Source organism: Mobula hypostoma, chromosome 2, assembly GCF_963921235.1.
Source record: "Mobula hypostoma chromosome 2, sMobHyp1.1, whole genome shotgun sequence".
NCBI classification, from domain to species: Eukaryota; Metazoa; Chordata; class Chondrichthyes; order Myliobatiformes; family Myliobatidae; genus Mobula; species Mobula hypostoma.
Genome location: NC_086098.1, coordinates 33,015,135 through 34,168,567, shown reverse-complemented (window position 1 = coordinate 34,168,567; position 1,153,433 = coordinate 33,015,135). Strand labels below are relative to the sequence as shown.

General features: G+C 41.0%; 4 protein-coding genes across 16 annotated transcripts; 2 read left to right on the top strand and 2 right to left on the bottom strand.

Annotated features, from left to right (window-relative positions):
• Positions 1-195,889: 195,889 nt before the first annotated feature.
• supt3h (SPT3 homolog, SAGA and STAGA complex component) lies at positions 195,890-621,729 on the bottom strand. 9 transcript variants are annotated; one of them, XM_063035264.1, is made up of 14 exons: positions 621,566-621,729; positions 621,361-621,454; positions 590,945-591,054; positions 398,177-398,261; positions 392,566-392,616; positions 321,789-321,875; positions 314,281-314,374; positions 309,595-309,728; positions 293,026-293,101; positions 272,309-272,421; positions 271,669-271,779; positions 267,478-267,669; positions 242,914-243,024; positions 195,890-196,828 (listed from the first exon to the last, which is right to left on the bottom strand). In XM_063035264.1, the coding sequence occupies exons 3-14, from the start codon at positions 591,052-591,054 to the stop codon at positions 196,787-196,789; spliced, it is 1,206 nt and encodes a 401-aa protein (XP_062891334.1). In that variant the 5' UTR covers positions 621,361-621,454; positions 621,566-621,729; the 3' UTR covers positions 195,890-196,786. The 9 variants fall into 9 exon arrangements, with proteins under 9 accessions (XP_062891334.1, XP_062891343.1, XP_062891324.1 ...); XM_063035273.1 differs by having other exon boundaries at positions 621,391-621,454; XM_063035254.1 differs by lacking the exon at positions 621,361-621,454.
• On the top strand, positions 535,220-717,692 carry runx2a (RUNX family transcription factor 2a). 3 transcript variants are annotated; one of them, XM_063035231.1, is made up of 7 exons: positions 535,220-535,277; positions 623,609-623,898; positions 624,772-624,928; positions 638,050-638,154; positions 673,422-673,598; positions 681,378-681,542; positions 709,481-717,692. In XM_063035231.1, the coding sequence occupies exons 1-7, from the start codon at positions 535,220-535,222 to the stop codon at positions 709,957-709,959; spliced, it is 1,431 nt and encodes a 476-aa protein (XP_062891301.1). In that variant the 3' UTR covers positions 709,960-717,692. The 3 variants fall into 3 exon arrangements, with proteins under 3 accessions (XP_062891301.1, XP_062891286.1, XP_062891295.1); XM_063035216.1 differs by lacking the exon at positions 535,220-535,277 and having other exon boundaries at positions 623,060-623,898; XM_063035225.1 differs by lacking the exons at positions 535,220-535,277; positions 681,378-681,542 and having other exon boundaries at positions 623,060-623,898.
• A 166,819-nt stretch (positions 717,693-884,511) lies between these two features.
• LOC134338974 (chloride intracellular channel protein 5-like) lies at positions 884,512-1,029,830 on the bottom strand. 2 transcript variants are annotated; one of them, XM_063035198.1, is made up of 7 exons: positions 1,029,680-1,029,830; positions 1,028,908-1,029,533; positions 914,168-914,277; positions 911,318-911,443; positions 904,871-904,977; positions 897,536-897,717; positions 884,512-889,694 (listed from the first exon to the last, which is right to left on the bottom strand). In XM_063035198.1, the coding sequence occupies exons 2-7, from the start codon at positions 1,029,337-1,029,339 to the stop codon at positions 889,527-889,529; spliced, it is 1,125 nt and encodes a 374-aa protein (XP_062891268.1). In that variant the 5' UTR covers positions 1,029,340-1,029,533; positions 1,029,680-1,029,830; the 3' UTR covers positions 884,512-889,526. The 2 variants fall into 2 exon arrangements, with proteins under 2 accessions (XP_062891268.1, XP_062891276.1); XM_063035206.1 differs by lacking the exons at positions 1,028,908-1,029,533; positions 1,029,680-1,029,830 and adding an exon at positions 969,001-969,314.
• A 77,060-nt stretch (positions 1,029,831-1,106,890) lies between these two features.
• On the top strand, positions 1,106,891-1,152,242 carry enpp4 (ectonucleotide pyrophosphatase/phosphodiesterase 4). Of its 2 annotated transcripts, none has more exons than XM_063035181.1 (4): positions 1,106,891-1,107,246; positions 1,129,936-1,130,829; positions 1,137,908-1,138,078; positions 1,149,029-1,152,241. In XM_063035181.1, exons 2-4 carry the CDS (start codon positions 1,130,001-1,130,003, stop codon positions 1,149,394-1,149,396), a joined length of 1,368 nt encoding a protein of 455 aa, XP_062891251.1. In that variant the 5' UTR covers positions 1,106,891-1,107,246; positions 1,129,936-1,130,000; the 3' UTR covers positions 1,149,397-1,152,241. The 2 variants fall into 2 exon arrangements, with proteins under 2 accessions (XP_062891251.1, XP_062891257.1); XM_063035187.1 differs by lacking the exon at positions 1,106,891-1,107,246 and adding an exon at positions 1,116,932-1,116,983 and having other exon boundaries at positions 1,149,029-1,152,242.
• Positions 1,152,243-1,153,433: the final 1,191 nt, after the last annotated feature.

Below are 1,153,433 nucleotides of genomic sequence, written 5' to 3'. Positions count from 1 at the left end.
GATAAAGGGCTGGAGAATGGGGAATCTAATAGGAGAGGACAGAAGACAATGGAAGAAAGGGAAGGGAGAGGAGCACCAGAGGGAAAAGATGGACAGGTAAGGAGATGAGGTGAGAGAGGGAAATGGGAATGGAGAGGGAAAGCAATTACAGGAAGTTCAAGAAATCGATGTTCAATCTTTCTCTCCTATCAGCTACCAGCTTGTACTTCTTCCTCCTCTCCCCCCACCTTCTTACTCTGACTTCTCATCCTTTTTTTCCAATCCTGATGAAAGATCTTGCCCCAGAATATATACATGTATGGTGACTATTGCATAGAATTATATTGCACCGAACTGCTGCAGCAGAAAAAAACAATACCGTGACATATGTGAGTGTTGATAAACCTGATTTTGATATGGGTCGCTATTGTGGTCTGAGAGTGGGAAGGTGGCAGGGAGAGGGGGCATCATTGTTGGGAAAGGCAAAGGGAGCGGGGAGGGAGAGGAAGCAGCAGAGAGACATTCTGCAATGATCAATAAAGTACAGAAGGTCTACACCATCAGCCAGTTGTTCACTGGCGGAGAAGATTAAGGAACTGTGCAACATACTGCTGCCTGAGTCGATGGAGGCTTACAGTTTAATAGCAAGTGGCCATCATGGTTGCTTTTCCTGTGATCACAAGACCCTTTTGGATATTGTTAATCTAGTATGCCACACGTCCGATTCACTGATTTATTGGCTAAGAACAGAGGCGGATGGTGGAGGAGCTGTGTGGACTCAGTCGGAGGGAGGACCAGACCTCAAGCAGCGGGGTCACCCACTTTACAGCCACCCCAAGAGAGGCATCTGGGCCAGCGTGCTCCATGGAAGCAGCATGGCACAGCTTCTGGTCTGGAGTCAGGACTGCCCCCACAGTGTGCACTCAGCTGAAGACAAGCTCTCTGTGGTCAACTGCGGACTTGCGGCGCTCAAAGGGCTCAGGGTCGCCTGATTTACAGCCACCAGGAGAGAGTCGTCCAAGCCGGTGCACTCCACCGGGGGCTGGAATCAGGGCTACACCCCACAGTGTTTGCTTGGCTGAAGACAAGCTCTTCTGTGGTCAACTGGAGATTTCAATGGACTATATCTGTTATTATTTTACTGGTATTCTAAATGGGCTTGTTATCTTGCATATGCGAGTTCTGGGCCCCAAGCGGTAGTATCACCGGGGGAGGGGGGGGATGATATAGGGGCCATTGAGCTCCACTGAGGGGTTGTGGTCGATTGAAGTTTCAGTGGGCGAGTGGGTCCAGACTATATATGAGCACTGTATATTTTGTGTGCTTGTATTTTTTTCAACTACTGTGTATGGGCTTGTAGTCTTGTATGTGAGTGGTCTGGGCCTCAAGCAGTGGTGTCACTTGGGTGTTGCACTGGGAGCGGTGGGGTGTGGCATCCAGGCTGGAAAGAGGTGTGCTCTATCGTAGTCGACTGTGGATTGATGGCATGAGCTTTTGACTCTTTTATTGAGTGATTGTGATCCTATTTGTGCTTGCTAGCTTATGTGTGCTTTGTGTTGTATGTGACTGCTCGTACTGGGATTTGCGCCTTGACCCTGTTCCATTTGGCTGTATTCACAAGTATTCATGTATGGTTGAATGACAAATAAACTTGAATGGAAATGAAAGTTAGTTAGCTATTTGAACTTCTGAGGCAGACGTTGCATTCTGTATCATGATCATAACCTTTGCATATGTGGTTAACTAAATTTGTTTAAGTGTTGTTGTTGAGGTTGGTTAACTGATGAATAGAGTCTACTTTTGTATTGTCTGTATTGTAGTCCTTTGTAAATTTGTGAATTTACACAGATTTGAATTTGATGCTTATAAATTGCAAATCAATGACCATGACAAGTGAACACATTAAATGTTAGCAGTGAGTCTACAGATTACTATCACAAAAATTACTGTATATTCTAATTGATATTCAATGATATAAAACCACAGTAATATAATTGCATTAAACACGGTTGGAAGACTTTGTCAACTCATGCAGAAATTTATATTATGAGTATTAATTTCATCACAACAATGTCTGTGTTCTGAATGGCAGAAGATATTGTTGCTTTCCTATCTTTAAAAACTATGAGTAATTAGTATTCTGTATATATATAATTCTGTTATCCAAGGTCATAATCTTTTGTCACAGATTGTTTACTGGCATAGTTGAGTGTTTCTTTAAGAAAGGTCGTGCCCGAGAACCGATGATAGATGTTTAAAAATCTATGGAGTGATGGTCTCTCACTGAAGCCCGCAGACCACAAGAGGCTTTGCTACAGTATACTTGAGTATTTCTTCACCACTATTCAAATGCATTTAAAAGATGAAAGTTCCCCACTCAAAAGGTTGTGGAGTTGGGAATGCAAAAAAAAAAATGAAAGGCCGTTGGGAGAAATATTAGCATGCAGGGAGCAGAGGTTTTTAGAGCTCTGTAACATAATTCTTTTCTTTCATAAACCACAGATGATGAAATATGCAGTCAGTTGGTACCAAGTTTTGTTTTAAAGAAACTTCACATGGGGACTATTTAAAACTGGTCTGAAGAACTTCCCTTATAGTGTGGGTGCCACACATTGTGACACTAAATCATCCAGACAAGGTGGTCTCATGTTCAATCCATGCTGCCCCAGCAACCCCCAACAAACCCGATTGGCCCTTACTTAATCATGGTGGAATTTACAATGACAGATCAACTTGTCAACTTTGTCAACTTGTGTAGAAATGTATATTATGAGTGTTAGTTTCATCACAACAATGTCTATTTTCTGAATTGCGGAAGATATTGTTGTTTTCCTATCTTTAAAAAACTATGGGTAATTATGGGTATGTCTTTGGACTATGGGAGGACACTGGAGCACCTAAGGAAAACCCTCACATTCCACAATTCCTTATGAACTTCGCTGGAATAGAACTCCAAACTCCGGAATGCCACAAGCTGTAATAGTGTCATGCTACGATGGCGCCCAAAAACAAATAAAACGTGTTTATTTTTGATGCTGTCCAGTTGTAAAAGGACAAGGCCCCATGTTTGCTCAGGGTCCAAAATGCAATAAGACTGGGAGAGTAGAGAGAGATTATTGAATAGGAATCTAGCAATCTGAATTTCCAGGATGACCTGAAGAAATTAATAATAGGTGTTACTAGAAATATGACCCCACTGTGTCATATCCACATTATTCAATTTCAATGAAAGGTCAATCACACTGTGAGTTCAATGAAGAGAGGTTGTTCCTCTGCTTCCACTGTTCCTCCGATACACTAGCACTCTCAGACCCTAACAACTGGGGGTTCACCCTCTACTGAGGAGCTAAACATGTGCTGCATGTCATGCTGCTGCCCACCCAAATGCTCCTAAACATTGCAACATTGGGAAATGCAGCCAATGCAGCACACTGCATCTTGCATAGCATTTTATGCACTGAAACATGTTTGGTTCCCACCAGGATCTGAATGCAGAGCTTGCAGTTTCTGCCTCAGTGCTGCACTGACTGATGGGAAGGAGGTCAGACTATGACAGACCTCTCACCATGGCAGCTACAGAAATGGCTGCTTTGAAGTGAGGGAAACCTGGGGGGCGGGAGGGCAAAGCTAGTCAGTGTAGTCAACCCTGCCACGTGATCTAATGATCTATGATGCCCATGGCACTGTGAGATGTCAGCACAACCTCTTGTCTGAGGGGCATAATTGAAGTGGTGTGATTATTGAGGGAACACACTACAATACTTGTACAAATGCACAGAGCACTGATAGATGAGACTTTATGATTTAAACGCTGATAGCACTTTGGTGATCCTTCAGTTTTTATCTCTTCTCCAATCTGCTGCACAGTTTGCTCCATGTTTTAGGTACATATTTTAAAAATAAAAGATTGTAGGTTGCAACTTCATGCACCAATTTATACTGTTGATTGTGGAAATTGCTGCTGAGCACATAATGGTGTATGTAATGGCTGTACAAACGTTTCTGGGCAAGTGGCAGCTGTGCCAAAGGATTCACACATGGAAGTGCCTGAGCCATTTTCCCAATAAGCACTGAAGTGTTGCAGCAATGACTGGAACAATGGCAAAGCCCTTTTATGTGTGATTTGTACAGAAAATACACAATATTTCGTTATGCTTTGTTACTTCAAAATATTAAACTAATTCCAAGGAAGACCAGAGTGTTGGGAGATACTTCGCGTATTTTTTAAATTTTAAGTGAGGTGCACACAATCACACGATAGCGTCATGACGTATGCATTCACATATGTTTACATATAACCAAAATTAATTACTTACATTTAAAAAATGCTTAATTAATAATATGCTTACAAGATTATTCAAATATTACAGAAATATTAAATGGTTCAATTTCTCACCCAGATTTCAGTGATGAGGTCCAAATTGCAGAATCCATAGTCAGATGTGACTGATATTATTTTGTATCATACATGTCATAGAGCTATATAGCATGGAAAATAGACCCTTTAGCCCAACTCATTCATACTAGTCCCACTTGCCCATGCTTGGCCCATTTACCTCTGAACCTTTCCTGTACATGTCCAAATGTCCATTAAACATTGTAATTGTACCCTCTCCATCTCTTTCTCTGGCAGTTCATTCCTGACACACACTTCCCTATTTGTGGAAAAAGTTGCTCCCAGATCACTTTTAGATCTTTCCCTCTCACTTTAAACCCATGCCCTCTAGATTGGAACTCTTATACTCTGTGGCTATCAAATGCACTTATGATTTTATAAACCTCTGTAAGGTCACCCCTCAGCCTCCTAAACTCCAGAGGAAAATGTCCCAGCTCATCCTGTTTCTCCTATAACTCAAACCCTCCAATCCTGGTAGCATTCTCATAAAGTTTTTTTAGTACCCTATCCACTTCAAAGACATCTGAGGCTTGGGTGGGACAGGCTGAAAACAACCTTTGCAATGCTGTGAAGGCTACTTTGCTGCTTTAGGTTAATCTAAAGGGATTCTGGCAGAGTGGGTCCAAAGCCATGGAGTTCAACACATTCATGACACCTTAAGTAGCTTCTGTAAGTTAATTACTTGTCTTTCTCCACTATTTTACATCCCCCATAGTCCTAAACCTACCCAGCTGCAGTCCTAGATATCATCCAACTCAGTCCCCCTGCCACTAAACTACTGGCTGACCCTTATAAATATTTATTCCGGCCCCCAATATTAATCTCTCTTCTGGCATAATCACCATAATTCCCTAGCAACCATTCTTTCCCCAATGACTTCACCTGACCTTTAGTCCTTGATCACTCCCTCTTACCGACCCTATCTACAGACTAATGTTGTAAATGACCTGTACTAACCCACCTACCATCTGCTCGCCCAGTCCTCTCTGAGCAGAGAATGCTCCAAATGTTTAAAGGTAATTGAAGGGAACAGGCAAGTGACAGCTGCAGCTTTGGCATTTGTTTTGAGAGGGCTGGAGTATAAAAGCAAAGATGTATTGCTTTGGCTTTACAAGGCATTGGTCAGACCATATTCAAAGTATTGTGAGCAGTTTTGAGCCAGATATCAAAGAAATGATGTGCTGGCACTGGAGAGCATCCAAAGAAGGTTTATGAGAATGATCCTGAGATTGAAAGGGCTAACATATGAGTGTTTGATGGCTCTGGGATTTTAATGATGTCTGGAGTATAGAATAATGAGTAATGTTGAATAATGTTGATCTCATTAAAACCTACCAAGTATTGAAAGGACTGGATAGGGTGGAAATTCAGAGGATGTTTCCATAGTGGGAGTGGGGACAGATTCAGAATAGAAGGGCATCACTTTACAACAGAGATGAGGAGGACTTTTTTAGCCAGTTGGTGGTGAATCTATGCAATTCATTACCACAGACTGCTGCGGAGGTAAAGTCATTGGGTATAGTTAAGGCAGAGGTTGATAGGTTCTTGATTGGAAGGGTGTCAGTGGTTAAGGGGAGAAGACAGAAGAATGGGGTTCAGAGCATTAATAAACCAAATATGATCAAATGGCGGAGCAGAGCCAATGAGCCAAATGGCCTAATTCTGTTCCTATGTATTATTTGTCACCTAAAAATAGGCAGGAAGCAGTGCAAAGTCAAGGAGATGAACGATGAGATTGTAACTCTTCTTCTGACCAACATGAAAGAAAAGATATTTTCTCCTACATTGGGCACCTCTTATTCTATCTGGGTAGCTATAACCCAACAACATGAAAATTGAATTATCCAATTTCCTTTCACTCTTCCACCAGCCCAGTCCACCCAAGGCCATTTCTGCTTTGTTCACCTTTCGCATCCCTCCGTCCCTCATTACCTTGACTCATATGGTTCCATCTGTTCATAATCTGCCTGCATTTCTTCCCTGTTGTCGCATCTTCCCTAAATTCCCTGCCACCCCTACCCCAGCTGGTTCCATCTGCTCATCATCATTCTCTTATCTTGTCCCAACTTAGCATCTGCCAGTCTTTTGCCTCACCCTTCTGTCTCGCTTCCATATATTGGGTAACTTCCCTCTGCACTCTCAGTTCTGATGCAGGGTCTCAACCCAAAATGTTGACCATCCCTTTGATTTTTTAGATGCAGATGGAACCATTGTGTTCTTCTGGCAAGTTGCTTTATGCTTTGGATTCCAGCATTCGTGGGTCTATAAGTATCCGTGTTCGGGCCCAGAGCAGCTGCACAGTGCAGAACCTAATGCTACAGAACTTGCACAAGTTCTAAAGCAGTTGAAACTGATTTAGATCTGAAAGTACTAACTGACATAAACATTTGTCCCACATTTAAGGCAGAGGTTGATAGATTCTTGATAGGTCAGGACATCAAGGAATATAGGGAGAAGGCAGGAGATTGGGGTATTGGATCAGCCATGATGAAATGGTGAAGCAGAGTCGATGTGGAAAAATGGCCTGTTTCTGCTCCTATGTCTATTGGTCTTTACCTTGGTATGGAAGCATCATTTGAAATTCAAGTGTTAATTGAAAATTATGGCTAGCCATAATTTTTGAGCTTCTAATTAATTGAAGTTTAAGGACTTGCTGGAAATCCGGGATAATGATTCAAATTAAATAACCCTGTAAAATTAAGGGCAGCCAGCCTTGGCAGTTGGCCATTGACATCTCTGCTCAGCAGAAATCACAATATAGACCCTGTAAAGAAAACCATGGAAGTTATTAATTGGAAATTTATAAAAGCACAGTGTGGTAGCTGAAAGGGAAGGTTAAACGTCCATCCCAGATGGGATCCGTTACCATTACCAAAATTAATAAATATACTATAAATGCCTATAAATAAAATGTCAGGCTCCCAGTCGTGTAGTTATAGATTTGAATCTCAGAACTGAGGCCAGTCTGCCAGCTGATGATCAGTTGATGCCCACCATGGAGATTTTGAACTGCCTTGCCCCACTGGCACATTCAAGGGCACATTATTTTAGAAGTAGCATAGCGGAGAGTACCTGTTCTCTTGTGAAAATGTGCCTCTTAAATGCCAAATGAATGTACCTACTTCCAGGATGTGTGGCGACACTTGTGGGTTACTCCCAGCACATCCCGTGGTTGTGTTGGTTGCTAACATAAACAATGCATTTCACTGTATGTTTAGATATACAAGTGATCAATAAATGAATCTCAATCAGAATAAATGACATAAACAGCTGCAAGATAATTTAGGTGCAAGTGTATAAGATATATGAGGGTAAATGGTTTTAATCCATTCAAAGTAGATTTATTGTCAAAGTATGTATACAATATACAACCTTGAAATCCATTTCCTTGCAGGCAGCCACAAAATAAAGAAACCCAATAGAACCTATTAAAAAGAAGACCGTCACACACCCAATGTGCAGAAAAAAAAACAAATTGTGCAGACAATTGGAACTAACATTCAGGATTAAAATTCAAGTAAGTGAGTCCACAGTCACGAAGCCAGTCATCACTGCAGCCGATCCAGGAGCCCATTAGTTGCAGGGCACAGCCTCAGTTCAGTACGGAGATGAGTAAACCTCGAGGACCAGCGAGCTGAACACCATCTGTCCCTCTCCTCCAGCCCTGACACCTCTGACCTTTTCAATCTGGCCCAGTACTTAAACTGGTCCAAAAAGAGGTAGATCCTTGCTCAGCACTAGATATTCACAATTTATGATTACGAAGGACTTTTTTTCCAATTTTATACAGAAAAGATCATTTATATTTCTATTGACTGTCACAAAAATCGAGCCAATTTGAAATCCTTTCATTCTTAGTACTTTAATATATAACCATTTATTTTAATTTTGGTATTTTATGTTACATATTTTCTTCTCTCAGAATTTGTTCCCCACCCTACCCAGTCTGAGGTATTCCAAATCCGTCCAGAAATCATTCTGTATCGAAGGGCTAGATGAACTACATTTATTTTTTTCTGAAAAATGCTTCATTGCCTCCTGGTTATTTATTATAATTGTATCTGCACAGTTTGTTGTTTTCTGCATCGAGTTGATTGCCCTAGTTAGGTGGTCTTTCATTGATCCTGTTATAATTACTATTCTATGGATTTGTTGAGTAGGCCCACTGTGGTAACTTCTACTTTGGAAAGGACCACTCGACAACTTCATGTCCAAAAGAACGACTTTATACCGAACGGCAAAACCGATATACATATAGAGAGGCTTTCCCTAACTCGTACCGCATGATAGAGAAACTATATACAATGCACACCAGAAGTAAAAAGAACGGAAGTAACCCCCCTCCCATTATCCTAATGTAGTATTAACTTACTTTTAATAATGCTCACATTACAACACTTCTCCCCCTTTAAAATCCAACATTCCCCAAATGTAAAAAACTAGGAAATAAAAACAGTGGTGTTATTAACTTGCGTACCCCTGAAAACTTATACTAGTATCTCAGCAACAGTTTACCAATACAAAACATCTGGAAAACGTGACAAATTCAACATTCAATCAAACAACAACAAAAAAAAACCATCCCATCAAAAATTCAGTCTGTCAGGAGGTTTACGAGTGCGCTGTGATCTGCGCACTACCCCCGGTGACCCAGCAGGCACTGCTGGTGAGGGTGTTTAGAGTGGGTCTGGTGTTGGGGGCATGGGAGCGGTCTGTGTGTCTGCGTGAGAATATCCATCCTCTTCAGGGGACCCCGACCCCTCTGTCAGCGTCTCTCCCTCTGGCAAAGTCACTGGTGGACATGCTTCCACAGTAGTCTGTCTCACAAATGGAAACTCCATGGAACTGTCTGCCTCTGAGCCGGTATCATGACGCAGGCGCACATGGTCCTGATGTCTGCAGAAAACATGCCCATCAGTCAGCTTAACAACACAGGAGACGGGACCACTCTGCTTAAGAATAACCCCAGGTAACCATTGCTGATTGTTTCTCACATAGACATTGTCATCCGGATTTATCTGTCTCTCTCACGCATGTTGATCATGTCCCTCCTTCTGCTTTTCCTGCTTTCTCTCCACTTTCGCCTTCATGTCCGGGCGCAGCAGGTCCAATCTTGACTTGGGCCTACGCCCCATCAGCGTCTCTGCTGGAATGCGGGCAGTCGTAGTCTGTGGCGTGAGGCGGTATTTAAACAGGAAACGTGAAAGCCGAATGCTAAGAGAGTTCCCTGTCATCTGCTTCAGGCCTTCCTTCACTGTCTGAACAGCCCGCTCAGCCAAACCATTGGAGGCTGGGTGGAAAGGGGCCGTCCGAATGTGATGAATGCCATTCTGCTGCATGAACTCACTGAACAGGTCACTGGTGAACGTCAGGCCATTATCAGTGACCAGAGTATCAGACAACCCGTGGACTACAAACACTTGCCTGAGTTTGTCGATGGTTGAGGGGGCTGTGATGTTGCTCATAATAGGAGCTTCAATCCATTTAGAATGCGCATCTACCATTACAAGAAACATCTGCCTCATAAAAGGGCCAGCAAAGTCCAAATGTAGCCCAGACCAGGGGTTGTCTGGCCACTCCCATGGATGCAAAGGAGCTGATGGTGGCATATTCTGATTAGTCTGACGTTGCGTGCATGATTTTATCTTGTTCTCCAGATCCTGATCCATTCTTGGCCACCAAGCGTAGGATATTACAAGGCTTTTCATTTGAGACACCCCTGGATGAGTCTCATGAATTTCCTCCACAATCTGTGAACGGCCAGGGGGAGGCACGATGACCCTCGCCCCCCCCAGAAAATGCAGCCATCCTGCAGTCTGAGTCCTGTCTTGCGTTTGGCATAAGGCCTCAGTTCCTCTCCTTCCACGAATCTGGGCCAACCTTGTAATAGAAAAATGTTGACTTGGGACAGGACTGGGTCACTCTCTGTCCACTGCTTGATCTGGGTCGCCTTTACAGGTGTCTCTGACAGCCTCTCCAATGAAAACACAGTCTCTGGAGGCACATATGTAGTAACAGGTGTCTCAGGTAAAGGTAATTGACTCAGTGCATCAGCATTTGCATTATCCCCACCCGCTCTGTACACTATCATGTACTGGAAGGCTGACAATGTGAGAGCCCAACGTTGTATCCTGGCTGAGGCTAGTGGTGGGATGCATCTAGTCTCACTGAACAGGCTCATCAGTGGTTTATGGTCCGTATAAATTGTAAATACGCGTCCATAAAGGTACTGATGGAAGCATTTGACCGCAAAAACAATGGCTAGACCTTCTTTGTCTAGCTGTGAATATCTCTTCTCAGCAGCTGTCAGGGTACATGAAGCAAAACCAATAGGCTTCTCTGAATGGTCCTCCATTACATGTGAGAGAACTGCCCCGACTCCACAGGGGGAGGCATCGCATGAAAGGGTGATCTCCTTATCTGGGTCATAGTGAACAAGCAGCTTCGCTGATTGGGGGAGTTCTTTCATTTCCTTGAAAGCTTTCTCCAGCTCTTCACCCCACTACCACTGAGTGACATTGTGACGCAGCTTATACGTGGGGTCAAAACCCTTGAGAGGTCAGAAAGAAACTTGCCATAATAATTCACCATGCCCAAAAACGATCTGAGTTCCGTGATGGTCTTGGGGCTTGGGGCTTCCTTAATAGCTCTCACTTTTTCCTCCACAGGGCAAAGCCCCTCAGCTGTGATCTTGTGTCCCAGGTAAGTCACACTCAATGCCAGGAACACACATTTTCCGCAGTTCAACTGCAGCCCTGCGTCTGAGAGCCTCTTCAGCACCTGTTCTAAGTTAGCCAGATGCTCCACCTCCGTAGCCTCCATGATCAAAATATCATCAAGATACACTGTTACGTGCGGAATCCCCTGCAGCAAAGTGTCCATTGTCCTTTGGAAAATGGCAGGGTTGGACGCCACTCCAAACACCAGGCAATTATACTTGAATAATTCCTTGTGCGTACTGATTGTGACGTACTCCTTTGAATCCTCGTCGAGCAGCAGCTGTTGGTAGGCGTGGCTCATGTCCAGCTTTGTGAACAGCTTACCCCCTGACAGGGTCACAAACAGGTCATCCACCTGTGGCAATGGGTACTCCTCCAGCCTAGAGACCTGATTCACTGTAAGCTTACAATCCCCACATATCCTCACTATTTTGTCTGCCTTCAAAAGTGGAACAATGGGAGCTGCCCACCTTGAAAACTGGACGGGCTCAATAATGCCCAGCCTCTGTAAACGTCCCAGCTCCTCCTCGATTTTGCCTTTCATGGCATAGAGCACAGACCTAAGCTTTAAAAAACGTGGTGTGGCCTCAGGGTTGACGTGGTGTTTCACTGTCACACCCTTCAGTGTGCCCAGCTCATCCCTGAAAACGTCACTGTACCACTGCAGAATGTCCTCCGTCATGTGTGCATACTTAATTTCATGCCATTTGAGCCAGATTTTGCGAAGACAATCGCCACCCAAAAGACTGGGCCCACTGCCCTTAGCTGTCACCAGCCTGGCTTCAGCCTTCTGACACCCGGCTGAAATGTCCACATATAACACCCCTAAATGAGGTATGGGCTGCCCTGCATAGGTCCTAAAGGCTGATTTACACTTCTGCGTCAAATCGACGCTGTAGGTACGGCGTCGCTGCAAACCCTACGCAGATCCTACGTAGATCCTTGCGCCGTAGCCTGACACGCACCTCTTCCAAAATGTAACTACGCGTCACGGCAACGCAGACCGCAACAATTGTCATCAGTCCGCTTGGTAGCATCGCATTTCCTCCTACACTGCAATAGCTTCCCATTGGGCTACTGAAGGGCAGGGAAGGAACTCTGGCTGCAATGCTTTCCATAAAGCTTTACAAACCTTCGAAATTATGGAGGACACATTTGGCTTTTACGAAAAAAGACGCTCACTTTAAACTTGTTTACCCCGAGAAAGACTACCATGACCATGCAGCCTTGCACGGGCAGGTGTGTGCGCATGCGTGACGTGCCTGAGTTGCAGAGCGACGCAGACACACCAACGCACAAGTATAAAATAAGGAGAGGAGAAGATGGCGGCGCAACGCAGCTTGCAGCAGCCACTCCGGTGGTGATGTCTGTTATTTGTCAATTAGGATGTCGTGCACAATCTTGATTTGATGGAGACGGACGTGAGAGTACAGAGGAACATCTAGTGAAACTTCTGAAATGCCTGTTTCTCTGCTGCTGCTACTGTGTGGTCCAAAATCTCCAGAGGGGAAGGCCCCGAGTCCTTGGCTTTGCTTGTTGCTTAGCAGCCGGGGTGGGGTCGAAGCGCTCGGCAGAGGATGGTGCTCGGTGCTCAGTGTCGAAGGGCTGGTCGGAGGCTCGAAGTTTTCGGATGAATTCAGAGTCCGCTGCGGTCGGCTGCTTTCAATGCATCAGCAAGCTTGCGGCGCTTGGAGGCTCATTGCAGGGAGAGTTTCTCCCTTCTACCGTCTGCGTGAGATGATGAGGCTATCGGGACTTTGAGACTTTATTTTACCGTGCCCATGGTCTGGTCTTTATCAAATTACAGTATTGCTTTGCACTGTTATAACTATATGTTACAATTATGTGGTTTTGTCAGTTTTAGTCTTGGTTTGTCCTATGTTTCTTGTGATATCATTCTGGATGAACATTGTATCATTTTTTAATGCATGCATTTCTAACTGACAATAAACAAGGACTGAGTGTCCTCATAATCTAAATGCTCACAACACGCATAGGTCACTTGCGTAGGTTACAGCATCCATTTGACGCAGAAGTATAAATCAGCCTTCAGTTTGAGCTTTGATGGTCTGATGGGAGGCAGGTTGGGCCCTCATGTCCTCCTGTAGGTCTCCTCACTAATGACTGATGCAGTAGCCCCTGAATCAATCTCAAACTTAATGTCCTTTCCCCTGACAGTGACTGTGGCATAATATGGTTCAGGTGGTTCCTCATCTGTTTCCACTCCAAACATGTTGTACACACACTCTGCCTCTTCATCTGCTTCTTCTAGATGGTGTGTGGCTGCCTGATCCTGTTGAGCTTTCCCCTGCCCAGGCTTAATCTTACCCTTTGAACTTCTCCACTTTTTAACTAAATGTCCCTTTTTGCTACAAGCATGGCAGAAAATGTCTTTGAATTTGCAATCATTTGCATAGTGCATCCCTCCACACCGGAAACATTCCACTCACTTTGCCTGTTTACCAGTCTCCCTCCTGACTTGGTGCACTGCCGCCGACTGCGACCCCCCATGTCCTTTCTGGATATCCTTGACATTATTAGCAGCCATCTCCATGCCTTGGGCAATCTCTAAGGCCTTCTTGGAAGTCAGCGGTGGGGTTTCCCCTAACAGGCGGCATTGTATGCCGTCATTATTAATGCCACATACAAATCTATCATGCAGCATGTCTTCCAACACCGCTCCGAAATCACAATACTCCGACAGCTGCCGAAGCTCGGCCACAAAATTGGTCACAGACTGACCTGGCTTCCTGAAACAGCTGTGAAACTTACACCATTAGACTATCACAGAAGGTTTCGGATTGTAGTGGTTCCCCACGAGCTTGATCAGTTCGCCATGTGGAATGTCCCCCGGTTTCCGCGGTGTGGCTAAGTTCCTTATTAGCTTCTAAGTCTTTGCCCCACACACACTCAGGAGAATAGAGCACTTCTTAGCACAGGAAAAGTGTCCTAACCTTTCCTCATACTCTGGACAGTCCTTGTTTTCCTCCTCAAATTCACCGATAGTCCCAAACGTAACCATCTGAACATGAGGCTCCTTATCGGTGCTGCTGCTCCCGATCGAAACGTGCCGACACGTCCACAAAACCAGTTCACCTCATCGCCCAAAATATGCGGCAACTTCTACCTTGAAAAAGGCAGACTCGACAACTCCATGCCCAAAAGAACGACTTTATCCAGAACAGCAAAACCGATATACATATACAGAGGCTTTCACTAACTCGTACGGCATGGCAGAGGAACTATAGACAATGCACACCGGAAGTAAAACGAACGGAATTAAAACCCCCTCCCCCCCGTTATCCTAATTTAGTAATAACTTACTTTTAATAATGCTCACATTACAACACCCACAATAAAATGAATCTCGGGGTTGCATATGGTAACATATATGTACTTTGATAATTGGAATTTTGCTGGTATCAAGGCCAGAATGCAAGAGGCATCGTTTAATAGTTGTGATCCCAGTGTCAGTGGTGACAATTTAGATACCCCTGATTAACATTTATGTGTCGTGAATTATGTCAATTCAAGCAGGGCTTTGGGGAGAGGGCAGGGGAATGGGACTAGTTGGATTGCTTTTCCATAGAGCTAGTTAAATGGCCTTCTTCCAAGCTGTAACCATCCTGTGGTTCTCTGTAGTATGTCACAAGAGAAACATTTTCAGCAATATGGGTTTCTAACTGTATTAACATCTGCTAGCGGAAGGAAATTTTGAAATAATAAATCATTTCTTAAAAATTTGTACTTTCAGGATGTTGAGATGCCCTGCAAATTTTTTCACACCTATGAGTATAATACTATTTGGTTCTTTCCCTTGTTGAACGTATTTACTATGTAATCCAAGCAGTGGTGATTTACATTTTTAATTAATGAACCAATTGTAAATGCTGTGGCTGCAAATTCACAAGAGTTTAAAATGTCTCTGTACTGCTCAAGCCAAATCCTAATGGATTCGAGGATTGTGGTTGTTACGTGCTGTGTTAAGTATGTGGTAAATGTGATTGTTGGATATACATATACCTTTCAGGAAGAAACATTAATAGCTAGAAATGAAATTTCAGGCTTACTTGCTACATAAAAGATGTGCTGTGTCAAACACTGTGGCACATTCACATGGCCCGTGAAAAAAATTATGAAATTAGCCAAAAATACATCAGAAACATTATGGGTTATAACAGAGACAGTGGAAATCCCAGTGAAGGTGGCACGAGGAGTTCCATTTCCTTGTTGCCCTGATCACTGGTGCGTGGGACCTTCAAGAATTCTTCCACATGGCAACCAGAACAATTGATGTGGAGATGAGAGAAACCACAAAGACAGAGGACAGGTTAAACTTCTGTTATGTGTAGATACACCACCAGAGATTGTCTGACTAACTATGTCCTTTGCCATGAAGGGCATAGAGTGGTGTAGCTTAATCAGTGAGGCAGGTATCTCCGAGACGCTCAGTGTGCAAAGATGCAATCAGTGATGAGGCTTCAGGTGTCCCGAGATCTAAAAACTGAAGCAGACAGATGCTGTTTGCAAGAGATTAATCAAGCAGGGACAGCCCTGTGGTTGACAACCTTGAGGTAATGTGTGCTTTTCCTTTGTGAGTGTTCAACATTGCCTGTGAGAAATGTAACACATGTGCATTGTGACATAAATGAAGTGCACATTTGACAGAGGGAAATTGTCAATTGTGTTAAGGTGAATTGTGCGTGCAAGTACTCAGAATGAATTTCCTGATGGACATGACTTCACTTCTACAGTCTACCCCAAGTTAAATTGCATTTGTGTGCTCTTTGTGCATACTGACATACTTATTACAACACAGGAGGATATTCGTTACACTGCCTTCACCTGGCTGAACTTTCCGATTTCCCCTTTTCCCTACAACTTATCCTTTCTCACAGAGCCAACAACTACCCTTTGGTTTCAATAAGAGGCAATCCCCAGTAGCTAACTAACGCGTATCTTTGGATGTAAAAGGAAACTGGAGCATGCGGAAGAAATCCTTGCAGTTACAGGGAGAATGTGCACACTCCACAAAGACAGCACCAAAGGCCAGGATCAAACCCACACTCCTGAGGCAATGCTAACTGCTATACCACCATGCTACTGCTGAAAGTGGACACTAATTCATCCAATTTCAATGCTTTAATAGTTTGTTCCTCTAGATTCAGTAACTGGAGAAGATACTTTTTCTGGACAGAAGTAGACCTCTAGAAGAGGCTGTTTATTCACTGAGTGCCTAGAGGCCAGGTTTGTATCAGGTTCTGGCTAAACTGAAGACCACCTAGCTAAAATTAACTAGGCTGGACTTTCTGGACTGATTTTTTGATTACCTAACAATCAAGGAGGTAGTTCAGAGAGAATTTTCACCAGAAATTAGCCTTGGCCTGGTTTCTTGCCTCTCTCAGATTATTGTATGAGTTCAGATTGAGAGGCAATTATATATTTTATGACATATGGATTATCACAATTGTGTGAAAAAGGATCAGTGGACCAGACGATCTTTTCCTGTCCGTAATTGTTCACGTATAACAATATGTTTGTAATATGCATAAGTGCTTTGGATACGGATGTAGGAGGCATGATCAGTAAGTTCACAGATGTGCTGATGAAATGGGTTGAGTAATGGCAGATAGAGTTTAACCCTGATAAATTTTGGCTGTACTAGTAAGGCCAGGGCATATACCATGAAAAGTAGGGTCGGAACAAGTGCTGAGGAACAGAGGGACTTTGGTGAACAAGTCCAAAGACCCTTGAAGGTGTCAGCACAGGTAAATGACGTGGTTAAGACGACTTCATTAGTTGAGGTACTGAGTACATGAGCAGCGGGCTTAGGTACCAACTTTACAAAACTATTGGCTAGACCTCATCAGGAATATTGTCAAAGTCTAGTCACCACAACAGAGGAAGGATGTAATAGTGCCAGAAAGAGTGCAGAGGAAGTTCTCGAAGATGTGGTGGTATCTCCATTATGAAGAAAGACATTCGAGGTTAGGTCTGTTTTCACTGGAGTGTCAGAGGTTAAAAAGGGACATGGTTGTGGCATATAAAATTATCAGCGATGTAGAGATATAGAGAGTAGGAATCTATTCCCCATATCAGAGTCAGATTAAAGTAGGGGACACTGATTTAGGGTAGGGGATAAGAGGTTTAGAAAGGACCTGACGGGGACCTGTTTTACCCAGAGAATGCAGAGTAACCAGAATACCCGGTCTGAGAGATGGTGGAAGTGGAGTCACTGATGGCACTTAAAGGCATCTAGAGAAGTACTTGAACTGGCTATGGAGCAAGTGCAAGAAGACATGATCCGTACAGTTAGGTTTCCACTGGTCAGTGTGGATCTGATGGACTGAATGGCCAATTTCTATGTTGTATGGCACTACCTTGTACTTGTTTGGTATTTTTGAAGCCAAAGGAGATCAATGCAAGTTGTCTGCTACTGTCATTTGACTTGCTGTTGATCTGAGAAGTCACTTTTCAAAGCTTTGTTACCATTTGTTGTGAATTGTGTGTGTGTGTGTGTGTATGTATGTATATATATAAAATGTATGAGTGTTCTGAAGGGTGAAGTATTTCAATTTTCATTACTTCAATATCACTATCAAGTTAATAACTGAAATATTATTAATAAGCAGTGGCAATCTTAAATGAATTGAGTTTTTTAGCTGATGTGTTCTTTTATTAGTTTATAATGTCAAGGTATTCCTTTTTCAGAGATAAATGAATAAGTCTAGTGTCATCAATGGTATACACTACATAATTTGTATTTTATAGGAGACTCTAGCAGAAAAGAAAACATTCACACTTAATGATTCCAGAAAGGAAACCATTTCTATTTTCTATCAGCTTGTCATCTCCTTGTTTTATCACAGTTTTTATGTAAGTGGCCCTTGGAGTCAGGACATCTGAACTGGTAATAACTTTGAGATTACATCACCATCAATTATTCTTTACAGGAAGGAAGCAATTCATTGGCAGACAGTGTTTGCGAACTTATCTGTGAAGCAATCTTTACTGGACTTCCTTGAGTCCCATAACACAAGCATGCATAATAAACAATCGTCAACACAAACAAGAAGCTGACAGCATAAGGGATGTTAGGGGAGCATGTTGGAAGAAAGAGTCTGTAAATTCAAGTCAAGTTCCCAGGACAATGACTCAAAGTATGCTTTCAAATATCTATAAAGTTCCTGTCATTTACTTTAACTGACATAATGGTTCCCAGCTCAGAGCAAATGGATAATGGTGAGTCATAGTAAGTGATCAGATAATCATCAATGAAAGTAATGCTTAGTAGTTGGGCGTTTTGGTATTTGAAGCAATCAGATGTATCTTTGTTAAAAAATTTAGTAAGAAAATCTAACTGAAGTTTGTTTTTGCTGTTTTATGTGCCTACTATTTGTACAAACAACATTTTTTCCTTGTTTATTTATAAAGTTCAAGTTAGCTTCATGCTGGTTGTAAAGCCACAACTTTGACGTAAAAGTGCTGATTCTGTATCAGACTGAACTTTTATTGATCTCTGCAGTATCCTGGATGGCCTTAATGGGAAGCTGGATGGAGTTTCTTGCTCCTCTACAGAGAGGAGTCAAATGGCTTCTTCTTTACCAGCATTTCCCTGAGTTTGTTTAATTCATTCACATCTATTTCCCAATCCTAATTGTCATCCAGCTTGAAAAGTGGCTTTTCAAGTCATTTCAGCCAACATTGTACGTTAACAGATCACATTATCCATGGTAAAATGTATACCCTGTCAATATCCATGCTGTAATTTTACACAGTACCTGTTTTCTTCAGTTGGGATCTGCTTAATTTCAAACAATATTTCTTCATAGATTTGAGCCTTACAGGCACATATGCAATTTTATTGGATAATTATTCTTCCAATGAGACATATGACTAGGTGATTATCTTTAGACTATATGAAAAATTTTTGTAAATTCCTGGATGATTTGTCCTGGCACTGTACTGAGCAGCATCAGATCATAGATTTTTTTTCTTAAGACTTGAAAAGCATACTTTTGAAAACATAGTACTTTTCTTCAGAAGCAGAAGTTGTTTGTTTTATTATAATTCTTTAACGTGGACAGTGAACAAAATCATAACCAAAGCTGCCACCTAAATACTGTGGTTACTAAAGCAAGCCAGCACTAAGTTCAAATTGCGCTAAACTTCTTAGTCACTTCAACGCACAAATTGGGGAAGCGACGGAATAAGTTCTACTTATCTGAGTGAGTGCAGCTTCAGTAAAGCTGAGTTTAACACTTTCTAGCACCAAGCAGTCTCCCTCATTGGCTCCTCACCCAGCACCAGAATATTCAGTTCTTTGCATCTGGGCTGCAATGTATACTGTCTACAAAATGCATCATAGAAGCATACCAATATTGCTATGAAGTACTTCCAAACCAATGACTCTACCACTGCAAAAGGTAAGAAGAGCAGCTTGCTCCAGAGGGCAGAGCCCCAGAATAGAAGGACGTCGGCTTAGAACCGAGACGAGGAGGAATTTCTTCAGCCAGTGGGTGATAAATCTGTGGAATTCATTGCCATAGATAGCTGTGGAGGCCAAGTGATTACATACATGGAATAATGATGTGACCTGGCTGGCAACAGGGCAGGAATGGATTCTCAATATTCCTGGATTTCAGTGCTTTAAAAGGGATAGAGAGGGCGGAAAAAGGGGAGGAGGGGTGGCATTACTGGTCAGGGGATACTATTACAGCTACAGAAAGGGTGGGTAATGTAGCAGGATCCTCTTTTGAGTCAGTATGGGTGGAAGTCAGGAAGAGGAAGGGAGCAGTTACTCTACTGGGGGTATTCTATAGGCCCCCTGGTAGCAGCAGAGATACAGAGGAGCAGATTGGGAGACAGATTTTGGAAAGGTGCAAAAATAGCAGGGTTGTTATCATGGGTGACTTTAACTTCCCCTAATATTGATTGGCACCTAATTAGTTCCAAGGGTATAGATGGGGCAGAGTTTGTTAAGTGTGTCCAGGATGGATTCCTGTCACAGTATGTGGACAGGCCGACTAGGGGGAATGCCATACTAGATCTAGTACTAGGTAATGAACCAGGTCAGGTCACAGATCTCTCAGTGGATGAGCATCTGGGGGACAGTGACCAATGTTCCCTGGCCTTTAGCATTATCATGGAAAAGGTAAGAATCAGAGAGGACAGGAAACTTTTTAATTGGGGAAGGGCAAATTATGAGGCTGTAAGGCTAGAACTTGTAAGTGTGAATTGGGAATGATGTTTTTGCAGGGAAATGTACTATGGACATGTGGTCGATGTTTAGAGATCTCTTGCAGGATGTTGGGGATAAATTTGTCCCAGTGAGGAAGATAAAGAATGGTAGGGTGAAGGAACCATGGGTGACAAGTGAGGTGGAAAATCTAGTCAGGTGGAAGAAGGCTGCATACATGAGGTTTAGGAAGCAGGGATCAGATGGGTCTATTGAGTAATATAGGGAAGCAAGAAAGGAGCTTAAGAAGGGGCTGAGAAGAGCAAGAAGGGGGCATGAGAAGGCCTTGGCAAGTAGGGTAAAGGAAAACCCCAAGACATTCTTCAATTATGTGAAGAAAAAAAGGATGACAGGAGTGAAGGTAGGACTGATTAGAGATAAAGGTGGGAAGATGTGCCTGGAGGCTGTGGAAGTGAGCGAGGTCCTCAATGAATACTTCCCTTCGATATTCACCAATGAGAGGGAACTTGTTGATGGTGAGGACAATATGAGTGAGGTTGATGTTCTGAAGCATGTTGATATTAAGGGAGAGGAGGTGTTGGAGTTGTTAAAATACATTAGGACGGATAAGTCTCCGAGGCTTGATGGAATATTCCCCAGGCTGCTCCACGAGGCGAAGGAAGAGATTGCTGAGCCTCTGGCTAGGATCTTTATGTCCTCGTTGTCCACGGGAATGGTACCGGAGGATTGGAGGGAGGCGAAAGTTGTCCCCTTGTTCAAAAAAGGTAGTAGGGATAGTCCGGGTAATTATAGACCAGTGAGCCTTACGTCTGTGGTGGGAAAGCTGTTGGAAAAGATTCTTAGAGATAGGACCTCTGGGTACTTAGAGAATCATGGTCTGATCAGGGACAGTCAGCATGGCTTGTGAAGGGCAGATCGTGTCTAACAAGCCTGTTAGAGTTCTTTGAGGAGGTGACCAGGCATATAGATGAGGGTAGTGCAGTGGATGTGATCTATATGGATTTTAGTAAGGCATTTGACAAGGTTCCACATAGTAGGCTTATTCAAAAGTCAGAAGGCATGGGATCCAGGGAAGTTTGGCCAGGTGGATTCAGAATTGGCTTTCCTGCAGAAGGCAGAGGGTCATGGTGGAGGGAGTACATTCAGAATGGAGGATTGTGACTAGTGGTGTCCCACAAGGATCTGTTCTGGGACCTCTACTTTTCGTGATTTTTATTAACAACCTGGATGAGGGGGTAGAAGGGTGGGTTGGCAAGTTTGCAGACGACACAAAGGTTGGTGGTATTGTAGATAGTGCAGAGGATTGTCAAAGATTGTAGAGAGACATTGATAAGATGCCGAAGTGGGCTGAGAAGTGGCAGATGGAGTTCAACCTGGAGAAGTGTGAGGTGGTACACTTTGGAATGACAAACTCCAAGGCAGAGTTCAACGTAAATGGCAGGATACTTGGTAGTGTGGAGGAGCAGAGGGATCTAGGGGTGCATGTCCATAGATCCCTGAAAGTTGCCTCACAGGTGGATAGGGTAGTTAAGAAAGCTTATGGGGTGTTAGCTTTCATAAGTCGAGGGATAGAGTTTAAGAGTCGCGATGTAATGATGCAGCTCTATAAAACTCTGGTTAGGCCACACTTGGAGTACTGTGTCCAGTTCTGGTCGCCTCACTATAGGAAGGATGTGGAAGCATTGGAAAGGGTATAGAGGAGATTTACCAGAATGCTGCCTGGTTTAGAGAATATGCATTATAATCAGAGATTAAGGGTCCTAAGGCGTTACTCTTTGGAGAGAAGGAGGGTAAGAGGAGATATGATAGAGGTGTGCAAGATAATAAGAGGAATAGATAGAGTGGATAGCCAGCGTCTCTTCCCCCGGGCACCACTGCTCAATACAAGAGGACATGGCTTTAAGGTAAGGGGTGGGAAGTTCAAGGGGGATATTAGAGGAAGGTTTTTTACTCGGAGAGTGAAGGTTTTTTACTCAGTGCGTGGAATGCACTGCCTGAGTCAGTGGTGGAGGCAGATACACTAGTGAAGTTTAAGAGACTACTAGACAGGTATATGGAGGAATTTAAGGTGGGGACTTATATGGGAGGCAGGGTTTGAGGATCAGCACAAAATTGTGGGCCGAAGGGCCTGTACTGTGCTGTACTATTCTATGTTCTATGTTCTATACCACAGGCTCTCTCTCCCCCTAATAAGGGAGAAGGGAGAAGGAGGTGTCTCTGTTTTCCCAGCGAGCGGGGAGACATAAACAGCTCGCTGGTTTACAATGTTAAAAGTCCGTTATGTCGCTTTTCTCAAGCCCTGTGCCCAGAGATCTCAAAGATCTCGGGTCTCCAGGCACAGAGCCGTAGATATTTCGACTCCCCCAACAGCACATGGGTTTCCTGCCATTACACTGACCCTCGATCCGCCCGTCCCCAGAGCCCCAACATCCTAAGCTTCCAAATCTGAGCCGGACTCTTAGGCTGAGCCCTTGGCGTGCCGAACAACAACGGCCAGTTACGAAACCCTGAGAGCGGGTCCCATTCCCGTAAAGAACTGAAGTCAGCCTCTAACTCCAGGTCAGGGTCTTTAAAAGAACCCTGAAAGGGAAAAATAAATGTAACTCTCGCTTCGGCTAGCAGCTTAATATAGGGGGTGATAGCCCCCGGCCCGGCCAAACTTAAGAAATCTCATCTGGGGGGATGCTGCGCGATGTGTCCCCTGTTACAAATCAGTACACCAAAATAACAAACAGTACACAACATGCGATTAAACGATTAAGCTTTATAAGTCTTACTTTGACTATATGGTTAGTAAAGAAAACGGAAAAAAAGAAAAAAGGTCCAATCTTATTAAACAGTCTGTTGCGCAATGTTGGAGCTCACTGATAAGTCGCTCGTCCACCATCGTCCTCCTCCGATCGTCGCTGCCCTTCGGACCCTCGCTCTAAGTCCACCCCGTCTGGCGGTCTACCAACTCTCTTCATTCGCGCCTTCTCTCTCCATCTCTCCCCAGCAAAAGACTGCAAAAATCTCTCTTCCAGACTCACAAGAAAGAACAATAGCATTCCAAACCCTGTTATCTCTAGTCATAACCCAAACATTGCTGCTACAGAGAAACCATTACATTATCAGTGAAACCTTACAGCACTTTACACAGCAGTGAAACCCTACAGCATTTTACATAAAGATATTAAAGATGGATTTTATCAGTGAAATAAACTAAACTGTTCTGGTAATAAATATAACACAAATAGCCCGATTGGTAGGCTTAGTGGTCCTACTTGTTGCATTATAGGAGTACCATATGTACCATATATGCTTATGCTCAAATAATAAGTAAAATACATTCAAACAGTTCTACCTTATGACAATATAACACTTTGCAGACAACAAAGACTGCATCTCCATTTCTGACAAAATCACAACAGAACAGATAAAAAAATTATTAGGATTAGCTACTGTATCTTTCTCCTCCTGGTAGTTCTTCCACTGTTGTATAACATAACACACAAGATACAGTAAGACAGATGGTTTTAAAGTCAAAGGTGTAAACCACGATAGCATAATGTCATCATTAACAGCAAACAACACATTTACAAAATGCATTATATAAAATCGTAAGGATCTATATATAAAGTTACTCATGTTAAAAATTAAATACACAACATCCAAATAGGTAAGTAAAAACTAGTGCCTGTCAACTCATCTTTCCATGGGATTGTGTTATTAGACCAATTATTTGTGACAGACACATCCCAACCCCCATCAAGATGAGGCTGGAAACATGCTGAAGCTCCTTCAATAACTGCAAAAGACTGAAGTAGGGTAAATACTGAAAGGCTTTTATTTGCAGTAAGATGTGACCTCCATGCTGAGTGTCTGCCCCTGGTCTGAGGGAGAGGAGCAGGGCGAAAACGCCTTTATTCAGGGGTCTGTGGGAGGAGCCACAGGGGCAGTCAGCAGAGGGGTGTGTCCAGACAGTTAACCCAGTTACAACATATATATATATGGTTTACCACACATGCATACCTGTATGTTATGTTAGTGATCAGGACTAGGAAAAGGAGAGGACAAGGATAACATGATCAGGGCAGACCCTGCTCTTCACTCATCCAGGGTCGAGGACGAACCAGAGGAATAGGTAAAGAGGCAAAGTATAGTAAAGCAGTTATACAAGAGATTTCCCATAGCAGTACAAGTTAAGTATTGGAATTAACAAAGTCTTGGTGTGGAGCCGTTCTACAAAAAGCAGAAGTCACCAAAGTTCCATCCTTGCAGGCTTCAATGTCTCATCAAAAAGAGCTCTACAAAAACAATAATTCCAATAGCTAAGGGTATTCTCCATTGGAAAAAAATGCAAAACCCCACTCTCTAACCCAATTTAAAGCAGTGTTAATCCATTTAGCTGTTGTGGAACTAATGAGCAACAGCTGGAAAGGTCTTAGCTATTGTTTCAGCTAGTGCATTAGGCCAATCAGGGGCTTTGTATGGATCTGCAAAGGAAACTTGTGAAAGGAGGTGGGTGCCTTGCCTGTCTGATTATGTCGGTTCAGTTAGTCTCATGATATGTAAGAAATATTCTTTTAATTTAATGGATTTTCTTCTAGCCATTGTTAATCAACATTATGTCATTTTTGAGCATTCGTTGTTTCATCCATAAGGTATTTCTTAAAACTAGACTTGTGTTTCTATCTTGAGATACGCAACATAGATTAAATCATCAAATTACTCCAAGAGTTATTTCCTTTATAAACTTTAAAAAAGTAAGTGATCCTCTGATAACAGTATGTCTGAACAACTTTAATCATCAGAAAGTTCCACCTTCCGAGTGAACCGAGAGATCACATCAATGCTATTATGAGAATGTGCACTGTCAAGGCATAGTTGTACAGGCAGTTTCCCCTAACATTTCTTGTTAAAAATAATGAAAATTGTTTAGAACTGCATTGTTTTTCTTTCTCTCTCTCTGCCTTTTGATGGTAAGACCATGCAACTGAGTACACAGCATTAATTGGAGGTTTGTCTAATTGGAAGGTAATGTCGTCCGTGTAAACCCCAAATTTAACATCATCAAATAGTCTCCAACAGTCTGAAATATAATTGAGCTCGTAAGCACACCAGTAATTCTGACCAAATTTTCATTGTAAGGTATTATTCACATTACAGCACGAGCTACTCACAATTATTTGATTAAGGGCAAAGATGAAATCTGGGCAGATATGATAGTCTATGGGACCACAATCTCTGAAAAGCTTATTAGACTTATCAATTTCAGTTGACCGGGGGGAAAAACATTTCATCTTAGCTTCTGCTTCAGTGCATCTTTCCACACAAAAACCTGGATCAAGGGCGTCGCTGAAGCCTTTTAGAACATAATCCAGAAATGAAATGCAGAAAATTGTCATGTTACCTTGACATGTAACAATGGAACAATAGTAGTCATAATTGGACATGGAAATGTCCAAAATCTTTGTAGCAAATATGTTCTTATACTCGTTTTCTATAAAAAGAAAGAGCAATAAGGTATTTGTCTAGTGCAGAAGTCTTCATTAAAAACAGTGGGTTTTTCATAATGTTCTAGTCTAATGATTTCAATGTCATATTCCCATGAGTGGGAGCATCCAATGACATTAGTGTCTACTTTTCTTTAAGTGCAGAGGGATCCATGTCAAGGGATTCCTCTATTAGTTTACCTTCAATATCTGGGCTGGAATCTTTCAGCTTTGTTCAGATGTTGTTAATCATTTCTACAAGCAATTCTTTCCCTTCCCACGTATCTATGTTTATTCAATCTGTAATGCACTCAGAGTGAATATTTACACGGATGGGAACAATCACCTTACCAGAGGCAAGGATGAAGGGTTCTAGTGTATATAAAGACCATTTAGTGATATTTAAATTAGAATCATCACTGGTCACAGATCCCTTTAAGTAATATTCTTTGAGTCATTAGGTTTTAGGAGTATCTGAGTCAGATGAGACAGTTTCCATAATAAATGTGACTTTGTCTGCGAGAAGGCAAACGGTAAGTAAGGCAACGCAGAACAAATATTATTCTAGGCACAAATATTAAAAAGAAGATACATAACAAAATCAACATTTCTTCCTCGAGTTTGAGTCTGTCTCACTCTGAAAACAACACATTTGGATGTAATATCTCAGGACAATATGTCAATGACATCTTCCTCAGGTGAACAGGAATTTCCCCATTGCTTTTCAGATCTAAACATGTGTTGTATCTTTTCAATACATCTCACCCTCTCCTCCTCTCCACTCATCAGGGTGTAGGAGTTGGATGGTGAACCAATGTACTGGTCTTATATAAGGGTTTCATTCATTCTGGGTGAATAAATCCAGCTGGGGCAGGTTTAATGTTCTCTATGGAGACAGTTTTACATAGTCTTTCCCCTCCTGATCTTAATTATCAAGATCCTATCGTTGATAAACTGGGTAAAGAGACATGGAGGTTTCCATTTAGGACAGGAACTAGGGTCAGAATTATTTTTACGGAATTTCTATTCTTGGACCCATTCCCCTTTTTGTGGTCTCCAAACTGTCTTTTTAGGTTATTTTGCTTTCTCTTGAATTCTCATAAACTCTCTCCATTCTTTGAGGAGAGTTGTATTGGGTGAAGGTGATGGTCAGCCTGTGTTAGTGATTAGGAGTGTATTTAGGTGGACACTGCACGTTTAGAAATAAGTTGTAACATTCTTGTGTATTCCTATTTTCGCAAATAGCACCTTGTGTCAAGACATTTGCATTTCAAGGACAAGAGTAAGCTACTTTGCCTCTAGAGTGGACCTGTTTCACCAGGCCTCTTTTACCTCTCAGTTCCTTTACTCTACCAAGCACACGATTACAGCTAGAAAGTAGTGCTGTACTCCACTTGTATGCCTGGTTGTAAACCCTTTACCACTGAAGGAAAACCCTCGGTCGACATGTATTCAGGTGGGGGTGCAACATATGGCAAGATGGAGTTTTGGAGAGCTGTGATGGTCGCGGTCTCACTCCAAGAAGTTATGGAGACTAACCACGTACATCTCGTAAAATGATCAGTTGTCACAAGTTTATACTTATTAGGTTTCTGATAAGCTGGTTTGCCTTGGAATATCAGAAATAGGCCGATATAATCAATTTGCCACAACTGTATTGCTGCAGTTGGTTTTGTTTGTCATTAAGGATTTGGATGTGCGACTAATTTGTCAAGGCCTTTGACAAGGTTCCACACGGAAGGTTCAATCGTTAGGTATTAATATTGAAGTAGTAAAATGGATTCAGCAGTGGCTAGATGGGAGACGCCAGAGAGTAGTGGTGGATAACTGTGTGTCAGATTGGAGGCTGGTGACCAGTGATGTGCCTCAGGGATCTGTACTGGGTCCAATGTTATTTGTCATATACATTAATGATCTGGATGATGGGTTGGTAAATTGGATGAGTAAGTATGCAGATGATACTAAGATAGGTGGAGTTGTGGATAATGAAGTAGGTTTTTAAAGTTTGCAGAGAGATTTAGGCCAGTTAGAAGAGTGGTCACCGAATTATGGGAAAGATGTCAACAAAATAGAGAGAGTACAGAGAAGATTTACTAGAATGTTACCTGGGTTTCATCACCTAAGTTACAGAGAAAAGTTGAACAAGTTGGGTCTTTATTCTTTGGAACGTAGAAGGTTGAGGGGGGACTTGATAGAGGTATTTAAAATTATGAGGGGGATAGACAGAGTTGACGTGGATAGGCTTTTTCCATTGAGAGTGGGGGAGATTCAAAGAAGAGGACATAAGTTGAGAGTTAAGGGGCAAAAGTTTAGGGGTAACATGAGGAGGAACTTCTTTATTCAGATACTGGTAGCTGTGTGGAACGAGCTTCCAGCAGAAGTGGTTGAGGCAGGTTCAATGTTGTCGTTTAAAGTTAAATTAGACAGCTATATGGACAGGAAAGGAATGGAGGGTTATGGGCTGAGTGCAGGTCAGTGGGACCAGGTGAGAGTAAGAGTTTGGCATGGACTAGAAGGGCCAAGATGGCCTGTTTCCATGCTGTAATTGTTATATTGTTATATGGTTTTACTCCTTTATTTTCAGTCAGACATTCTTTACTATTTGCAATGGATCGCTTACAATCACTCAACATGTAAGGCCACCAGGATAACATGGCTAATTATACTTGAAGTGGCTTTCCTGCCACCAGGATTTTGTCCAAATCCTCAGTGGACTTCTTGAATCAGTTCTTTCTGCTTGTGGGCAGGAGGTATTTACTTCTCATCTCTTTAAGGATGGCATATCCAAACCTTACCTTCACCATCAGATTCATATTTGTACTCTGTTGGAAATCATTTGGAACTGGGTTTACAGTATCCAGGGAAGTTCTTAAAACGATATCCTGTTTTTTTTTGTTACCACCAAAACCATGGCCTCCCTTACCAATGTAAGGTCCATCCAGACAACTTGCTCATTACTAGTTCCTGGGGTAGTTTATTACCATGGTTGTGTAAGAGACCCGCAGTATGTCCTGGGATGTGTATCAGCTGGATTGATAGTTAAGTCAATAATAATTCATAAATATTTATTCTTCCACTTCAACAAATTTGGAAGCAGTTTACTTCTGTGCATTCTCTGTCCGGTAATAGACCTGATGGGAAGATCTCTTTCTACTGTACTCCTAAAATAATTAGGATCAGTAGATATCAAATTTGGTTCTGTTGTTTTCACTTGTTTTAGACATAATTCTGAGGCTTCGACTCTGCAAATTGAGCTGTATGGTTCCCAAAAGGATGCACTTGCAACTCATTAGATTAGATTAGATTAGATTATGAGGACACTCAGTCCTCTTTTATTGTCATTTAGTAATGCATGCATTAAGAAATGATACAATTTGTTCCTCCAGAATGATATCACAGAAACACAAAACAAACCAAGACTAAAAAAAAACTGACAAAAACCACACAATTATAACACATAGTTACAACAGTGCAAGCAATACTGTAATTTGATAGAAGAACAGACCATGGGCACGGTAAAAAAAATCTCAAAGTCTCTCAAAAGTCCCATCATCTCACACAGACGGTAGAAGGAAGAAACTCTCCCTGCCATGAGCTTCCAGCGCCGCAAACTTGCTGATGCAGCATCCTGGAAGCACCCGACCACAGTCCGACTCCGAGTCCGTCCGAAAACTTCGAGTTTCCGACACCGAGCACCTAGCACCATCTCTGCCGAGCGCTTCGACCCCGGCCCTGGCAGCAGGCAATAGGCAAAGCCGAGGATTTGGGGCCTTCCCTTCCGGATATTCTCAATCGCACAGTAGCAGCGGCAGCGAAGCAGGCATTTCAGATGTTTCTCCGGATGTTCCTCCGTGCTTCTCACAGCTGTCTCCATCAAATCAGGATTGTGCACGGCATCCTACTTCACAAATACGATATCAATTCGGGACGGCCACGCACGCTGCGTCACGCCACCATCTTCTCCTCCCCTCCCCTTGCTCATGTGGTTCAAATGCAGTTTTCAATCCTTTTATAATCAAGAGCAAGGATTATAACTGAATGGATCCATCTTTTTGGACTTCCATTGCTGACCCATCACAGTACCATATTTGAGAACAGTACTACAGTGCTCTAAAGGATGTCATGTTATAGTATGTTGTACAAGAAGATGGTTCTACACCTTTGATAAAAGGTAAAGATTGTAAATCATAGCTCTCTGGAACGTATTCCTACTTCAAGGTGCATCTTGTAAAAGTGTGTGCCTTTCCACATGTCCAGTCACGGTAGCTCTCCGTTCATTTGTTCGTAACTTGCTATCATTTCTTAAAGCTGAAAACTCTGTTTGTATAATAATTGGTGTCCCCTTGTAGTGGTCTGCAAATGAACATATAGAATACCGTAGTAAGACATCGTTCTAAGGCAGTAAATTTAAATTCTGTTGGGATGAAGCTATATGAGGTATCAGGTACAGGTGTTTCTTCTCCCTCATTTTTGGAGAAACACAAATTCACGGAACAAGAGATTTTGTTAGGTCCTTTGTCCGAAGCCCTATCGTTTACTGAACTGCATTCATCAATTTCTCTCGTGCTTCCTAATCTTCTGGGGTAATGAGCTGAATGGCCTACTGCTGCTGCTATGTCTTACGGTCTTAATGGCATAGGAAAATTACTCTGATCTTCTCCTTCAGGACACACATCATCCTGGAAATATAATGCTGTTCTGCCATCATCATTGAGTCAAAAGCTAGGAAGGTATTGCCTAACAGCAAGAGTACCTTCAACACATGAACTATTGCATTTTAAGAAGTCTGTTCACCCACTTTATCTTCAGCTTTTCACTCAGCGGTGGTGCAACTGCAGAACAAGTTGCCAGCAGAAGTGGTAGATGTAGGTTCAATTGCAGCGTTTAAGAGAAGTTTAGATAGGTACATGGATGAGAGGGGTTTGGAGGCATATGGTCTGGGTGCATATTGGTGGAATTAGGCAGAAAGTCAGGTCAGCATTGACTAGGTGGGCCAAGTGGCTTGTTTCTGTGCAGCTGTACTCTATGACTCTACTTAAGAGCAGACATCAACTGTTAGCCATGCTCGTGATTCTCCCATCCAATGAATACATAAAACAACACAAGTTGTAATAATATATAATAAAAACAACATGTAACCCATTGAAATATTGTTGGAAGTTGCTCATTGTTGTTAGTACTGTAAACTTTTGCATTGATTCAGCCCAGGTGAAATGCAAGATGTGCTGGGGAAAGATTTATAAATAGGTTCTTCAAGCACAAAGCTTTCCGCAATGGGACAAGCTTTCAATACTAGCTGATCTTGTTCTTAATTGCAATGTTGGATGTTCATCTGGTGCAGTAATTGCATGTAACTTTAGGATTACTAATTCATAGACTGAGCTTCATTGTTTTCACCCACAGAAGCAATTAAATTCACATTAGAATGACAATAAATCAACTTGCCTCTGTCTCTGCCTCTGGAGTGGTGTCACAGCAACAACCTGGCACTCAACGTCAGTAAGACGAAAGAGCTGATTGTGGACTTCAGGAAGGGTAAGATGAAGGAACACATACGAATCCACATAGAGGGATCAGAAGTGAAGAGAGTGAGCCGTTTCAAGTTCCTGGGTGTCAAGATCTCTGAGGATCTAACTTGGTCCCAACATATCGATGTAATTATAAGAAGGCAAGACAGCGACTATACTTCATTAGGAGTTTGAAGAGATTTGGTACGAGGGGTGATTGATAAGTTCGTGGCCTAAGGTAGAAGGAGTCAATTTTAGAAAACCTAGCACATTTATTTTTCAACATAGTCCCCGTCTACATTTACACACTTAGTCCAGTGGTCGTGGAGCATATGGATCCCTTCTTTGTAGAAGTCGGTGTCTTGGACCTCTAGAAAGTGGTCCACAGCAGGGGTGATTGATAGGTTCGTGGCCTACGGTAGAAGGAGATGAGTTATTAACTTCAAACTTTCTGCATAATCAGTCAAAGAGTTGAACTGCATGTGCATGTATCGAGAGCTGTATAACTCATCTCCTTCTACCTGAGGCCACAAACTTATCACCCCTGCTGTGGACCACTTACTAGAGGTCCAAGACGCTGACTTCAACAAAGAAGGGATCCGTATGCTCCACGACCGCTGGACTGAGTGTGTAAATGTAGGAGGAGATTATGTTGAAAAATAAATGTGCTGGGTTTTCTAAAATTGACTCCTTCTCCCTTAGGCCACGAACTTATCAATCACCCCTCGTATGTCAACAAATACACTCAAAAACTTCTGTAGATGTTCCGTGGAGAGCATTCTGACAGGCTGCATCACTGTCTGGCATGGTATGTGGGGGCGGGGGGGGGCGGGGGTTACTGCAAAGGACCGAAAGAAGCTGCAGAGGGTTGTAAATTTAGTTGGCTCCATCTTGGGTACTAGCCTACAAAGTACCCAGGACATCTTCAAGGAGCAGTGTCTCAGAAAGGCAGTGTCCATTATTAAGGATCTCCAGCATACAGGGCATGCCTTTTCTCACAGTTACCATCAGGTAGGAGGTACAGAAGCCTGAAGGCACACACTCAGCAATTCAGGAACAGTTTCCTCCCCTCTGCCATCCGATTCCTAAATGGACATTGAACCCTTAAACACTATCTCACTTTTCTAATATATATTATTTCTATTTATTTGCACAATTTTTAATCTATTCAATATTCATATACTGTAATTGATTTACTTATTTAATTATTATTTTTTCTTTCTTCTCTATTATGTATTGCATTGAACTGCTGCTGCTAAGTTAACAAATTTCATGACACATGCTGGTCATAATAAACCTGATTCTGATTCTGAATTGTTCGGTAGTAGACCTGATGGAAACATCAGAGTTTATTGAAAACTTTAAACATAATGATCTGATTGCTAACTTGGTTTCATAGTAAATTGGTTTGAAAAGTTGAATATTCCTTTCAGGTGGATTTTCTGTTCTGCCATTTTGCAAAGCTATTGTGCAGAATCTGCCTCATTATTTGATGTCAAAATTCATGATGGATTTTCCAAGTTTTTCCATCAGGTTTAGTAATGGAATTGGAAATAAATGGGAGATGGGAGGAAAGCAAGATTAGAAAAAAAAGAAAACTTTAAAATCTCCGATTAATTACAAATTTAGCGACACTGAGTTTGAGAAACTTATCTTTTATCCATTACTTACATCTGCAACAGAGACAGTCGGGTTTATTGTCATGTATGCACAGGTGCAATAGCAAATTTACCTGCAGCTTCATCACTGGCATCTAATGGTCATTGCAGTATAATTAATACTGTCCAAGTCATCAGAATTGAAATGCTGCATTACTGCACCCCACTCTCCCCATTAGGAAATGTTAGAATGTGCAGTGTTATTATCCCGGAATGTTTTAGTAAGGATAGCTAAATATGTTTGTCAATTATATTGGAACTGTTTGCTGCTGTTATTGAATCATTGAGGAGAAGAATAAGTGAAAGAAATTCATTAGGGAAATATCTGAAGAACTTGTTCAGACACTGATGAATGAACAATTACCTAAGAGCATAATTGTATACCCATAAGAAATACTGAGCCATCTTCGCTAACTGAAACAACAGCTGCAATCTACAAACCTTTAACTAGAGATCTCTATGTCTCTGACTTGAATAAATTCAGAGTAACTGCCTCAATGTACACAAGCTACCTCTCACAAACATTGCCCAATTTGGAGATAGAATAGTTGCTTTATTAGGTCATCCTTTTCTTCTCCTTCTTCTTTTAATCATTAGGGATACCTTTCTGTTTTAGCCTTCACCAGAACTTGGCTGAGGGAGAACATGAGGAGCCAGTAAGCACAGGAGTCGAAAATCAATCATCAGAGATCTTTGATGTGTGTTGCTTGAATTTCCAGCATCTGCAGAATTCCTGTTGTTTGCATTTTTAATCATCAGAGATTCATCACAAGAATGTGTTTAGCTCACTCACTGCTCTACTGTCTCTAAGCACAGTTCAAACTCCATCTATATGTTTGTTGATGACACCACTGCAGTTGGTAGAATATCACTTGACAACAAGAAGGCTTACAGCAGCGAGATTGTAACAACGACCTCGCGCTCCACATCTGTAAGATCAAGGAACTGATTGTGGACTTCAGGAAGTGAAATTCAGGAGAACAGCACCAGTCCTTATTAAGGGCAAGCAGCTTCAAGTTCCTGGGTGTCAACATCTCAGGGGACTTATCCTGGTCCCAACACATCAATGCAATCACAAGGAATGCATAGCAGCAGCTATACTTCATTAGGAGTTTGAGGAGAACTGGTATAACACCAAACACTCTTACAAATTTCAGTAGATTTATGGTGGAGAGCATTCTGACTGGCTTCACCACTGTCTGGTATGGAGTCTCCAATGCACAGAACCGCAGGAGTCTGCAGAAGGTTATAGACCCAACCCTCTCCATCATCAAAGACCCTCACCAATACCCATATGCCCACTTCTTTTTGCTGTCATCAGGGAGGTACCGGGGACTGAAGACTTACACTCAATGATTTAGGAACAGATTCTTCCCATCTACCGTCAGATTCCTTGTCACAGTCCAGATTGAAGAGCGGCAATTATTGCCTACCACATTCCTTCATGGCAAGTCTGTATTTGAAGGTCTCGTGCTGAGCACTCAGTGATCAATCATAGGAGTTTCATTTCTAGTACTGTTTGCGATTTTTGCCTTAGGATTTTGTTTGTGTTGTCTAGCTCGTCTGAGTCTCAGCCGTTCTGGACTTTACTCTGCACTTGGGTTCACCACTATCCATAGTTCTCTTGCTGTATTTCTGTATGATCCATGAGCCCATGAACACCGCCTTGTTACTCATTATTTTTTCTGTTTGTTTTTGAAATTTATAGATTTCACATCATGTATCAGTGTTAATAAATCTGATGTGATTCTGTTACTGATATTTAAGCTTGACATCATCTTCTCTCTAATTCTGATTTACCTTAACCTCTACTGTCTTATTCTTGATAACAAACTCATTTCATGTGGTGGGGGGTGGTGGTGGTTTGGGAGCCAATATTCTTGTTGTGTTTTTGTGCAGGAAGGGGTGGGTTTTCTGTTTCTCCTTGAATTTATTTCCAGAGTTTTTCTTTGTTTGATGGCTAGCTGGAGAAGAAGAATCTCAGAGTTATATATTCAAAGGTTCGAAAGTCCAATTTAATGTCAGAGAAATGTATACAATATACATCCTGAAATGCTTTTTCTTCGCAAACATCCATGAAAACAGAGAGTTCCCCAAAGAATGAACAGCAGATAAACGTAAGAACCCCAAAGTACCCCCAGCTTCCCTCCTTCCCGCACATAAGCAGCAGCAAGCAGCGGTTCCCCCCTCCCCCCACCGGCAAAAAAAAAAGCATCAGTACCATCACCAAGCACTCAAACATGAGCAAAGCGATAGCAAAAACACGGACTTGCAGTTACCCCAAAGACTTCGTGTTACACCCAGCATTCAACATACCGCAGATTCTCTTGCTCCCTAATAAGGGAAAAAAAGGGTGTCTCCATTTTCCCAACAAACAACTCACTGGTTTACAATATTAAAAGTCCGTTACAAGGAAGCAAAAATTAGTGGGAAGACAGAGGATTAGGAAGTCTTTAAAACCTTACAAAAGGAAACCAAGAAGGTCATTAAGAGGGAAAAGATTAACTATGAAAGGAAGCTAGCAAATAATATCAAAGAGGATACTAAAACCTTCTTCAAATATATAAAGAGTAAGAGACAGGTGAGAGTAGATATAGAACCGATAGAAAATGATACTGGAGAAATTGTAATGGGAGATGAGGAGATGGCAGAGGAACTGAACAAATATTTTGTATCAGTCTTCACTGAGGAAGACAGCAGGATACCGGACACTCAAGGGTGGCAGGGAAGAGAAGTGTGCACAGTCACAATTACGACAGAGAAAGTGCTCAGGAAGCTGAATAGGCTAAAGGTCAATAAATCTCCTGGACCAGATGGAATGCACCCTCGTGTTCTGAAGGAAGTAGCTGTGGAGATTGCGGAGGCATTAGCGATGATCTTTCAAAAGTCGATAGATTCTGGCATGGTTCCGGAGGACTGGAAGATTGCAAATGTCACTCCGCCATTTAAGAAGGGGGCAAGGAAGCAAAAAGGAAATTATAGACCTGTTAGCTTGACATCAGTGGTGGGAAGTTGTTGGAGTCGATTGTCAAGGATGAGGTTACAGAGTACCTGGAGGCATATGACAAGATAGGCAGAACTCAGCATGGATTCCTTAAAGGAAAATCCTGCCTGACAAACCTATTACAATTTTTTGAGGAAATTACCAGTAGGCTAGACAAGGGAGATGTAGTGGATGTTGTATATTTGGATTTTCAGAAGGCCTTTGACAAGGTGCTACACATGAGGCTACTTAACAAGATAAGAGCCCATGGAATTACGGGAAAGTTACATACGTGGATAGAGCATTGGCTGATTGGCAGGAAACAGAGAGTGGGAATAAAGGGATCTTATTCTGGTTGGCTGCCGGTTACCGGCAGTGTTCCACAGGGGTCCGTGTTGGGGCCGCTTCTTTTTACATTGTACATCAACGATTTGGATTATGGAATAGATGGCTTTGTGGCTAAGTTTGCTGACGATACGAAGATAGGTGGAGGGGCCGGTAGTGCTAAGGAAACAGAGAGTCTGCAGAGAGACTTGGATAGACTGGAAGAATGGGCAGAGAAGTGTTCTAATGAAGTACAATGTTGGAAAGTGTATGGTTATGCACTTTGGCAGAAAAAATAAACGGGCAGACTATTATTTAAATGGGAAAGAATTCAAAGTTCTGAGATGCAACGGGACTTGGGAGTCCTTGTACAGGATACCCTTAAAGTTAACCTCCAGGTTGAGTCAGTAGTGAAGAAGGCGAATGCAATGTTGGCATTCATTTTTAGAGGAATAGAGTATAGGAGCAGGGATGTGATGTTGAGGCTCTATAAGGCGCTGGTGAGACCTCCCTTGGAGAACTGTGGGCAGTTTTGGTCTCCTTATTTAAGAATGGATGTGCTGACGTTGGAGAGGGTACAGAGAAAATTCACCAGAATGATTCCGGGAATGAGAGGGTTAAAATATGAGGCACATTTGTCCGCTCTTGGACTGTATTCCTTGGAGTTTAGAAGAATGAGGGGAGACCTCATAGAAACATTTCGAATGTTGAAAGACATAGACAGAGTGGATGTGGCAAAGTTGTTTCCCATGATGGGGGAGTCTAGTACGAGAGGGCATGACTTAAGGATTGAAGGGCGCCCATTCAGAACAGAAATGCGAAGAAGTTTTTTTAGTCAGAGGGTGGTGAATCTATGGAATTTGTTGCCACGGGCAGCAGGGGAGGCCAAGTCATTGGGCGTACTTAAGGCAGAGATTGATAGGTATCTGAGTAGCCAGGGCATCAAAGGTTATGGTGAGAAGGCGGGGGAGTGGGACTAAATGGGAGAATGGATCAGCTCATGATAAAATGGTGGAGCAGACTCGATGGGCCGAATGGCTGACTTCTGCTCCTTTGTCTTATGGTCTTATGGTCTTACATCACTTTTCTTGAGCTCTGAGCCTGAAGATCGCAAAGGTCCCAGGTCTTCAGGCCCACAGCGGATATCCTGACTCCCCCAACGACATATGGGTCTCCTGCCGTTACACCGACCCTCAACCTACCCATCTCCAGAGCCCTGAGATTTAAGGCTTTCGAATTCGAGTCAGACTCTCAGGCTGAACCCTTAGCATGCCGAACAACAGCCAGTCCTGAAACCCTGAGAACGGGTCCCATTCCCACAAAAAACCAAAGTCAACATGTAACTCCAGGTCAGAGTCTTCAAAAGAACACCGAAAGGGAAAAATAAAGATATTAAAGATGGAAATAGAGCTGTTTCCGAAGATACAAGCAAAGGAGTTGCTGTTCAGCGCTATCTTGACTTCACTCCACCTCCCTAATGCACACATACTTTGATATTAAATGAACTTTTGAAACTCCCCACCACTGTCATTTGAGTTTTATTTTTAGTTTTATAACATCAGTTGAGAACACCTTCAATCAATCGTGTATTACTGGTATAGACTTTTGAAAATAATTACTTCATACTAAAATCAATGCACTTTAGCAGTGAAATTTAACATAACTCAACAGAAATGAATATGTGACACTCTGAGCACCAGATAAATGTTTTGTATTTGACAGACAATTTCTGAGGTAGCACCATGAATATTAAATGTTTTTTGGTGAATGTAGCATGCAATCTTAGTGGAGATGTATGGAACAATTACAAATACATATATATAAGTTTACAAATCTCCCTGTATCCTATATAAATATTTGAGTCGCCTTATCAATAGCCATGAAGTGCTGGCTGATTATTTAATAATAACAAGGTAATTTTCTACAATTTTCAAATTGTAATAAAATTAATGATGCTGCTCAACAGGATAACTAATTGGATGGACCAGCTTCAACCAAAAACCCTTCCAATTTATACTTAGCATTGAATGGCCTAAATTGCAGCTTTAATGAGGCAGATAAAGATTCATGTGACTTCTCGTGAAGACTAAAGCAGAAAGGAAAGGAATGATTAAGGGAATGGAGAGAAAAGGACGAGAAACTATTCTATTGCTGAATTTGATCGTGTCTGTGAAAGGTGGCTGTGGCTTGACAATTACACTAATTCATGACATGCAGGTTGATAAATGAACTCTGATGGGTGGTTTCTATGTTGCAACTGTAACAAAGGCTCAGAATACATTAGTCAGATTTTCCTTCTGGATTATGAATTATATCCTTTGGGAATTGTTCACCAACCATAATTGCCAAAATTCTCCAAGTACCTTTAAAATACATTTCCTTCGTTCACTTACTCCTTGGTTTACAACAGTAATAGAAATCAAATGATGTTAGATTTTTGTACGGCCATGAATAAGGTTAATGAAAAAAATCATTGGCCTGTTTCCAGCACATATTCACACATTTTTTAAAATTGCCATTTCATAACCACCCCACCTTGCACTATATTTACCCCCAAACCTCTCTGCCAACCCAAATTTTACTGTTGAACTTTTGCCGTGGCTCCTTGGAGGCGTCACTAAATTTCCTGTTCCTTCTCCTCTCACTGGTGAGTTGTATGCATATGCTAGCTCACTGCTTGCTGTTCACCAGCTTTGTGCATTATAGGGCCAACCATTAAACAGCTCCCGATTTCCGACACACATCCTGCCTCTTCCTCTATATCCACTTGAGATGAAAATGCCTCCATTAGTTTATTTGGCTTTTCATACTACTTCCAACTAGTATGAAAAGTAGTCTATCATTCAGCATCCTTTACCAGCTTTTACAACAATTACAATGGCCAAATAAGAATATACTTGGATAAAATAGTCATCATTTATCAGGATTACCTCAAAAATTTGTTAAACTATAAAGTACAAATCTTATAAAACTAAGGGCGTAACTTTTCTTTAGAGCCTGCATTCCTGACAGACCACAATACTTCAGCCTCAACGACTACATTAAGATAACTTTTTCAACACTTTCATAAATCTTTAAAGGTTTACACATTCTCAATGTGTGTAGAAATGAAAACAATCAATGTTGTAACAGGGACGCAAAAGAAGTTCAGAACTGCTAACTGTGGCCTTATGAACATTTTACTGCCTGGGTGACCATGCCTGATACATGACATTAGAAATGTCAATGTTTAATCAGGCTTTTGACAGGTAAAAGGCACTGAGAAGAGGACAGTTTGTTCTCATAAGTTGTGCTGTTTCTATGCCATATGTTTGTTTTGGAATCAAATGAATAACATTGTATGCAGAGAGGAAATTAAAAATGCAGGGTTGTAATTTACAGTGGAGCGGGAACCAGATTTACAGACTCTTTCTGCTTAAATTCCAGCTCCAAATGCACCACAGCTGAAGCACAGCTAGGGCTTCAGTACTGGCAATAACACCAGAGTTAAAATTACCACCTCTTAACTGCTGCCAAGCACAGCCCGTTATGCTGTTCAAAGGCAAAAAGCTTATGATAATTATGGAGTGCTTGCTAGTGGTCTTCAGTTAATTAACTTGAGAGACAAAATTTCAGTTCCATGGGGGAGTTCAACACTATGGGAGGCCAAATCTTCCGTTTATAATCCCCGGCACATATGAAAAAGATCTTCTACGATTCCTTAGTATATGCGGTAGGCTACATTGATACTGCTTTCAAGGAGACTTTAATAAAATGAGGCAAATAAACTGTTTACAAACAAAACTGATTTTATCTCTCTATCTCTAGTAAAACAAAATAAGGTTAAATCTTAAAGAATATGAGGGAGACGTAATAGTAAAAATTACTAAGTATTTCTTATGACATTAAATTCTGTAGAGATGGTGAAATATTCATGTATGAACAGATACCCAAAGAAGACCCAAGAAGTATGATGCCACCATTCACCTTTTCTCCTTTTCTGCAATGTTATCCTCTCAATATTTCTTCACAGATATTTAAGTGCATGCTGTCCGTCCAATTTTCAGACAAAAGCAATGAGTAACTTGTCTTCAACTCTGTCAAGTTACGTATTTCTCCAGGGATACCAGGAGATCCATAGGTACAATTGAACTGTGATGCAGCATTTCTTTGCTAGTAATATCCTGTATGTGCAAGAACCTAAACTTCCACAAAATGAAAATCCTCGGGAGTTGTTTATTTCCAGGTTTACATTATTTTCCCATGTCCAAGTCGTCTCATTTCTTCAAATCTCCACAGGAAATCATTCAGTTACTGTTTTAAAGAACTGGCAAATTTACAATGCACATAATATATGAACATTCATTCATATTCCAATAAGGAGACATCTGAATTTAATTTTTTCCCTGCCTGTTTTATAAAAAAAAGATGGTAAATATAAAATAAGCAATCAAAATCCCACAGAAGTACATATAAACAATGTGGGAATGATATAATGTTCTTGGAGAAGGTGTATTGCACAATCACCAGTATGGTACTGGATTTAAAAAGGTTAAATTTTGTAAGGCTTGTATAAAGCCAGAGGATATAATTAAGAATTATGGAAAAATGGTCATTTGCCATCAAAAAGCTGCTGAGACTAGGTCAATTGAAAATATAAAAACTAAGCTCGATGGATGCTTATTATCAAAGCGTATCAAAGGATGGAGGTGCACATCAGATTGAATAGTCTATTGTCCACTCTATTTTCCTCCTTCCCTCATTATTGGCATCAGGGAAGAGATACAGGAGCCTGAAGACACATATTCAACATTTTAATAATATCTTCTTCCCGCTTGCCTTCGGATTTCTGAACGGTCCATTTTGCTCTATTTTTGCACTGTTTATTTTTTATAAATTTCTTATTGTAACATAGCAATTTTTTTTTTACTGCTGCCACAGAACAACTAATTTTATGACAAGTCAGTGATGATAAACCTGCTTCTGATTCAGACTTGAAGTTGTGCAAAGCAAACGACAGATTTTGTGCTTGGTACAATTATTTTTATTTCCTAGAGCAACATACAATTTCTTCATGTTATGTAATTGTCTGAGGACATTCTGAAGAAGCCCACAGCAGTATATTGTGCATTAATATTCTTGCGTGCACGCTATTCTTCTGTTGTAGTAAAGGAGAGAGCCAGTGTGTGGCAGTATTGTTTAATTGCATCCACTGAGGTCTTCACATGAGTTTTTGGTAATTCTCTAGTCACTTCTATCTTTCCATTAACAATACATTACAAATACTAACCTGAGTCTGAAAGCCAGTTCCCCTTGAAAATAAAGGAATAATAAACAGAAATTAATAAAATGAAAAAATAACTAATAAATATTGCTGCCACAAAGTTTTATCCGAGATTCACCACAGATTTTCAGACTATTTTATTTCCATTTTGAAGAATGCAAAATTTGTAATGAATTGTCATGAACAAGATCTATTAAATATGTCACACTTTTTGAAAAGTCACTTCCTTTTATCAGAGTTTATCTCACTCTAAATTAAAATAGATTTTAGGCTTTATGAAACTTTAATTCCAATATACACCTTTTTACTAGTTTGGAGCTAATGCTGGTTAACTCTGTGGATGTGAAGTTATTTTTCTACTTCGCAGTCTTTATCTCCCTTTCCTGAAGGCCCAAACTCGCATGAGAATATATTTCTAAGCTATCAACACCACTCTGACACTTCATTCAAATAAGCTTACTAGCTACAGTTTTTGGATAATCAGAATACAAAGTTGAAAGTAAATTTATGATCAAAGTGCAGATATGTCTCCACATACAACCCTGATATTCATTTTCTTGTAGGCATACTCAATAAATCCATAGTAGAATCAATGAAAGACCACAGCAACTTGGGCATTCAACCAGTGTGCAAAATACATCAAACTCTGCAAATATAAAAATAAGTAATAATGTTAAATAAATAAGCAATAAATATCGAGAACATGAGAAGAAGAGTCCTTGAAAGTGAGTCTGTAGGCTGTGGGAACAGTTCAGTGATGGGGGTGATTGAAGTTATCCCCACTGGTTCAAGAGCCTGATGGCTGAGGGGTAATGACTTCACTATATCCTACTGCACCCATATTCAGAATGTCTCTCGGTTGCTAGTGGAGTTCTGCAGAGGTCGGTGTTAGGACCATAACATTTCACTTAATACATTAGTTATTTGAATGATGGTACTGGTGACATCAGGACCAAGTTTGCAGACAATATCGAGAGAAGTGGAGGAGCAAGTAGTATCAGGAAGGCATTTGGGAGAGTGTGCAAAGCATAGGGAAGTGTGGAGTTATGCACTTTGGTAAGAAGAAGAAAGCTGTAAACAACTCACAGAACATCAGGTATTATTAACCCCATGTCCTCCAGATCTCTGCTCCTTCATGGGCCATTATTCAGTATGTATTTTTCGTCATCCTGCAATTTGTGGCCTACCAATGCAAATATGCTTTCAGATGGTTTCCTTGACTGCTTTGCCTGTGAAGGTCAGTGTCATGGCCATGTTCTAGCCTCAGAATAGTTCCTGACTGCTGCTACCAATCTACCAAATCTCAGACCAAAATCTGTCCTCAAGGAGAGGCAAATTCAGCCATTTTTTCTTCATGTAACCAGGAGCTGGGAGAGAGTGAGCACAGGGTATTACCTGCACTCCCAACTTCCCTTTGAATTGCACTGGCCAGCAACCCCCGATTTAACCCTGGCCTAATCACAGGGCAATTTACAATGACAAATTAACCTACTAATCCATATATCCCAGAGCCATCAATAGCTCCTTGTATGTTAACCTGTTCAATCCTGCAATCATTCTCATAAAGCTCCTCTGTAGCTCTAGCACATTCTTTTTTAGATATGGCGCCTATGTCTTCCAGGACTTATAATCAGTAGGGGGTGCTGACAAAGAATATGTGTATGTGCATGGCCAACAACATTGTTTGAATGCCATTTTCATCAAGACGGTCATGTCATTAGTGTGTGCCCTCCAGCGCTGCACTGAACAGTCAAGGTTTCCCACTTAAGGTGTTGCACCAGTTCCAGAGTTGAATTTCCCATTTAAAGCAGCCAGCTGCTTGCTGGCTTGCCAATTACAGTTAAAGGATATTTGGCTATCAAAACAGTTTGGGCCTCCCACTCATAAACCAGTGAATGCCAGTGACCAAATGTGAGGCAGGTGTGTGCTTGCTTGCAGTGGGTGGTTCGGCACTAAGAGCCAATGGAAGCAGACAAGGTGGGTGTGGATTACTTAAGAAATTCAATACTCAGAACTAAAACATACCTACTATTCCTCGGAGAATCTAAATACTAATACCCTAACTGCCTTGGATTTTTGTCAGGGAATATAGAAGTTGATTTTAATAAATAAATACCTCCACGAATGAAAGGTTCCATTGTAACATCCATTTTTAATGATGATAGATGTGAGGGTGTGTCATAATCATGAATTATTTCTGGAATGCTTATCCTCGGTGGAAGTAATTCCTATGCTTATTCTTAATCTTGAAAGTTTTGTTTGGATCAGACATTTGAGATGCAATCCAAAGTGAGTCATTGTAAGGATCGGGCTATATTTATATTTCTGCTGCCATCTTTAATTTTACTGTTCTTTATAGGAAATAATGCTTTTTAAAGATGCTATCATAAATATGCCCAGTAGTGCAACCCTAAACTAGCTCACTCCATGGAGGCATATATTTTTATTCCAATAATACATATTAAACGTCTTAGTATAATGTTGTTTACAGGATGTGGTTTGTAAGGTAACAAATAGCTACAAAAATAATGTCATCTGGGGAATAATGTTCCGCCTGACATATAATAAACATGTGAGGGATTAAATAAAGGCAGGGTTTTCCTGACCATCCATTGGGGAAATGGCACAATACTGAAGCCACAAAAGCCAGGAATGTTTCAAATTTAATCCCTGGTCTTTGCTAAATTAACTGTTCTCAGCTGAGGAAGTAAAATTATCACTGGAGTCCTTCACTAAGGAGAAGGGTAAGCCAACTAATCTTCTGATATTCACCTTATGCAGTGTTCAGTACTGAAAATATGTCAAAATTATCTGGTAACAACAGACCATGCACCCAGATGGTTTATTGTGGTATTTATCCTACACACACACACACCTTTTGCCACCAGGTCATCTAATTCTATCAATCTATCCAACTATCCTTCCAATCTTTTCACCTTCATTCTTATTGATCCTTTTTAGAATGCATTTGGTTTCTTTAATAGCAAACATTGACTACCCTGTATGGAGGGAGATTCCCTTACTATTATCAGCGCATGGTTATTACCCAGTCAAAACTTATTTGAACCACCCTTAGATGATTTGTGTTCCGTTCTGGTCACCTCATTATAGGGTAGCTGTGGTAGCTTCAGAGCGGGTGCAGAGGAAGTTTACCAGGATGCTGCCTGGATTAGAGAGTGTGTCTTGTGAAGATAGGTTGAGCAAGCTAGAGCTTTTCTATTTTGGAGCAGAAGAGGATGAGAAGTCACTTGATAGAGGGATACAAAATGATAAGAGGCAAAGATCGAGTGGATACCCAGACACTTTTTCCCAGGGTGGAAATGGCTAATACAAGGGGACATAATTTTAAGGTGATTGGAGGAAAGCAGTGGGCACAACATCATGGACCAAAATACTTGTACTGTGCTGTAATATTCTATGCTCTTGGTTCTATCTGAGGCATAGATTTTTTGTAAATATCTCATTGGATTCGAGTCAAGTCAAGTGAAGTTTATTGTCATTTAAGTACATACGTATATATATATAATGTATATAACATATATAGAAACGAGATGTTTCTTTGAACCAGGGTGTAAACAACATAACACATGATAACTTTTGAAGATAAGGATAAAATCTACATATGAATTACACATAAATAACAAACTAAAGTGCATTAGTATTAAATATTGTAAGATATGGAACAGATTAACCAGTGTCACTTCAAATATGATGCGGCAGGAAGTTCTGGAGCTTAATGGCCTGGGAGAAGAAATTGTTTCTCATCCTGACCATTCTTGCCTTTATGCATCGGGGTCTCCTGCCTGATGGTAGAAAGTCAGAGAGGATGCTGGATGGATGGGTGGGATCCTTAATAATACTAAGGGCCCTCCACACACAGCGCTCCTGATAAATGTCCCTGATGGATATAGGGACAAGGGAGTTCCCTATGATCTTCTCAGCCATTCTCACAGTTCTTTGTAGGGACTTCTGGTCTGATGCTCGACTGCTCCCAAGCCAGAAGGAGATGCAACTTGTCAGGACGCTCTCAATGGTGCTCCTGTAAAACACAGTTAAGATGGGGGGGGATCTTCTTAGGAAATGGAGGCACTGCTGTGCCTTCTTGTTCATGGAGGTGATTTTAAAAGACCAGGTGAGGTATCCGTGATGTGAACTCGCAGGAACTTTTGAGTAAATAAATTCTTGAGCAAATAAAGTTTCCTTCCAGTTGAATCAACAATCCATTTGTACTTTGTTCAATTAAATACACTAAGATCAGATTTTAAATTAATTAGGAATTGTTTATTTCATAGGTATTTCATGTGTGATTTTAGAACTCTGCATGAACCTGACGTCTTTTCATCATTACTTGGAAGGTCTGATATTTTAATCTTACGTACATTTGAACTTTTGTCTGTCTTTTAGAACAGCAAAACCTTGGCCAAACTGTTGAACACAGTGCGGGAGGGATAATTAATAAAACATTCAGAGGTAAGTAGCAGAAGCAACACCAGAAAGTCATGAATTATTAATCTGCTCGTGTGAGGTAAGACATCTGAAGAGCCAACAGATTAAATATTTGTGTTAAATATGAAAACATCTAAGGTTTTGGCAATCCTAAGATTGCCCCAGTGAACTATTATTACTCAGACTACTGAATACATGAGGTATATATATTCAACACCATATACATCATATACTTCACACGTGGTCTTTTGCTAATTTGATGAAAGAGCCTCTAATTTATTATGAGCTTTGATGTATTCTTAGCCAGTAAAAACTCTCCTTTGAACTACCCTTGGCATGTTCTGTTGATCATGACAGCAGTGCACAAAATATAGTTTCTATTCATAGCTCAGTTTGTCATTTCTATGATGTGCTTATCTGGCAAAATACAAAATTTTCGACTTCTGCATGTGGATCAGTAAAAAGAATATCACGTTACAGGTATGTTCAAACAGATAGAATTCCCCTGGTGCACAAAAGACAAGTGCGGAGGTGAAAACGAGCACCGCAGGCGGTCAGGAAGGTGGATATTGAAATGCGATCAATATTGTTTTTTTAGAACGTCTCCTGGTGTTGAGAATGACTTTTGCAACTACAGTTGTGAAATCCATGATGAGTCCCATATGAGGTCTGCAGTCTCAGGCGCAGAAGGAGCAGGTGAAGTCTGGTGGGTCAGCTGTACTTTAGATTCTTGCAGTCTCCTTCTACTGTTTGCGCCTGAGCTCTCTGTGCTCCTGTTGGAGGGGCGTTGATGCTTGGTGCCTTCACTGGCGGGAAAGACGGCAGAGCAGCATTGGCTGGAGTTTATGCGAGAAATGAGGAATGTGCAAGACAGGTATATTCCAAAAAAGAAGAAATTTTCGAGTGGAAAAAGGATGCAACAGTGGTTGACAAGAGAAGTCAAAGCCAAAGTTAAAGCTAAGGAGAGGGCATACAAGGAAGCAAAAATTAGTGGGAAGACAGAGGATTGGGAAGTCTTTAAAACCTTACAAAAGGAAACCAAGAAGGTCATTAAGAGAGAAAAGATTAACTATGAAAGGAAACTAGCAAATAATATCGAAGAGGATACTAAAAGCTTTTTCAAGTATATAAAGAGTAAAAGACAGGTGAGAGTAGATATAGAACCAATTGAAAATGATACTGGAGAAATTGTAATGGGAGATGAGGAGATGCCAGAGGAACTGAACAAGTATTTTGCATCAGTCTTCACTGAGGAAGACATCAGCAGTATACCGGACACTCAAGGGTGGCAGGGAAGAGAAGTGTGCACAGTCACAATTACGATAGAGGAAGTACTCAGGAAGCCGAATAGGCTAAAGGTCGATAAATCTCCTGGACCAGATGGAATGCACCCTCGTGTTCTGAAGGAAGTAGCTGTGGAGATAGCGGAGGCATTAGCAATGATCTTTCAAAAGTCGATAGATTCTGGCATGGTTCCGGAGGACTGGAAGATTGCAAATGTCACTCCGCTATTTAAGAAGGGGGCAAGGAAGCAAAAAGGAAATTATAGACCTGTTAGCTTGACGTCGGTGGTTGGGAAGTTGTTGGAGTCGATTGTCAAGGATGAGGTTACACAGTACCTGGAGGCATATGACAAGATAGGCAGAGCTCAGCATGGATTCCTTAAAGGAAAATCCTTCCTGACAAACCTATTACAATTTTTTGAGGAAATTACCAGTAGGCTAGACAAGGGAGATGCAGTGGATGTTGTATATTTGGATTTTCATAAGGCCTTTGACAAGGTGCCACATATGAGGCTGTTTAACAAGATAAGAGCCCATGGAATTACAGGAAAGTTACATACGTGGATAGAGCATTGGCTGATTGGCAGGAAACAGAGAGTGCGAATAAAGGGATCCTATTCTGGTTGGCTGCCGGTTACCAGTGGTGCTCCACAGGGATCAGTGTTGGGGCCGCTTCTTTTTACACTGTACATCAACGATTTGGATTATGGAATGGATGGCTTTTTGGCTAAGTTTGCTGATGATACGAAGATAGGTGGAGGTGCCGGTAGTGCTGAGGAAACGGAGAGTCTGCAGAGAGACTTGGATAGATTGGAAGAATGGGCAGAGAAGTGGCAAATGAAGTACAATGTTGGAAAGTGTATGGTTATGCACTTTGGCAGTAAAAATAAACGGGCAGACTATTATTTAAATGGGGAAAGAATTCAAAGTTCTGAGATGCAACGGGACTTGGGAGTCCTCGTACAGGATTCCCTTAAAGTTAACCTCCAGGTTGAGTCGGTAGTGAAGAAGGCGAATGCAATGTTGGCATTCATTTCTAGAGGAATAGAGTATAGGAGCAGGGATGGGATGTTGAGGCTCTGTAAGGCGCTGGTGAGACCTCACTTGGAGAACTGTGGGCAGTTTTGGGCTCCTTATTTAAGAAAGGATGTGCTGACGTTGGAGAGGGTACAGAGAAGATTCACTAGAATGATTCTGGGAATGAGAGGGTTAACATATGAGGAACGTTCGTCCGCTCTTGGACTGTATTCCTTGGAGTTTAGAAGAATGAGGGGAGACCTCATAGAAACATTTCGAATGTTAAAAGGCATGGACAGAGTGGATGTGGCAAAGTTGTTTCCCATGATGGGGGAGTCTAGTACGAGAGGGCATGACTTCAGGATTGAAGGGCGCCCTTTCAGAACAGAAATGCGAAAAAAAGTTTTTTAGTCAGAGGGTGGTGAATCTATGGAATTTGTTGCCACGGGCAGCAGTGGAGGCCAAGTCATTGGGTGTCTTTAAGGCAGAGATTGATAGGTATCTGAGTTGCCAGGGCATCAAAGGTTATGGTGAGAAGGCGGAGCAGTGGGACTAAATAGGATAAAATGGATCAGCTCATGATAAAATGGCGGAGCAGACTCGATGGGCCGAATGGCCTACTTCTGCTCCTTTGTCTTATGGTCTTATGATTCTCTGTAAGAGGTTTTGTATTGGAAATTTCAATGAATCACTGAGAATTTTTTAAAATAAGGTTTTGAGCACTTCCTTTCCATGATGCAGCTTATAGAGTTTCCTTTGGGAGTCTGATTCATAGATTCAAAGTACATTTTATTTCATCAAAGCATGTATGCAGAATGCAATGAGTATGCATCAAGCTCATTGTCATAAGTATCAAGCCTTTTGTCATAACAGTGCATCCGTAAGCCTTCAGCATTAAAATAATTCATTCTGGAACATAAGAGAATAAATAAAACTGAAATAGAAAATTTTAGAAAAAAAAATTGCCTTAGATTTTGCAGTAATAATTACAGCAAAAAATTATTTTCATTCCTTGTATTATTTCATGAAACTGATAGTAATTTGGAATGTTCATGTATTTGTAAATGGCTACAGAACCCCTAGCTCTACTCCTGTTTTAAAACACAGTGAAAAGTTTACACTTAAGAAGTCTAACTAAGATTTCAACAGCATGTAAAGCCATAATTACAGTTCAGCAAATCCTCTGACTTAAAAGTTAATTCATTGCTTGTGTATGGGAATCTCCTTATATGAGTCCTGCCAAAGGAAGGATATAGTTTCTCATACCTGTGGAGAGGGATAACTTAGCTTGAAGTCAGTGTAATACTGATTCACCAGGTTGATAACAGGGATGACAAAAGCATGCAAGCTTGTGGGAAGATTGGCAGGTTAAGTGCTGAATGAAAAATACAGTGGTTTCCTCAGGCTGCCAATTCTGTAACTAGAAGGCAGAGTTTTAAGCAATTTAGCAGTAAGAAATGAAATGAGAAGAAATTATTTTCCTTGGGGAGGGGGGTCATGAGTCTCTGGAATTCTATGCTTCAGTTGATTCGTGTTAATCTACGAAGAGATTACTGCACTTTTCCTGAACTTGATGCACCATAGCGAGTTTGATAACCAATTAAGTACTTCAGAATTCTTCATCTACTGTACTTAAGTGATTCCTCAGGACTGAGGAAGGACTACCTACTCTGTGGGTTTGGAAGTGGTTGGCAAAGTTAGTGAGGAAACCACAACATCTTCCACAGATGGGGAATGAGGACCCTGATGGGCAGGAGGCCAAGTAGTTTATGAAATGGCGTACTACTTTGCTGCTCATGCAGATCCTCTATGTGCTCCTGATGCAGGGCCTCAGGATACTTAATGCCATTTCAATTGGTCCTTCTCCACACTGAGTCATCATTGGTTAGGAATTCCCAAGAGTCAATGGGGCTGTTATATTGCATAGCAACACACACAAAATGCTGGAGGAACTCAGCAGGCCAGGCAGCATCTGTGGAAAAGAGTACAGTTGACGTTTCGACCTGAGACCCTTCATCAGGACTGGAGAAACAAAGTTGAGGAGTCAGAGTTAGAAGGTCTGTTATTCAACATGCCAAGGGCGCAGCCTAAGAGCTCAGCTTGCGTTTAGAGGGCTGAGGTCTCATGGCTCTGGAGACCGGCGGACTGGAGGTCAATGTCCCGGTAGATCAGTGTGTTGTGGGAGTCGGAAGATCTCTGGCTGTGTGCCCAGAGACCCAAAATCTTTGGGCACAGAGCTCGGAGAAAGCAACGCAACGGACTTTTAACATCGTAAACCAGCGAGCTGTTTGCTATGTCTCCTGTCTCGCTGTGAAACGGAGACATCTCTTTCTCCCTTATTAGGGAGAGAGAGAGCCTGTGGTATGTCGAATACTGGGTGAACAAGTAGTCTTTGGGGTACTGCAAGTCTGTGTCTTTACTGTTGCCTTGCTGTATGCTTGAGTGCACAGTGGTGGGTGCCGAGGCTTTTTGCCAGTGGGGGGAGGGGGGATTGTTGCTTGCTGCCGCTCACATACGGGAGACAGGGGGAAATGGGGGAACTCTGGGGTTCTAACATTTAGTTGTCATTCATTCTATGGGGGCACTCCTCAGCTTTCGTGGATAGTTGTGAAGAAAAAGCCTTTCAGGATGCATATTGTATGTATTTCTACGACATTAAATGTACCTTTGAAACCTTTGAATATTGGTGGTGATGATCTTGGGCAGATCAGAAATGGAATTGATCCATTTTTACACTCAGTAGATTTAGAAAGTTTGGTAGAGAGAGCATTGCAGGATTTAGCAATGGCTTTGGATGCCTGCTATGAGTAATTCTAGCTTCAGAAGCTTACAAGGGGGCAGGGATCATTACTGCTCAGTGGATCATGATAAAATTTAAATCATGATCTTCAAACATCCCTTTCTTCAATCAAACTCATTATATTTCATATTTCATCAATATCCTCCTCCCTTGAAAGTTGGCCATCAAGATTGAGGAAGTGGTTCCTATTTTCCTACATCTCATCCTGAACCTTTATTATCAGATAGCAGACAGTTCTTAGGGGAGGTTTGTTTTGCACATGTTGAATATAAGGGTCATCATAACATGGTACAATGAAAATATTGATAACAGTTTGGGGTCCAGCTTCTTGAGTGTGTATAAACTGAACTGTTGATTGTGTACTGCAACGTGACCATGGAGGTTTGGTGTCTTTGCTTTTGGAGTATAATCACAATAGAGTACAAAGGTTACCATAATTCCATTTGGATTTGAGATAAAACATCACAGTGGGAAATATTTCAGAAAAGTTTCGGTACAATGACACAGCTTTGTTTAACACCATCTTCGTTGAGAATACTTCTGTGGCAGGTGATTTGGTTGGTTTCATGGTTTGAATGCCATAGTAGAATAAGTGTAAGATGGAGATGAATTTCAGTGGGAATTTGAATTTGATGAAGGTACTTCAAGGTCCCTCCCAAATGACAGAGCTCTTGGTGATATTGAAAAATAGAAATTTCAGTGTTTGATGTGGTTCTCTGCATTTTTATTAGAATTGTGTTGGAGTTCACGGCATCTTTATCTCTGGATGGAGGGATGGAATCTACAGTGCAACTTGGGGACCAACTGTTTAGCCACCAGGAGGAGGGTGCTGAGGAAGATGACAGTGTTGATTTGCTACATGGCAGACAATCGTAAGAGCCCTCTGTACTAACTAAAGTCAGATTTGTCAACAGCTTTGAAGATGGTCCCAATAATTGTACCTCAGCCTAAAAAGTATATCCTTCTCTTCCCAAATGTGAATGATGAAATTGTAGTTAATTATTGAAGCAATTGATATCAATGTTTTAGGATTTCAGAGGGCATACTGTCCTCTCCCAAAGTTTTCAAAGTTAGTCAGAGTGGGAAACAAATCTGGTCTGAGTAGAAGAGCAAATCATAAACATGAGAAACCCTGCAGATGCTGGAAATCCAAAGCAACATAAACAAAATGCTGGAGGAAGTCAGAAGATCAGGCAGCATCCGTGGAAATGAGCAAACGGTTGACGTTTCAAACCAAGACCCTTCTTCAGGACTGGAAAAGAAGAGGGAAGATGCCAGAATGGAAAAGTGTGGAGAGGGGAAGGAGGATAGCTAGAAGGTGGTAGGTGAAGCCGGGTGAGTAGGAAAGGTAAAAGACTTGAAAGGAAGAAATCTGATAGGAGAGAAGAGTAGACCATAGGAAAAGGGAAGGAAGAGGGGATCCAGGGGGCAGTGATAGGCAGGTGAGAAGAAGTAGGAGGCAAGAGTTGGGAATAGAAGAAAAGGGGAGTAGGGAGGGATTTTTTTTCACTGGAAGGAGAAGTCAGTATTCATACCATCAGGTTGGAAGCTACCCAAATGGAATCTATGATCATAAGATGTAGGAACAGAATTAAGCCATTCAGCCCATTGAGTCTGCTCCACCAATCCATCCTGGCTGATCCCGGATCCCACTCAACCCCAACCTCAACTGCATAAGATGTTGCTTTTCCATCCTAAGGGTGGCCTCATCATGGCACATGTTGTCTCGGGAATGGGAATCAGAATTAGAATGTTTGGCTATTGGGAAGTTCTGCTTTTGGCAGATGGAGCAGAGGTGCTAGATGAAGCGGTCCTCCAATTTACGATGGGTCTCACCATTGTCAAGGAAGCCACGTCAGGAGCACTGGTCCCAATAGATGACCACAGCAGATTTGCAGGTGAAGTGTTGCCTCACCTGGAAGGACTGTTTGGGGGCCCTGAATGGAGATGAGGAAGGATGTGAATAGGTAGGTGTATCACCTCGGCTGTTTGAAGGGAAAAGTACTGGGAGGGATGAATGGACAAGGGAATCACAGAGGTGGCAATCGCTCCAGAAAGCAGAAGGTGGAGGGAAGGTAAAGATTTGTTTGGTGGTAGAATCACTTTGAAGATGGAGGAAGTTTTGGACAATAATTTATTGGATGCAAAGCCTTATGTGATGGTAGATAAGGACAAGAAGAACTCTATCACTTCCTGCCTCTATCACAGGCGGCAGGAAGATGGGGTTCAGGAAATGGAGGAGATGTGGATGAGGGCAGCATCAATGACAGAGGATGAGAAATTCCAATCTTTGAAGAAGGAGGACATCTCTGATGATTTGGAAAGGAAAGCCGCATCCTAGAAACAGAAGAAGTGGAGGTGAAGGAACTGAGAAAAGGGAAAAGCATTTTTACAAGAGGCAGGGTGGGAAGAGGTATAGTCCAGATAGTCCTGGGAATCAGTAGGTTTATAAAAGAGGTCAGTTGACAGTTTGCCTCCAGAGATAGAAACAAATCGAAAAAGGGGAGGTAGGTGTCAGAAAAAGACCGAGTGATTTTAAGGGCAGAGTGGAAGTTGGAGTCAAAGTTTATGAAATTGGTGAGCTCAGCATGCGTGCATGAAGCAGTACCAATGCAGTCTGAGCATTACTGGGGAAGGCTTGAAACATAGACTATTCTACGTAGCCAGCTAGGAAGCTGCCACAGTTAGGACCCACGCAGGTGCCCATGGCTACATCTCAAGTCAGGAGAAAATGGGAGAAGCCAAGGGAAATATTGTTGAGGTGAAGACCAGTTCTGCCAGATGGAGGAGAGTGGTGGTGGTGGAGGGGAGCTTTTTATTGAGAAAGAAGCAAGGAGCTTTAGGGCCTTCTTTATGGGGAAATAGAAGTGTATAGGGGCAGGATAGGACAGAGTCATGATTGAAGAGGTCTTCAACATGATTCTTCTAGCAGGCATTAACCATTCTGTCTTTGATGAGTTTGCCATGTTTTTTGGCTTTCTTTGGAGTGAGGCTTCACTTTTTGGGGCTGGAAATGGCTTTTGTAACGTTGAAGAGCCGGCATATGTAATGACTACCAACAAACTGCTGAACCTCCCATCCCATCTCTAGTCACCATCTGTTCTTTAGGTCCCAGTTTTACTGCTGGAACTCTGCCTTCAGGTACACTGTTATTGTGTTGGAAACATGGCAGCCAATTAGTGCTCAGCCAGATATCATGAACTGCATTTTGATACCTGCTAAACAATCTATTTTAGTGAGTGAAAAATACTGCTAAATGGTACTCATTTAAACATACCATGGGATCTTTTAAATGCAGATGAGAGGATAGATATGGTCTAGTTTATCATTTCATTTATAATGTGCTTGGGAGTATTTTTTTTTTAGCTGGGTGCTGGAGATTGGGTTCAGAAATATGAGAACTTTTACTGAACCACAGCTGATAAATGCAGATCTTTGGGTTATTGCATCATTGTCCAAATTGTTGATGTAATTAACGTACTGTTGGAAACACTGCCTCCTGAACCTAATCCGTTTCGATGTTTGGCAAATCATACAACTTCAGAATTAAAAATAGCAGCTACCATTTAATCAATTAAAGGACACAGTTAAACGGAACACTTACAAATTAGAATCAACCAACATAAATATAACTGTAGTCAAGTAATTAGAAGCTACAATCAGTTTCCCCCCAGTTGCAATTCAATTATTGAGTCAGGAGATCACACTGAGAGTGCTGCACACTTCACTTCAGGAGCTGAGCTCCAAGATTTTGCACTATAAAACAGAGCATTGTTCACTGCAGGACCACCTGCAAGCTGAACACAGAATGCATTTTCGGGTAGCTGGAGCCTGTTTCTCCTCAGCTCCACCAACACCCAGGTGTTTTCACAGCAGCCCTTGTGCAGTGATTTTGGAACCAAGTCCAATTCCTGTTTGCTTCACTCTTGCTTTCCTGAGGTGTCGAATATCGAGAACCTATTCCAAATGCCAAGCTAAGCAAAAAAAAATGACTGCCAGAATAAATGTTTTTTGTTCTATCTTGGCCTTCTTAATAATTAGCAAAGTGGTGTATATAAAAAAAACAGGTAACTCAGTACTCATTGAACAGAGGGGAATTTTGGCAGAGGATGGAAAGCTGGCAGTGTTTCAGGGCGATTACAGAGAAATGAACTGGTATATAGCTCTGTAATACCCACATTACTGGTCAGTAACACAGTGGTGAAATGCTAACCACATAACCTTCAAAACTGCAGAAGTCAACAATATTTTTGCATTAACCCCTTGCAATCAATAGTTTCGTGCAACAAACATTCTGAGCCTATCAAAATAAAACACTTTCAGCACAAAGGGAAATTCAAAATAAAAATAGATTTTACACCTGGACGGTAGCCTTTGGTAACCATGGCTTAGTTAAGAACATCTGGATTCTGAGTCAGATCCCATTAACCAACACACAATCTCATCTCATGCCTTGGTACTGAAAGTGTGCTCTCTCTCGATAGAGTCGGTAAACCAAGACTGTTCAGGTGGACACAAGGGATCCTAAGACAATGTGGGATTGTGGCAGTAAAATACAAATCTTCTGCAGATACTGTTTCCAACATTAGTTTCTTTGTCAACACCATCAGAAATAGATTAACTATGGAATAGTCCTGGAAAACAACACTGGACCTATAGTGCTGCCAGGAAGACATCCCAGCCATTAGCCTGGAAAAAAATTCCAGCCACTGAATTCACTGCCAACTCCACACAAAGCCTTTGGATCCATAGAGTGAATCTGAAGGAGCACAGAGGTTTGGAGATGAATTAATTTTCTATCTCTGATAATAAGACCATAAGACAAAGGAGCAGAAGTCGACCATTCGGCCCATCGAGTCTGCTCCACCATTTTATCATGAGCTGATCCACTCTCCCATTTAGTCCTACTCCCCGCCTTCTCACCATAACCTTTGATGCCCTGGCTACTCAGATACCTATCAATCTCTGCCTTAAATACACCCAATGACTTGCCCTCCACTGCCGCCCGTGGCAACAAATTCCGTAGATTCACCACCCTCTGACTAAAAAAATTTCTTCGCATTTCTGTTCTGAATGGGCGCCCTTCAATCCTTAAGTCATGCCCTCTCGTACTAGCCTCCCCCATCATGGGAAACAACTTTGCCACATCCACTCTGTCCATGCCTTTCAACATTCAAAATGTTTCTATGAGGTCTCCCCTCATTCTTCTAAACTCCAATAAATACAGTTCAAGAGCGGACAAACGTTCCTCATATGTTAACCCTGTCATTCCTGGAATCATTCTAGTGAATCTTCGCTGTACCCTCTCCAATGTCAGCACATCCTTTCTTAAATAAGGAGCCCAAAACTGCCCACAGTACTCCAAGTGAGGTCTCACCAGCGCCTTATAGAGCCTCAACATCCCATCCCTGCTCCTATACTCTATTCCTCCAGAAATGAATGCCAACATTGCATTCGCCTTCTTCACTACTGACTCAACCTGGAGGTTAACCTTAAGGGTATCCTGTACGAGGACTCCCAAGTCCTGTTGCATCTCTGAACTTTGAATTCTTTCCCCACTTAAATAATAGTCTGCCTGTTTATTATTTCTGCCAATGTGCATAACCATACACTTTCCAACATTGTACTTCATTTGCCACTTCTCTGCCCATTCTTCCAATCTATCCAAGTCTCTCTGCAGACTCTCCGTTTCCTCAGCACTACCGGCCCTTCCACCTATCTTCGTATCATCAGCAAACATAGCCACAAAGCCATTAATAACATCCTAAAACCTCAGCCCGGAAATGTTGTCTTAAGACTGCAATTGTAGAATTTGGTTCCAGAGATTATAGTCCAAAAGTTTGTAGGTCCAATATGTGCATGCTAATGTACCATATAAATACAAGCTATACTCTACTACATTTTCCTTTTTGTTGAGCTTATACCCAATGAACATTTTTGAATCTGGAGTGAATTGAAACCGGCTAGAGTCAGCTTTCAGCATTGAACTGATAAACTGCATGTAACAATAATCCATGACACGTGAGTCAATAGGTTTGGTCCTGGAAGAACTTAAAATGAGTATATGGTTTTTGTTAAGTACCCTTTAATAGCATACTCAGGGTCATCTTCCAGCACATCAATAATGATTGAGAGCAGTCAGGTGAGATGGTAACTGGTTAGATTTTTCCTGAATTTGGTGTCTATGATACACCAGAGAGATTTCCATTTTGACTCCTGGAGCTTGATGGGCCATGGCTGGTTTTGAAACCCCACTGAGCCTCAGCTGCCCAGATAAACTGTACACAGCTGACAAAACCTTTGACCCTACTCCATCCAGTGCACTCAAACATTTCTTGGCATCATGTGGGGCGAACTGAAATGGGCTACATTCTGCTTTCAATGATGGTGGGAAACTCAGAAGAAGCTGTGATGGATACATCACTGCTGGCTGAAGGAAGCTGCCAATGCTTCAGCATTGGTTTATACACCTGTGCTGGACCTTGTTATGGAACGTGATCAGATGGTTCAGGGAGTTTCCACCTCCCTTAGTGTGTTTAGTTCAGCTTCATCATTCACAACCACATACACCAACCAACTAGACGTAGCATACCTGCCAAATTTTGGATTGACCCATTTGTTATGGGATCACTTAACTTGCTTGTTAGCATGCTGCTTCTTCTGACTAGAACATCAGCCATACTGTGAATGCAGTCATACTTCCTGCTCTCCCAGTAACCCTCGAACTTTAGGTTGGTGAGGAAGAGAACAATTTGTATTATTTTGGATCTCTCACCATATCATAGCAACTTAAAATGGTAGCTATGTCTTTTAGATCTTTGTTGGCCTTCAACTTTGAGTGTGTTCTGGATTTTTGCTGCTCACAGTGTTTCATCCATGAAGAATGTGAAATGGACTCATCAACTGCAGGAGGTAAGCAGCAGAGGGATTCCGTTCTCCTTAGTTCATTGGCCCCAGGATCAATGCTAAGGGCTCAAAAGCCCTCACCCTCTTTACATCTCACCGTGTCACCAATCTAAGTGGAGCTTCCTGACGGTTGGACAGGAGATGCACTAGGTGGTGAGGAAACAATTTGGAAGGCAGAGAACTTACTCAAATTGAATGGAGTCTGACAAGTTTTAAATGGCTTTCTAAATAACCAGAATGAGAAAACTTTCACCTGTAAACTAAGTTATTAACCTCACTCCTACAATGAATGTTCTTGATCACTGGGTCACTGTGGTAAACCATATATGTATAGGTTGTAACTGGGTTACCTGTCTGGATATGCCTGGACACGCTCCTCTGCTGACTGCTCCTGTGGCTCCTCCCACAGACCCCTGAATAAAGGCGATTGTGTCACTGTTCCTCCCTCAGTCCAGGACAGATATTCAGCATGGACGTTGGTCCATTTACTCTTAATAAAAGCTTTTCAGTATTTACTCTACTTCCAGTCTTTTGGAGTAATTGATAGTGCATCAGTCACATTGTTCTTTTTTACAAAGATCATTTACATAGCAACACACATCAAAGTTGCTGGTGAATGCAGGCCAAGCAGCATCTCTAGGAAGAGATACAGTCCTCGTGTTTTCCTCATGAAAAGGTACAGTTGACGTTTCGGGCCGAGACCCTTCGTCAGGACTAGGAAGAGGTACAGTCAATGTTTTGGGCCGAGACCCCTGCTGCGTTCACCAGCAACTTTGATGTGTGTTGCTTGAATTTCCAGCATCTGCAGATTTCCTCATGTTTGCATCATTTACATAGTTCCGTTTTATGGTTAATGGATTATGCTAGCTACTGACCAAAGCTGTAACAGCTCTAACTTCAGTGCTCTGCTGAAGTAATTGATCTCAGCAGGGATGGAGCATTGTAATTGGTCTGTGTGGTCTCTTGCCCCAAATAATATCATCTATGTTCATCACTCCTGATTCTAACTATGTTGCTCCTGATGCAATGGACAAGTGAGCAACCTAGGGGAGTTCCTGCCTTGGCCACCATGCTATGAAGTTGCTAAACAGAGGCCTAGCACTGTTTGTTCACCTCACAGCAAGCATTGTTACCCAGCCAAAGCCCCAATTTTAGCAAAGTAAGAAACCCAAACGGAATATAAGTTGTTCCTCAACTTAAGTGTAGCCTTATCCCAAAAGTGGAGGAAGCCATGGATGGACATATCGGAATTGGAATAGGAAGTGGAATTAAAATGAGTGGCCATTGGGAGATCCCACTTGTTCTGGCGGACAGAGTGTAGACGTTTGGTGAAGCGGTCTCCCAATCTACGAGGGGTCTCAACGATATACAAGAGGCCACACGGGGAGCACCAAACACCGTATATGGCCCCAACAGAATCACAGGTGAAGTATCGCCTCACCTGGAAGGACTGTTCAGGGCCCTGAATGGTAATGAGGGAGGAGATGTAGGGGCAGGTGTAGTACTTGTTCTGCTTGCAAGGATAAGTGCAAGGAGGGATGAGTTGATACGGAAATCACATACGGAGTAATCCCTGCGGAAAGCAGAAGGTGGGGGGTGGGAAAGAGTGTTTGGTGATGGGATCCAGTTGGAGGTGGTGGAATTTTCAGAGAATTATGTGCTGGATGCAGAGGCTGGTGGGTTGGTAGGTGAGGAGCAAGGGGAACCCTATCCCTGGTAACATGGCGGGAGGATGGGATATGAGTAGGAGTGTGTGAAATGGAAACGATGTGGTTGAGGGCTGCATTGATGGTGTCCTGTTGGGCTGCTGAGAGCTAATTGTCAGCAATTGATGGGGGTGCATTGACTGAGTCAAGGCAGGATTTGGTAGACCTGAGTGCATTGGCAGTGGGGGTAAACATCTAACATGGGCTTTCACCTACAACTGGTTGGTCCACGGTCTGGAAGCTGCTCGGACAGATAGCCTCTGTTGCCAAAGCTGGCCTCATATTTGGAGTGTAAACTTGCTTTAGCTCAATGGCCAGGACTGTCAGATATTGATCCATGTTTGAACATATTTTGTGCAAGTGTTGTAGATCTCAATTACACGCCAATAATGGCTACAGTGCATGTCTGGGTGTCTCCACATGTTAGTGTTTTGCACACAGAGAGGAGAAGCAGCAAGCTTTTGACATATTTCGTACCAACAGCATTCAGTGACTGACTTTATTCAATAACATGGTATGTAAACATCATGCTATGTGATAAAAAAAACTTGGTTATAATTTCTCATGCTGGAGCAGATGTGTGGCACAATGGCATAGTAGATGGTGCTGTTGCCTTCTAGTTCCAATAGCCCTGGGTATTCCCCCCCCCCCCATTTCAGGTGCTATCAGTTTTGCATATTCTCCATGTGACTGGTATTTTTCCCCATCTTCCAGAGATGTGATAGTAAGTTAATTGACACTGGTGAATTCAATTTAGTGCAGATTAATGGCAAAAAGTATTCACGGACACTAATGGTCATGTGTGAGAGAAGATAAATGATGACATACAGAAGAATAACGAAAGGGGTGTGGGACAATGGGATTGCTCCCCAGAAGTCAACATGGATCCTGTGGATTGAATGGCCTCCTTCATTATAAACAATAAGTTCTTAAAATATAGATAAAATTGAAACTGTAATAAGCATAAAGGAAACTTTACATTTGAAACTTAGCAGCCTCCAGAACTGACAACAATCAACAGCAAACAGAAGAGAATCTGCAGATGCTGGAAATCCGAGCAACACACACAAAATGCTGGAGGATCTCAGCAGGCCAGGCAGCATCTATGGAAAAGAGTATAGCCGACGTTCCAGTCTGAAACCCTTCGGCAGGGCAGTTAACAGCATGTTTATTTATTTAGAGACACTTACACCCATGTGACCAACTAACCTGTACGTCTTTGGAATGTGGGAGGAATCCGGAGCACCCGGAAAACCCATGCGGTCACAGGGAAAACCTGCAAACTCCTTAAGACAGTGGCAGGAATTGAACACAGGTCGCTACCGCTGTAATAGCGTTACGCTAACCGCGATGTTACCATGCCACCCCAGTTGCCTCACCTTTTAATGTTTGCTTGCACACTGACGGTTGAGCCAAGGTAATAGGATTGTCACTGTGTGGAATACCCTAACAAATTGCACTATACAGTATCTTTGTTTGATTTCTTTTCTGTCATCTTCAAAACCAAGGAGAAACAAATACAACTTTGCCCATTTTATCACCTTTAACAGGAGCACACCCACATTCTGCAGCTTCAGTTTGGTTAGACCGCATTATTACTGCAAAAAAAAATCAAAGCCAAAAAAGATCTTCACAATTTGTTGGAGGACTGAATACTGTGCAATGCAGATTGAGTTTATGATAGTTTTGAAATACAGCTTTGGCTGTCTAATAAAAAGTGATCCTGTCTCTTTGAGTACATAATCAATAATATAGCCTTCCAGTTGTCTTATCAGTATGAGAATCTCCTTTCCACTAATGGCTACTCTTTTTAGTTTCAGTAAAAAACTATTCTAATATATCACATAAATCAGATAAGATGGCTAAAACTCCTTGACATCAGCAATAATCCACTCAGCACAATGAAATATAGCTGCAGCAGAGAACTTGCTAGATTTGAGAAAATAACTGCATTACAATAAGCTAGGATGTAGCTTGCAATGATTATTTTACCATGTCATGCACTTCTGGGATTAGATTGTGGCCTTTCTTTATAAGCAAGTTTCATAAAGTAATGTTGGTATTGAAATAGTACAATAGGTCCCAAATTTAACCCATCATGTTGCTCAAATGCATTGCCTATATAATGGTGTTTGGGTCAGTTTGAGAATATGAGAATTTTCTCTTTCCTCTTCTTTGAAAGTAGTGAAAAATGGCTAAAAATAGCTACATGGATGTTAAGAACCCTCTTGCTTATCACCTGAGCAGCCTTTTATTTAATTAGAGATATAATGTGGAACAGGCCCTTCTGGCCCTATGAGCTGTGCTGCCTAGCAACCCACTTATTTCACACTAGCTGAATCAGAATCAGGTTTAATATCAACGGCACGGGTCATGAAATTTGTTGTCTTTGTGGTAGCGGTACACTGCAATGTATAATAACAGAAAAAAATGTGAATTACAGTGTGTATATATATTAAATAGTTAAATTAGTGCAAAAAAAAACCAGAGAGGGTTCAATGTCCATTCAGAATATGGATGGCAGAGCGGAAGAAGCTGTTCTTGAACTGTTGATTGTGTGCCTTCAGACTCCTGTACCTCCTTTCGGATTTACAATGACTAATTAACCCACCAGCCGGCACATCCTCAGACTGTGGGAGGAAACCAGAGCACGCAAAGGAAATCCACACGTTCATGAGGTGAACTTATAAACTCCTTACAATGGCACCAGAATTGAACTCTGAAAATCTGGCACCTCAAGCTGTAACAGTGTTGCCCTAACTTCTACTATGCTACTGTGGTGCCTCAGTGTTAAATATACCCCTTTTATACCAGTCTATTGAACATAGAACACAGAACATAGAATACTACAGCACAGTCCAGGCCCTTTGGCCCGCAGTGTTGTGCCGACCCTCAAACCCTAGTCATAGTCATACTTCATTAATCCCGGGGGAAATTGGTTTTCGTTACAGTTGCTCCATAAATAATAACTAGTAATAGAACCATAAATAGTTAAATAGTAATGTGTAATTTATGCCAGTAAATTATGAAATAAGTCCAGGACCAGCCTATTGGCTCAGGATGTCTGACCCTCCAAGGGAGGAGTTGTAAAGTTTGATGGCCACAGGCAGGAATGACTTCCTACGACGCTCTGTGTTGCATCTCGGTGGAATGAGTCTCTGGCTGAATGTACTCCTGTGCCCAACCAGTACATTATGTAGTGGATGGGAGACATTTTCCAAGATGGTATGCAACTTGGACAGCATCCTCTTTTCAGACACCACCATGAGAGAGTCCAGTTCCATCCCCACAACATCACTGGCCATACGAATGAGTTTGTTGATTCTGTTGGTGTCTGCTACCCTCAGCTTGCTGCCCCTGCACACAACAGAAAACATGATAGCACTGGCCACCACAGACTCGTAGAACATCCTCAGCATTGTCTGGCAGATGTTAAAGGACCTCAGTCTCCTCAGGAAATAGAGACGGCTCTGGCCCTTCTTGTAGACAGCCTCAGTGTTCTTTGACCAGTCCAGTTTATTGTCAATTCGTATCCCCAGGTATTTGTAATCCTCCACCATGTCCACACTGACCCCCTGGATGGAAACAGGTGTCACCGGTACCTTAGCTCTCCTCAGGTCTACCACCAGCTCCTTAGTCTTTTTCACATTAAGCTGCAGGTAATTCTGCTCACACCATGTGACAAAGTTTCCTACCGTAGCCCTGTACTCAGCCTCATCTCCCTTGCTGAGGCATCCAACCCTACATCCCATATAACCCCCCCACCTTAAATTCCTCCATATGCCTGTCTAGCAGTCTCTTAAATTTCACGAGTGTATCTGCCTCCACCACTGACTCAGGCAGTGCATTCCACGCACCAACCACTCTCTGAGTAAAAAACCTTCCTCTAATATCCCCCTTGAACTTCCCACCCCTTACCTTAAAACCATGTCCTCTTGTATTGAGCAGTGGTGCCCTGGGGAAGAGGCGCTGGCTGCCCACTCCATCTATTCCTCTTAATATCTTGTACACCTCTATCATGTCTCCTCTTATTCTCCTTCTCTCCAAAGAGTAAAGCCCTAGCTCCCTTAATCTCTGATCATAATGCATACTCTCTAAACCAGGCAGCATCCTGGTAAATCTCCACTGTACCCTTTCCAATGCTTCCACATCCTTCCTATAGTGAAGTGACCAGAACTGGACACAGTACTCCAAGTGTGGCCTTGGTGTTGGGTGAAGAATATAACAGTCAAACCCAAGTCCTTCTGAAAGCAATAGCCGTGAGCTCTGTGGTGAGCATCACCAATGTTCAGAACTCTCTTTTCCTCCTTCGTGCAAATGCAATACTGTAATAATGGTACAAAATATCAATGGGAATTTAGAGCTTAAGGTAACTCTTTTCTGTTCAAACACATCTACGGGATACCTGACAATATTTAAGAATGTCCTCTAATATTTCTTAATCATAAGGTGCACAGAAGAATGTTATTGGGGTTCCCTGTGTAACCCTGTCCTGGCCTAAAAGGCTTGTTACTCTGTGGAACTATTGCCATTGAATGAACGGATGCTGTAATGATGGAAGTGAAGAAAGCAGTTGGGGATGAGGGTTGTAAAGAATGCTCCCAGTGGGCTTGGACGCACCATGACAAGTTGGTGAAGTTCACAGCCTTCAGGGGGCATATATTTATGCCTGGGATGACAGAAACCCTCAAGGGTACAATTAGATATTCCTTGCATAAAGTTGTCAAAGATTTCTCTTTGAGAACATGATGGCATGCTCTGAGTGCCTGCGTTTTGAGGGAGCTTGCGACACAAGCAGATTACTATATTTGCTCTGTCTGCTCACATGGGCTACAGGAAAATTAGATTAAATCTTCTCTTCTTGAGTTTCGGAATGGGTAGAGTTCAGGAATAGTAAAGTTGCAAACAATATGATGGGTTTATACTACAGTCCTCCAAATAGTTGGTGGGAGATAGAACAAAGACAAGTACAGATCATGGAAGATGTAAAAACGTCTGGATTCTTGTAGTGGGTGAATTTAACTTTCCCAATAATGACTGGGTCTCCATAAGTGCTAGTGGCTTAGAAGGGGCAGAATTTGTTGGGTAAATTCTGTAGGATTTCTTGAAACAATAAGCAGACAGCCCAACCAGGAAAAAGGTCATGCTGGGCTTTTTTTACTGTTGAACAATCCTAGTCAGGTGATCGAAGTTTCAGTGGGAAAAATAATCATAATTCAGTCACTTTTAAGACAATACTGTAATGGATAAGCGTTAGACTGGTGCTCAGGTGATAGGGAAAGGCCAATTACAAAAATACCATAAGACCATAAGATGACAACAGTATTAGGCAGATTGGGAGAGGTTGTTTGTGGATAAAACCATACTTGAGTCTTTTAAAGATCAGCAGTTTGCAATCGGCATGTTCATGCAAAGACGACAGATATGTCTTATGGTCTTATAGTCTTATAAGGATGGCAAACTTTGAGAACCTTAGATAACAGGAGATAGCTTAAATCTTGTCAAAAAGTAAAAGGAAGCAATGCCAAGGATTAGGACGCTGCAAATAGACAAGGCCATTGAGGATTAAAAAAAGAAACAGAAATAAAAATTTAAACAAGGAATGAGAAGTGCCAAAAAGACCATGAAATGTCCTTCACAAGTTGGATTAAGGAGAATCACAAAGCAGTTTATATGTATGTTTGGAGTCAGAGATTAGTTAAGGAAAAGGTAGGTCCACACAGGAACGGGAAGGAAATTTATCCATGATGTTAGGGGAAGTGGTTGAGGTCCTAAATGAGTACTTTGGATCAGAAAAGATTAGAGAGGGATATGTTGGTATTCTATTGCAAGATGATATTAAGAAGGAGGAGGATTTGGGACTCCTGAAGAACCAAGGGTAGGGGAGGTTAGATAAATCACCAGGGCCCGATGAGATCTACACCAGGCACTGAGGGAAGCAAGGTAGAGATTGCTAGGCCTTGACAGAGATCTTTATTTAATCTTCACTGGCCACAGGAAAGGTCCCCGAAGATTGAAGAATAGCTAATGTTATTTCTTTGTCAAAGAGGGGCTTTAGGAATCACTTAGAAAATGATAGTCTGGTGAGCCTTATCAGCGATAGGGCAGTTATGCAAGAAGATTCTTACAGACAGGCTTTATTCACCTATAGAACAGCATGGGCTTATTAACGATAGCATAACTTTTCATGGGGAAGATCATTTCTCACAAGTTTGACTGAATTTTTTGCCAAGCTGACAAAAATGATTGATGAGGCCAGTGCATATACATGAGGACATTATAGCAGGCTGGTGGTAGGTTAAGAAGATTAAGTCACATGGGATCCACAGTGAGATCATAGGTTGAATACAAAATTACTTTCTCATTGAAGAAAGAGGCTGATGATAAAGTAAGGCTTGTCTGACTGGTTGTCTGTGCCATTGGAATTCAAAAAATTTCATTGCTAGGACCACTGTTGTTTGTAATCTATATAGATGATTTGGATGAAAAGGTAGGTGAGCTCAATGGTAAGCTTGCAGGTGACACAAAACTGGTGGAGTTATGGACAGTGAGCGGGATATAGACTCATTGGAAATTGGACAAAGAACTGGCAGAAGGAGTTTAATCTGCGCAAGTGTGAGATTGCAGATTTGGAGGACGCATGACCCATAGCAGAACCTTAGGAGCACTGATGTACAGAGGGATCTTGAGATTTAAGTCCATCGATCTCTACAAGAGGCAACCCAAATGGATAGGTTGGTAAAGAAGGCATACGGCCTTCTTGCCTTCAGCAGCTGGGGCATTGAACATAACAGCTGGCAGATCCTGTTGCAACTATAAAACAGGCATTCCCACCTTTTCCATGCCATGAACCAAGGGGTCTACGGACCCCAAGTTTTGGAAACCCTGCCTGGTATAAAATTTTGGCTAGGCTATATCTGGAGTATTGTGTGCAGCTCCATAAAAAGGATATGGAGACTTTGAAGCTGGTTCAGAGGAGTTCATCTGGATTGCAGTATATTAGCTGTAAGGAAGGTTGAACAAATTTGGATTGTTTTCTGTAGAGCATTGGGGGCTGTGGAGCAATCTGATAGAAGTATATCAATTTATGAAATACATGAATAGGGTAAATAATCCTTTTTGCAAGATGGAAATGTCAAATACCAGACAGCATAGGTTTAAAAGAGAAAACTGTTAAGGATATTTACAAGGTATGCTTTTTTACACAGAGAGTGATAGGTGCCCAGAACACACCACCAGAGGAGGTGGTATAAAGAGATACAATAGCATTTACGAGGTATTTGGACAGACACATGAACTAACAGGGAATGGATGGGTACAGATAGGATTATTTGGTTAGGCATCCTGGTCAGCACAGATCTGGTGGGCTGAAGAACCAGCTTCTGTGTGGTACCATTGTATGCTTGAACTTCCACAGGCAAAACAGTGCTGGCTGTGCATGAATTTGTATCTGTGGTCAGAGATCTCAGAGAAGACAAAGAATCCAGTTTGTGTATTGATGCTTTAAATAGCACCATTTTGGGAAAACAGGATTGGTAAAACCTGGTTGTTCCCTGAGTGAATGAGGACTTTTGTTTCTCTGATCATTAAGGTTGAAAATCTAAGTGCGGGCAGATTTTGCACACTATACTACAGTGGCTGTCATGTGCGGACATTCTACATTGGGGGGAAAAGTACTAGGGCAAATGAAGATCAGGAATCAAATTTTACTGAGACTCTCAGAAATGTGTACAAAGTTACTCAATTTTCATCAGCAGATCTATTTTTTTATTCAAACACATTTTTAGGTTCCAGCATTTAAATCAGTGGTAAACGTGTTGAAATGAATATTACTTGATTAATGGATATACATGTTATATACAAAATATATTCATTCACAACTAGAGCATGTTAAGTTCTTATACTTGACTCAAACCAAGTTACTTTACTAAATGCAGAACCATCTTGCAGAAGTCTTGAGGGAAAGTCACATAAAAATATATAGCTCAATCTAGGCATAAATCAATGCACACATTTTGCTTCCTTTTGATCAAATAAAATCAGTTTGATTTGGATTACCTTAATGTCTTGACAAAGAAATACACTTATTTATTAACAGATTAAACTATAACCTTGGAATGCAGAATAACTGGGTGCACTGGTAGATGACCAATCGTCCTTCAGAGATCACGTTACCAATTTCCTTAACTAGTTATTAGCAAAAATAGCATCTCTAAATAAATCACATCCTGCTCTGCGCAGTAAGAAGTTATTGCTAGATATTATGGTTTGTATTTACTTACAAACTATTAAATTGTTGCAAATTACAAATATTGCAAACAAAGAAAGTACGATTACGTTAAGTTATTGGCTCTTTGGATGGCACGCTAGCATGGTGGTTAGCACATTGCTTTACAGTACCAGTGACCCTCGCACAAGTCCTGCCGCTACTTGTATGGAGTTTGTATGTTCTCCCTGTAACCGCATGGGTTTTGTCCGCGTGCTCCAGTCCCACCCCTTGGACTAGGGTCAAACTGGGGGTAGCTAGGTGGTCTGGCTCAAAGAGCCAGAAGGTCCTACTCCTAAAATTAAAATAAAATCATCGTTACCAAGCTCAAGTAACTTCCAATATTAATTAGATGACGTCATTATTTTCACCTTTACATTCAAATTGTTACAAAATTTTAGCTCATGCATGAGGTTTACCATTTATAGTTTGGTCACTCTGTTACAGAAAACATATTCTCAAACTGGAGAGCGTGCAGAAAAGAATTACAAGGATAGAGAGCCTAAGTTATAGGAAGATATTGGCCATGCTGGAACTTCATTCTTTGGAGTGTAGGAAAATAAGGAGAGACCTCAGAGAAGTTTATAAAATCATGAGGAGTATGGCTATGGTGGCCGGTTATTGTCTGGTTTGGGGATTCCAAAATGAGAGGGCACAGATACACGATAAGAGGGGAGAGATTTAAAAGAGGTCTGAGCGGTTCCTTCTTTACTCAGAGCGTAGTGAGCACCTGAAATAAGCCTCCAGATGAAGCTGACAAGGTGGGGACAATTGCAACATTTTAGAGGTATTAGGCTGGAAGGGGAGGGCTTGGAGAGGAAGGGCTTAGTGGGCAATCGGTACTAGCAGTGAGGAAGCTGTGGTCAGCTTGGACCAGCTGCACTGAAGGGCCAGCTTCCATGTGTATTGCTCTGTGACTCTGACTATGGAATTGCTACCAAGATATACACGTGCATACACGCATATACGCACATTCACAATCAGATTTAATATCACTGGCATATGTTGTGAAATTTGTGGAATTATAAATTTCGTGTACTGTATATTGAAGCAAATAAGTGCAAAATCTTCATTCCAAGTCCACCTTGGTGATGCATCTGCAATCAATGCCACAAATGCTAAGCTAGAGATTATTACAGAGTCTCATGCATACTGAGGCACAGAATTAAAAGATTTGGGTGTCACTGTAGCGTAGTAGTTAGTGCGACACTGTTCGAGCTCGGGGTGTCGGAGTTCAATTCCGGCATCCTCTATTACGTGTGTGTTTTCAACAAGAGCTCCTCTCACAGCCCAAAGACATACTGGTTAGTGGGCTAACTGGTCGTTGTAAATTGTCCTGTGTTTAGGTTAGGGTTAAATCAGGGGCTGTAGGGAGGTGCTGGGTAGTCTGGCTCAAAGGGCCAGAAGGGCCTATTCTGCACTGTATCTCTAAATTAAACTAAATAAAATAAAGATTCAAGATTGTTTAAAGCCATTTCCAGTACACAAGTATGAAGGAGAATGAAGTAATTGTTATTTCAGATCTGATGCAGCATGTAAAAAACCACTATGATGAAAAACACAATAAACAATACGTGTAAATACATATCTTATATACATAGTTTGATTTTACATTCCATATTCATAAAATAATTGAAAAACATGCACTTGTATGGCACTTTTCATATTAATTTTGGGACAACACATGGATCCTGCAATCAAGGAAATTCGTTTTTTATTGACGTGTGCCTGCGTGCATGCAAGGCTGTGCATGTGTGTCTGCGTGTCTGTGCGTCTGCGCGTCCGTGATGATGTCTTTTTCATGCCTTTCCAAGGCGTGGAGCGAGAGAGAGACTGCATGACACGCCACTCCTCACACAGACATTTTCACAGTATTTTCCCTTTTATTTTTACGAGGTCGAGTTGCGATCTTGACACTCAACCCAGCACGGATGGAAAGCGTACTCAGGAGCAGATAGACTACTTTCGAACCCGGGAACCTCCGCTCCCGGGTCCGGCGCCGATGTCGTTGCACCACCAGCCGGGCCTCAAGGAAATTCTTTTCAAAGTGCAGTCACTACTGAACTGCAGGAAATGTGACATGTAAATTTTGCACAGTGAACATTCTCAAACAGTAAGATAGTAAGATATGCAATAATACATATGCAAGATGGTACTGGTGAACCATGGTGACATGTTGCGGGCCGCTTACGAAACTTCTAAGTACATTTCTTCTGAACTACTCTCACTGTAATCTGCAGCCTGTAATTTTCCTTTAAATAATGTACTTTTGAATTATCTTAAACTAGTGATTCAACGATTTTCTGAATACTCAGCAGACTTAACTTTCAAGCATACAGGTACGGCACCTTTAAGTGGACAAAGGTACATTGTCACAGCTGAAAGAGAGGGAGGACTGAGCCAGGCTAAAATGCTATGGCATGAAACTCTCTACCCAGCACCTTGCTATCAAATGTACAGTCCCTAGAGAACAAGACCAAGGACCTAAAGGCAAGATTTTTGTGTCTGAGGGACATGAGGAATTGCTGTGTCCTTTGCTTCATGGAGAAGTGGCTCACTCTGGACACACCAGATGTGTCAATAAGATCTAAGGGCTTCTTGATATACAGGATGGATGGACTGCTGATTCAGAAAAGGCAAAAGGTAGGGGTCTGTGTTTCATGATAAACTCTTTGTTGTACTCGGATGCAGCGGTCTTGTTGACCTCTTGCTCCCCCCCCCCCCCCAATCTGGAACATCTAACGATTAGGTGCCGATGGTTCTACTTTCCAAGAACCTTTTCCCCTGTGATACTGACTGCAGCATATATACGCCAAAGGCCAATGTTAAGCAGACACTAGAGGTACTGAATGCCACCATCAGCAAACAAGAAACAGCCTACCCTGACGCATTTCAAATCATTGTTGGGGACTTCAATAAAACATGTTTGAAGAAATATCTGCCCAGTTAACATCAACATATAACCTGCAGCACCAGGGGTTCCAACGCTCTCAATGACTCTGTATTATGGTCATAAATGCCTACCTAGACCATATTGGGAAATCTCTCCTGAAAAAGAGGCTCCGTGGCAAATCATTGACTGGTTGTTTATTTTCATCGATGCTACCTGAGCTGCAGAGTTTCTTCAGCATTTTATGTGTGTCGAATCTGATGATTTGGCTGTCCTCTTCCTACCTGTACACAGGCAGAGGTTAAAGACCAAGGCTCCAGAGATAAGGACAACAAAGAGGTGATCGCAGGAAGAGGAACGGCTACGGGATTGCTTCAAGTCAGTGGACTGGGCCGTGTTCAAGGATTCATTAGAGGATTTGAACAAATCCACCATGGTTGTCGCGGACTTTAAAAACAGTCGATGAGTGTGTTCCCACAAAATCATTCAGAGTCTTCTCCAACCAGGGGCCCCTGATTGAACCGTAATATCCACAACCTGCTGAGATCCAGATTAGCGGCTCTTGGGTCCAACAACCAAATAAAATACAACAGATATTCTCCAGAAGTCCATTTCAGATGCAAAGAGGCAACTCTGCACCAAACTTGAATCACAGAAGGATGCTCAATTGTTGTGGCAGGGCTTGAATGCTATCACCTGACAGAGTGAAACGAAGTGACATACTGTAGGTGAGAACAAGTTGCACTCCCAGATGAGCTCAGTGCATTTTATGCCGACTTTGACTGTCAAAACATGAAGAAGCCTTCATGAAACCCCACAGCTCCTGATGACCCTGTGACTTTAGTCTCAGAAGCCGATGTAAGAGTATTTTTCAGGAGGGTGAACCCACAGAAGGTATTTGGCCCAGACAGGGTAGCTAGCTGAATACTAAAGACTTGTGCTGATCAACTGGCTGGAGTGTTCACTGAGATCTTTAACCTGTCATTTCAGCAGTGTGTGGTACCCACCTGCTTCAAGCAGGCTTCAATTATACAGGTGCTTAAGGAGAACATGTTAACCAGCCGCAATGATTATCATCTAGTAGCACTTACATCCACTGTGAGGAAGTATTTTGGGAGGTTGGTGATGAAACATATCAACTCCTGTCTGAGAAGTGACTTGGATCCGCTCCAATTTGCCTACCATCACAACAGATCAACAGCAGATGCCATTTCATTGGCTTTTCACTCAACCCTGAAACATCAGGCAGAGAAGATGTATACAGCAGGATACTCCTCCTTGACTACAGCTCAACATTCAATGCTATCATCCCCTCTTGTCAGTACCTCCAGTTGAACGTCGTCTTTTTGTGTGTTTTCCCCCAGTCGTCAGTCTGTGGTTTTGTATTGCCACATGGTCTTGTTTGTTTTCATGCCCTATGTGCTCCTGTCCCCACCCCTGCTCTACTCTGGCCCCTGTATCACTGAGTACTCCGTCTCTCACCTGTTTCTCATCATTACCTGTTTTGCTGCCACCTGTGTCTCATTGTTCTCCACCTATCATCTGCCTCTCTGTTTATTGCTCAGTGTATTTCAGTCCTGTGTTTTCACCTGTTTGTTGCCAGATTGTACTAGTGAATTTTCCTGAGCCTTTCCAGCATTTGTATCCTTAACTCTGTTCATCCAAATATTAACTCTGCCTGTTTCCCAATTCTGGTTTTTGGATTTCTCTGGAATTTTTGATCTCCGCCTGAACCTTGACGCCGACTTTGTTGCCCTTCTGGATTTGCTACTCAGTAAATATCACAGTGTGCACAGTACTTGGTCTGCAATTGGGTCCCTACTCCAGCGTCCCGACACCTCTAAGCTAATCAATAAGCTTCAAGACTTGGCCTCGATTACAGCCCCAATCAGTTCAGACTAGTAAAATCTCCACAATCACCATCAGCACAGGTGCACCACAAGATGCCCCCTGATCTACTTGCTTTGTACTTATGACTGTGTGGCTGAGCATAGCTCCAATATTTAACTTTGCTGATGACACCACTGTCATTTGCCAACTCATCAGTGATGATGAATCTATGTAGAGGAAGGGGATTGAAAATCTGTCTGAGTGGTGCCACAAAAACAGCCTCACACTCAATATCAGCAAGACCAAGGAGCTGATTATTGATCTCAGGAGCAGGAAACAGGAGGTCCATAAGCCAGTCCTCTTCAGGGGATTGAAGGTGGAAAGGGTCAGAAACTTCAAATTCCTTGGCATTATCATTTCAGAAGATCTGTCCCTGGTCCAGGATGTAAGTATCATTATGAAGAAAGCAAGGTTCTAATTTCTTAGAAGTTTGCAAAGATTTGGCATGCTATCTGAAGTTTTAACAAACTTCTATAGATGTATAGTAGAGCATATATTGATCGGTGCATCACAGTCTGGTATGGAAACAGGAAACGCCAATGTCGTTGAATGGAAAAGCCTACAAAAGGTAATGGATGCAGCCCAGTCCATCATTGGTGAAGCTTCCTAACCACTGACCACATCTAAGTGGAGCGCTGTTGCAGGAAAACAACATCCCACCATCCAAGGAATGCTGTCATCAGGAAGAAAGTACAGGAACCTCAGGAACGACCACAAGGATCAGGAACTATTATTACCCCTCAACTATCACGCTCATGAACCAGTGGGGATAACTTCACTAAACCTCATTACTGAACTGTTCCCACAACCTATGGACTCGCTTTCAAGGACTTTTCATCTCATGTTCTTGATATATATTGATTATCTGTTTGCTATTTTTATTTTATTTCTTCTATTTGTACAGTTTTTTTTAGCTTTTAAACTTTGACTATTTGTCCATCCCGTGGGGTGTGTCTTTCACTGATTCTATTGTGTTTCTTGTATTTACTGTGTTTACCCACAAGAAAATGAATCTCAGGATTGTATCTGGTGACAAATGTTTACTTTGATAATAAATTTACTTTGAACTGTGAACTAGGTGTAGGGCCAAAACATCAACACTAGAATTCCTTTCCATAGGTGCTGCCTGACTGGCTGAGTTCCTCCAGCATTTTGTATGTGTTATCCAAAAGCCACCAGCTCTGTCAATGCAAAATGTCCTCAGTATAGAATCAGAGAGTCAGTCAAGATGCTTGTGTTTGACATTTCAGTCTGAAGTTCCACATACAGCTAGAGGGCATAGGTTAAAGGTGAACAGGAAAATATTTAAAGGGGACCTGAGGAGTGGTGGGTACATTGAGCCAGGTTTTAGATGTTTCAGAAAGGACAGGAGGGGAGACAAAAGAGGTGGGGGCGTGGCACTATTGACCAGAGATGGTGTCACGACTGCAGAAAAGGAAGAAGTCTTGGAGGGATTGTCTACTGAGTCTCTGTGAGTGGAACTTGGGAACAGGAAGGGGTCAATAAATCTACTGGGTGTTTATTATAGACCAACCAATAGTAACAGGGACATCGAGGAGCAGATAGGGAGACAGATTCTGGAAAGGTGTAATAATAACAGAGTTGTCGTGGTGGGAGATTATAATTTCCCAAATATTGATTGGCATCTCCCTGGAGTGAGGGGTTTAGACGGGGTAGAGTTTGTTAGGTGTGTTCAAGAAGGATTCCTAACACTATGTAGATAAGCCTACAAGAGGAGAGGCTGTACTCGATCTGGTATTGGGAAATGAACTTGGTCGGGTGTCAGGTCTCTCAGTGAGAGAACATTTTGGAGATAGTGATCACTATTCTATCTCTTTTACCATGGCATTGGAGAGGGATAGGAACAGACAAGTTAGGAAAGCGTTTAACTAGAGTAAGGGGAAATATGAAGCTATCAGGCAGGAACATAGAAGCATAAATTGGGAACAGATGTTCTCAGGGAAATGTACAGCAGAAATGTGGCAAATGTTCAGGGGATATTTACATGGCGTTCTGCATAGGTATGTTCAAATCAGACAGGGAAAGTATGGTAGGGTACAGGAACTGTGGTGTACAAAGGCTATTGAAAATCTAGTCAAGAAGAAAAGAAAAGCTTATGTAAGTTTCAAAAAACTAGGCAATGATTGAGATCTAGAAGATTATAAGATTGAGATCTAGAAGATTATAAGGCTAGCAAGAAGGAGCTTTAGAATGAAATTAGGAGAGCCAGAAGGGGCCATGAGAAAACCTTGGCAAGCACGATTAAGGAAAACCCCAAGGTATTCTACAAGTATGTGAAGAGCAAGAGAATAAGATGTGAGAGAATAGGACCAATCAAGTGTGACAGTGGAAAATTGTGTATGGAACCGGAGGAGATAGCTGAGGCACTTAATAAATACTTTACTTTAGTATTCACTATGGAAAAGGAACTTGGTGATTGTAGGGTTGACTTACAGCAGATTGAAAAGCTTGAGCATGTACAGGTAGATATTAAGAAAGAGGATATGCTGGAGCTTTTGGAAAGCATCAAGTTGGATAAGTCACCAGGACCAGACGAGATGTACCCCAGGCTACTGTGGGAGGTGAGGGAGGAGGTTGCTGAGCCTCTGGCGATGATCTTTACATATCACTGGTGATGGGAGAAGTTCCGGGGAATTGGAGGGTTGCAGATGTTGTTCCCTTATTCAAAAAAAGGAGTAGAGATAGCCCAGGAAATTATAGACCAGTGAGTCTTACTTCAGTGGTTGGTAAGCTGATGGAGAAGATCCTGAGAGGCAGGATTTATGAACATTTGGAGAGGCGTAATATGGTTAGGAATAGTCAGCATGCCTTTGTCAAAGGCAGGTTGTGCCTTACAAGCCTGATTGAATTTTTTGAGGATGTGACTAAACACATTAATGAAGGTAGAGCAGTAGATGTAGTATGTATGGGTTTCAGCAAGGTATTTGATAAGGTGCCCCATGCAAAGCTTATTGAGAAAGTAAGGAGGCATGGGATCCAAGGGGACATTGCTTTGTGGATCCAGAACTGGCTTGCCCACAGAAGGCAAAGTGTGGTTGTAGACGGGTCATATTCTGCATGGAGGTTAGTGACCAGTGGTGTGCCTCAGGGATCTGTTCTGGCACCCCTTCTCTTCATGATTTTTATAAGTGACCTGGATGAGGAAGTGAAGGGATGGGTTAGTAAATTTGCTGATGACACAAAGATTGAGGGTGTTGTGGATAGTGTGGAGGGCTGTCAGAGGTTACAGCAGGACATTGATATGGTGAAAAACTGGACTGAGAAGTAGCAGATGGAGTTCAACCCAGATAAGTGCGAGGTGGTTCATTTCGGTAGGTCAAATATGATGGCAGAATATAGCATTAATGGCAAGACTCTTGGCAGCGTGGAGGATCAGAGGGATCTTGAGGTCTGAGTCTATAGGACACTCAAAGCAGCTGCACAGGGTGACTGTGTGGTTAGGAAGGCATATGGTCCATTGGACTGCATCGACCGTGGGATTGAGTTTAAGAGCTGAGAGGTAATGTTGCAGCTATATAGGACCCTGGTCAGACCCCACTTGGAGTACTGTGCTCAGTTCTGGTCATCTTACTACAAGATAGGGTGCAGAGGAGATTTACAAGGATGTTGCCTAGATTGGGGGGCATGCCTTATGAGAATAGCTTGAGTGAATTTGGCCTTTTCTCCTTGGAGCGACAGAGGATGAGAGGTGATGTGATAGAGGTGTATAAGATGATGAGAGGCATTGATCATGTGGATAGTCAGAGGCTTTTTTCCAGGGTGGAAATGACTACTATGAGAGGGCATAGTTTTAAGTGCTTGGAAATAGGTACAAAGGAGACGTCAGGGGTAAGATTTTAACTCAGTGAGTGTGTGGAATGGGCTGCTGGCGACAGTGGTGGAGACGTATAGAATAGGGTCTTTTAAGAGACTCCTGGATAGGTACATGGAGCTTAGAAAAATAGAGGGCTATGGGTAACCCTAGGTAATTTCTAAAATAAGTACATGTTTGACACAGCATTGTGGGCGAAGGGTCTGTATTGTGCTGTAGGTTTTCTATGTTTCAATGTTTCAATGGAATAAATTCTTAAATGATGTCATAGGTATAGGTACAATTACAACACTTAAAAATTACTTGGACAGGTACATAGATAGGAAGGGTTTACAGCATTTGGATGGGTACATGAATCGGAAATGTTTAGAGGGATATGGGCCAAATACAGGAAAATGAAACTGGCTCAGATAGGCGACTTAGTCAGCATCGACAAGTTCGAAAAAAGGACTGTATACGTGCTGTAGAACCCTTGGACTTCATCTGTTATTTATATAATGTTGCTTTTCTTTAAATTATACTCAGATAATGGTGTAATTACAAACAAGCTCCCAGGCTTCTCTGGAATATCCCATGCTAGTAAGGAGTGAGATACACAGTCAATGATCCAGAGGTTTCCTAGAATTAGACCACATATTATGAATACCTTAAGAATGAACTCTGCACTTCCTCAGACTTGTTTAAATATGACTTTCGAACTGTGTGGTGCAGGATCAGATCATCCTGCAATAGAATAAACACACCATCCTAACATTATGAATTGCTTGCAAGGATGATTGAAGGATACAATCTTCCCTTTGTGCATTACAATCTTGTATGTAAGCACAGATGGAAATATTGAATATAGCAATAATAATGATGTAATTTTTGAACCAAACATTTGGACAAGTATGCAAGCATTTCAGTTAATATTGCTTTAGATTATATACGTTATTGTTAACAAAATCATTGGAACAAAATATTATTTTAGATAATCTTAAAACAAGGATTTCACGGTACAGTATAGAGAAGTCATTGTTTTAAAAGTACACATATTTCTATGGTACTGGTTGGAGTGAAGGAGAGGCTGCCAACTTTTAGAACAATACTGCTATTATCAAAAAAACGTGTGATGAGATAAGTGTTAGAAAAAAGGTGTAACGATTACAGGAAGTGATTAAATAAAACAAAAGATCATTTTGTGGTTTTGCTTATGGTGAGTTAAAGAATACATTTTTCTGTCTTAACTCTAACTTGTTGCGTGCTTGTTTCTCACTGCCTCTCTCTGTCTCAAAACAGAGAATTTTCATTTACGTTGTTTGTTTTTTTTTGACTCAAGCTGCTCAAAATCACAATACATCCAATTAAATTGCTCTGAAGCATAGTCACTGTTTAAAGTGGCAGCTAATCTCAGCCAGTAGTATTTCCACAAATCAAAGTTCTAAGTACAAAGTAAATTTATTATCGTAGTACATGTATATCATCATACACAATCCTGAGATTCATTTTCTTGTGGGCATACTCAATAAATCCAATAACCATTGTAGCTTCAATGAAAGGTTGCACCAACAGGGTGGAAAAACAGTGTGCAACAGACAGCAAACTGTGCAAGTACAAAAAGAAAAAAGGAAATAGTAATTAATGAATAAGCAATAAATATCGAGAACATGAGTTGAAGACTCCTTGAAAGTAAGTCCATAGGTTGTGGGTACAGTTCAGTGATGGGGCAAGTGGTGTTATGTCCTCTGGCTCAAGACACTGGTTCCTAGAGTCATAGAAAACTACAGCACAGAAACAGGCCCTTTGGCACATCTAAACCATGCCAAATCATTTAAACTGCCTGCTCTCATTGACCTGCACCCTGACTATACCCCTTCATACTTCTCCCATCCGCGTAGTTATCCAAACTTCTCTTAAACACTGAAATCGAAATCGCATGCACCACTTGTGCTGGCAGCTCGCTCCACGCTCTCAGCACCCTCTGAGTGAAGAAGTTCCTCCTCAAATTTCCCTTGAACATTTCACCTTTCAGTCCTGACCCACGATCTCTTGTTGCAGTCTCACCTAGTGGTGATGGCTTAAAGATGTAAGGTGAAATGACGGTTGATGGGCAATAACTGTTCCTGAATGTGATGGTGAGAGTCCTGGGGCTCCTGTACTCCTGCAATGTACACCATTGATCTGAACCAGAGAGAAAATACCAGATCTGTTTAAGTTTATGTTGATTCAGGTTTGATCATTTTCCAGACCATTGGAAATCTTCTCTGTAATACTTTGAGTAGTGCCATGGAATATTCTGCATTCTACTGAGTGGGTGAGCAGAACCTTTGTTCATTATCACATCTGAAACAAAGGTTCATTTGAGACCATAGCTCTCCTCCACTACAGTCAAACCGGACTATTTGCCTATCTCCTTGGACTGGGGCCTGTACTCTCAGCCATTTGACTAGAGGTAAGAGTGCAGGTTCTCCCAAATTATGAGCAACGGCCTTGTGTAGGGTCCATACATATGAATGAGTATTTGAGAAACTGGACAGATTGATTTGCTGGCTGCTATGGGGCTGAAGACATTCTCTGCTACCAGGGAGCTCAGTTCCTGGCCGCATCTCTGACTTGCTAACTATCTTGGATACAAACATTTCACAGAACAGAACATTACTGTAACCTGGAGAGGACCTATATAATCACTGAGCCAAAACTTACACTTGAATGAATGTACTGCACAGCATCATATAACCAGCAGTAAAGTAGATAAACTTCAGACGCTGTCTTGCACAGAAGAGTAAATTAATAACATAGGTGGGCAGAAATTTTTACTCAACTGCTACTGCTATACGTGCAATATATATATTGTAGAAGCTGTGCATTGTCCTCTGAGATTTAGTTCAATGGAGCTGTTTGGGGTAAGAGATGTAACTGCTTCTATCCTTTGCACATTTAATGTAAATTACTGATAAATTTTACCCCAATAGTTGTAACCAGGTTAATAGATTTATTTCTGTTATTTTTTAATTCTTTACATTTCTTTATTCCATTTGTGTTTATCCTGCTCTCGCTTGTTTTGTGTTATTTTCTCGTGCACATCCTTTCTGGTGTTTCGTCTATGTCTTTGCCATGTCCTTTTCATGGTATCTTTGATACATCTGTCACTTTTTCCCTAATGTGTATCCATTTCTACATGTGTCAGCTTGGCTCAGGGGAAGTATATCTGTGTCTGAAGACTGAAGAATTTGAGCACCTAATCAAGGATGATACTTTAGGACTGTGGTGAGGCAATGCAAGAACACTAGAAATAATAGCAGGAGAGGTCAATCCAGCCCCTCTAGCCTGCTCTCATCATTTAATAAAACTATGGTTGATGCTCTAACTGGAGTCCTCTTTTCCACCTAAACTCAATGTGCCCTAGTCTTCTTTCTAGTTCAGATCTATTAATCACAGCCCCAAATATCAGTTAAGACTGTATAATATTAGGAATAGAGGTTGAAAATATATATTATGCTCTGAGTAAAGATATTACTCTGATCTCCTTACCAGTCTGCTTGTTATTCCTGTATATTACCTTCCTGTATTTTGTGCATCAGCATATATACATAGTCACTCTACTGTACTTTCTTCTTCTTTGCCAGTTAAGATTGGCCTTGAAATGTCACTGTGTTGTAGTAGCCCCACCAATTAGTCATTGTCCAGGGTCAACAAACTGTTTTGGTTATGGGCCACTGCTGTAACTGTGACCCAGAAGGAAGAATGAAAATTCATCACTTGGGATTGGGTCCGAGGGGTTTGAGTCTGACTCGGAAGCTGTGCCAGTTAATTGGGAATGGCAGTGGACAGCAACACTGAGGTCTCGCCAGAGATGCTAGATCAGGTTAAGGGCAGGACTCTGACTGGGCCACTCAAAAACATCAATCCTCTTCAATTGAAGACAGTCCCTGGTTGCTTTAGTGGTGTGTGTTGGGTCATTGTCCTGCTGAAAGATGATCTTTCTCCCCGGTTTAAGCTTTCTGGCAGAGCTAGCAGGTTTTTATCCAGGATCTCTCTGTATTTAGCAGTATTCATCTTCCCATGAATCCTGACTGGATTTTCAGTCCCTGCTACTTTAAAGCTTCCCATAGCATGATGCTTTCTCCACCATACTTTACAGTAGGGATGGTGTTACTTGGCTGATGCGCAGATTTAGATGAGGCCAAAATGTTCCACTTTAGTCTTATCTGACCCCGACCTTTTTCCATATCTTTACAGCATCTTCTAAGTGACACTTTGCAAAGACTTTATGGGCAAGGAGATGCTTTTTTTTTAAGCCAAGGCTTCTTCCTTGCCATTCTTCCATAAATACCCTTTTCATGTAAGGGCTTCGAAATTGCGGAGCCATGAACTTCATCTCCAGAATCAGAATCAGGTTTAATATCACTGGCATATGTCATGAAACTTGTTATGTGGCAGCAGTACTTTGCAATACATAATAAAAACTGTAAATTATAGTAAGAAGTGTACATAGATATATAAAAAGTTAAAGTAAATAAGTTAAATGAAATAAGCATAGAATCATAGAAACATAGAAAACCTACAGCACAATACAGGCCCTTCGGCCCACAATGCTGTGCTGAACATGCATTTACTTTGAAATTACCTTGGGTTACCCATAGCCCTCTATTTTTCTAAGCTGCTATGCAGGAGTCTCTAAGACCCTATTGTATCTGCCTTCACCACTGTCGCCGGCAGCCCATTCCACGGACTCACCACTCTCTGTGTAAAAAACTTACCCCGACATCTCCTCTGTACCTACTTCCAAGTACCTTAAAACTGTGCCCTCTCATGTTAGCCATTTCAGCCCTGGGAAAAAGAGAAAAAACAGTAGTGAGGTAGTGTTCTTGGGTTCAAAGTCCATTCAGAAATGGGATGGCAGTGGAGAAGAAGCTGCTGTTGAATCATTGAGTGTGTGTTTTCAGGCGGCTGCATCTTCATGCTGATGGCAGCAATGAGAAGAGGGCATGTCCTGGGTGACGGGGGTCTTTAATGATGGATGTCGCGTTCTGAGGCATCACTCTTTGAAAATGTGCTGGATGCTGGGCAGGTAAACGCCCATTATGGATCTGACTGAGTTTACAACTTCATGTAGCTTATTTCAATTCTGTGCAGTGGCCTCCACCCCCACCATACCAGACAGTTAGAATTCTCTCCATGGTACCTCTGTAGAAATTCGTGCATGTCTTTGGAGACATACCAAATCTCTGCAAACTCCTAATGAAATATACCTGCCATCGTGCCTTCTTTGTAACTGCGTTGATATGTTGAGCCCAGGATAGGTCTTCAGAGTTGTTGACACCCGGGAACTTGAAATTGCTCACCCTTTCCACTACTGATCCCTCAATGAGAACTGGTGTGTATTCCCTTGTCTTACCCTTTCTGATGTCCACCATCAATTCCTTGGTCTTACTGGCATTGAGTGCAAGGGTTTTGCTGCAATGCCACTCAACCAGCTGATCTATCTCACTCCTGTACGCCTTCTCATCATCATAGTTCCCTCTAAGCTGTGCGTGTGCGCGCGCACACACGTTTTTCAACCAGCACACAAAAGGTTAGTTACCTAAAATAATGTAGTAGTTAATAATTATACTTATTGAAAATAATCTTATAGCTAACTGTTTCTGTTAACTAATTAGTGGTTTTTCAAATACCACAATGCACGTCACTAATTTACGTCACCTCACCTTTCCTGTTCTGGTATGTACAGCTGCATCACGGCAGCAGCCATGTTTGGTGGACAGTGTTCATATCGTAAAGTTTACAAAGATCTGTTTCAAATCCTGTAGATAGCTTACTAAGTTTTTATTGGAAAAAATATTGATTCACTTTGTTGGATTCAAAAGAAGCGAAGGGCGTGAAGCGCAAAAGAACTGCAAATTTGTTTAAAGTTGAATGGCTTAACAAACTAGTAGAAACTGTTACACTGAAAGCTCATGAGGTCATGAACGTTCATCTATGAGAAATATTTATGTATGATTTGGAAACTGGAGTTATCTGTTTGTACTGTCGTGATGCGAAAGTTGCTGGAGAATTTGCTAGTGGAAAGAAGTGGGATGATATTTGGAAACTTGACTTTTTGAAGCATCATTTGGGAAGTAAATCGAATTTGGATGGTGTACAAAAGCTAGGCAACAGAACCCATCATTACCTATTACAGGAGTGCTACGCATGTTACGGTTGAGTGCAGATTAGCAAGAGCAAAAACGATCAAACCCAGAGAAGCTCAAAGTTGAGGTACAAGAATGGTCAGCTTTTGATTTCTCCGCAATTGCAGATTGTGACTTCACATTTGGCAATGAACAAGTTAATGCCTTATGTCTAAAATATCATGATTTTCTAGCTGAAGATATTGTAATAGTTAGACAGTTTAATGATTTCAATTTTTCCATGCAAGAAAAAATTAAATCCAAACCAATTTCAAACTTTGCTCAAATGGTGTCATTTGTACTTCAAAATAAACAGTTTTGCGACCTTGCACAGTTGATGCACATTGGGGGAACCTTTCTTGCGTCTAGTGCGGACTGTGAGTGAGGTTTTAGCCTAATGAATCAACTCAAAAACAAGCTGAGAAACCATTTAGGTGAATGTCATTTGGATATGTTAATGAGAATCAAAAGCTATCAATGGGATGGAAATTCTATTAGTCGAGATAGAGTTTACAAAGAATGGGTAAATGCCAAAGACAGGAGAGAGAAAAAAATAACTGAGTAACTTAAATATGATATAAATTAAATATCTCCAACCTGATGGCATGAACATTGACTTCTCTAACTTCCGTTAATGCCCCTCCTCCCCTTCGTATCCCATCCCTTATTTATTTATTTATTTATTATTATGATAATTTTTTTCTTTCCCCTTTTTTTCTCTCTTTTTTCTCCCTCTGTCCCTCTCACTATAACTCCTTGCCCATCCTCTGGGCTTCCCCCCCTTTATTTCTCCCTAGGCCTCCTGTCCCATGATCCTCTCCCTTCTCCAGCCTCGTATCCCTTTTGCCAATCAACTTTCCAGCTCTTGGCTCCATCCCTCCCCTTCCTGTCTTCTCCTATCATTTCGGATCTCCCCCTCCCCCTCCCCCTTTCAAATCTCTTATTATCTTTTCTTTCATTTAGTCCTGACGAAGGGTCTCAGCCTGAAATGTCGACTGTACCCCTTCCTATAAATGCTGCGTGGCCTGCTGTGTTCACCAGCATTTTTTCTGTGTGTGACTTAAATATGTATGTTATTTTGTTGATATTCTGTGCAGTTTTATGTTAAATATTTTGTAAACCTACATAAACTGTCCCATGTGTGCATTCAGTGCGCACATACTTTTGTCACAGGAAAAAAATTTGCACAATGTAAGATTTTTGCGCACACTGACTATTAAAAATTAGAGGGAACATTGCTCATCACCATCTGAAATTCTGCCAACAATAGTTGTGTCATCAGGATATTTGAACTGTGCCTCGCCACACAGTCATGGGTATAGAAAGAGTAGAGCAGTAGGCAAAGCACACACCCTTGAGTTACTCCAGTGTTGATTATCAGCGAGGTGGAGATGTTACTTTCAATCCACACAGACTGTGGCCTTCCAGTGAGAAAGCCAAGGATCCAGTTGCAGAGGGAGGTACAGAGGCCCAGGTTTTGAAGCTTTTTGATCAGAACTGTAGTAGTGATTGTGTTAAACACTGAGCTGTAGTCAATAAACAGCAGCCTGACGTAAGTATTAGTATTGTCCAGGTAATCCAAGGCCACATGAAAAGCCAATGAGATCATATCCTCCGTAGACCTATAGTGGTGATAGGCGAATTGCAGTGGGTCCAGGTTCTTGCTTAGGCAGAAGTTGATTCCAGCCATAACCATCCTCTCAAGGCACTTCATCATCATAGATGTGAGTGCTACTGGATGATAATTGTTGAGGCAGCTCACCCAGCTCTTCTTGATCACCGGTATAATTGTTACCCTTGTGAAGCAGGTGGGAACTTCTAAATATAGCAATGAGAGATTGAAAATGTCTTTGAACACATCTGCCAGTAGGTTGGCACAATTTTTCAGAGCCCTACCAGGTACACCATTGGGGCCTTCAGGTCCACCCAGAGGGTTCACCCTATTGAAAGATGTTCTGATGTTGGCCTCTGAGACAGAGATCACATGCTGCAGGGATCCTAATAGCTGTAATTTTATTTTCCCTTTCAAACCATGCATAAAAGTCTTGAGCTCATCTGAGATGAAGCATCAGTGCCATTCATGATGTTAGGTTTTGCTTTGTATGAAGTAATGGCCTGCAAACCCTGCTACAGTTGACATGCATCCACTACCACCTCTAACCTCAATCGGAATTGTTCTCTTGCTCTTGAGGTAGCCCTCTGTAAGTCATACCTGGCCGCCTTGTATAGTCCTGGATCAACAGACTTGAACGCCTCAGGTCTAGCCCTCGGCAGACTACAAACCTCCTGATTCATCGATGGCTTTTGATTTGAGCATTTATGGTATGCCCTCAAAGGCACACGCTCATCCACACAGGTTTTAATGAAGTCAGTGAAAACTATTCTCATTCAGACTCAAAGATGAATCCCTGAATACTATCCAGTCCAAGCACTCCTCTGCCTCCCTTGGCCCTACCCTCTTGTTCCTCTCTTCTGGTGCTGCAATCCTCAGTTTCTGCCAATACTCAGGGTGTAGAAGTACAGCCAAGTGATCAGACCTTCCAAAGTGTGGGCATGGGATGGCACAGTAAGCACTCTTCATGGTAGTATAACAGTGGTCCACTGTGTTGGCTCCTCTGGTTTTGTAAGTGAAATGTTGGTGATAATTATTTAGACCAAGCTGGCCTGGTCAAATTCCCTCAAACTGACATGAAATGGATTCAGAGTGCGCTGTTTTGTGCCTGTTGATTATGTCACTCGGTCGTCTAGAGCCTGTTTGACACTGGCCTGACGTGGAATGCACACTACTACCAATATGACAACTGACAACTCCCACAGCAAATAAAATGAGCCATACATAATCGCTAGATGTTCCAGGTCGGCTAAGCAGGACTGGGACAGAACCACCACATTTGTGCACAATGAGAAGTTAATCATAAAACATACTCCACCTCCTCTGCCTTTGAAAGATTCAGCAATCCTATCTTGGTGGTGAATCGTGTAGCCAAGGAGCTATATCACTGCAAATGGAATGGCATGGAGTAGCCGAGACTCTGTGAAAGAAAACACACAACAGCCTGATGTCCCTCTGGTACGGCAATCTTGCTCAGAGGTCTTCGACTTTATTTTCCAGAGACTGCACATTTGCCAGCAAAATAGCTGGTAATGGCAGTCGGAACCCTCTTCTACTTAAATGAACTTTTAATCCAGCATGGCATCCTCTTAAAGGGGAACTGCACTAGCAACTGGAGAATGTCATCTGAGATTCCTCAGCTTTGTGTTGTAATTGATTTCTTCAATGCCTTAAATCAATGTTGCTTACTGTATTGTCCATGGCTGTAGCTGTGGATTTCAGCTGTAGCAATCTAAACTGGGAATATCTGATCATTTCCACTGGAGTTGCTTGCATGAGTCACCTTCTTAATGACACCATTGGAAAGTTCCAGCTACAGGCATGGACTTCTGTAGCTCACTCACAGTGACTGTTGGCATCACAGTAGCCTCTCTCACAAATGTCATTCTTCTCCGGCAACTAAGTTTAGAGGGGCAGCCTGACCCAGGCAGTGTGGCTGTGGTTTCATATACTTTCTATTTTTTTCACGATGGACGGCACTGAGTTCTGAGGTATGTTCAGTGCCTTTGTGATGGACTTGTACCCTTCCCCAGACTTGTGGTTCTCTGTTAACATTTCTCTGACTTGCCTTGAAAGCTCTTTTGTCTTCATTTTGGTTTGGCCTGTTGAAAATCTACCATATTGTTGAACCTTACAGAGGCCGGAGGTATTTATTTAGCAAATCATCCGATTTTCTACATCAACAAATTGTGACGAGAGACCTTAATGAGGATGGTTAGGACCCAAGTGCTGGAGTATCTGAGGCTTGGATCAAGACATGGTACAAGACTGAACCGAGAACTGAGCACTAAACAAGACATGAGATGGTAACTGAAGTTGAGTTTATGATTGAACCCTGAATTTCTGTTCAGGTGCTCCTCAAGTACTGAAATCATGGCGCCAAAACATGGCAGCCAATTAGCGGGACAGTCCTGAATCCTTAAAGGGGCCTCACCAGCTATCCATACTCAGGAGAGTTAGAGCATTGAAATTCCAGAAGCTGGCGTAGTTGGGTGCATATCATAATTGGTGAGTTGGTAAGGTAAGAGAAGAGAAAATCTACAGTTGCTAGAAATCTAAGCAACACACACACAATGCTGGAGGAACCCCGCAGGCCAGGCAGCATCTAGGGAAAAGAGTAAACAGTCGACTGTTTGGGCCGAGACCCTTCATCAGGACTGGTGAAGGTAATAGACAGTACTGCACCTGAGGAAGTTAGCATAGTAATTGCAAAGGGGTTGAATACTTATTCAGCCTCACAATTTTAGTTTTTAGTTTTCAGTAAATTGTTGACAGGCTTGGGAATTTTTCTTTTGATTTGACATGATGCACAATGTTTTGTAGATTAGCTCAAAAATCCTTCTTCAATATATTTTAAATGTAGAAAATGAGACATTTAAAATGTGAAAATAGAGTTGTTGTGGGGGCTGAATACTTCTTCAAGGCTTTGTTTCTCAGTGATAATATCCAGGTCACTTTAAACTTTAATGTTCACTTCCTTTACCCTGTGACCTCTCTCATTCATGAGAGCCAAAATGCGTGTTGCTGATGTTGGGCTACCATATAGAATGTGTATTGAAAGGCTAATGTCTTTCTCAAATATCAGTGCAGCGAATTGTTGGAAGCTGTCAAAAGAGCTAATTTTCTTGAACTTCTGCCCCCTGAAAATGCTGGTGAAAATACATAGTGCTTTAAAATAGAAAATATCTCAAGGCATTTCTTAGTTTGCTGAAGTACAAACCTAGGATAGAGAAACTAGTTCCATTTGGTCTTAACCCATTTTGTATTACATTGGTATTTCTGTAAAGAAGCAAGCACTGGACAGTGGTTGAGAAGGGCACTTGGCACACATCTAATTGTAGTTTCCTTCCAAAATGCCCCACCAAGTCACATATGCCTTCAAATCTAAATCCAACAGGAGATTCAAGCCAGGAAGGTTTTAGTGATTTGCAAACATGAAAAAATCTGCAGGTACTGGAAATCAAAGTAATACACACAAAATGCTAAAGGAACTCAGCACGCCAGGCAGCATCAATGGAAAAGAGTAAACAGTCAAAGTTTCAGGCCGAGATCCATCATCAGCTCTCAGCCTGAAACATCGACTATTTACTCTTTCCCATAGATGCTGACTGACCTGCTGAGTTCCTCCAGCGTTTTGTGTGTACGGCTAAGTTTTAATTGATTTGCATTGGCTACAAAAGACAGTGTAATCAGACCTTTCGTCTACCAGCTACAGAGGCTGACTCAATTAAGATTAGCGATCTGAATAAGAAATACTACTCCTCTTACAATTAACTGGATTGGAGTGCAGTAGCAGGATAAAGATTAGAGGGGCAAGAGACAGGGTGATGTTGAATGGCAGATGAAATGGTGGGCATGTAGCAGGCTGTAAAATTCTCATTTGTATCACATACAGCTTTGGCGAGGTATTGCTATCTTGTGCTGCTCGTGCTTCTGTTCTTGCTCAATTTTTCTTCTTGTGCTGTTGCTGTCAAGTCTCATTAATTCCTGCTGACAATTTCCTGCTTGCACATTACATAGTGTAATTCCTCTGGTTACAGGTTCCTCGGATGTTCCCTCCCATCTGCCATGCCACTTACATTCTTCCTCAGCTGCTTGGGGTCCTGTTGTCGCTTCTTGGCTCATCTCCTCCTGCTAACTGCTTCAAGCATTAACTTATCCCTTCCCATCTAACCCTTGTCTTCAACCTCGTCCCTCTGTCCCATACCAGCACCCCCTTCTTCCTTCTCTTTTTCCTTTTATTACGTCTTGGGTATTTGAATAGTGAGCCAAAAAAGTCAAATTTCTAAACACTAATAATGTGCTTGCTCGTTGTTGGCTGAAATACTGTAGATCATGTTTATTTTTAAGTAGAACACTGTTTTTTCTTGATCACTGCCAGTACTGAAGAAGGGTGTGAATAGTGCAGCTGGACTGGGAGCACCTAAAGCTGAGGAAAAGAACAACCAAGCAGACTGGAAAAAAAAGCAAAAGTATGTTCCAAAAAGCTGAAAAGGCAACAGGAAACAAAATGCAAGCCAGGAAGTGAGGAGGCAAGCTATGGAAAGCGGAGACCAGAGCCAAACGCTCGGCACAAACAGCGGCAGGCTTAAGTGTCTGGCAACAGCCCCAGAAGTTCTGGAGAACAAAGAAATGAAGTGAGAGGCTGAGAAAGCAAATTCTGAAAATGTTCAGCAAGCGAAGCATCATCTTTTGAGGAAGAGAATAATTTAATGTGTTGGGTTAAAGCGGTCCATACTTGCCAGTTCTCTTCATGGTCATTGACTTGCTGGAATTTTCTGAGATTTTCTGGTTTAATTTCACCTTTCCAGCATCTGCATTTCTCTTTGTATTCTTTTTTTGCAGCCAATGTTCTAGACATTTTAACTTTACCCTTAAAAGCTACAGAGGCAATCACCCCCAAATGCCACTCTAAACGCTACAGTGCCATGAGTATGGGAAAAAAGTCTTGCAATTTTTAACATTACTATTTAATCCCCTATAAATCCGCACATGAACAAGGATGGGTCCACAGCCCATGGATGTTCAGAGAGAGATAGCCACACTGTAAGATTACTGTCTTGCTTTTGCCTGGGTTGGATCCAACAACATTTCAATTTTGAGGAAGACCTGCTCCTTTGATGTAGCAAGCCTTGAAGATGAGGGCATCCACAATAGGCCCATTTGGGTTAAATACATGCACCATTATCTCAAGCCCATTGTGGGTGAAGAGTGGCTACACCTTCAACAGTTCCCTTCTTCCGAAGGTCCTCTAGCATCTTCTACTATCCCTCGAAGTACTTGAAGATAACATCAAAGAACCCATAACCTGGGAATTCTTGGAAGCAGTAGATGTCATTCACCTCAAACTTACAGCTCTGCAGCAGAACCTTCTTGATGAAGATGTCCTTGATGAACAGATTCTTCTTGCCCCCTTATTGAGGCCTTTTACTGCCACCCTGACAGTGGTTCAGATCTCTTGCACTCCTCCTGAGGTGCTCGAAGCTGCAGCCATGCTGATGGAGATGTTTGGTTAGAGCAGGAAAGAGGAGTTAGATGGTTTTCACAATTAGAGTTAGGATCCGCCTCTACAGGTTCGGCGCTCATCAGGCAGCCATTTGATTGTGAAGAATCACCGCTTTCTTCCTTCATCGACTTCAAGTTCACCCATTGATCCACTTCATAGATCAGTCTCTGTGATTACCACCCTAGAAGGGGTGCAGCAGTAATCACTGACTCTCTATACTGCCCGGTCAGTGTCTTTCTTGAATCCCTGCCATTGTTCATATACTATATTATTTTGTTTTAATTTCTGAGTTTCCTTGAGCCCAGGAGTAGTTTTAGCAGCTCTAGTCCTGTTTAGGTTGGTGACTATTAAAAGGTTCTGCAGAAGGGTCTCAGCACAAAACGGCGACACTTTTCTGTTTTTCATAGATGCTGCCTGACCTGCTGAGTTCCTTCAGCATTTTGTGTGTATTGCTCTGAATTTCCAGCGTCTGCAGATATTCTCGCGTTTTTAAAAGGATTATTGCCCAAAATGGTCAGGTAGTCTGGCAACCTAACATTAGGCCTTTTTGAACATGGTGGGAGATGAGAGGCACTAGAATAAACAGTGAGTCTACCAAACATGTTCTGAACTCATTATCATTTTATTAACAGCAATTTGGCTAAATTGGAGTCAGCTCCCTGCATTCTTTTTAAAGCTGTTGCTACAGTTATTCCTTTCAGAACTTATCGTGCTTTTTATCTCCTTTGGATTAGTTTTTGATCCTTGTTTCTTTTATGTTTAATGCTTTTGTTCCTTCACTAGATTTAACTCTAATTGTTTTGTTTTGTGTACTACCTCCATCTCTTTCATCTTTTGCTTCTATAATTGTTTCCTTTCATCTTGAATTATCTTAGATTTACAGTTTTACTATCCTTCAAGTGAACTGTTTTTCTCTCCATGTTTTCCTTATATTTGTGACTTTACCCCTCCCCTTACCTTTCCTTGTTATTCTTATTAGAGATACATAAAGAGTAACAAAGAGATAGGTGCACAAATTGCACAAGTACAAAACTTCAGTTTGTGGACAATTCAGGACATCTAATGAGAATGGAAATAAAGCACATGGAAGACATCAAGAGCAGCTAATGTGATTTATATAGAAGTGTTAACTACACAACTTATAATAATTTTGTCACAAAATTCATTCTGAAGCTTTCTTACTTGTCATGATTTTCCCCAGGATCACTCATGTGCATCTAATAGGGTTATCTTGATTTGGCCCTGAAAACAATCACAGGAACGGAGATGGGGAGGAATTTATTTAGCCTGAGAGTGGTGAATGGTGGAATTCTTTGCCACAGGTGGCTGTGGGAGGCCATGTCATTGGGGATATTTACAGCAGAGGTTGATAGATTCTTTATTAGTCTGGACTTGAAGGGATACGGGGAGAAGGCAAGAGATTGGGGCTGAGAGGGAAAACGGATCAACCATGAGCAGACTCGATGGGCTAAGTGGCCTAATTCTGCTCCTATATCTTATGGTCTTATGGAATTGTAACCAGTGCCCACTCTGTGCAGCACAGGAAAGGTCACTTACTTGCTGCTTGCTCATTGTGGTGACATCTGAGATACAGCCAGCTTGTTGGCTGCATGGAAAGCCAATATTTTTTAAATTTGCACGACTGAGAAGTTATCTATATATCTTAAAGGGGAGCAACAGCCACAAACAGGGCATGTCAGGCAGCATCTATGATTTCCTCCAGCACTTTGTGTGTGCTACTCAAGATTTCCAGCATCTGCAGAATCGCTTATGTCTTAAAGTGGAAATGCATTGGCTGCAGCACGTACTGGAGTTCGTTCTGTAGGTGAACCTGACATGGAAAAGGTTGAAGAATGGCACAGCACAAGGGAAGCGGCTTCATGGTATGTAAAGTGGGGAGTGGAATGCTTCGTCCTCAGGGATCTAGACATGTAAAGATGAGCCAGTGGGACGTTAGATGAACGAGAGCTCGAGAAATCTGATAAGGTGTTGGAAGTGGTTTAATGATCTCTTTGCAATGATCAGAGTCAATTGTCACATCTCTTTGACTGCTCAACTAACCACAGCCACATCTCATTCATCACACCCCATTACTCATTCACCTAAAGCCTCAGGACTCATTCCTAACAATCGTATGCTTCCCCAATCATATTCTACATATGCATCATAGAATTAGCTCCACTGCAAGCCCCATACTTGCCCCTTCTCTGTTTGCCCTCATTGTCAGATATTGAACCACATTAACCATGTTAACCCAACATATTTCACAACCTGCCCTCACTAATCACCACAACAGAGTGGTGTTAGCCATTATATAAAAGGTCACTGCTGAAGCTGTGGCCTGCAGCTGCGCTGAAACCATTCATTTAGTGATATCATTCACGTCTCTTCCTCCTCTTTCCGCCCAACGGTCCTCCACATCTAAGTTCCCTTCTGACTGGGAAGCCACAGGGATAGTAATGTGTCACCTTCCTCATTACGTTCAACACAACCCCTGTTCCATTCTCAGATACTCAAGAACTGTCACTTGCTCAGGCTGGGATGAGAAAGCACAGTCACTGCACTTTTTTGCTCCATCATAGGACAATGGGAGCAGAGCAAGGCCATTCTCCTTCACTGGCCTTGCTCTGCCTTCAATATCCAGATCTGCTCCAGATCTCATATCCTTTTCTATGCTAGTTTTCCAAAGCTCTCAATGCCCTGATCTTCCTAAAAAATCTACTACCTCTTTAAATACCCCCTATGATCTGGTTCCAATACCACCTGGGGGAAGAACACTCCAGAGATTCAACACTCTGTGATAAATTTCTGTGGACCTGAGTTTTAAGTGATCACCCCTCCCACCCCCCATCCCCCTCCCCCCCCACAGCCAAGGAACTATATTTACTTGCTTAAGATTCTCTCATTCATGGAAATATCTTGACATCTGCCCTGCCAAGTTCCCTAAGGATTTCCCCTCCTCCTTCTAAACTCCAAACATTTCTTTAGCTACATGAAAGGTAACCCTCTCATCCCAGAATTACCATCATGAATCTTTTTTGAACTACCTCCAAGGTCATTCTACCTTTTCTTTAATAGGGGCTTGAAAGTTGTGCAGTACTCTGGGTATGGGCTCAGCCGTGACCTGTACAACTGGAACAAGACTTTCCTAATCTCTAAACTCCAACCCCTTTGCAATAAAGTTCTAGCCACTTGCTGTACTTGTTTGCTGTCATTTTAGTATTTCAGCAAAATAATGCTGGAATTCCTCCGCACTTTATTCCTCTGCAATCTTCTCCAACTAGTGAACAGTCTATGTTTAGATTCCTATTAACAAGTTGCACAACCTCACACTTTCCCACATTTAATCCCATTTGCTAACTTTTCCCCACTCACTCTATTAGTACCCTTTTGTAGAGTCCTAATATCCTCATCACAAAATGCTCTTCCACCTATTTTCATGTCATGGGAAAATTTGGATAACTCACACTCTGCTCCCTCTATTTTAAAAAAATAAATAATCGAGGGCCAAGATCTGATCACTGGGGCTAAGTACTTCCCATCTGAGAATGACTCACTTATAGTGACTCTCTGTCTTCTGTACAGTCTATCTTTAATCCATGCTCACACACTTCTCCCAATGGCAAGTGCTCTTATTTTGTTTATAAATAGCACCTTATGAAAAGCCTTGTGAACATCCAAATATATCACATCTACAGGTTCTCTTTACCAACTCTGCTTGTTACATCCCCAATTCCAGAAAAACTGTTGAACAGATCTTTTATAAAATCAATGACTAGGTATCATTTCCTTAGAATCAGAATCAGGTTTAATATCACTGACATATGTTGTGAAATTTGTTGCTTTATTGGTTCTTTATTATAGACACCAGCATCTTGTCACCAACAGTTATGTAGTAGGCCTCTAGTTATCCACTTTCTGTTCTCCTTCCTTCTTAAGTAATGGTACCATTTCTGTATCTTTTAAAAAATTATTTGGTATCTTCTTAAAGCACTGTGAGTGTCGTAAAATGTCAGTCAACAACTCCTCATCAGTGCCTGCCCAGGTATTAACTCTGAGTGTGATGAAGAATAGCAGAAATGAGACCTGCTTCTTGTGAGATGCTGAGCACGCATTCTACAGCCTGGGGTGGTGTAACAATGACTCAGGCTGTATTCTAGTTTCATTGGACAAAGCCTGGATGAGCTTTGTAATGAACCAGGCTGAAGAAGAATATTGATAGGTAACTGCAGTGAAATGCTTGGTGCATTCATAGACCTGTCAAAAAAGCCTGGACACAAACAGTATGGTGGAGTCCAACATCAACTTGACGCAGGGACTTACAACAGAATTTGGAACCTACTGCCTTCAGCAAGGAGCCAATGTCCAACTATGTCCCAGTGCCTGAGTAACTGCCGCTGCAGCACCTGATCCACCACATAAAAAGCAGACACCCAGAGTGCGGAGGTAGGAAGCTCAAGACTGCTCAAGGACTTCCAGTCGGATTAACAACCTGATCTGCACCATTTCAGGGACTGCGGGGGCACTGACTCAAAAGGATGGCACTAGTTCTATAGAATGTGAAAGTAGCATGTTATTCATTTATGGAATGAAATTGTTGTTCTCATTGAGTGCCCTTGAGAAAACAGCTCTGAGGTACCTTCATATCACTACAGTTCTTCTGGTGTACTCTCTGTGTGGTACTAGAAAGGGAGTTCCATGATTTCATTCCAGTGACAATGAAGGAATGGTAATATATTTTAAAAGCTGACAGCTGGTGGCATTCCTCCCCCCTTGAAATCCTTAATCTTCTCAGTGATACTGCTTATAAATTTGACAGATGTTGTTCGAAAAGTCTAGATGACTAATTGCTGTGCATTTTTTTAGGCAGGTAGAGTTCAACACATCAAGAGGGTTGAGAATATTCTACTACACTCTTTACTTGTATTTTGTAGCTTTTGGAAGCACTTTGGAGTGTCATGAAATGAGGCACTTGCTACAGGGTACCCTGCCTCCAATTGCTCTTGCAATCACTTTATTTACATGGTTGATCTAATTGAATTCCTCATCCTAGGTAACTTTCAAAGGATATTGATGGTAGTTACTTGGCAATGAGAGAAATGTTGAGGATTGATGCTTAAATTCTCTCTTCTTGGAGGTGGTCATGGCCTGGTAGTTGTGTGGTACAAATGTTCCTGCTTCAGTTGCTGCGGGATTGTAAGTTCAAATTCAGTTTATTGTCATTCGACTGTACACATGTATACCAACAAATGAAATCAAGTTCCTCTGGACCAAGGTGCACAACACAGTACATATAGCTCACACTCAACACATAAAGTAATATTGCCACAAATAAATTAATGAATAATAAAATATGTTCCAGAAGATTGACATTTAGCATAAAGTGTATTTATAACGCAAGTTGAAAAGTGAACAATATTCTGGGGTTTCATAAGTGATGAGACTTGGGTGGTGGCAGGGAGTTCAGTATTTCACTGCCTGGGGGAAGAAGCTGTTTCCCATCCTAAAAGTCCTTGTCCTAATGCTACAGTACCTACATCCTAATGGTAGAAGGTCAAAGAGTTTATGGGATGGATGGGATACTTGACAATACTAAGGGCCCTTACGGATTTAAATAATGTGCTTTCTTCAGCTAATCAGAATCAAATTTATTATCACTGGCAAATGCCATGAAATTTGTTGATTTTGTGCCAGCAATACAATGCAATACATAATAAAAACTGTGAATTACAGTAAGTATATGTACTGTATATTATTTTAAAATTAGTTAAATTAAATAAGTAGTGCTAAAAAGTAGTGAGGCAGTGTTCGTGGATTCAACGTCCACCCAGAAATGGATGGCAGAGGGGAAGAAGCTGTTCCTGAATCGTTGAGTGTGTGCCTTCAGGCTCCTGTATCTCCTTCCTGAGAATAAGGCATGACCTGGGTGATGGGGCTCCTTAATGATGGATGCCGTCTTTTTCAGGAATCACTCCTTGGAGATGTCCTGGATGCTATGGAATCTAGTGCCCATGATGGAGCTGACTGTATGCACTGTTCACCCCCAACCCCCACCCCATACCAGATGGTAACGCCGCCGGTTAGAATGCTCTCCACAATACATCTGCAGAAATTTGTGTGAAAAATTCTACAGATGTCTGCCGACTGTTGACATTATGAAGAAAGTTTGTCATTGAACAGACTTCGAGAGAGGACTTCCTGTGGCCACGTCCCTCTTCTGCTGTGCAATATACGATTTCAGCATTTAATGTTTTCCTTTAACTTCAATTTTTACCAGGTGCCTTGTTGCAGGAGGCTGTGATGAAAGGTATGTTTAAATTCTGTTTCTCTTTTCACAGATGGTACCTGACCTGCTGTGTGTTTCCAGCATTTTCAGCTTTTGCTATTGGTGAGTAAGTGCCCAATTTCTAACCAGGGGTTCCCAACCTTTTTTATGCTATGGAGCCTTACCATTAGCTGAGGGGGTCTGTGCAGGTTGCGAACCCCTATCTAACACCATTGATGACTCCTGCGTCACTTTTCTGATTATCTGAGAATAGACTAATTATGTTGTAAAAGGCTATATTGGTTTGATGCTGCTTTTTATGGACACAACACAATGCTCCATTTTGCCAGATAGATGCCACTATTGTGCCATTACTTTGCTGGAGGATGCAGCTCATTCCACAAAGTCCCGTACTGTTTCCCATAGTTAATGTTCTCAGCATTTTTGTGCATAAGGAGTTTGCAAAATGGAAGCCAAACTGGACCATTTTCAAAGTCAATGATTCATTGTCTCTCAGTTATATCAAACAATTGAACCCTAGGCAATTGCAGCATGTGTTCTGGGACATGTATAATTCATGCAAACCCTTCTACTGACTGTGACTTCTCTCTGATGTGGGATTGAGATAAATCTTTCCTTCCCCAATGTACTGGTGTCATGTCATGACTTTTACATTGCCAAACACCAGCAAGAAAGCTGCAGATAATTAAAACCTTTGACCATATGTAAAACCACCAAAAATGACTAGAAGTTCAGCAATGCACAGAGCGGAAATATTTCTGCATTTATCCTGCAGGTAGCTGGTGACCTCATTAAGTAGTGCTGGTGAGGGAGAGTGGAACTTTCCAGCTAGTGACCTGGCATTCAGCTGCATAAATTTGAGGGTAAACACTGAAGCTTCAGGAGGTCTAAAGTGACAGAGAAAATTCATGCTGATTGACACCATGATGTGGCAGCTCTACGAGCTTCTAATGTAACTGGATGAATGCACAAATTCTTTAATAATTTATTTAATTTTTAATTTATATTAACAATAATTACTGTACTCAATTCTGGTCGCCTCACTACAGGAAGGATGTGGAAACCATAGAAAGGGTGCAGAGGAGATTTACAAGGATGTTGCCTGGATTGGGGAGCATGCATTATGAGAATTTGGCCTTTTCTCCTTGGAGCGATGGAGGGTCAGAGGTGACCTGATAGAGGTGTATAAGATAATGAGAGGCATTGATCGTGTGGATAATCAGAGGCTTTTCCCCAGGGCCGAAGTGGCAAGCATGAGAGGGCATAGTTTTAAGGTGCTTGGAAGTAGGTACAGAGGAGACGTCAGGGGTAGGTTTTTTACACAGAGAGTGGTGAGTGCGTGGAATGGGCTGCCAGTGTTGGTGGTGGAGGCGGAAACGATAGGGTCTTTTAAGAGACTCCTGGATGGCTACATGGAGCTCAGAAAAATAGAGGGCTATGGGTAAAGCCTAGCTAGTTCTAAGGTAGGGACATGTTTGGCACAGCTTTGTGGGCCGAAGGGCCTGTATTGTGCTGTATGTTTTCTATGTTTCTATCATATTAATGCCACTGGAGCTGTCTGGTAGTGTGGCAGTCAGCATAATGTCATTACAGCACCAACAACCTGGGTTCGGCTCTGTCACTGTCTGTGAGGTGTTTGCACGCTCTTCCCATGACCATGTGGGTTTCCACTGTGTGCTCCGGTTTCCTCCCACGTTCCAAAGACATACGGGTTGGCAGGTTAATTATTCACATGGGTTTAATTGGCCAGCGTGAGCTCATTGGGTCAAAATGGCCGGTTACCATGCTGTAACTATAAATAAAGAAAAAAATATTTTGGTGCCCAAGATTGTAAATTTATTATCAAAGTACATATACGTCACTGTAGACTCAATTTCTTGCAGGCGTTTATAAGAAAATGAAGAAATACTATAGAATTGATGAAAAACTATACACAAACAAAGACTGACAAACAGCCAGTGTAAAAATGAAGACAAATTGTGCACATAGGAGAAATAAACAATACTCAGAACATGAGTAGTAGAGCCCTTGAAATTGAGTCCATAGGTTGTGAAATCAGTTCAAAGTTGAGGTGAGTGAAGTTTGGATACACTTCACTGAAACTGGCCTTGCAAGTGGGGAAGGCGTTTGGCAAGCTTGCTCTCACTGATCGGGGTATTGAGTCTAAGAGTAAGGATGTCAGGCTGCAGCTATATGCATCATTTTTCAGACTGCACTTGGAGTATTTTGCACAGTTCTGGTTGCTCCGTTATAGGAAGGATGTGGAGACTGTGGAAAGAGTTGGGGGGAGGAGAAGATGGCAGCGCAACGCAGTGCGCGCAGCCACTCCGGTGAATGATATCTGTAATCTGTCAAGTAGGGTACCGTACACAATTCTGATTTGATGGAGACAGACGTGAGAGTACAGAGGAACATCTGCAGAAATTTCTGAAATGCCCGCTTCACTGCTGCTGTTACTGTGTGGTAACCGGAATCTCCGGAGCAGAAGGCCCCGAATCCTCGGCTTTGCGTGTTTCAGTGGCCGCGGCGAGGTCGAAGGCGCTCGGCAGAGGATGGCGCTCGGGAGGCTGTATTGGAGAGGCTGATCGGAGGCTCGAAGTTTTCAGATGGATGGACTCGGTGTCGGCTGTGGTCGGCTGCTTCCAATGCATCGGCAGTTGTTGGTGCATGGAGGTTTATGGCAGGGAGTTTCTCCCTTTTGCCACCTGCTATCGGGGACTCAGGAGTCGATCGGGACTTGAGAGACTTTTTTTTTTACCATGCCCATGGTCTGTTCTTTATCAAATTATGGTATTGCTTTGCACTGCTGTAACTATATGTTTGGTATAATTACGTGGTTCTGTCAGTGTTAGTCTTTGGTTTGTCCTGTTTTCTGTGATATCACTCTGGAGGAACATTGTATCATTTCTTAATGCACGTATGCATTTCTAAATGACAATAAAAGAGGACTGAGTGTTCTCATAATATAAGAGTGGAAAAGAAGCTTACCTGGTTGCTGCCTTCAATTAGAGGGTACAAACTGTAAGGAAAGATTAGATTTATTGGGTTGTTCTCCACAGAGGATCAGAGGTTTCACTTACCCTGCCCGTCACAAATAACTTGACCATCAGAGTTTCTAATGTCATCAGACTCATCTCTATTAAACCTGCACCTCTTTCTGGAGAAGATAGTCTCAACTAACTCAGCCTATCATGATAACTAAAGGGTGAGCATTATTTTTCCTCACTATCCACTGTGTCTTATCTGAAGTTTTTTTTATATCCACTACCATATCTTAACTTCTGTTTTTCTATATTCTGTTCTCCTTTCTACCTCGATGTAATAAAGTACGGCATAATCTGTCTGAATGGCACAGAAAACAAAAGCTTTTTGATGTATCTTGCTACAATCGACAACGATCTACCAATCCAATCAATCTACCTACTGCCTGTTACACTGCTGCTGCTTAGGGCAGCGATGAAGGTCTCCATCTCTGGCGGTGTTCAAGGCTTCCTTCGTCGTGTCAATAGTCCAGCTTTCGCTACTGTCAGTCATGTAAGTCCCAGGTGGATACTCAAGCATACTGTCGCATGCAGATGTAGAAGGAACCTCCATTGCTGTTTCTTAACAGTTTTGTTTTACTAGTAAGGGTTATTATCCCTGTGCTGAACCCCTGAACTTGGAGGATCGGTGGACCACTCTTAGTCTGGCCTCTACCCTTTGACCTGTTTGGCATGAGTGACCATATCAAGAGCCAAAACATAAAGCCCTGACTCCAACCAACATAGCTCTCTGGGTCGTTGAGGCATGCAAGCCTCCAAACCCTACAACAAGACTATGGTCCTCTTGGAGGAATCCAGTCAACACTTGGAATAGGAATAAATATTTCCACATTCCTGTACTGCTCTAAGGATATCATTCCTATTGAGTGTAACCCTAGTAACACAACCTGTTGTAAAATCCCATCTACTTTCTGAGTGTTCTTTGTAAACTTCCTGAGGGGTCTTCACAACTTATCTGCTATGACTCCCAGTCATGTCCCTGGGTCTATCTTTAATAGATACATTAAATCATGTTGCATCTAGTGTCTCCACACTTTACACAGTAATTTTTTTGTCAGGCAGATCAGGGCTTTTGAACGATACTTATTTTATCAGTTTTTTTAAAGAGCACACCTTTTAAAATATTTTTTGCTTCCTCAGTTGTTATGTTATCCAGCAGTTTCCCCTTATAATAATTTTAAACATAGGAAAAAGTCTAAATTACTTAAAATTAAATCTGGTAGTTTTGTGGAAGCTAACAAACCTATGGTAGCATTTCCTTGACGGCAGTTGTGGAAGGAGTTAAAGTGAATAGGGACTCGCGTGTTCTATGATTCATAAACAGTTATTTTAACACTGTTCATTGGCCAATGGGGACCGTCCCTGAGACCAAATAACAACCTTACTGGGAGCAAGAGTGAGAACAGACTGGAACATGTCATTACCCAAATGTTAGAAAATACATGGTTTGACCCTGAATCTTACTTCAGTGTCCAATTAGTTATCCTTTGCACGTTTTAGGGAGTCCAAATAAATAACATCACATAGTTTAATATCAGGATCAAAGAACTTTCCTTATCCGGTGGTCTGACCATCTCTACAATTCTGATCTCTGTTAATTAATTTCTCAAAAGTTGGCCAGAAGTTTGTTTTTACTTCACATTCCTAAATATACTTTACTTTTAATATATTTATGATGGAAAACTATCAAAGTTGCTCCAGCCACCAGCTTAAATAAGGAGAGAAGTCACTAGTCAATATTATTATCAAGGTGAGCTCTAAAAGTAATTTAGAAGTATCACGTTAAGTTAACCAATATACTTTTATACTTCTAATACTTTCTACTTTATTGTCGCCAAACAATTGATACTAGAACGTACAGTCATCACAGCGATATTTGATTCTGCGCTTCCCTCTCCCTGGATTACAAATATTAAATATTAAAAATAGTAAAAATTAGTAAATATTAAAAATTTAAATTATAAATCATAAATAGAAAATAGAAAAATGGAAAGTAAGGTAGTGCAAAAAAACCGAGAGGCAGGTCCAGATATTTGGAGAGTACGGCCCAGATCCGGGACCAGGATCCATACAGCAGTCTTATCACAGTTGGAAGGAAGCTGTTCCCAAATCTGGCCGTACGACTCTTCAGGTTCCTGAGTCTTCTCCCGGAGGGAAGAGGGGCGAAAAGTGTGTTGGCTGGGTGAGTCGTGTCCTTGATTATCCTGGCAGCTGTGCTCCAACAGCGTGTGGTGTAAAGTGAGTCCAATAAATGCTAATGCATTAAGAAAGAATGATGTAAAATGTCTAGATGTATGATTCATGTGAGATTTCAATTTTGGATGGACAATAACAAATTGGATTTTTTTCCATTCCGTATCATTGCTGCTTATGTGAATTTTATCAAAAGTTCAAATATTTCTCTGCAAGACATAGATAAATCTATTTTCCATCGGAGGGAATTTGTGCAGATTTTTCCAATGATTGCTGATTGTTACTTTGCAAACAATTTAAGTTACCGATATTCAAGCAGTAGCTTCCTGTTATGGATCCATTTGGATTCTGTTCATTTCTCCTTTTAATGATTTGTCCCTTAAAGAGGTTATTGATTATTTACATCAAGCAAGACTACATCAAATGTGTGCACTCCTATTGCATTTGATCAGTAGATAAGGCCCTGTCTGCACAGTCAAGCATTCTAACCACTATCAGTAGTTTGAGCTCTACACCCACAAGTAACCAATAATAACACACTCACAATGCTGGAGGAACTCAGCAGATCAGGTAACATCTATGGAAATGAATAATAGTTGATGTTTCAGGCTGAGACCCTTCTTCAGAGCTGAAATGGAAAGGAGGAAATGCCAGAATTTAAGGTGGGGGGAGGGGAAGGAGGTTAGTTGGAAGATTTTAGTGAAGTCAGGTAGCTGGCAACGGTAAAGGGCCGGGAAGGAAGGAACCTGATAGGAAAGGAGAGTGGACCATAGGAGAAAGGGAAAAAGGAGGGCTAAGATTCTATTTCTTGGCTAACTTTACCCATTCTTATGGAACTGCCTAACTTTTGTTACAGGAAAATTTGGACCACTGTTTGCAATCTACAAGAAATCAACAGAACTATTGAAAACAACTTCAAACTGGAAAAATACTAGAACCATTTCATAGAAACATAGAAACATAGAAAATAGGTGCAGGAGTAGGCCATTCGGCCCTTCGAGCCTGCACCTCCATTTATTATGATCATGGCTGATCATCCAACTCAGAACCCCGCTCCAGCCTTCCCTCCATACCCCCGATCCCCGTAGCCACAAGGGCCATATCTAACTCCCTCTTAAATATAGCCAATGAACTGGCCTCAACTGTTTCCTGTGGCAGAGAATTCCACAGATTCACCACTCTCTGTGTGAAGAAGTTTTTCCTAATCTCAGTCCTAAAAGGCTTCCCCTTTATCCTCAAACTGTGATCCCTTGTTCTGGACTTCCCCAACATCGGGAACAATCTTCCTGCATCTAGCCTGTCCAATCCCTTTAGGATTTTATACGTTTCAATCAGATCCCCCCTCAATCTTCTAAATTCCAACGAGTACAAGCCTAGTTCATCCAGTCTTTCTTCATATGAAAGTCCTGCCAACCCAGGAATCAATCTGGTGAACCTTCTTTGTACTCCCTCAATGGCAAGGATGTCTTTCCTCAGATTAGGGGACCAAAACTGCACACAATACTCCAGGTGTGGTCTCACCAAGGGCTTGTACAACTGCAGTAGTACCTCCCTGCTCCTGTACTCGAATCCTCTCGCTATAAATGCCAGCTTACCATTCGCCTTTTTCACCGCCTGCTGTACCTGCATGCCCACTTTCAATGACTGATGTATAATGACACCCAGGTCTCGTTGCACCTCCCCTTTTCCTAATCGGCCACCATTCAGATAATAATCTGTTTTCCTATTTTTGCCACCAAAGTGGATAACTTCACATTTATCCACATTAAATTGCATCTGCCATGAATTTGCCCACTCACCCAACCTATCCAAGTCACTCTGCATCCTCTTAGCATCCTCCTCACAGCTAACACTGCCACCCAGCTTCGTGTCATCCGCAAACTTGGAGATGCTGCATTTAATTCCCTCATCCAAGTCATTAATATATATTGTAAACAACTGGGGTCCCAGCACTGAGCCTTGCGGTACCCCACTAGTCACCGCCTGCCATTCTGAAAAGGTCCCGTTTATTCCCACTCTTTGCTTCCTGTCTGCTAACCAATTCTCCATCCACATCAATACCTTACCCCCAATACCGTGTGCTTTAAGTTTGCACACTAATCTCCTGTGTGGGACCTTGTCAAAAGCCTTTTGAAAATCCAAATATACCACATCCACTGGTTCTCCCCTATCCACTCTACTGGTTACATCCTCAAAATATTCTATGAGATTCGTCAGACATGATTTTCCTTTCACAAATCTATGCTGACTTTGTCCGATGATTTCACCGCTTTCCAAATGTGCTGTTATCACATCTTTGATAACTGACTCCAGCAGTTTCCCCACCACCGACGTTAGGCTAACCGGTCTATAATTCCCCGGTTTCTCTCTCCCTCCTTTTTTAAAAAGTGGGGTTACATTAGCCACCCTCCAATCCTCAGGAACTAGTCCAGAATCTAACCAGTTTTGAAAAATTATCGCTAATGCATCCACTATTTCCTGGGCTACCTCCCTAAGCACTCTAGGATGCAGACCATCTGGCCCTGGGGATTTATCTGCCTTCAATCCCTTCAATTTACCTAACACCACTTCCCTACTAACAAGTATTTCGCTCAGTTCCTCCATCTCACTGGACCCTCTGTCCCCTACTATTTCTGGAAGATTATTTATGTCCTCGTTAGTGAAGACAGAACCAAAGTAACTATTCAATTGGTCTGCCATGTCCTTGCTCCCCATAATCAATTCACCTGTTTCTGTCTGCAGGGGACCTACATTTGTCTTTACCAGTCTTTTCCTTTTTACATATCTATAAAAGCTTTTACAGTCAGTTTTTATGTTCCCTGCCAGTTTTCTCTCATAATCTTTTTTCCCTTTCCTAATTAAGCCCTTTGTCCTCCTCTGCTGAACTCTGAATTTCTCCCAGTCCTCAGGTGAGCCACTTTCTCTGGCTAATTTGTATGCTTCTTCTTTGGAATTGATACTATCCCTAATTTCTCATGTCAGCCACGGGTGCACTACCTTCCTTGATTTATTCTTTTGCCAAACTGGGATGAACAATTGTTGTAGTTCATCCATGCAACCTTTAAATGCTTGCCATTGCATATCCACAGTCAATCTTTTAAGTGTCATTTGCCAGTCTATCTTAGCTAATTCACGTCTCATACCTTCAAAGTTACCCCTCTTTAAGTTCAGAACCTTTGTTTCTGAATTAACTATGTCACTCTCCATCTTAATGAAGAATTCCACCATATTATGGTCACTCTTACCCAAGGGGCCTCTCACGACAAGATTGCTAATTAACCCTTCCTCATTGCTCAAAACCCAGTCCAGAATAGCCTGCTCTCTAGTTGGTTCCTCGACATGTTGGTTCAAAAAACCATCCCGCATACATTCCAAGAAATCCTCTTCCTCAGCACCTTTACCAATTTGGTTCACCCAATCTACATGTAGATTGAAGTCACCCATTATAACTGCTGTTCCTTTATGCACACATTTCTAATTTCCTGTTTAATACCATCTCCGACCTCACTACTACTGTTAGGTGGCCTGTACACAACTCCCACCAGCGTCTTCTGCCCCTTAGTGTTACGCAGCTCTACCCATATCGATTCCACATCTTCCCGGCTTATGTCCTTCCTTTCTATTGCGTTAATCTCTTCTTTAACCAGCAACGCCACCCCACCTCCCCTTCCTTCATGTCTATCCCTCCTGAATATTGAATATCCCCGAACGTTGAGCTCCCATCCTTGGTCACCCTGGAGCCATGTCTCTGTGATCCCAACTATATCATAATCATTAATAACAATCTGCACTTTCAATTCATCCACCTTATTACGAATGCTCCTTGCATTGACACACAAAGCCTTCAGGCACTCTTTTACAACTCTCTTAGCCCTTATACAATTATGTTGAAAAGTGGCCCTTTTTAATGCTTGCCCTGGATTTGTCGGCCTGCCACTTTTACTCTTCTCCTTTGTACTTTTTGCTTCTACCCTCACTTTACACCCCTCTGTCTCTCTGCACTGGTTCCCATCCCCCTGTTGTGAACTAACCTCCTCACGCCTAGCCTCTTTAATTTGATTCCCAGCCCCCAACCATTCTAGTTTAAAGTCACCTCAGTAGCCCTCGCTAATCTCCCTGCCAGGATATTGGTCCCCCTAGGATTCAAATGTAACCCGCCCTTTTTGTACAGGTCACGCCTGCGCCAAAAGAGGTCCCAATGATCCAAAAACTTGAATCCCTGCCCCCTGCTCCAATCCCTCAGCCACGCATTTATCCTCCACCTCATCGCATTCCTACTCTCACTGTCGCGTGGCACAGGCAGTAATCCCGAGATTACTACCTTTGCGGTCCTTTTTCTCAACTCCCTTCCTAGCTCCCTATATTCTCCTTTCAGGACCTCATCCCTTTTCCTACCTATGTCATTGGTACCTATATGTACCACGACCTCTGGCTCCTCACCCTCCCACTTCAGGATATCTTGGACACGATCAGAAATATCCCGGACCCTGGCACCAGGGAGGCAAACTACCATCCGGGTCTCTGGACTGGGTCCACAGAATCGCCTATCTGACCCCCTTACTATCGAGTCCCCTATCACAACTGCCCTCCTCTTCCTTGCCCTACCCTTCTGAGCTACAGGGCCAGACTCTGTGCTGGAGGCACGGCCACTGTCACTTCCCCCGGGTAAGCTGTTCCCCCCAACAGTACTCAAACAGGAGTACCTATTGTTAAGGGGCACAGCCACCGGGGTACTCCCTATTACCTGACTCTTCCCCTTCCCCCTCCTAACCGTGACGCACTTCTCTGCCTCCCGTGGCCCCGGCGTGACCACCTGCCTGCAACTCCTCTCTATCAACTCCTCACTCTCCCTGACCAGACGGAGGTCATCGAGCTGCAGCTCCAGTTCCGTAACGCGGTCCCTTAGGAGCTGCATGTCGATGCACTTGGCGCAGATGTAGACGTCCGGGAGGCTTGGAGACTCCAGGGCCTCCCACATCCGACACCATTTCAATAGATAGTAGAACACATCAAGCTACACAATATTTGTGGGTAGTTTATTTTAACGTAAAGTAATACATGATTGTCAATAGAGTGTGGAAGATAAAACATGTGGTTTCAAAATTTGAGCACGACAAATGGACCGGGTATTTTAGGTTGTATATTCAGCAGTGCCAGAATGTAGATTGATCTCCTAAGCAAAGCAACTAAACTTAGTAAGACCTATTTTGATTGCTTTGAGGTCCCTTAAGATTATGAGATGGCATCCATGTTTTGCATATTGATGAGGAACACACTCGTTGTACGGGATCCCAACTATACTTCAGTGCTGTTAAGGGACCTACCATCAACTGTATCTTCTTTCCTTTCATCTGACCTCCCAAAGTGTAATGCTCCAAACTTACTTGGATTAAACTCTATCTGCCACATCTCTGCCCATGTCTATAACTGATCAATGTCCTGCTGTATTCTTTGATAATCATTTACAATGCCCACCATCAATCTTTGTATCATCTGCAAACTCACTAACCCACCCATCTACATTTTGATCCAAATTATTGATGCATATCACAAACAGCAGAGATCCCAGCACTGACCCTGCAGAACATCTCTGGTCATGGACTTCCAGTCAGGATAACACCCCTCTACCCCCACTCTCTGACTTCTATGGACAAGCCAATTCTGAATCCAAACTTTCAAGGGAAGGCTTAAAAAAGGAAAAGAGAGACAATGAGGCAGAGAAGTTTAAGGAGAAAATTCCAACTTTCAGAGCCTTTGCAGCTGCAGGCACAGCTGTCAATGGTGGACTGATAAAATTCAGAACTAATCAGGAGATCAGAAATGGAATAGCACAGAGAAGTCAACAGAGTTATAGGGCTGGACAAGGTTAGAGATTTAGGCGGCGATGAGGCCATGAAATGATTTGATAGCAAGAATAAGATTTTAAAATCAGAGCAGTGGTTAATCCCCAGGAACCGGTGTCATTCAGCAAGCACAGGGGGTGATGAGTGCCTGCAATTCTGAATTACATCAGAGCTTGGAGGATCTCAGTGTTATGAAGAGTAGACTGAAGGACGGAACTTGGAAATTCAGTGGAATAGTAGAGTAGATTTTTTTTCCTGTTATAAGGGGAAAACTTTTTATGCCTTTTTACCAGTCAAGTAATACAGATAGATTATGTAGCCTTTATTGTTTTGATCTTTAATTTACAATTTCCATTTGAATTTTGTAGCCTTCAATCTTTGTCATTTAGAAAATAAAAGCACAATTTTTGAATGTTTGCATATTTTACTACCCAAGTTCCCTTAAGCAGTTTGAGCAAATTTTCAAACCATTAAGTTTTCCTGCTGAATATGCACATTGGTTTTAATTCTGTAATTGTTCCAAATTAATCCTTTATTATAAAGATGAATAAAGGACTGATTGCATTTTAAATCATTCAGGGAACAATAGGAACTGATAAGTTATCTGTACTTCACTACAGTTTTATTACAGCATTTAAAATTCTCTGACATTAACTTTCCAGAAATATAAGAGAAAATATTTATATTCAAAAGATGGAAAGAGCTTTCAGAAATAAGTCTTAAAGGTTGTTCTAAATATTGGAAACTGATTTATTATGATGCATACTTGATCATGGCACTTTCTCTGTGTTAATCAAAAGAGTTACTTGACTATTGGTGTTAAAAAGTCCACATCCAGGTAAATATAAAAATGATATTTTCATTATATTTGTGCTAAAGAGACAAATTAAAATACAGAATAACCTGTGGCTAGGTGGTGTTCCGGGTGCCTAAAGTGCCTCCATATATCTGTTTGAGTTCACAAAATATGTCCTTCCCCATTGGATACACACACAGAATTTTGCTTTATATAAGGTTAAACTTTTGTATTGCTATGTAACAGGGGTTTCTACATCTTGCCTGTATTTCTGAGTGGATTCAAGACAATTTTCATTTATGTGGTTTTTTTTATTCCAATGAAGTTAACTTTGCACTTAGTGATGAAGGGACAGCGATAGCTATTCTCTAGTCCGACAGTAGTCTACAAAGGCTTTGCAGATTTTTGAGTAGAGACTTGCACTAATCCTCCTCCTGGTATACCTCATTACCTCATGTTCTTGCTGCCCATTATGCCACTGGCTTTAGGGCAGCATTGAAGACCCCCCCCTCTGGCAGGATTTAGGGCTTCCTTCATCATATCAGTAGCTTTCTTGGTTTTTGCTTCTGTCAGTCATGCAAGTCCCAGAATACTGTCACACACAGATGGAAGGATTCTTCATTGGTGTTTCCGTAGCAACTTTGTTCGACCAGTCAGGATTGTTAGTCCTGAGCTGAAACCTGAACCTGGAGGACCGGTGGACCACTCTTAGTCTGTCCTCTATTCTTTGACCTGTTTGGCATGGGTGACCCTACCAAGAGCCAAAGCATGAAACCCTGATGGCAGCCTACATAGCACTCCAGGTCACTGAGGTACGCCAGCCTCCAAACAACGACAATGTTGTGGTCCTCTTGGAGGACAAGCATGTTAGGACATTACCATTGGTGAAATACACTTTATGTAAGGAAGCGGGATTAGACTTGGCAACTTCAGGTTATGGTGATGCAGGCTGAAGGATAGACAGCCGATTACTGTAGATCATGAACAGACATCTTATCGTTTTGCTAATAAGACTGGAAGCCTTTAAAATTATTTTCTGTCTGTGTTTCCCTGACCTTGGGAAACCATGCTAAACCTTTCAACTAAACTTCCTAGTGGGGAGCCTGCCAGGTCCAACAGACACACAGAATGTGGGGAAATCTATTATTCTGGGCTTCCTGCCCAACACACTCATTTTTGTAATCTCCTCAAATGACAATCCAAATGGTTGAGTCTAAATTAGGGACTATGAATCACACAGCGAAAGCAAAATAATTATTACAGTTGGGGGAGGTGGGGGGGGGGAACAAGGAAATGGTCTGAAGAGAGAAAAGCAAGAGATTAAAATTGCTCAAACATTTGGTGAAATTTTGCTAAAACTTACATAATCAATTTTAAAGTACGCATATTTGTGAAGTTAAATATTCATTGCTTAATAGTAATGTTAAATATTCACATGCACTGACATGCCAACAATAATGTTTTAATGCCAACGATCAATTTCTCTTTTAAATCTATCAATAGGATTTTCTATAAAGTATCCTTTAGAGGAACAACGTAATTTAGATAATAACTTCCTGATTGCTATGTTTGACCCAATTGTGTATTCCGTAATTCACAATCCAATCTATTTCAAATGGTGAATATTTTAGTCTGACCAACATTATTAATACAAATTACTGGCCAATTCTCACCAAAATAGTGCAAGCTAACTAATTATTGCTGTTGACATTCTTCAGAGTCATGCAATGTACTGTACACTATGTCAGTACTGTATTTTCTACATTGCTACTCAGTAAAGTGTGTAACAAGGATGTAGATTCCAACCAAACATACTTTATTAAGGCAGGAAAACTCAACTGGCAGCAGTGGTTGATTCCACCTGATTATCTCCCAATAATCTATGTGTGATATCTTGTTTTTGACCTCTGACTAAATTGCCAAAGCTTCCAATTCAAGCTCCACTGATAGCAACATTTGAGGGATTTTCAGCATCTGGGAATAGTTACTTACATACAAAAAGTGCTGGAGGAACTCAGCAGGCCAGGCAACATCTATGGAAAAGAGTACAGTTGACGTTTTGGCCCGCATTCCTCCAGCATTTTGTATGTGTTGCTTGGATTTTGAACATCTGCAGATTTTCTCTTGTTTATAGTTACTTACATATTCCAGTTCAAAGGAACCCACTTGCCCAGCAAAGCAATTGTATCAGCAACTCTGCCCACCTAACCCCCCAACCCCCACCATGCAACTTATTCTGTTTTACATATCAAGAGGGATCTCCCTTTTTTACCCACTTAACTATATCAAAGGATGAATCACAATTGTGATTTAATCTGCCTGCATGTCTTTGGAGGAGGAGGTTGGAGTACCAGAGGAAACCCAGAGACTCACAGGGAGAACATTAAAATGACACACAAACATCACTGGACGTCTGGTGCTGTAGTATTGCTGACAGTTGCACCAGCATGACATCCCTATAACATAGATTTAGCATTTAAAGACTTAGAACATAGAACATAGAATAGTACAGCACAGTACAGGCCCTTCGGCCCACAACGTTGTACCAACCCTCAAACCCTGCCTCCCATATAAGCCCCCACCTTAAATTCCTCCATATATCTGTCTAGTAGTCTCTTAAACTTCACTAGTGTATCTGCCTCCACCACTGACTCAGGCAGGGCATTCCACGCACCAACCACTCTCTGAGTAAAAAACCTTCCTCTAATATCCCCCTTGAATTTCCCACCCCTTATCTTAAAGCCATGTCCTCTTGTATTGAGCAGTGGTGCCCTGAGGAAGAGGCGCTGGCTATCCACTCTATCTATTCCTCTTATTATCTTGTACACCTCTATCATGTCTCCTTTCATCCTCCTTACCGTAATCTCTCTTCTAATGTGATATATGAGCATCTGTGGCAACTCTGAGTAGAAAATGAAACATGGAGATTGATGAAACTATACTGAAGCATGCAAAGAGAAAAGTTCCAAGTAACTTTATTATCTGTATTTAACTGTTAACATCCTGTAAGAATACTACTTTAGGGGAAAACGTGCAGTGCTTATAAAAGGTCATTGACCCAATGTTATCTATTTTGAATCATTATCAATGTTAAAGTGACTCTTCTGGTAGTCAACAACAGGAATTCTGCAGATGCTGGAAATTCAAGCAACATACATCAAAGTTTCTGGTGAACGCAGCAGGCCAAGCAGCATCTGTAGGAAGAGGTGCAGTCGACGTTTCGGGCCGAGACCCTTCGTCAGGACTATGTCTTTGGTCACATACTGGATCCTATGTGGTACTAGTTTAGCATTTTAAGTAATATCACTACATTTAAATCTCATGGACTTGTAAAGGAAAGAGTGCCTTACAATTCTTTTGGTAGAGACATATCTCCACCCCACCACCAAAGGTTTGTTCATAGTGTTCTATTTGGTAGTGCTAACTAACAGGTTACTAACTTGACTTCTTTCAATTATCTTTTACAGACCATGAACTTGTACTAAGTCATAGACACTCGGTGACAAAATCGAGGATGATAATTTGTGAAAATTGTTACATTAAACATGAAGTTCTGTAGTTAGGAAAGATGGATAGATAGATACTTTATTGATCCCAAAGGAAATTACTGTGTCACAGTGGCATTATAAGTGCACAGACATACAAATATTAGAAGAAAAGTAGGAAGAATAAAAACTAAGTTACCTTCAAACCATCTAACAGGAGGGGAGCCCCAGCCCAGGTTGACTCATTATAGAGCCTATTCACCAAGGAAAGGGTAAGAATGATTTCATATAGCACTTTTTGGAGCAGAGCAGTTGTCTTTGTCTCTACTAAAAGTGCTCCTCTTTCTAGCCAAGGCGGCTTGCAGAGAGTGAGAAACGTTGTCCAGAATTGCCAGGGTTTTCCATAAGGTCCTTTATTCATTCACAGACTCCAGTGTGCCCAATTTGACTCCTATAACAGAGCCAGCCTTTCTAATCAGTTTATTGAGCCTGTTGGCAACACCCGTGTTGATGCCATTGCCCCAGCACACCACCGCATAGAAGATTTTACTGGCAACAACAGACTGGTAGAATGTGAAGGAGAGGCCTGCAAAGGACCTCAGTCTCCTCAGGAAGTAGAGGTGACTCTGCCCCTTCTTGTACACAGCCTCTGGTTTGATGCTCCACTCAACACTATCACCCAGGTGCACTCCCAGGTACTTGTAGGTCCTCACCACATCCACGTCCTTACCACCAATAGTAACAGGGAGCAGTACCAGCTTAGTCTTCCTAAAGTCCATCACCATCTCCTTTGTCTTACTGATGTTGAGATGCAGTTGATTCAGCTTGCACCATTTGATGAAGTCCTCCACCAGGGCCCTGTATTCATTCTGCTGTCTTCCCTTTATACACCAACTATTGCTGAGTCATCAGAGAATTTCCGCAGATGGCATGACTCAGTGTTGTGTCTAAAATCTGAGATATACAGAGTAAAGCAGGAAGGGAGCCAATCCAGTCCCCTGTGGGGCCACAGTCCTGCTTACAGCCATGTCTGACACACAGCTCTGAAGCTGCACAAACTGTGATCTGCCAGTCAGATAGTCCATTACCCAGGATACAACTGAAGTGCCAACCTGCGTGTTAATGTTAATTAACATTAACGTTAATGTTATATCTCAAAGAAATGTGTGTGTCTCTTGCACTGAAGCATAAGTCTTGTGCGAATTGAGTGAGTCACAGAAGGATTACTTCTGAAGATAAGGAAATCAGCACCTCCTGACTTCCACTAAATCTCTCTACACTTCTCTTTATATCCTTAAGCCCTTCAAAACATACTTCTTTGACCAAGCTTTGAGCACCTTGTCTTGTAACTACTCTAGGGTTCAGGGTCCATTTTATTTGATATTGCCCCTTTAAAGTACTATGGAATGCTTTGCAACATTTAATGCACTATTTAAATTGAATTTGTTTTTGTTTATACTGGATTGGAAATTATCTTAAGTAAGATGTGATCTTAATTAAGAGTGTGTTGCTGTAATATACATAAGCCTCTTTATCTTAAACCCAAACTGACGTGGAGTGGATTTTCAATGATTGAAATTCTGGCCAAAGTTCTGCCTTGTTTGAAAACAAAAAAGTTCATAGTAATATTTTTAAAAGCTGCAAGATTATCACTCATCTCTTTAAGAACTAACATACAAAAATTCTAGGCAACACACACAAAATGCTGGAGGAACTCAGCATTCTATTAGCATCTTGTGTGTGCTGCCCAAGATTTCCAGCCTCTGAAAGAATTGTAAGTACAATAAGTATAAGATACTACACATTAATAAATCTATTTTCATTATTTATTTTCCATAATGCTAAGTGGCAATATTTCTTTCTCTCAATCAGAAGCCATTGACTTTACCAGAAATGGATTTTGCTTTTGGAAGAAGCAAAGACTTTTACCTCAGTTTTTCTGTATTCTTGTATGAAACTGATATAGCCATGATTTGCGATAGGAATCCAACATGCTTTGACTTTATTCAGTGGATGATTGCCATGTCATTTAATGATTTACTTTAATTATAATAGGATAATTTGTGGTTGATACCTAAAATAATGCAATCTGAAGCCAATTATCCAGGTATTTAGTCTTTATTGTTAAAATTATGGTAAAAATGCTTATGGTGCATTTTCCTATTTATAATTGAGCTTGTGATTGACCAGATTTGTGTTAATTGATTTCTCTTTCGAATACAATATGAAATGTATCAGTTCTGGGAATACTCTTCTAAGAGCTCACAAGCAAGGTCACAAGCAATTGTATAACTGCTATATTCAAGAAACATGCTGGCCAACGATCTATAAGAATAAAACATTTAGTAGTATGTTAGGTGGTATCAGTTGTCATTTAAACTGATGTTGATTAAAGATTTATTTACAGATCAATTGCAGACAAATATCTGAATGACCTCAGACTATTGTGCATAGAACATATGCCTATCTTTATGAATTGATCCAGTGAGACAAATCTTGACCTACTTTTGCACGTTTTTTAGGTAGGTCGTTCAATTTATTAGCTAAAGTCTGAACACATTCATCTGAGGTATACGGATTAATCTTTCTTGTAACCAAAACAAGTGCAAAACTTCAAAATATGTCAGGCCCACAAACACTATTTCCTTTTAGACAATCAGAATATTTAAACTCAATATGTTTATTTAAAAAAAAACAGAACATTTACAGTATGTTGGAAATTGAGTTCCACTGGGAACATTATCATATTTTTGGCAGCAAACCAGCTCCACTTACTTATCATCTGCAAGACACGGCCTGGAGCAAGAATGACCATGGTGGTCATAATAGGTCAAGTGCTGTAAGGCTACGGAGCAAGTGTTGAACTTTTTTTTGCACCCAGGTCCAAGCTGTTGGAAGGGACCAGGAGCCATTAGATAGAAATTTAACTGAGCTGGGAGACACGTGACAGAACAGATCAGCCATTTGGTAAATGGCCAGCAGTCAGTAATTAGAATTTGGCCTAGTGGAGCAGATTGGTGATTGGGAATGGGACCATTAAGAGTGGGAGCCAATTTAACATAGAATAGTACAGCCCTTCGGCCCACATTGTTGTACCGACCCTCAAACCCTGCCTCCCATATTAGCCCCCACCTTAAATTCCTCCAAATACCTGTCTAGTAGTCTCTTAAATTTCACTAGTGTATCTACCTCCACCACTGACTCAGGCAGTGCATTCCACACACCAACCACTCTCTGAGTAAAAAGCCTTCCTCTAATATCCCCTTTGAACTTCCCACCCCTTACTTTAAAGCCATGTCCCCTTGTACTGAGCAGTGCCCTGCTTTAATACCCTCTTGCAAGGTCCATACCTATCCTTATCTATAGCTATGTTAAAACTTTAAGAGTTGTGGTCGCTGTTCCATAGCTGCTCACTCACTGAAGTTTCAGTCACCAGGCCAGGCTCATTACCCAACACCCAGCCCAGAACAACCCCTCATCTTGTTGGACTATCCGCATTTTGATTTAAAAAACCCTCCTGTGTGCACCTAAAAAAATTCTGTCTTATCTAAACTTCTAAGGACCGAGTTTTTATCAGGGAAGTTGAAGTCTCCTGTGACAACCCCACTGTCTTTACACCTTTCCTTAATCTGCCTGCACATCTGTTCCTTTATGTCCCAATATCTACTGGGCAGTCTGTAGTACAATCCCATCAGACTGATTGCAGCCTTCCTATTTTTGAGTTCTATGAATATAGACTCAGTGGATGAGCCCTCCATTATTCCCCCTCTGGGTGCAGGTGTGATATTGTCCATGATTAATAGGGCAACTTTCTCACCTCTTTTACCAATCTCTCTATCTTTTCCAAGAGATCAATACTGTGGGATATTAAGCACACTTTCCTGTCCCTCTCTGTAATGGCCACAATATCCTAGTTCCCTGTACTGATCCATGCTTTAATTTCATCACCTTTACCCATAATACTCCTAGTATTAAAATACTCACACATCAAACTATCCACCCCATTGTATCTATACTTTTCTTCTGTCTGTTTTTACAGGCCCTGAAGTCTACCATCCTCTCTATCCCTCCACTTTTTGACCTACTGCCCTGGTTCCCTAACAAACTAGTTTAAACCCTCCCGAGTAGCACTGGCGATCCTCCCAGCCCAGATATTGGTTGTCTTCCAACTTAGGTACAACCTGTCCCTCTTATACAGGTCACCCCTGCCCCAGGGGAGATTCCAGTGATCCAAGAAACTGAAACTCTGCCTCCGGCACTAATTCCTCAGCCACTCATTCATTTGTATCATCACCCTATTCGTTTAAAGATCTTGGGCTAATCAGATGGTTGTGACACACTTACATATTGTACATTATGGAGTTCTGTTTGAGTCCTATTTTATCAGATATGTAAGTTAGTTCTCTAGTGATCAGTAAATTAATATTTTTTTGGGCAGGTTGGGAGGTACAATTCTTTGTGGTTCAAGAGGCAAAGCTTACTCGCTTCTTGTTCTCATCTTTGTGAAACTTTCTGAAATTGACCCTAAATTTGCTGACCGTTTGGTTCATGGTTCCCTGATATTACACATTTGGGGTCTGGTTAATAGAAGTTTTGATCACTTTGTTGTGAAACATTTTACAACAGAGATTGCTGATACACTTCCTTCTGTCCTACATCCGCTAAATCTGCCAACAAATGTTTTGATTTATCTAATAATATACAGTATATTAATAAATATTATCAATTCGAGAGCATTTATTGGAACTTCTATGTGTGGAAAAAAATAATCTCACCACATTATTTAATGTTTGTATATATGTAATTCTGTTGCAATTCTGTGATGTGATGATCACTTTTCCTCCTGCTTACTATCCCACAGAATCAATGCTGCTACTTTATTTCAATGTGGTCAGCGTCAACAAATGCAGGTACCACTCTTATCTGGTAAGGCAAGCTTGAATAGACTACCTAGGATTTTTTGGTGACACCAGTCTTAAATCACACCAAACCACCACCCCCCCCCCCCCCCACTTTCAGCCAGTTGGCTATTGCTGTATTGACGGTTAAAATTCAATCTACGTTGTATCACGTCTTTTCATCTATAGTTTTGGATCATGAGAGTCCTTTCTACAGTGGAAAATATTATACTTTACCATCCATTAGTTCAAAGAGAGAAGAAAAATCTTACATTTACATTCACCATTCATGACAGTAGAACAATGTAAGCACTTTATAGTCAATACAGTACTTTCTTGCAAAGTAGGAGACACAACTGACAATTTGTGTACGCATCAAGTTTTCATTGTAGTTGAAACAAATAAATGTTATTGATGAACTGCCTCAGAGCAGAAGTCCAATAGGTAATATCATTAAGATGCTTGGTGCATTAGCAGTATGCCTGAAAGCATGTGTGAAGAGCAAATTCTAACTTTGCAAATGATTTTATCCAGAGTCTGGAGCCTTAGCTTTCAGTTGTAATTGGTTGTCAGCTTCATATTAAGACCTGCTGACTGAAACAGGTTGTGGCATCTGCTAGCTGCTGTCTCAGCTTCTCATTTGGTACACCATCAAGAACTGCCCATCCAACATCTGCAGTGGGAGCCTTATTGTCTGTCTTAGAAACTCGGGGTGCTTTTGTCATGGATACTAGTTTACAAATACTGAATTCCTCCAGCGATTGGCTTTGCAGAATACTTACTGAAGTGTTCCCATGGGAGATTAATAGTCCTCCCATAGAAGAAGTGTTGTTTGTCCTCAGTGAAGATGGCAGCTCTCACCACTCATCCAACAAAACATGCCTGTCAGTCAGCTAGCGCAAGATCCCTCTGTGCAAAGGGAATGCATAATTCTGATGACTTTGGATTCAGATTCAATTGATCACATCCGCATTAAAACATACAGTGAAACATACAGTTCTGATGAAAGGCCTCGGCCCCAAACGTCGACTGTACTCTTTTCCATAGATGCTGCCTGGCCTGCTGAGCTCCTCCAGCATTTTGTATGCATTGTTTGGATTTCCAGCATCTGCAGATTCTCTCGTGTTAGTGAAATGTGTCATTAGCATTAACGATCAATACACCCAAGGATAGCTCACGAGTGCAGCCACACATTCTGAAGCTAACATAGCATGCCCACAATGCTCAGCAGAACAATACAGAACACAACAAGACAGAATATATGAAGCATCAACAGTGAAACAAGCCCTGCTACACCCTCCTTCCATCCTAAACACCCACCCACCTGCACGCATACATCGTTCTTCTCACCCTAGGACAGGCCATCTTCAGCCTCCAGCAGACTCGTGGATTTTCAGATATTGGGCCCTAATTTCTCCAGTGGACTTGCACAGATTAGCAGACTTAGGGCTCTAGCCACTAGGCCTCGACTTCCAGACTTCCAATGTTAATGTGATATTTGGCTTGATTGGATTTATAATTATACTTACTTTGATTTAGCCTAGTGTTCATTCTTTGCAGATAAGTAATCAGCAAAGGAACAGAGATGATGGAAAGTGTGGACACACTGTAATGTCAACATTTAATGACCAGCTTGGTTGTACTTAAGAAAGTAGTGGAAACCTGCCTTATTAACTTGTAGTAGTAGAAGTATTTCCACAGTGTTGTTTCAAAGTTCCAGCATTTTCTCAAGGAAAGATGAGGATACATTTTCAAGTTGGCGTAGTAAGTGACTTTGCACTTTTATTGTTGCTGGTGCTGTCACTGCTCTTGTCCTTCCAGTCAGAAGAGTTTTCACGTTGGACAGAGAAAGATTTGGCAGTCATTGTGGTGCAGTCTCTGCATGGTACACTCTGCAGGTGCGAGGTTGGTGAACAAAGAGAGAGAATGGGGTACCAACCATGTAGGCTGCTTTGTTTCTTGGTAATGTCAAATTTATTCAAAGTAAAATTATTATTTAAGTTCAAAGTAAGTTTATTATCTAAGTACGTATATACTACCTTGAGATTCATTTTCTTGCAGGCATTTGCAAGAAAAATAAAGGAATACAATCCAATGTAAGTTTACAGGTTCAAAGATTGACAAGCAACCTGTGTGAAAAAGAAGAATAAATAAATAATACTGAGAATCTGAGTTGTAGATGTCCTGGAAGGGAGTCTGTAGGTTGTGGAATCAGTTCAGAATTGAGGTGAGGGAAGTTATCCACACTGATGGTTGTGGGGTAATAGGTGCTCCTGAATCTGGTGGTGCGGGTCCTAATGCTCCCATAGCTCCTGCTCGATGGTAGTAGTGAGAAGTGTGCATGGCCTGGATGATGCTGCTTTTACGTGTCAGAGCTCCTTGTAAATGTACTCAACAGTTGGGAACCTTGGGCACATGCGGTGTTACGTAACCGGCAACAATGAATATTAATCGAGACAGGTTTTCTAAAAACAACCGAACATTTATTAAACACATATAAACGATAAGAAAAAAAAACAAAGGAAAACTTTAACCGGAGGTTAACAGGTACGCAGTTGTTCACCAGTTCGCCACTCGGCTCTGGTTCTTAAAGTGTTAAATGCTTAAACAGTTCTTAAAGCGATACAGTCAGATACAGTTCTTAAAGCGATAACTTCGAAAGTCCAACAGTTTTACACATTCAATTGGGAGAGACTTCTCTGGAGAACGATTTCTTCACCGACGCACCTTTACTGCCGGTTCTGTCCACAGGATTCCCGATGCCGAAAATAAACAGTTTAAATCAACTGACCTTAAATTCCTTTTAGAGAAGAGAGAGCACCTTTTTGCATGAACTCATTGCACTATTGCAAGAGTTATCTCAATGCAGGTTCTCTCTAACGAAGACTCAATAAGGTCGATCCTTTATTAAACTGCCAACCGATGTTGACTTCTCTCGATCCTTCACTTCAATGAATTCTTCACTCTCCCTTCAAAACTGTCGGAATTGAGTAAATTGGCACTTCCAGCCACAAATTCCCAGTCCAAATACAATATCTTGTAAGAGAACACACCTTCCATTTTAAAAATGAAACTGTGTCACAAAAACAAACACGCAACAGAAACGGAGGCACAACACGTTCTACCTGGAAATCTACAAAGTCAAAAACCCACTGCGTCACCTGAGTCGACCCTTATATAGTCACAGGGCACATGTCATCACGTGACCTCACATCGGCGGGAAAATCACATCAGGTGACCTCCAAAAGACCATTACATCATTCTCACAAAAAAAACAGATCTCCTTGAGCATGTAACTGCAGAAAGCACCCCATTGCACCTAGGATTTGTGCCTTGTATGTGGCGAAAAGGCTTTGGGGTATCAGAAGTTAAGACACTTTGCTATTTGGCATTCAGCCTCCGAGCTGCTCTATTCTCCCCAGTAGTTAAGTGGCTGATCCAGTTAAACTTCTGTCCAGAATATTGAGAAAAAGGGTTGCATTGGAGTTTGTCAGACTCATGGGTTATTGATCCTTCCCATTTATCAGCCCAAGGCTGAACATTATCCAGAGCATGCTATGTTGGCAGCAGAAGTGTGGAGACACTTGCTCTACCCAGCACAATCCTCGGACTGTGTTGGTCGTTGATGCAAACAATGCACTTCCCTGTATACGTTTCAATGGATGTGTGACAAAAGTAGCTAATCTATCCTGCTGTATCTGGTTGAGGCTGTTTCATGCTGATGGCTGAGAGCTATGGGCACTGAAGTCCCATTCTGGTTGGAGCTGGTGCAGACTTAAGTACACAAAACTCAACCTTAAATATAATCTTTCCCTTGTGGATTCCTGAAACTGCAGTGGTGTTCAGAAAGGAAACTGCAGCAAATGTGCATACTGTAGCTGACTCTCTGTCCAATGAAGCATCAAAATCACAAGTCACCGACAACGCTTATTTAGTATTGCGTATAGTTGTCACTGCTAAACACCAGTTAAGCTCCCAGCGCCTTTACTTCCTGAGAAAGCTAAAGAAATTTGGCCTGTCCCCTAAAACCCTCACTAATTTTTATAGATGCACCGTAGAAAGCATTCTTCTAGGGTGCATCACAACCTGGTATGGAAGTTGTCCTGTCCAAGACTGGAAGAAGCTGCAGAAGATCGTGAACACGGCCCAGCACATCACACAAACCAATCTTCCATCCTTGGACTCACTTTACACCGCACGCTGTCGAAGCAGTGCTGCCAGGATAATCAAGGACACGACCCACCCAGCCAACACACTTTTCGTCCCTCTTCCCTCTGGGAGAAGGCTCAGGAGCTTGAAGACTCGTACGGCCAGATTTGGGAACAGCTTCTTTCCAACTGTGATAAGACTGCTGAATGGATCCTGATCCGGATCTGGGCTGTACCAAATATCTGGACCTGCCTCTCGGATTTTGTGCACTACCTTACTTTCCCTTTTCTATTTTCCATTTATGATTTATAATTTAAATTTTTAACATTTACTATCAATTTGTACTCCAGGGAGCGCGAAGCGCAGAATCAAATATCACTGTGATGATTTTACGCTCTAGTATCAATTGTTTGGTGACAATGAAGTAAAGTAAAGTAAAGCAAGCCATGCACAATTAACATTGGTGTTAGCTGGTTTGTCGCAGACCCATTCAGCATTACTGGCACCAAATCAGTGTGGCATGAGGACTGACGTCAATATCTGTTTACTTTGCCTGTGTTGGCGTGCATGGACAACGTAACGGCTGTTGGTCTGGCCAATTCGTTTAATAGCAGAAATTGTATTGAAAATGCACAGACTCATTGATTGTAAGCAATTGGAAGTAAATTGGCACCATCGCCACTTTACAAGTCTAGTGCTGCAGCTATTGATTTTAAAATTCTATCTTATTTCCTTTGAAAATGCTCATCTGACATTGAAGTTTTAAAAAGATGATGTACAGAATGCTGTCATTTACCTTTACAGTACACAGAGCCAGAAAATGTGTCATATCAAGAAATGGGTGAAAAAATTGGGATATATTACTGTAAATGTTACGTCCCTAGCTGGGAAAGTATGCATATTCATAACCAAAGAATAAAATTGCTGAGAGCAGTGGAGTGTAAAGTGCAGGAAGATAATTTCCAATATTTGAGTTTTAAAAGTGCATGTTAAAGAAATATCTTACAGGAAGCTTCATCCTGGCAATTATTTATCACCATTGAAGAATAAGGGAAAAGCTGTTGGGTCCAAACATTCCCTGGGAGCCTAAAGACAATTAGAAGGCTTTTAAATAAATCTACTGGATGTACTTAATAATGTTAATCGATAACAATTTATATCAGAGGACTCTGCAGGAAATTATATAACTCAATCTTAAGAAGCAGTTTCTGATATCTCTTCATTGGTCAATAGACCCAAAGCCTTATGGCATTCCGGCCTTTGTCCATTAGTTTTTCATGTATTAATTAGTAATGAATGTTTCATTTTCCATTGTATGCTTCATTTTCTTTATCATAAACATATTTCTCTTCAATAAACTGCCAACTATAGGAGGTTTTTAAAAAAAAATAATCCTGCATAATACCTTCTTTTCAGTGCTATCCACTGGAAAGTTTGTGCTTTCAAGAGTGCAAGCAATGTGGTGAATCTGTAAAGCATGCAGTTCGGGTCACCTTTGTAAGAGAAGGATCTGATAGTGCTGGAGACAGTGCAGAGGAGATTCATCAGCTTTTCCCTGGGTTGGAGCAGTTCCGTGTATGAGGACAGACTGGAGAAGTTACGCCTGCTTTTCCTAGACTGGAGGAGAATGGGGACGTGTCTGAAGTATAAAAAAAATTATAAGTGGTACAGAAATATTTTCTTAGATTGGAGGTAGATAAAACTGGAGGTCAGTAGGTTTAGGATAAAAGGGGGAACCTCCATCCCAAAAAAATGGTGCATACATGGAATGTAATGGTTTCAGATTTGGTCACCTACAGTATTTAAGAAGTATCTAGATTGAATTGTTTAGGCATAGAGGACTATGACCAAGTGATGGGTGATGGGATTAATATGAAAGGGTGTCTGCTGGTCAACATAGATGGATCGAGACAAATGTCTGCTTTCTAAGCTGCCTGATTCTATAATTTTACATTCTGAAATATCCCACTCAGGAAATTGCATCAAGCACTTCCTTATCAGGACTTACACCAATGACCTACTATCTGTAAAGGTTGCAGGTATAATTTGATTTTTTTTTTGTTCAATGATGTTAAAAACAGATGATACCCACTTTATGGAGAAGTTGTGTTCCTAGAAAACTGTCCATACCGCAATTTTCCATTACGTGATCACTTATTACCCATTGAATCCCGTGTTTTAAGCAGAGATGTTTTTCTCTCAACGGTTATGATACCGACACTCCTTGTTCGCACAAGGCATTGGGAAGGTGGCACTTTAGAGATTGCCTTGTCAGTTTCCAAAGCAAATCTCTCAAGTAACCATTACTGTGTTTAGAAACACAAATGACGATTGGAGTTATTACCTTCCAGTCTTCAGTTTAAATAGAAACATATACTTTTAAACAGTTTGAATGGAGATGTATACTTTCAAACATATACTGTATAAGAGTTTAATGATATACTGTAATTCACAAGTAACAGTGGTCATTTAGGTTTACAAGCTGCAATTAAACTTATCGGTCCTGTTTCAGATGTCTCGAGGGTAAATAGCATGGAAAACACTCAAATAAAAAAAGTCAGATAGCAAAAAGAACCTATGATGCTAAAAATAACACCACGTTATCTGTGCATGCATCAAATACAAGTTGACAAAATGCTACTATTTTTGCCCTTTGTGTTTAATATTTTTCTCTCTACAAATTCCTTAAGAGCAATATTTTTCATTTCATATCTTGATTTTTGGGTGGTGATCTGTGAATTCCATAAGATGAATTTCTGTAACCTGAATGGCTTGAATAGAGGGATCATCTCTACTGATTTATTGTCTCTACGTTTGACAGATCAGACTTCAGAGCTCTGTTGAATGCCAGGGGCCACCATTTGCTAAATGCACAGTCAAGGTGCTTGCACGACTCTCTTATTTTTAGGCATTCCACATTGTCTCTCACATTTCAAGTCATGGCGTCTGGAGAGCTGGATGTCTGGGCATAAGGGATATCCTATTCTTCCTTGTTGTTAACTCCCATTCACACTACAGCAATTTCAGTCACCACATGAAAGTTATAAAACTATTAGGCACTTCGTGTAGAATGCAACTGCATACAACATTACATTATCTGAGTCATAACTGCAAACATCTTGCGCGGTCACGGTATTTCTTGTAGCACTGTCTTTCAAGTTTATTATTGTATATGGAGAGTTGAATGGTTAAATTCTGCCAGATTCTTTTTTCAGTGGCCCTGGATGACTTTCTGGATCAATTAGTGCAAAATGCATTCATCCAGTATTAGAAACTGATGATCAGCAAAATAGGGAGCATGATATCTTCCCATTACTCCTTCTCCCCATCCCATAAGACATAGGAACAGAATTAGCCTAATCATCCCATCGAGTCTGCTCTGCCATTTCATCATGGCTGATCCATTTCCTTCTCAACCCCTTCTCCTGCCTTCTCCCCAGCACCTTTCACCACCCTGACTAATCAGGAACCTATTAACCTCCGCCTTAAATACACCCAGAAACTTGGCCTCCACAATTGCCTGTGGCAAAGAATTCCACAGATTCACCACCCTCTGGCTAAAGAAATTACTCCTCACCTCTGTTCTAAATGTATGCCCTTCTATTTTGAGGCTGTGTCTTCTGGGGCCCATACTCCCCCACCAAAGGAATTATCCTCTTCACATCCACTCTATCTAGGCATTTCAACATTCAATAAGTTTCAATGAGATCCCCCTTCATCCTTCTAAATTCCCGTGAGTACAGACCCAAAGCCTTCAATTGCTGCATATATGATTCCAGAATCATTGTCTTGGACCTCTTCTGAACCCTCTCCAATTTCAGCACATCCTTTCTTAAATAAGGGTTCCAAAACCGCTTACAGTACTCTGTGAGGCCTCACCAGTAAGCCTCAGTATTACCTCCTTGCTTTCATATTGTAGTCCTCTTGAAATGAGTGCTAACATCGCGTTCATCTTCCTCACCTCACCCTGCAAATTAACCTTTAGGGAATCCAGTATGAAGATTCCTAATTCCCTATGTACCTTGGATTTTTGAATATTCTCCCTGTTTAGAAAATACTCTATGCTTTTATTCCTTCTACCAAAGTGCATGACCATACGCTTCCCAGCATTGTATTCCATCTGCCACCTCTTTGCCCAATCTCCTAATCTGTCAAAGTCCTTCTGCAGCATCTCTGCTTCCTCAACACTACCTGGCCCTCCACCTATCTTCATATCATCCACAAATGTGGCCACAAAGCCATCAATTTCATCATTCAAATCGTTGACATAAAATGTATAAAGAAGTGGCCCCAACACAGACCCCTGTGGAACACCACTAATCAGTCTTTGCCTCCTGCCAGTCAGCCAATGCTCTATCCATGCTAGTATCTTTCCTGTAATACCATGGGCTCTTATCTTGTTTAGCAGCCTCATATGTGGCACCCTGTCAAAAGCCTTCTGAAAACCCAAGTACATAACATCCATTGATTCTTCTTTGTCTATCCTGCTTGTTATTTCTTCAAAGAATTCCAACAGATCTGTCATGCAAAAATTTCCTGTGAGGAAATCATGCTGACTACAGCTTATTTTATCATGTGCCTCTAAGTTCTTGAGACCTCATCCTTAACAATTGACTTCAACATCTTCCCAACCACTGAGGTTAGGCTAATTGGCTTGCAATTTCCTTTCTTCTGCCTCCGTCTCTTCTTGAAGAATGGAGTGGCATTTGCTATTTTCCAGTACTCTGTAACCATGCCAGAATCCATGCCAAACCATGCCAAAATCAACTTGATTTTCCCAATCTATCTGCATATTGAAATTCCTCGTGACTAACGTAACACTACTATTTTGACATGTTTTTTCTATTTTGTGCTATAATATCTGAACCCCATCCTGGCTACTGTTCAGAGGCCTATAAATATTTCCCATTGGGGTCTTCATATGCTTAACTCTAACCACAAGGATTCCACATCTTCCAATCCTATGGCACCTCTTCCTCAAGATTTGATTTCATTTTTTATCAGCAGAGCCAATTTTCCTCCTCTGCCTACTGCCTGTCCTTTCAATAGATTGTATATCCTTGGATATTAAGCTCCCAATTACAATCTTCTTTCAGCCATGACTCTATGATACCTATAACATCGTACCTACCAATTTCTCACTGTGTTACACTGTGTCATCTACCCTACTTTGTATACCGTGTGCATTTAAATGTAACACCTTCAGGCCTGTATTAATCACCCTGATCAATTTTGCCCCCTTGTACACTGCAGCTCCTCCCACTGATGGCAATTTTTCCCTATCATCCTGTTCTCCTAGACAGTCTCACTACACACTACCTCTGTTCGTAAACCAACATCCCTATCCTCAGCCCTATCACTGCCAAACCCTCCTCAACAGCTCTAGCAACACTCCACACAAGAATACTGGTCTCCCTCGGGTTCAGGTGTAACCCATCCCTTTTGTAAAGATCAAACCTTCCCCAGAAGAGATCCAAATGATCCATAACTCTGAAACCCTGGCCCCTGCACCAGATCCTCGGCCATGCATGTATCTGCCAAATCATTCTATTCTTGCTCTCACTGGTGAGTGGCACAGGCAGCAATCCAGAACTTAATACCCTGAAGGTCCTTTATTTCAGCTTTCTACATCTCTAAATTCTCTGTTTAGGACCTCCTCTCTTTTCCTTCCTATGTCATTGGTACTAATATGTACCAATATCCCTCTTTCCCCTCTCCCTCCTTTTCCCCTCCCCCTCTCTCTCCACCTCCTTCTCCCCCCTCACTTTCTCACCCTCTTCCTTTGTCTCTCCCCTTCCCCTTCACCCCTCACTCGCTTACCCCCCCGCCCCTCCATCCTCCTTCAGCCCCAAACTACAGTGAATCAAAGTTCTAGATATAAAATGGCTGTGTTCCAGCAATTGCAGCCAGAGTAAGGCTACAGAAGCATTTGATGATCATCATAGCTTGTCACACCAGACAGCCAGCCACTCTAGTGTTGTTTGGTTGATGTTGAGCAGGTCAGTGTCAGCTAAATCAGGTGAGAGTGGGCAGTTGCGCAGAACGTGTTCAATGTTCTGCACCTTTTTGCCACACTCACAGGATTCGCTGGTCTTTAAACCCTACTTCACCATGTTGTCTCCCGTCCTACAAACTCCCGCTCTCGCTCTGTTGAGAGTGCACCACTTCCGTCCGTCAAGCAGTGCCCCGTCTGGCAACATTTCTGTGGGGCCTTGCACTGTATTGTTTGGTGGGGTTCTGGCTTCTGTTTGTGCCAGAGGTCAATCCTGTATGTTTGGGGGGATGTTCCATGCGGTAGTTCCTTCACTGTAGCAAAGCCTTTAGGCAGTTGGAAACTGGCACATAATGATGTGGTGGGTGCCGTGGATCTGAGTTCTGTTTACCTTTTCAATTTTTGTTGTGGTATGTCTTCGGATCTCTGGGGGATCAATGCCTGCAAGTCTGTAAATGATGTTAGTGGGCATGGGGCGCAGTGTGCCAGTGATTATTCGGCAGGCTTCGTTAAGCGACGGGTCTATTTTCTTTGCATGGGCTGATCTGCCCCACACAGGTGACAGTATTCTGCAGGTGCATAGCAGAGTGCTAGGGTAGTTGATCTAAGTGTTTGAGCATTAGCTCCCCATTTTGTGCCTGCTAATATTTTCAAGAGAGAATTGCGAGAGCAACCTTTCCCTTGGAGCTTTTGGATGTGGGTGGCAAATGAGAGCGTCCTATCCAGTGTCACGCCCAGGTAAATTGGGGTTGGATGGTATTCGAGCTCCTTCCCACTCCCAAACATCTTAAGTTTCCGAGCTGCTTCTCGATTCCTCAGGTGGAATGCACACACTTGAGTTTTTGATGGATTTGGGTTCAGAGACCATTTTTCATAATACTGCTTCATTGCTTTGAGGACTGCTGTCAGTCGTACTTCAACTTCTTGGAAGGAGTTAGCTTGTGTTGCTATGCATAGGTCGTCTGCATAGATAAACCTGCGTGTGTTAGGAAAGGCTGGTTGGTCATTTATGTAAGCATTAAATAGTAGAGGTGCCAGGACTGATCCCTGTGGTAGTCCGTTCTTTTGAGGATGCCATCTACTCTTAATTCCATTCATTTCTACATAAAATCTATGATATTCTAGAAGGCTTCTCATTACTTTGACTGTGGTTTTGTTCTTTAATATTTTAGATAATTTCAGTAGAAGACCTCTGTGTTTCACAGTGTCGTATGCTGCTGTTAAGTCAGCAAATACTGCCCCTGTAATTTGTCGCATTTCAAAGCCATCCTCAATATACTGGGTTAAGTTCAGGACTTGAGCGCAGCAAGAGTGGCCTGGCCTGAACCTGGCTTGGTCTGGTGTTAGAAGATCTTCGACTAAGGGGGATATACTTTTCAGTATGAGTCTCTCGTAGAGTTTATAGAGGGTGCAGAGCAAGGAAATCGGTCTGTAATTTTTAGGCACTTGATTACTTTGTCCTTCCTCCTGTTCCAAGTACAAAAAGCAGTGGGTGGACTCTGTTCATATTTATTTAGTGACCACTGAGAAACCAGGTTCCATGCGGGAGCATAGTGGTGAGTGAAACATAGTTCCTGGCATGTCGTGACCACTGAACCGGCCAAGTAGGAAATGCAGTGCTCAGTCCAAACTATTATCAAAACTACCAATTTACAGCAATTAAGCTAAATACTGCTGTTAGTTATAAGGTATTATGGAATTTTAGTAGCTATTTCATGAATGCCCATAACTTTATTGATACTTTTAACTGCAGGTTTAATATGTTGACTCATTATTACAGATAACCCCTGTGTTACAAAGGACTTGTGTTCCAGAAAACTATCCATTTTGTGATTTTCTGTAGCACAGACCCACTTTTCCCGTAGAGTACCATGTTATAAACAGAGATGTGTTCCTACAGGATGTTTTTCTTTCATTTTAAGCTATTCTAATGACAAAATGACCTATTGTGATCATTTAATAGTGAAGCTAACATTAGATGTGGAGGAAGGACAAAGTTCTTGAATTAGGAAAGGATCTAGGAAGTTCAAAGTTCAGGATAAATTTTATTATCAAAGTACATATATGTCACTATACACAACCGTAAGATTCATTTTCCTGTGGGCATACTCAGCAAATCTATAGAATAGAAACTGTAAACAGGATCAATGAAAGATCAGCCAGAGTGCAGAAGACAACAAAGTGTACAAATGCAATATAAATAAATAGCAATAAACAGCAAGAACATGAGATAATAAGATAAAGAGCCTTTAAAGTGAGATCATTAGTTGTAGGAACAATTCAATTATTCAAGAACCTAATGGTTGAGGGGTAGTAACTGTTCCTGAACCTGATATTGCAAATCCTGATGGTCTTGTACCTTCTACCTGATGGCAGCAGTGAGAAGAGAGGGTGATTTGGGTGGTGGGGATCTCTGATGACGGATGCTGCTTTCCTACGACAACATTTCATATGCTTGTGCTCAGTGGTTGGCAGGGCTTTACCAGTGATGTACTGAGTCAAATCCATTACATTTTGTAGGATTTTCTGTTCAAAGACATTGGTGTTTCCATACCTGGCTGCAATGCAGCCAGTCAATATAATATCTGCTCCACTACACATCTATAGAATTTTTTCAAAGTTTTAGATGTCATGTGAAATCTCCACGGACTCCTAAGAAAGTGGAGGTGCTGCTGTGTTTTCTTCACAAACACAAAACAATGTGTTTGTACTCAATACATTGAATCATGAAGGCCAATGAGCCAAAAGATTTCTTTAGATATGGAGGTGACACCTCTTTCAATGAATTATGGACCTGTATTCCCAGATCAGTTTGTTCTACCACACTCCTCAGTGCCCTACCATTCACTGGTGTAAGACCTACCGTGGTTGGCCCTACTGAAGTGCAAAACCTTGCATTTGTCTGCATTAAATCCCATCTGCCATTTGTCAGCCATTTTTCCAGCTGAGACGGGTCCCTCTGCAAACCATGATCGCCTTCCCCACTGTCCACTACACTGCCCAGACGCAGCAGTGACTTGGTTGTGACTGTCAGCCCAATCAACATGCTGATATTATATCCAAATCTTATTGGCTCATCATGTTGAGTAACTAAAATAAAAATACTGACAAAAATCGTCTTTCTTTCACAGTTTTTGTTTGCTTATTTAAGTTTCTCCCCACATAAATTCTGTAAGAAAATAATTTTATTCTGTATTTCAAATTTTTGGTCGGTGTTTTGTGAACTCAGTAAGGCTGAGCTTCCATCACCCGGATGGCTGTAACGCGTGTATGCCTGGGTCAGTTCTTAGTTTGGAAGCGGCAAATCCAGATGGTGCATGGCCTCTGATATATAATTAGATGTAGCTATCAGACACTCTGCAGGACTGCTTATGCGGTCGTTGGGTTCCCTCAGCACTAGAGAAAATCTGCTGATGTTTGACATATGTGAGTGAAAGGGAAAATGGGCGAGGCATTCTTCAGTCCAGAGGATCCCAAGGTCTGTCAGTATTGGCAGTTAATGGTTAGTGGTGTTGATAAGGAGTCCTAACTTTAGCAGCAGTCCTTTACGAGAGATCTCTGCAGAAGTAATGAAACTGGATCAACTTCTGGAAATAATACGATACTGGCCTGGAATTTCCTCACCGTTCCACAACTGCTACCTTGTTTCTATCACATTTCAATGAAGTTATGGCAGAGAAATTGGCATAAGGCCAAGGAAATACTGGACCACGATTTCTCTACAAAATGCAGCTATATAAATAAAAGTAAAGATTTCAAGCTGGAAGGTTTTTATAATCATTACTGGGGCTACTGTTTAAGATAGAGGGTGGGGTCTTGGGCAAAATGAAGGGAGTATGTGCAAGGTGTACATGCCTCCATGGAATATGGCATAATTGTGATACTGTGCGTCAGAATTCCCCGTGTGTGGCTCATTGCAACCTGTCATCGTGTAGAAGTTTACTGGCACAGAAAACAAAATCAAAAGACTATCAGAACATTGAAAAGCAAAACCTGCAGATGTTGGGTGCCTGAAGAAGATGCAGAAAATACAGGAAGTACTCAGCTAGTCAGAACACTTCTCTTGGTGATATCAAAGTATGTTGTCAACAATTTCTTTTCTATCAGTCCTATTGAAGGGTCTCAGCCTGAAACATCGTTTGTTACTCTTCCATAGATGCTGCCTGACCTGCTAAATTCATCCAGAAGGTATTTCTTTCAGATAGTCAAAAACATTATTTTCTCCATAAAATTCCCCTGAATAGCAAAAGGAAGGCTCCACCTTTTAGGTGTGTCCTGTGCTCAGGATTGAGCTAGTTGAGTTAGCAACTTTCTGCAGCTTTTCCTGATCCTGTGCAGTGGCTCCTCCATATCAGGTGCAACCTATTAAAATGCAGTCAGTAGAAATCTGTGAGTGTTTTTAGTGACATACCAATCCTCCTCAAACTCCTAATGAAATATAGCTGCTGTCATGCATTCTTTGTAATTGCACCAATATGTTGGGCCCAGAATAGATCCTCAGAGATGTTGACACCAGGGACTTGAAACTGCTCACCCTGTTCACTCCTGATCCCTCGATGAGGATTGGTGTGTGTTCCCTCGTCTTACCCTTTCTGATGTCCACAATCAATTGCTAGGTCTTACTGGCATTGAGTGCAAGGATTTTGCAGCAACACCACTCAACCAGCTGATCTATCTCACTCCTGTACGTCCTCCTGTCACTATCTGGAACTTTGCCAACAATTGTTGTGTCATGGGCAAACTTGTAAATGCCACTTGAGCTGTGCCCAGCCACACAATCGTAGGTGTAGAGACAGTAGAACAGTGGGTTAAACATGCATCCCTGAGGTGGCCAGTGTTGATTGTCAATGAGGAGGGGATATTTTTTCCAGTCAGCATTGACTGCGGTCTCTTGGAGAGAAAGTCAAGGATCCAGTCGCAGAGGTGGTTACAGAGGACCAAGTTTTTAAGCTTGTTGATTTGAACTGAGGTTATGATTGAACACTGAGCTGTAGTCAATAAACAGCAACCTGACGTAGGTTTTACTTTTGTCCAGGAGATCCAAGGCCAAGTGGAGAGCCAGTGAGATTGCATCCTGTGTAGCGTGAGGAAAATTGCAGCGGGTGCAGGCCCTTGCTTAGGCAGAAGCTGACAGCTATCACCAGATGCTGCAGGGTTTCACACAAGTGTAGTTTTCATCTCCCTTTCAAAGTCTGCGTAAAAGGTGTTGAGCTCATCTGTGAGTGAAGCATCACAGATGAGATTAATCCAAAAAATGTTAAGGTGCTTAGAGAAGGAAAACAGCCCCAAACTATTTTGTCTAAACTGGCAGGATCATAAAAGTTTGTTTTTAGTAAGCCCACTAACCTGTTTATTAGCTTTGCTGCGGAGTGAGCAACATGACAAAGTGGTTAGTGCTGTGGAGCATTGCTCAGTGCACACCCAAGGCGTGCATTCAGTCAGCTGCTGATCAGGGCCCAAACGCTAAACGTCAATGGACTAAGGCCATCGTGTATTTAGTTTGTAAAGGGGTGTCAGATGGGTGGTTGTCACGTAGATTCTTTGTCTGTCTCTTCATCAGGCCTGAGTAACACACACAAAATACTGGCGGAACTCGACAGGTCAAGCGGCATCTATGAAAATGAATAAATAGCCAACATTTTGGACCAAGACCCTTCATCAATCATGCCTGTTTTCAGATCTACCTACAAAACAAAATCAAAATATGTACATGGAGTTCTTTTTGGAACTGGAACAAGGGAGAAAAGAGCTGAAAATAAGATATTCAAACAATTGTCAGTAATGATAAACAAATTAAAATTGAAATAAGCCATGCTGCCTAACTCTTACAAACATTAAGGTTTCAGCCTTGGCTTAATCATAACTCTCTTGCTTCATGATCAGTAGTTGCCTGTTTAAGCTCTACTCTGGATATTAGACATTGTAACTGAGAGAGTGTCTCGCTGCATTTAATTCACTAATGTGTTCATACAGCTAGTGGCCATTTTATCAGGTACACCTACTCATTGATGCAATATCTATTTAACCAATCACATGTCAGCACCTCCATGCATTGAAGCAAGCAGATATGGTCAAGAGATTCAATTGTTGTTCAGACCAAACATCAGAACAGGGAAGAAATGTGATTTAATTGAGTGACCATGGAATAATTGTTGGTGCCAGTTGGGGAGGTTTGAGTATCTCAGAAACCGCTGATCTCTCGGGATTTTCACACACAATGGGCTCTAGAGTTTATGGAAAAGCTAAGTGAAAAACGAGAAAAAGGCAGTTCTCTCACACTTTGTTAATGAGAGAGGTCAAAGGGGAATGGACAGACTGGTGCAAGCTGACAGGAAAGCAACAGTAACTCCAATAGATATGTGTTATAAAAGTGGTGTGCAGAAGAGCATGTCCGAATGAACATGTCGAATCTTGAAGTGGATAGGCTATTGCTGCAGAAGAACCATAAACGTGCACTCAGCGGCCACTTTACGAGTAACAGGGAGTGCCTAATAAAGAGGCCACTGGACGGTTTGCTGATGTTTCCCTAAAATGCACCTATGAATGACCACAGCAAAAATATTTAATTGGCCGTGAATTACTTTGAGAGATGTCTTGAGAGTACTAAGCAAGTTCTTCCTGACATATTGATAGATGTGGTTTAGGAAGAGACAAACTTGAGATTTTAACAATCTTTCAGTCCTCCACATAATTAAAAGTGGATTGTTTCCTGGCCATAAAAAATACACTGCAGTAACCTATGCTCCAAAGTTATCTTCTCAGATTATTTTCTGAGATATTGCCTCGGATTAACGAACCTTGTAAAAGGCAACAGAAATGTGAAGTTACCGAAGCTGCGTGATAATTCAGAATGCCAATTATCTAGCTAATTATATTATTTAATATAATTGTATTATATTATTTCTGTTTGGCTTTAGCTACTGAATTCAAACCAGATTCTTTAATATTCGCCTGAGAGAGCTGGAAGGGGCCTAGTTTAAACTTTTCATTAAAAAAGAACCGTCTACCTCCGATCCTCTGATAAGCACTGGCTCATGATTTCCTTCTCCTGAAGGTTAGTAACCAGCTACTTGGTCTTGCAGTGAGAGGTTGTTGTTGTGGCATCACTCAGTCAGACTTTCAATCTCTCTCCTATTTGATGATTTGTCACCATCTTTGATTCAGCCAATGACAGTTGTGGCATCAGCAAACGTAAATCCGGCATTGGAGCTGTGCTTAGCCTCACAGTCATAAGTACAAAGAGAACAGAACAGGGGGATAAGCACACAGCCTTCAGGTGTACCTGTGCTGATGGTGATTGTGGGAGAGAGAGAGTCATAGAAAGTTACGCACAGGAACAAGCCTTTTGGCCCATCCAGTCCATGCTGAACTAGTTAAACAGCCTACTCCCATCGACCTGCACTGGGACCACAGCCCTCCCTAGCCCTACCATCCATGCATCTATCCAAACTTCTCTTAAAAGTGGTGCTCGCATGCACCACCTGCGCTGGCAGCCAGTTCCAGATTCTCATGACCTTCTGAGTGTAGACGTTTCCCCTCATGTACCTCTTAAACTTTTCACCTTTCACCCTTAACCCACAACCTCTGGTAATAGGCCCACCCAACCTCAGTGAAAAAGCCTGCTTTCATTTACCCTATCCATACCCTCATAATTTTATATTCTTCCATCAAATCTCCTTTCAATCTTTTACATTCCAAAGAATAAAGTCCTAACCTGTTCAATCATTCCTTACAACCTGGGTCCTCCAGACCCAACAACATCCTTATAAATTTTCTCTATACTCTTTCAATCTTATTTACACCTTTCCTGTAGGTAGGTGACCAAAACTCCAAATTAGGCTTCAGCAATGTCTTATACGACTTTAACATAACCTCCCATCTCCTGTACTCAATACTTTGATTTCTGAAGGCCAATGTACCAAAAGCTTTCCTTACGACCCTATCTACCTGTGACGCCACTTTAAATAAATTATGGACCTGTAATCCCAGATCCTTTTGTTCTACCACACTCTTCAGCGCCATTCCATTCGTTGTGTTAGATCTACCCTTATTGGTCCCACTAAAGTGGAACACCTTGCGCTTGTCCTTCCAGTTGAGGCAACACTTCACCTGTGAGTCTGTTGGCATCTTCTACTGTTCACAGTGCTCCCAGTTGGTCTCCTGTTTATCGGTAAGACCCAACATATTTTGGAAGACCATTTCATGGAGCATCTGCGCTCTATCCAGCAGACTTCAAAGAAAGGGGCTTTCATTCCTCCACCATCAATGCAGCCCTCACATGCATCACTTTCGTTTTGTGCACGACTGCCCTCACCCCATCATCCTGTCAACCCACCAGAGATAGGGTTCCTCTTGTCCTTACCTACCACCCCAGTAGCCTCCGTGTCCAGCACATAATTCTCTGTAACTTCCACCATCTCCAGCAGGAATCCCATCACCAAGCACATCTTTCCCTCCCCCCATTTTCTGCTTTCCGCAGGAATCGCTCCCTACGCGACTCCCTTGTCCTTTCATCCTGCCCCACTGATCTCCCTCCTGGCACTTATCCTTGCAAGCAGAACAAGTGCTACACTTGCCCCTACACCTTCTTCCTCACTACCATTCAGGGCCCTAAACAGTCCTTCCAGATGAGGCAACACTTCACCTGTGAGTCTGTTGGAGTCATGTACTGTAGCCAGTACTCCAAGTATGGCCTCCTGTATATCGATGAGACCCGACATAGATTAGGAGACCGCGTCACCAAGCACCTGTGCTCCATCAATCAGAAAAAGTGGGATCTCCCAGTGGCCACCCATTTTAATTCCACTTCCTATTCCCATTCAAACATGTCAGTCCATGGCCTCCTCTACTACTGCAATGAGACCACACTGAGGTTGGGGGAGCAACACCTTATATTCTGACTGGGTAGCCTCCAACCTGATGGCATGAACGTCAACTTCTCGAATTTCCTGTCATTGTCCTCTTCCTTCACCATTCTCCATTCCCCTTCCCCTCTCTCACCATATCTCCTTACTTGCCCATTACCTCTCTGTGCTGCCCCTTCCCCTTCCATGGTCTTTTATCAGATTCCCCTTTCTCCAGCCCTTATCTATTTCACCTATCAGCTTCTCAGCTCTTTTCTTCACCCCTCCCGGAGCCCTCTCCCAGTTCCACCTATCACCTACCACCTTGTACTGCTTCCTCCCCTCCCCCCACCTTCTCGCTCTAATTTCTCATCTTTTATTCCCATCCTGATGAAGGGTGTCAGCCCGAACCGTCGACTGTACTTTTTTCCATAGATGCTGCCTGGTCTGCTGAGTTCCTCCAGCATTTTGTGTGTGTTGCTAAGATTGGTTAGACATGACCTAACATGCATGAAGACATGCTGACTATCCTTAATCAGCCTTGACTATCTAAACACTTATATATCTGGTCCCTTAGAATACCCATAATTTTACCACTACTGATGTCAGGCTCAGCGGCCTATAATGTCCTGGTTTATTTTTAGAGCCCTTCTTAAATAGCAGGACAACTTTGTCTATCCTCAATCCTACTCTACCTCTCCTTTCGCTAAGGATAAGGATTGACAATTTTTGCACTTGTCTCCTGCAAGGTCTGAGGGAAGACTTTGTCAGGGCCTGGGGATTTATCTTCTCTAATTTACCTCTGGACAGCAAACACTTCCTCTTCTTAATCTCTACAGGGTCCATGAAGTTGATGCCATTTTGTCTCACATCTACACACTCTATGTCCATCAACTGAGTAAATAGAGATACAAAAAATCATTTAAGATCTCCCCCACACTTTTGTCTCCACATGTGGATTAACATTCTGAACTTCCAGAGGACCATTTTTGTCCCTTGCAATTCTTTTGCTGTCAACATACTTGTTGAATCCCTTAGGATTCTCCTTCACTTTGTCTGTTTGGGCAACTTCATGCCTTCTTTTAGTCCTCCTGATTTTTCCTTAAGTGTTCTCTTGCATTTCTTATACTCCATACGCACCTCATTTGTTCCTACCTGCCTACACCTGCTATGCATCCCCATTTTATTCTTAACCAGGGCTTCAATATCTTACAAAACCCCAGGTTCCCTTCACCTGTTATCTTTTTATTGTTGAAATGTTTAATGTTGAAAAGCATGGACAGAGTGGATCTGGCAAAGTTGTTTCCCATGATGGGGGAGTCTAGTACCAGAGGGCATGACTTAAGGATTGAAGGGCGCCCATTCAGAACAGAGATGCGAAGAAATTTTTTTAGCCAGAGGGTGATGAATCTATGGAATTTGTTGCCACGGGTGGCAGTGGAGGCCAAGCCATTGGGTGTATTTAAGGCAGAAATTGATAGGTATCTGAGTAGCCAGGGCATCAAAGGTTATGGTGAGAAGGTGGGGGTATGGGACTAAATGGGAGAATGGATCAGCTCATGATAAAATGGTGGAGGAGACTCGATGGGCCAAATGGCCAACTTCTGCTCCTTTGTCTTATGGTCTTATGGTCTTATTTTGACAGGCATGTACAAGCTTTGTACTCTCAAAATTGCACTTTTGAAGTCCTCCCACTTACCAAATACACTTTTGTCAGAAAACAGCCTGTTCCAATCCACATTTGTCAGATCTCTTCTGAAACCGTCAAAAGTGGCTGCTCTCCAATTTAGTATGTCAACCCACGGATCAGACCTATCTTTTTGCATATTTACTTTGAGACGAATGTCATTGTGATCATGAGATGCAAAACGTGTCCCTACGCAAACTTATCACCTTGCAAAGTGTTTCCCTGCATAAACTTCTGTCATAGAAGATGTTGCTGCCAATCTGAATGGACTGAGGTTCGGATTGTGGTTGAAGAGTGAGGAAATCAAGGATCCAGTTGAATAAGGAGGTATTGAGGCCGAGGTTTTTAAGCTTATCGAAGCTCACTAAGGTTGCCAGTCTAAACTAAAGAGGGGTTAGAATCTTCCAACTCAGAAGTAACAATGAGTCACATCGGACATGTACAGTTTATCTTACTATAAGCATTTATTGCTTTTAAGGACAATTTTGCCCCCTCCAGGTAATGGGAAACATGGTAGTGACGTCTGTGTTATCAGTGGAAGAATGCAAAAACAGAACAAAATGCCATATGTTAACAGCAAAAAGCCTTTGAATTGATGTCACAAAATAAGGAAGAAGGAACAAAAACACATGCTGAACAACCTACAGTTCAAGACCTAGAGATCCTGCAATCCTATACGTCACCATTGCTATATAACTATTAACATTTTGGTTATCTCTCTTTTGTTAACTCTTAGGGAGACTTGAATATTCACCTGTTATGTGAGCTGCAGTTCCCTGGTAAGCCTGGGGCAGATGACAAGAAAAAGAAATTCTAAACATCGGTGTAACTAAAAGTAAAGGAGTGGTTGCAACCTAGGTACACACTGAGCACCGACTGCAGACACCATTGTTGGCTGTCTGATGGATAATGATCTCAGTCCGAATGTCACTAAACAATATCCCAATATCTAAATGTATATAAGACCATAAGACATAGGAGCTGAATTAGGCCATTCGGCCCATTGAGTCTGTTCTGCCATTCAATCATGGCTGATCCTTTTTTTTCCCCTCCTCAGCCCCACTCCCTGGCTTTCTCCCTGTAACCTTTGATGCCATGGCCAGTCAAGAACGTATCAAGCTCTGCCTTAAATACAGCCAATGACCTGGCCTCCACAGCTGCCTGTGGTAATAAATTCTACAAGTTCACCAGCTTTTGTCTAAAGAAATTTCTCCGCATCTCTATTTTAAATGGACCCCCCTCTTTCCTGAGGCTGTGCCCATTTGTCCTAGACTCCCCCCACCATGGGAAACATCCTTTCTACATCTACTCTGTCTAGGCCTTTAAACATTCGAAAAGTTTCCATGAGATCCCTGCCCCCATCCTCCTAAATTCCAGCAAGTACAGACTTGGAGCTATCAAACATTCCTTGTATGATAACCCTTTCATTCCCGGGGTCATCCTTGTGAATATATGTAACTAGTAACAAACAAACTAAATGATATAACAATCTCTGTCTGAGGCAGAGACACCCAACAAACATGCTGAATTGCTATTAGTAAACTTGTTAGAAAGACACAGTTAAAAGTACCTTGGGCAATCCTAGTTTGCAGAGACTGGAAACCAGCTTGCAATCCCCGCAATTCTCTCTGAACCATGAGCGCAGAACCAAGCATCAAATTGCTGTCTACTAGACTGAGGTTGATTTCATGTTTTCTGAACAGCTTGTCCCTGTACATGTTTCACATGTACTCTGTAGCCTCATTTATCAACTGCTGAGGAATGATTCTGTTCCAATTTGCATGTATTTTATTGATCTAATTTTTCCTCATCCTGGTGGTCTTCCTTCTCATCCAGCTTCCACCCCTCTCTTATATTATCAAGTGCTGTGTTAACAATTGTCACGTTATTTAGCGTTAATCACATGCTTTTCACCATGAGGTTTTGCTCTCCCTGGACCTCTAAGCAGGTCTCCGCATTACACTTAACTGATGCTCCAATCAGTCTGTATCTGTCACCTCATTTGTTACCTTACTGAACTTGAGAACAGCTGGAAAAATAATTCCACTCATTCCTTCATATAAAAAAACTTACTGCGGTGTAAACCCATGTAGGCCAGTCACAACCGTATCTTTGTTCAGTTTTTGCTTGGGTCACCTCCTGAAACCCCTCTTCCACAATAACGAGAGAGTAGAGTTTCCATTTCCTGTGCAGATCTTGAGAAACTGTTTCTTGCTTATTTTCTGACCCAAGATTCTCCTCATTTGCTTTAACCAATCTACTAACTGCATTTATGACTCCACGTACTCTCTAGTCAAGACAGATCACACAATGTTTGAAGTTCAAATTAAATTTATTATCAAAGTCCACACATGTCACCGTATGCAAGCCTGAAATTCATTTTCTTGTGGGCATACATGGTAAATCCAAGAAACACAATGGAATCAATGTAAAACCTTACCCAACAGGACGGACAAACAACCAATGTGCAAGAGACAACAAATTATGCAAATACAGAAAAGAAAAAATAAATAAGCAATAAATATCAAGGACATAAGATGAAGAGTCCTTGAAAATCAGTCCATTGGTTGTGGGAACAGTTACGTAATGGGGTAAGTGAAGTTGAGTGAAGTTATCCCTTCTGGTTCAAAGAGCCTGATGGTTAAGAAGTAATAACAGTTCCTGAACTTGGTGGTACGGAGCCTGAGGCTTCTGTACCTTTTTCCTGATGGCAGCAGTGAGACGAGAGGATGGCCTGGGTTAGTAGGGGTCGTTGATGACGGATCCTGCTTTCCTGCAACAGTGCTCCATGTCTTTGTGCTCAATGGTGGGGAGGTCTTTACATATGATGACTGGGCCGTATCCATTACGTTTTGCAGGATTTTCCGTTCAAGGGCATAGGTGTTTCTGTACTAGGCAACCAGTTAATACACTTTGCACCAGACATTTATACAAGTTTGTCAAAGTTTTAAATGTCATGCTGCAGCTTCACAAACTTCCAAGGAAGTAGAGGCACTGGAGTGGTTCCTTCATAATTGCACATGTCCTGCAACCTTTCGGATCTCTTACCTTTTTGATTTCCCCAAACTTCCTGATTCCTTAGCTATTCATGTAGTATAAATCTTGTTGTCTTGACTTTCTGTGTTTTACTTGACTGTTAATTGTTAACACACGGATGATTTGTGGCTGCATTACTTTTTTTTTGGGAAAATATGTCTGTATACCAGTTTATTCACAGTTGTGAAGTGTGGCCCATGCCTGAATTGTTAATAGTTTAACACAAATGCTGTTTTTACTCTATTTTAGTGACAATAGAATGGCACCGTCTTCACCCTAATGCTGTTGGTGAAAGCACCATGAAGACTGTGATCTTCATTTGTGAGGTTCCTTCAATAATAGTACTGTTTGGTTGCCTTATGTACCGGAATGCTTCACTGCCCCACTTTGCACATGGCACCAACGTTCCCTCTAATTTCATTGACAGCTGCATAGACCAACCGTTGGAAATTTTACATGGCCTGAAAACTGCGCAGCACATTATAGTCTAGCTGCCGGGCAACGAAGGCGATGTGCGCGGGAGCATTTCAGATACTGTGTGGCCGCACACCTGCATAGCCTAGAGCGAACAGTGCATGGCACCATTGCAAATTCACCCATCTGCGCACTTAGCTTTGATACTGCAGCCTTAGCTGCCAACCCTTAAAGAAACACTCGGACGATGAAAGCAACACCTCCCCAATAGTGGGGACTGCTATAGGTTAAAGAATGGTTGCTATCACAGTCAGAGGGTGGGATTAGTTGGGGTGAATTTGCAGGCGATTGGAAGCCCTGAACATTCTATGTGCAGAGATGCTGTTTATGCAAGAGGATGATGGAGATCCTCTAGATCAACTACAAGTTACCCTTGGCGGGATGTTACAGGAAAGTACACACAAAATGGCGGAGGAAATCAGCAAGTTTGGCAGTATGTGTGGAGGGGAATAAACAGTCAAAAATTCAGGTCCAGTCAGGGATAAACGCTTCATGGATTACACCTATTTTAATAATTATAGGTGGGAAAAAAAGCCTCCTTTGCTGCCTTGCCAGGTCCTGTGAGCAAAAGGATAGCACATGCGTAACTTGCTTCACCTCCATAATGCAAGGGTGAGTTGCTGTGGCAAAGTTCATGAAGAATAATACTAATGCTAGGAAGCTGTTTGTGATAATGAACTTGACCTCTGTGGGTGAAACTATCAAGATTACAGAAGGCCACAGATTTCTGTAAGAATAAAGAATGCAATCTGAGTGTTGGCCCTTCAAATAGTTCCGGGGGGTGGAAGGGCGGGAGGGCGGGCTGGGAGTAAGAAGATTAATGAAAGTCTGTTGTTCTGTGTGTAAACATGAACTGCTGTTTCTCAGGCCAGTGATGTTGAAAATCTCACTGCAAATGAAGTTGCATATTGATATAATTTTTAGGGATTTGATTCTAGGAAATGAAAAGGATAAGGGAGTACAAAAATCACATTCCAAAATGAGGAGGTGGAATTACCAATGGGCGCCAAGACACCCAACATATGTGTGCAATTGCTCAACTCTGATTTTCAACACCACAAAACTGCTTTTCTCAGAATGGTTAGCAAACCCTTGGCATCTACCTCAATAGCATTAGAAATATATTGGTATATATATTAATAAAAAAAGAAAATATGGAAACACTCAGCAGGCAGCATCTGTAATTCAAAGTTCAAAATAAATTCATTATCAAAGTACATATATGTCACCATAGACAACCCTGAGATTTATTTTCTTGTGGATGTACTCAGTTAATCCATAACAGAATCAATGAAAGAACAGACCAACTGGGTGTTCAACCAGTGTGCAAAAGACAACAAATTGTGCAAATCCATAAAGAAAGAAATCAATAACAATAATACATCTGCAGAAAGAAAACAAAGTAAACATTTAATATTTGAGATTCTGCTCTGTCATTGAACACAATCATGGTTCATCGTCAAAATTAATGCTATATTCCTGCTTTCAGCTAGTACCGCTTTACAACCCTCCACTGCCCTGATGTCTTTTGAGTCTAGAAATCTATTTATCTCAAATATATTCAGTGACTGAGCCTCCACTATGTTCTGTGGTAAGAAAAATCTCCGACAGATTCATCACATTGTGAATGAAGAGGTTTCTCCTCATCTCAGTGCTCAATCCAAAAAGGCTGGAGGAAAAGATAGCAGCGTGCCATGCGCATGCAGCCCTCCGGTGAAAATGATATCGTATTTGTTAAATAGCGGTTCTGATTTGATGGAGACAGACGTGAAAGCACAGAGGAACATCTGGAGAAATTTCTGAAACGCAGGTTCGTTGCCACTGTTCCAGAGGGAAGGCCCCAAAATCCCCGGCTTTGCTTGCTGCTGGCGACCAAGATTGAGGTCAAATCGTTCGGATAGAGCTGGTGCTCGGTACTCGGTGTCGGAGGGCTGATCGGAGGCTCGAAGTTTTCAGACGACTCAGAGTCAGACTGTGGTCGGGCATGGCAGGGAGAGTTTTCTTCCTTGTCCCGTCTGCGTGAGATGTGGGACATTTGAGAGACTATAAAACCATAGAAAACCATAGAAACTACAGCACAGAAACAGGCCTTTTGGCCCTTCTTGGCTGTGCCGAACCATTTTCTGCCTAGTCCCACTGACCTGCACACGGACCATATCCCTCCATACACCTCCCATCCATGTATCTGTCCAATTTATTCTTAAATGTTAAAAAAGAACCCGCATTTACCACCTCGTCTGGCAGCTCATTCCATACTCCCACCACTCTCTGTGTGAAGAAGCTCCCCCTAATGTTCCCTTTAAACTTTTCCCCCCTCACCCTTAACCCATGTCCTCTGGTTTTTTTCTCCCCTTGCCTCAGTGGAAAAAGCCTGCTTGCATTCACTCTATCCATACCCATCATAATTTTATATACCTCTATCAAATCTCCCCTCATTCTTCTACACTCCAGGGAATAAAGTCCTAACCTATTCAACCTTTCTCTGTAACTGAGTTTCTCAAGTCCCGGCAACATCCTTGTAAACCTTCTCTGCACTCTTTCAACCTTATTTATATCCTTCCTGTAATTTGGTGACCGAAACTGAACACAATACTCCAGATTCGGCCTCACCAATGCCTTATACAACCTCATCATAACATTCCAGCTCTTATACTCAATACTTTGATTAATAAAGGCCGATGTACCGAAAGCTCTCTTTACGACCCTATCTACCTGTGACGCTACTTTTAGGGAATTTTGTATCTGTATTCCCAGATCCCTCTGTTCCACTGCACTCTTCAGTGCCTTACCTTTAACCCTGTATGTTCTACCTTGGTTTGACCTTCCAACGTGCAATACCTCACACTTGTCTGTATTAAACTCCATCTGCCATTTTTCAGCCCATTTTTCCAGCTGGTCCAAGTCCCTCTGCAGGCTCTGAAAACCTTCCTCACTATCTACTACACCTCCAATCTTTGTATCATCAGCAAATTTGCTGATCCAATTTACCACATTGTCATCTAGATCATTGATATAGATGACAAATAACAATGGACCCAGCACTGATCCCTGTGGCACACCACTAGTCACAGGCCTCCACTCAGAGAAGCAATTCTCCACTACCACTCTTTGGCTTCTTCCATTGAGTCAATGTCTAATCCAATTTACTACCTCTCCATGTATACCTAGCGACTGAATTTTCCTAACTAACCTCCCATGCGGAACCTTGTCAAAGGCCTTACTGAAGTCCATGTAGACAATATCCACTGCCTTCCCTTCATCCACTTTCCTGGTAACCTCCTTGGAAAAACTCCAATAGATTGGTCAAACATGACCTACCACGCACCCATGTTGACTCTCCCTAATAAGTCCCTGTCTATCCAAATGCTTGTAGATTCTGTCTCTTAGTACTCCCTCCAATAACTTACCTACTACCGACGTTAAACTTACTGGCCTGTAATTTCCCGGATTACTTTTCGATCCTTTTTTAAACAACGGAACAACATGAGCCACTCTCCAATCCTCCTGCACCTCACCTGTAGACAGCGACATTTTAAATATTTCTGCCAGGGCCCCTGCAATTTCAACACTAGTCTCTTTCAAGGTCCGAGGGAACACCCTGTCAGGTCCCGGGGATTTATCCACTTTAATTTTCCTCAGGACAGCAAGCACCTCCTCCTTTTTGATCTGTACAGTTTCCATGGTCTCACTACTTGTTTCCCTTAATTCCATAGACTTCATGCCAGTTTCCTTAGTAAATACAGACGCAAAAAACTTATTTAAGATCTCCCCCATTTCCTTTGGTTCCGCACATAGCCAACCACTCTGATCTTCAAGAGGACCAATTTTATCCCTTACAATCCTTTTGCTCTTAATATACCTGTAAAATCTCTTTGGATTATCCTTCACTTTGACTGCCAAGGCTTTGAACTTTTTACTGTGCCATGGACTGCTCTTCATCAATTTATGGTATTGTTACACTGTTGTAACTATATGTTACAATTATGTGGTTTTGTTCATTTTTTCAATCTTGGTCTGTCCTGTCTTTTGTGATATCACACCGGAGGAAATACTGTATCATTTCTTAATGCACGCATTACTAAATGACAATAAAAGAGGACTGCGTGTCTTCGTAATCTAATCTCTTGCCTTATATCCAGAGACCTCTTGTTCTATGTCCTCCCTTATTGGGGAAACATCCTCCCTGTATCCAGTTTATCTAGCCCTGTCAGAATTCTGTATGCTTCCATTAGATAGTCTTCCATTCTTCAATTCTCCAGTGAACACAGGCCTAGGCAGCACATTTTCTTCCTGCTTTTTCCTGTCTTGCTAATCCGGAAAAGCAGTCTGGGGAACCACCGGTTCACTCCATCAACGTATGTACCAGTGTTCTAGGAACAGGAGAGCAAATCTGCACACAGGACTCCAAGAGTGGTTTTATTGAGGATCAGTATCAAATAAAGACATCCTTGCTTTTCTACTCAAGGCCTATTGAACAGAGGTCAACTTGCCTAGATTCCTTTCAGCACCCAAAGTACACAGCACCAAGACCCTTTGTATATTAACATTTCCCACATCTTCACCAGTAAAATGGTACTGTTCCTGTTTGGATTTTCCTGTAAAGTGGATAGTTTGATTTAGCTAGGTTACACTACATCTGCCATGCCTTTGCTTATCCCCTCAACTTGTGTAAATCACCTTTAAAATTCTTTGTGTCATCCTGTTTGAGGTGATGCTTCAGAAAGGCACTTTCCGTCATTAAGGTCTCCCATCACCCAGGGCATGCCTTTTTCTCATTGTTGCCATTGAGGAGGTACTCAGCACACTCAACATTTTAGGAACAGCTTCTTCCCGTCCACCACCAGATTTCTGAATGGACAGCAAATGCATGTACTTTAACTCACTATTTTTTTTTCTTTTATTGCTCTCTTTTTGCACTACCTTATTTATTTATATTTTTCTAATGTATAGATTTTCTTCTTATTATGCACTGTGGTATACTGCTGCCGCATAATAACAAATTTCGCGACATATGCCGGCGATACTAAACCTGATTCTGATTCTGTTAACTGATGATACAACGAGCTTTTCATTACAAGAAACTAAGATATGTTACTTTTGCTTTCATTATCCACATCTCTGTGAATAGCTGGGGACAAAGCGTTGATCTGTACAACATCCCTCTAGTCACTGCCTACTACCAGGAAAGAAACCAGAATTATCGCTGATATGCTGCATCAAATCAAGTTTAATTATCATTCAAGCCATACATAGGTACAGCTGAACGAGACAGCATCCCTCTGGGGCCAAGGTGCACAACATTCAAAATAGCAAGCAAACATTCAAAACAAGTGAGTAACAAGTTCAAAGAAGCATATTCACTCGGGAAAAAAACTGTATGGCATGAAATTTGTTGTTTACTGTCAGCAGTACAATGCAAAACATTAAAAACTATAAATTACAGCAAGAATAAATAAATAGTACAAAAAGAGAGCAAAATAGAGTAGATTGAAATGCAGGCGCAACATTGTGAGCCAAAAGGCCTATACTGTTCTGTGCTGTTCAATGTTCCATGATCTACGGTCTAAAATAGTGATCGTGGGCTCATGAACCAATCAGAAATACGATGGTGAAGGAAAAGAAGCTGTTCCTAAAGCCCTGAGTGGCACCTTCAGGCTCCCGTACCTCTTTCCTAATGGTAGTATCTATTCCTGCACCCTGCTTCTTGTCTGTCAACCAACTTTCAATCCATGTCAGTACATTACTCAGATTGAGGAAAGTTGAAATACTGGGGATCTAAGTGAAAAATCATCCAAGAGAGAAAACAATAAGTAAAACTGATGGAAGTTAGTTTCTGTAAGCCTGTGTGCAGTAGTGTTCTACAGGGTTCATTGGTAGTATATTTTGCTTTCTGTTATGCATTCTTGATCTGGATTTGCTTATAGGAACCACGATGGTTTGTAATGGTTTGGATCGTAGGTTTCCTCCCACATTCCAAAAGGATGTATGGGTTAGGGTTTGTAAGTTATAGGCATGATATGTTGGTCCGTGCATGGTGACACCTGCAGGCAGCCCTCCAAAACATCACAAACAATGACAAAAATGATGCATTTCACTGTATACTTCAATGTTTTGATAAACATGTGACAAATAAAGTTTATCTTTATCTTTCCAATGTAGAGTTTTGCCTAGACACAAAATTCAGTTGTGATGGATGCGATTGGATGAATGGCTCCTGCTGGGCCTATTTTTTTTTGCCAATGATTGTAATTCAGTGAATCAGGACCATTAATTAATTTTGCTATTTACTAAGTAGCTTTTTATCAGTGAAACAGCATTGTTGATGTGCATAAAATTTGATGTTATCCAATAAACACTGAAGCGGTACTTTGGTGATGCTTTGGAAAGCAGTGAAGGAGTGGAGTTTGATGTGTGGAGATTAAGGGGTGGAATTTGAGGTGTGAAGGTTGAGAGGTGGTGTTTGAAGAGTAGAGTTTGAGGTATGGAGATTGAGGGGTGGAATTTGATGGGTGGAATTGAGGGGTGGAGATTGAGGGTTGGAGTTTGAAGGGCAGAGTTTGAGGGGTGGAGTTTGAGGTTTGGAGGTTGAGGTGTGATAATCTCACCCAGCAGACAAATGGAAAATCTGCATGGATTTGAAAGAGTACACTGTTGGGACCAGAATCTGATAATAGGGACAATATTGCACTTTCTTTCACTTGCACAGAACCTTACATCAGAATTCATGCTGATGCTGATAGTGTACCGATTTTTACTGTCAGCAATACAAATTGGAAGTCTATTTGTGATTATGGTAGGATTTCCCAATTTAATAATTTAAAAGCAAAGAAAGGATTCAAGTTGTATCAATTTAATCTTGCACTTCATTTGAGAGCACTTAAAAGTCCAAGTTGCATTAGAAGGTACTCATGATGCAGCAGTTTTTCATTTATCAGTAATGGAAACATTACTGTTAAAATAGAGCACATCAGTTATTTATCTCTGGTGTGGGATGGTACATCCTGCTATCACTATTCTGCACATGCTACAGATCTCAATCAAGTAAGACAAACCCGATCAATATAAATTATCTTTTATAAATGTCGTATATCAAACTGCCATTTGTCAATTAAAGAACTATATTTCAATGAATAAGCAAATACAATAGAAGGAAATTACTTACTGTTGTAAATTTTGGGTATTGTTTTATGCTTTAAGACTACTAGCTGGAGACAAAGTTCAAAGTAAGTTTACTATCAAAGCACATATGTCACCATATACATAAGGAAGAGAAGTGGGTGCAGTTACTATTACAAGGGAGAAGGTGCTCAAGAAGCTGATAGACCTAAAGGTACATAAGTCATCCAGACCAGATGAACTGCATCCTAGCGTTCTGAAAGAGATAGTGTTAGAGATTGTGATGGCATTAGAAATGATCTTTCAGAATTCATTGGACTCTGGCATGGTGCCAGAGGACTGGAAAATTGCTAATGTCACTCCACTCTTTCAGAAAGGAGGAAGGCAGCAGAAAGGAAATTATAGACCTGTTAGCCTGACCTCAGTGGTTGGGAAGATGTTAAAGTCAATTGTTGAAGATGAGGTGATGGAGTACCTGGTGACACAGGACAAGACAGGACAAAGTCAGCAATGGTTTCCTTCAGTTTCTTGTTTGGACATGGCATCAAAGCTTATGGGGAGAAGGCCGGGAACTGGGGTTAAGGAGGAGAAGAAAAGAAGGATCAGCCATGATTGAATGGCGGAGCAGACTCGATGGGCCAGAAGGCCTAATTCTGCTCCTATGTCTTATGATCAATATATCATAAGAATAATAATTAATAAATATATATATATATATATATAAAGAACATGAGATGAAGAGTCCTTAAAAGTGAGTCCATAATTTATGTGAACAGTTCAGTGATGGGGCAAGTAAAGATGAATGAAGTTGTATTCTGCATACGTACTTTGATAATAAAATGACCTTTGAACCTTTGAGCCTGAGGGAGTAAAAAACACACAAGTACCTGATCTCTGAAACAAAACAATAAATAATAGATGTTGGAATTGACCTAAATATGATGATATTGCCCCATTTCCAAAAGTGTAATGTGACAGAAGGCAGAGTTTTATACAAAGTAAAGCACTTTTCCATTTTTGAAAGGGAAGATTACATAAAATCATAAGAGGTTTGGTTAAGGCAGGGAAAGGTTGTTCCCTTTAGCTGATGGTGCTCAGGGAACTCAGAATAAAGAATCTGGGGACGAGCTACAAGATGATAGGGTTGATAGGTTGTAAAGAAAGCTTTTGGCACAATGGCCTTCATAAATCGAGTATTGAGCATATGTTGAAGTTATATAAGATGCTTGTGAGCCCTAATTTAGGGTATTGTGTGCAGTTTTGTTCACCTATCTACAGGAAAGATGTAAATAAGATTGAAAGGTAACAGAGAATATTTAGAAGGATATTGCTGGGACTGGAGGATCTGAGTTATGTGGAAAGATTGAATAGGATAGGACTTTATTCCTTGGAATGTAGAATATTGAAAGGATATTTGATAGAGCTTTACAAATTATGAGAGGTATAGATAGGCTAAGTGCAGAGGATAGGGTAATTGCAAGCAGGCTTTTTCTATCAAGTTGGGTGGAGCTCATGGGTTAAGGGTGCAAAGTGAAAAATTAAGTGGAACATGGAGGGGAACTACTTCTCTCAGATGGTCGGGATGAGGGTGTGGAAGGAGCTGCCAGTACAAGTGGAGCATGTGAGCTTGATTTCAACGTTGAGAAGTTTGGATAGGTACATGGATGGTAGGAGTATGAAGGGCTATGGTCGGTAAGAGTAGGCAGTTTAAATGGCTTAGTATGGACTAGATGGGCCAAAGGGCCTGTTTTTGTGCTCTACTTCTCTATGACTCTATCATGCAATGAAGACTTCTGTATGCTGTAAGTGGCAACTTGCTGAGTATGAGAGTGTACAGGAAGAAGGTACAAGAGCCCCAGGACTCATCTTCAGGTTCAGGAACAGTTACTACCCCTCAACCATCAGGATCTTGAAAACAAGGGGATAATTTCACTTGCTCCATCATTAAAATGTTCCCACAACCAATGGACCTACTTTCGAAGATTCTTCGCCTCATGTTCTTGATATTTATCGCTTATTTATTATTATTATTTCTGTCTTTTTGTATTTGCACGGTTTTTTCTCTTTTGCACGCTGGTTGAAAGCCGAAGTTGGTGCGGTCTTATATTGATTCTGTAATGGTTATTTTTCTATAGATTTTATTGAGCATGCCTGCAAGAAAATCAATCTCGGGGTTTATATGGTGACATATAAGTACTTTGATAATGAATTTTCATTGAACTTTGAACTTTGTTGGAAACAGGCAATCAATGACATCAAATGGAAATTAGATTGGCATGAGGGAAATAAATATACAGGGTAATAAATAGATGCAGTGGAATGGGAATAACATGTCATGGATTGATAAGTTCCTGTGCCTTTATGATTACATGTTAGTGTTGGCATCAGTTTGAACTAGAGAGAGCCAAGTTCACTGGAGTGTGATCAAAATGGTCATACTGTTGCTATATTGAGGTAGAGATTAGGGTTGTGCCAGTTGGTTCAAGGATGGAATGGTTGAAGCGAAGTAACTGCCATTGAACCCGGTGGTATGGGACTTAAGCTTCTGTGCTTCCTGCACAATGGGAGCTGTGAGAAGATTGCATGGCCTGTGTGGTGGGGATCTTTGATGATATACTGCTGATGGTGCGGAGGGATTGGCTGTGTCCACTACACTCTTATATTCCTACGCACTTGAATAGATATACCTGACCATGATACTTTATACTTTATACTCCATACTATATTGTCGCCAAACAATTGGTACTAGAACATACAATCATCACAGCGATATTTGATTCTGTGCTTCACACTCCCTGGATTACAAATATTAAATATTAAAAATATTAAAAATAGTTAAAATTAGTAAATATTAAAAATTTAAATTATAAATCATAAATACAAAATAGAAAAATAGGAAGTAAGGTAGTGCAAAATAACCGAGAGGCAGGTCTGGATATTTGGAGGGTACGGCCCAGATCCGGGTCAGGATCCGTTCAGCAGTCTTATCACAGTTGGAAAGAAGCTGTTCCCAAATCTGGCTGTACGAGTCTTCAAGTTCCTGAGCCTTCTCCCGGAGGGAAGAGGGATGAAAAGTGTGTTGGCTGGGTGGGTCGTGTCCTTGATTATCCTGGCAGCACTGCTCCGACAGCATGCGGTGTAAAGTGAGTCCACGGACGGAAGATTGGTTTGTGTGATGTGCTGCACCATGTTCACGATCTTCTGCAGCTTCTTTCGGTCTTAGACAGGACAACTTCCATACCGGATTGTGATGCACCCTAGAAGAATGCTTTCTACGGTGCATCTATAAAAATTAGTGAGGGTTTTAGGGGACAGGCCAAATTTCTTTAGTTTTCTCAGGAAGTAAAGGCACTGGTGGGCCTTCTTGGCAGTGAACTCTGCTTGGTTGGACAAAGTCAGGTCATTTGTGATATTGACCCCGATGCAACCAGTCAGGATGCATTCAACAGTATATCTGTTGAGGTTTATTAGAGTGTTTGGGGATGGCATGTATGACACTATCGTCACACAGTCAGGTGTGTATACGAGAAGAACAGGGGGCTAAGCACGCAGCCTCGAGATGCCTCAGGTTGATGGTCAGCGAGGAGGAGATGTTGTTACCAGTCCTCACTGATGGAGATGCGAATGACATTAAGAGCAGTGAAAGGCTGTGAAAAAGGAAATAGCTGAGGTGGTGAGCAGCCAAGAGAAACAAACCCAACACACAGAGTCAGATTTGAAGTGAAAGCTGTAAGGATAGAATAAGTGTACAGGGAGATGCATTGGGGATTAAACCAGGATCATAGTCTATTGAATGTTAGAGAGAGAACTCTCGAAGGTGATAGAGGAGGTCTTTTTGTTTGTGGCTGCAGCATGAGAATAGGGGGAATGGACAGGAACTTCCAGCAACATCTCTGTGAAAAAAATACACCCATTTTACAAAGCTCCTTTTATATCCATAGAATTCCTGTAAGGGATTCACTGCCAATTAATTATTTTGAAGGTTGACTACTTTCATTCAAATAGGAGCTTTGACACAATTAATAACCTCAGAGATGGCATAGTGAAATTAAAGAATAATCCAAGGTTACATGAAGGGTGAAACTGAGGGGAGTCTGAGAAGATGGAAGAAGGAAAATAAAGGGAAGTTAAAATCTCTATTAAAATCACAAAGTGTGCAGAGCCATTTTGTTGCTTACCTGCAAAATGAAAGAGGAGGTGAACCAGGTCAGAGTAATGCTTTGGCAGAATGAATGACAAGACGACTGAACCAAAGACAGAAGTAGAAATGCCTGGGGTAAGTTTGAGGGGTATGAGGTAAGCATGTTAGAACTTGTGTAGCGATGCATTCAAGATATATCATTGTTATGGCTTTAAATGACTGACTGCAACATTCTCTAGCATGGCCGTTTATGTAGAACTTTCAGAAGCATGTGCTATGTATCCTGATGTTATATGACAATGTAAAAGTTAGTGATAACAATTTAGTAATACACATTACATCTTTTACAAAAACTGTACTGCCTTGTACAAAATGGTGCTTATAAAATCATACTGTTTTCAATGTTGTCAAACACAATAATCATGAATATCCAGACAATATCTTCACTAATGACCCTAGTGATTGGGTCACAATCCCAAGTAAGCCAGTTAAATGACCAGATTTACCATTAAATTTCAAACATCAAAGTAAATTTATTATTGAAGTACTTACATGTGGCCAAATATACCCTGAGATTAATTTGCTTGTGGACATTCAGAGTAAACAAAGAGCTAAAATACAATCAAGGAAAAGCTGCACACAAACAAAGACTGATAATCAATGTGCAAAAGAGGGCAAACTTCACAAGTACAAAAAAAAATTAAATGAATAAATCACTCCTCACTCCTCTCTCCAGGGCACTGGAGCCTTTCACTGTTCTGTTGTTCGGTCAATTTGTTTGATCTTTTTATTTATTCATTTACAGTATGTGGGCATCGCCAGCTAAGCCAGCATTTATTGCCCATCCCTAGTTGCCCTTGAGAAGGTGGTGATGAGCTGCCTTCTTGAACCGCTGCAGTCCCTGAGGTGTGGGTATACCCACAGTGCTGTTAGGGAGGGAATTCCATGATTTTGACCCAGCAACAATGAAAGAACAGCAATATGTTTCCAAGTTGGGATGGTGAGTGACTTAGAGGAGGATTTCCAAGTGGTGGTGTTCCCAGGTATCTGCTGTTCTCATCCTTCTTGATTGTAGTGTTCTTGGGTCTGGAAGGTGCTGCCTTAGGAACTTTGGTGTATTATTGCAGTGCATCTTGTAGATAGTACACACTGCAGCAACTGTTCATCGATGGTGGAGGGATTGGATGCTTGTGGAAGGGGTATCAATCAAGTGGGCTGCCTTGTAATGAATGACGTCAAACTTCTTGAATGTTGATGGAGCTGCACTCATCCAGGCAAGTGGTGAGTATTCCAGTACACTCCTGACCTGAGCCTTGTAGATGGTGGACTGGCTTTGGGGAGTCAGGAGGTGAGTTACACACTACAGGGCTCCTAGTCTTTGACCTGTTCTGGTAGCCATGGTGTTTATATGGCTAGACCAGTTCAGTTTCCTGTCAATGGTAACCCCCAGGATGTTGATAGTAGGAGATTCAGTGATGGTGATGCCACAGAATGTCAAGGGACGATGGTTAGAGCCTCTCTTGTTGAAGATGGTCACTGCCTGGCACTTGCATGGCTCGAATGTTACTTGCTCCATGTTTTCAGCCCAAGCCTGGAAATTGTCCACTTCCGGCTGCATTTGGGTATAAGAACATACATTAGAAATGGGAGCAACAGTAGCCATCCAGCCCATCGAGCCTGCCCCATCATTCAATAAGATCATGGCTGATCTGTCTGTAAACACAGCTTCATCTACCTGCCTTTTCCTCATAACCCTTAATTCCCTTACTATGTAAAAACCTATCTAACTGTATCTTAAATATATTTAGTGAAGAAGCCTCAACTGCTTCCCTGGGCTGAGAATTCCACAGATTCACCACTCTCTGGGAAAAGCAGTTTCTCCTCATCTTCGTCCTAAATCTTCTCCCCTGAATTTTGAGGCAATGTCCCCTAGCTCCAGTCTCACCTACCAATGGAAACAACTTTCCTACTTCTATCTTATCTATCCCTTTCAAAATTTTGTATGTTTCTACAAGATCCCCTCTCATTCTTCTGAACTCCAGAGAGTATAGTCCCAGGCGACTCAATCTCTCCTCATAGGTTAATCCCTTCAACTCTGGACTCAACCTGGTGAACCTCCTCTGCACTGCCTCACTATCACAGGAGTCACGAATAGTGCAGAACATTGTGCACTCATCTGTGAACATGCTCACTTCTGACATTATGACAGAAGGAATGTCATTGATGAAGCAGCTGAAGATGCTTGGTCCTAGACACCCAAGAACTTGAAATTGCTCACTTTCTCCACTTTAGATCCCTCCATGAGGATTGGTTCGTGTTCCTTTGTCTTACTCTTCCTGAAGTCCATAATCAGCTCTTTCCTCTTACTGACATTAAGTGCAAGGGTATTGCTGCAACATCACTCATTTAGCTGGTATATCTCGGTCTTGTACACCCTCTCATCTCCAACTGAGAGTTTACCAATAATGGTTGTGTCATCCACAAATTTATAAATAACATTTGAGCTTTCCCTAGCCACACAGTCATTGGTGTTGGGAGAGTAGAGAAGTGGGCTAAGCCCTGAGGTGTGCCAGAATTGGTCGTCAGCGAGGAGGATATGTTATCACCAATCCACACAGATTGTGGTCTTCTGGTTAGGAAGTCAAGGATCCAATTGCTGAGGGAGATACAGAGGACCAGGTTCTGTAATTTATCAATAAGGATTGTGGGAATAATGGTGTTAAATGCTGAGCTATAGTCGATGAACAGCATCCTGACATAGATGTTTGTATTGTCCAGGTGGTCTAAGGCTGTGTGAAGAGCCAATGAGATTGCCTCTGCTATAGAGCTATTGTGGCAATAGGCAAACTGCAGTGGATCCTTGCTGAGGAAGGAGTTCATTCTGGCCATGACCAACCTCTCAAAGCATTTCATCTCTGTAGATGTGAGTGCTACTGGGTGATAGTCATTAAGGCAGCTCATACTACTCTCTTAGGCACTGGTATAATTGTTGCCTTTTTGAAACAGGTGGGAACTTTCGACAGTAGCAATGAAAATATCCTTTGAATACTTCTGCCAGTTGATTGGCACATGTTTTATGACCCTTACCAGGTACTCCATTGGGGCTTGCCACCTTGCGAAGGTTTGCCCTCCTTAAAGGTAGTCTGACATCACCCTCTGAGACAGAGATCATGGAGACACTGGGTGTAGCAGGGATCTTCACAGATGTAGCTACATTCTCCCTTTCAAAGACATATATCACCTAACTAGGACATAGAATTAATTTTACCTTCTTGGATTAAATGTGCCAATAATGTGTTGGTCACATCTAATCCAGGCAGTTGGAAAAATGCAGGAGTTCAACGAGGCTTGGAGAAATGTTCAGAAAATCAAAGCTTTGATGCAAGATCAGCAAAGGGAAAAGAGCTAAGAGTAAAACTTAAAAGCTTAGGTCATCCTGCCAGACAGAGGCAGTTATGCAGTATGTGTCAAAGTTTGTTAAAGGGTTGCTTCACTGACCACAGGAATTAGACCTGAGATAACAACTAGTGTTAGGCTCCAGGAACAGTCAGCATAAGGTGGAGATCTGTTCCACTGATATCTCCAGAGGAGGTTAGGCAGTCAACACCACTGAAAACATGGTTACAGGAGTTCAAGGAATGTACTTATTAAAATAGAAGAGGATAGCTGTAATTTAAATTAACGACATGCTTTAATGGACAAAAGAATTTGCAGAGAAACATGGGTTGTTAGCTTTTCTGCACAGCAAGACTTTCTGGAATTCTTTCTCTAAATACACAAAAACCACTTGGCCACATGCTATGGTTCTTAAAGTGGCACACACCTATTATTATATAACCCGCACATTTTGCAACAATAATCTGAATCAGGCTCCAAATGCAGTTGATAAGGTTTGCAAGTGTATAAAGAGTCACTGCATACATTATTTTAATTTTAGAACCATGTCAGTTTTGAATGGTAGATATATGATTTTGTTCTGTACTAAGTGGGGCTGTGTATCTTGGGACCCAGCAAATTCTGATTTCTGTTAATTGAAGCATATGCCAACATACTTGGTTTGTTCTTCATTGTTTACTCATCTTCTTAGGCAGTCCCTCAGGTTTGAGGGCTGATGTTAAGTGGTAAAGGAAGCTGTTGCCTCCTTTTGTCATTTTTTTTTGGTGCTTGTCTGCAATCTTGATGATATTCAAGGTTCTTGGTGCTATCATGGGTGCTCTCTCTCCATGGGTGCTCTCTCTCCAGTCTGATCGGTCATGGACATGGTTTACTCTTCAGCTAGTGACCATAAAGTTTTACTTAACTATGGAGATCTGTTAATTCATGATGCTGGTGTCCGTTTTCTTCATTGATAGTTAAAACATTCACTCAGTCAAGAACGTGGTATATAGAGAGCTAGTCTGAGTAATCATCAACGTGATTTAAATGGATGCATTAATATACAATCAATCAAGCAAGCATGTCAACGTCTGATAGGTCTGATGTAAGGAGACAAGACTACTGATTGCCTTCTTAATGAGCAATTGAGTAAAGAGGTGAAATTTCTATTGGTGCCCTTTAAGTAACATTTCTTACAGACATTTTAGTTTTGCTAATCCACTACTTTCTGTCAATAAATTAAATAGTGTTCCTTCTGTCCACATATTTAAGAAGAAATCTTTACAGAATAAGATATTATTTATTTTTCCAAAATCTGCTGAGATATTAAGAAGATGCTTCAGAAAATTTGTGATCTGTTTTTTTTACACTGTTCATGGCAACATCTCAAGCATCATTCAAGCCCATCACTGCTCATCCCCACCACCACTCGGTGGATTGTTCTAAATCTGACTGTCATTGATAACATCCATGGAAGATCTGAAATAGAAACAGAAAATAGTTCAAAAAGTTCAAATTAAAGTTTTATCAAATTACATATATGTCACCATATAGAACCCTGAGCTTCATTCTTTTGTGGGCATAGTCAAAAATTCATAATAGAATAATAATCATAATAGAATCAACGAAAGACACTGCCAACTTGGGCATTCTGCCAGTGTGCAAAAGATAACAAATTCTGCAAATACAAAACAACACATAATAATAATAAATAAACAAACAATAAATATTGAGAACATGAGGTGAAGAGTCCTTGAAAGTGAGTCCATGGGTTATGGGAGCATTTCAATGATAGGCAAGTGAAGTTGAGTGAAGTTATCCCTTTTGGTTCAGAAGCCTGATGGTTAAGGGGTAATAGCTATTCTTGAACCTGGTGGTCGGAGTACTGAGGCTCCTGTACCTTCTTTCCGATGGCAACAGCCAAAGAGAGAATGACCTGGGTGGTAGGGGTCCTGGATGATGGATGCTGTTTTCCTGCAACAACGCTCCATGTAGATGTGCTCAATCATGGGGAGTGTTATACCCATGATAGACTGGGCCGTACCTACTACTTTTTGTAAGATTTTCTGTTCAAAAGCATTGGTGTTTCCATACCAGGCTGTGATACAGCCCATCAATATACTCTCCAATACACATCTATAGAAGTTGCTCAAAGTTTTAGTTGTCATGGTGAATGTTCGCAAGCGCCTAAGGAAGTAGAGGTGCTGCCGTGCTTTCTTCATAATGGTTCTTACTTGTTGAGCCCAGGACAGATCCTGTGAACTGATAACACCGAGGAATTTAAAGTTGCTGACCCTTTCCGTCTCCGATCCTCTGACGGGGACTAGCTCACAGAGCTCTGGTTTCCTCCTCCTGAAGTCAATAATCAGCTCCTTGGTGTTACTGACATTAAGGAAGAGGTGGGTTGTTGTTATGGCACCACTCCGGTCAGATTTTCACTCTGTCTCCTATATGCTGACTCATCACCATTTTTGATTCAGCCTACAACAATGGTGTCATCAATAAACTTGAATATACAGTTGTGCATTGGAGCTGAGCTTAGTCACACAGTCATAAGTGTAAAGTGAGTAGAACAGGGGGCTAAGCACACAGCCCTGTGGTGCACCTGTGCTGATGGAGATTGTGGAGGAGATGTTGTTGCCAATCCGAACTGACTGGGACCTTCAAGTGAGGAAATCAAGGATCCATTTCCACAAGGATGTATTGAGGCCAAGGTCTTGAAACTTATTTATTAGTTTTGAGGTGATGATGATTCTGAATGCCAGGCTGTAGTTGATAATGAGCATCCTAATGTATGAATCTTAGCTGTCCAGATGTTCCAGGGTTGAGGGAAGAGCCAATGAAATAGCTTCTGCTGTGGACCTGTTGCTTCAGTAGGCAACTTGGAGCAGATCCAAGTCATTTCTCAGATTGGAAACAATTGGAAGGTTAGGAAAAATCTATAGAATGAGAAATATTGTTTTTGACCTGAAACATTAATTCTGTTTCTCTTTCCACAGATACTGTCTGATTCGTTTCCAATATTTTTTGTTTTTATTTCAAATTTCCAGGAACACAGAAGATGCATTTATACAGTGTTGTGCCAAAGTCGTAGGCACATGTAAAACAATTCTGTAAAGCAAAATGCTTTCAAAATTAAACATTTCTAAATATTCAAAACATTTCCTGTAGGAAACAGTAAACAGTAAAAAACCTCCCTTTGCTTTTAAAACTGTATCAATTCTCTTACAGTCACTGTTGTGCAGTTTTAGAAGAAAATCTTCTAGTAGGCTGTTCCAAGCATCTTGGAGAATTTGCCACAGTTCTTGTGCAGACTTTGGCTTCTCCCTTGCTTCTGTCTCTCCAAGTAATCTCAGACAGCATCAATGACGTTGAGATCAGGGCTCTGTGGAGGCCAAATCATAAGACTATAAGATATAGGAGCAGAATTAGGCAATTTGGACCATCGAGTCTGCTCCATTATTTCATCATAGCAGATCCAATTTTCCTCTCATCCTCAATCTCCCGCCTCTTCCCTATATCCCTTCATGCCCTGACTAATCAAGAATCTATTAATCTCTGCCTTAAATACATAAAGACTTGGTCTCCACAGCTGCCTGTGGCAAAGATTTCCACAGATTCACCACTCTCTGGCTAAAGAAATTCTTCCTCGTCTCCGTTATAAAAGAACACCCCTCTATTCTGAGGCTGTGTCCATAGGAAACATTCTCTCCACATCCTTTCTATCAAGGCCTTTCATGATTCAATAGATTTCAATGAGGTCACCCATCATTCTTCTGAATTCTAATGAATACAGGCCCAAAGCCATCAAACGCTCTTCATATGGCCAGCCGTTCAAACCTGGAATAATTTTTGTGAACCTCCTTTGATCCCTTTCCAGTTTCAGCACATCCTCTCCAAGATAAGGAGCCTAAAACTGCTCACAATACTTCACTGATGCTTTATAAAGTCTTAACATTACATCCTTGCTTTTATATTCTTAGTCCTCTTGGAATGAATGCTAACATTGCATTTGCATTCCTCACCACATATTCAGCCTGCAAATTAACCATTAGGGAATCCTGCCCATGGGCTGCCAAGTCCCTTTGCAACTAAGTTTTTTTGTATTTTCTCTCTGTTTAGAAAATTTCTTCCACCAAAGTGCACGATCAAACAATTCCCAACATTGTATTCCATCTGCCACTTCTTTGCCCATTCTCCTAATCTGTCTATGTCCTTCTGCAGCCTCTCTACTTCCTCAAAACTACCTGTCCTTCCACCCGTCTTCATATCATCTGCAAATGTTTCAACAATGCCATCAATTCTATCATCCAAATCAGTGACATATAATGTAAAAAGAATCAGTTCCAACACAGACCGCAGTGAAACACCACTAATCACCGGCAGCAAACCAGAAAAGGCTCCGTTTATTCCCACTCTTTGCCACCTGCAATCAGCCACTGTTTATCTAATATTAAATGCTCAAATCTTTCCAGTAATACCATGGGTTCGTAGCTTGTTAAGCAGCCTCATGTGTGGCACCTTGTCAAAGGCCTTCTGAAAACCCAAGTACACAACATCAACCGATTCTCCTTTGTCTATCCTGCTTGTTATTTCTTCAAAGAATTCTAACAGATTTGTCAGGCAAGACTTTCCCTTGAGGGAACCATGCTGACTATTGTCTATTTGATCATGGCCTCCAAGTACCCTGAGACCTCATCCTTAATAATTGACTCCAATATCTTCCCACCCAATAAAGTCAGACTAATTGGCCTATAGTTTCCTTTCGTCTGCTCTCTCCATTCCTGAAGAGTGCAGTGACACTTGCTATTTTCCTGTCTTGTGTAACCATTCCAGAATCTAGTGATTCTTGAAAGATCATTACTAATGCCTCCACAATCTCTCCAGCCACCTTTTTCAGAACTCTGGGATGTACACCATCTGGTCCAGATGACTTATCTACCTTCAGACCATGCAGTTTCCCAAGGATCTTCTCTAAAGTTATGGTAACTTCACACACTTCATGACTCCCACATCTGCAACTTTCACCATACTGCTAGTGTCTTCCACAGTGAACACTGATGCAAAATACTTATTCAGTTCATCCATTATTTTGCTGTACCCCATTACTACCGCTTCAGCATCGTTTTCCAGTAGTCCAATATCCACTCTCGCCTCTCTTTTAAACTTTATGTATCTGAAGAAACTTCTGGTATCCTCTTTAATATTACTGACTAGCTTACTTTTGTATTCTATCCTTACCTTAATGACTTTTTCAGTTGCCTTCTGTTGGTTTTTAAAAGTTTCCCACTAACTTTTGCTCTATTATATGCCCTCTCTTTAGCTTTTATGTTGGCTTTGACTTCCGTTAGCCATGGTAGTGTCACCTTTCCTTTAGAATACTTCTTTTTCTTTAGGATGTATATATCCTGTGCCTTCAGAATTGCTTCCAGAAATTCCAGACATTACTGCTCAGCTGTCATCCCTGCCAGTGTTCTTTTCCAGTCCATTCTGGCCAACTCCTTTCTTATGCCTCTGTAAGTCCTTTTACTCCACTGTAATACTGAAAATATCTGAATGTAGCTTCTCCTTCTCAATTCCATCTGAAACAATGTAAAAAATCAAGCGTACCTAAGTCTTTTGCACAGTCCTTGCTATCCAAATCTACCCTCAGGAACTGAATTTGAAAATATTTTCTCATTAAAAGAATTTAATATTGTTTATCAAGATAGACAGCAGTATCTTTCCTTCAGCTATGTTGGTGGCCACTTTCATTAAAGGTCTTGATATTCAGAGGGACCTAGGTGTCCTTGTGCACCCTTGAAAGTTGACTGGCAAGTGCAACAATTAGGAAAGCAGTTGGTTTGTTGTCCTAACTGCTAAGTTATTTGAATACAAGCACAGAGGTGCCTTGCTCCACCTGCGACCCAATGAAACTGTATCTGCACCATTGTGTACAAAACCGCCTGCCTAAAGAAGGGGGAGTTCTCCTTCTTCTTCTCTCTCTTCCATGGACCACTTTGTTCTCTCAGATTCCTTCTTCTTCATCCCGTTACCTCTTCCAACTATTATCTCCCAGCTTCCTACTTCATCCCTCTTCCCCCATTCATCAATCTTGCCCCTCACCTATCAACTGCCAGCTTGTACTCCTTCCCCATCATCTTATTCTGCATTCTGCCCCCTTCCTTTCTAGTCCTGTTGAAGGGTCTCAGCCTAAAACGTCGACTGCTCATTTCTCTCCATAGGCCCTGCCTGACCTGCTATATTCCTCCGGCATCTTGTGTGTGTTGCTCAAGATTTCCAGCATCTGTGGAATCTTTTGTGTTCATAATTCCTGGCATGGTGGGATTGCCACATGGATGAGAAATTAAGCATACTGAGCCTATACTCGCTAAAGTTTAGAAAAATAAGATCATCTCTGATTATAATATACAAAATTCTAATGGTGCTTGACAGGGTAGATACAGAGTTGATGTTTCCCCTGGGATGTTTCCTGGCAGGAATATCTGGAACCAGAACTCATAATTTCAAAGCAAGGTTTTGGCCTCTCAGAACAGGAATAAGAAGACATTTCCTCATAAAATTGATCGTGAATCTTTAGAATTCTGTTGCTCAAGAGAATTTTCACAGCTCAGCCTCATTCTCTGAATGCATATTCAATAGGTTTTAAGATATAATAGTAATCAAAGGATATAGAATTCATGCTGTGATGTGCTGAGGTAAAAGAGCAGACTTTTTGAAAAGGCACCAGGAATTACATGGTATCCTCCTGTTTCTATTTCATATGATTTTTTTGTGTGTGTATAATAGTGAATATTGGATATTCACTGAGTAGTCACTTTCTTTGATACAGGAGTGGAACCTGGTATGGTCTGCTGTGTAGCCCATCCACTTCAAGGTTCAATGTGTTGTGCAGTTAAAGATGTTCTTTTGCACAGCACTGTTGTATTGCAAGATTATTTGAGTTACTGTTGCCTTCCTGTAAGCTTGGACCAGTCTGACCATTCCCCTCTGACCTCTCATTACTAAAGTTTTTTTGCCCACAGAACTGCCACTCACTGGTTGTCTCTTCTTCCTCATGCCATTCACTGAAAGCTGTAGAAACTGTTCTGAGTGAAAATCCCCAGAGATCAGCAGTTTCTGAGATACACAAACCACCTCATCCGGCACCAGTCAAAGTCACTTAGATCACATTTATTCCCAATTCTGATGTTTGGTCTGAACACAACTGAACTTTTTGACCATGTTTGCATGCTTCAATGCATTGAGCTGACCACCAGATCACACACCCTGTGGTAGGACTACTCCTGCTGATTGGTTTCAGCACTTTATGTTATAATAATAATAATAATAATAATAAGTACTTTATTGATCCTGAGTGGGAAGTTATTTTGTTACAGAAGCAACATTTAAAAACACACTTAGCAACAGTAAATAATAAAAATAATCATTATGATAAATATAGTAATAATATTAACTAATAATAAAGTACTGAATAATAATATACACAATAACAATTTACTGATGTGCAATATTGTGCAATAATAATGTACGAAATAATAAAACAGATATTTTCTCTTGTTTGCTATTGTTCTATGATGTATGTTCTCCTGTCACACAGAGATGAACTGTTGTATATGCTTATTGCATTTGGTAGGGAAGATTTTCTGTAACGACCCTTGTGACAGCGGAGCAGAATGAGCTTGTTTGAAAGGGTGCTCTGCTGCTTATTCAGTAGGTCATGGAGAGGATGTGCCAGATTGTCCACGACGGATAGCAGTTTGTTTAGTGATCTCCCCTCCGCCACTAACTCAAAAGAGTCCGGGTTGTAGCCAGGGATGGATCCAGCCTTTTTGATGAGTTAAGACCATAAGATATAGATATTGAGAACACTCAGTCCTCTTTTATTGTCATTTAGAAATGCATACAAGCATTAAGAAATGATACAATGTTTCTCTGGAGTGATATCACAGAAAATGGGACAAACCAAAGACTAACACTGACAGAACCACATAATTATAACATATAGTTACAGCAGTGCAAAGCAATACCATAATTTGATGAAGAACAAACCATGGGCACGGTAAATAAAGTCTCAAAAGTCCCCGAGTCGATCGACTCCTGAGTCCCCGATAGCAGGCGGCAAAAGGAAGAAACTCCCTGCCATAAACCTCCAGGCACCGGCAACTGCCGATGCATTGGAAGCAGCCGACCACAACCGACACTGAGTCCATCCATCCGAAAACTTCGAGCCTCCGACCAGCCCCTCCAATACAGCCTCCGGAGCGCCATCCTCTGCTGAGCGCCTTCGACCTCGCCACGGCCACTGAAACACGCAAAACCAAGGATTTCAGGGTCTTCTGCTCTGGAGATTCCGGTTAGTTATAGTCATAGTCATAGTCATACCTTATTGATCCCGGGGGAAATTGGTTTTCGTTACAGTTGCACCACAAGTAATAAATAGTAATAGAAATAGTAATAGTAATACTACTATTAGTAAATAGTAAATAGTCATAGAAATAATAAATAGTAATAGAAAAATAGTAATAGAAAAATAGTAATAAATAGTTAAATAGTAATATGTAAAGTATGCCAGTAAATTATGAAATAAGTCCAGGACCAGCCTATTGGCTCAGGGTGTCTGACCCTCCAAGGGAGGAGTTGTAAAGTTTGATGGCCACAGGCAGGAATGACTTCCTATGACGCTCTGTGCTGCAACTCGGTGGAATAAGTCTCTGGCTGAATGTACTCTTGTGCCCACCCAGTACATTATGTAGTGGATGGGAGACATTGACCAAGATGGCATGCAACTTAGACAGCATCCTCTTTTCAGACACCACCGCGGTAGCAGCGGCAGCGAAGCAGGCATTTCAGAAATTTTCCACATGTTCCTCCATACTCTCAAGTCCGTCTCCATCAAATCAGAATTGTGCACGGTCCCCTACTTGACAGATACCAGATATTCATCACCAGAAAGGCCACGCGTGCTGCCGTCGCGCCGCCATCTTCTCCTCCTCCTAAATATAGGAGCAGAAGTAGGCCATTTGGCCCATTGAGTCTGCTCTGCCATTCAATCATGAGCTGATCCAATTCTTCCAGTCATCCCCACACCCCTGCCTTCTCCCCATACCCTTTGATGCTCTGGTTAATCAAGAACCTATCTATCTCTGCCTTAAATACACCTAATGACTTGGCCTCCACAGCCACTCGTGGCAACAAATTCCACAGATTTACCACTCTCTGACTAAAGTAATTTCTCCACATTTCTGTTCTAAATGGACGCCTTTCAATCCTGAAGTCATGCCCTCTTGCCCTAGACTCCCCTACCATGGGAAATAACTTTGCCATATCTAATCTGTTCAGGCCTTTTAACATTCAGAATGTTTCTATGAGATCCCCCCTCATTCTCCTGAAATCCAGGAAATACAGCCCAAGAGCTGCTAGATGTTCCTCACATAGTATCCCTTTATTTCCTAGAATCATTCTCATCTATTTAGTCTTTTTGCATCACCAGCACCAATTACTTCAGATTTCCAATATCAGCAATTTTCTTTTGATTTCTATTGGAGATATGTTTATATACAAATGATTTCACGGCTTTCACCTGTCAGCACAGACAGGTTATAAAGCCAAGGGTCTGGAGGTAAATTCATCTGACTTTCCCTCCAGCTTGGCACATCTCCACCTCTGGGCTCAGTGTTAAATAAGAAGCAAGCTAACACACAAACAGAAATGACAGCTGTCAGTCAGCTCAGCTAGGCCCATTCAAGTATAAAATTCTCCGATTATACTGGTACATGAATTGAACACAATACAATTTCTTCTTTGTTGTCTTGGGTTTTCAAGACTGTTCGCCAGATGTACCGTAATGTTATACTGAAGATTTGTGAGCAAATATCAATTCTATTTTACTTTCAAATATTAAAAAAACTAATAGTCTCTAGCATTTAAATTCTTGAAATTGTGGAAAATTTCTTTTTAGCTCCGAATATTTTTAATGCATGGCCTACTTTTAAAGCATTTACAGTTTATTTAAAAGAAAGGAGCTACATAACATTCATTTGGTAGCCCTGCTGCAGAGTCCATTTATTCCCTTCCGAGTTAATTGCTTCAAGTCTGTAATACATATCTGAAGGCTACAGTCTCCTGCACTATATGATTTATTTTCTGTAAATCTATTTATAACTGTGAGAAAACAGAGCATTTTGTATCAAGGCCAGAAATAAATGATACTGTAGCTTTTAATAAGTAAAAATTTTTTTAAAAATCCTTGGCAGTTTATATTCTCCTAGGTAACCTGAGGTAGGGAAATGGTGCCAATTTTCTTTGGAATGTTTATGAACTTACTTTTAGTTCCAGTAGTTATAGTTAAATGTTACACGATGCACTACACAGCTCCTGTTGTGCTCTAGGCTGCCAAGTAATATTAACTACTCCACAAACTAATACAAGCAAGTGTAGTGTCGATATTATCATGGTTAATATAGATATATCACAAAAACCACTGTGCAAGAAGGAAGACAGACAACAAAGGAAGCTTTGCTTAAGAAAACATGCAATATAAAGTCACATACTAAACAAAAACTAATTGTACTCAAAACCACAGACTGTACCACATCACTCTGAAATGGCATGCCATGTCACAATGACATTAGGAGCATTAGAAACCACACCGGAATAATAGAACGAGTCAAGGTGTGATTATGTAAAGCTTTTGTTTTAGATTGGAATGAGGTCAAGTACAAAAATAATTCTTGCATGTCTTCCCAGTATCAGAATGCATCAAAGTATTTATGGCAGGCAGTGATGTAAATCACCACAGCAAATCAGGGCACAGACGAAATGCATGATATTTGATGTTTTCTGGTCATGGCACTAGAACCAACTCTGACTCAGAATTATTAGGACTGATGTATCTTGTGAACTTTGGTGTCTCGCAGCAATGCAATATGTAAAAATATTATAGGTTACAATAAGAAATATATTAAAAATAAATAGTGCAAAAAGAAAGTAAAGTTACTGAGGTTGTGTCCATGGATGAGGATGTGGTTCATGAATCATTCAGAAATCTGATGACGGAGGGAACAAAGCTATCTTAAAATGTTGAGTATTGGTCTTAAGGCTCCTGTACCTCCTCCCTGATGCCAGTAATGAGAAGAGGTCATACCCTGGATGGTGAGGGAGCCCAATGATGGATGCCACATTGTTGAGGCACTACCTACTAAAGATGTCGTTGATGGTGGGGTGGCTACTGCTGGCAATGGAGCTGGGGAAGTCTACAGCCACCTGTGGCTTTTTCAGGTGCCGTGCTTTGAAGCCTCCATAGCAGGTGGTAACACAACCAGTGAGAATGAGACACTGTTGAGACAGTGTTGATGTGAGTGTTCCTAGAAATAAATGCCTGACCCTAACTGTACTTGAAAAGGTGGTGGCAAGCTGCCTGTGACTGTGAAGTTACCTGCCCTGGCACTCTTGAGTAGCGAGTTAGCATTAAACCCAGTGGCAATGAAGGGACAGTGACACACTTTCAAATCTGGTTAATGTGGAATGGAGGGAAAACTACAGGTGGCGGCATACCCATGTGACTGCTGCTCTTATCCCTTAAGAAAGCAGAGGTTACAAGTTCCTGTGGTGCTTCTTAAGAGGTATTAATGAGTTGCTGAGATATATTTAAGTGATGGCATGCAGTGTAGTCATGACCTGCCAACAGTGAAGGGAACAAATACTTAGAGTAGAGGACTGAGTTTCAGTCAAGCGTCTGCTTTACATTGGCCTACGGAGAGCTTTATGTCATTCCTCAAAACTGCCACCACCCAGAGAGGAGAAGAATATTGTTTCACATTCCAGTTGTTCCTTTTGGCTTTCAAAAGAAATTAAGGGATCAGGAAGTAAATCATGACACTGTGCCTCTGACCCGCACTCATAGGTACAGCATTGATGATGCTGATGCAGTTGAATTCCTGGACAATGCTGAGATGCAGGACATGGTAGGATTGTCATAAACAGGAGGACTTAAATTTAATGTGAGAGGAAGGAATTTTACAGGGGATACGAGAGGTAATTTTTTTTTTTTAACACAGAGAATGCTGACATCTGGAACTCACTGCCCCAGCAAGTGGTGAAGTTAGATACTATCACTATGTTTTATATAGGCACATAAATAGGAGATGTGTTGAAGATGTTGGCTAATAAGATTAGCGTTGATGAGCAAAAAGGTCACTGTGAACATGGTGAGTATGAGTCTGTGACTCTGAGATACCTCACCCCTGACCTGCTGTTGTACCTATTCCTGTGGATGCTTCAGTTGAGTTTTTGGTCAGTGGTGAGTCCTATGATACTGATGGTGGTGGTGGAGGCACAGAGTGGGAGCTTGGTGATGATAATGCCATTGGATATCAAAAGTATGGTAGTTAGATTCTCTCCTATTGCATTTGGTTGCTGTCTGGTACTTTTGTAATGCATGTTATTAGCCTGAACGTTGAATAGATTTTACAGGACATTGGCATGGATACTTTTGGAAAAGTTGTGAATGAAGTTAAAAACACTGCAATCATTAGTAAACATTCCCACTTCTGATCTTATGATGGAAAGAAAGTCATTGATGACATAGCTGCAGACCCGGAGCAGTTCCTGCAATTATGATCTGGGATTAGGATGATTGACTCCAACAATCACAGCCATTTGCCTTTGTGTGAGATATGACTCCAGCCTTTAGGCAACTCACACAAAGTGTTGAAGGAACTCAGCTTGTCAGGCAGCAACTATGGAGGGGAAAAACAGTTGTTGTTTTGGGCCAAGGCCTTTCATCAGGACTAGAAAGGAAGGGGGCAGAAGCCAGAATAAGGTAGGGGAGGAGGGGAATGAGTACAAGTTGGCAAGTGATTGGTGGGTCCAGGTGAGGGTTTGGGTGGGTGGGTGTGGGAGGTAAGAAGCTGGGGGGGGGGAGGTAGAGGTGGTAAAGGATTGAAGAAGTGGGAATCTTATAGGAAAGGACAGTAGACCATAGAAGAAAGGGAAAGAAGAAGGGAACCAGAGGGAGGTGAGGAGAAGGGATGAGAGGGTAACCAGAGTGGGGAATGGTAAAAGAGAGAATGAGAGAGGGATGGGAAATTACTGGAAGTTGGAAAAATCGATGTTGATGCCATCAGGTTGAAAGCTAAACCAGACGGAACTTCAACCACTGGAATACTTTGCACTTAATGTCCATAGATAGCAGAGTTGCCAGAACTCCTTGATATCGCCATACTTGGTCAAATGTTGCTTTGATGTCAAGGATAGTCACTATCACCTTACCCAAGCATTCCCGCTCTTTGGACCAAGGCCGTGATGAAATCTGAAACCAGCTAGTCCTGATGGAACATTAACTGCACATTGAGTGTGGGTAATTGATGAATAAGTGCTATTTGGTAGCACTTCGATGATATTTTCAATCATTTTGCTGCTGTTTGAGCTGGAAGGAATTTGTCCTTTATTTTCCATCACAGAACATGGGCAATTTTCCACATGTGCCATCGAACTAAGGCAGTTCGGTTAGAAAAGCAGCCATTTCTCGTTTTGGATGCTGTTGAGGGGGATGACCTGACAGGGTACGGCCACGGTGACCGGGTCTCTGGCACTGAGCCTGGCGCTGTGGTGCAGGAGGGAAGGATGGAGAAGAGTAATGCGGTAGTCATAGTGGATTCCATAGTCAGGGGAACAGACAAGAGATTATGTGAGCCTGATAGAGATACCTGCATGGTGTGTTGCCTCCCAGATGACAAGGTATGGGATGTCTCGGATCGGGTCCAGAATATTCTGAAGGGAGAGGGCGAACAGCTAGCTGTCTTGGTACATGTTGGTACCAATGACGTAGATAGGAGAAGGGAGGAGGTCCTGAAGAGAGATTTCCGGGAGTTAGGAAGGAAGCTGAGAAGCAGGACCTCCAGGGTAGTAATCTGCTACCTGTGCCACGTGCTAGCGAGGGCAAGTATAGTAGGATCAGGCAGAAGAATGCGTGGCTGAGAGACTGGTGTAGGGGGCAGGGCTTCAGATTCTTGGATCATTGGGATCTCTTCTAGGGGAAATATGACCTGTTCAAAAAGGGTGGGTTACACCTGAACCCAAAGGGGTCCAATATCCTGGCGGGAAGGTTTAATAGAGCTGTTAGGGAGGGTTTAAACTAATTTGGCAGGGGGATGGGAACCGGAATGATAGAGTGGAGGAGGGAGAAAGCAGAAATAAATCTCAGATAGTGAGCAGTAAAAATGTCAGGAAGGACAGGCAGGGGATGAGGTAAATTTGTAGCCATTGGGAAGACTTGCAGTGCAATAAAGTTGCAGTGCAATCAAAGCAAAAAGTACCCAATACTGGACTTAAGGTGTTATACTTAAATGCACGCAGCATAAGGAATAAGGTGGATGATCTTGTCCTACAGCTACAGATTGGCAGGTATGATATTGTGGCCATCACTGAGATGTGGCTAAAGGATACATGTCTCTGGGAGCCGAACATCTAAGGATACACAGTGTATTGGAAGGATAGGAAGGTAGGCAGAGGGGGAGGCGTGGCTTTATTGGTAAGAAATGATATTAAATCATTAGAAAGAGGTGATATAGGATCGGAAGGTGCAGAATTTTTATGGGTTGAGCTAAGAAATCGCAGGGGTAAAAGGACCCTCATGGCAGATATATACAGGCCTCCTAACAGCTGCCATGATGTGGACTACAAATTACAAAAGGAAACAGAAAAAGCTTGTCAGAAGGGCAGTGTTATGATAATTGTGGAGGATTTTAACATGCGAGTGGATTGGGAAAATCAGTTCGGCACTGGATCTCAAGAGAGAGAATATTGGGTATTGTGTGATGAACCAGAGATGATTAGAGAGATTGAGGTGAAGGAACCATTAGGAGGCAGTGATCATAACACGATTGAGTTCACTGTGAAATTTGAAAATGAGAAGCCGAAATCCGATGTGTCAGTATTTCAGTGGAGCAAAGGAAATTACAGCAAGAGAGAGGAACTGGCCAAAGTTGACTCGAAAGGGACACTAGTGGGAAGGACGGCAGAGCAGCAGTGGCTGGAGTGTATGCGAGAAGTGAGGAAGGTGCAAGACAGATATATTCCAAAAAAGAAGAAATTTTCGAATGGAAAAAGGATGCAACCGTGGCTGACAAGAGAAGTCAAAGCCCAAGTTAAAGCAAAGTAGAGGGCATACAAGGGAGCAAAAATTAGTGAGAAGACAGGATTGGGAAGTTTTTAAAAGCTTGCAAAAGGAAACTAAGAAGGTCATTAAGAGGGAAAAGATTAACTATGAAAGGAAGCTAGCAAATAATATCAAAGACGATACTAAAAACATTTTTAAGTTTATAAAGAGTAAAAAACAGGTGAGAGTAGATATAGGACCAATAGAAAATGATGCTGGAGAAATTGTAATGGGAGATAAGGAGATGACGGAGGAACTGAACGAGTATTTTGCATCAGTCTTCACTGAGGAAGACATCAGCAGTATACTGGACACTCAAGGGTGGCAGGGAAGAGAAGTGTGCACAGTCACAATTACGACAGAGAAAGTACTCAGGAAGCTGAATAGTCTAAAGGTCGATAAATCTCCCAGACCAGATGGAATGCACCCTCGTGTTCTGAAGGAAGTAGCTGTGGAGATTGCGGAGGCATTAGCAATGATCTTTCAAAAGTCAATCGATTCTGGCATGATTCCGGAGGACTGGAAGATTGTAAATGTCACTCCGCTATTTAAGAAGGGAGCAAGGAACCAAAAAGGAAATTATAGACCTGTTAGCTTGACATCGGTGGTTGGGAAGTTGTTGGAGTTGATTGTTAAGGATGAGGTTACGGAGTACCTGGAGGCATATGACAAGATAGGCAGAACTCACCATGGTTTCCTTAAAGGAAAATCCTGCCTGACAAACCTTTTGCAATTTTTTGAGGAAATTACAAGTAGGCTAGACAAGGGAGATGCAATGGATGTTGTATGTCTGGATATTCAGAAGGCCTTTGACAAGGTGCCACACATGAGGCTGCTAAACAAGATAAGAGCCCATGGAATTATGGGAAAGTTACATACGTGGATAGAGCATTGGCTGATTGGCAGGAAACAGAAAGTGGGAATAAAGGGATTCCATTCTGGTTGGCTGCCGGTTACCAGTGGTGTTCCACAGGGGTCCGTGTTGGGGCCACTTCTTTTTATGTTGTGCATCGATGATTTGGATTACAGAATAGATGGCTTTGTGGCCAAGTTTGCTACGATACGAAGATAGGTGGAGGGACTGGTAGTGCTGAGAAAACAGAGAGTCTGCAGAGAGATTTGGCTAGATTGGGAGAATGGGCAAAGAAGTGGCAAATTAAATACAGTGTTGGAAAGTGTATTGTTATGCACTTTGGTAGAAGAAATAAACGGGCAGACTATTATTTAAATGGGGAGAGAATTCAAAGTTCTGAGATGCAACGGGACTTGGGAGTCCTCGTACAGGATACCCTTACGGTTAACCTCCAGGTTGAGTCAGTGGTGAAGAAAGCGAATGCAATGTTGGCATTCATTTCTAGAGGAATAGAGTATAGGAGCAGGGATGTGATGTCGAGGCTCTATAAGGCACTGGTAAGACCTCACTTGGAGTACTGTGTGCAGTTTTGGGCTCCTTATTTAAGAAATGATGTGCTGATGTTGGAGAGGGTTCAAAGAAGATTCGCTAGAATGATTCCAGGAATGAGAGGGTTAACATATGAGGAACATTTGACCGCTCTTGGACTGTACTCCTTGGAGTTTAGAAGAATGAGGGGGGACCTCATAGAAACATTTCGAATGTTGAAAGGCATGGGCAAAGTGGATGTGGCAAAGTTGTTTCTCATGGTTGGGGGAGTCTAGTACGAGAGGGCATGACTTAAGAATTGAAGGACGCCCATTCAGAACAGAAATGCGAAGAAATTTTTTCAGCCAGAGGGTAGTGAATCTGTGGAATTTGTTGCTATGGGCGACAGTGGAGGTCAAGTCATTGGGTGTATTTAAGGCAGAGATTGATAGGTATCTGAGTAGCCAGGGCAACAAAGGTTATGGTGAGAAGGTGGGAGAGTGGGAATAAATGGGAGAATGGATCAGCTCATGATAGAATGGCGGAGCAGACTCGATGGGCCAGATAGCTGACTTCTGCTCCTTTGTCATGGTCTTATGGTTTCTAATACATTTGTCTTCATTACTAGAGCAGGAATATTGCTCAGTCCATCAATTCAGCCATATCCACTGCCCTAGGTCATTTCTGTGATTTTGGGGATCTGAGAAGGAAACTAAGATGGAATTTGGGACTTCTCACTGAACATATCTTATTATTAGCATTCAGATATTGAACCTTCTCTAATGAAGATGGTGATCTTCTTGGTAGCTCCCTCTCTGCATGAGCAGTTTAATTTTATACTGCAGTTCATAACTGGACTGACACGTCAGCATTCTGATCTGTTGTTTCTGATATCACTTCTGTATGCTGTATTTGATGCTTAGCATGCATGTAGCTCTAAGCTACAGCTTCACAGGTTGGCACTTCTTCTTGAGGTACGGCTGGTGACCATGAGCAGAGACTCCAAATGTACTCATACTTCGGGTGACAACCAGTAAAGCTGCTGTCTAAACAGCTCCTGAGACCTGGGTTCAATCCTGATCTTCAGTGCTGTTGGCGAGGAACTTACATGGTTTACATGCCCTTGACCTTGTGAGTTCACCAGTCTCCTCCCAATGAACTTGTAGGTAGGTTAACTGGCCACTGCAAACTGTGCCTAGTGAAGGTAAGTGGTGGAATCTGGGGGGAATTCAAGAGAATTGCGAAGAATAAATGTGGGATTAGAACAAATAGGTGGTTTCTGGTCAGCACAGACTTGATGGGCCAAAGCATCTGTTTTTCTTTCTGTGCTGATCAACTGGCCGGAGTGTTCATTGAGATCTTAAACCTCTTGTTTTGGCAGTCTGAGGAACTCACCTGCTTCATGTAGGTATCAATTATACTGGTGCCTAAAAAGAACATGGTAACCCATTTCAATGACTATTGTCCTGTAGCACTTACATCCATGGTGATGAATTGTTTTGAGAGGTTGGTGATAAAACATATGAAGTCCTGCCTGAAAAGCCACCTGGATCCACTCCAATTTGCCTACTGGAGAAATGATCCACAGTAGATGCTATCTTATTGGCTCTTCGCTCAGCCCTGGAGCATCTGAATGACAAACTCTAACCCTCAAAACTGATCAATAAGCTTCAAGACCTTGGCTTTAATACTTACTGTGCAATTGGACCCTTGATTTCCTCACTCGTAGACTCCAGTCAGTTTAGATTAGCAATAGCATCTCCTCCACAATCTCCATCAGCACACGTGCACCACAGGGCTGTGTGCTTAACCCCCTGTTCTACTCGCTTTACACTTATGTCTGTATGAGTAAGCACAGCTCCAATGCCATATTCAGGTTTGCTGACAACATGACTGCCGTAGGCCAAATCAAAGCAGGTGATGAATCAACATATCTGAAGAAGATTGAAAATCTGGCTAAGTGGTGTCACAACAACAACAATCTCTTACTCAGGGTCAGCAAGACCAAGGAGCTGATTATTGACTTCAGGAGGAAGAAATCAGAGGTCCATAAGCCAGTCCTCATCAAAGGATCAGAGATGGAGAGGCAACTTTACGTTTCTTGGTGTTATTATTTCGGGTGACCTGCTTTGGGCCCAGCACGTAAGTGCAATTACAAAGGAAGCATGTTAGTGCCTCTACTTCCTTAGTAGTTTGTGAAGATTTGGCATGATATCTAAAATCTGACAAACTTCTGTAGATTTACAGAGGAGGGTTGCATCACAGCCTGGTATGGAAGCACCATGCCCCTGAATGACAAGTCCAACAAAAAGTAGTGGATACAGCCCAATCCATCATGGGCAAAGCCCTTCCCACCATTGAGTATACCTACACGAAACATTGTCACAGGAAAGCAGCATCCACCATCCAGGTCATGCTCTCTTCTCTCTGCTGCCATCAGGAAGAAGGTACAGGAGCCTCAGGGCTCACAACACCAGGTTCAGGAACAGTTATTACCCTTCAGTCATCAGGCTCTCGAATCAATAGGAAAAACTTTACTCAACTTCACTTGTCCCATCATTGAAATGTTTGCACAAACTATGGACTCACTTTCAAGAACACTTCATCTCATTTTCTTGATATTATGCAGAGTTTGTTTTCTTTGGCACACTGGCTGATCACCCAAGTTGGTGCGGTCTTGCATTAATTCCATTATGGTTAGTATTCTATTATGGAGTATGCCCACAAGAATATGAATCTCAGCGTTGTACATAGTGACAAATATGTACTTCGAAAATAAATTTACTTTGATCTTTGAACTTTACTTTGTTTCTGCTGTACCTCCCTATGACTCTAAGTGTGATAATGCAGAAGAGTCTGTTTGGTCAGTTTGATACATCAAGGTGTATTTACCAATGAATGATCATGCAATAAACTTTTATATTTTTCTGCAGTCTTCACCATTGTGAGATAAGCGATTCATATATCCTCACCAAAACTTAATGTCATCTACTTTGTGATTATGATTCATCTAAACAAATCACATGCGGGAGAGGATTAGATTCTTGGGACATTTTATAGCAAGTATAGCTCATAAGATTAAAGTCACATCAGTTCTTTTGCTGAATTCAAGTAGAAAAGGGTTCAGCCTATGGTGTCATTCTGAATCATCACTGACTCACTGCATTTCTGAGTCAAAATACATTACACTGAAATCTTAACTTTTCTCTCTGTTTCACCATTTACTAATGTGGGTTGTTCTGCCATTATTCCATCTACAAAATTCAGGCTAGTGTTACCCCTAATTAGATGACAGTGAACTTGTCTTTCAGGGAATATGTTAAACAAAAGAAGATTTAAAATATCATCTTTCTGTGTTAGACACACAATGTGACAATAAGGGAACCCTCATGTTATTACAAAGAACTAATGCTATCTCTCGGTGGCCCGAGTTCATCAGAGGTTGACCAGCTTCACAAAGAGCAATGATAGGGTTTATGTAGAGCGCCTGAAGGCTTTATGTGTCAATGCAAGGAGCATTCGTAATAAGGTGGATGAATTGAAAGTGCAGATTGTTATTAATGATTATGATATAGTTGGGATCACAGAGACATGGCTCCAGGGTGACCAGGGATGGGAGCTCAACGTTCAGGGATATTCAATATTCAGGAGGGATAGACATGAAGGAAGGGGAGGTGGGGTGGCGTTGCTGGTTATAGAGGAGATTAACGCAATAGAAAGGAAGGACATAAGTCGGGAAGATGTGGAATCGATATGGGTAGAGCTGTGTAACACTAAGGGGCAGAAGACGCTGGTGGGAGTTGTGTACAGGCCACCTAACAGTAGTAGTGAGGTCGGAGATGGTATTAAACAGGAAATTAGAAATGTGTGCAATAAAGGAACAGCAGTTATAATGGGTGACTTCAATCTACATGTAGACTGGGTGAACCAAATTGGTAAAGGTGCTGAGGAAGAGGATTTCTTGGAATGTATGCGGGATGGTTTTTTGAACCAACATGTCGAGGAACCAACTAGAGAGCAGGCTATTCTGGACTGGGTTTTGAGCAATGAGGAAGGGTTAATTAGCGATCTTGTTGTGAGAGGCCCCTTGGGTAAGAGTGACCATAATATGGTGGAATTCTTCATTAAGATGGAGAGTGACATAGTTAATTCAGAAACAAAGGTTCTGAATTTAAAGAGGGGTAACTTTGAAGGTATGAGACGTGAATTAGCTAAGATAGACTGGCAAATGACACTTTAAGGATTGACGGTGGATATGCAATGGCAAGCATTTATAGGTTGCATGGATGAACTACAACAATTGTTCATCCCAGTTTGGCAAAAGAATAAATCAAGGAAGGTAGTGCACCCGTGGCTGACAAGAGAAATTAGGGATAGTATCAATTCCAAAGAAGTAGCATACAAATTAGCCAGAGAAAGTGGCTCACCTGAGGACTGGGAGAAATTCAGAGTTCGGCAGAGGAGGACAAAGGGCTTAATTAGGAAGGGGAGAAAAGATTATGAGAGAAAACTGGCAGAGAACATAAAAACGGACTGTAAAAGCTTTTATAGATATGTAAAAAGGAAAAGACTGGTAAAGACAAATGTAGGTCCCCTGCAGACAGAAACAGGTGAATTGATTATGGGGAGCAAGGACATGGCAGACCAATTGAATAATTACTTTGGTTCTGTCTTCACTAAGGAGGACATAAATAATCTTCCAGAAATAGTAAGGGACAGAGGGTCCAGTGAGATGGAGGAACTGAGTGAAATACATGTTAGTAGGGAAGTGGTGTTAGGTAAATTGAAGGGATTGAAGGCAGATAAATCCCCAGGGCCAGATGGTCTGCATCCTAGAGTGCTTAAGGAAGTAGCCCAAGAAATAGTGGATGCATTAGTGATAATTTTTCAAAACTGGTTAGATTCTGGACTAGTTCCTGAGGATTGGAGGGTGGCTAATGTAACCCCAATTTTTAAAAAGGAGGGAGAGAGAAACCGGGGAATTATAGACCGGTTAGCCTAACGTCGGTGGTGGGGAAACTGCTGGAGTCAGTTATCAAGGATGTGATAACAGCACATTTGGAAAGCGGAGAAATGATCGGACAAAGTCAGCATGGATTTGTGAAAGGAAAATCATGTCTGACGAATCTCATAGAATTTTTTGAGGATGTAACTAGTAGAGTGGATAGGGGAGAACCAGTGGATGTGGTATATTTGGATTTTCAAAAGGCTTTTGACAAGGTCCCACACAGGAGATTAGTGTACAGACTTAAAGCACACGGTATTGGGGGTAAGGTATTGGTGTGGGTGGAGAATTGGTTAGCAGACAGGAAGCAAAGTGTGGGAATAAACGGGACCTTTTCAGAATGGCAGGCGGTGACTAGTGGGGTACCGCAAGGCTCAGTGCTGGGACCCCAGTTGTTTACAATATATATTAATGACTTGGATGAGGGAATTAAATGCAGCATCTCCAAGTTTGCAGATGACACGAAGCTGGGCGGTAGTGTTAGTAGTGAGGAGGATGCTAAGAGGATGCAGGGTGACTTGGATAGGTTGGGTGAGTGGGCAAACTCATGGCAGATGCAATTTAATGTGGATAAATGTGAAGTTATCCACTTTGGTGGCAAAAATAGGAAAACAGATTATTATCTGAATGGTGGCCGATTAGGAAAAGGGGAGGTGCAACGAGACCTGGGTGTCATTATACACCAGTCATTGAAAGTGGGCATGCAGGTACAGCAGGCGGTGAAAAAGGCGAATGGTATGCTGGCATTTATAGCGAGAGGATTCGAGTACAGGAGCAGGGAGGTACTACTGCAGTTGTACAAGGCCTTGGTGAGACCACACCTGGAGTATTGTGTGCAGTTTTGGTCCCCTAATCTGAGGAAAGACATCTTTGCCATAGAGGGAGTACAAAGAAGGTTCACCAGATTGATTCCTGGGATGGCAGGACTTTCATATGAAGAAAGACTGGATGAACTGGGCTTGTACTCGTTGGAATTTAGAAGATTGAGGGGGGATCTGATTGAAACGTATAAGATCCTAAAGGGATTGGACAGGCTAGATGCAGGAAGATTGTTCCCGATGTTGGGGAAGTCCAGAACGAGGGGTCACAGTTTGAGGATAGAGGGGAAGCCTTTTAGGACCGAGATTAGGAAATACTTCTTCACACAGAGAGTGGTGAATCTGTGGAATTCTCTGCCACAGCAAACTGTTGAGGCCAGTTCATTGGCTATGTTTAAGAGGGAGTTAGATATGGCCCTTGTGGCTACAGGGGTCAGGGGGTATGGAGGGAAGGCTGGGGCGGGGTTCTGAGTTGGATGATCAGCCATGATCATAATAAATGGCGATGCAGGCTCGAAGGGCCGAATGGCCTACTCCTGCACCTATTTTCTATGTTTCTATGATAGCATTTTGCTTAATCAGAGGTAAAAACATAAGAAAGTTTGGACCAATTCAAAATACGGAACCATTAAGAGCACAGTAAATATTAAGGTCTTTCAAGAGGTGGAGGAAACTAATTATAAACTGCTGAAATACATTTCAGACATAACTTAAGCTGATATCAAAGTGTTTTATTAAGTGGATTATTTTTCAAATATTACTGCTAATGATATTTTCAGCAAAAACTTGGTGATTCACAGATACAATTATAATTTAATGCAGTTTTGTGAAGTAAGATGGTGAGACTCCTTAAAGTATGTAGAAATAATGAGAAAAGAAAAATGACCGAGAACAAGCCAATTGACTGTTCCTGTCATTCGGCCGCTGTGGAGCCTTGTGGAACACTTATAACCTTAACACACTCATTTGCCTGCTGGAAATTGTTCTCACATTGAACAATTTCTCCTTTAACTCCACCTGCATTCTCCGGATCAAAGCTACCACTCTGGACACTTCATGGGCTCAAACTATGCTTGTATTTTTGTTGGATGTGTGAAACATTCTTGTTTTCAGTCCTAGCTAGGCCCGTTCTTCCAACTAATTTACCAGTACACGGTTAACTGCATTAGTGTGGCCTTCTGTGCTCACATAGAACTCGATAATCTTATCGCTGATGTTGCCAATTTGCTCCCTTTTCCCACTTTCACCTCGTTGATCCCTGAGCATTCCCTTTTTATTTTGGATATCTGTGTCTCCATCTCAGGAGATAGACTACTGCTTAAAATCCTGACTTCCACAGCTGTCTCAACTACTCTTTGTTCCACCCTGACTCTGTCTATTCTCTCAGTTCCTCTTTCTCTTTGCAGTGTCTTCTTTCTGAACCATGGCTTCCCCTCTACCATTGTAAACAAAGCCTTTGACCATGTGTCTCTGCTCTCACCTCACAGAACAAGGAAAAGGTTTCCCTGGTCCTCACCTTCCACCCCACCAGCCTCCACGTTCAACAGATCATTCTACACATTTTCAAAGACACACATCTTCTCCTTTCCTCCACTTTCAGCATCTCAAGGGGACAATTCCCTTGTCCTCTCTTCTGTTTCTACTAACCATTCCTCTCATGACTCTTTTCCTTGCAACTGCCAGTGAAGCAACACGTATCTTCATCCTTTCTTTCCATTCAGGACTTAAACAATCTTTCCAGATGAAGCAGTTAACTTGCACTTTTTCCAGAGTGCACTGTATTGTTTCCTCTGCATTGAAGAAACCAAAAGCAGATTGAATGATCACTTTGTAGGACATCACACAGTCCAGGGCTGACTCTTAGCTTTCTGTTGCCTGCTGTGTTAATTCCTCATCCAACACCCCTGGTACAGTTACAGTGAGGCCCAATGCAAGCTTGGGGAACAGCACCACATCATCTCTGGGCACATTGCAACCTTCTGGATTTAATATTCAATTCTATAGTTTCAACTGACTTGATTTCTTGGCCTGCATCAGTCATCCATCCGTGATACTTGCTTTAGCTTTCCCAGCCCCCTTTTCTTCCTCTTTTTTTTCTGAGAGTAGAAAACATGCCCAGTCTGACCTATCAGGTACCTCTTCCTATTGCGCCTTTTGCACCACCCATGTTCTCCCGCTCCAACTGCTCCAATTCACTCACTGACCAGATAACCTTGTTTACAGCTTTTTCCCAGGGTCATTCCAGTTTCACCTAATCGTAGACACATGACAGGTATGTCTGTCCACAAGACACAGCCTGCCCTGCTGAGTATTTCCACAATCTTCTCTTTTGGACCATAAGACCTAGGAGCCATTCAGCCCATCAACTCTGCCCTGCCGTTCCGTTATGGTTGATTTTGTTATTCCTCTTAACCCCATTCTCCTGCCTTCTCCCCAGGCATTTTAGATTTCCTGTATCTGCAGTATTTTTGATTGTTTTTTTTTAAGTTATTGCCTTTGCTGTGTTTGTTGGACAGATCCCAAATTTCTTCCACTCTGTAAATCTTCTAACATATTCATCGATTGGTGGAGGGAAAGCAATGATTGGGTGGGATAAGAAGAGTAGGTGTGACATGTTATGCATATATGTAGTCTTATTCTTGCTGGTCGTTCCAAGGCTTTTCAGAACGTTCCTGTCTCTATCCTCCTCATGGAGCATACTGCCCTATAGCAACATGATCTCTGATTGGACTAACAACAGACAACATTGCATTTTACTGTAGTTCCAGTGGACGTCTGCAGTATGAACTAAACCAGTTATTAATTCAAATACTATATTCAATCAGCTTGGCAGATCTTTGAATATTTTAATTACAATGTAGTTTAAGAGGGTAACAAGAAATTTAAATTTAAGAAATTTACTTGCAACATCCCCATAGTTAACCCATGTTGCCAGTTTTGCAAAATTTTCTCCCATTAACACAGATTTAAAGGAACAGGACATAGCTTTATCTGTTCTGTTCCTTTAAAAGTTGTTTGATAAGGGCTCCCACTCTTTAATCAGCAATGTCATTTTTTTCTCTCTGTTCTAACTACTTTTGCACAGGATTCCTGCTCTTTTTTAAATAATGTTTAAATAATTTGGCCTCCTTTCAAGAACCAAGGACATTCTAAAGTTAATTTATTGTCCTTTGTTTCACAGAATCCTGGTTAACCCCTTCCGAACTGGATGCAGCGATTCAGATCAACGGGTTTACTATACACCATCAGGATAGATCTATAGAGTCTCTCAAAAGCAGAGGTGGAGGAGTATGCTTCATGATCAACACTTGGTGCACAAGATATCAGTGCTGTCCCAATTCTGCTCACCAGACCTGGAATATCTAGAAGTAAAGTGTCGTCCTTTTTCCCTACCACGGGAGTTCTCTGGGGTCATTCTGGGAGCTGTTTACATTCCACCTCAGGCCAACGTCAAGCAGGCTTTAGATGATCTGAGCAATGGGATCAACGTGCATGAAACAGTGCACCCTAACACCTTCACCTTCGTTTTGGGAGATTTTAACAAGGCCAGTCTGAAAAAAATCACTAAGTAATTACAATCGACAGATCACTTGTAACACCAGAGGAAACAACACACTGGACCATTGTTACACCATCATCAAAAATGCCTACCGTGCTATTCCACACCAGTGCCTAAGAAGAATAATGTGGGCTGCCGTAATGACTATTGCCCGGTAGCACTCACATCGATAGTGATGAAATGCTTTGAGAGGTTGGTCATGACTAGACTGAACTTCTCCCTCAGCAAGGACCTGGACCTGTTGCAATTTGCCTATTGCCACAATGGGTCAACGGCAGACATAGTCATAGTCATAGTCATACTTTATTAATCCCGGGAGAAATTGGTTTTCGTTACAGTTGCACCTTAAATAATTAAATAGTAATAAAACCATAAATAATTAAATAGTAATATGTAAATTATGCCAGGAAATAAGTCCAGGACCAGCCTATTGGCTCAGGGTGTCTGACCCTCCAAGGGAGGAGTTGTAAAGTTTGATGGCCACAGGTAGGAATGACTTCCTATGACGCTCTGTGTTGCATCTCGGTGGAATGAGTCTCTGGCTGAATGTACTCCTGTGCCCAACCAGTACATTATGTAGAGGATGGGAGACATTGTCCAAGATGGCATGCAACTTGGACAGCATCCTCTTTTCAGACACCACCGTCAGAGAGTCCAGTTCCATCCCCACAACATCACTGGCCTTACGAATGAGTTTGTTGATTCTGTTGGTGTCTGCTACCCCCAGCCTGCTGCCCCAGCACACAACAGCAAACATGATAGCACTGGCCACCACAGACTCAGAGAACATCGTCTGGCAGATGTTAAAGGACCTCAGTCTCCTCAGGAAATAGAGACGGCTCTGACCCTTCTTGTAGACAGCCTCAGTGTTCTTTGACCAGTCCAGTTTATTGTCAATTCGTATCCCCAGGTATTTGTAATCCTCCACCATGTCCACACTGACCCCCTGGATGGAAACAGGGGTCACCAGTGCCTTAGCTCTCCTCAGGTCTACCACCAGCTCCTTAGTCTTTTTCACATTAAGCTGCAGATAATTCTGCTCACACCATGTGACAAAGTTTCCTACCGTAACCCTGTACTCAGCTTCATCTCCCTTGCTGATGCATCCAACTATGGCAGAGTCATCCGAAAACTTCTGAAGATGACAAGACTCTGTGCAGTAGTTGAAGTCCAAGGTGTAAATGGTGAAGAGGAAGGGAGACAAGACAGTCCCCTGTGGAGCCCCAGTGCTGCTGATCACTCTGTCGGACACACAGTGTTGCAAGCACATGTACTGTGGTCTGCTAGTCAGGTAATCAAGAATCCATGATACCAGGAAAGCATCCACCTGCATCGCTGTCAGCTTCTCCCCCAGCAGAGCAGGGCGGATGGTGTTGAACGCACTGGAGAAGTCAAAAAATATGACCCTCCCAGTGCTCGCTGGCTTGTCCAGGTGGGTGTAGATACGGTTCAGCAGGTAGACGATGGCATCCTCAACTCCTAGTTGGGGCTGGTAGGCGAACTGGAGGGGATCTAAGTGTGGCCTGACCACAGGCCAGAGCAGCTCCGGAACAAGTCTCTCCAGGGTCTTCATGTGGGAGGTCAATGCCACCGATCTGTAGTCATTGAGGTCGCTGGAGTGCGGCGTCTTCGGCACAGGGACAAGGCAGGACGTCTTCCACAGCACAGGAACCCTCTGGAGCCTCAGGCTCAGTTTGAAGACATGGCGAAGTACTCCACATAGCTGAGGGGCACAGGCTTTGAGCACCCTGGTACTGACACCATCCGGTCCTGCAGCCTTGCTTGGGTTGAGACGTTTCAGCTGTCTTCTCACCTGTTCAGCTGTGAAGCCCACCGTGGTGGTTTCGTGTGGGGAAGGGGTATAGTCATGAGAGCAGGGTGGGGGGCTGTGAGGAGGAGTAGGAGGGGAGAGTGGAATATGTGTTGGTTGGGGGCAATCTCAATGGCATCCACACAGCTTTAGACTACCTAGACAACACAAACACCTACGTCAGGATGCTGTTCATTGACTACAGCTCAGCAGTGAATACCATCATTCCCACAAGCCTGATTGAGATGTTGCAGAACCTGGACCTCTGTACCTCCCTCTGAAAGTGGATCCTCAACTTCCAAACCAGAAAACTACAGTCTGTGTGGATTGGTGATAATCCTGGCTGACAATCGACACTGGGGCACCTCATGGGTGTGTGCTTAGCTCACTGCTCTACTCTCTGTATACACATAACTGTGTGGCTAGGCATAGCTCAAATACCATCTACAAATTTGCTGACAATACAAGTATTGTTGGTAGAATCTCAGGTGGTGACAAGAGGGCATTCAGGAGTGAGATATGCCAACTAGTGGAGTGGTGCCGCAGCAACAACCTGGCACTCAACATCAGTAAGATGAAAGAGCTGATTGTGGACTTCAGGAAGGGTAAGATGAAGGAACGCATACCAATCCTCATAGAGGGATCAGAAGTGGAGAGAGTGAGCAGCTTCAAGTTCCTGGGTGTCAAGATCTCTGAAGATCTAACCTGGTCCCAACATATCGATGTAGTTATAAAGAAGGCAAGACAGCAGCTATACTTTATTAGTTGTTTGAAGAGATTTGGCATGTCAACAATTACACTCAAAAACTTCTATAGTTGTACTGTGGAGAGCATTCTGACAGGCTGCATCACTGTGTGGTATGGAAGGGCTACTGCACAGGACCGAAAGAAGCTGCAGAAAGTTGTAAATCTGGTCAGCTCCATCCTGGGCCTAACCTACAAAGTACCCAGGACATCTTTAGGGAGCGGTGTCTCAGAAAGGCAGCATCCATTATGGAGGACCTCCAGCACCCAGGGCATGCCCTTTTCTCACTGTTATCACCAGGTAGGAGATACAGAAGCCTGAAGGCACACACTCAGTGATTCAGGAACAGCTTCTTTCCCTCTGCCGTCCGATTCCTAAATGGACTTTGAAGTTTTGGACACTACCTCACTTTTTTAATATACAGTATTTATGTTTTCCCACATTTAAAAAAAAAATCTATTTAATATACGTAATTGATTTACTTGTTTATTTACTAGCTGATAGTGATGCAGGTGGATGCTTCCCTGGTATCATGGATTCTTGATTACCTGACTGGCAGACCACAGTACGTGTGCTTGCAACACTGTGTGTCCGACAGAGTGATCAGCAGCACTGGGGCTCCACAGGGGACTGTCTTGTCTCCCTTTCTCTTCACTATTTACACCTCAGACTTCAACTACTGCACAGAGTCTTGTCATCTTCAGAAGTTTTCGGATGACTCTGCCATAGTTGGATGCATCAGCAAGGGAGATGAAGCTGAGTACAGGGTTACGATAGGAAACTTTGTCACATGGTGTGAGCAGAATTATCTGCAGCTTAATGTGAAAAAGACTAAGGAGCTGGTGGTAGACCTGAGGAGAGCTAAGGTACCGGTGACCCCTATTTCCATCCAGGGGGTCAGTGTGGACATGGTGGAGGATTACAAATACCTGGGGATACGAATTGACAATAAACTGGACTGGTCAAAGAACACTGAGGCTGTCTACAAGAAGGGTCAGAGCCGTCTCTATTTCCTGAGGAGACTGAGGTCCTTTAACATCTGCTGGATGATGCTGAGGATGTTCTACGAGTCTGTGGTGGCCAGTGCTATCATGTTTGCTGTTGTGTGCTGGGGCAGCAGGCTGAGGGTGGCAGACACCAACAGAATCAACAAACTCATTCGTAAGGCCATTGATGTTGTGGGGATGGAACTCTCTCATGGCGGTGTCTGAAAAGAGGATGCTGTCTAATTTGCATGCCATCTTGGTCAACGTCTCCCATCCACTACATAATGTACTGGGTGGGCGCAGGAGTACATTCAGCCAGAGACCCATTCCACCGAGATGCAGCACTGAGCATCATAGGAAGTCATTCCTGCCTGTGGCCATCAAACTGTACAACTCCTCCCTTGGAGGGTCAGACATCCTGAGCCAATAGGCTGGTCCTGGACTTATTTCATAATTTACTGGCATAATTTACATATTACTATTTAACTATTTATGGTTCTATTACTATTTATTATTTATGGAGCAACTGTAATGAAAACCAATTTCCCCCAGGATTAATAAGTATGACTATGACTATTTATTACGTTTTATTTTATTTATTTTTTTTTCTCTCTCTGCTAGATTATGTATTGCATTGAACTGTTGCTGCTAAGTTAACAAATTTCATGTCACATGCCGGAGATGAGAAACCTGATTCTGATTCTGATGATAGTTTTACAAGTTTGATTCTTGCTAACAGTTCATATATGAGAAAAATGTTGCATTAGCATCCTGCTCAGTACACATGCAGCCAGAATCTATGCCATCAAGGATTTGTTCTCAAAGCTGGAGTCCAAAGTCAGATATGGCAGAGCATGGGGTTGTCAAGAGTTAACTTCAACTATCTAAAAGGCCATCACAGCTCACAGTCTTGAAAAGATTGGGGGACTCCAATTTAGCATTTAGGATTACATCGGGCACAACACTTCATAAAAACAGACCAGTTGAATAACAGACAAAAACTTAATGAAGCATAGAAAAGATACAGTAATGGAGAGAAAACATGTTGATGATGGATAATGATAACTTGAGGAAATGTTTGCCTATAGTCTTCACTCTTTTTGAATTTTAATGTTGGTTTCTAAACTTCTGACTCAGAAGGAATTTGAGGAGTGTTCATATATAACTGTTCTGGATGATTCCAATAGGAAATCATAAAATGTTTATTGGACCTCTGTATGTTTGTGGTACTGAATTAGCAAATACAGTACCATAGTATGAAACAAAAACATTTAAACCGTCAGTGAACAATTTATTTTTTTTCATTAATATTACTTCAGTATTTACGATTTTAATAAAACTTCAGCTTTACCCACAGAGCAATGCAAAACAAAGGTGTTTGTAATCCACAGAATCATCTGATGGGGGAAATAATGACAATTTAGCCTGCTAGAAGCTAGAGAACCAGACAACAAAGTCAATGTAATATAGTGGTGTTCTTCTCTTTTAGATATATTCTATTTATTTTGTATCATAGTAGTATTTTGAAACTGTAGTTTTGTGCTCTCTTTTGCCTACAATTTGGTTAGTGAAAAGCATCGAGCATTGGTATTCTAGAAAGGAAGATACCCATTTTTATCCAGGATTAGAGGATGATTGCTTGGACAGTCCAGCACATCTGTAGATGTGATTGTCCCACTATTCAGGACATTTACAAAGTCAGGTGTGTAAAAAGGGCCTGAATGATCATTGGGGACCTCAGTCACCCCAACCACAAACTGTTCCAGCTGCTACCATCTGGGAAGCGGTACCGCAGCATAAACGTCAGGATCAACAGGCTCCGGGTCAGCCTCTTCCACCAGGCTGTCAGACTGATTAATTCATGCTGATACAATTGTATTTCTATGTTACATTGACTGCCTGTTCTACATACTATTTATTATAAATTACTATAAATTGGCGAATTGGAGCTACCACTTTGGCTTGGGACAAATGGTTGTGGGCTGCTCCTCTTGTTCTGAATCGTCAAACTGATGGGACAAGGCATCTGGTTTCTGGTTCTTTGACCCCAGTTGATAGGTCAGGATGAAATTAAAGCAGCTAAAGAACAAGGACCACCTGGCCTGCCTGGAATTCAGCCTCTTGGCCTCCCGAATATAAGCCAGGATCTTGCGGTCTGTCCAAATGATAAAAGAATTCTTGACCCCCTCTAGCCAGTGACATCACTCCTCCAAAGCTAACTTAACCGTAACTTATCTCTGCCATGGATAGCCGCCCGGAGAAGAATGCACATGGGTGCAGTTTGCTGTCCGAAGGTGATCGTTGAGACACCACTGCACTCACTCTGATGTCTGACACATCCACCTCCATGATGAGGGGAAGGTCCAGGTTAGGAGGAACCAAGATGGGATCTGATAATGAACCGCTATTTAAGCTCTGCAAAAGTGGTCTCCGCTTCAGTAGTCCTGACAAAAGGGCTCATGGATTTCTTAGTTAGCGTCATCAGCAGAGCTGCCACTGAGCTGAAGTTCCTGATGAACTTCTGGGTGGTTTCCAAACCCCAGGAATTGTTGGACTTGTTTGACATTGGATGGTTGTGGCCAATTTCTGACTGCCTGAGTCTTGGTAAGGTCCATCTTGAGATCATGAAACCCAAAAATGAAATGGTCTTGCATGAAATTCGGACTTCTCCAGCTTAACGTAAAGTCCATGGTCTAGAGGCCTGTTAAGGATATCTCTTTCATGGTTGATGTGCTCCTTCATGGACTTCGAGAAGATTAAGATATCATCCAAGTAGACAAAAGCGTACTTATGGAGAGTATCTCTGAGTACATCATTAAGAAAGGTTTGAAAGGCTGCTGGAGCATTCACAATACTAAGGGTATAACCAGATAATCATAGTGCCCTGTTGGTATATTGAATGTAACTTTCCACTCTTTACCCTCCTTTATAAGGACCAAATTGTATGCACTCCGCAGATCTAGTTTTGTGAATACTCTCACTCCTTGGTCCATCTCAAGGCCGTATTCATGAGTGGCTAACGATTCTTGGTTGGTATGCAGTTTAATCCCTATAATGAATGCATGGCCACGGGCTCCCACCTTTCTTTTGTATGATAAAGAAGCCTGCATCTGCTAGTGAGATAGAGGGCCGAATGAAGCCCGTAGCAAAAAACTCCTTTATATACTCTTCCATTGTGTGTCTCTCTGGGACTGATAGTCCATACAATCTTCCCCATGGAGGACAAGTACCAGGCAGCAGGTTATAGCACAGTCCTAGGGTCTGTGCGGTGGAAGAGTCGAGGCCTTTTGCTTGCTGAAGACCTCCTCCAAGTCCTTGTAGACATAAGGGATTCGGACTGGTTTGGGTGTTGCAGTCTCCTCTGGACCTTCCTTTGAGGATGACACCCTCCTTAGGTGTCAGGGGTGATTTGACAGACCTCAGAGTCCTCTCCCTAGGTTCACAGAATTCACGCGCAGAAAGAGTGGCTAAGTCAGAGTCCAAATCCTGGTCTGTGTCTTCAGGCAATGGCAGCAAGGTGTTACAGATGGTCCTTGCCTTCCTGGGTAAAGGCTTCAAGGATCTTCATATAGGAGTCTTCCCTTTAGACGGGACCTGGCGGCTGGAATCCTCAGGCTTCGGGTTACCTCACACTGGTCTGTCCCCTTGCTGGCTGTTGGCCTCAGGAGAGTGTAAGGATCTGAAGACCATGCTGCAAATATCCCTCTTACAATAACTGGGCCAAGCAATGATTCTCCCCTCCCTCCAGACCATGCTGGGTCAGTCAAGGGTACCCGAGGATCAGAGGTATGAGTAGTGAGTTAATGATGTAGAAACTACTATCCTTTACATGATCCTCTCTCCTCAAATGCAAAACCACAACACCACAGTCTGTTGCCGGATCTGCCTAGACCTAGTGGCTGGCCATCCAAGACAGTTGAGGACACGGACTGGCTCAACTCTCCCAGCAGTATGTCATTCCGACGAGCAGTTCCTAAGCCCAGAAAATTACCTGCTGCCCCAGAGTCCACAAAAGCCTTCACCTGACTCAAGTCTTTACCCCAGGTGAACTCCACCTTCAGCACAAAACCAGAATCCTTGGGATTGGGTGTAGTGGCTATTACCATTACAGTCCTCCTGGTACTGGACGGTCCTATCAGTTCTCCAGGCAGCTGCAGCTTCAGACATTTGACCCGCAGGTGACCTGCTTTCCTGAAGTAATAGTAGCAGCCTAGATTCTGACACTGGGACCCCTCACTGGTGGAGAACCTCATGTAACCGATCCACATGGGCTCAGTAGAGTCCCAAGCAGGAGATGGGCTGGGCATGATCCGAGATCGGGGGTGGGGGGGGAGTGGTGGGATGGAACCACAATGGATTGAGGCCAGGCTCGGGCTAGCCCTCTTCGGCCTCTTAATTTAGTCCCTCTTACACTCTGTCAGATGATCGTCAAGGCAGATGGACTGGTTGATCGGAACCTCTAAGTCCCCTGTTGGCTCTCCCAAGGTGAGGGCATCCTTTTGTTCGTTCCGGTGTCCATGGCTAAATAGTGTGACTAAGGCTTCTCCATACCAACCATTCTCTTGTGCCAAAGATGGAAACTCAATAGCACAGTTGGCCACTGACCGACTTCCCTGATTCAGCTTCATCAGAATGTCAGAGCCTCTGTTAGCAATGGCGGGATGATAAAATACCTTTCTCATGGTGGCCATGAATTCCTCTGTATACACACAAATCTCCAATCTTTGGTCCCAATGAGCGGTGGCCCAGGCGAGGGCTCACCCGGTCAGGAGGGAGACCATGAAGGCCACTTTTCCGCGCTCTGAAGTGAACCGGGACAGCAGGAGTTTGAACATCAATGAGCACTGAATGAGGAAGCCACAGCAAGAGCCCGGGTCTCCATCAAATCTCTCTGGAGTTGGAAGATGTGCTGGCTCCACAAAGCGACTGACAGCCTCATCCAAGCGACTCTGGCATCCTCCTTGTGATACACGGCGGCCTGGAGGTCGCATATCTCGAGATTCTATCTGGAAATCCTCTCGCTGTGGCTGACCACAGGAGCTGGTAGACCCTGATACACTGCAGGATCTACTTTGGCTCAATCGTACTGTGAGGAGATACCTTGACGAGGATAATTTGGACCCATGTGCTGGAGTATCCGAGGCTGGAATCGAGACGCGGTATAAAGCTGGAACGAGAACGGAACATAGACAAAATGCTAGACAATATCAAATAACAGGAATTCTGCAGATGCTGGAAATTCAAGCAACACACATCAAAGTTGCTGGTGAACGCAGCAGGCCAGGCAGCATCTCTAGGAAGAGGTACAGTCGACGTTTCAGGCCGAGACCCTTCGTCAGGACTAACTGAAGGAAGAGTTAGTAAGAGATTTGAAAGTGAGAGGGGGAGGGGGAGATCCAAAATGATAGGGGAAGACAGGAGGGGGAGGGATGGAGCCAAGAGCTGGACAGGTGATTGGCAAAGGGGATATGAGAGGATCATGGAACAGGAGGCCCGGGGAGAAAGACAAGTGGGGGGGGGGAACCTAGAGGATGGGCAAGGGGTATAGTCAGAGGGACAGAGGGAGAAAAAGGAGAGTGAGAGAAAGAATGTGTGTATAAAAATAAATAATGGATGGGGTACGAGGGGGAGGTGGGGCATTAGCGGAAGTGAGAGAAGTCAATGTTCATGCCATCAGGTTGGAGGCTACCCAGACGGAATATAAGGTGTTGTTCCTCCAACCTGAGTGTGGCTTCATCTTTACAGTAGAGGAGGCCGTGGATAGACATATCAGAATGGGAATGGGATGTGGAATTAATATGTGTGGCCACTGGGAGATCCTGCTTTCTCTGGCGGACAGAGCGTAGGTGTTCAGCAAAGCGGTCTCCCAGTCTGCGTCGGGTCTCGCCAATATATAGAAGGCCACATCGGGAGCACCGGACGCAGTATATCACCCCAGCCGACTCACAGGTGAAGTGTCGCCTCACCTGGAAGGACTGTCTGGGGCCCTGAATGGTGGTAAGGGAGGAAGTGTAAGGGCATGTGTAGCACTTGTTCCGCTCACAAGGATAAGTGCCAGGAGGGAGATCAGTGGGGAGGGATGGGGGGGACACGAATGGACAAGGGAGTCGCGTAGGGAGCGATCCCTGCGGAAAGTGGGGGGGGGGAAGAGAAAGATGTGCTTAGTGGTGGGATCCCGTTGGAGGTGGCGGAAGTTACAGAGAATAATATGTTGGACCCGGAGGCTGGTGGGGTGGTAGGTGAGGACCAGGGGAACCCTATTCCTAGTGGGGTGGCGGGAGGATGTAGTGAGAGCAGATGTGCATGAAATGTGGGAGATGCGTTTGAGAGCAGAGTTGATGGTGGAGGAAGGGAAGCCCCTTTCTTTAAAAAAGGAGGACATCTCCCTCGTCCCAGAGTGAAAAGCCTCATCCTGAGAGCAGATGCGGCGGAGATGGAGGAATTGCGTGAAGGGGATGGCATTTTTGCAAGAGACAGGGTGAGAAGAGGAATAGTCCAGATAGCTGTGAGAGTCAGTAGGCTTATAGTAGCCTCCGGGTTCAACATATTATTCTCTGTAACTTCCGCCACCTCCAACGGGATCCCACCACTAAGCACATCTTTCCCTCCCCTAACCTCTGCTTTCCGCAGGGATCGCTCCCTACGCGACTCCCTTGTCCATTCATCCCCCCCATTCCTCCCCACTGATCTCCCTCCTGGCACTTATCCTTGTAAGCGGAACAAGTGCTACACATGCCCTTACACTTCCTCCCTTACCACCATTCAGGGCCCCAGACAGTCCTTCCAGGTGAGGCGACACTTCACCTGTGAGTCGGCTGGGGTGATATACTGCATCCGATGCTCCCGATGTGACCTTCTATATATTGGCGAGACCCGACGCAGACTGGGAGACCGCTTTGCTGAACACCTACGCTCTGTCCGCCAGAGAAAGCAGGATCTCCCAGTGGCCACACATTTTAATTCAACGTCCCATTCCCATTCTGATATGTCAATCCATGGCCTCCTCTACTGTCAAGATGAAGCCACACTCAGGTTGGAGGAACAACACCTTATATTCCGTCTGGGTAGCCTCCAACCTGATGGCATGAACATTGACTTCTCTCACTTCCGCTAATGCCCCACCTCCCTCTCGTACCCCATCCGTTATTTATTTTGAGACACACATTCTTTCTCTCACTCTCCTTTTTCTCCCTCTGTCCCTCTGACTATACCCCTTGCCCATCCTCTGGGATCCCCCCCCCCTTGTCTTTCTCCCCGGGCCTCCTGTCCCATGATCCTCTCATATCCCTTTTGCCAATCACCTGTTCAGTTCTTGGCTCCATCCCTCCCCCTCCTGTCTTCTCCTATCATTTTGAATCTCCCCCTCCCCCTCCCACTTCCAAATCTCTTACTAACTCTTCCTTCAGTTAGTCCTGACGAAGGGTCTCGGCCTGAAACGTCGACTGTACCTCTTCCTAGAGATGCTGCCTGGCCTGCTGCGTTCACCAGCAACCTTGATGTGTGTTGCTAGACAATATCTCTAGTTAGGCTTTTAATTGAACACTGAACCTCACTTTAGGTACTCTTTAAATACTCAATTCTTGCTGTCCAAAACATGATTGCCAATTAGTGGGACTGTCCTGAACCCTTAAAGGGGGCCGTGTCAGCTATCCATACTCTGGAGAGTTTGAGCAACTAAATCCTGGAAGCTGGAGCTTCTCGTAACATCAGGAAAAAATTAATATGTCAATTAACTATGTTAAACAATCAGGATATGAGTTATTGAACTAACTTTGTGATGATTGCTTAGGGGTGTCAATAGCTTTGATTGGATGAACTATTTATTTTGAACACAATAGGACTGGGAATTTTTTCAAGAACAGCTAATAGGACCATGTTTACTTCTGGCAAAAATATTGGCTTGGCTTTTGCTGGCAATTCCGTATGGAACTGCAGGCATTTCTCAGTGTAAGTTCTGCCAAGTTTCAGAACTCCCACACAAATGAGGAAGTCTTAAACTCACTGGGCGAGCTCTGTGATTTCCCAGCTACACTGCACTGCCGCTGTGGGACATGCATGGAATCCAAAGGCAAAGCAGGAACTTGCTATGAAACTGCAGTATTTACACTGGGGTCTCTGCTCTTGGATCCGGTTATCAAGTTGGACTGGAGGATGCTAGAGCTGATTGCTTTCAATGGGGATTGTATGGCTGTGGAGAAGAAAGATGGCAATATTTAGTTATTTGTATTTGCCCTAATGTTTTTTGCAATTATTTAGCTATTGTATTTTGTTAGCTTTGAAGAGTTTTTATCTTTTTATTTTATTTCATTTTTCTCATTTCATTTAAGGCCTTGCTGCTGCTGCTGGGGACTGTTTCTCCTTTGATAACCACAACTCAATGTGCCTCCACCATCCTGTTAGGTAAGTCATTCTTAATGGGGACCACTTACTTCTCCACAACTCTGTCTTCTGCGGTTCTGAACCTTCCACAAATGAGAACATGTCCAATCTGTCTTGACCCTTCACCCTTATAAAATACCTACTGTGACTTCTCTTAACTACCTCTTCTCCAAGAACAATCCAGATTCTTCAGATTTATTTGAAACTATTTTAATGAATCATTTCTCAGCCACCTTAAGTCTTCATTTTCTTTCATAAGTGTTGGAACCAGAACTGGCCACAATATCTTATTATATTAACTCTTTTGTTATGCCCTTATCTTTTATTAATAAAGCACATGATCTCACATGCTTTTTCCAATGACTCATACAGCTATACAGTAGTGTAGTAGATAGCAGAATGCGTTAGCGTGCTGGCGACCCGGGTTCAATTCTAGCTGGAGTTTGTACGTTCTCCCCGTAACCATGTGTAGTTCCTCCAATTGCTCCGGTTTCCTCCCACAGCCCAAAGTTGGTGCATTAGTTGATCAGTGTAAATTGTCCCGTGATTAGGCTAGGGTTAAATGGGGGGGGGGGAGGGTAGGTTACTGGGCGGTGCAGCTCGAAGGGCCAGAAGGACCCATTCCACACTGTATCTCAATAAATAAATAAATATATCAAACTATTGAAGAGAATTCTTAGAGACGGGATTTACAGGCATTTGAAGAAGCATGGTCTGATGAGGGATATAAGCGTGACTTTGTGAGGGGCAAGTCAGGCCTCATGAGTCTGATTGACTTCTTGGAGGAAGAGACAAAACAAATTGATGAATATAAAGCAGTACATGTGTTGTAAATGGATTTTAATTAAGGCATTCAACAAGGTTCACTCTGGCAGCCTTGTTCAGAAAGTCAGGAGACATGGGGTCCAGTGAAATTTGGTTGTGTAGATTCAAAATTGGCTTGCCCACAAAAGGCAGAGGCTATTCTGCGTGGATGGCTGTTACGAGAGGTGTTCTGCATGAATCCATTCTGGGACCTCTGCTCTTTGTGATTTTTATAAATGATGAGGAAGTGGAAAGATGAGTTTTTTTATTTGTATGTTTGCAGATAACACAAACGTTGGTGGTGTTGTGGATAGTGTAGAAGGTTGTCATGGGTTACAATAGGCAATTGACAGGATGAAAAGTGGCAAAGGGAGTTCAATCCAATAAAGTGTGAAATGATTCACTTTGGAAGCTCAAACTTGAAGGCAGAGTACAGGGTGAATTTAAAAACCTTTAAAAAGGGGTCATCGGAGGGGGTGGGAAAGTCCTTGCTGAAGAAGTTTTTAAAAAAGGGTCATTGGTGCGGAGTCCTGACGAAGGGTCTCAGCCCGAAACGTCGACTGTACTTCTTCCTATAGATGCGGCCTGGCCTGCTGCGTTCCACCAGCATTTTGTGTGTGTTGGTACAGGGTGAATGACAGGTTTCTTAGCAATGTGGAAGAACAGAGGAATCTTAAGGTCAATGTCCTTGGCTCCCTCGAAATTATTGTACAAGATCATAGGGTCGTTAAGGAGGCATATGGTCTGTTGGCCTTCACTAATTGGGGCATTGGGTTCAAGAGCTGTGAGGTAATGCTGCACCTCTATAAAACTCTGTTCTACATGCTGTGTGTCATATATGTTGCATGGGTGCACCGTGGTCAGAGGAACATTGTTTTGTTTGGTTATTCTATACCACAATAAGCTTGAACTTTAACTTAAGCTTCCCTTGAGAATTGTTACCTTTGTTATATTGTCTCTTCTTTTAAAGTACATGGCTGCATTATTTTTGCATGAAATTTTATTTGTCGCTTTACTTTCTTTGGAACACAAAAATGATAATGCCATTTATCGCTCCATGATTCCAGACCGTGCGTGGCTGATCTATTACTCAAAGTCATGATTTTATGCTGACCCCATTACCCAAAAATTTATCGGTGCTGAGCGCTCTGTTGGTTTCCTCAGTCTATCACTATTCTCCTCTGTTTTATTCCAAATTACGTATGTCAGTTGGACATTTTGACAGTGCTATTTAATTACTTAAATCCATGGTATTAATTTATATCAAGAAAGGCATGCTGTTCAATCAATTAGACATTGTATGAACGTGTGGTTTGGGCAAAAATAGTAGGTTCCAGAGAGTAAGAAACTGTGAGTATCAAGTCATCAACCACAATTGATACAGGTGCCCAAAGCCATTGATAGGATAGGTCAGAGAAGCAATCTTTAACTGTCTTCCCTGCGAAAGCTGTTTGTATGAAACTTCTGTTACTGGCACCACAACGAAGAAAAGGGAATGCCATGTTGGTAATAGGGTTGGACCTGCAATGTCTAATGCCGCTACAGGCAAGACCTTTAGAAATTTAATACTGCTCAGAGGGTTTTCTTTTTTGGTTATCTCATTTCCTTGCATTGGTGATGGCTACCACTTTGGCACCTTGCCACCATCCATATGTCAAGATCAGGCTCCAAAATGTTGACTATCAAAAGTGCCAAGATATGACTTTAATATAGCATTATTTATGTCGTCATAGATTTACACAAAATTCCACATTTTAATGGGTTGCACATTGGTTGTTTATCAATGATTCTATTGTATTTCTTTGTTGTACTGTGAATGCCTGCAAGAAAATGAATAAATTTATTTTTAACTTTTTAAATTTTGATAAGAAATTTTTCATGACTTATTGTTGCCCCCCCCCCCCAATTATATATACCGATGCTGCTGCTGTTTTTGTCAAGGAGTTGGGATAACTATATATCTGAGGTTCTCCACCCCCACCAATACCAACTTAGTCAAATGTGTTCAGATAACGGTGTTGAGAAACTCCTTACAGTATTCTTCCTTTTCTCAATATCTATTATGAAATACTAGTTGTAAATAAATCATTTGCAATTATCAAAAGTTTATTTAAAAAGTTTGAATTCTACACACCGGATTTTAATAGCCATTTGTAGAAACACTATGGAGTCACAAACATGAGAATAAGAAAAACACAACACACATTTGGTGACAATGAGACATTTAATTCCCATCTTCTTCAACGCCCTTCTATAGCAATCCTGACTTTTGTAGACCTTGCACACTGATTTCAAAATTTTCATTGTCTATACATGCAAATATGGAAAACTAAGAGGCTTTCAGATTGTCAGTATTTCTACATACTCTTTAAAATGCCAAAACTTGACAATAATAGTTCCTTGAAATTGACAGATCACTTAACTAAGAGTTAATTTTGCCTTATTACAGAAAATTTCTGTTATCATGCAAAATTATAATTTTTTCAAAAGTTGGTCACTCTTTTTATAAACCTGACAGTTTTTCTTCAGTTGGGTAATTGTAGGGAACTTTGAAATCAAACAGTATCATTCAGAAATAAACATTTTGAATTTAAATTAGAATAAAAGTAATCTACTGGCTTCACAACCCTGTTGGCTGTGTACCCAAATATTCTTGATGTGAATGAGGATTTACAGTGAGTACAAATGCAAAAAATTACTCCTTACAAGTACTTGGGCAACAATGATTTCATTCAGTTTGATCAATATAACACAAATGGACACAACTGGCAGCTAGTAATCTGTGCACCTATCCACCTACATACACACCAAACATCTGGCTTTAATTGACTAAAACATTCAGACAAGTAAACGGGATTGATGGTAATGTGCAGGTCAGTGAATTGTCACAACTGCTCACCCAACGCACACAAACACAGGTATACAGTGTACTGGCAGAGCCTTGTTTCAGTAACAACAAGCTTCTTGTTCCTTCCGTTTTCAGCAGGCCAGAAACGTCATTCCAGTTATGCGGTATGCACTCTATTAGGAGGGGGCAAAAAAAAACAGGCTGTATTCAGAGAGATGACAATAGTTTCATACAGACCAAAAATACTTTGTGATTTTTAAGCAACTGCTAAGAAATGAATAGCTTGCTTATACTGTATATTTCAAAAAAATGGGAAGGGGAGGGTAGAGAGTGTGGGGAGAGGTGGAAATATTAATATAATTTGAAAACTACAGCTTTATGTTAGTGCATAAGGGCAACTTTCATTCACTGGCATCATATTCCGAAAGAATCAATTAACCACATTTTACAGGTATGCATCACACATTTTAATTTAATTCTTACAATACTTACTGAATTTTCACATTCCCTACTAATCTCATTTCTGCATATTCTGTTAATATATTTTCATTTGGCTACAGTAAAGGGGGGCAATATTTGGACTTAGATAATTGAGGCATCATTTACCTGCGAACGATACCTTCTCTACTCAACCATTGTAATCAAGTATTTGGACAAACTCCATTTTAGAAAAAATGCATTTTGAAGCTCTATACCTTTTATCATCAAGAGGATCTGTAATTCATCAGTATTCAAAACATGCTCTGTTGTTAGTTAGGCAGATTGGGCAGTTTGTTTCTTCTGATTAACAGATATGTGGTTGAAATTAATCTGTAATCAGATGAAAGAAACTATTCAGGGTAGATTCAATTGCACCATGTAGGATGGTACTACAGGATTGAGGAGTAGGAGCAGACAACTGATAGAATCTTTATCCAGAATACATGACCAACCAGCTGACCTCTACCCTGAATCCAACAAATACAATTAAGAGAATACAACTCTATGTAATTTGGCATACAAAACTAAAATCTTGCATTCCGCTAAAGCAGAAGTCAATTTGAACATCCTCAGTTAACCTATCTGATGGGAGAACAGCCCAACCATGTAGATGGGCATTCTGTTTGTAAATCTAATATTCTAAATCCATCTAATTGTTTAGAATTACATGAATCAGAATCGGAATCAGGTTTAATATCACTGATGTACAGTATACCATGAAATTTGTTTTACATTGCAATACATATTAATAAACTATAAACTGCAATTTAAAAACATATAAAGTAAATTAAATAAATAGTGCAAAAGGAGAGCAAAAAAAGTAATAATGTAGTATATGTGGGTTCAGTGTCCATTCAGAGATCTGATGGCAGAGTGGAAGAAGCTGTTCCTATTTAATTATAAAATTAGAAATATTTGTTTTAAAATACTTATCAAAGGCATTTACAATTTGCTAGACTGATCTTGTGCTATTTTTCAGACTGCAAGTATTTTGTCAAAAAACAAACTACTGGAGGAACTCGGTAGGTTAGGCAACATCAAAAGGGGAAATTACAGTCGACATTTCAGGCCAAGATCCTTTATCCAAGGTCAAACTGTTTCGTGACCGGCTGTGGGGAAGACAAGTTTCAGCGTTGTATACTGCATACATACTTTGCTAATAAATGTACTTTGAGCTTTGAATTGTCTGATTCTAGAAGGTACGCATTAAGGTGAGAGGGGGAAAGTTCAAAGGAGATGTGCATCAGAAGTTTATTTTCACACAGAGTGGTGGGTGCCTGGAATGGTGGTGAAGGCAGGTATAATAGAGGCATTTATAATGCTTTAAGATAGCTATATTAGTATGCAGAAAAAGGAGGGATATGGACAATGTACAGGTAGGAGGGATTAGGCTTCCTTACTTTAATTAATTACGCACAACATCGTAAGCCAAAATCCTGATGAAGGGTCTTGGCCTGAAACATCAACTGTTGTTGAGTTTCTCCAGCATTTTGTGTGTGCTACTTGGATTTCAGCATCTGCAGCACTTTTTCTTGAGTTTGTGAATAATAAAGTCTTCTATTTTAGGTAAAATGCTCTCCTTCTTGTCCTTTTCTCTTTTCTCCTGATAGAAACATAGAAAACATACAGCACAATATCCCACAGTTCCATATCACCCAGCCTCTTTCTCCTCTTCCACCCACTCCTTTTGCTCATCACACTGACATCCTCCTCCCACCACCCGACCTCCCTTATTTAGTTCCGTGCTCCTTTCTTACCCATTAGATTCCATGGTTAGCAGCACTTTGTTGCCTCCATCTATCACATCCCAGCCTCTGTGGCTATTTCCACTCTTCCCTCCTCTAGCTGCCAATCACCCCTTGTCACCTTGATTCACCTATCACCAGCCAGCTCTAGCTCCATTCCTTCCTCTCATCTCTTTTCACTGGCTATCTTCCCTCTGCACTTCCAGTTGTAATGAAAGGTCTCGACACAAAACATCAACTATTTCCCTGTACAGATGTTGCCTTACCTGCAAAATTCCTCTAACTGATTTCCAGTGTCCACTGTCTCACATGTCTCTATTTTTAAGACCCATCTTGTAACACTAGTGATAGGTATTGTACAATTATTCTAACTGTGTTTTCAGGCATAGCAATTCACCATATTGCTCATTTCACCCTCACCTAAATCTGAAGCTGAGTGATACTAATATCTATAATGACAATAACTGGTGTTCCATGTTTGAGTAATTTTAATAATAGAATAACTATCAGGAAAATGCTTGTCAAGAAGTCAACATTGATAATGACCTGTAGCAGATAAGGATATATTAAGGTAAATAAATGCTCATGGGCAGAATCTCATTAACATTGAAATTATTGTGCCTTCTGACCAACAGATGAGCATTAAATACAAAAATATTGAAATACACAGGTTGAATACATTAAATGAGTTATGAATCACTACATAATTCTGTTATTCTGTTGTCACTAACAAGGTTGTTTTTAAATTTGAAATTCATGTTGTAAATTTGCAAATCAAAGAATGGGCCAGAAATTGTAAGTGTTATTATAATATAGTTATGCTTTGCCTTACATAATTTCATGATGTTACAGAGAACAAGTTACTGCACTAGAAATAAACTGCCATGGTAAAAGGTATTAGAATGTGGAAACAAACAGGTTAAGAGATTTGTGCAAAAATTCCTTAGCTATCTCAGCTGGATCTTCAACATGAAGGTGAGAAAACCACTACTGCTGACAGACACCAATAAACCCTGCATGGATAATTACGATGTATGTTGTATGCTATGTTTCTCTGTCCTTTACAGTTACTTTAAAGAGTTTTCAATTCATAACTAATAAGCTAAGGTATAAACTTCAATGATATCAATATCTAACTGTACTAAACCGAGTACTGGTCTTTTAGAAAGAAAATATGAATGTTGAATGCAGAGAAATACCAAAAACAAACTGAACTGTGTACATGAAGCAAATAATAGCAATTGGCATTAGGACTTGTCAGGGAATAAGGTGGGCTTGATTTGGATGGCTGTTGTAAAAAAAAACATTTGATCTGATAATAAATTACAGATTGTGGATAGCCAGCTGATTACTTCATTCATTAACTCTGGTAACTAGTTAAGAAAATCAGCAAACACACATGAAGAAATAACACCCAAGAAGTAGCTACCTAATTAGTACCTAATTTAAAAGAGCTAGAAATTTGAAATGCAACAAAGTAAATATGTGATGCAATGGCCAGTATTTTATACACACCCCTGTCATACAGGTAAAGAAAAAGTTTTCTGCCAGGGTCTGACAGAAACATCAACCAAGAGGGTCTATGATTACAATAAGGGAACATGATGACATACTAAAGCAGAATTTGGACAAGCCAATTTCTATGCAATAAGAACTCCATATGCACTGAATAATTATACTGAACCTTGTGCTACATGGAACATCCTGAGATTCTCTGCAGCAAAAATTCTGTCTATATTAATGTTTTAAACAATGATATAGCATAGTGGTTGTGGAAATGTTAGCTTTAGTTCACTCATTTTAAAAATTATACCACACTATTTTAAAATGAGTTACAATGAATCATGTGTTCCACATACTGTAGGCAACACCATCAAAAGGATTAAAATTCTCTTTGATCAGAGCTATCTGCAGATGTAGAATCAATTTCCCATCAAGATCTATATTTTGCTTTTGCCTTTGTGGGTAACAGTTCAGCTAACATTGTTGAGCATCTCCACTGAAACGCCCACACGCTGGCAGCACTCGATGATTGCGAGGCATTTGAGATGGGAAAATACAAACTCAGCCAAGGAAGTACTTGGCGAGTACAGGATTTTCCTACAGGGGACTTATAAATTGGCACCCAAGACCAGTTAAGATGTTCATTAACTCTACTTGCCCTAGAATTGACAGCTAATAGTCTCATTGTCTGCTCCAGGTCAGCAGTTTTCATTATTATTGCAAATACCTGAAACATAAGAAAACAAAAGCCACAGTATATAATTGTACAAACTAGCAGTCAGCCTTTCTGCTCTGCCTTTCAAGAAGATGGCTGATCTTGCACCTAAGTTCTATTATCTCAAAACATCTTCATTATCCGATGGGAAAATGCCAACTTTTTTGCAAATGCAAAGTAGGTTTTTTTTTAATGGGAAGAAATCTTGGCATCATTCTAATTTTTGTTCTCTATTGAAAATATTACATTATAAAGAAAATTTTATCTGTGGCATTATTAGCACTCATTGAAACAACCCTGGACATCTGTGCACATGCTGCCAAATGGAAAATTGCAGAAGTAGCAATGAGAGCTATCATGTTCTTACCCAGTTTGCATTATTGCTATTTTTGTCAAGGAATTCTAAATCTAAATCATAGGAGTGACATTCATTTAATTATCCAATGGTTCTGCAATAAAGATGGCTTCTGAACAAAAGAGTGGGTGAGTTTGTAGTGGCATAATGTGATATTTACTGCTGAACAAACTGTGACCCTAAAATCATTAAAACGGCAGAGTCAAATTCCATTGGAAATTAATGTGTAGTTTTGTAAAAAAAAAGATCGTTTTTGTTTCACTTAAGTACTTTTCCTTAATCTCAATTACAAGTCTCAATATCTAATTTTGCCTCATGTAAAATGATACAAACATTATTTATATTTGTTGCTTCACACACAAAATGCTGGAGAAACTCAGCAAGACAGGCAGCGAGTATGGAGGAGAATAAAGAAATTGATGTTTCAGGCCAAGAACCTTCATTATTTATATTTCTTGTTGTTTTACTTCTTAGACTCTTCCTGGTGTAGTGAGAATGTGTCATTGTGACTGAACAGCCTTGGTGCTATGTTATCTGCTCATATAAGGATCAGCACCCCATTAGTGGGCATCCCCATTTTTAAGGCCTGCAAAGGTCTGAGCAGCAACATGGGAAATAAATAGCGGTTACTGTTTCTCTGTTGACTACAACAAAAGTCAGGCCATTTACAGCCTCTGCCTGCCGAGAGCTCCAAACCATTGTCACTGCTTTCACCAAAGCACATCAGAGGATTGGCCTTAAACTAAATATCTGCATGACAAAATCCTTCACCAATCTGCCCTGTGACAATCAAAATTTCATGAAAAGACCTTGGAAAACATTCCGTATTTTAGGAATCTCCTCTCAGCAAAGGAAGGCATCAGAGATGAGACTCACACCACTTGCAGTGCAACAGCATTGCCTTGGGAAAATTGAACAGAAGGATATTTGAAAATTAAGGCTTCTAGCTGGCATAAAACAATGATCCCTGCCATCCTATATACTCCAGAAACCCAGGATATCCCTTGCAGGCATACAAATTCATTGGGAAAATACAACCAATGTTGTTTCCACAAAATCTGCCCAGTTCACTAGGACATATGAACCACTGCCAGTGTTCTCTCCCAGACCAATGTCTCCAGTATCAAGGCTCGAGTACACTCAGTCAGCTCAGTTGTGCATCTCAAGATACTCTATTTTAAGCCCTCAGTATCTGTCTCAGGAATAGATCACTGGACAAACAGAGGAAAGACTCAAGGACTTGCATAGTCTCCTCGAAGTTCAGAGAAATATTAAAGCAATAACACCAAGTCAAAAGGCTATACACACTTACATGCAGATCAATGCACAGTTTGTAAGTACGATTCTTATTTTGAAGTTCTTAGTGGTGACTTACCAATAGAAGTTCAAACATAATAAATTATTAGGCGTCTACACTGGATTATAGAATCCACATTTCATTTGGATAATTAAGAATTAGGCAAGTTAGCACGCCTTGACAAAGCAGACAAAAATGAAGGTTTAGAGCTTTTTTAATATGCAAGAGGAATTTCTGACAGCATACGCATCAAATTCAAAGTCATATTAGTATTTCATTAACACATAATGCTTCTTTAAATGTGGTGGATACTGGGAGGCAAGTGCTTTATGTAGACTTTTAAAATCAGTAGTTCCACATTTACCTCATCTTTATTTACTCATATCAACTACATCAATAATAATTGACGTACTACCATTCATATTTTAAAGTAAAATTATTGGAAAATCACACTTAACTTTCTCCCTAATCAAAACTGAGAGTGACAAAGCTGTACTTCGTCAATTCATTTTCAAATTATGATTCGTATTATTAGAATCAGATTTAGCATCACTGGCATATCTTGTGAAATTTGTTGTTTTACAGCAGCAATACATTGAAATAGTTCATAATAAAATTACAGTGAATAGATATACCAAACATTCACACACACCTAGTACATTTATATATAAAATATATAAAATTAAATGAGTAGCACAGAAAGAGACGCCGCCTTTTTGAGGCATCGCCTTTTGAACGTGTCCTGGATGGGGGAAGGCTAGTGCCCACGATGGCTAAGTTTAAATTCTCTGCAATTTTTTCCAATCCTGTGCAGTGGCATCTCCATGCCAGATGGTGACGCAGTTAAAATGCTCTCTATGGCTGATTTGTAGAAATCTGCATGTCTTTGGGGACACAATTCTCCTCAAACTCCTAATGAAATATCGCAGCTGTTGTGCCTTCTTTGTAATTGCATCAATATGTTGAGCACAGAAACTGACACCCAGGAACTTGAAACTGCTCAGCCTCTCCACTTCTGATCCCTCGACGAGAACTGGTACGTGTACCCTTGACTTACCTTTCCTGAAGTCCACAATCAATTCCTTGGTCTCAATGATGTTGAGTGTAACGTTGTTGCTGTGACATCACTCAACGAACTGATCTATCTCGCTCTTGTATGCCTCGTCACCATCTGAAATTCTGCCAACAATAGTTGGGACGTCAGCAATTTTATAGATGCCATTTCAGCGTACTTAGCCACACAGTCTATAGAGAAAGTAGAGCAGTGTGCTAAGCATACATCCTTGAGGTGCATCAGTGTTGACTGTCGGTGAGGAGGAGACGTTAGTTCCAATCCATAAAGACCACAGTCTGTGAGGAAGTCAACAATCCAGTTGCAGAGGAAGGTACAGAGGCCTAGGTTTTGGAGCTTGTTGATTTGAACCAAGGGTATGACTATGTTGAATGTTGAGCTGTGATCGATATACAGCAGCCTGCAATAGGTATTACTGTTGCCCAGGTGATCCAGGGCTAAGTGGAGAGCCAGCAGTGAGATTGCATCACTGTAAACCTATTGTGGCAATAGGCAAATTGCAGCAGTCTGGGTCTTCTCTTAGGTAGGAGTTGGTTCCAGCCATGAATAACTTCTCAAAGCACTTCATTATAGTAGATTTGAGTCCCACTAGATGATAGTTGTTGAGGCAGCTCACCCTGCTCTGCTTGGGCACTGGTTGATTGTCACCCTTTGAAGCAGATGGGTACCTCTGACTGCAGCAGTGAGAGTTTGAAGATGTCCTTGAACACTCCCACCAGTTGGTTGGCACTGGTTTTTAGATCCCTACCATCAGGGCCTGATACCTGGCAGGGGTTCACCCCCTTGAAAAACTTTAGCCTCTAAGACAGAGATCACAGGGTCACCAGATGCTGCAGGGATTCGCACAGATGTAGTTTTATTCTCCCTTTCAAAACATGTATAAAATTGGAGCAGAACTACTCTTCTTTTGACTTTCCAAAGTGTGGCTGTGGGATGGCAGGATTAGTGTTTTGATGGTGATATAAAATTGGGCAAGTGTATTGGTTCCCTTGGTTCCACAGCAATCTTTCTCTGAGGTGAGCTGATTTCCCATTTGCCAGCAGGTTTGTCGAGAGTGGAAGTCTCAGGGCTCTGCATTTAAATCACATCTGTGGACCTGCACCGCATCCCTGATTCTATTTTCTTAAAGGGGAACTGCACTCATGACCCCAGTCTGCCATTCAACATCTGTCGATTTTCAGTATCAATAAATTTTTTGAACGCTCTAAAATGATGCCGCTTACTGAGGTACCCATGGCTGCGACTATGGATTTCAAATAAAAATATTTGATGATTCCCGTTGGAGCCGCACATAAAGAATCGCCACTTAATGGCACCATCTTCCTGAAAAAGTGCTAACCTTTCATCTAAGAGTGGTCTTTAAAGCCTAATAGAGCAACGCTACCAATAGGTGTGCTCTAACTCACTTCTGCCCTGAGGTTTTAAACAAAGCACTATTGTCCACATGTTTATAAAGTAGCTTTGCTGCTCCAATGTCTTTCCCTAGCCAGCGTAATTTTTCTATTACCACAACAAAATCATCTTCCACAATGAGTTGCGAACTATTGGGATATGTTTCATCATTTACTTTCAATCTCATTTTACTCCTTTTCAGCATATCTCTAACATTGGATCATTGAATCTTAAAAGTTTCTTCCCCAGGATGTTAATACGATCACCCATTTCAGTTAGCCCCAACCCCACTCCCCTCTATCTAGTACAGGTGACCCCGCTTTATGAAAGTTTGCTTTACGCCACTTCGCTTTTATGAAAGACCTACATTAGTACCTGTTTTCACTAACCAAAAGAAATCTGAAGAGGATTTTCACTTTTATGAAAAAAGGCACCGGCTTTAAACTTGTGTTTACCCCAAGAAAGATTACCATGACCGTGAAGCCTTGCGCGGGCAGGTGTGTGTGCATGCGTGTACGTGCCGATTTTTTTCTACAAATTGGCTTTGGCTAAATCTTCCCGATTCTGCTAAGTGAAACTACACTGTACATACATTATTTCTACTTTTGTAGGCTGTGTATTTATCATATCATCCCTGCTTTTACTATATGTCAGTGTTATTTTAGGTGTTATGTGTTATTTGGTATGATTTGGTAGGTTATTTTTTTGGGTCTGGGAACACTCAAAAATTTTTCCCATATAAATTAATGGTAATTGCTTCTTCGCTTCACGCCATTTCGGCTTATGGAAGGTTTCATTGAGATCGTCAAGAGCACCAAATTTCTTGGTGTTCACCTGACGGAGAATCTCACCTGGTCCCTCAACAGCTCCATAGCCAAGAAAGCCCAGCAGTGTCTCTACTTTCTGCGAAGGCTGAGAAAAGTCCATCTCCCACCCCACATCCTCACCACATTCTACGGAGGATGTATCGAGAGCATCCTGAGCAGCTGCATCACTGCCTGGTTCGGGAATTGCACCGTCTCGGATCGCAAGACCCTGCAGCGGATAGTGAGGTCAGCTGAGAAGATCATTGGGGTCTCTCTTCCCGCTATTACAGACATTTACACCACACACCCCTTACACAAACTCTTCTCCCTCCTGCCATCTGGCAAAAGGTACCAAAGCATTCAGGCTCTCACGACCAGACTGTGCAACAGTTTCTTCCCCCAAACCATCAGACTCCTCAATACTCAGCGTTTAGACTGACATCTACATCATTTATTATTATATTGTAATTTGTCTTCTACTGTGCCTATTGTCTTTTTTATTAATTATTGTACTGCCCTGCACTGTTTTGTGCACTTTATGTAGTCCTGTGCAGGTCTGTAGTCTAGTGCAGTTTTTTAATGTTGTTTTACATAGTCTAGTGTAGCCTTCCTTGTGCTGTCTCACATAGTCTAGTGTAGTTTTGTGTTGTTTCATGTAGCACCAAGGTCCTAGAGGAACGTTGTTTTGTTTTTACTGTGTACTGTATCAGCAGCTTATGGTCGAAATGACAATAAAGTTGACTTGACTTCATAGGAACACTCTACTTTCAGATAGCAGAGGAAACCTATACTCCCACCACTGCACTGTAAATACGTATATGGTGAATAAATCTGATCCTCGATTCCCAAATGAACATTCAATTGTTTTTAAGCTACTGTAAATGACTGAAGATTTATTTTCTCCTCTGCTTTATTCCACTATGACTTTATGTAAAGAAGAATCTCCTAATAATGTAAACCAAAATTAGTGCTTATAGTTACGAGTTGTTTTTTCTACTTCCATACTTTCAAGCAAAATTACTGCAGAATTCCTGATTTTCCTCTACTTTGCTTGTGGCCAAGGCAAATGAAGTGGAAATCATTAGGGCACAAAATTTAACACTCAAACTTGGGCTGCAGGAGAAAATGTGGCCATGCATTCAAACATTTCCAATGTCAAAGTTGGATCTCATAAATGACAGCATAATAGAAACACATGTAAATCATGGCAACGAAGGGAAACTTAATGGAAAAAGTTATAAATATGCACAATTCTCATTTTCCTTGAAGACATTGGATATTGCTCTTCTGCTTTCAATTTTGGAATCATTCTTTGTTAGAAACTGTCTTGATATTAAGAATTCAATAATCATTATTTTCTGAAGAATTTGTAAAAGAAAGCAAACTACTGTAACGGATTACACTTCAAGTTAAAATTTTGAACTTTTGTGCATTAGTAATCATATCATTGACTACACGAGTTTTGCTCCAATTCCAGAGCACATAGTGCAGACTTAGCTTAACACAGTTCATGGTAGTAAACAAGTTTCATATCATGATCTTTGTTATTCTTTATTTCTGGACGAATGCTCACTCTCCTTCACCAGGCAATTGCATTTACCTCATTGAAGTGCAAAACAGTGCACTTATTTTGAGCACAATCATTAAATCATATTTCACTTGCCGAAAGAGAGTTGGTGTAGGTAGGCTATTTGACTCAGAATGCATCACTCCACACAGTTTTACCATCCCGACCACGTAACTACACAATCCAGCATATTCCTGGATAGCTAACCAGAGCAGAAACATTGATTAGTTTTCTAAGTGAGGGGGAAAGTTTAAAGGAGGTTTGCGAGGCAACTTTTTTTTACACAGAGAGTAGTAGGTGCTTGAAATGCACTGCAAAGAAAGGTGGTAGAAGCAGATATGATAGTAACATTCAGACGCCACCTTAGACGGGCACATGAATAGACAGGGAATAGACAGAAACAGACCACAAATGGTATTAGGCATCATGGTCAGCGTAGACATGATTGGCCAAAGGCCTGTGGCTCTACTGATCTATGTATGTATGTTCTAATCAAACTTCTATTGGACAGGGCTTAGTGAAATGCAGCCACAGTTGAAAAATGAAGCAGAGAATTGTGCTAAGCTGCATTTTCTAAGGAAAAATAATGAGGTCATAGAAAGTAAATTAAAAATTTTACATGGGGTTTAGGAATAAATAAGTGGTGTGCATATTCAAAGTCCACAAGAAATTGCAAAGAGTTGTAGACACAGCTTAGCACATCAGGGAAACCAGACCCCTCTCCATAGGCTCTGTCCATACTGCTCGCTGCCTTGGTAAAGCAGCCAACATAATTGAAGACCCCACTCACCCCGGACGTTCTCTATCCTCCCTACTCTAATCAGGCATTAGATACAAAAATCTGAAAGCATGCGCCACCAGTTCAGGGACAGCTTCTGTCCTGCTCTTATAAGACTACTGAATGGTTCTCTGGTACAATGTGATCAACTCTTGACCTCACAACCTAGCTCATTAAGACCTTGTATCTTATTGCCTCCCTGCACTGCACTTTCCTTGTCAATGTAACACTTTATTACTCATTCTCTTATCTCAATGATCTGCATGGATGCAAAACAAAGTTTTTCACTGTACCTTGGTACATATACTGTACATAACAACAATAAACAATTTACCAATTTCAAAATAATACACTACTTAAAACAGAAACAGATGGCATTTTTGGCATTTATTGGCAGAGCATAAAGAAACATTGGTTGAGCCTCAGCTATAAGCACTGTGTTAAATTTGGTGTATAGCACTTTAGAAAATGCACAAAGCCTTAGAGAGAATACAAAAGAAATTTTCTAGATTATACTAAGAATGAGCAACTTCAGTTACATGGAAAATTTGGGAAAAGTCCTTTCTCCACAAAGTAGCAAAATTAAGGAAAAATAGAGAACTAATTCAAAGATCACAAATTATTATTTTTTTTTTAAAGTAAATAGGGAAAGCTGTTTCCAGTAGGAGAGGACAAAAATTTAAGGTGAGGCACAAACTAAGCACACCAGTATGAGTGAAAGTAAAAATGGAGTGTTTTTGTGATCTGAAGCAGACTGGCTAAAAGTGTGCTGGAAGCAAGTCTAATGGTAGAGTCATTGAGTCATAGAAAAGTTCAGCACAAAAATAGGCCCTTCAGCCCATATAGTCCATACTGAGCCATTTAAATTGCCTACTCTTATCAACCAAAGCCCTCCATACACCTGCCATCCATGTACCTATCCAAACTTTCCTTAAATGCTGAAATCAAGCTCGCATGCACCAATTGTGCTGGCAGTTCATTCCACACTCTCACGACCTTCTGAGTGAAGAAGTTTCCCCTCACGTTCGTCTTAAACTTTTCAGCTTTTACCCTTAATCCATGACCCCTAGTTGTAATCTCACCCAACTTCAGTGAAAAAAGCCTGCCTGCATTTACCTTATCTATACCTCTATCAAATCTCTTCTCAATCTTCTACATTTCAAGGAATAAGGTCCTAACCTATTCAACCTTTCCTTATAAATCAGGTCCTCCAGACCTGGCAACATCGTTGTAAATTTTCTCTGTACTCTTTCAACCTTATTTATATCTTTCCTGTAGGTAGGTGACCAAAACTGCACACAGTACTCCAAATTAGGTCTCACCAAATCTTATACAACTTCAACATAACATCCCATCTCCTATATTCAACATTTTGATTTATGAAAGTCAATATGCCAAAAGCTTACTTTATGACCCTATGCAGCTGTGACGCCACTTACAATGAATTATGGACCTGTATTCCCAGATCCCTTTGTTCTACACACTCCTCAGTGCCCTACAATTCACTGTCTAAGACCTATCCTGGTTGATCCTACTTTCATTAGAATGAATAAAATCTAGATGAGAAAATTCACTGTGTATTAACGATGAGCATTGTGGTCAGTTAGATTATTCTACAGTTGGCAAAAGCATATTGAGCTAAATGACTTTACTTTGGTTTGTAATATTATATGATCTACTATAAAACTGAAAAAATGGATGCAGTTTAGATTGAACAGTGATTCCTAATAATAATGAAAAGTTCTGTGATCCTATCTTTGTATCATTCATAAACTTGGCCACAAAGCCATCAGTTCCATCATCCTGATCATTAACATGTAACATGAAAAGTTATGGACCCAACACCAACACCTGCGGAACACCACAAGTCACTGGCAGACAAAGGGAAAAGGTCCCCCTTTATTCTTACTCTGCCTTCTGCCAGTCAGCTAATCTTCTATCCATGCAAGTACCTTTCCCGTAAAACCAGGGCTCCTGTAATGCTTTGCAGCCTCCTGTCTCGCACTTTGTTTGAAAATCCACGTAAACTACATCCACTGACTCTTCTTTGTCTATCCTACTTGTTACTTCCTCCAAGAATTCCAATGTACTTGTCAGATAAGATCTCCCATTAAGGAAATCATGCTGACTCTGGCTTATTTTATCATGTTCTTCCAAGTACCCCAAAACCCCATCCTTAATAATGGACTCTTAAAATCTTATCTACTACCTACAGGACTGTATGTGCAATGTACAATGTTTTAACACTAGCTTTAATGATTTGCTATTTTAAGTTTAATCTGAGATCTTCAAAATAATCAATACAGTAAAGCATATAAAGCCTTGCATGTCTGCTTATGAGAAATAATGCATTTTTTAAATCCACATTCAAATAGTCATGGCACAAAGCAGCTCAGATATAATCCCATGACACTTAAGAGTCTTTATTTAAGAACAGTGGAGGGAGCCCTGCCCCTAAGAAGGGAAATTCCTGGCTAAGATGTTTGCTGGCGGAGTACAAAAGAAAAGGCAGGATGTACCATAAGCTTTCATTCTATTCCAAATAACCTGGAACCCATAAACCAGATATTATATGAAAGTGTGTGCTTATATTTATGTGTATCTATTTATGTAAAACACACATACACACACAAGGAAGAGAAGTATCACCAAGAACTTTTTCTCCACTAGACAAAACTCCATAGAACTAACTGCCACATCAGTTTAGTCAAAGAAAATTAACGTCTTGTTTTGGTTTGCTGAGCACTGAGTTTATCTTTGATCTAGCAAATCCAGCAATGAGAGGAAGTTCTATTGAATACTGCAGTGCAAATGAAACTGTTTTTAAAGCATTAAGAGATGACTAATATTTCCTATGGCAGTTTAGGGGCAACATACACACAAGTGAAATGATACTCTACTTAATTAGAAAAGGGTTGGGAGTCCAAAATCTGTCTCGGTAAGTTTATAATATGCGGATGTTGCAGGGGAAGTAATAGAGGCATATCGCAACAAAAATTTCCTTCCTGGTAGAAGAAAGAAAGTACTTTGGTTCAGGCTGTAGTAGCTCCAACAGCTCAAAGACTGTGAAGATTTTAGGCATTAGCACATCTAATTTTCTAGTATTAACTGTTTACTTACGGAAAATGAAAAAAAAATTATAAGCAGATGTGCAAATCAGCTTTAAAAAAAGCACATCCACAATCATATTTTTAAAGTTATTATCTACAGCAGGGTCACAAAGAGCTTCTCTCTGCATCAACATATTTGACATCCATTAATAAACCCTTTATTTTCAAGTACCTGAAATTGAGACTTTAACAAAATGTCCTCCCAAAAAATGTTATTTCAGTTATTAGCAGTAATTTCTTAGCTAAGTCATTAACACAAATAATTCACCTTTTTGTCCAAACACCATTCAAAATACAATTCAACAAGCAGCAGGCAGGATTATATTTGGATTGTAGAAAATGATACACTAATGAGATTGAATATATAATAAAAAAGTTATCTTAAGATCATTATTTAAAAATTGAAGCCTTGCTGTATTGAAGTAGATTTAAAAAACGTTAGGCTGTACTAGAAGTAACAAATGGAAGGAACCCATTTGAGATCATCTGCTAGTTATTTTAAAGGTAAATCTACCCATTTACATGGAATTACATAAAACATTCCTAAACAACTCCAGGTGAACTTATTACAGTATTTATTAAATTAGTATTATTTGCCAATTAGCAAGCACTATTCCCACATGATAGATTTGGAGTATTGAAGATTAATTCTATTTATCTATCTATTTATCGATTGATTGATTGATTGATTGAGATACAGCGTGGAACAGGCTCTTCCGGCCCTTCGAGACACGGGGGCCAGCAGCCCCCAACTTAACCCTAGCCTAAGCATGGGACAATTTACAATGACCAATTAACCTACCAAACAGTACGGACTGTGGGAGGAAACCGGAACACCCGGAGGAAACCCACATGGCGACGGGGAGAACGTACAAACTCCTTACAGACAGCTGTGGGAATTGGACCCGAGTCGCTGGTAAAGTGTGGTGCTATGAATGTAGAATGGAAAAGGCAACTGCTGTCTTTTTCTGTAATACAAAATACATTGATACCAGGCATCAGTGGTTACTTAGTTGATCTCCCTTTTTTCAAAAACAGTGGGCACCAGTTTTTTATTCCTAAACATATACCTGTAAGATCAAGGAAAACAATATTCCATTTACTCAACTTCAGGGCTGAACATTGAATGTCCCAAAGGAAAGCAAGTCCAGTTATATTAGCTGCTTTATTAGTAAGACAGGAAGTACAAATGCCTTTCACTCCTTTTTTAATATTGTTTGAAAGGCCCAGCCATGTCAAAGAAAGTTATTCATGACAGGAAGCTGGGAACTTTTTCCAGATTCGGCAACAAGGAAGGAAGAAAAATGTTTGTCTCAGCTGTCCTCTGTTTTTCAAGTCCTGTTTAGAGCCAACAAAGCAGGAAAGGGGGTGGGAAAGAATAAATGAAAAGGAACAATGTTTATCTTTGAACAGATTTGTGATGTTCTCTGCAGAGTTGCAAGAGCAAGAGTTTCACAATATTGGAAAGATAAATTATCTGTCCGGTTAAGGATGATAGTCCAAGATACTGTTATCTTGCTAAGTGCAACTCATACATTAATTAATCTGTTTTTGGATAGATATAGCCCCTGTTGTGAATGTATTCTACTATTAAATCCTGAACACCATTTTTCAAAATAAAATGTAAAGCTCCCTATTCTTGAATATTAAGTTGGATTTCTGACAAGCAGGTTACTCACCTGGATAACATACATATCATCACAAAAAGCAAAACCTCTGGAAAGTGATGGGTCAAAAGATTCACTTGCAATTACATATGCTCTCTGGTGTTCATCATGTTCTCAGGAAGTTTCAGTTTGCCTCAGAACTCCCACCTAGCCATTTTGCCTGCAATAAAACTTGAGAAATGGGCCCGTAGACTATTCTGTAAGATATGACTGCCAAGTGTCATGTGTTCTCACGTTATCAACCCAGTTCAGGAAGGGCTATTAGTGTCATTTTGAAAAGGAAAACAATGTGCTAGTTTGTTGGAAATATTTTTAAAACACTTTGCAGTTTTGACTTTAGCTTTTTGTTTTGTTAGCTGCGACCTAGTAATAGGTGCATTACAGCTGGTGCTACTAACGGTGCCCTGGAAAGTCCATCTGAGGATATGTGTGAAAACTGAATCACATATCATTCATTTCTGAACCTATAATTTTGGCTAAGGCTTATGTGTGGACACCAAATATTATGAAAGACACTGATACAGAATCTTTGGAAGACCACAGCTCGAGTGCTGCATTTAATCAAATTCTCTCATTATGGGAGGGATGTTGATATAATAAAAGTGATACATCACAGATATGCTGGGACACTGCCTGGTATTAGGAAATATAAATACAAAAAAATGCTGAAAACTTAAATTGGTTTACTTCAGAATAGATAAGAGGGATTTAGTAGAAACATTCAAAATTAAGATGGGATGGAACAACAGTCTAATTAGTTCATGCAAATTGGGGTATTATGAAGTTATTAAGCCTCACACTGATTATTAAAGGAGTTGTTGAAAAGAGAATTAATAGTGTGCCCCCCCCCCCATGATTCCGTCTTTAGCTTAGCTTTTTCTAGCTGGATTAAGCAGAGGAGCACCTTAATTTTCCAGCACACCTATATGCAAAGTGCTTACTGATGGAGTTGAAGTGTGATCCTATTTTTCAGTTCTAACAATAATCCGCCTGCTAGCCAACGAAATAAGAAGTTATTTCAAATGATTAAAATATACTTTATTTGGAAGTTTAGAACATAATCTGGCCTTACACCAGTGAGGTGCTGCCACTTGAATGAGACGATGCCACGAAATCTTCTGCTTATTTATCAGCCTTGTAAAATGTTCTGCACTATTACTGAATGACGAATGACAGCAAATTTTCACAGTGCACTGGAAAGCATTTCTGAATCAACACCATCAAAACCAGACCCATTGGTCATATATCGTAACTGCTATCTATCCAGTATTGATGTGGAGCACAAATTGCTGCCATGTGATGTTTACATAATAATCATGACTACACTTAAAAGTGATGTGTTTGAATGTTCTGTTACAATTCTACAAATATACTTAATTCTCTCCTGTGCTCAGAGCATCAGTGTAAAGTGCCATTTGAGAGGTAAAGCAGATGCTGCAAGTGGTTTCATGCAATGGGGGAAAGATCCCTACTATTTAAATAAGGAGTTCCATTCATTTCAATAAAATCACTCTTTGATTTGATTTTGAGACTACTTTCATCAGAAGATTAAACAAATATTTGAAGCTATGTAACACAACTTTCCATATGTGCCATGCCAGTCAGAAATATGCCACTAGTGGTATGTTATAGACCAAGAATGGGTATCTATAGCTGTGAGCCAAGGAAATCTATCTCCAAGTGCAATGTTTTGAGCCGTTTACGAATGCACGCAAGCTACAAGTCAATGTACACTTATAACAATTCGCAGGTGACACTGGATGCAACTTTTGGTCAGCTTTTACAACCTTGCCAGGGAGTTCAATCCCTCTAGATTGGAAAAAAAGTCCCTGCCCAACTATCATCAATCCATTACCTGCAGCACCAGAGGAGCCAACACACTCGTCCACTGCTACACTATCATCAATAATGCCTACTGTACCATCCCTCCAGCACATTTTGGGAAATCTGACCGTCTGGCTGTTTAGTGTCTGCCTGCGTATAGGCAGACACTAAACAGCAAGGCACCAGGGCTAAGGAGGACAAAGATGTAATCATGGGAGGCAGAGAGCTTCAAGACAGTGGGCTTTGAGTCAGTGGGCTGAGCCACTTTCAAAACCCTACCAAGGGACCTGAATGAATACACCATGGCTGTAATAGACTTTATAAAGGCTTTAGATGATTGTGTGTCCACAAAATCATTCAAAGTCTTCCCCAGCTCAAAGCAAGAGATGAACCAAGTGAAGCAATCTGCTGAGAGCTAGATCAGTGCTCTTTAGGATTGGCAATCCGGAAAAGTAAAAAAAAACCCAAGTATGACCTTCAAAAGACCATCTCACATGCAAAGTGACAATTCTAGACTAAACTTAAATTACAGGGGGAAGTTCAACAAATGTGGCAAGGCTTGAATGCCATCAGTTCCTACAAAGCCAAACCAGGGAACATAAATAGCAAAGAGATTTCATTCCCAGATGAGCTCAAAGTCTTTTATGCTCACTTTGACCAACAGAACCTGGAAGCACCTTCACAAACTCCAAAAGCCCCCAGTAACCCTGTGATCTCAGTCTCTGAAGCTGACATAAGAGTATCTTTCAAGAGGTGGTAAATCCATGGAAAGCATCTGGCCAAGATGGCGTAGCTGGCCGAGCACTGAAGAACTGTGGTAATCAACTGGCTGGAGTGTAAATAGACATCTTCAATCTCTCACTTCGGCAGTTCTGACGAACCCACCTGCTTCAAGCCAGCATCTAGCATACCAGTAGGTGTCTAGAACGTGGTAATGACTATCGCCAAGCAGCACTTACATCCACTATGATGAAATACTTTGAAAGTTGGTCATGAAGCATATCATCTCCTGCCTGAGGAGTAACCTGGGGTCCACTCCAATTTGCCTACCATTACATTGGCTTTTCACTAAATTCTGGAACACTTAGACAGTGAAGATGTATATGTCAGAATGCTCTTCATTGATTACAGCTCAGCATTCAACCTATCATCCCCTTGAATCTCACCACTAAGTTCCAAAACTTGGGCCTCAATAACTCCTTGTGTAATTGGATCCTCAATTTCCTCACTTGCAGACCCCAGTCAGTTTGGATTGTCAAAAACATTACCTCCATAATTTCCATCAGCACAGATGTACCACAAGGCTGTGTGCTTAGTTCCCTGCCCTACTTGTTTTATACTTGATTGTGAAGCCAAGAACAGCCCCAATGCCAGATTTAAGTTTGCTGATGACTCCACTATCACTGGCCAAATCAAAGGTGGTGATGAATCAGCATATAGAAGGGAGACTGAAAATCTGGCAGAGTGGTGCCACGCCAACAACCACTCATTCATTGCAGCAAGATCAAGGAACTGACTATTGACTTCAGGAGGAGACAACTGGAGGTCCATGAGCCAGTCCTCATTGGGGGAATCAGAGGTGGAGAGGGTCAGCAACTTAAAATTCCTCAGTGTTACCATTTCAGAGGATCTGTCCTGGGTCCAGCACGTAAATGCCATTATGAAGAAAGCTCTACAGTGCCTCTACTTCCTTAGAAGTTTAAAAAGATGCGGCATGCCATCCAAAACTTTGACTAACAGGTTGCATCACAGCCTGGTAAGGAAACACCAAAACCCTTAAATGGAAAAGCCTACAGAATGTAGTAGATACAGCCCAGTCCATCACAGGTAACACCCTCCACACCATTTAGCACATCTACACAGAGTGCTTTCCTTGTAAATGCCCGCAATAAAATGAATCTCAAGGTAGTACATGGTAACATATGCGTACTTTGATAACAAATTTACTTTGAAATTCCTTTACAGTGTGGCCAGGCAGCATAAGGCATCAAAAGGTTTGCATCATAAGAATAAAGGGGATCAGGCCTACATTTGGCATCATTGTGAAGTCTGAGGCCTAGATCCTCTTGTAGGCAGGATCCCTTTAAGATTTTAAACTACAGCTGTGCCTACCTTTTCCCTCTTTAGTTGCTAGTCTCCTTTGAGACCCACACCTATTCCTTAACTGCTGCTAGATCCCAACCTGCTCATGGTTCATGTTCCCTCCCAGCAGCTGAATACTACCCTCAGCTCCATCCCACCCTGACACTTTGCCCTCCTGACCTTAAAATCCTGGATCGACATCCCCACAGCAGATGCTCTGACTTTGGGCCTTGTGTGAAATGGAATATTGCATCAGGAGCTTTCATATAAACCTGCATTGGTCCACTGTATCAATGGTTCAAAGGGCATTATGAAATATGGAACCATTTCTCAGTTATGAATTTCCTTCTGTCACTTCTGGAGGATTTGGAACAGCTAATTAAATGTAAAGAGAAACAGTTAACACTAGTGAAGGAATCAGCTTCAGGAGACAGGGTAAACTTCTAATTAATACCAGTGCAGACCTTTACTGCCCATAAAGTGCTAACAATTTGTGAATGGCATGCTCAATGTTCTAATCAGTTAAGCATCACTCAATTTCTGCAATCGTGGTAAAGACCTTTTTCCAAATTTATCATAAGATTTTAACATCTTACCTTTGTCAGGAAATTATCCTACAGATCTATCAATGTTACAGGGAAAAGAACAAATTAACTTTTGAAGTCGAGACCTTTTTTTTAATCAGAACTGGCTAACTGTGATTGGGGGGTGGGTTTGAATTGAAAGATTAACTATTCTCTTCTTAGCAGGCTGACTAAAACTTTAGACTTTACTGTTTACTTTATAAAAACAGTTATAGTTGAGCGTGTCCTCACAACAATTATTCAGACTCTTCCCCAGCTAGAAGCTCTGGATGAACCACGAGATCCCCAATCTGCTGTGGGCCAGATCAGAGCAACTAGGTAAGTTACAAGAAGTCCAGGTATGATCTCCAGAAAGCCATCTCACAGCTGAAGTGGCAACTGTGGACTAAACTTGAACCAATGAAGGAAGCTTGGCAGCTGTAGTAGGGCTTGAATGCTATCACCTCCTACAAAGTGAAATCAAGTGACATAGATGACAAAAGGATTTCACTTCCAGATGACCCCATTGACTTCAATGCTTGCTTTGACCGTCAAAACATGGAGGAACATCATAAACTCCCACAACCCCGATGACACTGTGATCTCAGTCTCTGAGGCTGACGTGAGAGCATCCACAGGTGGAGTACTTGTCTGAGTACTAAAGACCTGTGCTATCAACTGACTGGAATGTCACTGAGATCTTTAACCTCTTGCTTCAGCAGTCCAAAGTACCCATCTGCTTCAAGCAGTTTTTAATTATACTGGTACCTCAGAAGAACTTGGCAACCTGTTTTAAGACTATTGTCCAGTAGCACTTCCATCCATGGTGATGAAGTGCTTTGAGCGGTTGGTGATGAAACATATCAACTCCTGCCTGAGAAGTGACTTGGATCTACTCCAATTTGTCTACAGTCACAACAGATCAACAGCAGATTCCATTTCATTGGTTCTTCACTCAACTCTGGAACATCTAGACAGCAAAAATGCATACATCAGGATGCTGTTTATCGACTGCCGCTCAGCATTCAATACTATCATCCCCTCAAGATTAATCAATAAGCTTCAAGACCTTGGCCTCAATATGTTGTTGTGCAACTGGATCACTTGCAGACCCCAGTCAGTTCAGATTGGAAACGACATCTCCTCCACAGTCTCCATTATGAAGAAAGCATTGTGGCACCTCAACCTCCTTAGGAGTTTGCAAAGATTTAGCATGAGATGACAAGTAGTGGATATGGCTCAGTCCCTCAGGAGTAAAGTCCATCCCTCCATTGAGCACATCTACACGAAGCATTGGCGCAGGAAAGCAGCATCCATCACCAGGGACACCACCACTGAGGTCATGCTCTCTTCTCACTGCTGCCATCAGAAAGAAGGTATAGGCAGGTGCCTCAGGACTTATACCACCTGGCTCAGGAACAGTTATTACCTCTCACCCATCAGGCTCCTCAACCAGAGGGGATAACTTCACTTGCCCCATCTCTGAACTGCTCCCACAACCATTGGACTCACTTTCAAGGACTCTTCACCTCATGGTCTCAATATCTGTTGCTTGTTTGTTTATTTATATTTAGTTATTTATTCTTGTTTTTCTTTCTTTTTTTATTTGCATAGTTTGTTGTTTTTTGGCACACTGGTTGTCCATCCTGCTGCTGTGGTATTTCATTGATTCAGTTATGGTTATTAGGTTTATTGAGTATGCCCAGAACAAAATAAATCTCACAGTTGCATATGGTGACATATACAAATGTAGTTAAATTTGCTTTGAACTTTGAACTACACAATTTCTACAATTTGTCTTCATTTCGGGATTTCAATTTTCACATTTGATTGTGCTCCCTAAATCTAGTTGTATTCTTCTCGTTGTTCTGTTTCTAGTTTCAGTTCAAAATCTTAACCTCATTGAAGATAATACGCCTTAAAAAACAGGGACGACAAGTTCATGAACTTAACAATTGATAACCAGTTTGAAAGGCAGACAAGCTCAGAGCATAGATTGGGTAAAGTAGATGAACTCAGAGCCCGCATTAGCTCTGAGCACTGGGATGTTATAGCCATCACAGAAACATAGCTTAGAGAAAGGCAAGACCGGCAAAACTCACTATTTCAGGAGAATAGTGAGCTATTCCAACAGAATATAGCTATTAAAACATAATATTCCAGCAGAAGTATAGCTAAGTGAGGAGGGGGTGTTGCCTTTTGATCAGGGAGGACTTAAAATAATACTTAGAGATGACATTCTTGGGGAATCAATCAGTGAGGCCATATGGGTAGAACTGAAAAACAAGAAGGGAAGGGTCACTCAAGTGGGATTGTATTATAGACCCTCCCCCCAAGAATCAGCAGGATCTTGAGAATGAGATGTGGAGAGAAATTACTCAGAGTTACGGAATAATAAGTTTGTATCAGTGTGTGATTTTAATTTCCCCAGTACTGATTGGGCCATCCAAAGTGTTAAAAACTTTGAAGGGGTGGAATTTGTGAAACTTGTCCAAGAAAGTTCCCTGAATCAATATATAGAGGGCTCTACTTGGAAGTGTGCAATACTGGACAATCTCCAAGAGAATGAAGTAAGGCAGGTAACTGAAGTGGCAACCAGAGAATACTTTGGCTGTAGTGACCATAATTCCATTAGTTTCAAGAAAAAAATAAAGATGGAAAAGGATAGGACAGTTTCAGAGAATAGTGTCCTAAACTGAAGTAGTGCTAATTATGGGGAATTGAGCAGGTGGATTGGATGAGGCTGTTTAAAGCAAAAGAAACAAATAACAAGTGGGAGGATTTTATGAATGCGATAACGTGTCCTGGAGCAACATGTCCCTGTTAAGGTGAAGGGTAAACCTGGCAAGTTCTGGGAACCTTAGCTAACGAGAAATATCGAGGCTCTGGTCAAGAAAAAGAAGGAAGCATATACAGATTTAGGAAGTCACAGGTGAGATAATCTCTTGATGACTATAAGTTCAACAATACTCTTAAGAGGGAAATCAGAAGGGCAAAGAGAAGGTATGAAATGGATCTGGCAGGTCAGGTTAAGGAAAATACCAAAAGGTTCTATAGCTATATTAAAAGTGTAGCTAGGTTGAGAGTAAGTCCTTTTAGAATCTGCAGGGCCACCTATGTCTTGAGTTGCAGGAGATGGGTAGGAGTTTAGATCACTATTTATCTTCCAAGTTTATGAAGAGAAAGTCAGAGTGGCTGAAGAGAAAAGGGAAACAAGTAGACGTGGTTTGGAGTTTCACATTATCAGGGAGCGGGTATTTGCAGTCTTACAGCGAACTAAGATTGATAGATCCCCAAGGCTGGATGGAATACATCCTCGGGCTTTGCACTTGGTTAAATGAGAAAATGTGGAGATCCTTGCAGTGATACTTGCTTCATCGTTAGCCACTGCTGACATTCCTGAAGACTAGAAGGTCATTAATGTTATGCCATTGAGTAGGAAGAGTAGCAGGGTCAAGCAAGCCAGGGAATTACATTGCAGTCAGTCTAGCATCACTAGTGGCATCACTAGCATATTACTGAAGGGAATTCTGAGGGACAGAATATACCAATATTTAGATAGAAAGAATCTGATTAAGCTTTCCGTGTAGAATATCATACTTATAGGAATATTTAAGAGTCTTTTAGATAGGCACATGAATGAAAGAAAATGCAGGGCTATGTGGGAGGGAAGGGTTAGATCAATCGAAGAGTAGGTTAAAAGTCTGCACAACATTATGGGTTGAAGGATCTGTACTATGCTGTACTGTTCTATGTTTTGCTTCAATTATTGAAGATGGGGATATTTACAAAGCTAACTTCTTCCAACAGCTGCTTATTTACTATCAGCTTTCAGTGTCAGTCCTACAGATTGTTGATTGTGCAATCACACAGCTTTCTCCACGCAAACCCATTTCCACTACTTAGCAAGCACATAGCCCTACTTTCACCAGACCCTGAGGCTGTTTTCAGCATGTTTCTCTACATTTCATAATAAGTAACCTAAAGAAAAAGTATGTTGTATCTGAAATCTCAAAAATGAGTGATTCAGTGGATTAGTGAAAACATAGTTAGGATGTGGTGAGGACCTACAAGTACCTCGGGGTGCACCTGGATGACAGACTTGAGTGGAGTACCAACGCAGGGGCTATGTACAAACAAGAAGGGCCAGAGTCACCTTTACTTCTTGAGGAGACTGAGGTCCTTTGAAGTATGCAGGCCTCTCCTTCTCATGTTTTATCAGTCTGTTGTCACCAGTACATTCTTCTATGTGATGGTGTGTTGGGGCAATGGCATCAACATGGGTGATGCCAACAGGCTCAATAAACTGATTAGAAAAGCTGGCTCTGTTATAGCAGTCAAACTGGACACACTGGAGGTTGTGGTAGAACAAAGGACCCTGTGGAAAATCCTGGCAATTCTGGACGATGTTTCTCACCCTCTCACCTAATGCATGCCACTTTGGCTGAACAGGGGAGCACTTTTAGTAATAGACTAAGACAACTGTGCTGCTCAAAAGAGTGCTATATGAGGTTACTCTTACCCTTGGCCATTAGGCTCTATAATGAGTCAACCTATAGCAGGGGAAGTGATGACCCCTTGCTGTTCGGCTGCTTCAGGCAACTTATTTTTTTATTCTTCACTTCTCTTCTAATATTTATATATCTGTGCATTTGTAATGCTACTGTAACACTGTAATTTCCTTTGGGATCAATAAAATATCTATCTATCTGAACAAAAATATACCTTGGGGTCAGATGATAACTTTGCACGAAACATCTCAGGAGTTAATCTTCTTGGCCTCGTTCTTCCCCTTTAGAATAATAATCTTGCCAAATAAATGTATGTGAGTTTAAAAGGAAAAGAGGAAAGATCAAAATGCATACAGAGGGAAATTGTGGAGTTACAATTTTAGTCCTACCAAATGGTTTTGAGCCCTTCCAGGTGGAGGAAAGGACAGATATATGATCAATTAAGTGGGAATTGAGGATCATTTTTTGTTAGGATGGAGAAAAACATAATATGACCAGGGTAGCTTAATAGCTAAGTTTATACTCCATGAATTTACATTCTGAACTTTTGTGTTTTTTTTCTCTTAAGCTGAAGGTCAGCTGGCAATATTTATAAAGCTGTCCAATGCTTGAGGATTAAGAGATAGTGTAATTTGCCTCAATGCATGCTCTCTAAAGGAGCTGGAGGAAGAAAGGGTCCCAGAACCAAGAGGGCACCTTTGCCCCAATTATTACTGCCTTTTGCAGTGCTACTAGTTTTCACTCTTCCTTCACTAAGACTGAAGCAAATACACTGCAAGTATCAGCTTCAAACTAGAAAAATACATCATTATGGATGTATGCAGTTTGTGGTTGCAACAACATGCAAATAGAGTTGTAAATGTTAGCAAAAGTGATCATGGGCATAGTACAAAACAAATAAGAGAATAAAAAAAACCAGAATCTCCTACTAACACAATGGGAGTGTTTTCCATGGTTTAATAGTTCAAGCACCTGGTTCACAAAAATTAGCTGCTCTTTATTCAAAACAGAATTTTAACCACATTGAAATTACTAGATATCATTCATTTCTCCTTTATAGTTTACAATGCCAAAATTATGCAAAAACTATCTCAAAATAAATGACTAGTGGAACCTGGTGCACACATTAAACAATATCCACAATCCGATTCAGATAATGAATTGTAAACACAGCTCAAAATTTGTGGATCAAGCCTTTCTTGCTGAGTTTTCCTTAAACCAATACCTCCAGAAGGAATTCTAGCCACTGTTAACTAATAAAAAAGTAGCATAACACTTTAAAAGGCCAGATGACTGAAAATATGGAGATTAAATATAGGCATAATTAGAGCTTAATGATTTATTTAAGTCTTTTCTGGCTCAAGTAAAATTAAACTTACTTTCAACTCTTGTAATATATTTTTATGTAGGGTGAAGCAAGTTAAGACACTGGCTGATTGACAAATACAATTTGGCAAAGCTCATTTGTAGTTATGGTTAATTTGCTTTTATGGCCATAAAACATGGAAGAAAACAGCAGCAAATGTGATTTACATTCAACCATGTACTAAACCTGGGCATTAAGCAAAATGAACAAAAGCTAAAAAATGAAACTCCATATTCAGTCCTCCATATAACGTGGTCAGACGCACTCAAACCTCATCTTGGAATAATTAATAAAATATAATGACTTAAAGGACCAGCAGCAAGCTGCAATAGTTCCATTATGAAGTGGGATCCCTGAAGCTACTGTATATCATACGTGAATGGCAGGCAAAGAGCATGGTCAGCAATCAGTCAAACCATGCACCCATGGCAACATTTCAAGTAGGTATGCTTGTAAAATTTAAGGCATGGAATACACAAAAGAATATGCTGCTAACATGGACCTGAAGTAAATATTTCCAGATGGGTCCTGACAATAAATCCTTCTTACAAGAAAATGTCAGCTTCCATAAATCTGCGACAGAAAGAGATCACTTTTTTTCTTTCAATCTGACTTCCCACTGTTTCTTGAACATACTATTCAATTTCTTTTCCATAACATACATTTTTAAGGACTTACAGAAATAAAAAAAATCGATCCATTGTTAAATATAGACCAGTATGATCTATGGAAGGGAAGCTCCACATAAATTAATTTCATGTCTGGTACTGAGCTTCACTGCTTTTATTGTGTAGCTAGTTAAAACAATAATGCTTACAGTGAACACTCTTACAATGGCAGGTTACTGCATGCAAAGGCTTGTGAGAATCCCTCAACATTGCAACCTGGAACTCTAAACATTTCTTTACCCTGAAGCACTTCAAAGTATACCTTGGACCATATCACACAGAGCAACTGATGAATGAAAATCAAACACACCATATGCTGGAAACTGAAATAAAATAAAAAACACTGAAAACATTCAGCATGTCAGCAGAAAAGGAAAAATAATCAGTATTTCAGGTTCATGTCAGGTTATAGCAGCAAAGCTGAAGAATACAGGGAGGTGAATGGTTTGTACAGTTTGCACTGATTTATTCAAATGTTACCAGGACTAGAAAATGGAATATATTGAAACAGTTCAACAACTGCAGTTCTTCTTCTTAGAGAAGTAAATATTACGGGGGCGGGGGGGGGGGGGTACTAGAAAATTAAGGACAATTGGAAGAATAAATAGGGAGAAACTGTGTATTTCCAGTAGAAGGTTCAATAACCAAAGGGCACAGATCTACAATAATTTCAACAATGTGTACTGCAATAAAAAAGAAATGCTGTATACAAGTGTTATGTACTGACTGAGAGTTGTAGCCAATTGCAGAGCTTTTTCTGTAGTGAATTAGATACATATACTCGAAACAACTAATTCTACAGGGTTACTAGCACAGACAAAATTTGCAGAATGTTCTCCTCAGCTGTACATTATCTCCCTTTATGAACTGATAGCTCACAGTCAGTAATGAGATGAGACCAGTTTGGCCTCAGTTGTCCTGGGAGTCCATAAGAATGGCAGATCCCTTCAATTTACTTTCAGTCTGCTTGGATCCTAATGTGCTACATGTCACAGAAGATTGCCCGAAAGAGGGGATAATACTGTGTAAGTTCTGATTAAGAGCTTCCAGCCTGAAACATTAACGCGGTTTCTCTTCCCTCAAGTTAGGGGTACAGAAATGAGGAGAAACTGCTTTTCTCAAGATAGTGAATCTTGGAATTCTCTCCCCAGTGAATCAGTAGAAGTTCTCTCATTAAATACATTTAAGGCAGAGTTAGATTTTTGCATAGCAGAGGAAATTAAGGGTTATGGGTTCTAGGTAGGTGGAGCTAAGTCCACGGCCAGATCAGCAATGATTTTATTGCATGGCAAAGTAGGTTTGACGGCCCAGATGGCCTACTTGTGCTCCTATTGCTTATGCTTTCTCCCCCATACATGCAGCCTGAACTGTCAAGTATAACCAGCATTTGCTGTTTTTAATTTTAGATTTTCAGCATTGGAAGTTTTTTTTTTCATTTTTGAGATGTTATTTTTCCTTCTGTCAGGAATCAGTTTTCAATGAATGGCTGGATATGGGTCAGAAAAAAAAGCCTGCTCAGTTTCAAATCCCAGATGGTCCAGAAGTTCTAACAAGCTACTTGTTCTGCCAACTTTCCAGAGGGCAGTTCAATCAGTCAGGTACAGATACAGAATTCCTATTAGGCTCAGAAAAATCATTGATAAAATACTAGAAGCGGTCAACAACTCAGACAGAACCTTTGGAAAAAAACTTTGACATAAAAAATTCATTGTTGACTGACATTCAGTAAAGACACTACAAGCTTAAGTGAGACAAAATAGTGATCCCTACAGTTAAAGCACGTAGGGAACTGAAATGCACAACCTTCATTTTGGTGATTACTATGAAGTGAAAGACACAGCAAATCTCTACAGGCTTAATTTTGAACTTCCTTGTTCAAGGTGAACTTTACGTTTTTTTTCCTCTGCATCAAGGAGTGATGTCTTTTGTCTTTCACGAGGACATCATAGATAGAAGCAAGATAGATAGAAAGATAGATAGACAAAAAGATACTTCATTGATCACAAACGAAATTGAAGTGTCACAGTAGCATTACAAGTGCACAGATATACAAATATTAGAAGAGAAGTGAGAACATAAGAACATAAGACATAGGAGCAGGAGTAGGCCATCCGGCCCATCGAGCCTGCCGCGCCATTATAGAAAGAATAAAAAAAATAAGTTACCTCAAACAGTCTAACAGGAGGAGGTCATCACCTCCCCAGCTATATACAGCCTAATGGCCGAGGGTAAGAATTACCTCATAGAGCATTCTTTGGAGCAGCACAGCTGTCTTAGTCTATTACTGAAGGTCCTTCTCTGTTCAGCCAAGGTGGCATGCAGAGGGTGAGAAATATTGTCCAAAACTGCCAGTTTTTTCTGTAGGGTCCTTTGTTCTACCACAGCCTCCAGTGTGTCCAGTTTGACTCCTACAGCAGAGCCAGCCTTTTTAATCAGTTTATTGAGCCTGTTGGCATCACCTGTGTTGATACCATTGCCCCAGCACACCACCGCACAGAAGATAGTACTGACGACGACAGACTTGGAGAACATGTGAAGGAGAGGCCTGCATAATCCAAAGGACCTTAGTCTCCTCAGAAAGTAGAGGAGGACCTCAGATTCTTCACAAAGTAAAGGCGACTCTAGCCCTTCTCACACACTGAATGCCATGCCTTAAGAAATTGTGTAAGAAAAGGATCACTCCTGCAAAGAGTGCAGTAATATGGAATTAGAAAATCTTTTTTTTTGACATCCTACTGATTCACCCAAACATTTTCCATTCTAATTTTGCAATAGCTTCTAGCTACCCAAATTGGAGCTGTCCATCCCAAAAGGTAAAAACAAACGATGAAAAGTACTGTGACATTCACGAGAATTTTCTAAACAAATGCCCCACTTGCATTGTTCTTGGGACAGACTGCAGGTCAGATGCTTAAGCAAAAAGCTTGATACTTGGAATTCTTCACCTATTGTATTTGCAAAAGACAATCTTCTCAGAAATGGTGAACAGTTTAGCACCTTGGCCCAATCTTCTATGCTGAAATTCATAGCTGGCTACTACCCTGACAGTTTCAACTGACCTGTGACCTGCACTGGGGGTTCAGCTTCCAGCACAGGCAGCTGGCTGGACTCATGGCCACGTTCACTGCTGATGAGGCCCCGTCCCTCTGTACTGCACTGTCAGTGCAACTGGCTGCCTGGGAACCTTATAATATTCACATAAATGTAAAACACTTGGGGATAAGGTGTAAAGGTATTGTTAAAAATGTTAGCATATTAAAGTCTTCTTTAATATTTAAAATATTTGTGAAAGCATATTCACATTTTAAAAAACAATTTAAAAGATTGAAAGTAGATTCATTAAATCAGGGTCCCCAACCTTTTTGGCAATGCGGACCGGTTTAATATTGACGATATTTTTGCGGACCAGCCGACGGGGGGGGGGGGGTGGCGGGGTGGTGTTAATCATGACCGGAATATAGGTGATAAGTCAACTATAAGTCACTTATATGTGGCTAATACACTCAATTTCGTTTCTAAAGGGGTTTATCTAACGAATTTAATATTAAACACACAGCGCATATTTTCCTCGCATGAATATAGTGATAAGTCAATTATAACAGTGGTCCCAAATCTCCAGGCCGCGGGCTGATACATTGCCATGAAGAATACAGCGGTGGCCGGAACACACCCAGCACATCTTTAAGAAAAAAGCCGAAATAAATAAGCTAATTGATTAGGTGCCGCCCAGCACGTAAATGTCGGTCCAGATCAGAGACGATTGTTTATTCGGCTTTTTTCTTAAAGATGTGCTGGGTGCGTTCCGGCCACCGCTGTACCACTGCACCGCTGCATTCTTCATGGCCCGGAGGTTAGGGACCACGGAATTATAAGTCACTTTTAAGTCAATAGCATCATAACATTTTAAGTAACGTTTGGATATTAAACACACAGCGCATATTTTCCTTGTATGAACATATAAAATCATTGCAACACACCAATATTGCTGAATCAGTGGGAGCCCTGGGCTTGTTTTCCTGCAACAAGACGGTCCTATCGAGGGGTGATGGGAGACAGTGATACTCGAAGGGGGTTCCTGATGTCCAGTCTATTCCGCAATTTAGTTTTCGTTGCATTCATTGCAGAAAACCCCGCTTCGCAGAGATATGTTGGAAATGGAAGCAACGTTTTCAGTGCTTTTGTGGCCATCTCAGGATATTCAGCCTTGACTTTGATCCAGAATGCCGGCAGAGATGTTATGTCAAACATACTTTTCAGCCCGCCGTCATTTGCAAGCTCGAGGAGTTGATCTTCCTGCGCTGACATGGAAGATTCACTGGAAACATTCACAAATGGGTCACGGACCCATTCCTTTGCACGTCTTGGGTCACTGGTGACCTCGCGTGCGTTAAAGTTCAACAGTGGGCGTGACAGGGAACGAGGAGAGGTGCAGCTGACTCATATCGTTTCATATCGCCAAATCATATTGTTTCCTCGCGGCCCATGGCCCGGTAGCACATGCTTTGCGGCCCGGTACCAGTCTGTGGCCCAGTGGTTGGGGACCACTGCATTAAGTAATAAGAACTCCATGCCTCCTCTTGGCATCTAAGTTCACCCATTCATTTGAATGAGGAATGCCTTGCTACAGCAGGTTAAATCTGCGTGCTTGGGGCGCAGTGTAACCCAGTAATAGGGTGCATGTGGCATCAGTGTAGCCCAGTAACACACACAAAATGCTGGAGGAAACCAGCAGGTCAGGCTGTATCTACAAAAAAAGTACAGTCGACATTTCAGGATGAGACCCTTCAAGCAGGACATAGTAGGTCTTTTCCCGAAACATCGACTGTACTCTTTTCCACAAAAGCTGTCTGGCCTGCTGAGTTCCTCCAGCATTTTGTGTGAGTTGCTTAGATTTCCAGCATCTGCAGATGTTTTCTTGTTAGCGTAGCCCAGTAACTGGATGTGTATGGGGGCAATGTAAATCTGTAACTGGGCACATTGGGTGCAAGGCAGCTCAGTAACTGGCCATGAGTGGGTGCAGTGTAGTCCAGTATCAGGGCGCGAGTGGATGCTGTATTGTCCAGTAACTGGGCACGAGTGGGTGCTGTGTTGTCCAGTAACTGGGCACGAGTGGGTGCAGTGTAGTCCAGTATCAAGGCAAGAGTGGGTGCAGTGTTGCCCAGTAACTAGGTGTGTGAGAATGCAGTGTTGCCCAGTATTAGGGCACGAGCGGGTGCCGTGTAGTCCAGTAACTAGGTGCGTGTAGACGCAGTGTTGCCCAGAAATCGGGCATGTTGTAGCTGCAGACTGCTGGGATGAAATGCCATTGATCTGAAACATTTACGCTGTTTCTCTTCCTGACATGCCAAGTGATGTTGTATATTTGGACTTTCAGAAGGCCTTTGACAAGGTGCTACACATGAAGCTGCTTACCAAGTTAAGAGCCTATGGTATTACAGGAAAGTTACTAACATGGTTAGAGTGTTGGCTGATTGGTAGGAGGCAGCGAGTGGGAATAAAAGGATCCTTTTCTGGTTGGCTGCCAGTGATCAGTGGTGTTCCGCAGGGGTCAGTGATGGAACCACTTCTTTTTATGCTGTATATGAATGACTTAGATGATGGAATAGATGGCTTTGTTGCCAAGTTTGCAGATGATATGAAGATTGGTGGAGGGGCAGGTAGTGTTGAGGAAACAGGTAGGATGCAGAAAGACTTAGATTAGGAGAATGGGCAAGAAAGTGGTAAATGAAATACAATGTTGGAAAATGCATGGTTATGCACTTTGAAATAAATGTGCGGACTACTTTCTAAACAGGGAGAAAAATCCAAAAACCTGAGATGCAATGGGACTTGGGAGTCCTTGTGCAGAATACCCTAAAGGTTAACTTGCAGGTCAAGTCGGTAGTGAGTAAGGCAAATGCCATGTTAGAGGTCTAGAATACAAGAGTAAGAATGTGATGCTGAGGCTTTATAAGGCACTGGTGAGGCCTCACCTTGAGTATTGTGAACATTTTGGGCCCCTCATCTTAGAAAAGGTGTGATAGCATTGGAGAGGGTTCAGAGGAGGTTTTCAAGGATGATTCCAGGAATGAAAGTGTTATCATACGAGAAATGCTTGATGGCTCTGGGTCTGTACTTGCTGGAATTCAGAAGGATGGGCGGTGGGGATCTCATTGAAATCTTTCGAGTGTTGAAAGGCCTAGACAGAGTAGATGTGGAAAGGATGTTTCCCATGGTGGGAGAGTCTAGGACAAGAGGGCACAGCCTCAGGATAGAGGGGCACCCTTTCAAAACAGAGATGCGGAGAAGTTTCTTTAGCCAAAGGGTAGTAAATGTGTGGAATTTGTTGCCACATGCACTCTGGAGGCCAGGTCGTTAGGTGTATTTAAGGCAGGGATTGATAGGTTCTTGATTGGACATGGCATCAAAGGTTATGGGGAGAAGGCCGGGAACTGGGGCTGAGAAGGAGAAAAAAAATGGATCAGCCATGATTGAATGGCGGAGCAGAGTCGATGGGCCAGATGGCCTAATTCTGCTCCTATGTCTTATGGTCTTATTGTGGGGAGGGTGCAGTATGGGACAAGAGTGGACAAGTGCAGTATTAATCTAAACGAGCTTTTTATGCTCAGCAAATACCAGATGGGCTGAAGGGCCTGTTTCTGCAGTGTGACTCTCTGTGATTCTGCTCTGCAATGCATCAATGCTCTAGTTCATTGGATTTATGTTTCTGTAATTCACAGTTTATCTGAGCAGAAATTGACCACCTCAAGCATCATTCTGCAATCTTAAAACATCTGTGCTGTCTGAGGGAGGTGAAGAAATGAGGAATGCAGTAACCATCAGCTCCCAGGAATATAGGTTTTACACACTCCTTCTATTTTGGAGCATATTACGCATTTCAGGAAGATTTGGTCAACTATCTCAGTGAGGTTTCATTGTAACAGGGATGGTGATGCCATTAGCAAGGAAACAGAAGAAAAGCTCAAGAGATAATAACTAATTCAGGAAGTGCCACAAGGGAAATTATTACAAAGAATTAAAGCTCATTGAAAAGGAGATAATATACTAGCATTATTTGAGGCAGAAAATTAAGCAGAAATGAAAGTTCATTTTTAAGCTAGCAGCTATAGCCAGTTGGTACCCACATGAATTGTGCAGGCCTGAAACATAAACTGTTTATTCCTCTCCATAGATGCTGCCCGACCAGCTACGCTCCTCCAGCAGTTTTTGTGAATAGTCTAAATTGACGGCTGCATGCGCTGTCTGAGTACAATGTATCCAAAATTTGACGACAATACAAAGCTAGATGGAAAAACAAGCAGTGAGGAGACGAAGAGAAATGTTTGTCGGCAGGTTAAGTGATGGGCTAGGATCACGGGAAATGGAATAAGAGGTGCAAAAATGTTATCCACTCAACAGGAAAAGTTAAAAAAACAGAAAACTTGAAATTGTGAAGACCTGGGAAATGTTGAAAGGAATTTGGGGTATCGTGTACAAGAATCAGAGAAGTTTGATATACAGAATTAAGGACAGCATTTAAAATTATTTGGTAGAAAGACTGAAGGGGAGATGAGAAATGTTTTCATCCATTGGATGAATGAGGTCTGAAAGTCATTCCCTGAAAGGGCCTGAAGGCAGAAACCCTCTCAATACACTTGAAAAGTATTTGGGCTTGTATTTATTTCAAATGCTGTGAACTGCAAGGCTTTGGATCAAGAGCTAGAAAGTGGGATTAGGCCAGATTAATCCCTTCTGGCCATTTCTGGTCATTTTCTCCTATTCTCTAAGATAAAAGATGAGAATAAGGAAAAGGAAGGAAATCCAAGTAAAACCAAGATTACAGCTAATTACTCTTGGAAAACATCAGTGTTAACAGCTGCTACATTTTAGAGTTCCACATTAACGTTCCATACCAAAAGATCTTAAGATATAGGAGCAGAATTAGGCCATTTGGCCCATTGAGTCTGCTCCACTATTTCATCATGGCTGATCCAATTTTCCTCTCAGCCTCAATTTCCTGCCTTCTCCCTGTATCGCGACATGCTCTGACCAATCAAGAATCTATCAACTTCTACCTTAAATGTACATAAAGACTTGGCCTCCCATATAACAGTTTATGAATTCACATACAACTGTTTAAGAATTCACTCTTACCATTCCAAGGTATTGCTGCGTAAATTATTTGACAACAAAGCAAACTGGAATTAGGTATCTCCACAACAACAGTGACATTGCATATATCCTCTCCTACCACCATCCCACTTAAAACATGCTGTTTGCTTACTCATCCAGTTCTGCACTTACTCATCCAGTTCTGATGCAAGATTATCAAAATATTAACTCTGTCTCACTCCCCACAGTTGCTGCATAACTTGCTGACTATTTCCAGCATTTCAGTTTTTTGACATTTCCACACATTGTGGAGGGAGGAGATATAGCCCATATAATCTGTGCTGGCTCATAGGGCAATCACATTTCCTCACTAGTTCTCTGAACATTCCCATCAACTCTACCACCCACATTACACTTGGGGCAACTTTCTTTCATACTAGATATTGACTATTCCAGGATTCCGCTGTTTTAAATGCAACCGAGCATGAGGGATTAGAGGAGGGGTGGCATTACTAGTCAGGGAAAATTTCATGGCAGTGCTCTGTCAGGACAGACTGGAGAACTAATCTAGTGAGGGTTTTTAGGTGGAACTGAGAAATAAGAAAGCAATGACCATGTTAATAGAGATATATTATAGACCACCCAACCATCCGCCCGAGGGATTTAGAGTAATAAACTTGCAGAGAGATCACGGACTTTCGCAAGTAACATTAGGTTGTTATAGCAGGTGATTTTAACTTCCCACATATTGACTATGTCACCCATAATGTAAAAGGATAGATGGGTTAAAGTTTGTCAAATGTGTTCAAGAAAGTTTCCTTAGTCAGTACACAGAAGCCCCAACAAGAGTGTGTGCTATTATGAAATGAGTCAGGGCAGGTGACAGAAGTTTGTGTAGGGGAACACTTTGCATCTAGTGATCACAATGACATTAGTTTCAAAGTAAATATGCAAAAAGATACATCTGAGCCGTGGGTTCTAAATTGGAGGAAGGCCAATTTTGATGGTATCAGGAAGGATCTGGCAAGTATGATTGGGATAGGCTGTTTTCTGGCAAAAGTGTACTTAGTAAGTGGGAAGCCTTCAAAAGTAGAGTTTTGGGAGGTCAAGGCTTGTAAGTGCCTGTCAGAATAAAAGGTAAAGGTAACAGTTGCAGGTAATGCAAACAAGAGAAAATCTGCAGATGCTGGAAATTCAAGCAACACACACAAAATGCTGGTGGAATGTAGCAGGTCAGGCAGCATCTATAGGAAGAAGTACAGTCGACGTTTCGGGCCGAGGCCCTTCGTCAGAATAACTGAAAGAAGAGATAGTAACAGATTTGGAAGTGGGAGGGGAAGGGGAGATCCGAAATGATAGGAGAAGACAGGAGGTGGAGGGATGAAGCTAAGAGTTGGAAAGTTGATTGGCAAAAGGTATACAGAGCTGGAGAAGTGGGAGGATCATGGGACAGGAGGCCCAGGGAGAAAGAAAGGGGGAGGGGCGCCCAGAGGAAGATGGAGAGCAGGCAAGGAGGGAGAGGGAGAGGGAAGGGGTGGGGGGGAGAGAGAGAGAGAGAGAAAGGAAAGGGGGGGATAATAAATAAATAAATGAGGGATGGGGTAAGAAGGGGAGGAGGGGCATTAACAGAAGTTAGAGAAATCACTGTTCATGCCATCAGGTTGGAGGCTACCCACTTATGCCATCAGGTTGTCGGTAACCTTGGCTTTCAAGAGATAATGAGGCCCTAGTTAAGAAAAAAAAGGTGCATAGCAGGTACAACAGTTAAGAACAAATGGGGTGCAAATGGAGTACAAAAATGCAAGAAAACACTTGAGAAAGAAATCAGGAAAACTAAAAAAGGTTGACCTAGCAGACAAGGTGATTGCAAAGGATAAAATTGATCCTCTGGAAGATCAGAATGGTAATCCATGTGTGGAGCCAAGAGATCTTAAATCATTTTTTACATCTATATTTACTCAGGAGATGGACACAGGGTTTACAGAAAGGAGGCAAAGTGGCATCAACTTCATGGACACTATGCAGATTATAGAGGAGGAGGTGTTTCCTATCCGGAGGCAAACCAGGGTGGATAAATCCCCAGTGCCTGACAAAGTGTTCCCTTGGACCCTGTAGGAGGCAAGTGCACAAATTGCTGGGGCCCTAGCAGAGATACTTAAATCATCCTTAACGATAGCTGAGGTACCAGAGGATTGAGCATAGCTTATGTTTTTCCGCTGTTTAAGAAAGGCTCTATAAATAAACCAGGACATTATATGCCTGACATCAGTAGTGGGAAAGTTATTGGAAGGGACCGGATTTACAAGTATTTCAATAGACATGGACTGATTAGGTACAGTCAGCATGGGTTTGTGTATGGTAGGTCATGTCTGTCCAATCTTATACTTTTTTTGAGGAAATTACCAGGAAAATTGATGAAGGCAGGACAACGGATGTTGTCTACAGGGACATTAGCAAGGCATTTGATAAGGTCCCAAATTGGAGGTTGGTTAAGAAGGTTCAGTTGCTCAGCATTCAAAATGAGGTAGTAAATTGTATTAGACATTGGTTTAATCAGGGAAGCCAGAGAGTGGTAGTGGATGGTTGTCTCTCTAACTGGAGGCCTTTGACGAGTAAAATACTGCCGGGATCGATGCTGGGTGTTTTGTTGTTTGTCATCAACGATAAACTGGATCAACAAATTTGGGGTGTAGTGAACAGTGAGGAAGGCCATCCCACTCGCAGTGGGATCTGGACTAGCTGTAAAAAATGGGCAGAGAAATAGTAGATGGAACTTAATGAAGCCAAGTGCAAGGTATTGCACTTCGATTGGATCAACCAGGGTAGGTCTTACATTGTGAATGGTAAGACACTCAAAAGTATGGTAGACCACAGGGATCTGGGAATATAGGTCCTTATTAATTGAAAATGGTGTCACAGATAGATTGTAAATGTAAAGAAGGTTTATAGCACGTTGGTCTTTATAAATCAAAGTACTGAGTGGGTTGTGGGTTGTAAAGAAGGTTTATAGTACATTGGTCTTTATAAATCAAAGTACTGAGTACAGGAGATGGGATGTTATGTTGAAGTTGTGTCAGACATTAGTGAGACCTAATTTGGAGTACACTGTGCAGTTTTGGTCACCTACTTACAGGAAAGATGTAAATAAGGTTGAAAAAGCACAGGGCAAATTTACAAGGATATTGCTGGTCTGGAGGTCCTAAGTTATAAGGAAAGATTGAATCATTTAGGACTTTATTCCTTGGAACACAGAAGATTTGATTGAGGGATTCAGAATTATGAGGGGTATAGATAGGGTAAATGCAAGCAGGCTTTTCCCACTGAGGTTGGGTGAATTTACAACCAGAGGTCATGGTTTAAGGGTGAAAGGTGAAATGTTGAAAGGAAACATCAGGGGAAACTTCTTCACTCAGAGGATCGAGAGAGCGTGGAACAAGCTGCCAGCACAAGTGGTGCATGCGAGCTCAATTTCAGCGCTTAAGGCCAGTTTGAATATGCACATGAATGGTAGGGGGATAAAGGGTTATGGTTCCGGTGCAGGTTGATGGGTGTAGGCAGGTTTTATGGTTCAATGTGGTCTAGACAGGCTGAAGAACCTGTTTCTGTGCTTTACTTTTCTATGACTCTCTGAATCATTGCTTAATTAAAGTAATAGTAACTTGGCTTCATTTCAGAAGATCCAATTGTTTTTTTAAACAGTAATCTACAAACAACATTCCTTTTATTCAGATATTTTAATTCCTTTCATCTCAGTCCTCCCATCTCCCTCCCTCTACGCTCATTGAGTTATCCGTACAGAGGTATGACAGTTTTGGATGCTATGCTCACATTATCATGACTGCAGTCAATGTTTGTCTTTCACTGACCGGGTCAAGATTCTGACAGAAGCTATACTGAGTCAGCAAAGATATGAAACAAAAACAAGGTTTGTAGTATGGACAATGACTTCATCATTAATATAAACTTTAGATGAGCCTTATAAATAGATGACTCATAAATTACTTTTGCACCAACATTCTACTTAAGACCATAAGACAAAGGAGCAGAAGTCGGCCATTCGGTCCATCGATTCTGCTCCACCATTTTATCATGAGCTGATCCATTCTCCCATTTAGTCCCACTCCCCCACCTTCTCACCATCACCTTTGATGCCCTGGCTACTCAGATACTTATCAATCTCTGCCATAAATACACACAATGACTTGGCCTCCACTGCCGCCCGTGGCAACAAATTCCATAGATTCACCACCCTTTGACTAAAAAACTTCTTTTGCATTTCTGTTCTGAATGGGCGCCCTTCAATCCTTAAATCATGCCCTTTCGTACTAGACTCCCCCATCAAACAACTTTGCCACATCCACTCTGTCTATGCCTTTCAACATTCGAAATGTTTCTATGAGGTCTCCCCTCATTCTTCTAAACTCCAAGGAATACAGTCCAAGAGTGGACAAACGTTCCTCATATGTTAACCCTCTCATTCCCAGAATCATTCTAGTGAATCTTCTCTGTACCCTCTCCAATGTCAGCACATCCTTTCTTAAATAAGGAGCCAAAAACTGCCCACAGTACTCCAAGTGAAGTCTCACCAGCACCTTATAGAGCCTCAACATCACATCCCTGCTCCTATACTCTATTCCTCTAGAAATGAATGCCAACATTGCATTCGCCTTCTTCACCACCAACTCAACCTGGTTAACCTTAAGGGTATCCTGTATGAGGACTCCCAAGTCCCGTTGCATCTCAGAACTTTGAATTCTCTCCCCAGTTAAATAATAGTCTGCCTGTTTATTTCTTCTGCCAAAGTGCATAATCATACACTTTCCAACAATGTATTTAATTTGCCACTTCTTTGCCCATTCTTCCAATCTATCCAAGTCTCTCTGCAGACTCTCCGTTTCCTCAGCACTACTGGCCCCTCCACCTATCTTCATATCGTCAGCAAACTTAGCCGCAAAGCCATCTATTCCATAATCCAAATTGTTGATGTACAATGTAAAAAGAAGCGGCCCCAACACGGACCCCTGTGAAACACCACTGGTAACCGGCAGCCGACCAGAATAGGATCCCTTTATTCCCACTCTCTGTTTCTTGCCAATCAGCCAACGCTCTATCCACGTATGTAACTTACCCGTAATTCCATGGGCTCTTATCTTGTTAAGTAGCCTCGTGTGTGGCACCTTGTCAAAGGCCTTCAGAAAATCCAAATATACAACATCCACTGCATCTCCCTTGTCTAGCCTACTGGTAATTCCTCAAAAAATTGTAATAGGTTTGTCAGGCAGGATTTTCCTTTAAGGAATCCATGCTGAGTTCTGCCTATCTTGCCATATGCCTCCAGGTACTTTGTAACCTCATCCTTGACAATCAACTCCAACAACTTCCCAACCACCAATGTCAAGCTAACAGGTCTATAATTTCCTTTTTGCTTCCTTGCCCCCCTTCTTAAATAGTGGAGTGACATTTGCAATCTTCCAGTCCTCCCGAACCATGCCAGAATCTATCAACTTTTGAAAGATCATCGCTAATGCCTCCGCAATCTCCACAGCTACTTCCTTCAGAACACGAGGGTGCATTCCATCTGGTCTGGGAAATTTATCTACCTTTAGACTATTCAGCTTCCTGAGTACTTTCTCTGTCGTAATTGTGACTGCGCACACTTCTCTTCCCTGCCACCCTTGAGTGTCTGGTATACTGCTGATGTCTTCCTCAGTGAAGACTGATGCAAAATACTTGTTCAGTTCCTCCGCCATCTCCTTACCTCCCATTACAATTTCTCCAGCATCATTTTCTATTGGTCCTATATCTACTCTCACCTATCCTTTACTCTTTATATACTTGAAAAAGCTTTTTAGTATCCTCTTTGATATTATTTGCTAGCTTCCTTTCATAGTTAATCTTTTCCCTCTTAATGACCTTCTTCGTTTCCGTTTGTAAGCTTTTAAAAACTTCCCGATCCTCTGTCTTCCCACGAACTTTTGCTTCCTTGTATGCCTTCTCCTTTGCTTTAACTTTGGCTTTGACTTCGCTTGTCAGCCACGGTTGCATCCTTTTTCCATTCGAAAATTTCTTCTTTTTTGGAATATACCTGTCTTGCATGTTCCTCACTTCTCGCATAAACTCCAGCCACTGCTGCTCTGCCGTCTTTCCCGCCAGTGTTACTTTCCAGTCAACTTTGGCAAGTTCCTCTCTCATGCCACTATAATTTCGTTTACTCCACTGAAATACCGACACATCAGATTTCGGCTTCTCTTTTTCAAATTTCACAGTGAACTCAATCATGTTATGATCACTGCCTCCTAAGGGTTCCTTCACCTCAATCTCTCTAATCACCGCTGGTTCATTACACAATACCCAATCCAGTACAGCCGATCCCCTAGTGGGCTCAACAACAAGCTGTTCTAAAAAGCCATCTTGCAGACATTCTACAAATTCTCTCTCTTGAGATCCAGTGCCGACCTGATTTTCCCAATCCACTCGCATGTTAAAATCCCCCACAATTATCATAACACTGCCCTTCTGACAAGCCTTTTCTATTTCCAGTTGTAATTTGTAGTCCATATCACTGCAGCTGTTTGGAGGCCTATAAATAACTGCCATCAGGGTCCTTTTACCCCTGCGATTTCTTGGCTCAAGCCATAAAGATTCTGCACCTTCTGATCCTGTATCACCTCTTTCTAATGATTTAATATCATTGCTGACCAATAAAGCCATGGCTCCCCCTCTGCCTACCTTCCTATCCTTCCGATACACCGTGTATCCTTGGACGTTCAGCTCCCAGAGACACGTATCCTTTAGCCTCGTCTCAGTGATGGCCACAATATCATACCTGCCAATCTGTAGCTGTATGACAAGATCATCCACCTTATTCCTTATGCTGCGTGCAGTTAAGTATAACACCTTAAGACCAGTATTTGGTACTTTTCGCTTTGATTTCACTGCAACTTTATTGCACTGCAACTCATCCCAATGGCTACAAGTTTGCCCCATCACCTGCCTGTCTTTCCTGACATATTTACTGCTCACTAAAGATTTATTTCTGTTTTCCCCTTCCTCCGCTTTATCATTCCTGTTCCCATCCCCCTGCCAAATTAGTAAACCCTCCCTAACAGCTCTATTAAACCTTCCCACCAGGATATTGGTCTCCTTCGGGTTCAGGTGTAACCTGTCCATTCTGAACAGGTCATACTTCCCCCAGAAGAGATCCCAATTATCCAAGAATCTGAAGCCCTGCCCCCTGCACTAGTCTCTCAGCCACGCATTCATCTGCTTGATCCGACTATTCTTGCCCTCGCTAGCACGTGGCACAGGTAGTAATCCCGAGATTACTACCCTGGAGGTCCTGCTTCTCAGCTTCCTTCCTAACTCCCAGAATTCTCTCTTCAGGACCTCTTCCCTTGTCCTATCTATGTCATTGGTACCAACATATATCAAGACAACTGGCTGCTCACCCTCCCCTTTCAGAATATTCTGGACCAGATCCGAGACATCCCGTACCCTGGCACCTGGGAGGCAACACACCATGCGGGTATCTCTATCAGGCTCACAGAATCTCCTGTCCGTTCCCCTGACTATGGAATCCCCTATGACTACCGCATTCCTCTTCTCTCTCCTTCCCTCCTGCACAACAGCGCCAGGCTCAGTGCCAGAGACCCAGTCACCGTGGGCATCCCCTGTCAGGTCATCCCCCTCAACAGCATCCAAAACAAGATATTTATTGCTGAGGGGGACAGCCACAAGTGTGCTCTCCACTATCTGGGCATTTTCCTTCCCTCTCCTGACAGTCACCCAGTTTTCTGACCCCTATAGCCTAGGGATGACTACCTCCCTGTAGCTCCTGTCTATCACCTCTTCACTTTCCCTGATAAGCAGTAGGTCATCAAGCTGCATAACATATTTTGTTTCTGTCACCCTGCATGGGCAGTCAGTTGGAAGATAGAATATAATGTGAGGAAAGATCTATTGGAGGCAAAGGCTCATTAAGTTAAGTCATTGGATAAAAGAGTTGAGGTATGAAGAGAGGATGAGAAGGTTGGCCCTTTACTCATTGGATATTAGAAAAATGCAGAGGAATTTGACAGGGTGGATGGAGAGAGAACATTTCTCTTAGTGGAGATATCCAGAACAAGTGCACAGCAAATGGGGGCTTAGTCATTTAAGATGGTGATGAGGAGAATTTTTTTCTCTTAAGAGTCATGATTGTTTGGAATTCTTTGTGCCATACAGTTATGAAAGTTAATACATCTAAGGTAAGGATATTTGAAACATAATGGAGTCGAGGACCATGGGGAGCGAGTAAGAATGTAGTCTGGAGGCCAGGATGAGTGGTGAATGGTGAATTCTGTTGAAGATGCAGATTGATCTGTTCCTGTTCCCGTACTGGTTGGTCTATATTCTTCGCTCCTCTGCCTTTTTTAGATTTTGAATAGTGAACTCGTCACTCAAAGATAAAATGTCTGTTGAGGTTCTCTGTAGCCACTACATTTGGGAAACTATCTGAGTTTGTAGGGCAGTAAGTTTCTCCAAAACTTTCTAAATGGCAGTTTTCTATTGAAACTGACTCCTTGCCAATTCTCCAGCAGCCAACACTCTAAATAGAATATTAAATTCAAACCTCACAATAAATTATCTATTTCAATATAAATACTCTAACAATTTCAGATAACAAGCCCTTCAGTTGTAGCATCATACCATTTGTCATGCTATCTGTTTGACAACGTAATGGTATAGTAATCCCAGATACAAATACTGGCGGAAATGCAGCCCAACAATTTGTTACAGATCAAGATCCCTGTGGCAATCAATTGTAGAGAGATTGACTGATTGTGGAATATGGGATAATGAAGTTTTGAGCCTTTAGTGCTAGCTTGCAAGGCTGGTTCTATGGTCAGTTCTAATGAAAAATCAATCTTCAATGTTCATTCAGCTTTTCTTTTGGCATAGATGTCATTGGACTCAATAAGATATAGTATTTTGAATCCCACAATGCTCAAGTATTTTCCCCTCTGTTCCCATTAACTGTTTACATTTCTGACAGACAGACCAGCTACACCTAACAAGCTTTCACCACCCTCTCTTAGTGCCATCACTATGCATCTCTTAGTCTCTTTTTGTCTTCAACCTATCATAGAACTCCTTTTGTTCTCTCCGTCCTTTCCATTCACTAGAATATATTTGATTTATAACTTTTTCTTGTTCTGATGAACAATCATTTACCTGAAATGTTAACTTTGCTTCTTCCTTGATAGATGCTGCCTGACTTGTCGAGTATTTTTAGCAGTTTCTATTTTTATTGGAATTGTGGATTGTTGAGATGATGAAATGGCTCACCATCTGTTTGAAAAAACAGTACCATGGTGGTCACCAGATACTAACAAAAATAGGCCCAAGTAATTTGATAATAAATCTATAGTCCTGTGGCAATCAATCACTGATAAATTGACTGATCTTGGAAAGCGGGAACATTAAGCTTGTTCAGCACTGCTGGCACCAGTACACTTGGCTAAGGGTCAAACCCCCTGTTGCTGAACACCTGTTCAATATTTTCATTTTCAAAGGGATTTGCATCAGCAAATACCTTGACCATTAATAAGCACAGACTCTCAAGAAGTTAAGGTATTTATTTACCTATTATAATTTTATTTTTTTTTAATTTACAGATAAACCCCAATTATCAGGAAATAATTGGAAATGCAGCATCAGTTGCTTTAAAGCACGTTGCACATAAGATTTGTTTTTAAATAATGCAATATTTTACAAGCTGTTATATGAACACAAAATTAATAGTTTTGGCATATTTAGACCTATTTTGATATAATTACATATGTAATAAGTACTAATGCTGTCTTTTTAAAGAATTCCTTTCAAAAACCAAAGCAGTACAATTTAAATTCAGCAAATGTAACACAAAATGTAGCCATCATTTGATTCTCCTTAATTTTAAAATATTACTGAACAGGAAAGATATCATTTTTGTTAGAATGACATTTGTGGAATACAAGCTCTGTAATAATAGTCTGTGATCCAACCCATAGGTTTATCTCTCTATATGGTTAATTTGAACTTTATTTAGTACGCTAGCAAACATTCCAATTTTTAAAACTAAACCAGCTAACTGCAACTTGGCACACTACCAAGGTGGTGAGCATCAACATCCTACAACCAAAGTCAGAAGGCAAAAGACAGTTCGGAAAGTTAAAATACACCAAATTCAGTCACTTGGAGTTGACACTTGAACTCTTATAAAGTGAGAGCACCAACCAGTTCTGGCACAAAAACTCGAGTCAAGTTCTCAGAAAAATGTTAAAATGAGTTTACACTAACAGCGCAGAACATTTCTTTGATACATGGTTCCCTCATTAAGTTAATCTGCAATAAATGTCTATGCAATGTATTAAAACTCATCACAGGATTTGTAGCAGCAGCCATATAAGATTCTAAAATAATATGAAACACATGAATATAATGAAAAAGAGTTTTGGTAATGCTTTAACTGCCAAGAAAGAGAGTATTTTATTCTCCTTAGAGAATTTCATAAACATTTTTGTCAAGAAAATTGCAGCTGCCACAAATTGCTCACAACAATTCCAATACTTCGAACTTTGACCACTTAAAACTAAAGACACTCCTACATATAAATATAACTTTTTATAGCACTGTTATTACATACTGTGAATGGAGAAAGAGGGCCAATTTTGCGGCTGTACCGTCGGATCACCTCTCTGATGTGGCTGGGCTGGATGGCATCACTGTGAGTCTCTAAACCACAAGCTGCAGCACTCTGTAACATACAGTCATAAATTCTTAACTAAATCAAAAACACAACAACTTCAGATAAAAGACCTACAGTACAGAAATCTGAACAAGATTGGTTAATTAAATTTAATTTATTTGAGTTTAAATAAATCCCTATAAAGGCAGTGTGGAGGAATGCAGCGAGAGGAAAATAAAAAAAATAAATGAAATAATTCTATTATTTAGTCATTTCATTTGAATATAATGATACAATATCACTTTAATACCTAACCTTGGAGTTAAAATTCAAGAAGAAAATTGTAGTGTTTAGTGTCCTGAAGGAGGGTGTCGGCCTGATACATCAGCTCTTTATTCCTCTCCATAGATGCTGCATGACCTGCTGAATTCCTCCAACATTTTGTGTGTGTTGCTCTGTAATTCCAGACTCCCTCGTCCATTCATTCCCCCCATCCCTTCCCACCGATCTCCCTCCCGGCACTTACCCTTGTAAGTGGAATAAGTGCTACACCTGCCCTTACACTTCCTCCCTCATCGCCATTCAGGGCCCCAGACAGTTCTTCCAGGTGAGGTGACACTTCACCTGTGAGTTGGCTGGTGTGATATACTGCGTCCGGTGCGGCCTCCTATATATTGGTGAGACCCGATGCAGACTGGGAGACCGCTTCGCTGAACACCTACGCTCTGTCCACCAGAGAAAGCAGGATCTCCCAGTGGCCACCCATTTTAATTCAACGTCCCATTCCCATTCTGATGTCAATCCATGGCCTCCTCTACTGTCAAGATGAAGCCACACTCAGGTTGGAGGAACAACACTTTATATTCCGTCTGGGTAGCCTCCAACCTGATGGCATGAACATTGGTTTCTCTAACTTCCATTAATGCCCCTCCTCCCTTTCTTACCCCATCCCTTATTTATTTTTATTTACCCCCTTTTTTTTCTCTTCTCTCTCTGTCCTTCTCACAATCACTCCTGGCCTGCTCTCCATCTTCCTCTGGGCTCCCCTCCCCCTTTCTTTCTCCCTAGTCCCCCTGTCCCATGATTCTCCCCCTTCTCCAACTCTGTATCACTTTTGCCAATCAACTTTCCAGCTCTCAGCTCCTTCTCTCCACCTCCTGTCTTCTCCTATCATTTCAGATCTCCCCCTCCCACTTTCAAATCTCTTACTGTCTCTTTTTTCAGTTAGCCCTGACGAAGGGTCTCGGCCCAAAACGTTGACTGTACTTCTTCCTATAGGTGCTACCTGGCCTGCTGCGTTCACCAGTATTTTGTGTGTGTTGCTTGAATTTCCAGCATCTGCAGATTTTCTCGTATTTGCAGAATTTCTTGTGTTTAACTACTGCATTCCTGGGTACTTTATTTCATTGGGAATGAATGGCAGTTTTTCTGCCCATAAGATTTTCTGTATCGGTGAACACATTCATATGGCAAAGCAAACCATGATCATCAGCAGCTTTGGGAGTGCTCCTCAATTTATGTGAAGTCTTACTTAACGACGCCCACTAAGAAAATAGCATCTTGTTTATCTACAGCTAGTTGAAGCACTGGCAGGCCTGCTACAGTCAGAATGACTGCTTCTAGGTTAGCTATAAAGGTATGCAGTCGGATCCTCAAACCCAACATAAAAGCCCAAAGGATTGGGTATACTGAGTATTCCGGAATAGAGAAACAGAATTATCATTTCAGGTTGATGAACAGGTCCTGATTTCTGGCCACTGATCCTTGCTGGAAAGTACATTTATGTGCTGTATTGAAAATAAATTGGCTTTTGACTGTGATGCCTGCAATGAAGAGTTCCAATCGATACTCAGTGCGTCGGGTTACATACAAAGAATATATTATTTTTGGGAGGACCTTGGGTACCATAACTGTAAATGAGCAAAACCTTTCTGGATCCTGTACTTTGTTAATATGCAATTTTAATGATATTGAAGATTTAAAACAGAGAAACATAGCCCTTTAAGAATATTCTTTACCACTGTAGTCACTACAATTAATTTTCTTTCTGAAATTAATATATTCTATTATTTTTCAGTTTAAAACTATTTTTACAGATAAAGATGTCCAGCTAATTCCTATTATTCAGCTATTACTGTACTGTTTATAATAATAGGTCATATGGAAGTAAAATGGTGGAATAAGCATATTCCAGTCAATAGTACAAGAAATCTTCTGATCAATTTCATAATGTAAATGTGGCCAAGAAATGTACATTGTTCAGTAATTCCTAGTGAGAAGGTATTCTCTGAGAACGGAAGGCATCTTGACAGATACATTTCAAATGTTGCTATATATAACAATAAGCTGACTTCTTCATCATGTAGAATCTTGCATCTATCCTTTTGGGTCAATGTGGGCCGAAGGGCCTGTACTGTACTGTACTATTCTATGTTCTAAAGAAAATGACTGCTCTACACAAATTTTAAAAATAAAAGCAGTTTCCCATCAGAAATGTATGAACTATAAATCAAAAGCATTACTAGCCTTGTTTTACCCGTCTTAGGAATTTAATACATTTTAGATTAAATAACAGAAGATTTTCCATTAAAGATTAACATTCCAAAGTTTCCGAAACCACTATTTAAGAGATGTTACATACACATCACATAATGATGATGACCTAAGCATCCCAAATTATATGCATTTAGGCATAACGTTTTCCTTTCCCATTGACGTGACAAAAAGAATAGACCAATGTATGTTCTGTGACAAGCCCGGCTCACAAAAAAAACTTTTGCCTTGGTATTAACTTGAAATAATTTGACGGTTGATTACTATTTCAAGACTATTTTATTATGCAGTTCTTTGTTATTATTGCTGCTGGATTCTGGTGCAACATGAAATATCCAAAAAAGTCAGACAGATACTTCTCCAACTATGTTGGGCTAGAACAGCACACATAATTACTCCTCCACCATTGCTAAAATTATATTGATCGAGTTTGCTTTCCAGCATTCGGGACCAATGAAAGTAGGTCTGGTTCTTTCCAGTAAACTTTGTACATTCCAAGAATATTACAGTTAAATTTAGGTTTGCAATCATTTCTAAAATGACTCCAAGGGCTCACGCTGAAAATATGAAATTTCAATATCAATTTTAAAAGTAAGTTTCAATTTTCCACAGAAGATATACATATTTAAATTTCATTTAAAGTACCAAATAAGACTAAATAATGTTACAATTATTCTGCAAGATGCTTTTTCAAAAAAATTAGTTTACAAAAAGTCAAAAACATGACTCAATTTCTTTTTTCCCCCACAACCAAATTTAAAAAAAATATGAGCTGTGATATGATGCAATCAGCACATCTGTAACATTCTTATAAAGGATCTGCAGTTTACTTCTGAATAATCAATCACTTCACATTCAGGGGCTTAGCACTGAGATGGTTAAGCTACTGAATTGGCAGCCAGTGTTCAGGTTCCTTAACATTTGGGGTATTTAAATTCAAGTAATTAATTAAATATCTAAATTCCAAATAGTCTCAGAAACAGTGAACATTAAAAATTGATAAGGGTTACAGAGTCTTTCAGAGAAGGAAATCTGTTTTTCTTCCAGAGGATGGCCTACTTTTGACTCCCAGCACACCAAATGAGCAGAGAAACAGGCCATACAGCTCACTGTCCATCCCATACAACATCAAGCACCCATTTTTTACACTAATCCTATCCTAACTCATTTTATTGTCCCCATATTCCTATCAACCCATGCCCAAGTTTTACCACTCATCTGTTCACTAAGGGCAGTTTACAGATTCACATTTCTGGGATGCTGGAGAAATAACACCTCACAGTCACAAGAAAATATATAAACTCCACACAGACAGCACCAGAGATCAGGGTGGAACTTGGGTTGCTGGAGCTATGAGGCAGCAGGTCTACCAGCTACAACACTGTGTTGTCCCTGTGAATAATACTAAACTACCCTTAAAAGGGGCAGAAAGGGATGAACTCGGCCTTTTCTGTTGAGCGAACTCGGCCTTTTCTCCTTGGAGTGATGGAGGATGAGAGGTGACCTGGTAGATGTGTACAAGATGATGAGAGGCATCGATCATGTGGATAATCAGAGGCATTTTCCCCAGGGCTGAAATGGCTAGCACGAGAGGGCACAGTTTTAAGGTACTGGGAAGCAGGTACGGAGGAGATGTCAGGGATAAGTTTTTTTACGCAGAGAGTGGTTAGTGCGTAGAATGGACTGCCGGCGACGGTGGTGGAGGTGGATATGATAGGGTCTTTTAAGAGACTCCTGGATAGGTACATGGAGCTTAGGAAAACCGAGGGCTATGGGTTACCCTAGGTCATCTCTAAGGTAAGGACAGCATGTGGGCCGAAGGGCCTGTATTGTGCTGTAGGTTTTCTATGTTTCTAATAAATCCTGGCATTGCCAGTGATATAAACATCCTATGAACTAATATGTTTTCCATTCATAAAGACATCTGCTGGTCTTTCATCCCTTTCAGCACACAATACACCTCACAGTATTGAGTTAAACAAAATGCAGGGAGGCTGCTACTTAGTCATTATAGCCAGGCAAGAATTGAATGTATTGTGACCACAGCCATGGAATGGAAACTTCACCTACAGTGTTCTCACGCGATACACTCACTAGCAACACACTTACCTTTTGAGTCATAAGGCCATAGGTTCAAGTTCTGCTCCAAGAGACTTAAGCACAAAAGCTGGAACTCCTGTGTTGTATTAAGTTCAAGTTTAATTGTCATTCAACCATACACATGAATACAGCCCAGATGAAACAGTGTTCCTCTGGGGCCAAGATGCAAAACACTGTACCAAGTAGTGTGATCACTCGAGTATGATGTTCTCCTAAGCAGTTGTCTATTGGTGGGTCCTCAGGTGGCTGTATTAGTGAATATTAGCGAATGAGAATTTAAATACATAACCATTTCCAAAATAAAGATTCTACTTAATTATTTTGAAGAATAGTAGAAAAATAAACAGTGTTTCAGTCAATGCTTAACCCTCTACCAACATCACTACAGATAAGTAAACTAGTCAAACTGAATGTTGTTTTTGTGATTCTGTTGTGTGCAATTGTTTGCCTCTTTCCCCACACATTACAGTAACTTTTTTCAGAAGTACTTCAGTGTTATTGGGTAACCCGAGGTTATAATGATATAAAAGCTACACTTACTGCAGAGTAATATTAGCTGAGGGAGACTTATTTGTTCATTTAAACTTAACATACTATTTTCCACATCATTCCAAAAACAGACAGATTTGCCAGAAAATGAATGGTCTGCATGTGCTTTTCTATTTAAATATGATCCATGTATTTAACTCGACAACAAAGTGACAATATTTTGGCCTTGTTGGATTATTTTCAGGTCAGACCAGAAGACGGCAGGCCAACAGTATTGATGGCACATTTGCAGGCTTGATAATACCTTAGGGCTCATACAAGTGGAATATCAGAGACTCTGTTTCAGAAGTATTCCACTTCAGCCAAGATTTGCCATAGGCTAAATTTGTTTGGTTCACAAGCTGTAATTTGGGAGTTCCTGATCATGAGTAATTGCTTCAGACAATGCAAAGAAAATAACCGTTTGAAGTGTTAATGTTCCTCTAAATTTGCAGTTATTTTTTCCCTCTTTAAACTTTTTCATTTTGCGGATCATACGTAAATACAGCCCTAGAACAGTGTACAGTGTTTTTGGCCTATAATGCTTGTGCCGATCAGGATGCTAACTAAAACAAATCCCATCTATGTGAACATAGTACATATCCCTCCACTCCCTGGATATTCATGTGCTTATCCAAATGCCTCTTAAAGATTGCTATTGCATATATTTCCAACTAACTCCCTTGGCTGCACGTCCCAGGCACCTAGCGCTCTCTGTGTGAAAATGACCTAAACTTCAAAATAAACATTCCCCCACTGACATTAAAGTTATATCCACTAGTATTTGACATTTTTATGCTGGGCAAAAGGAATATGATTATTCTATTGATGCCTCTTATAATTTTATATATTAGTACCCCTCAACCTTCGATACTCAAGAGAAAGCAATTCAAGTATGTCCTAACTCTCCTTATAGTAATACTCTCCAATCCAGGTAATACCTTATTCATCAAGAGCATGTCATAACCCTTTTAGCTTTCCTGAATCCCTGTTTTAGTTCTTTCCTGCTTCCTTTATATTTTTCAAGGACCCTGGCTGATTTCAGTTTCCTATCTTTACCAATGATTCCGTTTACTTCTTCATAAAATCTTCATCTCTCTTCATCCAAGGTTCCTGAACCTTGCCATCCTTGCAGTTCACTTCACAAGACTATGGTAGTCCTGAATACTAACCAGTTATCCTTAAAATGACCCCACATGTTAGCTGTGGATTTACCCAATAACAGTCACTCCAAATCTATCTCCCCAGTGTCTAGTAATGTTGTAATTAACCTTCCCCAATTTAGCACTCCTCCCACCACCCACACCAACCCACCCCCAATGGTTTAGTATTATCCTTAACCATAGTCATCTTAAAACTTACAGTAATGTTGCTACAAAGCGCTCCTACTAAAACTTCAATCACTTGGCCAGGCTCACTCCCCAATGGCTGACATGGACTATTTTTATAGTGAATGTGTAAGTTCTGTCCTTTCTAAGTCAGGCCAAGTCAATATTGGAGAAATTAAAGTCACCCACTGCAAAAATCTGTTGCTTTTACAATTTCCAAAATCTGTCTATATAACAGTTCCTCTGTCTTTCACTCACTATTGACAGGTTTTACAGTAACCCTGTCATTGCGAATACTTTTTCTTATTCCTGAGCTATTGCCACCCTTATTGAGCCCTCGCTAAAGGCACCTGTAATATTCTCACCAGTACAGATCCCTGACCTCTTTTATACCCCAATCGCATCTCAGCATTTAAATCATGGACCGTTTAGCCACCAGTCCTTTGCTTCTCTCATCCAAGTCCATATAATGGCCATGCACCAATTCCATGCGCTAATTCAGGTTCTGAAGTCCATCTACCTTACCCATAATACAGTCGGCCCTCCTTATCCATGGGTTCCACATGCGCGAATTCAACCCACCACAAATCGAAAAAATCTCGAAGTGCTCTTCCAGCACTTGTTGTTCGAGCATGTACAGACTTTTTTTTCTTGTCATTATTCCCTAAACAATGCAGTATCACAACTATTTTACATAGTATTTACATTGCATTAGGTATTATAAGTAATCTAGAGATGATTTAAAGTATATGGGAGGACGTGCGTAGGTTATCATGGATTGGGATAAAAAACAAACAAAGTTCTCTTACTAAGTAAGTCGGAACAGGTACATCCGGTATTACTTAGCGTCAGTTAGTCAAACGTTTGTCTTAGTATATAATATATATTTGACCTTTCTATGCATATAAAACATTTAAGAAATGTATGTTTCAGCGCCAGGCATGGGATCGGAAGTTCCCGAGTGCGATCCAGTGACAGACTGCTCCCGAGCGCGCTCTCCATCCTGCCGGGTTGATGTGGGGGATCAAAAACCCCAAACCCCAAAACCCAATAATTAAACCACTGCATTGCTTAGTAATAATTGTAGCTTTCATTAGGGCAGGGCCTTTCTCACTTTATCCTTTAAAATCATTCCGATTGTTGACCGACTGTAGACTAACGCTTTTCCAATGACCGATGGTGTTTCACTTCTTTCCGATCACTTTATTATTTCCACTTTATTTTCAATCGTGATCATGATTATTTTCGTGAACAGAAACACTGCGGATTCAGAGCTGCGCTGCCGGGTCCTACTGTCCACTGCATTGAGACAGGTTAAATAAGGTCCGGGGTTCCGCTAGGTCCTAAGGTCCACGGCATTCAGACAGGTTGAAGGAGGGACTTGAGCATCCGCATTTTTTGGTATCCGCGAGGGGTCCCGGAACCAATCTCTTGCGGATTAGCAGGGCCGACTGTACTTACTGCCACGAAGTAAATACATGACCCACTCAGTTACACTTTGCTCACTAAACTAACCTTGTCAATCTTTCCTTTCAGACCTAACCTCTATCTTCCCTTCAAACTATCCACGAGCTCATCTCCTGCTTGATCTTACCTCCACGCCATGCTGCTTTAAACTAGCATTATCAGACCTCTCTGAGAGGTTAATGGTGCCCTTGCAGTTTAGGTCCAACCTGTTATTCTTGTACAGATCTTGCTTGCCTTGCAAGAGAGCCCAATGATCTATGTATATGAAGCTTTCCCTCCTGTACCACTTCATTAGCCACTCATTCAACCATATTACCTTCTATTTCTTGCCTTACTGGCATATGGCACATTAAGTAATCCTGAAATAGATACCCGAGAATTTTTCTACCCAACTCCTTAAATTCTCCATGTAAGATCTCATCTCTCCTCCTGCCTATGCCATTAGTACCAATATGGACCTCTATCTCTGGCTTTAAAAATGCAAACAACAGGAATTCTGCAGATGCTGGAAATTAAAGCAACACACATCAAAGTTGCTGGTGAACGCAGCAGGCCAGGCAGCATCTCTAGGAAGAGACACAGTCGACGTTTCAAGCCGAGACCCTTTCAGGTCTAGTCCTGACGAAGGGTCTCGGCCTGAAACGGCGACTGTACCTCTTCCTAGAGATGCTGCCTGGCCTGCTGCGTTCACCAGCAACTTTGATGCTTGTTCCTCTATCTCTGGCTGCTCATTCTCCACTTTCAGAATGTCCTACATTTGCTCAGAGACATCCTTAATCCTGGCACCAGGGAGGAACACACTATCCTGGATTCACAGATACATCTCTCTGATCCATTGACTAAAGAGTCACTAGCATTATTGCTTGCTTCGATTTTGCCCTATTCTACTGTACAAGAGATCCAGTCATAGTGTCACTGATCTGGCTGCTGCTGACATTTTGTCCTCAGAGGTATCCAAACAGTACCCAAAGCAGTATACGTGCTTGAGAGTGGGAGAGTCATTAGAGACTCCTGCACTACCAAAGTCTGTCATTGCTGGTCATCAAAAATTGAAACCAAGGCAACTTAAATGTGTTCTTTTGGTTGTTTTTAGTTTGAGTGAAAATGAGTTGTGATGGCTGAGTGGTAAGACGAAAGTTAGTGAAGAAAGCTTACGGATGATTGGTGAAGCCGAGGCAAGATGGCACTCAGCAGGAAAACCTAACAAAGTATAAAACACCATCTGTACCCTGAAAGAATATAATAAGCATACTTTTGGCTTCTGTGAAGTAAAATACTAAACAACACAAGTAGTGATATATAAAACATACAAAAACAAACAAAATGTGGCCAAAGTGCTGAATATTATTCAGATTTATATCCTAATTTAGAAGATTAAAAAGCACAATATTTATTTACAAATTCAAATATGTAAATCACATTGAAACAATTTCATTGCAAGCAAGGTTACTAAAATATGATCTGATTCTTCAGCTCATCAATGGCTTACATGAAGATAGTGTTACATTCATTCTAAATTGTTTTTGACTGATTCTCTGTTCTTTCATATAGAATAACATAAAATTTCCTTGAACAAGGTTAAATCAAGGTACAAGTTCTTGTCTCTGAATGTACGGAATCATATTGTGCATCAGACTGCATGATTCCAGCAGTACAATTAACTGGGCAGATTTGTTGCAGAACCAGCATGGTCAAACAAAATGAGCACACTGCCGAGCTGAACGGAATAACTGCAGAAGTTAATTTCTACACACAAAAGTAAGTTCAACAACACATTGATGAGTACATCAATGAAAAAATGTTAAGAAACAGAACCACTAAGCTTCTCTTACAAGTATGGACCTTTCTAAGCTGAACCCAGATTTGAAATCCACCGAGAGATCAGGCTGTGGTACAGGTAAAATCTTGAGTTGTATCAGTTCTCAGAACAGGCAGTGTTTTGTTTCTATTTCAAGGTCTTGCAAAGTAGCACAGAGGAAAGCTGTCTCTGATGGGGCAAGATTCCTCTCACTCCACAGAATTCTGGGGTACTTCAAGGACTATTCAGAGATGGACTCTGTAGTCATCAAACTGTGATCACAAAGCTACTAAGGCTAAGCTTGGGTGCACAGGTAAAGAAAGCTCTGAGATCTCTGCAGTAAATAATTCTCTGGACTACCTTTTGTGTTCACATTCCTGGGAGCTATGCATAAACTCAAAATATAACTACACAGCCCCTTTATTGGGAAAAAAAATAAGATTCCCTCCAGTTACTTTTGCACATCGGAGTCCAACAAGGAACCAGGCCTTCCAACATGCACAATCAGCAAAACTTTCGCTGATTATCAATGAATTTTCACAGGCCCAACAACAAAAGGGTAAGTCTATTTGGCTCAACAGAACCCTGAAAATTTGGCAAGCCCTTTCCCAAGCATTTTCCATTCTAGTTTACAAAACACGGCAAGGGTACGGTGCAGCCATTGGCTCCATATGGCCGTCTTCTTACAGCATGTCCTAGTCACCATTCTTGTGTATGCTGGTAGTCTATACTATTTTGGTGACTATTCTATGCTTAATGTACAAAAAAATTGTACAAGTGACAAGTTGGAGTGACAACCCCCATCTAAACTATAATATTTATACTGTTGCTGTTACTGTTGTTCGTCCTTCATAGTCAAAGATGACCATGGTTTCAAAGTCAAATGGGAGATTGGTGGCTGTGGGTCCGGAGGTGACTGATGAGGCCAATCCGGGCCCTGAAGGCTCACCCACATGTGGGACACAAGTGGGTGGGTGCTGTCGTGGCAGTGGATGCTGCTTGGGCCTTGCGCACAGCAAGCTTTCGTTGTGCCTCGATGATGCGCCTGGCTTCAGCTGCACGGGCTCCTGTGGTGATCTTGCTGCGCCAAGCTGGATGGTTGAGGGCAAGCGTCTCCCACGTGTTGATGTCGACACCCAGGCCTTTGAGGGACGCTTTCAGGCAGTCTTTGAAACGTTTCTTCTGCCCCCCGACTGAGCGCTTGCCCTGGCACAGTTCTCCGTACAGCAGCTGCTTAGGCAATCGACTGTCTGGCATTCTGACCACATGTCCAGCCCACCTGGCTTGGGCTTTCAGCAGGAGGGTGTAGACGCCGCAGAGCCCAGCTCGTTCCAGGATTTCCGTGTCGGGGACTTTGTCCTGCCACCTGATGTGGAGGAGTCTGCGGAGACAGCTCAGGTGAAAATAGTTGAGCTGTTTGGCGTGTCTGCTGTAGACAGTCCAGGTCTCGCTGGCGTAAAGGAGGGTGGTAAGGACCACTGCACAGTAGACCTTCAGCTTGGTTATAATCTAAATATGACTAACAATATGTTATCTCTCTCTCTCTGGTAATCCAGAAAATATTTCTCCTTTTACAGCTATTTAGCAAAAAAAAACTGCATGCAAATGTCCTATCTTGCCCCAAACAGCTAAATATGTCTTAGCTCAATGCAATTATATACCCAAATATTGATCTCTCACAATTAATCAAGTAAGTTAGTAAAACTCCCATAACCTGGCACCTTAGGGATTTTGGTTGCACAGGACAAGCAGAATTTCTAGACTATTAAATGTTACTCTGATTACACCAACACACATTTATTTCACTCTCTTTATTAGTTGAAATATACAAGCTGAAGCAATACAGCCCTTGGATACTGCCACACATCTTGACCACATCCCGGACGCCGCCTCCAGCTGGAAACCACTTCGTGTTACTACACACCAGTGCTCACAACCCCAACTCTGGCTGCATATGAATCTCACAGTCTCTGTAAGCATGGCTGCTTTTGCTAGTATACTGGAATGCAGGTAACATTTCAGCATATAATGAGGACTTAATGTACTTATGTGTGAGCCAGATACCAAAACTTTGGGCTTTCTGAAGAATCAGAAACCAGATTATTGGATTATGTTCTCTTATATAATGTTTGTGCTGAATCTTTCTTTGGCACTACTAGACTAAAACAAGAGACTCACTATTGCAGACACCATTGCACAAACACTTCTGCAGTCTTTGATGATGATCATCATCTTTTCTCCTAAAACAGAAACTAATTTGAAGTACCTTGACCACTCTAACATATTGCACAATTTCAGTAAACTAATTCTTGATATTTTCATTGAAACTATCATGTAATATTGTAACAGAGTAAGCCCAGGATTTAAACTATGCCTACCTATTTCTATTCTATAGAGTCATAGAGAACCAGAGCACAGAAACTGGCCTTTTGGCCCATCTAGTCCATGCTGAAACTATTTAAACTGCTTACTTCCATCGACCTACACCAGGACCATAGACCTCCATATCCCCACTATCCATGTACCTATCAAAACTTCTCTTAAACATTGAAATCGAGCTTGCATGAACTAATTATGCTAGCAACTCATTCCACACTTTCACGACACTCTAGGTGAAGAGGTTTCCCCTTATGTCCTCTTAAACTTCTCAGCTTTCACCCTTAAGCCATGACCTCTGGTTGTAGTCCAACTCAACATCAGTGAAGAAAGCGTAATTGCATTTAACCTATCTGTACCTCTCATAATTTTGTAAGCCTCAATCAAATCTCTCAATCCTTTACATTCTAAAGAATACAGTCCTAACCTATTCAATTTTTTCTTATAACTCAGGTCTTCCAGACCCGGCAACATCCTTGTAAATATTCTCTGCACTTTTTCAACCTTGTTTACATCTTTCTTGTAGGTAGGTGACCAAAACTGCACACAATACTTCAAATTAGGTCCCGCCAATGTCTTCTAGAACTTCAACATAATATTCCATCTTCTTTACTTAATACATGGATTTATGAAGGCCAATGCCGCAAAAGCATTCTTTACGATCCTATCTACCTGTGACACTACTTTCAATGAATTATGTACCTGTATTCCCAGATCCCTTTATTCTACCGCACTCCTCAATGCCCTACCGTTCACTGTGTAAGCCCTACCCTGCTTGGTCCTACCGAAGTGTAAAACCTCGCACTTTTGCATTAAAGTCCATCTGCAACTTTTCAGTTTATTTTTCCAGCTGATGTAGATCCCTCTGCAAGCCATGACAGCCTTCCTCACTTGTCCACTACACCTACAATCTTGGTGTCATACACAAAATTTGCTGACCTAGTTAACCACATTATCATCCAGATCATTGATATAGATGACAAACAACAAAGGACCCAGCACCGATTCCTGCAGTACTCAACTAGTCGCAGGCCCCCAGTCAGAGAAGCAACTCTCTATCAGCATTCCCTGGCTTCTCCTACAAAGCCAATGTCTAATCCAATTTTCTACCTCATCTTGAATGCCAACCGACTCAACCTTCTTGACCTGCCTCCATCCCATGTAGGATCTTGTCAAATGCCTTACTAATCTCCATGTAGACAACATCCACTGCCTTGCCTTCATTCACTTTCCTGGAAACTTCCTTGAAAAAACAGACCTACACACATGAAGCCATGTTGACCATCCTTAATCAATCCATATCTATCCAGTCCCTCAGAATACCTTTCAATAACTTTCCCACAACTGATGTCAGACTCATCGGCCTGGACTCACAGGCTGCTTAATAAGCTACGAGCTCATGGCATTATAGGGAAAGATTCTAGTATGGATAAAACAGTGGCTGTTTGGCAGGAGGCAAAGAGTGGGAATAAAGGGAGCCTTTTTCTGATTGGCTGCCAGTGACTGGTGGTGTTCTACAGGGGTCTGTGTTGGGACCAATTCTTATTAAGTTATGTGTCAATGATTTGGATGATGGAATTGATGACTTTGTTGCTAAGTTTGCAGACGATATGAAAATAGGTGGAGAGGCAGGTAATTGAGGAAATAGATAAACAGAAGGACTTGGGCAGATTACGAGAATGGGCAAAGAAATTGAAAATGGAATACGGTGTTGGAAAGTGTATGGTCATGCACTTTGGTAGAAGAAATGAAAGGGTTGACTAAAATCAGGGTAGGACCAATCAAGGATAAGAAAGGTAATATACCCTTGGAGCTGGAAGAGGTCCTTAATGAATACTTTGCTTCAGCATTCACCAGGGAGAGGGATCTTGATGAATGTGAGGGAGACATAGAACAAGCTGATATGCTGGAACATGTCAACATTAAGAAAGAGGATGTACTGGAACTTTAGAAAAACATTAGGATAGATAAGTCTTCAGGGCCAGTAACCTCAGGTTACTATGGGAACCGAGAAAAATGATCGCTGTGCCTTTGACAATGATCTCTGCATCCTCACTGGCCACAAGGGTAGTGCCAGAGGATTGGACGTTATTCCCTTGTTCAAGAAAGGTTACTGGGATAACCCTGGGAATAATAGACCAGTGAGTTTTACGTCAGTGGTGGGCAAACTGTTGGCGAGGATTTTTGGAGACAGAACTTATGTGCATTTGGAGAAAACAAGCTAATTAGTGATCGTCAATATGCCTTTGTGAGGGGCTGGCTGTGCCTCATGAACCTGGCTGAATTATTTGATGAAATGACAAAGTGCATTGATGAAGGCAGAGCAGTTGATGTGGTGTGCTTGGATTCTAGAAAGGCACTTGAGGTTTTCCCATTGTAGGCCCTTTTAGAAAGTCAGAAGGCATGGGTTCCAGGGAATGGTGACTCTGCAGATTCAGAATTGGCTTGCCAACAGTAGGTGGGGGTGATAGTAAATGAAGCATATTCTACTTAGAGGTCAGTGACTAGTGGTGTTCCACAGGGATCTGTTCTGGGACCCCTGCTCTTTATGATGACTATAAATGACTTGGCTGAGGAGGTGGAAGGGTAGTTTAGTAAGTTTGCAGATGACATGGATGTTGCTGGTGTTGTGGTTAGTGTAGATGGCTGTTGTACATTACAACAGGATACTGATAGAATGCTGGGCTGAGAAATGACTGATGGAGTTCAATTCAGAAAAATCTGAGGCGATTCACTTTGAAAGATTGAATTTGAAGGCAGAATACAGGACTAATGACTGGATTCAGAACAGAGAGACATTGGAGTTCACGTACATACATACCTCGAAGTTGTAGAGCAAGTTCTTAGCGTGCTTAAGGTGTATGGTGTGTTGGTTTTCCTTAGTCAGAGGAATAGATTCAAGAGCTGTGAGGTAACATCACATGGTATATTGCATTCAGTTCAGGTCGACTCATTATTATGCTTATTCAGAAAGTCAGATGGCATGGGATCCAGGGAAGTTTGGCCAAGTGGATAGGTGGATTCACAATTGGCTTGCCTGCAGAAAGCAGGGGGTTGTGGTGGAGGGAGTACATTCAGATTGGAGGGTTGTGACTAGTGGTGTCCCACAAGGATCGGTTCTGGGACCTCTACTTTTCATGATTTTTATTAACAACCTGGATGTGGGGGTAGAAGGGTAGCAAGTTTGGCAAGTTAGCAGACGACACAAAGGTTGGTGGTGTTGTGGATAGTGTAGAAGATTGTCGAAGATTGCACAGAGACATTGATAGGATGCAGAAGTGGGCTGAGAAGTGGCAGATGGAGTTCAACCCGGAGAAGTGTGAGGTGGTACACTTTGGAAGGACAAACTCCAAGGCAGAGTACAAAGTAAATGGCAGGATACTTGTTAGTATGGAGGAGCAGTGGGATCTGGGAGTACATGTCCATAGATCCCTGAAAGTTGCCTCACAGGTAAATAGGGTAGTTAAGAAAGCTTATAGGGTGTTAGCTTTCGTAAGTTGAGGGACAGAGTTTAAGAGTCGCAGGGTAATGATGCAGCTCTATAAAACTCTGGTTAGGCCACACTTGGAGTACTATGTCCAGTTCTGGTCGCCTCACTATAGGAAGGATGTGGAAATATTGGAAAGGGTACAGAGGAGATTTACCAGGATACTGCCTGGTTTAGAGATTATGGATTATGATCAGAGATTAAGGGAGCTAGGGCTTTACTCTTTGGAGAGAAGGAGGATGAGGGGAGACATGATAGAGGTATACAAGATATTAAGAGGAATAGATAGAGTGGACAGCCAGCACCTCTTCTCCAGGGCACCACTGCTCAGTACAAGAGGACATGGCTTTAAGGTAAGGGGTGGGAAGTTCAAGGGGGATATTAGAGGAAGGTTTTTTTTACTCAGAAAGTGGTTGGAGCGTGGAATGCACTGCCTGAGTCAGTGGTGGAGGTAGATACACTAGTGAAACTTAAGAGACTACTAGACAGGTATATGGAGGAATTTAAGGTGGGGGGTTATATGGGAGGCAGGGTTTAAGGGTCGGCACAACATTGTGAGCCGAAGGGCCTGTACTGTGCTGTACTATTCTATGTTCTATGTTCTATTATAGAAGGATGTGGAAACTTTAGAGAGGGCACAGAGGAGATTTACCAAGATACTGCCTGGATTAGAGAGCATGTCTTGTGTGGATCGGTTGAGCAAGTTTGGGCTTCTCTCTTTGGAGAAAAGGAGGATGAGAGGTGACCTGATAGAGGTGTACAAGGTGATAAGAGATGTACAGTAGATCGTGTGGGTAGGCAGAGACATTTTCCCAGGGCAGAAATGAATAATACAAGGGGGAATAATTTTAAAGTGCTTGAAGCAAAGTATAGATAGCCTGTCAAATCAAAGGTAGGATTTTTGTAGTGGTTGTAGAGGCAGATATATTAGGGATAATTAAGAGACTCTTTATACACAAGTGGTTAAAAAAAATGGGAAGGAAGGGTCAGATTAATTTTGAAACAGATTAAGGGGTCAGCACAACATCATGGGCCAAAGAGCCCGTACTGTGCTGTAGAGTTGTAACAGTACGTTCTATTTGACAGCTCCAATAACAATTAATAACATTCTTAATATAGTTTTTAAAAAGATTTTGCATCGTTTCCACTTAAAGGTTACATTGCATTTGTAATGGATTTAAATTAGAATTAGTTGACTCTGATTGCGCAACAGAAGTTTACAAAATATGCTGTAACCCTGAACTTTAACACAATTTTGATAAGTAAATACTGTGGAGGCAGAAACAGTGATAGTTTGAGAACAGGGAAGAACATTTGTCTGTTGAAAATAATAAAAATATGTTCTCCTTAAACTTAAAATAGATTTGTTTACAAAATAAGGGAGTTATAGTTGAAGTTATAAAGAGATTTACTTGAACATATGAGAGATAAAATAGGCTGTAATTTTCAGTCCGGAGCAAAGTCATAGAATTCACCATTCACCTGGAAGAAAGTTCACTTTAAAGATCAATCAACTAAAGCAAGGAAAAAAGTAATCTGCGATTCTAGTTAGAGTTAGTTATTATTTTAAAAATAGACATTATTCGTGATTAAAAAATATATAAAGAAGCAGTGTAAAAAAATTGTATATTCTTAGTCAGTACATTTCTCTCTAGGCATCCGTTAGTCTCATGAGACCATGGATTTGTGCCTTGGAAGGTTTCCAGGGCGCAGGCCTGGGCAAGGTTGTATGGAAGACCGGCAGCTGCCCATGCTACAAGTCTCTCCTCTACATACCACCGATGTTGTCCAAGGGAAGGGCACTAGGGCTGATACAGCTTGGCACCAGTGTCGTTGCAGAGCAATGTGTGATTAAGTGCCTTGCTCAAGGACACAACATGCTGCCTCTGTTGAGGCTTGAACTAGTGACCTTCAGATCACTAGACCGACGCCTTAACCACTTGGCCACGCGCCAACACTCAGTACATTTCATGGTGTAAACTTTAAAGAGACTGAGAAAATAAAACAAACATAGCGTTATTGCCACACATGAGATGATAACGCTTTAATTGGTCAAGGGGCTTCCCCACCCAACTTCTGCCCCTCCATGTGCAGTAGCACAAGGAGCCTTTACTATGGTTCGAGTTAGCGTTATTAACTGCTGAACAAAGGATTGCAAGGATGCGGTTAGATATGGTTGGCAAGTTTCAAAGAGGGAGTTGTAAAATAGTTTGATAAAGCAACCAAAGCTAACAACATGGTCAAGGTATTTTGAGAGGGAATGGAATCTCCAGACTTACACTATTATTTATAAGGCAAATTAACATGAGCCAAGAAGGTTTAAATGTGAAGATGAAAGATTAGTTTTATTTGTCAGATGCATATGTAAACATACAGCCTACGACCAATACAGCACAAAGATGTGCTGGAAGCAGCCTGCAGATGGTGTCATGCTTCCAGTACCAACACGGTATCCCCATAAGTTGCTAACCCTAACCCATACCTCTTTTGGAATGAGGGAGGGAACTAGAGCATCCAGAGAAAACCCATGCAGTGATGGGGAGAACGTATAAACTCCTTACTGACAATGGCTGGAATTAAACCCCAATCATCCCATCGATGGCACTGTAAACTATCATGCTAACCACTACGTTACTGTGGAGAGTAAGAGGTTTAATGAGATCAGGTTCAAAGGAGCTGTAGGATGTTTTAAGATAAGCAAAATTTGAAGACAGCTTTTAAGGTGATGACAGTGTTTCTAAGAAGAGATTCAGAGACAACCTTAGCTTAAGTGGTATCAGAAAGAGATGCAAAATGGCAGAGACAGATTAATAGGTAGTCTCAACCAGAGTAACAAATAAGACAGGGCAGATGACGGTTGTTATCACACAAAAGCAGTCAGAATATTTTTCTCTCTTCAGGTTATAGTCGGCCTGGTCTGGGAATGAGTGGCAAAACCCAACTGTAGTTCTTGGATTTGACACAACAAGATTGGAAACTCCACAATAATGCTTCTGTCGGAGACAAGTACATTAAGAAATGACCATGACAATATCGTTGGGCAAATTATCAGAAGTTGTGTGTAAAATGGAGGACCAAAACTGAGGCTATTGGAATATATCAAAGTACAATTGCAAGTGTTATGGAGACAATTATTCAATGACATATGGTACAGCAATTAGATGCAGAAAATAGGTTGATGGATTTGAGTGGCAAAGAAAACAAGATCTTATTCCTTTATTATGGTGATGTATACAGTACTGATGTTACATTTAAATGCACACAGTACACAGAATAAGGTAGATGATCTTGTATCACAGATAGAGATTGACTGGTATGATGTTGTGGGCGTCACCGCATCATGGCTGAAAGATGATCACACTTTGGAGCTTAACATCTAAGGATACAGATTGTATCAAAAGAACAGGCAGGTAGGCAGAGAGGGTGGGGTGGCTGTATTGGTAAATAATGAACCAAAAAAGGGTGAGATAGATGTAGAATGATGTAGAATCATTGTTGGTACAGTTAAGAAATTGCAAAGGTAAAAAGACCCGGAAGGAGTTACATACAGGCCTCTGAATAGCAGATAGGATGTGGGCTACAAATTACAATGGGACATAGAAAAGGCATGCAAAAAGGGCAGTGTTATGATAGTCATGAAGGATTTCAATATGCAGGTAGATTAGGAAAATCAGGTTAGTGCTGGATCTCAAGAGAAGAAACTTGTAGAATGCCTATGAGTTGGCTTTCCAGAGCAGCTTGTGGTTGAGTCCATTAGGTGAAAACAAATCTGGATTATTTGTTGAGCAATGAATCAGATTTGATTAGGGAGCTTAAGATAAAGGAAACCCGAAGAGTCCATGATCATAATATGATAGAATTTACCCTTCAGTGTGAGGAGAAGAAGCTGAAATCAGATGTATCAGTATTACAGTGGAGTAAAGGGAGTTACAGAGATATGAGAGAGGACCAATGCTCCCTCTAATTTGTCATGAACAGTGTGCGCAAAAGTCTCGTGCAGGGCAATTTTTTGTCCAGTGACAACAACACGTGCACACTGAATTTTATATATATTCATTTTAACAGCTAGCAAAACACTGTCAAAAAGAACTTTGATCTCTGGGTTTCATCTTTTTTGCTCTCATTCATCTACACTCTCACAAAATATATGTAGCAGGCCTGTAGTGGGTAATATAGGATTTTCTCTCCAGAGCTTTTCCATAACGTCCATATGTGAGTTGCTTACTAAATGACACTTCTTCCCACTTGCAAATTCTTCAGCGACTTTTGCATCGCAACAATACACACAAGTAGCACCAGTTTCTGTATTGTACGTAAATATTTCTCCTAGCTGTATCCTCCTGACCTCATGAGCTGTCGGTGTAGCAGTTTCTACTGTTTCATTAAGCCATTCCGCTTTAAATGAACTAGCAGTTTTCTGGTGCTTCAAGCTCTCTGCTTCTTTGGAATTCAACACAATGGGACAATCATTCCTTCAATAAAAACAATATAAATAAGCCAATTCTGAAATCTGCAGACAAATCATCACAAGGTCCACATTATCAACACCGTCCACATCAGAAACCAGAAAAGGAAATGTGATTGTGTATGATCGTGAAATATAATTAACATGCCAACGAGGTAGAGGGTGACAACGTTCTGTGCTAGTAGCAAAAGATGTGTGTGTCTGTGTGTGTGTACATGTGCACATCTTTGAGGGAACATTGGAGAGGACCTGGTCAAAGTTGATTGGAAGGGGATACTAGCACAACTATGGCTGAAGTTTTTGGAGGCAATTTGGAAGGCACAAGATAGATACACCCCAAAGATGAAGAAGTATTCTAAAGAGAGGATGATGCAACTGTGGCAGACATGAGAAGTCAGAGATGGGATAAAAGGATAAGAGAGGACATATAATATAGTAAAAAAAATAGTGGTAAGTTAGAGCACTCGAAAGCTTTTAAAAACCACCAGAAGGCAACTAAAAAAGCCATAATAGGGAGAAAAGAGGAAATGTGAAGGTAAGCTAGCCAATAATATCAAATAAATGGTGGACTAAATTAATAAGTATTAAGTAACCAGTTTTCACTGTGGAAGACACTCATGCCAGAAGATCAAGTGTCAGGGGCCCGAACTTAGTGTGGTTGCTATTACTAGGGAGAAGGTGCTTGGGAAGCTGAAAGGTCTGAAGGTAGATAAGTCACCTGGATCAGATGGTCTACACCCAGGGATATGAAAGAGGCAACTGAAGAGATGGGGGAGGTATTAGTAATGATCTTTCAGGAATCATTAGATTCTGGAATGGTTTCAGAGGATTGGAAAATTTCAAATGTCATTCCACTCTTTAAGAAGAGAGGGAGGCAGAAGAAAGAAAATTATAGGCCAGTTAGCCTGTCTTCAGTGGTTGGGAAGATGTTGGAGTCCATTATTAAACATGGGGTTTCAGGGTACTTGGAAGCACCTGATAAAATAGCAAAGTCAACATGATTTCCTTAAGGAGAAATCTTGGCTGACAAATCTTTGAGGAAATAACAAGCAGGACAGAGAAAGGAGAGTCCATGGATGTTGTTTACTTGGATTTTATGAAGGCTTTTGATAAGCTGCTGGATATGAGGCTGCCTAACAAGATAAGAGCCTATGGTATTACAGGAAAGATACTAGCATTAATAGAAGCTTGGCCGACTGGCAGGAGACAAAGACTGGGCATAAAGGGGGTATTTTCTGGTTGACTAGTGGTGTTCCATGGGGGTTGGTGTTGAGACCACTTCTTCTCACATTATACTGTTAATGAGCTGGATTACAGATTTAATGGCTTTGTGGCTAAACTTGCAGATGATACAAAGATAGTTGGAGGAACAGGTAGTGTTGAGGAAGCAGGGAGTCTGCAGAAGGACAAGAGAAGGAGAATGGGCAAAAGAGTGGCAAATGGAAATCAGTATAGGTAACTGCATGGTCATGCACTTTGGTAGAAGGAATAAAGGTGGAGACTATTTTCTAAATAGGGAGAAAGTTCAAAAACTAGAAGCATACAGGGACTTCAGAGACATCGTGCAGGATTCCCTAAAGCTTAGCTTCTAGGTTGAGTCAGTGGTAAGGAAAGGAAATGCAATGTTAGCATTCATTCTGAGAAGACCAGAATACAAAAGCAAGAACATAATGCTGAGGTTTTATAAGGCATTGGTTAGACTACACTTTGAGTGTAGTGTGAGCAGTTTTGGGTTCTTTATCTAAGAAAAGATGTGTTGTTATTGGAGAGGGTCCAGAGGAGGTTCACGAGAATTGTTCTGCGAATGAAAGGGTTAACGCTTGAGGTGTGCTTGATGGCTCTGGGCCTGTACTCACTAGTTTAGAAGAATGATGGAGGCCTATTGAAACATATTGAATATTGAAAGGCCTAAATTGTGTGGTTGTGGCGAGGATGGTTCCTATAGTGGATGAGTCTCAGACTAGAGGGCAGTGCCTCAGAATAGAGGAACCTTCATTTAGAACTGAGATGAAGAGGAATTTCTTTAGCCAGAGGGTAGTGAATCTTCGGAATTCATTGCCACAGATGGCAGTGGAGGCCAAGTCATTGGGCATATTTAAAGCGAAGATTGATAGGTTCTTGATTAGTCAGGGCATCAAAGGTTACAGAGAGAAGCTAGGAGAATGGGACTGAGAGGGATAATAAATCAGCCATGAAGGAATGGTGAAGCAGACTCGATGGGCAAAGAGCATTATTCTGTGCCTACGGTTAGGATGGTGGTGAACATCGAACACTGCAACATCAATCTGCTCACATGTCTTATGGCCTCAGCAAAACATTATTCTGTGATATCACCAGAATGGAATTTAGGGGAAAGAGAAGTCACCCACTGTGACAGGCCAAAATTTGTAAAAATAATAGCCATGAATGTGTCAGGTACTATTTTGTGGAAATAATTTTTTATTTATAGAAGACTAAGCAGTAAACATGTTACTATTTACCGGAATCCCGACCAACGTTAACCCTTTACCAAGTTGGGGGATGGGCAAGCCAAAGCATACTCAATTTACTGGTGCAGATTAGAAGGGAAAGTTAGATAGACATGGACAAATATAAGAAAAAAACTACTGTCAAGTTATTGAGTTTTGCTTTATTACAGCAATAGATATTTCTACTTCAATGACTGGGTAAAGCACCATCGCCACAGAGTAAATATTTCATCTTCATTGGTAGAGATAACGATATAACATGAGTTGATGAGTCCAGTTTATATTGGTAGCGATGTTTAGCTTCTTGTCAGAATTGATCTTAGTGTTAGGTTACACTCAGTTTTAAGTAAAAATGCACTGATATTTAAATATTATAAGATACAGAACAGACATGAACACAGTCAGGAGCAGCAGTAGGCCTCAAGCCTGTCTCACCACTCCATATGATCACAGCTGATCTACCTCAGGCGTTAACTACTACTTTGTGCCAGATCCCCATAATCCTCAATTCTACATCCCAGTTACAACTCTCTGGGGTAAAGAATCCCAGAGACTTACTGCTCTCTGTGAGATTCTACACATCTCACTTATAAATGACAATCCCCCTACTTTGCAACTCCATCCCCTCATTCAAAATTCTTTCACTATTACAATCATCTCGACATCTACCTAGTCATGCCTCCTTAAGATCTTAGACGTTTCAATAAGGTTACCCCTCATTCTTCTAAATTCAAAGAATATAGACGCAGACTGTTATCTCTCCTGATTGGGCAATTCTGCCATCCCAGGATTTAGCCTGGAAAGTTTCCACATGCACTACCTCTAGTGTTACTCTTTCATGTTTCTTAAATCAGTAGGTAGATAGTCTAACACTCTTGTTGTTACATCACCAGCCCCATTCTCTAGAGGTGGCACACTTACCTTAGCTGTCCTTTTCTGTTTTATATACCCACAGAAATTTTTACTGTTCATTTTGACATCAGATGTAAATTGTCTCTCAAAATCAATTATCATCTTTTGTTATAAGCTTTTATAGTCTTTCACCTTGGTTCCTGAAAAAATGTGTCCATTTTCTTGTTTGCTACTACCCCTTGCTATTTAGAATGGCCTACTTTCCAATTTGACATTATCCTTGACTTTCTTTATCAAATCTGGATGATTCTCATCTTCCACAGAATCCCTTCTAGTTGGGACATGTTATACTGGGCATTATTAATTATCTGCTCAAATATCTGTTACTGTTCATTTACCAACTTACAGCAAACTGTTAAGAAAGCACAATGTACACTAGCTTTCATAGCAGGAGGATTTGAGTACAAGAGCAATGATGGCTTGCAACACTTGTAAAGATTGTTGGTGAGACTGCACATGGAGTGCTGTATGAAGTTTTTTTTTGATTATACAAAACAAATACAGAATAGAGGAAGCATAGTGAAGATTAATCAGACTGATTCCTACAACAGTGGAACTGCCAAATGACGAGATATTATCTCAACTACAATTGCATTCAATAGAGCTTAGAAGAATGAGAGGTAATTTAACTGAAATTCTCAAAGTTCTGACGAGGCTGGGCAGACTAGCTGTGGAGACCTGTTTCCACTGTTTGGTGCCAAGAACAAGGTATCACTGTCTCAGGTTATAGGGCAAAAAATTTATGACTGAAATAAGGAAAATTTTCCACATCCAGAGGGAGGTGAACCCATGGAAGTTGCTGTTATACAGGGCCAGTTAAAGTCAAGTTGCTGACTATTTTCAGGAGCCAGTTAAGTTTCTAGACAGTAAGGGTATCAAAGGGTAGGGAAAAGAGTGGAAACAGAGTATTGGGAAAGATAACCATCAACGATCTTCTGGAACTGCAGAGCAGATAAAAGAGTTAAATGGTTTACATCTGCTCCTATATTCTATGTTTTTATTTTAGAAAGTCGTTTTATCATACAAAAAAATATACTGACCTTTTTTCGTTTGCGAGTTTTTGCCTTGGAATTGCTGGAATCTTGACCCAAGCTTCCATTGCCCACATTTCCTGAATGTGTTTTAGACACATGTGGCACTGTTGATGCTGGCGTAGTTGGGGTTGATGGAGGTGTATTCTCAGGAGATTCAGGATTGTTCTTTACGTTCACAGGTTGAACATGAAGTTGCATCTAAAAGAATGCAAAATTATTTTGCTGAGCACCTCAAATACAAGTAGATTGTCTACAAACAAGAAATGCAATTAAATATAATCTGGTTTGGTTTTGACTTTGCCCTTGGATTCAATTTCAATGAAATCTTTGTCTTGATGGACATCTCCATCTGTTCTTTATAAGAACTGAATGGTTCATGCACTATATCATAAACACCATGGCCAGCTTGGGTCTTGCGCTATTCTCTCGACAAACCACAGTCACCACCCTTTATGTCTCCCACACTCAATTCTGAAGTCAGGTACTGCTGCTTCATGTCTGCATGTTGAATCTATTGTGACTAATTTCAGACTCACCCTACTACCATGAACTTACAGTAGTCACTGGATGCTTTCAACATGTTCATATTTTTTTTCCCATTCTATTGTCACCAGTTGTGATGTGCAAAGCCCTGTGAGTTGCAATCTATGGTATCACACTGGAAACATGGAGTGCTTTAAGTGCATGGAGAAAAAAAGAATAAACTGCTGGAAAAACTCTGCATGTCAAGCAGCATTTGCAGAGGTAAAACGGATGTGTCAGCTTTCCAAGAATAATGCAAAGTCACAACCAAAAATATCAACACATCCCACTTGCCTCCACAGATACTGCTTGACCCACTAAGTTTTCTCCAAGTCTATTTTTTGCTCCAGATTCCAGCACCTGCAGTGTCGTTTCTCTTCTTTAAAAAGCATGCTGCTTTATTCAATGTTCATCTCAAACAGCATACGTGCACAACCACACACACAGATATGTACAACAATATCACATGTAGTTTTTTTTATATATTATAAATTACATTTGTAAAGAATTGAGATGTAGAACATCCAGGAGCCAGGGTTTCATTAAATGTTGGAACAGACTCAAAGGGCTGAGTGACCAATTATTGTTCCCATGTTCCCTACTTTGTTCCAGTTGCATAAAATAATTTTCATTAAAATCTGATGCTGAATTTGAGTTTGCTACCAGGAGAGAAAAAGATCAGATACTGTCCAACTCCGTTGCTAAAATATCGTTCACCGAGACCATATTGTATTATCCTGGAACCCAAATGGCTCTTATTATGTTTTTCAAGTCTAGTCCAGAGGAAGTTGACAATTAATACAAAGTTGCTGATGATTTATTCTGTTTAAATGGTTCAACATGTAACTATGTCCTTGCAGCATGAACTCCAAATGCTGAGACGCCATTGACACATGGAGAGGAATGTTTTGTCTGAAATGGTAACACATTCAGTGGAGCAACAGAGCCACCCACACAAGCCAATACTATGTGCAGCTTCAGGCTTCATTCACAAGGTGTCCACAGTTATTTGTGCCAAATGGGTGTTAGCTGCACTGCTCTAGTTGTGAGAGAAGAGCACTGCAAATTTCTTGTGCAATTTTCCAAAAAGATTCCAGTGGTGAGTTAAGCCACTCATTGCTTGTGTTGTCCAATATGACTTTTGCCAGAACAGTTGGGCTGCAAACCTCAAAGCCCTAGTCCAACCATGGTTCAAAGAAATAAATCCTGAAGTGAGATTTAAGTGACAGTGACAGCATTTGAACAAGTGTGGCACCTAGACCACCTTAGTAAATGTGAAGTCAATGGTCATCAAAGAGCAAAAATACTTCAGCGATTGGAGACATATCTCGAACAAAAGAAGATAATTGTGTTTACTGAAGACCAATTATCCCCAAGGCATTGCTAGAATTCCCCAGGGCAATGGCCTAGGCACAGCCGTCTTCAGCTGCACATCACGATACTGCTTTCAAGCAAAATCAAAGTGGGAATGTTTGCTGATGATTGACGTACACACAACTCTTCAGCAATAAATTAGCCTATGCCTGCATACAGCAAAACTTAGGCAGTATTCAGACATAGAAACATAGAAAATAGGTGCAGGAGTAGGCCATTTGGCCCTTCGAGCCTGCACCGCCATTCAGTATGATCATGGCTGATCATCCAACTCAGAACCCTGTACCAGCCTTCTCTCCATACCCACTGATCCCTTTAGCCACAAGGGCCATATCTAACTCCCTCTTAAATATAGCCAATGAACTGGCCTCAACTGTTTCCTGTGGCAGAGAATTCCACTGATTCACCACTCTCTGTGTGAAGAAGTTTTTCCTCATCTCGGTCCTAAAAGGCTTCCCCTTTATCCTCAAACTGTGATCCCTCGTTCTGGACTTCGCCAACATCGGGAACAATCTTCCTGCATCTAGCCTGTCCAATCCCTTTAGAATTTTATACGTTTTAATAAGATTCCCCCTCAATCTTCTAAATTCCAGAGAGTATAAGCCTAGTCGATCCAGTCTTTCATCATATGAAAGTCCTGCCATCCCAGGAATCAATCTGGTGAACCTTCTTTGTACTCCCTCTATGGCAAGGCTGTCTTTCCTCAGATTAGGGGACCAAAACTGCACACAATACTCCAGGTGTGGTCTCACCAAGGCCTTGTACAACTGCAGTAGTACCTCCCTGCTCCTGTACGCGAATCCTCTTGCTATGAATGCCAGCATACCATTCGCCTTTTTCACCGCCTGCTGTACCTGCATGCCCACTTTCAATGACTGGCGTACAATGACACCCAAGTCTCGTTGCACCTCCCCTTTTCCTAATTGGCCACCATTCAGATAATAATCTGTTTTCCTATTCTTGCCACCAAAGTGGATAACCTCATATTTATCCACATTAAATTGCATCTGCCATGAATTTGCCCACTACCTAACCTATCCAAGTCACCCTGCATCCTCTTAGCATCCTCCTCACAGCTAACACTGCCACCCAGCTTCGTGTCATCCGCAAACTTGGAGATGCTGCATTCAATTCCCTCGTCTAAGTCATTAATATATATTGTAAACAACTGGGGTCCCAGCACTGAGCATTGCGGTACCCCACTAGTCACTGCCTGCCTTTCTGAAAAGGTCCCATTTATTCCCACTCCTTGCTTCCTGTCTGCCAACTAATTCTCTATCCACATCAATACCATACCCCCAATACTGTGTGCTTTAAGTTTGCACACTAATCTCCTGTGTGGGACCGTGTCAAAAGCCTTTTGAAAATCCAAATATACCACATCCACTGGTTCTCCCCTATCCACTCTACTAGTTACATCCTCAAAAAATTCTATGAGATTCGTCAGACATGATTTTCCTTTCACAAATCCATGCTGACTTTGCCCGATAAGCTAATAGGTGGCAAGTACCAATGGAAATATAAAATACATGGCACATCAGGAGTGTAACTTGTCTGGATTTGTGCAGTTTAGGAGCACTCAACAAACACAAGAACATCCAGGATAAAGCAGCTTGATTTGCATCCTATTTAATAGCCAAAGCTGCAGGTGCACTTTGGCTACCAATGCATACGATCAACAAAGTGCACTGTAGATACCTGCCTGGGCTATTCCTTTAGTACCTCTGAAATAAAAAAACAAGAGTTTTAGGTTTTCAGAAATACTAGTAATTGTAGGTTCCACTCCAAGTCACACAACACTCTGACTTGGAAATAAATATTTAATTGTTTCTTCAGTATAGCTAAATCAACTTTTCCAGCCTTTTTTCTTGATTGAGACTCACAATGTGGTAATTAGCTGGTCTAGATTTACAATGACTCACCTTTCAATTGATTCAGGCTTGTCCATAGTTTATTTCTCACTAATAAACTGATTGACAGTTTAGGTGGAACTCTATGGGCTGATTATTTTACTTTTTGAGCCATTTCAAAGGTATCATAGGACTAACTTTGCATCTTAAACGATTTCTGGCAGATAGCAGCTAAAGGTGAATAACAATTGATATAAATTTTAATGTTCCTTGTGGAATCTGACTCTGCAATGAGGAGTGTGTACTGTTAGGCAATAGTCCAAATTGGAACACACACAATTGCAGCTTAATATTACTAAAAAATAAATGGTAGCATTTGTGTCTCCATGGGAGAAAATCTGGGAGGCAAATTTCCTCCCACTTAGAGACTATGTTAGTTTGAAGTACTTACCTCAGGCAACGCAGTGTTATGATGTGCAAATATTGTAGACTTGGCGTTATTAAATGGATCACTAGTTTTAGCAGTCATATCTTGCTTCACCAAAAGGGCTAGGTCCACCAGCTTAAAATAATATATTGATATATTACAGGATTTAAACAGAAGTGTTAACTTGACATTATGTGAAGAAATTAGCTAATCTCTTATGAGCCTGGCAATAATTTTGATGTGCTTAAGTAATTCAGAATTTTTGTTGTTAACAGCATAATAAGCAAAAACCACAGAAAGGCATTGCCACTAAACCTCCCACCCTTTCTAAAACATGCATTAAAGAGGCTAACGATTACATCCTTGCATGCAAGTACAAACTGACTATTTGGTTATAGTGACAACCGTCTTCTTGCTCTCCCCTCCCCCCCAATTTACGTATGGTTCATCAGTGTTAGTTTGCAATAAAAATGGACCAAGCAAACTCTTTTCACACCTGTCCATTAAAATTCATGACCTCTGAGTTGTTAAATCATCACCAGAGCCACTAGCTATACAATACTTTTTACAGAAACATGCAGTACAGATGATAATACAAAAACCACACCTTAAATGTATTTAACATACTATTATAAATCTCCATTTTATAAAATTAGCACGTTACCTGGGCCACTGTTTCATATGCTAGGTATGCCATGATCTCCAATGCAACTGGATTTGGCTTGACCTCCATGCTACTGCAGTCTAGCCAGTCTTTAAACTTACTTGACTTCTTGGCTGTTAATTATGAGAAAATAAATGAAATATGAAAAAAATGAAAAGCTGTACTCCTATGTATTTTACAGCAGCAGACCTATAAACTAATGTCGAAGACCTTTTCAGCATGTCATCTTGACCTCAAAAACTATAAAGCAATGAAAAATAAGTTTATAAAATTAGCACAACTTCCATTCAATCAGCTTGTGTTCATCAACTCATAGTTTTTAATGGCATTAATTTTACTTTGCATCTTTCTGATAGTTCAACAGTAACATTTGTACTAGGGTTGACCAAATTTTTGGAAGGAAAGAAATAAATTTCAATGGCAGATGTCCACTCATTCCAATAATTATGCTCGTTATTACTATGAATGAACTTTGCAGAGAATCTGAAATCTAGCCGATCATATGATTTTTAACGTTTATTTGTCAACTGTGTAGATATAATCTACACAGCACATTTATTTCTTAAATTTTCATCCTCACTTTCATCCTTCTTTTCAAGACTTCATTCCTCAGATCTTTTTTTTCCATCTAATACATTAATTCTTTCCCCTTCACATATATTCTGTGTAATTTCATTCAATTCTTACTTTTTCAATCACCATTTCATCTCTTCCTTATTAGAATAATGTTTCCAATTTACTTCAAAAATAAAATCTGACCATCAAGAAACAGCCAGCATTAAATTAGATTTTGTGAACAGATAGCTGATGTTTTCATTTATCAAGCTTGGTAAAGAAAATTCAAGAGATTTGGCAAAGTCAGAATAGGTAAGTGGCTAGAGTTAGAGTAAGCAAGCTGACTATTAAAGGTCAGAAAATAGGCTAATTGCTAGGTGTTTGGGATTGTCAAGAGGACTGCCAGGGAAAGGCTGAGAAATAAAACCAGTAAAATTTGGCAAAAAGAGCAGGTACTAATGATGCAGGAACTGGGGGCCAGAACAATTAATTGACACATGGCAGACTACATACAGATAGAGTCACCTATCGTAAGCATCAAGGAGTGCCCCTTTCAATGACTTTGGTGCAACTGCAACCCTAGGTCATTGTCACCTGCCACAATTCCTCACTCATACTTTTGCTTCATCACTGAGTCTGTTTGCTGTGCTGGAGTCCAAGTATTGACTTTGACAATGTTAGACCTTTAGAGCTTCCCCTTTCTCTGTAACAGATCACTCTGTAAATATATATTGACAAGCAGAAACAGGTTATTGCTTTTTATCATTTAAAGGATGGGAGCATCACCTGCGAGGGCAGCAGCAATTGCACATCCTTTACTGTCTTTGAAGTGAGAGGTTTGCAGGTCTTTTTCAGCAGGGAGTTCAGAGTTATTGCTGAGGGTCTGAAGTAACATATACAGCCAGATCAGGTAAGGATGACATTTCCTAAAGCCCATTTGTGAACCAGATGAGCTTTTCAAATAATCTGCTAATTTCAAGTTCGTCAACACTGATATTATATTTTTAATCTCAGTTTACAATAGCTGAACTTAAATTCCTCATGTTGATATTTGAACCTAGTCCAGTTTGTTGGATCTCTAGCTTGATAACTAAGATGAGGTACTATATTCAACATGGTCTCACTGATGTAATTTTAAGCAGTTAACACTCCACCAATTTCTATTTAAGTACTTTATCATATCTCTACATTTTTCTTAATGATTTTCTCTAACAGACTTGGTGAGTATTTCCAATATTTTCTGTTCTTGTTTCAGATTCCTCCTTATGTAGTTTCCTTTGTTCATTTTCTTTTATAATATACTCCTCATTTTAACATGTCATTGCATTTCACATTTCTCATTCTCCCTCTTTCACAAAGAATTGTCAGCTGAATTAATTTCAGAAAACAAACACCAATACGTTTTATCTACTCCTGATTTGTGTTGTTATTCATGTTTCCCTTTTCCATACACAAGCCATATTGACTACTTAGGGCCAGTGTGTGCACAATAACTCCCTTCCCCACAGGACAAGAGGTTGCTTTCATCAAAACTAATGAATTAACACAATGGACTGATTTTACTGCAACTGACAGAATGCAGTTTTGCCTTTCTTCTCACATCTATTGAGGTTAATAAGACAAAGTGTGAAAATTTAAAATATTGGGCATTGCATGGAAATTCTAATTCAATTCAAGATCATTACATAGGACTTCTCTTTCCTTACAAAATGAATTAATACATAATATAATGTGTAGATAGTGTGAAAAATGAACTTTAACAAGAATCTTTTAATGTAATGTGCTAACAATTACGCTATCACAGCTCAGTTAATAGGGCCACCATAACTATGCGTCTTATGATTGGAGCAATTTGTTTGACATGGTCAGCTGTATGATCTTTGTGCAATCTTTTCAATTTGAACTTAAGGAGGGCCAAACAAAGATTAATTGTTTTATGGTCTGCACCCGTTAGATTAATACAAAACTACAGTAATGCAAAATAAATCTCGATTATTTGTCATGTTAGAATCATAAGAGACTTAAACCATTCATCCCACCATTTCCAAACTGACAAAGAAAAAGTGTAACCAGGCATCCACAGCATTACCATCGCCGATCAGCAAGCCGAGCAGCATCACTGAGCAGATACTCAACTGGATCAGCAACATCAATACAACGGCTTTAAGAGCAGGTCAGATGCTGGAAATCCTGAGGCAGGTGCCTCCCTGCCGGGGCCCTCAAAAAGTTCTCTTAATCCACAAGACACATCAAATACTGATGGAATATGCTCCATGTCGCAGCTTCATCACTAGTCAAAAACAAAGCAGCGCTGCATGCAGGACCCTAAACCTTTACCCCCTCTGTCATCAGGGCACTCAATTTGCTTCAAGAAGATGCACTACGTTAGCACCACCCATTCTGCAATTTTTGACACCATTAAATACAAGGGACTTCCATTACCTACAGGTTCTCCATTATAACAAAGCACATCCTGATTTGAAAGTACATCACTATTTCTTCACTGGCATAGGTCTAAATCCAAGATTATCTCTCCTTCAACAGAAATGTGGGGGGTATCTTGATTAGAAGGACTGCAATGGTTTGAGTTGGCAGCTCACTACAGATTTCTCATGGGCAAATTCAGATGAGTAGTGAATACACAACTCACAACTGAACATTTAAAAAAATCATCCATCAAAATTACAAATAATGTTAGTGATTTTAACAAAATCACCACTGAGCTCATAGCACCTCATCATGACTATAGTTGCTATAGTCCTGATATCATCCATGTTGGAAGTACTTTGTATAATCCTTTTGCTTCAATGGCTTTGTATAACCACGTGCCAAAGCCACAGACAGTACTTTAATTGTGCCTTGCTGATCACCGCCTAATTCTCTATTAGACAGAGAGAAACACAGTACATAAACATATCCTTGAGCATACCAAATTCAATCTGACCATCAACCACCAATTATCACTAACCCTACATTAATCCCAGTTTTAAATTCTCCACAAATTCCCCAGATTTTACCTTTCACATATACACTAGGGGAAATTTGCAAGGGTCAATTTTACCTACCAACTCACGACTTTGGAATGTTGGAAAAAACCAGAGTCCCCAGAGAGCACCCATGCAGTCAAAGGGAGAAAATGTGTCCTCCACACGGACAAGGTCAGGACTGAACTTTGGTCCTGGCAATCCCAGCCTGTGGTTCTACTAGCTATACCAATGTACCGTCACTTCCCTTATTCTTTATGGTTCTATTTTTGAACTCAAAATGTGGTATTTTTTTTGTTACAACTAATCTGGCTATGCTGGAAATTTTTTAGGAAATTATATTATAAAAACCCCTAATCAGGGCTACATTTGATAGCAAATTTGAAGGAGAGAGGGGGATTGTGATGTACAATTGATCTACTTAAAAATGCTGGATACAGACCAACATTGTGTTGTTATAATGTGCATTCAGCATCAACCATACTGTTGACTGGCAAAAGTGGAAAGATTAAGATCATAATATTCACCTTTGAACTGGTGAAGTACATTTAAGTTGAAGCAGAGAATGGTATTTGTCCAACCTACAGTGTGTTTGTCCTCTATCATCCAGTAGCACTTACATCCACAGAGAAGTGTTCTGAGAGGTTGTTGATGAAACACATCAACGCCTGCCTGAGAAGCAACTTGGATCAGATTCAAGTTGCCTACTGGCACAACAAGTCCACAACAGATGCCATTTCATTGGCTCTTCACTCAGCTCTGGAACATCTGGACAACAAATATGCATACATCAGGAAGGTCTTAAGTGACTACAGCTCGGCATTCAATACTACCATCTCCTCAAAACTAACCTATAAGCTTCAAGACCTTGGCCTCAATACCTCTTTGTGCAATTGGATCCTTGATTGCCTCACTTGCAGACCCCAGTCTCCTTGGGTTTGAAACAACATCCCCTCTACAATCTTCATCAGCACAGAAGCAGTACAAAGCTGTGTGCTTAGCCCCCTGCTCTACTCGCTTGATACCCATGAGTGTGTGACTAAGCGGTCTGCTCCAACGTTTATTTACGTACCACTGTCATAGGCCGAATCAAAGGTGGCTACAAATCACCATGTAGAAGGTAGATTGCAAATCTGACTGAATTGTGCCATAACAACAACCTCTTACTCAATGTCAGCAAGACCAAGAGGCTGATTATTGATTTCAGGAGGAGGAAACCAGAGGTCCATGAGCCAGTCCTCATCGGGGGATCAGAGATGGAGAGGGTCAGTGACTTTAAATTCTTTGGCATTACCATTTTGAAATACTTGGCCTGCGCCCAGCACGTAAGTGCAATTATGAAGAAAAATGGCAGCAACTCTACTTCATTTGAGGTTTACAAAGATTTGTAATGACATCTAAACTTTGACGAACTTCTATAGATGTGTGGTGGAGAGCATATTGACTGGCTGCATCAAAGCCTAGTATGGAAACACCAATGGCTTTGAACAGAAAATCCTACAAAAGTAGTGGATACGGCTCAGTCCATCACAGTAAAGTCTTCCTCACCATTGAGCATGCCTACACGGAACGGTGTTGCAAAAAAGCAGCATGCATCATCAGGGAAACCTACCATCCAGCACATGCTCTCTTCTCACTGCTGCCATCAGGAAGAAGGTACTGGAGCCTCAGGACTCACACCACAAGATTCAGGAACAGTTTCTATCCCTCAACCATCAGGCTTTTGAATCAGAGAGGATAACTTCACTCAACTTCACTTGTCCCATTATTGAACTGTTCCCACAACCTCTGGATACACTTTCAAGAACTCATCATCTCATTTTCTCAATATCTTTTGTTTGTTTATTTATTTCCTTTTTTCTTTCTTTTTGTATTTGCACAGTTTGTTGTCTTTGGCACACTGGTTGTCCATCCTGTTGGTGCAGTCTTGCTTTGATTGTATTATGGCTATTGGATTTATTGAGCATGCCTACAAGAAAATAAATCTCAGGTTTGTATACGGTGACATATATGCACTTTGATAATAAATTTACTTTGAACTTTGCAGAAAATTATTGTTGTTTGCATGACCTGAATTTCATGGCTTAGGTGGTTCAATAACCTGCCATAAGAGGTGGAAGTCAGTGAATGCATCTTCAAATGTCAGATCCTTACAGTAACACCAAAGGTGTCAAACCTGGCCCCACCTATCACCTTCCAGCTTGTACTCCATCCCCTTACCCCACTTTCTGATTCTAGCTTCTTCCCCTTTCTTTCCAGTCCTGATGAAGGTTCTCAACCTGAAAAGTCAACTGTTTATTCATTTCCATAGATGCTGCCTGACCTGCTGAGCTCCTCAAGCATTTTATGTGTGTGTTACTCATGAATGTTCAATTCATCATATCCATTGCTAACCATAAAGAATACCACCAACCCCTGCCCCCCACCACCACCACCATTAGGAATCTATCAATTTGGCCTCAGACTGATCATTCATGTTCCTCACACACTTAACACCGTCATAAGCATTATAGCTATGCATGTCTCAGAGCTTGCATAGAGTGTCGCAATGACAAGCACTTCATTCCAACAATTTGGATCTTGCTTGCAGAAGCAAGAGCTATACAAGTGGAGAAAGTAGAAGTGAACAACAGGGGACAGGAAACAAAGCGTTAAAAACATGGGAAATAGGAGCAAGGCGAACTTCCAACATGATCTCATTGTTCTGCATGTTTCTTGAATCTGTTATTATCCAGAAATCTATCCATTTCCATTTTAAACTAACTCACTGACTGGGCATCCACAGCCTTCTGCAGTAGAGAATTCCAAGATTCATCATCCCTTATCTGACTAAATTTCTCCTCATCTCGGTGCTCAATATTCTCAGTAGGGACTCTGCAGTGCTCAGCCAGGGGCAATATCCTGATTTGAAAGCTGCAGATTGTGTAAGCAATTAGTTTGTTTACATAATTCTCCACACCAGTCTTCTGTAAGAGCCTTTTTTAAATTCAGATACCTCAGTGTAACCTCAGCAGACAGCAGTAGGCCATTTTTATTTATCTTATTGATTTACTGGCTTATTACAGTCACATGTACTGAGATAGAGTGAAAAACTCTTGTCTGTGTGTCATTTTCAGAATGCTGGAAATAGTGTTGTAACGACTGAGGAGTGGCACTGTAGGTAAATCAAGCGCAAGGGCCACAACACTGTAGTTTGGGAAATCAGTATTCATCTTTAGCATATGAGAGGTCGGTCGATGAGGCTGATAAATACAGGATAGAAGCTGTCCTCAAGTCTGATGGTATGGGCTTCCAAGCTTTTATAGCTACTGCTTGAGCGAAGAAGAGAGAACAACCCAAGTGGTGGGGGGGGGGGTGGTATCCGGTTATATTGGCTGTTCTCTCGAGGCAGCACGAATTGTAGGCAGTGAAGGAGAGGCTGAGGCTCCGTTCACAGCGCTCTGCAAGATCTCGAGGTCTTGGACAAAGCAGTTGCCATACCAAACAGTGATGCATCCAGATAGAATGCTTAGCCAACGGTGACATGTTAAATTTCTTTCACCTTCTGAGAAAGTAAATGCATTTACATGTTTTGTTACCGAGGCCAGGACCAATAGTTGGTGATACTTACACATAGAAGTGAACCTGCAACAGCACACTGCTTCCATTGAAGTAGCTAACCAGTATTATGCATGTTTTAATGGAAGCTTAGACTGCTGTCATCATAAATGTGGATTTGTCTTCAAAACAGGATTGCCAGTTGTCACAGCACTGCTTTCCAATAGATCACCAGGATTACTGAAGTAACTCAGGGGATGTTTCTTACTCATGCAAGTCATACAGGATTCCTACTGTTTTGTTAGGAGCATGCAATAACCAACTGGGCTTCTAAAATTAAAATTCATCTCCTTTCCAATCCATATTAAGTCAAATTACTTATGGATGCCATGGTAGTGTAGTGGTTAGCGCAATATTATAACAGCTTGGGGTGTTATGGAGTTCGGAATTCAACTCCAGACCCGCTCTGTAGGGAGTCTCTGTCCTTCCTGTGGAATGTGTGGTGTACCTGGTAGGTTAAATTGTCATTGTAAATTGTAACGTGATTAGGTTAGCATTAATTAGGCTTGTGGGGTTGTGTAGCTCGAAGGGCCTACTCCATGCTGTATCACTAAATAAATTAATTAATAAATATATATATTTTGAAAAGAAAAGATTTATTGAGATACTGTACAGAATAGGCCCTTCTGGACCTTCAAACCACACCAGCCAGCAACCCCCAATTTACCCCAGCCTAATCACAGGACAATTCACATCGACCAATTAACCTACCAACTGTGGGAGGTAACTGGAGCACGTGGAGGAAACCCACATGGTCATAGGAAATATCTTCTAAAGTCTAGCTGCAGCCCTGGGCAACGGACCTGAAGACAGGCCAAGGCACATGGAAATTGGACATTAAGGGAGTGCACATTTGCCTTTGAACTGTGTGAATGTTCAAAGAGTAATTAACCTCATTAATGGGCATGGAGTCCCATTTACACAGTCTGAGTAGGAATGACAGATTTCTTGCCCTAAAGGCTTTATGTATTTGTTGTGTTTTATAATCATCCGGTATTTACATAGTCACCAATACGGAATCTTGCATTTATTCTGGATTTTATACCACAATGAAAATCAGACTCATTCAGGATTCTGAATTTCTAATATGGATGCAAAACATGCTGCTAAATTAGGAAATCATGCTAAAACAAGTGAAAGGAATTATCAACACTCAATGCTTAACATCACTTTATGGCCATCTTTGAAGACATGGAAAAGAAAAGGCTGAATTTTGGCAGCGGTCTGAGAAGTTATTGCTTCAGAGTTTCCCATCCAAAAATCCTACCACCCCCATCCCTCCCTTTATGGCCTCCAGTAAATACCCGGATCCAGGTTTTTCCAACAGCAATGTTAGTTAAATGGAACTGATAGAGCTGGTAATCGAAATAAACAGTCCAGGAAAGGCCTTTGCTGGAATATATTTGGTGCCAACTAATGTTGTGTCCATACTTTAGGTCACAAAGAGATTTAAGAAATAAAGAAAGTGCCACATCAAGGAGTTTCAATTATGTTTTGCAAATCACCCACTCTTGCTGTTCCTTTTAAAAATAACCCATTACGCTGTTTACAAATCTGAGTAATCTCACATGATGTCAACATGTCTGTTGTGTCACTCTAATTAAATTCAACTTTGGCAAACTTCTTAACTTCAACTAATCATCTATAAATTAGAAGATCACGCAACTATCAGAAATTCATGATTAATGGAGAATAAAATAGTGTTTAATGTAACACATTTGAACCAATTTTTAAAAACTATTTGTCTTTGTTGTATTCTATATTTTTTCCTGATCGGCATCAGACATATATATTTTCTGCTGAGAATGAATCCCAGACCAAGGCTGTGTCAGAGCAGCTGCACTTCAAAGGCAGGAAGGGATAAAGACATTTGGTGGAGTTTTAGTTTAAAACATAGTCAACCAACCATTTCGTTTCCTAAAAAAAGCACTCATTTTAACAGCTCAATATATTATTTCTCAGAATTTACTGGAGAAATGGTACCCTGAGAAAGTAGCAGCAAATTACTTTGCATCAGAACGCCCATGAGTGATTCGGTGTAATTTGATATTTGAAATATTATATGTAATAAATCAGATTTCAGATATTGAAAAAATGCTCTCAAGATAGCTTGAAATGAAATATTGAGAAATTCATTAAACTGACAGAAAGAGGGCCTGTTTAAATGGTGACAATATTCTGCTTTGTATTGAAATCATGTGCCAGTTTGTCATGATTTAATTGCCTACTTCATTGTTTATAACCTTTAACCTGAGCTCTTAGTCATCTATTATCAACAACTCGAGGTAGTGAGCAAGCTTTTTAATTTACAACTTGTTATTGTACTAGTTCACAAACACTTCCAGTAACTAAGTCATAAATGTCGATAAGCATTAATTATGTGAACACTGTATTTAGCCTTGGAATGTGAAGCTTAGGCCAAATTGGCCTGAAATGAATGGACATCACAGCAGGAAGTTTTAAAAGCTAGATGGACTGCTAGTTAAGTAGATTCCTTTGTGCTGAACTTGTCTGTGATCAGCCATTACACACAAGTTGCCAAATATCCAGAGCCTACACAATTTTACTGATTTCAGTGAGCTCTTTCAATCTTGATTTTATATACAGAACCTTCAATGATCTTCTGTAAAATTAAACTGAATTATAAAGATAATTTCTATAAATTATTTTACACAATTTAATGCTCATCCACCACAAGCACAGAAAGCTAATTTATACGTGCATGCCCTAGCTTCACTGAAATGGTTAGAGAACTACAGGAAGAATGCTCTCAAATTCTCAATATACCTCACGGTTTCATTACAAATATCCTTAAATTTGCAGGATGTTTCAAAAATCAATTCTAAGTTCTCCGGAGCTGAATTACAATAATCTGACTTATAGACTGTTGATGCTGTTAGGCTTTGTAGGTACAAACTAAATTTATTTAACATTCATGATGTACTTAAAAATTTCTGTAATTTTTTTTATAACATAGGTACTATGCAGAGCAATGGTGTCATTGACTCCAAAGAAAGGTTCCTCTATGGTGTGAATTTCACTTTTCCCATACTAAGTGCTATTAACATTATTTGAAAAGGATCACTGACATCCAGCAACAGAGATATTATTAAGCAGCTAATCGCATTGAAGAATTCTTACAGACAGTAGTCCAGAAGTAAAAAGTGCAACGTCTTTTTTTTTAATGTTAAGCAGAATATAGCTTTTTTTAAAAGTCACTTTAAGGTATGCAATTTAAAAATATTTACCAGGAGAAATGGCAATTGATACTTATCATAAATTGATATTCTACAGGATCAAAAAATGTGTTAAGCAGTAATTAAGCTTAATATACCTTTAAAAAACTGAAGGCTCTTGTAACAAAGTTTCAAGGTTTTTTTACAAGCAAGAATAAACATTGAAGGTTATTACTGATTACAGAAAATGCAGTTAAAATAATACTGCTTATGGAGGAGACAAAAGTTACTAACAAACTTTCTGTTCCCAGTTCATATGCAAATACTACAGAAGCTGCCATCAGATTTCTCCCAGAACAACAATAAACATTTTTGATCACAACCGTTATTATAGAGTGCAAATACCAGGCTAATATTGCAATAATCTAACTTATTGATTGTTGATGCTGTTAGGCTTTGTAGATAGAAACTACAAAGGACTGTGAGAGTCAAAATTGGTCCTCTGGAAGATCAGAATGGTAATTCATGTGTGGAGCCAAAAGAGATGGGCGAGATTTTAAGATTTTTTTTGCATCTGTGTTTACTCAAGAGACACACTGAGTCAAGACAAGTGAGGCAAAGCAGTGTCAACTTCATGGACCTTATACAGATTACAGAGGAGGCGTTTGCAGTCTTGAAGCAAATTAGAATGGATAAATTCCCAGGGCATGACAAGGTGTTCCCTCGGACCCTGTGTGAGAAAGGTGCAGAAATTACAGGGGCCCTAGCAGAGTTAAATCAACCTTAGGGACAGGTGAAGTATTGGAAGATTGGAAGACACCTGAAGTTGTTCCGCTGTTTAAGGCTCTAAAAATAAACCAGGAAATTATGGGCCAGTAAGCCTGACATCAGTAGTGGAAAAGTTATTGGAAGATATTCTAAGAGACTGGACATATGAGTATTTGGATAGACATGGACTGATTAGGGATAGTCAGCATGAGATTATCCATTGTAGGTCGTGTCTAACCAATCTTACAGATATCTCAATAAATTACCAGGAGAGCCAATAAAGGCAAGGCAGTGGATGTTGTCTACCTGGACTTTAGCAAGGCACTTGACAAGGCCCCACATGGGTTGTTAGTCAAGAAGATACAGTTGCTCAGCATTCAAGATATGGGAGTATATTGGATTAAACAATGGCTTTGTGGGAGAAGCCAGTAAGTGATAGTAGATGGTTGTCTCTCTGACTGAAGGCCTGTGACTAGTACAGTGGCACAGGGATTGGTGCTGTGTCTATTGTTATTTTTCATCTATATCAATAATCTGCATGATAATGTGGTTAACTGAATCAGCAAGTTTGCAGATGACACACAAATTTGAGGGTGTGGTGGACAGCGAGGAAGGACTATCAGAGAGCTGTCAGTGAGATCTGGACCAGATGGAAAAATGGGCTGAAAACTAGTAAGTGGAATTTAATGCAGACGGGTCCGCAGTGAGGCACTCGATAGGACCAACCGAAGTAGGTCTTACACAGTGAAATTTAGGGCCCTGAAGAATGCTATCCAATGCTATCTGATGAATACAGATCCATAATTCATTGAAAGTTGGGTTGCATGGTCATAAACAAAGCTTTTGGCACATTGGCTATCATAAATCAAAGTATTGAGTACAGGAGATGGGATATTATGTTGAAATTGTATAAGACATTGGTGAGACCTAATTTGGAGTATTGTGTGCAGGTTTGTTCACCTGCCAATGGGAAGGATATACATAAGGTTGGAAGAGTACAGATAAAATTTACAAGGATATTGCTGGTTCTGGAGAATCTCAGTTATAAGGAAAAATTGAATAGGTTAGGACTTTATTCCTTGGAACATAGAAGATTGAGGGGAGATTTGATAGTGGTATACAAAATTATGAGGTCATAGTCAGGGTAAATGCAATCAGGCTTTTTGCACTGATGTTGGGTGGGACTACAGCTAGAGGTCATGGGTTAATGGTGAAAGGTGAAAAGTTTAAGGGAAATGTAATGTATGGATCTATTTTTTTTTAGAGCAATGACTCCTCCTTTAGAACCACGTATTGATCTCAAGTGTATTGTTCTCTTGCTTGCTCTTGCCAGGTATGATGTTGTGGCCATCACTGAATCATGGCTGAAGGATGGTTGTAGTTGGGAGCTGAATGTGCAAGTTACACATTATATCGGAGGGATAGGAAGATAGACAGAGGGGGGTGGCGTGGCTCTACTGGTAAAGAATGGCATCAAATCAGTAGAAAGATATGACATAAGAACGGAAGATGTTGAATCCTCGTGAGTTAAGTTAGGAAACTGCAAGGGTAAAAGGATATTGATGGCAGTTTTATACAGGCCTCCCAACAGTGGCTGGGAGGTGGACCACAGGTTACAACAGGAAATAGAAAAGGCGAGTCAAAAGGGCAATGTTATGGTAGTCTTGGGAGATTATAACATTCAGGTCAATTGGGAAAATCAGGCTGGTAATAGATTTCAAGAGAGTGAGTTTGTTGAATGCCTAAGAGATAGCTTTTTTAGAGCAGTTTGCTGTTGAGCCTACTAGGGAATCAGTTAGACTGGACTGGGTGTTATGTAATGAACTAGAGGCGATTAGGGAGCACAAGGTAAAGGAGCCAGGGATCACAATATGATTAAGTTCAACTTGAAATTTGATAGGGAGAAAGTAAAGTCTGATGTAGCAGTATTTCAGTGGAGTAAGGGAAATTACAGTGATATGAGAGAGGAGTTGGCCAAAGTAAATTGGAAGGAGCTGCTTGCAGGGATGTCAGCAGAGCAGCAATGACATGCATTCTGGAGAAAAATGAGCAAGGTGCAGGATGTATGTATTCCAAAAATGAAGAAATATTCAAATTGTAAAACAGTACAACTGTGGGTGACAAGGGAAGTCAAAGCTATTGTAAATGCAAAATAAAGGGCATACAACAAAGCAAAAATTAGTGGGAACATAGAGGATTAGGAGTTTTTAAAAACCCTCAAACAGAAACTAAAAAAATTATTAGAAGGGAAAAGATGAAATATGAAAGCAAGCTAGCAAATAATATCAAAGTGGATAGAAAAAGTTTTTTCAAGTATGTTAAAAAAAGAGAAATGAGAGTGGACAAAGGACCGCTAGAAAATGAGGCACGAGAAATAGTAACGGGGGACAAGGAAATCATTGATGAACTAAATGAGTATTCTGCATCAGTCTTCACTGTGGAAGACACGAACAGTATGCCTGATGCTGTATTGTGTGAAGGAAGAGAAGTGGGTGCAGTTACAAGAAAGAAGGTGCTCAAAAACCTGAAAGACCTAAAGGTACATAAGTCACCTGGACTAGATAAACTGCACCCTAGGGTTCTGAAAGAGGTAGCATTGGAGATTGTGGTGGCATTAGAAATAATCTTTCAAATGTCATTGGACTCTGGCATGGTGCCAGAGGACTGGAAAATTGCAAATGTCACTCCACTCTTTCAGAAAGGAGGAAGGCAGCAGAAAGGAAATTACAGACCACCTAACCTGACCTCAGTGGTTGGGAAGACGTTAGAGTCAATTGTTAAGCATGAGGTGATGGAGTACTTGGTGACAAAGGACAAGGTAGCACCAAGTCAGCATGGTTTCCTACAAGGAAAATCCTGTCTGACGAACCTGTTGGAACACTTTGAGGAGATTACTCGTAGAATAGATAAAGGGGATGCAGTGCCTTGTGCATATTTGGACTTTTAGAAGGCCTTTGACAGGGTGCCACTAATGAGGCTGCTTACCAAGTTAAGAGCTCATGGTATTACAGGAAAGTTACTAATGTAGTTAGAGTATTGGCTGATTAGTAGGAGGCAGTGAGTGGGAATAAATTAATCCTTTTCTGGTTGGCTGCCAGGGACTAGTGGTGTTCCGAAGGGGTTGGTGTTGGGACCGCTTCTTTTTATGCTGTATATAAATGATTTAGATGATGGAATAGATGGCATTGTTGCCAAGTTTGTAGATGATACAAAGATTGGTGGAGGGACAGATAGTGTTGAGGAAACAGGTAGGATGCTGAAAGTCTTAAGACAGATTAGGAGAATGGGCAAGAAAGTGGCAAATAAAATACAATGTTGGAAAATGTATGGTCATGCACGCGGGTAGTAGAAATAAATGAGTGGACTATTTTCTTAATGGAGAGAAAATCCAGGAATCTGAGATGCAGAGGGACTTGGGAGTACTTGTGCAGAGCACACCTTTTTTAACTTGCAGGTTGAGTCGGTGGTGAGGAAGGCAAATGCCATGTTAGCATTAGTTTCAGGAGGTCTAGAATACAAGAGTAAGGATTTGTTGCTGAGACTTTATAAGACACTGGTGAGGCCTCATTTTGAGTGTCGAGAACAGTTTTGGGCCCCTCATCTTAGAAATGACGTGCTGGCATTGGAGAGGCTCCAGAGGAGGTTCACAAGGATGATTTCAGGAATGAAAGGGTAATCATAGAAGGAACATTTGATGGCTCTGGGTCTGTACTAGCTGGAATTCAGAAGGATGAGGGGGGGATCTCATTGAAACCTTTTGTATGTTGAAACGCCTAGACAAAGTAGATGTGGAAAGGATGTTTCCCATGGTGGGAGAGTCTAGGACAAGAAGGTACAGCCTCAGGATAGAGGGAAGCCCTTTCAAAACAGAGATGCGGAGAAATTTCTTTAGCCAAAGAGTGATGAATTCATGTAATTTGTTGCCACATGCAGCTGTGGAGGCCAGGTCCTTGGGTATATTTAAGGCAGGGATTGATAGGTTCTTGATTGTATGTGGCATCAAAGGTTGCGGGAAGAAGGCCAGGAACTGGAGTTGAGGAGGAGAAAAAAAATGGATCAGCCATGATTGAATGGCGGAGCAGAGTCGATGGGCCAGATGGCCTAATTCTGCTCCTATGTCTTATGGTCTCTTGCTACGATGTGAAGACACCAGCTAAAATCATGTCCTGCGTGTGTGCTTTTATTTCATTGATAGGTAGTTGTGGACAGACAAAACAAATGGATTCATGAGTATTAGTGAAATAGACAACACGGCATCAAATATTATGGGGAGAAGGCCGGGGAGTGGGGCTGAGGATGGGGAAAAAAGGATCAGCTAGGATTGAATGACAGAACACACTCAATGGGCCAAATGGCCGAATTCTGCTCCTATGTCTTATGAGCTTAAGCTCAAAAAACGTGCTGAATTTAAACTGAAAATAACATGGCAGTGGTTTCTGTTGGTTAAGTTGATGAATTTGATAATACTAATGAAGGCTGGGAGTCGTAAATCAAGTGGGTTGAACTGTATTGTAACTTGAACAATGTGGAGGAGCTAAAGGAAACCCCTACACTCCTTGCTTAATGGGTACAAGGACGTATAGTCTCTTACACAACCTAGTAACCCCTGAAAAGCCAGCAAGCAAGACATACGACGAAATTGTTACAATTTTACAAAATAACATCAGCCCTAAACCATTGGCAGTAGCTGAGAAATTTAGATTTTACAAAAGGAGTCAAAAGATGGAAGCATTTTTGAAATATTGCAGAACTGCACAAACTTTCCTGGTACTGTGACTTTACAGATGGAGTTTCTGATGCATTAAGGGATAGGCTAGTATGTGGCATGCATCGCCAAAGCACACTAAAGGGGCTACTGTCTGAAAGTGACCTAAGCTTAGAATGGGGATTGACCATTACAATATCATTAGAGACAGTAGCAAAGGACACAGCAGAACTACATCAAAGAATGTGAAATGCACACAATATCCCTGAATGGAGTAAAATGCCAAAAAATGGTATTGATGTGGCAACTCCTCCCATGATGCAAATGACTGTTGGTTCAAAGAAAAGTTTGCAGCAAGTGTCACAGACAAGGTCACATACAGTGTGCAAGGCAGACGAAAAGCACAACCAAGTGAAAAGTCTCAAACACAAAACTAAGCATATGCATAAAGTGACCAAATATGAAACTGAATCAGACAACACAGAGTCTGACAAAAGTGAGCTGCCATGCCTAGAATTGCATAGTGCTACAGAAGCAGATCACAAAATCATATGGATGACAATAGACGTGCCTGGCGTAAAACTGAAAATGGAACAAGGCACAGGATCAGCTTTGTCCATAATTTCAGAGGCTGACTACAACAGACTGTTTTCCAAGACACCATTAGAGAAGACTTCAGTGATGCTAAAGACCTACACAGGCAAAAAAGTGTCTCCCAGAGGCAAACTGAAAGTAAATGTAACATATGGAGGCCAAACACAACAGTTTGAGCTTTATGTATTGAAAAATGGAGGGCCAGCACTTTTTGTACATGAATGGTTGAGAAAAATCCAACTAGACTGGCACTCAATTAAAGTTCTCAATGAGGCATGAATAGGCAACAGCAGCCCAAATTTAATGCAGACAAGTGTGAGGTGTTGCACATTAGTAGGACCAACCAGGGTAGGTTTTACACAGTGGAGCACTGAGGAGTGCAGTAGAACAAAGGGAGATGGGAATACAGGTCCATAATTCATTGAATGTGGTGTCACAAGTAGTTAGGGTCAAAGTATTGAGTACAGGAGATGGGATGTTATGTTGATGTTGTTTAAGATATTAGTGAGGCCTTATTTGGAGTTTTTTGTGCAGGTTTGGTCACCTACCTATGGGAATGATGTAAATCAGGTTGAAAGAGTACAGAGAAAATTTACAAGGATGTTGCCAGGTCTGGAGGACTTGAGCAAGTGAAAAGACTGAATAGGTAAGGACTGTATTCTTTAGAATGTAGAAGATTGAGAGGAGATTTGACAGAGGTTACAAAATTATGAGTGGGAAAGATAGATGGGAGAAATGAAAGTTTTTTCCACTGAGGTTGGGTGGGATTACAACCAGAAATCATGGCTTAAGGGTGAAAGATGGGAAGTTTAAGGGGAACATGAGGGGCAACTTCTTCACAGAAGATCGTGAGAGTGTGGAATGAGCTGCCAGCTCTAGTGGTGCATGCGAGCACAATTTCAAAGTTTAAGAGAAGTTTGAATAGGTATATGGATGGTAATGGGACATTTAATATGAGCAAAAACTAATTGAGAAAATTATCATAATTCCCTTCATTTATTTGGGACACTATGCCACTTAATTAGTGCAGGAGACTGTTGCCGAACAGGTTCTGGGCAGTATCAGTCGGGTACACTTGCTTGGCTGTTACACGCTACACCATGCTTAGAGTGATTTTTTTTTTAAGTGTCAATTGCATGTGTTTGTGTTCAAAGAGCAGTGATCTTTGTCAGTGATAATTGATGAGGAATGAGCAGTAAGACAATTTTGAACTGTGTTCCTCACTGCAGTTTCAAGTATTCAGGCTTGGAGATACCAGAAATGGCCCGGAGTATAAATGAAACTATTTCACTACTTCAACAAGTTAGAAACTACCGAGAATTTGAAGGTATTGAATGTTACAATTAAAATGAAGATTGGGAGGATGCATTCTTTGATAGCATTGTCTGAAGGCAGTCATTATTTGCACTAGATGTCTGCACCGATTTTGTTCATTGCCGCACTGGATGAATTGTTTGATCGATTACTGTTAGGAACTAATACAGTTTTATAGTACTGTAGTACTATTGCTCATGTTCTAACTTGTTCTGTATTTGCATTTAAATACATGCTACTCAGTTTGCCTTTTTATAGAAACATAGAAAATAGGTGCAGGAGTAGGCCATTTGGCCCTTCGAGCCTGCACCGCCATTTATTATGATCATGGCTGATCATTCAAATCAGAACCCCGCCCCAGCCTTCCCTTCATACCCCCTGATCCCCGTAGCCACAAGGGCCATATCTAACTCCCTCTTAAATATAGCCAATGAACTGGCCTCAACTGTTTCCTGTGGCAGAGAATTCCACAGATTCACCACTCTCTGTGTGAAGAAGTTTTTCCTAATATCGGTCCTAAAAGGCTTCCCCTTTATCCTCAAACTGTGACCCCTTGTTCTGGACTTCCCCAACATCGGGAACAATCTTCCTGCATCTAGCCTGTCCAATCCCTTTGGGATTTTACACGTTTCAATCAGATCCCCCCTCAATCTTCTAAATTCCAACGAGTACAAGCCCAGTTCATCCAGTCTTTCTTCATATGAAAGTCCTGCCATCCCAGGAATCAATCTGGTGAACCTTCTTTGTACTCCCTCTATGGCAAGGATGTCTTTCCTCAGATTAAGGGACCAAAACTGCACACAATACTCCAGGTGTGGTCTCACCAAGGCCTTGTACAACTGCAGTAGTACCTCCCTGCTCCTGTACTCGAATCCTCTCGCTATAAATGCCAGCATACCATTCGCCTTTTTCACCGCCTACTGTACCTGCATGCCCACTTTCAATGACCGGTGTATAATGACACCCAGGTCTCGTTGCACCTCCCCTTTTCCTAATCGGCCACCATTCAGATAATAATCTGTTTTTCTATTTTTGCCACCAAAGTGGATAACTTCACATTTATCCACATTAAATTGCATCTGCCATGAATTTGCCCACTCACCCAACCTATCCAAGTCACTCTGCATCCTCTTAACATCCTCCTCACAGCTAACACTGCCACCCAGCTTCATGTCATCCGCAAACTTGGAGATGCTGCATGTAATTCCCTCATCCAAGTCATTAATATATATTGTAAACAACTGGGGTCCCAGCACTGAGCCTTGCGGTACCCCACTAGTCACTGCCTGCCATTCTGAAAAGGTCCTGTTTATTCCCACTCTTTGCTTCCTGTCTGCTAACCAATTCTCCATCCACATCAATACCTTACCCCCAATACCGTGTGCTTTAAGTTTGCACACTAATCTCCTGTGTGGGACTTTGTCAAAAGCCTTTTGAAAATCCAAATATACCACATCCACTGGTTCTCCCCTATCCACTCTACTAGTTACATCCTCAAAAAATTCTGAGATTCGTCAGACATGATTTTCCTTTCACAAATCCATACTGACTTTGTCCGATGATTTCACCGCTTTCCAAATGTGCTGTTATCACATCTTTGATAACTGACTCCAGCAGTTTCCCCACCACCGACGTTAGGCTAACCGGTCTATAATTCCCCTGTTTCTCTCTCCCTCCTTTTTTAAAAAGTGGGGTTACATTAGCCACCCTCCAATCCTCAGGAACTAGTCCAGAATCTAACGAGTTTTGAAAAATTATCACTAATGCATCCACTATTTCTTGGGCTACTTCCTTAAGCACTCTAGGATGCAGACCATCTGGCCCTGGGGATTTATCTGCCTTCAATCCCTTCAATTTACCTAACACCACTTCCCTACTAACATGTATTTCGCTCAGTTCCTCCATCTCACTGGACCCTCTGTCCCCTACTATTTCTGGAAGATTATTTATGTCCTCCTTAGTGAAGACAGAACCAAAGTAATTATTCAATTGGTCTGCCATGTCCTTGCTCCCCATAATCAATTCACCTGTTTCTGTCTGTAGGGGACCTACATTTGTCTTTACCAGTCTTTTCCTTTTTACATATCTATAAAAGCTTTTACAGTCAGTTTTTATGTTCCCTGCCAGTTTTCTCTCATAATCTTTTTTCCCCTTCTTAATTAAGCCCTTTGTCCTCCTCTGCTGAACTCTGAATTTCTCCCAGTCCTCAGGTGAGCCACTTTCTCTGGCTAATTTGTATGCTTCTTCTTTGGAATTGATACTATCCCTAATTTCTCTTGTCAGCCACGGGTGCACTACCTTCCTTGATTTATTCTTTTGCCAAACTGGGATGAACAATTGTTGTAGTTCACCATGCAACCTTTAAATGCTTGCCATTGCATATCCACCGTCAATCCTTTAAGTGTAATTTGCCAGTCTATCTTAGTTAATTCACGTCTCATACCTTCAAAGTTACCCCTCTTTAAGTTCAGAACCTTTGTTTCTGAATTAACTATGTCACTCTCCATCTTAATGAAGAATTCCACCATATTATGGTCACTCTTACCCAAGGGGCCTCTCACGACAAGATTGCTAATTAACCCTTCCTCATTGCTCAAAACCCAGTCCAGAATAGCCTGCTCTCTAGTTGGTTCCTGGACATGTTGGTTCAAAAAACCATCCCGCATACATTCCAAGAAATCCTCTTCCTCAGCACCTTTACCAATTTGGTTCACCCAATCTACATGTAGATTGAAGTCACCCATTATAACTGCTGTTCCTTTATTGCACACATTTCTAATTTCCTGTTTAATACCATCTCCGACCTCACTACTACTGTTAGGTGGCCTGTACACAACTCCCACCAGCGTCTATACTTTTATAGTTTAAAAAAATCTATTTCCATGAAACTTCAGCTAATTGGGGTAGCCGGTTAAATGAGCCAAAATATACTAGTCCTGATGTGTCCCAATTAATAACCAGAATCCACTATATCTGTAATATAATAATCTCCAAATCTGCTTACTAAAATCAGATTGTACTCACCAAAACTGAGCTGGCGGCTCTCACAGTACTCTGCATACTGAGATGAATCCATCGTCCGAGTTTGGCGCTCAGCTCTCTGGGATAGAAGATAAATTGCACTATTATTTTGAAGCTACAAAATTATTGCTGTGGCCTAAACATAGAACAGTCAAGTACAGGAATATACCCCTTGGCCCAACACTTCTGTGCGGACCATGATACCGGTCTAACTAATCCCATCTGCGTTCATTTGGTCTGTATCTCTTGATTCCCTGCATGTTCACGTGACTGTCTAAAAGACTCAGATGTTGCTATTGTATCTGCTACCACCACCTCCTCTGGCAGTGTGTTCCAAGCGCCTAGCACTCAGTGCAAAAAAAAATTGTCGCCCACATCGACAAATTTTCTTCTTCTTACTTTAAACCTATGCTCTCTACTAGTTGACATTTCCACCTAAGGAAGAAGACTCTATCTACTCTATCCATACCTCTAGTAATTTTATATACCTCTATCAGCACACCCCTCAGCTCCTGTCACTACAGTAAAAACAAATGGAGTTTGACTAACCTCTCCTCATAGCTAATAAACTCCAAACCAGTCAACATTCTGGTTGAATCTCTGCTCTTTTGAAAGCCTCCACATCCTTCCTAAATTGTGGCAACCAGAACCATACATAATAGTCCAAATGCCCAATAATCATAGCTAAAGATTTATACACACAGAAATTCTGCAGATGCTGGAAATCCAGAGCAACACACATAAAATGGTTGATGATCATGCTGCCTTTCTTTTCTGTCACAGTTTCATGGCTACCGAGAGAAGAAGGATCTCAGAGTTGCATACCATAATAATAAATGAATAAATGAACCTTGAAATGTTAGAGGAGCTCAGCAGGTCGAGCAGCACCCATGGAAATGAATAAATAGTTGAGATTTCAGGGCATGACCCTTCAAAGTTTTATATAGCTGCAACATAACTTGCAAACTTTTATACTCAATACCCTGAACCATCTCATTTCTCCTCTAATTTCTTATTGATCTACAGTCTACTGTACCCTTTGACAACTTTCCTCCCAATACATCAATATTGGTGTCTCTGCAAACTTAATATCAGACCACCTATATACTATATGTATATCTATTATATATATGAGGTTTAGGCATTGATCTTTGCAGAATACCACTTATGAGAGACCTCCACTCAGAGAAATACCCCTCCAGCCTTACCTTATGTCTTCTATGACCAGGTCAATTTTGTATCCAACTTATCATTGCACTGGAAATCCCATGTGCCTTAATCTTCTGGACCAACCTAGTATGAAGGACCTTATCAAATGCTTTACTAAATTCTACACTGACAGCATCTACTGCACTATCATCATTACTCGTTTTTAACTATCTTAAAAAACCTGTGAGACAGAATCACCCCTGTACAAAGTTGTGCCAACTTGCCCTAATGTTCATGTTTTTCCAGAAGAAAGTACAGTACATCCTATCCCTAAGAATCTTCGCCAATAATCTGCCACAGATCACAGAGTAACTAGGTTACAATTTCCTGATTTTTTTTCTCTGTTACCCTTTCTGAACAATGGAATAACTTTAGTTATTCTCCAGTTTTCTGGGATGTCACCAAATTTAATTACTGAAATAATCTATTTTACAATATTCAAACAAGATTCCCTCCTTCTAGACCATTCCTGATCTTGTTAGTCACATTCTTATTCTGTGAATGAACTGAATCCGCACCATATGTATATGCAAAAACGATAAGCATTGAAGTAATAATGTCGTTTTTGTTTTATCTTAAATACCTGCTTATTTGTAATATTACTTCATAAAATGGTTATTAAATAGGTTTAAAATTTACTTCTGTAAAAGACTGAATTTTTGTACAACTCTATATACAGTGCGAGCAGAGTTGAATTTCTCCCAAGGATTAAGTGTCATTCCAGTGAATGATATCAGTTTCACCTTTTAAGTTTACTGAATAATACATATTTCCTCAATGTGAATTTTCCATTACATCAGTGATGGAAAAACACATTTCCCATAGTGATAAAATCTCAGCATTGTCACTCCTGTTACAGATGTAGGTATCATCTTTATTTTATTTATTCGTTTTCCAAGTTCTGGGCATTGCTGTCCATCATAGTCCCCTGATGCAGATACCACTACAATGCTGTTAGATAGGAAGATTCAGGATTTAGGCCAGCAACAGTAAAAGAACACCAATACTAAACTGCAGATGCTGGAAATCCAAGCAACACACACAAAATGCTGGAGGAACTCAGCAGGTCAGACAGCATCTATGGAAAAGAGTTGACGTCTCAGGCCGAGACCCTTCCTCAGGACGAGAAAAAAAGATGAGAAATTAGAACAAGAAGGTGGGGAGGAGAAGAAGAAATACTAGGTGGTAGGTGATAGGTGAAACCTGTAGAGGGGCTGCGGTGAAGTAAAGAGCTGGGAAGCTGATAGGTGAAAAGAGATAAAGGGCGGGAGAAGGGGGAATCTGATAGGGGAGGACAGAAGGCCATGGATAAAAGAGAAGGGGGAGGAGCACCAGAGGGAGGTGATGGGCAGGTAAGAGATAAGGTGAGAAGAGGAAACTGGAATGGTAATGGCGAAGGGAGTTCCTGAAGTTCGAGAAATCAATGTTCATGCCATTAGGTTGGAGACTACCCAGACGGAATATAACGAGTCGCTCCTACAACCTGAGTGTGGCCTATCGCAACAGTAGTGGAAGCCATGGACTGACATGTCCAAATGTGAATGGGAAATAGAATTGAAATGGGTGGCCACCAGGAGATCCCACTTTTTCTGGTGGATGGAGCATAGTTGCTCAGTGAAGTGGTCTCCCGATCTACATCGGATCTAACAGGAGGCCACACACCAGGAACACCGGATACAGTGTACGACCCCAACAGACTCACAGGTGAAGTGTCGCCTCACCTGGAAGGACTATTTGGGACCGTGAATGGTACTGAGGGAGGAGGTTTAGGGGCAGTTGTGGCACTCAGTGGGGAGTGACAAATTGGTCAAGGGAGGCGTGTAGGGTGTGATCCCTACCCTACACGGTAGGGTGGGGGGGGCGAAGGGTAAGATGTGCTTGGTTGTGGGATCCTGTTAGAGATGAATTCCAAGTGAGGATGGTGGCAATTTGGAAAGGAACCTTCAGAAGGAAGTTTTCCCACCTGTTCTTGGTGGTTGAAACTGCTAACTGGGAGTGTTGTTGGAATGCTGTGTGTTCTGTAGATGGTCCACACTCCACCTCCTGGTGTAACAAGTGCCTAGAGTAGTGAATATAGGTATATGATACAAACCACATTTCCAGAAAAGTAGGGATATTTTCCAAAATGCAATAAAAACAAAAATCTGTGATATGTTAATTCACATGAACCTTTATTTAACTTACAAAAGTACAAAGAAAAATTTTTAATCGTTTTACTGACCAACTTAATTGTATTTTGTAAACATACACAAATTTAGAATTTGATGGCTGCAACACACTCAACAAAAGTTGGGACAGAGGCATGTTTACCATTGTGTTACATCACCTTTCCTTTTAATAACACTTTTTAATCGTTTTGGAGCTGAGGGTACTAATTGTAGTAGATTTGCAATTGGAAATTTTGTCCATTCTTGCTTGATATATGACTTCAGCTGCTCAACAGTCTGTGGTCTTCGTTGTCTGATTCTCCTCTTCATGATGCGCCACACATTTTCAATAGGAGATAGGTCTGGACTGGCAGCAGGCCAGTCAAGCACACGCACTCTATGTCTACAAAGCCACACTGTTGTAGCCCGTGCAGAACGTGGTCTGGCATTGTCCTGCTGAAATAAGCATGGACGTCCCGGGAAGAGACGTTGCCTTGATGGCAACATATGTCTCTCTAAAATCCTAATACACGCCTCAGAGTCAATGGTACCTTCACATACATGCAACTCACCCATGCCGTGGGCACTGATGCAGCCCCATACCATCACAGATGCTGGCTTTTGCAGCTTTCGCTGGTAACAATCTGAATGGTTGTTTTCATCTTTAGCACGGAGAACTCGACGCCAGTTTTTTCCAAAAACTAGCTGTAATGTGGACTCATCTGACCACAGCACATGGTTCCACAGTCTTTTGGTCCATCTGAGATGAGCTTGGGCCCAGAGAACTCGCCAGCGTTTCTGCATAGAGTTGATGTTTGGCTTCCTCCTTGCATAATACAGTTTCAAGTTGCATTTCTCGATGCAGCGACGGACTGTGTTGAGTGACAATGGTTTTCCGAAGTACTCCCGAGCCCAGGTGGCTATAATTGTCACAGTAGAATGACAGTTTCTTAGGCAGTGCTGCCTGAGGGCTCGAAGATCATGCGCATTCAACAGTGGTTTCCGACCTTGCCCTTTATGCACTGAGATGTCTCTGAATTCTCTGAATCTTTTCATAATATTATGTACTGTAGATGTTGAAAGACTTAAATTCTCTGCAATCTTACGTTGAGAAATGTTCCTTTTGAGCTGACTAACAATTCTCTCACAAATTTTGACACAAAAGGGTGAGCAACGACCCATCCTTGCTTGCAAAGACTGAGCCTTTGATGGACGCTACTTTTATCCCAGTCATGATACCTCACCTGCTACCAACTAGCCTGCTTAATGTGGAGTCTTCCAAACTAATGTGGTTAATGTAACCCCACTTTTTAAAAAAGGAGGGAGAGAGAAACCGGGGAATTATAGGCCGGTTAGCCTAACGTCGGTGGTGGGGAAACTGCTGGAGTCAGTTATCAAGGATGTGATAACAGCACATTTGGAAAGCGGTGAAATGATCGGACAAAGTCAGCATGGATTTGTGAAAGGAAAATCATGTCTGACGAATCTCATAGAATTTTTTGAGGATGTAACTAGTAGAGTGGATAGGGGAGAACCAGTGGATGTGGTATATTTGGATTTTCAAAAGGCTTTTGACAAGGTCCCACATAGGAGATTAGTGTGCAAACTTAAAGCACACGGTATTGGGGGTAAGGTATTGGTGTGGGTGGAGAATTGGTTAGCAGACAGGAAGCAAAGAGTGGGAATAAACGGGACCTTTTCAGAATGGCAGGCGGTGACTAGTGGGGTACCGCAAGGCTCAGTGCTGGGACCCCAGTTGTTTACAATATATATTAATGACTTGGATGAGGGAATTAAATGCAGCATCTCCAAGTTTGCGGATGACACGAAGCTGGGTGGCAGTGTTAGCAGTGAGGAGGATGCTAAGAGGATGCAGGGTGACTTAGATAGGTTGGGTGAGTGGGCAAACTCATGGCAGATGCAATTTAATGTGGATAAATGTGAAGTTATCCACTTTGGTGGCAAAAATAGGAAAACAGATTATTATCTGAATGGTGGCCGATTAGGAAAAGGGGAGGTGCAACGAGACCTGGGTGTCATTATACACCAGTCATTGAAAGTGGGCATGCAGGTACAGCAGGCGGTGAAAAAGGCGAACGGTATGCTGGCATTTATAGCGAGAGGATTCGAGTACAGGAGCAGGGAGGTACTACTGCAGTTGTACAAGGCCTTGGTGAGACCACACCTGGAGTATTGTGTGCAGTTTTGGTCCCCTAATCTGAGGAAAGACATCTTTGCCATAGAGGGAGTACAAAGAAGGTTCACCAGATTGATTCCTGGGATGGCAGGTCTTTCATATGAAGAAAGACTGGATGAACTGGGCTTGTACTCGTTGGAATTTAGAAGATTGAGGGGGGATCTGATTGAAACGTATAAGATCCTAAAGGGATTGGACAGGCTAGATGCAGGAAGATTGTTCCCGATGTTGGGGAGGTCTAGAACGAGGGGTCACAGTTTGAGGATAGAGGGGAAGCCTTTTAGGACCGAGGTTAGGAAAAACTTCTTCACACAGAGAGTGGTGAATCTGTGGAATTCTCTGCCACAGCAAACTGTTGAGGTCAGTTCATTAGCTATGTTTAAAAGGAAGTTAGATATGGCCCTTGTGGCTACAGGGGTCAGGGGGTATGGAGGGAAGGCTGGGTTCTGAGTTGGATGATCAGCCATGATCATAATAAATGGCGGTGCAGGCTCGAAGGGCCGAATGGCCTACTCCTGCACCTATTTTCTATGTTTCTATGTTTCTATGTAAACCAGTGTTACTGGAATATTCTGTGCACTTTTCAACCTTATTTTAACTCTGTCCCAACTTTTGTTGAGTGTGTTGCAGCCATCAAATTCTAAATTTGTGCATATTTACGAAATACAATTAAGTTGGTCAGTAAAACTATTGAAAATCTTTTCTTTGTACTTCTGTTAGTTAAATAAAGGTTCACGTGAATTAACGTATCACAGATTTTTGTTTTTATAGCATTTTGGAAAATATCCCAACTTTTCTGGAAATGGGGTTTGTATATGTAGGTGTGCAGAGACTCAGTTAGGCATACAGTACGTACAGGATTTGGCTTTACAGACAGATGGAGCACCAATACATAAGATATCCTTCTGCACTTCTCATTAAACTAGAATTGATATCTAATAATTTGGTAATAACAAAAGAATGAAAGATATACCGGGCCATGAGGTTACAGATTATGGGGATGTATATTCCCACTGCTGGCGTCCACTGTGCCCCATAGATGTTTTGTTTTGAACTGTCAGATTTGTTTTGAATCTATTCAACTTGGCATGACGGTAGTGTCACATTACATGATGGAGTATATCCTTGAAGGACATTGCTACCAATCCAGTCATGGAGAAATGCATCTGCCACAAATTGGATGAGGAGGTCATGATGAAGTTGACTTATCCCCTTGCACGAGTTCCCACCCAGAGAGATTTCTATTCTCTTGCAACAATCAGCATTTCTTCCAAAACACTGTTGAAACTGCTCCCCGCTCTCACCTCAGATTCTCTGACCACTTCTCTGTTATGTTAACTCCTGTATATCAACCATTGATTAAATGAGTCACACCAGTTCAAAGGAAGATAAAGACCTGGCCAGAAAGAGCAACCTCAGCTTCGCGGGATTGTAACCCGTTTAGGGAGGAGGCTACCTATGACCACCACATTAACATGGCTGGACTTGCGAGATCTGTGATTGGCTGCATAGAGAAGTACACTGAGGATGTCACTGTTATTAAACACATCTATGTGAGGGCAGGTGAGACAGCAGAGGTCCATACGGAGCTGAGAAATCCTGATACTGACTTCAGATCAGGGGATAACACTGATCTCAAGTCAGCAAGAGTTGTGTTTTCCTGTGCCATCAGGAAGGCAAAATGGGAATATACAGCCATTTCTGTGACACCAGAGACATGAGTGGCATGTGGCAGAGCATTCAAACTATAACAAATGACAAGTCTATGCTTCACATCAACGGCAGTGATGCTCCTCTTCCTGAAAGGCTGAATGTATGTTACACTTGGTTTGATGCATGGAACAATGTGTCGGTGACGAAGACCATCCCCCTCCCCACCCCGGGGAGAAGGCACTCTGTCAGGCCACAGCTAATGTGAGAAAAACCCTAGCCAGTGTCAACCCATGTCCAGCTGCAAGGCCTGATAATGTACCTGGTTGGGTGACGAGGGACTGTAAAGCCTAGTTAACAGAGGTTCTAAGAGACATCTTCAACAACTGTCTGGATCAGTTCACTGTCTCCTCAGGCTTCAAAGCAGTCACTATCATCCCGGTGCCCAAGAGAGTGACAGTAATTTGCCTCAATGACTGTCATCCAGTGGCAGAGAGCTCAATAATAATCAAGTGCTTTGAGTGGCTGATTATGGAATACATTAAATCCCATTTTCGTACTACATTAGACCTTTTCCAGTTCTTGTATCACTCAAATTCACCCACTGATGTTGCCATACCTTCTGCACCCCACTTTGTTCTGTCCCACCTGGAAAATGGTGCCTTATGTGCCAGGACGCTGGTTATTGTCTTCAGCTCGGCATTTAATACAACTACCCTTCAGAAGCTGGTGGGTAAACTGTCCTCATTGGGTCTCAGCACCTTTCTCTGTAACTGGATTTTGGACTTATTGACAAAAATGCCACAGTTAGGCTGTGTTAGCAGCAACATCTGTAACTCCATCACACTGAGCACCCACGCTCCCCAGAATTGCGTGCTCAGCCCACTGCGGGTCACGCTGCAGAAGTATGACTGCACTGCTAGATCCAGTTCAAACAAATCATCAAGTTCGCTGATGACCCAATGGCTGGCTAATCAACAACAATACAAGACGGCGTACAGAGAGTAGTAGAGTGGTTGGCAGAACGGTGCGAGCACAGCAACTTGAGTCTCAACGTGGACAAGACCAAAGAGATGATTGTAGACTTTAGGAAGGTACAGGCTTACTATCCTCACTGCACATACAGTGCTTCTCCACAGAGAGAATTAGGAGCACCAAGTTTTTGGGAGTGCACATAAGGGACGATCTCACCTGGTCCCTCAACACCACCTCTTTGGTCAAAAAAGCACAGCAACTTCTCCATTTCCTGAGGATACTGAGACTAGTGAGCACCTCACCCCCCCCCCCACCCCACCATTTTAACCAATCTTCATAGGAGCATCACTGAGAGTTGCATTGCAAGGCATTTGACCACAAGTCCCTACAAAGGATTGCAAGAACTTCTGAGAGGATCATGAGGATCTCTCTTCCACCCATCTTTATCAGGATACTTATCAGGAGTGCTGCATATGCAGTGCCTTTAGCATTATCAATGATCCCTCCCATTCAACCAAATTCTCTTTGACCCACTACTATCAGGCAGGCAGTACCATAGCATTAGGATAAGAACTGTTAGGATGGGAAACAGCTTTTTTTCTCCCCCACAAGGCTATAAGACTACTGGACTCCTTGCCACCACCCAGGTCTTATCATGTACGAAGCGCCAGTAGCGTTATACTATTTACTTTTTACCTTGTGTAGTAAATGCACCTTATTATTTGTTAATTTATTTGCAGTAATATTTCTTTATGTGTTATATGTGTGAGTCATATGTACTGGGTTGTACATGTTGTTTTGTTTGGCGGTATACATATGCACAGTTGAGTGACAATAAATTGAACTTGAACTTGAACGTAGATGAGGCTTATTCACCAAGTGACCATGGCAATCAGAGGTAATCAATGGGATGTTTCTTGTCCTTTAAATCTTGTAGTATCATACAATACTACAGCGTTTCTTCTGTAGCTTCCGTCCTGCTAATAGGATAGGATGAACCCAGGTACGATTCTGTGAGTACAGCTATATCGGGCAATTGTGTGACAATGTGGAAGGCAGTTCTCCAGCCCAGAGATATTTAGAAACAGGATGCTGCAAGGTTTCTTGAATATCTTTTTATCTTACCTATATTCAATGCCTAGTTTTCTTCCAATGTTGCATCATGGTACACTTTGCTTACCAGGCCAATAAGAACATAAGAAATAGGAGCAGGAGTAGGCCATCTGGCCTGTCAAGCCCGCTCCACCGTTCAATAAGATCATGGCTGATCTGGCCATGAACTTATCTCCACCTACTTGCCTTTTCCCCATAACCCTTAATTCCCCTACTGTGCAAAAATCTATCCAACCTTGTCTTAAATATACTTACTGCTTCATTGAGCACAGAATTCCACAGATTCATCACTCTCTGGGAAAAGCAGTTCCTCCTCATCTCACCCTAAATCTACTCCCCGAATCTTGAGGCTATGTCCCACAGTTCTAATCTCACCTAACAGTGGAAACAACTTTTCTGCCTCTATCTTAACTATCCCTTTCATAATTTTATATGTTTCTATAAGATCTCTTCTCATCCTTCTGAATTCCAGCGAATACAGTCCCAGGCAACACAATCTCTCCACATAGTCTAACTCCCTCATCTCTAGAATCAACCTGGTGAACCTCCTCTACACCCCTTCCAAAGCTAATATATACTTCCTCAAGTAAGGAGACCAGAACTGCACACAGCACTCCAGGTGTGGCCTCACCAGTACCCTGTATAGTTGCACCACCTCCCTTCTCTTCAATTCAGTCCCTCTAGCAATGAAGGCCAACATCCCATTTGCCTTCTTGATAGGCTGCTGCACCTGCAAACCAACCTTTTGTGATTCATACACTAGCATTCCCAAGTCTCTCTGCACAGCAGCTTGCTGTAATTTTTTACCACTTAAATAATAATCTGCTCTTTCATTTCTCTTTCACATTTACCACCATTGTACTCCACCTGCCAGATCCTTGCTCATTCACTTAACCTATCTATACCTCTGTGACTCCCTGTATCTTCTGCACAATTTGCTTTTCCATTCAATTTAGTGTCATCAGCAAACTTAGATAGACTACACTCGACCCCCTCTTGCAGATCATTAACGTATATCATGAACAGTTGTGGGCCACCATCGACCCCTGCAACACACCATTCACCACTGATTGATAACCAGAGTAACACCCATGTATCCCAACTCTCTGCTTTCTATTAGTTAGTCAATCCTCTATCCCTGCTAATACAGCAGCATCTATGCATCCTTATTTTATGGACAAGTCTTTTATGCGGCACTATGTCGAACACCTTCGTCCATTTCTTCCCCTCTATCCATTACAGTCGTTATATCCTCAAAGAACTCCAGTAAGTTTGTCAAACAGGACCTGCCTTTGCTGAATCCATGCTGCAGCTGCCTGATGGATCCATTTCTTTCCAGATGCCTCACTATTTCTTCTTTAATGATAGCTTCAAGCACTTTCCCAACTACAGATGTTAAACTAACTGGCCTATAGTTACCTACCTTTTGCATACATCCTTTTTTGAACAGTGGCATGACATTCACCATCCTCTAATCCACCGGGACCTGCCCAGAGTCCAGAGAATTTTGGTAAATTATCACCAAAGCCTCTACAATAACTTCTGCCTTTTCTGGGATGCATTCCATCAAGACCAGGAGACTTATCTATCTTAAGGCCCAAAAGTTTGCATTCATTGGGCATTTAAGAGTCAACCACATTGGCTGGCTCCAGCAATCCATTTAGGCTGGGCTGGTCATAGATGATAAATTTCCTCTCCTGAAGGACTTCGGTGAACCAGATGGGTTTATAACAATCCAGCAGTTTTCCAGTCATCATTACTAATGATTATTTTATTAAGTTACATTATTAAACTGGATTTAAAATCCACAGTGGGATTTGAATTTATGTTTCTGAGTTGATAATCCCGGGCACTGGATCAAAGTCGAGTTTACTGCCATATGCATGTATGCACGAATGGATGGAAAAACTCACTTGCAGCAGCATCACAGGCACAGAGCATCATACAAGCAGCATTCACAATAAAAGCATAAATGAAATATAAATTATACACAATTTTTACAAGAAAGAACACAATTAGAAAATGAACATTTGAGTGGGAAGTGTTCACAGTGTTGCTAAACTACAGTAATTAAGATTTTATTTTCTGATTGGTTTAAGAACCACATGGTTGGAGGGTAGTAGCCGGATGGCAGCTGCAAAAAGATGGCATGGCTGGATCTTTAATGACACATGCTGCTTTCTTGAGGCAGTGCCAATGGTGGGGAGGGACGTGCCCATGATGTATAGGGCAATGTATCACTCTCTGCAGCTTGTTACAACTCTATGTATTTAAATTACCCTACCAAACCATGATTCAACCAGTCAATATACTTTCAAGAATGCATCTGTGGAAGAGATTTATATTACACACACACACACACACACACACACAAAGTGTTTGGTAACAAGCCAGTCTTCTTTAGAAAGTAAAGATGCTTTTGTGCTCTTCTTATGATTGTATCTAAGTGCTGGGTCCAGGACAGGACCGATTATTCACTGTGCAAGTAAACTGTTGCTCTGTACTCTAATCATTAAAGCAAGAACCAAGCACGTGTTATTTCTAGCCAACATGAAGTACTAAAGGAACATCTAAGATCACACTTATGAATTCCAGTGGTGCAAATGTTCCAGGTGTCTTTGCAGCTGTACTGCTCCACGCAGCAGTCCCCTTACAGCCAAACTAGTAGTTTGACAGATTACAGATCGTTAAAATGTATGGGCATGTAGGTTAACTGGTGACTGTAAATTACCCCTCATGTAAAAGGGAGTGGAGACAATCTGAGAGAACTGATGAGAATGTGGAAGCACTTAACAAAGTCGATTAATTAGTGTAAATGGTAGCGCGAACTGAATGGGCTGAAGAATCTCTTCAGTGCTGTCCCTGTATCCTTATCAAGCCTTCCTCTGGAGGTTATCTCACTGTGCTCCTTATTCGAGCCGACAGCCAAACTGGTAAATGACTTCAACCTCTGAGAACTGGGATCATGAACTTAATCCTCTCTTCAGCAATCCACTTCTGCCTGGTGAATGCCATGCACAGAAACACCTCTAAATACTCCCCCTCTGCTGTATATAATTACCATTATTGGGATGATGGACGAGGGTGTGAGCTACAGAGACATGGTCACCCTTTTGATTCTACAGGCTCATCAGTTGTGCCCTGGTCAGCTGGTATTCCTGGGTCGTTTGAAATAGGAAAGGCATATGCATGGTCATGGGAAAGGACAGATGAAGAGGCACATTTATATGCAACATGTGCTTGTTGTGTATGTGGAACAGAATCAAACTGAGTGTTTCATTGTCTCCAATTCTCCTGGATCCTCTTGATTGTTACATCCATTATGGCAATCAAGCTCAAGTTTGTTTCAAAACAAGCTGCTTCTTGGCATGGTAGGGTCTTCTACCAGTTTGCTGTATTACATTTTCTTGCAAAGGAAAGGTAAGTGTGTTAACAAGTGATTGGATGTGGTGCACATGAATCCTTCAAGAAGTGCAAGAATAAAATGAACCAAGTCTAAGTTGGTTTCAGTTTGTTCATAAAACTATTTATTCATGGAATGCGAGCATCATAGGCTACCCCGTATGTTCTTGCCCATTCTATTTGTCCTCGAGAAGGAGGTTACATTCTCAAAGAACTTCAGTGTGTTTTGTTACATCCTCAAAGAATTTTGCAACATTTACAACAGCAAAGCGGTAGGCCAGCAGCTGCGCCACGGCGCATAGAAATTACTTCTTCAGAATGAAAATTTCCCAGCAATTTTTTTCTACACCAGTAAAGTTTGTTTGCTCCTAAGCCAGTCAGCGGCACGCAAGGGGATATTGTGGGAGGTAATTCAGGAGGGAGGGGCTCATGTGACAGCCCCAGGTAGGCGAGTTCATTCAATGCTCAGAAAATGCATTTCACGCTCCTCATCAGCCTACTGTCCTCCCCTCCGTGCAATACAGCGCTCACCAATTATTAACTGCCTATCCTATCTCATGTCAAAAGCTGAGAACGAACTCACACAAATAAACATGGTCCTACTACGCACTGCCATACTGGGCTGAAAGACCTCTAAAGAGATTGCTAATGGAGTTGCTCAGTCACTGCCACCACTGCAAACACTAGCATCACACAACGTATGAGGTTTGAAAAACGATATTTATTTTTTAAAATCACCATATCTTGTGGAAACCTAGGGTTCCGCGGAACACCAGTTGAGTAACCCTGTTCTAAGGTGTGGGTATATATCACAATGCTGTTAAGTTTCATCACTTTGACTCAGAGATGGTGAAGGGATGGTAATATTTGTTGCTGTGGTGTTCACCAAGCTTGGCAATTAAGTTGCAGATATTTCATCACCAATTGAGATGACATCTTCAGTGCACAGTTGTTGGTGTTTCTCTCTGGAAGTGCTCACGTTTATATAGTCCCCTGTTTGCTTGCTTCATTGGCTTCCTGATTGGCTACCTCTTCCGTTGACCTTTGAATTCTATTGGTTCGCATTTCTTTGGCTCTTAGCAGTGCAGAGATGGTGTCTACAAACCCCTAAGAGCCAACAGAATTCAACGGTGATATTCTTCCACATCAGGACAGCATGTGGCTAGGAAGGCAACTTCCAGGTGTTGATATTTCTATGCTTTTGCTGCCCTTGACCCTCTTGCTGGTAGATGTCATGTGCTTAGAAGGATTGTTGAGATGCTGCAGTTCATATTGTAGATGGTACAAACTGCTGCCACTGTGTGTCAGTGGTGGAGTGAGAGAATGATTACGGACAGGGTGCCTATCAAGTGGGCTGCTGTGATAGATTGGTGTTAAGGTTCTTGACCTCATCCAGACTTAGGGGCGTTAGGAAGTTGGTTACTCACTGCAGGATTCTTAGCCTTTGACCTGGATAATATGGTTACTTGAGTTCAGTTTCTGGTCGATGGTAACCCCCAGGATATTGATAATGAGGGATTCAGTGATGGTAATGCCATTAAATAACAAGAGATGCTAGCTAGATTTTCTCTGTTGGATCTTGCATTGCCTGACACTGTGGTTTGAATGCTCCTGTTATCTCCAGCCTAGGTCTGGATATCATTCAGATACTGCTGCGTGTGGGTGTGAACTGCTTCATTATCTGAGGAGGCATGAACACTGTTGAACATTGCTATCATCAAGAAATGTTCTTGTTTTGACCCTATGATTGAAGGAAGGTCACTAATGAAGCAACTGAAGAAGGCTCCATCTAGGACACTACCCTGAGGAATTCCTGCAGACATACCCTGATGGTTGACTTCAAAATCATCACAAACATCTTCCTTTATGCTGGGTATGATTTCAACCAGCAGAGGGTTTCCCCAATTCCCATTGACTCAGGTGTAGCCCTTGCTCTTGATGCTATACTTGATCAAATGCTGCCTTGATGTCAAAGAGGGTTACTCCCTTCACCTCTGAGCAGCACATTTGTCCATTTTTGGACTAAGACTGTAATAAGATCCGGTGAGGATGGCAACGCTTTGCAAGCAGCAAACAAAACTACTAACAATTTAATGAAATACACTTTTGTAGGACTACATCCACTACAACCTGCATCTTGTAATTTCCTGCTTGGAGCTGTCCTTTTGAACTGTCGGTATGACCTGGTGTCTTCGTGGTATCCTGAAATATTCGGTGAACTGGACTCCAGAGAGAGCAAATAATGAACAGACGTTTGGCCAATTAACGCGCTGAGCCAGATTAAAAGCATCGAGGCCAAGAACAGATGACAAATCAGTGTTCAGCTCAATACTGTGGGAGGAATTACTTGCCTCCGTGAAAATGGAGGCACCTCTTTCTCCTTTATTAGGGGGAGAGAGAGAGCCTGTGGTATGGCGAATATTGGATGAAATGCAAAGTCTTTGGGGTAACTGCAAGTCTGTGTCTTTGCTGTTGCTTTGCTCACGCTTAAGTGCTCGGTGGCAGGTGCGATGCTTATCTTGCCGGTGGGGGGAGGGGGGTTTGTTGCTTGCTGCCGCTCACGCGTGGGAGGGAGGGAAGCTGGGGGTGACTTTGGGGTTCTAACATTTAACTGTCGTTCATTCTTTGGGGCAATCCTCTGCTTTTGTGGATGGTTGCGAAGAAAAAGCATTTCAGGATGTATATTGTATACATTTCTCTGACATTAAATGTACCTTTGAAACCTTTGTGCTGACTCTGCAGCTGCAGCCTGTGGCCACCAGCACTCACTTCAGCTCTGAACCTGGCTGATATCTCTTAAACACATGGATTCTTACAGACGTGCAAATGTGAATCATTCAGCAATAATAAACTGGCGAAAGTTTTCTGAGAAGTTAATCAATCACCAATTAAATTTCCAAGCCATTATTGTGACTTCATAATTCAGAGAAGATACCCTCCAAGTCAATTCTTGCTCAACTCTTTACCAATGGTAGAAAATATTGTAAGAGAAGCTTTCAAAGAGCAGAATATATTCATTGGCATTGGGGATGAAGGACACATTTGTAGGCGATAGATCTTTAAGGGTATGTAACAAATTAGAATGAATTAAATACATCCAACCGTGCAGATTTTAATCCATTTGACAACTACAGGTCTCTTCATCCGTTCTGACATTGTGCTCTCATACTGATATAAACCTCCACATGAACGTAGTAAGATAATTGTGCACGTGGACAATAAGAACTGAATCGTCTGATGCAGCCTGCAGTATGGGAATGGACAATACACCAACATAATTTATTCACCAAAGAAATCAGAATCCAAGCACATTACAGAGGAGCTTTTGATTCCAGCTAATTGAACAAACTAACATTATTGCAGCCATAGTTGCCAATACTCTCAGGACACATCTACAGACATGAAACTGATTGAAGAGCACTGCTATTGAAAGAACTCCTTTCACTGCAAATCAATGAAATTTTAAATAATGACCAGTAGCTAAGCTGGGAAAATCGCACTTTCAAAGCCATATATATATAAGAAACATATTTGAATATTTATTTTCCCAGCATCCAGGGGTCATCCAGCAGCGTGACCCTTGGATGCCAACGAAACAATTTCTTCTGTGAACATAGCTTTAACTTCAGAAAGCATTCAGTTAAGTACAAATCCACTGGCAAACTCACAGTAAAATATAAAAAACATTATTACATGTTTTTTTAAATGAAGTGTGGAATCAAGACACCAGGGAAAACACATGCTTAGTTCAATTGGTAATGTGCTCATTCCACTCAAATAAAATGTCAGAAAAACAGATGTTGATACATTTCAAAACATCAGAATTTATCAATGTGAACAGACTAACTCTGGCAAGGTTAATCCCTTTGCTCCACCTACCTCCAGTCGCTCCTGTTTGACTTCATCAGCATCATCCTCCTCAAGCAAGCCCAGCAGCTCCCCTGTTTGGTCAATAGAACTGAGGAATTCTTGGTAAAGTTTCTGGCGCTTGTTTATACTGCTGCTGGATTTGTCTATGTGTGGGCGAATAAAAGGAAGGAAGAAAAATTACTAATGTAAATTCCTGAACATCTGCAGCACAGATGAGCCTGAGACTTACTTTCACCTGCTACAGACTTCTGTAAATGAAGAATATATTTTTAATGCATTCCCCCTCATTTTTTAAAACAAAGATCAGTAAAGACAGACTACAGCACAGCAAAATTTTCAATTACCAAAGGGAGGAGAAAGAATTTAAAGCAATACAACTATTCAGTACTATTTGTATCTTTCATCAGCACTGAAAACCAATTCCTCCTAAATTTAAAATAACTTTTATTTTGATTATATTTTATACTCAAGATGATGGATTGAAGGCCCAAAGAGAGGAAGAATTTTTTAAAAACACTTTCAACATACAGTACTGTGGTGGAATAGGGCACTCACAGGTTGGAGTACATTCAGAGAAAAGCTCATATTCATCTACATGCACAATATTTCAGAAACAAACTGTTTTAAATTAAGGGAACTATTTTTATATTTTTAGAAGCAACTATCAACACATAAAATTTGTGCTGATATGGACAATTTTCAAAGACAAAACATACCCACACTCCACCAGGCAGTATGCTTGCTGCTTCCAATGATAGCAAGAAAAGAGGTGTTTGTTGCGTGCACCTCCAAAATTGTTGAGCCTCTTTCAAATGAAGATAAAGACATTACTACCAAATGGAAACCCCTTAATACAAAACTGTCCTGTCCTAAACACAACTGATGCTGAGCAGCTGTGTTCAGCAAAATATGGTGAACACATGGTTTAAAGACAGCCACTGAAGAGTCTGATGGAGGCCACCACTAAAAACGTAAATTACTCAACTAAATATTGAGCCGGAATGAACAAGTGCTCTTCAAATCCTAAAGTATCTCTTGTTGCTGCAATCAGGTAGATGGTACAAGGGCCTCAGGACTCGCACACCAGGTTCAAAAGCAGTTACTACCCCTTAACCATCAGGCTCCTGAACAAAAGGTGATAGCTACACTCAACTGCCCATTCATTGAGATGTTCCCACAACAAATGATCTCATTTTAAGGACTCTTTATCTTGTTATCTCATGTTCTCATTATTTATTGCTATTTATTTATATTTGCATTTACACAGTGCGTTGTCTTTTGCACTCTTGTTGATCTTTTATTAATCCTGTTATAGTTACTATATGTCACAAAAGGGGATAACTACACTCACCTGTCCCTATATATATATTCTGATACTAAAATTTACTTTGAACTTTGACGGTTGCTGTTTGAAGTTTGTTCAATCACAGATTTTCCTTTCTCGCTCCTAATCATTGCTGCCTCTAATTCCTAATCACAGTGAGAAAGGAATCTCGTGTCTCAGTGGGATGGGGAATTAACAAAGTATTAGCAAAATGCAGAGAGGGAGAGAAAGATTGGGAATCAAGATTATCCAAGAGCAATAGTTCATCATTTCACTTAATGAGAATAAAACCAAAATAGAGACAGAACTGAAGAAATACTTAGGCAAATAAAATAGAGATTTCTCAACACCTCAGTAGAAAGCTTTTGAAGCCATATTGTAGGATATGTATTATAAATGTTTTACCAAACATTCTCAGTCAACATCTGATTAAAGTCTGCACATCAAGTCCTGTAGGAAACAAGAGTTTATTAGGATAAATACACAATAAACCCCAAGTATTCCATAAAAAGAGAGGGTGGCAGATCATGGTGGTGAGCCGCTTTGCAGCCGACACAGAACAACAGTGAAATGTGACAACAAATTTTTCATTACCAGAGCAACTAGCAGGTCAGAGTGAAAAAAGAAAGGATATAAACAGCTTGAATCTAAGAATAAGAACGAAACAGTCGCAAATTTGAACTGCTCCTTCCAATTGTTCAGGCCAGATGCATGAATATGACTTTACAAATTAAGATGTGCCAAACTTCTCTAAATTAAGAAGAACAAATGACTTCAGTATAAGAATCCTCATTTGTTTAATAAATACACAAGGAGAGACCTTTTTCCCTAAAATCCTAGAGTACTGAAAAAGACGGTACAAGATATTTACAAAGCACCAGAAGTGATTTTCAAAGATTCACTGGACACAGAACATGGTAAATAGATTCACATTGTGATTCTTTTCATTAAGGATCACAAGACAAGGGTGACAAACAAGGATCTCTAGATCTATACATATAACCATATAACAATTACAGCACGGAAACAGGCCATCTCAGCCCTTCTAGTTTGTGCCAGACGCTTACTCTCACCTAGTCCCATCTACCTGCACTCAGCCCATAACCCTCCATTCCTTTCCTGTCCATGTACCTATCCAATTTTTTTTTAAATGACAAAAATCAAACCTGCCTCTACCACTTCTACTGGAAGCTCGTTCCACACAGCTACCACTCTCTGAGTAAAGAAGTTCCCCCTCGTGTTACCCCTAAACTTTTTCCCCTTAACTCTCAACTCCTGTCCTCTTGTTTGAATCTCCCCTACTCTCAATGGAAAAAGCCTATCCACGTCAACTCTATCTATCCCCCTCATAATTTTAAATACCTCTATCAAGCCCCCCCCTCAACCTTCTACGCTCCAAAGAATAAAGACCTAACCTGTTCAACCTTCCTCTGTAACTTAGGTACTGAAACCCAGGTAACATTCTAGTAAATCTCCTCTGTACTCTCTCTATTTTGTTGACATCTTTCCTATAATTCGGTGATCAAAACTGCACACAATATTCCAAATTTGGCCTCACCAATGCCTTGTACAATTTTAACATTACATCCCAACTCCTATACTCAATGCTCTGATTTATAAAGGCCAGTATAACAAAAGCTTTCTTCACCACCCTATCCACATGAGATTCCACCTTCAGGGAACTATGCACCATTATTCCTAGATCCCTCTGTTCTACAGCATTCTTCAATGCCCTACCATTTACCATGTATGTCCTATTTTCATTAGTCCTAACAAAATGTAGCTCCTCACACTTAACAGCATTAAACTCCATCTGCCATATTTCAGCCCTCTCCTCTAATGGGCCTAAATCTCTCTGCAAGCTTTGAAAACCTACTTCATTATCCACAACGCCACCTATCTTAGTATCATCTGCATACTTACTAATCCAATTTCCCACCCCATTATCCAGATCATTAATGTATATGACAAACAATATTGGACCCAGTACAGATCCCTTAGGCACACCACTAGTCACCGGCCTCCAACCTGACAAACAATTATCCACCACTACTCTCTGGCATCTCCCATCCAGCCACTGTTGAATCCATTTTACTACTTCAATATTAATACCTAACGATTGAACCTTCCTAACTAACCTTCCGTGTGAAACCTTGTCAAAGGTGTTTTTTTCACATTAGATTTCAGTGCTTCAGAACAATTTCACTGTTCACATTAGAGCAAAATAGATATAGAAGAGGATGAATGGAAAACTACAATAGAAAGGCAATGAGGTGGCCACTAATAAAAACTACATTCAGCTGCCAAGAACAGGGGCTTTAGAGCAGTCAAGTAGAGTTAACCATCTACAAATGGGTTAATAAAGGAGTGGGGGTGGAGGAGAAAAGTTGAGGCACTCATAGTATCACTGAAGAATCACTTCAACGGAGCACAAGAGACCCATAAACCCATGTGTGTGGTATAACTGACAATGACTCCTTTGTAAATTCCTGTGGCTCAAGTCTGAAATGTATACTTTTAATTCTGGTTATGATTACCCCAGGTTAATATCAGGCACATAAGTCTAATTGTGTGCAGATCTGAAACAAAAGATATATGATTAATTAGATAAATACCTACACCTTGTAAATAAAAGAATGATATTGAGGTCTACCTTTGGATGGAATCTTCCAGAAAACTTAATTCATTCTCTTTTCTCCATGGTGGATCACGTGAGTAGTTCCTTCAACTGACCAGTGAATCACTTAAGCTCACCAGTTTCTGACCCAGCCATGCTTATTTTCTAGTAGGGTCCTGAGCACTGGAATACTGCCACTGAGCCGATCAATGAGGCTCAGTCCAGTAAAGTATCTCTAAATATGTAGCCAGATTGAACTCCCAAAAAAAGGCTTAAACATCTAGTGACACCAAGACCCAACGTTCACTGGTTATTGTAGATGCCACTGGGATTTAAGTGTCTTTAACATTCAGAAACACTCAAAAACACTCATCTATTAACTAAAGAGTAAAAATATTAAAATAACATTTACAAATTTAAATACATATATAAATACAATTCAACCTGTGCTTAGGAGTCCCAAACTTCGACTCACAAGCTGATAGGTCAGAGCTTATCTGCCAGCTTTACAGCATGGGCTCCTCAGTTAGGTTTCTGCAACTTCTACAGTAGTTTATCAAAGCTAGTCAATAGTTTTATATGCACACTAACTCTACAGGAATGACTGGAAGAACTGGATCGGCCCGTGACTGAATGGCGGAGCACACTTGATGGGCCTAATAGCCTACTCCTATATCTTATGGTCTTATAGAGCCTTCGAAACGTTGAAATGAAGAATGTACTTAATCCACTTATAACTTTTTTTTTTAAATACCTGCTTCAATAATATCTTCATCTTCAACACCCTTAATGATTTTGGATTTGAAATCCCGGAAACTCATATACCTTAGCAATCGTCGTAATTTTTTCTGTAAATAAAGAGAAATAAATGTGAGTGTGTTTCTTCACAATAAAATGTTACATTAAATATCTACTTGTTAACTTTAATTTCCCACTTTCACTGTGTAAACCACAATAATGGCCTGGACCTTGTTTTTTTTCTGCTGAGCAGCCCATGTTGGCAGCTGATATACGAGGGAAAACTCACATTGACTTTGTGAGGACACCTTGGCATCAACTTCTCATTCTCAAGATTGCCTCACTACAGGTCCTTCTATGCTATTATGTGAGAGCTCAGAAAAAGCTTTGTCTACAAAAATGCAGTGGCAGAAAAAATCTTGAGAGCTGGTTAAGGCAAGCACCTGGTTTCATCAACTGTCGAAAAATACAAATGTTTCTTACATTTAGAAAGATTCAAACTTATTTCCAGTCTATTAAAATATCCTACTTAATTGTCCACCCTTTGTCAAGCAAACTAAAATCAGTGTTGTTCCTCCTCCAGGACTGATTGGGTACAGGTGGCTTGCAATGGATAAACTGAACCTCTGGTCAAGATAACGCAAACGAACAACAATTCCTTGGGTGACATCTTTCAGATAGCCAATCATTTTAATTATTTCACCTTTTCTACATCTGCTTTTTTTGTCCTGTTTGTGTTTTGGAAAATATTAGAGACATTGACGCACAGTTTTGCGTATGATCAAATGATCCAGTGCTCTGCTGTCCTCGAGAGGATTCCAGGAGGGGACCACGAACATGAGAAGCCTTGTGGAAAAGACCAGAGACAGGATGCAGGGCCACGATCCGCTCCATTTCGAAGAGTCAAGGAAGATTGAAGCACTGAGGTGAATGCGGAGGAGGTCAGCGTTGTTCTCCATGAAAGACTGAGTTTGAGTGGTAGCTTTCCTCGTTGCTGATGAGAAGGGTCAACAAGGTCTCAGGATCAGCAGTCGTCAAGCCCATGGGATCGCTGGTCACTCTCGACAGAAGGACTGTTTACGAGCAGTAGCTCTCCTCGATGCTGCATGAGAGATGTTTTCAAAATTCTAAGATTTATGTGATGTCGGCCTTTTCTCCTTGGAGCGACGGAGGATGAGAGGTGACCTGGTAGAGGTATATAAGATGATGAGCCCAGGGCTGAAATGGTTGCTACAAGAGGACACAAGTTTAAGGTGCTGGGGAGTAGGTACAGAGGAGATGTCAGGGGTAAGTTTTTGACTCAGAGAGTGGTGAATGTGTGGAATGGGCTGCCGGCAACGGTGGCGGAGGCAGATACGATAGTGTCTTTTTAAGAGACTTTTGGATAGATACATGGAGCTTAGAAAAATAGAGGGCTATTGGTAAGCTTAGTAAATTCTAAGGAAGGGACATGTTCAGCACAACTTTGTGGGCTGAAGGGCCTGTATGGTGCTGAAGGTTTTCTATGTTTCTATTGGACCGTAGTTTATACTGGTCTCCTTCAGTTTTCTGTGTTTTCTTTCTTGTTACCGATTGAAGGTTTGAGGTATGGGGTTCCAAGCAGGTGAGGGATGGGTTGGATATTTGGGGTCTAATGTTTTTGTCGATGTTTTTCTATGTGGGCGATCTGTTAGATTATTGTGTGCGTGAGAGGGGATTGGGGTTTGATGCTATTGTCGCTGTTCTTTATTTGCGGGAGAAGGGTTTGGGAGCTTTGGGGCTTTTGATGGTCTAGCTGCCGCTTTCTGGGTGGGCGAACTGTTATTTCTTGTGCAAGGTAGGGGTTAAGGGGTTCGGGGTTAGCAAGTCTTCGTTTCTTTTTCTGCGGGGGCGGGGAGGGAGCTTGATATCTCTCCTTTCAACTACTCCCATGGTTTTTCTGTATTTCATAGCTAGCTTGAGAAGATGACTATCAGAATTGCATACTTTGACAATAAAATGAACTTTTGAACCTTTGGATTGTGCAGCATTAGAATTGAGAACTGCCACATCTTTGAATTCCCTCAGTGAATTCCAAGAGACTTTCAGCATTAGAAAGGATTTTCAGAAAATACCTCAAACAGGTGATAACAGCTTCATGACTTCCATACTATGTGGAGAAAACATGTTTAAGAGGAGACTACTGAAGTCTGAAATTACTAAAACAGCAGAGAGAAAACAACTCATTGTTGCAAATGTAGGACACAAAACCAGAATGACTGTGATCATATGAATTCATTATTGTTCTTTCTTTTTAAATCTTTTTATTGAGTAAGTATACAAAAAAGGTAAGCCATATAAACATTAATACAATGTTAAAGTATAATAAAATTCCAAAAGATAACAATACCAAAAAGAAAATACTACAAACAATGTAATTTAAGCATAAGAAACCAAGATAACATAATAGTATACTAGATTTTATATATATCTATATATTCATTATTGAATCCTGAAAGTTGTGTTTCTTGAGGTTACATCAAGTTTTGTTGATTTAGTGGGGTTCTGGCAGAAATGAAATAGAAATCTTAAGTGGTGAGCAAAATGTGAAGAAGCTGAGAGCAGAACAGGGTCCAGATAATAAAAGGAGAAATTGTCCCAACTAATGGAAGGATAAAAAACAAGGATATTGAATGAAGCTAAATGAAAAAGGAACCAGAAAGAACTGAAGGAAATATTTGTTTTTATGCAGGGATAGCTACGGTCCGGAAGGCATAGGGAAAAATTAATTATGACTGAACGATCTCTTTTCATGCTACAATCTTTCTGAAGTATGCAAGAGAGGTATTTTGAAAGCAGCCACCCAAACTGTGTGCAGTTTCTCCATGGTAGATGAGACTACATTATTGGAGCTCTGAATGCAACATAATAAATTGGAATAAATTACTGCTTCACCTGGATAGGAGAAGGGGAAGAGATAAAATAGTGAACGTACATCCCTGTGATTGATGCTGTGAGAAGAATCAGGGATGATGGAGATGGAACAGTGGCGATAATAGAACTGTTTCAGACAGAATAGCCCTTTCAGACATCTACATGATAGGATGAGTCACATCTTAACTACACCTCCCCTTTCAGCATTTCAATTTCATCAACCAGATCTTTTGTTATTAACTGGCTTTTCACCACCACCACTCCTATCCTCTGGTACTTCATTCTATCCTTCTTCTGGTCCCCAGCCTATCAGCAGAATTAAAGGTTATGGGGATAAGGCAGGAAATGGATACTGATTGTGGATGATCAGCCACGATCACGGTGAATGGCAGTGCTGGCTCAAAGGGCCGAATGGCCTACTCCTGCACCTATTGTCTATTATCACAGAGCCCCTGTTTATTGTTCTCTTACAGCTCTCACCGCTCTCTCCAACTTGAGACATATTCTTAACCTTTCCTAATATCACTGAAATATTGACTGTGCTTCCCTTTTCAAGTGTAATGCATGATCTGTGGAGTATATCCAACAATTTCTCATACACAATGTACGATAACATGGAATACTGTATTTAAGTGACAAAAGGTTCTAATTTATTAATATCAGACTGGGTTGTCCAAGACGACTAATTCCCTGTTTGCCAATCATTCAGCAGCCCGAGTTCTGAGTAACTCTGATAGGCTGAATCTATAACATGCACCCTACTTGTTATTATCAGCACACAGGAGAAATCAAGTGGCTAGCTCCTGACTGTGCTGAACATGTTAGCTTGCAAATCTCAATGCACAGACAACTGCCTTATGAATTTAGCACAGAAGTGCATGAATTCCCATACAAAGGTATGAGTGAAAGAAAATTTAACAGAGTATATTTTAATGAAACGGCATCTTGCAAACTGAAGTTAAAGTAATATTATACAAGCCAAAAGAGCTGACAAATAAAGTGTTTACTCAAACCTAATCATGAGAAGGGAATCAATGAAATGTTATAAATTTAAATTGAATAAACTTTAGATCCCTAGTTGACTTTTATTAAGTTCTCCAGATATAATTAACATTGTGAAATATTTGAATATATATTTTCTGAATAAAAAATGAGATAACTTATCTTTAGTCATATGGATTCTATGTACCACCTTAAATTGTATGAAGGAGTAGTGAGCACATAGCTATGATGTATTAACCAGTTTAAAAATTTCATCCCAAGTTCCTCAGATATTTACGTCTGTAAGTCTTGTTCCAAGAGATTCTTAATTTTGTCTAAAGGAACATTCCTTGTCTCCAGTACATACCATAAATATTAGATATTGAACCATTATAAAAAGGTGTCAAATTAAAAATTACGTCTAGTAAATTCTTATCTGAGCTTACAGGAAATGTGCATAACTCAGATCTTAGAAAGTCTCTAATTTGTAGATATCCAAAAAAAGTGAGTTTTGGGTAGGCTATATTTAGCTGACAATAGCTCAAATGAAAAAAGATTTCCTCCAACAAACAGATCTCAAAACCATTTAATACCCAACCTGTCTCATTCTTTAAAAATTAAATCAGTCATGGAGGGTTTAAAAAAATCAGAATAAATGGGACTAGAAAGGGAAAATGTCAATAAACCAAACTGTTTTCTAAATTGTATCCAGATCCTCAGAGTGTTTAATGATTAAATTATCAGTTAGTTTACTTACAAATAAAGGAAGTGAGGATATATCTCTCTACTGTGACAGATGCAATAATGGAGAAGCTTCATTAATTCATGTGTTTTGGACTTGTCCATGTCTTGAATAATATTGGAAGGAAGTTTTTCAAACTTTTTCTTTAATTTTCAAAGTTAATTTTAAGCCTAATCCTTTGACAGCCCTATTCGGTATTGTTGCAGGACAAGATATCAAGTTGTAGACATCAGATTTACACATTTTGGCCCTTAGCTCTTTTATAACTAGGAGGGTGCTTTTGCTTAAATGGAAAGATGTTTCTCCTCCTACTCATGCTCAATGGTTATGCGATGTTATGTCATGCTTAGATTTAGAGAAGGTTCGTTGTTCAATTTCTGAATCTCAACAAGACTTTCAAATATTGTGGGGACTCTTTCTGAATTATTTTCAAAACTTTAAAAACCCTCATTTCGTTGTTTAAATTTAGATGTTGGCTATTATTAATTTTTATTACACGAGAAGGTATTCTACCTTTCTTTCTCCTTAATAAACAGCTTCGGTCTTGGTAGGGATTAGATTTTTTTTTGCAGTAAATTAGTATATTTCAATATAACTTTGATTAACCTACATGAATATGGGGTAATGAGATTGTCATTATGAATAGATATAACATAATTGGTAGTTGCTTTTTTTCGACCTTTATGTATACTTTCTTGTACTCTGTATTCTTCTATGTAGAAACTAATAAAAATACTGAAAAGAATGTGTATTTTCTAAACTGCCACTATCTGCTACAAAATAAAGTGAAAATGGAATGTCCATGGACAGGCAGGGTTCATTTGGCTGAGATGCCCCAGCATTTAGTGAGTGTTGTTTTGGATTACCAGCAGCTGCAGATTTTCTTATGTTTGTGATGGAGTGTTCATGTTGTGTTTGGGATGATCACCTAGAACTTGCAGATTAGACAAATTCCAAGCTAAATTTAAATTTTTATTTGTGTTTCATCTCATTGGCACATACACAAACTATGCAGAATGAATTGCTTCAATGCCTTTCAGTTCAATAACATGTTTTGCTTATATTGCACACAAGAGAAGATCTGCAGATGCTGGAAATCCAAGCAACACACACAAAATGCTGGAGGAGCTCAGCAGGCCAAGTAGCATCCATGGAAAAAAGTACAGTCAACGTTTCGGGCTGAGATCCTTTGGCAGCTGAGATTCCCAAATGGCGAACTTCTGAGATATAAGGTGAATTGTACTGTGTAGAGGTACCAATTGGAGATAAGCAAATCCCTCTGAATAGACAGAAGAAAACAATACAAACTACTCAAAGCCAAATCTGTTAATTCTCACACCAGATTCAGTGTAATCATCCGTTCAGAAGGGCAATATTGCATACTGCTGGGGAAGTAAATAATTTACAGGGGAAAAGCATTCAATAAAAATGTCATTTCAATTATATCGTCTGTAACAGTAGAAACATGGGAATGAGCCCAAGACTGAGCCATAGACCCCTATTTCTTCCTGGAGTCTCGATCAGTCTAAGTCTTTTTGTAAAGATCCAAATGAACCAAAAAGAATAGGTGAATCTCTATTGTTGGAAGACAGGCTGCTTGTGGACGTAAACAGGGTGAGTGGGGGTGGGAGGGGGGTAGGCTGGTGTCAGTGATGTATTGGGCAGTTTTGACTGCTTGTTGTACAGCCTTCCTATCCACCATAGTACAGTTTCCGTACCATGCAGTGATGCAGCATATTAGGATGCGCTCTACCGCACATCTCTCGAAGGTTGCGAGTATGCACATGCAGAGTCCAATTCTCTTCAGCCTCCTCAGAAAGTAGAGGTGGTGGCTCTTTCATTTTATCTGGTACCTTTTTTCCCTCTGATCCAACACTTCTGGATGGACTTCTAGACGCTTTAGGAGTCACACAGAAAAGAAGAAAGCCGCTTGAAAACACATTAAGCCACAACCATGCTCATCAGTAATGATATAAGAAGACATCTGGTAGAAGAGAAGACTCTAAATGCACAGTCTCTCAGATGTACAACAAATCTAAGAACTTCTTTTTCCTTAAGGTAGTAAACATATTATTGACAATGCTTTTATCCATAGAGACACTGAAAAAAATCAAAGATAAAATGCTCTGCTCACACTTACCCTCCTCCTTAAATATTTTTGTAGTTGAATTGGAAACACATTAAATTACAAAACAGGGAATCCAATTTAAAACCACTCAGTTCTGAACATGAAAGGATTTATATTTCTCTGATGGCTGGCTTAGTTTCAAATCAAAAGAATTATTACAGCAAATATTTACCAAAGAAATATAGTATGTTTGAATATTTTAATTTTGTATGAGCTTCTTCATTTTTGATGGTGCCAACAAAAGCTGTTGTAGCCTTCTGGATTTCCTCCTCTCAGGTAATTGTAGTGTACCTAAACAGCAATGCTTAAGGAGGCTGCTTGTTTAGGAGAGGTCATCCCAGCTGACCTAATTCCTATTTTGCAATACTCACAGGAGGAATCACTGCATAGCAACAGGGGAAGGTTGGCATTGTTAGATGTTTTACTCCTGTGTGTTCACTGTAACAGGATTCCAATGCTGACATAACTCAAGGCTCTTTGAGCAACAATTTCCCCTTATAATCTACAGTGAAAGAAAGGAAGTAAGCACACATGATTAGCACAAAAATGGGACTCAGAACTGGATAATGTCAGCACAGCTCAGTTGGCTGCCATGATGAGGAACATGTATTCTTGTTGGAAGAATAAACTGAATAACATCATTCACGCACATTTGTGAACAGAACACAGTAGGATACAAACTACTAACCTTCATGATCAAAATCAAGCTTAAAATAAATATTTCAAGGTATTACTACTGATTTGGTTTGAAGGAAGCGATCAGTTAAAATAGTTAACAAACCTTGTCTTTCCGCATTAAAAACAAAATGTCTTCTGCTGCTATGACTCGAGCTCCTCTGACCTGCGAAATTTCAGCAGCCTGGTGCAACTAAAAGAAACAAACAAACGATATACTGATAAGAAGAAACAAACATAATACTTTTCTAGGGACAGATAATCTGAGCATATCACGAGTAATTGAAATGTAATGGTGTACACCTGAAAAATGACATTATTAATTTAACTTCTAGGCTGGCTTTCCCCATACATTGGTTTTTGAATAAAACATTGCATGATACAAAATTATCACTCATAAATGATCAAAATCTAGATTAAGAGAAATATTTCACTGCATTTGAATCCATTCTATAGTAGTGAAAAAGAATCAACAACAAATGCAACGACTTTTTTGAAGTTATGGGAGCAGACCATCTTTCTGTTTTGGCACATACACAATACAGAAGATCTGATTAATGAACCTTAACATTTTTTAAACTGTTTCTAGTTGTAATATTCTCATATAGGACATTAATGCCATACTGTTTGCACTAAACCTTTCCAAGTATTCTATTGTTTGAAGACAGGGCCTGTCATTTAAATCAACAAACGAGATGCACATAACTTTTCAAACGATCTCCAGAACCTTACAATTGAAGCAAAGAGAATCTATATTGAAGATGTCGAGTGTGAAATAAATGGTCTATTTCTTTTTTTAAATATCAAAGCTCGTAGTAGCTCTTGTTGGCCCATCTACAAACCATTTTTAGTATTTTAATGATTAGCTTCAATACATAATTATTCTTCTCTTGAGTAAAAACAGGTGCCTTTTGCTTTAACAAGTTAATCTATTCAACAATGTTTTAAAAACATCAATTCATATAGGCTTAAACTTTTAAAACAGCTATTTATATTAATGTAAACTACTTTTATTTAAATGACATGATAGGTATTTCCCTGTTTGAAAATTAATTTAAAAATACCATGTTATGCATGGTAATATTTAATTTTTTAAAACTTCCTTATGGATAATAAACAAATGAATTTGAATGCTCACTCTTCTGAGAGTATGTAAACTGGCTAGCCCAAAGATCAGCATTGGTGTTCATCTTAGATTCAATATCACGGTCTATGAAATAAAGACTTAATGCCAGATATTTCATAACAATACATGCAATACAGAAGTTTACAGTTCAGTTTTTTTTAATTAATGACGTTTAATTCAGGACCTAAGCTAGCAGAATAAAGAACAGGGCAACACAAAAATCTGAGGTGACAATGGGAAAGAGTCAAATAAAAGAGAAAGTGAGTAATAATTTGAAAATGGAGAATTAAAACTAGGTCACAAGGAAGGCAGTGGCTTAAAGGATTATGCAACAGTTATATTACAGACAGCTAAGAGCAACAGTACTAGGACCAGTCCAAGTAAATCAATACACAAAATGGAGAAACTCAGCAGGCCAATATATAGAAGGCCACATCAGGAGCACCGGATGCAGTATATCACCCCAGCCGACTCACAGGTGAAGTGTGGCCTCACCTGGAAGGACTGTCTGGGGCCCTGAATGGTGGTAAGGGAGGAAATATAAGGGCATGTATAGCACTTGTTCCGCATACAAGGATAAGTGCCAGGAGGGAGATCGGTGGGGAAGGATGGGGGGGGAACGAATGGACAAGGGAGTCACGTAGGGAGCGATCCCTGCGGAAAACGGGGGGGGGGAGGAGAGGGAAAGATGTGCTTAGTGGTGGGATCCCGTTGGAGGTGGCGGAGGTTACGGAGAATAATATGTTGGACCCGGAGACTGGTGGAGTGGTAGGTGAGGACAAGGAGAACCATATTCCTAGTGGGGTGGCAGGAGGATGGAGTGAGAGCAGATGTGCTTGAAATGGGGGAGATGCGTTTGAGAGCAGAGTTGATGGTAGAGGAAGGGAAGCCCCCTTCTTTAAAAAAGGAGGGCATCTCCCTCGTCCTGGAATGAAAAGCCTCATCCTGAGAGCAGATGTGGCGGAGATGGAGGAATTGCGAGATGGGGATGGCATTTATACAAGAGACAGGGTGAGAAGAGGAATAGTCCAGATGGCTGTGAGAGTCAGTAGGCTTATAGTAGACATCAGTAGATAAGCTGTCTCCAGAGATAGAGACAGAAAGATCTAGAAAGGGGAGGGAGGTGTCAGAAATGGACCAGGTAAACTTGAGGGCAGGGTGAAAGCTGGAGGCAAAGTTAATAAAGTCAACGAGTTCTGCATGCGTGCAGGAAGCAGTGCCAATGCAGTCGTCGATGTAGCGAAGGAAAAGTGGGGGACAGATACCAGAATAGGCACGGAACATAGATTGTTCCACAAAGCCAAAAAAAAGGCAGGCATAGCTAGGACCCATACGGGTGCCCATAGCTACACCTTTAGTTTGGAGGAAGTGGGAGGAGACAAAGGAGAAATTATTAAGAGTAACGACTAATTACGCTAGATGGAGCAGAGTGGTGGTAGAGGGGAACTGGTTAGGTCTGGTACTGCATCTGGTGCTCCCGATGTGGCCTTCTATATATTGGTGAGACCCGACACAGACTGGGAGATTGTTTCGCTGAACACCTACGCTCTGTCCACCAGAGAAAGCAGGATCTCCCAGTGGCCACACATTTTAATTCCACGTCCCATTCCCATTCTGATATGTATATCCACGGCCTCCTCTACTGTAAAGATGAAGCCACACTCAGGTTGGAGGAACAACACCTTATATTCCGTCTGGGTAGCCTCCAACCTGGTGGCATGAACACTGACTTCTCAAACTTCCGCTAATGCCCCACCTCCCCCTCGTACCCCATCCGTCATTTATTTATATACACACATTCTTTTTCTCTCTCTCCTTTTGCTCCCTCTGTCCCTGTCACTATACCCCTTGCACATCCTCTGGGTTTTCCCCCCTCACCCTTTTCTTTCTCCCTGGGCCTCCTGTCCCATGATCCTCTCATATCCCTTTTGCCAATCACCTGTCCAGCTCTTGGCTCCATCCCTCCCCCTCCTGTCTTCTCCTATCATTTCAGATCTCCCCCTCCCCCTCCCACTTTCAAATCTCTTACTAGCTCTTCTTTCAGTTAGTCCTGACAAAGGGTCTCGGCCCGAAACGTCAACTGTACCTCTTCCTCGAGATGCTGCCTGGCCTGCTGCATTCACCAGCAACTTTGATGTGTTTTACTTGACCTGCATTTTGTGTGTTGCTCTAGATTTCTCACACCAGCAGAATCTCTTGCATTTCGATTCCAAATAAAAATGCTTCAAGAATTCAGTATTGAAAATTAAGAACAAAAGAACTGTGTGACCTAAATATGCTGCTTGGCCTGCTGCGTTCACCAGCAACTTTGATGTATGCAGCCACTCTAGTGTTGTTTGGTTGACGTTGAGCAGGTCAGTGTCAGCTAAATCAGGTGAGAGTGGGCAGTTATGCAGAACGTGTTCAATGTTCTTCACCTTTTTGCCACACTCACAGGATTCGCTGGTCTTTAAACCCCACTTCACCATGTTGTCTCCCGTCCTACAAACTCCCGCTCTCGCTCTGTTGAGAGTGCACCACTTCCGTCTGTCAAGCAGTGCCCCGTCTGGTAACATTTCTCTGGGGTCTTGCACTGTATTGTTTGGTGGGGTTCTGGCTTCTGTTTGTTGCCAGAGGTCAATCCTGTATGGTGGGGGGATGTTCCATGTGGTAGTTCCTTCACCATAGCAAAGTTTTTCCTCGACTTTAGGCGGTTGGAAACTGGCACATGATGATGTAGTGGGTGCTGTGGATCCGAGTTCTGTTTACCTTTTTCAATTTTTGCTGTAGTGTGTCTTCGGATCTCTGGGGGAGCAATGCCTCAAGTCTGTAAATGATGCTAGTGGGCGTGGGGCACAGTGTGCCCGTGATTATTCGGCAGGCTTCATTAAGCAACGAGTCTATTTTCTTCGCATGGGCTGATCAGCCCCATACAGGTGACAGTATTCTGCAGGTGCATAGCAGAATGCTAGGGCAGTTGATCTCAGTGTGTGAGCACTAGCTCCCCATTTTGTGCCTGCTAATTATGCGCCAGACCAAGTGATCCAGTGGGTGGTAAAAGGGTAAACCCTCAGCCAACTGGAAATCATGAAAATATCTAAGGAAAGAATCAACAGGCAAGAACATAGAAATAAAATGGCAATTACCTCTGCTCAGCTAAAAACAATGTTTGCATGATGAACGATTTGGCATAAGGACTACAACTGGATAAAATAATCTCTTCTTGAAATACAAGTCCATAAAACCATAAGCCACAGGAGCAGAATTAAGCCATTTGGCCCATTGAGTCTAGTCTGCCATTTAATCATGGCTGATCCTTTCTTCCCCTCTTCAATCCCACTCCCTGGCCTTCTCCCCATAACCTTTGATGCCGTGCCCAATCAAGAACCCATCAAGCTCTGAGTTAAATACACCCAACGACCTGGTCTTCACAGTTGCCTGTGGTGCCACAAATTCACCACCCTCTGGCTAAAGAAATTTCTCCGCATCTCTGTTTTGAAAGGGCTCCCCTCTATCCAGAGGTTGTCCTAGACTCCCCTACCATGGGAAACATCCTTTCCATATCTATTCTGTGTAGGCCCTACAACATTTGAAAGGTTTCCATGAGATCCCCCTCATCCTTCTAAATTCCAATGAGTACAGACCCAGAGCCATCAAACGTTCCTCATAAGGTAACCCTTTCATTTCTGAAATCATCCTTATGAACCTCCTCTGAACCCTCTCCAATGCCAGCACTTCTTTTCTGAGATGACGAGGTCAAAACTGTTCACAATACTCAAGGTGAGGCATCACCAGTGCCTTATAAAGTCTCAGCATCACATATAAGAGTAAGTGCAAGTCGCACTTTGCGAGTAATACCACGATACTAGTGTTATGCATATTTCAGGATAGCTCATGTGCATAAAAAGCGTATCTGAAGTGCAAAGATGTCAATTTTCCAATGTTAATCTTTTATCAGTGAAAATAGTGTATGCTTTTCAGGCCAGTATCACTCCAGCAAGCATGTGGGCTTTCACTTTTCATCAAAAACCTGAGAGAGAAATAGAGGTACTTAACAAGGCAAACACGGTTTGGATATTTACTTCATTTGTGTTCTACTGATAGCAGCAATAATTTCTTATTGCATAAAGTACTGAGAACTACAAAGCAAATCAAAATATTCCCCCAAACAACTGTAAGATGTCTATAGGAAAGGAGCTGCAAGAACAAAGTGAAAAATTGGAGCCACCCCCATACCATATCACAAACAAGAGAAAATCTGCAGATGCTGGAAATCCAAGCAACACACACCAAATGCTGGAGGAACTCAGCAGGCCAGACAGCATCAATGGAAAAAGTACAGTTGACGATGTCCATACTATATTGATGGTTTGAACAAAGGCGAGGTAAAGAAAGGAAAGGCGTGATGCAAAACAAAGGGGCACAACTTCAGTGGGAGACAGTGAAAGAGAGGACAACAGGGTGTCGGGGAAAGATTGTGCTGAGAAGAGAATGGTTGGAATAATAAGTGAGAGGACAGAGCAGGAATGAAAGGAGAGTGAGGAGAAAAAAGAGAAAGAGTTGTCTGGAAGAAGAGAGAATATGAGTGTCAATAGTAGAAGCTGAGAGATTAATAGTGAATAGGGAGAAAAAGACATTGAAAGCAGTTCTATAATATATGATGAGAGTATCTAGTTTACATTGCCTGTATGTGTAATTTGACACAACTGTTTGGAAAGGGTTAATTACACACAGAAGAGCCACTAACAAAGGATACTGTTAATTTAAAGTTTCTTTTAAAACACACACCGGTTTTAAATCTGGATGTGTTCCCAGTTTTTCAGGATAGACACTTACAGTGCATATAAAACTGCGTATTCATGCAGAATACAGAGGAGAATTTTCTTTTACACGAGGGGAAAGAGGAGTGAGGGGAAGGTGTAACTGCTCTAAATATGAGAAATGACAGGCTCAAGTCTCAGATAAGAAACATGGCCAAAATTAATCACATAATAGTGCATTCAAGCCAACTATTACAGTAAAGTCAATGAATTGCAAATGAAGACAACTGCAAGACATAATAAATATTGTGATCAATTTCATTTCTACAATATTTTGAAATAACCCAGAGTACATTAACTCACTTGTCACAATTCCTAGCAGGCACCAAGATAAGTGATGGTCTTCTTCACACATGAACAGATGCACTGTGCAAATGTTGAGTTTTTACTTTAAGGAAGGTCAATCCATTAACTGATCTCGTGTTGAATTTTAGAACTCTGTAATCAAATCAATATGGAATTTTGTTCCTTCTTCAACAAGCTGGCGTTCCCATGTTCTTCATCTTTGATATACTTAGTTATAACTATAACTTCTCCAAGTAAAGGCTTACACATGTCATCTTTCATGATGGCCTCTGTATAGTCCTGAAATGTAATACATCTAGTCTGATAATCTCACGTGTAATCACAGGTATAACGTAGGAAACTCCACAGTCAGTCAGCATGCAGTGAGGTCGCACAAACAAGTTTCTTTTAGTGATGTTGATTAACAGATTTTGGGGATAATTTCCATTTTCTTTAAGATAAATGCCAGGGAATATTTCATGGTCACCTGGGGGCAAGCTGTTTTAACTTTGAGCCAAAGGATGACATCTCCAACATTGCATCATCTCTGCTGCTGCATAAGCTATAGATTCATGTTCAAATCTAAAATCAAGAGCTTCCGTCCCAGAGGAACCTGGCTCATGGCTGACACAAACATGATTCAAGTCTATCCACAATTAAGCTGAAAGAAGTTTTTAAAACTCATTATTCCATATCACTATCTATCCTCTATCTTCCACTTGGGATTACCCTTTTGCTAATTTAACCCAATTGGTTCATTCATTTATTCAGTCCAATCTTGAATACTGGCACAATTGTTACCCCATTTACTAATTGTGAATGAACGAAAGCTAATTTCATTTCCTCACAGGTTTTCACATGAACATGTGTTACTTCCACTGTCTTTTATATAAGACATAGGAGCAGAATTAGGGCATTCAGCCCATTGGTTCTGGTCCACCAATCTACCATGCTGATAACATTATCCCTCTCAACCTCAGTCTCCTGCCTTCTCTCCATAACCTTTGACACCCTGATTAATCAAGAACCTACCAACCTCAGTTTTAAATATATGCAATTACTTGGCCTGCACAGCTGTCTGTGGTAATGAATTCCACAGATTCACCACCCTCCGGCTGAAGTATTTTTACTTATCTCTATTCCAAATGGATGTCCTTCTATTCCAAGACAGTTTCCCATAGTCCTAGACTCCTCCATTATAGGAAACATCCTCTTCATATCCACTCTATCTAGGTCCTTCAAAAATTAATAGATTTCAATGACATCCTCTCTCATTCTTCTGAACTCCAGTGAGTACAGGCCCAGAGTGATCAAATGCTCCTCATGTGTTAACCCTTTCACTTCTGGGATCATTTTCGTGAACCTCCTCAGGACCCTCTCCAATGCCAGCACATCTTCCATTAAATACAATACCCATGTTTTTGATCTCCCAATTGGTATAAACAATTTGTTTGGTTCCATATTAACTATTTCTACTTTTTTCACCCATGGTTCTAATGAGATAATAGATCAATTTTTTCCAGACTTTATTCATATTATATGTTCATCTTACATTTTAACAAATAATAATTGTATTGGTAAAGAATTTACATTTATTTGTACATTTAATATCATTTGAACATTTCATAAGTGTGACACTGCAAATTATTTTTCTACTTAAGCCAACCACTTTTAAAAGTAAAGCTTACTAATAGTAATTGCAATAACTTAATCCATTTTTGAACATGCTTGCTAAGAGGCAAATTGATTCACTGGGTGTGATGCATCAACTCCATCACTGACAGATAAAGTTCACAAAGATGTCTTCGGAAATGGCCAGTTGATGAAAAGAAATAAATGTGAGTAAGTCTGTTACCAGGTTATCTTTCTGTTAACATTTTCCAGAAAACACCTCAGTGATTCCTTGAAATCAGATTTAGAAGATACCTCTGGCATCTTCTAAATCTTGTTTTTCTTCAGAGAGTGCCACTGCCATTCCCAGATGAACAAACCATAAGACATTAAGAGATAGGAGCAGAATGAGGCATTCAGCCCATCACATTTCATCATGGCTGATCCATTTTCCCTGTCAGCCCCAATCTCCTGCCTTCTCCCCATATTCTTTCACACCCTGACTAATCTGCCCTAAATACACCCAATGACCTGGCCTCCACAGCCACCAATGACAATGAATTCCAGATTCACCATCCTCTGACTAAAGAAATTCCTTATTTCCATTCTAAATGGATGTCCCTCTACTCTGAGGCTGTGCCCTCTAGTCCTAGCCTCACCCAATATAGGAAATATCCTCTCCTTATCCACTCTATCTATGCCTTTCAACATGTGATAGGTTTCAATGAGATTCCTCTCTCCCTCATGCTTCTAAAATTCAGCGAGTATAGGCCAGAGCCATCAAACGTTCCTCATACGATAACCCTTTCATTTCCGGAATCATTCTCATGAACCTCCTCTGCACCCTCTTCAATGTCAGCACATCCTTTCTTAGATAAGGGGCTCAAAATTACTCACAATATTGGTGAGGCCTCACCAGTGCCTTATAAAGCCTCAACATTACATCCTTGCTTTTGCATACACTAGACCCTTTATAGGTTGGGACTTACTGAAGCATAGGATCTAGGTCACCAGCCTAATTTTTAAGCCTATAGCTCTGTTCAGTCCAAATAGAAAGTATAGCTACAGCCCATCATGATCCCAGTATTTCCATATCACATCTGATTATTAGCACACTCCAGCACTAGTTACAGCCAAAATATTCTGGAAGGTTCTGGATTTCTTTGCCTCTACATATCCAAGATAACTACAGTGCACTTACATCTGAAATCAGATCAAGCTTACTGCTTACTTGCTTCTAAAATCTATGACTAATCGTTATTTAGGTGGATTGAAATAAGTTAATAATTAGATATTAAATAACATTCTAACACTTTCAGTGTAATTTAAACTAGTTTTTATAAACTTGAATGTGCCTTTTCTTAACATCATTATTTGAAAATGCATGCAAATCAGCAGGTAATTTTTTTTAACCACAATTTCCTTTCCTGTGGTTTCCGACATGGATCAAATCAAAAATAGATTATAGAGCAATACAGGACGCGATTTGATTCTGCTGATGAATGTGTGATTGTTTCAATACTAGCTTACAGCACGTTAGATTTGAATTTGAATGTATGCTTCCTTTAAAAAAAGCTAAGCTCCTTTGTAACCTACAACTTAAACAGAAAATGGATCTTGAAAGCAAATACTACGGATGCTGAAAATTTAAATTAAAAGCAGATAATACTTGATACCCTCAGCTAGGCGGGAAACTTCTACACATTGAAAGTAATTTTTCTGGTCATTGACCTTCCATCAAGTTAATAATGAATGTTGAACAGTCCAGTTAAATTTTTCTATTGGACAGAGAGAGACACATTTTGGAAGTTCATTACTTAAAATAATAATTGAAATCACTATAACATGGCTCTATATTGAGGCCTCTAGCATCTGAAACAAGATCCCTTCTAATCGCTTCCTCATTTCTCCTGCCCTTTGGGCGATAGCTTTCATTTCTTTGCACAAAAGAAGGCTATTTGGCCCATTGGGTCCATGCCAGCTCCCAGGGGAAGACTCCCATTTGATCCATTTCCCAATATGCCTGTAATTATTCACTCTCACAAATACCCATCAATTTTGCTAACAACTTCAAATTTCAAAGTAAATTTATTATCAATGTACATTTCTAATGCATGTCACCATAAACAACCCTGATTTTTATTTTCTTGCTGGCACTCTTAGTAAATCTAAGAAACAATGAAAGACAGCAGCAGGATGGACAAACAACTAATGTGCAAAAGACAACAAATTGTGCAAATACAAAAAACAGATACAATAATAATAATAAATATGCAATATATATCGAGAGCATGAGATGAAGAATCCTTGAAAGTGAGTCCATAGATTGGGGGAACAGTACAGTGAAGGGACGAGTGAAGTTGAGTGAAGTTATCCCCACTGGTTCAAGAGTCTGATGATTGAGGGATTATAACCGTTCCTGAACCTGGTGGCATGGGTTCTGAGGCTCCTGTACCTTCTTCCTGATGGCAGAGCGAGAAGAGAGACAATGATCCATACAGGTGTAGTAAATGGAGGGGAGGCTTTACTCATGATGGACTGGGCCATATCCACTACTTTTTGTATGATTTCCTATACAAGGGCACTGGTATTTCCATATAGCCATGGTGCAACCAGTCAGTATACTCTCTATCACATAGCTATAAAAGTTTGTCAAAGTTTCAGATGACATGCCCAATCTTTAGAAACTTTTAAGAAAGTAGAGGCACTGCTGTGCTTTCTTCATAATTGCACTTATGTGCTGGGCCCAGGACAGATCCTCTCAAATGATAAAACTGAGGAATTTTCAATTGCTGGCCCTCTCCATCTCTGATCCCCTGATGAGGACTAGCTCATGGACATCCATTTTCCTCTTCCTGAAGTCAATAATCAGCTCCTTGGCCTTGTGGCACAACAACAACCTCTTATTTCCCTCCTACAAGTTGATTTGTCATCACCTTTGATTTGGCCAATGACATTTGTCAGCAAACTTAAATATGGTATTGGGGTTGTGTATAGCCACTAGATCATAGGTGTAAAGTGAGTAGACCAGGGGGATAAGCACATAGACTTATGGTGCACCTGTGCTGATGGCGATGTTTTTACCAATCCGAACAGACTGGGGTCTGGTACTGAGGAAATCGAGGATTCAATTGAACAAGGCGGTATTGAGGCCAAGGTCTTGAAGCTTATTGATTAGTTTTAAGGGGATGATAGTTTTGAATGCCAAGCTGTAGATGATAAAGAGCATCCTGATGTATGCATCTTTGCTGTGCAGATGTTTCAGGGTTAAGTGAAGAGCTAATGAAATATCATTTGCTGTGGAGCTGTTGAGTTGGTAGGCAAATTGGAGTGGATCCAAGTCGCTTCGTAGTGACTTATACAACTTATAAAAAAGGGATCATTTTTAAAGCCAATTAGAGCATAGCTTTGGGATATGGAAAGCATTGCATCCAAAGGATACCCATGTGTTCATGAAAAGTTAGTGCAAATACTGTATACACAGTACCTGAGATCACAAATACATCTGGGCTCCTGGTGGGAGCTGTGAGGCAACAGAACTAACAGATATGCGATAGTGCAGTCCTTTCATCCTATTAACCCAGGAATCTCTTTGTAAATAAATGAGATCTTGCTGGAGCTGTCAGTGCCATGGGACGGGTGTCTTGAAGAAGCCCATTAAGGGAAGCTTACCAGGTACAAGGAACTGGGTAGCGCTAGTCAGAGGCAGGGATGGAAGCAAGCAGTGCATGCCTGTTGAAGTGGGCTGCTGGGACTTCACTGGATAATCTCTTCATAGAGCCCTCAGCACACTGGGCATCACTGGTACAAGAAGGCAACATTACCGAGGCAGCAGGAGAAAGCTCAAGATAACTCTGGATGAAGAGAGCGAGTCCATGGGAATCTGCAGCACATAAGTCATGGTTTGATCAACCACGGTTGGATTGCCTGTGTGAGGACGTCTGATGTTGAAAGATCAATAACCTCTGGTTACATCACTGACAGAGTGTTCATTGCATCATGAGATGTATTCTTCAAATCAAGTCATGTTTGGTTTTGTGAAACATCTCCATAGGCTTTAGCTTATAATCAATACTGCAGAAAATTAGTTACGTACCAAGTAATCCAAAACAGCATTATTTAAGCATTCAGATAGTAAGGACTGGGAAAGCAAATTTTGGAAGCAAAAGATTTTAACTGCAACATTGTGAAAGACCTGTTAGAGAGAGTAAAGGATGGACAAACAACAAGAACATCTAGAAATGAATCAGCACTGGTAAAAACAATCTCAAAAATAGCAGTGAGCAGGCATAGTGAGTAAAATGACCAAGGTAGAGCTTTAACAAAAATTAGAATAAAGAGCAGGTATGTTGATGGAAATGGTGTAATTTTTCTTTTCTGGTGATTTGATTGATCTTTAATGCCTGAGAAATGGTGGGCCAGTCATTGAACTTGTTTGGTCTGAAACATCATTTATAGAGTATGAAACAAAGCAATCCATGCATAACATTACTAGATTAAGAATGTTTTCCCATTACATTTGCCAATCTCTAACAAGTTTCAACAGCATTTACACAATCAGCCTGCAATATTGCCAATGATTCATTACAACAGCTCTATTAAATTTCATGATACTCAGTCTTCCTTTAATCCTGCTGGCGAAGAATGAAGCAGAAGATAAGCTGAGTACATGGGCATGCCCTCAAGGGAGAGGAGAGCGCAGCTCTTTAAGATGATTTTATTGTTGGCTTTATGGATATCAAATATTTATGGTGATGTCACCCTTATATTTAATACTTCTTCTCAGGTTCACCTTTTCTGCACCCACAACGTTCTGATTTACAAACAACAGGTGGTATAAGTCACATTCTCATGGTCATGTTCTCAATATTATCTATTACTGATTTATCTATTATTATTATTCTGTTTTTCTTTTCATATTGGCAAAATGTGTTGCCTTTTGCACACTGGTTGTTTATCTGTGTCTGTGTGTAGTTTTACATTGACTATTATGTTTCTTTGTATTTACTGTGAATGCCACAAGAAAATGAATCGCAGGGTAGTATACGGTGACATACATGTACCTTGATTATAAATTTACTTTGAACTTTGAAGTATATGCCTTCTAGTTTATTCATCTCCTTGCCCCACAAACTTATGTTGTCCTTTTACCCTTTCAAATACCCGAGTGCTGGAATGATGTCATTCAGCAGAGGAACATCAAGAAGGCTGAATACTCAAGGTCACGTTCATAACTCTTAGTCCACATACTGGCACTGGATGTAGCTTAGAACCTGAGATCATGATACAGAGAACCACAGGGGAACAGAAGGCAAGGATATCACAGATGCCAGTGCATCAGATGCATGTCAAAATCGACCAAAGTGTCTGAAAATCTTAAGGAAAATGGGGAGGGGGAGGGGTAACCAGGATTTGATGGTGACATTTGCAAGTTTTCAGCACAGCACAAGTAGCAGGCTTCCAACACCTGAGTGCTGAAGTGAAAGCCCAGATGCCTGCAAATGCAAGCCCAGAGCTTCCTCCAGCATAAATGTAGACTCCAATATGCAGAGGGGCACGTAGGCTACCACTGCACTCTAAGTACTGCTTCCCAACAACTTTTCCTTGAGTTGGCATCAAGGCAGTGGCAATTAGCTCAAGAATTTGAAACTGTTGTCCTATCAAATGTAAAGTATTTGTGATCCTATCCTACCACTCTGCCAGCACAGTTACTAGTGCCCACAGCCAGCCATCTTGACCACTCCCGAATGATTGAAATAATATAGACCAAAACTCAGGCTTCTATGCTTAGTCATCTTCCATGGTCCTCTGGAGACTGAGGAGTGAGTAGATGAATTGAATTGAAGTTATTTTTACAGTAAGGACTGTAATTGATTTTCAAAATCAATTACAGACCTTCTATCCACAAAAATAACTTTTATGGAGAAGCTATTGTAATTTTTGCTTTAGGTAAACATTATCTTTCTATTCTTAAATTGCTGTAGGCCTCCTTTTAAAGGTAATGCTTCTGTGCAGGATTTCAACCCACTGTAAGTGACGGAACAACATTCTATTTCCTATAAGTGAAGGAACAACAATATATTTTCAAAGTCAAGAAGGTGCATAGATTAGAGGAGAATCTGCAGGTGGTGGCATTCCTATGTTTCTGCTAGCCCTTCTTACTGGTAGAAGTCACAGATATGAGCAGTGCTACTGCGGTAATATCAGCAAGTAACTTCAGTATAGTAGTGGCGGAGGGAATGAACATACAAGGTGGTTGAAGAGTCCCAGTCAGGCTGGCCGTTTTGACCTGGATGAAGTCAAGTGCTGTTGCAGCTGCACTCATTCTGTGAAATGGAGGATATTCCGCCGCACTACTTGATTAGGGCCAGCCGGTGGTGTTATGGCATTAGCACTGGACTTGGAGGTGGATGGTCTTGAGTTTGAATCTGGCCAGATCCCAACCAGAGCAGCAGAAGTATCTGTCCGTAATCTTGCCACGAAAACCCTATGGACAACTACACTCTCCATAAGATTGCCGTGAGTTGACAACCACTTGATTACAAAAGGCTCTGATTAACTAGGAAAATAGTCTCACACTGCAGGATAGCCAGACTTTAATCTGCTCTTGTTGCCACAGCAATAAGGTGGCTGATTCTGTTAAACGATGAAAGACTTCACGAAGGTTTTGAAACTGAATATCATAGGCAAGTGGTTAAATTCTCTCTTTTTGGGGACAGTCACTACCCAGCATCTTCATGCCACAAATGTCACTTACCATGTATGTATTAGTCCTTCTCTTAAATGCCTGCTGTTAGATGACATGGAATGTTTCACTTGCTGAGAAATTATAAATGCAATGAAACATTATGCAATCATTTGCAAACATTCCCGCTTCTGACCTTATGATGAAAGGGAGGTCATTGGTAAAACTGCTGAAGATATTTAAGCCTTGATGCATAACCTGAGGCAGACTCCCTTACAAATCCTTCGTCATTTGCATGTCATCCTGCTCAAACCTACCTTGAGAGCATAATGCCCATTACATAGCAATGGATGAATAAGAGCAAGCCACTTCGTGGCTCAATCTTCTTCAGCCATTCAATAAGATTATTACTGTACAAATACATTCTGTCACTATATATACCTGATCAACATCCCATAATGCCATAGAACAACAAAAATGTAGCTTTCAAGGTAAATTTAATCTGGTGTTCATGTTTTTAAGCAATAGTTCTAAACTTTAGAGGCCATTCTGAAAGATCTGCTTTACAATTTCAGATTATGCCTGCAAATCTTGGTTCCAAAAAGGTAGAAATGGTTTATTTTCACTTTCTCCTTCATTTCTGGAATATTTTGAACATTTTGATGAAATACCCCTTAACTTCTGACTTAGAGACAATGCAATTCAGATTTGTGTTACCAATCTTAGTAACTTAACACTTTGGATATATGTATCATAATGAAAAAAACATATCTTGCATTTACTTTGAGGTCCATAAATACCACAAAATATAGGAGTAGAATCAGACCATTCAGCCCATCGAGTTTGATCTGCCATTTCATCACGCATTTCCCTCCCAACCCCACTCTCCTGCCTCCTCCCCATAACCTATCACATGCCTAAGCAAGAACCTATCAAACTCTGCCTGAAATACACCCAATGACCTGGCCTCCACAGCTACCTGTAGCAAAGAGTTCACAGATTCACCATCGTCTGGCTAAAGAAAACCCTCATCATATCTGTTTAAAATGGACATCCCTGTATTCTGGGGCTGTGCTCTCTGGTCCTAGACTCCCCTACTATAAGAAATATCCTCTCCACTGCCACTGAATCTAGGCCTTTAAACATTCCATGGGTTTCAACGAGATCTCCCCTCATTCTTCTAAATTTCAGTGAGTACAGGCCCAGAGCCATCAAACGCTCTTCATATAATAAACTCTTTCATTCCTGGAATCATTCCTGTGAAGCTCCTCTGAATCTTCTCCAATGTTATCACATCCTTTCTAACGGGACAAAACTCCAATGAGGCCTCACCAGAACCTTATAAAGCCTCAGCATTACATCTTTGCTTTTATATTCTATACCTCTCGAAATTAATGCCAACATTGTATTTGCCTTCCTCACCACCAACTCAACCTGCAAGTTAAGGTCCACATATTTTTCCAAATCTGTAGTGGCCAGAACTTCTAACTGCACTCCAAGTAAGATTCTATATAGAGTTACAGTCTATATAGCTTTAATAAAACTTACGCCTTTCACACACCATTCACCAAAGTTTGCTGACTTCTGGGAAGCAGAAGGGGCAAAGTTCACTCATATGCTTCTCCCAAGTAGATAAGTTAAGAATTGATTTGCATCTAATTTCTGAATCAATTCTTTAAGGAAATGATTATCCATCATCCAAATGATTATCCAAGCAAGGCTGCAGGACCGGATGGTGTCAGTACCAGGGTGCTCAAAGCCTGTGCCCCTCAGCTATGTGGAGTACTTCGCCATGTCTTCAACCTGAGCCTGAGGCTCCGGAGGGTTCCTGTGCTGTGGAAGACGTCTTGCCTCATCCCTGTGCCGAAGACGCCGCACCCCAGCGGTCTCAATGACTACGGACCGGTGGCATTGACCTCCCACATCATGAAGACCCTGGAGAGACTTGTTCTGGAGCTGCTCCGGCCTATGGTCAGGCCACATTTAGATCCCCTCCAGTTCGCCTAGCAGCCCCAACTAGGAGTTGAGGATGCCATCATCTACCTGCTGAACCGTGTCTACGCCCACCTGGACAAGCCAGCGAGCACTGTGAGGGTCATGTTTTTTGACTTCTCCAGTGCGTTCAACACCATCTGCCCCGCTCTGCTGGGGTAGAAGCTGACAGTGATGCAGGTGGATGCTTCCCTGGTATCATGGATTCTTGATTACCTGACTGGCAGACCACAGTACGTGTGCTTGCAACATTGTGTGTCCGACAGAGTGATCAGCAGCACTGGGGCTCCACAGAGGACTGTCTTGTCTCCCTTTCTCTTCAACATTTACACTTCGGACTTCAACTACCGCACAGAGTCTTGTCATCTTCAGAAGTTTTCGGGTGACTCTGCCATAGTTGGATGCATCAGCAAGGGAGATAAGGCTGAGTACAGGGCTACGGTAGGAAACTTTGTCACATGGTGTGAGCAGAATTATCTGCAGCTTAATGTGAAAAAGACTAAGGAACTGGTGGTAGACCTGAGGAGAGCTAAGGTACCGGTGACCCCTGTTTCCATCCAGGGGGTCAGTGTGGACATGGTGGAGGATTACAAATACCTGGGGATACGAACTGACAATAAACTGGATTGGTCAAAGAACACTGAGGCTGTCTACAAGAAGGGTCAGAGCCATCTCTATTTCCTGAGGAGACTGAGGTCCTTTGACATCTGCCGGACAATGCAGAGGATGTTCTACGAGTCTGTGGTGGCCAGTGCGATCATGTTTGCTGTGGTGTGCTGGGGCAGCAGGCTGAGGGTAGCAGACACCAACAGAATCAACAAACTCATTCATAAGGCCAGTGATGTTGTGGGGAGGGAACTGGACTCTCTGACGGTGGTGTCTGAAAAGAAGATGCTGTCCAAGTTGCATGCCATCTTGGACAATGTCTCCCATCCACCACATAATGTACTGGTTGGGCACAGGAGTACATTCAGCCAGAGCCTCATTCCACCGATATGCAACACAGAGCGTCATAGGAAGTCATTCCTGCCTGTGGCCATCAAACTTTACAACTCCTCCCTTGGAGGGTCAGACACCCTGAGCCAATAGGCTGGTCCTGGACTTATTTTCTGGCATAATTTACATATTACTATTTAACTATTTATGGTTTTATTAGAATTTAATTATTTATGGTGCAACTGTAACAAAAACCAATTTCCCCCGGGATCAATAAAGTATGACTATGACTATGACCATCTTCGATCCTGGCTATGTTCTATGTCGCTAGGAATTGTAAAGTGAAAACATTTCAGGTGAGAAACTTTCCTTTGATGCCCAGCACCAAACATGTTAAGATCTTGGTTGTTGACTGTACTTACTTCCACACATTTTGTTCTATTAAGTTTATGGAATCAAATGGGTGGAGGTCGAGTATAACCAGTGACTGACCCTTCAGTACGAATTTTGCACTTGCATGCAAAGACAAACTTCTTCACCTTGGTTTCCAACCCACAGAAGAATTTATCATGTGGGAATATAAAAATTAGCAAATGTTATGAGGAGTGAAATAACAAGTATTAAATGTAAACAAACATTTCCATTTGGTCCCGTTCAATAGAACAGATATTCCAATTGATGCTGTTAATATCACACATTTTACATATTATTACTGTATGTACTAGGCTGGATTATGGAACACTAAATACAATATATTTCCAGGACAATATTCAAGTGTAAATTAACTTTTTAAGTAAATTTGCCAAGTTAACTTGAGAGCAAAACAGGGCATTATATCTCAGAAACTTGGGCCTCTAGGCCATTTGGGCAGTCTCCAGATTTCTCTGCAAAGCTGCATTGAAAAAGGAAGAGCTGCTGAATCTGGAACTCAGCCTAAAGAATCTCATATTCAGCTAACTGCAACCTCTTCCAGGTGTGTTGTTATCTTAGTTATTTACAACTAAAGTACAACACGTGCTGAATAAAGATCCTTTTAGAACATTAGGCATATTACATCAACTGTTCTCTGGCACTTAACTGTTCAGTGTATTCATTACTACCAAGTCATTAATTTGCCTTCATCAACATTAACTTTAACCAAAGGTTCCTTTTGCTGGATCTTATCAATTGATCTCTTGAAGTCATGGCTAGATCTTCCCTGAAAAATCTCTGTCAGTTAACCTACATTTTGAACCCTCCCCGTTCGCAAAGATACACACATCCATGCAGGCAGTATAAACTGCTGAGAATCCCGAGCAACTTCTGTTTTCCTTTAGGACTTCCCGCATCTGCACTTTTTCACATTCTCCCCCATCCTACCCCCAAGGCCTAGCTGGCTACACTGTTTGTTCGATTTCTAATTTTTTCCCGTTCTGGTTACGGGTTTTGTGCAGAACTGTTAACTCTGTTTCTATTACCACACAGATGTGGGGATCTCACCTTCCCCTACCACTCCATTACCTTTCTGTTCATCTCCTTCAAGTGCATATCCCTAGTCCAATTTGCATGAAGTTCAGATTACAGTATAATATAAATGCCATAATTTTCTCAAAATCCTGAGTGATGTCCAAACAGGACATCTTGTCAATTTTTATTCTGTATTGTTGGCTCCAAAACAGACTTCCCTCCTCCAATACCTATGCCTTCATTGCAAAATTCCACTTAGGACTCAGGATACTGCATGATGGAATTTCAAATGACTGCTTTATAAATTTTATTTGCCGTTGCAAACTGTAACATAGTAAGCAGACATTAAAAGCCAAACGTTCAGGTTATACCCATTACATTTTCATATCAACATCCTTGGTGCATAACCAGGTCCAGACAACAACTGGATCCATTAAATTAATTGTTATTGACATCAGGACATTGTTGCTGAAACATATGATCACTCTCGCATGTTCAGAAATCTCACAAAACATTATACTTCTGTTCCAACTGTCAATCCCACTGTTAAAATTACTGCACATGACAGAAGGCTCAGAAAACTGATTTCCTTCTGCTCCAAGGTTTTAACATTTATTTTTCAGAAATCACTTGACAAGAAACAGAAAAAGTACAGTGAAGCAACAGAAGAGAATGTTCCAATACCCTGACAATTGATAACATGACCAGCAAAACATTATGATGACAGGGCTTTTCATTAAATACAGCTGGGGTCTCCAGGCTTGTTTTCTTCTCTGTTTTTTGTCACTCTGACAAGTGCCATCAGTATTAAATAATTAGTCCTAAAGTTTATAAGGAAAAAGTATAACCCATTGAGTATGACAGTCTAGTCATTTGTATTTATGTAGAAACAGTTTTTCCATAGACTTGGAAAGAAGAAATGGATAAATTAATATGGTGCATCATTCTCACTATATAGCACAATTCCAAGAGTTAACCAGCCAAACAGCATTGTAAATGTGTTAACTAATATATATTTAAAAAGATTACAGGTTTTATTACATAAAATATCAGTTTTATTTTCAATACACTACTTCCAAATCCATACTTTCTTATGACGTGGGAGGAGGCCATTTTGGCCCATTTAATCTACGATGGCTCTCAAAGTTATCCCATTCTCCCCATTTACTTCCTCTGCAATGTATTCTCCCCTCATTCTCATTCACTCCCCCAGAATTTACCCACTAACCCATACTATGGGTAATTAATCTACCAATCTTTGGCACGTGGGAGGAAATCCATGCAGTCATGGGAAGGACAGAGACAGAAAGAATGAACCCAAAGCACTGTGGCTGTGAGGCAGCAGTTGTACTAACTGTGTCACTGTGTCCCCTCTTCTATTGACATATTATTCAGTGGAATTACATAGAAGATTTTATTGAAGGGAACATTCTTGCTCATTTGGAATTTATTGTTTTAGAGCAACATTGGAAGCTGAAGGGTCTGTACTGTAATGTTCTGCGTTCTGTTAATATGTTTGTATTCAATGCCTCAAATAATCATTGGTGCCTCTTTTCATCAGTTTCTTATATTGCTACTTGGTTGTTAACTTTACATAAATTTACATTTATACTACTTCATTTACTATCAAATCAGAACTGTAAACTAACTGTGCTCAGATGCTGAACTTTAGGTACTTTCTGTTCACTGAATGGGAACTGCAATAGTCAAATTAGAAATCACTAAAAAGAAAACAAATTTTGTACATTATTGTTGTCAGAAAGCAGATGAATGGCTCACTCCCTTTTAAAAATTTTCAAATTCTACCTGCAGTTTTCATACTCACTGCTGTTTGCTAGGCTCAGGCCGCTGAGCAGAAAGGGTCAAAGTGGGGTTGTGGGAAACGAATGGGGAAATGGAACAGGAACCTAAACTATCAATATGGGAAGTGAAAGGGACCAAAAGGGAGAGGGAGCTCCAACAGGCACAACGGGTCTCTGGTCTCAACAGCAGCTTAATAGGGCCAAGAGACTGCCTTAATGAGACCAGTGGAGGCAAAGTACAACCTAGATGGGGTTGTGACTGCACCCCATCCTGCAGATGGGAGACTTCTTATAATAATAAAATTAACAGAGGGAAAAGTGAGTTATTTAAAAAGTACAGTGCCTATATCTCAGCTATGGCTTTTAATGGTAGAGGATTCAGTACTTTTGGAGTGGTGGGCTTGTTTTATTGTGAGTAAACTACCTCACTACTCTTTTTTGTTTATTTTTGCACTAACTGATGTTTTCTTCCCTATTACTATTACTATGTATTGCATTGTACTGCTGCCACAAAGACAACAAAGTTCACAACATGCCACCAATATTAAACCTAATTCTGATTTTGAGCACAGCCAAAATCACAGGTTGCTTACCATGATCACAGTCTTTGTCCCTGCAAAATTTAGTATTATTTATCAGACAGTACAAACAGCATATCAAAAGAAGGGCAAACTTACAAGGAAATAAGTACGGGGCAAATTAAGATTGCGCTAAACGGCGACTCCTTCGCTTGCATCTTCAGAACCAGCTCTATTTCCATCTTTAATTTTCCCTTTCAGGGTTCTTTTGAAGACCCTGACCTGGAGTTACACGCTGACTTTGATTCTTCGCAGGAATAGGACCCGCTCTCGGGTTTCCATAACTGGCCGTCGTTCAGCATACCAAGGGTTTGGCCTGAGAGTCCGGCTTGACTTCAGAAGTCTAAGATCTTGGGGCTCTGGAGGTGGGCGGATTGAGGGTCGGTGTCATGGCGGGAGACCCTTGTGTCGTTAGGGGAGTCAGGATATCTCGGATCTTCAGGCACAGAGCTCGGAAAAAGCAACGTAATGGACTTTTAACATGGTTAACCAACAAGTTGTTTGTTATGTCTCCCCGCTCGCTAGTGAAAAACGGAGACAGCTTTTTCCTCCCTTATTAGGGAGAGAGAGAATCTGCGGCATATCGTACGCGTCTTTGGGGTAACTGCAAGTCTGTGTCTTTGCTATTGCTTTGCTCACGCTGAGTGTTCGGTGGTGGTACTGATGCTTGCTTTTTTTGCTGGTGGGGGGGAAGGGGGGATTGTTGCTCGCTGCCGCTTACACGTGAGAGGGAGAGAACTTGGGGTGGACTTTAGGGTTCTTACATTTGTCCGTCATTCATTCTTTGGGGCACTTCTCTGTTTTCATGGACGTTTGTGAAGAAAAAGCATTTCAGGATGAATATTGTATACATTTCTCTGACAAATTGGACCTTTGAACCTTTGGAGTTATATTAAAAGACTTTATGCTTCTAAATCATTCTCTAGCTACTCTAAGTTCCATGTAATGCTACCAACTACATGCGAAGCAATACCTTTACCAGTTCTGATTTCCCTCCCACTGTTTTGAGCAACACAGCAAAAATATGATAATCTTGGCCAAGTCACCATAATTGGATTCAGGTCATTTTCTATGCCTTTGGCTTGCCAAAAAGCTACACTTTTGTACTTCAGTACAAATGTTTCAATGAATAACAGCACAATGGTGAATGGGTCGTAGAAGACCTGAGATATATCAATAGACCTGCCATGTTGAATTGGAATGATCTGGCCCTGCAAGACGCTGAGTATAAGAACAGGGACATACAGATACTTTTAAGCAGAAACTCAACTCAACAAGATCTAGAATAACACAAACACGAGGAAATCTGCAGATGCTGGAAATTCAAGCAACATACATAAAAAATGCTGGTGAACGCAGCAGGCCAGGCAGCATCTATAGGAAGAGGTACAGTCGACGTTTTGGGCCGAGACCCTTCGTCAGGGCTAACTGAAAGAAGAGATAGTAAGAGATAGTAAAAATATATTAATAATAAATAAATAAGGGATGGGGTATGAAGAGAAGGTGGGGCATTTACAGAAGTTAGAGAAACAACACCTTATATTCCGTCTGGGTAGCCTCCAACCTGATGGCATGAACATTGATTTCTCTAACTTCCATTAATGCCCCACCTCCCCTTTGTACCCCATCCCTTATTTATTTATTATTAATTTTTTTTTCTTTTCCCTTTTTTCCTCTCTTTTTTCTCCCTCTGTCCCTTTCACTATAACTCCTTACCCATCCTCTGGGTTCCCCCCTCCCCCTTACTTTCTCCCTAGGCCTCCCGTCCCATGATCCTCCCCCTTCTCCAGTCTCGTATCCCTTTTGCCAATCAACTTTCCAGCTCTTAGCTCCATCCCTCCCCCCGCTCCCATTTTCAAATCTCTTACCATCTCTTCTTTCAGTTAGTCCTGACGAAGGGTCTTGGCCCAAAATGTCACCTGTACCTCTTCCTATAGATGCTGCTTGGCCTGCTGCGTTCACCAGCATTTTTTAAGATCTAGAATAAACCTGAAGAAGTGTATTGACCTGGAACGTCAACTCTTCTTTCCATTGATGCTGCCTGACCTTCTGAGTTTCTCCAGAATTCTGTGTGTGTGTGTGTGTGTGTGTGTGTGTGTGTGTGTGTGTGTGTTTTACTCTAGAATAAACCTGTTGCAGTATTAATAAATTCAACCTACTAGATTCTTGTACTATGAATAGTGTGCCACAGGCACTTTAACAGGGGCTCTCAATAAAATCTCTGAAAGGCAAAAGATTAAAACGATGCTGTTTATGTTGCCATGCAACTGGAAGCTGCCAGGGAATTTGAAAGTGACATTTGTAACAAGTGTCACACTGTTCTGTACTCCATTTAATGACCAACACCACAGGTTGATACAAAGAACAGCCAATGTAGACAGTACATAACACTGCTTGAAAGCCTAGTCTTTCTGTGCAAAAGAATCACAAATTTAATGAAATACAGTTAATAAGACTTATCACTAACAAAGCAAAATCGTGGGACAGCTCAGTCAGCAGAGTGAAAACTGCCTTAACCACAAAAGGCCATCTGTCCACTGAATCGCCCACTTATTGTACATTTAACATTCTTCAGAAATGCAGATACCATGCAAGCCACAACGACTGAAACAAACTAAGTAGATTTCTGGAGTCTTTCAACTAGCCATACAATGAAAACACATTAATTAAATGGAAGAAGAAAAATGTCACTGTTTCACAAATTTGCTAAAACCACACATTCATGCTTGCTATTCATGCTAGATCAGCAAGGATAGAAATCGTAGGCACTAAACAAGTTTAGCTAACCTAAAACAAAAACAGCAGTGCTCCTGTTTTCTTGGCAAAAATTTTGCACCTGCTTACAAAAAACAAATTGGAATGCTGAACCGAATGCTTAGAAACAGATGCAGGAAATGGTGGCCAGCTGAGCTTTTGCTTTGCTGTTGTGTTTGCGTAATACTGGTCAGACACAGGAAACAAAAATAAACTGGATGTATTTCAATAATTGTTTCAAATTATGGTTGGGGGAAAAAAGCTGAGTTGACCACACTCAGCTTGAAATACAAAATCTCAACCTGTGGGGAAACATTACTGGTCTCTTTACATTGTATTGGAACACAATAAGAGTAGCTGTGGTGAATCAAGCACAATAACAATGATTACTCCTGGGCAAACATATACAAAATCTGCAGCTCTCTGAATTTTTATTATTCATTTATAGAATGTTGACATCAGTGGCATTTATTGATTATCCTCAATTGAACTGAGTGGTTTCCTGAGCCACTTCAGTCTGCAATTAAGAATCAAACTGATTCCTGTAGAGTGTGTGCTACATACAAACAAACCGGGTAAGGATTACAGATTTCCCTCCGACAGGCATTAACAAAATTTTACAATTACAACAAACTTCATAGTTCTGTGGTATTAACATTAACATGGATTTTTAACTTCACATTATTTTATTAATTTAATACAAATTCCTCCAGCTGCTGTACCACTAGATTAATCCAGTAAATTAACTACAATTATAGTGTCCTCTGTCCTTGCTTTAGTTGAGTTCAAGCCCCTTCCATGAGCTCTTTTGACATTGCCTTGAAGATTGTGTTGGTGCTGCTTCCAGTACTTGAAATGTCATTACCTTTGGTGTCAATTTCTGTCTACCCTGCTCTCAATTTGAAACTGTTTGTCATCTCCATCACCATCTCAGGAAAAAAATTTTATATAGGCATCCGTTAGTCTCATGAGACCATGGATTTGCACCTTGGAAGGTTTCCAGGGCGCAGGCCTGGGCAAGGTTGTATGGAAGACTCCCCTCTCCATTGCTGCAAGTCTCCCCTCGCCACGCCACCGATGTTGTCCAAGAGAAGGGCATTAGGATGCACACAGCTTGGCACCAGTGTTGTCGCAAAGCAATGTGTGGTAAAGTGCCTTGCTCAAGGATACACACACTGCCTCAGCCAAGGCTCAAACTAGCGACCTTCTAGACGAACGCCTTAACCACTTGACCACGTGCCAACACAGGCTCTGATTCAGATTAAGCTCTGAATATCCATTACACAGCCAGCACCACCCACAGCTATCTTGACAACACCTCTTCACACTTTGCTTTTTGTGGGGATGACAATCCAGTATCTCAATTTGTCCATTTCTATCATTTCTACTCTGATGACGAAACTTTTAGTACCAATGATTTTAAGATGAATTCCGTCTTCATTTTCTGTGGCTTTACCTCTAGCATAGTTGAAAAGACTCTGAGCTGCATCTCCTCAATTTCCTGCATTTCACCACACAAGCAATACCAGAGGACATCCTTTTAGTCATAGTCAGTCATACTTTATTGATCCCGGGGGAAATTGGTTTTCATTACAGTTGCACCATAAATAATAAATAGTAATAAAACCATAAATAGTTAAATAGTAATATGTAAATTATGCCAGGGAATAAGTCCAGGACCAGTGGAAAAAGTTTTAAGGGATGTCAGAGGTAGGTTTATTTGCAGAGAGTGTTAGGTGCCTCTAATACACTACTAGGATGATGGTAGAGACTAATACATTAGGGACACTTAAGGGACATTTAAGTAGGTACAGTACATGCAGGAAAACAAAATGGAGGGTTATGAGCAATGTAGGAGGGAAGATTGATTGAGGAATAGGTGAAAACATTGTGGGCTGATGGGCCCTTACTGCGCTGCACTATTCTATGTTCAATGTTTTAAGACTTCACATTCAGCAGTAGTGGTACCAGAGTGTGCTGAGAGTCACACACATAAAAGAATTTAGTTCAACCACAAGGCTAGCAAGGGCATCAGTCACAAGATGTAGGCTGGGATCAGTGTAAACCAGTCTAATGTTTTTGTAAGTGATTAATATTTAGCACTGCTGACCAAAGCTAAATGGATTGCAAGGTATTTCAACTGTACTGAACTCTCTTGTAGTAATCAGATTTATCTAATTTCTACTTTTAATTGAGGGACTATCTCGTACATCCATCTAAATGGTCCTCACTTCAATTAGTTCTTTATGAAAGTGTTGAAGAGTTGATACTATTACAATGAATAATTTGATCATTGATAATGGAAGAAAGGCTACAGGTGCAATAGAAAGGTAAAAGGCCATAGAAGTATATACAGTGGATACAGTTAACTGGGGTAGCTGCTTATTTGGAACTACTTTTAAAGAATAAAAAGCTAATAAAAAAAAACAGCTGGGGTTTCCTTCATTTATTTGGAATAGAAAGCTGATTAATTGGGAAGGAGAATGTTGCCGAACAGTTGTTAACTAGTGTCAGTTGTATGCACTTGTGTGGCCATTAGACACTACACTGTGCTTAGAGCAAACAGTTTTTAACTAGCATCAGTTGCATGTGTTGGTGTTCAAAAAGCAGTGATTTTTGTCACTGATAGTTGGTGAGAAATGAACAGTAAGACAATTCAGAACTCTTTTGCTCGCTGTGGTTTCAAGCATTCAGGTTTGGAGATGCCAGAAATGACCGGGAGTGAAAATGAAACAATTTCACTACTTCAGGAAGTTAGGAACTATGAAGAATTTGAAGATTTGGAGGAGACAACAGTAACTAATGTCGGTCACAAGCACTTGTGTGCCTGTTAGAAACTACACCGTGCTTAGAGTGAACAGCTTTTAAATTGCATCAGTTGCATTACAGTATTAATTTGGGCTGACCGACACCCAATTAAAAAGCAGTGATCTTTGATACTACTTCATGCTGGAAGGCAATGAAGGCAGTCCATTATCTGCACCAGGCGTCTGCACTGATTTTGTTTATTAACAGTCAAAAGAACACAGCAATGTACTCTATTTGATTTCCTCTGTCAATAACGAACAGGAACTAATAGACAGTTTTGTAGCACTATAGAAATATTGGTTGTGTTCTAAGTTGCTCTGTATTTTATTTAAATACTTAATTTGTTACTCAATTAAATGGTAGTTTGTCTTTTTTAAAACTATTCCCTTGAAAGTTCGGCTAATAGGGGCAGCTGCTTAATTGGGCCAAAATGTACTGGTCCCAATGCATCCTAATCAACTAGAATCCACTGTAATCCAATTACCAGAATTACATTCATTATACAGTAATTTACTTCTGACAACTGAAAGAAAGTTCATTACATTTCTCTGTAAATTACATTTTTATTCCACCATTGTGTAAACAAAATATACCACAACTATTTTATTAAAATCATTGGATAGCTCAAATTTTTGTCTTGCAAAACTAGTTGAATTTGTGATGAACTGCATACTTATAACTCTAATTAAAGCCGCTTACAGTACAAAACAACTATTTTAATCTCCAAACAACTTTTGATCTTTCTGTGCCACACTGTAGAACCTTTTGTAATGAAACTGTTTAATTGGTACAAGCACTTACTTTGTTGGTGGTAAAAGTACAAGAAAGAAAAAACATAACTGGAAACAGAAATACCCAAATTGAACCATATGTTCATCCAGCACAATGAGAAAGTAAATGGAAATAATAAACTTAATACACTGCCCCACACTTTCATTCTTTCATCAGTATCCTGCTACCTACCTACCCTTATACATACGTATTAGATTTGAATGATTACAAACAAAAGAAATTGTTATGTTCTTCTCATATCTAACCACATTCCTGGTTAACAACTTCAACTCAAGTAAAGTAACATTATATATAATCAACATACATCAAAGTTGCTGGTGAACACAGCAGGCCAAGCAGCATCTCTAGGAAGAGGTACAGTCGACGTTTCAGGCCGAGACCCTTCGTCAGGACTGACGAAGGGTCTCGGCCTGAAACGTCGACTGTACCTCTTCCTAGAGATGCTGCTTGGCCTGCTGCGTTCACCAGCAACTTTGATGTATGTTGCTTGAATTTCCAGCATCTGCAGAATTCCTGTTGTTTGCATTTAAATTATATATAATCACTATAGTTGTCTTTTTGTCTGTTGTTTTATGGCAAACTTCATGTATTGGATATATAGTTTTCCATGAAATCAGTATTACTTGGCAATTTCTATTAATTCCCCTTCTTCCTGTCACCTTCTCCTAATTCTGCTTTCATTTAGTCCCCTCCCTTAAAAACTACCTTTATCATTAACTCCCTTAATTTCCCATAGCCTGTTGCATGTAATAATGTATTCCAATTCACTATGACATGTATGGGCCACTAGGAAAGCGTTTGGAAGATTCCAAACCATTCCATCAAAAGATGAAAATTACGCACCATGATTAGCCAGAGTACAGTGAACAACATTTGCACGTGCAGGTACTTTGCAAGGCTTCCCCAGGTTACAAATTACCTGACTTATGGGAATCCAAATTTATACACATTCATCCAAATATTTTAAAGTACTCTTTGAGCTAGTATATCTTCCATTGGTAAATTAGGTTATTACCGACACACACTGAGGTATAGCAAAAAAAAATGGTCTTGCATTCCATTCATACAGATCAATTCACTACAACAGTGCATTGAGGTACAGTTTTGTGCAATGGTCTTAAGCACATATATATAGCTAGAGTGCACAGGACTTTTGCAGTGTACTATATTTGTTAACATGGAGCGGAGAGCAAGTCTGTAAATCTAGTGGGAGCAAAGGATGTTGGAAATGGCGAGGGTACGGTGCCATCGGAATAGTGTGGGACAGGTGGCAGAGGATTACCAGGGCTAGCGTTGGCATAGGTGTACACATATATACACACACACACACACACACACACACACACACACACACACACACACACAGCCCTGAGACACCAGGCAAGGTCATTTGATTACAAACTATTGGTTTATTAATCATTACAAAAGGTTTCTCTGGTGCTCCACACTCCCTCCCCCTTTTCCCAACTATGATTCCCCTCTCCCTGCTCCATCCCATTCTCAGTCCACAATAGAGACCCATACCAGAATCATGTTTATCATCCCTCACATGTTTGTGAACCCTGTAGAATTTTCTCTATTTCTGCATAAATATGACCTAAAGTGTGATCAGATCTTCACGCAAATCCTAAAACTAGATAAAGAGAACCCAGTTAAATAAATAACACAAAAAACATTATACTTGTGTTTATTTACTTATTGAGAAAATCTATCTAATACTTCATGTATTTCTTGGAAAAAGTACGTGAACCTTTGCTTTCGGTCACCGGTGTGACCCCCTTGTACAGCAATAACTTCAACCAAGCTGTTGATCAGTCCTGCGCATTGGCTTGGAGGAATTCTAGGTCATTCCTCCTTACAAAACTGCTTTAACTCTGGAATGTTGCTGGGCTTCTTTGCATGAAATACTTGCTTCAGGTCCTTCCACAACATTTCTATAGGATTAAGGTCAGAACTTCCACTTAGCCATTCCAAAATATGAATTTTCTTCTTTTTAAACTATTCTATTGCTGATTTACTCTTGTCTTTCAGATCATTGTCTTGTTGTATTATCCAACTTCTATTAAGCTTCAGGTGACTGACTGCTACCCTGACGTTCTCCTGTCAAATGCCTTGACACAATTTTGAATTCAGTGTTCCCTCAATGATTGCAAGCTGTTCAGCTCCTGAGACAGCAAAGCAACCCAAATCCATGATGCTCCTTCCACCATGCTTCACAGTTGGGATTAGGTTTTGGTATTGGTGTGCCCTTTTTCCTCCAAACAGCAAAGTGAATTTCTGCCAAAAAGTTCAATTTTTGTCTCATTGTCCCAGAAATGCTGTAGAACATCAGTGGTCTTCTGCAAACTTGAGACTTGCAGCAACTGTCTTTTTTGGACAGCAGTGGTTTCCTCCATGGTGTCCTTCCATGAACACTATTCTTGTTGAGTGTTCTTCTTCGAGTGGACACATGAACAAAGATCTTAGTAAGTTCTAGAGAATTCTCTTGCTGCTATCCTTGGGTTCTTTGTCACCTCCTTCAGCAACGCACATTGACCTCTTGGTGTGATCTTTGCAGGATGCCCACTCCTAGGGACAGTAGCAACTGTACTGAATTTCCTCCATTTAAACATCGAAACACAAAAAACCTACAGCACAATACAGGTGCTTTGGCCCACAAAGCTGTGCCGAACATGTCCTTACCTTAGAAATTACCTAGGCTTACCCATAGCCTTCTATTTTTCTCATCTCTATCCCTCATTTATAGATGATTTCTCTTACTGTGGATTGATGAACACTTAGGTCTTCAGAGATGCTTTTGTATCCTTTTCCAGCTTCATGCATCACTACAATTCTTTTTCTAAGGTCCTCTGCATGACGAAACTGCCCCTGAAGTTCCTTTTAAATCTCTCGCTATTGATTTTGAACCTAGGCCCTCTTGTTTTTAACAACCTAACCTGGTTTTTAAAAAATTACATGCTTTCACCTTGTCTTTGCTTCTCATGTATCTCTATCAGGTCACCCCTCAGTCTCCTATCTTCTAGGAAATAAAGACCCAGTTTGCACAACATCTGCTTGTGACTCGGGCCCCCAAATCCAAACAACATCTTGGTAAATCTTTTCTGCACTCTTTCTAGTTTAATAACACCTTTCCTATAACAGAATGATCAAAGTTTTACACAATACTCCAAGTACAGCTGCACCAATTTGTTCATTATAACTTTCCAACATAGTGCACTAACTGATGAAGGCTAGAGATCCAAATATCTTCTTCACCATTACATGTGATGCCGCTTTCAGCAAACTATGCACTCTGAGGTTCTTCAGTTCCATAACTTTCCCATTTACTGTATGTCCTACCCTGGTTTGATCTCCAAAATTGTAATACCTCACATTTACATAGAAACATAGAAAACCTACAGCACAATACAGGCCTTTCCGCCCACAAAGCTGTGCCGAACATGTCCTTACCTGAGAAATCACCGAGGGTTACCCATAGCCCTCTATTTTTCTCAGCTCCATGTACCTATCCAGGAGTCTTTTAAAAGACCCTATCGTATCCACCTCCACCACCGTCGCCGGCAGCACATTCCATGCACTCACCACTCTCTGTGTAAAAAAAACTTACCCCTGACATCTCCTCTGTACCTGCTTCCAAGCACCTTAAAACTGTGCCCTCTTGTGCAGTCATTTCAGCCCTGGGAAAAAGCCTCTGACTATCCACATGATCAATGCCTCTCATCATCTTATACACATCTGGATTTTTATCTGGATTAAAGATCATATGCCAATCATCAGCCCATGTATCCAGCTGGTCAAGATTCCCCATGAAATTTTTCATAACTTTCTGCACTATGTACAAAACCACTTATTTTAGTATCTTCCACAAACTTACTAACCATACCTTCTATATTCATACCCAAAACAGCTATATAAATTGCAACTAACATAGTGTGCATTACCAACTCCTGTGGCTACTAGTCACACGACTCTAATCTGAGAAACAACCTTTAACCATCACCTTCTGGTTTCTTCCCCTGAGCTAATTATGAATCAAATCAACTATCGTTCCTGGATCCAATGTGTCCATTCAAGCCTACCTTGTCAAAGGCCTTGCTAAGTCACTATCACAGACAAAATACAATGCTCTACACTCATCTACCCTCTTGATTACTTCCCCAGAGAAATCCAAGGATTGTCAGACACAACTTCCCAGACACACTGACTGCTCAGGATCAGATTATCTCTCCAAATGCAGGTAGATCCTGTCCCTCAGAATTCCCCCTAGCAATTTACCCTTCACCAATGTCAGACTGGCCTGAAGCTTCCTGATTAGCTACCCTTTTTAAACAATGGTACCACATTAGCACTCTCCAATCCTTTGGAACCTTACCTGTGGTTAATGATAAAATAAAAACCTCTGCAAGGGCTTCTGCATCTTCTTCTCCAGCTTTCCACAAGGGCAGGTCCAGGGTTTTATCTACCTTAATACACCTTAAGGTGTCCAATACCTCCTCACAGCAAACTCATATGGTCCAAGACAGCACCACTCATTTCCGACATTTCCTTAACTTCCATCATTTTCTCTAAAGCAAAAACTGTAGAGAAATACTTATTAAAAATCTCACTGATTTCCTTTGGTTCCACACACAGGCACCTATGCTGATCTTTGAGGAGACTTCTTCCTCTTCCTAGCCACCCTTTTGCTTTTAATACACCTACAGAATCTCTTGGTATTTTGCTTCACCTTGCCTGTCAATTTCTTCTCTTATCCTTTTTTTGTCTCCTAACCGTTTTCTTTAGAGCACTCCTACACTGCTTGTAGTCATCAATAGATTCACTAGTTCCAAATTGCTGATGCATGGTGTATGCCTTCCTCTTTTTCTTTATCTAGAACCTCAATATCTTTTGTTAACCAAAGTTCCCTAAACCTGTACCACATTCGTAATTTATATACACACATTCTTTCTCTCACTTTCCTTTTTCTCCCTCTGACTATACCCCTTGCCCATCCTCTGGGTTCCCCCCCCCCACCTTTTCCTTCTCCCTGGGCCTCCTGTCCCATAATCCTCTCATATCCCTTTTGCCAATCACCTGTTCAGCTCTTGGCTCCATCCCCCCCACCCCTCCCCCATCTTCTCCTATCATTTTGGATCTCCCCTTCCCACCTTTAAATCTCTTACTAGCTCTTTCTTCAGTTAGTCCTGACGAAGGGTCTCGACCTGAAACGTCAACTGTACCTCTTCCTAAAGATGCTGCCTGACCTGTTGCGTTCACCAGCAACTTTGATGAGAAATATCCAAAGATGAATTCAGGTTTTCTTTTTCAATTAAAACAATTGCGCATCAAGATGGGATTTAAAAAATCCTAAATTTTTACCACTGTGAGAGAAGAACTTTTTTTTCCCTCAATACCCACTGTGACACTAATCTTGTTGCAGACACGAAAGGTAAACCTCACCAAAAGCCTTCGAAAGATCCATGTACAGGCCCTTCCCGGTTTATGAACACCTGACTTACAGACACCTTGTACATACTAAAGGGTAGTTAGGAGTCCATGGGAAGGATTGGGGTGGATTTGCTGGTTGCTGTGGGACTGCAGGCATCTTTTGCCACGTGGGATTAGGGCATTTCTACATACCTTCTCTTCCTACCAACACCACTCCCTCAAGCTGCAATATTCGTGACTGGCTTGAGGCAACCGAGGTGGGAGCACTGAGCAGAAGCAATAGCTCAGCTGCTGATGCCCACAGGCAGCTGCTCTTCCCGCAACTGTTCCCCTTTTGTCCGTGAGCCAGTGGGGTTAGTTGGTACCATCTGAGGGGAATAATGTTCATGGCGATTTTTGGCAAGGTATGCAGCTCTAGAGTTAGAAAATATGTGATAGCATTGCACCAGTGGTAGCTTTATGTGTGCTTGGCACTTGTGGGTCCTTCTCCAAACATCTTCTCCATATACCAGCCTGGTAGTTGGCTTGCTGTGCATGTCTTGTTAAGCAGTCCTTGCATGGTGGGAGTTGATGACTTTCAATTTCACCTTTTTTGGCACAGAAAAGGTGATACCTGAGCTCATTGGCCTTGGTGGTCAATGCTTTTGGGGCATACTGGAGACATGTAAATGCCTTCAGTTTGTCCATCAGTTCTGGGGAGAGGTCCCATTCCTGACCGAACTCTAAGAATGTGTCCTGAGTTTCCCTGTTGCTGGTCAGAAGTTTTAGGGCACTTGTCTTCCCTTTGCCTGCAAAAGCGCTTACAGTGTCACATCCTGTATATGCGTGCAACCCGATGAGAGCCCTACAAATCTCTATGCCAACAGTGGCAGCAACCTTCCTGGTGTCTACAAGCCTTGTACGGGATCTAGCGTCACACTTCTGGAACAATGGGGCCTCAATCTTGTCACAAAATGCTAAAGACATGATAAAGACATCTGTGTCTTCTGAACAGATCACTATAGATTGGTATCCCTCTCCTGTGGCATGGGCAGCATGGAGAAATACTGTTGACACTGAAGAGCTGACACCTCCTCACTGTCTTGAGATGTGATTCTGTAACCTTTGTCATTCACAGTTGCATACAGAATCTTCTGTTGCTTTGCTCTGTTCTCCGCCTTCCTCGATTCATCGACTATGAAGCTAAAGAGACTAACTTTGTTACTGACTTTGGTCAGGAAGCTCCTCCACTGTTTCACCATCTGTGTGCTTGTGATACCTTGCAACTCATGACCAGTCTCCTCACCCTGTAGAGATCTTTCACTATTCTTGATAGAGTTCTCCTTGTATGAGTCGAACACAACATCTATTCTGCTACTCTGGCTGCCTTCTTTCAGAACCATACCCGGTATTGTTGTTGCAACATCTCTGAAATTAATTTGATCACCTTTCACCTTTGGACCAAGTTCATTCCATCAACCACTGTAGCAGAGTTTCCTGGGAGTTGTTCTTCTACTGCTACATTTTTCTGCAAGGTTGTGGCTAAAGTAGCTTTATTTGACTTTCTCGGCGAAAGTGTGGACAGGGCCCAGGGCAACGGTCCAAGGGGATGAGAAAGGATATCCTTCAAACGTAGACTGTGCCCTTGTGCCATCTCTATGAGGCGTCCAAATAAAGACCCGTCTGCTTTCAAGATGATCGCCCTCCCATTTGATTTCACTTCTCTCTTCTTACACATATCGCTGAATGTTTTCAGCTCATTGGTTTTCATTGGGTCATGGAATTTCTTTGCTGGTGGGTCTTCATTAGACTTTCATCCTTGAAGGTTGCATAGCATTGCTCACCAATCTCATATGCCTTTATCAGATTGAAGGCAATGTCCTTGGGGGCTGCCCCTGCCGTAGACATGCTAATGAGGTCCCGCTTCTCTGCAAATGGGTTGACCCATTCATGTATGAGGCTAACCACTGCTGAAACTGCTTCCTCATCTTTCTGGATTCTTGGTCGCTGTAGCTCAGCATGACAGAGCTCTGATTTTTTGCCTTGCACCATCTCCCTTAACTGTCCCAGGAATGCACTGTGGTGCTCAGCTGTTATGTAGTAACGCTTGATAGCTCCAGCATTCAGGCTGAACCGTGATGTGCCTCCAGGAGTCTGTGTGTCTTTGTTCACTGTGGCTTCAATAGCCTGGTCCACAGGGATCTGCCCAAAGGGGTTGTTACTTGACAGCTGCACTGAGAATTGGCCTGTCTTGGCCTCATACACAGAAGGATTCTTCTCTGGGAGGTTCATCATCTGAGCAAAGTAAGGGGACAGGTAACCTGGCATAATTCATCTTATCATAGACAAAGCACCATGGGATCACAGAAAGCTACCACCACTGCAATGCTATCACATATTTTCTAGCACTAGGGGTGTATACCTTGCCAAAAATCACTATAAGAATTATTCCCCCCAGATGGTACCAGTGGCCCAAATTTGGGGTCCTGGCTCACATAATGGCTATTCCCGAAACCCTCTCCCACAAGTAAATTTTTCTACATTTTCATCTTACGAGCAGTATCAGGAATGGAATTCTGTCGAAATCTGTGTGATCTATTGGCAATACTATGGGCATATTCTGAGCAGCACACATCCAACTTTTGAAGAACATCACTGCTTCAGTGATGGGAGACAGAATAAGAAAGAAATCTCCATAGCTAATAGGGAACATTTCTCAGAGGAGTTATGTTCTTGTATAAGGAACCATAATAATGGCCCACAACTACAGTCAGGTGCTTACCTAATACACTGCTCGGAGTATTAGTACAAGAACGCTTGCACTTTGAGGACATCTGCAGTGGTAGAAAATACCCTGCCTACATCACCAGCCTGAAAGAGGTTTTCTTTCACTTAACTATGAAGTTTGGGTGAGCAACAAACTGTGAGACATATCACAGGTCAGTGGCAGTGGTCTAGAATTATCCTGAGGCCACAAAGCCAAGAGTGACTTCAGCCTTGACCTCCATGGGCAAAGCAGTCCAGGCACTTGAGTAGGGTTCCCATTAAGTTGCAGAATCTAGAAAGGATTGCCTTAGTGAGACTTAGCCTGCATAAACATTGCTATTCAGAGAAGTCTAACTTTAAAATCTCTTGTGTCCTGAGCCCTTCTATTCCTCCTCCCAGATGAACCCTGAAACTACCTTCAATCCTGCAGTCAATCCCTAACCCAGCAAGCAAGAGGTGTACACAGTTCCCAATGAAATTTAGCTGAATGCAGAAAAATCGTTGAATATGAGAGGAAGGCTCACACTTATGTGTGAACAGCCCATATCGTAAGCAGCGAGACCGCAGATTACAATTAAGCAGACTAGCAAAGAATGCAGTTTTAGTGCTACAGCTTTAAGTTGTGTTAAGTCAGGAAAATCAAAGCTGGCTACTTTGTAATTAAGCACAAAGTTGTTTTTCAAAATCATGAGGCTGAAAATCATGTTGGAATTTTAAAAAATAGGCATTGTGTTATTGTTGATGTCATGTTGGAAAGTTTTCCATTTTATTTACCTTGTTCATTTCTCCCAAAGTCTCGTCATCCTCCTCCTTAATCATAATTTGATATTTGTAGTGTTAATGAAAGGCAGGTATCTAATTTCCACTCAGACACTAAATAGAGAACTTGCAATAGGCATAACTTTGACCTACTGTGAATTAAAGCTTTATTCAACTACACTACATTTTTTCAGAATTATTGGAACAAATACCTAATTTTTGTATCAGCTGTATGATAAGATTTTTTCGTCATATTGTTCAAGAATAAAACACAGTATTACTTAGTTCAGTAAATTATTTTACTGGAGAAAGGGTGTTGGTGCTGTTCTCTGAAATATGAGGAGCAGAAGCCACCCAACTCCTTTTCCATATTTTGCCATTCAGTTAGATCATGTCCAATCTGTAGCACAACTCCATTTACCCATCTTTGCTCCATATCCTCAGACAACTCGCACTTAATAAAAATACATCAATCTCGGTCTTTAAAAATCCATTTGAACCACCATCCATAGTGTTTTTGGAAGGAGTTTACTAGACTTATAGCACACTTTGTGTTGGTTAAATGCTTCTGGATATCATTCCTAAATTACTTTGTGTTAATTTTGAGATTATGCCCTTTAGTTCTGAACTCCCTCTTCAGAGGAAATAGTTCTTTGTATCTATCCTATCAAATCCCTTGATCATTTAAAAAATCTCAATTCGAACACCCATCAAATTTCCAATTTCAAAGTAATACAATCAAAATTTATTTAAAATGCCAGATTTTAACCCTTTGCCTTACATTTTGCAGAATCTGTGATGTTCACTTACCAATGTATCATGCTTTAAATTCAATGCACCAAAACTGAAAACAATTCTTCAGAAATGATCTGAACAAAACTATATACAATTCACCTTCAATCCTCTCCCAACAAATGCCAAAATATTACTGTTTTTACATCAAGATTTAAGTTTTTATTGATGAATAGGAATGGACAAAATCCTCCTTCCTCTCACACATAGCTGACCCTCAACAATTTGAAAATGTTCTTGACGCAAAAAGGACTGCAAATGCTCGAAATTTGGAGCACATACAAAATGCTGGAGGAACTCAGTGGGTCAGGCACCATCTATGGAGGAAAATGGACTTTCAATGATACAGGTCACAACTCTTCTTCAGGGTTTGGACCTGAGATGTTGACTGTCCATTTAGCTTTTTGAACCCTGCTGAATTCCACCAGCATTTTGTGTTTTGCTCTTGAAAATATTCATCCAATGTGGATGGACCCACACTTTAAACACTACCCCAAGTGTTTTCCAATGTAAAATGTGCAATAAAAAGCTAATTTTTTTCAATTTCATTTTATCTTCCTCATCTACCTTGACTCAAATTTTCTGGAAAATAAGAGATCATTTAATATAATTTTTAAAAGATGGTAACCATAACTTGTAAGACAGTAAAAATATTCCCCATCTGTTGTACTTACATATTTTTAGCTACTTCTTGTTTGGGTTATTCAAAATGAAAACAGATGTATATTTTGTATAGGTAATTAGAAACTTAAATACTCTATGGAAGCAGCCTTAGCCCAGTGAAGAAAAAAAAGAGAGCAACATCTAAAGCACCTTTCTTGAGAAAAGGAATTAGCAATATTATAGTAAGCTTATAGTGCTATGATATACATAGGGGTGAAGATTAACCTTTTTGTCAGGTGCCACATACCGCAAAACATTACCTCTGCTCTGTTTAATTCTATGCTGATACTGGATCTATGTAATCTTCTAAATGAAGACAGTGAGCTGATGGGAAAGTATGAAATCGTGCAATAGTGTGCATTTATAATTGTTCCTTCCTCCTCTCTGCGCATTGCTTGGCCAGGTGCAATTCATTGGTACATGAAGCAAAAGCAGTATTAGAGTAAGGTGGAAGTTCCTGCAGCGGGTGTTATGTAAGAGCAGTGTCCCAAAACCATCCACAGCTTGTAAATCAGTAAAATGTGTAGTTTGAGAAGATGTGGAATGCATGGAGGAAGATTGGGTATGAAGATACCATTTGCCTTTCTTTGAAGGTTTCAACTATACCACTGATAACATGCTCAGCAATAGCATTCCAGCGATCACGAACACTAACTCTTCCACAGTGGATTGCCCGTGCTTTCTTGAGAGCCATGACCCAGTCTATTCTTGAAGGAGCCACAATGCAAATTGGTTGCTAGTAGGTTTGGACTTTTGCTGGCTGTAATCCTCAGAAAGCAGGTCTGCCCAAGATCCTACTAGCTAACCAATTGCAAAACCAGCCAAATCTGCTGTTGGAACTAACTCTGGCCAACTTAACCAAAGCCATGTCATACATGTCATCCAGAGGATCACTTTTAACAATTTTTTAAAAAATTATCACCATTTATTTTGAAGGTCACATTTATATATAGGTACTCTACAGAAATTTTGAAGCTTTCCCAAATGCCAGGTACCGCTGGAGAGGGAGAATTAATGTCCTGAATATCTGGGGAAGACAATTTGTTTGCACAATTCACACCGGCGAGGCCTGCCTGTCATCTGCAGCTGTTCAGCAGTTCGGTACTCTCCAAGGTGCCCAGATTTGAATAAATAATTTTTCACTCAGATTTTTTGGGCTGAAGTTTCCTTGAGCTTGATCAAAATCTAGAGGTGTAGCAAACTGGGGGGAAAAAGGGATCTGGTTTGAAAGCGAACAATAAGAGGCAAAGAATAAAGAAATGCAACATACACATTGTAAGATGGCAAATATATTTTATAGTGATGCTAGAAAGTTTGTAAACCCTTTAGAATTTTCTCTTTCTGCATAAATATGACTTAAAATGTGATCAAATTTTTACGCAAGTTCTAAAACAAGATAAGGAGAACCCAATTAAATATCAGAAAACATATTATATGTGTTCATTTATTTATTGAGAAAAATCCAGTAATACATGTATTTGTTGGAAAAAGTATGTGAACCTCTAGGATTATCAGTTCATTTAAAGGGGAAGTTAGTGTCAGGTGTTTCGATCAACGGGATGGCAATCAGGTGTTGAGTGTGGGAGGCCTTGCCCTATTTAAAGAGCATAAACCTGGGTCTTTACTATTCGAAGTCTGATCTTCACCACACAGGTTTTTAGAAGTGTGCCATGTCTCAATCAAAGGAGATTTCTGAGGATCTCAGGAAAAAAGCTGTTGATGCCCACCAGGCTGGAAAAAGATGCAAGACCATTTCTATAGAGTTTGGGCTCCACCAATCCCCAGTCAGGCAGATGGTGTACAAATGGAGGAAACTCAACACTGTTGTTACTCTCCGCAGGAGTGGTCAACCAACAAAAATCACTCCAAGAGCAAGGTGTGTGATATTCCAGAACCCCAAGGTAACATCAAAGGAGCTTCAGGCCTCTCTTGCGTTGGCTAATGTGTCTAATTGGTTCATGAGTCTACCATCAGGCAAATGCAGAACAACAATGGTGTGCATGGCAGTATTGCAAGAAGAAAGCTACTACTCTCCAAGAAAAACATTGCTGCCCATCTAAAGTTAGCCACATGGATAAACCAGAAGGCTATTAAAAGAATGTTCTGTGGACGGATGAGTCTAATGTAGAACTTTTTGGCTTAAATGAGAAACATTATGTTTGGCTAAAAGCAAACACTGCATTTTAGCATAAGAACCTCATCCCATCTGTGAAACACGGTGATGGCAGTGTCATGGTCTGGGCCTGCTTTGCTGCCTCGGGACCAGGACGGCATGCCATTGTTGATGGAACTATTAATTCTGAATCGTATCAGCAAATTCTACAGGAAAATGTCAGGGTGTCGACCCATGAACTGAAGCTCAAGAGAAAGTGGGTCATGCAGCAAGGCAACGACCCTAAACACACAAGTCAGTCTACCAAAGAAATGTTAAACCAGAAGAAATTTCACGTTTTAGAATGGCCGAGTCAAAGTCCTGACTTTAGTCCGATAGAAATATTGTGGAAGGACCTGAAGCAAGCAGTTCATGCAAGGAAGCCCATCAACATCCCAGAGTTGAAGCAGTTTTGTAAGGAGGAATGGTCTAAAATTCCTCCAAGCCTATGTGCAAGACTGATCAACAGTTACTGGAAACGTTTGGTTGAAGTTATTGCTGTACAAGGGGTTATGCCAGTTACTGAAAGCAAACATTCACATACATTTCCAACAAATACATGTAGTATTGGATCATTTCTTCTCAATAAATAAATGAAAAGTATATATTTTTGTTTTATTTATTTAATTGGGTTCACTATTAGTACTTGCATGAAGATCTGATCACATTTTGGGTTATATTTATGCACAACTAGAGAAAATTCTAAAGGGTTCACAAACTTACTAGCACCACTGTATAACTTAAATGCAATAATATTTATGAATTGCAATAACTGGATGTTCAAGTGCTTGATCTGCCATTGCTACTTCCAATGAAAACACTCAATTTTTAAACTTCCCAAATGATCAATTGCTCTCTGGTTTCCACACAATAGTATTAACACAAATCTGCAAGAAATGAATAGCAGTAACTTGCTTTTAGCCTTATGCGAAGCCATAAAATATCTGCTAACATTCCCTGACTGCCAGGACAAGAATCAATATCATAAAGCCTTATGACTGTACATATTTAAAATATCGATATTAATCTATCATTTATTTCCTGTACATAGAGTTCTTGTAGGCACTGAAACATCCTGTTAGCTTATTCTTGGTTAAAATCAGTTAGAAGGCAGTAATATCTTTGAAGAGACACTAATGGATGGCATATTAACCTATAAACTGTATTTGCCAGTTAACTGCAACTGAGCAAAGGACAATTGAGGAGCCTTGATTATTATTTTTTAAAAATAACTTAACTGAATCAATGCCTTCCTTCAGATTAGTTAACTCAATACAATTCAATGCTAATAATCCCACATTCACATCTTCAATATCATTTAGCTACAATTTTTTAACTTAAAAAATACTTGCAAAAGAACACCACAAAACTTTCAGTTTAGTGTTATTCACATTAATGGTTATCAAAATCTACATCTCCAGAAGATAATGACAACTTAGAATCTCCCTGTGAACATTAGTAAAGAATAATGAAGAGTAAACATGCCTTCAACTTGACTCAATGAGAACCTTACACTTAGCCACTGCTTACAGGGCATTACATCTCGAAGCACCACAATGAGAACTTCAGAATGATTATCATTCAATTAAGTAGATCTTTATTGTTGGTACAAAATGATAAGGCCAAGCAGAAGCAAAAGCACTTTGAATTTGGGCTTTTGATCTGTTTAAATGTCAAACGGAAACCCGCCAAGTATACACTAGAGTTGTATTAGCTCTCAAATAAATGAGAAAATTAGGACGTAAAAAGCTAGCGGAGTGGGATGGACTTGGGAAGGTGGGAATGGGGTAGAAAGAAACAGGCAGTGCTTTTAGAAAGGCATGAGCGGTAACCCACAGATTCCTTTGCTCTTCAGCATGGGGTACTCAAATAGCCAGCTGTCTGTGCTAACATGACAGGCAGTTTTATCACAACTGAAGGTGTGTTTCCTAATTGCTGTATTTGAAATGTAGTTATCCCTGAACATGTTATACCTCCACTTCAAAAGCAATGATTTACCCTACACTGTGGGTTTTACCTCTAGTTTTGTACAACTACTTCTGTGGCCCAGGTTTGGAACAAAATAATGATCATTCCAAAAGTTAGCAGTTACATATTTAAAAAAACTCAGAATTACACCCCAACCTATGTTTCATATCATTAAGAATATAGAAAAACACTAAGCAAATTGTAACTAGGTCCAAAAGAAACAATTTTCCAAGATTACTTTGCCACATGCAAGGTGACAGTATAATCCTCCTCTGGTCTTGGGGAGCAGTGGTGTTATCTCCATTTTGTGGTCCACAACCATCAATGAATGGGTGCTGAACACCTTACGGGGGAAACAGTTATAGCAAAAAAAAATGGAAGCCATGACAAAGGAAGGAGGAAGGCAAAAACGAAGAAAAAAGTTGGTTACAGATCATCAGACATAGATTTCTGCCTGTGCTATACACTATATTGTTAAGTACAGGGATAGAAGAATAACACATGCAGACATTATCCTGGAGAAAAGCTCCAGAATCTGGGGCATTGGGACCAGAATTTGGAATAGCGAAGTCATGTATTATTGCTACTTGATCAGCTGGGTGCTTCCAGCATTTTCTATTCATTTCAAATTTTCAACCTTTTTTTTGCTTTTCAATCACTAGTTACAATAAAATTCAGATAATCCATTATCTGACAACTGTAAATCCTAATGGTTCAGCATCGGCTCACTGAATTCTGACTGCCAGACTCCTTTCCCCACACCGGGACCCTGGATACCCCACCTTTTCCCACACCAGGCTCTAGATCCTGCAATTCTTTCCCACTCTGCTGCCAATTTCCGTGCTCCTTTTGGCTCATTCGATCCTGTTCTAGCATTCCATTTAAGATCACTGGATTCATTGAAAAATGTGTTCTACTGTGTGAATCTTTTAAACCAGTGAGATGAAAGGCAGCATCGGAATTGGGGCACATGTATAGTAAATGGATCTTGAGATTACCAGAGTTTTAATATTATTGAATAAAAGCTAAAAAAAAAACGGAAATTTTTTAACATTTCAAATCCAAGACCCTTTGTCAGAACCAAAAATGAAAGAAATCAACTTTCTGGACATGTCCTGGAACTCTGCATTTCGCAGTTTTAATGTTCTGTCTCTCTCTAACCGTTCTCATTAACGTATCAATGATACAACAGTTTATCACTATGTAACCAATCGGAGATATATTCTTTAGACTATCCATTCCTTCCCCTTCCTCTCTACATCTGTGTTTTCTCTTTTTCCCAGTTCTGATGAAAGATTTGTAAACTGAAATGCTAACACTATTTTCCATTCCACAAGTGCTGCCTTCCCTATTTCCAGCTTTTCTGTTTTTATTTCAGATTTCCAATACATGCAGGCTTTGATTAATTTGATTAAGTAGTTTTAATGATTTAGTAAACACAAGAGATTCTGCAGATGCTGGAAATCTAGAATAATACAATTAAGAGTTTTGGGCTGAGATCTAGCATCAGTCCTGATGAAGGGGTGTGGAATGAATAGAAGCTACCTGACTTGCTAAGCTCCTCCAGCATGTGTGTGTGTTTTAATGCTTTAAGTTGGTTTTTGGTCTGTAAATGTTGTTTCAAAATTTCAAATGTGCTCCAAGTCTATTCCAAAGATTGAGTGTCAAAGACTTTGGCATTAAATTGCCCCAATTACATTGGCAGCTTTGACAGCCTATAAGTCTGGACAGAGACTTGCAGGCAATCAAATCTGATTTGGGAGTTAACTAGACTGTCTGCAATGGCATAGCCTCATGTCGCACTCAACCACATCAAAGTGCTGGGATTGAGGTTCCTAGTGGAAGACAGCACCAGGCCACAATACATGTGAGCAGCCAGTGACTTTGGCTCAAAAGAATATCTGCTCCAATTGCAAAAAATCATTTTGCAGTGTCTGAACAAAAAAGTTTTTCTGCTCACTTCTAAAAAAAATTGCTAAATCTTCAAAGTAAACATCACATCCTCTTTCTTAGTGGAAGTGAGCATGTTGTTAATGCCATACTTGTGACAATGATGTCATCATCATAGCTTATGAAATTTAATACAGGAAGCTTCTTCACATTTCAAAATATATAGAGCACAGTTGAATAAAGCAATCCAGTACAAAAGTAATAGTTTAAACCTGTTGTTCAACTTAAGCCCATATTTACAAGATATGTAAAAATCAAACTTCATAATGCATCCTAATAACAAAATTTATGCAAAGTCATATAAAAACAATAACTGATCATTGAAAATCATGCACTAAAACCATTAATGAAAATGTCCCAACATAGGTGGTAAGGTTGAATTTTAGTTTTTAGTTACCAGGGTGCAGGTAGGTGAAAACTCTGCTGCTGAATGTAGTACAAATCCAGTAGAACTGACACAAAGCAGAGTAAATTGAGTACTAAATGACATAAAATAAAATGCAATGTAGTAGAATATCCTGAAGTTAGAGCTCATTGTGGTTCTGAATTCCTTGTGGTGAGGAGAAAACTTTTTTAATAAAAATAACGAAGAAACACTGGAGTTGGTGCACAGAGACAAGATGCTGGCAGTTCAATTTTTGAGTACTGAGGAGGGGAAATGAAGTGTGAACATTTTTCAGCCTTATATTTTGACAGCATTAACAATTCCTTCCTATCATTTTGAATCCCAAACATACAGATCTACATTTTAGATTCCTGGGTTAATACTGGAAGCTATTCTGGACATTTCAGGAAGCTGATTGCCATGTAAGTAATTTAAATAACATCCAGTATGGGCAGAATTACAACTAAAAGTCTTCATAAAGAGTTTTCTTCCTTCTTATTAATGGATAGTCCATTTATATTCATATCTTGAAATCCAATAATGTCTTAAAACAGAAATCAATCATTTTTAATCAGTAGTTTTGCCGTTGGGTTGGATGCATGCAAGAAAAAAAAATCCACCATGCCTGTTTTTTTCACATTTACAAAATAATTTGTGGGCTTGATATTTCTGGAACTCTCAATAATACATACGGATATTTGGCAAAAAATTATATTCAAACTAGAAAATAACCGTAAGACCATAAGACATAGGAGCAGAATTAGGCCATTCAGCCCATTGAGTCTTCTCCAATATTCCACCATGGCTGATCCCAGATCCCACTCAACCCTACACCTGCCTTCTTGCCATATCTATTGATGCCCTGACTGATCAGGAAACAATCAACTTCCACCCTAAATATACCCATGGACTTGGCTTTCTCTGAAATTCCATCATGGCTGGTCCCGGATCCCACTCAACCTCATACACCTGCCTTCTCACCATATCCGTTGATGCCCTGACTGATCAGAAAACTATCAACTTCTGCCTTAAATATACCCACAGACGTGGCCTCCACCGCGGTCTGTGTCAGAGCATTCCACAGATTCACTACTCTCTGGCTAAAAAATTCCTCCTTACCTCTGTTCTAAAGGGTCGACCCCCGATTTTGAGGCTGTGCCCTCTAGTTCTGGATACCCCCATCATAGGAAACACCCTCTCCACATCCACCCTTCCAGTCCTTTCAACATTCAGTAGTTTTAATGAGATCCCCCTGCATTCTTCTAAGTTCCAGTGAGTACAGGCCCAAAGCTGCCAAATGTTCTTCATATGTTAACGCCTTCATTCCCAGAATTATCCTTGTGAATCTCCTCTGGATTCTCTCCAATGACAACAGTTGCTTTTTGAGATGTGGGGCCCAAAACTGATGACAATACTCCAAATGCGGGCTGACCGATTTCTTATAAAGCCTCAGTATTATCCCCTTTTTATATTCTATACCCTTTGAAGTAAATGCCATCATGGCATTTGCCTTCCTTATCACAAACTCAATCTGTAAACTAACCTGGGAGTGTTGCACGAGGACTCCTAAATCCCTCTGCACCTCTGATGTTTGAAACTTCTCCCCATTTAGATAATAAACCGCACTGTTGTTCCTTTTACCAAAATGCATTATTATACATTTCCCAACACTGTATTCCATCTGCCACTTTTTTGCCCATTTCTCCAATTCGTCTAAGTCCTGCTACAATCACATTGCTTCCTCAATACCACCTATCCCTCCATCTATCTTTGTATCACCCACAAACATTGCCACAAAGCCATCAATTCCATTATCCAAATCACTGACAAACTATGTGAAAAAGTAGCCGTCCCACTACTAACCCGAGGAACACCATTAGTCACTGGTGGTTGACCAGAAAAGGGCCGCTTTATTCCCACTGGCTGCCTCCAGCCTGTCAGCCATTCCTCTATCCATGCCAGTATCTTTCCTGTAACACCACAGGACTTTACCTTGTTAAGCAGCCTCATCTGTGGCATCTTATCAAATGCCTTCTGAAAATCCAAGTCATTGACATTCACCACCTCTCCTTTGTCCACCCTGCTTGTTACTTCCTCAAAGAACTCTAACAGATTTGTCAGGCAAGATTTCCCTTACAGAAACCATGCTGACTTTGACTTATTTTGTTATTAGTCTTGAAGTACCCCATCCTTAATAATAGACTTCAACACTTTCACAGCCACTGAGGTTCGGCTAACTGGCTGTAATTTCCTTTCTTTTGCCTTCTTCCCTTCTTAAAGAGTGGCGTGACATTTGCAATTTTCTATTAATCCAGAACCATGCCAGAATCAAGTGATTCTTAAAATATTATGGCAAATGCATCTGTTAGCTCTTTAGCAACCTCACTCAGGACTCTAGGATGTAGTCCATGGTCCAAGTGACTTATCCACCTTAAGACTTTTGAGTCTGCCTGGCACTTTGTAATAGCAATGGCACTCACTCCTGCTCACTGACACTCACAGACTTCTGACACACTGCTGGTGTCTTTCACAGTGAAGACTGAAGCAGAGTACTTGTTAAGTTCATCTGCCATTTCTCTGTCCCCCATTACTACCTCACCAGCAACATTTTCCAGCAGTCCAGTATCAACTCTCACCTTCCTTTTACTCTTTATATAATTGAAAAAACTTTTGGTATCCTGCTTTATATTATTGGCTAGTTTGCTCTCATATGCCACCTTTTTCCTTTCTTACAGCTTTTCAGTTGTCTTTTGTTAGATTTTAAAAGCTTTCCAATCATCCAACTTCCCACTCACTTTTAGTCATAGTCATACTTTATTGATCCCGGGGGAAATTGGTTTTCGTTACAGTTGCACCATAAATAATTAAAAAGTAATAAAACCATAAATAATTAAATAGTAATCTGTAAATTATGCCAGGGAATAATTCCAGGACCAGCCTATAGGCTCAGGGTGTCTGACCCTCCAGGGAAGGAGTTGTAAAGTTTGATGGCCACAGGCAGGAATGACTTCCTATGACGCTCTGCGTTGCATCTCGGTGGAATGAGTCTCTGGCTGAATGTACTCCTGTGCCCACCCAGTACATTATGTAGTGGATGGGAGACATTGTCCAAGATGGCATCCAACTTGGACAGCATCCTCTTTTCAGACACCACCATCAGAGAGTCCAGTTCCATCCCCACAACATCACTGGCCTTACGAATGAGTTTGTTGATTCTGTTGGTCTGCTACCCCCAGCCTGCTGCCCCAGCACACAACAGCAAACATTATCGCACTGCCACCACAGACTCGTAGAACATCCTCAGCATTGTCCAGCAGATGTTAAAGGACCTCAGTCTCCTCAGGAAATAGAGACGGCTCTGACCCTTCTTGTAGACAGCCTCAGTGTTCTTTGACCAGTCCAGTTTATTGTCAATTCGTATCCCCAGGTATTTGAAATCCTCCACCATGTCCACACTGACCCCCTGGATGGAAACAGGGGTCACCAGTACCTTAGCTCTCCTCAGGTCTACCACCAGCTCCTTAGTCTTTTTCACATTAAGCTGCAGATAATTCTGCTCACACCACGTGACAAAGTTTCCTACAGTAGCCCTGTACTCAGCCTCATCTCCCTTGCTGATGCATCCAACTATGGCAGAGTCATCAGAAAAATTCTGAAGATGACAAGAGTCTGTGCAGTAGTTGAAGTCCGAGGTGTAAATGGTGAAGAGAAAGGGAGACAAGACAGTCCCCTGTGGAGCCCCAGTGCTGCTGATCACTCTGTCAGACACACAGTGTTGCAAGCACACGTACTGTGGTCTGCCAGTCAGGTAATCAAGAATCCATGACACCAGGAAAGCATCCACCTGCATCGCTGTCAGCTTCTCCCCCAGCAGAGCAGGGCGGATGGTGTTGAACGCACTGGAGAAGTCAAAAAACATGACCCTCACAGTGCTCGCTGGCTTGTCCAGGTGGGTGTAGACACGGTTCAGCAGGTAGACGATGGCATCCTCAACCCCTAGTCGGGGCTGGTGGGCGAACTGGAGGGGATCTAAGTGTGGCCTGACCATAGGCCAGAGCAGCTCCAGAACAAGTCTCTCCAGGGTCTTCATGATGTGGGTCTGTAGTCACTGAGGCCGCTGGGGCGTGGTGTCTTCGGCACAGGGACGAGGCAGGACGTCTTCCACAGCACAGGAACCCTCCGGAGCCTCAGGCTCAGGTTGAAGACATGGCGAAGTACTCCACATAGCTGAGGGGCACAGGCTTTGAGCACCCTGGTACTGACAACATCCAGTCCTGCAGCCTTGCTTGGGTTGAGACGTTTCAGCTGTCTTCTCACCTGTTCAGCTGTGAAGCCCACCGTGGTAGTTTCGTGTGGGGAAGGGGTATAGTCATGAGAGCAGGGTGGGGGACTGTGAGGAGGGGTAAGAGGGGCGAGTGGAATATGTGTTGGTTGGGGGCTGACAATAGATGACTCATGTGGGGGATGGGCTGGGGCCACAATGTCAAATTTGTTAAAGAACAGGTTAAGTTCATTGGCCCTGTCCTCACTGCCTCCAGCTCCTCTGTTGCTAGTCTGCTGGAACCCAGTGATGGTCCTTATCCCACTCCAGACCTCTCCCATGTTGTTCTGCTGGAGTTTCCACTCAAGCTTCCTCCTGTACCTGTCTTTAGCCTCCCTGATCCTGGCTTTCAGGTCCCTCTGTATTGCCCTCAGCTCCTCCCTATTTCCATTCTAAACTCCCTCTCTTTAGCGTTCAGGATGTCCTTAATGTCCTTTGTCACCCATGGCTTGTTATTTGAATAACAAAGGACAGTTCTTGTCAGAACATTGCAGTCCACACAGAAGTTGATGTAATCAGTGATGCACTCTGTGAGCCCATCAATATCCTCTCCATGTGGCTCACAGAGTGCCTGCCAGTCTGTCACCTCAAAACAACCCTGGAGCGCCTCATAAGCCTCCTCCGACCATTTTCTCACTGACCTCGAGGTTGCAGGTTTACTCTTCACCAGAGTTACCTTATATATCCTTCCCTTGGCTTTTATGCAGTCCTTAACTTCCCTTGTCAGCCATGGTTGCCTACACATTTGAGAACTTCTTCTGTGGAACATATCTATCCTGCACCTTGCGAAATATTCTCAGAAACTTCAGCCATCTCTACTCGCCGTTATCTCTGCCAGTACCCTCCTCCAATCCACCAAGGCAAATTCCTCTCTCGTGCCTCATCCCTCTATTCCATTGTGATGATACATGTGACTTGAGCTACTCAGTGTAAATTCAATCATATTATGATCACTGCCTCCTAAGGGCTCACAGAGCCACACCACCGTCTATGCCTTCCTGCCTGTCCTTTCAATACAAAGTATATTCTTTGATGTTAGGCTCCCAACTATGGCCTTCTTTCAGCCATGACTCAGTGATGCCCACAACGTCATACAGACCAATCTCTAATTGCACCATGAGTTTGTCTACCTTATTCCAAATGCTATGTGCATTTAAATACAGTACCTTCAGTCCTGCATTGTTTGCCCTTTTGAATTTTGCCTCTGTGGTACAATTTAACTCTTTGCTCTATCTACATGTGTACCCAATCATTGGTTTGTCTTTCCTTACATTCATGTTATATCCATCATCTACTTGTAAACCTGCTGACTCATCTTCAGCTCTATCATACTGGTTCCCATCCCCTGGCCTTTTAGTATAAACCACTCCCTGTGAATCTTTCTTATTTTGCTTGTATTTTACTCAAAACAAGGGGGTTACTTTTAAAAAGCATGAAGTTATAAGTAAAAGTATTTTCTGACAAATCAAGATTCAAAGCTAATTTCAGATTAGCCTCAGCTTTCAAGGGATCCCAACCCTTGCTTAATAGTATTGGTCCATGACATAAAAAGGATTGGGAACACCTGCTACTTGGATTTCTATAATTCAAGGTCACTGACTAACATCACCACTAGGTTAAAATGATTTTTATCTTAGTTTCCTAACTATCCTTTGATTCAAAAGGGGAATACAACTATACATTTCATTCAGACACAGAATACTTCTATAGTTTTCAATAATTATTATTTTTTCCAAAATCCCTGGCGTAGTTTTATTTAAAATGCAGTATAATTTGTAAAAATTTTATAAAAGATGTTTACTTTGAGATACAAATGAACTGGAATTAGACTGAACACCAGCACAGGTAATAGCAGAATTTCAGATGGTGACAAGGTGGTGTATAGGAGCAAGATAGGTCAACTGGCTGAGTGGTGTCGCAGCAAAAAACCTTGCACTCTCTAATGTATTAATCCATTTCTTTTAGAGCAATTATTCCCCTTAGCACTACGTATTGATCTGCTGTCTGTGCATGCGCATTGCTCTCCCTCTCTCGCTGCAATATCAATACACCAGTTGAAGCCATCTACCGCGTGCATGCTTTTACTTAATTGATATATAGCTGTGCACAGACACAACACACTCAACTTCAGTAAGACCAAGGAATTGATTGTGGACTTCAGGAAGGGTAAGATGAAGGAAACAGTCCTTATCAAAAGATCAAAAGTGGAAAGGGTGAGCAGTTTCAAGTTCCTGGGTCTTAACATCTCTGAGGATCTATCCTGGGCTGAACATATTGATGCAATTACAAAGAAGGCATGACAGCAGCTATATTTCATTAGGAGTTTGAGGAGAAATGGTATGCCACCAAAGACACTCTCAAGTTTCTACAGATGTACCGTTGAGAGTATTCTAACTGGTTACATCACCATCTGCTATAAAGGGGCCACTGCACAGAATCTGAAAAAGCCAGCGAAAGTTGTAAAATCGGCCAGCTCTATCACAGGCACTAGCCTCCACAGCATCCAAGACACCTTCAAAAGGCAATGCATCAAAAAGGTGCATCGAGTATCAAGTACCTCCATCATGCAGGACATGCCCTCTTCCCATTGCTATCATCAAGCAGCCCAAAGACACACACTCAGCACTTCAAGAACAGCTTCTTTCTCTCTGGCATCAAATTTCTAAATGGACAATGAACCTATGAACACCTGTTCAGTACTTTTTCCCTCTCTTTTTGCGCTACTAATTTAATTTATATTTTATATGTACTTCTTAATGTAATTTACAATTTTTATTACTATGTACTGGAATAAACTTTTGGTGCAAAATAACAAATATCTCGACATATTCCAGTGACACTATACTTTATACTTCATTGTCGCCAAACAATTGGTACTAGAACGTACAATCATCACAGCGATATTTGATTCTGCGCTTCACACTCCCTGGATTACAAATATTAAATATTAAAAATATTTAAAATAGTTAAATTAGTAAATATTAAAAATTTAAATTATAAATCATAAATAGAAAATAGAAAAATGGGAAGTAAGGTAGTGCAAAAAAAACCAAGAGGCAGGTCCGGATATTTGGAGGGTACGGCCCAGATCCGGGTCAGGATCCATTCAGCAGTCTTATCACAGTTGGAAAGAAGCTGTTCCCAGATCTGGCCATACGAGTCTTCAAGCTCCTGAGCCTTCTCCCAGAGGGAAGAGGGACGAAAAGTGTGTTGGCTGGGTGGGTCGTGTCCTTGATTATCCTGGCAGCACTGCTCCAACAGCGTGCGGTGTAAAGTGAGTCCAAGGATGGAAGATTATTAAACCTGATTCTGATTCAGTAACTCAGTATGATTAAGAAGCTACTAATGTAAGATTATGGCAATAGGTTAGCATTAAAAAGAGGAAAGATTGAATTGAATTGACTTTATTACTTACATTCTTCATATACATGAGGAGTAAAAATCTTTATGTTACATCTGTCTAAATATGCTATGTGCAATTTTTCGTAATTTAGAATAAATAGTATGTACAACAGGACAGCCAATATAACACAGAAATACAATTGTGTCAGCATGAATTAATCAGTCTCATGGCCTGGTGGAAGAAGCTGTCCTAGAGCCTGTTGGTCCTGGATAAGTGGCCTTGGACGTGTTCCAATAAGCCCCTCCAAATGTTTTCTCCTAAAAGATTTTATGCTGTACAGTGTATGTCATTTAGCCTCATAGTGTAAACAGGAATTAAACAATTATTCATTCTAATCATGTTTCCAAGGGTTTCACAACATAAATTAACTCTTATCCTCACCCAAAGCTGTTAAAGGAGGGCATTGTTAGTACTTATTATTACTGATTATTTTAAAGTGTAACCAGTTGTTTGTCAATATTTTAGTATTGATGGTATAGTCCTAAACTATGGTGACCATACCAATCCCACCAGAAACAATGGAAATAGAATTATATCGAGATTTTTTTCATTGTCAATTCAATTACACATACAGCTGGCTGTACATTCATGAATGTGGCTATGTAGTCAAATTCCTTCTCACTGGAGCTTCTCTTGTCAATCAGCAGGTTTTGTAAATTCACCTGATTCTTATTTATATTGGAGTTCATTCAGCTGTAAGAACAGATAATCTGAGATATCACAATAATCCTTTTCTAAATCCGTAGATGCTCTATTATACACTCAGTCTGAATGAAAGGTTATTGATTTTGAACATTTATTTTACTTTCTTCTCAGATCCTGCTTGAGTAGATGAATATTCACAGTATTTCTCGCTTTAGGTCAGTTATAATTACTGGCTGCGTATCATGAACTGCTTTCACCCTAACTTCAATATCAAAAGAACCTTTGTTTAAAAACTACACAGTAAAAGACTACAGTTTTTTTTTAAAAAATTGTACTACTGGCGCCTTCACAGTCTTCCTTAGGGTAAACTATCAATAATTGCATCTTCGAGCACAAGCCAGGTATTTTAAAATCACTTGTCCTTACTATAACAGAATTATGGATAAGCATCTGGGAGGAAACAACCCTGCATAAAGTATGAATGCCTTAGCTATTTCCTCCTCAATGCAAAATTTGGAAGCATTTAAAAAGAAAGTAAAATATCCTTGACAAAATGCTAAAAAATTTTCTAAAGTTTAAATAAGAAATAAACTGCTCATAACATACAGTAAAAGAAGCATTGTGCAGATTAATGGTTATGGTAAGTAATCCATCTTCAATTTCCAGCCAATCAGTGCACTTTCTGCTTCAGTGAACGAGAAAGACTACTGTCAAGATCTCAAAAAGAGGACCAGCTACAGATTCTTCACACAAATTGATCTTCACCCGTGCGTTGGAGTGGATGTAGATTTTTAATGTGAAATTTGATAGCTTCATTAATCCAATCTCTGGAATGATTTCTCGGTCTGTAACAAGCCAGAAGGTATTACCATTGTGCCGCTGGGTGTGATGGTATTACATTGTTGTTAATTATCATAACTTGAAAAACAGAGAATGGTATATGAAACTGTAACTTCTAGCTTTTCCAACAGACATCTACTATGAAGAGTAAAATTTGTGAAAAAAGAACAAAATGTTCAGTAAATGGTTTTACTCTAAAGGGAATATTCAAATTATGCATGATAATCAATTCCATTATTTTATGAAATGATAATAGAAATTAATTTGTATGAATTTGATTGTGTTTATATCATCCTTCCTTTCCTTCCCATATAATCCTGCTTTAATCTACTGGCAGCTTGTCAATATTTTATAGAAATTTTCCATACCTCATAAATAAGTGGAAGACCACCTCTACCACATATCAAACTTCCACTTCATCTACTTTCATGTCACTGACTTTCCTTTGGTTATCTGTTTAAAGAAAGCAAGTTGGCCACGTCTTCCCTTGTAAATAGTCATAAGAAAGCACTGGTGGAGGCAAGTTAATTGCAAAAAGTACCCACAAATCTTAACACATTGTAAAATAATGCTAGAATTTTTTTTAAAACATGCTCAATTGACAATCACTGATACCTCTCTTGATGAGGAAAATATTGGTTCTAATGGGATTAAGGGAGGGAGCTTTAGTAAGATTGTTGCATTAACTAGTTCTCTACAGTGATATTATAAGAATTTTTACTGTCAATAATAAAATGTATGTAAAAACCAACACAAAAACATTCATTCTGAAAATTAACACATTTTCCTGCACAAAATCTATAAAATTCATAATATAAACCAGATGATAGTTTATTTTCAAGTCACTGTTACTTAACACAAAATAAGGTAAAGGAAAACATCAAGTAATTTGTGAAATACTTGTTCTTTCGTCTTCAGTTGTTCAGCCCAAAACAGCCAAGGAAAGAATTAAGTCAACACTAGATGTCAGTGTAAGTGGAAAAAGTCTTTTAAGAGTAGTTTTTCTTCTACTCAAATTTTCATTAATAGTAAGAACATTAAAACATAGCAGGGATAAGGCATTCAGGCCCAAGTATCTGCTCTACTATTCAGTAAGATCATAGCTGAGTCATTTATCTCAGGGCCACTCTCCTACACTAGTCCATATATCTCTGATTATTTTAAAACTAAAAAGAGCATCTGTCTCCATTTTGAATGCACTCAGTGACTGAACCTTCACAGCTTTCTTGGGCACAGAATTCTGAAGATACACCACACCTGTGAGAGAAAAAATCCCCACCTCTATTTTAAGACTTTGACCCCTAATTCGAGACATCTTGAACATCCATTCTTCATCTATTCTGTCAAACATTTCCCTCAAAGCTGATATTATCATCAATGAACTTGGATAAGTTACACTTAATCCTCTCATTCATGTGGAGCCCCAGAAATGATCCTTGCAATGCTTGACTGCTCGCAGCTTCCCAAACTGAAAGGACCTGTTTATTCGGTTTTGTTTTAAACAAACCTTAATTAACGCTAGCACACTGACCCTATCCCACATATTCCAATTCTGTTAAATAATCCCATGTGGCATCTTATCAAAAGCCTACAGCAATCCAAATACTGATTATTGACTTCAGGTTCAGGAAACTGGAGGACCATGAGCCAATTCTCTTGTGTGAATCAATGGTAGAGAGGGTCAGCAACTTTAAATTTCTCTGTGTTATCATTTCAGATGATCTGTCCTGGGCCCAGCATACAAATGCAATCATGAAGAAAGCAGGGCAGCGCCTCTACTTCCTTAGAAATTTGCAAAGATTTGGAATAACATCTAATGCTTTGACAAATTTCTAAAGAATCAGAATCAGCTTTATCATCACCGGCATGTGATGTGAAATCTGCTAACTTAGCAGCAGCAGTTCAATGCAATACATAACATAGAAGACAGAAAAAAAAAGATAAAAATAATAAATAAATAATACAGTATGTGTATATTGAATAGATTTTTAAAATGTGCAAAAAACAGATATACTGTATATTAAAAAAGTGAGGTGGTGTCCAAGGGTTCAATGTCCATTTAGGAATCAGATGGCAGAGGGGAAGAAGCTGTTCCTGAATCGCTGAGTGTGTGCCTTCAGTGTACTTGAGTGTAACAGTGAGAAAAGGACATGCCCTGGGTGCTGGAGGTCCTTAATAATGGACACTACCTTTCTGAGACACCGCTCCTTGAAGATGTCCTGGGTACTTTGTAGGCTAGTACCCAAGATGGAGCTGACTAGATTTACAACCCTCTGCAGCTTCTTTCGGTCCTGTGCAGTAGCACCTCTATACCAGACAGTGATGCAGCCTGTCAGAATACTCTCCACGGTACATCTATAGAAGTTTTTGAGTGTACTTGTTGACATGCCTAATCTCTTCAAAATCTTAATGAGGAACAGCCACCGTCTTGCTTTCTTTATAATTAAATCGATATGTTGGGACCAGGTGAGATCCTCAGAGATCTTGACACACAGGAAGTTGAAACTGCTCACTCTCTCCACTTCTGATCCCTCTATGAGGGTTGGTATGTGTTCCTTCATCTTACCTTTCCTGAAGTCCACAATAAGCTCTTCCCTCTATGAGGGTTGGTATGTGTTCCTTCATCTCACCTTTCCTGAAGTCCACAATAAGCTCTTTCATCTTACTGATGTTGAGTGTCAGGCTGTTGCTGCGGCACCGCTCCACTGGTTCGCATATCTCACTCCTGTACGCCCTCTCATCACCACCTGAGATTCTCCCAACAATGGTTGTATTGTCAGCAAATTTATAGATGGTATTTGAGCTATGCCCAGCCAGACAGTCATGTGTCTATTGAGTAGAGCAGTGGGCTAAGCATGCACCCCTGAGGTGTGCCAGTGTTGAGCGTCAGCGAGGAGGATGTGCTATCATCAATCCGCACAGACTGTAGTCTTCCAGTTAGAAAATCAAGGATCCAATTGCAGAGGGAGGTACATAAGCCCAGGTTCTGCAACTTCTCAATCAGGATTGTGAGAAAGGTGGTATTAAATGCTGAGCTATAGTTGATGAACAGCATCCTGACATAGGTGTTTGTGTTAGAGGTGTGGTGTGGTATGGGAAGAATATATTGATTAGTTGCATCACAGCCTTGTATGGAAACGCTAATGCCCTTGAACGGAAAATCTTACAAAAAGTAGTAGATATGGTCCAGTCCATCACGGGTAAAGCCCTCCTTTCCATAAAGAACATCTACACAGAACGCTCTTGCAGGAAAGCAGCATCCATAATCAGGGACCCCCACCACTACATCATGCTTTCTTCTCAATGTTGTCATCAGGAAGGAGGTACAGTACCTTCAGGACTCACACCTCCTCTTTCAGGAAGAGTTATACTCCTCAACCATCATACTCATGAACCAGTGGGGACAACTTCACCCGCCCCATCACTGAACTGTTCCCACAACCTATAGATTCACTTTTAAGAACTCTTCATCTCATGTTCTTGATAGCTATTGATTATTTATATATATTTTTCTCTTTGGTGTTTGCTGCTTATTATCTTTAGTCCACCCTGCTGGGTGCAGTCTTTCACTGATTCTATAATGGTTCTTGGATTTACTGAGTATGCCCACGAGAAAATGAATCTCAGGGTTGTATAGGGTGACTTGTATGTAGCTCGTTAATAAATTTACTTTGAACTTTGAAATACCGCACACTTTTGAAATTCTGCTAGCTCCAGTCTCAAAAGACTACAGGACTTCTCAAACACAATTACCCCATCTTATTGACTCTATTATGGATATTATTATTATTGATTTATTGAGCATGCCTGTAAGAAAATGAATCTCAGGGTTATATATGGTGACATACATGTATTTTGATAATAAATATACTTTAAACTTTATTATTTTCCCAGTGATATGTTACCACTTCCTTAATAATAGATTCTCCCTAATATTGATATCAGTCAAACAGGTCTACTGTTTCTTGCTTCTTCTACTTCCTTATTAAATAATGGGGTTACAATTTGTGGGCTCAGTACCAAAGAATAGTGGAATTTTAGAAGATGAAAGGCAGTGGATCTTCTTCCATCTCCATAGCCTCGACCTTCAAAACCCAGGGATGCAGTTCAGCAGATCCTGAGGAATTTATCACTTTTCTGCACCATTAAATTTTCCATTACTAATTTAATTCCAGGATGTTTTGTGAAAATTGACATGAAATGTTTATTTTCCTCTGCAATTTCCTTACTCCTCCACATAAATTCTACCATTTGTCTAAAAGGGGCTAATCTTTTATTTTTACCTCTCTGTATAAGCTTTTACAGCTTATTTTTGTTTCTTGCTAGCCTACTGTTATATTCTATTTTCCTTTTCCTTATCAACACTATGATTATTCTTTCAAGAATTCTGAAGTTTTCCAAATGTTCAGGTTTACATCATTATTTTAGCAATATTAAACTTATCTTTTGATAATAATATGACCTTCATATGTTAGCCATGGATGAATTGCTGTAAAGGAATATACATTATTGGTAAATGAGATATTTTTAAAAATGTTAGCTGTTGCTTGCTTACTGATAAACCCTTCAATGTAGTTTCTCAATCTATCATAGCCAATTGTTTTTGTTGTTTGCTTCATTTAGATTTAAGATGCAAGTTTTAAAATGAATGAAATCAGTTTCAACTTTTATATAAAATGTGTTCAGATTATAATTACTGTTCCATAAAAGCCCCTTAACTGCCACATCAACCATAGCTTTATCAAAACAGAAAAATATATCTAAGATAGCCTCTTCCCTCATTGGCTCCTGTACATAGAGATCTGGAAAACCATAGGTTTCTGCAATCTAGATAGTACTTCACAACCATTGTATTACCCTTGTTACATGCAGGTCTAATTACTTTGCTATTCTACTTTTGTTTTAAAACCTTATCTCCAGAATAGTTAGGCATTTTACTGGAAATCAGAGTTAGAATCTAGTTTATTATCACTAGCTTATATGTGAAATTTGCTGTTTTGCAGACACTAGTCCCAGAAGAAATCAACTGAAGCCAAACCTAATGGAACAGCACACACGTATCCGCTACTTCTGCTCATGCCCCATGAACTGAGATGCTTTTCTGTCATAGCAATCTTTGAACCACTCATTCAGTTCTGAGATCATATTACCATGTGCCAACTTGCACATGGATCAGGGAAAAAAATCTGGAGATTTACAGATCTTCTTCTCTCCAACTTGGACCCTAGATGCTCATACTGCTCCATTGGAACCTTCACTTTGGTTCTGTCTGGTTTCTGCAAGAGGATTTTTCTCCTCTTAGAGGATTTTGTTCTTCCTGCAGAAGGAAACTTGGTCTGAAATCGCTTTGGTGACACAAAGAATTTTACATGTGCTACTCCACAACAAAGAGATACTGTTCAACAAAAGTCATATTAACCTGATAACCCAAGTTTAAATTTGTGATCTCAACGTGTGTACTTTTTATTTTGACAAAGATGTTTTAAAATTCTTGTTATTTGTACAGCATATTAAATAACTCATTCTTTTGAAGTAAACATGTACTTTTCATCAAACCAAACCAGACTTTCTCCTGTAAATGCAAACCATATAGTCCCATGTTTATTTATTTTGGAGCAAGCTGTTAATATATTTTAATTTCAAGGTACAGTATATTTACTAAAATTCCAGACTGGTAATTATAACATAGTTTATTTAATTAAACATTTCCCTTCCCGTTCCACGCAAACATGTTTTCCTCACAAAACAGCGGTAAATTGTACCATAAAGTATTTTCATTGTTACAATGTTCTTCAGAGCTTTGGAACATTTGATCGTAAAAATTTCTGCAGTAACATTCGCTAATGAAACGGAAACAGTCTGTTGAGCAAAAAATTTAGATATTCTCCGATCTTACAAATTTACTTGCAAACGTTTTGACACCATAAGAGGAGGCAGGATCAGTTTGTTGTGAATTGTGATAGCCTCTGAATCCATGGCCTTCAGATACTTATCAATCTGCTGATTGGTTGCGTGGAGAACTTTGCGCATTGCAGTCTAGAATTCCGCCCGCATTGGCTCAAAAATAGGATCCAGGTCTACATGTCTGTTTACAGAATTGTTTGTGGAAAACCATCCTTCTAGGACAGGGTTCCTCAATTAGTTTTCCACAAGGGCCAAATTATGTCAAGCATGCCAAGCCAAGGGCCAAAACGTCGAGGGTTTTTTTTTCCATTGTGCCAGTAAGTTGTTTTATGGGCAGATGTTGTTGTTGCTGCTATTACCATTATTATTATTATTATTATTATTATTATTAGTAGTAGTAGTAGTAGTAGTAATTTAGGCCTGGGATTCTCAAAGCCTGTGTTGTAGGTCACACAAGAAAAAAAAAAATGCACTCTTGAAACAAAATAAGTCCAAAATCATTTCATTTAATTCTGACTCCAGCTATCACACCTGTCAGCTGTCACACTGCAAACTCATCTGGGACTTAAAATACACACACACACACACACACACACACACACACACACACACACACACACACACACACACACAAAATGTAAACATGGTAGTCTTCACCACTTCTCTCCCACACAAAGAGTTTTAGTAGTACAGGTTTCCCCCGCCATCCGAAGGTACAGCGTTCCTATGAAACAGTTCGTAAGCCGGAATGTCGTAAAGTGAAGAAGCAATTACCATTTATTTATATGGGAAAATTTTGAGCGTTCGCAGACCCAAAAATAACCGACCAAATCATGCCAAATAACACATAAAACCTAATATAACAGTAACATATAGTAAAAGCAGGAATGATATGATAAATACACAGCCTATACAAAGTAGAAATACTTTTCCACAATCATTTAGCGAAAATCTCACGCAAGTGCTCTCGGCAGAAACACTCTCTCCAGTAACCTTTAAGCTATGAAGCTGCCAAATCATACCAAATAACACGTAAAAATACATCGCCTCGGATCTGGGCCGACATTTACATGCCGGGCGGCACCTAATTAATTAGCTTGTTTATTTCGGCTTTTGTCTTAAAGATGTGCTGTGTGTCTCCCGGCTACCGCTGCATTCTCTGCGAATCGGAATCTGTCCGCGGTCCGGGGGTTGGGGTGGTGGGACACAGGGGTGTCATCTCATCGTCGTCTGTTTCCATTAGGGCAGGCAGGTCGTCTTCTCCTATGACTGCCTGTCTCGATGTCGAAGGTCGAGGTTCATCGTCTGCTGTGGCTGATGTGGAAGGCTTCCTTGACTGCTTAGCCTTGCGCATTTTTAGATGATACAGTTCTTTGTAAGCACTCAAACCATCTTGCAAATATGCCCTAAACTGACATACCCTTTCAAAATTAAAGTCATACTTTATCATTGCAGCGAAAATCTCACGCAGTCACTTTCAGTCCGTTCGCTACTGCATTCGGTTTCGATTGTTATCCTTTCCTCTTCCAAATGCATCAGCTCTTCATCTATCAGTTCTTGGTCATGGGATGCCAAAACCTCTTCAACATCATCTTCGTCAACTTCCACAAGCCAAACTCAAGTTGTCCTTACTTCGTTCATCACGATCAAAACCTTTAATTATGTCTAGTTTTACGCTAAGTGTAACACCCTTACGAGCTCTTTCAGGCTTTTCCAATACCTTTGAACGCATCTTGCTAATGGTTGCTCACAGGCACGTGTTTAAGCAACGCCGGCTAGAATGCAGTTCCGAATCCCGGGGAGAGTGGCTGCTTGGGGCGCGCGCTGCTTTTTTTCGTAACAGTAAAAACATTTTCTGTTAGCGAAAACAGGGAACAAATGTAGGTCTTTCGTAACAGTGAGGTTTCGTAAAGCGAACGTTCGAAAAGCGGGGGACACCTGTACTGCCTTTACCACTGTTTCTGTTCTCTCATTCAATCTATTTGTTCTTTTTGATTAAGCTATGTAGCATTTGAAGTATGAAGTGTAGCTATAAATGAAATTATCAGTATTATTGTTGTTGTAATACTATTATACCACAATAAAATTGACAAATGGACAAAAATAAATTGATTCACTCAGCAATCAGTGAGAGAAGTCACAGCAATGCGATGAGGCAATCCTTCTGATGTCGGGTCTGTATTCTGTTGTGGCAATCTTGAGGCACTGGCCAAGATGTGCACTGGAGTCTGTTTCTGTTCTGGTTCTTGATAGAGTCCATTGAAGAAAATGATGACTCACATATGCGCCTGGAGGGGAACAGTGTGGGTAGGAGCATTGTAATAGCTGTCGTGTCTTTGAATTGAGCTTGGGGAACCACGTTGATCCAAAAGTCACCCACCCCAACCTCCTTGTGTTGTGCTTTGAGCAAATCAGATGTTCCCATTTCCAAGACCTCCATCTATGGAAGGTACCAGCCTTTTGGCCTCTGCAGTCTACTAGCCATCAGCCGAAACGGAGAACAGCTGTCTCAGGAAGAGGAGGATGTCACCTAAGAGTTTAGGGGAGCTTTCAAATCATTCCCTGAAGTTTTCTGCCAGACTCGTCATGAAATCCTTCATCACTGGATTCTCCCGCATTTCATTCTTCTCGCAATGCTCCCGCAGATGTGGAAAGTGCAACTTTCTCCCGTGAATGTCTCTCTCCAAAAGGCTCAGCTTTGACCGGAAAGATTCAATCCCCTCGTACCTGTCCGCAACAGTGTGGTTGTTGCCTGGCAATTGCAGATTAAGTTGATTTAGATGAGACATAATGTCACACAAAAAAAAGAACATGTGCCATCACCTTGTTGTCACTTAAAAACCTCTTAAATCCTTGGACTTTTTGGCTCTGCAGGCTGGATAAAAATGACACAAGCTCATCACGCAGGTCGCACACCCTCTCCAACATACAGCCTTTGCTCAGCCAGCGAACATCATTATGCAGCAAAATGTCTTTGTGTTCCGCTGACATTTCCTCCAGCAATGCTCTGAAAATGCGATGTTGCAGAAGAGAACTCTCATGTACGGAATTTACCTGTCTCGTCACAGTATCCATCGCCTCTTTCATTTCCCCACACAGTTTTAGCGCACAACGCTGATTTGTGAATAATGCAATGAAATGCCAGGAGTGCTGGGCTAACAGCGGCAAACCTATTTACCAAGCTCTTGTGTTGTCTTACCATCGACGGAGCCCCATCGGTGACAACGGACACAATTTTGCTCGCATCCAAGCCATTCTTCTCAAAGAACTGCGTCAATTCGTTAAAAATTATTTCCCCAGTTGTGTACCCAGGCAGAGGAAGCAAACAAAGTAGCTCTTCCCAAAAGGTCTTCCACCAAAAAATCTTGCGAACACAGATAGCTCTTCCATATCGGTTTGGTCACAGGAAGAGTCTATGGCGAGTGATATGGCTTCTGCTTTCTCCAAATCAGTGAGTAGATTGGAAAAACACTCCTCCGCCAGAACTTCTACTTTTCTTGTTGCCGTGTTAGCCGACAATGGCACCGTCTTTAATAGCTCCACAACCGTTTTCTTGGTTTTCTCATCATGATTTAAAACTTTGCCAACTATATCAATTGCACAGGTTTTAATCAACTCGGCATTGCGCACTCTACAGGGGCATAGATCAAGTGTATGGTGTGGGATGAGGTTAAAATAAATTAGAGCAGTGCGCGCTTTATTTACATGTTATGACAGGTGCGTTCACGTAAGTGCCAATGGGTCAGCACAGTCCAGACATTTGTTTCTCACGGTCCGGACCTGGCCCGCAGTCCACCTATTGGGGTTGTCTGTTCTAGGAATTCTTTTGCATGCCGCTTGTTTGCTTGTGCCATGACTTTTACTGATGCCCGGTCAAATTTGTGCTGCTCGTTCTTCATGGGTAGCAACTAGGGAGAATTGGTCATGCCACTTGACAGCCAGTTGATTTTCATGGATCCTTGTGGATAGTTTTCTCCCAGTTTGGAGATATTTTAAATCTATAGAGATCAAGAAGGGCACTAATTCGACTGGCATCAGTGAAAGTCACGGCACAAGCAAACACGCGGCAAGCAAAAGAATTTCTAAAAGCATGATTTTCGATAAACAATTCTGTAAACAGAACTGTAGACCTCGATCCTATTTATCAGCCAATGTTTGCGAAATTCTAGACCACAACACATGAAGTTTGCCACACAACCAATCAGCGACGAGACTCGATCCCTACATCGCAATTAATTTCCATAATGACAATCAGCTGATTGGTAAGTATATACAGGCAAAGCGTTTGCAGGACACCACAATTAACAGTGCACCAATGATGTCTCCTGGTATGGTGATGAAACATTTGCAAGTATATTGCCAAGATTGGAGAACAACTCAACCCAAACAACAACCACCTGAGCTACACATTTTTTGAATTATTTTCAAATTTAGACTTTTTTTTAGTTAGTTGGGGTCAATAGAAGTGGCAATGAAATTGGATAATTGATGTCAACTTATGGTTGGATACCACAATCTGAATTCCAAAGCCATCACATGAACATTGACATCATGTGCCAAAAACAACTCCAACATTTGGAGGGTAATATATCTTTTGTTGTATAATTACTCTATTGAAATAGATAATTCACAGACCAAATAAAGTCTCCTTCACATTAATCCACCACTATTATCTTCAATTATCTTCTCAGTACCAAACTTGACTGTAGTCATTGTACTATGCATTGTATTATGAGGAGACTGAGGCATGCGAGGCTCCCCCACCACCACCCTTAACTGAATTTTACAGGAGTACCATCGAGAGTATTCTAACAAGCTGCATCTCCATCTGGTATAGGAGCAGCAGAGCATCAGACTGCAAGTCTCTACAAAGGACAGTGAAAACTGCAGAGTGGACCATTAGGGTCTCTGTGTGCTGCATACACAGGGCCCTTAGTATTATCAAGGAGCCCACCCATCCATCTAGCATCCAATTCGACATTCTACCATAAGGCAGAAGAATCCAATGCATAAAGACTAGAATGGTCAGGATGAAAAACAGTTTCTACCCTCAGGCCATTAGATTTCTGAACTCCCTGCTGCATCACATTCGAAGTGTCACCGGCTAACTTGTACTGTAAATATTTAATTTATGCACTTTATTTTGTTTATCTATGGGTAATTCATTTGTAAATTTAATTTTCACTTTCCCAAGTTATTGTGTGTTATGTGTACTAGTGTGCTTTATCCCCAGGTCCGGAGAAATGTTGCCTCGTTTGACAGTATACATGTATATAGTTAAACGATGATAAACTTGACTTGTCTTGAAAATAATTAATTGTCTATTTATTCTTATTAAACCCATCTTCCACTATTAATTTAGCATACTATCAAAGCAAAACATTTACATATTATCCAGAGAAGGTCTTTGTGGTAACAAACTCATCTCTATTTGATCATACTTAAAGAGTTTTCCTCCTCCTTTGATGATCACAGCTTAACCAAATAATTGGTTTTATGCATTCAATACCTGGATTATTTTCCACCTCAATAATCTCATCTCTGATGGAAATCAGACAAAATTCTATCTACTTCTCCACAATATGAGATCCGACCGGAGGGATTTTCGATCCATTGGATGGACTGCACGGCATCTTCGGGCAAGATGAGGGGAGGTGGTGTTTGCCTACTGATCAACACAGGGTGGTGCTCGGACATAGTGGCATGACAAACTCCTGCAGCCCAGACCTGGAACACCAGTCGGTGAAGTGTTGTCCCTACTACCTGCCACAGGAATTCACCTCGGTCATACTGACAGTGGTCTACATTCCCTCCCAGGCGGACGTGGAGTGTGCTCTGAACATACTGCATGCCAACGTCAGTGAACTTGAGACCAGGTATCCGGAGGCTTTGCTCATTACAGCCGGGGACTTTAACCAGGCCAACCTCAGAACGGCGCTGCCAAAGTTATACCAATATGTCTCCTGCCACACTAGAGGCCCGAATATACTTGACCACTGCCACACAGCAGTCAAGGATGCCTACCGTTCCATCCCACAACCTCACTTCGGAAAATCGGACCATCAGGCCGTACTCCTCCTCCCGGTTTACAAACAGAAACTGAAGCGGGAGGTCACCATGTCAAAAGTAGTGTCGCGTTGGACGGAGGAAACGGATGAGGTCCTCCGTAATGCTTTGAATCGGTGGACCGGTTAGTATTCAAGGACTGGGCAGCTAACCTCGATGAGTATGCCTCAGCTGTCACGGACTTTATTTGGAAATGCACGGAGGACTGTGTGTCTCGCAAGACGATCCGAGTATTCCCTAACTGAAAACCTTGGATGAATTATGAGGTCAAGTCCCTTTTGAAGGCTAGAGCTGAAGCTTTTAGGTCCGGGGATACCAGTCGCTACACGGAATCCAGGCGTGAACACCGGAAAGCCATTAAGGGCGCCAAGAGGCAATATCGAGCCAAGTTGGAAGCCCAGGCTAACCAGAGGGATGCCGGTAGACTATGGCAAGGTCTAAATGAGATCACTGGGTGCAAAGAAAAGGCTGGGAATATCAATAACTGTGGGGCTTCTCTTCCTGACGAACTTAACGTATTCTACGCAAGATTCAAACAGAAGAGGAGCGTCCCGCTCCCTCCGGATGAACCGGACCTGGTGGCATCGAGATTCATCGTCACCGAGGAGGACGTTAGAAGGGCCTTCCTGAAGATAAATCCAAGGAAGATGACAGGCCCAGATGGCGTCCCAGGACTGGTTCTCCGGGCCTGTGCAAGTGAGCTAGCTGGAGTGTTTGCTGACATCTTCAACTGCTCCTTACTTCAGTCTAAGATCCCCACGTGTTTTAAGAAGGCAACAATAATCCCAGTGCCGAAGAAGAGCAAGGTGGCATACCTGAATGACTATCGATCTGTGGCTCTGACATCAATTGCTATGAAGTGCTTCGAGAGATTGGTTATGGAACACATCAACCACAGCCTACCGGTCAACCTCAATGCTTTGCAATTCGCCTACCGGAGCAACAGTTGGTCAACGGCAGATGCCATCTCTCAGGCCCTACATTCCTCCTTAGAACACCTGGAGAATAAAGACGCATACATAAGGCTCCTTTTCATTGACTACAGCTCTGCCTTTAATACCATCATTCCAAATAAATTGATTCCTAAGCTCCGGAACCTAGGCCTGCAGATCTGCAGCTGGATCTTCAACTTTCTCACAGACAGGACCCAGGCTGTAAAAATAGGGGACAGCTCTCCTCTACAATCACTCTGAGCGCCGGTGCCCCACGAGGCTGAGTACTCAGCCCCCTGCTGTACTCACTGTACACCTATGATTGTGTAGCCAAGTTTCCATCAAACTCAATATATAAGTTTGCTGATGGCACAACAATTGTAGGCCGTATCTCGGGTAATGATGAGTTTGAGTACAGAGAGGAAATTAAGAACCTGGTGGCATGGTGCGAAGACAATAACCTATCCCTCAACATCAGCAAGACGAAGGAATTGGTTGTTGACTTCAGAAGGAGTAGCGGACTGAACAACCCAATTTACATCGGTGGTGCGCAAGTGGAACAGGTCAAAAGCTTTAAGTTCCTCGGGGTCAATATCACAAATGACCTGACTTGGTCCAACCAAGCAGAGTTCACTGACAAGGCCCACCAGTGCCTTTACTTCTGGAGAAAGCTAAAAAAATTTGGCCTGTCCCCTAAAACCCTCACTAATTTTTATAGATGCACCGTAGAAAGCATTCTTCTAGGGTGCATCACAACCCGGTATGGAAGTTGTCCTGTCCAAGACCGAAAGAAGCTGCAGAAGATCGTGAACACGGCGCAGCACATCACACAAATCAATCTTCCATCCGTGGACTCACTTTACACCGCACGCTGTCGGAGCAGTGCTGCCAGGATAATCAAGGACACGACCCACCCAGCCAACACACTTTTTGTTCCTCTGCCCTCCGGGAGAAGGCTCAGGAGCTTGAAGACTCGTACGGCCAGATTTGGGAACAGCTTCTTTCCAACTGTGATAAGACTGCTGAACGGATCCTGACCCGGATCCGGGCCGTACCCTCCAAATATCCAGACCTGCCTCTCGGGTTTTTTGCACTACCTTACTTTCCATTTTTCTATTTTCTATATATGATTTATAATTTAAATTTTAATATTTACTAATTTTAACTATTTTTAATATTTTTAATATTTAATATTTGTAATCCAGGGAGTGTGAAGCGCAGAATCAAATATCGCTGTGATGATTGTATGTTCTACTACCAATTGTTTGGCAACAACAAAGTATAAAGTATAAAGTATATTGACACATCCAAGTCACTAAATAATCCTGGATGCAATTCAACAAAGTAAAGCCAACTTAAGTGCCTCAAGTACCTCAATTCTAAATGTGTAAATATTTCAAGCATATACCAAACAGTAGCACAGAATTTGTTACAGGGCAAGAATAGTTTGAGACTGACCTTATTTAATAATAATTTAAATGTCCCCTCTTCAAAACAAAATCGCTCCATCTGATAGATCCTCACGAACATGTTGCTGTTGTTCATCTAATGCTCTTATTCTTACACTTAATTATTGAGGTACTATTGACCATAAAAGGTAAAGTGACATTCTTTCATAAGGGCCCTGTACAAATCAGAGCTAGATTTCATTAGCTGCTCCCTTCAAGCAAATTGAAAGATGTGGACAAGTTAAGCGAAACTTATCCCAATGAAATAAAAAAGTGTCAGTTCATTTATTTGACTAAAATAGTTCATAGTTCAAGTTTAATTGTCATTCAATCAGACATGAATGCCCATAAATATAGCCAAACAAGATAGCATTATTCCGAGCCAAGGTGCAACACACAGTACTCACCGTCACACACAGCACAAGGCATGCATAGCACATACACGATAGCAAGCATATATAAGATATCAGTAAAATACAGTCATTCAAAAATATAGTCCAAGACCCTGAGTACATGAATGTTGCAGAAAATTACAGTCGAACACAATACGGTTGTGTCTTCTGCTGAGCGAATATTGAGGGGAAAGTACCAACTCCAGCTTGGATGCTATGCCACATTGCCTCTGAAACCTCTCTCCCGGGTGGCCGTACACAGGCAAAACCGTGGCTCACCACCATCGCACTTGCAATATTCCACATTAACAATGTCCAACAAGGTCTTGTGATCACAAGAAAAGCGACTAAGATGACTACTCACCGTTAGACCACACACCTTCTTCACACGCCAATCAATACCTGATGCTGACAGCAGCACAATCCACACCAAGTCCAGCTCCTTCAGTTTCTCCAACAACAAGCAGCTCATTGATGAAGTAGACCTGCAGTACTTCAAGTTTTTAAATGTACAGCAGGGTCGGCGTTCATAAAAATACATTTAAAAAGGACAATAGCACATATGGTTGACCCCATAGAAGCTGCTGCAATTGAACGTGCCACCATCTTAAAATAAAAACACTTATTCTTATACAAAATTTTAGTTGGGTTGCAGCTGGAATACTTTGTGCAGTTATGATTGCCATACTGTAAGAAAAAAGTGTTTAAGCAGGAAGAAGTCAGAGGGGTGTTGCCTGGATGTTGTTTAAGCTATGAGGAGAAATAGGCTGTGTCTGCTTTCCCTGAAGCAAAGGATGCTGAGAGGTAACCTGTTAGAGACATTTAAAAATATTAGAGGGTTATAGAGGGCATATAGCCAGAGTTGAAAGAGCTGATGGACAAACCAGGAAATCTAATGAGGATGAACCTGTCGCTACTGCCTGTCCTCCCTATGTTTCCACGATTTCTGGAAGGATTGCTAGGATCCTGAAGAAATACCGGATTAATACCATCGGCAAACCTGTAAGGAAGTTTAAATCACAGCTTATATGGGTCAAAGTTGACTTGGGACTCAGGACGTCTGGCATTTGCAGGATTCCCTGTGAATGCAGAGCAGTGTATATCAGCCAGATGGGACACATGGTGGAATCCTGCAACAAGGAGCACAGAAGGTGTATCTGTTTGGGTTACCCGGAGAAAATGGCAGTAGTAGAACGCTGCATTCTAGAAATGACGCTGACAGCACAAAACTACTGTGTTATGCCAATGTCTTTTGGGACTGCCTGGTGAAGGAAGCCATTGAAATAAAACTAGAGAAAAAGGATTTTAACAAAGACAAAGGTTTCGCTCTATAAGTAAGAACTGAAATTTGATTGTAAACAAGGTGGGAGAGCGGAAATCTGATTGGGTGAGGAGGGACAGATAACAGGGGTATTTATACAACCAGACCAGACATAGTCCCTGGTGAAGATGGCAGAGCTTGTCATCAAAACATTGGTTATAATCTATACCTGTACCCGGCTGGAATCCTGAGAAGAGTTTATTCTTCATATACGCTAGGAAAGCACTAGATCCTGCTTCCCAGGGTGGGTGTATCTAAAACTAAAGGGCATAAATTTACGATGACAAGAAGGTAATCTACAGACGACATGAAGATGATTTCAATGGAAATGTGTCACATGAAGAGCACTTGTTTGGTCTAAAATCAGCTGCCAGAGGAACAACAACATTTAGGAGGCATCTGAAGAGGTACCTAAAAGCATGAGGGATTCATATAGATAGGCATGATAGATACCATAGACATGGTGGGCTGAAGGACCAATTTCTATGCTGTCTGACTCTATGAAATTCATAGTAAATCTACTATGACAGGCACAGAATGATATATACACAGAACACCTGAAGTGTAAAGTAAACCTAATCAGCTTCCATGCCCACTTAATACTCATCCAACTTAATCCTGAAACAGATTACATTGCAGTATTTTCAGCTGAGAATTTGTGGCTGAAGGAAGTGAAAAAAAATGCATTTGGCATCAGTGGTCAGTTTGAGACGTTTTACTTTCTGTGATCCAGAGCCAAGACAAACTGCCAATGAATACATTAAGCAGTGAAAATGCTGTTGGTTTCTTTGCTTTTATTCAGCTTTTTACCTAGTTTTTGCTTTCCAAGATGAATAAAAGCAAAGAAATCAACTTTGCATGAAGGTGAAAAAAAAACAAGGATATAACTGACTGAAGGTGATCACTGTTCAGGATTCAGAACCTGTATCAGTGAACTAAAAAGGTAAACAAGAGTCCAGCTCTTTCATCGATAGCCCATGCTGTCATGGCAGCAAATAAACAGAAGATAGAAGATTAGCTTCATTTGTCACGTGTACATTGAAACATACAGTGAAATAACCACAGCACATCTAACACAGTCCGAGGATCTGCTGGGAGCAGCCATACATGTCACCATGCTTCCAGCACCAATATAGTATGGTCACAACTTACTAACCTTAACTCTAATCCAGATGTCTTTTTGGAATGTGGGAGGAAACTGGAACACCTGGTATGAAGAACAAACTCCTTACAGACAGCAGCAGGAATTGAATTTCAATTGCCGATCACCAGCACTGCAAAGTGCCACGCTACCATTCCACTGTACACAGAGTGGCAGCACATGACATTTCAAAAGAAGTCAAAGCCTAAAATTAATAACACTAATAAATATTAATAATACCAATGTAAACAAATTCAGTTCACTATATCATAGCAAGCTACTCACTTAAGGCAATTTGCCACAATATTAGTAACTACAAAGGCTGAAAATTCGTTAGAGTTTGAGGATGGTGTTGGGAGAGAATATGTGTGTGTGCATATGCAAGTACGTGTGTTAGAAAGGGAGTACACATCAGAAAAAGAGAACGCATTGTGTGCGTAAGAGAGAGAATCCATCTGTATCAGAATGTTTGTGCATGTGTTAGAATGAGAATACGTGCTTGTGTGACTATGCTTTTCATGATTTTTATTAACGACCTGGATGTGGGAGTGGAAGGGTGGGTTGGCAAGTTTGCAGACGACACGAAGGTTGGTGGTGTTGTAGATAGTGTAGAGAATTGTCAAAGATTGCACAGAGACATTGATAGGATGCAGAAGTGGGCTGAGAAGTGGCAGATGAAGTGAGGTGGTACACTTTGGAAGGACAAACTCCAAGGCAGAGTACAAAGTAAATGGCAGGATACTTGGTAGTGTGGAGGAGCAGAAGGATCTGGGGGTACATGTCCACAGATCCCTGAAAGTTGCCTCACAGATGAATAGGGTAGTTAAGAAAGCTTATGGGGTGTTAGTTTTCATAAGTCGAGGGATAGAGTTTAAGAGTCGTGATGTAATGATGCAGCTCTATAAAACTCTGGTTAGGCCACACTTGGAGTACTGTGTCCAGTTCTGGTCACCTCACTATAGGAAGGATGTGGAAGCTTTGGAAAGGGTACAGAGGAGATTTACCAGGATGCTGTCTGGTTTAGAGAATATGCATTATGATCAGAGATTAAGGGAGCTAGGGCTTTACTCTTTGGAGAGAAGGAGGATGAGAGGAGACTTGATAGAGGTGTACAAGATAATAAGAGGAATAGATAGAGTGGATAGCCAGCGCCTCTTCCCCAGGGGACCACTGCTCAATACAAGAGGACATGGCTTTAAGGTAAGGGGTGGGAAGTTCAAAGGGGATATTAGAGGAAGGCTTTTTTTTACTCAGAGAGTGGTTGGTGCGTGGAATGCACTGCCTGAGTCAGTGGTGGAGGGAGATATACTAGTGAAGTTTAAGAGACTACTAGACAGGTATATGGAGGAATTTAAGGTGGGGGCTTATATGGGAGGCAGGGTTTGAGGGTCGGCACAACATTGTGGGCCGAAGGGCCTGTACTGTGCTGTACTATTCTATGCTCTATGCGTGAGACAGCAGGAATGTATATGCAAGTTGGAGGGGGAGAGGGAAGGGTGGAGGTGGAGGAGTGGAGGAGTGAAGGAGAAAGGTGGGAGAGTGGGGAGACAGGGTTGGGGAAGGGGAGGGAGAGAGGAGGATGGGGGGTGCGAGAGGGATAGGAAAAAGGTGGGAGGGTTGAAAGGGTGAGAGAGATCGTAGAGAGGTGGGGAGGGGGGAAGAAGGGGGAGAGTGGGGGAGGGGAATGGCTTGTGAGAGAGGGACAGCGTAACAGGGGGCAGAGTGGAGTCAGGGTGAGCAGAGAGGGTCAGAGGGTAGAAAAAGAGAGAGGGTGGAAAGGGAGAGAGGGGGTAGAGTATGTGAAAGTAAAGGGTGAGTGAGTGTGTGTGTGCGCGCGCACATGACAACATAAACAGAGTTTGCACAAAAGACTTGAGACTGAAAGGTATTTTGTGAGGGGAGGGGAGCATTAAACGATGAAGAGGGAGAGCTACAGAGACACAGGTTGTGTGATGGATAGATGGACTATTCAGATGCACGTGAGAGAAGCAAAAAAGGCATGATGCATGATAGATTGTTTGAAATGCAAAGAATGGAAGGACACACTGGAGAGACGCACATCTCAGGGACGGAGGTATGTGAGAAGGAAACACCGAACAGTAACAACATTGTAGCCTATCCACCCCTTTCTATTCATAGTACCCTTCCGTAAGGGTAATGCAGCTAATTCTAATCTTCTGCTTTTACCATATACTTTTTAAACCACTAGTTTGAAAACCATGACTGAATTTATTTACGCCAGATCAGGCAATGCTTTCCAGATTTGAACCATGCACTGTGTAAACGGAAATTATGCATATCACCTTTAGTTGTTTTGTTAATAACTGTAAATTCATTGTCTCTGGTTCATGATTCTTAAGCAAATGAAAACATTTATTCTCCACAGTGAAGACACATCATGACTCTGTGTGCCTCTATCATGTACCCCTCTCAAACTTTTCTGCCTTAAGCGTTGGGGTCGGTGCGTGCCACCGGAGTGCGGCAGTGTCCAAGATGGAGTTGGTGCTGCCCCCAGCGTTCAGCCGGCAGAAGTCAAGCTGTATTGTGTTCCACTGCAGACTGCTGCAATATTCATGGATAAGGGCTTGGATTTTATTAGTCTTATATGGGCTTGCCATCTTATATGCACTATTTGTTCCTTGTGCTGTCTCTGACTGTTGCTACTGTGTGTTGCGCCTTGTCCCCAGAAAAGCAGTTTCATTTGGTTGTATTCATGTATGGTTGAATGGCAATTAAACTAGACTATTAAAATGACAGCAGAACTGGGTTAAATGCTCCAGTCACGGCTAAACCCTTATTTTACAGACGTTTGTCATAACTTGATTTTGGATTCCTTACTTCTATTTATGCTGCTTAGGACTCTGGTTGCATATTTTAACTGTTTTCTCAATCTGCCCTGCTACCTTCAAATAGTTAAACAGCATTTCCTTTTTGGTTTTCCTTTCTTCATAAAAATAAGAGGAATAAAATATTCATGTTACGTTGTTCAATTAGAACACAAAGCAGAAATGAGTTATCCTTTGTTTTACACCCAGTAAAGGAGTCCACTATATTTTATTGATGATGGAAATTGAAATACAGCATATCTGATTTATGTGCAGTGCAAATGCTGGCACATTTCAGCTAAGCCAAATGGCCCATTTCTACAGTACTTCTTGTTTTAATAAAAGTAGCTAATTTAAATTAACTATTATATTTACAGGCAATAAGAAAATTATTTGTTCTTAAATTTTAATTTTGATCCACATTATGAAGAAATGGACTCAGTGGCCGATTTATATGGTACCTTCTGTACCTCACAAAAAGTGGCTTCTGAGTGTATATTTCTGATCTTCTACCCCATCCACTTCAAGGTTCAACATGCTCTGCATTCAGAGATCCTCTTCCACACACCACTGTTGTACTGCACGGTTATTTGAGTTACTGCCACCTTCCTGTCAGCTTGATCTTGTTTGGCTGTTCTCCTCTGACCTTTCTCATTAACACAGCATTTTTGCCCACAGAACTGCCACTCACTTCGTGACTTTTGTACCAGTCTCTATAAATTCTAAAGACTGCTGTGCGTGAAAATCTCAAGACATCAGCAGTCAGCAGTTTCTGAGAAGCTCAAACCACCCCATCAGGCACCAAACAATCATGGTTAAAGTAATTTAGATCACATTTTTTCTCCATTTTGATGTTTCGTCTGAAAAACAACTGAACATCTTGAACATGTCTGCATACTTTTATGCATTGAGTTGCTGTCATATGGTTGCCTGAGTAGATATTTGCATAAACAGCACATGTATAAAGTATCCCTAATAAAAAGGCCACTGAATATATAAAGATATAATAAAGAACTAAAACAGGGGATCAGGATGACTTAAAAGGACAATAAGCGAATAGGATTAAGGGAATTCCCAATCCTTTAGAAACAAGTGGGTAGCTAAGGAGAAGATAGAACCACCTGAGGACAAAGGAGTGAATTTATGCCCAGAGTTACAGGAAGGGTGAAATACTAAATAAGTACTTCCCATTGGTATTCACCAAGGAGAAAGACATGGAAGATAGTGATATTGGAGAGGGGTATGCTGACATCAGGAAGGAGATGGTGCTGGGTTTCTTTAAAAAATGTTAAGGTGGGTAAGTCTCCAGAATCTGATGGGGATCTATGCCAGGTTATTGAGGAAGGAAAGAGAGGAGACTGCTGGTTGACAGAGATCTTTATATGCTCTTTAGCCCCAGTCAGGTCCCAGAGAACTGGAGAATAGCCAAAGTTGTTCCTTTGCTTAAGAAGGGCACCATGGATAATCCAGCAAATTATAGTCCGGTGAGCCTTTCATAAATGTAGGGAAATTATCCACACATAAATAATGGTAGTTGTCTGAAAAAGACATTCAGGGAAAGTGGTGGAAGTAAATATAGAAAAAGCACTGTGAGGAAACACCTGAACAGGTCCAACCTGTACCTTTGTGTGGCACAAAAAAAAACTTTAAAAAGACATCTGTCAGCAGCCAGCTCAGTTATAAAACTTTAAAAATTTACACTCTTAAATAAACCATATTTATTTACTCAGATTAGTAAAGCATTAGTATAAAGAATTTCATATTATTCAAAAGTTACAAGGCTTTCCATCATCAGCAAATTTCTGTCTTAAAAACACTAACTTGTGTTATCACATCCCATCCCAGCTGGTTTGGAAATACCAACACTCCAGCAACACTTATGCAATAAATTATAATGAAGCTATTTTGGGGTTTGTCTGAAGTAAAAGCGTTGCCAGGACACAGGGAGATCACCAAGTACTGTAGTACCAAGAGATTTTTTTTCTGAATAAATTGATCTACTTCTGCATTAATGGCTTATGTGTGAAGAACTGCGTGTCTAACAATGTCGTGCTTCCCTCATTTCATCATCAAAAATGTCAACCAAGATTCAATCTTGGCACAGGACTTGACTACAGTATTTTCTAACTCAGAGGTTGAAGCATAATCAAATGATCCAGCACTACACGCTAACATCCAAACTGAGTATATGAAGGGAAAGCTCTAAGTGTTATCAGTGAACAATGTCACAGATGGGTTTCTGTTATGACAGCAGTGTATGGTTACTCTTTACTATTGACAGTATTTGGTTAAAATAAAATCCCTTTAACTGTGAAATAGGTTCTATCGGTGGTTAAAAATAATCCTACAAAATAACTTCATAATATTCAAAGGAATGAATTTTAATGCTTCAAAACGCAACATGAATACACTAGTACATTTAAATATTTCCAACCCAAGTTGCATGAATGGTTAAAAAATAATGATCCCAGCATGGATGCTTGCACTGAACAACCTACTGCAAATTTAGCTCGTTAGATGTTTCTTTCTCTATGTGTACCCATATTGCCATCAGTGCCCTTAATACTAATTCAAGTCTCCCAAGAGGCCCTTATTTTTCAAGGATAAATCAAGGTTTCTGAATATCCTATATTACCCAAGATTTTGCTATTTAGATTTTTTCAAATAATTTTTTAAGATTTGTACACTACAACCTCTCACACAAATCTTAAGTATGTTGAAGGGTTTGCTTTATTTCAGTTTAGAAGACATGTGAAGCTCAGGTTACAACTCTCAATATTGTAAAATCTGCTAGGTCTTACCAAGTTAATCAACTGAGAATGTACAACATCTTCAATCAAAACTGCAGTCTCCTGGAGAGGTCGGCGAGCATCCCCCAGAGCATACCTGGAATGCAGAGAACAAGAAATCAGGCTATTGCTTCAAGAAACAAAACAGTGTATTCATCCTTTTTAGGTTCAAAACCATTATTCAGCAAATAGCCAAATACAAAAACTGTTGTACTTGTATGTTTTGACTAATTCCATATTATGGAAGTATACAGAATGATACAATGATGTATCTCAAACAAGAGAAAATCTGCAGATGCTGGAAATCCAAGCAACGTACTCAAGATACTGGAGGAACTTAACAGACCAAGCAACATCTATGGAAAAGAGTAAACAGTCGATGTTTCGGGCCTGAAAAACCAACTGTTTACTCTTTTCCATAGATAATGGCTGGCCAGCTGAGTTCCTCCAGCATTTTCTATGTGTTGCTATGATATATCTGTCTGACTGCCATGGTGTTCAAATCATACTTACTGGAATTATTGAATTAATACTTTGCTTCCTAAAGATTTCCAAACTTTTGTTACTCAAATGAGGGACACTCAAAGACAAGACCACTTTTATCTCTACAAGTTTTACCTGGTGGTAGCAGCTTTGTGAATTAGAATCCTCTCCTACTTCCCAAAGTAATGATCAACTGATTGACAACAGTGCCAATAACTGACAATTGTACACTGGCTTTGAGTTTAGATACTACTGACTGCTATCACTTCGCAACCTAATAAAATAAATTGGAGAATTGTTGACTTCATGAACCAATAACACTAATTTGGCTGAAAGATGAATAGGATGTCAAAAGCTGCAACCTAGTCAATAATCATATCTAATATTCAAAGCAGTTCAATGTTGTTGCATAAGCCTTCAAGCAGTTTATGTATCAACATTTTGCACAATAGCTTCAGCACGGTATTCAGCACATTATTACATTTATATTAATATGCCTCAGCAAATTAATGTCAGGTACAGCGCTGTCGCATCGAAATGGCCACAGGATGATGTAACAGTTGATGGCGCACTTCTACTGTGGCTTTTTGGTTAAATCCTACTTAGATTATGACAGGTTTCTATATTAATATTTCCTTTTCACAGTTTTTCCTTAGGCTGTCTGCTAACTTAATTCCCACGCTAAGCAATGACCATATCATCACAGCAGATGCTGAGAAAGAGGAAGAAACCCAACATGCTCACCAACCACAGCCACTTCCTTTACATCAATGATTATTTTAGGTTAGTGGAAGCACAGACCTAAACTGGAGATGTACACTAGCCAGGACTGGTTTTCTACCAGCATTAGTACATACTCCCCGATTTTTTCAGTACATTTAATGGTATTTTACTTGTCACTTTGAATTTTGTCAACATTTTATAGTAAATGAACTCTTCCTCAACAACTGCAATCTTTCGATGGCAATTTGCAATTAGATATGCAAGCAACTTTCCATTGCATTTTTTATTGTAGCTGCGCAGACCAACCATTGTTCTGAGCAGGAAATTTTTACATGGCCTGAAAACTGCAAGGCATTTTAAATTAACATTATATAAAAGAAAATTCCAGCTGCATAGCAACAAAGGCTATGTGTGCAGAAGCATTTCAGTTACAGCACCACCATGCACCCACACAGTTTAGAAGGAACAGCGTGTGCAAGTCGTTTAGAACTTATAGAATAAGACCATAAGACCATAAAACATGGGAGAAGAATTAGGCCACTCATTCCAACGAGCCTGCACCACCATTTCATTATGGCTGATCCCGGATCTCATTCAACCCTATACACATGCCTTCTCATAATATACTTTGATGCCCTGACCAATCAGGAAACCATCAACTTCTGCCTTAAATATACCCACGGACTTGGCCTCCACTGCAGTCTGTGGCAAAGCATTAAACAGATTCACTACTCTCTGGCTAAAAAAATTCCTCCTTACCTCTGTTCTAAATGGTCGCCCTTCAATTTTGCGGCTGTGTCCTCTAGTTCTGGATACCCCCACCACAGGAAATATTCTCTCCACATTCATCCTATTTAGTCCATTCAAACAGATCTCCTCGCATTCTTCTAAATTCCAGTGAGTTCAGGCCCAAAGTTGCCAAACGCTCCACATATGCTAACCCTTTCATTCCCGGAATCATCCTCGTGAATCTCCTCTGGACTCTCTCCAATGACAACACAACCTTTGTGATATAACTGTTGACAATACTCCAGGTGCAGCCTGACTAGTGTCTTATACCACTATCTCCTTGCTTTTATATTCTATTCCCTTTGAAATAAATTCCAATATTGCATTTCCCTTCTATACACAGACTCAACCTGTAAATTAACTTTTCTGGGAGTCTTGCACAAGGACTCCTGAGTCCCTCCGCACCTCTGATCTTTGAACCTTCTCCACATTTAGATAATAATCTGCACTATTGTTCCTTTTACCAAAATGCATTATTGTACATTTCTCAACACTGTATTCCATCTGTCACTTTTTAGTTCATTCTTCTAATTTGTCTAAGTCCTGCTGCAATCGCATTGCTTTCTCAGCACTACCTACCTCTCCACCTATCTTCCTATCATCCGCAAACTTTGCTACAAAGCCGTCAATTCCATTATCCAAATCATGGACAAACAATATGAAAAGTAGCGGTCCCACTACTGACCGCTGAGGAACACCACTAGTCACTGGCAGGCAACCTGAAAATGCCTCTTTTATTCCCACTCACTATCTCCTGACTGTCAGCCATTCCTCTATCCATGCCAGTATTTTTCCTGTAATGCCAAAGGATTTTATCTTGTTAAACAGCCTCACGTGTGGTACTTTATTAAAATCTTCACCTTCTGAAAATGCAAGTAAATGACATAAACTGCCTCTCCTTTGTCCACCCTGCTTGGTTCTTCCTCGAAGAACTCTAACAGATCTTTCAGTCAAGATTTCCCTTTACGGAAACCATGCTGACCTTGACTTACTTACCGTTAGTCTCCAAGCACCCCAAAACCTCATCCTTAATAAAAGACTCCAACGCTTTCCCAACCATTAAGGTTAGGCTAACTGACCTATAATTTCCTTTCTTTTGTCTTCCTCCCTTCTAAAATAGTGGCATGACATTTGCAATCTTCCAGTCCTCTGGGACCATGCCACAATCAAGAGATTCTTGAAAGATCATGACCAATGCATGCGTTATCTCTTCAGCAAGATCTCTCAGGACTCTAAGATGTAGCCCATCTGGTCCAAGTGACTTATCCACCTTAAGACCTTTGAGTTTGCCTAGCACTTTGTAATAGAAGTGGCACTCACTCCTGCTCACTGACACTCACAGACTTCTGACACACTGCTAGTGTCTTCCACAGAGAAGACTAAAGCAGAGTACTTATTAAGTTCACTGCCATTTCTTTGTCTCCCCTTACTACCTCATCTGCAACATTTTCCAGTGGTCCAGTATCAGCTCTCACCTTCCCTTTACTCTTTATATAATTGAAAAAACTTTTGGTATCCTGCTCTATCTTATTGGCTAGTTTGCCCTTATATGTCATCTTTTCCATTCTTAGTTTCTTAGTTGTCTTTTGTTAAATTTTTAAAGCTTCCCAATCATCCGACTTCCCACTCACTTTTGCTACCTTATATGCCCTTTCCTTGACTTATGCAGTCCTTAACTTCCCTTTTCAGCCACAGTTGCCTACACCCGCCTTTTGAGAATAACAACTTTTGCGGGACATATCTATCCTGTGCCTTGTGAACTATTCCCAGAAACTTCAGCAATCTCTGCTCTGCCATCATCCCTGCCAGTATCCTCCTCCAATCCACCTGGGCAAGCTCCTCTCTCATACCTCTGTAATTCCCTTTATTCCACTGCGATACTGATACAAGTGACTTATGCTTCTCCCTCTCAAATTGCAGTACGAATTCAATCAAATTATGATCACTGCCTCCTAATGGTTCCTTTAAATTAAGCTATCTAATAAGATCTGGGTTATTACACAACACCCAATCTGAGATAGCCTTTCCTTGAGTAGGCTCAAGCACAAGCTGCTCTAAAAAGCCATCTTGTAGGCATTCAACAAATTCCCTCTATTGCAATCCAACACCAATCTGATTTTTCCAATTCCTTTGCGTACTGAAATTCCCCATTACAATTGTGTCATTACCTTTTCCATGTGTACATACCATTTCCAGCTCCCTTTGCAAACTCAACCCCACATCTTGGCTACTATTTGGTGGCCTATATATGATTCCCATAATGGTTTGTTTACCCTTGCAGTTTAACTCCACGCACAAAGATTCAACATTTTCTGACCCTACGTCACCTCTTTCTAATGATGTAATTCTCTTACTAATAGAACCACACCACACCAGTCTTCCTGTCTGTCCTTTTGATACAAAGTATATCCTTTGATGTTAAACTTCCAATTATGGCCTTCTTTCAGCCATGACTCAGTGATGCCCACAACGTCACACTGACCAATCGCTAATTACACAAGTTCATCCACCTTATTCTGAATGCTACGCACATTTAAATACGGCATCTTCAGTCCTGCAGTCTTTGCCTCAGTGGCACAATTTAACTCTTTACTCTGTCTGTATCATAGAACTGTAAGCAGATAATCCACTGGTCTTGAAATTATTGTGAAAGAACTGTTTACTTGGTTCCAGTCCGAATTGTACTTCAGTATCTTGTAACTTTATTTAAATCAATCACGGATTTTGCTTCTGACTTTGCTTTAATAGAGAATTGTATATTCTAACAACTTCTGCATTTCCTTGAATCAAACATGCTAATTATCCATTCTGTTCTTCTTTCTTTAAAATACCTCTTTTAGTATTTGATCTGAAAAGGTTAACTCTATTTCCCTCAGGACGGACACTACATGGGTTGCTAATATTTCAACTACTATCATTTATTTCAAATTTTCTTGTAATTATTTATCCAGCGATGAGCTGGATATTAGAAACACTGATACATCAGGATGTGAGGTTCACTTGTAGCTTCAGATATCATCCTACGGAGCTCACTGTCAATTCATAGAATATGGTTTTACAGAGCTGTACAGTTCTATAGTATAGACACACCACATCCATGCTGATCTCTTTACACATTCCATTTGCCTGCTTTGGATGTGCATCTATCTATGCTATTTAAGTGCCTGTCTAAATCTGTCTTCGATGTAATTATCTGGATCCACATCCTGTGGTAGCTTGCTCCAGATGTCAACCATTTTTGTGTAAAATAATTTTCCTAATAAATCCCCGTTAAAACTCCTTCCACTCACCTTAAATTTATGATTTCCTGTTTTTGACAATACTGCCATGGCAAAAAGAACCTATCTACTTGATCTATACTTCTTTTAATTTTTTTTGACCGCTATGAGATCATCCAGAGCTTCCTCCACTCCAGAGAAACAAATCCAGCCTATCCAATCTCTCCTCATAACTGAGGGCCTCAGATCCGGGGAACATCCTGGTGAATCTCCTCTGCACTCTGTCCAGTGTAATCACGTCCTTCTTAAGATGTAGTAATCTTTGTAAAGTTGTAATATAATGTTCTAACTTATATTTTCTATGTCCCAACTTAAAATGGAAAGCATGTTACACGTGCCTTTTTCACCACACTATCTACCTATGTGAACACTTTCAAGGAACTCAGGCACACATTTGTAATAATTCTGTTGTTTGAGTTAGATACAATTACTCATGGGGTAGAGTTTATTCCATCAATGGCGCATCCTACTTTTCCTGTGCAGTCATGATTCAAGGACATCAAACCTAATCTAGGAAATAAACACCTGGAAACTTTTTAGTTCAATTCTGCAAAAGGTTATTAGTTTACAACCCAGTTGCATATCCATGAGAGCTTCTAACGGATGGCTTCAGATTTATTCTCTGATCATTCAGATTGGTGAGATTCACAAGTTGGACAAGGGGAAAATTGTGCAAAATCGGATAAATTACCATCACAGATTTGGATCATAAACTTTGATGATGCTCAGCTTAGAACAAGGGGAGGGTGTATCAATACAAAGGACAATCGAAACTATGCAAATTTTAAGCCTCCAGTTACTGCTCACATAATTGTTCTTAAATTAGTAAAGATCAATAAGGTAGCTGTCTACCTAATACAGCAGCATTCTGCTGCTGACTTGACAGAGCAAGTACAGTACCATGCAAAAGTCTTAGGCACATTTATATATAGCTAGGGTGCCTGGGGAGAGGGGAGAGGGGAGAACTTTTGCACAGAATTGTATACTTATTTGAAGTTCTTGCTGTAATGTCCCACGTAGTACCAATTAGATTGCATCCTTAGTTCACACAGGATTTAATCTTTTCTTTGGCATTCTAGAGATGGTGAACCAAGATGCTTTGGTAGAATCATTTCATGCTATAGCTCCACATCAGAACCCCACTAAGTTAAACTTCATGTTTGCCATCCAGTCTTCAAACACTCCATCCCACACAATGATCTTTGTTCCCCAAATACACACAACACCTGATTGTCTGATCCCCTTGCAACTGCACCCCAACCTTGAAGTCAGCCCTGGTCACAAGCCTTTGAGGAACACAGTGGGATGTCCTAATCTCCACCTGCCTGAGACCTGACTGCAAAATTGACTGCCTATTCCTTTTTTAGGCCTCTGACTGACTACCATTTCATCTTCACGTATTCCTCCTGAAACTGAAAATCATCCTCAGTTCTGGAGTGAACAAATTGCCACACCAGTTTAGGAGACATGCAAAGCCTGCACCCCATGACCAAAATGATTACCAACATACAGCACAGTGATCATATTGCCCATCTGAACTGGTTGAATACAACATCATACTTATTCCAAAACTCATCTTTTCATGTACAGATTTCTAGAAAATAAATATTCAATTGTTTTAAATCCTATTTTATTACTGGAATTGTTCAAAGTATAGTTTTTAATTAAAATATGAATAAACTATTCAATTTTCCACTATGATCTTGTGACAACTGAATGTGAATTAAGTTCCACACTTCTATTTTGAACTAAAACAAAATACAGCCGATCACCACATCGCATAAATTTGATCGCACACCACACATGCTTCTCACAGAAAATTATTACAGAATATCTGATTGCTAAGAAATTTCTTTAATTCAGATGTGATTAATTAAAATTGCACTGCTTGAGAAACACTTTGATCACCAGAAAGTCATCATCAGTTACAAACCCCAGAATCAAAACTGGACGCTATAAAGTATTTTGGAAAATGACCCTATTCCTCCCCCTTATTTCCCTGCCTGAGTTTGCATGCTCACGTTCAGGTATTTTTAACAATAAGCTTCATGTGTATAGTTGACCAACAGTAATTGACCACTTTGAAAATAGTTTTAGTGTACAAAAGGAGGTGATTTATTTTACCAGTTTCAAGCACCTGCTTTTGACCCTAACCTCAGGTGCTTTCCGTGTGGAATAAACACATTCACATGTGATGCAGTGGATTTCCTCCGGTTCCCACATCATGAACTTGTGCTGGCAGGTTAATTGGTTCACATTAGATACCCCTAAGAATCATATGTCAAAAGAATCAAAGAGGAATCTGATAAGCATATGAGCAAGAATAAGTTGCAGTCATGTAGAGAATAGAAGACAAGCAGAATAACTTCCTATGTGGTAAGTAACAATCTATGCTTTACTTCCACAGCAATAGATGGGTTATTTCAGTCATAAACAATTACGTCCCAGCTCCATTTCTGGTATAGCTTCTAAAACTCTACATGGCTCTTAATCATAACTATCTAAGTTCTGTTTTGAATCCTGAATGTACATGGAATCCCAAGCTTCAGGTTTCTTTTGATAATGTTGGCGTAGGAGCTCGGCGAGGCAGTCTCCCAATCTACGTCGGGTCTCACTGATATACAGGAGGCCACACCTGGAGCACTGAACACAGTACACGACCCCAACAGACTCACAGGTGAAGCACAATTGCCCTCCCCCCCACTTTCTGCTTTCTGCAGGGATCGCTCCCTATGTGACTCCCTTGTCCATTTGTCTCCCCACTGCCACCACTGAACTCCTTCCTGGTACTTATCCTTGCAAGCAGAACAAGTGCTGCACCTCCTCCCTCACTACCATTCAGGGTCCCAACCAGTCCTTCCAGGTGAGGCTGTTGGGGTCATACACTGTGCCCAGGATGTCCCAATGGCTAGCCATTTAAATTTAACTTCCTATTCCCATTCCAGTATGTCCATCCATGGCCTCCTCCACTGTCATGATGAGGCCTGACTTGGGTTGGAGGGACAACACCTTATATTCTGTCTGAGTAGCCTCCAACCTGATGGCATGAACATCAATTTCTCAAACTTCTGATAATGTTCCCCACCACACCTCCTTCACCATTTCCAAGCCCCTTTACCCTTTCTCACTTTATCTCCTTCCCCACACATCACCTCCCTCTGGTGCTCCTCCCCTCCTTTTCTTTCTTCCACGGCTTTCTGTCTCTTTCACCAATCAACTTCCAGCTCTTTACTTCATCCCTCCCCCTCCAGGCTCCACCTATCACCTGGTGTTTCTTTGTCCCCTCCCCCCATCTTTTAAATCTACTCCTCAGATTTTTTTCTCCAGTCCTCCCAAAGGGTTTCGGTCTGGAACGTCAACTGTACTCTTCTCCTAGATGCTGCCTGGCCTGCTGAGTTCCTCCAGCATTTTGTGTGTGTTTGTCATACATACTGTTGTTTTCCACCAACATTTCTTTACCAAAAGCTTTAAAAATGCTGCTTCTTTGTTAAACTAAGTCCATCCTCTGCCCTAAGTACAGTAGTTTGAGTCCTCTTCTGACTCTGTTTACTATCATAGAATGCCAGCATTTCTGAATGGAAAAACAGAAAATACTTTGACCTAACTGATATCTTAAAACTGACATTGTGTCCAAACTCTCATATGCATTGTCTGTCTGCGTACATTCTCCATTTCTTTACCACTCTTTGAGAAACACATTTCTCTAATCCTGGCCCCTTGCACACCTTCAATTTCTTTGGTTTCATCATTAAGTACTGTCTGTTCTGTTATCAAATAGTCAGGTTACATTCAGCATCTGCAGATTTTCTGGCGTTTCTGATTAGGTTACCCTCAGTGCTAAGTTTACACAATCATGCTTCCAGTAAACTCCGAGGTGTGGATTTTCAAGGAGCCCAGGGGAGAGGTACCTGGTTAAGCAATTCCAATGACAGCAGCATAGATATTGGAAAAACTGAGTATCCAAGGTCTATTTAAACTGAAAGTGGCCTAGGAAATATACCATGAGCCACATTACTGTGCCCAGTTAGCCTGTGCATTAGCACATAATACCAATTAACCCATCATATTAGTGTTGATTAACTAACAGTGCTAGCCAGAATTCAGATTCTAACCATTCCTTTTATGTGGTTATCAACTGTACTGGACTTCACAACAATATCCCTTTATCCCTGTACATACCCTGCCATCACCACACCCCTACTAACCACAACATGCAGCATGTAGAATGTTTAGAGATTACTATCTTTGATTGATATTCAATCTACTTAGTAACTCCTCTCTGAGAAGAAAAATACACTATAAACAGGCTGATATATGCAGATGAAAAAGCACACTTCCTCTTGACACAGTGTTTCCTTTCCCACAGGTATAGCTGCATGCCATACTTTTCAATGAAATTTATGTTGCAATACTGAACTCAAACCACAGTTCAGTTACATTTTACCTCAAGTACAGATTGGATGTTGTAAGAACATAAACTTTTCTCATTAGAATAATAATTACAAATTTATTGTCAATAATAATGTGTCCTTCCTTGTTCTTGCTGCCCTTTTCTCACTGTTATTATCAGGTAGGAGGTACAGAAGCCTGAAGGCACACATTCAGCTATTCAGGAACAGCTTCTTCCCCTCTGTCATCTGATTCCTAGATGGACATTGAACCCTTGGACACTAACTCACTTATTTTAATATACAGTATTTTTGATTTTTGCAGCACGTTTTTAATCTATACGATATACATATACTGTAATTAATTTACTTATTTATTATTATTATTTTATTTCTTTTTTTTTCCTCTTCTATATTACTTATTGCATTGAACTGCTGCTGCTGCTAAGTTAACAAATTTCAGTGACGTGCCAGTGATAATAAACCTGATTCTGAGCTGTTCTTGTTTTATCTTATTTTAACTTATGCATCATAATTTTAATCTGTACGAATAGCACACAAGACATATTTTTACAAGACCATAAGATATAGGAGCAGAATTAGGCCATTTGGCCCATCGACTCTTCTCCGCCATTTCATCATGGCTGATCCACTATTCCTCTCAGTCCCAATCTCCTGGCCTTCTACCCATATCCCATCATTCCCTGACCAATCAAGAATCTATCAAACTCCACCTTAAATATAGATAAAGACTTAGCTCCACTGCTGCCAGTGGAAAAGAATTCCACAGATTCACCACTCTGGAAAAAGAAATTCCTCCTCAGCTCTGTTCTAAAAGGACACACTTCCGTTCTGAGGCTAAGTCCTCTGGTTTTAGACTCTCCCACTATAGGAAACATCCTTTACACATTCACTCTATCCAGCCCTTTTACCATTCAATAGGTTTCAATTAGCTTGCCCCTCATTCTTCTGAATTCTAGTGAATACATTAGGCTACTTAACAAGATAAGAGCCCATGGAATTACAGGAAAGTTACATACGTGGATAGAGCATTGGCTGATTGGCAGGAAACAGAGAGTGGGAATAAAGGGATCCCATTCTGGTTGGCTGCCGGTTACCAGTGGTGTTCCACAGGGGTCTGTGTTGGGGCCACTTCTTTTTACATTGTACATCAACGATTTGGATTATGAAATAGATGGCTTTGTGGCTAAGTTTGCTGACGATACGAAGATAGGTGGAGGGGCCGGTAGTGCTGAGGAAACAGTGAGTCTGCAGAGAGACTTGGATAGATTGGAAGAATGGGCAAAGAAATGGCAAATGAAATACAATGTTGGAAAGTGTATGGTTATGCACTTTGGCAAAAGAAATAAAGGGGCAGACTATTATTTAAATGGGGAGAGAATTCAAAGTTCTGAGACGCAACGGGACTTGGGAGTCCTCGTACAGGATACCCTTAAGGTCAACCTCCAGGTTGAGTCAGTAGTGAAGAAGGCGAATGCAATGTTGGCATTCATTTCTAGAGGAATAGAGTATAGGAGCAGGGATGTGATGTTGAGGCTCTATAAGGCGCTGGTGAGACTTCACTTGGAGTACTGTGGGCAGTTTTGGTCTCCTTATTTAAGAAAGGATGTGCTGACTTTGGAGAGGGTACAGAGAAGATTCACTAGAATGATTCCGGGAATGAGAGGGTTAACATATGAGGAACGTGTGTCCGCTCTTGGACTGTATTCCTTGGAGTTTAGAAGAATGAAGGGAGACCTCATAGAAACATTTCGAATGTTGAAAGCCATGGACAGAGTGGATGTGGCAAAGTTGGTTCCCATGATAGGGGAGTCCAGTACAAGAGGGCGTGACATAAGGATTGAAGGGCGCCCATTCAGAACAGAAATGCGAAGAAATTTTTTTAGCCAGAGGGTGGTGAATCTATGGAATTTGTTGCCATGAGCGGCAGTGGAGCGGATTTTCCCTTGTCTACTGTGCTTGTTATTTCTTCAAAGAATTCCAACAATTTGTCAGGCAAGCAGCTTTCCCTTGAGGAATCCATGTGACTATGGCCTATATTACCATGTGCCTCCAAGAACATGGAGACCTCATCCTTAAAATTCTTCCCAACCATTGAGGTCAAATTAACTGGCCTACAGTTTCCCTTCTTCTGCTTCTCTCCCTTCTTGAAGAGTGGAGTGATATTTGCAATTTTCCAGTCTTCTGGAACCATTCCAGAATCTAGTGATTCTTGAAAGATCATTACTAATGCCTCCACAATCTCTTCAGCCACCTCTTTCAGAATCCTGGGGTGTACACCATCTGGTGCAGGTGAGTTATCTACCTTCAGACCTTCCAATTTCCCAAGAACCTTCCCTCTAGTTATGGTAACTTCCCACACTTCATGACCCCTGACTCCTGGAACTTCCATCATACTGCTAGTATCTTCCACTGTGAAGACAGATGCAAAAGGCTGCTCCAGTTTGTCTGCCATTTCCTTGCCCCCATTTCTACCTTTCCAGCATCATTTTCCAGTGGTCCGATATCCACTCTCACCTCTCTTTTACACTTCGTGTATCTGAAAAAACTTTTGGTATCCTCTTTAATATTACTGGCTAATTTACTTTCATATTCCATCTTTACCTTCTTAATGACCTTTTAGTTGCCTGCTGTTGGTTTTTAAAAGCTTCCCACTCCTCCACTGTCATATGCCCTCTCTTTGGCTTTTAAGATGGCTTTGACTTCTTTTGCCCTTAGAATACTTCTTCCTCTTTGGAACGTGCATTTCCTGTGTCTCACGAATTGCTTCCAGAAATTTCAGCCACGGCTGCTCTGTCATCAGTCCTGCTCCTGTTCTTCCAATCAATTCTGGCCAATTCCCCTTTCATGCCTCTGTAATTCCTTCTATTCCACTGTAATACTGATATATCTGACTTCACCTTCTCCTTCTCACTGTATCTTGGTTCATATGACTATAATAAAGTAATTCCAATTCCACGTTCCTCTCGGGTTAAACACTCATCACCCTCTGAGGCAGGGCATGTACTTCTGTTCTTGAGCAGTTTGCCTGAAGAACACTTCTACAATCCCTAGGCCACAAAAATGTTTGTACGTTCAAATCTAGAAGTGTCTTAGTCAAAGCTCCAGAACATTTGTAAAGACATCCTATGTTTAGCTGGCTACGCCATGTCCAGTTGATTGATGCGAGTACTCTGCTACAGGATTCCATGCAATTAACTGCCAATGAAGCCTGATCATTTCCGAATTCCCAACATTACTCATGGGAACCTGCCTTAGCAATTCCAGACCAACAAGAAATGTTGTGGTATCAGAAAGGTCATTCCCAATCAGTAGATTAGATAGAAAAAAAGAATTTAATTTTACTTGCATTTCAAGACAATTGTTTTTAAAAAGCTACTGTTAACTTGTATTATTTAAAGCTACTTCAATCATTTAAAATTATCATATAGCATAGAAATAGGCCCTTTGGCCAACCAAGAGTCTCATGTAAGATAATCCCATCTGCCTATGTTAGGCTCATATCCACCTTAAAACATTCTTGTCCAAGTGTCTTTTAAATGGTGTTAATAAACAGTACCTATCCCAACTATTTTGTCTGAACTCATTTCATATACCGTGCACCCTCTGAATGTAAAGGTTGCCCCTCATATTCCGATTAAATTCCTGCCCTCTCACTCTAGACCTATGTTAACTAGCTTTTGATTTCCCCACCCTTGGAGAAAAAAAAACTGTGTGCACTCATTCAATCTACCCCCCTCGTGATTTTATTTACCCCTAAACGATTGCTCCTCATTTTCCTATGCTTCAATTAATAAAATCTGAACCTGTTCAACTTTTTTTCCATAACTCAGTCCCTTGAATCTTGGCAACTTCCTTGTAAGTCACCTCGGCACTTTTTCTAGCTAAGTGTCATTTTTCCTTTCGCAGTGTGACCAAAGCAGAACACAGTATTCCAAATGCAGCTTCACCAACAGCTTCTACATCTGCAACATAAATATGTTTCTGTACACCAGATATTTAAAAACGCTCAATGAGCATTAAGGCAAGGTTCCACTCTTTGAATTCTCTCAGGACCTCAGCAGTACGGTGGCTGATACCTGGTTGCTGCTGGGGCCCTGTTGTGCTGTACTGCTTGCTCTAGGAGTAAGTCCAGGGTAACTGAACCCACCCATCTGCACATGGTTAGCATGGCTGTGGAGAGAATGTGAGTGTGAAGTCAAGGTAGTGGATGAGTTTGTAGGCCAGCTAGAAATAGGTTCAGTAAACATAGCATATCTACATGAGGCTTGTCAAGGTGTCTGATAAAGTTTATATACCATGAGTGAGATTTCAAAAAGGAGGGTTTGAGGGCTATCAGTGTTTTTCTGGTAGCCAAATAGGGATTCATTAGCAAGGACAAATAAAAATAAGTCAGGGACAAGCGGAGCAGCCGTTGTCTGAATGGACTAGTGTTAGACTGGGGAGCTTTGACTTATCAGGCTTAGGCAAGTTACATATATGGTAAGTTGTTTCTTCTTCATTCTTCGTCTGTGAGTACATGGTTTGTGCAGTGAGAATGGTTCCAGAGGTTGTGTTGTGCTTTTTGTGTGAAATGTGGGAATTCTGGGAGACCTTTAGCCTCCCAGATAACCACATCTGCTCCAGGTGCACTGAGCTGCAGCTCCTCGGAGAACGTGTTAAGGAACTGGAGCTGCAGCTCAATGACCTTCAGCTCATACAGGAATTTGAAGAAGTGATAGCTAGGAGGTCGTCACCCTTAAGTTGTGGAGGCAAGTGCCTGGGTGACTGTCAGGAGAGAGAAAGAAAATGGGCAGCCGGTAGTAGCCTGTGTTTGTTCCCCTCAATAATAAGTATACTGCTGGGGGATTGACCCAGCAGCCGATTTAGATACTATCGGGGGAAGCTGCAATGGGCAGGCCTCTGGCACTGAGTCTGGTGCTGTGGCTCAGAAGGAAAGGAGGGAGGAGGGGACTGCAGTAGAGATAGGGGATTCCATAGTTAGATGAATAGACACAAAATTCTGTGGACACAATAGAGACATTCAGGTATGTTGTTGCCTCCCAGGTGCCAGGGTTGTCTTGGATCGGGTCCACGGCATTCTAAAGGGGGAAGGTGAGCAGCCAGGTCTTGGTACATATTCGCAAAGGTAAGAAAAAAGAGAAATTTGGGGAGCTAGGCATAAAGCTGAAAAGCAGAAACTCTAGGGTAGTAATCTCTGAACTACTGCCTGTACCATGTGCAAGTGAGGATAAGAATAGGATGATTTGGAAGATAAATGCATGGCTGAGGAACTGGTGCAGGGGGCAGGGTTTCAGAATTCTGGATCATTGAGATCTCTTCTGGGGATCTGTTCAAAAGGAACAGGTTACACCTGTACCTGAGGGACAGCAATATCCTTGCAGGCAGGTAGGCTTGAATTGTTCTGGAGGGTTTAAATTAATTTGGCAGGAGGATGCGAAACTGAGTGATAAGGTTAAGGATGGGCAGTTGGTTTACAAAAAGAGGCAGTGTGTAGTGAGACTGCAAAGATAGGCAGATGATGAGGTAAAATTGCAATCAATGGGCTGAGTTGTAGTGCAACGGGGCCAAAATCGAAAAGGGTGATGAATACAAGACTGAAGGTGTTATACTTGCATGCATGCAGTGTTCAGAATAAAGTAGATGATTTTGTAGGGCAGTTAGAGATTGGCAGGTACGACATCATAAGCATCACTGAGTCGTGGCTGAAAGATTATGGTTGGGAGCTTAACATCCAAGGATACATGTTGTATCAAAAGTACAGACAGGTAGGCAGAGGGGATGGCGTGACTCTACTGGTAAAAAATAAAACTAAATCCTTAGAAAGAGGTGACACAGGATAGGAAGATATGATATTTATTAATGAGTTGGATTATATTTAGGGACAATGACTAAGATTTGAAGATGATACCAAAATGGGCAGTGTAAAAATTATCGGCAGTGAAGGAAAAACAATCAAAATAGTAGTTTGGGTGGCCCAAAAGTGGCAAATAGAATTCAGTCCAGTAAGTGTGAGGTAATATATTTGAAGAAAGAAGACATGGAAAGAGAATAGATAATAAAAATGGTAAAACACAGTATTATAGCCAGTGGAACCGCTTCCTCACAGGTGTGTGTGTGTGTGTGTGTGTGTGTGTGTGTGTGTGTGTGTGTGTCCCAATAACAGCCTGGAATTCCTCCAAGTTCTTTGCTTTGCTCCCATGTCCCAAAGATACAAGGGCTGTTGAGTTAATTGCCCACTGTAAATTGTCCCCATTGTGTAGCTGAGAGTTACGGTCTGGGAAGTGTTGAGGGAAATGTGAAGAAAATGAAAGGGGATTAGTGTAGGATTTATGCTGTGGCTAAAGGGCCTGTTTTCATGCTGAATAGCTCTTATATAACACATAAATGAAACCCCAGAATATTGGTATTATATATAGCTCTGGTCACAATACTATAATGCGATGTGTTGGTATTAGAGGGGGTGCAGAGGTGGTATCAGAGGGGGTGCAGAGGTGGTTTACTAGATTGGAAATTTTCAGCTATGAAAATAGAATGGTTTTTGATCTTTAAGATATATATAAAAATTAACTGGTGGGTGAAAGAAACATTATGTGAGGTCTAAAATCAAAGACCCATTTTCCTTAAAAGAGGAATTAATAACTCAAGGACATAGATGTAAAATAGTTGGTAAAAGAATTAGGGAGAAATTGCCTAAAAACATTACCTAAACTGTAGTGGTTTCTGGAAATTACTGCCTGAAAGGATGGTGGAGGCAGAAGCTCTCACCACATTTAAAAAATTTCCGCGAGAGCACCTTTAGAGTTGTAAAGCAGGTGGTTTACAAATCGAGGTCTAAGAAGTGGGATTAGTCCAAAAAAACTCATTATTTTAGACAGAATAGGCCAAATAGTCTCTATTCTGAGTCATAAAAATTCACAAATTACAAACTCTGACTATGCAGGCAACCCCTGTGTTACAGCTGCTCATGTAGTGGAAATTCAGGCTTACAGAATTCAAAAGTTACTACCCAAAAATTAGAATAAAATTAACTTGTATGGAATTTATGTGGGGTAAAAAAGTAAATGAATAAACACATTTTCTCGAACTCGAGTTTCTTGACACATACACAGTTGTTGCTGCCTTGCGTTACATAAAATCATGATACAGACCGTTTTCTAGGAATGCAGCCACCTCCTTCCTACTCTCCCATCCCTTCCTGACAATAATAGAAGCTGCCTATACAAGATTTATACCTAGCAAGATACTATTCAAATAAACAAATTTAGAACATCTTAAGATTAAAATCAAAATAACTGAACCAAACAGTAACACACATAAAAATTGCTGGTGAACGCAGCTGGCCAGGCAGCATCTATAGGAAGAGGTACAGTTGACGTTTCGGGCCGAGACCCTTCGTCAGGACTAGCTGAAAGAAGAGATAGTAAGAGATTTGAAAGTGGGAGGAGGAGGGGAAGATCTGAAATGATAGAAGACAGGAGGGGGAGGGATGAAGCCAAGAGCTGAAAAGTTGATTGGCAAAAGGGATATGAGAGGATCATGGGATGGGAGGCCTAGGGAGAAAGAAAGGGGGAGGGGGGAATCCCAGAGGATGGGCAAGGAGTATAGTGAGAGGGACAGAGGGAGAAAAAATATATAATAATAATAAATAAATAATGGATGGGGTACGAAGGGGAGGTGGGGCATTAACGGAAGGTAATCAAACAGTAACTTGGTTACATCAAATCAAAACAACGTGTCGTCTTCTTTTTTTATACACTCATTCTTCTAGAAACCTTTGCCAAACTTGCTTAAAGCATGAAGGGATTGTGGAAATTCCACAAATGCGGTATCTAAGCATCAACTTTCTACATCAACAGCTCTGAGGTAACGACTGAGAGGTACATTATGCACCAAACTGTCCTTCTTTTCTTCCTCTCCACTTTAAGAAAGCGCAGCACATATTCTGCTTGAAAAAATAAGTAGCTGTTTGCAATTATTTGACTCATGCTGGAATGCAGACAATTCAATCTGAATGAAACAGCATTTTTCTAATGTAATGCAATATTCTAATAAAGGGAATCAGTATTATTCAGATATCCACAGTACTGCTTAACAAGGTAAATAACTTTCAGTCCCCAGTTACATATCAACGATAAGAGCAGATATGGAAAAATAATGAAGGGATTTCAGTCTATTCTTATAATTTGAGGTTAAAATAGTGAACAATAGCTACATTACAGCTAGATATATACTAAAGCCATAATTTTATATAATTTAAACATGTAGATTTAGCAAATGTATTGCACACAACACAAAAATATGTAATACGGTGCAATTATTTCTAAGAACTGGAAAATGTCATTTCATTAAATAAATATGCTAACAGATTGCCCATGCTACTGATCATAATGAACTGGCTATTTTATAAGAACAAGGAGTTATGCCAAGGAGTATTAACAGGGAATTGATTTATCAGCAAGAATGCAGAAGCATAATATTTAGTGGACTATTAGTGAGTTTGTTGAGTATAGAGTCTTAAATAAAAAAAACCACAAAAAACCTTAAGAAATTGTTAGAAGTTTGCTTACTCGGTTTCTAAGTTGTTATTTATTTTTAAATAGTTTGTTCATTTACAAGAATGGTTTGGGAGAGAAATTAACGACTGAACTTTCAACAGCAATAAGCACCAAGCCATTCTCCATAACCAAACCCTTATTTTTCCATCTAACCAATGAACAGCATTATTCTTGGTCATATGCCCTTGTTTCGAGATAGTAGCTGTTAATAGAGCCAAACAAATACCATGCTTATGTTTTGACAACTTAAACCTCTAATTTCCTTGCAAAGGCTTTGAAAATTAAGTAGCCCACATGATGGAGGAGATACACCCTCCTATTCTTCATTCAAAACATTTTGATGTCCAGACTGCTTGTTGAAAGGAAAGCAACAATATTTATTCAATTTTCAAATAACTTTACATTAAACAGCCTTCTAATTATAATCCCCACGTTGCTGGCTGACTACACAGTATTAACGCTGTAGCCTGCACTCCATTATTAGAGGAAGAGTTTTTAATTGCTATACCTAAAGCTCTGGAACTCCTCAACCTCAACGTGTTCCTCCTTCCCATCGTGGATAGGCATTCTTCTTTTTGGCTATGCCTCTGATGGGTTCTGATCTAAATTTCGAGCTGGAGTCCACCTGATAATCCTAAAAAAATATCTTGGATGTTTGGTTGCATGATAAATATACACTGCTTCAACATCATAAGTTGAATGAATTTAGAACTAATTAGCACTGGAAAACCAATTAGTAGTTTTAAATTCTAATATTCAAGTTGTTTATGCTGTTTTTGATGCTGTCTTGTGAGATAAAGCTGAAAATTATCGGTGTTAGCACTTTTTTGATTAAATAATATTGGAATTCAGGAAGGCAATTCAAACTAGTACTTGAATGAAAATGACAGAAAAGGTGCAAGGACAGTTTCAAGTATAAGACAGAAAAATTACCAATGGAATAAAAATGAAATTAATGAAATAAAAACCTTCTCTCGTTTGCATTAGTTACAAATTATCGTACTGCCATTAGAAGGTCAGTAACACTACATTAAGTCAATAATTAAGTTTGGAGGAAAGAAACAGACATGGTCTTGAGCTTACATTTCTTCTTAAAAAAGATTCTAATTTAAACTGGGCAAACTGAGGATGCGTCAAAACCATATTCAACCCATTTTCAAAAGTGGGGATTTAAAAATGTTTGCCAGTTTGGTTATTCGAGATACATTCACATCACAACAAGTATTACAGGGAAGTCTTATGTAGGTCCCTTTCACTGGGGAAAAAAAGCAGGTAACATAGCTAGAAGGGTAAATGAATTGATAAAACGCAGTGAAATGCAATATGAAGTTTAACTTCAGATGCTTCTTCCCTTGTATAAATTATGCTCTGTTACCATAAATACTGAACTACTTGGATTGCATTGGCTGCTGTTTGGAAAGGAAAATGGTATTATTTCTGGGTGGGTAGAAGGCAGACAAGTGATTTACTGTATATCGTTCTGGAACATTCAGTCTGCAAAGCTTTATTTATCAAATGTGGAGCCATGTTGTCTGTTTAATAAAGGCAATAGGCTTTCAGTAAGTGATACTACTGGTTTGGAAGATGGTCTGAAATACTGTACTCATTTGTATTTTACTGATCAGTCTCTTAAAGCAATGTGGGCCAAAATGTTTTTAAAAATGCATTTAGTAATATGATGAAAGTGTAAGTTCTGGGAAATGGTTAAACTCCTTTTTTTTACTTTAAGAGTCATAAAATTATACAGCATGAAAACAGGCCTTTTGGCCCAACTAATCCATGCTGGCCAAGATGTCTATCTGAGATAGTTGTACTTGCCTGCTTCTGGCCTATATCCCTCTAAACATTTACTATCTAATATACCTGCTCAAAAATCTTTTAAACATTTTAATTGTACATGCACAAAGAAAGTTAGGGGCAGCTAATCTTTCCCCTCTCACCTTAAATCTGTGCCCTCTTGTTTTAGATTCCCTACCTTGGAATAAGACTTCAATCATCCATCTTAACCATGCCTCCTCATGATCTTATGCCTCTATAAGTTCACTGCTTAGCTTCCTTTGTGCTGAGGAGAAAATTTGCAGCCTATCCAGCCACTCCATGCAACTCAAGCCCTCCAGTCCCACTGCCTCATGTTTCTTTTCCTGCACTCTTCCTTAAGCTAGGCAACCAGATCTGAACACAGTATTCCAAATGAGGTCTGACAAAAGTCTTGTGTAGTTGCAACATACCATCCAAACGTCTGTAATCAATATCCTGACTACTGGAGACAAGCATGCCAAACACCCTTTTCACCACCGTGTCTACCTATTCAACATAAGCAAGGGACTATGTATGCGTATCCTAAGATCTCGCTGCTTTACAACTTTTCCCTAGGCCCTACCATTTATTGTGTGAATCATACCCTGGTTTAACTGGCCAGAATGCAGCATCTCACACTTGGCCAAGTTAAATTCCATTTACCATTCATTAGTCCACTTCCACAGTTCATCCAGATCCTGTTGTAAATCTCAGATAACCTTCTTCACTGTCCACTGCACCAAGAATTTTGGTGTTATCTACAAATTTACTAGCAACATTGTCATTTCAAACCATCAATATAGATAACATCAACAGTGAACCCAGCAGTGATCCTTGTGGGACATCATATCATAAGACTCCAATCTAAACATTTGACCTCCACTACCACTCTAAGTCTATCCACCAAGTCAATTTTGCATCCAGTTGGCTAGCTCACCCTGGATTCCATGTGATCCATGCAGAACCTTGTTAGGCCTTGCTGAAGTCCTTGTAGACAACATCTATCACCCTACTCCTGCCAGTATTCTTTGTCAACTCTTCAAAACACTCTGGGACAGCTTCTTCCACCAGGCCATCAGACTGATTAGTTCATGCTGACATAGTTGTATTTCTATGTTATATTGTCTGTCCTGTTGTACATACTATTTATTATAAATTACTATAAATTGCACATTTAGAGGGAGATGTAACATAATGATTTTTAATCCTCATGTATATGAAGGACATAAGTAATAATAAAGTCAATTCAATCAAAATTGTGAGATATGATTTACCATTCACAAAGCCACACTAACCACCCCTTATCAGCACTGTTCTCTCTCTCTGCTGTGTTGCGCAGACCCATGATGTGTTGCGCAGTAACTGAAATGCTCCCGCGTGTATGGGCTTTGCTGCTGCGCAGCTGGAAGTTTTTTTTATATAATGTTGATATAAAGCATCTTGCAATTTTAAGGCCAGGTAAAAATTTCCTGCTCGGAACAATAGTTGGTCTGCACAGTTGTAAAAAAAAGTGCTTATCAGCCTTGGCCGTTCCAAATATTGGTGAATCCAATCCCTCAGAATCCTCTCCAGTAACTTTCCAACCACTAGTGTCGCTGTCTGTAGTTCCCTGGCCTGTCCTAGCAGCCCATCTCAAATAAAGGCACAACATTAGTCATTCCCCCAGTCTTTCAGAACCTTACCTGTGGCTAACAGTGATGCAAAGATCTCAGATAGGACACCTGCAATTTCTTCCCTTGCTTCCTACAATGTTTTAGGATCAGGCCCCTCAGATGTGAACACCGTAGTATGACTCAAGACACCAGCACCTCCCTTTTGTAATGTCGAAATGTTCGAATTCACTCATTTCCCCTTCATTCTTTCCCTTGTATGAGCCTCTCCATGGGAAATACAGGTAAGAAATATTCATTTTGCAGCTTCCCCATATCCTGAGGGTCCACAAGTAATCATACTGATCCTAATAAGAACCTTTTCTTTTCCCAGTTACCCTTCTGTCCTTAACAAATTCATAGAATATCTTGGGATTTCCCTTTACGTTATATGCCAAAGCTATCTGATATCTTTTCTTTGTTTTCTTAAGTAAATCCCTTACACACTCGTCAAGGGACTTCCTTGTTTCCAGCTGTCTATACCTGACATATGCCTCCTTTTTCTGGTCCATTGCCTCAGTATCTCTTGCCAATCAGGCTTTCCTAACCTTTCCAGCCTTGCCCTTCACTCCAACAGGGCTTAGCAGTGATGTTTGCAGAAGACCAGCAATATTTAATTCCATACAAGACTCCTGGATAATTAAGGGACTCATACCTGCATACAGCCAGACCCAAACGCTACTCAAGCAAATGGGAAATAATTCTGTGCAACAAAAATGCCAGGCAATTGCCATCTCAGCCAAAAGAAAATCTAACTACTTATCCTCAGTATTGCTACCATTGCCAGGACACCACCATTAACATCAAGAGAGCCACCATTACTTATCTGGATCAGACAGAGAAAAAATGCAGCACAAGAGCAAACCTGTTGCTGGTAAACGTGTGGTTAGTATTCAGTTTCCAACTCCATAAAACCCTCCCACATTCGGTAAAGATATATCACAATTGGGAAGGAATGTGCTCCATATACTTGAAAGAGTACAACTCCAACTAAAGTAAATTGGCGTAATCCAGGAAATGGAAACCTGCTTGATTAACACCCCATTCACCACCTTAATAAAGTAACTCCTTCCATCATAGCACATCCTGACTGTAGTATCTACCAAAACAAACTGCAGTAACCTACCAAAGGATCGATTAGAAAAACCTGCAAACCTTCTACCTTGTCTTGTACTATTACCCAGTAAGATAAGAAGAGGAATTTGAATGCAAGTAACATTCCAAGACGTGCATTATCTTGGTTTGGAAATAGACTACCATTGTTCCTCTTCTAAATCCTTAATAAATACTATGGGGGGCAGATTCACCAGACAAAGAACAGCAGTTTTAAGTGGTTTCCCCACCATCTTTATTAGAGCAAAGAGGGATGGGTGTTAATTGCTGATTTAGCCAGTAAAAAATGTGAACAACGTGATTGGGCCAAAATAAAACTGTAGTTCAACGAAAACATGAGGAAATCTGCAGGTGCTGGAAATTCCTGACGAAGGGTCTCGGCCCAAAACATCGACTGTACCTCTTCCTACAGATGCTGCCTGGCCTGCTGCATTCACCAGCATTTTTTGTGTGTGTTGCTTGTAGCTCAACGAAAGCAGCCTGTCCTTGCCCTGATATTAATGAACTACATATTTCTAACAGCATCTTGCAGGTTGATGCCCTCTTGATCCTGCACAATGCAGTTCTAAGCTGCAACATGGCATCCCATGCTATAATGGATAAAATAAATGGGGGTGAAAGGGTGGAACTTAACAAAACTGCTAAAGGAACAAAAAAACTGTTATGCCATTACACTGGTTCAGTCAGAACTGCAAAACCAGACGTGTTTTAAACAATCAAAAATAATCAATAACAAAAGAAAATCCTAAAGCTATTAAAACTTCCAAAATCCAGTACACGTATAAACATTTAACCTCAATGACCTTTTCTAATTAACTTTCTTTCCTTTAGCTGTTCCCTTATATTGAAGTTAATGGCAACACACACTTTGTGTCAAGTCCAGACGTGCAGAATAGTCATTCTTAATCTCCAATGTAAGAGAAGTGCTATCAGAGAACCACGATAAACTGCGTGAAAATCTCAAAGGCATCAGCAATTATATATAGCACAGAGAAATTGCACCCCATCCCTCTTCTAAATTCAAGGCTTTAAGCAGTATTATGGAAATTAATTACTTCAGAAAAATTCTATGTACTATTTCCTTTTAAAAAAGTAATTAGCTTAGTTTAATGAGAACAGACAAAACAGCATAACCCCGCATTCATAACAGTACAACTTGTAAACACAAGAGATTCTGCAGATACTGGAAATACAGAGCAACACACGAAATGCCGGAGGAATTCAGCAGGCCAGGCAGCATCTATGGAAATGAATAAACAGTTGATGTTTCAGGCCGAGACCCTTCTTCAGGTCTGCAAGTGAAGGGGAAGAAGCCAGAATAAGAAGGTGGAAGAAAGAGAAGGAGTATGAACTAGAAGGGGATGGGTGAAGCCAGATGAGAGGGAAGGTAGATGGATGGTGGAGGGAGAAGTGAAATGAGAAGCTGGGAAGTGATAGGTGAAATATGTAAAGGACTGAAGAAGGAATTGGATAGGAAAGGAGAGTGGATCTTAGGAAAAAGTAAAGGAAAAGAGGGGCACCAGATGAAGGTGATAGGCAAATGAGCAGAAAAGAAGAGATGACCCAGAATGGGGAATGAAAGAAGGGAGAAGGGAAAAGGGTAAATTAGAGAAATAGATGTCCTTGCCATCAGGTTGGAGGATACCCAGACAGAATATGTGGTGTTGCTCCTCAGACCTGAGCGTGGCAGTAGAGGACGCCATGGATCGACACATCAGAATGGGATTGGGGATTCTAATTAAAATGGTTGGTCACCAGGAAATCCCGCTTGTTGCAGATAGAGCGAAAGTGCTTGATAAAGTAGCTCCCCAATCTGCAACAGGTCTCACAGATGCCTAGGCTGCTGCACTGGGAGCACTGGATACGGTAGATGACCCCGATAGACTTTCAGGTGAAGTGTTGCCTCACCTGGAAGGACTGCTTGAAGCCCTGAATAAATGTGAGGGAGGAGGTGAATGGGAAGATGTAGCACATCTTCTGCTAGTAGGGATAAATATCAGGAATGATGAATGGACAAGAGAATCATGGAGAGAGCAATCCCTGCAGGAAGTACAATTTGTAAACTGTTTCCAATTGAACCCTAAATCAAAATGAATCGATGTTCAGCTCGGAGTTTTATCCGTAAGTATATCACTCAAAACTTAATATAACTTGCTAAGGTATTCCTTTGCAGATTACAGCGATTCTTGAAAGTTTCATCTTTTCCTTTTTAACTGCCCCAGTGATACTAAGCAAACCTATTTATTATGAGTTGTTTCAATGTAGAGAAAAACAAAAAGAAGAACAAAGTACAGAAACCTCAAAAATGCAAAGTATTTTTAATATTGGTTCTTAAATTAAACACAGGACGATGTCATAGTCAAGTAGTAAACAACATTTTTGTGGGGGTCTTTTTCAAAATTTTAATGGGTTAAATTTACCAAAACTGTAGAAACCAGCTGTAAAACATTTAAGACTTTTTAAAAAGGGGCTTATTTTACTAAAGCAGTTATTTGACTTGTAAATATGTCATTAACAATTTTAACATATCTATGCATAATTATGTATATAATGATCATCAGAAAGAATTATGATACAAGCTAAACAGTAGCAATTATTCTCTGATCTATTAACTGATATCCAGATTTTACATTCATTAATAGCGTCAACACTGCTAATAGTTCTCTTTGCTTTTCATGTCCAAAATTAGTATGAAATACCACTGAAACAATTGATTAAAATCAAATATCCAAAAGCAAATTACACCTGGGTACTTGGCATTTCAAGTTTTAGGAAAGAATAACAACTTTAGAAGTCTTACTAACAAGTCTTATCCAAGGAAAGATTTTTAAAACTTCATGATTCATACATTTCTTCAAATAATCCTTTTCCCTGAGTACGCATGTACAAAGCTCTTCCATTTAAAACAGCTAATACTTTCTTGTTTCACAGTTTCAAACAAAGTTCTTTTGAAAGTTGGAAGGGATAAGAATCGATAGACAGGGTTGATTACTCCAGGGAACTTGCTGAAGCTGTGGCAGGGTCATATTGAGCATAGAAGCTGGATCAAAGGTAGGATTAGGGTAGTACAGAGAAATATTCAGCAGGCCAGGCAGCATCTCTAGGAAGAGGTACAGTCGACGTTTCAGGCCGAGACCCTTCATCAGGACTAACTGAAGGAACAGCTAGTAAGAGATTTAAAAGTGGGAGGGGGAGGGGGAGATCCAAAATGATAGGAGAAGACAGGAGGGGGAGGGATGGAGCCAAAAGCTGGACAAAAGGGATATGAGAAGACAGGAGGCCCAGGGAGAAGGAAAAGGGGGAGGGGGAGAAAACCCAGAGGATGGGCAAGGGGTATAGTCACCAATTCATCAAGAATGCTCAAGAAACCTCAAGGGAGTGTGTTTGTGTAATGCTCAAGAAAACTCAAGAAAGTGTGCTTAGACCACTGCTCTACTATCTCTACATTCATTGTGGCTAGGCCCAGCTCAAAAGCCATCTATAAATCATCTGATGACACCGCAGTTATTGGCAGAATCTCAGATCGTGATGAGAAGTGATATAGATCAATATTTTGGTAGTATTGCCCCAGCGGCCTCAATGACTACAGACCGGTGGCATTGACATCCCACATCATGAAGACCCTGGAGAGACTTGTTCTGGAGCTGCTCCAGCCTATGGTCAGGCCACACTTAGATCCCCTCCAGTTCGCCCACCAGCCCTGACTAGGAGTTGAAGATGCCATCGTCTACCTGCTGAACCGTGTCTACGCCCACCTGGACAAGCTAGCGAGCACTGTGAGGGTCATGTTTTTTTTACTTCTCCAGTGCGTTCAACACCATCTGCCCTGCTCTGCTGGGGGAGAAGCTGACAGCGATGCAGGTGGATGCTCCCCTGGTGTCATGGATTCTTGATTACCTGACTGGCAGACCACAGTACGTGTGTTTGAAACACTGTGTGGCTGACAGAGTGATCTGCAGCACTGGGGCTCCACAGGGGACTGTCTTGTCTCCCTTTCTCTTTACCATTTACACCTCGGACTTCAACTACTGCACAGAGTCTTGTCATCTTCAGAATTTTTCTGATGACTCTGTCATAGTTGGATGCATCAGCAGGGGAGATGAGGCTGAGTACAGGGCTACTGTAGGAAACTTTGTCACATGGTGTGAGCAGAATTATCTGCAGCTTAATGTGAAAAAGACTAAGGAGCTGGTGGTAGACCTGAGGAGAGCTAAGGTGCTGGTGACCCCTGTTTACATCCAGGGGGTCAGTGTGGACATGGTGGAGGATTACAAATACCTGGGGATACGAATTGACAATAAACTGGACTGGTCAAAGAACACTGAGGCTGTCTACAAGAAGGGTCAGAGCCGTCTCTACTTCCTGAGGAGACTGAGGTCCTTTAACATCTGTCGGACGATGCTGAGGATGTTCTACGAGTCTGTGGTGGCCAGTGCTATCATGTTTGCTGTTGTGTGCTGGGGCAGCAGGCTGAGGGTAGCAGACACCAACAGAATCAACAAACTCATTCGTAAGGCCAGTGATGTTGTGGGGATGGAACTGGACTCTCTCACAGTGGTGTCTGAAAAGAGGATGCTGTCTAAGTTGCATGCCATCTTGGTCAATGTCTCCCATCCACTACATAATGTACTGGGTGGGCACAGGAGTACATTTAACCAGAGACTCATTCCTCCAAGATGCAGCACAGAGTGTCATAGGAAGTCATTCCTGCCTGTGGCCATCAAACTTTAGAACTCCTCCCTTGGAGGGTCAGACACCCTGAGCCGATAGGCTGGTCCTGGACTTATTTCATAATTTACTGGCATAATTTACATGTTACTATCTAACTCTTTATGGTTCTATTACTATTTATTATTTATGGTGCAACTGTAACGAAAACCAATTTCCCCCTGGGATCAATAAAGTATGACTATGACTATGTTTTTGAGTAATATTGTATATGCATTGTTTGATTAAGCATTCATTGTTTACATAATGCATTGCGGGTAATATGTAATAGTATGTGGAAAGCATGTGTCATCACGCCACCACTTCAAAATTGCACGCCTCGCAAAAGTAAAAACGGAACTAAGACATACATCTCCTGGCTCTGTGCTTCTCTTCCAATTAGTTTTATGCTTTGGCGTTAACAAAACATAACAGTACTGTTTGTAACTCCAAAACATAAAACTAATCAAAAGGAAAACACGGAGATTGTAGATTTGTGTGTACTTCACCTCTTACTTTAGTGAGCACGCACTTATGACGTGGTAACATAATGCTGTATGCCTTCCCCATACTTTAAAATAAAAAAAATATACACATACACACACACACACACACACACACACAGAGTATGCTATGTAATACAACTACCACATAGACATCTACAGCATAGTAAATTTTAAATTGTCCCATTCAGACCTAAATATTAAATTGCTGTGGAGGATTTCTTACTCTCGTGGGATAATGTCTTTCCTGACAAGGGGCGGTCACTCCCTGCTCGGCAGGTGAGACTTGTGGCTGTGGAGGAGGTTCTGGAGCCACCTCCACAGTGGTTGTATTAACTGACCCTGTACCTGCAGGAAGTGGTTCTGACAGCTCTGGACACCTTTCTTCTCCAACTATTGACTCTGCTCTCTTCAACTGATCGATGTACTGTCTCCAGATGACATCAGCTACAATCTCTGCATCGAACCTTGTTAAATGGAGCCCTCAGTTTGCCTCAGCTGTTTGTCCTTCATACTCCTTTAGGGAAAGGGAAGGCTGGTGAGTTGCTGGTTGTGAAGTGTGCTGCACTGCCCCATTCAAGCAGGAAGTTGGTGAGCTTCTGATTCTGTCAGTCAGTGTAGTGTGTTCTGCTGGCATTGCTCGCAGTGCATTCTTCAAATCTTTTGACCAAGCCATTTGCAGCTGGGAGGTATAGCACAGATGTGGTATATCTTATTCCATTCTTTTTCAGGAACAACTGAAACTGTTCCACACCAGTCCTTGAGAAGAAGCTTCTCAACACATCAACAGTGTGCGAGGCTGTAGTGAACACTTCTGGCCACTTTGTAGCTGCATCCACTACCACCAAGAAATTTGTGTCCATGAATATTCCTGCAAAATCTATGTGACTCCTCTGCCAGGGCAATGCAGGACATTTCCAGGGATAGGGAGGCAATGCCTTTGGAATCTTCTGGAAGAGTTGGTATCCCACAGTGCATGGCAAGCCGCTCGATTTGCTATATTTTCCAGGCCACCAGACAAAATTTTGAGCCTAGTATGAATGCTTCAATGTGCAGGATTGAGAGGTTGAAGATGTCTGTAAGCACAGTCTGCTCCATCACAGGCACAACACTTCTCACCATCAAGGATATCTTTAAAAGGTGGCTCCTCAAGAAGACGGCATCAGGATACGCATAGCTCTCATTACTACCATCGGAAGGAGGCAATGGAACCTGAAGACCCACACCCAACATCTTAGGAACAGCTTTTTCCCCTCTACTATCAGATTTCTGATCCACAGAACATTACCTTACTATTGTTCTTTTGCACTATTTATTTATAACACAGTGATTTTATGTCTTGCACTTTATTTTTGCAGCAAAACAACAAATTTCAGAACATACACCAGTGATAGTAAACCTGATTCTGATTCTGAAATTAACAAGATGCAAATTGTGAAATTTGGTAGTGTGATTGTAGCTAGTTTTTTTTTTCTCCAGTCCTGCTGAAGGGTCTCGGCCCAAAATACCGACTGTACTCTTTTCCAAAGTTGCTGCCTGGCCTGCTGAGTTCCTGCAGTATTTTGTGTCTGTTGCTTGGATTTCCAACATCTGCAGACTCTCTCGTTTGTGATTGGTTAACAATTCAAGAGAGACTTCTTTATTAACAATGAGTAGTAACTGTGTCATGCTACCACATAGTGACCGGGGTTTCCCTCAAACTGAGGTGACTTTTGGTATTGATGTCAATATTGATATTGATGTGGTTGCCTTAGCTACCATATTTAGTAGAAATATAGAAAACCTGCAGCACACAGGCCCTTCGGTCCACAAAGCTGTGCCGAACATGTCCTTACCTTAGAAATTCTTCCTTAATATTTACATGCTCAAGCTTTTCAGTCTACTGTAAGTCATCCCTACAACCACCAAGATCCTATTCCGTAGTGAATACTGAAGCAAAGTATTCATTAAGTACCTCTGCTATCTCCGCCGGTTCCATACACACTTTTCCACTGTCACACTTGATTGGTCCTATTCTCTCACGTCTTATCCTCTTGCTCTTCACATATTTGTAGAAAGCCTTGGGGTTTTCCTTAATCCTGTCCGCCAGAACCTTCTCTTGGCCTCTTCTAGCTCTCCTGATTTCTTTCTTAAGCTCCTTCCTGCTAGCCTTATAATCTTCTAGATCTCTATCATTACCTAGTTTTTTGAACCTTTTGTAAGCTCTTCTTTTCTTCGTGACTAGATTTACAACAGCCTCTGTATACCACAGTTCCTGTACCTTACTATCCTTTCCCTGTCTCATTAGAACGGACCTATGCAGTTTCCCTGAGAACATCTGTTTCCAATTTATGCTTCCAAGTTCCTGCCTGATAGCCTCATATTTCCCCTTACTCCAATTAAACGCTTTCCTAACTTGTCTGTTCCTATCCCTCTCCAATGCTATGGTAAAGGAGATAGAACTGTGATCACTATCTCCAAGATGCTCTCCCACTGATCGATCTGACACTTGACCAGGTTCATTTCCCAATAACAGATCAATTACAGCCTCTCCCCTTGTAGGCTTATCTAGTAGTTGAGGCAAATTGCACAGACAGAATTAAAGAGAGCCTTGATAAACATAAGTAGTATTAGAAACTTCTGTAACTTATTTATGGATACAATAAGGGATTATTTTTGTATTAATGCAAAGTGTCGCAAGATGGTCAACAAAGTTGAAAACAGGTTTGACAAAAGCAAAATATACAAATCCACTTCTACAGAGTTTAAGAGACTACTAAACAGGTATATGGAGGAATTTAAGGTGGGGGGTTATATGGAAGGCAGGGTTTGAGGGTCGGCACAACATTGTGGGCAAAAGGGCCTGTAATGTGCTGTACTATTCTATGTTCTATGTTCTAATATCATAATCAACAGGAGAGCAGAATAACTCTGAGATTTTAACACTTCAGTGTTTTTATCATAAACCCATGACATTCTACAGATGCTGGAAATCCAGAGCAACACATACAAAATGCTGGAGGAACTCAGCAGGTCAGGCAACATCTATGAAAAGGAATAAAGAGTCGACATTTTGGGCCTAGACCCTTCATCAACACTCAGTCTGAAATGTCGACCCTTTATTCCTTTCTACAGATCCTTCCTGACTACCTGAGTTTACTCAGCAGTTTGAACAAAGAAAAGGTATCTCCTATTTCATCAAGTGTAATGCCTAGAACAATCAAACAATTAGGTATTACAATTGAAAATAATATACAAGCCAATCCTGCTGTGATGATATTCTTTTGAAATAAATACTATATCAGGAAAGTATCAAATCTGGAAAATTCCAAAATTTTCACAGTACAAGATCAGACATATTCAGTAAGAAAGATTATTAGGGTGGTAATTATGGTTTGAAAGGCCCGAAGTGATCACAGAGAGGCGTAAAGATTACACAGGCATTGAGAAAAAAATCCAATCACGGGGTTAGGCCTGGAAAGCAGGTGGAGAGAGTGAGTGGAGGCATGAGTAGGAGATTAGGGAGGGAGAGAGGAACACCTGATGGGGAATTTTGGAGAATGGTTGGGTATTTTCAGGAGAAACTTATTCTTCTGGGCAAAAAGTACTGCTGCTTTCCATTTATGCAATATATCCAGACTTCTCAATTCCTTTTACCCATTTCCAAAGCCAAGTAAACCTAGCCAACTTGGTATTAAATAGAAACAGGGATAATGTAAGGGCATGTGGCCTCTAAAATTAAATTAAACAAATGAAAGGCTCTTTGGAATGATTTGATAGTTCGTCTCAAGTCTAGTCTCCATAGTAGAGATTGGCAGCTTTGACAGAAACTGAGTTAGAGTTACAGGTGTTTAACTTATTAACTTCCCAACAAATCCAAATCCACTTGTTTTTAATGGGCAAAACTAATTACATTTGCTTTGATAATTTCAACAGCCTCAACTTTTCCATACAAATTGCTTAACAAGGAACTGAATGAGCACTCACTGTCCTAGATAGTTTTATTGCCCATCTCATTCTCCTATTCGTCATATTGTAATAATATACACAGTATTAACAGGCTAGATAAGGAGAGAGGGGAAAAACACGCTTTTCTCTTCCCAGCATACTTATCTTTAAACTTGATTCAAAAACATCTTGTATGGTTGCATGAAGAAATAATGATTGGCATTATAGTGTACAAAGAAACCTAATCATGTGTATGATTATAACTCAGAAGCATTTCCAACTGCACACATGGGTAATACCATGCTTTTAGCATTTTCCCCACTTTAATTTCTTTTATTGAATTAATTACACTGCATAATTGTTATTGAAGCCACAAAGTTTGTCTTGTAGGAAGATTAATCAATGGTAATTACTTGGTTCATTTTGGTGTCGATGGTTACTCAACTGATGACTAGAGAAAACATAAACTGTGGGTTCAAGTCTCTGTCGAAGGGCCTTGGGACAAATAAATGTGCGCTGACATGCTGGGAATATGTAGAAGTGTATTTAAGAAAACCTATGGTAATTCTTAAGAAGACCAAGGGTATTAGGCCTCAAGCCCCTGCCAATATCTTTCCCTCTACTCGTATGGATGAACGAATGAAATTTATTTCTGTCAGTACAAACATAACAAAAAGCATAATTTTCAACGATGATTACATAATGATAATTTTATAGGACAAAATTACAACAAAAAAACATAGATAATTCTTTAAAACTGACCGAAAGGGTGTAGGCTGAAGCTACAGCTTATTGCACCTACCCCTCTCACTTATATAACAACATATTTGGCGTCAATCATCACATCAAAACAAAACATTTCATAATCTTTCAACACAAAATCCAATTCCAAGTATCATTTATTTACATTACTCCCATTCATTTTAAATCATGTATTTTATATTTGTTCAATGATTTATTTTTAAATAATTTTTTAAACTTGTTAGGTGTGGTGCATGTTTTTAAATTTTCACTACAACTGTTCCATAGATTCACCCCTCTGACTGAAATACAATGATTTTTTACATTTGTTCTTATCCTTGTTTTTGAAATATACATGTTCCTCTCAAATCATGTTGACTTTCTCTTATTTTAAACAACCTTTGGATACTTTGAGGTAACTGTCCATTTTTGACTTTATACATAATTTGTATTATTTTAAAATCTACGAAATCTCTGAATTTTAAAGTGTTTCGTTGAATAAATAGTGGATTGGTTGGCTCATAATAACTTGTCTTATTTACAATTCGTATGACTTTCTTTTGGAGTAGAAAATTTGTTTTGTATGTATTTCCCCATACCTCTACACCATAAGTCATGTATGGGACTACAAGTGAACAGTATAATGCATACAAAGATTCCTGATTTAAGAAATCTTGCGCTTTGTACAGTATTGCAATAGATTTTGACATTTTGCTTTGACATAATTTATATGTGGTTTCCAACTTAATTTATTATCTATTACCACTCCTAAAAATTTTGTTTCAGATACCTTCTCAATTTCAATATCATTTATTCTGAATTTACTATACGAGTTTGGTACACCGTTTCCAAGTATTATGAATTTAGTTTTACTTAGATTCAGTGATAATTTGTTAGTATCACAACAAACAAATTCTGCGGTGATTTTTACATTGGTTTATGAGAGAACTTTCTGTGCACAAACAGACTGCCACATTACATTCATTACAACTTCAAAGCAACATTATAGACTATAAAGTGTCCAGAGGCTGTGTAAGAAAATTCAAATTTTCTGAAGAATAATCAGTAATTGGTAAAGATGCAGCAATTTGCCATTCAAAGCAGTTGAAATCCGTGCAAAAGATATTATTTAAAAACTTACAAAATAGCACACTGAATATTTTATTCTGAGCAGCTTAAACTATGTACACTACATGAGATGTAATACACATATAAATGTTACAAACGAAACAATATTATTGACTGTTTACTGCAACTTTGTCAAAAATCAACATTTTCATAATCACTTTAAGCTGTGCAGTATGTAACGGTGGTTTCCGTGTGTGGTCTTCCTTTACTGCTTTTAGTCAAAGCTCACAGCAGAACAGTGAATATTTTTGGTTCCATGTAATTTTGCAAAAAAAAACCTGATGGAGTAGAATAAAAGCTCTTCTGTTTAGTACATAGTAATTAATTTTATCCTTTTACTTTCTGGCAGCTTCTCACCCCAGCATCCCTCAATCCATCTTTTAAAAAGTTCACGGAGAATGCTAAATGTCTGTACTGATCTATCCTTCGAGGCATCTTGCATGCTTTTGAAATATAAATTTACTAATAATAGTTGTTAATAATGCTTCATTCATTACAACTTATGTAACTTCTTCCCAGAGAGAATTTTTTTTAAAAAACTTGATAGTTAGGACGCATATGTTAAAAATAATTGTGGCTAACTTTTGAAAATAGAAGTAGAGGTTGTGGACTGTAACCATGATGTAAGATAGTTTAGAAGAAAGCAAAGATGACAAAGTCCCACAGAGCAGAATTGTGAAAAAACGGGAAAATAAAAACAAGCAACAGCATTTTCTAGCGATTATGATGACATAGCACTGGTTAAAAGTTAAAACTTTGTTCATTAGAGTTCAGAAACAAAAATCTTTTGCTGAAACCCAAGAACAAACTGAACATTTAAATGAGACAGTCTGGATAAAGCAATCAATGAGGATAAAACTAATACAATGTCAGAATTGTAAGCAACCACGTGTTTATTCCTGGACAGATGGAAAGACAAGTAGATAACTTCTGCTAACATTTCATCATATATTAACATTTCGCTAGACAGAGTACTGTGGAAAAGTTGTCATATTGAGAAACGAATACAGAGCAATTGGTAGTGGATTCCAGAAATGTAAATTTATAGAAGGATAAACGGGCTGGAAAACAAGACTAAGTGATAACTTATTAAAAATATTTGGATTTGGACAGATCCAGAGGTATATTCTCACTTACAGAGAAAAGCAAATTTGAAGCCGTTAATATAAAAGAGTCACTAAGAAACCAAACACTGAAAATATACTCACCAAAATGCTAGATAAATGGCAGCGAAGTTCATATTGACTTACAAGGTTATGTTAAAAGAATGAAATTAAAAAAATATAGCTGGAAGCTCAACTGGAGCAAAGACATGCTGAACTATCTATATTGCCTACTTATATATTGTGTAGGGTATTTATTATTCAATATAACAAATATAGAAAGTGTACCATGTGAGATACTTAATAGTTTAGAAGAAACTACATTCACCATGTAATTTACATTCACCATGTAATTTGCCAGGCTTCAGAAACCCCGTTTCAAAAATATATTCTACAAAATCCTATCACACAATGTTTTTGGCTTCGATGAGAGCACAATCTCATTGTGTTGACTAAGAAAAATGTAAGATTATAACTTACATTTTAGTGAATGTCAGAGTTTTCAATTTTGGGTAGAATTGTTTGTATTTTATTTTGCTAAACCGAATACTGTATTAGCATCATGACGATTATGAAATTCATGGGCAATCTACTTTACTGTCATCCAATCTCTAATAAAGAGCCCACAGGAGAAATTAGAACATGCTCCTCATTTACACAATTATCAGTTGCCAATTATACTCACATCCACACATTTAGTTCCAATGACATCAACAGAATCACTGACTGATTGATACTCCTGTGGCTTTTACCATGATAACTACTGAAATTTCCCCTCATATTAGGCTCTCATATTAGTGTGCAAAACCTCAGAGAATTTGTTTTAATTTTTATGTTGTTTGGCAAATTTAAGCTAAATATTTTTAAACATACATAGGATAATTTCTGATAATGTTTTAATTTTCTTATATCAGTCACTACTGGTATAATTTTAAATCCTGGATTGAGTAACTGCAATGGAATCATATGCTTTTGGCTGAGCTTCAAAATTCGATGGTAAAGTAAAATTCTGTTGAAAGTGTGCACCAAGCACACTCCACTGATCCCACTTTCCAGGGTGCACCGCATGAATACCATGGCCAACCCCTGTGCTATGTCTCTCTACTCAAATTCCAAGTATTCCTTCCAATGGGCTATTTAGCTCATTTGGTTCAAATGTGGTTATATTTACTGCAATATTTCCTACTCTCATCATTACAGAAATAATTGTTTTCTTCCCTCTCTACAAATCTGCCTGTGCAGTGAATGCATTAATGTTCAGTGCAGAAAGTGGAATCCTTAGGTAGAGTAGAACAGGATCACTGCTTGTAAATGTTGAAATATAATACATGTTTTCAGTGGTACTGTCATGCTAACCTTGTTCTATCCTGAAACATCAGTCTTCTCCTAAAATGCCTTCTCTTCCTATCTCTGCACCAATGCCAAGAACTCCAATTCTTGCCCCATAATTTTCTCATACACATAACATATTCATACTCTGAACAGATGCAAAATTTGATTATTTGTATATTCAAAATACTCACTGAAACGGATGAAGAGTTTCTATGCACTGCCAGATGTCACATACAGGGTGAAAACATTCCTTTAGTATTTTATCTAGTACACATATTACATATTTTCTAAGATTTGGCACAACATAGGAGATTATTTGACTCATAGAAACATAGACAACATACAGCACAATACAGGCCCTTCAGCCCACAAAGCTGTGCCGAACATATCCCATCTTAAAACTACCTAGGCTTTACCCATAGCCCTCTATTTTTCGAAGCTCCATGTAGCCGTCCAGGAGCCTCGCAAAAGACCCCATCATTTCCGCCTCCACCACCGCCGTTGGCAGCCCCTGACGAAGGGTTCCTGTCCGAAATGTTGACTGATCATTTCCACAGATGCTGCCCGATCTGCTGAGTTCTTCCAACTTGCTGTGAGTGTTGCTTTGACCCCAGCATCTGCAGAGTATTTTGTGTTTACCATGCACTCACCACTCCCTGCGTAAAAAACTTACCCCGACATCTCCTCTGAACCTCTTCCAAGCACCTTAAAACTGTGCCCTCTCATGCTAGCCATTTCAGCCCTGGGGAAAAGCCTCTGACTATACACACGATCATTGAGTCTATGTTGGCTCCAGAACAATCTCAATAACCAAGTTATATACTTACTTCCCTGTAACTATTTTCTATCTCATGCCCATAAATTCCAGAGTTTCCCTTACCACCCTCCTAAACTCAGGTTAATTATGGTGCAAATTAACCTAACAACCAACATGTTGATGACAGCTGGGGAAACCCAAGGCTGGTGTTTACACAAACTCCACACATAGAACATCTGAGGTCAGGTCAATCATTTATTGCAGGACCATCATTATTGACTGTCAAAGATCAGTTCTTGTCATCCAATTACATCAGCTCTGGACTAAGGAATTCAGTCGACAGACCCATTCCTATATTTCTAAGATTATTTATAGACCTTGTATTTTCTGCATTAACTGTAATTCTAAATGAAGGACCGGTAGTCAATAAGGATCGTAATGGATGAGTGGAAGGAATTTGATAGCGCAGTAAATACAAGCAAGAAGGCTTTTATATAGCTGAATATCATGGAGCACGTTACATTTGGAGGGAACTAGTACATGAATGGATGCTGCGACTGCAATGAGGCTAAGATAGACTATGCTAAAGAGTTACAGATAGGTCAGACCTTGCTTGGACAGGATATGAACTGGAAACTTAGTCTTGGAATGTTAAGATTACCAACAGTAAGCATTTAAAATGAGTCAGTAGTGGGTCAGAGCGCAACAAAGAGCAGCACATTTATGACATAAGCTGATAATTGTGGCTTGGGGCTTCTCAGTGCTTCATAAGGAAGCTTCAACTCATTCAAATATGAATCACTGAGTGATACAGCAAACAAGGAGAACATCTGGTCTATTTCTCTACCAATTACTTGGTAGAACTTTCCAATTAAACACAACCTCCTGCTCTTGTTGTAATTTATCTGTTTTTCAAGTATTTCTCCAATTCTCTGAACCAGCTTCCATATGTCATGCATTCCATATGTCACACAGTCAGTAAAGGAGTCTAGAGAGATGTTGGAGGAGATGGTTGGTGTGGGTGTCTGGCAGAGGGGTGGGGAGCTTTGGTGGGGGGACGTGGTAGTGGGGTGGCAGAGAAGGGAGGTGAATGAAAGTACACATGGAATATTTTATTTTCTCATTGGGTGGATGATATTACCAAAGGGCAAATTAAAGAAGGGATATCAAAAAGGAAACACAGCTGGAGATTTGCTAAGTTATGAAGTATAATGCAAAAATGAAACCATGAGTGGAAAGTCACACTCAGCCTGGCATAGATGATGTAGTATGAGTGAACATATTAAAATTTGAAAATGAAGGAAGGTAACACACTAGCATCACTTGCACAGCTACTGGAATATGTTTATGGTGATACTGGTTATGACTGCTTTGTTGCATGGATAGGCTCATGAGCCTAGAGTTTCAAAGTTAAAATTCAAGTTCAAAGTAAATTTATTATCAAAGCACATACAAGTCACCACATACAACCCTGAGATTCGTTTTTGTAAGCATACTCAATAAATCCAATAATCATAATACAAAGAATGGAAGAATTAATGCAGATTCAAATATGTTTCTGAGACAAAGACAGATATAAATCTGGAAAGGAACACTAGCAGCATAGCCCAAAATGGTTCCAATGATTAATGTGTTCGAATTCTATTTGAAAGAGAACGAAGCAAAGAATCTTGATGTGGCACATCAATTGCTCTTGAGTTTCCTCGGAACAGCAAACCACTTGTGCTCACAATGCCAACTGCAATGAATGTTCTTGGAGCAATGTTTTGAAAAAAGTCAGTTCTGATCGAATTGGTGGAGCACTGTGAACTCAAGGCCTTCCAACTGCAAGTAACAAACCTCGCCCACACAGATGCTATGCCAATGTCCAAAATCAGGTTACTGGCCTTAGTAGCTGTTAAAACTGATGACATCCAGGGGGAAAGAAAATGATTGTAACTAATGCAAATTAAAATCTCTACGGAAGAGTTAAAATAATTAAATGTACTTGTTAATGCAATTAATTTAAATATGTTTTTACTTTTAACTGATCTCCCACCACTTGCAGCCATTCTTCTCCAATAAAAAAAAACAGGAATCCGGAATCTACTTCAAGTTGGACAGACGACCCAAGGTAATTGCTAGGCAACGGTAGAAAATTGGCACCCCACTATCCGTCTCTCCATGAGTGCAGAGTTAGAGTGCAGGAGGATTGACAGTGCTGAAGATGTCTCAGGAAGTCCTAAAGTTCAGCTTAGGTACACACCTGCACTGGGGCCCTGAACTTTCAGACAGTTCCATGTGGAAATGCTAGCAATTCTGTGGGGTTTACCAAAGTTCCTTGCAAAACACTCAACATTAATTATATTTGATAAAGCCACTCTTATTATATACTGAGCTACTGTTATAATGAGAACAGGAATCTACGTTTTTCCATAACTTAATTTTAATTTCTACACAAGAAAGCAAGCTTGAAATGATTTCAGAAGCTGTACCATATCCAATGGCTTCGATTCAAAGACCGATCTTAAGAACTAAATACTACCACATGCTCTGCTGTAATTATTACCATCAAACCAGAAATGTGCTAGCAAAAAAGTAGAAAACATCATACCTACCCAAGAAGCAATGAAGTTCAAAAACTAGTAACTACCGTGCAGCATTCCTTCTTAGTATTGTTCCAAAATTCATGAAAATTACAACGAATAAGAACCTTTTGCAATTTCTGAATCACAAGTAACCAAAAATTCAAGAATTTAACTCAAGAAATTGATCAACCACATGGTTTTAAGTGGAGAGTCAAGACAAACATCATAGTACCCAATGGTGCAAATTTTGTGTCTAAAATATCTTGAAATGCCATCACCTTTTTTTTTTACATATGATGCTCTCATAAAGTCTAAATGATTACATACATCACATCTTAATATAGTAAAAGTAAAACTACCGGGAAACATCAAATGATGATGAAGCCACTTGACATAACATTCCAACAGGAATACTTGAACTCAGGAAAAATACATTTTCTCTCTAACAGGAAAATAACCCACTGCAAGTGAGGCAACATTATAATAACCAAATAAATTAACGACTAGTTGTGGGAATTGCAAACTTACTTTCTTCCCAGTATCTGTGCCAAGCAACATACAAAGGCCAGTAGAAATCTCTCTATCCAAAGAGTCTAGATCTTACAGCTAGAATGGAACATGGAAACAGTAAGAAAAAGCTGGGTCTTCATTTTGGTTCTACAAGTTTTACTGGTAATTAACCCTCAGCTTATAAAATAGCATTGACTTCTGGAAACAGAAACATTGAAAATCTTTAACAGGTCAGGCCAGAATATACATGGAAAAACTGGTGCTCAGCAAAGTAGTCACCATATGGTTTCCCTAATTTAGTGACGGCTACATCATGAGCATCCAATACAGAAAACTAAAGTGAAAGAAGTGTCGTTAATCTTTCTTCATTGGGTTCCCGGATGTCTTGATGGGAGAAAGTATAATAACAAACACATCAGAGTGTAGATTCTGGAAACTGGAGTAACAAACAATTTGCAGGCAAAACACAGCAGGTCAAGTAGCATCTGTGGGAGGAAAGAAATTGTCAAAAATTTGGGTCAAGAGTCAGGATCAAGACTAAAAGTGGACTGAAGAGGGGAGGTGGCCAATGTAAAGAAAGAGGAGGGTGATGGTGAGATGGGCAAGAGCTGACCGGTGGACTGAGAGGAAGTGAAGAATTAAACAATACATAATCTGCTGGAAGAACTCAACAGCTTGAGCTGCATCATGGAAGGAAATGATTGTTGATGTTTCAGGTCAAAATTCCACACAAGACTGAAAAAGAAAAGCATAGAGAAGGGAAGTAAGTGGCAAGAAAGGAGGAGAATAAGATGACAGGCAGGTAATGCCAGGTAGGGGAAGTGAGCAGAATTGGAAAACTGTGGCAGGTGAATAATGATTGGAGGAAGACACGAGTTGACAAGGACCAACTTGACTGAAGGGACTTTTTCTGTGTTGTGCTATGCCTCTAAAGAAAGAGGAAAAATGAAAAAAAAAGATTAAAGAGTACTACCAGATCTGGATTTAGAATAAGTAAAAGAGGTGAAATTGGAACCATCAGAGGAAATGAAGAAAGATTGGCAAGTTGTGGCAGGTACAGAAAGAGGAGACGTGGAGTTGAGAGACAGAGGCCAGTGAATGACAGGTGGAGGTAGACAGAAAAAAAGAGGCAGATGAAGCCAGAGGTAAGGGAGGGTGAAGTTGGAGATGCTTAAGAGGGACATATAAAGAAACACAAAGGCTAGCAGTGGTGGAATCTGATAATGAAGAATGTGATAGTGAGAACAAGAACATATAACCACATAACAATTACAGCACAGAAGCAGGCCATCTCGGCCAAACGCTTACTCTCACCTAGTCCCACCGACCTGCACTCAGACCATAACCCTCCATTCCTTTCCTGTCCATATACCTATCCAATTTTTTTTTAAATGACAAAATCGAACCTGCCTCTACCACTTCTGCTGGAAGCTCGTTCAACACAGCTACCACTCTCTGAGTAAAGAAGTTCCCCCTCATGTTACCCCTAAACTTTTGCCCCTTAACTCTCAACTCATGTCCTCTTGTTTGAATCTCCCCCACTCTCAATGGAAAAAGCCTATCCACGTCAACTCTACCTATCCCTCTCATAATTTTAAATACCTCTATCAAGTTCCCCCTCAACCTTCTACGCTCCAAAGAATAAAGACCTAACTTGTTCAACCTTTCTCTGTAACTTGGGTGCTGAAACCCAGGTAACATTCTAGTAAATCTCCTCTGTACTCTCTCTATTTTGTTAACATCTTTCCTATAATTCGGTGACCAGAACTGTACACAATACTCCAAGTTTGACCTCATCAATGCCTTGTACAATTTTAACGTTACATCCCAACTTCTATACTCAATGCTCTGATTTATGAAGGCCAGCATACCAAAAGCTTTCTTCACCACCCTATCCACATGAGATTCCACCTTCAGGGAACTAAGCACCATTATTCCAAGATCACTCTGTTCTACTGCATTCCTCAATGCCTTACCATTTACCATGTATGTCCTATTTTGATTAGTCCTACCAAAATGTAGCACCTCACACTTATCAGCATTAAACTCCATCTGCCATCTTTCAGCCTACTCTTCTAACTGGTCCAAGTCTCTCTGCAAGCTTTGAAAACCTGCTTCATTATCCACAACGCCACCTATCTTGGTAACATTACAGCACTGTACAGGCCCTTCAGCTCATGATGCTGTGCCAACCTTTTAATGAACTCTAAAATCAATCTAACCCTTCTCTTCTACATAACCCTCCACTTTTCTATCATCCATGTGCCTATCTAAGAGTTTGTTAAATGCTCCGAATGTATCTGCCTCTGCCACTACCCCTGTCAGAGCATTCCATGCACTCACCACAAGTTATAAAAATCTTACCTCTGACACATCTCCTATACTTTCCCCCAATATTTGTAAAACAGTCATGACAATTAAAGGACTACTATTTAGAAATGTTGTCGGACATTTTGCAGATAGCATCTGTCAGAACAGTCTAATACGCATCTCACAGACCACGTTACACTTCCTGGTGGAAAAAAGTTCTTAACAGTCTAAAAACATGTGATCATCTGAGGGAGATGGAAACTCCCCATGATCTGGCTGGTCCTACACAACAATAACCACAAACCTTCAGCCATCTCTATATCAAAAATAAAACAAATCATTGCCAATGTCCCAATTTCAGCTTGTCTAATTGCTGCTGGTGACCATCATTGATTCATGAACATGTTAAACTCATTGGGGAAGCCAGGGGGTAAAAGCTGAGTATAAACCAGACAAGTGAGTAGGACAAACATGACAACACAGAAACAGGGCTTTCTGTCAATTACAGAACTGTCTGAAGTTTCTTCCTCTCTATTTGCCAAGTCATTTGTCTACACTTTAGTCAGAAATGGCCTATTACCTTTTTTACCCAAGTTATTGTCACGCATATCCAGCTACTTCCTTTTTCAGGGAACAGATTCCCAGAATCAAAGGAATTATTTATCCTAATTGCACAATAAATAGATACAAAATTTTGATATTCAAAATACTACAAATAATTATTCAATTTCTTTTTCTTCTCTTTCAAACTTTAAAGTTTAATCATGTTGCACATTTTTCTATGACCATCAAGCACAAGCACTTGCTAACAAACTAAATTAATTGGGTTTTCTTTCTAATGGGTAGAGGATAAAAAATTAACAAACTATACAGCTATTGCAACATAAAAGTAGACCAGTTACTCAGCCTAATCCACAATTACCAATGCCAGTACAATGTGCAGAGAGTATTTCATTACAAAATTTTAAATATGTTTCATTTATTACCAGATATATTCTATATTGTTTTAAATACCAAAAATAGAAATAGCACCTGAGAAAATAAAATGTATCACCTCTGATCCTAAGAACGCAAAACATTAAGTTATAAAATCACTGTAAATTCACAAAAATATTACAAGAAATGAACTATATTGATATATAAAAACCGTACTTAATCTTTGTAGATCTGTGCTCAAAGACCGAAGGAGAACTTATCCCCAAGGTGCAGTTCATGGTAAATTCCAGCTCCTAATGAGCCTGATTTTGCTTGACACTTTCACTCCTGGTGCTTATCCCCATAGCCACATTAACCTTTCAGAGCCCATAGTTGACAATGCAATGGAGCCCCCCTCCCCTACCTGGGGAGCAAGTGTCAGTCAGGCCTCAGATGACAACCTCAGATTGCACCATCTTCAGTCTGAAGATCTGTAACATTTCACCATTGGCAAAAGCATTCTGAACTGCTTTTAAATTTCTATGAAATCAACAGCTGTTTACAATAACAAGCAACACACATAAAAGTTGCTGGTGAACGCAGCAGGCCAGGCAGCATTTCAAGGAAGAGGTACAGTTGACGTTTCGGGCCGAGATCCTTCATCAGGACAGCTGTTTAAAACGTTTAAATCAACTCTCAAGTTCTTTCAATCAAGGTGGTGCTGAGCTGCAGTCTTCATCAAACCTAATTGCTTTTAAAGTTCATAGGGTTGGTATTGGAGACAGAGAGGAATTGCAGTTTGGTTAGGATATAGGGACAAGGATGCGAAGGAGTAAGAGATTAAATTAGGGTTTAGGGGCAGGGATGTGGAGGATTTAAGGTCAGGCTGGAGTCTAGGCTCTGCTCTGCATGTGAAGGCTAGCAAGGTGGATGGGTGATGAAGGATACCTGGAGTCTAGGCTTCTACTCCACACTTGAAGATCAACGACATGGATAGGTGACGAAGGACATCCATGGATATCAGCCTGTCCCAGGTAAGTGAGCCCAGGATGGGATGTCTTAGCAGGAGGCATGAGGAGCCTGGAGTCAGTGAGCCTGGAGTTAGAACCTAGAGTTAGGGCTCCCATCATTGGCTAGACCGGAGTCAATACCAAAGATCCTACCCAAAGTCCAGAAGTCGAAGCTTGCTGGCTGGAAACCAAAGACTGGAGGCCTGTCTGTGTGGGTGGCAGGGAGGAAAGGGGCTTGTTTTGCAGTTCTTGCTGGTCATGTTCTGTTTTGTTGCTCTGCCAAGCATTGTGAACATGCTACATTGGTGCAGGAGTGTGTGGCAGCACCTGTGGGTTGCTCCCAGCACATCCTTAGGTTGGACTGGTTCCAAGTGAAACATTTCACAGTATGTTTTAACGTACATGGGAAATAAATGAAGCCGAATTCTGTAAAGTAAATAATACATCTAGTTAAGGTCTGTAAACCTATTGCATTTCAGAGTGTTGTAAAGCTGAGGGGCAGTTGGTCCTTCAGCTCAGTAGGATCTAAATTCAGTAGCAAATCCAGCATTAAAGAGACATGTCATATGCACTGACACTTACTTTCCAGCATATTTCTAATTTTGAAGTTTGCAGTTCATTGGGAGAGGGATGGTGCGCTAGGGTAGAGTGGTATCTATTTCAAAAATATTTGAGCAATACTGTATGTAGGTTGATTAAGCAATTTTGTTCATTTAAGCAATTAATTATGGGATATATGTATAAATACCTGAATTGCAAATGTCATCACATTACCACCTCGGTTAAAGCAAACCGGAAGTTTGACCCATATTTCAGATTCCTGTGTCCTCCTGTGAATTAGTTTAACATTTCGAAGTTACAAAACATAACAAAGCATGTTCCCTTGCTAACCACTACCCACATCAGAGCTGTGTTTGGCTTACTGTGTTTCAAAGATGTATGTTTTAGTAGGTTAACTGGTCACAAAGGTGCAATGGGGCGGTACAGTCTCATTGGTCCAGAAGGGCCTGTTACCGTACTGTATCTCTAAGTAATCATAAATAAATAAATAGATAGATAGATAGGAGAAGCACAAATGGAATCACACTCTTTTGTTGGAGAGAGGGCTGATATTCTCAGTGTGGCATGATGAACACTGGTGTGCACACAAATACTCTGCACTTCAGAAAAGATAAGATTAGTTCAGTGTCCTGTAAGATCAACAAAATTATTTACTCTAAAATACAAACGTGACTTTTTCTTCGTAGATCTGAATTTGAGTACAGTCCAACAAGGAAGGACCTAATTTGCAGATACTAGACAAGAGGTGACTCTGACAGGAAATGATCAAGCAGTAGTGGTGGGGTGGGTTACATCAAGAAATGTTTTCTATTCAAACAAAAAAAAGCAATTTCATGCATGTGATTATACTAATGAGTTAGAGCAGAAATCTACATTTCTAGCTGAACCTAAAAGTGAAATTCCGTTATTAATAATAATCCAAACTGTGTTGTAGAACTCAAAAGTTCAAAGGATCAGTTACCTTCCATTCAAAGAGAAGTGATGAAGGAACTAGCAATATCTAATTATCCCAATAATCTGATCACCAAAGATCTGCTTGGGTATTGTCAAAGCCATTCGGCAGATCACACTTCAGTCTTGACCACAAACTGAACCGTAGAGAAGTGGTAAGCTAATGGCAGTCACACTAATCATCAAGGCACTGTTCTCCGCAGTCCCAGCAGAGTCAATGCAGTCAAAATGAAAATATTGTGGTGGCTGGGCTGCACAAACCACAATAAGGGAGATGGGCATTGGAGTGAGACTTCAAATAACTTAGCCCCAACTTTGTTCCTCAGAGGTGTCATTGATCTTTCAGTTAGTTCCAGGATGAATCTGATCACTAATGATTCCAGTGTTCTATTTTTTTTGGGCGGGGGTTTTCTATCCCAAGCTTTTGTGTTCCCTATTTTCATTGTAACCCCACATTTAATGAACCTCTTTTCTTCCTCGCTTCAATTAGACCTCTTTTTCTTTATTCAACTGTGACTAGCTTGTTCTTCATTTTGGTGAGATATATTTCACCAGGATTCTAAAGATTGCCATTATAACTGTCTTGCACTTAAGTTTTCTTAAACAAACTTTCAAATTTGTAACGCTTCTTTGCCTTTTGTTCCACTTCTGTATCTTTATCTTAAACCTTTTTTATGCTCTGATGAGTATTTGCGTAGAAATTACCCTGTTGTTATTTGGTTTTTTGACTCTGTCTCACTCCACATAGCCATATCCAGTGGCAGTGTGCACCATGATAATAATGCCAGCTGAAATGATCTGGAGATTTAGACTGTGGAGCTGAAGGAAATTTAGAAGCAGGAGAAAACAAATTATGTGAAGTCAGTAAATTAAATTAATTGCCTAAGTAATTTGTAATTAACTACTTAGATTTGAACTTTCATTTGCACAATCACCTATTAGGAAGCTAATTTCATTCAAAATACAAAAGGACTTGCAGCATACTTTGTCAATTTTTAACATTTCACAATTAAGGTTCTTTCCTTGAGACACATAATCAGCCAGACATTGAAGCCAGACTTAACATGAAACAAACAAGAAAAATGAATTTCTGCTTTTCTCACGACTAGATCTACAAATTTTGTAAAAAGTGTCCAATGTGCTCACAAAAGAGACCACAAGTCCGGATGAGCCTTGTCACGAAGAGGCATGCCAGCAAGTCATGTGACCAGCAGATATGTGAACTCAGAGGAGAGTTGCTAAGGCCTCAGCAAATCTCCTTCATTGTGTATTTCAAGTTTGCTTCCCCTGTGCCTAGGTCTACTCAAGCTAATGAAAGCCACATCCTAAGCCACAGATGTCAAGCACCTGGAATGCTCACAGAACACAGTGAAACTAACTTACATTTAGTTTATACGTGCAATTAGGAGATCCTGATTATTGTCCAAACTTTTACTAACAACATACTACATTCTCTTCAGTATTATAGAAATAATCTATTGTAAACATTTTCTTTGATAAAAACAAGAATGACCACAATCAAATCCATTAAGAATATTGATCTTTGTAATTATGCATAAACAAGGATAGTTGGTTAAAAATGCTGAAAATTAAAAACATTTAACAAAGTAAATAATAATTTTTGCAAAAATCTGACACAAATGTGTTTTTTTAAAAAGCTGCAACACATAGTTCTTGTTTACAACTTTAAATGTTACTGAAAGAACAAATGTTCACCTTGATGACAATGCAAATTAGTTACTAATACAAACTTTTAGTGAATGCAGAAGTCTTGCTTGGATTACTTTTAGTCGACTTAGCCAGAGATTTAAAAGACAAGTTAAAAAAAAGACCAAGCATAATTTAAAAGCTTGTATTCCTTAGAATTGTGTGAAGACATTTTCTTTTTTGCTCCCCACAGTGACAGCAGGCTTCTGCTGACTGCCACTTGTTCTACCCAATGATTTTCTCCTCTCCATGCAATGTGTTCCTTACAAACAATGTTAAGCAAGGACAACTAACAAGAAATCTGATGTGGTTCAAGGATGAATATACGAAGGGTGATTGATAAGTTCGTAGCCTAAGGTAGGAGTCAATTTTAGGAAACCTAGCACATTTATTTTTCCCACATTTACACACCTAGTCCAGCGGTCGTGGGGCATACGGATCCCTTCTTTGTAGAAGTCGGCGTCTTGGACCTCCAGAAACAATCCACAGCAGGGGTGATTGATAAGTTTGTGGCCTAAAATAGAAGATGAGGAGAAACTGCAAACTTTCTGCATTTTCACTCAAAGAGTTGAACTGCACGTGCATGTAACAAGAGCTGTATAACTCATCTCCTTCCACCTTAGGCCACGAAGTTATCAATCACCCCTGCTGTGGACCACTTCTACAAAGAAGAGATCTGTATGCTCCACGACCACTGGACTAAGTGCGTACATGTAGGAGGGGGCTATGTTGAAAAATAAATGTGCTAGGTTTTCTAAAATTGATTCCTTCTACCTTAGGCCACAAGCTTATCAATCACCTCTCGTAGTTTATTCTATTAGGAATGGGATGGAAGCTAGGAATTTGTGGTAATTTGAAAATAAATCTGGAAAACGACAAACTGATATTCGTAAAGGTGACTGAAGCTGTCAGATTTTTATAAAACTCTATTCACCAGTCAGAGAAGAAAGCCTGACATACCTGTTCCAGCCTAAATGTTAGATCATCTCCATGTGAATGTGGCTGCTTTTGAATTACTTCTCAGCCAAAACAATAAAAGAATTGAAATGGGCAGGCCATTTCATCACATCATGGTTGAATTGAACTACATTTGTTTCCTTGACTGTCTAACCAAAGAGAAAGATATCAAATGTGGACACAACAGTTTCAATTGGCCATACGTCCACTACCTTTGGAAGCTAAGCACATTAAAATCTACTGGAAAACTCTTTGGATGCAAGAAAAATATGGCACAATTTCACTTCTAAGACGTGGCCCTCTCATTCTGATTCCACTACGTGAAAAAAAGTATTTTCAAACAATCTTTTTGAATGTTTTTATCATTCTTCAACCTTCAAAGTGGTGGTCTGAAAAGAAGTGATTATCATAGTACGGCATAAATCAATCAAGTGGGAAATATGGCACTTTTCATTTAACTGTTTGGGGAAAGGATACATCAACAACACTCTAGAGAGTACAAACATAAACGCCAGTTCCAAGATTACTTTCTACTTACAAAAAAAAATACAAACCTAACATTTGCACCTTGAATATATTCAGATAGTCAATGAAACAAGTCCCAAATAACTCAAAATAAAATAAAGCAAATAAACTTGTGATTCGTAGCACAAAGAGAAAATCTGCAGATGCTAGAAATCCTAGCAACACGCATAAAATGCTGAACTCGTTGATTTCATCCACTTTGCCTCCAACTTCCACCCCGCCCTCAAATTCACCTGGTCCATTTCCAATACTTCATTTCCCTTTCTCGATCTCACTGTCTCTATCTCTGGAGACAGGTTATTCATTGATGTCTATTATAAACCAATGGACTCTCACAGCTACCTGGATTATACCACGCCCCACCCTGTTACTTGTAGAAACGCCATCCCCTTCTCTCAATTCCTCCGGCTCCACCGCATCTGCTCTCAGGATGAGGCTTTTCATTCTAGAATGAAGCAGATGTCCTCCTATTTCAAAGAAAGGGGCTTCAATGCTGCCCTCAACTGCATCTCTTCTATTTTGCTCATGTCTGCTGTTACCCCATCCTCCCACTACCCAACCAAGGATAGAGTTCCTCTTGCCCTCACCTACCACCCCACCAGCCTGTGTGTCCAGGACATAATTCTCCAAAATTTCCACCACATCCAACAGGACCCCACCACCAAGCAAATCTTTCCCTCCCCAGCACTTTCTGCTTTCCCTACGCGACTCCCTTATCTATTCGTCCTTCCCCACTGATCTCCCTCCTGGCATTTAACCTCGCAAGCGGAACTAGTGTTACACCTGCCCCTACACCTCCTCCCTCACTACTATTCAGGGCTCCAAACACTCCATCCAGGAAAAGTGACACTTTACATGTGTGTCTGTTAGGGTTATATACAGTGTTTGGTGCTCCCTGTGTGACTTCCTGTGTATCGGTGAGACTCAACATAGATAGGAGGCCGCTTCACCGAGCATCTACACTCCGTCCTCCAAAACAAACGGGATCTCTCAGTGACCACCCATTTTAATTCCATTTCCCATTCCCATTCCAATATGTCCATCCTTGGCCTCCTCTACTGTCATGAAAAGGCCACACTTAGGTGGAGGAACACCACCTTACATTCCCTTTGGGTAGCCTCCACGAACATCGATTCCTCAAACTTCCAGTAATGCCTCCCCCCTCCCCACCATTTCCTATCTCCTTTTCCCTTTCTTATGTTATCTCCTTGCTGACTCATTGCCTGCCTCTGGTGCTCCCCCCCCCACCTTTTTTTCGTTCTTCCATGGCCTTCTGTCTTTTTCACCAATCAACTTCCCAGCTCTTCATTTCGTCCCTCCCTCTCCAAGTTCCACCTTTCACCTGCTGTTTCTCTCTCCACTCCCCCCAACTTTCCTATTTACTCCTCAGCATTTTTTCTCCAGTCCTGCAGAAGGGTTTCAGCCCGAAACGTCGACTGTGCTTTTTTTTTTACATTGATGCTGTCGGGCCTGGTGAGTTCCTCCACCATTTTGTATATGTTGCAATTCATAGTGTTGTCATAGCATTAGATTGCCAAGTGAAACAACCACCAGATATTGTAGAGCTCTGTGCAGTGACATTAATTAGCTGCAACTCAACCAAAACAATGCTAATTGCTATGATAATTTAGAATAATAACAGCTATTTATGCATACCACATTACTTATGATGTAGAGCACCAAGGTATTGTAAAATTTGGCCAGAAAATTGCAAATTTGGATTCTTGGCAACTACAGTAATTTTGCTGTGGTCTTCCATAACGCTCTGCATCAAGTAAAACATGCTCAACATGAAGTGCAAGAAAGAAAGAAAATTGTTCTAACTGTAGAAAATGCTACACTTACTTCTTCAAGAAAATTATGAAGACATTGCAACAGGTCAACTTAAATAAAATTTCTGGTCAGAATAAGAATCTAGTAAAATAGATTTGATCAGCAACTATTAAAAGTGTGGTAACAAAGGTGAAGGCATTATATTTAGCCCTTCAATATTGCTCAAATTTCTTTCACTACCAAATGGGAAAGGCGATGATTGATCTTGGCGTTCTTTGGTGTGATTTTGTTTGCTGTTTGGCTTTTCTATTACTCAAATTGACAAGGAAACAGTCTAAACTCAAAACCAAAAGGTAAAAATAGTACATAGAATTTATTAGAAAGTTATCTGTTAAATAATATTCAGTTTTAATTGTGTTTTGGCTGTTGCTATATTTCGATCAGTATTTGTACATAACACAGAAATGTTTCAATAGCACCTGAATATGCAATTGAATTAACAACATTTTAGGTTTGCTAAGGAATTTCTAAATAAAATAAAGTTTCATAAAGAATTAGGTATTCTAAAGAAAGCTAATGGTATATTATATAATATATAATATATTATATTTTCACCGTATTCCTTAACAACTAAATATCCAAAATCATTTCACAAAGTAAAACTTGTATACAATTATAGAAACATTATTCATGGGAAGTTTGGTTGGAAGATTTTTAAAGATTTCCTATTTAGTTATGAGCGATATGGGGAAAGGCTGAATTCTGTCATTAGCTGTGAACACTGGAAGTCTGCTAATATGAATCCCTGCCTCCCTCCATCCTTCTATCTCTATAGATTCATTAATTTTAACTAATGCATTCAGTCCTCAATAAATATGATCTGCTAGACATCCAAAATAAAAGCAGCAAATGTCAGAAATTCAGATTAGAATAATATATTCAAGAATTCCAGTAGCGTAGTGATTAGTGCGACACTGTTACAGCTCTGAGCGATGGAGATTGGAATTCAATTCTGGCGCTGTCTGTAAGGAGTTTGTATGTTCTCCTTGTGACTATATATGTTTCCTCCGGGTGCTCCAGATTCCTCCCACAGTCCAAAGACATACCAGTTAGTAGGTTAATTGGTCATTATAAGTTGTCCTGCCATTACCTAAAGTTAAATAAGTGAACTGCTGGGTGGCGAGGCTCGTTGGACTGGATCGCTGTATCTCTAAATAAAAAAAATTAATAAATGGAACACAAACACACACACACACACACACACACACACACAAAATGCTGGAGGAACTCCAGGCCAGGTAACATCTATGGAAAAGAGTAAACAGTGGAAGTTTCGGGCTGAGACCTTTCACAAGTCCTTATGAAGGGTCTCAACCCTAACATCAACTGTTTACTCTTTTCCAAAGACGTTGTCTGGTCTGCTGAGTTCCCCCAGCATTTTGTGAGTGTTGCTTGGATTTCCAGCATCTGCAAATTTTCTTTTGTTCATAAGTAAATGGAAATTGTTTGAGATTCTCGCTGTATAATTTTGAGGTTGAGTTACACCCATAATGTTTTTCCTTTGAGCAGATGCTGACTGACCTGTTGAGCATTTCCAGTACTATCTCTAAATACTTTCACGTCAGTAAGTGTACCACTACACAGCTGTTTGATATTAAGCTTTCAAGAATGATGTTTAGCTCTGTCCAAATTCTAAACCACAAATTGTAAAAAGTGTATATTGCAAACACAAATAGCAAACACACGCTTCAGCAGTTTTAAGAGGATATGGAAATTGGGAACAAAAATGCAGCATGAAATGTTTAAGTGAAGTTACAATATTAAGATTAAATCAGGTGATACGAAAACTGATAATTTGTAGCTGTATTTTGCATTTTCTATTATTCTCAGAGCAGAGTTACATAACATCTGGGGAAATCAGCATCACAGTGACACTGAAACCACAACTGGCTACTTCTATTTCAACTTCTTTAGAAGCTCTTACATAAAATGCTCCCACCCAGTCTTCCACATCAGGAATCAGATTCACAGAATTAATTCCACTTACGACATACTTTTGCTGCCAGTCTAGCAAATCAATTTTTAATTCCTTCGACATTTTACCTTAAACAACACATTATTTTATTCAATAGCATTCCCGAACAAAAGCAAACCTTCAAAGACACAATAAAACATTCTCTTGGCTACACTGCAAAAAAATTGAAAATATTTGAATCACACTTTATTAATTTTAATATATTCTTGTAGAAGGTGCCTCCTTAGGCAAGTCTTGCTTGTTTTGTAAATGCATATGACCCCAACCATTGTTTGGAAAATTGGAGTATGGGTCCTGGATTCCAATCCCTCACACAGCAAGTTCCTATTTCATTTTAGGCTATTATCAAGTGGAACCAGGTGCTTCCAATAGTAAAAGGAAAAGTAAAGTTTTGCCTTAATTGCCAAGTAAAATGTTTTACATTTTAACAGGGCCTTTCATCATCCATATGAGACAAGAAATCCCAATGCAAACAAAATAATAATTATCATGAAGCAGCAATCAATAGCCTGTAACTCTCCTTTCAGAGATGAGCTTTTGAACCACCTGCATGACCGGGCATTTCTGTGGTGTGAATTGAAGTCTCAAAGGTGCAGGATGGTTGTGGCGTGGCTGGTATGGGTCAAATTGAGGCAGCAGGGCCCAAGAGCAAGAAACAAGCCAATATTTAGCCATTGCTGGGTCATACTTGAAGGAGACTCAAAGAGGGAGATGTGAGGTGAGGCAGAGATGACGCGGTGGGGCCCAGACCCGAAAGCGAGGAACGACCCGCTGCTTGGTCCAATTAAGCACCAGGCTAATTTGAAAAGGTTGGGTACAGGCCATCGAAGCCCAGGCCTAAGAGTGTTTCCAAGCGGCAGGCCCTAGGTTCCAAAGCGAAGAACAACCTGTGGTTGGCCTACTTAAGCACTGGGACAGATCGAAAAGGTCAGCGTGTCGGGGCCAGAGGAGAGGGACACATGGTTTACTCTGTGCTGAACTGAGGCTGTCGCCTGCAATTAACAGGCTCTTGGGCTGGCTGTAGTGATGAACTGGCTTCGCAGCTGTGAACTCACCTTCGTGAACTTTAACTCTGGATGTAATTTGCTTACTTTTATTGTCTGCGTGATTTGTTTTTTCTCAGCACATTAGATGTTTGATGATCTTCTTTGTTAATGGATTCTGTTGAGTTTATTTGCTTTGTGGCTCCCTGTAAGGAGCCAAAGGATATATATTTTGATAATAAATGTACTTTGAACTTTTGAAACAACTATATATATTAATTTAAAGTATTTTTTTTTCATGGATGGTAAGGGAGAAAAGAGAAGAAATGTCTGTTATGCTTGGATTACAGGTCACTGCGAGAAAATGATCCAACAACCCAAGTCTCCCAGGATTGCAAAGTACCAGTTAACATTTGGCCAATATGCCACCCTAATTGGTAAATTGGTTATTATTTTCACTTGTACCATGGTACAGTGAAAAGCTAATCTTGCATACCGTTTATACAGATCAACCCATTAGAACAGGGCATTGTGGCAGTACAAGGCCAAACAGTAAGAGTGCAGAATAAAGTGTGCATAGAAAGTGCACTTCAGGTAGACAGTAAGGTGCAAGGTCATAGCATGGTCAAGAGTCTAGCTTGGTGTATGAGGGAACAGTGCAATAGCTTTATAACAGCAGGCTGGAAACTGTCCTTGGGGCTGCTGGTACATATTTTCAGGCTTTTGTATCTGCCCAATGAAAGGGGAGAGAAAAGAGAACGACTGGCAGTGGAGGGGTCTTTGATTTGCTGGCTGCTTTACCAAGGCAACAAGAAGCGTAGAGAGTCTGTGGAGAGGAGGGTGGTTTCCCTGATGTGCTGAGCTGCGTCTAAAACTCTCTACAATTTCTTTGAAATCTGGACTGCAATTTTCATTTATGACTAAAGTCCTATGATCTCAGATGAGATTGATGATATAGTACAAATTCCTCTTCCCAGTGTAAAACCATACTACTGTATGTATTACCATTAAGTTCAAAGTAATGCAAAGCCCAAAATAGTAGAGAGAACCCACAGGTCAAGGCCGGTAACTTATTAGTGTTCAAATCTCACCAGTATGAGTGCACACCAAGTGATTTTCAGGCCTTGGGTCTGCACATCTGATCATAAAGACTCAAAGAGGCCATGCCAGACGCCCTTTCTGTTTTAATTCCTGATACGTTCTGAGCACTTGATGTACAAGTGTGAAAGCAAGTTCAATATTAGCCAAACAGAAGTTAGCAGTTCGCAGAAGATTCAAAGATGATAGGTTTCTGAGCAGGTCAAACATCCAGCTGAGGAAATAAAGTGTGCATACCAAGCAAGGGAAACAGTTTACATCTTGATCTTCACAAATGGGTATTTTGGTAAATGGTACTATATTTAAACATAAGACTGCACCCATCTGAAAAACTGTCATCCAGCTGGATGCATGGAAACCTGATGATGGAATGAGTCAAAGAGTCTGGCTTTTAGCATTAAGAGGGAGCATTTAGCCTGGAGCTCTACTGGCAGTGAACTTAGTGCAAGTTGGAAATTTTAAAAACATCCTCTGGCGAAACCAAAACCTTGCTGTGAATAAATGGAGATTTAGCCATATTTCTCTAGTCACTGGATATGGAAGATTTAAAACTCAATTACTGTAGACAAATCAACAGTTACTCAGGAAGCGAAATTAAATTTCCAGATATAGCAAATCAGACTGAACCCAGCAAACTCAATTCTTCAGAGAAAATATCTGAAGTGTGGAGTCTTGAGTGAAGTTATGCCAAGGTTGAAACTCATTGACTTCAACTCAACAGTTAGCATGAAGAACTACTCAACTTTGGCCTTGAAGATGGGCCCCAGGGCAAAATATCTACCATTATTGCAGCACATATTTTATACTTACAGTTTGGTACTGTGCCACTGTTACATAGCATTGTAATAACTGAGGAATCTGCAGAGTAAGTTCTGTTTAAAAATAATTAGTATCTAGTTTCCAGTATTACCATTTAGGCTTTATATTGCAGGATCATTTAAAGCTAAGCTGCAATTGATGTTTTACTAGCTGTACTTCAAAATACTTTTTTCGTACAGAAACAATTTCAACATTAGAAGAACTTAACGACTTCTAACTGATGTCAACAAAATAGATGTGTGCCTGATAGGACAACATAATGTCCAAAAACTTGAAAACTTCTTGAATAGGAGGGACAGGGAAAAAGGGAACCAAAATATTTGCAGTAAACACGGTTACAGTAGGATTCCATCAGGATCACCAGTACTTTAAAGTTCCACTTGGGGAACCAAAGGACATATAGTAGCTTTATGTCAGGGAGTGTTCCCAACTACCCTGGGAAATTTTACCCATTTCACACTTAAAAGGCCTCAGTGGAAATTGCTATGGATAAGAAGAGATCCAAGTATCATAAGGTCCTAAAAAATCCTTGAAGTTCCCAAAAGCAATACTTTACTCAAGGGATCATAGACTACTTTAATAAAGCTACATGATCCCCTGGGTTGGAACAACCATTTTTATATCAGATGGTCATTCAGTTCTCTGTGGGAGAATGGCTTGGATGCCCTTTGTTCAATTAAAAAGGTGCTATGAGAAGTTAACTGCAGGAGGGATGCACCATTCCAGTCAAGAGAGCAGCACTATGCAGCATTAGGAATAGGGTCTCTGTATTGTGTCTGTGCACAACTACATATATATTAAAAACAAGCGCGCAGGAGATGGCTTTAACTGGTGTATCCGCATTGCAGCAAGACAGAGAGAGAGAATAATGTGCATGCGTAGACAACAGATCAATATGTAGTGCTGGGGGGGGGGGGTGGGTCCAAGCTCTAAAAGAAATAGATCCGTACATTACACTTCCTCCCCCTTTAGATTAATGCAACATAAAACTGTGTATGTGGAAAACATTCAATTTCCCTTTCATAAACCCATATTCCAAATAAACATGCTTTCACAATAACAGTCCATAACTAACTTCACAGTTCTAAAGGTTCAGTCATTTGAGTGGCGCCCTGTTTCCTTCAGGATATCGCCTCTGGATCTGTGGAGTGGCATGAGGTTTGGCAAGCGTCTCGTCAACAGTAACGTTCTTGCCGTGCCTCTGGACCTGTGGATTGGCATCAGGCTAGGTAGGTGTCTTGCCTAAGACATCGTTCTTGGTTTCTGGTGTCACGTTGCTGTCAGTGACATCATCACTGAGAAGCAAGTCTGGTGACTGTAATCTGTCTGTCTTGTTGGATACAGTCGACACAGGTATGTTCTTCGGTACAGCATCCAGTATCTGGTCCACATGATGTCTCCATTGTCTGATCTCCAGCACTAACTGTGTACATCAATGGTACAGTTCTTATAGCTATCCTACCAGGTGTACACTTGTCTTCTTGGTAATCACACGCTAGGACTTCCTGTCCAATCTTGACGTTCCTTGCTGCTTCACTTGGCAACTGGTTGAGCTGTTTATTCTGCACTTCCCTCCGTCAGTCTGGTTTTAGGAGGTCTATGCGAGATCTCAGATTCGTGCTCGTGAACAGCATTGTAGGTGTATAATTTGTCATTTCACAAACAGAGTTCCGATACACAAAAAGAAAGTTGCCTGCTGCGTTCACCAGCAACTTTGATGTGTGTTGCTTGTCCACATTGTGCTCCAGAGAAATGTCCTCCTTGCCTATTGCTTTAGAGGACTTCTTGAAGGTTTGGATAAACCTTTCAGCTAACCCGTTCGTTTCTGAGTGCTGAGGAGCTGACTTGAAATGTCTGATGCCATTTTTCTTCATGAACAGTTGGAATTCTTCTGACATATATTGTGTTCCACTGGCACTCACATTTTGTTCTGGTGGAGACAGTCTTTGCTGAGGTGATTGACTTCATTGGTATAACCTCCAGCCACTTCAAATCACCATCCCCAACAATCAGAAACATGGAGTCCATGACTGCCACTCCCATGAGTGTAGCGGTGCCTGTGGAGGTGCATTTAGAACTTTTTGGCAGCTTTCGGCCAAGTCTTCGATCTGTTTATCTATTCCCTTCTCAAACACATTCTGATTAGCATTAAGTAGCTGTGCCAGTCACTGGTTAGTGCTACCATTTAGGCTGCCATTGCCTGTTGATGTCACACTGCCAGCCTCGATTAAGTGCCGGTCTAGTTGGATATATCTCAACCATTCACATCCAAAAAGTGCTGGCGCTCCACTTTTCAATACATAAAGCTCTAACTGTTATGTCTGGCCTTCAGACATCACATTTACTTTCAGTTTGCCTTTGGGAGACACTTTTTTGCCTGTATAAGTCTTTGCCATCATTGAGGTCTTCTCTAATGGTATTTTAGAAAATGTTCTCTTGTAGTCAGTGTGACGAGAATACACATAGATTAAGACGTTAGCCGTCCTGTGCTGGCACCAGTGGGATCAGCAGTTGGTCGGCCACCTGTCTTCAGGAAAGAGAGAGATAAGGAAAACAATGGAGCAGCATTTGGAGATGTTAATGAAGGGACGGGAGAGTCTAACGGAAGGAGAGCTGTCAAGATCGGCTCACCCTTTGAACCCTGAACTGTTTGAAGTGATGGACAGGCAATAACCCAGCAGGGGGATAAAAAGGGACAGCTTCGCTAAGGCAGGACACACACGACACCCCGAGGTAACGAGTCCCGGGAAGCGGTGTGTCTCCCACAAGTCGGTGGTAAGTTTTTGGACGGCTGGTCACGGGATCAAGCCATAGACGCTCAGGGTGAAAAGGCACGATCGACGGGAACCTGGTGTGTGTCCACCCTTGCCTGGGTCCCAGGTTCACCGCAGAGAAACGATCGTATCTGGAAATGGAGGGGTCACGGTCGGTGACCTCAGATGACATCACAAAGGACTCGCACGAAAGCTGACTGCGAAAGTCTGTGTGGAAGCTGTTTGAATATTCATTCGTTTTGCTCTCTCTCTCCTTCTCCCCACTGTCTGCGAACTGAACTGAACTAAATTGAACTGAACTTTGCGTCACTTTGAAACTGGTCATTTACCCCTAGACAACGATAGAGCTTGATTGATCCTGTTATCTTAATTCTGTGTACATGTGTGTTTATCATTGCTGAACTGTTGCATTTATTATCCTTTTGATTAGAGTACTGTGTTATTTGTTTCTTTAATAAAACTTTCTTAGTTCTAGTAATCCAGACTCCAACTGAGTGATCCATTTCTGCTGGTTTGGCAACCCAGTTACGGGGTACGTAACATCAGCCTCTGGAATTATGGACAAAGCTGATCCTGTATCCAGCTCCATCTTCAGTTTTACATCACACACATCTATTGTAATCCTGATTATTTTGTGATCTGCTTCAGTAATACTATGCAATTTTAGGAAAGACAGTTCTCCTTTGCCAGACTCTCTGTTGTCTGATTCTGTTTTACATTCGGTACCTTTATGCATTCACTTAGCTACGTGTTTAAGACTTTTCACTTGGTTGCACTTTTTGTCGCTTTGCAAACTCTCTCTATGTGACCTTGTCTTGACACTTTCTGCAGACTTTTCTTTGAACCAGCAATCATTTGCATTATGGAAAGGCTTGCCATATCGATAACATCATTGGCTTTTTGTAACATTCAGGGATATTTTATGCGTTTCACATTCTAACCTTTTTTGTAGTTCTGCTAAAACATTTGCTGCAGTCTCTAAAGATTTTGCATTGGTCAATGCCCATTGTAAGGTTAGGTCTCTTTCATTTGAGTGCTTTGACTATGCATGCCACATAAAAACCTGTTCCTTAATGCATCAGAAAGTCTAAAGGTTTGCAGAGGTCTGCAATGTATTCAGAAAGACTTTCAGCTTTTGACTGGTTCCTTTTGTAAAATCTAAATTTCCCAGCTATTACCAACGGTTTAGTGCTCAAGTGATTTTGTAGAATTGTAACATTTTCATCAAACGTTGCTGGCTTTTCAGTGGTTAATAAGTTGCATAAGAGACTGTACATTCTTGGTCCCATTAAGCTAAGAAGTGTAAGGGCTTTCTTTTGCTCCCCCACGTAGTTCGATTTAAAATATAGTTCAACCCTCTCGATAAGTGACTCCCAGCCTTCACTAGTGCTATCAAATTCATCAACTTTCCCAACTGAAGCTATCACCAAGTTGTTTGCACTTTAAATTCGCAGGATCTTTCACTATTACTCAGCGGTCCTCTTCCTAGGCGCAACTTGAGTAGCAGCAGTACTCTCAATGGATACGATTAAATATTCCCGTTTCAGCCTGTTACAGCTAAAAAGCACAACTGCTTCCAAGGTCAGTACAGTCAACAAAGAAGTCTTAATGCGTGTAAACGAACTATCACTGCTTAAAACTGACGGAAACAATACAGTCTGTGGTCGGAAGGGCCCACGGAGAAAACCTCGGAGAAAGCCTGGGCGAAGATCAGGATTACAAGGGCGTTTAAGGAAACGGGGTTTTAAACCCCCTATACCGACGATCTTGCTGGCGAACGTGCAGTCTCTGGTGAATAAAATTGATGATCTCAGAGGGACATTAGGACCACGTGTGTCCTTTGTTTCATGGAATCCTGGTTAACTCCTTCCGTACCGGATGCAGCGATTCAGATTGACAGGTTTACTATACACTGTCAGGATAGATCAATAAAGTCTCTCAAAAGCAATGGTGGAGGAGTATGCCTCATGATCAACTCTTCTTGGTACACAAATATATCAATGCTGTCCCAATTCTGCTCACCAGACCTGGAATATCCAGCAGTAAAGTGTCATCCTTTTTACTTACCATGGGAATTCTCCAGGGTCATTCTGGTAGCAGTTTACATTCCACCTCAGGCCAATGTCAAGCAGGCTTTAGATGATCTGAGCAATGGGATCAACATGCACGAAACAGCGCACCCTAACACCTTCACCATCGTTTAGGGAGACTTTAACAAGGTCAGTCTGAAAAAATCACTAAGCAATTACCATCAACAGATCACTTGCAATACCAGAGAGAACAATATACTGGACCATTGTTACACCACCATCAAGAATCCCTACCATGCTATTCCATGTCCTCACTTCGGGAAGTCTGATCACCTAACTGTACTTCTACTCCCTGAGTATAGGCAGAGACTGAAGACTGCAGCACCATCAGTGAGGCCCAAGGAGGTTTGGACAAGAGAAGCACAGCAGTGCCTACAGGACTGCTTTGAGTTGGTGGACTGGACTGTATTCAGGGATTAATCTTTGAATCTGGATGGGCATGCTGCAGTTGTTACCAACTTCATTAAAACCTGTGAGGATGAGTGTGTGCCTACAAAAACTTACTGTACATTCCCAAACCAAAAGCCAAGGATGAACCAGGAAGTACGTCGTCTGCTGAAGGCTAGATCTGTGGCATTCAAGTCTGGCAACCCAAGCCTGTACCAGAAAACCAGGTATGATTTGCAGAGGGCTATTTCAAGGGTTAAGGGACAATTTTGAACGAGGTTGAAGGCGATATCAGATGCACGACAACTCTGGTGGGGACTGCAAGATATTACTTCCTACAAAGCGAAACCCAATAGTATGAATGGCAGCGATGCTTCACTACCAGATGAACTCAATGCCTACGCACGCTTTGGAAGGGAGAACACAACTACAGCTGTGAAGATCCCTGCTGCACCTGATACCCTGTGATCTCTATCTCAGAGGCCAATGTTAGACTGTCTTTAAAGAGAGTGAACCTTTGCTAGGCAGAAGGTCCTGATGGAGTACCTGGTAAGCTCTGAAAACCTGTGCCAACCAACTAGAGGGAGTATTCAAGGCCATTTTCAACCTCTCACTGCTACGGGCAGAAGTTCCCACTTGCCTTAAAAAGGCAACAATTATACCAGTGCCTGAGAATAATAGTGTGGGCTGCCTTAACGACTATCGCCTGGTAGCACTCACATTGACAGTGATGAAATGCTTTGAGAGGTTGGTTATGACTAGACTGAACTCCTGCCTCAGTAAGGACCTGAACACATTGCAATTTGCCGATCGTCACAATGGGTCAACGACAGACGCAATCTCTATGGCTCTTCACACAGCTTTAGACCACCTAGATAACACAAACACCTACATCAGGATGCTGTTCATCGACTATAGCTCAGCATTTAACACCATCATTCCCAAAATCCTGATTGAGAAGTTGCAGAACCTGGGCCTCTGTACCTCCCTCTGTAATTGGATCCTCGACTTCCTAACCGAAGGCCACAGTCTGTGTGGATTGATGATAACATATCCTCTTTGCTGACAATCAATACTGGTGCACCTCAGGGTTGTGTGCTTAGCCCACTGCTCTCCTCTCTATATACACATGACTGTGTGGCTAGGCATAGCTCAAATAACATCTACAAATTTGCTGACAATACAGCCATTGTTGGTAGAATCTCAGATGGTGACAAGAGCGCATACAGGAGTGAGATATGCCAACTAGTGGAATGGTGCCACAGCAAGAAGCTGGCACTCAATGTCAGTAAGACAAAAGAGCTGATTGTGGACTTCAGGAAGGGTAAGACGAAGGAACACATACCAATCCTCATAGAGGGATCAGAAGTGGAGAGAGTGAGCAGCTTCAAGTTCCTAGGTGTCAAGATCTCTGAGGATCTAACCTGGTCCCAACATACTGATGTAGTCATAAAGAAGGCAAGACAGCGACTATACTTTATTAGGAGTTTGAAGCAATTTGGCATGTCAACAAATGCACTCAAAAACTTCTATAGTTGTACTGTGGAGAGCATTCTGACAGGCTGCATCACTTTCTGGTATGGAGGGGCTACTGCACAGGACCGAAAGAAGCTGCAGAAGGTTGTAAATCTAGTCAGCTCCATTTTTGGCACTAGCCTACAAAGGACCCTGGACATCTGTAGGGAGCGGTGTCTCAGAAAGGCAGCGTCCATTATTAAAGACCTCCAGCACCCAGGGCATGCCCTTTTCTCACTGTTACCATCAGGTTGGAGATACAGAAACCTGAAGGCACACAATTAGCAATTCAATAACAGCTTCTTCCCCTCTGCCATCCGATTCCTCAATAGACTTTGAAGCTTTGGACACCACCTCACTTTTTATAATATACAGTATTTCTGTTTTTGCACATTTTAATAATCTATTCAATATAAGTGATTGATTTACTTGTTTATTTATTATGCTTTATCTCTCTGCTAGATTATGTATTGCATTGAACTGCTGCTGCTAAGATAACAAATTTCACGTCACATGCCGGTGATAATAAACCTGATTCTGATTCCTCTGGCATTCTCTGCTGTTTAACTCTCGCTGTTTGTCCCATAACTGTCGGTGCATTCCATGATATTTTCTGACATTCGGGTTCGTACCAATCGCCAATTTGTTGTGTCTGTGCACAGCTACACATCAATTAAAGAAAAGCACACACGTGGGTGATGGCTTTAACTGATGTATTCACATTGCAGCGAGAGAGAGAGAGAGAGAGAGAGAGAGAACAATGTGCATGCACAAACAACAGGTCAATAGGTGGTGCTAAGGTGGGGGGGGGGTGTTATTGCTCTAAAAGTAATAGCTCTGCACATTATGTTTTTCTTCCGAACTACAGGTTGTAGTTTCCATTCTGCCAAGTGCCCTACAGAGCAGCATGAACTTCAACACCAATAGGCTCAGAAATCCATATCATATCCTTTTTCATTTACAGATTTACAGATTAAGAATTAAATTATTTTGGTACATTTTTATTTGAAACACTGGCAACGCCTTTTAGATCCAGAGGTTATTTCATTCCATTTCCACAGCAGGATTCAACTTAATAATGACAGACAGATGGGAGCCTCCCATTCCCACATCAAAAAGGATGCTACCCCCTTCCAAGGGAAGTAACCCTGATTCACAGTTATGTGGGTTGAGGAGTGGGGGAGGGGACTTTCTGAGATAAAAAAGTGTTCCCATAAAATCAAGAAACTTTGTATTTCAAAAACCTACTGTAACATAACTTTGGAACGCTTAGCTTGGCTCTTGTATTTAGATAACCAATAGCTGGAGTATTACTTTTCTAAGCTGAGATGCATCTAGAAATTAATTGCTACTGCAAAAGTATGTATATTTATTGGTGAACTTATGTAGAATAAACTAGCTGATGAGATGAAGTTGTTCAATATTTTGCTAAAGCATTATTTCAATCAATCTTCACTGAAGTAAATTTACACAAGTTTTCAAGTACTGGTATTTGAAATAAGGACTGATTGCTACAAAAGTTGCCTCACAGGTGGATAGGGTAGTTAAGAAAGCCTATGGAGTGTTAGCTTTCATAAATTGAGGGATAGAGTTTAAGAGTCACAATGTAATGATGCAGCTCTATAAAACTCTGGTTAGGCCACACTTGGAGTACTGTGTCCAGTTCTGGTCGCCTCACTATAGGAAGGATGTGGAAGCATTGAAAAGGGTACAGAGGAGATTTACCAGGATGCTGCATGGTTTAGAGAGTATGCATTATGATCAGAGATTAAGGGAGCTAGGGCTTTACTCTTTGGAGAGAAGGAGGATGAGAGGAGACATGACAGAGGTGTACAAGGTAATAAGAGGAATAGATAGAGTGGATAGCCAGCGCCTCTTCCCCAGGCAGGATTTGAGGGTCGGCACAATATTGTGGGCCGAAGGGCCTGTACTGTGCTGTACTGTTCTATGTTCTATGTTCTAAACCCTCGCATGTCTTCAAAAAATCATGGCAAAAGAAAGCTTTAGTCTGTAGTAATGGAGACACAAGGATTTGGAATTCACAAGGCAGGAAGTAATACTCCAGTTGTACAAAACATCAATTAAACTCTTATGAAGTATTCTGTTCTGTTTTGGGCACTGAATCTCTAAAATGCAGCATTCCACAACCAACATACTGGTACAGGAAATCTTCAATAAAGTTAACAAAGGTTGGAAATACCTTAGGGTAAGAAAGCATTCATAAAGACCAATGTTCACTCTTTGGGAGATGGAACAGAGGTGACAAACTCTGTATTTGTATTTAGATCACCCATATTTGACCACAGTTCCCCTACACTTTCATTTATGTTTTATGAGGAGGTGTTCCCAGATAAGGCTGCAAAAGTCATCTCTAATTATCTGTTCTCCCATTAGAATCCTACCCTTAGGGATACAGTACATGCAAAAATGGATTTGGAAATGATCTGTATTTTGGGACATATAGTAACGTGGAGGATGCAGAACTAGGCAAAACACAAAACCAACAATTTGAGGAAGACGAAATTCCTTGCCATGCACAAAGCACTGTGGTTTCCAAATGGCACACTTTAATGCAGTTATTCAAGCCCAGCCCCCAGGGAGGTCAGCAAAACTAAAGGAACCTAATCACCAAATTTAATTAATTCCCAGACTTGCAGCTCTTCCCAACAATGATCTAGCCTTCACTGTGGTTGGAAATGGTCTCTTTCTCCTGTTTCAGATACCTTTTGCTCTGTCAACTGTTAGTACCATCAGGCTGGTTAAATTGCCAATCACATGGAGTAATTTTCACAAACAGAAAACGAGAAACCATGTCTCAGTTGGATTTTAAATATTATGCAGAGTGATCTATGAAGATTAATACCTAAATATGAAAAATATGATTAGGTGTATGGTGAAATATCGTTAACAAAACCTTAAAATACTTCAGATGTTTCAAAATTGCTTATGTTTTGAAATAATCTTGCAAGAACACATAGATTTTCAAGGTGCAAGATTCAAATTTATTTACCACATTTACCTCAAAACATACAGAGAAATGTGCTGTTTGCATTAACAACAAACACGCCCAAGGGCGGAGCATCAATACTAGACTTTGAGGCAAGCGGTCCCGAGTTCGAATCCGCCAGCTCCTTGCACACTTTCCATCCATGCTGAGCCAGATATTGAGTTAGCAATGGAAATGACAAAAACGCCGCCCAAGGCACGAAAATAAAAAGCACACCATTGTGTGTTGAGGGAAGCCCACAAGTGTCGCCACACATACCGGCGCCAACATACCAAGCCCATAATGCTCAGCAGAGCAACGCAGAACACAACAAAAAACAAACAGCAGCAAAATAAGCCCCCTTCCTTTCTCCTACCCTCCCATGCAGATACACAGTCCTCTAACCTCAAGACAGTCCATCTTTTTCGACCTTCAGCCGACACACAGATATTGGGCCTTCAACCACCTCAGGGAATTGCAGAGAATCACAGACCTGTTGCTCCAGTCAACCGGCCTAGACTTCCAGCTTCTGATTCAACCCTCAGCATCAACCACAGGGCCTGCCAATCACCGAACAACAGGCCTTGAACTCCAGTCTTGCCAAAGACAGGACTCTGAACACTGAGCCTCAAACTCTGATCTCACTGATTTGCAAACCCTGGAGGGCATCATTGGACCTTGTTCCTTCTGTATGGGACTCAGACTCCGGAACCAGATTATTGATAAACAATAATTAAGGCTTAATTCATCATTAAAAACATCAGTCAAATAATTTCAGCTTGAATGCACTTACAACGACAATTCCACAAGATCATCCGTCACCCAATGAAACAACTGAAAAATACTTCAATGCTTCTGGATAAACAACCGAGAGTGAACATCTAAGTGTAGTAAAGTGATAACTTGATAATCAACTAAAATATGGAAATATCAGCTCGAAGAATAAACATGGGCAAGATGAGCTTCTTTAATGAATTATAAGAGGTTCTTTCACATTAATGAGGGACAAGAGCTATTTGTGTGCATGACTACTGAAAATATTTCAAACTGCTTTATTTTTAATAAGTATAGTCTCTCTTTATAAATTGTGCATTTTGAAATAAATTGCAACATTATTTTCCCATGTTTCTCAAGTGCAGTAAAAAGGTTTGACACAGTTTTCATAAAAAGCTTTCCATTAATATTTTGTTTCTTCCAGGCACAACATTTTTCTATGTGAATCTGGATGCTTTTTGTTGGATTCCCAAAAGACTGATGCTTCTAATCACATTAACACTTGTTGATATCTGATAATCTCTTGAAAAGGACATGCTACGCTATGGTCTGTAAATGGCTGCGCTTTAAGCATCTCAAAGATCAACCAAAGCTTTAAATGACATATTACTCAAACAGAACAAAAATATAATAATGTAAACAATTACATATAGGAAGCACTCTGAAGAAATGCATTAACTTTTTTTCTGAAAGATAAGTTTAGGTCAATCAGTTGGTCACTGGCCACCCAAGTATTTTCACAGCTATTGACTGACTATAGATCCCACAACAATGGCAATAATTCTTTATCTGACCACACACATAGATCACACAACTCAGAAGGAAAATATACCAATAATTTAATTGACCATGTAGATACTGTATTGTTTTAAAGATACGCTATTTCCTGACCTCCAATGTAGAGCCTGCATGCCCAGTGGGACCCAACTATGTATGGTTACTGGTAGGGCTGTCCTGGCTCTGTTCTATACCTCGGTCACTTGAATTGCGTATCACAAATGTTAGCTGAACATTCAACAAATTAACGGGAAAATGGGCTTAAAGTTACTTTTAGGATACAACTTCATGTACGACTTGATGTAAGTTTTGGGTGTAACATTACACAGGGACACAGGGAAAATTGTACAGGCCCTGGGAACTTGTTCCCAGGTTTTGGCTTCAATTGTGGTATGTTGCCATGGCTAGTGGGTGACATTAGCCATGCAGGTAAGGATCACCAGAGTGCCTTTTGGCATGGATGTTATGTTTCATTCAGCACTACTGTCAGGTCAGATAAAAGGGGGAAAAAAGAAAGTACTCAGACTTGGTTAAGTTAAAATTGGCTGTGGGCAGGTTGGATCTTAACTTTAATATCCAAGAAGGCACTTACTCCTGTATCATTTCAGATATTTAGAAGCTTTAATGTATTTTTTATGAATGCTATATTAAGTGTTGATGCTGCATGAAAACATAAATAATTCAAGACACTTAATAATAGTTACACAGAATGATTTTCCCATTCAAAAACTGGAAACAAGTCTTTTAATCTCTTTCACTCTGAGCAGTGTTAAAAAGGAATTAAATACACGTTTAAATAATGGAATTCCTATTTGATAAGACCACTGGGATTTTTCAGTTTAAAAGATGCCGATGAAATAGTTCAGATGACAATTACATTTTTAAGTTCAAGCTTCTGACAAGGAGACAGATAAGACTTATAGTTGAAGCAACAGCTTTAGAATAACAGACTAGATTGCGATACTTGATGACTGACTACATAAAGACTAATAATACAGGAGAATGTAGGAATTAAAAATAACTAAGACAGTCGTGGTTTAATCATATTTTAATGTGCCAACTGCACATGGACTTCAGACAAGTAGAGCTGGTGAAGTGTGGGTAGCTTGGGCATTCCTTATGATAAATATTGATTGGAGATACAGCTCAGAATCAGATGCTATGAGAACACGAGGTCAAGTTCTTTAAAAGGAATGGGCACAAAATCATGATGTGTGCAATGCTACACATCCTACCCAAGCCTCTATCAAGCACTTCCTTATCTGAACACATCTAAAGACTTTCACCCTACTAAATTCATCTTATTTTCTATTTTTTTTCTATTTTTGATACTTTACACATCTTATTTGTCTGACTGTAAATCCACTGTCTGTCTGGGTTTACTTATGGGAAGTGCTTAAAATGGGTTATTGTAAGGCAAGCACATACTGACTTTATTATATATAATTGCACATCTAAAAAGACTATGTGGGAAAGTATGTAACAGTTTAAATGCAGGATAAGATGAGGAAGAATGTTCAAAAGCATCTCTCACTTCTAGACATGAACCCAATGATTCATCATATGTGTGACCCACAGAAAAAATATTGGCATAATTCCATAATTATGTGCAAAAGTAGTTCATTCTTGGTATCCATAATAGCTTAAGTTAGGAGAGTAAAATAATTAAAAGTTAGAAAAAGACTGCCATAAGCAAATAATATTAGTTAAATAACCCTAATCCTACAAAGGTTTTATCCACATTGTAACTGATAAATACATATCATGCATAAAATTCTGTCATCCCATCAATACATGTCCATACAATCAATAATTTGCCACAGAATTATTTTCAACTATACTAGTTGAATAGAGGATCAAATTAAGCACTTCACAAAAATCTAAGTAGAACATGCTTCCTAAATGCAGATTTTTAAACGTGATGAACAAATAACAAGTGCTAGAGTTGGATGGAAAAGGTTTGTTTTAAGTGATCAATGATATTAAGGCTTATTTTCTACAATAAGAAAGAAAGGAAAGACAATTAGAGCAAAAGAGTGACAATTTATTGCCTAGAATGATAAAATGGGACTATCAGTCTCATAATCTACCACATTATTGTTTACTTGTACTGCACTTTCTCTACAACATTGATACTTCACTCTGCGCTGTTACTGTTTTACCTTGTTCTACCTGAATTTGATCTGTAAGAAGTGTATGCCAGACAAGCTTTTCACTATCTCAGTACATGTAACAATTATAAACCAATTCCAATCTTAGGCTCACAGACAAGACTTCTGAGCACAATTTTACAGACTAAGTTAATATAAAATAGAGGGCTATGCGGTCAGGTAATTCTAGGCCGTTTCCGGAGTAGGTTACGTGGTCAGCACAACTTTGTGTGCCAAAGGGCCTGTAATGTGCAGTAGATTTCTCTGGAAAAAAATCTTCTTGAAAACTAGTTTACAATTAACATACATCTTCAAAACACATGACATGTTATTCTAGAATGACATAGTGTTGTGGATTATTAAATAGCTTGTTCCCATTCTCAATTTGCATTTCAATCCTGAAATTGGCTATAAAGGTGTTCAAGCTTTGAGGTTACTGATAAGGAAGAAAATTACATTAAGGGCTGTAATTTTCATTTGTGAGTAATTCTACACTCTCATAATGCTAACAATGGCTGCAGTTTTAGTGTGGATGCCCTGCTTGCTTTGAGTCAAACACAACAGAATATTTATTGGGAACCATTTCAGTTCACAGAAAATTTATTGGGTACCATTTCAGTTCACAGTAATGCCAGCCCATCAGAATTTAATGGATTAAGCTGTCTGCACAAAAAATAGCTTACAAATTATCAGAGGGGTAAATATTACTACATAAATTATGTTGACACACTTTTAAATGTATCATTGATAGCAAGCCAAGAAAAATGGTCACAAACACACTAAAATCTAAATGTACTCACAAGTTTCCTCATTGCTCTTTCATCACATTTCACCCCCCCTCTCAAAAATGTCCACACACTCATAATCTATTTTTTTCAGGTCCTGGGTGTCTGAGACTGAACATGCTCCAGCCAGAGATCACTGAACCAGCCAACGATAAAACCACATTGGTTTGGTCTGTAAATCTAAATATATCTAACCCTTTAAGCAAATATTTCTTATATTGTTTCAGAATACCACACACTAGCAGATAATTTGTGAATGATTTTTAAAACTATATTCAATTCAAATGTTTTCAGATGAATTCTGGTTTTAGCGCAAACTTCGTTTGTTTCAGGAAATGATGCCTAGTTTTTTTTTCCCCCTGGGCTAAGAACTTGGGTACGAGACATACAAATAGCTTCTGATACACTTAAAGCCATCATTACACAAATTGACAAGAGCTAAATAGTAAAACCTACCAGGAACTTCCAGAGGAAATCAATTTATTGTTTTTATGGTGACTGAAAAATCTATGATTTTTATATGTGGCCAAAATCCTTTTTACACCATTCTTTGAATTAATTTAATTTAAACTGGTTGCAATAATTAGAGACATTTATGCACAGCTATCAAAAATAAGTTGAAAATTCAGACAGAATATTTCACCAATTTGGCCACTACAATATATGTAATTTTATAATTGATCATTAGTTTTACAGAAACCACCAAGTTGGAACTCTGGATTGTTTCACCTTAAAATAATACCAATACTACACTCTATGTCGACCAAAGCCTTGTCTTCTGCTTAGTAACCAATGAAGAACTAGAAAGTTTCTGAAAATACTGATTGTAATCACTCATTATCTGCAGCTCAGTATCAAACCTTTGCATCACAAACCCCTCTTGGAACTTGGAAACCATGACCACTTATGTTTGTTAGACAGATGCAAGAACATGACAAGGACGTTGTGGAAAGTTAGTCAAATTTGCTTCCTTAACATCTCAAATGAACTGCTGACCACCAAGTACATACTTTATATGCTTTATACTTTATTGTCGCCAAACAATTGATACTAGATCGTACAATCATCACAGCGATATTTGATTCTGCGCTTCCCACTCCCTGGATTACAAACATTAAATATTAAAAATAGTAAAAATTAGTAAATATTAAAAATTTAAATTATAAATAATAAATAGAAAAATGGAAAGTAAGGTAGTGCCAAAAAATCCGAGAGGCAGGTCCAGATATTTGGAGGGTATGGCCCAGATCCGGGTCAGGATCCGTTCAGCAGTCTTATCACAGTTGGAAATAAGCTGTTCCCAAATCTGGCCGTACATTATACCCTGACATCCAGAAGTATGTGATATACTTTCACACAAGGATTTGCTATCCATCCTGAAACTTAGTGATAGATAGATAGATAGATAGATAGATAAATAAATAAATAAATAAATAAAAGATGGGTGGGCAGCAAGAGATCTTTTAAGGAAGAATAATTCAGTAGAACATTTGACTTGGTGCTCTGAGAATGTCTCCACCTTCATGATATCTCAGATTACTCTACACAGACTTTAAAATATATCACAATTTCTTCACTGTCATTTAGATTAAATTTTGCAATTCCATATCAAGTAGCATCATAGAAATATCTTTACTAGAACTCACCCAGTTCTGATGGAGGTTCCTCAACTTGAAACATTAACTCTGCTTCTCTATCCCTAACCTGACCTGTTGAGTACTTCCAGCATTTTCTGTTTTTATTTTAAATTTCAAGCATCTGCAATTATTTTTATTTTCAATTACTAGCTCATTTGCTGTGGTTACAAGGAGCAGCTTATGTACATCTGCTCAATGGTAACCTGCGACAGGCATAAATTTTGTCGTTTCTAGTGACACCAATATCACATAAATTAATTTTAAAAACTCATTCAAGGTGATCAATAAATTAAGGTTATTGTGTATAAAAGGTAAAATATTATGACACTGGCACTGTAAAGAGAGAAGAAGAATTAACATTTCAGGCAAATATAGCAACATATACGGCCTTACAGTAGGGGTTCCCAACCTTTTGTTATACTATGGAGCCTTACCATTAACCCAGGGGTCCATGGACCCTAGGTTGGGAACCCTGCCTAGAGACTAAATAATGGGACTGGTAAGAGTAAGTAGAAGCAACTGGGAACTGGCTACATAATGTTATCGTGGAATTTGTTACCTTCTCCTTAAAAAAATGGAAATGGGAAAGAGAAGAATCCTATAATGGAGAGGGAAAGGAAAGAAAAAGTAAATATTAAAAGAATCAAAATAAAATTCAAAAACTAAACAAGGATCACATAAACAAGAGAAAAGGAGTGGTAGAAAGGCAGATTCAAAAAACAGACAGAACTGAAAAAGTTTCAGAGAAGAAATAAAGGACAAAAATAGCCAATGTTACATAGTATGCCAACATAATTGCAGCAAATAATCACATTAAATTACTGGTGAACAAATTAAAACAAGATTTTCAATATAATACGTAGCTATCCTCCAATATATAATGGACTACTCATGGTACTCTTCATTCTGGACCACAATATGGATCTCAATCAGAAATAACTAGATTTTGTCCAGTTACACTGCTGAATCTATTGCGGGCAGCGTTTTCTCTCTCTTACAAGTTTAATTAGTATTATTTCCTCTGGACAAAACATGTTCTTACTGACAAAAAAAATTAACTGTACAAAGACCATATAATTTCACTGCTGTAACATTAATGTAACACTAATGTAAATATTAATTGTTAACAATGGTGTTTATATTATAGTCCAAAAATCATTATGTTAGTTTTGGAATAAAGCACCACTGCTGGTATTCAGTGACTTCTGTGAACTTCCCTGTCAACGGCTCCATGACTGCTCTGTAGACACTGCCTGACCACAGACCAGCCGGCCAGTATAATTATTCATACTAGTGGTAATAATCATGTCTACATATTTTCAAATATACACCAGCAATTAAAAAACAGGATATACCCAGGCTCTGGGAAATAACAAGCAGTCAACATCAGTTTCAATAATCTTTAAACTGACTAAAATTCTTTTGTGAAATATGTTTTATAACATTTACTATTCAAGCAACATACTGAGGATAGCATTAAATATGATTACAGAAACACAAGTACTACTAAACAAGAAATGTGTGCCAATCATATGTTTAAGAATAACCAGTTAATAGATGCATTACAATTTCTATGACAAATGTACAGATTGATTGATTCTATGTCAAATAACTATAAAATTATTAGCTAACAGTTTTTGAGGAAAGAACGAGTAATATGATCACATATATTAAAGCTATTTTGCATGTAAAAATCATGCCTAGCAGAGCTTAACAAGGTTTTCCCAACAGTAGTTAGAAAATAAATCATGATTTCAAAACGTAATTTGACATTGGGGTCAATGGCTAACAGGCAGGAAGGCAGCAAATGGGCATAAAGGGGGCCTGTTCCACTTAGCTGCTAGTGACTAGACAAATTGGAAGAATGGGCAAAAAACAGTGGCAAATGGAATAGTGTTGGGAAATGTATGATAATACATTTTGGTAAAATGAACAATAGTACAGACTATTATCTAAATGGGGAGAAGGTTCCAACATCAGAGGTGCAGAGGGACTTAGGAGTCCTCATGCAATACTCCCAGAAGGTTAATTTAGAGGTTGAGTCTGTGGTAAAGAAGGCAAATGCAATATTGGCATTTATTTCTAGGGGAATAGACTATAAAAGCAAGGAGATAATATTGAGGTGTTATAAAACACTAGTCGAGCTCACTTTGAGTATTGTCAACAGTTTTGGGCACGATATCTCAGAAAGTACATGTTGTCATTGGAGATAGTCCAGAAGAGGTTTACAGGAACGATCCAGGAATGAAGGGGTTTACATATGAGCAACATTTGGCAGCTTTGGGCCTGTACTCAACGGAATGCAGGAGGATCTCATTGAAACCTACCAAATGTTGAAAGGACTTGACACAGTGGATGTGGAGAGCTTGAACCCTATGGTGGGGGTATACAAAACTAGAGAGGACCGCCTCAAAAATGTGGGGTGAGCTTTTAGAACAGAGGTAAGGAGGAATTATTTTAGCCTGAGAATAGTACATCTGTGGAGTACTCTGCCACAGAATGCATTAGAGGCCAAGTCCATGAGTATATTTAAGGCAGAAGTTGATAGTTTCCTGATCAGTCAGGGCATCAAAGGACATGGCAAACAAGAGAAAATCTGCAGATGCTGGAAATCCGAGCAACACACACAAAATACTGGAGGAACCCAGCAAGCCAGGCAGCAATCTATGGAAAAGAGTGCAATCGACATTTCCGTACGAAACCCTTCGGAAGGATGAGAAGGCAGTTATATGGGGTTGAGTGGGATCCGGGATCAGCCTTGACAGAAAGGCGGACCAGACTCAATAGGCTGAACGGCCTAATTCTGCTCCTATGTCTTATGGTCTTCAGACACTCCAAGGTTAAGAGAGAGTAATGCATTGTCAGAGATTAACTTTCAAATGGGTTCTAAATTGTGGCCCCAAAATCCAGCTCATGGAAATACACAAGTTTCATGACAGTACTACAATATCAGCCATTTGAGAGGAGATGCTGTACACAATTAGTAATAATTTCAGTTTCAAAGTATTCTGAGATATTCTAAAAGCATGAAAAAATGTTATTCTCAATCAACTTCATTAATATCTGCTACATGGCAGCGTGTTGAATTGTAAAGAACAGGAAAGAGCCAAGTGTAAACACGAGAAATAATGCAGATGCTGGAAGTCCTGAAGAAGGATCTTGTTCCGAAACATCAACCGTTTGTTCATTTCCAAGGATGCTGCCTGACCTGCTGAATTCATTCACAATATTGCGTGTGTTGCTTAGGAAAGAGTCGAGTCTAGTTCCGGGTCAAATTTCCATTATGGAATAGAGACCTTCAATTGTTTGCACAATGAGCAAAATCAGTTAAACAAAATCAGAATTAAAAATAATTAAAATTGCTTTGTAGTTTTAAGCATGATGCACGGGCATAACTTGACCTCCCTTATGCTGGACTCCAGAATTGAAAAACCTACTATCAAAATATACTGTCATAAATGAAGAATGCCTCTTGTTAGGGCATTACGGGTTTTAATGGTACATCTGAAATCTTACACTTAGATCCTTTATTTCCAGAAGGAAGATGAATGGAAATATTGATCACATATTCTAATATACAAGTTATTTTAAAACTATTATAATGAATTAAACAATAAAATTAGTAATTAACAGTAATTATCAATGATAATCCCAATGCCGAAGAAGAGCAAGGTGGCATGCCTGAATGACTATCAATTGCTATGAAGTGCTTCGAGTGATTGGTTATGGCACACATCAACCTCGATGCTTTGCAATTCACCTACCGGAGCAACAGGTCAACGGCAGATGCCATCTCTCTGGCCCTCCTTAGAACACCTGGAGAATAAAGACGCATACGTAAGGCTCCTTTTCATTGACTACAGCTCTGCCTTTAATACCATCATTCCAAATAAACTGATTCCTAAGCTCCAGAACCTGGGCCTTAGCACTCAGATCTGCAGCTGGATCTTCAACTTCCTCACTGACAGGACCCAGGCTGTAAAAATAGGGGACAAGCTCTCCTCTACAATTACTCTGAGCACCGGTGCCCCACAAGGCTGTGTACTCAGCAGCCTGCTGTACTCACTGTACACCCATGATTGTGTAGCAAAGTTTCCATCAAACTCAGTATATAAGTTTGCTGATGACACAACAATTGTAGGCTGTATCTCGGGTAATGATGAGTTTGAGTACGGAGAGGAAATTAAGAACCCGGTAGCACGGTGCGAAGACAATAACCTATCCCTCAACGTCAGCAAGATGAAGGAATTGGTTGTTGACTTCAGAAGGTGTAGCGGACCGCACGATCCAATTGACATCAGTGGTGCGCAAGTGGAACAGGTCAAAAGCTAAACTAAAGAAATTTGACCTGTCCCCTAAAACCCTCACTAATTTTTATAGATGCACCGTAGAAAGCATTCTTCTAGGGTGCATCACAACCTGGTATGGAAGTTGTCCTGTCCAAGACCGGAAGAAGCTGCAGAAGATCGTGAACATGGTGCAACACATCACACAAACCAACCTTCCGTCCGTGGACTCACTTTACACCGCATGCTGTCGGAGCAGTGCTGCCAGGATAATCAAGGACACGACCCACCCAGCCAACACACTTTTCGTCCCTCTTCCCTCCGGGAGAAGGCTCAGGAGCTTGAAGACTCGTACGGCCAGATTTGGGAACAGCTTCTTTCCAACTGTGATAAGACTGCTGAACGGATCCTGACCCAGATCTGGGCTGTACCCTCCAAATAGCTGGACCTGCATCTTGGATTTTTTGCACTACCTTACTTTCCATTTTTATATTTTCTATTTATGATTTATAATTAAAATTTTTAATATTTTTATCGATTTGTAATCCAGGGAACGGGAAGCGCAGGATGAAATACAGGTATCGCTATGATGATTGTACGTTCTATTATCAATTGTTTGGCTACAATAAAGAATAAAGTATATAAAAGTGTTCCTATTAATAGCCAGTCAATTATTAATTGGTAGAACAATGGGTGAAAAGAGGCACAAATAATTAGAGAGAAAACAAAAAATAAAAAACAAAAAATAGACAATGTGAAATCCTGTTAGGCTCAGAAGGTACATATATATACACTTGGGTCTTAAATGGGCCATTCTGACATGTCATTCCATGACCTCCTCTTCCGCCATGATGAGGACACTCTCAGGTTAGAGGAGCAACAGCTCATATTCTGTAGGATGGTGATAGACAAATTGCACTGGGTCCTGGTCCTTGATAAGGAAGGAGTTGATTCTAGCCATCACCAACCTCTCAAAACACGTCATCAGAGTAGATGTGAGTGCCTCTGATAGTCATTGAGGCAGCTTACCCTGCTCTTCTTGGGCACAGGTATGATTGTGGCCCTTTTGAAACAGGTGGGAACCTCTGACTGCAGCAGTGGCAGATTGAAGATGTCTGCCAATTGGTTGGCACAGGTTTTCAGAGCCCTACAAGGTAGAGCATCAGAGCCTTACACCTTACAACGATTCACCCTCTTGAAAGAGATGTGATGTCGGCCTCTAAGACAAAGATCACATGGTCACTGGTTGCTGCAGGGATTCATATTGGTATAGTTTTATTCTCACTTACTAAGTGAGGAGCTCATCTGGGAGTGAAGTATCACAGCCATTCATGACGTTAGGTTTTGCTTTGTAGGAAATAATGGCCCGCAAATCCTGCCAGAGCAAAAGTACATTCAATTCCAACTCTAACCTCAATCAGTATTGTCTTTTCACCCTTAAAATAGCCTTCCGTAGGTCGTACGTGGACTTCTCGTACAGTTCTGGATCATCAGTCTTGAATGCCACAGATCTGGCCTTCAGCAGACTACAAATCTTTTGGTTCATCCAGGGTTTTTGGTTTGGGTATGTCTGGTATCTTCTCGTAAGCACACACAGGTCTTGATAAAGTCGGCTGCATATTCATTCAGACTTGAAGATGAACTCATGAATATTGAACAGTCCAATGACTCAAATAAATCCTGTAGGTACTTTTCCACCTCTTTTGACCATACCTGCTTACTCCTCATCACTGGTGCTGTGGTCTTTACTCTCTGCCTATACGCTGAGAGTAGAAGTACAGTATGTCCTGACGAAGGGTCTCGGCCTGAAACGTCGACTGCACCTCTTCCTACAGATGCTGCTTGGCCTGCTGCGTTCATCAGCAACTTTGATGTATGTTGCTTGAATTTCCAGCACCTGCAGAATTCCTGTTGTACAGTATGTGAACAGACTTTCCAAAGTGTGGGTGTGAAAAGGCACAGTAAGCATTCTTGGTTTAATGGTGGTCTGGTATTATTTAGAGGCTTCCTTAAGATGGCAGAGTTTATAGGCATCCGTTAGTCTCATGAGACCATAGATTTGCACCTTGGAAGGTTTCCAGGGCACAGGCCTGGGCAAGGTTGTATGGAAGACCAGCAGTTGCCCAAGCTGCAAGTCTCCCCTCTCCATGCCACCGATGTTGTCCAAGGGAAGGGCACTAGGGCCAATACAGCTTGGTACCAGTGTCATCGCAGAGCAATGTGTGGTTAAGTGCCTTCTCAAGGACATAAACTCTGCCTCAGCTGAGACTCGAACTAGCAACCTTCAGATCACTAGACCGACGCCTTAACCACTTGGCCACGCACCAACACAAGTTTAAATTTCCTGCATACTACGGAAGGCATCAGGGTGTACAGTTTCATGCCTGCTGATTACATTGCTCAGCTCCGCCAGAGACTGCTTAACATTTCTGCCCTTGGCAGAAAAAATGGATGACATTTGACTGCTAGATATTCTAGGATGGGTAAGCAGGACTCAGACAATATCATCACTTTGTGCACCATGATAACATAATCATAAAGCATACTCCACCTCCTATCATTGCAGAGAATGGTGAAGTCCCTGATGTCCCTCTGATACAGCAATCTAGCTCTGAAGTCTTCAATTTTATTTTCTAGAGGTAGTACATTTACCAGCAGGATATACAGGAGTGGAAGTCTAAAGCCTCTGTATTTCACTCTCCAGGGCGCAGACCTGGGCAAGGTTGTATGGAAGACCAGCAGTTGCCCATGCTGCAAGTCTCCCCTCTCCACGACACCGATGTTGTCCAAGGGAAGGGCATTAGGACCCATACAGCTTGGCACTGGTGTCGTCGCAGAGCAATGTGTGATTAAGTGCTTTGCTCAAGGACACAACACGTTGCCTCGGCTGGGGCTCAAACTCACGACCTTCAGATCGCTAGTCCAATGCCTTAACCACTTGGCCACGTGCCCACGGAAATATCATGTTAATTTTTACAGTGCAACTCAAATGATATATCAAAATTATTTGTTTTCTGGGGAAAAAAGCCATCACATTTACAGTACATGCTTCAATAACAAAATAACTGCATAATTGCCCAATCTGTTAGAAAAGTAACATGTTGTGTTTTGGAGAGGTAAAGCATAAGTTTACTCTAACTTGAGATGGTACTTGTTCAAATGTGCTCAAGTCCACTTAGTTAAATTAATTTTAGAAGTGATAAAATTAAGAAGGTGTTACCTGGAATCTTGATCTGTAAAACTGCAAATTGGGAATATTTTTCAAAGATGATGTTGAGAATGCAGGTTAGAAACAGGATAGAAAGCAGGATAGTTGTTAAAGGATGTTGATAACAGTAAAGAATTTGCCTTTAACAGATAAATAGCATTAATTTTAATGATAGAACAAGTTTCAGGTTTTGAATGGCCTACCCCTATTGCTACATTACAATTGCCTGAGAACAGTTCAAACTCCCTCAGAAAAGAGGATGTTGATAATTAACCCTATCTTTTTGGAAAATCCTTAGTATGTCCCTGGCTCCCTTGGCTAATATTATTCTAGGCACAACTGAAACTTCCAAGCTTCATACTCAATTGAGACACTTCCAGGTGAAAATGACAGGCCAGCAAGAATGCCTCCCACCTCCTTCACAAGTATGTAATTAGCAAGCATTCACTGCAGGAGTATGGGCAAGTCCATCCCAACAAAGGCCTGGAAATTGCAGGGTAATGTAAAGATAGCAGAGATCCAAAAGACTATTATCTACTGAAAATGATAATTTAGATGTAAAATGTCAGCAAAAATTGAACATCTTTCATTCCTTTTGATACTTAATTCTTCTAAATATTTGAATTAAAAATATAAAGCTAAATGAAAGTTATTAACAACTGTATCATTAAACTTAGGTCATACAAACATTACTTTTTTATCCTTATGAAAATCTAATAAAATAGAAGTCAACTGATAACAATATTGAACTATAAAGCATTTTGATTCCTGGTCTTGGAAGAGTCTAGCATGCCAATTTGCAGTAAATGCAGTTGTGCAATAAAGCACAACAGAAAGAGTAGTATACCAAAACAGATACCACGCCTTATTACAGTATTTGGTGGTGGATAATTAACTCAAGGAAAGAGAAAGCTCTATGAACAATTGGCATTCTCCATGAAGGCAAAACCCAACATGTTGAGTACCAGCTGAAACTTTTGTTGTCTCTGTCAGTAAAACATATCAAGTGCATACAGATGTCAGGCTTCAATAATGACAGCGACCACGAGAGAGAGAGCGCACGCGACAGGGAGAGCAAGCGAGAGCGCAGGAGCGAGAGCAAAAGCAAGCGAGAGCGAGCCATGACAGAGTGTTCCAAAAAAAATATAAAACGTACGTCACCCCAGACTACACTAAAGTGTACCTCTGCCTAATAGGGGTCACGCTCTGACGGTGGTGTCTGAAAAGAGGATGCTGTCCAAGTTGCATGCCATCTTGGACAATGTCTCCCATCCACTACATAATGTACTGGGTGGGCACAGGAGTACATTCAGCCAGAGACTCATTCCACCAAGATACAACACAGAGCGTCATAGGAAGTCATTCCTGCCTGTGGCCATCAAACTTCACAACTCCTCCCTTGGGGGGGTCAGACACCCTGAGCCAATAGGCTGGTCCTGGACTTACTTCCTGGCATAATTTACACATTACTATTTAACTATTTATGGTTTTATTACTATTGAATTATTTATGGTGCAACTGTAACGAAAACCAATTTCCCCCGGGATCAATAAAGTATGACTATAACTATGAAAATAATGACAGTGTTGCTCACTGCACTGTTTGCAACAGTGACTTTTCTATTGCCCATGGTAGGTTAAGACTGTAAAAGACATGTTGAGGTGAGTTTATCAGGTGTCATTCGTTCATTAGCATAGCTAACGTTATTTAAACTAGCTGGCTAGCTGCTAAGGAGCTACTCTATTGCAGACATCCCACCTCTCCTGGAAGTTCTAGGAGTCTCCCGCAAATTGATGGTGCTACCTCCCTGAGATTAGTTTTTGTAGGGTGGGATGTCTGCTATTGTGTGTAGAGGTCCTGTGCTCCATTACAAGCAAAACCTCCCTGACATTTGTCATCATTGTTATTATTAAATCTCCCATTTTCAACATCATTAGTACCAGACCCAAGTCCCTACCTAATGGTCTTATGGAAGTCCCTTCACACAGGCTGCAGCAATTCAACAAAACAAAGTTCACTGCCATCCTTAAAGATGATCAGAAATTAGCAATAAATACTCGCAATGCTCAAAACCCATGAATAAATCGAAGTTAATTAATTTTAAGTTAGCTGGTTTTAAACAGTAATATGCATCTATTACAATCAGTTGCAAAGTGAAAGATCAGCAAGCAAGAAAAAGGAAGAAAACAAATCTAGATTTACCTATTGCCCTTCATGTCTTGAGGATATCTCAATGCCTTTTACACACTTTGCATACTTTAATGAATAGCCACTATTCCAATATACGATTATAATGAGGTTTTACAGACTGTAAAATAATAACAATCAGACCATGTGTATTGTACTGACAATTGTAGCATGGAAGTTTTTTCACAAAAGCTCTATCGGATTCTTTACACTCACTTGAGAATGCATAACTGCCTTTGTTTAATATCTTATCTCTAAAGGCTGATTTATACTTCTGCGTCAACTCAACACCATAGGTACGGCATCACCACAAACCCTACGCAGAGCTTACGCGAATCCCTACGCCGTAGCCTGACTTGCACCTCTCCCGAAATGTAACTACGCGTTGCAGCAACGCAGACCGCAACAACTGTGATTGGTCTGTCTGGTAGCATCGCATTTCCTCCTACACTGCAATAGCTTCCCATTGGGCGACTGAAGGGCAGGGAAGGAACTCTGGCTGCAATGCTTTCCATAAAGCTTTACAGACCTCCGAAATTATGGAGGACACATTTTGCTTTCACAAAAAAAGATGCTCGCTTTAAACTTGTTTACCCCGAGAAAGACTACCATGGCCATGAAGCCTTGCGCGGGCAGGTGTGTCTGCATGCGCAACGTGTGCGAATTGCAGAGCGACCCAGACACACCAACACACAAGTATAAATGCTCACAACGCGCGTAGGCCACTTGCGTAGGTTATGGCGTCGAGTTGACGCACAAGTATAAATCAGCCTCAAGGCTGCATGTTTGACAGTGCAGCACTTACTCAATACAACAAATGAAAGTCTTCCAATCAGAATATGGCTATTAAAACCCTTGAGATACTTCTACTATTCATTTAACTTAAGGGTGATCTGCATATTAACTCCATCCACCTGTCTTCATCTGCAACCTCTGCATACAGACTTGAACCCACAATCATCACACTCAATGAAGGTTAATAAAAAGATTATTTTCTTCCTCTTAGTGGAAGACTTTTAAGCTTGCTCATCTTAAGTCCTGGCAGACTTGTACATGGCTTTCATCCAGCTATGGAAATTTAAGTTTCCTGTACTTGACAACACAAACACAATGCACGAAAATTTCCAAGAAAATGTGTTTAATAGCAGTAAGCAAGTTCAGATTTACATTTCAACAAAATGGGTTCTTTTAAACTACATTTAAAATGTAACATGAAAAGCAATTTCATGTTATATTTTAAATATTTTTACATAATATTATGAAAAATATTGTAAGTCTAAATAATGAAAAATAATTTAGTAAGTTTCTTTCAGTATACAGCACTACAAGTAGAATTGGTCTATGACACTTCGTTGATTTAAAAATTAGATTTTCAATCAAATTTTGAGAATCATCAACGTAGTCTACAATATAAAATTTAACAAATTCTCCTTATCCCAAAACCAATAAGAGAGATTACAATGCAACTGTATGGGGTAAGTTTCAGCATACGTATTGCAACTTTTTCCAGCTTAAGGCAACACATAAAACAGCTAGGCTCACCAATATTTTATTTTTAAAAAAATCAATGTTTTGAAGTCAGCCAAAACACATGGCCAGTGTCTCGCAAGTAGTTTTCAAACAGATATATAGTCTAGAAGAATTAAAAGTACCTGGAAAAAACTAAAGCTTTATCCAGCAGTCTGCATTCAATACTCAGCTTCGATTGCCAAAGCTTAGATTGACCACTGCAAGGAAACATAGAAAATTGTAACATTACCTTATTCTTTACCATTGACTATCTTTGTGTCCAGATTTCTCAGTCTGGTGAGTTTTGCTCTCTGCCTTCATCTTTGAAATCAAGTTACACTTTTCTAGGAAGCCCACTGAAGGCACAAATGAACATAGCTTATGGACACAGAATCCAAATCTTCAGATTGACACTGGCAAAGGTAACACTCAAATGTTATGTTACATTTGTTAGCTTTACGCAAAGTTAAAAAATAGCCATTTAGTCAAGGGAAGAGAAAGTACAGTACATTACTAATAGCAGGAAAGATTAAAATCAAATACAGGCAAACATTGAAAATGTTACAATTTGTTGTATGAAATGGAATTGGGGTTTTAAAGGCGTAGTAAGCTATAATTACAGCTAACAACCAACCACCCTCGCTCTAAAAGACACTAATTTTAGATATGTGAATTGCCATTTCAAAATTCCATATTTTTTTAAATAATAAAGTATGCTTTATAAAACCATATTTCAAGTCCTTCTTTAATCTTATGAGTGCTTCAATTTTTACGGTGGTTGTTACAGAACGATTAAAAAGTCAGGTTAAAGATTATAAAATTTGGATAAAATTGTTCTTTTGGAGGGACAGTGTGGAATGGGGGTGGGGAAGTAAGTGGGCAAATGTGTCTATCTTACAAAACAAGGTTAAGGTCAAGGTTAAACTAATGCAGCAAATTAGGTAATGGCCTAAATTTTGTAGCCAGTGGCAAGGTAGTGAAGCATGAATGCTCGCCACTGATCTCAAAACAATTGGCTTACTGAGGTTTGGTGATCTAGCAATCCCTGTGGTATTAATTTCATTTTCCTCCCAACATCAGATGTCAGATGTCAGCTAAAATGGAGCTGTAACCAACAACTATGGTGTTATTAACTGGCCGAGCAATAATTTGGTTTGCTTTCCATGAGAAACTTAGTAAAATGCATAATGAGAAACTAATTTAAATATTTTATGGAGAGTAAAATAAATATTAGAGCAGGCACAGGGGACTCCAACAGAATTCAGAAAATAATGAAATGTAACTCAAAATGAAATACAACATTTTCCAGAAAATTATTTAAGACAACAAAAATACTTGATTAAAAATGGAACAGGTTTTTCAGTACATTTATTTCTACAAATTATTCTACAGTGCAAACTAATGTAGATGTGACCCTTCAGCACAATCAAGCACCCAGGTGTACTATTCACACTTGATTCACCCCACTTTTAATAATTCTCTCAGATTACACTATTGATTTGTTTTTTGTTTTGTGTTCTTCCTTGTACAAATTGCACATCATTTATGTTTTTTTATATAAGAATGTTGTGTATCTGGCACTACTTCAAGCAAATTTTTCATTGCACCTGCACATACATGCACTTGTTCACATGACAACTTGACTTCAACTTTGAGATTCTATTATTCATGTATACGCTAGAAATATTTTATAACAGCTAAGTGACCTTCCAATCTACGTGTTTGGGGTTTGGGATGTGGGAAGAAACAAGAATACCCTTCAACGATTTTTGAATTAATTAGCAAAGCTGAAGTCTAGGTATTTACCTGAGTGTTCTGTATGGCTTTGAGCTTTGTAGATTTCACTAATAAAAGCAGGTTTTTCAACACGGAGTGATTTAACATTCAAATCAAAGCAAGGGAGAAGATGAAAAGTAAAATTCCCTTGCTGGATGCAACTCTCCAACCAGCTTCTTTAGACACTCTTGGTAACTGGGAAAATTGGTCAATACTGAATGAAAATGACCTGGAGAGGATTCAAATATAATTTGTTGGACAGCAAAATTGTCCAGTGTCATAGCATTGGGAAAGTAATTATTTACTTTCATGATTGCTCATTCAGTATTCACTTTGTCTGTCCCATTCACAACTTACCATCTTTATTAAAACACTATATTTCATTGAAATTTCAGGGTTATGCTTCAATCTTATGTTCACTTTAGCACAGTTTAGCAATATTTATGTTATGTAACATGTTATGTAAATCAATATTTACATCTGGATTTAACACAATGTGACAAAGACAACAAAAAAATTGAATGAAAACTCAAATACAGTGAATTCCAATTAATTGGGATACATCGGGACCAATACATTTCAGCCCAAATTATGCGGCTGCCCCAATTAGCCAAATTTTCATGGAAAGAGTTTAAAAAGTATAAAAAAGTCAAACTACTTTTTTAACTGAGGAACAGATCATGCAATTAAATGAAATACAAAACAATTTAAGACACTACTATAGTACTATAAAACTGTGTAGTAGTTCCTAATAGTTATCGACAAAGGAATTCATCCAGTGTACACTGCTGTGTCCATTTGATTGACTGGAAATAAACAAAATCAGTTCAGGTACCTAGTGCAGATAATAGACTAACTTCCCATAATGTTTTCAACAATTGCATCCTCCAAATCTTCATATTCATTTTAACATTGTCGATATTATTAAATTCTTCATAGATCTTAACTTGCAGATCTTGAAATTGCAGTAAGCAAATCAGTTCTGAATTGCTTATCTGCTTATTTCATGCCAACTATCAGTGACAAAAACTGCTGCTTTTGAACAAAAGCACACACAACTGACGCTATTTCAAAATTACTTGCTCTCAGCACAGTGCAGTGTCTAACAGCCACATAGTGCACGCGACGGACACTAATTAGAAACTGTTCAGCAAAGGCCTCCTACCTCAATTAAGTTACATAACGTCCTAAATAGTTAAAGGGATCCTGGCTATTTTCTAAAATAGTTTTTGTTCTTTAAGGGTTGTCCCAAATAAATAGCTGCCCTGATTAACTGATGGCCCAATTAACCACAATCCACTGTATTTGGATTTAGTATACACCATTTAGTAAGACAAAATTAATCTTTAACTTAGTTAAAGCAATTTGACCCTAAATCCTTAAGAACAATTATTTTCAAACTTTTCAGTAATAAATTTTGGCAAAATTCACTTGTTGGTGAAATTTGGTCAGGCAATTTGCTAAAAATGATGATCACTGATGATATACAGATAATTAACTCAGCTACCAAAGTTAATTCAAGGAACTTCACAATGACTTTCTTGTCTTTCGACCTTCAAGTCGAATCAAACATTGGGAAATTCACTATAGATGATAATGAATAAATGGTAAGAATTTTACCTATATCATATGATTATTCAAGACTAATTAAGGTTGTTGATTGAAATAATTTTAATCTCAAATCTCAGAACATACTTGATATGTTCATTTGCATATTTTTGGGATGTTTCTTCAGGAAAGAGCATCTACGCTAATTTACTCTTTGGAATCATTTTATACCTTAGCCAGGCATTTCCAGATTTTACACCATGAACACTTTCTGGTTCTGAAATTCAACTGATGACAAAGATTTAAGCTTATTAATTGAGTACATTTTGTTATATATATAAAAACAAATGAGTTCACTTGACAATTACTGAGACTAGAATTTCCAAGAGGTGCTAAAGGCAATGCAGTAGCTAAGCATTATGTGACAGCATTTCCTAAATCTGAATCGTTACAGAATGAAAGTTTAATTACTGATTTTTTTTTACTCTACCATTGCTAAAATTACTGACTCACTTATTGTTGCTTTGACTCTGACAAAATGTCCACAAGTTTGGAATCCAAGAAAAGTAATCACACCAGAGTACTTTCAGTACTGTTTTAATATCACAGCCTCACTCTCATGCAAGATATTCAGTAACCACTCTTAAACATGCAGCAATGATGACATTTTACAAAATGAGAGAAGTCCCACGGACATTTGCTGAATTCCAATGTGTTTCACTCAGGATGAGATATTCCGTTTGAAATGCAGTGAATTCTGAGGCAGTATTCCATGGTGAGATTGTCATTAATGCTTCAGAGGACTCTGAGCCACGAACTCTGGGTTGATAAAATGCTTCCCTTTACATTTCTGATCATTACAAGTTCACTTAGCTACTTTATTTCTCTCATCCTGTTTATAGATTTTTTTTAAAAAATTGGACTTCTGTGAAAGCACCTACACAGGAGATAGCTGCAAATATGTTCATATGAACAATACACCCATTCCCAGAAGTTAATCACAGAAGTACTGTCTACTCAGTTAGAGGTCTTCCCCTCTACGTCAGGAGCATCTCTCTTCACTTGATGATTTGATCTTATGTTCACAATACTGGTTACATGCAATATGCATCTAGAATAAGAGAATTTTATTTATCTTCGTAATTTGCAAAAGTCAGCAAGCTTTTTTTTAAATAGACAGGATATTAAAGAAGACAATAATTTGTACTTTTTAAAATAGAGTTATACCACTGATAACTGCCTTGAGGATGAGTTAGATAACAAGTTGGTGATGTTCTGGACCTGAAGAGGGAACTAGCAAGCTAACTTTTTTCTGCTTGTACCAGAAAATCACACTCTGAAACTCAGCCCATTGAGCTTAGGAGCAGGTCCCAATGGCCCAATAACTTGCCCTTACTGGATTCCATGATTTCCACAAAAGTTCATTCAGATATTATCTTCAGCAACCACACAAAATGCCAGATGAATTCAGCAAGTCAGGCAGCATCTATGTAGGGAATAAACAGTCGATGCTTCAGATGCAGATCCTGGACCGGAAATGAAGGTGTAGAAGCCAGAATAAGAAGGTGGGGTAAGGAGAAGGAGTGCAAGCTGGCACGTGATAGGTTAAAAACAAGAGAAAATCTGCAGATGCTGGAAATCCAAGCAACACAAACAAAATGCTGGAGGAAGACAGTGGGCTACTGAACAGAACCGAAAGAAGCTGCAGAGGGTTGTAAATTTAGTCGGCTCCATCTCGGGTACTAGCTTACAAAGTACCCAGGACATCTTCAAGGAACAGTGTCTCAGAAGGGCAGCATCCATTGTTAAGGACGTCCAGCATGCAGTGCATGCCCTTTTCTCATTGTTACCATCAGGTAGGAGGTACAGAAGCCTCCATCTGTACCTCCTGAGGCACACACTCAGCGATTCAGAAACAGTTTCTTCCCCTCTACCATCCGATTCCTAAGTGGACAATGAACCCATGAACACTACCTCACTTTTTAAAATATATTTTATTTCTGTTTTTGCACAATTTTTAATCTATTCAATACATATACTGTAATTGATTTACTTATTTTATTTATGTTTTTTTCTTCTATATTATGTATTGCATGGAACTGCTGCTGATAAAGTTAACAAATTTCACGACACATGCCAGTGATAATAAACCTGATTCTGATTCGATGGAAAAGAGTACAGTCAACGTTTCGGGCTGAGACCCTTCAGTAAGATGTGAGTAAGCTGTCATAGCTTTGGAGCTTACATTCTCTAATGTTGCCATTGCTGCACTAAGTGAGACAAATCAAGCAAGAGGTGGCCAATTTAACTGCATGAGGACACAAGATCTGTTGAGAGCAAAAATGATAATATCATGCTTTATTGACTCCAGCTGGAAAAATGGGCTGAAAAATGGCAGATGGAATTTAATGCGAACAAGTACTAGGTGCTGCCCTTTGGTAGAACCAACCAGGGTAGGTCTTACACTGTGAACGGTAGGGCACTGAAGAGAGTGGCAGAATAAAAAGATCTGGGAATACAGGTCCATAATTCATTGAAAGTGGCATCACAGGTAGATAAGATCATGAAGAAGGCTTTTGGCATATTCCCCTTCATAAATCAAAGCACTGAGTACAGAAGATGGGATGTTATGTTGAAGTTGTTTAAGACATTGCTGAGGCCTAATTTGAAGTAGTGTGCAGTTCTGGTCACCCACCAACAGGAAAGATACAAATAAGGTTTATAGAGTACAGTGAAAATTTACAAGGATGTTGCTGGATCTGGAGAATTTGAGTTATAAGGAAAGATTGAATAGGTTAGTACCTTATTCCATAGAATGTAGATGACTGAGGGGTGATTTGATAGAGCTATACAAAATTATGAATGATATAGATATGGTAATTGAAAGCAGGATTTTTCCATTGGAGTTTGGTGGGACTACAACCAGAGGTTATGGGTTCAGAATCAGAATCAGGTTTATTATCACAGGCATGTGACGTGCAATTTGTTAACTTGGCAGCAGCAGTTCAATGCAATTCATAATCTAGAAGAGAAAATAATAATAATAAATAAAATAAAGATAATAAATAAACAAGTAAATCAATTATGTGTATTGAATAGATTATAAAAACGTGTAAAAACAGAAATACAAATACTGTATATTAAAAAAAAAGTGAGGTAGCATCCAAAGATTCAATGTCTATTTAGGAATCGGATGGCAGAGGGGAAGAAGCTGTTCCTGAATTGCTGAGTGTGTGCTACCTGACGGTAACAGTGAGAAAAGGGTATGCCCTCGGTGCTGGAGGTCCTTAATAATGGACACTGCCTTTCTGAGACACCGCTCCCTAAAGATGTCCTAGGCTAGTACCCAAGATGCAGCCTGTCAGAATACTCTCCATGGTACAATTATAGAAGTTTTTGAGTGTATTTGTTGACATGCCAAATCTCTTCAAACTCCTAATAAAGTATAACCGCTGTCTTGCCTTCTTTATAACTACATCAATATGTTGGGACCAGGTTAAATCCTCAAAGATCTTGACACCCAGGAACTTGAAACTGCTCACTTTCTCCACTTCTGATCCCTCGTATGTGTTCCTTCGTCTTACCCTTCCTGAAGTCCACAATCAGCTCTTTCATCTTACTGACGTTGAGTGCCAAGTTGTTGCTGCAGCACCTATCCACTAGTTGGCATATCTCACTCCTGTACGCCCTCTCATTACCACCTGAGATTCTACCAACACTGGTTGTATCGTCAGCAAATTTACAGATGGTATTTGAGCTATGCCTAGCCACACAGTCATGTGTGTATAGAGAGTAGAGCAGTGGGCTAAGCACACACCCCCTGAGGTGAGCCAGTGTTGATTGTTAGCAAGGAGGATATGTTATCACCAATCCGCACAGATTGTGGTCTTCCAGTTAGGAAGTCAAGGATCTAATTTGCAGAGGGAGGTACAGAGCCCAGGTTCTGCAACTTCTCAATCAGAATTGTGGAAATAATGGTATTGAATGCTAAGCTATAGTCGATGAACAGCATCCTGACGTAGGTGTTTGTGTTGTCTTGTGGTCTGAAGCCGTGTGGAGAGACATTGAGATTGCATCTGCTGTTGACCTATTGTGGCGCTAGGCAAATTGCAATGGGTCCAGGTCCTTGCTGAGGCAGGAGTTCAGTCTAGTCATGACCAACCTCTCAAAGCATTTCATCACTGTCGACGTGAGTGCTACCGGGCAATAGTCATTAAGGCAACTCACATTAGTCTTCTTAGGCACTGGTATAATTGATGCCTTTTAGAAGCAAGTGGGAACTTCTGCCAGTAGCAGTGAGAGGTTGAAAATGTCTTTGAGTACTCCCGCTAGTTGGTTAGCACAGGTTTTCAGAGCCTTACCAGGTACTCCATCAGGACCTTCCGCCTTGCAAGGGTTCACTCTCTTTAAAGACAGCCTAACATTGACCTCTGAGACGGAGATCACAGGGTCATCAGGTGCAGCAGGAATCTTCACAGCTGTAGTTGTGTTCTCCCTTTCAAAGCGGGCATAGAAGGCATTGAGTTCATCTGGTAATAAAGCATCGCTGCCATTCATGCTATTGGGTATTGTAGGAAGTTATGTCTTGCAGACACTGCCAGAGTTGCCGTGCATCCAATGTCGCCTCCAAGCTCATTCAGAATTGTCTTTTCTCCCTTGAAATAGCCCTCCACATATCATAACTGGTTGTCTAGTACAGGCCTAGGTTGTCAGACTTGACATGCAGATGATCAGGAGAGTGTGGAACGAGCTGCCAGCACAAGAAGAGCATACAAGCTTGATTTCAACGTTTAAACGAAGTTTAGATAGATACATGGACAGTAGGGGTATGGAGGTCTATTGTCTGGGTGCAGGTCAATGGGAGTAGGCAGTTTAACTGGTTTCTGCATGGACTAGATGGGCCAAAGGACTTGTTTCTGTGCTATACTTTTTTCTATGACACCATGACTCTAACTTCTTACTTCATCGCCTCTTTCCCCACTCCCACCCATCCACCACCTTCGTTTGGTCTCACCTATCACCTGCCATGCACCTGCAGAATTTTTTTTAGATAAGGTCCTATGTCTTGTTGGGAACATGACTTCAAATGCAAGTAAAATCTATGGATTTGGATTGTACAAGCGAAATAAATGACTAATAATTGTCTACCAATTTCTTGGAAAGTAATGCTAGAGATCATTTTCATTTATCTGTGCACTTAAATCTCTCAAATTTTAATAATATTCTAAAAAATGATCCAAAGTTTCAATTAAAGGTCTAATAAAAAATACCATTTGATTGTTACTTTTGCCAGTGTCAATCTGAAGATATGGGATTCTGTGTTCATAAAATAGTTTTGCCTGTAAATAAGTGCTCACTCAAGGACACCTGTCCAGCACAAAACCCCATGCCTATAAATAACAGTAACAAATGTTTATGTACCAACCTTAAATCCCGCATCTATATATAATAGTGCTTACATTTTATGAAGACACACCTGCCCTGCTTGAAACTCAATTTCCAAAAAGAAAGGGACATTGAATGATTTGGATTATTGGAGTAATTTTAACCTCTAAAATTGTAAATCTTCCACACACTTGTGGTGCCCAATCATCATTTGTTGGCTTGGCTTTGAAAAGTTTTGAATGAAATCCTTGACATACAGTGAAAGTGGCGGGCCGCCCAAAACCTCGCAACAAATATAATCACAAAATAATTAACTCACTCAGCAAATATTTATTTGAACTCTGATACTTAGGTCACGTGTCACCACAAATATCCAGACTGACTGAACTTGCAGTCTGGAAAGAACAATGATTTACAAAATTAAGAATTTCTGCAACTGCAGTTTAAACTCTGGAAAAAGTAATGTGAGTCAGAAATTCTGTACATTCGCAAAATTTTCTCCCTTCCCTCTTTATAATAGACCTTCAAAATGAAATCATGCATAAAAGATGCGCTTGAACCTGAAAGGTTTTATCATTAATTTTGATGAAATTGAATTGAATGAGCAATAATAACAGTTGTGGTGATAATAAAATGTCACATTTTAAGTAGTAATAAACATGAAAAAAGGAACGCTTCATAGGTAACATGGAACCAAAAGCAGAGTATGGTGCACAGCCACGACTTTAAATCATTCTGAACTCACTTCTACCTTACCTTAGAACCCCTCCCCCATATTTAATCGATTGAACCAGATGAAAACTACACTAAAAGTAGTTCAAAGACTGTCTACAAATCTGGCTCTTTTATTTATGTGTCTGAACATAAATCAATAGGTAATGTAATTTCTGTTCCAAAGCACCTAATAGGTGTACATTCATCACTGCTGACATCAGATGTAACTAAACCTTCTCCAATAATAGTTTTACTATCAAAACTTTACACTTCAATCCTAACAATTGGAGAATATTTCTTTATGCTTTAAAACTGAATCAGTTTAAATAGTAATAATAAAACTGGCAGCTAATAAACATATTTATTAATAACTACATCTACATGTTAACAACTACATCTATATGGGCAATTAAGTACAATTATATTTCATGCAATGTAAAAAAAATCAGATCATACCCTTGTAATGCAATAGGCAAATAAAATGAGAACAGCCATTTGAGAGTAAACAAAAATATAATCAGTCTGCGAGAAATGAAACAGAAAATAATTATGAGCCAAATGTTACCAAATATGCAGACTGTAACCAACAATATGTGTATCTAAGATGTGAAAGAACTAAAGAACTTAATGGATAGCACCAAAATTGTGCCTAAACCTACTCCACCATTTGGTAAGAATACAACTAATCCTCAATCTCAATTCCAATGTTCCGGCTGATACCTATATCTCTTTATTCACTCAAGAGTCAAAAAATCTATCACCATCATTTTTGAAAATAGTCAACCACTTACAGCCCAATATCCTTTTATCAAAACAACTCAGAATATTTTGTTTTAATGTGATCGGCTCAGTTCTTCTGAACTCCAAAAAGATGAACCTTGGAATATACGTGTAATGACCTGTTCTGTGGAATGTTAATAACCTTTAACTATAATATGAGGCATGAAATTATATTTTGATAAATTATTTAGCTTACTATTAAATTTTCAGCATAAAATCATGTCTAAAATGTTTCCTCTTTAGTCAATGAAAACAATATCAGCCTAAATTTGTGCCCATCTACCTCACAGTTTCACGCTTAAAATTCAAATCCATTTCTTCCGCTGCTCTGCAATAAATATGATCAAAACAATAAAGAACATCTCCTGTACACCACGTCATGATGTATTCATGCCTCTGTATCATCCAGACTATTTTTGCAATCTTGGAAACAACTGAAGATACCATGTCTCCTCTGACCACTGGCTGAGTGGAACTGCCATCACTTCGTTCCACCCATAACCACTGCTTCTTTTTCTCCTGCAAATACTATACACAAATCTTTCCCTATCAGACCCATTTGTTGCTTTTGCATTTGTATAATTACACTTCCTTTCATCATACTCCCCAATCTCACATCCTATACAAGAAAAGAATAACTCTCAAAGGAGAGATGAATTGGGGCAGCTAGGGAATAAAAATTATCAGAATCAAATACCAACACCAACCCACAACAAACCAGCCTCATTCAGTATTAATTAATTTTCCTCTAGTATCTGCACACAATTATCTACATAGCACATTATAACTTCCAGCTTGGATAACATTCAGCTGAGGAAAAATGATCAAACTGAAACATCTCTTACATCTCTCATTCACAGATCCTGCCTAATTTGTTGTGGTGCTTACAGCACTTTTCCTTTTTTTCAGGTGGTTAGTAGCTACAAAATTTTGCTTTTGTGGAGTCAATAAAGCATGATATTATCATTTTTGCTCTCAACAGATCTTGTGTCCTCATGCAGTTAAATTGGCCACCTCTTGCCTGATTTGTCTCACTTAGTGCAGCAATGGCAACATTAGAGAATGAAAGCTCCCAAGTTATGACAGCAATGCAGAGTTTGGTCTGTAGTTGTTAGGATTTTGTCCACAAGAGTTTAACATTCCAAATCCCAAACTTTGTATTGTTGAGTGGAAGTTGCCCGTGCACGGCTTCTTTAACACAAGGTAGCGGATGCTGATGCAAACCAGTTACCTACCACATAATCAAGATAACTGGAGATCAGACTCTGCTGCATGGGTACTAATACTCACAGTCAGGTTAGTCACAGTTCTGTAAGTATGTGTGTATACACACACACACACACACACACACACACACACGTTCTAGCCCATTGTCTCTCTCCTCATTTGTAAACTGGTCACCAACTTCTCCCACTCTTACCACGGACATTCTTGCCCTCTGCTTCTGGTCCTATCTCCCATGTCTCTCTCACTGGCAGAATGAGCTCACCTGATCTACAATCTGAACTCTTGGCCTAGGCTGTATACCTAGCCCACGTACCAAACTCACATCATTTCACACTACACCAGAGGACCACTGTTGGTTTGAGTCATGGACAGAGTCTGGGTGATGCTTGAATTGTTTACATGGTTCCTGCTCTTCACATTTAAGAAAACTGCTCATATGTGCAATTTTTACAGTAGTAATTTTGTAGTAATGTATATAGTAAAATAGTGATTAGTGGTTAGTTACTAGAATCCAGAGTTCTGGGCCATTGATTCCGGGACACGATTTAAAATTCCACCAGGACAGCTAGGGAATTTAGATTCAATTAACTAATAAATCTGGAATTAAAAGAAAGTATTAGTAACTGTGATTATGAAACCACCAGACTGTTGTTAAAATTCTAGTTCACTGTGTTCGTTAGGAAAGGAAATCTTCCTTCATTTCCCAGTCAAGCCTACACCTCATTTTTGAACCCATAGCATGAAGGTTCTTAAATAACATGGTTCAGGGCTATAGATGCTGGCATCTACATTCTATGATCTAAGTAGTAAATATATAATATATAAAATTAATATATAGAAAACTGGATAATGGCAGATGCTTGCAAATTACTGCAGTCATTAAGCTTTTAGTAAATCTCCAACCCTTCAAGTTAGTAAATCATTACAAGAAATAGGTAAAATCCCTCATCAATTGTCGCTTTTTAAAATTATTTTCTCTACATCTTAACAAATGTATGACAATTTACAAAAACTAAGGATACCAGACCAGAGCCAGCGCAAGAAAATAGGTAACCAAAGTTAGACTTTACTCACTCTCAGTCAGACATATGCTGTTGAAAATGGTGCGTTAAAGTAGGAAGGAATGCACATATCCAGTTAAAGAAATATAGAACAGTAGACCACAGTACAGGCCCTTCAGCCCATGATGTTGTGCCGAATTTTTAACCAACCCTAAGATCAATCTAAACCCCCTCGCTCCCACAGAGCTGTCGATTTTTCTATCATCCATGTGACAATCTAAGAATCTCTTAAATATCCCTAATGTATATACCCCTACCACCACCCCTAGCAGCGCAGTTCCATGCTTCCATGTTCCAGTCTCTTTGAGAAAAAGATACCTCAGATATCCCCCCATACATTCCTCCAATCACCTTAAAATTATTCAAAAATTCAAGTACATTGATTATCAAAGTACGTATACAGAATACAACTCTGAGATTCGCCCTCCGCAGGCAGCTACAGAACAAAGAAACAGCATGGAACCCATTCAAGAAAACACCAGACACCCAACATCTGAAAAAAGAACAAATTGTGCAAACAACAAAGAGCGAGCGAACAACACAGAGAATAGCAAACATTAAACCAGGAGTCCAGAGTATTCAGTTTAGTTCAGTTCAATGTCTGCTCCTTGCAGGCCACACAGCGATTCCTTGCCAAAGCACCCCAATCAGCATCAATTGCGCCAATCAAACTGCTCAATAACAGCAAAAAAAAATGAACCAGAATCCAGGAACACATGCAACATGAGCGTTAAAGTCCCCTAAAATAAGGACACAACCTCACCAATCAATCATTGCGACCTGGATCCCAAAACCCCTGCTCTTTCCTCTGACAGCATCTTGCACCCTGTCACTAGACTTCCAGGCTGCACACTCCACTCCAAACCTCACCAAACTCCCACAGGGACAGCAAAGTGCCAGATCGCTCAATCAACCCAAAAACATACCATCAAAACATAAACCACAGGTTCCAATCACATGTAGCTTAGTAGTAGAATTATATTTCAAAGAAGTAAAGCCGTTTAATGAACTATCTGTAGGATGCTGCCGTTAGTTGCGTTGTTCACTGGCGCCATCTTGAAGTCCCCTCGTATCAGCTATTTCCACCCTGGGAAAATGTCAGGCTATCCACTCACTACCTTATGTTAAAGAAGCCATACACAGGCAACTTTCATTCTTACCAACCACACCAGGATAACCAGGCTCAAAAACAGTTACTTTCCTCAAGCAGTAAAGCCGATCAACACCTCCACCCACTAACCCACCCCTTCACACCCCCAACTACCACTACTTGATCATCTCCTGTCAATCACTTTATGCATACACACTACTGTGCATCACTTTATAGACATACAATCAATCTATGCCTACAGGCTACCTTATGTACAGTACTTCTATATATTGTTTTTTATTATTGCATTCTTTACCTTATCGTATTTTTTGTGCTGCATTGGATTCAGAATAATTATTATTTCGTTCTCCTTTACACATGTACCGGAAATTACATTAAATAATGCTGAATCTTTGCTTCAAAGAGAAAAGTCTGAGCTCATTCAACCTTTCCTCACAATCCATGCTCTCTAATCCAGGCAGCAACTTGGTAAATTTCCTCTGTGCCCTCTCTAAAGATTCCACATCCTTCCTGTAATGTGGCAACCAGAATTGAAGACAATATTCCAGCTGTAGTTTAACCAAGGTTTTACAGAGCTGTAATATTACCTTGTGGCTCTTGAACTCAGTCCCCTAACTAATAAAGACCAGCACACTATACATATTAATTAAGAAACAAGCAAACTGAGACACTTCGTTCGCATTAGAAAGTGTAAACTAAATAGCACAATTGTTAAAGAGGTGGAAAAACTGAGAATTCTGAGAAGTATGCAAATAAATATTTGAATGTGTTTAGGGCAAGTTGAGAAGGGTTGCAAACTACTCATCAAAATATTGCTTTGTGGCATCCTAGGTTTTATTAATATAGGAATGGAAAAAAAAGTAAAACTGCTTGGCTAAACATTCCTAATTTATTGTTAGGCCGACTTTATTTTGTTCATTTATTAGCAGTTCACTTATGGAATTATTGATCCTGATGGAAATTGTGCAGAGGATTTACTTAAAGACTACTAGACTTGGGTTCTTGGGAGAGACTAAAGAAACTGACTGAGAATTTTATGCTTAAAGTCATGAACAGGTGTACAACAATAAACAAAGATAACGCTTTCTTTATATACATGGTCAGAAGCTGAGTATCACAGGTTAAAAGCTGGTTTGAATGATAAGCAACATGAGGAAAACTATTTTTACGTTAAAAGTTGTTAGGAACTGAAATGCATTCTATAAGAGTTTTATGGAAGCAGATTTAGTAACAACTGTAAAATGAATTCATAAATAATTTGAAAAAATGTTGTATAAACATGAGGGAAAAAATCAAGAAAATAGCACTAATTCAAAAGCCCTCCCTAAGAAGTGACAGAGCTTTCATCAACACTGTAATGTTCTGCAAAAAGAAAAACATAAGTGAAGGAGTGTCAAATTTGATGTATGCTATTTATTTAGAGATACAGTGTGGGACATTCTGGCCCAATGAGCTGCATTTGCCCAGCAATCCATCTATTTAACAACAACCTAGTCACAGGACAATTTACAATGACCAACTAACTGGTACGTCTTAGAACTGTGGGAGGAAACCCATGCACTCACGGGAATCAAGTATAAACTCCTTACTAAATGGAGCCAGAATTGAACTCCAAACCCCAGAACACCCTGATCTGTACCTGGAAGGTAATCTGCATAAAGGATAGTCCCACAGAAAGCAACAATATCTATTTGTCTTTTAAATACTTCTCAAGATTCATGTTAAGAACTTTATTGTTCATTCCAAACAGCACCCTATGTGCACTTAAGTGAGTCAAAACTTCCTTGCTTTGATATATCATCCAAAAGATACTATTGGATACCTGTGTGCTCATTTAGCAGCTTTGGAGTTCAGGCATCTTAAAATTGTATGTTTTTGCATGTGAAAGTGGGGCATAAAAAGTCATTGTCTAGGGCTTAACTGACATTGCCACCATGAAAACAAAATGGATAAGGAAGGTGTAGGAGTAGTAATAACGTGGGAGAAGTGTAAAGGAAGGAAAAAGTGGAGGATATTGGGTTCATTGGGTGCAGTAAAGAACAATTTCAATTGATGCTTCAGTTATTCAATTTGTTTTGCAGGACATACAACTAAACCTGAAGAGTTTTAAGTTATTTCACCAGCCAATCACCACTTTGCCAGACATTCATCTATAACTCAAAGAACTGAATACTCAATTATTCATCACATGGTGTTTTAAATAACCAGTTTTATTTATCAAGTAACCTTAAAAATGATGAGGAAGATCCAACACCAAAAGTGCTATCAAATGATAATTGTGGCTTTCAGTTTTAAGTAATTGTAGCTATAGGGTGGAAAAGAAAGGTTCTGGCACATTTGCCTTCATAGATCAAAGTATTGAGTACAGGAGATGGGATGTTATGTTGAAGTTGTACAAGATGTTGGTGAGGCCTATTTGAAGTATTACCTGCAGTTCTGGTCACCTAACTACAGGGAAGATATCAATAAAATTGAAAATGTACAGTGAAACTTGCAAAAGACGTTACTGGGACTTGAAGACCTGAGTTATAAGGAAACGTTGAATAAGTTAGGACTTCGCACCCTAGAGTGTAAGAGAACGAGGGGAGATTTGATAGAGGGTAATAAAATTGAGGAGTATAGAGAGAGTAAGTGCAGGCATGTTTTTTCACTGAAGCGGGGTGACAGTATAATTAGAGGTCATGGATTAAGTGTGAATCGTGAAATGTGTAAAGGGAACAAAAGGGAGAACTTCTTCACTCAGAGGGTGGTGAGAATGTGAAATGAGCAGTCAGTGGAAATGGTGGATGCAGGTTCAACTTCAACATTGAAAAGAAGTTTGGATATGACAATGAATGGAGGGGCATGGAGGGCTATGGTCCAGGTGCAGCTGCACGAGACCAGGAAGAATACTAATTTGGCACAGACTAGATGGGCCAAAGGGATAGTTTCTGTGTTGCAGTGTCTAAGACTCCATGGCAATTAAATTTTATTTCAGGAAGTACAATATAACATAATTGATTTAAAACAATTTCTCAGAATAACAGTCATAGAGTCATAGAAAAGTACAGCACAGAAACAGGCCCTTCAGCCCATCTAATCCGTATCAAACTATTTAAACTGTCTACCCCCATCGACCTTGCCTACCATCCACGTACCTATCCAAAACCTTAGACATTGAAATGGAACTTGCATGCACCACTTGTGCTGGCAGCTCATTCCACACTCTCATGACCATCTGAGTGAAGAAGTTTCCCCTGATGTTCACCTTAAACATTTCACCTTTCATCCTTAACCCATGACCTCTAGTTGTAGTCTCACCAAACCTCAGTGGAAAAGCCTGTTTGCATTTACCCATCTATGCACCCCATAATATTGTATACTTCGATCAAATCTCCCCTCAATCTTCTACAAACGTTTGTACATTCCAAGGTATAAAGTCCTAACCTATTCACCCTTTCCTTATAACTCAGGTCCTCAAGTCCTGACAACATCCTTGTAAATATGGTTGAAAGAGCACAGAGAAATTTTACATCTTTCCTGCAGGTAGGTGACGAAAACTGCACACAATACCCGAAATTAGGCCTCACCAAAGTCTTGTGCAACTTCAACATAGCATTCCATCTCCTGTACTCAACACTTTGATTTATAAGGACCAACGTGCCAAAAACCTTTTTTACAACCCTATCTACTTGGGACACTACATTCAATGAATTGAGTACCTGTATTTCCAGATCCCCTTGTTCTACAGTGTTCACTGTGCAAGACCTACCCTGGTTGGTCCTACCGAAATACACCTTGCACTTGCCTAAATTAAATTCCATCTGCCATTTTTCAGCCCATTTTCCCAGCTGGTCCAGATCCCACTGCAAGCTTTGATAGTCGTCCTTGCCGTCCACTACACCCCCAATCTTGATGTCATCTGCAAATTTCCTGATCCAGTTATCCAGATGTTGATATAGATGACAAACAACAATAGACTCAGCACTGATCTCTGTTGCACTCCACTAGTCACAGGCCTCCAGTCAGAGAGGCAACAATCTACTACCATTCTCTGGCTTCCCTACAAAGCCAATGTCTTATTGAATTTACTACCTCAACTTGAATACTAAGTGATGAACCTTTTTGACCAACCTCCCATGTGGGACTTTGTCAAATGCCTTGCTGAAGTCCATGTTAACAACATCCACTGGTTTGCCTTCATCAATTTTCCTGGTAACTTCCTCAAAAAACTCAGAAGGTTGGTTAGACACTACCAAACATGCAAGTAGCCATCTGCTGAGTAAATACAGATGCAAAGAATTAACTTAAGATCTCCCCCATCTGTTTTGGTTCCACACATGGAATTTAGTCCCTTACAATCCTTTTGCTCAACAAATCTGTACAATTGCTTAGGATTCTCATTCAGTTGTCTGCTAGGGCAACCTCATGTCTTCTTTTAGCTCTCCTGATTTATTTCTTAAGTGTTCTCTTGCATTTCTTAAACTCCATAAGCACTTTAATTGTTCCAACCAGCATATACCTGGTAAGTACCTCCTTTTTCATAACCAAGGCCTCAATATCTCATAAAAAACCAAGGTTCCCTACACCTATTGTCTTTATCTTTTATTCTGACAGGCACATACAAGTTCTGTACTCTCAAAATTTCACATTTTAAAGCCTCCCACTTACCAAGTACACCTTTGCCAGAAAATAGCGTGTTCCAATCCACACTTGCCAGATACTTTCTGATACCATCAAAACTGGCCTTTCTCCAATTTAGAATCTCAACCCACGGACCAGACCTATCATTTCCCATATTTACTTTGAAACTAATGGCACTGTGATCACTAGATCCAAAGTGTTCCCCTACGCAATCTTCTGTCACCTGCCCTGTCTCATTCCCTAACAGCAGATCAAGCATTGCACACTCTCTCATTTGGACATCTATGTACTAATTATGGAAACTTTCCTGAACCAATCTGACAAACTCCATCACATCTAGTCCTTTTAAAGTATGGGAGTCCCAGTCAGTACGTGGAAAGTTAAAATCACCTACTATAACAAACTTATATTTCTTGCAACAGTCTGCGATCTTTCCACAAATCTGTTCCTCTAAATCCCTGGGTGTCTATAGTATAGTAGCATTAATATGGTCATATCTTTCTTATTCCTCAGTTCCACCCATAACACCTCACTAAACGAGTTCTTCAGTCTGTCCTGACAGAGCATTGCCATGACATTTTCCCTGACTAGTAACACCACCCCTTCTCCTGTAATCCCTCCCACTCTGCTGTGTCTAAGACAACTGACCCCAGAATATTAAGCTGTCAGTCCTGCCCCTCCTGCAACCAAGTCTCACTAATGACTACAATATCATAATTCCATGTGGTTGCTCCATGCCCTGAGCTCATCTGCCTTTCCTGTACTTCTTGCATTGAAATATATGTAGCTCAGGACATTAGTCACACCGTGCTCAACCTTTTGATTCCTGACTTTGTCTGAGGTCTTAACAACAACTTTCTCCACAAAAAATATCAACGACATTAATTTCCCACATTATTCAGAGTATACAATGCAGTAAAGCACTTACAAAACAACATCATGAAACAGACTCGACAGAGGACACATTTTCATTCTGTATTATTTTTCTCTTCATACATCAATAATCTAAAATTAGAATACTTAAACAACACGTTATTTGCACAGTGCAAAGTGGTCTCAATTGGCAAGCATTAATTTAAGATTGCTTCATCGAAACTTTTCTCTTTTTGGTTCTCCAAAACAAAGACCTAATGTCTAATTTGACCTTTTACATCTACTGGTAAATGGAAGGACAGTGCCAAGAGGGTAACAAACAAAACTTAAAACCACAAAATAAGGCTTATAAAGTCATGGTAATTATACCACTGTTGACAACAAATGTTGATCTCGGTCTAAAAGACTTGTTTTCTTCAATATGCAAGTATGCAACACAGCTTTGTATTCTTTAAGAATAAACTACATTCAATCTAACACAATGGCAATCTCTTTGTAACCATTTAAAAGCTGTATTTACCGTATTAAACACTAAAAGCAAAGATATTATCAAGCCAGAATATTTCATTTTCATATGGATACTGTAGCAACTACAAACCAGGCTCATAGGTTTGGAATCATTAGCTTAAAATTTGCAGTTTGAAGTACCATGGGTATTTTTTTTTACTATTACTTCGTAAGGCTGGCAGTAACTTTTAATGTCCACAATTGAGCACGGAAATCCAATATAATAACCACTCTGATCCCTCACATTGTTTGCCAAGTCCTTGTAGATGCAATCAGAGATTTACTGTGAATTTCAAACTTTTATAACTTTTCCAGCCATGAATACTACTGAAAATAATACTCCATGAATGTGAGAATATGACATTACCTCCAAGCAGTCAGATCAGCATGAAAAATTAAGTCTGTGGGATGTCATTCCCTCTGTTTCGAATCAGAAATTCCAGCGACATCGAAAACATCTTTTAAAGTTGTATTCTCTCAGTACCGTAATTGCATAATGTTCATTTTTATAAATGTAAAATATGGTAGTATAGAGCACAGAACCTTACAACACAGGAACAGGCCCTTCATCCTACAATGTTGAGCAGAAATGATTAAATTACTAATTAAATGCTGAACGGAACCAATTTCTTCTGCCTACACTATATCCCTCTGATAGACACATGAAATTGCAGAGAGCAAAGAGTCTCTTAAATGCCTCTATCATGTTTCCCTCCACTACCACCCTCCTTGACAGTGCATTCCGGGCACCCACCACTCTGTGTAAAGAAAAACTTGCCCGCCACATCTCCTTCGACCTTAACTGCTTTCACTTATGTGCCTTCGATATTCTAATATTGGGAGATACTGAATTAACACTTAACATTAGAACATCAAGTAACGATTCTTCTGCTGTTTGACTTGAACATGTATGATCAATTTGCAGAACCCTACTGCTACAGATTGTCTTTCAACATTTAACAGTAACAGCATTATTTTCGCACAGATATAGATAGATTACAGCAGTTAACTGTTATATTTTGTATGTTACACAAATGTGTACAGAATGGTGTACATTTCAATATTTTAAAAAAACCTACCTTGCAAAAGACAAGAACATGTTTTTACAAAATGGTTGAGCAATGAACATAATGTACAGTATATCTTCATTTAAATACCATCTAGATCATGGCTTGCAGTTCTGACATTAATTAGATTGTATTCTAACAATAAACAATCAAAGTTCAAACAGTTTTGATTAAATTTCTCTTTCAACTGGCCTATAACTCAGTTTCCATATAGCTTCCTTTTCAAAAACAATGCCTCATATTCTTGAATAACCTAAAACACAATGGACAGAACTCTAAAATTTCCATCACCTCCTATGTTCCTTTCTCTCTCACATCAGTCTAACTATGCTCTTGCTCCTCTCGTTCACCTTTCCCCACTCTCCCTCATTACTAGACATTACCTTCGCCCACTTAGTTCCTCGGCCTTTCATCCATCCTTTATGTTTCACCCATCACTACCAGCCTGTATCATGGCCCTCTCTCATTCATCTCTACTTCTCCAGTGTCTTTCCACTTATAGCCAACCAGCTTCTGTCTCAACACTCCCTTTTTCCTTTCTATACGCTTGCACATGTCCCGCTTTCCTGTATCTGCTGATTACAAATGTGGGGACCGCCTGTATTTAATGTCAGGAAGGTATAATTTTCAGTAAAATTCAAGGAAATGTGCTTGAAATTTCTGCTTTAATCTTATTTTAAATGAAATGGTAGAAATTTATATTTCCAGTAAAACAGAGATGGGAAATTAAAATCAAGGACCACAAAATGAACAGGCCTTTTGGACAAGAGGAGTATTTTTTATTCACTGGACTCTGCAAAGAAATAGGCCAGATTTTGGATTGTATTTTTAGGAGCTCTATACATACGCATGCTCTGTTTCCAAGTTACGGATGATACAAGATTACCTTCAGAGTTACAGATAACATAATATTATGGAGAACAGGAACATTGTGAAGCAAGTCATTTTAAATTAAAATTTTTTAAAGAGCACAACAGCAATAAGAAGTAGTTTAAGATAGGTTGTACAGCACAATTTCATTGCAATTTACTGAAATGGATAAGGGGGTAACAATTCAAAGCTTTTGCAAATGCACAAGACAAAAAAACTCTGTATTTGTAAGTTTAACAGTACAATAAATCATCAAAATCATAGCACATGATAGCAGACTGCCAAAGCATTTAGGATTTTATCAAGATTTACTGCAGTTTGAAGTTGTTTGTTATATACAAGTATTTTTTTCTATTTAACAATTTTCTAATAATACTGAATAAAGAAGTGAGATAAGCGGTGTAGAAAAATCAATAATATTCCAAGGTAAATTAAACTTCCATGAATACTAGTTGGATTTTATAGCACATTCAAAGAATGCATGGATTAGAAGGGCCTAATCCTAATAATGGAGTAAATCCACATTGCAGATGATTCTGAATGATGTAGAGTAACTTAATTAACCACAATATGTTTAGCTTTAACAACTCTAAATTGTATTAGTTCAATGAACCAATCTACTACTTCCTGAGCTACATTACCATGACAGAACGAATACCCACAGCAATAAATACTGTCTTCTGTACTCTTTACCACCTTTTAGTTAAAAGTAATTTTCTTTATTTTATAACATCAATCCTTAATTTTTACTTGAACACATAATATACAGTAGCTCCAACAGTCCAAACCTTTCATATTAAAAACTTCATTTTATTTTCCTTCCTTCACTCATTATCTTAGCTGTAAAAGTTACTCGAGAAGAAATGTTCTCAGAATAACTTCGATGAGTTGTACAATCCATCCAGAGTTGGTGCTGCAACCATTGCATGTTGGTGGTGTTGACTGACTCCACTGGCACAGGCGTTCTTGCAAACTTCTCTGTTCTGCATGATGTCAATCATCATAAGTATTGTGGTTGCACCCAAGCAAATGGTTGGAATTTTATTTTGTTCCCACTTAAATTGCGTAGTTTGTGGATACACTTAGTTTGAGAGAACCACGTCTCAACATTTCTGTTGCAGCTACCCTCCTGAAAAGGCTTATCCAGTTCAAATTCTCAAAGATGACCTCCAATCTTCCGTACTAGTAGACCTTGAAATTGTGTCACTAACTCACAAAGTGTTGAATGCATTTTCTCTGGTTTGAGGTGATTAAATGTCATTTTCCAAACATATTCCAGCTGATGAATGAGGTCTAATTCAGATTGGGAAATCAAACTGTAAATACTAATTAGCAAATGAAAATAAAAATACCGATTTCCCCACAAATCTTCCTATGATGGAATAATATTTTAGTTACATTATAAATAAAAATACCGATTTCCCCATAAATCTTCCTTTCTATGATGGAATAATATTTTAATTACATTAATCTTGTGCATATCTTTGTAATTTAAATGGTTAATGGATTTTAAAAGTTGAACGTTGTAATCTTTCCTATTTTAATTGCTACCTGTGATATTTCATCAAAGTGATTGTATCTCAGCTGTTCTGATAAAATCATAGGCGTTGAAGTTCAAGTTCAGTTTACTGTCACTCAACTGTACACATGTATACCGCCAAACAAAACAATGGGTGTTCTTCCGGACCAAGATGTACAACATAGTACGTATAACTCGCACACAACACATAAAGTAACATTACTGCAAATAAATTAATAATAAGGTGCACTTACTACACAAGTTATAAAGTAAACAGTGTAACACTACTAAAGCTTCACATGTCATGAAACCAGGATGGTGGCAGGGAGTACAGTACTTTTACAGCCCGAGGAAGCTGTTTCCCATCCTAACAGTTTCTGCCTGATGTGAGGGGGGGGGGTCAAAGAGATTATTGGACAGCTGGGAGGGACCATTAACAATGCCCAGAGCCATGCTCCTGATAAATATCTCCAATGGGTGTCCAACATAGCCTCACAAGACAATTCAGCCACACTCATAAATGTTCTGCAAATTGTTTCCAATGGGTTAATATCCTCACCTAAATAGGGAGGCCATAAATATACACGCATTCAGATCACAATTCCAATTCTCCATAGACACATCATGCGTTGCTCAGTTGTGGACAGATTGTGATCAATTTCAGTTTGAATAACACCATTCTGGAAAGTTAACTGGTAAATTGGTCGTAAACTGCCCTGGTATTGATAACAATTTCCACATCATTCAGTATGTCCCTCCCCATTGCTCCATGGAACTTTTACATTTGTTCTTTGTTCACCTTTGAAGAACCAAGCATTCATAACACTGCTGTCTTGGAGCACCTCTATTTTAAAGGCCCTGCTGTAATAATACCCAAACCAATAAAGGAAATGTGACCAAGGTAAATCAGTTCATGTTTTTTAAAAAACAACATTTTTTTGAGGCTCCTCTTCCAAATCTCACTTCTCTGCAACCTCAAGCCAATTTTCAAACTTAATCTCTGGAGCTGGCCCCAATCCCTCCCACAATATTAAACTCAGATTGAATCCACAATGCCAGACCACACACTACTACCCCAGCCTTTGTCCAGGTCCAGCCCCAGTCCTGGGTTTCAGGTGTTTCCTTTGGGCACACTGCATCACACGAAGAGAAGTATTCAGTGAATGATCAGTAGTTCCCTGGGTTCTGCAGCAAGCCCACAATTGGAAGTTATTGTTGTACTAAGGAATGTTCTTCAAGGGCTACTTCCACACCACCACTGAATTACATGACTATTATCTACTATTGTCAGTAGATAATGAATTGCTCCTACTCTTCACCGAGTGTAGCTAGTTCAGAAGCTTCGGGAAATATTAGACAATATTCTCTTCAATTTACCCTGAGGGACTTCTAGCTGGCTGAGAATGCTTTAGACCTAATTAGTGAGGATATGATCAGCACTTAGGATTTTATGCATCATAAACAAAATTTTTTGAACAACTGTGCCACAAAATAGGCAGAAATAACTTTGACAAATAGTATAGTCAGGCCGCTGACATTGCTATCAAGTGTTCTTTGCTATTTCTGAGTTTTCCTGATTCAACATTCAAGAACCATTAAAATTGGAAACAATTAAGAATGTGAGATCATTAAAACTTAAGCACTTCCAAAAAACAAAAGTGTAAGTAAAATATTACTGCAAATGTAATAACTTAAGTAAATCTACTTGTGCTTTGCTTCTAAGCAGACTTAAAATGAGGGAGCCTGTGGACCCTGTGCACTTTCAACCTGGCCCAGACTTGAATAGCAGAAATGTGGGGAATTCCAGCAAGCTTATATTCATGTTCCACTGCTGGAGGTTGACTCGCAAGTTCAAAATTTGTGGGTTTGAGATAGACAAAGTTGCGAAAAACTCCACTAATCCACTCCACTCCCCATACTATTCTGACTTTACATTCTGACTGATTTGCGTTCTCATTCAATTATTATCATTGGAAGAGCCTATCTAACACAAAAGGGAATGGTTAATAAATGAACTTCCGCCACCTTCAACAGGACCCCACCACTAAGCACATCTCCACCCCTCTCCGGTTTCCGCAGGGATCGGTCCCTCTGCGACTCCCTGATCCACATGTCCCTCCCCACGGATCTCCCACCCGGCACTTATCCCTGTAAGCACAAGTGCTACACCTGTCCCTACACCTCCTCTCTTGCCACCATTCAGGGCCCCAAACAGTCCTTCCAAGTGAGGCAACACTTCACTTGTGAGTCTGTTGGGGTCATCTATTGCATCCGGTGCTCCTGGTGTGTCCTCCTCTACATCAGTGAAACCCGACGCAGATTGGGAGACCGCTTTGTCGAGCACCTCCGCTCTGTCTGCCATAACAGACAGGATCTCCCAGTAGCCACTCACTTCAACTCTGCTTCCCATTCCCACTCAGATATGTCCATACATGGCCTCCTCTACTGCCATGATGAGGCTAAACTCAGGTTGGAGGAGCAACACCTCATATACCGTCTAGGTAGTCTCCGCTCCTTGGTATGAACATAGAACTCTCCAACTTCCGGTAATTCCGTCCCCCTCCCTTCCTCTATCCCTATGTCACTCTGCCCCCTCCCCCAGCTGCCTATCACCTCCCTCGTGGTTCCGCCTCCTTCTGCTACCCATTATGTTTTCCCCTATTCCTTCTTCACCTTTCCTGCCTATCACCTCCCTGCTTCTCCTCCCCCACCCCTTTATCTTTCCCCTTACTGGTTTTTCACCTGGAACCTTTCAGCCTTCTCCTTCCCACCCTCCCTCCACCTTCTTTATAGGGCCTCTGCCCCTTCCCTCTTCAGTCCTGATGAGGGGTCCCAGCCTGAAACGTTGACTCATCGTTTCCACGGATGCTGCCTGACCTGCTGAGTTCCTCCAGCGTGTTGTGAGTGTTGCTTTGACCTTTTAAGGAGATTTTTTTTAATCTTAAATTTTTGAAATACTGTAACTACTTTTAATTTTGATGATTATTAAAAACAAACTGGCAAATTGTTCAAATTCATCTGAATAGTAGAGTTACATTTCAAAGCTCAAAAATTTCAAAGTAAATGTATTATCAAAGTGTGTATATGTCATTTTCTTGCAGGCATTCACAGTAAAACCGAGAAGTTTCAACAGATTGTTTAATCACCATTAATTTTTTTCCCAGGACAAACAAAATATTAATAAAAGTGATTCTGTGGTTGAACGATTTTAGTTGCATAGATAGACTGCAAAAGCTGGGTTTGGAGCAGGAAAGTACAAAAAGTGATTTGAAATCCCAAAGGGGTAGAAAGAAAGAAAATGTTCCCACTGAGAAAAAGCTGAAGGATAAAGACAAATAAAATGAAGTTGATGACAAAAAAAGTAAAAACATTGAGATGTTATGAATATGTAAATATGTTCAGTGGTGCAAGGCATTTTCTTACTTAAAAAGACCAATGTGCTTCATGGACCTCCCCACCGATGACCCCTTCTCCCGTCTTCAACCCTCCTCCTCTTCATGGACACCCCGCTCTGGTCTTCTGCCTGCTCTAGATCTCTTTATTGCTAACTGCCGACGGGACATCAACCATCTCGACTTCACCATACCTTGTTCCCATTCCAGCCTCACTCCTTCCGAACGCTCTGCTATCCACTCCCTCTGCACTAATCCTAACCTTACTATAAAACCCGCTGATAAGGGGGGTGCTGTTGTAGTCTGACGTACTGACCTCTACCTTGCCAAGGCACAGTGACAACTCGCGGATATCTCCTATTTATCCCTCAATCATGACCCCACTAAAGAGCACCAGGCCACTGTCTCCCACACTATCACCAGCTTTATCCGTTCAGGGGATCTCCCATCCACTGCTACCAACCTCATAGTTCCCACACCCCACACTTCCCGTTTCCACCTCCTACCCAAGATCCACAGGCCTGCCTGTCCACGTAGACCCATTGTCTCGGCTTGCTCCTACCCCACCAAGCTCATCTCTGCATACCTCGACACTGTTTTATCATCCCTTGTTCAATCCCTTCCTACCTATGTTCATGACTCTTCTCACGCTTTGAAATTTTTCGATGATTTTAAGTTCCCTGGCCCGCACAGCTTTATTTTCACCATGGATGTCCAGTCCCTATATACTTCCATCCCCCACCAGGAAGGTCACAAAGCTCTCCGCTTCTTTTTGGATTCCAGACCTAACCAGTTCCCCTCTATCACCACTCTGCTCTGTCTAGCGGAATTAGTCCTTACTCTTAATAATCTCTCCTTTGGCTCCTCCCACTTCCTCCAAACTAAAGGTGTAGGTATGGGTCCCAGCTATGCCTGCTTTTTTGTTGGTTTTGTGGAACAATCCATGTTCCAAACCTATACTAGTATCTCTCCCTCACTTCTCCTTCGCTACATCGACGACTGCATTGGTGCTGCCTCCTGCACGCATGCTGAGCTCGTTGACTTCATTAACTTTGCCTCCAACTTTCACCCTACCCTCAAGTTTACTTAGTCCATTTCTGACACCTCCCTCCCCCTTCTAGATCTTTCTGTCTCTATCTCTAGAGACAGCTTATCTACTGATGTCTACTATAAGCCTACAGACTCTCACAGCTATCTGGACTATTCCTCTTCTCACCATCTTTTGCAAAAATGCCATCCCCTTCTGGCAATTCCTCCGTCTCCGCCGCATCTGCTCTCAGGATGAGGCTTTTCATTCCAGGACGAAGGAGATGTCCTCTTTTTTAAAGAAAGGGGCTTCCCTTCCTCCACCATCAACTCTGCTCTCAAACGCATCTCTCCCATTTCACGTACATCTGCTCTCACCCCACTAGGAATAGGGTTCCCCTTGTCCTCACCTACCACCCCATCAGCCCCCGGGTCCAAAATATAATTCTCCGTAACTTCCGCCACCTCCAACGGGACACCACCACTAAGCACATCTTTCCCTAGCCCCCCCCCCCTCTGCTTACCGCAGGGATCGCTCCCTACACGACTCCCCTGTCCATTCGTTCCCCCCCCATCCCTCCCCACCGATCTCCCTCCCGGCACTTAAACTTGTAAGCGGAACAAGTGCTACATATGCCCTTACACTTCCTCCCTCACTACCATTCAGGGCCCCAGACAGTCCTTCCAGGTGAGACGACACTTCACCTGTGAGTCGGCTGGGGTGATATACTGCGTACGGTGCTCCCGATGTGGCCTTCTATATATTGGCAAGACCCGACGCAGATTAGGAGACCGTTTCGCTGCACACCTACGCTCTGCCCGCCAGAGAAAGCAGGATCTCCCAGTGGCCACACATTTTAATTCCACGTCCCATTCCCATTCTGATAAGTCTATGCACGGCCTCCTCTACTGTAAAGATGAAGCCACACTCACGTTGGAGGAACAACACCTTATATTCCGTCTGGGTAGCCTCCAACTTGATAGCATGAACATTGACTTCTCTAAGTTTCGTTAATGCCCCACCTCCCCCTCATACCCCATCCGTTATTTATTTATTTCTCTTATATATTTGTGTGTGTGTGTGTGTGTGTGTGTATTCTTTTTCTCTCTCTCCTTTTTCTCCCTCTGTTCCTCTCACTATACTCCTTGCCTATCCTCTGGGCTTCCCCCCTCCCCCTTTCTTTCTCCCTAGGCCTCCCGTCCCATGATCCTCTCATACCCCTTTTGCCAATCAACTGTCCAGCTCTTGGCTCTATCCCTCCCCCTCCTGTCTTCTCCTATCATTTTGGATCTCCCCCTCCCCCTCCCACTTTTAAATCTCTTACTAGCTCTTCCTTCAGTTAGTCCTGTCAAAGGGACTCGGCCCGAAACGTCGACTGTACCTCTTCCTGGAGATGCTGCCTGGCCTGCTGCGTTCACCAGCAACTTTTATGTATGTTACTTAAAATTCCAACATCTGTAGATTTCTTTGTGTTAATGTGATGCAATATTGAGTGACAAGGATAAAACGGCTGTTGAATTTACTGTTGATCCATTTCACAAGTGTTTTATCACTCCTAAAAGATTCTGACCCATTAGAGGTGATAAACATCAACATAAATACAAGTTCTCTGTTTCTTGAATATTGTAGTTCTTGATAAAGAATGACATTCTAATCAGAGCTAATGTTTTCAAATGTTATGAGAAGAATAGGGAAATTCAGTTAGCTGCAGATAAATCATTTCCTCTCTCTCCTCCCACAGTAATCCCTTGGCATGATAGGACTTGCTGTAACTGCTTGTTTGGGAATCTATACAGTAAAAGTCTAGTAATTTGGCATGCTTAGGACTTCAATGGATTGGACAAATTTCTGGACAATTAGATATTATTCATATTAGTATTCCAAACACTTAATTCGTTTTGCTTTAAATGTTACACAGCACACAATAAATTTTCCAGTGAATCAGCAGACCAGGCCACGTCCTAATGAAGGGTATCAGCTCGAAACGTCTTTTCCATGGATGCTGCCTGACTTGCTGATTAGAACAGTACAGCCTTTCCTGTCCATGAGATTGTATTGATGTTTTAACATACTCCAAGATAAATCTAATGCTTCCCTCCCACATAGCCCTCCATTTTTCTTTCATCCTTGTGCCTATTTAACAATCTCTTAAATCTCCCTAATGTATCTGCCTCTACCACCACCACAGGCAGTGTGATCCCTGTGTAAAAGAAAATTATCTCTGACTCCCCCCCCCCCCATTCTGTATTCCAATCGCCTTAAAATTATGTCCTTTCATATTAGCCATTTCCACCTTGGGGAAGAGGCATTGGCTGTCCACTTGACTTATGCTTCTTATCATCTTATACCACTCTGTCAAATCTAAGTGTTTCCTTGAAAGCTAAATAAAATTAACCAGTACAGTATATGTTCTTGCCCTTTTATTTCTTAAATTGTAAAGTAATAAATGCCATAGCCATTGCTCTTCACACAGTTTGTCAATATAATTAATTTGCAAAAACTCTCATTTTCACAACTCAGGATAACCTGATGCATCTTTCAGAAAATTTACATACTTTTGACAGAACCAGTTCAAGACAAACAGTTCCGCTTTGGAAGATTGCACTGTAGACTGCACATGAGTGCTACACAGTAGTACGGGGAAGTAAATTATAGACAGAGGTCAACACTGGTTTACAAAGACCAAACATATAGACAGTCTTACATAAAAACAAATTCTAATAACATTATTACATTCAAAAGCACCTTCACCCACCCCCACCAGACAAGATAGTTTAAGGATGTCTGAAAATACAGAAAAATACAAAATTTGTTTCCCAGGGACAGGCTATATGAATAGGAATTATTTGTTTTAAACTTATCCAGAAAGTAAAAAAGTAGGGAACTTTCTGACATAAACTGAATTGTGAGATTCTCCTCAGTAGAAAGTCAAGTCTGTGCCAGCAAACTTACTCATCAATGAATATTTCATGACACTGGAACAGAATTAACATCTGCATCAAAGTAAAATGAATAACTTACAGAAACAATGCTACAAAAATAACGGAGAGTACATAGGCTTACAAAGCCCATGTCTTCAGTGCCAACAGTTCCAAATGCTGGTCATCGTGACTCACCTGAGGCAGTTAATCAGGATGGGGGAAAGAAGAAACTATGAGAAAGAGATCTGCTTCAGTGAAAGAGAATGATACGTTTTCAACACAACCTCAAACACATATCTAGCGAGTTCTATAAAGGAAGATCGTAATTGCTAGTTGTTAAATATTTTGCAAAAGACTCAAACAAAGATAAAATGAAAAGAAACTTTTCCATTTTACATTGAAATGAAATGGCTTAAAGATACTGTGGTATTCAATACGAAATAAAGTCTATTTCCATTCATTACTCTTCATTTTTATAACCTCACCATCTAATAAAGTTGAACTAAAAATATAATGGTGCCTCATGCCATAGAATTGACAAAAAATGGTAATTCATGTGGTGTACCACAAGTCAGAATCAGCTTTATTATCTGATATATGCCGTGATTTTTTTTTTGTTTTGTGGCAGAAGTACAGTGCAAGATATAAAATTACTATGTTACAAAAAATTAATAAATAAATTGTGCAAACGGGGAACAGCGAGCTACTGGTCATGAGCTCAGAAATCCGATGGTGGAGGGAAGAAGCTGTTCCTATAAAAACATTGAGTGTTCAGGCTTCTAAACCTCCCAAATGGTAGTAATGTCACTGTTACCAATGATAAGGTGCTTGGGAAGGTGAAAGGTAGATGTCAACTGGCCAAGATGGACTACACCCCAAGGTTCTGATAGAGGTAGCTAAAGAGATTGTGGACACATTAGTAGTGAACTTTTAAGAATCACTAGATCCTGCAATGGTTCTGGAGGACTGGAAAATCACAAACGTTAATTCCACTCTTCATGGGAGTGAAGCAAAAAGACACAAAACTATAAGCCAATAAGCCTGACTTCAGTGGTTAGGAAGATGTTAGAATGTATTATTAAGGATGAGATTTTGGGATACTTGGAGGCACCTCATAAAAGTAGGCCAAAATCAGCATGGTTTTCTAAAGGAGAAATCCTGCCCAGCTAATCTATAAGAACATAAGACATAAGACATAGGAGCAGAACTAGGGCATTTGGACCATTGAGTCTGCTCCACCATTCAATCATGGCTGATCCTTTTTCTTTCCCCTCCTCAGCCCCACTCTCCGGCCTTCTCCCCATAACCTTTGATGCCATAGCCAACCAAGAACCTATCAATCTCTGCCTTAAATACACTCAACGAACTGATTTCCACAGCTGCCTGTGATAACAACTTCCACAAATCACCATCATCTTGCTAAAGAAATTTCTTTGCATCTCTGTTTTAAATGGACAACTCTCTATCTTGAGGCTGTGCCCTCTTGTCCACCATGGAAAACATCCTTCCCACATCTACTCTGTCTAGACCTTTCAACATTCGAAAGATTTTAATGAGATCCCCTCTCATCCTTCTATATTCCAGTGAGTACGGGCCTAGAGCCATCAAACATTCCTCATATGATAACCATTTCATTCCCGGAATCATTCGTGTGAACCTCCTCTGAACCCTCTCCAATGCCACCACATCTTTTCCTCGATGAGGAGCCCAAAACTGTTCACAATACTCAAGGTGATGCCTCACCAGTGTCTTATAAAACCTCATCATCACATCCCTGCTCTTATATTCTAGACCTTTTGAAATGAATGCCAACATTACATTTGCCTTCCTCACCACCAAATCAATCTGCAAGTTAACCTTTAGGGTGTTCTGCATAAGGATGCCCAAGTCCCTTTGCATTTCAGATGTTTGGATTTTCTCCCCATCTAGAAAATAGCCTGAACATTTATTTCTTCTACCATTTTCCAACATTGTATCTAATTTGCCACTTTCTTGCCCATTCTCCTAATCTGTCTAAGTCCTTCTGCATCCTACCTGTTTCCTCAACACTACCTGCCCCTCCACCAATCTTTATATAATCTACAAACTTGGCAACAAAGCCAACTATTCCATCAACTAAATCATTAATATACAGCATAAAAAGGAGTGGTCCCTACATCAACTACTGCGGGACACCACTAGTCACTGGCAGCCAACTAGAAAAGGACCTATTGTAATTCTTTGAGGAAGTAATGTGCAGAATAGACAAAGGAGAGGAAGTGAAAGCGACACACATCAAAGTTACTGGTGAACGCAGCAGGCCAGGCAGCATCTCTAGGAAGAGGTACAGTCGACATTTCGGGCCGAGACCCTTCGTCAGGGCTAACTGAAGAAAGAGTTAGTAAGAGATTTGAAAGTGGGAGGGGGAGGGGGAGATCCAAAATGATAGAAGACAGGAGGGGGAGGGATGGAGCCAAGAGCTGGACAGGTGATTGGCAAAGGGGATATGAGAGGATCATGGGACAGGAGGTCCGGGAAGAAAGACAAGGGGGGGGGACCCAGAGGATGGGTAAGGGGTATAGTCAGAGGGACAGGGGGAGAAAAAGGAGAGTGAGAGAAAGAATGTATGTATAAAAATAAATAATGGATGGGGTACAAGAGGGAGGTGGGGCATTAGCGGAAGTTAGAGGTCAATGTTCATGCCATCAGGTTGGAGGCTACCCAGACGGAATATAAGGTGTTGTTCCTCCAACCTGAGTGTGGCTTCATCTTTACAGTAGAGGAGGCCTTGGATAGACATATCAGAATGGGAATGGGATGTGGAATTAAAATGTGTGGCCACTGGGAGATCCTGTTTGCTCTGGCGGACAGAGCGTAGGTGTTCAGCAAAGCGGTCTCCCAGTTTGCGTCGGGTCTCGCCAATATATAGAAGGCCACATCGGGAGCACCGGACGCAGTATATCACCCCAGCCAACTCACAAGTGAAGTGTCGCCTCACCTGGAAGTGAAAGCTGTTTACTTGGATTTTCAAAAGGCTTCTAGCAAGGTGCTGCATTGTGAGGCTGCTAAACAAGATAAGGGCAAATAGTATTACAGAAAAGGTGCTAGGATGGACAGAGGATTGGCTGACTGGCAGAAGTTAGAGTGAGAATAAAGGTGGCCTTTTTTTCCACTCACTGAACCTTCATTTTGTTTCTGTTTAAAACAGTTCAATAGCACCTGACACTGCTTCACTGCCTCAGCCCTGGGCCGGGTCCAGAAACTTCCCAACTTGCTCATGAGGGACAGATCTCCGACAGGACCAGGGGTGAGGGTGGGGGGGATAATGCCAGTGCAGAGCACACTGTCACTTCTATAATCTCATGCACAAAGCACAGATATCACAAGCAACGCAAGGTCGAAGTACCTCACACATAATACACGGGACCATATCACAGACAGGGCGACAAAGACCTCATGATGGTTTTTGAATATATTAAACACTGAACATGAACAGCAACAAGCACTAACTTTGTAAATGCAAACACATCACAGATAATAAAGCTACAGTTCCTGCTATCAGCCTGGCCTCACATCAGCTCTACCTCTCCCACCATGCAACAAGGAGAGGTGGGATTCAACCCACTCTCCCTTCGCTCTCCCGGAACAGAAAGAAGGCAGGCTCACTGCACGCCTGGGCAACTTTTCCGTGAGAGATTAGAGGAGGTTAATCAGTAACAAGGACCACATGATGGCAAGGCTTGGGAATCAGAGAGTCAGAAACTTTGAAAACAGACAGAGATAGACATAGAGATAGAGAGACGGAGATGGAGAGGGAGAGAAAGAGACAGAGGGAGAGAGAGGGCAAGAGACAGGGAGAAGGGCGGGAGAGTGGAGAGTCTGACTGTGACTAGGGACTGCATATCTAAGGAAGAATGTGCTGGCACTGGAGAGGGTCCATGGGTGGTTTGAGAATGATCCCAGTAATGAGAGTCTCTAGATTTCCATAACGGCATAAGATATCGGAACAGAAGTAGACCATTCGGCCAATCAAGTCTGCTCTGCCATTCAGTCATGGGCTGATCCAAATCTCCCAGTCATCCCCACTCCCCTGCCTTCACTCCATATCCTTTGATGCCCTGGCTAATCAAGAACCTATCTATCTCTGCTTTAAATACACTGAATGACTTGGCCTCCACAGCCACTCATGGCAACAAATTCCACCCCCTGACTTAAGTAAGTTCTCCACATCTCAGTTCTAAATGGACGTCCTTCAATCCTGAAGTCGTGCCCTCTTGTCCTAGAATCCCCTACCATGGGAAATAACTTTGCCATATTTAATCTGTTCAGGCCTTTTAACATTCGGAATGTTTCTATGAGATCCCCCTCATTCTCCTGAACTCCAGGGAATACAGCCCAAGAGCTGACATACATTCCTCATATGGTAACCCTTTCATTCCTGGAATCATTCTTGTGCATCTTCTCTGAGCCCTCTCTGATGTCAGTATACCTTTCTAAAATAAGGAGCCTAAAACTGCACACAATACTCCAAATGTGGTCTCATGAGTACCTTATAGAGCCTCAACATCAAATACCCGCTCTTATATTCTCTACCTCGAAAAATGAATGCCAACATTGCATCAGCCTTCTTCACAACCGACTCAACCTGGAGGTTAACCTTTAGGGTACCTTGTACAAGGACTCCCAAGTCCCTTTGCAACTCTGCATTTTGAATTCTTTCCCCATCTAAATAATAGTCTGCACGTTTATTTCTTCCACCAAAGTGTATAACCATGCACTTTCCAACATCGTATTTCATTTGCCACTTCTTTGCCCAATCCCCCAACCTATCTAAGTTTCTCTGCAGGCTCTCTGTTTCCTCAACACTACTCGCTCCTCCACCTATCTTTGTATCGTCAGCAAATTTAGCCACAAATCTATTAATAGCATAGTCCAAATCACTGACATACATCTTAAAAAGCAGCGGTCCCAACACCAACCCCTGTGGAACTCCACTGTGGTAACCGGCAGCCACTCAGAATAAGATCCCTTTATTCCCACTCTCTGTTTTCTGCCGACCAGCCAATGCTCCACCCATGCTAGTAACTTCCCTGTAATTCCATGAGCTCTCATCTTGCTAAGCACCCTCATGTGTGGCACCGTGTCAAAGGCCTTCTCAAAATCCAAGTACACCATGTCTACTGCATCTCCTTTGTCTGCCCTGCTTGCAATTACTTCAAAAAATTGCAATAGTTTAAGTCAAACAGGATTTTCCTTTCAGGAAACCATGTTGGCTTTGGCCTATCTTGTCATTTGCCTCCAGATACACCGTAATCTCGTCCCTAACAATCGATTCCAACAACTTCCCAACCACTGATGTCAGGCTAACAGGTCTATAGTTTCCTTTCTGCTGCCTTGGTGGATTTCAAACTGTATCGTTGGTTCCTTCAGATGACAATGATATGCTGCCACCGAAGGACATTGTAACTAAGAACAGGGTCAATTTACACCTTTATATCAATATCTCATAATGACTAGCTCTGCCTGTATCAGATCCAGGCTGGATTTAATCAACGTTCCTCTTGCATTATGACTAATTGCAAACTTAGCTGGCTTTCTTTTTACATGAAAGCAATTAGTGATGGCAATAGATGCTCCAGCTCCTGTGTTATAATTACTTTTAGTTTAGAACTGGGTTTGATGAGGACAAAGATTTAAGATATTTTGACAACCAAAACAACTGCCTTTGTTCTATCTTTTAAGTTAAACTTAAAAGTGTAACCTACAGCTCTGACAGGTAGAAAAATGAACTTGAACTACGTACACTTCCATGCTCAATCATCAGAATGCTGGTCTTGAATACCAAAAGCACCAAGCTAACAGACTTGACGCATGGAGATAAGTGCCGTGATTAACAGGTGCCTGGAGTCCTAGATGGTGAGTGAAAAGTAGGACTTTCTGACAATCTAGAATTCTGACTGGATTACTTCCTCCAAATAAACTCTATCATTCTACACCAAAAAAACGTAGCTTAGAGGGATAAGCCTGTTGCTTCACTATTGTGTTCTATGTAAAAGCCAAGAAGTACAAAGAGAAGGAAATATTTAAAGTACAAGGGGGAAAAAAAAGCGAAACACATATTGAGTTTTCAATAGTTTCAGTGAAATTGTAGAGATCAATAAGGCCCAACTTTTAAAACAAATAATATAGGGAATATACACTGCTGCAATATCTTAAACTGCAAGACATTCTGTGGACGTGAAAGAGACACCAGGATGGTATATTGCCTCCCAGGTGCCAATATTCCAGAATTCTGAAGGAGAGATTGAGCAGCCTAAAGTCATGGTACATATTGGTACCAATGACATGGGTAGGAAATAGAAGGCTGTCCAGAAGACAGAATATAGGGAGTTAGATAGAAAGCTAAAAAGCAGGACCTCCAAGGTAGTAATCTCTGGATTGCTGCAAGTGCCACATGCCATTGAGGGTAAGAATAGGAAGATTTGACAGGTGAATATGTAGCTTGAGGAATTGGTTCAGAGAGCAGTGTTTCACTGGGATCTTTTCTGGGGTCGGTATGATATGTACAAAAAGGACGGGTACATCTGAACTCGAGGGGTACCAAATATCCTTGAGAGCAGGCTTGTTAGAGCTGCTGGGTAGGGTTTAAGCTTATTTGGCTGTGAGATGGGAACCTGATTGATAGCACTGAGGGTGGGGCAGTTGGTAGACAATCAGGTGCAGTGTGTAGTGAGAGTATGAGGAAGGACAGGCAGGTGAAAGGGCAAAATTGCAATCAGTGGGATGAATTGAAGTGTTATGTGGGGGAAAAATTAAAAAGGGTGATAAAAACAGGACTAAAGGCATTATATATGAATGCATGCTGTATAAGGAAATAAGGTAGATGATCCTGTAGCACAGTTAGAGAGTGGCAGGTATGATGTTGTGGGCATCAGTGAATTATAGTTGAAAGAAGATCAAGTTGGGAGCTTAACATCCAAGGATATACAATGTATCACCAGGACAGGCAGGTGCAGTGGGGGGGGAGGGGCTGTGTTGGTGAAAGATGACATCAAATCCTTCGGTGACACAGGATTGAGAGATGTAGAATCCTTGTGGGTAGAATTAAATAACTGCATGGTTAAAGAGGCCATGATTGGAGTTATATACAGGACTCTGAACGGTAGCCAGGATATGGGATACAAAATACAGGGGTGATAGAAAAGGCGTGTATAAACAGCAAAGTTATGATAGTAATAAGAGATTTCAATATGCAAATAGATTGGAAAAATTGCAAGTACATTGTTCTATTTATTATAATTATAAATTACTATGATTGCACATTGTGCATTTGGATGGAGATGTAACGTAAAGATTTTTTACACCTCATGTACACGACGGGTGTAAAAAATAAAGTCAATTCAATTCAAAAAAACAGATTGGTGCTGGATCCCGAAAAAGGGAATTTGTAGAACGCCAGTGAGATGGCCTTTTAGAGCAGCTTGTGTTTAAGCCCACTACGGGAAAGGCAATTCTAGACTGGTGTTGTGTGATGAACCAGATTTGGTTAGGGAGCTTAAGGTAAAGGAACACTTAGGAGAGAGTGATGATAATACGACAGAATTCACCCTGCAGTTTGAGAGGGAGAAGATGAAGTCATATGATCAGTATTACAGTGGAGTAAAGGGAATTACAGAGGCATAAGAGAGGAGCTGGCCAACATTGACAGTAAGGAGACACAACAGATATGACAGCAGAACAGAAATGGCTGAAGTTTCTGGGAGCAATTTGGAAGGCACAGGATAGATACATACTAAAGATGAAGAAATATTCTAAAGGCAGGATGACACAACTGTGGCTCACTAGGCAAATCAAGGACAGCATAAGAGCAAAATTGAGGGCATATAATATCGCAAGAATTAGTGGGAATTTATAGAGGATTGGAAAGCTTTTATAAAGACCAACAAAAGGCAACTAAAAAGCATAAGGAGATTTTAAAAAATTAACTATTAAGGTAAGTTAGCCAATAATATAAAAGTGGATACCAAAAGATTTTTCAGATATATAAAGAGTAAAAGTGAGGCAAGAGTGGATATCAGACTGCTGGAAAATGACATTGGAGGGGTTATAGAGGGGGACAAAGAAATGGCAATAACTTATTAAGTATTTTGCATCAGTCATCATTCTGGGACCCAGCTGGTGGCGTAGTGGCATCAGCATCGGATTTCGGGACAAAAGATCCCGGGTTCGAATCCAGCTAGCCAGCTCCCCTGCACGCTTTCTATCCGTGCTAGGTTACGAGCTGGTGATCTCTTTAGAATCACCCGGCAGAAGGCAATAGCAAACCACTGCTGTAACCTGCCTCGTATGCGATTCCCCACTACGTCAGAGAGGCATGGAGGGAAATCGTCCACTAACCAGAGAAACTCCGGATGCGACGTACCTTTCCTTTTCATCATTGTGGAAGACACTAGCAGTGTGACAGAAATTCAAGTGTGTCAGAGGGCAGAACTGAATGTGGTCGCTATTATCATGGAGCACATGCTTGGGAAGCTGAAAGCTCTGAAGGTAGATAAATCACTTGGACTATAATCCTGAATTCTAAAAGAGGTAGATGAAGAGATTGTGAAGGCATTAGTAATGTTTTTCAAGAATCAATAGATTTTGGAATGGTTCCTGAGGACTACAAAATTGTAATGTCACCCCAGTCTTTAAGAAAGGAGGGAAGCAGAAGAAAGGAAATTATAGGCCAATTAACCTGACTTCAGCCATTGGGAAGATGTTGGAGTCTATTATTAAGGATGAAGTTTTGGGGTACTTGGAGGGGCATAATATTTCCATTTCCAGAAAAGTTGGGATATTTTCCAAAATGCAATAAAAACAAAAATCTGTGATATGTTAATTCACGTGAACCTTTATTTAACTGACAAAAGTACTAAGAAAAGATTTTCAATAGTTTTACTGACCAACTTAATTCTATTTTGTAAATATACACAAATTTAGAATTTGATGGCTGCAACACACTCAACAAAAGTTGGGACAGAGTTAAAATAAGATTGAAAAGTGCACAGAATATTCAAGTAACACTGGTTTGGAAGACTCCACATTAAGCAGGCTAATTGGTAGCAGGTGAGGTATCATGACTGGTAATAAAAGTAGCGTCCATCAAAAGCTCTGTCTTTGCAAGCAAGGATGGGCCATGGCTCACCCCTTTGTGCTAAAATTCGTGAGAGAATTGTTAGTAGGTTCAAAAGGAACATTTCTCAATGCAAGATTGCAGAGAATTTAGGTCTTTCAACATCTACAGTACAAAATATTGTGAAAAGATTCAGAGATATCTCAGTGCGTAAAGGGCAAGGTCGGAAACCACTGTTGAATGCGCGTGATCTTCGAGCCCTCAGGCAGCACTGCCTAAGAAACAGTCATGCTACTGTGACAATTATAGCCACCTAGGCTCGGGAGTACTTCGGAAAACCATTGTCACTCAAGACAGTCCGTCGCTGCATCCAGAAATGCAACTTGAAACCGTATTACGCAAGGAGGAAGCCATACATCAACTCTATGCAGAAACGCCGGCGAGTTCTCTGGGCCCGAGCTCATTTCAGATGGACCGAAAGACTGTGGAACCGTGTGCTGTGGTCAGATGAGTCCACATTTCAGCTAGTTTTCGGAAAAAACGGGCGTTGAGTTCTCCGTGCCAAAGATGAAAGCGACCATCCAGATTGTTATCAGCAAAAGGTGCAAAAGCCAGCATCTGTGATGGTATGGGGGTGCATCAGTGCCCACGGCATGGGTGAGTTGCATGTATGTGAAGGTACCATTGACTCTGAGGCGTATATTAGGATTTTAGAGAGACATAAGTTGCCATCAAGGCGACGTCTCTTCCCGGGACATCCATGCTTATTTCAGCAGGACAACGCCAGACCACATTCTGCACAGGCTACAACAGTGTGGCTTTGTAGACACAGAGTGCGTGTGCTTGACTGGCCTGCTGCCAGTCCAGACCTACCTCCTATTGAAAATGTATGGCGCATCATGAAGAGGAGAATCAGACAACGAAGACCACAGACTGTTGAGCAGCTGAAGTCGTATATCAAGCAAGAATGGACAAAATTTCCAATTGCAGATCTACTACAATTAGTATCCTCAGTTCCAAAACGATTAAAAAGTGTTATTAAAAGGAAAGGTGATGTAACATAATGGTAAACATGCCTCTGCCCCAACTTTTGTTGAGTGTGTTGCAGCCATCAAATTCTAAATTTGTGTATGTTTACAAAATACAATTAAGTTGGTCAGTAAAACTATTGAAAATCTTTTCTTTGTACTTTTGTCAGTTAAATAAAGGTACACGTGAATTAACATATCACAGATTTTTGCTTTTATTGCATTTTGGAAAATATCCCAACTTTTCTGGAAATGGGGTTTGTAAAATAGGCCAAAGTCAGCATGGTTTTCGTAAGGGAATATCTTGCCTATCATTCCGTAAGGAAATACCTTGCCTATCAAATCTGTAGGAATTCTTTGCGGAAATAACAAGTAGGATAAACAAAGGAGAGTCAGTGGATATTGATTACTTGGATTTTCAGAAGGCCCTTGACAAGGTGCCACACATGACGCTGCTTAACAAGATAACAGCCTATTACAGGAAAGATACTAGCATTGATAGAAGATTGGCTGATTGGCAAGAGGCAAAGAATTAAAATAAAGGAGGCCTTTTCTAGTTGGCTGCCATGACTAGTGGTGTTCTGCAGAAGTTGGTTTTGGGTCGCTTCTTTTCATGTTGTATGTCAATTATTTGGATGATGGAATTGGTTTAGTGGCCAAAGTTGCAGACAATACAAAGATAGGTGAAGGGGCAAGTAATGTTGAGAAACAGGGATTCTGCAAAAGAACTTAGACAGATTGTGAAAATAGGCAAGAAGGGGCAGATAGAATATAGTGTAGGGTCATGCACTTTGGTAGAAGGAACAAAGGTGTACACTATTTTCTAAACGAGAAGAAAATTCAAAAATCGGTGGTGAAGCATGCTTTCGGAGTACTCGTGCATGTTGACTTGCAGGTTGAGTCAGTGGTAAGGAAGGCAAATGCAAGTTGGCATTCACTTCCAGAGGTCAGGAATATAAAAAGTAAAGCTGTAATACTGAGGCTTTATAAGGTATTGATTATATGGCACTTGGAGTATGGTGAGCACTTTTGAGCCCCTTATCCAAGAAAAGATGTGCTGGCATCTGAGAGGGTCCAGAGGAGGCTCACGAGAATGACTCTGGAAATGAAAGGATTAATGTATGAGGGCATTTGAAGGCTCTGAGCCTGAACTCGCTAGAGTTTAAAAGAATGAGGGGAGATCACATTGAAACTTGTCAAATACTGAAAGGCCTAGATAGAGTGGAAATGGAAAGGATGATTTCTATAGTGAGGGATCTAGGACCAAAAGGGCACAGTCTCAGAATAGAGGGATGTCTATTTGTGTCTAGATGTGGAGGAATTTCTTTAACTAAAGGATAGTGAATCTGGTAAATTCATTGCCACAGATGGCTGTGAAGGCCACGTTATTGGGTATATTTGAAATGATAGGCTCTTGATTGGTCATGGCATCAAAGGTTATGAGGAGAAGGCAGTAAAAGATGGTTGAAAGGGATTTGATGTGCTGAATGTCCTAATTCTGCTCCTGTGGTCTTATACTAGTGTAAAGCTACTCATTCTATCCAATACTTATTGCATAAGATCTGAATAACCAAAAGTCAAAGTCCAAGAAAACTTATTATCAAAGAGCTGTGGTCTCTTTGAAAGTGAGTCTGTAGATCATCGAACCAATACACACAAAATGCTGGAGGAACTCAGCAGGCCAGGCAGCATCTATGGAAAAGAGTAAACAGTTGACGTTTCGGTCTCAGACCCTTCGTCAGGACCCTTCATAACCAGTCAAGTGTCCTAACATTTTATATTTAATTGTTAAAAATCTTTGCAGAGACAAAGTTTTTCAATTCCAGACAGAATAAGCACAACTACAATATACTTACATTTTAATGAAAACTTTTTGGCTTTATATCATGCCTTTAGTAGCCTCTGAACATCCAAAAGGGCTTTATAAATCATGAAGTACCTTTAAGGTGTTAACACTATGACAACACTGAAAACATAGCAGCCCAAAGTTCCCCAAGCTTCAACAAAAATAGGTGACCCGGTAATTGTTGACTGAAGGATAAATGTTTTGCTTCACACATTGGCATGTGATCCTCTATATTTCACTCAGGAAGCAAATGGTGTTTAACATTACATTGAAAGATCAACACGCCTAGCAGTGTCATACGCCCTCAGTACTACAAAGTGTCTGTTACTCTAGAAACAGGATCCAACTATTAAGGCACAGTCTTTGTATGTTTGCAAACAGTATCTGATAGTAATTTTTATCCACAATTTCATAGGTTCAAATTAAATGGTGACGCATTGGACATATGTCTTAATCAATATTGAGCTCTTTTTAAATCAGTTATAGCAACACCACCAAGAACAAATTCCTAAGCCTGATGGACCAGCACACCAGCAATGCAGCAACAAGGAGCCACAGAATGCTCCTTCCACTTTCTCCAGACTCAAAGGATAGCCACTGGCACCTGCATGGGCCCCCATCATGTCTGCCTCTGTTGGCTATGTCGAACAAACATGTTCAAAGTCTTCCCGGCAATACTCCCCAATTCTTCCTCCACTACACCGACAACTGCTTTGGTGCTGCTTCATGCACCCATGCTGAGCTCATCAATTTTATCAACTTTGTCTCTAACTTCCAACCTGATCTTAAATTCACTAGGTCCATTTCTGACACCTCCCTCCCCTTTCTCAATCTCTGTCTCCATCTCGGGAGACAAACTGTCAACTGACATCTCTTATAAATCTATCGATTCCCACAGTCATCTTGACTACATCACTTCCCACCCTATCTCCTGTGAAAATGTTATTCCCTTTTCCCAGTTCCTTCACCAATGCATCCATTTCTGGGATGCGGCCTTGCTTCCCAGGACATCAGAGACGTCTTCCTTCTTCAAAGAACACAGTTTCCCTTGCTCCATCATTGATGCTGCCCTCACCCGCATCTCCTCCATTTCCCGAGCACCTGCGCTCACCACATCTTCTCGCCACCTTAACAGTGATAGAGTTCCTCCTGGCCTCATCTACCACCCCATGAGTCTCCATGTCCAACACGTCATCGTTCGCAACTTCCACCATCTCCAAAGGGATCCTACAACTAAACAGATCTTTACCTCCTTCCCCTCCATGATTCCCCTTGTCCATTCGTTCCACCTGGCACATAACCCTGCAAGCAGCCTGAGTACACCTGCCCATTCACTTCCTCCCTCATCTCCATTCATGGCACCAAACAGTCCTTCCAGGTGAGGTAACACTTCACCTGCAAATCTGTTGGGATCGTCTACTGTGTTTGGTGGTCTCCTCTATATTGGTGAGACCAGTAGTAAATTGGGGGACCACTTCATCGAGCATCTCCGCACCATCCACACTAGCAGAACATCCTGGTAGCCAAACATTTTCATTCTGATTCCCAGTCCCATCCCAATATGCCGGTCCATGGCCTCCTAATGGGCCAAAAAGAAGCCATCCTCTGCATGGAGGAGCAACACCCCATATTCCATCAGGGTAGCCTCCAACCTGATGGCATGAATATCGATTCTCCTTACAGGCAGTGGGCAGGAACTGAACCCAGGTCACCTGTACTGTAAAGCATTGTGCTAACCACGCTACCGTGCAACCCTAACTATATTTATCTACCAACTATAACCACAGTTCAAAAAAAAAATTAGTTGTGAACTTCCAGTGAGATTACAATAGTTTCATAGATTTTACCAGAACCACAATCACCAGAACCAGTTGCGTTTTGCTTCAAGGCACAACACAAAGAAGAATGTTAAATTTAGAACAGTGGCAGCAAGGATGGAGTTGGAAGAATTAATTCAACTTTGTCAACTGCTTCCATTTGTGTTTTAAGTGGTACGTCTATAGTACATACTACAAGTTTCTATTTCCCAAATTTTAAAAAAATTGGCAATGATACACTATCATTTAGAACCAGGAGTCCTAAGACCAAATGTATTTCTTCAAGATTTTGAAATAAGGCACTATAGCAATGTGGCATTGGTGGTAGCAGTTTCCTGTCTCTCCTTGGCCACATCCTTTGCAATAATTCAAAACAACTTTTCCAGATTTTCTCATACACAATGTTTCTTCATCCTTCTGAATTAAGTTAAAAGGAACAAAGGAATCAGCAGACCTCCAGAAATAATACAGCATTTTGCACATAGACCTATACTTTACAGCTTAAGAGTTATTTCTACTTATGCGGTGAAGAAAATGCATTATGGAAAGCATTCCTTATTTTCCTTCCCCCAACTTTCACAAACACATGCAGACATAAATCATTGATATATACACCACCACTTTGCAGCTTTGATGTTTAGTTACAATGTGAGTGAGTTAACATACCATACTATATAGAGAGCAACTGTGTCTCATTCAGAAGACTCTGATTCATAAATAAGCTGCTTTGTAAAGTCTAATCAAATTATTGCACAACTAAATCAGTCACTAAAGTAAACTTTGCTGGTACCAATGTGGTTTTTCCTGCAGAGTCCACCTTTGCATGTTACACTGTTAACCATCTTAGATCATCAAAATAAACTGTAACTTATGGTTCACCCAATGATGCCATTGAGCCACCGACTTGCCAACTGTTTCTCACTGTCAAATGCAAAATTCTGAAATATTCAAGTTCCTTTTATGCGTTATACTATTTTGTAAGATGAACTCTCCAAAAACCTGCTATCAGCGATTCTTATAAGTGAAGTAGCCTATCTTCCAATCGGCCATCCATCAGGACAGCAGGAGCCTCAGTATCCTACTGGAATCCACTGACCCTGCACCAGCATTCAGTCTCACTAACAGTAATCCGGACAGCACCGCAGACTGTTGAGGAGACAGAAGGCACATCCATACCTTTTGGCCAGCAGCACAGAGAGGCCAAATGTGCTCTAAGTCATTGCTTACAGCTGCTCCTGGTAGGGCCACGACTCAGCTTTTATTTTGCAGCCACTGCCAAGAAGGGCTGAGAGGAGGGGAATCCTGGTAATGAGAAGTCTGTTTACTGTCCTGATCATGAAAGGCTGGCCTAACCCAAGACACTGCCAAGCAAAGGAGGAAGAACAAGAGAAGGCAGGGAGGTAGCAGTGGACTTAACATCACCTTCTTCCCCATTAATAGGAAGAAGAACCTGCTACAATGCAAAGCCCTACCTCTTAATTTGGAGCTTGTACTTTCCATTAAGTTGCTAGCAGGGGATCCACATATAGTACTTGCCATCTGTTTTTATAGGTGAAGGTGCCCATTTATCCCCACTCACTTCAAATTCTATCATATAATTGAGAAAAATTCAGCAACCTTATGGTAGTTTTAGAAATGAGTAAATTGATTACAATTCTGCAGGAGGATGCGGAGCTTCTGGAACGAAGGACACCTCCACAATATAAAATTTTAGCATATATTTCAAGATTGTGGAGAATCTCTTTTATGCACAATAAATTTTAAAGTGTACATAACCATTTTAAAGATGTTTAATAACATACTTTGCAGTGAAAGTGTGCACTTTCATGTTGAATCTGTTGATTTCAGCATGAAGGTAAATAGTACAGATAAATATTTGTTTGTAGTTTCATTCATGGAATATGGAAAAGCACGACAAAATGCTTCACAGAAACATTATCAAACAGAATTATCACCAATCCACATTACCTGATTTTAGGGAAGACTGTGCACATTTATTAATCTGGAGCATCAAGCTCACACCCTAGGATTGATTCTGACTGCCAATTCTCCTGTCTAGCGCATCCAAGTTCAACAATATAAACAATCTAATATTTCGAAGCATGCACAGAAGCAAAAAGATTGTTGACTGCTTTTAAATACTTCCACTCACAGTAACAATCTACATTTAAATCTGCTTTTACATTAATTTGCTCAAGAACTAAATTCAAATTTTTATGGTGGCCACTTCTCTTTGCACACCCCTGCATTTAACATGTCTAATCAATAAAACACCCATATTGGCTGGACATCAGGTCCCTCCAGCTAAACTACGTTGAAAACTACGTTAAATATACCCACTACATGTTTCAGGCCCATGAACTTTCCTTCCACTCCCTCCGCCCCAAGGTTAATTATATTATATTCAACCATGAAGTCTATACAAGCAAAGTAAACTCCTATAAACATGTCTTCTTCACTATAAAAGCCTTTATCCCCTCCAACAGGGGAAACCCCACCTGCTGGTGAAATTCTTACCTACACTTCTGTAACATTCTTGAATGAAATATTCTAGTGCTCCATGCCAAGCTCCCTTCCTCAGTCTACTCTATGTCTCATAAGAAATTCTGCTGACTGCTACACACATTGATATCAATAACTGTCACTATTTTCCTTCAGGCCGACAATAAATACCGTCAGCAACACCCCCAATTTAAAACTTGCATCTTATGTTTAAATCCTTCCACGGCCTCACCCCTCAACGTTCTCCAGCTCTATTTTCCAGACTCCATGACACAATAGCTATTGCACACCCTGCCAAAATCTTCAGTTGCTATTATTCCAAACAGCAGGATTGTCTTCAAAACTTCAATTTGTTTTTATATTTTAAGATTATTCTATTCGTTTAATTTTGTTTACTAAACTTACACTCAGCCTCCTAATCAAGATTCCCTGTAAATATAAATGTAAATTCCTGCAGCCAGTTTGATTTGTGTGTGTCTATACCGAGAATCTCACTGAATACTTATATTGCCACAATAGTCAGTATCTGTGTCACTTTAGTGTGAGTAAACTATCATGTGGGTATTTTTTTTTAAAACCTATGAAGTCCATTTGTATTTGATTGCAGTAAAGGCAGCATAAATATTCTGTCAGTCACAATAAAGAGATAATTCAAATTATCATGAAATTTTTGAACAAAACCTAATGTTCCCAACAGTTACTTAGTGGATTTTTTTCTTGTTAAGCACTCAGATTTTTGTGGTGGATGACTGGCACAGTGTGATGCCAAACCAATGACAAAATATCCTGTAGGATCTTGTATCACAGTCCCAAAACCCTCAAATAATGGAACAAGGATTATTTGCAGAGCTATTCTTTCACGGTGCTGAAGTGGGAGAAACAAGTCCACTTTAACTGCCATTGTAGCTGTGCAGGACTCTACAGAAAGTTAACAGAAAAATCAAAATGTGAAACCCAGACGAAACAGACAATTAGCAACCAGCAGCACACTTATCAATTCAATCATGTGCTGTACTTAAACCAATGTTAATATACTCCAGCTTTAAATATTTAAAACTCAAAGCAGAGCTGAATTGAATCATCAATACCATCTATTAACAGCAAACAAATTGAACAATTAGCAATACTACTCAACCCATCCTACGATCCACAAACAACCTATTGCGACTAAAAATAAGGCCCAACTGGATGACAGAATAATTCCTATCCTGATAGTAGGTGACTGTATGATATAAAAGATTGCTTTTCTGAACTTAATGTAACAACCTTAAATTCTAAAATTAATTTTTTACAAATTCGTTTCACCCACCCGTAAAACCTATTGGAAACACAAAATTGCCTACCATCTTTCCCACAAAACAAAAGTGACCATTTTTCAGAAGTATCTCACTGACTAGACTATATAAAAAGCATAAAAGCACTACATAAATGCAATATTTCTCTGTCCCGCCCTCTAAAATTTTAGTATTAAAACTGTTTATGTAAACTAAGTTAACAAACTAGAATTTATTTACATCCAGTAAATAAATGCTTAATCTTGTTCTTAGCTTTGTAATCAGGAATTATACAACTCTTCCAAAGACATCTGCAGTGGTAATTCCACTCCAAACCAAATCAATATGGCTGGTGTTTTAAAATTCCTCACAAACATGATATGCATCTGGAAACGGTGAGCTCAGGAAACCATTATGACACAGCGAACATAACTCACAAGGACCATGACCCAACTTACATCTTGTACTCCACCAGTTCTCACATTCAGCTCTCTTTTCCAGGAAAACTGAGGATTTGAATTGAATGCAGAGGATTTTTTAATGCTCCCTGATATATTAGACACATCCAACTCTCTTTTACTTTCTAATTTGACTACTTGTGTCCTTTCTTGCTTGATTCAATAATATTGTCCCTGAAGCTAATTTTAATTTAGTTTTAAACGCACCCACAAACCACTCCTCTACCCCCATGGAGGATTTCAGAAAAGCGGTTTCAACGTGCTTCTGGTTTGCAAGTACAAACCTTGTGAATTGGCTTAAACTCTCAAGTGTGAACAAGTTTTACATAATAATCTTCATTAACTTCAATTTTATAAAGTGTTTGAGGAAAACATCATTTAAAAAGTACAAACAAGGAGTATTTTGTTTTAGACCATAAGACAAAGGAGCAGAATTAGGCCATTTAGCCCATCGAGTCTACTCCATCATACAATCATCACTGATTCTTTTTTCCCCTCCTCAGCCCCACTCCCCGGCCTTCTCCCTGTAACTTTTGATGCCATGTCCAATCAAGAATTTATCAAGCTCTGTCTTAAATACACTCAATGACCTGGTCTCCACAGCTACCTATAGTAATAAATTCCACAAATTCACCACCCTGGTGAAAGAAATTTCTCAGCATCTTTGTTTAAAATGGATGCCCCTCTATAACCTGAGGCTGTGCCCTCTTGTCCTATACTCCTCCACCATAGGAAACATTCTTTCCACATCTACTCTGTCTAAGGCTACATCCACACTAGACCGGATAATTTTGAAAACGCCGGTTTCGTGTAAAAACGATAGGCGTCCACACCAGGTGTTTTTGAAAATACCTCCATCCACATTAAAATGGGTATTTGGGCAAATCTCCTTCCACTGGGCATGCACAGGACACATCTACAGAAAACAAGCAAAGAGGAAACGGTATACTTGGTGCGCGTTTGTCCAGTTACAGACTAGAAAAACTTAAAAGGAAATTGCTAAACCTCAGACAGCTGCCGGCTCTCGCGCAGGAGGACTTAAAACTAAAAAAATACCGGAGCGTATGGAGGCAACTGACAGGGAGTTCACGGACAGTATGACCCAGCTGATGACGAACATTGAAAAACTAACTAACTAACTCTGTTGCAGAGGGATTTGCAATGGTGAGGAATATGATGGCTCCCCCCCCACAGTACTTTTCACCGCCACAATACCAGCTTCACAGCCACTACAATAGCTACACATACGGACACACAGACCCCCGGGTGGCCCCACCTACATCTTCCCCACTCCCACAGAGGGGTCACCCTGGAAACATTCCCTACAGCCATTGTCTCTTCACCGATGAAAGGGACAACAGGTTTTTCAAAACCTCCGGTTACCCTGCACACACTACAATGCTCAACCGGAGTTTTCAGATTTAAACACTCTGGAGAGCGTTTTAGAAAAGCTCCATTTTCGGGGGAGGAAAACACCATTTCAGTGTGGACGGAGGGTCAAAATGAAAAGAAAAAGTTTCAGTTACAGATTTATCCGGTCAAGCGTGGACATTGCCTAAGTCCTTCAACATTCAAAAGGTTTCAACGAGATCCCCCTTCATCAGACGTTCCTCGTACGATAACCCTTTCAGTCCTAGAATCATCCTCAAGAAACTCCTCTGAACCCTCTCTAATGCCAGCATGTCTTTTCTTAGATGAGAAACCCAAAACTGGTCATAATATCAAGGTAATGCCTCACCAGTGCCTTATAAAGCCTCAGCATCACATTCCTGCTCTTGTATTCTAGAATTCTTGAAATGAATGCTAACATTGCATTTGCCTTCCTCACCACTGACTCAACCTGCAAGTTAGCCTTTAGGTTGTTCTGCACAGAGTCCCAAGTCCCTTTGCATCACAGATTTTTGGATTTTCTCCCCATTTAGAAAGTAGCTTATACATTTCTTTTTACCACCAAAGTGCATGACCATGCATTTTCCAACATTGTGTTTCATTTTCCACTTTATTGTCAGTACTCCTAATCTGTCTAAGTCCTTCCGCACCCTACCCACCTAAGAACATAAGAAATAGGAGCAGAAGTAGGTCATTTGCCCCATCAAGCCTGCTCCACCGTTCAATAAGATCATGGTTGATCTGACCATAGACTCAGCTCCACCTACCTGCTTTTTTCCCATTACCCTTAATTTCCCTACTATGCAAAAATCTATCCAACCCTGTCTTAAATATATTTAGTGAGGTAGCCTCCACTGCTTCATTGAGCAGAGAATTCTACAGATTCACTATCCCCTGGGAAAAGCAGTTCCTCCCTAAATCTACTCCCCCAAATCTTGAGGCTATGCCCCCTAGTTCTAGACTCACCTATCAGTGGAAATAAATTTCTTGCCTCTATCTTATCTATCCCTTTCATGGTTTTATGTTTCTATAAGATCTCCTCTCATTCTTCTGAATTCCAGCAAGTACAGTCCCAGGTGATTCAATTTCTTCTCATAGTCCAACCCCCTCATCTCTGGAATCAACCTGGTGAACCTTCTCTGCACCGCCTCCAAAACCAATATATCCTTCCTCAAGTAAAGAGACCAGAACTGCACACAGTACTCCAGGTGCAGCCTCACCAGTACCCTATACAGTTGAGGTATATCCTCCCTGCTCTTAAATCCAATCCCTCCAGCAATAAAGACCAACATCCCATTTGCCATCTTGATAGCCTGCTGCACCGGCAAATCAACCTTTTGTGATTCATGCACAAGCACTCCCAAGTCTCTTTGCACAACAGCAAGCTGCAAATTTTTTACCATTTAAATAATAATCTGCTCTTCCCTTTTGCCTTCCAAAGTAGATAACCTCGCATTTACCGACATTGCATTCCATGTGCCAGACCCGTTTCCACTCACTCAACCTATATTTCTCTGCAGACTCTCCGTATCTTCTGCACAATTTGTTTTTCCACTGAATTTAGTATTATCAGCAAACTTAAGGTACGCTACATTCCATCCCCTCTTCCAGACTGGTAATGTATACTGTGAACAGTTGCTGGCCCACCACTGATCCCTGCAGCACACCACTCACCACTGATTGCCAACCAGAGTAGCACCCATGTATCCCAACTTTCTGCTTTCTATTAGTTAACCACTCCTCTATGCATCACCCCCAACTCTGTGCATCCTTTATCTTATGTGTAAGTCTTTTATGTGGCACCTGATCAAATCCATTTGGAAATCCATGTAAGTCACATCCATCTGTTCCCCTCTATCTACTGCGCTCGTTATATCCTCAAAGATACCTGTTTCCTCAATACTACCTGCCCCTGCACCAATCTTCATTTCATCAGCAAACTTGGTTCAAAAAAATCCATCTATTCCATCATCTAAATCATTGATATACAGCATAGAAAGAAGTGGTCCCAACACCGACCTCTGCGGAACACCACTACTCACTGGCAACAAACCAGAAAAGGATCTATTTATTACCAGTCGCTGCCTCCTACTAATCAGCCAAAGCTCTAACCATGCCAGTAACTTTCCTATAATTCTATGGGCTGTTAACTTGCTAAGCAGCCTCATGTGTGGCACCTTGTCAAAGACTTCTGAAAGTCCAAATATGCAACATACACTGCATCCCCTTCATCTATCCTACATGTAATCTCCTGAAAGAATTCCAACAGGTTCGTCAAGCAAGATTTTCCCTTAGGAAAACCATGCTCTTATTTTTTACTTACTTGAAAAAGCTTTTACTATTTACTTTGATATTGTCTGCTAGCTTGCTTTCAATATTTCATCTTTTCCCTCCTAATAATCTTTTTAGTTGCTTTCCAATCCTCTATCTTTCTGCTAATTTTTGCTTTGTTGTATGCCCTCTCTTTTGCTTTTACGTTAGCTTTGACTTCCCTTGTCAGCCACAGTTGCACTGTTTTGCCATTTGAGTATTTCTTCATTTTTGGAATGCGTCTATCCCATATGTTTCTCATTTTTCCCAGAAACTCAGACCGTTGCTGCTCTGCTGTCATCCCTGCCAGCACCTCCTTCCAATTTACTTTAGCCAGCTCCTTTCTCATACCATTGTAATTTCCTTTACTCCACTGAAATACTGCTACATCAGACTTTACTTTCTCCCTGTCAAATTTCAAATTGAACTTATTGTGCTCATTGTCTCCTAAGGGTTCTTTTACCTTAAGCTCCCTAATGACCTCCAGTTCATTACACAACACCCACTCCAGCCTGGCTCTATTAGGCTCTACAACAAACTGCTCTAAAACGCTATCTTGTAGACATTCAACCAACTCACTCTCTTGCAATTCATTACCAACCTGATTTTGCCAATTGACCTGCATGTTGAAATCTCCCATTACTATCATAATATTGCCCTTTTGACATGCCTTTTCTCTTTCCCATTGTGGTCCACACATCAGCTACTGTTGGGAGGCCTGTATATAATTGCCATCAGAGTCCTTCTACTCTTGTAGCTTCTTAACTCAACCCACAAGGATTCAACATCTTCTGATCCTATTTTACTATTTAAAGTACTTTAATAGTGTGAACTTATTATTCAAGTAAAACACAAATCTAAATTACAAACAATGGTCAATCACAAACTTCTACAATTACTGACATCTGGAATATTTAATAATCATTCATAAAGATGGTACTATTTTAAGCAAAGGAGTCTTACCACTTATATTGAATACAATAACTGTCAAAGTTTAGAGAAGTTGCTAAGATGTGTACTAATGCATTTTATGCAAGGCCTCCATCTCCTGCTGTAAAACTGCAGATGTGGTCTCTGTGATAATTATGGCTCATGCAATAAACAGTAGTACAATTTCTGATCATTAGTTACACAAATGAAATATATCTTTACATTGAACTTAAATAAACTAATCATTCACTATAATTTTCATTAGTCAGAATTCCCACCAAAATCATCATTTACACCAAGTCTTGATGGAAATCCAGAGGCTTGTACTTCCACAGGAGAATGCAAAACAGGCATTTCTCTGCTGATTCAACCAAATTTTAGAAAAATGCCAGCAATGAGACTCTAGAAAATCACATTCAAAGACAGAAATATAAAGCATACAAATTCAAAAGTGACTAAATAAACTATTCAAATTATTGCCAATCTTCAGAATTTCACACAGCACCTTTGTCAGCAAGTTCATTTTACTACCCACATAACAATACACTAGTAAGACTAAACTGAACAGTGCGAGTCATTCCTGCTGCCCATATGCTTCATCTGTACATGAATTCGTTCTTTTTTTTCTTCTCTTCACAGTGTTTGTAATGCTGTCCAAATCCCCATGAGTCATATAAATTAAAGCTGGTCCCTCTTTATGCCAGGAAGAGTCTACCACGAGTCCTTTGTCAAAAACCCACAGGGATAGGCTGTCCCGTCCTACTTGTATGTCATGATGTCACAAGCCATGTGATTCAGATTCTCCAGTAAGAGCACATGAAGAGTTTAAAGCTTATGCTTTTTGGATTGTGTGAATGCTTCATTCGCCTCATAAACAACCACAGAACCACAAGTGCGGTGCAACTTGCTCTCCAGGACGACGAGAGAACCTCTGGTCCTAAATGGTTAATCTCCGCAGGTCACTACCAGCCACCAAGACCAATTCTGTCAGTAAGTGTTTGCTAACCACAGTCTTTACAGTAAATACTTGTCTATCAAATGTTTATTTGTCTTTTTTTGCATGCTGTATGTTATTTTGTGGCCAAAAAAGCTAATGACATCAAGCAGCTCACCTAAGCACTGCTGGCAAGCTCTTAAACTTCCTTTGCAATGGTTATATTTTCAGTTTAAGACTTCGAGGGACACCAAAACCACAGGCATAAAGTATATGTGAAAGGAGGACTATGGCATCTAACAGCCTATTCAGCTCAGTTGCATCATGTCAGCAAAACTTCTTCTGGGGTGAGTCCACATCTTATGTATTCTCTTAGACCAGATACGAAATTTTACTCAAAATATTCTTCTTTGGGACATGTTTCTATAAACTATTAATTTGCTAACTCTGAATACGAAAGAATGTTTCATAAACTTGAAGTCTACAAAATACAAACTTACAAAACTTCTGTCAATAAAATGCAAAGAACACGTTTCTGTTTTCATTTCAAATTGAAATATGCTTTGAAAAGTCAAAGTGTGAAATTTGCTTTATGGAAATAAATTATGTCTATTTTTCAATAGCATATATTATTAAATCCAACATTCCTGTGGTATTTGTTTTTTTTCCCCCTGGAATAAAATAGCATATAACAAATAAAATAGATATAGTCTGTAAAATATGTTATTGATAATTTCTTGGTTTTAACTACTTGATTACTAAATGGAAAGAACACATGAAACAAAAAGATATAAAAACATTCTACTTATAAACCTTATAGGGCAACATATTAAATTGATCATAATTTTATAGGAGAAATATACAAAGACTCTTGATATCTTCATTATTCCGTGGATTTGTGGGTACACGGCAAACCTAGACTAGTCCTATTTAATTGCTTTAAAACTACAATCTCCACCAACCCCAAACAGCTGGGTCACTTTACTTTCTGACCACTAACATGGTTGCTAATATTTGTAAGGAAATAGTTGTATGTTTTTCACACATGTAACTGCATTTAGATTTTATTGAACTTAGTTTTCATTGAAACTGATACGATTAAATTTAGAAACAATGACTCCATTTAAACCTTTTGCACAGCTTCAAGACAGAGCTACAATTTACAGTAGTATTAATAAGACTCATTTTGATTGAAATTAAAGGAAGTGTTTCTAATTTGTCTGTAGTGACTACATCAGAAACTCTGGCAAAAAAAATGCATTGCAGCAAATTAACAAGTTTCCTACTTTAATAAACAAATCTTATGATTGAAAACACTGAACAAGATTTTACTAAAAATACTAACAGGATAAATATACTCATATCTAGGTAATCTACAGAATTTATACAATTTTTAGGGAGATTCTTGTGTTACTTCAAAGATCAATGCTGGGGTGAAGGATGGAAGTGGGGTACGAGCTTTGGTAAAGATTCAAGCAGTAATTAGATTTTTCCAATTAAATCTAATGAGTTCATATGGTCATTTGTCATCACTAAGCACTATAGATTACCAAAAGGAAGAGTTTTTGTTCAGCTGTAACTTTGATCCCTCAAATGGGGCTTTGCATGTAACAGAAATATTAGAATAAAAACAATCTAATCCCAAGCAGAGGATGCCAATAAAACAAAGGCAGGTGCTGGCATGTTGCACACATATTGTTTACTATTATGAAGAAACATCCTAGGAAGTTATACAGACAGTTTAATGATTCATCCAATCGATGATGGCAAACAAAGTCATGCCTTTTTCCAGCATCTGCAGAATTCCTCGTGTTTGCCTTTTTCCTTTGTTGGTTCTCTTTTGACTTCACAATTACACATCCCAACAAGATGTAATTTTATTACTTCTGCATTCCCTACACAATCCGCATGCGTGCAGATAAAGTGTTAATCCTATTTTTTTCTTCAGCATAATGTAAACAGGTACAACACAGGACTGCTATGGCATTTGCTAACAAAGTGATGTTCCAAAAAGATTACAGGAAAAGTAAGGAAATGGTTCCTTTAGAAAACAGGTGCCAAATCAACAGAAAGTTATAAATTGTTTGGTAAATCATGAGGCATAACATCCGCAGAGTAGCTAAACCACATTATTAAAATATTTATAGCAGATAATGCAGGTTTACATCTGTGAAGATTCTATTTAGTTAGTACTTTCAAAGAGCAGTTGTATGCGGTCATACATGTCGGAGCATAGTTTTAAAAATGATGCATATTACTTCTGTTTTCATTATACTACAAAAAAGACTAAAATGCTATAAGCCCATCACTATAATATATATTCTTTTTATATGTATTATCTACTTGGAGCTTAAACTTTACCAATACCCTCAGCAGTCAGTCCTACAATATTTATGCTTACATGGCATTAATCTTTAAAATGATCTGCAACTTCTGTTCATGCATGTAAAATAACAAATACAATTCAATTTGAAACAAATAATCATTTTTCATCAGTTGAGCAAAGGTTATGAAACACTTAGGAGTGGAAATTGCTTTCTTAATTAAAATACAGAAGCATGTCCTTTACTAACAAACTGCTAACAAATGTTTGTAATATGAGATTTTGTTAAAGAATAATATCACTATTTTAATCGCTCATAGGTGCTCATGTAGGTTTTTAATAGTCACATTCCATGTAAAATTCTCCTCAATCGAATAACAGCAAATAAACTGTACTAAATCCATGTACCTACACTTACTGAACCCTAATGTTTTTCATTGTTATTCACAGGTTAAGTTCAACATTTTAAATTTCTTTGGTTCAATTTTAGTAAGCTGCCTATTTAAAAAAAATTCCCACGATGGTATCATTCATTTTAAAGTGGAAAATTTACAAAACTATAACATTAGAAAAACTTTCAAATCTCTGTTTATTTTGTGATCATGAAAAGTAGGCTTTATAAAGTATAAGATACAATTAGTTCTGAAACTTCATAATGAAGGGAAGAGTTAGGAAAATTTTTACCCTTTTAGGGTCATTGATAACAATTGCACAGTATCCATCTGATTTAAACACTTTTAAAACAAATGGGAACATCCAATTTTCATATTCACATTTCTGAAAAGTTCCAGTGTTCCTGTAAATTCTACAGCTAAACCAAGAGTACATAATAGAGCTTATTACATCTATCAACCTATCATGAAAAACACTAATTGAAAACAGATAGTGACCAACTATTTAATTACACTAGTAAATTAATAAAAATTAACAAAATAAGGAAAAAAGGACAAAAAAAGGAACAAATAAGTTTGTACCTTTCACAAACTCAGTAAGTCCCAAAGTACTTAACAACCAGTTATTTTTCTAATGACATTGTTATGCTGTTCAGAAATTTTATCCATAGTATGATTTTAGTGATGTTATTTGAGGCACAAATATTGACCAGAATTACCCTGCTGCTTGTCAAATGCATTATATTTTGTTTACACAACTTATTGGTACTACTATAAAGGTGAAATCTCTGCATTGGTCTAACCTAGGAGATCTACAATTTCAGAAATATTTTCTGGGTTGCAGAGCAATAAAGTGACTTGAGAGCTCATTACATCAGAAATAAACACTTGCAAGGACTTTTTCGATGTTACATCAGAATAGTTCCTCAATAGTAACATTAATTATCAATTTTACTGAGCTAGTCAAGCTGAGCTTCAACTGAATCTCATTAAGTGAGTCAAGCTTCACAATAATTATATGAAACTTACAAGAGCTTCCTTACAAAAGGAGTACAGCCCATGTAGTAGGAAAATTCATAGCTCAAACCATTACTTTTCTGAAACGTACATCTTACTTCTGCATTACCTTCTTTCTGCCTGATGAGCGATGCATTCTGAAAATAATTGTAGATTGATCCTAAAACTGAATTCTACTTAGTTCATTGTTCTATTTGACAGAATAATGCAGGTTTCACTGAACTGCTGGCATTTTCCCATAGAAGTGCCAGCGTGTTTCAGGAATCCCCTGCGAACATGTAACACCTGAGCTAACTGGCCAAGCTTCACCAGTGATTTCTTGGCTACATTCACTATTGAACTCCCCAATGGCATCATGGGAAAACAATCCTTGCATACCTTGCACAAAGGAATAGCATTGCAGTGCAGGTCAATTTCCTAGCAGCAAAATCATGTATATTTGTTACTGACATTGTTGAATCATAAACTGAGCCAATTTTTATTTGCATTACATCTTTATCAACCCATTCCAGCTTACTTCTACTCTGGTTTTAGTTCCTGAAGTTTAATCATCCCAAATTCAAGACACAATAGCAGGAGCTATTGGCAATACCCTAGGTCCAACATCTTCAATTGTTTTTTTTTATGACTTTCCTGGCATTATGAAGTCAAAAGTAGGGGTGTAAATAAATTATATTCACAACAAGCAAAGTCCATACATGCCTGCAGCAAGACCTGAACAACATTCAGACTTAGAGCAAAGAAGCCACAAGATCACAATAATCTCTAACAAGAAAGTTTCTAACCAATTATCCTGGATTTCACCACATCCCAAACCATTAAAAACCTGAGGAAAACCAAAGACTCACATTAATAGTATGGCTATGTAAGCAGGTCAGAGGCTGGGCATTCTGTGGCAAGTGACAACCCAAAACCTAGCCACCATCAAAATGCACAGGATGGAGACATGACCAAATACTTTACCGCTGTCTGGAAGAGTGCAGCTCCAACAATACGCAAATCAACTCAATATCATACAAGAGAAGCAAGCATCCACCCTACCAGAGTACTGAAACTTCAGTGTGTGCCACTGAATAATACACTCCAGCTATATGCTAAACATTCTCCAACAGTTCCTGTCAAACGCATGATCTCAACTACAAAAAAATGTCAAGGTAGTAAAGAAGGATCAGAACACCACCACCTACATGTTTCCCTCCAAGTCACAAACCAACATGACTTGGAACTATATCACTTTTCTTTCATTGTTACATCATGGAAGTCTTTATCCATTGGCACCGTGGCAATACCTTCACCAGAAGGACTGCAAAGGTTCAAGAAGTGGACTCATTGCCATATTTAAATACAATTTTGGATAGGCAATAAATTCTAATTATTAATAACTCTCACAGCCTGAAGAAATTAATGAAGAATGCTTGTGAATGCTTGAAGTGTACCCAGTGCAAGACTTGAAAACCATTGATTTAAATAGGAATCAAAGGAATAAAAAATAAGATACACTATATATTTTTAATTAGATTTCTAATTAGAAATATTTTGAAATTTTTTTTTTAATAGACTTTTAATACCAGAGGCAAGCCCGACAAAGATCAAGGCTAGAGGTGGGGTTCTGAAGACAGTTACAAAATTCCGGAGCTATTTTGAGGGCTTGGCTTGTTCAAGCCCACTTATGCCCCCCAAATTACATGACTTGGGACCCTGCAGACCTTGACTGTTTGGTTGCAGGGCTGCCTGGTCCACTGTGATTTGCCTTCCAGATACAGGGAATTTAAAGGTCTGTGGAAATCCAACAGTAATTTGTGGGCAACAGGATTCACTCAAGCAACCTAGTAAATCTAAAAAATACACATAAACCCTGTAGGAACTCAGCAGGCCAGGCAGCATTTATGGAAAAAGAGTATAGTTGACGTTTCCAGTTGAGACCCTTTGGCAGGACTGGATAAAGAAAAAGATGAGTAGATTTTAAAGGTGGGGGAGGGAAGAGAGAAAAACACAAAGTGATAGGTGAAACTGGAAGGGGGAGGGATTAAGTGAATAGCTAGGAAGTTGTTTGGTGAAAGAAATACAGGGCTGGAGAAGGAAGAGTCTGATAGGTGAGGATAGAAGGCCATGGAAGAATGGAAATGGGAAGGAGCACCAAAGGGAGGCAATGGACAGGCAAGGAGATAAGGTGCGAAGGGGAAAGGGGGATGGGGTTTGGTGAAGGAGAGGGTGCGAGGCCATTACTGGAAGTTTGAGAAATCGATGTTCATGCCATCAGGTTGGAGGCGGAATACAAGCTGATGTTCCTCCAATCATAGTGTGGCATCATCATGACAGTAGAGGAGGCCATGGATTAACATATCTGAATGGCAATGGGAAGTGGAATTAGAATGGGTGGCCGCTGGGAGATCCTGCTTCTTCTGGCAGACAGAGCATAGGTGCTTGGTGAAACAGTCGCACAATCTACGTCGAGCCTCACCGATATCAAATCTAACATTTTTCATTTTTGAAAAACACTCATTTCACATTCTTCAGAATATGTTATCTACTGCCATTTACCAGATTATTCATGACTAATTCTTTAGAATACACTGTAGACTTGACTTAACTAAACAGAATTTTGTTGATTAATTTAATAATAAAAACCTTTGGTTGGCAAGTTGCAGAATGGGATTGTTATTTATTACACCAAAGCCATTATTCTAAATTTACCCCATTTGCTATCTATTCGAGCAGATACATCAAACGTATTTAATAACATTCCTATCAAATAAAAATATAAATAAAATCAATTCTAATCATTTAAAAAGATAAAATATGATGAAGGAACTCGGCATGTCATGCAGCATTGGAGGGAAATAAACAATTAAATAGATTCTCCAGAATTTTGTATGTGTTGCTCAAGAATTCCTGCATCTGCATGATCTCTTGTATTTATCCATTTGAAAAGCTACATTGTTTTCAAATAACTATACATTTTCATACTAAATACCAATTTAAATTTTTAAGACTGAACTCAGCTTAAAAACTCTAGGCCAAAAATAAAATAAATCTAAAGATTCTGTTATGGTTATTATTCTATGGATTTATTGAGTATGCCAATGGTGACATATGTATTTTGATAATCAATTTACTTTGAACTTTGAAATAACTTGTATTAATCCTCTGAATATAGTTATAACAAAGAGAATATCACAGAATCTTAATTCCAACTATATTCATATTAATTTATATAATGTCATTACTCACAGATAAAGTAAAATAGTCTGAAGTAATTCTCTTTAAATAAAAAGCCATTATTATCATCAGTAAATAATCTTCATAATGGAAGTGAAAACATTTGCACAAAATAACAATGGCAACTTATTTGCTGGAAGCTGTTTTTCAAACTTTTAAACAGCATAAATTAAATCCTTCCTTTTTTTGTAAGATATGAGACTATGACTAAAACTTGACCATGGGTTTATATCCATAGACAGTAGACATCCACAAAACCAGCCAGACATCCTCTCCTTACCACACAACCCCAACAATAAACTACTGTAATGACTGGGGTAGAGTAGCGTGCTGATTGGCGAGAAGCGTAGGAGGGGGGAACTTAGAAGCCGGATGGTGACAAAAAGAATACTTGATTATTCACCTTTTCATCTTTATCTACCTAGAATTTATTTTAAAAAACGCATTTAATGCAGTTGAAGAAAAATAACACCAGCTGTTTCAGCCCATAGAAAACATTCAGACAAAAAGCAACCAGATAACTTCTGTGAATAGGCTATTCAAACATAAACTATATTTTAAAAAATAATATGTATTATGGTCAAAGAATACAATAAACTACATTTGATATATGCAATAAATTTTACACCTATAGGCCTGAAACACTGACCATGTGTTTTTAGGCTATAAGGCAGGTTGCAAGTTTTAGTTCATAGTCAAGACATTTCGTGGTGTGTTATTTAATACTACATGACTGTGCTCAGACACTTAAACCCAATTAAATTTTATTTATAACCATTCAGGTTAGAGATTTTTTCCCAAAGCATTCAAAATATTTCAAGTTTATTACAACATTGTCATGGCTATTTTACTGCCTGATTATGAACAGAAAATCTTTTCTATTTCAGTGATTTCCATATGATTACTCAAGTTCCTAACTTTTGGCTTCAATCAGGTTTAAATTTAATTTTATATAAAGTACTTAACTAATTTGAGTACAAATACTTTCAACCAGTTACTTTGAAAAGTTCATATTAAAATAGCAAAAGCAAATCCATTTTTTCATCCTTAGTATTACATACTTTACCCCACTAAATAATGATTGAACAAACTAAGTTATTTTCCTCTCATGTTTGCTTCATTTAACAATTCAGAAAACAGGAAAAACACAATTGATTGCTTAAAGAGGTTCTTGACATTTTTTTCAAAAAATCATTACTGTTCAAGAACAAAGCTTTTTTTATATAAATGGAACCTAAACAACATCTCACAACATTACAAAGTGAATGTATGGTTTCCTTTTTGCTAAATAAATCATAGCAGCAGCATTTCTTCAAAACCTCATTCCATTTAATTTTATGCATAAAGCATCTCCTGTCTACCATCATGTGACGAGAGTTAAATCATAGCGCTCAAGGAGTGTTTCTAAATCACGAAGAGTAATGAAGTTTTTGAACATGAATATGAAGCTTACCATAGTCTGATAGGTGTTAAAGTTTACCAAGCAGCTTTGAAGGCTTAACATCCTTCAGAATACAATTTAAAGCAGCTGTATTCTCTTTCAAAAGAGCCAAACTATTACAGGAAATTACATACTCACTATACATATACCATAATGCTAAGCATAGTCATAATATTCTTTAGTTTCTACCCCCCACTCTCAGAAATTGTAGGGTTGCTTTCAGAGACTTCATCTTCAAATTTCAAACACTTCTATTCAGTTTCATCCTGAGACACTGAATAAATCAAGAAGTGCACTAGTTACAGTTGAGCTAAATACAGGATGCATCACTATAGTTGCTTATAATTACCGATAATTTGTTAATAATATCACAAAACTTGGGAAATGACAAACAGCACATTAACAAAAATCAAGCTGATATCTGAACACTTAAGACTTTCAAATAGCTTTCTTCAAAAGATCAATAGCAATCAAAGTGCACAGTGAATATAATCATCGTCTTTTATCTTAAGTATTAACAACATTGCCACAATTCTCACAATCTTTTTTATTTTAACCAAAACTAATAAGTCTTATAACTGTTGAAGATTTAAATTTGTTAAGTTTATTGTATAAATATACAGGAAATGGCTGTTTAAGAAAAATCAATGGAAAATAATTAACAATTAGTGAAATAAATGGCATAATAAATATTTGTTCAGAATACTACATTGTTCCACATTCAATGATAATTAAGCTGCTAAGAAAATTTTACATTAAAAACTAAATATGAAAACTAACAATATTGGAAGAGCATAAGGGATGTTGTAGTTAATTGTCAAATGAAATAGATATTATGGAACGTGATGCTGGGACCTGAGGTTTTATTCATCAAACCATAACAAACACAAAACATCACTGTATTTAAAAAGAAAAATACAGATGAAGGGTTTTGGCCCAAAATTTCGACTGTACTCTTTTCCATTGATGCTGCTTGGCCTGCTGAGTTTCTCCAGCATTTTGTTTATGTTGTTTGGATTTCCATCATATTCAGATTTTCTCTTGTTTGCGATCATCGCCGTCTTGCCTTCTTTATAGCTGCATCGATATGTTGGGACCAGATTAGACACTCAGAGATCTTGACACCCAGGAACTTAAAATTGCTCACTCTCTCCAGTTCTGATCCCTCTACGGGGATTGGTTCATATTCCCTCGTCTTACCCTTCCTGAAGTCCACAATCACAGAGACAGGCACTCATGCATGTAAATGCCACCATATTGACATGCAACACCCCAAAAAAAATGTTTAGATGACTGATTTAGCCTAGTACTTGCTTCGTGTTCCAAAGACATACCATAAGTATCAAAATGCATTCAAACACACAGGAGATTCTGCAGATGCTAGAAATCCCAAGTAACACACACAAAATGCTGGAGGAACTCAGCAGGTCGGGCAGCATCTGCGGAGGAGAATAAGCAGTTGGTTTGGCTGAGATTCTTCATCAGGGTTGTAAAGGAAGGAGAAGAAGCCAAAATAAGAAGGTGGGGCAGCGGAAGGAGCAGAAGCTGGCAAGTGATAGGTGAAGCCAGTGTGCCAGCCAAATCCATTCAAACAAGTATTGAACTAAATCAGTTAAAAACCATAGGCCAATACAATTCACATGTATGTAAATTAACTAAAATTTGCCCAAGTCCCAAATATCCATTACATTAATTGGTTCCCATTGAATGAATGGAGACACTATTCCTGTACCAGATCTAACTTGATACATGATATTATGGCTGATTTCAAGCCATTTGTGGAGGTGAATTACTAAAATTCGTGCTCTTCCCCGGATACCATGAAGTTAAATTAAACTTCAGAGCAACTTTCTGAAAAATACTGGGAATGGATGATGCCTATGCAGTACACAGTCCTGATGCAATGTCTCAACCCTAATCATCTCTTTGCCTCCACAAATACTGCTTGACCTACTGTGTTCCTCCAGCAGTTTGTTTTTTCTTTGCTCCTGATTCCAACATCTAGTCATAGTCATAGTCATACTTTATTGATCCCGGGGGAAATTGGTTTTCATTACAGTTGCACCATGAATAATAAATAGTAATAGAGATAGTAATAGTAATAGTCATAGAAATAATAAATAGTAATAGACAATAGTAATAAATAGTTAAATAGTAGTATGTAAATTATGCCAGTAAATTATGAAATGTCCAGGACCAGCCTATCGGCTCAGGGTGTCTGACCCTCCAAGGGAGGAATTGTGAAGTTTGATGGCCACAGGCAGGAATGACTTCCTATGACGCTCTGTGTTGCATCTCGGTGGAATGAGTCTCTGGCTGAATGTACTCCTGTGCCTGCGCAGTACATTATGTAGTGGATGGGAGACACTGACCAAGATGGCATGCAACTTAGACAGCATCCCCTTTTCAGACACCACCATGAGAGAGTCCAGTTCCATCCCCACAACATCACTGGCCTTACGAATGAGTTTGTTGATTCTGTTGGTGTCTGCTACCCTCAGCCTGCTGCCCCAGCACACAACAGCAAACATGATAGCACTGGCCACCACAGACTCGTAGAACATCCTCAGCATCGTCCAGCAGATGTTCAAGGACCTCCGTCTCCTCAGGAAATAGAGACGGCTCTGCAGTCTCTTGTGTCTCCAGAAACTTCAAGAAACAATCTTAAAGCTACACTCTATATCATCAATGAAAAAATGTTAATTTACATCATATTTTACAAAGCAGTCTTGCATTGCAAAACACTTCATTTACAGTCAACTGCTTTGAATGATAGCCGACATCCCTATAAAAATACCACCAACAAAATGAATAGTCAATTATTACTCTAACATAAAATGATGAGAGATTACATACATGAATCATTAACAATGCTTCACTTTCCAATTGCTGAGAACTTTAAACAACCTGTTTTTTTTACTTCAGATTTTCATTATTTGCATTATTTTGCCTTGGAATTAATTATTAGTTTGCAGATACTGAGGAAGAGATGTTGACAATCATTATATATAATGCAATACATAGAAGATATTTAATCATACTCTATGGGAACTTTAACTATCTACTAAACCATCAACTTCTTTCCGTTGCTCAAAAGCCTAAGACACAAATGCAGATTTTCTATATTTATATTGCTATAGTAAGACATTTGATTTTGGGTGCTATATTATTGCAATTTCCTTTGCTAAATTTTGTGTATGATGCAATCATATTTCAAATGTTAAATTCTCAAAATCTTGTCACACACTGATCAACTGGTTCTATTTTCTAATACAACAAAATTATATCAAAACACATGCGTACACCACCACAAATTAGAAAAGTATTCATACTTCTTTTTCCAACATAACATTTTATGAATCACCAACAGAATCAGGTTTATTATCACTGACTTGTATCATGAAATTTGTTCTTTTGCGGCAGCAGTACGTAAGAAAATAATAAAATAATAAATAAGTAGTGTAAAAAGTGCAAAACGAAGATTTTTTTTAAGAATATATTTCACGATGCTCTGAACACATCATCAGTGCTATAACCAGGGTCATCGGGTCTTTCAACATCAGGTAATGCTTCTGGGTTCATGAACTGCTCAGATATCTGATGGCATAGGGGAAGAAGCTGTTCCTAAAACATTGAGTATGTGCCTTCATACTCCTGTACCTCTTCCCTGATGGTAGTAATGAGAAGAAGGAATGGCCTGCTCAGTGAGGGTCCTTAATGATGGATGCTGCCTTCTTGAGGCATCACCTTTTGAAGATGTCCTCAGTGGTCGGGGGGCTAGTGCCTATGATGGAGCTGGCTGAGTTTACAACCCTCTGCAACTTTTTTTGATCCTGTGGATTGGCATCTCCACACCAGATAGTGATGCAACCAGTTAGAATCCTCTCTATGGTACATCTTTAGAAATTTGCTACAGTATTTCGTGACAAACCAAATCTCAAACTCCCATTGAAATATAGCCACTGGCATGCCTTTTTCTTCATAACTGCATCAATGTTGGGACCTGGATAGATCTTAGAAGATGTTGGCATCAGAAACTTGAAGCTGCTCATCTTTTCCACTGTTGACCCCTCAAAGTGGACTGGTATGTGTTCTCCCAACTTCTCCTTCCTGAAGCCCACAATCAATTTCTTGGTCTGACTGACTTTGAATACAAGGTTGGTGCTGCGACACCATTCAACCTGCTAATCTAACTTATTCCTGTACACCTCCTCATCACTTTCTGAAGAACTAATAATATCTCATAAACTTATATGAAGTTGCCAGTATTCAGCATTTCAAGCCTCCGGGCAGCAATATCACATTGAGTACAACTGAACATAAAATTAACAAAATGTTGCAATGTCATAAAATTAATAACATTCACACTTTCTCCAATGCACATTAAAGATACAAATTTCACATGTTCCAGATGACTTCAAAGTTTATCAACAATTCTACCTACAGAATTCTCTTACAATTTTTCAAAAATGCTGAAGCATCTTCCAATTTTTAACCACAAATTGGCAAAGGGCATGGAACTTTTGTTCCCACTCAGATATAACACTTGTACTGTGGCATCGCTATCACCAAATCTTAATTAGTGCTGAAGATAACACAGTAGCAAACCAAAAAGCTAAAAGATTCTCAAGGAATGAATAACATTAATAAAGATACAATCGTTCCAGCTGGAGCTGAATTGGTTGTAACAAAGAAATTCACTCCTCACACCACAGGTCCTTGGTAGATGTTAAAGGCAGATTAACATCCAGCATTAGATTGGTAACTTTAAGATAATTTGCACTCCATGCAAGTTTTTAAACATTTCTTTAAATTCACGCATACTTTTCCAATTAAATCGCCACACTTCAGTCTTCTAACTTTTTTTTTGCTTTCTGGCCCACTTCAACTTTATTATTTTATTTTTACATCACTTAATTCTTTTATCAAATGTTAAACCTCTCAAAAAGTTTGTTACACTTTTAAAATTATTTTTGCATTCACTTAGTTCTTCAAATTTATGCCTGAATATGACAAGTCTGATCTACTGATTCTGGCTCAATTTTAAGCATGCTTAGTACTGTTCCTGGTGTGTTTCCCTGCACTTATTTAGCACACTGAATGGGTCCACTATCTTGACATTACTGGTAACTTGAGAGGTATTAAATGTCTTGAGCTTACAGGTAAAGTATAATTCTGTTACTGGCACAGAGCAAGAAAAATGTTTTATTCTTAGCTTCCAGATTAATTGTAGTTCTATTCCATTTACCACAAAAGAAGCATCACACAATATAAGTGAAGAAAGGATTATGGCTCCACAATGTAGTCACACTCTACCCTTATTTTCACATCTACCAAAAGTAGACTAATGAGGATGAATTTGTCAACTTACATCTGTATCTGCTGCAGATGGCTACTGAACTAGTCAGATAGTTATGTGCTTTATGACTAAACAACTCGTCAATGGAAATTATTTGAAATCCAATACCCACAATACGTTTGTGACTTTCAACACTCTTTTTTCCAAACGTTATTGAATGTAGATGGACACAGATTCATCACTTAAGGGGAGAACAGAGTATGTTAATCAGGAGGAGGGTTATTTATCCATTTGTAACTTGATTCCATGAGGCTTCATAGGATAAACAGTCGATGCTGAGAACTCCTAAGCTGAAGAAATCTCAAGTGCATATCTGTGACAGAACATTTATGTTTCTGCCCCTGCCAGTGAACAGTGCATTCCCAGGATATGCAATAAAGCGTCTGAAGTTTGATTCTGAAGTAGCTGTATCATTCCTACTATCTGCTAAACAAGTATGATAATAATGTCTGTTACAACTTAGCCAGTCATACCTTAATCAGTCTGTTAGGCAGTTTTCCATAGTTGGACACAAAACTTCCAGATATCCATAAGAACCACTTTTGGGGAACAAATGGCATGGTTCTGTTACATCCCAATCCAAAGTTAGGTTGGTATCAAGTGCCTAGCTTTATTCTTAATGAGTCAGAGCTTGCTGCCAGCATACCTACCAACTACCAAGTACTGAGTTGATTCAAACAAAGAGATTCTATGCACCAGCAGGATCTTGCATGACATATTAGCAAATGGTAGGCAATAAACAAGTTTCATCCATAAAGCATCTGAAAAATAACTGACGAGCAAAGGCATACATCCCTAAATATGCGTGCCATCTCAGCGGTTAAGGACATTGTTATTACATGTCTCTAATACGCAGCAACTTACAAAGACTGTTAATCCTTTTTAATGCTTATTGTTTAAACTTAAAATTTAATACTCAAATGATTAAACATTAGAAAGAAAACAGAATTCAAAAGATGCAAATTAACACTTACCAGACATTTTTCTCCATTCAAAGGAAAAGGCTCAGTTTCTCTACATTAGGTTAAGTGGGCAGATTGTATACCGTAACTATGAAACGGCAGAAAGTAGGTGTTCCACCACTAGATTCAATGAAAAATGGAACCACATACCCAATGAATTTTGATGTGGAAGCAAACCTACAAATTGTCAAAATGCAGGATACAGATTCCAACTAACATAAACTCAGTGCCCTCAAGGGATGCATTTGCAATGCTTCAGATGTTAGGTGATGACTACCAGTTGCGGCCTGCAGTCTATCAAACAAGCATGTTACTCAAGTGTCTCCATGCAATCCTACTTTTCTGGCAAGTGCACACATACCCAATTTCTAGAATCTTAGAGTTCTCAAGAAAGTCCCAGATCCTGACAGATTTCCACAATTTTCTGGAGACTTCTGGTCAAACCCACAGGTCATGTTTACATTCAGAGCACATTTAAGAGTCAATCATATTGTTGTGAATCTGAAGGGGAGGCCGGAAAAGGACTGGATACTTCTTTCTCTCAAAGATATTTGAGAATAAATTGGATACAATTTCCAAATCTACAGTAGTAGGATTTGATGTGATCAACTGCAAATTATTAGTCCAAACTTAATGATTACTACAGTAACATCTATTTGTTATAGTACGCAGGTAGCTTAAACAACTGAATATTTTGCTCATATATCCCAAGTAATGAACTGATACCTAAACTATTTTAATCACAATGTGTAACATCTCCACCGAGATGCAACACAGAGCGTCAAAGGAAGTCATTCCTGACTGTGGCCATCAAACTTTACAACTCCTCCCTTGGAGGGTCAGACACCCTGAGCCAATAGGCTGGTCCTGGACTTATTTCATAATTCACTGGCATAATTTACATATTACTATTTAACTCTTTATGGTTATATTACTATTTATTATTTATGGTGCAACTGTAACGAAAATGACTATGACTATAACCGATTCACTTAATCCCCCTGTGTACATGAAGTCACACTCATGTACAAACACACACAACTGACAAAAAAGACACAACATGCAAGCACATACAAGATGTACACAATTTCAACCAGAATTGCTGGACGACGATGAAGACTGGGTATCTTGGATAAATGTCTCTTCTAATGATTATAAGGGTACACATTCCAATTAGCAACTATACCATTATCCTTGCTTGGATGTTCTAATTCAAAAGAGGCAAATTAATCCATCAACCTTTATGTTTGTGTGGACCAGCATTCATTGCCTTAAACTGAATAAATACAACAACTTTGTATAATAATGTACAAGGGTATTTTCATTCCATTCGAATTTATTTTTGATGTTAAATGCTTGACTAAAAATGATTCAACAGACTGGTGGGGAAAAACAGATATGAAAATGATTCCACAAGATGAACACAGCCTTATTATCATGAATAACATCAACAAGGGGCTGGCATACTATTTAATGATTTGACATGTATCAATAAACATATTCATTACAGCTGTTTAGCAATTCTTGATAATTCCACAGGATGCTAAAATTAGTAACTAACAGATCATAACTTCTTTTTCTATTCACATGCAACCACAATGATTTGCATTAATTACTCTTAGCAAAATGATGTATACAATGGAAAGTGACCACACAGAAATGGTGCCGTGAGTATTAAAGCTATTCTTGTGGTCCAAAGACATAATGTATGAGGCTAATTTTCTAAAAGTGGAATGTGTGCAAATTCTGTTGCAGACATTACATCACTTATGATGGTCTTTTCTATGTCTGAATTAACACAAAAATCTTTTTTTTAATGCTTGAAGTTGAATTATATGCAGTAACAAAGCATTATTTTATTCCTCCTCTCGTTTATGATGGTTTTCCTCTCTAGCATGACTGAATATATTAATATACTAAGGGCAGTTAACACATAAGCAACAGTCAAATGGCAACAGTCTATTGACATATCTATTTACATTGAAAATTGATTAAGATTATACTCCTCAGCATTAAGGTTCTATAGAAGAAGAACACCGAGATTACAATAGTAACTATGGGACTTTCAAAGATTCTCTGCAATTTGCATAACTGAGCCTTGATTGTACCTGCAGACTTGTAAAAAGGATCTCAATTCAGGTCTTTGCCAAAGAATAACTCATCCTGGTGTGCAATTCAATCAGCAAGTACAAGATCAAAACATTCACTTGTTTCTTCTTCCACCCATGCTCTGATTTAACATTAATTTCAAAAATAGATTAGGTTTCTAATCCTATAAATTGTCTGTACTAAAATTAAGACCAAAACACATTCATTTACTCCAATGATGACAAGATGACAGGCTGACTGACATCATTAGTTACTTAAGTGTCTTAGGAATGTTTTAAAAACAGTTGTTGTTAATGGTTGAAAATTATTTGGAAAATATAAACATCAATCTGGTAATGCAAAGTAAAATAAAGAAATAAGAAACAAAGTGAAGAAAGAATGTTCATGGTTATTTCTTCATATGATCACCTTGATGTAACATTTTAGAAAGAGCTTAGTCAATAAAAAATAGAATTTGATAGATTGAATTGAATTTGCATCACAAGGAACGATATCTGCAAAGCATCAGCTAAGCTTGAGCAAATTTCAATGACTACAGACAGTGGGAGAAAAATAGGTGCCTAATCCTGATCAATATCCAGTAAATAGCTTTGCCAAGTGGAATTGTCCGAATGGCAAGTATGATTTGAGTTAGAATATGATGCCCACCTCAGTCTAGCAACTTATTGATGACAAAAAAAAGGGAGAAAGAGAGAGGGGCCAATTATGAAGGAAAGTGATTCACCCTGAAGTCCAATGCAAATGAACACTTTCAAGTTAAGGAAGAATAATTTGGCAGATTCTGCATGGAAACCACAGCAAAGGAGGGGGCCTTTTGGTCCGTTGAAGCTGTGTCAGTGTGTTCAAAGTTTTCAGAATCAGAATCTGAATCATGTTTATTATCACCGGCATGTGACGTGAAATTTGTTAATTTCCTTGTGTTTCCACAATTTAAAATTTATCCCCAATAACCTTTTCATTTGTAATTTGTAACATTGACAAAACACTTGTTTTTATAAATACATGACATTAGTTCCTTTCTTTCTTTTTAAATCTTTTTATTGAGTAAGTATACAAAAAAGGTAAGCCATATAAACATTAATACAATGTTAAAGTATAATAAAATTCCAAAAGATAACAATACCAAAAAGAAAATACTACAAACAATGTAATTTAAGCATAAGAAACCAAGATAACATAATAGTATACTAGATTTTATATATATCAATGGAAAAAAAGAAAAAAAAAACCCCAAAAAAAAACCCACCGTGCAACTAACTAAAAGCAAAGCAAAGCAATGGGCTAACTTGAAACCAAACAGAGTTAAACTTAAAATCACGTCCTCAATCCCGACCTCCATTAAAACAGTGAAGAGAAAACAAGAAGGGTAAATATTACATTAAATGAAAATATCGAATAAAAGGTCCCCAAATCTGTTCAAATTTAAATGAAGAATCATAAAGGTTACTTCTAATTTTCTCCAGATTCAAACATAAAATCGTCTGAGAAAACCAAAAAAAGGTAGTTGGAGCATTAAGCTCTTTCCAATGTTGTAAAATACATCTTTTCGCCATTAAAGTAAGAAATGCAATCATTCTACGGGCTGAAGGGGAAAGATTACTAGAAATTTTAGGTAGTCCAAAGATAGCAGTAATAGGGTGAGGAGAGATATCTATATTTAATACCTTAGAAATAATATTGAAAATATCTCTCCAAAAAGTTTCCAAAGTAGGGCAAGACCAAAACATATGAGTTAAAGAGGCTATCTGCCCCGAACATCTATCACAGAAAGGATTAATATGCGAGTAAAAACGCGCTAACTTATCTTTGGACATATGTGCTCTATGAACCACTTTAAATTGAATTAGGGAATGTTTAGCACAAATAGAGGAAGTATTAACTAATTGTAAAATCTGCCCCCAATCATCCACAGAAATGGTAAGCCCCAATTCCTGTTCCCAATCTACCCTAATCTTATCAAATGGAGCTTTCCTAAGTTTCATAATAATATTATAAATCATAGCCGATGCACCTTTCTGACATGGATTAAGGTTAATTATCGAATCTAAAATATATATAGGAGGAAGCATTGGAAAGGAAGTAAGTATAGTACTTAGGAAATTTCTAACTTGTAAATATCTAAAAAAAATGTATTCTTGATAAGTTATATTTGTTAGATAATTGTTCAAAAGACATAAGGGAACCATCTAAAAATAAATCCAAAAACCGTAAAATACCCTTAGTCTTCCAAGTTTGAAAAGCGCGATCCGTAAAAGAGGGAGGAAAAAATATGTTACCTAAAATAGGAATCGCTAACCCGAATTGATTAAGATCAAAAAATTTTCTGAATTGAAACCAAATGCGCAAAGCATATTTAACTATCGGGTTAGAGACCTGCTTAAGACGTTTCGAATCAAAAGGAAGAGAGGAACCTAAAATAGAACCAAGTGTATAACCCTGAACAGATTGTAATTCCAATGCTACCCATTTAGGAATAAATAGTATGTCCCGATCAAGTAACCAAAATTTCATATGTCGAATATTAATAGCCCAATAATAAAATCTAAAGTTAGGTAATGCTAAACCTCCATCTCTCTTAGCTTTCTGTAAATGTATTTTACCCAGTCTCGGATTCTTGTTCTGCCAAATAAATGAAGAAATTTTAGAGTCAACTTTATCAAAAAAAGATTTAGGAACGAAAATTGGTAATGCCTGAAACACATATAAAAATTTTGGCAAAAAAAACATCTTAACTGCATTAATACGACCAATCAAAGTTAAATATAAGGGAAACCATTTAGATGAAAGTTGAGTAATATGGTCTATTAATGGTAAAAAGTTAGTCTTAAATAAATCTTTATGTTTACAAGTAATTTTAATCCCAAGATATGAAAAGTAATTATTAATCAATTTAAATGGAAATTTATAATATAAGGGAAGATGTTTATTAATCGGAAAAAGTTCACTCTTACTAAGATTTAATTTATAACCTGAGAAAAGACCAAATTGTGCTAATAACTCTAAAACAGCAGGAATGGATCTCTCAGGATTAGAAATATATAAAAGTAAATCATCAGCATAGAGTGATAATTTATGGGACTTTAATCCCCGAGTTATCCCAGTAATATTTAAAGATTCTCGAATAGCAATTGCAAGAGGTTCTAATGCAATATCATTGACTTAGGATTTATGGAGTCTATTATTAATTTTGTCTCCTGGAATACTAATGGTCTTAATCATCCTATTAAAAGGAAAAAAGTTTTTAAAGTGTTCCGGAGACTTAAAGCACAAATTTTATTTTTACAAGAGACCCATGTACGGAGGGGGGACAGACTACGTTTTTTCAAATTTTGGAAGGGCCAACAATTTCATTCGAACTCCAATGCTAAGATTCGAGGCGTCTCTATCTTTATAGACTCCTCAGTTACTTTTATACAACAGGATATTATCTCTGATCCGAATGGTAGATTTTTATTGGTTAGTGGTTTATTATTTAATAAAAAAGTAGTTTTGGTTAATGTTTATGCTCCTAATATGGATTGTCCGGAATTTTATAAATCATTGTTTGATCAGTTTCCGAATTTGAACGAGTTTTCATTGATTTGGGGCGGAGATCTTAATACCTGTTTATCTCCAGCTTTGGACCGTTCGGCTCCTTTACGGACTTTACCTAATAAATCTGCAAATTTGATTAATTTTTTCCTTTCTGATTCTGGGTCGACGGACATTTGGCGTTTTCTGCATCCTCAGGAAAAAGATTTTTCCTTCTTTTCACATGTTCATCATTCCTATTCAAGAATTGATTATTTTTTCATTGATTCTCGTCTCATTTCTTCAGTGATTAAATGTGATTATGATTCTATAACCATTTCGGATCATGCTCCACTTAAGCTTTCTATTAAAATTATGGCCAATATACCAAACAATAGACAATGGCGTTTTAATTCGCTGTTGCTTCAGGACTCGGACTTTGTTAATTTTATGAATGAACAGATTGAGCTTTTTTTTACAATTAACCATACAGAAGATATTTCGGTTAACACTCTTTGGGACACTTTTAAAGCCTATATTCGGGGTCAGATTATTTCGTATTCCGTTGCTTTGAGGAAGAAACAGAAGCAGGAGGAGATGGTAATTGTGGACAAGATTAAAGAAATTGATAAGAAATATGTTATGGCTCCTTCTGAGGAGCTATACAAACAAAGAACTGAACTTCAAATGGAACACAGTTTACTACTCTCGTCCTCGATTGTAAACCAATTAAAGAAAACAAGAAGTGATTTTTATGTTCACAGTGATAAAATTGGCAAGCTGCTGGCTAATCAATTGAAATCTAATTATGTTAAATCTCAAATCAATCAGATTTATAACCAAAATGATCGATTGATATTGGATCATGTGGGGATTAATCAAACCTTTTGTGATTTTTATTCTTCTTTATACCAATCAGAGTCTCCTCGAGATTCTAAATATATGAATGATTTTTTAGATAAGTTAGACTTCCCTCTGATTTCACAGGATATGTCTTCTTTATTAGATACTTCCATTACAATGGATGAGATTAAGAATGTTATTTTTTCTATGAATCTGGGGAAAGCTCCTGGCCCTGATGGGTTTACCGTTGAATTTTATAAATGTTTTGCTTCTTTATTGATTCCTTGGCTCTATAAGGTTTTTGAGGCTTCTTTGAAACTTGGTAAACTTCCGGAATCTTTTAATAGAGCATCAATTTCTTTAATACTAAAGAAGGATAAAGACCCTGCTCAATGTGCATCTTATAGACCAATATCTTTATTAAATGTTGATTCTAAAGTTTTTTCTAAGTTATTAGCAAATAGACTAGAAAAAGTACTTCCTTCTATTATTTCGGAAGACCAAACGGGTTTTATTAAAGGTCGTTACTCTTTTTATAATATTCGTACATTATTAAATATCGTTTATACTCCCTCACAAAATGTTCCTGAGTGTGTTATTTCTTTAGATGCCGAGAAAGCTTTTGATAGAGTAGAATGGCCTTATTTATTTAAGGTGCTTGAAATGTTTAATTTTAGCTTGAAATTTATATCCTGGATTAAACTGTTATATTATTCCCCTGTAGCCTCGGTTCGTACTAACTCCTTAAACTCACCTTTTTTTCCTCTCTTTCGTGGTACTCGACAAGGCTGTCCTCTTAGTCCCCTATTATTTGATATTGCAATACATGACATTAGTTCCAAGTTCACTAAGAATATTCTATAAATTTAACTCAAATACTCAAATAGTTACAACGAACATGGTAAGTATGTGTAACATTTGGAAGATTTCAAAAAAGTTATAATGACTTGGGGCTAGTTTGACAGACTGAATTTCACTAATGTTATGGATGCATGATAGATATTACTTTGCCAAGATTAGTGGCAACATTACTAAATACCTAAATGCATTTTATTAACTGTTGCATCAATTAAACAAGAATGAAATAACTGCACACAAAAACTGTACTTCATTATCATTCAGAATAACCCAATTAATCTGGCCATCCAATTTTGTTCATGCTTCCAACAGTTCTGCTTTAAAGAGCATAAATGGAAAGTATTTCCCTTTCAAAAATGGTTACCAGCGGACTCACTATTTCCTTTAACCTACTCATTTTCAACAATAAATCATAAACAATTTTTTTAACTTTTCAAAAATTGCAGGTTGGCTGTCAATGTTAAAACAATCTCCTGATCCATATTTGTAAAGTGACAAAGGTGTCATTCAATTAAGTAAACACATTACAATTTTACAGAAAATAACATTTCATTATTCTTTAAAATATCAACAGGTCACATTTCATAATCCTGGTATTATAGCTCCACCTGCAAAACAGCAGGAAAAAATGTTCACAGCCAGCCAAGCCAAATCCCCATGCTTAGCCAGCTGTCAAAATCATGAACAGTTACCATTCAACAAGTATTAAATATACAGACCAAAGGACTAGAAACACACTCCGAAAACTTAGAAATGTAAACTCAATTGAAAATACGAACCAACTAATAGGAATACTTTGGTCCCTCAAAACCAAATTTCTTCTTTCAAATGAAAGACAAACTATTTAAGGGCACGCCTGCTTTGGCATAGATATTTCAGCTGGATATCCCAATATAGGTGATGAGGAACTGCCACCAATTTATGATCACCAACCCATGAAGAGTACAATGCCTGCTTGACAATAGCCAGTAAATTCATCGCTTCAGCATTTGTGGACATATATGCTTGTATCTCAAGTATCTCAAGCAAATAGTTTTTATAGAAGGGGACAACAAATATTCTACAAGAAAGTGTTACCAAAATTTTGGCCCAGATATTAGGATATTTTCCTACCGATGAAAACTAACTGGCTTTCCAAAAAATGTACCTTGTTAATTATGTAGCAAATTCCACAATAATATATATATTATAGTTTGAATCACTTCTACTTGAATATCAACATTTCCTAATTTATAACTCACAAGGTCTCACTTTGTCAGAATCTGAACTACTGCTGTTACATTAATAATTTTTTGAACTTTGCTTTATAATATTTTACAGTCCAGTTTACAATATTGTAAACTGCTGTTTGGTAGTTCTATGTTACTGGTTTTCATCAAATTTTGCAATTTTGGTTCATTGGTTCTTCTTTCTGTTCCCAAAATGTAGTTTTGTGTACACATATTGAAAGTTGAAAAATGGTATTCCAGATTAAAACATTAAATCCTCTTAATACTTTTGTAAATTAAGTTCAGTTTTCATACAAAGTATGATTATTCAATCTACAAGCAGTACAGTGACAGCAATTATTACAGAGGTAGCAAATTTAGGGAAACTAAAGTAAGGCAATACATGCAGGGCCACGATTATTTTGTTCTTTTCCTTCCATATTAGTCAAATGTTATAATGAGCAAATCTTTCTGAAAAGATCAGTGTAACTGATTCCTCTACTTGAAAATATGAACTAAAAAAAATCTTTTGTGGTATGTGAAGTTGCTAATGTTTCGGCTTCCCAGTGTTAAAGACTGCACAATTGACTATGTTATTCAAGGTTTAAAGAAATAATAACCTCTGCAGTGAACGATATTCTCTCAATAAATGAGTCATAAAATGCATAAACTAAGTGTTAGTGATTTCTGATACATTGAAAATAATGAATAATTTGTGGTTCGATGCAGAAGAGAGCTGGGACATTGTTTTAGCTCCATAATGAAATGCTCCAGAAATATGGAGATACTCAAACAAGGCATAACCTGTTCCTGACTGTGGCTAGCAATGCTGCCAAATTATTTTTGGTGGCTCAACTTTATTTTAAGGAACAGAACTTATCCTTCAATTTACAAGTCAGATCTATATGTCTACTCATAACTTAAGAAAGCCCCAGACTTCAGGCAAGATGAAGCTTCATTGGTGCTGACTCAAGCATTATGCATTCTACTTACAAAATGCAAGAGGCTAGTAACATTATCAGCACATTATTTATAGGTTAACCAAAAAGATACGAATCAGAAAATTTCATTAAAATTTTATATTTATATTCATTTCATGTATTCATTTATTAAACTACAAAATTTTACATTTAAAAATCAAGACCAGTATTTTAGATCAAAGCAATCTCTGTGACGATTTTGCTCCACTGTGCGATGAACTGAGACCAAGGCTAGGGGCCTGCTCTGGCTGCTCCGGGCTTCGTGTCTATGGACTCAGTTTCGTTCTGAATGCTGTTTGCTTGCTTTTGTTTGCACAATGTGTGTGTATGTTTTTTTTTCTCTGTGCATTGGGTGTTTGTTGTTTTTTTTTAATGGGCTCTTTTGGGTTTCTTGTTTCGCGGCTGCCTGTAAGCAGACAAATCTCAAGGTTGGATAATTTATACATACTTTGATAAAAAATGTATAGTACTTTGAACTTTTGAACTTTACAAGTCTTACAATTCACACATTCCACATGATAATTTCAGACACTTATATACATAATTAACTTCCATTTATCAGGCATAGCTATGAGTTCTACTTCGATGTCTTAAATTCAACAGAGCAACAATGTTTATATTAACACGACAAATAGATAGCTGATTCAAGGAATTGAACTTGATCTCTGTCAGCATTTTGACAGAACTTTCTCTCCACGCCTACATGACACCTCTTTACCTCAAATAAGACAGCAAAGGGTTTCACACTAGCAATTTGCATTTGTCTAATTCAAGGTATTCAAGATAGCATTACTATTATGAGCAGATACATCATATAAAAATACTGTAACCTGAAACAGTCTACTTATTACAAAGCTGATAAAAACAATCACAATAATTTTACACTTCATAAAGTATATGGGATCTGAGGTTCACTTGAAAGATCACCAATTATAGTCCATCCCTTGAGAAGGTAGTAGTGAATTATGGAAGTATTTCCACAACGTTGTTGAGCAGGGAGTTCCAGAATTTAGGCTCTTCAACAATAAAGGACAATGACATATTTCCAACAATATACTTTTTTATTTAAAGGGGATCTTGGTGATGGGGTTATTGCTAGGAGTGTGGTGTACTTGTTCTTTTTTGTGAAGTGTTTGTAGTTCAGGAAGATGTTATCAATGAAGCCTTGGTGAGTAGTTGGTAATTGATTTATTACTATCATGTTCAGAGATATGGTGAAAAGCTTTGCTTGATCATTCCCTACATATGTTCATCAAGATAGTACAAAAGGAACCACAATAACAGAATGTAGAATATACTGTTAAAGTTACAGAAAAAGCACATTGCAGCTAATCAAATAAGATGCATGCACCATGACAAGGTAGATTGAGAGATTAGGAGTTCTTTATCATACAAGAGATCGATTCAGGAGTTTGATAAATGCAGGATAGAAACTGTCCTTGACCCTGGTGGTATGCGTTCTCAAGCTTTTATACCTTTTGCCCACTAAAATGGGGGACAAGAAAAAATGGCCGGAATGAAGCGGGGGGGGGGGGACAGAGAATGGCCAGTGTGTAAAGGGTCTTTGAAATAACTAGTTGCTTTCCCAAAACAGTGGGAAGTATAGACCAGAGTCAATGCAGGGGAGACTGGCTTTATTGAAAGTCTGGGCTGTGTTTAAAAACTTTTGTAATTTCTTGTTGTCTTGGATAGAATAGTTGCCATAGAAAGGTGCAATTCATCTAGATAGAACGATCGTTATGGTTGGTTTATCTACAAAAACTAGCAAGGTAAAGATTACAGTGCATTTTGCAGATGGTATATACTGAAACTGCAGAATGTTGGTGTCAGGGGCTTGAATGGCTAAGATGATGTATTACATCTCAATCAAGTGGGTTATATTATCATGGATAAGTTTTCTTGAGTGCTGTTGGAATAGCATTCATCCAAGTGAGTGGAGATTATTTCATCATACCCTACAGAAGGGTTTCAGGGAGGCAGTTACACTCTTATTTGCAGATGCCATGAGTTGGCACTTTTGAGGTCTGTTTTTTACTTGAAGGTTGTAAGTTACTGCTTGAATGTTATCCAAATTTTGTTGCATGTCGATACAGGATTGCTAAATTATCTTAAAATTGTAAACTTGCATTTGTGATCTCATTGCTCCCCCCTCCTTAGAATGTATGTGATGAAGAGAAGAATACTGATGAAACAGCTGACATTTGGCCTAGGGCAATGCTTTGAGGAACTCCTGAAAATGAGATGATTAACCTTCCCTAGTGTTCAGTATGATTCCTATCAATAGATATTTTTCCCCTTGTCCCCCTGTTGACTCTAGTTTAACTAGGGCTTTTTGAAGGCATTCAGTCCAATGCTACCTTGATTTTAAGGATAGTCACTCTCTCCTAGTCTCTGGAATTCAAGCCTTAGTCCATGTTTCTAACTAAGGATGTAATAAATCCTGGTAAATCCTGGATTAAGAATTGGTGAACATTGTGTTACTGTCAATAATATCTTGCATTAATTTGTACATGACTAAATTTCTCATGCTTGTCAAAGAAAAGTCTAATGTATCATTCTTAAGTTTGTGACATCATTTTAAATTTCTTCCCATTTGATAAGCCTTTAAGTCAATGCCTACTCCCGCACCATCCCCAACAGTCTCAATCTTCAACCTATTTCCCTGTAACCAATTCAATGACTCTTTCATTCTCTCACATGCCACCACACTTTGAGCAATTTAAAGCAGTCATTAAAGTACCAACACATTTTTACAATGAGAGAGATGAACAGAGTATTCCGTGGAAAACAACACAATCATTGTGATAACTAATGACAGCACACATAAAGGATAATGCCCACTCTCACAGAGAAACTGGTAAAATAACTAATCAAAATGAATTCAAAAAATTTTTTAAATTTTCAATACAAATTAGAAAGCAGACTTAATACCCACAACACACGTAAAAGTTGCTGGTGAACGCAGCAGGCCAGGCAGCATCTCTAGGAAGAGGTACAGTCAATGTTTCGGGAATCAAAGAAATCAAAATTAAGAAAATATTGGCAAACAATACTCCACTGTACACATTCATCTCCACAACAAGGACAGTGTATAAAATGGAAAACATAGAAGTCACCACCCACCTTTAGGTTATCCTCCAAGTTATATATAATCTTGACATACAAGTATATTGTTATTCCTTGTCAGAATTATATAAAGCCCTAAGACACAAGAGCAGAATTAGGCAATTCAGCCCATCGGGTCCACTCCACCATGACTAATTCCAGATCCCATTCAACCCCATACAGCTGCCCTCTCACCAAATCTCTTGATGCCCCAACTAATCAGGAATCTATCAACTTCTGTTTTAAATATACCCATGGATTTGACCTCCACAGCAGTCTGGGGCACAGCATTCCACAGATTCACTACTCTCTGGCTTTAAAAAAAAAGTCCTCCTTACTTCTGTTCTAAATGATTGCCCCTCAATTTTGAGGCTGTGCCCTCTAGTTCTGGATACCCCCACCATAAGAAACATCCACTCTATCTAGTCCTTTCAACATTTGGTAGGTTTCAATGAGCTCCCCACGCATTCTTCAGAATTCCAGTGAGTGCAGGCCCAACGCTGCCAAACGCTCTTCATATATTAATCTCTTCATTCCCAGAATCATCCTCGTGAACCCCCTCTGGACTCTCTCCAAAGACAATACATCCTCTCTGAAATAACAGGCCCAAGCCTATGACAATACTCCACTTTTTCCTTTGTAATACCTCACCTCCTCCTGCTCCCTGACACTCATGGACCTCTGGCGTCTTCCACAGTAAAGACTAAAGCAAATTACTTAAGTTCATCTGCCATTTATTTGTCCCCCAATGCTACCTCACCAGCATCATTTTCCAGTGGTCCAATATCAACTCTCAACTCCTTTTTATTCTTTATATAATGGGAAAAAACTAAGTATATTACCAGTTAGTTTGTCCTCATATTTCATTTTTTCTCTTCTTATGGCTTTTTAATTGCCTTTTGTTGGATTTTAAAAGCTTCCCAATCATCCAACTTCCCACCCACCTTTGCTACATTATATGCTCTTTCCTTGGCAGTCCTTAAATTCCCTTGTCAGCCACGGTTGCTTGGCCCTGCCATTTGAAAACTTTGCTCTCTGTGGAATATATCCATTCTGCACCTTGTGAACTATTCCCAGAAATTTCAGCCACCTCTGTTCTGTCGTCATCTCTGTCAGTATCCCCCTCCAAACTACCTGGGCAAGCTCCCCTATCACGCCTCTGTAATTCCCTTTATTCCATTACAATACTGATACATCTGACTTATGCTTCTCCCTCTCAAATTGCAGTATGAATTCAATCATATTATGATCACTGCCTCCTCAGGGTTCCCTTATGTTAAGCTGACTAATAAAATCTGGGTTACTACACAACAGCCAATCTGAGACAGCCTTTCCCCTAGTTGGCTCGTGCACAAGCTGCTCTAAAAAGCTATCTTGTAGGCATTCAACACATTCCCTCTCTTGCAATCTGACACCAACCTGATCTTCCCAATCTCCTTGCATATAGAAGTTATATACAAACTTTGTAAATATACAAAGTCAAAATATTGGAGTTTACCAGCCAAAAGGGCAACAAAGATCTTTCATAAACACTGCAGAAGTCAGTTCAACTTGATCTTTCCAAGAGCATTTAGGGATGGAAAATGCAGCTACACCTATGTACACAGAGGATTTTTTAAAAATTGATACTGCAATTCTATTCTCTTGTCTGAACAGACTGAATTATCCATTGTAGTCTTAATATATATGCATCAAGAAATTTGAAGCCAAAACTTTTTTTTTAAACTGGAATGAACTGAATATAGTAGTCACATTAATATAGTACTCTATTCCATGCAGAGAGTGAATTAATTTTTTTACACCTAATGGTACATACCAAAACTTATTATGAGTTAATATTGTTAGAGTGCCTTACATGTTTCTGCAATTTAAACCTACAATGACTGCAAGATAGCACAGTCCATTCTGATAAATTATTGACTTGAAAAACTATACTTTATCATAATAACTATGTCATCATTAGTCACAAGAATAGACAACAGCAGGAATCATCATAATCATTTGCAGATAACATGAGTGCAAGATCTTGCATATTACAGGGTGATCTTGATGAATTAAGGAAGTGGGCTGAGGATTTCAATACAGAGAAGTGTGGGGTAATATATTTTGGAAAGTTAAAGCAGAATAATTCAATCAAAATGGCATCACACGTAGCCATATTGGTGAAAATGGTGCTTAGTTCACTGGTCTTCATCAGTCAGGGCACCAAGTATACCAATTGAGACATTTGGTTGCAGTTGTATTTATTGTTGGTGAGGCCACACTGAGAATTCTGTGTACAATTTCAGTCATCCTGCTATATGAAAGCTGGTTAGACTGGAAAGAGTGCAAAAAAGATTTAGGAAGATGTTACCAGGACTAGAGGGCCTGAGTTATATGGAGAGGTTGATCAGGCTTAGTCTTTATTCCTTTGAATGTATTAGAATGACAGCGACCTTATATAAATATTGAAAACTATAAGAGGTAGTTAAGGTGATAAGGTAGATAACAATAAGGTTTAAAAGCAACCTGAGGAACAACTTTTCACACAGAAGGTGGCATATGGAATGAGCTGCCAGAGGAGGTGGTTGAGGCAGGTACAATGGTATTATTTAAGAAACACTTGGATAGATACATGGAGAAGTGGGTCTTGAGAGAGATGGGCAAAATGCTGGGAAATGACTTCACCGACTACCCTATGACACTATGGCTGAGAAGCTGATCATACTGTTGACTAATTCCAGCAGTAATTAGTAAAACATTCCACAAAAAACAAATATTTACTACTTCATGCACATGTCATAAGTATGTAGGGCTGACTCAAATATTTTTCTCCTTTCTGTGCCACTTTAGAGATATGATGAACCGCTGCTTAAACCTTAACTCTCTGTTGATCAAAGTACAACATTCATTGCTGTTAGTTAGCATATACCAACACAATTATCAGTTGATAATGTTCTAAGGAAGCAGAGATTTGATCAGAGGTACTAAATGCTACAGTGCATACTTGTGTGTGGGCGTGCAGCAGCAATACTTTATTTACTCTTTTACAAAATAGAACTGCAAAAATTGCTTAGTTATTTTTTCTTGCTGAACCAGAAGATAGCACGCATTATAAAACTTGAACAAACATTGTTCTTTACCTTTCAGAGCACAAAAGTACACTCACAGGTTTATAATAGAAATACAATCAGCTGTCCTATAGCCCGTCTGTATCTTTGAAGTATGTTAAGGTATTTCTTCCCTTGTTACTTCGTAGGGATGGCTAACAGTGTGCTTCAATGTCCCCAAGGCAATAAATCGGCCTTTTAAAGAAACAGTTTTAAAATGGGCTTTATTTCTGAATTTATAATACAGTGGATTCTAGTTAATTAGGACACATCGGGACCAGTATATCTTAGCCCAATTAAGCAGCTGCCCCAATTACCAAAATTTCATCGAAATTGTTAAAAAGTTATAAACAAAAGACAAGCTACCATTTAACTGAGTAACAAATTATGTATTTAAATGAAATACATATCAAATTAGAACATTACTAAATACTACTACAGTACTATTAAACTGTGTATTGGTTTGCTAATAGTTATGACACAGGAAATCATCTCACATCCACTGCCATTTTCTTTTGATCAACTGCAAATGAACAAAATCTGTGCAGACATCTAGTGCAGATAATGGACTGCGTTCATACAATGCTGTCGTGAATGCATGTTCCAAATCTTCATTTTCATTGTAACATTCAAAATGATTGTCAATAACTTCAAAATCTTGGTTTCATTTTCACTCCTGGCCATCTGACATTACCAAGCTGGAATGTTTGAAACCACAGTGAGCATAACAGTTCTGAATTGTCTTACTGTTTATTTCTCACCAACAATAAGTGGCAGAAGTCACTGCTTTTTGAACATAAACACACGCAACTGATGTTATTTAAAAACTGTTCACTCTAAGCATGGTGTAGCGGCCACACAAGTACATAGGACTGACACTAATTAGAAGCTGTTCAGCAATAGTCTCTTGTCCCAATTAAGTGGCAGTGTGTCTCAAATAAACGAAGGAAATCCCGGCTAAGTACTTGATTAGATTTTGTTTTTTTTTTCAAAAAAGAGTTGTCCCCAATAAACAGCTGCTCCGATTAATCAATGGTTCAATTAACCCAAATCCACTGTATATGCTACATTAACTCTACATTGCTTTTCAAGTTTGACTTTGTATATCAGGAATTCATTCTACCTGTTTTGAAATGGATCATAGAGTCACTATATTAATGGAAACCATTTCTTCAGGATGAGCACTGGAGCCTCCTTATAATGTGATAAACTGGATTAGAGTGCAAGGAGGCATCAACAATCCTAGCAAAGGGAGTTTGTTATTTTCTTCAAACCAATTTAATTCAGTCCATTAAAAGTACTAGCTAACATTAAGAATTGATCATAACAAAAAACATATCCTTAATGAATGTAAAACATGACTTTTATAGGAATAGTACGAGGTAAGGAGTGCCAAATAATTGATTTTCTGATCAAGGTTTCTATATTGCTGTTATTTCCAATGCTAGGCTTTTAATTTACTGCTGACTTGAAAACACTGAGCAACAGAGATTTATTGAAATTTTGAGAATATTCAATTCAGGAGACCTCAACCTACGAGTGTTAATTTTTAAGTGAAATAAGGAAGCTTTTTTCAAACAACTATTTCAGATACAAATCTTTTTGATCTTCACACATTTATACTTTCATTATGTTTCATTAAGGCAAGGACTTAACAAGAAGGTAAACTCTTAGCCCAGCTGCCGTCAAACCCATCAGCTTACGGTTTTCCTCTCAGGTAGAAATCCTGTCATTCTAAATAATAAAAAATATATGTAATCTCTATGACCATCATTGGTTTTCAAGAAAATTCTACATATAACCAACTGTAATAAAACATTGCAATTTTATATAGTATGTCCAATATAACTTATGAATTCAAACATTAATCATAGTGATATCACACATTTCCTTGTATTTTTCATAGTTAAAATTTGATGATCTAATATAAACGTAAAACTGAACTGCTCTAGGGTATTATCCAACAGCATTTCTTCACCTAGTTGTATTCTTAAATTTCTCCTGAAAAATTACACATGCCACGCCAGATGAAAATTTGAAAATTTGAAAATTTGTTTTTGTTAGCCAAAAACTTTAATTGTTGCAAAATCAAAGCAAGCGGATGGAGTTATATATCTGTATCAGGTATGGCCATGCTAAACAACAGCAAAATTATCAAATGAACCTATTAATAATGTATCACGAAGCATAAACCAATGTAACCACGGTAATTTTCTACACTGCTTCTGAAATAATAGCCACAAAAGGCATGAATTTTGTTTCAATTAATTTAGTAAGAAAATAATTATACTTTGATAGCATCTTTCACAACCTTAGGATCTCTCAACAGCAATTCACAGCCCATGAATTACTTTTGAAGTATAGCCATTGCTTTAAGAGATCACAGAAGTTAATTTGTGCACAGTGCAGCCCTACAAATAGCAACAAGATAAATTTGTTTTAGTAATATTGGCTGAAGGATAAATGCTGCCCAGGACATAAAGAAGCCATTTGATTCAATAAATGCTGTAATATCTGGGCACACAGCAAAAACACTTAAGATACTTTGTTTTCTACAAATACATTATTTTATATTTATTCCTCACCAACCGGTATGAAATAATATTATGTGTTCCTAACATTAGATGTTCAAATCAATATTTCAACCATTGAAAATTTAGTCGTGAAATTTCATCACAATTCTTTAATTTAAAATAGAAATGTTATAAATGCATAAAACACAACATTTGGAAGAGAGGAATTCAACACATTCCAAGACACAAATTGTTCTTCTAAAATAGATGCCATGCTTTGAATTTCTTGTTTTTTTTTCTTATTTTATTTTGGAATTATTAGTCATCATCATCATCATCATCAGATGCCATGCCCAGTTTGAGCTTTGACTGCCATGGCCCACATACTCCTGTTTCGGGTCAAGTGGATCAATTCATTGGTATTCATTTCGAGTTCTCTGGCTGCTGTCTCCATCATCATTTGTCTTTGTCTTCCTCTTGCTTTCTTCCCTTCAATCCTTCCCATAATTACCGTGCATTCTAACTCCTCTTTCCTAATCACATGTCCAATGAAGTCACGTTGCCTTTTCATGATCTCATACGTTATTTCTCCTTTTGTGTTTGCTCTGTTCATGACATCCTCGTTAGATATTCGTTTCGTCCATGATATTCTTTGCGTCCTCCTCAAAAACCACACCTCTGCTGCTACAATTCGTTTCCTCATGTTACTAGATATTGTCCAACGTTCTGAGCCATATAACATAAGTGGATAAACGTAACATTTCAGTATTCTGAGGCGGGTTGTCATGCCCAGTTTAGTGTTAGTCAGTATACTCTTCATTCTCGTAAAGGTGTCTTTTGCCATCCCTATTCTTCTTTTGATGCCCATGTCGCACCTGCCATCTGATGTCACTCAGCTTCCTAAGTAGCAAAAGTTCTGTACTTGTTTTATGTTTACCCCATTTATTCTCAGCCTGCAGATAGGATTCTCCTTCTTTTTGGATATCACCATACATTGTCTTTTTGCAACTGATAGATAGACCCATTTTTGCACTTTCTTCAACAATTATATCAATTAAGTTTTGTAGTTCTTCCTCCGTATTTACAATTAACACAGTGTCATCTGCATATCTGAAATTATTGATTATTAATAATTATTAATATTATGGAATTATTAATACATGGTTTCTATTTAGTTTTCAATCCATCTGAATAATACCATCGTACATTGACAAGAGACAGTATTTTAAAGAGCATATACAGTTTAAATAATTTACCATAAGAGAAATATTCTAACTCTGTTCAATTTTCTCAGCATAGCTCTACCTTTCCTCTGACTGAACAACTTTAATACAATGGTCACTTTCTTAACAAATTCCAATTAATGTACAGTGGTTGCCATACATTCACAATCTTTTGTAGGGGGGGAAATCTCCAAATTAATGATTCATTATATTCAATGCTTTTAGCATCTGAAATTTCATGCCCCTTTATTTTAATAAAAAACAGTTTCACAACCTCAAGTTGACTCATCTCCATGCAAGCTCTCTAGTTACCTTCAGTAATCTACACTGTCTCAGTACTTGGCCTTCAAACTAAAGTTGATAGAGAGAGTTACAAATTGTCACCCTCAACTGACTCTGAATCATTATGATGAGACAACAAGGCAGCTGTTTGTTACACAAGGGAAACGGAAAAAGTCCGGGATTATATATTTCATGCATTTAACCAAGCTGTTGTCTCCAGAGACACTGGAGACCATTAGACCTCTTTGTTGTTTTGAGCAGCAGCTTTAATGATTGGTTCTTATTTTGGTCAGGTCCTTTAAAGAAACTAAGCTTTTGTTTGAGGAAGAATTAAGAGATGATTCACTAATCACAGATGCTCCAGCTTTACCAAATTGTTTAAATCATATTACTTACAAGAGCAAAAACTAAATGTAATAAAAAGTATTCTGGACAAAAAATGCACTGAACAATAATGCACTTCTCTGGGATTCTTCTCACAATTCAGTGGCATTGAATGAATGTTCAACAATAAGCCCTTAAAATGCTTTCTGAAAATATAATGGAAAATAATAAATAATAAAAGTTAATGTCATTAATACCATTTTCAATAACAATCCATCAATTATTTTGAAAATCTATAATGACAAACCATTTCCTATACTTCTGTCTGGTCACTCCAGTATCAAGCTATGATGTAAGTGGCTAAAGAACTTGGGAAAAATGTGTCCTACAGTATGATTTGAAAAAAAAACAGTATACAGACACAATTAATAATAAGAAAGCCAATAAGATGTTATCATTTATTTCTGAGGAACTGAATACAATGCCTGGAATATTATGTTCAGTATGGGTCTCCCTGTATAAGAAACGAATTTAATGTCTTGAAAGTAATTCAGAAAAGGGTTTTGAACCAATACCTAGAACGGACCAGTAATATCATGAGATTTCTAGGTCATGTTGGACAGACTGGACATATATTTGATCTAGTTTAGAAGAGCAAGAGGTGATTTCATTGAAACGTAACAGAGTCAAGGGCTTTGACAATCTGGATGTGTAAAACATTCATGGGAGAATGCAGAACTATGACAAGGAGTCATAGATTTTAGGGGGATTTAAGGAAGGCCATTTTCTCCCAAAAAGTGCTGAGTAGCTGGAAGGAGTGCTGGAAACAGATTGTCTAACAGCATATAAGTGCTTAGATGAGCAGTTAAATAGCCTGGCATTGAAGCCTACGGGCCAAGTGTTGACAGACAGGATTCGCATGGATGGGTGTCCACTGATGGGCATGGGTGTAGCAGGCTGGCTGGCCTGCATTCATGCTGTACAACACTATAGCTCTGTAACAACCATATGAATGAGGCAAAATTTCCCTCCCACCCTCAGGTGGTAGTGGTGTTGGGGATGGTAGCTGCCATGATTGTTTGGAAGTCTTTCTATTATTGGGCAGTGGAAGCAAAATCTTTGAATATTTTAAAGTCAGGGAAATATAGATTTTGATGAGCAACTTACCTGATACAAATACCTTTGTAAAAGTGGAATTTATTTATTCATCGAGAGGATGAGTGTGTCACTGGCATGACCAACATTTACATGCATGACTGAAATTCCAAGAGGTTGCAAGTGATATTCCCAATTGAAAAGAGGGATTTCTTTTGATGGTGTTATGCTGCCACCATGCCAAGTAGAATAAATGCATATAGATATAGTTGTGCAAAAATAAATACCTAGTAGGCAACAGTAAAATTGTATTCCACCATAAGCAATTACCTTATTAGTGTATTCAACCAACTGAATCTGAGTGTCAGTATGATCAGAGCTTAGATGAATCAGCTAAATACGTACAGTGGTATAAAGAGCAGGTTAGAAGCTTGGTATCCTATAACAAGTGAGTCACTCCTCAAACGCTTTCAAACTTTTGAAAGATACAAGCTAGGAGTGAGATGAGAAACATTTACTGGCTTGAATGAAGGAAGTCTTAAACCCTCAAGAAACTAAACATCGTCCAGGTTATAATATCCATCCAACACTTTAGACATTCACTCACTCCAACACTAATACATCCCAGTTCAGAGCATTTCATCTAGTTACATTACTACAAATGGTAAGCTCCCCAGTTCTTGACTTCTGCAACCTTGAAGGAAAGGACAGCAAGGGCATGGAAACATCACAACTTCTAACCTACCCTCCAAGTCATACCACATCCTACTTCATTAACATGTCAAAATCGTGAATGTTAGCTTCACCAAAAGCACTGCAGCAAGTCAAGGTGGCGGCTCACCACTTTCTCAGGGAGGGAGCTGTTCTCTGCAAATCCATATTCAGTGAATTTACAAATGAATGAAAAAAAATCCTACAAAGCAACCTATTATAATTTTAGCCCTACCAAATTCAGTCTAAGTTTGGCCTGGAATATCATTCCAGCTTCCTGAATCAAGCCACCTTATCTGGCCATGTTGCAAACAGTAATTGAACGTCAATGGTTTGATACTTTCCACCAGTTAATAGCAGGAAATAATGGCATTTACAAGACTGTGTGTCAGGCAATTAGTCGGCCAACATAGTTGAGTTGACAGAAGAGTTAAATGGGAGCCTTTCATGCAGGCAACCTACAGCCAAAACTCTGAGACTACATAGTCTCTACCACAGTTACACACAACTGTCATCAACCATGCCATTTTGTGAGGCAAATTAAAAAGGATTTGCTGCCTAATTTTGAGAAATGTTATTAAATGAAAATGTATCTTTCCACTGACACATTAAGTACTGTTCTATCAGGAAGCACTCTTTGTTCACCACATTTTCTCTTTATGCTGCATCAGAATTATGAGAACAACTCCAGTTAAGGACAACCAAACACTTTATGGTGCCTTAACATATTGCCTGATGTTTTATAATTGTTCAAAGTGTCCAATTTTTGGCCTGTTTGTTTAAAAACATCTCACAGACAGCATGTTCTTACATCACTTGCACATTAGTGTCCTTCACCTCCCACTTCAAGTTCTCTAATTTTGTCTTTCTTCCCCCTCATCCCATACTTAAGGAAATGACTCAGACTGTGGTGAGATTTCCTCATCAGCAAACTTGCATCTAATGCTTCAGCCAAGTAACTCCTCTGCATGAACATAGCTGCTGAATTGGAATTAGAGTTACAATCATGAACATCAGAGCCAAGATTAAATTTGTCCTCCTTCAACCACAGTTATGATACAACTGACAAAAAAAGTTACTTTGGTAAACTTTGTAACTAATGAAAAAATATAAAGGGGATCTTTCATATCTGTATAGCTCAGTACCAAATTATGCACCTGACTTATCTGGCATTAGCAGATCTCATTGTTTTCACTTTAAGTAATTTGTTTTTCTCTAATGCATTTACTGCACATCACTCTGTCACAAAATCCTTAAACAAAGGAGATTAAAAACCCAGAATGAGAGTGAATATTTTATCACAGGCAGTTGTGAAGACCAGGTTGTTGAGTGTACTTAAGGAGGAGATTGATAGGTTCTTGATTGGCCATGGCCTCAAAGGTTATGGGGAGAAGGCCAGAGAATATGGCTGAGCAGGGGCAAAAAAGGATCAGCCATGATCAAATGGCCTAATTCTGCACCTACGTCTTATGGTCTAACATACTGATGTGGTGAAGTGATCTGTATGGGTGACATGCAAAGCCAAGTTTTTCACTGCACAAACAAGAGTAAATCTGCAGATGCTGGAAATCCAAGCAAAACACACAAAATGCTGAAGGAACTGAGTAGGCCAGGCAGCATCCATGGAAAAGAGTACAGCTGAGACATCCAGGCCTGAAACGTTGACTGTGCTCTTTTTCACTGCACCTTGGTACATATACCAATTACCAACTGCATACTGCAACTGAAGTCTAGTCATAGTCATACTTTATTGATCCCGGGTAAATTTGGTTTTCGTTACAGTTGCACCATAAATAATAAATAGTAATAGAACCATAAATAGTTAAATAGTAATATGTAAATTATGCCAGTAAATTATGAAATAAGTCCAGGACCAGCCTATTGGCTCAGGGTGTCTGACCCTCCAAGGGAGGAGTCGTAAAGTTTGATGGCCACAGGCAGGAATGACTTCCTATGACGCTCTGTGCTGCATCTCAGTGGAATGAGTCTCTGGCTGAATGTACTCCTGTGCCCACCCAGTACATTATGTAGTGGATGGGAGACATTGACCAAGATGGCATGCAACTTAGACAGCATCCTCTTTTCAGACACCACCGTGAGTGAGTTCAGTTCCATCCCCACAACATCACTCGCCTTACGAATGAGTTTGTTGATTCTGTTGGTGTCTGCTACCCTCAGACTGCTGCCCCAGCACACAACAGCAAACATGATAGCACTGGCCACCACAGACTCGTAGAACATCCTCAGCATCATCCGGCAGATGTTAAAGGACCTCAGTCTCCTCAGGAAATAGAGACGGCTCTGACCCTTCTTGTAGACAGCCTCAGTGTTCTTTGACCAGTCCAGTTTATTGTCAATTCATATCCCAGGTATCTGTAATCCTCCACCATGTCCACACTGACCCCCTGGATGGAAACAGGAGTCACCGGTACCTTAGCTCTCCTCAGGTCTACCACCAGCTCCTTAAGTCTTTTTCACATTAAGCTGCAGATAATTCTGCTCACACCATGTGACAAAGTTTCCTACCGTAGCCCTGTACTCAGCCTTATCTCCCTTGCTAATGCATCCAACTATGGCAGAGTCATCAGAAAACTTCTGAAGATGACAAGACTCTGTGCAGTAGTTAAAGTCCGAGGTGTAAATGGTGAAGAGAAAGGGCGACAAGACAGTCCCCTGTGGAGCCCCAGTGCTGCTGATCACTCTGTCGGACACACAGTGTTGCAAGTACACGTACTGTGGTCTGCCAGTCAGGTAATCAAGAATCCATGATACCAGGGAAGCATCCACCTGCATCGCTGTCAGCTTCTCCCCCAGCAGAGCAGGGCGGATGGTGTTGAACGCACTGGAGAAGTCAAAAAACATGACCCTTACAGTGCTCGCTGGCTTGTCCAGGTGGAGGTAGACACGGTTCAGCAGGTAGACGATGGCATCCTCAACTCCTAGTCGGGACTGGTAGGTGAACTGGAGGGGATCTAAGTGTGGCCTGACCATAGGCCGGAGCAGCTTCAGAACAAGTCTCTCCAGGGTCTTCATGATGTTCAGTGAAACCCAGGTCTTGTTCTTCTCTGCATCACCATTCAGATAATTATGTCTTTGTTTTTTTTTTAGAAGTAGTTAATATTACATTTACTTCTATTATACCACTTCTGCTGTTCATCTGCCACTCACACAACCTATCCCAATAACACCCTACATCCATATTACCTGGTCTAGTGTTTGGAAGTTATATTTATATATACTGTGAATAGCTTGGGCCCAAGAACTAATTCCCTAATGGGGTCTCAAGTACTGAATCTGAATTCACCCCAAGAGTCACTGCCTGCCACTCAGAAAAACACCCAATTATTCCTGTTCCCTGTTTCTATCCATGCCAGCGCTGATGCAGGGTGAAACCAAATTAAGAATCACACCATGGAACAGAAATCAACCCATCTCTGACATAGAATTTCATGCTTGAAAACACAAATTCTATTTCTCTTTCCACAAATGTTGTCTGACTTGTGTTTTTACACTTTCCTGTTTTCATTTCCTGACTTACTTTTAAGCCAGACAAGAATGAATAATTGCAGTTCATCAATACCACAGACTTTAATTATTTTTATATCTCATCCATTCCTCAATAGATTGACAGAATAGAGGCAAAGTTCCCTATCTATCATAGCCAACTATTATGTTCATTGGTTCCTTCATACAAATTCAGCACCATAGTTTATGAATCATACTTCTTTCCATCATAATGGAAGAATTGCATCATGTCTTGGACACTCTTTGCAGGAGTGACCATGTTTTCCTTGTTGTCAGCAAAATTGTTAATTACTCCTTTCCCCAGCACAATACTCAATCTCAGATAGCCTATATCCTAGTTCTCCAGTTAGTTCCTCAATGTACTGATCTAAATAAAAGTAAATAAACACTCCATCAATTTATCAACCACACTATGATCACTAATTTGGTTTGACCACTATAGATGCAAGTTTGAGTTTCTCATCACAATCTTAACTTTTCACTCTATTTAACACACACACTGGAATGCAACTAGCCAACTTCATACACTTCTTCAGAATGTCATTTGGGTTTTTAACTCAGATGAGAAATGGGTGGCAATATTTGCTTCCTCCTCCTTCCACATTTGTTGAGATAGATTTATCAAAGAAACAATCAACATATGATAAGTAAATTTAGTGAGGTGCCAACAGAGAAGTACTAGGATACTTTTTGACTAATGAATTCCACCTGGAGTGGGAAAAAAATGGTTTGAATTCAATGGTCTGAATGAAAGCTACAAGAAATTTACTCTATTAAATAAGCAGTTCAAACATAGATCAATGGCAAGGGGTCATAAACCCCAACAGAAAAATTTATACTTTCAACTAACTGTGAAAGACCATCTTTTCACACGTGCAAATGGAAAATGTTATGACTGACTCCAATCAATTATATATTTTGTTTCTCTCTCTCACTCAACATTTAGTAAATGGAAACTTTATTCTCAAAGTGATGCTCAATTAAACATTTAAATTAATTTCTTGCTCAACAGTCTGTAGCAATAGCAGTAATTTAAAATGAACATCACAAAACTGGTGTTATTTATAGTTCTATCATTCTGCTTTTTAGTAAATATGAATAAATGAGAAAAAGGAATAAATGCTGCAATAAGGAACAGAAAGAGAACTGTTGCTCTAAATTACAAAAACAATTTGAAGTTCTGTAAATTTGGAGAAACAAAAGACAAACTTTAGTCACATGTAAAAAAAAGTCACAAAATTGAAATGTTTCATTGCAGTAAACTTATTTTTCAAAGATGGAATCTAAAATAGTAATATGTAAAGAACAATATGGTTAATTAAATGTTAAACTGTCATATATTCAGAGAATGAAGTTGCCATTCTATGACTCAATGGCTACAGAGCTACAAGTCAGAAATTGAATATATGTCCCAATTTAATCTGGTTTATATGGCATATGTTACTTCAAATGCCTGAAAGCAAGTTTTGAAAGCACATCACAATTGTACTTTAGTGTCAAATACCTTCATTTCAATTAAATAATGCAACCATTGTTCAGAGGAATTACTAATAAGAGTATAATTGCTCATAGACAATTGCAAAGACATTAAACAACTAAATTACAGAATTAGTTCAAAATTACAATTAAAATAGAGGCATTTAAAAAACAAGATCTGTGTCATTCATAATGAATATTTGAATACCTATAACTGCTAAATTAAACCATGGTCACAAAGAATAGTGCTTTACATTTAAACATAAAAACACTCCATTAAATTTTTAAAGAATACCTTTAAAATGAAATGAAATTTTAATAAGATTCCTTTGCACCTCACTGTTAATTAATTCATTTTAATTGAGCACAATAATGCTAAACCACTACATTAAGGTTACTAACGCAAGTTGAAATTTTACACCAACTCCATACTTAATAAAAAAATACAATCAAGTACATCTTCAATACAGTATTTTGTTTCAGTTATCATTTGATAGCAGCTTCAGTTTACTTTAGTTCTCAAACCGGTATTATCTTAAATGATAAGACAACTTGTGCATTACATTTTGTTCGAGCATAACATCCAAAAATAGCAGCTTTGGTGATTCACTGGAAGACTAGGATGTAACAACAAATGAATCTTTTTAAAGATAAATGTATCATTATTGCAATTGTACAAGAATATGACAAGAACTTCTTATTCTAAACAACTCCACTCATTCTTCTAGGCAATCATATAACAGTACCCAACAATTTATGCTTCCTTAAGTGCCAATACATTAGATTACATTGTCCAAATACTTGACCTCATTTCTTGCATGTCCCCATTAATATACCTTCCCATCATTCCATATGCAGCCAGAACACAATCTTCTCCAGCCTTTCCAGGAAGACAGCTCCCCCTATGCCCTTCATATATTCATTTTATGTAAATATACCATGCAAATTTCTGTGGCAGACATGTTCAGCAGTTCAAGTCTAATACTAGTCATCTCCCTTGTCTTCTATTTTCAACATGTCAACCATTGCCACCTCTCAAGTATTCACCATCAGAACCCTACAGAAGTCCCTCTATTGCAGAGGTTTGCAACTTTTTTTAAAACATTGGACCCCTACCATTAACCAAGGGGTCCATGGAACCCAAACTGGGAACCGCTGCCCTATCAGATCTTTTCTCTGCATGAATCAATTATCAATTAACCACAATTTAACTTGAAATCCTGTACCATCAGTGATTACTTAAGTTCCCATCAAATTTACCATCACTTTTAATGCTAACCCACATCCATAATCTCTGTAACCTATGATCTGCATTATAAAAACACTTCTCAAGTCACCTTTTAACAGCATTACTCTCTTTTTTTACATGGATGCTGGAGCTAAACAAAAAACTTGACACCACTTTGTGCACAAGAAGTTCCTGCCACAATAATTTTCTTTAAGACTTGGTGATGCTCACGGATAACAGTCAGGGAACCAGAGGCAATCTCCCGATCTTTCTTCTGAAGAACGGCAAAACCAAAACTTACATCCAGCTGGGAGGATACATGAGGCCTTGGTTTAATCTTCTCAGAAAGACAGCATCTCTGACAACATAATCATCAGTCATTGCATATGAATGTCAGCCTATATTCCAGTGCTCACATTTCTGGAGAGAGACTTGAACCCATTTTTGGTTACACACAAACTAGAAGATTCCAAATAGATGACATCTTTCCAAACTGCTATTTGCTGAGTTTCTAATATTTCTGACAACTTTCTCTGGCAATGTATATGACGTTACTTCTATTAATTTTCTTGAAGACCAAATTAACTCTTATTCACAGGATCCATCTTAGATTGGAACTGTGCTTCTTACTCAACACCCTGACTTGAACCAACCTAAATTTGATTGCACATTCCAATAAGTATTCACAAGCTTAATATTACAACAGCATTATTTAAATCTTTCAAGAATTAAAGGTGTGTATCTAGTCGACAAAATCCAAACACTGCAGAAATAGTAATTGGTAGGCCAGTTTGCCATTTAGAAAAACAGTTAAATCCCTTGTTTCCATGTAACTGGAAAGAAACAGTAAGTCTGGAGAAATTTTGAGCATTGGGAAAGCACCCACTTATCGGGGTTAGCACTAAATTCTAGGTTCAGTAGTTTAAAGGAATTTAACCATCTATTTTAGATAGCCTGCCATTCACTGGTAATTTCTGGTATGAATTATTGTGAAGTAGATTGAAACTTGCAAATTCATATGACAAATGACTTTATTAATGCATCCTTCATTTAAGAAATACCAAACAATAAGACTAAAATAGTGACAGGGAACATAGGATCTATGTATTGGAGAGCACAGTGATGCTAAAACTGAAGGAATATCTAATACATGCAAAATTTGCAACAGGACAGTGTGAAAATAGGCATAGACTTTCATCACAAATCTTTCAGAATACTTTCTCATTTACTTATTTTCACGAACATGAGAAAACCTTCAGAGGTTAGAAATCCAAAGCCACACACACACACAATGCTGGAGGAACTCAGCAGGCCAGATAGCATCAATGGAAAAGAATCAGGCCAAGACTCCTCACCCCCACCACACCAGGTTTCCTCTTGTCCTCAGCTACTAGCCCACCAACCTACCACCTTGTACTTCTTTCTCTCCTCCCCCAACTTTCTTACGCTGACTATTCCTTTCTTTCCAGTCCTGGTGAAGGGTCTCGACCCGATACATTGACTGTTTACTCTTTTCCATAGATGCTGCATGACCTGCTAAGTTCCTCTAGAATTTTGTTGTGTGCTCCTTCTTTTCACTCATGTTTCTAACAAGTGAAGATCCTCAACATTTCACTTTTAACCTGGGAAATAATACTTCCTCCCAAATCCAACTCACACTAACACACTCAGACTTTAAACTCTTACCTCTTTTCCACAGTTTTTTGTAACTAATGCTGTTTGTCACTCTTTTCACATCTCTATTACTTATCTCCTCTCATTGCATCCTCACAATCCAGCCACAGGCATGCCCAGAAATCTGATGTTTAATCTTTGGTAAAGCTGCTACCAAAAGAGTTTCTCAATATTGTAAGCAATTTCTTTAATGGTTCAGGTTTCCCTTTCCCCTTTTCTCCCCTTTCTGACTGGCTTGCTGGTAAGGTATTGTTTGATATCAACTCATGCAACAAATCCATAAGCTATTTTGCTGGAGTAGATGGCAGAGAGAGTACAACCAAAGCTGTACTCAACCAAACATTTGAAACAAAAAAAAAGGCATATAGAATTAAACACCCAAATTACAGAACAGACAACATAAACTACCAACGGCACAAATGGAAATGCAAACAATTTTAACGATGCAAAAGTATCTTGTATAAAAACAAAAAAGCTCCACCTTATTTGCTTATTTGGCTGCATAATCTGATTGCATTTCAAAATATTTCATTTGGTTAAAAACACTCCATATCATCCTAAAACAGTCTGTTAATTTTTAAGGTATACTTGAGATCTATAATGTCTCCATAAGAATGCTTGCATATGATGGACAGAATGCAATGTATGGTGCAAAGAGTTGCATAATTAACCACTGTTTTAAAAAGTTAATTACTGTTATTACCTTACTGTTGATTCATAATATGCACATGGCTTAAAGGTTAATTGTACTTGAAATAAATATCCAAACTAAAAGAATAATTGAATCAAAGTTTTAAAATCAAAACAGTCTTATTTCCATGTAAATTTTTGCAAGGTGTGCAGCATTAAAGTAAATTGCAAATTTCCTCTTAGAGTGTCAGTTCAGTATGATATTGATGACCAACACATGTAATCGCAAGAAGTTTCATTTATTTATTAGCAAGTTAGGTGTTCGGATTGTGTTTTTAAAACAATTATGAAGCTACCAAGCAGCAAGGACCTCCAAAAACATAAAACAGCCAGTTTCTATAATAAAATTGGTTAAAAATTTGATTAATATACACTCAGTGGACACTTTATGAAGTATGCCTGCACACCTACTCATTAATACAAATATCTAACCAGCCAATCACATGGCAGCAACTCAATGCATAAAAGCACGCAGTCAAGAGATTCAGTTGTCGTTCAGACCAAACATCAGAATGTGATCTAAGTAACTTTGATTCTGGAATGAGTTCACAGTGAATGGTGAGAGAAATAAAAAAAACATCAAATGAGTGGCAGTTCTGTTGGTAAAAACATCTTGTTAATGAGATAGGTCAACGGAGAATGGCCAGGCTGGTTCAAGCTGACAAGGTGGACAGTAACCATGCGTTCCAACAGTGGTGTATAGAAGTGCATCTCTGAACACGCAACATGTCAAAACTTGAAGTGGCCACAGCAGCAGAAGACGATGAACATACACCAATTAGGCATACAGGGGGTACCTAATGAAGTGGCCACTGAGTGTATAATGCTACGACTGAGGACAGGAAGAAAATTCAGGAAATCAAATAAATGATCGCAATTTGTGAATCCTGAACTCAAAAGTTTTCATTAATGTAAAATTCATCATTGATCATACAGTTGCCAGTGTGGGCACGTGGCCAAGTGGTTAAGGCATTTGACTAGCGATCTGAAGGTCGTGAGTTCGAGCCCCAGCCAAGGCAGCACGTTGTGTCTTTGGGCAAGGCACTTAATCACACATTGCTCTGAGACGACACTGGTGCCAAGCTGTATGGGTCCTAATGCCCTTCCCTTGGACAACATCAGTGTCGTGGAGAGGGGAGACTTGCAGCATGGGCAACTGCCGGTCTTCCACATAACTTTGCCCAGGCCTGCGCCCTGGACAGTGAAGACTTTCCAGGCGCAGATCCATGATCTCGCAAGACTAACGGCTGCCTTAATACAGTTGCCAAATGTTGGTACAGTAATGTATCTACAGAGAGCATGTGGAATTAAATATTGTTAGCATACCTATGAAAACTGTCTATGCATGCAAACTTGCAGAAGATGAATCTTTAGGGACACAGCATAGGATCACATGTGGTAAAATGTTATCAGAAGCAGGAGACCATTCAGTCCCCAGGCATGCTCTGCTATGTATTAAAATTATGGCTGATTTGATTGCAATCTTAGTCCATATTCCTGTCAACCAGCTTTTCATTGCCTTGCTTATCATGTATTTTTCAAGCTGACTTGAAAATATCAAAAACTCCGAATCTGTGTCGCATTGAGGAAGAAATCTCTAAAGATTCACAACCATTTGTGAGAAAAAAATTACCTTATCTCTGCCACAAAAAAATACCATTATTGAACAAATCCCTGGTTCAAGACCACCCACAAGAGCCAATATCCTCTCCACACCCACCATGTCAAGACCTTACTGTATATATTTCAATCATTTCTCCTCACTCCTCTAAACTACAGTAGATATAGTCTCATTTATTTTGTCTTTCCTCATAAAACAACCCAGCCATTACTGGTATTAATCTGGTTATCTTTTCTCAACTTCTTTCAAGGCAAGAGCTCAATATAGTTTGAGGTTTCACTGATACCGCACTACAAATGACACAGAACTTCCCCAACTTAGTTTTGCAATCAGTAACATTTTGTTAGTTTTCCTAAGGACCTGATTTACCTGCATACCAGCCTTTTGTGAACCAAGAACTAGTGCACTCAGATCCTGTGCACATCAAGCATCTGCAACCTCTCAGCATTTAGATGTAATGCTTCTCTTTCCACTATGTCAGCAAAAAAAAGGGAGAATTTCACAGTTTCCCACATGATACTATATTTTCTACAATTTTAACCCTTCTGCATTTAATTATCTGCAATTAAAAGTAAACAATGCTGTAAATATTGTCCATTAGAGTCAATTTAACCTGGTAGATGCATCAGGAATAGAGACTGATTTAGGTCAAAACTTTGATTATTATCAACTGTTGTTAACTTGCAAGTCCCAGGACAAACAAATCATAAATCAAAACTTACATCAAGGAAAAAGCAGTACAAAAGGTTCAAGAGGAAATTCTTAGGATACTGGCAAGTTTAAAGTAACAAGTGACCACCAAAGATGGGCAAAGTTAACAAACAAATTAATATACAAAAACATTTATTTCTCATTGTTGATGATTATGTAACCATTTCTGGTCACATACTTTAGCCCAGGGGTTCCCTACCTTTTTAATGCCCATGAGCCTTACCATTAACTGAGGGATCTACGGACCCCAGACTAGGCACCACTGCTTTAGCCAGATACTTAATTCCGGACTAGATTTTGATATAAAAATAATAAAAAGAAATTGTAATGATTTCTTTTCAAGTTAAAGATAATTTTCAAATAAAATTATTTTCGAAGGCACATTTTTGAAATGACAGTTTCTGCAATACTTTACTCCATTTGTTGAGTGAATATTCATGTGGAATCCAAACAAATGTCAATCCATTTCAGACCTAAATATGTTGGCCCCTGGACCAGAGAATTCAGGACACTTGGTATTTACATTTCATATTCATATGTATCCTGATTAGTATTTTAGAACTGAAGACAATTATTAAATGTTGTTACCCCACTGACAAGTACATAGTAAAACATGATTAATTGATATAAATCAATCTGAAAACTTCTAATTCAAGAAACTTCTGACACTGTATCTGGCTGAGATTCAGAACGGAAGGGGGGAAGAAGAGGTGAGCTGCGCTGATAGACTCGTTAATTAGAGGAACAGAAAGGAGGTTTTGTGAACGAGAACAAGATTCCCAGATGATACGTTGCCTCTCAGGTGCCAGTGTCCAGGACATCACGGATCGGGTCCTCAGCATTCTTAGGTGGAAGGGTGAGCAGCCAAAGGTCTGGTCCATGTAGGTACCAATGACATAGGTAGAAAGAGTGACAAGGTTCTGCAAAGTCAGTTCAGGGAGTTATAGGGAGTTAGGTGCTAAGTTAAAGGACAGGTCCTCCAGGATTGTGACCTCAGGATTGCTACCTGTGCCAAGTGCAAGTGAGGCCAGAAATAGGAAGATCATACAGTTTAACATGTGGTTGGGAATTTAATGTAGAAGAGAGGGAGTCAGATTTTTGGATCATTGGGCTCCCTTCCAGGAAAGATGGTTTGTCCCTGAACTGGAAGAGAACTAATCTCTTAGCAGAAAGGTTTGCTAGTGCTGCAAGGGGAGGTTGGTATCCAAAGACAGTGGAAAGGATGTGGAGACTGATGCTGTTAAGACCTCAGACAAATTCAGGAATCAGAACATTGAGCACTGTGCAACTAATGTCAGAGCTGCGTATATTTCAATGCAAGAAGGAAAGACAGTTGAGCTCAGAGCATTGATCAACACATGGAATTATGATATTGTAGCCATTAGTGAGACTTGGTAGGACTGTCAGCTCAATATTACAAGGTCCTGTTGTTTTAGACGCGACAGAGCAGGAGGGATGGTGTTACTAGTCAGAGAAAATGTCACAGCAGAGCTTAGTCCGGACAGACTGGAGAGCTCATCTAGTAAGGCTTTATGAGTGGAACTGAGGAATTAGAAAGGTATGATCACATTAATGAGGCTACATTATAGACCACCCAATGGTCTGAGGAATTTAGAGGAACAAATTTGTAGAGATCACAGACTGTTGCAAGAAACAAAAGGTGGTAATAGGAGTAATTTTAATTTTTCACATATTCACATATGATGGGAATCAGACACTGTAAAAGGACTTGATGCAATAGAGTTTGTCAAATCTGCTCAGGAAAGTTTCCTTAATCAGTAAATAGAAATCCCAACAAGAGAGTGTGCAATACTTGTTCTGCCATTAGGGCAGCGGTCCCCAACCATCGGGCCGCGGACCGGTACCGGGCTGCAAAGCATGCGCTACCGGGCCGTGAGGAAACGATATGATTTGGCGATATGAGTCAGCTGCACTTTTCCTCATTCCCTGTCACGCCCACTGTTGAGCTTGAACGCGCGCGAGGTCATTATCCGCGCGTCATCCATTTCAGCGCGGGAAGGAGATCAACTCCTCGAGCTTGTAAATGACGGCGGGCTGGAAAGTATGTTTGACGTAACATCTCTGCCGGCATTCTGGATCGAAGTCAAGGGTAAATATCCTGATATAGCCACGAAAGCACTGAAAACGTTGCTTCCATTTCCAACATATCTCTGCAATGAATGCAACGAAAACTAAATTGCGGAATAGACTGGACATAAGGAACCCCCTTCGAGTATCGCTGTCCCCCATCACCCCTCGATGGGACCATCATGTTGCAGGAAAACAAGCCCAGGGCTCCCACTGATTCAGTGATATTGGTGTGTTGCAATGATTTTATATGTTCATACGGGGAAAATATGTACTGTGTGTTTAATATCCAAACGTTACTTAAAATGTTATGATGCTAATGACTTATATAACCATATAACAATTACAGCACGGAAACAGGCGATCTCTCCCCTTCTAGTCCGTGCCAAATGCTACTCTGACCTAGTCCCACCGACCTGCACTCAGCCCACAACCCTCCATTCCTTTCCTGTCTATATACCTATCCAATTTTTCTTTAAATGATAATATCGAACCTGCCTCTACCACTTCTACTGGAATTCGTTCAACACTTACTTCAAGCTCCCCTGATAATTGACTTATCACTATATTCATGCGAGGAAAGTATGCGCGGTGTGTTTAATATTAAATTCGTTAAATAAACCCTTTTAGAAAGGAAATTGAATGTATTAGCCACTTATCACTGATATTCGGGCCGTGATTAACACACCCCCTGCCCCTCCGACCAGAATCGCCAAAAACAATTTATAGAAAAAAGCGTACACGCATGCGCACTGGTGCCCGCAAAAGGCTTCATGGTCATTGTAGTCTTTACGGGGTAAACCCAGCATCTTCGACTGCTACTCTCGTCTGTTGGCAACACTACCACCACTACCCCCCCGACCCCCCGGTCGGCCGGTCCGCAAGAATATTGTCGATATGAAACCGGTCCGCAGTGCAAAGAAGGTTGGGGACCCCTGCATTAGGAAACAAGTCAGGGCAGGTGACAAAACTTTGTGTAGGGGAATACTTTGCATCTAGTGATAATAATGCCATTAGTTTCAAAGTAAATATGGAAAAAGATAGGTCTGGTCCACAGGTTGGGATTTCAAATTGGAGAAAGGCCAATTCTATTGTATCAGAAAGGATCGAGCAAATGTGGATTGGAACAGGCTGTATTTTGGCAAAAGTGTACCTGGTAATATAGGAGGTCTTCAAAAGTGAAATGTTGAGAGTACAAAGCTTACATGTGCCTGTCAGAAGAAAAGGTAAAGATAACAGGATGAGGGACAAATGCCATATTGGTAAAGGTATAACAAGAGAATGGAAATAGCAGTTATAGGGAGGTAGGATCAAATGAGGTGCTTATGGAGTATAAGAAATGCAAGAGAACACTTAAGAAATAAATCACGAGGACTAAAAGAAGGCATGAAGTTGCCCAAGCAGACAAGATGAAAAAGAATCCTAAGGGATTCTACAGATACAGATATGTTAAGAGAAAAAGGGTTAGAAGAGACAAAATTGGAAGATCCTCTGGAAGATCAGAATGGTAATCTATGCACGGAGCCAAAAGAGATGGGGAAGATCTTAAACAGGATTTTTGCATCTGTATTTACTCAGGTGACAGACACAGAGTCTACAGAAGTGTGGCAAAGCAGCAGCAAGGTCATGGACACTATACAGATTACAGAGGGCAGGCCTGAAACATCAGCTGTACCTTTTTCCAAAGATGCTGCCTGGCCTGCTGAGCTCCTCCAGCATTTTGCGTGTGTGTTGTGTTGGAGGAGGTGTTTGCTAGCTGAGATAGATTAGGGTGGATAAATCTCCAGGGCTTGATGACGTGTTCCATTGGATCCTGTGGAATGCAAATGCAGATATTCCAGGGGTGCTTACAGAAATAATTAAACTATCCTTAGCGACTGGCGAGGTACCAGAGGATTTGAATATAGCTAATGTTGTTCCGTTGTTTAAGAAAAGCTGTAAAATTATAAGTCGGTGAGTCTGACACTAGTATTGGGAAAGTTATTGGAAGGTATTCTAAGGGACCGGATATATGAATATTTGCATAGACATGGACTGATTATGGATAGTCAACATGGCTTTGTGCATTGTGTCTAACAAATCTTAAGGGTTTTTCGAGGAAGGTACCAGAAAAGTTGATGACGGCAATGCATCGGCTTTAGCAAGGCTTTTGACAAGGTCCTGCACAGGACAAGGAGATTCAATCGTTTGGCACTCAACATGAAGTAGCAAAGTGGATTAGACACTGGCTTTGTGGGAGAAGCCAGCGAGTGGTAGTACATGGTTACTTCTCTGTTTGGAGGCCAGAGACTAGTAGAGTGTCGCAGCAATTATCTGAATGATAATGTGGTTAATTGAATCAACGAATTTACAGATGACATCAAGATTGGGGGTGTAGTGGACAGCGGGAAGAAGAACAGAGCTTGCAGCGGGATCTGGACCAAATGGAAAAACGGAATGAAAAATAGCAGATGGAATTTAATCCAGATAAGAGTGAGGTGTTGCACTTCGGTTGGACTACCCAGAGTAGGTCTTACACAGTGAATAGCAGGGCACTCGGGAGTGCAGTAGAACAAAGGGATCTGTGAATGCAGGGCCATAATTCATTGAAAGTGGTGGCACAGGTAGATGGGGTCATAAAGAAAAGTTTTAGCCTTTATAAATCAAAGTACTGAGTACAGGAGATGGGATGTTATTTTGAAGTTGTTTAAGACATTGGTGAGGCTTAAATTGGAGTACTGTGTGCAATTTTGGTCATCGACCTATAGGAAACGTATGGAGAAAATTTTACTAGGATGTTGCCGGAATTGGTGGACCTGAGTTATAAGATTCAATAGATTAGAACTTTATTCCTTGAAACCTAGAAGATTGAGAGGAGATTTGATAGAGGTAGACAAAATTATGAGAGGTATAGATAGGGTAAATGCAAGCAGGTTTTTTCCACTGAGGTTTGGTGGGCCTACAACAAGAGGTTAAGGGTGAAAGGTGAAAATTTTAAGGGAAACATGAGGTGAAACTTCTTTACTCAGAGGGTCGTGAGAGTGTTGAATGAGCTGACAGTAAAAATGGTACATGCAAGCACATTTAAGAGACATTTGGATAGGTACGTAGATGGGAGGACTATGGTCCGGGTGCAGGTCGGTGGGAGTATGCAGTTTAAATGGTTTGGTATGGACTAGATGGCTGAAGAGCCTGTTTCTATACAGTACTTTTGAATAACTCTGTGACTCTAATTTAAATCTTACCTGGCACTAATACATTAAAAATTTTGAGCGGAACTTTTTAAGCTTAAGGTATGAGTTCCAATTTTGCTCTTCAGTCCGCAAATTTAAGTTGAACAAGCGAAGACTGAGGTTGATCAACCATCCAGCTTGTTCCAATCTTGTACTTCTTTTGCAAATAACTAGTCACTTCAAGGAATGCCATATTGGTACAGAAATATCCTTTGCCACACTCTTCCATCTTGTAGCAAACAGTAAACCAAAGCAAGATAACAGAGATGTGCTACTTTCTCACATATTATATTAGAGCATTACAGTACAACTTCTGCCAACTTGCTGTTGATTGTTTAGAAACCTAGGTGGACTGTGTATCTTACTCATGGGGTGCTGATTCCCCTGGAAATGCAGTTGTATATATTTTTAATGTTTTAAATTTACAAGCTGCATTATTCAATAAGATGCTAACCTGTTGCTGATAATAACTAATATCTGAGCAGAACCCTCTCACAGTAGACTCGCAATGAAGTAACTGTTACTGTTAATGCAAACTAACAGCAACATTACATACAATACATGGGAATAACAATGAAAAGGCCACTTCCAATAAATAAATGGGTCCAGGGTGGATATGATTCGGATAAACACAAAAAGACATTAAAGTTTTAATGTTTCCACTAAGGGACAATTACCTGTATGAATACCAATAGACACCCACGCAAATTTACTGTTTGCCAGGAAGCAATAATTCAGTTATTCAGTTCACACCCATAGAAACTTAGATTTGAATTGTAATGACAAAACATTTTAAACTATAACTATATTATATATATATATACATACACACACACACACATATATATATATATATATAAAAGCTCCAAACATTGCGTGCACCGTGTGTGTGTGTGTGTGTGTGTGTGTGTGTGTGTGTGTGTGTGTGTGTGTATATATATATATATATATATATATACCGTGCACGCAATGTTTGGCGCAATGTATATATGCAATGTTTGGAGCTCATTCCCATGAAATACAACTAGTTGCAGCACTTCGTTTACTCACATTACTGAAACGGTTCTGCGCTGAAGAACCAGTCCAAGCCCAAAAACATCCACACAACGTCCAAGGAAAAAGGCATCAAACTTCCTCCAATGTCCTGCGCTAGCAGGCTAACTATAAGTTATCTGCACATTCTCTGTGAGACCATAGTCTGCATGAGAATTTTCAGACATCTGTATCTGTCCTTCCAAATTTATTTCTCTGAACATTTCACCATGTTCTTCTGTTATGTTTGTTGTCCATTTCTTTCCTCCATCTTTCTCCTTCTTTCCCAAAGCTTCTTTGATCCCCTCCCCTCTCTAGAAAAATGGCTACCTATTCTATTCCCAGAATTCTATTGCCGAATTACAATAAACCTAACCTAATCAACTAAATTTTTATTTTAAACAGCAAAAATGAAATATTTGATTCTATAATGTAATTAAAGAAACACTTTTTATGTATAGATTTGCATCTTGAGAAGGTCTGTGGAAAATACAATGCCAATAGCATAACTGAATAAAGTAAAGCATGGTCTTAAACCAGGGTATTACATGTGGAATCTTTAATTTGAGATTAAAAAGAAAATGGCAGTAGTCATTAAAAAAAAGTCCAAGTATTTGCTGGTTTTATCCAAATTTACAACAGTTAACATTTTTACCCCATTGCAAGCACTTTTGTTCCATTTCAACTTTCCATGAGCCTTTTTCTTTCCTGTCATGTATGCGTACAAGTGATCTCAATTAAGGACCTCCATGAAGGCAGGAAAAATCAGGCAGACGTTGTAACCAAATAGAACAGGAAACCATTATTTTTGTTAATGCACTGACAAACCTGTCAGCCCAAATACAGTACTGAGCTGCCAAAACTAACTTTGATCTTTCATTTTTTTTTTACAGACTTTTATTTTGGTGGTTTATCCCTCTATGCCTGTTATAAGCCTCTTTATATGTGTAGTATAATATCGGCCTCACTATTATCGGATGTAAAATCAATCAGGTCCAATTCCACCTTCCAGTGTCTATCACACTGACACAATGAAATGATAGAACTATTTCTTTGCTCCCCTTTGTCATGGTCAAACAAAATCAAAATTGCAGAAAAACTTTTAAAAGATTATTTACAAACTTCCTTAAAAATAAATCTTCAACTTAGATCATAATTATCATGAACCAAAGTCAGTGATTCATCAGTGCAAAATACAACTGATTTAACAAAACAAGGGAGCAAAAATTACCTTTGCCTTTCACATGTGTAAAATTACAACACTGCAATATCAAAGGGAAAGTGTCAATATTGACACTGAGAGTATTCTGTGCCAAAAAGAGAACTTTGGCAAATAAGAGCCACAATACAAAACATAGATTCTGGAGGCAATCTAATGTAACGAAAATGGAAGAAAAAGAAAGTCAAAGTGCTGTGCTTCCATCACCATTCAATTTTTTTTCCCATTTCTTACAAGAGTAACTTTCAGCTATATTTCTGGGAAAAAGGATATTAGTCCCTTCTTTAAACTACTGAAACTCTAGTTAAGGATGAGGTGCTCAAGATAGAAATAATTGATTTTTACATTTTTTAATATCCCATTTCAGTCTTCAATTCAAAATATTTATTTTATTGCATTTTACCTCCATTAAACATTCAAATGCAAACGTAAATTTTCAAATTGCCTATCTTGTTTTTGTTTCTCATACATTCACAAAGAAATCATCAGGAGAAAAATCCCCCACCAGAACTCCTTTATGAAAGATTTCCTCAGTCTGTTATGCTCTATCAGTGAGGCTTATTTAAGGATAACCTGACTCATTGGAAAATATTCTGGTCAATATGCTTTCAAATATAAAAATAAAAAACTTGATGACAAATACATGAAGCTGAAATTTACCATTACAGTAAATCACTCCAAATTTTGCGTCCAGATTTAAAACTCCAGTCTACCATATGCCTCTTTCCTCTAAATGGATAAATATCCAAGTTCATCAAATTATGCAACATGCAAAAATTTACATACATAATTTAATTTGTGACCGACAAAAAGAAACAAATATAATTGAATTCAAAAACTAACATTATTTGCTGTACACCAAAACACTAAATTCTATGTGTGGCTGAACATGTCAACTCATAACAAATAAGTTATACTGAGTTAAACTTAGGTTGAATATCATAATAAATGTTTTGCATGGCTTTGCTTACATACATCATTGTCTGAAGTTCTGCAACAAAGCTGGTCGACTTTCCTGATCCTTTCCCACTGCTTGATGCCACATTTCCTCCAGCTGACATGGGACTGGCTGCATTGCTACTCATCTGAAAAACAAAATGGCAATATATGTATATGCAACTAAGAAGGGCTAACTGTGTACATATTGTTGAAAATGGAAGAATGAGCAAAAAGAATCCTGGCATTGAGTACCTGAGGCTTTGTGTACCTGAGCAAAGAAGTCATGATAAACTTTTATAAAATACCAGCTCAGTGGAGTGTTAAGTCCAGCTCTGGGTATCAGGATTTAAAAGAATGCAAAGTGATTTACCAGAATGAGAAACATGGATGGATTGGAATGTAGGAATCTGAGAAGGGATGAGATATTTAAAATCATTAAGCATCTCAAGACAATGGAGAGAGAAATTGTTGCCATTGGGAAAGGCACAAGACCATAGATCAGGATGTACACAACTATTTAAAAATGAATAGCTGGAGTAACAACTGGTCGTTTTGAGGATGAGACCTAAGAATTAATAATGGAAAGCAAAGAAGAAAGCAGTGGAGTTTGAGCAAACAGAGCAAGGACTGTGCTCCAGCAAGAGAGTTTGAACAAACACATCGTGGCTGCCTTCTAACTCTTGAAAAACTGAGGAATAAAACAGAATCAGAAACTTAAAACAGTTACTATCACTATAGAAAAGTACAAGGCAGACATGGGAATAAAGACTGGCAAATCCACGGCCCCCAAAGGCATGCATGCTTGGGTTTTTCAAGTGGCTGCAGAGATAATGAACATATTAGGTACAAAAGTCACACATTCATAAATTCCCTTCATTGTTTTATAGATCTGTATATGGTCATCCCTCTACCTCCTATGCTCCAAAGAAAGCAGCTCCAAACTATCCAATCTCTCCTTGTAATTCAAGCCCTCCAGTCCTAGTAACATGTGTGTGAATCTTTTTTGCATCCTTTCCAGTTTGATGCCATCCTTCATATAGCCAGGCACACTTTCTATCCATACTGTGTTCAGCGTTGAGACAAATGCTAAAGAAACCGCAAGGTTGCCACCCGATGCATCAGGAGACACAGAGAGGAACAATCATATAGGTATGCAACCAAAACTGCACACAGTATTCCATGTGTGGTCTTGCCAGTACCTTGTACAGCTGTAACATGATGACCCAATTCTTAAGGCGGATTTATACTCATGCGTCAAATGTACACCGTAGGTACCGCGTACCCTACACCATAGGGTGACATGCACCTCCCCAAAAATGTAACTCACACGTTACTGCGATGCAGACCGCAACAACTGTGATTGGTCTGCTTGGTAGCATTGCATTTCCGGTTGCTTTTCTCCGCCATGTCTGTACACTGATGCGAAATAAATGGTTGGAGACAATGAACCAAATCGTCAAGTCTACCTGCCAACATTCGAAAATATTTGAAATGCATTTCCTCGTCCATGTCTCTCATGAAGAAACTCAACACAGTGGCATAGAAATCCCACTGCCAACACAACTACGCATGCTCGCTACAGCGTAGGGCTACACAAAAGTATAAACCGGGCCTACGGTGTAGCCCGTACGCACAACTATAAATCAGCCTTTATATTCAACGCTCAAAGCAACGAACACCAGCATACCAAACGTTCTCTTCACCACCTAGTCTCCACTTTCAGAAAACATTATACTTGGATATTTAGGTTTGTTGTAAAGGACAGTACAACTTACCGTGCAAGTTCTACTCTAATTTAACTTGTGAAAGACCAACGCTATGAGGGGTATAGATAGGAAAAAGCCAACAGGCTGGGACTGCAATCAGAGGTCACAGCTTAAGAGTGAAAGGTGAAAAGTTTAAGGGGAACATGAGGGAAATGTCTGCAGTTCCCATTGATACAGCTATTTCAACTGCTCATTTAAACTGTAAGTTGTGCTTCAGTAAGGAACCGTTTTTGAATGCCTTCTTTAAGATTCCACACCTAAATGATTTTTCAGAGCATCATTGAATAGACAATGCTCAGTCAATATCTTCAATTCAACCACGTACGCTGAAATGGACACCACTCCCCCACCTTACTTTGGATTCTGCTTATGAAACCTAAATGGTTTCAGTTCTCAATGTTCCTGCATCACTTTGACAATATCCACAAAGCTCATTTCAGCTAGATTAGTTGGAGCAGTCAAATTTCTAATCAAACTGTATGCCTTTAAACCCAAAAGCACTCAGCAAATTTAGTACTTGTTTCTCATAAGCTATTTCGTTTGCTTTAAAATACTGCTCGATCCATTCAGTATATAAAATCCAGTTATCCATTGTGTAATAAAATGGGTCAATCTTTCCGATGTAGCTAGCTATTTCTGCTTGTTTTTTAAATGGCTATTATCACTCAGTACTCACTGTTTATGAACCTGTAAATTCTTGTTTTCTGCTTTATTTTTTACTTGATCATCTTTCCTTTTGCAAAGAAAATGTGCTGCTCCAAAGAAAAAAAAGTGATGCGCTTCTTTTTACTTGAAGGCTGCCCTGTTTCTTGCTGCACAATTTTCTTTAAAACTCGTACGTCTCACTGTGCTTAATAGGTAGGTAGTTGTCTCAGGTTTGTTTAAAACTTTCTTGTCGCCACTGTTATGTCTCTGACTTTAAAACATTAAAACTAATTGGAAGAAAAACAAGGGAGTCCAAAATGCGAGACTAACTTCATGTTTTTCCTTTAAGTGAGGCAGGCACAAATCACACGATAGCATGATGATATACATTATTTACATACTTTCACAGATTACCTGCAATACATTACGTAAACAACAGAGCATACTTAATCAATGTATTTACAATTTTACTCAAATATTACTGAAACATCAAATACACAACAGCTATCAATGTGCAAATGTCCCACTTGTGTGCTGTAATACTTCTGCAATTTTTTGAACAAAAATGCTATCTTATTTACATATTACAATTCAAATTTGTGAAGAATACGAGCAATAATTGATTAGAAAAGCAAAGTCAATCTGGCACCTCTAATTAAGGCAGATTTAGTGGGCACTCAAATTATAAATTAATAAAAAATTGAAGAACAATAAAAATCGATTATACACCTCAGTTACCCTCACGTGTCGTATTATTTTAGGTTACCAATAAAATACCTTGCAGTCAACCAAATGATCTGGATAATATCTGGTTTCAATAATCATGGAACCCTAGCACAGTAGAACATGAAGTCAGTAGTATCTTCAAAGATGCATTTTTTGAAGAAATAACAAGCAGGATGAACAGAGAAGAATGGTTGATGTTGTGCATTTAGACTTTCAGAAAGCCTTTGACAAGGTGCAACACGTGAGGCTTCTCAACAAGCAATGATCCTATTGTATTACAGCTTTTTCTGGCTGTCTGACGGTGACTAGGGTCTGAGTTGAGACCGATACCTTTTACGTTGTATGTCAATGATTTGGATGATGGAATTGATGGCTTTGTTGAAAAGTTCGCAGACAATATGAAGATAGGTGGAGGGGCAGATAGTTTTGAGGAAATAAAGAGGCTACAGAAGAACTTAGACAGATTAGGAGAACAGGCAAAGAAATGGCAGATGAAATACAGTAACAAAAAGTGTATGGTCATGCACTTTGGTACAAGAAATGAAAGGGTTAACTATCTTTTAAACGGAGAGAAAATTCAAAAAGCTGAGGTGTAAAGGGACTTGGGAGTTCTTGCGCAGGATTCCTTAAAGGTTAATTTGCAGGTTGAGTCTATGATGAGGGAGGTAAATACGATGTTAGTATTAATTTCAAGAAGACTAAAATGTAAAAGCAAGGATGTAATATTGAGATTTTATAAAACACTAGTGATGTCTCAGTTGCAGTATTGTGAGCAGTACTGTGAGCCCCTCATCTCAGAAAGGGTGTTCTGAAACTGGAGGGAGCTCAAAGGTAGTTCACAAAAACGATTCCAGGATTGAATTGCTTGGCATATGAAGAGTGTTTGATGGCTCTGGGCCTGCATTCACTAGAATTCAGAGGAATGAGGGGTGAACTCATTGAAACCTATTGAATGGTAAAAGGACTTGACAGAATGGATGTGGAAAGGATGTTTCCTATGGTAGAAGAGTCTAGGACCAGAGGACACAGCTTCAGAATAGCAGGGCATCCTTTTAGAATGGAAGTGAGGAGGAATTTCTTTAGCCAGAGACTGGTGAATCTATAGAATGCTTTGCAACAGACAGCTGTGGAGGTCAAGTCTTTATGTATATTTAAGGCAGATGTTGATCGATTCTTGATTTGTCAGGGCATGAAGGGATATGGGGAAAAGGCAGGAAAAGGCAGGAGATTACGGCTGATAGGGAAATAGGATCAACAATGATGAAATGGCAGAGAAGACTCAATGGGCCAAATGGCCTAATTCTGCTCCCGTTTCTTATGGCATCAGTATCACAATGGAGTAAAGAGAATTACAGAGGCATAAGAGGGGAGCTGGACAAGGTTGATTGGAGGGGGCATTAGCAGAGTTGATGGCAGAACAGCAGTGGCTGGAGTTTCTGGGCGCAATTCGGAAGGCACAGGATAGATACATCCCAAAGATAAAGAAGTATTCCAAAGGGAGGATGAGTTAAGTGTGGCTAACAAGAGAAGTCAAAGACGGCATAAAAGGAAAAGAGGGAGCATATACAGTGGCATGCAAAAGTTTGGGCACCCCGTTCAAAATTTCTGTTACTGTGAATAGCTAAGCGAGTAAAAGATGATCTGATTTCCAAAAGGCATAAAGTTAAAGATGACACATTTCTTTAATATTTTAAGATTACATCTATATTTCCATCATTTACAGTTTCAAAATAACAAAAAAGGAAAAGGGCCTGAAGCAAAGGTTTGGGCACCCTGCATGGTCACTATTTAGTAACATCCCCTTTGGCAAGTATCACAGCTTGTAAATGCTTTCTGTAGCCAGCTAAGAGTTTTTCAATTCTTGTTTCGGGGATTTTTACCCATTCTTCCTTGCAAAAGGCTTCTAGTTCTGTGAGATTCTTGGGCTGTCTTGTATGCACTGCAATTTTGACATCTATCCACAGATTTTTGATGATGTTTGGGTCAGGGGACTGTGAGGGCCATGGCAAAACCTTCAGCTTGCGCCTCTTGAGGTAGTCCATTGTGGATTTTGAGGTGTGTTTAGGATCATTATCCTGTTGTAGAAGCCATCTTCTTTTCAGCTTCAGCTTTTTTACAGAAGGTGTGATGTTTGCTTCCAGAATTTGCTGGTATTTAATTGAATTCATTCTTCCCTCTACCAGTGAAATGTTCCCCGTGCCACTGGCTGCAACACAAGCCCAAAGCATGATTGATCCACCCCCCTGCTTAACAGTTGGAGAGGTGTTCTTTTCATGAAATTCTGCACCCTTTTTTCTCCAATCATACCTTTGCTCATTGCAGCTAAAAAGTTCTATTTTAACTTCATCAGTCCACAGGACTGGCTTCCAAAATGCATCAGGCTTGTTTACGTGTTCCTTTGCAAGCTTCTGATGCTGAATTTTGTGGTGAGGACGCAGGAAAGGTTTTCTTCTGATGATTCTTCCATGAAGGTCATATTTGTGCAGGTGCCACTGCACAGTAGAACAGTGCACCACCACTCCAGTGTCTGCTAAATTTTCCTGAAGGTCTTTTGCAGTCAAACAGGGTTTTTGATTTGCCTTTCTAGCAATCCTACAAACAGTTCTGTTGGAAAGTTTTCTTGGTCTTCCAGACCTCAACTTGACCTCCACAGTTCCTGTTAACTGCCATTTCTTAATTATATTACGAACTGAAGAAAACAGCTACCTGAAAACACTTTGTGATCTTCTTACAGCCTTCTCCTGCTTTGTGGGCATCATTTATTTCAATTTTCAGAGTGTTAGGCAGCTGCTTATTGCTGCTGATTGTTGGGACAAGGTTTGTAAAGTTTTGAAATTTGCATCACCTGGCCTTTCCTAACGACGATTGTGAACAAGCCATAGCCCTAACAAGCTACTTAAGGTCTGAGACCTTGGTAAAAGTTATCTGAGAGCTCAAGTCTCTTGGGGTGCCCAAACCTTTGCATGGTGCTCCTTTCCTTTTTTTCCACTCTAAAATTGTACAGAACAAAAATAATACACTAATCTTGCTTAAAATGTTGAAAAGAATGTCTCATCTTTAACTTTATGACTTTTGGAGATCAGTTCATCTTCTTCTCACTTAACTCTCACAGTAACAGAAATTTTGACCAGGGTGACCAAACTTCTGCGTGCCACTGTAATATAGCAAAAAATAAGTGGGAAGTTAAGACGATTGGAAAGCTTTTAAAAACCAGCAGAAAAAAAGCCACAAGGAGAGAAAAGATGAAAAAGATGTATGCTAGACAATGATATAAAAAAATGCCAGAAGTTTTACAGATATATATAAAATAAAATAGAGGAGAGCACAGATATTGGACCACCAGAAAATGATACTGGAGAGTTGGTAATGGGAGAGCAAAGAAATTGCAGATGCACTTAATAAGTATTTTGCATTAGTCTTCACTGTGTAAGACACTACCAGTATGGCAGAAATTTGAGTGTGTTAGGGGGCAGAATTGAGTGTAGTTGAGGAGAAGATGCCTTATAAGGTGAAACGTGTGAAGGCAGATATGTCACCCGAACTAGATGGATTAGACCCCAGGGTTCTCAAAGGTAACTGAAGAGATTGTGGAGGCATTACTAATGATCTTTCAAGAATCACTAGATTCTGGAATAGTTCAGAAGGTCTGGAAAAATTGCAAATGTCACTCCACTCTTCAAGAAGGAAGTGGGGGTGGGGGGCAGAAGAAAGTAAATTATAGGTGAGTTAGCCTGACTTCAGTGGTTGGGAAGATGTTGGAGTACATTATTAAGGATGAGGTTTCAGGGTACCTTGAGGTACATGATAAAAGCAGACCAAAATCAGCATGGTTTCCTTGAGTAAAAATCTTGTCTGACAAATCTGTTGAAATTCTTTGAGGAAATAACAGGCAGAATAGACAAAGGAGAGTCAGTGGATGTTGTTTACTTGGATTTTCGGAAAGACTTTGACAAGGTGCCACACATGAGGCTGCTTAACAAGTTAAGAGCCCATGCCATTACAGGAAAATATACTATTATGGATAGAAGATTGGCTGACTGACAGGAGGCAAAAACTGGGAATAAAGGAGACTTCTTCTGATTGTCTTCAGGAGGGGTCTGTATTGCGACCACTTCTTTTAACTTTATACAGTATATCAATGATTTAGATAACTAAATTGATGGCTTTGTGGCCAAGTTTGCAGACAATACAAATTTAGGTAGAGGGGCAGGTAGGGTTGAGGAGGCAGGGAGTATGCAGAAGGACCGAGACAGGTTGGGAAAATGGGCAAAGTGATGTATGGAATATAGTACAGGGAAGCGTATTAAGGGATAGACTATTATCCAATGGGGGAAATTCAAAATTCAGAGGTGCAAAGGGACTTGTGCAGGGTATCCTAAAGGTTAACTTGGAGGTTGAGTCATCGTCAAGGAAGGCAAATGCAATTTCAGCATTCATTTCGAGAGGACTAGAATATAAGACCAAGGATGTAATGCTGAGACTTTATAAGGCACTGGTGAGACTGCACTTGGGGTTTTAGACCCTATCTAAGAAAGGATATCCTGGCATTGGAGAGGATCCAGAGGTGATTCATGAGAATGATTCCAGGAATTGACAGGTTAACATACGAAGAGTGTTTGATGGGACTGGGTCTGTACTCATTGGAGTTCAGAACTACGGGGAAGGATCTCATTGAAACCTAGTGAATATTGAAAGGCCTAGATAGAGTGGATGAGGACAGGATGTTTCCTATAGCGAGGGAGTCTAGGACCAGAGGCCTCGGCTCCAGAATAGAGGAACGTTCATCTAGAACAGAGATGAGGAGGAATTTCTTTAGCCAGAGGGTGGTGAATCTGTAGAATTCATTGACACGGATGGATGTAGAGGCTAAGTCATTAAGTCTACAGGTTTCCCCCGCCATCCGAAGGTATAGCGTTCCTATGAAACGGTTCGTAAGCCGAAATGTCGTAAAGCGAAGAAGCAGTTACCATTTGTTTATATGGGAAAATTTTGTGAGCGTTCGCAGACCCAAAAATAACCTACCAAATCATGCCAAATAACACACAAAACCTAAAATAACAGTAACATATAGTAAAAGCAGGAATGATATGATAAATACACAACCTATATAAAGTAGAACTACTTTTCCACAATCATTACTGCATTGTTCTCCGTAGTGAAAATCTCACGCAAGCGCTGTTGGCAAAAACACGGGGCAAGCGCTCTCCAGTATTCTTAAGCTATGAAGCTGCCAAATCATACCAAATAACACATAAAAATACACAGCCTATATAAAGTAGAAATAATGTATGTACAGTGTAGTATCACTTACCGGAATCGGGAAGACAGCGCAGAGCACACTGATGATGGTGTGTTTGGCTGAGTCGGAGTTTGGGTGGTGCAGTGGCCCCCACCCTCCAGGCCACCGAGCGATACTGAACCGCGAAGCATGCAGAGCTGCAGCGGTAGCCGGGAGGCACACAGCACATCTTTAAGAAAAAAGCCAAAACAAACATGCTAATTAATTAGGTGCCACCCGACACGTAATTGTCGGCCTAGATCAGTGCCGATTGCATCGCCTCTGATCTGGGCCGACATTTATGTGTCGGCAGCACCTAATTAATTAGCATGTTTATTTCGGCTTTTTTCTTAAAGATGTGCTGTGTGCCTCCTGGCTACCGTTGCATTCTCCGCAAATCGGTATCTGTCCGTGGCCTGGGGGCTGGGGTGGTGGGACACTGGGGTGTCATCTCGTCATCGTCTGTTTCCATTAGGGCAGGCAGGTCATCTTCTATCTCTGCCCACCTCGATGTCGAAGGTCGAGGTTCGTCGTCTGATGTGGTTGATGTGGCAGGCTTGCTTGACTGCTGAGCCTCACGCATTTTTCTATCACACAGTTCTTTGTAAGGACTCAAACCATCCTGCAAATATCCCCTAAACCGACGTACCCTTTCAAAATTAGAGTTGTACTTTATCATTACTCATTCGGTTTCGATTGTTATCCCTTCCTCTTCCAATTACATCAGCTCTTCATCTATCAGATCTTGGTCATGGGATGCCAAAACCTCTTCAAAACCATGTTCGTCGGCTTCACAAGCCAAACTCACTTTGTCCTTACTTAGTTCACCACGATCGAAATGCGTAAATTATGTCTAGTTTTATGCTAAGTGTAACACCCTTACGAGCTCTTTTAGGCTTTTCCGATACCATAGAACTCATCTTGCAAACGACTGCTCACAGGCACATGTTTAAGCAATGCCAGCGACATTGCAGTTCCGAATCCGGGGGAGAGCGGCTGCTCGGGGCACACGCTGCCTTTTATGACGCACTGATTTTTTTTTGTAACAGTGAAAACACCTTCTGAAAGTGAAAAAAGGGTACTAATGTAGTCTTTCGTAACACTGAGGTTTCGTAAAGACAACGTTCCAAAAGCAGGGGACACCTGTATTTAAAGCGGAGGTTCATAGGTTGTTGCTTAGTTGGGGCATCAAAGGTTACGGTGAGCAGCTATGAGAATTGGATTGAGAGGGAAAATAAATCAGCCATGATGGAATGGAGCAACAGGCTCAATAGGAAGAATTGCCTAATTCTGCTCCAGTGTCTTATGGTAGCATAGTGGTCAGTGCAGCACCTTTCAGAACCAGCTGATTGATCAGAAGACCATAAGAACAGGATTAGGCTAATTGGCCCATTGAGTCTGCTCTGCCATTTCATAATGGCTGATCCATTTACCTCTTAAGCCCATTCTCCTACCTTCGCCCTGTAACCTTTCATGCCCTAATCAAGAACCTATCAACCTCTATCTTAAATACACCCAATGAACTCGCTTCCACAGCCACCTGTGGCAATGAATTCCATAGACTCACCATCCTCTGGCTAAAGAAATTCCTCCTCATCTCTGTTCTAAATGGATGTTCCTCCAGTCTGAGGTTCCCCCACTCAAAGAAACATCTTCGCCAGATCCATTCTATCTAGGTCTTTCAACATTTGATAAGTTTCAATGAGATTCCCATCATTATTCTAAATCCAGCGAGTACGGGCCCAGAGTCATCAAACGCTCCTTATATGATAAGACTTTCATTCCCGAACCATGTTCCTGATGCTATCTGTGAGGAAGTTTTACGCTTTGTCTGTGACCATGTGGCTTTCCTCTGGGTGGTCCTGTTTCCTCCCACATTACAGAGACGTATGGTTAGGTTTAGTGAGCTGTGGGCATACTAAGCTGCTGCCAGAAGCATGGCAACACTTGCAGGTTGTCCATCAAAAGCCTTGCTGATTTGATTTGATGCAAAAAAAAACACATTTCACTGTATATTTCAATGTACGTGTGACAAATAAAGCTGATCTTTTCTTTTTTTACCTAGAGTTTTCCAGAAACACTAGAGTGAATACTGAATTATGGCATCTAAAAATCATGATGATATTACACTTAAACAGAAACTGAGGTTAAGAACCAAATTCAGGCCACATTGGCCTAATGTTTAATCGACAAACAATGCCACTCCTACCAGTTATTTCGGTAGATTCCTGATCTACGAATAATCCTTTAAACCCACGGTCTAGGACATATCATTCCTGTTATTGCAAGTGAGAATCAGAATTCCTTATTTCTCATCTACGCAGTTAAGTAATATGCTTAAATATTACAGTAGAAAGAAAACATTTCCTAGGTAAGCAAGTTCTCGCACCAAATTTTAACTTACAATCGTTTGCATATACTGCGTAACAATAAAACATTATCAACAAAACAATCAACAATAAATATTAAAACTATGTGACACCATCACTCCTTCAATTGAATAAACTATTATAGAGAAAACATTTCTACAGTTTCAAAACCCAGCATATGTACATGCACAAAAGAGATACTGTCTCTCTCAACATGAAAGGAAATCAGATTTTTTAAAACTATAAAAGTCTGCCTATGATCAGCATGGAATGTCACAAACACATTTTAGACCCATTAGCAAAGCAGCGTAAGAATTTCAAACCATCAAAGATTCATTGGCAAATCTTCATAAGGTTCCTTTATTTATTCCAGCAATTGGAAAAATACAGTCTATAAATGTGTCTCCAAGTACACAGCCAGAGTCTTTAACATTAAGTCCCCTCATCTGTTGTTTATTTGTTGAGTTCTGGAAAACTCTCCACCAAACATTTTCAATTCAAAATTGAGGCATGCAAATGGAAAGCATTTTTGCTTTTCTTTTTTTATTATGAAGATTGTGGATAATTTTCAACATCCTTCTACCTTTCACAAAAACGAAAAATTAATTAAAGGAAAAGGATCTAGTTTTACCAGCTATCCTAAAAATGAACTGAAATGTAACTCTTAAAGCACAGTGGCAACGTCTACGGTACTAACTGCAGCTCTCTTTAGATCTTTCTTTCATTATGTCATAATCTTCTCAAACTAGTTATTTTCTAAACACATGCTTAAATGAGTGCCAGCTTTTTAACTTCAAGAATATTTTTGTACCCATACACCAAACATCATGTACAAACTATTCAACAATCAGTTCCTTCCAAAATGTCCTACCCAAGAGGGTGCCAAATTTTCCATAATTTGTTCTCCTCCCATTAGAGATCTGTTCCCATTTATTTTTTTTTCCATTGGAAGTGAATCTTTCAAACTGGGAAATAAAGTTTCAAGGACATAAACAGATCTCTGGTTTAGTGATCAATTTTAAATCCTCTTCCTTCATCGGTCAGCCAATACCTATTTAAGAAGCAGTTTAATATAGAATGAAGCAGACAACACTTCTTTTGTTCTCATTTTAAGACACCAAAAGCCCCACTCACTACAAATCATCCCACCCAACAAGGCTCTATAGTCAGTATTTTTCCAGTAAGGTGGCAGTGCGCTCAGGTGCAGTAGTTTCTACGGAGCCAATCAGAAGTGTTACTGTCTTTTGTAAACGTATTTTTTTACAATTGCAAGACCCTGCCAGACATGGGGATCTTGGAGTGCTGCAGGTCTACCCCATCAGTGGGTTGCTCGTTGGCAAGGAGCTGGGCTTGGTGCAGATCATACTGCTGCCTGTGTCAAAGAAGCGCCAGAAGTCGGTGTACAAAGGCAGTGTACAGTCTAACAGTAGGTGATTGTCTTAGTCATATTTCTTGTGAACACAAGACCTTGTTGGACATTGCTGATGTGCAAGTCCATTTCACTGATTTATTGGTGGACAGTGGGAAAGGTGCATGGCCTCGGTCGTGTCGAGGGCTGGCCCTTGTGCCGCAGCCGCCTAGGAGAGAGGTGTTGGAGTCGGTGCGCACCACCAGACTGCTGGGGGTGGTGTGGCGTAGGATCCAAGCTGGAATCAGTTCTGTCCTCTAGTGTTTGCTCAGCAGAAGACAAACTGTATGGTAGAGCATTGAAGAACGCAGTAGAACAGAGGGATCTAGGAATAATGGTGCATAGTGCCCTGAAGAGGATGCTGTCCAAGTTGCATGCCATCTTGGACAATGTCTCCCATCCACTACATAATGTACTGGTTGGGCACAGGAGTACATTCAGCCAGAGACTCATTCCACCGAGATGCAACACAGAGCGTCATAGGAAGTCATTCCTGCCTGTGGCCATCAAACTTTACAAATCCTCCCTTGGAGGGTCAGACACCCTGAGCCAATAGGCTGGTCCTGGACTTATTTTCTGGCATAATTTACATATTACTATTTAACTATTTATGGTTTTATTACTATTTAATTATTTATGGTGCAACTGTAACAAAAACCAATTTCCCCTGGGATCAATAAAGTATGACTATGACTATGAAGGTGGAATCTCATGTGGATAGGGTGGTGAAGAAAACTTTTGGTATGCTGCCCTTTATCAATCAGAGCATTGAGTGTAGGAGTTGGGATGTAATGTTGAAATTGTATAAGGCATTGGTGAGGCCAAATTTGGAGTACTGTGTACAGCTCTAGCCACCGAATTATAGGAAAGATGTCAACAAAATAGAGAGAGTACAGAGGAGATTTACTAAAATGTTGCCTGGGTTTCATCTCCTAAGTTACAGAGAAAGGTTGAACAAGTTAGGTCTTTATTCTTTGGAGCGTAGAAGGTTGAGAGGGGACTTGACAGAGGTATTTAAAATTATGAGGGGGTTAGATAGAGTTGACGTGGAAAGGCTTTTTCCATTGAGAGTGGGGGAGATTCAAACAAGAGGACATGAGTTGAGAATTAAAGGGCGAAAGTTTAGGGGTAACACGAGGGGGAACTTCTTTACTCAGAGAGTGGTAGCTGTGTGGAATGAGCTACCAGCAGAAGTGGTTGAGGCAGGTTTGATGTTGTCGTTTAAAGTTAAATTGGATAGATATATGGACAGGAAAGGAATGGAGAGTTATGGGCTGAGTGCAGGTTGGTGGGACTAGGTGAGAGTAAGAGTTCGGCACGGACTAGAAGGGCCGAGATGGCCTGTTTCTGTGCTGTAATAGTTATATGGTTATATGTTATATGGTGTTCGACTGTGGGCTGCTATAACATTGATAGACTCAGGGTCTTTGACTATATTTTTTTATGTGACTGCACTTTACTAATATCTTATGTGTGCCTTGTACCGTGTGTGACTGTTAGTACTGTGTTTTGCATCTTGCCTCCGGAGTAACGCTGTTTTGTTCGGCTGTATCTATGGGTATTTATGTATGGTTGAATGACAATTAAACTTGGATTGAATTGAATTGAGTCAGTCGTCTATACTAAACCAATTGCCTTGGAGGCTAGTTTATGCAGAGATGTGCTCCCCCCCCCCCCCATTCTCACAACTGCTGAATAAAATGCCTCATGAAGTCTACACTGAATCTATTAGGGGCCTTCTTATATTTATTGACTATTGCTTCAGGCTGCTCCAAACAATGGTGTTATTTATGTATTGCATTATATATTGTAATCCCATAGCAGAGAGATGCTACTTGCAAAATAGAAGTTAAAAAATGGGCATCAACATGTGATTTCCATCACCACAATCTCAAGGGAAAAGCATAAATAAAGCTCAAGCCAATAACTAACAGTATATTGAACACTGTTTGGCAAACACTAGTTTTCTCAGTAATCTTAACTCAAGAGTGTTAGCCTTTTTTCTTTAATTTAGAAAGCTGCATACTTCTTCAAGTGACACAGGTGCATCATTTGGTCCAGCAAATGCTCTTGAAGGCTCTTAATAAATTACTTCCCTATTCCACAATAGATTTGGCAGTTGGATAATTGACTTCTTTTCACATCAAAGTCTTCCCATGTGAAATTGCCTGATTTCCTTTCTTCCGGACATTAAAATATAATCTAAAAGCAGAAACACATTGGACAACTTATTCTAAGCAGTAGGCTGAACATGAAATTGAAATCACAGTGTAATCTTTACCCATATGGTAATGTATTAGTTGCTCTGAAGTGAAATACAGCTGTTTACCATACCAAGTAAAATGAATTCAGATGTACAAAGTCTGCAAAGCCTATTTTACAACCAATTCTGCACTATAACTATCAACAATACCACAGACAAATCATCAGTTCTGAAGGTTCTGCATAAAACAAAATTGATTAGGCCTTAGAAGTTATCTCAGTTACTAAAAGTTCCAATTGTCTAAAACACATGTTAAAAAATATCAAACATTTTCAGAATTCAAGAGATTTCTGGCATATGTGTAGATTGTTTTCTAATATAAGACTGCACCAGGAAACATTTACAGAATTTGTACTATGTGGCACCTAAAATTAATCACAATTACATCTTAATGTACTGTACTACATTAATTAGCAAGGCACTTAATCACACATTGCTCTGCGACGACACTGGTGCCAAGCTGTATGGGTCCTAATGCCCTTCCCTTGGACAACATTGGTGTTGTAGAGAGAGGAAGACTTGCAGCATTGGCAACTGCTGGTCTTCCATACAACCTTGCCCAGGCCTGCGCCCTGGAGAGTGAAGACTTTCCAGGCGCAGATCCATGGTCTCGCAAGACTAACGGATGCCTTTACTTTACATTAATTATGTACATTTTTCCTAGTAATTTATTTATTTGGGTAGTGAATAATATTTTGCTCAAAACTAGCAGTCACTCAAATGGCTTACTTACATTTCTGAAACCACTGGTCATTGCTAAAACCCAAAAGTTAGCTCCCCATTGATTCAGGCATTTTATTTACAACATAGTTGATCAATGTAAGTGAGGGTCGTAAGGTTCATACATCCATTTTCTTGATTTAAGTTGAATCTTTAGACATCTGCACTGTACAGCAAGATCACGGGTAGCTGATACAGTCAATAAGCAAAATTTCCAACACTAAGATAATTGAACATCCCAGCAATTCAACCACCAATATTAACAGAAAAAAATTCTAAAATGTTCGGCAAGTGCAACAAGAAGATTTCCAGAAAGCAGTGGCAGGGTGTCATGAGGATAAAAGTTTCACACGTTGAAGACAGGAGTTAAACCAACTGCATCACACAGTAAAGGAAAACGTGAAGAAAAATAAATCGTCAAACATTTATAAGTTGTCTGAATGGTAGAAATGACAAATCTAAGAATCAGATTAGTCACAAGACTTACTCTCCAAAATCAAAGTTGTGAAAGGCAATTTGAAAACTTAAAAACTTGCAATTATAGTCCAAGTTGTAGCTGAGAGACTTAATCAAATCAATCTATAAATGAAACTTCTATCACATATTTATAGTCATTCAGTACTACAGCACAAAAATAGGCCCTTCAACCCATCTAGTCTCTACCAAACTGTTACGTCTAATCCCATTGACCCACACCTGGACCACAGTCCCTTCATGCCTCTCCTATCCATGTACTTATTCAAATGGAACTCGTGTCCACCACTTACTCTAGCAACTGCTTCCACATTCACTCAGGCTCTGCTTAAATGTTCCCCTTAATTATTACAACACAGAAGGAAGTCATTGGTCCATCAAATCCATGCTAGCTCTATGAAAACAATCTCATCAGTCCATTCGTTGACGTATTCCAGAACAGTACAACTTATTCTTTCTCACATGCCTCATCAACTTCCCCTTTCCTAATAAAAATAGAGGATGATAGAAACTCTGCGAAGGTCAGGCAGCATCTGCAGAAAGATAAACAGAACTGACATTTCAGGTCAAAGAACCTTGTCAAACTAGGAGAAAGAAAAAACAAATAAAAGTCTCATTGAGGGTATTGAGAGAATAGATATATCTCTGATGGCGTGAGACCAGGATAGTTGCAGATGAGGTCATATGGTTAATAGATTATTGAGGGCCATTGGTCAAGGAACACAAAGAAATGTAAAAGATGAAAAAGAAAGAGCTGAAGGAAATGTCCAGCAGTCAAACTATACTAATGGAGAAACAAAAGCTGAACCAATATTACAAATTGATGACACACAACAGAGCTATCCAGTTCTGATACAAACAGTAAATAAATCATCAGAAGTTGGAATATTCAATATAGAGACCAGATTGCTGTATTATGACAGATGGAAGATGAAGTGTTATTCCTCAAGCTGACAGGGAGGGGTGTCTTTACAAAAGTGCTGCAGGCAAAAACCACAGGCCAGAGCAGGAAGCGGGGGGTGAAGAACTAATGCAGCAGGAAGATCCAGGTTGGCCCTGCAGCACAGGTACTCCCTACACAGGCACCCAATCTGCAAGTGGGTACTTAGTATCCAGGAAGCGACATCACAAACGCCAAATGCAGTGCTCGAGATTATAAAAAGTGCAAGTGAATTCCTGCTTCACATGGAAGAACCTTAGTGCCATGAGATTATGAAGGTAATGGTCTCTATGAAAGGCGGTAATTTTGCTGAAGTTGGCAGAAGCTAAAGAAGTTCACCAGCTATGTCTAGTGGTAGAACCTGGCTAAAGCTGCAGAAAATCATCAATTGAATTAATAGAGTAGTGTGGTCAAATGCGAAGTCCAGAACTGTATGGGAGGTAATAGGATTAGTGCAGAGGTGCAGAAAATAGATCAGACACAGTCAATTTTGGCAGATGGGAAGCCGTGCTTTAGAAAACAGGCTCTTAGATAGAAAATCTTGTCAATGAAACAAATGTGACAGAAGCGGACAGACTGGAAGAATGGAATAGAGATAGGGTAGGCCGGCCAGTGGTGTAATGGCATTAGCACCAGACTTAGAGGCGAGTGGTCCCACAGTTCGAACCTGGCCTGCTCTTTGCATGCTTTCCATCCGTGTTAGGCTGAGTGACAGGCTAGCAAGTTGGCCTCGTAAAAAACACAAAATGCTAAAGAAATGGCAAGGTTGCCACCTGATGCGCCACAAGGCGTGGAGAGGAATAAAAACGAGACGGTGGGACAGAGAAGTCAAGGTAGCTGTAGGAATCTGTAAACTAGTAACTGATGTTTGTCACTAGACTATTTGCAAGGATTGATCCATAAAGATCTAGAAAGGGAAGGGAAAAGTCAGCATTGGACCATGTAAAACTGAGAACAAAGTGGAAATTTGAAGCTAAAGTATTACATTTCAATGTTGTAATAGTGTAAGAAAGAGCCCCAATGCAGTCATCAATGACGCATAAGAAGAGTTAAAGAAAGAAGCTGAAACAAAGATTGCTCCACGTAGCCCACAAAAAAACAAGCATGCCTTGGACCTATGTGAGTTCTCACTGCTACATTTTTGATCAGGTCAGAGTGAAAAAGAAATCATTCAATGTAAGAAATGGGTTCAACCAGGCAAATAAGAGCATTGGTAGGGGAAACTTCTCCTTCTTGACTTTCTTTGTCACCTATGTATAATAAGAGGTGGAGGAGCAACACCTTATATTCTGTCTGGCAGCCTCCAGCCTGAAAGCATGTATATTGATTTTTCCTACAGTAAACAAATCTCTCTCACCCTTTTTCTATTCCCCAGTCTGAGCTTTTATTTCTTCTCACCTGCCTATTGCTTCCTCCTGGGTCCCCTCCTCCTTCCCTTTCTCATATGGTCAACTCTTCCCAGCTATTAGATTCTTTCTTCTCCAGCCCTTGACCTTTCCCATCCACCTGGCTTCATCTATCAACTTCCCACTGGCCTCCTTCTCCTCCCCCAACCCCCGATCTTTTTTATTCTGTTGTCTACCCCCTTCCTTGTCAGTTCTGAAGGGTGTCGGCTCAAAACATCAGTTATCTATTCATTTCCATAGATGCTGCCTGACCTGCTGAGTTCCTCCAGCATTTTGTGTGTGTTGAGTTGGATTTCCAGCATCTGCAGACTTTCTTATGTCTATAATAAGAGGTAATTTATACAGTAGCCAATTAATCCAGCAGCAGACTTTTGGAAAGTGGGAGGAAAATGGAGTACCTTAAGGAAATCCAAACAGCTGAACAAGGTTCCTGGAACTGTCCCATGCCACCCCCATAATGAACATTCTACTTCATTCATAACATCACTTAAGTTTGCAAAGAAATAAAAAGTATCTCCAGATGCTGGGGTCAAAGCAATACTCACAACACGCTGGAGGAACTCAGCAGGTCGGGCAGCATCCGTGGAAAAGAATTTTCCCCCACCCCTTTATCTTTCCCCTTACTGGTTTTTCACCTGGAACCTACCAACCTTCTCCTTCCCACCCTCTCCCCACCTTCTTTATAGGGCCTCTGCCCCTTCCCTCTACTGTCCTGACGAAGGGTTCCGGCCCAAAACATCGACTCATCGTTTCCACGGATGCTGCCCAACCTGCTGAGTTCCTCCAGCATGTTGTGAATAAAAATTATATCACTTTTGGTAGTACTAAGCTGCATAGTTCACAAATATATTTAAGTTTGGAGAGGGCAAATCTCCTCAAAGTTAATAAATGAATGATTAATATATACATCACCACTGATTTGAAAAAATCTTTGCATGCCAATCCATATGAAGTATATATGGAAAAGGATGGAGAAGGCTGATACATCAACAAGAACTGAAAATAAGTTATGTGGCCATGTTACAATACAAAGTTTCAAATGTTAAACTGCTTACTGAGAATACAAACACTTCCTAACACTGCTTTTCAGTTTATAAAGTACTAAAATACATGCTAAAATAAATGAAAATGGCATTCAATAATTCAGTTATGAAACAAGCACGAATAAACTGGAAGAAATATCTTCTGAAGTTCTTAATACTGGAGATTACTGGAATATTAGACCATGTGGTGGCCACGTGAGTTTCCTCCGGGTATTCCATTTTCCTCCCATATTCCTCCCATATTCCAAAGACTTAGGGGTTAGAGTTATTAAATTGTGGGCAAACTATGTTGGTGCCAGAAGCACGGAGACACTTGCAGCCTAACCCCAGCACATCAGACTATGTTGGTCACTGACTCAAACTATTTATTTCATATATCTTTCGATGTACGTGTGGTAAATAAAGCTGATCTTTTCTTTGATCTTTAGATTACTACTACATTTTACTAGCTTATAGTCTGGCTGAAATGGCATGGCAAGCAATTCTGTATTGCCTCTCTCAGGTGTTGAATGCCTTATCAATTCTAATCACTAGAAAAAAGTCTCTAACAATACTCAACTCATTATAACTGTAGCTCCAAATACGAATTGTCTTTTACTTGGCAACCCATATGGACTGTATATCATGTCATGTGATATCATCGCAATCACGACACTGACAAAATAAAACTGTAATTATAATAACTTGCCCTCAACCATAGAAATAAAGTTGTTACTAAAGGAATTTGCGTGCATTAAAAAAATCTCATCTTTCACTTTCTAAAAAAAATACAACTTGAAAGGAAATACAAATTACAGAAAATAATTGCTGTACAAGCAAGGACCTCATATTTTCCAAATGCATTCCACTGCATGTACATAATTCAACAGTAATGAATTTTAATTTTAAAAGGTTTAGAAATAGCATTAAGTATCACAGGCTAATCTATATTAGCAGAAAAATCCTACGAGACGTTTTTACCATAAAAAAACTTTTTTTTTGTAATGAAGGGTTGAATAAACGGCCCCAATGACTATTTTGCATCGATCTTCACAGTGGAGGACACATCTAACATGCCAAAGAGAAATGGTATGGATGTGATAGGAGGTGAGGACCTCGATACAACAACAGCTATCACTAAAGAGGTAGTGCTGAGCAAACTTGTGGGCTTGAAGACAGACCTGATCCTGATAGAATGTATCCCAGGGTACTGAAAAAAATGGCAGAAGTTATAGTAGAGACTTTGGTAATAATTTACCAAAATTCTCTAGACTCTGGGCAGATCCCTGCAGATTAGAAGATGGTGAATGTTACGCCACTGTTCACGAAAGTAAGTTGCCAAAAGGCGGGTAACTATAAGGCGGGTGTATAAGATGATGAGAGGCATTGATCGTGTAGACAGTCAGAGGCTTTTTTTCAGGACTGAAATGGTTGCCACAAGAGGACACAGCTTTAAGGTGCTGGGGAGTAGGTACAGAGGAGATGTCGGGTTAAGTTTTTTTACTCAGAGAATGGTGAGTGCGTGGACTGGGCTGCTGGCAATGGTGGTGGAGGTGGATACGATAGGGTCTTTTAAGAGACTTTTGGATAGGTACATGGAGCTTAGAAAAATAGAGAGCTATGGGTAAGCCTAGTAATTTCTAAGGTAGGGACATGTTCGGCACAACTCTGTGGGCCAAAGGGCCTGTACTGTGCTGTAGGTTTTCTATGTTTCTATATGCCAGTTAGTTTAACATCTGTCGTTGGGAAAATGCTTGAAGTTACCATTAAAGAAGAAATAGCGAGGCATCTGGAAAGAAATGGATCCATCAGGCAGACGCAGCATAGATTCAGCAAAGGCAGGTCCTGTTTGATGAACTTACTGGGAGTTCTTTGAGGATATAACAAGCGCAGTGGATAGAGGGGATGATGGACATTATTTACTTGGATTTCAAGAAGGTATTCAATAATGTGCCACATAAAAAGATAAGATAAGGATGCTCAGAGTTGGGGGTGATGGATAGAGGATTGGTAAACTAATAGAAAGCAGCAAGTTGGAATACATGGGTGCTACTCTGGTTGGCAATCAGTGGTGAGTGGTGTGCTGCAGGGGTCGGTGCTGGGCCCACAACTTTTCACAGTATACATTAACAATCTGGAAGAGGGGACTGAGCGTAGTGTATCTAATTTTGCTGATGATACTAAATTGAGTGGAAAAGCAAGTTGTGCATCAGATACAGAGAGATATAAATAGGTTAACTGAGTGGACAAGGATCTGGCAGATGGAATACAATGTCGGTAAATGCGAGGGTATCCACTTCGGAAGAAAAAATGAAAGAGCAGATTATTACTTAAATGGTAAAAAATTGCAACATACTGCTATGCAAAGGGACTTGGGAGTGTTTGTGCATGAAACACAGAAGGTTGTTTTGCAGGTGCAGCAGGCTAGTAAGAAGGCAATTGGAATGTTGGCCTTTTTGCTAGCAGGTTAAACTTAAGAGCGGGGAGGTTATGCTGCAACCGTACAGGATACTAGAGAGGCCGCATCTGCGTGCAGTTCTGGTCTCCTGAGGAAGAATATAGTGGTTTTGGGGATGGTGCAGAGGTTCACCAGATTGATTCCAGAGATGAGGAGGTTAGACCATGAGGAACGATTGAGTCACTTGGGACTGTACTCGCTGGAATTCAGAAGAATGAGATGAGACATTACAGAAAAATATAAAATTATGAAAGGGATAGATAAGATAGAAGCAGGAAAGTTTCCACTGATAGGTGAGACTAGAACTAGGAGACATAGCCTCAAGATTCAGAGGAAAACTTTGGACGGAGATGAGGAGGAACTGCTTTTCCCAGAGAGTGGTGAATCTGTGGAATTCTCTGCCCAATGAAGCAGTGGAGGCTACCTCACTAAGTATATTTAAGACAAGGTTGGATAGATTTTTACATAGTAGGGGAATTAAGGGTTATGGGGAAAAGGAAGGTAGGTGGAGATGAGTCCATGGCCATATCAGCCATGATCTTATTGAATGGTGCAGCAGGCTCGATGGGCCAGATGGCCTACTCCTGCTCCTATTTCTTATGTTCAATAATACTAAACTCTGAACAACTACTTGTTCAAGTTCATTGTTATCTAACTGTACATATATACAAACAAATGAGACAACATTCCTCCAGACCATAGAACATTGTCTCATTTGTATCAACTGCTACTAAAATAGCAATAATTTTTTTGTAAATTTTTAAGGCACAGTATAAAAATTGAATATACACCTGAAATTAAGGCTTGAGTAATACATTGAACTTCAAAACATAAAATAATCACACTTTTAAATCTGGACGGGATGCTGAAATATTTTTTTCTTATGTATGACAAGTCACACACACCAGTTTTTCTTTTAGGGTTACAGAGATTATTAAGTAGTAGCTATAATTCAATGTGTGTGCAAGATTCAACAGATGCTGTAATTCTAAAAATACAAAATCCTGGTAAAGTCACAGCATACCAGTCAGTATCTGTGGTGTGTGAAACAAAGATAATATTTCAAGTCGACAGCCCTTCATCAGGACTCATGATGAAATATTTCCTGATGGGAGACCATCAATCTGAAACATTAACTTCTTTTCTCCCTCTTTTTTGATGCTACAATGCTACAGCTTTTATTACAGCTTGGTCCACTATTTAAGATGTCCACTACTCTAAAAGGTGAAAGCTCACTTTTTTTCCATGGGATTTTTTAATATAAACAATCAGACTGTCCTACAAGAATCTAAAGTTATCCTCAAATTGCTGATTTCTGTAGGTATTCCCAGAGAGGATTCTGGAAAGGAACAAAGTATCATATTTGCAACTTCCTGATTTCCGCGTTTTAACGGTACAATATTCAAGATGCTTCAGTTTTACAGTGCATCATCATTGAAACCACAAATCCCAGACTACTAGCACCTATATAAATTATAACTTCCCAGACAATTGTCTGGACATAATCCTTTCATCCCTGTCTGCCCCAACTTCACACTTTAAAGCACCAGGCAGAATACTGCCATTAAAATGTGAGACTGAAATTCAATCTTGCTAATTTCAATTTACGCCTCTTTTTCCTCAGAACCACAAATGTAAAAATTATATTGGAACTCTTGGAGATCAACACACAATCATTGCTCAGGAAAGCACACATTTTTGACCTGAGAAATGCAGGATCTCCCAGTGGCCACACACCAGAGAAAGCAGGATCTCCCAGTGGCCACACATTTTAATTCCACATCCCATTCCCATTCTGACATGTCTATCCACGGCCTCCTCTACTGTAAAGATAAGCCACTCTCAGGTTGGAGGAACAATACCTTATATTCCGTCTGGGTAGCCTCCAACCTGATGGCATGAACATCGACTTCTCTAACTTCCGCTAAGGCCCCACCTCCCCCTCGTACCCCATCTATTACTTATTTTTATGCACACATTCTTTCTCTCACTCTCCTTTTTCTCCCTCTGTCCCTCTGAATATACCTCTTGTCCATCCTCTGGGATCCCCCCCCCCCGTCTTTCTTCCCGGACCTCCCGTCCCATGATCCTCTTGTATCCCCTTTTGCCTATCACCTGTCCAGCTCTTGGTTCTATCCCTCCCCCTCCTGTCTTCTCCTATCATTTTGGATCTCCCCCTCCCCCTCCAACTTTCAAATCCCTTACTCACTCTTCCTTCAGTTAGTCCTGACGAAGGGTCTTGGCCTGAAACGTCGACTGCACCTCTTCCTACAGATGCTGCCTGGCCTGCTGCGTTCACCAGCAACTTTGATGTGTGTTGCTTGAATTTCCAGCATCTGCAGAATTCCTGTTGTTTACATTTTTGACCTGTTTAGCTTGATGAATGTAGAGGATATTCCAAAAAATGCAAGTCTAAAATTACAATGACAGCAGTATAATTGCGAAAATGCAACTAGTGAACTTCTCTTATAAATGCAAAAATTAAGACCATAAAAATACATTCAAAAGATCTAGGAAACAACATTGGGAACAAGAAGGCTCAATAAAAATGTCACTTTAGCTTTATATATAACAAGCTGGCATCAGCAAACATTAATTCAAAAGTAAAGGCATTTACATGCAGCAATATTTCTAAAGAAAAAAGATAAACTAATTAGACACAAGTTTCTTCAGGACAGCAAATAAAATTTGAATGCCACTCTCAGCACTCGAACTTTGGTCTAATATACAACTTATTGCCAGGGATACTTTGTAGATTTGAGAGATCAGGCAGAATTAGGTGTTATCAGCATTTGGAATTTGAATTTGTTCCTGGAAATTAACTAACAGAGAAATAAGGGAGAGTAACCAGACAGTGGATGAGAGAGCGAGAGAGAGAATGTACTAATTAATTAAACTCAGTGGTAAAAGCAAAAGCCCTCCATTGGAAGTGATAATTTTAAGGGGAAAAATAATCCAACAATAATGTTTGTGACAGAGGAACATAGAGACACCGTATTTGTGAAAACTGGAGGCTGAGGTAAAGGTGGAACCAAACAATATCGGAAATATGCTTGCAGGAAGAGACAGAAGAGAAGGCAAGAAAAATAAAGTTATAAAGGAAAATAAAAGTGACTCTGAAAAGCAAATGTATAATTTCCTCAAAATAATTATATTCTTCCTTTATTAAAGCACAGATTTGCTTACATTACTTTCAAAAACTGTTGCTTAAAAGTTTATTTTTTCATGTCACTGCTTAATTCCTGAAGGTACCGAGCACGAATCACTGAAGGTTCTCTTTCAACCCACATCCTAGCTCTCAGGTCATGTGATGTACTCCTCTTTCCAATTTTGGCAAACAGGCTGAGTCTATGAACAGAAAATATTTTCCGTGGAATGGCAAGATTCCATTTAAGAGAAAAGAACAGGAGTTAGTCCTAGAAAACTGTGAAGTGCACAATTAAACCACCTAGCCGAAGCTGCAGAAACTACACTGAACAACAAAAACTGCAAAGAAGAAACATCAAAATTCAAAAGATACATACACATCCCCTCCAACCCAACAAGATCTTTTACTGATTTTTCTAAAACTAATTAGATTGACTTAATGAATGACTGTTTACCATATTTTGCTCTTCCTGGAATTATAACAAACAGAAAATGCCTTTTTCGTTAGGCTTCTCCAGTCAGCTACACAACAAATCCACAACACTCAACACGTGCCAGGAATTTCAAAGGTTTTTGGATGAACGTTTTATGTAAGAATAAGATTGGTTACATTTCTCAGGCTGGTAAAGAAAATAATTAACAAACTTGGCCATAGGCACACTAAACAGTTTTATTTTACGTTCATTTACAGCACTAATTTGTCGAAAGCTGTTCAGCACAAATTCATCTTCCTCATATCCTCAACTATTCCAAGAACTCATTAATCATTCTAAAGTATATAATTAAAGAAAGCTAGGAACAGAGTATAAAAGAAGTCAGACAGTTCCGAATTCACTGGTTCAGGTGAAACCCCACCATCACAGTAAGACCAATAACTGTCAATACTGTCATTCCAGTCAGTTTTAATTCTCACACAACGTTAAGGGATTTTGTTTTAAACATATCAGGTGCAACCACATTCCCATATAACAAAATTTGATTTTCTACTACGCAATTCCACACAAAAACAGTAAACATTTAGTCTTCAATCAACAAATGACAGATTTGAACAAATGTTCTGCTCAAAATCTTCAAACTGTAAAACTGCTTCAGTTTTTTTTTGTTCTGTCTAGATAATAACCTTCTAATAAACAGAGCAAGTTTGCTTAACTAGGATTGTAGCATTTACATATGTAATGAATCTTCCAAACTACAAACTATGTCTGACTGCTTAAATATCCACAGTTCATACAAACCATTGCCTTATAAAAAATTCTCAGTAGGAGGATAACCATTTGATAGCTTTAACCCCCTGCTGCCTGCAAAAAGAAATATGGCATTTTGCTATGCACATTCACTCTCTTGGGTAAAACTGAAACATTTCTTGTTTAAAAAAAAGTACTTCTTTACAATGACAATAAATATCAACAAAATAACTGAGATGAAAGAAAGTTGCAGGAGACTAGATTAAATCTTTGATCAATAATTTGAAAAACTATCATCAAAACATATCATTTCATTCTTAATTTTTATGATGCTACTTTTCAAAAAATGTAGTTAAAAGCATGCTGATGAAAGTGATATGGACTTTCTGTATTTTCATATGATCTCATCTAATACCTTGATCTTGATTGACATAAAGCAAGTTTTTTTTATAAAGTGCCAGAAAATCATGATTCCCTGTAACTGTCTATAAAGGATCAACATAATGGCTGCAAAACAGTTAAGGCACCAGGAATGCATTAATAAAAATCATTGGCATAAAGATTGAAAACTGAAATAACTATTCTGAAAAGGAATGATAATGCTCAGTTATTCCACATCTTCAAGAACTTGAAACCTCCAAAGAACTCATATTTGTTAGATATCTTCAAATTGCTACACTCCAAAGAACTTGTCTATTTCCTTTGTAATCTCAAGACAATAAAACCAGCCTTCAAAAAAAATCACATTTTAATGTAATTTTCAACCCTTTCAGACACAAACATCCAGAGTCTCCTCTCAAAACAGCTGACACACAAAGCTTCCTGCTTGTCTAACTGGAAGGGGCTCACTGATCCATCAGGTCAGTTTTTCTTAAAACAGTCCATCTTTAAAATGCATTTGTCTCAAATAAATCATTATTAGTCTCAAAAATTGATTTGGGTAAAATATTTATCTGTTACTCTGAACATTGTCTATGAATTATAAACTAGCAACTTTTGAATTTGTGAAATACAGGTAATTTTAAAACTGTAAACACGAGGTTATTCCATATGTAAAGCTGTAATGGTCTTAAAATGACATTTTCCTCAGCTAATGGTGAACAATATGTAATTAAAATGAGGAAAATCTAAGAGGAACTGATAGTTTCTATAGAATTAAATACAGCAAGATGAGTTACATAAAATTAAAATCTATTCAAAAAAGAGATTGCAAACTAGACACAGCAGTAAATTAATATTTCATACTTTCTAAACTTGAAGTTGTAGTTAAACCACAATGGGCAGATAATATAAATTGTTTTTGAACTAACGTTAGTCACAAGATCAGAAAATACAAATTAGAAAATAATAAGGCAAGGAAAAAGAAATCCCATTGCCCTTTTAATTCTCGTTTCCAATCCCATTCATGTAGGGAAATGGCCAAGTGAATCTACAGAATTGATATAATGGACAGCTAACTGAAGGCTGAAAATGGTCTGTTGGCCTGTTAACCATAGGAAATAAATGGCCTGCTGCAAAGCCAATACATTATTACACATAAATAGACAAAAAGTGATTTTAATTAAAACAAGATGATATAACTGTCAGGTAGTTTACAAACTTATAAGGTGGCCTTTCAATCTATACATTTAAAACACTGCAATCTCTTTAACCACTCTAATTCCCATTCCCATGCACCCTCCAATGTAAACCACAAATGTTCAATGGAGAAGTGGGATTAGTTACATCATTCAGATTTATTAATGCAAGCCATACTTGGTATCTAACCTCGATAATTAGATGTAGATTGCTTGACTAAATGCTACAGATTGAGTCTTAACCCATGTCTTATTATCCCAAGGTATACATCACCTTCTCTTAATATCCTTAACTTTTTAATTAAGTTCACATTTGAATATTTATTTCTGTTACACGTTCACATTTTTGGTGAACGTTTTCTCTGTAAACACTTTGAAAATTTCATGAAACATTCTCAATAATCCTTCACTCAAACACAAGATCAACATTATCCCTAGTCTTCTCAATGTATGTCAACAATTTAATTCTTACGCTATTTTTAAAAATCTTTATATCCTTTTCCAAGTTTATTTTGCGTATCTTACTGGAATTATTAATTTCATATTTTAGTTATGAAACATAACAAGCATGAATGAATATCATCTAAATAAACAAAGATTGCAATTTCTTTCATAGGCATCCGTTAGTCTTGCTGGAAAGTCTTCACTCTCCAGGGCACAGGCCTGGGCAAGGTTGTATGGAAGAAAGGCAGCTGCCCATGCTGCAAGTCTCCCCTCTCCACGACACCAATGCTGTCCAAGGGAGGGGCATTAGGACCCATACAGCTTGGCACCAGTGTCGTCGCAGAGCAATGTGTGATTAAGTGCCTTGCTCAAGGACACAACACGTTCCCTCGGCTGGGGCTCGAACTCACAACCTTCAGGTAGCTAGTCCAATGCCTTAACCACTTGGCCACGTGACCACTAATTTCTTTCATACCGCAAGACAACCAAAAGTGCTTTACTATCTCATTATTTACTCTTGCAGTACTGTCACCACACAATTTTGCATACAACAAACTCTCATGACAAGATAACCTGTTTTATAGAAATAAATTGAGGGACAGCTATCAACCAAGTTATTGGAACAACTGGTTTGCCTTTCTTCAAAGCAGTCCCACAAGAAGCAAGGCAGAACATCAGTAAAACATCTCAGCCTAAAAAGAGCATTCCAACAACCTAGAACAACTTTGTTACAGTTTATGACTGGAATTTTGTGTCAAAATCTTTGAAATACAACTTCCTAACTCAAAACCATACCAAATGAGTGACAGCTAACACTGCATTCCTATCCATAGGCACCTCAAATTGATTCTCAAATATATCCTGAGCATCCATGCCACCAGCCATCCACACATTGGTGTTCACTCCAGCTATCTATCCCACACTTCAATAAGAGCTTTTCCTCAATAGGAAATTTATCTTTATTGGTTTAACATCATGTTCCACTTCCACAAATTAATCTAAAATAATGTTCTAAACATCTAAAGAGATGAGCTTTATTTGTCACATGTACAGTGAAATGTGTCACTTGCATCAAATCAAATCAGCAATGATTGGGCTGGGATGCCCGCAAGTGTCCACCACACTTCTGGCATCAACATAGCATGCCCACAATACAATAAACCTAAATGTACATCTTTGGAGTATGGGAGGAAACTGGAGCACTCAGAGGAAACCCACACTGATGAACAGTCTCAGCCCAAAACATCAACTGTTTACTCTTTTCCATAGACACTGCCTGGCCTGTTGAGTTCCTCATGCATTTTGTGTGATGGTGGTGTAAAGTGTTGCTTTTAACTTCTTTCATTTAACAGCATTTTTTTAAACTGCCTCTTAGATTTGCAGGCAGTTAAATATCAACCTTCTGGTTGGTCTGGAATTACTTGGAGGCCAGGATGACAAATTTCCCTCCTTGAAGGATCTTGGTGAACCAGATTGGGTTTCACAGCAATCCAGTCATTTGCTATTACCAAGACTGGCATTCATTTAAATTCCAGATATTGTTTTAATACATATTTTACTTAAATTTAAAAATTGCAGATGCTACGGTTCAAATTGAACTCATGTCATTGGTTTAACAATCTGGAACACTGGTCTACTAACTTCAATGTTGTACAATCTATTCCCCTTTAAGTCAGGCCTACTCACTTCATCAATCCACATCCTACTAATAGCTGTAGCATTGTAAACTGCTTGTAATTGGACTATATTTTATCAATAGTAACTAAATCCATCAATGAACAGACTGTTCCAATGCTCAATCCTCCTATAGTATTGAGCAATGTGGCAGAAAAAAAAGACTTGAAAGAAAGAGCAAGAGAAATGATTAACACCAAACGTTTGCAACATCATATATGTGACAGAAAATAAAAGAATGAGTTGCATGTTGGGGTAACTAACTATGGCCAAATAATTCTTTGCAGGCAGCTTAAATAACAAGATGCAGAGTAACAAAATATCTAAAATATTATGAGAATACACTATGCATCATATAAGTACACCCTTAATTAGCAATGAACAAAATAGAAAGGAGAACATTCATTGCACGAGAGGATACATCCACACAAGAACGCAGTTTTTGTAAGGATTGACGGGAGAGGGAGGCGCTCTGTGCACACACACTGACTCACTAAACACACCGTACTGTGTGCGTGCACAGAAACAAGGCTTCCACACACATGTAATATTCTGAACTGGAAAAGTGGGGAGACGGTATGCTTCGCACTAAATTCAGGGAAGTGGTGCTTAATGTATGTGCAGGAACACAGTTGAATAGAATCAAGGATGGAGTGTTTCCTACATTTTCAGGAACAAATTGTTCAGTGGATTCGGGGGTAATAGAGGTCTGCACATGCAGTTTAGGGCAATCAGGGAAGTGGTGACCTGTGCCAGTGCAGAAACATGGGGTTCAGTGGAATAGAAGCAACGATGTCTGTGTATATAGGAACCCGGGATGTAGTGGAATTGTGTGATTCTGTGCTCGACGGGTCACTGGGACGTGGGTCGGTCGGTCCACGTGCAGGGTCGCGGAAACTGTGGCTGTTCTCGGTATGTGTGAGGCAAGAACGGTGGGTGGAAGTTCATTACCGGGCAGTTAGATGAAAGTTTTCAGCTTACTGCGCAACAGAAAACTCAATCGGTCTTGCACACACGGTTGATCAGAAACCTGTTCACGTGTTGTCTATGAGTGAAACAGAGAGACTTGTTTATGGACAGCAGGACAGTGCTGGAGGAACAAGTCAGAATTTAGGCCTGCGGCATAAAACCATGAATGAGTAATGGTTCTACTCACTTTCGTTTTAATGAGGAAACCCCCTGCAAACGCACGCAGTTCGTTACGAAAGGGGCGTAATTCTACCGGGAATGTGCGTACACTTTTAAATCTCAGCTCCGGATTTGACAGATCCTCACGCGCACCCGACCAAACACTTTCAGGTCCTCAGACGCATATGCTGTTCCCAGTGCACCCTGGGAATTGTAGTTTCGTTAACGAGTACCGGCCAGAGCCAGATTTTACCACAATACCCGGCATGCTCTGCTCGCGCACTTACGTTCGGTTGCGTGTTCCCGCAGCACAATTCCCTACTCGGATTGGTTGCCGAGCTGTTACGGTTGTCAAGACCAATTCGACCGGTAAATGGACGATTCGGCCGTCAATCAAAACATGCGCAGGTCCTTCTGACTTCCCTGCGCGAAATGTTCGCTGGTCTGCCAGTTGAATGTTGGCGAGCTAGGAGGATGATTGCTTGTGATCATTACTAAACTGAATTGTATTTTCAGATCTTGTTGCACTGCACTTCAAACCGATTACATGAATTTTCGATTAACGTACATGAACAAGATTACATTGTTTAATCCGCACTCACGTCACTGCAAGGCTCCCTTTCAAAGAAAAAGTTTGGGAAAGTCTGCTTAGTAATATATTCCAATTAACATTAATAGTAAATCGAAACAACAGGGCGCTTTATCCTACCGGCTCTTGCGTCATTTATGGTCCTCCTTGTTATGTAATAAACACGCAAGATAGCCGGCATATGTTGTATTTAACTAAAATTCAAATAAACGGTACTTAACTATAAGGATCAGAATAAAAGTGTAATATCCTACTTAATTAGCCAATCCAAAGCAAATAACTTTATCCAATACAACGTTTTGCCATTACGTTACATGCTATAGATCATGTCCCTTTGATGATTACTTCTGAAAAAAGCATGTCGTTTGAAGTTGGTTTAACAAGAACATTGCCAGTGCCAGATTACTGACTAGCTAAATAATTGCTTCCTCACTCTAATTCAAATAGCGTTTTGTACATTTGAAAGTTATCGTTAGGCTCGCCGCTAATTTACAGCAAGAGACTGGATCTCGGTAGGTTGTGCTCCAAATTCAGTGCATTCAATTCCCCATCCCATTCATGTTTTCTGAATTATTTAAGTAAAATTAACCCGTGGTTACACTGCGCTTGTTTCTATTTCAGCACTTATCAGTGTTGATTGACACTTATTAGAACATTTTAATTCGCATTATCGATGTAAACTTAGTGGCAAGACAGCTGTAGTTTTTAAGTCGCGACAGAAACTGGAAGTCGTCTGCCTCCTAACACTCCTTGAGGAAATAAATTGCGAAGAAAGCATCGGAGAGCTTTGATAGGCTCAGATCACAAGTAGGCGTTTGCACATTTTACGATTGGATATGTAAATTATTTTAATAGTCTTTTTTTTGTGAAGCTTTACTCTGGGGCAAGCTTTATAACTTTCATTCATTCGCGGAAATGTTTTAGTGCTTACTCTCCAGCCGCATTCTGAAAACTTTACTCCAACCCCCGCCTCATCAGCGTGGAAGAGAATACACACTCATGTGGACATTTGGGGCAAGAAAAGGAGCAGGAAAAGTACCAACGTGATCGTCTCGACTTCGCATCTTGCGAGGGAATACAGTATATTTTAAAATCGTTGATGACTCCTACAGCCACCACGTGCTCTTTGATGTCTCATCATCGCTCACTTTTTTCATGACCACAAACTTGCTTTATAATCCCAACCTCCGTGAAACCACCAGTTGGAAACTGTGGCTTTCCCTCCTCTTGATCGTTTTGACCACAACGTGGATTAGAAATTTTCTCCCTAAAGTCAGACATTTGGAATATATTTGTAGTCACAGAAGGAAAATCCGACTTTCCTGAAAAAAAAGCTGCTTTGTACTTTAGAGGAGAAACTTTTAAAAAAAGAAACTGGACTGAATTGAACTGAATGTCAATAACGGATATTAACTGGACAAATTGACTATTTGTGGCTACTGTAAGCCCCTAATCAAAGTGTTGTGATGCGTATTCCCGTAGATCCCACTACGAGCCGGCGCTTTACTCCACCGTCCACCACGTTACCAGCAACGGGGAAAATGAGCGATGTGAGCGGGATGGTGCCTCACCAGGAACCAGGGCCCGGAGTCGGAACAGCCGGGACGGCGGCGCTGAGCAGGTCTATGATCCGACCCCATGAGAACCGAACCATGGTGGATATCATTGCCGATCACCCTGCAGAGCTGGTGCGCACTGACAGCCCCAATTTCCTCTGTTCTATCCTACCGTCGCACTGGCGGTGCAACAAAACCTTACCCGTGGCATTCAAGGTAAGAAGAACAAGCCACATCTTTTAGACTAAGCACAAGAGACGGAAAGAAATATTGTAAGCTATACCGAACGATAAACATGCTATTTCAATAAATGAAAGGTAACAGTCACGGCAGTTGAAAGTGCACTTAAATAAATACTGACAGCTTTTAATGTGCATTGTTACCACTAACTACTGTTAAATATCTACTGTTTTAGTTTGCTGAGAGTATAGTACCAACTTTTTAAACTTCCATATTATATTTTAACACCAATCAAGACTATAAAACTGGCGAGTGTTCAGCATTTTATCCGTTCCGTGTCTTTTTTTCTGATCCTGCACCTATTTCTGAGCACAGAACAGTATGTAGATCTTTATTTCAGGTGAAATCCGTGCACTTATTAATTGTGGTGTGGACGTATTGATTATCGAACAGTACGCATAACTGCGTTAAAAAAAAACTTTTGTTTGATGGTAGCACGGGATCAATTAATTTCCATCGAGAGAGCTCACTGAAAAGTTGCGAATTGATTGTGGAAACGCAATTCCCCGAGTTGCCTGTTGCTATGAAGATGAGGTCACAGGAACTGTGAAATAAATAGTTAGACAATATTGACACATTCTAGCAAACAAAATAACAATCCTTTTTTTTGTACAGCGAACTGTATCATAATTTAAATAGACATTTAACAATTTTACTTTGAAAAGGATAAAGGGGTGAGAAAGAATTCCGCCAGTTATCAAGAGATCAGAAGACAATATCCATCAGTAGCACTTGTTTTAAGAGCCGTAATGTAACCCAGAGCTACCCCGCTGGTGGCTGAAGTTACCCCATCCCGTGCTCCGCGAGCCATCTCCCACGGTAATGAGGGTGTTTGTTGCTCTCTGACAGGTTGTCGCCCTGGGGGATGTTCCTGACGGCACTGTGGTCACGGTCATGGCCGGCAATGATGAGAATTATTCGGCCGAACTCCGCAACGCCTCGGCGGTCATGAAGAACCAAGTGGCTCGTTTCAACGATTTACGGTTCGTCGGCCGAAGTGGACGGGGTACAGTATTTTACCTCATTTAAATTCGTGGTCACTTTAACAATATGCGCCGGTGTGTGAGGTCCTAGTGTAATACCTTCTTTCCAAGGTACGGGAACGTGATAGCATCTAGCATTGATGCAGGTATAGAAATTATCGTTAACTGCATTCGATTTTAAACAATAACAGTCACATCTATGTATCCGCTTTTCTCGCCTACGGATTCATATTCTGACGAAATATTACTTTTGGGTAAGTTATCTATTTATCTGTTCTGTCAATTTCCCAGTAATTTTGACTATTTTATGCTTCCCTTTCCTTTTATTTCCTCATAGGATTAGGTCAGCAATCTTATCGTTCTGCAAATATATTGAAAGATGGGCTGAACGAGCTCTTTCTCAATGCTCATTGCAGCTCATCTCCAGTAATAGTTAAACGTGTCAAAGTTATTGTAGATATACTCAGTTCTAAATGACAAAATTGAAATAAGTGACGCATCTTCTTTCACTTTAATTCTTTGCAGCTAACTTTTAATTTTTGTCTGTTACGGACAAACAGTGAATGAGCAACACTTTTTGAAAAGTGATCCTAAAAGGAGAAAGAAAACGACGGATGTTGCCAAAACATCTTGATATTGACAATTTAATATTGTTTCCATTAAAAAGTATTGAGTTAAAGATTGAAAGCCAGTACAAAATACAGACACATTAGCTGAATGTACCTGAAAAATTGTTCAAACGTTCAAAGAAATCATGAAGGAGTGGTGTACCCAGTTTTACTGTTTTGCTTTTCTCTTGGCTAGTTTCCCAAAAAGCATTTTTTTCTTTTTAAAAAAAGACTAACTGCTTGCAGGCTTTTCACGCATGGGAGATGAAGAAAGCTTCTTTTGATGAAGTGTAATTATGTCCAAACAGACTTGACCCTTTTTTTCTTCTGTTCTTCACAGAACAAACCCCATGCTTTGCTTTGAAGCAGAAGGTTTGTTTCCAGCTCAGACTCTGCCAAAGGCAGGAAGAACTGCAAAAGATTTTTAAGTCAAGACTTGTCTTGTGAGATTTAGTTCAAGAAGAGGGAGATGAAGAGATAAGATCATTAATTGAATCCCATTTCAGCTGAGCATTCAGGGAGCAATCACCAGCAGATTGCAACCTGTGTGAACATAGGGAAGTGAGTGCTCAAACCTATTACTCACTTAGAACTGAGTTGCCGATTTACTGGCCATACACAGCAGGCATAGACAAATTTAGTTGACACAAATTAAAGACAAAGCTATTAAGCACATACATACTAGCCCAAAGAATGGACAAAAGGAGTGAGATCTCATTGGATGGCTACTGATTTTTGAAAATCAAAAATATTGAAAAGCTGATTCATCAAGCCAAATGCTTGAACCTCTACATGAAGACAAATTTAAAATTTTCTATTATAACATACCAGTGAGATGTAGACAATAGGAGCTACCAAGTGCCCAGTCAGTAATTCAACTTGAAACAGTTTGTTCTGATTCATTTGCTGGTTCATACAAAACCCTGTACTGATGCAAAGCGATGACTGTTTTATTGACTCACTTTACAACGCCCACCTTTTCCTGTCCTGAAGCATTACTGCACAAACTGCTATGGAAATGAGTAACAATTGCATATCTAACTTGTTACATATGTGGGAATGCCCACTGAAAAGGTACAGGGTTTTGCTGATACCGACCATTCCTTTCTCTGATATTCCCGCTGCGTTTTACAAATTCTGAGCAACTTTAGGGAATTAAATAAGATACTTTAAAAATTAACATCCATCCATTTACTTATAATGAATAAAACAGACATCCAGAAATTAGTCACTTTTCAAAGTTATGGATACTCTTATTTGGAGAAATGTTAACATCAGGTATTAAATCTGTAGACAGTAATATGATCAATTATTGCCTATCACTGATGTGCACATCAGTGATCAACTCTATCAGTTTAGTGGAACGATAACAACTGATACATATTCTTGACTCAGTCCTTTAGATTCAATTAAACAAATAAAATTTGGTTTTCAATAGCTGGAAACCTAAGGCAGCATTAAAATGATTGGAAACAGTGAATTACTTAGGAATCACAATTACAGTAGACAAATAGACAGCTTACACACACTGAGATCCCAGGAAATAAGTGTAGTTAATCCATTTTGTGCTGGTTGCATTGACTTGAGGAGCAATGTTGACTGCAGGCTTGTTATTGATTAGTCCTAAAAAATTGTCAGCTATCAGATTTTGAGTATTTTCCGCACCACCTGCATTGTGAAGTGTATAGCATTTTTCATCACATTTTTCAGATTAACTAAAAGATTGGTAGGTGCTGACAGAACATCAGCTTTGATGAGTTAACTCTGCACCTGATGTTTAACATGTCTTACTTGTGCTGACTTTTCACACATTGGAAAATAAATATTGCACATATGGGAATTATCTACTACTGTACATAACATTGGAATAATGCCATCACATGGCCAGGTGGAAATCATTTTAATCCATCCTCTAAATGAATTGCAGATATTACATACCTATAGCACTAAACTTTTCAGGGAAGCTTAATAGTTTTGAGACATTGATTGCAAGCATTTACTGTTTTCTTTCACTTAAAAAGTGGATTTAGTTTAAGATAGTACTCTGTATTAAACTTCTGGGCTTTGTATATTAGAACCATAGAACCATAGAAACTACAGCACAGAAACAGGCCCTTTGGCCCTTCTTGGCTGTGCCAAACCATTTTCTGCCTAGTCCCACTGACCTGCACACGGACCATATCCCTCCATAGACCTCCCATCCATGTATCTGTCCAATTTATTCTTAAATGTTAAAAAAGAACCCGCATTTACCACCTTGTCTGGCAGCTCATTCCATACTCCCACCACTCTCTGTGTGAAGAAGCCCCCCCTAATGTTCCCTTTAAACTTTTCCCCCCTCACCCTGAACCCATGTCCTCTGGTTTTTTTCTCCCCTTGCCTCAGTGGAAAAAGCCTGCTTGCATTCACTCTATCAATACCCATCATAATTTTATATACCTCTATCAAATCTCCCCTCATTCTTCTACGCTCCAGGGAATAAAGTCCTAACCTATTCAACCTTTCTCTGTAACTGAGTTTCTCAAGTCCCGGCAACATCCTTGTAAACCTTCTCTGCACTCTTTCAACCTTATTTATATCCTTCCTGTAATTTGGTGACCAAAACTGAACACAATACTCCAGATTCGGCCTCACCAATGCCTTATACAACCTCATCATAACATTCCAGCTCTTATACTCAATACTTCGATGTAAATTGACCATTCAATGACAGCTTGAGTGTTACATGGGAGATTCTGTCTTAATTATCAATTACCAAGCTGATTACTGTCCTGTTAAACTTTGTCTTCCATTCAACAGCAAATAATCTCTTTACTCTTTGCATTATGAATGCCTTTTCCTTTGTAAATGCTGTCCTTTCAGAACCATAACATTTTCAATGGACACACATAAAAGTTGCTGGTGAACGCAGCAGGCCAGGCAGCATCTCTAGGAAGAGGTACAGTCGACGTTTCGGGCCGAGACCCTTCGTCAGGACTAACTGAAAGAAGAGCGAGTAAGAGATTTGAAAGTGGGAGGGGGAGATCCAAAATGATAGGAGAAGACAGGAGGGGGAGGGATGGAGCCAAGAGCTGGACAGGTGATTGGCAAAAGGGATATGAGAGGATCATGGGACAGGAGGCCTAGGGAGAAAGTAAAGGGGGAGGGGGAGAAAAAGCCCAGAGGATGGGCAAGGGGTATAGTGAGAGGGACAGAGGGAGAAAAAGGAGAGAGAGAAAAAGAATGTGTATATATAAACAAATAACGGATGGGGTACGAGGGGGAGGTGGGGCATTAGTGGAAGTTAGAGAAGTCAATGTTCATGCCATCAGGTTGGAGGCTACCCAGACGGAATATAAGGTGTTGTTCCTCCAACGTGAGTGTGGCTTCATCTTTACAGTAGAGGAGGCCGTGGATAGACATGTCAGAATGGGAATGGGACGTGGGACATATCAGAATGGGAATGGGACGTGGATTCAATGGGTTCTTTTTTTATATAATTATTTTATCAGTGTTAAGGCATCTCTCACTCTCTTAATTACTCAACCTTCCTCTTTCACGTTCATTTTGTTCATGATTCCTGCTTTTCTGCCCTAAATTTCCATTGAACAGCTGACCCTTCCGAGCATCAACACGTACTGATATTTGAAATATAGTGGGATTTAAAAGGGACACAAGCAGCAACATTTTCCTGCAGAGGCTGATGAGTATGTGGAATGAGCTGTCAGACGGAGATCATTTAAGAACTAGTTTGGATAGGTATGTGGAGGAACAGGGCTTGGAGGAATATGACCCATTGCAGGAAGTTGGGACTGGCTGGGTAGGTACGACGGGGTCAGCATGTACTCATTATGTGGAAGGGCCTGTATCCGTGCTGTATTTCTTATTCTTTTCTTTTAATCTTTTTATTAATTTTCAAGTTCATAAACATAATAGAAGTGATACAAAGAGATTGGAATTATCTTATAATAAACATATACAAAAAAAGACTACAAATAGTACAAGTGTAATAGACTTCCAAACTCATGATATAGTTAATCATGGAGAAAAAAGAAATAAAAAGAAAAGGATATTGCAAAGAAAAAAAACCCCAAAAAAGAAAAAAAATTTAAAAAAAGAACTAATGACTAAACCCCCAAAAAAAAGCAAACAGAACAAAACAAGGCTGAACCAATATATTAGATCGAATACATTCATTAATGTCATCAACTCCGTTCCTCTGTTCATATATGTATTCTAAGTTAATAAAAAGGATTCGGAAAAGGTCAAACTACATCATATGAAAATGTTGAATAAGTGGCTTCCAAGTCTCTTCAAATTTAATCGAAGGATTAAAAATGACACTTCTCGTTTTTTCTGAATTTAAACATGATATAGTTTGCTGTATTTCTCCATGACCTGATAAATACCCTTCCAATCAAAGCAGATTCAAGATTCAAAGTACATTTATTATCAAAGAATCGATAATTGAACAACATTGAGATTTGCCTGCTTACAGGCAGCCGCAAAGCAAGAAACCCAAAAAGAACCCAATTAAAAAAGATAAAGATCAACCCCCAATACGCAGAGTAAAAGAAAAAAAAACAAATCAAGAGAAGAGAGCAACGACAACAACATTCCAAACCAGATTGAGTCCTTCGATTCAAATCCCCAGAGTAGGCCCAAAGTCTTGGTATTAGGTCACCATATTAGCAGGGCAGATCGCTGCAGAGTTCTCAGACACAAAGCATAGCAGCTGGGGGAAGTCTCACAGCCTCAGCGTCGCGGTGAGAAGAGTGGCAATCGCGGGAGGAGTGAAATCTGCCCGAATCTCGGCAGCCCACCTTTCCAGTCTACCAGTTCCAGTGTTTCTTTGAAAATGGCATTGTTCCCTTCCTCAAACATTGAAATGTAACCCTTCAGGCAACTGCTCACTCCATCTACAATTTCACTTTCTCATCCAGAACGCTTGAACAAACATACATCCTCAGAATTCCAGGCACAATTGTTCACATCCTTAGAACCATCATATCCACACTCTAGAAATGCCTCTTAAAATGGCTGCTTCCTTCACTATTTATAATTTTCGTCAAAACTTTGATCAGTAGATTTGGGGACAGAGAGGAAGGCCATCAAAACTTCCAGTGGGATCTGGATGAGCTGCAAAACCAGACCGAAAAATGGCAGATGGAATTTAATGCAGACAAATGTGAGAGGTTGCAGTTTGGGAGAACAAACCAGACTGAGGTTTACACAGTGAAAGGTATGACACTGAGGAGTGGGGTAGAACAGGAGATGTGGGAATACAGATCGATAATTCCTTGGAAGTGCAGGTTGATGGAATTCAACAGATTAATTATTCAGCATGGACTAGATGGGCCAAAGGGCCTTTTTTATGTGCTGTGGTGTTCTATGATAGTATGACTCTATAAATTTACGCCTTTGTTCTAATACTAAAATAGTCCATATCTTTATCACAGCGGTAATTTTATTCTGATTAAATAGTTTTGAATATTTTTGTTGATCCAATACTTTATTAAATGCAAATTGTAGAATTCTAAGTATATGAAATATACTTCATAAAGAAATATATTGAGGAGGAATTTCTTTAGCCAGAGAGTGGTGAATCTGTGGAATTCGTTGCCACAGGCAGTTGTGGAGATTAAGTCTTTATGTATATTTAAGGCAGAGGTTGATAGATTCTTGATTAGTCAGGGCATGAAGGGATGGGGAAGGCAGGTGATTGGGGCTGAGAGGAAAGATTGATCAGCCGTGATAAAATAGTGCAGCAGACTCAATGGGCCAAATGGCATAATTCTGCTCCTATATCTTATGGTCTTGTTTCCCGACATTGGCAATTTTATGATGTCATTGCCATGTGCTAATTTTTCCAACTCATTTCTTTTGTGTTATTTTGCGTTCATGTAGATTAAATTACTAAATCAATGAATCTGCAATATTTGAAATATTATTTTTAAGATACCTTTTAATTAGTCACACAATTTGGAACATGCTTTGCTGCAAATGTCAAAGTATAATATTTTACTATCTAATCTTTGCAGTCAGTAATTTGCATATGGTTATATAGAAGAACCATACATTTTAAGTTTCTAATTTTACTCCCTATAGATCAGATTGTGAAAACAGCCAAATTAGTTTTTAAGTAAGATAGGGAGTTATGGAATGCTTTTCACACTTTTATAAATCTCCTTTTTATATTTAATGAACTCCATCTTACATTGCAATGACTATTACAACTTCCACAATTAACATAATTACACTGTGAAACAGACAGTAGCCACTAAGGGATACCCTTGTGGATCTAAGATTGGATACTCAGAGATTGCTGCCAGCGAATCTCTGGCCTGTGCAGTACAGTACATCGCTTGCAATTTATTCCAGTATCGGCTTCATAACATTGTCTTCAGGCATTTGAAACTTATTCTTGAAATAAAATGGTATGTGAAATCAAAGTCAGTTTTTATCAAGTCCAAATTGTCACTTTACAATCTAAATGACCCTCAAACATCACTGTGGCTACATGTGCAAAGTATTTTGTTTTATTCTATTTAGAGATACAGTGTGAAATAGGTTCTTCCAGCCCTTCAAGTCACGCTGACAGAATCCCCTCAATCTAACCCTAGGGTAATCACAGGATGTTTTACAGTGGCCAATTCATCTACTAACTGGTACATCTTTGGACTGTGGGAGGACACAGAGGATGCCAGGATAGAACTCCAAACTCTGATGCCCCAAGCTGTAATAGTGTCGGGCTAACTGCTACGCTACTGTCGTGCCTACATTTTAAAATGATTAACTTTATTTTGCAAGCTTCTTTATTGCTTTTGAAGATTACCTTTATTTGTCACTTGTACATCAAAACACTGAAACATGGTGCATTGTTTTCGTTAAATCACATCAGCAAGGATTGTGCTGGGGACAGCCTGCAGCTGTTCCAGAGTCAACACAGAATGCCCACAGTTTAATAACCCCAATCTGCATGTCTTTGGAATGTGGGTGGAAACCAGAGAACCCAGAGGAAATCCACGCAGTCACAGGGAGAATATACAAACTCCTTAGAGACAGCAGCAGGAATCAAGCTCTGATCGACTATCGCTGGTGCCGTAAAGCAGTTGTGCTATCGTGCCCCACTTTCTATTATAATTTCATGTGTGGCTTTATTTTAACCCTTGTGAAATATGCAGAAATAACCAAACACAATTGTTCTCTGAAACAAAACAGGAAATACTGGGAACATGTAGCAGATCAGGCAGCATCTGTGGACAAAGAAACATATTAATTTGAAACATTAGTATAATTTTACCCTCCACACATATTGCCTGACCAGCTGAGTGTTCATGGCATAATTTGCTTTAGATTTTCAGCATCTGCTGTTTTTATCATCTTCCTGGTTTTTTTTACCCATAAGATTTCTTCAAGGTGATTGGCTGTTCAACCTTCTTGATAATATCACTAGATGCCAGGGATTTCCCTTGAGCGAATACCTGATAGCACCCAATATTGGAAAGAGGAAATAAATGCCACAGAAATCATTAGATCTCTGCGGGCAGTTTCCTTTGTGGTTGGCAGAAAATACCATTGCTTTACCATTGACTGAACAATGCAGATCATTATATAGTACTCACTCGGTTTAAAGGAGTTTTATACTAACTCCATTCTAAATTGCATAACTTATATATATAAACAATTAGATGCTATACTACAATATTGGTTGGGTTTGAAATCAAGATCACTTAGGACCTCCTGCACTTCATGCATTCTCAGCATTGATATTATTAATTTTAAAGGTTAACGTCATAACATTTGCGCATTGTTCTCTACTGTAGTTGTGAGTAGCTGGAGAATTTAGTTGAAAATTGGGCTCTTGAACTTGTACCAGAACTTGTGGCATAGTGATGAAAGATCACCGAGTTGAAATGTCGACTCGGTTTCTGTCAAATACTGCTGCCCGCTGCCGAACATTTTCAACATTTACTGCTATTCTCTTCATATTTCCGGCATGCAAAGTATGTTGCTTTTGCTATATAAATATAATGAGTTGGAAATTTCTCCTTGCTGCATGCATGAAATGCACAATATAATGGTGGCAGTGTGCTGTACTCAGCTTCAAAAACGTAGCTGCGCTGCAGGCAATGAAACTGAATATTGGAAGTAGAACTCACTTCACATCTGCTACAATATTGTGCATTTAGCAAAAGGAAATAAGGATGAATTTTTATGCCATCTCTTCAGATCCAAGTATAAAACTTCTTTGCTCAATTTCAATCTGAAAAGAAAATAAAGTATTGATAATGCACATTTCATAGCTTCAAGTTGCTGAAGAGCACTTCAGAGTTAATGAAGTACTTATGAAGTGTACTTATTGTGGTAAAATAGAAAGCATGGCAGCCAGTTTGTCCTTTGTGAGCTCCCGCAAATAGAAACGTTTTCATAACACATCATCAGTTTTAATGCTATTGACTGAGAGATAGATGTTGACTAAAATTAGAAAATGTGCTCTATGAGGAGAAAAAAATTTCTGGTCACCATATGTACTGACATCATAAATCATTTCAAAGAAATAGTTAGGATCTTGCAATGCAAGGCAACTAGAACATTCCTTCTGTCATGATTCCTAATTGATTTTTTTTCTCCTGATGAAAAATGATCTTGCATTGGAGAACCTTGTGGCCTTGTTAGTTGCTTTTTCTCTTTCAAGGCTGACTACAACTTATGTGTGTTCCTACAACTAAATGAGTAGGCTACAGTTGCTTCCTCCTAAACCACAGTAACTAGCAACCTTATGAGATTATCAGGCAAAAAAAAAACTATTAGGGTCTTAGTCACCCCACCATGTGCAGGTAGGCATTCAAGTTCATTACATGACTTCTTTGTACCACACTTGGTCGATAAGGAACCCACTAGTATGATGGCCTGACCCTCCTTTCTCTTATTCAGGGTGCTACAACTTGTGCTACAACTTATGCAAATTATGCATAACCTCCCTGAAATATAATGAGATCATATACAACTGATTGACGTATATCTTCACTATACTTTCAAGGTCATCAACATATTATATATGTTTAGTTAATTAGGAAACATCAGCTGAAATTTAATTGATTTAAATGAATACAAAATATTATTAATCAAGCAATGAAATTAAGACAACTGAATTTCTATTCACCTATCAAGTGAGCATTAAAGTGCATAGTCGTAGAATCATACAGCACGGAAACAGACTATTCATCTGCATTGCTGTGTGGTCACCCTTCCCATATTAATCCCATCTCCCAGCACCTGGTCCACAGCTTTCTGTGCTCAAATTATTCAAGTGCTGGTTCAAGACCACTTCTTAAATGCTGTCAGAACCCAGCTTCAAACTCTTCCCTGGGCAGTACATTCAGATACTTGCCATTCTCTGGGTCTAGAACCTCCCCCTATAGCCCTTCTAAGTCTCTTCTCCCAACTCTAAACTATGCTCTATAATTTTATGTACTTCCAATATGAGGAAAACTTTCCTATTGTCTACTCTATCAGTGTTTTATACCTCCATTACGTTCCTTTGTAATCTCCTGTACTTTGGGGAGAATGGGCCTAGTTTCTCCAGTCTCTGCTCAGAACTGACTTGCTCCAACCTAGACAACATTCTAATAATCTGCTTTGCACTCTGTCCAGCACCATTGTTTTGATCATATACCATGGTGACCAGAACTGTATGCTAAAGTATGACCAAGGTTTTAAGAAGTTGGAGCATAACCCCCCCCCTTCTGTTTTTAATTCCCCAGCTAATAAAGACCAGTAACCAACATGCTTTTGTTATCAGATAATTTGTGTTGCCACATTCAAGGATCATTGAATTTCTAATCCAAGGTCCTTCTGTTCATCAATACTCCTTAAGGCCCAAACATTAAATTGTATGTCCCCGCCTCATTAGTACTCCCAAAGTACATTTGCCTGTACATTTGTCCATCTTCAGCCCACTTCACCAACACATTGATATCTCTTGTAGCCTAAGACTTCCCTACACACTATCAACAACTACATCACTCTTTGTCTCATTCATGAACTTACTGATCAGTCCGTCCGAGTCATTCATGGATATTACCACCAGCGAGGGTTCCAGCATTGACCCTTGTGGGACACTACAACTAGCTTTCTACCATCACCCTCTCTTTTATTGCCAAGCTAATTCTGGATCCAGTTGGCCAACCTGCCCTGGATCCCATGGGCCCGAGCACTTTACACCCGTCTCCCGGATGGGAACTTGTCAAATGTCTTATTAAAGCCCATGAGAAGATACAATTTACTGTTTAAAGAGTTCAATCAAATTGGCCAGGCAGAATCTGACCTTGCAAAAGCCATATTGGCTGCCCTTGCCTTTCCAAGCAATTATTGACTACACCACTCAGATTTTTTTCTAAGATTATGCCTACACTAATCTTTAGTTCACAGGCTCATCATAACCAAGCTTTTCCCTGCTGCCTTTCTCAAAAAATAGGACCACGCTTGCTGACCTTCAGTCCTTCAGTTATCTGCTACCTCACTTGTGTCCACTGGAGATTTCAAAATTACAGCCAGAGGGCAATCAATCTTTGTTCTTGTCTCCTGTAGCAGCAACATCTGTCAAGGGAGAAATGAAGTCATAGCATCCAAATTTTCAAAAAGGCCGAAGGCTTGTCGTAAAATATCTATATTGCAAAGTACTTCATTTTAGGCTAAAACATTATCAACAACAATGGCATGATTACGGTAACTAGAGATGCAATGGCATACTAGGTGAGTGGTAGCATAGCAGTTAAGTTACTTGCTCAGCAGCCAGTATCCAAGACATGAGTTCAAATTCCACCATGGCAGCTGGAAAATTCAAATTTGTGTCATTAAACAGATAATGGAATTAATTACCAGATTATCATAAAAAACAGATGTCCTTCAGGGAGTAAAATCTGCCACCCTTTCTTGATCTGGTCTGCAAGTGATTAATTTCTAACTGCCTCCTTGGTTCAGGGGAAATTTGGGATGGTCAATAAAAGTTACCATTATCATCAACGTACACGTAGTGGCCATTTTATTAGGTACACCTCAGAATGAAAATCAGAATCAGGTTTAATATCACTGGCATGTGTCATGAAATATATTTTGTGGCAGCAGTACATTGCAATACATAATAAAATTTATACATTACTATAGGTGTGTGTGTATATATATATATATATATATATATATATATATATATATATACACACAGACATTTAAATTAAATAGGTAGTGCAGAAAGAGAGGAGAAATAATAGATATTGAGGTAGCATCCATTGGTTCCTTGCCCATTCAGAAATCTGATGGCAGAGGGGAAGAGGTTGTTATTGAAACATTGAGTGTGTGTTTTCAGGCTTCTGTACCTCCTACTTGATGGTAGCAATGAGAAGGGGGCAAGTCCTGTGTGATGGGGGTCCTTAATGATGGATGCCGTCGTTTTCAGGCATCACCTTTTGGAGGTGTCCTTGATGCTGGGGAGGCTAATGACCATGATGGAGCTGGCTGAGTTTACAACTTTCTGCAGCTTTTTCCAACCCTGTGTACTGGCTCTGCCAAACCAGATAGTGAAGCAAACAGTTAGAAAGCTTTGCATGTTATATCTGTAGAAACTTGCGAGTTTTTTGGTGCCATACCAATTTTCCTCAAACACCAAGTTAAGTATAGCCTCTGTTGCCTTTGTTGTAATTACATCAATATGTTGGGCCCTGGATAGATCCTTAGAAATGACGCCCAAGAACTTAAAACTGCTCACCTTTTCTACTTTTGATCCCTTGATGAGGACTGGTGTGTGTTACCTCGACCTTCTCTTCCTGAATTCCATAATCCAGCGGAGGGGTGATAGGTGATAGGCGAATCCAGGTAGGTAGAGAAGATAAAGGGCTGGAGAGGAAGGAATCAGATAGAAGAGGATAGTGGGCCACAGGAGAAAGAGAAGGAGGTGATAGGCAGGATCCTGAATCTGCTCCTACTTCCCTTTCTCCTAAGGTCCACTCTCCTCTCTTATCAGTTTTTTTAAATCTTTTCTACACATTAGCTTCACCTTCTAACAATTCTCCTTTTCCACCCCTCCCCCCTCCCCTCCCCCCCCCCATTTTGAGTCTGGCATATTCCCCCTTCCTTTCCTGTCCTGAGGAAGGTCCTCGGTCCAAGGACCCACGGTATATTCATTTCCAGAGTTGACTTCCCGTGTTCCTCCAGCATTTGGTGTGTGTTGCTTTGGATTTGCAGCATCTGCAGACTTTCTCATGTTTATTGTCTTAACATTTTAACTTTAAGATTTACAAATTGATTGTTGCTTCTTGCTTTATGTGTAAACCAAGTTGCAAGCAAAGCAAATGCTCATCAATGTTAATCCAGAGAACGTTGTTTTAAAGTCTCACATTTTCACGCAGAGATCGCTTTCATAAACACTGACCTCAGGATTGCAATACTGTAACCAGTTTTTCAGTGTTGTTTCATTACAATGTCATAAAATAGCTTGTGCAATTGTGGGGGTTAATAACTAGTTGAGAAGTAAATGTATATTTTACTCTGTTTTTCAGGTAAAAGCTTTACATTGACAATCACAGTATTCACAAACCCACCCCAAGTGGCTACCTATCACAGAGCTATAAAAGTTACAGTGGATGGTCCTCGCGAGCCGAGAAGTAAGTGTCATCGACTGATGTTTATTACTGTTATAATTTAAGCAGACAATTGCTTGACTAGTAGTCAAAAATTTGAAGCCACTTTATCATGTCATATCAATGGCTCAAGATATTTCTGAATTTTCTATAAGATAATGCAGTAAGACTTCTGATATATTTCTTCTGAATAAAAAAAATGCTGTTAAATTAAATCCTGATCACACGCAATGGTTTTTAGAACTAAGCGAACTCTTCCACTGAATAGTTTTAACTATTTAGCTCATGTCCTTTTCTGCCTTAATACTTCAGTTTATACTATAGGTGGATGCTAAATAAAGGGATCAAATACTACCTGACCACAATCTGTTCTGATATAGATATGACTAATGCTAAAATATTCAACAATGTTGGGTTTCATATTTTATAAAAAATAATCAGCAAAATCTTTCTGAAATTATTATATTGACACTTTCAAATGTTGGGTGATAATCTGTCTTTGAACAATACTGATTAATATCACCAATCTACACTCATTGTTGTAACATATCTTGCATGCTAGACATGAGCTCAAATTTCACCATAGCTTCTGCGAAACCTACATTCATATAATTTTAAGCAAAACAAGTTTTAAAAAGAAGCTGATCTTAGCAATGTCAAGACTGTCACAAGTAGATGCAATGAGCTTGGACCAAACCCTAATTATGATTGAGTGTTTATTATTTAGAGTATATAGCTATATGTGAATTCCTCAGGAACAGGACAAGCTTACATACAATACCCTCAACATTGAATCATTTACTGGCATTTCATGTAAAGGTTTGCAAGAAAATAATAGACAGTTGGACATGGTATCATGTTTATAAATGTTTTGAAAATTAATCTTGAATATAGGAACTAACTTATTCAAGCAATTCAACAGGTTACACAAAAAGTCATTACATTCTACCAAAAATTGATTTAATGATGCTCAAATCATTATAATAAATCTGAACACATGAAGTAATTATTAGTTTCCACATCCTCATTAATAGAACATAGAATAGTACAGCACAGTACAGGCCCTTTGGCCCACATTGTTGTGCTGACCCTCAAACCCTGCCTCCCATATAACCCCCCACATTAAATTCCTCCATATACCTGTCTAGTAGTCTCTTAAATTTCACTAGTGTATCTGCCTCCACCACTGACTCAGGCAGTGTATTCCACGCACCAACCACTCTCTGAGTAAAAAACCTTCCTCTAATATCCCCCTTGAACTTCCCACCCCTTAGCTTAAAGCCATGTCCTCTTGTATTGAGCAGTGCTGCCCTGGAGAAGAGGTGCAGGCTATCCACTCTATCTATTCCTCTTAATATCTTGTATACCTCTATCATGTCTCCTCTCATCCTCCTTCTCTCCAAAGAGTAAAGCCCTAGCTCCCTTAATCTCTGATCTCTAAACCAGGCAACATCCTGGTACCCTTTCCAATGCTTCCACATCCTTCCTATAGTGAGATGACCAGAACTGGACTCAATACTCCAAGTGTGGCCTAACCAGAGTTTTATAGAGCTGCATCATTACCTCACGACTCTTAAACTCTATCCCTCGACTTATGAAAGCTAGCACCCCATAAGCTTTCTTAACTACCCTATCTACCTGTGAGGCAACTTTCAGGGATCTGTGGACATGTACCCCCAGATCCCTCTGCTCCTCCACACTACCAAGTATCCTGCCATTTACTTTGTACTCTGCCTTGGAGTTTTTCCTTCCAAAGTGTACCACCTCACACTTCTCTGGGTTGAACTCCATCTGCCACTTCTCAGCCCACTTCTGCAACCTATCAATGTCTCTCTGCAATCTTTGACATTCCCCTACACTATCTACAACACCACCAACCTTTGTGTCGTCTGCAAACTTGCTAACCCACCCTTCTATCCCCACATCCAGGTCGTTAATAAAAATTAATAAAAAATAATTAATATATTTATTTAAGTTAAATTATTTTAAGATTAGCTGTGTTTTAAAAGAGATTTTTGCAGTATACCAATAACGTATGAAATATATTTGAGCACTACTACATCATTAGATAATTGAAAAGGCAATTGAAATGGTGTTTGCAAACTTTGCATAGTGTTTCAAAAAAAGCTCACAATTTGCATATTCACAATTCTGCACGTTCTTTGAAAGGATCGTTTTGCACTACAATTGCAGAATTATGAAATCAATGATGAATAAGTTTTCTTTACAATAGAGAAAACTACAGAGCTATTCTTATTCCACTTGCAAATACAAATAGCCTTCCCTGAAACCTCTGCCTGAATACCTCCCTTTTTTAGGCCAGATACCAGTTGTATTATTAAAGGATCAGGAAATCTATCTAAAACTAAAACATTTGACCAGCACATGTCAGCTGCAGAATCTTTTAAAACACTAGGACATAATAGGTAATATATATTATTAAATATGGAATAACATCAGTTCAGATGTGAATGGACCTGATTAAATAATGTCAAGGTCTTTAAAACTGCCTTGAAAACAAGAATTTCAGTAGTGGAAGGATAAAAGAAGTTAATGATAGCAGCTTCTTATTTCACAGTGGTGTATCAACAGAGTATCATTATCTTTGTATATATATGTTTTGTTCATGAATTGTGATAGGCAATTACAAGTGTATCATTTATTATCTGTTCTCTGTCATCAGAAACCGGGAGTTAGTTTAGAGGCCATAGATCTGCAGGTTTTTGTAGATCTGGTTGGAATGGGAGGAATCAAAGATTGCCTCCATGAAGGATATTAGTGAAACAGATGAGTTTTTAATAACAATAACGATTTCATGATTACCATATCTAATTATAGCTTTAATTCCTGAGTTAAGCCATAAGACATAATAAGACCATAATAATTTAATTAATTATTTTGAACTTAGCCTCCCCAGCTGCCGTGCTGGGATGCAGACTCATCTTCTGGCATTGGATGTTGGGTCAAGAACCTATTCATTGTAGTATGGATGAGAGTGCAGCAATGTTAAATTCCTGAAAGCAATAAGACTGTCAGAGGGAAGTAGTGGGTGACTATACTATACCGTGAATCTGTATCTCAGCTTAAGAGCCAGTATTGAACAGAGCCTGGGAAAGATAACTCGATGATATTTAGCAAGGTGGTGTATTGTTCAATAGAACACATTTAAAAAGAAAGATTTATAATGATGCATAATATAAAAAAATGGCAAAATATCACCTCCACCCCATCAACAATCAAAGGAGAAATGAGGAAATTGGTGACATCCAAAAGACCTGTTGATTGCCAATCAACAATATCAAGTTTGTCATTATAATCTGGAACTCCACTAGAAGGAATTGTGGATGAAAACAAGAATCAGGTCCAAAGCAGCAGTCAACGCATTCACAAGAGATTATTGTTTAGATGTGGCACAGTTCAATGGGGCTGACACATGCTTTTCTGTAAACTGTAATGAAGGGAGTCCTTCCTGCATTAAACAAGTATGTATGTCGGACAAAGCATTCTGAGCTAAATTAAGTGAAGTTTCTTTATAATAATTTCCTTGTGTGTATCGGCTCTGAAATATGTTAGCTCGAGATGATTGTAACTGCAGGGTGCAGTAAGGTTTTGGATTGGCCCAGGGCGTTGGCATGTTTCCTTTTCAATCTACAAAAACATGAAATGCTGGTTTGAAACATGCTCACATGTATTGCAAAACAATGCTTATAAGGTTTCAAATCTTTATCACTACCTGTGCAGGTATAAATAGGTAAACAAGCGATCTTTAGAAAAGATAACCTCAAGCTTGAGGATAGTCACCAGCTTCACCATCTCCTGCTGTATCGGTCCCACTTTGCCATCTCATAGGCAGTCAAGCACCTGTAATTTCTAGGACCTGCCCCCTTTTTATGAGCCCAATATCAAGGAAGGCTGCTACAGATTCAGGAATTACATACAAGACATACAATGATCTAGCTATAATTAGCTCTGTGTGTTTTGGGGGCTTGTCCTTTGCAAAGTAAGGTCTGATTCAGAAATAAGTAATCAATTCACTATAGAAATTGTGTCCCTCTCCTACCTCTGCAGCATGTCTGCCATTTTCTGCATTCATGGCATCATTTGTCTCACTGGAATTTCCTCCCTGACTCATGCCAGTGCTTTCTGTGAAAAGTGGATTTTAGAGTGAAGGAGCATTGCTATCCTGCAATTTAAGCTCCGAAATCAATAACAAGCATGCAGAAGTGCAAAAGCCTTTAGATTCTTTTGATGACATTTTGAAACTGATTGCATGCAAATAGCTACGAAGTGGGAACCTGCAATAATTAGACAAAATATAGAATGCCGGCGTCCTCTATAAGGAGTTTGTACGTCATTCCTGTGAAATGCTTGGATTTAGGGAATAAATGTCACCTGTGAGAACAGCAGCAGAAAACATGTGTGGTGCATTGTTTACCTTTATATGTGAAAGTAAGTTTTTAGTCAAGTTCAACCTGATTGGGATAAAAGGTAAATTGCTCTAGTCTGTACCCCTAAAAATGAAACAAGGTTGATTGCAAGGTGAGGAAGGTGAATAACGTGTTCTTGTGACCTTGACTCCCACTTCATTGTGTGACCTGTTCTCTCTGTGTGAGGTTGAATTTTGGGTTAAAATCAGGGCTAAATCTTACTGAAGAACAGGCATTGGATCCTATATTCCAGTAAAACTGCCTTCCTTTTTCATTAGCAAACGGCAGCCGATGCCACCATATTCTGCTGGTAAGATTTAGGTTAGAATTGGCTGCAGGCTGCCAATATCTGGTAAAACAGGTAACCTAGAGCTTGCTCCCTCTGTCTTTTTATTTGAGTAGAAGGTAGATCCATTTATTCCATTCAGAAATTGTGCACCAAAGATTTCTCTGGCTGATGGACAATACTTTGATGTTAATGTATAGTGTTACCAGATGATTTACATCTCGGATTCCTCTCTGAACGTGTATTTCAGTTTGATTTTCAGCTGATTTCAAACACGGTGTGAAACACACTTAGTGGCCACTTTATTAAGTACATCTGTACACCAGCTCATGAATGCAAATATCTAATCATCCAATCATTAGTCATGATAGTGTAGCAGCTAGCGCAACACTATTACGGTCAAGGCGTCAGAGTTCAGAGCCAATACCGGCATCATCTGTAAGCAGTTTGTACACCATCCGCGTGGAATGGATGGGTTTTCTCCGGGTGCTCAAGTTTCCTCCCAGAGTTCAGATTGTGCAGTGATTAGGTTAGGATTAAATCAGGGGTTGCTGGACGGTATGGCCCAAAGGGCAGAAAGGGCCTAATTTGTGCTGCACCTCTAAATAAATAAAATGAAATCGTGTGGCAGCACTCAATGCATAAATGCATGCAGACATGGTGAAAACATTCAGACCAAACATCAGAATGGGGGAAAAATGTGATCTAAGTGACTTTGACCATGGAATGATTGTTGGTGCCAGATGGGGTGGTTTGAGTATGTCAGGAACTGTTGATCTCTTGAGATTTTTGCGCACATTAATCTCTAGAGTTCACAGAGAATGGTGTGAAGAACACCAAAGTGATGGTGTGCAGAAGAGCACCTCTGAATGCACAACCTGTTGAACCTTGATGTGGATGGGCTGCAGCAGCAGAAGACCACAAACATACTGAAATACATGCAGCAGCCACTTTATTAGGTACCTCCTGTCCCTATAAAAGTAGCCACCGAGTGTATGTAGTTCTTCAATGCTATTGCTTTTCTTTAAGAAGGCAGGAGCTGGGTATTGCAATCACAGTGTCATGGACTTGTAAGGTGCTTTCCTCCAAGTTAGATTTGGAAAATGTGATACTTATAAAATGTCACAATTTCTTGTGTGATTAAAGGATCCATTTTCCATCTGTGCTTAGGTAATCTTTTTAACTTCACATGTCATTAACAGATTTTTTTTACATTATCTCCTTCCAAGTAAGCACCATTAAAGCACAGGTGCTCTTATTTAAAGTGAAAGTGTTTGGCACTCCCTCTTGGAAATACTTCTTAAGAACATGTGACTACTGTGCATTTACAGATTAAACACCCCTCCATCTTATAATTGCTGTATTTAACTTTGAACTTTTTCCCTTGAGCTTTGATTCATCTTTCTTTAAAGAACTGCATTAGTTTGTTAAAAAAACAGCAGATTAATCTCCAGATATCTCAGTTCTCCCCTTTTCTCTGTTACACTTTTATGATTTAAACAGTAGCCAGACAGGAAATGAGTCACTTGTTTATGCAAACTTTGACTTACCTGTGCATTGGGAGGAATGCTTAGAGTAGAATATATCAATAATTTCCGAGACAATTGCTCAGGCAATAGACAAGCTTTAAAATTCCCTCACATGCCGGCCAGCTGCAAAATAACACATTGTTTCAATGGTCATTTATTTTTTCTTCCAGTAAAATGGCCAGAACTTTTTATGTAAACACTAGCTTGTGATTCAAAAGTTTAATTTCAATAGCAAGTAAGCAACATATAAGAAAACTTACAAGGTGTCCATAATCAAACAGTAAAGTCTATCATTCAAATCAAATATTCATGTTTTGTGGGAATGTTCAGTAATATTGCTCTGTTTTGTCAAATGTCCATTTCAAAGACTGATATAGGAATAGACTCCAAAATGGATCGGTCCTTTTGTTGTTTCTTAAACATTTAAAACAGACAATGTGGAAAAAGCAATGTTGTAAGCAAAAATGTTTTCTGCTTATCTCTGCCCTGTTCACAGTGCTAACAAAAGGACCAATTCAATCCATGACACTATTAATCACACCAGCATCACAGGGTGAGCTAATCAACAGACCATGATCTTTGGGTGAATACAAGTCAGTTTTATGCAATAATGTTTTTATTTTATCTTGACCAGCTTAAAGGTGCAACATCTCAAAAAGTGAAGCATTAAAGTATTTTGTGGAAAACCCCTGTCACTCTCCAACAGCTGATATAAACAATGTCAGAAGCCAAGAGCAAGGTGGATGTTAGTATCTCTCCTGGCTTTGAGATCTGATTTGGGTGAAATGACATACAAATCCAGAGATCTGCATAGTGCTGTCACTTCTCTTATCTAATAATATGTGGTATGCATCTACCTTTCATCCTGAGTACACTACGCAAGGAATATGTAGCAAGGACACGAATTTCAGGAATGCAGTCAGTGCAGGGTAACAATCAAGGCAAAGATGCGTTGAAAAGATTATATCCATGCAGACTCACTAAGGAGATGCGAACATAAGACCATAAAAGATAGGACCACTGTTAGGCCATTTGGCCCATCGAGTCTGCTCTGCCGTTTCATCATGGCTGACCCAATTTTCCTCTCAGCTCCAATCTTCTGCCTTCTCCCTGTATCCTTTCATGTCCTGATCAATCAAGAATCTATCAACCTCTGCCTGAAATATACATAAAGACTTGACCTTCACAGCTGCCTGTGGCGAAGAATTCCACAGATTCACCACCCTGTACCTAAATATTCCTGGCCCTCTCTGCCCCTCTGGATCCTGCTATTTGTTGTGCATTTCCATGGTTTATTTGTTCTTCCGAACGGTATTATCTTCACCTTCCACTTGCTGCTTTTCTACCCATCTGAACAAAATGTTTGCTGGAGAGCAACTGTGGGAAAATGTGTGAACAGGACAGAACACAACATCATTAGTAAAGGTTATGGCACTATATAACTGGGGTAATGGTTTCCTTCCTCAAGATAATATTGTTTTGTTTTGCATAGTGCTTCTGTCATTATCTTATCTGATCACTCTTTACCAATTATTCTGTGTCCCAGCAAGGACGTGGAGAAATGTTCTTGTGCTATTGCAAGGTTTTGGTGACTACTTTTATTCCATACATCGTGTCCTTCCAGTGGAATTTTTCTTTAAGTCATGACATCCTTATATTATTTCAGGATCCACCTTGAGACAGAAGAATTGCAGGATTTTTTTTTTAAAAAGCAGCTGCATTTTGATCTCTGGCTTCTAATGGATAAAAAGCAGCAATCACACCTGGTGCTTTTCCAGTTTATGATAATGAGTTGAGGCTTGAAACACCAGCAGGTTTAGTATATACTTGAGACTGTTTTTTTAAAATGCACAGTCTTAGCTAGAAGACTTGGGAAGTATCCCATGGTCACAGTTTTTGAGATATACATTGGGTGAGTAAATCAATGTCATACAATTGTTTCAAAACTAAAGTGTGCTCATGTTATTCTGCCTAAGGACATACAGTATTTGGTATATATTTTCAAACAGATTTTGTTTCTAGCTTTTCTCCTTTTATCTACTTTATGGCTATAACCAAAATAGTTATCAAAGATACTATGTTCCTATTATTAGGATTATTTTTATTTTTATCCGCTCAAGCTGATAAAACCTGAGGTATGGGCACAGCCAAACACACTCACTTCTCAATTGCTAGGAAATTTCGGGCTATTCTAGTGGTGTTTAGAATTGTGGCTTTCTAAAGATTTACATAATATTGCAGTGTAGGCCTAATTACTTAATACTATTGTGCAGTGACTTTCAGATGATACCAGTTTAGATATATTACTATTGGGACAATGTATAACCTGTTTGTGTTCCATAGTCTTTCAATTTCCTCTTTTAATTCAGCATAATTCTGGTGTTTTTTACTATTGAGTTCTGTATGGTATGTGTGTTTGGAATGGCTATTTCTATAAAGTTGCTCTTGCTTGTAATTTATGTCTGGACAGTTATTATGGATTTCCCTATCTGTAATAATGGATTGGTCGTAATATAGTTTGTAGGACTGTGACTAATATTAATAATATTATTATTGACATATTGTCTGAGACAGGGTTGGTGGAACATGAGTCATAAGGAAAATGGCAGGTTTTAACAGCTATGAAATTACTGTGTATCCTTAACTTCCCTCTCAACACAAAAGGATTTTTAATAATCAGGGTTCAGTAAAAAGCAATGAACTCTCTATTTTCTGGAAATTTATAAATTCAGTCAATATTCCAGACTTGTGCACTTTTGAAAACGCCAGATTGTCAGGTTTCCAAATCAGCCACACAGAGAAAAACGTCTGCGATCATTCTCCAATCTGTGCTGATGTCAGCTAAGGTATCCTATCAATTTAAAAAATCTATTATTAATCTTAGTTTTTCTGGGTTAGAGAATAGTAGAATGTAAGAAATTAAGAATGTAAAAATTTCTATTATTAATCTTAGTTTTACAGAGTTAGAGAACATACGAATGTAATAAGTAGCAACCGGAATAGAACATACAGGTCTTTGATCCTGCATTGCTATTCTAGAAGATCATGATTTAGTTTCCATCTCAAATACCACTTTCCGATGCTACTCCCATACCCCTGGATTGATTTGCTGTCCAAAAATGTAAAGATCTCTGTTTAGAATGAAGATTGTAACTTAGCTTCCACAGTCTTCCAAGAAAGTACGATTCTAAAACTTTACCAACCTTTGACTGATAAAAAATTGTCCATATTTATTTCCAACTGGCTGATTACGTCTTTTGAAACTATGAGACATACTTCTGTGATGGTCAGAACTTGTTTAGAGTAGACTGGGTAATCTCAGAGCAGAAGAAATATTGCCCTCTTATCGTGTTTCAAGTTGCCATTCTGAAACCGTCTCTTTGGCAGCAACATTGGCGTGGATTTTATTTTATTTATTGATTGATTGATTGATTGGCATACAGCACGCAATAGGCCCTTGTGGGCAATCCCCCAATTTAGTCCAGGCCTAATCATGGGACAATTTACAATGACCAATTAACCAACCAGCTGGCACATCTTTGGACTGTGGGAGGAAACTGGAGCACCCAGAGGAAACCCACATGTTCATGGGGAGAACGTACAGACTGCTTACAGGCTTCTTACTATAAAGCGTTGCGCTAACCACTACAGTACCATGCCACCCTGGTGAGCATTAATCATGAAAACCTCAGTGCAAGTACCCTGGCAATAGTCATGGACGATAATCACAAAGGAATAACATCCCAATATGTAGGTATGTTGAGTATGACCACTATTCAGTTTAGTTAATTTCTACAGCAGAGGAGAAGGTGAAAAAAATTATGATTTGTATATATAACTGGAATGACAATAGAATCTGCTGTTTGCTCAACTTAAATGCTGGCCCAGATAGACTGAAAAGACAGGATGATATGACCCGAGGCAAGAGCCAATTTTGCGTGTTCTCTGCGATGGTCACTCCTCTCTTCATGGCACTGAGGCTATAAAGACTGCCCTGGCGGCTGTGCTCTGAGCCCATTAAAATGATGAACTGATAAGCAGGGCTTTGGGCCTATACTCTGGGGTTCAGATCTGAGGATTCAATTTGGTTCAGAATGTAGCTGCTTGCCTCAATTGTTTGCATGATTTGTGTTTTCTCCCCCTTTCTCTTGCACATCAGGTATGGGTCTTTTATTTATTTTTTTATCGGGTTCTTTTGGATTTCCTGTTTTGTGGCTACCTGCAAGCAAAAAAATCTCAAGGTTGTATGATTTATACATTCTTTGATAAATGTACTTTGAATCTCTGAGAATATTTAAATCATACTGTCACTGCCAGTAACAGAACATACAGTATATGTGATGTTGATCGTAGCAGAAACATACTGTAGGTTTAGTAGGTGAAACATTATAAAGCAAGCCTTTGTAATTACAATGTCAAAAGCCTTACACTGAGAGCCATAGTTCATTAATACAATTGTATTTATAAAGCTGTCTGAATGAAAAGTTTCCTACAAAGGACTTAATTTACTATACTATTGAAGACATTAAACAAAATTGACAAGATTTCTACCAGTTTAATATTTGTAGCTTATATTGTGGGATCTGTCAGTTACAAAAAGTGAAGGTAGGTGACCAAAACTGCTCACTAGAGAGAATGCTAGTGTTTTTGCCTGAATTTTAATCACACCACTCTTGCTCTTACTTCATTTGTTCTATCAGAAAGCAAGTTGTTCTCTTTTTTAATTACTTTGGTTTCTGAATCTGGATCATAAAGCAATGGAACATTAACTTGAACCATCCTTGAAAAAGACAATCAGTTTTGGTAACTGGATGCTGTGATGGATGCTTGCTTCTAACTTACCCCATTTTTATGGGATCTCACTGAGCATTGGCAATGGGCACCTTGGTTGTTTCCGCTTTAGACAGCACAGACACAGGCCCGTCAGCCCAGCTAGTCCATGCCGAACCATTTAAACGGCCTACTCCCATCGAGCTGCATCGGGAGCTTAACCCTCCATGCCCCTACCATCCCTTTACCTACCCAGATTTCATCTGAACATTGAAATCAAACTTGCATGCACCACTTGTGCTGGCCCCTTGTTCCATGCTCACACATCCTCTGAGAGAAGAAGTTTTCCCTCATGTTCCCCTTAAACTTTTCACCTTTCACTCCTTATCCATGACCTCTAGTTGTAATCCCACCCCTCAGTGGAAAAAGCCTGCTTGCATTTACCCTATCAATACCCCTCATAATTTTGTATACCTCTATTAAATCTTCCCTCAATCTTCTATGTTCAAACAAATTAAGCCCTAATCTATTCAATCTTTCCTTATAACTCAGATTCTCCAGTCCCACCAACATCCTTGTAAATTACCTCTGTACTCTTTCAACCTTATTTACATCTTTCCTGAAGGTAGGTGACCAAAACTGCACCCAATAAGCCAAATTAAGCCTCACCAATGTCTTAAACAACTTCAACAAAACTTCCCATCTCCTGCATGCAATGCTTTGATTTATGAAGTCCAAAAGTTTTCCTTTATGACCCTATCTTCCTGTGACACCACTTTCTATGAATTGTGGACCTGTATTCCCAAAACCTTTTATCCTACAGGCCTACCATTTACTGATTAGGATCTACCCTGTTTGGTCCTACTGAAAGTGCAACACCTTGCTGTTATCTGCAGTAATGTTGCTCACTGACAACAAAATTGCATGCCGGTATTTGACATAATGTGCTTCAAGACTATTTTCTACTATAGGTTAAAACTAAGCATGCAACAAAAATATTTTGGCTTTTGTAAGATTTCTGTTTTTTTAAAAATGTGTACATTAGACTGATCTGAAACCATATTTAGCTGAGCTTGATCATGTAAGTGCCTCATGAAGTTGCCTGAAACTGACCTATGAGGGCGTAATATTAATGACTCTTGATGTTTTGCAAAGGTAAATTTTGAGAAAGAACACTTTACAAAGTGAATGCTGGTTTAACTGGAATACCGCGTTTTGTCAGTTCCAGTGTGGTCAATATTGTGGAAATTCTTCAGCAATGTTTGTGCTTCTCTAACACTAAAAATAAAAATTCTCTCTGAACATTTTTTTTTGAGCAGAGTTATTTTGTAAAGTAATGTACTTCCAAATCTTTTTTTTAAAAAAAAAGTAATTTAGAGAGAGGAAAAAAATGTGACAGGTTTGGTTAACGGTATAACAGTGTGAAGTAGGTTTCTGTTGCATATGTTTCCTGTTACTAGAAATAGTCTAACTGAACTACAGCTTCCTTGAACTTTCAAAATGATTGCTAAAAAATTAGAGAAAAACATCCAAGGAAAATGACTGCAACAGTTTTCTGTTAACAAGGAAGTGTTTGCAACAGAAGCTTCCTGCTTTCAGCCACATCATCAAACTGAAGGACAGCTCAACTTGCAAGACTTTGGATCACCCAGTTTTGCATTGGTTAATCAATGAATCAAAAACTGAACAGAACATCAGTCAGTCTTTCTGCTCCACAGAATTCTGCATTTGGATTATTTTTTTCACAAGAGCAGTACTCCAAATTAAAAAGAAACAATCGTTTACTCACGAAGTGTTCTGCCAAGGCCTTTGAAGGCATACTCAGATTTTATGAAAAAATATTGTGCATTTGGAAAAGTTTCTGTGTTGACCAGCTGTGCCATCAAAAAATAATTGCCTGAGATGTTTGAAAAGAATAACATCATTTTTAAGTAAAAATTCAAACTTTGTGTATTAAAGAGCATTGGTGTACGGTGACTATAGCCAAAAACCTGTCCAAAATGATGTCATGTTTCCCAGAATATATTACTTTACACAATCTATTTCAGAGTACTTGTTTTTTTTGTGCAAGCTTTTGAGACATAGTATTTTTAAGAAGGTGCATTTTCCTTCAACTGTCTTGCTTCATATGGCTCTTACTTTTCTTTGACATAGGACTCTTTCTAAAATGGAACTTGATCAGTTTGACAATAGAACCATCTGAAGTAATAACCCCCACACTGGTCCGTTTTGCAAAAGTTTCATGAATTTATTGCTCAGTATTTAAAAAAAAAATGATTAACAGCATTAGAAAGCTATTCTGGTGTGCATACCATTGTTGCAGTAATGGATTTTCTCTACCACTGTGTATTCAAAATCCACTAGTATGTCCAAAGTAACAGTCTGAGTTTCCTTTCAACTTTAAGTCTAATCTTCTTTGCAGGGTCATATATTTATGAAAATCTCATGTAAATCAAATAAATTTATAATCCTTATTTGGTAGTTGGGATAATTAGTATTTATGCATTTAAGGTGAATCAGGATAAATATATAAGACAGGAATGGTAAGAAGGTTGGTAAATGGTGTAGTAAAGTGGGATGAAAGTTGCATAGCACCATTTATGTGATCTTTGAAGAGACTAAAGTTCTCTGCAGTATTATGATCAATAATTCACATAATCCTTGAATCCATATCCCTAAAACAGATTATATGGTCATTATTATATTGATATTTGTATTAGACTGACATTGCAGAAATTAATAAAGTACAGGGGCTCCCCAAATTATAAAAGGTCAGATTTACAGAAAACCAATTTTATAGAAATCCTCCCATGCACTTAAAAGCATTTTCAAGCTAGTATAATAATGTTTCATAATATTAATTAAAGACTAGATACAGTGCATTCATAATATTAATTAATGACGATACAGTGCATTCCATTAGTTTAATTATGGGTAGAGTTAGGATGATTATTCAATGAAATGAAAGAATTATAGCAAGTGTGCAGTATGTAGAGCGGTACGATATTGGTTACTCCAGAAAATGAAATGTTTCTGAGATGAGGAGAAATCAACTTATGGTCAGTGTCAGGAATGGAACTCCTATGGAACCTGAGAACTGCCTATAACTTAGAAGTTTTTAATTGTCTGTTTATTAGTTTAGGACATCCTAGCATTACGAAATGCACTATTGCAATGCAATTCTTGTTGCTCTTCTGTTGTAATCATTAGGATTAAACTGTATATGATTTTTCAAAGGAAGCAATCATTATGTTGAAGCGCTAGGCATGTAAAACTCTATACCAGGGGTTGCCAACCCTTTTTATGCCCTGGGCCCCAGGGTGAGAACCCCTGCTCTAAACAGAGATAGAGTAGATACTCACACACAACAGCTTATTGGGTAAATAGCTCACATAACTGCTACAATTACAGCACATTACCAATAAATCTCATCTGTCAACAGTGTAGTCAATTATAATCTGTACACATCCGTAATAAATTCATACCTGGTCACATTATTTCAGTGGTGCATTCAAGTACTGAAAAGGTGTTTCATTTGTTGTCACTGTAATTGTCTGTTTCAAAATAGTCAATGCAAGACAGAGAGAGAGAGAGAGAGGGGGAGAGAGAGAGAGAGCTGCTTTGCATTTGATTACTAATGGTGCTGTAGCACAACACGAAGAGAGATAATCCTATTGAGTGGGTTCTATTACATACTAATGCTTTGCATAGAGTCAGATAGGCTGACTATTGAAGTCTCTGAAGACCACATGGCAGTACAAGAACTTCTGAATAATTTATTGCATTGCAGCAGTACTACAATGTGTCATTAAATGCTTGGTATGAGGTTGTTTTCCTGTTGTCCTTTGAGAAACCAAGAAGCTGGTCTGAAGTGATATACAGATACGTGATGAACTGTGTACGCCAGCATTGGAACAGGGCCAGCAAAGTGCACCATGTCCGTGCCACTGGAGAAGTTGCATGAATTAATTTTACATTTTTACCACAAGTATAGCATCAGAAATGAATTTGACTTTGAATGTGAGTATTATTTTCTTCATATCTACAAACTCGGAATTCTGAAATTTGATTTCAATTCCCCCACAGACTTCCCTTGCCCAGTTTCAGTTTTTCTTCTGCTATTTGTTGGTCAAAAAAAAATCTGCTACTCTTATTAAAGAGTCTGGGAAATCAATCCAAGTGCAGATCTGCAGTGATCTCAGCCAAATGATTTATTGTTTTGTAATTTACCAACGAAGGCAGTATATCTGTAACATGAGAAAATCTGCAGATGCTGGAAATCCAAAGCAACACACAGAAAATGCTGGAGGAACTCAGTAGGTCAGGCAGCATCTATGGAAAAGAGTAAAGTCGACGTTTCAGGCCAAAATGTTGACTGTCTACTCTTTTCAATAGATGCGGCCTGGCCTGCTGAGTTCCTCCAGCGTTTTGTGTGTGTTGCAATATTTCTATGAGCAGATTTACAGGGCTCCTTAAACATAACTGGTTCATGCTTTGCATTTTGTCAATCAAGAGGTTTTACTAAAAACACGCTGGGTCAAATTTATAATAAACTCATCCTTGACTATTAGGTTGTTCTGCTCTCCTCTATGCATTTGCTTCATTTGAACTGAATATATGGAGGGGTGTGTGCAGATGGTGGCTGACAAGTATAAATAACATTCAAGCATGTGTTTGATGTTAGTAAGTTTCTCCTTCAGAAAGATTTTATTCTTGGTTTGTATTATCTATTAGACACAGTGATTTTAAAAAAAACCACTATAGGCTAAAAAGTGATTCAGTGTAGTGAAAATCCAAAGAAAGATAAATAATGTTGCAGAGAAGCTATCGGGAAACAGAGCAGTGTTTTCGGTGAAAGCAGGAAGAAGCTACTATTAATTATGAATGAAACACTGTCAATCTGCTGCTTTCATAATGATGCATACCAACTCTTGAGGACATTTCAAGGTGGGGAAACCATGTTGGAATTTTATTAATTTTAATTAATCAAGTCCTCATCCACATACTTTTCAGTAGCCTTATCCAGGTGTTATTAGATAAATCTGCTAATCTGCTTTTAAAAATAACTGAAAGTATTTTCCTCCTTGTGAACAAGACAGAAAACATCTTAAAGTCTGGGATTAAATTTCTCCCCCAAAACACAATATTGGGTAACATACATTTAGTGTGAGCCAACTGAGGGAAAAGAAACTATATCCACATTTGTGTCGTAGTCCCGCCCATTGCTTATTTAGTTCCAAGGTCTCAGAAGGCATCCAAGACTCCAAGAATATTTAATACAGAATTCATGAAGATTTTGGACTATTTTGACCCCTTGCAACACAAGGCAACAACAGTCAGAATCAAAAACGCAAACACAAGGAAATCTGCAGATGCGGGCCGAGACCCTTTGTCAGGACTAACTGAAAGAAAAGACAGTAAAAGATTTTACTGCTGCGTTCACCAGCAATTTTTATACAGTCAGAATCTGTTTTCTTAACACTGACATATGTCTTGAAATTTGTTGCTTTGTGGCAGCAAAACAATGCAATACATAAAAAGTTACTATAGGTTACAAAAAAATAAACAAATAGTTTACTTAATTAACAAAAGCTGAATAAGAAGGTAGCGTTCATGGACATTCAGAAATCTGTTGAACACATTGAGAAAGTTACTGGATGTGAGATTCAAAGCTGGACCAGGGACAGTAATTTTTATTAACAGTCTCTTGTTTATCTTCAAAGTTCAAAGTAAATTTATTTTCAAAGTACATATATGTCAACACATACAACCCTGAGATACAAACCCTCATACAAACATACATACAAACCCTAACATGAGGAAATCTGCAGATGCTGGAAATTCAAGCAACACACATCAAAGTTGCTGGTGAAAGCAGCAGGCCAGGCAGCATCTCTAGGAAGAGGTACAGTTGACGTTTCGGGCCGAGACCCTTCATCAGGACTAACTGAAAGAAGAGCTAGTAAGAGATTTGAAAGTGGGAGGGGGATGGGGGGATCCAAAATGATAGGAGAAGACAGGAGGGGGAGGGATGGAGCCAAGATCTCGTGTTTGTAACCCTGAGATTTATTTTTTTGTGGGCATACTCAATAAATCCATAATAGATTAATAACCATAATTATTAACGAAAGACCACACCAACTTGAGCATTCAACCAGTTTGTAAAAGACAACAAACTGTAAATACAAAAAGAAAGAAATAATAGTGATAATAATTAAGTAAGCAATAAATATCAAGAACATGAAATGAAGGATCCTGGTTGTGGAAACGTTTCAATGATGGGGCAAGTGAAGTTGAGTGAAATTTGTATCTCCTTTGGTTCAAGAATCTGTTAGCTGAGGGGTAATAATTGGTTCTGCACCTGGTGGTGTGAGTCCTGAGGCTCCTGTACCTCCTTACTGATGGCAGCAGCAAGAAGAGAGCATGACATGGGTTGTGGGGGTACCTGATGGTTGGTACTGCTTTCCTACAACAACACTCTATGTAGATATGCTCAATGTTAGGGAGAGCTTTACCCATGATGCACTGGCCCATATCCACTACCTTTTGTAGGATTTTCCATTCAAGGGCATTGGTGTTTCCATACCAGGCTGTGATGCAGCCATTCAATACACTCTCCCCCACAGATCTATAGAAGTTTGTCAAAGTTTTTGATGTCATTCTCTGAATCTTTGGAAACTCCTAATGAAGTAGAGGTGCTACCCATGCTTTCTTCATAACCGTCCTTACGTGCTGAGCCCAGGATAGGTGCTTGGAAATGATAACAGCAAGGAATTTAAAGTTGCTGACCCTCATCACCTCTGATCCTGCGATCAGCACCTCTGGTTTTCCCCCTCTTGATGTCAATAATCAGCTGCTTGATCCCAAAAAGGAGTCTTGTGCTTCCTTGCCCTCAACTTCAATTATCTTCCTGCCCTTCCAAGTCTCAATGGGAAGCTCTTATCAGCTGGAATCCAACCCTGGTCCAGCTTTAACTTTTTTTTCCTGCTTGGTTTGATGATAAGCCATAAAGTTCTTAAAGATGAAAATAAGGCTTTCTGCATAAAATGTAAAATGCAACAGGAAATAACTAACCCAGTCACATTATCACTAGTCCATTCACATCATTACATTTTGCCCCAAGTTGTAACGCTGAAGAGAACAAAATGTAGTTTCATCTGAAGCATTCACTTCTGTTGTGTTCTTATGCAATAACAATGAAGGTCCAAGTTAATCTTCAATGTGTCACACATTTCACTGACCAAGAACAATTTTGACTTTTAAACCAGTTGCCTGCTCAACCACAGTAATGCAACACATTTGTGTCCTTGTGAAAACCGCCTGCATTCGAAATCTCACTGGCCATGGACAAACAGTACACATAATTAAAAGGGTGTATTCACATCTGCTTTGAGAGGCTGGTAATGGCTCGAATCAGTTCCTGCCTATGCAAGGACCTGTTCTTGCTTCAATTTGCCTATTACCACAATAGGTCTAGAGCGGATGCAATCTCACTGGTCCTCCATTCAGCCTTCGATCACTGGGAACATCATAATGCCAATGTCAGGCTGCTGCTTACTGACTACAGCTCAGCATTCAACACAATCATGCCCTCAGGTCTAATCAACAATGCTCTCCACACTACATCTGGAGAAATTTGCGAGTGGCTTTGGTGACATACCAGTTCTTCTCAAACTCCTCATGAAATATAGCTACTGTCATGCCTTCATTATAATTGCATCAGTATGTTGGGCCCAGGATAGATCCTCAGAGATGTTGACTCCCAGGAACTTGAAACCGCTCGCCCTTTCTACTTCTGATCCTTTAAAGAGGACCGGTGTGTGTGCCCTCAAGTTCCTCTTCCACAATCCACAAGTCCATGCTCAATTCCGTGGTCTTCCTGATATTGAGTGGAAGGATGTTGCTGCGACACCACTCAGCTAGCTAATCTACCTCGCTCCTGTACGCCTTCTTATCGGCATTTGATGTTCTGCCAACAATAGTGTCATCGCCAGATTTATCGATGGTACTTGAGCTGTGCCTAGCCACACAATTGTGGGTGAAGAGTGAGTACCGTAGTGGGTTAGCATGCATCATTGAGATACGTTGATTGTCAGTGAGGAGGAGATGTTACTTCCAAACTGCACAGACTGTGGTTTCCCATTGAAGGAGTCAAAGATCCAGTTGCAGATGGAGATACAGAGGCCCACAATTGTGTGGCTAGGCACAGCTCAAGTACCATCGATAAATCTGGCGATGACACTATTGTTGGCAGAACATCAAATGCCGATAAGAAGGCGTACAGGAGCGAGGTAGATTAGCTAGCTGAGTGGTGTCACAGCAACATCCTTCCACTCAATGTCAGGAAGACCACGGAATTGAGCATGGACTTGTGGATTGTGGAAGAGGAACTTGAGGGAACACACACTGGTCCTCTTTAAAGGATCAGAAGTAGAAAGGGCGAGCGGTTTCAAGTTCCTGGGAGTCAACATCTCTGAGGATCTATCCTGGGCCCAACATACTGATGCAATTATAATGAAGGCATGACAGTAGCTATATTTCATGAGGAGTTTGAGAAGAACTGGTACGTCACCAAAGCCACTCGCAAATTTCTCCAGATGTAGTGTGGAGAGCATTCTAATTGGTTGCATCTCTGTCTGGTATGGGGGTGGGGGACTGCTCAGGAGACAGAAAAAGCTACAGAAAGTTGCAAACTCAGCCACATCCATCATGGGCAGTAGCCGTGCCTGCGTCAAAAAAGCCCCATCTATCCTTAAGACCCAGCACCCAGGACATGCCCTCTTTCTCATTGCTATCACCAAGTAGGAGGTACATGAACCTGAGGACCCACTCAAGGTTTTTCCCCTCTGCCATCAGATTTCTGAGTGGACAATGAAACCATGAAAACTAGGTCAGTATATTTTTCCTTTGTTTTTGCACTACTATTTAATATATATTTACTTATTTAATATAAGTAGTGCAAAAAGAAAGGAAAATATACTGACTTATTGTAATTTATAGTTTTTATTATTATATCGTGCTGCCGCAAAGCAACAGATTTCACGGCATACGCCAGTGATGTTAAACCTGATTCTGGTTTATGGTGTAATAAGATTTATTGGAGCAATGTGTAGGCTGTTACATTACAACAAATCAGTGCCTCTTAGAGTGAGGAGTGAAAGCAGTGTGGTTGTTTGTGACTGTTGTACAGGTGGTGACAGAATGCAATATGAAAAGTCTTAACCGATAATCATGGACAGCTGTTTTCCCTTCCTATTGCATGATTCCTACTCGATATTTCCCAACAAACAACAGTTAATTGCTAATAAGAGCAATTGGACTGGGAATTTTTGGGAGCCTGGAAATGGCACAGTAAACAGGCCTGGCACAGTGGACCACTGAGCATAAATATAGAAAGGCCCAACACACAAACAAAATGTCATTGTAGGTGGGCCCACGTGATTATGTACAACAGACCAGGTCTCAGAATGGAGTTGGTGGGCAGATGAGTGGGAATGGGTGAGAAGGAAATAAATGTAGGAATGAGATTGACGGGATAGATTTGACAGGCCAAATGGCCTTGTATGTCATGAGAAATAGGAAAGATAATGCACTTGGAGCTCTCAGGTAGTTTGGGAGCTCTGAGCCAAATGGTAATAAAAGTGGGCTGACAACGTGGTGTGAGCCAGGTTGGGCTTGTGAGTTGGTAGTAAGGGTATCAGTTGGGGATGGCGGGGCAATTGTGACCTTGTGGGTTGAATAAGTCCATCAAGGTATGGTGGGGTGGGGTGGTGATGGAGGTTGTTGCCATGAGCAACTGCTGGGAGGTTGATTGTTACAATCAGTTTTGTGAGGAGTAGGTGGAGAGGAGTATTCAATAGTGGGGGAGGACCTATCTACTTGGAAAGACTGATCTCAAGCTGATCCCCACCATCATATAGGAAAATGAAACGCTCCTTAGATGTGCATTACATCCAAAATGATGGTACCTCACATGTCTGAATGCCTTCAGCATTAGTGAGTCAAATGCACTGAGGAATGGAAGGGATTGTTTACTCGACGTTCGAGCATAGTGATGAATGTAACTGTTAATAAGAGCTCAAATTACGATTTTTAACCTCACAACTGTATGAAAGACCTATCATTCTGATTGGATCTGGAATGCAGTTACAGTAGCTAATGCATCCTCTGCATGGAAATGCCAGCAAAAAATTGGCACACGGTCTTCTGCTCCAGCCTAAGAGTGGCCATCCAACACCAAAAGGGCGGACATCCCTGATGCAGACTACATTACTTTCATTTTATTGTATTCTTTTTGAGAACCTGTGATGTAAATTCAGATTAGTCATATTAATGTTACTGACAAAGGAGATTTGCTCTACTTCATATTTTTTTCTTAATCACAGCAGAGGGTGAAGCATACTGCAAAAGAGGAGCTTTTGGCACTACCTGCCATTCCTCCAGTATAAAATTGTTCAACAACCTTGTAGTTTTCCTGCTTATCGACTCATCCCAAAGAAGCAATTGTTTCTATGTTACTGTCAGATCTGCTCAGTCTGCTCTGTGATGGCTTGGCTAACCATCCATTGTAAAGCCATTTCAAATGCTGCAATATAAACTAACCTTAATTCTATCACGCACACTAATTTATAGTCATATTTAGCAAATACCCACTTTCTAAAAAGAGATTTAAAGATTAGCGTTATTTGTCACATGTAAATTGAAACATACAGTGCAGTCTTGCATGCCACAGTCCAGAGGAGACACTGGATTGCGTGGAAGGAGAGAGAGTTTAAAAGAGGTGAGCTGGGGGAAGTCGGCACATTTTGCATGCCACAGACCTCAGGAGACACCAGATTGTGTAGAGGAGGTGAGAGTTTAAAAGAAACAAGCTGGGACAGTCAGCATTTTTGCTCACCACAGTTCGTGAGGAGACATTGGAGCACTTGGCAAGGACCAATAAAAAGAAGTTAGCTTTAAGCAGAGTGGCCGTTGTGTTAGTGGGCTAGTGCTGGTGTTGGAAGTTGAGGCTTTGGCGAGGCATAGGCCACAGGTAAATTGCTTTTTCCTTCACTATTTTTTCTTTGCTTATTTCCTATGACATGTTTAGAACAGTGGGAATGACAGACAAGATATCAGAATAGTCCTCTTGCGGGATGTGGGAGGAGAGGGAGGCCTCCAGTGTCCCCGGCGAATACACCTTCAAGAAGTGCATCCACCTGCAAATACTAAGCGATGATGTTAAGTAGTTGTAGCTGGAACTAGAGGAACTCCAGATCATCTGGGAGGCTGAGGGGTTGTTAGTCTGAAATATCAGAGAATTAGGTACTCCCAAGGTGTAGGATGATCGCCAGAAGGGGGAAAGGGGTTTTTGGCAGCTATTGCAGAGTACCCCTCAAAAACAGGTTGGATACTGTTTGGGGGAGGAGCGGGAAATGACCTAGCAGAGGAAAATTGCAGCAGCTGGGTCTCTGGCACTGAATCTGGCTCTGTGGCTCTGAAGGCAAGGGGAGAGAAGAGGGGAGCTGTAGTGTTAGGGGATTCATTGGTTATGGGAACAGAAAGGAGGTGCTGTGGATGAGAACGAGATTCCTAGGTGCTGTGTTGCCTCCTGCGTGACAGGGTCTGGGACATCTCAGATTGAGACCTCAGCATTCTTAAGTGGGAGAGCGAGCAGTCATAGGTCGAGGCCTGGTAGCTCAATATTCTGGGGATCCGTGGTTTTTGACATGACAGAGCGGGAAGGGTTAAAGGAGGAGGGAAAATGACTGTTGCAAGTCAGGGAAAATATCACAGTGGTGCTCAGTCAGGACAGACTGCAGAACACGAAAAGTGAGGCTTCATGAGTGGAGCTGCGGAATTCGAAAGTTATGAGCATGCTATTGGGCTATATTATAGAAAATCTAACAGTCGCTGGATTTAGGGGAACAGATTTGTAGAGAGATCACAAAATGTTGTAAGAAACATAAGGTTGTTATAGTAGGTGATTCTAATTTTCCACATATTGACTGGGACTCCCATATTATAAAATGCCTAGATAGGAGCGAGCTTATCAAATGTGCTCAGGCAAGTTTCCTTAATCAGTACTTAGAAGTCCCAATGAAACAGTGCGCGACACTTGAACGCTATTAGGGAATGAGACAGAAGTTTGTGTTCGGGAACACTTTGTGTCTAGATATCATAATACCATTAGTTTCAAAGAAAGTATGGAAAAAGATAGGTCTGGTCCTCAGGTTGAGATTCTAACTTGGAGAAAGGCTAATTTTGATGGTATCAGAAAGGATCTGGCAAGTAGGGATTGGGACAGGCTGTTTTCTGGCAAAGGTGTATTTCATAAGCAGGAGGCCTTCAAAAGTGAAATGTTGAGAGTACAAAGCTTGTTTGTGCCTGTCAGAATAAAAGGTAAAGATAACAGTTTTAGGGAACCTTGGTTTTTAAGACATATTGGAGCCTTGGTTAAGAAAAAAATAGAGGCAGTAGAACAGGTTTTGACAGGTAGGAACAAATGAGGTGCTTATGGAGTACAAGAAATGCAAGAGAACACTTAAGAAATAAATCAGGAGAGCTAAATGAAGGCATGAGGTTGCCCTAACAGACAAGGTGAAGGAGAATCCTAAGGGATTCAAGAGATATGTTAAGAGCAAAAGAGAAAGGGACAAAATTGGTCCTCTGGAAGATCAGAATGGTAATCTAGAGATCGTAAATGGTTTTTTGCGTCTGTATTGACTCAGGTGACGGACACAGAGTCTACAGAAATGAAGCAAAGCAGCAACAGGGTAATGGGCCATATACAAATTACAGAGGAGGAGGTGTTTGCTGCCTTGAGGCAAGTTAGGGTGGATAATCCTCCAGGGTCTGACAAGATGTTTCCTTGGATCCTGTGGAAGTCGTGCAGAAATTGCAGGTGCCGTAGCAGAGATACTTAAACCATCCCTAGAGACAGGTGAGGTACTGGAAGATTGGAGGATAGCTAATGTTGTTCTGCTGTTTAAGAAAGGTTCTAAGACTAAGCCAGGAAATTACATGCCGTTGGGCCTGACATAATGGTAGGAAAGTTGTTGGAAAGTACTCTAAGGGATTAGATATGTAAGTATTTGAATAGACAGGGACTGATTAGGAATAGTCAACATGGCTTTGTGCATTGCAGAGTGTGTCTAGCAAATTTGATAGATTTTTTTTCAAGGAAGTTACCAAGGAAGTGAATGAAGACAAGGCAGTGGATGTTGTTTACATGGACTTTAGCAAGGCTTTTGACAAGATCCCACATAGGAGATTGGTCCAATCCTGTTTGCTGAGCCCTTTGCTTTACACTCTGCTCATACATGACTGCAATCACATCATCAGGTTTGCTGATGGCACGACAGTGGGGGAGCTCATCACCAACAAAGATGAGTTGGCCTACAGAGAGGAGATGGAAGAGCTCAAAGCCTGGTGCCAGGCAAATACCCTCTTCCTTAATGTTAACAAGACAAAGGAGATGGATATCGACTTAAGGAGAACTCACATCACTCACACTCCCTTTACATCAGCAACACAGCAGGGAAAACTACAAGGAATTTCAAAGTCCTAGGAGTGCACATCACACACAACATCTCATGGCCCCAGTACTCATCCTGCGCAGTCAAGTAAGCTCAACAATGCCCCTACTTGCTGAGGATATTGAAGAGAGCTGGACTTTGCACATCCATACTCACATCATTCTACAGATGCGCAGTAGAGAGCATCATTACAAGCGGTTTCACTACTTGGTACAAAAACTGTTCTGTGGCAGACAGGAAGGCTCCACAGTGGTTAGTCAAAACTGCAAAACGCATCACCAGCACCAGCCTACCCCCTCATCAAGGGCATATCTGCAAAATGCTGCCGGAAAAAGGCTGGTAGCATCATAAAGGATCCCACCCACCCTGTTCGTGGACTGTTTGTACCGCTCCCATCAGGGAGGAGGCTACGTAGCATCCATGCCAGCACCACCAGACTCAGAAGAGTTCCTTTCCCCAAGTACACTAGCAAGGCTGGTCAACATCTCCACCCACAAATTCCACCACTACTTTATTATTTCCCGTCAATCTCCTTATGTACAACCTAGCGACACTTTATGGACATACAATCAATCTATGTATTTAAGCTATCTTATCCACTTATATTTATTGTGGGTTTTTTTATTATTACTGGGTTCTTTATCTTTTGTGACTTTTCCTGTGTTGCATTGCATCTGGAGAAACAATTATTTCGTTCTCCTTTACACTTGCATACTGGAAATGACATTAAACAATCTTGAATCATGAAGCAAAATAGAAATAAATCAGTAAAGGCATTTTAATTAAATTGTATATTGTAGAAGAACAGCTGTAGGAAGGGCATAAGAATTTTGTGATAATGAGACACAGTCTTCTTCACTTGTATTGATTTTGTGGACAATTTACAACAAACAATGCAATGACTACATATTAAGAGGAACGTTGATAATTTATGGCAACTGCGTAAAATTAAAGTATCTCCGTTGAGCAACTGAATGAGATGATGAGTAGAAATTACAACTCATTTAGTCAGACTACCCAATGAAACAGTTTGTTAAACATTTGGAAATCTACGGATGATAAAATGTGAAACAACTAACCAAGTGAAAGCACTGAACACATACATCATGTGAATCAGCATCGGAAACAAAATTTAGTGCTGTGCATGTAAACAGTTTGAAACACTTACTTATTTGGCCACAAACTGATATTATGAGTTGCTGGAATGATTTGCTTTTGTCCTAAACATTTAAATCTTACCTTCAGCATTTGAGCAAATGAAGCCAATTAAGAAAGAATTCTGTATGTCATTAGTGGATCAGACTTATCTATCAGTAGAACAAGCATCCTACATCTTGTGGGCAACACACTTCAGTACATAGGAACATACAAAAAGACCATGAATAGACACCTTGGACCCTCGATATGATCATGGCTGATCTTGACTAGTCATTGTCTCCTTTACTATGCCTTAATTCCGTTGATCTTTCAAAAATGTACTCAGTTCCTCTTCAAGTATGCACAATGTCCTTTGGACAAAGAATTCCAGGGAATATCCACAGTCTGCAAGAAAATGTTCCAACCTACCTTATTTTTAAATGTTTACTTGGGTTCTTAAAATTACGTCCCTTCAGCTGAGCTTCTCCCACTAGTGGAAATACCTTAACATCAATCCTCTCACACCCTCTAAAAGTTATATGTTTCAATAATTCAGCTCTCATGTTTTTGAATTCCAAAGAATATATCTAATTAGCTAATTTCTCTAGCCATTTGTGGCAGGATAATCCCTTCATCCTCAGAATTAGCCTATATCTTAGACTCAAATACATATTTTAAATGAAAAAGCTTTGTTGATGGGGGTAAATCTTTTCCAGTAGCTGGATGCGCTTTGAAACATTCTCTTGTTTTTATATGTCAGTACTTTGATGGGTTGGTAAAATGCTGAAATGTCTTTTTGTGTTCAATTAGCAACTCAACCTTGTTTGTGGGAAGCCATAAGGTGAGGTTTGGATACTTTTTTGACAGAAGTAGTGAAAGAAGCTTCAATTCATTCTATCCAAACCATTTCTGGCATTATATGATGCCTAAAATGTTATTAATCTTAACCTTGAATCTACTCAATAATGGAGCTTTTATGCATCAATGACCAGAAGACATACGAGCAGAATTTGGCCATTTGCCCTGTCCACCATTAGATCATGGCTGATTTACTTTTCCTCACAATCCCATTCTCCTGCCTCCACCCTGCAACCTTTGGCACCAGTACTAATCAAAAATCTATCAACCTCCAATTTAAATATACCTAATGATTTGGCCTCCACAGCTGTCTCTGGAAATGAATTCCACAGATTTACCACCCTTTGGCTGAAAAAAAATTCCTCCTTTTCCCTATTCTAAAGAGATGTCCTTTTATCCTGAGGCTGTGTACTCTGGTCCTAGACTCATCTGCTATTGGAAACATCCTCTCTACATCCACTCTCTCTAGGCCTTCCAATGTTCAGTGGCTTTCAATGAGCTTTCCCCTCATTCTGGGCCTGTAAGTGCAGGCCCAGAGCTATTCCGTTCAGTTGTCAATATTCATTGTGCTTAAATGATTTAATTTACCCGAGTAAAGATGCATATATTCTGAAGCTCCATATAATTAAGGATGGGCAGCATGATAGTGGTTAGTGTGATGCTATTACAGATCTGGTCATTCCGGAGTTTGGAGTTCAGTCCCAACATCCTCATCATGGAATGCAAGTCTTTTTCCAAGGCCCTCTGGTCTTTGCCCACAGTCCAGAGACGTACTGGGTAGGTTAATCAGTCATTGTAAATTGTTATGTGATTAGGTTAGGGTTAACCACAGTATCTGGGGGTTGCTGGGGCAGTGTGGCTTGGAGAACCTACCTCGTGAAGTATCACTAAATGAATAAATAATATTGCCAGGTTGTACTCTGTGTGAACTTACAGGACCCTGATATAGAACATAGAACAGCTTCTTCCCCTCTGCCATCCGATCCCTAAATCGACACCAAACCACTACCTCACTTTTTAAAATATTATTTCTATTTTGCATTATTTTTAATCTAACTGCTTAATATACATATATATACTTAATATAATTGATCTACTTATTATTTTTATCTTTCTATATAATCATATATTGCATTGAACTGCTGCTGCTAAGTTAACAAATTTCACGACACATGTCGGTGATAATAATCCTGATTCTGATTCTAGTTCTGAACAGTAGAACACAGTAACAGGCACTTCAGCCCATGTGTTGTTCCAGACTAACTAAATTAATCATGAAATAGCTTACACAGGGTCCATATCCTATATTTTCTACATTTTCATCTGCTTATCTATGAGTTTGTTTTTAAGGCTTTGTTGTTTGTTACAAGAGAAGTTATATTATTTCTACTGAATAAGCCAAGTTTAAAAAATAGAAATGCTCTTGACTTCTTAATTTAGTGAGTTAAACTTTTGTTTCATGAGTAAATCTGACATGCGACCACGGTGCCCTTTGAAATAACTATAGATCCTCATCAACACACAGAAACACGAGGGGTGATTGATAAGTTCATGGACTAAGGTAGAAGGAGCTAATTTTAGAAAACCTAGCACATTTATTTTTCAACATAGTCCCCTCCTACATTTACACACTTAGTCCAGCGGTCGTGGAGCATATGGATCTTGGACCTCCAGAAAATGTCCACAGTGGGGGTGATTGATAAGTTCGTGGCCTTGGGTAGAAGGAGATGAGTTATACAGCTCTCGTTACATGCACGTGCAGTTCAACTTTTTGAGTGATTATGCAGAAAGTTTGAAGTTAATAACTCATCTCCTTCTACCTTGGGCCATGAACTTATCAATCACCCCTGATGAGATTAACTGATGAGTTATTAACTTCAAACTTTCTGCATTTAAGAGTTGAACTGCATGTGCATGTAACGAGACCTGTATAACTCATCTCCTTCTACCCAAGGCCACAAACTTATCAATAACCCCCACTGTGGACACTTTCTGAAGGTCCAAGATCCGTATGCTCCACAACCACTGGACTAAGTGTGTACATGTAGGAGGGGACGATATTGAAAAACGCTAGGTTTTCTAACATTGACTCCTTCTACCTTAGGCCACAAACTTATCAATCACCCCTCATAATCTTTGGCTAGTTTCAGTGATATTTTCCTTCCCCAATTGGTTAATAACAGTTTCTGTGTGAAATATGAAATCACAAAGCTGCATGTGGTCTCTGATGAACCAATTAAGAAGACAAGTTTTTTGTGAAGTAACAAATGACAAACCGGTTGTTGAGAGGAATGCTGAAACACTGGATTGTGGTGCATTGCTTTATCAGGATATTACTTCCATCATTTGCAGTGCTGTATTTCTAATGTCAACAAATTTGATCTGGATAACAGAGAACAGGAATATTTCACTCCTCCTCATCACTTGTTAATCATGGGTTGAGAGAAATTTGAAGGAAAGGAAATACAACCATTCAAGATGCATTAGAAACTTTTTAAAAGGAGTAAAACAAATGAAATTGTAAATAAATATATTAGGTCTGGTTTTAGGAGAAGTGTTTTTTTCAAATGCTTGTTTTGTGTTAGACTTTATCCGAAATGCATATTATATGCAAATATATCGGCAATAACCATTTAATTGCTCAGCTTCATCTTTACTCAAGTGGTTGCTTTGTTTGCAAAGCTGCTCTACACTGTAGTTGACATTAGGTTGTTTGTTTTGACCTCTTACATAAATTTCGACATCATGAAAAACTTCTTGGATTCTCGTGAGAATTGTTAGGGTTTGTTTGCTCTGGGCAGCTGAAGCAACTAGAAAGCCAGATTTTTAAGAGGAGTTTTTATGCCATTTGCAGTTGAGCTTGATTTTACTTTTTCTTAGTTCATTAATGTGTACTTATAAGAATTTATTATAAGAATTGTTTCTCAATTAATTGCATTCTACCATTAATTACCATTAATCTGCTTTTTTTCTGGAAACACATTTATTAACAAGGAGGAGGTTATAGTCTTTGGCAAATGTTTTTTTAGGGGATAAAAAAAGAGGATCAGCCATGATTGAATGGCGGAGCAAACTTGATGGGCCAAATGGCCTATTTCTGCTCCTATGTCTTATGGTCTTGTTGAATACTTGAAGTTGACTGCAATGCACATTGAAATAGTAATGCTTACTCTATGCCAGGGTTCCCAGCCTGGGGTCCATGGACCCCTCGATTAATGGCAAGGCTCCATGGCATAAAAAAGGTTGGGAACTCCTGCTCTCTGCCATTCAGTTACTCATTTGCAAAATTCATTGCAATAACTTCACAGATTTCATTTGCACTGTGAAAGTCAAAGACCGGTTCTGGAAGATAATATTATTTTTAGGGAATATCTTGTTCTGAATTATTTGTATAGAAAAAATAGATATAAGTAATAATGAAATTGTATGATAACCAGAAGAAATCAATTCCTACAACTATTGAGTTCCATGTCAATTCAACAAGGTACCAATGAAAAGTAATTCACTTCTTCAAAACTGTTCAGATTCAAAATAAGAAGTGAGGTCTGAACTTCAGATTAGACCTTAAAAAAAACATGATTTTTGCTGTTCTCAATAATCAGTGAAAGCCAATCACTGCCTGTGCACCATCAGTGTTAGTAAATCTTTTGAATAGGAGTTATCACAGGGGTTACTTTGACAACTAGGAACAAAGAAAATCTTGCATTCCTATAGAACCTAGCCTGTCCTCACAAATTGCAGAAAGGAATCACAGCCAATTAACTACTTTCAGTGTGACAGTCAGTGTAGAGAAGAATTGTAGAAACATCACAACATTTCAAAAGCAGCAAACGAAATAAATTACCGGGAAGCAAGTTTCAGTGGTAATAGATTGAGGTAATAGTGTAGGCTAATATTACGTCGTGGGAGGATGTGGAAGAAATGTGATAGTGAATAAATAAATGAAGTCCTGTTCTGCCTTTGTACTTACACTTGACAAATGGCTACCATGAGCAGCAGCAGAGATAGAAAAAGTAACCATTTGTTAATGATGAGTCTTGTAATACCTCATGACACTTTGAAGAATGGAAGATACAAAATGTAGATTATAAACATGGATAACCAGAGGTGATGGAATTGACGGAAAGGTTTATAGTTTTTAAAGTTCAGAGGTGTATTTAGGAAGTGAACATCAGAGCATCAGAACAAGGTGATTAAAGATTTTGCCACTATTAGATACACAAAGAACCAAATGATTCAGTGGATGGGGAGGGCATCAACAGAGGATGTAAGGCTGGAGATGATTGGAGAAAGGGGTATCATGAGTACATTGAGGCAGCTGAAGACAAGGATGAAGATTTAAATTCAACATTTTGTTGTACTGGAACCAAATATATCCAGTTTGCCGAGAACCAAGGAGAGGATGGAAGCAAATGCTATTTCAAACTAAACAATTTCTGTTTTTCCTAACCTTCATCATAGTTTCAGCTTTCCTCTCCAGGCACCACCCTTTAAGGATATTTGAGCAATGACTCTGCACCCTCTCCATTGCAATCGCATCCCTCTTGTAATGCTGTGGTCAGATTCTATGCAGTAATTAAGCAGTCATTTAACTCATGTTGTATATGGTTTGAGACAGCCTTATTAGTCACATCTTATATGCTGTGGCTAATAAAGGAAACTATCCCAAATTGCTTTTAAACCAGATCATTGATCTGTTCCACTACCTTTTCAAGATACTTGAACAACTCTCCCAGTTTCCTCTTGTCCAATGCACTACTCAATATTCCCCCATGTATTATAAATTCCTTCACCTCACTGACCCACACCAAATACATTAGCTTATATTTCTATTTACCACTTTTCTATACAACTGATTAGACCATTTAAAAAAGGATCTGGTGCTTTCCCAGCGTATATGATGAATAAACTCTTCTCAGGCTTCCAGTCGGGTGCAGGTATCAATTTTAACCGACGTTTCGATGACAAACTCTGCCAACCTCATCAGGGATGATGGGCTGTTCAACATTGATCATAAGTAGAAATGGACGGTTTGTGAATATTTTTAGACTAATCTCAGTTTTTGTTTAGGAAAGCAACACAATTAATATAATTACTGAGTTCTGGTTTCTAGGCCTAGTTTTAAAAAATAATTATAATGTCAATTTTCCCTCATAATTTTTCAAAATATTTATTCCTGGAACTAATTATTTTACTGTATTTATGAACGTGAAGAAACTTCAACAATATGGGGACACAGCAGAACAGCTAATGGAGTGGCTGGCTGACTGGTGGCTCCAGTGAGTCAAATTCAGTCCTGATCTCTGGTGCTGTCTGTCTTTCTCATGTGATCGCATGTTTCCCTGAGTGCTCTCGCTTCAACTGCGTCCCAAAGTTGTGTAGGTTGGTAGGTTAGTTTGCCAATGTAAATTGCCCCTTGTGTGCAGGGGACTGGCAGAATCAGTGGGGGTGGGGTAGTTGAGGGGAATTTGGAGAGGATAAAATGGAATTAGTGTAGGGTTAGTGTAAGTAGAGGCATAAAGCCAGAGAGAGGCTGAAATCAACTGTGCCTTCCAGCCCAATGTGTCCACACTACCCATCAACTGCCCATTTACACAAATCCTACATTAATCCTATTTTTAAATTCTCCCCACATTCTCATAGTTAATTGTTGTTTTCTGTCATTTAGAAATCAACCAGCTTAAGCGTGTTTTGTTTTCTGCAGTTAGTCATTTACTTATCTTCTATTAAAAGCAACCAGTTCAGTCTCGCTTGGCAGGCCCAAACTGCACACAGTGACTGACTTTATTTTGCTTTCATTCTTTCCATTGTATTTATGGTAAAATCAAACAGTTTATGCACCTATAGACTGTTGTTTTTATTGCTTGTGTTTGTGTTTCTTCACAATGTGATGGGATGCTAAAGGAAAGGATTTGCGTGACCAGCCCTGTTTGCATGCAAAACCATTTCGATTGTGACTAATGATAGCCATAGCTGACCCTGTCATTGAAAATGCAGGCAGATGATTCCAAGCTACTTTGTCTTACAGCCATTTGAAGTCTTTCAATTCAAAATATACGGCAGTTTTACTAATATAGCAAAGAGGGATAATTATTTTGATGCAGTAGAGCACTGAAACAATGTTGAGTTCAGTTCTGCCAAGAATTTTTTGAATGTTTTGAAGAGAATATAGTCTATGCTCCCCTCCATAAAATGTCAAGGTTTTATTTTGAAATCAGGACTGTGAAAGTGTTTGTACTTGCAGTGTAATGGGTTGTCTAATTCATTGCATTATTTCAATGCAGTTATCAAGAGCAAGTTTGCCCATTACAGCAGCAATTTTGCTCAGTTTACTGAAAACAGCGTGAACATGTAAAGAAAGCACATAAAGAATTGAACAATGAAAATATATGAACTAACTTGTTTTATGTACTTGGGTGTTAATATAGACTCAATGAAAATTTCACAAACAAAACAATTGAATGAAGTTGATTTGAATTTGGATATTGTAAATTACAATCAGTGGCCACTTTATTAGATACAGGAGTGGCTAATAAAGTGGTTTCTGCTGTAGCCCATCCACTTCAAGGTTCAGCATGTTGTGCATTCAGAGATGCTCTTCTACACACCACTGTTGTAATGCACGACTATCTGAGTTACTGTCACCTTCCTGTCAGCTTGAACCGGTCTGGCGATTCTCCTCTGACCTCCCTCAATAACAAGGTGTTTTTCACCCACAGAATTACCATTCACTGGACTTTTTTTTTGTTTTCTGCACTGTTCTCTGTAAACTCTGTAGAGACTGTTGTGCATGAAAATCCCAGGAGAGCGCTGCCCTCAACCGCATCCCTTCTATTTCACGTACGTCTGCTTTTAGCACATCTTCCCCCTCCCATGGGGGTCACTCCCTATACAACTCCCTTGTCCATTTGTCCCTCCCCATTGATCTCCATCCTGGTACTTAACCTTGCAAGCGGAACAAGTGTTATACCTGCCCCTACACCTCCTCCCTTACTACCATTTGGGGCCCCAAATAGTTCTTCCAGGTGAGGTGACACTTCACCTGTGAGTCTGTTGGGGCCATATATTGTGTCTGGTGCTCCCGGTGTGGCCTCCTGTATATCGGTGAGACCCGAAGTAGATTGGGAGAATGCTTCACCGAGCATCTACGCTCCATCCACCACGAGAAGCAGGATCTCCCAGTAGCTACCCATTCTAATTCCACTTCCCATTCCCATTCTGATATGTCAATCCATGGCCTCCTCTACTGTCGCGATGAGGCCACACTATAGTTGGAGGAACAACAGCTTGTATTCCGTTTGGGTAGCCTCCAACCTGACGGCATGAACATCGATTTCTCAAACCTCAGGTAATGGCCCCCCCTCCCTCTCCTTCAGCATTTCCCATTCTCTTTTCCCTCTCACTTTATCTCCTTGCTTGCCCATTGCCATCCTCTGATGCTCCTCCCCCCCTTTTCTTTCTTCCACGGCCTTCTGTCCTCTCCTATTGGTCTTCCCCTTCTCCAGCCCACTATCTCTTTCACCAATCAACTTCCCAGCTCTTTACTTTATCCCTCCCCCTCCCGGCCACCTATCAGCTTGTGTTTATCTCTCCCCTCCTCCCACCTTTTAAATCTACTCATCCTTTTTTCTCCAGTCCTGCTGAAGGGCATTGGCCCGAAATGTCGACTGTACTCTTTTCCATAGATGCTGCCTGGCTGCAGAGTTCCTCCAGCATTTTGTGTGTGTGTTGCTTGGATTTCCAGCATCTGCAGATTTTCTCTTGTTTGTCCCAGGAGATCGGCAGTTTCTGAGATACTCAAACCGCCCCATTTTGCACCAACAATCGTTCCATGATCAAAGTCACTTAGTGCACCTTTCTTTCCCATTCTGATGTTTGGTCTGAACAACAACTCTTGACCAGGTTTGCATGCTTTTATGCATTGAGTTGCTGTCACATGATTGGCTGATTAAGTATTTGCATTAACTAGCAGGTGTACATGTCTGCCTAACAAAGTGGCCACTGAGTGAACTGTATATGTGTAATATATTTTGCTTTTGCAAGGCCTAGACCATCAGCATTCACACTGATTATTATCACCTTACTCTAAACTTAATTCTTGCATCTTCCATTTTATTCAGTAATTCCTCTTGGGCCATTCTCAGTTGTCAGGTTCTTTTATTGTCCCCTGTACCCCTTCATATAGGAATTGAGAGCTATGGGGAACTGGTACAGAAGATTTGACCTTGGCACCTGCCAAGATCCTATTGAGCGGCAAGGCAGGCAGGCTTGAAGGTCTGTGTTGCCTAGTCTTGCTCCTATTTTCTTGTGTTCCTATCAGTTCTGCTCTCTGAAACTTCCATTATAAGAAGGTTCACCTCCTATTTCGCCCTTTGAGCTCTCCTTCAATCTCAAATTTTGACCCAGCTTTTGCTAACTCACCTAATATCGTCATTTTGTCTTAGCATCTATGTTAATCTGAAAATATTTCTGCAAAGCGTGTGGGGTATACTTTACGTTATTGGACCACCTGATTTTATTCAATGGGAGATGCATGTTTTCTGTTCATCTACAGCTAACAAGGAGTATCAGCTTTGCACAAAATTGAAAACTAACAGATGCATTGTCACGAATTACCACCACTCAGCCTTATGATATGTCTAGAAGACCCCTTTCCAACGCTCACACCAAATACTTTCTTCAGAAAAGAATATACGTTAGCATTTTAATTGCATAAATGGATACAAGTTTTTGTTTGTCAATTGCTATTTTCTTCTGTTTTCCTCAGGACATAGACAGAAACCTGACGAACAGCCCAAAGTTGGATTATTTTCTGAACGTTTGAGTGAATTAGAACGCCTTCGCCAAACTGCGGTGAGAGTGGGCGCTTCAACACAAAGTCCACGGCCTTCTCTCAATCCTACACCTGGTCCTTTCAGCCCTCAAGCTGCATCGCAGATTGCAGGTATATAGATGCAGTGAGCTCATTCTTGTGTAATGATAATAAAACCAATGTCTATGACACCCTTCATAAGCAAGTGGACACTAACCCACTAGTTCTCTGGAGTCAATGCCAAAGAAAGTACGTTTTTTTCCGTCTTCAATATTTCAGAATCTTTGATCACTTATTTAAAATGCATTGGTTTGTAAATCCTATGATACCGTATAGTGGCGTTGTATGTTGTGCCATAGACTTTTATCAAAATCCCGATCACTAAATAGACTTGGATACGGTATAACGAGAAGGCATTCTTGAATTTTGTTATGTATCTTCCATGCTCTGAGTGAGCTCAACACATATTCCTACGTTTCAACGTGACATGTCCATAATTGTCTAATGCGGAAATTCACAAAATCCTTAACTGGACGTTGAAGCCTTCTTCGGGTAAGTTTAAAAAATCTAGACCACTCTTCAGAAAAGGTTTCAATTATGTCCCATTCTCCTTCACTCCTTTATTAGTGATGGCCTCATCCTCCACCACCCCCAGATCGATTTAGTGACCAACATACTCTCGATCTTCTCCTTGACTAAACAGATTTAATGAGTGTTGCCATAAGGAATGCATTCAGAGTGCATTCATTATGTCTGACATGGCATGCCCTATCTTGCTGCACATTTTGCATATATGTTGGTTACAGCTCAGTCAGGAGCATTCTTATGTCTGAGTCATAAGGAACACGCCAAAGACTTGGCACGATGAAGTAGCTCCAGAGCAGAACAGATGGAATGTGACATTCTCAAAGGTGCCACACAGCAAAGAGACAGAGGGAGAACATGACATCATACACAGCACCAACCCAGATGATAAAATTCATTTGGATACAGTTTTTACAATCATCTTGTGATTAATAGAAGTATTCCACTTCCATGTAAATTCAGTTTCTGCAGGGTATATAAGTGCAAAGTTATTGAGCCCTAATGTGTGGCTGCTTATTGAGATAATTGACATTTAAGTTAGGGCTGATAGCCATTTGTTCCTTGCACAATACAATGTAGAGACGCCGACTGCACCAGCTAGTCTGTCTGAGATCTGTCAGGATCAGACATGCCAAGATGTAAATTACATTTTGTTTCCTTCATTACACAATTTACAGAATATAATTTAAATGCAGTTCAGTTCAGTTCAAATAACATTGGGATCCAACTTGGATATTTATACCTTATAGTAGTCAGTAGTGGGTGAGAATCAATACTATTGTGGACATTCTTGAGAGGTGCCTCTAGAAGCTGGTACTGTCACCATCTGGGACATGCACTCTTCTTATTGCCACCAGGGAAGAAGACGAGGAGTCTGAAGACCCACACTCAGTGATTAAGAAGCAGCTTCTTTCCCTCTGCCAACAGCTATCCTGACAGTCCATCAATCCATGAACATTAACTCATTATTCCTTTGTTATATTGTCTACTTATTTTGTAATTTATATCATTGTACTCTATTGCTGTTGCAAAACAACATATTTCACGTCATATAAAATAGTGATTCTGACTCTGACCTGGTTTGAAACCTGAACAATGAAACTCATTAGAGAAAAACATCAGCTCTGGCTTGGGTTACACTTAAATACCTTGAACAAAATGATAATATCAGATTACTCACCTAGTAAAACATTAACATCAGAAATATGTATTTTCTACATTACAGTGCAGCATTAGACAAAAACACATTTTTACTTAGAGTTAGTTAGATAATTATCATCAGAAAGAAAATAGCAACTTTAGCATGTAAGCTGAAAATTTGTAGTTCCTTCTTAACTTTTACTTCCAGATCATACCGCACTTTTTCCACATTGCCATTTCCTGTATTTAACATACAAGACCGTCCTTTAACAGTGTGCTTAAGAGATTTCACTGATCCTTTAAGCACCAAAAAATTATGGCGGTATGGCAATATTCAGTAGCAAATAAACAGGAACAAACTCACTGGTAGTTGATAAGCCCTTAAAAAATAGTGTTGATACAATGTTCTTTCCTACTACTGACTGTGTTCCTTCAGCTGAGCAGGGTTGAGAAAGGTCCCTATCTAGAGCAGAGGCTCTAAAATGGCATAACCTTTGTAAACTGGTGCTCCTCATTGATAGGTGTCATGATATACCACTCACATATTTCAATTCAGTATTAGATTCGAGTGTCTGAATATCTTCATCAACAATCGAGTACTGCACTATAGTCGTCACCTTATCAGTTTAGTATCCTGCAGCAGAAAGTGTTGATCAGATTCAAACACAGTGATCCAGGAATTTAAATGGAAGCTGCAAATTTCTGACGGCTGAAGTTGTTGGTATTAACCTCAATCCTATTTACGAGCTGATGCAGGCAAAATTCCAGACCACAATGCGCGAAGTTCGCCACACAGTCAATCAGCGATCAGTGATATGGGGATTTCTTCCCCGTATCATGATTGCGTTTCCAAAATGACGTCCAGTTAGCTGATTGAAAAGTATATAAAAGCCACGCATTTGGAGGACACATCACAATCAACAGTGTACCGACAATGTCTCCTCACGTGGTGATGAAATGTTTGCAAGTAAATTGCCAAGATCAGAGAACAACTCAACCCAACCATTAAAAGGAAGTATCTAAATAAATCTGCAATAAAAAAAAACGTAATGCTATTTATGGAAATCCTGTAACTACTAATATCCTTAGGAGAATGGCATTTACCATTTGGCCCAAGTATATCTTCAGAACAAAACACTTGAGATTGACTCAACTTCCCAAGAAATGGCCTAGCATTCCATTCAGTCCAATAAGGCTGAGCAATGAAAGTTGGCAACATCTAAAAGGCCAACAAGAAGTTAACAAATAAACAAAACAATACATGAACATGAAGGTGTTGGAATCTGGAGGAAAAAATAAACTGCTGGAAGAACTCAGTGGACCAAACAGTAGATGTGAAGGCAAAAGGATGATTGCCATTTCGAGTTGAGTTCCTGCATCAGGTCTGAGAATGTAGAGGGAAGATAGCCAGTACACAAAATGTGAGAAGAAGGACTGGGACAGGGGTTAGTAAGTGATAGGTGGAACCAGGTGGGAGGGGAGTGGGAACAAGTGGACAGATGAAGTTAAGTGAGAGAAGGAGAAGCAGAGAGACACCACTTACATTAGTGCAACATTACAGGATTAAGTAACACCCTAGTGCCTAGAATTTTACACCCATTGTTTTTGGGGGGTGCATGATTATGCAATGATACAGGGTGTTATTTGTAAACAAGTGTAGGACTGTCCTGTCTGCTTCCTTCAGCTGAAGTGATAAGTAATTGTTTTACCTGTTATGAGATTGTGCACAGTTAAGATCCTGTTTGTTTGGTCTGAATTTTCTCACGCCCACATATCATCCAATAGCTATCTACCTACTGTTTTGCTGCAGGTTTGCAGACTTAATGATAAAATACTACCTTTTCAAAATTAAATATTTTCTGAAGACATGGGCAAATATTCTGACGTTTCTTCCAACAGAACAATTCCAGTGCTTGCTAAGCACGTTGCCTGCTCCAAGGCTCCAGGCTGATATTGACAAATAAGCAAAGTCATTGTCACCGTGCACTGCTGGGTTGTCTATTTCAAAAGCTGAAGAGAATAATAATTACACTGCCTCATACAGCACAACATGACTAGTCTGATAGAATGATGACAACCGATAAACCGTGCTATATTTTCCAAAGTGCCAAGTACATTCAAAAAGTAGTTTTATTCCACATGCCTGTTGCCTTATTTCTCCATCCACTCCCAAAATTATTCGTAGTCTTTGGTTCTTGCCCTGTAGCAGAGAAGCCCAATGTAAACTCTTTGGACATTGTCTCATCTTCTAACTCACCACTGAACTCAACAATTTCAGATATCCAGCTTTTCCAGAGGTATCAGAATTGGTCTGTTCTGATGTAAGACCATCAACCTGTGATATTCACTGGTGTTTTCTCTCTACACAATTGCCTACTCACCTAAAAGGCCTTTTCAGGTTTTTTTCATTTAAGGTTTCCTGCCACTGCAGTGGTTTGTTCCTCACAGTCCCAGCGCTTCATTTTCTCTTTCTTATCTTTATCCTTCGTTTACACTTCCTTCACGCAGAATCAGTTTTAATTAAGTAGTCTTCATTCCTCTCTCACATCTGACAGCACTTGCATTTGTCCTTCCTGGTCTCTACCCCATCACAGACATATCATCTCAAAGTTCAAAGTAAATTTTATTATCAGATGCACCACATACAACCCTGAGATTCATTTTCCTGGGGGCATACTCAGCAAATCTATAGAATAGTAACTATAACAGGACCAATGAAAGATCAACCAGAGTGCAGATGACTACAAACTGTGCAAATGCAAATATAAATAAATAGCAATAAATAACAAGAACATGAAATAACAAGATAAAGAGACCTTAAACTGAGATTTTTGGTTGTGAGAACACCTCAGTGGGTGGGCAAGTGAGTGTAGTTAAGGTCTCGGCCCGAAATGTCGACTATACCTCTATCTATAAATGCTGCCCGGTCTACTGCGTTCACCAGCATTTTTTGTGTGTGTTGCTTGAATTTCCAGCATTTGCAGTTTTCCTCGTGTTTGAGTGTAGTTATCCCCTTTTGTTCAAGAGCCTGATGGCTCAGGGTTAGTAACTGTTCCTGAACCTAGTGGTGTGAGTCTTGAGGCTCTTGTACCTTCTAGCTGATGGCAGCAGTGAGGAAAGAACATGTCCTGTGCGGTGAGAAACTTTGATGATGGGTGCTGCTTTTCTACAGCAATGTTTCATGTACGCCTGCTTTATGTTTGGGAAGGCTTTACCTGTGATGTACTGGACCTAATCCACTCCCATTTCTGCAACCTATAACATCCCTGTTTTCAGACTCTTCCTCGCTCTGATGAAAAGTCATTAGTTCGAAATATTAACACATTTTTCGCATAGGAGCATAAGAAAATAGAAACCGCAATAGGCTACATGGCCTCTCAAACCTGCCCTGCCGTTCAACATTATCATTACTGATCAGCCACAGGCCTCATTGGTTCCCTGCCAGTTCCCAGTAACCCTCAATTCCCTGATCGTTCAATAAAATTGTCTAATTTTTCTGTGAGTTCCTGCAATGGCCCTAGCTTCGACAGTCTCTGGGGTAGAAAATTCCAGAGATTCATCAAATGCCTGACCTCTTGAGTATTTCTAGCACTTTATGTTTCCACTGCAAGTATATTTCATTCACCCTTGAAATGAGTGTGCCAGCCAGAGCATCTCTTCAAAGGTTACAAATCCTTTGCTTCTTGCTTTTGCTCACACACTGCTCTTTCCAAACCTAATCAAATTTTGTTCTGGCATAAGTAATGGGCAATGTATTATAGAGCCATAGAGAGGTACAGCAGAGAAATGGGCCCTTGTCCCATCTAGTCCATGTTGAAACCATTTAGACTGCCTATTCCCATCGATCTGCACTGGGACCATGGCCCTCCATACCCCTACCATCTCTTAAACATTGAATCAAGCTGGCTTGTGCCGGCAGCTCGTTCCACACTCTCTCGGCCCTCTGAGTGAAGAAGTCTCCCCTCGTGTTCCATTGTGTATTGTTTGATGCTTTCGAGCATCTGCATTCCAGTGTGCACCCATCATCACTACAATGGGAAAGTAAGGTAGTTGCATCAGATGGCAAGCTGCCAGCAAAACATTTCTTCTCATAACTTCACCTCCCACACTAGGTGGTGGCGATTCAGTGTAACTGCGGATAAAGATCTGCCCTATGGTTGGAAAGTAAAAAGGGTGCAATAATATTTTTATGTTTCCACGCCTTTAGTTGTGAGAAATAGCTTTTGAGTCCAATCTGTATGCATGGCTCACTTATAAATGAAATAATAATGTCTCAATCACTTCTGTTCGCCATTGATACCAGACTATTGACTGTGGCTACATTAACAACTAAATTGTTATTTCTTAACATTGCAATGTAATTGTACTACGCCAAACCATGTCCTCTATTCAATAGTTGAATTCCAGGGGCATTCTTCTCAGTGTCTCTTTTAACCAGGAGGTATTCTTCATAACAGAAGCTGTAAGCAAAATATGCATTGGAATACTTGGGCACAGTCAGCTGTCAGGGCTCTATGGGTCACTGCAGACTTTTTAGTGGTTCTCTTTCTAAATGTTTGAATTGTATAAGCTCCTGATGAAGCAAGGAAAGGCTTCTGCATATAAACTGGCTGGTGGCATATTGAAGACAGGGCCACACATCGCGCAGTTTTGAATCTACCTACTGAAAGCCATTAGAAATGCAGAACAAAATGAAAGAAATTGGCCTGATATTCTGCCCAATATAGAATTATTCACATTTCAGTTTGAGTTTCATGAGCATTGCCAATTCTAGATGAATGTTGTCTTAAAAGTCTCATCATAATACCTCCCACTTGCAACCTGCCAACCCTGTTAAACAGCTTTTTTTTTCCCCAGATCTTTCTCTAATAATTTGATAATTAGGAAAACAAACTGAAAAGTATATTTTACAATGCTCACTGACATGTGTCATTCACGGCGGTATTCAAATTAACTTCTAACTTCTGAGAACTCTGTGAAACTCTAAAGATGATAACTATCTTTCATTGATATTAAATACTGAGTTAATCAGCAGATGGAGTTATAACTTTCAGTTGAAATTGATGTGATTTATTTGGTGACTGGATGACTTGGCACTGACTACCATTAAGAATATTATTTACAGTTAATAATTCATATTGTTATATGACCCTAATACTCAGAGACTATTGCTATCATAGTTTGGGTCCTCTTTAATATATTAAGTTCCTATCTGTTACATTGTTGAAAGCCCTTTTGTGAATACTTTACGGCAATAAATTAAAAGGGAAAGTGGAAGCTAGATGACAGCATTTATATATTTAGTGATACAGTGATAGAGTAGGCCCTTACAGCTCTTCAAGCCACGTCGCCCCAGCAACTGCCTCAAACCGATTAACCCTAACCAGACAATTTACAATGACCGATTAATCTACCCAGTATGTCTTTGGACTGTGGGAGGAAACCGGAGCACCCGGGGAAAACCCGCGCATTCCATGGGGAGGACGTACAGAGACTCCTTATAGAACAGCGCGGAAATTGAACTCCAAGCTCAGGAACGACCCGAGCTGTGATAGCATCGTGCTAACTGCTACACCGTGAGGATTCAACCACTGGTTTTATAGTCCTCACTCATGAACAAAAACAATTCCCAGCTTCCTTGAACTTGTTTTTCTGAAGTTTATGCACTGTAACAAAACTTCTAAATTTGCTCATTTATTCCCTCATCAAACAAAGATAAAATTAATTCTTATAATCTGAATAAAGCTGAAGAGGCCATTGTTCTTATTATGGAATCAAGAAATTACATGACAAATGCTATTCAACAATTCTCTTTTGGGATATTGTGTTATCTCAGGGTGCAAGTTGCTGTTATAGCTTCAACTTGTAATTAGAGTGTCTGACAATTACAGTCTGATATTTTGCAAAAGTAAAAATTCCACATGTGCAGAATATATCCAATATTTTTTAGTTAATGTTGAGTATCAGCCAAAGAAATGTGCCTGAGCTTTGGGGTATTGAGAGGAACAGATAAAAGTTATTGTTTAATGTCCTGCTTTACCTTTTTTTAATGTATATTCAGGTTCAATTTTTTAAGGATGGCAAGTGGTGTTTGACAGATTTCGATGTGGACAGAAGTAACTAGGCTTTATTTTAGCAAGTTCAAAGAAGCGAAAGGCAATGATTGACTGATTGCTCTGTTTGCAGACCCCAGGCAGGCCCAGTCGTCACCGCCATGGTCATATGATCAGTCCTATCCACCTTATCTGAGTCAGATTACATCACCTTCCATTCATTCCACAACTCCTCTTTCCTCCGCCCGTGCCACAGGGCTTCCTGCAATCACTGCTGATGTGCCAAGACGACTTTCAGGTAGACACAATCTCGGGAGTAAACCTCCTACGTATTTAAACTTCTGAAGGTGGTGGGAGAGGGAGAGGATAAGAATTAATGGGTAAAAGATCTTTGATAAAATTGCTTACAGAAAGAAAGCATTGCTACTTTATTTGAATTTGTGTTTGATAATTGGTATTACTTGTTTTCATTTTCTGTTCTTACTGTCGAATAGAATTTGCTTCTGGAAATAACATTTTTTTGAATTGACGGCTGTAGTATCTCCCTTATCTGAATGGCTACAATTAATCAATATGCAATTTTGGAAACATAGCATCCTACAGCACAGAAACAGGCCAGATAGTCCACTGTGTTCACACTGCCCATCACACATTAAAGGCATTTTTATTCTTTCTATATTCCCCTCATTTTCCACAGATTCTGCAACCTACCTCACGTGAGAGGCTAATTAACCTGCCAGGTTGTAAATTTTTAGGATATAAGAGGAAATCAGAATACCCTAGGAAACCCATGAGGTCGCAAGGAGAACATGCACACCCAACACAGATAACCATACGACATAGGAGCAAAATTAGGCCATTCTGCCATTCCAACATGGCTGATCTTTTATCTCTCTCAAACCAGTTTTCCTGCTGCTTTCTCCCCATAACCTCTGGCACCCTTACTAATCAGGAACCTGCTAATGTCCATTTTAAATACACCCAATGACTTGGCCTCCACAGCTGTCAATGGCAATGAATTCCACAGATTCACCACCCTCTGGCTAAAGAAATTCCTCCTCATCTCTCTTCTAAAAGGATGTCCATCTATTCTGAGGATGTGCCCTCTGGAACTAGTCTCCCCCACTATAGGAAACATCCTCTGCACATCCATCATATCTAGGCCTTACAATATTCAATAGTTTTCAATGAGATCGCCCGTCATTCTTCTAGATTCCATTGCGTATCAGCCCAGAGCCATCAAACGCTCTTTACATGTTAACCCTTTCATTCTCGTTAGCCTTCTCTGGACCCTCTCCAATGCCAGCACATCTTCTCTAGGATAGGATGCCCAAAACTGTTCACACTGAAGGTCAGGAGATTTGGAGCTTAGAAATCCCTGAGAATGATACCTAGTTTGATTCCTTGCAAAGTAGTGAAAGTATTTACTTCCAAAGTGTTTACCAAATAAAACCTGAGAGGATTAATAGAAAACATAAAAGGATATTTTCCATAAAGCTATTTTGTGATTCTGGGTAAACTTGCAGCAGGAATTCTCCTACTGCGTAACAGTATTGAAGACTTATGAAAATACAAAGATACAAGGAGGAACCACACAGGCCAATTATAGCCAAGGGCAATAAGTGTCAAAAGCAGTTGATTATGTGCGAAACATTAACGTTCTCCTTTTTCAAGTTCTCAAGTTAAAAAAATGTGTTTGTTGCTGTATTATTTCATTTCATCTTGCACATTTTTTGTCTCAGTTGTTCTAATGCTTTTCTAACTGGTCTTCCATCTCCCACTTTGCAGTCAAATCTGTACTCACCATTTCCTTACCTGAGCCAAATCTTGAGCACTGCCTACCAATGTTTCAGTTTTCAAAATTATCTCCCTTCATTCTGAAACATTCTGTGGTCTTTTCTCTTCATTAGTTATCAGTTCCTGCAGCCTATCAACCCTCAGAAAGTTTTAATTCCTATTTCCATTCTCATTCCAGCATGTGACACGATGAGTAGCCTCCAACTTGATGGCGTGAATATCGATTTTGTGTTCCAGTTAAAGCAAAATTTCCCTCCCCCTCCTTGCTTCTTCTATTACGCCAATCTGGCTCCTTACTTCTTCTCACCTGCCTATTACCTGCCCCTGGGTCACCTCCTCCTTCCCTTATTCATATCGTCCATTCTTCCCTCCTACCAGATTCCTTCCTCTGAAGCCTTTTGCCTTTCCCACCCACCCAGCATCATCTATAACCTTCCAGCTATCCTGCTTCCCCTTCCCCAATTTTTTATTCTGCTGTCTTCCCTCTTCCTTTCTAGTCCGGAAGAAGGTTCTCAGCCCAAAAGGCAGCATCTATGGAAAATACTTGCTGAGTTCCTCCAGCATTTTGTATGTGTTGCTTTGGATTTCCAGCATCTGCAGAATTTCTCACGTTTTCAATTTTAGCCTTACGTATACTCCCTTTCAATTTCACCCCGCCATTGACATTTGTATGGCAGATGCAGTTTAATGTGGATAAATGTGAGGTTATCCACTTTGGTGGCAAGAACAGGAAGGCAGATTACTATCTGAATGGTGTCATTTAGGAAAAGAGGAAGTACAACGAGATCTTGGTGTCCTTGTTCATCATTCGCTGAAAGTAAGCAAACAGTGTTACGTACCCCGTAACTGGGTTGCCAAACCAGCAGAAATGGATCACTCAGTTGGAGTCTGGATTACTAGATCTAAGAAAGTTTTATTAAAGAAACAAGCAACACAGTAATTGAAAGGATAATAAATGTAACGGTTCAGCAATGATAAACACACATGTGCACAGAATTAAGATAACAGGATCAATCAAGCTCTATCGTTGACTAGGGGTAAATGACCAATTTCAAAGTGACACAAAGTCCAGTTCAATTTAGTTCAGTTCGCAGTAATCGTTGCCATGGCGATGGACAATGTGGGGGGAAGGAGAGAGAGAACGAGAATGAATGATCATTCAAAACGGCTTCCACTCACAGACCAGCGATATTGCTCATAAGCAGCTTTTGGGTGAGTCCTTTGTGATGTCACCTGGGGTCACCGACTGTGACCCCTCCTCCAGATGCGGTCGATCCTCTGCAGTGAACCTGGCACCCAGGCAAGGGCGGACACACACCGGGTTCCCGCTGATCGTACCTTTCCACCCTGTGCGTCTATGGCTTGGTTCCGCAACCAGCCTTCCAAACGACTCCCGCCGACTTGCAGGGGGGCACCGCTTCCAGGGTCTCGTTACCTCGTGGTGTCGTGTGTCCTGCCTTAGCGAACCTGTCCCTTTTTATCCCCCTGCTGGGGTATCGCCTGTCCATCACACTTCAAACAGTTCAGCGTTCAAAGGGGGAGCCGATCTTGACAATACCCAGACTGATGGCTCCTTCATTAACATCTCCAAATGCTGCTTCATTGTTCCTTATCTCTCCCTCTCCTGAGGACAGGTGGCAGACCAACTGCTGATGCCACTGGGGCTAGCCCAGGCCAGCAAACATCTTAATTTATGTGTATTCTTGTCACAACAGGTACAGCAGGCAGTGAAGAAAGCTAATGGCATGTTGGCCTTCATAACAAGGGGAGTTCAGCATAGGAGCAAAGAGGTCCTTCTGCAGCTGTACAGGGCCCTGGTGAGACCACACCTGGAGTATTGTGTACAGTTTTGGTCTCCAAATTTGAGGAAGGACATTCTTGCTATTGAGGAAGTGCAGCGTAGGTTTACGAGGTTAATTCCCGGGATGGCGGGACTGTCATATGTTGAAAGATTGGAGCAACCGGGCTTGTATACACTGGAATTTTGAAGGATGAGAGGGGATCTGATTGAAACATATAAGATTATTAAGGGATTGGACAAATTAGAGGCAGGAAACATGTTCCCGATGTTGGGGGAGTCCAGAACCAGAGGCCACAATTTGAGAATAAAGGGTAGGCCATTTAGAATGGAGTTGAGGAAAAACTTTTTACCCAGAGAGTTGTGGATCTGTGGAATGCTCTGCCTCAGAAGGCAGTGGAGGCCAGTTCGCTGAATTCTTTCAAGAAAGAGTTAGATAGAGCTCTTAAAGATAGTGGTGTCAAGGGATATGCGGAGAAGGCAGGAAAAGGGTACTGATTGTGGATGATCAGCCATGATCACAGTGAATGGTGGAGCTGGCTCGAAGGGCCGAATGGCCTACTCCTGCACCCATTGTCTTGTCTATTGTCTATTGTATTTGTTTAGGCCATCAACTCTAATTCACTCCATGTCCCTTTCCACTGATTTTGTTAAAAATTGTCTTTTTGGCTAAGCTTTACTGTAAAGCAGTATCTTTATAATGGTACCAGTTTAAATCTTTTTGTGGTCCTGCAAAGGACTTTTGATCCTGCCTCCTGCATTGAAACCCCTTCATAAGTGTAAGTTGTTGTTAATAACGGTCAAAACGGGAATTTAAAAATTCAGCAAGTTATTTTGCTTTGGCACAATATTATCAGACTTCATTGCAATGATCAGGGAATGACCCTTGATGACCTTACTGACATTGCCAATGCAGTAGGTGATGACAATGAACAGGATTAAATAGGTCTAAAAACAGGAAGTGCTAGAAATACCGAGGAGGCTAGGCAGTATCTATGGAGAGAAAAAAAATCAGAATAAATGCTTCTGATTGATGATCTTACATAAGAATAGTTTTTTTTTGCTTTTTGATAGCTAACTGGTCTGTTGTTTAAAAAGGTATTTGTATGTAAAGTAATGATGTGCAAGAAAACCCCTTCATATGTTGGCTTGACCTCAGTCCACCTCATTATGATCTTGGACCTTACTGTCTACCAACACAGCATTTCTTCTACAGCAGAAGTACTTTATTCTGTGTTCTGCGGGGACACAGTGGGTCAGGCGGCATGTATGGAGGGCGAGGAAAAAGTCAATGCTTCAGTCCAAGACCCTTCATCAAGATTGGAGAGGGTGTCAGATGCCAGAATAAAAAGGGTAGAGGAGTGTGGGGGAACAGAAGCTGGCAGGTGATAGGTGAAATCAGGTGAGGGGGAAAGGCAGGAGGGCGGAGGAGAGTGGTGGATGAGAATAATGTGAGAAGCTGGGAGCTGATTGGTGGGGAAGGCAAGTGGCTGAAGAAGAAGGAATCTGATAGGAGAGGGCAAATTGCAAATATTTAGTATTGCAGCATTCGCTTAACATATGACTCTTCGATGGAAGAACAGGTGAATAAGAGAAGGAGTAGGTCATCAGCCTCCTTCAACCTGCTCACCATTCAATATGATCGTGGTCAACAGAAATTAGTCTATCCCCATTGTAGGTACTTCAAGTACGTCCACAGCTCTCTGGAGTTGAGAATTGCAAAGATGCACTCCCAAGAAGAAATTTCTGTTTAAAAATTTTAGGGAATCAGGAAATAATTCACTCACTACAGAATACCTGGTCCCTAACCTACTCTAGGAGCAACATTATGGAAGAGATTTGTTCTGTTAACCGTTGTGTGATTTGTACTCTAGCAAAGATAAAGTCATTGATCGTCAGAGGAAAGTGTTTAGATAGTCTGTGGTTGGTGCTGGTCATTATCTGGCACTCATGCAGATAAACTATCACTAGCTTTGCTCCCTTCAGACACAGATTCCTTCATGGTCTGAGAAACAGTGAATTATGCTGAGCACATGCATTCATAAGTGAATTATCTCCATGGTGGAGGGCAGAGCAGTGATGAAGTGGCTGAACTTATGAGGAACTCGTGCAGTAACATCTTGGTGCTGGAATGCTTCATCCCCGATGACCAATCTGTCCTTCTTAGTGTCAGCTATACAAAGGCATAGAATTCACATGTTGTATATGCTGTTTACATTTGCTCAAAGAGTTATTCAGACAAAGTGATCCTTGCACCCACTTTCAGGCAATGATCAATTTAGCCCTTGTTACCTTTTGGGGCTAGTAATTGCTCCACTATTCCTAGAAAGGTATGTGTTGTGCAAAGTTCTTTGAATTAACTGGCACACTTAAAAGTTTTCTAAGATTATGACATCTGCAGAATTTCAGTTGCATGACACTCACAATTATGCAATGTGCTGTTGCATAACGTTGAACACTTTGTTCCATGGTTGACGTTTCAGGCAGAGACGCTTCATCAGTTCTGGAAAGGAACGGGGCAGAAGCCAGGATAAGTAAGTGACAAGGGGGAGGGGAAGGAGTAGGGAGTGAGGGGCAGAAATTACCAGAACTTAGAGAAATCAGTGTTCATGTCGTCAGCTCGCTACCCATTCCAGTTCAGTTTCCCACTCGCATTCTGACATTCCTGTCCAAGGTCTCTGTTGCCAAGGTGAGGCCAAACTCGGGCTGGTATTCCACCTGGGCAGCCACCAACCTGACTGCATGAACATCGATTTCTCCAACTTCCAGTAATTTCTATCCCCCCCCCCCCTTTTGTCCTTCCCCTCCATCAGCTCCTTATTCTAACTTCTGCCTTCTTACTTTCGGTCCTGATGAAAGGTCTCAGCCTGAAACTTCGGCTGTTTATTCCCCTCTGTGTCCTGACATTCTGAGTTCCTCCAGCATTTATATGTGTTTCTCTAAATTCACAGCATCTGCAGAATCTTTTGTCTTTGCAATATTTGCTCACTGCCTGGTGACAAAAGAAAATGCATGACATGTGTGAATTTAGGAGAAGCCAGGGATACAAAAAACTTCAGTGAATCTCTGCCCTTTAGTATAGAAATTCAAGATCATGGTTCAAATAATTTTTAAAGTCACCCAGAGTCGAGAAGCAAAAAGTTACTTCCCGATTATTTTTCAATACTTCAAGCTTAATGTGCACATGGTCTTAGTGAATGAAGACGGGATTGGGTTACCCACAAATGAATCGTCAGGACCAACACAATGTGAAGGTTCTCAAATGAACAAGGACTGTTTGGGTGAAGGGAATTAGACAAGAATTTAACTTTAGGAAAGCAACAAATGTCTTTGTGGGTGGGCTGAGGGTGTGCGTAGGGATTGATGTGTTTGGATTAATCTGATACAAAAGTTCTAAGTTGTAATAAAGCAGTAGGTACTATTTAAGATTTCAAATTTTATCTTAAGTGCCTTTAAGATTCGTAGAGATATACAGCTCAGATATATAGCTTCAGCTCACTTTCTCCGTGCCAACCAACAGGTATTTATCTATAATAAATTAATTTCCCAGCACTCAGCCTGTAGCCTTTAATAGCATGACATCTCACGTGCGCCATTTTATTTATGTTGTGACAGCCTCTACCTCCATCACCACCACTTCCGTCTGAGCAGCAAGATTTCAACCACCCTCTGGGCAGAAAGACAATGCTTCCTCAAATTCCCTCGCAAGCTCCTACCCCAACTTAAACTTATGCCATCTGTTTATAAGTAAAGGGAAATGTTTCCCATTTATTAGCCTATCAGTGTACCTGATAATCTTGTACACCTTAGTCCTGAGCCCCCTCAGCATTCTCTGCTCCAATCAAAAACAAATCTGGCTTATTCAAAGTCTCCTTATCCAATCTCTTTTCATAAATGTAAGAAACTATCCCAGGCAACATCCTATTAAATCTCTTTCTAACACATTGCACATCCTCCCCCCAACTGCAGCTCCATTGCAATCATATCCTTCCTGTAATGCTGTGACCAGAACTGAACACAATATTCCAGCTTTAGGCTAACTAATATGCATCATAAGTTCTCTATTCTCACGTCCTATGCCCCTTGCTAATGGAACAAGTATCCCCCAAGTCTTCTCAACCGTGCTATCTGCCAGCGGTGCTGCTTTCTGAGGTCCCTGGGCATGTACTCCAAAGTCCCTCTGTCCCTCAGAACTTCCTAGAGTTCGGCCATTCATTGTGCGTATCTTATCCTTATTTGTCCTCCCAAAATTCATCACCTCTCATTTCTGATGATTAAATTCCATCTGCATTTCTCTACCCATTTTCCCAACCAATCAATATCATTCTGCAGCCAAAGACTAAACTCTTTACTATCCACAATACCACCAATCTCTATGTAATCTGCAAACTTACAAATGAAATTCACATCAGATTATTAATGTATAGAACCTGTTTGAAAACTAGCTGTTGACCTCTTACCACCATGGCAATTTCACATCCTGAATCCCATGGGATTTTACCATCTCCTATGCAGGGCCTTGCTAAAGAGCCGACTAAAATCCATGTAACAAAAACAACACTATCCCCATTGATACTTAGTAACCTCCATTCCACCTCCTCCCCCCCACCAAAAAAAAGATCTGTAACAAAGTTATGCTGACTGTCCAGGGTTAATCACTGACTCTCCAGTGCAAATTAATTTTGTACCTTACAATTTTTTTTCAAAAAATAATTTCTTTCTTACTATTGTTCGACTCGGTAATTTATCCCTGCTGTCTTTCTTGAATAAAAGTAGCTCACTTGTTGAACTCCATTCATTTATACCTCTTCTGTGGCCAAAGAAGATTTGAAACTTTCTACCAGAGCCCCTGTAATCTCCTTCCTTGCTTTCCATAGCAGCCTGGGATATATCTTAGCAGACTGTGGGGATTCATTCATCTTCCAGCCCACAAGGATAATCCATAATTCCTTTGTTGTTGGTAATTTATTTTAGAGTTCTACCTCCAACCTCCTCCTCAAAGAGCTCTCCAATTACAATTTCCTTCTACTTGGTAGATACAAATAAGAATATTAATTTAAGATCTCATCTACATCCTTTGATTCCAGATTGAAGTTGCCTCTTTGGTCCTTCATTGGATCTTCTTATACCCTGGCTACCCTCTTGCCCTTCATAGAAACATAGAAACATAGAAAACCTACAGCACAATACAGGCCCTTCGGCCCACAATGCTTTGCCAAACATGTCCTTACCTTAGAAATTACTTAGGGTTAGCCATTGCCCTCTATTTTTCTGAGTTCCATGTACCTGTCCAGGGGTCTCTTAAAAGACCCTATCGTGTCCACCTCCACCACCGTCGCCGGCAGCCCATTCCATGCACTCACCACTCTCTGCGTAAAAAACTTACCCTGACATCTCCTCTGTACCTTCTTCCAAGCACCTTAAAACTGTGCCCTCGTGTGCTAGCCATTTCAGCCCTGAGAAAAAACCTCTGACTATCCACACGAGCAATGCCTCTCATCATCTTATACACCTCTATCAGGTCACCTCTCATCCTCCGTTGCTCCAAGGAGAAAAGGCTGAGTTCAAAGTAAATTTATTATTAGAGTACATATATGTCATCATATACAATCCTGATTCATTTTCTTGCAAGCATACTCAATAGATCCAATAACCACAATAAAATCAATGAATGACTGCACCAGCAGTGTGGATAACAAGTGTGCAAAAGACAATAAACTGTGCAAGTACAAATAAATAAATAAATAATCAATAAATATCTAGAATATGAGATGAAGAGTCTTTGAAAGTGAGTCCATAGGTTGTGGGAATAGTTCAGTAATGGGGTGAGTGAAGTTATCCCCTCTGGTTCAAAGGGCCTGATGGTTGAGGGATAATAACTGTTCCTAATCATGGTGGTGTGAGTTCTGAGACTCCTGTACTTTCTTCCAGATGGCAGTAGTGAGAAGAAAGCATGACCTGGGTAGTGGGAGTCCTTGATGATGGTTGCTGCTTTCCTGCGACAACATACACCCCCTTCACGTTACTGCTTGTTTCTTTAATTACCCTCTCATCATTCTATATCTCCCTAGGTCCTCTTTACTGTTTTCCATTTTCTAAGTCAGTAACAGCTGTCTTTTTTAAAATCCAGAAAATACTCAGTTTACTGAGATTAAAGTTCTCCGAGTTGCTGGCAATGTGATGGTTAATATATGATCATGTTGGATTTACTTTTCTCCAAGGGAACAGTTGTTGAAAATCTAAACTATTTTCTGCTTGCAACTGTAGTTTTCCTTGTTTATGAAGTAGTTCCTGCAAAGCAATTATTTTTTCCCCTAGGTAACATATTATACAAATCACCTGCTGTTCAACATATTGAAGGAACTCAGCTGCTTGACGAATATAGTAAGCTTATAGAATAGGACTAAACTAATAACATATTGAACAGCCTTTTTATAATAATCAACATGTAGAAAAGAGCAGAACAATCTCTGCAATTTATGATATATTTACGGCATTTCTCTGCAATTTATGATTCACAAATCTCCCTCAGACAAGTGGCAAACTTCTTACTAAATTAGCCTGTTTCTCAGTAGATTAACTTTAATTTCTTAATTTCCATTCCAATTCTGAAACAATTGCGACTTGTACTCACACTGAGTTGTGTTCCTGTAACTGAAAAAAAGAGACATTTGGGGACTATTTTGTAAGTTTATTTGCAGTATTGAGCTGACTGGAGGTTCTGAGGACTAGGTTGAGTACAAGAATGGGATTAGGCAAGCACTCAAATTCTCTTATTCTACATACCCAGACATATTCTATAACTTTAGCACTAAAAACATACTGGAGGAATTCAGTGGATCGGGCGGCAACAATGGAAGGAGTTGGACAGTCAATGTTTCGATTTGAAGTCCATCATCTGTATTGAAAGATAGAAGGGGGGTAAACCTATACAAAAAGGTGGTGGGAAGTGGCGGGTCAACAGCCAGAAAGTGATAGGTATATCCAGGTGAGGAGGTGTGTTAGATACATGGAGGATGAGAGACTGGAAATAGCGACAGAGGCTGAGAGGCAATAGGTGAAGGCATTAAAGGGCTGCAGATGTTGGAATCTGATAGGAGTGGAAGATGGGGCATTGATTCAAGTAAGTGAGGTTGGGAACAGTCAGGATCGGTGGATATTCCATAACTGGCTGATCTTTCTATCTAAAAAAAAATTATATTGGTTGAATTACTATGGGCATCAACCTCTGAGGTGAAACTTCTTAATAAAATTATAAATCAGAACATATTCTGACAATGAAGAAAAAGTGAGTATTACTGGAACTCAAAGGTCTCTACTAAGGAGTGAGCCCACAGAAAGTGGACTTGAAATCATAATTCAGAACTCGGTGGCATATTTGAGTTATCCATCTCCTGAGATAGGGAGGGACAAAGATGTTTGCCTATACTCAAAGCCCTGCTACAGAGGAGAAAGTCAAGAGGAGAAAGTCAAAAGGAGAAAGTCAACTTTGAGCTCCTCTGAATCATCTGTTCTGGGGTGGCAAAGGCAAACCTATGAGATCAAGTACTTTACTTTTTTAGCCAGACCTGTCTCACACAGTTCACATGCAGAAATCCAGATGACGAACAGATGTGAGCAACTAATTCTTAAATTCTCTAGAGTAGGGCACATGAAAGCTCTTAAGGTGGGTCTTCTGTTCTCAGTTCAGGATGGTGATTGTAGGAGTTGACTCTGTTACATTCATTCCATAAAAAGCATTGAAACAATGTGAGAATTTCTAGGTTAGGCCCCCAAATGAGCCTCACTTTGAAAAGCTTCAAATCAACAAATTAAAAACTAAATATATCTTGGATGTATGTTTAACCAGGTCTCGACTGAGAAATGGTTTCAGAAGCTATTACTATCAACGTGCCATATCAGAAATCACTGCAAAGCACATACTACTGACATCTCTCTCTTTGGATCAACAATTGACAGGTCATATTTTTCCCAAAATTTAAGGTCAATGACCTTTTGTCAGAACTGATTTTGTATATTTAGTTTATTGATTGGACTCGATTGGAAAGGTTCAGCTGACAGGATGCTCTCTACATAAACATGACACACCTTCAAACCAATGAAAATATCTGACAGATTTTTATCACATTTTCTATAAAGATATTGCCCATTGCTATGAAATAACCAAATAAACATTCTTTTAACTGGAGAATATTTTTCATTGCAATGAAATAACAACCTTCACTTTTGCAAAGAGATTAATCCTTTGATTATAGTTCAGTCTATTTCAACACATGGGATAGGACAAAGGGATCCAAATTCAATTTGTTGATAGAATTGATTTGGAGTATGAGATGAAAAGCATTTTTACATATTTTCTACTGAAATTAAAGCAGATGAGAGAGAAATTAATCCACTACGGGTATTGCATGTGAAAGTCATGTTATATTTAGAACAGATTTAATTTGTTTGGCTCAGTAATATCTTAAAATCAGATATGCAGCATTTTTATTTTAATCTTCAATAGGCCTCCTGTTGGGTGTCTCAGATCTCTTCTAGGTTCCATGCAAAAATAAAGTAGATCCACTTGAACATTTATGAAATCCGCTATCTTATCCCAGATAAAATCGTAATAGAACCATAGAACACTACACAGAAAACAGGCCATTTGGGCCTTCTAGTCTGTGCCAAAACATTATTCCGCTAGTCGCATGAACTGCATCCAGTCCATAACCCTCCAGACCTCTCCCATCCATGTACCTATCCAATTTATTCTTAAAACATAAGAGTGAGCCCGCATTTACTACGTCAGATGGCAGCTCGTTCCACGCTCCCACCACTCTTTGAGTGAAGAAGTTCCCCCTAATGTTCCCCCTAAACCTTTCCCCTTTCACCCTAAAGCCATGTCCTCTCGTATTTATCTCTCCTAATCTAAGCCTATTCACATTTATTCTATCTATACCTCTCATAATTTTGTAAACCTCTATCAAATCTCCCCTCATTCTTCTACGCTCCAAGGAATAAAGTCCTAACCTGTTCAATCTTTCCCTGTAACTCAACTCCTGAAGACCCGGCAATGTCCTAGTAAATCTTCTCTGCACTCTTTTAATCTTACTGATATCCTTCCTATAGTTAGGTGACCAGAACTGTACACAATTCTCCAAATTTGGCCTCACCAATGTCATAGACAACCTCCCCATAACATCCCAACTCCTATACTCAATACTTTGATTTATGAATGCCAGGATGCCAAAAGCCTTCTTTACAACCTTGTCTACCTGTGACGCCACTTTCAGAGAATTATCTATCTGAACCCCCAGATCTCTTTGTTCCTCTGCACTCTTCAGTGCCCTTCCATTTAATGCATTTAATGGGAATATTACAGAATATCCTGTCAGTTTACTTGACACTTATTCACAGATTAGTAGGGAAGGAATTAGTTGGGATTAGTTGGACTGGCCAGTGGTGTAGTGGCATCAGCACTGGATTTCGAGGTGGATGGTTCTGAGTTCGAATCCATCTGGGTCCCTACCTCGGCAGCTGCAGTATATGTGCAGAAGGAAGTCCTAGGAATCTACTTCCGTACCTTGCTGCGAAAACCTTACGGACATAGCGTCCGTATCCATGAGTCGATGGTGCTCAACAACAGGGGAGGAATAGTGATCCACAGAAATCCCACATACACAAAGCATCGAGAAACCATGATCTGAAACAATACAGCTAAGAAAAAACTGAAAGAAACAAAGACTAGCGAAATAAGCATAGGCAAAAATATAATCCCTCTCTGTCTGCCAGTTTATTAGGTACACTTGTGCATCTGCTCATTAATGCAAATATCTAATCAACCAATCATGTGGCAGCAACTCAATGTATAAAAGCATGCATATATTCTCAAGCTTTTCAGTTGTTGTTCAGATCAAACATCAGAACGGGGGAAGAAATGTGACTTTGACCGTGGAATAATTGCTAGTTCCAGGTGGGGTGGGTTGAATATCTCAGAAACTGCTGATCTCTTGGGATTTTCACGCACAACAGTCTCTAGAGTGGACAGAGAATTATGCGGGAAACAGAAGAACATCCAGTGAGTGGCAGTTCTTCTGGTGGAAACACTCTGTTTCTGAGAGAAGTCGGAGGAGAATGACCAGACTGGTTCAAGCTGACAGGAAGGTGACAGTAACTCAAATAACCACACGTTACAACAATAGTGTGCAGAAGATCACCTTTCAATGTACATCACATTAAACCTTAAAATTGATGGGCCACAGCAGCAGAAGACCATGAACGTGCACTTGGTGTCCTCTTTATTATGTACATAAGGCACCTCACGAGCAGGCCACTGATTGTATATAGCATAGCAGATTGAAGACAGCAATCTAAGCTTCAGTAAAAAAGAAACAAGAGATCATAATTATCTTTTCATATTTTTAAATTAATTACAGAAATAGCTTGTATATAATAGTTTGATTTAATGTTAGTTTATATTTTCTGGTTTATTCCTGCAGCTCCAGGTAAAATATTTGTTTCTGTGTGGTTCTGTTTAAGTGTGAGTAAATATCACTGGCATAGTGCCAGCTTCATAGAGACATATCATCAGTTAATTATGGGCTGCGTAACTATGTGAGTTATGTTAATAGGTAACAACATACAGGAGACATACATTGTTGCTGCATTTATTGCACCAACATTTAGCTTGCCTTCAGGCGGGTTAAATGTTCTTTATCATAATCCCTGGATATAGCTTCTATATAAAGCAACATCCTCAGCTACAATACGTGTCAACCCAGTTTTATTGCTACAATCTATTTTTCTTCGTAGAGTACCCCTGGACTAAAGGCTTCCAGAAATAACGTTTTTAATGTACCACAAAGCAAAAAGTTTTATTTTGCTTTAACTGGAAAACAGCACACGTGTGATTCAGGATTGCGAGTACAGTATGCCAGCTATATGCATGTGCCTGATTAGAGGTCCAACACACTCAGATGAGACAGTCATTGCCACGTGCTCTGCCATTCACGTATGGAAAGAAACAAAGTGGCAGGAAGTTTATATTACATTTTATTTATTTAATTTCCAGCACAATTTCTATTACTGACAAGACCAGTGCTTATTTCCTATCCCTAACTGCGCCTGAGAAGGTAATAATGAGCTATGTTTCACAAGAACTGTTGTCATACTTCTGAAAGTACAAAGATCTGTTAGGTGGGAAGTTCCAAGATTTAGACACAGTGTCATTGAAGGAACGGTATTATAGAGTAAATTGTCAAGGAAACAGGCCCTTCTGCCCAACAGATTCATGCTAACCGTGATGCCTAACAAGCTAGTTCACTCTTCCTGTATCTTCCTAAGCCCCTTTATCCATGTACTTATTCAAAATGTCTTTTAGAGGAGTATCTCTGAGACAGGATGGTGTGACTTGGAGGGGACTGCAGGTCGCCATGTTCCAATGTGAGAATATTCTACCATGCGCCTAATTCGTGACTTTGCAGAAAGGCTTGGGATTGTCTAGGGTTTGTCAGGAGTTGAGTTACTCACAGCAGGATGACCCAGCCTTTAACCTGCACTGGTAGCCAAAGATTTACATGGCTGGTTCAGTTAAGCTGCAAGTTAATGGTGATCCACCCCCAACCCCCATATTTCCACAGGAAATTGATGATGGGATCGTGGTGATGGCAAACTTATTAAATACCAAGGAAATAGCAAGGAATCTCTGTTGCCTGGTACCTATGTAAAGCAAATGTCACTTACCACATAACGCACACAAAATGCTGGAGGAATTCAGCAGGCCAGGCAGCATCTATGGAAAAAAGTACAGTCCACGTTTCAGGCCGAGACCCTTTAGCAGGACTGGAGAAAAAAAAGATGAGGAGTAGGTTTAAAAGGCAGGGGAGGGGAGAGAGAAACACAAGGTGATAGGTGAAAATGGGAGGGGGAAGGATGCAGTAAAGAGCTGAGGAGTTTATTGGTGAATGAGATACAGGGCTGGAGAAGGGAAGACTGATAGGAGAGGACAGAAGGCCATGGAAGAAAGAAAAAAGGGGAGGAGCACTGGAGGGAAACGATGGGCAGGCAAGGAGATAAGGTGAGAGAGGGAAAAGGGTTTGGGAAATGGTGAAGTAGAGGGCGAGGCCATCACAGGAAGGTCGAGAAATCATGCCATCAGGTTGGAGGCTACCCAGACGGAATATAAGGTGTTGTTCCTCCAACTTGAGTGTAGTCTCATCACGACAGCAGAGGAAGTTCCCACTTCCCATTCCCATTCTAATATGCCAATCCATGGCCTCCTCTACCATCGCGATGAGGACACACTCAGGTTGGAGAAACAACACCTTATATTCCATCTGCGTAGCCTCCAACCTGCCGAAGGGTATTGGCCTGAAACGTTGACTGTCCTTTTTTCCATAGATGCAGCCTAGTTCCTTCAGCATTTTGAGTGTGTTGCTTGGATTTTCAGGTCAAAGATTCTTCATCAGGTCTGAAAAGTGAGGAAAGAAGCAGGAAGTTTCTTCAAGTTGCAGGAAGTGTGGGGAAGGGATGGATGCAACCAAGTATGGGTATCTCTGATAGGATGAGGCTAGGGTTGCTATGGAGGAATGAAGCTATGTGGTTTACGGATAAATAAGAACAGTTAGAGAGAAAACTATAAGGGGACCTGTCAAATCTGTTGCAAGGAACAGGAGAATGTTGGAAACACACAAGACAGCAGGCTAAATCAGTGCAGAGATAAAAGTTGAGCTAGTATTACTGTTGGATAACCTTGCAGCAGGGCAGGCCATTTTTGGTTCAAACAGAGAATGCAAGTTGCCTAAAATTGTTGAATTCAGTATTGAGTTTCAAAGATTGCATCAAGCCAAAATGGAAGATGAGCAGCTGTTCCTCAAACTTACACTGATCATCACTGGAATTCTGTAGGAGGCTACCGACAGAGGTCAGAATGGGAGTGGGATAGAGAATTATAACTGCAGGCAACTGGAAGCAGATTGAATGGAGGAGTCCTGTAAAGCAAACTGTTTGGTTTCCAAGGGTTGAGATCACAACAAAAACATCAAATGCAGCATGTTAAATTGCAAGTTTAATTTTTTATTTGGTCAAAAACATGGTAATATTGGTACTGGGATTTCAGAGGAGTTTCCCCAATCTTATGTTATAATTCAGATTAGAGATCAGAGGAAGATCTAAAGAAGTGATGATTCATGACACTTCTGTTCATACTCCACCAAACTCTCTTCATAGTCCACCAAAAAAACCCTAGGCAAATTCACGGCTTCTTTTTCCATTGGCAAAGTACAAAAATGCACAGCTAAACCTGGTTAAGGCCAAGGCAAAAAGTTTGTTTGCATAAACAAGTGTGTGGTTGAACATAAAAAAGATAAGTAACTATTTTTCATTCATAAAACAGTGAGACATAGGAGCAGAATTAGGCCATTTAATACGTCGGGCCTGCTCTGCCATTCGGTCATAGCTGATTTATTTTCTTTCCCTATCCCTTTCACTGGCTTTCTCCTCATAACCTTTGGCACCCCTACCAATTAAGAATCTATCAACCTCTGCTTTAGATATATCCAATAACTACATATAAACCATATAACAATTACAGCACAGAAACAGGCCATCTCGGCCCTTCTAGTCCGTACAGAACGCTTACTCTCACCTAGTCCCATCTACCTGCACTCAGCCCATAACCCTCCATTCCTTTCCTGATCATATACTTATCCAATTTTTTTTAAATGACAAAATTGAACCTGCCTCCACCACTTCTACTGGAAGCTCGTTCCACACAGCTACCACTCTCTGAGTAAAGAAGTTCCCCCTCGTGTTACCCCTTAACTCTCAACTTTTGTCCTCTTGTTTGAGTCTCCCCCACTCTCAATGGAAAAAGCCTATCCACGTCAACTCTATCTATCCCTCTCAATATTTTAAATACCTCTATCAAGTCCCCCCTCAACCCCCTACGCTGCAAAGAATAAAGACCTAACTTGTTCAACCTTTCTCTGTAACTTAGGTGCTGAAACCCAGGTAACATTCTAGTAAATCTCCTCTATACTCTCTCTATTTTGTTGACATCTTTCCTATAATTCGGTGACCAGAGCTGTACACAATACTCCAAATTTGGCCTCACCAATGCCTTGTACAATTTTAACATTACATCCCAACTCCTATACTCAATGCTCTGATTTATAAAGGCCAGCATACCAAAAGCTTTCTTCACCACCCTATCCACACGACTGTTAGTTTTTATTTATAGTTTATTTTATAAATTCTATTGCATTTCATTATTTTCCTGTCTATTTCTGCAAGAAAACAAATCTTAAAGTAGTATACAGCGACATATACATACTTATATAATAAATTTATTTGGAACTTTTGAATGCTGAAATTCACAGAATTCAGGATCTAACAAAGTAGTCAGAGTTACAATGGAGCATCAGAGGTGTCAGATGTCAAATGCAGGAGAGAAATCTAGGCATCAGGAGCATTAGAGAATCCCCAAATAAAATGTGTACTACACAGCAAGCAGTAAAGGGGCAACACAGGTCGCTTTTTCAGTTGATAGAGGGGAGGAGATCACATGTTCTCTTTTCACAAGGAAAAATTGCTCACTTTTAGTCATACATCTTACATCTGTGTCATAATATTGATAAAAAAATTTCTGTAACTTCCTTGTCCTTTCAAGTTCCCATGTACAGAGTTCACTGGCGAATATTGTCCCGGTAATATCCATGGTAGAGTATTAATTTTAAGACAAAATCCACTGGACCAGCCAGAGCATTACTTCAGCAAACACCAATACTCCAGTTGTCAGAGACAGTGAGCATTTCCTATTTCAACTGGAAATTGGTCAAGATCCCCTTTACAGACAGGAATCCAGCAATGAAACTGCCTGATATCCATAAAGGACATATTTGGCAGAAGTCCCAGTCACCTCCCCACCCCCCGCCTCACCCCAGTAAAAGGAGGATATATCCCAACAATCTAATTGTTATTTTATTTTAAATGGAGAAATAGTTTTAATTCGCAAACACGAGGAATTCTGCAGATGCTGGAAATTTAAGCAACACACATCAAAGTTGCTGGTGAACGCAGCAGGCCAGGCAGCATCTCTAGGAAGAGGTACAGTCGACATTTTGGGCCGAGACCCTTCGTCAAGACTAACTGAAGGAAGAGCAAGTAAGAGATTTGAAAGTGGGAGGGGGAGGGGGAGATCCAAAATGATAGGAGAAGACAGGAGGGGGAGGGATGGAGCCAAGAGCTGGACAGGTGATAGGCAAAAGGGATACGAGAGGATCATGGGACAGGAGGTCCGGGAAGAAAGACGGGGGGGGGGACCCAGAGGATGGGCAAGGGTATAGTCAGAGGGACAGAGGGGATGGGGTACGAGGGGGAGGTGGGGTATTAGCAGAAGTTAGAGAAGTCAATGCTCATGCCATCAGGTTGGAGGCTACCCAGGCGGAATATAAGGTGTTGTTTGTCATGCCATCAGGTTGGATAGTTTTAGTTGTCCGCTTGGCTACATTTTATAAACATTTTTCTTGCCTATAGGTATCCATCAGAGAAAACTGAGGGAAGGGTTAAGAACAATGAGAACCATGTAATATTTGCTCCTCCCATAAAATTTATTTAAGTTCTAACCACGCAGTCTTTATTACGCTTTCTCTTATTATCTGAAATAAAGGCTGAAGGTAATCATTAAACTTGCATCATCTCCTTGCTTTTATTTAATGTCGCCTGTCAAGACCATTATTATGAATTCTAGTAGGTAGCAACTTCTTGAACTAAGTGTCTTCTGAATACTTAAAATACTGAAACTGAACAAGATTAATGTTTGTCCAGATTTCTGAGGGTATTTGTTAAGGAGAGAAAGGCATGGACACACAGATCAAGTAAAAAATTGTTTGCATTAACTACTGAACTGCCAAGAATTCAGCAATTTTGAAAGTTAATTGAAGTATCCATTGGAGCATTACTGTTTGCCAGATAAAAAACTATGATAAGTTTCAAGATTAACAATGATCTGATTTATTCATAGAACTCAATCTTGATATTTTAATCTAATGTTGGTTGTAAAGAATCTATAATGGCATTTACAAACACTCCTTTTAATAAATCCTATTGAAAATGTAATGCAAAGAGGAAATTAAAATACTCAAGGCTGTTGACAGTATTATTGCTTGACATTCTTTTAGTCAACCAATTCTGTATTAGAATCACAAATAAAAATTTCTGGAGTTTATTTTTCTGATGGTGGGTAGTTGTCTTGCTCCCAGTCCTCTGCCAGATTGGGTAATGGCCAGGAAGGGAGTTATTATTGCTGCTCTCCAATCCCTTCTGGCCTAGCCTGGATTTCATTCAGTAACTTAGCAAGCTGGAGGATCTAATCATCGTTGAAGGTTACTGGATGGTTATGGTCCATCTTTTTGGGTCCCACAGTAATAGTATTTGAGCATCTTTGCTCTGTCCAAAAGGCGGACTTTCCCATTGGCTACCCATTTCAATTTGATTTCCCACTCCCATTCTGACATGTCAGTCTACGCCTCCTCTGTTGCCAAGATGAGGCCAAATTCAGGGTGGAGGAGCAACATCTCATATTCCATCAGGGTTGCCTCCAACCAGACAGTATGAACATTGGTTTCTTTAACTTCTGGTAACTCCCCCCACCCCTCTCTGTTTATATTCCCCATTCTGGCACCCCTCTTAACTTTTCTTTTCTCCTTAGCTACTCACCACTCCTCTGGTATCCCTCCTCCTTTCCTTTCTCCCATAGTGTGGTAGACCATATATATATATGTTGTAACTGGGTTAGCTGTCTGGGCATGCCCCTCTGCTGACTGCCCCTGTGGCTCCTCCCACAGAGCCCTGAATAAATGCGTTTTCGCCCTGCTCCTCCCCCTCAGACCAAGGGCAGACACTCAGCATGGAGGTCACGTCTTACTGCGAATAAAAGCCTTTCAGTATTTACCCTACTGAATTATTGGAATTTTGGAATTATTGAAGGAGCTTCACATAGTTCAGTCTTCTCCAATCAGATTCCTTCTTCTTCAGCCCTGTATCGTTTCCACCTATCACCTCCCAGCTTCCCCCTTTATCTCCCCTTCCACACCCATTTACCTTCTTTACCTGGCTTCACCTCTCACCTGCCAGCTTGTAATCCTTCCCCCTCCCAACTTCTTCCCTCTTCCTTTCCAATCCTGATGATGGGTCTCTGCCGAAAACATCGACTGTTTACTCCTCTCCATTGATGCTGCCTGACCTGCTGAATTCCCCCAGCAATACCCTTCATTTCATGCTCACTTCTCCTGAGAAACCTCCCAGAAATTCAGAAGGTAGCCCTTTAATCTGTATCCTGGCTGCTGTACTTACCCCATTTGGGGGATCAGAAGGCCACACACAAATAGGTTTAAATATTTCTTAAAGATAGGAGTGGTGGCAATCAGCATTTGGCTACAAGTGGGAAGTCAAAATCCAGTCAACAGGCAACACACAGTCTGCTGAACAACTATCAACCAAACCCATTTTAGTAGGGCTGATGATTTCCTTCAGCCAAAAAAACCTGTTTATAAGTTTGATAGATAAAATGAATGTTTAACCTGGCGTTTCTCAAAATGTTCCCCCACCGCTTTCATGGATTAATGATTTATTAATGCCTGGTGCCATCTACCCCTGTGAGTTGCTCAGCTTCCTCTCACATACTGTAGAACGATTGCCCTCACTGCTACAGACAAGGAAAGCTGAGGGGTATACTTTGAAGTCAGAAGTGTGTGTATGCTTTTAACTAACTATATAAAGTAATAGGGAAATTATATCAGCACATTTTCCTTTCACATATGGTAACATTATTCTGACTTTAAGATTTCAAAATAATTGTGGTAATCAAGAAGGACAACATTGTAAAATTAGTCAGTCCTTTTAAAGGAACTGATAGAAATTTAGCTGCAATTTGACTTTGCTTTTTCTACAAACAAAACCCGAGATTTTCTGAGGTAATTAGCTCGACTGCTGACAGGGAATGTATTTTATTTCCTCTCAGTCGCTTTTCTCCACCGTCTAAAATCTCGGCCTGCAGATCAGACAAGTGTGAAGTGGGCTTTTTGAACATCTTTCTGTGCCAGTATTACTCCTCAGTTGACCAACGGAAGAAGAATGGGGTGGGGGGACGGGGTAGTCTCATTGAGACTTAACAAATATTGAAAGGCCTAGGTAGAGTGGAATTGGAGAGGATGTTTCCTGTAGTGGGGACCAGAGGGAACAGCCTGAGAATAGAGGGAGGTCCATTTCGAACAGAGATGAAAATGAATTTCTTTAGCCAGAGGGAAGTGCATCCATTGTATTAGTTTCCATGGATGGCATTGGGGATGGATAGGCCATTGGGTATATTTAAAGCAGCATTTGATAGGCCCTTGATTAGTAAGGTGTCAAAAATTATGGGGAGAAGGCAGGAGAATGAGGTTGAGAGGGTAATAGGTCAGCCATGTTGGAATGGTGGAGCAGACTCAATGGACCAAATGACCCAATTCTACTCCTATGTCTTATGGTCTAACAGAAAGGAAAGACAATGAACTTCAAGAAAACTCTCCAACCCCTTGTCATGTTGGAATGTCAAATTGATGAATGCCTGATCACAAGTGTGGGAACTTACAAGTTAGAACAGCTTACTTATCATTTACTAGGAAACCAGCCACTTGCTCCCCTTGAATTTGTTTCTTAAAATTGTCCTACGCTCCTCCAAAATATAAATGCAAATAAATTTGAATAAGCAAATATATTGATCTGAATAGAATCATTCTCTGACAGAATGCATTATTTTAAATTTGGATCATTTGTAATTCCACCTCTGTAGGACATACTCTAACATTGGGTTGTGCTCTGGGGGCATTTTGCTTTAGTTTTGGCAAAATGAATAATTTATAACAGCAGTTTTGATTGACCAGTCATATCATTACGTTTTGAACTCTCTCACCTGCATACAGATAAAAAATTACATTATGTTGCCTCTAGGAGACAATCTGGCTGGGTGAAAGACTATCGATTTGGAATGAAATATGAAGAAAACACTTTTGCTATTTTTAGGAGAAAAGTTCTGTTTTAATGTCTTTCTGTGTATGAAACACAAGCAATTAGACCCTTTTAATTTTTTAAAGCAGAATATGGATTGAAAGGGAAAGAGGATTTGTCATTATTATTTTGCTAATTTAAGGCATTGAACCACATCTAAGGGCTTTGGCTCATTAAAAATTTCATGGAAACAGTTCAATGAAAACGTTTCCATATGCCTTTCCGATTCATTCTATTCCCTCTGAAGGGGTCCCAACTCACGCACTCACTGGAAGCATTTCAGAGAACGTAGCTGAGAAACAGGTCCAGGGCAGTAATGTCCTGATCATGTGAGTGCTTGGTACAACTTGTGTGGGCTTCTTAAACACATGGCTCTTTGAAGAATGAATTTTAAAAAGACTGCAAAAGTATTTTTTTAATATTGATGTATCTGCTAATCATTTTACAGTGTGACATAATAATCTTGATTAAAGTTTTCCTTACATGACTGATTTCATAGCGTTTCAGTAGAAGTACGTCCTGTGAATTTTAAGTCAGCTGTCTGGCCCAGAACAATTTCAATGCTAGTCATACTGTATGCAGACATCCCACCTCTCCTGGAACTTCCGGGAGTCTCCCGCATATTAATAGTGGCTCCCTGATGCCCGCAAATTATATACAATATCACGGAAATCAATTTTTTTGAGAGTGAGCGAGAGAAAAGCAAGAGAGAGCGCGAGAGCGACCACGAGAGAGAGCGCGAGCGAGCGAGAAAGCAAGCGAGAGAGGGAGAGAGAGCGAGCGAGAGAGAAAGCAAGTGCGTGCTTGAGCGCGCACGAGTGACCACGAGAGACAGCAAGAGCGCATCATTGCAGAGTGTTCCAAAAAAATATATAAAACGTACTTCACCCCAGACTACACTGAAGTGTACCCCTGCCTAATAGGGGTCAAAAATAATGACAGTGTTGCTCGCTGCACTGTTTGTAACAGTGACTTTTCTATTGCCCATGGTGGGTTAAGACTGTAAAAGACATGTTGAGGTGAGTTTAACAGGTGTCATTTGTTCATTAGCATAGCTAACGTTATTTAAACTAGCTGGCTAGCTGCTAAGGAGCTACTCTATTGCAGACATCCCACCTCTCCCGGAAGTCTCCCTCAAATTGATGGTGCTACCTCCCTGAAATGGGTTTTTGCAGGGTGGGATGTCTGTGTATGCAAAGTCAGCTACCTTAACAACAATAGTTTCTATGTTTGTAACATCTTCAATGTAATGAGATGTTCCAAGGTAGCTCATGGAAAAATAATCGAGCACGATTTGAAAAAATTACACATATTGGAAGAAGTGACTCAGAGATTGGTCAAGGAGATAGCTTTTAGGGACCATCTTAAATGGGGGGGGGAGATAGTGGGAAGTAGGAGGTAGCATTCATATGGGGAATTGTAACATTATTTTGATGGCAGTTAGTATCACTTGTGGCAGAGTTCAGGGCACGGTTTCCCAACTTTTTCATGCCATGGACCCCGACCGTTAACCGAGAGGTCCGTGAACACCAGGTTGGGAACCCCTGGTTTAGGGAAAGGTGTTAAGAATTCCAGGGCACCTCCCTTGGTCAGCTTTGAAGTTCAATATTTGAGAGGAAATAAATCAATGGAAAGAGTACAGTCGGGAATTTGTTGCCTCTGTTGTTTTTTTTAGTCTGTTGCTGCTTCATTCCCTCTAGACACCAGTCACTCTCTCCAGCCTCAAGTATTCATAAGAACTGAAAGCTTGGTTAAACGTGAAAGGGTTAGTTATTGAAGCTTCTTTGAAATAATGTGGAAACTAGCCATACGGCATATATTTAATGTTAAGTAGTTAGCTAAAACTACATTTTGGATAATTGAGAAGGCTGAGTTAAACCATCCTTGGATGTAAACTTGGACAAAATTCAGAGCTGTAATACATTTTAAAGAGAAATGGCAGTTTTTGTCAATAGTCCTTTTTATCTTTGAAAAGAGAGCAGTCCGTCCTATCAGCTGTGTTAGGGAAAGAACAGGCCAAAATTGATTTGTGCTGTTGGTAGTTTTGGCATGTTTAAAGTTATGGGGTGTGAAAGTTAAAATGAGGTAATAGCCCGATGGGCTGCTAAACACTTAAGTTCTCATATGACTACTTCTGGAGTTAACCCTGTTTGGAGAACTTTGGCGTTCATGCAGCCTTAGTGAATATTAATACTGGTTCATGTTGCCGAGAACATGGTAGAAAAGCTCATATTAAGTGTCAGATAAATTGTGGGGTGGAAGACAACATGCCTGACATGAGCTGTTAACATATTTCTTCTCTCAAACACCCTTCCTACTTCTATTAATACACATACGATACTGAAGTTCATTTCAGTAGTTAGTATGACTCCCTTCTTCGCCTGAAGTTAAAACTGTTGGCACCTAATCTCAGTTTGATTACAGGGCAGTGTGTAGGAGGGATGTTAGTAAGCATGACTGGTCACACCCCATACCCCCTAACTGAAAGAATGCTGAGAATAGGCATACCAGACATACTGAAGGAAGAATTGCATTTCATACCTAAGATATCTGCTGTTGTTTAGGCACAAAATAATACATAGTGATGCATTCCATCCAGTTTTATGTGCAAACTTCCTTTAAAACTGCTTCAGGAATGTGCTTCAGCAAATCACTTATATTAATTACTGTATAAAAAGAACTGTACTCCATCCAGAAAAAATGTAGTTGAAAATAGTTTTAAGATGTTTACCAAACTTCTGTTTAACCAGAACTGTGGGCATCATATACTGTTTATTTTATTCCAGCAGATTCCCCTCAGGAAAGGTTTTGCTATATTGATACCTGATGCATCCTTCCCCTTCTAATGAAGTACACAGACATTAGTACCCTGTATGCTCCTTGTTGTGTCACACTCCCCCCCCCCCGTTGATTAGAGAAAGATTCAGAAGTAGAACTAATATATCTGTGATTTCTACTTGATACTTCACTGGTTGCGAAGAAAGTTTTTTAGTCAGAGGGTGGTGAATCTATGGAATTATCTATGGGCAGCAGTGGAGGCCAAGTCATTGGGTGTATTTAAGGCAGAGATTGATAGGTATCTGAGGAGCCAGGGCATCAAAGGGTATGGTGAGAAGGCGGGGGAGTGGGACTAAATAGGAGAATGGATCAGCTCATGATAAAATGGCGGAGCAGACTCGATGGGCCGAATGGCCTGCTTCTGCTCCTTTGTCTTATGGTCTTATGATTCAGAATCAATGTGCCTGCAATTTAATAAACAAGGGTGTAAATCTTTTACATTTATTTTGCATTTACCATAAAGAACAAAAGGTAGATTTGTATACATATATTGGATTATTTTTAGCAGGGTGCAATGAGGAAGAGACTACTTCTTAAAAAATGGATTTTTGTTGTTTTTTTATTCCAAAGTCCATAGCATTGCATAAATCACGAATGCCCTGGAATTTAATCAGACATATTCTCATTGAATTACATATTACTGCTCAAGAATTTGAGCCTCATTCATGGTCAGTACTCAAAATCAGAGAAATGTGCGCCCAGAATTGCAAATGATAATATTAGCTCCATAAGTGGTAGTGGGCCAACAATAGCTTTGTATGAGAAATACGAAAATGTATAATGATTATAAAATCTGTTACTTCTCCATTACATATGAACTCACAACATTAATATCATTTGATATATTTGCATAATAATTTTAAAAATATGCCGATATAAAGCACACGAAAGATCAATTGAGGAAATTATAAATTCAATACAGGAAATCCAGGTCAGGTGATATCATAATTTGTGAATTTGAAATTTGTACTGTGTATAATCTTGATCTCAACCACAGATTGAGATTAGTACCTTATTAGTTCATTATTTTGTCCATTCTGAGGAACTTGTCACCAGCAATGTCATCCGCCAGATATTATGCAACAGCAGAACCATGCAGTTGTGAGCTTTGCACTGAAGATTAGGAAATTTGATTTAATCGTAAATTTATCAAATGATAATCCTCAGATTTGCGGGTGGTAATGTAAACATTTTAAAAATTCTTAACTTCTGACAAGGAGATTTTATTAGCTAAGTAAGTCCCATGATCAGCACATTGCCACCAGTTCAATAAATTGTACCTTATCCTCAGGGTGATAAGACAGAGTAGAATGTACAAAAATCAACTGCAGGAATACAAACGATGCCAGTGTGACTATGTTAAGTCTGGTAGTTATTAGCGAGAATTGTTCTTTTCTCGCAATGTCAGCAAAGTAAATGATACAATGAATTGAGAGCTAGGGTAGTGTCGCGGTTAGGGCAATGTTACTACTTCCCAGGTTGTCAGAGTTTAGAGTTCAATTCCAACGCTGTCTGTAAGAAGTTTCTATGTTCTCCCTGTGACCACGTGGGTTTTATCCGGGTGCTCTGGTTTCCTCCCACGCTCCAAAGCTGTACCAGTTAATAAGTTAATCGGTCAATGTAAACAGGCCTATAGTTACTGGATAACTGGGTGGTGCAGCTAGTTGGGCTGGAAAGGCCTGTTCTCTGCTGTATCTCTAAATCAATAAATTACAACAACACTGCAACACATGAACACGGTTCGGTAATGTTTCTCATCAAACTCTCTGTTGCCTCTTCGTACGTTTTGTGAGACAATAGACAATAGGTACAGGAGTAGGCCATTCAGCCCTTCGAGCCAGCACCGCCATTCACTGTGATCATGACTGATCATCCACAATCAGTATCCAGTTCCCGCCTTATCCCCATAACCTTTGATTCCGCTATCTTTAAGAGCTCTATCCACCTCTTTTTTGAAAGCATCCAGAGACTTGGCCTTCACAGCCTTCTGGGGCAGAGCATTCCATATATCCACCACTCTCCGGGTGAAAAAGATTTTCCTCAACTCCATTCTAAATGGCCTACCCCTAATTCTTAAACCGTGGCCTCTGGTTCTGGACTCACCCATCAGCGGGAACATGCTTTCTGCCTCCAGCGTGTCCAATCCCTTAATAATCTTATATGTTTCAATGAGATCAACTCTCAGCCTTCTAAATTCCAGAGTATACAAGCCCAGTCGCTCCAATCTTTCGACTTATGACAGTCCCGCCATCCCGGGAATTAACCTATTAATCCCTCAATAGCAAGAATGTCCTTCCTCAAATTTGGAGACCAGAACTGCACACAGTACTCCAGGTGTGGTCTCACCAGGGCCCTGTACAGCTGCAGAAGGACCTCTTTGCTCTTATACTCAATTCCCCTTGTTATGAAGGCCAGCATGCCATTAGCTTTCTTCACTGCCTGCTGTACTTGCATGCTTGCTTTCAGTGGCTGATGTACAAGAGCACCTAGGTCTCGTTCTGCTTCCCCTTTTCCTAACTTGACTCCATTTAGATAATAGTCTGCCTTCCCGTTCTTACCACCAAAGTGGATAACCTCACATTTATCCACATTAAACACAGACCCAGCCTGTCCAAGTCACCCAGCATTCTCATAACATCCTCCTCACATTTCACACTGCCACCCAGCTTTGTGTCATCGGCAAATTTGCTAATGTTACTTTTAATTCCCTCATCTAAATCATTAATATATATTGTAAAGGTATGATATATCTCTTCTCTGTTATTTTTCTTTTACAGGTGCAACAGATCTTGGTCCCTTCTCAGATCCCCGGCAGTTTGGGCTTTCTTCGCTCACGGAAAGCCGTTTCTCCAATCCTCGAATGCACTACCCAGCCACCTTCACCTACACACCAACTCCAGTTACAACTGGCATGTCTCTAGGTATGTCTGCAGCCACACACTATCATACTTACTTGCCACCGCCTTATCCTGGCTCATCCCCAAACCAAAGTGGACACTTCCAAACCAGCAGTGCGCCCTATCTCTACTATGGCACCTCATCTGGATCTTACCAATTCTCCATGGTGGCAGGGGGAGAACGCTCGCCCTCCAGAATGCTGCCACCTTGCACCAGCGCATCAACTGGCAGTACACTTCTCAATCCGAACCTGCCCAACCAGAATGAAGGTGTTGATGCCGACGGTAGTCATAGCAATTCTCCCACTGTGTTGACTTCCACCGGAAGGATTGATGAATCTGTTTGGAGACCATACTGACTCTTTGATTCAACAAGAAAACAGAACAGCAGCTTTGAAAAGAACATAATTATTTAAACAGTGCCTAATGTACAGTTTTTAACTGGAAGAAAACCTTAAGATATGACTGCTTAGTGAAAGAACTAGTACAGAACTCAGGACGTTGCTGTACAGTTCAACATATGCACATGACTTTGGCTATTTTAAGCACCCCCCCCCCCAAACCCCACCCAAACTGAATGAACTTAACATCTTGTCCAAATAGTGTACGTGAAGAAGTCCTGATTGCACAGCAAAGGAAACATTCTTTGATAAAGATGGGCCTTCCAAGAAGTGGCAGAGTGCAAATTGTAGTAATTATTGAAACAATGTTGAAAGTAGCAAAAAAAAAAGTGGCTAAAAAGGACTCTAAGCTTGAAGATGAAAAGTCCTGTAAAATACAACTGCCCACTTTAATGTTTCTTTTTATAAGGAAAATTGGCTCACAATTAGAGTAGAAGTATATGAAAAGTAAATGTATGCATTTAGTTTAACTATGCATAAAGGGGCAGAATTTTTCTTTTCCTAATACATTTCTTGAGGAACACCCGTTAAATGTAAATAGAGAGAAGTTGGTTTTATGATCTTTATGTAAGCATTTCTGTTTACTGAATGTTTACTACAGATTTCAAGATGACTTTCTGTTTTCTTGAAATGGTTTTATACATACCACAAAATTGCTTTTCAATTTCAAAGGAGGGTTCATCCCATCTTACTTGGAGCAATTTTATTCCACTATATTGTTTCATTTGAATATTGTTTACTCATTAATTGAATGATTCCTTGATGTTGACGTACAGACATTAAAATGGTAATGTCTACTTTGGCATCATTATCCTATTGTATCTGTAGTTGTCTGTGTACTTGAGGAAGAATGGCAATAGTTAATAATATCATAACATTCAAGCTCAAATGGGTTACTTTAATTAAATGGTATTTTCCTATGAAATTAGAATCATAAAATATTGTAATAATTAAATACCTGTGCATACTTAACGATGGAAGCTTGGTGGAAGTTGGGACACTCTTGGTAGTTCATGCCTGTAGCTTTGAGAGTACTTACTTATTTGTCACCTATTCCATTTCAATCGATTTCCCTTAAAATCGACATACACTTAGAGGTACAGGAGTGTTCTTCTGCTGATGTAGCCCATCCACTTCAATGTCTGACATATTGTGCGTTCAGAGATACTCTTCTGTGTATCACTGTTGCAATGTGAGGTTATTGGAGTTATTCTCGTCGTCCTGTCAGCTTAAACCAGTCTGGCCATTCTCCTCTGACCTCTCTTATTAACAAAGCATTTTCGTCCACAGAACTGCTGCTCATTGGATGTTTTTTGGTTTTCATACCGATCTCTGTAAAGTCTGGAGACAGTTGTGTGTGAAAATCCCAGGTCAGCAGTTTCTGAGGTACTCAAACCACCCCGTCTGGCACCAACAATCATTTTATGGTCATAATCACTTAGATCACATTTCCTCACCATTTTGATGTTTGGTCTGAACAACAACTGAACTTCTTGACCATGTCTGCTGAAACATGATTGACTGATTAGATAATTGCATTAATGAGCAGGTGTACAGATTTACCTAAAGGTGGCAATTGAGTACAGATATATATATCTTGCTATAGAATGAAAAATTATTTGAGGAGCAAACAGCAATATTACATTGAAAAGTATATATTGGTTGAAATATATGTTTGGAGGGTTTTGTTAAAGGGATATCTACATGTTTCTGTATAACAGCTCTATTCCCAGTTATATATGCCTAGCTCTGCTTATGAATATAAGAATGAAGCCTTCCATTGGTTGAGGTCGACCATGACTGTTGCATCCTAGTTGTCCACAGTCAGCCAATAGAAAGCGACATCCATGGTTGACCCTGACTACTAGCCAGTACATAAGCCAGGACAGTATGATATGGAGAGCAAGCAGCTTCTTAAACAGAAGGCTGACCCTCTCAGAAGAGGCTGATACTGATTGGCACCAGTGGTGTCGCAGGAATTGCCAGTCAGCGTTGAACTCAACGTAGGACTGCCTTAGGTATTCCATCTCTGGATTTTTCCTTGAGGTTTACTACCAATGGATTTCCCCATGAGTGTGTACAGCTGCGAGGCAGTGGAAGTTTGAGATCAGAACTTTCCTTCCCCTAAATAAGCTGCCAGCCATTGCTGACGAGCCCCCTCTGCCCAAAGCAACTGGTTTGAAGGCACCAGTAACCCACCTTTGCCCCTTCCCCTGTCAGCTGAAACAGTTCTGCCAGTCACACTTCGCTAAGTCATGCGTGAAGGCTAGGAGCTGGACATGGTTGTCAGAGGCTATTTGAGAAGCACACCATTTAATTGGCGGTGGGAGCTTATCCCTACAAACCCCCCCCCCTCGGCTATGACAAACTTTCGGAACCATAGAATAAGATCTTACTTTTGGCATTTGCTCTAAATTTAACTCAAATTTTCCAGTATTTTGCTGAAAAATCAATGTGCTAACAATGAGAATTTACAGTATTAATGCAGTTGAAAGTTCACATTGAAATCTTGACATTATTCCCTCTTAAATGCTTCTAAGGAATCATAATTCAAAACACCTTCCATCAGGGAATTAAAACCATATCTCAGTTTAATGCCTACAGCTAAAAATACATGATTTTAGAGTCCTGATGAAGGGTCTCGGCCGGTAACATTGACTGTTGCTTTTCCACAGATGCTACCTGGCACGCTGAGTTCCTCCAGCATTTTGTGTGTGTTGCTTGGATTTCCAGCATCTGCAGATTTTCTCTTATTTGTGATTTTAGAGTCACTGTTTCTTTTAAACACTGAAAACTAAAACAAAAATGCAGAAAATACTCTTTATGTTCTCTTTATCTTCCTCCTTGGTCCATGTTAGCGAAGGTGATTTGATGCTCTTTTTGGAAAGAGTGATAAAACATAGAGAACAATGTTGTTTTATACACGCCACATAAAATTGCATATACTGTACAGTATCTAGGCATAATTTCAATGAATTTTTAAGTTAAATATATGTGGCTCATGGAGACATAGAGACATACAGCACAGAAACAAGCCTTTGAGCCCATCTGGTCCATGTCAACCCATTTAAACTGCCTACGCCCATCGACCTGCACTGGACCAGAGCCCCCCATATAGATAGATAGATATACTATATTGATCCCAAGGGAAATTGGGTTTTGTTACAGCCGCACCAACCAAGAATAGAGCATAAATATAGCAATAAAAAAAACCCACAAACAATTGAACAACAAAATGCAAACTATGCCAGATGGAAAAAAGACCAGGACCAGTCTATTGGCTCAGGGTGTCTGACCCTCCACGGGAGGAGCTGCACGTTCGATGGCCACAGGCAGGAACGACCTCCCGTGCCACCCAGTGTTGAATCTCGGTAGAATGTGGCTGAAGTCCAACAGTAAAAAATTCAATATCCGGTCTACAAACACGTTCCTCGATCGTAATATGACCCGGATTGCACCATCTGTTGTTAACCAGAACAGTAAGCACCCAACTCCTTTACGCTTACCGCTCTCAGTGGAATTCCCGGTCAGCCGGAACGGTCTGGAAGCCATCCATGGAAAAGTTTTGATCGGGTATGTCCACGTGCAGTCCAGTTCCAGTGAAACACATAACACTGCACTCCCAAAATGTTCTCTGACGCCTGGCTAGCGCCGTGAACTTGTCCATTTTATTACCCACCGAACTCCTCTTCTCCATAAGTCTCTGTTGTTTTGACCCGGTCCTCTTTCCTCGACTTTGTGATCCCCCTCTGCATCCTCTGTGTGTTTTCCTCCAGATTTCAGCAGGAGTGTCCGCCGCTCTGCTCGCTAAACTGGCCGGCATTGGCGCAAGCAGCTGGTCCCTGGAATGAACAATGCGACCATGCTTCTGTCCCACGTGTCGGGATGTAAATATTTCCAGCGCTAAAAACCCAAATAAAACTCTCTCTACCAGCATGTTAGAGAGAATACAGCTTGGATGTGTTACCGTGAAAAAAAAACAAAAAATAACCTAAGTTACAAAGTAAGAAGAAAAAAGTAAGAATCCGATCAGAACGGCTGTAACAGGCTACATGCACGACCGGCGCATGCGCACTTATATCCCTACCATTCATGTACCTGTCCAAACTTCTCTTAAATGTTGCAATCAAGCTCACAACCATTGTGTTGGCAGTTCATTCCACACCCTCACGAACTTCTGACTGAAGAAGTTTCCCCTCATGTTCACCTTAAATATGTCACCTTTCACACTTAACCCATGACCTCTGGTTGTAGTCCCACCCAACCTCAATGGAAACAACATGTTTGCATTTACCTTATCTATTCCCCTCAAAATTTTAGAGGCCTCTATCAAATCTCCCCTCCATCTTCTACATTCTAATGAATACAGTCCTAACCTATTCAATCTTTCCTATAACTCAGGTCCCCCAGACTCAGCAACATCCTTGTAAATTTTCTCTGTGCACTTTCAACCTTGTTTACATCTTTCCTGTAGGTAGGTGACCAAAACTGCACACAATACTCCAAATTAAGCCCCACCAATGTCTTATACAACTTCAAAATAACATCCCATCTCCTGTACGCAGTACTTTGATTTATAAAGGTCAAAAGCTTCCTTTACAACCCTATCTACCTGTGATGCCACTTTCAATGAATTATGGACCTGTAATTCTCAGAACCCTTTGCTGTACTACACTTCTCAGTGTCCCACCAGAGCTTACCTTCTCGGGCTCTGGTAACAATGAGAAAGAAAAACCTGCAAATAAAGAAAAATGAATAAATGATTCGAGTTAAAAAATACGGCAGGCCCTAGATATCAGGAGTAATGGAATAGTGGCTAATATTCTAAATAAGAATATCTTGTTATTTGTTACATGGTTATTTTGACAGAGGTGTTACCTTTGAGGTAATTAATCTAGTTTTCAGACTCAGAAGCATTGTCCAGATGCACAGGAACTAACTTCAGACCATCCGTTGTTATTATTAAAGTGTAGTTAACACTTAAATGTCTGCTTTAATTCATATAGTTACAGCTACCTTAAGATGTATTAATGATACAACTTTAAGCAAAATTAAGTTTATTTTCAAGCACTACTAGAAACTACACAACATAGTCATTGTGATTCACTAGCACTTCAGAAGTGCTTCGTTAGCCATAAAGCACAAGGGGTATCCTGAGGCCTGAATGTTATTTCTTTTATTATCATGCTGAGGTGAGACTGAAATTGATTCACTTCTTTTCATGTAACTGCTTTGTGTATGGGGAACCTACCATATATTAAAGTAACCCAGGTACTTGATATATTAAAATTGCCATACCTATAAATCTTAAAAAGATTACACATGGAAATGTGTATTCTGTCTTTGTAACTTATAAAGCACAAAATACAGGAGGTACATTAATGCAATATCTTATCCTAATGCTTCCTTAGTTTCAAATGCTTCGTTCTATTCTGAGACCATTTTATGTATTAAATAAATGTCAAATATTTTTCAATATTTAGAGATAGCAAGCTTTTTTTTTACTGTAACATTTTCTTGTGTGAAGCATGCTTTTGTGGACCCAAAGTTCTATTTACATTAAATCTGGACAACTTTATTGATATTATTTATTGCAAGTGGTAGCTTGAAGCAAACCACCAGTCTACATTTATATATCTGTACAGGTAATGAGTTCGATAGTTTTCAGCAGCATTTCTAAAAGCAGGTGTCAGGTTACACAACTCGAGGTTGAACAATCAAATCCTACTGCCAGTGCAAGCTGTTACCTATTTAATAAAAGGTACTTTATTTGTTTAATGTAATTTTTATTGCCAAGGTGGATTTTCAAAGATTTATATATGTGTTTTTATATAAAGTGATTTTTTTAAATAACATTCTTTGTTAGGATGTGATATTGTAGGGCTGCTGGCAGCAATTTTGAAACAAAATTTAAGGTTTTGTACAGTCAAAAGCACATCCAACTAGATCCAGTATCCACCAGACTTATGCAATAATTACTATACATTTTGGACATCATGCAAAATGTATACATCATTTTTTTCATTAGTAGCAGATTTTCCACTGCAGATGTGAACATTTTTTTGGGGTTTCTGATAAGTTAGTTCTCAATGGTACCAACTTTTAACATGGACTATCAGAGAATCAGGGAAATGTAATAGGCAGAGGGACACACAAATTAGCCTTGTTCTCGAGCCTCAGTCAGTAGTCCTGTAGGCTACAGCATATCAAATGTTCGATGAGAGTTTCTGCCTCTGCGATCCTTTCAGGTACTGTAACCGGGACCTTCATACTAACAATTAAAAGAGCTTTCCTCAAATCCTCTCTTAACTTTTTGTCAATGGCCATATATCTATAACCCAGTTTATCAAGGGGTTATGCGATACCCGAGATGATTTAAAGATACATTTGTTAAATGACATTATCCGATTGCCAAGTACTTGATCTGTTTATGTGGTGGTATTAGATAATTCAAGGTATTAATAAACAAAATGAAGAGAGCTTCAAATCACACCATTTGGAACATGCAATTACAACTAATCTCCAAGTGTTCAAATCTTGAAATGTTACATTTAGATCCAAAATTGCAAAAATGATATATTTTTTACTGAGCATAAGTTTTGGCAATAGTACTGAATATTAGAGTATTAATCTCTCCATTTTTCTTTTTCTGTTGATGATGAGAAATAATTACATAATTTGAAACAATATTTTACCATTTCATTAGTGTTATCAATGAAAGCCTAGCAGGGCAGATCAAACCACCAGATTAAAGTATACCTGGTTGTGTGTTGGTGAACAGCCGAATCCAATTTCCTCTAGATACCAGAATTGGATAGTTGTTGTTATGGAGGCAAAATCATTGATTCTAGCTACAAACTGAAAGATTTACTGAGTATAGCAGTTCACGCCAATAATTGATGAGTATAGCTGTGTCAAAAGAAGTTGAGCTTTTTTTCTATTTGACAATTGCACCATTAATGTAACTGGCCAGAACTGTTGGCAGAAACAGACTCTGTTTAAAAATTGCATGTTTATTTGCTTCCAGTCAAAGCCATCTTAAAATTTGTTAAAATAATTGCCGAATGCTATGAGAACAATACTCTTCAAGTTTCAGCACATTGAAAGGCACGTGGAAGTGATTGAAAAGGGAGCAAGGTGAAGCTTGTCCAACTCTGATATAGTTACGTTATCTCTGACCCTAGAATCTCTGTAGAACACAAAAGGGTTTTTTTTTAAAAAACAGTTTTTCACACAGTTCATATTTAGTATTCTTATAGTTTGTGATGTGAGACACAAAACGGAAATCCGAGCTTTCTAATGCAACTACCAGAGAGATAGTTGAGCTCCACAAAGCTCTATGAGCACACATTTTGATCTGTTCATATTTTTGTTTATGTAAAACAGACAACAATCTGCAATTTTGTTTTCGATGGTATACTTGCACTTCGGCTTTTTAAGTTTTTTTTACTTTTTATATAAATACTAGCTTTTTTTATTGCTGTTAGTTAATAATTGCTTTGCACTGAGTATACTGTACAAATGCATTGTGTTTCCAAGCCATTGCCATCATTGATTATGAATCACTTTGCTACATCTTAAAAGGGAATAATGCTAAGGTAGTGGTTTATGTAACACAAAACCCACAAGATCTTTTACCTGGCATTTTGTCATGATTGTAACATTGATTGAAGTTTGAATTTCATTTTCAATAAAATGGCATTTTCTATTAATTCTGTATTAATGTTTGTGACCACTTGAAGATGATACAAAGGAAATGTGACCATGGTTTAGAGCCTTGAGATTCATACTTGCAGTGGTTCATCTAGATCAGCTGTTCCCAACCTTTTATGCCATGGACCAATGTCATTAAGTAAGAGGTCCACAGACTTCAGGTTGGGAACGCCTGATCTAGATAAGTATCTCTACTGTAACCCCTGAAACTATTATTTGGAATGTTTGAACAGGAAATTCAGCACCATGACATGATTTCTGACAACTATTGGGTGTCATATCTGTTGTACTTGAACTGCCGAACACTTCTAGCATGTGTTTTATTTCATATTTCCAACGTCTACTGTATTTTGCTTTAATGTCATTAGGACTTGAGATGTTGCACTCAGCTTAACACTGCTTTACCATTAAGGACAGTAACTCCTGTCACATCTGCAAGTTAGTTCCCATATTAACATAGAAACAAGGTCCCACACAGGAGATTAGTGTGCAAACTTAAAGCACACGGTATTGGGGGTAAGGTATTGGTGTGGATAGAGAATTGGTTGGCAGACAAGAAGCAAAGAGTGGGAATAAGCGGGACCTTTTCAGAATGGCAGGCGGTGACTAGTGGGGTACTGCAAGGCTCAGTGCTGGGACCCCAGTTGTTTACAATATATATTAATGACTTGGATGAGGGAATTAAATGCAGCATCTCCAAGTTTGCGGATGACACGAAGCTGGGTGGCAGTGTTAGCTGTGAGGAGGATGCTAAGAGGATGCAGGGTGACTTGGATAGGTTGGGTGAGTGGGCAAATTCAAGGCAGATGCAATTTAATGTGGATAAATGTGAAGTTATCCACTTTGGTGGCAAAAATAGGAAAACAGATTATTATCTGAATGGTGGCCGATTAGGAAAAGGGGAGGTGCAACGAGACCTGGGTGTCATTATACACCAGTCATTGAAAGTGGGCATGCAGGTACAGCAGGCGGTGAAAAAGGCGAATGGTATGCTGGCATTTATAGCGAGAGGATTTGAGTACAGGAGCAGGGAGGTACTACTGCAGTTGTACAAGGCCTTGGTGAGACCACACCTGGAGTATTGTGTGCAGTTTTGGTCCCCTAATCTGAGGAAAGACATCCTTGCCATAGAGGGAGTACAAAGAAGGTTCACCAGATTGATTCCTGGGATGGCAGGACTTTCATATGAAGAAAGACTGGATGAACTGGGCTTGTACTCGTTGGAATTTAGAAGATTGAGGGGGGATCTGATTGAAACGTATAAAATCCTAAAGGGATTGGACAGGCTAGATGCAGGAAGATTGTTCCTGATGTTGGGGAAGTCCAGAACGAGGGATAACAGTTTGAGGATAAAGGGGAAGCCTTTTAGGACCGAGATTAGGAAAAACTTCTTCACACAGAGAGTGGTGAATCTGTGGAATTCTCTGCCACAGGAAACAGTTGAGGCCAGTTCATTGGCTATATTTAAGAGGGAGTTAGATATGGCCCATGTGGCTACGGGGATCAGGGGGTATGGAGGGAAGGCTGGGGCAGGGTTCTGAGTTGGATGATCAGCCATGATCATAATAAATGGCGGTGCAGGCTCGAAGGGCCGAATGGCCTACTCCTGCACCTATTTTCTATGTTTCTATGTCCCTAATATCACAAAATGTCATCATCAATATCAATATCTTTATCTGTATGATGTAAGTGATCATGGTCTTTTGACCATGAATGCTCTTGGCAAATTTTTCTACAGAAGTGTTTGCCATTACCATCTTCCGGACAGTGTCTTTACAAGATGGGTGACCCCAATCGTTATCAATACTCTTCAGAGATTGTGTGGCTGGTGTCAATGGTCACATAACCAGTATTTGTGATATGCACCTAGCTGCTCATACGACCCATGTTTTCACATGACCCTGATTGGGCAGCTAAATAAGTGTTACAGCTTGCCCAGGGGCGACCTGCAGGTTAGTGGAGGGAAGGAGCACCTTATACTACCTTTGGTAGAAATGTATCTCCACCCCACCATTCATAAACACAAAGTCTATTTTTGAAATAGACAGTTGAAAGGAAACTCTGAAGAAGCAGTGCTTTCTACCAGTTTCAAGTGGAATGTTACCTTTCTCACATGGCACAAATACTTTCTTTGACTCTTAACTGTTTGGCTTACATGATGAAATAAATTTTTTCATAACTGGTTTGGTTCATTGTATGTAAAACTTGGTGAGAGGTTTCAAATTCTCTACTTGGTAAAACTATTCTATTTAGTGACACTGAGAGACCGCTATCTTGTTCAGTTCAGTACTTTACCCCAATTCACATGTTATCCATGTGATTTACAACTCCTTTTATTCATAGATAGTGGAATAGCTGGATTGTGACCCTGTTTTTAGAAGCGTATCTCAGCCCCTAAAACTTAAACAGCAATTTCTTCCCATTTCCAATACTTCTAATAAATGGACTGCTGCTTTTTACGATGTATGTCAATGATTTGGACTACAGTGTTAATGGATTTGTGGCTACATTTTCCGATGGAGGAGCAGGTAATGTTGAGGAAACAGAGAGCCTGCAGAGAGACTTAGATAGTTTAGGGGATTGGACAAAGAAGTGGCAAATGAAATACAATGTTGGAAAGTGTATGGTCATGCACTTTGGTGGAAGAAGTAAACGTGCAGACTATAAATGGGGAGAGAATTCAAAATGCAGAGATGCAAAGGGATTTGGGAGTCCTTGTGCAGGATACCCTAAAGGTTAAACTCCAGGCTGAGTTGGTTGTGAAGAAGGCAAATGCAATGTTGGCATTCATTTCTAGAGGTATAGAATATAAGAGCAGGGATATGATGTTGAGGCTCTATAAGGCACTCGTGAGACCGCACTTAAGGGTTTTGTGTGCAGTTTTGGGCTCCTTATTTTAGAATGGATGTACTGATATTGGAGAGGGTTCAGAGAAGATTCACGAGAATGATTCCAGGAATGAAAGGGTTACCATATGAGGAACGTCTGGCAGCTCTTGGATTGTATTCCCTGGAGTTCAGGAGAATGAGGGGGGATCTCAGAGAAATATTCCGAATGTTAAAAGGCCTGAACAGATTAGATATGGCAAAGTTATTTCCCATGGTAGGGGATTCTAGGACAAGAGGACACGACTTCAGGATTGAAGGACGTCGATTTAGAACAGAGATGCGGAGAAATTACTTTAGTCAGAGGATGGTAAATCTGTGGAATTTGTTGCCACGAGTGGCTGTGGAGGCCAAGTCATTGGCTTTATTTAAGGCAGAGATAGATAGTTTCTTGGTTAGCCAGGGCATCAAAGGATATGGAATGAAGGCAGGGGAGCAGGGATGACTGGAAGAATTAGATCAACCCATGATTGAATGGTGGAGCAGACTCGATGGGCCAAATGGCCTACTTCTGCTCCTATATCTTATGCTCTTAAAAGGTAGTGTTCAAAGAAAATAAAAAATGCACGTTTTCAAAATGGCCATATGTTCGCACATGGCAGTGCCCAGGGGCACAACTCTTCAACTCATGGAGAGGCCTGAGCAACACACATGGGTCTGCAACCCTAATTCCTCAGAATTTCCTGCAACATAACATTGTGGAAATTTAGGATTTAACCAAGAGGTCCATAGTTCAAAATCTTTTTCAGAAAGTTGAAGAAGCATGTTGCATCTAATTGCTCCAGTCAATCTAACCTGCTGCCAGCACGTATTCCTTTCCCTTCACCTCCTTGCTAGTCACAGCCACACCTGTCTATCCCAACATTCAGTGAGGCCTCTGCACCATGATACTTCCAGATCAATTCATAAACACAAGAGATTCTATAGATGCTGGAAATCCACGCAGCATGCACCAAATATTGGAAGAAATCAGGCAGCATCTATGAAGAGGAATAAACAATCAACATTTTGGGCCAAGAAGGCCCGATGAAGGGTCTCGGTCCAAAACATCGGCCGTTTATTCCTCTCCTGAGGTGAATCCAACTCATTAACAAAATTGGATTTATTTAAGAAATACTTAAACATTAAATCTGAATGAGAGACTTAATCTGAACATAACTTTTTGATAATCGTTTGCAATCCAGATTGAACAAAGGGGTTGTTGTGGGTGCATCAGTATAAAGCATCTAACCCTTCAACCCTTGACCATAAAATTATAAGATATAGGAGCAGAATTAGGCCATTTGGCCTGACGAGTCTGCTCCATCATTTCAATATGGCTGATCCAATTCTCCTCTCAGCTCCAATCTCCCGCCTTCTCCCCATATCCCTTCATGCCCTGACAAATCAAGAATCTATCAACCTTTGCTGTCAATATACATAAAGACTTGGCTTCCACAGCTGCCTGTGCCAAACAATTCCACAGATTCACACTCTGTGGCTAAAGAAATTCTTCCTCATCTGCATTCTAAAAGGACATCCTTTTATTCTAAGACTATGTCCTCTGGTCTTAGACTCTCCCGCCATAGGAAACAACCTCTCCACATCCACTCTATCAAGGCCTTTCACCATTTGATATGTTTCAATGAGGTCACCCCTTATTCTTCTGAATTCTAGTGAATACAGGCTCAGAACCATCAAACGCTTTTCATATGACAAGCCATTCAATCCTGGCATCATATTCGTGAATTTTCTTTGAACCCGCTCCAGTTTCAGCACATCCTTTTGAAGATAAGGGTCCCAAACTTTCTCACAATACTCCAAGTGAGGCCTCACAAGTGCTTTATAAAGTCTCAACGTTGCATCCTAGCTTTTATATTTTAGTCCTCTTGAAATGAATGCTAACATTGCATTTGCCTTCCTCACTACAGACTCAACCTTCAAATTAACCTTCGGGGAATCCCGCACAAGGACTCACAGGTCCCTTACGCATCAGTTTTGTGTATTTTCTCTCCATTAAGAAAACAGTCAACCCTTTCATTTCTTCTACCAACGTACTCGACTATACACTTCCTGACACTGTATTCCATCTCATTTCATTGCCTATTCTCCTAATCTGTCTGTCCTTCTGTAGCCTCTCTACTTCCTTAAAACTACAGTGCCTATAAAAAGTATTCACCCCACCCTTGGAAGTTGCTATGTTTTATTGTTTTACAACATTGAATCACAGATTTAATTTGCCTTTTTTGACACTTGATCAACAGAAAAAAGACTTTTGTATCAAAGTGAAAACAGATTTCTACAAAGTGATCTATGTTAGTTACAAATATAAAACACAAAATAATTGATTGTATCTGTATTCACCCCCTTTAATATGACACACCAAATCATCACTGCTGCGGACAATTGGTTTTAGAAGTCGCATAATTGGTTCAATGGAGATCTGTTTTTGAAGACCTCTATGCAGCCCTGGTGTTTCAATTGATTGTAGTAAAAATACACCAGTACCTAGAAGATCCAACTGCTGGTAAGTCAGTACCCTGGCAAAAATTACATCACAAAGACAAAAGAACACTCCAAACAATTCTGCAAAAAGATTATTGAAAAGCACAAGTCAGGAGATGGATACAAGCAAATTTGCAAGTCACGGAATATCCCTTGAGTACAGTTAAATCAGTCATCAAGAAATTGAAAGAATATGGTACAGCTGTAAATCTGTCTAGTGCAGGCCGCCCTAAAAATCTGAGTGACCGTGCATGAAGGGGACTAGTGCACAAGGCCAACAAGAGACCTAAGGCAACTCTGGAGCAGTTACAAACTTCAGTGGCTGAGATGGGAAGAGACTACATGTTAGCAAATGTTGCCTGGGTGCTTCACCAGTTGCAGCTTTACGGGAGAGTGGCAAAGAGAAAGCCACTGTCGAAAAAACTCACATGAAATCTCAGCAACAGTTTGCAAGAAGGCATGTGGGAGACTCTGAAGTCAGCTGGGAGAAGGTTCTATGGTCTGATGAAACTAAAATTGAGCTTTTTTGGCCATCAGACTAAACACTATGTTCGACGAAAGCCATCAAAATCACACCATGCCTACCATGAAGCATGGTGGTGGCTGAATCATGCTGTGGGGATGTTTCGCTGCAGCACGTCCTGGAGGGCTTGTGAACCTGGTGCAATCTGCAAGAGAACTGCAACTTGGGAGAAGATTTGTTTTCCAGCAAGTCAATGACCCCGAGCACGAAACCAAAGCCACACAGAAATGGCTTAAAAACAACAAAGTTAACATCCTGGAGTGGCCAAGTCACAGTCCAGACCTCAATCCAACTGAGAATTTGTGGCTGGATTTGAAAAGGGCTATTTACATCTATTTGATCTGACAGAGCTGTAGTAGTTTTGTACAGAAGGATGGGGAAAAATTGCAGTGTCCAGATGTGCAAAGCTGGTAGAGACCTATCCACACAGACTCAAGGCTATAATTAGAAACATAGAAAAACTACAGCGTAATACAGGCCCTTTGGCCCAGAATGCTGTACCGAACATGTACTTACTTTAGAAATTACCTTACTTTAGAAGTTACTCATAATCCTCTATTTTTCTAAGCTCCATGTACCTATCCAAGAGTCTCTTAAAAGACCTTATCGTATCCGCTTCCACTACCATTGCTGGCAGCCCATTCCATGCCCTCATCACTCTCTGCATAAAAAACTTACCCCTGACACCTCCTCTGTACCTACTTCCAAGCACCTTAAAACTGTGCCCTCTCATGTGAACCATTTCAGCCCTGGGAAAAGGCCTCTAATTACCCACACGATCGATGCCTCTCACTATCTTGTACACCTCTATCAGATCATCTCTCATCCTTTGTCACTCCAAGGAGAAAAGGTCAAGTTTACTCAACCTATTCTCAAAAGGCATGCTCCCCAATCCAGGCAACATCCTTGTAAATCTCCTCTGCACCCTTTCTATAGTTTCCACATCCTTCCTATAGTGAGGTGACCAGAACTGAGCTCAATACTCCACATGGGGTCTGACCAGGGTCCTATATAGCTGCAACATTACCTCTCAGCTCTTGAACTCAATCCCACGGTTGATGAAGGCCAATACATCATATGCCTTCTTAACAACACAGTCAACCTGCGCAGCAGCTTTGAGTGTCCTATGGACTCGGACCCCAAGATCCCTCTGATCCTCCACATTGCCAAGAGTCTTACCATTAATACTATATTCGGCCTTCATACTTGACCTACCAAAATGAACCATCTCACACTTATCTGGGTTGAGCTCCATCTGCCACTTTTCAGCCAAGTTTTGCATCCTATCAATGTCCCGCTGTATCCTTTGACAGCCCTCCACACTATCCACAACACCTCCAACCTTTGTGTCATCAGCAAATTTACTAACCCATTCCTCAACTTCCTCATCCAGGTCATTTATAAAAAATCATGAAGAGAAGGGGGTCCCAGAACAGATCCCTGAGGCATGCCATTGGTCACTGACCTCCATACAGAACATGACCCGTCTACAACCACTTTTCGCCTTCTGTGAGCAAGCCATTTCTGGATCCACAGAGCAAGGTCCCCTTGGATCCCATGCCTCCTTACTTTCTCAATGGGGTACCTTATCAAATGCCTTGCGGAAATCCATATACACTACATCTACTGCTTTACCTTTATCAATGTGTTTAGTCACATCCTCAAAAAATTCAATCAGGCTCGTAAGGTATGACCTGCCTTTGACAAAGCCACGCTGACTATTGCTAATCATATTATGCCTCTCCAAATGTTCATAAATCGAACCCCTCAGGATCTTCTCCAACTAATTGCTGCCAAAGGTGCATCTACTAAGTACTGACTTGAAGGGGGTGAATACTTATGCAATCAATTATTTGGTGTCTTACATCTGTAGAGATCTGTTTTCACTTTGACATGAAAGAGTCTTTTTCAGGTGATCAGTGTCAAAAAAACCAAATTAAATTTACTGCGATTCAATGTAGTAAAACAATAAAACATGAAAACTTCCAAGGGGAGTGAATACTTTTTAAAGGCACTCTACCTGCCCCTCCACCTATCTTCATATCATATGCAAACTTTGCAACAAAGCCATCAATTCCATGATCTAAATCATTGACATATAATGTAAAAGGAATTGGTCTCAACACTGACCCCCGTGGTACACCAATTGTCACCATCAGCCAACCAGAAAAAGCTCCATTTATTCTCCCTCTTTGCCTCCTGCCAATCTGCCACTGTTTTATCCATGCTGAAATCTTTCCATGTAATACCATGGGCTCATAGCTTGTTAAGCATCCTCTTGCATGGCACCTTGTCAAAGGCCTTCTGAAAATCCAAGTACATATCAACGAATTCTCCTTTGTTATTAACCTGCTTGTTATTTCTTCAAAGAATTCCAACAGATTTGTCAGGCAAGATTTTCCCATAAGGAAACCATGCTGACTACGGCCTATTTTATCATGTTCCACAGGACACTTTGACCTCCAATGTATCCCCAATGTCCATGTTGTAGGGCACAAGTGCAGAAGCCAAAGATGTATTTAACATCTGACAGGTTACTGGAGCAATTCCCTGCATTAATATAATCAGAGCTCAATCCTGTCCCTGTTTTGCTATTTACGTCTTTTGATGATTGAACACCTAGCCGTTCCTTACTGGGCCAGCACCATTTGCTCTTCTTTTGAAATCAGTGGAGGTTTTCTCAGAGATGAGCTCCATCCATTTAGCCCTCAGGCATTGAAGCTGAAGATTATATCCTCACATTTTAGAGGAGGAACATGGCAGCATGATGTCTTGGGTTTATAATTCTGCTTGAACATCTTTCTGGGGAGGTTTCATTACATAAGCACTTGACTCCATTTCAGATAAACAGCCCTTTCTTTCCCATCTCTAATACTCCTATAACTAATAAAAGTAAAATCAAAATTGCACATTTTTTGTAATGTCTCTATTGTATCCAGGGCACAACTGCTCAATTGCCCATAATTACAGTTTCTGTTATACAAAATTGAGTTGAATATGGGAACTCCAGCGTTGGGTGGCCAACGACTTCTATGTTGGCCTCATGTATTCAATCTTGTGGCTTTGAGCAATGTATCTACCTGTAATGTACCTCACCAACTCTGGTTAACATGTATTCTTAAGCTTTTATACAGAGTGTGTTGCAATGTGCAGTAACAGACTTTGTAAGGAAAAAACTGCTTGTATATAAGAAATACACATCAAAAAATCTGTCACTGATTTTCACTGGGAAATAAATTTTGCCAAGGACACAGAGATTATCTCTTTGCTCTTTGAAGTACAGCTATGGGAGATTTAATTGTTTAGGTCTCAATGTAACCTTTCATCCAATATGGATAGAACTGAGAAATTGTAACGGCAAAAAGACCCTAATGGGAGTTATCTACCGGCCCCCAAACAGTAGCCTGGATATAGGGTGCAAGTTGAATCAAGAGTTAAAATTGGCATGTTGCAAAGGTAATGCTACGGTTGTTATGGGGGATTTTAACATGCAGATGGACTGGGAAAATCAGGTTGATACTGGACCCCAAGAAAGGGAGTTTGTGAAGAGCCTCCAAGATGGATTCTTAGAGCAGCTTGTACTGGAGCCTACCAGGGAGAAGGCAATTTTGGATTTAGTGTTGTGTAATGAACTGGATTTGAGAAGGGAACTCGAGGTAAAGGAGCCATTAGGAGGTAGTGACCATGATATGATACGTTTTAAACTACAATTTGAGAGGGAGAAGGGAAAATCGGAAGCGTCAGTATTGCAGTTGAACAAAGGGGACTATGGAGCCATGAGGGAGGAGCTGGCCAAAGTTGATCGGAAAGATACCCTAGCAGGGATGACAGTGGAACAACAATGGCAGGTTTTCTGGGAATAATACAGAAGGTGCAGGATCAGTTCTTTCCAAAGAGGAAGCAAGATTCTAAGGGGAATAAGGGGCAACCGTGGCTGACAAGGGAAGTCAAGGATAGTATAAAAATAAAAGAAGTATAACATAGCAAGGATGAGCGGGAAGCCAGCGGATTGGGAAACTTTTAAAGAGCAACAGAGGATAACTAAAAAAGCAATATGGGGAGAAAAGATGAGATACAAAGGCAAGCTAGCTAAGAATATAAAAGAGGATAGTAAAAGCTTCCTTAGGTATGTGAAGGGGAAAAAATTAATTAAGACCAAAGTTGGGCCCTTGAAGACAGAAACGGGTGAATTTATTATGGGGAACAAGGAAATGGCAGACAAGTTGAACAGGTACTTTGGATCTGTCTTCACTAGAGAAGACACAAACAATCTCCCAGATGTAATAGTGGCCAGAGGACCTAGGGTAATGGAGGAACTGAAGGATATTCGCATTAGGCAGAAAATGGTGTTGGGTAAACTGATGGGACTAAAGGCTGATAAATTCCCAGGGCCTGATGGTCTGCACCCCAGGGTACTTAAGGAGGTGGCTCTAGAAATAGTGGACGCATTGGTAATTATTTTCCAATGTTCTATAGATTCAGGATCAGTTCCTGAGGACTGGAGGGTAGCTAAATGTTATCCCACTTTTTAAGAAAGGGTGGAGAGAGAAAACAGGGAATTATAGACCAGTTAGCCTGACATCAGTGGTGGGGAAGATGCTGGAGTCAATTATAAAGGATAAAATAGTGGCACATTTGGAGAGCAGTAACAGGATCGGTCCGAGTCAGCATGGATTTACGAAGGGGAAATCATGCTTGACTAACCTTCTGGAATTTTTTGAGGATGTAACTATGAAAATGGACAAGGGAGAGCCAGTGGATGTAGTGTACCTGGAGTTTCAGAATGCCTTTGATAAGGGTCCACATAGGAGATTAGTGGGCAAAATTAGAGCACATGGTATTGGGGGTAAGGTACTGACATGGATCGTAAATTGGTTGGCAGACAGGAAACAAAGAGTAGGGATTAACAGGTTCCTTTCAGAATGGCAGGCGGTGACTAGTGGGATACCGCAAGGCTCGGTGCTGGGACTGCAGCTATTTACAATATACATTAATGATTTAGACGAAGGAATTAAAAGTAACATTAGCAAATTTGCAGATTACATGAAGCTGGGTGGCAGTGTGAAATGTGCTGAGGATGTTGAGATAATGCAGGATGACTTGGACAGGTTGGGTGAGTGGGCAGGTGCATGGCAGATGCAGTTTAATGTGGATAAATGTGAGGTTATCCACTTTGGTGGCAAGAATAGGAAGGCAGATTACTATCTGAATGGTGTCAAGTTAGGGAAGGGGGAAGTACAACGAGATCTGGGTGTCCTTGTTCATCAGTCACGTCACTGAAAGTAAGCATGCAGGTACAGCAGACAGTGAAGAAAGCTAATGGCATGTTGGCCTTCATAACAAGGGGAGTTGAGTTTAGGAGCGAAGAGGTCTTTCTGCTGTTGTACAGGGCTGTGGTGAGACCACACCTGGAATATTGTGTACAGTTTTGGTCTCCAAATTTGAGGAAGAACATTCTTGCTATTGAGGGAGTGCAGCGGAAGTTCATGAGGTTAATTCCCGGGATGGCAGGACTGTCATATGTTGAAAGATTGGAGCGACTGGGCTTGTATACACTGGAATTTAGAAGGATGAGAGGGGATCTGATTGAAACATATAAGATTATTAAGGGATTGGACACGCTAGAGGCAGGAAACATGTTCCCAATGTTGGGGGAGTCCAGAACCAGAGGACACAGTTTAAGAATAAGGGGTAGGCCATTTAGAATGCAGTTGAGGAAAAACTTTTTCACCCAGAGAGTTGTGGATCTGTGGAATGCTCTGCCTCAGAAGGCAGTGGAGGCCAATTCTCTGGATGCTTTCAAGAAAGAGTTAGACAGAGCTCTAAATGATAGCGGAGTCAAGGGATATGCGGAGAAGGCAGGAACAGGGTACTGATTGTGGATGATCAGCCATGATTACAGTGAATGGTGGTGCTGGCTTGAAGGGCCAAATGGCCTACTCCTGCACCTATTGTCTATAGGCAAATTAGCGTAATGCTTTGAGAGCGCCACAAACACGGGTTCAATTCCACTGCTATCTGTGAGGCGCTTGCATGACCACACAGATTTCCTCCAGGTGCTCTGGTTTCCTCCCACATCCTAGTACTTTAATTGGTCACACGGGTATAATTTTGTGGTTTGCCATGCTGTACCTCTAAATAAATAAATTCACGAAGACCTTGGGGGCAACTCTAACCAAAACTGATGCACCTGCTGCATCATGTTGTAGCTGGCAACTGTGGGGATTGGCCATGAAGTCCTTATTTTAAGGAATATTTTTCAGGAAGCCAAAGTGGTAGAATGCCTTGTAATCAATTGCACCAAGATTAGCATTTTCAAATTCCCTCTCTTTCCTCTCATTTCAAATTCTTGGCATTGATAGAGCACACTTAATAAAAAACACATGAAATGACATTTGCTTAAATATTACATACGCCTCTGTATTTATAGCTTCGGTCGCAAGTGATGGAGACGTCCCAGATGAGGCAAGGCCTACGAGCAGGCAATTTAATGGCTTTCTGCCTGATTTTCTGCTTCTGCCTGCTGATGTAATGCCACAGTTTGTTTCACAAGGTACAATTTGTTCTCTTTGGTCTTAGTTTTGTCTACAAGATCAAATTTGAATATGGATACAAACGTAGTACTGAATCGGTCTCAATTTCCAAGTTCAGCACCATTATTGATATGATAGGCAAGTGTCAGCCATGAAAAGCATTATCTGCCCATTTGTGGCCTTGGTAACCTCAAGTGACATTGCTTCAGAACTGGCTAAAAGCAGAGAGCATTTGGAATGCTGGACGCCAGCCTGGACAAGGGAAAATTGCAGAAGCAGCAGGATGCCCCGTTTTTCAGAAAGAGCAAAAGCAGAGGGAGCTACGCTTCAGAGGGTCTCCAGCTAATTGTTGGAGAGTAAATAGCAGAAAGTAACTCAGTTATTTGAAAGTTCGCTCCAAACTTATTTTGCTTTTTTTAAGATGGGCAGATATCCTTCTTTAGATGGATATCCAGATGACCCAAGGTTTCAATGTACCTATTCTATGTAGGAGTTTGAGGACCAGGAATTCTTTGCCACCTCGGAGGACACTAGTGGGTTTGCCAAAGTTAACAATGACTCTTTCTAGACAAAAGTATGCAAGCAGGTTACCTCTTGCCAAATATTCACAAAGGCACTCTTCCCCACTATCTCAAGAGTTTCCCTGGAATTAATGGTTAAACTATTGCACCAAAACTGCAGCTTTTCGGAGATTAAATTAATTTATTCCTCAGCTAAATTGCCTTTGCCTCCGAATCAGATCACAGATTCAATCACCACAATTTGAGCCTTAGATGATACTGATACTGAGGGAGTGCTGTACTGTCAGAAATGCTGTCTTTTAGATAGAATGCCATTAAGACTAAGTCTACTGTCTACAGGGGATGTAAAAATCCTATGAGATAATTTTGTAGAACTTATCCCTGGTGTTCTGATTAATATGTATCTCTCCAGAAACAGATTAGCCGCTCTTAATCTTTATTGCTTTGCAGTTTCTAGGAGCCAGCAAGCTGTGAATTTGGCAAGCTTGTTTCCCATAATGTATAGTAAACAAATACCGAATAATTGTCTTCATTTGACAACGTGATTGGAGAACTATAAAGTGTATTGAGCAGAACCTGAAATCACAAAAGGAGCTATACTACTGCAAGGATATTTTCCTTTCCTTCCCTTGGTGTAATAGCTCCATTATTATCTTTCAGAGTTCGAACCACAAAGCTTATCAGTTCTAAATTTGAACTTGACCTTTATCTTAATTTACTTCAAAATTGTTCAGATACTCCAAAAAAAAATCAGAGATTGTTCTATTGCAAAGCCTTGAATGTTTGCATCATAAATGATCATTCTCCTTGTTTACTAATTAACATTCCAAAATGTTACAACATTGTGCCTGGATTCCATGTGGGATGGCTCTACAGTGAATCATAAATGCTCTATGTAACATCCTAGGAAAAATCATAAGCTTCAAAAGATAAATTATAGATGCTGGGGCACATACACTAAATGCTGGAAGCAGCATTTAGGAAGAGGTAAAAATAATCAATGTTTTGGTCTGAGACCCTTAATCAGCCTAGAAAGGAATGGGGAAGAAACCCAAATACCGGCCTCCATCTTCTTATTCCAGCTTTTAATCACTTCCTTTTCAGTCTGATGAAGGGTCTTGGTCCGAAACATCAGCTCTTTATTCTTCTCCATTGATGCTGCCTGACCTGCTGTTTCCATCTAGCACTTTGTATGTGTTGCTGTGGATTTTCAGCATCTGTGGAATATCTTGTGTTCTAGATGCTGGCATAGGCAACATAACGACCTTGAACCTACTTAACTACCCAATAAGATCACAGCTGATCTGATGCTTCAAATCCAGTCTCTGGTCAAATCACCATTTCCCCACAAATTCAATGCCCGGCTTTCAGCACTTGCAGTACACTGCTAAAGGAAATTACAACTCTATGTTCAGAAAGTTATTTTTATTTCAGTCCTGATGGACAATCTGCTCACAAAATTCTAGAATCTCTCTCAAGGTACCTCAACATTTAGTTTTTCAATAGTTATCAACAACTGATATTTTAAGAAAATGCTGGAAAGGCTCAGCAGGTCAGGTTGAATCTGTGAAGAGGGAAGAAGAGTTAATGTTTCAGGGCCAATGACCTTTAATCAAAATTAGAAGAAGCTAGAAATTAAACACATTTTAAGTTGCAGAGAAGGAGAGGAATGGATGAATGTTTATGACTAAGAGAGACAAAATGACATGTGATGGTAGTGTTGGCTGACAGAGGGTGTTAAAGGCTTGTTGATCTGTCTATAGGAGATTTAAATAAGAGGTGGAAGCATGGAAATATAAAAAAAAGAAAGAAACAATGCAGGAGCTGTGGGATAGAAAATGCTAGAAGTGCTAGAAATCTGTTGATGAAACAGAGAATTCTGGAAATTCCACCACCTCAGACAACATTTGGGTAAGAGAAGAACAGAACCAGGAGTCAGTCATCTGGCCCCTCATTTCTGCCCTACCATTCAATACGAAAATAGTTGACCAGTCTTAACTCTTCTTTCTGTGATGGATCCAAATAGCCCATATTTTCCCAATATTTCAAAAATAGTCTAGTCTCTCTTAAAATATCTGCAATGATCCAGCCTCACAAATATCTGGAGGAGAGAAGTCACTGCCCTTTGCAAGAAGAAATTTCAATGAAACCTTGGTTTAATATCACCATTCCCCTATCTTGTAACTCTCCTTTTTGAGAAAACATTTCACCATCTACCCTATTGTGCTCCTTTAAATCTTAGGTGTTTCAATAAGGTCATTCTTTTGAACTCCAAAGAAAATAACTTAGCCTTTTAACTTGCTCATGGTAGGACAAGCTTCTCATCCCTGGAATTAGCTTAGCGAATCTCTTTCGAACTAACCCATTCTTTCTTAAATAAGGAGACCAAAACTCTGCACAGTTCTCACAGATGCAGTCTCCTCAACACTTTGTACAATTGTTACAAAACTCCGTTTTATAAACTCAAACTCCTTTACAATAAAGGGCAGTATGTGATTGTCCTTTAATTGCTGGCTACTCTTGCAGCTAAATTTGTGTTTTATGCACAAGATCCCTCTGTCCTACAACCTCTCTTCATCTAGATCACAATCACCTTTGGATTCCTTCTGTCCAAGGTGTATGAACTCACTCCTTCCCACTCTACACTCCACTTGCCAGGTAAATCTATAATAGCCTCATCAGAGTATCAGAGACCTCTTGTTTTTTTTTTCTTTGCAAATGTAACTCTTGCTTCAGCTAGTGGCTTAATATAGGGGTTGATAGCCCCTGGCCTGGCCAAACTTAAGAAATCTTGTTTGGGTGGATGCTGCGCGATGTGTCCCCTGTTACAAATCACTACCCCGAAGTAACCATCAGTACACAAAATGGGATTAAATGATTAAGCTTTTGAATTCTTACTTTGACTATATGGTTAGTAAAGAAACAACAAAAAGAAAAAAAAAGGCCCAATCCTATGAAACAGTCTGTTGCGCAATGATGGAGCTCACTGGTAACCTGATTGTCCACCATCGACCTCCTCCGATCGCCGCTGCCCTTTGGACCCTCGCTCCAAGTCCACCCCGTCCAGTGGTCTACCAACTCTCTCCATTCGCGTCTTCTCTCCTCATCTCTCCCCAGCAAAAGACCGCGAAAATCTGTCTTCTGGCTCACAAGAAAGAACAACAGCATTTCAAACCCCGTTATCTCTAGTCATAACCCAAACATTGCTGCTACAGAGAAACCATTATATTATCAGTGAAACCTTATAGGATATTACACAGCAGTGAAACCCTACAGCATGTTACACAAATAAAGCTTTAAAGATCATTGATCTTTAATCAGAACTGAACAGTTTCAGTGCAAGCTGGAAAGGCTGATTATTTGACCATGTTGAGTTCACAGTGTAATATACTTAGTCAGAAAATAGGATGAGGTCGAGGCATTGAGCACAGAAATAGGTTCTTCATCTCTCCCAGCCTGCATCAACCACCAGCTACCAATATACACTTACTCCGTCTTTTCTCTCATGTGCACATCAACCACCCACCCACAATTCTCCTGTCACCCTCTACTCCATGCACAATTTGCGGTAAACAACTACACTATCAACCATAAGCACAAAAGATTCTGCAAAAGCTACAAATCCAGAGCAACACACACAAAATGCTGAAGGTAGGTAAGTCTTCTGGACCAGGGTTTTGAAAGAGTTGGCTGAAGGGATCATGGAAGCATTAGTAATGATCTTTCAAGAATCACTAGATTCTAGAATGGTTCTGGAAGACTGAAAAATGTCACTTCACTTTTCAAGAAGGGAGAGAAGATGAAGAAAGGGAACTATAGGCCAGTTTCTGTGAACTCAGTGGTTGGGAAGATGTTGGAGTCAATTTCTAAGGTCTCAGGGTTGTTTGCGGGACATGATAAAATAGGCTGTAGTCAGCATGGGAAAATCTTGCCTGACAAATCTGCTGGAATTTTTGGAAGAAATAACAAGCGGAATAGACAAAGGAGAATCAGTTGATGTTGCGTACTTGGATTTTCAGAAGGCCTTTGACAAGGTGAGGCTGCTTAACAAGCTATGAGCCCATGGTATTACAGGAAAGATTCCAGCATGGACAGAGCAGTGGCTGATTGGCAGGAGGCAAAGAGTGGGAAGAAAGGGATCCTTTTCTGCCTGACAGCCAGTGACTAGTTGTGTTCACAGAGGTCTGTGTTGGGACCAATTCCTTTTACATTATATGTCAATGATTTAGATCATGGAATTGATGGCTTCAATGCAAAGTTTGCAGATGATATGAGGATAGGTAGGGGGCATATAATTTTAAGAAATTAGAGAGGTTACAGAAGGACTTAGACAGACTAGGAGAATGGGAAAAGAAATAGCAGATGGAATACAGTGTCGGGAAGTGTATGGCCTTACACTTTGGTAGAAGATATGAAAGGGTTGACTATTTTCTAAACGGAGAGAAAATACAAAAAGCTAAGATGCAAAGGGACTTGGATGTCCTTGTGCATGATTTTCTAAAGGTTATTTTGTAGGTTGAATCTCTGGTGAGGAAAGCAGATGTGACGTTAGCACTTATTTCAAGAGGACTAAAATATAAAAGCAAGGATGTAATGTTGAGATCTTATAAAGCACTTGTGAGGCCTCACTTGGAGTATTGTGATCAAGTTTGGGACTCTTATCTTCAAAAGGATGTGCTGAAACTGGAGAGGGTTCAAAGGAGATTCATGAATATGATGCCAGGATTGAATGGCTTGTCATATGAAGAGCGTTTGATGGCTCTGAGCCTGTATTCACTGAAATTCAGAAGAATGAGGGGTGACCTCGTTGAACATAACGAATGTTGAAAGGCCTTGATAGAGTGAATGTGGAGAGGATGTTTCCTTTGCTAGGAGAGTCTAAGACCAAAGGACACAGCCTCAGAATAGAGGGGCATGCTTTAGAATGGAGATGAGGAAGAATTTTTATAGCCAGAAAGTGGTGAAGCTGTGGAATTCTTTGTCACAGGCAGCTGTAGAGGCCAAGTACTTATGTATACTTGAGGCAGAGTTTGATAGATCCTTGATTGGTCAGGGCATGAAGGAATATGGGGAGAAGGTGGAAGATTGAGGCTGAGAGGAAAGTTGAATCAGCCATGATGAAATGGTGGAGCAGACTTGATGGGCTAGATAGCTAATTCTGCTCCTATGTCTTATGTTCTTAAGCAGAATGGTCTGTCTCAACAGGGCAGGTGGCATCTATGAAGAGGAATAAACTATTGCCATTTTGTACCTGCTGAGTTCTGCCAGCATTTTGTGTGTGTGTGTGTGAGTCCTGACGAAGGGCTTTGGCCCAAAATCTTGACTGTTTATTCCTCTCTACAAATGCACTCTTACCTGCTAAGTTCCTCCAGCATTGCATATATGTTGCTCTAAACTTTTAACCATTCACCTTTGGCATATAGGAGGATATTGACACATCCAGGAAAAATACATGCAGATGCTGAAAGAGCAAAATAACACCACATAGATTATACCCAGGTTTCTGGATCTGTGGAGGAGGAGTTGCTCTTTGAAGTTACATTGAGCTTTACTGAAAGGCTGTAAGAAGCCACAGAGTTGGAGAGGAATGGGGAATTAAGGTGGGGGCTATTGGATGGGAACTGAAGGAAGAGGTTCTGCAGAGCAGTCATCAATCTGTGTTTGGGTTCTCCCCTATTAAGGAGACCATGCCATGAGTTCTGAACGCATAAGACTAAATTGGAACTACAGGCAAGTTGCTACTTTATTTACAGCAAGTTCTTCAGCCATGCATAATCCACTTTACCTTCTTCCTGAGACGTATAGATATAATTATCCCAGTAGACCTATCATTACAACCTACTTTTGTCCTATTCAAATTATTTCATCCTCCCTTGACTCAATTCTTTCTCTTCCTATCAGGCTGTCGGCCGACCCGTATGCACGTCCAATCCATTAGTACCACCATTCCCACTCTCAAGCCTCAAGGACACTTCCTTCTTTTAACAGGGGGTGAATCAAACCCTGTTCGTGCAGCACCTCTTTACCATCCCTTCAGCCGACTGAACTTGCTCTCATATTGAACAACTCCTCTTTTCATTCCATTCACTTCTTCCAAATCAAAAATGCAGCCCTAAGAATTTTGTGGGTTTAGGTTATGGCTTTCCCTTTGTGGGAGATGAGGGAGATGTGGAAGTGTCCTGCTCGAATCTCATTCAGGTCTCCTCCCTCGTCTCTTTCTTCCAGTATGTTGAGAATTGTGTTATCATTTCTTCCTATCCTTATATAGAGCCCGAAAACAGAATCACCTTTTCTGCCAATTTCCACTCAGCTCTCTCTTTCACATGGTCCACATTTGATTCTTCCTTCCCTTTCTTGACTTCTCTATTTCCACCCCCAGGTCAATTTTGTAGCCAATATTGATCACACACCCAGTGATTGACAACACCTCCCTTTACACAGATTCCTGTGAGGACTCCATTCCACTTCCCCAATTTCTTTGGGTTTAATCTGATGACACACTTTCTACACAAGTTCTTCCAAAAGGGCCTTTTCCCTTAACTGTGATTTCCTTCTCCACCATGGCTGACTGCCATATCCATTACACTATCTGGTCTCCCCTCCTCTCCTCCCACCTTGAACAAGGATAGGATTACCTCCCACCAACCACCACAGTCAATGGATCATTACCAGCACTGCACACGATATTCAATGAAATGCCAGCACCAGAGGCATACTCTCCCCTCTCCTTTCAGGATTCTGAAGATACCGTTCCTTCCTCTCTTCCAGCACCATAACGCCTGCTTGTCATTTTATGCACGATTCGTACCAGCTGCAGGAGATGCTTTCATGGTCCAGTCCGTGAAGTCCATATTCTGGTTCACGGTCCGGTCCATTGACCCTTGCTCCAGGTTTTCCTGTCTACCCTGTTTCTGTTCCTGTTGAGCTCTAATTGAGGCAGCTGATTCTCGTTGGGGCTGGCTGCATAAATACCTTCAGAGATCCAGGCGCGGCTGCTGGATTGTTCTTGTCCTTACTCCTTGTATCCCTTCCTCTGCCTTCTGTTTCCTCGCCTGAAGCCTTGTGTTGTCTTGCTGGTAACTCTTGCCTTGCCTGAAGTTCTTGTTTCGCCTTGCATTGCCTGAAGCCTTGCCTGGTCTTGCTGGTAACTCTCGGCTTATCTCGCCTTCAGTCTTGTCCTGGAGCCACCCCGTGCCTAGCTCCATTCCTGTCCCTTGCCTCCGACAGTTAAGTTAAGCTGTCTTGCCATTACCCTGCGGCTGGTTCTGTCCCTTCCTGTCCCTAGCCTCCATCGGATAAGCCAGGCTGTATTGCCATTACCTACGGTTGGTTCTGTCCCTTCCTGTTCCTTGCCTCCGTCAGGTAAGCCAGGCTGTATTGCCGTTACCTACGGTTGGTTCTGTCCCTTCCTAACCCTTGCCTCTGTTGGGTAAGCCAGGCCGTCTTGCCGTTACCTGTGGTTGGTTCTGTCCCTTCCCGTCCCTTACCTCAGTCGGGTGGTGATCCGCGCCCTGCCCGGGAGAAGACTCCAGCCTCCTGCCTCCTGCCAAGCTTCGCCTCGAGTCTCTAGCCTCCTGCCAAGCCTCGCCTCGAGTCTCTAGCCTCCTGCCAAGCCTCGCCTCGAGTCTCTAGCCTCCTGCCAAGCCTCAAGCCTGAAGACTCCAGCCTCCTGCCTAGCCTCAAGCCTGGACTCCAGCCTCCTGCTTAGCCTCAAGCCTGAAGACTCCAGCCTCCTGCCTCCTGCCAAGCCTCGCCTCAAGTCTCCTGCCTCCTGCCAAGCCTCGCCTCAAGTCTCTAAGACTCCAGCCTCGTCCTTGCCTAGTTCTGGGGTCTGAGCCAGAGACAAGACCCAGGTACTGGGTCCTTGTCCAGTCTTGGCTCGGAGTCCAAGCCCGAGCTCCTAGCTCTCTTGTCCAGTCCTGTTCCGGGTTCCCGGTTTTCGTGTCCATGTCTTTGCCCTCACCCTCTATTCTAGTCCTGTCCCTAGTACTTCAGTGTCTGTGTCTTGCACTTGGGTCCGTTCCCAGACACCGCCCTATGACAGATGCAACATTTGCTCTTTTGCTTCTCCTCTTCTCTTCTTTCAGAGACCCAAACTATCATTCCAAATAGACCAGCAGTTCAGTTATAATTCTTCCAGGATGCTGTGCTTCATACAGTTTTCATAATTTGGCCTTGGCTGCAATGGAGAAGATGAATGCAGCTTGAGGTTCCATTTTACAGGACATCTTCACTGTGTTTGCAAGGGTAACCAGTAAAAGTTTTATTGCCTGTCACTTTAATTCTTCATTTGTCTCTGATCTCTGAATGTTTGGCAATTCACACTTTTCAAATGAAGCCAAATCCAACCTGGAGGAATGAGGTCTCATCTTCTTTCCAGACACATTACCAGTCTCAGAACTTAACACTGAATTCAACAATTTCATATAAGCAGGAGCAAAACTGCTGGATGAAATTAGTTGGTTGAGCAACATCTGTTGGGGGGGTGGTTATCAACATGGCAGGTTAAGACCCTGCATCAGGACTGAGAGTAGAGATTGAAGAAGCTGGCGTAAACAGAAGAGGAGAAGGGATGAGACAAGGACCAAGGGAATAGGTGAACCAAGGATGGGTGAGGGTTGATGGACAGATAGAGTCAGGTGGGAGAGGGAACAAAATGAGTGATGGAGAGCTTGAGATGGTGGGATAGGAGAGGAGGACCAGGGTGGATTGGAAGGAGAGCGAGGGAAAACACAGGGGACAAGGGTAATGTGAAATTGAAGAATTCAATGTTCATATCATTTGGTTGTAGACTATGCAAATGGGATATGAACTGTTGACACACTAGTTTCATTTAGCCTCCCCTTGGCAGTGGAGAAGGCAGAGGACAGACAAGTTGGTGTGGAAGTGGGAAGGGAAGTAGAAATGGAAGCAACTGGGAGCTCAGAATGGATATTGCAGAAAGGGTCATTGCTACCTATGCTTGGTCTCACCAAAATAGGGCAGGACACATCGAGTGCACCTTATGCCTCAGGGTTTAGATGGGAGCGAGGGACTTGTCCAGCAACATGTGTCGCACCACCTGTAGTTGCAGAGAATGTGCCAGGATCATGAGAAGTGGTGGGAACAGGGTATCACAGAGAGAATAGTCACTGTGACAGCAGAAAGGGGTGGTGGGGATGGGGGTGGGGGGTGGTGGAAGATATGTCGTGATTCCATTGCAGCTGATGGAGCTGATGAAGGTCAATCTGCCGATAGTGGATCCTAGTAATGTGAAAGGTGAGGATCAAGGGAAACTTGGTTCTGTTCTACACTAGCCCCAACTCCGCACACCCTTCTGTTTGGGTACGTGGAGTAGGGGAAGAACAGATATAGAACACAGAACAGTACAGCACAGTACAGGTCCTTTGGCCCCCAATGTTGTGCTCGTCCTTTAATCTACTCCAAAATCAATCTATCCCTTCCCTCCCAGGAAACAGGAAATGAGAGAGTGGACATCATCAACAGCAGTAAGGGGGAATGCACACTTTCTGAAACATTTCAAAGGAAGGCCTCATCTTGAGACCAAAGTCGACAGAGACAGAGAGCCTGAGATCAAGGGATGGCAAACTTTCAAGAGGAAGGGTGGGAGGAGGTGTTGTCAAGGTAGCTGTGGAAGTTAGTGTCTATAGTAACTGTCAGTGGATGGTCTGCTGAGTTGGAGACTAGAGAGATCCAAAAAAAGGGAAAGAAGAGTCAAAAATGACTGAAGTGAATTTGTGGGTTGGGTACAAGTTGGAGGCAAAGGTGGCACAATTGATGAGTTCTGCACGGCATCCACAGTCAATTTCAAATAACCAACCTTCACAGTTTACCCACTATAGATTCAAAATAGAATTCAGTCTTGGTTCTAAAATCTTTGTAAATGAAGATAAAAGAATGAATTTATTCCGCAAAAATTATTTTAAGACACAAAATATATCTGTAACTTGGATTCAGTAGTTAATTCAGCTAAGCAGCCAGGATGAATCTACTATTACATTGCTCATTTCAGAGAGGTTTTGTTGTATTTGATTTTCATCCAAATTGATTCCCTTACAACAGCATGGTGTAATTTTCACTCAGTTAAAAAATTACTTCTGTGAAAATCTCTTTATGTAACAGTTTAAATGTTTTCCCTCTCCGTCCAGGAGCTCTTAATGTCACAAAAAGCTGCTAACCCTTCGAAGATCTTTTCACAAACATTCACAGATTTTACACATTGTCTGTTGCCGTCAAATATTACAAACTGGATTCATATAGAATGACAAACTTCTTTCTCTAACCACAATACGTCTGAATAAACCGATAAAAATGCCAGTCTTGCTCTTTAACGTGGTGTAACGAAGTTATGAATAGACTGCAGTTTTCAAGGGGTCAGAAGAATACTGACTCTCCACAGACAATTCATCTGGTCTGAAAACAATCCAAACATTCTGAAGTGTAATCAACTACCATGGCACAATCAGATTATTCTTTGTTGCAAGAGTGTAACAGCTGACCTGATTAACTGCTTGCTGCTGTACTCTGGGATTTGAATGAATGAAGTGTGAATTGTTGGGGGAAGCTCAGAAGCAGATGCCAGTCACTAACACTTTCCGCATGTTGGCAGATATGGAATTGTGGTCTGAAACCTTAACCCTCGGAGGACTTTGGTTGGGTGAGGCGCCAAGCTGTCCATGTGTCTAGTATTTTTTCGCCATGTCAAAATATTTATACTCATTCTTCATTTGTCTTTTTGTAAGGGGACAGTAATCCTATTGTAGTACAACAGAGGCTGCAATTGATAAGAAACAGAACATGACAACCCGCTTTAAAATAAAGAACAAGTCCACCCAATACCGAACAACTATCAGAAAACTAGCACAATATGGAACTTTATATCCCAGATGAAAGTTTGCAAGTTGAAGGAAGTCATGCTGGGTTCTGGTCAGACACTCCCCCTGTGCACAGTGCCCACTCGTTGTCATAAAGTAACAAGAAAATGTTCAAACTTCAGGGAAATGGCTTATCACATGAATCCGGTGGAGTGTGAAAACCTTTTTGCAATCCAGAAACTGGGGCTTGGATAGATGCAGAAAGTGGAAGGCAGGTCAGAAGAGACAAAGGGACCTAGAAAAGCTGGAGGTGGAGACATGTCACCAAATTTAACAGCAATACTCTGGCACTTAACTTCCTCGTTCTTCCTCTTCTTATACAACAGATTGGCACATTAATGGCATAGTCAGCAGAGGTAGGAGCCCATAAACTGAGATATTTCGATGGGAAAGGAGGGAGGTGTCAGACTCAGTTCTGACAGAAGAGGGGAAGGATTTGGGAGCATGGAAATGGTGTAGCTCAGCAATCAGGCAGCAAACAGCATGATAGGGAGGGGTATATGGAGAGAGAAGAAGAAGAGAGGGAGAGAGACAGAAGGAGGGAGGGAAAGAGAGAGACAGACAGAGTGAGAAAGAGGGAGAGAGAGAGAGAGAGAGACATAGACAGAGGGAGAGGGAGAAAAGAGGTAGAGAAGGAGACCAAGGAGACGTTGAAGGAAGGAAATCAGGCTAACAAGTAGCGCTGTGGATCCTCCTGCTCCATTTTACTTCTGCATATCATCCTCCAAAAAAACCGAATAGTGACTATGCAAAAAAAAAGGGTCCCATTTTCATCTAGGTAGCACAGTTTAAGTATGCTATTGAATGTGGACAAGTGGCAAATTTCCCAGTTCTTCATTTGGCCGAACGTTCTGGTGAGCTAACTAAAATCAGACAAACAGACACTTACATTGGTTAATAAAGTGGGTCTATGATCGTGCTCTGAGTTTGTCATAACCTTCAATGAATTAGCTAGATCAATATCTCCATGTTAAAAGGTATTGACTTCATAATCACCATAGCTAGATTTACTACTGTCCCATAAAATCAGAACAAATGTCAGCATTATTACAGAGGAGCACAAAAAAAATCCAATGAGCTGGAATTCCAGTTTTGGACCATTCATTGGTTGTGAGCTCCCTGCCCAGGAATGATATGAAGCTTGAAATGAGATTAAGGGATTTTTCAACTCTGAATCACCTTTGGCCTCTGCATGTGGTTAGCAACATAAGCCAAGATTTCCACGTAATGGTAAAACTATTACCATTAAGTGGATATCTTGGCCAATAGATTTGCCATCTATACCATAAAACGAAGAACAAATTTGGGATTTTTGTGCATGCTCTGATTTAACATGTGAAGTTTCTGTCAGTAATGCGGCCCTCTTCTAAAGGCTTAGCAGGCTCAGCAATCAAGGCATAATTGTTTTAATTTTATGTTGTGCTCTGTAAAATGTTTAAACCATTAACTAAATGTCCTAAATGCTAGACTGTTGTTTGTCAGAATTATTCATTGTACTTAGATGTCATCTGGTTGAGATTCTGATGACATCACATTCTGCGATGTCATCAAACTCTCAACCAGATGACATTTAAGTATACGTAATTAATGTGTGTCAGGAATCCCTCTGAACTGTTGCCAAACACCAATCAATATCAGGGAAAAGCAGATTTTTAGTACCGAGTTCATAAGGCCTTTGTGGCCAACACTAAGCACCATCACTGGCTACGGACAGGAAAATGTGAGCAATGAATTTTCAGGAAAAAGCAAAGAAGAGACTGTTAATCATAATCATATTTTTCCTTGCTTTGGGACTGGTTAGCTCAAATGCAACAGGATGGTGGGATTGTACAAAAAACCCAAGCTGAGGATCAGCTGGAACTGTCCACTTTGAACCAAAGTTTCTTCACTAGGAATGGGCAGAAAGTTTGTGCAGAGATACATGTGATGAGCAGCTGTGGCCTGGAGAACTTTCACAGGCAGGAATGAACATTTAGATTCGATGCTAGAAATTGTTTCTCAGGAAGTCCCTGGGGTAAAGCTTTGTCTTCATTAGTAGATGCAGAAATCATTTGATTTTTATTCCATCAAAAGGTATTGGATAACTGGTTCTAAATTGAGATAGTAATACATTAGATTGTATTATCTATTGGAGAGACAAGATAAGAAGTTACCCTGAGAGCCATGCACATAAAATGCTGAAGGTTCTCAGCAAATTGGGCAGCATCTATGGAAAGGAACACACAGTTGATGTTTTGGGCTGAGACCCTTCATCAGGATTGGAAAAGGAAAGGGCAGAAGTCAGAATAAGAAGGTGAAGGAAGGGAAGGAGTACAAATTGGCAGGTGATGGGTTAGACTAAGTGAGGGGAAACTTGGGAGAGTGGGAAGGAGGGTGAAGTAAGAAGCTGTAAAGGGATAGGTGGAAGAAGTAAAAGGCTGAGGAAGAAGTGAATTAATAGGACAGGACAGTGGAGAATGGAAGAAAGGAATGGAGGAGGGGATCTGGAGAGAAGGATGAAAAGGTAACCAGAATGGGAAATGGAAAAAGAGAGAAGGCGAGGTGGGGTTGGGGGAAGGAAAGAAATTGCTAGAAATTAGAGAAATCGGTTTATGTCATCAGGTTGGAGGCTATCCAGACAGAATATGAGGGGCAGCTCCTCCAGTCTGAGTTTGGTCATATCAAGGTAGTAGAGAAGGCCGTGGAAAGACATGTTGGAATGGGAATGGGAAATTGATTTGAAATGGTTAGCCACCCGGCGATTTTGCCTTTTACACTGGACAAATCGAAGGTGCTGGACAAAGCAATCTCCTCCACAGATGCTGCCTGTCTTGCTGAGCTCCCCCCATCATTTTGTGTGCATTTCTCAAGATTTCCAGCATCTGCAGAATTTCTTGTGTTTAAATAGAGGGCTATAGGTAAGCCTAGTAATTTCTAAGGTAGGGACATGTTCGGCACAACTTTGTGGGCCGAAGGGCCTGTATTGTGCTGTAGGTTTGCTATGCTTTCTAAAAAAATTACCCTTTGCTTTCACAAAAGCTCCAGTTGAAGGCTGTGGATTCACCCGAGCGAGGGCACCTAGTTGTTGATTGTGGACACAATTTGTGAAAAAGTCCAGACCTTTGGAGCTTTGCTAGATTGTTTAGGAAGTGGTAGGAATTAAGGACTTTTCCAAGGGTGGCCAAGACTTCTTCTCTGTTTCTCCTCTGACATCTACTGCATAGAAAAGAGTCCTGAATTTCCTTAATATCTAAAATCTTTCCATCTCTCTACCTCCTCTACAAGAATTTCAGGTTGTATATTACATACATTCTCTGGTATTAAATAAAATGATTAAACTACTGAGCTAATTGTAAGGAGCTTGTAAGTTCTGCCTGTGACCGCTTTGATTTCCTCTGGGTGCTCCAGTTTCCTCCCACATTCCAAAGACGTACAGGTTAGTGGGTTAATAGGTCACATGGGTGTAATTGGGCTGCAACAGTTTGTTGGGCTGGTACTGTGCTGCATCTCTAAATAAATAAAAATAAATAAGCTTTAATTTTTTTCCATTTACCTGTCATTGATGTGTAACTTTTTAAAGAAATGTCAAGAGCAGTTCTCAGTGAGTCAAGTGTTTGAACTTTATATCATTTTTACTGGGACCTAGTGTTAAATTGTTTCTGGAAAAAAAAGGCCATGGTCTCTCACCTGCCTTCTCTAAATGCTTGGTTGTCATTGTCCTTTAATGGGCTTCAGACTAAAAACTCACAGCACCTTTCAAAATTCGACCCAGCTGAAACATGGTAACATGGCAATTATAACTGAATTCCACACTGGAGTCCTGCATCAAATCCACCTTTTCACAACTGGCCTGTTCCTTTGGTGAGTTGGCAAAGATTACCCACTCAGGATCGTAAGATGTTTTAGAGCCTACAATGTGCTGTAATTCTCAGTATAGGTTGGTCCCTCTCTCAAGTACACACAGCAGGATATGTATTTGGGATCACAAGGGACCTGGTTGTTTCTTACTTCCCTAATGGACAAAAACACTTCTCCCTGTTACTCAATTTCCCTCCCGACTTTTCCACCCACAACCCCCAAAACCCCCTCATTATATTTTAACTTCTTTCAGCTGTTTTCCCTTCATTGGTGGTTGATGGCTTCCTGACTCCTTCCTTCCTTGTTTTCAAGTTCAAGTTTATGGTCACCTGACTGTGCATATATACAACCACAATGAAACAATGTTTCCCCGGACCACAGTGCACCCACAAAACATGTATCACGTACAGCACATAAACCGAAATATTATCATAAAGAAGTTAATAAAATATAATTTAAAATGCACGTAGTGCATAGCACAAGTAAACAGTAAAGCAGTGAAGAGTACAGAGATCAGTAAACAGCTCACTCTCCTAGTGATGAGACCTCAGTGGTGCCAGGGTGTTCATTAGTCTCACCGCCTCAGGGAAGAGGCTGTTACCCAGTCTGGCAGTCCTAGTGCTGATGTTTCTGCACCTCCTCCCTGAGGGTAGTGGGTTAAAGAGATCATGGGATGGATGTTAGGGATCCTTAACAATACTTTGAGCCCTTTGTCTGCAACACATCTGGTAAATGTCGCAGAAAGGGGGGGGAAGGGGGACGCCAGAGATCCCCTCAACGGGTTTTACTGTCCTCTGTAGGGTCTTGCGGTCTGATCCCTTGCAGCTTCTGTACCTCACAGCCATGCAGCCAGACAGGACACTCTTGACTGCGCTCCTGTAGAAAGTTGTTAGAGTGAGGGTGAAGAGCTTGGCACGCCTCAGTAAGTGTAGACATTGCTGTGCTTTTTGACTAGTGAGGAGGTGTGGGTCCAGGTTAAATCGTCGATTATGTGCACACCAAGGAACTTTGTGCTCTTCTCTCTCTCCTTGGGGGAGCTGTTGATGTTCAATGGAGAGCGGTTGACCTGTGCCTTCCTGAAGTCCACAATCATTGCTTGTGAGACTCTGGTTGTTGTTCTTGCACCATTTGGTAAGCCTCTCTACTTCCTCTCTGCAGGCCAATTCATCATTGCTGCTGATGAGGCCAACCACTTAGTATCATTAGTCAACTTGATGATGTGGTTTAAGCTGGATCTGGCAATGCACCCATGAGTCATCAGCGGGAACAGCAGTGGGCAACAGCAGCAGCCCTGAGGAACAATGGTGTTTAGCGTGATGGAGCTTGAGATGTTGCTACCAATTCAGACTGACTGGGATCTTTCTATCAAGAAGTCCAAGGTCCAGTTACAGAGGGAAGTGCTGAGACCCAATGAGGACAGTTCGCCCACCAACCTCTGAGGGATGATCATGTTAAGCACTGAACTGAAGTTGATGAATGACATCCTGGCGTATGAGACATTATTTTCTAGGTGGGAAAGGATGGGGTGGAAGGCTGAGACTACGGTATTGTCAGTGGACTGATTTGACCGGTGGGTGAACCGGAAAGGGTCCAATGTAGCTGGAAGGTAGAATTTTATAAAATCCATTACCAGCCGCATGAAGCACTTCATGATTGTTGAAGTCAGTGCCACTGGGCGGTAATAGTTTATGCCACTTACCATTGCACTCTTGGGCTGCTCATTCACCAGAATGATGGTGGCTCCCTTGAAGGCTGAAGGAATGGTGGACTGCTTCAAATAGAAATTAAAGACCTTTACAGGCAGCTGACTCATGGTAAGAAGATGAGGGCTTTGGATTGGTGTGGCTCACTTTCCTTTGAATAAAAAGACTTCAGTCCTTTTGCAGATTTGCCATCAAAGATTATGGCCACATAACATTTGTGTCTGTTTGAGCTGTGAGGAGGGATGTTGATTTGATGAGAAAGTTTATGGGGAGAATATTGGCAAGGGAAGTATCACTTCTGTCGCTTTCGATTATGGCCAAACATTTTTGTTGTAACCAACAAATATCACACCATCTCCTGTTCAACCCCATCTACTCCAGAAATAATTCATACTTAGTAGTGACCTGCTTGAATGGCTTTGGGCCTTCCTTGGACCAAGTTTATTTTAGCTATTCTAAAAGTAACAATACAACAAAAATAATTTATTATGATGGAAATCCACTCAAGACAAGCACTAGATAAAACTATTCACAGCATCGAAGGTTATGGAGGAAAGGCTGGGGAGTGGGGCTGAGGAGGAGAAAAAAGGATCATCCGTGACTGAATGGTGGAGCAGACTCGATGGGCCAAATGGCTTATTCTGTTCCTATGTCTTATTGTCTTATGGTTCTCATGTATTCTGGGGGTGGGGGGGGGGGAGTCTCATTGAAACCTATCAAATATTGAAAGACCTAGGTAGAGTGGATGTGCGAGGATGTTTCCTATAGTGTTGGAGTTTAGGATTGGGGACACAGCCTCAGAATAGAGAGATGTCCATTTAGAAAAGAGATGAGGAGGAATTTCTTTAGCCCCAGGATGTTGAATCTGTTGAATTCATTGCCACAGCTCATTGTGGAAGCCAAGTCATTGGATATACTTAAAGTGGAGGTTGATAGGTTCTTTATTAGTGAGGTGCCAAAGGTTACAGGAGAATGGAGTTGAGATGGATAATAAATCAGCCACGATGGAATAGCAGAACAGAATCAATGGCCGAGTTCTGTACCTATGTCTTGTTGTCTTATCTCAAGATCACAAGACAAAGGAGCAGAAGTAGGCCATTCGGCCCATCGAGTCTGCTCCACCACTCCACCATGAGCTAAACTATTCTCCCATCTAGTTCCAATTGGGCTTTTTTCCCATATCCCTTGATACCCTGACTAATTAGATACCTATCAATCTCCTCCTTAAACACTCTCAATGATTGGGCCTCCATAGCTGTATATGGCAATGAATTCCATAAATCCATGACCCCCTGGCTAAAAAAGTTTCTCCTCATCTCTGTTTTAAATGGGTATCCTCTAATTCTAAGACTGTGGCCTCTTGTCCTGAACTCACCACCAAAGGAAACAGCCTTTCCATATCTACTCTGTCCAACCTTTTCAACATTCAAAATATTTCTATGAGATCCTCTCTCATTCTTCTGTACTCTAATGAATACAGTCCAAGAGCCGACAAACAAATGTTAGCCCCTGCATTCCAAGAATCATCCTCGTAAATCTTCTCTGAACTCTCTCCAACATCAGTATGTCCCTTCTAAGATAGAGGGCCCAAAACTGCACACAGTATTCCAAATGAGGTCTCACCAGTGCCCCATAGAGCCTCATCAACAATTATGGTCTTATAAACTTAATAGGTTATTTTCATTTCTCAGGCACAGTAATGGAAAGAGAGCATGTTTGTTAATTTGACCTTCATGAAAAAATGCACAATCCATTCTTCTGACTGAACTTCAAATTTTACGGAGTAATTCGCTATCCCAAATATAATTAGCAATGTTGAGAATGGCAACAGAATTCAGGAAAACGTTGGCAGACAAAAGAAGTAGGAAATCATCTGGCTGATAAAGGTCAATGCAGCCAGGTATGATCGTATCATATTCCCCCTTCTCCAGCCCTTTATCTCTTCCACCTATCAGCGTCATAGCTTGTTACTTCACTCCTCCCTCTCCCCCATTTTCACCTCTCACCTACCACCTTGTACTTCTTCCTCCCCTCCCCCAGCTTCTTGTTCTAACCTCATCTTTTTTTCCAGTCCCGATGAAGGGTCTTGGCCCGAAACATCAACTGTTTACTCTTCTCAATATATGCTGCCTGGCCTGCTGAGTTCCTTCAGCATTTTGTGTGTATTGCTAGGAATGATGTAACACAGCCTGGAAGAAAAAAAAATGAATTTGCCCTAATTTAATGGGCTTGTTTTGAAGAGGGGTGGCTGGGACATAGAGGCCTGAAGGGTGTATAAAGACAGTTCTTCATTTGTGACAGAGCAACTCAAAGAAACTATTAAAAAGTCATATGGGTTTATAAATATAGGCAGAGAGTACAGAAACAACAAAGTTTTGATGACTCACTAGTTAGACATCAGCTGTTTCATTATTTTTGATTTTGAATGCCATGTTGTGGGATGGATGTCATGGCCCTGGAGAGTGTGCAGAATGGATTTATTGAATGGCATCAGGAGTGAGAGGTTTCATTATGTGGAGAGAACTGGAAGACAGTTTTTGTTCCTCTTTAGAGCAGAGAAAGCAGAAGGAATATTTTCAGACGTGTGTGAAATTAGGGGTGCAGAGATGTTGGAATTTTACCTTTAGATGACATGTTGGAATGCAACCCTGATGCATTGTTCCACTCTGCAATGTCGATATCTCTTTTCCTCATACAGATGCTGTGGACCCACTGAATTCCCCTTGCAGGTTTTTTCTTGCTGCTAGAAACCAGGAACTGTTTGATAGAGGAAGTAAAGAGAAACTGTTTCCAGCAAAGAAGGACAACAGCGCTGAAGGGAATGAATGTTCAGTATAATTGACGTGCTGTTTATCAACCAGCCTGCTTTGTTCTGGGTAGCACTGAGCTTCCTGTGTGTTGCTGGAGCTGCAGTTAAACACTGTAGAGCATTCCATCATACTCCTGACTTTGGGATTGCACTTGCTGCAAAGTCTCCAGGGGGTCAGGAGAGTGGGATACTCAGCATGTGATCCGTTTTTGTAGATCTAGTGATGCTTTTGATATTGATCCCGCCAAGCTTACGAAAATCACTTTCACGGTCAGGTTGATGGGTTATTGATCTGAAACTTCAACTCTGCATCTCTGTCTGCAGGTGCTGCCTGACCTGCTGAATTCATCCAGCAAATTCTCTTTATATTCCTTGATATTTACGTTGGGAATTCCGTACCAATAAAACTAGTGAATGTCAAGGATTAGATTTGTAGAAGGCAGTATTTGCATGACACTTGTACTATTACTATTTGTCTTCTATCTGCCCCTGCTTGCCCCAAGGCAACTACCACTGTGCCGTCTTGGAGTTAATTGCCTCCAATACTTGACACTGTGGTCAGGTCAATAGGATAATATTATACCACTATCTCAAAGGGACAGAACAGGAACATATGGCATTCTGTGTTGTACCCTATTCTGATTCTATCGTGCAACTATAATGTTGCCACAATCATGGCATACCAAAATTATGCTGCCCTTTGAACTCTTTAGTTACAAAGAGGCAATATTTTCCTGCCTTTCCTGAAAGGTAGGTCCATGAGACATTTGGAGTTAATTTCAGAAATGGGTGAATACACACAGTTGTAGCACAGTCAAAATAATTTCATTATACCTGGGCAACCTTGTTCGTAACAGCCTGCTTCACCCTTACCTTCAATAATATTATGCATCAACTTAATGTTTGATGTTATTGCAGTTTTAACACAATTCAAAATCCCATTCTGTCTTGTTAAAATTGAGTGGGACTTCAAAATGAAAATCTGGATCAAAAATGTTGTTCGGCTGGCTTGCTATGCTAAGTTCCTTGCTATGAGGGTTCATATATGTTACTGAAATAGTGTTGTTTTTGGACAATGTGAAAAAGAAGTTAACAATGAACAAGGAAGCGATCAGCTTAAATATGCTTTTAGAGTGAGCTATTCAAAAACAAATTAAAATAAAAGAGCACAAGCAGGTTTTCTTTGGAGCCAATTGAATGAGTAGGAGCAGGAAGTAGGCAAGGAATTACAAAGCTTGTAATTAGAGAATATATTATGGTGTACAGTTGAGTAATTACTTCGACAAATTCTCATGTGCTGTAAATGTAAGAGTCAATTATGGTTCTATCTTTCCCTTTGAATGGCTTTGTGCTCATTGAGAGATGAGAAAGCTATGATGTAACAGCTATGTGGGATAAAACATAGCCAACACATGAATTCATGGTGAGGTGAGCAAGTCCAACAAATAGGACATTCCCTCCAGTGCACTTCCATGGTAGCACACAGCCGCCCCCACACCAACACTTCCTGTCAAGCTCGAAGGATGACAAGTTCCACTTGAGCAAACACTCAGACCAGTCACTGGGAAACACCAGCCAATAAACTACTGAGCTTAGCAGTAATAAGAACTTCTCCTTAACACTCTCTAATTATCATTTACCATGAAGGCTGTTAACTCTCTCATGCTGTTAAACACCACCCTCTACTGGCAGTTATTGTTTGTCATTAGCTCTTGGGGCGGGAAGATAATTAATTTTAAACTTATTATCTGAGGAAATACAGCAAGACGAGTGAACTGTTGCCACTTGAGCCACTCTGTACTGCCTTGGTTTAAGCTTCAATTCTAATCCTGCATCTCCAGGGAACCTGCCTCTGCTTTGACTGGGTGTCAGTGTTCAGTCCTCATCCAGAAGTTATTTCTCACTGGTAGTCAGTGGAGCGGACACCTCCTCCTGGCCAGCGCCCTTTACAGAGACTCATACTCAAACCTACAATAATCACCTGCATTTAATTGTATGCAAGTCCCTACTGAAAGTAGTATACTTTTTTATATCTCTAAGGTAGGATTTTAGAGAAGAGGAAGATAGAATTGATTGCAATTCATAAAACATAATAGACCACAATGAATGATATTTGGCCCAGATCCCACAATATTTGGGCACAAGGTAGACAAGGATAATCATATTAAATCTCTACTCAGAAGGCAAGTGCATGGTCTCCGTATCACATAGATCTCAAGTAGCTCCTGTTGGGGCTCTTTAACCAAAATGCCAACTGCCTTCAACAGAGATAGCACCCCACATTCTGTCAAAGTTGGGAAGCTTCCCTTTAAACCTGTTTCAACCACCTGAGACCAGTCAGCACATCATGTCCAAGCTGATTAATAAAGAGCTTGACCACATTCCCGAGTAGTCCATGAATGACCCCACAGGTCACAGCAATTCAAGAGGGAAAAGTGGTAAAAAGCCAAAATGTAAGGTTCTTTATCCACATGCATAGAGGAAGGATGGAATTATTAATGGCACAACTAGAAATAACTGAGTACAGTGTCATGACAGTTCTCAGACAACACAGACTGGAAAGCTCGTCTACTGAGGTTACATGTATGGATGTGAAGAATAAGAAAGTGATGCAATGGGATAGCAATGGGATTATACTATAGACCACCCAATAGTTCATGGGATCTTGAAGGCATCGTTAGTCTTGCGAGACCATGGATCTGCGCCTGGAAAGTCTTCACTCTCCAGGGCACAGGCCTGGGCAAGGTTGTATGGAAGACCAGCAGTTGCCCATGCTGCAAGTCTCCCCTCTCCACGACACCAATGTTGTCCAAGGGAAGGGCATTAGGACCCATGTAGCTTGGCAGCAGTGTCGTCGCAGAGCAATGTGTGATTAAGTGCCTTGCTCAAGGACACAACATGTTCCCTTGGCGGGGGCTCAAACTCACAACCTTCGGGTAGCTAGTCCAATGCCTTAACCATTTGGCCAAGTGCCCACACACGGGATCTAGAGGAGCAAGTTTTAGAGAGATCACAGACAGTTACAGGAAGCATAAGGTTGTGATTGTATGTGATTTTAGCTTTCCACATATTGATTGGGATTCCAATGGTGTAAAAAAATCTGGGCGGGATAGAGTTAGTCAAGTGTGTTCAGGAAAGTTTGCTTAATCAATACAAAGTGTGCTATAAGATACTAGAAATAGGACAGGTAACAGAAGTTTGTGTTGGGGAACACTTTGTATCCAGTGATCATAATTACATTAGTTTCTATATAGTTATGGAGAGGGATATGTCTGGTCTTTGGATTGAGATTCTAAATTAGAGAAAGGCCAGTTTTGATGGTATCAGAAAGAATCTCACAAGCGTGGATTGAGACCCTGTTTAAGAAGAAGAAGGAGGTACGAACAAATGAGATATGTGAGGAGATTCAGAAATGCGAGAGAACGCTTAAGAAGGAAATCAGAGGGAATTAAAGAAGATAGAAGGTTGCTCTAGCAGACAAGTTGAAGGAGAATTTAGTTTACTCAGAGATAAAGTATGGGACAGGCCCTCCTGGGCCAAATAAGCCAAGCCGCCCAGCAAACCATCTACTTAACCCCCGTGTGATCACAGGACAATTTACAATGACCAATTAATCTACAACTTTGTACTAACTGGTACATCTTTGGTCTGTGGAGGGAAACCAGAATACCCGAAGGAAATTCATATGGACACGGGGGGTATGTATAAGCTCCTTACAAATGATGCAGGAATAGCTTGGCTGTAATAGCATTGCACTAACTGCTATGCTACCTTAGAGCCTAAGGGATCCCTTGGACTTCTTTAACTATATTAAGGGCAAATGGATAGCAAGGGACAAAATTGGATCTCTTGAGGACTAGAGTGGTTATCTATGCATGGGGCTGAAAGAGATAAGGAAAATCTTAAATTAATTCTTTGCATCTATACTTAGGCTATGAGACCATAGGACATAGGAGCAGAAATAGGCCATTCAGCCCATCCAGTCTGCTCTGACATTCCATCACGGCTGATCCTGGATTCCTCTCAACCACATAGACCTGCCTTGTCACCATATCCTTTGATGCCCTGACCAATCAGGAAACCAGCAATTTTCATTTTAAATATACCCAATGGTCTTGGCCTCCACAGCTGTCTGTGGCAGGGTATTCCACAGAGTCCCTACTCTGTGGCTAAAAAAAATTCCTCCTTACCTCTGTTCTAAAAGTTTGCCCCTCAATTTTGAGGCTGTTCCCTCTAGTTCTGGATACACCCACCATAGGAAATATCCTCTCCACATTCACCATATCTAGTCCTTTCAAAATCTGGTAGGTTTCAATGAGATCTCCCCTGTATTCTTCTAAATTCAATTCGATACAGTCCTCCACAACTGCCAAACATTCCTCATACGTTAACTACCTCATTCCCAGAATCATCCTCATGAACCTCCTCTGGACTTTCTCCAATAACAACATATCCTTTCTGAGATATGGAGCCCAAAACTGTTGACAATACTCCAAGCGCGGATTCACTAATGCCTTATAATGTTTTTATATTCTATTCCGCTTGGAATGAATGACAACATTACTTTTGCGTTCTTTACCACAGACTCAACCTGTGAATTAACACTCTGGGAGTCTTGCACTAGACTTCCAAAGTCCCTCTGCACCTCTGATGTTTGAATTTTCTCCCCATTTAGATAATAATCCACACAAAAATGCATTATCATACATTTCCCAACACTGTATTCCATCTGCTACTTTTTTGTCCATTTTTCCAATTTGTCTAAGTCCTTCTGCAATCGTATTGCTTCCTCAGCACTACCTACCCCTCCACCTATCATCCGCAAACTTTGCCACAAAACCATCAATTCCATTATCTAAATCATTGACAAACAATGTGAAAAGTAGAGGGCCCCATACTGACCCTTGAGGAACACTTCTAGTGAGTGCTCTAGGCAGCCAACCAGAAATGGCCCCCTTTATTCCCTCTCGCTGCCAGTATCTTTCCTGTAAGGCAATGGCATTTTATCTTGTTAAGCAGCTTCATGTGTGGCACGTTATCAAATGCCTTCTGAAAATCCAAGTAAATGACATTCACTGCCTCTCCTTTGTCCACCCTGCTTGTTATTTCCTTGAAGAACAGATTTGTCAGGCAAGATTTCCCTTCACAGAAAGCATGCTGACTTTGACTTATTTTATAATTAGTCTCCAAGTACCCTGAAACCTCATCCTTAATAATAGACTCCGGCACTTTCCCAGCCACTGAGGTTAGGCTAAGTGGCCTATAATTTCCTTTATTTTGCCTCCCTCCCTTCTTAAAGAGTGGAGTGACATTTGCAATTTTGCAGTCCTCCAGAATCATGCCAGAATCAACTGATTCCTGAAAGATTGTAACCATTGCATCTGCTATCTCTTTAGCAAGCTCTTTTAGAACTCTGGCAGGTAGTCCATCTGGTCCAGGTGACTTATCCACCTTAAAACCTAGCACTTTTTCTTTTGTAATAACATTGGCACTCACTGACTTCTGGCACACTGCTAGTGTCTTCCACAGAGAAGACTGATGCAACATACTTATCAAGTTCATCTGCCATTTCTTTGTCCCCCCTTACTACCTCACCAGCATCATTTTCCAGTGGTCCAATAGCAACTCTCACTTCCCTTTTACTCTTTATATAACTGAAAAAACTTCTGGCATCCTGCTTTCTATTATTAGCTAGTTTGCCCTTGTATTTCATCTTTTCCCTTCTTATGGCTTTTTAGTAGCCTTTTGTTGGAATTTAAAAAACTTCTAAATCCAACTAACTTCCCACTCATGTTTGCTACATTATATGCCCTTTCTTTGGCTTTTATGCAGTCCTTAACTTCCTTTGTCATCCACTGTAGCATACCCTTGCCATTTGAGAACTTCTTCTGTGGGACCTATCTATCCTGCGCCTTGTGATCTATTCCCAGAAACTTCAGCCACCTCTGTTCTGTTGTCATCCTTGCCAGTATCCTCCACCAATCCACCTGAGAAAGTTGCTCTCTCATGCCTCTGTAATTCCCTTTATTTAATTGCGATACTGATACATCTGACTTGTGTTTCTCCTTCTCAAATTGAATCATGTAATGAACACTGTCTCCTAAGGGTTCCTTTACCTTAAGTTCCCTAATAAAATCTGGGTTATTACACAACACATAATCTAAGATAGCCTTTCCTCGAGTAGGCTTAAGCACAAACTGCTCTAAAAAGCCATCTCGTAGGCATTCAACAAATTCCCTCTCCTGTGATCCGACACCAACCACATTTTCCCAATTCTCTTGCATATCGAATTCCCCCATTATACCTGTGACATTACCCTTGTTACATGCCCTTTCCAAAAATAATGCAAAAAGGGAGCAACAAAAAAGAAAAACAATGGTGAGTTATTGTACATTCAGAAATCTGATAGCAAGACAGGAAGAAGCTGTTCCTGCTGATTTTGAAGATCAATGCATTTTGTAAACATCTTAAAATGTTGCTGCTTAGGAGGAAGAGTTTTCTGTCTCGAGACAAGTTAGGGTGGGTAAATCCCCAAGACCTGATGAAGTGTTCCCTTAGACCCTGTGGGAGACTAGTGCAAAAATTGCAGGGGCCCTTGCAGAGCTATTTAAAACATCTTTAGCCACAGGAGAGGTGTCGGAGGATTGGAAGATAGCTCATGTTGTTCCATTGTTTAAGAAAGGCTCCAAAAATACGCTGGGAACTTATAGGTCTGTGAGCCTGACATCAGTAATTGGTAAGTTACTGGAAGATGTTCTAAAGGCCCAGATCTTGGATAGATAGGGACTGACTAGGGATAGTCAGGGTTGGCTTTGTGCATGGTAAGTCGTGGTAGTTACTAGAAAAGTTGATGAAGGCTGTCTACATGGACTTTAGCAATGCCTTGTGACAAGGTCCCACATGGGTGGTTGGTCACGAAGGTTCAGTTGCTATGCATTCAGGATGAAGTAGTAAACTGGATTAGATGCTGGCTTCGCAGGAGAAGCCAGAGGGTGGTAGTAGATGGTTCCCACTGACTGGAGGCCTGTAGGGAATAGGTGCTGGGTCCATTGTTGTTTTTCACCTATTTCAATGGTCTGGATGATAATGTAATAAACTGAATCAGCAAACTTTGTGGATGACATCAAGATTGGGGGCATAGTGGACAGCAAAGAAAGCTGTCAAAGCTGGAAAATAGGGATGAAAAAATACCCGATATACTTGCAGACAAGTGCGAAGTGTTACACTTTGGGAGGACAAACCAGGACAGGACTTAAACAGTAGGGCTGTGTCAAGTGTGGTAGAACAGTGGGATATGGAAATACAGACAACATTAATTTTGGGGTCTGGGATTTCAGCCCCCAGAAGCTTTTAGACTATTGGTGTGAATTGTCGTCCAGAAGAAACTACAGTCAACAATTAGTGGATTTGACGAATCAAGGACAGGAGAAGCAGACAAACCAGTTATCTTTGTCCCTCTCCCCTCCCCATTTTGTGGACTCTGAACTGATTCTTGCTCTAGGATAATCTCGTCAGAGAAATTGAATGTGGACTCAGGGAACTTCCGGTAATGACCTGCTAAACCTGAGACCGGAGGAGTAGCTACTTATTATGTAAAATGGCAGACCTACCAAAGGAGCAACCTGTAATCTCATTGGACTATGTCCGGGCTGCTGCATTTAACTGGTTTGGACCAGTCTGAATTGAAAGACACAAATACACAGGGCTGGGGTGGGCAGAAACCATAGAACAATGATGGTTGTAGCCCTGGACTAGAACCAGTAAGATGGTGACCTTGAGCCAATGGGATGGAGATCCAACAGTTCAATTGTTGAGGAAAACTAGAAGACTCAGGAGCTCCAAATACATAGGGGTGATAACTCTAGAGACCAATCATCATGTATAAGGAGACCCTACAGACACGTGGAGATCGAGACCATGAGGAACACCTGTCAGCGTCGACTCCTTTCCCAGGTAATACCTTTTCTCTTCATTGACTGTTTATGGAGAGTCAGGGATTCTAGTGGGATGCACACAGGTAGGTAGTTTGTGAACCCATGTGCGTTTTAGTTGAGACAATAAAAGTTACTTGTCCATAAATACAGATTCTCTGTGCCTCTCTGATCATTATTACGAGGGGTGATTCTTGTAACAGGATGGCTTTGAGACAAAGGCGTTTGAACATTCAGAGGCATCTGTCACTATAGATATGCAATTCAAAGGAAGCATTGTCAATCCAAAGTCTGTGAATTAAACAATCTGGATATTTACGTTAAAAAAAAAGATAGGCAGATTGGAAGAACTAAGAATGGTACCACTGGTTTTCAAGAAAGGCATTAGGCAACAAGGGTAAAGATCTTAGCTTAGAAGATCAAGACGTAGAATCAGTTTAGGTGAAGCTTTAAAATAAAAAGAGGCAGACTACACTGATGGGAGTTGTACAGTACGTAGGACTTCAGGTAGTGATGGTGATGCAGGGTTCTGTGTAAATCAGTGCATTGGAATGATCTGTAACAAAGATAATCAGGGGTGGGGGGAACTTTACTCTACAGATAGATGAGTAACCCTAACCAGCACAGAGGATAGTTTACTAGAGTGCATAAACATTTAGATCAGTGTGTGGAGAAACCCACAAGGCAACAAATTATTTCAGACCTAGCTTGCGTAATGAGAAAGGGTTAACTGATGATCTGATAATTTTGATTTCCTTTTAGAAAGAGTGATCAGGAAATTGTAATATTTTATAGAAGGACTAAAAGCAATTTAATTCATTCTGAAGCAAAGTTCTTATATCTGATTAAAGCAAAGTACAAATGGTTCTTGTGTGTTGGGAAACTACATTAAAAGATATCACATCTAATGAGCAAAAAGTAACATACAAAGAATTAATACATAGTTTATAACAAATATGTATTCATTTAAGGAACAAAAACCTGTAGAAAAAGTGAACTTGCCAGGGCAGGAAAGAAAAGTTAAAGATAACATTAGATCAAAAGAAAAGATTTATAATGTTGCCAAGAATAGTTAGCTGAAGGACTGGGTTAATTTCAGAATTCAAGAAAGGAAGACAAAGTAATTGATTAGGAAAGCAAAAGTTAAACCCTAGAAAATTCTAATAAAAAACATCAAAGCAGACTGTAGAAGTTTTGACTGATATGTAAAAAGCAAAAGAATGGTAAAAATTAATGAGGCTGCCTTACAGAGTGAAACTGAGAAATTATCTTGGGGGATAAAGATTAATGAAGTTGAACTGACTAGCCTGTAATTATTTGGTTTATCCCTACCTTCCGTTTAAAATACTGAACCATGTCTTCATATCTTCTGGTACAATTTCTATAGGCAGGGAGGATTCAGTAAATGTGGTTACAACTTCCACAATTTTCTCACTTGCTTCTTTTCCCAGTCTGGAACAAATTTCACATGGAGCTGGTGATTTATCTATTTTTCGAAGATGATAAATGTCTTTATCCTTCCTCTTTTTTCTAATATTATCCAATATTTCACATATTGGCTCAGCAACCCCTTTCTGTTAAGACCATCTGCCACCACCCCCACACAGGTTACCTTGCTCGTCCCTAAAAGGCCCTACTCTTTATTCTTAACCTCTTGCTGTTTACGTACTTATAAACATCTTCAGAATTTTTTTAGATTTGACTTGCTTGTATTTTTTAATGCTCTCTCTCTGCTTTTCTAATTTCTATTTTAATTACATGCCCAAATCTTCTATGTCACTCCAAGCTTTCTTTGATAAGGTTTAGGTTTGATATCAGCTTCCTTTCTTGTCTTATCCTACTATCTGTATATTATGCCACATGGGCAGTCCCACTCTTTTTCTTAGTAGGAACATGTTTACCCTGAAACACTCAAATCTCCTTTTTATATGCCTTCCATTTTTTTCTCCAAAGCTAATTAACTTTCAAATGGCTGTTCCCAGCCACTTTTGATAAATCTCGCACAATTGGCCTTATCCCAATTCGGAACCTTCTATCCTATTTTATCTTTGATGATTCCCTTAACTAAGCCTTTCTGAATTATGTTCACTATCACAAGAATACCCTTCTAACTGATATTCCTTCCCCCGACCAGTTTCATTCACTAAAGTCCAGAAGTGCCCCTGGTCTTGTTGGGCTTGCCAATAACAATCTCCTGAATACAATTTCAGAATTCTGTGCTCTCCATACCTTTTACACTAACTGTACTCCAGTTAAAGTTAGGCTGATTGAAATCTCCCACAGTGACTGTCTAGTGTTTTTGTACTTGTCAAAGATAAGCTTATAGGTTCACTGTTCCAACTCCCTGGGATTGTTCAGAGGTGCATTCCCAACAGAATGACTGACCCTTCTTTCAATCTATATTGTGGTTCAATCCATATCATTTCAATTGATGCAACACACATCAAAGTTGCTGGTGAATGCAGCAGGCCAGGCAGCATCTCTAGGAAGAGGTACAGTCGATGTTTCAGGCCGAGACCCTTCGTCCTGACGGAGGGTCCTTCCTGAAGGACCCTTCGTCCAAGGGAGATGAGGCTGAGTACAGGGCTACGGTAGGAAACTTTGTCACATGGTGTGAGCAGAATTATCTGCAGCTTAATGTGAAAAAGACTAAGGAGCTGTTGGTAGACCTGAGGAGAGCTAAGGTACCGGTGACCCCGGTTTCCATCCAGGGGGTCAGTGTGGACATGGTGGAAGATTACAAATACCTGGGGATACGAATTGACAATAATCTGGACTGGTCTAAGAACACTGAGGCTGTCTACAAGAAGGGTCAGAGCTGTCTCTATTTCCTGAGGAGACAGAGGTCCTTTAACATCTGCCAGACGATGCTGAGGATGTTCTACGAGTCTGTGGTGGCCAGTGCGATCATGTTTGCTGTTGTGTGCTGGGGCAGCAGGCTGTGGGTAGCAGACACCAACAGAATCAACAAACTCATTCGTAAGGCCAGTGATGTTGTGGGGATGGAACTGGACTCTCTCACGGTGGTGTCTGAAAAGAGGATGCTGTCCAAGTTGCAAGCCATCTTGGACAATGTCTCCCATCCACTACATAATGTACTGGGTGGGCACAGGAGTACATTCAGCCAGAGACTCATTCCACCGAGATGCAACACAGAGTGTCATAGGAAGTCATTCCTGCCTGTGGCCATCAAACTTTACAACTCCTCCCTTGGAGGGTCAGACACCCTGAGCCGATAGGCTGGTCCTGGACTTATTTCATAATTTACTGACATAATTTACATATTACTATTTAAATATTTATGGTTCTATTACTATTTATTATTTATGGTGCAACTGTAACGAAAACCAATTTCCCCCGGGATTAATAAAGTATCACTATGACATTTCTTCTCATGGCTGTGACTGTTCCTTTATCCAATATTGTCAACTTCCTTACACCTATTGTATACTCCTCTCTATCTTGTCTGAAAACTCTGTCCACCAGGAACATCACGTTTTGTTAAATTGGGCTGTAGAATAGTTATCTCTCTTGTAGTTTAACTTTGTTATACTTGTTTGTGTTTTATATTGTCACCTATATACATGTCAGTGTTCAGTGAGTTTTTCAGTAGTTAAAGATCCTCTGTATAATTCTGGAAGCTTGGATTCAGTGGCAGTTATCATGTTAATTGAATCTGGTTATCTGACTGGTTAAAGCTATAAATTAAATTTAGTGTTACCGGTGGTCTAGTATAAGAAGTTTGTTTGCTCTCTTTTTCCTTAAACTCTTTATCTCCCTGCTCTTCCCTTGTCTGCTCTTTGCATCTTTGTCTTTCCCCTTGCTTCCCTCTTTGTCTTTGTTGCTCAAATTAATTATACGATCGTAAGTAACATGTTTTATGCCTCATTCTTAATTGCAGAAGCAACAGGATCCAACAGCTTCCAGTCTACCCCTCTTTACACGAGGTTTCCACTCAACATGTGTTTGTCAGTGCCCACAACTCAGCTACATTATTCTCAATTTAGTGCAGTTGCATTCAATGTTAGCCATCTCCCAGCTTTTCTATTTTTTTCCTCCATTTTACAAAATTTCTCATTAATTCTTTACCTGTTTTTCTCCCCATTTGGATCTTTGATCCCATCCAAATACTTTTAGGTTAAACCATCTCACAGCACCGGCAAACATACTAGCAAGAATATTGGTCCCAGTTCTACCTGACGTACAATATGTTCAGATCATACCTTCCCCAGATACTTATTAAAACTTTTAACATTGCTTTAGATAATGAAAAAAAACTTAAAATTAAAAAATGTGAAGCATAAAACCATAGAAAAAAATTAAAAGCAACAGTATAAATGGATGATGACATCAATAGATAAATAAAATATAACAGTTTTGCCTCCTAATATCCAGATCAGGAAAAAAAGCTCTATTTAAAATAATAGATATTCTGGTCCTCTTCCGAGCATGGTATTGAAGAGGAAAATTGTCCAACTTAATGCTGGGAAATCCCGCGTCATTATGGTCTTGCACTTTATTGTTTACCTGCTCTAAACTCTTATGGCAGCTTTTACACAGTATTTTACTTTGTTGTTGTTTTTATCTTATTCTAGCTCAATGCACTGTTTGATGATTTGATGTGTAGGAACAGCATATAAGAATCTCTTCACTGTATCTTGGTACAGGTGATAATGAAAAACTAATAGCAATGTCAGCATGGACACGTTCTTGCTTTGGACTCCATATGATGTCAATCAATGAAGCAGAGCAGAGATGTGGCACATCACAGGCTAACTCTGAACACACACGTCCAGCAAGTGCTTACTTTCTTATGTGGAAGCAGCTAGGCATCTACAGACAGAGAACACTTTAACTATTATCTATGAGACAATGGTAATTATTTTTAACTATTCATTATTAACAGACCAAATTAACTGCGTCAGAATCAGTTATGTTATCTAAATGCAATGTCTCATTGTGTATCTGCGGAGAATACATAGAACAAGAATAGTACAGCACAGTACAGGTCCTTCGGCCCACAATGTTGTGCCGACCCTCAAACCCTGCCTCCCATATAAGCCCCCACCTTAGATTCCTCCATATACCTGTCTAGTAGTCTCTTAAACTTCACTAGTGTATCTGCCTCCACCACTGACTCAGGCAGTGCATTCCACGCACCAACCACTCTCTGAGTAAAAAACCTTCCTCTAATATCCCCCTTGAACTTCCCACCCCTTACCTTAAAGCCATGTCCTCTTGTATTGAGCAGTGGTGCCCGGGGGAAGAGGTGCTGGCTATCCACTCTATATATTCCTCTTATTATCTTGTACACCTCTATCATGTCTCCTCTCATCCTCCTTCTCTCCAAAGAGTAAAGCCCTAGCTCCCTTAATCTCTGATCATAATGCATACTTTCTAAACCAGGCAGCATCCTGGTAATTCTCCTCTGTACCCTTTCCAATGCTTCCATATCCTTCCTATAGTGAGGTGACCAGAACTGGACACAATACTCCAAGTGTGGCCTAACCAGAGTTTTATAGAGCTGCATCATTATATCGCGACTCTTAAACTCTATCCCTCGACTTATGAAAGCTAACACCCCATAAGCTTTCTTAACTACCCTATCCACCTGTGAGGCAACTTTCAGGGATCTGTGGACATGTACCCCCAGATCCCTCCGCTCCTCCACACTACCAAGTATCCTGCCATTTACTTTGTATTCTGCCTTGGAGTTTGTCCTTCCAAAGTGTACCACCTCACACTTCTCCGGGTTGAACTCCATCTGCCACTTCTCAGCCCACTTCTGCATCCTATCAATGTCTCTCTGCAATCTTTGACAATCCTCTACACTATCTACAACACCACCAACCTTTGTGTCGTCTGCAAACTTGCCAACCCACCCTTCTACCCCCACATCCAGGTCGTTAATAAAAAATCACGAAAAGTAGAGGTCCCAGAACAGATCCTTGTGGGACACCACTAGTCACAATCCTCCAATCTGAATGTACTCCCTCCACCACCACCCCCTGCCTTCTGCAGGCAAGCCAATTCTGAATCCACCTGGCCAAACCTCCCTGGATCCCATGCCTTCTAACTTTCTGAATAAGCCTACCGTGTGGAACCTTGTCAAATGGCTTACTATAATCCATATAGATTACATCCACTGCACTACCCTCATCTATATGCCTGGTCACCTCCTCAAAGAACTCTGTCAGGCTTGTTAGACACGATCTGCCCTTCACAAAGCCATGCTGACTGTCCCTGATCAGACCATGATTCTCTAAATGCCTATAGATCATATCTCTAAGAATCTTTTCCAACAGCTTTCCCACCACAGACGTAAGGCTCACTGGTCTATAATTACCCGGACTACCCCTACTACCTTTTTTGAACAAGGGAAAAACATTCACCTCCCTCGAATCCTCCGGTACCATTCCCGTGGACAACGAGGACATAAAGGTCCTAGCCAGAGGCTCAGCAATCTCTTCTCTCGCCTCGTGGAGCAGCCTGGGGAATATTCCGTCAGGCCCCGGGGACTTATCTGTCCTGATGTATTTTAACAACTCCAACACGTCCTCTCCCTTAATATCAGCATGCTCCAGAACATCAACCTCACTCATATTGTCCTCACCATCATCAAGTTTCCTCTCATTGGTGAATACTGAAGAGAAGTATTCATTGAGGACCTCGCTCACTTCCACAGCCTCCAGGCACATCTTCCCACCTTTATCTCTAATCGGTCCTACCTTCACTCCTGTCATTCTTTTTTTCTTCACATAATTGAAGAATGCCTTGGGCTTTTCCTTTACCCTACTCACCAAGGCCTTCTCATGCCCCCTTCTTGCTCTTCTCAGCCCCTTCTTAAGCTCCTTTCTTGCTTCCCTATATTCCTCAATAGACCCATCTGATCCTTGCTTCCTAAACCTCATGTATGCTGCCTTCTTCCTCCTGACTAGATTTTCCACCTCACTTGTCACCCATGGTTCCTTCACCCTACCATTCTTTATCTTCCTCACCGGGACAAATTTATCCCTTACATCCCGCAAGAGATCTCTAAACATCGACCACATGTCCATAGTACATTTCCCTGCAAAAACATCATCCCAATTCACACCCGCAAGTTCTAGCCTTATAGCCTCATAATTTGCCTTTCCCCAATTAAAAATTTTCCTGTCCTCTTTGATTCTATCCTTTTCCATGATAATGCCAACTGAAATCAGAATTAAATATCTACTGTATCTCCACAGTGCCTATCAAAATATTAAAGATTAATATTACAATCTCACTGCTCCCCCTCTGTGATCTCTACTGTCCTATTCTGGCATCTTCCCCCTTTCTTCTCAGTCCTGAAGAAGGGTCTTGGCCGGAAACATCAACTGTTTACCCTTATCCGTGTGCTCTTGGGTTCAACGTCCATTCAGAAATTGGGTGGCAGAGGGGAAGAAGCTGTTCCTGAATCATTGATTGTCTACCTCCTTCCTGATGGTAGCAATGAGAACAAGGCACGATCTGAGTGATGGGGGTCCTTAATGATGGATAACGCCTTTTTGAGGCATTGTTCCTTGAAGATGTTTTGGATACTGTGGAGGCTAGTGTCCATGATGGAGCTGACTAATTTTACAACTCCCTGCAGCTTATTGAAATCCTGTGTAGTAGCCAACTGCTCAGCCATACCAGTTGGTAATGCAGCCAGTTAGAATGTTCTCCATAGTATGTCTGTAGAAATTTGTGAGTGTTTTAGGTGACATACCAAATCCCCTCAGCCTCCTAATGAAATATAGCTGCTGTCTCGCCTTCTTTGTAGCTGCATTGACAAGTTGTGCCCAGGATAGATCCTCAGAAGTACTGATACACAGGAACTTGAAATTCACTTCTGATCCCTCTATGAGGACTGGTGTGTGTTCCCTCATCTTACCCTTTCTCAGATCCACAATCACCTCTTAAGTCTTACTGACATTGAGTGTGAGGTTGTTGCTGTGACACCACTCAACTAGCTGATATATCTCTCTCCTGTGCGCCCTCTCGTCGCCATCTGAAATTCCGCCTACAATAGCTGTGTTGTCAGCAAGTTTATATATTGTTTGAGACGGAAGAGTGAAGATGGGTGGTCCAGACCGAACGGTATCTTCAGTACAGTGAAAGGGAAGAAGTTTGTAAAAATGTATTACATAGAATGCCGTGGAAGATACAATAAAATAAATGGAACAAAAGACCATGGCAAGGGAAACTCTGTCCTTCTTCTCTGTGGGAGGAGACCGAGTGAGAGAAGTGCAGGAATTGGAGAAGGTGCTGCTGAGAACCGAGCCACCCAAGGTGGGAAGAAAGCACAGTTGAGGAAAAATGAATGCATCTTGGAACCATTGGTGCAGAAGGTGTCCTCTTTGGGATATATGAAATAGAGCCAAAGAAACTCAAGGAATTATAGCAAGCAGTAGGGAGAAGGTATGATTGAAATAACCATGGGAGAATGGGCTTGTAACTTATCCTCTGAAGGAGAGATATAGAAGCCTAGAAAGGAAAGAAAAGAGCCAGAAATGGTGAAAGAGAGGGCATTGTAGTAATGTGTTCTTTCTAAGAGCAGTAACCAGCACTAATATGGCCATCAGTGTATTAGATAAGATGTTAGGGAGGATGCCTGAGTATAACAAAAACAAGGCCTATTCAATGCATCTACTGAGCTCTCAAAGAGACAGGTGAAGGTGGTTCCCACATACACATCCTATAATGCAACCTTCCACATTGGTCGAGAAATGCTTTGATCATACACTGAACCTCCAGCCCCTCTTTTTCACTTATACTATTGCAATCCCAGTCTACATTAGATATTTGACAACCCCATCATCACGACTCTATATTTTCTGCACATCTCCACAATTTCCCTACAAAGTTGCTCCTGAATGTTGGCCTACATTTCTGATCTTTCTTATCTTGAAACAGAGATTGCACTCTTCATTGTTCTAGGTCTCCTGTTTCTCCAGCAGGACAATATTCTCCTTAATCAACATAGCTACTTCTGCTCCATTCTTCCTTTCCCAACTTTCCAGAAAACCTTGTATCCAGGAATATTTAGAACCCATTCTTGTCCTTTGTTTAACCAAACTTCTATTATTGGGACAACACTATAATCCCTCAGGGTTTATTGCACCTGCACCGTCCCATCCTTATTTAGTACACTTGTGTTTACATGCAAGCCGTAGAAACTCATTTTAATCCTTCTTCTTCTAGTCCTGGTCTAATCTTCTATAATGCTTCTTGTTCCGGTGTCATGTTTTTTTTCCTTTCTCTCTCTCTCTCCCTCCCACTCCCCTCCCTCTCTCCTTCCCCTCCCCTCTCCCTCCCACTACCCCTCCCTCTCCCTCCCTCTCTCTCTCCCTCCCTCTCCAAGTATCCATAGCTCTGATTCTAGCAGTCTTCCATCCTGGAATCACTTCTATTACCATTGTAATGCCTGCTTATTCTAATATCACTTGTTTTTTTGACCCTTTTCCCTGTCCAGTTGAGCAACCCATTAGATAATAGTGTTAGCACTGACAATCATATTCTGAGGAAACTTCTCCTCCCTCGATACTCAGGACACAGACTGGTTAGAGAATAAGATTCCCTTAGGGATTTCCTAAACAATTATGCCTGGTTTTGGGATCCCACCAGTAAGCACATCTTTCCCTCCCCCACTGTCTGCTTTCCGCAGGGATTGGTCCCTACACGACTCCCTTGTCCATTCGTTCCCCCCCATCCCTCCCCACCGATCTCCCTCCTGGCACTTATCCTTGTAAGCGGAACAAGTGCTACACATGCCCTTACAATTCCTCGCTCACTACCATTCAGGGCCCCAGACAGTCCTTCCAGATGAGGCGACACTTCACCTGTGAGGCGGCTGGGGTGATATACTGCGTCCGGTGCTCCCGATGTGGCCTTCTATATATTGGCGAGACCCGACACAGACCAGGAGATCATTTTGCTGAACACCTATGCTCTGTCTGCCAGAGAAAGCAGGATCTCCCAGTGGCCACACATTTTAATTCCACATTCCATTCTCATTCTGATATGTCTATCCACGGCCTCTTCTACTGTAAAGATGAAGCCACACTCAGGTTGGAGGAACAACACCTTATATTCTGCATGGGTAGCCTCCAACCTGATGGCATGAACATTGACTTCTCAAACTTCCGCTAATGCCCCACCTCCCCCTTGTACCCCATCCGTTATTTATTTATATACACACACTCTTTTTCTCTCTCTCTCCTTTTTCTCCCTCTGTCCCTCTCACTATACCCCTTGCCCATCCTCTGGGTTTTCCCCCCTCCCTCTTTTCCTTCTCCCTGGGCCTCCAGTCCCATGATCCTCTCATATCCCTTTTGCCAATCACCTGTCCAGCTCTCGGCTCTATCCCTCCCCCTCCTGTCTTCTCCTATCATTTTGGATCTCTCCCTCCCCCTCCCACTTTCAAATCTCTTACTAGGTCTTCTTTCAGTTAGTGCTGACGAAGGGCCTCGGCCCGAAATGTCGATTGTACCTCTTCCTAGAGATGCTGCCTGGCCTGCTGCGTTCACCAGCAACTTTTATGTGTGATGCCTGGTTTTGGTTTGTTGTTTGTCTGACTCACTAGCAGTTGGACCTTCTAGATACAGGTGTATTTTTATGACATTCAGTTGAAGCACCTCGATTGTACACTAGTGATCTCCATTTAACTAATATATGACTTCTAAAACTGATTGGCTGCACCAGTGACGATCTGGTGTGTCATAGCAAAGGGGATGAACACATATGCAATCAATTACTTTGTGTTTTATATTTGTAATTAATTTAGACCACTTTGTAGAGATCTGTTTTCACTTTGACATGAAAGAGTCTTTTTCTGTTGATCAGTGTAAAAAAAGAAGTCAAATTCAATCCATTGTGATTCAATGTTGTAAAACGATGATAACATTAAAATTTCCATGGGGTGGTGAATACTTTTTAGAGGCACTGTATCACCCTGAAATTCATTTTCTTGTCGTCATTCACAGTAAATACAAAGAAACACAATAGAATCAGTGGAATCAATGACAGAAAAGCAACGTACGAAAGACAACAAACGGCAAATACAAAAAAGAAAAAAAAACCAAAATAATAATAACAATAAATAAATAAGGAATAAATATTGAGAACATGAGTTGTTGAGTCATTGAAGGTGAGTCCATAGCTTTGGGAATCAGTTGAGTGATGGGGTGAGTGACGTTGAGTGAAGTTATTCCTTCTGGTTCAAGAGCAGATGGTTGAGGGTAGTAACTGTTCCTGACCCTGGTTGGTTATTGTTTGCCTGTACTGCACTTTTTCTATATGTGTTACATTTTAGTCTGCATTCTGTTTTTGTTTTACCTTGTTCTACCTCAATGCAATGTGTAGTGATTTGATCTGTACAAACAGTATGCAGGACAAGTTTTTCACTGTACCTCGGTAGATGTGACAATAATAAACCAATTCGCATTCCAATTAAAGGCTTGGCAACTCTCCGCAAAAAAAGATGTTGACTTTATAATGCACAAGAGGCAGTCCAGGTGTCTGTGGTGAGTCAGAGGGAGAGTCAGGATGTGAGAACAGAGGCAGGATGATAGTGAGCTTCAAGAAGCAATCAAAGGAAACACTGTTGCGATTGAGTTCACAGCACCCAGCAATTTACCAAAAACATTACACGATTGCAGCCACTGTAGCCATTGACAGGGCTAGCGGGACTCTGCGTTAACGTTTATCTCGACTTCTTTTAGTGTATACAGATAACAGGTTCCTTAATGTTGTTATAGCCAGGGGTGGTAATCGGAACAAGCTCCCACTACCTATTAAATGTTCCCAATGGGAAAAAGTCTCTTTTCTGTTTATGAATTGATAAGAGGAGAATTAATTATCTTTTTCCTTATTATACATTCTATATCAGATTAATACTATGCATGATTTTGATAACGTTTATTTCACCTTCTTTGAGATAATTCTCCCCTTGTTTGTATATATGCTCTTCTTAGATCAATAAAGAGATTCAAAAGAAAAGAAAGAAATGTTCTCAATGGCATGCGTTTCAAATAGCCTCTGATAAACAAGTCCAGCTCCTGACGTTCATGTTTGGCTTAGCTACTAAGTCCGGCGGAACCATTTCTGCTGACAGGAGAAGGGACAAAAGCGATTTACTGGTGCCTTAAAACCAGTCGTTTTAGGCAGATGGGGCTGGAGAGCCGTAGTTGACAGCTCATCTAAGAGAAGGAAAACTCTGATTTCAAACCTACACTGGCTCATGGAGTAGGCTTTGGAGGTAAATCCCAGAGCTGGAGACCCTAAGGCTGTCCTACATTGAGTTCAATGAGAAACATAGAAATGTACAGCACATTACAGGCCCTTTGGCCCACAATGTTCTGCTGACCATGTAACCTACTCTAGAAATTGTCTAGAATTTCCCTACTGCATAGCCCTCTATTTTTCTGAGCTCTATGTACGAGTCTCTTAAATCACCCCATTATATCCACCTCCACCACCATCACTGGCAGTGCATTCCATGCATTCAATAGTATCCACATCCTTCCTATAATGAGGTGACCAGAGATGAACACAGTACTCCATGTGGGGTCTGACCAAAGTCTTATATAGCTGTAACATTACCTCATGGCTCTTGAACTCAATCCCATGGTTGATGAAAGCCAACACACCATATGCCTTCTTAACAACACTATCAACCAGCACTGCAGCTTTGAATGTCCTATGGACACTGACCCCAAGATCTCATTGATCCTCCACACTGCCAAGAATCTTACCAATAATACTACATTCTATCTTCAAATTTTACCTACCAAAATGAATCACATCCCATATATCTGGGTAGAACTCCACCTGCCACTCCTCAGCCCAGTTCTGCACCTTATCGGTGTCCCGCTGTAATCTCTGACAATCCTCCAGACTATCCACAACGCCCCCAACCTTTGTGTCATCAGCAAACTTACTAACCCACCCTTCTACATCTTCATCCAGGTCATTTATAAAAATCACAAAGAGGACTGGCAACTCCTGCGACGCCGCTGGTACCAAACTGTATCTGTCTCTGCCATTCCTTTAGGTTATCAGATGTATGGAGAAGGGGAGCTTGCTACATGGGCAACAGCTAGCTCTCCATATCATACTGCCCAGGCTTGGTATCTAGACAGCTAGGAAGAAATATCCATGGTCAACTCTGACGGCAGCCTCAGATCTCAGATCCAGGTAACACCAAGTGGAAGAAGATTTAGAATAAGCAATACAATGTATTCAGCATTATGAAGACAATTATGTTGAGGCAGCAATTGCAAACTAGGAGTTGAGCTCAGCTATGTTGGAAACATGGTCTCTGAGAGGATTCCCGGAGGCAAAGGCAGCGTGCGAGTGCCGACGGTGAGCCAGAGAGAGGAGAGCCTGCTGCTGCAACCGGAGAATTTTGCCCAAGTTTTTTCTGCATTTTGGATGTGGACTTGTACTATAGACTCTCTTTTTCAGTCTTGCAGTTTTTATATTTTGTGGTTTTTTGCCCGATCTTCTTGGTGTTTTTGCCAATTACTTGATCCGTTTTGAGAGGAGGAATTTGGGGGTTGATGTGACAGCTCCTTTTTGCTCAGTTTTTGTGCAAGAGTGAGAATTTGGGGGTTGATGTGACTGCTCCATTTTTGATCTTTCTTTTTGCGGGGAGGTGGGATTTGTGGGGTTGATGATCGCACTGCCTTTTTTTTCTTTCTTGGTTTCATGTCTACCTGGAGAATTGAAGAATTTCAGAGTCGTATACATTGATAATAAATGAACCTTTGAACTTTGAAACGCACATGGAGAAAATTATCCATAAGAGTTACCAGTATCTGAGGTGGATATTTTATGTACAGTTTACAGTAAAGATTCATTGAAAGAAAAGTCCAGTAGATCATAACCATTTATGGGATAGAAATAGATTAGAGCTGTTTGGTTATATGTGTGTAACTAGTTCTTTGATTGAATTGGTTTATTTCCTTTTCAAGGAAGAAATCAGTCAAAAAAATTGTTATGTCATCTAGATGTGATTCATATATTGTTTCACACGTGCTATGACTCTTGAGACATTGTTGTATCCAGACAGTCATTCATTCATTCATTATGTGCCTCACTGTATGACGTGGGTGATCATGGTCCTTGACATGATTGTTCTTGGCAAATTTTTCTGCAGAAGTGGTTTGCCATTGCCTTCCTCTGGGCAGTGTCTTTACAACATGGTCGACCCCAGCCATTATCAATACACTTCAGAGATTGTCTGCCCGGCGCCAGTGGTTGCATAATCAGGACTTCTAACATGCACCAGATGCTCATACGACCATCCATCATCTGCACCCACAGCTTTACATGACCCTGATCGAAGGACTACACCTTGCCCAAGGGTGACCTGCAGGCTAGCAGAGGGAGGGAATGCATTACACCTCCTTTGGCAGAGATGTATCTCCTTCTTGCCGCCCTGCCAGATAGTGGCTCTGCCATTAATAAAGGACATTCTGTCTATTCGCTGGCTCTTCGATCACCATTAAAGAAGCCCATGACCTCTGCAACTATAATTCCAAAGTATAAAACAATATTCAGAGTGGGGAGATTCTTCATTGACAATAAATAAACTCATCTATTTGCTTCATGCCTTCTATTTTGAGCCATAGTTTTACCTTGCTCTGATTACCCTGTAGAGTGTAACTATGTTACAAAAAGATCAGAAATCCAGATGAATACAGTATATTGCTTATTCAACCCAGATAAGTGTGAAGTGGTTCATTTTGGTAGGTCAATTATGATGGCAGAATATAGTATTAATGGTAAAACTCTTGGAAGTGTGGAGGATCAGAGGGATCTTGGGGTCGGAGTCCATTGGACGCTCAAAGCAGCTGCGCAGATTGACTCTGTGGTTAAGAAGGTGTACGGTGTATTGGCCTTAATCAATTGTAGAATTGAGCCAAACGGTAACGTTGCAGCTATATAGGACCCTGGTCAGACCCCACTTGGAGTACTGTGCTCAGTTCTGGTTGCCTCACTACAGGAAGAATGTGGAAGCTATAGAAAGGATGCAGAGGAGATTTACAAGGATGTTGCCTGGATTGGGGAGAATGCCTTATGAAAACAGGTTGAGTAAACTCGGCCTGTTCTCCTTGGAGCAACGGAGGAAGAGAGGTGACCAGATAGAGGTGTATAAGATGATGGGAGGCATTGATCATGTGGATAGTCAGAAGCTTTTTCCCAGGGCTGAAATGGTTGCCACAAGAGGACACAGGTTTAAGGTGCTGGGGAGTAGGTGTGGAGGAGATGTCAGGGGTAAGTTTTTTACTCAGAGAGTGGTGAGAGCATGGAATGGGCTGCCGGCAACGGTGGTGGAGGCGGATACGATAGGGTCTTTTAAGAGCCTTTTGGATAGGTACATGGAGCTTAGAAAAATAGAGGGCTATGGGTAAGTCTAGTAATTTCTAAGGTAGGGACATCTTCGGCACAACTTTGTGGGCCGAAGGGCCTGTATTGTGCTGCAGGTTTTCTATGTTTTTCTATGAAATCATAGCAGACTACATTTGTATGAAATCCTTGTTCTTCTATACACTTCTGAGCCCTGAATGACCTGAGCAGTTCTCAAGGCACTTGAAAAAATATCCCCATCACTGTCTACAAACAAATCCTCCAAGTTCACCAGGTGAACCAATGTCAGACTCCTCTGTCATGTCGAAATCTCCAGAATTGATCTCAGTTACAATCTGTCAGCCATGATGAGCAGGCCACATCAAGAACATGTTCGACACCAAACTCCCAAAACTGCCACTCAATCCTGAAGCCTGCCATGGGAACAGATTGCCAGGTGGGTAGAGAAAAAGTTTCAAGAATGTGCTCAAAGCCTCCTTGAAGAAATGCCACATCCGTTTGTCTTCTGTGAATCCCTGGTTCATGCCAAAATCTCCAGAAATGAGCTTATAGTTACAATCAATCAGCCTTGATGAGCAGGCCCTGTCAAGAACAGGTTTGACACCAAGCTCCCAAAACTGACACTCAATTCCAAGAAAGCAGTGCAGAAGCATTTAGCATGGTACCTTATTTCCCATTTTTCTATTTATGATTTATAATTTAAATTATTAATATTTACTAATTTTAACTATTTTAAATATCTTTAATATTTAATATTTGTAATCCAGGGAGTGTGAAGCACAGAATCAAATATCGCTGTGATGACTGTATGTTCTAGTACCAATTATTTGCCGACAATAAAGTATAAAGGTATGAAGAACCTCGAGGTCACCCACCAGAAGCACACAGAAGTCTGTAGAAGCAACAGAAGGACTGGACTGTAGAAGAGATCTATCCACATTGTCTCCACCAGTCACGCCAATTCCCGAGGGACACACTGAGGAAGAGGAAGATTTACCAGCGGGCTGACACACTACATATCGTTTTTCACTGGTACCATATCAAAACCATGAAGATCTCAATTAACATACAACTTAAATGGCAGATCATACAATGAACAGATATATTAATAAGACCATAGACGTAGGAGCAGAATTAAGCCATCTGGTACATCGAGTCTGTTCTGCCATTCAATCATGGCTGGTCCATTTTTTTCCCCTCCTCAGCCCTGCTCCCCGCCCCACTCCCTGATCCTTGATGCCATGTCCAATCAAGAACCAATCAAACATTGTCTTAAATATACCCAATGACTTGGCCTCCACAGCTGCCTGTGGTAATAAATTCCAAAAATTCACTACCCTCTGGCTAAAGAAACTTCTGCGCATTTCCGTTTTAAATGGATACCCCTCTATCCTGAGGCTGTGCCCTTTTGCCCTAGACTTCCCCACCATGGGAAATATCCTTTCCACATCTATTCTGTCTAGGTCTTTTAACATTTGAAAGGTTTCAATGAGATTCCCCCTCTTCCTTCTGAACTTCGGTGAGTACAGATCCAGAGCTATCAAACATTCCTCGCATAATAACCCTTTCATTCCCAGAATCATCCTTGTATGATAACCTCCTCTGAACCGTCTTTAATTCCAGCACATCTTTTCTTAGATGAGAAGCATAAAACTATTCACAATACTCAAGGTGAGGTCTCACCAGTGCCTTATAAAGCCTCAACATCACATCCCTGCTCTTGTATTCTAGACCTCCTAAAATGAATGTTAACATGGCATTTGCCTTCCTCACCACCAACTCTACCTGCAAGTTAAAAAAGTTGTGTTCTGCCAAGTGCCAAATGCCAAGCCCCTTTGCATTTCAGAATTTTGGATTTTCTCCCTATTTAGAAAGCAGTCTGCACATTTATTTCTTCCACCAAAGTGAATGGCCATGTATTTTCCAATATTGTATTTCATTTGCCACTTTCTTGCCCACTCTCCTAATCTGTCTATGTCCTTCTGTGGCCTTCCTGTTTCCTCAACACTACCTGCCCCTCCACCAATCTTCTATCATCTGTGAACTTGACAATAAAGCCATCTATTTCATCATCTAAATCATTGATAAACAACATAAAAAGAAGCGGTCCCAACACCGACCCCTGCAGAACACCACTCGCCACTGGCAGCCAACCAGGAAAGGATACAGAGTATTACAACATTTTAAAAAATTCCAATGATTGAAAACTTTACATGTGTCACAGACTTTGGCTCTCACTAGAAATAAATCAGCTTCTTAAATTCTGAGCTACTTTATTCCATCTAGAACAAAAATATTCAAGCATCAATAGTGAGGCTAAATTTCAAGAATGCATTGTTTCTGTGTAAACACAGCCAGTCACTGCTCTTTCCCTTGGCTTAGGCCCGGCAATTAACAATAACCCATGGATAAGATCATGGGTCAGTTGGTGTCTTAAAACTGAAATCTACATCCAGAATATTAATAGTTTTAAAATGCATGTCAAATTATGGATAATTTTATTAAATTGACCACCTGCTTGTAAGAACTTAATAAATTATGAGAGTTATGCAATTTTGAAGATTTAGCCTGGGGTTGGTTTGCATTAGGAAGTACAAAATGTATGTGACATTTGATCTTATGTTTGCTAAACCTGTTCAAAAAAACCTGACGTTCTGATTTACCCAATATCTGTGCCAACATCATCATTGACCACACAAGTGGATAATAATAGAACTTAACTTTGGCAGCAATACGAGTCACAAATGTTTACTCATACAAGCTGACTAGTCACTAGGCAAACCTAGTATTTTTATAATATTAATAGAAGCTCTGCTGTTTTTCATTTTGAACAGTGTACAGCTTTTTACTGATGATGCAGCTGAGGTTACTGTTGTGAAAAGCAAGAGAGTATACTGAATGGTTGTGGTTTGATTTATCTACCACAATGAAATATTTACATTCTAAACAAACGACTGCAGCAAGCTCAGGAGGGTGTGTGACCTACTCCTGTTCGTGTAGGAAGAGGTGCAGTCGACGTTTCGGGCCGAGACCCTTCGTCAGGACTAACTGAAGGAAGAGTGAGTAAGGGATTTGAAAGTTGGAGGGGGAGGGGGAGATCCAAAATGATAGGAGAAGACAGGAGGGGGAGGGATAGAGCCGAGAGCTGGACAGGTGATAGGCAAAAGGGATACGAGAGGATCATGGGACAGGAGGTCCGGGAAGAAAGGTGGGGGGGACCCAGAGGATGGGCAAGAGGTATATTCAGAGAGACAGAGGGAGAAAAAGGAGAGTGAGAGAAAGAATGTGTGCATAAAAATAAGTAACAGATGGGGTATGAGGGGGAGGTGGGGCCTTAGCGGAAGTTAGAGAAGTCGATCTTCATGCCATCAGGTTGGAGGCTACCCAGACGGAATATAAGGTGTTGTTCCTCCAACCTGAGTGTGTCTTCATCTTTACAGTAGAGGAGGCCATGGATAGACATCAAATCCCTTACTCACTCTTCCTTCAGTTGGTCCTGACAAAGGGTCTCGGCCTGAAACGTTGACTGCACCTCTTCCTACAGATGCTGCCTGGCCTGCTGCGTTCACCAGCAACTTTGATGTGTGTTGCTTGAATTTCCAGCATCTGCAGAATTCCTGTTGTCTACTCCTGTTCGTACTTCTTTTGGCTTTTTTCGTGTTCTTATATTCAGAGTATATTTGAATGTCATGTGAAAATGGTTACGTAAATTTATTTATTTCTGATGTGGTTGTTGATGAAGTTTATAGTATTTCATGTATCAATGTATTACAATTTACTAAATTAATGATGATCATGCTCTGCAGAATGAAGGCTCAGTTGCTCAGGAGTTTGAGGAGGTTTGGTAAGTGTCGAAGGACTTCAGCAAATTTCTGCAGACGTACCGTGGAGAGTGTTAAGACTGGTTTCATCACAGTATGGCATGGAGCTCCAATGCACAGGATAAAAAAAAAGAAACTGAAGAGGGTTGTTGACTTAGCCAGGTCCATCATGTGGTACTAGCCTCTCCACCATTGTGGCTACCTTCAAAAGACAATGCCTCAAAAAGCCAGCATTCAACATTGAGGACCCTCCACATTCACCACGTGCCCCCTTCTCATTGCTACGACCAGCGAGGAGGTACAGGAGCCTGACGACACACGCTAAATGTATTAGGCTCAGTTTCTCCCCCTCTGCTATGAGACTGAAGAATGACCTATGAACACAACCTCACTATGTTACTCACTTTTTACACTGCTTATTTATTTTCTATATGTTTCTCATTGTAATTTACAGTCATTTTTATGTACTGCTCTGTATTGCTGCTGCCAGTCAACAAATTTCACAACATATGTCAGTGACAATAAACCTGAATCAGATTCTGATTCCATTCAATGTACATTGAAAGGATTATACTCTGGACTTTTTGGGAATGTACTTTGTAACATCGCCTGAATAACAGCAACGCATGGCAAAGAACAATCACGCGATTCGAAACAAAAAGGCGACATCAATGGAAGTAACTCAGGCTGTTCAAATCAGCCAGGTGCTGTAGATTGTTATAAGATAAATTATAACATTTGTCTGAGAATTGAACATAAATCTTCGTGCTTCTCTTAACCACTTCATTATCCATCAAAAATTGGCACAGTGGAATTCTATGCCACCTATATGACTTTGCTTTGTCATTAGGTCTCAGGATAGCTACACTATTCTACAAATGTCCATCCCCTAAATCGACAGCTCATATTGTGTGATTCCTCCAACACTGCAAAAGGTGAGGAAAAAAAAGTCATTGAGCTGCATTTGTAAATTTAAGGTTTAGAAAGTGACTGAAATTTGGTCAAACAGATGGATTTAAGGAGAGTCTTAAAGGAGGGAAGAAAGTTAGAATGGTTTAAGGAGAACATTATAGGTCTTAAGGCATTTAGATCTAAAGGTTAAGCATTTATATTTACATAGAAGAATATAGTGCAGGAACAGGCCATTTGGCCCACAATATTGTGCCGAACCAGCTAAAAAGCAAATCAAAAACACCCAAACACTAATCCCTCCATCTTCCTTACATCTATGTACCTATCAAAACTTCTGATAAAAACCTCTAATGTATTTCCCTCCAACACCATACTAGGCAGCATATTCCGGGCATCCATGACTCTGAGTAAATAACTTAACCCTCACATCCCGCTTGAAACCTACCCCTCTCACCTTCAATGTATGCCCTCGGGGATTAGATATTTCAACCCTGGGAAACAGACACTCTCTGTCCCACTCTATCTGTGCTTCTCATGCCTCAATCAGATCTCCCCATAGCCTCTGACGCTCCAGGGATAGCAACCCAAGTTTATCCAGCCTCTCGTGATATCACATGCCCTCTAAACCAGGCAGCATCCTGGTAAACCTCTTCTGCACCCTCTCCAAATCCCCAACATCCTTCCTAGAGTGGGTCAATCAGAACTGCATGCAACTCTCCTGAACCAGAGTTTTATAAAGTTGCAACATAACTTCTAGACTTTTGAACTCAATGCCTCAACTAATAAAAGCAAACGTTCCATTAGCCTTCTTAACCACCTTATCGCCCTGTGCAGCCACTTTCAAGAAGCTATAAACTTGGATCCCAAGATCTCTCTGCTCAGCAACACTATTAAGGACCTTGCCCTTTACAGTATATTGTCCCCTTGCATTTGCCCTACAAAGGTGAAACACCTCACATTTATCTGGGTTAAACTCCATCTGCCATTGCTCGGCCCATATCTGCAATTGGTCTATATCATGCTGTATTTTTTACACTATCCAAACTCCACCAATCTTGGTATCATCTGCAAATTTACTAACCCACCCATCTATATTTTCATCCAGGTCATTTACATACATTACAAATAGCAGAGTTCAGAGCGCAGATCCTGGCGGATCTCCACCAATTCCAGACCTCCAGCTCGAGTAAGTCCCTTCAACCTCTACCCTCTGCTTTCTACGCCCAAGCTGGGTGAGGATAATCAAGAGGCTGGAATTTGAAAACACATTTAGGTCAGAGAGTTATAGGATTGTAACAAATTATAGAGGTGTAAATTGTTGAGGCTATGGAAGATTCTGGATATAGGAAGGCTCTGTGCCCATGGAAGATTCAGAGGAAATTCAAAGTGTTGATTAAATGGAATCCAAAGAAGGTCAGCAGGTACAGGAGTAATAAGTATACAGGACTTGGCACCAGTTAGGACAGGGGCAACAGAGTTTTGGATGAACTCAAGTTTGAAGAAGGTAGAATACAGATGGCTATCCAGGAGTGTTTCAGAATGATGAGTTGAGCAAGGGCAGAGTTAAGATATCACGAAGGTGGAAATAAGAATCTTACCAGTTCATCTTGTGTCAAAATGATACCAAGATTGCGATTTGTCTGAATTAGCTTTGGATAGTAGCCGAGAACACAAATGGAGTCTGTTGTTTGGGAACAGATTTAGTGATGGGAGTGAAGAGAATGGCTTTGGCCTTCCCAGTGGAAAGGAAGGACTTCAGTGGAGTTTGAATTTAGATGTTAGCAGTAATGTAAACTAGGATAGATAAATCTAATCACCTGCCTTAACAAACAGGTATGCTCAACGTATTGAAAAACCAGTGCAATAAAGTGTGATTTGCATCTCCACGCCTTTCTGACAGCAACTCTTCGAAAGGTATCAAAGTAACCAACTGAACAACCTGCCTTGTAGTTCATATCTAAAAAAAATCTACATTTCTTAAGAGGTAGCTACTGCACTTCCACAGTAGAACTAAACAAGTTCCACATGGAACATATAATTCAAACCAGGAACATGGCTAAAACTCCAAGCCAAGAAAAAGGAAAGTCCAGGAAATGTGCTTATTTTGTTCATCCACCCCAGGCAGTGTAGCGTGTAAAATAATATGTGCTGAACTGTAATCCCTTATCTACAGTCACTCATAGTAAAGCTGAGTGCACATAATGCTTTATTATTACTATTATCCGTTAAAAGTAATTTAGTACCTTCCCCCCCTTTAGTTCTGAAAGTCTTTCATTATTAATTCTTCTGGAGTGAAATTGTTCCTAGCATCTCTTTACCTGGACTTCAGTTCACATTACATAACTTTACAGAAGACAGAAAGTTGCACAGAATATGCAATTATATTCCCTCAATATTTCGTCTCTCTCTTATTGCGTAAAAAAATCCATACCAAAATATTAAATTTTTAAGCTGAAAGTGTAGAATGAAAATAATGAACACAGTATACAGTTGACATATACATACTTAGATTAAGATATATCCCACTGAAACTTCTTTGCTCCCAAAGATCTTCCTTAAAATGAAATTATGTTTAGCGATAGAAATATTACGACTAATATAACTAGCACAGATCTAACATGATACCTCTTTGAAAACTAGAAGGGCCGAGATGGCCTGTTTCCGTGCTGTCATTATTATTTATGGTTATAAATGGTTTTCTTCATTGCTTCAAATACACAAGAAGCAGAGACGGTTCAAAGAAATTTTATCACGTCTTATTTAAAATCAACATGACAGTTTTATTATGTTAAACTGTGAATAAATACACAGTATTGAATACTTGATCAACTGCAAAGTTATAAATTTTCATTGTGGCAATTTAAAACAAACATAAAGTTGACAGCTAAAAATAATTTTCATTGATGCTTTGAATAGGTTTAGTCATTGCAACTTATACAGTATAAGCTTTATCAGATGCAGGTATTTTGGAATACTTTTAGAAACAAAAACAATGTTTCCAATAGTGCAAAGTTAACTTCTGGCGTATTAGCTGGCAGTATCTTTTTCTAACATTTAAATGACATCTTATAGATCATCTTGCTGCAGTTAATGATTGAAATTTGAGGAGAACGCTATAAACTACTGGAATAGGTTTATGTCACTACTTTAGGAATTGATTTGGGATTAATGTGTAAAAAAAAACAACTACTGTATTTGCCACACTGAACAAATAGAGCCATTGCAGAAGGAAAGCAGATGCCATCTGGCTCCCAATGTAACCATCCAACCCACTTCATAGTCAGGTATTATTGTAAGAATTATGGGGACCTTGTTGGTCAGTGTTGACCACAGATGTTGCATCCCAGTTGCCTACTTGATATGCAAGCCAGGGCGGGATGATGCAGACAGCAGCCATTGCCCCTGCAGCAGGCAGGCACGCAGCTCTCCACGCAGCTGATGTCCAAAGGAACAACAGAAACTGACGCAGTTTAGCACCAGTGGCGTTGCAGGAGTTGCCAGTCAGCATTGAAATCAATGTAGAACTCCCTTAGGGACTCCAGCTCCTGATTTTTCCTTGGGGTTTACTCCCGAAGCCTTCCTCAGGAGTGGGTATAGCTGCAAGGCGGCGGAGTTTTTGTTCTCCTAGATGAGCTGCCACCCACAGCTCAAAGGCCCCATCTGCCAGAAGCGACTGGTTTTAAAGCACCAATGATCCACCTTTGCCCCTTCTCCTGTAAGTAGAAACAGTTCAACCAAGCTTAGTAGCTAAGCCCCACGTAAAAGCTGGAAGCTGGACTTGGTTGTCAGAGCCTATTTGAGACACACGCCATTGAGAGTATTTAATTGGTAGTGGGAACTTATCCTCTCTACCACCTGCCCCCTCCCCACAACAACATAATAAACCTTAGAGTCACAAATCACACATTTAAGACTATACTCTAATCTGAAGAAATGACACCGATATTTATTTAAAAATAAATCCAGCTACTGACTGCCATTAGTGATGCATTATTTTGAGAATTAGGCCAAAAAGGAACCTGTACCAGTTAAAGGCCTTTGATATTCATGAATGGTTTGTCGGAAGTGACGTCAGCTCCTGAATTGAACGTTGCCTGTGATATTAAACCTGTGCTGAGAACAGCTGGAGGCACTCACCATCAGTGTGATGGTCTGTACTAAGAAGTAGACCATAAGAAGACATGCCATGAGAACCTGTGACTATGGGAAGATCCAGTGAATTTTAGGAAACTGTCCAAAATAATTAGAAAACAAAAGGGGATGAAAAAAGATTTGAACTAAAAGGGCAACTTTTGAGGAGTCAGTGAACCAGTATTGAGTAGAGTTTTGGCTCTTCCCACTTTCTTCAGACTAAGAGTGTAGCTATGGGAACTCGCATGGGCCCTAGCTATGCCTGCCTCTTCGTTGGTTATGTGGAACAGTCTGTACTCCAAACCTATTCTGGTACTGCTCCCCAACTTTTCCTTCGGTACATTGACGACTACATTGTTGCTGCTTCCTGACCCCATGCTGAGCTTGTCAATTTCGTCGACTTTACTTCTAACTTCCACCCAGCCCTCAAATTCACTTGGTCTATCTCGGACACTTCTCTCCCCTTTCTCGATCTCTCTGTCTCCATCTCTGGAGACAGACTGTCCACTGACATCTTCTACAAGCCCACTGACTCTCGTAACTACCTCAACTATACCTCTTCCCACTCCGCCACATGCAAAAATGCCATTCCCTATTCCCAGTTCCTCCGTCTCTGCCACATCTGCTCCAAGGATGAGGCTTTCCGTTCCAGGACATCTCAAATGTCCTCTTTCTTTAAGGATTGTGGTTTCCCTTCTGCTGTCATCAATGATGCCCTCACCCGCACCTCCTCCATTTCCTGCACTTCGGCTCTCACCCCATCCTCCTGCCACCACAACAGGGACAGAGTTCCCCTTGTCCTCACCTACCACCCCACCAGCCTCCGGATCCAACATATTATCCTCCGCAACTTCCGCCACCTTCAACAGGACCCCACCACTAAGCACATCTTTCCCTCTCCACCCCTCTCCGCTTTCCGCAGGGATCGGTCTCTCCACGACTCCCTGGTCCACACGTCCCTCCCCACTGATCTCCCACCTGGCACTTATCCCTGTAAGCGCAAGTGCTACACCTGTCCCTACACCTCCTCTCTTGCCACCATTCAGGGCCCCAAACAGTCCTTCCAGGTGAGACAACACTTCACTTGTGAGTCTGTTGGGGTCATCTATTGCATCCAGTGCTCCCGGTGCGGCCTCCTCTACATCGGTGAAACCCAACGCAGATTGGGGGACTGCTTCGTCAAGCACCTCTGCTCTGTCCGCCAAAACAGACAGGATCTCCCAGTAGCCATCTACTTCAACTCTGCTTCCCACTCCCATTCAGCTATGTCCATACATGGCCTCCTCTACTGCCATGATGAGGCTAAACTCAGGTTGGAGGAGCAATACCTCATATACCTTCTAGGTAGTCGTCAGCCCCTTGGTATGAACATAGAATTCTCCAACTTCCGGTAATTCCCTCCCCCTCCCTTCCTCTATCCCTATGTCACTCTGCCCCCTCCCCCAGCTGCCTACCACCTCCCTCATGGTTCCGTCTCCTTCTACTACCTATTGTGTTTTCCCCTATTCCTTCTTCACCTTTCCTGCCTATCCCCTCCCTGCTTCCCCTCCCCCACCCCTTTATCATTCCCCTTACTGGTTTTTCACCTGGAACCTACCAGCCTTCTCCTTCCCACCCTCCCCCCACCTTCTTTATAGGGCCTCTGCCCCTTCCCTCTACAGTCCTGACGAAGGGTCTCGGCCTGAAACATCGACTGTACCTCTTCTTAGAGATGCTGCCTGGCCTGCTGCGTTCACCAGCAACTTTGATGTGTGTTGCTTGAATTTCCAGCATCTGCAGAATTCCTGTTGTTTGCGGAATCAGAAACTAGAACACTTTTAAGAAAAGCAGAATAAACTCTCCAAAAAACGATGTGAGTGAAAGATAAGAATTGGAGGCCATGGAAAGCCTTTGGAAAATAAGATTATAGAGAATCCCAAGGTATTCTAGGGAAGGACGTGGAGATAGTGAGATCAGTGCAGAGAGTATTATATGCTGTCTGCATCTTAATATTGAAGTAAAAGGGGAGGTAAAGTTGGTCTCTTAAAAGAGTATTCAGGTAGATAAGTCCCCAGGGCCTGATGGGATATACCAGCAGTTATTGAGAGATGCAAGTGAGGAGATTGCTGGGGCTTTGACCAAGATCTCTGTGTCCTCTCTAGCCACTGGCAACACCCCAGGTGACTGCTGAGGAGCTAATATTGCTGATTATTCAAGAAAGGAACCAGGGATAATCCTGGAAACTACAGACTGGAAAGTCTCACGTCAGTGGTAAGGAAGTTATTGGAGAGAATACTTAAGGGTAGGATTTATGAGCATTTGGAAAATGATGGCCTATTTATGGAGAGCCAGCATGGCTTTGTGTGGGGCAAAGCGTGTCTCACTAACTTGATTGAGTTTTTTGACAAAATGACAATGGCGATTGATAAAGGTAGAGCTATGGATGTTGTCTACATGTATTTTGGTAAGGTTTTTAACAAGGTCGCTCTTGGGAGGCTCATCCAAAAGATTAAGATGCATGAGATCCATGGTGAATTGGAGGTTTGGATTCAGAGGGTAATGGTCAAAGAAAATTATTCCATCTGGAGGTTTGTGATTAGTGGTGTTTCACAAGGATCTGCCCTGGACCTCTGCTGTTTATGATGTATATAAATGACCTGGATGAAATGTAGATGGGTGGGTTAGTAACTTTGGAGATAATACAAAGATTGGTGTGTTGTGGATAGGCAAAGATGTAGCGGATATAGATCTGTTGCAGATATAGGTGGAGAAATGGCAATTGAAGTTTAACCTGGTCGAATGTGAGGTGTTACTGTTAACACCAAGATTCTTAACAGTGTTGATGAGCAGAGGGGTCTTGGGATCCCAGTTCAAAGCTCCCTGAAAGTGGCTTCACATATAATTAGAGTAGTTGAGAAAGCATATGGCATGCCTGCCTTGAGACATTGAGACACTGAGTTCAAAAGTCAGGAAGTTATGATGCACCTTCAAAAAACACTAGTTAGGCCATTATAGGAAGGATAGAGCCCTAGAGTCATAGAAAAGTACAGCACAGAACAGGTATTTTGCCCAATCTAGTCCATGCCGAACCATTTAAACTGCCTACTCCAATTGACCTGCTCCCGAACCATAGCCGTCCATACCCTTGCCATCCATGTACCTATCCAAACTTCTCTAAAATATTGAAAATGAGCTAACATGCACTACTTGTGCTGGCTGTTCATTCCACACTCTCATGACCTAGATAGATAGATAGATAGATAGATATACTTTATTAATCCCGAGGAAAATTGGGTTTCGTTACAGACGCACCAACCAAGAATAGAGAGCAAATATAGCAATACAAAACCCACAAACAATCAAACAACAAAATGCAAACTAAGCCAGATGGAAAATAAGTCCAGGACCAGTCTATTGGCTCAGGGTGTCTGACCCTCCACTGGAGGAGCTGCACGTTCGATGGCCACAGGCAGGAACGACCTCCCGTGCCGCCCAATGTTGTATCTCGGTGGAGTGTGGCCGAAGTCCAACAGTAAAAAGTTCAATATCCAGTCTACAAACACATTCGTCGATCGTAATATGACCTGGATTGCACCATCTGTTGTTAACCAGAACAGTAAGCACCCAACTCCTTGGGAATGACAGGGAATGACCTGTCATTCCCCTTCAATTTTTAACCTTTCACCCTTAACCCATGACCTCTACTTGTGGTCCCACCCAACCTCATTGGAAAAAGCCAGCTTGCTTTCATAATTTTGTATACTCTATCAAATATCCCTTCAATTTTCTACATTCCAAGGAATAAAGTCCTAATTTATTTAATCTTTACTTATAACTCAGGTCCTCCAATGCCAGCAACGTCCTTGTAAAGCAACATACACAAAATGCTGGAGGAACACAGCAGGTCAGGCAGCATCTATGGAAATGAATAAACAGTCGATGTATTGGACCAAGCCCCTTCTTCAGGACTGAGAAGGAAGGAGGAAAATGCCAGAATAAAAAGGTGGGGGGAGGGGAAGGAAGCTAGCTGAAAGGTGATAAGTGAAGCCAGGTGGGTGGGAAAGGTCATGGGCTGGAGAAGAAAGACTCTGATTTGGAGAGGAGTGTGGAGTGTAGGAGGAGAGAAGCCAGAAAGAAGTAATAGGCAGGTGAGAAGAAATGAAAGGTCAGAATGGGCTTTGTACTCTTTCAACCTTGTCTGCGTCTTTCCTGTAGGTAGGTGAACAAAACTGCACACAATACTCCAAATTAGGCCTCACCAATGTTTTATACAATTTCAACCTAGCATCTCTTCCCCTGTACTCAGTACTTTCATTTATGAAGTCCAAAATGCCAAAAGCTTTTTTATAATCCTATCTACCTGTGACACCACTTTCAATGAATTAAAGATCTGTATTTCAAGATCCCTTTGTTCAACCACACTCCTCAGTTCCCAACCTTTCACAGTGTAAGACCTACCCCGGTTGATCCTACTGAAGTGCAAAACCTCACACTTGTCTGCATTAAATCCCATCTGCCATTTTTCAGCCCATTTACCCGGATGGTCCTGATCCCACCATAAACTCTTCCTCGCTGTCCACCACACCCCCAATCTTGGTGTCATTCACGAACTCGCTGATCCAGTTAACAACGTTATCATCCAGATCACTGATATATATGACAAAGGACAAAAGGACCCACCACCGATCCCTAAGGCACACCACAGGCTTCTCCCACAAAGCCAATGTCTAATCCAATTTACTACCTCATCCTGACTGCTGAGCGACTGAACCTTCTTGACCAACCTTCCATGTGGGACCCTGTCAGATGCCTTGCTAAAGTCCATGTAGACAACATCGATGTCAAGGCTTAGGAGAGGGTGCCGATGAGGTTTAGTAGGATGCTCGTTGGTTTAAAATGCATGTGCTACAGTGAGAGCCTGGACAAACTTGGGTTGTTTTCTCTGGAGGGGAGGAGATCCGATAGAGGTTTAAAAGTGTATTAGAGGCATAGAAAGAGTAGACAACAATATTTTTTCCCAGGGTTGAAATGACTACTACCAGAGGTCATGCATTTAATGTGCGGGGGCGGGGGCTAATTCAAAGGAGATGTGAAGGGCAAATTTTATAGACAGAGAGTGATGGCTGCCTGCCATGAGCTGCCTGCGGGAGTAGTAGAGGCAGATACATTAAGGATTTTTAAGAGACATTTAGATTTATGAGGAAAATGGAAGGGTATGGCCAATGAGTAGGCAGAAGGGATTAGTTTAGTTGGCCATTTGAACAGTAATTGTTTCAGCACAACATTATGTGCCGAAGTCTCTAGTGCTGTACATTCCTATGTTCTATCCTCTTTGCCTGACTGTAGTTAACAAATGGAGCACCATACCTTTAGTTAACTGGTTAAGAGCTAACATGATCTAATGGTGTTATACAGCAATATCTGAGATCAGAATTTGCTGCAACAGGCCGATCATGCAATACCTTCTGGGTTGAAGATGGTCACTGTTCACTGTGGGATCGACCTAGCTGGGGACCATTTGCCCTTCCGCAGCTCCATCTCTGACTTTGCTGGGTTATCATGGGGATGGGGAGGGAATGAGTGAAAAGCCTCTCACAATACGAAGACAGCAAAGTAACAATGCTGAAAGGAAACCAAATTAGGCCAAGGGAAGGAACTTTGAAGAACTTAATATAAATAATAAATCTGTTATTGAGAAAATAATTGACTAATCTTCAGGACCTGTTGTTTTAAAGAGAAAGATGAGGAAATTGAAGGTGCATTTATCAGTGTTTCCCCAGCTCTCTCCATTTGGAATTGTGCCATTGGATTGGAATATTGAATATGTGGTGCATTATTTAAGAGGGGAGAGAGGTTACAAGGATGAGAGAAACAAACAGTTCCAGTCCTGGCAGTATAGTATCAATTATGGGGAAGTTGCTGCAATATATCACAAACGTGACAGACAGGTATCACTTAATGAAAGGAAGTCAGCATGGATTGATAAAAAAGAAGAATATGACCAACTAATCCAACTGAAGTACTTGAGAAGGTCACTGGCAATATACTGTAATTAGGTGCCTGCCTAGGAATGCTGCATAATGCACAAAAGACGAGATACTGCACAAGCAATTGTTAGCAAAGTTAAAACTTTCAAAATGGAAGAAAATCGTACTGTAAGTAACTGGGAGGTAGGAGAGGGAATGCAGGAAGAAAGATTTGTTCTCTGATTGAGAAGACATAAGAACTGGTATTTCCCAGGGAGCTGTACTACAGTCTCTGTGTTTTAGCTGCTATTTTGATAATTTTAATGAAAGACCAAAGGATTGTATTTCTGTGTTTACAGGTGACACAATGTTAGAAGCCACAGTTAACAAAATTACAAAGGGAACGGGAATGATAAAAAGAGGAGTATGACCAACCAAGACTGCAAGACTCCCAAATAATTGACTAATCTTCAGGACCTGTTGTTCTAAAGAAAAGGATGAGGAAACTGAAGGTGCAGATGTATGGAGTTGATTGGGATCCAGGATCAGCCATGATGGAATGGCGGAGCAGCTTGAGGGGCCGAATGGCCTAATTCTGCTCCTATGTCTTATGGTCTTATGGAAACATTGAGGTGAGAGGGAAGAGAATTTAGTGGGAACCTAAGGGTCAACTTTTTCACCTAGAGAGTAGTCAGTGGATGGAATGAGCTGTCAGAGGAAGTGGTATCTTATAGACAGAGTAAATGTGAATAAGCTCTTTCCACTTAGATTCGGAGCGATAAATACAAGAGGACGAGGCTTTTGGGTGAAAGGGGAAAGGTTTAGGGGGAACATTAGGGGGAACTTCTTCACTCAGAGAGTGGTGGGACTGTGAAATGAGCTGCCATTTGACGTGGTAAATGCGGACTCACTATTAAGTTTTAAGAATAAGTTGGATAGGTGCATGGATGGGAGAGGTCTGGAGGGTTATGGACTGGATACAGGTCAATGGGACTAGCGGAATAATGTTTCAGCACAGACTAGCAGGGCCGAATGGCCTGTTTTTCTGCGCTGTAGTGTTCTATGGTTCTATGGTTCTAAACGATTAATTCACAGGTTGAGTCTGTGATAAAGAAGGCAAATGCAATGTTGTCATTTATTTCAAGGGGAATAGAATATAAAAGCAGGGAGATAATGCTGAGCCTTTATAAGACACTAGGCAGGCCGCACTTGGAGCATTGTCAACTGTTTTGGGCCCCACACCTCAGAAAGGATGTATTGTCATTGGGGAGAGTCCAGGGGAGTCCATGAGGATGATTCCGGGAATGAAGGGATTAACATATGAGGAGCATTTGGCAGGTTTGGGCCAGTACTCACTGGAATTTAGAGGAATGCGGGGAGATTTCACTGAAACCTACCGATGTTGAAAGGACTAGATAAGGTGGATGTGGAGAGCGTGCTTCCAATGGTGGGGGCACCCAGAACTAGAGGCCAGCCAGAGAGTAGTGAACCTGTGGAATGCTCTGCCACAGAATATGATGGAGGCCAAGTCTGTGGGTATATTTAGAGCAGAAGCTGATAGTTTCCTCATTGATCAGGACATCAAAAGTTATGGCGAGAAGGCAGATGTATGGAGTTGAGTGGGATCCAGGTTCAGCCATGATGGAATGGTGGAGCTGTCTTGAGGGGCTGAATGGCCTAATTCTGCTCCTATGTATTATGGTCTTATGGAAACATTGAGGTGAGAGGGGAGAGAGATTTAGTGGGAACCTGAGGGGCAACTTTTCCACCTAGAGAGTATTCAGTGGATGGAATGAGCTGTCAGAGGAAGTGGTACCTTAACAATATTTTAAAGATACTTGCGTAGATGGATAGGAAGGTTTTGAGGGCTACGGGCCAAAAGAAGGCAAATGTGACTCGCTTAGAAGAGAATTTCAGTCAACACTGAGGGAGTTAGATATGGCCCTTGTGGCTAAAGGGATCAGGGGGTATGGGGGGAAGGCTGGTACAGGGTTCTGAGTTGGATGATCAGCTGTGATCATACTGAATGGCAGTGCAGGCTCGAAGGGCCGAATGGCCTACTGCTGCACCTATGTTTCTATGTTTCTATGTAACACGACCAGTTGGGCCAATTGGCACTTGAAGATATCATGGCCTCGGTTCAGCAATCATCCTATGAGAACAGCAGACCACATGTGACTGGGCTTCTACTTTATGCACCCTGTGGCTTTGATCCTGCACTGCTCGAATAACCTCTGATGTTGTGGCATCCGTTAGTCTCGCGAGACCATGGATCTGTGCCTGGAAAGTCTTGCTTCAGTCTGTGTTGGTAGAGCAGCGTCTGTTGTGACTGTAGAGGCCCAGACAGGAGTGACAGTCTTGGCTGCAGCTACTGCACTTGAAGGCACTGTCCTCCCATGTTGTCTTGGTGCTCTCCCTCCGTTGAAAGTAACCCCTGGTGCCTTGCTCTACGCCAATCGAGCGCAGGCTTATAACCGGTAGACTCTTGCTCTCCCTGTTGTGCTGTCGAGGTGAGGCAACGCTGGAGTGTCCTCTCCAGGGCGCAGGCCTGGGCAAGGTTTTATGGAAGACTGGCAGTTGCCCATACTGCAAGTCTTCCCTCTCCGTGCCACCGATGTTGCCCAAGGGAAGGGCAAGGGCTGATACAGCTTGGCACCAGTGTCGTCGCAGGAGTTGCCAGAACGAGGTTGAAGGCAACGTTGGACTGCCTTAGGAACTCCAGCTCCGAATTTGTCCTCAGGGTTTACTCCCGAAGCCTTTCCCATGAGTGGGTTTGGCCGCAAGGTAGCGGAGGTTTGAAATCAGAGTTTCCCTCTCTTAGATGGACTGCCTTCCCAGGCTGACGAGCTCCATGTACCCAAAGCACTGGTTTTAAGGTGCCACCCCCGCCTTCGCCCCTTCTCATGTCAGTAGAAACAGTTCTGCCAGGCTTAGAGGCTAAGCCACACGAGAAGGCCAGGAGCTGGACTTGGCTGTCAGAGGCTATTTGAGGCGCATGCCGCGAGGAGCACTTTTAGATAGTGGGAGCTTGTCCCCACTACCACTCATCAGCTTGACAACCTTGGAACCAACCACTGATACCTATGTAGTAAATATCTGATATATGTAAAAAGCTTTAAAATGAGCCTAAATAATTGTAAACATTTTAACATTAATTTAAGACATCAAAAATATATTTAAGGACATTTTCAACCACTATTAATTGCGTAAAACAAAATATACACAGAAATAACAACAAAAAATCCATGACTACAGCTGGTGTAAAGATCAGAAGTCAGATATGAATTGAACCCATTTCCTTGGTCAGTAATGTTACAAAACACAACTGGACTCGAAGTTAGATGTGCCTACCTCGCAGCAAGCTGGCAGTTTGCTATTAAGTCATTGGCTGGCTTTCAGTGCAATCTGGCTCAATATATCAATGTGAAAAAAAGCTGCTACACAAGCACAAAAAGGTTAATGGAATGTTTGTCTTTACGTTATGCAGATTGCAGTTTGAAAATGTGGAAATTATTGATTTAGTTTTACATGCTGACAAGCCATTGCAAATCATTTTCCCTCTCCCTACTCCCCACAACTTTCCGTTACCCTGTCACAAATTCGCCGCCTTCCAAAATGGCCCTCACTTTGAGTATATCCGTGGGTTCTTCTCTGTAGTAATAGTAGAGGGTCAGTGAGCCTCATCTGCTGCCACACAGGTACCTTTACAATGATTACATGGGCCTCCTCCACTGAAACAAGATGAAGGAATTATTGGAAGGTAATACTGGACACTCTTATCAGTAAGTCTGCAGATGCTGGAAATCTAAAGCAACACATACAAATGTTGGAGGAACTCAGCAGGTCAGACAGCATCTACGGAAATGAATAAACAGTGGATTTGTTGGGCCAAGACCATTCATCAGGACACTATTTATCAGTTCATGTCTTTCCTGAGAGGATACAAGCAACGCTGAAGCAGCATGGTAAAACGATGAGAAAACTCAAGAGTCAAGTGAGAGAAGGAAAGAGTAGTACATTCAAATTTTAGTCTTAGAAGTGCCAATCTGTATGCAGTACACTGAAGGCCATACCATATGGAAATGGTCTTATTTTTATTGGGCACCCGGTAGCGTGCCATTGTTTGGCGTTCTTCCATCGTCTTGAGAACTTCCTTCTCATTCCTCTCACAAGCAATGCATTGAGGAGCAAATGTTCGCTCGTTGGCCAAGTCCTGCCATGCTTTGGTGATTTTGGAAGATTAATGCATGGAACATTGATGGGGGACTTGGCAGGGTTTCTTCTGCCAGTGAGATTTCCAGAGTTCCTCCACAGAGGACTCAGCTTTCTCGGATCCTCCACGCATATCTCTGCTCAAGTTTAGCTTTTCAAAAATTATTGCTGCCTCCCCTTACATGTGAAATAGCTCTTAAATATTTTGTTTCTATTTCTTACTCCTCCAACTGAATGAACTCTCCCTGAACACATGCAAACCAACCAAGGTTGACGTCTAATGGGCTGGATCATGCTGACATTTGCTAACACCTCTTACAACAAAGCGAAAGATAGTTAAATTAATTAAGTTCACATTTAAGTTTATTTTCATTCAACTGTACATGTGTATACAGCTAAATGAAATAATGTTCCTCAGGGAACAAGGTGCAAAACGGAGCACATATATCAGATACAGCGCATAAAATAACATTAATACAGTAATACTAAATCAGACAAATAAAAGTATTCTTTGAATGTAGAAGTTGACATAAAGTGCATATATGACATGGTGTTAAATATACACCAGTAATACTGCTAGTCGCACTGTCATGAATAATGTGAACTGGTGGTAACAAGGTGTTCAGACGTCTCACAGCCTGGGGGAAGAAGCTGTTACCCAGCCAAATGGTCCTTGTTCTTATGTAGTCCCCTGGCAAGCCTCAGGGTCGCTCAGCTCACTGTCGTCTAGGGAAACAGCCCTCGGCCCCGCCAACTAGGTAATTAAGTTTGTGTGGATGCTGTGTGATGTACCCCACCCCGCCAAATAACAGACAATACACTATATATGATTAAATGAATTACAGTTAATAGATATTACTGGAAATATATAATTAATAGAGATAAAATATAAAAGGAAAATAAAAGGCGCCACACTTATTAAAGTTCAAACTCTTCATGCACAAACGGTTGGAGCTCTAGTAACAATCCTCTCTTCACCATTCGATCCCTTCTGACCACCTCGACCTGCCGCCTGGGACCACCCACGGTGGTCGACCAGCCGCTCCACACGAGTCTGTCTCCATCTCCTCCCCTCGCCGAAGACCCTAGACCTCGGGCTCCTGTTCGGGGTCCGACCCTATTAACCGGTTCACAGCACCTTGTCCATTCTCGCTCCATCTATCGCGCCTTCTGCCCAAAAACCTGCTCATCACAATAGCTTACAGACACACTAGGAAGAATAACATGGACGCCCATTGGTTCATTCATTCTGTTATCAATAATATAACCTAAACAAGCTGCCAATGAGAGAACTTTCTCAGCATTTAACATAACAAAGAAGCCATTTTAATTAGCCTACGCAGTAACAAAAAAAGAAGAAACCCCTTACACTTATACTGTGGTACCTTCTGCCTGATGGTAGGAGGTCAAAGAGATTGTGGATGGGAGGAGCCCTGACAATGCTGAGGGCCCTGTGAATGCAGCACTTCTAGTGTATAGCCTGGATGGGGAGGAGAGAGACCCCAGTGATTCTCTCAGCAGTCCTCTCCATCCATTGCTGTCAGATGCCTTGCAATTCCCATACCAGAGGGTGACTGATGCAGCTTATCAGGACGCTCTCGATGGTGGACTGTTTCAAAGGGATGTTAAAGATGTCCATGAAAACATTTGCTGGCTGGGTCTCAGCACCCGACCAAGTATGTTGTCGGGCCCTGCAACTCTGCGTGGGTTGACCCTGACTAGGTTCTTCCTCACATTAGCCGTGCCAGTTCCTCCCTTTGTCGCCAGCAATTCATTCAGTGCACTAAACTGTATGTAGAAGACATTCAACCTATCAGGAAGAGGGGCATTGCTTTCATCACGCAGTGCGGTCTTACAGATCATTACGGTTGGATGCCGTGCCACAATTGCTGCCTGTCCCTGGTATCACAGAAGTAGCTGCAGATTCTCTGTCTGTGGTCTCTGTTTGCATTCCTGATGGTGCAGGAAAGCACAGCTCTTGCTGATCTGAGAACAATCTTATCCTCTGAAATGAAAACAGCATCCCATTCTTTCAGCAGTGCCTGGACCTCTACTGTCACCCGTGGTTTGTGATTGGCCTGAATGGTGATGGACTTAATGACAGTCCCACCTTCAGTGATCTTTGCCATATGGTCATTCACAGATCCTGCATATTCATTGATAGGGTGCAGAAGTGGGCTGAGAAGTAGCAGATGAAGTTCAACCTGGAGAAGTGTGAGGTGGTACACTTTGGAAGGACAAACTCCAAGGCAGAGTACAAAGTAAATGGCAGGATACTTGGTAGTGTGGAGGAGCAGAGGGATCTGGGGGTACATGTCCACAGATTCCTGAAAGTTGCCTCACAGGTGGATAGGGTAGTTAAGAAAGCTTATGGGGTGTTAGCTTTCATAAGTCGAGGGATAGAGTTTAAGAGTCGCGATGTAATGATGCAGCTCTATAAAACTCTGGTTGGGCCACACTTGGAGTACTGTGTCTGATTGAAACGTATAAGATCCTAAAGGGATTGGACAGGCTAGATGCGGGAAGATTGTTCCCGATGTTGGGGAGGTCCAGAACGAGGGGTCACAGTTTGAGGATAGAGGGGAAGCCTTTTAGGACCGAGATTAGGAAAAACTTCTTCACACAGAGAGTGGTGAATCTGTGGAATTCTCTGCCACAGCAAACTGTTGAGGCCAGTTCATTAGCTATGTTTAAAAGGAAGTTAGATATGGCCCTTGTGGCTACAGGGGTCAGGGGGTATGGAGGGAAGGCTGGGTTCTGAGTTGGATGATCAGCCATGATCATAATAAATGGCGGTGCAGGCTCGAAGGGCCGAATGGCCTACTCCTGCACCTATTTTCTATGTTTCTATGTTTCTATGTGTCCAGTTCTGGTCACCTCACTATAGGAAGGATGTGGAAGCATTGGAAAGGGTACAGAGGAGAATTACCAGGATGCTGTCTGGTTTAGAGAATATGCATTATGATCAGAGATTAAGGGAGATAGGGCTTTACTCTTTGGCGAGAAGGAGAATGAGAGGAGACATCATAGAGGTGTACAAGATAATAAGAGGAATAGATAGAGTGGATAGCCAGCGCCTCTTCCCCAGGGCACCACTGCTCAATACAAGAGGACATGGCTTTAAGGTAAGGGGTGGGAAGTTCAAGGGGGATATTAGAGGAAAGTTTTTCACTCAGAGAGTGGTTGGTGCATGGAATGCACTGCCTGAGTCAGTGGTGGAGGCAGATACACTAGTGAAGTTTAAGAGACTACTAGACAGGTATATGGAGGAATCTAAGGTGGGGTTTATATGGGAGACAGGGTTTGAGGGTCGGCACAACATTGTGGGCCGAAGGGCCTGTACTGTGCTGTACTATTCTATGTTCTATGTTCTATAATGATGATCATATGTAGGTGCCTCCCTGAACATCTTCCAGTCCACGCTTACAAAACAGTCCTGTAATGCTGAGGTTGCTCCTGACGACCAGACCCTGATTTCCTTGTGGACTCTTACTCTTATTCTCTCTAAATATTTTGGCATTAATTTAACATTTTAAATTTATGAATTTCATGTGCTATGTGCTTAGTATAGTTTTATAAATTAATTAAAACATATTACTTACTTTAAGTGTAACACTTTAAAATGCCAGATGTTTAGATGTTAAGGTGTCAGGGACGGGAATGTGGAGGAGTTCAGTGTCTAGTCTCTGCTCCACACTCAAAGGCAAGTGATATGGATGGGTGACAAAGGCATCTGTGGATGTTGGGTTCTCCCAGGTCAGTGGATCCCAGGAGGCACGAGACCAGTGAGTTGGCACACCCAGATGTCAAGCCTGGAGTTCGGGATCCCTTTATCAGCTAGTTCAGGATCAATACCAAATATCAAAAGTCCAGAAGTGGAATCCCAATGGCCGAAGCTGGAGACCAGATACTGCTGCTCTGTCCTGGAGTTGGAGGACTGTCGATGTCTGTGGGTGGGCGGCAGGGAGGTTGGGAGTAAGGAAAGGGGATTGTTTTGCCGTTGTTGTCTTGTTGACTGTTGTGTTATGTGTTGTTCTGCTGAGTATTGTGGCCATGCTGTGTTGGTGCCAGATTGTGTGGTGACATTTGCCGGCCGCCCCCGGCACATCCTTTGGTTTGTTGGTCATTAATGCAAATGATGCATTTCACTGTATCTGTTGATATGCATATGATAAATAATTCTGAAATGAATCAGGATCTGAGATAGGCATTTCAGGACCAGGTCATCTGGCCATGGGGTGATTGTAGGTGAAGAGGTGTTGGGGTGACCAGGCCAGCACAAATGGACCCTTAGGTTAAGAACACACTCCACCCCACCCCATGAATTCTTCACAAGGCAGGGTATATTATTCTAATTTTCTGAAAATCTGGTCACAAAATAATTCAGCTTAGAAGTGAAGTCTGCACAAATTGTAGGAACAGGTAGAACTCTGGGCATGCTTACGCTAATGAGACAATAGTTTTATTTTTTATTATACTGTAACAAACAGTGTACTCAGTGTTTATGCCCAGATTTGTGATGAAGTATTCTTCAAACTGAATTTGACAGGCAGCTACTAAAAAACAAGGCTGAAATAGGAAAACCTGAAATCTGAAGGGAATTGAAATCTAAAACAGATGCTTGATGGTTACCAGGTGATTTTAGTGCTACTATACGTATGTTGTTAGTCTAAGAAAGACTGCTTTTCATGCCACACCATTGAAAGAAAGGTCAGTATCACAGGGTGCAGGATCACCTGTTTACACAGGAGCCCTTTTATCTATCAGAATACAATTCAAATTCATGGACGTGCAATGATATTTCCTTGTCACTAATGGCTTTTAAAAATCAACAGATTCAGCTTATTCCTATATTTAGTTAACATGCTGCACCTGATTAATCTATTTTGGCAAGCCTGGGACTACTTCTAAAAATTTCCCTTGCATTTCTTTTTTGAATGAATGATGTGAAATGAATTCCAGAGACCCAGCTGCCTTATCTGCCATTCATTAAGTTACATCTTGGGACATATAAGTGAAGCAACAGCGAGTTATTCACTCCAGCATTCAATCTTCCCTACTCAGATTAGGAATTTTCTCCTTAAATTACCATTTTACTGGAAAAACACAGTTTTTATAGTAAAAGTCCACCCCCATAGGCATTAACAGGAATTATCATAATTCTTAAGAGTTACTTTGAACATTCTGAAGAGGCAACACCAGGCAAGATCCTGAACGATGGATGTAGAGCCGGAGGGCGACTTCTTTGAGTTCATCTGTAAAACAGTTTAAATTCTTCTCTTTAATGTCTCTTCTTTCCTCTTCAAGGTGGCTGGGGTCCTGTCGGTGTCTGTGATCTACAGCTGCACTGTAACTGTGGTTCTTCATGGGGGTGGTTTCCCGTTCTCAGAGCTCGCCGAGCAGCCTAGTGTTTCCAATACCTCCAAGAGTGGCCTGGAAGACGTGCACCTTAGGCTTGTGGCCTTGTGCAGCCCTGTGGATGACCCAGTTCCTTGCCGGTGTCGCTGACTGAAGCATCGCGAGAGACTGGTACATTAAGACAGTGGGTGTGACCGTCAAAGGCCTCCGCCCTCGAGCCACTGATCACTCCCTCTCACCCTCTCTCTCAATGGTGAGCTGGAGAAGCTTAAAATAAAGCAACACTGCAGATTGTAACATTGAAACAGAGAGCTGTTTGTCTCCCCTCTCACAGTGGAAGGAATGATACCTCTTTCTCCCTCGTTGGTGAGAGAGAGAGTCTGTGGGATGTCGAACTGTTGGGATGAACAGTGGCTTTTGATGGATTCTAGATCATGGTCTCTTTGGGGGCTTTGCTATTGCTTGCATGGGGGGGGTGATGTGGGGGCTGATGCTTTCCACTGAAAGAAGTTTTGCTGCTGCTTGTTGTAGGAAGGGGAGGGGGCTTTGGAGTTCTAACGTTTTCTGTCATTCATTCTTTGGAGTTTTTTCCTTCTCTTTTGTGGATGTCTGTGAAGAGTAAGAATAAGAATTTCAGGTTGTATATTAAATGGAACCATTGAGAGAATGATTCATCTCTTGTCAGTGGGGAAGTGGTGGAATATCTAGAAGAGTGTGTGTGTGTGTGTGTGTGTGTGTGTGTGTGTGTGTGTGTGTGTTCACAGGCACGGGGCACTGTTTAAAACACATAGTGAAATTTCTTATGAACCTATGAAAGAAGAATGGCACTGTAAACAATGGCTTTGAATATATTTAAGGTAGAGGTGAAAGTTTATCAACGATGGCAAAATGTGAGTTGACGTTACTCTTGGATCATCCATGATCTGGGTGGATAGCAGAGCAGATGTAATGGACAATCTGGCCTATTGCTGCTTTAAAATTTTATATTTAATACAATGAAGTCTGGTTAATTGGTGACTGGTACAATTTGGCCCAATTAAACAGCTGTGCTAGTTAGCCGAAGTTTCATGGAGATGGTTTAAAAAGGTATAAATAATACAAGCTGGGTAACAAATTATGTACTTAAATGAAATACAGAACAAACTAGAACACTACCAATACTACTACAGTACTATAAAACTGTGCATTAGTTCGTAATAGTTATCAATGCTGGAATTCATCCAGTGTGTTCTTTTGATTGACTGTAAATGAACAAAATCATAAATAGATAATGGATTGCCTTCATACAATGCTTTCAATGACTGCATTCTCCAAATCGTTATTTTCATTGTAACACTCAAGATGGTTGTCGGTACCTTCAAATTCTTTGTAGTTCCTACCTTGTTGAAGCAGTGAAATCATTTCATTTTCACTCCCAGCTGTTTCTCAGATCTCCAAGCCTGAATGTTTGAAAGCGCAATGATCAAATTAGTTCTGGATTGTCTTATTGCTTATGACAAAAAAAAATCACTGCTTTTTTAACACAAACACATGCAACTAATGCCAGTTTAAAAACTGTTCACTCTAAACATGGTGTAACCTTTAATGGTCTGACAAGTGCAAACAACTGATGCTAGTTAGAAACACTTTGTCAACAGTCTTCTGTCCCAATTAAGAGTCATAGTGTCCCAAATAAACAAAGGGTATCCTGGCTATTTTCTTAATTAGTTTTTGTTCTTTAAGAGTTGTTCCAGATAAGCAGCTGCCCTAATTAACTGATGGCCCAGTTACCTGGAACACTATACTTGAAAGTTCTAGATATAGTTACAATATTTGCCGCAAAGGAAGATGACAAAGTCTCCCATTTGTACCATTAAGAGGATGTATTGGGCATGCTTGAGATGAAATAGTCCACAGTGAATATCACCGGGCAAAAATGTGCATACCAGTAATAATATGGCATAGACAGAATAGTTTAAAAATACGAGTTCTAAAACCTCTATGAAAATAAAGTTTTCCTTGATGGATCAGTTATATCTTTATCAGGATTAATGATGGTATTTAAAGCAAATTAATATCAATATTTTTACTGCTTGAGATCACAGATTAATGACATGCTTCCAATTATGATGTGTAATTTTTCATCTTATTGCAACATGAAAAAATACGGTTTCATTTTCTGTTCTACGTATGTCGTATTTCCTAAAAGCAGTATTCAAGATTTTTAGCTGGGACATACGAGCCCAAATATGCACTTAAGTTAAATTAACTTTTGCAACCATTCCATTTTTACTGAAGACATAAATATCATACAGTCATTTTTAAAATATTTGTGTATGCACACATGCAAAACATGTACATTTGTTTTGTGAACACTACAGTAAGACAAAGGTCTAATTTCTATATCTCTTGAAAAGAGAAATGTAACCGATATCTGTACTGCCCGATGAAGACCAAACAGCAAATTTACGCTACCTGCTCTGTATGATGGGTTCAGGGTCTAGTAACTGAGGTTCAATTTCATAAGTAGCTAGAATAACTAATGCTAGTTTGCACTGGTTAAAGCCAGCCTGAAACAAATAATTAAATCGTGGTCCCAGTAGGTTAATGATGTCAATGGAGAGGACATGACTGTTTGCCAAAGGCACCTGAGATTAATGGACTACTATAGTATAGTTTACTAATACTGCACTGTAAGCAATCATGCAGGAAACAGAGAGAAAATGCTCCATTTCTGCAAAGGAGACCTTCCATTTAGCATCCCATAAGGTCATGGAAGAGGTTAGCACTGGGTGTCAATGCTGGAGGTCAAACCTAAAGGACATGGATCTGACAACACAATGTTCAATGGCACCACATGCTCGGCCAAGATCAGTGAATGTACCTTCAAATGTCATATCATACTAACAGGACCCTGATTTTCAAATATTGTTCATCAGACTTTAGCAACATCACACTTTTATCAACAATATCAAGCAATCAGCACTCATATTCAACATCTATATGCTTTAAGACATCTCACACACATAGTACTACTGCAAGCACTACACTAACATCTCACAGTTCTCACACAATCTGCTGTGCTCACAAATATCCAGACACATTGAATTACACTCATCAACACACTTACTTACACGAGGAGCAGGTAGTGGACAAGCAAAGACAGCAGCGGCTGACTGACAAGAAAAAGGCACAGAAACAGCACCAAGAGCTTAATAAGGAAGTGGTTCCAGCCACTATTGGACTGTCTTTATCAGTAACTTGCCAGGATTGCTATGAAATTTTGTGCATAAACTCAGTTGGGGTCCAATTTCATGAGCAGCTTGAAACAGTTGATGCAAATTTGCACTGGTTAAAAAGTAGCTGGAATAAATAATCAGGAGATGCATTATGTTTCTAGTAAGTGATGGAAGTCGTCAAAGAAATCAGCATTATTTGCCAAATACACCTGAAGGAAGTAATCTCCATGGTTTACTAATGGTACAATGTACGTAATGGTGCAGGCCATTGTTCCGAAACAAGAATACAATGAGGCTTTGAGGGTGTCAGATCTTGAATGTTACTTGCCACTTTTCCTCTCATCCCTCTGTCTGGCTGTATTCAGGCATGCATAGTTTCCTCTGCTGCAGCATTACGGATGGAATTGAATCCATAGCTCCTTCAGTATCCACAGATCACTCAAAGTTGGTGGTAGTTTCTTGAATGTCCCTTATGTATCTGCCTCTACCACCACCCAAGGGATATTTAAGAAACTCTTAGGTGGGCACGTGGATGATAGAAACATAGAGGGCTATGTAGGGAAAGGTTAGATTAATCTTAGAGTAGGTTAGATGGTTGGCCAATATCATGGACCAAAGGGTTATAGTGATCTATGTTCTGGGTATGTTGTAAAATCATATCAGCCATGATGCTCGGAAAGTGCAGCTACATGTTTAAGTGCATGAAGTTAATGATAATGCCCATGCCAGCATAGATTGGAGCTCAGAGTATCACACAACAACTTTTGTGGAACTGCCTCTGTTGAGCTGGGGGAACACATTCTGCAATGATCTTCCTTGACTTACTACACAAAGTGACACACTGCTATCATGAGGATGCTGGAGCACTGGAGCTGCCTGCAGTCTGCTCAGATACATCAAATAAACGTGCCACATTGGCAACAAGACTTTCTCTTGCATTGAACTACTGAGCAATTTGTTCACTGGGTGCTTCAAAATTGATGCTATTCCAATGCTGGGGGCCCTGGAAAAGCCAAGATAGACTAGTGAGGGAGGGCCAAGGATCTGGCCCTCCTGTAAAGACACATCCATCTGCAAAGGATCTTTCCTCACAGAGTCTTCAGATAAACAATATCTTACCTGTGGTCAGTGCATTCTTAGGCTCAGGATCTCAATGTTTATTCCTCTCCCATGGATGCTGCCCGACCTACTAATTTTCTCCAGCATCTTGTATATGTTACACAGGTTTTCCAAAGCTGTCATATTGTGATAAATGACATCTTGTGGGAAAATCTTTGACTCAACCGCTCTCACCATGGACGTGAATATTACATTGCTTACCACTTCTTTTTCACAGACCTTTCCCAAATGACCACAGATGATCTGAGGCACCTTTCCCAATTTGTTGCTCCCAGTTGCCTTCCAAAGGTTACCCGGTCACTGTATTAAGAACAAAATGATTTAATTCACTTTAATTTTGCTGAGGGACAGCTGAAAACTCAGGCATTGGAATTTGCTGATTTTGCTAGCTTCCCATGATTTTCAGCCCCTCTATGTATAGCTGGTTCTCATTTAGGAGCAAAACAAAATCTTGATGGTCATCACAAAATACTCCTTCATCCAGAGGCTGCTTGTTACATTTCTAATAGCCAACAATATCTGGAGGGTGAGATCCTGGGGTACAGGGGGCAGCACATTAGCATAGCACAGCCAGGTTTGGTATCTCACAGGTCCAACGACGCTTGCTCAATCCTGACCTTTGGTGCTGTCTGTAATGGTATGTGTCCCCCTGCACTGATTATAATGAATCTCTGATCCGATTATGTAAATAGCATGCTACAATAGCTCTGTGTCTTGTGACCATTACACAAGATACACTTTGCTCCCAATAGCTGCACGCCATCATTTGAAGCACTGTGCCAGGTCTTGACCCATTAGCACTGCTGCTCAGTGTTAATAGCAGCTCATCAGTGGCGATAAGATACATAGAATCACAATATGTTCATCAGATTAGCATGAAGTGGCTCGGGATATCTGTTCAGGGATTAAACTTTCAAGATGATGAAGTCTACATCCATTCAGCAATGAGAAGTGCCAAATCCAGGCAAGGTTCATTGGAAACCCAACAAGATTAATCACCTGACTATCACCTACTCTTTGGTCCCCTCCTCCTTCCCTTTCTCCTATGGTTCACTCTCCTCTCCTATCAGATTCCTTCCTCTCCAGCCCTTTACCTTTCCTACCCTACCCACCTGGCTTCTCCTATCACCTTCTAACTATCCTCCTTCCCCTCCCTCCACCTTTTTATTCCGTTCTTTCCCCCCTCATTTCCAGTCCTGAAGAAGGGTCTCGGCCCGAGCCATCAGTTGTCTATTCATTTCCTTCAATCTGCCTGATCTGCTGAGTACCTCCAGTATTTTGTGTGTGTGTTGCTTTGGATTTCCAGCATCTACAGAATTTCTCGTGCTTAAGGTTAATCCTAAACCATTATAGTGTTTGACTACTTGAAGGTACAGACTGAGTCTGAACTGGTCAGGAATCAACAGCAGAAGCAGTATGTTTCTTTCTGCTCACAGCAGTTGCATGTTGTCAGTACCTCCAGTTGAACTTTGTCTTTTTGTGTGTTTCCCCCTAGCCGTCAGTCTGTGATTTTGTATTGCCATGTGCTCTTGTTTGTTTTCATGCCCCATGTGCTCCTATCTCTGTTCCTGCTCTACTCCGGCCCCTGTATCACTGAGTACCCCGTCTCTCACCTGTTTCTCATTGTTACCTGTATTGCTGCCACCTGTGTCTCATCGTGCTCCACCTATCATCTGCCTCTCTGTCTATTGCTCAGTGTATTTTAGTCCTGTGTTTTCACCTATGTTTTGCCAGATTGTGCCAGTGAGTTTTCCTGAGCCTCTCCAACATTCATATTTAGACTCTGTCCTTCTGAGTATCAACCCTATCTGTTGACCCTGATTTTGCCTGTTTATCTTGATTGTCCTGTTTCCTGATTCTGATTTTTGGATTTCTCTGGATTTTTTGATCTCCGCCTGAAATTTGACGCTGACTTTGTTTGCCCCTCTGGATTTGTTACTCAATAAATATGACAGTGTGCTCAGTACATGGTCTGCAATTGGGTCCCTGCTCCAGTGCCTGACAGCTTGTGATCAGTGCAGCCTCATATTTTCTTGCATGGACTATCATTTCTGAACAAAAAAAAATCCTCATCTGGAAATGGTAGTGCTGCTGCCCCTCAGTGCTCCAGTGATCCAGGCTTGTTCCTGACCTCCAATGTTATTTGCGTGGAATTCACCTGTTTTCCCTGTGACTGTGCGCAATTCCCCTGCATGATCTGGTTTCTACCCGCACCAGACTGAGACACTGACAAGTCATTTTGCTGATGTGCATTATTCCTACTGAGACACCAGCATTACTTGTGCTAATGTGCTGCCCTTGTCTCTCAAAGAGCATCTCCCAGGGAATGGGGTGTTTCCTCTCAACCTGCATCATTTGGTCATGGCTCTCATGTGCCCTTACAGCTAACTACCTCAAAAAGTCTGCAAGAGCAGAATCGACAGTGGGAGAAAGATCCCATCTAAGTCAACCCTGCATTGGTTTAATTTCTACCATTTTGCTTTTCAGCTTCTTATTCCTTACCACTTCAGCCTAAACAGGGAGGGACACCGTTGTACTTTTGGTTGCTTGACCTCTGTTTGAGTGTAGGCATAGTTGAGCATGGTAAACAGAAGGGAGTGTGTCATTGTGGAGAAGGGTGGACTCCCTTTAGTGGAGGATGCCTGTCTGTGCCTTTGTTTAACGTGGGGAGGCTGATGCACGGGCAGCCACCACACGATCCTTGACAGATTGGGGGCGGGGTGCGGTGGCATGGAGTGCAAAATGTCTGGGGACCCTTCACTGCTGCATCCTTCCTCCACCTTCACTGCCATGGTGACGTTATCATATGCCGCCAGCTCCACTGTTGAGGTCTCAGTTGGATCGCGCTTTGTCTGGAGCCTCACCCTTAACCTTACACCGTGAGTGGCTCTAACTAGAGCTAAATTCCAGACAGTATCACCCTCAGGATTGCAGGAGATCACAAGCTTCTTCATCACTACAAGGTGACAATCCTTGAAGAAGAGTATTTCATTAACTAGGATTCCACCATACGTCTCTATTTCTACTGTCTGGTATCCTTCCCTCTTTGGGCCAGCCATAGGTATTTCTGTTATTTGGTTTCTATGGGAACTCTGCATTAAAAAGCTGATAATGCTCTTTGATTGCTGGGCGGCAAGAAGTCAGCAGTCATGCAAAATTGGCCCTGGCTCATGTGTACGTCATCTTTTCTGGGTGTAAAACACAAAAATGCACTAAGTACTTAAAAGTCCCAACGAGGGAGAGTGTGTGATATTTGATCTCCTATTAGGGAACGAAACAGGGCAAGTGAGAAAAGTTTTTGTAGGGAACACTTTGCATCTAGTGATCACAATGCCATTAGTTTCAAAGACAGGTCTGGTCCACAGGTTGATATTCCAAATTGGAGAAAGGCCAATTTTGATGGTATCTGGCAAGTGTGGATTGGGACAGGCTATTTTCTGGCAAAGGTGTACTTGGTAAGTGGGAGGCCTTCAAAAGTGAAATTTGAGAGTACAAAGCTTGTACATCTAAGGATCTGAGGCTTCCATTGGTCAGAGCTGAACGTGGATATTGCATTCTAGCTGTTTAGATACACAAGCCTGGGCAGTAGAATATGAAGAGCAATCTGTTGCCCATGGAACAAGCTTCCCCTCTCCACACAACTGATGAACCCAAAAGAATGGCAGAGACTGATACCAGAAGCATTGCAGCAGTTGCTAGTCAGCATTGAACTCAATGTAGGACTGCCTTAGGGACTCCAGCTCTGGATTTTTCTCTTGGGGTTTACTCCCAAAGTCTTCCCCAAGAGTGGGCATAGCAGCAAGGCAGCAGAGGTTTGAGATCAAAGTTTTCTTTCTCATAGATGAGCTGCCAACCATGGCCGATGAGCCCCATCTGCCTGAAGTGACTGGTTTTAAGGTGTCAGTAACTCGCCTTTGCCCCTTCTGCTGTCAGTAGAAACAGTTCCGTTGGGTTTAGTAGCTAAGCCACATAGGAAGGCCAGGAGTTGGACTTGATAGTCAGAGGCTATTTGAGGCACACACCATTGGGAGCATTTATTGGGAACATCTGCATTACCATCCCTGGCTATAACAACCTCAAGTATGTGCCTGTCAGAATAAAAGTTAAGATAACAAGTGTAGGGGACCTTGGTTTTTAAGAGATATTGAGGCCCTGGTTAAGAAAAAAAAGGAATAACATAGTAGTTAAGTGCAAGTAGGAACACATGAGATGCTTATGGAATATAAGAAATGCAAGAGAACACTCAAGAAAGAAATCAAGAAGTCTAAAAGAAGGTATGAAGTTGCCCTAACAGAGAAATGTGAAAGGGAATGCTAAGGGATTGTATTTTGCTAATAGATATGTTAAGAGCAAAAGGATTGCAAGGGATAAAATTGGTCCTCTGGAAGATCGGAATGGTAATCCATGTGTGGAGCCAAAAGAGCTGGGGGAGATCTTAAATATTTTTTTTTGCATTTCTACTTACTCAAGAGATGATCACAGAGTCTATAGAAGTGAGGCAAAGCTGCATCAGCTTTATGGATCCTATACAGATTACAGAGGAGGACGTGCTTGCTGTCCTAAAGCAAATCAGGGTGGGTAAATCCCCAGGGCCTGATAAGTTGTTTCCTTGGACCGTACAGGAGGCAAGTGCAAAAATTGCTGGGGCGACTTAAATCATCCTAGTGACAGGAGAGGAACCAAAGGATTGGAGCATAGCCAATGAGGTTCTGCTATTAAAGAAAGGGTCTAAAAATAAACCAGGAAACTTAATAGGAAAGTTATTGAAAGGTATTCTGATGGACCAGATATATAAGTATTTGGATATACATGGAATGATTAATGATAGGCAGCGTTGCTTTGTGCATGCTAGGTCATGTCTAACCAATCTTATAGAGTTCTTCAAGGAAGTTACCAGGAAAATGGATTAAGGCAATGCAGTGCATGTTGCTTACATGGACTTTATCAAGGCATTTGACTAGGATCTGCATGGGAGGTTGGTCAAGAAGGTTCAGTTGCCTGCATTAGTAAGGTAGTAAATTGGACATTGGCTTTGTGGGAGAAGCCAGGAAATGGTCGTACATGACTGGAGGCCAGCGACTAGTGGAGTGCTGTAGGGATCAATGCTGGGTCAGTTGTTGTTTGCCATCTATACCAACAATCTCAATCGTAATGTGGTTAACTGGATCAGCAAATTAGTGAATGACACCAAGACTCGGGGTGTAGTGGACAGCAAGGAAGGCTATCATGGCTTGCAGAGGGATCTGCATCAGCTGAAAAAGTGGGCTGCAAAATGGCAGATGGAATTTAATGCTAAGTGTTACACTTTGGTAGGACCAACCAGATAGGTCTAACACAGTGAACAGTAGAGCTCTGAGGAGTGTGGTAGAATAAAGGGATCTGGGAATACATAATTCATTGAAAGCGGTGTCACAGGTTGATGGGGACGCAAAGAAGACTTTTGGCACATTGGCCTTCATAAATCAATGTATTGAGTACAGGAGATAGGATGTTATGTTGCAGTTGTATAAGACATTGGTGAGGCCTAATTTCGAGAATTGTGTGCTGTTTTCCTACTTACGGGAAAGATGTAAGTAAATTTAAAAGAGTACAGAGAAATTTACAAGGATGTTACTGGGTCTGGAGTTGAAAAGGTTAGGACTTAATCCCTGAGAACGGGAAGATTGAGAGGAGATTTGATAGAGGTATACAAAAGTATGAGGGGTATAGATAGTGTAAATGCAAGCAGGCTTTTTCCACACATTAGGTGGGAATACAACCAGAGATCATATGTTAAGGGTGAAAGGTGAAAAGATTAATGGGAAACTTCTTCACACAGTGGGCCGTGTAAGTGTGGAACAAGCTGCCAGCACAAGTGCTGCATATGAGCTCAATTTCAATCTTTAAGCGAAGTTTGGGTAGGTACACGGATAGTAGGGGTATTGCCCCGGTACAAGTTAATGGGAGAAGCCAATTAATGGCATGGATAAATGGGCCGAAGGACCTGTTTCTGTGTTGTGCTTTTTTAAATGACTATAATGCTGTTTCTAACCTGTTTTTGACCAATTTTGTGAACTTTAAAGGGGAGCTTAATAGTTAATATGTTAATAAACACATTATATTTTAATGCTTGTGATGGTGATGTCACCCTGTTTCATATCAGTTAGGAATTGAGATAATGTCGATACCTAAAGGAAAGAGGTGATTTATTTGATGATATTGTGGAATTACGTAATTTTGAAAATCCATTAGCAGGATGAACTCTTAAAAGCTTTTCCTTTCCTGTTGATTTTACTAGAAGTACGGTGGAAACTAATTCAAATAGAACTGAAAGTTATATGAAGTTGAACACCAAAAATATACACATGTCATTTTGGAAGAACTTATTTTCCACTGAAACAAGTGGAAACAGTTGTGTAATGTGCAGCATACAAGCTGTGTGGTCAGTAGCAGTACCTTCGATGTACTAAAGCCCAGTTTGCTTATTTGTATGAAAGCTTTGAACATATTGGCTTCTGAAGTGTTGCGGTTGCCTGCAGAAGGAAATATTTCTCAACTTGGGGAGGATGACTTTGTTACTCGTTTTAAATAGAAACAGAAAAATACCACAAATAATCAGGTCAGACAGCATCGGTGAAGAGAAAGGTAGAATTAATCTTATTTCAGGGCTGTTGCTGCCTGAATACTTAGAGCAGCTCGGTAGTGTAGCAACTAGCATAACACTTCATAACATCAGCGACTGGGGTTCAATTTCCATCGCTGTCCGTCAGGCGTTTGTACGTTCTCCTCATGATTACATGGATTTCCTCTAGGTGGTTCAGCGTCTTCCCACACTCCAAAGACGTACAGATTAGTTACGGTTAGTAAATTGACTGCATGCTATGTTGGCACCGAAAGCATAACGATGGCCGGAGGCTGCCCCCAGTACCTCCTTGGTCTGTGTTGGACGTTGACACAAATGACACATTTCACCATATGTTATGATGTACATGTGATAAATACACTTAATCCAACCTAAAATTTATATTTTCATTTTATTTCAGAATTCCAGCATTTGCAATTTTGTTTTTTCAATTGGAGATATTTATCAGGGGTGCTGCATGCACCTTGCCTTTAGCATTGTCAGTGATCCCTTCCATCTGTCCAACAATCTCTTTGATCCCCGACTATCAGGCAGGAGGTACTGTAGCATTAGGACAAGAATTGTTAGGATGGGAAACTGCTTCTTCCCCCCACCCCAGGCTATAAGACTACTGAACTGCCTGCCGCCACTAGGTCTCATCAAGTACAAAGTACTGTTTATTTATTTTTAACTTGTATTGTATATGCACCTTATTATGTTAAATATTTGTGGTAGTATTATGTTATGTGTGTGAGTTGTGCTCCTTGGACTGGAGGAGTGTTTTCTCATTTGGTGGTATTGGTGTGTACAGTTGGATGACAATAAACTTGAACTTGAATTTGAATTTATGTTTTCTAGTGTACTAACAAAAATTCAGTCATCCATGGTCACAGGTTAGACACTTTGTCAACGCATGCCGTAGGAGCAACAGTACCAATGAAACAAACAGTCAGTGAAACCATTTTGTTCCATATAATACCCAGCGAGCTGTCAGAGAGGCCATTTGGTTCCTCCAGTGCTTCTTCCAGAAGTATCCAGTAACCTTACCCTTAGGAGAAACATATTCAGAGTGAAAGGGAGTGGCCATACAATGGAAGGTCATTCCCTGCTGGAGTTTACAAGGCTAAGTTCTTCCCACAAAGAGTGCCACTTCTGACCAAAACCAAAATCACCTATATTTTCTACAACAGGGCACTTTCAGGGACTGGGGCATCCTGGAGTAGGTTTTACCCTGGCACCAACTGTAGGGTTAGGAAACTCAGACATACTCAGTTCTGAGTCGGGCTATGGCCAACCCTCTCACTGACAATGGAGACCACACACTCAGAAGGTCTTCAGTGGATCTCATGATCCTGAACAGAAAAGGATGAAAATTAACAGCAGTTCCTTAATTTTTCTCAGCGCCTTCTGGGACCCCAAAAGCTCTCTTTGGTAGCATGGATTTAGGAGTGGGTCAAAGGCACGATTTTTCTTGTGTGGTCCTGTGCTGAAATGGTAAACAAAACCTGCAAACAGAAAATGAAATGGGTGCTTAGGAGCTTCACGTAGGGAATCCAACTGCAAAGTTTTTTTGGCTTTTACATCCAGGACCTCATTGTTCCAAGGGACAAAGGTCAAGGAACTGCACTTACTACCGTGAATGTTTTGTATTGTACTTTAGTAAATGAAATTACAACAACAACCCAAAACCATAACCACTTAAAATTATTTCATTTTACAGTAATCCTTTTGTGAAGTTAACTTATTCATCTTGTGCATGCTTGCAATCCCACAGATTTTGTAAAATGCACCAACTTAGTCGTGATAAATTTCTGCTGTCGTTTCGCCGAGCATTATTGGCTATTTCTTTTTCTGCTGATGGGAACACCTAATGCCTTCAGGGACTCTGTTACTCAGGAGCCTGCTCACTGTGAAATTCAACACTTGGATGATTTACGCAGGCAGAGGTTGAAAAAAAATAACTGTGGTAATATTGACTTCAGAGGTGGAATAAGTGAACTGTCAGTGATGAAGAGAGGAACTTGGCAGCTGCCTGCAACTTGAAGTAAAGCTGCAACTGTTCTCTTTTTTTTTGGTAAAGAATGTAATATTCAGCAATGTACAAAAATCAATAATCTAGCTCTGATGGTTACAGGAGCAAATTCTTCATGTCTGGTGTGCATTCCAAACACGGCCATGACATGCTGGCCATGTCATTATTTCACTGGCGCCTCACAGGCATGTTTCCCATTGGCATTACTAGTAAACTGAGCAGTCAAATCCAAAGCCTGATCTTAAGCAGTTTATAGGGCCTTGAAAATAATGGGTAAATTACTGCTTGGTGTTAAAGCAGTTCTATCAAAGGGCCTATTCTATAGTTCGGGACACACTTAGACCATAAGACCATAAGATATTGGAGCAGAATTAGGCCACTTGGTACATCGAGTCTGCTCCGCCGTTTCATCATGGCTGATCCAATTTTCCTCTCAGTCCCAGTCGCCTGCTTTCTCCCCATATCCCTTCATGCCCTGACCAATCAAGAATCTATCAACTTCTGCCTTTAATCAAACTTGGCCTCCACAGCTGCTCCTGGCAAGGAATTCCACAGATTCACTACTCTCTGGCTAAGGAAATTCCTCCTCATCTCCGTTCTAAAAGGACACACTTCTATTCTGAGGTTGTGTCTTCTGGTCTTAGACTCTCCCACCATAGGAAACAGCCTTTCCACATCCACTCCGTCAAGGCCTTTCACCATTTAATAGGTTCCAAAGACATTACCCCTCATTCTTCTGAATTCTAGTGAACTCAGGTCCAGAGCCATCAGACGCTCTTGATATGACAAGCCATCGAATCCTGGAATCATTTTCGTGAACAAGAGGAATTCTGCAGATGGTGGAAATTCAAGCAACACACATCAAAGTTGCTGGTGAACGCAGCAGGCCAGGTAGCACTTATCCTTGTAAGCGGAACAAGTGCTACACATGCCCTTACACTTCCTCCCTTACCACCATTCAGGGCCCCAGACAGTCCTTCCAGGTGAGGCGACACTTCACCTGTGAGTCGGCTGGGGTAATATACTGCGTCCAGTGCTCCGGTGTGGCCTTCTATATATTGGTGAGACCCGACGCAGACTGGGAGACCGCTTTGCTGAACATGTACGCTCTGTCCGCCAGAGAAAGCAGGATCTCCCAGTGGCCGCACATTTTAATTCCATGTCCCATTCCCATTCTGACATGTCTATCCACGGCCTCCTCTACTGTAAAGATGAAGCCACACTCAGGTTGGAGGAACAACACCTTATATTCCGTCTGGGTAGCCTCCAACCTGATGGCATGAACATTGACTTCTCAAACTTCCGCTAATGCCCCACCTCCCCCTCATACCCCATCCGTTATTTATTTTTATACACACTTTCTTTCTCTCACTCTCCTTTTTCTCCCTCTGTCCCTCTGACTATACCCCTTGTCCATCCTCTGGTTCCCCCCCACGTTTTGCTTCTCCCTGGGCCTCCTGTCCCATGATCCTCTCATATCCCCTTTGCCAATCACCTGTCCAGCTCTTGGCTCCATCCCTCCCCCTCCTGTCTTCTCCTATCATTTTGGATCTCCCCCTCCCCCTCCCACTTTCAAATCTCTCACTAACTCTTCCTTCGGTTACTCCTGACGAAGGGTCTCGGCCTGAAAGGTCGACTGTACCTCTTCCTAGATCATTTTCGTGAACCTTTTTTGAACCCTTTCCAGTTTCAGCACATCCTTTCCGAGGTAATGGGCCTAAACCTGCTCACAAGGGAGGCCTCACCAATGCTTTATAAAGTTTCAATGTTACATCTTTGCCTATTCCAGTCTTCTTGAAATTAATGCTAACATTGCATTTGCCTTCCTCACCACAGCCTCAACCTACAAAATAACCTTTAGGGAATCCTGCACAAGGACTCCCAACATCCTTTGCACCTCAGTTTTTTTTGTATTTTCTCTCCATTTAGAAAATTGTCAACCCTTTCATGTCTGCTACCAAAGTGCATGAAAATACACTTCCCGACACTGTATTCCATCTGACATTTCTTTGCCCATTCTCCTGCTCTAAGTGGTTCTGTAACCTCTCTACTTCCAAAACTACCAACCCCTTCACCTATTTTCATATCGTCTGTAAACTTTGCAACAAGCCATCAATTCCATCATCCAGATCATTGACATGTAAAAAGAATCAGCCCAACGCAGACCCCTGTGGAACACCACTAGTCACTGGTAGCCAGTCAGAAAATGCTTCCTTAATTCCCACTATTTGCCCTCTGCCAATCAGCCACTGCTTTATCCATGCTAGAATCCTTTCTGTAATACCATGGGCTAGTAGCTTGTTAAGCAGCCTCATGTGTGGCACCTTGTCAAAGGCCTTCTGAAAATCAAAGCAGATAACATCAATCAATTTTCCTTTGATTATCCTCGTTGTTATTTCTTCAAAAAATTTCCAACAGATTTGCCAGGCAAGATTTTCCTTTGAGGAATCCATGCTGACTATGGTCGATTTTATCATGTACCTCCAAGTATCCTGAAACTTCATCTTTAATAATCAACTCCAACATCTTCCCAACCACTGAGGTCAGATTAACTGGCCTATAGTTTCCTTTCTTCTGCATCTCTCCCTTCTTGAAGAGTGGAGTGACATTTGCATTTTTCCAGCTTTCTGGACCACTCCAGAAACTAATGATTCTTGAAAGATCATTACTAATGCCTCCACGATCTTTTCAGGCACCTCTTTCAGAACTGTGGGGTGTACACCCTATGGTCCAGGTGACTTATCTACCTGCAGACCTTTCAGCTTCCCAATAACCTTCTCTCTAGTTATGGTAACTTCACACACTTCATGTCCCCTGACACTTGGAACTTCCATCATGCTGTTAGTGTCTTCCACAGTGAAGACTGATGCAAAATACTTATTCAGTTTGCCCGCCATTTCATGGTCCTCCATTACTACCTCTTCAGCATCATTTTCCAGCGATCCGATATCCACTTCACCTCTCTATTACACTTTATGTGTCTGAAGAATCTTTTAGTAACCTCTTTAATAATATTGTCCAGCTTACATTTGTATTCCATCTTTACCTTCTTAATGGCTTTTTTAGTTGTTTTCTGTTGGTTTTTAAAAGCTTCCCAATCCTCTAATTTCCCACAACTTTTTGCTCTATTATATGCCCTCTCTTTGGCATTTTTGTTGCCTTTGACTTCTCTTGATAGCCAAGATTGTGTTATCTTTCCTTTGGAATACTTCTTTCTCTTTGGGATATATATAGCCTGTGCATTGCGGATTGCTTCCAGAAATTCCAGCCATTGCTGCTCTGCTATCATCCCTGCCAGTGTTCTTTTCCAATCAATTCTAGCCAACTCCTCTCTCATGGATCTCTCATTCCATTTACTCCACTATAATACTGTTACATCTGACTATGATCACTTGCCCTGAAGGGTTCTTTTACCTTAAGCTCTCTAATTAATTCTGGTTCATTGTACAATACCCATTCCAGAATAGCTGATCATCTATCAACCACAAGTTGCTCTAAAAAGCCATCTCATAGGCACTCTAGAAATTCTCCCCCCTGTAATCCAGCACCAAGCTGATTTTCCCAAGCTACCTGCATATGGAAGTCCCCCATGACTATTATAACATTGCCCTTTTAGCATGCATTTTCAATCTCCCGTTGTAGTTCGTAGGCCACATCCTTACAACTGTTTGAGGGTCTGTATACAACACCGATCAAGGTCTTTTTACCCTTGCAGTTCCTTAGCTCTATCCACAATGATTCAACACCTTCCAACTCTATGTCACCTCTGTCTAATGATATGATTTCATTTTTTACCAACAGAGCAACACCACCCCCTCTGCTTTTCTGCCTACCCTTTTGATACAATGTGTATCCTTGGACATTAGACTCCTAGCTGTAATCTTTCAGCCATGATTCAGTGATGCCTACAACACCATACCTGTCAAGCTGCAACTGTGCTGCTAGTTCATCTACCTTATTCCATATATTGTATGCATTCAGATACAATACTTTCAGTCCTGTATTCACCCTCTTCGATTTTGTCCTCCTTTTACGTTGCAACTCATCCTGCTGACTGCAATTTTGCCCTATCAACAGCCTCTCCTTACTGCATATTATCTCTGTTTGTAAACCAGCCTTTCCTACAGTACTTCTTCCATTTAAATATAGGCAGCTCAGGACAGTAGTCTCACCATGCTTAACCTTTTGACTCATAAATTTGTCTGATGTCTTACCAACATCTGCCTCCATGACCTCTCCACAAACTATTCTGGTACTCTGGTTCCCATCCCCTTGCAATTCTAGTTTAAACCCCACCGTGCAGCATTAACAAACCTTCCCACTAGGATACTAGTCCCCTCCATTTCAGGTGCAAATTGACACCACAGGTCTCACCTTTCCTGGAAAAGAGCCCAATGATCCAAAAATCCTATGCTCTCCCTCCTACACCAATTCCTCAGCCCTGTATTAAACTGTATAATCTTTCTAGTTCTAGTCTCACTGGCACGTGGTATGGGTAGCAATCCTGAGATCACAACCCTGGAGGTCCTGCCCTTGATCTTAGCACCAAACTCTCTGATCTCCCTATGCAGAACCTTGTTACTGTCCTATCCATGGCATTGCTACCTACATTGACCACAACTTCTGGCTGTTCACCCTCCCACTTAACAATGCTGAAGACTCGATCCGAGATACCCCTGTCACCGGGGAGGCAACATGCCATCTGGGAATCTCATTCTTGCCCACAGAACTTCCTGTCTGTTCCCTTAACTAATGAATCCCCTATCACCACAGTGTGCCTCTTCTCCTCCCACCCCCCTTCCCTCCTGAGTCACAGAGGCAGACTCAGTGCCAGCAATATCACTTGGACAACAATATCCCAGCTTTTTTTTAGGAACTGTTTCCTTTAATTATAGTAAATACTGTTTGAGAAAAATACATTCACTCCCTTACAAGTGGATGTGCCCATTGCTCTGTCAATCTATCTTTGGTATCATTACTGCGAACATACTTTACAGAATTCTTAGCTAACTCCTCTGATTCAGAAATTACAGAAATGGAAAATAACTTACAATGGTTTTCAAAATAATGCTTCTTTTAATTCTGCGTGAAAGAATTTTAGCCTAACATCAGTGGCAAGGAAGCAGCCAGAGTTTAATATAAAGGAGGAGGTACCGGAGCGTTAGGTCCAGCAGTAGCAGGTCCAGAATCAGCAATTACTTTTCAACAATCAGGCTCCTGAACCAGAATGGATAACTTCACTCATCTGAACACTTAATTAATTCCATACACTATGGACTCACTTTCAAGGATTCCACATTTATTATTTGGTATTTTTTTATATTTATACAGTTTGTCTTCTTTTACATAGTGAATATCAGTCTTTGTGTGTCGTTTGTCATTAATTCTGTTGTATTGCTTTGCTCTACTGTGAATGCCTGCAAGAAAATGAATTTCAAAGATTAAAGTTCAAAGATCAAAGTAAATTTATTATCAAACTACATATATGTCACCATTTACAACCCAGAGATTCATTTCCTTGTGGGCATACTCAATAAACCCACAGACTAATTACCAGAAAAGGATCAATGGAAGACTGCACCAACCAGGGTGTTCAACCGGTGTGAAAATACAAAAACAAATAAATAATAATAAGTAAATAAATAAACAATAAATCTTGAGAACCTGAGGTGAAGAGTCCTTGAAAATCAGTCCATTGGTTGTGGGAACATTTCAAAGATGGGATAAGTGAAGTTGAGTGAATCTATTCCACTTGGTTCAAGAGCCTGATGGATGAGGGGTAACAACTGTTCCTGAACCTGATGGCGTGAGTCCCAAGGGTCCTGTACCTTCTTCCTGATGGCAGCAGTGAGAAGAAAGCATGCCCTGGCTGGTAGGGTTCCTGATAATGGATGCTGTTTTTCTTTGACAGTGTTTCACGTAGATATTCTCAGTGGTGGGGAGGGCTTTCCCTGTGATGGACTGGACCATGTCCACTGCTCTTTGTAGGATTTTCCATTCAAGGGCATTGGTGTTTCCATACCTGGTGATAATGCTGCCAGTCCACTACACCTCTATAGAAGCTTGTCAGAGTTTTAGATGTCATGCCAAATCTTTGCAAACTTCTAAGGAATGAGAGGCGCTGCTGTGCTTTCTTCATAATTGCACTTGCTGGCCCAGGACAGGTCTTCCGAAATAATAACACAAAGAAATTTGACGTTGCTGACCCTCTCCATTTCTGATCCTCCGATGAAAACTGGCTCATGGACCTCTGGTTTCCCTTTCCTGAAGTCAATAATCAATTCCTTCGGCTTGCTGACATCGAGTATGAGGATGTTGTTATGGTACCCCTCAGCCAGATTTTCAGTCTCCTTCCTTATGCTGATTCATCACCACCTTTGATTCAACCTACAGTAGTGGTGTCATCAGTAAACTTCAGTATGGCACTGGAGCTGTGCTTAGCCTCACGGTCATAAGTGTAAAGTGAGCAGAGCAGAGAGCTAAGCACGCAGCCTTGCAGTGCACCTGTGCTGATGGAGATCATGGAGGGAATGTTGTTGACACATATATGCACTTTGATAATAAATTTACTTTGAACTTTGAACGTGATATTTAGAAAAGTCTACTAGTTTCAACTTGAATCAATGGAAATTATATAGTGCTCGACAAAACAAATTTTAGTGTAGATATAACTGATAGAATGGATAAGGGAGAACGTGGATGTAGTGCATTTACAAGTAGTGATGATCCAACAATATTGGAGGTTTGATGGTGCCAGACTGGAAGATTTTTTAGACTGTTGAATGTTATACATTAATACTCCAACAGTCACCCATTTGACTCACACTTTTTCACCTCCACATTTATGGGGCTTGACTTACATCACTTCACCATGTATGAATGTGCCCCCTGCTCAGAGTTTCTATAAATGGCTCAATATACTTGCTAAAAATTGTTTTCAAGTACAGGTAATCCTCAGATCATGCCAGTGCTCCATTGCTGAGAAATGTCTGCAAGCTGATTTCTCCGAAATCAGAAACATACATTTTCAGCTGCTCTGCATTTGATATAATTCTTTCATTTCATTGAATAATCACCCAAGCACTACTAAAATTTAAACTAATAGAACATAGGTTGAATCTAGTAGCGGATATCATGACATATTTTATTACTATTGCTAGGATAAACAAAGCTTTCAAAAATGAACTGGAGAACTAGTGTGAAGTTGGATTTCCATATACTGTACCAGGTATTCATAATTTGGGGAGCTACATAATTTTCTTGGTAGCTAGCTTCCTACTTCACATCATCACCATTTAATCAGTTCTGGGGAAAATAGCACATTGTAACAATTTGATTGGATAATGGCAGATTTAAGGCTTTAAAGTGTTAAGCATTAATTATGCCTGTTAATCACAGTCCCAATTTGTGACAGATATAAACAAAAACAAACAGAAGAGTTCAAAAGTATCAGTTTGATGCTCTATGAATAAAGAGAGAACTGCAGTTTCATTTGAGCTATGTGTTCCAAACTGATAACATTTTGAGAACAGATACACAGTTGGCTTATGTTCTCTTGAATAGAACATAAGATCCTGAGACCTAGGAGCAGAATTAGGCCATTCAGCCCATCAAGTCTGCTCTGCCATTCATAGAACATAGAGCATAGAATAGTACAGCACATTACAGGCCCTTTGGCCCACAATGTTGTGCTGGCCCTCAAACCCTGCCTTCCATATAAGCCCCCACCTTAAATTCCTCCATATACCTGTCTAGTAGTCTCTTAAACTTCACTAGTGTATCTGCCTCCACCACTGACTCAGGCAGTGCATTCCACGCACTAACCACTCTCTGAGTAAAGAACCTTCCTATAATATCCCCCTTGAACTTCCCACACCTTACCTTAAAGCCATGTCCTCTTGTATTGAGCAGTGGTGCCCTGGGGAAGAGGCACTGGCTGTCCACTCTATCTATTCCTCTTATTATCTTGTACACCTCTATCATGTCTCCTCTCATCCTCCTTCTCTCCAAAGAGTAAAGCCCTAGTTCCCTTAATCTCTGATCATAATGCATACTCTCTAAACCAGGCAACATCCTGGTAAATCTCCTCTGTACCCTTTCCAATGCTTCCACATCCTTCCTATAGTGAGGCGACCAGAACAGTACTCCAAGTGTGGCCTAACCAGAGTTTTATAGAGCTGCATCATTACATCGTGACTGTTAAACTCTATCTCTTGACTTATGAAAGCTAACACTCCATAAGCTTTCTTAACTACCCTATCTACCTGCGAGGCAACTTTCAGGGATCTGTGGACATGTACCCCCAGATCCCTCTGCTCCTCCACACTACCAAGTATCCTACCATTTACTTTGTACTCTGCCTTGGAGTTTGTCCTTTCAAAGTGTACCACCTCACACTACTCCGGGTTGAACTCTACCTGCCACTTCTCAGCCTACTTCTGTGTCCTGTCAATGTCTCTCTGCAATCTTCCACAATCCTCTACACAATCTACAACACCACCAACCTCTGTGTCATCTGCAAACTTGCCAATCCACCCTTCTACCCTCACATCCAGGTCATTAATAAAAATCACGAAAAGTAGAGGTCCCAGAACAGATCCTTGTGGGACACCACTAGTCACAATCCTCCAATCTGAATGTACTCCCTCCACCACCACCCTCTGCCTTCTGCAGGAAAGCCAATTCTGAATCCACCTGCCCAAACTTCCCTGGATCCCATGCCTTCTGACTTTCTGAATAAGCCTACCATGTGGAACCTTGTCAAATGCCTTACTAAAATCTATATAGATCACATCCACTGCACTACCCTCATCTATATGCCTGGTCACCTCCTCAAAGAACTCTATCAAGCTTGTTAGACATGATCTGCCCTTCACAAAGCCATGCTGACTGTCCCTGATCAGAGCATGATTCTCTAAATGCCCATAGATGCTATCTCTAAGAATCTTTTCCAACAGCTTTCCCACCACAGATGTAAGGCTCAGTGGTCTATAATTACCCGGGCTATCCCTACTACCTTTTTTGAACAAGACAACATTCACCTCCCTCCAATCCTCAGGTACCATTCCCGTGGACAACGAGGACATAAAGATCCTAGCCAGAGGCTCAGCAATCTCTTCCCGCTCGCCTCGTGGAGCAGCCTGGGGAATATTCTGTCAGGCCCCGGTGACTTATCCATCCTAATGTATTTTAACAACTGCAACACCTCCTCTCCCTTAATATCAACATGCTCCAGAACATCAAGCTCACTCATATTGTCCTCACCATCATCAAGTTCCCTCTCATTGGTGAATACTGAAGAGAACTATTCATTGAAGACCTCGCTCACTTCCACAGCCTCCAGGCACATCTTCCCACCTTTATTTCTAATCAGTCCTACCTTCACTCCTGTCATCCTTTTGTTCTTCACATAATTGAAGAATGCCTTGGGGTTTTCCTTTACCTTATTCGCCAAAACCTTCTCATGCTCCCTTCTTGCTCTTCTCAGCCCCTTCTTAAGCTCCTTTCTTGCTTCCCTATATTCCTCAATAGACCCATCTGATCCTTGCTTCCTAAACCTCATGTATGCTGCCTTTTTCCACCTGACTAGATTTTCCATCTCACTTGTCACCCATGGTTCCTTCACCCTACCATTCTTTATCTTCCTCACCGGGACAAATTTATCCCTAACATCCTGCAAGAGATCTCTAAACATGTCCATAGTACATTTCCCTGCAAAAACATCATTCCCAATTCACACCCGCAAGTTCCAGCCTCATAACTTGCCCTTCCACAATTAAAAATTTTCCTGTCCTATCTGATTCTTTCCTTTTCCATGATAAAGGCCAGGGAGCGGTGGTCACTGTCCCCCAGATGCTCACCCACTGAGAGATCTGTGACCTGACCCGGTTCATTACTAGTACTAGATCTAGTATGGCATTCCCCCTAGTCGGCCTGTCCACATGCTGTGACAGGAATCCGTCCTGGACACACTTAACAAACTCTGTCCCCATCTAAACCCTTGGAATTAATCAGGTGCCAATCAATATTAGGGAAGTTAAAGTCACCCATGATAACAACCCTATTATTTCTGCACCTTTCCAAAATCAGCCTCCCAATCTGCTCCTCTGTATCTCTGCTGCCACCAGGGGGCCTATAGAATACCCCCAATAGAGTAACTGCTCCCTTCCTGTTCCCGACTTCCACCCATACTGACTCAAAAGAGGATCCTGCTACATTACCCACCTTTTCTGTAGCTCTAATAGTATCCCTGACCAGTAATGCCACCCCTCCTCCCCTTTCCCCCCTCTTTTAAAGCACTGAAATCCAGGAACATTGAGAATCCATTCCTGCCCTGGTGCCAGCCAAGTCTCTGTAATGGCCACTACATCATAATTCCATGTATGTATCCAAGCTCTCAGTTCATCACCTTTGTTCCTGATGCTTCTTGCATTGAGGTACAACACTTCAGCCCTTCTACCTTACTGTCTTTACACCATTTATTCTGCTTCTCTTTCCTCAAAGCCTCTCTATATGTTAGATCTGGCATTACTCCATGCACTTCTTTCACTGCTCTATCGCTCCGGGTCCCATCCCCCTTGCAAATTAGTTTAAACCCTCCCGAACCACGCTAGCAAACCTGCCTGCAAGGATATTGCTCCCCCTTGAGTTCAGGTGCAACCCATCCAATCTGTACAGGTCCCACCAAGGCTGATTTATCATCCCTCTCAACTCTATTGTCCTGCCTTCTCCCCATAACCTTTGATGCCCTGGCTATTCACGAACCTATCAACCTCCGCATTAAGCATACCCAATGACTTCACATCCATCTGTGGCAACGAATTCCACAGATCTACTACCTTCTGGTGAAAGAAATTCCTCTAATCTCTGTTCTAAATGGATGCCCCTCTAGTCTGAGGCTGTGCTCTCTGGTCCTAGACTCCCCCACTATAGGAAACATCCTCTTCACATCCATTACGTCTAAGTCTTTGAATATTTGATAGCTTTCAATAATACCCCTCCTCATTCTTCTATATTCCAGCAAGTACAGGCCCAGAGCCATCAAATGCTCTGGGCATTTTTAGAATCATTCCTGGAATCATTCTCGTAAACCTCCTCTGGACCCTTTCCAATATCTCTTTTTAGATAAGGGACACAAAGCTGCTCACAATACACTAAGTGTGTTCTGACCAATGCCTTATAAAGACTCAGCATTACTTCCTTGCTCTTATAATCTAGTCCTCTCAAAATCAATGTTAACATTACATTTGCCTTCCTTACCACCAACACAACATACAAGTTAACCTTTAGGGAATCCTGCACAAGGACTCCCAAGTCCCTTTGCAAATCAGATTTTTGAATATTTTCCCCGTCAGAAAATAATCTACGCCTTTATTTCCTCTACCAAAGCACATGTCCAAACATTATATTCCATCTGCCACTCTTTTGCCCATTCTCCCAATCTCTCTAAGTCCTTCTGCCAACTCCCTGCTTCCTCAACACTACCTTCCACTCCACCTGTCTCCATATCGTCCGATAACTTGGCCACAAAGCCACCAATGTCATATAACATGAAAAGAAGTGGACCCAAAACCAACCTCTGTGGAACAGCATTTGTTATTGGCAGCTAATCCCACTCTTTATTCCTACTCTTTGCCTCCTGCCAATCAGCCCATGCTCTATACTGTCATACCATGGGATCTTACCTTGTTTAGCAACCTCACGTGTGGCACTTTGTCAAATGCTTTCTGAAAATCCAAGTAGCAACATACTCTGGTTCTCCTTTGTCAATCCTGCTTGTTATTTTCTCAAAGAATTCCAAACAAGTTTGATAGGCAAGCTTTCTCCTTAAGGAAACCATGCTAACATTGGTCTATTTTATCATGTGCCTCCAAGTACCCCAAAACTTTAACCTTAATAAGACCATAAGATATAAGAGTAGAATTAGGCCATTTGAGACATTGAGTCTGCTCTGCCAGTTCATCATGGCTGATCTATTTTTGCTCTCAGCCCCAATCTCCTGCTTTCCCCCTGTATCCCTTCATGCCCTGACCAATCAAGAATCTATCAAACTTTGCCTTAAATATATATAAAGACTTACCTCCACAGATGTCTATGGCAATGGATTCCAAATTCACCACTCACTGGCTAAAGAAATTACTCCTCATCTTCGTTCTAAAAGGATGCCCTTCTATTTTGAGGTTGTTCCCTCTTGTCTTAAACTCTCCCACTGTAGGAAACATCCTTTCCACATCCACTCTATCAAGGCCTTTCACCATTTGGCAGGTTTCAATTAGGTCACCCCTCATTCTTCTAAATTCCAGTGAATACAGGCCCAGTGAATTTGACAAGCCATTCATTCCTGGAATCATTTTCGTGAACCTCCTTTGAACCCTCTTCAGTTTCAGCACATCATTTCTAAGATAACTGGCCCAAAATTGCACACAATACTCCAAGTGAGGCCTCACCAGTGCTTTATAAAGTCTCATATAACAGACTCAACCATCTTTACAACCACTGAAGTCAGGCTAACAGCCCTATGATTTCCTTTCCTCTGCCCTCTTCCCTTTGTAATGCCCTGGTTCATATTTTTTTTACTGTTATGCTGTTCTGTATTTGATTATGGCGCTGTTCTTTGCAAGGTCGGGCTTGGGGCTTTTTGTGAAAGAGATGAAGAGAGAAGATGCCGGAGAGAAGAGGTCATGGGATTTGACCCGGAGCGGGACCGTGATTCGACAAAGTCCGGGATGAGATCGAAGGAAGATCGGCAAAGGGGAAACCGTGAGCTCCAACTTGTGCACATTAGACAGTTTCATTAAAATGGGCCCTTTTCTTTTTTGTTCTTTCTTTACTAACTCTATAGTCATATTAAGAAATATAAAGCTGAATCTTTTAATTGTATGTAGTGTAGTGTCTGTTATTTCGTGGCACTTTTTTGTAACAGGGTAATGAATCGTGCAGCATCCACACAAACGGGGAATTTTGGGATGGGCTTGTGTCTCAATCTCACACGTTTGTTGGGGCCGGAGATCGTCTTCCCTAGACTTACACAGCTGACAGAGCCAGGGTGTTTCACCTTCTTCAGGAGTGGAGTGACATTTACAAATTTCCAGTTCTCCAGAACCATTACAGAATCTAGTTATTCTTGAATGATCATTACTAATGCCTCCACAATCTCATCAGCTACCATTTTCCGAACCCTGGATTGTAGTCATTCTGGTCCAGGTGACTATCTACATTCCGACCTTCCAGCTTAGCAAGCACCTCCTTAGTAATAGCAACTACACTCACTTCTGCCCTCAAACTTGTGGCTTACTGCTAGCCTGTTACACAGTGAAGATTGATGTAAAATACATATTAAGTTCGTCTGCCATTTCTTTGCCCCCTATTACTACCTCCCCAGTGTCATTTTCCAGCAGTCCAATATTCACACCCGTCTCTCTTTTACTCTTTATATATCTGGAAACACATTTGCTACCCTCTTTTATATTATTGGCTTGCTTACCTTCATATTTCATCTTTTCTCTCCTTATGGCTTTAAAAAAATGTTTTCTGTTGATTTTTAAAAAGTTCCCAATCCTCTAACTTCCTACTATTTTTTGCTATATTATATGCCCTCTCTTTGGCTTTTATGCTAACTTTGACTTCCCTTGCCAGCCACAGTTGCCTTATCATCCCTTGAGAATACTTCTTCATCGGTATCTGGTATTCCGATCCAATCCAAAACACCCAATCCAGACTTACCTTTCCCATATTGGGCACTTGATGCTCTAAAGTGCCATCCCACAGGCATTCTACAAATTCTCTCCCTTGGGATCCAGCACCAACCTGATTTTCTCAATCTACCTCCATATTGAAATTCCCATGAATGTTGTAACACTGCCTTTTTTACATACTTTTTCTATTGCCCATTACAACTTGCACCCTACATCCTGCTATTGTTAATATAAAGGTTTGTTGGTACATAATGATTGATAGATTATGAGTTTACAAAAAGAAGGCCTTTTCTCTGGTTTAGAAATCCTGAGTCGGGGTGTAACCTGAGAATTTATTATTTTATCATGTTATTTTATTTTTATTTAGGATACAGCACAGTAATACACCCTTCCAGCCCATGAGCCTGTACTGCTCAATCACAGCCTAGTGACCAATTAACCTAACCTGTATGTCTTCAGAATTTCGTCTGAGTCAATAGGTAAGCAATTTTTGGAGTAGAGAGAAGTGGTCAAGATTGTGTGATTTTAATGTTTTTTAAACTGAGGGTGACAAGTTTTGTAAAGTTAGGAGTTAAAGAATTACACCATACATGGAAGGTACATGGAGTTAAGATCAGTAATGATTTACTGATTTGTAATGGTTTAACGATTTACTGAAAATAATGTACTGAATATGACATTAAACAATCTTGAATCCCAAAGCTTGAATTGAATATAGAATACATTGCAATAGTAGAATAGCCTAATCCCTTTCTACAACATTGAAACATCTTAATAATTCTCACTATTCAAAAAAACATTTCAAGATGTAACGGACCTTGTCTGCCTTTGTAGTTGGTGCTGTAGAATGAATAGGGTATTCGCATGAATTAATCTCAGGATTCATGTCACAAGGAAGCCAATCATCAAAATTGCTTTATCTTTCATGTTCATAAATCTGTTGTGGCTTTAAGAATCCAGAATTGCCATACAAAGAATGCCAAGTAATCCTTGGATGTCAATGGTATACAGCTTGCTATGAAAATAATATCCCACTTAAGGACATTCAGCATTATGAATGTATAATTATGGCAAATTTGTGAAACCCATGAAATACAAAGATAAATGGCCGACAAAAACTGCCACAAAATTGGTCAGGTACAGCATAAGAACATATAACTAGTATAATGACAGAGTCCTGGGCTCAGAAAGAGAATTATTTTCATTTATATTTAATTTTAAGATTATGAATTTTCTTGACACTTAAAAAGCATGTACTTCCCTACTTTCCTCCTTGTTTCTTTTTCTCCGTCTAACATTTCTAAGTTTTCTTTCTCCTAATGTAATCCCTTATTCTTATTCATAATTCCTGTTCCCTTCCCAGAGGTAAAGAAGAAGATGCATTATCACTCCTGTGGTTTTTAAGACCATTGGGCTATAAGACATAGGAGCTGAATTAGGCCATTCAACCCATCGAGTCTGCTCCAGCATTCCATCGTGGCTGATCCCGGATCCCACTCAACCCCATACACCTGCCTTCTCACCATAACCTTTGATAATAGATGCTCCACTGTGCGAGAAACAGTAATTAGCCTTGATCCTATCACTTATAATTAGCTTCCTAATAGTGATTATGAACTATGAAAAATATAGTGACCCAGATTTTAATAGGTGGGTCAGCCTTCATTCTTACTACTTGAATTCCCCAAGTCCTACATTAATCTGGGTCATATCATCAGGGCCAAACTTGCTGGGTGGGGTCAAGATAGACCTAGTTGGTAAAACCTTTGTAGTACTCAATTCTCAAGCAATATTGAATTGAATTGACTTTATTACTTACATCCTTCATGTACATGAGGAGGAAAAATCTTTATGTTACATGTCAGTCTAAATTTGCAATGTGCAATTATAGTAATTTAAAATAAATATTATGTACAACACTATAGTCAATATAGCATAGAAATACAGTTGCGTCAGCATGAATTAAGCAGTCTGCCGGCCTGGTGGAAGAAGCTGTCCTGGAGCCTGTTGGTCCTGGCTTTTATGCTGCGATACCATTTCCCGGATGTGTTTGTGTTTGGGATGACCCGGGTCCCCTATGATCCTATGAGCCCTTTTCACACACCTGTCTTTGTAAATGTCCTGAATAGTGAATATCCAGAATGTCCTGAATAATCTATAGATGAGCTGGGCTGTCCGGACCACTCTCTGCAGAGTCCTGCGATTAAGGGAAGTACAGTTCCCATACCAGGCAGTGATGCAGCCAGTCAGGATGCTCTCAATTGTGCCCCTATAGAAAGTTCTTAGAATTTGGGAGGGCCATACCAAACTTCTTCAACTGTCTGAGGTAAATATAAATGTGAGCTTGATGAACACACCCTCTTTCATGAAATAGCTGAGAAAACATTTCAAGTACACTTCCTGCTTTGATATCTGTAAATGCAGTTGAATGGAGGGAATAATGCGCAATATCTTTGACAGTGAGAAGCACTGAGAAAGCAATTAATAACACAACTAAAATCATTTAAAAACACACCGGGAATACTAACACCAATGGATGTAATATTTAATTATATTTAAAATAGTTTTGTGTACATATGATATTTGGGTACCTGGAGACAGCCCTGACAACATTAATTTTGGTATCTGGGATTTCTGACCCCAGAAGCTTTTAGAGTAGTTACGTGAATGTCTTTGAGACAAAGGTGTTTGAAAATTCAGAGGCGCCTGTCATTGTATATATACAATTCAAAGGAAGCATTGTCAACCAAAAATACTGAAGGAAATGGTATCATTGTGTTGTATCAGCTACTGTTACCTTTGATCTTAAGGGTATAAAATTGTGATGTGCTTGGGGTTTGTGAGCCTTTACCGAGAGTGTCTCCAGAATGATGCCTGCTTTTTGTGATGAATAAAGATGTCTATGTCAACAGTTTCAGTGTCACCAATTAGTAATAAAGCCAGTGACCTCCTTCACAGTCTCAACAGAGTGCACGGAGAGACTCACTGGCTGAAGTGCATCAGAACTTTTGGCATTTTCACATGTGGAAGCACATGCAGTGAAGTCACAAACACATACCATAAGACCATAAGACATAGGAGCAGAATTAGGTCATCTGGCCCACTGAATCTGCTCCACCATTCAATCATGGCTGATCCTTTTTTTTCTCCTCATCAATCCCAGTTCCCAGCCTTCTCCCCATTACCTTTGATGCCATGTCCAATCAAGGACCTATCAATCTCTGCCTTAAATACACCCAACGACCTGGCCTCCACAGCTGAATGTGGCAACAAATTCCACAAATTCACCACCTCTTGGCTAAAGAAATTTCTCCACATCTCTGTTTTGAAAGGGAGCCCCTCTATCCTGTGGCTGTGCCCTCTTGTCCGAGACTCTCCCACCATGGGAAACATCCTTTCTACATCTACTCTGTCTAGGCCTTTCAACATTCGAAAGGTTTCAATGAGATCCCCCCTCAACCTTCTGAATTCCAGCGAGTACAGACCCAGAGCCATCAAACATTCCTTGTATGGTAACCCTTTCATTCCTGGAATCATTCTTGTGAACCTCCTCTGGATCCTCTCCAATGCCAGCACATCTTTTCTCAGATGAGGGGCCCAAAACTGTTCACAATACTCAAGGTGAGGTCTCACCAGTGCCTTATAAAGCCTCAGCATCACATCCCTGCTCTTGTATTGTAGACCTAAGGGCAAATGCCAGCAGTTTGCAGGAAAACCATTGGCACTTACCAAACAGTTTTAGCCCAGTTTTATTGAAAGATACAAACTTATACCCATCAGGTTAAGTGTTGGAATCCAATGTTACCTGGATGGATCTTAAACTCAATCACCATATTTAAGTTAATTTATGAATTATTGTAGGAGAAATCTGCTCAATGGTTTTTGTTATTTTAAAGGTAAGAAAGGAGAATTATTGATAAAGCCAGTTTTCAACCTTCACTTGTTTTGATTTAAGAGCAGAGGTAGACAATAAGAGTAGAAGAAAGGCCTGTTCTTCTTTGTAGGTCCACTCCTTCTACAGTGTGGCTGCAAGTAGTTCTGAAGTGGAATACAGCCATCTATCAAATTCTCCAGGAATAAAACTACCCACTGGCAATAGAAACCATGGTAATTTTTTATTGAATCTTTGATTAAAATTCCAGGGTACTAATGCATCTCTGCAACCTATGCTATTTATCTCTCGCCTCTGCTTTTTGCAAGATTCCATTCATTATTAACGTAGTGCAAACACTATAATTGGATCATATGTATCTATATGGAAAATGCATTATTAACAGGAATAGTTTAGAAACTACTTTTTGGTTTAATAGCTTTTTCCTGAAGGAAGTCCATAGGAAAAAACTTAACATCAATTTCACAAGCATCATTGGCTTTTATATTGTCTGAGAAACATTTTTTATCAGAATATTGTGGAACTACAAAGCTTGAAATATTATTTGAAAATGCTCCTGTACTGCTTTTACTTGGACTTGGTCCAAAAATCAAAGAGACATTCAAGTTAATACTTACAGCCGAAAATTAGATTTAGTAACTGATAGAAAACAAAGCAGCAGAGGATAAAAGCACAGGCATTCCACAATAGAAAAAGATCTATATCTGCAATTTCCTTTTACTTTGTACAACTTAGGATGACATAGTGTAATAGGAAGAATGTTGTTATGACTGAACATTATATGTTAGGCTTTGGCACTAAAAATCACTAACTAGGTGAACTCCTAAAACAAACACACTAAAACATTTTAGCACACCAATAACGCAGTCATGTGGTGTTAATACTTTCATAACCAATAGGTCTTGGTTTGCACCACATTAAATCACATAACCAATACCATACCAGTTGGGATTTAGTTAGAAAACTGACTTGCTTTTAATGAACTTGAATGGAAAAACTCCTGCAAAGAAATTACCAAACAAAATGTCTATTTTAAAACATATTTTTAAACAGCAACCCTGTTAAAGATTTCTCAACTATATATAAAAATATTTGTTCCTGCCTGTGGCCATTGAACTTTGCAGCTCCTCCCATGGAGGGTCAGACACCCTGAGCCAATAGGCTGGTCCTGGACTTACTTCAATCTGCATAGTTTGCATTTTGTTGTTTGATTGTTTGTGGTTTTTATATTGCTATATTTATGCTCTATTCTTGGTTGGTGCGGCTGTAACAAAACCCAATTTCCCTCGGGATCAATAAAGTATATCTATCTATCTATCTATCTAACAAGCAAAAATAGAATGTGTTGTTGGTGAATATCAAGGGTGGAGAATGCAAATCAACTTGTTGACCCTTAATCTTAAACTCAATCTTCCATCAACATATCAGGACTACCCAGGCCAGGAGCAAGATTTCAACCAGAGCTCCACAGCATTTTTCTAAATATCACAAATGACTATTGTTGGAGTGGACAGTGTCGGAGTGGAGAGGCTTTGGCTCAGCAGGTGAGAGCAGACAAAGGCTAGATCTTAAGAGTAAGAAGTTAAAGGTATAACAAGTGTAGGCAGGACAGTAGGTTCAGGCAGTGGAATGCTCCTCCTATGAGATGTGGGATTTCAGGGTACCTGACTGTCTCAATGATGACGACATCTGCAGGAGGGGCATCCAACTACAGCTCCTGATTAACAAAGTCAAGGAACTGGAGCTGGATCTGGTCCATCCCGGAGGCTGAAAACCTCATAGATGGGACTTTTACTGAGGTGGTCACTCCCAGAGTGCAGGCGTCAGATAGTAGATGGATGACCAGCAGAAGTAATGGGAGCAAGCAGTCTGTGTAGGGTTTCCCTGTGGCCATTCCCCTCAGCAACAATAAATCCTTTTGTATTCTGTTGGGGGGCGGGGGCGGTGACCTATCAGGGGCATGGCGGCAGCAGCCAGGCCAGTGACACTGCGGCCAGCTTTGAGGCTCAGCAGGGAAGGGTAAAGTCAGGCAGAGCAATCATTTAGGAGACTCAATAGCTAGGAGGACAGACAGGAGATGCAAAAATGCATCAGGATGGTACGGTGCCTCCCTGGTGCTAGGGTTCAGGATGACTCAAAGTGACTGCAGAAGATTCTCAAGAGGGAGGGTGAGCAGCCCAGAGGTCAAGGTGCACATTTGTACCAATGACAGAGGTAGAAAGGGGGAAGAGGTCCTGTGCAGTGAGTACAGGAAGTTAGGGAAGAGGCCGAAGCAAAGCACCTCCAAGTAGTAATCTCTGCATTAATCCTAGTACCATGTGCTAGTCCGGACAGGAATCAGGTGATAGCACAACTGAGGAAATGGTGCAGTGGACAGGATTTCAGATTTCTGGATTGCTGGGATCTCCTCTGGGGGAGGTATGACCTATACAAAAAGGATGGGTTACACCTGAATCCAAGGGGAACTAGCATCCTTGCAGGCAGGTTTGTTAGAGCACTTGGCGAGGATTTAAACTAATATGGCAGGATGAAGAACTGGAGTGATAGGGCTGAGGATGGGACAGTTGGTATACAGGCTGATGCATTGTGTAGTAAGATTGTGAGGAAGGACAGACAGATGAATGGGTATAATTGCAGTCAATGGAATGAGTTGAAGTGTAACTTGGAAAAAGGGTGAGATATATAGAACTGAACATACTATATTTGAATGCATGCAGTATGTGGAATAAAGTGGATGATCTTGTAGCTCAGTTAGAGATTAGAAGGTATGATGATGTGAGCATCACCGGGTCATGGTTGAAAGAAGATCATAATTGGAAGAGAAACAATCATGGATACACATTACATCAAAATGACAGGCAGGTTGGCAGAAGGGATGGCTGGCTCTGTTGGTAAAAAATGAAATCAAATCCTCCGCAAGTGGTGACATAAGATTGGAAGATGTAGAATCCTTGTGAATAGAGTTAAGAAAGAGCAAGGGTAGAAAGACGCTGATGGTAGTTATATACAGAACTTCTGAACAGTAGCCAGAATGTGGGATATAAATTACAATGGGAGACAGAAAAGGTAATGTTACAACAGTGATGGGGGATTTCAATACTGAGGTAGTTCGGGAAAATCATGTTGGTGCTGGATCCCAAAAGAAGGAATTTGTTGAATTCCTGTGAGATGGCTTTTTTAGAGCAGCTTGTGCTCGAGCCCACTAGGGGAAAGGCATTTCCACTAGGGGGATCAGTTGCTGTGTAACGAACCAGATTTAGTTAGAGAGCTTAAGGTAAAGGAACCATTTGGAGGTGATGATCATAATATGATAGAATTCACCCTGGGGATTGAAGGGGAGAAGATAAAATCAGATGTATCAAGATTGGAGTATGACACAGATGCAGTAGAAGCGTTCCCGTGCAAGACCAGTGAAGAGCTTTAAAAACCCAGTCTCCATAAAAGAGGGGTACCGTCTGGCAGTGCGGTCATCAAGGAAGCAGTTGTCATTGGAGTGGTCTGAGTCAGAGTGGTAAGACTTTGGTTAAACAATACTTCGACAAGAACAAATAGAGGCAAGGTAAGTAGGGAAGTTCTTTCCTTATTTCTTATTTTTTTTATTATTTAACTCTTGAGAGAATAGTGGGTATGTCTACAGAGCCAGTGTTCTGTTCTGGGTGTCAGATGTGGGATTTCCGGGAGACTACCAGCCTCCCCAATGGCCACGTCTGCACCAGTTGTATCGGGATGCAGCTCTTTAGAGATCGTGTTAAGGAATTGGAGCTGTAACTCAATGACCTTCATCCTGTTAGGGAAAGTGAAGAGGTGATAGACAGGAGCTACAGGGAGGTAGTCACCCCAAGGCTACATGAGACCGATAAATGGGTGACTGTCAAGAGAGGGAAGGGAGAACATCAGATAGTGGAGAGCACCCCTGTGGCCATCCCACTCAACAATAAGTACTCTATTTTGAGTACCTGGGGGAAGTAACAGCAGCTGTGTCTCTGGCACTGCGTCTGGTCCTGTGGCTCAGAAGGGTAGGGAACTAAAGAGGATGGCAACTGTAATAGGGGACTCTATAACTAGAGGGACAGATGGGCAATTCTGTGGATGCAAAAAAGAAACGCAATAGTAGTTTGCCTGCCACGGTGTTTCTGAATGCGTGCACAATATTCTGAAAAGGGAAGGTGAGCAGCCAGAATTCTTGGTACATATTGGTACCAATGACATATAGTCAAAGGGAGGATGTCCTGAAGAAAGAATACAGGGGGGTAGGATGGAAGCTGAGAAGCAAGACATCAAAGGTAGTAACCTCAGGATCGCTGCCTATGCAACACGACAGTGAAGATAGGAATAGAATGAGGTGGTAGATAAATGTGAGGCTGAAGAATTGGAACAGGGGGCAGGGATTCAGATTTCTGGACAATTGGGATCTCTTCTGGGGCCGGTGTGACCTGTACAAAAGGGGCAAGTTGCACTTGAATCCAAGGGGGACCAGTATTCTTGCAAGCAGGTTTACTAGAGCTGTTGGGAGTGGTTTGAACTTATATAGCAGGGGAATGGAACCAGTACGATGGAGCTGAGAATGAGCCAGCAGGTTTACAAGTAGATGATGGGTGTAACATTAATGTAAGGAAGGACAAGCAAATGATTGGGTACAAATGCAGACAGAGCAAAGAGTTAAATTGTATCACAGAGGCAAAATACGAATGGGCAAAGAATGCAGAACTGAAGGTACTGTATTTAAATGTACATAGCATTTCGAATAAGGTGGATGAAAGGTGATATCATGGTGCAATTAGAAATTGGTCGGTATGACATTGCGGGCATCACTGAATCCTGGCTCATAGAAGGCCATAGATGGGAGTTTAACATCAAAGGATATACTTTGCATTGAAAGGACAAACAGGAAGGCATAGGCAGTGGAAAATATTGAATCTCTGAGTGAAGTCAAGCAGCAGCAATGGTGAAAAAAACATTATGGGAATCATATATAAGCCTCCAAATAGTAGCCAAAATGTGGGATTGATATTGTATTGCAAAGGGAGCTGGAAAGGCATGTAATAAGGGTAATGTCACAATTGTAATGGGGTCTTCGATATGCAAGGGGATTGGGAAAATCAGGTTGATGTCAAATCGCAAGAGAGGGAATTTGTTGAATGCCTACAAGATGGCTTTTTAGAGCAGTTTGTGCTTGAGCCTACTCAGGGAAAGGCTTTCTTAGATGGGGTGTTATGTAATAACCCAGATCCTATCAGGGAGCTTAATGTAAAGGAACCCTTAGGAGGTAGTGATCATATGATTAAATTCATACTGCAATTTGAGAGGGAGAAGCACAAGTCACATGTATCAGTATCATCAAGGAATAAAGGGGATTACAGAGGCATGAGAAAGGAGCTTACTCAGGTGGATTGGAGGAGGATACTGGTGGGGATGATGGCAGAGCAGAGGTGGTCAGACTGCACTTGGAGTATTGTGAGCAGGTGTGGGTACCTTATCTAAGATAAGATGTGCTGGCATTGGACAGGGTCCAGAGGAGGTTCACAAGAATGATTCCAGGAATGAAAGAGTTTACTTATGAGTGCTTGATGGCTCTGGGCCTGTACTCGCTGTAGTTTAGAAGAATGAGAGGGGATAGAAAAATAGAAACATAGAAAAACATACAGCATGGTACAGGTCCTTTGGCCCACAAAGCTGTGTCGAACATGTCCCTACCTTAGAAGTACCTAGGCTTTACCCATAGCCCTCTATTTTCCTAAGCTCCATGTAGCCATCCAGGAATCTCTTAAAAGACCCTATCATTTCTGCCTCCACACCACCACCACCACCAGCAGCCCATTCCACACACTCACCACTCTCTGCATAAAAAACTTACCCCTGACATCTCCTCTGTACCTACTTCCAAGCACCTTAAAACTATGCCCTCTCATGCTAGCTATTTCAGCCCTGGGGAGAAGCCTCTGACTATCCACACGATCAATGCCTCTCATTATCTTATACACCTCTATCAGGTCACCTCTCATCCTCCGTCACTCCAAGGAGAAAAGGCTGAGTTCACGCAACCTATTCTCATAAGGCATGCTCCCCAATCCAGGCAACATACTTGTTAATCTCTTCTGCACCCTTCCTATGGTTTCCACGTCCTTCCTATAGAGAAGTGACCTGAATTGAGCACAGTACTCCAACTGGGGTCTGACCAGGGTCCTATACAGCTGTAACATTACCTCTCGGCTCTTAAACTCAATCCCATGATTGATGCAGGCCAAGATGTATTCCTTCTTAACCACAGAGTCAACCTGCATAGCAGCTTTGAGTGTCCTATGGACTCAGACCCCAAGATCCCTCTGATCCTCCACACTGCCAAGAGTCTTACCATTAATACTATATTCTGCCATCATATTTGACCTACCAAAATGAACCACTTCACACTTATCTGGGTTGAACTCCATCTGCCACTTCTCAGCCCAGTTTTGCATCCTATCAATGTCCCGTTGTAACCTCTGACAGCCCTCCACACTATCCACAATACCCCCAACCTTTGTGTCATCAGCAAACTTACTAACACATCCCTCCTCTCAGGATCTTCTCCATCAATTTACCAACCACTGAAGTAAGACTCACTGGCCTATAGTTTCCTGGGCTATCCCTACTCCCTTTCTTGAATAAGGGAACAACATCTGCAACCCTCCAATCCTCCAGAACCTCTCCCGTCCTCATTGGTGATGCAAAGATCATTACCAGAGGCTCAGCAATCTCCTCCTTTGCTTCCCACAGTAGCCTGGGGTACATTCCGTCCGGTCCCAGTGACTTATCCCACTTGATGCTTTCCAAAAGCTCCAGCACATCCTCTTTCTTAATATCATTCTCATTGAAACCTATCAAATATTGAATGACCTCGATAGATTGGACGTGGAGAGAATGTTTCCCTCAGTGGGTGAACTTAAGACCAGAGACTACAGTATCAGAATACAGTGTGACATCCATTGAGAACAGAGATGAGGAGGAATTTCTTTAATCAGAGGGTGGTGAATCTGTGAAATTCATTCCCACAGATGGCTGTGGAAGCTAAGTCATTGAGTATGTTTAAAGCTGAGGTTGATAAGTTCTTGATTAATCAGGGCATCAAAGATTACAGGGAGAAAGCAGGAGAATGATTTTTTTAATTTTTTTATTATATCTATTGTTGAACTATTTTTAATTTAACTATTTAATATACATATATGTATTTCCTGTAACTGATGTACTTATTTATCGTTTTTCAATATTATCATGTATTACATTGTACTGCTGCCACTGTTAATCAAATTTCACAACACATACCAGTGATATTAAACCTGATTCTGATTCTGAAATCAGACTTGATGGATTAGCAGAGCAGACTCAATGGGCCAAATGGCCTTATTCTACTCCTATGTGTTATGGCCTAATCCTGAACCCTCCAAACGAGCATTGTTCCCTCTTCCCTGCTGTTTGTATTTCCAGTTCCAAGGTGGTGTCTTTATTCAGCTGCAATTGTCTGTCACTGCTGCCCTTTCTTGTAGCAATCACATCTGCATTTTCCACCAATCTCATCTCCCTCTTAAGGGGCTGTTCTTCTTATCTCCCGGTAGCTGGTTGTTCGAAAGCTCTTCACTGCCCGCTTACCAATCATCCCCAGCATTTCTCTCCTGCTCTCTCACTTTCTCTCTTTCGTTTCCTTCCACAACCTCCTCCTTTATTCCACTCTCTCCCTGTTGTCTCTCTCCTTGACCTCCACCCTATCACCCATTACCTATTCAATCCCACGTTCTGCTATTTCATTGCTGCCAATAACTGGGTGAACTAATTAGCTGTACATTGCAGATGTAGAATATGCAGGCAAATAAATGAATGCAAAATTAATACATACAAACTATGTCCTGAAAAAAATTGTTAATTTAAGAAAAAAAACACTTAATAAAAAACTTCCTGAGCCATTGTATGTATAACACAGATAGTCCCATTAAAACTTGTCTTCTGATCACTATGGAAACAGTCTCTTGTTTTTAGCAAAGGATAAAATTATAGCCAAATTGCCAGGAAATTTTAGTCCAATTACAAATTTCCATCACAAAACCAAGCCTCCTTCCCTTCTCTGACAGGAATGTTTGTTCTCTATTTGGCCACACAAACAAAAAGCTGAGGTAACCTACTTCGCCTCCCTGTGGCACCAAAAACAACACACAGATGGAAAACAAATAATCCGCCCCTCAACTGAGCAAATATTAACACCAACCATTTCTCTCCGACCACTGCCCTCTCTGCCTCTCCACTCCACTGGGCGGTAAAGCACATCTACAATGAGTGCTGCCACAAGAAAGCAGCATCCATCCATCATCAAAGACCCTACCATCCAGGCCATTCCCTCTTCTTGCTGCTGCCAGGAGACTAGGTCCCACATCACCTTGTTCAACAAGTTATCACCCTTTAACCATTAAGCTCCTGAACCAGAATGGTTAACTTCACACATGTCAATAATGATTCCACAACCTATGGACTCACTTTCAAGGACTTTACAACTCAAGTTCTCAGAAGTATTTATTGTTATTTATTTACTAATATTATTATTTTTTTTTTGTATTTGCACTGTTCGTCTTCTTTTGCACAATGCATGCCAGCCCCACCAAACTCATTTGTGTGGATGCTGTGTCATTTGCTACCCTGTTACAAGCTAATGCTGTGAAATAACGGACAGTACACTGCATAGGATTAGAGGAATTATATTTATGAATCTTAACTAAAGGGTTAGTAAAGAATAACAAAAAGAAAAGGGCCCATTCTAATTAAACAGTCAAATGTGCACAAGTTGGAGCTCATCTTGAACTTCTCTGTTGCTCACGCTCTGGGCCCTCAGTCAACGTGAAGGCACACACCATCCTCTAAACATCGCTCGCAATCCGTCTCGAACAAACGGGACTCCCACTAGACTGTATGCTACGACCGGTTCTCCCCAGCGTCTTCTCTCTTCATCACCTCTCAAACAAAAGCCCAAGACCAACCTTATTGCCCCTCACGAAGAAAACCTTCCGCTAATTGGATGGCCCACATTCCACATCATCCCTCATCTTCAACAATAACCCAAACAGGATGAAAGCAGAACAGCAGGTCTTACAGAGCAGCTAAATAAAATACCTACAGCATCACAGTAAAGATGTAAACCAGGGCTTTACGGTAATAAATTTACTTTGAACTTTGAAGCCATCTACCCATATCATCTTCTCTGAACAGTTCAATGAAAGCAGCTTCTGATAGGTATAGGTTTTTACTGTATTGCTTTATGAATGGGAGCATGTTCAGGGAGGCTGCTACCTATGCCAACCATGTTATCGCTGAGGAATATGTGAGCCTGTGAGCAGCTACACAGGGAAATGTACTGCGGATGTTACCATCACGAAACACGTCCGGGTGATGGCAAATCAGAAGCCATGGCTTACGCTGGAGGTCCATGCATGGCTGATTGATCGTGATGAGGCATTTAGATCAGGAGATGTGGCAGCTCTCAGGGAAGCAAGAACTGTGCTTTACCGCTCCATCAGGAGGGTGAAATGGGAGCATCCTCAGAGAACTTACAGTCACTTCCGCGATACCGGAGACACAAGGCGCATATGGCAGGGAATTCAGAGGGTTACAGACTACAAGTCCGCCCTGCGCGTCAGTGACCTGGGTGCTTCACTCCCTGAGAGACTGAATGTCTTCTAAGCCCGGTTTGATGTGCAGAACAAAGTGCTGGCGAGGAAGGCACCCCTCTCCCCCCAGGGGAGCAGTTATTCCATCTGGCTGAAGCTGAGGTGAGGAAGACCCTGGCCGTAGTCAACCCACACAAAGCTGTGGGGCCTGATAATATATCACGTTGGGTTCTGAAAGAATGCACAGCCCAGCTGATGGATATATTCAGCATTTCTCTGGAACAATCCATTGTCCCCTCGGCAGCAAATATCATTCCAGTGCTTAAGAAGGTGACAGTAGCCTGCCTAATAACTATTGCCCGGTGGCATTAATACCAACCATTACGAAATGCTTTGAGCGGCTGGTCATGGAGCACATTAAAGCCTTTCTCCCGGCTACACGGGACCGTTTCTTGTTTGCTTATCGCTCAGATCGATCCATGGATGATCCAATGTCTCTGCCCTCCACTCCGTCCTGTCCCACCTGGAAAATGGGGACTCATATTCCAGACTGCTGTTTATAGACTTCAGTTCAGCATTCAACACCATCATACCCCAGAAACTGGTGGGGAAACTGTCCTCGCTGGGTCTCAACACCTCCCTCTGCTACTGGATACTGGACTTATTAACAGTAAGGCCACTGTCAGTCTGTGTGGGCAGCACCGTCTCTAGTCCCCTTACGCTGAGCACTGGTCCTCCCCAAGACTGTGTGCTCCACCCACTGCTGATTCATAACTGTGTTGCAGGATCCAGCTCAAACCAGGCCATTAAGTCTGTGAATGACACAAGAGTCATTGGACTCATTAAGAACGATGATGAGACAGAGTATAGACAGGAAGTGGAGCGTCTGGTGGATTGGTGTGAGAAGAACAACCCAAGCCTGAACATGGAGGAAACAAAGGAAATCATTGTGGACTTCAGGAAGGTGCAGACAAACCATCCCCTCTGTGAGTACATGGCTCCTCCGTAGAGAGAATTAAGTGCTCCAAGTCCTGGGAGATCATATCATGATGACCTCACCTGGTGCCTGGACTCACGTCCCTGAACAAGAAGACACATCAGCACCTCCAATTCCTAAGAAGATTGAGTCAAGCAAGAACTCCCCCCACCCCCATCTGGTATGGGAGCAGTCAAGCATTGGACCAGAAGTCCCTACAAAGAACTGCGAGAACAGCTGAGAGGATCGTAGGAATCTCCCTACATTTCATGAGGGACATTTATTAGGAGTGCTGCATATGCAAGACCCGCAGCATTATTAAGGATCCCACCCATCCATCCAGCATTCCCTTTGACTTTCTACCATCAGGCAGGAGACTCTAATGCACAAAAACAAGAACAGTCAGGATGAGAAACAGTTTTATCCCCCAGGCCCTTAGGCTTCTGAACTCCCAGACGCATCGCATTCAAAGTGTCACTGGTTAATCTGTTCCATACCCTACAATATTTAATAATAATGCACTTTAGTTTGTTACTTATGTGTGATTCATCTGTAGATTTTACCCTTATCTTAAGTTAAAGTGTGTTATGTGCTTTACATCCTGGTTTGGAGAAATGTTGTCTTCTTTCTATATACATTATATACTGTGCATGTATGTAGTTAAACTTCGTTTGACTAGATCATTGTGAAAATCCTGCAGCTGCTGAAGTCAACAAATATTATGAGTCATGTCAATCAATCTGAGGGAAGATCAATTGACATATGAAAAGGACTGAAAGTGCCAAATCTCTACATGGATGGTGTCAACCTGTAGAGCATTGACACCATTTAGGGTTCAGGGATCATCTGCACAAAGAGTGAGTGACTAGCCCATACTAATCAATGGAAATGTGGGGAGATTTCTTAGTTATTTGGCTCAGAGACATTTTAACATGGTGATTATCAAACATTTGGCTAGCCAAAGTAAAAACATTACAGCTTTAAAAATTGTATATTGTTAACTGTCTGAGCTAAAGGGCTGAAATCAGGAGAAAAAGAATAATAATTCTGATTTAAAATATATGATAACTGAGTTAAAAGAGAACACTAAATGCTATATTAAGTAAGGAGAAATTCAACAATATTGCACTTCATGAATAATCTTACTGTCAGAATAAATATTGTCCTTTGAGAGATGTTTGCAGGTGGTCCTAATATTTGCAGTTTTTATAAGGTGCTTTGGTATTTAAATCATTCAGCCTAAATCCCCAAAGTAGCATGCTAACCACCTTAGACAAGAGCCAGATTCTAGATCTTAGCTCAGTGAGGAATCTGAGAGGATCTGTAAGTCTGATAGAAGAAAGCTGTGGTTCTGGGCAGCTACGTGATACATAGAAACATAGAAACATAGAAAATAGGTGCAGGAGTAGGCCATTCGGCCCTTCGAGCCTGCACCGCCATTTATTATGATCATGGCTGATCATCCAACTCAGAACCCCGCCATATCCATGTTATTTAAAATGTTAGCTATCTTTTGCATGATTTAAACTTCCAACTTTCTCTTCAAATAGGAAGGACAATGCTTATGGAGCTAACAATTGGTTCTTCAGCGGAATATTGCCGACATAAAGTTCGACAGATAGAGATATCAAGATCTTAACTTTAAAAATCAAATCAAACAAAAGCAACTTTACACACATAAAAGTTGCTGATGAACGCAGCAGGCCAGGCAGCATCTCTAGGAAGAGGTACAGTCGACATTTCGGGCCGAGACCCTTCGTTCTCATTCAAAATATACATAGATACAGCTGAACGAGACAGTGTTCCTCTGAGACAAAGGTGCAAAAAATTTCAAACTAGCAAGCAAACATTCAACAATTCAAAATATTGAGCAAAGAAGCATATTCACTCGGAAAAAAAAACATGTATCGTCCAAGACCCTGAGCAACAATGTCCAGCAATTGATAGAACAGTCTCCCAGCAGTGAACAGATGCACATCAACCAGCCTGTCATTCCACTGCTCAAACATGGGAGAGCAGCACTGACAGGCAAGGCCAGTCCCAGCCAATCTCAACCATGCTGTAGCGTTTAAGGACTAAATGCTCATTACAACTGAGGCTACACAGCTCCCATGTTGACTGTCCCTCCACCAGGCATGGGGAACAAGTCTATGGCAACTTACGTTGTCACTGACCAACAGAGTCTTGCGATCGCAAGTGGAATGTCTGAGACAATCTCTCACGGTTATACTACACCAACCCCAATGCTGCTGGTTCTGTGCTGATAGAATATAAATTCCGAATAGTAGGTCTCAAATCTTTTTTTTAGTATAATTTTTATTGAGTTTTCAAAGTAAATACATGAAAAGATAATGTCTTCCCTCCCCCCTCCCCCCTTAACCCTTCCCCCCGATATATACTCCTACCTAAAAAGAAAAGAAAGAAAGAAAGAAGGAAAAAAAAAGAACTGCCTGGATATTGGAAGGTTTCCACATGCCCCATGGGATTCAAAATAAATTTAGTATATTTATTTATTACTTTTCCCAAGGGACCAACATCTTTATCATCGGAGCAACTAAATATGCCATCCTATCTTTTGTAAATAAGGGCACCAAATATTTAAAAATGTTTCATATTTATCTCTTAAATTATAAGTAATTTTTTCGATTGGAATAGAACTAGCCATTTCATTGTTCCAACGATTCATACTTAAATACGAATCAGATTTCCAAGTAACTGCTATAGCCTTCTTAGCTACTGCCAATGCAATTTTTATGAATTCTTTCTGATATTTATTCAATTTAAGTTTCGGTTTTATCCCTTCAATATCACCTAATAGAAATAATACAGGATTATGTGGAAATTGAGTTCCAGTAATTTGTTCCAATAAGACTCTTAAATTTATCTGAAAAGGTTGAATTTTAGAACAAGACCAAGTAGAATGTAAGAAAGTACCAATTTCTTGATTACACCGAAAGCGTTGATCAGATAAATTTGAATTTAATCTATTTATTTTTTGTGGTGTAATATATAATTGGTGTAAAAAATTATATTGTACTAATCTAAGTCGAACGTTTATTGTATTTGTCATACTGTCAAGACACAGTCTTGACCAATTTGTTTCATCAATATTAATATTCAGATCCATTTCCCATTTTTGTTTTGACTTGTGGATTCCTTGTTTAATTGTCTGTTTTTGAATTAAATTATACATACAAGAAATAAATTTTTTAATTTTTCCTTTTTGAATTAAAATTTCAATTTCGTTGGGTTTTAGCAAAAACATTGTTTGACCCAGTTAGTATTTAAAGTTTTAATCCAGTTTATAAAGGATGTTCCTAACCCATATTCTTCTAATACTTTAGATAAAAAATCCCATTCCAATCTATCAAATGCTTTTTCTGCATCCAAGGCTACTACTATACTCATCTCCTCCCTTTTTTGTGCCAAATGAATTATACTGAGTAGCTGAGTTACATTATCTGTCAATTGTCTATTTTTAATAAATCCTGTTTGATCCATATGTATTAATTTTGGTAAATATTTAGATAATCTATTCAACAAAATTTTTGCTATTATTTTATAATCCGTGTTCAACAAAGAAATAGGCCTGTATGATGCTGGTTTTAAAAGATCTCTGTCTTTTTTTGGCAATTCTATTACAATCACTGTTGAAAAAGATTCTGGGAGTTTATGTATTTTTTCTGCTTGACGTATTAACTCCATAAAGGGAGGAAATAATAAATTCTTAAACTTTTTATAAACTTCAGGTGGAAAACCATCTTCTCCTGGTGATTTATTACCTTGGAGTGATCCTAAAGCTTCTTCAACCTCTTTTAATGTAAAAGGCATATCTAATCCCTTCTGTTCTTCCGAATTCAATTTTGGAAGAGTTACTTGTGATAAGAACCTTTCTATCTCATTAACATCATTTTGTGATTCTGATCGATATAATTCAGAATAGAAACTTTTGAAGGTTTCATTAATTTCTAAAGGTTTATAAGTAATTTTATTTGCACTTGTTCTAATTGCATTTATCATCTTGGAAGCTTGTTCTGTTTACAACTGTCAAGCAAGAATTTTATGTGCTCTCTCACCTAACTCATAATACCTTTGCTTAGTTCTTATGATTGCTTTTTCCATTCTGTATGTCTGAAGTGTATTATATTGTAAGTTCTTATTGACAAGTTGCCTTTGTTTTTCTTCTGTCATATGTCTTTGAGATTCTTTTTCTAATTTTGTAATCTCTTTTTCCAATTGATCTAGTTCTGCCATATATTCTTTCGTAGGTCTCAATCTTAATGCCTTCGAAATCTTCTGATGTAGTTATCTGTCCACTAATTTGCATCATTGGTCAATGGTAATAGGACCATGGCCCTCTTTGTTACCACATCATGGTCTTGTTTCACTAGTTTATCTGGTATTTGATAAAGGGGTTGAAGTTTAAGTACTGGAAGAAATTGTTATAGTTGCACAGGGAAATAGTGAGGCCCCAGCTGGAATATTATACACAGTTTTGGCCCCTATGAAGGATACAGTAGGATTGAAAAAAGTCCAAAGAAGATTTTAAACACAGAAGATCCTACAGTTGCTGGAATTCCAGAGCAACACACGCAAATTGTTGGCAGAACTCAGCAGGTCAGGCAACATCCATGGAAATGAATGAACAGTTGATGTTTCGGGTCGAAACCCTTCATCATCCACCAGCATTTTGTACGTGTTGCCAAAGAAGGTTTGCCAGGCTAAATCCCGTCATAAGAGGGTTGTCCTACTCAGAGAGACTAGACAGTTTGGGTCTGTATTCCTTGAAGTTCAGAAGATTGAGGAATGATCCTATTAAAACATATAATATCTTAATAGGGCTTGACAGGGTAGATATTAGTGAGAGCAGAATGAGCAAGGGGCATAGCTACAAAATAAGAGGTCAGTCATTTAAAATTGAAGTGCATGGGAATTTCAAAGATTAGAGGAACCTGGAGGTCTACTTTTCTTCTGTTTTCTGTTTGTAAGGTCAACAAATTTATGCTGAAGCTTAAATCCCATTTCAACCACATATTCCTCTGAGGCTTTTCCGTCCACGCATGCTGCCCGACCTGCTGCGTTCCTCCAGCATGTCGTGAGTGTTGCCTCGCTCCCCAGATCACAGGGTGTATTCTGTCCATTTTGAAGTACGCTCGGCATCAACGTTCCCTCTAATTTTTTTTGTTACAGCTGCGCAGACCAACCAATGCCCTGAGTAGGAAATTTTTTTACACGGTCTGAAAACTGCGTGGCACTTCAATGAAGCATCACATAAAAGAAAATTTCAGCTGTGTGGCAGCAAAGGCTATGTGCGCGGGAGCATTTCAGTTACACACCCGAGCAATTTAGAGGGATCAGTGCTGGGCATGTTCACTGCACCACAATCCTAAGAGTAACACAGGAAGCAACCCCAGTCACTACACCTAAACTTTAGTCAACCTCATTTTGGAAAGCTGGAGAGGGCACCAAAGAGATCTATGAGGATGATGCCTTGAAGAGGCCCTGAATTACAATAAGAGGTCAGCCATTCTGGATCTTTACTCCCTTGTGCGCAGGATTCATTTAAGTGGTGTTATCTTAGAAATTTATAATGTCAAGAGGGTTATGGATGGATGAGACGAATGGCAATAGTCATTTCTCCAGGGTTGGGGAGTCCAAATCTAGAGGGTGCAGATACAAAGTAAGAGGGGGGAGATTTAAAAGAGTCCTGAGAGGTAGCTTCTTTACACAGAGGGTTGTGAGCTGCCAGAGGAAGTGGTGAATGCAGTCACAATTGCAACATATGAGGCAGTTGGATAGGTACGAGGGAGGAGGAGCCGCGAGGGCTATGGCCTTCATCGGCATAATGAAAAGCTCTAGAAAGCAAACATACTTTCAATCACAAGGAGCTGGTTTATTTTGGCTTGAACCTGGATGCAAACAATCTGCAGCCAGTTAAGGAGAAGTCTGAGGCTATCATGAAAACCTGGAAATGTGCAAATTATTCCTGACCTTCAATCATCTATAGGTGTGGTTTAATATGTTGCTAGGTTTCTGCTAGCCTCTGTAACAACGCTGACACCAGTTCACTCACTATGTGAAAAGGACCGTGTAGGCAGTAAGAATAAGATCTGCTGAAAGAATGTGATCTTTCTAAGTGAGCCCTAAGTTAAAAGAAATGCAAAATACTAGAAATATGTAGCAGCTCAGGCAACGAGGAGTAAAATTAATTTACCTAAAATGTTTCACTGTTTCTCCCTGCACAGATACTGCTCGCTGAAAATTTACAGCACTTTCTGGTTTTATTTCTGATTTCCAACATCGGCATTTTTAAAAAAATCAACAAGAGTCCAAATGCATGCTAACCTTTGCTTGCAATCCTTCCACTTACAGACTTCTGGCAACATTAAATCACATCATGGGCAGTCGCCATGAGAAATATATTACATGCCAACATAAAGTAAGAAATAACCTGTGTCCAATGAGAGATGACGGTATTAATGAACGTATTTGAAGTTATCAGGCTTTGCAAATTCATGCGAGGGCCACCCAGCATAATGGTTACTAACCACAAGACTCTGTTGACCACTCCCACCTTAACGGCTTCATCCTCTTTCAATATAACTCTGGCTATGACTATGACAATGAAGGCTATTTAAACAAAATACCCCTGCAATTCCTTAAGAGATTGTCTTAATAATAGAACTTATAAATTACAATTTACATTCTACATATAGCAGAGAAACTTACCCCATTTTAGCAACAAGGCCAGCTTCCAAACAAGTGTACAAATTTATGTTCGCAGGCATGAGGAAATCTGCAGATGCTGGAAATTCAAGCAACACACACAAAAAATGCTGGTGAACACAGCAGCTCAGCAGCATCTATAGGAAGAGGTACAGTCGACGTTTCGGGCCGAGACCATTTGTCAGGACTAACTGAAAGAAGCAATAGTAAGAGATTTGAAAGTGGGAGGGGGAAGGGGAGATCCGAAATGATAGGAGAAGACAGGAGCGGGAGGGATGGAGCCAAGAGCTGGAGAAGGGAGAGGATCATGGGACAGGAAGCCTGGAGAGAAAAAGAAGGGGAGAGGGGAGCCCGCAGGGTGGAGAGCAGGCAAGGAGTTATAGTGAGAAGGACAGAGGGAGTAAAAAAGAGAGAGAGAAAGAAAGGGGGAAAAAATAAAAAATATATAAAATAAATAAATTAGGGATGTGGTGGTGTGAAGGGGAGGAGGGTTATTAACGAAAGTTAGAGAAATCAGTATTCATACCATCAGGTTGGAGGCTACCCAGACGGAATATAAGGTGTTGTTCCTCCAACCTGAGTTTGGCTTCATCTTGACAGTTCTCCCAGTGATGGCAAGATCTCCCAGTGGCCACACATTTTAATTCCACGTCCCATTCCCATTCTGATATGTCTATCCACGGCCTCCTCTACTGTCTAGCTTAAAGAGTGATTATACAAAACAAGATTATGTTAGAACTCCATGTAGAGCATTTAGGTATAGTGGGTACAAAGGCATTTGCACTTATTTTGACTGAGGGACCGCGCGCACAAGGAGTTGAACGAACAAATTAACCTGTGCACAGCCCATCAGGCCTACAACCAATGGCAACTCTTCAAGTGTGGAAGCAGCTCACCAGACCATTCCAAGTTTTCTGCGTATATTATGGTGGAAAAGGCATAGACAAGTAACTGGTGGTGTTAGTGGACAGTTGAAATAGATTGAAGTAAAGCAATGGACTTGTGCAGCACAATGGATCGCAAAGTTCAAAGTAAATTTATTATCAAAATAGATATATGTCGCCATAAACAACCCTGAGATTCATTTTCTTGCGGGCATTCTGTGCAAAAAACAACTATGCAAATACAAAAAGAAAGAAAAAAGAGAAATAATAATAGTCATTGTAACTCTCACTTTGGCTAGCAGCTTAATATAGGGGGTGGTAGTCCCCGGCCCAGCCAAACTTAAGAAATCTCATTTGGGTGGATGCAGTGCGATGCGTCCCCTGTTACAAATCAGTACCCCCAAGGAACCATCAGTACATAATATGTGATTAAATGATTAAACTTTAGATTTCTTACTTTGACTATATGGTTAGTAAAGAAATGAAACAAAAGAAAAAAGGGTCCAATCTTATTAAACAGTCTGTTGCGCAATGTTGGAGCTCACTGATAAGGCCGGTTGTCCACCATCGACTTCCTCCGATCGTCACTGCCGTTCGGACCCTCGCTCGAAGTCCACCCCGTCCGGCGGTCTACCAACTCTCTCTATTCGCATCTTCTCTCCTCATCTCTCCCTGGCAAAAGACCGCAAAGATCTCTCTTCCAGCTCACAAAAAAGAACAACAGTATTCTAAACCCTGTTATCTCTAGTCATAACCCAAACATTGCTGCTACAGAGAAACCATTACATTATCAGTGAAACCTTACAGCATGTTACACAGCAGTGAAACCCTACAGCATTTTACATAATAATAATAAATGTATAAGCAATAAATATTGAGAACATAAGATGAAGAGTCCTTGAAAGTGAGTCCATAGGTTGTGGGAACAGTTCAGTGATGGAACAAGTGCAGTTATCTCCTCTGGTTGAAGAGCCTGATGATTGAGGGGTAGTAACTTCCTGAACCTTTTGGTAGGGATCCTGATGATGGATGCTGCCTTCCTGCAACAACACTCCGTGTAGATGTGCTCAGTGGTGGCGAGGGCTTTACCCGTGATGGGCAGGGTCATATACAATACTTTTTGTAGGATTTTCCATTCAAGGGCACTGGTGATCCCAGACCAGTCTGTGATGTAGTCGGTCAATATTCTGTCCACCACACACCTATGGAAGTTTGTCAAAGTTTAAAGGTAGAATGTGCAAATGTGCAATATGTGAACTCAGATCCATTCTTATGGTAGCTGACTTTGCTGACAAGAATACGTTAGCCTGTGGCGCAGACAGATTCAGATCATTGCAGTTGGAACAATGCTTGAAACAAAGCACTGTAAAACATCACTTCTGTTTAACACCTCGCTCAAATGGGGAAGCTGAAAGATCAGTGTGTACAGTAGAAATAAAAGAAACAAGTCATGAAAGGTAGGGCAAGTACTACAATGAAATTCTGACTCACAGCACTCCAAACAGGATGCTTCCTGTGAGAATACTGATAACCAGAAGACCGTGGGCACTTCTGAGTCTATTTCAGCTTAACTTGGAAAGATGAGTAACAGATGGGCGGGCAAAGCACATATTTTTTGTAAATTGGTTTCTTGTCTCATATGCTGAGGTACAGTGAAGAGCTCGTCTTGCAAACCATTCATACAGGTTAATTCATTCCAACAGTGCATTGAGATAGTGCAAGGTAAAAACAAAAACAAGGAAAACAAAACAAAGTTTTACAGTTACAGAGACAGTAGAGTGCAGGTTGACAAGGTAGTTTGTGAGGTCAGGAATCCAGCTTTTTGTGCTAGATAGAAGCTGTCCTTAACCCTGCTGGTTCACACTTTCAGGTTTATTCTATCTGCTGCCTGCTGGGAAAGGGAAAGGGGAAAAAAAGGCACATCTGGGGTGGATAGGACCTTTGATTACTCTGGCTGCTTTACAAAGGCAGCGAGGTGTGGATGTGGGGGGAGGCTGGTTTATGTGATGAGCTGAGCTGTGTTCCCTACTCCCTGCAGTTTCTTACAGTGGTGGGCAGATCAGTATCATATCTAAGCCATAAGGCATCTCGATTGGATGCTTTCCATGGTGCAATGATAGAATTTGGTGCCAAATGCTGACTTTCTTTAGCCTCCTGAAGAAGTAGAGGCACTGGTGAGCTTTAAAGTGTCAACCTGTTCCTGGAAACTTGAACCCCTCAACCTCAGCGCTGTTGATATAATTAGGGGTATTTGCATCACCCCCCCTTTCTGAAGTAAATGACCAGCTCTTTTGTTCTGCTGACACTGAGGGTAAGGTTGTTGTCATAACACCATTTCACTGTTCTCTGTCTCCTTCCTTAACAGTTACAGGCTGGAGGAGAAGATGGCGGCGCGACGCAGTTGCAGTGACCACTCCGGTGGTGATATCTGTTATCTGTCAAGTAGAGCGCCGTGCACAATCCTGATTTGTTGGAGGCAGACGTGAGAAGCACAGAAGAACATCTGTGAAACTTCTGAAATGCCTGCTTCGCTGCTGCTGCTACTGTGTGATCCAGAATCTTCGGTGGGGAAGGCCCTGAGTCCTCGGCTTTGCTTGTTGCTCAGCGGCCGGGGCAGGGTCGAAGCGCTCGGCAGAGATGGTGCTCGGTGCTCGGTGTTGGAGGGCTGGTCGGAGGCTCGAAGTTTTCAGACGGCCTCAGAGTTGGCTGCGGTCAGGTGCTTCCAATGCATCGGCAAGTTGACGGTGCTTGGAGTTCATGGCAGGGAGAGTTTCTCCCTTCTACCATCTGCGTGAGACAATGGGACTATCGGGACTTGAGACGTTTTTTTTACTGTGCCCATGGTCTGCCCTTTATCAAATTATGGTATTGATTTGCACTGTTGTAACTATATGTTATAATTATGTGGTCTTTGTCAGTTTTAGTCTTGGTTTGTCCTGTGTTTCTGTGATATCTTTCTGGAGGAACATTGTATCATTTTTTAATGCATGCATTTCTAAATGACAATAAACGAGGACTGAGTGTCCTCATAATCTAATCTAAATCTAACTCTGACTCATAATTTGAGATTCAGCCCACTATGCTGCAAACTCATGGATGGAGTTAGAGCAGAGCCTGGCAATGCAGCTATGGGTGTATCGGGAGTAGAGTAAATTCAGATTGTCTGCTTCGGCATCTGTGCTGAGACCACCAGACGGTTAGAACAAGGAAGTGGGATAGCGGAGAGAATGTGGAGGTACAAAGCTGAGGAACACTAATACATCAACAGCAATGTGAGGACTAGTGACACAGTCAAACCTAAAACATTTGTGAATATACTTAACAAATTAAATGTTCCTTTTAAAATGAAAAGCATTGCAGTGAGTGTATGACATAATTCAAGACATGTTCCATCATTGGTGTGTTGTAGCAATGTTTTCTGCTTGCAAAGAGCCCTTAAAGAGATCAGATATGCTTTTTTGAGAGAACGGGGAAAGAAAAAAATGGGTTTGGGTAGGATTAGTGTAAGAATCTGTGCATGATGGCTGGTGTGGACTTGAAGAGTTGAAGACTACTTCCATGTTGTATCTCTCAATGACACTTGCAGCAAAAAACATGCAACTTTTCCAAATGAAATACTAAACTTGATCAGGCAGTGAAAAGAACTGAGCTGAGGAAACCTATACACTTTCTTCAAGTGTGTTTACTTTTTGACCAAGTTAAAGCAGTAATTTACTGGAGAAGTTTGCTAGAGCTAGGAATTATCTATGGATTTCCTGATACAAGCAATTCAGCATTGAGTGTATGAAGATACAGATTAAAGAAGCATGTTGCATGGTGAATGTGTTTATAATGGGATCTTTTAGCTAATATACAAGATCCAATGAATCAGAACAAATCATGTAGAAAAGGCAATGGACTTTGAGAAGATTTGTTACATAAACTTGGGAAGATGTTCACTTGCACCACATGTACAATCTTGCCAAGTAGCCAATGCGAACAATACTTACTGAAGTTCACAACTTCAGATCCTTATATCTGGTCTCCCTGCCTTTCAGCTAATTTTGGTGGTACAGGACTCCAGGAAGATGATAGATTCAGGTCAGGCTGATATGATGCAGCCAATGAAATAACTGGGGTGGTAGGTCCATCTGTCCCAAGTGCCTCAGAAGTTTCCCTGAAAACTCAGAGCAGACCATCGGTATGGATTTGTACTTTGCTGATTTGCATGGCTAGAAAATGCGATCAGGACTTGAGTTACTGGGAACATTACCACCTTTGAAGAATGCACAATTAGATGCAACATATTAATCTGGATATTAATCTGCAGTCATGAAATATTCAAGTATTCTGTCCATATTTCTCGCTGCCTCATTAAAACAGCAGGATAATCAAAGACCCTATCCACTCTGGACATCCTCTCTTCTCCCCACTTCTATTGGTCAGAAGGTACAAAATCCTGAAAGCATGTACCACTGGACTCAAGAGCAGCTTCTTCCATGCTGGTATAAAACTTTTGGATAGTTTCCTAATATGACAAGATGGACGCTTGACCTCACTATCTTCCTTGTTATTTTCTTGCAGCTTATTGTCTACCTGCACTGCACTCTGTTAGTTGTTTACAATGCACTATGCAAGGCATTGATCTGTATGAACAGTACACAAGACAAGCTTTTAACCGTACCTCAGAATACTTGACAATAATAAACCAATTCCAGTTCCAAGGATTATTCTGAATTTTGTGTGATTCAGAACCATCTTGAGAGAATCCAGTTAGATACTTCTAATGCCATGAACACGATTGCCTGCAGGCCTGCAGACGAACATATCATCAGTAACAACTTTATTATGATGTCCCGTGTTGTGCAAACAATGAACAAATTGGCCTATATGCAAAATCCAGAAGTTTACAATGAACACCAGATGTACTTGTAGCATTCAAATTAGACGTTCAAAGCCAGGGTTATTCTGGTTGTGTTGCAAAGTGTTTATATAGTGCAAAGCTGCACTATAATCGTAAAACATTGACAACATAAAGGCAGCCTCAAGGCCCATCATGTCTGTACTGATTACAAAAGAGCTCTCTTGCCTGATCCTACCTCCCAGCACTTGCTCTGTAACTCTGTACATCATGCACCGTTCAAACAAACATCCAAGTACAGCTCAATACTGCCTAAATGTAGTGAAGATTTCTAGCTTCTCATCTAAACCAGGATCTGGCGAAGTGTCTGTTTGTGTTTTCCAGAATGACAGGGCATGGCTGCAACATAAATTTCAAAATATTATAGTTGCTGGAAATCTGAAGCACTCATTAGACCAGGAAATATGTGCGGAATAAAAATCTGAATTATCATATTCATGTAGATACTCATTTACTTGGGCCCTTAGCGCTAGGTGGAGCGTAGACCATTAACGAGCTGCCATCTCCATCGTCATCTGAAGTCGAAGGTACGATTGGAGTTCATCAATGATTGTACAGTCCACTACATCCACTGTACAGGGGATTGGTTGAGACAGCTTCACCAGAGCCCTGTTCGCTGGCCTTACCCGTTTCCACCTCTCACGACTGGGACGTAGGGTTGGACTTTGAGAGGCGCAAGGTTCATAACTTTTCATCTAAGGAGACCAGTTTTGCAGTCATTAAAATGTACAAAGCATGGTATTTAGGTATTTTCATTTTAAAACAATATTTAATCCTTAAATATTTCAAGGACCGTATTTAATCATTGTTATTATTAATCACTGTACATTTTGCTATAGTTATTGAAGGAAATAAAGCTTAGATGCAGCAAGGTTCAAACATTGTGGAGTAAGCTGATGGAGTCATATCCAGAGTCAAGAATTCAAATCCATATGAAGTATCTGTGGAACAAATCTGAGCAATAAATCTAAAATTAAAGCTAGTAACTGTAATGTGGACTGTATTACCACATCAGGGTCATTAAAATTCCACGCAGCTCATTAATCTCGTCCAGGGAAGGAAATGTATCTTTACCTCATCTGATCTTTCTTCCTCTCCTGATCTAGCAATGTAACTCTTCGTGTTCAGTTTGGAGACAATTGTGGATGGATGAAAAATACTGCCCTAGCCTTCGTATCAATGACCACATTCCCTGAGCAAATAGATTTAAAGAAAATCAAGTCCATCACATAGTATAAAAAGCATTTTTTTTAAAGTAGAGGTTAACCACCTCCCCACCCCCTTCAACCAACATTTTTTTTATCAGTTCCACAAATAAATACTGTCTTGGAGGAGGAGGACGACGATCAGCAATCAAAGCCAGAATCTGAAAGCAGATATCGATCAAGAGGAGTCATCAGAATCTTACACAAAGCTCATTTGTCTAAGCCCTTACCTGCCAACCACACTTCTGAAAAATATGGGCACGTGCTGTGCAAAGAATTTCAACCATTATTTTTAATAACCAAGCATTGTGTGTTGGAATTTCCATTACGTGCTCCTGGTGTGCGTGGCTTCAACCAGAACATAAATGAGGATCCTTATTCATAGCTTCACCCTGGTAGAACATAGACCATAGGACATTGCACAGGAACGGACCCTTCGTCCCACAACATTGTGCCAAACCAAATAAATTAGTGATCATATGGCAAACTAAACTAATCTCTTCTGCCTACACAATGCCCATATCCCTCTATTTTCTTCATGTTCATGTGCCTATCCTAATGTCTCTTAAAAGTCCCTCATGTATCTGCCTCTACCACCACCCCAGGCAGAGCATTCCAGGCACACGCCTCTCGCCGTAAAAAACTTACCTTTCACACCTCATTTAAAATTACCCCCTTTCACCTTAAGTGCATACCCTCTGGTATCAACCCTGGGAAAAATATTCTGTCAGTCTGCTCTATCAGGTCTCCTCTCAGCCTCCACTGCTCCAAAGAAACAACCCAGGTTTGTCCTACCTGTCATTGTAGCACGTGTGCTCTAATCCAGACAGTATCCTGGTAAACCTCTCTGCACTGCACCCTCTGCAAAGCCTCAACAACATTGCTTTAATGGGATGACCAGAGCAGTATGCAATACTCCAGATGTAGCCTAACTACAAACGTAGTTTTATAAAACTGCCACATAACTTCCTGACACTTCAATGATTCAAAATTTAAAAGCAAGCATGCCATATACCTTTTACCCTACATCGCCACTTTCAGCGAGTTATCAACTTGGACCCCACTGTTCATCAACACTGTTAAGGTCAACAGTGTACTGTCTCTTTACATTTGAAATGTAACAGGTAGTAGACAGGAAAACATTCATTCTTTTTGTAAAGAGTATTACACTGTCAAACAGTATGTTTTTCATTGTGGCACTTAAAATTTTGATCAGCGTTTGCAGCAAGTGAAGCATGGCAACCTTATTTTTACCATATAACACTACCCCAATTGAATGTCTATTTCACTAATTTGTTTGCAGAGCGACATTGTTAATGTGATAAATCTTTACAGGAAAGCAGATTTTTATCAACAAGACTGCAGCAGATTACATTCTTGTTCATTGAATGGTCAGAGTTGTCTGTTGCATTTCCTGCCACCAGTCTCCTTATATGAACGGAGGAAATTTAAAATAAAGGATGGTTTTATACGAAGTATTTGAGTTTGCCAGAAAGGAATGTAGCTCAGATATTCCAAAGCTCCATTACAAGATCCTTAAAAATGTATTTATGATACACGTTCTGTAAGTAAACTCTATTTATTGAGAGCATTTGTATTTGAAAAACAGATTTTAAAAAGCAATTATTCACCTTTTAGTCTTGCCAAATGCAGTGTTTTTTTTTTGGGGAGGGAACTAGTTTAAACTCTGGTTTGTGATGTTGCATGAGCACATGGATTTATTCTTTTACACAGAGTGCCTAAGGCTGGCTCTCTCTCTCACACAGTCAACCAACATTGGCAAAGATGACCATACTAAAGAATGGCTAAGTATATTCATATGAGATACACAAACACGAGGAAATCTGCAGATGCTGGAAATTCAAGCAACACCCACAAAATGCTGGTGGAACGCAGCAGGCCAGGGAGCATCTATAGGAAGAGGTACAGTCGACGTACCGGACCGAGACCCTTCGTCAGGACTAACTGAAAGGTAACTGCGTCCAGTGCTCCCAGAGCGGTCTTCCATATATTGGCGAGACCCAACGCAGACTGGGAGAATGTTTCGCTGAACACCTATGCTCTGTCCGCCAGAGAAAGCGGGATCTTCCAGTGGCCACACATTTTAATTCCATGTCCCATTCCCATTCTGATATGTCTATCCACGGCCTCCTCTACTGTCAAGATGAAGCCACACTCAGGCTGGAGGAACAACACCTTCTATTCCGTCTGGGTAGCCTCCAACCTGACGGTATGAACACTGACTTCTCTAACTTCCATTAATGCCCCTCCTCCCCTTCTTACCCCATCCCTTATTTATTTATTTATTATCCCCCCCCCTTCTCTCTCTTTTTTCTCCCTCTGTCCCTCTCACTATATCTTCTTCTGATGCTCCCCTCCCATGATCCGCTCCCTTCTCCAGCCTTGTATCTTCTTGCCAATCAACTTTCCAGCTCTGTGGTAAACCATATATATATGTTGTGACTGGGTTCCTGTCTGGATACGCCTCTCTGCTGACTGCTCCTGTGGCTCCTCCCACAGACCCCTGAATAAAGGCGATTGTGTCACTGCTCCTTCTCTCAGTCCAGGGGCAGATACTCAGCATGGTGGAGGTCACATTTTACCGCTAATAAAAGCCTTTCAGTTATTACTTTACTTCCAGTCTTTTGGAGTTATTGATGGTGCATCAAGCTCTTAGCTCCATCCCTCCCCCTCTTATATTCTCCTATCATTTTGGATCTCCCCCTCACCCTCTCAAATCTCTTACTATCTCTTCTTTCAGTTAGTCCTGACGAAGGGTCTCGGCCCGATATGTCGACTGTACCTCTTTCTATAGATGCTGCCTGGCCTGCTGCGTGCCACCAGCATTTTGTGTGTGTTCCATATGAGATATCTATGCAACAAACAATAATCAAATATTTCACAGTCAATTTTAGAATCATAAAAGTCTAATTACACCCTATATTTCTGTCTTTCAACTAGCATGCCTGAGACACCTAAATGCAAGTATTTTATCCTTCAGTGTCACATCAGACAGAAGTTCAGATCATTTTAATTCACTCAACGTTTTCCAGCAAGCAAGACTAGAACATTGAACATAGAAATCTACAGCACATTACAGGCCCTTCAGCCCACAATGTTGTGCCGACCATGTAACCTACTCTAGAAACTGGCTAGAATTTCCCTACCGCATAGCCCTCTATTTTTTTTTTAGCTCCGTGTACCTACCTAAGAGTCTCGTAAAAGACCTTATTGTATCCGTCTCCATCACCATCACTGGCAGTGCATTCCACGCACCCACCACTCTCTGTGTGAAAAACTTACCCCTGACATCCCCCCTGTACCTACTTCCAAGCACCTTAAAACTATGCCCCCTTATGTTAGCCATTTCAGCCCTGGGAAAAGGCTTCTGGCTATCCACACGATTGACGCCTCTCATCATCTTATACATCTCTATCAGGTCACCTCTCATCCTCCGTCGCTCAAACAAACTAGTGGAAAAGTGTTTAGGAATGGCGAAACAGGTTAGACTTACCCTGCATCTGAGTTTTAGGCTATATAACTTGTTAGCAAGAATTTGTAATTAAAATTCTTATTAACAAATCAGGTGGATAAAATCCAAAATTTAAATATTTAAATATACATATCTAAATATTCTTATACTTAGATATGGTCAGCTGAGGAACCATACTTACCCATGATACATGGACAATGAAACCACTATTTTTGCAATATTTATTTATTTATTATATGTATTTCTCTTGGTAATTTATACATTGCACTGTATTGCTGCCACAAAGCAACAAATTTCAATATGTCAATGATAATAATTCTGATTCTGAATCTGACTTATGATTGGCTAAAAATATAGGCCAAGCCTATTTCCATTTTGTAGTGTTTTATTTACTTAAATGCCACGATTTTGGGGCTGAAATTCTATGTGTATTTGATTTTCAGGATATACTGCTGGGGTAGAAGCGGGTGGGCAGAGGTCCATTGCTTAGAAAAGGCTCTATAATAAGTTAACCTATAGCCGGGGAAGTGAGGACCCCCTCCTGTTAGACTGTTTGTGGTAACTTATTTTTTATTATATCTACTTCTCTTCCAATATTTATATCTGTGCACTTGTAATGCTACTGTGACACTGTAATTTTCCTTGGGATCAATAAAGAATCTATCTCTCAATCTAGAAGGACCCCTACCCGGAGAGTATACAGCTGCTTGGTGTGCCTGTTTTTGCAGGAAAATGCACATGTATAATGAATATATATTAATCATTTGTGTCTGCATATGTTAATAATCTCACCATATTATCAGCTAGTGGGGAGGGGATAGTAAGGGGAGGAGCAATGCCCTGTCTGATGCACACCATATTCATTTGTGTTAACATTATTTTAAAAACTGAAGAGGAAAGGCGAAGACTTGTAGAATGTGGAATTTGAATAATTACAGGGGTTCAAATTCTTAGAAAATATTAAACATTTCTTCAGAAGTACTGAATGTTTACATTGCTAAAATAAAATACGTTTTGTTCAGTCATTTTAAATATATTGCTGCATTCTAATTTACTAACTTTGGTGTACTAAAACTTAAAATGAGACAATGATAAGAAACAGACTGCATTCACTCAGATTTACTCCGCATTTCTAACATTTGCTGTATTCGGTCATTTCAGTTGTTATTATCATACTTATTTTGGTAAAAGAAAATGCTACGTAACCTTTATAATTCTCATTTTAACTAGAAAGAATGATCTGCTTCTTTGACTTGGTCTTTGCTTTTCAGGATGTGGAGTTACTGCAGATCAACACCAGGTGCAGAGAATCATGGTCCTCCGGGACCTGGAACAACATTTTCTGTCATCATTAGGATTTAGTTTATTGAAATTGAGGATAGAATCACGATCATGATTTGCAATTGAGTGGATTTGATTTAAATTTCCAATTGGCTACTGTTAACATACACAGTATAACACCTTGGTTTCACAGCTGACTTCAATACCTTCCGAAATACAGTAGCACTCTAATACAATGATTTGGTGCTCTTTGTGAAAATTTTGCTTTCACTGATTCCCCACTGTTAAATTCCCGATGAACACTCCCAACATGGACGGTCCTTTAGTAGTGGTGCTGACTGGAGAGATTTGTTTTCAAATCTTATTATTCTGTAGTGACATCAAAAGGTCAGAGAAACAGATGGGAATATTGACAAAGCCCAGCAAAAAGATGACAAAATTTTATGGCAGCTTCTGAAGAACTAAAGTGCAATTTTGTGATAACTATCTTCATCCGTTGGTCCAGAATCTTTGTATCCTTTGAAAATAAAGAGCTGTTTCTTATATTTTTGAAAATATAAAAATATTTTATGGAGTCATAGAGCAATACAGCAGGAATACAGGCCCTTCGGCCCAATGAGTCCATACCAGCCACAGAGCTCACACAACTGGTCCCAATTTCCTGCGTTCTGCCCATATTCCTCTAAGTGGTACTACTCAGTGTATCAATCCAAGTGCTTCTTAATTGATATTATTGTATCTGCCTCAACCACTTTCTCTGAAGCGCATTCTATACATTCACATGAAAAACTTGTCCCGCAAGACCCTTTTAAATATTCCCCCGCCCACCCTAATCTTATTTTTGAACTCCCCAAACTTGGGAAAAAACAACTGTTGTCCACTTTATCTCTATCTCTCATTACCTTAAACATTTCTACAAGGTTGCCCCTTATTCTTCTATGTTCCAAGGAAATGAGACATAGCTTTGCTAACTTATTTCTATAACTACTTATAAGTATTTTCTACATTCTTTCCAGTTTAACCACATCGTTCCTGTCACAGAATGACCAGAACTATATACACAGTATTCCAAGTGCAGCCTCACCAGTAACTCATAAAACTGCAACATAATGTCCCAAGTTCAATACACAGCACCCTGACTGATGAATACCAGTGTGCTAAACACACAAAATACTGAAGGAAGTAAGGAGCTGGGAAGTTGATTGGTGAAGGAGATAACAGGGCTGGAGAAGGGGGAATCTAATAGGAGAAGACAGAAGGCCATGGAAGAAAGGGAAGGGGGAGGAGAGGGAGGTGATGGGCAGGCAAGGAGATTAGGTAAGAGAGGAAAAAGGGGATGGGGTATGGTGAAGGAGTAGGGGGGCCATTACCAGAAGTTTGAGAAATCGATGATCATGCCATCAGGATGGAGGCTGCCCAGGTGGAATATAAGTTGTTGTTCTTCCAACCTGAGTGTGGCCTCATCACAGCAGATGGATGGACATATTGGAATGGGAATGGGAAGTGGAATAAAAATGGGTCTTGGGTGGCCACTGGGAGATCCCGCCTTTTCTGGCAGACAGAGCATAGATGCTCAGTGAAATGGTCTCCCAATCTACATCGGGTCTCACCGATATGCAGGAGGTCACATCAGGAGCACCAAACACAGTAGATGACTCCAACAGACTCACAGGTGAAATGTTGCCTCACCTGGAAGGACTGTTTGGGACTCTGAATGGTAGTGAGGGAGGTAGTGTGCTAAACACCATTTTCACCACCCTGTTTTTCTGTGATGTTGCTTTCAACAAACTATGCTCTTGTACTCCTAAGTCACTCAGCCCTACCACTCATTGTATAAGTCCTACACTAGTTTGTTATTCTGAAGGCCACTCCTTGGTGCTTGTGGTTTATGGTAACCTTCTTTACTATCAACAACACCTCATAACATTGTGTCATTCACGGATTTACTGATTAAGCCTTGTGCGCTTGCATCCAAACGCTTTAGATGAATAATGAATAACAAGGGTCTCAACATGAACCCCTGTGGCACACCACTGGTCAATGGCCTCCATTTAGAGATAAAACTTTCAACAACACCCTTTGCTTCCTACGTCAGATTCAATTTCAATCCACCCAACTAGCTCTTCCTGAATTCCGTGGGACCTCACCTTCCAGATCAACCTTCCAGGACCCTGTGGAAGGCCTTGCTAAAGTTCAAATAGATAGCATTCTCTGCCCTACCCTCATTTACCTTTTTTGTTATCTATTCAAAAATCTGTTAACGATTCATCAAGCACAACTTCCCATGCATGGACTCACGCTGATTCCTTCTAGTCAGACCCTGTCTATCCAACTGGTGGTAGATCCTGTCCCATAGAATTTTTTCGAATAATATCCCCATTACTGACGTCAAGGTGAGCAGCCTGTAATTTCTTGCCTTGTCCTTGCTACCCTTTTTAAACATCAGAATATTAGCCAACTTCCTGTCTTTAGGAAATTCACCAGCGATTAATGGTGAAGTTATGAATTGCAAAGATAAGGAAACTGAAAAATCAGCTGTCAAATCTTGGTTCTGTTTAATAACAGAGAAAACAACAGTTGCCAGATTTACATACTTTAATGAAAAAATAGGACCTACCACAACTTTAGAATCTTCCAATGTTCTTCACAGTCAATGAAGTAATTTTAATGTGTGGTCTCTGATGTAATGTAATGAAGTGCAGAAACCTTTTTGCATGTAACAAGGTCTTAAAGCACTAACGGCCAGATATTCCTGAGGTAAATGCTGGAAATATTCAGCATGTCTGGCAGCCAACATAGAGAGAGAACCAAATTGATGTCTGAGGACAATTAATTTTCACCCTTTAATATTGGGTATTCATCATCAGTGATTTTTTCATTTTTTAATAATTCCATTTTTTGAAGTGACCTCGTATGTTTTATTGGCTGAAACAATCAAAGTTCAAAGTAAATTTATTATCAAAGTATACATACACATCAATCTGAGATTCATTTTCTTAGAGGCATTCACAGTAAAAACAGGAAGCACAATAGAATCAATGAAAGACTGCCCCCAACAGGATGGACAAACAATCAATGTACAAAAAGCAACAAACTGTTCAAATACAAAAAGGAAGAAGAAGAAATAATAAGAATAACCAATTAAGTACTGAGAACATGAGATGAAGAGTCCTTGAAGTGAGCCCATAGGTTGTGGGAACAGTTCAGTGATGGGGCAAGAGAAGTTGAGAGAAGTTATCCACTCTAGTTCAGGAGCCTGATGGTTGAGGGGTAATAACTGTTCCTGAACATGATGGTGTGGGACCTGAGGCTCCTGTACATTCTTCCTGATGGCAGCAGCGAGAAGAGAGCATAGTGGGAGGCCTTGATGATAGATACCGCTTTTGTGCAACAGCGCTCCGTCAAGATATGCTCAATGGGGAGAAGAGCTTTACTTGCAATGACTGAGCCATATCTGCTACATTTTGTAGGCTTTTCCATTCAAGGGCATTGGTGTTTCCATACCATGACTTGATGCAACCAGTCGCTATACTCGCTACCACATATCTATAGAAGTTTGTAAAGTTTTAGATGACATGCTGAATCTTCCCAAACTTCTAAAATAGTAGAGGTGCTACCATGCTTTCTTTGTAATTGCATTTATATGCTGGACCCAGGAGAAATGCTCTGAGATGGTAAGACCGAAGAATTTGAAGTTGCTGACCCTCTCCACCTCTGCTCCTTGATGAGGAGTGGCTCATGAATTCCTGTTTTCCTCCTCTGGAAGTCAATAATCAGCTCCTTGGTCCTGCTGACGTTGAGTGAGAGGTTGTTGTGCACCACTCAGCACGATTTTCTATCTCTCTCCTAGATGCTCCAGCCAGTTGATCAGCACGGGTCCCTAGTACTCGGCCAGATACACCACCTGGTCCGCATGCTTTCCAGGGATTCTCCCCCAAGTATGCTGTCACCTTGGCCTCAGAATCATTGGGAGCTGTTGGAGTTGCCTCCATATGCCTCCATATTTTAAGACTATAAGACCATAAGACATAGGAGTAGAATTAGGCCATTTGGCCCGTCAAGTCTGCTTCACCATTCAATCATGGCTGATCCTTTTCTCCCCCCTCCTCAGCCCCACTCCCTGGCCTTCTCCCCATAATCTTTGATGTCGTGTCCAATCAAGAACCTATCAAGCTCAGCATTAAATACACCCAATGACCTGGCCTCCACAGCTGCACGTGGTAACAAATTCCACAAATTCATGACCCTCTGGCTAAAGAAATTTTTTCGGCATTTTATGCCCCTCTATCCTAAGGTTCTGCCCTCTTGTCCTAGACTCCCCCAGCAAGGGAAACATCCTTTCCACATCTACTGTGTCTAAGCCTTTCAACATTTGAAAGGTTTCAATGAGATCCCCTCTCATCCTTCAAAATTCCAACGAGTATAGACCCAGAGCTATCAAACGTTCCTCGTATCTTCATCCTCATGAACCTTCTCTGAAACCTCTCCAATGGCAGCACATCTTTTCTTAGATGAGGAGCCCAAAACTGTTCACAATACTCAAGGTGAGGTCTCACCAATGCCTTACAAAGCCTCAGTATCACGTCCCTGCTCTTGTATTCTAGACCTCATGAAATGAACACTAACATTGCGTTTGCCTTCCTCACCACCAAACCTACCTGCAAGTTAACCTTTCGATTGTTCTACACAAGGATTCCAAATCCCTTTGCACCTCAGATCTTTGGATTTTCTGCCCATTTAGAAAATAGTCTGCACATTTATTTCTATTACCAAAGTGCATGGCCATGCATTTCCAACATTTTATTTCATTTGAAACTCTCTTCCCCATTCTTCTAATCTGTCTACGTCCTTCTGCATCCTACCTGTTTCTTCAACACTACCTGCCCCTCCACCAATCTTCATATCATCTGCAAACTTGGCAACAAAGCCATCTATTCCATTATCTAAATCATTGATATACAGCATAAAAAGCAGTATCAACACTGACCCCTGTAGAACACCGCTAGTCACTGGCAGCCAATGCTCTAACCATGCCAGTAACTTTCCTGTAATACTTGGTAAGCAGCGTCATATGTGGCACCTTGTCAAAGGCCTTCTGAAAGTCCAAATGTACACCATTCACCGCATCCCCTTTATCTCTCCTATATGTAATTTCCTGAAAGAATTCCAACAGGTTCGTCAGGCAAGGTTTTACCTTAAGGAAACCATGCTGACTTTGGCCTATCTTGTCCAGAGTCTCCAAGTACTCCAAAACTCCATCCTTTATAATTGACTCCAACATCTCCCCAACCACTGAGGCCAAACTAACTGGTCTATAATTTCCTTCCTGCTACCTTCCTCCTTTTTTAAAGAGTGGAGTGACATTTGCAATTTTCCATTCCTCTAGCACCATGCCAGAGTCCAATGATTTTTGAATGATCATTACTAATGTCTCCACCATCTTTACCGCTGCCTCCTTCAAAACTCTAGGGTGTAGCTCATCTGGTCTGGGTTACTTACATACCCATAGGTTTTTCAGATTTTTGAACACCTTCTCCCTTGTAATAGTAACTGCATCCACTTCTCTTCCCTCACACTCTTCAACATCAGGCACACTGCTAGTGTCTTCCACAGTGAAGACTGATGTAGAATACTCATTTAGTTCACCTGCTATCTCCTTGGCCCCCGTTATTATTTCTCCAGCCTCATTTTCTTACAGTCCTATAAGCCACTCTCATCTCTTTTATTTTTTACATAATTGAAAAAGCTTTTACTCTCCACTTTGATATTGTTCGTTAGCTTGCTTTCATATTTCATCTTTTCCCTCCTAATGATTCTTTTAGTTGCTTTCTGTAGGTTTTTAAAAGCTTCCCAGTCCTCTATCTTCCTACTAATTTTTGCTTTGTTTTATGCCCTCTCTTTTTCTTTTACATTAGGTTTGACTTCCCTTGTCAGCCACAGTTGTACTGTTTTGCCACTTGAGTATTTCTTTGTTTTTGGAATAGATCTATCCAGCACTTCCCTCATTTTTCCCAGAAACTCAAGCCATTGCTGCCCTGCTGTCATCCCTGCCAGCATCTCCTTCCAATTTACACTGGCCAACCCCTCTCTCATACCACTGTAATTTCCTTTACTCCACTGAAATACTGCTACGTCAGACTTTACTTTCTCCATATCAGATTTCAAGAAGAACTCAATCATACTGTGATCTCTGGTTGCTAAGGGTTCTTTTACCTTGAGCTCCCTAATCAACTCCGGTTCATCACATACACCCAATCCAGTAGAGCTGATCCTCAGCAGGCTCAACGAAAAACTGCTTTAAAAAGCTATCTTGTAGGCATTCAGCAAATTCACTCTCTTGAGATCCATATCCAACTAATCCTCCCAGCCAAATTAGCTTAAACCCTCCCCAACAGCTCTAACCAATCTACCCACAAGAATATTGGTTCTCCTCAGGTTCAGGTGCAACCTGTCACTTTTGAACGGTCATGCCTCCCCCAGAAGAGATCCCAATGATCCAAGAACCTGAAGCCCTGCCCCCTGCACCAGCTTCTCAGCCATGCATTGATTTGCCAAATCAACATGTTTCTACCCTCACTGGCGGATGACATAGGCAACAATCTAGAAATTACTACCTGGGAGGTCCTGCTTCTCAGCTTTCACTTTTCAGGACCTCTTTGATTTTCCTTCCTATGTCATTGGTACCAATTTGTACTGAGACATCTGGCTGCACTCCCTCCTGCTCCAAAGTGTTGTGTTTGCAATCCAATATGTTCCTGATCCTGGCACCTGGGAGGCAACATACCACTTGGGTGTCCCATTCAGAGAATCTCCTGTCTGTTCCCCTGACTATTTAGTCCGCTCCCCCCTTCTCCTTCTTTCCCTTCTGTACCACAGATCTATGCTCAGTGCCAGTAACCCTGTCTGTGGTATTCCCCCGGGAAGCCATCTCCCACAACTGTATCCAAAGCAGATATATTTACTTTTGAGGGAATGGTCACAGGGGTGCTCTGTGCTAACTGCCTATTCACATTTCCATTTCTCCTGACAGTCACCCAGCTACTCGCCTTCCTGCAACTTCAGGGTGACTACCTCCTTACAACTCAAATGGATGATCTTCTCACTCTCCCGTACAAGCCAAAAGTCATCCAGCTGCTGCTCCAGATCCCTAACACGGCCCTCAAGGAGCTGCAGCTGGATGCACTTCACACGGATGTAGTTAGCTGTTTTGACTGTCAAAGTGAACATAGAAAGCATTGGAGACTTGCTGTCACTTCCTATGCTTGGTTTCACTTTGTAGGAGGTGACAGCATTCACGCCCTGCCGCAGTCGACGAGTATCCTTCGGTGATTCAAGTTTGGGCGCGAATTGCCACTTTGTACGTGAGATGACTTTCTGGAGATTGCACTTGGACCTCGTGTATTTTTACATAGTCACCAGACCTGAATGCCACTGATATGGCCCTCAACAGATCCTGGATCTCAATGAAGTTTGTCAGTGATGAGCAAAGAAGATGAATTTCTATTATTTTTCTGCTGAACTATGAATAGAAAAAAATGCAGTAAATTGTTCTGCAGAGGGATGCATATTAAGAAGTGATATGTCGTTACTACACTGCATTCCATCTAATGGCTGCTCAAGGCTCCACTTAGGTTCCCAGCCATTCTCAGACCCCCAAAGAGTGGAAACGTTCAATTGTAAACAAGGCAAAATCTGCAGATGCTGGAAATCCAAGTAACACACACAAAATACTGGAGGAACTCAGCAGGCCAGACAGCTTCAATGGAAAAGAGTACAGTCAACGTTTTGGGCTAAGACCCTTCAGCAGGACTGGAGAAAAAAGGCTGAGGAGTAGATTTAAAAGGTGGGGGAGGGGAGAGAGAAACACCAGGAGATAGGGGGAACCTGAAGGGGGAGGGATGAAGTAAAGAGCTGGGAAGCTGATAGCCGTAAGAGATACAGGGCTGGAGAAGAATTCTAATAGGAAAGGACAGAAGGGCATGGAAGAAAGAAAAGGGGGGAGGAGAGGGAGTTGATGGGCAGGCAAGGAGATAAAGTAAGAGAGGGAAAAGGGGATGGGGAATGATAAAGGAGTGGGGGAAATATTACCAGAAGTTTGAGAAATCTATATTTATGCCATCAGGTTGGAGGCTACCCAGATGGAATACAAGGTGCTGTTCCTCCAACGTAAGTGTGGCCTCATCACGACAGTGGAGGAGGCCATGGAAAGACATATCAGAATGGGAATGGGAGGTGGAATGAAAATGGGTGGCCTCTGGGAGATCCCGCTTTTCAGGCGGATGGATTGTAGGTGCTCGGTAAAGCAGTCTCCCAATTTTGGATTGTATTCCCTTTAGTTACATCACCACCACCCCCGTCATGGAAGAGAGTTGGAAAGCCTAGTGAGTGATCGTGAATCCAGAATGGCTGAGAGAGATGAATGTTGTATTTTTTTATTTCTATTCACTCTGATTATTATTGCATATTCCTATAAACTTAAAAGGTTGAAAGTAGACTTACAGTATGTGCAATTTTATCAGTTGAAGCAATGTTGATCATAAAAATATCAAATCAAATTTCAAGACCAAATTGGTATGAAACTCCAAAGCAGAGGAATACAAGAGGTGCAGAGAGATGTGCCTCAGTCAATTCTATCATAGGTACAGCCCTCCCCACTACTGAGGACATCTACAAGAGCTGGTGTCTCAGGAAGCTGACATCCATCATCAGGAAACACCGCCATCGCGACATACTCTCTTCTCAGTGCTGCTATCAGACAGGAGGTATGGAGTCTGAGGATCCACATCTCAAGGTTTAATATCAACCGCTTCCCCACTGCCAACAGGTTCTTGAATCAACCTGATAAACCTTAAAACAACCTTCAGCTATAATTTATTTATTTCTAAATCTTGTAACCAGTGTTATGTTTGCTTTGTCTTTTCTTTCACCTGGATGTTGTGTATAAATTATGTTACGTTTATGTTAATTATGTTTGCTCTTCTCTAGTAATACACTGCACTACTGCTGCAAAAAGCTAAATTTCCATGTCATTTATGAATGAATTCCTATGATAACAATAAACTTGAACCTGGAATGAAAAATAAAGGTATGTTTCCACTTGTAAACACAAGGAATTTCCACTCACTCATTTGTTTCTCAGATAAAATAAAACTTTCAATAAAATATTAAAATCTGTAATATTGGGATTCTTGTGCCTCATTACCTTCTAATACAAATTATTTATGAACAAATGGAGGATTACTTATATTAACCATTGTAGCTCATTGCAAACAAAAAACAATTGCCCTCTGATTAAAATATTAAGAGTCCAGATACAACCTTTTATTAGCTGGCTCTGGAAGGGGTGCGCTAACCACAAAGTGAAAATTGATAAGATCTTGAGGTTGGTGATGGAATAAAGTTCAAATTGTTAAAAATTCTCAAGGAGCCCTATAAATCACATTGGAATTTTGATCCCAGCTTATCAGTTATTCTTTTTTTTAAATAAGCGACCATGAAGATAGATTTGTGACCTTCCAAACTTTGATATTAAATATGCAGTTTATGCACAGTAAAAAAATCAGAAATATACATGGTTTTCATCATGGTCAAAAACAAAAAAAAATAGAACTCCACAAGAGTATTAACTGTCTGACATTCAGCATATAACATATGTAAGTAATTACTCTTTTATATTATACAACTGCTCATTTGTTTATATCTTGGAGGTAATTAGTAATCTGCCTTGATCTGGCCTCTAGTAAATATGATGTATGTTGCAACAACCAGAAATAGATAAACAGGAAGAACTATACATGATGACATTAAGCTGAAGCTATTTTAAATGTATGGGAATTTCACATTGCAATTTTCCAACAGATATGCTTATGCAAAAAAAAACAGCAGGGCCTCAAGTCTCATCTCAGACCCTTTTATGGGCAGCATCTGTTTATTTTTGTTTCTTTACTAATGTGAGATGCAATACTTAAATTATGACTTTGTATAGATAGATACTTGACACTTGTTATGATCATAATGGGCTAAAAGGTCTAATTTGGTTTTGAGCATGATGAAAACCAGGTACATTTATGATTTCTGTTACTGTGCATAAACTACGTATTTAATATTAAAATCTGAGAGGACTCAAATTTCTCCTTCATGGTCACTTATTTACAATTGAATAAATGATAACTGAATGATATATCATCACATAAGCTATATGACAGGGTTCCCAATGACTCTATACCATGAACCACTACCATTAACTGATTTGGAACCAGATTTGGAGCCCCCGCTGTATGATCATACTCATTCTCAAACTCATTTTCTCAGTTTGTCAATAATGTGCGAGAAGTTATTCAGAATCTAAACTTTTTGATTTAATTGCATCAAAATACATTATCAACTCTATTATGTTTGTTCACAGTATTTAATTCCCATGGTTAAGTTCTGTTAATGATGAGATATTCAAGTACTAGCAACTCCACAGAACATGTTGAAAACAATTCTCCGCACTTGCACCATGGGATCTATTAGTAACCTGGTGTAAAAATAACCTAACAGCAGATTGATGAACTGCTGACTTTAACTGGGAGAGAGGCACATTTAACTAGGAAGATGCCGGAGACATAAAGACATTTCAAACCTCTTTTCAAAGTTCTGGTGCTTAAATTAAATGATCAGCAAAAGAATTGAAAGCACTCCTGAACTGTTCAGATCTGAAGCTCTCCTGGTCCGATTCCCAGTCCGCATTGTTTTGATGGCAGTATATTTTTCACCAATTTACTCAGCAACCCAAGGCCAAAAAGGAGTTGTCCATGAAAGTTTTCAACCTCCGTATCTACCCACTGATACCAGCTGGGTATTGCACCAAGTACAGAGTAACTTCTGTTGTCTACGTGTCCCCATATACAACCCTGAAATTCATTCTCCTCTGGGCATACTCAGCAAATCTATAGAATAGTAACCATAACAGGATCAGTGAAAGATCAATAAGAGTGCAGAAGACATACAAACTGTGCAAATGCAAATATAAATAAATAGCAATAAATAATGAGAACATGAGATAACAAGGTAAAGTGTTCTTAAAGTGAGATCACAATTATACATATGAACAGAAACATTGTCAGGTTCCAAAACAAACCCCAAAAGTATAATACATTACTTGTATTAGGAAAATGTGGAGGGGCCATGAAATTTTAAATTAATCCTAACCTTGTTTTCCTCTAACCTAAAGGCAGGGAAGGTAGCCAATAATATTCAAATAATTGTTTAGCCATTTAGCCACTTTAAATGAAGCAGCCTTCAGGCTTTATAGTGGATAGCTGTTAATCAGGTCACAAGTAATTCAACAAACACTTCAGGTAGAAGGAAAAGTCTTTGGAGTGTGTGGGTTCAGAGCTAGGATTGGTGTGAATGTTCCCGCAGTACCTCAAGCTCATCTCCTTCAAGATGTCCTGCAATTATAAAGGCCTAACATTATGAATGGATACCCCTCCAGACCACAGACTAGATTCTTCTTCTCTTCACCAATCTATCAGAATAACTTTGGGCCGAAGGGTGAAGACAAATGATACACAATGGAGATAAATTCAACACGGAGGAAAATCTAAATATCAACATTTCTAGCTCACTGGCACATCTCACCCAACTTTCCTCTCCTCCATTCAGACCCAATATAGATTGCTCTATTGATGATAAAGCCTCTGTACTTCTCTCTGAAATTGGATTCTTGACTTCCTCATTAGGAGACCACAGTCACTGCAGATTGGTAATATCATCTCCTCCTAATTGACAATAAGCATAAGTACCCATCAAGACCAAGTGCTTAGCCCACTGCTCTAATCTCTCTACACTCATGTCTGCATAGTCAGACACAACTCAAATGCATTCAATGATGACATCACCGTTGGTGCATAATCTTAGATGGTGATGAGGAGGCATACAGGAGTGAAGTAGATTGGCTGCTTGAATGGTGTCACAAAAACCTTGCACTCAACATCAGAAAGACTAATAAATTGATTGTGGGCTTGAGGAAAGGGAAAGGGAAGTAGGGAGAACACACACAAGTCCTCACTGAAAGATCAGCACCGGAAAGGGTGAGCAGTTTCACGTTCTTGGGTGTCAACATCTCAGAGGATCAATCCTGGCCCATCACATTGATGGAATCATGAAGAAGGCACACCATCAGCTAGACTTCATTAGGAGTTTGAGAAAATTTTGTATGTCACCGATGACACTAGCTAATTTCTACAGATCATAAACACAGAGATTCTGCATTCTGGAAAACTGACCCTGATGTCTTGGTCCAAAATAGAATTGTTTATTTCTTTCTACAGACACTGGCTGACCTGTTGACTTTCTCCAGCATTTTGTGTGTGTGATTTCTGCAAAGCACTTCGACTTGCTGCATCACTGCCTGGTATGTAGGCTCCAATACACAGGACACAAAGAGGCCATGGAGAATTGTGGAATCAGACAGTCAGACAGCCCCATCATGGGCACAAACCCTGTGACCCTGTGATTTCTCTAAGACCGATACGATAGCATCCTTCAGAAGGGTGAACCCAGGGAAAACATCCAGCCCAGTCAGGGTACCTGGCTGAATACTAAAGGTGTGTACTGATCAACTGGCTGGAGTGTTCACTAACCTCTCACTTCAGCAGTATGAGGTATCCACCTTCTTCAAGCTGGTTCAATTATACCGGTGCCTAAGAAGAACATGGTAACCTGCCTCAGTGACTATTATCAAGTTACACTTACACCCACTGTGATGAAGAAGTGCTTTGAGAGGTTGGTGATGAAACATACCCTCCTGCCTGAGGAGTGACTTGGCATGCTCCAGTTGACCATCACAACAGGTTAACAGCAGATGCCATATCATTGGCTCTTCACACAACCCTGGAACATCTGGACAGTGAAGATATATACATTAGGATGCTCTTCTTTAACTACAGTTCGGCCTTCATTACCATCATCCTCTCAAAAATAATCAACAAGCTCTAAACCCTATAGGCCTCAAAACCTCCTCGTATAATTGTATCCTCTATTTCCTCACTTGCAGACCCCGGTAGGTTCAGATTAGCAACAACATCTTCTCCACACTCACCAGCGGCACAGGAAGATTGAAGATCTGGCTGAGTGCTGCCACAACAGCAATCTCTCACTCAATATCAGCAAGACCAAGGAACTGATTATTGACTCTAGGAAGAGGAAACCAGAGGTTCACCAACCAGTCCTCATCAGGGATCAGATGTAGAGTGAGTCAGTAACCTTAAATTTCTCGGTCTTATCATTTCAGAGGATCTTTCCTGATTCCAGCATGTAAATTCACCTCTACTTTCTTAGAAATTTATGAAGATTCAACATGTCTTATAAAACTTAGACAAACTTCTACAGATGTACTGTGAAGATTACTGCATCACGGTGGCATCATGGGCTGGTGTGGGAACACCAATGCCCTTGAACTGGAAAACCTGCATAACGTAGTGGATACGATCCAGTCCATCACGGGTAAAACCTGCCCAGTGGTTGAGCATATTCTACATGGAGCGCAGTCGCAGGAAAGCAGCATCAATCATCAAGGACCCCACCATCCAGACCATGCTCTCTTCTTACTGCTGCCATCAGGAAAGTGGTGTTGGAGTGTCAGAATCCACACCACCTGGTCCAGGAACAATTATTACACCCCAACCATCAAGTTTTTGAACTGGAGGGGATAACATCTCTCTGAACCATTCCCACAAACTACGGATTTATTGTCATGGACTCTTCAATCTCATTTTCTTGATATTTGTTGCTTATTTATTAATTACTTATTATTATTTTGTTTTTTTTCTCTTTTTCTATTGGCATAGTTTGCTGTCTTTTGTACATTGGTTGTTTGTCCATTCTGTTATGTGAGATCTTTTGTAGCTTCTTTGTATTTGCTGTGAGAGCCCGCAAGAAAATGAATCTCAGGGTTGTTTACGGTGTCATATGTGTACTTTGATAATAAATTTACTTTGAACTTTGAAACCTCCCACCATCAAGAACATCATCAAAAGAGGTGCCTTTAAAAGGCAACATTCATCATGAAAGACCTTCACCATCTGGGACATGCCTTCTGCTCCTTACTGTCACTGGGCAGCAGGTACAGGAGCCTGAAGATACCCATTCAGTGCTTTAGAATCAGTTTTCTCCCCTCTGCCCTCAAATTTCTGAAAGACCCATAAAAACACGAACACTACATTGGTATTCCTCTTTTGCATTATTTATTGTAATGTGCAGTAATTTTTGCATCTTTGTATTTTATTGCTGCCACAAAACAAGTCTCATGACATGTGTCAATGATTATAAGCCTGGCTCTGCTTCATTTATGATAATTTTTGTGATATGTGAGACTGTTAATATCTGGAACAACTTTCGCTATGGTTTTGGTATAGCTGGACTCTATTGCTCTCAGTACTACCGTCTACTGAGAGTAATAGAGTCCAGCTATACCAAAACCAGAGCGAAAGTTGTATCAATATACATCAAAGTTGCTGGTGAACGCAGCAGGCCAGGCAGCATCTCTAGGAAGAGGTACAGTCGACGTTTCGGGCCGAGACCCTTCGTCAGGACTAACTGAAAGAAGAGATAGTAAGAGGCTTGAATGTTGTATCATCAGATGGAGAAACAGCAGTGTTCGAGCTCCTAGCTGGAGTGCTGTAAGGAGACACTCTGGCACCCTACATCTTTATAATCATCCTTGATTACGCTCTACGTCAAGCTACCAAAGATCATGACAAGCTTGGTTTTACCATAAAACCAGGGCGAACCAAAAGGGTCAGACCAGTTACACTCACAGATCTCGATTTTGCAGATGACACAGTCCTGCTCTCTGACCAGATGGAGGAAGCACAGCAGCTACTGACAAAAGTGGAAGTTGAGTGCAATAAAGTTGGACTTCACGTAGACGCTAAAAAGGCGGAGTACATGGCGTTTAACTGCGACGAAGGTACTCTCAAGACAGTAAAGAATGATACCATTAAGGAAGTCTTTGACTACAAGTACCTCGGGTTGAGAACAATGAGTTTGGATAAGGACATAAAGATACGGAAGGCGCTGGCGGAGAGGGCTATGAATGACATGAAGGAAATCTGGAAGTCGAACCTGACCAGAGGGCTTAAAGAGAGGATTTTCATAGCAGCCATAGAGTCCATTCTCACGTACGGATGTGAGACGTGGACACTCACCAAGACAATGCAAAAGTCTCTGGATGGTTGCTATACATGAATGCTCCGGATGGCTCTTGACCTGAGTTGGCAACAGCACATGACGAACGTCGAGCTCTATGATGCTCACCACTAAAATCGAGGCGGGAAGACTGCAACTAGCGGGGCACTGTCTACGCCCGAGCTACCTGCCAGCCTAGTCATCATATGGGAGCCCAAGCATGAAAGGATGAACCCTGGGCGCCCTCCCAAGACTATGGTCAACATGCTCCTAGAAGACAGCGGCGTGGTTAATGTAGATGAACGGAACACACTGATGAGGGAGAGGGAGAAGTGCAGAGTCCGTCATTGTGCCCGACGCCGGCCCCCTAGGCCTGAGTTGATGTAATATCTGGAATAAGAACAAGTGCATTTTGAAATCATACTAAAAGAAAATCCATTCTCTGACCTCTAAAGACAATACTAACATCATTGTGAAAGGGGGTGAGTTGGGATAAAGTGTGCCTCACTGAAGGATTTTATTTGTACAGTAGGAACCACAAGCTGACCATGATTTTCTCAAGCAAACAGTTCCTCTACACAGTGATTTATTTGGACTAACTTACCCAAACAGTTCATGACCAAAGGATTTTGTACTCATTCTGTAAACCAACACCATATAGTTTATTCCAAAATGATGCTTATGAGTTTCCTCGCTCTCCCCTTTGGAGTAACTTAGGTACCATAATTCTTTGTGATTTGACGGAATACTATGCACCCCAGGGATTCCTTGTCTGTGTTTGCAGTTAATACAGCTGCACCCACGGGTGGTGTAACTCACTCAGCATTTTCTTCCTAGATTCTAAAGAAAAGTAGCTGTTTCCCTTACGTTAATACCAAGACATGGCCATTCCAAATCACCTACTTAATCGTGTTACATAATCCTCACACTAATGCAAAATTATCATTTTGTATCAATAGCACCCAATATCCTTCCCCATAATATTAAACAGCCACACAGATCTCCAGACAGGATTTGGCGGGCACTTACCACAGCTAAGAATTTAACATGCACAGAGGCATGAAATGCAAGAAATCAAATACCAGTGGATTGATGATACTTACAGCCTGTTACGCCACTGGCGTTTAAGGCAGCAGTGAAGGTCCTCCATCTCTGGTGGCGTTCAGGGCTTCCTTCATCGTGTAAGTAGCTTCCTCTCGGTTTTCACTGCTGTCAGACATGCAAGTCCTGGAGGAAGACTCAGAAACACCATCACACTCAGACGTAGAAGGATTCTTCATGACCGGTGGACCACTCTTAGTCTGGCCCCTACCCTTTGACCTGTTTGGCCTGGGTGACCCTACAAAGAGCCAAAGCATGAAGCCCTGACTCCAGCCGACAGAGATCTCCAGGTCACTGATGCATGCAAGCCCCCAAACCTTGACAAGGTTGTGGTCCTCTTGAAGGGATTGATGATAATCAATTATTATTAATTAGTAATCATTGTCTGAACTTAGGGGGTATAATTCCAGATCTTTAGCTACTCTTGCTCCTTGTTGCTTTGCTTTAGCTGGTCATTAGTTAAGCACTTAAATGTAAGCCTGGGCCGAAAGAATCAGGCAACGATTCCCAGATGGACATTCCTACTAATAAGACATAGGAGCAGAATAGGCCATTCAGCCCATCAAGTCTGCTCAACTATTCCATCATGGCTGATTTATTATCCCTCTCACCCCTTCTCCTGACTTCTTGCTGTAGCCATTGACACCCTTACTAATCAAGAACCTATCAATCTCTGCTTTAAGTATAATTAAAGACTTGGCCTCCACAACCATCTGTGGCAATGAATTTCACAGATTCATTATGATCTGCCTAAAGAAATTCTTCAGCAACTCTGTTCGAAAGGGACGGCTTTCTGTTCTGAGGCTGTGTCCTCTTGCCCTGGATTCCCCCACTATAGTAAACATCCTCTCCACACCCACTCTATCTATGCCTTTCAATGTCCAATAGGTTTCAATGAGATACCCCCTCATTCTTCGAAAATCCAGCGTCAAACATTTCTCATACATTAACCCTTTCATTCCCAGGACCATTCTTGTGAACCTCCTCTGGATCCTCTGCTGTAGCAGCACATATTATCTTAGATAAGCGGCCCAGAATTGCTCACAATACTGCGGCCTCAACATTACATTTTTGCTTTCTTATTCTAGTGCACTCAAAATGAATGTTAACGTTGCATTTGCCTTCCTCACCACTGACTCAACCTGCAAGTTAACTTTAGGGAATCCTGCACAATCCATTCCAGGTCATTTGCACCTCTGATTTCTGAATTTTCTCACCGTCTAGTAAATTGTTTATGCCTTTATTCCTTCTACCAAAGTGCATGGCCATACTCTTCCTTGCACTGTATTCCACTTGCCACTTCTCTGTCCATTCTCCTGACCTGTCGGAGTCCTTCAGCAGACTCTCTACTTCTTTAACACTTCCCGCCCCTCCACCTATCTTTGTATCATCTGCAAACTTGGCCACAAAGCCATCAATTCCATCATCCAAATCATCGACATATGACATGAAAAGAAGCACTCTCTACAACAACTTCTGTAGAATACTAGTTACTGGCAGCCAACCAGAAAAGGGCCCCTTTATTCCCACTTTTTGCCTCCCGCCAGTCGGCCAATGGTCTCTGAGATGTGAACAGGCCTCCGAAAGGAACCATTTCTTCATAAACTTAAAGCTTCTCATGATACTACTGTGGCCAGTTGAACAATTTTGGATTTAATATTAAATCCTAGTTTTAACATAATAGTTTGATTTATCGTTTAACATGATACTATGGATGATTAATGGTAAGCTGGCGTGAGCTGGAAGAAGGATGAGGTTCCTTGTGTAGAAAAACAAGAAAATATTCATTACTCAAATGCACTTTGCACAATACTTAGTATTTTTAACCACCTTCTTCATAAACAGTCCTTGGGATTAATGAGGCCTCCACTTTGGTTTTGTGTATGTCCTCAGTGAGATCTTGGGGATCTCATTGAAACCTATCAAATATTGAAAGGATGTGGTGAGGATGCTTCCTATAATGGGGGACTCTAGGACCAGAAGGCTCATCCTCAGAGTACAAGGATGTCCCTTTATAACTGAAATGAGGAGGAATTTGTATAGACAGATCGTTGTGAATCTGTGGAATGTATTGCCACAGACAGCTGTGGAGGCCAAGTTATTGGGTATATTTATGGCAGAGATTGATAGGATTTTAATTAGTAAGAGCATCAAGAGTTATGAGGCAGGAGAATGGGGTTGAAAGGGATAATAAATCAGTCACAATGGAATGGTGGAGCAGACTTGATGGGCCGAATGGCCTAATTATGCCTCTATATCTTTTGGTCTTGTATCCCTGGTGCCCAGTGAGGCCAATATAGAAACTACAGACTCTTCCATAGATGAGGTGAGTAGTTAGTTTCTGGGGTGGCCCATTCTTTCCACAGCTTATATAGCCTATGACTCAATTTCCATTTTCCCTTTATTAGTAGTAACACGTGCTCTTTGAAATTTGAATGGGGGTTAATAATTTTTTAATTATTCAGCTATTTCACTTGCTGAGATTGAACTTCATAATTTCACTGATTTAGAAGTTTATTTTTAAGAAAAACTTCCAGAATTGGAATCAGAATCAGATTTAATATCAATGGCACATTGTAAAATTTATTAACTATATGGCAGCAGTACAATGAAATACATGATAAATAAATATAGAGAACAAAAAAACTCAGTTACATTAAGTATATATGTCTTAAATAGTTAAAGTAAAAATATGCAATGCAAGGTAATAGATATAAGAAAGTAGTGAGGTAGTCTTCATGGGTTGACTGTCCATTTAGAAATCGGATGGCAGAGGGGAAGAGCTGTTTCTGAATTGTTGAGTGTGTGTACCTCCTTGCAAATGGTAACAGTGAAAAGAGTGCATGTCCTAGGCGATGGGGGTCCTTAATGATGGGCGCTGCTTTCCTAAGGCACTGCTTCTTGAAATTGTCTTGAATACTACAGAGGCTGATAACCATGATAGAGCTGAGTAATTTTACAAGTTTCTGCAACTTATTTTGATCTTGTGCAGTAGCACCTCCCCCACCACCACCAGCGCCTTCATTCCAGACGGTGTTGCAGCCAGTTACAATGCTCTCCACGTACATTTGTATAAATTTTCGAGTGTTTTAATTGACTAACCAAATCTTCTCAAACTCCTAATGAAATAGAGTGGCAGTCTTGCCTTCTTTATAGCTGCATCAATATGTTGTGTCCAGGTTAGGTCCTCAGAGATATTGATACCCAGGAACTTGAAATTGCTCACTCTCTCCACTTCTGATCCCTCTATGAAAATTGATTTGTGTTCCCTTGCCTAACCTTCCAGAAGTCCACATTCGATTCTTTGGTCTTGCTGAAATTGAATACAAGGTTGTTGCTGCAACACCAATCAACTAACTGGTATATTTCACTCCTCTATGCCCTTCCATCACTATCTGAAATTCTTCTAACAATGGATGGATCATCAGCAAGTTTATAGATGCTGTTTGAGCTACGCATGGCCACACAGTCATGGGTGTATAGAGAATAGAGCAGTGGGCTAAGCACACATTCCTGTGGAGCGCCGGTGTTAACTGTCAGCGAGGCGGTGATGTTATCACCAATCCGCACAGATTGTGGTCTTCCAGTTAGGAAGTCAAGGATCCAGTCGCAGAGAGAGATACAGAGGCTCAGGTTCTGTAGCTTTGTGATCAGGAGTGTAGGAATGATTGTATTAAATGCTGAGCTATAGTCAATAAACAGCACCTTGATATAGTTATTTGCATTGTCCAGGTGATCTAAGGCCATGTGAAGAGCCATTGAGATTGCATCTGTTGTAGATCTATTGTGGCAATAGGCCAATTGCAGTGGCTCCAGATCCATCCTGAGACAATCGTTGCTTCTGGCTGTGACCAACATCTCAAAGCATTTCATCACCTTAGGTATGAGTGTTACTGGACGATAGTCATTGAGGCAACTTGCGTGGCTCTTCCTCGGTACTGGTATAAATGTCGCCCTTTTGAAGCAGATGGGAACTTCCGACTGTAGCAGTGACCAATTGAAAATGTCTTTGAATACTCCCGCCGGTTGGTTGGCCCAGGTTTTCAGAGCCTTGCCAGGTACTCCACTGTGCCCTGCTGTCCTGGGAGGGTTCACCCTCTTGAAAGACAGCCCGACATCAGTCTGAGACAGAGATCACAGGGTCATTGGACGCTGCAGGGATCCTCACTCCTTTCAAAGTGAGCATAAAAGGCGCTGAGCTAGTTTAGCAGTGAAGTATCATGATGCTGGGTTTTGTTCTGTAGGAAGTGATGGCCTGTAAACCCTGCCAGAGCTGACGTGTCTTTCCCAGAATTGTTCCTTGGCTTTTGGAATAGCCCTCCGCAAGTCATATCTGGTTTTCTTAACAGATCTAGATCGCCGGATTGAATAGCACAGATCTAGCCCTCAGCAGACTACGGATCTCCTGGTTCATTCAATGCTTTTGGTTTAGGAATGTACAGTAAGTTTTCATAGGCCCACACTCATCCACACAGGTTTTAATGAAGTTGGCAACAACTGTGGCACACTCACCCGGGCTCAAAGGTGACTCCTTGAAAACAGTCCAATCCACTGATTCAAAGCAGTCTTGTAAGCACTCCTGTGCCTCCTTGGTCCTCTCTACTGGTGCTGCAGTCTTCAGTCTCTGCCTGTACTCCGGGAGTAGAAGTACAGCCAGGTGATCAGACTTCCCAAAGTATGGGCATGGGATAGCATGGTAAGCACTCATGAACTCAGTGTAACAGTGGTCCAGTCTGTTCCTCCGGTACTACAGGTGATGGGTTGATAATAATTATTTAGTGACTTCTTCAAGCTGGCCTGGATAAAATTCCCCCAAAATAATGAGTAAGGCATCGGCAAGTACTGTGCCATGCCTGTTGATTACATCGCTCAGTTCGTTCAGAGCCTGTCTGACATTGGCCTGAAGTGGAATGTACACCGCTACCAAAATGAACACTGAAATCTCCCACAGCAGGTAAAGTGACCAGCACTTAATTGTGAGGTATTCCAGGTCTGGTAAGTAATATTGGGCCAAATAAGGGTGAAATATTAGCCCAAAATTCTGATGGCTATAGTTTTTATCTTCTTAAAAGAGTCTGAGATAGAAAATTAAAACCACTGGCATAATTTATTTTTATAATAACAGTGAGGCTAATGGTGCTTGTGGTTCCTTAAGATAGTCATAGCCTGTGGGTGGGGGAACAATAGGGACAAGCTCCCACTACCTATCTAATATTCCCAGTGGTGTGCGTCTCAAATAGCCTGTGACAACCAAGTCCAGTTCCTGGCCTTCACACGTGTGTTAATTACTAAACTCAGTGGAACCATTTCTACTGTCAGAGGTGGGTTACTGGCACCTTAAAACCAGTCTCTTTGGGCAGATGGGGCTCATCAGCCATGGTTGGCGGCTGAAGCCCTGATCTCAAATTTCTGCTGCCTTGCGGCTATACCTAGTCATGGGAAAGGTTTCAACAATAAATGTCGAGGAAAAGTCCGGAGCTGGAGTCCCTAAGGCAGTCCTACACTGAGTTCAATGCAGACTGGCAAATCCTGCGACACCACCAGTGCCAAACCACATCAGTCTCTGCCATTCCTTTGGATTCATCGGCTGCGTGGAGGGGGGCAGTCTGCTGCATGGGCAACAGCCTGGCCTCTATATCGTACCGTCCTGGCTTGTGTGTCGACTGATTGTAGACAGCTAGGACGTAAAATCTACAGCCAACTCGACAAATAGTACTTGCAAGATTAAGATATACAGACCTGCCACCTGAGTTGTACCACCCTGCTGTTGACATCTTGCCATCCCATACATCATTAAATGACAGCTGGCGCAGCCGTTATGGCAATGGTTAGCACAATGCTATTAGGGCTCAAGTCATCGGTGTTCAGAGTTCAATTCTGGTGCCATCTGTAAGGAGTTTCTACGTCCACCCTGTGAATGTGTGAATTTCCTCCGGGTGCCCCAGTTTCCTCCCACATTCCAAAGACGTACCAGTTAGTAGGTTAATTGGTCCTTGTAATTTGTTCTATGATTAGGCTAGAGTTAAATTGTTGGGTTGCCGTGTGGTGCAGCTTGTTGGGCTATGCTGCACCTCTAAAACAAAATAAATATACTGACTGGCAGGGAATTGCTGTACACGAGGTAGGGACAAACCAAAGCTGCGAAAGGTAAATCTTAAACAAGAGAGAATCTGCAAGTGCTGGAAATCCAAGCGACACGCACAAAATGCTGGAGGAACTCAGCAGGCCAGGCAGCCTCTATGGGAAAAAGTACAGTCGACATTTCGGGCCGAAACCTTTCAGCAGGACTGGAGAAAAAAAAGCTGAGGAGTCGATTTAAAAGGTGGGGGAGAGGAGAGAAAAACACCAGGTAGTAGGTGAAACCTGGAGGGGGCGGGATGAAATAAAGAGCTGAGAAGTTGATTGGTGAAAGAGATACAAGGCTGGAGAAGGGGGAGTCTGATAGGAAGGAACAGAAGGCCATGGAAGAAAGAAAAGGGGGAGGAGCACCAGAGGGAGGCGATGGGCAGTCAAGGAGATAGGTAAGAGAAGGAAGAGGGGATGGGAATGGTGAAGGACAGGATGGTGGGGGGGAGCATTACCGGAAGTTCGAGGAAGGTAAATCACGTCTGTTCTAGCTAAGCAATTTTCCTAGATTGAAAAACAAGTGTAGAATCTCCCTCCATCTAGTTTTGAATGCTGAAGGTTTAAATCATTGCATTTTTCTGCCTGTCCCTTTTCTTCCATTCTCAAGCTTATCTTTCTCTCTTTCGAATGCTCCTCCTGTCCCTGATTTGACGTCAAACCTGTCTACTCTAGTTGGTCTTTCCTAGCCTTGCAATGTTAAATTTTACTGTCCTTCAGTCCGATACTCGAAGGAGCTGCGTGTGCTGTTCATTTGGGTCCCAGCTGCCTTGTTTCCTTTACTGCTATGTTATCAGCTCGTATTTTCAGCATCTTGCCTTCCAAAATATTAAAACTCTAAACTTTCAAAGGAATCTGATGACAGAAAGCATTAAGTGTCCTACTTAAGGCCCAGTACTATCTTAAAATACTTCAAAAGTTCAATGACTTTTATTAGGAAGCTTTGAGGGCAGGAATTGGTGGCAATTAATACTAAACTGTTCCTGATTACCAGATTGTATAAAGTGATCACATTGTTCCTGTGGATGAACATCAAGAAATACTGCACCGTATGGAGGCAGTTATGTGCAAACCACATGTCTAAAATTAGGCTTTGGTTTCATAAACTTCTTCCAGACCATCTTATTATATTTTTATGCTTTAGAGTCCATTTATGTTCCTACAGCCAGCTAATCAAGGTTAGAACATTTGGAATATACATTTAAACTAACAAAATCTGATTAAACAACTTCAGGAAGAAATATCCTCTGACTATGACTATCTGATACTTAAAAGTATTTGAAACCAAATTGGAATACTACAATCAATCACTTGTGATGCAGACAGAGACACCTTAAGAGTACAAACAAAAGATTAATACCAATTTATGGGGATACAGTTACTTCAAAATTGTAAATGAATGTAGATCTGGAAAATAAAAACAGGATGATAGGAAGAGAAGAGAGGAGGACTAATTGAAGACGTTCTTTCAAGGGAACAGTAGTAGCCCGAGGGGCTGAATAGAAACATAGAAAATAGGTGCAGGAGTAGGCCAATCGGCCCTTCGAGCCTGCACCGCCATTCAGTATGATCATGGCTCATATACTGCTTAATTTATTAAAAGAAACAATGGAACAGCTGAAATCCAATCATTTCTGATGCTAACCATCTATAGAACTCTAAATTTCGGTCAAGAACAACATTTGAATCAGTATAATGGCCCTCTGTCACTTAAAATATACAATATATGCTTTGGCGAAACACAAAATGCCGTTGGAACTCAGCAGGTGGGGCAGATCGAAGGAAGTGAACACACAGTCAACATGTCGGACCGAGACCCTTCTTCAGGACTGAAGAGAAGAGAAATCAGCAAAGCGATAAATGCTTATATTAAGATTCATTGGCTATTCAAAGGTGTGCGAATTAGAATCATAAAGTCATTCCTTTACAGAAAGTGACAATTTGGACCACTGAGTCAGTCCCACTCTTTTGTTCCATTCCTTTGATTCCCTTGGTTCTTAGAAGATGAAGTACAATAGAAAACAAGGCTATCTACCTGAGAATTTACAGACATTTAAAAGTGAGTCTTTTTAACATGTGCTTCAGCTGTGGAGCGTGCACAGGCGTGCAGCAAAAGGTAACTTAACCCCTCAGGATTTTCTTTCCGATGATATCTGTTAACCAGTTCCTGATATCTATTCTCAAAAGACACCATTCTAATCTGTGACTTTAAATGTGTACCAAATGGCTTTTCAAGTCATTGAGATGCAAATTCTCATTCAAAGTGAATACATCCTCAATGAAATAAGATTGTTAACTTTGAAAATTGAATAGAAAAATAGAAACAATTATTGGGGCATTTTAAAGTTGTTAAAATTTTAAAATAATATTTTTGATGATTTTTCTTTGGTTTAAAAGGAACCTGAGGTGTCATTCTCTGTTAAGGAGCAACTCTTGGAAGTTGTTCTCTTGGCTGCTATCCTGCTCACGGGCCCAAGTTACTTAGCAGATGGAGCCATCTACACATGGACTGGGTGAACAGCACTCACCACCACAGTTCAGAAAACATTTATCTGGTAGCATTGTCCCTTTGCTGCACAAGGTGGTAAAATTAACTCAAAATGATAAGAATAAACATTGCTTTAAGATTAAGTCTGTGGTCTTGCACTTGGGGTTTCAATCTAATTTAAGAAATAGTTCTACAAATTTGTGATGTCAATAGATCTACTTACCAGACTGAAATATTGTCAGTAATGAATTGTTCAAAGTAATTTTTTTTAGATATCCATTAGTCTCGTGAAACTATGGATTTGTGCCTTGGAAGGTTTCCAGGGCGCAGGCCTGGGCAAGGTTGTATGAAAGACCAGCAGTTGCCCATGCTGTATGTCTCCCCTCTCCGCGCCAAGGGAAGGGCATTAGGACCCATACAGCTTGGCACCGGTGTCGTTGCACAGCAATGTGTGGTTAAGTGCCTTGCTCAAGGACACAACATGCTGCCTCAGCCAAGGCTCGAACTAGCGACCTTCAGATTACTAGACGAACGCCTTAACCACTTAGCCACGTGCCATCAAAGTAATAAACACAACAGATTCTGCAGATGTTTGAAATCCAGAACAACATGTACAAAATGCGGGAGAAACTCAGCAGGACAGGCAGCATCTATGGAAGTAGATATTTCCATAGAGGAATGAAAAGACAGGATCTTGGCCTGAAACATTGACTGTTCCATATTTCCAATAATACTGCCTAACTTACTGAATTCTTCGAGCATTGTGTGTGTGTATTATTTAAAATAAGGCAGTTTAAATATCATGCTCTAGAGAGACGATTACTATCAAGAGAAGCCATTTCTGCTCTCATTTTAGTTTAGATAGGTAATTGTCATCAAGCGTACTAGGAAAGTTCAGGGTTGGGCAAGGTAAAGAGACTGAACTGGACAGACCATGGCGACTGGTTACTTAGGGAATCGGTGTTCAGCCACAAGCAGGTAAATACAACTCCAGCTGACGTGGGTCTAATACTAGTCCAGGCAATTCTGCAATATTTGTCACTCTGCTGTGATATTGGAGTCTAGCTGCCGAGCCCAATTGCACGGACTAGAAGGGCCAAGATGGCCTGTTTCCGTGCTGTAATTGTTATATGGTTACCACCAGTATTCCACTGCAGACTCAGCCCCTCCCACATTACATCCATCAAACTTGGTGTAGAACCCCATGGATTTGAGTGTGGCCTGCTCTAGGCAGATTTACAGCTGTGCCATATTCTTTCCATTTCTTGACGATTGACTTAACTGTACTCCAAGGGATATTCAGCGACTTGGAAATTTTCTTGTATCCATCTCCTGACTTGTGCTTTTCAATAACCTTTTTGCAGAGTTGCTTGGAGTGTTCTTTTGTCTTCATGGTGTAGTTTTTACCAGGATACTGACTCACTAACAGTTGGACCTCCCAGATACATGTGTATTTTTACTACAATCAATTGAAACACCAGTGATTATTTAGTGTGTCATATTAAAGGGAGTGAATACTTAAACAATCAATTATTTTGTGTTTTATATTCGTAATTAATTTAGATCACTTTGTAAAGATCCATTTTCACTTTGACACAAAAGAGTCTTCTTCTGTTATCAGTGTCAAAAGAAGCCAAATTAAATCCACTGCGATTCATTGTTGTAAAACACTAAAGCATGAAAACTTTCAAGGAAGTGAATACTTTTTATAGACACTGTAAATGTGCACGGCGAATAAAGTTGATCTTCAAGTTGAATAGTTGTGTTTCTATAAATGCTTCTGCCTACCAGAGTGCATATCTCACTGAGGCCTCAATACCTACAAGTGCTGACTGCTGCCCATTCATCCCCCTAAATCAAGGCCACGGGCAGACACCAATTCTGGCCAGTGAGCCAAATGCAGTTAATTAAGCCCCATAAAAACCATTCCCAAGCTCCTGTTTCAAAGCTCAGTGCAAACGAGATTTGATTACAAAGAAAAATCAAATCATTTAAAGAGCTCAAATGGGAAAGGACTGAAGTCACAAACACAAGAGATTCTGCAGATGCTGGAAATCCAGAGCAACACACACAAAATGCCGGAGAAACTGATGAAGGGTCTTGGCCTGAAAGTCCACTGTTTATTCCTCACCATAGATGCTGCCTGACCAGCTGGGTTCCTCCAGCATTTTGTGTGTGAAGGATTGAATTCAAATCATTTGCTGAAGAGAATGATTTGTATTTCTTGATGAACCCTTTGTGATAATTAAAACCTATCAATGCAACATTCCATCAGTTTTACATCAGTGTCTAGAATACCAGACCAGGCCACCAGAGGCTAAAGGTCAAAGGTTAATTTTATTGTCAAAGTATGCATGTAGAATGCAACTTTGATATTTGACTTCTCCAGATAACCATGAAATACAGAAAAAAAAACATAGATGTCATTGAAAGAAAAAGACAACAACCTCTTTTCGGTTCAGATTTGTAAAATCTGAATCTTGTGTTACTAATTACAACTCTGGAGAAACACATCAAGTGACTACCAAATCATTCCAAAGTACACACCATTGCCTCACATTTACTAACTGCAGATGATAGAAAATGCAGAGAATATTCCAGTGATAGACACGCCACTGAGGATAGGCAAAGTGGAATGCAACCACCAGTGCCACACTGTTAAAGAGTACAGCTTTTAACAGTAGACAGTGAAAAAGCTCCCTTACGTTGAGTTCCAATGAGTAAACACAATCCCAACTAATGAGATTGTTACAATATGAGCTAATTTGTTGTTTACAAAGACAAAGATTTCAATTAATGTTGTGAAAATATATGATTTTATTTCTTTAGCAGCTGCTGGTCAAGTCTGGGCACAATTATCTAACCAGTGCAAATAATCAGAGCAAAAAATTAAATCACTTCAGCATCTAGCTTTCTCCAGTGTTTTCTTCATTGTACATTGTGGGTAAGATTCTTAAACAGTCTTACTATAAAGCCATACACTTGTCCATCAAACACAATTACACATCTCAAGCTAGCAACAATGGCAAACTTTTCAATGAAGTCTTCACTATAATCACTTAAAAGTTCCAGTTAAGAAAAATACTAATTATGTAGTCAATAAGAAACAAAAAAAAAGCTTTCATCATAACTATACTTGTTAATATCACTCAATTCAGTGTAAATTAAAATGAGTTATATACTTAGCTCCTAATGCAAAGGATCACATCATCATATTTTAGTTAACTAGGTCTGAAGGGCCTTTTTTAAAAAATTCTAAAACATGAGTTTGTATTTTCCGTTTCAATACACTTTCAAATTTGTGCATCAAATGGGTGTTGTACAGGACACAAGCCAGAGAAGAGCAAGGTACATGTTTTACAACTGATAACTTAAAGAATCATATACATTTATTATACAGATGGCAACCACTGAACTCTTATATTCTTTGCTTGAATAACCCCAAAACTAAACCTGTTCCTCACCCACCCCATTATATCTTACTTAAAACTTTAATCTTCTCTATTTTGGACAGTACAACATCTACAATTGCTTTCTGTGGTAAATATTCACATCCTAAACAATCCCCATTGGAAAGGCATTTCTCCTAAACATTCTGCACATTTTTGTAGTAGCAGGTTTTAAGTTGATGATTTTCTTGACTTTCTCCTCAATCAGAGGAAATTGCTTTTGTTTAATCAAAACCTTTTACAATCTTCAAAGCCTCCAAGTCATTCTTCAGCTTTCAGAGAAAAAGCCTTACAATAGGTTCTCAATCTTACCATCAACCTGCTGAAGTTACATTCATTGTCAAAGAAAAGTGACAATCCGTTAAATAGCATTTAATTGTTACTGGAGTAGTCTCCCTTCCACTTTGTGTTATGAAAGCAGAGGGTTATTATCAGTACTCTTTACAGTACCTGCCCACAGGAGTAGATGCTGCCCCAAGCACACTAAAGTGAGTGAAAGATTTTCTGTGTTGCAGTGTCTACTCTTCAATGTTCAGGTACTGAACAATTACACAATATTATTAGACTTGCATTTACTCCTCTAACAATGTAGCCAGTTCCCATTACCCACTGGTAGTATTCGCTCCCTGTTCAGCTGCTCACAGATTAGAGGCTTGGGTTATGCAAAGTACTAAAATGCTTGCATCAAACACATCTCTTGATGGCATTACTAACCCTACTACATGCCAAGAGAGGAGGGAATTCTGCACCTTCAAAGCTGGAGATTGAGGGTCCCAATCTTTTTTTATGCCACGGACCCTTACCATTGATTGAGGAAACCCTGGCCCAAAGTCATTTTGATGGTATCTATCCCCAAATCCTCTTACTGTTATTCTTCTGTAAGAGAAGAACCCTGGGCTTGCAAACAGGAAAATATCAGTACACAAAAGAGGGCCTTCCAGCTTTCATTTGATGGCAGTTCAACATTACCAGAAGAACGTGTTTTCGTTTAAAAGTGTCCAGAAAAAGTAATGACGCTCAATGATTAATAAAATACAATTAGTTCTCAGAGGAATCTATCCAGCTTAATTAATACAAAAACTATTAAATAGAGAAAAAAACTTGCATATTTGAAAAATTGAACTAACTTTTAACTTGAGCTGATTAAACAATGTCATAGCTATTTATCAAGAAGTAATTAAAGTACTGTAAAAACAAAATGGCAGGTACAATATTTGTATCTCTAACATCTTAAGAGTAAAATTGAATTTAATTTCTGTGCTTATTGGACTAAAAAAAATTCTGTACTCTGCTGATATCAGGAAGAATTTGCAAGGGGCAAAGTATGCTTGTGCCAGCCTGCTAAAGCTGTTATCTACTTCATCTGCCGAACTAACAAATAAATGGGCCAAACAATGGCTCTTGAGATGACCAGTGTTGCTACCTCATCAACCATCAATGTGTGGGGGTAAAGGAAAAATGTGGTGTCTCTGGTAGTCATTGTGACATTGAATTCACTCATATTAATTTACACTTCATCAAGTCAAAAGAGTGTTACTTGGCCCAGCGACCAGTCATTCTATGTTCTTTCTGTTAATCGGAAAGCAAGCTTATTCTTCAACACTGTCTCAATTAAAGTTCAACATTTCAAACAAGTCCAAATAATTATAGACTGTTGATTCAGTTTTGACAATTTTTTAAACAATGTTTCAGAAGCAACACCAGAGGGCGCAATTTACCCATCTACATTTTACTTTTCTAATGATTAAGTTCATTTTTACTCCACCAATTTAGTTTATCCCCAGTATTTCTAGAAAGCTACCTGTATTGTAAATTTTCATCAGGCAAACTATTGATAAAAATTGATTAAAAATTGTAAATACAAGAGATTCTGCAGATGCTGCAAATCTTGAACACACGAAGTGTTGGAACTCAGCAAGTCAAGCAACATTTGTGGAGGGGAATAAGCAGTCAATGTTTATTCCTGTTCTGATGAAGGGTCTCAGCCTGAAACATCGACTTGATAGAATTTATGGGTTCTTTCAAATTTTGTTTAAGTTATTTTTTTCTCACAAAAATTCTGTAAGAGTGAAGTAATATTCCAAATATAATTTTGTAAAAAGTACTTATTCATGAATTCTATAAGGGCGAATTTCCACGAAGCAAACTGCTATAACGCAGGGTACATACTAATACCTACACTGAATTAAAATTTCCCACATCTTAAAATACATTTCAATCAGCCGATTCTATTTCTCCTTCCAAATGAGCTAAGACAACTTGGCCAAAGTTCTGAGATTTCTGTATGCCTCTTTCAGGGTCATAAGGGATCAAAATGTCACTGCCATCAATAAGAAAATCTAATGTGATAACCACTCTCAATGCAGCATTTTCCTACTCTGTTGGTAAAACTACAGAAAAAAATATCCGAAATAAAAATCATGTCATTGAAGATTAATACCATACACATGTCAACCCATACATTTACATTCCTATGTTAAATTCTGCATAATTTTACCTGCAAAACATGTGTGAATTATGTTCACATGATCTAAATTTTTTAGGATAATTATGCAAAATTATGCAAAGTATTTTCACCATCGTTGGGCATTGTCTAAAAATCTTGGTATTTTGTCTACAAAATAAAAAAGGTTCTGTCTGCTATTTTCTAGTTTAAGCACGAATGTAATGTTGAGGCTTTATAAGGCATTGGCCAGACCACATCTGGAGTATTGTGACCAGTTTTGGGCCCCCATATACAAGGATAGATATGCTCGCTGGAGAGTGCCAGCATTGGCTGGAGTTTAGAAGGACTGGGGGTAGGAGGGCAGGAGGAACTTCACTGAGACCTACTGAATATTAAAAGGCCTGGATAGAGTGGATGTGGAGAGCATGTTTCCAGTAGTGGGAGATTCAAGGAGCGGAGGGCAAAGCCCCAGAATAAAAGAACTTCCCTTTAGAAGAGGGATGAGAAGGAATTTCTTGAGCCAGAGGATGGTGAATCTGTTGAATTTATTGCTACAGATGGCTGTAAGGCTAAGTCATTGGATGTACATAAAGTGGAGGTAGATATGTTCGTCATTAGTAACATTGTTGAGGGTTATAGGGTGAAGGCAGAAGAATGGAGTTACAGGGAAAAAATTAATCAGCCACGATCAGATGACCTAATAATACTCCTATGTCTCATGATCTTAAGAACTAGGTGAAGTCCATCCTCAAAGTTGCTTTACCTCAATCCTTAAAAGTCAAATGAACAAAAGAAAATAAAGTAAGTGGGTCACACTTGTATGAGAAGCTAGCCCCCAATAACATTGGCGGCAATGTAAATGAAGTGTAGCATCCCTGTTGTGAAAGAACAATTTTGTACAAAGGCATAACTGAGTTGTTTGGTTTTGTGTGTCCAATAATTTTTCATGTCTGATTTATTTGAGACAGACTGCCTCAGACACAGGCCTCTAGGGTCTCAAAAAAGGAAAGCTACAATCAGTTAGATATAAAGTAATAAAACTTTAACACTGCCTTCTCGAAGTTGAAGTTCTAGTGATTAACGTGGATTAACTGGTTAAGGACATTCTCCTGTGAGTCCTACTTTAGTTCCTTATAATGACTGAGAAATTGAGGTCTCTTCTTCAAACTCAATCATTGCTGTGATTCAATTTCATTCTCCTTTAACAATTTGGCTGGGGACATTGACAGAACCTGCAGCATTTCTGAAATCCCAGGAGGAAGATTAGTGCCATGAGCAAACCCACTCATTTGAAGCTCTTAGAAGGCCACATACAATTCTAATGGCAAGCAATAAGCTGCAAACGAAAGGCATTAGACATTACGATCATGAGTAATTAAGCATGTTTCTTATTTACAAGCAGAACACCAACTAAAATGAATACAGCTGAAATGTAATGGTGCCAATGGATGAATCTAGGTTGAAAAAGGCAAGGCAAATGAAAGAAGTCTTTTATCATTGAAACTGATTTTCAATGAACCCCTTGCTGATTTAGGATCTTGAGAGTCTTCTTGCCACATCTGCATAGGCAGTTTCGATTTCACTGTCTGCAGCACAAGTGTTGGTGAACTCATCCCGAGCGTAGACGTTGTTCAGGTACCGCCAGACTCCAGTCATTTCCCGTGGGATCTCGAAGTTCCGATATTTCTTTGCCACAACCTGCAAAGTAATAGATGCAAAATGATTAAAGTGCATGTGGGGCTAAAACCATCCCCCTTTTCACCCCTGCTTTGAATCTCTCCTCATCTTCTAACCAGCCAGAGTCCCATGTCCTTCATCCACATGAAGCAGTTTTGTAGGTGCGATGAATGATCACGGTCCAGAAGGTTGCAAGGTTCATTAAATTATAAAAGTTATCGCACTTGATATTCAACCGAGAGACACGAACTTCTAAAATTAGAGTCACAGGGTCATAGAAAAGTACAGGCCATTCACCCATCTAGACTGTGCTAAACCATGTAATCTGCCTACTCCCATCAACCTGCACTGGAACCATAGCCCCCCATACCCCAACCATCCATGGACCTATCCAAATTTCCACTGAACGTTGAAATCGAGCTCGCATGCATCACTTGCGCTGCCAGCTCTCTCCACACTCCCACAACGCTCTGCGTGAGGAAGCTCTGCTCCCTCATGTTCCCCTTAAACTTTCACCACGACCTCCAGTTGTAGTCCCACCCAACCTCAGCGGAAAAAGTCTGCTTGCATTTACCCTATTTGTATCTCGTATAATGTTATATACCTCTATCAAATCTCCCCTCATCTTCTATGTTCCAAGGAGTAAAATCCTCACCTGTTCAATCTTTCCTTATAACTCAGGTCCTCCAGTCCCAGCAACATCCTTGTAACCTTTCCCTATACTCTTTAAACTTTACTTACATCGTTCCTGTAGTTAGGTGACCAAAACTGCATACAAATTGGGCCTCACTAATGTCTTACACAACTTCAACATAACATGCCAGCTCCTGTACTCAGTACTTTGATTTATCAAGAACAATGCACCAAAAGCTTTCTTTCAACCCTATCAACCTGTGTCACCACTTCCAGTGAATTATGTACCTGTATTTCCCTTTTTTCTACCACACTCCTCAGTGCTCAACCCGCCACTGGTTGGTCCTAACGAAGTGCAACAGCTCGCACTTGTCTGCATTAAATTTCATCTGCCACTTTTCAAAATTATTGGATTTATACTGCTGTTTATTGTTCAATTAAATCACAAAACTGGTAAAACAAAAATACTGGATCCCTGCAGTCATATCCAGAAGACAAAGGAGCAGAAGTCGGCCATTCGGCCCATCGAGCCTGCTCCGCTATTTTATCATGAGCTGATCCATTCTCCCATTTAGTCCCACTCCCCTGCCTTCTCACCATAACCTTGGATGCCCTGGCTACTCAGATACCTGTCAATCTCTGCCTTAAATACACCCAAAGACCTGGCCTCCACTGCCACCCGTGGCAACAAATTCCACAGATTCACCACCCTCTGGCTAAAAAAATTTCTTCGTATCTCTGTTCTGAAAGGGCGCCCTTCGATCCTCAAGTCATGCCCTCTCATACTAGACTCCCCCATCATGGGAAACAACTTTGCCACATCCACTATGTCCATGCCTTTCAACATTCAAAATGTTTCTATGAGGTCTCCCCTCTTTCTTCTAAACTCCAAGGAATACAGTCCAAGAGCAGACAAACATTCCTCATATGTTAACCCTCTCATTCCTGGAATCATTCTAGTGAATCTTCTCTGTACTCTCTCCAACGTCAGCACATCCTTTCTTAAATAAGGAGACCAAAACTGCCCACAGTACTCCAAGTGAGGTCTCACCAGCACCTTATAGAGCCTCAACATCACATCCCTGCTCCTATACTCTATTCCTCTAGAAATGAATGCCAATATTGCATTTGCCTTCTTCACCACCGACTCAACCTGGAGGTTAACCTTAAGAGTATCCTGTATGAGGACTCCCAAGTCCTGTTGCATCTCAGAACTTTGAATTCTCTCCCCATTTAGATAATTATCTGCCCGTTTATTTCTTCTGCCAAAGTGCACAACCATACACTTTCCAACATTGTATTTCATTTGCCACTTCTTTGCCCATTCTTCCAATCTATCCAACTCTCTCTGCAGACTCTCTGTTTCCTCAGCACTACTGGCCACTCTACCTATCTTCGTATCATCAGCAAACTTAGCCACAAAGCCATCTATTCCATAATCCAAATCATTGATGTACAATGTAAAAAGAAGCGGCCCCAACACGGACCCCTGTGGAACACCACTGGTAGCCGACAGCCAACCAGAATAGGATTCCTTTATTCCCACTCTCTGTTTCCTGCCAATCAGCCAATGCTCAATCCACGTATGTAACTTTCCCGTAATTCCATGGGCTCTTATCTTGTTAAGTAGCCTCATGTGTGGCACCTTGTCAAAGGCCTTCTGAAAATCCAAATATACAACATCCACTGCATCTCCCTTGTCTAGCCTACTTGTAATTTCCTCAACAAATTGTAATAGGTTTGTCAGGCAGGATTTTCCTTTAAGGAATCCATGCTGAGTTTTGCCTATCTTGTCATATGCCTCCAGGTACTCTGTAACCTCATCCTTGACAATCCACTCCAACAACTTCCCAACCACCGATGTCAAGCTAACAGGTCTATAAATCCAGGATAAAGAAAGAGACTGAAAAAGTTGACTTTCTGAACACTGATATCTGATTAGTGAAATGTTATAGTAAGTAATGCTGTTTAGTACCATGCATACATTAGGACTGGACAGTAACTTCATATAATATTAACTGTGTTAGCATTTCCATGCCACTGATAACTTCACAAATTTGAAATACTTTACAGTTTCATACATGAGTTCATCCTGCCTTGTGGCCGTTTCCATCGACAATAAGTATACTGCTTTGGATACTGTTGGTGAGGATGACCTACCAGGGACAAGTTGTAGTGGTCGTGTCTCTAGCACCGAGACTGGACCCTCAGCTCAGAAGGGAAGGAGGGAAAAGAGGTGAGCAGTAGTGATAGGGGATTCGATAGTTAGGGAGACAGATAAGAGGTTCTGTGGGAGAGATCGAGAATCCCGGATGGTCTGTTGCCTCCCTGGTGCCAGGGTCTGTGATAGCTCGGATCATGTTCTCGGTATTCTCAGGAAGGAGGGTGAGCAGCCAGATGTCGTGGTCCATGTAGGGATCAATGATGTGTATAGGAAAAAGGAAGAGGTCTTCCAAAGAGAGTTTAGGGAGTTAGGTGCAAAGTTGAAGGACAGGACCTCCAGGTTTGCAATCTCAAGATTGCTACCTGTGCCATGTGCTAGTGAGGCTAGAAATAGGAAGATAATGCAGCTAAACACGTGGCTAAGGAGTTGATGCAGGAGGGAGGGCTTCATGTTTCTGGACAATTGGGCCTTGTTCCAGGGAAGGTGGGACCTGTTTTGACAGGACAGGTTGCACCTGAACTGGAGGGGGACTAACAACCTTGCGGGAAGGTTTACTAGTGCTACTCTGGGGAGTTTAAACTAGATTTGCAGGGGCAGGGGAACCAGAGTGTTAGAGCAGATAGTGAGGTGGATGAGGATAAATGTCATGAGAGAACTGCAAGTATAGTGCATGGAGTAAAGCCAGATCTAACATATAAAGAGACTTTGAGGAAAGAGAAGCAGAATAAACGGTGTAAAGACAGTAAGGTAGAAGGGCTGAAGTGTGTGTACCTCAATGCAAGAAGCATCAGGAACAAAGGTGATGAACTGAGAGCTTGGATACATACATGGAATTATGATGTAGTGACCATTACAGAGACTTGGCTGGCACCAGGGCAGGAATGGATTCTCAATATTCCTGGATTTCAGTGCTTTAAAAGGGATGGGGGGAGGGGAAAGGAGAAGAGGGGTGGCGTTACTGGTCAGGGATACTATTACAGCTACAGAAAGGGTGGGTAATGAAGCAGGATCCTCTTTTGAGTCAGTATGGGTGGAAGTCAGGAACAGGAAGGGAGCAGTTACTCTATTGGTGCATTCCACGGCCACGGGCCTGAATGACTTCCGCCCACTTGTACTCACCGCCATCATTGCAAAGGGCTTTGGTTCTATCACATCTGAAATCCTGTCTGTCCACTACCCTTGACCCCATCAATTTGCCTATCACACCAACAGGTCAACAGAGAGATGCCATCTCCACGGCACTTCACTCTGCCCTGACCCACCTGGACAGCCCCAAATCTTACGTCAGAATGCTGTTCATTGACTTTAGTTCAGCATTCAATACCGTGGTCCCTCCAAGCTGATCACCAAACTTTGCCAGCTTGGTATCAGCTCATCCCTCTGCAACCGGACCTTGGACTTTCTGATTAACAGATCCCAATCAGTTAAGTTAGACAACCTCTCCTCCTCCACTCTCACCCTGAACACCGGTGTGCCTCAAAGCTGTGTGCTGAGCTCTCTTCTGTACTCCATTTTCACCTATGACTGCATTCCTGTACACGGTTCTAACGCCATAATCAAGTTCACAGACGACACCACGGTGGTTGGCCTCATCAAAGGGGATGACGAGACGGCATACAGGGACGAGGTCCAGCACCTGGCTGCATGGTGTGCCGACAACAACCTGGCCCTCAACACCCAGAAGACCAAGGAGATCATTGTGGACTTCAGGCATGCTAGGAGCCACACTCGCATCCCCATCTACATCAACGGAGCTGTAGTGGACCGTGCATCAAGCTTCAAATTCCTTGGTGTCCACATTTCCGAGAATCTCACCTGATCCCTGAACTCCTCCATCCAGATCAAAAAGGCACAACAGCGCCTTTATTTCCTGTGGAGCATTAAGAAAGCTCACCTCTGTCCCAGGATACTGACGGACTTTTACCGCTGTACCATTGAGAGCATACTCACTAACTGCATCTCAGTGTGGTATGGCAATTGTCCCGTATCAGACCGCAAAGCACTCCAGCATGTGGTGAAAACTGCCCAGTGGATTATTGGTACCCAATTGCCCACCATTGAGAACATCTACCATAAACACTGCCTGAGCAGGGCGAAAAGCATCATCAAGGATCCATGGACTTTTTACTCTCCTCCCGTCCGGTAGGCGCTGCAGGAGTCTCCGCTCCCACACCAGCAGGCACGGGAAGAGCTTCTTCCCTGAGGCTGTGACCCTGCTGAACCTCACATCACAGTGCTAAGCAGTATTACACCCATATTGTACTGTCTCGGTACTTTTATATTTGTGTGCTGCAGCATTTACGTTTCATTCGCAGTTATTTTGTAAATAACACTATTCTTTGCATTTCTGGTCAGATGCTAACTGCATTTCATTGGCTTTGTATCTGTACTTGGCACAATGACAATAAAATTGAATCTAACCTAATCTTGCATCTAATTGGGAGTATTCTATAGGGCCCCTGGTAGCAGCAGAGATACCGAGGAATAGATTGGGAGGCAGATTTTGGAAAGGTGCAAAAATAACAGGGTTGTTATCATGGGTGACTTTAATTTCCCTAATATTGATTGGCACCTGATTAGTTCCAAGTGTGTCCAGGATGGATTCTTGTCACGGTTATGTTGACAGGCCGACTAGGGGGAATGCCATACTAGATCTAGTATTAGGTAATGAACCGGGTCAGGTCACAGTGGGTGAGCATCTGGGGGACAGTGGCAAACCGCTCCCTGGCCTTAAACATTATCATGGAAAAGGACAGAATCAGAGAGGACAGGAAAATTTTTAATTGGGGAAGGGCAAATTATGAGGCTATAAGGCTAGAACTTGTGTGTATGAATTAGGATGATGTTTTTGCAGGGAAATGTACTATGAACATGTGGTTGATGTTTAGGGATCTCTTGCTGGATGTTAGAGATAAATTTGACCCGGTGAGGAAGATAAAGAATGGTAGGGTGAAGGAACCATGGGTGACAAGTGATGTGGAAAATCTAGTCAGGTGGAAGAAGGCAGCAAACATGAGGCTTAGGAAGCAAGGATCAGATGGGTCTATTGAGGAATATAGGGAAGCAAGAAAGGAGCTTAAGAAGGGGCTGAGAAGAGCAAGAAGGGAGCATGAGAAGGTCTTGGTGAATAAGGTAAAGGAAAACCCCAAGGCATTCTTCAATTATGTGAAGAACAAAAGGGTGACAGGAGTGAAGGTAGGACCAATTAGAGATAAAGGTGGGAAGATGTGCCTGGAGGCTGTGGAAGTGAGCGAGGTCCTCAATGAATACTTCTCTTCGGTATTCACCACTGAGAGGGAATTTGATAATGGTGAAGACAATATGAGTGAGGTTGATGTTCTGGAGCATGTTGATATTAAGGGAGAGGAGGTGTTGGAGTTGTTAAAATACACTAGGATGGATAAGTCCCCGGGGCCTGACGGAATATTACCCAGGCTGCTCCAGGAGATGAGGGAAGAGATTGCTGAGCCTCTGGCTAGGATCTTCATGTCGTCATTTTCCATGGGAACGGTACCGGAGGATTGGAGGGAGGCGAATGTTGTCCCCTTGCTCAAAAAAGGTAGTAGGGATAGTCCAGGTAATTATAGACCAGTGAGCCTCACATCTGTGGTGGGAAAGCTGTTGGAAAAGGTTCTTAGACATAGGATCTATGGGCATTTAGAGAATCATAGTCTGATCAGGGACAGTCAGCATGGTTTTGTGAAGGGCAGATGCTGTCTAGCAAGAGTTCTTTGAGGAGGTGACCAGGCATATAGATGAGGGTAGTGTAGTGGATGTGATCTATATGGATTTTAGTAAGGCATTTGACAAGGTTCCACACGGTAGGCTTATTCAGAAAATCAGAAGGCATGGAATCCAGGGAAGTTTGGCCAGGTGGATTCAGAATTGGCTTGCCTGCAGAAGGCAGAGGGTGGTGGTGGAGGGAGTACATTCAGATTGGAGGATTGTGACTAGTGGTGTTCCACAAGGATCGGTTCTGGGACCTCTACTTTTCGTGATTTTTATTAACGATCTGGATGAGGGGGTAGAAGAATGGGTTGGGAAGTTTGCAGACGACACAAAGGTTGGTGGTGTTGTGGATAGCGTAGAAGATTGTCAAAGATTGCAGAGAGACATTGATAGGATGCAGAAGTGGGCTGAGAAGTGGCAGATGGAGTTCAACCCGGAGAAGTGTGAGGTATTACACTTTGGAAGGACAAGCTCTAAGGCAGAGTACAAAGTAAATGGCAGGATACTTGGTAGTGTGGAGGGGCAGAGGGATCTGGGGGTACATGTCCACAGATCCCTGAAAGTTGCCTCACAGGTAGATAGGGTAGTTAAGAAAACTTATGGGGTGTTAGCTTTCATAAGTCGAGAGATAGAGTTTTTAAAGAGTCACGGGGTAATGATGCAGCTCTATAAAACTCTGGTTAGGCCACATTTGGAGTACTGTGTCCAGTTCTGGTCACCTCACTATAGGAAGGATGTGGAAGCATTGGAAAGGGTACCGAAGAGATGTACCAGGATGCTGCCTGGTTTAGAGAGTATGCATTATGATCAGAGATTAAGGGAGCTAGGGCTTTACTCTTTGGAGAGAAGGGGGATGAGAGGAGACATGACAGAGGTATACAAGATATTAAGAGGGATAGATAGAGTGGACAGCCTGCGCCTCTTCCCCAGGGCACCACTGCTCAGTATAAAAGGACATGGCTTTAAGGTAAGGGGTGAGAAGTTCAAGGGGGATATTAGAGGAAGTATTTTTCACTCAGAGAGTGGTTGGTGCATGGAATGCACTGCCTGAGTCAGTGGTGGAGGCAGATAAACGAGTGAAATTTAAGTGTCTGCTAGACAGGTATATGGAGGAATTTAAGGTGGGGGGTTATATGGGATTAGGGTTTAAGAGTTGGCACAACATTGTGGGCCGAAGGGCCTGTACTGTGCTGTACTATTCTATATAATACCCACACTGCCCACCCCACCCGAGATCGTTGCCATGCTGCGGGAGGGGCAGAGCAGCAGGGCAAATGGAAACCTCCCTTCTTAGGCACTCAAAAATATGCACAATAAGAGCCAAGGGATTGGTTACCTTCATGATATGCAGCTTGGGTAGGAGATTGCAATCAGCCAATGTTAACTCATTGCCATCAAGGAACTTGCGATCAGACACAGTTATATTATCAACAATGTCAGCATCTATCTCATCAGGCAATGGAGTATTCAAGTAGTCATCCAACTCCTTCAAGGCTTTGATCAAATTCTTTGCAAGACCTGGAAATTACAAAAAAAAACATTTACTCTTAGGTTATCAGCTCTGAAGAAGAGTTCTGAGTTAAAATATCAATTCTATCTCTCTTTACAGATAACACACATCAAAGTTGCTGGTGAACGCAGCAGGCCAGGCAGCATCTCTAGGAAGAGGTACAGTCGAGAAGATCTCCTATCATTTTGGATCTCCCGTTTCCCCCTCCCACTTTCAAATCTCTTACTAGCTCTTCTTCCAGTTAGTCCTGACGAAGGGCCTCGGCCCAAAACGTCGACTGTACCTCTTCCTAGAGATGCTGCCTGGCCTGCTGCGTTCACCAGCAACCTTGATGTGTGTTGCTTGAATTTCCAGCATCTGCAGAATTCCCTGTGTCTGCGTCACTTTACAGATGCTGCCTAACTCACTGAGTTTCACCAGCATCTTCATCAGTCAGGGAACTGAGTACAGGAATTGCAGCAAATGTAGCAGTGGTGCAAGTCACTGGCAGTGCCACACTTGGGAGTACTGTGTACAGTTTTTTGTCACTCTGCTACAGGAAAGATGTAGTTAAATTGGAAAGAATGCTGAGAAGATTAACGTGTTGCCAAGACTAGGAGGCCTGAGTTAGGCCAGGCTAACCATGGAACTCGGGAGAATGGGGGCCAACCTCATGGAAATGTTTAAAAATTAAGAGGCATATGAAAGGTGAATAGCAACAGTCTTTTACCCCAGGGTAGGCAAGTCCAAAACTGGGGAACATGGGTGTAGGGTGAGAGGGGAAAGACTTAAAAGGAGCCTGAGGGACAGGTTTTTCCACATAGAAGGTGAGTAAATGGAATGAGATTTCAAAGGAAGCAATTGAATTACAATTGTATCATTTGAAAAGAACTTTGATAAGTAGATGGAGGGGTAGGGCTTAGAAATTGGGAATAGTTAGGCTGGCACAGCGGTCAACATGGCCTCGTTGGACTGAAGGGCCTGTATCTATGCTGTATTGCTCTATGAATCTACAGGCACTCAATTCCAATTGTTCCAAGGTCACATTCATAGAGGAGAACCATTTGTAATTTGGCACTGCACCTTCCCCTCCTCTACATCTCCAGGAACTGTTGTAATATAAAAGAGCCAGACTACATTACAAACCTATACTTGGGTCCATCTTTGTTTCACTTTCCTTGGAAAATAAAATTTTCATCAATGGAGACATCTGAACTTGCTTCCTCCAACAATAAAGAAAGATAATTGACAAAGAGATTTGAAGAATGCAACATTAGAGTTCAGCACAGGAGGTACAATGTCCTGTACCAAAGCCAGGTACGGAGATTTTGAAAAGGAAAATGGGTCACTCTATGGACATTCTGTCCATCACCTACTCCCACACCTTACCACCATTTCTGGGGATTGCTAAATTTGAATTTCAACTCCATTGGTAGAAGCAATGATTAAATTCTTAATGTGAGCAGGCTGAATTAATGATATTTTTCTCTGGAACCAACTACTTTTAAGACTATCTGCTCTAAAGCAACTGTGATCAATATACAACTTAATAACTTGTACATAATAATCAAGGCAAACTTGATAAATTGTAGTTGTACATCACCTGTGACCCAAGCTAGCCTGGAAGAACCAGATACTAACACTAAATGAACATTATATTCCACTAAACTGACATCCTTTCCCCTTTGCCTTGATACATGTACAAACAAATAATTAAATGACTGGTATGAAAAAAAATCTTGCTGTGTGTTGCAAAAATGTTCTAATATTCCCCTAACAGACACACCTCTGCATATTTATGATAAAACGACACTGTTAATTTTCTTTGCTTTAAAAAGTGAATTTTATTTTGTCCCACATTGATTGGCAAGTGACTTCCATGCTTTACCGGGGGTGTGGGGCGGGGGGCGTGTAATCAAAGTTATTGACAAGTTTATTTCACAACTACAACTTCCCTATAGTTTTTCCAATCAACAACAAAATTTGATAAAGGGATTGGAGAAAATTGATAAGAAAAGAACAGTGCAATCCAAAGAACAGATTATTTCACAGTTGGTTGAGGAGGGAAAGAATTGTCCCTTCCTTTATGCCTAACATTTTAAGCTCCTGTTAGTTTGTGAGCTCAGTGTTCCCAAATCACACCTCCTCTCCCTACCCAGCAGGAATCTAACATCTCTTCCTTTCTGAGAGCCAAGAAGATGCATTGAGACAGCCGTTGGACATGATACCTTAGGGTTTGAATGTGTAACACAAATACCTCAAAATACCACACACCTGACTGTCACTCATGATGCACATGTTCAGTTAGCATCTGAAATTTAAATTCAACCTTCTGGTTTGACAGATTCTCTATTCTCGCTGATCCATTACAGCATCTAGATCATTTAATGTACTTTTTTTTTACACCCATGTAGGTTTTTCTAGTACTGTGCCCTGGCTGAGTGCAATAAGGGAACGTCTTGGACATGCATGATCATTCACCTAATTTTTCTCTTGAGTATGCCAAGAAAAATCCACATATTCTTGTGTTGTAATTAACTATTTCAGCAATGTAAAATGACAAACATTACACAAGTTACTGATGAACTCTTAGCCAAAACTAGAAATTATTTATGATTATCTTACAAATCCAAATATAGTTCTGTCTGGATCCATACAGCTTAATATGGTAACTGCTCTGCAGTGAGTTGTGGACACAGCTGAGCACATCATGGAAACCAGCCTCCCTTCTTAGGGCAACACACACACACACACACACAAAGTGCTGGAGAAACTCAGAAAATCAGGCAGCATCTGAGGAAGGGAAGAAACAGTTGATGTTTCAAGCAAAAACACTTCATCAGGACTGGAAAGGAGGGAGGCCTCCCCTCGAGGAACTCCATCTATACTTCTCACAGCCTTAGTAAAGCAGTCAGCATAATGTCCACCCACTTGGACATGCCCCCTCTTCCATCAAGTGAAAGATACAAAAGCTGGAAAGCACTTGCCACCAGGCTCAAAGCTTTTGCCCCACTTTTATAAGACCATTAAATGCAGCCATATTACAATAAGCTGGAGACCTAACCTCACAATCTATCCTGTTATGTTCTTGTATCTTATTGTTTGTCTGCAATGCACTTTCGCTGCAGCTGTACATTTCATTCTGCATAATTGTTTTACCTCATTCTACCTCAACGCACTATGTAACGATTTGATCTGTATGAATGGTACACAAGACAAGTTTTGCCACAGCATCTGCCACACACAAGTGACAATAATAAACCAATACCAATTTACAGTATTATTAATCTTATCCTTAGATCATTTATAGCACAGGTTAACACTGAAATATTTTTCCTGCCTTTTTATTCTTTTCCAATTATTTACTTTGCGACTGCAATAGCAAATATATGGAAATACAAGCAACACACATAAAAGTTGCTGGTGAACGCAGCAGGCCACGCAGCATCTCTAGGAAGAGGTACAATCGACGTTTCAGGCCGAGACCCTTCGTCAGGACTAACTGAAGGAAGAGTTAGTAAGAGGTTTGAGAGTGAGAGGGGGAGGGATGGAGCCAAGAGCTGGACAGGTGATTGGCAAAAGGGATATGAGAGGATCATGGGACAGGAAGCCCAGGGAGAAGGAAAAGGGGGAGGGGGGGAAATAACCCAGAGGACGGGCAAGGGGTATAGTCAGAGGGACAGAGGGAGAAAAAGGAGAGTGAGAGAGAAAGAATGTGTGTATATAAACAAAATAACGGATGGGGTACGAGGAGGAGGTGGGGCATTAGCGGAAGTTTGAGAAGTCAATGTTCATGCCATCAGGTTGGAGGCTACCCAAATGGAATACAAGGTGCTGTTCTTCCAACCTGAGTGTGGCTTCACCTTTACAGTAGAGGAGGCTGTGGATAGACATGTCAGAATGGGAATGGGACGTGGAATTAAAATGTGTGGCCACTGGGAGATCCTGCTTTCTCTGCTGGACAGAGCATAGGTGTTCAACAAAGCGGTCTCCTAGTCTGCATTGGGTCTCGCCAATATATAGAAGGCCACATCGGGAGCACCGGACGCAGTATATCACTCCAGCCGACTCACAGTTGAAGTATCGCTTCACCTGGAAGGACTATCTGGGGCCCTGAATGGTGGTAAGGGAGGAAGTGTAAGGGCATGTGTAGCACTTGTTCCGCTTACAAGGATAAGTGCCAGGAGGGAGATCAGTGGGGAGGGATGAGGGGGACGAATGGACAAGGGAGTTGCGTAGGGAGTGATCCCTGCGGAAAGCGGGGGGGGGGGTGTAGGGAAAGATGTGCTTAGTGGTGGAATCCTGTTGAAGGTGGGGAAGTTACGGAGAATATGTTGGACCCGGAGGCTGGTGGGGTGGTAGGTGAGGACAAGGGGAACCCTATTCCTAGTGGGGTGGCGGGAGGCTGGACTGACAGCAGCCATGCGTGAAATGGGGGAGATGCGTTTGAGAGCAGAGTTGATAGTGGAGGAAGGGAAGCCCCTTTCTTTAAAAAAGGAGGACATCTCCCTCGTCCTGGAATGAAAAGCCTTATCCTGAGAGCAGATGCAGCAGAGACGGAGGAATTGTGAGAAGGGGATGGTATTTTTGCAAGAGACAGGGTGAGAAGAGGAATAGTCCAGATAGCTGTGAGAGTCAGTAGGCTTATAATAGACATCAGTGGATAAGCTGTCTCCAGAGACAGAGACAGAAAGATCTAGAAAGGGGAGGGAGGTGTCGGAAATGGACCAGGTAAACTTGAGGGCAGGGTGAAAGTTGCCCCACCTCCCCCTCGTACCCGATCCATTATTTATTTATATACACACATTCATTCTTTCTCTCTCTCTGTCCCTCTGACTGGACCCCTTGCCCATCCTCTGGGTTTTTACCTCCCACTCCCCATTTTCCTTCTCCCTGGGCCTCCTGTCTCATGATCCTCTCATATCCCTTTTGCCAATCACCTGTCCAGCTCTTGGCTCCATCCCTCCCCCTCCTGTCTTCTCCTATCATTTTGGATCTCCCCCTCCCCCTCCCCCTCTCAAATCTCTTACTAGCTCTTCCTTGAGTTAGTCCTGATGAAGGGTCTTGGCCCGAAACGTCGACTGTACCTCTTCCTAGAGATGCTGCCTGGCCTGTTGCGTTCACCAGCAACTTTGATGTGTGTTGCTTGAATTTCCAGCATCTGCAGAATTCCTCGTGTTTGCGTATATGGAAATACAATTTTGTTTCAACTGATATTATACCAATAAAACTGCTTATTCACAGCACATTTCAGCCAATGTCATCTGTGACTGACCTGGTATGCCAATACATTCGTATGTTCATAGTTCAAGTGTTATTAACAAATATACAGCTAGTCTGAATCATGCATCGAACTGTGGAGGCAAGGTCTTTATCTTTGTATTACCATCTGGCATACAAGGGGGCCATTTCAGACTTGCAAGACCAGAGAGCACATGGAACTATCCAACTTCCCATTAATTTGCTTCATAATCTACTCTTCCCATATTCCGCCCCCCCACCCCTACCAGACCGAACCATTTGTCTCCAAACTAATGGTCAATTAATCAGTCAACCCAAAGGTCTACAGGCTGTGGGAGGAAACCAAAATACTGGGGAGAAATCCAGACAGGATGGGTTGCCATTGGAGACTGAAATTATACTGATTTTCACACAGAAAAACAATATAAACCCCATTTATAAAGCAACACACTCACTTGGTAATTCTAGATGAACAAAAATAAAGGAAAACTTATCAGATATTTGTATAACACGTGACTTTGACTCTCTAAATTATTGATTCTGCTGCATGCACTTGGCCCCTTGTCAAGCAGCTCTTAAAAACTCTGTGAAATTTGATAAGCAGAATGTGCCTAAAGAAGAAAAAGTTGCACCAAATAGCTTGGTGTTTCTAAACTAATGGCCTCCTACAGGTCAGACACTAAGCTAACAGTGAAAAAAATCCTGAATTTTGGATGTTAGTGTCACACTCAAATGCTGTTAAACAGCCTACAAGTTTCTCCAAGAATACTCTTGAGGCTGTAAAACCTTTGCTTGAGTTGCTAAGAAACAGATGAGTGAATCCTGTGCCAACAGACAGTTTGTTATTTGAAGTTCCACTGACTTCCCTTTCAGAGGAACTGTTGCAGCAAGTCAATGACAATTAAATGTTAATTGGTTCGTATCCGGCACAGAGAGTTCAAGGCTGCGGCTACACTGAGGATCATAATTACACTGTCCTCTCATCAGCAAAAGGTTGTGAATTATTATGGAAGACAAATCTAACTACATGAAAGGACACAAAAAATAATTAATGAGTTTATTCATTTCTCACATCAAATAAAACAACAAAAAGCATTGTATGTAAATGAGGTCCATGTGAATGCATAGAAAAAAAATATTTATTTTAGGCCTTAACTGTGATTGTATCCCAAGATGTTTTACAGGAAGGTTATCAAACAATATTTGGTATTGAGACATACAAGGAAATATATTTGGGCTTTTGGGAAAATCTAAAATAAAGAAAAAAATAATGAGGCAAATAAAATGAACCACAGATATTTTGAATAATTATGACACAAGAAGATATCAAAAGACAGAGAGAAAGGGGAGGAAATAGGAGTCTCGGAGGGTCAACATCTCTGAGAATCTATCCTGGGCCCAATATATCGATGCGGCTACAAAGAAGTCATAACAATGGCTATATTTCATTAGGAGTTTGAAGAGATTTAGTTTGTCACCAAAGACAATGTTGATGGGCAATTACCACAATCCGAGAAATCTGTTGCAGGAATTCTTCAAGAGATCATCCTAGATCCTTTATTTTCATTCATGAACGGGTTCCAAAAGATCTTTGACCCAGTTTAACAGTTAAGAGGTAGCTAGCCCCACCAAATATTTCACATAAAAGACTGATAAATTCCTCATCTGCATTTAAATTTCTCTTCCTTTCTTCTTCCCCCTTCTTTTATTCTTCTTCCCCCAATCCCCAAGCTAACACATTAATCTGAACTGTTATAACTTCTTCCTTTCAGTCAACAAACACAACTCAATGTTTATTTCTAATGTACAGAGGGCAGGATCTTGAACCTTGGGTAAACCTAACTAATATCCAAAGTTTGATAAGATCATAGAGTTGAAACTGAAACTTTATGCAATGGTACCAATAATCTCCACACCATTAATGTAAGTTGCAGCTCTTACCATCATTAGCATTAATTCTTGTGTTTTTAATGTACGCTGAAAACTTTGCAAAGATGTCAATTCCAGCAGTATTCGAATTATGTTGCTTTGCCGCAAGCCTGGGATACCTGTAAATAAGAATATAACATACATCTTTGATCATCATGTCCCACTATCACTGGATTACATCAAACCTGAAGAAAAAAAATAGATGCACAGCCATCATGTTCATGGAGACACTTAAATATTTTCTCCCTTGAATTGTTGATTATTGGTCAGATACCATTTGGCCTAATGTGCATTATTAACCTAATTCTTCTCTTTTATCTTATGGTCTTATGTTTGCAATGTAACATAATTGTTTAAATGCTGGACTTCAATACTATTAAACCACACACAACATTTCCATTCCATTTAAATCCACTCTGGCCAGGGCAGCAGAAGTGAATTGTAATGTTGCATTCACAAATGCAATACCGGCTTCAGTTGTGTACTTTTCCATGAATAGTCTTTCACAAAAGAGCATCTCAGAAATTAGGCATGCTGTAGTAATAACTTCTGTTTAAGACCCAGTGACAAATTATTCACAGATGCATAAACTTGAATGGCAAGGATCCCCCAAATTAAGACAGAGTGCATGAAAGTATAATTGCATGATAGATTTTCTCAGTATGGGGGGGGGGGGGTTGATGATTGTGCTGCCTTTCTTTTCTTTCTTGGTTTCATGGCTACCTGGAGAAGAATGTCAGAGATGCATACTTTGATAATAAATGAATCCTTATGAAAGGAGCTGTCCAAAGTTGACCAGAAGGGGACACAAGTAGGGATAACAGCAGAACAGCAAATTGAGAAATTTGGAATGATACGTCCCAAAGTAGCAGTATTTCAAAGGCAGAATCATGCAACTGTAGCTGACAAGGGAAGTCAAAAACAACATAAAAGCACAGGAGAGGCATGGGAAATTAGAGGTTTGGGAAGCTAATGGAACTTAGAGCAGCTAAGTGTAAGGTGTTGCACTTCGGAAGGACCAACCAGGGTAGGTCTTACACAGTGAACGGTAGGGCACTGAGGAGTGTAGTGGAACAAAGGGATCTGGGAATACAGGTCCATAATTCATTGAAAGTGGTGGCACAGATAGGTAGTGTTGTAAAGAAAGCTTTTGGCACAGAGGCCTTCATAAATTAAAATATTGAGTTCAGGAGATGGGGTGCTATGTTGAAGTTGTACAAGACATCAGTGAAGCCTAATTTGGAGTATTGTATGCAGTTTTGGCCACCTACCTGCAGGAAAGATGTAAATAAGGTTGAAAGAGTTCAGAGAAAATTTATAAAGATGCTGCAAGGACTGGAGGACTGAATTACAAGGAATGATTGAATAGGTTAGGACTTCATCAAATCTCCCCTCAATCGTCCACATTCCAAAGATTGGAGGTATACAGAATTATGAGGGGTATCATCACTGGTTGGGAAGTTGTTGGAATCGATTGTTAGGGATGAGATTATGGCGTACCTGGAAGTACATGACAAAATAGGCCAAAGCCAGCATGGTTTCCTGAAAAGAAGATCCTGCCTGACAAACCTACTGCAATTCTTTGAGGAAATTACAAGCAGGGTAGACAAAGGAAATGCAGTAGATGTGGTGTGCTTGGATTTTCAGAAGGCCTTTGACAAGGTGCCACACATGAGGCTGCTTAGAGCCCATGGAATTGCAGGTAAGTTACCAGCATGGGTGGAGCATTGGCTGGTTGGCAGAAAACAGAGTGGGAATAAAGGGATCCTATTCTGGCTGGCTGCCAGTTACCAGTGGAGTTCCGTGGGGGGTTGGTGTTGGGACTGTTACTTTTTACGATGTATCTCAATGATTTGGACTATGGTATTAAGGGATTTGTTGCTAATTTTGACAATGATACAAAGATAGGTTGAGGAGCAGGTAGTCTTGAGGAAACAGAGCCTGCAGAGAGACTTAGATAGTTTAGGGGAATGAGCAAAAAAGTGGAAAATGAAATACAATGTTGGAAAGTGTATGTCATGCACTTTGGTGTAAGAAATAAATGGGCAGACTATTATTTAGATGGAAGGGAATTCCAAATGCATTGATGCAAAGGGTCTTGGGAGTCCTCGTACAGGATACCCCAAAGGTTAACCTGCAGGTTGAGTCAGTTGTAAAGCAGGCGAATGGAATGTTGGCATTCATTTCTAGAGGTACAGAATATACGAGCAGAGATGTGATGTTGAAGCTCTATAAGGCACTCGTGAGACCACACTTGCAGTTTTGGGCTCCTTATTTTAGGAATTGAGAGGGTTTAGAGAAGATTCATGAGAATGACTCCAGGAACGAGAGGGTTACTATATGAGGAATGTCTGGCAGTTCTTGGGCTGTATTCCCTGGAGTTCAGGAGAATGGGGGGGATCTCAGAGAAACATTCCGAATGTTAAAAGGCCTGAACAGATTAGATATGGCAAAGTTATTTTCCATGGTAGGGGATTCTAGGACAAGAGAGCACGACTTCAGGATTGAAGGACGTCCTTTTAGAACTGAAGCATGGAGAAATTACTTTAGTCAGAGGGTGGTAAATCTGTGGAATTTGTTGCCACGAGCGGCTATGGAGGCCAAGTCATTGGGTGTGCTTAAGGCAGAGATAGATAGGTTCTTGATTAGCCAGGGCATCAAAAGGTATAGGGTGAAAGCAGGGGAGTGTGGATGACTGGATGAAGTGGATCAGACCATGATTGAATGGCAGAACAGACTCGATGGGCCGAATGGCCTGCTTCTGCTCCTATATCTTATGGTATAGATAAGGAAACTGCAAGCCCCCCCACAGGCTTTCTCCACTAAGGTTTGGTTGGACGACAACTGGATGTCATTGGTTAAGGGTGAAAGGTGAAATGTTTAACGGGAACATGAGGGAAACTAATTCACTCAGACGCGCGCGAGCGAGACTGTAGAATGAGCTGCCAGCACAAATGCTATATGCGAGATCAATTTCAACATTTAATAGAAGTTTGGATAGGTATATGGACGGTGGGGGTGGGGTGTCTGGACGACTATGGTCCAGGTGCAGGTTGATGGGACTAGGCAGTTTAAGAGATTCAGCACAGACTAGACGAGCCCAAAGGCCTGTTTCTGTGCTGCATTTTTATAAATCAACAAAAGGTAAATAAAAAAGTCAAGAGGGAAAAGATGAAATATGAAGGCAAGCAACCCAATAATATCAAAGAGGATACCAAGTTCCTTCAGATACATAATCTATAAAAGAGAAGCAAGAGCAGGTATTCAACCATTTTAAGTGACACTGAACAGGTAGTACTGGGAGAACAAGGAAATAGTGGATGAACTGAATAAGTATTTTGCATCAGTCTTCACTGAGGAAGACACTGGCAGTATACCAAACGTTCTGGACTGTCAGGGGCAGCAGCGAATGCAATTGCTATTACTAGGTAGAAGGTCTTGGGAAGCTGAAAGGTTTGAAAGTGGGTAAGTCACCCCGACAGATGGACTACACCCAGGGGTTCTGAATGAGGTGGCTGGGGAAATTGTGGAGTCATTGGTAATGATCTTTCAACAACGACCAGACTCTGGCATGGTTTTGCTGGACTGGAAAATTGCAAATGTCACTCCACTCTTCAAGAAGGGAGGAAGGGAGAAGAAAGGCCAGGTTAACCTAACCTCAGTGCTTGGGATGATGCTGGAGTTGATTGTTAAGGACAAGGTCTCCGGATATTTGGAGGCACATGATAAAATAGACCAAAGTCAGCATTGTTTCCTTTAGGGAAAATCTTGCCTGACAAATCAGTTGGAATTCATTTGAAAAAATAACAAGCAGGATAGACATTGGAGAGTCAGTGGATGCTGGGTACTTGGACTTTCAGAAGGCCTTTGACAAGTTGCCACACATGAGACTGCTTAGCAAGATAAGACTACATGGTATTACAGGAAAGATACTAGCAGGGATAGAGGATTGGCAGGAGGCAACAAGTGGGAATAAAGGGAGTCTTTTTCTGGTTGGCTGCTGGTGACGAGTGGTGTTCCACAGAGGTCTGTGATGGGACTGATTCTTTTTACATTATATGTCAATGAAATGGGTGACAGAATTGATGGCTTTGTTACCAAGTATATGGGTGATACAAAGATAGATGAGGGACAGGTAGTGTTGAGCAAGCAGGGAAGCTGCAGAAGGACTTACATAGATTAGGATAATGGACAAAGTAGCAGATGGAATATGTGTTGGAACATGTATGATCATATGTCTTGGGAGAAGGGATAAAAGCATAGACTATTTTGTAAATGAGCAGACAATTCAAAAATTACTGGTGCCAAGGCACTTGGGAGTCCTTGTGCAGGATTCCCTGAAGATTAACTTGCAAGTTGAGCTGGTGGTGGTGATGAACACAAATGCAGTTCTTTCAGTTAGTCCTGACGAAGGGTCTCGGCCCGAAACATCGACTGTACCTCTTCCTATAGATGCTGCCTGGCCTGCTGCATTCACCAGCATTTTTTGTATGCGTTGCTGCAATCTTACCATTCACTTTGAGAGGACTAGAATATAAAAGCAAGGATGTAATGCTGAGGTTTAACATGCCACCTGTGAGGCTTCTCTTGGAATATTGAGAGCCGTTTTGAAACCTTTACCTAAGAAAGGATGTGTTGACACTGGCGAGGGTTCAGAGGAGGTTCATGATTCCGGAAATGAAAGGATTATCCTGTCGTATGAGAAGCATTCGATGATTCTGGGCTCGTACTCGCCAGAACTTCTTTAGCCAGAGGGTGTTGAATCTGGAATTGGTTGCCATGGGCAGCTGTGGAGGCTAGGTCATCAGGATGTATTTAAGGCAGAGGTTGATAGATTCTTCATTAGTTGCGATGTGAAAGGTTACAGGGAGAAGGCTGGACAACGTGGTTGAGAGGGAAAATGGATCAGCCATGATGAAATGGTGGAGCAGTCTCGGTACTCCTATCTCTTATGGAGTATAGGTGATTGGTACCACATTGGATTTCCTCCAGTTTAGGTAGTTGAGGGTCAGGGATCCTCAAGTCAATTTCCTGGAAGGAGAATCTCAAAGTTGCTTTGAGGATTTCCCCCCCACTAGACTGTACAGTTTCAAAAATCTATAGTCAGGCACGTTCTCGATGTGTGTCTACTCATTGGCACAGACATAATCAGAGTCTTGATGCCAGAGACATTGGCCATGGGGGGATGGTTTATTTAACCTACCAGTGGATATTGAGGATCTTGCAGAGATGTTATTGATGTCACTTCGTGGTGATTATGAGGGATTATTTAGATTATGAGAACACTCAGTCCTCTTTTATTGTCATTTAGAAATGCATACATGTATTAAGAAATGATACAATGTTCCCCCAGAGTGATATCACAGAAAACAGGACAAACCAAAGACTAACAATGACAGAACCACATAACTATAACATATAGTTACAGCAGTGCAAAACAATACCATATTTTGATAAAGAACAGAACATGGGCACGGTAAAAAAAAGTCTTAAGTCCCGATTGACTCCCGAGTCCCCAACAGTAGGCAGCAAAAGGGAGAAACTTCCTGCCATAAACTTCCAAGGCACCAGCAACTGCCGATGCACTGGAAGCAGCCGACACCAAGTCCGTCCATCTGAAAACTTCGAGCCTCCGACCATCCCCTCTGATACAGCCTCCTGAGCGCTATCCTCTGCTGAGCGCCTTTGACCTAGCCCCGGCCACTGAAACAAGCAAAACCGAGGATTCGGGGCCTTCTGCTCCGGAGATGCCGGTTACCACACAGTAGCAGCGGCAGCGAAGTGGGCATTTCAGAAGTTTCTCCAGATGTTCCTCTGTACTCTCACATCCGTCTCTATCAAATCAGAATTGTGCACGGTCCCCTACGACAAATTACAGATATCATTCTCCAGAGAGGCCGCGCGCACTGCATCGCGCTGCCATCTTCTCCTAGGGTAATCTCTAAACGGATAATTGATTTCCCTAATATGTATCCATCTCCATTCACTGCATTTTTTTCCCTTGGAAAACCATCCCAATTTTATTAAAAAAAAACTGCATATTTTGTATTCCCATCTGCTGAATAAATTAATATTGCTTGGTGTATAACAGCTGCTTCCTGAGAAACATACACTTCACCGCACCAGCAGTTCACTGAGATATTGCCAATAAATATCCATGAAATAAATCTTGAGTGAGTATGCAAGTGACAGACAATGGTGAGATATGCGGGGATGGAAGAGGGGTGTTGCCAAGGGGCCAGAGGTGAACAACCAATGATAAAACTGTAATTACCCTTCTCCCTTCACTTCAACTCTGTGACCCTCCCTCCTCTGCCCCCACTATCACATTGTCAACAATGCCTTCAAGTTCACGAAAGATCACCTGCTTGCAATACTCTGTTGCACCGGAGAATTGCATGTACTTGACCATACCAAGCACCCTTCAAAGATGAAGGGAATTTTTACAATGGAACTTACTTTGGTGGACACAATGTCTCCTCCAGGAATTCCTCAATATGGTTGACATCTGTCTTGACCTCTCCATTAAAGGTCAGGAACGGAGGGTGAGTACCAGGAGCTAGGTTGTGTAAATCTGCTGGTTTTCTAGAAATAGATAATAAAAATGCATTTTCAGGATTAAAGAACATCATTAATAATGTAATAATCACTGTTTTCTATCTCTCAAGTGTTCTATCACTTTCAATATTTCTATTAATTTTCTACATAGGAGAATACAGAGTTCAAGAAAAAAGAAATATCTCAAATATGTTTTCTATCTATCAAGTGTTCTATTAATGGTTTCTAAGTTTACTGAAATGAATCAGACTTCAAGTTCTTATAGGGCCACCATTTCCAGGGTTGAACACTAGAGGGCATGCATTTAAGCTGAAATGGGGCAAGCTCAAAAGGAGATGTGCGGGCCAAGATTTTTGTTGTAAGGAGAGTGTGGAAGCCTGGAATGTGCTGCGCCAGAGCGGTGGTGGAGACAAATACAATCAAAGCACTTGAGAGGCCTTTGGATAAGCACATGAACATATAGAGAATGGAGGGTTATGGACTTTGAGCAAGCAGAACGAATTAGTTTAGAATACAGTACAGCACAACATAAAGGGCCTTTGGCTCACAATGTTTTACCAATCTATATAAACCTACTCCACAATCAATCTAACCCATCCTTTCTACACACTCTATAATCCTCCATTTTTCACTCATTCATATGCCTATCTAAGTCACATCTGCCTCTTGCCACTTTCTATGTTAGAACCTACCTCTGACATTTTCATTAAACCTTCCTCCACTCACCTGAAATGATCATCTTCTCGTATTGGCCATTGGCACCAGTCCACTTTATCTATGCTCTTCTAATCTTATATGCCTCTATCAAGTTGCCTCTCATCCTCCTTCGCTTTAAAGAGAAAAGCCCAAGCTCAACCTTTCCTTGTAAAACATGTTCGGTAATCCAGGCAGAATCTCGGTAAATCGCCTCTGCGACCTCTCTAAAGCCTCCACACCATTCCTATAATAGGACAACCATAACGGAACACAACACTTAATCCAAGTGTTCTACCTAGAGTTTTACAGAGCTACAACAGGACTCTTGAATGCAATCCCCCAACTAATGAAAGCCAGCACAATACAATTTCTTAAAAGTATCAACTTGCATGGCAACCGAAAGGGATCTGTGGACTTGGTCCCCAAGATCTCTCTGTTCCTCCACATTGCTAATAGTCCTGGCATTAACCTTGTATTTCGTCATCAAGTTCGATTTGCCAAAGTGTTTCACTTCAAACCTTTGTGTTGAACTCAATATGCCACTTCTTTCCCCAAATCTGCATCCCCTCCATGTCCTGTTGAAGGTACCACTACCTTCATCATTTTGTTTTGCCATCTTGAAAAACACAATATGGTTCAAGAGGCACTACCTGCCCCTCACAAAGGCATGGTCACTACCAAAGGCAGGGCAAGCCTTCTCCAAGTGCTTGTAAATCCTTGTTGCAAGAATCCTCTCCAATATTTTCCCCACTACTGATGGCAGTGGCTCTCTAGTTGCCTACCATTTCCAGGAGTATCTCTATTAACAAAGGAACAACATTTGACACCCTTCATGCTTCAGGTATGACTTGTGGTGCAGGACGATGCTAAGATCATCATCAATGTTCCAGCAATCCCTTCCCTCACTTCCAATAACGACTTGGGGCCTTTCCCATCCAACTCTGTCAGCACTGCCAGGAGGGCGGTTACAATATGGTCTCATAAGAGACTCTTAGAAAAATAGAGGGGTATGTGGTAGGGAAATTCTAGGTAGTTTCCAGAGTAGGTTATGTGGTTAGCACAACATTGTGGACCAAAGGGCCTGTAATATGCTGTAGATTTCTATGTTTCTTTGTTATATCTCGTGTGTGCAGTGCCCAAAGTATGACAAGACAACTCAGAAGTGTTATAAAATTGAACATTCACAAGAATTGCACCTGTTCTGTACCAAGCTCTGGGCATGGATGCACGTGAGATAATGACGACAAATAATATAAGATTAAAATATTAAACAGAGCAAAAATGAACAGTTCAACTCTTTCTGCTTAAACCTCCAAGCAGTAGCAGTTAGTACTTTCCATTAATTTTTGCAACACTTAATTTGTGAACAAACATAATTATGCAGGATTACTGCTTCTGACAGAAGACAAAGCAAAACCCAGCTGTGAGAAGGAACCGACATCACAGAAGAAATGCTGTATACAAAAACACCTCATGGAAAAGGAGAAATTGAAACTCATGATCAAATGCTTGGTTGTGATGCAGTTCAAGGGCAAACTTGAAGAAAAGTTTCAAAAATTCCAAGATTCGGGGGCGGGGGGGTGGTGGTCACCATAATCAGCAACAAAGAACACAATAAACTCAGGAAAAATTTTAAAAATTTAAGGTGATTTATTTTTAAACCATTTTTTGTTATTGTATTGGTACTTCTGCTCAGTTTTTGTGTTGGTATTTTCAAAGTGATATTATAAAACAAACACCATTAATGTACTTTCAAGTAGGTAATCCCATGATATTTAAAGTGGGCAGGTACAGGAGGAATACAAATATAATGACAATGTGGAGTGTGATTACAGACCACCAAAATAACAATGCAAACTATCACTATATTAACCAAATGTGATATTCTGGACTGATGATATTTCTTGGTGATCAAAGAGTTGATCTATTCTCACTGCAGAGATGCGCTATGACCCAAGGAGTTTTTACTGTTGCACAATATTTCATTGTTGTCTTAGTTTCTGAAACCACATGTTTTACATTATGGTTTACATCTACCAACTTTTAGTCCCTTACCTCTTCAGGTCAACTGTTGTGACATTGAATACAACACCTTTCAGCCATAGAATCATAAAGAGGCGCTGGGAAAAGGGGCAATTACCAATACTCTCTCCATCAATGCCAGCCTGCAGGAGAAAAGAGAAAGACTTCAAACTAGCTGCAAGTCCTACAACACTAACATATTTTACATTTATTTTCACAGCTTTGTAATTCCCAATATTCCGGCTTGCAGGAACTCTGTGCAAGGTCCCTGACAATTAGCATTTTCACTTTCTAGACCACAATAGAAAGAATCCCTATCACTGATCCAAAGAGGTTACATCAACAAATCAAGAATATGACTGGTAAAAAGCTCCTCTGTTCTTCAGGTGGATGTTTGAAAGCAAAGAATGGTACCATTATCAGGGAAAAAAATGAGATTATGAACAGATGGACTGAGTATATTCAGGAATTGTTTGAAGACGATCGAAGTGAAAAAACCAGAAATTAAGAAAAACATTGAAGGTCCAAGTATTTTAAAATCTGAAGTTCGTAATGCAATAAATAAGATGAAGAAAGGAAAGGCAGCAGGTCCTGATGAGTTAGTAATAGAACAAATTATCTCCCTTGAAGATTATGGAATTGAAAAACTTACTGATTTAATCAATGACATTTATGAAACTGGAATAATACCGGAAGAGATGAAAAAAAATCAGTATTTTATCACTCTTCCTAAGAAACCTGGAGCAACAGAATGTGAATTACATAGGACTATAAGTTTAATGAGTCATATCACCAAGATACTTCTAAGAATTTTGATGACAAGAGCTAAAAGTAAGATACAAGCTGAAGTAGGCAAAGAACAATGTGGTTTTGTGAAAGACAAAGGTACAAGAAATGCAATATTGATGTTAAGGATACTATCAGAATGAGCTATTCAAGTGCAAAAAGATTTGTTTGTTTTATCGACTACACAAAAGCATTTGATAAAGTGAAGCACAATAAGTTATTTGAAATATTATAGAAAACTCTAGATCTAGATTCGAAAGACCTCTGCCTAATCAGAAATCTGTACTGGGAACAAACTGCCACAGTAAGAATAGATGGAGAAGTGAGTCAGTTTACAAAAATCAAGAGAGGCGTTAGACAACGGTGTGCTTTCTCCCTGATTTATTTAATGAGTACAGTGAGACAATATTACAAAAAATAAGAGATCTTGGGAATCAAAGTTGGCGGTGAAAACATCAATAATTTCATTTATGCAGATGATACTGTGTTAATTGCAAGTATGGAGGAAGAACTACAAAATTTAATTGATATAATTGTTGAAGAAAGTGCAAAAATGGGTCTATCAATTGCAACAAGACAGAATGTATGGTGATATCCAAAAATGAGAATCCTATCTGCAGGCTGAGAATAAACGGGGAAGACATAAAACAAGTACAGAACTTTTGCTACTTAGGAAGCTGGGTGACATCAGATGGCAGGTGCGACATGGACATCAAAAGAAGAATAGGGATGGCAAAAGACACCTTTACGAGAATGAGGAGTATACTGACCAATACTAAACGAGGCATGACAACCCGCCTCAGAGCACTGAAATGTTACGTTTATCCAGTTATGTTATATGGCTCAGAATGTTGGACAATATCTAGTAACATGAGGAAACAAATTGTAGTAGCAGAGAGATGGTTTTTGAGGAGAACGCAAAGAATATCATGGACGAAACGAATATCTAACGAGGACGTCATGAACAGAGCAAACACAAAAAGAGAAATAATGTATGAGTTCATGAAAAGGCAACATAACTTCATTGGACATGTGATTAGGAAAGAGGAGTTAGAATGCACGGTAATTATGGGAAGATTGAAGGGAAGAAAGCAAGAGGAAGACAAAGACAAATGATGATGGATACAGCAGCTAGAGAACTGGAAGTGAATACCAATGAATTGATCCACTTGACCAGAAACAGGAGTGTGTGGGCCATGGCAGTCAAAGCTCAATCTGGGCATGGCACCTGATGATGATGATGCTGATGATGATGAGACAGTAAATTCAGGAAAATTCATATGATTTACCCAAAAATTTTAGGAGTGATTTATTTCTAAGCCCTTTTCATTATTGCCTTGGTAATTCTGTTGAGTTTTTGTGTTAGTGTTTTCAATGAGGCATCATAAACCAAACAGTATTAATGAAATTTCAAATAGGTAATTCCACTGTGTTATTCAAAGCTGGCAACAAGTTCTTCCTGAGCATAAAATTAATATGAATAAGTACTTTACCTGCACAGCAAGAGATCGCTGAGCAAGTTGGAGACAGTCCCATGTCAAATTTATGCACCAAGTTTAAAAGGAGCTTGGGGTCTTTCAGAACTTATCAGTGGGCTGCAATCATTATGAATTTAGTAAGTATGTTGAGTTGGTCTTCGCTGTGAAAAGCACCAACAGTATGCCAGAAATTCGAGTGTCAGAGGGCAGAACTGAGTGTAGCTGTTAATACCAAGGAGAAGGGGCTTGGGAAGCTGAAAGGTATCAAGGCAAATGAGTCATCTGAGTCAGGTGGAATACACTTCAGCATTCTGAAAGAGGTAGCTGAAGAGATTGTGGAGGCATTAGTAATGATCTTTCAAGAGGGTGAGCAGCCAGTTGTCTTGGTACATGTTGGTACCAATGACATAGATAGGACAAAGCAGGAGGTCCTGAAGAGAGATTTCCAGGAGTTAGGAAGGAAACTGAGAAGCAGGACCTCCAGGGTAGTAATCTCGAGATTGCTACCTGTGCCACGTGCTAGCGAGGGCAAGAGTAGTCGGATCAGGCAGATGAATGCGTGGCTGAGAGACTGGTGTAGGGGGCAGGGCTTCAGATTCTTGGATAATTGGGATCTCTTCTGGGGGAAGTATGACCTGTTCAAAAAGGACAGGTTACACCTGAACCCGAAGGGGACCAATATCCTGGCGGGAAAGTTTAATAGAGCTGTTAGAGAGGGTTTAAACTAATTTGGCAGGGGGATGGGAACCGGAATGATAGAGCGGAGGAAGGGGAAAAGAGAAATAAATCTAAGATAGTGAGCAGTAAAGATGTCAGGAAAGACAGGCAGGTGATGGGGCAAACTTGTAGCCATTGGGATGAGTTGCAGTGCAATAAAGTTGCAGTGAAATCAAAGTGAAAAGTATCAAATACTGGTCTTAAGGTATTGTAATTAAATGCACGCAGCATAAGGAATAAGGTGGATGATCTTGTCGTACAGCTACAGATTGGCAGGTATGATATTGTGGCCATCACTGAGACCTGGCTAAAGGATGCATGTCTCTGGCAGCTGAACGTCCAAGGATACACGGTGTATCGGAAGGATAGGAAGGTAGGCAGAGGGGGAGGTGTGGCTTTATTGGTAAGAAATGATATTAAATCATTAGAGAGAGGTGATATAGGATCAGAAGGTGCAGAATCTTTATGGGTTGAGCTAAGAAATAGCAGGGGTAAAAGGACCCTGATGGCAGTTATTTATAGGCCTCCAAACAGTTGCAGGGATGTGGACTACAAATTACAATTGGAAATAGAAAAGGCTTGTCAGAAGGGCAGTGTTATGATAATTGTGGGGGATTTTAACATGCGAGTAGATTGGGAAAATCAGGTCAGCACTGGAACTCAAGAGAGAGAATTTGTAGAATGTCTGCGAGATGGCTTTTTAGAACAGCTTGTTGTTGAGCCTACTAGGGGATCGGCTGTACTGGATTGGGTATTGTGTAATGAACCGGAGGTGATTGGAGAGATTGAGGTGAAGGAACCCTTAGGAGGCAGTGATCATAACATAATTGAGTTCACTGTGAAATTTGAAAAAGAGAAGCCGAAATCTGATGTGTTGGTATTTCAGTGGAGTAAAGGAAATTACAGTGGCATGAGAGAGGAACTGGCCAAAGTTGACTGGAAAGAGACACTGGCGGGAAAGACAGCAGAGCAGCAGTGGCTGGAGTTTATGCGAGAAATGAGGAGTGTGTAAGACAGGTATATTCCAAAAAAGAAGAAATTTTCGAGTGGAATAAGGATGCAACCGTGGTTGACAAGAGAAGTAAAAGCCAAAGTTAAAGCAAAAGAGAGGGCATACAAGGAAGCAAAAATTACTGGGAAGAGAGTGGATTGGGAAGTTTTTAAAACCTTACAAAAGGAAACCAAGAAGGTCATTAAGAGAGAAAAGATTAGCTATGAAAGGAAGCTAGCAAATAATATCGAAGAGGATACTAAAAGCTTTTTCAAGTATATAAAGAGTAAAAGACAGGTGAGAGTAGATATAGGACCGATAGAAAGTGATGCTGGAGAAATTGTAATGGGAGATGAGGAGATGGCAGAGGAACTGAACAAGTATTTTGCATCAGTCTTCACTGAGGAAGACAGCAGTATACCGGACACTCAAGGGTGGCAGGGAAGAGAAGTGTGCGCAGTCACAATTACGACAGAGAAAGTACTCAGGAAGCTGAATAGGCTAAAGGTAGATAAATCTCCTGGACCAGATGGAATGCACCCTCGTGTTCTGAAGGAAGTAGCTGTGGAGATTGTGGAGGCATTAGCGATGATCTTTCAAAAGTTGATAGATTCTGGCATGGTTCCAGAGGACTGGAAGATTGCAAATGTCACTCTGCTTTTTAAGAAGGGGGAAAGGAAGCAAAAAGGAAATTATAGACCTGTTAGCTTGACATTGGTGGTTGGGAAGTTGTTGGAGTTGATTGTCAAGGATGAGGTTACAGAGTACCTGGAGGCATATGACAAGATAGGCAGAACTCAGCATGGATTCCTTAAAGGAAAATCCTGCCTGACAAACCTATTACAATTTTTTGAGGAAATTACCAGTAGGCTAGACAAGGGAGATGCAGTGGATGTTGTATATTTGGATTTTCAGAAGGCCTTTGACAAGGTGCCACACATGAGGCTACTTAACAAGATAAGAGCCCATGGAATTACGGGAAAGTTACATACGTGGATAGAGCGTTGGCTGATCGGCAGGAAACAGAGAGCGGGAATAAAGGGATCCTATTCTGGTTGGCTACCGGTTACCAGTGGTGTTCTGCAGGGATCAGTGTTGGGGCCGCTTCTTTTTACATTGTACATCAACAATTTAGATTATGGAATAGATGGTTTTGTGGCCAAGTTTGCTGACGATACGAAGATAGGTGGAGGGGCTGGTAGTGCTGAGGAAACGGAGAGTCTGCAGAGAGACTTGGATAGATTGGAAGAATGGGTAGAGAAGTGGCAAATGAAGTACAATGTTGGAAAGTGTATGGTTATGCACTTTGGCAGAAAAAATAAACGGGCAGACTATTATTTAAATGGGGAAAGAATTCAAAGTTCTGAGATGCAACGGGACTTGGGAGACCTCGTACAGGATACCCTTAAAGTTAACCTCCAGGTTGAGTCAGTAGTGAAGAAGGCGAATGCAATGTTGGCATTCATTTCGAGAGGAATAGAGTATAGGAGCAGGGATGTGATGTTGAGGCTCTATAAGGCGCTGGTGAGACCTCACTTGGAGTACTGTGGGCAGTTTTGGTCTGCTTATTTAAGAAAGGATGTGCTGATGTTGAAGAGGGTACAGAGAAGATTCACTAAAATGATTCCGGGAATGAGAGGGTTAACATATGAGGAACGTTTGTCTGCTCTTGGACTGTATTCCTTGGAGTTTAGAAGAATGAGGGGAGACCTCATAGAAACATTTCGAACGTTAAAAGGCATGGACAGAGTGGATGTGGCAAAGTTGTTTCCCATGATGGGGGGAGTCTAGTACGAGAGAGCATGACTTAAAGATTGAAGGGCGCCCTTTCAGAACAGAAATGCGAAGAAATTTTTTTAGTTAGAGGGTGGTGAATCTATGGAATTTGTTGCCACGGGCAGCAATGGAGGCCAAGTCATTGGCTGTATTTAAGGCAGAGATTGATAGGTATCTGAGCAGCCAGGGCATCAAAGGTTATGGTGAGAAGGCAGGGGAGTGGGACTAAATAGGAGAAAATGCATCAGCTCATGATAAAATGGTGGAGCAGAGTCGATGGGCCGAATGGCCTACTTCTGCTCCTTTGTCTTATGGTCTTATGGTCTTAAGAATCATTAGAATCTAGAATGTTTCTGAAGGATAGGAGAATTGCAGAAGTCACTCCACTATTTAGAAAGGAAGGGAAGATTTGGAGTCCATTATTAAGGATAAGGATGAGGATGATAAAGTAGGCCAAAGTCAGCATGCTTTCCTAAAGGGGAAATCTTGCCTGAGAAATCTGTTGGAATTCTTTGAGAAACAACAGGCAGGACAAACAAAGGAGAGGCAGTGGATGTTGCTTACTTGGATTTTCAGAAGGCCTTTGACAAGGTGCCACACATGAGGCTGCTTAACAAACTAAGAGCCCACGGTATGACAGAAAAGATGAGAATGGATAGAAGATTGGCTGACTGCCATGAGGCAAAGAGAAGAAATAAAGGTGGCCTATTCTGGGTGACGGTCAGTAACTAGTGGTGTTCATCAGGGATCGGTATAGGGACAGCTTCTTTTCACAATATATGTCAATGATTTAGATGATGGAATTGATGGCTTTGTGGCCAAGTGTGTGGATAATGTGAAGATAGGTGAAGGGCAGGTAGTTTCGAGCAAGTAGAGAGGCTACAGAAGGATTTAGATTAGGAGAATGGGCAAAGAAGTGGCAGATGCAATACAGTGTAGGGAAATGCATAGTCATGCACTTTGGTAGAAGGAATAAAGGCGTAGACTGTTTCCCAAATGGAGGAAATTCAAAAATCAGAGATGCAAAGGGACTTGGGAGCCCTTGTACAGGATTCCCTGAAGGTTAACTTGCAGACTGAGTCAGTGAGGAGGAGGAAGTTTTTTGGTGGGTGGTGAATGTGTGGAATTCATTGTCTCGGATGGCCAAGTCACTCAATATATTTAAAGCGGAATTCACGATTAGTCAGAATGTCAAAAGCTTCGGGAAAAGACAGGGGAATGGGGTTGAGAAGGGTAATAAATCAGCACTGATGGAATGGCAGAACAGACTTGATGGGCCAAATGGCTTAATTCAGCTGCAATATCTTATGCTCTTATCATCTAATTTAACTGAAAGATTCAGGTCATTTCCATACTGGCTTATGATACCCTTCTGATGGGCAATACAGATTACGGAAATTCTTCTTTACGGAATTAACAGATGACTCCCCAAAAATCTGAGACACAGAATAAAATCCACACTTACGAAATACATGTTAGAAAAATGTTAAATAAATAAACACAAAATGTGAAGGAAGCAATAAACATTATCTTTATTTCCAGTTTGCATTTCTTGACACACAAGTAGATCCTTCAGGATCTTTTCTTTTAAACATGATGGGCTCATTTTGGTTACCCACCATACCCCAACCCATCAAGCAGTTCCAGTTTTTTTTAAACCCTCGGGGTGTGCGAAAGAGAGCTCCAAAGTTTAAGTATAGATTGCAAATCTGAAGGCTGGTAAGTGGAGACTTAAAAGGCTGCAGTTGCTGAAATCTGAGAAGTAAAGGGGATGGCAAGTGGAAATGGTGATGTGAATTCCTTATCTATTCCAACCCATCACTTGCTCACCTTCAGGTTTATCTTGCTTCTGATCACAGCATCTCCAGTCACGTAAGTGGAGCTGCTGGCCATTTACAAAATTTAGTGACAAAGCCATCTCTTCAAAGGCAAACCAGCAGCCAATGTGCTACCATTACTGTTAAGAAAAGCATACCCTGAAGAAACAAATCTCCACTTACAAATTAGGATTTGACCTAGCAGTCATTGTGATATGCAAGCCAGGGCACTATGATATGGAGTGCAAGCTTTTGCCCATGCAGCAAGCTCCCCCTCTCCGTGTCGCTAATGGATTCAAAGGAACAGCACCAGTAAATGTTGTGGGAGTTGCCAGTCAACATTGAACTCAACGTTGGACTATCTGAGCTCTGGATTTTTCACTCGGGGTTTACACCCAAAGCCTTCCCCAAGAATGGGTAAAGCTGCCTTGCGGAGGCTTGTGTTCAGAGTTTTCCTTCTCCTAGATGAGCTGCTCCATTTGCCTGAAGCAACTGGTTTTAAGGCACCATTAACCTACCTTTGCTCCTCCTCCTGTCAGTACAAATGTTTCCTCCTGACTTAGGCTGCGTCTACACTAGACCAGATAACTCCGTAACCGAAGCTTTTTCCTCTTCATTTTGACCCTCCGTCCACACTGAAATGGCGTTTTCCTCCCCCAAAAATAGAGCTTTTCTAAAACACTCTCCAGTGTTTAAATCTGAAAACGCCGGTTGGCCATTGTAGTGTGTACGGTAGGGGTCACCAACCCGTCGATCACGATCGACCGGTCGATCTTTGAGACTTTCCCAGTCGATCCCAAAGAAAAAAATAAATACACAAATACTGTTGTAATGTGAGCATTATAAAAGTAAGTAATACTAATTAGGATAATGGTAACATAGCAATATTTTCACTAAAAAGCTGTTTGTAAAAAGAGATTGTTTCCGGGTTGCGGGGGTTTAGTACGTTCTTTCTGCCCAGTGCGCATTGTGTGTAGCTCCCCCGCCATGCACCGCGTTTTCAGCGTAGCCTGTGCTGCATCAAAGTGACCAATTAGATTAGATAAGAGTACAGACTGTCGCAAACATCAATATACAGCAGTGTCCCCAACCTCCGGGCTGCAGCAATCCATGCCAGGAAAGTTGAGGAGCTGAAATTGGGGTTGAAGGCCCAGCAATCGTTTTTCACAAAACATGCTGCTCAAAATAAGGCTGCTATTGAAGTATCATTTTGTGTAAGTCACCTTTTGGCTAAACACAAGAAGCCTTTTACAGATGGTGATTTATTCAAGGAAGCAATGGCCATTACCATAGAGACTGTTTATAATAACTTTAAAAACAAATATGGCATCACAACCGCAATACATAATATACTGCTCGGCCCTGCAACAGTGACAAGGAGGGTAGAGTCACCGTCAGAGGACGTGAATATTTTTCACTACAGTTCGATGAATCCCTGGATGTAATGCAAACAGCTCAGCTTGTTGTATTTGTCAGAATGGCTTTCTAGGATTTTACAACAAAGGAGGACTTCCTCCCTCTTTTGCAATTAAAGGAGAGAACGAGAGGTGAGGATATTTACAAAGAGTTTAAAAAAATATGTCCATGAAAATGACATCCCCATTCATAAACTGGTAGCAATTACTACTGATGGAGCCGAGCAATGTGCGGTGTGTGCGTTAGTTTTATAGCACTGAAAGTCAGTGCCTACTTCAGGTCAACTTATCTATGTGAACTTGCATTTTCACAGATGAAAATTATTAAATCTAAGTACAGGAGCTGACTTACTGACAGACACCTCACTAGGGTTGCCAACTTTCTCACTCCCAAACAAGGGACAAAAGTAGCAGTCAAATCCCAGGACATTTGTGTTTACTCCGAGAAAGACTACAATGACCATGAAGCCTTGTGCGGGCCAGGTGTGTGCGCATGCGCATATGTGTTGATTTTCTTTTACCCCACGAATCGGTTTTGGCTTACTTTTCATTATTTCTACTTTATATAGGCTGTGTATTTATCATGTCATTCCTGCTTTTACTATATATTAGTGTTATTTTAGGTTTTATGTGTTATTTGGTATGATTTGGTACTCTTTTTTGGGTCTGGGAATGGTCAAAATTTTTTTCCATATAAATTAATGGTAATTGCTTCTTCGGCATAAAGCATTTTGGCACGAACGGTTTCATAGGAACGTTCTACCTTAGCGAGGGGAATGCGGGACAGTTGGCAACCCTACACCTCACAGACTGTCTCAGACTGGCTGTCTGTAGTTATGAGCCAAATTTCAGGGAACTAGCAGAAGTATTCAGCCCCAGTCATCACAGTGAGTGCAACAGTCAATTTTTATTCATTTATTTTTCGTGTTGAAATAAAATTAAATAATGAAACTTAGAATTAAAGGTGTGAAGTATTGTAATATTCTTAAAGAAATACAGCTATGGCCTGTTTGATATGCTAGTTACAGTGTTTTCTTGTTTGAATTAATTTGAAAGTTTGACAAAAGTATTTTGTGTAATTCAAATACAATTCGCCCAAATAAAAGGCCTCAAATTGGAAGTACAATCTGAGCTGTTCTTTCTCTAAACGATTTAGTAGGGAGATCTTGCCTTTCACTAAGGTCGAGGTAGGGGATCTTGGGCTTAAAAAGGTTGGTGACCACTATTGTAATAAATAAAAATCTTCCTTCAAGAACTAAGTAGAATACCTTTTTAAATTCTCATCCAACAAAATCATTGGAACATACAGAATTAAATTCTGTGACAATGACATACTATAATCTCAGCAGAGACAGCACAATGGTTGCTTCTCCACAGTAGCATAGTTGGTAGTGCTGATGCTTCATAGCCCCAGTGACCCTAGTTTGATCCTAACTTCCAGTGTGGTCCATGTGGAGAGTGCACATTCTGCCTGTGATTGCACGGGTTTCCTCTGGGTGCTCCAGTTTATTCCCATGTCACAAAGATAAGAGTGTTGATGGGTTAAGTGATCACTGTATGTGTAGGTGAGTGGTGGTATCTGGGAGAAATTAATAGGAATGTTGTAAGAATAAAATGGGATTGGTGTAAGATTAGTGTACAGTAGGTTATTGGGCTTAAAAAGGTTGGTGACCACTAGTGTACAGGGTAACCGGCTACTTTTATAAACACTGTCATGACGTGCCGGAACAGATGGTGGCAGCAGTGCGGCATTTCATTGAATGCAGCCTCCAACACCACAACAACAATATCTGACAACAGATGTGTAACAGCCTAATGTAAATTGTATGGAAATACAAGATAACACTGATGCAGACATGTTTTATACATTTAACAAGGTGCTTCATTAACGTATTGCTTGTGCAAACATCCAATAGATGCAATTGTCACTTTTGCCCAGCAACTCGTTTTATTGCACATGTTAAATACAGCAAAACAATACAAAGACATGGCAAAAGTAAAGGCAAACAAATGAGGTAACAAGAAATTTCACTTTTGCTCAGTAACAAGCCTTATTGCATTTAGTTGTAGCTGTCTTCCCTTTCATCGGTTAAGAGACTATTGCTGCAGGAAATGTTTCTGGACAAACACGCACCAAGTCTTTCGTTTGGCAATTTCCTTTAAGTTTTTCTAGTCTGTAACTGGACAAACATGCACCAAGTATACTGTTTCCTCTTCGCTTGTTTTCTGTGTGCCCTGTGCATGCCCAGTAGGAGGAGATTCGCCAAAATATCCGTTTTAATGTGGACAGAGGTATTTTCAAAAACGCCTGGTGTAGACGCCTATTGTTTTTACATGAAACCGGCGTTTTCAAAATTATCCAGTCTAGTGTGGACGTAGCCTCAGTAGTCAAGCCATATGTGAAGAGCAGGAGCCAGACTTGGTTGTCAGAGTCCATTTGAGACGTATGCCGTTGGAAAAATTTAATAGGTAGTGTGAGCTTGTCCCCACTACCACTCTCTGCTACAACAACATTAAGGAACCTTGCTGCTACCAAACCTGTTGAATATCGCCATCATTTTCTGCAGTGACTGCAGTGAACCTGCTCCATCTGTCATAATTTGCACCTGAAGGTACAAATAACAAAATGGCCTCGTAAACTGCACTCTTCCATTCAGGGCACTGGAAATTTTAATCATCACTCAGGTGCAAACCAAGTCCATGTTGGAAAATTCAGACCTCACATCTCAGAACTGCAGTACTATGTTATTAATTCCAAGCTGGCTGCATTTAGATTGCAAAGGTATTTTTTCCTCTTGGTGAGAAGAAATGGGCTTGAATTCTTAAAAAGAATTGTGCTTCTGCTTATTCTCATGCCATCACAGTGAGATTGAAACTTGACTCATCAGGTTTGTGTAAAATTCCTTTGTGCACTAGCTTAATTCAGTTGATAACCTGTTTTAAATGACTAATTTCCCTTCATAAAAATCATGCCTTAAACAGTGCACTAAAATAAAGTGGAACTTCAGCCAAATGCACAATCATTGGGCTTTACATTTAAGCAAAACTTTTCAAGCAATTACTGATGAAGGGTCTCGGCCTGAAACATTGCATTTATTCCCCTCCATAGATAATGCTATTCATTTCCATTGATGCTGCCTGATGAGTTCTCCAGCATTTTGCGTGTTACTCAAACAATTCTAATCTTCTTTACCTGTTGCCAGAAATTATTTATATGTGCAATAAATCTCAATGAGAGGAAGGTTGCTTGAAAGTGAGTCCTTGGGTTGTGGGAATATTTCAGTGATAGGGCAAGTGAAGTTGAAAGTTATCCCCTTTGGTTCAACAGCCTGATGGTTGAGGGGTAACAACTGTTCCTAAACCTGGTTTTTGTGGGTCCTAAGGCTCTTGGACCTTCTTCACAATGGCAGCAGCGAAAAGAGAGCATGACCTGGGTGATTTTGATGCCGCTTTCCTGCAACACCCTCCATGTAGATTTATTCAATGGTGGGGAGGGCTTTAGCCGTGATGGTCCAGGCTGTATCAACTACTTTATTAGGATTTTCCATTCAAGAGCATTGGTGTTTTCATACTAGGGTGTGATACAGCCAGTCAATATACTCTCTACCACACATCTATAGAAGTTTGTCAAAGTTTTAAATGGCATGAAACTTCTAAGGATGAAGTGCTTTCTTTGTACTTGCACTTACGTGCTGGGCACAGGACAAGTTCTCTTAAGTTATAGCACCGAGGAATTTAAAGTTGCTGCCTCTCTCCACCTCTGATTGCCCAGTGAGGACTGGCTCATGGACCTCTGGTTTCCTCCTCTTGAAGTCAATAATCATCTCCTTGGTCTTGTTGACAGTGAGTGAGAGGCTGTTACTGTGGCACCACTCAAGCCAGATTTTCAATCTCCCTCCTTAATGCTGATTCACAACCACCTTTGATTCGGCATACAACAGTGGTGGTATCAGCAACCTGAATATGGCACTGGAGCTGTGCTTAGCCACATGGTCATAAGTGTAAAGCGAGCAGAACAGGGGGCTAAGCACACAGCCCTGTGGTGCACCCGTGCTGATGGAGATTGTGGAGGAGATGTTGTTGCCAATCTGAACTGACTGGGGTCATGCAAAATATTCAGACAAAAAAAGTCTGTTTTTCCTTAAAAGAAACAATTATAGGACAAGAAACTCTTTGCTTTCCAAATCAAACCAGTATATTTATCTAAACCTCAGAGTTTTTAAGTTGAAAAATTTTCATCCACAGGTAATTAAATAATTCCTCATGGCTCAGCAGAACTACTGACATAGACCACTTTCAAAAGGAGATGCATGCAACTGGACAGTAAGATCAAAGAGGTTAATTAATCAAAGCACAATGCCAGTTGTTAATTGAATACAGGGCAAACAGTTCTTCAGAAATCACATTATTTCAAATCAACCCTGAGCATCAGTACTTCCTTTTGGTTAAGCTGTTAAAAGCTATAATAATCCTAGGGGAAGAGTGCAAACAAATCCATCTGAATTACATGGCTCTAAATTCCTTGTTGTAATGAATAATCACTGTGCTTTTGTGATTTTACAGATTCTACCTTGACAGGGAATGCTCTAAAACAGAACACAGCTGTGCTTTTGTTAGAACTCCATTCACTGCTTGTCTGAAAACAGCTGACACATTAGTCCCTGTAGATATTACTGCACTGAAGGATGCAAATAACAGGAGGCTTCAGTCACATTATATAAAAAAAGGAATAATTTGTGGATTTGGTAAGAATTCTTTTACAATGGAAAAAAAATGAGTTTAACAGAAAATTGGAAGCAATAAAATTAATCCTAACGTGTTTATTGGGCTCTCCTTTAGTTTTCTGTGTCTTCTTTCTTGTTGCTGATTGGCAGGTTGGAGTTCTGGGTGGGTGATGTTAGTTTTTGTGGGGGGTGGTGGTTGGGGACTTGGGGTCTGATGTTCTTGTTTTTTGTGTGTGGGGTATCTGTTACTTTTTGTGTACAAGAGGGTGTTGGGGGTTTAAAGTTAATGTTGCTCTTCTTTTCCGTAAGAGCCGGCATTGGGGTTTGATGTCATTGTCGCTATTTGTGAGGTGGGGGTGGGGGTTTGTGAGTTTCATTTCTTTTTCCTTTCTGTGAGGGGAGGGGTGGATGTCTTTTCTTTCAACAACTCCCTTGTTTTTCTGTCCTGTATTTCGTGGCTACCTGGAGAAGATGAATATCAGAGTTCTCCACTTCCTAGCCTGGTAGGGTCAGTCAAGGGTGCAGCCCGTGCCTGAAAGCATTCCCAAACTGTAGTGCTCCTACAATACAATTCTTAACAATTGTACCCAACAGCAAGTGGGCAAAAGGACTTTAGCTCAATGAGCTGTGGACGTGGCCAGATAAAGTGAAAGAAGTTTATTTACATTTCAGTGCTCTGGAAGTCTTAGGCTAAGTCCACACTAGACGGGATAATCTTGAAAACGCCGATTTTGCGTAAAAACGATAGGCGTCCACACTAGGCATTTTTGAAAATGCCTCCATCCACAATAAAACGGGCATTTGGGCGAATCTCCTCCTACTGGGCATGTACAGGACACATCTACAGAAAACAAGCGAAGAGTAAATGGTATACTATTTCTGTTTCCCCGGCGGCGTTGTGCTATTTCCATTGGTCAAAAACTAGAGTACTTACAACAACAGCGAAAGAAAGTTTTCAATAATGTCTTCAAGGAATACAAAGAAAACCTCCGCTGGAAAAAGCAGACCGGACTTCTTTGTTTGGACAGATGATGAAGACGAGCTGCTTCTGTGAGTTACAAATGACTACAAGGTCAGCAAAGCAGTGGAGAACATGGGACTGGGAGTCGTGCCAAACCAAATACAACGACATCCTCGACCGCTATAAAGAACGCTATATGCGTTCAAGAAAACAATGAAATACCGTGCTGCCGCCACCACCTGTTCTGGCACGTCACGACAGCGTTTTTAAAAAGCTCCAGTTACTCTGTACACACACCACCCAATCAGCGTCTTTCAGATTTACACACTCTGGACAGCGTTTTAGAAAAGCTCCGTTTTCGGGGGAGGAAAACGCCGTTTCAGTGTGGACGGAGGGTTAAAGTGAAGAGAAAGAGCTTCGGTTACGGATTTATCGGGTCTAGTGTGAACGTAGCCTAAGAAACATATAGCTAAAGGTCAGGAGCTACTGAAGGACAGAGACACAAGGCAGTGTTTATGCAAATGAACAGGATGCATGATGCTCTTACTCAAATACGGAGATAGTCAAGACTTAGCACCCACTAATAAAAAACTTAGAATCAGGCTTAATATCATCGGCGTAAGTTGTGAAATTTGTACTTATCATGTATTGCGTTGCAATTCTAACAGAGAAAAAAACCCAAGTTACACTAAGTGTATGTAAGACTATAAGATCATAAGATATAGGAGCAGAAGTAGGCCATATGGCCCATCAAGTCTGCTCCACCATTCAACCATGGGCTGATCCAATTCTTCCAGTCATCCCCACTCCCCTACCTTCACCCCATACCCTTTGATGCCTGGCTAATCAAGAACATGTCTATTCAACAGTTAAGTTAAAATTAGTGCAAAAAAAAGTAGTGAGTTAGTTTTCATGGGTTCAATGTCCATTTAGGAATTGTATGGGGAAGAAGCTGTTCCTGAATCGCTGAGTGTGTGCCTTCAGGCTTCTGTACCTCCTACCTGATGACCGAAGGGAATTCCCGCTATTTTCTTGATTTTGTTTTTGTTAAGAATTGTCCCAAATAAATTGCTGCCCTGTCCCAATTAACCAGAATCCACTGTATTTACAATTGCTAACCCATGGCAGTCTGATGACAGCCTTAACAGCCATTACATGGGTAGTAAAACAAACCTTCATCTTATATTTGACAGAAACTTTTGTCCCTTCCTACAATGAAGTGCCTGTGCTTAGGAGATCAGTGAGCTGCTTGGTTTATGTTCATAGCTGGACAAATCATTTCTTTGATAATATTAGCATGCTTGCAGAATCAAAAGCCCTCCCACCAAGATAATTTGGACTCTGGACCCGGCTATAGCGCACCAGTCTGGAGCTGGCCTGCTGTAACAGAGAATTAACTTGACATTAAGAGTTCCTATTTTTGGCAGTGCTAAGCAAACAGTTGATATCTGGCAGATACATTTCCTCTACTCAAAAACTGCCCTGTAAGAGAACAACTGTATTACTTTGAAGAAAGTGTTGCAAGATATTTTTCATTCGTCTAGGGCTCTCATATTAATATCAGATATTCTTCCATTCCAGAAAGGCTGTGTTACTGGAAAGAAATTATAACTTTAAAAATTGGATAAAATGCTTTACAAGTTTTTTTTGGTTAAGTGCATTGCTGTAGGTGGAGATTGACATCTTAATGATTATAGCAAAAAACAGATTTGTACATTGAGGACATGCATCCCAAAGCAAGTTAGTTATAGCAGCAATTGATCAACAGAATGTTTGTCAAACAAGAAATAATAGATTTAGAAAGGGATTTGTTTCCATGTTATAGGACTTTGCCAGTCCAATGCTGAGAGTAAATCCAGACTGTGTCCTTCAACACTGGGAATGGGCATTTTGGCATTGCCTTCTACCTCAGTGGGAGGAAGAGTTAACGATTTACAAACTTGCATTAAAGTAATTTAGCTTACAGGCAAAAGGCTTTAATTTGACTGGTGCGTGTTGGATTTGGATTCAGGTTATACTGAGTTAGAAATATGATCTGATAACACACTGCACTATCCAAATTTCAGTTCTGCTACTTATAGCAGACAAAATGAAGGAATCATATTATGGCTTGTCAGACAGCCAATGATGTGCATGAAACTGTGGCAGATGTTGGATTACTGTTAAAAGCATTAATACAAGTAATACTTCTAATATTTCTGAATACAAGGTGAATCGCTGCCAAATTTCCACCTTTTCTCCCGCCTGAACAGGGCATATTCTTTAGAACTTACAAGGCGAGACAGGTGATGAAAGTCTAGATTGAAATTTAAACCAATTCCTATAGCTAAAATATTTATGGAAATTCCACTGGCTGCTTCATTAGATTTAATTGCATTTGAATCAACAGTAAATTAAGAGTCTCAATTTAAGATCCTCATGTAAACAAAAGATAACAATCTTGCATCCTTGCTCTTCTTTAAGCCCTGTCTTTGTAACAGCTATGTTATACTTCTACGTTCTTAGAAAATGGATATCATAAGACCATAAGATATAGGAGCAGAAGTAGGCCATTCAGCCCATCGAGTCTGCTCTGCCATTTAAATCATGGGCTGATCTAATTCTTCTAGCCTTCACCCCATAGCCTTTGATGCCCTGGCTAATCAAGAACCTATCTATCTCTGCCTTAAATACATCCAATGACTTGGCCTCCACAGGCACTTATGGCAACAAAGTCCACAGATTTCCACCCTCTCAGTACTAAAAGGACATCCTTCAATCCTGAAGTCGTGACCCCATGTCCTAGAATCCCCTACCATGGGAAATAACTTTGCCATATCTAACCTGTTTCAGCTTTTTAACATTTTGAGATCCCCCCTCATTCACCTGAACTCCAGGGAATACAACACAAGAGCTGACAGACGTTCCTCAAACAGTAACCTTTTCATTCCTGGAATCATTCTCGTGAATCTTTTCCTAAACATCTCCAATGTCAGTATATCCTTTCTAAAATAAGGAGCCCAAAACTGCACACGATACTCCAAGTGTGGTCTCACGAGTGCCTTATAGAGCCTCAACATCACATCCCTGCTCTTATATTCTATACCTCTAGAAATGAATGCCAACATTGTATTTGTCTTCTTCACAACCGACTCAATCTGGAGGTTAACCTATAGAGTATCTTGCACAAGGACTCCCAAGTCCCTTTGCATCTCTGCATTTTGAATTCTCTCCCCATCTAAATAATAATCTGCCCGTTTATTTCTTCCACCAACGTACATGACAGTCACTTTCCAACTAGATACATCTAGTTTTAAGATGCAGATCTTAAATCTGAACAGAAAAATATTGGTCAAAATGGCAATAAATGGAATACAAAGGGAAATGTGACATTATTTATTTTATTGTCAAATAAGAGCATCAGAATATTTTAAAAAATCCAAAACAAGTTGCTCAGCTGGCTTGTGCATGAGAAGCAGAAAGCCAGTGTGCATTGGGCTGAGCAATCAGAAAAAAGGATGGAGAGTGTGAAATAAGTCGTCATTTTATATTGTCATTTCGACCAGAAGCTGCTGGTACGGTACACAGTAAAAACGAAACAACGTTCCTCCAGGACCATGGTGCTACATGAAACAACACAAAACTACACTAGACTAAGTGAGACAACACAAGGCTATACACTAGACTACGTAAGACAACACAAAAACTACACTAGATTACGGCCCTACACAGGACTACATAAAGTGCACAAAATAGCGCGGAGCAGTACAATAAATAATAAACAAGACAATAGGCACAGTAGAGGACAAATTACAATATAATAATAAATGATGTAGATGTCAGTCTAGTCTCTGGGTATTAAGGAGTCTGATGGCTTGGGGGAAGAAACTGTTGCAATAAGGAAGTTATGTGACAATTACTGTACATACAACTTTGGGACTTCAGTCCTGCAACATTATCAGCAGCTTTGCTCTCCGCTCTCAAGGAGATCGCTCGCATGGAGCACGGGAGAGGGCGCACAGATTATAATACAATGGATTCCATTTCATCTGGGCCGCCGATCAATCGGGGCAGCCACTTATTTGGAACAACTCTTAAAGAACAAAAATTAATTGAGAAAACAGCCTTAGCTTATTTGGGACATTATGCTGCTCAATTGAGTCAGGAAACTGTTGCCAAGCAGTTTCTAACTAGCGCTAGTCGTGTGTGGTTGTGCGGCCATCAGATCCTAGACCGTGCTTAGAGCGACCAGTTTTTAAAATAGCGTCAGTTGCAAGTGTTTGTATTCAAAAAGCAGTAATTTTTGTCACTGATGGTTGGTGAAAAGCAAGCAGTAAGACAATTCAGAACTGTTTTACTCACCGTGGTTTCAAGCATTCAGGCTGGGAATGGCTGGAGTGAAAATGAAATGATTTCACTACTTCAACAAGTTAGGTACTATGAACAATTAAGGTATCGACAATCATCTTGAATGTCACCTTTGATCCCAATCGGGCACTCAGTTCTCATTTGTGGCTCCAAGTGCGACAGTGGCCACACCCCAGTACTCCCCTTCAACAGCAGGCTAAACCAGCTGGCAGGTCTCATACCCTCGTGAGATAGGGACATGCCCATCATAATAGGCAGACTGGGTGGATGAGATCTACAGCGAGATCCAACAGGCAGGAAGGCGGTTCTGCAATGTTCCGTGGAGAGCAAAGGGCTTGGCAAGGCACAGAAGTAGTCATGGTCATTCACTACAAACAAGGAAGACCCCCACCATTTTGATACCTACTCATACCACTGGACCCAGACTTCCGAGGTCTAGAGAGTGTAAATGCCTCAGTACAATGGCTTTTCCACACATATTTCCTTCATCATCAGATACAACAGACAACCACTAATATTGGTAGTATTCTAATTTGTTCTGTATTTCATTTAAATATATAATTTGAAATTCAGTTAAACTGTAGTTTGTTTTTAAAAATATCCTTTTTTTAAAACCATTTCCATGCAACTTTAGCTAACTGGGGCAGCCGGTCAATTGGGCCAAATGAACTGGTCCCAATTAATTGGAATCCACCAAAGTAGACTGGGCTCCACTCACTTGAGATCAGAAGAGGTGAACAGATTGAAATAAGAGTTACTGAGGACTTGACCTTTGCATACATACTGAATAGTTGGATCTCCTGTCTGGAGGGCCAGGATGGAGGTGGTGTCATGTTTCGGGATAAAATATTGCCCATTTAGGACAAAGCAAGCACTGACATTCCAGAAAGTGTTGCTTCTGTCAACATTATTTTCTCTCTCACACAAAACAACGGCAATACATGAACATAGTATAGAAAAATGATCAATTTCACACCAGATTCCCTAGAGTAATCTTCAGATATTTTACTTCAAATTCTTTTTTTTTAATATACTGATGAATTTCTGGAGACTTTTTCGGTGTAGTCTATTTCATCCTAAGCCAGACGCCTTGCAAGACTGGACAAGTAAACAAGCTTTACTGAACAAAATAATCTCCCCTGCCCAACAGAACTGGTATCACTGAAACTGAACTGATATCCCTCTTCTTCTATTCCGCACTGGCCTCTCGCCTCTTCTCACCTGCCCATCACCTCGCCCTAGTACCCTTCCCACTTCCCCTTCTCCCATGATCCACTCTCCTCTCCTATTGGATTCCTTCCTCTCCAGCCCTTACCTTTCCCACCTACCTGGCGCCACTATCACCTTCCAGCTATCCTCCTTCCCCTTTCCACACCTTTTTATTCTACCATCTTCCCTCTTCATTTCTAGACCTGAAGAAAGGGTCTTGGCTTGCTGACCTACCCCTTCTGCTTGATCTGCTAAGCTCCTCCAGCATTTTGAGTGTGTTGCTTTGAATTTCCAGCATCTGGAGAATGTGTGTTTGTAAATCACTGAAACTTCAGTACAGTGGCTGCATTTCACTGTCAGTTCACAACTGCCTGGAAATCACACAGTGACACTGATATTTGTGCAATAGTAACAGGGATGTCAAGGGAGATTTTAATTTCCCCAATATTGATTGGCATCTCCCTAGAGCAAGGGGTTTAGATGGGGTGGAGTTTGCTAGGTGTGTTCAGGAAGGTTTCCTGACACAATATGTAGACAAGCCTACAAGAGGAGAGGCTGAACTTGACCTGGTATTGGGAAATGAACCTGGTCAGGTCTCTCAGTGAGAGAGCATTTTGGAGATAGTGATCACAATTCTATCTCCTTTACCAAAGCATTGGAGAGGGATAGGAGCAGACAAGTTAGAAAAACATTTAATTTGAGTAAGAGGAACTATAAAGCTGTCAGGCAGAAACTTGGAGGTATAAATTAGGAGCAGATGTTCTCAGGGAAATGTACGGCAGAAATGTGGCAAATATTCAGGGGATATTTGTGTGGTGTTCTGCATAGGTACATTATAATGAAACAGGGAAAGGATAATAGGGAACAGAAACCATGGTGCAAAAAGGCTGTTGTAAATCTAGTCAAGAAGAAAAGAAAAGCTTACGAAAAGTTCAAAAAATTAGGTAATGATAGAGATATAGAAAATTGTAAGGCTAGCAAGGAGGAGCTTAAGAATGAAATTAGGAGAGCCAGAAGGGGCCATGAGAAGGCCTTGGCGAGCAGGATTAAGGAAAACCCCAAGGCATTCTACAAGTATGTGAAGAGCAAGAGGATAAGACATGAGAGAATAGGGCCAATCAAGTGTGACAGTGGAAAACTGTGTATGGGACTGGAGAAGATGGCAGAGGTACTTAATGAATACTTTGCTTCAGTATTCACTACAGAAAAGGACCTTGGCGATTGTAGGTATGACTTACAGTGGACTGAAAAGCTTGAGCATATAGACATTAAGAAAGAAGATGTGCTGGAGCTCTTGGAAAGCATCAAGTTGGATAAGTCACTAGGACTGGATGAGATATACCCTAGGCTAGTGTGGGAGGCGAGAGAGGAGATTGCTGAGCCTCTGGCAATGATCTTTGTATTATCAATGGGGACGGGAGAGGTTCTGGAAGATTGGAGGGTTGAAGATATTGTTCCCTTATTCAAGAAAGGGAGTAAAGATAGCCCAGGAAATTATAGACAAGTGAGTCTTACTTCAGTGGTTAGTAAGTTGATGGAAAAGATCCCGAGAGGCAGGATTTATGAACATTTGAAGAGACATAATACGATTAGGAATAGTCAGCATGGCTTTGTCAAAGGCAGGCCGTGCCTTATGAGCCTGATTGAATTTTTTGAGGATGTGACTGAATACATTGATGAAGGTAGAGCAGTAGATGTATATGGATTTCAGCAAGGCATTTGATAAGGTACCACATGCAAGGCTTATTGAGAAAGTAAGGAGGCATGGGATCCAAGGGGACCTTGCTTCTTGGATCCAGAATTGGCTTGCCCACAGAAGGCAAAGAGTGGTTGTGGATAGGTCATATTCTGCATGGAGGTCAGTGACCAGTGGTGTGCCTCAGGGATTTGTTCTGGGACCCCTCCTCTTTGTGATTTTTAATAAATGACCTGGATGAGGAATTGGAGGGATGGTTAGTAAACTTGCTTATGACAGAAAGGTTGAGGGTGTTGTGGATAGTGTGGAGGGCTGTCAGAGATTACAGCGGGACAAAACTGGGCTGAGAAGTGACAGATGAAGTTCTACTCAGGTAAGTGCGAGGTGGTTCATTTTGGTAGGTCAAATATGTCCATTAGACACTCAAAGCTGCTGTGCAGGTTGACTGTGTGGTTAAGAAGGCATAGAGTGTTATTGGCCTTCAACCATGGGATTGAGCTTAGGAGCCGAGAGGTAATGTCGCAGCTATATAGGACCCCGGTCAGACCACACTTGGAGTACTGTGCTCAGTTCTGGTCACCTCACTACAGGAAGGATGTGGAAACCATTGAAAGGGTGCAGAGGAGATTTACAAGGATGTTGCCTGGATTGGGGAGCATGCCTTATGAAAACAGGTTGAGTGAACTTGGCCTTTTCTCCTTGGAGCAACGGAGGATGAGAGGTGACTTGATAGAGGTGTACAAGATGATGACAGCCATTGATCATGTGGATAGTCAGATGCTTTTTCCCAAGGCTGAAATGGCTAACATGAGAGGGCACAATTTTAAGATGCTTTGAGTAGGTACAGAGCAGATGTCAGGTGTAAGTTTTTTAGGCAGAGAGTGGTGTTTGCATGGAATGGGCTGCCGGTGACAGTGGTGGATACCATAGGGTCTTTTAAGAGACTCCTGGATAGGTACATGGAGCTTAGAAAATAGAGGGCTATGGGTAACCCTGGGTTATTTCTAAAGTAAGTGAGTGTTCAGCACAGCATGGTGGGCCGAAGGGCCTGTATTGTGCTGTAGGTTTTCAATGTTTCTATTTTGCAGTTTTCCTCTACCAACTGATTCAGCAGAGACAATGGACAAAATTGTCAGTCATTTTTCTCCCTAAACTACCACCATCTTTGCACTTGTGTGGCTCTATGGGATCAACTAAGCCTGCCCCCCTGCAGTGATATACAGTCAGAGTCACTGACCAGCATGCAGAATGCTGATATAAGCATCATTTCGGCCAACAGTTCATTAAAATCAACTGGTTAATAGTCACGTTGAAGTAGAGGATCCTAAAAAAAATACTGAGTTGAATCAATCTCTATTTAGTTTTCTGCCGAGACTCGGCACCCAACTACAAGTCGCAGCTGCGAACCTGGGCTCTCTCCAGAATACGCTGACACAGCTTTGAAGTTCATTACTTTCAAAGTTTGCTGATTTTTTAAGCTCCCCAATAGTGGTTGTATCACACCCTGGTAGTGAGAGGCTAATGCACATTATCTATTCGGATAACTTTTTAAACACTTTAAAATCTATCCAAATAGATCCAATAAGAATTTAAACAAGGACATCAGCTTTGAGCTTCTTTCAGACTTCCATATCTCACTATAGATGCATTAAAATCCAAAACATAGTTGAAAATTAAAGGTTATGGATCTGGTGATAGGAGGTAACCACAATTCAGCCTGTTGATTACCTGAAGGATCATTTCACCTTCCTCGTCTGGCTCCCTAAAACTTACATTGTTTCAGATGACAAAGGTTCCTGACCATCAACTTATTTCCAATCAGCTTTCATTATTCATTTTCCTCCAACCACATCGTTTGTCCTTGCTGTATTTTCACTATTCCATCAATCTTCTCTCTGTCCCAACCAGCTCCAGTCTACTCAAATAAAACAAACTAGACATGACCTTTCAAGAAATGCCAGTGCAGCATTCTCTTCAACACACTCAAGATGCTGGAGGTATTCAGCAGGCCAGGCAGCATCTATGGAAAAGAGTACAGTCGACATTTTGGTCTGAAGCCCTTCATTAGGACTTCAATCAGCAGCATTCTGTTCTGAATTTCCCTCCACTGACTGTGGATGACTGTTCTCTTGGACCCAATCCACACATCAGTAGCACACGACACTGTGGTTTTAGTGCAGAAATTGGGCATCCACCTTGCCTTGAATTAATTCCAAATACAGCACAATCCTACTCGTGCAGCACTTGAGTAGCTAGCCAGCTGGGGTGTGATGTAGCATCACTAAGGGGCAACCAGACCGGTGAACTGGGCATTGAAATGGAAGGTGGGGGGATTACAGCAAAAAACAGGTTAACAAGCATATCCGATTAACTGACATGTCAAGTACATTGTGTGGGGGATAACTAGGCTTTCACTGTACGTTTCCATACTCCTGTCCCACACAAAAAAATATCTGCAGGATCCCATTCCATCATTCTATAAATATCCTCTAAAAGATGGCAACTGGATTTTACATAGGGCATAGATTTAGGACTTCATCATTCAGCTCAAAGGTACACTTGCATCTTAACATCTACACAGGTATCCATGGCCAGATGTGTGACAGCAAGCTTTCTCTTGTAATATCTGGGATGCAACACCCTGGGCAGCGCATTCAGCGTAAAAGTCTAACACCTCATCTGTACCATCCACCAGTTACACTTGAATGCAATCGTTTTGCTTCAAAGAATTATGTTCCTTTAGAATTGGAAACTTCAAAACATTTTCAAGTGATCACTTCTGTGATTTGGCTCTCTGTGAACGTGTGGAAATTTAAGAGATAATACAAGCGAATGAAATGCTACCTGCACACACAAGTAAAAACACATTTGGTGCAACGCAAATCAAAAGTAAAAATCGGCCCTGAAAATTTACTAAAATATGTAGGTCGCAAACTTCAACTGGAACTTGCAACAATGCAAGATGTAATCACACCCCAGCATTAACAACGAATTAAGAACATCTTCTAAAATGGTCATCTGTAGATTTGGTCGCCACTGTGAAAGACGCACAGTTACCAACAATTTCTTGATACAGAAACTTTACAATATGGAGTTGTACAGATGGAAATTTGATATATGGAAAACTGTTCGGCAATGTTGTTGGAAAAAAATCTGCCATATTGACATCCTGCTGTATATTTGTTGTGCAGATCACTGTAGAAAATTTCCACCTTTGCTCACAGCCTTGTTTGCCAGTCAAACTATTGTGCTAACCTCATTGATAAAGCTTTATTCACAGAACAATGTGGAATGTAGAGCTCATTATATTAAAAAATGTCACTGTCCCTGCCTCAGCTCATCATTGAAAGTGTGAGAGCCATCTATTTTTTTAAAAAAATTGCAATGCAAATAAATACAAACAACTGTTCAACATAAAAATAAGAGAATTGTGGACCTTGCATTAGTCAAATGCAATGTGGAAAGTGATCACTGATATTCTATCTTTGTTACTGTGTTAGCTTTGACATGAGCTTTTCATCAGTTGAATGGAGTAGAAAAAAACATAGTAATTCAATACAGTTACAATAGAATAAATGGAATAAAGATCTAGACAATAATTGACAATAGCCAGAAAACTTCAAATGACCGCACATGTTTGTTAATACAATGTGGGTGCTAACATGCTGGTAATTTCGTGGCAGATGCAAATAATTTGGCTTGCAAGATGTATTCCAAACTGAATTCTCATGTAACCAGAACATAACTGCGGTGTTATGCAATTGTCTTATTTCAGTAAGGTTAAACAGCAACTGAAAGAAATTGGATTCTTCTGCGCACAAACTCTCTGCACACAATTGCCCCCAGTCTGGAGTTGGTATCCTACACCAGGACAATCGGAAGAAATGAAATGAATCTTACATGAGTGAAGGAGAAGCTTTGCAGTCAATTAGGAAATGGAGTCAGATACTTTTTTCTGTAATGATGGACTTGGTAATCATTTTCTCACCTCAACCATTCATCACTTTGATATACATACCAGGAAGAGGTTCACAGTGACTCAGCCAGTGGTGCCTCTAATCACCATGTAAACCAAACAAGCAGGAACACTACTTCCAACCATGAAAATCCCAGTTTTTAACTCCATACAGAGCAAAGTGCTTTCGATCAAGTTATTAGATTGACCACTGTACGTGAACAAATAATGTCACAGATCTGTGAAATGGCATAACTGAGCTCAAGCAGCTGTCTAGAAAATAACGGGAGAAATAAGCAGTGAAGGGATAAATTAGCAAAGATTAGACATGTCCATAGTAAATATTTTCTGGGCAGAGAAATAACAGCATCCTGTTATTTCCGGAGTTAACAACAAGCAAAGTGCTTTCTTGGCTGTTCAGTGCCTGCATTTTTGCTTTACAGTTTTGGAAACCACAAAATTAAAATAGCTATAAAAATCTAATTCCCATGATGCAAGTCAATGTAATTAACACTGCAGACTCATCACTAATCATCAGGAGACAGACTAAAGCCACAAACTCACCACTAACATCAAGATTTAAGAGAATTTCATTTTTATATATATGGAACAGAGATAAGTAACAGAAAAGATGAGGGAGAATTGTTTAAATTCTTTACTGGCCTGTGCTCACAATCTGACAGGTATGGTGGAGGAAGCTTCTGCTGATGACACAGTCTAAACAAACCATTAGATGCTTGAGTATATCTGCCTGTATGACAAATTACTGGTACAAAGATAATCAATAAAACCCTACCAAGAATAAGGCAGCGTTTTGAGGGTGGAGAGAATTGAAAAGGGCAGAACTTTAGTCTACACAACAATGATGACTGTTTCATTCTTGAGAAGAGAGATCTCTACCATCTCACCTGGAGCAAATGGTGCTGATAAGGCAGTAAAGCTTATTTGCTCAAAACATACAACGACCAAAATCTGTTGTACACTTTACCAGATTGCAGTCAGACAATCATTAGGGATGATATTTCAACATCCTGGTATGACAATTGTTTCTTCCTTCGCATATCCCATCCAGTCTGCTGAATGATTTCAGCAGCAGTATTTCACCAGACTATTTGGGAGTGTTTAAACTAGACTGGCAAGGAGGATGGGAGCCAAACTAAAAGAGCATTAGATGAAAAACTTGGAACAAGCAACAAGGTCCAGCAGACAGGGAGCTTGACAGGCTCTGCCCCATTTACTTTAGACCATAAGACCATAAGACAAAGGAGCAGAAGTTGGCCATTCGGCCCATCGAGTCTGTGCCGCCATTTTATCATGAGCTGATCCATTCTCCCATTAGTCCCACTCCCCCGCCTTCTCACCATAACCTTTGACGCCCCGGCTACTCAGATACCTATCAATCTCTGCCTTAAATACACCCAGTGACTTGGTCTCCACTGCCGCCCGTGGCAACAAATTCCACAGATTCACCACCCTCTGGCTAAAAAAATTTCTTCGCATCTCTGTTCTGAATGGGCGCCTTATAATCCTTAAGTCATGCTGTCTCGTACTAGACTCCCCCATCATGGGAAACAATTTTGCCACATCCACTCTGTCCATGCCTTTCAACATTCGAAATGTTCCTATGAGGTCTCCCCTCATTCTTCTAAACTCCAAGGAATACAGTCCAAGAGCGGACAAACGTTCCTCATATGTTAACCCTCTCATTCCCGGAATCATTTTAGTGAATCTTCTCTGTACCCTCTCCAATGTCAGCACATCCATTCTTAAATAAGGAGCCCAAAACTGCCCACAGTAATTCTTTAATGCAAGAATTTTTAGCAGGTAAAGCAGATGAACATATGGGACTGTGACATTATAGCTGTCACAGAAACATGGGAAGGGTAGCTCAATGTTTATTTCCAACGTGGCAGGTGGAAGTAAGTTGCACTGCTAGTTAAAGAGAACATCACAGTAGTACGTAGGATTTGTAGTGATGCCACATTGGTAGAATATTTTTTAAAAAGTGATCATTTTCACGGGATCAGACAATAGGCCAATATTAACTGCCAAAGGAGATGGGGGCAGAATTTGTTGTGTTCAGAAAAGTTTTCAGAAGCAATATGCAGATGGCTGTACTGGTGAAAGGGCTACACTTGACCTGCTCTTCAGAACAGAAGCTGAGAAAATATCTGAAGTGTCAATTGGAGATTACTCTGGGACCAGTGATAACAATTCTATTCGTTTCAATACAACCTTGGACAAAGGTAGGACTGGCTTTCAAGCTAAAGTCCAAAACCAGGGGAAAGCATCTGACGGGAAACGTCCAAAGAAAAGGGACATCTGTCCTTTGCATGAAATTGAAGCTTTTAAAAGTGAGGCAGGAAGAGCTCAGAGCCAGAATTTTTCTGTTAAAACTGAAGGACAACACTGGCAAGATTAAGGAACCTCGGATAACAAAAGATATTGAAGGTTTGGTCAGGGGGGCAAAAAAGGTACGTGTCAGGTAAAGGCAGCTGGAACCAAGTGAGTCCCTTTAGTACAACAGATGTAGGAGAACACTTGAAGGAAACTAGGAGGCATGACATATGCCTGGAAGATTTGGTAAAGGAGAATGCTAAAAAGTTCTTTAAGTATACTGAGAGTAAAATGGTAGCTGGGGAAGAGAATAGGATCCCTTGAAGATCAATATGGTAATCCATTTGTTGAGCCACAGGAAATGAGCAACTCCTAAATAAACAACACACACACAATGCTAGAGAAACTCAGCAAGTCTGGCAGCATCTAGGGAGAGGAATAAACAGCTGACATTTTGGAAAGTTAAACCAGAGTGCTCATATACAGTGAATGGCAGGGCCTGAGGAGCATTGTTGAACAGAGAGACCAAGAGGTAAACATATGTAGTCCGCTGAAAGTATCAACACAGGTGTATAGGTGAAGAACACGTCATTCTTGCAGAGTGCAAAAGTAGAGATTGGCTGTCACATTGGTTGGGATGCACTTGGAGTATTGTGCACTGATCTAGCTGCCAAACTACAGGAGTGATGCAACTAAGCTGTAGAAAGAGCAGAAAAAATTCACAAGGATGTTGCCTAGATTAGAGTCTTCTGATACAAGGAGAGACTGGATAGACAGGGCTTGTTTTGCTTGGAGAGAAGAGTGGTTGAGAGGTGACATGGCAGAGTTATATAAAATTATAAAGGGCATAGAAAAAGGCATAAAAAGCCAGATACCATTTTCTGTGATGGGGGTGACTAAAAGTAGAAGGAATAGATCAAAGTTGTACATTCTTTCGCACGCGCTGAGTAGGTGGCATCTGGAGAGCTGCTGTAAGAGTTGGGTGAGATACAGATACAGTAAAAACATTTAAATAGCATTTGAACAGGTATTCGACTAAAAGGGGCACAGAGGAATAGGGAATTAATGTAGGCAAGTGGGATAGTATAGATAGAGATGATGTTTGGCAGACACAGTGGGCTGAAGGGCCCCTCAAGCTAGCCACCCAGTAAAACGAACTATTCTAAAGACTTGTCACCTGTCACTGGCAGAAGGTGGGTGAGGATGCAGAGTTATGGACATGAGAGACTGAGGACAGAAAAAATATTTTTTCTTTATCTGCATTCTGTAAAATATGACGACTAGCAAGGATTCTATTTATTCTCTATTTAAAATGTAAATTTTACTCATGCTTGAATTAAATCTTTCCATAATATAGGTTATTTTAAATTCCAAGTAACAAGACTGACTGTCAATTCAACCTTCATATTAGCTAAAATGTTGCTTCGTTAATTAGACTGCTTATGTGAAGCAGGGATTTATCTGTGTTTCCATGACTAAGCCTTTGATAAGCTTTCCAACAACAAGACATGCCTGGGCATGCTGATCATTCCTCTTAGCAGAAGACTCTCCATTACTAGAGTTCAGGATGGGCCATTACTTGTGCTGATTAATGTGTGTGAACAGTGGCGATAAGTCAATGTTATTTGAGAGGAAACATGAAGAACACAAGGGAGAAAAGAAACAGCAAATGAGGAACAAGATGGCCAGAAATTTAATGAAGCATAACGAGGACTGTTGAAATACTTCAACCAGATTATATCTGACCAGCTGATAAACAGGCTCCCGAACCTCTGAGATGGAGGACAGACGCATATTACGAGCCTGCACTGCATTGGCTGCTTTTTCATGGAAGAGACTGAAGCGCAGAGCTCAATGAGGGATTAAATTTCTCGCATCCATCGTTGCAAAGTCAGAATTATTATCATTGACTGAAATTTGTTGTCTTATGGCAGCAGTACAATGCAAGACATAAAAAATGAATGCAAGTTAAAATAGAGTACCAAAGACGAATAACGAGGTAGCATTCATGGATCATTCCAAAATCTACTGGCAGAGCAGAAGAAACTGTTCCTAAGATGTTCAGTGTGGGTCTTCAAGCTCCCGTACCACCTCCTCGATGATAGTAAAAGGAAGAAGGCACATAGTAGATTGTGAGGGTCCTTAATAATGAATGCTAACTTCCTGAAGAGCTGCCTCATGAAGACATCCATGATGGCGTGGAGTGTGGTGCCCATGATGGCGTTAAAGTATTTCAGCAGTCCTTGTTATTCTTCATCAAATCTACAGCCTCTTGCGATCCTGCACACTGGAGCCTCCATACCAAGCAGCGATGCAACTAGTCAGAATACTCTCTCCACTGCACATCTGTAGAAATTTCCAAGAGTCTTTGGTGACAATACATCAATGTTAGGTCCAAGATAGATCGTCCAAGGTGTTGACACTTAGAAACTCGATGAGGGCTGATGTGAGCTCTCCCAACTTCACCTTCCTGAAGCCCACAATCAATTCCTTAAGACTTGCTGGCGTCAAATGCGAGGTTGTTGCTGTGACACTAATCAACCAGATAACCTGTCTCAGTCCTGCATGCCTCATCACAGTGATGTCATTGGTTAATTCATTGATGCTGTTTGAGCCGTGTCTAGCCACACAGTCACGAGTGTAGGGAATGAAGTGCACATTTGTGTGTTTTGTTTAAACAGTGCCAATCCCATTGCCCTCTCCTCATATTTTGCCTTTACTGAGTCATTGATACTCATCCTCTCCTGGCCAACAAGACACAACTGCCCTCCTTTTGACCCAGTTACATAATTATCATTAGCACACTGTTGATTTTTCATGCAGAACTTAAAAGAACCAATTTTGTGTTAACAGTGAATGGATTGAAATAATAAAAACACACAAGGTATCACCAATTTATATGCCGAGACAAATGTTCTTACATGACCAGAGACAAGTTTCAAATATTTATCATAACCCTAAATGTAACTGAATGAATTGATAAAATTAAAAAGCTTCATATAGTGGTGGTGTTATTTTTCTCTCAGAGAGAGAATGACGGTATAACTTATCTAACAACCTGCTACAAGTGACTTAGATACTTTTAGCTCCTACCATGCTTTAACTTGGGAAACTAACCCACTTTTGAGAAAAACTGTTGTACCTTCTATTTCCACCTCATTTTGGTACGGTTTTCTGCTGTGGTGGTTCAAAATAAGACCAGTGAAACTCAAAGAACCACTTATAGCATCAGAAGAAATTTAATGCAGTAAAAAAGTACTTATCTGAATAACAGGCAAAATGACCAGATGATTGAAAATTTTTGGTTTGATTAGAAACATATACTGCATTCCTTTATCTACTAAGCAAGCTACAACATTTCAGAAACACACAAAGCACAACACTCAGACTGGCCCAGAGTTTTGCAAACTATAAGCCTTTGGGGACCAGAATATAAAAGGATATAATGTTGAGGCTTTATAAAGAAGTGGTGAGATCTCACTTAGAGTATTATGAATAGTTTTGGACCCCTTATCGAAGAAAGAATGTTCTGACATTGAGAAGGCTCGAAGGAGGTTCATGAAAATGATTGCAGGATTGAAAGGCGTGTCATATGAGGAGCCTTTGATGGCTTTGTGCCTCTACTCAGTGGAATTCAGAAGAATGAGGAGTAACCTCATTCAAACCTATTAAACGTTGAAAGGCCTCGACAGAGTGGATGTGTAGAAGATGTTTCCAGAGGACACAGCCTCAGAATAGAAGGGTGTCCTTTGAGAACAGAGATGAAGAAGGAGATTGGGATTGAAAAGTAAAATGGATCAGCCATGATGAAATAGCAGAGTAGATTCAATTGACCAAATGGCCTAATTCTGATCCTATGTCTTTTGGTCTTTAAGAAGGAATGCAGAGTCTTTCCTGATACAATGACATTAGACCACATTACAGGTGACTGCATTATCCCGGATTACTGAGTCTGCAGGTATCTGAAGTGTGATTCAGTTGCTCTACACATTTATGAGGAGCAAGGAAAATCAGAAGTCAACCTCCATGGATCTTAATTCTAACTAAAGTACTGAAATCCAGTAGATTTCAGTTAGTAGAGAACTCCTATTTGTCACAAGCAAATAATAATAACATACAGACCAATATATGAGGATCACAAAGGGTATAAGGCACAGTAACAAGCTATTCAGCCTAACAAGTTTATGCCAATGCTAATGCTCATTCAAACATCCTCAATTCTATCAGTGTGACCTTCTATTACCTTTACATTCATATGCCTCTCTAGCCTTCCCCTAGAGGGCTACAACTCACCGAATGATTCAGATTATGCAGAACTCATTTCAACACAACGGATATAGTAATATTCTTTCCCAAAAGAAACACTCCTGCATTCATTTTTAATCCGTTTATAAGTTTTAAGACTACTCTTAGTCAACATCAGCATTCTTTCCTCCAGAGAAGTGGGAGATAATCTGTGAATTCTTCCTCCATTCTGAGCATTTACATTCCAAGTATCATCCTAGTATATCATCCCCAAGTGCCTTTATATCCTAGAAGTTCAATATAGTTTTAGCCTAACTTCCCTACTTTTCAATTCTATCCCTGCATTTTGTTTTTAGTTTAAAAGATGGCCTTATTAACTTGTAGTACGACGTTCAGTGATTCGTTTTACAAAATCCTTTTCCTCTCTCACCACCTCTGGACTCAAATTTTTTAAACTAAAAGTAATATCTCTGTCTGCAAAAAAAAAAGTACTGCTATGCAAGTACAGTGGATTCCAGTTAATTGGGACACATCGGGACTGGTACATTTTGGCTCAATTAGGCAGCTCCCCCAATTAGCCAAAGCTTGATGGCAATAGTTTAAGAAGGACAAGCTACCTTTAACTGAGTAACAAATAATGTATTTTTAAATGAAATACAGAGCAAATTGGAACACTATCAATATGACTACAGTACTAAAAAATGATTAGTTCCTAATAGTCATTGGCAGAGGAATTCATCCAGTGCTCTTTTGACTGACTGCAAATGAACAAAATCAATGCAGACACCTTGTGTAGATAATGGATTGCCTTCATTGCCTTCCTGTATGAAGTAGTGACAAAAATCATTGCTTTTTAATTTGGCATTGGTTGGCCCAAATGAATAACATAACACAAGCATAAGCAACTGGTGCTATTTAAAAACTGTAGAGTCTAATGGCCAAACAAGTGCGCATGAATGACACTAGTTAGAAACTGTTGCATCATCCAAATCTTTATTTTCATCGTAACATCCAAGATTGTCAATTCCTTCGAATTCTTCATAGTTCCTAACTGGCAGAAACAATTAAACAATTTCATTTTCACTTCCGGCTATTTCTGGCTCTCCAAGCCTAAATGCTTGAAACTGCAATGAGCAAACGTCCCCTGCACCCCCTCCTCTGTTCCCCAATCTAATATTTCACCTCTTCCTACCTATCACATTCCCCTGAGTCCCCCCCCACCCCCAACTTCTTCCCTTTCTCCTGTGGTCCACTCTCCTCTCCTATCAGATTCCTCCTTCTACTGACTTTGATTTTTCCCACCTGATATTCTAATATTTATAATATGCTGTTGGGAATGAGAACTGATCCTTTAGGTAAAATTAAAAATCTTTGGGAACAAGATTTACAGACTTCTATTTCTGAGGAAACTTGGAATTAGATTTTTAAATTGGTCAACACTTTATCGTTATGTGCCCGTCACTCTCTCCTTCAATTTAAAGTGGTCCATAGGGCCCATATGGCTAAGGATAAGTTGTCTCGTGTTTACTTAGATATATCTCCGTATTGTGATAAATGTAATAGTCAAGAAGCTTCACTCATTTATATTTTTTGGACATGTCCGAGTCTTGGAAAATATTGGAAAGAAGTATTTCAAACCTTTTCGATACTTTTTAAAGTAAATTTCAAGCCTAATCCTTTGACTGCTTTATTTGGTATTGTTGGAGGAAAGGATATTATTTTGGAGTCATCTGATTTGCACATTTTGGCTTTTATGTCTCTTATGGCCAGAAGGACGCTCTTGCTTAAATGCAAAGATGTGGCCGCTCCTATTCACGCCCAATGGTTACGTGATGTGATGTCATGTTTAAATTTAGAGAAGATTCAATGTTCAATTTTTGAATCTAATCAAGACTTTCAAACATTGTGGAGACCTTTTCTGAGTTATTTTAAAAACCTTTGATTTGCTGTTAAAGCACTGATGATGACTAACAATCTTTTTTCTTTTTTTTCTACTAATCAGCTTCGGTTTTGGTAGTGTGTTAGATTTTTTTAATATAATAAAATTATTATTTTTCAATATTACGAACTAATTGACTTGTACGAATATAGGGTAAGGAGTCTTTATACACGATTTAGCTCAATGTATTGACATACATATTTTTTTCCTGTACAGTACTCTATTTTTTTATATATATAATTTATTAAAAATATTTAAAGAGATTTTTCCCACATACCTGGCTTCACCTATCACCTTCCAGCTAACTTCCTTCCCCTCCCTCCACCTTTATTTAGCGTCTTTCCCCTTCCTTCTCAGTCCTGAAGAACGGCCTCAGCCCAAAATTTTGATTGTTTATTTATTTCCATAGATGCTGTCTGATCTGTTGAGTTCCTCCAACATTCTAAGCTGATTTGCAGTATCTGCAGACTTTCTCATATTTAAAAGTTCTGAATTGTCTTACTGCTCCTTTCTTGCCAACTATCAGTGACAAAAAAAACACTGCTTTTTGAACACAACTACACGCACCTGATGCTATTTAAAAACTGTTCACTCTAAGCATGGTGTAGAGTCTAACGGCCACACAAGTGTACGCGACTGGCGCTAGTTAGCAAGTGTTCGGCATCAATCTCTTGTCCCAATAAAGCAGCAAAGTGTCCCAAATAAACAAAGGAAATCCCAGCTATTTTCTTTGTTGGTTTCTGTTCTTTAAGAGTTGTCCCCAATTAACCAGAATATACTATTATGGCTGAACTACATTTATTATCAAAGAATGTACAAATTATACAACCTTGAGATTTGTTTGCTCACAAAAGAACCTGAAAGAACCCAATTAAAGAAAAATAAATAAATAAAAACAAAGACTAACACTTGATGCACAAGAGAGAGGAAAAAAAATACAAATCATGCAAACAATTAAAACGAACCACAACATTCTGAACCAAAATCGAGTCCTTAGATCTGAACCCCGGAGTCGCCCAGAGTAGGCCCAAAGCCTCGCTGATCAACTCAACATATTAGCGGGCACGCAGCACAGCAGCCGGGGCTGCCTTCATAGACTCAGTGCCACGTAGAGAGATGTGACCATCATGGAGAGTGAGCGAAATTGGCTCTCACCTCAGATCCCGACAACCTGTCTTTTCAGTCTGTCTGGGCCTGCATATTAAATTGATTAAACAATGGAACAACAAAAAGCTATGGCGACCCAGAGAGAGGAGTGAACATTGTGGAGAGCAAGCGAAATCAGCTCTTGCTACCAATCTGGGCCAGCATTCAAATCGTCAAACAGCGAATTGTACCTCACACTAGGATTGGGTTGCAGCAAAAAAAACTCCAAGCGTAGGCCACACCACCCAGCGACTTGCTCTGGGCTCAGATTTCGCTGCCTAGCCTAAAGCTGCTCTCCAGCTCTTCAAATCAACTCAGCACTGAGTGATCCAACCTTGCACCTGGGCCGGTTGTACAGGTATTGAATCTCCTCTGCCCGGGCCCCGACTTCTCTCCGCACCCAGAGTGATCCAACCTTGCCCTCAGGCCAGCTGCATGGGCATTAAAACTCCATCTGCAACACACCACCTCCACTCATCCCCTGAACTCGCCTCGCCATCACCCGCCCCTTCACTGTTTGTGGTGATAATTTAACATAACTTACCTCAGAAAAAGGTATTTATAAGTGTTGTTTTTAGTCAGATTTCTTAACTTTTTAAACTACTAGAGAGCTGTCACACACGTTTGGCAACACCAAGTTAACCCAATTATTTTCAAGTTTATTAATATTTTCCTTGTCATTTGCTGCAGTACTCTTCAAAAATAACTGCTGCTTCCATTCTGCTATCAGCCACAAATTAATAATAGCATTTTTGATTACAGGTTTAAGTCACGAATGCAGGTCGTGAACTGCGGCAGTCACAGCACTAGTCTTTACTGCATCCAGCTTCAGATGTGTTAGCAGGGGATGTTGGTTATATTGTTGGCATTGCATGCTAATACTCAAGGCAGTGATAGAACCTGCATCCTGAGAGGATGCAGAGAATTTCCTACTGTAGAAGGTTAACTTTGACAAAATACCGTGAGCAAACCCTTTCTTACTCATAGACAAGTATGCAGCAAGGAGCTTCAAGTAATTATTGCAGCACTTCCCCAAAATGCAACAGAATACTGCATATGCCATTTTGATCTCACTATGTAGTGACTGACAATCAGGAAGCTCACGGATGTAGCAAGTAACATGCATGTATTCCAACCTTGACTTTTGCATTCAGCCCTCTCAAAGTGCCCTCCTCTGCATCTCAGTCAAAGCACAGGCAAGGTGACCACTTTTACCAGCAGCTGCACACCATGCACTAAGTATTATCCTCAAGGACTAGGTACTGAGTAAAGGAGTTGGGAAGTCATGTTGAAGTTGCACAAGAAGTTGGTGTGAGGCCCAACTTGGAGTATTGTGTGCAGTTCTGCTCAATAGGAAAGACAAGATTGAAAGGTACAGAGAAAATTTACAAGGATGTTGCCAAGACTTAAGGACCCGAGTTATAGGGAAAGGTAAACAGGTTAGGACATTATTCTCTGAAGCATAGGCAAATGAGGGGAGATGAGTTATACAGCTCTCGTTACATGCACATGCAGTTCAACCCTTTGAGTGATTATGCAGAAAGTTTGAAGTTGATAACTCATCAGGGGTGATTGATAAGTTCATGGCTTAAGGTAGAAGCAGATGAGTTATTAACTTCAAACTTTCTGCATAATCACTCAAAAAGTTGAACTGCATGTGCATGTAACGAGAGCTGTATAACTCGTCTCCTTCTACCTTAGGCCACGAACTTATCAATAACCCCCACTGTGGACACTTTCTGGAGTTCCAAGATCCGTATGCTCCACAACCGCTGGACTAGGTGTGTAAATGTAGGAGGGGACTATGTTGAAAAATAAATGTGCTAGGTTTTCTAAAATTGACTCCTTCTACCATAGGCCACGAACTTATCAATCACCCCTCATATGTCAGTGATAACAAACCCGATTCTGAAGTAGGGTGGATGATTTGTGTGCAGTACAGTTTCCTACTGCTGTTGTAACTCAAAACAACCTTAATTGAATAAAGTATTTCATAGAATCCCTATAGGTATGCATGAGGAACGATTTAGGTACCCACGTCCCATTTAATATGAGGTATCTACAATAAAAAAATTATGTCATGATTACTGCTGGAGCAATTAGCAGGATTGATAGGTCTGGTGTGAGGTCTCATGCACTCTGACCTATGGTTCAGCTAAATTACCGATTTGCTTCACAAACACCAGAAAACCTGCAGGTACTGGAAATCCAAAGCAACGTACATAAAATCAAGACAGGCAGGGGTTCTCGGCCTGAAAAGACAGCTGGTTACTTTTTTCCTGGTTTGCTGAGTTCCTCCAGCATCTTACGTGTCTTACTGGTTTGCTTATTGTTATTTGCAAAGTTAAGAATGTTCCAGGAAGAGCAATTCAATGTGCAGGCTTGAGCAATAATATCAGTTAGTTACTGAACTGAGGTAAACAAAACCCATTCAATTTTGTCCTCAAACAGCTTCCACAAATGTGTAGCTTCAGGAGGTGTCACAGAATGACAGGAATGAAATGGAACCCTAATTATTGTTCCATCCCAAGCTAGAAACACCACTGTCAAATGTAACAGTTCACAAACTAGTCCTGTCAAAAATCCCCATGGGCTCTTAAACTTGACTTTATTGGCCTGTCTGGTAGAAACCATTAAACATGACTGAACTTTTCAGCAAGTACGCAAGTTGCCAACAGTTTCTCACTTTTGACACTGTGACCATGATATTTTCTCATTGTGATTGTTCCGTACATTTTAATGCAACCAATTATACCTCACTGTATAAATACATCTCAGCCCTTATTTGGTTCAAATCACCTTCCAATGCCGCCAGTGCACCTCCAGCATCACCCCTACATTTTCAGTAGACTCCATGGATCCAACTCGACTCCAATCTGTGTTACTAATCTACAAAGTTCAAACTACATTTGTTATCCAGATACGTATACTATATACAACTTCAAGATTTATTCTCCTTACAGGCGGGCAACCAAACAAAGAACCCCAATAGAACCCATTAAAAAAAAGATGCTCATACTCCCAATGTGTAGAAAAATAACCAAATCATGCAAACAATATAAATAAGCTAACAACATTCAGAACCGAAGTTCACAAAAGTGAATTCACAGCTGATCCAGCAGCCCACTAGCTGCAGGCCACAGCCTCAGTTCAGTGCAGAGATGAGCAGGCTGACATACTCTCTCACTTCATTGCAGGACATAGTTAGTCTTTATATGTACACCAGAACTACCCGTACCTTTACCATTTCAGTACCTCAGCTGTTGAAAACAGTGCAATAAGACAGCGCAGTAGGAAATGACAGGGAAGAAATATCTTCTCATTTGACTTAAATATCCTAAAACTGTGACTCCCTCACCTGAGAGCACCACACAAAGATCTCCTGCAACCAGTCTAGATTTGCAAAATCTCCTATGTTTCAGCAAGATCCATTTTTATTCTTCTAAACTGTTAGTTTTATTTTCAAATATATATACATTTTATTCATAATATATAGCAAATACAATTTTGTGCATTTCTCTTCTATTCATTGTACCACAAATTCCACACATTCTCTTACAATGAATCTACATCACCAGGTGGCACAATGTTCCTTCATACAACAATCCCACTATTGCAGAAATCACACTAGATGGCTTTTACTGTACTCCCCCTATAGTAAACATGTTGTTTCTTAGATAAGGAAACCAAAACTGCGCACAATACTCCAGAGGCAGTTTCATCAAGGTCCTGTAAAACTGTGGCAAGATATCTCGCTCCTGCACTCAAAACCCCTCAAGTAGAAAGAACATTCTGAACAAATACCCACATTTGAAAGAAAATAGAACAGTGTACAGCACAGTTGAATAACCAGGAATCACATAATATGCAGCTGCAGTCTGGTTCTTAAATCAGCTCCTTTTGAGTATAGATAGCGGGATTATAAGGTTAACCATCCCAATCTAATTTAGAGGGTCCTGACGAAGGGTCTCGGCCTGAAACGTCGACTGCGCCTCTTCCTATAGATGCTGCCTGGCCTGCTGCGTTCACCAGCAACTTTGATGTATGTTGTTCTAATTTAGAGGGGAATGGTTTTACGCTGCAAAAATCTCTTCAAACTTCACAGCCCACAGATTTTCCAGGTGCTTGTCCAACAGACTAAGAGCCTAGAATCCAGAAAATAAATATGGATCACATCCATATAATGGAATATTCAGAATATCCGATAATAACAATCCCATGTGATCAGAGATACAGAAAGCGGAACTCTGCATTTTTCCATTACCATAGCTACCAAGGGAACTGATCAGTTCTCTGCAGCAAAGTTAATAAACTGCTCTTGCAATTTAAAAAAAATGAATTTTAATTGCAACACACACAAAATGCTGGAGGAACTCAGCAGGTCAGACAACATCTATGGAAAAGAATATAGTCAATATTTTAGGCCGAGACCCTTCGGGAGGACTTTTAATTGATTGGGTATTAGACATAAGATCACTATATTAATTAACAGATCTAGCATTCAAGTGAAAAGGTCGAGTCAGTGGGAGAGTGATCAATTTGACAACTACCTGCAGCTAACTACCAATTTGATCAGTTCTGATCAAAAAGCTCCAAAACCTGGACCTCTGTACCTCCCTCTGCAAATGGATTTCAACCTCCCAACTGGAAGACCACAACCTGTGCGGATCGGGAATAACATCTCCATCTTGCTGACAACCAACACTGGTGCACCTCAAGGATGTGTGCTTAGCCCACTGCTCTACTCTCTCTGCACCCACGACTGTGGAGCTAGGCACAGCTCAAATGCCATCTGTAAATTTGCTGATGACAACTATTGTAGGCAGAATTTCAGACAACGATAAGAGGGTGTACAGGAGCAAGATATATCAGCTAGTTGGGTAGTGTCGCAGCAACAACCTTGAACTCAACGTCAGTAGGACCAAAGAACAAATTGTGGACTTCAGGAAGGCTAAGAAAAGGGAATACACACCAGTTCTCAGAGGGATCAGAAGTGAAGGGAGTGAGAAATTTTAAGTTTCTGGGTGTCAAACATCTCTGAGGAAATATCCTGGGCCTAACATATTGATGCAGCTACAATGAAGGTATGACAGAGGCTATATGTCATTAGGAGTTTGAGGAGATTTGGCATACACTTTACTTTATACTTTGTCGCCAAACAATTGATACTAGAATGTACAATCATCACAGCGATATTTCATTCTGCGCTTCCCACTCCCTGGATTACAAATATTAAATATTTTAAAAATATTAAAACTTTTAATTATAAATCATAAATAGAAAATAGAAAAATGGAAAGTAAGACAATGCAAAAAACCCAAGAGGCAGTTGCAGATATTTGGAGGGTACGGCCCAGATCCGGGTCAGGATCTGTTCAGCAGTCTTATCACAGTTGGAAAGAAGCTGTTCCCAAATCTGGCTGTACGAGTCTTCAAGCTCCTGAGCCTTCTCCCGGAGGGAAGAGGGACGAAAAGTTTGTTGGCTGGGTGGGTCGTGTCCTTGATTATCCTGACAGCACTGCTCCAACAGCGTGCAGTGTAAAGTGAGTCCAAGGACGGAAGATTGGTTTGCGCAATGTGCTGCGCCGTGTTCACGATCTTCTGCAGCTTCTTTCGGTCTTGGACAGGACAACTTACATACCAGGTTGTGGTGCACCCTAGAAGAATGCCAAAGATACTTGCAAATGCCTACAGATGGACAATGGAGATCAGTGTGTGTGTGTGCGCTCTCTCTCTACTACCCACACAGGATCAAAAAAAAGCTACAGTAAGTTGCAAAATTAGCCAGTTCTATCATGAGAATTAGCCTCTGTAGTATCCAAGACATCTTCAAGGAGTGATGTCTCAGAATAGGTGGCATCCATCATTAAGAACTGCCATCACCCAGGACACGCCCTGTTCGCATTGCTACCATCAGGCAGGAAGTACAGGAGCCTGAAGGCACAAACTCAGCGATTCCGAAACAGCCTTCTCCCCTCTGCCATCCAACTTCTGAATGGACATTGAACCTATGAACCCTACCTCACTACTGTACTATTTTTATTTTTACACTACCTATTTAACTACTGCCGCAAAAACAGCAAATTTCACGACATATGCCAGTGATTTTAAATCTGATTCTGATTACAGGTTGTGCTCACACCTTTAAACTTGACAACCTGAAGACAAGATTACTTTTGAAAACAGGGCAATTATTACTCTGCATAATTAATTCCAGCACCGACCAGTTATCTCTGGGAGGGTCAAAACAGAGCTATCAGACAACATATCCAATTAGTGCACACTGATCTTGATGGACAAACTGAGAGGTCTCAGTATATTTACTAAGAAGCACATGGGTAGCAAAAAGCAGATTTTTTTTTTAAAAAGTACATGTGAACCACATACTTCTGTCAAATAAATATTTCTTGATAACATTGCAAGGGTAGATAATGATAGTGCACAAATTCATACATCATTCAAATTCTAAGAACACTAATATGTTCTTCACATTTCCCAGTATGTTGCTGAAGTATCTGATTAATAAGAAACATTAGACTTCACTAAATGCTGCTGATATTAGCTCCATGACATTATACAAAGAAACATTATAACCATAAATGCTGTAAGCCGCCTTTGATGCTTCAAGTCAGAATACAGTAAAGATCGTTGGCAGAATTCTCAGATGGAGATGAGGGAGCGTCCAGGAGCAAGATATACCAGCTAGTTCAGTGGTGCTGCAGCAACAAACTTGCGTTAAACATCAGTAAGACCAAAGTGGACTTCAGAAAGGGTAGGACTAGGGAACATGAATCAATTCTCAGAGGGATCAGAAGTGGAGAGAATGAGCAAATTTTAAGTTCCTGGGTGTCTAGACCTCTTAGAATCTAACCTGGTCCTAACATAATCAATACAGCTACAAAGAAGGCAAGACAGCGGCTATATTTCATGAGTGGTTTGAGGAGATATACACACATACTTTTTCTCTATATTATCATATATAGCATTGTACAGCTGCTGCTAATTTAACAAATTTAGATCTGGAAAGGATGTTTCCCATGGTGGGAGAGTCTAGGACATGAGGGCACAGCATCAGAGTAGAGGGGCACCCTTTCAAAACAGATGTGGAGAAATTTCTTTAGCCAAAGAGTTGTGAATTTGTGGAATTTGTTGCCACATGCAGCTGTGGAGGCCAGGACATTGGGTGTATTTAAGGCAAAGATTGATAGGTTCTTAATTGGACATGGCATCAAAGGTTACGGGGAGAAGGCCGGGAACTGCAGTTGAGGAGGAAATTTAAAAAAAACAAGGATCAGCCATGATTGAATGGCGGAGCAGACTCAATACCAGATGGCCTAATTCTGCTCCTATGTCTTATGGTCTAAATTCCATTTCACATGCTGGTGATATTAAACCCATTTTTTGATTATGTGCTAAAACTTCTACAGACTATTCTCCTTTTTCTGATATCCGCATGGAATAAAGATTAAAAAAAAACCTTTGTCATTGAACACATTTAAAATGGAAAATAAAGATAACCCTGGAAATGATAAACCAGTGAGTCTCACAATGAAGCTTTTGAAGAGGATTCTATCCCTTTCCAAATTTCAAAAATTTTCTATCCCTTTCCAAATTTTGAGCATTTGGAAGAACTTCGGCTGATCAGGGTCAATTAGTTTGGCTTGTGTGGGCTGGGTACGTCTTATAAACTTGACCAGGTTTAGTGAGCTGACCAAGGGGACTGGTGAGAGTCAGTCAGCGGATGTTCTTCAGTCATACATTTGACAATGTCCCTCATGGCAGCAGAGATCCCACCTCTCCCGGAAGTTCCGGGAGTCTCCCACATAGTAATAGTGGCTCCCTGATGCCCGCAAATTATATGCAATATCACGGAAATCAATTTTTTGAGAGCGAGCAAGTGACAGCAACCGAGGGAGAGAGAGAGAGCGCGCGCAACAGCGTGAGCGAGAGCAAATGAGGGAGACAGAGAAAGCACGAGCGAGAGAGAGTGCGCGCCATGGGAGAGTGTTCCAAAAAAAAAGAAAATATAAAACGTATGTAACCCCAGACTACCCTAAACTGTACCCCTGCCTAATAGGGGTCAAAATAATGACAGTGTTGCTCGCTGCACTGTTTACAACTGTGACTTTTCTATTGCCCATGGTGGGTTAAAATGTAAAAGACATGTTGAGGTGAGGTTAACAGGTGTCATTCGTTCATTAGCATAGCTAACGTTATTTAAACTAGCTGGCTCGCTGCTAAGGAGCCACTCTATTGCAGACATCCCACCTCTCCCAGAAGTTCCGGGAGTCTCCCGCAAATTGGTGGGGCTACCTCCCTGAAATGAGTTTTTGCAGGATGGGATGTCTGTGGCAGGTTGATCAGGAAATTAGATGCAAATAATCCAAAGTGAATTGGTAGTTTGGACAACACACACCAAATGCTGGAGGAACTCAACAAGCCAAGCAGCAACTCTGGAGGAGAGTAAACAGTCGATGTTTCAGGCCAAGACCCTTCATCAGAACTGGAGAAAAAAAAATGAGAAGAAGGGTGGGGGGGTGGTGGGAAGAGGAGAGAGGAGGAAGAAATACAAGGTAGTAATTAATAGGTGAAACCGGAAGGGTGGGAGGGGTGAAGTAAAGAGCTGAGAAGTCGATGCTGAAAGAGATAAAGGCCTCAAAAGGGGAATTCTGAAAGGAGAGGACACTAGGCCTTAGAAGAAAAGGGAAGGGGGGAGGAGCAGCAGAGGGAGGTGACGGGCAGGTAAGAACATAAGGTGAGAGAAGGAAAAGGGGATGGGGAAAAGTGGGTGGGCCATTGCCAGAAGTTGAAGAAATCAATGTTCCTGCCATCAGATTGGAGGCTCGCCAGATGGAATACAAGGTGTTGCTTCTCTAAACTGAGTGTGGCCTCATCACGACTATAGAGGAGACCGTGGACTGACATGTCAAAATGGGTGGCCACCGGGAGATCCCACTTTTTCTTGCAGACGGAGCATAGGTGCTTGGTGACGTTGTCTGCCAACCTTCGTCAGGTCTCACCGATATACAGGAGGCCACACTAGTTATCACCAGACACGGTATATAACCCCAGCAGACTCACAGGTAAAGTGTCACCTCACCTGGAAGGACTGTTTGAGGCCCTGAGTAGCAGTGGGGGAGGTGGTGCGGGGGCAGGTGTAGCATTTGTTCCTCTTGCAAGGGTAAGTGCCAGGAGGGAGATCAGTGGAGAGGGACGAATGGACAAGGGAGTCATGTAGGGAGCAATCCCTGCAAAAAGCAGAAAGTGGGGGGGGGGGGGAAGAGGAGGGAAAGATGTGCTTGGTGGTGGGATCCCGTTGGAAATGGCAGAAATTGCAGAGAATTATGTGCTGAACGCAGAGGCTGGTGGGTGAGGACAAGAGGAACGCTATCCCTGGTGAGATGGTGGGATGATGGGGTGAGGGCAGATGTGTGCAAAGTGGAAGAGATGCAGTTGAGGGCAGCTTTGATGGTGGAGAAAGGATAGCCCCTTTCTTTGAAAAAGGAGGACATCTCCTTAGTTCTAGAATGAAAAGTCTCTTCCTGAGAGCAGATGTAGCAGAGGTGGAGAAATTGAGAGTAGGGGATGGCGTTTTTACAAGTAACAGGGTGGGAAGAGACAAGGTCCCAGTAGCTGTGAGTGTCAGTGGGTTTATAAAAGACATCAGTAAATAAGCTGTCTCCAGAGATAGAGGCAGAGAAAGATTGAGAAAGGGGAGGGAGGTGTTGGAAATGGACCAGGTAAGTTTGAGAGCAAGGTGGAAGTTGGAGACAAAGTTGATGAAGTCTCCCTTCAACATACCCAGAACCCAGTTCCCTCATTTCCTTCAACATCACCCAGCTCTGTTTTGCACTCTCTTGAAATTTACCAGAGTCTTGTTTCCTGTGCTCATCTTACTGGGCTCACTGCAAAATTTATTATCGCGGAATGTTGTGGCATTAATACAAATAATACTCAAAAGTCCAAAAAATCTACTAGTCCAGCACCAAAATTCACAGTGTGCCAAGTGAATGGAGTTTTGCAGAATTTTCATTTAATTCTGAACACCCATAATCACGGGCAGCATTTAAAAACAGACTGATGATTAGAGAACGGTGATATGATATTTACTCATAATGAAAGTGGCAGGACTGATTTTACTGACTTCACTGAAAGGCAGGGTTGTTGCTGAAACATTGGGGTATGGATACCACTATCTCCACATCATACCCTCTGTACCAGTGAGTTTCTTTGCTGGGCTTTCAGTACGAAAGACAAACACACTCTTCTGGAAAGTTCTTTGCTATCAGGTGTCAGCTAAATTAGTCTGTCTAAACATCAGACGCTTGCCTTTGAATGCTGTCAACTCAAACATGCAAGGAAAAGAAAATACATTAGCCACTGTTTTTCAGGAAATCTTCGAATGTCAACATGACATAACCCATGTAATTATATGCATTTCGATTTGGCAATGAAAGTTCAGGAGTCAATCTGCTTTTCGGCGTTTTCCCCCTCCACTGCTGTTATTTGATCCAATCACCATGTTTCAGGTTACCGAGCTGAAGTACTTTGAACCCTCTAGTCAAGTATCATGGATAGCCGTGTTAGAATGAAGAATTGATACTTAACTATGGAAGAACAAACCCTTATACCTTGGGTAGCAGTGCTGATTTAATGTGATGCTGAGTCAGTAGCCCTACAGTCCAACAGGATCACACCCCGTTTAATAACAAACCATTCTATTTTTAATCATATTCATTCAGAATGATGATATGGTATATGGATGACATACAGACTCTCAGGCTGAGAAGGTGTAAATTCATCCAAATGGAGAAATGCTGTTGAAAATTCATGTGCTCATTACATCAATGGGGAATTTTAGCAGTTCAGTGATATTGTTTAGAAAAGCACATGGAAGTATGGATATGATTATAAAAAATACAGGTCCATTTCTTGCCTGTGAAGAAACAGCTGTGGAATATGAGGACTCCCAACAGTGTAAGGAGAATCTCTTTTCTAAAAGATAATTTCAAAGCCCTAATTTTCTGTTTGCACCAGCAGCAAGCTACCCATGACCCAACCAAAGCAGAAAAAGTCACGTGCCAGTGACTTTAATAATTTATTTGTAAGAGTTATTTATAGGGTTCAAAAACTATATTTAGAGGTAGCTGCTGCTGGACAAGGTCAAAATACAGTAACTTTATCAAATTCTATATGAACCAAGCAGCAGACAAATTTCTTTGATTTTTAAAAAAAAAATAAGCTTGTTAGCAATTAGTTCCTAATTTCCTTTTAATTTAGTGCTCTGGATATACGGTTCAACACTCCCTAGTGTCAGCTGAGGTGCAGCCCGTGCCTGAAAGCAATCCCAAACTGCAGTGCTCCTACAATACAATTTGTAACAATTGTACCCAACAGCAAGTGGGCAAAAGGACTTTAGCACAATAAGCTGTGGACAAGGACAGATAAAGTGAAAGCAGTTTATTTACATTTCAGTGCTCTGTAAGCCTTAGAACAATATAGCTAGAGGCCAGGAGCTACTGAAGGACAGAGACACAAGGCAGTGTTTATGCAAATGAACAGGATATATGATGTTCTTATTCAAATACAGAGATAGTCAAGACTTAGCACTTACTTATAAAAAAATTAGAATCAGGCTTAATATCATCGGCATAAGTCGCAAAATTTGTTAAAATTGCAATATATATATATGCATCCGTTAGTCTTGTGAGACCATGGATTTGCGCCTTGGAAGGTTTCAGGGCGCAGGCCTGGGCAAGGTTGTATGGAAGACCGGCAGTTGCCCATGTTGCAAGTCTCCCCTCTCCATGCCACCGATGTTGTCCAAGGGAAGGGCACTAGGACCCATACAGCTTGGCACCGGTATTGTTGCAGAGCAAACTGTGGCTAAGTGCCTTGCTCAAGGACCCAACACGCTGCCTCAGCTGAGACTCGAACTAGCGACCTTCAGATCACTAGACCGACGCCTTAACCACTTGGCCACGCGCCAACACTAAAATTGTAGTAGTGCAATGCAATACATGATAAATACAGAGAAAAAAACCCAAGTTACATTAAGTGTATGTAAAATCATAAGATATAGCAGAAGTAGGCCGTTCAGCCCATCGAGCCTACTCCACCATTCAACCATGGGCTGATCCAATTCTTCCAGTCATCCCCACTCCCATGTCTTCACCCCATACCCTTTGATGCCTGGCTAATCAAGAACATGTCTATTCAATAGTTAAGTTAAAATTAGTGCAAAAATAGTAGTGAGGTAGTTTTCATGGGTTCAATGTCCGTTTAGGAATCGTATGCCACAGGGGAAGAGGCTGTTCCTGAAATGCTGAGTGTGTGCCTTCAGGCTTCTGTACCTCCTTCCCGATGATAACAGTGTGAAGAGGACTTGGATAGGTTAGGTGAGTGGGCAAATTCATGGCAGAGGCAATTTAATGTGGATAAATGTGAGGTTATCCACTTTGGTGGCAAAAACAGGAAAGCAGATTATTATCTGAATGGTGGCCGATTAGGAAAAGGGGAGGTGCAACGAGACCTGGATGTCATTATACACCGGTCATTGAAAGTGGGCATGCAGGTACAGCAGGCAGTGAAAAAGGCGAATGGTATGCTGGCATTCATAGCAAGAGGATTCGAGTACAGAGCAGGGAGGTACTACTGCAGTTGTACAAGGCCTCGGTGAGACCACACCTGGAGTATTGTGTGCAGTTTTGGTCCCCTAATCTGAGGAAAGACATCCTTGCCATACAGGGAGTACAAAGAACATTTACCAGATTGATTCCTGGGATGGCAGGGCTTTCATATGATGAAAGACTCGATCGACTAGGCTTATATTCGTTGGAATTTAGAAGATTGAGGGGGGATCTTATTGAACCATTAAAATCCTAAAGGGATTGGACAGGCTAGGTGCAGGAAGATTGTTCCTGATGTTGGGGAAGTCCAGAACGAGGGGTCATAGTTTGAGGATAAAGGGGAAGCCTTTTAGGACTGAGATTAGGAAAAACTACTTCACACAGAGAGTGGTGAATCTGTGGAATTCTCTGCCACAGGAAACAGTTGAGGCCAGTTCATTGGCTATATTTAAGAGGGAGTTAGATATGGCCCTTGTGGCTAAAGGGATCAGGGGGTATGGAGGGCAGGCTGGTACAGGGTTCTGAGTTGGATGATCAGCCATGATCATACTGAATCGCGGTGCAGGCTCGATGGGCCGAATGGCCTACTTCCGCACCTATTTTCTATGTTTCTATGTTTACCAGCCATCTCAATGATCTAAATTTGAAACTCCAGGGCAAGAACAAATTGTTTCCTAGCTTAGTAAATGATATCAATTCATTCAAGATGAAGTTAAAACTGTTCACCTCTCAGTTAGAAAATGAGGATTTGAGCCAGTTTCCGCACTTAAAAGAGCAGCGTGAATGTGCTGAAGATAATAGCAATTTTACAAAATATACTGAAAAAAAATCAGGTTATTGCAAGAGTCATTTGAAAGTCGTTTTCGTGATTTTGCTAAAAAAGATTGCATACTTGCATTTATAAACCCATTTTTACAGTGAACGAAAAATCATGAAGATGCCGAGTAACATACAAATGGAACTTATTGACTTGAAAACAAATTCATTATTGAACATGAAATTTGATGAGCTTCCCTCAGTCCCAAATGCTTCTGACATGATTAATTTCTGGTGATCATTACCCTGTGAACATTTTCCAGAACTAAGAAAATATGCCCAGAGTTATATCTGTCGTTTCAGAATGGCGTACAGATGTGAACAAGCATTTTCAGCCATGAAATTGGTTAAAAACAAAATGAGGTCGTGATTGATTCAAATTTGAAGAATTCTCTGCTGCTCTCAATAACTAATTTAACTCCAAATATTAAAAGCTTGGCGAAATCAAAATAGACTCAAAAGTCTCATTAAGGTAAGTAATATTTATCTTATTTTTACATTAAATCAATATATTATGTAAATATGCTAAATATGTCTATATTAACATATTTTTACAAGAATTGAATGGGGGTACAAGAGTTGTATGGCGCATCTGAACTCGTGCGTGAGGAAATTGACGCATGGAATGTAAAAGGTTGGCCACCTCTGCGCTAGGCACAATACTGTTTGTACACAAGGTGACTGACAGGAAATGAAATAGTGGTGGTCAGTGAGTGGAGGTGTTAATCAGTCTTACTGCTTGGGGAAAAATAACTTTTTCAGAATCAGGTTTAATATCACGAGCACATCATGAAATTTGTCGGTTTGTGGCAGCAGTACATAAGGAAAACTAAATTACCATATATAAAAATAAATAAGTAGTGCAAAAAGAGAGGGAAAATACTGAGGTAGTGTTTATGAACCCATCGTCCATTCAGAAATCTGATGGCAGAGGGGAAGAAGCTGTACCTGAAACAATGAGTGTGTGTCTTCAGGCTCATGTACCACCTCCTTGATGGCAGCAATGAGAAGAGGGCATGTCCTGGGTGCTGGGGGTCCTTACTGAGCAGATGTTATCTTTTTGAGGCATCTCCTTTTCAAGGTGTCCTGGATGCTGGGTAGGCCCGTGCCCATGATGGAGATGGTAGGGTTTACAACTTTCTGTAAAGTTTTCTGGTCCTGTATATTGGCCCTTCCATAGCAGACAGTGATGCAATCAGTCAGAATGCTCTCTGTAGTACATCCTTAGAAATTTGCAAGTGACTTAGTGACATAACAATTCTCCTTAAACTCATAATGAAATATACCTGCTACTATGCATCAATATGTTGGGTCTTGGATAGACCTTCAGAGATGTTGACACCCAGGTATTTGAAACTGCTCACCCTCTCCACCTCTGGTCCCTAGATGAGAGCTGGTGTGTGTTCCCTCAACATCCCCTTTCTGAAGTCCACAGTCAATTTCTTGGTCTTACTGATGTTGGATGCAAGGTTATTGCTGCGAAACTAACCAGCTGATCTATCTCACTCCTGTATGCCTCTTCATCTGAAATTCTGCCAACAATAGTTGTGTCATCACAAATTTATAGATGGCATTTGAGCTGTGCCTAGCCTCACAAGGTGAAGCATGCAAGGATGCTCTCTACTGTTCATCTGTAGAATGGTGTGAGTATAGATGTGCACAGTCCAGCTCTCTTTGGCCTCCTCAGAAAACAAAGGCCTTGGTGAGCTTTCCCAACCAACTGGGATGTGTTCTGGGACCATGTAAGGCTGTGTGAGATATGCACTCCCAGGAGTTTGAAACTGCTCGCTGTTTCCATTGCTGTGCTGCTGATGTAAAGAGAGGTGTGTGTGGTACAAGTTCTCCTGAAGTCGATAACCACCTCCTGTTTCTTGATGACATTGAGGAAGAGGTGACTTTCCTGGCACCAGTCCTTGAGCTCTTCCACCTCGTCTTTGTAGGCCCTTTATCAGCGCTGGTGTTACACCCCACAACCGCTGTGTCATTGGCGAACTTGACAATGTGACAACTCAGGTGTGAGCCTATGCAGCTGTGTGTGAGCAGAGCATACAGCAGGGGGCTCAGAAACACGAGGCACTCATGTTGAGGATGATAAGGAGGGAGAAGCAGTTGTGCATCCTGACTGTCTGACGTCTGTTGGTTAGCAAGTCCAACACCCAGCTGCTCAGTGATGTATTCAGACTGAGGGGTAGAAGTTTCCAATGCAACTCAATATTCTCTAAAAATATCCAAATAAGATTCCCCATGTAAAAATTATAATGATATACGTTTGTATTTTGCAGTGTTGGCTGACACATTCTTGAAATGGATTGAAAAGAACCTAGAACCTTCTAGGGTCTGACTCCAGATCATTCAAATCCATTGTTATAAATGCTAGTTGGAATTCTTTTCACAGTAAAACTCCTATAATCGGGCACAGTTTGATAGCTTGGTGGTGTGAGACCAATTGAATTTCTAGACTTTTTAAAAACGTCATTTTAAAATGCCACCCTCCCCCCACCCCCACACCAAACGAGGTTTAAATTAATTCTTTTGTGATGCTTTCTAGAGCTATAAAAAATACAAAATAAACAAAGCTGGGATTTTCCTGATACAGATTAATTTGAATATCGTACATTTCAACAACATTACATTAAAAGAAACAGAAAAGCAATTGTTTTCTTCGTGGAAACTTAACTTCCCTCGCAGTGTGTACGTACAAAGCAATGCAGCGAGTTAAACACTTTCTCAAAAATCACCTGAGATGGAAGCTCTCTTCTGGGTTTTTAAATAAGTATTCCTGCTTGTAAAACGAGAGTTTGCTGTTTCAGAGGCAGATAGAGAGAGGATGGAGATGCTGAAGGGTCTCGACCTGAAATGTCAACTGTACTCTTTTCCATAAATTCTGCCTAGCCTGCAAAGTTCCTCCAACATTTTGTGTGTGCTGGTCAGAGGATGGAGATGCATGTCTTTCCATCGTGTACCTCAAATTGAACAAAAAAAAATCCACGCAGGAAATGATATAAAAACAGCTTGCCTACAGGAAGTGATGTTCATACAAACCGAACTGCACTGCACCTCTAGGGGTCCGAACAGAAACAGATCTCAGAATCAAAGTCCCGCTCATCATCACCAGCATAGGTTGTGAAATTTGTTAACTCAGCAACACATTTCAATGCACAATCATACAGAAAGAAAAAAAATAAGCAATTCAATTACACACTTAAATAGATTAAAAATAGTGCAAAAACAGAAATAGTGTATATTAAAATAAAGTGAGGTAGTTTTCATTGGTTCAATGTCCATTTCCGAATTGAATGGCAGAGGGGAAGAGGCTGTTCCTGAATTGCTGAGAGTGCACCTTCAGGCTTCAGTGCCTCCTTCCTGCCAGTATCAAGGAGAAGAGGGCATGAGCTACGCAATGGGGGTCCTTAATAATGGATGCCGTCTTTCTGAGGCATTGCTCTTTGAAGGTGTCTTGGATACGATGGAGCCTAGTACCCAAGATAGAGCTAACTAATTTTACAACTTTCTGTAGCTTCTGTTGAATCTTTCCGTAGCTTCTTTCAGATCTGTTTTTCTCCCCGTAGAAATTTTTACTTCTGGGTGGTGCCTGGTTCCTTGCCAGTTGCCGCCATTGAAGGTCACTTCTATATGAACATGCAAAAGCCAGTAAGCTACCTGTACAAAGAAAGCTTGAGGAAAAAAAATGCAGCTCTACTGTACCCAATTTCTATATCTCTTCCTGTTGTCAACAGATAACCATCAGACCTATAGATCAACAGGATGAAGAAATTCACCTGCAGGGATGAAAGTTTGCTACCAATTCTAATACATCATTCTAAAAACACTCTTATCCTGAATCTCAGTGCAAATTCATTTAGATTGATAACTAGGAATTTCAATAAAATTTCTAATGTCAGATTTGTATTCTTTACTTCTTCTCAGTATTACCCGTGAATACACATTTAATAATTGTTAGTAATCACCATGTATGTCCAGCTTCCCAGGACTTCACCTACCACTGTTCTTTCACTATAGTTGGTCAAGTTTGAAATAATGGCCCATCTTTACAGTTAAATATTCTTCACTATTTTATGCAGGTTTGCAGTTCAATATTTTACATTCCCCGATTCAAAACTCCGTTCTCTGATATAAGCAACAGTCACAGAGCTGTTCTGAACTACTGAAAAATCTATCCAGTCTGATGATTTGATCACTTAAGGAACCATCTAATTACAGTCTTGGGACAATTTGTGGTCTGTGTCACCTATTAGTTCAGCATCAACTGTTTTTCTGCTGCTGTTTCACGGTGAATTGGCGTCGATCACAAAGTATGCCAAAACTCGAAAAACACTTTTACTTAATCTTGACAAAGATCAGCTAAGAACAGGCCAGAAAACATGGGAATTGCCCAGCTGTGTGTGTAGGGTACCAAACCCAAGTTCAACCACAAAGAAATGATTATGAATGCCACTTACTCTGATAAGTAGTTTTAAAATTGTTCACTTTGTAGTTTGATTAGTCAGGATATAATAAAGCTTTTTGCTAAAATGACAATCTGCAAGATTAATCTCATGACTGGTTCTCATGACAACACCAGCAAACAGTTAACTAAGGCAAATTAGAAATAAGAAGTGGAACAATGGAAGAACAGAATAAAATTGTTTTCATTACTTTGAAAAAAGATCTTTGAAGTTCTGACTCATAGCATTTGGTATGCATAATTAATTATCAATGATAGAATTTGAGATCTGAGCGAGAGAAACCACAAAGTTTAAAGTATTCACTAAGGACAACATGACATAGTTGTTTACTTCTCTCGATAACTACTGCCTGAAGTAATTCGGTGCATCTGGATTTGACTCAATTACAATAACTGAACATTGCAAATATTTTTTTGACAGCACTGAAATGTTACAAATATAACTTCAGCCAAACAAGGCTGTACGACTTGTCATTGATTCAATCTATTCTGAAAGGAGTCAGAAATACATAAATTTTCCAGTACCACAGATAACCCAAGGGTTTTTCCACCTATTTGGAGTGATGACATTATGCACTGCCCAGATGATCACATTGCAGTTGAGATGGAATCGATGTTTCTGATACATTTGGTGCCTTTAAACATCATAATAGCACAAACTCACAATTCTTTACCCTCCTCCCCCAAGTAGTCATTCAAAAGCAATTGAACAAAATGCTTTGGTGAACACACCTGCTATACAAACTTCAGTAAACAACCTCACGGTGGCCAAACATTTTAATTCCCATTCCCATTCCAACACGTCGGTCCGTGGCCTCCTCTTGTGCCACGATGAGGCCATCCTTGGGGTGGAGGAGCAACACTTGATATTCCTTCCGAGTAGCCTCCAACCTGATGGCATAAATATTAATTTCCCTTCCCCTCTTCTATTCCCTACTCTGTTCTCTTACCTCTTTTCACCTGCCCATCACCTCCCCCTGGGTCCCCTCCTATGATCCACTCTTCTCTCCTATCAGATTCCTTCATCTCCAGCTCTTTACCTTTCCCACCCACCTGGCTTCACCTATCACCTTCTACCTATCCTCCTTCCCCTTCCCTAACCTTTTTATTCAGGCACCCTCCTCCCCCCCCCCATCTCCCTTTCCAGTCCTGAAGAAGGGTCTTAGCCAGAAACGTCAACTGTTTATTCGTTTCTATAGAAGCTACCTGACCTGCCGAGTTCCAGCAGCATCTTGTGTGGTTAGCTTTAGTCACCATTCATTGCCTCATAACCGAAATAATCACGGGAAGCTTATAAAAACTCTGGTGTATTTAAACTAAGTATAGATCAATCCTTGTTCCTTAAACAAGCTCATAACTACCGGCAAAGTCCCCTTCCCCTTGCTTGCAGAAGGCCTGAATTTTAAAAAGTACCTTACCTTGACAAACAGTTCTATTTCAGGATCTGTGTCTAAACCATTGACAGGAGCCAGAGCTGCCATGTCAAAGTGGTTCTCGGTCCTCTGATCCTCACCTCAGGGCTTCAATAATCCACTTGGAACCATAAATACATTCCCCCTCCGGGACAGTTCCAGCAAGTTCCAAAGACCATTGAGTCACACTCAATGTATCTCTGACACCCAAAGCAAAAACCAGAAGTTTAAAATCAGTTTATATGTGTACTGGTCCTCAGACAGGAACAAGGACAGTCTCTTTTCCTTTCGTGTAGAGCTGTTCTCCAACAACTTCTATTAATTGTATGTGTTGTAAGTGAGATAGCAAAGTAGCTGAAAATAGTACTGAGTGGAAAGAGGCTGGGTTGCACACAGAGGGTGGAGCCAGCCTCCGTCAGCAAACACTGATCTCCTTTTATTTATTTTCTATTAAGCTCAGGCAGAAACCTGCAACGCTTGAATAACGCAACCATAATATCAAACACACAGATTAATTTCTGTAAACAGATGTTTAGCTGTTCGGACTCTTTCACTGACAGGAAAGCTAACATGCAGCCTGAGAGCCAGGCGTCTGACAAAATACATCTATAGGTAGATTAATCATTGTGGAGGAAGGGTGTGTGTGTGTGTGTGTGTGTGTGTGTGTGTGTGTCTGTGTCTGTGTCTGTGTGTCTGTGTGTGTGTGTGTGTGTGTGTGTGTGTGTGTCTGTGTGTCTATCTGTGTCTGTGTCGGATGTAGTGAAATCACCCTGAGGCAATTTCAGTGGTTTTGCTCTCAGTAAATTACACACTAAGTTCTCGGACTGAAACTAGATATGCACTGCGTTTGTTTGCCACCTTAAAAATAACCTGCCTGAATCTTACAAATTCAGCAGTATGTAGGTTGTGTTGATGCTGGTTCTACTTTTAAATTCGTGGGAACCATTGTTTCTTTAGGGCATCCAATTCTTATAATATAGCATCTTCACACCTGAATAAAAAAAACTTAGAAGAGCAGAAATCAGCTCAGGTGTAGATGGTTTGGGTTTAGGCTTGTAACTGGGTTCAATACAGCCACAACCACCTCTCAGTTAACATCAGCAAAACCAAAGGAGCCAAATTTACTACAGGAGGAAGAAACCAGAGATCTACGATCCAGTCCTCACTAGGAGGTTGGGGAGAAGAGGGTCAGTAACTTTAAATTCCTTGGTGTTACCTTATCAGAGGATCCGTCCCAGGACCAGCACACAAGTGCCACAAAGAATACATAACAGCACCTTGACTTTCTTACAAGTTTTCACAGATTCAGCATATCATCCATAACTTTGACAAACTTCTACAGATGCACAGTGGAGAGTATCCTGACTGGTTGCATCACAGCCTGGTATGGAAACAGCAATGTCTAATAATGGAAAAGCCTACAACAGGTAGCAGATACTGGCAAGTCCAGCACAGGAAAGCCACAATTAAATCACATTTCTCACAATGTTTTTTCATACCAGTGGAAGCTCATCATCTCTTTAAAAATTCAGCAGACGGATGTTTATGGTTGAGACTGGCAAGAAAGTATTGGAATAAATAGCTTTAGCATTTAAAATCACTCTCAAAGTTCAAATAAAATGTACAATTCATAAAACTGCCTGGATTTATTTTCTATAAATAATATAGCAATGAAAACTGTTTCACCTGGTAATGTTTATGTCTGTTTTGATCTTGATTGTGCAGCGCTAAGTGAGAAAACAAATGAATATTTCATCGAAACACTGCATTGAATTATTTGCTGAAAGTCTCATCCTCAGCATAGTGACTTACCTTCTCGCTCTACAACACTTACCTAAAGTACTTCATTGTCTGCAATATGCTGTGCAAGATTCAGAGATCATGATGGGCACTACTGAAATGCAAGCTTGTTATAGTAATGGGGGGGTGGTGTGATGGAGAGGGGAGAGGGACAGGGAGGATTCCCCATTTTGGATTAGAGGGTTCTAGGTAGGAGGTAAAGAAGCCTGAAGGCACACACTCAGCGATTCAGTAACAGCTTCTTCCCCTCTGCCATCCGATTTCGTGTTCACATTGAACCCATGAACACTACTTTATTTAAACAATTCTATTTTTTACACTACTTATTTTAATTTTATATTTATATTCAGGTTTTTTTTCCGACATTCATCATGCAGTTCATTGTACTGCTGCCGCAAAGTTCACAAACTGCACAGCACATGCATGTGATATTAAAACAGATTTTGATCCTATTTCATTCAGTTGTACAGCGCTTCAGCTGTTCCAGCTGCATCTTTGAGACAAGGGAACAAACCAGCATCAATCACATCACAAACTATACACTTTATGCTTCACTGGTTCCATCACCCACAACATGTGCACACTAGGGGCATCATAAATGTCAGGAGCACATGCTACTGAAAGGAGCCTTGATACAGGGCCACCATGTCTAATTCTAAGTGCTGGGAGGTCAGCAATGAATATTTGTAATGACTCAGTTTGCTCACACGGCAGTAAAATCTATTTATCAATATCCACAGGAAATCTGACAATTGTTAATTACAATATTGATTTAATGGGTCAACTCCACGTTTGAACTCCATCAGGAAGCAGGCTATAAATACATAAACTGAGCCTGAGAAAATTAATCTGCTTGTGCCGTGAAATACAGTACACATTCTGATGACTATGAGCAGCTGGCACACCGTATACGAGTTACAAGGATAAATGTGGAAGGACATTTCGAGTCATAGAAAAACAGCACAGAAAGACCCTTCGGCCCAGCTAGTTCATGCTGAAACATTTAAATTGCCTGCTCCCATCGACCTGCACCCAGACCATAGTCTTCCATACCCCTACATTCCATGTACCCATCCAAACTCCTCTCAAACATTGAAATGGATCTCGCATGCACCACATGCGCTGGCAGCTCATCCCAAACTCTCACAACCCTCTAAGTGAAGAAGTCCCTCCCCCACCCATGTACCCCTTAAATTCTTAACCCATGACCTCTAGTTTTAGCCCCACCCAACCTCAGGGTAAACGCAAGCAGACTTTTTCTACTATCTATACCACTCAATTTTGTATACATCCTATCAAATCTCCTCACAACCTTCTACATTCCAAGGAATAATGTACTAACCTATTCAATCTTTCCTTATAACTCAAGTCCTCTAGACCCAGAAATACCCTAGTAAATGTTCTCTGTACTTGTTCAACCTCATTTATTTCTTTCTTGTAGGTAGGAGACCAAAACTGCACACAATACTCCAAATTAGGCCTCACCAACGTCTTATACAACTTCAACATAACATCCCATCTCCTGTACTCAGTACTCTAATTTATGAACACCTATGTTTCAAAATCTTTCTTTACGATCCTATCTACCTGTCACATCACTTACAATGATTTATGGATCTGAATTCCCAACTCCATTCACTGTGTAAGACTTAACCCTGGTTGGTCCTACCAAAGTGCAACACCTTACACTTGTCTGCATTAAATTATTCCATCTGCCATTTTTCAGCCCATTTTCACAGCTGGTCCAGATCTTGCTGCAAGCTCTGAGAGCCTTCTTCATTTTCCACTACACCCCCAATCTTGGTGTCATCCACAAATTTGCTGATCCAGTTAACCACATTATCATCCAGATCATTGATATTGTTGACAAACAACAAAGGACCAGCACTGACCTCTGCAGCACGCCACCTCCCTGTGACAGGCCTCAAGTCAAAGAGGAAACCATCTACTATCACCCTCTAGCTCCTCTCACAAAGAGAATGTGCAATCTAATTCAAGAGCTCTAACAAACATTTCACACATTCCACTTCCAGCTTTTCTGCTCTTTTCCAACATTAAGTTATTTCCTAGTACAGTGTATTTTGAAGACTGGGTCCATGAGAAGCTAACCAAAGCACTTTTATTAAAATTAAAATATGGCTTTTAGAATTTCAAATCAGAATTTTACATAACTGGTTAAAAAAATTGATTTTAACATAATTTCAAAGATTTTCCTTTAAGTTCAAAAACTGAGTCTGCCAAGATTTGGAAAAAGTAAATAACAGTTACTGAACAATTGGCCCCGAGATCACAAGTTCAAATTCCACTAGAACATGCAATGAACCTGAACTTTGAGCAAAGTCTCAAGAATATAACAAAGACTTGGCCTGTAATTGTTATAATACAGCTTCCTTAGAAGTGTTGTCTAAGGGAAGAGAGAGAGGGAATAAAGGCAAAGGGTTCTCTTCACATTGCCACTTTACTGAGCCAGATTAAATAGCTGTTTGAGATAGCACAAGATATTACAGAAATGGAAACCTCATTCATTTATATACACCCTGAAAGCCTTCTACAAATACCCAGAAAGAAACCTAATTACACAAACATCACGAGTGGAATTTTCAGCTATGAAAAAAGTGAAATATAGAGCTCCGTTTTATACTAACTCAATATTATAGGTACAGATCCAACAAAGAAACAGATGGTATTTAAAATAGACGGTAACTCTGCTATGGTCATTCTTCTATCAATACAGAAAATGAACACTGCTTCCATTACCTAGTCCAATTTGATGCCATAGTTGTCCAAGACTTTAATACTACTCTCTATATTTGAGTTCACACTGCATTTTGGAGTTGCTTGCACATGATAGACAGGCCCTGAACAAGTTTGAGACTTATGACATGGAGTAGTAAAGGAAGCACAAGAGACTACAGATTCTGAAATCAAGAGCAGTAAATAACCTGCTAAAGAAACTCAGTATCTGTGGGAGGGGTGGACGGAACTGACCATGTTTCAGATTGAAAAACTGCATCAGATTTATAACTGATTAGACAACGGGGTTTTGATGGCATCATTTCTGGTTTATCTGCCACCCTTGTGCCTCTCGTTGTCATTCTGGAGACGTGCAGCCCTTTCATCCCCCATCTCTTCAGCTCTTCTGCTGTTTGTTGTTTGTCTCTGATTCTGGAGACGTGCAGCCCTTGCATCCCCCGTCTCTTCAGCTCTTCTGCTGTTTGTTGTTTGTCTCTGATCCTGGAGACGTGCATGCCTCTCCTCCTCTGTCTCTTCTTCTCTCATCTTTTGTCCTGACTCTTTGATCCTGGAGTCGTGCGGCCCTGGCTTCATCCGTTTCTTGTTCTATCCCTCTCCTTGCTGTTTCCCGATGACGTCTGGCATCATCTCTTGTCCATAATGACCCCATTCCCTTTCCATGCGGCATAATTAGGTTGACCATTTTTTTTTACCATAACGCTGGATAGAAGATACGAAGCATTAACACCAAAGGATGCTGATTATTCTTGATGATGTGGTTGGCGCTCTCCTAAATGGACGTGATATAGTCACCGCTGTCCTTTGACTGCAGCAAAGGGTTTTATGGGTGTCTCAGAGTACGTCATTACAATAAGATTTAATTATCTCTTATTGATGGGTGGCAGTTAGACCTGTCCCAATTCTGCACATGCTGATGGTGATTAGCAGAACATGACCCCTCGAAATCCCTCCCCTCCCTTCCACCATCCAAGTTTCACTCTGCCTCCTCCCCCAGCTGCCTATCACCTCCCTCACGGTTCCGCTTCCTTCTACTACCCATTGTGTTTTCCCCTATTCCTTCTTCACCTTTCCTGCCTATCCCCTCCCTGCTTCCCCTCCCCCACCCCTTGATCTTTCCCCCTACTGTTTTTTAACCTGGCACCTACCAGCCTCACCCCACCTTCTTTATAGGGCCCCTGCCTCCTCCCTCTTCAGTCCTGACGAAGGGTTCCGGCCCGAAACGTTGACTGTTCTTTTCCATGGATGCTGCCTGACCTGCTGAGTCCCTCCAGCGTGTTGTGAGTGTTGCTTTGACTCCAGCATCTGCAAATTATTTTGTGCCCTTGAAATAGAGCTGCCCTGCCTTTTTTCTCTGGTAGGTGTCGCTGCTGAGGCTGGCCGTGCGCATGCGTCGGGCTGTTGCGTCCAGATTTCCATGATGGCCGATCGGCTCTCGGGTGAAAGCCAGCCTTTGATTTTTGGCGAATTTTATACGAATATATAAACCTGAACTTTGCCTGCATTCTGTAAGTTAGCGCATTTTAATTTGATTTAGCCAAAAAAAAGTGCTGCTGTAATGCACCTTTTGCACTAATTGGAGGTCATAAACAGACAGAGCATGAGAGTTTTAGTAGTATATAGATGACCTGTACTGTATCGACACAGTAGAAGCACAGAAAAACAGCAATGTAAGACCATAGCAGCAGGCAAGGCACAAAAATCCAGAAATTCAGAAACATAGTGATATAGGCCATACCTTGGTTACAAATACCAGCACTCCTTTCATATTCTGCAGGAATATGATCAGTATTTTCCACTTCCAACTTTTAAAATGCAATATGCAAGTAGAATTGATCCAAATAATTAATTCAAACTAATTGGGACAAAAAACATGATTTGCATAGTGTAATCTCCTCTGTATGAATCCCATCACCCAGCATTTGATCCATAACACTATGTCTAAGCATTTCAGGTGCTCATCTGGATGCTTTAGTGGTGTCAGAGAACCAGCTTCAACTACTCTCTCAGGCAGTGAATTCCAGGTACTTTCCATTCTCAGGGTGAAGTTCCCCTTTCATATCCACTCTATAAATCTGCTCTCCCTGACCCAAAAACACGTGTTTTCCAGTTGTCATGTACCCCGTGACGGGTTAAAGAACCAGCAGAAATGGAAAACACCTTGGAGTCTGGTATTGCTGTTAACTAATGGTATTTATTAGTAACCACGCAATACAGTAATATAAAATCAGATAAATCAAACAGGTTAGCAAAGATTTAAGTGTGGAAATATAAAAACCAAGCTTCTTCAAGCCTAGGGCTAAATGGATACAGTCTTACGATGATGAGTAAAGTTCAGTTCAATTCGTGGTATTCAGTTGAGTAGTGATGGAGAGAGAGAGGTATTGTGGTTGTTCGAGTAAGCCGATGCCGTCGATTCTTCCCGTTGTCCTCCAAAATCCTTTAGAAGTCACCAAATGTGACCACAACAGGGGGACCGTTTTATGTGGTGGAGTTATCAACCCAGGCGAGGGTTGGACACTAATAACTTCCCACTGGTCACACCTTTTCCCACACTGCGAGAGCCACTGATCGATTCTCCTGATCGAGGCTCCAAAAACCCACCTTTCTGTGGGCACAACAAAGCTCATCCAGTGTCCAGAATCATGTGTCTGTCTGTCTACCAGCTGACCTTCTAGTTATCTTGGAGAAGATGGCGGCGCAACGCAGCGCGCAGCGGACACTCCGGTGATGAATATCTGTTATCTGTCAAGTAGGGAGCTGTGCACAATCCCAATTTGATGGAGGCAGACGTGAGAAGCACGGAGGAACATCTGGTGAAACTTCTGAAATGCCTGTTTCGCTGCTGCTGCTACTGTGTGATCCAGAATCTCCGGAGGGGAATGCCCCGAGTCCTTGGCTTTGCTTGTTGCTCGGTGGCCAGGGCGGGGTCGAAGCGCTTGGCAGAGACGGTGCTCAGTGCTGAAGGGCTGGTCGGAGGCTCGAAGTTTTTGGACGGACTCAGAGTCAGCTGTGGTCGGGTGCTTCCAGGGTGCTGCATCAGCAAGTTTGTGGCGCTGGAGGTTCATGGCAGGGAGAGTTTTTCCCTTCTACCGTCTGCGTGAGATGATGAGGCTATCGGGACTTTGAGACTATTTTTTAACTGTGCCCATGGTCTGCTCTTTATCAAATGATGGTACTGCTTTGCACTGTTCTAACTATATGTTATAATTATGTGGTTTTTGTCAGTTTTAGTCTTGGTCTGTCTTGTGTTTCTGTGATATCATACCGGAGGAACATTGTATCATTTCTTAATGCATGCATTTCTAAATGACAATAAATGAGGACTGAGTGTCCTCATAATCTAATCTATCTCACCAGCTGAATACCAGCTGTCCATCAAGTAGCTCCTCCCTTCTCTCTCTGTAAGAACTCAGAAGCTGGCAGTGTTCGTGCAGAAATTCCAAACAAACTGTGAGCAGTCAGAGTCAGTCTGTCTATCTATCTATCCATATATACACACACACACATATATATATATATATATATATCAAGGTGTTTGTGTTGTACAGCTCTCTCTTTCTTTTTAAAGGCACAGTTCATAAGCGATAATTCAGGATCCGGTCACACAGTTTTATTTACTTCTGATATGAGGAACTGTTTCCTATGCTGTACCCTATCTATATCCCATAAAATTTTATATACCTCACTCATTGCCCTTCTTATTCCTCTCTGTTCCATGGAGAACAGACCTAGCTTTCTCTAGGCCTTCTTCATAATCAAAATGATCCATCCCAGGCAATATCCTGGTAAACCACAAAGACAAAAAAAAAACCTGCAGGTGCTTGACAGACACACAGCCACGGACACCTGGAGAAACTCAGCAGGCCAGGCAGCAGCTATGGGAAAAAGCAAACAGTCGACATTTTGGACCAAGATCCTTAATAAATCCAGATGAAGGGTCTCAGTCAGAGATGTTGAATGTTTACTCTTTTCAATAGAAAAGGCCTGGCCTGCAGGGTTCCTCCAGCATTTTGTGTATGGTGCTAACATCCCGGCAAATCTCCTCCACATCCTTTTAAACATCTTTGGGTTCTTGGTGCACATGTCAAACAGTTTCTGGAGCTTCTGAGGGTCCTGGTGAAGGGTCTCAGCCCAAATCATTGCCTCTTTATTCCTTTCCATAGACACTACCTGACCTGCCAAGTTCCTCCAGCATTTTAGATATTTTCCATGAGTTTCTGTTCTCCTTTACATACAATACTTACCCCTCCCCCTCTCACCGCCCACATCCTCCTGTCCATCCACATCTTGCGCTGTGCAGGTGTATACAGAACACGTGAATCTGACCACTACATACACCAATCAGGAAGGAAGTCAAGGAAGGAAGCAAGATGAACTCAACTGATTGGAAGTAGGTTGTACCAGAACTGACCTCAGTCAACCACAAACCAAGAGACCTGCTTTTTCATGCTATCTGATTGAATCAGGTATAGGAATTAGTCAAACTGATCCAGCGATGGGAAACAAGTAAAATTATACAACTACTATTTAGCAATTACAGCAAGGTTTTACAGCTACTCTATGAAAGCTGAATTAAATCCACCTGTGAAAACTCTCAACAATTCTAATCTTGACATCTTTTCATCATCTACATGCTGCCCTTGCACACTATTGTCACTAATAGTCATACTTTATTGATCCCGGGGGAAATTGGTTTTCGTTACAGTTGCACCATAAATAATTAAATAGTAATAACACCATAAATAGTTAAATAGTAATATGTAAATTATGCCAGGAAATAAGTCCAGGACCAGCCTATTGGCTCAGGGTGTCTGACCCTCCAAGGGAGGAGTTGTAAAGTTTGATGGCCACAGGCAGGAATGAGTTCCTATGACGCTCAGTGTTGCATCTCGTTGGAATGAGTCTCTGGCTGAATGTACTCCTGTGCCCACCCAGTACATTATGTAGTGGATGGGAGACATTGTCCAAGATGGCATGCAACTTGGACAGCATCTTCTTTTCAGACACCACCATCAGAAAGTCCAGTTCCCTCCCCACAACATCACTGGCCTTACCAATCAGTTTGTTGATTCTGTTGGTGTCTGCTACCCTCAGCCTGCTGCCCCAAAGGAATCTGAATTCTTTTGCTTTCTTGGGTGCGCTAGACCATTTTTCAAAATAGTGATACAATTATTAGTTAATGATAAAGGTAATCAACACCCATCTAAAACCTTAATGTTAGTTATCAAAGCTGGTTGAGCACGGTGGTGTGGTGGGGTGGCATGGTAGTGTAGTTAGCACAAAGCTTTACATCAAAGGTGACCTGGGTCTTATCCCTCTGCCTGTAAGGAGGTTGTACGTTCTCCCCATGACTGTGCGGGTTTCCTCCGGGTGCTCCGATTTTCTCCCACAGTCCAAAGAAATACCAGTTGGTAGATGAATTGGTCATTGTAAATTGTTCTGTGATTAGGCTCAGATTAAATTGGGGAGCTGCTGGGCGGCATAGCTTGAAGGGCCAGAAGGGCCTTATCAATAATTTTTTTTAAAAATAGAAAGAAACTGGTGAAGGCAACACGTATTTGTGGTGATAATTTTAACTGAAAGATTGACACTGATTAGGTCTACTCATATTCCTTTCTGTTGACCATAACAGTAAAGATGGCACAAATCACCAAAAAAGCTAAGGTTAAATCTGAATTCATGAATTAAAACTGAGGAACAATGACTTGTAACATCTTTCTCAATGTCTTTCAGAAATGTGCGTTCTAGAATATTTTGCAAAATTGTCAATGCAACTCTAGTAGATGAAAAAGGATCTAGTGCTTTCCCAGCGTATATGACAAATAAAGACTTCGCTGGCTTCCAGCCAGGTACAGGTATCGACTGTAACCGACATTTCAATGACAAACTCTGGGATGGAAGCTCGAGATGAGTTTACTTGAACTCAGGTAGACTTTGAAATGAAACCACCAGAAAACTTTCGTACAAGCAAAAATTTCATTCCTGTTTTAACAGGGATTTGAGCTCACACAAAAGAAAAATAATTAAAGCCCTTACATCAAAATTTCAACCTCATGTTCAGGATTCTTTCACCAAAATAGCAGTCTCTGTGAAGTACAAGGGCGTAATTTTGTTCATCATTCAAGATCTTGTCTTTCACAAATTTAATAGATTCACTGTAGAATTATTCTTCTTTCAGTTTTGAGAACACTGCAATAAATAATGAGCTCATGCTGTCAAAGTTATTTCTTGATCTTTAAACCTGGGAATAAAGTTGAAAACTCCAATTTGACTATCAACTAATTATTATCTCATTCCATGCTGCATCCCTAAATAGATTTCTTCTGGGAAATACAATTGAAAAGTAATGTACTTGATTTTGCTGTTACACGTCATGTACTGGTGCCCTCTAGAGGCACAGTGAAGATACTGAGGTCCCAAAGTAAAATGCTTTACTATGGAAATTAAGGTAAATATATAGAGCAGGGGTGGCCAACCTTTTACATTCCATGCATTAATTTTTTCACTTACGAGTTCAGATGAGTCATACAACTCTTGTACCCCCATCCAATTCTTATAAAAATGTTAATATAGACATATTTAGCATTTTTACATATGTTGATTTAATATAAAAACAAGATAAACATGACTTACCCTAATGAGACTTTCAACAAAAATATTGTTTCCTTTTGATTTCTTCCTTTTTCTTAATCACATATTATTTCCGTAATTCAGACCCAAGCACTAGCTTCAGTCTTCCTTCTATTTCAGTCTGATGTTGTGTTTTTATAGTGTCTATTAAAATCATGTCTTTATTATGTGAGAAAGTGTTTTCACAAACAATGCACAATGGTTTTCCTGATGAACCCACTATAAATAAGAACTCATTTTCCCACTGTTCATTGAATTCACGCTTACTATTACTTTCTGCTTTCCTTTTGCTCATTTTCTTTTGCACTGTGATGGGTAACTGAATGTAAAAACAAGGTTTAGTTTTCAAAAAAGTACAAAACTGCAGATGTTCACAAAGGACGAACAAAGCACAACTCCGTAGCGCAGGAGTGTCAATTGTAAACTGACTGGCAACAACCTGCGACGCACCACTGGTGCAGACGCCTGGCACCTCAGGATCAAAGACGTATCAAACATGTATTGAACAGTTATGGAACAAAAGTCCTTCTTTCCTAGTTTGACTCATTGAACATTTTTTAAAAATTGAAAACAGATTAATGTGAAAGAAGATAACATTCGCCAAAAGATGTGCGAATAATAAAATCACTAAAAATAATTGCTAAGTTTTAGATTTATTTTCAGTAAAACCCATTTCTAGCTCTAAGCTACTTGAATTCCTGTTATAGATTTTTTTTTCTACAAATCGGTTTTTGGTTAATACCTTTTGCATCAGTAGCCTTGCTTTTTTTATTATTATCACTGGGGTGCAATGTGCCACTTCTAATCATCCAATGTCCCATAGGTTGGCATTCCCTGGTATAAAATGACAAGTCAACCAGTAACTCAGAAATGGACTAGCAGAGCCTGCTGCGTTTTCTTCTCTTTTTATACACCAACTATTTTTAGCTCCAGTCAAAGCTCAAGTCTGGACCAATCACAGAGTGAGGAATTATCTGCCAACTCGTATTCTACACGTCCCAGGTCAAATTCCATGTATGAAGCCATTAGGACAAACAAAACATCTTTATCTTTACAAATATTAAACCAATAACTTCCTGAATTACAATTTCTTATGCTTCAATGTAATTTATTTCATGGATTAAGTTTTGAGTATTTAATCGAATTATTCATGGTCATTGCTGAATGATAGGAAGGGCAAGTCTAATGACAAGGTGCAGACTGTAGTCTTCATCAAAGTCATGGCTCAGACTTTCTTTTAGCTTTGGAGAGATGGTGCTGGGGCCAGAAAGGGGAGTTAGGGGTCAGGTTCCGGATCAGGGACAGGAACGTGGGGAGTGAAGAGTTCAGGACTGAGTCTACTTCTCTGCTCTGCTTTCAAAGGCCGGTGTCAACATGGACAAAGAATATTCACGGAAGGATGTAGGGCCAGCAAGGACTGTAGATGAAGACCATCGAGGACCAGGAGCTGCCACCTCTCCCCCACCCTTGGTCAGTGAGTCCCCAGCAGGAACAGAACTCCATGTGGGCAGGAGGTACAAGCACCCCCAGTCGACGAGTCTGGAGCTCAGAATCCCAGAGTGCTGAGGAGTCCAGCGATTGAGGCTCTTGGGTCAATACTGAGACGTGGCTAAAGGATGCGTGTCTCTGGGAGCTGAATGTCCAAGGATACCCGGTGTATCAGAAGGATAGGAAGGTAGGCAGAGGGGGAGGCGTGGCTTTATTGGTAAGAAATGATATTAAATCATTAGAATGAGGTGATATAGGATCGGAAGGTGCAGAATCTTTACAGGTTGAGCTAAGAAATCTCTGGGTAAAAGGACCCTGATGGCAGTTATTTATAGGCCTCCAAACAGCTGCAGTGATGTGGACTACAAATCACAACAGGAAACAGAAAAGGTTTGTCAAAAGGGCAGTGTTATGATAATTGTGGGGGATTTTAAAATGCGAATGGATTGGGAAAATCAGGTCAGCACTGGATCTCAAGAGAGAGAATTTGTAGAATGTCTGCGAGATGGCTTTTTAGAACAGCTTGTTGTTGAGCCCACGAGGGGATCGGCTGTACTGGATTGGGTATTGTGTAATGAACCGGGGGTGATTACAGAGATTGCGGTGAAGGAAGCCTTAGGAGGCAGTGATCATAACATGATTGAGTTCACTGTGAAATTTGAAAAAGATAAGCCGAAATCCGATGTGTCGGTATTCCAGTGGAGTAAAGGAAATTATAGTGGCATGAGAGAGGAACTGGCCAAAGTTGACTCAAAAGGGACACTGGCGGGAAGGACGGCAGAGCAGCAGTGGCTGGAGTTTATGCGAGAAGTGAGGAAGGTGCAAGACAGGTATATTCCAAAAAAGAAGAAATTTTCGAATGGAAAAAGGATGCAACCGTGGCTGACAAGAGAAGTCAAAGCCAAAGCTTACAAAAGGAAACTAAGAAGGTCATTAAGAGGGAAAATATTAACTATGAAAGGAAGCTAGCAAATAATAAAAAAGAGGATACTAAAAGCTTTTACAAGTATATGAAGCGTAAAAGACAGGTGAGAGTAGATATAGGACCGATAGAAAATTATGCTGGAGAAATTGTAATGGGAGATAAGGAGATAAGGAGGAACTGAAGGAGTATCTTGCATCAGTCTTCACTGAGGAAGACATCAGCAGTATACCGGACACTCAAGGGTGGCAGGGAAGAGAAGTGTGTGCTGTCACAATTACGACAGAGAAAGTACTCAGGAAGCTGAATAGTCTAAAGGTGGATAAATCTCCCTGACCAGATGGAATACACTCTCGTGTTCTGAAGGAAGTAGCTGTGGAGATCGCGGAGGCATTAGCGATGATCTTTCAAAAGTCAATAGATTCTGGCGTGGTTCCGGAGGACTGGAAGATTGCAAATGTCACTCCGCTATTTAAGAAGGGGGCAAGGAAGCAAAAAGGAAATTATAGACCTGTTAGCTTGACATCGGTGGTTGGGAAGTTGTTGGAGTCAATTGTCAAGGATGAGGTTACAGAGTACCTGGAGGCATATGACAAGATAGGCAGAACTCAGCATGGATTCCTTAAAGGAAAATCCTACCTGACAAACCTATCACAATTTGTTGAGGAAATTACAAGTAGGCTAGACAAGGGAGATGCAGTGGATGTTGTATATTTGGATTTTCAGAAGGCCTTTGACAAGGTGCCACACATGAAGCTACTTAACAAGATAAGAGCCCATGGAATTACGGGAAAGTTACATACATGGATAAAGCGTTGGCTGATTGGCAGGAAACAGAGAGTGGGAATAAAGGGATCTTATTCTGGTTGGCTGCCGGTTACCAGTGGTGTTCCACAGGGGTCCGTGTTGGGGCCGCTTCTTTTTATATTGTACATCAATGGTTTGGATTATGGTATAGATGGCTTTGTGGCCAAGTTTGCTGATGATACGAAGATAGGTGGAGGGGTCAGTAGTGCTGAGGAAACGGAGAGTCTACGGAGAGTCTTGGATAGAATGGAAGAATGGGCAAAGAAGTGGCAAATGAAATACAATGTTGGAAAGTGTATGGTTATGCACTTTGGCAGAAGTAATAAATGGGCAGACTATTATTTAAATGGGGAGAGAATTTAAAGTTCTGAGATGGAACAGGACTTGGGAGTCCTCGTACAGGATACCCTTAAGGTTAACCTCCAGGTTGAGTCGGTGGTGAAGAAGGCGAATGCAATGTTGGCATTCATTTCTAGAGGAATAGAGTATAGGAGCAGGGATGTGATGTTGAGGCTCTATAAGGCGCTGGTGAGACCTCACGGAGTACTGTGAGCAGTTTTGGTCTGCTTATTTAAGAAAGGATGTGCTGACGTTGGAGAGGGTACAGAGAAGATTCACTAGAATGATTCCAGGAATGAGAGGGTTAACATATGAGGAACGTTTGTCCGCTCTTGGACTGTATTCCTTGGAGTTTAGAAGAATGAGGGGAGACCTCATAGAAACATTTCGAATGCTGAAAGGCATAGACAGAGTGGATGTGGCAAAGTTGTTTCCCATGATGGGGGAGTCTAGTACGAGAGGGCATGACTTAAGGATTGAAGGACGCCCATTCAGAACAGAAATGCGAAGAAATTTACTTAGCCAGAGGGTGGTGAATCTATGGAATTTGCTGCCACTGATGGCAGTGGAGGCCAAGTCATTGGGTGTATTTAAGGCAGAGATTGAGAGGTATCTGAGTAGCCAGGGCATCAAAGGTTATGGTGGGGGAGTGAGACTAAATGGGAGAATGGATCAGCTCATGATAAAATAGCGGAGCAGACTCGATGGGCAGAATGGCCGACTTCTGCTCCTTTGTCTTATGGTCTAATACCAAAGACTTAAGGTCAGTTGGAAGTACAGGAGGTCAAATGGAAGCCCAGGGTCTGCTAGTCTGTGAATCCACTGGGAAAGTTGGATGGCCCAAGATTGTAAGTCTAATGGAGGCTGTTGGGCCTGTCCTAGGTATGGAGGACTGCTTGTCTGTGAGTGGGTGGGTGTGTGAGAGGGGATGTGTGAGTGGGTGGGTGTGAGTGGGGGGATGTGTGAATGGGTGGGTGTGAGTGGGTGGGTGAGAGGGGCTGTGTGAGTGGGTGGGTGTGTGTGGGGGGATGTGTGAGTGGGTGGGTGTGTGAGAGGGGATGTGTGAATGGGTGGGTGTGAGTGGGTGGGTGTGTGAGTGGGTGGGTGAGAGGGGCTGTGTGAGTGGGTGGGTGTGTGAGAGGGGATGTGTGAGTGGGTGGGTGTGTGTGGGGGGATGTGTGAGTGGGTGGGTGTGTGAGAGGGGATGTGTGAGTGGGTGGGTGTGAGTGGGGGGATGTGTGAATGGGTGGGTGTGAGTGGGTGGGTGTGTGAGTGGGTGGGTGAGAGGGGCTGTGTGAGTGGGTGGGTGTGTGTGGGGGGATGTGTGAGTGGGTGGGTGTGTGAGAGGGGATGTGTGAATGGGTGGGTGTGAGTGGGTGGGTGTGTGAGTGGGTGGGTGAGAGGGGCTGTGTGAGTGGGTGGGTGTGTGTGGGGGGATGTGTGAGTGGGTGGGTGTGTGTGGGGGGATGTGTGAGTGGGTGGGTGTGGGTGGTGGGATGTGTGAGTGGGTGGGTGTGGGTGGTGGGATGTGTGAGTGGGTGGGTGTGTGTGGGGGGATGTGTGAGTGGGTGGGTGTGGGTGGTGGGATGTGTGAGTGGGTGGGTGTGTGAGTGGGTGGGTGTGTGAGTGGGTGGGTGAGAGGGGATGTGTGAGTGGGTGGGTGTGGGTGGTGGGATGTGTGAGTGGGTGGGTGTGGGTGGGGGGATGTGTGAGTGGGTGGGTGTGGGTGGTGGGATGTGTGAGTGGGTGGGTGTGTGTGGGGGGATGTGTGAGTGGGTGGGTGTGTGTGGGGGGATGTGTGAGTGGGTGGGTGTGGGTGGTGGGATGTGTGAGTGGGTGGGTGTGTGTGGGGGGATGTGTGAGTGGGTGGGTGTGTGTGGGGGGATGTGTGAGTGGGTGGGTGTATGTGTGGATGGGAGAGAGGAAAGGGGATTGTTTTGATATTGTTCTGCTGAACATTGTGAACATGTATGTTTGCCCCAGAATATGTGGCGGCACTTGTGGGCTGCCCAAGCATTCTTAGATTGTGGTGGTTTTTAATTCAAAACACATTTCACTCTATGTTTCAGATTACATGTGATAAATAAATAAATCTGGATCTGTATTAATCACTGGCACAAAAGAAAAAATCAGATCCTGTTGTCACTATTTCAATCTCATCCTCTTTGGGAGATGGCCAACTACACTGTTCCCAGTAACATTGTGGTCTTTAACTCAGATGAGCTTCTTGCCATATATCCAAACCACCTTCACAAATACTAATCTAAATAGAAACTGCTGCAAATACTCAGCAGGGAAGCAAGGCTTCCAGCATTTTCATTTCAGTTCCCCAGCAAGAGCAGGTTTTGATTTTTCACCACCAGTCACTGATTTCCACCTCCATCTGCCATCCAAGACAAATTAATTTCACATATGAATCTTTATCCGAGCCCTCCTTTAAAAAAAACGATCATCTTTCATTCTCAGGATCTGGGCAACACTGACAGTTCAGAATTTACTGTCAGTTCCTAACTGGATACAAATTGAATTGCTGGGGCATTTTTGACAGTGTTGAAGAGTTGCATTATTGCTGTGCTAGACTAGACAAAGACTGCAGATTTTTTTAAAAATTGTCATTTAATAATCTTTTTGGATTCAACATCAATGATCAAATTTAAATTGCACAGCTGCTCTGGTGGTATTCAAACCTTATCCAGAATGTTATCCAGCTCTGAATTTTTAGTCTGGTAATTTAATAGTGACACAATCACCACACCTTGCTTTGATGTCAGCACAATTTTCTTGCCTTATTGTATTCACGCTATCCATTCTTGCCAAACTAATACTTCCATATTGAGCTGTACCCCATAAATGCAAAGTACACGTTGACTGCTTCTTAACCAGCATTATATTTCTATTCCAAATGTTTTCAAGTTAATTCCCCTTGGAAAAGTTATTTAGTTTGAAGGATAATCAGCTTGCTTCTTTCATACCAAAGTGGCCAGCACATTAAGGTTATCAAATCGTTGCAGAACTACAAAAATCAGTGTCACTAACACAGAAAGATGATACTTCCAAGAACTGCAAATAATCAAAGGTCAAGGTAACTTAAGTCATTTAAAAAGCAAAGGATTATTTAGTTCTATGTGGCTAAAACGATAACTCTCCCCTCTGACCTGCGCAAGACCATAAATCATAGGAGCAGAATTCGGCCACTCAGCCCATCGAGTCTGCTTCACCATTCCATCATGGCTGATTCACTGTCCCTCTCAATTCCATTCTCCCGCCTTCTGCCTGTAACCTTTTACACACTGACTAACCAAGAACCCATCAACCTCTTTAAAAAGTTAATGACTTGGCTTCCACAGCTGTCCGTGGCAATAAATTCCACCGATTCACCCCCTCTGGCTAAAGAAGTTCCTTCTCATCGCTGTTCTAAATGGACCCCCCCCCCCCATTCCGAGGCTGTGCCCTCTGGTCCTAGACTCACTGACTATAGGAAGTATCCCCTCCAAATCCATTCTGTCTAGGCCTTAAAATATTCCATATGTTTCAATCAGATTCCCCCTCATTTTTCCGAATTCCAGCAAGACAGTCCCAGCCATCAAATGCTCATCTATTGCCCCTCTGATTCCAGAATCATTTTTGTGAACCTCCTCTAGACCCTCTCCAATATCATCACCTATTTTCTTAACTAAGGAGCCCAAAACTGCTCACAATACTCCAAGTGTAGTAGTCTGGCCAATGCCTTAAGGCCTCAGCATCTCATCCATCTCATCTCATCCTACACAAGGATTCCTGAGTTCCTTTGCTTCTCTGATTTTTCAGAAAATGGTCTACGCCTTTATTCCACCTACCAAAGTGCATGACCATACAATTCCCGACACTGTATTCCACCTACCACCTCTTTGCCATTTTCCCAATCTGTCCAACTCCTTCTGCAGACTCCCTGCTTCCTCCACGCTACCTGTCCCTCCACCTATCTTTGTATTGTTTGTTAACTTGGCCACAAAGCCATCAATTCTGTCATCCAAATCATTGACATACAATGGAAAATGCAGTCCCAGCACCAGCCCCTAGGGAACACCACTTTACCACTGGAGTTTGCTCACATCCCACACCAAAGGCGAAGACCTTGGCCTGCAATGTACTAGGACCTCTCCTGTAGCTGTCATTGTGAGGAAAATTGCACAAAAGGAGATAGTTACAGTTGCTGGCATGATGCTTCCTAGCAATCTCCTTGAATCCTTGCTCCATCAGGTGTTTATAGCGGTGATATTCCCAGATAGTAAATTTCATTTGCAGCATCATGAAACCCCGCTGGTTTCCTTGGCTGCACAAGTCTAGGGAAGACACTTTCTGGTCCCGCCAAACCCGTGAGATTAAGACGGCTCTCCCACCTCAAACCCCGGTTTGTGTGGATGCTGTGTAATTTGCAACCCTGTTACAGACAAGAAATAACAGACAGCACACTGCATACGATTAAAGGAATTATATTTATGAATCTTAACTTACCTAAAGGGTTAGTAAAGAGAAAGAAAGAAAAAACAAAAAGAGCCCATTATAATTGAACAGTCAAATGTGCTCAACTCTTCCAAAAGTCACACATATTCACCGATCTTCAGTAGACCCCAGCTCCTTGCTCCATCGAATCACAGCCCTCCACCGGGTCAAGTCCTACAATCGGTTCTCTCTTTCTTTCTTTCTTCTTCTCCCACCGAACCAAAAATATCCAAAACCAACCCTAGTGTCCCCACAAAGCCTCCCAGTTCCACCATCCTAACTGGATGACACACATTCCTCAGCATCCCTTATCTTCAACAGCAACCCGAACAGGCTGAAAGCAGAACCGACTGCTCTTACAGAATCAGGAAAATTAAATACCTACAGCATAGCATTAAAAATGTGAACCATGGCGTTGCAGTCATATAATGAAACAGACCATGGCTACATACAGAAAGAGCTGGACAATACTCAGGCATGCATTGATCATGACGAGTTACATCTATGCTTCAAAAGTACAGGGTAAAAACCGTTTCCAGTGTGAGAGGGTTGTACCAACATTAGCTGACATTCTATAACACTGTAAACTTCCTGAAGGGGCACAAATGATAAGCCACTAAAATAATGAGTGTAACCAACTCCTGACATGAATCAGAGTCCTCCACCATCAGTGTCCTGGTGTTTCCACTCAAATTGACCAGCGAATACTGTGAAAATGAAAGTAGCTCAATGAATGGCTAACTTTCTATCACCCAAAAGGCAAAAGTCAGAATTTGTGATGGAATACCTTCCACACACCATTAACCTCAACCACACTGAATGTAGGAGCCACATGTCCATTTTCTGTCTGTCTCGATTGTATTTTGTGTTGCACGTTTATTATGGGTAATTTGTCGTGGGGGTTAGGGCGTGGTAGAAGCAAAGAGTATAGTTGCATATTCATCCATTGAATTAGGTCATTTTTAATCTGGTTTGAGCAGGGGGTAGGCCAGGGGAATGATATTTTTTTGTTGACCGTTTAGTTACATTCAAGGCCATTAAAATATGGGTAATGCTTATTCTCTGAGCAGTTTTGGTTTGTTTCAAAAGTAACTCCCACACAGCTGAAGTTGAACAGCTAGCAGGGCAAAACTGACAACTAGTATTTGATAGGCATTCATTCATCACCTTAAAATTTAAGGCTTAAATATTCCTTCTCTCTACGTCCAGCATACCATGGTTGCAATGTGTGCCATTTTCAAAGATCAACATAGATTCTTAGACTACGTTACATCAACAGCAGCTCTCAAACTCAAGAACACCACAACTTCAAAAAGGTTCTTCTCCAAGTCATAGGCAGTTTTGATTTGGAAATATAATCACAGCTTCTTAATTGTCAGTCAATCCAAACTCTGAACCTCTCTACTCTAGAAGTGAGGTAATACTTTCACCAGAAGGACTTCACACCTAAAAAGGTGGTGACTCAGCATCTCAAGGGGAATTGTAGATGGCCAATAAATGCCAACCTCTTGTGTTAAAGAACTTGTAGAAATTTATTAAAAAGTCTGTTGGTAACCACAATATGCAGGACTTATTTTTCTGAAGTTTATAAGCTGTATTTATACAGCTCAGTAATTTTCAAGATCTGTGTTCATTAGCAAAAATTCTTAGGTACTTACACCACATCCAGTATTGGAACAGAAAAAAAGAAAAAGATGAATGAAATTGAATACAATTATAAATTATGTGATATACTTACTAACCTCTATACCACTATTAAGATTTTGAAAAGTATGAGAGATGAGCTGTATGAATGAGGATTATTTTTGGCCTGTCGGTTCCCTTTGATCATGCTGAATAATCCAAACAAGTTACTGCAGCATGCACAGAAGGAAAACATCACTATTGCCATCAGCAAGCACTCAATATCCCTAGAGATATGTGAATGCTTAACCTGCAGAGCAAGGTATTTAATTTTAAAAGGGAAACAAAAATCAATATTTGCACTGAAAAATTGAAAGCCGTGCATTGCATTTAAAATAAACTATCCTTCTAAGTACATATTATCCACAAACATAGATTGACTTTTCAGTTGCGTTAGCCAAATAACAGGTAGTCCACCTCTTCAACTTCACCATCATCTATCTTCATCTGAAGGGCTAGGCTAGCAAACTTGATCCATTACAAGCGAGCAGTCTCCCACTGCTGCCCGCCCGCATCCTGTTAACAACTTGTTCCAGTTTTTCTATGTTGTATCTGTTCCAATAACAAATCTATGCTGCCTGGCCTGCTGCGTTCACCAGCAACTTTTATGTGTGTTGCTTTCCCTTCACTCGTTGACAGGGCACTCAACCTCCTTTAATTGCTTGACTTCCTTTCTCTTCCACTCTTCTAGCACACATGACAAGGACCAAATTTGTTGACTTCTACTCCACAAGTCTTAACATTCAACAAAATACCCCCTGCCTTAATATCCACTTCTTGACAAATCTTCCATTGCGTTTCAGTTTTCCAAAGGGACCATTCCCTCTCTTAACTTGACGATCCTCTCCTCCATCACGAGTACTAGCCTCCAACACATCCAAGACATCTTCAACGAGTGGTGCCTCTGAAAGGCAGCATACATTATTATGCACCCCCACGACCCAGGATGTGTCCTTTTTTCATTGTTACCATCAGGAAGGAGGTACACAAGCCTGAAGGCACACACTCAGTGATTCAGGAAAAGCTTCTTCCCCTCTGCTATCTGATCTCTAAATGGACACTGAACCCATGAACAGTACCTCACTACTTTTTTTTATTCCTGTTTTTGCATTACTTATTTAACTATTTAATATACACATATATACTTTCTGTAATTCACTTTTTTTCTTCTCTATATTTCTCATGTATTGTACTGCTGCCACAAATTTAACAAATTTCACAACATATGGTGGTAATATTAAACCTGATTCCCACTAACATACACTCCTCTTCTCTTGGCACTTTCCCACGCAACTAAAGGAGATCCAACAACTGCCCTTTTACTTATTCCTTTCCCACCATCCAAGACAGTATGCAGGACCATACTGTACTTTGACAACAACCATTCAGTTCCAATTTTCTAGGTAAAACTGATTCACTTGCATTTATTTTCAATTGTCATTTATACCAAAGAAACCAAATAGAGATCGGGTATTCATTCTGAGAACAACCGTTCGAACTACTTATAGTTGCCCCACTTCTCATCCCGCATTCCCACCATGCTCTCTCTGTCTGTTTACACTTTTCTATAGCAGTCTGTGCAAGGAGTGGCGCCTCACACAGCCTTCCGATCCGTGCCTTGTAAAGCATGAAAATGCCCCACACTGGCCTCTCAAGCCTGAGTCAACGTCATCATCATCATCATAGCAGTTCAACATAAGCTCAATGAGTGGTATCTTTCTAATCTCTGGGCTATTACACTTAAATATTTCAGGGAACCAGCTTTTCCAGTTGGTGCAAGAACTCTCCAGTTTGACACAAGATCATTAATTAGCTCCATGGTGTGGCTGTCCATAGATACAAAAACCGATGGGTGTTTCTAGCATTATTTTATTTCAGATTCGCAGCAACTACTGTGTCTAGTAAAACAGTTACAAAACATTCCTTCACCACTCTCCAAACACCTCATTCATCTCCCTCCTTTTATACCTTCTCCAAGCAGATTAAATGGAATTAATAAACCTTTAGTTGCTTTTCTCTCAGTCTTTCACTGATTATATTGCGTTTCTTGTATTTACTGTGATTGCCCAGAAGAAAATGAATCTCAGGGTTGTATATGGTGACATACATGTAATAAATTTACTTTGAACTGTTATTCAATCTTGCTTAAGTCTTCACATTTGTTTTCAAAGTTTTTGTAGTTCTAATGAAATGCCATTGACCTGAACTGCCAAGTTAATGCTTCTCTCCACAGGTAATGCTGCCTCATGGACCAACACATGGCATGTATGGACAAGATGGCCTACTCATGCATCACAGGTCTTCATGACTGAACACTTCCAGTGCTTCTGTCATTTTCAGAAAATGCTACAAGCTGCTTGGGTCAGACAGCCTTCGTGGCCAGAGAAATATAGCGAGCATTTCAAGCCACCGACATGTCACGAGAACTAAAAGTTAGAAAAGAAGGATCTACAGATTTTTGCTGGTTGCATCGTGACCTGGTATAGAAACAGCAATACCCTTGTACAGAAAAGCCATCAGAGGTAAAGCCCTCCCTACCATTGAGCATATCTTCACGGAGTTCCGTCACAGGAAAGCAGCATCCATCATCAGGGACCCACACCACTCAGGTCACGCTCTCTTCCCGCTTCTGCCATCAGGAAGCTGGTATAGGAGCCTCAGGACCCACATCACCAGGTTCAGGAACAGTTAGTACCCCACATCCATTAGGCTTTGGAATCAGTAGGGATAACTTACCCCATCATTGAAATATTCCCACACAATGGACTCACTTTCAAGAACTTCATCTCATGTTCTTGAAATTTATAGCTTATTTATTGATTTTTCCTCTTTCTTTTTGGATTTGCAGTTTTTTTTTTACACATTAGTTGGTGACTGTCCTGCTGGGTGTGGTCTTCCACTGATTATATCGTGTTTCTTGCATTTACTATGATTGCCCAGAAGAAAATGAATTTCAGGGTTGTATATGGTGACATACAAGTAATAAATTTACTCTGAACTTTGTTATCAACACAAACATGAGGAAATCTGCAGATGCTGGAAATTCAAGCAACACACATCAAAGTTGCTGGTGAATGTTGCTGCCTGGCCTGCTACGTTCACCAGCAACTTTGATGTGTGTTGTTTGATATCAACATCAGCTGCCAGCTCACTGCTACCCTCTGGCCGTGAATATTTAAATAGCATGCAAATCATATTGCAATATTTCCCTCCTCCACCAGTTGCCCACAGACAACCAAAATGCCAAAAGATTGCATAGCTGAGGCAGAAACAGTAAGAAGCAATGTGGGATAGGGGAATCAAGAAAGGGGGGAAAACTTAGATTGTGATCCATAACATGTTGCAAGAGGAAACCTTGCAGACAGCCAACTGGATGGAGTATGCAAGAATATCTAAAATACAGCTTGAAATAGAAAGAAAGATGCAAAAAAATAGACATGAGCAAAAAAAAAGGGGGGCAATATAGAGAAATTAATTTATCAAAATAGTCAAAGCCACGTAAATTAATGCACAATTACTGTGGCATTACCTTGGGGCTCTGGAAAAAATAGAGGGACAGGCTCGTTATTGTAATGTTACTGTTCTTCAAAGAGCACTGTGTGTAGCTCTTTCTTATTATATCCACCAGCACACCAGAATGACAAAAAAGCCGCTTTTGTTAGTGTAGAAGCCAAGTGCGAGTCAATTTAAAAACCAAGGAAACATTTGTTACCAAGGAGCATGGCAAAAGTGAGGTTACAACAGTCAAGCAGAATCAATCAAGATTCCAGACGCTAAAATTAAACAATTGCTCTGCAGAGAAGCCAAATAGTTCAAATGGTACAATTCACTATTCATACATTCCTAAGTTCGGAGTAAGTTTATTATCAAAGTACATACATGTCACCATATACAACCCTGAGATTCATTTTCTACAATCCTCTCGATTCATGATTGAAGATTCATTTTCCGGTCTTCAAAAACTGACTATTTAGCAGCTGGTGATATGGAGAAAAACAACTCTAGCAAGTTTAGCGTGATTTAAGCACTGTGCGCATCTCTAGAATGCTAATAGCTCTGGGATGAGGTATAATAGCCGCTTTCAGTCCTTTCCTGACAATTTCTATAAGTGACCAGCAAGCAATTACCAAGATTAAGGCAGGGTGACTGTAATGAAGCCCCCACCTGTCAAAAAACTGTCTTGACCCACTAAGTAAATAAACTGAAATAAATGCATAAAAATTTGTCGACATCTTGCCCATTTAATGTTTAACCCAGCCTCAAAAGTACTTCAGAACTTGTCAGAATTAAGCATACCTAGAAGTGTGCAAGTAATTCAATTAGAGACAATAGCTCCAAGACTGGGAAATTTTCTATTTATTCAACTTTAAATACTCATTGGATATCTAATCTAAATACAAGACAAAAGACAGATGAAAGCTCACTAGCTATAACTTAGCATTCAAAAATGGGGAAGGGTGGGGAAAAAGGGGATAAAATCAACAATGGAACTATTTTAATATCATTATAATATTCCATCACAGGTTACATGCCCATGAAAAGAATGCTGATGCAAGCAGTTCCATTTCTTGTGGATTACATAGTTTGAAGGATTAACAACAATTGCAAAGTCAAAAATTAGATGGGTGAACGCGCTATAAATGTTACTCTTCAATACCAGCAGACTTTGACAGTACATACGTATTACAGCTTGCAATGGAGGCCCCAGAAATTCTATGGAAAGAAAAAGAGCAATAAATAATCTATCAAATACTGCACTGGCAATTGAATGATGCATTACAAAGCCTCACTGGTGTGAATCAGCTCCATAAAGTATTTGATAGACATTTTCCATTTTCTTATAGACAAAAATGAAAAGAACAAATATATTTCAACATATTTTCTCACTGGTCATCAAAAACTTTACTTTCCTGAACAGGGCTTTGCCAGTCAGCTTTATTATCACTAACATACATCATGAAATGTGTTGTTTTGAGGCAACAGGCAGTGCAAGATATATAAATTACTACACATTACAGAAGTGTATTGTTTTATACAAATACTGTAATACAGTCAAGAATTTTACAAATTAAGAACTTGCTAATTAATACAGGAAGATGTGTCAGAAATAAAAGGGTTTGGATGTTGTTACTATTTATCTATATTGAAATTTGGACCACAAATATTACTAGGAATTGTATTTAACAAAAGCCATGTCTACAATTAAAACAATACTTACTTCATGCTCCTTTATTATTGAAAATACAGCTCACAAAATAACAGCAACAAGGCCTCACAGTGTGGGAGGACGAGATTTGATAAATATCATATTGCCAATATGCCTCAATGGAAAATATAAACTCAATACACAGAGTGAGAAGAGGAGAGATATTGAAGGGAAAAAGAATTTACAGCAAAAAGAGTGAATGTCAAGACATAGTCAAGTATTTGTCTGAGAGAAAGAGAGAGAGTAAGCAGCATACGAGCTGGGATGAAAGGATGCTGGGAGCGGGACATTGTGTGAAAAAGTGAAGAACGGCAAAAATAGTATTAAAGAAAAACATTCTAAGTGGGTGGGGAGTGCAATTCAGATCAAAGTTCTGATGGTACAAGTGCTTAAGTCAAAAGAAAAGGTAACAGTATCCTGGGCTTCAAGTGTGGACTGTGATTAAGCTGTGGCCCAATTCCAGTAACAGTCACAAATTAGTTCAGATGTGATCAAGTGATTGTGCAGGAAGAGTACTTATTTCTTTCAAATTAATTACTTAGAGATACAGCACAGAATAGGTCTTTCCGGCCCTTTGAGTCATGCCACCCCGCAACCCTTGACAACCCTAGCCTAGTCATGTGACAACTTACAATAACCAATTAACCTACGCAGTACACCTTTGGATTATGAGAGGAAAGTGGAACACCCAGAGAAAACCCACACATTCCGTAGCACAGACACTCCTTAGACGATGCTAGGAGTGAATTTCAAACACCCAGAGCTGTAGTACCACCACGCTAACCACTACACTATGTACACACATGCACATTAAAATCATGACTGCACACATTTTTCCTTCACATCCATTAGTCAGCTGAAAATCAATCTCAACTTTTGCCTTAAGCAAGAATTTGAATTTTTAAATCCTTAATTAGATGTTTCTATAGTGAGAGTAACAAACATTCTTTCACTTCTGAATGGAATTGCACAGCAGGTACCCATTACTCCCAGTAAACATGACTTTAAAATGGTGGGAAGTGATGTCGGAAAAGCACTTGCAGCAAGCTTGCAAAAATTCCAGTTTCTGTGCAGCAATTCGGATCAAAATTTCAACTTTTTCCATTCAAGTTCCAATTTATCATTTAATCAGTGCAAAACAAAATTGATATCTGAAGAAAGTATTCATGGAAGTTTCAAAGTCCCATTACTTAGTTGTGCAGTGTCTCCTTCTTAACCCATACAAAATGAAAGGAGAAATCATTGATAAAGAGATGCTGGGAACAATGGGACAGTCTAGCTACACCAAGCCAACAACAAAACAAAATTCAGAGCTAATTAATACAACTGGACTGAAGACAATAAAAGATTTTGAAAATCTCAATTGCATATTGCTGCTACTGGAGCAAGTGGTACTTATACAAAACCACATACACAAAATACTTGTTTATAATGAGGTATGTGGAGAAAGCTGATATTTTTATGAACTTGCTTTCCTTTGGCAGGATAATCCCAACACCTGCCAACGCAAAAGTGCTACGAGCCACAAAGGCTTTCCTCACAACAACTCTACATTTACAGAAGCAGAAGAAATTCTCCCGATGCTGGAAATCTTGAACAACACACAAAACACTGGAGGAACTCAGCAGGTCAGGCAGCATATGACGAAGGCCCTTGCCTGAAACGACAGCTCATTATTCCTCTCCACAGATGCTGCCTGACCTGCTGAGATCCTCCAGCATATTTATATTTAGTATTCCAGACATTGCAAAGTGGATACTACCATCTGAGAAGGGAACTATGATTTACGAAGTGAAGGCATTGCTAGTCGTGAACAGGAAAATTAGAATCAGGTTTATTATCACCGGCATGTGTTGTGAAATTTGTTAATTTACCAGCAGCAGTCCAATGCAATACACAATATAGAAGAAAAATAAAATCAATTATAGTATATTGGAGATTAAAAATCGTGCAGAAACAGAAATAATACATATTGAAAAAGTGAGGTAGTGTCCAAGGGTTCAACGTCCGTTTAGGAAGCAGACAGCAGAGGGGCTGAAGCTGTTCCTGAATCGCTGAGTGTGTGCCTTCAGGCTCTGTACCTCCTTCCTGATGAAAAGAGCATGCCCTACAGGCCATCTGGGAGAGTTATGGAATTTAAAAAAACCTCATTAAACTGTGAATCACCATGTCAAAAGAGCCAAGTAGTACCTGTGGGGGCAGAAGGCACAAGCCACTATTTCAGACAGAAACCATTTAGGACTGAGGGGCAAAAAGAAAGATTGCCAGTATATAACAGTCCAGAGGCGTAGTTGATAGGTGAAACCAAATGGGGAGGGGATGATCAGCTGACTGAGCCACTGGGGTGAGGGGGTTGGGGAGGTGAAAAAAAAGGGGGAGAAAACCAAGGAACTAGAAAGCAGAGGGTGGGGGTTAGCTGAAATTGGAAAATTCAATATTCATACCACTGGATTCTAAGATACAGTTTCATCTTCCCAGCTACAAGAGCTTATGAGGTTCCAAAATGATTCAGACAATTCCATAATGCTCCACCCCATTTTTCCTGAGCAAAGAAGCATTAGGAATGTCATTTTATCCCAGATGCTAAAAATAGCAAAACTACTTAGGAGAGCTCACCCATAAGAATAAAGAAAGCAGCAATATCTAACTCGTGTTACCAAACCCTTTGAGACCAGCAGAGTATCAAACTTCAATGTCAAATTTTCCACCTGTGCTATCTGTACACCATATCTTTGGGGTCATAGGCTCAGGATCTCCCCCTTTCCCAAAACATCCATATAATAAAAAAAACATTACATCAGAAAACACACACCTTTGTTTAGCTAACCCTCTTTCGATCCTCTGTGGAATGAAACTGCTTGCTCATTTGGTCAAGCAAGATTTAATGCAGATTAAACATTACTGTAAAAAATTGCCCAACTACAGCTTCTAGTAAAAAGACCTCATTCTTCTTGACTAAAAGGCAATTCTTCAACAATCAGATTGTAGATTTTTTTTCTCTTTTTATCAAGTTTCATTACAATAAGAGTTTGGGAGGCTTGGTATACTTGTGCTATCTGTAGTTTATATTTGCATATGTAATCCCAATCTCTTTGTACAAATGTTATGTTTATGAATTTGAAAATTAATAAAAAGATTGAAAAAGAAAGATTATAGTGTACTATAGAGATTAAATTTAAAGATGTTTTAAAAATTCTAAACATTCACTTACTAATAGAAATAATATGCCAAAAAATCTTGTCAACAATAATTTCCTTCACATATAGAACTTTTTACCAATTTTAAAAAAGGTTCATATATTGTCAAAGTATACAACTATACAAATAATTCTTCTCCAGATAGCCACAAAAAGAACAGCAGCATGATCAACCCCAAAAAACCCCTCCCACACAAAAGAAACAAAAGATGGAACGGGGACATCGACCCTCAAATCCCCTCCCCCACACACACAAAAAAATGGAAGATTGGGCGAAAACCACAGAATATAAGAGATCTGTAAGACTGAAAAAAGTCTATAGTCCGAGTCCATATCCAAAATGCAGAAAACCTGGCGAACAATCTCCGGGCCTAGCAGCAGGCCTTTCCCTCTCCGGCAGTACAGTGATCCCACTATCTTGCTGATAGCAGAGCAATCCCCCAGTGACCAGAAGGCAGGCTTCCCCTCTCCATAGCAGAGCGATCAAAAGCCAGTGCTCATCCTCCACATTCCACCCGATGCTTCAATCTCCCTTGTTACTTTAGTAGGCATAATCATGGAAGCTTTAATCAGCAAAACGGAGTTAAATATTGGCTGGTGCCCCATCCCACAGCCTTCTTACCATGTGGTTCACGCACGCTGTCTCTACCTCCCGGGATCCACTCGGAGACTGCAGAGCACTGAAACACCCAAATGATCCCCAAACTACATATCACAGGCTCCAACAGTTCCAGAATCACATTCGAAATGAAAAACAAACTTAAAAGACAAAAGTATCATAATCTATCCAGAAGATATCGACCGAAGGAGCGTTGTATGCAGGCGCCATCTTGACCAGAATCCACTTATCCATAGTTGACACTCACAAATTTCATGAGCAGATTTGGCCAAAAAATTAAAATACTTGCCTCATCAAGAAACACAAGGGAAGGCAGTTAAATAGATGACCATTTGAAATAAGGGCAAGGAAGAAAGATGTGGAGGTACAGGTAGACAAATCAAATCATCAGTAGTGAAAGAACAAGTTAAGAATGTTCTTAAAGATACAGAGAATCTTGGCATAAAATGCAAACCGAGGAAATATTTAGTCATAGTCATAGTCATACTTTATTAATCCCGGGGGAAATTGGAAGAATATCAAGAATTTTGTGGCCAATTCATGACACGACAGTAAGATTTATTAAAGTGATGCCAGGGCTAATTCAAGTTGATTTCAAAAAAGCTAGGAGTTTCTCCCGCTAAAGTAAAACTCCAAAATAGAAAGCAATTTCTTTGACAGATACACACATTAAACTTAAAAGCGACTTTACTCCCACAGTTCTAGAAATGCATGTCCTGTAGTTTTACTTTCTAGAACAAAGCAATGGAAGGGTTCAGAGTCATCAGAATCACTTTATTGCCAGTGTGTGAAACATACCAGACTTGATTGTGGTTCAGTGCCAAGCATAAAACACGGGACAATACCAGAATAGCAACGCAATAGCAAACAACAATTTACAAGACAATTGTGCAAACAGCCATCAGCAATCAACAATTAGCAGAACAGTCACATGTGCAAAAAGTCAATGATCAAACTTAAGTGCAAACACGAGGAAATCTGCAGATGCTGGAATTTCAAGCAACACACACAAACGTTGCTGGTGAATGCAGCAGGCCAGGCAGCATCTCTGGGAAGAGGTACAGTCGACGTTTCGGTCTGAAACGTCGACTGTACCTCTTCCCAGAGATGCTGCCTGGCCTGCTGCGTTCACCCGCAACTTTTATGTGTGAAACTTAAGTGCAAACTTGTTTGAACCCACTCAATAGTTATCAACAGAACAAGGAGAGCAGGAAAGACCGGTTAACACATGTCATGCAGGGACATTTTAGGGTATTACACCTGAATGAGTTTTGTTCAGAAGTTGGAAAGAAGCTTTGGAGATGGTGTGTAGTCATGATAGTGATGGTGTCTCCCCCACGGCAATTTGGTGAAAAGGTGGCTGCTGGGGTGGGTGGAGTCAGCAGTCATGTTTTCAGTTCTTTTCACTCTGGTGATGAACAGGTCTTCTAATGTCGATAGCTGACAGCTAATGATCTCCTGCGCTGAGTGGTCCACTCTCTGCAGCCTAGACTTGCAGAGGGAGGAGGAGGAAGTAAACCAAACTGTGATAGACTCTCGATGACGGCAGAATAAGACACATCCTGAAATGCTAAATTTCCTAAACTGGAGTTTGAAAAATAATCTCTCCTAGTAATGAGCGTAGCATGCTTATCCCACTTCGAAGTATTGTTCATGGTAATTTAAGTTGTGTAACAAGATGTACTAATATATTAAATACTACAGAGTTGTTTACAATGCCATGGCAACAATACACAAACACCTGTCATACTTCAAATTAAACAGTAAACCACAAGGTCACAGATCAGCAAAATCATGATTAAGAATTGCTAGTTAAACATACACTGTATACACATGAAGCCAAACTCCAGATAGTGTTTAATGCTGACTGGGAATTTTCACTAAGCCAATGATAACAACAATAGCAATAATACAAAAGTGACAGCAGATACAGGAATCTGGAAACCGCAGAAGAATTCAGGAAAAGCTCAGTGGGACAAGCAGCATCTGTGGAGGCAAAATATGCAAGTCAACATTTCAGGTCAGGATCCTGCATCAGGGCTAAGAAAGAGGAAAGCCTACCAAGATATCCTACACAAAAAGGGGAGGGGTTGGAAATAGAATTTTGTAGGTGATAGGTGAAACCAGATGTGGACTAACAGGCTGTTGGAACTGCGAGGGCAGGGGAGGCAAATGGGGGAGGGGAACACAGGAAGTAGATGTTGTCCACAACTAAGCAGTAGGAAGATGTTACTTTTTACACAATCACTTAAACACCTTTAGGTGTATTGGATTTGCATCAGCCCATCATGGCCAACAAGATTAGTCAGTTTCCCACCCACAAGACTGCAGCTCCTGTTTATCTCCAACCCAACCCTAGAGATGATTGTCAATTTGTTTCTTTAAAAAAAAATCATTCTTCAGGCATCCAACTTGAGTTGCAAAACTCACCATCTGAAGGGATAGTTTAAAGTTCCGCAGCTGGCAAGGGAAGGGATGGCTACATACCAATGCTTTTGGGTAATTTATTGGAATCTATCAGAAGCAATAACCATGCACTGGAGTAAGAAAAAAAAATCACAAATAATTGTTTTGTAAAAGATCTCTAGGAACATGGATAAGGAAAAATCTAAGTAAGTGAAAGTTGGTATCCCAAGATTCTGTTTAAAAGAAATATGCTGTTATTTATTTGGATGGAAACCCCTTGCTACTTCTTTTTACAATCTTCATTAAGATAAGAGGTAACAGTATGCTTTATAAATGGAAGCACAAGACAACTCCCAACAGCAAGCTAAGTTAACTTTTGTTCAAGAGGCACAATGGTCAAGGATTCAAAGTACATTCACTGTCAAACATAGGAAGCATCAGTATGATTTGTAGACGAGAGCATAATGTTAGAAAAACACTGCAAGACACAGCACAAACACAGCTATGAGAGCAAGTTATTTATTTGTGTATCCTCTTCGGAGGACATCCTTCTTCGGATCCAAGCATTGGAGGCCTCCAAACCTACACCAGACATAAATGCCATCAGAGCATTGGTGAAGGGTAAATTTTAAATGCTGCAGAATTTTGAGTGAGTTAAAGTTTACAGAGGAAGGCTAATAGATAACCTTCTGGAATAGCAAAGTGAGAAGACAGTTAATAAGAAAGTGAAGCAAAGAATGCCTAATTTTTAAAAACAGAAACATAAAAGCAAGCAACCATTGTAACAGACTAGGTATAGACAGCAAGCTCAGTTTGGGGTTATTTAGAACTCCAAAATGCCAAGCCTCCTGAAAGAGTGAGGAATTGAATAAGGAAGAAGAGAGGGTAGAGAGTAAAAAGGCAAAAGGTTTAGTGATAAATGATTGGTGCTGCCTGCATTTAACACCCTGTACAAAACTGGATGCAGGACTTAAGAATGGAAAATAGCATAGGAAGGAGTCACGACATTGAGATGGTAATTGGAGTGGGGGTGAGAAAGAGGGTGAGAGAAGATTTTCAAAAATTTCATCTTACAGCCAAATTAAACATTTCTGGTTTTAAATCATGGCAACTCCCAAGAGCAAGCTAATCAACCTTTGTTCAGGAGGCACAATTTAAAGTACATTCACTGTCAAAGCATGTATGTACAGTATATAACCCTGAGATTTGCCTTCCCCACAGCCACTAAACAAAGGAAACCACGGAATCTATTCAAAAATCAACCCCTCCACACGCAAAAAACATATTGTGCAAACAGCAACAAGAAAGAACGAGCAAAAACAGAATATAATAATAAAAAAAACACAAAACTGTAAGACTCCAATCCACAAAGCGCAGACCCATAACTCTGGTACCATCCTCCGACAGCATCAAGGGACAGAGTCCATTCGAACACAGGAGCCTTCCCTTGGAATTAAATTATTTTGGAGGCATGTATCCTTGCATTGTAAATAATTTGTAACACCAGAAAACTATGTTTCATGTGTCTTTGGAAAACCAACAGATAAAATGGTGGCAAGAAAGCTAAAATTACACGTGAAATTTGAGAATTGAGATGGAAGACAAGTACACATCTCATTTCATTTGCAACATTTTACTTTCTGCCAAACTCTAAAAGTTTGTTAGATTCTTTTAACTGATCATGATACATATTTGTACCACAGCCATTCAATATCTAGTACAGCATGCTCTACGATATTCAGTTCCTTATCCCCAATTTACACATCTGGAAGGCAATACACACTGCTCCCCCAACCCCTCCCCCCTTACACATCAGGAAGATAGTTCAACAAAACAGAAAAATCAGTAGAGAATCATAAACACAAAATACTCCGCAGATGCTGGGGTCAAAGCAACACACAACATGCTGGAGGAACTCAGCAGGTCAGGCAGCACCCGTGGAAATGATCAGTCAACGTTTCGGGCTGAAACCCTACGTCAGGACTGAAGAGGGAAGGGGGCAGAGGCCCTATAAAGAGGTGGGGGGGGGAGTGTGAGAAGGAGAAGGCTGGTAGGTTCCAGGTGAAAAACCAGTAAGGGGAAAGATAAAGGGGTGGGGGAGGGGATAGGCAGGAAAGGTGAAGAAGGAATAGGGGAAAGCACAATGGGTAATAGAAGGAGGTGGAACCATGAGGGAGGTGATAGGCAGTTGGGGGAGAGGGCAGAGTGAAACAGGGATGGGGAAGGGAGGGGGAGGGGACTACCAGAAGTTGGAGAATTCAATGTTCATACCAAGGTGCTGGAGACGTCCCAGATGGTTTATGAGGTGTTGCTCCTCCAACCTTTTCCCCCATCCCTGTTTCACTCTGCCCCCTCCCCCAACTGCCTATCACCTCCCTCATGGTTCCACCTCCTTCTACTACCCATTGTGCTTTCCCCTATTCCTTCTTCACCTTTCCTGCCTATCCCCTCCCTGCTTCCCCTCCCCCACCCCTTTATCTTTCCCCTTACTAGTTTTCCACCTGGAACCTACCAGCCTTCTCCTTCCCACCCTCCCCCCACCTTCTTTATAGGGCCTCTGCCCCTTCCCTCTTCAGTCCTGACGACGGGTTTCAGCCCAAAACGTTGACTGATCATTTCCACGGATGCTGCCTGACCTGCTGAGTTCCTCCAGCGAGTTGTGAGTAGAGAATCATACTCTTTCACCATCGAGTAATTAAGAATGGAAAACCTGTAAATTTTATCAATCTCATCTCCAAAGAAATAAAAATATAATGTAGCAATCAAACTGTCTACCCACTGTTAACCAGAAATGGAAAACCTCAGAGGAATTCATATGAGAAAAGTTCACTGGTTTTTCCAAGAAGTTTAATCAGTACTTAGGCAGCTTCACACTAACAGACAATGTGATAATGAATTTCAAGCACGCTATCAAATTAATGTGTGACTGCATGATGTTGATATTGTTAGATGGTAGTTTGAAATTTTACTTACGTAAGCAAATGGCTTCTATTCTTAGAACCACTAATCTGTACATGAGGGGACAATTTGCATATTGATGTTCACCAGGAGCAATTTACAATAATTATTTAACCAAACATCCTTGAGATATTAGAGACAACTGCAGACCCACTGGAAGCCCGTGCAGGTGGAACATGTAAATTCCACAGAAACAGCACACGAGGTCAGAATCAATGCCATTTACCTGAGCAATAACTTTGTGCCACTGTTCCACCCTACCCAAAGATCCCATCCTTCAATTTCTGCCAACTTCAATGAGATTCTGCTAACACATACATTTCCTTCCTTTCAGCATTCCTTTCCTGCCACAACTACCTGGTCTATTCTTTCATCAGCAAATCCACTTCTTGAAGCACTTTCATACGTAGCATCCACTTTTTACCTCATCTCTTCCCATCAGTGATTCAAACAGCGTTTTCAGGTGAAGAATCAATTCTCTTGGACTTCTGGCAATTTCTAATGGTACATTGGAGAAGCCAAATGAAGACTGTGTGACAGCTTTACACAGAATCTTCATTCAGTTCACAAGGGTAGTCCCAAGCTTCCTGTTTGCCTCTGAGTTATTGATGTGAGTTCCTGGGTACTCCAATGAGGTTTAATGTAAGCATCATCTTCCATTACAGTTTGTTGCAGACTTCCAGACCCAGTATAGTAATTAATATTATCAGAAAACTTGTCTTTACCTTGCATCAGAAATGGCCAATTCTGCTACATCACATTACCCACCCAGCCCCAATCCCATTGACACTGTCTAATCAGCTGGTATTTCCTAGAGATTTCCTACAACTCAAGAGTTTTTGCATGCCCTTTTGCTTGATTTCTCTCCAACAGTTTTGAGTAATCTATCAGCCAGACGACTTCATTAACAGTTTTTCACAATGCCAATCCTGGTCCCAATTTTCCTTCTGTCTGTGCATCGCTGTATGTTGACAACAACTTTAATCTAACCATTTTTTCCCTGTCTTTCCCAGTTTTGTTGTATTGTCTTTGAGCTTAAGATACTGGCTCCTTTCCACGGACACTGTCTGACCTGCCAAGAGGCTCCAGAATTTTGTGCTCTTTAGGAAAATATCCAGCATCCGCAGTTCTCCTCAAGAATGCTCATTTCATCAGGAAAATCAAAACCCCCACTCAAGCTTTTCCCACAAAAAATAAATCATTTCACCTTCTTGGCTGAGAACTCCCACCTCCTTCAATCCAGGATGTGGGTCCTTTCACAACAACAACAAATGCCTACAAACAGAACAGATAAGCATCCATGGCAGTAGCAAAAAATGCCACCAGTGGGGGAAAAAAACTTAAAGGCAAAAAGAATGTTATGTTATACGCTATTAAAAACAAGCACTAATAGCGATATATTGAAGCCATCATATTTTATATAGCTTGAGATCCCACAAAGGATTTGCTCTTAATCATGCTTTTAAAATTCTACGTTTTTCTATAATATATCATAACGTAATTCTAGCAATTATTTAAAAATAAGGCCAGTAAACCTTGAAGACACTTTCATTTTCTTACTTGAACTTTGCAGCTCTCATTTAATAATGGAATCCTCCTTACATGGCTGCTATTAAACAAAGATATTTCAGCATTATCTAAATTACGTCATCCATCATCCTGTAATACAGGGCTAGTTGATCACAAATTCTACACAATTGGGACAAAAAAAAAATGTCTTGACTGTTCCATGCAGTTTTCCCCAGCTGTCTCAAGTCAGAGAGCATTTCCCAAACTTGAGCATGTGATCATTTTTCCTTGTACTGTTTTCTCATTTGATTCTACACATCATGATCTTGGATCTTTGTTCTTTGATGTTGCAATCAGAATAAAGTGTACACCAGACAAAAGTGGCTCATAGCAAGCTGTGGAATTCACTGCCACGGGCATCTGTGGTGCCCAGTCATTGGGTATATTTAGAGTGGAGGTTGATAGGTTCTTGATTAGTAAGAGCGTCAAAGGTTACAGGGAGAAGGCAGGAGAGTGGGGCTGAGAGTGAACATAAATCAAGCTATGATGGAAGACTATATGGGCTGAAGGGCCTAATTCTGATCCTATGTCTTGAGGTCCAGACAAAAAACAATGGCATTTCATGGCAGGAGGCTTGAAAACCCTTCTTCTCATGAGGGATGGTAGCTGTTTGGAGTACTGTTTGCAAACTAATCCCAAGTCATTTATTAAACTTAAGATCTGATATTATTTTTAATTAACAAATACCCAAGAGAGTCAACAGTGGGTATAAAACATAGGAGATCAGTCAGTCTAGTGGAACAGGTTTACCAGGACAATTCTAAAGACTGAGCACGTAACTGTCGAGCACCTGGGGCATCAAACAGACCCAAAAGCACTTTGAATACACACTCTTTAATAAACTGAGCACACAAAGAATGACATAAAAAGATAAGGAGATGAAAATGAGGAGTAAAAATTATGTGTGTGTAAGCAGTGATACTTTGCATCACCTGCTTCCTCCACTTTCTTCAGAATGGGATCTGTCCGGAGTCCAACATGCAAGTGCCAATATGAAGGAAGCGTATGTAGCAGCACCTACGTTCTTAGAGGTTTGTACAGATTCAGCACGTCATCTAAAACTGACAACTTTTATGGATAGGTGGATGGAGAATATATTTACTAGTTGCATCACAGCTTGGTACGGAAGCACCAATGCCCTCGTACAGAAAAGCCGACAAAAAGTTGTGGATGTGGCCCAGCCCATAACGGGTAAAGCCCTCCTCACCACGAGCACATCTACATGGAGAAGTGTTGCTGGAAAACAACATCCATCAAGGTCCCCCCACCATCCAGGCCATATTCTCTTCTCGCTGTTTTCATCTGCAAGGGGGTACAGGAGCCCCAAAGCTCACACCACCAGCAGTTACTACCCCTCAACAATCAGGCTCTTGAGTCAGAAGGGACAACTTCACTCACCCCATCACAAAACTGCCCCCAAAACCTATAGACTCACTTTCAGGGACTCCTTATCTCATGCTCTCGATATTTATTGCTTATTTATTTATTACTTTTTTCTCTTGTTTTTGTTTGTACATTGGCTGTTTGTCCATCCTGTTGGGTGCAGCTTTTCATTGACTCTTGTGTTTCTTGAATTTATTGTGATTGACCACAAGAAAATAAATCCCAGTATTGTTTATGGTGACTTGTATGCACTGTGAAAATAAAATTGCTTTGAACTTTCAGGTAGCCAGTCATTGCATTCAATTAAGCAACTCCAACAGTATTTGCTGATAACTACCGCATTTCAGAAAGAGAAGCTGCCAGCAATCCAACCACATCTGGATTTGGATAGGCTAATATTAATAGCCTGCAGGGTTTCCAATCAAGCTCTGCTTTAGATATACTATAAGCCACTTCCATTTGTGTGCCAGATCCTTAGATCCACCAAAATGGCAAATTTCCAGGAAAAAAGTGTTTAAAATTAAAGACCTGGATACTAAGTCCAGTAATTACATTAAAAACTGGTGGAGAGTAGCATTAGAGTACTATAATTCTCGTCCTTCTTGTTAAAGAAAACCCTTTGCCTCCCTTAGGGATGGGCATCTCTCCTGACTACTGTGCTTAAGGAGTCCATGTGATCCAAACGCCCAGAAACCATCTTGTTCATCATGGTTCAAGAGACATTAGGGTGTAAAAGGTGTCTAAAGTGTACATTAGAAATGCACTACTGCATCGTGAAAATGAAGTGATCTCATTAAAAGGCATAAAACACACATCGCATTCCAAAATACAATTTGCAAGCATTTCCAACTTCAAATATTGTTTGACCAAAAGCTTTTATTGGAATTCTCAAGTATTTTGAAGTGAATAAGTTTGACATTTATCTTCCACTGACCAAGCTTGGACACAAAATTATTATGCTTTGGTATATGGAGGGATATGGTCTGTGTGCAGGTCAGTGGGACTAGACAGAAAATAGTTCGGCACAGCCAAGAAGGGCCAAAAGCCCTGTTTCTGTGCTGTAGTTTTTCTATGGCTTCTATTTCATTATGACTTGTATGCAAAATGTTGATAAAGGCTTCACCTTTAACATATCATGTAAAACTTTATAACAGATTCCAATTGAAAGAAAGTGTCTCGATGAAGACCTGTCATCTCCAGATTTAGTTATTAAATAATGCGCCTCCTGACTGATCCCTTATCTTTCAACGTTACCAAATGAGCTCCATGGATACTATGCAGAATACCACAACATGACTCTCAGTCATCCAAATTGAACATTTTTATTCTTGTTAAAATCCCTTCATAGTCTCAGTCATTGAAATATCTACCATCCTTTAGTCGTTTAATCCACTCCAAGTTCTATTTGCCTAACCTTATCAATTCATTTTCCTTCAGTTGATCTTGTTCTTTCCTAAAACTTCGTCTCTTCTCCAAAAACCTTCCACAAAACTAACTTAACTTGATCAAGCCTTGTTATCCTCTTCCTCACCACTTCCTCATGCCAGTATGCAGTATCTTGGAAGGTTCTGCTTTTGTTAAGATACTATACAAATAACGTGGTTGTGGTGTTAAATAGCAATTGGCCAGGCGCTATCTGACAAAAACAGGAATGAGCTGGGATCAGTTTCAGCCAGAATCACAACATGCAGCGCAACTGGTTTAAACCAACAGAACTGTTTTGTTTCTTTCTTTCAGGGTTGACAAAGAAATCCAAAGCCATCTTTTCTTTTCTTGGAAGTGCAAGAAAATGCACATGAATAAAAAGTGTATTCTCAGTAGAAATTGAAAATTTATCCTTGGTTAACAACCTTTGAACATTCATTTTACTGCAATGTGCTTTATACTGACTTCAAAACACAGCATTACTTTTCTATGTAAAGGTTGTTTTCTGACTTGGCATAGAAAAGTAATGCCGTGTTTTGAAGTCAGTATAAAGCACATTGCAGTAAAATGAATGTTCAAAGGTTGTTAACCAAGGATAAATTGCAGTATCGGTCTCCTTCTCTACCCTCCACTATCAGTTGTCATAGTAACATCCTGACAGTTAATTGCTCTGACATGTTTCATTCCCTCAAAAGATATACTTGAAACCTTGTATCAGGCTACAATCAGATTCATTTTCTCTATCAACTCTCGAGGCACTGTACACAAATGACTAGGACTCCATTTAAAAGTGTACCATTAAACAACAGAGATTTTTTATACAACACACATAAAAGTTGCTGGTGAACGCAGCAGGCCAGCACTCTGTCCACTAGAGAAAGCAGGATCTCCCAGTGGCCACACATTTTAATTCCACGTCCCATTCCCATTTTGATACGTCTATCCATGGCCTCCTCTACTGTAAAGATGAAGCCACACTCAGGTTGGAGGAGCAACACCTTATATTCCGTCTGGGTAGCCTCCAACCTGATGGCATGAACATTGACTTCTCAAACTTCTGCTAATGCCCCACCTCCCCCTCGTACCCCATCCGTTATTTATTTATATACACACATTCTTTTTCTCTCTCTCTCCTTTTTCCCCCTCTGTCCCTCTCACTATACCCCTTGCCCATCCTCTGGGTTTCCCCTCTCCCGCTTTTCTTTCTCCCTAGGCTTCCTGTCCCATGATCCTCTCATATCCCTTTTGCCAATCAACTGTCCAGCTCTTGGCTCCATCCCTCCCCCTCCTGTCTTCTCCTATCATTTCGGATCTCCCCCTCCCACTTTCAAATCTCTAACTAGCTCTTCTTTCAGTTAGTCCTGACAAAGGGTCTCGGCCAGAAACATCGACTGGACCTCTTCCTAGAGATGCTGCTTGACCTGTTGCGTTCACCAGCAACTTTCATGTGTGTTGCTTGAAATTCCAGCATCTGCAGATTTCCTTGTGTTTGAGAGATTTTTTTTATAATCTTGCTGCCGACATTTCATACAATATTTTAAACTGGCTGAAACCAACTTTTAACATTTGGACCTTGGCTCACGAAAAGCATTGCTGAATAAAAATGAGGATTAGAGATCTGTGTGAGTAGTCTCCGCTCATATACCTGCCCTGCCTTGAGCTCAATATAAACAACTGCTCCGTCATATCTTCCCATAGGAACATCTTGCCCATATGCTTATACCAGACCACACCTTCTTCCTTTACAAAGCAGTAAGCCAGGCTGCCAGAAAGGTCTTTGTAAAGAAGCAACAAGTCCATTTCTCATGGCAAGTCAAGACATGTTGCTATACTTGGCCCTCAATAAAAAAAGAAAATGCAGGAAATAACCAGCAGATCAAGCAATATCTGTGAAGAAAGGTTCTGATGGAAGTTAAATGACACCAAATGTAATTACTTTCCTCTCCACAAATGCAGCCGAAACTTGAGTACTTCTTGAATTTTCTGGTTTATCAGATTAATAGCAATTTTTTGTTCTAGTTTTTAAAATTATCATGAGGTCTCCAGCCTCGAGAGTTGGGTGATCATTCAATAAAATCTGCTCCCACCTCATAAATTACTAAGAAGTTCACCCTTTCTTCAAAGTCCCAGCAAAGCTACGGATGGCAACACAAAACTGAAGGTGAGCTGGCTTGTACAAATAGTTCTCTTCAAACATAACCAATTGTTGCAGAAACAAAAGCAGGAGTAATCAACTCAGTAACCTTGACCCTATTCAGTTAGGTCATGTTTGATCTGTATCTTAATTCAGTTCACACTCATTGGCTCTATTATCCTTAATACCTTTGCCTACCAAAATTCTATACTTAGATATTTTTAAGTGACTTTGTTTGACCAATGCTTCAACTTTTTCTTAGATTATTACAAGCTGCTTTTTCTAAACTCTTCCATTGCCTTGGACTCTTTATCTATGTTAGAATCTCCCTTAATCATCTTAACCACTTCAAGTAAATCACTTCTTGATTTTCTAAGCAAAAGTTCAAAGTAAATTTATTACCACATACAACCCTGAGATTTTCTTGCAGTCATTTTCAATAAGTCCATAATAGAATAATAACCATGATAGAATCAATGAAAGACCACACCAACTTGGGCATTACACAATGTGCAAAAGACAACAAACTGAAAATCCAGAAAGAAAGTAATAATAATCATAAATAAGCCTTAAACATCAAGAACATGGGATGAAAGTGCATCCATAGGCTGTGGGAACATTTCAGTGACAGGCCAAGTGAAGTTGAGTAAAAAGTTATCCCCTTTGGTTCAAGGGCCTGATGGTTAAGGGGTAATAACTGTTCCTGAACCTGGTGGTGAGAGTTCTGAAGTTCCTGTACCTTTTTCTTCATGACAGCAGTAAGAGAGCATGACCTGGGTGGTGGGGCTCCGTGATGATGGATGCTGCTTTCCTGTGACAAAGCTCCGTGTAGATACGCTCAATGGTGGGGAGGGCTTTATCCGGGTTGGACTGAGCTGTATCCACTACACTTGGTAAGATTTTCTGTTCAAGGGCATTGGTGTTTCCATACCATGCTGTGGTGCAACCAGTCCATATACTCTCGAAAAGAATAATTTTGTTTCCAAAACTCTACAAACCTTGAATGTAATGCCAAAAAGCAAGGAACTGCCAATGGGTGTGAAATATTTATTTTCTTCCCCACCCTCCTGAGATGATTGTCTTATTGTCTTAAAATCTATCAGTCTGTTGTAAATTAACAGAATAAACCTTCACTGCACTCCAGGTACAGGATTATATCATTACTGCACTTGAGAGAAAGAATGCCATATCTCCAGCAGCTTAGACAAAATGATTTTCTTTCATAAATCAATGCGGTCTCTGCTCAATCTGATCATTGTCTTCAAAATGTTCTACTGTTAAATTCTTCATGATAGATTTCAGATTTTCCCTACCACTAGCATTAAGATAACAAGGCTGTAATGCCCTGTTTTCAGTCTCTCACTTTTTATTTTACATGGGTGGGGGGGGGGAGGTCATATTTGCTCCCCTCCATTCCACAAGAACAATTCCAGGATCTACAGAACTTTGAAAGAGGCTAGCAAGCATCTACTAATCTCCAGTGCAAGAATGTTCCCAACCTGGGATCCATGGTATTGGTCCAATCCCACTTCTTTCAAAACTCTGGATGAAGAGTTTGAGATTTTTGGGATCGGTCAGCTTTCAAATTCTCCAACTTCACCAGCTTTAATATCACCGGTATACGTCGTGAAATTTGTTAACTTAGCAGCAGCAGTAGAATGTAATACATGATAATATAGAACAAAAATAACAAATAAATCAATTACGGTAAATATACACATGTATATTAAATAGCTAAATTAAAAATAGTGCAAAAAGAGAAATAATACAAAGGAGTGAGGTAGTGTTCATGGGTTCAATGTTCATTTAGGAATCAGACGGCGGAGGGGGAAGAAGCTATTCCTGAAACGTTGAGTATGTGCCTCCAGGCTTCTGTATTTCCTTCCGGACAGTAACAATGGGAAAAGGGCCATGTCCTGGGTGATGGGGCTCCTGAATAATGGACGCCGCCTTTCTGAGGCACCGCTCTTTGAAGATGTCTTAGATTCTACAGAGGCTAGCTCCCAAGATGGAGCCGACTAATATTTTACAATTTTCTGTAACCTCTTTCAATCCTGTGCAGTAGCCACTCTCGCCACCCACCCCCACACCAGACAGTGATGCATTTTTAAAGAGTACTTAATTCTTTTATCTTTTCATTCTCTCAAGTCAAAATAATTCATCAATTTTGAGGGCCAAGCCTAATTAAACACAATTACCAAACTGCAGTGTTAAACAGACATGAATAGAGTCCTCAGCAGTTAGGACACTCTATTTCCTCCCTGAGCAAAATCAGACATGCTGATCCCAGAGAGGGTCATGGAAGGAAGAATGCCAAAGTAGAGAAGGAAGCATTGTGGGACTAGAGTAGATTTAATGATCCTCTAAACTCAAAAATGTCAAAATACAAGATTGTAGGAGCAGCTAGCAATGATCCTTTAAATGACTTATTTGGTATCAAGTGATCTCATAGGCAGAGTATACTCAACTCATAGTCTATGCTGATACCTCAAAATTGAAACTGGATGTCGTCTTCAAACAACTGCCGCAATCTGCAAAGCGACTTTCACAAAGCAGCAATTTAACATAAGCCCCAGTTCCAGTGACCTCCCCATCTCCAAGCAAATTTCCCCTATTTGGTTGTCCCAAGAAAGTAAGCACAGCATTAACACTACGCATGGCATGTATTTGCATTCCATTTAGGATCACCCACCTGTATTTGTAAACATTGACTTTGCTGTTGAAAAAAAAGATTATCTCAGGGATCTGAAGGATGCAGTTCACACAGTTTTTATGCCCTTGCTTCAGTAACCGAACACCAGCAAAACAGAAACTTGCCTTCATGATTTCAGACAACAGTGCACTTCCACAACATATGTAGAATCATCTTGGTCAACAAAATGGACAGGTTAAACCAATTGCAAACTGGTGCCCTTGGTCAGGGGAAAAACTAAGGTTATTCAAACAATGCTTATAATTTCCAAACCATGTTTACCTCCTTAGGCACAAATAATAGACCTGAATCTTGGCAGTGTGGAGGATCAGATGGATTTCAGGGTCCGGGTCCATACGGCACGCAAAGCTGCTGCGCAGGTTGACTCTGTGGTTAAGAAGTCATACAGTGCATTGGCCTTCATCAACCGTGGGATTGAGTTTAGGAGCCGAGAGGTAATGTTGCAGCTCTGTAGGACCCTGGTCAGACCCCACTTGGAGTACTGTGCTCAGTTCTGGTTGCCCCACTACAGGAAAGATGTAGAAACCATAGAAAGGGTGTAGAGGAGATTTACAAGGATGTTGCCTGGATTGGGGAGCATGCCTTATGAGAATAGGTTGAGTAAACTCAGCTTTTTCTCCTTGGAGTGACGGAGGATGAGAGGTGACCTGATAGAAGTGTATAAGATGATGAGAGGCATTGATCGTGTAGATAGTCAGAGGCATTTTCCCCCAGGGCTGAAATGTCTAGCACGAGAGGGCACAGTTTTAAGATGCTTGGAATTAGGTACACAGGAGATGGCAGGGGTAAGTTTTTTTTTTAAAAAACGCAGAGTGGTGAGTGTGTGGAATGGGCTGCCGGTGACGATGGTGGAGGCGAATATGATAGGGTCTTTTAAGAGACTCCTGGACAGGTATATGGAGTTCAGAATAATAGAGGGCTATGGGTAACCCTAGGTAACTTCTAAACTAAGTACAGTGGTATGCAAAAGTTTGGGCACCCCTGGTCAAAATTTCTGTTACTGTGAATGGCTAAGCGAGTAAAAGATGAACTGATTTCCAGAAGGCATAAAGTTAAAGATGACACATTTCTTTAATATTTTAAGCAAGAAAACTTCTTTTATTTCCATTTTTTACAGTTTCAAAATAACAAAAAAGGAAAAGGGCCCGAAGCAAAAGTTTGGGCACCCTGCATGGCAGTACTTAGTAACACCCCCTATGGCGAGTATCACAGCTTGTAAATGCTTTTTGTAGCCAGCTAAGAGTCAATTCTTGTTTGGGGGATTTTCGCCCATTCTTCCTTGCAATAGGCTTCTAAGTTCTGTGAGATTCTTGGGCTGTCTTGCATGCACTGCTCTTTTGAGGTCTATCCACAGATTTTTGATGATGTTTAGGTCAGGGGGCTGTGAGGGCCATGGCAAAACCTTCAGCTTGCGTCTCTTGAGGTAGTCCATTGTGGATTTTGAGGTGTGTTTAGGATCATTATCCTGTTGTAGAAGCCATCTTCTTTTCATCTTCAGTTTTTTTACAGACGGTGTGATGTTTGCTTCCAGAATTTGCTGGTATTTAATTTAATTCATTCTTCTCTCTCCCAGTAAATGTTCCCCATGCCATTGGCTACAACACAAGCCCAAAGCATGATCGATCCACCCCCATGCTTAACAGTTGTAGAGGTGCTCTTTTAATGAAGTTCTGCACCCTTATTTCTCCAAACATACCTTTGCTGATTGCGGCCAAAAAGTTCTATTCAAAAGGTTCAAAGGAACATCTAAACAAGCCTAATGCATTTAGGAAACAAGTCCTGTGGACTGATGAAGTTAAAATAGAATCTTTTCTATTTTAGGTTCTATTTTAACTTCATCAGTCCACAGGACTTGTTTCCTAAATGCATCAGGCTTGTTTAAATGTTCCTTTGAACCTTTTGAATAGAACTTTTTGGCTGCAAAGAACCTCACAGAACTAGAAGCCTTTTGCAAAAAAGATTGGGTGAAAATTCCCCAAACAAGAATTGAAAGACTCTTAACTGGCTACAAAAAGTGTTTACAAGCTGTGATACTTGCCAAAGGGGGTGTTACTAAGTACTGCCATGCAGGGTACCCAAACTTTTGCTTCGGGCCCTTTTCCTTTTTTGTTATTTTGAAACTGTAAAAAATGGAAATAAAAAAGTTTTCTTGCTTAAAATATTAAAGAAATGTGTCATCTTTAACTTTATGCCTTTTGGAAATCAGTTCATCTTTTACTCGCCTAGCTATTCACAGTAACAGAAATTTTGACCGGGGTGCCCAAACTTTTGCATGCCACCATACATGTTCAGCAAAGCACTGTGGGCTGAAGGGCCTGTATTGTGCTGTAGGTTTTCTATGTTCCTATCTAATCATCCCAGCTCTGACATCCATGTTTCCTCAACATCAGAGCCGGAGAGCTCATCTAATGCATTTAATGATTACATCTAAATAAATGTTAATTTCTCATGTTTACGTATTTTAAGAGCTGCCATTATTGAAGAGTTCAACACGATTTTTATAGCAAACTAAGTCCAAAGTTTACTTGTCAACATTATATTAACATAGCAGTAATTTAAATAAATTGAATAACAAATTTTGAAACAATGGTTAAAAACCCCAGGCCAAGACACAAGAGTTAGACGGGACAAAAAATACTTGGCTCAAAGATCATCTGATTTATTTCACAACAGAACATAAATACAAATGTTTGGCAATATACTGTATTTTGAGTAAAGGAATAAAAATCTATCTTCCACAAAATAGTGGGTGACACATAATTGCAAACAAACTAGGTGGGACAATAGCAAAATATTTAAGAAAAACAAAACCTAAAAAATGTCACAAGCACAAGTAGTAAAAGAAAGACCAGTCAAAGGAGTGCATTTTAACATGATCTTAAAGGAGGTAAGAAAACGTAGAGTCATTTTTACTATTATGGAGATGAGCTCTCTGATTTTAATGCTGAGGAGACTGACAATTCAGGTCTCTTACTGCACCAATTTCTCCATTCCCCATCCCTTCTTCTTCTATTCCCCACTCTGGCCTCTTACTTCTTCTCACCTGCGTATCACCTGCCCCTAGGTCCCCTCCTCTTACCCCATGGTCCACTGTCCTCTCCTATCAGACTCCTCGAGACCTTCAACTTTCCCAATAGCCTGGATTCACCTATCACCTTTGAGCTAGCCTTCTTCCCCTCCCTTTTTTATTATAGCAACTCTCCCCTTCCTTTCCAGTCCAGAAGAAGGATCTCAGCCCGAAACGTCAACTGCTTATTCATTTCCACAGATGCAGCCTGACCTGCTGAGTTCCTCCAGCATTTTGTTGTGTAGCTTTGGATTTCCAGCATCTGCAGACTTCGTATTTATCATGTGCAGTCAATTTAAAGAAATATATTTTTAAAACCCAAATAGAAATGAATTAAGTCAACACTTTTGTATTAATAACCTGGCATCATTCAGGTTAAAATTTACAGAGTTGATATTACCCTGTAAACAAACCATTATACATGTCAACATGGTTTTAAGCGGCATAATACAGCTAATGAAATACATAGATCCCCACTCGGTGAAACAATCTTGCCATTAGCCAGGATGGCAAATGCAAACTCAGCGACTATCAGTATGTCTTTATGAAACACAGTGAGCAGCCGATAAATTTATAAAAATGCCTCTGCAAAAATATAAAATTCTAACCTTTGTGCATCAGGTGGGCATACACCTTTTAAAATATTCAGTTACTTCCACACCCCCCCCCAATAGTTGTACAACAAATTACACTTTGATATATTGAACTTTAAAAAAAACATATTAATTGAGATGCGGGTAAACTGATAATACACTGCATAAATGCAAACGTTTGTGACCTTTGCCCAACTAAACATGCTCATTGGGATGTTAGGGCACTTCATCACCTCTTAGATCACAGTCAATGCTACACAACTCTTAGCATGTACTCTAAATATATTGAAATATCCCAAGGAGCTCTGTACAGTATTTGTAAAACCTGTTTGAGATTAAGCTACAAAACAGGTGTTATTAGAGAAGATGACCAAGAGTCTAGCCAGGAATGTATTGTAAGGAGCATCTCAAAAAGGAGGGAGTGAGAAAAATTTTTAGAAAATGAAATTTAGACTAGTAGAAATTGACAGTTTAAAGCAGGAATATAATGCAGTAAATGGTGCAGGCCAGGCAGCATCTATAGGAAGAGGTGCAGTCGACATTTCGGGCGGAGACCCTTCGTCATGACTGTACCTCTTCCTAGGGATGCTGCCTGGCCTGCTGCTTTCACCGGCAACGTTTATGTGTGTTGCTTGAAATTCCAGCATCTGCAGCTTTCCTCGTGTTTGCAATTATACAGTAAATGGTAGCACAATTCTAATCTGGGATCTTCAAGAATTTCAGATTAGAGGGTTTACTTTATGAGAATAGGTTGAGTGAACTTGGCCTTTTTTCCTTGAAGCAACAGAGGATGAGAGGTGACCTAATATAGGTGTCAAGATGAAGGGCATTGATCGTGTGGATAGTCAGAGGCTTTTTCCCCAGGACTGAAATGACTAATACGAGGGGCTATAGTTTTAAGGTGCTTGGAAATAGGTACCGAGGGGATGTTGGGGATAAGTTTTTCACACAGAGTAGTGGGTGCGTGGAGTGCACTGCCAGCAGTGGTGGTGAAAGCAGATACAATAGGGACTTTTAAGAGCCTCTCAGGTAGGTACATGGAGCTTAGCAAAATAGAGGGCTAATGCGCCAGGGAAATTCTAGGCAGTTTCTAGAGTAGGTTACCTGGTCGGTACAACATCGTGGGCCAAAGGGACTGTAACACACTGTAGATTTCTATGTTCTATGTTCTAATATTTTGCAAACTCAGGAAAATACTTCACGGGCACAGAATCATTTTTTGGTATTTGAATACAGAAGATATGAATTTTATAACTAAACTGTTAACTGTGTGTCTTTGTAGCTTGCTAAAGGATGGGCTGTTTGATGAATTTGATTACATTAGAAGAAAAGCAGCAGGATAATCACAAACTCACACAGGATAGAGTGTGAGTGAGGTCAGAAAGTTTTGCATAAGCACCTGCAAGAGCATTACATTGTCTCAGCTAATCTGCAGGTAATGAGATGGAAACAAGTTTGTTCGCAGTGGAACTCACCTTCCGTCAAACAAGATTGCAAGCCATTCAGGCCTGCTCCAAGTACTTGGTTCAGGTTCAAACGTTTAACGGGGAAAAGGAAAATACCAGTCACTAGGAAACAGTGCTTAAGGTAAAATAATAGATGACATTTCCAAAATTCAGATGGAAGAAACAGTTTGCTTAGCCATTACAGACAAATGAAAGAGATGAAGCTGAACAATCAGTTAACATGTAGAAAATGCTCTACTGTGAATGATGAAAGCAGGTAAATGAGTTAAGAGAGATGTGCATGGTTACCCACTTCACTTTCTTCCCTAAGATCCCGAAGCACTTAAAAGTGCCCTTGGGATCTTTAAACTGCTTCAGTTTATTGTCTTAGCTGAAAAGACAATACCAACAATATAGAATTCCCCTAGTACTACAACAGAATCCCAGACAAGATTTGGAGTCGACTATTTACTTTTTTTCCCTGTAGATGTTGCCTGCCCTGCTGAGTTCCTCCGGCATTTTGTGTGTGTTGACCAGATTTGGTCTTGAGTTTCTGGAGAGGACCATGACTCTGAAGCTGATACCTCAAAAAGAGTAGAGTGCTGTCAATGGAGCTGACTGCTTCTCATATCTCTCACTACCAAACTGGTAGCAGACACTAGAAGCAAGAGTATGGAAAAGAAAACTACTTCAGAGAACATCGTCTTAAGATTGAATAGAGAAGAATGCAACCAGGAAAATACGATCTGAGGGGAGCGGAGTTGAGTCTCACAGGATGAAAGGTGAAGAGGTCAAGGCAGGCGAGTCAAACTGTACAGCATTTATGAATTCAAGGCAAGATAATTGTATTTTGTGGTGACAGAGAGTCTCTTTGGCAGAATTTAAAAAGGGGTTCCAGGAGAGGCGAATATACATTTAGAAGATGATGACAACTTCAAGAATTTATCTATTGAGAGGGTTGCAGATTTAAAGTGAATCAAAAGGTATCAGATGGGTTTTACCTTTGCAGAGAAACAGCCCAATTAAACCACAGTTCTACAGTTGAGATCAGAAGTATAGCAAGTGCAACTTCTAAATTTTACTCTCTCTGGCTATCCATCCCATAGGATGATGACGGTTCCTTTCAGTCAGTTAGTGGGGTTTGTGAGGATACCCCACCCCTCAGAAAGGAACAGCGTGTGTGTGAGTGGATTTTAGGCGAGTAAGGAGTTGCACAGGTCCAGACCCACCCTCTCGACATCCCCTCCCGGATCCAGCGGCATGGTGGGGACAAGGCAGCTGGGGGAAGTTCTGTTGCAGTGAATGGCCACACCAAGCTTCGATGCAAGGGATGCTCTTTCCGTGCTTCACGGCACGTGCTTGCTAGATGGCCATTGACCCTACGAGAGGATTCATCCACCCTTTGACAGGTCCCGTTTTTTGTCCTGCGGGGTGTCTAGCATCAAATATGGTGATGGTGAACTGATAAGGATCATTATTAAGAGTGCCCGATAATCATGATTCCTGTTTACTTCATTGAGGAAGATATGTTACGTGACACATTGGTAATACCAGCTATGGCATTATGAAATGGCTTTTTTCAAATAATGCCAGAAGGATTTGAGAATATTGAACTAACTCCACCCAGCCTGTTAACTTAAGTACTTCAGCAGTGCCTGAAAGAATACTAGGATGGGCGTTTTTGCAGTAAACATACTATTTCAGCTATACAGCAGTAATGTTTCAGCATAATCAAGGAAATTTATTGGCAATAAAACCAAGGAGAACTTTGAACAATTGCTTGCTTTCAGTTAATTAGCGTGACAAATGCCGAATTAAACTGCACATGCAACTTAACTCTTTCTGCAAACTATGAATGGAACTGTGAACTCTGCTATCCAATTTCTCAAATTCTGATTTCATGCAGGTTATTCAATAAAATGGGTTTTACAGGCAGTTTCACATAAGAGTCCAAAGTGCAAAATGATCAGCACAGACTGTCTGCAAGTGATTTATGGTTATGGTACGGGAGTACAAGCAGAATGCAAAGTTCACATAGATCACAGATTGTGCTTTGGTTCAGGAACAATTTGTTGTCTTTTGCACATCGGTTGCTTGGGTGTGGTCTTTCACTGACTTTGGTTCTTGGATATACTGAGTTTGCCTGCAAGGAAAAGAATCTCAGGATTGTACATGGTGTCATACTTGTACTTTGAACTAACCCTAAACTTTAACTCACCCAAACTATGAAATTACATCTTGCTCCAAGTCCTGTTCACCCATCATCTCTGTTCTTGCTGACCTACATATGGCTCATCTCGCGCCCCCCCCCACCCAAGCTTTAAAGGTATGTATTAAAAGTCATAATGATTTGATTGTGGCTGAAAATTCCCTTCAGGGAGTTGAAGGTTATAGGGATAAGGAGAAAGAATGATGGTGACAAAGGACACAGCCATGATTAAATGGCAGGACATATTCAATAGACTGAATGGCCCAACTCTGCTCCTACATCTTATGGAAACCACCCCCAGCACCCAAGCCCTTTAACACTATTGGTTTCAATATGATTGCTTGTGCCTCTCATGTCCATTTGCATGATCATGATTTAAACTTTGTTTTCTGTAACAAGAATTCGCTGAAATTCTGTCCCACACTATCATTTCACTCTTGAAATTGTACCTCTTAAGCAAGTTTCTGGGCATCTTCTAATCTCTTTTTCTCCAAAGTCCATTTTCCCTTGCACTTCAACACTCTGAGGTTACTTACTTGCATAATTTTATTGCTAACCTTTTCACTGAAATTATCCACAAGATAGTGGTTGATAAAAGGTCAACACCCCAAACGACCTTCATTCAAATATGCTGAAAGAGCTCTAACTTTGCAAATGGTAGACAATGTGGAAAAACCACCAGTGTATCTAGATTACTAAAAGTTTTACTAACACTTAAGTTTATATGGTTTACAAGAAGTACTGAAAACACCTAGTGTGGCAGCTACTTGACTCTGTTATCCACCACAGAGAAAGTGAGTTTTTGGAAGAAACCTGTTAACCTCATCCTCCAGCCAAAATTTTCTCCTGTTCAAGCTTATTATTTTCTGGGAGCGATCTACAAAATGGCTTGTTAACAAGGTGCATGATGGCAGTGTAAAGCATTATTGACTGGATATAGTGATGAAGCCACTTAGTTTGTGTTTTTATATGAAGCAGGAGAGGTGTTGAGAAGGGTAGAAGCACAATGGAATATATTGCAGATTCCAAAAAGCAGGATAGGAAGTAAAGCCAAAATAAAAGGTTTATTAATCATTTATCTTAATTGGCCGGAACAAGACTGCAAGTGGTCAAGTTAGAAGCATAGACAAGTTTAAACTAGTTTGACCACAGTTGGAGTATTAACCATTGATGTAATCTTATTGCAGAATGTTAAGAAATTAGCCAAGCTTGTGATCTTTTTGAAAAGTGGAAACAGGGAAGAGATTTAAATAATATGGGTAACATAAATTGCAATATTTTATGAATGGATCAATTCCTTAGAATCAGAATCAGGTTTATTATCACTGGCATGTGTCATGAATTTTGTTAACTTAGCAGCAGCAGTTCACATTATTGGCTTTGCTGTCCAATAGAGAAGAGGAAAATCAAAGTGCGAAAAAAATATTCAACTTCGCTTACAAGCCTTATGCCCGTTTCAGTGCATATTCTGTAATCCCATAAAACACACACCTATTTGTATTAATGTGTACTTCGTTTCCAGACCATGAGGCTTCAATTTAGGAATCCCCCCCCCCCCCAATCAGCATAGGGATGGGAACAATAATAAACACCAAATACAAAATCAAAGAAACCATTAAACCATTTAAAAACATCAAAATATGAATTTCCTAAAAATATTTTCTGCACAAGGTGCAAAGTTGTTTCTTCACTACTATACTTAACAGAACTTTCTTTTCAAATATGTTTTGGGAATAATATTTGAAATCTTTAGTTCATGACCTTAACATTGGATAAAAATAATGTTTGGTACCAGCCAGAAAATCAGAAGTTCCATCCTATTATTGCTGGGGCCACGCACAATGCTGTTAGATACTTACTTCATTGCTCCAAGCCAGAAAATAAAACAAAGCAAAGACATAAAACTTTGGAAGCAAAAGCAGAATGCTATTAGTACTTTACCAGAAAAGCAAACTAACAGCAAGAACAAAACAAGGCCCTCCAGAAACAAAACCTGGCCCACATGGGAGACCAAGTATTGAAGAAGGACCCACCGCTGTGATACCTGTGATGCATGCTCGGAAATAGACCTCGAGAGGATAGATCAAAAGAGAGAAGTTGTACAACAGTGATTTGGAAGACAAAAAAACAATATACTTCCACTTAAATAACCAACCATCTAATTGGAAATGTGATTTGAGACATTTATAACAAACCTCATTACTGTCACAAACTTGCCTTTATAATTATTACAAAATGAGACTCAATCACCATACTGAAGGAGTAATGAGAGTAGGACACAAGGGGAAGGTGGCTTGGCTGGTGGGTTTAAGCAGTAGACTACATGATCTCTGAAGGTGTTAATGACAAAAACACACTATTTTAGATGTATGATGACCCAAAGCTGGAGAGAAGGCAAGTGATGGACTTTGTGATGGGGATTGCATCAGGTATTCAGCAGTATATCATGCTGCAACCATTCAATTAGATCAAGAGACTGGCTAGATAAGCAGATGGAATCAGTAAGAATGTGTGGCTGAAACTAACAGGTGAAATTATGACTTTGGTCTGTGTATATTTAACTGGTGGAATTTACAGATCCAGAACAGGATACAAGCTTAACTTTCCATAATACAGACTGTGTAAAAATTGGCATGGGTGGAGAATAAGAGCAGAGAAACTTCAGAATACAATGGATTCCAGTTAATTGAGCCATCGGTAACTTGGAGTAGCCGCTTATTTGGGACAACTCTTAAAGAACAAAAACTAACCAAGAATATTGCCGGGATTCATAAGAGCATAAGAAATGGGAGCAGGAGCAGGCCATCCGGCCTATGGAGCCTGCCCCACCATTCAATAAGATCATGGCTGATCTGTCCGTAAACTCAGCTCCATCTACCTGCCTTTTCCCCATAACCCTTAATTCCCTATGTAAAAACCTATCTAACTGTATCTTAAATATATTTAGTGAAGAAGCTTCAACTACTTCCCTGGGCAGAGAATTCCACAGATTCACCACTCTCTGGGAAAAGCGGTTTCTCCTCATCTCCATCCTAAATTTCTCCCCAGAATCTTGAGGCAATGGTCCCTAGTTCTAGTCTCACCTACCAATGGAAACAACATTCCTACTTCTATCTTATCTACCCCTTTCAAAGTTTTGTATGTTTCTATAAGATCCCCTCTCATTCTTCTGAAGTCCAGAGAGTCCCAGGTGACTCAATCTCTCCTCATAGGTTAACCCCTTCATCCCTGGAATCAACCTGGTGAACCTCCTTTGCACTGCCTCCAAAGCCAGTATATCCTTCCTCAAGTATGGAGACCGGAACCGCACACAGTACTCCAGGTGCGGCCTCACCAGTACCCTGTATAGTTGCAGCACAACCTCCCTGCTGTTGAATTCAATCTTTCTAGCAATGAAGGCCAACATTCCATTTGCCTTCTTAGTAACTTGTTGTATCTGCAAGCTAACTTTTTGCGATTCATGCACCAGCACTCCCAAGTCCCTCTGCACAACAGCATGCTGCAATCTTTCACCACTTAAATAATTACCTGCTCTTCTAATTATTCCTTCCAAAGTGGATGATCTCACATTTACAAATGTTGTATTCCATCTGCCAGACCTTGGCCCACTCACATAACCTATCTATATCCCTCTGCAGACTCTCCACATCCTCTGTACAATTTGCTTTTCCACTCAGTTTAGTGTCATCAGCAAATTTTGCTACGCTACACTCAGTCCCCTCTTCCAAATTATCACTGTAAATGGTAAACAGCTGCGGGCCCAGCACCGACCCCAGCGGCACCCCACTCACCATGGACTGCCAACTGGAGAAACACCCATTTATACCAACTCTCTGCCTTCTATTGGTTATCCAATCCACTATCCATGCCAATACACTTCCTCCGACTCCATGCATCTGTATCTTATTTATAAGTCTCCTGTGCGGCACCTTATCGAATGCCTTCTGGAAATCCAAGTATACAACATCCACCTGTTCCCCTCTATCCACTGCACTCATTATGTTCTCAAAGAACTCCAGTAAGTTTGTCAAACAGGACCTGCCCTTTCTGAATTTATGCTGTGTCTGTCTAATGGAAGCACTCCTTTCTAAATGTTTCACTATTTCTTCCTTAATGACAGCTTCAAGTATTTTCCGGATTACAGATGTTAAGCTAACTGGCCTATGGTTGCTGGCCTTTTGCCTACATCCTTTTTTAGAAAGTGGTGTGATATTTGCTGTCTTCCAATCTGCCTGGACTTGCCCAGAGTCTATGAGAATTTTGGTAAATGATTACCAACGCGTCTACTATAACCTCCTCCAATTCCCTCAGCACCCTGGGGTGCATCCCATCAGGACCAGGGGACTTATCTACCATCAGGCCCTCTAGTTTGCTCATTACTATCTCTTTAGTGACAGTGATTTTATCAAGGTCCTCACCTCCCATTTCGTCCATAACATTATTCTTTGGCATATTACACGTGTCCTCCACCGTGAAGACCGACACAAAATAGTCATTCATTGCCTCAGCCATTTCCTTTATCACCCAATATCAATTTCCCCTTCTCGTCTTCCAAGGGACCTACGTTGACTTTAGCCACCTTCTTCTGCTTTATATAATTATAAAAACCTTTACTGTTTTTATATTGTGCTAATTTACTTTCATACTCCATTTTCCTTTCCTTACTTCTTGTTTAGTTGTTCTTTATTGCTTTTTGAAGTTTTCCCAATCCTCCAGTCTCCCACTACTCTTTGCGACTTTGTACATATGAGCTGTTAATTTGATACTATCTTTTATTTCCTTAGTTATCCAAGGCTGGCTCTCCCCACACTTACTGTCCTTACTTTTGACTGGAATATACTTTCCTCAAGCACTGTGAAAAACCTCTTTGAAAGTATTCCACTGTTCCTCAACTGTCCTACCAAATAGCCTGTGCTCCCAATCCATCTTAGCCAACTCCTCCCTCATCGTGTTGTAGTCTCCCTTATTCAAGCATAATACACTAGTTTTAGATCTAACTATTTCATCTTCCATCTGTAGGCGAAATTCAATCATACTGTGATCACTCTTTCCAAGAGGATCCCTGACAACAAGATCATTAATCTTACCTGTCTCATTGCACAGGACTAGATCCAAGATAGCATTTTCTCCTGTAGGTTCACTAACATGCTGCTCAAGAAAGCCATCAAGGATGCTTCGTCAGTGCTTGCAATCACTGTAAATGTCATTTGAGAGTTCAGTTGAGATATTTTGGCATAGTGGGAGAAAAAGCATTATTGTGGAGCAGGGATTAACACATTAGATATTTCATCATCAAATAATATCCGTTTGGCCATATTGAGTTTTCACAGATGTTGCTCATAGCTCTTATATTACAGTTGTGGGACGAGAGCTGTTAATACATGATGTATTTTCCTATGACACTTTTAAATCCAAAAGACAATTTTCTACAATTTGGTTAATAGATTGAACCATAATACAAGTCTTAATCCCTACCAATTGAACAGTCGGCAATGAAGATGAAAAAAATATCACTGAAGGAACAAGTTAAATTGATGGATCAACTACTAAAAAAAGATCTCAGTAAATCAGTCTGTTGTACATTTTCCTGTACATACTACTTATTACAAATCACTATAATTTGCACATTGCACATTCAGTAAAAGACATAACATAAAGAGTTTTACTCATGTACGTGAAGGATGTAAGAAACAAAGTCAATTCATTCACCAGATGATACTCTTCAACACAGGCATATCATCTCTCTCGAAAGGTTATCAGTTTCTCCAAGTTTACTTTAATGTCTTCTCAACTATAGTACTTTAAAAGAAATCAGCACTCCAATATTGCATCAATCTTTTTGGCTTGCTGTTACAGTACTTCAAGTCACTTTTTATTGTCATTTCGACCATAACTGCTGGTACAGTGCACAGTAAAAACGAGACAACATTTTTCAGGACCATGGTGCTACATGAACAATACAAAAACTACACTGAACTACGTAAAAAACACAAAACTACACTAGACTACGGACCTACCCAGGACTGCATAAAGTGCACAAAACAGTGCAGGCATTACAATAAATAATAAACAAGACTATAGGCACAGAAGAGGGCAGTAGGTTGGTGTCAGTCCAGGCTGTGGGTATTGAGGAGTCTGATGGCTTGGGGGAAGAAACTGTTACGTAGTCTGGTCATGAGAGCCCGAATGCTTCAGTGCCTTTTGCCAGATGGCAGGAGGGGGAAGAGTTTGTATGAGGGGTGCGTGGGGTCCTTCATAATGCTGTTTGCTTTACGGATGCAGCGTGCGGTGTAAATGTCTGTAATGGCGGGAAGAAAGACCCCGATGATCTTCTCAGCTGACCTCACTATCCGCTGCAGGGTCTTGCAATCCGAGATGGTGCAATTTCCGAACCAGGCAGTGATGCAGTTGCTCAGGATGCTCTCAATACATCCTCCGTAGAATGTGGCGAGGATGGGGGGGGGGGGAAGAAGAGGTGGGAGATGGACTTTTCTCAGCCTTCACAGAAAGTAGAGACACTGCTGGGCCTTCCTTGCTATGGAGCTGGTGTAATTTTAATAGACTGAACTGATGCACAAGCCAAATACTGGAGTCTAAAAAGATTTAATTATAATATGGTATTAAATTGTGTTTTCTGGACATTGCAATTCTTTGGCTCTACTTTATGGATATAGAGGAGTATGAGAAAAATGTGCAAAGTGTCCATCAAAAATGCACAAAAACTAACCCAAATACACATTTTTTCCTCAATGCTTGAGCATTGATCTTCAGAATTAGATTTTATCAGCCCACCCAGATTCAAAGAAATGGAAAAAGAACAACTTGCCTTTAAGTAGAACATTTCACAGAAAATCATTCTTTGGCACCCATGGAACAATCCCAATTATAATTAAAGCCCCAAATTCAAGCATTGCAATTTTGTTACAATTTTCCAAAAATTTTGATCATATTACTAAACAAACCATCAAATATTTCATAAATGCTGAGCTGTTCTCTTTTAGAGTAGAAAATATTACAAAGAAGTATGCAATCTTTTTTTAAAAAAGGCATTCGCAGGTTGAAAAGGCAATCCGCCTTTAACATTCCACATTCTATTCACAATTAGCACTTTGCATTCAACCCTCATCAGACCTACATTAAGAGAGCTACATAAAAAGAGTATAGTTTAATGAAATGTATAGAAACAGTGCCTCATGACGAGGCAGTACAATTAGATGCAAATACAGTGAGGAATTGCGCACATTTATAGATGCAAGATCATTTGATTTTTTTCTGCTGAAACAGCAGTTCTCGGTACAGTACTGAATTACTTAGGTCCGTACATTTGAAGTGTGTGTGTTTTTTTTTAAAAAACCGATGTTTCCCCAGAATGATTGATACGTCACCATTGTGGAAAACAAAAAGTTAGCAAAAGTCAGAGTAGCAATCAAAAAGCAAATAGACAGCCATTAATCAATTTAATTGCAAGCGCACGAAGTACAACAAAGCCCTCTTGGTGATAAGACTCGCTGTACCGACATACTGATAAATGCTTTCAACTGCGTCCAGTGATATAAAGATAAACAGGTCTGAGCTTTTACCAATGGGCTTGTTTCACTGCACAAAGTATCACTGCACAAATTATCACCGATTTGCAGATAAAGGGGATCCGGTAAAGATCACGGCAGAAACTGCCCTTCATGTATTGCCCAGGTTTAACATCGACATTTTGAATTCACGATATTTCGAAGAATAATCACACCGCGGGCGATGCAAACCCGACCACGACTGGGGTGTGTACTCCCGGTAACGGGTGGAACGGCGCCCCCGTTCAACAGTGGTACTTCAAGGCAGTAATCGTACAGCTTGGCAAGGGCGAACTGCATCTCACACAACGCAAAGTCAAACACCACAAGTGGGAAGACCACCAACCTTTCCAGAGCATTTATTTTTAAGAAAGATGGGAGAAGGTTACATTTAGCTGGACAATGCATTGTATACCATTTTATACAACTTTGAATGGCGGGGGAACGTACCTGGAAGTTGTTGGGGGCTTTCAAGGGTATGGGGCAAGGCGGGAACGGGCAGCGGTAGAGAAATCCTTACCTTGACATAGAGGGAGATATCGAAATTCTGCTGCGGCACTAGGTCATCGTCGCCCGGTCCCGGGCTGGGGCTGGGGCTGGGGCTGAGGCTGCTGCTGCTACTGCCTTTCAGGTGTGGGCTGTGGGTCGCGGGGCTGCAGCTGTGCCGCTCGTCCACCTCGTCCCCGCCGAGGAACAGCTCCTCTCGGTCAGCCTCCTGCTCCGTACCGTCGTGATGATGGTTCAGCTCTGCGCTCTCCACCGAGGAGGAGGAAGAGAGCGAGCGGCTCGGGGAATTAGAGGGGGAGCGGGCGACCTTGTCGTATTCGGTGATTTCCTCGTAGTCGGCGACTTCCTCCCCTCTGAACACCTCCGGCGAATTCTCGTAGGCGGCTTGCAGCTCCATTTGTTCATCGGGTTTTTCGTAGATGTTCTCGGCCAAGCCGTTCTCCATGGTAGGTGTGTGTATGTACGTGAGTGAGCACTCTTTCTCAAGAAGTGGCTTCGCTCAGGTGAACAAGCAACAAATGGCGCTGCCGGGCGCGGTCAGCTGGATGTTCTCCTGCGACTGATCGAGGCTGCAGCGAGGAGGCAACTCGAGCACCGGCTCCAAGAGTACTCAGACCCCCAGAGTGTGCACTACCCAAACTGCAATGAGATCAGAACGACACTAATGTGATTGTGCAGATTATTGATATTGTCCCATATCATATAGGTGAACTATATTGCCGAGTTTCCCCCCCCCCATCAATCATTAACTACTTTGGTGAAATATAAACCGCTAACGGGATTACCTGCTGATTTGCCAGTAAATTGCGGCAGAACCCACAGCTTCATCGCTTTGCACGGTGCTTAAGGGGACGTTGGGTTCACGTCGTGCCAGAGGTATCTAGTAAACTTTTCAGAAGTCTTGTGGGACATGAGAAACTTGCCTTTAAGGCATAAGTAAAACCGTGCCAAGGTGGTGCTACATACACTGGGAAAAAGAAGGCGCCGACAGAGACAGGAAATGAAGAGATCCGTAGTTTAGGCAGTGGCGAACTTTTAAGGAATGTTAGCATTGAAGTTGAAAAGGGTGCAGTGTCCAGTCTGTTGATATTTTGTTGTGCTCATCTGGAGGAGAGAGGCATACGCTTCACAGAAAGTCTTTCCTGGTCCTCTTCAATCGCTCTTCTCAGTGGCTGAAGAGATGATCCCCAAAGAGCTACCGGAGATGGATTTTGTCATCCAGCGCTGTGATGAAGATTATCTTCACTGTGATGCAGTGAAAGAAATATACATAACAGCACGAGCCACTATATATTAACCTTTCTTCTGTCAAAAGTTTGCATCCATTCTCACTATGGCTAAGCCCAATATATAGAGTTATGTAGCAAGAAAACAGGCCACTCGGCCATTTTATCCTTTCTGTTTCAGATGTGGTTGGCCCATATCCCCCTGAACAAAAGGCTGAAGAATTCATAACCAGATTCTTACAGAAATGCCTAATAGATAATCCATCTATACCATCATAAAATCCTTTCTCCAGCCATTTCGATTTAATCCATGTGCGAGAGTAATATGAATACAGCAAAGACTATGGGACTAGATAATATCCCAGCTGTTAGTACTGAAGCAACATTAGTCGTAACATCAGACAGCATATGGGATTGAGTTCAAGAGCCATGAGGTAATGTTGCAGCTACTTGTTTAGACCATATCTGGAGTATTGTGTCAGTTCTGGTTGCCTCATTATTGGAGCGGTTATTATTGGTTTATTGTTTTCAAGTCAATAAGTTCCATTTGTATGTAACTAGGCATCTTCATGAGTTTTTGTTCACTAAGTGAAAATGGGTTTATAAATGCAAGTATGCAGTCTTCTTCTTTAGCAAAATCACAAAAACCACTTTCAAATGACTCGTGCAATAACCTGATGTTTTCGATATATTTTGTAAAATTGCCATTATCTTCAGCACATTCACTACACTTGAATCCTAGGGGGACCAATATCCTGGTGGGGAGATTTGCGAGGGCTGCTGAGATGACTTTAAACTAGAATGGTTGGGAGGTGGGAATCAAATTAAAGAGACTAGGAAAGAGGAGGTTAGTTCACAACAGGGGGATGGGAACAAGTGCAGAGAGACAGAGGGGTGTAAAATGAGGGTAGAAGCAAAAAGTAGTAAGGTGAAAAGTAAAAGTGGCAGGCCGACAAATCCAGGGCAAGCATCAAAAAGAGCCACTTTTCAACATAATTGTGTAAGGGCTAAGAGAGTTGTAAAAGCGCGCCTGAAGGCTTTGTGTGTCAATGCAAGGAGCATTCGTAACAAGGTGGATGAATTAAAAGTGCAGATTGTTATTAATGATTGTGATATAGTTGGGATCACAGAAACAAGGCTCCAGGGTGACCAAGGATGGGAGCTCAGCATTCAGGGATATTCAATATTCAGGAGGAATAGACATGAAAGAAAAGGAGGTGGGGTAGCATTGCTGGTTAGAGAGGAGATTAACGCAATAGAAAGGAAGGACATTAGCCAGGAGGATGTGGAATCGATATGGGTAGAGCTGCATAACACTAAGGGGCAGAAAACGCTGATGAGAGTTGTGTGCAGGCCACCTAACAGTAGTAGTGAGGTTGGGGATGGCATTAAACAGGAAATTAGAAATGTGTACAATAAAGGAACAGCAGTTATAATGGGTGACTTCAATCTACATATAGATTGGGTGAACCAAATTGGTAAGGGTGCTGAGGAAGAGGATTTCTTGGAATGTATGCAGGATGGATTTTTGAACCAACATGTCGAGGAACCAACTAGAGAGCAGCCCATTCTAGATTGGGTATCGAGCAAGGAGGAATGGTTCATTAGCAATCTTATCGTGAGAGGCCCCTTGGGCAAGAGTCGCCATAATATGGTGGAATTCTTCATTAAGATGGAGAGTGACATAGTTAATTCAGAAACAAAGGTTCTGAACTTAAAGAAGGGTAACTTTGAAGGTATGAGACGTGAATTAGCTAAGGTAGACTGGCAAATGATACCTAAAGGGTTGACAGTGGATATGCAATGGCAAGCATTTAAAGATCGCATGGATGAACTATAACAATTGTTCATCCCAGTTTGGCAAAAGAATAAATCAGCGAAGGTAGTGCACCCGTGGCTGACAAGGGAAATTAGGGATAGTATCAAGTCCAAAGAAGAAACATACAAATTAGCCAGAAAAAGTGGCTCACCTGAGGACTGGGAGAAATTCAGAGTCCAGCAGAGGAGGACAAAGGGCTTAATTAGGAAAGAGAAAAGAGATTATGAGAGAAAACTGGCAGGGAACATAAAAACTGACTGTAAAAGCTTTCATAGATATGTGAAAAGAAAAAGATTGGTTAAGACAAATGTAGGTCCCTTACAGACAGAAACAGGTGAATTGATTATGGGGAGCAACGACATGGCAGACCAATTGCATAACTACTTTGGTTCTGTCTTCACTAAGGAGGACATAAATAATCTTCCGGAAATAGTAGGAGACAGAGGGTCTAGTGAGATGGAGGAACTGAGGGAAATACATGTTAGTAGGGAAGTGGTGTTAGGTAAATTGAAGGGATTAAAGGCGGATAAATCCCCAGGGCCAGATGGTCTGCATCCCAGAATGCTTAAGGAAGTAGCCTAAGAAATAGTGGATGCATTAGTGATAATTTTTCAAAACTCTTTAGATTCTGGACTAGTTCCTGAGGATTGGAGGGTGGCTAATATAACCCCACTTTTTAAAAAAGGAGGGAGAGAGAAACCGGGAATTATAGACCGGTTAGCCTAACATCGGTGATGGGGAAAATGCTAGAGTCAGTTATCAAAGATGTGATAACAGCACATTTGGAAAGCTGTGAAATCATCGGACAAAGTCAGCATGGATTTGTGAAAGGAAAATCATGTCTGACGAATCTCATAGAATTTTTAGAGGATGTAAATAGTAGAGCGGATAGGGGAGAACCAGTGGATGTGGTATATTTGGATTTTCAGAAGGCTTTTGACAAGGTCCCACATAGGAGATTAGCGTGCAAACTTAAAGCACACGGTATTGGGGGTAAGGTATTGATGTGGATAGAGAATTGGTTAGCAGACAGGAAGCAAAGAGTGGGAATAAACGGGACCTTTTCAGAATGGCAGGCAGTGACTAGTGGGGTACCGCAAGGCTCAGTGCTGGGACCCCAGTTGTTTACAATATATATTAATGACTTGGATGAGGGAATTAAATGCAGCATCTCCAAGTTTGCGGATGACACGAAGCTGGGCAGCAGTGTTAGCTGTGGGGAGGATGCTAAGAGGATGCAGGGTGACTTGGATAGGTTAGGTGAGTGGGCAAATTCATGGCAGATGCAATTTAATATGGATAAATGTGAAGTTATCCACTTTGGTGGCAAAAACAAGAAAACAGATTATTATCTGAATGGTGGCCGATTAGGAAAAGGGGAGGTGCAACGAGACCTGGGTGTCATTATACACCAGTCATTGAAAGTGGGCATGCAGGTACAGCAGGTGGTGAAAAAGGCGAATGGTATGCTGGCATTTATAGCAAGAGGATTCGAGTACAGGAGCAGGGAGGTACTACTGCAGTTGTACAAGGCCTTGGTGAGACCACACCTGGAGTATTGTGTGCAGTTTTGGTCCCCTAATCTGAGGAAAGACATCCTTGCCATAGAGGGAGTACAAAGAAGGTTCACCAGATTGATTCCTGGGATGGCAGGACTTTCATATGATGAAAGACTGGATGAACTAGGCTTATACTCGTTGGAATTTAGAAGATTGACGGGGGGTCTGATTGAAATGTATAAAATCCTAAAGGGATTGGACAGGCTAGATGCAGGAAGATTGTTCCCAATGTTGGCAAGTCCAGAACGGGGAGTCACAGTTTGAGGATAAAGGGGAAGCCTTTTAGGACCAAGATTAGGAAAAACTTCTTCACACAGAGAGTGGTGAATCTGTGGAATTCTTTGCCACAGGAAACAGTTGAGGCCAGTTCATTGGCTATATTTAAGTGGGAGTTAGATATGGCCCTTGTGGCTAAAGGGATCGGGGATATGGAGGGAAGGCTGGTACAGGGTTCTGAACTGGATGATCAGCCATAATCATAATGAATGGTGGTGCAGGCTTGAAGGGCCGAATGGCCTACTCCTGCACCTATTTTCTATGTTTCTATGTTTCTGTTGTGACAAGAATACACATAGATTAAGATGTTAGCTGTCCTGTGCTGGCACCAGTGGGATCAGCAGTTGGTCTGCCACCTGTCTTTAGGAAAGAGAGAGATAAGGAAAACAATGGAGCAGCATTTGGAGATGTTAATGAAGGGACGGGAGAGAGTAACGGAAGGAGAGCTGTCAAGATCGGCTCCCCCTTTGAACCCTGAACTGTTTGAAGTGATGGACAGGCGATACCCCAGCAGGGGGATAAAAAGGGACAGGTTCGCTAAGGCACCCTGAGGTAATGAGACCCTGGAAGCGGTGCGTCTCCCACAAGTCAGTGGGAAGTTTTTGGACGGCTGGTCGCGGGACAAGCCATAGACGCACAGGGTGGAAAGGCACGATCGGCGGGAACCTGGTGTGTGTCCACCCTTGCCTGGGTGCCGGGTTCACTGCAGAGAAACGATCGTATCTGGAAATGGAGGGGTCACGGTTGGTGACCTCAGATGACATCACAAAGGGCTCGCACGAAAGCTGACTGCGAAGGTCTGTGTGTGGAAGCCGTTTGAATATTCATTCGTTTTGCTCTCTCTCTCCTTCCTCCCACTGTCTGCGAACTGAACTGAACTAAATTAAACTGAACTTTGCGTCACTTTGAAACTGGTCATTTACCCCTGGACAACGATAGAGCTTGATTGATCCTGTTATCTTAATTCTGTGTACATGTGTGTTTATCATCGCTGAACTGTTGCATTTATTATCCTTTTGATTAGAGTACTGTGTTGCTTGTTTCTTTAATAAAACTTTCTTAGTTCTAGTAATCCAGACTCCAACTGAGTGATCCATTTCTGCTGGTTTGGCAGCCCAGTTACGGGGTACATAACACTATATATATACACACACTTTATACTTTATACCTTATTGTCGCCAAACAATTGGTACTAGAACGTACAATCATCACAGCGATATTTGATTCTGCGCTTCCCACTCCCTGGATTACAAATATTAAAAATTTAAATTATAAATCATAAACAGAAAATAGAAAAATGGAAAGTGAGGTAGTGCAAAAACACTGAGAGGCAGGTCCGGATATTTGAATTCACGCTTACTATTACTTTCTGCTTTTCTTTTGCTCATTTTCTTTTGCACTGTGATGGGTAACTGAATGTAAAAACAAGGCTTAATTTTTGAAAAAGTACAAAAATGCAGATGTTCACAAAGGACGAACAAAACACAACTCCGTAGTGCACGAGTGTCAATTGTAAACTGACTGGCAACAACCTGCGATGCACCGCTGGTGCAGACGCCTGGCACCTCAGGATCAAACAAGTATCAAACATGTATTGAACAGTTATGGAATGACTGCAGAACAAAAGCCCTTCTTTCCTAGTTTGACTCATTGAACATTTTTTAAAAATTGAAAACAGATTAATGTGAAAGAAGATAACATTCACCAAAAGATGTGCACGAAATAATAAAATCGCTAAAAATAATTGCTAAATTTTAGATTTATTCTCAGTAAAACCCATTCCTAACTCTAAGCTACTTGAATTCCTGTTATAGATTTTTTTTCCTACAAATTGGTTTTTGGTTAATAATTTTTGCATGAGTAAACTTGCTTTTTTTATTATTATCACTGGGGTGCAATGCGCCACTTCTAATCATCCAATGTCCCATTTGTTGCCCATCCCTGATCTAGAAAATATTCAGATAAGGCTGGCAGGTAGCAAATATTTTTCGGTCACAAAAGTGCCATGCACTACCGACTCCAAAAACACAGAGTCTACTCAAAAATTTAAAGATTAGCTTTATTTTTCACACGCACTTCAAGGCATGGAAACACAGTGAGATGCATCGTTTTGCATCAACACCCAACACAGACCAAGAATTTGCTGGGGGCAGCCCACAGGTATTGCCACACACTTCCAGAGCCAACATAGCATGCCCACAAATCACTAACTAACCTGGGGTTGGGGCAGGAATCTGGAGCATCTAGAGAAAACCAACATAGTCACAGGGAGAATGTGCAAACTCCTTACAGACGTGGCGGGAATTGAACTCCGGTGACTTCAGGCACTGTAAAACGGTGTGCTAACCGCGCTATGCTACCACGCCACCCTTGTCATTCAATGGCACTACCATAAAGTCTTTCATCATCACCATTCTGGTCACTATTGACCAGAAACCCAAATGAACTATCTACATTAATATGGTTACACAAGCAGGTGGTTATACTGAGAAAGTGACTCATCTCCTGATGTCCTAAGCAGGAGTTCGGAATCCTTTCTTAAGCCCTGGACTCTACCATTGACGGAGTGGTCCATGGATCCCATGTTGGGAACCCGTGCCCTCAGGTCCTCCCATCATCTACAGACCACATGTCAGGAGTGTGATATAATGATCTTTACTAGCATGCTGGGTGTAGCACTGGCAATACTTAAGAAGCACGACATCATGCAGGTCAAAGTAGCCAGTGATCACTGGCACCCCTTTGACCAACCTAAATGTTCATTTCCTCTTCTACAGATGTATTGTGGCTACAGTGTGCTTTATCAATGCAATGCAGTGCAGTTGCAATCCAGACTACTTTAACAGGACATCTGAAACCTATGCCCTCCGCCACTAGGAAGGACAAGGGCAGTAGGAATATAGGAACACACCATTACCTGCAGGTTTTCATCAAATTCACACCCAATCCCGACTTGAAACTCTGTTGCTATGTCTAAACCCTAGAACTCCCTACTCTACAGGACTATGGGTCTACTTTTACTAGAAAGTCTGCAGAATTCTAAGAAGACACTTTACCACCACCTTTTCGAGGACATTTTAGGATCGGCAATAAATATAATTTTAAATACAAGAGTGTCTACAGAGTTTCTTTTTTTTGGCTATCTGTCAAACTTTGTCTCTTTTTTTACATCTGTGGTGGCATGCAAGTTGTAATGGGTTCATAACTTCCCAATTACTAGTGAAAGCTCTCAAGTAAGACTGCATTATTCCCACTTCTCCATCTTTCCCACTCTAATATTATTATTTACTTACAACTAAAAAGTAGCAAATCTTCAAGATATGCAGTAAATCATTCAGACTATGTTGTCTCCACTCCAGAACTGAGATAATCCCAACCTCATGCATTGAACTGCAGTATACATGCAATGAATGTCAGGAGCTCAAGCTCCAAAGCAGCATTAGTTTGTTAGATAATGGGTTTATGTCTGTAAAACAAATATCCCCTATTAATTTGCCCCTTGTACAACACTATCCTCCAACAAAAAAGATCCACAGCTAAATCCCAGTAAACTCTGACTACTTTCAGCATTTCAGGAGCCATTTCTTAGTAAAGGCACATATTATTGAACACCATGGGCATGGTATGTTGGCACCAGAGTGTGCGACAACATTTGTAGACTGCCCCCAGCACATCCTTGAATGTGTTAGTTGTTAATGCAAGGGACAAATTTCACTGTATGTTTCGTTAAGATATGTGATAAAAAAAAGGAGGCGCTTAGGAGGATTAATAGCACCTAATGGCAACTCCTTTGCTTGCATCTTCGGAAACAGTTCATTTCCATCTTCAGTATCTCAATTTTTCCCTTTCAGAGTACTTTTGAAGACCTTGACCTGGAGTTACATGCTGACTACGGTTCTTTGCAGGAATGGGAAGCGCTCTTGGGGGTTTCACAACTGGCCATTATTCGGCACGCCAAAGGCTTGGCCTAGGAGCTCGGCTTACCTTTGGAGGGCTGAGATCTCGTGGCTCTGAAGACAGACAGATCGAAGGTTGATCGAAGGCAGGAGATCAGTGTGTCATGGGAGATGGAAGATCTAAGGCTGTGTGCCCAGAGACCCGAGATCTTTGGGCACAGAGCTCGGAAAAAGTGACGCAATGGACTTTTAACATCGTAAACCAGCGAGTGGTTTGTTATGTCTCCCCTCTCGCTGTGAAATGGAGACACCTCTTTCTCCCTTATTAGGGAGAGAGAGAACCTGTATTATGTTGAATACTGGGTGAACAAGTAGTCTTTGGGGTACTGCAAGTCTGTATCTTTGCTGTTGCTTTACATATGCTTGAGTGCTCGGTGGTGGGTGCTGACGCATTTTTTTGCCAGTGGGGGGGGGGAGGAGGGATCGTTGCTTGCTGCCACTTAAGCACAGGAGGGAGGGGAGCTGGGGGGAAGTTTGGGGGTTCTAACATTTAACTGTCATTCATTCTTTGGGGGCATTTCGGGATGTATGTTGTATACATTTCTCTGACATTAAATGTGCTTTTGAAATCTTTCGATAAATCTACAAACATAAATTTAGACCTAAAATACCTTCTGTGAGGCAAGACTGCTTTTGGCCTTCTAAGGAAAACAGTGCCTGATGTTCAACATCTCAAAATGAATGCAAAGATCAAGAGTTTCTGATAGTGATCCTTGTTCTTCTATATGCTTCTGAGATTTTGAAATCCCAGTGCAGGAACCTGCAAGCACCAGAGAGGTATCACACACATTGGCCACACAATATCCTTCAAGTACACTAGCATCATAAGTAAACATACGTGATGTTCTCTTTCAGGCCAACAATAAGGCCCAACTCAACTAGCTCCGAAGAATAAATATGTCATGAGATGCCCAACATAAGAATCCAAAGCAGATATTCTATTCTGAGCACTATTCCCAGTTGGACAGAGGAAAAGATTCAAGGATGTTCTTAGAACCCACTTAGATAAATTGTAATGTCCCAATAATTTGTGGGAATTTCTGACCCACGTTTACTCAGAGTTGAGGTGAAGCATTTGGGGAGGCATTAGGAACCTTGGATCTGTGGCTCAGGAGCACACAAGGATTCAGTTTAAACAGTATTAGGGAGGATTCTGGAGTTATGTGAATATAGCAGATATTAATTCAAGCAAGAACCAGTCCTCAAGTTTTAATGTAAATTGTAAATTGCAAGCAGTAAATTGATGTTAAAAGCACACCTTTGCAAATAAAAACAACAGGAATTCTGCAGATGCTGGAAATTCAAGCAACACACATCAAAGTTGCTGGTGAACGCAGCAGGCCAGGCAGCATCTATAGGAAGAGGCGCAGTCGACGTTTCAGGCCGAGACCCTTTGTCAGGACTAACTGAAGGAAGAGTGAGTAAGGGATTTGAAAGCTGGAGGGGGAGGGGGAGATGCAAAATGATAGGAGAAGACAGGAGGGGGAGGGATAGAGCCGAGAGCTGGACAGGTGATAGGCAAAAGGGGATACGAGAGGATCATGGGACAGGAGGTCCGGGAAGAAAGACGGGGGGGGGGGAGGGTGACCCAGAGGATGGGCAAGAGGTATATTCAGAGGGACAGAGGGAGAAAAAGGAGAGTGAGAGAAAGAATGTGTGCATAAAAAAGAGTAACAGATGGGGTACGAGGGGGAGGTGGGGCCTAGCGGAAGTTAGAGAAGTCAATGTTCATGCCATCAGGTTGGAGGCTACCCATACGGAATATAAGGTGTTGTTCCTCCAACCTGAGTGTGGCTTCATCTTTACAGTAGAGGAGGCCGTGGATAGACATGTCAGAATGGGAATGGGATGTGGAATTAAAATGTGTGGCCACTGGGAGATCCTGCTTTCTCTGGCGGACAGAGCGTAGATGTTCAGCAAAGCGGTCTCCCAGTCTGCGTCGGGTCTCACCAATATATAAAAGGCCACATCGGGAGCACCGGACGCAGTATATCACCCCAGTCGACTCACAGGTGAAGTGATGCCTCACCTGGAAGGACTGTTTGGGGCCCTGAATGGTGGTAAGGGAGGAAGTATAAGGGCATGTGTAGCACTTGTTCCGCTTACACGGATAAGTGCCAGGAGGGAGATCAGTGGGGAGGGATGGGGGGGACGAATGGACAAGGGAGTTGTGTAGGGAGCGATCCCTGCGGAATGCAGAGAGAGGGGGGGAGGGAAAGATGTGCTTAGTGGTGGGATCCCGTTGGAGGTGGCGGAAGTTACGGAGAATAATATGTTGGACCTGGAGGCTGGTGGGGTGGTAGGTGAGGACCAGGGGAACCCTATTCCTAGTGGGGTTGTGGGAGGATGGAGTGAGAGCAGATGTACGTGAAATGGGGGAGATGCGTTTAAGAGCAGAGTTGATAGTGGAGGAAGGGAAGCCCCTTTCTTTAAAAAATGAAGACATCTCCCTCCTCCTAGAATGAAAAGCCTCATCCTGAGAGCAGATGCGGCGGAGACGGAGGAATTGCGAGAAGGGGATGGCGTTTTTGCAAGAGACAGGGTGAGAAGAGGAATAGTCCAGATAGCTGTGAGAGTCAGTAGGCTTATAGTAGACATCAGTGGATAAGCTGTCTCCAGAGACAGAGACAGAAAGATCTAGAAAGGGGAGGGAGGTGTCGGAAATGGACCAGGTAAACTTGAGGGCAGGGTGAAAGTTGGAGGCAAAGTTAATAAAGTCAACGAGTTCTGCATGCGTGCAGGAAGCAGCGCCAATGCAGTCGTCGATGTAGCGAAGGAAAAGTGGGGGACAGATACCAGAATAGGCACGGAACATAGATTGTTCCACCTTACACTTCCTCCCTTACCACCATTCAGGGCCCCAAACAGTCCTTCCAGGTGAGGCATCACTTCACCTGTGAGTCGACTGGGGTGATATACTGCGTCCGGTGCTCCCGATGTGGCCTTTTATATATTGGTGAGACCCGACGCAGACTGGGAGACCGCTTTGCTGAACATCTACGCTCTGTCCGCCAGAGAAAGCAGGATCTCCCAGTGGCCACACATTTTAATTCCACATCCCATTCCCATTCTGACATGTCTATCCACGGCCTCCTCTACTGTAAAGATGAAGCCACACTCAGGTTGGAGGAACAACACCTTATATTCCGTATGGGTAGCCTCCAACCTGATGGCATGAACATTGACTTCTCTAACTTCCACTAGGCCCCACCTCCCCCTCGTACCCCGTTACTCTTTTTTATGCACACATTCTTTCTCTCACTCTCCTTTTTCTCCCTCTGTCCCTCTGAATATACCTCTTGCCCATCCTCTGGGTCACCCTCCCCCCCCCGTCTTTCTTCCCGGACCTCCTGTCCCATGATCCTCTCGTATCCCCTTTTGCCTATCACCTGTCCAGCTCTCGGCTCTATCCCTCCCCCTCCTGTCTTCTCCTATCATTTTGCATCTCCCCCTCCCCCTCCAGCTTTCAAATCCCTTACTCACTCTTCCTTCAGTTAGTCCTGACGAAGGGTCTCGGCCTGAAACGTCGACTGCGCCTCTTCCTATAGATGCTGCTTGGCCTGCTGCGTTCACCAGCAACTTTGATGTGTGTTCCTTTGCAAATAAACTTGTCTGTGGAATGCAGCATGGAGATGCAACATAAAACAATGGGGTTGTGTTAATTGGCCTGCATAAGTTCAGGCAACTGTAGGTTTAAGAAATTTGCACCATTTTGATCAAGGTTCATGGAAGCTTGAAAACCAGTCTGATACTGAGCACATCACATACTGATCTACCAATAGTTGGGAGATTTGTGTACTCAACAGTGTGGGCTCTCACAAGCACTAATCTTGGGCATCTGGCTCTCTGTCTTCAGAATCCTTTAGACATTCTGTGTCAATTAGTTTGTCCCAGCAAAGTTGTTTGAATTTTCAGACGTGTCTCCCACTGTAGTTAAGTCATTCAAAGGAAGCATTGTCATCCCAAAATATTGAAGTAAACAGTATCATTGTAGTTATTGAAATCGTATTGAATCACCTACAGAAAACTTGGATCTTAGGGTATAAAAATGTGATGTACATTTTGAATTGAGAGATACTCTAATAGAAATAGTCTCCAGAAGAATACCTGGAGAGATAGAGGTAAGATACGGGCAAGTATAATGCATGCATTTCTAAATGACAATAAATGAGGACTGAGTGTCCTCATAATCTAATCTAATCTAATAATCTAAACTTTGTGACTGGAGTTAAGTAACAGCAAGGTTAAAAAAAAAAGGCCTAATTCTGCTCCTATGTCTTATGTTCTTATGGAATGAACTGACAGAAATAGTCAGGCACATTGGCAACATTTAAAACGCATCTAGATAATTATGGTCCAAACGCGAGCAGGTGGGACTAGTTCACTGGGCAACACAATCAGTATGGACAAGCCCTATGCTCCATGCTCTATGAATCTGACTGATTTGTTTTCTAGATATATGGGAAAACTTGGATTCTGAAAGAAAAGTTGTCTTTCTCATAAAATATGAAAAAAAACATGCATGATTTAAGAAAGCATTAGCTAGTCTTATAATTAAACAGCAATGAGTCAGAATTAAAATTCTTACATAAGAACACCCCAACATACTTTACAGATATAACATGCGACAAAACTTGACAGAGCCAAGGGAGGAATAATTCTGGCATTTCACTAAAAACTTGATCAAAGAGGTAAGTTATGCAAGATTTGCAAGATAAGACTTGCAAGATTTCTCCTGTTCTTGTTTGTTTGGCCACTAAGTTATTGTTTATCAGTTGCTGACAATTCTGACAGTTGAATAGTTTTCCCGAATTCTCTCAAAACCCTCAGTGTTAAGAGCCTCTTCTCTTAGAAAAACAGAATCTACTTATTCCATCCACACAAAAGTTTCTCATTCTGGTAGATCAAAGAAAATTTTCTTTTAAGTTCTCCTACCCAATAATATTCTTCCTAAATGGTCATGCCACAGTTTGGAAACCATACTACAGCTGACTATTGATTGATAACGCTTTTGAATAATGTGGCAGTGTTTTTTAATAACTTCTGTTTGTAAGGACGGTTGCCAGATGGTTTTTACTGTGACCTGTAGAAATTTAAATCCAAGGGAGAACGAAGTGCAAGCAAAACAAGTTTATTGGCAGTTTAAAATGCAAAGTGTTATCTGTGTACCCTGAAGAAATCAACATGAGACCTTATCAAAAACTGTGATAATCACCTTTATTGGAATGGCCTTCAGTTGCTGGAAGTGGGTGGAGCGGAGAGGGGTGGTACAGGAATGGGAGATCACAGGTCAGCAGCAATCCTTAGCGTTCCCAATCAGGTCGCCACATAATTTTTTTTTAACTGTTCAATGTCAGAAAACTGTGAATCCACTCTGCTCCCACTTTCAGTGTGTATTCAGACCCAAGCTGTGGAGTCCATCTTTAACATAAACAAGTTCTCCATGTTGACTGGTTTGCACCTGAACTGGAGGGGTCTAATATCCTAGCAGGAAGGTTTGTTAATGGTGCACAGTGGGGTTTAAACTAGAGTTGCAGAGGGATGGGAACCAGAGTGGCAGAACAGTTAGTGGAGAGGTTGTGGAGGCACGTGTTGGTAAGACCTCAAAGTTAGGAATCAAAAGGTTGAGCGTGGTGCTGTATGTATTTCAATGCAACTATCGTAGGACAGGCAGGTAATAGTGTTGAAGATGAGGGAGCTGGTTTACAGAGGCAATGTATAGTGAAGAGAGGATGTTGATAGGGCAAAACTGCAGTCAACAGAATGAGTTGCAATGTAAAAGGCGGACAGAATTGAAAAGGACTGAAGGTGTTGTATCTGAATGCACGCAGTATACGGAATAAGGTAGATGAACTTGCAGCACAGTTGCCCGTTGGCAGGTATGATGTTGTTGGCATCACTGAATCATGGCAGAAAGAAGATTATAGCTGGGAGATTAATGTCCAAAAATGCGTATTGTATCAAAAGGATTGGCAGTCAGGCAGAGAGGGCCGTGTTGCTCTATGGGTAAAAAATGGAATTAAATCAGTTGAAAGAGGTAACATAGAGTTGGAAGATGTTGAATCATTATGGATCAAGCTAAGGAACCTCAGGGGTAAAAAGACCCTGATGGAAGTTGTAGACAGACCCCCAAAGACTAGTAAGGAGTGGCCTATGAATTACAAACTGAGATAGAACATGCATGCCAAAAGGTGATGTTACAGTAGTCATGGGGGACCTCAATATGCAGGTAGATTGGGAAAATCAGGTTGGTGTTGGATTCTAGGAGGGGGAATTTCTAGATTGCCTATGGGCTGGCTTTTTAGAGCAGTTCATGGTTGAGCCTACCAGAGGATCTGCTATTCTGGATTAGGTGCTATGCAATGAACCAGAATTGATTAAAGAGCTTAAGGTAAAAGAGCCCTTAGGGGAAAATGATCATAGTGTGATCAAATTCACCATGAAACTTGAGAAGGAAAAGCTAAAGTCAGATGTGTCAGTATTACAGTGGAGTAAAGAGAATTACAGAGGCATAAGATAGGAGCTGGCCAGAATTGATTGGAAAAGAACACTGGCAGGGATGACAGCAGAGCAGCAATGGCTGGAATTTCTGGAAGCAATTCAGAAGGCAGAGTTTATATACATCTCAAAGAGGAAGAAGTATTCTAAATGAAAGATGATACAACTGTGGCTAACAAAATAATTCAAAGCCAACATAAAAGCGAAAGAGAGGGCATACAATAGAACAAAAATTAGCAACAAGTTCAAGGATTGGGAAACTTTTAAAAATCAGCAGAAGACAACCAAAAAAGTCATTAAGGAGATAAAGATGGAATACAAAAGTAAGCTAGCGAATAAGATTAGCAAAAGTTTCTTCAGATACATAAAGTGTAAAAGGGAGGCGAGTGTGGATATTGGAACACTGGAAAAGGATGCTGGAGAGGTAGTAATGGGGGACAACAAAGTGGCAGCTAAACTGAATAAGTATTTTGATTCAGGCTTCACTGGGAAAAACACCAGCATTATGGTGGAAGTTTCAGATGTCAGGGGACATGAAAGTGTGAAGTTACCATAACTAGAGAGAAGGTTCTGAGGAAACTGAAAGGTCTGAAGCTAGATAAGTCACCTGGACCAGATGAGATACACCCCAGAGTTATGAAAGAAGTTACTGAAGAGATTGTGGAGGCATTAATAATGATCTTTCAAGAATCACTAGATTCTGGAATGGTTCCGGAAGACTGGAAAATTGCATCTCTCACTCCGCTCTTCAGGAAAGGGGAGAGGCAGAAGAAAGGAAACTATAAGCCAGTTAGTCTGACCTCAGTAACTGGGAAGGTTTGGACTCAATTCTTATGAATGAGGTTTCAGGGTACTTGGAGGCATATGATAAAATAGGCCATAGTCAGCACGGTTTCCTCATGGCAAAATCTTGCCTGACAAATCTGTTGGAATTCTTTGAAGAAATATCGAGCAGTATAGTCCAAGAGGAATCAGTTGATGTTGTGTACTTGAATTTTCAGAAGGCCTTTGACAAGGTGCCATACTTGAGGCTCCTTAACAAGCTAAGAGCCCATGATTGGCAGGAGGCTATGAGTGGGAATAAAGGGAGCCTTTTATGGCTGACTGCCAGTAACTAGTGGTGTTCCATAGGGGTCTGTGTTGGGACAGATTCTCTTTACGTTATACGTCAATAATTTAGATGATGGAAATTGATGGCTTTGTTAAGAAGTTGGCAGACAATATGAAGATAGGTGGAGGGGCAGGCAGTTTTGAGGAAGTAGAGAGACTACAGAAGTACTTGGACAGATTAGGAGAATGGGCAAATAAGTGGCAGATGGAATACTGTGTCAGGAAGTGCATGGTCATGTACTTTTGTAGAAGAAATGAAAGTGTTAACTATTTTCTAAATGGAGAGAAAATTTTAAAAAAAACTGGGGTGCAAAGGGACTTGAGAGTCCTTGTACAGGATTTGCAGATTGAGTCTTTGGTGAGGAAGGAAAGTGCAATGTTAACATTCATTTTAAGAGGACTAGAATATAAAAGCTAGGATGCAATGTTGAAACTTTGTAAAGCACTGCTGAGGCCTCACTTGGAGTTTTGTGAGCAGGTTTGGGCCCCCTATCTTAAAAAGAGTGATATGAAACTGGAGAGGTTCAAAGGAGATTCGTGAAAATGGTTCTGGGATTGAAAGGCTTGTCATATGAAGAGTGTTTGATGTCTCTAGGCCTGCATTCACAAGAATTCAGAATAATGGAGGGGGGGGGGGTGACCTCAATGAAACCTATTGAATGGTGAAAGCCCTTGATAGAGTAGATGTGGAAATAACGCTTCCTATGGTGAGAGAGTCTAAGACCAGAGAACACAGTCTCAGAATAAAAGGGTACCTTTTAGAACAGAGACGAAGTGGAATTTTCTTAGCCAGAGGTTGATGAATCTGTGGAATTCTTTGCCACAGGCAGCTGTGGAGGCAAAGTATTTTTCTATATTTAAGGCAGAGGTTGATAGTTTCTTGATTGGTCAGGTCAAGAAGGGATACAGGGAGAATGCAGGAGATTGGGGCTGAGATGAAAACATGATGAAATAGCAGAGCAGACTCGATGGGCCAAGTGGTCTAATTCTGCTCCTGTATATTATGGTCTTAGATTTAACAAATTTCCTGAAGACATTGATGGAGACCATTTCAGTCTATTGAATTTATACAAATTAATCCCAGACCCCCGCTAACTTTCTCACAATCTATTCTCCCAATATTTCCAATAATTGCTCCCTACATTTTATCACTCACACCACAGAAGGGGCAACTTCAATTGCCAACCAACCCACCAAGTCACATGGCATTGGAATTTGAGAGGTGATTGCACTACCATAGCTAAATCCTCAAGGTTATGAAATGGACAAGTTCCATAAAGACAAGACCAGAAGACAGCATTGAACCTGGGTTGCTGGAGTTCTGAGGGAGCAGCTCTAAAATCTACTCTACACCACTGTGCTAGCAAAAATAGTCAGGACAAGGCTGTGAGCAAAAGAATCAGAGTCTAAATGGAAATATACTTCTGCACCTTCGCCATCTCTAAAGGGAACCTACCACAAAATATATCTTTACCTCCCTCCCCTCACTTTCCACAGGCATGGCAATGGATGTTGTCTACATGGACTTTAGCAAGGCCTTTGACCAGGTCCCTCCAGGCACTTATCCCTGAAAACAGCCCAAGTGCTACATCTACTCATACAGCTACTTCCTCACCTCCACTCAGGGCCCTAAACAGTCCTTCCAGGTGAGGCAACACTTCACTGAGGTCGTCTATTGTGTCCGATGCTCCCGATGCAGCCACCTTTACATTGGTGGGAGCCGTTGTAAATTCGGGGGCTGCTTTGTTGAGCACCTCCGCACCATCTGCCACTGGGCCTTCCCAGTGGCCAAACATTTTAATTCCCATTCCCGTTTTCGTTCCGACGTGTCGATCCAATGTATCTTGATGTGTGCCAAGATAAGGCCACTCTCAGGGTGGAGAAGCAACAGCTTATATTCCGTCTGAGTAACCTCCAATCCGATGGCATGAATATCGGTTTCTCCTTCTGGTAAAAATGATCTCTCCCCCTCCTCCATCCCTTTATTCCCAATTCAGATCTTTCACTTCTTCTCACCTGCCTATTACTTCCCCCTGGCTCCCACCCCCTTCCCTTTCTCTGATTTTCCACTCTCCCCTCCTATCCGACTCTTTCTTCTCCAGTCTCACTTCACTTATCATCTTCCAGCTAGCCTCCTTCCCTTCAACCCACCTTTTCATTCTGACATCTTCCCCCTTTCCTTCTTAGTTCTGCTGAAGGGTCTCGGCCGGAAACACCGACTGTTTACTCTTTTCCAAAGACGCTGTCTGACCCGCTGAGTTCCTCCAGCATTCGGTGTGAGTTGCTTTGGAGATATATTTTCTTAATGTGGGAATTGTGACTTGGAATGCTCTGTTTGAAAGAGCAGTAGTTGCCTGTGAAATAATAATTTTCAAACAGGGATTCTGCAGGATTATGGAAAAAAGTCAAGTGTTGGAATGAATTAGATCCTTTGTGTGTTCTTGGACTTTTGATCTCTTATTTTGCATTTTGAACTCGGAGAACTTCTCTTAAGCTGAGCTCTTGAAAGATGAGCTATATGAAGAGGCTGACTGATTTACAAAAGAGACTGAATCAAGTTATAGCTGAATGTCATGGGACAGGTGGTGCATGACCTTGATCACCTTGCATGGTGCTAATCAACTTTGGTGGCCCCGGTGGATCAAATCAAAGTCTGGCACTTGCAGTTGTAGCCATCCTGAAAAACATAGTGGCCAAAACTGCCTCCAAGCCTCAGGTGGCAGAAGCTGGGCCTCACCCCAGATTATTCTGGTGGTTGATTGACTACCAGTTTATATCAAAGGCCTTTTTATTTGTTAAGGAGCAACACAATGGGCCAACTGGTCTCCTCTAAAGGTGTGTGATTTGCTTGTAAGATTCATTTTCCACCCTGTGCCTTTCTTTAATCTCTGAAAACAGAACCCAGAGATGTAAATAATTATGTGGTTTTTGTTAGTTTTTAAGTCGGTTTGTTTTTCGTGATATCATTCTGGAAAAACGTTTTATCATTTCTTAATGCATGCATTACTAATTGACAATCAAAGGGGACTGCATGTCCTCATAATCATAATCATATTAAAACCTGTTGCTGTTCGTCACCTGCATGTGGTTTTCCTCTAAACAAGAGCAGATTTATGAAACAGAGGCGACACACAAGCCTGCAAATGCTGGAACCTGGAGCAAGAAGCAAACTGCTGGAAGAACTCTGGGTCAGGCAGCCTCCGTGGAGGCAAAGCGAAGTTCAACATTTCGGGTCAAAACCCTGCCTAGTAACAGCACAGTATAATAGTGGTCAGCGCGGCACTTCACAGCACCTGTGATCACAGATCAAGGTTCAATCCTCGCTGCCGCCTTTAATAACTTCATATGTTTTTCCTGTGACGGTGTGGGTTTCCTTCAGTGCTCCGTTGCCTCCCATATTCCAATGATATACAGAGAGCTAATATTCTAATCTTCTTCTTCTGCATCAAGAATGAGGGTGTTTCCCAATGGAAGCATTTACATGTCCTAAGGAGGCATTACTGGAAGTAGAAGTCGTTGGGAGGCATTCAACATTCTTGGGGGGGGGGGTGGCAGTAAGCAGCACCCTAACCTGAGGCAAGAGACCTGACCAACCGTGTCAACTCACTGCTGTCGTCAACATCCAATAGGCACTTCAAAGCTGCTGGTGAACGCAGCAGGCCAGGCAGCATCTCTAGGAAGAGGTACAGTCGACGTTTCGGGCCGAGACGTTTCGTCAGGACTAACTGAAAGAAGAGATAGTAAGAGATTTGAAAGTGGGAGGGGGAGGGGGAGATCCAAAATGATAGGAGAAGACAGGAGGGGGAGGGATGGAGCCAAGAGCTGGACAGATGATTGGCAAAGGGGATATGAGAGGATCATGGGACAGGAGGCCCAGGGAGAAGGAAAAGGGGGAGGGGCGGGAAACCCAGAAGATGGGCAAGGAGTATAGTCAGAGGGACGGAGGGAGAAAAAGGAGAGTGAGAGAAAGAATGTGTGTATATAAATAATGGATGGGGTACGAGGGGGAGGTGGGGCATTAGCGGAAGTTAGAGGTTAATGTTCATGCTATCAGGTTGGAGGCTACCCAGACAGAATATAAGGTGTTGTTCCTCCAACCTGAGTGTGGCTTCATCTTTACAGTAGAGGAGGCCGTGGATAGACATGTCAGAATGGGAATGGGATGTGGAATTGGGAGATCCTGCTTTCTCTGGCGGACAGAGCGTACGTGTTCAGCAAAACGATCTCCCAGTCTGCGTCGGGTCTCACCAATATATAGGAGGCCACATCGGGAGCAACTCAACACGGTTTTATCCCCCCTTGTTCAATCCCTTCCTACCTATGTTCGTGACACTTCTCACGCTCTTAAACTTTTCAATGATTTTAAGTTCCCTGGCCCCCACCGCTTTATTTTCACCATGGATGTCCAGTCCCTATATACTTCCATTCCCCATCAGGAAGGTCTCAAAGCTCTCCGCTTCTTTTTGGATTCCAGACCTAATCAGTTCCCCTCTACCACCACTCTGCTCCGTCTAGCGGAATTAGTCCTTACTCTTAATAATTTCTCCTTTGGCTCCTCCCACTTCCTCCAAACTAAAGGTGTAGCCATGGGCACCCATATGGGTCCCAGCTATGCCTGCCTTTTTTTTGGCTTTGTGGAACAATCTATGTTCCGAACCTATTCTAGTATCTGTCCCCCACTTTTCCTTCGCTACATCGATGGCTGCATTGGCACTGCTTCCTGCACGCATGCTGAGCTCGTTGACTTTATTAACTTTGCCTCCAACTTTCACCCTGCCCTCAAGTTTACCTGGTCCATTTCAGACACCTCCCTCCCCTTTCTAGATCTTTCTGTCTCTATCTCTGGAGACAGCTTATCTACTGATGTCTACTATAAGCCTACTGACTCTCACAGCTATCTGGACTATTCCTCTTCTCACCCTGTCTCTTGCAAAAATGCCATCCCCTTCTTGTAATTCCTCCGACTCTGCTGCATCTGCTCTCAGGATGAGGCTTTTCATTCCAGGATGAAGGAGACATCTTCCTTTTTTAAAGAAAGGGGCTTCCCTTCCTCCACCATCAACTCTGCTCTCAAATGCATCTCCCCTATTTCACGCACATCTGTTCTCACTCCATCCTCCTGCCACCCCACTAGGAATAGGGTTCCCCTGGTCCTCACCTACCACCCCACCAGCCTCCGGGTCCAACATATTATTCTCCGTAACTTCCGCCACCTCCAACGGGATCCCACCACTAAGCACATCTTTCCCTCCCCCCCTCTCTCTGCATTCCGCAGGGATCGCTCCCTACACAACTCCCCTGTCCATTCGTCCCCCCATCCCTCCCCACTGATCTCCCTCCTGGCACTTATCCGTGTAAGCGGAACAAGTGCTACACATGCCCTTACACTTCCTCCCTTACCACCATTCAGGGCCCCAGACAGTCCTTCCAGGTGAGGCAACACTTCACCTGTGAGTCGACTGGGGTGATATACTGCGTCCGGTGCTTCCGCTGTGGCCTTTTATATATTGGCGAGACCCGACGCAGACTGGGAGACCGCTTTGCTGAACATCTACGCTCTGTCCGCCAGAGAAAGCAGGATCTCCCAGTGGCCACACATTTTAATTCCACATCCCATTCCCATTCTGACATGTCTATCCACGGCCTCCTCTACTGTAAAGATGAAGCCACACTCAGGTTGGAGGAACAACACCTTATATTCCGTCTGGGTAGCCTACAACCTGATGGCATGAACATTGACTTCTCTAACTTCCACTAATGCCCCACCTCCCCCTCGTACCCCATCCGTTATTTATATACACACATTCTTTCTCTCACTCTCCTTTTTCTCCCTCCATCCCTCTGACTATACCCCTTGCCCATCCCCTGGTTTTCCCCCCCTCCCCCTTTTCCTTCTCCCTGGGCCTCCTGTCCCATGATCCTCTCATATCCCCTTTGCCAATCACCTGTCCAGCTCTTGGCTCCATCCCTCCCCCTCCTGCCTTCTCCTATCATTTTGGATCCCCCCTCCCCCTCCCACTTTCAAATCTCTTACTAGCTCTTCCTTCAGTTAGTCCTGATGAAGAGCCTTGGCCTGAAACGTCGACTGTACCTCTTCCTGAAGATGCTGCCTGGCCTGCTGCGTTCACCAGCAACTTTGATGTGTGTTGCTTGAATTTCCAGCATTTGCAGAATTCCTTGTGTCTCCAATAGGCATTCACAGTTTGTGTTAATTTTTTATTTTAACTGGCAAAATGCCTCATCGCCAGATCTAACCAACAGGCACCAAGACCTCGCCTGGCTGGCGGTGAGAGGGGCCCTCCCAGTCAGAGCCCTCCTGTACGCCCGGAACGTCGTCTCCGCACCCCATTGCCCACGGGAGGACTGCAGTGAGGAGGAGTCTGTGACCCACCTCTTTGCACACTGCCAGTTCGCAAAGAGGGTGTGGAGGAGGATGGATGGGCTAGTGTCACGGTTTATCCCCAGCAGCTGCGTAACAGAGGACTCTCTGATCTACGGGCTGTTCCCGGGGACACACACGGAGACCAACGTCCGGTGCTGCTGGCAGATCATCAACTCGGTGAAAGATGCTATTTGGTCGGCCCGTAACTTGATGATCTACCAGCACATGGAGATGTCCGTGGGAGAATGCTGCCGACTGGCACATTCTCGACTGCAGGAGTACGTGCTGAGGGACGCACTGAAACTTGGTGCAGCCACCGCAAGGGCCCGGTGGGGAAGGACCACAGTATAGGTTTCTCCACCCGTGGGAGTGGGAGGGGTCGGAGGGCGGGGAGTATACCCCTCAACAATGAAATGATGTGGTATAAATACGGATATGTACTGTGTATAATGCAAACGTATGTAAAGGATGAAAAGTTATTGAATGGTTTATTGTATATATTTATTTTTGAATAAAGTATATTTTGAAATAAAAAAAAAAAAAATTGAGCCCCATTAGTGATGGATAAATATCTACAGTGTGAGCTCTATGAGTCTGAAGGCGGTGAAGCTTTGAATTCTAATCCTGCTAAGAAACAGAAACCAGAAAGTGCGTTAGCACAATGTTACATCCCTGGAGTATGGTTTTATTCTGTTCCTGTCAGATCAGTGACACCCCATATGTCTTATTTTGTAATACTGTACTGTCTAATGAAGCCATGAAACCATCAAGATTGCAGGAACACCTCCATAAAAGGCAGTCTGAAAAGGGTACTTATGGTGTTACTTAGGTCCAGAAGATGAAAGAAGCATCTAAAAAGCATTACATACTCGAGTCATTTGCCAAGAAAGCTAAAAATGGCTTTGATAGGGGTCTCATTGCTTCTTATAACATTCCCAAAATGATAGCAAAGTGTGGAAAATCTCATACATTTGGTGAAGGATTAATAATGCCTGCTGTATCAGAAGTGCTCACTGCTGTTCTCAAAATGGATACCATTATTTTAAAATCAATTCCTCTGAGTAATAACTGTAGCTCATCATATTGATGATCTGAATGAAGACACTGAGTATCAACTATGCACAGAGCTACAAAAAACAGAAATTGGGATACAACTGGATGAGTCAATTGAGCAAGACAATGAGACATTGCTAATGGCATATGTACGGTTTACCAAAAATGGAAAAGTTTATGAAGAGATTCTCTTTTGTAAAAAGTTAAAAATAAATATCAATGGAGAATCAGTCTATGATGAGTCCAAAATGTATGTTGAGGATAAAAGTATTCCAAGTAAGAACATGATTTCTTGTGCAACAGATTGAGGACCATAAACGACAAGTCTGGTTTAGTGGCATTCATGAAAAAAGAACTTCCAAGTCTATTTGCAATCCATTGTGTAATTCATCATCACCATCTCGCAGTCAAAAACCTCAGTCAGTGACTTCCTTCAAGCATGACTCTTGTAATATCTGCTATCAACAAAATTAAAGCCCATCTATTAAATAGCAGAATATTTTGCCAGTTATGACAAGGTAATGATGAAGCATTTGAATGCTTGTTTCTTCACACTGAAGTGTGTCGGCTGTCAAAAGACTGACGTTTAAAATGTTTCTCTGATCTTTTTGACAGTGGTAGAATTTTTGCGAAAGTCGACAAGAGTTTGGGAAACAAGATGAAATTCTATGTGGAGATGTAGCACACCTCGCTGATCTATATGACAAAATGAATATTCTAAATATGAAACTGCAAGGTGAAAATTTCAATTCAATCCAAGCAAAAAGTGCCGTGTCCACTTTTATTGGAAAATTGGAAAGATATAAGCAAAATGTTGGAAGAAGAATGTTCTCACAGTTTCCCTGCATGGGAAGTATGGCACTCTCTTTATTAGATGGTGATTTGCAAGAGAACTGCTTACACCTGCAGTCACTGAAGAAGGATTTTCAGAATCATTTCAATATTTTGAATGATCTAGAAATTCCAGAATGGGTAATTAATCCAGTTCTTTGCAAGGTGGAAGAACAAGAAGTTATCAAAATGCAGAATGATAAAGAAGCAAAAAATGCTTTTTAAAAATGTCGGCTTTTGTGGTATGTGGCTACACTGTCATACGAAGTTTCCTGGTCTTTGGAGAAGAGCCAAACTGCTCTTCATTGCAGTTCCGTCCTCCTACCTTGTTGAAAGAGGTTTCAGTGCTGTGAACCACATACACGCTAAAAAAGAATCACTTGGAAACATGAGAAAATCTGCAGATGCTGGAAATCCAAGCAACACACACATAATGCTGAAGGAACTCTGCAGGCCGGGCAGCATCTATGGAAAAAAAGTACAGTCAATGTTTTGGGCTGAAACCCTTCAGCAGGAAACCACTTGGCTATTGTTACACATGGGGACTTAAGGTTTTTGCTGTCACAACTTGAACGAGATATTGTAACTCCTGCTAAAATCCATCAAGCTCAAAGGTCACATTGATAAGGAAGTTGCTGTATAGTACACAAGTACTGTACAAACTAGGTTTAAAGACAAATAACAATTGAAAGCCGAATCATTTTTCTCATATTAGCATATGGTTGACATGTTTTTACACTATGGGGGCACTGGAGGTATATTGTGTGTAAGAGGGGTGTTGGCAAGTATGAAAGTGCTTTGGGGGGTATGTTGACAAGTATGAAAATTCTTAAGGGGGCGTTGGCTAAAAGTGGTTGGGAAACACTGGTGTGGAGGAAGAGGTGAGAGGAAGGACTGAGGCAGGGACTGGTAGATAGTGGATGGAACCAAGAAGGTCGGGACTGATGGGCAGCTGCTGTAGAATATGGAATTAGGTAATGTTGGGGGGAGTGAAGGGGTGGAGGAAAAGGTGATCAAAAGGATGGAAAACCTAGTTGGACCAGTGGGAGTGGAGACGGAACATGGTGGATATGGGTTACCCACATTGTAAGAATTCAACGTTCATAATATTGAAACACTAATATTGAAATTAATACAATTTTATTACAAAAATGGACCTCTTTATTAAGTTCCACCTTACCGAAATTAATAACACATCTTTGTAAAACAGTCCCAGCACCCGTCGGCTAAAACCACATTTAGCCAACTACCTTATCTCAACAGAGATATCAACAGGCTATTCGAACATCAGAGAAATCACAAATGAGTCAATCATCTTTACTGCCTGGAGTATATAATGTTACAGAATGGAAGGTGGCCACTCTGTCCATTATCCCCATGCTGGCTGTTTAGAAGAACTGCCAAATATGGCATCTTTTAAATAATTCTGAGAGATGCTGACCAAGAATGGTGGCCAACGTCATTTTTTTGTCCCATCACTGTGAATGCAGTGACAAAATTTGCTTCCCATTTTAATTAGTTACTCCAGCACAGATTATAAGTAGCTCCTTTGGCATTGATGTATTGATCATTTTCCAAATCAGGATCCTTGGCTGTGGCAGGTGTATGAATTGTGACTAGGCCTCCAGTTCAAAATCCTGAGGCATGCCCAGAGATTATCTGATGGCTAACAACAACTCACTGTTCTTAAAGGACTTTTCACTGCTTTTAAATATTTGTAATAATCAGAGGCATCTAAGAACAGTTGGCACAGAACTCATTCGTAAAGCAGTTATTTTAAAAAAGCTGTAAATGTACACTTAAGTACATTTTGTTATTGAAATTAATTAAAAACAGATTAAATAGAATGAAAGAAAATGCTTATCGCATTAATCTTTTCAATTCAGGTCACAAACTTGAGCAAATGAAAAGTTCAAAAGCTCAAAGTTCAAAGTAAATTATATATATAAAACCCTGAGATTTATTTTCCTGTTGGCATACTCTTTAAATCTATAGATTAATAACCACAACAGAATCAATGAAAGACTGGCCAGCCAGGGCATTCAACCAGAGTGCAGAAGACAACAAACTGTACAAATACAAAAAGAAGAAGTAATAATAATAAATAAATAAGCAAAAAGTATCAAGAACATTAGATGAAGAGTCTTTCAAAGTGAGTCCATTTCAATGATGGGGAAAGTGAAGTTATCCCCTTTGGTTCAAGAGCCTGATGGTTGAGGGGTAGTATATGTTCCTAAACCTTGTGGTGTGAATCCTGAGTCTCTTTTACATTCTTCCTGATGGCAGCAGTGAGAAGAGAGCATGTCCTGGGTGGTGGGGGTCTCTGATGAGGCATTGCGGTAAAAACGCTGGCTATAATTAAAGCTAATTTAAGTTTTCAAGGACACAAGCACATTCAAAGACCCTCAGCAAGCACAAGCCCCTCAACATTGCGCTGACCCATCAGATGGATTTCTGCCTTTTTACCTTCAACATGATCATGACTTCCTCATTTCATGATAGTTGCTGTTTGCCTTGGTTAATATTTATCTCCCTTTGCAACACTCAGGTATCTTCTGGTAAAAGTCTGAAAAACATTAACAAACCCAGGAAACACTGATTTTCTTCAATGCCGTCATGCTGATATTTAGATTCATGTTTATTAAAGAATCTTATAGATGCCTGACACAGATAACTTTGGATGGCAATAGTTAACATACCAAATGGTTACTGACATTGCATCATAAAACCATCATCCTTTTCCTTACCCTTTGCATGATAGGGTCTGTGACAATGGGTAGCAAGAGGGTGAAGTATGGAAACCGCATGCTATCTTCCTGAGATATTTCAGTAAATGTAGAGGGTGGTCTCGCAGAATTGAAAATATCCTAACCCAATATCTATTTCAATAAAGCCCAGGTGTTTAGCTTTATGCTTGAATGACGACAAAATCTGAGGAATGGAGCTTCATTACAGGGACCTCTCTCACTCACTGGGGTCTCTTGGGTGCCACAAACCCATTGTTGCTATATCAATGTAGCGTTCATGATACCCTCCGCAATCAATTTAAATACTTGCCACTCACCCCAACTGCATTGTCAGGAGGAGAATAACTGGTCCACTAACAGAGCTATGAAATTGATGCAGGATTCAGCACAGGCATCTAAAATCCCATTGTACTGTTGGGTAGGAAAGTCTTGGGTGCCAAATGAACAGTGATTATCTTTCCAAGTCAGGATAGTGTGTTGAAAGGAACTTGCAGGCAGTGGTATTTCATATGTGCCTCCTGCTTTTGTCTGTCTTGGCAGTAGAGGCCATGGATTTTGGAAGTGCACTTGGAGTAGGAACTGCAATACACACAATCTGCAGAAATGCAGACTAGTAAAAGAGTGAAAGCAAGTCATCTTCAATCCAAGAAGCGAAGTGAATGCAGCTCTTCATTGTTAGGTGTAATTCCTTACAGGTGTGTGTCTGAAGGCATCACCGACAGCTTCCAGAATTAAGCACAGAAACAAGAAACCCAATGCAGAAAAGAAACAGTTAAGCACATTGTTTAAAGGTGAAAGTTAAAACTAGTTTTTATTAGCGTTGTTAAATTAGTTAAAGAATTTCCTGCCAATTTTTAATGACAAGGAGGGACCACAAAACGATAAAAGGTTCGGTATAGTTAACAAGATGTATTTTGTTTGTGATCAGTTTAAACAATATTTGAGATATTTTCCAAGGAAAATACTAACTCTGGAATCATTCAAGGGAAAACTCACATTTCTGTGGCATCAGTATTCCTTTCTGAAAGTTTCATGGAATTGAAATGATCTATTATCTTTATATTGCACCTGTGATAAGATGTTGCAAGTAAATACCGTGTTCCACATTGTGTTTACAACCTTTCTGATATTTTTCACTCAGTGGGTAATTAAAATACAGTATAACATGGAATTTAGAGTCTATGATGATTGGGAGACTATGATTGTTTGATTATTTTAATCTTGCTGTCTCGCCAGCTGCGTGATAATACTTAAGTTTCAAGTCTTACTCATCCCATTATCTGGATATCCCTGTCAACAAGACGAATTCAGACATCTGAGTATAGGTGAAAATACGAGCAGTTTTGCGATACCGCCTTATAGCTGCTGAACAGTATTGAAAGTTAAAGTTAAAATGAGTGGATGTGATTTGGAAAGTTTCTGTGTCTGAATCTGGAAGGTGTTGGCAACGCATTCACACATACTGTATATGGGGGAATGATCCCTCGGAGTGAAGAGCCACAGTCCACTTACCTTCTTCTTGCCTGGTCTTTTGTCATCAACGATGACAACGTTTTGGTTTTGTGAATTCTCAGGGAGCTGATGAGGCCAATGTGGGAGGTGAAGACTCTTCCACAAATGAATCTGGAAGCATTTAGTCTGGTGGTTGAGTGGGTACTGTGTGAGGGAAAATGCTCATCCAACACATATTAGTTTTTAAGAATTTATTTAGAGATATAGTTTGGAACAGGCCCTTCCAGCCCTTTGAGCCACACTGCTCAGCAACCCTAGCCAAATCACAGGACAATTTACAATGACCAATTAACCTACCAACCGGGACGTCTGTGGACTGTGGGGGAAAATACTGGAGCACCCAGAGGAAATCTATGCACACACAGGAAGAACGTACAAATTTTCTTACAGAGGACTCCAGAATTGAACTCCAATGCCCCGAAATGTACATCATCACACTAATCTCTATTTTACCGTAGCACCCTTACTTACGTACGATACATATCAATGACCTCAGGATTTCAACTGCTTCTCAAATAATCCATCCGCGCTTTAAAAAGTCACAAGCTAGTGATTCCTGGAAGTCCAAGGGGATGCCGTATTTCTTCGTGAAAGTTTTGACCACATCCTTGAACTTTTTTCCTCTATACTCCCATGAAAAAGCATTTTGGGAAACTGGCATTGGATATATGATTAATGTGCTCTAACCAGATTTGCTTCGAGTTTCAATGATGAGGATATTAGCCTAAGAGAGGACATTGACATTAGTTGATTTTCCCACCAGTGAACTTGGAGGATTTTGTAATGCTGGTGCTATTTTCCAGTGCATTAAGATAACTGCTTTAGGATTTCAAAGTCTCAGAAGCATATTAAGGGCAGGGATCATGCCAGTCTGGTCGGCCAGGAGTTTTGTGCCAGCAGATCTCCAAATACTCCTTTCCTCTAATGACAAAAGGCATTGCTGATGCATTGGAACCACTGCTGAATTTTATCATCAAATAAAATTCACCCAGAAATGGCTCTGAGATTTTTATTTAAAGGTCTTACTGTGAATATTTATTGTCAGAGGGTGATATAGTATAGTACCGCTATGTTACCAGAAGACCTTGATCTTGAGCCCTGGAGTATTAGAACACTACAGCCTGGAATAAACCCTTTGGCCCTTCTAGTCTGTGGCAAACCATTAATCTGCCTACTCCCATTGGCCTGCACCCGGACCAAAGCCCTCCATACCCTTCCCATCCATGTACCTATCCAAATTTCTCTCAAATGTTGAAATAGAACCAGCATCCACTAATTGTGCTAGCAGCTTGTTCCACAATCTTACCACCCCTCTGAGTGAAGAAGTTCCCCATTATGTTCCCCTTAAACATTTCACCTTTCACCATTAACCCATGATCTCTATTTGTGGTCTCACACAATCTCAGTGGAAAAAGCCTGCTTGCATTTACCCTATCTAAACCCCTCATGACTTGGTATACCTCTGTTAAAACTCCTCTCAATCTTCTAAATTCTAAGGAATAAAGTCCTAACCTATTCATCCTTTCTCTATAACACAGGCCCTCAAGTCCTGGCAACATCCTTGTAGATTTTCTCTGCACTCTTTCAATCTTATTTATATCTGTCCTGTAGGAAAGTGGACCAAAACTGCACACAATACCTCAATTTAGGCTTCACCAATGTATTTTACAATTTCAACATAAGATTCCAACTCCTGTACTCAATACATTGATCTATGAATGCCAATGTGCCAAAAGCTTTCTGTATGACCCTATCTACCTGTGATGCCATTTTTAAGGAATGATGGATCTGTATTCCTAGATTCCTTTGCTCTACTGCCCTCCCCAGTGCCCTACCGCTTACTATGTAAGATCTACCCTGGTTGGTCCTATCAAAGTGCAACACCTCACACTTGTCTGCAATAAATTCCAGCTGCCATTTTTCAGCCCATTTTCCCAGCTGATACAGATCCCACTATAAGCTTTGGTAGTCTTCCTTGCTGTCTACTACACCCACAATCTTGGTGTCATCCGCAAATTTGTTGATTCAGTTTACCACATTGTCATCAAGATCGTTGATATAGATGAGAAACTTAAATGGTCCCAGCACACCACCAGTCATAGGCCTCCAGTCCAGTAGACAAGCAACCATCTATTACCACTCTTTGGCTTCTCCCGCAATGCCAATGTCAAATCCAATTTACTACCTCATCTTGAATGCCAAACAGCTGAAGCCTCTTGACCAACATCCCAGGCATGATCTTATCAATGGCCTTGCTAGGTCCATGTAGACACCATCCACTGTCTTGCCTTCATTGGTAACTTCTTTGAAAAGCTATAAGATTGGTTACACACAACCTGCTATGAACAAAGCTATGCAACACACATCAAAGTTGCTGGTGAACGCAGCAGGCCAAGCAGCATCTGTAGGAAGAGGTGCAGTCGACGTTTCAGGCCGAGACCCTTCGTCAGGACTAACTGAAGGAAGAGTGAGTAAGGGATTTGAAAGTTGGAGGGGGAGGGGGAGATCCAAAATGATAGGAGAAGACAGGAGGGGGAGGGATAGAGCCAAGAGCTGGACAGGTGATAGGCAAAAGGGGATACGAGAGGATCATGGGACAGGAGGTCCGGGAAGAAAGACAAGGGTGGGGGGACCCAGAGGATGGGCAAGAGGTATATTCAGAGGGACAGAGGGAGAAAAAGGAGAGTGAGAGAAAGAATGTGTGCATAAAAATGAGTAACAGATGGGGTACGAGGGGGAGGTGGGGCCTTAGCGGAAGTTAGAGAAGTCGATGTTCATGCCATCAGGTTGGAGGCTACCCAGACGGAATATAAGGTGTTGTTCCTCCAACCTGAGTGTGGCTTCATCTTTACAGTAGAGGAGGCCGTGGATAGACATGTCAGAATGGGAATGGGATGTGGAATTAAAATGTGTGGCCACTGGGAGATCCTGCTTTCTTTGGCAGACAGAGCGTAGATGTTCAGCAAAGCGGTCTCCCAGTCTGCGTCGGGTCTCGCCAATATATAAAAGGCCACATCGGGAGCACCGGACGCATTATATCACCCCAGTCGACTCACAGGTGAAGTGTTGCCTCACCTGGAAGGACTGTTTGGGGCTCTGAATGGTGGTAAGGGAGGAAGTGTAAGGGCATGTGTAGCACTTGTTCCGCTTACACGGATAAGTGCCAGGAGGGAGATCAGTGGGGAGGGATGGGGGGACGAATGGACAAGGGAGTTGTGTAGGAAGCGATCCCTGTGGAATGCAGAGAGAGGGGGGGAGGGAAAGATGTGCTTAGTGGTAGGATCCCGTTGGAGGTGGCGGAAGTTACGGAGAATAATATGTTGGACCTGGAGGCTGGTGGGGTGGTAGGTGAGGACCAGGGGAACCCTATTCCTAGTGGGGTGGCGGGAGGATGGAGTGAGAGCAGATGTACGTGAAATGGGGGAGATGCGTTTAAGAGCAGAGTCGATAGTGGAGGAAGGGAAGCCCCTTTCTTTAAAAAAGGAAGACATCTCCCTCGTCCTAGAATGAAAAGCCTCATCCTGAGAGCAGATGCGGCGGAGACGGAGGAATTGCGAGAAGGGGATGGCGTTTTTGCAAGAGACAGGGTGAGAAGAGGAATAGTCCAGATAGCTGTGAGAGTCAGTAGGCTTATAGTAGACATCAGTGGATAAGCTGTCTCCAGAGACAGAGACAGAAAGATCTAGAAAGGGGAGGGAGGTGTCGGAAATGGACCAGGTAAACTTGAGGGCAGGGTGAAAGTTGGAGGCAAAGTTAATAAAGTCAACGAGTTCTGCATGCGTGCAGGAAGCAGCGCCAACGCAGTCGTCGATGTAGCGAAGGAAAAGTGGGGGACAGATACCAGAATAGGCACGGAACATAGATTGTTCCACAAAGTCAACAAAAAGGCAGGCATAGCTAGGACCCATCGGGTGCCCATAGCTACACCTTTAGTTTGGAGGAAGTGGGAGGAACCAAAGGAGAAATTATTAAGAGTAAGGACTAATTCCGCTAGACGGAGCAGAGCGGTGGTAGAGCGGAACTGATTAGGTCTGGAATCCAAAAAGAAGCGTAGAGCTTTGAGACCTTCCTGATGGGGGATGGAAGTATATAGGGACTGGACATCCATGGTGAAAATAAAGCGGTGGGGGACAGGGAACTTAAAATCATCGAAAAGTTTAGGAGCGTGAGAAGTGTCACGAACATAGGTCGGAAGGGATTGAACAAGGGGTGATAAAACAGTGTCGAGGTATGCAGAAATGAGTTCGGTGGGCAGGAGCAAGCTGAGACAATAGGTCGGCCAGGACAGGCAGGTTTGTGGATCTTGGGTAGGAGGTAGAAACGGGAAGTGCGGGGTGTGGGAACTATAAGATAGGTAGCAGTGGATGGGAGATCCCCTGAGCGGATAAAGTCGGTGATGGTGTGGGAGACAGTGGCCTGGTGCTCCTTAGTGGGGTCACGATCGAGGAGTAAATAAGAGGAGGTATCCGCGAGTTGTCACTGTGCCTCGGCAAGGTAGAGGTCAGTACGCCAGAGTACAACAGCAACCCCCTTATCGGTGGGTTTAATAGTAAGGTTAGGATTAGTGCAGAGGGAGTGGAGGGCAGAGCGTTCCGAAGGAGTGAGGTTGGAATGGGGACAAGGTGCGGTGAAGTCAAGACGGTTGATGTCCCGTCGGCAGTTAGTGATAAAGAGATCCAGAGCAGGCAGAGGACCAGAGTGGGGTGTCCATGAAGAAGAGGAGGGTTGAAGACGGGAGAAGGGGTCATCGGTGGGGGTGGAAGAGTCCTTGCCGAAGAAGTAGGCTCGGAGACGGAGACGGCGGAAGGGAAGTTCCGCATCATGGCGAACACGGAACTCGCTGAGGTGTGGGCGAAGGGGGACAAACGTGAGGCCCTTACTGAGAACAGAGCGCTCTGCCTCCGACAGTTGAAGGTCGGAGGGGATGGTAAAGACCCGGCACGGATGAGAGCTGGGATCAGAGGGGGGAGGGGGGAGGCTGGGGGTGTCAATGGAGAGGGGAGGGTTGGGGTGAGAGAAAGATGGAGCCTCTGAGGGCCCAGGAGTTGACGGTGGGATCTGAGGAAGACGGGGATGCGGAGTGGTGGTGGGGGAAGGGGAGACAGGAGTCACAATAGCAGCACATAAAGACCCGGCCTGGAGTTCAAGGCTGGCGTCGCAGTTGGTGGTTGCGCAATGGCTGTGAAGGTGTCCATGGTCGTTGCTGGAGTCCGGGTTTTGAATATGCCCTGAGGTGTTGGAGCCGGCGAGATCAATGGCGGGGACCGCAATCTGAAGTTCATGCCTGCTAGCGTCGGGGCCGGCAGGCTCTGGAGTCCGTAGATGTAGGATCTTGCGATCTTTGCCTAACATGACAAAGTCAAAAAAACGGCGATTGCAGGCTTGAATCCGACGGAGGATGAAATAACGGGTAGGACCATTACAGACGGCGAAGAAAGTGTCCCGAAGGGTGTGGAAGGGTCTGGGATAGGGACACCAAGTACCACCTCATGGCGGAGAGAGTCGCCTTCAGAGCTTGACGGGAGAAGCGGCGAGAGCAGAGTCAATAAAATGTGAGTACCTGGGATCCTCATAAGGTCCAAATTGAGAGGCTTGGAAAAGAATCCTAAAGCCAACTGGATGTAGTCTGGCGTACTGACCTCTCCGTTGCCGAGGCACAGCGACAACTCGCGGATACCTCCTCTTATTTACCCCTCGATCGTGACCCCACTAAGGAGCACCAGGCCATTGTCTCCCACATCATCACCGACTTTATCCGCTCAGGGGATCTCCCATCCACTGCTACCAACCTTATAGTTCCCACACCCGGCACTCCCCGTTTCTACCTCCTACCCAAGATCCACACACCTGCCTGTCCTGGCCGACCTATTGTCTCAGCTTGCTCCTGCCCCACCGAACTCATTTCTACATACCTCGACACTGGTTTATCATCCCTTGTTCAATCCTTTCCGACCTATGTTCGTGACACTTCTCACGCTCTTAAACTTTTCGATGATTTTAAGTTCCCTGGCCCCCACCGCTTTATTTTCACCATGGATGTCCAGTCCTTATATACTTCCATCCCCCATCAGGAAGGTCTCAAAGCTCTCTGCTTCTTTTTGGATTCCAGACCTAATCAGTTCCCCTCTACCACCGCTCTGCTCCGTCTAGCGGAATTAGTCCTTACTCTTAATAATTTCTCCTTTGGCTCCTCCCACTTCCTCCAAACTAAAAGTGTAGCTATGGGCACCCGTATGGGTCCTAGCTATGCCTGCCTTTTTGTTGGCTTTGTGGAACAATCTATGTTCCGTGCCTATTCTGGTATCTGTCCCCCACTTTTCCTTCGCTACATCGACGACTGCATTGACGCTGCTTCCTGCATGCATGCAGAACTCGTTGACTTTATTAACTTTGCCTCCAACTTTCACCCTGCCCTCAAGTTTACCTGGTCCATTTCCGACACCTCCCTCCCCTTTCTAGATCTTTCTGTCTCTGTCTCTGGAGACAGCTTATCCACTGGTGTCTACTATAAGCCTACTGACTCTCACAGCTATCTGGACTATTCCTCTTCTCACCCTGTCTCTTGCAAAAACGCCATCCCCTTCTCGCAATTCCTCCGTCTCCGCCGCATCTGCTCTCAGGATGAGGCTTTTCATTCTAGGACGAGGGAGATGTCTTCCTTTTTTAAAGAAAGGGGCTTCCCTTCCTCCACTATCAACTCTGCTCTTAAACGCATCTCCCCCATTTCACGTACATCTGCTCTCACTCCATCCTCCCGCCACCCCACAAGGAATAGGGTTCCCCTGGTCCTCACCTACCACCCCACCAGCCTCCAGGTCCAACATATTATTCTCCGTAATTTCCGCCACCTCCAACGGGATCCCACCACTAAGCACATCTTTCCCTCCCCCCCCTCTGCATTCCGCAGGGATCGCTCCCTACACAACTCCCTTGTCCATTCGTCCCCCCCATCCCTCCCCACTGATCTCCCTCCTGGCACTTATCCGTGTAAGCGGAACAAGTGCTACACATGCCCTTACACTTCCTCCCTTACCACCATTCAGGGCCCCAAGCAGTCCTTACAGGTGAGGCAACACTTCACCTGTGAGTCGACTGGGGTGATATACTGCGTCCGGTGCTCCCGATGTGGCCTTTTATATATTGGCGAGACCCGACGCAGACTGGGAGACCGCTTTGCTGAACATCTACGCTCTGTCCGCCAGAGAAAGCAGAATCTCCCAGTGGCCACACATTTTAATTCCACATCCCATTCCCATTCTGACATGTCTATCCACGGCCTCCTCTACTGTAAAGATGAAGCCACACTCAGGTTGGAGGAACAACACCTTATATTCCGTCTGGGTAGCCTCCAACCTGATGGCATGAACATCGACTTCTCTAACTTCCGCTAAGGCCCCACCTCCCCCTCGTACCCCATCTGTTACTCATTTTTATGCACACATTCTTTCTCTCACTCTCCTTTTTCTCCCTCTGTCCCTCTGAATATACCTCTTGCCCATCCTCTGGGTCCCCCCCCCGCTTGTCTTTCTTCCCAGACCTCCTGTCCCATGATCCTCTCGTATCCCCTTTTGCCTATCACCTGTCCAGCTCTTGGCTCTATCCCTCCCCTTCCTGTCTTCTCCTATCATTTTGGATCTCCCCCTCCCCCTCCAACTTTCAAATCCCTTACTCACTCTTCCTTCAGTTAGTCCTGACAAAGGGTCTCGGCCTGAAATGTCGACTGCACCTCTTCCTACAGATGCTGCTTGGCCTGCTGCGTTCACCAGCAACTTTGATGTGTGTTGCTTGAATTTCCAGCATCTGCAGAATTCCTGTTGTTTATGAACAAAGCTATGTTGACTATTCCTAATCAGTCCCTGTTTATCCAAGTACTTACATATCCGGTCTCTTAGAATACCTTCCAATAACTTTCCCACTGCTGATGTCCGGCTCACCAGCCTATAATTTCCTGGCTTACTTGAAGAGCCTTTGTTAAACAACAGAACAACATTAGTTATCCCCCAATCCTCCCCACCTCATCAGTGGTTGAGGATATTTTAAATATCTCTGCTAGGGCCCTTGCAATTTCTGTGCTAGCTTCCCACAGGGTCCGAGTGAAAACCTTATCATGCCCTGGGGATTTATCCACCCTAATTTGCCTAAAGACAGCAAATATCTCCTCCTCTGTAATTTGTATAGGATCCATAAAGTTGATGCCATTTTGCCTCACTTCTGTAGACTCTGTGTCTGTCTCCCGAGTAAAACAGATACATAAATCCATTAAAATCTCTCCAATCTCTTTCAGCTCCATGCGTAAATTATCACTCTGATCTCCCAGATGACCAATTTTGTCCCTTGCTATCTTTTTGCTCTTCATATCTCTGTAGAAGCCGTTAGGACTCTCCTTCATTTTCTCTGTTAGAGCAAACTCATGCCTTCTCTTAGCCCTCCTGACTTCTTTCTTGTGTTCACTTAAATTTCTTATACTTCTCAAGTACCTCTTTTGTTCCCATCTGCATACACCTACTATGCATCTTTTTTCTTTTTCTTAACCAGGGCCTCAATATCTCTCAAAAATCAAAGTTTGCGAATCCAGTTATCCTTGTATTTTATTCTGACAGGAACATACAAACTCTGTACTCTCAAAATTGTACTTTTGAAGGATTCCCACTTACCAAGCGCACCTTTACCAGTAAACAGCCTGTCCCAAACCACACTTGCCAGATCCTTTCTGATACCATCAAAATTGGCCTTTCTCCAATTTAGAATGTCAACCCAAGGACCAGACCTGTCCAAGACCAGAAGAAGCTGCAGAAGATCGTGGATACAGCCCAGCACATCACACAAACCAATCTTCTGTCCTTGGACTCACTTTACACTGCACGCTGTCAGAGCAGTGCTGCCAGGATAATCAAGGACACGACCCACCCAGCCAACACACTTTTTGTCCCTCTTCCTTCTGGGAGAAGGCTCAGGAGCTTGAAGACTCATACAGCCAGATTTGGGAACAGCTTCTTTCCAACTGTGATAAGACTGCTGAACGGATCCTGACCCGGATCTGGGCCGTAACCTCCAAATATCCGGACCTGTCTCTTGGTTTTTTTTGCATTGCCTTACTTTCCCTTTTCTGTTTTCTATTTATGATTTATAATTTAAATTTTTAATATTTACTATTGATTTGTACTCCAGGGAGCGCAAAGCACAGAATCAAATATCACTGCAGTGATTGTACGTTCTAGTATCAATTGTTTGGCAACAATAAAGTATAAAGTATAAAGACCTATCCTTTTCCATAATTACCTTGATCACTAGTTCTGGTGTTCCCCTACACTAACTTCTGTCACCTGCCCTGTTTCACTCCCTAATAGGAAATCTAGTAACACGCTCCCTCTACTAGGACTTCTACTGTATGTACTGATTATGGAAACTGCCTTGAACATATTTGACAAAATCCTTAACTTACAGCCCCTTTAAGTCTTGGTCAGTATGTGGAAAGTTAAAATCACCTACCGTCACAACCTTATGTTTCTTGCAACAGTCTGCGATCTCTCTACAAATTTGCTCCTCTAAATCCCACGTAATATTGGATGGTCTACAATATATTCCAATAAGGTGGTCATACACTTCCTATTCTTCATTACTACCCATAAAGACTCACTAGATGAGTTCTCCAATATGTCTTGACCGAGCACTGCACTGACATTTTCCCTGACTAGAAATGCCAGCCCTTCCCCTTTAATCCCTCCTGCTCTAACTCGTCTAAAACAACAGAACTCTGGAACACGGAGCTGTCAGTCCTGCCCCTCCTGCAACCAAACCTCACTAACAGCTACAATGACATAATTCCACATCCTGATCCATGGCCTAAACTCCACCTGCCTTTCCTACAATACTCCTTGCACTGAAATATATGCAGCTCTGAACATTAATCTCACCATGCTAAACTTTTGATTCCTGATTTGTTCTGCAGGCTTTCTTCACAACCACTCTACTATCTATTCTGGCACTCTGGTCCCCTGCAACTATAGTTTAATTGCCCCCCGCCCCGCCCCGGCAGCACTAGCAAACCTTCCTGCTAGGATATTAGTGCCCTCCAGTCTCCAGTACAAATCGTCCCTTCTGTAAAGGTCCCATCTTCCTTGAAAGAGAGCTCATTGAGCCCAAAATCTGAATCCCTCTCTCCTGCTCTCTTTCCTTAGCCATGAGTAAAACTGTATGATCTTCCTATGTTTGGCCTCACTAGCATGTGGCATGGGTAGAAATCCTGAGATCACAACCCTGGAGGTCCTGTCCTTTAACTTGGCATCTAACTCTCTGAACTCATTTTGCAGGATCTTGTCACCCCTTCCACCCATTCATTGGTACCATGACCTATGGCTGCTCACCCTCCCACTTAAGAATGCTGTGGGCTCAATCCACGATATCCCAGATCTGGGCACGCGGGAGGTAACATATCATCCAGGATCTTGTTCTGATCCACAGAACCATCTTTCTGTTCCCATAACCAACAAATCCCCTATCAGTACAGTTTGCCTCTTCTCCCCACTTCCCTTCTGAACCAAAAAAAGCCAGACTCCATCAGAGACCTGACTGCTGTGACTTTCCTCTGCTAGGTCATCCCCCAAACAGTATCCAAAGCGGTATATCTGTTGTTGAGGGGAATGGCCTCAAGGGTACTCTGCACTGGCTGCCTATCCCCTTTCCTTCTCCTGATGGACACCTAGTTGCCTGTGTCCTACACCTTGGGTGTAACTACCTCCCAAAATGTCCTGTCTATCAACCCCTCCGCCCCAGAATGATCCAGAGTTCATCCAGCTCCAGCTCCAACTCCTTAACACGGTCTGTTAGAAGCTCCAGCTGTCTGCACTTCTTGCAGGTGTAGTCGTCAGGGACACTGAAGGTTTCCCTGCTTTCCCACATCCCGCAAGAGGAGCGTTCCACTATCCTATCAAGCATCCCCAATGCTCTACATGTGCAATAAGAAAGAAAGAAACAATAATTTTTAAAAATACCTACCTGTGGCCTATGCCTCTCCTCACCAAAGCCTCAACTCTCCCCTCTAATGGTGGTCCACGCACACAAATGGCCACTCCTCTTAAATCTAACTTCTTTTTATTGGATCTTGCCAAGTGCCTGGTTATGCACAAGTAACACACATCAAAGTTGCTGGTGAACGCAACAGGACAGGCAGCATCTCTAGGAAGAGGTACAGTCGACGTTTCGGGCCGAGACCCTTCGTCAGGACTAGTCAGGCCCGAAAAGTCGACTGTCCCTCTTCCTAGAGATGCTGCCTGGCCTGCTGCGTTCACCAGCAACTTTGATGTGTGTTGCTTAAATTTCCAACATCTGCAGAATTCCTTGTGCTTAGTTATGCACAATCTAATTTTTCCTTGGTAGCTGCGGCATGCAAGTTGTGCTGACCGCCCCACTGCTTATTTCAAACTCTCTCTCTCTATGCTATCCAATATCTTCTCAGGAACTGTAGCGTGCAAAATGTCAAGGATGGTGAGTGTTAGGCCTACTTCTTGTACACTTCAATCAGTGTCACAGCCACAGAGAGTGGTAAAGGTAGAGTGACATTGACGGACTATGCTGCAAAGTTTTGCATGCTCGTGGTGGAGATGTTGTGGAATGAAAGATCCTTCATCACTGCCTTCCAGTAGGGGTCCAGCATGAGATCGCAGTGCGTCATGAGTAGGACAGTCTGGATGACCTGATTAATCTGGCCAATTAAATTGACAACCAAGCAACTGAGTGGTGCAGAGAGAGAATGTCCTGTGCTACCTACTCCTTAGATCATCGTTTGTCTGTACCCTCTCCCACATCACCCAGTATGCAGTCTGCAGAGGAGCCTATGCAGGTGGGACACATGCTCCTACCTTAGGAGAAATGAGATTGATGCAGGAGAACATATTCCTGCCTCTATTGTGGTGATCCTGGACACTTCTGGACTTCATGTCCCAAGTACCCAGTAAAAGGGGATACCTTTCAGCAGGAAGGGAAGTTCTGACAGGCCAGTTCTCCCTGCAAGCATCTTCCCCTAATTGTGTAATGCCCCCAAGTTCCTTGTCGTGGCAGTCTCAAACCCATGAGCTTCAGGCATTGGTTGACTTCAGGGTAGCTGGGAACTTCACGGATATCTCTCTTGCTCAAAAATGGAGATTTCCAACTCAGCGATTGAGATGAAATATTATGTCAAGACCCTGAATGGTCGGCCTCTGGGCACTGGCAAGATCCACCGTTTTACAGAACTCCTCCAACTTGTAAATGCAAGAAATTCTGCAGAAAATGCTGGAGGAACTCAGCAGGTCAGGCAGCATCATAGAAATGAGTAAACAGTTGGTGTTTCAGGCTGAGACCCTTCGTTGGGACTGGGAAGACAAGAGGAAGATGTCAGAATAAAAAAGGTGGGGGGAGGGAAAGGAGGGGTAGCTAGGTGATGATAGGTGATATGACGCCAGGTCGGTGGGAAAAGTAAAGGGCTGGAGAGGAAGGAATCTGACAGGAGAGGAGAGTAGACCATAGGAGAAAGGGAAGGACAGGCACCAAGGGGAGGTGATAGGCAGATAAGAAGAGGTAAGAGGGCAGAATGGTGAATAGAAGAAGACGTGAGCTGGAGGGAAATTTTGTTTTTCTGGAAGGAAAAATCAATCTTCATGCTATCAGGTTGGAGGCTACCCAGAAGGAACATAGGTGCTGCATGACACAAGAGAACGCCATGGACTGACATGGGGAAGGGTAGAGGGAGGGAGAGGGGGAGAGATTTAAAAAATATTAAAATTTCTGGAGATGTATTGTGGAGATTATTCTGATGGTTACATCACAGGCTGGTATGGAGACTCCATTTCTTAGGATTGCAAAAGGCTGCAGAGGGTTGTAGACCCAACTGGCTCCAACATGGGCATATCCCTCCCCATCGTTGAGGTCATTGTCAAGAGGCAGCATCCTTCACTGAGATCCCTCAGTATCCAGGACATGTCCAGTTCTCATTGAAACCATCAGAAAGGAAGTACAAAAATCTGAAGGCACACAATTTCTTCCACTCCTCCATACAAATTCTGAATTTGAACCCATTAACATAGTGTATCCTGTTATTCCTAATTTTTGCACTACTCATTTGTTTCTGTAATTTATAGATTTTTATGTCTTTGCACTGTACTGCTGCCACAAAACAACAAACCACATTGTATAAATTAGTCATAATAATTCTGATTCTGGTGTTTGGGCCTGGGTCAATGCAGTTTAAATTTGGATTAGGCAATGGCCAGCCCAGTAAATATTGCTGATTGTCAGCGCAATGTTGATGCAAAGCAACACCCACAAAATGCTGGTGGAGCTCAGCAGGTCAGGCGACATCTATGGTAATGAATTTACAGTCAACCCTTTGGGCCAAGACCCTTTTTCAGGACTGAGAAGGAAGGGGGAAGATGCCAGAATAAAAACATGGGAGCAGGGGATATAGGCTAGCTGGAAGGTGATAGGTGAAGCCACGTGGTAGGGAAAGGTCAAGGGTTGGAGAAGAAGGAATCTGATAGGAGAGGAGAGTGGACCATAGGAGAAACGGAAGGAGGAATGAGGAAGTAATAGGCAAATGAGAAGAAATTACAGGTCAGAGTGGGGAATAGAGGAAGGGGGTGGGGAGGAAACTTTGCTTACCAGAAGGTAAAATCGAGATTCATGCCATCAGGTTGAAGGCCACCCAGATGGAATATAAGGTGATGCTCCTCCACCCTGAGGGTGGCCTCATCTTGGCACAAGAGGAGCAACATGTCAGAAGGGAAAGAATTAAAATTAAAGAACCAGAATTAAAATGTCTGGCCACTGCCACCAGGAAGTCCCACTTATGGCGAATGGTGTGGAGGTGCTCGATGAAACAGTCCTCCAATTTACAACAGATCTCACCAATATAGAGGAGGCCGCAAAGGGAGTACTGGTCACAATAGTTACGAACAGTTTAAAGAACAAGGTCATGTGTTTGCCCTTTCTTTTGAAGTAATAAATCAGAAGAACACCATCTTTATGGAGTGAGCCTCAGTGTCTTAGCAAGACCTCCAACCATGTTATTACTATTTAGTTCTCCCTAACATGGAACCCACACATGGTGGTCATCAGGGCATATGGGGCTTAAGCCTTGGAAACTCCAAATGAAGCCAAGGAAAATTTCTGCTTTGACCTTGGAAAAATCCTGATTTGCATGCTAAAAGAAGCAAATGGATCCTCCTGTGTTCCTCCAATATCAGGGTAGGAAGGATGATCTGGGAGGTGCAATTGACAAGGAAGGAGTAGGGAAAGTTAATTCCAAGAGTCCTTCTCCTGATATGGAGCCCAACTTTGTCATGATGAGCAGCATGTTTCTTCAGACAGACAAGCATAGGGGACATTGTAGAACACACAAAATGTTGGAGGAACTCAACAGGCTAGGCAGCCTCTATAGAAGAGTAAACAGTTGATGTTTTTCATCAGGATTGGGAAAAAAAAAAGAGAATTCAGAGTACCAGGGTGGGGGGGAGTGGAGAAAGAAGTACAAGGTGATAGGTGAATCTGGGAGAGAGGAAGAGGTGAAGTAAAGAGCTAGAAAATTGATTGGTGAAAGAGATAAAGGGCTTGGAGAAGGGGGAATCTGATAGGAGAGGACAGAAGGCCATGGAAGAAGGGGAAGGAGGAGGAGCACCAGAGGGACGTGATGGGCAGGTTAGGAGATAAGATGAAAGAAGGAAAAGGGAATGGGGAATAATGGAGGGGAGGGAGGCAATTACCGGAAGTTTGAGAAATTTTCTCCCCGTTTCACCTATCAACTACTAACTTGTACTTCTTCCTCCTCTTCCCCTATCCCCTTACTCTGACTTCTCATCTCTTCTTTCCCAATCCTAATGAAGGGTCTTGGCCCAAAACATCAACTATTTACTCTTTTCCATAGATGCTGCCTGGCCTGCTGAGTTCCTCCAGCATTTTATGTGTGTTGCTTTGATTTCCAGCATCCACAGATTTTCGCATGTTTGTGATAGGTGAGATTGTGGTAGCACCCTGTTAGGCTACTCAAGCACTCATCTTGCAATTGCCTACTAACCAATCTCCTTGGGGAGAGATGAACTCTACTTGGGGTAATTTGGAACTCATTTACTTTTTCTCACAAGCTAATAAGTGAGACTTTCAAACTCAGTATCCCAGCACATTCTTAATGAGTTAAATGAATCCTGATGGGATAGATATGCCACTGGGAGTTAGTATCCTTTCCTCTTTGTTCCAAACAATCTTGCAAGTGAAAACTCTGTTGCGGAAGTAATGGTCGATGAACGCGCAGCAGGAGTCTTGACTGGCTGCAAGATCAAAGCCTCTTCAGAATTCACGGCTATGGTGCCACCTAGAGGACTTCAGATAAAAGAACGCTTTGTAAGTCTTCAATCAAATGTCATCCCAGTGCTGATTTATTTTTCTCTTTGCTGCATTGTGTTCCACTGAGGTACAATTTAAACAGTTGATAGGCTTTCTACATTTGCTACAGTAAAAGTTACCTTAGAATTTGGCACATCGTTCTCCACAGTTGGATGCATCAGCAAGGGAGATAAGGCTGAGTACGGGGCTACGGTAGGAAACTTTGTCACATGGTGTGAGCAGAATTATCTGCAGCTTAATGTGAAAAAGTCTAAGGAGCTGGTGGTAGACCTGAGGAGAGCTAAGGTACCGGTGACCCCTGTTTCCATCCAGGGGGTCAGTGTGGACATGGTGGAGATTACATATACCTGGGGATACGAATTGACAATAAACTGGACTGGTCAAAGAACACTGAGGCTGTCTACAAGACGGGTCAGAGCCGTCTCTATTTCCTGAGGAGACTGAGGTCCTTTAACATCTGCCGGACGATGCTGAGGATGTTCTACGAGTCTGTGGTGGCCAGTGCTATCATGTTTGCTGTTGTGTGCTGGGGCAGCAGGCTGAGGGTAGCAGACACCAACAGAATCAACAAACTCATTCGTAAGGCCAGTGACGTTGTGGGGATGGAACTGGACTCTCTGACGGTGGTGTCTGAAAAGAGGATGCTGTCTAAGTTGCACGCCATCTTGGTCAATGTCTTCCATCCACTACATAATGTACTGGGTGGGCACAGGAGTACATTCAGCCAGAGACTCATTCCACCGAGATGCAGCACAGAGCGTCATAGGAAGTCATTCCTGCCTGTGGCCATCAAACTTTACAACTCCTCCCTTGGAGCGTCAGACACCCTGAGCCAATAGGTTGGTCCTGGATTTATTTCATAATTTACTGGAGTAATTTACATATTAGTATTTAACTATTTATGGTTTTATTACTATTTATTATTTATGGTACAACTGTAACGAAAACCAATTTTCCCCGGGATCAATAAAGTATGACTATGACTATATGTCAGAAATTTTTTCTGAAGGTTTCTTTGTCCTATTGTCTGAGAAACATATAAGAGAATTTTAAATCTATGTGAGAAAGTCAACATTTCAGATCAAGACCTTTCATCTGCTCTAGATGAAGTGTCTGAAATCAAAAGACTGATATGTCCATTTCCCTCTACAGATGATCCCTAATTCACTGAGTTCCTCCTGCATCTTGTTTGTCATTCTAGACTTCAGATTGGCAATCTCTCGCATGGCAGAGAATTCACAAGGGAAATTCATTTGCCTTTAACACTATGTAAACAACTTAATTATATTGTTAAACTGATGGAAGATAAGAGTTGAATTAGTTTATTTTCAGTTGGATAGTTAAAATCAGAACTGAATATAAATTATTAGAAGATTCCTTGTTGTGAAAATGTCTGGATTCTGAACATTCTCTCTCTATTGACCTACCTGGTTGCAGATAATCATCAGTTTCAATTTTCCACTGTTCCCTTTATATTAAAGCATACTTTATCTCTGAAGGCAAGGCTCATTTTGGATGAAAATAGCTGTGCATGCTGGAATCTGAAAAAAATATATAAATCACTTGTTATACCCATCAGGGTCAGGCAATAGCTTGGGAAGAGAAACCTAACATTTCAAGCCCTTTATCAGAACTGCAAAAGAGAGGAAACAAGTTAGTATATAATTAAAGTGAGGGAAGAAAATTTTAGGAGAAATATCAGAGAGTGGTAGGTGCCTGGAATGCACAGCTGGGGCTGGTGGTAGAGGCTGATACTTTAGAGACATCTAAGAGACTCCTCGTCACATGGATGTAAGAAGGTTGGAGGGTTTTGCAGCAGTTTTTCTGATTTGAGGGGTGACCAATCAGCGAGAAGCAGTGTGTAAAAAGAGCTACCTTTCAATCAGGTCCGTACTCAAGATTAGAAAAGCAGAGCTTCAAGCCAGTTTTCTCTGAGTTGGACAATCCACACCAATGGTGCATAAAAAGAGCTACTTTTTAATCAGGATGGCGACTGAGAGTTTTGAAGCAGATTTTCGCAGTAGTTTCTCTGATTTGAGGGGAGACCAATCAGCAAGAGGGATTCATTAGAAAGGGCCAATAAGAATAATTCAAATGCAAGTAGAGCAGCCACTCTTGGGAGTGTGCCAGTCTTTAGAACCATAGAACATTACAGCGCAGAAACAGGCCTCTTGGCCCTTCTTGGCTGTGCCGAACCGTTTTTCTGCCTAGTCCCACTCACCTGCACCTGGACCATATCCCTCCATACACCTCTCATCCATGTACCTGTCCAAGTTTTTCTTATATTTTAAAGAGTGGCCTTTGCTCATCAGCCTAAGGTGAGATCAGGTTTGAGTGAGGTAAATTGTCTTCTTTTTCTTTCTTTCTCTCTCCCCCACCTCTATCCCTCCCTCTCTCTCTCCCTCCCCCCCCTTCTCCCCCTCTCCCTCTCCTCATTTGTTCATTCCTCATCTGTTAGCGTATAGTGTCGTGAGAATGGCTCCAGGGGCAATGTTTTGTACTGTGTGCGGGATGTGGGAAGACCTCCAGTCTCTCGATAAGCACACTTGCACCAGGTGCACCAAGCTGTAGCTCCTGAGAGAACATATCAAGGAACTGGAGCTGCAGCTTGATGACCCTCGACCCTTGGAGGAGAAAGAGGTGGTGACAGACAGAGGTAGTCACCCCTAGCTTACAGAATTCAGGTAACTGGGTGACAGTCAGGAGCAAGAGGGGAAATACACAGCCAGTGCAGAGTACACTGGTGGGCATTTTCCCTTAAAAATAAGGATACAACTTTAGATACTATTGAGGGAGATGAGCTACCAGAAGGAGCCACAGTGACCAGGTCTCTGGCACCGAGTCTGGTGCTGTGGCTTAGAAGAGCAGAGAGGTGATGAGGACTGCGGTGTTGACAGGAGATTCCTTGGTCAGAGCAACATAGACAAGGTTCTGTGGGCACAATAGAGACACCCGGATGGTATGTTGCCTCCCTGCAGGGATGTCTCGGAATTTGTCCATGGTATTTTCAAGGGCAAGGGTGAGCAGCCAGAAGCCTTGGTACATATTGGCACCAATGACATAGGTAGACAAGGTGAGGAGGTCCTGAAGAGAGATTTTAGGGAACTAGGTAGAAAGCTGAGAAACAGGACCTCCAGGGTAGTAATCTCTGGATTGCTGACTGTGCCATGTGCCAGTAAGGGTAAGAATTCCAGGGTTCCGATGTTTCAGATGTGATCAAGGCAGAGGAATGAAAGGTGGGGGAGTAGCATTGCTTGTTAGGGAAAATATTACAGCAGTGCTCAGGCAGGACAGATTAGAGGGCTTGTCTACTGAGTCCTTATGGGTGGAGCTGAGAAACAGGAAAGGTATGGCCACATTAGTGGGATTGTATTACAGACCACCCAATAGTCAACGAGAATAGGAAGAGCAAATCTGCAGAGAGATAGCAGGCAACTGCAGGAAACATAAAGTTGTATTGTAGGGGATTTTAATTGGGACTCCCATACTGTTAGGGGTCTAGATGGTTTAGAGTTTGTAAAATGTGTTCAGGAAAGTTTTCTAAATCAATATATAGAGGGACCAACTAGAGGGGATGCAATATTGGATCTCCTGTTAGGAAACGAGTTAGGACAAGTGACAGAAGTCTGTGTAGGGGAGCACTTTGGTTCCAGTGATCATAACTCCATTAGTTTCAACTTGATCATGGACAACGATAGATCTGGTCCTAGGGTTGAGGTTCTGAACTGGAAGAAGGCCAAATTTGAAGAAATGAGAAAGGATCTAAAAAGCGTGGATTGGGACAGGTTGTTCTCTGGCAAAGATGTGATCGGTAGGAGGGAAGCCTTCAAAGGAGAAATTTTGAGAGTGCAGAATTTGTATGTTCCTGTCAGGATTAAAGGCAAAGTGAATAGGAATAAGGAACCTTGGTTCTCAAGGGATATTGCAACTCTGATAAAGAAGAAGAGGGAGTTGTACGACATGTATAGGAAACGGAGTAAATAAGGTGCTTGAGGAGTATAAGAAGTGCAAGAAAATACTTAAGAAAGAAATCAGGAGGGCTAAAAGAAGACATGAGGTTGCCTTGGCAGTCAAAGTGAAGGATAATCCAAAGAGCTTTTACAGGTATATTAAGAGCAAAAGGATTGTAAGGGATAAAATTGGTCCTCTTGAAGATCAGCTATTTGCGGAACCAGAGGAAATGGGGGAGATCTTAAATATGTTTTTGCGTCTGTATTTACTAAGAAAACTGGCATGAAGTCTATGGAATTAAGGGAAACAAGTAGTGAGATCATGGAAACTGTACAGATTGAAAAGGAGGAGGTGCTTGCTGTCTAGAGGAAGATTAAAGTGGATAAATCCCCCGGACCTGACAGGGTGTTCCCTCGGACCTTGAAGGAGACTAGTGTTGAAATTGCAGGGGCCCTGGCAGAAATATTTAAAATGTCGCTGTCTACAGGTGAGGTGCCGGAGGATTGGAGAGTGGCTCATGTTGTTCTGTTGTTTAAAAAAGGATCGAAAAGTAATCCGGGAAACTATAGGCCAGTAAGTTTAACATCGGTAGTAGGTAAGTTATCGGAGGGAGTACTAAGAGACAGAATCTACAAGCATTTGGATAGACAGGGACTTATTAGGGAGAGTCAACATGGTTTTGTGCATGGTAGGTCATGTTTGACCAATCTATTGGAGTTTTGCGAGGAGGTTACCAGGAAAGTGGATGAAGGGAAGGCAGTGGATATTGTCTACGTGGACTTCAGTAAGGCCTTTGACAAGGTCCTGCATGGGAGGTTAGTTAGGAAAATTCAGTTGCTAGGTTACACGGAGAGGTGGTAAATTGGATTAGACATTGGCTCGATGGAAGAAGCCAAAGAGTGGTTGTAGAGAATTGCTTCTTCGAGTGGAGGTCTGTGACTAGTCGTGTGCCACAGGGATCAGTGCTGGGTCTATTGTTATTTGTCATCTATATCAATGATCTGGATGATAATGGATCAGCAAATTTGCTGATGATACAAAGATTGGAGGTGTAGTAGACAGTGAGGAAGGTTTTCAGAGCCTGCAGAGGGACTTGGACCAGCTGGAAAAGTGGGCTGAAAAATGGTAGATGGTGTTTAATACAGACAAGTGTGAGGTGTTGCACGTTGGAGGGACAAACCAAGGTAGAACATACGGGTTAATGGTAAGGCACTGAGAAGTGCAGTGGAACAGAGGGATCTGGTAATACAGATATAAAATTCCCTGCAAGTGTCGTCACAGGTAGATAGGGTCGTAAAGAGAGCTTTTGGTACATTGGCCTTTATTAATCAAAGTATTGAGTATAAGATCTGGAATGTTATGATGAGGTTGTATAAGGCATTGGTGAGGCCGAATCTGGAGTATTGTATTCAGTTTTGGTCACCAAATTACAGGAAGGATATAAATAAGGTTGAAAGAGTGCAGAGAAGGTTTACAAGGATGTTGCTGGGACTTGAGAAACTCAGTTACAGAGAAAGGTTGAATAGGTTAGGACTTTATTCCCTGGAGCGTAGAAGAATGAGGGGAAATTTGATAGAGGTATATAAAATTATGATGGGTATAGATAGAGTGAATGCAAGCAGGCTTTTTCCACTGAGGCAAAGGGAGTAAAAAACTAGAGGACATGGGTTAAGGGTGAGGGGGGAAAAGTTTAAAGGGAACATTAGTGGGGGCTTCTTCACACAGAGAGTGGTGGGAGTATGGAATGAGCTGCCAGACGAGGTGGTAAATGCAGGTTCTTTTTTAACATTTAAGAATAAATTGGACAGATACATGGATGGGAGGTGTATGGAGGGATATGGTCTGTGTGCAGGTCAGTGGGACTAGGCAGAAAATGGTTCGGCACAGCCAAGAAGGGCCAAAAGGCCTTTTTCTGTGCTGTAGTTTTTCTATGGTTTCTATGGTTTCTAATTGGATGATTTGGCAGATGAATACATGGGTGAGGAATGTACAACAGGCAGGAGTTCAGATTTATGGATCATTGGGATCTCTTCTGTACAAAAGGGAAGGGTTACAGCTGAACCTGATGGGGTTCAATATCCTTGCTGGCAGGTTGGCTAGGGATGTTCAGGCGGGTTTAAACTAATGTGGCAGCGTGATGGGAAACGCAATGATTAGATTAGATTATGAAGACGCACAGTCCTCTTTTATTGTCATTTAGTAATGCATGCATGAAGAAATGATACAATATTTCCTCCGGTGTGATATCACAAAACACAGGACAGACCAAGACTGAAGAAACTAACAAAATCACATAATTATAACATATAGTTACAACAGTGCAACAATATGTGACGAAAAACCAAGTTATCAGAAGATTGATGCTGATGAGAGAGATAAGGGAGACAAATGGTGAAACGTTCAAAATGTTAATGAGAGAGGAGAGAGATAACGAAAAGAGACACAATTCAGAGTATTGACAGACCGGTTGCTTTGAACCTGAACTGTTCGAAGTTTGATGGACAGGCGATACACCAGCAGGGGGATAAAAAGAACAGGTTCGCTAAGGCACGACACACACCACAAGATTACGAGATAATGAGACCCTGGAAGAGCGGTGTGCCCCCTCAAGTTGGTGGGAGTTTGGAGGTCTGGTTCGAGGGAACTGACTATAGACTGATAGGGTGAAAAGGTACGATCAGCGGGAACCTGGTGTGTGTGTCCGCCCTTGCCTGGGTGCCGGGTTCACTGCGGAAGAACGGTCGTATCCGGAACAGAGGGGTCACAGTCAGTGAACACAGCAGGATAGAAGACATAAAAGAGTCCGCCCAAAACCAACTGCGAAGCACATCAAAGGTCTGCTTGAATCAAAATTTGCATTTCTCTCTCTCTCTCTCCAATGGCACAACAGCGATTACTGCGAACTGTACTAAGCTGAACTGAACTCTGCGTCACTTGAGACTGATCATTGTACCCCTAGACTGCGACAGAGCTTGGTTGATTCCTATTACCCTAGTTCTGTGTACATGTGTGTTTTATCATTGCTAACCTGTTGCATTTATATCCTTACGATTAGAGTACTGTGTTACTTATTTCTTTAATAAAACTTCATTAGTTTCTGTTAAACCAGACTCCAACTAGTGGTCCATTTCTGCTGGGTTGGCAACCCAATTACGGGTTACGTAACAAATACCATAACTTGATGAAGAACAGTCCATGAGCACAGTAAAAAGTTCAAAGTCTCTCAAATGTCCCACATCTCACGCAGACGGGAGAAGGAAAAAAAACTCTCCCTGCCATGCTCGACCACAGTCCGACTCTGAGTCGTCCGAAAAATTTCGAGCCTCCGATCAGCTCTCCGACACCGAGTACCGAGCACCATCTCTATCTGAACGATTCGACTTCAATCTCGGTCGCCAACAGCAGGCAAAGCCGGGGAATTTGAGGCCTTCCCTTGGAAGATTTCTCAACCGTGCAGTAACGGCAGCGAACTTGCATTTCAGAAATTTCTTTGATGTTCCTCTGTGCTTGCATGTCTGATAGTGAAAGTGCTGAAGATGAGGTAGATAGTTTACAAACAGAGGCAATGTGTAGTCAGACTCCTAGCAAAGAGAGGCTGATCATAAGCCAAAATGAGGTCAACAGGATGAGTTGCAATGTACAAGGTGGACAAAATCGAAAAGAGTGAACACAAGACTGAAGGTGTGATAGTTGAATGCGTGCAGTATACGGAATATGGTTGATGAACTTGTAGCACAGTTACAGATTGCCAAGTATGATGTTGTAGGCATCACTGAATCAAAGCTGAAAGTCTAAGGAAACACATTGTATTGAAAGGATAGGCAGGAAAGCAGAGGGGTGGCATTGCTCGGTTGTTGAAAAATCATTAGAAAGAGATAACATAGGGTCAGAAGGCATTGAATTGTCATGGGAACTGCAAGGGTAAAAATACCCTGAAGGGAGTTGTATACAGACCCTCAAACAGTAGTAAGAACATAGAACATAGAACATAGAATAGTACAGCACAGTACAGGCCCTTTGGCCCACAATGTTGTGCCAACCCTCAAACCCTGCCTCCCATATAAGCCCCCACCTTAAATTCCTCCATATACCTGTCTAGTAGTCTCTTAAACTTCACGACTGTATCTGCCTCCACCACTGACTCAGGCAGTGCATTCCATGTACCAACCACTCTCTGAGTAAAAAACCTTCCTCTAAAATCCCCCTTGAACTTCCCACCCCTTACGTTAAAGCCATGTCCTCTTGTATTGAAAAGTGGTGCCCTGGGGAAGAGGCGCTGGCTATCCACTCTATCTATTCCTCTTATTATCTTGTACACCTCTATCATGTCTCCTCTCATCCTCTTTCTCTCCAAAGAGTAAAGCCTTAATTTCTGATCATAATGCATACTCTCTAAACCAGGCAGCATCCTGGTAAAGATGTGGTCTACAAGTTAACAGGAGATAGAAAATGCTTGCCAAAAGGGCATTGTTACAATAATCATGGGGGATTTCAATATGCAGGTAGATTGGGAAAATTAGGTTGATATGGGATTTCAAGAGGGGGAATTTCTAGAATGCCTACTGGATGGCTTTTTAGAACAACTTGTGGTTGAGTCCACTAGGGGAATCAGCTATTCTGCACTGGGTGTGGTGAAATAAACTGGAATTAATTAGAGAACTTAAGGTAAAAGAACCCTTAGGGGAAAGTAATCATAATATGATTAAATTCACCCTGAAATTTGAGAAGGAGAGGCTAAAGTCATATCAGTGGAGTAGAGGGAATTACAGAAGCATGAGAGAGGAGTTGGCCAGAATTGATTGGAAAAGAAGAATAGCAGGGATGATCAGAGAGCAGAATACTGGCAGGGATGATGGCTGGAATTTCTGAAAGCAATCCAGAAGGCATAGGATATATAAATCCTAAAGAGGAAGATGTATTCTAAAGGCAAGATGACACAACTATGGCTAACAAGGGAAGTTACAGCCAAAGAGAAAGCATATAAAAGAGCAAAAACTTGTGGAAAATTAGAGGGTTGGGAAGTTTTTAAATACAAAATAGAAGACAACTAAAAAAGTCATTAGGAAATTAAAGATGGAATACGATAGTAAGCTAGCCAATAATATTAAAGAGTACACCAAAAGTTTCTTCAGTTACATAAGGTGTAAAAGAGAGATGAGAGTGGATATCGCACTGCTGGAAAACAAAGCTGGACAGGCAAAGGGGGGATAAGGAAATGGCAGACAGACTGAATAAGTATTTTGCATTCGTTGCTTATTTATCTATGTATGTATGTATTTATTTATTTATTTATTATGTGCTTTATTATTATTATTATTTTCTTTCTTCTATATTATGTATTACATTGAACTGCTGCTGCTAAGTTAACAAATTTCACGATACATGCCGGTGATAATAAACCTGATTCTGATTCTTCACTGTGGAAGACACTAGCAGTATGGTGGAGGTTCCAAGTGTCAGGGGTAATGAAGTTTGTGAAGTTACCATTACTAGAGAGAAGGTTCTTCAGAAATTAAAAGGTCTGAAATTAGGTAAGTCACCTGGACCAGATGGTGTATACCCCAGGGTTCTGAAAGAGGTGGCTGAAGAGATTGTGGAGGCATTAGTAATGATCTTTCAAGAGTCACTCGATTCTGGAATGGTTCTGGAAGACTGGAAATTGCAAATGCCACTCAACTCTTCAAGAAGGGAGAGAGGCAGAAGAAAGGAAATTATAGAGGCAGATGATAGTAAACTGAGGAAATAAGGAGGCTACAAAAGGACTTGGATAGATCAGGAGAATGGACAAAGAAATCCTCAATGGAATACAGTGTTGGGAATTGCATGGTCATGCATTTTGGTAGAAGAAATGAAAGCATTGGCTATTTTCTAAATGGAGAGAAAATACAAAAATCTGAGGTGCAAATAGAATGATTCCAGGATTAAACAATTTGTCTTATGAAGAACATATGATTGCTCTGGGCCCGTATTCACTGGAATTTAGAAGAATAATGGGTGTCCTAATTGAAACCTATCGAATGTTGGAAGGCCTTGATAGAGTGGATATGGAGAGGGTGTTTCCTGTGGTGGGAGTGTTTAAGATCCGAGGACACAGCCTCAAAATAGAGGGGTGTCCTTTAGAATGGAGATGAGGAGGAATTTCTATTGTATGAGAGTGGTGAATCTGTGGAATTTGTTGTCAGACGCAGCTGTTGATATATTCAGAGTTTAATAGTTTCTTGATTGGTCAGGACATGATGGGATACGGGGAGAAGGAAGGAGGTTGGAATGAGAGGAAATTGGATCAGCCATGATGAACTGGCAGAGCAGACTCAATGGGCCAAATGGCCTAATTCTGCTCCTATATCTTATGGTCTTCTGGTCTTAAATAGCCAGAAAATTATGCACCTGGCATTTTTCAGAGAACAAACTATACATTCATCAAGAATTATCCATCAACAATAATAATTATTATTAAATTGAATTACACTTAGGTTTAGAATAATTTATAGGAAAAGGAAAAAACTAGAATTAATCCTACTCCAGAATGTACGTTTGTATGTTTAAGGGAGTGAGATGACCAGATACTTTTTTACGATTCTTCATTTTATTGGTCTCTTTGTGAAGATTCATATACTGTACTCATTCTCAGTATTGATTTATGTGACTGTCGGCATTCATCAGTCCCATTTCAGTGTAAGGGGTTCTTCTTTCAGGTTACTTGCTAAGGCTAATAAAGTGGTTTCTCTGTAATGTTAACTACTGATGTAAGGGGTTCTCTGTAGCAGCATGTTTGGGTTATAATTAGTGATAAAAGGACTTGTATTCATTTGCTAACCAATTGGAACAGATGTTATTCTTTCTTGTGTATCTGAAAGCTGTTGTTTGCGCGGGATTTGGTCAGAACGTTCCATGGGGATGATGAGAGAAGACGCATACGAAGAGATGCTGTGAGCTGGCTAGCGGAGTGGACCCTGAGCAGGGTCTCGGGACCCACGGAGTTCAGAGGAAATCGAATGGTGGACTGAGGATACTGCGTGAGCTCCAACGAGTTATTTGTGCACGAACTGTCTAATTATTATTCTTGGCACCTTTTTATTTTATATTTTGGTTCTCTACTAATCCCATAGTTCAAGTAAGGGTTATAAAATCTTAATTATTTAAAGGCATCCTGTGTACGGGTTGTCATTACGGGGTACTGATTTGAAGCAGGGGACACATCGCACAGCATTCACCCAAACAAGAGTTCTAAGGTTTGGCCTGGCAGGGGGTTATCACCCCAAGATCATGCCACTAGGTAAAGTGAGCGTTACATTTGGGGTCTCATCCGGGATTTGACTCTGTGGAAGGCTGTGTGATCGCCCTGTTTAAACCAGTGCTAGTGTGCCTCTGTGGGATTGCAGTTAGGAACGGGTTCAGTGGGGTGGATATTCGTACCCAGAGGGAATTGTTCATTCGATTTCGGAGTTTGGGTAAAGCTGAGGGTGAAGTTGAAAGTGTGGCGGGAAGGTCTGAGAAACTGGCAGTCTTTGTTCTAGGTCAGACTAGCGCTGACATCATGGCGGTGGGACTGCCAGTGTCTATTGGTCAGCCGGGCCATGGGCTGTCCACACTGTCAGGAGTGAGGGGAAAGAGTAGTCGGAATGTTCCAGCTACAGCAGGCTCCGCCCGGTTTTTGGAATATTGTCCACCCCGAAAGGGGCGGAGGCACACGAGACGTGGGCAGAGCAGACCTCTCAGTTGTTAGGTGAATGGCAGTGCTCGGCTGAGGGACAGCAACAGGGATTGGTTGGAAGTTTGGATAGGCGGGCTGCTGACGTTGTTAGAACTGTCAGGTTCAATGACCCCATAGTGACAGCTGCCATTTATTGGCAAGCACGGGAAAAGGCGTTTGGTTCGACTGGGGGCAAACTGCAGCTTGGGGTGGAGTTTCCAACTTGGGAGAATGGGGAAAAGCTTTCAGAGTAATTTTTTTGCTAGAGAAACAGCTAAATTGGTTGCAGTGAAGGGGGGGGTGGGGGTCATTCTGCTGATCAGAGAGGTGTCAGGAAACTTAGAGGAAATTCAGTGGGGGAACTGCCTGGTGTCTCTTAGGGGAACATGTTCCCAGCAATGTACCAAGGAACTCCTGAGAGGAAAATACCCTATTTCTGAAGGCTTAGTGGGACTGCGCTCCAGTGCGTTGTTAAGGAGGGATGGAAGCTATGCTAAAGCCATACTCGACACCGAGTTGCAGGTCGAGTTGCTGTACAGTTCATTTTACAACAGGTTTCTGAAGCATTTACCCTTGATAACCTTCAGGGCACTGGAGATTTGGGTTACCAGTGCTGGTGATTATCCAGACGACAATTATTGGTCAGTGAAACTGGAGTTCTTGGAGGCCAAGGTGGGGGTGTCTGAAGATTGTGAATTGTTAGTGCTGATATGTCTGGACACTGTTGAGCCGGGCAGCATTTCGATTCTGGAGGGGACCAACACCCCGCTGGTGAGGAGGCACATGGGGGCCTGCCAGGAGGAGGCAGGTGAGAGCTGTTTGGGGACATTGTCTGTGCACCCAGTGTTTCGAGCTGCTTGTGAGGACATGTGTAGCAGCATTGGGCTGGTACTGAATTTAAACGGGAGCCGGTGGTGATACGGCCCGGGGGAAGTATCTGAGGGTGAGACCCTCTTAGTGGACGCTCTGACATACTACGGGGGCAGGGGAGGGGGGGAGGAGTTGACCACTGAAGACACCTCGGTGAGAGAGAGGTCGCGGCGACTGACCCCTGCAGATGTGGAGGATGCAGGCAGCGTGTGTGTGTTTTATAGGACCCTGAACAGGTGCACTGTACCTGACCAGTATGCGATCCTGAGGGTTGAAGATGCACTGGTCTGTCTGAGTGGTGCGAAGTGGTTTAATGTGCTGGATCTGAGGAGTGGACGTTGCCAGATCCCGATGAATGAAGCCGACGAGGAGAAGGTGGCCGTTATAGGTCCCCTGGGAATCTTCCAGTCCGAAAAGATGCCCCAGGGCATATCCGGAGCCCTTGCAACCTTCCAGCGGGGCATGGGGAAGACCATGGGGGATGTGGACTTGTGTGGAGTTTTGGGTGTATTTGGATGATCTCCTAGCATTGGGATTCGCTTTGGAAAACTATGAAGCGAGGCAAGTGAGGGATCCTGGGTGACTAGGGGTTAATGAAGTAAAACTTTCTTTGGATGAGTGCCAGGTCTGGAGAAGGACACAGCTCGTGAGTGTTCTGCATTCATTTGTGGAATTCTGTGGCTATTATTGGAGAAATTACCCAACGCACCAGTTGAATATCCTGGTGTTGGAACAGACGATGATGGTGGAGGAGCTGAGTGACTGTCTCTATGGGATCAAGTTTGAAGTGGAGATGGGGAAACAGAATTCCGAGCAGAAACTGGAGAAATTGATCCAGCACAACAGAGAATTGAGAGCACAGAGAGAGGATTCAGAGGGAGTGAAGCAATGGCGGACAGATCTCAGAAGACGAGAGCGGAAGCTTGAAGGAGACCTGAAGATGATCACTGACAGCCTAAATGAAATGGGATAACTGGAAGTTGAACAGGGAGCAGTCATTAAGAAGAAGAAGTTGGAGATAAATTCAGGGACCACTAAACTGGGGAGTCCAAGAAGAAGCTGACACCTCGATTACAGCAGGCTGAAGAGGCTGCACAGGCAGTGCAGGCCAAATGCTCCAGTTTGAAGAAAACCAAACAGCAGCTACGGATCGAGGAAATGGGTGCTTAAGGAAGTAGCCCAAGAAATAGTGCATGCATTAGTGATAATTTTTCAAAACTCGTTAGATTCTGGACTAGTTCCTGAGGATTGGAGGGTGGCTAATGTAACCCCACTTTTTAAAAAAGGAGGGAAAGAGAAACCAGGGAGTTATAGACCGGTTAGCCTAACGTCGATGGTGGGGAAACTGCTGGAGTCAGTTATCAAGGATGTGATAACAGCACATTTGGAAAGCGGTGAAATCATCGGACAAAGTCAGCATGGATTTGTGAAAGGAAAATCATGTCTGACGAATCTCATAGAATTTTTTGAGGATGTAACTAGTAGAGTGGATAGGGGAGAACCAGTGGATCTGGTATATTTGGATTTTCAAAAGGCTTTTGACAAGGTCCCACACAGGAGATTAGTGTGCAAACTTAAAGCACACGGTATTGGGGGTAAGGTATTGGTGTGGGTGGAGAATTGGTTAGCAGACAGGAAGCAAAGAGTGGGAATAAACGGGACCGTTTCAGAATGGCAGGCGGTGACTAGTGGGGTACCGCAAGGCTCAGTGCTGGGACCCCAGTTGTTTACGATATATATTAATGACTTGGGTGAGGGAATTGAATGCAGCATCTCCAAGTTTGCGGATGACACGAAGCTGGGTGGCAGTGTTAGCTGTGAGGAGGATGCTAAGAGGATGCAGGGTGACTTGGATAAGTTGGCTGAGTGGGCAAATTCATGGCAAATGCAACTTAATGTGGATAAATGTGAAGTTATCCACTTTGGTGGCAAAAATAGGAAAACAGATTATTATCTGAATGGTGGCCGATTAGGAAAAGGGGAGGTGCAACGAGACCTGGGTGTCATTATACACCGGTCATTGAAAGTGGGCATGCAGGTACAGCAGGAGGTGAAAAAGGCGAATGGTATGCTGGCATTTATAGCAAGAGGATTCGAGTACAGGAGCAGGGAGGTACTACTGCAGTTGTACAAGGCCTTGGTGAGACCACACCTGGAGTATTGTGTGCAGTTTTCGTCCCCTAATCTGAGGAAAAACATCCTTGCCATAGAGGGAGTACAAAGAAGGTTCACCAGATTGATTCCTGGGATGGCAGGACTTTCATATGAAGAAAGACTGGATGAACTGGGCTTGTACTCGTTGGAATTTAGAAGATTGAGGGGGGATCTGATTGAAACATATAAAATCCTAAAGGGATTGGACAGGCTAGATGCAGGAAGATTGTTCCCGATGTTGGGGAAGTCCAGAATGAGGGGCCACAGTTTGAGGATAGAGGGGAAGCCTTTTAGGACCGAGATTAGGAAAAACTTCTTTACACAGAGAGTGATGAATCTGTGGAATTCTCTGCCACAGGAAACAGTTGAGGCCAGTTCATTGGCTATATTTAAGAGGGAGTTAGATATGGCCCTTGTGGCTAAGGGGGTCAGGGGTATGGAGGGAAGGCTGGGGTGGGGTTCTGAGTTGGATGATCAGCCATGATCATAATAAATGGCGGTGCAGGCTCGAAGGGCCGAATGGCCTACTCCTGCACCTATTTTCTATGTTTCTATGTTTCTAATATGGATTCGAAGGATGATGAGCTGTATGCGTGGTACCTGCTGCCTTTTGCTAACTTCCCCTTGATTGAGGAAGAGACTTTTGGCCCTTCTCCCACTGAGTCAGGTGTAGTGGGGAGGGTTATCTGTGGGAAGCCTAGGTTACAGCAGGATCCTAAAGGAAAGGGAGTGGGGGACTGGACACGAGATAGGGGGCTCCGAGTTGCAGTGAGCTTGAGTGATAGATTGAGAGAGGATTTGGTAAGCAGACCTGAAGTACTCCCGGTAGTGTTTGAGCCTGATGGGTTAGATGAGGGGGTATGGAGGTCTCAGAGGATTAGGAGACTCCTGGATAGGATGGCTAATGCAGCACCTGGGGAAACAGGGCATAAGGTCTACTATGTGGGGAGCAATGTCACTGTTTTGTACCTGGATTGGGTTTTTGTGTCTGCAGGAAGGGTTGGCCAGTTATTTAGACGTCATGAGGACATGACTAAATTTGGTGGGGAGAGAGTGTAAGGGGTTCTTCTTTCATGTTACTTGCTAAGGTTAATAAAATGGCTTCTCTGTAATGTTAACTGCTGATGTAAGGGCTTCTCTGTAGCTGCATGTTTGGGTTATAATTAGTAATAAAGGGACTTGTATCCATTCGCTAACCAATTGGGACAGATGTTATTCTTTCTTGTGTGTCTGAAAGTTGTTGTTTGTGTGGGATTTGGTCAGAATGCGCCATGGGGATGAAGAGAGAAGACGCACACGAAGAGATGCTGTGAGATGGATAGCGGAGCGGACCCCGAGCCGGGGTCGGGGGCTGCTCAGGACCCGCAGAGTTCGGAGGAAATCGAATGGTGGATCGAGGATACTGCGTGAGCTCCAACGAGTTATTTGTGCACGAACTGTATAATTATTTTTCTTGGCGTCTTTTTATTTTATACTTTGGTTCGCTACTAACCCCATAGTTCAAGTAAGATTTATAAAATCTTAATTATTTAACCATATCCTGTGTACGGCTTGTCATTACAGGTACTGATTTGAAACAGGGGACACATCACGCAGCATTCACCCAAATGAGAGTTCTAAGGTTTGGCAGGGCAGGGGGTTATCACCCTGAGATCATGCCGCTAGGCAAAGCGAGTGTTACGTAAGAAATTTCACCATTTTATTTTCATTTATCGAAATACAGTTTAATGAGAATTCATCTCACATCTGAGGGAGTTTCTGGTGAACAGAAGTGAATATTCAACTGAACACTTCACAAGCAATGAAATTCAAAGTTTTACATATTCAGGGAAAGGTCATCTAAGGGTAAAATTCCACTTGCATGTCAATGAACACTCTGCCACATCAGAGGAGTGCCAAGAGCAGTGGTCACATTCACACAAGCAGAAGATGGTGGTTACCTTCACAATCTCTAGAGGGGTATGCCCTCCAGATTCAATTCATCTATCACCTTAGACTTTTTATCCTTATGCTATGGTGAGTTGCAGACTGGACATTTCTCATGACTCCCCCATTGTAGTAGGAGTAGCCTGGTTCACATCTATTGGGTTCTCATGGTTAGGGATCACAGACCTCCACTGAGACCGGAGAGACACAGTATACACAGTGAATTAACTCTGTGACCGTGGACAGCTTTATGGTGCCTTTCCCAATATAAGAATGTCCACAAGCTGAACAGCAACGGAAAGTTAGCACTATTCTTACAAAACCCAAAGTTTCTCAAAGGAAGAGGCAACAGTACTTCCGTAAAGAGTGGCTGTTACACAAGAAAGTAGCAACATGTATCACCACTTAATCTCTGAGCACTTACCTCCCCTCCCAAATCCCTTCCTGTTCCACTATTTTTTTTCATGGTTTCCCTGTCTTGTTCCAGGAAATCACAAAATAAACTGCTGCTAAGATCGCCCTTATGATCAGTGAGCATATGAGGGGTGATTGATAAGTTCGTGGCCTAAGTTAGAAGAGGTCAATTTTAGAAAAGCTAGCATATCTATTTTTCCTGCATTCACACACTTAGTCTAGCAGTCGTGGAGCATATGGATCCCTTCTTTGTAGAAGTCGGCGTCTTGGACCTCCAGAAGTGGTCCACAGCAGGGATGATTGATAAGTTCATGTTCTAAAATAGAAGGAGGTGAGGAGAAATTTCAAACTTTCTGCATTTTCACCCAGAGTTGAAGTGCACATGCATGTAACGAGAACTGTATAACTCATCTCCTTCTATCTTAGAACACAAACTTATCAATCACCCCGGCTGTGGACCACCGAGAGGTCCAAGACGCTCTTCACCTGTGAGTTTGCTGGGGTAACCTACAATATCAGAATGGAGGAGCAACACCTTATATTCCATCTGGGTAACCTCCAACTTGATGGCATGAACATCGATTTCTCAAACTTCCAGTAATTTCCCACCCCCTTCACCATTCCCATTTCCATTTTCCCCTCTCACCTCATCTCCTTACCTGCCCAACACGTCCCTCTGATGCTCCACCCCTTTCCCTTTCTTCCATTGTCTTCTACCCTCTTCTATCAGATTCCCCTTTCTCCGGCCCTTTATCTCTTTAACCTATCAGCTTCCCAGGTCCTTACTTCATCCCTCCCGCTCTTCCAGTTTCACCAATCACCTACGACCTTGTAATTTTTCCTCTCCTCTTTCCACCTTCTTCCTCTAACTTCTCAACTTTTTTCCAGTTCTGATGATGGATCTCAGTCCTAATTAAGTTTGAAAGAATATGCCTTGCTTTATCACCCAATATCTTCCTTGGCTGCACTACCTTCCTATGAAATAGCTTGTCCTGGAAGTTAATAAATTAACCCCATATTTTTTTGATATTTCAAATGATGTGGAGGAAGGTTACTCAACCCACCTATGTTGGGTATCAAAGCAAGCCAATTCTCATATTTCAGAATTCTTCAGGGGGAGGAGAAGATGGCAGCGCGACGCAGTGCGCGCGGCCTCTCCGGTGAATGATATCCATATTTGTCAAGTAGGATGCCATGCACAATCCTGATTTGATGGAGACAGACATGAGAAGCACGGAGGAACATCTGGAGAAACTTCTGAAATGCCCGCTTCGCTGCCGCTGCTACTGTGCGATCAAGAATCTCCAGAGGGGAAGGCCCCAAATCCTCGGCTTTGCCTATTGCCTGTTGCCGGGGCCGGGGTCAAAGCACTCGGCAGAGATGGTGCTCGGCGCTCGGTGTCAGAGGGCTGGTCGGAGGCTCGAAGTTTTCGGACGGACTCAAGAGTCAGCTTTGGTCGGGTGCTTCCAGGATGCTGCATCGGCAAGTTTGCGGCGCTGAAGGTTCATGGCAGGGAGAGTTTTCTTCCTTCTACCATCTGCGTGAGATGATGGGACTTTCGAGAGACTTTGAGACTTTTTTTTACCGTGCCCATGGTCTGTTCTTTATCAAATTACGGTACTGCTTTGCACTGTTGTAACTATATGTTATAATTATGTGGTTTTTGTCAGTTTTAGTCTTGGTCTGTCCTGTGTTTCCGTGATATCATACTGGAGGAACATTGTATCATTTCTTAATGCATGCATTACTAAATGACAATAAAAGAGGACTGCATGTACTCATAATCTATTGTTTTTGTAATCTATTCTTTTATTCATGCCCATTGGCACCCAACCCCCTCGCCAATTCTCCTTCAACTGGAAGTAGTCAATTAACCCAGCAACCAGCATGTCCTTTGCAAAAATGATGTAAAAGAAGTGCTGAGTGAAACTCTCACAGTCACAAGGGTCTGCAAATTCCACTCAAGGCAGAACTGAAACTTATTGCTGGCCCTTGTGATACAGAAAAACAGCCTGTAACATCATTGTACTGCCCATGTTGGATGAATGGGTCACACCACCAAGAGGAATTGTCTCCAGTTTGTCATCAAGTCATGACAGCTGATCATTCATGATATTATTGAAACTCCCTCTTGCACCAGAGGGTGCTCTGTAACTCCATTATAACAAGTAACTATTATAATTTATTCTCTGTCCTAATTGCCACTAACCTAGATCATGTCACTTTTCTATAATAAACAGAAGATCTATTGCTGGATTTATTGAGAGCTCAGTGAACTAACTGTGTTTGTCACTTACTAGTTAACTTCTGTTACTGTGGCGAAACATCCACTCAAATGATGAAACTTAACATCTAAAACTGAGACATATGTTTAGAGTTAGTAAAGCAGCGTAGCAAGCACAACTCTATTACAGCTTTGGGGGTCGGAGTTCAGAGTTCAATTCCAAATTTATCTGCAAGGAGTCTGTACACCTTCCCCGTGGAATACATGTGTTTTCTCTGGGTGCTCTGGTTTTCACCCATATTCCAAAAACGTACCAGTTAGCATTGTCTATTTAATATTTTAGTAATATTTGAGCAAAATTGTAAATATATTGCTTGATTAAGCATTCCTATTCACTTAATTAATTAATTATGGATTATATGTAACAATAAGTGAACTGCATGTGTCATCTCGCCAGCACATGATACATGTATCCTTGCTTAAAGTAAGGAACAAGCTAAGATTCACATTTATTGTGCTTCTGTCTTTTTCAACAAATTAATTTTATGTTTTGGTGTTGAAAAATGTAACAGTGTTGACAAGGTATTTTTAAAAGAAACCCGAGATGAATACCTGCTTGCTGAGGTGCTGCGAGATGTTTGAGTTTTTAAAAAAGCACAGCATTTGCAGAGACAGTCAAGTTAAAAAAATCACAGGAAACAGAAAAATTTACAGGTTCATGAACAGTGAGTACTGGATGATAATAATCATAAAAAAATCACAGAAATGTTTGCTGATGTTGAAAAGATAGAACGTTTGATTGCTTAATGGGTAATTGAACAGTATTTTGAGACAAATGAAATAGCCAATGAGAAAAGAGTACCCAGTTTCCTGAATACATTGGGTCTAAAGGCGTAGAGTTTGCTTCAAAGTTACACTTCTCCAACCAAACCAGTCAAAATGGGCTTTGCAGAAAAGTAAAGCAGGAACATTTAGAATCAAAACCATTGTTGATTGCAAAATGTGTTAGATTTCACAAGCCGATCAAAAGGAAGGGGAGTCCATTTCAGCGTATGTGGCTGAATTGAAGAGACAGTCTGAACATTGTCAGTTCAGTGATGGGCTTTGCAGCACTGTGGGATTATTTAGTTTGTGGATTACATAGTATTCTGTGGAAATAGTTGAGATGCATTCTGTATTGAGTTGGAGTGTATAGCTAAGCAGGGAGGAGTGTTATATATTTAATATTTCAGTAGTATTTTAGTAATATTGTTAATATATTGTTTAATGACGCATTCTTTTTTCTTCCAATAATCCATTACAGGTTACATGTAAAAATATGTGAAATGCATATGCCATCATACCACCACGTGATACATGCGCACCTTACTGAAAGTACTCGCATCTCTTGGGCTCCTGTCTTTTCCTTCAAATTAATGTTATGCTTCTGAGCTGCAAAATATAACCGTTCGTAGGTTAATTTGTTATTGTAAATCATTTTGTGAATAGGCTAGGGTTAAATCGAGGGCTGTTGGGTGGTGCAGCTCAAAGTGCCAGAAGGATCTATTCCGCAGAGTATCTCAATCAATCAATCAATCAATCAATCAATAAATAAAGCAGAGGTTGTTACTCTCTGAGTATTGAAATGGTCAAGCTGAACCAAGAAAAGTTAAAATCTTGTGCTTCCAATTTGTTTCAAACCCCGGTATTGTGTCATTTATTTCAGTGATATCTGTTAACCACTTACATCACTATCTTTTGAAATCTGGCAGAGTCCAACAATACATTTACTGTTCATTGTCACAAAGATGCAAGGCGCTCTTCAGATTCCATTTCTATTGGTTATTTTTATAACCGCCAATCACAGGATCAGATATTATTATGTTTGCTTATGACTGTCACACTCTATATGTCCTGTACTGAACTTGTGCTCTTAGATTTGAAATAAACCACACCCCAGTTATGTTACTGGGGTTCACCATTAACTCTGTGACTCATCCACATCAAAGAGAATTTTTGACGTGCAACATTTTAAAATACTTGATAATCTACCATTCAGATTAAATAATATTCGTTATTTACAGTAACTAGAATTTTATCATACGCAGAGTTCTTTGTCACAATTTAGCAAAAAAATTTCATCTCAATAGCATTAAGCTCATCCCAAAATGAGTAGCGATGTACACTTCAGGTGAAGAGGCTCTGCTATAGCTTTCAGCAACTTTTAAATGACGGTAGAAAAATAAGTGAATATATCTGGAGAAAATGAGAACCAAAAGAAAAAAAAACAAAGAAAACCTTTGAACATTCTGACACTGAACAGAATGAACAAATGTGCCTCAGCTTCCTGTGGTTTATGGTCACACATAGAGGCTTCTTTTAAGAAAAACAAGCCTCAAAGCACTGAAGAAACCTACACCATTTTCCTGTACACATTCAGTTCAAAACAATTTTATCACCTGATGCAATATCCTCTGGCACAGGATATTGTATACCTAATCCCCGTGAAAGCCTATTTTCTTGCAGAGTTTATTTCCATACCATTAAAAAAATGAAATGAACAAATTTTTTTATAGGACAGTGCTTTTACAATTATATATATATTTCCAATTACCCATTTATTATATATAACAGTATATTCATCAATCTTTTACTTTTGCATCATGAAACTAGATTTAAGTTACGGTGAGTTTTTTACGCAGAGTGGTGAGTGCGTGGAATGGGCTGCCGGCGGCGGTGGTGGAGGCGGAAACGGTAGGGTCTTTTAAGAGACTTCTGGATGGCTAGATGGAGCTTAGAAAAATAGAGGGCTATGGGTAAATCCTAGGTAGTTCTAAGGTAGGGACATGTTCGGTACAGCTTTGTGGGCCGAAGGGCCTGTATTGTTCTGTATGCGTTCTATGTTCTTCTATGTTCTAATATTGGCTTCAAGGATCATAATTTGGACATGGCTGTACAATGATGTGCTGAACTGAATTACTGTTTCCTGATCAGAGATCCAAGATAAAGCAGGACGTAGTGATTTACATTCGGTCATTGTCATCTGCTCACATGGTATCCACAGATCAGTCCCAGACTCCATCTTGAATATTTTCAATGACTTTCAGCTGCTGCATAAAAGGTTTGAAACATCTCCAAAATAACAAAAATCATGTACAGGTTTATTTCTCCACACATGGATCAACACAGATATTTCCCATATTGTCTGCATGTATCCACATCCCACAATTTTTATCCAATACTGCATATGGTTTGCACCACTAACACTGTGCAGTCATTTGCTACTACATAATTACTTCTCATTTCATCTTCCTCAAAATTACTCAATTACAAGTATGTGCATTTTATGATAATGTTGAGTTATATTGATTTATTATCTAATATCATTTCCTTTTATGTATTTAACATTCTAATGAGATTGCATGATAATACTTTTAGAAAATTATAAGGCAGATTTAAGTTCATTTGGGGTTGCATCTGGGTACATAGCAGATTTATTGCATCCATGTTTTTTTTTAAATCATTGTATGCTCCTATCCCTCATATATAACAAGGGCCTGTTATATTAATTATTTATAACCTGCCAAGTTTTGTTACATCGTGAAATGGAGCTTAGGAGATGTGTAGAATGAACTTAGACTGCAGAATGGATGTCGGATGGGAATCAACTTTGACAGATGCAGTAATCGGGGACTCTCTTTTGATTACTAGTGCACCTGTCCACATGCATCTGTGTTATTGCCTCCTCCCTACTTCCAAATTTAGAATGAAGAAGTTAAAACATAGCAGGATATTGGATCAGGTTTCACACTTGGGGCAATTGCTATCCATTTGTTTCCAAGTTTTTTAGGATCTGATTATCACACTTCTCTTTATACATTTATTCTGCTACTGGATTTTCAGATGTAACCAAAAAATTAGCCCAACCTACTACTTACTGAACAATGTTCATTTTAACAAGGTCTCCCGTAAATCTTTTATGGAGAACCAGGTCTTCTTGATTAAATCACCAGAGCCTTGTGAACTTTCATAAATTACAGGAAACTCTAGAGCAAACTTCGGGCAGGTGGGGCCCGTCTAGAAGGAAAACTCTGATTTTAAACCTTCGATGCCTTGCGGCCATACCCACCCATGGGAAAGGCTTCGGAAGTAAACCCCGAGGAAGAAATCCAGAGCCGGGGTCCCTAAGGCAGTTTGAAGTTGTTTACAACTTTACCCTGGCAACCTCTGATGCCAAGCTTCCCCTTCCCTTGGACAACTTCAGTGATGTGGAGAGGGTGAACCTGCTGCATGGGCAATAGCTGGTTCTTCAAATCTTCCTGCCCAGGCTTATGCCCTAGAGAGGACACAGTCTGCCAGAGATGCAAACTCCTGATCCCCTGGGATTGACGGCTACTAGCACAAGCCCAAGGAGCACCCAGGCATGAATATCACTGAAGTGAATCCAGACAGTTTGAATTCAGTTTGGCAGAGTTAGTCATATTGTCAGATTTTGTCAAACCAGAAATTTCGTCTTTTATTTAAATAATAAATAATAATATGCAATCTAAACACTCCTTCCAACCAATGTTAGTGATAGTTTTTTATGATCCTTATACCAACTTAAAATAATTACATTATAAGACCATAAGACCATAAGACAAAGGAGCAGAAGTCAGCCATTCGGCCCATCGAGTCTGCTCCACCATTTTATCATGAGTTGATCCATTCTCCCATTTAGTCCCACTCCCCCACCTTCTCACCATAACCTTTGATGCCCTGGTTACTCAGATACCTATCAGTCTCTGCCTTAAATACACCCAATGACTTGGCCCCCACTGCTGCCCATAGCAACAAATTCCATAGATTCACCACCCTCTGACTAAAAAAATTTCATTGTATTTCTGTTCTGAATGGGTGCCCTTCAATCCTTAAGTCATGCCCTCTCGTACTAGACTCCCCCAGCATGGGAAACAACTTTGCCACATCCACTCTGTCCATGCCTTTCAATATTCGAAATGTTTCTATGAGGTCTCCCCTCATTCTTCTAAACTCCAAGGAGTACAGTCCAAGAGCGGACAAACGTTCCTCATATGTTAACCTTCTCATTCTCGGAATCATTCTAGTGAATCTTCTCTGTACCCTCTCCAACATCAGTACATCCTTTCTTAAATAAGGAGACCAAAACTGCCCACAGTACTCCAAGTGAGGTCTCACTAGCGCCTTATAGAGCCTCAACATCACATCCCTGCTCCTATACTCTATTCCTCTAGAAATGAATGCCAACATTGCATTCGCCTTCTTCACTACTGACTCAACCTGGAGGTTAACTTTAAGGGTATCCTGTACCAGGACTCCCAAGTCCCGTTGCATCTCAGAACTTTGAATTCTTTCCCCATTTAAATAATAGTCTGCCCGTTTATTTTTTCTGCCAAAGTGCATAACCATACACTTTCCAACATTGTACTTCATTTGCCACTTCTCTGCCCATTCTTCCAATCTATCCAAGTCTCTCTGCAGACTCTCCGTTTCCTCTGCACTACCGGCCCCTCCACCTATCTTCGTATTGTCAGCAAACTTAGCCACAAAGCCATCTATTCCATAATCCAAATCGTTGATGTACAATGTAAAAAGAAGCGGCCCCAACACAGACCCCTGTGGAACACCACTGGTAACCGGCAGCCAACCAGAATAGGATCCCTTTATTCAGTTCCTCTGCCATCTCCTTATCTCCCATTACAAATTCTCCAGCATCATTTTCTATCGGTCCTATATCTACTTTCACCTGTCTTTTACTCTTTATATACTTGAAAAAGCTTTTAGTATCCTCTTTGATATTATTTGCTAGCTTCCTTTCATAGTTAATCTTTTCCCTCTTAATGACCTTCTTGGTTTCCTTTTGTAAGGTTTTAAAAACTTCCCAATCCTCTGTCTTCCCACTAATTTTTGATTCCTTGTATGCCCTCTCCTTTGCTTTAACTTTGGCTTTGACTTCTCTTGTCAACCACAGTTGCATCCTTTTTCCACTTGAAAATTTCTTCTTCTTTGGAATATACCTATCTTGCACCTTCCTCATTTCTCGCATAAACTCCAGCCACTGCTGCTCTGCTGTCTTTCCCGCCAGTGTCCCTTTCCAGTCAACTTTGGCCAGTTCCTCTCTCATGCCACTGTAATTTCCTTTACTCCACTGAAATACCGACACATCAGATTTCGGCTTCTCTTTTTCAAATTTCACAGTGAACTCAATCATGTTATGATCACTGCCTCCTAAGGGTTCCTTCACCTCAATCTCTCTAATCACCTCCGGTTCATTACACAATACCCAATCCAGTACAGCCGATCTCCTAGTGGGCTCAACAACAAGCTGTTCTAAAAAGCCATCTTGCAGACATTCTACAAATTCTCTCTCTTGAGATCCAGTGCCGACCTGATTTTCCCAATCCACTTGCATGTTAAAATCCCCCACAATTATCATAACACAGCCCTTCTGACAAGCCTTTTCTATTTCCAGTTGTAATTTGTAGTCCACATCCCTGCAGCTGTTTGGAGGACTATAAATAGCTGCCATCAGGGTCCTTTTACCCCTGCTATTTCTTAGCTCAACCCATAAAGATTCTGCACCTTCCAATCCTATATCACCTCTCTCTAATGATTTAATATCATTTCTTACCAATAAAGCCACGCCTCCCCCTCTGCCTACCTTCCTATCCTTCCGATACACCGTGTATCCTTGGACGTTCAGCTGCCAGAGACATGTATCCTTTAGCCAGGTCTCAGTGATGGCCACAATATCATACCTGCCAATCTGTAGCTGTACGACAAGATCATCCACCTTATTCCTTATGCTGCGTGCATTTAAGTACAGCACCTTAAGACCAGTATTTGATACTTTTCGCTTTGATTTCACTGCAACCTTATTGCACTGCAACTCATCCCAATGGCTACAAATTTGCCCCATCACCTGCCTGTCTATCCTGACATCTTTACTGCTCACTATCTTAGATTTATTTCTGTTTTCCCCTTCCTCCGCTCTGTCATTCCGTTTCCCATCCCCCCGCCAAATTAGTTTAAACTCTCTCTAACAGGTCTATTAAACTTTCCCGCCAGGATATTGGTCCCCTTTGGGTTCAGGTGTAACCTGTCCTTTTTGAACAGGTCATACTTCCCCCAGAAGAGATCCCAATTATCCAAGAATCTGAAGCCCTGCCCCCTACACCAGTCTCTCAGCCACGCATTCATCTGCCTGATCCAACTATTCTTGCCCTTGCTAGCACGTGGCACAGGTAGCAATCCTGAGATTACTACCCTGGAGGTCCTGCTTCTCAGCTTCCTTCCTAACTCCTGGAAATCTCTCTTCAGGACCTCCTCCTTTGTCCTATCTATGTCATTGGTACCAACATGTACCAAGACAACTGGCTGCTCACCCTCTCCCTTTAGAATATTCAGGACCCGATCCAAGACATCCCGTACCCTGGCACCTGGGAGGCAACACACCATGCGGGTATCTCTATCAGGCTCACAGAATTTCCTGTCTGTTCCCCTGACTATGGAATCCCCTACGACTACGATTATCTTTGATGATCCAGAAGCAGTTCAGTTTCACAATATTAATTAGCGATATTTTTGTAATGTTATGCTTTGTAGCTCCAAAACATTAAACTAATTAAAAGAAAAACATGGAACCGGGATAACTCATGTATGTTACTTTTGATTTTACTTTTAGTGAGGCACATATATATGTCATTCATGTACTTTTGCATTTAATCTGTAATAAATTGTGTAAGCAACAAAGAATTCTTAACCAATCAATCTATTTACATACAACATATTTACCGAAATATTAAATACACAACAGTAAACATTTCGCGCACAAGAGGGCCCAGTGCCATCCAGAGGATGTGCTGTACAATATCCACCATCCGGTCACATGAAGTGGTCGAGTGGAACAGGCCCTCAAAATGTAAGTAATTTTTTTTATTTAATCAGGAGAAGCAGATTTCTTTGCAGTAGATTTTGGTTACCTCAGTCCAAGTCAAATATCTGTGATGGAAGTTTGGGAGAGGCTGCAAGATCCCTGATTTGGGGATCTTTCACTGTTGATGTAATTAGATTAGATTAGATTATGAGGACACGCAGTCCTCTTTTATTGTTATTTAGTAATGCATGCATTAAGAAATGATACAATGTTTCTCCAGAATGATATCACAGAAACACAAGACAAACCAACTGAAAAACTGACAAAAACCACATAATATAACATAAACAATAGGAATTCTGCAGATGCTGGAAATTCAAGCAACACACATCAAAGTTGCTGGTGAACGCAGCAGGCCAGGGAGCATCTATAGGAAGAGGCAGGCGCAGTCGACGTTTCAGGCCGAGACCCTTCGTCAGGACATAACAACAGTGCAAAGCAATACCGTAATTTGATGAAGAACAGAGCATGGGCACGGTAAAAAAAAAGTCTCAAAGTCTCTCGAAAGTCCCATCATCTCACACAGACGGTAGAAGGAAGAAAAAAAAAACTCTTCCTGCCATGAGCTTCCAGCGCCGCAAACTTGCCGATGCAGCATCCTGGAAGCACCCGACCACAGCCGACTCTTGAGTCCGCCTGAAAACTTCGAGCCTCCGACCAGCCCTCCGACACCAAGCACCGACCACCGTCTCTGCCGAGTGCTTTGACCCCGGCCCCGGCAACAGGCAATAGGCAAAGCCAAGGATTTGGGGCCTACCCCTCTGGAGACTCTCGATCACACAGTTGCAGCGGCAGCAAAGCAGGCATTTCAGAAGTTTGTCCAGGTGTTCCTCCATGTTTCTCACGTTTGTTTCCATCAAATCAGGATTGTGCACGGCCCCTAGTTAACACATATTATATCATTTCAGAGCGGCCCCGCACATTGCGTCATGCTGCCATCTTCTCCACCCCCTCCTTTGTGATCTTGGCCTCAGTCTCTCTGACTGTCTGTCTTTTCACCAACAGTTACATAGAAACATAGAAAATAGGTGCAGGAGTATGCCATTCGGCCCTTCGAGCCTGCACCGCCACTCAGTATGATCATGGCTGATCATCCAACTCAGAACCAGTACCAGCCTTCCCTCCATACCCCCTAATCCCTTTAGCCACAAGGGCCATATCTACCGCCCTCTTAAATATAGCCAATGAACTGGCCTCAACTGTTTCCTGTGGCTGAGAATTCCACAGATTCACCACTCTCTGTGTGAAGAAGTTTTTCCTAATCTCGGTCCTAAAAGGTTTCCCCTTTATCCTCAAACTGCGACCAGCTCATTCTGGACTTCCCCAACATTGGGAACAATCTTCCTGCATCTAGCCTGTCCAATCCCTTTAGGATTTTATACGTTTCAATAAGATCCCACCTCAATCCTCTAAATTCCAATGAATATAAGCCTAGTCGATCCAGTCTTTCATCATATGAAAGTCCTGCCATCCCAGGAATCAATCTGGTGAACCTTCTTTGTACTCCCTCTATGGCAAGGATGTCTTTCCTCAGATTAGGGGACCAAAACTGCACACAATACTCCACGTGTGGTCTCACCAAGGCCTTGTACAACTGCAGTAGTACCTCCCTGCTCCTGTACTCGAATCCTCTTGCTATGAATGCCAGCATACCATTCGCCTTTTTCACTGCCTGCTGTACCTGCATGCCCACTTTCAATGACTGGTGAATAATGACACCCAGGTCTCGTTGCACCTCCCCTTTTCCTAATTGGCCACCATTCAAATAATAATCTGTTTTCCTGTTCTTGCCACCAAAGTGGATAACCTCACATTTATCCACATTAAATCGCATCTGCCATGAATTTAACCACTCACCTAACCTATCCAAGTCACCCTGCATCCTCTTAGCATCCTCCTCACAGCTAACACTGCCGCCCAGCTTCGTGTCATCCGCAAACTTGGAGATGTGGCATTTAATTCCCCCATCTAAGTCATTAATATATATTGTAAACAACTGGGGTCCCAGCACTGAGCCTTGCGGTACCCCACTAGTCACTGCCTGCCACTCTGAAAAGGTCCCGTTTATTCCCACTCTTTGCATCCTGTCTGCCAACCAATTCTCTATCCACATCAGTACCTTAGCCCCAATACTGTGTGCGTTAAGTTGCACACTAATCTCCTGTGTGGGACCTTGTCAAAAGCCTTTTGAATATCCAAATATACCACATCCACTGGTTCTCCCCTATCCACTCTACTAGTTACATCCTCAAAATATTCTATGAGATTCGTCAGACATGATTTTCCTTTCACAAATCCATGCTGACTTTGTCCGATGATTTCACTGCTTTCCAAATGTGCTGTTATCACATCTTTGACAACTGACTCTAGCATTTTCCCCACCACCGATGTTAGGCTAACCGGTCTATAATTCCCCGGTTTCTCTCTCCCTCCTTTTTTAAAAAGTGGAGTTACATTAGCCACCCTCCAATCCTCAGGAACTAGTCCAGAATCTAAAGAGTTTTGAAAAATTATCACTAATGCATCCACTATTTCTTGGGCTACTTCCTTAAGCACTCTGGGATGCAGACCATCTGGCCCTGGGGATTTATCTGCCTTTAATCCCTTCAATTTACCTAACACCACTTCCCTACTAACATCTATTTCCCTCAGTTCCTCCATCTCACTGGACCCTCTATCCCCTACTATTTCTGGAAGATTATTTATGTCCTCCTTAGTGAAGACAGAACCAAAGTAGTTATTCAATTGGTCTGCCATGTCCTTGCTCCCCATAATCAATTCACCTGTTTCTGTCTGTAGGGGACCTACATTTGCCTTAACCAATCTTTTTCTTTTCACATATCTATAAAAGCTTTTACAGTCAGTTTTTATGTTCCCTGCCAGTTTTCTCTCATAATTTTTTTTCCCTTTCCTAATTAAGCCCTTTATCCTCCTCTGCTGGACTCTGAATTTCTCCCAGTCCTCAGGTGAGCCACTTTTTCTGGCTAATTTTTATGCTTCTTCTTTGGAATTGATACTATCCCTAATTTCCCTTGTCAGCCACAGGTGCACTACCTTCCCTGATTCATTCTTTTACCAAACTGGGATGAACAATTGTTGTAGTTCATCCATGCGATCTTTAAATGCTTGCCATTGCATATCCACCGTCAACTCTTTAAGTGTCACTTGCCAGTCTATCTTAGCTAATTCACGTCTCATACCTTCAAAGTTACCCTTCTTTAAGTTCAGAACCTTTGTTTCTGAATTAACTATGTCACTCTCCATCTTAATGAAGAATTCCACCATATTATGGTCACTCTTACCCAAGGGGCCTCTCACGACAAGATTGCTAATTAACCCTTTCTCATTGCTCAATACCCAGTCTAGAATAGCCTGCTCTCTAGTTGGTCCCTCGACATGTTGGTTCAAAAAACCATCCCGCATACATTCCAAGAGATCCTCTTCCTCAGCACCCTTACCAATCTGGTTCACCCAATCTATATGTAGTTTGATGTCACCCATTATGACTGTTATTCCTTTATTGCACGTATTTCTAATTTCCTGTTTATCACCATCCCCAACCTCACTACTACTGTTAGGTGGCCTGTACACAACTCCCACCAGCGTTTTCTGCTCTTAGTGTTATGCAGCTCTACCCATATCGATTCCACAACCTCCCGGCTAATGTCCTTCCTTTCTATTGTGTTAATCTCCTCTCTAAGCAGCAATGCTACCCCACCTCCTTTTCTTTCATGTCTATCCCTCCTGAATATTGAAAATCCCTGAATGTTGAGCTCCCATCTTTGGTCACCCTGGAGCCATGTCTCTGTGATCCCAACTATATCATATTCATTAATAACAATCTGCACTTTTAATTCATCCACCTTGTTACGAATGCTCCTTGCATTGACACACAAAGCCTTCAGGCTCACTTTTACAACACTCTTAGCCCTTATACAATTATGTTGAAAAGTGGCCCTTTTTGATTTTTGCCCTGGATTTGCCGGCCTGCCACTTTTACTTTTCACCTTACTACTTTTTGCTTCTACCCTCATTTTACACCCCTCTGTCTCTCTGCACTTGTTCCCATCCCCCTGTTGTGAACTAACCTCCTCTCTCCTAGTCTCTTTAATTTGATTCCCACCTTACTTGCATGCAGTTAGAAACAGCTGCATTCATCCTCGAAATACTTTGAAAGATTTAATGCTTTGAATAGTCAAAATTTAACACCTAAAATAACTTTAGTTAATAACTAAAATAACTGCTTATTCTTTTCCATAGATGCTGTCTTAAATGCTGAGTTCCTCCAGCATTTTGCGTACAGCAGCAGAAACTCCTGTGTTTATAGGCATGAGACTACAAGATTGCTTAAAAATTTATCCGATTCAAGGAGCTGAGACCATCATTTAGTTATTTGGTTTACCTGTAGCTGCTACCTACAGCAATGGTAGTTGACTCTTTTTGGTCTGGTTTTGAGTACAATGTGGGCCAGGAGGTGCCGAATATGAGTGGTGGGAGGTTAGTTTCATTCGCTACCAACATCACGCAGGAGATACAGAAGCTTAGGCCCCACACCAGCAGGTTCAGGAGCAGTTATTACCCTCCAACCATCAGGCTTCTGATACATCTTGAATAACTTCACTCACCTCAACTCTAAACTGATTCTGCAGCCTACAGACTCATTTGAAGTCTCTATATTCATGTTCTCAGTGCAATTTATTGATTTATTTATTTTAAAAATTTGCACAATTTGTCTTGTTTTACACATTGGTTGGTTGTCAGTCTTTGTTTATGTATAAAGATGAGAAAATCTGCAGATGCTGGAAATCCAAGCAACACATGCAAAATACTGGAGGAACTCAGCAGGCCAGGCAGAATCTATGGAAAAGAGTAAAGAGTCGACATTTTGGGCTGAGGTCCTTCATCAGGATTCATTAAGGGTCCTAGAAGCCCTTGATAGAGTGGGTGTGGAGAGGATATTTCCTATGCTGGGAGAGTTTAGGACCAGAGGGTACGGCCACAGAATGGAGGGACATCCATTTACAACGGAGATGAAGAGGAATTTCTTTACCCAGAGAGCGGTGAAATTGTGGAATTTTTCGCCACAGTCAGCTGTGGAAGCCAAGTTCTTCGGTATACAGTGAGAAGGCAGGAAATTTGGGCTGAGAGGGGAACTGGATCAGCCATGGTGAAATGGCAGAGCAGACTCGATGGGCCAAATGGCCTAATTCTGTTCCTCTGTCTTATGGTCTTACATCCCTCTCTTTATCATTCCTGTCAGGTGAAGGGATCAAACCAGGAACGGCAGTAGACATTCCAAAAAGTTAAAGACAATCTTCTCTAATTTGAAAAAATTGTTGTTCATTCATCACCACTGAGTCCAAATCACAGAACTCCCATCATTTTGGGAGTACCTGCATCATCTCTTGTGTTTCAAAACTCACCGTTATTTTCACAAGGCAATATGGGGTGGTGCTGTCAAGTCAACAATGGTTACATTTTATAATTAAAACATTCACCCCAAATCTCCTGGAACATCAGAAATCTATGTAAATTATGAAAGACTGGATGAACTATATTTAAACTGGTGAGAATATGATACACTGAATTCCAATGCACTCTAAATTTCTAAGATTCTATGAGGAGCTTACAATAAATCTGCATTATAATGATTGTTTCATAAATTAAATCCATCCACTTTACACCTAATACAAACAGAGTAAACACGCTGAACTAAAAATGCTGGGAATACTCAGCAGGTCAGGCAGAGGTGGTAGGGAAAACACTGGAAATAATACTGTGGACGGCAACCTACAGCAGAACTGGCTAATTCTGATTCAAACAAGAAAGTGAGTTACTTGAAATTGTTGAATTTGACATTGATTCCAATCCCAGCCCTTTGGACTCATCTTTCTAGGCTTGTGGCTTTGTTACAAGAAGACACAGCACAAGCTTGAGGTGCAGCATCTCAACCTTCATTCAAGCACATTACAGTCTTCCATAAGCAATATTGAATGCAGCTATTTTGGGCAGATTACTTTCTCTCTTTGGCCCGTTCCATGCTGTATTGCAAGAATATATAAATATCCAGAATGGCTGGCTCCAGGCAGGTCATCTATGTGCAACAGTCACTCAATTTCATTTCTCTCTCCGTTAACATTGCCTGCTCTGATGAGTACTTTCAGAATATTTGCATGTTCTTTTTGTTTAGGGCCCTCAATAATCTATCAAACAAATAGTTTCATCAATAACTTGGTCTCATTGCATCAGACAGCATCTCCTTGTACTGTCCACCCCCCGTCGTTCTACCAGCAACTTAAAATAACTTGTTTGCCCTCTTTCCGAGTTCTGCAAAACGTTAGACTGTGTCTCCATAGATACTGCTTGAGCTGCTGAATGTTTCCTGCATTTTTCTGTTTTTAAGCATCTAACAAATAAGTTATTACTTTGAGGTTAATTGAATAAATACACGCTGTCATAATTATCAATGTGTAACAGTAATTCTGCAGCGGCCAGCCGCGAAGCCCAGCCCCCGTTGCGTGCGCCAGTTTCTTCTGTCAATCAGACCCGCTTAACCTTCAGGACGCGGAAGTCACGTAAGGGTGTAGTTTCTTCATTTTTTTCTCTCATTTGCTTTTGGTGTTCTCTATTCTCTTCGGGTCTCTTTCAGCGTAATTTGTGTTCGCCTGTAAGTTCCGGCCGAACTGGAAGGCATATCTCTACTCAGGAGTGGCCGTAGTTCCCCGAGCTGTGCACTTTGAATTAAGGTCAGACGCTCGCAAACCTTTCCCCACCATCGGCACTGCCGCTAGCTCCCAGCGCACGATTGCACTTCGTCGGTCAGCGGAGCGTGGATCAGTTGCACAGGTAATGCAGAAGGTCGTCTTTAATATTAGCCCCATTTCATTTTGTTTGATGCACATTTTCTATTGTACATTTCATAATCCTGAGCGTTTGCCTGCTGCACAGGGCTGATTGGAAATCGTTTTGTTTTTCATCTGTACATAAATGGCGCGTTCTTAAAATAGAATCTGGGAACGCGTGTGATGGATAGTAGAGGCTAAGGTTTCACGTAATTAAATTAGAAGATTAAGGCATCTTTTCTATTTTCTTTTTTTGTCTTTTATTTTTGGAATATCATGATTGGCAGTGACTGTGAACCACATGATCAACTCGTAAACGTCATAATCAAAGCATGATGTAACAATCCCCGGGAGGGCAAATAAAATGCAAAATGAGATCATATCCCATTTTCATGCCAGTATTTCTGCTGTCTACAGGGGTTTGTCTAAGGTCTTATCCCACTCACCTAGTGCTGCCTTCCACCATATTTATCAAAAATGTGTCTATCCCGACTGTACGTTGACAACACCTAATTTCATCTGTCTCAACCAAACAGTAGGGACTTTTCATGTTGCTTATTGAATACTCAGTATTTGATTGACAAAATCCCCTGATTATATACGAAAATGCAAAAAAACATTGTCTTCAGCTAGTCCTTTCCATATACTTGATTCCACACCTACCGATTGCAACCAGTCTTATGGAATTGAACTGACTTTATTTCTTACATCCATCACATACATGAGAAGTAAAACTCTTTACATTACATCTCTATCTAAATGTGCAATTTAATAGTAACTTGTAATAAATAGTATGCACATCAGGATAGTCAATATAACAGAAATACAGTTGTGTCAGCATGAATTAATCAGTCTGATGGCTTGGTGGAAGAAGCTGTCCTGGAGCCTGTTGGTCCTGGCTTTTATGCTGCAGTACCGTTTCCCGGATGGTAGCAGCTGGAACAGTTTGTGGTGGGGGTGACTCAGGTCCCCAATGATCCTTCAGCCCTTTTTTACACACCTGTCTTTGGAAATGTCCTGAATAGTGGGAAGTTTACATCTCCAAATGAGCTAGGCTGTCCGGACCACTCTCTGCAGAGTCCTGCAATTAAGGGAGGTACAGTTCCTATACCAGGCAGTGATGCAGCCAGTCAGGATGCTCTCAGTTGTGCCCTTGTAGAAAGTCCTTAGGATTTGGGGACTCATGCCGAACTTCTTCAACAGACTAAGATGAGAGAGGCACTGTTGTGTTTTTTTTTACCATATGGCTGGTATGTGACTTTAGCATCCAATTTGACGTTGAGTTTGTTCATTTTCAGTCCACCTTTCCGTTTCTAAAAGGTTGCCGACATCCACCTCCGTATTTGCCCATTTGTTGCTGAAACACTCCTTTATGCTTTGACTGGCTCAAGTTCTCCCGGCCAGCCTGTCCACTTGTGCACATTGGTTTGCCCCATATCCGATTTCATACTTGCACCCAGATCCTTGTAGTTAGTCATAGCCTTGGCCTCAGGCGATCACTGCTTTTTTTTGTCTGCAAGAATGTAGGTATTTTATTTCCTGATCTGATACAACAAATCACCTGTTTGTGGAGCAATAGAAATGTGTCTGTGATTTGTCTTTTTTTTTTCATTTTCTGTGTGATTTCTTTTGGGCTAGATAACAGGGACTATTCTCATCTTTGGCAGCATGTAGAAGGAGTTCATGACTAAATTTTCAGGGACATTAATGGTAATGTCATCATGGTGATCTGCATCTTAGGCAATCCTTAGTCACAGAGGATGAATAGATTTTACTCTGGTTATATTGATTATGAGATGGCTAGTGAAGCCAAAGAGGGAACTGCAGACTCCACGACTGATGCGACAGGCTCGTGGGTAGTTTGTAGTCCTCCCACCATTTATGGTGAGCATGTTTGTGCTCCTGATTAGAGTTCCTCAGTGCCATTTTTGAAATGCATCACCTCCACTCTGAACGTCACCATCAGCTGATTCTCATGTCAGTGGGGATGCTGCACTTTTTCATCCATCTTTTAATTGAAGATTTATTTTCCTTGTTGATTACCCACCCACACAGTTCTAGGACTTTGGACTTGTTAAGTCTGGGAAATCCGTGATACAAGCTACAGCTGAGGCGAGAGCAGTGGGGCCAAGTGGAAGGTACAAGACGTTGGGGTTGATGCCATGTTGGGAGGGTGGAATGTTGATCGAGAACTACTCTGATGAAAATTAGATTGTGGACATAAAGAGTAGATAGTGTTCATATTATGTCTGTGGCTGGGCCCAGTCATGAGGTGAAGGGGTACGTCCAGGATGGTGGAATTTACAGGCTTGTTCTTTTCCGTCTTGTGCCAAGAGGACTCAGCCCGCTTCCATGAATACTGCAAAGGCACCTGTGTCAAATATATTTGAACCTGCATACAGTCTTGAATCTGTACTGTCAGGCTGTCAAAATAAGGGTTTCTTCAGAATATAATAATCAATACTTTACCTGTTTCATGAGAGTATATTAGGTGTTATTTCTTCTCTCGGTCACTGTTAAAACAGGAAGCGAGCAGTTTTGGTTCCTGGTTTAGCTTTTCAGACATTCCAGCCAGACAGGGAGGGAGCAGTTGGTAGTGGGGATGGAGGGATTCAATCTTTTCTATATCCATTGCTTTGAGCGCTTGTCACTATTTGCTAGTCCAGGCAACAGGATTAGGACTGAGAGGTGAGGCTATCCCTCTGCCATGACATAACGTGCCACAAACAATGCAGGAAATCTCGGGGAAGAAAAAGGTTTTCATATATTTGTACAAATGCTGGCTGGTGGTGTAGTGGCATCAGCACAGGACAAGTGATCCTGAGTTCAAATCTGCCCGGCTCCTTTGCACGCTTTCCATCTGTGCTGGGTTGAGTGCTGAGTTAGCAACTTGTTGTCGTACATTATGGAAACCGCAAAAATGCTGCCTGAAAGGAAACAACAAAACAATATTTGTATAAATCCTACTATATTGGTAACCGCTGGGTCATGAGTATGAAGATCAGATGATCTCTATTTATTTAATGGACTGATCTAATTTAATTTGTAAGATTAATACACTGCCTTTTTAAAGAGAATTTTCCAGAAATTTCACCTCATGATGTGAAATGGCAGTTATCAAACCATACCATTTATATCATACTAGTTCCATAGACAATAAACAATATGTTCAGATTGTGTAATCAAAGAAAATGCTGGTTCACAAGGACTGCATTGTGAACAGCCCAAAGGCTTCCTACCATAAGTGTCTTGTGCAGTCACTCTTTTTTGACTTTTCTACGCTTACTTACATCCAGCACAGAATGGCCTTTCAGCGCTTCCGGTGTGTTACAGTTACACACGTGAGCTTCTAGGTTGCCAGTCCACTATCAAGTGCTGCTGGTATAGGTGTGATGGTGAATTTGAGGCAGGAGGGGAGGCTTTCAAAGGGAACCTGGGGACAGTAGGTTACGGGAAAAAGGTAGTGGGGCAATGGAAATGCTCTGGGTGCAGTCCCACAAGTCCCATTCCCCCACATATCTCCCTGTGACCTGTTTTGTCCCATTCTCTCCCAAAACCCTTGCACCCATTCTCTCCCTCCCTCCTGTAACCAACCCCCTCATTCCTCCCCCGAAGTTCTTCTGCTACTCATAATTAGAAGTAATTGGCGTTGACAGTAGCCAGTTATAATCTTTGAGACACGGGAGGAAACCAGAGTATCCAGCGACTTGAAGTCACAGAGAGAACCTGCGTTGACACCAAAGTCTGGACCAATTTGGGTCCCTGGAACAGTGCGGCATCAGCGCTGGCCTGCACCAGCGGACCACATTTGGACTTGAGGCAGCAACAAAGCTCCTCCTCGACTGTCTGTTTCTGTGACGTCTTGATTTTTTTAAAAAGCTGTTCCCAGGTTTCAGTTTCATTTTACTGTTTTTCACTTTTGTCTCTACCCTGTGCTTGCTTTCCTATTTCAAATATTACTCACGTGTTTGGTGGTTCTGTGCCTGTATTCACCAGAATTGAGAAGAATGAGGGGTGATGAATGGTGAAAGGCCTTGATAGTGTGGGTGTGGAGAGTGTATTTTTCATGTTGAGAGAGTCTAAGACCAGAGGACACAGCCTCAGAATAGAGGGGCGTCCTTTTAGAATGGAGATGAGGAGGAATACCTTCAGGTAGATCTATGGAATTCTTTGCCACAGGCAGCTGTGGAGGCTAAATCTTTATGATTATTTAAGGCAGAGGTTGATAGATTCTTGATTGGTCAGGGCATGAAGGGATATGGGGAGAAGGCAGGAAATTGGGGCTGAGAGGAAAATTGGATCAGCCATGATGAAATGGCGGAACAGATACGATGGGTCAAATGGATAAATTCTGCTCCTATATCTTCTGGTCTTATGTTCTGAAAACAATTTTGATATTTTTGTCTTGGTGTTAGATTCCTTTAGGAGGTTTTCACTGATGGTAATCAAATCAGGCATCGATTCCTGAAGGATATTACACAGTAGTCAGTTTCTCTTGCCAGCATTCTGTAACATTTCAACTTAACGGGACATGATTGTTCGGCCTGTACCCGACTGCAACCTGGAGGATCAGAGTGACTGCTTGGTCTAGCCCTTCCTCTTCAGAAGCACGACGCAAGTTTGGCCCAGTCAGAAACAGCAGTCCTTGCCTGCCAGACCATGGAGATAATTGAACGTACAGTGGAACAGTACAACACAGGAACAGAAACAGAACCACCTAAAAAGCAAATCGAAAACACTAATTCCTCCTACCTATAGCATGTCCATATCCCTCCATCTTCCTTGCATCCATGTGCCTATCCAAACGTTGCTTTAAAAGCCTCTAGCGTATTTGCCTCTTCCAGCAAACCAGGCAGCACATTTCAGGCATCCACCACTCTCTGAGTTAAAACAAAATGAGAGGGAACTTGATGATGGTGAGGACAATATGAGTGAGGTTGATGTTCTGGAGCATGTTGATATTAAGGGAGAGGAGGTGTTGGAGTTGTTAAAATACATTAGGACGGATAAGTCTCCGGGGCCTGACGGAATATTCCCCAGGCTGCTCCACGAGGCGAGGGAAGAGATTGCTGAGCCTCTGGCTAGGATCTTTATGTCCTCGTTGTCCACGGGAATGGTACTGGAGGATTGGAGGGAGGCGAATGTTGTCCCCTTGTTCAAAAAAGGTAGTAGGGATAGTCCGGGTAATTATAGACCAGTGAGCTACGTCTGTGGTGGGAAAGCTGTTGGAAAAGATTCTTAGAGATAGGATCTCTGGGCATTTAGAGAATCATGGTCTGATCAGGGACAGTCAGCCATGGCTTTGTGAAGGGCAGATCATGTCTAACAAGCCTGATAGAGTTCTTTGAGGAGGTGACCAGGCATATTGATGAGGGTAGTGCAGTGGATGTGATCTATATGGATTTTAGTAAGGCATTTGACAAAGTTCCATATGGTAGGCTTATTCAGAAAGTCAGAAGGCATGGGATCCAGGGAAGTTTGGCCAGGTGGATTCAGAATTGGCTTGCCTGCAGAAGGCAGAGGGTCGTGGTGGAGGAAGTACATTCAGATTAGAGGATTATGACTAGTGGTGTCCCATAAGGATCTGTTCTGGGACCTCTACTTTTCGTGATTTTTATTAACGACCTGGATGTGGGGGTAGAAGGGTGGTTTGGCAAGTTTGCAGACAACACAAAGGTTGGTGGTGTTGTAGATAGTGTAGAGGATTGTCAAAGATTGCAGACAGACATCGATAGGATGCAGAAGTGGGCTGAGAAGTAGCAGATGGAGTTCAACCCAGAGAAGTGTGAGGTGGTACACTTTGGAAGGACAAACTCCAAGGCAGAGTACAAAGTAAATGGCAGGAGACTTAGTAGTGTGCAGGAGCAGAGGGATCTCAGGGTACATGTCCACAGACCCCTGAAAGTTGCCTCACAGGTGGATAGGGTAGTTAAGAAAGCTTATGGGGTGTTAGCTTTCATAAGTCGAGGGATAGAGTTTAAGAGTCGCGATGTAATGATGCAGCTCTATAAAACTCTGGTTAGGCCACACTTGGAGTACTGTGTCCAGTTCTGGTCGCCTCAGTATAGGAAAGATGTGGAAGCATTGGAAAGGGTACAGAGGAGATTTACCTGGATGCTGCCTGGTTTAGAAAGTATGCATTATGATCAGAGATTAAGGGAGCTAGGGCTTTACTCTTTGGAGAGGAGGAGGATGAGAGGAGACATGATAGAGGTATACAAGATAATAAGAGGAATAGATAGAGTGGATAGCCAGTGCCTCTTCCCCAGGGCACCACTGCTCAATACAAGAGGACATGGCTTTAAGATAAGGGGTGGGAAGTTCAAGGGGGATATTAGAGGAAGGTTTTTTACTCAGAGAGTGGTTGGTGCGTGGAATGCACTGCCTGAGTCAGTGGTGGAGGCAGATACACTAGTGAAATTTAAGAGACTACTAGACAGGTATATGGAGGAATTTAAGGTGGGGGGTTATATGGGAGGCAGGGTTTAAGGGTCGGCACAACATTGTAGGTTGAAGGGCCTGTACTGTGCTGTACTATTCTATGTTCTATGTTCTATCACCCTAGAGTGAGGGGTTAAGATGGGGTAGAGTTTATTAGGTGTGTTCAGGAAGGTTTCTTGACACAATATGTAATAAGCCTACAAGAGGAGAGGCTGTACTTGATCTGGTCTTGGGAAATGAACCTGGTCAGGTGTCAGGTCTCTCAGTGGGAGAGCATGATGATACAATTAAACGCGCTTGGGAATCGGAACTTCAAGAGTCTTTTTCAGATAATCAGTGGAGTAAAATTTTTCATTCGGTTAACAACTCATCTATTTGTGCCTGTCATTCCTTAATACCGTTTAAGGTAGTGCATCGGGCCCATATATCAAAGGATAAACTAGCGTGTATTTTCTCTAATATTAATCCTATTTGTGACAGATGTAATACTGAGCTGGCCACTTCAGCTCATATGTATTGGTCTTGTATAAAGCTAGATAACTTTTGGAGAGATGTTTTTAAAATGCTGTCAAAAGTTTTGGATCTGGATCTACAACCTAATTTGCTTATGGCAATTTTTGGGATTATCCCATCGGAAGCAGGAAATATTCCTGTTTCCGCTCGGGGTATAATAGCCTTTTCGACCTTACTGGCTAGGAGAGCAATTTTATTGAAGTGGAAGGATTCTAATCCACCCACGGTCTTCTATTGGCTCTCCTCCGTCATGTCCTGTTTAAGTTTAGAGAAAATAAGAAGTCGGACATTTGATACATCCTTTAAATTTGAGCAAATATGGCGACCTTTTATCCAATATTTTCATTTAATTTGATTTATTACTCTTTCAATCTTTCTTTTTTTGAAGTTTTAGATTTAATCAGAAAGTCTTTCTTTCTTTTCGTTTTTGGTCATATCCTCAAAACGGACTGCCCAGTCAGGTCCTGACGAAGGGTCTTGGCCTGAAACGCCGACTGTGCTTCTTCCTATGGATGCTGCCTGGCCTGCTGCATTCCACCAGCATTTTGTGTGTGTTGATTATATATAATGTTACTTTACTTGAGTTGAAGGTGCTAACCAGGAAGGTGGTTTGATATGAGAAGAACATAACAAATCTTCTTGTTTGTAATCATTCAAATCTCATTTGTATGTATAACGGTAGGTAGGTAGCAGGATACTGATTAAAGAATGAAAGTGTGTTAAGTTTATGATTTCCATTTACTTTCTCATTGTGCTGGATGAACATGTGGGTCAATTTAGGTATTTCTGTTTCCAGTTATGTTTTTTCTCTCTTGTACTTTTACCACCAGCAAACTAAGTGCTTGTAACAATTAAGCAATTTAATTACAAAAGGTTTTACAGTGTGGCACAGAAAGATCAAAAATTGTTTGGAGATTAAAACACTTGCTTTGTACTGTAAATGGCTTGTAACTAGAGTTATAAGTATGCAGTCCATTGCAAATTCAACTAGTTTTGCAAGGCAAAAATTTTGAACTATGCAATCATGTTAAAAAAGTTGTTTGTGGTATATTTTGTTTACACTATGTTGGAATAAAAATATAATTTGCAGAGAAATATAATGAACTTTCAGTTGTCAGGAGTAAATTATAACGAATATATTTCCAGTAATTGGATTATAATGGATTCTGGTTAATTGGGATACTTCGGGACCAGTACATTTTGGCCCAATTAAGCAGCTGGCCCAATTACCCAAAGTTTGATGGAAACAGTTTTTTAAAAAAGAAACAACCATTTAACTGGGTAGCAAATTATGAATTTAAATGAAACAAAACAAATTAGAAAACTACCCGTATTTCTACTGTACTATAAACTGTATTAGTTCCTAATAGTTATTGACAGAGGGATTCATCCAGTGTACACTGCTATGTTCTTTTGAGTAACCATAAATAAACAAAATCAGTGCAGACACCTAGTGCGGATTATGGACTGCCTTCATCCAATGCCTCTGATGATTGCATCTTCCAAATCTTCAATTTTAATTGTAACATTCAAGATGATTGTCAATACCTTCAAATTCTTAGAAGTTCTTAACTTGTTGAAGTAGTGAAATCATTTCATTTGCACTCCCAGCTGTTTCTGGGATCTGTAAGCCTGAAGGCTTGAAACCACGGTGAGTAAAACAACTCTGAGTTATCTTACTGCTTATTTCTCACCAACTATCAGCGATAAAGAATTACTGCTTTTTGAACACAAACACATGCAACTGACAGTATTTAAAATTTGTTCGCTCTAAGCACGGTGTAGTGTGACGAATGGTCACGCAAGTGCACACGACTGATGCTAGTTAGAAACTGTTTGGCAACAGTCTCCTGTCCCGGTTAAGTGGCGTGGTATGCCAAATAAACAAAGGGTATCCAGGCTGTTTTCTTGATTAGTTTTTTTGTTCTTTAAGAATTGTCCCAAATAAATAGCTGCCCAATTAGCCAGTAACCTAATTAACCAATAGCCTAATTAACCAGAATCTACTGTACATGTTTCAAAATGTATTTTAGTTTGTTTTTAATTTCCACCGTGTTTTTCATTTGGCACATTATACGTTCATTATAGGTAGCCAGCCCAGCTTTGTGAATGAGGACAAATCCAGTTTTTTATAGCGTACTTCATAGTTCAGTAAAAATGTGTTGACACTAGAAAATCTGGGAACACATTCATCTGGTCATGCAGTTGTGGATGGAGACACTGTTTTACCTTTCGTGTTCTTTGAATGGCAATATCACTGTTCCCATTACTTGTCCTGTTGACCAACCTGAAACCTTGGGAGTATGATTGAAACCAGACACTTTTGGAGGTTGGTCTGACTGATATTTTGCATAATTCACTAGCATACACAAGAACCAGTTTATCTGGTTATTTGATCATGTCTATTGTAGACCACACCACAGAAATGAAACCTTGGCGTGACAGAGATCATCTGCCTTCAAGCTCATTTCAAATCTTAAATGCACCTTTTCTCCTCATCTAGTGTGTATGGTTGATTTTTTAAAAAGGCAGATATTAAACTTTTGCAGTTTTGACAGTCATATCTGAGCTCATAAAGACCTACAATCGATACTGATTAGCAAAATCCTCCAGAAGATGTCTTTTCCAACTAATTGGTAAATTATTGTCACATGTACCAAGGTACAATGAAAACCTTTTGTTTTGCATGTCATCCATACTCACTAGATGAGCAGAAAAGGTCACTTTCTTGGACACTTTCTGGAGGTCCAAGGTCCGTATGCTCCACGACTACAACTGCTGGACTAGGTATGTACATGTAGGAGGGGACTATGTTGAAAAATAAATGTGCTAGATTTTTCTAAAATTGACTCCTCCTACCTTAGGCCACAAACTTATCAATCACCCCTCGTACAAAGGAAAAGCAATTGTGTTACAGTTATAAAGACTGTGAAGTCTTATTGTACTAGTAGACCACTCTATAACCTTACATTAGAGTAGGATAGGCATTGTCCTCGAGTCTGGTGATACTTGCTTTCAGCCTTTTGTATCTTCTGATAATGGGAGGGAGGAAACAGAAAATCTTCGAGGTTGCAGGGTCTTTGTAGAGTAGAGCTGATTATAGAAACATAGAAAATAGGTGCAGGAGTAGGCCATTCGGCCCTTTGAGCCCACACCACCATTCAGTATGATCATGGCTGATCATCCAACTCAGAACCCTGTACCTGCCTTCTCTCCATACTCCCTGATCCCTTTAGCCACAAGGGCCATATCTAACTCCCTCTTAAATATAGCCAATGAACAGGCCTCAACTGTTTCCTGTGGCAGAGAATTCCACAGATTCACCACTCTCTGTGTGAAGAAGTTTTTCCTCATCTCGGTCCTAAAAGGCTTCCCCTTTATTCTCAAACTTTGACCCCTCGTTCTGGACTTCTCCAACATCGGGAACAATCTTCCTGCATCTAGCCTGTCCAATCCCTTTAGAATTTTATACGTTTCAATCAGATCCCCCCCTCAATCTTCTAAATTCCAGCGAGTATAAGCCTAGTCGATCCATTCTTTCATCATATGAAGGTCCTGCCATCCCAGGAATCAATCTGGTGAACCTTCTTTGTACTCCTTCTATGGCAAGAATGTCTTTCCTCAGATTAGGGGACCAAAACTGCACACAATACTCCAGATGTGGTCTCACCAAGGCCTTGTACAACAGCAGTGGTACCTCCCTGCTCCTGTACTCGAATCCTCTTGCTATGAATGCCAGCACACCATTCGCCTTTTTCACCACCTGCTGTACCTGCATGCCCACTTTCAATGACTGGGGTACAATGACACCCAGGTCTCGTTGCACCTCCCCTTTTCCTAATCCTAATTATGTTAGCTTCCTTATCAGGGCAGCGGGAACTGTAGACAGAGTCGATGGAGAGAGAGTTTCTATGATGTGCTGAGCTATGTTCACAACTCTTGGCAGTTTCTTGCAAACTCCATGTTTGTCTTTGTGAATAGAATAATCAAATACGAAATCAGGTTGCATTTTACAGTTTGCTTTGAGAAAGAAAAACACTAGTAAGTAGTACCAATATGTTTACACTATGCCATTTACAGTTACTATAGAATGGATGAAGAATATTCTGAAGTTTATAGGTTTTTTTGTATTACTTATAATTGATTACATTGAGTGCATTGTTCTGTTGCAAGCTAAAGAACAGACAAATTATTTTTGCATTTTTTCCACTCGAAGTTTGGCGAGTTAATTTTTATAAGCTATTTATCTTGCATAATCATCAGCAGAACTAATCCTGGAGAATTTAGAAAGCAGAGGAAGTGGTCATTAGGCAGAATGTTGATATGCCAGATTTGTGGTACAATAGGGGGGGGTGTCGACCAAAGTACTTCGTAATCATTACTCACAATTGATAATTTCTTATCAACTGTCATGATATTTGAAGTCTGAGTCAGGATGTGCTTCCCTTTGAGATTACTGAAATTTTATTTATTTTAACCGAAATCTGGTAGATCAAGCCACATTTTGGCATGAATTAAATTACCTGCAAAAGATGAGAAGAAATTCCATTTATTACCCCTGCATGTGAATTAGACAGTAGACAATAGACATAGGTGCAGGAGTAGGCCATTCGGCCCTTCGAGCCAGCACTGCCATTTACTGTGATCATGCCTGATCATCCACAATCGATACCCTGTTCCTGCCTTCTCCCCATATCCCTTGACTCTATCTTTAAGAGCTCTATCTACCTCTTTCTTGAAAGAATCCAGAGAATTGGCCTCCACTGCCTTCTTAGGCAGAGCATTCCACATATCCACAACTCTCTGTGTGAAAAAATTTTTCCTCAACTCCGTTCTAAATGGTCTACCCCTTGACTAATCTTCTGGAATTTTTTGAGGATGTGACTATGAAAATGGACAAGGGAGAGCCAGTGGATGTAGTGTACCTGGACTTTCAGAAAGCCTTTGCTAAAGTCCCACATAGGAGATTAGTGGGCAAAATTAGGGCACATGGTATTGGAGGTAGAGTACTGACATGGATTGAAAATTGGCTGGCTGACAGAAAACAAAGAGTAGCGATTAACGGGTCCCTTTCGGAATGGCAGGCAGTGACCAGTGGGGTACCACATGGTTCAGTGCTGGGACCGCAGCTGTTTACAATATATATTAATGATTTAGATGAGGGAATTAAAAGAAACATTAGCAAATTTGCCGATGACACAAAGCTGGGTGGCAGTGTGAAATGTGAGGAGGATGTTATGAGAATGCAGGGTGACTTGGACAGGCTGGGTGAGTGGGCAGATGCATGGCAGATACAGTTTAATGTGGATAAATGTGAGGTTATCCACTTTGGTGGTAAGAACGAGAAGGCAGATTATTATCTAAATGGAGTCAAGTTAGGAAAAGGGGAAGCACAATGAGATCTAGGTGTTCTTGTACATCAGTCACTGAAAGCAAGCATGCAAGTACAGCAGGCAGTGAAGAAAGCTAATGGCATGCTGGCCTTCATAACAAGGAGAATTGAGTATAAGAGCAAAGAGGTCCTTCTGCAGCTGTACAGGGCCCTGGTGAGACCACACCTGGAGTACTGTGTGCAGATTTGGTCTCCAAATTTGAGGAAGGACATTCTTGCTATTGAGGAAGTGCAGCGTAGGTTCACAAGGTTAATTCCCGGGATGGCGGGACTGTCATATGTCGAAAGATTGGAGCGACTGGGCTTGTATACTCTGGAATTTAGAAGGCTGAGAGGGGATCTTATTGAAACATATAAGATTATTAAGGGATTGGACACACTGGAGGCAGGAAGCATGTTCCCGCTGATGGGTGAGTCCAGAACCAGAGGCCACAGTTTAAGAATTAGGGGTAGGCCATGTAGAAGGGAGTTGAGGAAAAACTTTTTTCACCTAGAGAGTGGTGGATATATGGAATGCTCTGCCCCAGAAGGCTGTGGAGGCCAAGTCTCTGGATGCTTTCAAGAAAGAGTTGGATAGAGTTCTTAAAGATAGTGGAATCAAAGGTTATGGGGATAAGGCAGGAACTGGGTACTGATTGTGGATGATCAGCCATGATCACAGTGAATGGTGGTGCTAGCTCGAAGGGCCAAATGGCCTACTCCTGCACCTATTGTCTATTGTCTATTAGTCTTAAACTGTGGCCTGTGGTCCTGGACTCCCCCAGCATCGGGAACATGTTTCCTGCCTCTAGCGTGTCCAATCCCTTAATAATCTTATATGTTTCAATCAGATCCCCTCTCATCCTTCTAAATTCCAGTGTATACAAGCCCAGTCACTCCAATCTTTCAACATATGACATTCCCGCCATCCTTGGAAATAACCCAGTGAACCTACGCTCCACTCCCTCCATAGCAAGAATGTCCTTCCTCAAATTTGCAGACCAAAACTGCACACAGTACTCCAGGTGGGGTCTCACCAGGGCCTTGTACAACTGCAGAAGGACCTCTTTGCTCCTATACTCAACTCCCCGTGTTATGAAGGCCAACATGCCATTAGCTTTCTTCACTGCCTGCTTACCTGTTTGCTTACTTTCAGAGACTGATGAACAAGGACACACAGATCTCATTGTACTTCCCCTTTTCCTAACTTGACACCATTTAGATAGTAATCTGCCTTCCTGTTCTTGCCACCAAAGTGGATAACCTCACATTTATCCACATTAAACTGCATCTGCCCACTCACTCAACCTGTCCAAGTCACCCTGCATTCTCATAACATCCCCCTTACATTTCACACTGTCACCCAGCTTTGTGTCATCTGCAAATTTGCTAATGTTACTTTTAATCCCTTCATCTAAATCATTAATGTATATTGTAAATAGCTGCGGTTCCCAGCACCAAGCCTTGCGGTACCCCACTAGTCACTGCCTGCCATTCTGAAAGGGACCCATTAATCCCTACTGTTTGTTTCCCGTCTGCCAACCAATTTTCTATCCATGTCAGTACCCTACCACCAATACCATGTGCTTTAATTTTGCCCACTATCCTCCTATGTGGGACCTTATCAAAGGCTTTTTGAAAGTCCAGGTACACTACATCCACTGGCTTTCCCATGTCTATTTTCATAGTTACATCCTCAAAAAATTCCAGTAGATTAGTCGAGCACGATTTCCCCTTCATAAATCCATGCTGACTCGGATCTATCCTGCTACTGCTATCCAAATATGCCGCTATTTCATCTTTTATAACTGACTCCAGCATCTTCCCCACCACTGATGTCAGACTAACTGGTCTATAATTGCCTGTTTCCTCTCTCCCTCCTTTCTTAAAAAGTGGGATAACATTAGCTACCCTCCAATCCGCAGGAACTGATCCTGAATCTATAGAACATTGGAAAATGATTACCAAGGCGTCCACGATTTCTAGAGCCACCTCCTTAAGTACCCTGGGATGCAGACCATCAGGCCCTGGGGATTTATCACCCTTCAGTCCCATCAGTTTACCCAACACCATTTTCTGCCTAATGCGAATTTCCTTCAGTTCCTCCGTTACCCTAGGTCCTCTGGCCACTATTACATCTGGGAGATTGTTTGTGTCTTCCCTAGTGAAGACAGATCCAAAGTAGTACCTGTTCAGCTCGTCTGCCATTTCCTTGTTCCCCATAATATTTTCACCCGTTTCTGTCTTCAAGGGCCCAACTTTGGGCTTAACTAATTTTTTCCTCTTCACATACCTGAAGAAGCTTTTACTATCCTCCTTTATATTCTTGGCTAGCTTACCTTTGTACCTCATCTTTTCCCCCCATATTGCCTTTTTGGTTATCTTCTGTTGCTCCTTAAAAGTCTCCCAATCTTCTGGCTTCCCGCTCATCCTTGCTATGTTATACTTCCTCCCTTTTATTTTTATACTGTCCTTGACTTTCCTTGTCATCCACGGTTGCCCCTTACTCCCCTTAGAATCTTTCTCCCTCTTTGGAATGAACTGATCCTGCACCTTCTGAATTATTCCCAGAAATACCTGCCATTGTTGTTCCACTGTCATCCCTGCTAGGGTATCTTTCCAGTCAACTTTGGCCAGCTCCTCCCTCATGGGTCCATAGTCCCCATTGTTCAACTGTAATACTGATACTTCCGATCTTCCCTTCTCCCTCTTAAACTGTAGATTAAAACGTATCATATCATGGTCACTACCTCCTAATGGCTCCTTTACCTCGAGTTCCCTTATCAAATCCGGTTCATTACACAAAACTAAATCCAGAATTGCCTTCTCCCTGGTAGGCTCTAATACAAGCTGCTCTAAGAATCCATTTCTGAGGCTCTCCACAAACTCCTTTTCTTGGGGTCCAGTACCAACCTGATTTTCCCAGTCTACCCGCATGCTGAAATCCCCCATAGTAACTGTAGTATTACCTTTGTGACATGCCAGTTTTAACTCTTGATTTAACTTGCACCCTATATCCAGGCTACTGTTTGGGGGCCTGTAGATAACTCCCATCAGGGTCTTTTTGCCCTTATAGTTTCTCAGTTCTATCTATACTGACTCTACATCTTCTGATTCTATGTCACCCCTCGCACGTGACTGAATTTCATTCCTCACCAACAGAGCCACCCCACCCCCTCTGCCAACCTGTCTGTCCTTTCGATAGGATGTATACCCTGCATATTCATTTCCCAGCCCTGGTCCTCTTGCAGCCATGTCTCTGTTATTCCCACAACATCATACTTGCCAATTTCCAACTGAGCCTCAAGCTCATCCACTTTATTTCTTATACTCCGTGCATTCATATATAATACTTTTAATCCTTTTAAAGTAATAATTTTACTCCCCTCACCTTTCACATTGATTCCTATTGCACTTGGCCATACTCTCCGATCCCTTTAATTCTGTTGTCTTTCTTAACTTTTCTTATTCTCTCATTCCCTTTAACTCCATTCTTATATTTCCAGTTCTTCCCCTCCCCCCCCTCCACTACTTAGTTTAAACACACCCGTGTAGCAGTGGCAAACCTGCCTGCCAGAATGCTGGTCCCCCGTCTGTTAAGATGCAACCCGTCCCTTCTGTACAATTCATTCTTACCCCAAAACAGATCCCAGTGGTCCAAGAACCTAAATCCCTGCTTCCCGCACCAGCTCCTCAGCTACACCTTCAGATCCCCTATCTCCCTGTTCCTGCCCTCACCAGCACGAGGAACTGGAAGCAAACCGGAGATAACCACCCTGGAGGTCCTGCTTTTCAGCCTTCTTTCGAGTTCTCTGAAGTCACGCTGCAGAATTTCTTTCCTCATCCTCCCGACGTCATTTGTGCCGACATGCACCACCACCTCCGGCTGATCACCTTCTCCCTTGAGGATGCCCTGGAATTCGTTTGTGACGTCCTGGATCCTGGCACCAGGGAGGCAACACACCATCCTTAAATCCTCAGATCCCACCGTCAGCTCCTGGGCCCTCAGAGGCTCCATCTTCCTCTCACCCCAACCCTCCCCTCTCCATTGACACCCCCAGCCTCCCCCCTCCCCCCTCTGATCCCAGCTCTTATCCATGCCGGGTCTTTACCATCCCCTCCGACCTTCAACTGTCGGAGGCAGAACGCTCTGTCCTCAGTAAGGGCCTCACCTTTGTCCCCCTTCGCCCACACCTCAGCGAGTTCCGTGTTCGCCATGATGCGGAACTTTTCTTCCGCCGTCTCCGAGCCTACCTCTTCGGCAAGGACTCTTCCACCCCCATTGATGACCCCTTCTCCCGTCTACAACCCTCCTCTTTTTCATGGACACCCCGCTCTGGTCTTCTGCCTGCTCTGGATCTCTTTATCGCTAACTGCCGACGGGACATCAACCGTCTCGACTTCACCGCACCTTGTCCCCATTCCCACCTCACTCCTTTGGAACGCTGTGCTCTCCACTCCCTCTGCACTAATCCTAACCTTATTATTAAACCCGCCGATAAGGGGGGTGCTGTTGTAGTCTGGCGTTCTGACCTCTACCTTGCCGAGGCACAGCAACAACTCGCAGATACCTCCTCTTATTTACCCCTCGATCGTGACCCCACTAAGGAGCACCAGGCCATTGTCTCCCACACCATCACCGACTTTATCCGCTCAGGGGATCTCCCATCCACTGCTACCAAACTTATAGTTCCCACACCTCGCACCTCCCGTTTCTACCTCCTACCCAAAATCCACAAACCTGCCTGTCCTGGCCGACTTATTGTCTCAGCTTGCTCCTGCCCCACCGAACTCGTTTCTGCATACCTCGACACGGTTTTATCCCTCCTTGTTCAATCCCTTCCGACCTATGTTCGTGACACTTCTCACGCTCTTAAACTTTTCGATGATTTTAAGTTCCCTGGCCCCCACCGCTTTATTTTCACCATGGATGTCCAGTCCTTATATACTTCCATCCCCCATCAGGAAGGTCTCAAAGCTCTACGCTTCTTTTTGGATTCCAGACCTAATCAGTTCCCCTCTACCACCACTCTGCTCCGTCTAGCGGAATTAGTCCTTACTCTTAATAACTTCTCCTTTGGCTTCTCCCACTTCCTCCAAACTAAAGGTGTAGCTATGGGCACCCGTATGGGTCCTAGCTATGCCTGCCTTTTTGTTGGGTTTGTGGAACAATCTATGTTCCGTGCCTATTCTGGTATCTGTCCCCTACTTTTCCTTCACTACATCGACGACTGCATTGGCGCTCTTCCTGCACGCATGCAGAGCTCGTTGACTTTATTAACTTTGCCTCCAACTTTCACCCTGCCCTCAAGTTTACCTGGTCCATTTCCGACACCTCCCTCCCCCTTCTAGATCTTTCTGTCTCTGTCTCTGGAGACAACCTATCCACTGATGTCTACTATAAGCCTACTGACACTCACAGCTATCTGGACTATTCCTCTTCTCACCCTGTCTCTTGCAAAAACGCCATCCCCTTCTCGCAATTCCTCCATCTCCGCCGCATCTGCTCTCAGGATGAGGCTTTTCATTCTAGGACGAGGGAGATGTCTTCCTTTTTTAAAGAAAGGGGCTTCCCTTCCTCCACTATCAACTCTGCTCTTAAACGCATCTCCCCCATTTCACGTACATCTGCTCTCACTCCATCCTCCCGCCACCCCACTAGGAATAGGGTTCCCCTGGTCCTCAGGTACCACCCCACCAGCCTCCGGGTCCAACATATTATTCTCCGTAACTTCTGCCACCTCCAACGGGATCCCACCACTAAGCACATCTTTCCCTCCCCCCTCTCTCTGCATTCCGCAGGGATTGCTCCCTACGCAACTCCCTTGTCCATTCGTCCCCCCCATCCCTCCCCACTGATCTCCCTCCTGGCACTTATCCATGTAAGCGGAACAAGTGCTACACATGCCCTTACACTTCCTCCCTTACCACCATTCAGGGCCCCAAACAGTCCTTCCAGGTGAGGCAACACTTCACCTGTGAGTCAGCTGGGGTGATATACTGCGTCCGGTGCTCCCGATGTGGCCTTTTATATATTGGCGAGACCCGGCGCAGACTGGGAGACCACTTTGCTGAACATCTACGCTCTGTCCGCCAGAGAAAGCAGGATCTCCCAGTGGCCACACATTTTAATTCCACATCCCATTCCCATTCTGACATGTCTATCCACGGCCTCCTCTACTGTAAAGATGAAGCCACACTCAGGTTGGAGGAATAACACCTTATATTCCATCTGGGTAGCCTCCAACCTGATGGCATGAACATCGACTTCTCTAAATTCCGCTAATGCCCCACCTCCCCCTCGTACCCCATCTGTTACTTATTTTTATACACACATTCTTCCTCTCACTCTCCTTTTTCTCCCTCTGTCCCTCTGAATATACCCCTTGCCCATCCTCTGGCCCCCCCCTTGTCTTTCTTTCCAGACCTCCTGTCCCATGATCCTCTCGTATCCCTTTTGCCTATCACCTGTCCAGCTCTTGGCTCCATCCCTCCCCCTCCTGTCTTCTCCTATCATTTTGGATCTCCCCCTCCCCCTCCAACTTTCAAATCCCTTACTCACTCTTCCTTCAGTTAGTCCTGACGAAGGGTCTCGGCCTGAAACGTCGACTGCACCTCTTCCTAGAGATGCTGCCTGGCCTGCTGCGTTCACCAGCAACTTTTATGTGTGTTGCTTGAATTTCCAGCATCTGCAGAATTCCTGTTCTTTATCCTTAAATCCCGCCTGTTGCCGCAGAAACCCCTTTCTGTACCTCTCACTATGGAGTCCCCTACTACCACTGCTCTGCCTGACTTCTGTCTCCTCGGCTTTGTTTCAGCGCCAATTTTTGACTCGCAGACCTGTCCGCCTCTCAGACAGGCAATGTCTTCAGTCCTGACAGCTTCCAAGAGGGTGAACCTGTTTTCAAGAGGTACATCCCCCGGGGTCTCCTGTACTCCAAGCATCCATCCCTTTCTCATCGTCGCCCCCCTTCTCTCTTCCGGTATCTTCGGTGTACCGATGTCGCTGTAGGTCCTGTCCAGAAAACTCTCGGTTTCCTGGATGAACCTGAGGTCATCCAGTTGCTTCTCCAGTGCCTCAACTTGGTCCTTCAGGAGCTGAACTTGGATACACTTTCCACATTTGTAGCAGCCAGAGGCACCATCAACGTCCCTGACCTCCCATGTCATGCAAGCAGCACACTGAATCAGTTGACCTGTCATTTCTTCACCACTTCCCACCCTCTCCAACTGTGGCGTAGTCTCCTCCCTCAGCCTCCTCGCTGAAGACTCTCGAGACAAAGACTTGCACTTTTCTCACAAGGCACTTCCCTCAACAAGGCCGCTCCCCTAGAGCAAACCTTGATTATATTGGCTGATATTATGACTAATTCATTTCACTTGTCGCACCTGGGCCGACCTTGAACGTTTATTGCAGGCTGGTCCCGAACGGTTTTTAAATCAACCGCTCCTCAGCCAATGCCCTCACTCACTCCTTCACTTGTTGCACCTCGGCCGACCTCGAATGTTTGTTCTCTTAGGTTTTTAGAAATAGTTTCTATTTGCAGTTTCTGTATTTCAAATTTTCTAAGTTTCACTTTCTTTTCTTGCTCCCTTCATTTTTTGCCTTTGTTATAGTTTTCTGCTATTCTATGCATTCACCTGATTTTTGGGAATGAGTAAGTAGGGGGGGATTGCATTCCTAGAAAGCATGTCATACTGTGCTTTTCTGTAACACCAGTCTGAATTATCTGTACATGAATTAAGTGCAAGTTGGCCGAAAAAAGTTTGCATTTATTTACTCTTTTAACACGATGTTATTATTCCATATTCCAGATTTACTTGGTTGTAATTTGTGAATTCCGTATGCTTGTATTCCCATTTAACAGCCGTGACTCAAGGATTGCCTGTACAATTCCTTGTTTTACAAATAACAAGCATTTGTCAGATGCAGTCTCCAGATGTTCAAAGTCTAACATTTTAATTTTATGGACACAAGTTTGTATTAAAATATCGGTATTTTCATATAGTGACTTGAAACCACATGTAAAAAGGAAACATTAAAATACTCTAAGTTACTTTGCAGACTTCAGATGATTGCAAACACAAAATACTTTGCAGATGCTGGGGTCAAAGCAACATGCTGGAGGAACTCAGCAGGTCGGGCAGCATCCGTGGAAACGATCAGTCAACGTTTCGGGCCGAGACCCTTTGTCAGGACTGAAGAGGGAGGGGACAGGGGCCCTATAAAGAAGGTGGGGGGAGGGTGGGAAGGAGAAGGCTGGTAGGTGCCAGGTGAAAAACCAGTAAGGGGAAAGATCAAGGGGTGGGGGAGGGGATAGGCAGAAAAGGTGGTTGGAGGAGCAACACCTCATATACTGTCTGGGTAGTCTCCAGCCCCTTGGCTTAAACATTGAATTCCCCAACTTCCAGTAATTCCCTCCCCCTCCCTTCCCCCATCCCAGTTTCACTCTGCCCCCTCCTCCAGCTGCCTATCACCTCCCTCATGGTTCCGCCTCCTTCTACTACCCATTGTGCTTTCCCCTATTCTTTCTTCACCTTTCCTGCCTATCCCCTCCCTGCTTCCCCTCCCCCACCCCTTTATCTTTCCCCTTACTGGTTTTTCACCTGGAATCTACCAGCCTTCTCCTTCCCACCCTCCCCCCACCTTCTTTATAGGGCCCCTGCCCCCTCCCTCTTCAGTTCTGACGCAGGGTCTCGGCCCGAAACGTTGACTGATTGTTACCACGGTTGCTGCCCGACCTGCTGAGTTCCTCCAGCGTGTTGTGGATGTTGTTCAGATGATTGCAGTTCAGATCAACATGCAGTGCCCCTTCAGTCTAGCCTTAACAGTGGAAGGATCGTCATCACATAAAATAAAATTGTAGAGGAACTGCGAATGAGAAAAGGCTCAGTGTGGAGGATGGAGTGGCTCTGTCCTCGAACAGGATCTTTAACTACGTCATTACCAAGAGAAGAATTGTAGCCTGACTCTGGATGGGGGAGGATTAATATTTCTTTCAGAGCCCTGCCAGAAATGCTGATTTTTTTTTTAAAAAGCTGAATTCGATAACTTCTTTTTCCAAACATCTAAAATCCAATATTAACCACTCTTGCCAAAACTGCTTTGTGTCTCGGACTTTATTTAAAATTGCAGAGCAATCCCTGGTGACATTATTAGACTCTATTTATTTAATCTCTGGCTTTGCTTCCTTAATGTAGGTGCTTCTCTGCAAGTGAGAATCAGAATCACTTTATTGCCAGATGTGAAACATACCAGAATTGATGTGGCTGAGTACCAAGCATAAAACACAGGACAATGCAAGAATAGACAATACTATAGCAACCAATAATTTACAAGACAATAGTGCAAATGGCCGTGAGCAATCAACAATTAGCAGAATGGTCACATGAACAATCAAACTTGAATAAATTTGAACATATGAATAAATGAAATAATTATTAGCGGAATAAGGAGAGTGGGAAGGCCGTTTTACAGATGTTGTGCAGGGACAGTTAGGGATAATGGAGAATATGCTGTATGTGTGTGCAGCAAGACCTAGTCAACCTATATGCCTTATATTGGAAATGAAAGTAACGTTTAAACTACACATGCCAGACAACAAGAGAGGTCTCAAAATCACCACTTATTGCACGAGGTCATCAACATCAACAAATTCCATACTGTCGCCTTCTCAGAGCGTCACTATTTAACAGGGCCATTTTGCAAAGAATATGGCTGTAAAAGTGACCGACTTCCTAGCTTCATAAATTGATTTAGTTATCTTCGGGGCACAAGTCAGGAACGAATTGAAGTATTTTCCCTTTTCCTGGTTGAGTGCAGCTTGTAGGTACAGTTTAGAATGTTAGAAAAAAACCTACAGCACAATACAGGCCCTTCGGCCCACAATACAATGTTGAACTGCCATCCTAATATTTCATACTAACCATACATCTCCAGCACAAAATCCTCAGCACCATCTTTCTGTGACTTCTTCAATAGCATCTTCCAGAACTAGAAAGAAAAAGGGAAGCTCCAAATAACCATCAGGTCATGAACCAGTGTCATTGGAAAGGATATTACCATTTTTGTAGCATCACTAGGTCAAGATTCTTTAACTCCTTCCTTAGGACCAAATGGACTACAACAGTTCAAGAAGTGGTTCACTACCTCTATCTCGAGGGCCTTAAAGGACTGGAGATGATTGGGCATCTTTTCCATGATGGTTGTAATTCATGAATAGATTATAAGAAATGTTACTTGCTACTCTGTTTTACCTCCCAAATGCTATCATTCAAATGTTAATATTTATTTCCTGCTATAGCTTCTGGCAGTCATTTTTATAATTAACAATCTAGCCATTTAATGATATGTTTTAATATTTTCAGGGCATCAAGTTGACCTCACGGGAGATCTGAAAGACAGTGGAAGAGTTTGAGAAAACAATCCCACAATGTCTATTTTCTGGATTTATTTCATGCTGTTTGTATCTGTGTTCCTTGAGTGCCTCTGTAGTAGTACAACAAACAACTCTGACGTTAAGTTACTGCTCGTGTCTTTTGATGGGTTCAGAGCCAGTTACCTAGAACTTTACGCATTCCCTAACCTTCAGAAGATGATCACCAGTGGAACACTGGTAAAGCATGTAAACAATGTGTTTGTAACCAAAACCTTCCCAAATCATTACTCCATTGTCACGGGCCGTTTTGCAGAAAGCCATGGTGTTGTGGCCAATACCATGTACGATGCAGCCACCAACAAGAGTTTTTCAACCTTTGAGGATAAAGATCCGTTTTGGTGGAATGAGGCCACTCCAATATGGGTAACTAATCAACAACAGGGTCACAAGAGTGGTGGAGCAATGTGGCCTGGCACTGACGTGTTTATACACAATACAACCCCTTCCTATTACTTAAACTATAACTACAGTACTCCATTCAGCAAGAGAGTTGACCATATTATAGAATGGTTTACCAATTCAACAGGCCCCATTAACTTTGGTACATTGTACTGGGAGGAGCCTGATTCCACTGGACACCGCAGTGGACCGGACAGTAAAGAACTGAAGAACAAGTTGAAGGAAGTGGATAATAACATCGGCTATTTAATCGATCAACTTCAAAAAACTGGACTGTGGAACACAGTTAATATAATTATCACCAGTGATCATGGAATGGCACAGTGTTCTGATAAGAAAGTTATACAATTGGATAATTGTATTGGCCGTGGTAACTACACCCGGGTGACTAATTCTCCAGTAGCAGCTATATTGCCTCTTTCTGGTAAGTACTGATCGCCATAGTAACAGCTAAATAATTAAAATGTCTGGTCAACCAGTCTGTTTTTAAAAGTTATAATGTAAATGTTTTTAAGTTATGATGTAAATAGTTCTAAAAATTATAATTTTCAGATTCTATATTATATGGAAGCAAGTAGCAAAGCTGAGTACTCGTTAACAGCAATCCTTTCTTTGAAGAAATGTTAGAAGTCAAAATGAAACTAGGCAAAGAAAAGTTACCTCAGGAGAAAATTAATTCTTTCAGGACACAGTGAAATGTCAACAAACATTGAAGTAGCAAGAAGTAGACATTGGCTTGAACATGTTATCTAAATAAAAATGGAAATTATGTAATAATCTTTGCCTTAATTTTATTGCAGATATCATTAAATTGTATTCCAAAGAATTTAGATATTCTAATTATACATCTAATTATCTAAGTCAAGATATTAATTACTTCAAATAATTTAAACTCTAATATTAACCTAAATATTCTAATTACTAATCCTTTATGAAAATCCATAAAGAAGCACCATGTCTGTGCAGATTCGTATCATGGAGAAGGAAAATCGGACGTGGAGAGAATGTTTCCAATAGTGGAAGAGTCTAGGATTAGAGAGCACTGCCTCAACATAAAAGGACGTCCCTTTAGAACAGAGATGAGGAGGAATTTCTCTATTCAGAGGGTGGTGAAACTGTGGAATTCATTGTCACTGACGTCTGTGAAGGCTAAGCCATTGGTTATATTTAAGGTGGAAGTTGATAGGCTCTTGATTAGTAAGGGCATTAGAGTTTATGGGGAGGAGGCAGGAGAATGGGGTTGAGAGGGATAGTAAATCAGATCTAATTGAATAACAAAACAGAATGATGAGCTGAATGGCCTGATACTGCCCCTGTGTTTATATAATCATATGACTAGCATGTACCATTGACCAATGGTAGCGCTTTGATTGTACAAACATTATAGCAGCTCTGTTATTGGTTATTGTGTTACTCTTAACATAGAAACATAGAAAATACGTGCAGGAGTAGGCCATTTGGCCCTTCAAGCCTGCACCGCCATTTAGTACGATCATGGCTGATCATCCAACTCAGAACCCTGTACCTGCCTTTTCTCCATACCGCCTGATCCCTTTAGCCACAAGGGCCATATCTAACTCCCTCTTAAATATAGCCAATGAACTGGCCTCAACTGTTTCCTCTGGCAGAGAATTCCACAGATTCACCACTCTCTGTGTGAAGAATTTTTTCCTCATTTTGGTCCTAAAAGGCTTCCCCTTTATCCTCAAAATATGACCCCTCATTCTGGACTTCCCCAACATCGGGAACAATCTTCCTGCATCTAGCCTGTCCAATCCCTTTAGAATTTTATACATTTCAATCAGATCCCCCCTCAATCTTCTAAATTCCAGAGAGTATAAGCCTTGTCGATCCAGTCTTTCATCATATGAAAGTCCTGCCATCCCAGGAATCAATCTGGTGAACCTTCTTTGTACTCCCTGTATGGCAAGAATATCTTTCCTCAGATTAGGGGACCAAAACTGCACACAGTACTCCAGGTGTGGTCTCACCAAGGCCTTGTACAACTGCAGTAGTACCTCCCTGCTCCTGTACGCGAATCCTCTCGCTATAAATGCCAGCATACCATTCGCCTTTTTCACCGCCTGCTGTACCTGCATGCCCACTTTCAATGACTGGTGTATAATGACACCCAGGTCTCGTTGCACCTCCCCTTTTCCTAATCGGCCACCATTCAGATAATAATCTATTTTCCTTTTCAAAACAAAACAGCATTCCTCTTGTATGCTGTTTATAAATTTTGAAAATTTACGGATACAGAGTATTCATACAGGGGCCTTAAAGCAATAAGAATTTGATCAGAGTAGGGGTTCACTTAAGAGGAACAAGGTTTTGCCACCTCCTGCCAATACTTGTAGAATTCTTTTGTTTGATATGCAGGATGTGAGAGTTCATGGATATTATCCCAAGTGAATAGTTCTAATCTAGATTTCTTAGTTTCCGATCTTTCCGGTTCAGCCTTTAAACAAGGTTGAGTTGGTTGCACACAGAAACGGTATACGTTAAGGCAAGTCAAGTCACTTTTTATTGTCATTTCGACCATAACTGCTGGTACAGTACACAGTAAAAACAAGTCAACGTTTTTCGGGACATGAAACAATACAAAAACTACACTGAACTACGTAAAACAACACAAAAATCACACTAAACTACAGGCCTACCCATAAAGTGGACAAAAAGTGGACATAAAGTGCAAAAGGTGGACAAAACAGTGCAGGCATTACAATAAATAATAAACAAGACAATAGGCACGGTAGAGGGCAGTAGGTTGGTGTCAGTCCAGGCTCTGGGTATTGAGGAGTCTGATGGCTTGGGAGAAGATACTGTTACATAGTCTGGTCGTGAGAGCCCAAGTGCTTTGCTGCCTTTTGCCAGATGGCAGGAGGGAGAAGAGTTTGTATGAGGGGTGCGTGGAGCCCTTCATAATGCTGTTTGCTTTGCGGATGCAACGTGTGGTGTAAATGTCTGTAATGGCAGGAAGAGGGACCCCGATGATCTTCTCAGCTGACCTCACTATCCACTGCGGGGTCTTGCAATCCGAGATGTTGCAATTTCCGAACCAGGCAGTGATGCAGCTGCTCAGGATGCTCTCAATACAACCTCTGTAGAATGTGGTGAGGATGGGGGGTGGGAGATGGACTTTTTTCAGCCTTTGCAGAAAATAGAGACACTGCTGGGCTTTCTTGGCTATGGAGCTGGTGTTGAGGGACCAGGTGAGATTCTCTGCCAGGTGAACATCAAGAAATTTGGTGCTCTTAACGATCTCTACGGAGGAGTCGTCGATGTTCAGCGGAGAGTGGTCGCTCCGTGTCCTCCTGAAGTCAACAACCATCTCTTTTGTTTAGTTCACATTCAGAGACAGGTTGTTGGCTCTGCACCAGTCCGTTAGACGCTGCACCTCCTCTCTGTATGCTGACTCATCATTCTTGCTGACGAGACCCACCACGGTCGTGTCATCGGTGAACTTGATGATGTGATTCAAGCTGTGTGTTGCAGCACAGTCGTGGGTCAGCAGAGTGAACAGCAGTGGACTGAGCACACAGCCCTAGGGGGGGGCCATGATCAGTGAGGAGGAGGAAGAAGGAGTGCTTAGTATTGGTTTGCTGTTGCCATGTGTGCCCAGACACAGTGGAAAAAATTGTTTGCCCGCTATCTAAGCAGATTTGGCATGCACGAGTACATCATGTAGTACAAGAAAACAGGATGCAAACTGCAGTGCTGCAGTTACAGTGAAAGTGCAGTGTGGATCAACCAATAAAGTATAAGGGGCTACAACAAGGTAGATTGGGAGATCAAGAATTCATCTTTAGTGCATGAAAAATCTATTCCTGAGCAAGGATGGTCCAGAATTAGGTTTATTATCACTGATACATACTGTGAAATTTGTTCTTTTGTAGCAGCCGTGCTACAAATATAAAAATTACCACAGTTTCAAAGTAAATAATAGCAAAAAAAAGAGGAATAATGAGTTAGTGTTGATGGTTTTGTGGACTATTCAGAAATCTGATGGAAGAGAACAAGACATTCTTAAAATGTTGAGTGTGGGTCTTCAGATTCCTGTACCTCCTCCCCAGTGGTAGAAATGCAAGAGGGCATGTCTTAGATGGTGATTGTCTTTAATGATGTGGGGGGAGGCGGGGGCTGTGCCTGTGATGGCACTGACTGGGTTTACAACACTCTACAGCAGTAGTTCCCAACCTTTTTAGTGTCATGGACCCCTACCATTAACCAAGGTTTCCATGGACCCCAGGTTGGAGAGCCCCTGACAGCAACCTCTTTCAATCCTGTGCATTGGAGCCTCCATATCTGGTGGTGATGTGACCAGTCAGAATCCTCTCCACCTTGCATCTGTAGAAATTTACCGGAGTGCTTGGTGACATCACAAAATCTCCTCAAATTCCTAATAGAGTCTCCAACATGCCTTCTTCGTGATAGCATCAGTGTCTTGGGCTCAGGATAGGTCTTTTGAGATGTTGGCTGTTGCCCAAGAACCTGAAGCTGCTTGCCCTTTCCATCATTGACCCGTAAACGAGGACTGCAGAATGTTCTCTCAGCTTCGCCTTGCTGAAGTCCACAATCATTTCCTTGGTCTTGCTGATGCTGACTGTTATTGTTGCAACACCACCCAACGAGCCGATCTATCTCCCTCCTTTTTGCCTCTTCATCGCCATCTGAGAATCTTCCCACAACAGTGAATTTATATATGCCACTTGAGCTGTGCCTCCAAGAGGTCTATTCAGGAGTGTGCAGACGGAAGCTATCCTTGAGTTTGGTGGTACATGATTTCAAGCATTTTTATCTTCTGCCTGACTTTCTGCAGGACATTTTTTTTTTAAGTTACCTGTTGGATTGTATTTTTATCGACTAAAGTACAACTCCTAAACCTTAGGTTCACATTTCAATCTATTAATCTACAATTTTAACATCTTTAAATAGAACAGTATCTGGAAAATCTGCTTGTCCAACATGGAGATCTCAAGCAGGCCAGAATAATGGAGTTTTATTGAACTGTTGAGGATAAGACTGGCCATGGTATCAGAGGGAGGACGTTGACCAGAGGAGGGGTGTAGACGGTGAAAGTAAAGGGCAGAGAGCATTTCTGGAAGCACTGATCAATAACTTTGAATTGTATGGTGTCTAGCTAGTGACAGTGTGAGGAGTATCTTTAATTGGCTTGAGGAAGGTAACATGGCCCATGTTTGGGAAAACAATGTAAGTCACCTAAGACATAGGAGCAGAATTGGGCCCATTCAATCATGTTTGTTTTATTTTCCTTAGTCATCTGATGCCCTTACTAATCAAGAACTTATCAAACTGTGTTTTAAATATACCCAATGACTTGTCTCTTTGGCAATGATTCCACAGATTTACCACCTTCTTGCTAAAGAAATTCCTCCTCATCTGTATTGTAAAGGGGTATCCTATTCTGAGGCTGTGGCCTCTGGTCCTAGATTCCCCCACCATAAGAAACATCCACTCTATATTCACTCTATATATGCCTTTCAACATTCAATAGGTTTCAAGGAGAAACCACCTCATTCTTCTGAACTCCAGCAAGTACAGGAAAAGAACCATCAAATTCTCCCCATACATTAACCCTTTAATTCCTGGGATAATTCTCATAAACCTCCTCTAGGCCTTCTCCAATGCCAGTGCATTCATTCTTAGATATAGGACCCAAAACTGCTCACAATACTCCAACTGTGGTCAGACAAGCAAGAGGTTCTGTTTAGGGAACACAGTGGAAGATGCTGAAGAAGACCTCTGTGAGAAAATTATTATAGAGATAATGAAATGGTGGAAGTAAATACCTGAATGAATTGGGAACTAATGGTCCTATTTCTAGGCAAACACATTCTTCAGAGAAAGAAACAGTACCATTTGGACTAGATGCTCCTGGAATTTCATAGGCCTTGGTCCACACAAGCAAATATATAAAGGCCTAGAAATTAGATACTGTATCAATAGAGTTGAGGGGTTGATCATGAAGCATACCAACTCCTGCCTGAGAGTGACTTAGGTCCACTCCAATATGCCCACGTCACAACATGTGACAGCAGATGCCAATTCATTGGCTCCTCACTAGACAATGAAGATGCGTATATCTGGATGCTCCTCACTGGCTACAGCTTAGCATTCAACATTTTCGTCCAGTAGAAACTAATCACTAAGTTCCAAGACCTGGACCTCGGTACTTTTCTGTGCAACTAGTTCCTCGATTTTTGTCACTTGAGGGCAGTCAATGATGTGGAATCCATTGTTGCCAATCCAGTAAGTATGGATTGACGACAACAACATCCTCCTCAATCACCATCAGCACAGGTGCAATACGTGGCTGTGTGCTTGCCCCCCCCACCCCTGCTGCTCGACTCACTATATAGCAATGACTGTGAGGCCAAGCACAGCTCCAATGCCATATTTAGGTTTGGCTGACACCACCGCTATTGTTGGCCGAATCAATAATGGTGACAAATCGGCCTATGGGAGGGAGACTGAAAATCCAGTTGATTGGTGCCACAATCAAACTTCTCAGTCACATCAGTAAAACCAAAGAGCTGGTTATCAACTTTAAATTCCTTGGCACTCTCATATCAGAGTTATCATTGGGGGATTGGAGAAAGCCAGTAACTTTAAATTCCTTGGCACTGTCATATCAGAGTTTTCATTGGGGGATGGAGAAAGCCAGTAACTTTAAATTCCTTGGCACTGTCATATCAGTTATAGGACCAGCACATAAATGTCATAACAAAGGAAGCACTACTTTCGCAAAGTTTCCGTGTATTCGGCATGTCACCTGAAAATCTGATGAACGTCTAGTGGAGAGTATCCTTGCTGGTTGCGTCACAGCCTGGTAAGTTAACACCAATGCCCAGGAACTAAAAACTCTACAGAGCTTGGTGGATACAGCTCAGGCCATTACAGGCAGAGTCCTCCTCACCAGTGAGCACACTCACGAGGAGCGCTGCCTGAAGAAGGCTGCATCTATCATTGAAGAACCCGACATCCAGGCCGTGCTCTCTTTTCTCTGCTTCTGTTGGGTAGGAGGGACAGAAGCCTTAGATACCACACCACCAAGTTCAAGAACAGGTTCTACAACCATCAAGCTCCTGAACAGGCAGGGATAATTTCACTCACCACAACTCTGAACTGATCTCACAACCTACTTACTTTTGAAATGGGAATGAAAAGTGTTTGTGCCAATTCTGAATGGTATGACGTGTGCTAGAACCACTGATTACAGTTAAGTGGAAACTCGTCTACTCCAACTTGCTAATAACATGCATCTAGTTAAAGCAACCTTAATTGGACTGAGGGCTGCGTCACTGGGTCAGGATCTGAGCTACAGTTATTCAAATTATAATAGACCAATTAAATATGAAAATATTTTAACAGGCAGTATTGGGCAGGCATTTCAGTATTGTTTCATTTTCCTTTTCTCCATTTGAATTTATTTCATTTGATTAGTTACGACATTAAGATGTCATTCCTTTTGTTTTAAACAGATGTAAACTACGTATATAAGTTGCTGTCAAACTGCGATACACATATGAAAGTTTATTTGAAAGAAGATATCCCAGACCGTTTTCACTACAAGCACAACAAAAGAATTCAGCCAATTCTCCTTGTTGCTGATGAAGGATGGACAATTGTTCAAAATGGATCAATTACACAATGTAAGTCCAGAGTGTAAAAGGCTATTTTGCCATTTGCTTGCCATAACTAATCTGAAATGAGTTGTATTCTGGTGTTGTTTCAGTTTGTTTTATTAGGGTATAAAATAATTCTACCAATGAGCATTAAACCCTCAAATGTAATCATTAAATCAGTAGGACCAGGCAGAGAAATAATCAATAATCAAGTCAAAATCAAATCCAATCGTTTAATTGTTATTCAAACCATACACGGATGCAGCTGAAGAAGACCAGCTTTCCTCTGGGGCCGAGGTGCACAAACATACACATGCATTCAAAATAGCGAGAAAGGAAAAAATAAGAACATAGTCACGTAAGAAAATACATATTTAGTCCAAGAGCGACAAGTCCCGCATATTGATGGTTTCCAGCAGTCCATCCCGTAATTCCGCTGATCCAACACTGGAGGGCTGCACCGACAGAGAGGCCACCCCCCAACCAAGCATGGACACCACGCTACAACGCAAGGCCACAGCTTGAGGCCTAGTCCTTGCTACAACTGAGGCGACATTGCTGCCTTGCCGCCTGTTTCGCCACCAAACAAGGGAAGCAGGCCTGTGGTAATCGGTGTCCAACAGTGTCTTGCGATCGCAAAAGAAATGTCCAAGACAGTTACTCACGGTTTCGCCACCTTTGCACCAACAGCATTTTCTGCACCCAGGTCAGCTCTTCCAAACCCAATCCGCTCCCCCCACCCCTACAGTCCAACTAGTGTGACCTGCCTCCCTTGGCCCAACTGCCCAGCCCAACCCAACTCCCTCGGTCTGATGGTCTGACACGATGGACTGACCTGCCTTCTCTGAACCGCTGGCTGGTGCTTACGATATTCCGAACAATGAGCAGCTCACTGATGTGGTAGACCTGCTGGACACATAGTTATTGGAGTCCATTGTAGTCTTACTGTGCATAAAAAGACATTTAACAAAGAAAAAAGCACCTTTGGTTAGCCCATGAGAGGCCGCTGCCTGTGTACACACTGCCATCTTACCAGAAGTCTACTAATAAATTGAACATTTATTTTAATTAACAAAACATTCAAGGTTACAAACTGCAAGGAGATTGTCATGGAGTTTTTAATATGTAACAATAAAGTTATTTTCTAATAATTGCATGTGGATAAACATTCAGACATGAAAATTATTTACTGAAGCAAAAACTTTGCTTTCTAAATGGAAGTACAGTATCTTGAAAAATATATTCAGCTCCCACAAGTCCTTGCACAAAAGGGTATTTGTGTATTTTCACATTTTCCTATCTCATTTTCTAAATTTGAAATTTTAGAGGAGGATTTTTTGAGCTAATCTACAAAACATCGTGCATCATATCAAATCAAAAGAAAAATACCGAAACCAGTCAGCAATTTACTAAAAATTAAAAATCAAATTGTGAGACTAAAAAAGTATTCATCCCCTTTATAATTACTGGGTTAACTTTCCATAGGTGCAATATACTGTATTAACTTACCAACCCACTCATTTTGTTGATGCAAAATGTTGGAGGATCATATGTTTTTAATGAATTAATAAGAATAAATATCCCTTTTCTCTGTAAGATCCAACAGTACGGTAGATTTTCAACATACCAGACCAAAATGAAAACAAAAGAGCATTCAAGACAAGTCAGGGAGATGATAATAAAGAAGCACAAATCTGGGGAGCATCTTAAAGGCACTGAACTTAACTTGAAGCTCAGTGCAGTCCATCATGAACCCACAGCCACACAGCCTAGGCCAGGCCGCCCCTTTAAACTTAGTTGTTGAAGAAGAATGGCACTTGGAAGAGAAGCTACTGTGACACCAGCAGTCACTCTGAGTCAGTGGCTGCAACTGGAGATGGCTCCACTATCTCTAAGGCCTTGCACAAAAAGGGTATTTGTAGTTTATGGAAGAGTGGCAAGGAAGAAGCCCTTAAAAATCCTTGCCAATAAAGATTTTGCAAAGCATCACTTATACAATATTGTAAAGTCACGGAAGAAGGTCTCGAGGTCGGATGAGACTAAAGTGGAGTTTTTGACCTTAACACTAAGAGTGTGGTGTAAATCTAATACTGCCAGGTAACACCATCCCTACTGTAAAGTATTGCGGAGTTAACATCATGCCATGAGGTTGCTTTGAAGCAGCAGGGACGGGAAATCTGGCAAGATTGATGGGAACATGATAGTTGCTAAATATAGGGAGATCCTGGATAAAATCTTGCTAGCCTCTGCCAGAAAGCTTAAACTGTCTTTCAGCAGGACAATGACCCATGGAGTGGCTTCAAATGAAGAACATTGATGTCCTTGAGTCAGAGTGCTGAGTTTAACCTGATGAAACGTCTCTGGCAAGCCCAAGATTACTGCCCACTACCACTCCCCAAACTTGGCACAGTTTGAGCAATTTTGCAAGGAAGAATGGGCAAATTTTGTTAACATGTGGTGCAAAGCTAATAGAGGTTTCTCTGCAAAGGTTACTACTATTTGTAATAGCTGTGAGAGCAGGCTCAACTATGTACCTAGCAAAGGGGGATGAATACTTATGAACTGCTGACATTTCAGGTTTTGAATTTTTTGTTTTTCATGTTTTTCAATTTTCCCTGTTTCTTGGGGCTCCGCTGTGGGGAGAATAAAGGAGCATGTGATTCACAAATTAAAAATACTGAGTTAATTTGATCAAAGTCCCTGTTGTAATACTCAATTATGTGAACAAAGGGTTGGGGGCTGAATACTTTTATAAGGCACTGTAGATGAAAGAGTGAGTGACCGTTGTTACGTACCCCGTAACTGGGTTGCCAAACTAGCAGAAATGGATCACTCAGTTGGAGTCCGTATTACTGAAACTAAGAAAGTTTTATTAAAGAAACAAGCAACACAGTACTCTAATCAAAAGGATAATAAATGCAACAGTTCAGCAATGATAAACACACATGTACACAGAATTAGGATAACAGGATCAATCAAGCTCTATCGTCGTCTAGGAGTAAATGACCAGTTTCAAAGTGACGCAAAGTTCAGTTCAACTGAGTTCAGTTCAGTTCACAGTAATCACTGCCGTGGCGATGGACAGTGGGGGGAAGGAGAGAGAGAGAGCAAAAACAAATGAATATTCAAACGGCTTCCACACAGACCTTCGATATTCTTCGCAGCCAGCTTTCGGGCGAGCCCTTTGTGATGTCTTCTGAGGTCACCGACTGTGACCCCTCCGTTTCCAGATACGATCGTTTCTCTGTGGTGAACCTGGCACCCAGGCAAGGGCGGACACACACCAGGTTCCCGCCGATTGTACCTTTCCACCCTGTGCGTCTATGGCTTGGTCCTGCGACCAGCCCTCCAAAACTCCCACCGACTTGTGGGAGGCGCAAGGCTTCCAGGGTCTCGTTACCTCGTGGTGTCGTGTGTGTCTTGCCTTAGCGAACCTGTCCCTTTTTTTCCCCCTGCTGGGGTATCGCCTGTCCATCACTTCAAACAGTTCAGGGTTCAAAAGGGAGCCGATCTTGACAGCTCTCCTTCCATCCCTTCATTAACATCTCCAAATGCTGCTCCATTATTTTCCTTATCTCTCTTTCTCCTGAAGACAGGTGGCAGACCAACTGCTGATCCCACTGGTGCCAGCACAGGACAGTTAACATCTTAATCTATGTGTACTCTCGTCACACCCCTCACCTTTAAGGATTTTTACGGGGGTAAAAATTACAAACATGAATACATTATTTGATACACACAAATATACATCTTCATCAGCTACTTGGCTAATACAGCGAATTTTAAGTTGTCAACACCTTGACAGTCAGCAATCACATTTTCCGTTCCTTTTATATGTGTAATTTTTATATCAAATTCCTGTAGCACCAGACTCCAACTTAGCAATCTTTTGTTTTTATCTTTCATAGTGGCCAAAAACACTAAAGGGTTGTGATCAGTGTAAATTACCAGTGGTTTCCGTGCTGGGCAAATATAAACTTCAAAATGTTGCAATGCTAGTATGGCCAGTAACTCCTTTTCCACAGTGGAATAATTTCTCTGATGGGTATTAAATTTCTTGGAAAAGTAAGCGACTGGGTGCTCAACCCCCTCTTTGTCGGTCTGCAACAGCACCGCCCCGGCTGCTTCGTCGCTAGCATCTGTTGCTAGGAAGAAGGGTTTTGAAAAATCAGGCGCATTTAGCACAGGATGGTGACACAGAATCGCCTTCAGACTCTCGAAGACTTGTTGGCAAAGGTCGTTCCACACAAACTTCGCATTCTTTGGCAAAAGCTTAGTGAGAGGGAGGGAAATATCCACAAAGTTTTTGCAAAACTTCCTATAGTACCCCACCATCCCCAAGAACCTTCTCAGGGCTCTCTTGTCTGTCGGGGTGGGGACCTCCAAGATAGCCCGCACCTTAGCCTGCATCGGAGCCAGCTGCCCCTGTCCTACCACAAATCCCAGATAAGTGACCTTCGCGTGGCCGAACTCACTTTTTGCGAGGTTCACTGTCAGGGTGGCTTCGGACAGCCGTTTAAATAGCTCCTCTACCGCCACAATGTGCTCCTCCCATGTGTCACTCCAGACCACCAAATCATCAATATATGCTCCTGTGTTCCTTAGTCCCTTTATTACTGAATTAATCATCCTCTGGAAGGTCCCTGGGGCGTTTTTCATGCCAAAAGGTAGAATATTATACTAGTATAAACCGGAGGGGGTGACAAATGCCGAGATTTCTCTAGCCCGGTCGGTTAAAGGAACACACCAGTACCCTTTCAGCAAATTGATCTTGGTGATGTACGTAGCTCTCCCCACTTTATCGATGCAATCGTCTACCCTTGGGATGGGGTAAGCATCAGTTTTTGTGATGGCGTTCACCTTTCTGTAATCTGTACAGAATCGGATGCTCCCATCGGCTTTCGGGACAACCACACGGGGATGCCCATTCCGACTCGGATGGCCTAATAATATCTGTGGCTAGCATGTGTTCAATTTCTTTCTCCACTAGCTTGCCCTTCTCCAAGTTCATCCTATAGGGGTGTTGTTTAATAGGCTGGTCTGAGGTGACCACAACATCATGCACCGTCCCTTTGCATCGCCTCGGGACATCGGGACATACATCTGCATGCTGGTGAATTAGCTTTATCAATGGCCCGCTTTGTTCGGGGGTTAGGTGAGAGACCTTATCAGCAAACTTAGCCAGAACAATAGAGTTCTCCAATCGGGTCGGCACCATATTCATCTTTTCGAGATGGGTTTTCCCCGTCTCATTCGACACCCCAGCCTCATTAATTTCCGTGATAACACCAACCGGGTTTTCTTTCTGATCGTGGTAGGCTTTTAACATGTTAATGTGTACCAACTGTGTGGGTTTACGCCTGTCTGGCGTTTCGATAACATAATTCAAAGGGTCTATCTTTTTAATTACCTTGTACAGACTGTGGAATCTCGCCTGGAGGGGGTTGGCTACCACTGGGAACAGAACTAAGACCCGATCGCCCACTTGGAACACTTTTTCACGGGCACGCCTATCATACCATTTTTTCGTTTTAGTCTGGGAGTGTCGCAGATTTTCTTTGGCAAGGTCACAGATCCTTTCAAGCCTCTCACGAAATTTTAAAACGTAATCAATCACATTAACTTGGACTGCCGGACTGGACCATTGCTCTTTTAGTAAGGTCAGGGGTCCTCTGGGCCGATGACCAAAGACGCGCTCGAATGGACTGAACCCCAATGACTCTTGAACCGTGTCCCTCACGGCAAATAAGAGGAGGGGCAAAGCATCATCCCAGCTCCTAGCGTTTTCTTGACAGTAAATTTTAATCATGGTCTTTAATGTGGCATGGAATCTTTCCAACGCCCCTTGTGACTCAGGGTGGTACGCGGAGGCCAAAATCTGCTTTGCTCCCATCTCATCCAACATCCGTCGGAATGTGTGAGATGTGAAGACACTCCCCTGATTCGACTGGATTTCCCTGGGCAGCCCCACCATAGTGAAAAATTTCACAAGCGCCTTTACCACTGCGGGAGCCTTTACGCTGGCCAGGGGCACCGCCTCCGGAAACCTGGTGGCGGCGCACATCATAGTCATCACATACTCCCGCCCACTCGCAGTTCTGGGCAGGGGACCGACAAAATCCACAATTATTCGGGAAAAAGGTTCCCCGAAAGTGGGTATCGGTCGAAGGGGCGCTTTAGGCAGGACCTGATTTGGCTTTCCCACCACCTGACATAAATGACATTGCCTACAATATTCAACAATATCCTTCCTCATGTTCGGCCAGTAAAACTCTTTCATAATTCTGTCGACTGTCTTCCTCACCCCAAAATGTCCACCGAGGGGTACTTTGTGGGCCAGGTTAAAAATCTCGCCCCTATAAATTTTCGGCACTACCACCTGGTGTACAACTCCCCACTCCTCATCTGTGGGCACAGTACGTGGTCTCCATTTCCTCATTAGTACTCCCTCCTTCACATAATAACCTACTGGCTCCCTTTTTAATTCTGCATCAGAGAGAGCTGTCTCCGCCAAGTCCATCAGCTCCTCGTCTCGCTCCTGTGCCTGTATAAAGTCTTTCCTGGCTAATGCCAAGTCTGCCTCAACCCCCTCACCTCCTCTTGTTCCACCACGCTCCTTCTTTTCACTTTCTACCCCCTCCTCGTACAAGGCTGGCAGAAACGTCTCAGCTAGCTGTATCTCAGCCTCTGCTGCCTTCCTCGACATCCGCCGAGTTACTGCGCAAACGGGATAAACCTGCGAGTCCATGGGCGGGGCCTCAATGCTGGCAGGCTGACTTGTCAATCTCACGGCTGGGAACACAATTCCCCCGGCGAGGTCATTACCGAGCAAGACTTCCACGCCTTTCATCGGTAATTCGGGCCTCACCCCGATCGTGACTAGTCCAGAGACTAAGTTGCTTTGTAGGTGTATCTGGTGCAAAGGCACGGCTTCAGTCCCTTTTCCAATGCCTTTGATCACACTGACCTCCCCAGTCTCGGTCTCTGAACTAAAATCTAAAACACTCCTCAAGATCAGTGACTGACAAGCTCCCGTGTCTCTCCAGATCCGTACTGGAACTGGGTTTAACCCCTCCTTCACCGACACCAATCCGGCCGAGATAAACCTCTCGCGCCCTTCCTGAACTTTATCCGACCTCCTCTCTCCTGGAGGTTGGTTTGCCGGCTCAATACAGCCAGTCGGAACCCCCGTTTTTCCTTTTCCCGTCTCCTTCTTTGGGGCAAAGCACCTGGACGCAAAGTGTCCGACTTTCCCACAATTATAACAGACGACCCCAGGAGACTTCCTACCAGACTGCTCCCAGTCTACCTTATCCTTTTCACTAGTCCCCGGCTTACTTACTGACTTTTCTGGCGGACTCTCCCCGCCAACCTGACGACCCTTCTGGTAGCCTTTACTCGGGGCAAACTTCATTTTATGCGTCAACGCGTACTCATCCGCCAACTTAGCAGTTGTGGCTAACATGGCTGCCTCTTTCTCATCTAGGTAGGGTCTCATACACTCAGGGACACAACCTTCAAACTGCTCAATCAGGATCAGCTGTAGCAGTCTGTCATAATTCCCATCTACCCCCTTCGAGGCGCACCAACGCTCACAATATGTCTGCATCTCACGGGCAAACTCTAAATACGTGCGGTCCCACTGCTTCCTCGCATTCCGGAACCTCTGCCGGTATGCCTCTGGGACCAACTCATAAATCCTGAGGATGGCCTCTTTCACCACATCATACCTCTGGGCATCTTCCGCGGACAAAGCTGAGTAAGCTTGTTGGGCTTTCCCTTTCAGTACACTCTGAAGAAAAACAGCCCACTTATCCCTCAGCCAGTCCTGACTTGTAGCAACTTTTTCGAAATGGAGAAAGTACCGATCCACATCGGTGTCGTCAAATGGGGGAACCAGCCTAACCTCCGGGGTCGCCCTGAACCCTCCACCTTGGTTCGGCATGGGCCCCTGCTCTGCCCTTATCTTTAACTTCTCCAGCTCAAATTCCCTTTCCCTCTGTTTCTCCAACTGCCTCTCTTCTCGCTCCAACTGTCTCTCTCTCTCTCTTTCTCCTGCCTTTCTAACTGCTTCTCTTTGTGTTCTAACTGCCGTACCCGGAACTCGTGCTCGAGTCTCAGTTTTTCAAGCTGCACCTGTACCGCGTCTCTAGCAGGTTTTTCAATAGACACCACCTCCAGCTCCCCTTGGGGAAACACACCTTTAGATACATAGTGCTCTACGATAGCTCTGTGTATCTCCTCTCTCCTCATTGTCGACTTCCCCTTAACAAGATTCAACCGTTTGGCCACAGCTGCCAATTCCGCTTTCCTGGCATCCTCTAATGCCTCCAAGGTCGGCGCCTTTATAAATTCCTCAATCTCCATTTCTGCTGTTTGTCTTTTCTTTCTTTTGGGAATTTTAACCCAATCAATTTACTCCGTTCCAAATTTAGCGTTCAAAATCGCGGACGAGAACCCCACTTATGTTACGTATCCCGTAACTGGGTTGCCAAACCAGCAGAAATGGATCACTCAGTTGGAGTCCGGATTACTGGAACTAAGAAAGTTTTATTAAAGAAACAAGCAACACAGTACTCTAATCAAAAGGATAATAAATGCAACAGTTCAGCAATGATAAACACACATGTACACAGAATTAGGATAACAGGATCAATCAAGCTCTATCGTCGTCTAGGGGTAAATGACCAGTTTCAAAGTGACGCAAAGTTCAGTTCAACTGAGTTCAGTTCAGTTCACAGTAATCACTGCTGTGGCGATAGACAGTGGGGGGAAGGAGAGAGAGAGAGCAAAAATGAATGAATATTCAAACGGCTTCCACACAGACCTTCGATATTCTTCGTAGCCAGCTTTCGGGTGAGCCCTTTGTGATGTCTTCTGAGGTCACCGACTGTGACCCCTCCGTTTCCAGATACGATCGTTTCTCTGTGGTGAACCTGGCACCCAGGCAAGGGTGGACACACACCAGGTTCCCGCTGACCGTACCTTTCCACCCTGTGCGTCTGTGGCTCTGTCCCGCGACCAGCCCTCCAAAACTCCCACCGACTTGTGGGAGGCGCACCGCTTTCAGGGTCTCGTTACCTCGTGGTGTCATGTGTGTCTTGCCTTAGCGAACCTGTCCCTTTTTATCCCCCTGCTGGGGTATCGCCTGTCCATCACCTCAAACAGTTCAGGGTTCAAAGGGGAGCCGATCTTGACAGCTCTCCTTCCGTCCCTTCATTAACATCTCCAAATGCTGCTCCATTGTTTTCCCTATCTCTCTTTCTCCTGAAGACAGGCGGCAGACCAACTGCTGATCACTGGTGCCAGCACAGTACAGTTAACATCTTAATCTATGTGTACTCTCGTCACACCGTGAATTTTCAGTTTTGTGCAAGGGTGTCACTAAACTCACAGTATATAGAAAAGCAAAGAAAACCATTTTAGCGAGAGATGTAGCCGCAGAAGTATCTACCAAGAGCGTTATGTGCCAGGTCGTACCAGTTTATGTCTGCAAAGCACACAAAATGCTGGAGGAACTTAGCTGGTCAGGCAATATCAATGGAAAGAAATAAACAGTCAGTGTTTTGGGCCGTGACTGGAAAGGAAGAACAAGTTGTCAGGTGATAGGTGAAACCAGGTGAGGGGGAAGGTAGGTAGGTAACGGTGGAATCAAGTGAGAAGCTGGGAGGCGATAGGTGTAAGAGTAAAAGACTGAAAAAGAAGCAATCTGATTCAGGAGAGTGGACCATGGGAGAAAGGGATGAAAGGGCACCAGGGAGAAGAGAGGGGAAGAGAAGAGGTAAGAGGGGAGCCAGAATAGGAATGGAAAAGTGGAGGGAGGGTGTTAGAAATTACCAGTAGTTAGATAAATCGATATTCACATTGTCAGGTTGGAGGCTACCCGGACAGAATATGGAGTTGCTCCTCCAACCTCAGAGTGGCCTCGTGGCAGTAGAGGCCACGGACCAACATGTTGGAATGGGAAGTAGAATTAAAATGGGTGGCCACCAGGATTCAGTTAGTTGAAGTATTCCAAGTCTTTTAACACTTGATCCTTTTCAGTGTCTTGATAGATCATTTAATGTTTTAAAAATACTTAGAATCATTGTAAATTCTGACACTGTTTTAATTTTAATGTCAAAATATTACAACTCGTATACTTAAAAAGCTAAAAATTTCGAGATCTGCAGATTCCACAGTGAATAAGTTTGACCTAGCCTCTCACCTTAAACTAACAGACCTGCATTTTAAATATTATCAACCTAGTTCAATGGGAACTGAAGCTGCTTTCAGTACCTTTATCATAGATCAAGGATTAAAACATTTAATATTATGTAGCATTGATTGTACAAGAAAACTTACTGCTGGGAAGAAAAATGTGCCATGAACTACAGTCAAGGACCATTGGAATTGCTGCCATGCCTTTATCATAGTTTTGGGGTGGAGAGGCCAACGTGTGAGAACGTGATAGGGGCATGCACTGGGGAGATTTGCCATTCTTGCTGAGTCGAAGAGTGGTGGAGAGTATCTTTTGGGTGGATACAACAGTCCTGCTAAACAAAGTCAGGGGTAGGGAGAGGCTCTTCTCTAAAGTCAAAGACTGAAAGCTAATCCAATAGAGGACTTTCAAATTTAAAGCATAGTTAGTAATAGTTCCTCATTTTTGGGATGGAGATGCTAAATTATAAACTCAAGTTTATGAAATAAAAATGACTCCTTTTTATCAATAATTACAGACCATTGGAAACTTCTTTAGAAAGTGATAAGAAAGTGTCATTCACTGTAATGTGGGGAACATTGATGCACTGAAGGGAAGGTGGGTATGTTGTCCAAAGAGAAAACAAAATATTGGTAGTGTTAAACAAAGCAAAAGGAGCATAAAAGGTAAACATTTGGACAAATTCTATGAAATACCTGCTGCAGGGCACAGAAATATTTTAACTTGTTATTCTCAATGAATGGAAAATAAATGTGATATTTTACATTTCTCATCAGTGGGTGACCATGGTTACGATAATGCTTTACCCAGCATGCATCCACTTCTGGTGGCTTATGGACCAGTTTTTAAAAGAGGTTATAAAATAAACTCCATCAACAACATTGATATCTATCCGCTGATGTGCCGGATCCTTGGACTGAAGGAGGAGCCCAACAACGGAACTTTCGGAAACGTGCGATGCTTATTGGCAAGTGAGTCATGTGTGGGCCTGCCTGATGTGATTGGAATTGTGATTGGGTCCTTGATGATACTGATTACAGTGTTGTGCCTTCTAATACTACTGAAAAAACGAGCAACGCCTCGGCGTGCATTTGCACGTCTCCAGCTACAGGATGACGACGATGATGATCCTTTGATAGACTAATTTCAATGTGTCTAAAGAGTTAACTATAATTGTCAACAGTAAAATATATTTATCATCTTAGGACGACAAAAGCTAACATGATTACGTCATCCACCTCTCAGGTTGAGGAACTCCTCAATATCATGCATGATAAAGTCATACAAAAAAAAAACAAATCATCCGAAATGTGAGATAACTTTGCAGCAAGCAGTGAGCAAATCCTCTTTGATTTAGTAAGATGAAGTAATTTCTCCCAGTCATTGTGCTTGTTTACTTCATGGCATTTATCTGCATCAAGTCATTATTGATATATCAGAACTGCAAGAGCTTACGCACAGGTTATGTGACTTCAAAAAGAACAATAAGGTCTGATGCTCACCTGGAAATGCTGAGATTATTTAAGTATAGGATCTGTAATTCAGCAAGGCAAGGGTTAAACTGAAGGAATGCAGAATGGAGGAAAAAATTGCATTTGTGAGAGTTATTTTAGCTTGGGCACTTTGAGAAGTCACAGATAGCTCTAGTACTCCTGGAGTGCTAGGTTGTTTGTTTAAACATTTTATGATCTGTTGGTGATTAAAGAGTTAAATTTTGCCAACAGTAGATGAATATTCTTAACTATTTGAAGTTGCTTGATTGTCTCAAGATTGGTAAAACTGAAGTATAGAAAAATATGGGGCGGTGGGGGGGAAGTCTCTTGGCAACCTGTCGAATATTGAGTGGCCTGGATAAAGTGGATGTGAAGAGGATGTTTCCTATAGTGGGTGAGTCTAAGACCAGAGAGCACAACCTCAGAATTGAGGGGCGTCCATTCAGAACAGAGAGATGAGGAAAAATTTTTAGCCCGAGGGTGGTGAATCTGTGGATTTTATTGCCACAGATGGCTGTACAGGCCAAGTCATTTGGTATATTTAAGGCAGAAGTTGATAGGTACTTGATTAATAAGGGAGTCAAAAGCTTTGGGGAGAAGGCAGGAGAATGGGGTTAAGAGGGATTATAAATCAACCATGACAGAATTGCAGAGCAGACTCAGTGGGCCAAATGGACTAATTCTGCACCTATGTCGTATGGTCTTACAGTAAAGATTTTAGTCAAATAATTTTAGGCAGATTTGAGATTAATTTTTATGTAATGGGAAAATAGGTTGTATTTCTAGATTATCAAAAGTACTAGAACAAAGTGTTTTAAATAAAGTTTAAAATATTAATCAAATTATCTATTATGAAAACTAGGCAACTAAAATGTGCTTTTCCATTGTTACTGTTATAGTCAAGCTGTCTTTAAGATTTAATGCTTCTAATTGCAATGTACTTTGATGCCAATTAATTTTATTTTTAAAGTGGTATCCCATTAAGTTTTAGCTGCAAGTATCCAAATTCCTTGAAACTTTGAGCTAAAATTAACAAGCGATGATGTGTAGTGGCTTTGACACAGTGGTTAAGGATTAAATTATACTTCCTTCATTATTTCAATATTAGATGGAAAGTGTCACGATGTTTCAAATGATTAAAATAAAGTCTGTGTGGAATTTATATGTCACAGACTGACCTCCAATAGATTCCATGTTTCTATAATGGAGTGCAAAGCTCTGGGGGGTGGGGTGTGGAATCAGTAATGTACTGACCATGTTATACAGTATACCAAACGTTCTCTTCAAGTGCACTGGGCCAAGGTATACGATTACTGTCTGGTTTATATTGTTATATTGGTAGTCAGGGTTTATAATTAGATGTTTTTAAAAAAAATGAGAGCATTCTCATTCTATTTTAACTTAGATAACATTTGAATAGCTATCAAGAAATAATTAATCTCTAATCACCAAAATTTATACTTGTGTCTGTCAAAGTGTTACATCACTTTAATACTCCAAATAGCAATCTTTTCATGACTAACCAACCTCTTAAATAGGGACTACAAAGATCTAAGTGCTCAATATTGCAAAGATATGCTTCCAAAGGAAACCACTTTAAAAGTTAAAATGCATGTGTCTTAGAGATATCTCATGCCAGTGAGGTACCATCTTGAGCCTTTGAAAACTGTCTCATTTTTTATAGTTCTATTTTACAATATATAGTGTGTTTACTTCCAGTTTGTTAGAAAAGCCAAATGAAAATAAATATGAGCATGAAGAAAATAGAATCAAACAAATGGAACGTATAATTTTATTCTTTGTCTCTGGCCTTCCTCCTGCCCAGCACCCAGTAAGCAAACTAAATCAGCACAATCAGCACTTCCTCACTGGTTGTTAACCAACTTTGGTGCAAGATATGGCACTGATTCTTAAAACTAACCACTCCTTACCATTTTACCTGTATTATTGAAAGTTGAAGACAGCTGTGTCTAATTGAATTTAAATGGACTACTGTAACAAATATGTGGTGATTTTAAAATAATCGGAAGATAAACTGTAAATATTTTTTCCAGATAAGTCCACTTTGGATCTAAAAAGAAAGATTTATAAAAACAAGCTAAAGAGAACAATGCATTCAGGAATTGCCACTTATCTGTCTCATGTATTTGAATTTTGAAAAAGTGGTTAATAAATATTTTACTTTTGTAAATAGCAGATTCTGGTTTTGATTTTTTTTTGCAATATATGGATATGTCACATCAGTGAGGTAATTGCCCAATTACAATAGATGGAACTTGGATGTGGAAACAAAACAAACTGAAACTGTTCTCACAGATTCACCCTGACAGTTTTTTTGCCCAGGAGATTCAAGTGACAAGACACTACCACAAGGGTGTTCTCCATTTGTGTTCATTGTTGATAGCCTTACAAATGATTAATAAATTACATAGGCAACACTCATTTTTGTCTGTCCGAAAAATAGGAGGCAACTAGTATTTTGTAATTTTGGATGTCTTATCAGATTTGAATACATGCAAAATAAACTTGTGTTGTAAATCTAACTATGTAAGCTGTGAATCTTGCCCAGTGTTGTAGCAGCTGATTATAATGTTGAGGGGTACTTGGATATTAAATCCAAATCAAAAGTTAGGTACCTCTGATGCTCCAGAGTCATTTCAAGTTAATGCAAGTTAAAGAAACTACCTTTTAATGTTAGCAACACACATCAAAGTTGCTGGTGAACGCAGCAGGCCAGGCAGCATCTATAGGAAGAGGCGCAGTTGACGTTTCAGGCCGAGACCCTTCGTCAGGACTAACTGAAGGAAGAGTGAGTAAGGGATTTGAAAGCTGGAGGGGGAGGGGGAGATGCAAAATGATAGGAGAAGACAGGAGGGGGAGGGATGGAGCCGAGAGCTGGACGGGTGATAGGCAGAAGGGGATACGAGAGGATCATGGGACAGGAGGTCCGGGAAGAAAGAAGGGGGGGGGTGGGGGGTGACCCAGAGGATGAGCAAGAGGTATATTCAGAGGGACAGAGGGAGAAAAAGGAGAGTGAGAGAAAGAATGTGTGCATAAAAAAGAGTAACAGATGGGGTACGGGGGGAGGTGGGGCCTAGCGGAAGTTAGAGAAGTCAATGTTCATGCCATCAGGTTGGAGGCTACCCATACGGAATATAAGGTGTTGTTCCTCCAACCTGAGTGTGGCTTCATCTTTACAGTAGAGGAGGCCGTGGATAGACATGTCAGAATGGGAATGGGATGTGGAATTAAAATGTGTGGCCACTGGGAGATCCTGCTTTCTCTGGCGGACAGAGCGTAGATGTTCAGCAAAGCGGTCTCCCAGTCTGCGTCGGGTCTCACCAATATATAAAAGGCCACATCGGGAGCACCGGACGCAGTATATCACCCCAGTCGACTCACAGGTGAAGTGATGCCTCACCTGGAAGGACTGTTTGGGGCCCTGAATGGTGGTAAGGGAGGAAGTGTAAGGGCATGTGTAGCACTTGTTCCGCTTACACGGATAAGTGCCAGGAGGGAGATCAGTGGGGAGGGATGGGGGGGACGAATGGACAAGGGAGTTGTGTAGGGAGCGATCCCTGCGGAATGCAGAGAGAGGGGGGGAGGGAAAGATATGCTTAGTGGTGGGATCCCGTTGGAGGTGGCGGAAGTTACGGAGAATAATATGTTGGACCCGGAGGCTGGTGGG

Excerpts from the sequence above, each read along its gene's own strand:
- LOC134338974 (XM_063035198.1), bottom strand. The coding sequence starts at position 1,029,339 with ATGGAGAACGGCTTGGCCGAGAACATCTACGAAAAACCCGATGAACAA. Across the intron at positions 911,444-914,167 it reads ACAACAGTTGACCTGAAGAG|AAAACCAGCAGATTTACACA; the intron begins GTAAGGGACTAA and ends ATCTATTTCTAG. Across the intron at positions 897,718-904,870 it reads AAGAATTAATGCTAATGATG|GTCTTGCAAAGAATTTGATC; the intron begins GTAAGAGCTGCA and ends TGTAATTTCCAG.
- supt3h (XM_063035264.1), bottom strand. The coding sequence starts at position 591,054 with ATGAGTAGCAATGCAGCCAGTCCCATGTCAGCTGGAGGAAATGTGGCA. Across the intron at positions 271,780-272,308 it reads CATATGAAACAGTGGCCCAG|CTGGTGGACCTAGCCCTTTT; the intron begins GTAACGTGCTAA and ends TATTATTTTAAG. Across the intron at positions 267,670-271,668 it reads ATAACACTGCGTTGCCTGAG|ATGCAACTTCATGTTCAACC; the intron begins GTAAGTACTTCA and ends GCATTCTTTTAG.
- runx2a (XM_063035231.1), top strand. The coding sequence starts at position 535,220 with ATGGCATCTAACAGCCTATTCAGCTCAGTTGCATCATGTCAGCAAAAC. Across the intron at positions 535,278-623,608 it reads TCAGCAAAACTTCTTCTGGG|ATCCCACTACGAGCCGGCGC; the intron begins GTGAGTCCACAT and ends GTATTCCCGTAG. Across the intron at positions 681,543-709,480 it reads TGTGCCAAGACGACTTTCAG|GTGCAACAGATCTTGGTCCC; the intron begins GTAGACACAATC and ends TTTCTTTTACAG.
- enpp4 (XM_063035187.1), top strand. The coding sequence starts at position 1,130,001 with ATGTCTATTTTCTGGATTTATTTCATGCTGTTTGTATCTGTGTTCCTT. Across the intron at positions 1,130,830-1,137,907 it reads AGCTATATTGCCTCTTTCTG|ATGTAAACTACGTATATAAG; the intron begins GTAAGTACTGAT and ends TGTTTTAAACAG. Across the intron at positions 1,138,079-1,149,028 it reads AAATGGATCAATTACACAAT|TGGGTGACCATGGTTACGAT; the intron begins GTAAGTCCAGAG and ends ATTTCTCATCAG.